This window comes from Vulpes lagopus, chromosome 16 (assembly GCF_018345385.1).
Source record: "Vulpes lagopus strain Blue_001 chromosome 16, ASM1834538v1, whole genome shotgun sequence".
In the NCBI taxonomy this organism is placed as follows: Eukaryota; Metazoa; Chordata; class Mammalia; order Carnivora; family Canidae; genus Vulpes; species Vulpes lagopus.
In genome coordinates, this window is record NC_054839.1 from 30,237,065 (window position 1) to 31,390,497 (window position 1,153,433).

At 37.5% G+C, this 1,153,433-nt stretch overlaps 8 protein-coding genes, 2 long non-coding RNA genes and 4 pseudogenes across 31 annotated transcripts; 7 read left to right on the forward strand and 7 right to left on the reverse strand.

Moving 5' to 3' along the window:
* The first annotated feature begins 26,683 nt into the window (after nucleotides 1-26,683).
* On the forward strand, nucleotides 26,684-50,170 carry EDNRB (endothelin receptor type B). 2 transcript variants are annotated; one of them, XM_041731177.1, is made up of 8 exons: nucleotides 26,684-27,034; nucleotides 27,847-28,382; nucleotides 43,123-43,235; nucleotides 43,371-43,575; nucleotides 45,176-45,325; nucleotides 45,729-45,862; nucleotides 46,407-46,515; nucleotides 47,617-50,170. In XM_041731177.1, exons 2-8 carry the CDS (start codon nucleotides 27,897-27,899, stop codon nucleotides 47,749-47,751), a joined length of 1,332 nt encoding a protein of 443 aa, XP_041587111.1. In that variant the 5' UTR covers nucleotides 26,684-27,034; nucleotides 27,847-27,896; the 3' UTR covers nucleotides 47,752-50,170. The 2 variants fall into 2 exon arrangements, with proteins under 2 accessions (XP_041587111.1, XP_041587110.1); XM_041731176.1 differs by lacking the exon at nucleotides 26,684-27,034 and having other exon boundaries at nucleotides 27,197-28,382.
* Nucleotides 50,171-205,354: 155,184 nt separating this feature from the next.
* LOC121476775 lies at nucleotides 205,355-206,202 on the reverse strand (annotated as a pseudogene).
* A 23,964-nt stretch (nucleotides 206,203-230,166) lies between these two features.
* SLAIN1 (SLAIN motif family member 1) lies at nucleotides 230,167-288,582 on the reverse strand. 2 transcript variants are annotated; one of them, XM_041731365.1, is made up of 8 exons: nucleotides 287,718-288,582; nucleotides 274,077-274,216; nucleotides 247,001-247,150; nucleotides 245,693-245,842; nucleotides 243,302-243,643; nucleotides 236,653-236,808; nucleotides 232,955-233,237; nucleotides 230,167-231,260 (listed from the first exon to the last, which is right to left on the reverse strand). In XM_041731365.1, exons 1-8 carry the CDS (start codon nucleotides 288,338-288,340, stop codon nucleotides 231,185-231,187), a joined length of 1,920 nt encoding a protein of 639 aa, XP_041587299.1. In that variant the 5' UTR covers nucleotides 288,341-288,582; the 3' UTR covers nucleotides 230,167-231,184. The 2 variants fall into 2 exon arrangements, with proteins under 2 accessions (XP_041587299.1, XP_041587300.1); XM_041731366.1 differs by lacking the exon at nucleotides 247,001-247,150.
* Nucleotides 288,583-316,355: 27,773 nt separating this feature from the next.
* Nucleotides 316,356-612,627, reverse strand: SCEL (sciellin). 19 transcript variants are annotated; one of them, XM_041730842.1, is made up of 37 exons: nucleotides 612,510-612,627; nucleotides 567,837-567,890; nucleotides 525,751-525,912; nucleotides 506,584-506,684; nucleotides 505,902-505,951; nucleotides 425,083-425,159; nucleotides 409,324-409,384; nucleotides 408,533-408,650; nucleotides 405,912-405,971; nucleotides 402,486-402,554; nucleotides 396,785-396,853; nucleotides 396,151-396,189; nucleotides 394,895-394,975; nucleotides 392,599-392,664; nucleotides 375,571-375,651; nucleotides 373,106-373,171; nucleotides 371,341-371,400; nucleotides 367,366-367,410; nucleotides 366,101-366,160; nucleotides 365,741-365,800; nucleotides 361,876-361,935; nucleotides 361,452-361,511; nucleotides 360,439-360,498; nucleotides 356,163-356,222; nucleotides 355,450-355,509; nucleotides 354,514-354,573; nucleotides 352,985-353,047; nucleotides 348,137-348,196; nucleotides 347,935-347,994; nucleotides 347,738-347,794; nucleotides 334,133-334,195; nucleotides 327,867-327,959; nucleotides 327,100-327,171; nucleotides 324,745-324,819; nucleotides 321,207-321,315; nucleotides 318,847-318,949; nucleotides 316,356-317,426 (listed from the first exon to the last, which is right to left on the reverse strand). In XM_041730842.1, the coding sequence occupies exons 7-37, from the start codon at nucleotides 409,364-409,366 to the stop codon at nucleotides 317,410-317,412; spliced, it is 2,049 nt and encodes a 682-aa protein (XP_041586776.1). In that variant the 5' UTR covers nucleotides 409,367-409,384; nucleotides 425,083-425,159; nucleotides 505,902-505,951; nucleotides 506,584-506,684; nucleotides 525,751-525,912; nucleotides 567,837-567,890; nucleotides 612,510-612,627; the 3' UTR covers nucleotides 316,356-317,409. The 19 variants fall into 19 exon arrangements, with proteins under 19 accessions (XP_041586776.1, XP_041586773.1, XP_041586772.1 ...); XM_041730839.1 differs by having other exon boundaries at nucleotides 506,584-506,795; XM_041730838.1 differs by lacking the exon at nucleotides 567,837-567,890 and having other exon boundaries at nucleotides 506,584-506,795; nucleotides 612,510-612,622.
* LOC121477169 lies at nucleotides 454,890-456,527 on the forward strand (annotated as a pseudogene).
* On the reverse strand, nucleotides 494,645-495,615 carry LOC121476782 (annotated as a pseudogene).
* LOC121476886 lies at nucleotides 562,269-563,617 on the reverse strand (annotated as a pseudogene).
* Nucleotides 612,628-612,748: 121 nt separating the features above from the next.
* Nucleotides 612,749-874,991, forward strand: MYCBP2 (MYC binding protein 2). The gene is made up of 82 exons (XM_041731051.1): nucleotides 612,749-613,337; nucleotides 641,016-641,091; nucleotides 645,472-645,687; nucleotides 659,711-659,864; nucleotides 664,409-664,605; nucleotides 671,959-672,201; nucleotides 672,420-672,491; nucleotides 674,252-674,348; nucleotides 678,273-678,346; nucleotides 678,481-678,619; nucleotides 680,379-680,455; nucleotides 681,327-681,533; nucleotides 683,097-683,385; nucleotides 686,862-687,066; nucleotides 689,022-689,167; nucleotides 689,488-689,589; nucleotides 698,753-698,860; nucleotides 704,949-705,068; nucleotides 706,361-706,442; nucleotides 714,793-714,910; nucleotides 720,066-720,270; nucleotides 720,881-721,034; nucleotides 726,843-727,015; nucleotides 728,301-728,426; nucleotides 728,525-728,652; nucleotides 733,410-733,501; nucleotides 735,504-735,638; nucleotides 736,757-736,840; nucleotides 738,086-738,182; nucleotides 740,493-740,685; nucleotides 741,280-741,554; nucleotides 744,983-745,204; nucleotides 748,428-748,619; nucleotides 751,023-751,229; nucleotides 752,263-752,394; nucleotides 754,208-754,386; nucleotides 756,398-756,540; nucleotides 758,014-758,114; nucleotides 758,807-759,025; nucleotides 764,967-765,192; nucleotides 766,475-766,593; nucleotides 767,439-767,526; nucleotides 769,750-769,799; nucleotides 772,222-772,394; nucleotides 773,742-773,886; nucleotides 776,944-777,159; nucleotides 781,013-781,068; nucleotides 784,318-784,433; nucleotides 787,875-787,972; nucleotides 788,680-788,796; nucleotides 789,755-789,895; nucleotides 801,212-801,436; nucleotides 802,290-802,422; nucleotides 806,143-806,265; nucleotides 823,080-824,723; nucleotides 825,805-825,974; nucleotides 826,929-827,173; nucleotides 829,117-829,284; nucleotides 833,693-833,850; nucleotides 834,764-834,963; nucleotides 835,801-835,950; nucleotides 839,274-839,434; nucleotides 840,422-840,578; nucleotides 840,760-840,984; nucleotides 843,389-843,454; nucleotides 844,861-845,100; nucleotides 845,443-845,541; nucleotides 850,398-850,478; nucleotides 851,499-851,765; nucleotides 852,281-852,564; nucleotides 854,309-854,405; nucleotides 855,898-856,017; nucleotides 857,495-857,596; nucleotides 858,386-858,514; nucleotides 858,895-859,027; nucleotides 860,245-860,348; nucleotides 861,246-861,434; nucleotides 862,301-862,408; nucleotides 863,607-863,816; nucleotides 867,235-867,342; nucleotides 867,972-868,137; nucleotides 874,157-874,991. The coding sequence occupies exons 1-82, from the start codon at nucleotides 613,036-613,038 to the stop codon at nucleotides 874,270-874,272; spliced, it is 14,004 nt and encodes a 4,667-aa protein (XP_041586985.1). The 5' UTR covers nucleotides 612,749-613,035; the 3' UTR covers nucleotides 874,273-874,991.
* A 12,090-nt stretch (nucleotides 874,992-887,081) lies between these two features.
* On the forward strand, nucleotides 887,082-907,068 carry FBXL3 (F-box and leucine rich repeat protein 3). Of its 2 annotated transcripts, none has more exons than XM_041731135.1 (5): nucleotides 887,082-887,400; nucleotides 892,094-892,442; nucleotides 895,675-895,797; nucleotides 899,074-899,245; nucleotides 904,555-907,068. In XM_041731135.1, exons 2-5 carry the CDS (start codon nucleotides 892,095-892,097, stop codon nucleotides 905,196-905,198), a joined length of 1,287 nt encoding a protein of 428 aa, XP_041587069.1. In that variant the 5' UTR covers nucleotides 887,082-887,400; nucleotide 892,094; the 3' UTR covers nucleotides 905,199-907,068. The 2 variants fall into 2 exon arrangements, with proteins under 2 accessions (XP_041587069.1, XP_041587068.1); XM_041731134.1 differs by lacking the exon at nucleotides 887,082-887,400 and adding an exon at nucleotides 887,440-887,938.
* Nucleotides 907,069-909,070: 2,002 nt separating this feature from the next.
* Nucleotides 909,071-918,401, reverse strand: CLN5 (CLN5 intracellular trafficking protein). Its single transcript, XM_041731334.1, has 4 exons — nucleotides 918,190-918,401; nucleotides 916,335-916,500; nucleotides 915,197-915,422; nucleotides 909,071-912,195 (listed from the first exon to the last, which is right to left on the reverse strand). The coding sequence occupies exons 1-4, from the start codon at nucleotides 918,336-918,338 to the stop codon at nucleotides 911,684-911,686; spliced, it is 1,053 nt and encodes a 350-aa protein (XP_041587268.1). The 5' UTR covers nucleotides 918,339-918,401; the 3' UTR covers nucleotides 909,071-911,683.
* On the forward strand, nucleotides 918,387-925,790 carry LOC121477113. The gene is made up of 3 exons (XR_005984098.1): nucleotides 918,387-919,125; nucleotides 922,173-922,343; nucleotides 925,597-925,790. It is a non-coding gene; the product is annotated as an uncharacterized LOC121477113 (long non-coding RNA).
* A 7,071-nt stretch (nucleotides 925,791-932,861) lies between these two features.
* On the reverse strand, nucleotides 932,862-967,549 carry ACOD1 (aconitate decarboxylase 1). The gene is made up of 5 exons (XM_041731052.1): nucleotides 967,415-967,549; nucleotides 936,970-937,131; nucleotides 936,144-936,233; nucleotides 934,700-934,905; nucleotides 932,862-933,807 (listed from the first exon to the last, which is right to left on the reverse strand). The coding sequence occupies exons 1-5, from the start codon at nucleotides 967,547-967,549 to the stop codon at nucleotides 932,862-932,864; spliced, it is 1,539 nt and encodes a 512-aa protein (XP_041586986.1).
* A 13,344-nt stretch (nucleotides 967,550-980,893) lies between these two features.
* Nucleotides 980,894-987,574, forward strand: KCTD12 (potassium channel tetramerization domain containing 12). Its single transcript, XM_041731201.1, has one exon. It carries the CDS (start codon nucleotides 981,464-981,466, stop codon nucleotides 982,445-982,447), a length of 984 nt encoding a protein of 327 aa, XP_041587135.1. The 5' UTR covers nucleotides 980,894-981,463; the 3' UTR covers nucleotides 982,448-987,574.
* A 67,091-nt stretch (nucleotides 987,575-1,054,665) lies between these two features.
* On the forward strand, nucleotides 1,054,666-1,059,012 carry LOC121476797. Its single transcript, XR_005984035.1, has 3 exons — nucleotides 1,054,666-1,054,788; nucleotides 1,056,677-1,056,699; nucleotides 1,058,895-1,059,012. It is a non-coding gene; the product is annotated as an uncharacterized LOC121476797 (long non-coding RNA).
* The last annotated feature ends 94,421 nt before the right edge of the window (nucleotides 1,059,013-1,153,433 follow it).

The following is a 1,153,433-nucleotide window of genomic DNA, read 5'->3' on the forward strand; positions in this document are numbered from 1 at the left end:
TTTCCATAAAGCCCTACTTGGGTTAACCTCAAAGGAATGCAGTTTGCCTGGGGCCAAGACCTCTGCAGCACATCCATGAAAATCAGCAATGTAGCTGGATATACAATATCAATCTACAGAGTAATACAAGGGCCCCTTGATAAGATAAAAAACATCTTAGGTCCAAGGCATCATGAGATTAAGGGTAAAATTGGATTTCTACTTTAAAACGCAATCATATTCTCTAATAGTGTGTCTCTGTCCTCATTAAAGGATTTTGCTTCTTACAGAATACTTGTACTCTAAAAACACTAAATATTATAGTATTTTAATTTATATAAAGCTAAATTGGCTTTTGCATATGGGCTTTACCATTCTTTCGCTTTTCTTGAAGACTTGGCTGCTCAAATAGACAGAGACCTAAGGAAATTTGTGAACGACCTTGGAATCTATGTGTTGGTAGGCTGCTTTGAAAACCTCTATGTAGTCTGGGAATGACTCCCAGACACAATTTAATAAGCACCTCCTTCCCATGCCCTTCCCTTTTGTTTGTAAACTCTTCCTTTAGCTTCCCTGACATTACTCTTCTGGTTCTCCTACCACTTTGACTTCAAAATGCTTTCTCCATTCACCCATTCATATGGATTTTTTTAAAGGATTTTATTTATTTATTCATGAGAGACAGAGACAAAGAGAGAGATACAGAGGCAGAGACATCGGCAAAGGGAGAAGCAGGCTCCACGTAGGGGAGCCCAATGCGGAACTCGATCCCCGGACTCCAGGATCACACCCCAGGCCAAAGGCAGGGCCCAAACCACTGGGCCACCCAGGGATCTCATATGGATTTTTAAAGACTATAGGCCTTGGGGTACCTGGGTGGCTCAGTCAGTTAATCGTCTGACTTGATCTCTGGGTCCTGAGATGGAACCCCACATCAGGGTCTCTGCTCAGCAGAGAATCTGCTTCTCCCTCTCCCTCTGTGCTCTCCTTCTCCCACTCTGGCTGTAGCTCTCTCTCAAGTAAATAAATAAAATTTAAAAATAAATAAATAAAGACTATAATCCTTGACACATACCCAATAAGCTCTCCCACTTTGTTCACTTTTAATTTCTTCTCTACCTGATCCAGCTACCAAGCACCCTATTTCCTCTCAACAAGTTTTCTCCTTTGTCTTGTTACCTGCAGCTTCATACTCAGATAACCCTGAGACACTTTCTCACTTTTACTCTCAATACCAGTTTTTGCTGGTGAGGATGTGGAGCAACAGAAATTCTCATTTACTGCTAGTGAGAATGCAAAATGATACAGCCACTTGGGAAGACAGTTTGACAACTCTTATAAAACTAAACATACTCTTACCATGTGATCCTGCAATCATCCTCTTTGGTAATTATTCAAATAAATAGAAAAGTTACATCTACACAATAACCTGCACATGCATGTTTATAGCAAATTTATTCATGATTGTCAAAACATAGAAGCAACCAAGATGTCCTTCAATAGGTGAATGGGTAAACAAACTGGTACAATGGATATATTATTCATTGATGAAAAGAAATGAACTACCAAGTTGTTTGCTAAATAAATGAGTGAACAAATGAATACAACCACTTTGTCTTACCTCTAATAGTATATTTTGCAGCTTTGTGAGAACATTTTAAATGATAAAGAAAGCACAATTCCTACTCTTCCACCTGCATTAATTTCATCTCACCAACTATTTGTGGTTTTCTTAGCAGTAAAATGTAGAGTCATGACTGCCACAAATCCTGGGCTACAATGAAAGAAACCAGAACATCAATATTTGTATAATAAAGATACCAAGCTCATGTAGACAGAGGTGCAATAGCTATTTGAAATCTTCATTTGAATCTTCATTACACTATACAGTCTTTTTAATTTTTTAATTTTTAATTTTTTTGCTTTAAAGATTTTAATTAATTAATTTTTTTAAAGATTTTATTTATCTATTCATGAGAGACACACAGAGAGAGAGAGAGAGAGAGAGGCAGAGACATAGGCAGAGAGAGAAACAGGCTCCACGCAGGAAGCCTGATGTGGGACTCGATCCCAGGACTCCAGGATCACGCCCTGGGCCGAAAGCAGGTGCTTAACCACTAGCCACCCAGGCGTCCCTTAATTTACTTATTTGAGGAGAGAGAAAGACCAGGAGATGGGGGAGAGGGAGGGGAAGGGGCAGAGAGGAAGAGGAGTTGAAAGGGGGAGGGACAGAGAGAGGAAGGGGCAGAGAGAGAAGCAGACTCCCCTGCTGAGCAGGGAGTCTAATGCAGGGCTCAATCCTAGGACCCTGAGATCATGACCTGAGTTGAAAGCAGACCCTTAACCAATTGAGCCACCCAGGCACCCCTTTGCAGTCTTGACAAGCTCCCACTTCATTGAGAAAATAGACACCATCTGAAAGATCTGAATTCCTTCAGGTTCCCTCTTCATCTATTATCCATGGGCATATGAAGACATGGAGAATTGCAGAAGCAGCAGTTACTGAGAACCTTCTCAGGTATCAAGCACTGCACCATGCAATTACTCCCAAACTCCATGGACCTCAGTAGGGCACCTGGGTGGTTCAGTGGGTTAAGTGTCTGCCTTCAGCTCAGGTCATAATCCTAGCATCCTGGGATTGGATCAAGCCCCACATCAGTCTCCTTTTTCAGCGAGGAACTTGCTTCTCTTTCTCCCTCTGCCTTCTGCTCCCCTGCCTTGTGCTCTCCTTCTCTGTCAAATAAATAAATTTAAAAATTTTTTTAAAGAATATGGACCTCAGGAAGGCTACATGAGTATCTGACCCAAGTTAAATTCTATTTTTAGAATAGAGATATGAGCCAAATTTCTTGGACTCCCAAGCCCAAGTATGTTATTCTCTTCCCATACCACTGACTCTAGTTTAAAATTTCAGAACCCAAAAGAAATGAAATTTAGTTAAAAGCAAATCTTACTTCCACTTTCCTAGGATATTTTTATCCAGCATATCAGAGACTTAGGAGAATTAGACTAGTTGATCACTAAGGGTAATATTGACTGTGATTTGCAAAATGCCATTGAGTAATCTAGTTAAGGCTTAGGTATTTTTAGGACAAAAGCAGTTAAATATTCTGTCATAATCAGTAACCATTCCTTTCTAATTGCCATTAAGAAAGTAAAAGGCTCACCAGATATAGGTGACAGACATATGTTTAGAAGGTTTTATAAAACTAAAAATAAATTTGGTTTATCTTAAAATTTTTGAGATGGTTTTCTCCAGATAGGAAATCCAATTAAAAAACCAACCTCTAAAAAATAAAACAAAAATAAAACAAAACAAACAAAAGCCCAACCTCTTTATTCCTAGAGTAATGTAAAGAAAGTATTAAACCAATGCAATTATCATTAATGTTATCACCATACATGCAGTCATGATAAAGGGCTCAAATAAATCCCAGTTTCAATACATGTTCTTTAATCTGTCACACTTGGAATTTTTAGCAATGTTGACTTTAATAGAATATCTTTTGATTTAGAAAAGCTTAACATAATTATGTTGAGGCTTTTAAGAATGGTCTTAGATTGCTTTCTCCATCGTGTATCCCCATAGGACTTGTCTGAAATTTTTTTCAAGTAAATGCTCATTTTAAAGAACCATTTCTCACTCTTGCAAGTGTGGAAGTAAATCATATGTATAAACTTGAAACAGCCTGGTGTGATTTTTATGGAAATAACATTGGCAGTTCAACAATGGAACCCAGGGTGGGAGTACCGGCTGTTATAAATACATTGCTAATAACGTCAGTGCATTTCCCTTGTCTTCCACACAAGTATCTCTGGGGAAATAGTAACTCTGTTACATGCTAACCTGAATTCCTGTCATTGTACTCTACACATCAGTCTCTTGAATCTCAGGCTTGTGGCCTATGGCTGAGGTTATCATCCTAGTGAGCCACACACAGACACTGACACAGAATGGAAATAAATAGAAAGGATTTTTTTTTCTTATATATGAGAGACAAATGATTCATGAGCTCAGCAATAAATCAGAGTGAACCAAAACAACTGAACAGTAGGACAAATCTTAGCTGGAAAAACTGGAAGTTTCCAGGGGAAACAATATTAAATATAAAGCCTTTCCTATGTGTTGATAACTACATTGGCTTCAAGTTTCTAAACCATTGAAAGTGATGACAAATCTAGCTTTACAACATGGCAAATGCATCATTTCCTTCCCTTTCCCCTCTACACCACACCCTCCCCCACCCCAGGATTTAAGAGAAAAGGCTGAGGACAGCAAACTCAACAAGATTATGCTCTAGAACTTCAGTCTGGCTTCTCTGAGATTTTTGGCTTTTTCTTCAGAGAACAATTGCTCTGTGGGGAAGCAGGTGTGCAACTTCTCTCTAGGACTTCTGGCTTTGCTTTCTGTGATGTTTCTACATGCATACAACAGCTCATCTACTTGTAGCTTTTATTTTGTAATTATCAGTGCTTTGCACATGATTCAGGGCTTGTGGCACATAAGCCTCAGAGAATGACTAGTAATGCTAAATACTGATAAAGCATGACTATCTAATTTGATAACTCCAACAATTGTGTCATATCTGAATCTGGTTCTGACACCTGCTTCATCTTTTTTCCTTTGGTTTTTCCATGCCTTGTAGTGTTTTTTTTTTTTTTTTTTTTTGGTAAGCTAGATATAATGTATCAGTTAATAGGAACTGAGAGAAATAGGATTTTAGTGTGAGATTTTCTATTAATCAATTTAGAAGTTGGGCTATATTTAATACTTGCTGTTACCTTAGGTGCCAGAGGCTTCAAATTCTTCTAGTAACTTTGATTTTTCTCTTCTCTCCTGACTTGGACTCCCTTAAGTATTCTTCCTGAAAGGGAGTCTGACTTTTGCAGCTCTCAGTTATAATCCACCGTTGTTATAGGGAACTCAGTTTATGTGACTTCTGTTCTAGGGAAGCAGATATTGGCTATGCTTCTCTGGATTTGCCTACCTCTCTAGATTTTGGTGTGACAGTTTGTCCTGTGATTTTAGTTCTCTGATGGGTTCTAGAACTGTTGTTGACTTTCACTTTCTTTGCCTTTCTCTTGCTGTAAGGAAGGGAATGATGATTTCCAAGCTCTTCAAAATATTCGAGCTGAAATCATAAGTCCACCATATAGTCCTGGAAACCAGGAAATAGTTTCATTTGTTTGTTTAATTTTGCTTTTAGCCATAGCAAGAAGGATTTACATGTTTTAAAAGTTAAAAATGAAAATCAAGTATATAAAAAAAAAGAAAATCAAGTATATAAAAACACACACACAAGGGGATCCCTGGGTGGCGCAGCGGTTTGGCGCCTGCCTTTGGCCCAGGGCGCGATCCTGGAGACCCGGGATCGAATCCCACGTCGGGCTCCCGGTGCATGGAGCCTGCTTCTCCCTCTGCCTGTGTCTCTGCCCCTCTCTCTCTCTCTGTGTGTGTGTGACTATCATAAATAAATAAAAAAATTAAAAAAAAAAAAAACACACACACACAAGTCAAAAGCTATGTCTCTGAGATCAAAGGTATCAAGACAGCACCACCATAGCCCCTAGTTGTGATTCAACATCCTTCTAAGACAAAGAGCAATGAGTTCACAGCACCCATAAAGCATTCATTCAGTCATTCAACAGCTATACCTCCTCCAAAACCTCACACTTGGAAATCTCCCTACCAAACAAAAAATCTTTAAGCCCACCAACACTTCCACTTCTTTACTCCACACAGCTATAGAAAAAGTATTTTATTGCTGGCTTTTTAAATCCACTTCATGGCCAAGTAGACTACATTTGCCTTAGCTTCTGGGGTTGGCTCCCACCCACCTTACAAACTCTAATACCTAGCTATAGTGAATGATTTGCTGTTCAATGAAATATGCCTTTGCACCTTTATTCATGCAGCTTCTACTGCCTGGAAATTTTTCCCACCCTGCCTTTTGAAATTCTATTCATCTTTCAATCAATAATAACTTTATGAATCTACTCAATTCTGTGAGTTTCTGTCTTTAAACTACATAGCCCTCTATTTATACCTCTACTATGCACTTACCTTACTCTGCCTTTTATTTAAATTTAGGTGCACCAACCTCTATCACCTCTAGAAAGTGAGTTCTAATTTCTCTTAAGAAGTAGTTTATACACTGTGCTTTATATGTGGTGAAAAAAATCATCAGTCTAATGCATAAAGGAAAGATATTAAGTTTGTGCTGAGAACAGTGAGTTGCTAAGGCTCATTGAGTTATAGAATTTCACAGTTAGGAATTGCAGCATATCCAAAGCAACATGTTAGAAAAATACACTCAAGGAATGGATTCCACTGATAACCGGTCCTTGTTTTAGATTGGTTCAATATCCAGAGCCAAGAATTCTTCAAGTGACATTTCTCTTGGAGCATTATTGCTCATGCTAAGGTTCATTGGCCATCTTTCTATTCAGTCACACAACCTGGTAAATCTTCTCAAAGTTAACTCTCATAAGATTGGCATTTCAGTATCCAAAAGTCAGGGAAGTTGAAAGTTTTAAGATTTCACTTTGTAATCTGTTTAATTAAGTGTGAAATAAGACAGGCTACTCCCTGAGCACTGTTTAGATTCTGTTACGTGATCATGTTGCCTGACCTTGACCATCTCCACTGAGTATCAAGGTTTCATTTTCTCAGGTTTTCTAAAATTTCCTGTGTCTCCACTAAATTTGTTTCAATGTAAAATAAAAGTTATAGAAATTTAGCAAAGTGCTGGTAACTGTCTTTTTAGAAACTTTCTAGAAAGAAAACAAAGGAAAATCTCTAGAAACTTTCTAGAAAAATCTACTTGCTTATTTAAAAACAACAAAAAATATGGATATGTTACTGATTGTTGGAGTCAAGACATAAATAAATAAATAATGAAGCTGGAAAAGTCCATGGAAGAAAAGTTAAGATAATGAAGGGGAAGTTGAGGCTTCTGTGAAGAAAGTCCAAAAATAATTAGTTATCATAAATATGGAATGATAAGAGCTGAGAGGAGGATTAGGTAAAAATGCATAAAGTCACTAAGTTATTGAATAGAGCAAACATGGCTGAGTAAATTTTAGAATAATAAACTAAGGAATATCTTTTGAAGTTTCACTGAAGTCAAGAGCAGTACTATTTAGGAAACATTTAAACTGGTAAAATTACCTCAACAGACTCATGAAAAATTAAATAGCCTAAGCAAGAGTTTTAGTAAGGCAATAGTTGAATTCCAAGGATTATAAAGAAATGAAATCCACAAGTATGTAAGAAGCATCCACTATGGAGTTTGTTCCAAATGGATATATATTTTTAATGCCATGGTTTTAACAACAATTGAGGCCCTACATAGGCATTTCATCTGATGAAAAATTCTAATAGGTTCAAGTCCATATACTAGAGATAATTCAGGTAAATCACTGTTCTCAATTGTCATATACACATAGCAAAATATTGCTGTACAGGACAGAGTATTATACATTTTCAGGCAAGTTAAGTCAAAGAATAGCTTTTGTAAGAGAAAGAGGAATATTTAATTAGAATGTAATAACTACAATACATAGCAACTGCTTAAATCAGGAATCAATTTCTATTTTAGACTGATGTTGCCTTAAATGGCAAGCTAACAATTTCCATCAACAAAAGAGCTTTTATATGAGCCCTGACAACTTATATCAGGTAGATTTTGCAATGGCATAATACTCCCTCAACTAATATTATCCATTAGCTGAATCTGTTAAGAAAAAGTTTGTATGATTTAGAAAACAACTAATGTTGGTTTAATCATAACATTTCTTAAAATGCCTCCATTCTCAATTTCCTTTCTGAGTTGATTTGAGTCAGCATCTGCCCAACTACCCAGACATCTTCAATTAATACAAAAAAACTTACTGATATTTCAAGTTTTGTCTGGTTGTTAGATTATACCTGGAACCTAGTGATTAATCAATAAGCATTTCATGAATGCATGAATAAATTAATGAATAAATAGCTGTAGTAATGGTCATTGTCAACATGGTGTACATTTCATAAGAACTTGGATATGTATGTGAGAATAGTAAGTCCAATGTGCTATTGGAATTTAAAAGAATGTCTAGAGAAGAGAGTCACATACCTTTGTCCAGTGATCACAGTGTGCAAATTCTGTAGCATTATTATCTCATTTAATTTGCACCTCAATTCTTTACAAATGACATCATGGAGCATCAACAATGCACAAGACACTTTTTATTCATGACCTCATTGATCCTACCAATAAATTTGTGAGGAAGGTATTATTTTGACAAATATATAAATGATAACACTAAAACTCAGAGAGATCAGAAAATTTGCTGCAGGTCACCCAAGTTAAATGTGCCAAGTAGAGGATTCCAACCTAGTTCTCTGTGCCCCAGAATAAATGTTCCACAAGTTAAATTTTGAAGTTTAACCTTTTCATGATACCACAAGTGTTTTAAAATCAGTATGTGAGTTGCTAGCATTTTGAAATTGCTACAGAAACAAATATTCCCAAAAAAGGATATTTCAGAGCCTTTAAATAGCCCTGTCATCAACATTTCTTAAATATACATAATGCAGCACAAGAGCAATTTGCATGTTTTAATACTTGGCAAAACATCAAAGTTTGCTTCTTTAATATGATGTATCCTTTAGTTGGTCATGACAGATTTATAACCACTGGATATTTTCCAAAAGTCATTATGCTTCCTGATTTATTCATTTGTTTTAATCTTATAGAGATTTGAATTGAACTCTAAATTTGTATGATTAGAACACTGAAGTTGAGATCTGTCTAAAAAAAGGATTGAAAGAAAAACTGCTTAGGCAAATATCAATCATTGGAAAGAGTCACTTAATAATTTTGGTTTTGATTGTATTCATTGTATTTTCCAATAAGTATGTCAGTGGAAGATGGACAAGGAAGCTGTGAATAGACGTTGACATGCAGTGTCAATATGAACATGATCAAAACATTTGGTTAAGAGCATGGGATTGCAGTCAGATGGATTTGGTCTCAGGTTCTCCATCTGTCACTCACTTGCCCTATGGCCACAGGCATGGACTTACCTTCTCTGAGCATCAATATTTGCATCTTTAATGCTGGGGAAATACCTACCTCCCAGTGTTTTTGAAATAAAATTTTAATAAAGCAATACAGATACAGAAATGAAATGACTAATACATCATTGAAATGCCACTCAATAAATGGAAACTATTTCTACTGTTATTATTTTAAATAATAAACCTTGTTAAATAAGCAACAGAGATTGGTGTTTCTCGTATCTTTTTCATACATCATACATAGGTATGTCCTTATAAATTGGATCCAGGGAGAGACATGGAAAAGAGGTCAGACTGTCTCTGATATTCACTTTACTGCAGAGTCATCTGCATTTTTTAGCATCTTTGGTCCCCCACTTCTTGGTTTCATCCCCTCATGTTTGTACCCTCTTCAACGGAAGGTCTATCCTTTCCTGAGATAGACAACATCTAAACTTCAGCACTTCTGTCCCTGCCTTTGGCTCTTTACCTACCCTGTTCTCAACTGGCTCTCCCTTCACATTTTTCTGATAATCTAACTCACCAAGATAGTTATGTCTGTTTTTTAAAATCGGATACTGATACTGTTTTGTCTTATATTTTATAAAAGAACAATTGATTCTTTCAGGACACAGTTGTATAAAAATTAGCTTATAAACTAATACCTCTTATTAGACAGAGCTATTTTTATATGATCCAAGCTACCCTAACCATTATATTTCACTATAGATGACCAGTTTTAGATGTTGATAGGATATTTAACTCCTACTTAATAATAATGTTGAAATTACTTCATTTTATAGAGACATAACTAATAACTCTCTACTTTAAGGATACAGAAACCCCACATGGTTTCTTCCTCTCATTTTTTTTCCTTCAAGCTCTTAAATACTGAGAAAGCAGCTCTTAGAAATAAGGACAGAGATGATACTGAGAAAGTACTAAAGATCAGATATGCAGAAGTGCAAACAAATGTCAGCCATGTAAACAACTCAGTCCAAGAAGTAGTCTGAAGGGAGCTTGGTGTTGACTTGCTATAAAGACTTGGGTGGTAAATCCTAATCATGTCATAGATTTAGCACAAAGACGTATTTCAGGGTGAGTTAATAAACAAACATGCTGACGGACAGCAATGACAAGATCATGGTTAAGTCTTATTAATAAGATAGGAATTGGTAGCTAGGTTCCAAATATTTCCTACATGCTTATTTCTTTAAATATTTGCTTTATAAAAGGATATTCTATATCATTTTGTGTTTTCTCCATTCAATGTTTATATAATTTTATTTCCAATTTTTATAAGCCAAGGACAATTCACTGTTGTATCTGGAAAAATATCTACTTGTATTGTGGATCAAGAACCTATGTGGTGTGTGAGCTGAGAATTCAAAATAGAATTCTAAAATGATAAGAGAAATCCCCATCTGAAAATGACTTACTACAAGTCTTTGTAGGAATTTTCACAAGAATTCCCTCATAGCAGAATTCTTAAAGTCTCCCTTAAAGGCCAGTATCATCCAAATATCATTTATGTCCTACAATGCTGTGGCAGATTAGGTCACTGTTCCCTCAGAACTACCTAAACATAGCCACCCACTCTTCAAGGTGAACCTTTACCAAAGACACCACATTTGTGATTGGACATGTTTTTTTACCAGAGGTAAAGTTGAAAGAGAGAATCTTTGAAATCTAAAAAAAAACCCAAAGGGATCCCTGGGTGGCGCAGCGGTTTGGCGCCTGCCTTTGGCCCAGGGCGCGATCCTGGAGACCCGGGATCGAATCCCACGTCGGGCTCCCGGTGCATGGAGCCTGCTTCTCCCTCTGCCTGTGTCTCTGCCTGTCTCTCTCTCTCTCTCTCTCTCTCTCTCTGTGTGTGTGTGTGACTATCATAAATAAAAAAAAAATAAAAAATAAAAAAAAATAAAAAAATAAAAATAAAAAAAACCCAAAATATTAAAATATAAGATATAACAAAGATGCTCCCAAATATGAACATAATTAGCATTATGTAAATTGATTATCTCTCAGATAAATTGACTTTCTTATCAGCATATTTTAGTGAGTGATCAGAGAATACACAGAATTCAGTCCTGGAAAGAAGCATCATCTAGCTCAACATGTACGAAAAATCCCACAGCCAACAATAAGAGAGAGAAAAAGCCTTCCCAAACCTATGAAATACATAAGACCTAATGGTTGTGGAGTCTGCAAGCTTCTAACCAAGAGGGAAGTTGTCCAACATAAAATGTTAGCAGAGATATGAAGAAGACACAACCAAGAACACATTAATGAGACTGTAGTGTGAACTCCTGAGAAGCCTGGACCATGCCTCTGTCTTCATCTTATTCCTACAAGATAGTTAACAATTGGCTACTGAATACATAGTTAAAACAAGGAGATGAGAAGAAAGGATCTGAGAGAACTGCATCCATTGGCTGGCTAGTCAATCGTTGCCTGAGTTCAGAAAACAGAATGATATCAAAAATAAACAAAAACAAAAACTCCTGTCTGCGTGTGGTTTTGGAAGCTATAGTAATTAGAGATCTTCATAACTAGGTACGTTGGCTTTATTGGTTTTTTGATTGTGTAAAGTACTTAGGAAAAACCGAACTGGGTTTTCCCAGGTAAGAAATGACTGCCCAAAATGGCAGGTCATGTACTATAACCTAGAGTAGATAGAGAGACAAAGATGCAAAAGGAAACAGGTAAAGAAGTAATATCCAATTACAAACAGATATATTAGTGATTACAGGCCTGACAGACAGTCAAAATCATCTCAAAAGACACCCTAAAGAATAAATAAATGAATGAGCGAAATGAATGCATGAGCTAGAGCCAATTCAACAAAAATTTTATTGGGAATTGAAGCCTCAAGGAAAAGAATTATTATATAGAGGACAAATTGCAAAGAAAAAGTGTAGTAAATCATTCCTCCCTCAGATATGAGATGTAATTTAGAAGCTGGTAACCAAGCTATATTTATATGCCATCCCTGTTCAACTGTCCGCTGATCCCCAAAATAAAAAATACATTCATTTTGTAATCCACTAATGTTTCTCAGAGAAAAATACATCCTCCCAACCCCCAAAGAAGAGACATACTAATAGCTACTACCTTTAATTTAGGCAATTTATTCACTTAACCAATATTTCCTGAAAGCCAATTAATTATATGGCTGTACTATGCAAAGCACAATAAATACAGTGATGAACAGGACAGAAAAAGTTCTTATCTGTGTAGGCTTATAGTTTAGTGAAGCGAGATAGACAAACAGAAAAGTATAACTGGACAAGTGTTAGAATAAGGTTTATTTTAGATAGGTAGGTAGTATAGTTCTTACTCATGGCCTTTGTATCAGTCATAACTATTTGGATTACTGTATTTGCTGAAAAATGCCATGCTGAAACTAATTTTGTAATTTTTTAGCTTTCTACAAAACTGATTTTGTAAAAATACTCCACTATGCCAAACCTAAGGAAAAGGAGGGCTATAGCTAAGTTTCACAAAAGCCAGATGGAGAAACCCAAAGTTAAAAAATCTCTTCTCCACCCCTTTTGGCTAGTTGGTTACATTATCCTAAGTGTGCACTGACTTCTGTCATTTGATGGAGGCCACCAAGATCTCCTGTGAAAAAATATTTCCCTGATCTACTTAAAATAACCACCACCACAATAAAACAACAACAGCAAAACTATGAGAAGGCATTGGTAGGACAGCTTAAGTCTGGTGCTCCCCCCGCCCCATCAATCAGCAATGGCCACCAAGGTGGGGTCTTACAGTATAAAATGGACATTTGGGGGATCTAACTCTGTATGTTCAAGACAGGTCCCAGAGAGGAAAAAACATGTATGGATCTGAAAGTTTCTTCAAGAATTATAATTATAATACAATTATAATCAGGTTGATTAAAAGTTCTTGTCTTTTTTAAAATATGCCTTGCTATATAAAATTTAAGAACTTCCTAAACACTGTGAGGAGAGTCAGATTTGGGGTCACGACTTTAAAGTCTAATAAAACTAGCCACTTCATCAATGTCTGTATGGTTCTTAAAGTTTCATTTTATTTTAGGCTCAATTATGCACGTAAGTATTTTAGATGTCATATTAAAAAATAGAAATCTGGTTTTACATAATGGCTTTAAGAAAACAGGCCGGAATTAGCCAACAACTATCATGACATTGGGCAGCAACTATTTAGATGCTGCTTGTCAAAAACAGCATCTGGAGACAGAATTTCTGTTTCTCCTTGGCTTGCAAAAATCCTTATTTTTGCTGCTAAATATAGGCCTATGTATAATACACATTTAGAGTTTGGGTCTTTACCTTATAAGGTAAAAGTAGGTGTGGAAGTGTCATAAAATAGATAGTGCTACAAATTCCACTGGCACCAATAACAAGACCCAGCTGTGCATATTAAACTCCTCAAAGACCAAACTTTAGGCACTGCATGTACTTAGCAAAGTCTCATTATTTCTGAGAACAGCTCAGAATTGCTAAAAGCTCTATTTTGGCACATAACAGATGAATCAATAAATGCTGGATTCTTAGAAATAGCTGTTTGTATGTATTTTTCAAAAGTTAGTAAGTTACAAACTATCAAAATTTCTGTCTTCATTTTGGTCTCATATATTCCCTAATGTGGATGGTGTAGGTCCACCATCGTGGAAGTGTCCATCTGAAACTATTTCTCCATCGCAACACTATTGTCTTCCTTAGAGCAAACATGCAAAGGATGAAGAAATCGTTTATACTAATTTGTATTGTCATGTTACAGACGTTTAATAATATTAAATATAAAATTAAAAAGAAGTGTCCTGGGCAGCCTGGTGGCTTAGCGGTTTAGCGCCACCTTCAGCCCAAGGTGTGATCCTGGAGACCCGGGATCGAATCCCATGTCAGGCTCCCTGCATGAAGCCTACTTCTCCCTCTGCCTGTGTCTCTGCCTCTCTCTCTCTCTCTCTGTGTGTCTCTTGTGAGTAAATAAATAAAATCTTTAAAAAAGAAATAAATAAAATAAAAAGAAATGTCCTGAAGTAAAAATTGGAACTGATACCATTGTGCTCCAGTTATCTGTATATTCCTCTCCAAAAGTAGCTTATTAGGAACACACTTCATGTATGATAGTACATTTTAAGAACTTGCTAAATTTAACAAAGCCTCTGAATCTATGTAGCTCCATAACTGAAGCAAAATATGCTATCTACATAACTAATCTTCACTGCTTTTCATTTTCTTGACTGTTTTTCAAGTGGTTATTGTTAAGTTGGTCATAAAGACCTTGGTCACATCTCTGAAGACCAGTGGAACAATCACTGAAGTGGTCAGTCTCACATATTTCATGATTATCATATAGTTGTTCATCAAAAGAAGGCAACCCAGCACAACAGCCAATACCAATGATTGCACAGACTTAGCTATCAATCAATTCATAAATATAATCAAGTCTATTAAAAAAATAAAAATAAAAAAATAAAAAAAAAATCAAGTCTATTAGAAGCAAGACCTTCCTAAAAGAGACCCCATCATGCAGTCTAACAAGTGTACCCACCTTAATATTTACCTTCCAGGAACCAGAAAATGTATTAATAAAAATGCTTTCTGGTATTTCTTACACAGTCATTTTATTCTAGGCACCATACTCAATGTTTCATAAACGTCATAGAATTTAAACTTTTCAACGGAGGCACTAGTTGTTGTTTTTGGTTTTGTTTTTTGTTTTTGTTTTTTTTTTTTTTGAGAGAAAGAGAGAATGAGATTGAGAGAAAAAGAGACTGCAGTGGTGGGGGAGGGGCAAAGAGAGAAAGAGAATCTTAACCAGGCTCCATGCATTGAGGTGGGGCTTGATCTCATGAGCTAAGCTGAAGTCAAGAGTCAGACACTTAACCAACTGAGCCACCCAGGAGCTCCAACGGAGGCACTAGTCTTATTCTTCTTTTTGCCCAAGAGATATATGGAGGTTAAACGATTCACGTGAGGCTTCTCAGCTATGTAAACAACCGGAATTGGATTCAGGATTCATAATTGCCAAGGTTTGTGCTCTTTTCTCTTTTCCAGGCCACTTAACTTGAAAAGGGACATACCTCTCTCCAGTTTCTGATCAGAGGTTTAAAGGAAGGTTGTTATCAGAAAGGCATCAGGAAATTGGCCTGCCGCGTATAAATCAGTTTTCAGGGCCTTGACAAATACCTAGCCCACATCAGAACTAAGACAATTGATGTCTCATTGTTCCAAGATAGATAGATCTTAGTCCAAAAGCTTAACAGCCAATACTAACCACAGAAAGGAAAGTCTATCGTAATGTGTTCTTTAAAAGATAAAGGTCAAGGGGCAGCTGGGTGGCTCAGTGGTTGAGCATCTGCCTTTGGCTCAGGTTGTGATCCTGGGGTCCTGGGATCAAGTCCTACATCAGGCTTCCTGCAGAGGACTGCCTATGTCTCTGCCTCTCTCTCTCTGTCTATCATGAATAAATAAATAAAATCTTTAAAAAAAAAAATAAAGGTCACTTAGGAGAACAGGAGCTATATTACAAGATCAAGCTAAAGCCAATATAATGCTAAACATCAAAGAATATTCACACATATTTATGGATGGGATCTTACCATGCAATGACCAAACTTTATATGTTTATTTTACCCTCTTCCCCCGACATCGTATTTGTGATGGGGAAGATAGACTTCCTATATATTTTGGTCCTCTCACTCATATGCTATGAGAATTTCTAATGATCAAAATGCTTCATGGTATTAGGCCTACATTATATTTGCTCATGCCACACAAACTAGACCTTTGCATGATTACTTCCATTGTCTATCACTTCCAGAAATCTGTCATAATAAGCAGCCTAGTGACAGAGGCAGGAAATTAATCATTAACCTTTTGACTTTCATCAGTGTCTGCACCTGAAGTTTAAAGCTGTTACATGTTGAAATACAACTGAGTTTTTCAGCTGAAAATACTTTTTGCTGAATCAACTATTATTACTTTGGATCCTACTTTATCATTTGCTAGTGGGTTAGGCTCTAAGTAAATTAATGCTTACAGAAATTAATTTAATTTCTGTATGAAAATGGGTGGAAAATGGTTGCTATTGTTCAATTAAGCATTAGAGATATTTTAAGAAATCTTTAGGAAGTTATACTTACATAATTTGATGAAAATGTTACTAAGACAATGACATTTTTGCCTTTGCTTCTTATTCCTAGAACAAATTCAGCTTTTCCCTGGAGTAAAGGTAAGGAAAGCATTGTTCTCAGACTTGATTTTCTCTTGACTTCCCAGAAGCTGTGTTATGTCTGGAATTTCAAGGGAAAAAGGGCATTTTTGTTTTTCAGGCAAATTCATTTGCATTTATATACTTCAGATTAAATAACTTAAATATGTGTTCTTAGAGCTTATTTTAAGCCAAACACACTGCTGATGCCTCCAGTGGTAAACATTTTCAGGAAAAAACATTCCCCTTGAAAACAAAGCTCCTTAAAATATCATGTGCTCTAGCTAATTTTACACACACACACACACACACACACACACACACAAAACCACTGTCATGAAAAAAATATATAAAATATTTGGTAACAATACTGAAACCACCCTGTGGTAAACAAAAGGGATGAAACATTTCCTCAGAATATTTTTGTTGATGAAAAAATCAACTTTGGTGGTGTTGAGGACCACCAAAGATCAGGTCACTTGGTTCTTGACATAAGATGGTGGTTAACATTATAGCTTTGAAAATATGGCACACTACAGCAATAATATAATATTAAATCCACACATATAGGTATATATTAATAAAAGTGATATCTTATTTACCCTCCAAACTTTTATGAAAGATTAATGTAATTGCTTGTTTACTTGCTTGCATATAAAAGAGTAAATATATCTAAGTAACAACATTGCTTTTTTTGAATAAATACGTGACTTTCTCACAATATATGGATTATTCATCATGAACATTTAGATGGATGAGTGGATAAGGTGCTAGAAGGAAAGAAATTGTGATAGTCTTAGGATATTATAGCTTTTACTTGGGATAAATTTTATCCAAGGCATCCCAGTGATGATAATCATCACCTAGTTTTCCAACTACCTTAGAATTGGAAAATATCATGAAAACAGTTCCATGAAGTTCCTGATTGTCAAATTTAATAAATGTTAGGACTGGTCTCTTGTCAAATTGTCAAAAAGGGAGAATTTGTCTTAAATTTGCCTTGAACCTCCCGCCCCCTTGGTGGCCCTTGAACTAGTTCCTAGCCACAGACTTCCTCAATCCTCACTCTCTTCTTGTGCAATTTCAGGTCTGTCCAGTTCCCACATCAATCCAGAACAAGGCAGGCTGTAGTACAAGAGTCTAATCCTCAACCTGCCTCAATTTAAAAATTTCTGAACTCACTCCAGCTCCTAGATCAGGGATCTGAGGGCTCAAAGCTCCCCCAGTGATCCTTGACTCTCAGACTTCTACCACTAGGAATGAAGAACTAATTAATGAAGAACCTTTTTCTTTAGAAGATAAAAGACAGATAGATAATAGATAGATATTTATCTTACGTGTGTGAATATATTTTAATTAGCCTGAAGCCATTAAAGTATTAATAAAGCAATGAATTCCCAAGTTCTCAGAGAGGTGGGAAATCCAGAGAAATGAGCTTGTCATTTTAAGATCTCTTTTGTTGCCCCAGGCATTCAATCCTAAATAGAGAAAGGCTTTTTTCCAACCTTAGGGAGCCAGGAAGACAAAAGTTGGAGTCCAGGACACACTATAGGGGGAGTGTTGGTAAATGGCACCATTTGAGGTTGTGACTCAGAGGTGTTCTTTCTTAAGAGTAAGAGTGGGGGGATCCCTGGGTGGCGCAGCGGTTTGGCGCCTGCCTTTGGCCCAGGGCGCGATCCTGGAGACCCGGGATCGAATCCCAGGTCGGGCACCCGGTGCATGGAGCCTGCTTCTCCCTCTGCCTATGTCTCTGCCTCTCTCTCTCTCTCTCTCTCTGTGTGACTATCATAAATAAATTTAAAAAAAAATTAAAAAAAAAAAAAAACAAAGAGTAAGAGTGGGTCAGAAGTAAATGAGCTTCCACATGGGCTCATTTCACTTCAAATCATGTGCCAGCAGCATGCACACAGAACACCAGTGTTCCCCGCCTAGGGAATGTTTTCCTGAAACCCTAGTAAATAATTCCTGCTCATCAGTCTTGGTCCAAGGCTTTTTGATCCCCAGTCCCTGCCTGTGTTTTCCCCTTTGCCAGCCTCAACCCATCCTCTCCCCAGCAGGATGCTTCCAAACTTGGCTAGTGGTTATAGACCAACAATGGCCCGGGATGACTCAGTGAACTTCTTTACCACCCAGTGGGCCACAATCACACCCTGTACCTTGGGGAGGAGCCTTCCTTTCTAAATGCTTACTTATGTTTGGTGCTATCTCTCAGTCCTAAGGTATTCTTTAGAGTTCTCTTAATAGTTGTTGAAGGCAGTCTTGAAAATGGCTCTAAATTATCATTTCCTGTGCATACCCTTGTACAATTTCCTCACCTAGAGTGTGAGCTGGACCTAGTGTCTTGCTTTAATAAACAGAACATGGAATAGGTGATGAGATGTCACTCGCAATACTAGCCTACAAAAAGACAGTGAATTTCATATTGGACACTCTCTCACTCTCTTGCTTACTTGCTCTGAGGAAAACCAGGTGCCAGGCTGTCAGCTATGCTATGGAGGAACCCACATGGCAAAAAACTGATGTCTCTGACTAGTGAGGACCTTGGCCTGACAACAGCCACATGAGTGGACTTGGAAATGGGTTAGGTGGGGCCTGTTGTTGAATGAGCTGGAAGTGCCTCCTCCAGTCAAACTTTGAGATGACTATAGTCCCAGGTAAAACCTCAGTGTGACTGGAGAAGACTTAGAGCCAGTAACAGACCATCCCCTGATCCCCTTCTACTGTATCCTCCCAGTCTGCTGGTATATGGTACCTAGCTTCTTATGTATTCTTCTCCAACTCCATTCTCATATCACCTGGCCATTGTCTAGCTGTAGAGTGGAATTAATTTTCCACCCTGCCCCCTACCCAGCAATTCTCTTTACTTTTTCACTAGGAAAAAACCTGCTCTCAAGAAAGGATCCTAAGTATCTTAGTTCCTGAATGTGGAATTCCAGACAGCAGGAAACCAGAAGGAAAGGTATGCATTTGGGTGGGAGTGAGGAGCAGTGGTAAATCTTCTCAGAAGTCTTGATATTATCATACCATATTATCAAGTCAATCACAGGCCACACTGCCCAAGGGTAAATCCCTTCCCATTGCAACAAACCAAAAGATTTTCTTCTCTCATGTAAGCTGTGGAAGATCATCAAGGATAGATATTGCAATTTACATTGGAAACTAACTTATTTATTTGTTCATTTGTTTGGCATCAATCCTCTCCATTGTATCAGAATAGGAAATGAGAGGGGAAAAAGAAAACAGCAATATCAATCATGATACTTTTAAAGATAGATTTAGTATGTTATTTTATATTTTAACCATTCACATTTTTCTATTCAATGATATTATAAACTATTTTCTGAAAGGAAGTTTACTTTAAAATATAAATATTATAATTGTAAAATGGTACACTGCTATGGAAAACAGTATAGCAGTTACTTAAAAAATTAAAGCTACTATATTATCAAACAATCCCACTTCCAGTGTGTGTATAAAAATAATTAAAAGCAGGTTCTCAAAGAGATACTTATAGACTCATGTTGGAGCTGCTATAACAAAAATACCATAGATTAGGTAGTTTATAAACAGTAGACATTTATTTCTTACAGTTGTGGAGGCTGTGAAGTCTAAGATCAAAGATTGCAAATTCAATAGCTGATAAGAATCCACTACCTGATTCATGAACACTGTCTTCTTGTTGTGTCCTCACTTGGTGAGGTCATTCAAAGGTCTGACCTACAAATACCATCGCATTGGGGATTTGATTTCACCAGGTAAATTTTAGAGATTTTAGATTTAGAGATTTGCTTTAGAAGAATAAACACAAACATCCAGTCTATAACACGTATTCATTCTATGCACAAGAGCCAAGAGATGGAAGCAACCCAATTAGTCATAGATGGATGAATGGATACACAAAACGTAGCATACACATATATGGTGGAATATACCAAATATTATTCAGCCTTAAAAAAGGAGAAAGTCCTATCACATTGTAAAGTATGAATGAATCTCAAGGACATGATGCTAAGTGAAATAAGCCAATCACAAAAAACAAATAGTATCTGTCTCCACTTAAAGGAGATGTGGATCCACTTACAGGAGCCATCTAAAGTAGTCAAATTCACAGAAATAAAGTAGAATGATGATTACTAGGGCCTGCAGGAAGGGGAAAAGAGGAGTTGTTATTTCATGAGTATAGAGTTTCATCAGCTTTGCAAGATGAAAAAGTTATGGTCTATTGTACAACAATATGGATCTACTGAACACTACCAAACTGTATACTTACAAGTGACTAAGGTGGTAAACTTTGTGTTTTGTGTTGCTTACCACAACACAAGAAACAAGCAAAAACAATGTAAATATTCAGAAGATGAGTCACTCCCTGAGTTCCCTATTGCTATTCCTGCCTGCTTGCCTGCCTGTCACTTGGTACCCAGTACTTCTGCACTGACCCCTCAAATGCCAGCCTCACATCACCAGTCAGCCCTTGGAGGAAGTGTCTCCTGTGCATTTCATATAAGCTTATATGAACAATTTCATTTGGAAAATCCAGAGTTGATAGAGCCATTACAGAATCTCTGTCTGCATAGGTAGCAACAAATGTTCTTGTAGAAGGCCTGAAGGAGAAGAGGCACTTTCCTGTATATGCATCTCTAAGGGACATCCTTAGAAACAGCCTGATAGAAACTGGGCACATCTTTGAAAGTCCCTGATGATCCCTTGCTTTGACAAAGAGAAGCCATAACTCTGAGCTATTTATTTTACATGAGGCTGGAAATCAAAGTATTTGTCTAACGTGCAGTAGAGAAAATATCAGGAATATCATTGTTTCCCTTGACATTTTGGTTCAAGTAGATCTATCTTCCTACAACTAGATCTAAAAAAAAAAAAAAAATAGGAAACTTTTAAAAAATGTAAGCAGATTTTGACTAAAAAGATTCCATTAAAACCCAAAGCTTAACTATTAGCAGAAATGAAATAAAAACTGATGGGGCACCCGAGTGGCTCAGTTGGTTAAGCGGTTAAGTGTCTGCCTTTGGCTCTGGTCACTGGGCTTCCTGCTCAGTGAGGAGTCTGCTTCTTCCTCTCCCTCTGACTTTCCTCCCTGCTTGTGCCCTCTTGCTCTCAAATAAATAAAATCTTTAAAAAAAAAAAATAACCCACTGATAAAATACAGTTAAAAAAAAAAAAGAAACCCACTGTGACAATTCTCCCTTTCTGTGCCTTCTAGCATATTCTATGTTATGCTGCAAAGAACTTTTCCTTTCTTTAAAGAAGTAGCAACTCTCCTTGATTCACCCACAGATTGTTAAATCTCCAAGTTTTTCTTTCTCCTCTATATCTAACTTCCTTTGGCTATTTCACATCCTTTTGGAGACTCCATTTAAGGCATTAAAAGAGTAATAATAAAAAAGATGAAAAGTAAAGAAAATAGTTGGAGGTAGACATAACCCATAAATTCACTATAAATTATTTCCCATATGAAATCACAGCACCTGAAAGGAGTGCCTTATGCTTGATAGAATCATTTTAATAAAAAGCAATCATAGTGTTTGATCCATGATTGAATGGATCAGATAGTGTTTGATCCATGATTGAATGGCCGGAGAGTAATTTACATAAATATCTAGTGTACGCTGACAAAGCAAGAAAACACAAGTTGGACCACCTGCTTACATTGGAATTTCTAATACATCTTAAAAGTTGTGCCAAAGAGCTTTTGTGACAGGTTTGAGGAGTTTGCAGACCACGTTACACTAATTTTTTTTTTTTGCTTTGTTGATGCTAGCATTAAAAAATACATCAAAGAAGGAAATATAAAAATTACTTAAGCTGTAAGCAGGAGAGCAAATTCTTTATTTAATCTTTAATTAAAGTAGACCATGGCATGAAGTAGCGAACTATGCTGCTTTCCTCAGACAGAAAAAAAGGAAATGTGACCTTCCTGTTTCTCATACTTTCTACAAGCAAAAAAGAACTAATTATTTCTTATTTCTAATTACTATAAGTCTATCAAATTTTCATGACTCTGGGAGCATGGACTCGAATGAGGCACCCCCAAGCAATTATTGATAAAGTTTCAAGTCTTAGATTCTTTCATTTATAAGCACATCTCTAATTTACGAATTATGTTTCAGTTCCAGAAGCTGATAATATGCATGAGACAGGTTGAGAAAGCAGAGATAATATCTTAATAAACATTTTAATAGGAATAGTCACCACATTGAAACTATTCAAATTTTGCTGCTTTAGAAGAATAAATGTATTTTCAAAAAGCCCCATTCAGTATGGGTACCAGAGGTCTTTACATTTGTCAAAACTCTTTATACTGTGCACTTACGGCCTATCCATTACACTACCTATAAAATATACCTTAATTTAAAAAGAATTTAAAAAGCACTCTTCACCCTAAGGCCCAAAAAGCTATAGTCAAATAATATAAGGGAAAAAATCCAAGAAATAGAAACACTCAGGCTGTTTGCCACTGATTTGTGCAGTCACTTTAAATCTTCTTTATGCCCTACTTCAACCACTATTTGATCGTTGGTTCTGTTCCTAGGGGAATGTGTGGAGAAGCAATTGAACCAACTCTTTCTGTGTTTTTCACACACCTTGTCCCTCAGCATTCATGATTTAAAGAATGCAAGGTAGATTTCGAAGGATACATTCATATCAAGGGGATTACATGAAAGTATTCGCTTTCTTGTGGCTAAAAGGGCTCTTCTTTGTTCTCTTACCAAGGGAAAAGGTTTGCTTTGGGCAAGCTCCCCATGGCAAACCTCTTTGAGGAATGAATTTTGAAGTGCAATCAACCATGTCTTCATGACCTTCTAGTTAAAACATTTAAAAGGGATATTGGGACATTGTCCTTCATCACCCTTTTTGTCTTTGATGGGCGATTTTCGCCAATCTAGGATTTTGATATACTTTCTAGGACAATTGGAAAAGTGTCTTCATGAAAGCAACTTTGTAAAAGATTCCACATTTACTAAGTAAACAACAGGAATCCTTCATAAATGCTAAGTTCAAAATCGATTCAAACCCAAACATTTCCAGGAAAGGATTCTTAAAATTTGATACAGTTTTGGGCTCATATTTACAAATTAAATGTACATAGTGCTTTACTGGTAAATTTACAAATAGCTTATCAAGAAGAGATTTTAAGTCATAAGGTGATAAAACCTTGTATCCGTATAGTGTAGCCCAAGGCATGAGTAGAGAAAGTGAAAAGAGGTAAAAAAACAAACAAAAAAAAAAGTGCTAGCAATCTAGCATGAGACCTCACTTTATGCTGATCCAGCTGCTCTCCCAGGTTCAGTTTGTCCATCAGACTGACATAGTAGAGGAAGAAGTAACTTTAGATATCATCTAATCCTTTCCCTTCGTTTTACAAAAGGGGAAACTGGACTCAATTCCTGTGATTTGATGAAGTTCCTTTATGAGGATCAAATAATAAATTTTTAACCTGGATACCTTTACATTTTCACTCAAGTTAAACTTCAATTGAATATTATTGATGTCTAAAACACTGCTTTCTCAAAATAAGAGAAAACTCTCTTTAGACTCAATGCAATTAAATTCATCAAAAGCACAGTCTGTGGAACCAGATAGTCTTGGGTTCAAATCCTAGCTCCACAACTAACCAGCCGTGTGACAAGTGAATTTCTGAGACTTTGTTTCATGTCTCATAAAATCAGGAAAAACAGTATCTATCTCAAAGACTGCTGAGAGCAGGTAAGTGAGATCCTATGAAATGTGGTGCCTAGTACAGGTAGTAGGCCCCATAATAGGTAGCCAAAATTGTATTTTAAAATCCAGATGAGGAACGTGTATGTTTACTTTAAAAATATTTGGCTCTGTTCCTGACACATATGACTAGAGTACTAAAATATAACTGAATAACTTACAATGTTATTATCAGACCTATAAAAATTATTTCTTGAGTTCAATGACATGTATGGTGATGGTACAGAAAGAACCTGTCATTTTGTTCCTGTCTTAAGAAAAAAAATCAATTCACATAAGACCAGTAGTGACCCATAAAACTCTCAATGTGATCTAGTGCTCAGTTGTGTTTATTGGTCTTAAAAGAAAAGAGATAGATCTGAGTGAGACTTAGAATACCAGCGTATCTCCTTTGACTACCTTTCACTTTATTGCCTTTCCCAGATGCTATGTTTTTGTTGTTGTTGTTGTTGTTGTTGTTGTTGTTTTGTTTTGTTTTTACAAATTGAAGGTTTGTGGCAACCCTGCATTAAGCAAATCTACTGGCACCATTTTTCTAATGGTGTTTGCTTACTTCTTGTCTCCCTGTCAATTTTGGCCATTCTTGCAATATTTCAAACTTTTTCATTATTATTACATTTGAATTGCTGCAATCTCACAATAAAATTTTATCAAGTGAAGAGTTGTTTCTTATAGACGACCAAAGAAAGTGGCTTCTTGAGAAGGAAACTACTCCTGGTGAAGATGCGGTGAAGATTGTTGAAATGATAATAAAGGATTTAGAATATTCCATAAATTTAGTTGACAAAGCAGCAGTATGGCTTAAGAGAATTGACTCCAATTTTGAAGAAAGTTCTACTGTGGGTGAAATGTTATCAAACAGCATCACATGCTATTGAGAAATCATTCATGAAAGGAAGAGTCGATTGATGTGGCAAACTTTATCATTATATTATTTTTAAAAATTGCCTCAGCCGCCCCAGCTGCTACCCTAATCAGTCTGCAGTTGTCAACATCTATACCAGCAAAAAGATTACTATTTGCTGAAAGGTCCAGTGACAACCAGCATTTTTTGCAATAAGATATTTTTAAATTAAGGTATATACACAGTTTCTTTATAAAACACTATTACACACTTAATAGACTACAGTATAGTGTAAATATAATTTTTATATGCACTGGAAAAATAAAAAATTCATTTGATTTACTTTATTGGGGTATTTGCTTTATTGCAAGGGTCTGGAGTTGAACCTGCAACATCTCTGAGGTGTGCCTAGGCATCCAAGACTGGGTGCACAAAATTTGGATGCAGGTGGTGGTGAAGATGGGAGAAGGAAAGGGGACCTCATCTGCTGGGGCTCCATGTATGATGCATGAGGAGAAGTCTTGTATAAGAATGGCAAATCCCAAACAGCAAAATAGTCACACTCCAAATTCATCCATATGATTCCTTATTCAGATAACACTATATATATTTTTACTTAGCTATGAAGCAATTATATGTGACCTTATTTTTACCCAGACAGGGAGGATAAGTACCACATGCAAAATGGCCAGATTTGGAATTAGCACTCACAATCCTAGACCACATTTCTCATTCCTTTAGCCTAAACGCTTTCATTATGCTCTTTAGACCATATTTCACATTTAAAGTTCACCTTTTAAAATAGAAATTGACATGCTACTTCCACTTTCCCAGGAAGCATTGCATAGAAGACAAAAATCCAAGATTCTTGTCACATCTATGCTATTAATTGGCTGTGAAGCCAAGCATGAGCCCCGTCCTCTCCAGGTGATTTGCTATATGGAATGGTTTCTCCTGGGCTGAATGAGGATTTAGTTGAGTGGAGGACAGCAGAGTAATATCCAATGGACACTGCACAGTCTGAATCTGACCTCTTTTATTCAATCTTTGGGTAAAACTGCCAGTCTCCATTGTTTCTACCCCCTAAAAACTGTCAAGAATGGATAGGAAGAATTTATTTTATTGGTCTGCCTGATAAAGAAATACCACCTTGAATGTGAGTGGCAGCTTTCTGATGTTTCCTATGTCCCCTATACGGGTCAGGTTCCTCAACAGCATAAAAGCCCCTGGGATGGCCTGAGAAAACACTTCAGGACATAGCTGGAAGAAAGGAGAAAGGCAGCTACTAGAAGAAATGAAGAACTTATTTTAGTTCTCTCCTAGGGCATTGACAGGGCTTGAGAAGAAAGAATCATGCTCTTCTGGGTTGGGGGCGATGTGGACTTGAAATATGAGGCCAAATCAGAAACAGTAAAGAGCAGAGCAACGAATCAACCAGGTCCTACACACCACCAAGGACTACTTAATGGAAAGCAAAGTGTCCGTATTTAAAATGCAGGTTAGGGCAGCTCCGCTGGCTCAGCGGTTTAGCGCCGCCTGCAGCCCCGTGTGTGATCCTGGGGACCGAGGATCGAGTCCCGCGTCGGGCTCCCTGCATGGAGCCTGCTTCTCCTTCTGCCTGTGTCTCTGCCTCTCTCTCTCTCTCTCTCTCTCTCTCTCTCTCTCTGTCTCAAATAAATAAATAAATAAATCTTAAAAAAAAATAAAGCCTAGGTTAATTGGCTAAATACAGGGTTAATTGGCTAAATACAGGGTTAATCCCAGCGCGTCTCCCGGTGCGTGAAAACTTGCCCGTGGTTTAGGCTGGTCCTTTGAAGAACTCAGAACTCCGGCACCCAGCAGGCTCGGGGGACGCGTCCCTGGCCGGGGACTGTCCTCTCCAGCGGGCAGCGACCGGTGATGCTGTCCAGGCATGAGCCCAAGGAGAAAGGTTGCAGAGCAGTCGCAAGGCGCGGGAGGAGTCTGACGCTGATTGATGGGGAAGGGACGAATGAATAAAAGTATTTGTCTAGGAACAGCAGAGACCCCGACCGAGCAGGCTGCGGAGGCCACTCGGCCTGGCATTCCCTGGGCGTTTCGTCAGAGCCAGACCCGCCAGCCGCTGAAAGGAGGCGTGCTCGCCCCGGGAGCCGGGAGCCGGGGCTGGAGGCGAGCCGAGCGCTGAGCTTCCCGGGGAAGGAGGCAGGTCCCAGCTCATCGCTTTGCGCCTGGTGCTTCCCACTCGCGAGGTAAACACTCCGGTTTGGTGTTGAGTTAAAATCAGTGATTGAACCCCGTCCTGGAGCCTCAGCTTGGGTTAGCAGTTTGGGGATATATTTTTTAAGTCTAGTTAAAACAAGAAAAAGAAAAAAAAAAGACGTAGAGAATCCAATGAACTAAAATGAGGTTGGAGTAAAGAAAGAGAGCGCAGGGGAGCTGGAAGCCACTTAGAGGGGACAGACGCTTCCGAGTCAATGCTGACGCCCCCCCCAGGTCGGACGAGTGGGGAAGTCGAGTCCGAGTCAGCCCGCGCGCTCCGGCGGCGCCCGGGCCATCCAAGGGCGCGCGGCTGGGGAGGGAGGGGCGGCTTTCACTCGCCGGGAGGAGCCGCGGCCAGACACCGGGAATCCGCCCTCCCTGCGGGAGCAGAATGAAGGGCCTGGCCCCTGCCCTCGGCCTCTAGGTGCCTTGATTCCCCAGTTCCCACGCGTCCTGAGCCAGAACGTGCGGGCTCCCCGGCGGCGCACCGACACCACGGAACTCGGAGCTCTGCCCTGGACACCCATCCTACTCTCCCTTCCAGGATGCCCCGCCCCACTGCGAGTCACTAATCCCCCGGGGGGACGCAAGGGAGAAAAAGCCCAGGGAAAGCCGGATCGGGAAGGGCCGTGGACGGGCACAGCAGGGTCACGCGCGCCAGCCCAGCCCCGGCGCGCAGACTGAGGTCCACTCGTCCGCGGGTAGCAGCGGCGCGGCTGCGCTCTGCGCGAGCGGCTTGCAGGGGCGTGGCTGGGGGAGCTGACCCGAGCCTCCTGTCTTCTCTTCCCTTGCTGGTCTCCAGACTCCAAGCCGCAGAGCGGCCACCCGACGGCCACCGGAGCAGGCAGCAGCATGAAGCCTCTGCAGAGCTGGTGCCGACGCGCGCTGGTGGCGCTGATCCTCGCCTGCAGTGGGGCGGGGGTCCAGGGAGAAGAGAGAGGATTCCCGCCGGCCAGGGCCACTGTGCCACTTTGGGGGCCCGGAGAGATCACGACGCCTCCCACTGAGGCTTCCTGGCCCAAGGGTCCCAACGCCAGCGTGCCGTGGTCTTCTGCACCTCCGCAGATGCCTAAGGGAGGGAGAACAGCCAGGGGCCCGCCACGCACCCTCACCCCTCCCCCCTGCGAAAAATCCATCGAGATCAAGGAGACTTTCAAGTATATCAACACGGTGGTGTCCTGCCTAGTGTTCGTGCTGGGCATCATCGGAAACTCCACACTGCTGAGAATCATTTACAAGAACAAGTGCATGCGAAACGGCCCTAATATCTTGATAGCCAGCCTGGCTCTGGGAGACCTGCTGCACATCATCATTGACATCCCCATCACTGTCTACAAGGTAAAGGGTTCCTATTGACGGGAGGGTGCCTAGTTAGGAGGAGGGAGATGGGAGAGCCTTTGGGGACGCTTACTCAAGAAGATCCATCGCCTCCTAAAATCAGTGAACATTGGACATAAATTCCCTACTGGTCTTCAGTAACCTTAGGCTAAGCCTGGAACAAGTGTAGTCCCCAGACCAGCAGGATCAGCATCGCTGGGGAACTTGTTAGAAATGATATTTTATGGCCCCACCTCTGACCTACTGATTCAGGAACTCTAGGATGGAGTGCAGTAGCTTATATTTTAACAAGCCCATCATGGGATGGCAAAGCTTGAGAACCACTGGTCCTGAAGTATCTAGTCCCTAAGATACTAGTCCCCAGCTCACTGGGTCCATTCTCTCTGCAAAAATGTGGTCCGTGAATTGGCAGGATTGGTATCATCAGAGAGCCTGTTAGAACTGCAAGTGCAGCCTGAGCTTACAGAAGCAGAATCTGCATCTTAAGATACCCAGGTGATTCACATGCACATTAACCTTAGGGAGCATTTTTGTGGAGAGTCCTGAAAGTAGAGGGGCTGGAATGGGTTTTTAGGAAACAAATGGGCTATAAGAAATAGATACAGACTAGTGAGTACCCCAACACAATTCATCTGCTATTTATGACTCTAATGTACCTGCTCTTTATTGCATGTTTACAGTTGGCCAACCTCTGAAATGGATGCATTACTTCCCTTTACTGCTTTTGACAATCCGCAAGTAGATATTTCTCCGTTTTACAGAAGATTGATAAGATGTTCAGGTCTCACAGTTAGTAAGAGATGGAAGTGGGAATCAGGCCCAAATCTGTCAGGTGCAGGTTGCAAGTTGTACCCCCATGGATTACCTTGTGAGCAAATCAAAGAGCTCTGGATTCGAAGTCTCTAAGGATTTTGGTAGCTAACATTATTTTGATTATCATGGCATCGGAGGAAACAGGCATGGAGAGTGAGGGCAGGACATAAACCCCCACGCTATTTGACTCCAGGTTGCTTTGGTACTCTAGACACATCCCAACATCTCTGGGCCTCAGTTTCCTCAACCTTACAATGAGGTGGCTAGTGTCCGCTTAATGGGGCTTTATGTTGCTAAGAAAAATAGCCTAAGTGAAAGAGCCAGAGATTTTTAAAGGCCTGTGGAAATTATGTAAAGCTCTGCTTACCCATCATGATCAGCAATAGAAAGTCACACAGAAGAACAGAACCAAAGTGGAAAGGAATGGGAATGGGCTTTGAAAATTTGCCTAAAACTAGTCCAGGGCCCAGTACAAAGGGAAAACATGTCATGGAGGGCTAGAAAAACATTGTAGGGGATGTTTTGATCTTTGTGGCAGAAGGAGTCACCGTAACACATACCCTTAAATCTTAATCCAAATAGCCATTCTTTAAGGGAATTTTCACAATTTCCGAAGTTTGAAATAGGATTCAGATTAAGGCTCTAGAAGGAAACACTCCCACAAATGGGGAATAAATAGAAGAAATCCTGAAATCCTGCAGGGCAACTGGTTCTTATGAAGTCTGAGTGTTTCCTGGGAGAGCCACAGTCTGCAATAGGTACTTTAAATGCAGTCACACTTCTTTTGGAGCCAGAAGAGGCACTAACTTCTTTAAGAGTCCCACAGACCAAGTCACACCATTCCAATTTGGCAAAGGGTTTCAATTCATCAAAACTAACTCCAGAAACTTAGAGTAAGGTGTTGAGAAATTTTTAAATAAATGAAATCAGAGACTTCTGAAAAGGGAGATTACAATCTAGGTTTGCTAGACTTGCAGAGAATTTTGTGAAAGGTCTCTTTGGGGAGGTCTTAAAAAACCCAGCATGTCCATCTCAACAAGGGACCTTCCTAAGTCAGCCAGCAGCTGAAGTGGATGGAAGGTGGGGTTGAGGGCATTACCCTTCAGATAGGTTGCCTCTAGGCCAGACGAAAGCTCTTCCAGGACCACCTTACTTTCTCTGGCCAGATGATTACACTTGATCAACCAGAGAAAATCTGGCTCCCCAGGGGGCACACAGCTTTTACTTTCATTTCAATTTTCTTTATGATATCCCTAGGAAATTACATCACTTTGCCTGAAGCCATTCAGTCTATTAAAGCTGTATTTTTACCTCTAAAGTAAACAGACTAATGAGTCATTACAAATCAGGCCATCTAGTCCTCTATGTGGGTTATAAACAAATCCATCTCAAAAAGTAAGGTCCCATTGCCAGGTTTGCCAACATGGAATCCTACATGGGGGCTTTTGGTTTATTTTCATAGCGTGCATAAGTATGTGTCACTTGCAGGATAATATAATAATAATGGATGCCATCCATTATACACAGGTCCTTGATTATTTCACTAAATCACTGCGAGAAACCCTATGGAGGAGATATTGTTGTCATCCTTGTGTTATGAGAAAGCTACATGTTGGAGAGGTGAAGAAGTAACTTGCCCAATGTCACACCACAGAACAGCAATGAAATTAGGGCTCGAATGCATCCACCTGGCCCTAGAACCTGCAGTACCCTCTGCCCCTCTGCACTGAGTGAGCTCACACCTAGCACGCTTTTCTGTCACATGGAGCACTGTTAGAACATTGAGTGCACTGTCAGAACTACATGATAAACTAACACACGTTAGGATATACTTGGCAAATGTTTTCAGTCCTAATTTGAGTCATCTGAAGTTTTCTATCTCCAGAAATCCCCTTCAGATATTCTACAGTATATAATATGGATAATATCACTGTTTGTTATTCTAGAGGCTTTATTTACCAAAACAGCCCACTCAGACTAGTTATTTATTCCCCTAAATAATTGTGATAACATACAAGTAAGTCTTTAAAAATGCATTTAGAATTTCAGCATAGTCAGATATTATACTTAATGCGAAGTAATTTAAGTGAGTTATGAGTGCCATTTTTTAAAGATTTTATTTATTTATTTATGAGAGAGAGAGAGAGAGAGAGAGAGGCAGAGACACAGGCAGAGAGAGAAGCAGGCTCCATGAAGGGACCCTGATGCGGGGCTCGATCGTGGGTCTCCAGGATCAGGCCCTGGGCTGAAGGTGGCACTAAACTGCTGAGCCACCCGGGCTGCCCTATGAGTACCATTTCAATTTATCCTAAAGTGGGAGACTTGAATCTCTAAACTAGGGATTTCTGATTTTGTTTTTGCGGGGTATTACAATTCTCTTTTAAAATCCAGTTAGTTATATTTATTAAATAAAATTTATATATATATATTATAGTTAATATGGCACATTAGTTTTCTATGTCTATAAATAAAACAAATTTTCATTCTTATTTATACACACACACAACATAAAACATCCACAATTTCTGGAGGGTTCATAGAACCCACCCCAGCCCATCTGTTGGCATACCCAAGGGACCAGAAACATCAACGTGAGTCTATTACATTAATCTGGAGTTCAGTAAACCCAGTGTTCAAAAAAAGTTGGAAAAGCTCAAAATGTCACAGTCCTTGATACTACCTTAGAACAGGACAGAACTTCATAGGGAGATGCTACTGTGAGATGCCGACAAACCTCAGCATATAGATCTGTTCTACCTTAATTCCCTCAAGGAACTGGGTTTCTGGAAAGTTCCAGCTAAAGTCAATCCTCTCACCAGGTCTCTTGTGTCAGAGAGGAAACCCTATGACAAAGGCCAGAGAGGTATTGTAGGACACCCAGCAATGGAAAGCTGTTGAAGTGCTTCACATATTCACCTAAATATGCTGAAAAGAAGAGTCTGGCTTACCCTTCTCAGCAGTACATGCTAGGGCTCTAACATGCTACGTCTCATAAGGCCATCCAGATGAAAATGAAAAATGCAGTCATCCAAAGAGGATATCTTAAAGTATATATGTATATTTATATATGTGTGTGAACACATATATGTGAACATATATACATATATAAATGGACAGGTGAATAGTATTTGACACAATGCCTAGCACATAGTAAGCAAAGAATAAATGTTATTAGAATGTGTGTGTGTGTGTGTGTGTGTGTAAAGAAGAATGAAAATTTGGGGTTTTTTTTTCAGTTTTTGCCATTATAAACATGGCTACAAAGAATATATTCATACCAATGGCTTTGCACATATGTGTGACTATATCTGAAGGGTAAATTTCTAAACTAGAACTACTTAATCAAAGGATATATGCATTTGTGATTTTGATAGATATCTCTATATTGTGTCCCAAAGTTATTATTGTACTCTTAGTTTAAATCACTATTTTATGTAATATCTCCATACAGATACACTTGTGTTAATGTCTGTCTAATATACATATGGCTCACCATGCCAACATTCATTCACATGATCTATATACATACCTGAACCAAAAGCCATTATTTATATGTATCTGATGTGAGAATGAATCTCTTCTTATTCATGAGCTAATCGTGCCCTACCTGTATAGACTGCAATGAATGGGGTAACTACCTACATGTCTATTGCCTATGAGAACCTATCTGACTACTAGATATGACTGACTAATAGCACTGATATCAAAATCGTCAAAGCTGTGTGAAAAGCAAAAAAGTTGAGTGTACTTTTGGATGCTGTGAAGATTTTATGTTGTTATTGGTTGGCTGGTTGGTTAGCTGGTTTGCCTTGGTTTGGTTTAGCAGTAATATGTAACAAAGCTTTGTTGCAATTTGAAATTAAAATTTACTTCTTTTAACTTCTCGAGCAATTAAAAATTCTTAGGCAAATAATAAGTTCTTAAATTATCTCTAGATTTCATTTAACAATTTCACTCTGTGCTATATTTGCATGGATAACTGAGTTAATACAGTTAATTCTCAAACATAACTTCCTTCATGTGTAAGCAAATTGCATTTGCAAATAAACCTGCTTATGAACCATAGGAACATTAGTTTGATAAGGATCCACGTATAATCAGATGTCCAGTGGTGGTGGAGTGTCACTGGATGACTTTGCTATTAAGATTCTGTAGGCTACTGTTAGAGGCAAAGAGCCTGTCTTCCTAGCGCTAAGAGGCAAAATTGCTGATCTTTAATGTTTAACTAGGTAAAGTAGGGTACACCTAACATTTAAATGCTGGCACATAAAAATGTGGAATTGCTTCACTGAATCCACAAATAAGTTTTGAGTGAAGTCACCTTGTCAGGTATCAGATACTTTTTCTGCTTGTGACACACTGTATTCCTGAACAAATTTACTTTTCTCACTTCTAGTCTTAGACCACCTCTAGTAGTTAACAAGTTTGTGTGTAATTGACTAGTTTCATAGTTAGATGTCAAAGTCAATAAAACATGGTCAAATTTAACTTTTGGAATTACAATTTTCTGGCCAGTAAATGGACATTTATGCACATAGAGCAATACAAGAAGTAAAAGTATTTTTGGATGGGGAGTCTAATTTCTTCCAAGATAAAAACACTCTTCCCATCTCCAGTAAAGTAACTGAGATATTTTACTGAAATTTTAGTAATATTTAAAGATGTTCTAGTAACACAAGTTATTTGAAACCAAAACAGAACCTAGGTACTTTAAGATTCATTTACTTAAAGCAGAAAAATTTTAAGGGGCCCCAATTAAACACATTAAACACATTTTTATTCACTTTTAAAAATATTAATAAAGAGTTAGACTATTAGCTCTGAATGACCTAGAATCAGCTAGCAGATAAAACTAATAACCCAACATCCCACCTAACATAGTGCCTGCAATAGTCCCTAACAAACAGATACTTTTTTGACAAAAGATTTTATACATAAAATGTAAGGACAGTGGACTTTTCTAATTATAGTTTTTATAACTGTTCAGATGAAAAAAGGAGGAAGTTTGCTTCTCTTCTTATATGAGGACATTCATTAGTCATACTTAAATAATAGGTCAGTAGCATAATTCACATAACCCAGAAACTCAAGATTCATATTCCCAATTCATTGTTCCACACATGGATTCCTGTGACAAAATGGCTGTCAAACTCTTGGCCTTGGGCAATGAAAGTTCCTTAAGTTAACTCTCTTCTTATATTTGCCTTTGATCTGCCACTTGGTCACTCCATAAATCCAAGCCTCTTAAAATATCAAGGCAATGTTTCTTTCAATATGGGAAGGCTTCTCTATCAAAGGCTTTATATCTTTTCTTTGCTCACTTTAAATGAGTCGGTCAAGATTGAAGACATTTGCATAGCTACACAAGAGGATGACAGAGCCAAAACCCTGTTGCAAGGCCGAGAAGACGTGTTCTTTATTTCTCAAAGAAAAACCATATAAGGTTATCTCTGTGTGGCTAATATGCTATAGTTGATTATTTTTAGAGAAACATGCCAAATGCTAATAAATGATTAAGTGCTTTAAAAGGTGTTGACAGATAAAGCCTGAGATGAAATAAGATTCAAAATGTAATTTATGATGTGAAACATTCTCTTTCAAGACTTTGCAGAGTTAAGACAAGGTTGGTTATGCTTGGGAAATAGCCGAGTGTGGTGTATTGAGTATAACTTAGCCAACAACTTCTCTCATTTTAGACTTCTGTTCTTCCCAGTCATTTATTTTAGAGATTGATTATTTCTCTTTCCCTACGGACCCTCTGGTGAAAATGTAAATGGACAAGAACACAGCCAAAGTGTGGTGGTAGAAGAGAGAGAAAAAGGCTCATGCTTGAATCAGAAATTTATTAACAAAGTGGACTGACACATTTCTCAGCAGTTCTCTGTCCCGAAGACTCACAGCCACACTCCTGCCTCCTGCCTTGCATCCATCCTTTCTCTATTTCTTTCCTCATTAGTTCCATTGTAGTTTCCAGAAGGGGTGAAAACTATTCTCTGGATGTTTACATTGTACGTATATCTTCTTCCCCCTCACTCAGTATTTTCAAATTATTTTAGATTCCATAGTAATCAAATGTCTTCTCATTGTAGCTTGATTCCATAGTAATCAAATGTCTTCTCATTGTAGCTTACCAGTGTCCCCTAAGATAGTGTCTGGATAGAATTAGATTTATATAAGGTGTGAAATGATTTACTAAGGTTTGTGGACTTCACAAAGTTTGTAAGTCTCTTTTGGAGCCATGAGACCAAGTTGTAATTCTTGTTTCTTCAGGTGTCACAGTGATCTTAGAAGATACAGTTCAGAGAAGTAAATCTACTAATATGCTATGTTTGGAAAGAGTATTTCTTAATGCTCTTTGTAGAATTCTTCAGAATATGTAATGTGTTTTTAAGCACAAACTGTGTGTAGTTTTCATGTTCAGATAATAGGTGAGTAGCATCTATATATTGACCTGTTTCAGACTTGGAAATAGATTTCATTGTAACACTAATAAGAAAATATATTTAAGGTGAACTTAACTTTCTCCCAAGACATTTATTTTTTTTTTCTTGCTTCATTTGGAGATTTTGTTTCAAGAAACTTAATCCATCTTCATGTAGTCATTATTCTATTTCAGCAAGTCATAGCAGTGTTTCCAGAACATGGAAAACCCTCTGTTTTGCGGGTGCACATGCAACAGATTGCTAGAGACAGAGCTTCTGTCTTACACGGGGCAGCGTTCACATTGTAGTCTGGTTAAGTGTGACCCCTGGGGAATTCTGACCCACATATTTCTAAACCACATGACCTATTAGTAATTAAATGCATTTTGATGGATGCAGGATGGAACTTATAATTGATATTTGTCCCTAAGGGCATGGGTACAATGTATGTCAAAAAAATATTTTCTATGTACGTTATCAGCAGCTTATTTTAAATTCTGTCCCTATATGTGATTAAAAAAAGAAATAGGAATCCTTCAATGAGGGTACTCTGTCTTTAAAATGCCAGTTCAAATGCAGAAAAACTTATCTGCTACAGGAAACAGAGATAACCCAGAAGAATATACCTTTTCCCAAAGTTATGAAATCCAACTGCTCCATTCTTACCTCTTTTGACTCTCACTGCAAAAACATCTCTATAATACCAGTTGTTTGAAAGAAATGTTCACAGTTCATCACAGCAATTTGGCAAAGTAACCTCAGTTATTTTTGTTAATATGTTTCTCACTCTGCTTCTGAAACGATCATCTCCTACACCATCTCCATTCTTAGGGCATCCTTCTCCACCAAATTTACAGCTAAAGCTCCTCATAGGATCCCACGAGATAGTGAGAAACAGTAGGTTCTGTTTTATGCCTGTCATTTCCCTGGCAGCTTTGCGTCAGAGAGGATAGAGAGGAATTATTGCTTTTCACCTTTTCTACCCTGCTTGGAAGGCAGAACTCCAAAAAGAGAAGAATGAACCATCACCATCAACCCTTCAGGGCCCTGGCTTCGTGTGTCAGGAAGACCTGATCTGGAAGGAGGAAGGAAGAGCATGGACTAGAGGATAAAAAACAAAAACAAACAAACAAACAAACAAAAACCACGAAAAGTGCATAGCCATCTCAGTTTTCTAAAGAACTTGTTTCAAATATGAGAACTGAAAGTTCATGACAAAAATTTTATCACAAGATTTCTCCCTTACGATCACACTCATTCTTCTCATCCCTCCACACATTCATTCACTGTTAATCAGCAAGCTTTAAGTGAGTGATCACTGCATGCCAGGCACTATGCTGGACATTATAAATGTTGTAGAATATTTTAAAACAAACAGTTAAAGCTCAGTATATACTCTTAATTTAAAAAATAGCAAAAGAAAATAGCACATGTGCTTAATGAGGCAATTGAATACTTGTTAATGCAAGACGGTTAATTTTTTTTTTAAGACGGTTAAATTTTTAATTTCCTAACTTTATGGGGCTTGATTCCTTTGGGCATTAACAGTGGTATGTACTAACAGGATTTTTTTCCATTTAATTTCTCAAGAATGTAATTTTTAATTAAAAAGAGAAATGAGAAATGTAAATCCCCCAGTTGGAGAGATTTTGTAGGACTCGATAATACTTACAAAGAAATAATATTTATTTCCTGTTCACATGATTTATCCTTTTAAAAACTGAGGAAAAAACTATAATATAAAAATCATTTTTTATGTAACATAAAAATAATGTATTTGGATCCTATTGCCTTTTTTCTTTCTCAAACACCTATTTCCAACGTAAAGTTATGATGTCATGGTCATCCCTGAGTAGAAACCTTATAATCCGTATGATCACATCTTTTTTCAATCTAGTTGAAAGTAAGTCTAGTTGACTTACTCGTGTTTAGTCATACAAAAGAAATGTTCTAGGGAAGAACAGTAGGGGAAAGGGATCAGCACTAGCATGGGTTCTCATTTGTCAAATGGACACCACATTGCTATAGGACAAAACAATAACAAAAGCTCTTCGTTGGATGAGCCATCGCAATGTGCAAACCAGTAACAGTTACTGAGGTTATTTTCTAACTGGCTCACATTTAATAAATGGTAGGTAATATATATTCAAACAATTTTAAGCAAGATCTAAAAATTTAATTCATATGACATCTCATCTAGAAACAGTACAGAACTCTAACAATGACTTTGCAGTTAGAGAGACTTGTTTAATTGCATGCTTGATTTGTCTTCGGTATTCAGATCTTGCCCTTAGGTTATCTAATAATGGGATACAATCCAAAGGGAAAAAAAACTAAACATAAGGAATAAATAAGAATGTGTTATTGCTGGGCTTCAAGTGAAAATTGCTTCCTCTTGCAATAAAGGGCATCAATTTCCACTATAAAGAGGAGAGCTATCTTATTGGACTTCAACTTAGGTGTTGGATGTCATGATTTTTGCCGACAAAGAGTGAAATAATTAATTGCTAGTTATCATAAAATCTCTAAGAACATTCTTTCAGCAAAATGTAAAGAAGGCATCTTGGTTGAGAGTGATTTTTGTTTTTTTGTTTTGTTTTTGTTTTTAATTTTTATTTATTTATGTATGATAGTCACAGAGAGAGAGAGAGGCAGAGACACAGGCAGAAGGAGAAGCGGGCTCCATGCACCGGGAGCCCGATGTGGGATTCGATCCTGGGTCTCCAGGATCGCGCCCTGGGCCAAAGGCAGGCGCTAAACCGCTGCGCCACCCAGGGATCCCTGATTTTTGTTTTTAAACATAAGTCGGTTTTCCCTCACCACTACGAAGGTTTTTGTTTATCTGTTAAACAAAGAGTTGATGTCTTTGCATTTTAAATAAACTCCTAGCACTAAATTGTGGGAGACTTCCTGGAAGTTGTTAAGACTAGAAGAGCAAGGGTAGTGGGCCTGTTTTCTGTGGCTGGGTGTCTGGCTGCTCAGCGTCTCCACAAAGCCTTGTAATTGAAGAGAGGCAGGGGTTACCAAAGTCACCCTTTTCATTACAAAATAATAGAAGTGGCAGCTGGTACTTTGTCCCTCATCTTTTGCGGCCTCTCAGGACCAACAAATTTAAGGTCTGAACTGAAACCCTGAAAAGTTGAAAGCTGATGAAGGTTAATACTCCCTACTTTGCAATTCCTTTTGCTTTGGAAGCATAGATTAGAAATTGTAATCCCTCACTTATGATTAGATTTTTTACTATCTCTGTGTTGAACTTGAAGAGAATGGTTACAATTTTCAGTTTGTGTTTCCCTGTCCCCTGTGATAACTTGGGTCAGAGGTTGGGCTGCAGGCCTCCCAATGGTATGAAGAGCAGTCATCCAATTTCTAGGCTGAGCCAAAAACAATAGTAACCTCAAAACAGGCCCTGGTTTAGTGCAGAGCCCATTTCCATTGGCCAGACTTCTTTTCCTTCTGTGACCTGGACACTCGTTCATCCTGATTCATCCAATGGATGTACCTGTGCGAAACTAATATTTGCATTTGGGGATATAGTTTGAGATAGTAAGATATTTGAAAATATCCTGTTTTTTGGATAGTACTCTAATAAAATAGCTAGGTGATTAGGAGAAATTTTATTCTACATCAAGATATTTTACCACTGTTTGACACATAGCTATGGGTTTATAAATACTAATGTTTAATGCCAAACCATTTTTTTTCTATGGTCAGTTTCTCCTAAACACTATATAGACTCTAGAATCAGACTGGGAGTTCAAATGTGGATCTGTTCCTTAAGTGAGCAATAAACCAAGGTACAAGGACAAGGAGCCATATGAGTAAAAAACCAAGTAAACCAAGGCCAACCAAGTATATTACTTGTCTAAGGAGGAAAAGCAAATAACCTTGAAACTTAGTGGCTTGAAACAATCAGCATTAATTATCTCATATTTTGTTGTGGTCTAGAATTCAGGAACCAGAGTGGGTAGTTCTGGCTCAGATGCTCTCTCTTTTAGGATGCAGTCAAGATATTTCCCAAGGGCTACAATTTTCTGAAGATTTGCCTAAAGCTGGAGGATTCTCTCATTCATACACCTGGGACATTGGTGCCAGTCATTTCCAAGAGGGCTCAGTTCCTCACCGTGGTGGCTTATCCATAGAGATGCTTGAGTGCCCTCCCAACATGGCAGCTGGTCTCCCTGAGAATAAGTGACCACCAGGCAGCAAGGAGAAAGGAACATGCCTTTTGTGAACTAGTCTCAGACATCACACCTCAGCCCTTTCACCATATTCTGTTCACTAAAAGCAAATTATTAAAGCCAACCCACATCCAAGAAAAGAGAAATGAGGCTTCACTTTTTGAAAGGAGGAGTAGGAAAGAATTGTGGATGTATTGAAAACCAACATCTCATATTAATAGACTTTTAAGTGCCTCAGGTGCCTAAGTGCCTCTTATCTATAAAATGAGCATCAGTAATACTATCTCATAGGATTTCTTTGGAGATTTCATGGGCATTGTATGTGTAAAGTCCTTAGAGTAATGCCTAACCCATCATAAGTGCCAGAGACATGTTAGTTTTGCTTTGTTTTTTTTTTTTTTTTTCCAATCCATCTAAGGACGATCAGAATTATTAGAAAGAATATTGTCTGGATAATTCAGAACAAGCTGGTCTGGTAGAGTCCTTGGAACTGGTTGTAATCTTTTTATTCTTATGTTTCCAAGGGCAACTGACAGTTGTTTTAAAGTATCTAGAGTTCACAGTTGGTTCAGATCTGAGGTATCCTGAGTCTTCCCCATTTCAGTAAATGCCTCCACCATTCACATGACAAACCTCTTAAGAGTTGCCTGACTCCACATATCTTATATCCAACCCAAAACAAGTCCTTCTGGCTCTACTTTCAAAATGTATTTCATCTACAACCCATTCTATTCGGCCCCAGGTCACCACAGGATCAAACTCACCACAATCTCTCATCAAAGCTTCCTTTCCTGACCCCACACTCTATTCTCCATTGAGCAGCCACAGTGATCTTTTTAAAAACAAAAATAAGACCATGCCATTTCCCTGTTTAAAAAGTTGCAATTTCCTCAGAAAATTATTCCAGCTCCTCCCTCTAAAACTTCATCTCCTAGACACTTGGCCTGGATCACTCCATTATAGCTTTGATAGTTTGTTCGTGTCCTTTCAGCTCACTAAGCTTATTTATTTATTTTTACCCCAGGATCTTTGTACTTGCTCTTTCCTCTGCGTAGAATGCTCTTTACATAGTTCACTTTCTTATTATAGTCAGGTCCCTTACTCACATATTGCCTCTTCAGAAAGACCTCATTAAGAAGCCTATCAGGAAATTATTCCAATCCCCCATACTCTGTCCGTATGATGACAATACCTGTGTGACACCATATTAAATATTTATGTTTTTTAAATCTATTTCCTTCCCTAGACTGTAAGCTTTATGAGAGCAGGAAGTTTTCCTTTTTCGTTGATATGCACCCTGTACTCAGAATGGTGTCTGGCACATATTGAATGCTCAATAAATGCTAACTGGATGAATGAATGAGAATTTTGAGTCAACTGATAAATACAGAAGTCACAAGCAGAGACTAATCTGACCCACAGATATATTTTTGTTACTATAGTATTATTGAGTGTATTTAAAAAAATATGAATTGACACCTTTTATAATTATGAGGTTTTATATAAAAATTCCAAATTTTTTAACTAAAATCAAGAGGTTTTTTTTTTTTAATTTGGGATTTCTTGTTAAAAATCATGTCAAGGTTTTTCGCAGCTTATCCTTTTAGATGGCATTTGTACTGCACCCTGCCACTCTCTATTATCTGACCAGCACCAATGACATTCCTATACCTGATTTTCTTTACCCCTCAGCGGGGCCCTGTAGATTTCCAGGACCCTAGATTAAGAATATCTATGGTAAGTTTGCCAATATCTGTCCTACATATAAATGTAACTTTTTATGTCTAACTTAGAAATGGAATGGGTCTCATGTTGGAGCACCAAATCATATTCATACTAGATACACATTTCAGCCTTTGGTGCTATTATGAAACAATCACCCAGTTTGACAAACTCCGTAAAGAACCCTCACTAGTGAAAGGACGGAAAGACTCAATTGTGTTTCAAAATAGTTTTCACTTTTGGAAGATTATTCTTTAAAACATTCTTTAAAAACATCAATTTGAGATATTTTTATTTTCAAAACCTCGTGAACACTCAATCCAGATGTTTACCTAAAGTGATTCATTAACCAGTGTAAGGCACACCCAGTTGTCCTAAGAAAGAAAATAACTGAGTTTAACAATAGATGGTTGCATAGTCTGAAGTCAGATGAAGAGAAATAAATGCATAATAGCAAGAACTCTGCCTTTTTGTTCATTGTAGAGGCAGTACCCATATATTTTAGGGGTTTGAATATTAAACATCTGCTACATAGCAGGAACTGTATAGGGCAGTTGCATGTCTCTAGGGATTCCAGAAAGCAAAAACCAAACAGAACAAACAAGTAAACATTGTAGTACATGCAATAACTGGTGATAAGTGCTATAGATTTAAGGAAAATGGAGTAGAGTAGGGTAAGAGAGATGGGAACCTGGCTGGCTACTGCACTAATAATGTGGTTAAAATAGGTCATGTTGAAAAGATTAGCTGTGAGCAAAACCTGAAAGAGGTAGGGGAGTTTGTGAAGTGGATATGTGGGGAAAGAGCCTCCCAAGATAAGGAGACATCTCGAGGAAAGCCCTGAGACAGGAGTGTGTCTGGTGCGTTCAAGGAGCAGTGAGTATTCCCACTGAGTTACTGGGCAGATGAATTGACTACAGTAAAGAATAAGTATACAAATGCACACCCTTTCCCTATAGAAGCAGTCTAGTCTCCCCAACTGAGGAATGCTTATCATCTGTTTTTAACATTTATCTCTATGTTTTGGTTTGGCCATGACCTGAGCATGTGAAACTCTACAACAATATAAGACATGTTTGCAGGGCAGCAGGTTCAGTTTTCTTTTTTTTCCTAAGATTTTGTTTATTCATTCATGAGAGACACACAGAAAGAGAGGCAGAGACACAGGCAGAGAGAGAAGCAGGCTCCCTGTAGGGAGCCCGATGCTGGACTCGATTCTGGGACCCCGGGATCGCGCCCTGAGCGCAAGGCAGACTCTCAACCACTGAGCCACCCAGGCTCACTGAATGTCCCCACATTCAGTTTTTTAAGGAGAACTTACAGAACTAGCCTCAGATGGCCCCATGGTGGAGATCCTGATCCTAAGCTGCTTGTATGCATAACAAATTCTCATGAACTGGCTGCGCTTTCATTATTCCCAACCACTCTCCCGATCCATATATTGAACACCAGTGCTTTTCAAAGGAGTAGTCCATGAGGAAAAGAATAAGAAATGATTATTGCTTATCTTACTCCATATATTAATTACCGTCCACTAAGTAATGCAGTTCAGAGGGCACTGTGTGAATATCTCCCTAACACACTCGTGTCTTCTCAATGCAGCTGCTTGCTGAGGACTGGCCCTTTGGAGTTGAGATGTGTAAGCTGGTGCCTTTCATACAGAAGGCCTCCGTGGGAATCACTGTGTTGAGTCTATGCGCTCTAAGTATCGACAGGTAAGAGCGTAAATTTAAGCCAAGTATATCCTGAACACTATACTAATGATTGCTATGTTACATAGAAAATAAACCATGTAATTCAGTAAAAGCAGGCTCTGCCAGCTTGACAGATAATTCTATTTTGTTCTTCAGATATCGAGCCGTTGCCTCTTGGAGTCGAATTAAAGGAATTGGGGTTCCAAAATGGACAGCAGTAGAAATTGTTTTAATTTGGGTGGTCTCCGTGGTTCTGGCTGTCCCTGAAGCCGTGGGTTTTGATATGATAACCATTGACTACAAAGGACGTTACCTGCGAATCTGCTTGCTTCATCCTACCCAGAAAACAGCCTTCATGCAGGTGAATTTTACCTTTTTATTTCCTTTCTGTTCTTGCCTTATAAATATTTAGCTACTTTCCCCCTGATCCTCTCTTCTTGGGAAGCTATTGATTTATGACTGTCCTTGGCATAAATCGAGAGTGTAAGCCCCAGGACTGTGGGGCTTGCAGTGACTAATGACCCACACTGCAGGAAGCTAGGTCACTACTTCTGCAAGAATTCCCTGGTGCTAGGGATACAGATAAACCAAGTTCACATGAGAGAATCGATCTGAATTTATATCTTTCCAACTCAACTCCCCCAGAAGGACTGACAACTACTACATATTCTGCATAAGACAACACAGCAGTCATCAGAGGGAGTAGGATGGTTCAGTGAATGATCAAGTAGAAGATGCCCTGATGTGGATGGATTCTGAATGGCAAGCCTGTCCTCTCTCTAAAGGGAAAGCTGTCATTACAAAGAATTTTCCATCTTGGCCATTTATTCAATAATATTGAATCAGGAAATGAGGGTGGGGGAATGGCAATGCTGGTATTTGGAGACAGATCTTAATTTAAGTATAAAAGACTCTTCCCAACAGAATGGGTCAAGAGGATTTAATGCACTTGGTCCAGGTGTTGCTGAGGATTATTTTCTATTTTACATATAAGAAGACCATATACAACTTTAGGGATTGCATATATCACGGTAATGAAAAGAATAAAGAGGGACGTGAATGTGAAATTGAGAATGAGGTTGCTGACTTCTTGTTTCTTATTAGTTAAAAGGAAAAGGTACTGCATAGATTACATAAATTGTGCCCCGATACAGATATATCTGGAGCAACAGTTTAAAAACAAAAAAGAACAGAAGTAGAGTAAGAGAAAAGACATAAGTCATAAGCAGCTTTGATTTTCCAATCGATAAATCTGATTTTTTAAAGATTTTATTTATTTATTTATTTATTTATTTATTTATTTATTTATTTATTTGAGGGGGTATGAGTGGGAGAAAGAATGAGCAGCAGGGAGGGCCAGAGGGAAAAGCAGACTCCCTGCTGAGCAGGGAGCCTAATGCAGAACTCCATCCCAGGACCCCAGGATCATGACCCGAGCCAAAGGCAGACACAACTAACTGAGCCACCCAGGGGCCCTCAATAAGTTAGATTTTTACATTTCTTAGCAAAATGATTTATATAGACATTCCCACATCAATTTTTTCTGGAAAACAGACTTGTTAAACAGTGAAAGCTTCCTTAAATACTAGGATGTCTTTACATATTCAGATGTGGTATTTCAAATGAAGACTACCTTAAAGATAATTTGTTTATGTAAAGGCAAAAATATTTGAGAAACCCAATATCTTTAATTTTGCCCAACTGCTTAAATTTTTGTGCATAATTACAACATACTGCCTTAGAGAATTGAAATGCTCTTGAGGGGAAGTTTGTTTCTTTTAGTATAAGTATTTAATTACTTCAGTAGATGTGGCCTGAAAGATTCTATATAGTGTTTGTGAAATGGATCTACTTTAGAAAATAATTATTCCTTGATGAGTATTTTTTTTTACTTTTGCATTTAGTATATAGATTTTTTTCTACAGGGGAATGTTAATCTTATAATACTCTCTTTTCCATAGTTTTACAAGACAGCTAAAGATTGGTGGCTATTTAGTTTCTATTTCTGCTTGCCATTGGCCATCACTGCCTTTTTTTATACCCTGATGACCTGTGAAATGTTGAGAAAGAAGAGTGGCATGCAGATTGCTTTAAATGACCACTTAAAGCAGGTAAGAGAACAGAACTATGTGCTGACTCATGATTATAGTGATGATTATGAATAAAAAATTTATTATGATGATAAACTGAAATTATCATACACTAGAGCATATTTCCTTTTTCTTGCTTCTGGTATTTTTGAAGAGACAAAGAATATTTTTTTATATCATCAAGCTAGAGATATTCTATTCTACATAATCTAAAAGGGTCTAGAAAAAGCCATTACTTTAAAAATGAATTTGTAGTCATTTTAGTTCTAATTCATATTAACTATTCAATTTAAAGCTCGGTGTTCTGGATTTTTACAAATACCACTGACTTTTTGTAAACAATATTAAGTGTTCTATTTGGGAAGAGAGAACGTTGTGATTATCTGAACCATCTATTTAGTTTCTGACTATGGTTTTATTTCAGAGACGGGAAGTGGCCAAAACAGTCTTTTGCCTGGTCCTTGTCTTTGCCCTGTGCTGGCTTCCCCTTCACCTCAGCAGGATTTTGAAGCTCACTCTTTATGATCAGAATGATCCTAATAGATGTGAACTTTTGAGGTAAGAAAGGTAAAACAGAGTTTTGTAGGTAACTGCCATTCAGAAGTTTTTTTCATTGATCCCTTTCATAGGCAGAGAGAGAGTAGCATTTTGCTAGTCTTTAGGGAGCAAGGAGTCAAGATTCTCATTTTTCATCTTCACCCCTATTGTAGAAAAAGGAATAAAGGCGCCTTATGAGAACACTGGGAATGGAGAGCCAGAGCTGTCAAAATGTTGAGTGGGTACCACAATTGGAAATATCAGCTCCAATTCTCCTTTGCACCTCACAAAGTCTTTTCTCAGCCAGCCTCAGCACTTCCAGATGAGATTTTATTGTAAAAGAGAGAATTGGGCATGGGCAGAAGGGCATAATGACAGAGAGAGAGAGAGAGACAGACAGACAGAGAGGGGGAGAGAGAGAGGTCATCATTAGCAAAGACCAGTGATAAAGTCAAAAATTATGGATATGGGTAATTTTTTTCTTCACAAAAACTCAAAAGTTTGCAAGAATACATACTTACAGCAATGTATTGTTCACAGACATATTTTGGGTGGTTTTTTGCAGCTTTTTGTTGGTGTTGGATTATATCGGCATCAATATGGCCTCCCTGAATTCCTGCATTAATCCTATAGCTCTGTATTTGGTGAGCAAAAGATTCAAAAACTGCTTTAAGGTAGGAGTATTTCAAAATAAAAAGCTCTTTTTGGCCTAGCATCAAATATAACCTTTCCAAACTATTCATATTTCTATTTAAAGAGATTTCGTAAATTGTTTTATAGTTTTCCCTTGCATTACACCATGGATGATTTTTTTAAATATGATTTCTGCTCATAAATTACTATACTTAATTTCTGCCTGTAAATCCTCATCAACTACTCTCTACTGCCTCAACCAATCAGTTGTATTCATAGGAATGCTCAGAAAATTAACAAAAAGTACATGCATTGATGTTTGACAAATATCAGATGATAAAATAAGAGCTAATGTCTTAAATTCCTTGTCCACTCGTAAATTCATGGATTGCAGGGCAGAAGAGAATGGTCATCAAGATCAACTCCCTCATTTTATAGAACAGAAAACAATGCACCTCTCACTTTCTTATACATATAGATTCTTAGAAAGTAAACAGTATGAACAAAGTTTTGGGTTTTAAAAAATCCAAGAAAAAGAAATTGGATGAAGGAAACAGACATTTCTATATTGTATAAGCTTACTGTGTGACAATAACAAAAAGGCACATGAGCATGACATGTGGCTGACAAAAGCCGGCAATGTAATATCATTGATGTGGGAAGATGTTTATGACACTGTCAAGTGAGAAACAGCAGACTATGGAATAGTACGTATAGTACAGTTCTATTAAAATAAATTGTACATACACTTCTATAAACATGAACATATACAGTCATGCGTATGTGTGTGTATAATATTTCTATTTGCATAGGGAAAATGTCTTGATTTATGTATTTATCAAATATTATGAGATTTTCTCAAGTAATCAAGAGTAAATATCAAGAATTGAGTGGTTTTCTTTAAATTTAATGACAAGATGAATTTTAATGATATACATTTTTTTCTCTATATTTGCTTGTTTAAAAAATTATCATATACAACTTATGTAATTATATATTGTTAAAGGGAAAAATAAGAGAGCATGGAAAGAAAGTGGCCGAGAACTCCTGATCATGCCAAGAAAGTCAGAACCCTAGAGCGTAGCACAGTCATCACAGTGTAACTGATGTGAATGTGTAACGAGTTATTTTGCTTTGTACAGTCATGCTTATGCTGCTGGTGCCAGTCATTTGAAGAAAAACAGTCCTTGGAGGAAAAGCAGTCATGCTTAAAGTTCAAAGCTAATGATCACGGATATGACAACTTCCGTTCCAGTAATAAATACAGCTCATCTTAAAAGAAAGAATATCCACTTAATTCCATTTTCTTTATTCTGGAGAGAAGTCATTAAAAGAATGAGGCATTTGCCAAAACGAAACAACGGTGTGCTCACAAAAAACAATGTAAAAATGTAAGAGTGATTATTTTCTTAATACTCAGTGACACATGACATTCTGTGAGCTGTTTACAGGACGAGAAGAAAAGCAGTGATAATTAAGAAAGCTTCATCATGAAAGCACTTAATTTTTTATAATCAGCACTTCAGTGTAGCTCTTGAAAACTTCCAGTACATTCATGCACCACTTATATTTAAGCTGAGCTCACTCTGAATTCCTATTAAAGAGATTTATTTTTTAAATTAATGTGAATCTGATATAAAGGAAAATTGTGTCACTGTAAAATGGAATTTTTAAATAAAGTTTAAATTACTCAATTTAATTTTCTTTTAAATCTTTCAAAAGAACTTTCTTATTCATGGTATCACACCATTGGTTGGAGTATAATGTGAAAGCAGTTTAGCTGGTGTATTTTTGTGACATTACAAACATATTTAAGGGACCAGGAGGTAGGATCAGAAAGAGAGAATGAGGTTTTTGAAAACCATTAACCTTTCTTCCTTCAGATAAGATCAAATGTCACAAAGGGAAAGAGAGAGCAGACGCTATCCCAAAAGACCACTTTGAAATCTCCCATTCATGTATGTACTCAGCAAAGAAAGCGTTACCTACAATTTTTTTAGGATTATTAAAACATTCTTTTTCTTTCCCTATTGTAGTTCAAACTCTATTTGTTTAGTTTTGTTCTCTGTAAATACTTAGCTACAACATACGATGTGCAGTTGATTAAACAAAGGGCTGGCCCCAGCGTTCATACCTTTAGGATGGAGAGATGCCAGCAATGCCATCAGGGACAGGATGCGCTGTGCCTGGAGCCATGACCATGTGACCCAGGAGAAAGCAGCCTCCTCTCCCACAGGCAGTGGTTCAAATGGTCTCTGGCATAGGTATAATATGATAATTACAGTACTAGTTTTTAAAATCACCCAGATTAATCAATTTAACAGCTACCTGTAAAGCTTATTACTAATTTTTGTATTATTTTGTAAATAACTGATTAAAAAAAAAAACAAAAAGTTCTCAATGTGGTGCTTTTTTGCCACGTACAGCCAAAACTGCTTTTTGGGACTGTAAGAACTCTTTGTGCATTCTTGCCTAATTCTTTCATCCCCACAGCAAAGTGCCTTAAGTTAACTTGGGATGATATGTGTGTGAAAATATGTCCCAGAGAGAACGGAAGAGAGAGGAAATGAGGTGGGGTGGGAGGAAACCCGTGGGGACACAGTCCCATTCTTAGCCTGACGTTCGTCATTGCCCCATCACATCAATGCAAAAGGTCCTGATTCTGTTCCAGCAAAACACAGTGCAATGTTCTCAGAGTGACTTCAGGAATAAATTGGGCCCAAGAGCTTTAACTCTGTCTTAAAATATAACAGAGTTTCTACTTTTTTTTTTCCTTTAAGTAACCCTGGGCCACATGTTGGAAATGAACTAGCAGTGTCAGTCTCTGCCAGCATCTAATGTGATAATACAATAAACCAAAACCCAACAGTGTGGCCACAAAGAAAGGACAATAATTGATTCACATGCCACATGGATTCTATTTACAGATCACTCATGGTCTTATTAGTTTCTTCCCAATCATTTTTACAGATACTTGTCAACGCAAAAGACATTTCAGGCTTTGGATTTTAAATAAACTTTGGGAGACTAATATCTTCACAGTTTGTTAATATATTTTTTGTCCTACTTGAGTTTTAGCTCTTTTTTATTACCATGTACTAAGTTTTGGTTCTTCCTCTTCATATATGTTCCAGGACCCTGTCCTTCTCCATATTAGACTGTGGTCTATAATCATCTTGCCAAATTTTGAAACTGCACACAAAGAGTATATATGTGTACTATTTATAATGAAATTGCATTCCATAGCTTTCCTGAAAATGTTTGATTTCAAAATTTTAACATACTGATAAAAGTTACTAAGAAACAAACATGATTTCCTGACATAATTAAAACTGATATGGCCAAAGGGATACAGTTGATAGCAAAACTTGGGTATACTGTAGTGAACTTTATAAAATTGTAATATAAGCATGTAAAATAATTATATATTTTGTTTTTCTGAAGTCACTTCAAGTGGTAACTACTGTAGTTGCTGATTCCTTATTATGTAAACAAAATCAATAAAATCTTAAATTGTTTTAAAAAAAGACCAACTTATTTTTTACTGTACAATGATTTATTAAGTACTAATTGATTAAATGTTTAAAGGTAATACAAATGTTATAGGTAGACATTATTTATGTTAAGCATTATAATAACCAAGGAAGTGTAAAAGTTGTTACATTAAAATGCCAGGTTTCTGGCCTTCAGGCTTCATTGTCCTTATTGTTCTTGTTGTGTTTTATTGTTGTGAGTAACCAGATATACAAACAGACATTCAATTTTTCAAGATTGATTATCTGGATGATAGTTTCCAATGGTCTCTCCTGTCTACCTATCTCTGCATTTCACTGGTTAATCATTATTGTACCAAAGGTCAAAGGCGAAAAGTTGAAATGAGAGTTTGGGATTACTCACTTCATCTCACAAGCTTTTTTTGAGTGTTTGCTATGTGCAAGGTAGGACAAAATTAATAAAATACAAGTTTCCTATTTGATAGGAGACAAAATAATAACAAAATCTTAATACAAAGCAAAATGAAATGAGCACCAAATAACCATATACTGACTACTCTCAAGGTTCATGTGTTATGTTTCTGAGCACTTAATCCCTTTCTTTTTCTGACAGAAATAGCAAAAAATTAGCATTTACTCTTTTCTCATATAATATATTAAACCCAGTCTAATGTTCCAGAGGTTTCTATGAGTGACCCCTCACCTTTGCTGGATTTCAGCTGCCTTATATCAGCTGCACATTTGAGATATAGGAGTTCAGAATTCCAGGGGCTCTTTGAAAAGTACAGGAAGGGTTAGCATAGGCAGTACCCTCTGCAGGCCACTGACAAGATCCTCTCTTCTCTTCAACAGTTAGTTGTCAAGTTACAATAATAATAGTGCACACACATTTCATTATCATAAAAGTAGGCAGAATAAATATAATTTAGATTCTGGGAAGAAAACCAAATTTTGTGGTGGTCCTAAGAAGGAAATGTCCAGAAACCCAAATAACATAGAGGCCAAGCTTATGAAGAGCAATAATTCTGGATGACTTGCTTTTAGCCATTGGCCTCAAAGTGACAACATGAAATAATCAACAGATTGAATGAATATACCCAAACTGGGAAATCTCACTGGACACTTCCAGGATTCAACGTTCACACGAGCACAAGGACCCCATCAGGAAGGCAGCGTGTGTAATGGAAAAGAAATCAAAAAAGAAAAAAAAAAGAAAGAAGGAAGGAAGGAAGGAAGGAAGGAAGGAAGGAAGGAAGGAAGGAGAAAGAGAGAAAGAAAGAAAGAAGAAAGAAAGAAAGAAAGAAAGAAAGAAAGAAAGAAAGAAAGAAAGAAGAAAGAAAGAAAGAGAAAGAAAAAAGAAAAAGAAGAAAGGAAGAAGGATTAGGATATCCTTGATTATTTGGGTGATATAATCAACCTCAAACAAGTCAGTGAACATCTCAGAGCCTCAATATAATTATCTCAGGTTAAAATTACTATAATTACTACATAATATTACAAAGATATTAATATCCCTAGCTTAATTCTTATATCAAATCAACAAATTTCTAGTGTACTTATCAGAGTACCCTCTAAAATATAGGCATATACAAATGAAGAAGACATAATCCCTGTCTTCTAGAAATCTGATGGGTGACATAGACAAATAAACAAAGCAGCCAATACGTTATAGGTACTGGTATAGAGACATATATGGTAAGAATTAGGGAACTAGAGAAGTTGGTACTTGAGTTGGGCCTTAAAGGAAGTTTGCCAAGCAAAGAGTCCATGGCACAGCTGGTGAAATAAATGGCTACTGTGTGGGAGAACGGAAAGGGGTGGACCAGTATGGCCAGTTCAGGCAAAGGGCTTGACCCCAGCATGCTGAGGGAAGGCTGTGAGATGTGGGGCTGAGAGGTAGGCAGGTTGGAGGCGGGGGTCGTTGAGGGCGTGGTCTTGTGTTCCACGCAGTAGAGTTCGTCCTTTCCCATGGCAAGTGGTTCTCAAATGTCTGAGAGCTACACACCACAGGCTCATCTAGAATATCTGTTTACAACACAGATTCCTGGTCTCCAGCTCTGATTCATATAATCAGAGCCTCTAGGGTGGGGCCCAGAAGTATTTAATTTAACAAAGATTTCAAGTAGCTCTTATGGATTTAAAACTGGGGAAGCCCTGCAGTGTAGATATTTGCAAAGCACTGAGCATTTTTTTTAAATTTTTATTTATTTATGATAGTCACACACACAGAGAGAGAGGCAGAGACATAGGCAGAGGGAGAAGCAGGCTCCATGTACCGGGAGCCCGATGTGAGATTCCATCCCAGGTCTCCAGGATCGCACCGTGGGCCAAAGGCAGGCACTAAACCACTGCGCCACCCAAGGATCCCAGCACTGAGCATTTTAAACAAGGAGTAAGAAGATGAGTTCTGTTTTCATAAGACCCTACTTTGCAAGCAGCATAGAGCATGGCTGAGAGGACTACAAGGCCGAAAGCAGCAAGACAGAATAAACAGTTCCTGCAACTGACAGGTCAAAGAGCTGAGGGTCTGAGAGAGAGTCTGTAGGGATGCTAGAAACTGGGCTGGTCAGCTGAAAAGATAGTCATCATGACCAGATTGTTGTGAAAGTAAAGCTCAATTTAGAGGTTTCTGGCTGGAGCCCATTCACTTAGATCAGAGATCAGCAAGCTATGGCCCAAGGGTCAAATCCAGCCACTGGCCTGTCTTTGTAAATAAAGTTTTATTGGAACACAGTCACACCAATTTGTTTGGACCCATTTGTTGGACTAGAGTTGCCTTTCACAACAGCACAACTGAGTAGTTGTAGCAGAAACCTGTAGCCCACTAAGGCTAAAATATTTACTTTCCGGCCTTAACAGAAAAATGTGCTGACCCTTGACTTAGATAAATAATAATAAGGGAAAAGAGGGGCAGCAATTGAACTGGAGAGAAGGAAAGTGTTCTGAGGATGGGATGAATTCTGTTTGGGATATAATGAGCTTAAAGGTATCATGGAGCATCCATGGAGATGCTTAGGTGGTCTATGTGGATTAAGGACAAAAAAAATGCTTAGAGTGGTTTCAAGATGCTAATTAAAGAAGGGGATGAGGGATCCCTGGGTGGCGCAGCGGTTTGGCACCTGCCTTTGGCCCAGGGCGCGATCCTGGAGGCCCGGGATCGAATCCCACGTCAGGCTCCCGGTGCATGGAGCCTGCTTCTCCCTCTGCCTGTGTCTCTGCCTCTCTCTCTCTCTCTCTGACTATCATGAATAAATAAATAAAATCTTTAAAAAAAAAAAAAAAAAGAAGGGGATGAATGAAATGCTCAAGGAAAAACAGAAAAGGTAGGGAGAAAAGGAAAGAAGAGGTAGAAAATAAAACAACAGCAGTCATGAAGGCAAGAGGAGTGGGCAGAGACAAGAAATTCAGAAGAGGCTGCAGCGAGCAAGGAGGACAAGGGCCACAGAAGTCAGGGAGAGGCCAAGAAAAACCAAGGATGGGTGTGAATCAGAGCAACAGGAGAATGAAAAGTGGCTTTTGAAATTGGCAGTTCCAGACATATGGGGGACCCCCTCCCGAGCAGCCAGTGTGCATGTGCAGGATGTACGGTGACAATGTATCTATATCTCCTCAGCTCCCATTCACTCAGTACTACCTATTTTCTACATAGATTGTAGATCATGCCACTTCAGTAGTAGAGAAGGGTAAAGCTTTTGGCTGAAGATGATGTCTGAAATATATAAACTTTTTTCCTCATCCTTCTTCCAAAACTCCATTAAAATGAAAAATAAATAAATAAAAAGGTATAAACCCACAAGGCCAGAGATTTCCAAGGGCATACACCTTCTGACCAGAAATGTTAACAAAACCCATGTATGATAAACACCTGAGGATAAAGGACAACTTACTCAGATTTCATTGCTCTTTACTAAATGTCTGCCAGGGAGGCAAGAGTGACTGGATCATAGCATTGAAGTGAATATCTGCCTCATAGATGGTGAGAGCTTAGCCCCCATTCCACACCAGGCACCCAGAAGAGCAACCAGCAGCCTTAGGCATCCCAGGAAAAAGATTGAAGATTCTCTTCTAAGCAAATAATCAGATCAAGAAGAAAATACCTATAGATACCAATATTAGGGTGAGGAACCCACATAGGTTGTATGCTTGCTCCATTCCACCCACATAAACAGAATTTCCATTGGCCTCTCAGTGCCACACTCTTAAATATGGATGAGCAGGCCAAGGCCAAGGCCAGTAGACATTTAAGGAAAACTTCTGAGGTGAAAGACAGAACCTAAAACAAGCAGACAAACAAAAAGGTAGGGGGAAGACTGAGGAAACAGAAAAAATGCGGGGAGTCCAAATAAAATTCAAAAAAACTAAAATTAATCTTCCCAGAGCAATAAGAAACAAGAAGCAAAACAAGAATGCTATATAAACAAAAAAACATTCAAAGATTGAGAAAGTGCTCTTGGAAATTGAAAATAGGTTAGCAGAAATAAAATGCAATACAAGAATTTTGAAGGTGAAGTTGAGGAAAGTAGAATGTAAAGCTGCACTACCAAAGAACGTTTATGTAAACTAAGGAAGGAAATTTAAAAATCCAGGAAACAGGTGAATCCAGAACAGGAAAAACTCAAAAAATGATTCCCAAAGTAATGGAAGGGAGGGGTGGATTATGTTCAACCCACCCATGCATAGTGCACTCAGTCTAGTTAAGAGCTAACGAGCAAAGAAAGTATATCTCCAAGAAAAAAATAGAATAGAGAGATTGACCGTTGTATTTCACCATATTTATAAGAGTTTGTAGTTCCAGGAAAGCATCTAAGGATAAATAAATGAATAAAATTCCATAGGAAAGAAGCTAAGAAAAAGTAATTAGGCAATTATTAATCCCTTCCTCCCAAATTTTTTCTTGTAGAGAAAAATATATATAAAATCATAGATACATGCCTTGGATATAAGCAAATTATCTTTGCCAAAATAAACATTCAAGTTTGTTTTAACCAAGATTGTGACATAAATAAATTAGAAGGAAAGTAATACATTATGTTTATGATACAAGAAAGCTAAATCATAGTTTTTGATGATAAAAATCTAATCTTCATTTTGGAAAACAATTCGGAGCCATCTAGGGAAGTTGATGATATGCTAGCCTAGTACCAAAATTTCTGCCTGTGGAGAAACTGCTATAGGACCAGTAAATAGATATCAGAATATTCATAGAAGTATTGTTTCCACACACACAAAAAAAATAGAAAAACACAAACTCCACCAGTGATCATTTAAAAAGCCAAATTTGGGGATATATCCATAAAAAAATGGCATGCTGTACAACAGACTTCTCAACCTCATTGCTATTGGCATTTCAGGCCAGAAAGTTCTTTACTATAATTATTTCTTAATGTTATATCTTATGCCCTTTTCTGTATATATGTTATATTTCATAATTTAAAAAACAAAGAGAAAAAGGAGCCTATAGATAACATCCAATTGAAAAATCAAGAAATGGGTGCCTGGGTGACTCAGGTGTTTAAGCCTCTGCCTTCAGCTCAAATCATGTTTCCAGGGTCCTGGGGTCAAGCCCAATAGGGCTCTCTGCTCAGTGGAGAGCCTGCTTCTCTCTCTCCCTCTGCCCTCCTCCTCATCTGTACTCTCTCTCACTTGCTCTTTCTCAATTTAAATAAATGAAATCTTAAAAATTAAAGAAAGAAAAATCAAGAAACAGCAGTAAAACTATGTTATTTAGAAATGTAAAGAGGAAACTATGAAAATATATAAAAAGTAAGAAACAACTAGGAAAAAATGAGAAAGAAGTTATTCTAGGGGTGTAGAATTCATGAGAGCAAAAGAGTGGAGGTAAGGGCAGGAAGCTACTATTATCCATTGTAAACATTTTTACAGTAAACTAGGTAGATGCATTAGTTTAATAAATATAAAAATTAGTCTTAAAAACTGGAATAGCAGTACAGTGAAGTAAGTGGACACATTTCTGAATCATAAGCTCTGTAGTCACGCTAGCTAGTCTTTTTTATGCTTATTAATCACAATGATGTTTATTGTATGCTGACTATCTGGATTCTTTGGGGCTGGCAGAAGTATAAACAGGTTATTTTACTGATCAGGCAATATAGAAGCATTTATGTGGATAAAGATCCATTAAGCAAATAAATCCCAAAGGAGATTTTAAAACTACAATGTATTCAATATGATAAGCAGGCAAATTCAAATGCCTTCCTAAGTTAATTCTTGCAAGTTTAAACTTTTAGCAAACCAAAAGAAACAGGGTAGAAGGAAATGATGGTGGGTAGTTGAAAGTGAATTTTATTTCAGTACATTATAAGTGGTACTATAAAAACTATTTTTTCAAGAGGTTGAGATATAGTATGACCAACAATCCATAGATAAGCATAATCCTGGTGCTCTTTCAGACCAGGAAGGTCTTAATTTGATTGCTTAAATTGACACTGAGTCCAGTATGGAAATGCATTATCTCAGTACTTATATAAAAGATGGTGGAGAAACCCAAGTAATAAATCTGAAATAAGAACTGCTATTAATCTATTTCTGTCACCAAACCAAAAATCAACCACACAACATGGAGTTTGGTTAAGAACTTTGATAGGAAAGTGCAGAGAAGCCCAGAATCAATGGTACTTAAGAATGGCTTCCTAGGGTGTGACATGTAAGCTGAAGTCTGAGAGTGAGTGGGAGTTGGCCAGAGAGGACAAGAACTAGGAAATTTCTTCCAGGAGAGAGGACAACATGCACATAGCCTAGAGATGAGAGAGGACATGACTTCCGAAAATGTGTGTGTGTACCTGTAGTGTGTGTGTGTGTGTGTGTGTGTGTGTGCGTGTGTGTAGCATCAGAGAGGCAGAGAGAAAATAACAGGTGAGTAAAAAACAAACAAACAAAAAAAGCCAGTTCAAAAAGAAGTTTATACAGCAAAGTAAAAGGTTCAGATTTGACCTGGGTAGTGACCGGGAGACACTTTTAATCCAGGGACGTATATTTAGAAAGATCACCATGGATGCACTGTGGACAATGGAGGAGAGCATAGGTGAAGTTCCAGCAAACAGTTAAAAAGGCCATAGGTGATTTATGTAAGAAATATTCTACCCTAGACTAGAGTAATTGTCCTGGAAAGATGGAGCTGGACTACAGAGCTAAATAGATGGCAAATAAACTGGACCTAGTGATGCACCAAAGGGCGAGGAGACAGTCAGTGTTGCATGTGATGCCATTCATAAGGACAACCCAGCCTGGGTTTTTTTTCTTTCTCCAATTTTTTTTTTTTAATTCCAGTTAGTTAACATATGGTATAATATTAGTTCAGGTGTGGCATTTACTGGTTCATCACTTAACATACAACACCCAGTGGCCATCACAATGAATGCCCTCTTTAATACCCACCACCTATTTAGCCCATCCTCTGCTTACCACCCCTCCAGACCCTTAACCATAGAGAACAAACTGAGAGTTAAAGGAGGGGAGCCTGGGATGCCTGGGTGCCTCAGTGGTTGAGTGTCTGCCTTCGGCTCAGGGTGTGATTCCAGAGTGCTGGAATCGAGTCCCACATCAGGCTCCCCATGTGGAGCCTGGTTCTCCCTCTGCCTATGTCTCTGCCTCTCTCTGTGTGTCCCTCATGAATAAATAAATAAAATCTTTTTTAAAAAGGAGGGCAGCCTGTAATTATTTTAAAGGATGTGCATGTGTGCATGCACATGTGTGCCAGAAATGAAGAGAGAAAAGGCATTTACATGAATTTGACTTGGCACTTCTTAGCCTTGAAGGGCTTGTAAAACATTATTCTTTTTTCTTTCTTTTTTTTATACATAAGAATCTTGAGAGAGTTTACATTAATGATGGAGGCAAACTGCTAGAGAGGAAGAGGCCGGAGATACAGAAGAAGGGAGATATTTGAGAGAAGAAAATTCTGAGAAAGTGTGAAGATATGGAATCATAAAAGGAGAGTTTGAGTTTAGACAGAAGAGAAGAGCCAGACAGACAGATGAGAAGAAGGAGGAGAGAGACAACTCAATTAATTTTGGTTCAAATTTCTGTTTTCTTATCTTGTGGCTTCTAAAAAGTTGTTGTTAAGATAAATATAATCATATATTTACAAAATGTACTTTGGAAAACTGAAATACATTATACTTAATTTGTTAGTTATGCAGAATCATTTCCTTATACATAATAAACCATGTTAAGGACAACAAGGAGTTTGTTGCAATTATTATAAGAAAGAATTACCTAATCCCTTTCTATAAATATTGAGTGGCAGCTTGAGTTTAAATTGTAAATTCCTTGGAAGTTTGTGATTATGCTTCTGCCTCTTTTGTAACCTCACCAGTCACTTATATGTAGATTTAAGTTTTTGTATGAGATGACTTGGATAAGCAGGCAAACTCAACAAACTCAGCAACTCATGACAAATTTTAAATTCTGGGTCACATAACATAATTAATATTAATAAGTGGATTTTCCATTAAGCATTCCAGATACATCAGGAGCTGAGTAGCTTTAAAATGCTTTGAAGAGGGATAGTCTACATTTATTTTAAAGAGGAAATTGATTTTGACTGTCATAAAATTACTCCATGTTCAAACATGTTGAGTCTTAAGAAAGTAGGACAGAGGTTATCTTCCATGACCTTCCTTCCTATTTAATTCTTCAACTTAATATAAATGGTCTTCCAGCCTTACTGTTCCACTGGAACACCTGTGTCAAGATCACCTAGAACTCAGTGTTGTCAAACTCAATAGGCATTACTCTGTCCTCAAGACCTCTAATGAGCAATCAACGAGACTGGCATCTTCCCCTCCTTTAAACACTCTTCCAGGGACTCCTGTGCCCCATGTCCCAGTTTTCATTCTGCTTCATTGACCATCCCTTCTTAGGTTCCTCTGACTCCTGACCCAGCCTCTATCGTGCTTGTGGAACCTCAGTCTCTGGCAGGTTCTTTTCTCTCCCTCCTTCTCTTGGTAGCTGATTAAATTCATTCCCACCACACTGAAGCAGCTGCTAACTTCCACATTTATTTCATTAACCTACCCCCCCTTCTGTTCCACATTTCTTTTTACCACAGCATATTTGACATTTCTGCGTGAGTATCCCATGAACATAGGAAACCTGACATATCTAAAATAAAACTCTTCATTTTCTCATCACATCTACTTTCTATCCCTTGTTATGCAAAGTATACTATCAGTTACCCAGTAATTCAAGGAACATTGACTCCTTCCTTTTCCTCACTTCTTACAGCCAATGCAACAGGAAGTTCTATCTCTGGATCTACTCCAACATTTCTCTCAAACCCATGTACTTTTCTCCCTCCCTTGCTTCTGCCTGGTGGGGTGGGGCAGCGGTGGGGAGAGACTGTCATCATCTGGATATCGGATCTGTCTACTGATTGGTCTCTCCACTTCCATATTTGTAAAATTGTAATATTTTATATGTATATTGGATCATGACACTACCTACTTTAACCCCTCAATAAACTCTCCTTACACTTGAAATGAAATCCAAAGTCTTTTATTTTTTTAAGATTTTATTTATTTATTCATGAGAGACACAAAGAGAGGCAGAGACATAGGCAGAAGGATAAGCAGGCTCCATGAAGGGAGCCTGATGTGGAACTCGATCCCGGACTCTGGGATCATGCCCTGAGCCGAAGGCAGACACTCAACCCGAGTCATCCAGGTGTCCCAGAAGTCCAAAGTCTTTAACAGGAGCTATAATATCTGCGTGATGTAGACTTCTCCTATCTTTCCAACCACATTCTTGGGTCACTCCTCCTTTTGGTCTGCATCCTCTAGGCACAGCAGTTTTCCTCTGGGTCCTCAAAGCCAACCAGTTTCCTGCCTCAGGGCCTCTGTACGTACAAAGAGGTTAGAAGACTTTTTCCTCGCCATTTCCTGCCACTTTTGGCATAGCAAGCTCCTTCTTTCGCTTTCAGGTCTCAATCTTAATGCTACTCCCTCTAAAGGTAATGCCCAGTCTAGAGGAGACATTTAAACTGAGACTGGAAAGAAAGTACTCTCGTATTAGACTCTCTATCTGAGCTCTTTGTGTGCTTCTTTCACAGCTCTTATCACAATTTGTGATTTCTTTATTCTTGATTTGCTTGCTTGATTTGGGGGTGGAAGGCTCTCCCAGGCAAAACTCTTTAAGAGCAGGATCCTCACCTATCTTATTCACCATTGCATGCTTAGCGTGTGTGGACAAGTAATATATATTGAATGAGTGAAACATCTATAAGAAATATTCTCTAAAATAATTTTAAGACAATTGTTTATTCAGCTTTAAATATCCTCTTGTTCTGAAAAAATAATCCAACTACCTGAAATCTTCCAAAAACAATTTTTTCCTCTAACAAATTGCTTGGTTTTATAATTCTTTCCTGAATCGATAGCTCTTCTTTTATCCATAGACTATAGTCAGTGAGAGCAATGACTACTATTCTGGTAGTGTACTTTTTCATTTTACCTCAAGTTTGGAGCCTATTCTGAATTTAGTGACATAGGAAAACACCACATCTTACTTGTCATAAATAGAGCAACATGACCTGAACTCAGATCACTTGCATGAATAAATGGCCTTTCCATTACGGAAAAGGAAAGTGATTGATATTATAATGAAATAAGACTTTTCTATTTTCTTCTGTAAAACATTGTTTGCCACTACCCAGACAGGTATCTTGTGTAACAGGCATGTATGTACCCTAACAAAACATTTTAAGCTTGCCTTTACCAAGAGAAACATGAGCCAAGAAATTACTTTATAGAAAAGCATTAGATAGTTTGTTTCCAAGACTATTGCTTGAGAAATTATTGTTTTATTTATTTTTTTTTTAATTTTTTATTTATTTATGATAGTCACAGAGAGAGAGAGAGAGAGGCAGAGACACAGGCGGAGGGAGAAGCAGGCTCCATGCACCGGGAGCCCGATGTGGGATTCGATCCCGGGTCTCCAGGATCGCGCCCTGGGGCAAAGGCAGGCGCCAAACCGCTGCGCCACCCAGGGATCCCAGAAATTATTGTTTTAATGTCAACTTTAAAGTTTTAATCTGATGTAAACCAGTGTCAATCGGTCAAGGCGTGGCAAATAGAATAATAAATTCAGATAAACCCCAATACATCCAAAACAAATTATAGGCTATTCAGCTCACAACAGCAATTGGGAATAAATAAATCAGGCTAGTGTCAATCCCAAGAACCCATTACTGTGTTATGATAACTTTCCTCTAATATGGGCCACTTAAGGACAACAAGCCTGCTTCTCTTATCCCTAATGTACACCCCAAACTGCAGAATCTCTTCAAAAGCACTTCCATGAAATTATTAGCCACAACCTTCAACTCTATTACTTAGAAAAGTCATGAATTAGTCAAAAGGATTTCGAGTTCATCTCTTTCCAAATACTGTGATTCCTAAGAAATCAACTGTGCCAGAAATAGGGGTAAGCAGTAAGACCACATGTAGTATCAATCTAAAAGTGGAAACCAAAATTAGATACTGCATGTTTTTCTTCCTCTTTAGAGATTGGTAATAAACATGTGGTGTGCAAAAGGAGTTGATAAAAAGTGAATGTGAAGAGGGGCGCCTGGATGGCTCAGTCAGTTGGTTGAGTGTCTGCCTTTGGCTCAGGTCATGATCCCAGGGTCCTGGGATTTAGTTCAGTGTTGGACTCCCTGCTCAGTAAGAAATCTCCTTCTTCCTCTGCTTCCCCCCTGCCCTGATTCATACTCACTCTCTCTCTCTCTGAAATAAATAAATAAAATCTTAAAAAAAAAGTTGATGTGAAGAAATATGTCCTGTTCATCCTATGTGCAAATATTAATAAGTTGGTCTCAAAAAGCTATTAACTACCACCTCCAGCCAGGGCCTGCACATAATCATGACTTTTAAACTATGGTACTTGTAACCTGAGCACTGAGAGGATTTTTTTAAAAGATTTTATTTATTTATTAATGAGAGACATACAAAGAGAGGGAGAGGCAGAGACACAGGCAGAGGAAGAAGCAGGCTCCATGCAGGGAGCCCGATGTGGGACTCGATCCCGGGTCTCCAGGATCAGGCCCTGGGCTGAAGGCAGCGCTAAACTGCTGAGCCACCCAAGGCTGCCCTGAGAGGAATATTTTTATCCACCTATCCCATCCTGCTTCTACCTTACTACACACATACGTACACATACACATGTGCATACACATACATGCACACATATTCATGTAGGAATGCACATACCACACACTCACATACAGACTCCCTGACCTCCAACTCCTTGAAGCATTTTTAAAACCCAGCCCTGGATGAGAAAACACTGCTCCCCTCAGTAGCTTCCTCTTTTGTCCTGCAGCCTGTAACACGTAAATCTGATTTTCTGGAGAAGACAAACCATTGAAAATCTTGTAAAGCCCTCAGTGTTTGATAAGCAGTGAATATTTTCTTCATTCCATTCATTCAAAGTAAGGCCTTTCCTTCTGATATAATCTCTGAATTTCAGAATTAAACTTGCATAAGAACTTCTTTAGCTCCAAATACCATCAGCATAAGATGCCTGGGTAGCTCAGCGGTTGAGCATCTGCCTTCAGCCCAGGGCGTGATCCTGGAGTCCTGGGATCGAGTCCCGTATAAGGTTCCCTACATGGAACCTGCTTCTCCCTCTGTCTGTGTCTCTGCCTTTCTCTGTGTGTGTGTCTATCATAAATAAATAAATAAAATCTTTTAAAAAATACTATCAGCAACCTCACACTAACCTGGATTGGTGTCATTTAAAATTCTGATTGCCTACTCTTCAACGGGTGTCTCATTTGACACACCATGCAGCACTGTATGCCCTGGAGTCCCTAAATCACTTCAGCCCAAAAGTGATCTGTAGAAAGGGCCATTTCAGCTTCACTTTGTAACTTGAATACCTTGTCCTCTAATGTTAGTGTCACTAGAAACCATAATTTTTTGTTAAAAGAACAAGTAAAGATTGTTTACTTTAACTTCTAAACTAAAAGTTAGACTAAAGCAAAGAACTTACATAGAAACTCTGAAATCCTGTATTGAATTGTAAATATCCTAATGAACCCACAATATAGTTCCTCTTAAAATATGTATTTTCTAGTTTTTTTCTATTACAAAGCCCTAGAAAAAAATCACCAAATACGGTTGCAAGATGTACTATCACAAGTGCCCAGATTATAATTTCTAAATAATATTAACCACAGGAAAGATTTCTCATTGGAGAAATGAATGACTATAGCTCTGAAGTAGAATATGTATAATGTGGGTCTGGTACTTCTTATAATAGCAGAGGGCAAGGAAATTATCAAAGACTTAGGAGCCAGCCTGAAGGGGTTCCCCCTAACCAAAGAAGCGTCATTTGAATAATCAAGAAAATAATGACTACAATGGGTTACATCACATCAAATATATTAAAAATCAATATATTCAAAATAATGCAATAAACAAAAACATCAATGGTTCTATTGCACTTTATACATATTTCTATTATGTCACCACATAATTGCCTATGTTTGTGGCCCCTGACTAAATGAGGAGCTCCGGATATGGAAATACCATGTTGCATCCATTACTGCATCACTGAAGGAAGGTAAAGAACCACTGCCCTGTAGAGGATGTACTCTACATCTCCATCACTAAATCCACTCTTATCAAGGTCACTTGTGGCTACCATGTGGTTAAATCTAATAGTCAGTTCTGCCCTTTCTAAATCTAGCGGCCGTATTTGACACAGATGATCAATCATTCTTTCTTTCCTGAAACACTATCTTCCCTTGGTTTTTAAGATATTACTCGCTTTTCCCCTCTCAGTTCCCTTTATTCTTCATTTTTTAAAACTAAACATTGGAGCAATCTAGGGTTTAGTGCTCAGACTGCTTATCTCTGCTCTCTACACTCACTCCTTAAGTAGTCCCACCTCGCCTCCTGGCTTTAAATTTTCTCTATATGCTGATGACTCCTAAAGTTACATTGCTTGTCTCAACTTCCTGTATGGACTTCAGATTTGTATAGCCAACTGTTGCTTGATAAATCCACTTGGATATTTACTGGGTGCCTTCATATTAACATGAACAAAACTAAAGTCCTGATATTGCCAACTCTCTCTCTCTCCCGTATAATTAACATCTAGCCCATTAGCAAATTCTATTGAAATTACCTTCAAGAAACATCTAGAATCTGACCACTTCTCTCCATATCCAACACTTAGCGTCATGGTCTAAACCATTTTCATTTCCCCCGCCCCCCACCCCCGCATCACTGCAGTAACCTGTCTGCTTCTGTCCTTATTTCCCTAAAACCATTTCCTGGGATAAATCAGATCATTCTTCTCTGCTGAGACCTTTGACCCCAACCCCAAACGTTTTCTAATTCACAATTGAGAAGAAAAACCCTCTCCTTAGAAAAGCTGTAATTTTTCTATAACCCCCAGTATTTCACTAAATAGTGAATAAAGAAGAAAAACACTTTTTATATAGAATAACTATAATTTTTGCTCTCCAGTACTACACTAAAAACACTTTTGTTTAGGTGACCCATGGCCACCATATTGTAAAATCTGAAGGTCAATTTTCTGTCCTACAGACACTACATCTTGCTACTGACACATTCTCAACTCCTTCCTCTTACCTCTCACTCATTGTACAGTAGCCACATTGACTTCCTTACTCTTCTTTGAACATGCCCTTAATGCTCTTTCCCAGGGTCTGTGTATATATTCTCTCTGACTCAGTGTTCTTTTTCACATCCTTGAGGCATCTACTTAGATGTTAACTTTTCCAGACCACCCTATGTAATATAGTAACTGTCCCTTACCTGGTATTTCCACTTTCCCTGTTTTAGTTTGGGCTGCTATAATAAAAATACTGTAGATTGTGTAGCTTATGAAAAGCAGAAATTTATTTCTCAGTGTCTGGTGAGAGTCCTCTTCCTCGTTAATAGATGGCTATCTTCTCACTGTCTCCTCACATGGCAAAAGGGGTGAGGGAGTTCTCTGGGACTTCTTTTAAAAAGGCACTGATCTCTGGCATAAGGGCTCCACCTTCATGAATTAATTGCCTTCCAAAGGCCTTACCTCCAAATACCATTATTTGGAGATTGTTTAAACGCATGAATTTTCATGGAACACAAACATTCAATCTTTGTCACCTCCTTTTTCTGCTTTATTTTTCTCCATAACAGTGCTTATCCCATCTGCCACTATAGATTTAATTGTTTTGTTGTCTATCTTCTTCAACAAGAATCTCTGCTCTATAAGAGCAGGGACTAGGAATCTTTGCTTTACTACTATAATTCTAACACCTACAACAGTGTCTAAAATATGGTGGACATGTAACAAATATTAGCTAAGCCAATCCATCCACTCACCAAGTATTTATGGTGTACCTTTTGGGTTCCAGGCCAATTATTGAGTGTTGTTGGCCAGGATCATGCAACTGGTTGCCCAAAGAGCCAGGATGAGAGCTTAGGACTCTTGAATCCTTGTCCTGTGCTGTCTCCAGTAGATATACAGTCACCTGCTTTGGGATTGCTGTTTCTGGGAATTATTTAGATGAATTAACATATTTTTTTTACAACATGTGTACCTAAAAAGACATGAGGTAACATCTACATGGTATGTCATATTCTTCTAGATTCCTTAAATTAAAAATCAAGAAGGCAACAACTATATTATAGTGAAAACAATTCTACATTTCAAAGTGCACCAAAGAACTGCAAAGTGATGAAAGCGAACTTCACTCCTTGCATTTTAGATATTGGATTATGGATAATTGACCAGGTCCCTTTGAAAGGTATGAGAGGGGATCCCTGGGTGGCGCAGCGGTTTGGCACCTGCTTTTGGCCCAGGGCGCGATCCTGGAGACCCGGGATCGAATCCCACGTCGGGCTCCCGGTGCATGGAGCCTGCTTCTCCCTCTGCCTGTGTCTCTGCCTCTCTCTCTCTCTCTCTCTCTGTGACTATCATAAATAAATAAAAAATTTTTTTTAAAAAAAAGTAAAATTTATAAAAAAAAAAAAAAAAGAAAGGTATGAGAAAGTAACAACTCAGAGACAAGAAACAAGGTATTTTTTCCTGGTAATTTTTTCAGTTGAGCAAGTAAACATGTGTAAGGATACCTCCTTAATATTCCATAATTTCAACTCTAAAACTGCCTACTGAAAAAAAACAAAGATATCTTTTTATGGTAGTCTAAGCCATGGGATAACTTAGATCCAAGAAGTTAGTTACCTCAGTAATAAGCAACATAACTTAAGGGTAATAATAATAGGCTCTACCTAAATTAGTGTTTTCTGTGAGTAATTAAAAAAACTCATGACATCTTTATGAGGTATGCAAGGTAAGAAAAGGTTATTATTCCAAGTTCATAAAGAAAGAAACAGGGACACACACATTTTATATATATATATATATTTTTTTTTTTTGGATAAAATATACCTTTTATTGAACCCTCAAAATGCTATTCGAATTCTCTTCTCCTTCTAGGTACCTGCCAAACTTAGAGGCATAAGAGATGAGAGTGGGAATACAGAAGACAATAAAGAGAATTCAGATCCCTTCTCTAGAATTTAGCTTAGTCTTCCTTTCTCTTAAAAAGAAAATAGAAATGTAAGTTTGGGTTAAAATACCATTCTAATATTTTTTGAACTTTAGCACACTATAAATAATCAAACTGCACTAATGGGAAGCACGGCTAAGTTCTCTCTTGAGACTAAAAGATTTGCCTAAGATAATTTTCCAACACATGCAAAATCTTCTGTTTAATCATGTTTTCTGTCTTTTTTTCCTGATCTCAACATCTTTCCATTTAATCATAACCATTTGCCCATAAGGGAGCACAAATCACCTCTTATTCCTACTTTAGCTGTGATATTATCAGACACTCTGGGTTCCCAAATAATGTTCCTAGGGTAGCCGAATGTCAACAGACAGAGATGATTTCATCACATAAATAAGGGAGAGTCATCACAATTCTAAAAATCTGAATTTATTAACAAAGGCTAGACCTTTCCCAATTAAATCCCACTAGAGTCTTCTTCCAAGACAATTTCCCTACATAAAAGAAATCTCATATCAATTAAACAGACTTCCCAGTACCTGGTTCAGTAGTAGATGTGCTCTAGTTTGGTGAATTAATGAAACTAGTTTGGTGAATTTATGCAAGTCCACTCATGAGAATGATGTGTTATGAGTGGTTCCTCTCAAGAGGTTTTATTACAAAAACTGTAAGCATTTCCATTTTAACCCTTTAAGTTAAGTCGGGTAAAAATCTCTCAATCTTTTATGGAACAATTTTTGCCTTACAAAATAATCTGGATTATTAGTAGAATTATATATTTGAATTTTATGCAAAATATTAGTAAGTTATTTTGAGCTTATTTTCAGTTATTTTGAGCTTTGTTTTTAGCTCCCCTAATGCCAGCTGTTTGCTTTTGTGTGGTAAAATCCACACAACACAACAGAAGAAAACTTTTCCTAAAATTGGAAATCTTGTATACTGATAGATTCCTAGTTGTTGAGTGAGGATTTTACAGATGATACAGTCGATGATTTCCTTACTGTGGATTTCTAGGGATCACTAATGGCACTAAACTAAGAGAAAGCAAAACTTTAGCAAGAGTTTGTCTTCTCACCCCATTTCTAACAGAGCAAGTGTTCTTATTTCTGATTAACATAACTAGGTAAGAAAGTTCTTCAACAACAAAAGTATGAAATCCTCTGATTATTTTACCATTTTTATTGTACAAATAAGGCAACTAAATCCCAGAACCCACTCAAGGGTCCAGTAAGTAGTGATCCACTTTCTGACCCCTAATTTCAACTTCACTATACAAACTTCTTTCCCCATTAACAAATCCATTTTGAAGCACAAATAATCTCATCTAAGTCTACCATCTATCACTCCTAAGTACTTCTGTTACATGCTGACAATTAACTAAGGACAAGAAAGCAAAAATAATTAATTCTCAGATATTTACCACCATTGCATTATTTGTCAAAGGTGAAGCTTGAAATAAGCACTTATTGGGGCCCTGGGTAGCTCAGTCAGTTAAACATCAGCCTTTAGCTCAAGTCATGATCCAGCATTTTTGGATTGACCCCCATGTCGGGTTCCTTTGCTCAGTGGGGAGCCTGTTTCTCCCTCTCCCCCTGCTCGTGCTCTCTCTCGCCATCTCTCTCAAATAAATAAATAAAATCTTTTTTTTTTTAAAGAAGCACTTATTTTCCCTCTATCATATGACCTTTTCATGACCTTCTGGTTAGACCAGGGAATCAATAGGGAAATGTCCCTCAGATGTTCTGGGACCCTGCCAGGATAGTGTACAGGTGCAAGCCCATTTCCCAGAACAAAAGGCTTTCCTTGGGATTGGTGAACAAGTTCCAAGACAGAATGTAATATTCTCATCTCAGGGAATAGAACTGACTTCTAGAGTAAATATATATTACAAACATACTATCAAATCAATACTAAGAAGTGAATGTTGACACACAGTACTAGAATGGATATAATCAAAAAGATAAACAATTACAAGTGCTGGTGAAGATATAGAAAAATTAGAACTCTCACACACACTAGTGCTGAGAATGTTAAATGGTGCAACCACTTTGGAAAATACTTTCACAATGTCTCAAAATGTTGTACATAAATGTATTATATGACTACATAATTCCACTCCTAAGTACACATCCCAAAAAATGAACACATATGTTCACATAACGATTTGTATACAAACGTTCATAGCTGCCTTGTTCATAATGTCCTTACACTGGAAATAACCCAAATGTCCTCCAACTGATGAGTAAATAAACAAAATGTGGTATATCCATACAATGGAATTCTATTCATCAATCCAAAGGGAACAAAGTACTGACATATGCTACGCTATGGATGAACCTCAAAAACATTATGCTAAGTCAAAGCTAGTTACAAAATCCAGATCTAAAGGCTACCTATTGTATAATTTCATTCATATGAACTGTCCAGAAAAGGCAAATCTATACAGACAAAAATAAATTAATGATTGTCTAGGACTGGGGTTTGAAAAGAAAACTGATGACAAGTGGCCTCAGGAATCTCTCTGGGATCGTGAGAATGTTCTAAAAGCGGATTGTGGCAACAGTTGCAAAATTCTATAAATTTACTTTAAAAATCATTAAATCGTTTATTTAAACCATATAAAATTTATGCTACATAAATTATATCTCTGTACAGTTGTTTTTAAAGAAAGAAGTAGACATTTATAGGAAATTAGTGAAGTCTGTAGAGAGATATAGCCTGTAGAAATGCATACAGACTTTTTGAACCAGAGTCTGAAGTAATTTTGATGCCTTATCTTCTCTTTATTGTGCACCTTGCAGAACTCTTGTGTATATAAATGGGAATTTGGTCCTGCCAGAAATTGGCTTTTATAGTCCAGAGTTTCTTTAATAGTGGCACATTTTCTCACATACCTGCTGTTTCCTGTATACAATACTGGACACAGATGTCACATAGTTTCTCTGTTTTTTAAATGCTATCTTGACCTAGTTTTGAGTTCTGACTCAAATCAGCTCCTCTTCTTGAACAGCTGATTAAGTTCATACTCCAACTACAATCCTTGTTGGTCTCCCAGACTCTGGGCTCCTATAAGAGCCCTAATTACCCCATGTCCAGGTAGGTACCCACCAACTAGGAACAACCCCTATAATCCTGGATCTGAAACCATTCAAATCAGCCAATCCACAGGGAGCCCAGAAACCTAAATAATCACAACCCAAGGCCAAAATAAATTCCCCTCTATAGCTCCACCTAGATGGTACCATGTTCCCAGGTGCAACCACTAGTACAGCCCTGCCTAGCAGCCTTCTCTCCTTTGGAACTGTAAGCAATAGAATTTTGCCTTTCATCTAAGTGTCAGTGTGTCATGTTCTGCCATCAAAAGGATCTTTAGGTCTTGAAACAACAGAACAAATGCTTAATGGTTTACTGGGGAAGGAGATATCCAAATGGAACCATGTATCAATAGGACTTTTGAGCATTCTCTCCCCTAAACTTCATATTTGCTAACCACTTCATGAGGTCAATCTCACTAGCCTTGAATATTTATCTGCCTTTGATTTTCCCTGAAAATTTTGAAGGTCAATGTAGCTAAAAGTTCTAACATATTTTTAATTGTTTTCTTAATCTATTTTTATTGCTTTCTTACTCTAAAATAGAAAGGTAATCACTGAATTGATTTTGACAAAAAGCCTAGCATGCATTCATTGATTTTCTTAAAAATGTAGTACCCACTTTCCCAGGGTTTTTGTTTTATCCTATGAGACGTTGATAAAATATCACTGATATCAAGGCAGTCCAGTTTAACTCCTGTCTCTTACAACTGGAAAAATAGCATTATCATTTTCATAAAATTTATTTTTTTTAAGATTTTATTTTTTTATTCATGAGAGACACAGAGAGAGAGGCAGAGACAGGCAGAGGGAGAAATAGGCTCCTCCCAGGGAGCCTAATGTGGAACTCAATCCCGAGCTCCAGGATCACACCCTGAGCTGAAGGCAGACACTCAGCCACTGAGCCACCCAGGCATCCCTATCATGCTTATAAAATTTAAAACTGAGTTATAGACAAGGATTGACAAACATCATTGACTTCCTTCATGACAGACTGGTACATCTGCTAGTTAGAGGGACTTTGGATAATTTAAAATATTCCTCAACTTTCTTCTTTCTTTCTTTCAAGGAGCTGAATGTTATGGTTACAGGGTACTGGTTGAGCAAGTAGCATTTAGTGGTTCCAGATTTTCTTTGGTAAACTCTTACATGCAAGAAATCAGCAGTGTGACGTACTTAAACAGAGAGGAATGCATTGTTTACTCTTTTCAAGTTTGTCTGGGAGATAACATCACTCTCCTTTTTCAAAGCTAGCTCTTCAGAGTGTTTGCTGTCACAGGAGATGGAACAGATGCAGCATATAGACAACAAGATGTCTCTCAAAAGTTTGTCTCTTCATCCACTGATCATGATTTCCAATCTCCCCCAATGGATTTGGAGCTGTTCTTAACCACTTTCAGACTAGCTATCCAAACATTCACAGTGACTCCAGGAGTTGTGGGTTGAGAGTGGATAGAAAGCCTTTTAAATAGCAAAGAAGCAGTAGAAGTTAAAGACATTAAAACCCATTCAGATGAGAATTGGACTTACAGAGATTTATTTCCTCCACCATGCAAAATTCATTTGTGTTGCCACAAATAGGAATCATATGCATTGTTTTGGACTTCTGAAGACCCATTTAATTAAGTCATTAAATAAAGGATTTGAGAGAAAAATGCCTATGGAGATAACTGGAGAAGTAAAATATCCCCTTTAGTAATCTACAAAGTGCTAGATATTTTTATGCTGTCATCATACTTTGGGTGCAGTATTGTCTCCACAAATTCCTTGCAATAAGGCACCACAGTCAGATGGAAAGAATATAATAATTAGCATAGATGGGTTAATTGAATTTCCTTGTGACGAGAGAGCAAGTTTTGAAACACAATGGCCCTGCCCAGCCTGGTTACCCTAAAAACTTCTTTGAGGACAGCAAACATTAAAGGGCCTTATTCATGTTTATACTCATTTATTTGTACAAACACTAGAGTTTTACTATGACTTGGCCAGTTATAGTCAAAAATTTGGTGTGACCCAGCTATGCCTTGACATAGATCCTGAAAAAATCATGGGTATTCTACTCACACCAACTGCATCTCTACATGAGATATAAGGCAGTCCACAACAAAGAAAGTAAATTTTAAAAGGTAATAATTTAGAAGTAAGAATATGTAAAAGAAAAAAAATCTGCAAAATATGAACAAAAAATCTGGATGTATATTTTTTCAATGAATGGGAATAGTTGATTAGAAACTAGTTAAAATGCTGATTTTAAAAAATGCTGATTTATCATTTTTCAATATCAGGGAGCAAAAAGATTTTATCAGGGACGAAAGTCTTCCTGGATCCTAAATTATAGGACATTTTTCATATGGAGCATATTTAGGAGACATTGATTAACATAGGGAACAAACAATCTAAAAGTGAGTGCACAATGGAGGCTCATATATAAATTTTGTATATGGGTCCTTAAGATTATGACTCTTCAATATTTGTAAAAGAACAATTCCCACAAAGACCTATCAGTATTCTTAATAAAAAGAGAGACAAACAGGGCTAGTGTCCACATATAGCCTCCTTTAAAAAAGAGACATATGTAAATTCACATGGAAATGTCTTATAATCATATTTTCAAAAAAAATTTAAGTATTTTGACTAGCAACAAATTTTACATGAACTACTTACTTTACAACATCATAACTTTAAGTCCATCCTTTCCCCGTAATTAATGGAAATTTGTCATTTGCAATGAGAAATATCAGTGTCACTGGTTTAAAGATTCATATTCTATTACTTAGTAAAATTATACTGTTATAGCAATCTCATTCAAAGAAATAACATTGTAACCTGTTTAACTGATCTTTATCAAAATAAAATATAAAAAGAAGAAGAATAGCAGAAAAATCCATCAACAGTCAGATGCTCATGGCAGTGCGTCAGTGAGCAACATTGCTGAAAATGAGGTAAAATACAAGTTACCTTTTGAGATCCCCTTCACTATAAAGTGATTTTTATCTTTTTTCCTATCAAGTTTCACTATATTCTGATTTTGGATGAAATTAATGGAGTTATATGTTTAGTATTGAGAAAGCCACACTTTAAGCTCTAGGCTATAGAAGTTCATATTTTGTCTAGCCACCATAAGCATACTTGAGCCAAAATAATTTACCTGTTTCATTTCAGACATTCAGTTCAATCCCCTCTTATAACAGGATATTATTCAGATTCTTTTGAGCCAACACAGAAAAGCTCAGTGAAAATCAGAATTCATCTCCACGGCATTTTGTGGACTTTAATTTCCTTTCTATTCAATTTCAGACAAATTATAAAACTTTAATCCAGCTTATGTAACTATTTTCATTTTTAAAACATGTTTTTAACCTCTTTATTATTAGACTCTTGATTGCAAATATGAGTAGGAAAATGTAACTTGAATACCTATATGTATGTATGTACATTCAATGTATATTCAATATGTATACTTCTACATATGTATGAATTATACATGAACGTTATGTGCTTATAACAGATGTTTGTGTAATTCGTATACTGATGGCCATAGGCAACTAAAACGCAAACTGGTTAGAATCACAGGACTCAAATATTTTGTTTTTTTTTTTTTAATTTATTTATGATAGTCACACAGAGAGGCAGAGACATAGGCAGAGGGAGAAGCAGGCTCCATGCACCGGGAGCCCGATGTGGGATTCAATCCCGGGTCTTCAGGATCGCGCCCTGGGCCAATTGCAGGCGCCAAACCGCTGCGCCACCCAGGGATCCCAGAATCACAGGACTCAAATCACTACTCCTGAGGGTAGTCTCCAGCTATGTCAGTGTTCTTAATGGACCATGTCAAGCATGAGTTCAAGTATTCAAGAAGGGCAAAACTCTGCTCCATTGTAGGTTCTACTTCTACCCAAATAAAGCAGAAATGAGAGATTCTCCTATGGGTTAGAACTATAGGATTAAATCTGGGGTCCACCCAATGCAGCACTCTTTTAAGTCTACACAGAACACCTGCTCTACCAAAATCAAAAAGAGAATTGAATTTTATCAAGTGTCTTAAAAAGGCTCCATATATCTGAGAGTTGAGAAAAAAATCTAAGAGACAGCTAATTCTGACATCACTTAACTCCTTCAAGTTCTTCCTTATTCTCCCTTGCCTTGGACACCATGCTCTGGTTGCCTACTCACTATTGACTTGCTTTCATTTCATTCAATGAATTCCCAGGCATCCAGTCCTACTCGGATGCACCACAGATACTATTATTCCCTCTACTCGATAATTAAGAAAAAATATCACTTCCCACAGATCCCAGTCTAATTTTAACTTTTCCCTAGTCCTCCTCCTTGCACATGCACGTGTGTGTGCACACGTGCACACATGCACCCTTTTCCCTTCGAGTGATTTAAACTGAGATAATGGAGAGTTTGGTGGAATCCTGGAAGAACAGTCTCTCAGGATTAATTCCATCTACTGCTTCCCGTGGTAGTTCTGGTCAACAGGTCAACAGCTACTGCCCTCGCAGTTTAGCACCAGGGCTTGGTGATTTGTCCCTCTTCCCAGCTGTTCTTAGGAGGACAGTGCTTCAGCAGCTGTCTCCCTGCAGCAGTTCTTGCCAACACACAGGTTTTGTGTGTGTGCCTTGCTTGTTAAGCTATCTTTTGAGTTGATTCGTCAAGTACCATGTCAACACTACCATTACTGGGAACTCAAAGTGCAGTATATATTCCAGTGGGAATTACAGTGGCACACATCTCTTTTAGAGAAAGGAACTATTTCAGATACAAATAATCAGAGTTCTCATAGCAATCAGTTCCCAAAATTTCCAGAAAAATTCCACTGACGGCAGAAGAGAGAGGATGTGTGACCTCTGAGGTTTTGAGGCTTAACATGAAGTTGCACAGATTTATGAAATTTTGCAAGTATAAATTTCTTTGATGTCTCATATTCTAGCCTAAAAGTCCATGGGATTTTTGAAACTTATTTCATAACACATTTATGTTTTTTTTAATGAAAAATGCTTCTCACCCTATCCCAACTCAATCTTCTAGTAAAACTGATACTTCAGAAATAAACATTCATTTTATTGCCTTGCCTACCTAGGAAAACTTTGTATTCCACTCCAGGGAGGAGGAGGAGGAGGAGATGGAGGAGGAAGATATTTACGATGACCACAGAAATAGTTTTTATTGAGAGATCACTGTGTGTTGGGAATTGTGCAGTGCTTGGGCAAGCATTATCTCATTTAATTATTACAACAACTTTACCAGTTAGAGCAGTTATCCTCATTTTGTAAATAAGTTAGATGAGGTACAAAGGAGTTAAATAGCCACTTACAAACTTTAAGCTAGAAAGATATGAGCTCCCACAGTGATAGAAATTATTGATTTTTTTTCTTATTCTTCAATAGGAAGAGGGACTAACAGCTGACTACCATGAATCCTAGTGGGGCCAGGTACCCGAATATTCAAGGATGACTGAAACCAATTAACAGAGACAACCCAATAGTAACAAGGCAACCAATGTTACCAAAAAGACTACTTAGGGACAGAACTTAAGGACCTAAATAATGCCAAAGTAAACTTGTCTGTTGGAATATTTTTCAACACATATTTTGAACCTTTATCAAGTGCCAATTAGAAGTTATTTCATGAATGAATTCTCTTGCTGGTAGCTATAGAGCTGTTGGCTACAACAAGAGCCAGATACTCAGAGGCACATGTAATGGTAAGGTTTCATGTTATACTTCTGGATGGCCACTCAGCTCACTTTTGCTTATGTCCTAAGGCAGGACCCAGGTCCTTCAGATCCCACCCCTCTTATGTACCAGAGGTAGCATTTTCCTTGAAGTGTTCCATTACTTTCACCAGCCCACCCTTCCTACCTCCCAAAGGCAATGGATTAACTTCAAATAACTAAGGAACTTGGCCAAAGCTGCAATCTCTTCATGGAACACTGAGGTATTTGTGCACATCAGGTCTAGGAATATTTGTGGGCAGTCTATGACTCCCCGAACTAGATAAGGAACATAATTCTAAGGGGATAGCTGGGTAATATCTAAATTAGGTTAATAATAAAAGACCTTCTCTCAGGTCTCCTTGTTTCTTTAGCTAGCCAAGACTTTCTTCATGGACCCATTTTAGGGATATATCCTCTGTACTATAACAGCTCTTTACAACAATTATTCACTTAAGCTGCATGCTAGTGTCTTTTGTGGGCCCTAAATGACTACTCAAGACCTTACATGAGGATCAATCCAGGAAAATTCAATTTTAAGTTCTATTCCAGAAATATGTAATCTCTAAAGAAGAGTTTTGTACACTTCATCTACAAAGTGAAAGCCTTGTAACATGTTTCCCCTTTGAATTTGCTGCCAGGAACTTTGAATTCAATTTATAGATTTAATGAGGTAATATGTTTATTTCAGGTGCTTGGTAGCATCTATTTGATATTGCAATTTGCTTAAGCACTTCTCAAGCCTAGCTACACATTAGAATCTTCGGTTTCAAAAGTACTGTATGTCCAGGACAGAGTCCAACCCAGATCTAAGGGTGAGGGTCAAGTACTAGAATGCTCCGTGAGGTGATTCAGATGGAGAGGGAGATTTTAGGACCATTTCTAGATGTTTTAAATTTGTTGGGGCTCTTTTTGTTTTAATTCCAATTGTCTTACTTATAAACTCAATTATTTACCCTACCTCAAGTTCTTTTGAAAGAAAAGAATCATCATACATAAATATATAAACCATCAATTTTACCATACTGAAAAGGTCTGCAGCTAACCAGTCTCTCAACCTTGGCTGTCCATTGGTATCACTTAGGAAGCTGCTAGAAATCCTGGTGCCCAGACTATACCCCAAACCAATAAAATCGTACTCTTTGACAATGGTACTGAGTCACTGATCATTTTTAAAACTCCTCAGGTGATTCCACTGTGCATCAAATTTGAAAATAACAGATCCATACTCTCTCTTCACCCTTATCTGTGTCTTAAGACATGTTATGTTCATGAACAAAATTACTAAACAAATCAGGGTTATGTTTTGCTTCCAACCTCAGCTTTTTTGGCCTGCCTCTTTCCCAGCCACCTGGCATCTATAATACATTTCTTGACTCACTCACAGCCCGTTCCTCCGGGGCACTTGCCTACCTCACCTTGGACCTCCTTCCTTCTCGTTGAGTGTATTTCTAACAGAAACCGTGCCTTGAGTCTGTCAAGATCCAACTAGCTCAGTGCAGAGATGCCCATATACAGAGAAACCCTGCTTATTCTAATAAATAAAAATGACAAAGCATTCCATCTTCCTTTTCTTTTCAATTTCCTTTTATTTTTTCCACACTGTAACCCCTCCTGAAACCTTCTGGGAGAGGTTCTCAGACATGTTTTGTAGCTAACTGAGCTTTAACTGGCAGCAGTTTTGCTATTTAATTCATTTGTTGGCTCCTTTACTCAAAATTTATAATTTATTCATATTCTAATTTGAATATCAAATTCATATTAAGAGTTGCCAATACTATTTGACACTCCAAAACTAGTATTGACCCAATTGTATAAGATTTATTTTAAATGTGTAACTATTGCAAGACATCTATCTTCAAACTCTACCATATCCCTTTGCAGTTATTTGTCATGGCTTTAGAGAAATGGGGCACAGATTAGTGTTTGCCTAGGAAGAAGAAGGTGGTGGAAAAAAAACACTGAATAGGTCTATAAAAGAGCAATAGTGAAGATCTCTTTGTTGATGGTAATATTCTGTACCTTGATTTTATCAAGGTAAATATCTGGTTGAAACGTACTGCAGTTTTGCAAGACATTATCACTGGGAGAAACTGGGTAAAGGGTACACAAGTTCTTTCCATATTATTTCTCACAAATGCAAGTGAATTTATAATTATCTCAAACTTAAAGTTTTAAAAAAAGTCATTCACATGACTTATAATTCTCACAGACTCACACCAGCTTACCCCTAACTTCATCTGGGCTTCTGTTTTCCTTCACTTTCAATGCACACAATGTCTTCAAAGACACCATTCTGTCTCAAAGACATTGCACACATTTCCTTCTGTCCCAAATAGGAGCACAAAGGCTCTACCCTCCCTGACTTTCATGTTATCATTCAGATCTCCTCTCCAATGTCATTTACTCAAAGAAGTGAGTCATTTCCCCATACCATGGCAACTAAGTCAAAATGTTTGCCAGCATTAAATACACAGGGCCTTGAGCTACCCTTCTCAGGACAGCAGAGAGCCTGGTGTGGGGTCCAGAATGTCAATGGAGGCATATGACTCTCTCAAAACAAATTCTAGTCCTCACATCATAGCCATTAATATGAATATATATAATTAATATATATTATATATATACACTTTATACACACACACACACATATCCTCCCACCCACCCCCACTGCTGCTCCTTTTTTCCTCTCCTCTCCTTTTGATACTACAACAACATGTATGTTGGTATTCTTAATAGAGTCTCATATTTCTCTGAGACCTCATTCATCTTTCTTTGTTTTTTAGAATCTATATTCTTCAGATTGCTTAATCTCTATTGACCTTTCTTCAAATTATCTATTCTTTCTGTCACTTCTAATCTACTGTTGAACCACTATGATGAAGTTTTCATTTCAGTTATTATACTTTTCAACTTGGTAATTTCTACTTGGTCCTTCTTTTAAGTAATAATTTCTATCTCTATGTGTTCTCTGTTTGAATAGGAGCCATAGTCATCATATCTTTCTTCATGTCTTTAAACATGGTTTCCTTTTGTTCTTGGGCCACTGATATAATGGCTACTTGAAGTTTTTGACTCTTAAGTCCAACATCTGTGCCTCTCATTGTCAATGTCTGTTGCCTGCCTTTTTCCCTGTGTATGGACATTTTAGATAATATCTGGTAGGCATTTTAGATCATCATCATCATAATTATAATAAATGTAGGCACTGATCTCCCCCACAGAGTATGATTGCTGTTGTTTGCTTATTTATTTGTTTAATGATGTGACCGTACTACGTTAGTGGAGTCTGTTTTCCTGACAGTCAGAAGCCTCTGATGTTGAGCCTCAGAGGGCAAGGCCCTGGGCATGGCATAGCCAACCTGGGATGATAGTAGTTTTAGCTGGGCTCTTTTTGACTGTCTTTTCCCCTGATCTCTTTGTTAAATTGTCTGCCTCTGTGAGTATCACAACCATCTGTTAGCTCCACTAATTGCTGACTGATTGTGCTGTTGTTCAGACTATGCCTTGGGCATAAATTGCTCCATAGCCTGATCCAATTAAATTTAGGCCCCTTTGCAAAGATAGTTTTTGAGGCTAGACTTTGAGGTTTCTTCAGGCCTCAAGAGAGTTCTTTTTATCTTTCTCTTTCTCTGATTCTCTCTGATAAGGAAGCTACATTCCCCACATTCTGTCAGAAATAAATCATTTCTTTTAGGAAGATTGTCAGTGCCTTGTTTACCATTCTGCTTCTTCATCCTAGGCAAAATCTTTGAGCCACTGCCCCAGATCTGGGAGTCAGAATAGTCCTGCTACTCTCAGAGTGACATCTCTGCTTTATGATCAGCAGAGCAGAGAAAGCCTGTAGCCTCTAGTCTTCTCAGCTTCTGATTCGTGGTGAGTCTTCAACCCTATATAGCCCCTGTGTCCTCAGTTTGTCATGCCTAGTGTAGAACCTCCACCCCTAGAGGAGGTTGAGTGGAGGAAGGTGAGCCTCCAACCTCTCAGCCACACCCACCTAAAATTTCTCCCTCTGCAGCACACAAAACTGGGGGGAATGAAAAGGCTAATGATCTCTCTCTCTTGGGGGAGATACTTAAGCCCTTGACTGGAAGTTATGGGGACAGAAGAAGCCCTGTGTTTTGGCCACACCCATCCAGAGTGGAGCTCCTGTCATGAGCTAAAGGGGAAGGAAAAGAGGGAACAAGTCATAGCTAAGGGCCACAGATTTTTACTGTTTTAACTGAGATCGTAGAGTTTCTTAAATAAACCTTTCTTCATTTTCTGTATGACTTTAGATGATTTCCAGACTTTCTTTTTTTTCTTTGAAAAATTGGTTTTTCTAACAAGTTTCACCAGTTATAGTTGTATTACAGGGAAATGGACCTATGAAGCACTTCATACTGCCATTCTGGAAGCAATTCCCTCTAGGACAATCTTGATTCATTAGGGAGGTTCTGGAGTGATTCTTAGAAGAGAAAATCTGAGGTTCTTGATCCTTTTCTTCCATGAAATTTCACAAACTGGTCCGAAAATTCCCAACACTGATACTATAACACCAAGCATATGAAGAGAAATGGCCTTTGTGAAGCTAAAAGTAAGTAAATTTTTCTAACCTTCCCACAGGAGAATAAGTATCTGTTTTCATTATAGCTATATGACCAAAAATTTATATTTTCCCTATAACAAAGAAACTTAAGAAGTAATTTGAAATTTTCAGGGGCAGCCCCGGTGGTGCAGCGGTTTAGTGCTGCCTGCATCCTAAGGTGTGATCCTGGGGACCTGGGATCGAGTCCCACATCAGGCTTCCTGTATCGGGCCCGTTTCTCCCTCTGCCTCTCTCTCTCTCTGTGTCTCTATGAATAAATAAACAAAATATAAAAAAAAATAAATTTTCACTAGTCACAAAACTGGCAGTCAATAATTCAACTGAAGTATTTCTTGCTTAATTTTTTTTCATATTCTTCATTATTAGTCATGCAACTGTATTAGACCTAGTACATCAGTTTCATATGCCTTCCCACCTAGAGTGTCAGCTCCATAGGCGTAGGAACCACTTTGTCTCTAACACCTGTCATTAAATATTATAAATATAGTATATGCCCAATAAATATTAATTGAATGAACAGACATTGATAGTATGAATTGGTATTAGGACACTGACAAACTTGAATATTTGGGAAGAAATTGACAATCCTCTTACTGAACATTCAGTTTGAAAGTAGCTTAAAGATTGGGCCATCCCTAGGAATGAATGCAATCTACAATGGAGTCTGTCTTGTTACATCCCTATTTTTTGCTATCTTTCCCCTCCATTCTCCTCTCTCTTTCTTTTTTTTTTAATTTTTATTTATTTATGATAGTCACACAGAGAGAGAGAGAGAGAGAGGCAGAGACACAGGCAGAGGGAGAAGCAGGCTCCATGCACCGGGAGCCTGACGTGGGATTCGATCCCGGGTCTCCAGGATCGCGCCCTGGGCCAAAGGCAGGCGCCAAACCGTTGCGCCACCCAGGGATCCCCTCTCCTCTCTCTTTCAAGTAAAATCAGTCTACAATTAATATTAAAATTAGTCTGAAAAAAAAAACCAATATTCCATAACAGAAGCCTAAGAAGACAACAAAAACACTTATCCATTTGCCTTGATAATATTATAGATTAATTGCACAATGTACAATTGCACAATTAATGAACAAAAATTTTTTTTCATCATACGCTTTCTTTCTTAATTTTTATTTTATTTTTTATTTTTTATTTTTTTTCGCTTTCTTTTTTTAAATAAAAAATTTTCAATTAAATAAATTTACACATAACATTGTATAAGTTTATGGTGTGCAGCATGCTGTTTTGACATATTTATATATAATAATATGATAACCCATGTAGCAATATTTATCACATTATATAATCATAGTACAATATTATTGTCCATATTCATTCAATAGTACATTAGATCTCTCTAGCTTTTTTACTACTCATTTCATGTTTGTACCTTTAAATACCATCATTCTTATTCTTTTATCTCTCATCCCCTAGTAATCACCATTTTACTCTGTTTTTTACAGGCTTAACTTTTTTAGATTCCACATGTAAATTATATAGTGCTTGTCTTTCTCTAACATCTCATTTAGCACAGTGTTCTCAAGGTCTATCTGTGTTGTTGTAGATAGGCCTGAATAACATTGTCCTGGCTGAATAATATTCCATTGTGTATATGTACCACATCGTTTTTTACCCATTTATCCATTGAAGGGCATCTAGGTTACTTTCATATCTTGGCAATTATGAATAATTGAAACATGAAAGTGCACATATCTCATTGACTTCCTGTATTCATTTCCCTTGGGTATATAACCAGAAGTGGAATGCTGGATCATATGGTAGATATATTTTCAATTTTTTGAGGCATCTTCATTTTATTTTCCATAGTGGTTGCACTAATTTACATCCCTACCAATAATGTATAAAGGTTCCCTTCTCAGGACACCTGGGTGGCTCAGCAGTTGGGCATCTGCCTTTGGCTCAGGGTGTGATCCTGGAGTTCCGGGATCAAGTCCCACATCGGGCTTCCTGCATGGAACCTGTTCTCCCTCTGACTGTGTCTCTGCCTCTCTCTGTAAGTCTCTCATGAATAAATAAATAAAATCTTTAAAATAAAATAAATAAATAAAATAAAATAAAATAAAATAAATAAATAAATAAAATAAAATAAAATAAAATAAAGGTTCCCTTCTCACTGCATCCTCTCCAGCACCTGCTATCTCTTGTCCTCTTTATGATAGCCATTTTAACAGATGTGAGGTGATATCTTATTATGGTTTTCATATGCATTTCCCTGGTGATCAGTGATGTTGAGCATCTTTTCATTTGTCTGTTATCTACTTTTTTTTTTTTTTTTGTCTGTTATCTACTTTGATGTCCTCTTTGGAAAAATATCTATTTAGTTTCTCTGCCCATTTTAATCAGATTGTTTGGTTTTGTTGTTGTTATTCAGTTGACTGAGTTCTTTATATATTTTAGGTATTAATCTCTTTTCTTATATATGGTTTGTAAAAGTTTTCTCCCATTCTATAGGTTGTCTTTTCATTTTGTTAATTGTTTTTTTTTTAATGTGCAGAAGATGTTGAGTTTGATATAGGGTCATTTGTTGATTTTTATTTTGGTTTTCTGTGCTTTTGGCTTATGCCCAAAAATATTGTCAAGAGCCATATTGATGAGTTTGTTCCCTACATTTTCTTCCAGAAGTTTTATGACATCCTATCTTAATATTTAAGTCTTTGACACATGTTTGAGTTTATTTTAATGAGTGGTCCAATTTCATCGTTTTGCATTTTCCTTAGTTCTCCAGTTTTCCCAGTACCATTTCTTGGTACTGGGAAATCCACTCCCCATTGGGTATTCATGGCTCCCTTGTCAAATACTAGTTGATTGTATATGCCAGGATTTAATTCTGGGATCTCAATTTTGTTCCAATGGTTGATGTATGTATTTTTGTACCAGTACCATACTGTTTTTATTACTATGGCCTTTGAAATTTTATTTTATACTATGGCTAGTACTAGTGCAGTTTGAAATCCAGAAGCATGGTCCTTCTGCCTATATTCTTTTTTCTCGGGATTGCCTTAGCTACTAAATTCACTTACCTCTAAAAATTTTGATAATCGTCAATTAAAGAAAGTAAAGATCTAGATTTCTATGCTAGCTACTTAATAAAATAAAAGGATTGAAAACTTTCAAGCTAAATTGTAAAAAGGAGGAAAAAGAGACAGAGATCACAAGACAGACACACCAACTCTGGAATTCCTAGTGCAATGCTCAGAATAACATCTAAAGTATCCCAATGGGGGGGATCCCTGGGTGGCTCAGCGGTTTAGCGCCTGCCTTCGGCCCAGGGCGTGATCCTGGAGTCCCGGGATAGAGTCGCACATCGGTCTCCCTGCATGGAGCCTGCTTCTGCCTCTCTCTCTTTCTCTCTCTCTCTTTCATTAATAAATAATAAAATATTTAAAAAATAAAATAAAATAAAGTATCCCAATGGAGCCTCTTTCCAAAGGACTACAAATCCTGTTTCAATTCTCTGAGATATTTTATGTTTTGATTTCTACTCTGATACCAAAGCTATCTACATGAAACTGAAATCATCAATTATGGTAGCTTCAGTCAAATGCATGGATGCTTACGATAGAACTAGATGAGGCATATCCATATACAAAAGACTTGCCCAAAAGCCAATTCTAAATTTACAGAAGCATTAATAAAAACACCAATTTATCTTAACATTTAACAAGAAAACATGAATTTTAAAAACATGTGGGGCACCTGAATGGCTGAGTTGGTTAAATATCTGACTTTTAATCTTGGCTCAAGGCTTGATCTCAGGGTTGTGAGTTCAAGCCCCATGTTGGGCTCCAAACTGGGCATGGAATCTATTTAGAAAATGATCAAATAAAAATACATAAAGAAGCTTGTTGTCTATAAAGATTTTTGGTGTGAGCAAGGTATGAGGAAAGTGACATATCTATTTTAGAAGTACCACAAATTACAGACAAACTATAAATTACTTCCAAGGAAAATAACTAGCAAAATGATTCTACCTTTAAAAAGTCCCCATTTTATCTTTTCAGGATTATTCTGGCATTTAAGAAGTCCAAATTTTTACTGCTTCCATTTCTTCCAGTTCTGAAATACTAAACAATATTTTCTAAATTGCCCCTTCCAATAAATTTTGTTTATTTATAATCTGAGATAATCAACAAATGGCAAAAAAAAAAAACTGTTACTGAAGATTACATTATAAAAACTTGCTGTAGAGAACCTAAATTATCTGTCATCACATAGCATACTGTTTACATCAAAATGACTTTATAATTAAACTGTCTGTTCTAATGAGACTTTACTATTCCAGTAAATTCTTGCCCAGAAAGATGGAGTTGCAAATAACTTAATTGTTTTTTGGAGGAACTTTCCAAAAATCCATTTGTTCCACTAACAGGCTACTCAACCAACCCTTTTCAGAGTAAATACCCCTTCTCAGGACATAGGATTGCTTCATGAAGCTCATCAATCAACTGTTTACTTCTCAAAACTCACTTTCCGATCTTCACCTAACTGTGTCCACTGATTCTGAGCAATTTTGTTACAAACTTCCCTCAATTTCAGTCAGCCCCCTAGTCCACAGTGATAGATGTACCTTAAACCAATACCCTCAAAATCTTATAAATATACCACCTATCCTTCCTCTCCAGAGAAGGTACAAAGAATCTCAAGGTAGGAGTCTCTCTTACTGAGGTAATAACTTGGCTTTGCTTTATGAACAAGTTATTTTGCTTGTCTTTTTTGGGATTAATGGAATCATCCATTGGCACACTGTAAACTTTAAATAACCCTCCTTTACATTATGTAACCAATGCTATTAATTATGTCTATTATTCTCAACTATATACTACACTTATAATTATAACTCCTTAGTAAATTATTTATTGGATTAAGTAGATAAATTTAACTTAAAATTTAAGATAAAATTTAACTTAAAAAAGTGCTGCATGAAACCTTCATCTAAGTACTTTTTACAGGACATAAAGTATGTCATCATAAAGCCATTGAAGGCTTTTCATGGTTTCAGCATTGGGTTGTTCTATCTAGTATTCTAACCTCTATTATCACCATATTAAGAAATCTGCAACACCTCTAGCTTGATTAACTTATCATAGTGAGCAATATCCTGTGCTTTCAGAAAGTATACAGGGCATTGGACTCACCCCATAAGTCACAGCTTAGAAAAAAATTTATAGATTTTCTGACATAATATAAATAGAGGAAGTCTTTTGTCTTCTGAAACTGAATGCCAAAGACTTAACTAGATATGTCTATTCTGCAAGGTTGCTTTTTCATTTAACTTTATTCTGTAATCACCTTGATTTCTACTAAGGCACTCCTGGGATATATCTTATTAACTGGTGTTAAAACATTCCAACATTAATTTATGTATTTGTATATGGAAGTCAGATACAACAGTTCCTTTTCTTGGATCTAGAGTTTGAGAAACTAATAATAACTCCTCTTTTCTCATCCATGCTCTAAACCATTTGAGTGATAGATGCAAGCAATAGAACTCAAAATATCAGCTTTATTACTGATAACGCTTTCGGAAAACGGAGCCTTAAGTCTGTTAGTCCAGTGGACTTCACTAGCAATGCAGATTAATGGCAGCCCTCTCAATTTTAGTGTTTATCCCTATGAAATCTCTAAAATGAAAAAAATAAAGTTTTTAAAAAAATAAATAAAAAATAAAATGAAAGCAACTAATCCTAAAGCATACCAGGAAAAAGGGATTGAGCTATGTTCCTTCTGAATTTTGTCCAATTTTTTCTTTCAGTCCTTCCAATTAGAAAAGTACATCATCTCCCTTAGTGAGCACTGAATAAAGGAGTGAAGAAGACAGGAGGATTTATTCCCAATGGAAAACCTTCCTATGCAAACACAAAGCTGAGGAGAAAGGTGTTTGTCCATAAGCACACAAAAGCTAGATATTATGATTGGAGAGGTAACAATAGATAAGTTCTACTTGTTATTCTACAAACTATTTCCCCGACTGTGGGGGAGATGCCTCAGATGGCCATCATCACTCATAGATTTAAAAGAAGTTGATGTATCTCTAGAAATGTCTTGTTCACTAAGAAGTATATGTTAAATGATATTTTTTAAGAGGATAAAATCAGGCAGCCCGGGTAGCTAAGCGGTTTAGCACCGCCTTTGGCCCAGGGCATGATCCTGGAGACCTGGGATGGAGTCCCACATTGGGTTCCCTGCATGGAGCCTGCTTCTCCCTCTGCCTGTGTGTCTCTCTCTCTCTCTCTCTCTCTCTGTCTGTGTCTCTCATGAATGAATAAGTAAATAAATCTTTAAAAAAATGCTGAAGAATTTATTTAATTCAATAATAAATGAGAGAACCGGTAAGATGTTACAACCAGTTAAAAAATAGAATTCAAAAAACATGTACATATATACAAGCAATTGGAAATGCTGAAACGAATGAACAGATTCAAAATTGATTAATATCCTCCACAGGAAAATAACAAATTTCATTTCCATTGATAAAATACATTTACATTTCTATAGACAAAAGTTAGTTCCATCAGTACAATTTAGATTGCAAATTACCTTAAAGACAACAAAAGGCATAGATAATACAGGAGAGTGCTCAGACAGGACACCCAGCAGGTTATTTGTACATTTCAAAGCCTTCCACAATATACTTTGACATGTCCTATTAATGGAAAAAAACTAATAAACTATTATCTTTTAATCTACAGTATCACATTAGGATATACTACTTCACAGTAAAAAAATACAAGATGTGCAAAAAATATATATGTGAACTTTCATCCTATTTTTATAAATCACCATGATCTCCATGTCTCCTCTAGACTCAAGTTGTTAGTGTTCATCCTTACAAGTATTAGCTAAGTGTATTTTCTGGGCTCATGGGAGGGGGCGGAGGCTAAACGTGGGATTCCTATCTCTTATCTTTCCCAAAACAATTCTAGGACAGATTATCTGGCTCCTCTCTGCTCTCATCCAAAGACAGTCCTGAACCCATTAACTTTGTTTTCTGATTCCTCTAGGACTTTGCTCTGGATACCCAAAACCAGACTTTCAGAACTCAAAAACTTTGGGTCTATCAAAAAGCCAGTTATTGCAAATCAAAAGCCTTGGCATTCAAAATTGTTTTCTTTGCTTTTAGTTCAAATCACTATTTTAAAACTGAAGTGATGAATCTCAACTATTACTTTTTTCTTGTCATCTCTGCTGCAATATTTGCAATACACCCTGAGGTAATGGATGCCTCTGTCAGAAGAGGAAGACATTTATGTACATCGAAGCATAAGACCTTATCCTAAGTGCAACGTAGGATCTAAATGATGTATTCTACTTGAAAGTCTGCAGAAAATTATTATTTTATGGATGACATAAAATCTAAGCCAAAAGTATTTAGGACATGACCAACAAATGTATAAGATATTAAAACAACTGCAGAGGGAATAAACACATTGCTATAATTAAAAAAAAACTGAAATAAAATTTCTGCACTAGTTAATTCTTGTGATGTGTCTGATGTAGACAAATTAGGTCTGCTAACATAAAAGGGAAGTTTTATAGATTCAGGTAGATTTCAGCTATAGTAGTCTCCTACATTGTCCTCAGACAAGAAAATCATTTTTAATCCCATTCTGAAAACATTCTTTCCAGGCTAGGCTTCGAGTTTTTGTTTTTTGTTTTTTGTTTTTTTCTTTTTAAATGGTTTACGATTGGAAACACTACTTGAGTTAACTGTGCTGTTGTTAGAAGACCTGACTGATCCATAGTATCACCTAGCAGCTGTTACTCACAATGTAACTGCTGTGATTTACAAAAACTTCTCAGATTTCAAACTGCCATCATATCTAAGGCAGTTTGGGCAGAAGAGTTAAGGTAAAACAGGAAGATGGAGTTTACAGTTTGAAGGAAGCAACAGCTGTTGACTATCGGGGAAGAGAATTGAGGACAAAACACAAACTTCTGTTGGTCTGCATGCAAGCAGAGACAAATGGCTCAGTGAAATGACTCACTTTATTTTCAAGTAAACTTTGTAGCTGTTTTTCCTCTACTACTGTGTTAAATATTTAAATTTACCTTTAATTATAGCCAAAGACTAGACATCAAAATTTAAACTCTCAAACCGCTGCAGAGAAGACATTAAATGCTTACTTCCAAAAATTACTATGTTAATTGCTTTAGTAAGACATAGATCTGGCAAAAGAATCACATAGATCAAATCATCTAATTACTCTAGACAAGCTATAAATGAGTTTTAATGGACCCCAACTATAAAATTGCTAGAGGTGCTGCATAGTTTTTGTGTGTTGGCGGGGAAGAGGGTTATGTCACTTTGTGTATTATTTTTTGTTATTACTGATAGTATTTGTATATATTCAGATAAGATTTGGGACTATACACAATATATGGTCAAGGAATGCTTGAGTTTTGGATTTTTTTTAGGACTTTATTTATTTATTCGTGAAAGACACAGAGAGAGGCAGAGACATAGGCAGAGGATAGAGCAGGCTCCCTGCGGAAAGCCCGATGTGGGACTCGATTCCAGGACCCTGAGATCATGACCTGAGCCAAAGGCAGACACTCAACCACTGAGCCACCCAGGTGCCCCAAAGATCACTTGGTTTTAAATGGAAAAGAAATGTAAAGCAGTCCTAACTAAACACTTTCAAAACATTTTCATTTGTCTACTTTGTATTAGCTTTTTTCACTCTTCATTCACATTTGAAAGTCTCCAAGTAAGAAAAAGAAAAACACGAGAATAGGAAGAAAGGAAGAAGAAGACTGAAAGGAGAGGAAATAGGAAGGGAAGCAAAACAGAAAGGAAGTCCATGAGCGGCATATCAGTTGGGGTCATCGGTTGCCAGCAGCAGTAACTGACTTCAGCTAACTAAGCAGAAAAGCAATTTACTGGAAGCATATGGGTAATTCACTGAATGGTGAGTAAAGTTTAGAATCTAAGACTTGTCTTAGGGACAGGAACAAGAGCAGAAATGAATGAAAAATGAATTCTTCTAGCTGGGAAAAATCAGTTCCAATGATGTCTTATCCTTCCATCACTGTGCTCTGGGTGTAGACACCACAGCTGGAGAGCCTGACCCACCTAGCTCAAATCAACGTCTATCCCTCTGCTAAAGGGGATGCAGGCAGACTGTCACTCACCAAGATGGCACCACTGGAAGAACAGAGAAAGGAGAATAGAGAAAAATACCACAAGAAGTGAGAAAGGATTAAGTGACCCTGAGCAAAAATAATAATGAATTATTTTACATCCATTACATTAAAGCCCCTTTTGGAGTCTTTGACTTGTTCGTGGGATGAGGATAGAAAGGGGGTAAATAAGGATGATATAAGATTAGGTAGGGGTTGTTATTTCTCAGGAAATAGTTCAATAAACCATTTTTTCAAGATAATTTCTAAATAGTAATAGGAATAAAAGATATGCCTTCTCACTGAAAATTGTCTTGAAATTGACTTATATGTGATGACTAACAGAGTAATTTGTGACATCAATCTGAATTATAACTTAAGTTTTAAAGAAATGCACTTTTTTGTTCATTTAAACACAGCAATTAAACTAAATGCCCACAAATTTAGAGTTTCTACAACTCTACCAGGAATAATTTTATTATAGGTCATTGAATAATATACAAATAAATTATATTGAATGTACCTAAAAGAATTCATGCTCTTAAAAGATTTTATCAAAGTTTTCCATTGTATTTTATTTATTTATTTATTTATTTATTTATTTATTTATTTATTTTCCTGCAAAGGGAAACTCCAGCTCAACTTGACTGAAATGTCCATGCAATTAAAATCAATAGGCTCTAAATTCAAAAGGTTTTCTGTTATCTTACTATATTAAAAATTATACTGAAATTAAATTAAAACCTTTGTTTTTACATAGACTTTAAATACTTTTTTATTTTTTTTAAGATTTTATTTATTTATGAGAGACACAGAAAGAGAAAGAGAGAGAGAGAGGCAGAGACACATGCAGAAGGAGCATCAGGCTCCATGCAGCGAGCCTGACGTGGGACTTGATCCTCACTCTCCAGGTTCACACCCTGAGCTGAAGGCAGCGCTAAGCCGCTGAGTCACCCAGGTGCCTGTAGACTTTAAATATTTTAGAAGCAACTGCACATATTTGTTTTTTTACAAAATTTAGCTTCAAATATTTGAATCTTAGAAAGTTTCATGAACACAAGACCAGACTAATAATAAACCATGAAATGAAAAGGAAAATTAATCTACAGGAGATCTCATAACTAATGTCATTTAAATGGGAGTCCCTTCAACAAAGGGTGTCTGGGCATTACTACAGGCAAGCTGAAGCAACGGGAATTGCAAATGCAGCATTAACCTACCACTAGTTTTGAGACCTTATCAAGTCACCTAATCTCCCTGAGCCTTATTTTATCAACCAGTACAATGGGAATAGTAATATTGCTTACCTTGTAGGTTTGCTGCAATGATTAAATAAATGCATGTGAAGTGCATGTTGTGATGCCTAGCCCCTGGTAAGTATTGAGTACTTATTAAAATTACTAGTGTCGCATCGTGTAGATAAAGATCTGTAGTCTGAACAAAAAGAACAGAAAAATGACATCACTCCAGATATGAGGTAAGGAGATTCCAACCATGGAATTGTATATCTTCTAACTAGTCAATTAATATTTATCATTGAGTTAATATAAAATGAAGTCTAAGCACACCAAAGCATCAGTGTAAACGTCGCATCCAGTTCTAATCTTGAGCCTAGCAGATGCCGCTAAAATAAACAATGATAGCAGTGACAGGCCTTTCTGTGTGTAACTTGACTCTTTCCATTTCACCATCCAAACTGGTTATAGGAATTCTTCCTGGTGGGAACCAAGCCCCACACCACACCCCCTACTCCTTCATTCTATCCATGCTCAGCAATGTGGCTCCTCGGACAGGAAGTCTGTCTCTATCCTCATCCCTAATTGTTTCCTCTTAGAAAACTTCCAGCTTCAAAGGCATTGAAGAGAGGAGGCCCAACACCAAATGCTCTCCCCAAAAGGAGCAACCACACCTAAGTGTTCTGCCTTGGGGGACAGCCATCTGGCTTCCTGGGTGTCAGCCTGTTGGTTGGGCCCTGCTCTGCAGTCCCGTTCTATCCCGTAAGCACCCCGGGCTCAGTGTCTAATGCCGGTGAGCTTGTCAAGGGCCTACAGAAATGTGTGAGATCTGAAAAATATTATGAGCTCCAAAATACAAAGATGAAGTAATAAATGTTTAAGTTAATGCTTCTGTCTATCAAATTTCTGTTGTGATTCAATAGCATTAATTGTTGAAGTAAATTGAAGTGTGTAAAGACATTGTAGTTGCAAAGAGCTGCAGGTTAGGAGCTTGAGCTTCACTGCTTCATGGAGCTCTCTGACAATTGACAGTGATTGCCGGGAAATACCAACCAATCATAAATTAAATGTGTAATTTTGGAGCCAAGTAATTTTAAAGTCTATAAAAATGTTTACAACAAAAATAACTCTGCTGATGTAGGAAATGAATGCATTGAAATGTGTTTGCAATGACACAGCAAGGTGACTCCAAGAGTAGAATGCTTATGAACCACGAAGTTCTGCTTGTTCAGCCTTGTAGGCTTTAGGAAGACAAGACAACACAGCTCCTGCCCACCAAACTGCTGCCAAGTCTCATAAAACAGCATAAAAGACACATGAAAGGATTCATGGCAGAGGTAAGTGCAGTTCCTGTGTCTGCGCGTGAGAACGAGGCATGTAGGTGTGCATGCGCGTGCGCACACACACACACACACACACACACACACACACTGGTGGGTAATGCGAACATTATCCTCAAGTGACATCAAGACAGAGCTATCAATCCCAATTTTGAAAAACTGCAATTTCAGCATAGTGAGGGAATATTAAGTTGATGTGAGTGTGAGTCAAGAATGATTAGGATGCAGGAAAGAGAGCAGTTCTTACCCTGAAACACAAAGATACAATTCTGTGCTCTTTCAGCAGTTAATATGTATTGAGTATCTACAACGGGCAACTTGTAGAGGGTAAGCTTACCAGACTCTGGGAATACCTACTTGACACTCTCCTCTGAGTTTGAAAACAGTCCTATGAAATTCAGAGAATAAAGCTAATAGATCTGCCGATTTCTCTTTCAAATACGGTATTTTCAAAGCCACTGATTCGTAACTTGCTCTGTAAAGATTGTAAGCATAGATAAGATCAGCTGTGAATTGTGGCCAAGCTCTAGTTCTTTCTCCCCATTCAGAAAAACAAGAGAAAGCTAGTGAGTAGCACTGCATTAATAATTCTTAATTGTTAATAATTTCCAAACATCTGTATTGAGTTCGTATTAGCAATACCAGGCACTAGAACACTTTTTTTCCCTCGGATCTCAATTCCAAGAATGATAACTGGTAGGTCAAAAAGGAATTTTGACAGATTATGAAACTAAGAGAAGGAGGATGTGGACTTGTCCAGTCCCTAGGATTGATAGCCAGCTGATTCTGAAAGTGTTCCTAAGGCCTAAGCAATACTCATCACCCATAGGCAACATGGAGGGAAAGAAAAGTTTCATTGAGAACATGAGAAAGCCAGAGAAAAGGGCAAGAAAATAAATAGGGAAAGGAAAGGAAGAGAAAAAAGAACAAAAGAGAGAGGGGGGAGGGAAAGAGACAATAAATAAAGGGATGCAGATGCTGGAGCATTTCTGAGAACAGATGGCTCTGGAGTTGACTACTCCCCATCGTTTCTGCTTCTTCCCTCCACTGCTAATAACGTATTCTATAACTTCTGGCAAGAAGTCATGGATGCTCCTTCCCCCTTTAAGTTCTTACAGATGGTATGAGGATAAACACGTTAATATGTATATAAATGAACTTCATTCCTGCTCTCAAACCAAAAGCCTGGGGCACCTGGGTGACTTAGTGGTTGCGCGTCTGCCTTTGGTTCAGGTCGTGATCCCGGGATCCTAGGATCAAGTCCCACATCGGGCTCCCTGCAGGGATCCTGCTTTTCCTTCTGCTTATACCTGTGTCTGTGTCTATGTCTCTCTCATAGTGTCTCTCATGAATAAATAAACAATATCTTTAAATAATAATAATAAACCTAAAGCCTCTTTGTCTTCCATCTTTCTCTTTGTTTATTTAAAAGATGGATAAAAATATGTATCATCTTTGGTTCTTGGGAATGAGTGACATTTGATACTGTGAGTCATATCTTTGAGCCCAGCAATCATCATCGGTAGTGTGGTTAGTGTGCTTTTATAGAGCAATCCTTGGCGGTCATAAAGCAAATGCATTGCTAGGTTACAATAATAGGTACATCAGTCCCCTGAATAAATTAGTATTAGATTCAGTATTCTAGTTGGGAGCGAACTATCAAGATATTTACTCTATTTTGACTGACAAAAGAAAGGGAGATTCCATCCGGTTTTATTTTTCAATGTCCCAATGTTGTTTTGAGATTGCAAAAAGACATGCTTATTATCATAATGACTTTACTAGCCTTCTAAAAGTAGTTTACAATTAACAAGAAAGAATGTTATTTAAGATAAAACATTAATAATATATTCTTCGAGGAAACAGATCCAAAAAAAGCCAATAAGTCTTGTCAAAACTAATTGTTTGTAGGCAAAACATCAAACCCAGTCGCAAAAATGAACTCCACAAATGAGTTTGCATTTGTTCCTGAGCCACTGGAGCCCGAAAGGATCATTGCATTACTCTGTTGGCAGATACATCCAAAGAACTGGCCATGTTGTGTCTTGTCATCACAATGCTTCTTTCTGTTAAATGGTTTAAAATGTTTGACAAACGCGCTACAAAACTAGCCAAGGAAATGCTTCCCTTACAGGGATTAGATTTTGAAGCCGACCACTAACACTGGCCTTTGTCAGTGACTCAGCCCACATTAGTGAAAGAAAGCTTCTTACAGACAGACTTGCTCTTAAGGAGCCTGTAAAGGGAACACTGGGTGCTTTGTTATTGCTTCTTCACACGTTATTAATGGGGTTTAACTGAGGCAAAGGGGTCCTTCCTTGTCTCTAGCAATTTGCCTTTTTTTAAAACAATTATTTCCTATCTTTATCATATTAAGACAGTCATCTAATCAGATTGCAACGAGACTTGATTCTTAATTAAATGGAAAGACGCTATCTAACAAAATGGTCTTTTTCTCAAACGTGTACAACCTACCAAAAAGCCTTCGGCCAACTTGCTGCCAGAAAAGGAATATGCAAAGACACAGAAAATGGAGTTTTGGCTTTAGATGAATATTTCTCTACATAATAGGGCAATGACACTAGAATGAATTCTTAGACCAACTCTCCTTTTCACTGAGTATTTATTACCATCAGGTAGCCTGACTCTTTCACTTGGTTTGCAATTTGCTTTCATGGAGTCTTGTTTTTAATTAAAAATTAACTCTATCATCCCCATTATCATTTGTTCATGCTCTCAGATCTCATCATCCTATTTCATCCTCTGACTCATTTTCCAAAAACCACTGATGACACAAAGAAACCTCAATAGCTCATCATCATCCTCAAAAACCCTTCTCCCTTGAGAGTGACACAACTACATCTAAGTTGGAAGTTAGTTACTTGTCCTAACATATTTTTCCTTACATTCAAATATAGAGACAAAGTAACATAGCATAGTTTACCTTCTCTAAATTACATGCTCTATTATTGTTCCTTAATCCAATCTGAAGGCATATTGTGTAGCCAATACTAAGTAGGTAAGTAGACATAAAATAACTAAATGATGGCCACAACATCCAAATCCTGGGGTGTTTGGAGGCTTAGTACTAGACCTCTTACCTGACAAAATGACCCAATTCTGATTTACAGATCATTGTTTATTGAAAAACTCATTTGATGTAAGAAATATATGTACACATAGAAACACATTGTACTTTAGCTTAATATTGTTATACATTCGTTTTCTGGTCTCCTGATGAAGAACCAAAATCTTGTGAATTTTTGAATTTGGGTGTGCTAATTGGACCTATTTTCTACAAAACTACCATAAAGACTTAACTATGAATTTCAGGGTTTATTTTTTAAAATCTTTTAAGCGAAACTAGAATTTACCAGTGCATACAAAGAGCAAATTTAATACAGAATTATACTTTTTAATTTTCCCCCAATACTTTACAAATATTTCATCCACCTTTAATTCAATATAATTTTTAAAATCCCTCTCCTTTGTGATATCTTCCCAATATTCTACATTTATTTTCCACAGAAAATTTTTCTTTTCACATTTCATCAAGTTAAATGTTTAATTAAATTATCTAACAACAATAACAAATAATCTGGAATAAACAGTTTAAAGAACTTGCACAACTGACTCTCGCTACCATATAATTCAAATGGTGGGAAACAAAATGGGTATATAGCAGAGAGTATCCTGTTCCCTGTGAGTGCTTAACATGCCGTGAGCAATGGTCAACCTATTTACAGAGGTAATAGAGAAAGGCAGCTGAACCACAAAGTCATGTAAATGGAAGTCAGTTAAGCAGTTATGGCACTTCTAATGTATTGCACAAGATATCAGGGCACAGTCCAAAAATGGCTATTTTCAGTTAAGACTGCAAATCGAAAGTCATTATTTTCTGAGAAGAATGCTTCAAATGCTCTTCTGCTCCCACAGCAAGCAGAATTCTCACTGAGAAATAGGTAAGAAAAGACAAAGCCACAGGACAAAGACGTTTGGGTGTGAGTGGAGAACAAGGAGTCACAGCAGTGAGCAGCCATTTCTGGTATCCAGAATCTTCCAACTAGATTGTTTTAGAGCACGCTGGAGACAAGAAATCATGATCCTTGGAAATTAGCTGTTATTTGACTTACTTTAAGAAGGTTTTGCACAATTGGGATACTTGTGATACCAAAGATGGAAAGAAGCAGCAGCATATAAAAAGAACTGTACAACACAACCAAATGAGATTTATCTCAAGTGTCTGAGGTTGGCTTAAAACCAGAAAGTCAATTAATGTAATATGCCATATTAATAAAATAAAGGATAAAATTGTATTTGACAAATTCCAACACTTATTCATGTTAGAAGCTCAAAAGAAGGGGCACCTGGGTGGCTCAGTTGGTTGAGTGGCTGACTCTTGGTTTTGGCTCAGGTATTGATCTCAGGGTCCTGTGATGGAGTCCCTCTTTGGGCTTCATGCTCAGCAGGGAGTCTGCTTATGGATTCTCTCTCTTCTCTGCCTCAGCCCCTCCCACCACTTGTGCTCTCGTTCTCTCTCTCTCAAATCAATCAATCAATCAATCAATAAGTCTTTAAAAAAAAAAGCTCTTAACACACAAGAAGGAAGCAGAAAGGATCTTCCTTAACCTGGTCAAAAGGCATCTAAAAAAAAAGCAAATTACTGGCTAAAGAGAAGATTGGAAAGAAGGCAAAATGTCCACTTTTACCATTCTCATTCAATGTTATACTAGGTTCTAGCCACTACAATCAAGTAAAAAGAATTAAAGGTATTCATATTAGAAAGAAATAAGTAAAATAAATAAATAAATAAATAAATAAATAAATAAATAAATAAATAAAAGAAAGAAAGAAATAAGTAAAACTTTTTATTGAAGATGACACCATCCTGAATGTACAAAGTTATATATTTATATACATATGTATATATATGTATATATATATATATATATATATACATACATACATACACACACACCCCAAACAACTAGAACTTATAAGCAAATATAGGAAATTCACAAGTTAAAAGTTCAACTGCCACAAGTCAATTGTATTTTTATGCACTAGAAAGAAACAATCAAAAATAAAACTGAGAATTTCATTAGCAGGAGAATCAAAGGATAAAATACTTAAAAATATATCTAATAGAAAAGTGTAAGAGATATGCCCTAAACTAAAAAAAAATTACTGAAAAAAAATTTAAAGATCTAAATTAAAATATATTTCATGTTCATGAACTGAATGATTTAATATTGTTAAATTATAATTCTTCCCAAGTTAATCTATAGATTCAATGTCATCTTGCTCAAAATCCCATTAGTATTCTTTTTGCATAAGTTGATAAACTGATCCTAATATACATATGGCGATGTAAAGGTCCAAAAATAGTAAAAACTATTTTGCAAAAGAAGAAAAACATTAGAAAAAAATTGGGAATATCCAATTTTAAAGCTCACTATAAGGTTAAAGCAGTAAAAGAATATTTTTTGGCATAAGAATAGTACAAAAATAAATCTTAATATTTATGGTTAATTTACTTTCAATAAAGATGCCAACATAATTCATTGAGGGAAAGGACACTATTTTCAACAAATGCTGCTAAGACCAAAAAAAAAAAAAAATATATATATATATATATATATATATATATATATATACATATATATATCCATCCATTGATGGATATATAAAAATTGATGATATATAAAAATTGATATATATAAAAATTGATGATATATAAAAATTGATATATAAAAATTGATTTATATATAAATCATCCATTTTATAGGACTTATATACAGAATATATAAAGAACACTTACAATTCAATAACTAAAAGATGAACAACCCAATTAAAAATGGACAATTTTTTAATGAATATTTCACCAAAAGAAAGACAAACCAAAAGATAATAAATATATGAAAAAAAACATTCAATACTATTAGTCTTTTTTTTTTTTTTTTAATTTTATTTATTTATGATAGTCATACAGAGAGAAAGAGAGAGAGGCAGAGACACAGGCAGAGGGAGAAGCAGGCTCCATGCACCGGGAGCCCGATGTGGGATTCGATCCCGGGTCTCCAGGATCGCGCCCTGGGCCAAAGGCAGGCGCCAAACCGCTGCGCCACCCAGGGATCCCTCAATACTATTAGTCTTTAGAGAAATGTAAGTTAAAACCACAATGAGACACAATTTTGCACAGAATGGCTATAATAAGAAAGGCACAATAACATTTGGTAGCAAGAACACAGAAAAATTATAACCTTCAGACATTGCTGCTGAGTACATAAAATGGTGCAGGCACTTTGGAAAACAATTTGACAGTTTTTTTAATGGATTTTATTTATTTATTTGAGAGAGAGCGAGACAGCACCAGAGCACAAGCGGTGAGGGGGGCCAGGGGCAGAGGGAGGGAGAGAAGCAGATTCCCTGATGAGCAGGGTGTCCAACATGGGGCTCAATCTGAGATCATGGCCTAAACCAAAAGCAGGTGCTTAACCTACTGAGCCATTCAGGCGACCCCAATGTGACAGTTTCTTAAAAAGTTAAACACAAACTTACCATTCAACCTAGTAATTCTCCAGAGAAATCTACATACATGTCCACATAAAACATATACATTCACAGCAACCTATTAATAATATTCCCAAATTGGAAACAGCCATCAAATGGTGAATAGATTTTTTTAAATGCAGTGTATGATATAATGGAATAGAAAGAAACAACCTGGGGATCCCTGGGTGGCTCAGCGGTTTGGGCCTGCCTTTGGTCCAGGGCGTGATCCTGGAGTCCCGGGATCGAGTCCTGCGTCAGGCTCCTTGAATGGAGCCTGCTTCTCCCCGTGCCTGTGTCTCTGCCTCTCTCTCTCTCTCTCTCTGTGTGTGTGTGTGTGTGTGTGTTTCTCTCTCTGTCTCTCACATTAATAAATAAATAAAATCTTTAAGAAAAAAGAAACAACCTACTGATACCTGCCATGACATAATTGAACTTCAAAAATATTAAGCTAAGTAAAAGAAGCAAGACACAGAAGACTACATATTAAATGATTCAATTTATACAAACTTTAGGAAAATATAACTCCAGAGAGACAGAAAGCAGATCAGCATTTATCTGGGCTGAGAATTTAAGTTAGAATCAACTGCAAACAGACCAAAGAAAACTGTCCCAAAACTACATTGAGGTGATTGTTGCACAACTCTCTAAATTTCTGAAAAATTAGAATTGTACACCTAGGAAGAATTTTATGGTGTAAATTATACCTCCATGAAGCCATTTAAAAATAACTCATCTTTATTGAGCACTTACTAAGTGCCAAGCACTGTGTTGATTACTTTGCATCAATTATCCTATTTGATCTTCCCCAAAACACTGTGAATGTATAATGTTTATACATTATGGGTGTATAAATTAAACATTCACAACATCTTGGATAAGATGAAATAAATAAGATAATTTATTAACACCCCATTTGTGGATAAAGAAACCAAATCAGATAGGACTTAAATTATTTGCCCAACAGCATAAGGTAAGTAACTAGTGGAGCCAGGACCCAGGCAGCCTGACTTCGGATTCCCATCTGTAAAGCAGTGCACATATGCTGTCTCCCAATAAAATAGCCAGCCTGATTACTTTGTTTGAATTGTTTAGATTAATGCGAACTAGAGCATTTTCTAAACTCCCCTATATTCCTGATAATATAAGGTTTCTAATACCTCATATACTTAACTGTATGAAAAGGCTAATAGTATGATCTCAAAAATAGCAATCTCATATGGTTGAATCTAATCTAATTTTTTTTAAGTTTCTGAAACAAGAGCCCACGGTTATGTATGTGCTATCTTAGATTCTAAAACTTTCCTATAAACAGATTTGTGCATTATCTTCTTATTAGTACCAATTCCTTTAAAGCAGTTAGGCTTTTTACACAATGACTGCAAATGATACGATCTATTCGAATCTGTTAGCCCACAATCCTGCCAGTGTAATCTGCTATTTTTCATGTCTTGGCTACTTCTTTTCTGATTTCTTCATTAATATTCCTGAAGACATCTACTTTGGCTTGTTTTATTCCATTCATCAAAATGGATGGGTGATTGCTAACTAGAAGTGACAAAGACCACAACATTGAGAGTCTACAGTGTTAATGACATATTATTCGCTCACCATTGCTTCTTGAAAATATTGGATATTAGCTGCCAATATTTGGATATTGGATATACCTAAGTACAAAGCTATACATGTATTCTGTTAGTTCTGGATTTGTTTTTGTGAACTTCTAGATACATGGTAAGTAAACAAACCTATTTTGTTATGCTTTTCCATGGATGCATAGAGAAGTATTGTCTTGTGTTCCATTATTGACAAACAGTTCAAAATCCTTTCCTAAATAATAAAAAAAGATAAATTTTTCTCTCAAATATTTTCACATTTTTAGAACAAGCTTTTCAAACTTCATTTCACATTCCCATATTTCCCAAAACACCTAAGTATATACAAAATTAAAAATCCACTTTAAAAATACACCATTTTTTTGTATTTGTTTATACCAACATGACACAATAGATAGGAAGACTCAATATCTGTCCAATCAGGACTGGCATCCTCTTTGCACCACCACTCACTTCTAGCTCCAAGTGGAGATTCTTTAAAGAGATGGTCTAGGTTTAGTTTTCTCTTTTTGGGAAATCTTCCTAAATTCACCCCCATTGCCCTGAAGAACAGCTTAGCTTCACCTTGATTTGTTTCCAGTCCACCTTTTCCTCCCTGTCTTCCTCCCAAGGTTGGAGGTTTACTCTAGACTTGTGTTGTGCAATACTGTAGCCACTAGCCACATGTGGCAATTGAGTATTTGTTATGCTGCTAGTCCAGATTGATACATACTGTCACTGTAAACTACATAGTGTCAAATATTAGTATGAAAAATAATGTAAAATATTTTATTCATAGCCTTTATGCTGGTAACTTGTTGAAATAGTAATGTTTGGGATAATTTGGGTTAAATTACATATTATTAAAATTAATTTTGCCTGCTTTTTTTTAACTTTTTTGAATGTGGTTCCTAGAAAGTTTTGCAAGATACCTATTCCACAAAAGAATAGAACTAGGCAGACAAAATATGCTTATGGCAAATGAAAACCTCTTTAAACAGTGAAATTTCAGAAAACAGCCTTTCTGAGAGTCCTCAGTAATATGAAAAAAATTGTTAAAAGGGAAGCATATCATTAGATTCTTTTAAAGAGCCTAACTTCTTTTAAAATGTAAATACAGGGGTGAAAAATAATAACCAAAAACAGCAAATCCTTGAAGAAAGAGATATAATCTTATTTTGTCTTCTCAACAACCTCACAGAGTGATAGTTTTATCACTTCTAGTTTACAGGGGAGCAAAGTGAGTTTTCATTTGCTAAGTTATCTAGTTACTAGTAGATATTCCAGAGGAGATGAATACTAACTTTGATTCCAGAGCCCGTAGTTCAAACACTATAATGTAAGTACACCAAAAATCGATCAAGATGAACTCAAATAGCTGAAGAAGAGAAAGGAATTTAATTTGATTGTGTCCAGGAATCTGGTTTTAGTCTAGGTGTTTTCTATTTATTGGCTCTCTGATACCTAAAAAAGAATCTTTGAGGGTGACATTATTATTCTCATTTAACAGACAAGGAAATTGAGGCTCAGAGAGTTTGAATAACTAGTAAAGAGTAAGTGGTACAGAATCTGAATCAGGTCTGTCTGGATCCAAGCACACTACAGTGAACTCTGACGTACTGTCACCAAGAAAACTTTTCCCTAACAGGTGGGAGGACTGGGGGACCAGGGCAGAGACCACAAATGGGGATGGCATAAAACAGTCACCTTCTCTTTTTATTTCTTACATAACTGAATCTTAAAAAGCAGAATATATTTTCCAATAAAAGTAGATAGAGGAAATAAGTGACCTCTGAGATGAGGGTATGTGAGTTCCATGAAAAGCAATTGCAAGGTAAATAATATTCTTTTTCTCAAAAGACTGCTGTAGAACAATCTAAGTCAAAATGCTTTTATTTATTAAATAATCACGGAGGGTTAATGAAGTACTTGTCACTGGCCAGTAAGATTTCAAAGAAAAGTAATACATGATTCCTGTCTTCTTAAAATCTCAAAATATGGCAGTCAAGCAGAGGATACAGTGGTATGGGATGAGTGTAACATTCGCAGGCATGTATAGTGCAAGGTAGCTCAGGGAAAGTTCTTGAGAGGAGGACAGGGATAAGTGGAGCTCTCCAAGGACAGAAGCATCAAAACTGGGGGGAAATTAACTGTGATCTGGTTGGAGGACTATAAGTGTATAAGGGAGGAAATGACAGAGCTAAGGTAAGAGGGCCCGAAATAAGATTGGATGGGAGGCCTTTCACATTATCACATTATGCAAAAAAAAAGAAAGAAAGAAAGAAAGAAAGAAAGAAAGAAAGAAAGAAAGAAAGAAAGAAAAGGATTTTTAAATGTCTTCTGCCAATGATTTAATTTTAAGCAGATTAATATTGAAGTTTCCTATATGTCCTGAAAAACTTGACAGAAAGAAAAAAAATCACAGTAAGTTTTCTCCTTAGACTTGGGGAAAAGATTGATCATACTTGAACCTCAACTGATAGCATGTCTTCTACCTTGGTGTCTATGTTTATGTGCCTACAGAGTGCTTCCACATTTAATCTTGTACACAGATGTCAATAACAACTGATTAGTTGATTATTAGTTACTTATTGAGAAAAATATCTTACTGGGTATCTTTCTAGTTGTCCACACTTGGGATCCTTATACGAGTGGGTGCTTAACTGAAGGAAAGATACCAGCTCTGTAGATAAGTCTGAATGGCTTCAGGTGTCGAAGCCCAATGCAGATTTTTAATCTGGTATGTACAAAATGAAGTAAAAGAATGTCTTGCAATTGTAATTGTTATTATTATTTTATTATTATTATTATCATAATGATTTGGTTTTCCCTTGGTTTAACCAAACTTGTGCATTATACTTTATTTAAGTCATCATCCCTTCATTAACTGATAGGTCATAGGAGAAAAAAAAAGGCCAGGCAGATGGTGTCTGATTTTCCTCTCCTTTGTATCTTCACATCGTAGGTGCTCACTGAATATTTATTGAATAAATAAATAAAGCTCAATCCAGGTCTTCTAAAACCACATATTGAGAAGTTTTAGGATGTTTGTATACTAGGAGTACAAACATGAATAAGACATACTCCCTGTCCCATGTTTTAAATTCTTATCAGGCATAAATGCTTACTGTCAAACTAACCTGGTAAATGCAACAAGAATACCAGGGGAACATAATTTGGCCACTTAGCTCTGGGCATAAAAAGATCTGAAAAGATTCCTGATCAGGTGAAGCATCAGCTAAGTCTTAAAGAAAGGGTCAGAGTTAGAAGAGCAACAATAGGAAGGTGAGGGCAGCTATAAGGGGGATATATGTCTTACTGGTAGTCATTTCTTGTAACATTCCGGGGACAAAGATTTAATATAAATTCACTTGGGGGATGATGCATATTTGCCCACCAAGGCCTGGAGACCATCCCGTTCATTCCTCAGTTATCCGCACCCACCTGGACACCTCCGGGGAGTTTTAAGGAATCATAAAGAAACTGCTCAAGTTGATGAGATTTCATATGAAAGTTAAACTCCTGCAAAACAAGCAAGGCCACTGGCCTGGAAAAGGCCTTTCTTCTCTGTGTACTCTTCCTCCACAACTCCTATAGAAGACAGAGCTCCTTTGGATCAAAGAATCAAAGAATCCTGGAACATCCGAGAAAAGAGTTCCTTTTGTTTTTGTTCAAAACAGTTCCGGTAAACCAGCCCTAGGCTGCAAATCTCCAAGTCATAAATAATTGCTGCGGTGTGCAGTGAAATGCTAGTGCCTGGGGCAGTCACTAATGTCAGAGCAAGGGGAAGACCGAAGTCTACAAAAGTGTGATGATAAACTTGTCTACAGATCCAAAAAGTTTGTTGTGGATACTTTACTGTGAGCAGAGGGTTCACCCAGGGAAAAGGGCTAGGGTGTGGGGGTCAGATGCAAGTGGGTTGAATCCCACCTCTCCTGCTAATAATTATGTGGCCTTGAGCAAACACTCAACCCTTGCACTTTAGAGTCCACATCAACAAGACAGGAATAATGGAAGTTGTTCTGAAAATTAGTAAAAGCATATTTTAATCTTCCAACATAGTGCCTAGCACAAAAAAAGGTGCTTAATAATTGATGACTCTTAGAATCATTGCATCTCCGTCCTACTTCTAGTTGTTCGGTGTACGTAGCTTTGGAGGAAGATGGTAGACCCAGAATCTTCCCCTATTGCCTTCACAAACACAGGCTCACCGTCCTAGGCGAGACCTCTGCTGCCGTGCTAATCATTACTTAACAAAGATGCAGCTATCTATTATAGAATATTCTCTCACACTCCTGCATAACCCATCCTCATCCCTCAAACCCTTAGACTCACAGCACTCACCTCGCTTGTTTGATTAGCTGTGAAGTCCATCTGTCCCTGAAAAAGTCTCTTCTCCCTGCCCCCAACTGGCCACATTATGGCTTAAGGTTTCACCATCAGATCTACTAACAGATTGATAGGAATTCAGTTAATTAGAATAAAATTTGTTTCTAAAAATTAATTATTAAATTAAATAGAAAAAGACCATTGCAACCAAAAGTTGGTTTTTAAATATTTTAAAATATTTAAAAGTTGGTTTTAAATATTTTGTTTAGTTTCGTGTTTGCTTTCATTGAATATAGAATTAATGGTCAAAGCACCTGCAAAGAAAAAAAATGCGTTGAGAAGAAGACTGGGCACATACTAGACTATATATTAAAAGAGATCTCAAGTCCTTTTATGGAAAAGTAACTTCAATATTTACTTCAGTCCATTTTTTGCCCATTAAATATTTCTGAGTTTCTAAAGTGACTTGCACTAAGGAATACATACATATATATACAGATATATATATATATATATATATATATATGTATTTACATATTCCTTAAATATATATATATTTGTCTTTAGGTGATATTTTCTGTAGCTTGACACATCACACAGAATTTCTTTCCACACTGTTAAATATCTCTATGAACTAATCAAAAACAAACAAACAAACAACTGTAAAATAAATATTTGAGATTTTTTTCCGCTCTATTACACATCTGGAAAAATTTAAACTTGTTTTCTTTTAATCAATTAGAAACAAATTTGGAAAGAAGAGAAAGCATATTTGTATTATATTTGTGAAATATAAAAGAAAGTTTATTTTATTTATCTATAATGTAATAAACTAAGTTAGATAATACAGATTAAAAATCATGTTAGGTTTATCTGAGTCAGTTGTCTACACTGATGAAATTCAACAGTTGGTTGTCAGATGAGGACATTACTTTGTATATTAAAAGCATCCCGGGGTCCCTGGGTGGCACAGCGGTTTGGCGCCTGCCTTTGGCCCAGGGCGCGATCCTGGAGACCCGGGATCGAATCCCACGTCGGGCTCCCGGTGCATGGAGCCTGCTTCTCCCTCTGCCTGTGTCTCTGGCTCTGTCTCTGCCTGTGTCTTTGGCTCTGTCTCTCCTCTATCTCTCAAGAATAAATAAATAAATCTTTAAAAAAAAAAAAAAAAAAAAAAGCATCCCGGGTGGCTCCGCGGTTTAGCACCGCCTTCAGCCCAGGGTGTGATCCTGGAGATCTGGGATCAGGTCCCATGACAGGCTCCCTGCATGGAGCCTGCTTCTTCCTCTGCCTGTGTCTCTGCCTCTCTGTGTCTCTCATGAATAGATGAATAAAATCTTAAAAAAAAAAAAAAAGTATGAGTAATTTTTTTAAAAATTTAAAAGCAGTCTAAACACCGTGTTTAGTAATTTAAACATTCACTGCTAGTGTAAGATACACACCTTGTTCTTAAGCTTAAAACACTGCACCAGCGGTTTACTTTGCAAAACAAAGGATTTTCTAAAGATTACATTTCCTTGTCCTTTGGACATTCCATCATGTCATGGATTATGGAAGAACAGGCTAGCTGCTCTGCAAAGCTTCATGCTCTCTTTCCTTAGTGAGGAGCAGTTGTTGGGAAGTGGCTGTCCTGCCAGAGATCACAGTCCCTACTCCCCAACTCCTACATCTACACATGTGACTGACTGACTTGCCGCAGTGATGTATGTCACTGCTCTGCTCAGGTGATTAAGAAATGTGTGTGACTTTTCCTGCTCTCTTTCCCTGGTAGATGTCAACATGCAAGACCTGGGAAGCCATGTGTTGAAGATGTCACTTGGACCCCAATTGAATGGGACAAGGCACCCCACCTTCCCACCAGGAACATCGGCAGTGGAGTGTTATGTGAACAAAAAGAAATAATGTATCCTGTGAAATGACTAAAATTTTGGGATTTGTATCTGATAGCAGCTAGCATTACCATAACCAATACATTAGAGATATGTTATAATTATTCAAAGAGAGAAATTGATCTATAAAACAAATTATACAGTACACTTCTATTAAAAAAAAAAAAAGACTTTATTTATTCATGAGAGACAGAGAGAGAGAGAGAGAGGCAGAGACACAGGCAGAGGGAGAAGCAGGCTCCATGCAGGGAGCCCGACGTGGGACTCGATCCGGTGTCTCCAGGATCAGGCCCTGGGCTGAAGGCGGCACTAAACGACTGAACCACCCAGGCTGCTCCTTAATTATATAGTATACTTATGATAGAAGTCAAAGCAGATAGAGAAAGAGGATCACTATCAATATTAGAGAACAATATCAAAGAGGTCAGCTGGAACCTCAGGAAAAGCTTCTCATTGTGTGGTGATTTTAGTAGATTCATGATACAGGTAGGTTCTGGCCCTTTGTATTGTGGGCATAAAGTTAACTTTGCTCAAGTAACCAAATACACATTATTCAAGCTCATAAGAGATGCATGTATAAGCCTGAATGCCAGTATACTCATTTACTATGACACCTATAACCTATAAATAACTAATATCATCTTGGGTACTCAGGGTAACTACTCCTAGAGACTAACTACTCCTAGAGACATATTCATTAATCCTAGCTTTTTAGTTCTTCCCCCACCCCCCAGATTCAATGCAGACCGCAATCCTCTTAGCATAATCATTTTTAAAAATATTTTACTTACTTATTTATTTATTTATTTATTTATTTATTTATTTATTTATTTATGAAAGAGAGAAAGAGAAGGAGTATAGAGGGAGAAGAAGAAGCAGCCTCCTCAATAAGCACGGAGCCTGAGACAGGGCTTGATCCCAGAACCCTGAGATCATGATCCTAGCTGAAGGCAGACACTTAACCAACTGAGCCACCCAGGCACCCCAACATAATACTTTAAATAGCCAAGGTACAGCACAAATGAGTAGATAAATGTTACATCGTTCTCTCCCTAAAAATATATCTAAGTCACTTAGTAGACTCTAGGAAAGAATTTGTGTGGAGAACATTTCTTAAGGTAGATTGTTCCAAATGACTACGTGACTCTGCTTTATGTATTTTCTACTTTTATTCTAAATGATTGACCTCATCCTTCATTTTGGGAACCACATTGTGCTAAAAAGAGATACACAAGACCTAACATCATAGAAGACAAGAGTGGGAATGAAGAAAGAGAATTGAGCAATTAGGTAGTGAGAGATGAAGATCCCTGAAGAGAGATGTACACATTAAGGCAGCCACAAAACTTGAGATGATTGGGTTGTTTACAGAATCACTGTGCTTATGCATGTGATCTGTAAATACATTGCTACATCATCCTGCATTCCTGAATTAAATGGATGTAGATTTAGAATGTAATTTATAAAACACCTCAGAGTGAAAATTTAAGTACAAAATGTCTTATCAAAAGCTAAAATTTACTGAGCCAGGGGATTCAAAGGCCAAGTTTAAGTAAACAAATTTTTCAGGATAGAAAAAGAGGAACATTTAACATGAAAAAAAGTTTCTTTTAATATTAAATGTAGGTGATTCCAAGAGAATAGAGTATATCTACTGAAAAGATCCAAGTGTGCTTGACCTCACAAAAGCATAAGAAATATCCTACTACAAATCAAAGGTTGTAATATGTTTTAAATTTTGTGTTTTCAGGAAAATTCTGTTCAGGACTCTCTTCTAGTACATCATGCCATAAAAATAACTTCTCTATGACTATATGTCATTTTATTCATCTGGTCTACCAAATAAGATGATTGATAGATAGATAGATAGATAGATAGATAGATAGATAGATAGATAGATGATAGATAGATGATATAGAGATATATATAATTGCATCTTATTCTTCTTTTACCTCTTGTAGCCTAGTCTCCAGAATAGAGACAAGAATGGTGAACAAGAAAATCTACTAGAATATTAGAATTTCTATTAACTTACTTAATCTCATTCTTCAACTTATTAAATATGTTTTATAACATAACATAATGTTTTATTTATAAAATAGCTATTTTGGGAGTGCATGCACAAAACTTCCTCATTAATAGTGATGTAGGACTAAAAATTGTATGGACCACTGTCTATGGAAACTAGCTTAAGAAGAAAAAAAGAAAAAAATTATTAAAATAATGTGCTGACTGGGCTGTTGCCATGCCAATGGTATAGCTGCAGAGAAATTGAAATGGATGCCCTTGAGATTGAATTCATTCTTTCATTCAGCAATTATGCATTGGGTATCAACCATATGCCAGAGGCTGTGTGGGGTAGCAGCCACCAGAGAAGCGAGTGGGTTGTTAAAAATAGAGTGAAGTGACAGTAAATCCATGACCATTTCCCCCACATGGGATTGTCCTTCTCTTTCCTGAAAAGTGCTTTGATCCCTTATCTTCAGGTAAGGACATCCCTAGAGGAACCCCACCATCCCTATATGGCCAAGAAACTGTGATCTACACTGTGGTCACTTAGTGAATACTTATTCACATTGACAGTGGGATTGTTAACACAAAGAAAAAAAAACATAAATTAATTCAATGATTCCAGTGTTGCTCAGGATTGTCAAGTGCATACACTTTTCAATTATATGGACCAAGATCCCAAGGGAGTAAATGTGATCCATCCATATACTAGTTGTTGTAGGTGGTAAGGAATAATTTCTCATGATATTCTTACAACTTCCATAACAGATACCTGGGGAGCTCTGGATGCTGCATTCACATGTAACCACATAATTAAATAGATTAAAATAAACAGAGCAAGATTGTGATGCAAGACCAAAATTACAGTGATCCCTGACTTCAGTACACATAAGGGGAAAGTTATAATTGACAAATTACAAACATAAGGCATTCATATGATTTGAAATAATATGCAGCAAAAAAGGAAATATCTGACACATGTTTGTTTTTCTTTTTCTATTTTTTTCTTCTTCAAGAACATTCACATGGCTTGCTTAGTCACGTGGCTTTCTGTCTTGCATACATCTGGCTGAATATGTCTTAATGTTGTAATCTATGTTGCAACTCTCAAAGCAATGATTCTCCAAAATTCTACCCTCTTTTAAACGAAAATGACTTTCTTTCTCCATATTAAAATTAAGAGCCAAAGAAATAGTTGGGAGTATTATAATGGCCACCAGCATTTCCTACGTCAGTTAAGTAAGGAACCTCAGCAAAATTTACCTCTTCTTCAAAAGATTCAGAGTACTCAGGGGAAGTCTATTTATGTATGAGATCACAACGGTAAAACATGTTGTCGATTTGATTACTTTAGTAGATGGAAAAGAGCCAGTCAGCCAGTGGAGTCTGCTCCACTCACTCCAGATATCTGATAGATGAGGACTCACAGCAGAAGATTATGGCCTGTCTTGGTTCACAAAATCTGCCATTAATAGTTTCTGCCATGAATCCCTAGAAAAAGAGATGGAGAATTTTGAGTGTCACTGTGTCTTTCCTCATTGTTCTTTATTTCGCATGTCTGACGTCAATTTTCAATAAATTCTTCTTTGCCCAATAGTGTTAGGCTATTTGATCCCTAAAAGAAATAGGATCCGATCTGATTTTGATTTCTGTGTTAATATTCAGAGATATCGAAATCATCTTATTTGTAAAATAACTAAGAATGGCCTACCGAATGTAAAAAAAATGCATTTATAAAAACATAAACCTATTTTTCAAAGTATAAGCATAAATTTCAACATACCAATGTGTGTGTGTATAAGACAGTGAATGTGTGTGATGGAAATAACAGATCCTATGCCCAACGCTATTTAGTCTTAAACTCTCAGCCACAAATAAAAGACTCTAGTAGTATAGCAACATAGTCTGGAAGAAAGAAGTGGAAGCAAGCCAACTTAGGAACTGATTGAGCATTCAGCAGAGAATTTTCTTGGCTCTGTCAAAAGGCTCTGTCAGTGCATTTAGCTATCTGGACAAAAAGTTTGTTGAAATCACACAAAGGATTTTCCCAATTCAAATGCTGCCGATGAAATGATATTCACATAGAAGCACACCAGATCCTCAAAGGCCACGTCTATTCATTTTATGACTTTAACTTGCAAGTGGAGTAAAAAACTGATATAAAACAAGCATAAAGAAATCTCTTTAAGAATGGAATTCCTATTTTTGCTTTACATATTAACTTCAAGGCCTACATTCAGAAAGAGGGCAAGTGCTAGGTCAGATAGAAAGAGGAGATGTGAGCAGGTTATTTTGCCCCAATTTTAAGAATAGCATCATTTGTATCAGACCTAAAAAGCCTCATTATGTGGAAAGTGGGCAAACACTTGTGGGTTGGAATGGTGGTAAAGGGAAGGGCAGTGTAGCAGAACAGTCTGAAAACTTACATTCACGCCAGCCACATACCAAGATGTGGATAAGGCCTGAGAAGTAAACAAAATGACTTCACTAATTTAATGGCTCCCTGATAAAAACTTCGTCACTTTCTTCGGTCACTGGGGACAACAGCTCCAACCAGTATCAACTCAACAGTAAGGCGGGTGGGGGGAGTAACTATTCAGATTGCCTCCACGAGGTAAGTGTGAATTCTGTGATCTTCCTGCCAAGACTCTGTGCTCACCCTGTCTTGGAATCACATAGGGTTCTGATGGGAAAGAATTTGGTAACATTTAAGAGTGAATTTCTCTCCAGACTCCTCAGCGGCACAGGGTTGACTGACGGGTGAAGTGACAAACAAGTTGCAGGGTCCCCAGGCTGACCACTGGATCCAGGACCAGGGCACAGCTCTTAATTTTTTTTAAACCACTTTATTGAGATATAATGAACATAGAAAAAGTTGATACTTAATGCATACAATTTGATGAGTTTAGAGGTACATAAACAGTGTGAAACCATCACCATAATCAAAGCCATAAACATTATCACCTCCTAAAGTTTTCTCCCACTCCCTTTGTTTGATTTTTTTTTTAATTTTGTGGTAAGAGCACTGAACATAAGATGTACCCTCTTAGCAAATTTTCAGGACTATAGTAGGTATTATTAATCATAGGCCCTGTGTTGTATAGTGAATCTCCAGAACTTATTCGTCTTTTGTAAGTGAAATTTTGTACACTTTGACACCTTCCCATTTTCTCCTCCCATCCATCCCTGGCAATCACCATTCTACTTCTGGTTCTATGAGATTGACAACTTTAGATCCATCATTAAAGTGGAATCATGTTATATTTGCCTTTCTGTGTCGGGCTTATTTCACTTAGCATAATGATGTCTAGTCCCTGATGATACTGCAAATGGCAAAATTTCCTTCTTTTTAAAGGCTGAATAATATTCTACTATATGAATATATCATATTTTCTTTATGCGTTCACTCGCCAATGGACATTTGGATTGTTTCCATATCTTGGCTATTGTAAATAATGCTGCAGTGAACACAGGAGAACAATTTCTCTTTGAGATCCTGTTTTTCATTCTTTTGAATATATACCCAGAAATAGGATTGCTAGATCAAATGGTAATCCTATTTTTAATTTTTGGCGGAACCTCTGTACTGTCCTCCACAGCGGATATACCAATTTGCATCCCCACCAACAGTGCACAAGATTTCCTTTTCCTGTACATCCTGACCAATACTTACATCTTTTATATATATATAATAGACGTTCTAACAAGCGTGAGGCTATATTTCATGGTGGTTTTGATTTGCATTGCCCTGATGATTAGTGATGTTGAGCACCATTTCACAAACCTGTTGGCTACTTGTATGTTTTCTTTGGAAAAAAATCCAGTCAGTTCCTCTGCCCATTTTTTAATCAAATTGTGTTTGTTTGTTTTGCTATTTTGTAAGAGTTCTTTATATATTTAGATATTAACCCCTTATCAAATATATGATTTGCAAATATTTTCTCCCATTCCATAGGTTGCCTTTTCATTTTATTTGTTTTTCTGGCAGAAGCTTCTTAATTCAATATAGTCAAAGCTTGTTTATTTTTGCTTTTTCTGCCTTTGCTTTTGGTGTCAGATACAAAAAAACCATTGCCAAGACCAACGTCAAGTGATAATTTGACCCCCACATACACTGTTTCTTCCAAGAGTTTTATGACTTCGTGTCTTCCTTTCAAGTCTAATCTATTTTGAGTTAATTTTTGTGTGCGGTGTAAGATAGTGGTCCAATTTTTTTCTTTTGCATCTGGCTCTCCAGCTTCTCCAGCACCATTTGTTGTACAGACAGTCCTTTTCTCATTGTATATTCCTGGCTCCTTTGTTGTAAATTCATTAACCATATAGGCATGGACTTATTTCTGGGCTCTATTCTGTTCTATCTATGTGTCTCTTTTTATGTCAATATCATACCAATTTGATTACTATAGCTTTGTAATACAGTTTCAGATCAAGTGGTGAGATGCTTCCATATTGTTTTTCTTTCTAAAGATTGCTTTGGCTATTTGGAGTCTTTTGTGGTTCTATAAAAACTTTCTTTTTTCAACTTCTGTGGAAAATGCCTTTGGAATTTTGATAGGAATTACACTGGATCTGTAGATGGCTCTGGGTATTTTGCACATTTTAGCAATATTAATTCTTTTAACCCCTGAATGAACATCTTTCTACTTATTCACGTCTTCTTCAATTTATTTTAATAATGTCTCAATTTCCTGTGTATAAATCTTTAACCTCCTTGGTTAAATTTGTTCCTAGGTATTTTATTCTTCTTGGTACTACACTCACTATCAGAAAAATAAATAAAAGAAATGTCACCATTTTTCTAATAGTGCAATATTAGTGTGGAGAAACTCAACTGACTGTTGTACATTGATTTGCTATATTGTAACTTTACTGATCATTTGTTAGTTCTGATAGTCCTTTGCAAAAGGTTTTTGGGTTTTCCATATATAATATCATGTCACCTGAAAATAGTGACAGTTTTTCTTCCCCCTTTACAATTTGGATGCTCTTTCGTTCTTTCACCTAAGACTTCTATGTTGAATAAAAGTGGCTAGACTGTGGGCATCATTGTCTTGTTCCTGATCTTAGAGAAAAAGTCACTGACTGCGGTAGCTGTGAGCTTACCATATAACGTGTTAAGGTATATTCCTTCTATACTCACCTTATAATGGTTAAGGTATGTTCCCTCAATGACCACTTTGTTGAGAATTATTATCACAAATAGATGTTGAATTTTGTCAAATGCTTTTCCTGAATCTATTGAGATAATTATATGATTTTTATCTTTCATTCTGTTGATATGTTGAACCATCCTTGTATCCCTGGAATAAATCTCACTTGATCATGGTGAATGATCCTATCTAAGTACTATTGAATTCAGTTTGCTAATATTTTGTTGAGGATATTTACATCCATATTCATCAATCACATTGACCTGTACTTTTACTTTCTTATAGTATCCTTGTCTGATTTTGGTGTCAGGGCAATGCTGGCCTTGAAAAATTCGTTCAGAGGGCTTTCCTCCTTTTTTTAATTTCTTAAAAGATTTTCAGAAGGATTAGTATTAACTTTTATTTAAATATTTGGTGAGGAGGCGCCTCGCTGGCTCAGTCAGTAGAATATGTGACTCCTGATCTTGAGGTTATAAATTTGAGCCCCATACTGAGCGTAGAGATTAGTTAAAAATAAAATCTTTTTAAAAGTAAAATCAAAAAAAAACCAAAAAAAACAAAAAACAAAAAAAAAACAAAAAAAAAACACAAAAAAAAATAAAATAAAAGTAAAATCAAAATATATACTTGGTATAATTCACTGATGAAGACATCTGGTCTTGGGCTTTTTGTTCTTTGGGAGTTTTTTCTTTACTGACTCCATTACCTTGTTCTTTATTTGTTTAGGCTTCCTATTTCTTCTTGATTCAGTATTGCTAAGTTGTATGTTTCCAGGAATTTATCCATTTCTTCCAGGTTGTCCAATTTGTTGGTGTATAATTATTGATAATAGTCCTTTATTATCATTTTTATATCTATGGCATCAGTTTAATGTCCTTCTTATTTGAGTCTTCTTTTGCTCTTTTTTTTTTAGTCCAGGGATATGTTAGTTCTATCTTTAAAAAAAAAAAAACTCTCAGTTTTTGTAGATGTTTTTTCTATTTTCTACTTCATTTATTACTAATCTTTATTATTTCCTTCCTTCTGCTAAAGCTGGATTGTTTGCTCTTCTTTTTCTAATTCTTTGAGGTATAAAGTTAGATTGTTTATTTGAGATCTCTTCTTTAATGTAGGTGTTGTTGCTGTAAAATCCCTCTTAGTTTTGCTTTTGTTCCCTCCTCTAAGTTTTGGTATGTTGTGTTTTTCTTTTTAGTGTGTCTCAAAATAGAAAAATTTCCTTTTTGACCCAATTGTTGTTTAAGAGTGTGCTGTTTAAATCTCACTTATTTGTAAATTTTTCCATTTTCCTTATATTATTGATTTCTAGGTTCAGTCTACTATGATCAGAAAAAATTCTTGGATTGATTTGTTGTCTTAAATTTAAAACGACTTGGGCAGCCTGGGTGGCTCATAAGTTTAGCACCACCTTCAGCCCAGGGCTTGATCCTGGAGTCCTGGGATCGAGTCCCACATCAGGCTCCCTGCATAGAGCCTGCTTCTTCCTCTGCCTGTGTCTCTGCCTCTCTCTCTCTCTCTCTGTGTGTGTGTGTGTGTGTGTGTCTCATTAATAAAATCTTTAAAAACATGTTTAAAAGACTTATTTTGTAATCCAGAATCTGATCTATTCTAGAGGATGTTCCATGTGCAATTAAGAAAAATACACATTCTGCTGTTATTGGATAGGATGTTCTGTAACTGTTTGTTGGGCCCATTTGGTTTATAGTGTTGTTCAACTCTGCTGTTGCTGTTTCCTTACTGATTTTCTGTTTGAATGATGTATCCATTATTGATAGTGACCTATCAAAGTCTCTTTCTGTTATTTTATTATTGTTATTGTCTATCTTGCCCTTTAGATCTGCCAATGTTTTCACAGAAACTCATCTTTTTGTGGGTCAGGGTATGAGAGCTCCATGTAATGAGCTATTAAAATAAAAGAAGAGAGTGTTCTGATAATTTTTAAGTGAAAATCCCCCCCCCCAAAAAAAAGAAAGAAAGAAAATCTCCTCACTCTATGGAAAAGAAAACTACAACTTTAAGAAACCACTTTCTCATAGCCTCAAAGCTGTATATCAGTAGAACCAAAGCCTAGATTTGGTTCCTTTATCCAAATTGTTCTCATTGGGGAAGCCTACCTGGTGAAGAGACCGTTTTCATTTAAAGGCATCAAGATTTAGAAAATCATAGCCATTTAGAATTAGAAAGGTCCATATTGTCCATCCCTCCAGCCAGTAGACATTCTTTCCACAAAATGCATGAACGATGGTTATCCAGCCTCCACCTGGGTATCTCCAGAGACAGAGGATCACTTTCTCATGTAGCAGCCCATTCTAGAGTAGCAACTCCTCTAGTTGAAAGTATTTTCAGATACTGGAAAAAATCTACAACCTTGGAACTTTCTCCTGTAGCCTAAACCAGATTTTATGAGCCAAGCAAAAGGATAAGCAATGCAAAACCATCATGGAGATGACTTCTTTAGTGTTTGTATTTAATACACTCAGGCAGAGCATATCTCTTCTGCACTTTCATGAAGTTCAGTGTGTTAGGAAAACTTTAAGCCACAAATCATAGAAAATTCAATTAACAGTGGCAAAAAAAAAAAAAATAACAACAGCAACAAACCAAACCTCAATTAACAGTAACATAAACCATAAACATATTTTTTTTTATTTTCTTTTTAAGTGGTTTGGAAATAAGCAGTCCCTAGAAGGATGCAGTGATTTAATGATATTACTAGGGATTTGGGCTCATTTGCTCTGCCACTTTCAGGATCTCAGCAGTGTTCCTCCTTACCTGATCAGTAATACCATGCTCTGTCTAGAGAACTACTGGTTTAACAAAAATGGGGAGACCAAAAAGGAAAAATCTCAAAGTATCTCAAATACTGTACAGGTGAAAGAGTGCTCTAAGTTATGAAACAAAACACTGAACTCCCTTGGTAGATATATCTCTTTAGACAAAATACAATTATTCAGCTAAGTTGTTCAATCAGTCGCCCTGTAATGGATCATTCAATACATCTCTAACTCTGACTTTAAATACTTCTGGCTATAACACAGCTCTCTATGAAGATTATCCTATAGGGAAAGAAGGCAGTTAATGGACCAGAAAACTGTATATTCCAATATGATAAATATAAATAAATAAACCAACAATGGTAACTTTGAAGCTACATAGACTTCACATCTTGGAATCTGCTGTATATGAGCTGTGTGAATATGGATGTTTTATTCAATATTTTTAAACTTCAATTTCTTCATCAATAAAATGGGGATATTCATATGTAAGAGAAATTATGTAAAAGTTCAAATGGCAGGAATTTACTAGGCAGTTTAGGAAGGAAAGACTAATATATTTTTTCCATTATTTAGTTGATAATCTAACATATATGAGTGTCATATGAGATTGATAAGGAAGGGTAAGTCAGTCAAAAATTGCCTTTGAGGGGATAAGGAAGACATCTGTGATGAGCACTCGGTGATGTATGGAAGTGTTGAATTACTATTTGTACACTTGAAACAAATATTACACTGTATGTTAACTAACTGGAATTTAAATAAAAACTTTAAAAAATTATCGCTAAGATCAGACAAATGTTTGTTTGGAACATAGGAGCTACCCTTAAGGTCTTGTGCCCAATGAATAAACAACTCCAAGATTCTCTGCTCAAGTAGCCATACGCATCTCAAATGAGAGCTCCAGACTGAAAATTCTAGACATCGCATCCACTAGTTTTAACAAGTGTTTCATTGTTCTTGCACAAAGAGTGACATCAACCAGGTCCCTGCCTTCCAGCAGTTCTCCTCAGAGATGATCAACAAAGACAGACCCATAGAGGCATGGGGACAGCAAAATAAAACCAAGATGCAAGCAACTCTAACAAGATTTAAATTTAAATAGACTATTCTTCCTCCCCCCATTGGAATCTCATTTTGCCTTTATGGCAGAGTACAGATTAAAAGTCCAGTCCTCTTCCTGCATTTTGTTACTGATTATGGTCACAGAAAAACAAATTCTTTTAAAAATCCCTGAATGTGATCAACATGACTCAAGCATATGGGAGCTATTTTTAAGTATGACAGAGCACAAAATATTTTTCCTTAAGCTAAAGAACTTTACCAAACATCATTTCCAGGTTAAAACAACATACATTTTGATTGAAGCTGCAAAGAGCATATTTTGTTTGCAATCTGGCTGGCAGGAGGTAGACGCAAACTACCCATCTTTGGGAAGAAAAGTAGGACGAACTCTTTATTCAGCCTGGACCATTTCTGCAAACAGCTATCAACCAGGAAATAGAAAGGTACGTTCACAGTTTACTAGGGAACTGGAATTACTGGGCCCTAACAAAGTTCCTAAAAAGAAAGTACTTTTTAGATAAAGGAAATGATAATTAATAGGAATTAAAAGTATTTACGTAGAGGAGTGATTAATTCCAAAATCAAAATGACTTTTTAGCATGAATTCAATATTTTACTAGTTAAAACAGAGTAGCATTTTTCTTCAAATACTTTCTCTCCATAAATGGAACAGTAGCAAATGGCATTACAAAGAGAGACTAGAAAGATCATTGTGGGCTCCAAGCCTTATGAAACAGCACGTACTGTTGCACACAATAGTGGTTCATTATGCCTTAAAAAAGTATCCTTTGTAAATTATGACCAGGACTAAAGCATCAAGATTTCACCACTGACTCCTCAATTTAAGCTACTGTGTCCTTGAAACTACACCTGGGCCTATGGCTGTCCATTTTCTTGAAGAGTTAACATTCAGCAAATATCGACAGATCTATCAGCCTGTGTGGGTTTCATCTTCTTCATCTACTCACAGAAAATATTAGTGCAGGTCCATTCCAAGATTCAAGGTTCTTATAATTAAAAGGAAGATGAACAAACTCTCAAATAAAATCAGGAGGTTTCAGGTGATTCACAACAAGAGTTTTTATTTGACTTGCACACAACAAACACCTGAAACAATTGTTCTCTATTTCTAAAAACAGTATTTCCTGTCTTTAGACACATCTAACTAGAATGCTGAAAAATCTGAATATAGCTAGAGCAAGAGGCTCCTCTGATTTAGAAAACTGTCACTTGATAATGCACGTTCATTTGTCTATCCTCTCCTGATTCATTTAAATATTCAGTCTATCTTCACCCACCTCCCTGAAACAATGCAAGTTGGCGAGGTGATTTTTAAATTTAAATAAAAAGTGAGTGGGCTAGCCACACATATCCTCTTGTTTCCATTTATGAGATGCACTTGCTTAATAAAGTAGAAATGTTAGAAGGGATGACAAGTTCAAACTGCATGGCAATTTGGCCAAATCTCAACTTCAAGGGGAAGGTGTGAAAAGGTGGTGAATGAATAAACTGGATGGGCAATTTGGGGTGAGTGCTTTGGGGACACCATCTGCTAAACACAGAAACCTATAGAAACATCGCTCCTGTGGAGAATGAAGAAGGGTAACTGTGGAGAAGAATTAAGAATTGTAGATGAGTCCACTGGATGGAGACAGTTAATAGAGGGAATACACTGAAGTTACCAAAGTGAGGACAACTGTCTTGTTAGCACTTAATTAGGATGATAGGTATATCCCTGGTACCCTATCAGGCCTCTTTCTTACTTTTAAATTGTAAGAGTTGGGTTATTAGGCATGGTCTCTTTAATTACCTTTATATTCACTTGTCCAATAAAACTGATAACAGTCATAGTGTCCTTCAGACTCAAAACATTAACTCTACCAGCAGTGCAAATGAGGAACAGGGAGAGGACCCTGTTCACCTCTAATGGGGCTTTTCAACCAGCTCTCTCATCAACTCTACAGCCTGCTTTTGCTGTGAGCCCTGAACATTGGTAACAATCACATGAATACTGGAAAGAAGACTACTTTTTGTCTCTCATCCCCATTTGAAAGCCCAGTCTCACCCAACACAACATGTGTAACCTATTCAAGAGACTTCTAGAAAAAGAATGGCTTCTAGACCTGGATTCAGTATCCAGCATCAATCTACTCCATATACATACCTTAAGACATAGTCATCAGTTCTTTTAGATGTCAGCATAACAGGGCTATGCTAATTGCCACATAACTCTGGAATCCTAGAAGCAGAAGAGATCTTAAATAATCTTATTTAAACTTCATCCCACAAGTACTGTCCTCCTCATTTACATAAACTGGGAGATAATTTGTGCTCAAAAGAGGAGAAATGGATTCCATTGATTTCTGTCAGCATTAATGTCTATAGCGTAACTTTGACTTAATTATGACTCATTTATGAAAAATATAAGCATCAAGCTCCTATGCGATGCTGTGGAGAGTTGAAATGAGGACATAATTCCTTGACTTCAAGAAATTTACTGTAGAACCAGAGAGGCAGAGCAAACGCAGAAAGTTGGACATACCAGTTGTAAAAAGAACTTGGCTACCCTCAGTACTGAACTCCTGATCTTGTAAGGTACCCCAGCGTTAGCCTGTCACATTTGCCTCTCAGAATGAGCTCCCACCAAATCCCCAGCCATGCCTGGCCCAGAAAATATATTGAGATAGAAAAACAAAGTGTTGAATATGAGAAATTCCAGCTAAGGGATGAGAGAGGACCTGACCTGAAAACAGAGGTTTTACCTCATGTTATTCCCACAGTGGAAATGAATAAACTGTACTTGTTGCCTCATCACGCATGTGTTACTTGACCCATCAATTTGCTATTTTCATTTTATACCATCCTAATTCTTTTAAGGACACCAGGAAGTTTCCCTACTTCCAGGAATTTTTATATAATAAAACTTTTTTTAAAGGGATTGATTCATGATTATTCTCAGATGTTTACTGAGTGTTTGCTGAACTGAGGCAGCCAGTACATGCGCAATCCATATATGTAATTAAGTACATGGCTTTTCATCGTTGTGAAAACAACAACAACAACAACAATTTTTTACAGTCTTCACTAGAACTCTAAATGTACAACAACATATTTCTGTAGTGGAAAAATAAAGGCCTAGCTCTATCTGACAAAATTCTTTTTTTTTTTAATTAATTTTTATTGGTGTTAAATTTACCAACATACAGAAAAACACCCAGTGCTCATCCCGTCAAGTGTCCACCTCAGTGCCCGTCACCCATTCCCCTCCAACACCCGCCCTCCTCCCCTTCCACCACCCTTAGTTCGTCTCCCCGAGTTAGGAGTCTTTATGTTCTGTCTCCCTTCCTGATATTTCCCAACATTTCTTTTCCCTTCCTTTATATTCCCTTTCACTATTATTTATATTCCCCAAATGAATGAGAACATACACTGTTTGTCCTTCTCCGATTGACTTATTTCACTCAGCATAATACCCTCCAGTTCCATCCACGTTGAAGCAAATGGTGGGTATTTGTCGTTTCTAATGGCTGAGTAATATTCCATTGTATACATAAACCACATCTTCTTTATCCATTCATCTTTCGATGGACACCGAGGCTCCTTCCACAGTTTGGCTATTGCGGCCATTGCTGATAGAAACATCGGGGTGCAGGTGTCCCGACGTTTCATTGCATCTGAATCTTTGGGGTAAATCCCCAACAGTGCAATTGCTGGTTCGTAGGGCAGGTCTATTTTTAACTCTTTGAGGAACCTCCACACAGTTTTCCAGAGTGGCTGCACCAGTTCACATTCCCACCAACAGTGTAAGAGGGTTCCCTTTTCTGCACATCCTCTCCAACATTTGTTGTTTCCTGCCTTGTTAATTTTCCCCATTCTCACTGGGGTGAGGTGGTATCTCATTGTGGTTTTGATTTGTATTTCCCTGATGGCAAGTGATGCAGAGCATTTTCTCATGTGCATGTTGGCCATGTCTATGTCTTCCTCTGTGAGATTTCTCTTCATGTCTTTTGCCCATTTCATGATTGGATTGTTTGCTTCTTTGGTGTTGAGTTTAATAAGTTCTTTATAGATTTTGGAAACTAGCCCTTTATCTGATATGTCATTTGCAAATATCTTCTCCCATTCTGTAGGTTGTCTTTTAGTTTTGTTGACTGTATCCTTTGCTGTGCAAAAGCTTCTTATCTTGATGAAGTCCCAATAGTTCATTTTTGCTTTTGTTTCTTTTGCCTTTGTGGATGTATCTTGCAAGAAGTTACTGTGGCCGAGCTCAAAAAGGGTGTTGCCTGTGTTCTCTTCTATGATTTTGATGGACTCTTGTCTCACATTTAGATCTCTCATCCATTTTGAGTTTATCTTTGTGTATGGTGAAAGAGAGTGGTCCAGTTTCAGTCTTCTGCATGTGGATGTCCAATTTTCCCAGCACCATTTATTGAAGAGACTGTCTTTCTTCCAATGGATAGTCTTTCCTCCTTTATCAAATATTAGTTGACCATACATTTCAGGGTCCACTTCTGGGTTCTCTATTCTGTTCCATTGATCTATGTGTCTGTTTTTGTGCCAGTACCACACTGTCTTGATGACCATAGCTTTGTAATACAACCTGAAATCTGGCATTGTGATGCCCCCAGATATGGTTTTCTTTTTTAAAATTCCCCTGGCTATTCGGGGTCTTTTCTGATTCCACACAAATCTTAAAATAATTTGTTCTAGCTCTCTGAAGAAAGTCCATGGTATTTTGATAGGGATTGCATTAAACGTGTAAATTGCCCTGGGTAACATTGACATTTTTACAATATTAATTCTGCCAATCCATGAGCATGGAATATTTTTCCATCTCTTTGTGTCTTCCTCAATTTCTTTCAGAAGTGTTCTATAGTTTTTAGGGTATAGATCTTTTACCTCTTTGGTTAGGTTTATTCCTAGGTGTCTTATGCTTTTGGGTGCAATTGTAAATGGGATTGACTCCTTAATTTCTCTCATTCTTCAGTCTCATTGTTAGTGTATAGAAATGCCATTGATTTCTGGGCATTGATTTTGTATCCTGCCACGCTACCAAATTGCTGTATGAGTTCTAGCAATCTTGGGGTGGAGGCTTTTGGGTTTTCTATGTAGAGTATCATGTCATCGGCGAAGAGGGAGAGTTTGACTTCTTCTTTGCCAATTTGAATGCCTTTAATGTCTTTTTGTTGTCTGATTGCTGAGGCGAGAACTTCCAGAACTATGTTGAACAGCAGTGGTGAGAGTGGACATCCCTGTCTTGTTCCTGATCTTAGGGGAAAGGCTCCCAGTGCTTCCCCATTGAGAATGATATTTGCTGTGGGCTTTTCGTAAATGGCTTTTAAGATGTCGAGGAAAGTTCCCTCTATCCCAACACTCTGAAGGGTTTTGATCAGGAATGGATGCTGTTATCTGACAAAATTCTTGATTGATTAATGCATTGAGTTATATCATGTGTTGGTAAAGCCCAAATGAGTCCCAATCTGGAAACTCATTCAATTAGGCTCCTGTCTTTAATTCTATGGGGGAAACTCTTCATTAGATTAAATAAGATGAATAGCTTATTTACAATAACCATTATGGAAAAATATTGAGTAAGCCAATCCCTGGTTGGGAATCTAAGACTTCAGTTCAAACAAAGTGCTAGCACATCATTAAAAGTAGATATGTTAGTAATTTTTCCATCTCCAGATCAAAAAATATGCCACCGAAAAGATCTTTTGGATTTTTCACCATCTTATCTGATGTTTGTAGAGTGATTATATTGTCAAATATGGTAATTAACTTTTATCTCAGATAATGTAATTCTCAAGGATAATCTCATTTTACTACAAGTAGGAAACATAATTGTAAATCTGGGCACTATGTTATATGCCTATACCTATATTATCAAACTTTAGAACCCCTTGTGGCTGGATGTGGTCTTCTGTTCAAATCCAGGGCTCCTTTGGGCTATGAGATTCATTTAGAGATAAGAGTGTCCCGGCCAAAAAAAATTTAAAAATTTAAAAATTAAAAAAAAAAAAGAGTGTCCTGGGCACAGTATCCATCTGTCCTTGGGACAACTGTATAAGTCAAGATCCCAGCAAGAAACAGAAGTCACTCCGCAGATCGTTCAAATGAAGAGATTGAATAAAGGAAATAATTACAGGGGAGAGGGCAGGCTTAAGGGAAGCAGCAGGGGATACTGAGGCACAGGGATGTTAGCAAGAAAAGAAAGTCATTATTATTATTACTTTGGTTAAAGAAGGAAAGAGAGCAAATAAGGTTTGGGGGTTTTTAAAGATTTTTTAAGAGTTTATTTGAGGAAAAATTTACTTAAATCAGGCAGCATGCAATCTAGCAGATAGAAGCTCCAAGGAGCTGCACAAAATGAAAGACTTTCATAGGCAGAAGGGAGAGCAGGAACAAGGAAGTTACACTAGGCAAAAAGCAGGTTGATAATTACAAGGTGACCTTCCTTTAGAGGATGGTAGCAGTCTATCAGGCAGATTAGCAAAGTAGTACTGATCAGGCAATTCCTGATTTCCTGGCTAAGGACTCCAAGTCTCAGAAAGCCAAAATTGTAATTAAGTGTCAGTTTTGTGGTATAGGACTTAGCATAGGTGACTCCATTGTGAGCAGGCCTATTACCTTGTTTTTTAAAAATCCCCTCTTTTTATCAGACTCTCAGTCTATAGTGGTATAAAGCACAATAAAGCAAAGAGCAACAGAGGAGGATGTGCAAGGCAAGAGTTGTATTTCAGCTACTGCCAAAGACAGGCTACCAAAGAATGGAGGGAGTGGAGATGAAATGCCCTGATTATATCTCCTTCAACCCTTTCATCTCTTGCCAGTGTTTTCCATTGGCTGAAGCCAACCCGAATCCAGAAAGGGAGCAGTCCTCAGGCATTAGCCTTCTGGGGCACAAAACAGGGCAGAGAAGGGAATAGGTTGTGGGAAGGACAGAGATGACTGGCATAACCACCAAGAACCAATAAAACCCAAGAAAAGGTAAAAAGCTGTGTAGTCTCCCAGTCTGTTTTCTCCAAATTCTTAGAAACTTCAGAGTAAGTTCCTAAGGAAACTATAAATTTCTCCAATTTTCAATAGAAAATTCATCAAGCCATTCCAAATGGCTCTGGCTTGGACTGGCTTCGAAAAAATGGCCCCCATGCTGTAGATAGAGTGCTTAGAGGTGTTGATCGGGACTGACAAGCAACAAATCTAGTCCACCAGTGGCTGAACATGGAGCTCAGACTCTGAAGGAACACTTACCAATAAGGATTAGATGAAGATGCAAGCCAGTGTACTTCAGGGACCAACTGAAACCCAGAAAAACAATTTATATTTTTTTCTGCTTCCAAACACCTCCATGAGGTGAACCATCAGCATTTCAAACTTAAAATAAACCAAAAACAAACATAATTTTTCCCTTACCTAGATGCTCTCATATCATGCCTCACCTAAGCCAACCACCAAATTTACACACACATACTATCAACCAAACACCTGTTCTTTCTGTCCTCCTCAATCCTAATAATGGACTTTATAATACTATAGTCTGAGGAATGCATTGTCACATCATCATCCTGGATTCCTCCTTATCTACTAAACCAGAGCTCGACACCTTTGAGAGCCAACCTGAAGGTACATGAGCACTCAGCAAGAGTTAGCCCCATGCACTGTGTTTTGCTCACTCCATTGTCCTGGAGAAGTTTGATTCTTCTCACCTAAAAATGTCCTTCCTGATCCCTTCTGGATCCCATGGCCAGTGCTGCATCCATTAATGTAAGATCCCACTTCTCTGGCACTAAATTTGGCTCAACTGAGGGCATCGTTTATATCTGCCATCTGACTATTCTTTGTTTCCAGCATCTTCATAGAAATAAATACCTTGCCTGACTCTACCTGACCCAGCAGCTGACTCACTTGATTGGTCCTTCTACCAAATTTGTGCCAGCCTCAGATAAACAGAACTGAACAATTGCGCTCCACATACATTAACTCCTAAATTCCATAGAGTATGCAAGTACTCTGTCCGTTTTTTCTGTATTCTCACTAATGACTCTTCTTCAAGTCTATGTTACTGTACTTCTAGATAAAAGCAATCATCAATTCTCTACCACTTTCCCTGCCTGCATCTAATCATCTAACATCATAATGCTGATATACAAATCTTGAATGAAGCTCAGCTGTGAACACTGAATCCATCCACTCAAATATCTCTGAAGTCTTCTCACCTTTTATAAACTGTAGACAAAATTACTTAACATGGTAGTCAAGGCCTGGCCCCTTCTGGCTCCTACTTTCCTTTCCAATTTTATTCTTTATTGCTTTTCTTTCATCCACATAATACTCCAGCCAAACTCATTTACCATTTACCTCTGAAATACACCCTGTACTTTCTGCTTTTAAGACTTTCTTTATACTACCTTTTTACTATAATGAATATCCCACTATCTTTATATATGTCCAAACAACTCTATATCCTTATCCCAAGTGATCATTTCTAGCCTCACTCCAATGCCACTTCCTTTTTTTTTTTTTTTAAGGTTTTATTTATTTATTCATGAAAGACACAGAGTGAGGCAGAGACACAGGCAGAGGGAGAAGCAGGCTCTAAATGGAGCCTGACGTGGGACTTGATCCTGGGTCTCCAGGATCATGCCTTGGGCTGAAGGCAGTGCTAAGCCGCTGAGCCACCTGGGCTGCCCGCCACTTCCTTTTCAAAACATTCTCCATTATCTTTAGATTTTATAAAGTTGTGAAGTATCTGGTATATGGTAGACCATGAATGTAAGTGTCTCCTTCCCTCTACTGCTTTCTTCTATCTGAACAAAGGACGTTAAATGTTCCTCTTGTGGAATTCATTACTTTCTAGCTTACATTATAATAACTACGTATTTCATATTTCTCACAAACCTATGTTCATAAGAGCTAAAAAGTAGATGCTATTCAATTTTATATATTGCATGACATCTAGAGGAGAAAAATGTTTAATAAGTGCACTTTATACCTTGCAAACATCATCTCATTTAGGCTCCACAACAATATCATATCCCCATTTTATATATCAGAACCCTGAATCTCAGAATGGTTAATTAGCTTGCACAGTTTGGAACCAAGACTACAATCAATATCAGGCTGTGTAAAAGCTCTTGTTCTTTTTTAAAAACTCAACAGCATTATGTAGATAGCCTCTTCACGGTACTGTGATGGGTTTCAAGGAAGTTTAAGATCCTCTGGTCTGAAGGACATTTCAATTTACCTATTATCTTCAGATATTGTTCATCATCAAAGAATTTAACCCTTTTATCAATTCTAATGGAAGCAACATTAAAAGATATACTTATAACCAAAACTTGAATGAAAAGATTTTAGACTTCAAAAGATATACTTTAAAAAAAACTTATTTATTCAAGTTTAACATACACACAGAAAAAGGCACAGATCATAAGTGTCCAGCTTGATGATTTTTTAAAATGTGAACTCATCTATTTATCACCACTCAGATCAAGAAACAACATAATGAGCATCCCTGAGTCACCCTTGTTCCCACTTCCAGTCTCTACTACCATCCTCAAGGATAAACACTATTATGACTTCTATCACCATACATAAGCTTTAACTAATTCAAAGTTTATTCAAGTCGAAAAAGAGTATTCACTCTTTTTTGTGTCTGTTTTCTTTCTTTGGACACTAGTTATCTGAAATTCATATATATAGTTACATATAGACATACTATATTTATTCTCATTGCTTCATACTATGATATTACACTAATATACTTCAACTTGTTATTGATTCTACTGATGAACAATGGGGAAATTTCTAGTTCAGAAATAATATAAATAACTCCACTAGGAACAATTTTGTTAATGTCATTTTGTGAATATGTTTTTGCATTTCTTTGGGGAAATATAAATAGGAGTGGAATTGCTGGGTCATATGATATGCCTACTGATATACCAAATATTTTTTTTCCAGAATATTCCAATGGCTATTCCTATTGATAGTCCAACCAGTAATGTAGAAATATTCTGGTTGCTTTGTTTCATCACCAGTTTTTTTGTATTTCTGGCTTTTTTTGTTCTTTGTTTCCATTTTAGCCATTCTGGCAGATGTATAGTTGCATCATATTATGATTTTAATTTGCATTTTTCTAAGGACTAATAAAATTAGGCACTATTTCACATACATATTGACCGTTTGGATTTTTTGTGAAGTTCCAGTATTTTGTCCATTTTAATATTAGTTTTTGTGCTTATTTCTTATTAATTTGTAGGTGTTCTTAATGTATGATTACAAATATTCTCCCCCACGCTGTAGGTTACCTTTGCACTTCCTTAGTGGTGTCTTCTGATGAACAGAAGTTAATTTTAACATAATCTGACCTATCAATTTTCCCTTTTTGTCTTAGAGTTTTGTTTTTGACTTTTGGTTTTTGTCCCTGTTTAAGACATTTGCACCAGCTCCAAGGTCATAAGGATGTAGCCTATGTTCTCTTCTAAAAGCTTTATTATTTTTCCTTTCATATTTAGACGTTGATGTGGATATTGATTTTTGTGTAGACGTGAGGTAGGGTCAAAGTTCATTTTTTCCCATGCAGATAACAGGTTCATCCTGAAACATTATTCAAAACAGCATTCTTTGCCCATTATTGGACAGTGTCACCTTTGTCATAAACCAGGTGACCAGATGTAAGTGGGTCTATTTCTGAACCCAATATCAAGTTCCATTGTCTTTTCATTCTTATGCCAGCAACACATTCTATTGATTTCTTTTGGGAAGCATGAATGTTTAAATTTGAAAAAACTGAAAATGTTTATTCTCTTAAACAGAACAAATAAGGCAACATCTGTGTCTTTTTTCCCATGACTTTAAAATCTACATTCACCAATGAGTTGGTGAAATCTGCATTTGGTTATTATTTACTTAAAGGTTAGCATAGAAGGACTACCATTAGAAGTAGTTGTAGCTCAAAAGCTGATCAAGTTCCTCCTTGTCAGAATGATACTAATATATCAAGTCAATCTTTTTCTTTCTCTTTTAATGACTATTGCTATAGATTAAAGCAGACAGACTGATAAATTAAAGAAGGGGTTTTTACTTAAATATTAGACTCATTTCCAAGATAAAAGAACACTATGAAGATTCAAATTTCTGTTCTCTCTCTAAAATATCACTATAGTAAAACTTTCCACATATAGAACTTCAAAATATTTTTTAAATGAAAGAGAAAAAAATAAAATCATTAGTTCTGCAGAGCAGCAAAAATAGGATAGTATGCATCTGTTGGTCAGTTGTAGCCTCAAAGGCTTCAAAATCTGGTACATAAGAGATACAATTTAGTTTCTGCTGTAATAAATTATCACAAACTTAGTGGCTCAAAAAACACAGGCATTTGTGCTCTCACACATTTGTTGGTCAGAAATCCAAAATGAAGGTGTCAGCAGTGTTGGTCTCTTCTAGAGGCTCTGAGAGAAAACCCATTGTACTTCTCTCTCCTAACTTTCTGGCGGCTGCCAGAAATCCTAGGTGTTCCTTGACTTGTGGATGCATCACTTCGGCCCCTGCCTCTGGCTTCACAGCATCTTGTCTTCTACATCTTCTCCCTCTCTCTTCCCTCATGAGAAACTTGTCGTTGCATTTAGGGTTCACTGTAATCTGCGATGAACTCATCTTGAGATCCTTTACTTAACTACATCTGAAGATACTCCCCCCCCCAACATATAATATCAAATTCACAGGTTCTGAGGGAACATATTTTATTTGCAGGAGTAGTGGGGATGAGGCACTACTCAATCCACTACAGGTGTCTCCAAATATCTGTGAATCATGAGGTAGGGATGTAGAAGCTTAGAAAAGAACGTTTTCATGTATGTTTCATTATTGTATGTTTCAAAGATACATAAAAAGATAGAGTCTAAGATTTTAAAAAGTTTGAATACAATTTGATTTGCCTGTTTTTTACTCTGAGTATAGGGGTACAAAAATTATATGGAGATGAGCCACACTAACACTAGATGGCAGGTTTTGGGGTTTTTTTTTTCCATGAGGTTTTATATATATATATATATATATATATATATATATATATATATATATAGTGTGTGTGTGTGTGTGTGTGTGTGTGTGTGTGAAGATGGACAAAAGTGGCATTTAAAAGTTGCAGAGAAAATTAATTTGATAAAGTTCAACACCCATAATGATAAAAACTTTCAGCAAACTAAGAAAAAAAATTCTTCAACATGATAAAGGTCATTTATGAAAATCTTATAGCTAATGTCATATTTAAAGACAATGTTTTCCCCTTAAGATCAGGAACAGGCCGGGATCCCTGGGTGGCGCAGCGGTTTGGCGCCTGCCTTTGGCCCAGGGCGCGATCCTGGAGATCCGGGATCGAATCCCACGTCGGGCTCCCGGTGCATGGAGCCTGCTTCTCCCTCTGCCTGTGTCTCTGCCTCTCTCTCTCACTGTGTTCCTATCATAAATAAATAAAAAAAATTAAAAAAAAAAAAGATCAGGAACAGGCCAAAGATTATACTTTCTTTATGGCTATTCCACAAGGATGTAGCCAAAGAAATGAAACAAGAAAACAAATTCATTGAAAAGGAAGAAATAAAATGGTTTATTTCCCATAAACAACATGACCATTTTTATGTAGTAAAGTCTACAGACAGAATCAACAACAACAAGAAAAGCTACAAGAACTGATAAATGGAGTTAAGAAAGCTGCAGTATGAGGCCAACATACAAAAATCAATTATATGTCTACATATGCAGAATATGACATTATGCAGCTACTTTGGAAAACAATAAATATTTGGAAAATAAAATTATTTAAAATACCACTTACAATAACTTCCCTAAACATAAACAGCTTTGGGACAAACTTTTAAAATATGCATAAAAATCTGTTCAGTGTATATTACAAAGTATTGCTAAAAGAAATTAAAGAGGACCCAAAGAGATGGAAATACTATCATGCACATGGATCAGAACATTCAATATTATTGAATGCCAGTATTTCCCAAAATGAGCTATAGGTTTGGTGTGATAAAAAATCCCACCAGTTGCTTTTTTCTTAAGAAGTGACAAAGTGTTTCTAAAATCTATTCTCACTATTAGCCCAATTATGATAAGAAGAAGAACCAACTTGGACTGCTTACGGTGCCTGACTTCAAAATGTACTCTAAAGTTATAGTAGTCATGACAAGTTTGATATTAGTATAAGGACAGAAATTTGTATCAATTGAACTGAAAAGAAAGTTCACAAATAGACCCATCCATATAAAGTTAGTGATTTTTAAAAGAGATGGATGGCAAAGTAACTCAATGGGGAAAGACAGACTCTTCTAACAAATGGTATTTAATCTTCACATGGAAAAAAAAAAAAACACATGAGCTTTGGCTCTTAAACTTAAACCAATCAATAAACTTCTATGTAAAGCTAAAATTATAAAACTCCTAGAAGAAAATTTAGGTGAAAATATTTTTAAATTTGAGGTACGTAAGATTTCTAAAAAATGACCAAAAAAATGAACCATTAAAAATGATAAATTAGGCCTCATCAAAATTGAAAATGTCTAAGAGAGATCAAGAAAAAAGTAAAAAGATAAGACACCAACTGTGAGAACATATTATGTACTACATATGTGTGAAAATGAGTTCTAACACAATTTCTCATCTGAAACACAGAGGGCAGAAATTTATTTGTGTGACTATTTTTTTTATTCTCCCAAGATAATCTTCCAAGAATTGTGCATCACTAGCACCATTATAGAAACATTGGACAGTTTTTAATGTGTTACATATGATAGATGTCTTTGGGCATAAGTGTTTTGTTCTTTCACAGAAATTCCGCTGAGAAAGAATGCCAACTCAATATTGAGAAGACAATAGCCTAATTTAAAAATAGTTAAGATACATTTCATCAAAGAAGATACGTGAGTTTTCAATATGAGAAGATGCTCAACATCATTAGTCATCAGAAAAAAAAATGAATCAAAATCACAATGATATCACTGCATAGCCATTAGAATGGATAAAACTAAAGGCCTTGATTATACTAAGTATTTGAAAGGATGTGGAAAGAGTGGAACTCTCATACATTGCTGGTGGGAATGCAACATTGTACAGCCACTTTGGAAAACTGTTTCTTATAAAGTTAAACATACTCTTGTTATATTATAATGCTATTCTATTCTTAGGTATTAACCCAAAAGAAATAAAACCAATGTCTACAGGAACAATTGTACACAAATGTTCTCAGCAGCTTTACTCATTAAGAGCCAAAAAAATTTTAAACAATCCAAATGTCCAATAACAGGTTCATCCTCAGCACATATGTATCTATTTTGACAGGAACCTAGCAATTTTTCTGCACAAAACTCTAAAACACAACATTTCTAAAATTTCTAAATTAAAGTAATTTTGTGAATTCCTTTTCTCTCATATTAAAATATGAAGGCTAGAGTTTATTAAAAAGTACCATTTAAATCAAACAGATGAGTTTCCTCTCACTGTGAGGCAGGTATAGCAGAGATATGAGATCTTCCTTTAGGTTAGTAGCTCTCAACCTGGGACACATTGGCACCACCTATGGAGTATTTAAAAATACCAATACCTGCCCCCACCCACACCAGATTGCAATTCCATTATGCCAAGTGTGTAGGCAAAGAAATTTTAAAAGCCCCCTCCATTAGAATTCCTTCCAAGTGATTTTAATATGCAACCAAGCTGAAGAACCACTGCTCTAGGCTCAGCAGGCATCTCTATCTCTTCCTCAGTGGGAAGGATGAACTAGAAGAGTTCATGGAGTTATTACAACAGTCAAGTTCATGCACATAAAACTGATTCGCACAAGGCATGGCACATGGTAGGTGCTTAACAAGTTTTTTCTTTCTAAGCTTCTACTTTCCTTCCAGTTTCTTCTCTAAAATAGTCTTTCTGGAGAAGGTCACATTCTTTTTAAGTGACATCTTCATTATCAAATAATACTCAGGCAAGTACCAACCACTAGAAACAAAAAACCTTTAGTAGTCAGAGGAAAAGCAACAACAAAAATGAGAAGGGATGGCGGATAGATGCCAAGAGGGTTTGCCTACTTCAGACTCCTAACTCACTATCCCCTTAAGGAAGCCAACACTGTGATGCATAGAGATAGAGATCCTTCCTTGGCAGTCATTTTGTTCCTCAAAGATTCTATCCTCATGGACTCAACATTAACCATTGATGGAAACATTTTTAAACTGTCATGAGAGAGCACCAGAAAATGCTACTTTCGATATCTTTCACCTGTCTGCTAAAGTCACCCAACTGGGCCAAGTTGAATCTCATGTCTTCTAAGAAAACCTTATAGACCCTTTGGAGTGGAATTAACTTTCTCTTTCGACCTTCCAATTGTAACTCTTCATTAATGAGCACAACACAACTTATCATTAGAGATGTTTATATGCATAACAGTCTCTGACAGACCACATAATCCTAGAAGGTAGGGACCAAATGGTGTCTTTGTATCCTTCACTATGTAAGCACCAGTGCCTGACATAACAAGTGCTAGCTAAGTATGGAGTTTAAGAGTGTAATGATTTGCATGCCACATAGGGTTCTTTTGTAATGTGATATATGCATTCCTAAAAATCACTGTGCTATGTAATATCTTACAATATAAACCACAAATTATATGGGAAAATATGGGGCTAGGTGTACAACATTTATCAGAGACACAAAAACAAAATAAGAAACTTGGTAAAAACAGTAGCACACATTAAACAGTTGAACAGTTTACTCATGTTAAATGGTTTTAGAATATTTAAATACTACAATAAATATGGTACTTTACTTGAAAAAAGATCTGAAGTTTGCTTGCCAAAATTATGTCTAGAAGAATTGCAGCTTGTGAGTCATCGTGGAATGGTGGAAGAGAGGTTTTCTAAAATCGGAGGGAGGGGCATCTGAGTGGCTCAGTTGGTTGAGCATCTGCCTTGGGCTCAGGTTGTGATCCCAGGATCCTGGGATTGGGTTCCCTGCTCAGCGAGGAGTCTGCTTCTCCCTGTTTCTCTCCCCTGCTCATTCTCTCTCTCTCTCTCTCTCTCTTTCTCTCATAAATTAATAACATTTTTTAAAAAGCATAAAATACAATAAAATTGGAGGGAAAGCCACAATGACAGATGTAGATGGGAATCTTATAATGCACTCAGAGACCAGATAGCTGGTAGATGTTTGAGGTATGTGGGGCGAGTTTTGTGTATTTCTATGCTGCTAGGGCCAGCTGAGTATAATTTTCTGTCTTTACCTAACGCTTCTGAGTAGCACACATTAAACAATTGTTTAATTAAACATTGTTTAATGTGTGCTACTGTTTTTACCAAATTTCTTATCTTGTTTTTGTGTCTTTGATAAATGTTGTACACCTAGCCCCATATTTTCCCATATAATCTGTAGTTTATATTGCAAGATATTACATAGCATGGTGATTTTTAGGAATGCATATATCACATTACAAAAGAACCCTATGTGGCATGCAGATCATTCACTTATACAAATGTGAAATTTTTCATGTTTGAATGGTTTTCTAATATATTAATTATGTCAGAAGCACACTCATATTTGCAAAATAAGTGTGACAGCAGAATTGACTTCTATGTTATATATGTAGTGTGAAATATTATTAATTTATATTTGCAAATAGGCAGAAAACTCTACATGAAGAGACATTCTTTAATGTTTCCAAGGAAAGCTAGATTAAAATGATACTGTGAGATTCTGAGCCAGAAAACAGGTTATGATCTCCTTGTGGTATGCAATGTAGGTAAATTACTGAAGTTTACATGGCCCTTCTTTTACATTCTCTAAAATGGGGATAATATTTTATCTCCTGACCAGACATGTACAGTGTGAAGATTACATAATATTCCACAGACCATCCAAGATGAAAGTCCTTCTGAAAAATTGAGGAATGAGCTCTTATGAACTTCAAAAAAAGTTATATTCTTTGCATACCAAAGACTGTTCTTTGTCCATACATATATTTTGTAATCTCCAGAATAAGCCCAGTAATTGAGTAAAAGTCAACATTTCCATATAAAGTGTACCAGTCTGGTGATGTGTAGTTTAAAGATAAATCATTGTTCATATAGGAGTCAGCATCATTTATGTTATCCACACTGACACTGAAGTGATCTGAAACAGTTTGCTTCTCTAGCAGTAAAGAACCTACATATTTGGACTGTCATTTATATACTAAATTTGCCTTTTAAGACAAATGTCAAAAAGGCAACCTCATTTTCTCTTACCATACTGAAGAAATGAACAGATGCTCCTCAAAAATGACTCAAGGCAAAAGACATTAATGGCTCTTCTATTCTCAGATTAGAAGAAAGTAGAGAACCACATGAATCCCACATGAAGTCAGCTGGTCATTTCCTGAGATGTTGGCTCAGATTCATAAGTGATAAAATGGGAAATAACTATATTTTTTCATTTATTGACTATGATAAGGCCATTTGTATATATTTTGTATAACTTACCCTATATCTACCAGGTTAATTCCTGCTGAAAGATGTGAAGTTTATGATTATCCTATAATTTACTTTTCAAAAACTGAGGGTTCTCTTTGCTGTATATTAATTTCATATTTCATTCACATACATTCTGTACTTCCCAAACAAAGCTGGGAATTTTATACTGGTTCTTAAAATCTTAAATTGATATACCTTTCAGAAGGTATCAGTTTTGACACTTTGAACTGCTACATAGAGTCAATATGTTTATATTCCAATTTTCAAATGACTTCTTACCAATTTTATGGAGAACTATTATAGCAATAATAAATAATGAAATAGTGCTTACTAAGTATTGTACTTTTCTCATTGTTTGTTTATTTATTTATTTATTTATTTATTTATAGCTTTTTTTTTAAGTATAGTTGACACACATTGTTATGTTAGTTTCAGGTGCGCAATGTAGTGATACAGCTTCCCCACTTAATTAAACTGAAGCACAAAGAAATAGGACTTGTTCAAAGTCCAAAGGTTAGAAGTTGTAGAGCTGGTATTTAAAACTAGTCAGTCTGTCTCCAGAGTTCATGCATGTAATTACTATGCTATGCTTCCCTCATATGCATTGTAATATAGTGTATCTGATTAACCTTATGAAAAGAGATAAATTTAAAATTTCTCTGTTGCCTATTCAGGATCTTGTTCGTGTTCCGAATCAGCTTCAACTGCTCTTGTGTCAAACTCACCTAGTTCACCCCTTCTTGCACGCACTCTAATTTTATAGTTCTTGTTTCCTCCGCACTTTAGTTGATTTTGATGATTAAAGAGAACTGCTCATCTGCAACAAAAGCAGACATTTCTGCCGATAGCAATAAATGACAGCTGAAACAGCACTTAAAGTACATCTTGAATAAATGTTCAAAAGCATGGCCTTAGGGCAATTTCCGGTTTTACTGGAAAATCTACTTTGCTGGTGTCTGATAAAATTATATGAACAGTGGAAGCTTAATTCTCCAAGGCATGTTCTATGAAGCATTTGACAGCTTATCTGATGAAATCCACTCTACCACCAGTTCAGAGAGACCATGTGCCCCTCACGGAGGAAGCCCAGTCTGAATGGCTCTTGTAGCCTTGGGGCTGATGTTATTAGTTCCTAAATGAACTGATTAGTGTTTCCTTGACTTATTTCCCAGCAACTGTACAGATGCTTGACACACCAAAGGTTTTCCATCTTGTATAATCAATCCACTGTTGAAAATGACTTGCCGGGGTGTGGAAACCTCATTAGAACTGTTTAATATTTTGAGCCATCCAGGTGATTCAATTAATTTAGCCAAAATTAAATCACTACTTACATAAGATTAGATGAAATGTCAGTTCAGGCCCACAATTAGATGTTCCACCTTCCCTAAACTATGACAGGAATGAGCAACCATTCATAAATGGGATGCCAAGCAGTTGCCCCCAATGCCTTAGATCTGCCAGGAGGTGGTAGAAAAGAGTGTAACACAGAAATTTGCTGTAAAATATTCCCAATTGCACAAGTTAATAATGCATTAACATTAATAACTCTTCAAATTCAAATACAATTCCCAAGATTTCCTACCCCAGATGCAATGATCTGTGCCAGGGCTGCTAGCCTCTTGAGTTACATTAACTCTCAAAGTTTATGATTACATGTGTGACCAATATCAGAGTCAGAGTCTTTGCACTCCAGGTAGTTTGCCAGAAGTTGTGTGTGTGTGTGTGTGTGTGTGTGTGTGTGTGTGTGTGTATTCCACCCTCCTTCAATCAAATGCTGATCAGTAATGAACAGTATGTATGACCTAACATAAACCTGATACTTCCAAAATGGCCTAAAACATAGTCTTTGTGTTAAGCCACCCAGCCCTGAGCTGGACAACCGAACAGGACTATTTTGGGGTCCCTATAGAATTGGTGTTTTTTTTTCCCTCACTTAGGCTTTGATGTGCTGTCATATTACAAGGGGGGAAATGAAAATTTTGGCTATATTTACCATTTAGATGTTATAGAGAATATTGTTCCTTACATCACACAATGTCTTCATTATGAGAAAAACCAAGGATACTTCTCTGGGGTCTCAAAATTCTTCTGCTTTTATTTTTTTAAGATTTTATTTATTTATTCATGACAGACAGAGAGAGAGAGGCAGAGACACAGGCAGAGAGAGAAGCAGGCTCCATGCAAGGAGCCTGATGTGGGACTCAATCCCGGGTCTCCAGGATCACATCCCATGCCGAAGGCAGTGCTAAACCGCTGAGCCACCGGGGCTGCCCAATTCTTCTGCTTTTAAATCACTGGTTAATTTTTGCTTTATGAACACCACGAAGAATTTAATTTTTCTTTCTCTTCTGGACAATGTAAAGCCAAAGTTAGAGCTTACCCTTACAACATGCACCAGTTTCTGATGAGCATTTTATGTACTGATCTCATTCCTGGCTTCATCCTACATTTTTTATCTCATCTACTCTAGGGATGCTTTTCTTCTTTCACTTATTTGACCATGGATAGTATTTAGCTTCAGGGCTTGTGTTTCTGAGCCACCTGAAATTTTACTAGAGCATGTCAGGGCATGAATGAATGAATGAATGAATGTCCTAGGGTGAAGCACATCAGTCATTCACTCTCCCAGGTAATTCTTGTGATAAGATGACAAAGGCAAAGATGAGAAAAAAAGATATCATTATTGATGATCATGAAAATCTGAAAAAGTCAGTGACATAGAAAATTCCATTTGTTGGCTATGTATCATCAAGGAAATTTCTTCACTTCTCTGAGTCCCAATTTCTTTATTTTTTAATGAGATAATATTTTAAACAATTGTTATGAATATTTGATGAGATCATTAATTTTGTCAACCAGTAGAGAAACTACTATACTCTATTCAGTATATAGATACAGTAACACATGTAACTGTTCCACATATTGGAGATAGAGGAGGAAACAAGAGAGGCGAGGTTCCTTCTCTTCAGAAGTGTATGGTCTCATAAGGGGAGGCAGAAAATAAACATGTAAGCCGATAAACAAGATCATTTCAGATAGCGATACATGCTATCAATGTTGTGACAGAGAAGTCTGTTGTCTGAGTCTTGTCGAGAAGGTAACATTGAGCTGAGACCTGAGTGATGGGTAGCACCAGTTGTGTGAAGCAGAGGGAAGAGCATTTCAAAGGTGTCCAGGCAAAGTCATGGACAAATTTAAAGGTTATAAGGTGGAAATCCATTTCACAAACACAAAGAAACAAAAGAAGGTCATAAGGAAGGAGGATATATATGGCATTTTTCTCTGTGCTTGGCATATAGTCAGCCTTCTTTCAAGGCAGCTGCTAATTACTATACTGCAACATTTGTAAGCAAATACTGGTAAACAGAGATTGCTTAGAGTTATTTTTGCCCCCCTTGAAAGAAAAAGAAATGCTTCTTTTATTTATACTGTGAGTCAAGACATTAAGCAAAACGCAAGAAAGGTGACAGATAAAGTAGGGCAATATTAGCTTCCTAAAGAGGCAGCCAGCATTTGCTCTCTGAGTACAAAAGTCAAGCAGGACCTATGCTAAGGGTGCCTAAAGGTGTCACCAATATACCCCCAGAGTCCACATGAAGTCCTGGATCTTGATGAGGTTACAAAAATAGGAGGGAGAGCCAAGGAAGATTTGTCCTCAGCCTCACACCTTCAGTAGTAATGAAATCTCCAGTATGGAGCTAGTCAAGCTCTGTTCCCCCTTCTGGAAAGGGTTAAAAAAAAACCAACCATAACACAGCCTCTGCTTTTCCTGATAACTACTAAGCCAAGTTCTATGCACAAGAAAAAAAAAGAAATTACTACAGCGCAATAGGTACAGTTACTACTCCACAAAAGCTGAATAATAATATGCAGCATACGCCATGTTTTACTAACACTCTAATTTGGGGGATATACAGAAAAAATGTCTGGAAAATTCTATATAAAATAATCCTTTAGGAAAGCAATAGCTTTTTATTCCAACAACTAACAATTGTAAGAGAGCTTTGGGAGAACATGAAGCCTTTTGATCATTTTAAACTATTTAAACTATAGCCAGCATCCTGAATAGCCTCAAACTCACCAGAGGCTTTTCATTGTTAAATGAGAAAAGTCCAGTAGCCCAACCTGTGTGACTGAACTATCAGAAGCATCTAGAATTATGTTGGATTCTTTCTTTCTGCCATCAACAGGGTGGGCTTTCCCAATGTTGAATATGCTCTGAGTTAGAATATTTCTGATCTCAACCCAGAAAAATGAAGCAACAATTAAAATGTTGCTCCTCACATCTGGTTCTACTTCAGGCTACAGAAGCTTGTATCTCCCTGAGAGCCCCAAGAAGTTCATTGTAGAAACACTCCCAACACTGCTTCCTCAGTCATGTCTCAGGGCTCCAAATTAGCATTTGTTGCTGCATTTAGTAGAATCTGATGCTCTGAAACAATGTTTTTCATCAGCCTTCACTTTTCATAGTCTCAGGGGGAAAACATGGTAGGATTCCCCTCAATTCCTAGAGTAGACACAAATGTGGAAGGAAGGATCCTATTTATTCCCCACTCTATAGAAAATTTATAGTTAAGATAACAAGTGATGGAGACAGGACAAAGAACGAAAACCAACAGGCCTGTCTGCTGATGTGACTTTTTAATATCTATGCGAATTTTTATGAGATAAGAACCATCTGGCAGTTGTTGGACAGTTGGGTTTGGGGTTTCAGTCTTATTTCTTTATTGCTGTTGTTGAAATTCATTTTATGTAGAAAAATAGCAGCCAGAATGGTCCTTGAAATCTTGCTTTTAACATTCTCCTTTAAAACTAGGACTTTCAGGACACCTGGCTGGCTCGGCAGTTGATCATCTGCCTTCAGCTCAGGGCATAATCCCAGGCTGGGATCCAGTCCCACTTCAGGCTCCCCGTGGGAAGCCTGCTTCTCCGTCTGCCTATGTCTCTGCCTCTCTCTCTGTGTCTCTCATGAATAAATAAAATATTGAAAAAAAAACTTTAGGACTTTCATATGAAGGACATGAAGTTGATTTATCATGGGATTCTGAAAACAGGCAAGCCTTTGTTGATCAGAATTCTATAAAGAGTTGGGTAAATTTGCTTTGGATATTTAAAACTTTTGATATTACCTTTGAAAGTCCAAACCTCGCCTTCGCATACTTCATGTGACCCAGTGGTCCACTAGAACCATAAATACATTTGTTTGTCTCTGCTACAAAATGCTGAGAAGCTGACACCATCAGGATCATGTTTTGTCAAAAGATGCAACTTTTTTAAAATTCAAAATATTTCCTAATTTATTGTGGAAATAAAAATTATTAAAGTTATTTCCTCCAAAGATATAACTATTTTGAAAAATAAAGCTTTCTAATAGAACTTGATTGAAATCATGAGGTCCAGCATTTGGCCACTTGGATTTCTCTCACCATTCAATCTGATGTGAGCTCCAGGATCTGGTAACATGGATGGACTTCCAAGCTTTAATATCACACTTACTTCTTTTTGAAGTCTGAATGGAAAATAGCATGACAGTAGGCAAGGTTTTGCAGAGTTCACAAGTTTCTCCTAGCCCAACCTGCTCTGAAGCCAAAAATCTCAACACCAACTCTGAGTGTCTCTTTCTAAAACTTTGTGTTTTCCTTCATTTGAAAACAACTCCGAGCAGTTGCACATCACCTTATATCATGTGGTTTTCAAGCAGCCTTCTCATAGTAAACTCACAATCTCTCCCACAGACTAAACCAAAAGTGTACTGCACAAACTTGGACAAGATTCAAAATATAAATCACAGGTGCTTGTCAAGTTCATGTAAGCGTTGGAAAGCTCCACGGGAACATGTGCACAGAAAACCTGCTTGGTTCCAAGAAGCAGTCCATTTCCAGTTAATGTGTGGGTCCCCTCTCCTCCTGCACCTTTGAATCAGTCCTAAGCAAAGCCAACCTCCTTCCTCTTTACAGAGCGGCAGCTGAGTGTGACAAACACAAGTTCAACAAAAAACAAGGGCTTATAAATTTGTTCAAGAGACAACTTGGAACACATCTTGTCTCTCAGATTCATTTACCTCCATGAAACAATAAACAAAAGAGGCAGTCCAACCCACAACTCTCGCAGGAGAGTTATTGCTTCCCCAAGTGCTCCAGGACTCAGCTTCCTGAAATGTCATCATTTGTCACAGGGCACGGAAGTCTTTCTGCCTCCTGAGCAATGACTGTGAAGGAGCAGTAATGGGCAGCAAAGTTGGCCAGTGGGAAGCATCTGGGAGCTGGGTATGGAGGACAAATACAGCTGAATGACACCCTGGTCAATCTGGCAAGAAGAGCAGGAGCTCAGCACTCCACAAGTAGCTGATGACTCAGATTCCCCAAATGCATATACACTATGCAGAAAGGTAAAGGTGGTAGGGAAAAGGGAGGTATTTGAAAGACATTATGAAGTTAAGATCCATAGAAGATTCCACAGCAGTCTTTTATCATCATGCCTAATCACTGTCTGCTACATGAGAACAGGAAGGAGCCCCCCTTGCCCTCAGCATCATGAAAGCAGGAGCAGCCAGAGGAGAGTCAAGAAGTCACCTGGTGAGAAATTCCTAGGGAAGGATTACCTGGCACGGCCATCACTGGTTAAAACCATCTCTTTATGAATTAAAAGTATCTCCTTTTGCCTCCCTCCCAAATAAAGAAGTATTATTTATAAAATCAGAAAATGAAGGGAAATAGAATACAGGAAGAAGAAAAAAGAAAATAGAAATGTACAGATTGAGAGAAAAAAAGAGCGGGAGAGAAGGAGAGTGAGAGGCAGAGGCTGCTTCAGAAAGAAAACATTAGAATAGCTCCTTCTAGGAAAAAGTCCTGAGTATAGTAACGATAAATTTTCCTCACCCTTGGATAAAGCTAAAGCTGACATTTTTTTATTGAACTATTTTAACTTCTCTAGGATAAAAGAAATCCAAGGAAATAGAAGCCCTTTGCTGTGAACTTCAGCATTCAATGACATAGAATGTTCATGAGACTTTTCAAGAAGTCCTTAGAGAAGGAAACTCATGTTACTAATCACTTTGCATATGTTATTCTAGTTAATTATAGCAGCAATGTCTTGATGTAGTTAATATTATTCTTACTTTTGTATAAAGAACTCAAAACTCAAGAGGTTGACTAAGGGAAGGTTATACAGCTGGGAGAGCTAGGATTTGAATTCAGATCATGAGGTTCTGAAAATTGTATACTATCTCTTTATCCCACCCTGCCCGTGCACCTGCACACCCATATATCAAGAACCCTCCTTCCATGTTCATTTACTTTATGAACTCAAGCTTCCTGTACCCTAATAAAGACCTTGAATTCTGGCAACCTCAGCTATTCTAGTCTTTACATTAGAATATTGCTAAATGTAAGAAGACTATCGGGTTTTGTGGGGGCTTTTTCATTCAATGTATTTCTTAGCTGGCTGATAAATCACTAAATAATATCAATTGGCTCAATTGAACCACACCACTACCCCTCAGTCACTCTTGTCAAGGTGACCAGTGGTGATTCCATCTTACCAACTCCAGTTGTCAGGACAGTATTCATCTCACTTGACATGGCTGACAGCATTTGACACTGTTGATTATTTCTTCCAGTTTGGAAGCCTATTCAGTTGGTTTGCAGAGCATTACACAGTTCATTTTTCATTCTGCCTCAGTTGATGATCCTCTACAGTCTGCTGTGCAGGCAGTATCTCTTCTTCCATCCTCTTCTCCAGCCACATCAACTCCTTAATGGATTTTACCCACTGCCTCAGCTCAAATACCATCTAGGTACCCCACTTGAAAACTCTCCCATAAGCTCCAGATTTATGTTTTGAATTGCCAAGACATCTCTCAATAGACATCTAGTAGGCAGCTCAAACTCCACTTACCTAAATTGAAACTGCCATCTCTTCAAATCATGACACCTCCCCCTTAGTCTTCCCAATTTTAGTAAACGGAAACTTCATTTATACAGTCACTCTGGTGTGTACCATATCAAATCCAATAGTAATATTTTTGGCTCAACCTTTAAAATATATTCCCATAATTCAAATAATTTTCCAGAATCTACAATTATTTTTCTAATCCCAAATCCCATCATCCCTCATCTATACAACAGCAACAGTCCTCCCATTGGCTTCCTGTCTTACACTTTTAGAGTGTATTCCAACTTAATAAGCCTGCAAATTCCTACATGATCTTGCCCTACCTGTCTCTTTGATCTCATCTCCCATGATCCCCTCCCTCATTCCTCTCCACTAACATTCCTCTTCCTGTTGTCCATCAAACTCACATACTCATTTCTACCTCAGGACCTTTGCATTTCTATTCCCTCTGCTCAGAATGCTCTTCCACAAAATCTAGTGACTCATTCTCTCATTTCATTGATGCCTTTTTTTAAGATGCTATCTCCTTAAAGAGGTCTCCCCTAATCACCAAGACAAAGATAACTTCTTCCATCTTTACCCTGAAGTGCATCTTGTATTTGGTTTCACCCGATGTATCTCCGACATATTACATATTGTTTTTTTTGTATTATCTGTCCTCCACTGAGGTACCAACCCATATGGACAATGACTGCTATACCATTCGTTTCTCAGTGGTATTTACAGCATATAGAACAATGCCTAATACAGATTATGTCCTTCAAATATAAGTTGCCAAGTGAATAAATAAGTCAACAAGTTAGTGAAAAAGAATGTACTAAGCAAAGGGAAATTGATGAGAGATAACATTGCAGAGGTGTGCTAGAGTCAGATGATGTTGGGTTTTAAAGGCCACAGGAAGTAGTTTAGATTCTCTTCTAAATACAATAGAAAACCTGCATAGGATCTTAAAGGGAGAAAAGAATCATTTAATTAATGTTTTAAAATGTAACTGCTTTATGAAGAATGATATGCATGATTTCACGCCATTTCTTTAAAATCTGTGTGCAAAACAGATTTTGGTAAATCAAATAATATTCTTAAGGCATTATAGTAATCCTCAATTGTATAGAATAAAGAATCTTGTGGGAAGTGGAACTGCCCCTACTTTATGGGCACAGATTTTCCCCTTGAGGTGGGATTAGAGCAGAAACAATTCCAGCTATGAGCTAAGTAGATTTAAAAGAAAAAGTCTTAACATGGAAGAGTTACCCCTCATTTTTATTCTCTGAAATTTAGGGACCTAAATATTTTTTATTATTTGAACAAGGAGAAAAACTTCACTACACCATCAACTTTTTAAAGTTACTTTCCCCTTGAGCAGGTAAAGGGGATACATCTATGGATCCTGAAGCAAAGCCCTGGTGTGAAAGGAAAAAGAGAGGCTATCATAAGGCATGGGAAGTTATCTCCACAAGTTGGACTCATTTATTTTATCTCATCAAAGCAATATAACCTCCCCACCCCAGAATGAGAATGGAGGCATGCAGCTGATTAATAAACTCAAAATAAACACTGAACTACACATAGTATGAAACATTATATCTTTCTGTTCCATAACATGGCAACAGGAAACTGTACTGCACACATTGCACAATCTCAAAAGCAGATTAAACATAGATGGCAACATCGCATGCCTAGAAGCGAAGTATTTTCTTATCTCTATCATCCATGAAATAAACAGAGCCATTACACTAAAAGCAATTCTCCAATTTGAGAAACTGAGGCAAAAGCATGCCTGAGTAGCATAGGATACACAATTAAAAATAAAAAGAGGCCTGGGGGCATCTTGGGGGGATGTGTAGTCGATTAAGCACCTGACTCTGGGTTTCTACTCAGGTCATGATCTTGGGGTGGTGGGATCCAGCTCCACCTTTAGATCTGTGTTCAGCAAGGAGTCTGCTGAAGACTTTTTCTCCCTCTTCCTCTTTCTCTGCCCCCTCCCCTCAAATAAATCAACATATCTTTTAAAAATAAATAAAAAGAGTCCTCTTACTCAAAGTCCTTGCCTTCCCTTGCACAACACATTTCCCTTCAAAGTAGTTATATGCAGGAGATGGATTCAATGAAGATAATGGAAGAAACTAACTCTAACCCAGGAATCATACACACAGAAATATGAAACAGATGAGAAGCTCATTTGCAGTCAGTTGTCTTTCAGGGGAAAGGAAAAAGAACACTCTCCACAAAAAAGAAAAGAAAAGAAAAGAAAAGAAAAGAAAAGAAAAGAAAAGAAAAGAAAAGAAAAGAAAAGAAAAGAAAAGGGTGGGTTTCAAGTAGACTTCCTAATTAAGGACGAAGAAACTCAAACCAAAGATGACACATCCCTCTGTGAAAAATCAAAGGGGGATTGAACAAATATGGGTGGCATGTGAGTTGCAAAAAATAAATTTGGAAGGTTCATGGATGATGATGATAGTGTTTTTGCACAGAGCCAGAGTGAAGCAGAGCATGGAGGGTGCAATTCTAAATGAGGATGGAAAATGAAAATCTGGCCCTTTTGGAAACATTTTCTCCTCTTCTTACCTGAATAACAACTTCTGAGTTAAATGCTATCGTGTTGACTATAAGCTCCTTGAAAACAGGAACTATGTCTTATCACTTTTTTAAAATCTCAATTTTTAAGAACTCAATGAATGTTAATAATTGAAGAGAAGAAGCAGAGAAGGAGGAAGAAACAAAGGAAAATGAAGGAAGAGAGTTAAGTGTCATTATCAGAGGCCTATCCTATCTTTCAAAAGAAGTAAACATGAGAAAACATGAATACAAAGAATTTGGGACTTTCTTCATTTAAGTATTTGCCTGAATTGCTACATCAGAACCCCTCTCTTTATAGTGAAGGCAACTGTCTAAATCAAAGCAGAGATTTTAAAGTATACATTCAAAGAGCAGCTCTGCAAATTGGCACAGGATCACGATTCCTTTCAGATCTCAACAGAATTGGGATTGGGTTTGGAGCTGGCAGACCTGAGCAAAGGTAGGAGATGGAAGAGGTGCTCTGTTCTGCTGGGCCCTGCAAGGCTTCCCAGGGCTCCTATGGCTGTACCAGCAGCATCTTTTCCTGGCTTTGCCTCTTCACCAAACACCTGCGAGGTGAGAGAAGGGAGTTATCATTATCACCTCTGGAAGCCTACCACTCACTAAAGATGCTTTACACACTACTAAGAAAATGGCCACAAGTGCAAGCACTGTCACTGCTTGTTTTGCTTAAGCAGGATTTGGCAGTGTAAACTTCCAGAAGGTAGAATTAGCCTGGCTTCTGCTTTTAAACACAGACAAGTGTAGTCTTCCGTAGTGCATCTGGATGCTTTGATGGTGATAATCACCTTGAGGATTTGGTTAGGCTAGCATAATAATTCTATCCAATGAAGCATTACTCAAATCAGGAGAGACAGGACTGATCAAAAGATTCTCAGAGTTAGGAATCTGGTTCAGCAAGTGAGCCTGGCAGATCCAGCAAGTCAAGGCGGGCATGTCTTACAATACGCAGCCAGTTCAGATGTGAGGAAGAAAGGAAGAAGGTAGATTCTTATACCTGAAATGAATTCTGTGAAAACAGAGAATATGATGACCTCAGCTAATATCCTCAAGCAGATATTTCCAGCTGAAGGGACAGATTCAATGAATAGTATTTGTCTCTAGCACCCCATTAAGCCCTAAAATTTAGAAGGTAGGATAAGAATGATACTAATTAATTACAACAAAAAGAATTATAGATGAAATAATAGAAAACAACATATGTCAATAACATTTTAGAAGGTGGAAATCCCAAGGACTCCACAGAGCCCAGATAACAGACCCCTCTCTGACTGAAGTTGATCCCCACCGGACTGGCTGGGGTATGGGAGGGGGCTGATCAAACAGGATCCATTCAAATCCTTATAAGAAATGGACAGACTTCCAAATCCACTCCCCGATTCTTACAGCTGGCCAACTATTCCTTCCAATGCAATATAAAACAGGTTTATTCTCTGGTAATGTTGGAAAGGCTCTGCCAGGGGCAAAGATGAAGTACCTCACTGAAAACAAGTGGATTGTATTAATTTTGTATATTAATGTTTTAATGTTCTTCTTTGTGAGAGAATAAAAGTTCCCAGGCCTGAGCTTGCAACCTGGGAGGTGGGAGGAGAATAATTTATAGAGACTAGTAGATATAAATTATCATATGGGCAGAAGGCTCTGTCTTCCTGGAGACCATACAATGAAGCAACTTTACCTCATTTTTTATAGTCAATAATAAAATAAAATGAGGAAAACCAAAATGTAACATCCAAAACTCTTCAGAATGCAATTTTGTAATAACCACTTTATTATGGAGAATTTCAAACATGTACAAAAGTAGAGAAAATAATATAATAAACTCAATACCCACATTTAAGAATAACAAACTTCAGCAATTATTAACTTATGGCCTATTGTTTCACGTTTACTCCCCTCCTTCCCTAGAGCTTCCTTCTTTCCCTTATTATTTTGAACCAAATCCCACACATCATGTCATTTCATCCATAAAGAGTTCAGTACATGTCTCTAAATAATAAGATGTATTTTAAAACTTCATAGATTTAGAGCCAGCACATAAACAGTCACATTTATCAAAGATCATGTTTATTGGTTGAATTTTCTATACTCTCCTCTTTTAAATTAAAAAAGTAAGAAGGTAAATCTTACAGTCAGGACATCATGGCTTTGGAAAGCTATTTAGAGATAGAAGCTCAATGCCTTAATTAGCCAATGTGGTATCTTAAGGTCAAGGTGTTTGAGTGACGCCAAAAGGTAAGGTGCTGGTTGTAGGTGAAGTCTCAGCTAGTACCTAGCTCTTACGTGGAATCAATGTGCTTCAAAGAAATACATATTTTTGTACGAATGGATCATAGAGCTTAGTAAAATCTATTGCCCATTGTGGTGACTTAGTGTTGCATAAAATAGGCTAAGCCAGAAGGGTTTCCTTGCGTGGTTTGAGTTAGGATTGGCCAAAAGAGAAATTTTTCAAGATTTAGAAAATGGAAGAGAAGCAGCATCCATGTTTACAGGAGGGTTGGTTGAGAGTAAGGCACTGTTGCAGCTCACATTATGCACGTTGTCACAGGTCTGCTGGGTGACCTCGTTGGCAGGGGGCAATATCCAGTCCTTAATTCTTTCAGCTCCTTCCAGATTTCCTTCAGCTTCTTCATGACCAAGTACACCACCTCTTTTGCAGTCAGCCATAGCATCAAAGTAGGAAGCTTGGAAGCAGTCAGAGACCACCAAGAGTTCCAGTGACAGGCAACACAAGTTCCAGTTCATCTTCCTGGGTTTCATTCAGTCTGTGGCCTTCTGCATCCCATGCTCTTCCCATTCTGATGTCCCAGATGACCTGTGTCTAGCACTCAGCCACAAGGGCAGCATGCTCACACAACAGTTTCCCTGGCTCCCATAACCACATGTCAAATCCCTACAAGAAATCCTTTTTATAGTTCAGTGGGATTCTCCACTGATCAAACCCTTCCTGACACATCTACATGACTAATTATACTGAAATCACTTAATAACATATGATTTAGATACATTTAAAAAATTATTATTGACTACCATGTGAATCTACTAATCTCTTTTAAGGTAGCACAATTTTCAAAATCAATAAAAGAAGCTATCTCTGAAACCCATGAAATAATTTGCACAACATTTTAAACTTTTCATGTCCTGCTCACTTCCATTATTTAATTTGATAAATTTTGTAAGAATATATAAACATTTAGCAGAGAAAGTTTTGGAGGTTACTCATTAATAACTGTGGGCAAGGTGCACCTGGGTGGTTCAGTGGTTGAGCATCTGCCTTTGGCTCAGGTCATGATCCCAGAGTCCTGGGATCGAGTCCTGCATCAGGCTTCCCACAGAGAGCCTGCTTCTCCCTCTGCCTATATCTCTGCCTCTCTCTCTCTGTGTCTCTCATGAATAAATAAATAAAATCTTTAAAAAATATTTTGAGCAAGATTAATGATATAGAAGTTTTTGTTAGCATTTTAGAATAGCAGGGCTATTGAATTGAGTTTTATGTTTGTCTGTAAAGATGCGGTAGGTCTTGACTTCAAAGTCAATTTAGGAGTTTTTTGGAAAGTATAATGTGAAATCCAAGGCTTGACTCCAAACATGGATCTAAGGAGCTCCCAGAGATGAATATGTGATGGAAGAAGTAGTCAAGAAAACTAGCCATTGCCTCATTTACTCATTCGTGCTTTACCCAGAAATATTTATTGAAAACATTTCTCTATTGTCTGAATATGAAGTAGTAAACAAGACAAATGAAGCTCTACTTGCATTCTTTTTCTCTTTTGGAATACAGATGGGAATAAGTAAATGAGTGAATTATAAACAAAGAATCAAATCAATAAAATGACATAAATGATATAAATAACATAAATTCAAAGAATAATGAGTGCTATGGAGACAATAGAATAGGGGAATAGGGGAAGAGAGTGAGTGGCTCTTGGGGATATATATTTTAGCTAGGGTGGTCAGGGAAGACTTCTCTGAGGAGGCATCATTTGTGCTAAGACATAGGTAATGAGATTAAGCCAGCCACACAAAGATCTTGGGGAAGAGCACCCCAAGAATCAGCAACTGCAAAGGATCAGCAATTGCAAAGGTCCTGAGGTAGAAATGAACATGAAGTCCAACGTGACTAAAACATGGGGAGTGCAGCAAAGAGTGTGGAAAAGCAAGCACAGGCCAGATAGTGCAGGGTCTCATGAGCTCTAATTATTGCTATGGGGAACTATGAGGGATTTTAATCAGGGAAGAAATATAATGATTTATGTGTTGAAGGATCTGTTTGCCTAGAGGGACAAGAGTGGAAGAAGTGAGGCCAAGGACAAAATCAAGCATCTTCTGGAAGGCATTCTTCGTGATGTGGTGAATCTTTACAAGAATTATAGAGAACTAGATTCCAGGGAATAGTTTTCCCTCAAGGTTGTTCAAGCCAAAAGCAAGATAATGCTCTGTGGTCATCCTTAACATGTTGGTAGTGGCTGCCTGGTCAGCCCCACCTCCGTGTAACATTGTAGAAGAAGGGGCATCACTGCTGTGTTTCACTGAACTGATTGGGCAGCACAAGTGGGCATTCTCCTATTTGAGGATCTTGACAAAAGCCTATCAGGTCTGGAGTTGCAACGCAAGGCCACAGTCTCCACCAGGTAGAGGAGTCACTGCTATGGGGAAGTATGCTAAGAGCATCCATACCTCCTAGCAACTCCTCAGTCTTGTTAGGAACTCACATGAAGAACTGGAATAACAGCAGTAAGATGCTTGATTATTTGAGAAATATCTTAGCTGTGACTGATTTGTCTCATAAATGTTTTGTTACTTTGTTTATTTCAAATATTTGAGGCTCATATTTTACTGTTTGGGAAGACCGGAGACGAAACCCTTATGTTCTTATTTGCAAGGCAAGTTTAGGGACTCAAAATGGGCTGTCAGAGAAAGGGAAGTGTAGGTCTGAAAAGAATGTGCTAGAGGCACATGTGGGGGACGGGGACACCATACAATCAGAACAGGATATTTGCATGTAGGAGAGCATGTAGAGTTAAAAAGTAGTTTCAACCTGAGCTTTGTAGATTATGGTTGAAGCTTTATCCCAAAGGGACCTGGACCCCAAGCAGACCAAATCCTAGAATTACGCCAGAAACTCCTGTCATTGGGGTTGAGGTCAGGACGTTGGTCAGGACTGACTAAAGGCAATTAACAAGACTGAGCTCATAGCTGAAATTCTGAATGTCCTGCTATTCAGTAGATTGGAGGGGGTATGCAAAAGAGCCACATCCCAGGCAGGTAGATAAGGCTGGCTTTCATAGAAAGTATCCTTTTTTGTTCATTATCGTACATTTCCCTTTAGTTTTTCTGTGCTATTCTTTTAGTACATGCTACGTGCCTGTTCATCATGACCTATTTTACAAAAGCAGTTTGCTAAGGTGCAAGATTCTAGGTGATGGCATATCAGGCACTAAAATGTTGAGTCATGATCACTGAGATAAGACATTGGGTTCTATTCACTTCCAGGCAGAGCAGTGATCAAGTACCAGTTTATATTTAAGGTCAAAGTTTTGTTTCAAAACTTAATCGTCTACTTCTACTTTGTGGTCGAAATCAGGGGTTGGCAAACTTTTTCTGTAAAAGCCACTTGGGAAACTTTTTAGGCGTTGTGAGCCATCTGGTCTGTGATGCAACTACTCTCAGCTCAGCTATAGACAATATGAAAACAAATGAGTATGGCTGTGTCTCATGAAAATTTACAAAATCAAGTGATAGGCCAGATTTGATCCACAGACTATAATTCTCAACCTCTGGTCTGTAGCCACACCCTCCAAATATTTTGAGCACACACCTCATATATGCACATACACATTTTATACCTATACGTTTATTATATATGATATAAATAATGTATATCATATAGTATATCTACTACAATAGATATCCAAAGTAGTAATTTTAAAAAGCTGAGACAAAAATACAAATGGAGATTCTAATATTTACTTCCCAGACTCTCAATTGATGAGCCTGTGTACCCCCTAGGGGACATGCACCCTATTTGGGAAATCCCTTCTGTAAACACAATGAAAGCACTTGTAAGTGAATATTGTTTGTGCCTGTGGATGCTCTGATTTGCGTTATAATCCACTTTATGGTCCTAATGTTGAATAGTAGAATAAACATATCTGTGAAGTCAAGTACAAACCTAGATTTAAATTCTACCTCCCCCTTTCACTAAACATGTAAACTTAGGGAAGTAAATCTCTCCAAGTTTGGCTTTCTCCTCTAAAATAACTAACATAATAATATACAATCATATGTCTGATAAGCGGATTTAAAACTTTTTTAAAAAATATATATTTATTTATTTCAGAAAGAGAAAGAAAGCCTGAGGTGGGGGGCAGAAGGAGAAGGAATCAAAGAATTTCAAGCAGACTCCCTGTTGAGCATCAAGCCTGATGTGGGGCTTAATCCCACGACTCCAAGATCATGACCCCAGCTGAAATCAAGAGTCAGATTCTCAACTGACTGAGCCACTCAGGAGCCCCTAAAACTTATTTTTAAATACTCAGTAAATTGCCTAGAAATAATGAGAGCTCAAGAACTAACCTTCTTTCTCTTTCTTTTCAATGAATATCAAAAGTAAAGTCTGACCAAATGTTACATCTATAGGCATGAAGTGGAGGCTTCACATTTTCTTCCCACACAATCACTGCTCACCAGCTACCTGGCCCTATCCCTTAGATCAGAAACCTCATGGGTGCTTCCACTATAAGGGCTCTAGGGGTCCACCCTTTATTTCTTCCTCCTTAGCTATCACTCTGTCCCCACAGAGATAATTCCCTACATTAAAATTTGTTACCTGCCATCAACAAAGAGATTGATGAATTTAATTTTTCTGCATTCTTTAGAATCATTGTTTTCTTAGTGAGGTAGCTGGGCCTACAGTGGAACCCACATTCACCTGACCACTATCACCAGCTTAAACAAACTATAAAACTCGCATTATAATATCCAGGGTGTTTTCTTTATCCTTTGGGAAAAAATCAAACCATTCGTTATGAATCAAAAGATAATTATCAGAAATTGAGATGATAATGGCAGAAATATCTGTAAACAAAACAAACAGCATGCTGGTCCTCTCTGGCTCTCTAATAGCTAACCTGTGATATAAATAATTAACTCTAAAGAGAAGTGCTAAACTTGATCTTTGCTTCTCTTACCCAGAAAGAATGAGTAATGTGGGCCTGATAAGCACGGATTCCTAGTTTTCCTGAATCAGCTTGAGGCAACTCTTATACATTTTTCACAGAGAGAACCCTTAAAATTCTGGCTTATAGACAGCAACCATGAAAACCCTTAGAAATTTTATGGCAGGCACTGAGAGAAAATATGCCAAGGCTCTGTCACAGTCAGAAGTATCCAATGCAAGTTTCTTTCAATAAAATCCAACAGAGAAACACACTGTCATTGTTCTCGACGTTTATCAATCCAGTAATGAGATGAGCCAAATGCAATACAGGCTAACCTATCTCGGCAGGACTTCCCATGTCATCTTTCTTAGAACAAAGCCCTTCTGGTTCCATATTGAACGGAACAAGGCCATGGTGATTCAACAGAGGGGCACTGGTAATAGGATCTGAATCAGATTCCCAGGACCCCAGTGAAACAACAGAAGAGAATCCGTGTGAACTCACTTTAGAGCTGTTTGGAAGAATAACCTAAAGTTTTGTTATTGATATTTTTAGCTGCCTTTGTGTTCCTGGCACTTGGCTGGAGATGCTGGATTGGTACAGGAAGATCAAAGGCTCAAAGAGTTCCCATTTGGGAGGAAATAAAAAACCTGCTGGTGGCCAAAGACTCACATTTGCTTGCATTTCCACTCCCTCTTGCAGCCTCTCCTTTCCTCCTGTGATTCTTCCCCCAAGAAGAAGAGGTGCAGCATCACATCAGGCACAACTTAACAAAATTTCTATCTGAAAGAGCTAATTGCTGATAAACTGAGTCTCTTGACAGGAATTATTATCTGAGACTGTTTTCAGATGCTTACTTTTGTATGTCTCCTTAATTTTATTTTTATATTTCAAAACCACCCAAAGGAACAAATACAATAAATCTTACGTATCTATCACAAAACTTTAATGAATTTTAACATGTCACTTTAGCTTCAAAATTTTGTTTTTTAAAATATAACATTATAGCTACAGCTACAATCCCAATCCCGCACCTCCTTCCCCTCACACCCCCAGAAAATCAATGTCCTGATTTTGGGATTTATCCTTCCTTGTACTTTCAAGTTGTGTGATAAATATATACAATTTATATTTTTTGATATTACCATTTGCATAAATGTTCTCATTTTACATGTCTTTTGCCACTTGCTTTCTTCATTCAAAATTATTCTCATCATATGTCAATTATATCTCATTAGACCTGAAAAGATATTATGTTTTTTAAGACTTTTTCCATGTTACCTCGTACAATTTAGCTTATTCAACCTAACCACCATATAGTTTTCCAATGTGTCTCATGGTTTGTTTGTTTTTTACCCATATTTCTGCTGATGCTCATCTAGATAATTTCCTATTTCTTACTATTATAAAAATACTTCTTTGAGTGTTCTTATACTTGGATCTTTTCACATATTATATATATATTTCTTCCTTTTCTAGATATTTACTTGATCATTTTCCTTTTAGGTAGAGCTATGAAAAACAAAATATAAAAGAAATTTAAAGGACGAATGTTGGGGCATCTGGGTGGCTCAGTTGGTTGGGCAGTTCACTCTTGATTTGGCTCTGGTCACGATCTTAGGGTCATGAGATAGAGCCCCGCGTGGGGCTGGGCACTCAGCAGAGTCTGCTTCTCTTCCTCTGCTTCTCCCTCTTCCATCCACCCCCCACACCTGTGCATGCACTCACTCTCTCAAATAAATAAGTAAATCTTTAAAAAATAAAGAAAGAAGAAATGTGCAACCCATCCTTCATCCTGATGTTCACATATGCATCCATAACAATCTGAACCTTCCCACTTATTCTGAACTAAGAAAAACTCAATTGGTTTACATCAACTGAAGTATCACATGTGATAGCAGCAAAGCAACTCAGAATTCATTCATTAACTTTATGATGGTTATTTTCTAAGATTTTTCTATCCCATGTCCAAAGAGAGAATGTTTGTATTCATAGACAAGAAACTATACAATTTTCAGACTATGGATCATCTCTGGGTTTTAGTAATAAGGTTTTTTCCAAGACCTCCTTAAACAGCAGCTTAAAATGATCGATTTTTGGGACGCCTGGGCGGCTCAGCAGTTGAGCATCTGCCTTTGGCTACGGGCATAATCCCGAGATCGGGGATCCAGCCCGGAATCGGGCTCCCTGCAAAGAGCCTGCTTCTCTCTCTGCCTGTGTCTCTGACTCTCTCTCTGTGTCTCTCATGAATAAATATATAAAATCTTAATAAAGATAAGATAAATAAAATGGTTGCTTCTGGGATTCAAACTGTGCTTCTAACAGTACAATGATTGATTCTAACTATAGAAATGTATGCTCTTCTATGTTCCTGTGTAGCAGGTCCTGAACCAACTCCTCCAAACATAGGCTATTTCTATTACAAGCCCTGAAATAAGTCTTAACACAGGGATTGCTCAGATCTCGGGATCAACAACCCTAGTCGACAGGTCACTTCTGAGAAAGAAGTAGAGATGGGCTGGCTCTGGCTGGGCTGGGTCTGGCTGGGATGTTCCTGGAAACCAGCCACTATGTGGCTGGTGGAATCAGAGTCTGGGACTGCCTTTTTTAGGTTCTGGGACCTGGGCGAGTGTATGTGAAGGGAGGGATGTGATTCAGAAGAGTTACAATAAGTTTTTTTTTTTTTTTGAAGGATGTGATGTTTTATAACGATATTTTTAAAAGAGGAGAAAGAAAAAAGGAACGTGCATTTTGGAGTACAATTGAAACCAGGAACACACCGCTCTAACAAACTTGTAGTTTTGGGGGGTTTTTTCCCCACCAGGCATTGTTATTCCCCATTTCTTTCAGAATATGATGCTCCTCCTCTTCAAATTCTACTCAAGGTCTAGGTCATGTGCCCACGGTTCAGAGCATGAGTCCTCTCTGCTCTTCCAGTGCTTATACTACTACACTATAAATAATTCACTGAGAATTCCTACTCAACTAGAAAACAGCACATTTTAGTGAAGCCTAAAATATACCTAGAACACATGCTGCCCTCCTGTGGACTGTACTGGTATTGTTGTCTCATAATAATAAGCAAACTTTTGAAGATTATATATTTGTTTACTCAACCGCACCTATAAATTTAATATATATTAATTTATTCAGAAATAATTGTTTGCATAAATAAATTTGAGTGTTTCTTTCTATTAAAGAAAACTTTGAAGATTACTAATTAACATAAATCGTGTCTATTAACACCATGTTTTTCAAATCATGGATCGTGAGAAACTTATTTTGTGAAATCCATTTTTTAAGTTATGATCGGCTTTTGCTAACAAACATTATAAAGTAGAACATAAAAGAATAAGTAGAAAACATTAAAAAAAGGATTGCACTCATCCTTAGCAAGACCCATCCAAACACCCTAAGTAATGGTCATTGTGAAGTGCAAGTGGTGTAAATTTCCACTAACTGAATAATGCGATCAATCCACGTCTTAGCCAGGGAAGGTCATCTGATCTTCCCTGGTTTGTCGCTTGATTTTCCGGCATGTAATAGTTAATATGAGCATCAACATAATGAAGCAAGCTGGTAGGCGGAATTCTAAGCGGCCTTCCAGAACTCTACTGCCACCTGATGTACACCTTAGTATGATTTCCTCCTGAGTGCATTCCAAACACATGAGTAACACGGAGTATCACTCCAATAATTAGATTACTAACCTGTTGACTTGTGAGCTAATCAAAAGGGAGATTACTCAGGTGGGCCAAATCTAATCCCGTTAGCTCTTAAAAGAACCTGGGCCCCTCCAGAAAGATCTGAAGCATAAGGAGGGAGTCCCACGACCCTTTAGGCTAACTCTAGGCCAGCAAAACAAGGCATTTAGTCCTACAACTGTAAGGAATTGAATTCAGCCAACAATATAAATGAGGGTACTAGAACACCCTGAGCTTCAGAAAGGAAAGCAAACCACCAAATGCTTGGTTTCTGCCTTGAGAAACTGAGTGGAAAACCCACTTCCTCCCAACCTGGACTTCTGCCCAGGACAAGCTGTAAAGTAATAAACTTGTGTTGTTCTAAGGCCCTAAATTTATGGCAATTTGTTAACAAAGCAGTAGAAAACTAATGTACTTAATGTCCCACAACTTAACTTTATATTTTATAATTAATTGTGAAGCAAAATGCAGCACAGCTGTATCCTGCCTGCAAAAATGTTGGGACTTGCCACTAAGTTAGGGTTATTTTAGTATTAGTTCAGGGTGTTTATCACTTGCCTTAAGCTCCTGATAGTTGTAACTTTGTCATGAAATAGTCTGATTGTCCTTCAAGTTGATAATTTGTTCTAATAAAAAGGTAAAAAGAGCAATGGCATGTAAAATACAGAGGTATGTTTAAGTTCAAGCATCACTGCTGGATCTGAAAGTATAGTGTATTATGAGAAAAATGTTGACTGATCAGTAAATTTTGATTTCTTTTTTTTAAGATTTTATTTATTTATTCATGAGAGACACAGGGAGAGAGAAAGGCAGAGACATAGGCACAGGAAGAAGCAGTCTTCATGCAGGAAGCCTGATGTGGACTCAATCCCAGAACTCCAGGATCATGCCCTGAGCCAAAGGCAGACACTCAACCACTGAGCCACCCAGGTGTCCCAGCGAATTTTGATTTCATGTGAGTCTCCTAAAAAGAAAAAAGTGGAATGTTTTATAATATTATCATGTTTGTTTTTTTATTGAAGTATAATTAACATGCAATGTTATATTAGTTTCAGCTGTACAACATAGTAATTCAACAATTCTATATATTACTCAGTGCTCACCGCTGCAAGCACAGTCACCATCTGTCACCATTCAACGTTATTACAATATTATTGACTATATTCCCTATGCTGTGCTTTTCACCTCTATGATTTATTTTATAATTGGAAGTTTGTATCTCTTAATCCCCTTTATGTCCCCCATCCCCCTACCACCTCCCCTCTGAACTTGTTCTCAGTATTTAAGAGTCTGTTTCTTTCTTTGTTCCTATCTCATATTGTTTCACTGTGCAATGAAAATAACAAATCAGAGTGTATAATTTTTTTAAAGATTCTACTTATTTATTCATGAGAGACACAGAGAGAGAGAGAGAGAGAGGCAGAGACACAGGCAGAGGGAGAAGCAGGCCCCATGCAGGGAGCCCGACGTGGGACTCCATCCCGGGTGTCCAGGATCATACCCAGGGCTGAAAGCGGCGCTAAACCGCTGAGCCACCCCGCTGCCGTATAATCTTTAAAAGAGTCTTAAAAATGAAAGCTTACCCCACTACAAAATTAACGAGGCACCTGGAAACACAAAATGTGAATTTATTAAGTCTCTTAAATATTACTTAAGAAAAATAATGAGGCTCCTGGAACTATTTCCTAGCCATTCTACAACTAATGGAAAGCTTTATATTTACCATGTAGCAAAGGAAGAAATAGCTGCTAGCAAAATAAAATTATTTTGACATGTATGGATGTGTTTTCTATGACTTTCTGTGCTAATATGCAAAAATCTGTATCTCCTATTAGTAGCAAAATACAATTGGTTTGTCCTATTGCATAATAATCATCAAAACTTATGCTGTTTCAGTCTGGTCCAGATTCTTTTGGGATCCAACTTGACACTTTCACTGAAAACTGCAAAACTTTGAGTTTCTGTCAGATAGGTGTGGCAGGATTGTTTTGTAAGAATTTGTTGTGTTGTTTAAATTATACGCTTAACTGAATTTCAATGTATTTACAGAGTTGGGAGAGAGTATTGCTGGTAAATTTAATTAAACAGAAAATTTAAAGGAATTACAACTGATAGAGTAGTAATCTATCTTCTGTACTAATTTACAATTTTAGTAAAATTGCTCTAAGCTATTAATAAGAGTGCCATTTGGAATCACTGTCCTATGCACAGTTACCATTCCTTCAGATCTAAAGGAATTCTGAGTTAAAAACAGAGTTGCCCTACAACCCAGCAATTACACTATTAGGCACTTACCCCAAAGATACAAATATAGTGATCCAAAGGGGCACCTGCACCCCAGTGTTCATAGCAGCAATGTCTACAATAGCCATGCTGTGGAAGGAGCCGAGATGTCCATCAACAGATGAATGGATAAAGAAGATGTGGTGTGTGTGTGTGTGTGTGTGTGTGTGTGTACATATACATATATATATACACAATAGAATATTACTGAACCATCAGAAAGGATGAATACTTACCATTTGTATCAACATGGATGGAACTGGAGGGTATTATGCTGAGTGAAATAAATCAATAAGAGAAAGACAATTATCTGGTTTCACTCATGTGTAATACAGGAAACAGCACAGAGAATCATAGGAAAGAGAAGGAAAACTGAATGGGAAGTTATCAGAGAGGAAGAAATACCATGAGAGACTCATAAGTATAGGAAACAAACTTAGGGTTGCTCAGTTTGAGGGGAAGTGGGTGTGGGGGGTAATTGAGTGATGGGCATCAAGAAGGACGCCTGATATGATGAGCACTGGGTGTTATATGCAGCTGATAAATTGTTGAGCACTACATTTGAGACTAATAACGTACTGTATGTTGACTAATTGAATTTAAACTTTAAAAAAAGGAACTCTGTCATAGTATATTGAAAGCCAGTGAAATTTGCTAGTTTTATTAAGAGAATAGCCCTCCTCCCCTTTTTCTTCAGAGACTGGAACTAAACATAACCACTTACTGGACCATATCAGTTTTTGGTTGTCATAAGGGACAGTCGAGCATATGAACTCAATTTATGGTGCATATTTTTCATGGAAAAACAAAGTATTTGGGTAACAAAATGGGCATATTTGACATTTTCAACATTCTTATTGAAAGACAAAAATGTCTAACATGTGCAGTGGTTCCAAAAGACTTTGTTGTTATGTCAACCAAGATTTAGAAAGTCATTGCCCTAGTTACTCCATTTCTCAACATTATTGCAACATACTCATGAGAACCTTATTAATGAAGAGAAATTAAACAAAATGACAAAGTGTCGGATATCACTTCTCAGTCTCAAACTTTTAATCATTACCTTTCAGAACAGAAATCTAATATTAAGCTAAAAATCCATTTCACTTTTAAAAATCTAAAATCATTTATTGACTTAAACTTAGTTTCCCCAAGGGAGAAAATAAACCATTGCAGCTTATTTATTACATGAAATAACTAGGTTATTCATTTACATTGAATAAATGTATCTTATTATTATTTCAGTAAGTTTATCATAATTTTAGGTTAAGAACAAGGAAGAGTTCTGCTAAATTCAAAAAGACTATAGTTACCTGGTTCTTTATTAATCAGATAATTATAGTCTTTTTGAATTTAACATCTTAACCTAGCATCTTAACCTAAATTCAGTATGAATGGGTTGGAATAAATTATAGGATACTCCTATTTTCCTATTACATCAAACATCTCCTAATTTTATTCTTATATTGGATATTTTACATTTATTCTTATTGAGGCATAATTGACATAAAACATATTAGTTTCAGGTATGTAACATATGTATATGTAACATGTGTGTATGTATATGTACATATACACAATATATACAATATGTATATATTGTGAAATAATCACCACAAGAACTTACCACATAGTCACATTTTTTGCTGTTTTTGTTGTGATGAGAACTTTTAATATCACTCTCTTAGCAACCTTTCTTTTTTTATTTATTTATTTATTTAAAAGAAAGAGAAAGCATGTAAGCAAGCATGAGGCAAGGAGAGAGGAAAAGAGAATGTGGAGCAGACTTTCTGCAGATTGCAGAGTTGGAGACGAGGCTCAGTCCGACCACCCTGAGATCATGACCTGAGTGCAAATCAAGAGTTGATGTTCAACTGACTGAACCACTCAGGCGTGCCTCTCTTAGCAACTTTCAAATATGCAGTATAATATTGACTGTAGTCACCATGTTGTACCCTACATTCCCATGACTTATTTATTTTATAATTGTAAGTTTATGCCTTTTGACTCCATTCATTCATTTTGCCCACCCCCATTTCTGGCAACCACCAATCTGTTCTGTGTGTCTCTAAGTTCAGTTTTTGTTTTGGGGGTTTTTTTTAGATGCCACGTATAAGTGAAATCATATGGTATTTATCTTTCTCTGATTTATTTCACTTAGCATAATGCCCTCAAAATCCATGTTGTCACAAATGGCAAGATGTCATTGTTTATGGCTGAGTAAAAAATATTCCATTGTGTATATATACCACTTTTCCTTTATCCATTTACCCATTAGTGGACATTTGGTTTGTTTCTGTGTCTTTTTTTTTCCAACTTTATTATAATTCACAATAAGAAATACACTTTATATTCAGAATGACCCTTAATGTATGTTTATGTGTGTTAAAAACAGAAATAAAAGTTGCATCAAACATTTACCCCATTACATATGATGCACACTGATATTTTGTTTTTCTACTTTATATTTCCTAAAATGCCAAATAAAGCCTACTAAATTGATCTTAGAAGCAACAAACAGGGCAGCCCAGGTGGCTCTGCGGTTTAGCGCCGCCTTCAGCCCAGGGTATGATCCTGGAGACCCGGGATGGAGTCCCACGTGGGGCTCCCTCCATGGAGCCTGCTTCTCCCTCTGCCTGTGTCTCTGCCTCCCTGTCTCTCTGTGTCTCTCATGAATAAATAAATAAAATCTTAAAAAAAAAAAAGAAGCAACAAAGAGTCCTGACCTGTAGCTTGAAAGACATTAGAATAGCGAATCCAGAGAAAAAATATATATTTGGTCATTTAATATGATTAAGATATTTTATTTCAGTAGAAAAGCATTAAACTTCTGTTTCATACCATATATAAAGTAAGTTTTATGTGGATTAAAGATACAAAGAAAACATTTTAGAGGAAGATTTAAGCAACTGCATTTATAATCTGGAAGTTGGGAAGAACTTTTTTTTTAATCAAGGTCATATTGTTATATAACAGTATACTAGTTTCAAGTGTACAGTATAATAGTTTGATACGTACCCTACAAAGTAACCACCAAATAGGTCTAGTTACCATCTGTCACCATGCAATCAACCCTCCTCACTCTTCTCACACTTACCCCAACCTTCCCCTCTGATAAACACCAATCTGCTGTCTGTATCTAGAGTTTGATTCTTTTTGTCGTTTGTTTTGTTTTCTTACATTGCACATATAAGATCATGTCTCTCTCTAGCTTATTCATCTAATTTAGCTTAACACCCTCAAGACTCATCCATGTTGTCATAAGATTTCCTTCTAATGGCTGAGTAGTATTGCATTGTGTATACCACATCTTCCTTCTCCGTTCATCCATCCATCAGTGGACACTTAGGTTGTTTCCATATCTGGACTATTGTAAATAATGCTGCAACAACTATAGGGATGCATATATCTTTCCAAATTAGTGTTCTCATTTTCTTTGAATGAATACCCAAAATGGAAGAGCTGAACAATATGGTAGTTCTATTTTTAATTTTTTGAGGAACCTCCATACTGTTTTCCATAGTGATTACACTAATTTACATTTCCACCACAGTGCATGAGAGTTCCCTTTTCTCCACATTCTCACCAACACTTATTTCTTGTCCTTTTGATAATAACCACTCTATCTTATCTTGGTTTTGATTTGCATTTCCCTGATGACTAGTAATCATGAGCATCTTTTCATGTACCAGTGGCCATCTGCATATCTTCTTTCAAAAAAGTCTGTTCAGATCCTCTGCCCACTTTCTTTTTTTTTCTTTATTTATTTATGATAGTCACACACACACACACACACACACACACAGAGGCAGAGACACAGGCAGAGGGAGAAGCAGGCTCCATGCACTGGGAGCCCGACGTGGGATTCGATCCCGGGTCTCCAGGATCGCTCCCTGGGCCAAAGGCAGGTGCCAAACCACTGCGCCACCCAGGGATCCCCCTCTGCCCACTTTCTAATTACATCGTATATTTTGCTATTATATGATTTCTTTATATATTTTGGATATTAACCCCTTATCAGATATATGATTGTAAACATATTCTCCCATTCTATAGGTTGCTTATAATTTTGTTGATGGTTTCTTTTGCTGTGCAGAACATTTTAAGTTTGCCATACTTCCATTTATTGATCTTTTTGCTTTTGTTGCCTTTGTTCTTAAAGTCCAATCCAAAAAAAAAAAAAAACCAAAAAGGCCAAGACTGATGTCAAGTAGTTTAGTGCGTAAGTTTTCTTCTAAGAGTTTTATGGTTTCTGGTCTTACATTCAAGTCTTTATTTTTGTGGATAGTGTAAGATAATGTTCCTAGTTTTATTCATTTGCATGAGGCCACTCAGTCCCATATATGTGACTTTATTTCTGAGCTGTTTATTCTTTTACATTGCTATGCTTATTTTTATACCAACACCATATAATTTTGATTACCATTGCTTTATAATGTGGTTTAAAATCAAGGAACATGATGCATCCATGCTTTGTTCTTTCTCAAAATTGCTTTGGCTATTTGAGATCTTTTGTGGTTCCATACAAATTTTGGAATTATTTGTTCTAGTTCCATGAAAAATACTCTTGGTTTTTGATAAGGATTACATTGAATCTGTAGATTGCTTTTGGTAGTATGGATATTTTAACCAATATTAATTCTCATAATCCACAAGTATGGAATATCTTTCCATTTATTTGTGTTTTTGTTGTATTTTTTCAGCATACAATCCTTCACTCCTAGGTTCAACTTATTCCTAGATATTTTATTCTTTTTTATGTCATTGTAAATAAGTTTTGTTTTGTTTTGTTTTGTTTTAGTTTCTGTTTCTGGTAGTTTGTTACTAGTGTATAAAAATGCAACAGATTTTTATGTATTGACTTTGTATCCTACAACTGTACTTAATTCATTTATTTGTTCTGACAGCTTTTTGGTGGGGTCTTTAGGGTTTTCTATATATAATGTCATCTGCAATTACTTTTACTTCTTTCTTTCCAATCAGAATGCCCCTATTTCTTTTTCTTGTCTAATTGTTCTGTCTAGAATAAGCACTATTATGTTGAAACAAAAGTGTAGGAGTGGGTATCCTGCTTTGTTCCTAATCTTAGAGGAAAAACTTTCAGCTTTGTACTATTGAGTAAAATCTTGACTATGGGCTTATCATATATAGCTTTTATTACTTTGAGGTATGTTCCCACTATACCCACTGTTGAGAGTTTATCATTATCAGATGTTTAATTTTATTACATGCTTTTTCTGCATCTACTGTAATGATCATTGGATTTCATCATTTTATGAATGTACTCACATTGAATGATAAATGAAGGTTGACCATTTTTGCATCCCTAGAATAAATCCCATTTGACAATGTTGCATGATCCTTTTAAAGTATTGTTGAGTTCAGTTTGCTGACATCTTACTAAGAATTTTTCCATCTATGTTCATCAGGGATATTGACATATAATATTCTTTCTTCTGGTGTCTTTTGTTGCTTTTGAGATCAGTGTAATGCAGATATCAAAAAAATGAGTTTAGAAGTCTTTCCTCCACTTCTTATTTTTGGAAAATTTCATAAGAATTGATAGTCTTTAAATTTTTGGTAGAATTCACCAGTGAAACCATCTGGTCCTGAACTTTTTGGTTTTTGGGAGATTTTAAATTACAGATTCAATCTCCTTACTAATATTTGATATATTCAAAGTTTCTTTTATGTTTTAGTCGTGGAAGTTTTATATATCTAGGAATTTATCAATTTTTTCCAAGTTGTCCAGTTTGTTGGTGGTAATTATTCATAATAGTCTCCTATGATCCTTTGCATTTCTTTTTTTTAAGATTATTTGTTTATTTATTCATGAAAGACACAGAGAGAGAGGCAGAAACATAGGCAGAGGGAGGAACAGGCTCCCAGCAGGGAGCCCAATATGGGACTTGATCCCAGGACCCCAAAATCACGACCTGAGCCAAAGACAGATGCTCAACCACTGAGCCACCCAGGTTCCTGATCCTCTGTGTTTCTAAGGTATCAGTTGTGATGTGTCCTCTCTTACTTCTGATTTTATTTGAATCCCCTCTTTTGTTTTCTCAGTGAATGCAGCTAAGGATTTCTCAATATTTTTTTTTATTTTTTTCAGTAACTCAGCTTTTAAATACAGTGATTTTTTTTTCTATTGTCTTTTTAGTCTCTATTCCATTTATTTCTGCTTTGATGTTTGTTATTTCCTTCCTTTGGGATTCATTTGTTCTTTTTCTTTTCTAGTGCCCTGAAATGTGAAATTAGGTTGTTTATTTGATATGTTTCTGGTTTCTTTTTTTCTTAATGAGTTTGGTAAGCTTTTATTTAGATTTTTTATTGTTGAAGTATAAATGGCACACAATGTTCTATTACTTTTATATATACAACATAGTAATTTGACAGTCCTGCACATTAATCAGTGTGGTCAGTAAGTGTAGTCAACATCTGTCACCACACAAGGATATAATATTATTCACTATATTCCCTATGCTGTACTTTCCTTTGCATGATTTATTTTATTTATTTATTTTTAAAGATTTTATTTATTTATTCATGAGAGACTCAGAGAGAGAGAGAGTGTGTGTGAGAGACACAGGCAGAGGGAGAAGCAGGATCTATGCAGGTAGCCTGACATGGGACTTGATCCCGGGTCTCCAGGATCAGGCCCTGGGCTGAAGGTGGCCCTAAACCACTGAGCCACCCAGCCTGCCCGCATGATTTATTTTAGAACTGGAAATTTGTACCCTTTAATCCCCTTCACCTGTTTTGCTAATTCCCCCACCCACTTCCACTCTAATAACCATAGTTCTTCTCTGTATTTATGAGTCTGTTTTTTGTTTGTTGTGATTTTTAGATTCCACAGCTAAGTGAAATCATATGGTATTTTTTTCTCTGACTCATTTCACTTAGTATAATTCTAAGTCTATTCATGTTGTTGTAAATAGCAAGAATTCATTGTTTTTTAAAGCTGAGTAATATTCCATTGTATGTTTATACTACATCTTGTTTATTCATCTATTAATGAACATGGGTCGCTTCCATACTTGGCTAGCATAAATAATGCTTTAATATACGCAGGGTTACATATATCTTTTTGAAACAGTGTTCTTGTTTTCTTTGCATAAATACCAGTAATAATACTCCTGGAGCATGTAAGACTTCTATTTTTAATTTTTTGGGGAAACTCCATACTGTTTTTCACAGTGATTATGAAATTTACATAACCACGAGTAGCTTCCTTTTTCTCCCAAAACTTGCCAACACTTATTATTTCTTATGTTTCAATACTGGCCATTTTCACTGGTGTGGAAGAGTTTCTATTTGAACTTTCCTGATGATTGGTGATATTGAATCTTTTCATGTGTCTATTGGCCATCTGTAGTGTGTTCTTTGGAAAAATGTCTTTTAAGGTTCTCTGCCCATTTTTAAAATCAGATTGTTGGTGTGTGTGTGTGTGTGTGTGTGTGTGTGTGTGTGTGTGTGTTGAGTTGCCTACTTTCTTAATGTATTTTGGATATTAACCCCTTATCAAATATATCATTTATCTGATTATTAAATATCTTCTCCCACTTAGTAGGTTGTTTTTTAATTTTGCCAATGGTTTCCTTTGCTATGCAAAAAAAAATTTTTTTTGGTGTATTTCCATAGTTTGGGTTTTTTTCCCCTGCCTGAGGAGACACAGCCATTAACACAGTGCTAAGATTGGTGTCCAAGTGATTATTGCCTATATTTTCTTTTAGTTTTATGGTTTCAGGTTTCACAATTAAGTCTTCAGTCCATTTTGAGTTTAATTTTGTATATGGTATAAAGGATCCAGTTTCATTCTTTTGCATGTAGCTGCCCAGGATGCCCAGCACCATTTTTTGAAAAGATTGTCTCTCCCCGTGGCATTTTCTTACGTCCTTTGTTGTAGATTCATTGATCATTTAAGTGTGGGTTGATTTCTAGGCTCTTTATTTTGTTCCACATTGATCTATATGTCTGTTTTTATGCCAGTGCATTAGTGTTTTGATCACTATAGATTTATGGTATATCTTGAAATCTGGGATTGTGAGACCTCCAGCTTTGTTCTCTCTCAAGATTGCTTTGGCTATTCAGGGTCTTTTGTGGTTCCATGAACATTTTAGGATTATTTATTCTAGTTATATGAAAACTACTAGTGGTATTTTGATAGGGGTTGCATGAAAACTATATAGATTGCTTTGAGTAGTATGATCATTTTAATAATATTTCTTCCAAGCCATCAGCATGGAATAGCTTTCCATTTATTTCTATTGTCTTCAAATTCTTTCATTAAAGATTTATAGTTTGCAGAGCTACAGATGTTTCACTTCTTTGGTTAAGTTTATTTCTAGATAGTTTATTATTTTTGGTACAATTGTAATGGAATTGTGTTCTTAATTTCTCTTTCTGCTACTTCATTTTTAATATATAGAAATGCAATCAACTTCTGTATATTAATTTTGTATCCTGCAACTTTCCCAAATTTATTCTATTTTTTTGGGTGGAGTCTTTAGGGTTTTCTATATATGGTATTGTGTCATCTGCAAAGAGTGACAGTTTTACTTCTTCCTTACCAATTTGAATACCTTTTTTTTTCTGTTTGATAGCTATTGCTGAGACTTCAGTGCTAAGCTAACTATAAGCAGTAAGAGTGGACATCCTTGCCTTGTTCCTCTGTTACAGGAAAAACTTTCAGGATTGACCTATTGAGTATGATGTTAGCTATGGATTTGTCACATATAGCCTTTATTATTTTAAGATATATTCTAAAGTTACATCATTTAGAGGGTTTTTTTAAATCATGGACTGATGTTGAATTTTCTGCACCTAGTGAGGGGATAATATGGTTTGTATCCTGCATTTTGTTAATGTAATGTATCATGTTGTTTGTCTTGCATTTATTGAATTATCCTTGCATCCCTGGAATAAATCCCACTTGATCATGGTGAACAATTCTTTTAATATATGATTGAATTATATTTGTTAATATTTTCTTGAGGATTTTTACATCTATGTTCTTCAGGAACATTGGCTTGTATTTCCTTTTTTGTGGTGTCTTTGTGTTTGCTATCCAGGTACTATTGGCCTCATAGAATGAATCTGGAAGTTTTTTCTTCCTCTCCTATTATTTGAATAGTTTGATATAAATAGGTATTCATTTTTATTTAAAAATCTGGTAGAATTCACTTGTAAGCCATCAGGTGTGAGACTTCTGTTTGTATGTTTTTTGACTATTCTTTCATTTTTATTACTACTAACCAGTTTGTTCAAATTTTCTATTTTTTCTTGACTCAGTTTTGGAAGATAGTATGTTCCTAGGAATTTATCCATTTTTTTTCTAGGCTGTCTGATTTGTTGGCATATAATTTTTCATAATATTCTCTTATAATCTTTTGAATTTCTGTGAAGTTTGTTGTTACTTCCCTTCTTTAATTTCTGATTTTTCTTATTTGAGTCTTCTCTCTTGTTTTTGTTTTTGTTTTTTTGTAATGAATCTGGGTAAAGGTTTATTAATTTCATTGATTTTCTCAGAGAACCAGCTCCTTGTTTCACTGATCTATTCCATTGGTTTTGTTTGTTTGGTTGGTTTCTATTTCACTTATTTCTACTCTAATCTTTATTTCCTTCCTTCTACTGGTTTTGTGTTTTGCTCCTTTTCTAGCTCCTTTAAGTATAAAGTCAAGTTGTCTGAAATTTTTCTTTCTTCTTGTGATGGGCCTGTATTACTATAAACTTTCCTCTTAGAATAGCTTTTGCTGCATCCCAAAGATTTTTGGAGAATTGTGTTTTATTTTTATTTGTCTCCATGTATTTTTAAATTTTCTCTCTGATTTCTTGGTTAACTTATTCATTGTTTAGTAGTATGTTGTTTGACCTTCATGTATTTGTGCTGTTTCCAGATATTTTTCTTGTGATTGATTTCTAGTTTCATATTATTGTGGTCAGAAAAAATATGTGATATGACTTTGATCTTTTTGAATTTGTTGAGGCTTGTTTTGTGGCCTAACGTGTGATCTGTTCTGAAGAATGTTCCATGTGCACTTGAGTAGAATGTGTATTTAGGATTTACGATTGAATGTTCTGAATGTATTTGTTAGATCCATCTGGCCTAATGTGTCATTCAAAGCCATTGTTTCCATGTCAATTTTTCTGTTTGGATAATCCGTCCATTGATGTAAGTGTGGTGTTGAAGTCCCCTACTCTTATCATATTGCTATCAAGTACTTTCTCTATATTTGTTATCAGTTGCTTTGTGTATCTGGATGCTCTCACATTGGGTGCATAAATATTTATAACTGTTACATCATCTTGTTGATTGTTCCCTTTATGATTATACAGTGTCCTTCTTTGTCTCTTAGTATAGTCTTTGTTTTGTATTCTGTTCAGTCCCTTACAAGTATTGCTACCCTGACTTTCTTTTCACTTCTATTTATATGATAAATTCTTTCCTATCCCTTCACTTGTAATCTGTATGCAGCTTTAGGTCTGAAATTAGTTTCTTGTAGGCAGCATGTTAGATGGGTCTTGCTTTTTTATCCATTTCATCACCCTATGTCATTTGATTGGAGCATTTAATCCATTCATATTCAAAGTAATTTTGTGATAGGTATGTACTTATTACTATTCTGTTACTTGTTTTATGGTTTTGGTTTTTTTTTTTTTTAATTCTTCCCTATTTCTTCTCTTGTTCTCTTCTCTCACAATTAGTTGGCTTTTTAGTTGTCTACTTGGATTCCTTTCCCTTTTGCTTTAGCATATCTGTTACTGTTTTTAATCTGGGATTTACATTAGGTTTGTATATAACACCTTCTGCATACAGTAGTCCATATTAAGTTGATGTCACTTAAGTTTGATTCCATTCTTTATTCCCCTCCCACCTATATTTTAGGTATATCACGTCATACTTTACATTTTATTTTGTGAGTCCTTTGACTGCTTTTACAGATGTACTTATTTTTACTGCTTTTGTGCTTCCTACTTTTCTTACTTATTATGATATTTCCAATCAATGAGTCCCATAAATGGGACATATCTTGTAGGGCTGGTTTAGTGGTCATGAATTCCTTTGATTTTTGTCTTTTCTGGGAAACTTTCTCTCTCCTTCAGTTCTGAATGATAACCTTGCTGGGTAGAATATTCTTGGTTGCAGGGTGTTTTTTTTTCCTTTCAGCTCTTTGAATATATCATAACATACCCTTCTGACTTATAAAGTTTCTGCTGAAAAATCAGCTGATACCTTATGGGATTTCCTTTGTATGTAACTGTTGTCTCTTGTTGCTTTTCAAATTCTCTCTTTATCATTACTTTTTGACATTTGAATGATTACATGTCTTGGTGTGAACCTCCTTGCATTAATCTCTTTAGGGCTACTGTGCTTCTTAGACCTAGATGTCTATTTTCTTACCCAGATTGGAGAGGTTTTCAGCTATTCTTCCTTTAAGTAAGTTTTCTGCCTCCTCTCTTCTTCTCCTTCTGCAATCCCTATAATGCAATTATATGCATAATGTTATTATGTTTCATAATGCCACTGAGTTCCCTTAACCTATTCTTATTTTTCATTGTCCTTTTTTCTTTTTTGATGCTCAGCTTGGTTGCTTTCCAATACCTTGCCTTCCACATTACTGGTCCTTTCTTCTGCATCCTTTGGCCCATTGTTGATTCACTATAGTATATTTATTTCAGTTATTGAATGTTTTTTTCTCTCACTTTTTTTTTTTAGATTTTCTATCTTTGTTGAAGTTGTCACAGAGTTCATTCACTCTTTTCTCAAGTTCAGTACAGTTATGACCATTGATTTGAATTCTTTATTAGAAATATTGCTTCTATTTCATTTAGCTCTTCTGCTATGATTTTGTCGTCTTCTTTCATCTGGAGCGTATTCCTCTGTCTCCTCAGTTTGTCTCTGTGTTAAGGATGTAGCTGTTTCCTGGTCTTGAAAATAGTGGTCTTGTGTAGAAGAAGTTCTTGGTGCCCTGTAGTTTAATCCTTCCTGGTCACCAGAACCAGGCACCCCACAGGTGTCTCCTGTGGGGCTGCATGTGCCCTGTTATAGCTGAGGTACGATTGCTGTGGGCATGCTGGTGAATGGGGCTGGTTAAAATGACCTGCCTTCCCTGCTCTGGAGCACTGGGCAGAGTTTGCTCCCTGTGCTGTCAAGAGGCCTGGCTGTGGCTAACTTTGGTTTGTTGGTGGGTGGAGCTGGCAATTAGCCTATCTCTTTGCAGTTAGCCTCTGCCACAGCTACACACACACCACAGGGCAGGGCTTACTCTCTGTGTAGCCAGCTAAGAGGCCTGTCTGCAAGAACTACACTTGTGCAGTTTTCTCCCCCAACTCCATAGGGCAGGAATCCTTTAGGGTAGCACTGGTCCAGCCAGTGCTGCTTGCCATGTGTGGCAGGGCAGGATCGGCTTTGGAGGGATGCCTGCTATAGTGGGCAGGTTTGGTGGGGCAGGCCTGCAGAGGAATGCTGGGGTAGGGCACACACAGCTAAGAAGGTGGATGGACAGTATTGGAAATGGCTCCTACAAGCATCTGACTATCTAGGCAGAGGGAGGGCTAGAAAAATGGCACCCACCAGCCCTTTTGTTCCTAGACAAATCTCCTACAGATCCCTGCCCTTCTAGTGAGATTAGTTAATAAATCTCCTTCATATATACTCTTGGTATTTTTCAAACTGCTGCTTCTGTGCTGTGTCAGACCATTATTTGGAGTGCTGGCTCTTTAAAGGTGAGTACTCAGTTTTCTATATCTCTCTAGATCTTCCAAAGTTAAGCCCTACTTATTTAAAGCTCCAGAGCCAGGGGTGCTTGGTGTGGGGTCAGATCCTCCTTGCTCTTCCATGCTTGTATCCTCCTGTTTATGGTTAATCATGCCAGGGATTTGATTCCCAACTGCATTTCTGACACTCTTACCCTTTAAGATGCGTTCTTCTCTCTATAGCTAGCTGTAGAAGATTTGTTCTGCTGGTCTTTAGGTCATTTTCAGAGTTAGTTACACAAATGTAGTTGTTGCCTTGGTATATCTATGGGTCAAGTTAAACTCAAAATCCTCCTACCCTACCATCTTCCCAAACTTCAAGTCTATTTGAGATTTTTCTTGATTCTTGATAAAAACTTTATTGCTATGAAATATCCTCTTAGATCTGCTTTTGTTTCATCCCATAAGTTTTTGTATGTTGTATTTCCATTTTCATTTGTCTCAAAGGTTTTTTTCTTTCTACTTCATTTTTTATTTCTTCTCTGACCTAGTGGTTTTTCAGTAGCATGTTGTTTGATATTCACGTATTTGGAAATTTCCCAAGTTTCTCATAATGGATTTCTATTTTTATAGTATTATGGTTAAAAAATATGCTTGGTATAATTTTAGTCTTTTTAAATTTATTAAGATTTGTCTTGTGTCCTAACATGATCCAAACTTGAGAAGAATGTGTATCCTGGTCCTTTGGGTTGAATGTCCATAATTACTGTTAAGTCCATCTGGTCTAATGTGTCATTTAAGGTTGGATGTTCCATGTTGATTTTTCAATCGGTTGATCAGCTGATTAATTCAGTTGATCAATCAATGCCTGATTGACTTTTTCAATAATATGTAATGCCAATATTTAGGTGTTTCTATGTTGAGTGTATAAATACATATAAATATTATATTTTCTTATTAGATTGACCCCCTTATTATGTAATGCTATCTTTGTCTCTTATTACAGTCCTTGTTCTGTTTTGTAAATTACTTTTATTGAGTACATTTGCCATATGCCATTATGTAAATTTAAGGCATATGACATGTTAATTTGATACATTTACATATTGCAGTAAGATTGCTACTATAACAATATAACTATCACATTACATAATTATCCATTTCAGTGGTTGAGATAGGTAAGTTTTACTCTAAGAAAGTTTTATTGTAATATAATATTGTTGTCTTTGTTATTCTATGCATTTGATCTCTATGGCTTATTTACTACTTGTAATTTTCTTACTCTTAAACATGTCTTATCCCTTCATGCCTATCTGATGATAACCACAATTATACTATTTTTTATGTTAATTTTTAAATTCTTTTTTATTTTAGTATGGTTGACACACAATGTTGTAATTAGTTTCAGGTGTACAAGTTAATGATTTGATAAGCTTAAACATTCTTATATTCACCACAAATGTAGCCATCATCTGTCCCAGTTACATCATTATTATAATATCATTGACATAATATCATTTATGCTATGCCTTTTATTCCCTTTTTTTCTTTTATGATTCTACATATAGGTGATATTATGCTATACATGCTTTAAATAACTTGTCTCAAATAAATAAATAAATAAATAAATAGCTTGTCTCACATTTCATAATGGGCTCAATGCCCATCCATGATATCACAAATGACAAGATATCCTCCTTTCTCATAGCTAATAAAATTTCTTTGCATATTTGTACCACATCTTCTTAACCTATTTATCCATTGATGGGCACTTAAGTTCTTTCAGTGTCTTGGCTCATGTGAATAGTTGTACAATAAACATGGAAGTGTACATATCTTGGTGTTTTCATTCCTTTGGGTATATACCCAGAAATAGTATTGCTGGATCACATGGTAGATCGATTTTTAGTTTTTTGAGGAATCTCCAGATTGTTTCCAATAATTGTTGGGCCAATTTACATTTCCAGTAGCAGTGTATAAGGGTTCCCTTTTTACCACATTTGTCAGCACCTGTTGCCTCTTGTTTTCTTGATGATAACTATTCTTTTTAAATATATATATATATTTTTTTTTTTTGAGAGAGAGAGAGAGAGAGAGAAAATGTGAGCAGGTGGGAGAATCAGAGGGAAAGGGTGAAAGAGAACATTATACAGGCTCCATGCCCAGCACAGAGCCGGATGCAGGGCTTGATCTCATGACCCGGAGATCATGATCTGAGCCAAAACCAAGAGTCAGATGCTTAACTAACTGAGCCACTCAGGTGCCCTATAATGATAACTATTCTAACAGGTATGAGGTGACATTTCATTCTACTTTCAATTTGTGTTTCCCAAATAATTTGTGATGTTGGGCATTTTTTTATTTGCCTATTGGCCATTTTGATGTCATATTTGGAAAAAATGTCTAGTTAGATTTTTTGGCCCATTTTTAAATTGGACTGTTCATCTTTTTGTTATAAAGTTGTAAGAGTTCTTTATATATTTTGGGTATTAACTCCTTATCTGTTATATATTTTACAAATTTCTCTTCCATCCTATAGGTCATCTTTTTATTTATTTAGTGGTTTCTTTTGCTGTGTAGAAGCCTTTGAGTTTAATGCAGTCTCATTTGATTATTTTTTTTTGCTTTTGTTCCCCATGCTTTTGGTATCATTTTCTAAAAATTGCCATCTAAATCAATGTCAAGGAGCTTTTTTTTTAATTTTTTTATTTATTTATGATAGTCACAGAGAGAGAGAGAGAGAGGCAGAGACATAGGCAAAGGGAGATGCAGGCTCCATGCACCGGGGGCCCGACGTGGGACTCGATCCCGGGTCTCCAGGATCGCGCCCTGGGCCAAAGGCAGGCACTAAACCGCTGCGCCACCCAGGGATCCCCAATGTCAAGGAGCTTTTATCCTATATTTACTTGTATGAGTTTTATGAGATTAGGTCTTGTGTTTAAATTTTTGATACATTTTCAGTAAACTCTTTGGTGTGAGATAGGGGTCCAACTTCATTGTTCTTCATGTATATCTCCAATTTTCCCAGCACCATTTTTTGATGAGACATCATTTTTTATTTCCTCATTAGGTTTTCTTGACTTTCTTGTCAAATAATAGCTGACCCTATATTCTGGGTTCTTTTCTGTTCCATGTTTTATGTGTCTATTTTTATGCCAGTACCATATTGTTTTCATTACTATGGCTTTGTCATATAGTTTGTAATCAGGAAGCATGGTTTCCTAGTTTGGGTTTTTGTTTTCCCTTCCTCAAGATTGCTTTGGTTGTTTGGGGACTTTTGTGGTGCCACACAAATTTTAAGATTGTTTCTTCTATTTCTGCCAAGAATGACCATTTGAGCAATATTAATTTGAACAATAATTCTTTGAACACTTAATATTGAGCAATGTTTATTCTTCTAATCCATAAATACAGATGCATTTTTTAGTCTTCACAAATTTTTCACAAAATCTTATAGGTTTAAATTATGCAGTTCTTCATAAAGACTCCTAACTCTGGGAAACGAACTAGGGGTGGTGGAAGGGGAGGAGGGCAGGGGGTTGGGGGGGAATGGGTGACGGGCACTGAGGGGGACACTTGACGGGATGAGCACTGGGTGTTTTTCTGTATGTTGGTAAATTGAACACCAATAAAAATTAATTTATTAAAAAAATAAATAAATTTTTTTAAAAAAGGTGAATGTAAACTAGAAAAGTGGAAAGAAATATCTAAGAGGCATTCAAAGCACAGAAAAGTGCTTTGTCTTATTTTGTTTTGAATTTGCTTCAACAGGTTCAGATGAATCCTAGTCCAGGATAATGATAATAGTCAGGAAACTTCTGGGAAAAGGCAGGACACTTCTGCATTCTCTTAGGGTACCACACCTTAGCTTTCCAGGCAGCGTGCCAGCAGGTGCGATAGGAGCTCGGGTGCTCCCCTTACTGTGGTCCTTGTGCCCTTGTGGGGGTGGGGTGGGGGGCAGACGCAGCATCCCTGGATAGAGCTCCTGTACCAGAGAGCCGGGGTGCCCTAAATGCGGGTGGCTCCCCTCCCGCGGAGGAATCTCAGCCCTAGACTGGCTGCTGGAGAAAGAGAAAGCCTGTGTTCCCGGCCAAGCCTGCTGGGCTAGAGGTTTGAGTGGAGAGAATGGGAGGGAGCAGGTTCTGGATTACACGCCATGGACTTTGCCAAGCTTGCTAAGATTTAGTGGATTTATCTTGAATAAATTCATCTTCATTTGCTGAAAAATAAATAAATAAATAAATAAATAAATAAATAAATAAATAAATAAATAAATAAAGCAGTTCTTTTACTTCATTGGTTAAATTTATTCTTAAGTAAAAAAATATTCTTAAGTATTATTTCTGGTGGTATTGTGAAGGGGATAGTTTTTATTTCTTCTTCAGATTTTCATCATTAGTGGAAAGGGTTGCAACTGAATTATGTGTGTTGATTTTGTATCCTGCAACTTTACTGAAATTGTTGATTAATTCCAACTGTGTTTTGATTGAGTTTGCGGGATTTTCTACAGATAAAATCATCTTATCAGCAAATAACAACAACTTTATTTCTTCCTTTCCAATTGGTTGCCTCTTATTTCTTTCTCTAATTGCTCTCTAGGAATTCCATTACTATATTGAATATGAATGGTGACAGAGCACTTTGTCTTTTTTCCTGATATTAGAGGAAAAGTTTTTAATTATTCTCCAGTAAGTATATAATATTGCTGTGGTTTTGTTGTGTATGATTTCTATTATGTTGAGTTTTGTTCCTTCTATACCTATTCTGTTAAGGTTTTTTAATCAGGAAGAGATATTTTGTCAAATGCTTTTTCTGCATCTATTAATATGATTGTGTGATTTATATCCTTCACTTTATTGATGCAATGTATTACATTTATTGATTTTTTAAATATTTTATTTATTTATTCATGAGAGACACAGAGAGAGAGAGAGAGAAAGAGAGAGAGGCAGAGACAAAGGCAGAGGGAGAAGCAGACTCCATGTAGGGAGCCCAACGTCGGGCTCGATCCCAAGTCCCCAGGATCACACCCTGGGCTGAAGGCAGTGCTAAACCGCTGAGCCACCCACGCTGCCCACATTTATTGATTTGAATATGTTGAAATATCCATGTATCCCAGGAATAAATCCCACTTGGTCATGATGTATAATATCTTTAATATGTTCTTGAATCGGTTTGCTAATAGTTTGCTGAGATTTTTTACATATAATTTACATGATATTTATATAGATTTTACCTATATATTAACATGATATATTTATCATTGATATTGGTTTATAATTTTCTTGTGATCTCCTTATCTGGTTTGGTATAAGAGTAATGCTATCCTTATAGAATGAGTTTGGAAGTGTTCCATTTTCCTCAATATTTTGGAAGAGTTTAAAGAAGATTGGTGTTAATTCTTCTTTAAATGTTTGGTACAACTTAACAGTAAAGACATCTGATCCTGGAATTTTCTGTGTTGGGAGATTTTTGATTGCTGATTCAATCTCTTGATTATTATTGGTCTGTTCATATTTCCTATTTCTTCTTGATTCAGTTTTGGTAGGTTGTGTATTCCTAGAATTGTATCCAGTTCTGCTAGATTCTATAATTTGTTGACATATAGTTATTCATAGTAGTCTCTCGTGATCCTATGTATTTCTGTAGGATTTGTTGTCATTTCTCTTTTTTCATTTCTAATTTTATTAATCTAAATCCTCTTTTTTAAGCCTAGATAAACGTTTGTCAATTTTATTTATCTTTTTGAGGAATAAGCTCTTAGTTTCATTGATTCCTTCTATTTTTCCCTGATCTCTTAATTTATTTTTACTCTGATCTCTATTATTCCTCTCCTTCTGTTTACTTTGGAGTTAACTTGTTCTTCTTTTTCTAGTTCCTTTAGGAATAGAGCTAGGTTGTTTATTTGAGGTTTTTTGATATCTTAATACACATGTTTAGTAGTATATACTTTCTCTTAGGACAGCTTTAGCTGTGATCTACTGTATTTCCATTTTTATTTGTTTTGAGATAATTTTTTAGGTCTTGATTTCTTCTTTGACCCACTGGTTGTTCAGGAGTTTGTTGCTTAGTTTCTTTTTTTTTTTTTTTTTTTTTTTAAACAAATGTTTTGGGATACTTCTAATTTGGCTCTTTTAATTTTTTTTTTTAATTTGTTTATGATAGGCACACAGAAAGAGAGAGAGAGAGGCACAGACACAGGCAGAGGGAGAAGCAGGCTCCATGCACCGGGAGCCCGACGTGGGACTCGACCCCGGGTCCCCAGGATCGCGCCCCGGGCCAAAGGCAGGCGCCAAACCGCTGCGCCACCCAGGGATCCCCAGCTTAGTTTCTAATTATTTTAAATCTTCTCACTTTCATCCTATCATTGATTTCTATTTTCATACTCCTGTGGTTAGAAAAAATAGTTGGTATGATTCAATCTTAAATGTACTGAAAACTGTTTATGTACTATCATATGATTTATCCTGAAAATGTATATTCTGATGCTGTTGGGTGGAATTTTCTATATGTATCCATTAAGTCCATTTGTTCTAAAGTATGGTTCAACTCAATATTTTCTTGTTGATCTCCTGTCGGGGTGACCTATCTATTGCTGATAATGGGGTATGAAAATCCTTTATAATATTGTATTTTGTCTATTTCCTCTTAAGATCTGCTAGTATTTGCTTAATATATTTAGGCTCTCTGATGTAGATAGAGTACATATATATTTTTGTTTGTTAAACTTTCTTGATGTGTTGATCCCTGTCATTATACAGTGACCTTCTTTATCTCTTGTTACTGTTTTTGGCATGAAATCTATTTTGTCTGATAGAACTATAGCTATACCTGCTTTCTACTGATTTTCACTTGCTGGAATATCATCTTCCATTCCTTCACTTTGAGCCTATGTGCATCTTTAGCACTGAAATGAGTCGCCTGCAGGCAGCATATAGTTGGGTCTTACTTTTTATATATCCAGCTACTCTGTGCCTTTTGACTGGTGAGTTCAGTCCATTTATATTTAGGATGATTACTGATGTGTAGGATGTGCTACTGCCATTTTATCTTTGGCCTTTTTGCCTACCTTTGTAAATTGGTGGTTTTCCTGGTGATTTGCTTAGTCGTTCATTTTCTTATGTTTCATGCCTCATTCCAAATTTTTCTTTTATGGCTATCATAGTTATATGAAACATTTCATATATAAAACAGTCCCTTTTGTGTTGATAGCAATGTATCATCTTTTACTTGATAAGGTTCCACACTTTTACTCCTCCCTTTTATATTTTTTGATGCCACAAATTAACTTTTTTCCTGTAAATTTGTTAAGCTGTAGTTAGTTATTGAATGCCTTTTCTTTATTATAATTGTTTAACAGACTATTCTAAAATAGAATTATAGTTTTCTGACTTTTGATATCCCCTTTATGAGTTTTGAGTACTTTAAACAGGAGGAGACAGAGAGGGAGGAGGGGCAGGGAGGAGGGGCAGAGAGAGAAGGAGAGTGATAATCTTTTTTTTTTTTTAAGATTTTATTTATTTATTCATGAGAGACAGAGAGAGAGAGAGAGAGAGAGAGAGAGAGAGAGAGAGAGGCAGAGACACAGGCAGAGGGAAAAGCAAGCCCCATGCCGTGGGACTCGATCCCAGAGCTCCAGGATCAGGACCTGGGCTGAATGCGGCGCTAAACCGCTGAGCCACCGGGTGCTGCCCAGAAGAGTGATAATCTTAAGGGGGTTCTATACCCAGCACAGAGCCCAGTGTGCAGCTAAATCTCACAACCCGGGACCATGACCTGAGCCAAAGTCAAGAGTCAGATGCTCAAACAACAGAGCCACCTAGGCATCCCTGTTTTGAATTTTGGCAGCCTCATTAGGTATCTTTGAGAGGATCTTTTTGCGTTGAACTGATAAGGTATTTATTTTATTAGGTTCATGGACTTATATGTCCAATTTTTTTTCTAGGTTTAGGAAGTTTTCAGCTATTGTTCTTTAAATCAATATTCTGTCCTCTTCTTCCTCTCTTTTCTCTCTTGTATAACCATTATTCTTACACTGGCTTTTCAAATGGGGTCTTATAACTCTGATAGGTTTTCCTTGTTCGTTTTTTATCTTAATTCTCTCTCTTCTTCACATAAATCATTTTTGCATTACTATCATTTATTCTGTCTTATATCTGTTATATTTTCAATTATTTTTAATGAATTCTTTATTTCATTTATTGAGTACTTCGGCTCTAGAATTTGTTCTTTTTATAATTTTGATCTCTTTGGTAAAGCACTTCTCTACTCATTAATTTTATCCCTGACTTCATTGAATTACCTTCTGGGTTTTCTTATAGCACCTTGAATTTTTTTATAACAGCTATTTTGAATTCTCTATTAATTAGATCATAATATTCTGTGTCTTTGAGATCTGTTACTGGAGATTTGCTATATTATTTTTGTGATATTGTAATTACCCTGATTTTTTATAGCATTTAATGAAATGTGCTTCTGTCACCTTTTTTGAAGCTGTGAACACTATTCTTGTTTGGGTAAGATTCATTTACTTTGATTCTAAGAGTTCAATAGGTTGATAATTAGAAAAATTCTGTTTTCCAGACGATGCTACTATAGAACAGGTTTTGGTTTGTTTTGCCAGAGTTGACTTACTGCTAAAATTGGGAGCATGTGTGTTGGTGTATTAAAAAAAAAGACAAAAACACAGAAATCCATTGCATTTCTATACAGTAATTATGAAGAAGCAGAAAGAGAAATTAATAAAACAGTCCCATTTACAACTGTGACAAATAGAATAAAATATCTAGGAATAAACTTAACCAGGGAGGTGAGAGACCTGTACTCTAAAATATACCTGAACTATAAAACATTGTGACATCTTGTTTTTTTTAATTTTTTTTTATTTATTTATGATAGTCATAGAGAGAGAGAGAGAGGCAGAGACACAGGCAGAGGGAGAAGCAGGCTCCATGCACCAGGAGCCCGATGTGGGATTCGATCCCGGGTCTCCAGGATCGCGCCCTGGGCCAAAGGCAGGCGCCAAACCGCTGCGCCACCCAGGGATCCCTTTTTTTTTAATTTTTATTTATTTATGATAGTCAGAGAGAGAGAGAGAGAGAGAGGCAGAGACACAGGCAGAGGGAGAAGGCAGGCTCCATGCACCGGGAACCTGATGTGGGATTGGATCCAGGGTCTCCAGGATCGCGCCCTGGGCCAAAGGCAGGCGCCAAACCGCTGCGCCACCCAGGGATCCCCTTAATTGTTTTTCAAACAAATGCAAAGATACACCATGCTCAAAGATTGGAATAATTAATATTGTTAAAATATATACACAACCCAAAACAAAATGTGGATTAAATACTGTCTTTTTTTTTTTAATTTTTATTTATTTATGATAGTCACAGAGAGAGAGAGAGGCAGAGACACAGGCAGAGGAAGAAGCAGGCTCCATGCATCGGGGGCCCGACGTGGGACTCGATCCTGGGTCTCCAGGATTGCGCCCTGGGCCAAAGGCAGGCGCTAAACCGCTGTGCCACCCAGGGATCCCGATTAAGTACTATCTTTATCAAAATACTAACAGCATTTTTCACCGAACTAGTACAAATAATACTAATGTTGTATGGAACTATAATAGACCCCAAATAACCAAAGCAATCTTGAGAAAGAATAGATTAAGATCTCACAATCTCAGATATCAAGATTTATTCCAAAGCTGTAGTAATCATAATATATGGTACTGATGCAAAAATAGACCTATAAATCAGTGTAGCAGAATAGAGCACCCAAAAATAAGCCTATGATTATATAGTCCATTATTCTACCACAAAGGAAGCAAGAATATACAGTGGGGGAAAAGGCAGTCTCTTCAATAAATAATGTTGGGAAAATTAGATATCTACATGCAAAAGAATGAAATTAGACTGCTTTCTTATACCATACACAAAAATAAACTCGAAATGGATTAAAAACTTTTTTTAATTAATTTTTATTGGTGTTCAATTTACCAACATACAGAAAAACACCCAGTGCTCATCCCGTCAAGTGTCCACCTCAGTGCCCGTCACCCATTCCCCTCCAACACCCGCCCTCCTCCCCTTCCACCACCCTTAGTTCGTTTCCCCGAGTTAGGAGTCTTTATGTTCTGTCTCCCTTCCTGATATTTCCAACATTTCTTTTCCCTTCCTTTATATTCCCTTTCACTCTTATTTATATTCCCCAAATGAATGAGAACATACACTGTTTGTCCTTCTCCGATTGACTTATTTCACTCAGCATAATACCCTCCAGTTCCATCCACGTTGAAGCAAATGGTGGGTATTTGTCGTTTCTAATTGCTGAGTAATATTCCATTGTATACATAAACCACATCTTCTTTATCCATTCATCTTTCGATGGACACCGAGGCTCCTTCCACAGTTTGGCTATTGTGGCCATTGCTGATAGAAACATTGGGGTGCAGGTGTCCCGACGTTTCATTGCATCTGAATCTTTGGGGTAAATCCCCAACAGTGCAATTGCTGGGTCGTAGGGCAGGTCTATTTTTCACTCTTTGAGGAACCTCCACACAGTTTTCCAGAGTGGCTGCACCAGTTCACATTCCCACCAACAGTGTAAGAGGGTTCCCTTTTCTCCGCATCCTCTCCAACATTTGTTGTTTCCTGCCTTGTTAATTTTCCCCATTCTCACTGGTGTGAGGTGGTATCTCATTGTGGTTTTGATTTGTATTTCCCTGATGGCAAGTGATGCAGAGCATTTTCTCATGTGCGTGTTGGCCATGTCCATGTCTTCCTCTGTGAGATTTCTCTTCATGTCTTTTGCCCATTTCATGATTGGATTGTTTGTTTCTTTGCTGTTGAGTTGAATAAGTTCTTTATAGATCTTGGAAACTAGCCCTTTATCTGATAAGTCATTTGCAAATATCTTCTCCCATTCTGTAGGTTGTCTTTTAGTTTTGTTGACTGTATCCTTTGCTGTGCAAAAGCTTCTTATCTTGATGAAGTCCCAATAGTTCATTTTTGCTTTTGTTTCTTTTGCCTTTGTGGATGTATCTTGCAAGAAGTTACTGTGGCCGAGTTCAAAAAGGGTGTTGCCTGTGTTCTCTTCTATGATTTTGATGGACTCTTGTCTCACATTTAGATCTCTCATCCATTTTGAGTTTATCTTTGTGCATGGTGAAAGAGAGTGGTCCAGTTTCATTCTTCTGCATGTGGATGTCCAATTTTCCCAGCACCATTTATTGAAGAGACTGTCTTTCTTCCAATGGATAGTCTTTCCTCCTTTATCGAATATTAGATGACCATACATTTCAGGGTCCACCCATTTCTGGGTTCTCTATTCTGTTCCATTGATCTATGTGTCTGTTTTTGTGCCAGTACCACACTGTCTTGATGACCACAGCTTTGTAGTACAACCTGAAATCTGGCATTGTGATGCCCCCAGCTATGGTTTTCTTTCTTAAAATTCCCCTGGCTATTCGGGGTCTTTTCTGATTCCACACAAATCTTAAAATAATTTGTTCTAACTCTCTGAAGAAAGTCCATGGTATTTTGATAGGGATTGCATTAAACGTGTAAATTGCCCTGGGTAACATTGACATTTTTACAATATTAATTCTGCCAATCCATGAGCATGGAATATTTTTCCATCTCTTTGTGTCTTCCTCAATTTCTTTCAGAAGTGTTCTATAGTTTTTAGGGTATAGATCTTTTACCTCTTTGGTTAGGTTTATTCCTAGGTGTCTTATGCTTTTGGGTGCAATTGTAAATGGGATTGACTCCTTAATTTCTCTTTCTTCAGTCTCGTTAGTGTATAGAAATGCCATTGATTTCTGGGCATTGATTTTGTATCCTGCCACGCTACCAAATTGCTGTATGAGTTCTAGCAATCTTGGGGTGGAGGCTTTTGGGTTTTCTATGTAGAGTATCATGTCATCGGCGAAGAGGGAGAGTTTGACTTCTTTGCCAATTTGAATGCCTTTAATGTCTTTTTGTTGTCTGATTGCTGAGGCGAGGACTTCCAGAACTATGTTGAACAGCAGTGGTGAGAGTGGACATCCCTGTCTTGTTCCTGATCTTAGGGGAAAGGCTCCCAGTGCTTCCCCATTGAGAATGATATTTGCTGTGGGCTTTTCGTAAATGGCTTTTAAGATGTCGAGGAAAGATCCCTCTATCCCAACACTCTGAAGGGTTTTGATCAGGAATGGATGCTGTATTTAGTCAAATGCTTTCTCTGCATCTAATGAGAGTATCATATGGTTCTTGGTTTTTCTCTTGCTGATATGATGAATCACATTGATGGTTTTACGAGTGTTGAACCAGCCTTGTGTCCCGGGGATAAATCCTACTTGGTCATGGTGAATAATTTTCTTAATGTGTTGTTGGATCCTATTGGCTAGTATCTTGTTGAGAATTTTTGCATCCATGTTCATCAGGGATATTGGTCTGTAATTCTCCTTTTTGGTGGGGTCTTTGTCTGGTTTTGGAATTAAGGTGATGCTGGCCTCATAGAACGAATTTAGAAGTACTCCATCTCTTTCTATCTTTCCAAACAGCTTTAGTAGAATAGGTATGGTTTCTTCTTTAAACGTTTGATAGAATTCCCCTGGGAAGCCATCTGGCCCTGGACTCTTGTGTCTTGGGAGGTTTTTGATGACTGCTTCAATTTCCTTCCTGGTTATTGGCCTGTTCAGGTTTTCTATTTCTTCCTGCTCCAGTTTTGGTAGTTTGTGGCTTTCCAGGAATGCGTCCATTTCTTCTAGATTTCCTAATTTATTGGCGTACAGCTGTTCATAATATGTTTTTAAAATCGTTTGTATTTCCTTGGTGTTGGTAGTGATCTCTCCTTTCTCATTCATGATTTTATTAATTTGAGTCTTCTCTCTCTTCTTTTTAATAAGGTTGGCTAATGGTTTATCTATATTATTAATTCTTTCAAAGAACCAACTCCTGGTTCTGTTGATCTGTTCCACAGTTCCATTGGTCTCGATATCATTGAGTTCTGCTCGAATTTTAATTAACTGTCTTCTTCTGCTGGGGGTGGGGTCTATTTGTTGCTTTTTCTCTAGTTCCTTTATGTGTAAGGTGAGCTTTTGAACTTGAGTTCTTTCCAGTTTTTGAATGGATGCTTGTATTGCGATGTATTTCCCCCTCAGGACTGCTTTAGCTGCATCCCAAAGATTTTGAACGGTTGTATCTTCATTCTCATTAGTTTCCATGAATCTTCTCAATTCTTCCTTAATTTCCTGGTTGACCTTTTCATCTTTTAGCAGGATGGTCCTTAACCTCCACGTGTTTGTGGTCCTTCCAAACTTCTTGTTGTGATTAAGTTCTAATTTCAAGGCATTATGGTCTGAGAATATACAGGGGACTATCCCGATCTTTTGGTATCAGTTCAGACCCGATTTGTGACCCAGTATGTGGTCTATTCTGGAGAAAGTTCCATGTGCACTTGAGAAGAATGTGTATTCAGTTGAGTTTGGATGTAAAGTTCTGTAGATATCTGTGAAATCCATCTGGTCCAGTGTATCATTTAAAGCTCTCGTTTCTTTGGAGATGTTGTGCTTAGAAGACCTATCTAGTATAGAGAGAGCTAGATTGAAGTCACCAAGCATAAGTGTATTATTATCAAAGTATTTCTTCAGTTTGGTTATTAATTGGTTTAAACATTTGGCAGCTCCTACATTCGGGGCATATATATTGAGCATTGTTAAGTCCTCTTGTTGGATAGATCCTTTGAGTATGAGATAGTGTCCCTCTTCATCTCTCACTATAGTCTTCGGGGTAAATTTTAATTTATCTGATATAAGGATGGCAACCCCTGCTTTCTTTTGAGGACCATTTGAATGGTAAATGGTTCTCCAACCTTTTATTTTCAGGTTGTAGGTGTCCTTCTGTCTAAAATGAGTCTCTTGTAGACAGCAAATAGATGGGTCCTGCTTTTTTATCCAGTCTGAAACCCTGCGCCTTTTGATGGGGTCATTAAGCCCGTTCACGTTCAGAGTTACTATTGAGAGATATGAGTTTAGTGTCATCATATCTATTCAGTCCTTGTTTTTGTGGATTGTTCCACTGAACTTCTTCTTAAAGGGGAATTTTAAGAGTCCCCCTTAAAATTTCTTGCAGAGCTGGTTTGGAGGTTACATATTCTTTCAGTTCCTGCCTGTCTTGGAAGCTCTTTATCTTTCCTTCCATTTTGAATGAAAGCCTTGCTGGATAAAGTATTCTTGGTTGCATGTTCTTTTCTTTTCTTTTTTTTTTATTTACTTATGATAGTCACAGAGAGAGAGAGAGAGGCAGAGACACAGGCAGAGGAGAAGCAGCTCCATGCACCAGGAGCCCGACGTGGGACTCGATCCAGGTCTCCAGCATTTTTTATTTATTTATGATAGTCATAGAGAGAGAGAGAGAGAGGCAGAGACACAGGCAGAGGGAGAAGCAGGCTCCATGCACCAGGAGCCCGATGTGGGATTCGATCCCGGGTCTCCAGGATCGCGCCCTGGGCCAAAGGCAGGCGCCAAACCGCTGCGCCACCCAGGGATCACCTTAATTGTTTTTCAAACAAATGCAAAGATACACCATGCTCAAAGATTGGAATAATTAATATTGTTAAAATATATACACAACCCAAAACAAAATGTGGATTAAATACTGTCTTTTTTTTTAATTTTTATTTATTTCTGATAGTCACAGAGAGAGAGAGAGGCAGAGACACAGGCAGAGGAAGAAGCAGGCTCCATGCATCGGGGGCCCGACGTGGGACTCGATCCTGGGTCTCCAAGATTGCGCCCTGGGCCAAAGGCAGGCGCTAAACCGCTGCGCCACCCAGGGATCCCGATTAAGTACTATCTTTATCAAAATACTAACAGCATTTTTCACCGAACTAGTACAAATAATACTAATGTTGTATGGAACTATAATAGACCCCAAATAACCAAAGCAATCTTGAGAAAGAATAGATTAAGATCTCACAATCTCAGATATCAAGATTTATTCCAAAGCTGTAGTAATCATAATATATGGTACTGATGCAAAAATAGACCTATAAATCAGTGTAGCAGAATAGAGCACCCAGAAATAAGCCTATGATTATATAGTCCATTATTCTACCACAAAGGAAGCAAGAATATACAGTGGGGGAAAAGGCAGTCTCTTCAATAAATAATGTTGGGAAAATTAGATATCTACATGCAAAAGAATGAAATTAGACTGCTTTCTTATACCATACACAAAAATAAACTCGAAATGGATTAAAAACTTTTTTTAATTAATTTTTATTGGTGTTCAATTTACCAACATACAGAAAAACACCCAGTGCTCATCCCGTCAAGTGTCCACCTCAGTGATCGTCACCCATTCCCCTCCAACACCCGCCCTCCTCCCCTTCCACCACCCCTAGTTCGTTTCCCCGAGTTAGGAGTCTTTATGTTCTGTCTCCCTTCCTGATATTTCCCAACATTTCTTCTCCCTTCCTTTATATTCCCTTTCACTATTATTTATATTCCCCAAATGAATGAGAACATACACTGTTTGTCCTTCTCCAATTGACTTATTTCACTCAGCATAATACCCTCCAGTTCCATCCACGTTGAAGCAAATGGTGGGTATTTGTCGTTTCTAATGGCTGAGTAATATTCCATTGTATACATAAACCACATCTTCTTTATCCATTCATCTTTCGATGGACACCGAGGCTCCTTCCACAGTTTGGCTATTGTGGCCATTGCTGATAGAAACATCGGGGTGCAGGTGTCCCGACGTTTCATTGCATCTGAATCTTTGGGGTAAATCCCCAACAGTGCAATTGCTGGGTCGTAGGGCAGGTCTATTTTTCACTCTTTGAGGAACCTCCACACAGTTTTCCAGAGTGGCTGCACCAGTTCACATTCCCACCAACAGTGTAAGAGGGTTCCCTTTTCTCCGCATCCTCTCCAACATTTGTTGTTTCCTGCCTTGTTAATTTTCCCCATTCTCACTGGTGTGAGGTGGTATCTCATTGTGGTTTTGATTTGTATTTCCCTGATGGCAAGTGATGCAGAGCATTTTCTCATGTGCATGTTGGCCATGTCTGTGTCTTCCTCTGTGAGATTTCTCTTCATGTCTTTTGCCCATTTCATGATTGGATTGTTTGTTTCTTTGGTGTTGAGTTTAATAAGTTCTTTATAGATATTGGAAACTAGCCCTTCATCTGATATGTCCTTTGCAAATATCTTCTCCCATTCTGTAGGTTGTCTTTTAGTTTTGTTGACTGTATCCTTTGCTGTGCAAAAGCTTCTTATCTTGATGAAGTCCCAATAGTTCATTTTTGCTTTTGTTTCTTTTGCCTTTGTGGATGTATCTTGCAAGAAGTTACTGTGGCCGAGTTCAAAAAGGGTGTTGCCTGTGTTCTCTTCTATGATTTTGATGGACTCTTGTCTCACATTTAGATCTCTCATCCATTTTGAGTTTATCTTTGTGTATGGTGAAAGAGAGTGGTCCAGTTTCATTCTCCTGCATGTGGATGTCCAATTTTCCCAGCACCACTTATTGAAGAGACTGTCTTTCTTCCAATGGATAGTCTTTCCTCCTTTATCGAATATTAGATGACCATACATTTCAGGGTCCACTTCTGGGTTCTCTATTCTGTTCCATTGATCTATGTGTCTGTTTTTGTGCCAGTACCACACTGTCTTGATGACCACAGCTTTGTAGTACAACCTGAAATCTGGCATTGTGATGCCCCCAGCTATGGTTTTCTTTCTTAAAATTCCCCTGGCTATTCGGGGTCTTTTCTGATTCCACACAAATCTTAAAATAATTTGTTCTAACTCTCTGAAGAAAGTCCATGGTATTTTGATAGGGATTGCATTAAACGTGTAAAATGCCCTGGGTAACATTGACATTTTTACAATATTAATTCTGCCAATCCATGAGCATGGAATATTTTTCCATCTCTTTGTGTCTTCCTCAATTTCTTTCAGAAGTGTTCTATAGTTTTTAGGGTATAGATCTTTTACCTCTTTGGTTAGGTTTATTCCTAGGTGTCTTATGCTTTTGGGTGCAATTGTAAATGGGATTGACTCCTTAATTTCTCTTTCTTCAGTCTCATTGTTAGTGTATAGAAATGCCATTGATTTCTGGGCATTGATTTTGTATCGTGCCACGCTACCAAATTGCTGTATGAGTTCTAGCAATCTTGGGGTGGAGGCTTTTGGGTTTTCTATGTAGAGTATCATGTCATCGGCGAAGAGGGAGAGTTTGACTTCTTTGCCAATTTGAATGCCTTTAATGTCTTTTTGTTGTCTGATTGCTGAGGCGAGGACTTCCAGAACTATGTTGAACAGCAGTGGTGAGAGTGGACATCCCTGTCTTGTTCCTGATCTTAGGGGAAAGGCTCCCAGTGCTTCCCCATTGAGAATGATATTTGCTGTGGGCTTTTCGTAAATGGCTTTTAAGATGTCGAGGAAAGATCCCTCTATCCCAACACTCTGAAGGGTTTTGATCAGGAATGGATGCTGTATTTTGTCAAATGCTTTCTCTGCATCTAATGAGAGGATCATATGGTTCTTGCTTTTTCTCTTGCTGATATGATGAATCACATTGATGGTTTTACGAGTGTTGAACCAGCCTTGTGTCCCGGGGATAAATCCTACTTGGTCATGGTGAATAATTTTCTTAATGTGTTGTTGGATCCTATTGGCTAGTATCTTGTTGAGAATTTTTGCATCCATGTTCATCAGGGATATTGGTCTGTAATTCTCCTTTTTGGTGGGGTCTTTGTCTGGTTTTGGAATTAAGGTGATGCTGGCCTCATAGAACGAATTTAGAAGTACTCCATCTCTTTCTATCTTTCCAAACAGCTTTAGTAGAATAGGTATGGTTTCTTCTTTAAACGTTTGATAGAATTCCCCTGGGAAGCCATCTGGCCCTGGACTCTTGTGTCTTGGGAGGTTTTTGATGACTGCTTCAATTTCCTTCCTGGTTATTGGCCTGTTCAGGTTTTCTATTTCTTCCTGCTCCAGTTTTGGTAGTTTGTGGCTTTCCAGGAATGCGTCCATTTCTTCTAGATTTCCTAATTTATTGGCGTACAGCTGTTCATAATATGTTTTTAAAATCGTTTGTATTTCCTTGGTGTTGGTAGTGATCTCTCCTTTCTCATTCATGATTTTATTAATTTGAGTCTTCTCTCTCTTCTTTTTAATAAGGTTGGCTAATGGTTTATCTATCTTATTAATTCTTTCAAAGAACCAACTCCTGGTTCTGTTGATCTGTTCCACAGTTCCATTGGTCTCGATATCATTGAGTTCTGCTCGAATTTTAATTAACTGTCTTCTTCTGCTGGGGGTGGGGTCTATTTGTTGCTTTTTCTCTAGTTCCTTTATGTGTAAGGTGAGCTTTTGAATTTGAGTTCTTTCCAGTTTTTGAATGGATGCTTGTATTGCGATGTGTTTCCCCCTCAGGACTGCTTTTGCTGCATCCCGAAGATTTTGAACGGTTGTATCTTCATTCTCATTAGTTTCCATGAATCTTCTCAATTCTTCCTTAATTTCCTGGTTGACCTTTTCATCTTTTAGCAGGATGGTCCTTAACCTCCACGTGTTTGTGGTCCTTCCAAACTTCTTGTTGTGATTAAGTTCTAATTTCAAGGCATTATGGTCTGAGAATATACAGGGGACTATCCCGATCTTTTGGTATCGGTTCAGACCCGATTTGTGACCCAGTACGTGGTCTATTCTGGAGAAAGTTCCATGTGCACTTGAGAAGAATGTGTATTCAGTTGAGTTTGGATGTAAAGTTCTGTAGATATCTGTGAAATCCATCTGGTCCAGTGTATCATTTAAAGCTCTCGTTTCTTTGGATATGTTGTGCTTAGAAGACCTATCTAGTATAGAGAGAGCTAGATTGAAGTCACCAAGTATAAGTGTATTATTATCAAAGTATTTCTTCAGTTTGGTTATTAATTGGTTTAAATATTTGGCAGCTCCCACATTAGGGGCATATATATTGAGGATTGTTAAGTCCTCTTGTTGGATAGATCCTTTGAGTTGAGATAGTGTCCCTCTTCATCTCTCACTATAGTCTTCGGGGTAAATTTTAATTTATCTGATATAAGGATGGCAACCCCTGCTTTCTTTTGAGGACCATTTGAATGGTAAATGGTTCTCCAACCTTTTATTTTCAGGTTGTAGGTGTCCTTCTGTCTAAAATGAGTCTCTTGTAGACAGCAAATAGATGGGTCCTGCTTTTTTATCCAGTCTGAAACCCTGCGCCTTTTGATGGGGTCATTAAGCCCGTTCACGTTCAGAGTTACTATTGAGAGATATGAGTTTAGTGTCATCATATCTATTCAGTCCTTGTTTTTGTGGATTGTTCCACTGAACTTCTTCTTAAAGGGGAATTTTAAGAGTCCCCCTTAAAATTTCTTGCAGAGCTGGTTTGGAGGTTACATATTCTTTCAGTTCCTGCCTGTCTTGGAAGCTCTTTATCTCTCCTTCCATTTTGAATGAAAGCCTTGCTGGATAAAGTATTCTTGGTTGCATGTTCTTTTCTTTTTTTTTTTTTATTTACTTATGATAGTCACAGAGAGAGAGAGAGAGGCAGAGACACAGGCAGAGGGAGAAGCAGGCTCCATGCACCAGGAGCCCGACGTGGGACTCGATCCCGGGTCTCCAGGATCGCGCCCTGGGCCAAAGGCAGGCGCCAAACCGCTGCGCCACCTAGGGATCCCTGCATGTTCTTTTCATTTAGGACCCTGAATATATCCTGCCAGCCCTTTCTGGTCTGCCAAGTCTCTGTGGAGAGGTCTGCTGTTACCCTAATATTCCTCCCCATAAAAGTCAGGGACTTTTTTTCTCTTGCTGCTTTAAGGATCTTCTCCTTATCTTTGGAATTTGCAAGCTTCACTATTAAATGTCGAGGTGTTGAACGGTTTTTGTTGATTTTAGGGGCGGATCTCTCTATTTCCTGATCTGAATGCCTGTTTCCCTTCCCAGATTAGGAACGTTTTCAGCTAGGATTTGTTCAAATACATATTCTGGCCCTCTGTCCCTTTCGGCGCCCTCGGGAACCCCAATTAAACGTAGGTTTTTCTTCCTCAGGCTGTCATTTATTTCCCTTAATTTATCCTCATGGTCTTTTAATTGCCTGTCTCTTTTTTCCTCAGTTTCCCTCTTTGCCATCAACTTGTCTTCTATGTCACTCACTCGTTCTTCCACCTCGTTAAGCCTCGTCGTTAGGACTTCTAGCTTGGATTGCATCTCATTTAATTGATTTTTAATTTCTGCCTGATTGGATCTAAATTCTGCAGTCATGAAGTCTCTTGAGTCCTTTATGGTTTTTTCTAGAGCCACCAGTAGCTGTATAATAGTGCTTCTGAATTGGCTTTCTGACATTGAATTGTAATCCAGATTTTGTAACTCTGTGGGAGAGAGGGCTGTTTCTGATTATTTTTTTTTGAGGTGAGGTTTTCCTTCTAGTCATTTTGCTCAGTGCAGAATGGCCAAAAACAAGTTGTATTGGGAAAAGAAAAAAAAGAGAGAGAAGGAAAGAAAAGAGAAAAAGAAAAAAGAGAAAGAAGAAAAAGGGGGAAGAGAAGAAAAAGAGAAAGAAAAAGAAAGAAAGGAGAAAAAAGAAAAAAAAGGGGGTGGGGTGGGGTGGGGGAAGCAATCCGAAATCAAGAAGAAAGAAAGAAAAAAAAGCACAAAACAAAACAAAACAAAAAAAAACAAAACAAAACAAAACAAAAAAAACCACGGGGGAGTATCTTCCAATTCTGTGTACTTTAAGTCCCTTGACTTCCCCTGGAACTGGTCCGTCTCGCTGGTCTTCTGGGGGAGGGGCCTGCTGTGCTGATTCTCAGGTGTTAGCACTTGGGGGAGCTGCTCTGCCCCTGCCTGGTGCAGGGCTCGGTGGGGGTTGTTCACCCCGTGAGGCCCCGGGAGGAAGCCGCAGTGGCGGGGGCAGCTCTGGGACCCTGGAGTCAGCCCCCGCAGTAGCTCCGGGGCTCTCCGTCTGCAGGGCCTGGGGGCTCCCGGGCGGGGCCGCTGATCTGCTCAGCTCCAGGCAGGAGCGTCCTTGCTGTCCTGGGCCCTCCCGGCCTCTGCCTGTCCCGGGGGAGGCCGGGTCCTGGGCTGTGTCCCGGCGCCCTGTGCTCCGGGGCCTGCGCTGTTGGATCCGCGCTCCCGGCGGTGCAGCCCCCTCCGCGGAGCCGCCGCCCGAGCCCCTCCGAGCTGTTCCCGGAGCCGCGCAGCCCCCTCCGCGGAGCTTCTTCCTCCGCCCGAGCCGCCGCTGAGCTGCTCCCGGAGCCCCGCAGCCCCCTCCGCGGAGCCGCCGCCCGAGCCCCTCCGAGCTGTTCCCGGAGCCGCGCAGCCCCCTCCGCGCGGAGCTTCTTCCTCTGCGCGAGCCGCCGCCGCTGAGCTGTTCCCGGAGCCGCGCAGCCCCCTCCGCGGAGCCGCCGCCCGAGCCCCTCCGAGCTGTTCCCGGAGCCGCGCAGCCCCCTCCGCGGAGCTTCTTCCTCCGCCCGAGCCGCCGCCGCTGAGCTGTTCCCGGAGCCCCGCAGCCCCCTCCGCGGAGCCGCCGTCGAGCCCCTCCGAGCTGCTCCGGGTCCCGCCGAGCGCTGCAGCCCTTAGGGAGCTCGGGGCACTCTCCGGGGCGCAGTTCCTCTGTTACTGTCCCAGGGAGCCCGAGGGCGTCCCCGCCTTTCTGGGGATCCTGCTCCAATTCCCGGGGAGCCCCTTTCCGCGGGGAAGGTCGGTGCAGCTCCTGCTCCTCCGGGACGGGGCTCTCCTGTCCTGGGGACACTCGCCCCGGCCTCAGCCGGCTCCTCGCGGGGCCCCTCCCCCTTGGCGGCCTTTTGTGTCTTTATTTCTTTTTCCCCGTCTTCGTACCTTGATAGAAGCGCGAACTCTTCTCACTGTAGCGTTCCAGCTGGTCTCTCTTTAAATCTCAGGCCGAATTCGTAGATTTTCAGGATGATTGGAAGATTTTCTAGGTAATTTGTTGGGGACAGGTGACCTGGGGACCCTGCTCTTCCGCCATCTTGCCCCTCCCCCTGAAATGGATTAAAAACTTAAATGTGAGACCTGAAACCATAAAACTCCTAGAAGAAAAGATAATAATCTCTTTAACTTTGGCCCTTGCAACATCTTACTAGATAGATCTCCTTATACAGGGGAAGCAAAAGAAAAAATTAACTCTTGGAATTACACCAAAATAAAAAGCTTTTACACAGCATAGAAACATTAATCAAATGAGAAGGCAGCCTACTTAATGGGAAAAGATATTTGCAAATGATAAATCCAACAAAGGGTAAACACTCAATATATATATAAAAAAAAAAAAAAACGTCTAGAACTCAACACCAAAACCAAAAAACCACCAACCTGATTTTAAAATTGGAAGAGGATCTAAATAGGCCAAAGAAGACATAGAGATGGCCAACAGACACTTGAAAAGATGATCAACATCACTAATCATAAGGTAAATGCAAATCAAAACCATAAGGAGATATCACCTTACACCTGTCGAATAGCCAGAATCAAGACAAGAAATACTAAGTGTTGGTGAGGATGCAGGAAGAAAGGAACCATTGTGCACTGTTGGTGGTAATGTAAATTGGTGCAGCCACTTTGAAAAACAGTACGGAGGGCAGCCCCGGTGGCGCAGCGGTTTAGCGCTGCCTGCAGCCTGGGGTGTGATCCTGGAGATTTGGGATCGAGTCCCACGTCAGGCTTCCTGCATGGAGCCAGCTTCTCCCTCTGCCTGTGTCTCTGCCTCCATCCGTCTCTCTCTGCGTGTGTCTCTATGAATAAATAAACAAACCAAAAAAAAGAAAAAGAAAAAAAAAGAAAAGAAAAACAGTATGGAGGTTTCTTAAAACTTAAAAATAGAGGGATGTCTGGGTGGCTCAGTGGTTGAGTATCTGCCTTTGGCTCAGGGCATGATCCCAGGGTCCTAGATCGAGTCCCACAACAGGCTCCCCAGAGGGAGCCTGCTTCTCCCTTTGCTTATGTCTCTGCCTCTTTCTCTGTGTCTCTCATAAATAAATCTTTAAAAGAAAATTAAGGGATGCCTGGTGGCTCAGCCACAGCAGTTGAGCATCTGCCTTTGACTCAGGGTGTGATCCAGAGTCCTGGGATCAAGTCCCACATCGGACTTTCTACATGGAGCCTGCTTCTCCCTCTGCCTGTGTCTCTGCCTCTCTGTGTGTGTGTGTCTCTCATGCATAAATAAATACATAATCTTAAAAGAAAATTAAAAATAGAAATGCCATATGACTCAGTACTTCCAATGCTGGGTATTTAACCGAAGAAAATTAAAACACTAATTCAAAAAGATAATATGCATCCCTATGCTTATTCCAGCACTATTTATAGTAGCCAAGATATGGAAGTGACCTAAGTGTCCATCACAGATGAATTGATAAAGTAGAATATATATTGATATACAGAGGAATGTTACTTGGCCATGAAAAAGAATGAGATCTTGCCATTTATGACAATATGAATGGACCTAGAGGGAATTATACTAATAACTTGGACAGAGAAAAATTAATATCATATGATTTCATTTATATATATATATATATAGAATCAGAAAAACAAAACAAACAAATGAACAAATAAAAAGCAGAAACAGTCCCATAAATACAGAAAATAATCTGATGGTTGCTGTGGGAAATGGGGCACAATGGGTAAAGGGGAAAGGAAGATACAAGCTTGCAGGTATGGAATGAATTTCATGGGGGTAAAAGGTACAGCATAGGAAATATAGTCAATAGTATTGTAACAACTTTGTATGGTGAGAATGGTAACTACACTTGTGATGAGTGTAGTCTAATATGTACACCTGTCAAATCACTCTGTTGTACACCTGAAACTCGTGTAGCACTGTCAACTATACTTCTATAAAAAAAATCTAGATATAAAGAAATTCTACCAGCACAGTAGCTCTCTATTATTTAGGCAGCAGAGTTATAATATGTGAACCACAAACAGAAGTGAGACATAAAAGAACTTTCCATGGAGGGGCTTGGGGGGAACCTGTAACAGTGAGATGGAGATGTGGGCTTAGCACCTGGGGCTTTGAGCATGCCCAAGGCCTTTGGATCTTTGAATTGTCAATACCAGAGTTTCATTGGAAGACTTCTTGTTGATCTTGCAACAGATGGCAGAAGACCCATTCCTTCAGTTCCCTTTGTTTTTGACTTTTCCCTCTCTCTTTCCCCTCCCCTGAATTATACAGGTTTCCCCTCAGAAAGAGAACAGGTCCTTTCCAGCTGCAGCCCTTGTGGCTTGGTAGACTTTCACTCCCCACTTTTACTGTCCAGTTCCTTTTTAAAAGCTGTTGCCACTGCTGCTACCACCATGGTTTCCATGGTTCTGTAGCCTTTTCTGAGGTCCTATTTGTATGGTTTCTGATGCACAGATGGATGGCCTCTCAGGTGTCCTGGTGTGCTGTACAGAAGTACTTTTGTTCAATTATGGAGGTCCAATTAGCTGTAAATCAAACAGTAAAGAAATTAGGAACCTCTCATGCCACCATGATGCTGACATTACCAACAGTCTGTGTTAAAGTCTATTTTGTCTACCAGAAGTATAGCAGCAACCCTAGCTTTCTCTTGGATTCCATTTGCATGGAATATCTTTTTCTACCTCTTACTTTCTGTGTGCATCCTTACATCTGAAGTGAGTCTCTAGTAGGCAGCTTATAGATTTATTTATTTATTTATTTATTTATTTTAAGAAATTTATTTATTAATAGACACAGAGAGGGGTTCAGAGACACAGACAGAGGGAGAAGCAGGCCCCATGCAGGGAGCCCAACATGGGACTCAATCCCGGGTCTCCAGGATCATGCCCTAGGCCAAAGGCGGCACTAAACTGCTGAGCCATCCGGGGCTGCCCCTAGATTTTTAAAATTCATTCAGCCACACTGTGTCTTTTGATTGGAGAATTTAGGCCCTTTCTGCTTAAATAAATTATTATTTTCTTTTTTATTGAAGCATAGCGGACATACAATATTAGTTTCAGTTGTACAGTATAGTGTTTCAACATTTATATACATTACAAAGTTATAAATCTAGCTACCATCTCTCACCATACAAAGTTGTTAATAATGTTAATAATAACTATCTTCCCTGTATTGTACATTGTATTTCTGAATCTTATTTTATAACTGGAAGTTTATACCTTTTAATCTCCTATGTTATATACCACCACCACCACCATCACCTTCCTTCTAGTAACCACCAGATTGTTCTCTGTATCTATATCTGTTTCTGCTTTGTTTAATTTTTTACATTCCAGGTATGAGTGAAATCATGTACTGTTTGTCTTTCTCTGATTTATTTCACTTAACATAATGCCTCTAGTTCCATCCATGGTGTTACAAATGGCAAGATCTCAGTTTTATGGCTAATATTCCATTGTGTATATATATGCCACATCTTTTTTATCCATTCATCTATTGGTAAGCACTTAGGTTTCTTATATATCTCGGCTTTGTAAATGCTTCAGTGAATATAGGTGTGCATATATGCTTCTGTGTTTTTGTTTTTGTTTTACATATATATTTTTGAACTAGTGTTTTTATTTTCTTTGGATAGATAGCAGAAGTAGAATTACTGGATTGTATGGTAGTTCTGTTTTTTTAATTTTTTTTTTTTAAGTAGGCTCCATGCTGGGCAAGACTCATAACCTTGAAATCAAGACTTGAGCTGAGATTAAAGTTGGGTGTTTGACTGAGCCACCCAGGTACACCTGTTTTTAATCTTTTGAGGAATTTCTATAGTATTTTCCATAGTGGTTACACCAGTTTATATTTCCACCAGCAGCGCAGCAGGGTTCCCTTTTCTTCCCATCCTCCCCACTACTTGTTACTTCCTGTATTCATAATTAGTCATTCTAACAGGTATAAGGTGGTATCTCATTTTGGTTTTGATCTGCATTTCCCTAAAGATTAGTGATGGTGATCCTCTTTTCACATATGTGTTGGCCATCCAAAAGGTTCTTTGGATAAATGTCCTTTCAGGACCTCTGCTCATTTTTTAAATCAGATTGTTGTTGACATTAAATTGTGTGAGTTCTATATATATTTTAGATATTAACCCCTTATTAGTTATATAATTTACAAATACTTTATCCCATTCGGTAGGTTAATTTTTGAATCTGTTTTTCTTCACCATGGAAAAGGTTTTTAGTTTGATGTAGCCTCATTTATTTATTTTTGCCTTTGTTACCCTTACCTGAGGAAACAGATCTAAGAAAGTATGAAAGGACTGTCTTTTGTCCCATTGTATACTTTTGGTTACAGTGTTGTAAGTTAATTGAATATATATGCAGCTTTATTTCTGGGCTATTTTATTCCATTATCTATGTGCCTGTTTTTATGCCAATACTATATGATTTTGATTACTAATGCTTCCAGGTTTGCTCTTTCTCAAAATTGCTTTAGCTATTTGGTATCTTTTGTATTGCCATACACATTTTAGAATTATTTATCCTAATTCTGTAAAAAAAAAAAAAATCCATTTGAGCTTGATAGAGACTTCAATGAATCAGTATACTGCTTTGGGTAGTATGGACATTTTAACAACATTCTTTTTTTCCATGAAAATAATATTAATTTTCCATTTCTGTTGTCTTTAATTTCTTTATCGATGTCATAGTTTTCAGAGCACAGGTCCTTACATGTATTAGGTATTCTTAGATATTTTATTATTTTTGATGCAATTGTTAAGTGTGATGGTTTTCTTAATTTCTTTCTCTGATAGTTTATTATTAGTGCATAGAAATGCAACAGATTTATGTTAATTTTGTATCATACGTATTTACTAAATGCATTATGTTATCTTCTATAAATAGTGACAGTTTAACTAATTGTTGATTTGGTTTGATTTGGTTTTGTATTGTTTTTGTTTTTAATTTAAATTTTAGTTAGTGAACATATAGCACAATATTGGTTTCTAGAGCAGAATTTAATTATTCATCACTTACAACATCCAGTGCTCATTACAAGCACCTTCTTTAATACCCATCACCCATCTAGCCCATCCCCTACCCTCCTCCTTCCATCAACCCAGATTTTGTTCTCTATGATTGAGTTTTTTGAGGCTTGTTTCCCTCTCTCCTTTTTTCTTTTCCCCCTTCCCTTATGTTCATCTGTTTTCTTTCTTAAATTCCGCATATGAGTGAGATCATATAGTATTTGTCTTTCTCTGTCTTATTTCACTTAGCATATTTCACTACTTCTTTTCAAATTTAGATGCCTTTTATTTCTTGTCTGTTGCTATGGTTAGGACTTCCAAAACTATGTTTGCAAAAAGGGATGAATGTGCATCTACTTGTTTTATTCCTGATAATAAAGGAAAATCTTTCAGCTTTTCACCATTAAGTATTATGTTACCTGTGTGTGTCACATTTTGCCTTTATTATATTAAAATATGTCCACTCCATACATATTTTGTTAAGAATTTTTATAGTAAATAGATGTTGAATTTTATCAAATGCTTTTCTACATTTGTTGAGATGATCATATGATTTTTGTCCTTCTCTTAATGTGGTGTGTCATTCATTGATTTGTAGATATTGAACTATCCTTGCATTTCTGGATTAAATCCCATTTGTTCATAGGGTATGATCCTTTAAATGTATTGTTCAATTTGGTGTGCTAAAGGATTTGTTGAGGATTTTTGCATCAGTATTTATCAGAGATATTGGCCTGTAATATTCCTTTTTGTAGTGTTACGGTCTGGTTTTTATATTGAAGTACTTCTAGTCTCATGTAACTTTGGAAGTTTTCTTCCTCTTCAATTTTTAAGAATCATATGATAAGGATAGGCTAACTTTTCTTTAAATATTTTATAGAATTCATCTATGAAGCCCTTTGGTGCTGGATTTTGGTTTTGGGGGGAGTTGATTACTGATTTAATTTCATTACTAGTAATTTGCCTGTTCAGATTTTCTGTTTCTTCTTTATTCAGTCTTGGAAATTTTGAGTTTTAGGAATGTATCCATTTCTTCTAAGTTGCCCATTTTTTGGCATATAATTATTCATATTAGTCTCTTATTTTATTTTGTATTTCTGGGGTGTCAATTGTCATTTCTTCTCCTTCATTTCTGATGTTATTATTTGAATCCTGTCTCATTTTCTTTATGAATCTGGCTAAAAGTTTATCAATTCTGTCTCTTCAAGGAACCAGCTCATAGTTTCATTGATTTTTTTTTCTATTGTGTTTTTAGTCTCTATCCATTCTGCTCTTAATTATTTCCCTTCTAACAATGCAGACTATATGCATTCTTCTTTTTCTAGCTCCTTTGGGTATAACTATCTGTTTGATTTTTTTCCCTTTGTTTCTTCAGGTGGGCCTGTATCACTATAAATTTGCCTCTTAGAACTGTTTTTGTTACATTCCTTAGATTTTGGATTGTTATGTTTCCATTTTCATTTGCTTGTAGTATTTTATTTATAGCAGTTTAAATTTCTGGACCCATTGGTTGTTTAGTAGAATGTCATTTAGTCTACATGTGCTTGTGTTCTTTCCATCTTTTTTCTTATAATTGATTTCTAGATGCATATTTGTAGTTAAAAAAAGATGCCTGGGGATCCCTGGGTGGCGCAGTGATTTGGCACCTGCCTTTGGCCCAGGGCGCGATCCTGGAGACCCAGGATCGAATCCCACATCGGGCTCCCGGTGCATGGAGCCTGCTTCTCCCTCTGCCTGTGTCTCTGCCTCTCTCTCTCTCTCTCTGACTATCATAAATAAATTAAAATTTTTTTAAAAATTAAAAAAAAGATGCCTGGCATGATTTCGAATTTCCAAATTTATTTTTACCTGGTGGCTTAGCATGTGATCTAACCTGAAGAATGTTCCATATATGCTTGAAAAATAATTGGCATTTTGCTGTTTTGATTCAATTTTCTCTATATATCTATTAAGTTTATCTGGTCTAATGTGTCATTTAAGGTTTATTTTCCTTATTGATTTTTCTGTCAGGATGATATTGATGTCAGTGGGGTGTGAAAGTCTTCTACTATTGTATTGCTGTCAATTTTTCCCTTCATATCTGTTATATTTACTTTATGTATTTAGGTGCCCCTATAGTAGGTAAATAGATATTTACAAGTATTATATCCCCTTCTTGGATTGATCTGTTTATCATTATGTCATTACAATCTTTGTTTTAAACTCTATTTTGTCTGATTAAGTATTGCTTCCCAGATTTCTTTTTGTTTCTATTTGCATTGAATACCTTTTCCTGTCATTTTATTTTCAGTTTGTGTGTGTATTTAGATATGAAGCGAATGTCTTACAGGCAGCATATATTCAGATATTCCCCTACCATGTTATTTTGATTGGAGCATTTAGTCCATTTACATTTGAAGTAATTATTGATTAGTATGTACTTGTTGCCATTTTGTTTATTATTTTCTGACTTTTTGTATTTCTCTGTTCCTTTATTCATCTCTTGCCCTCTTCCCTTACTGTTTGATGGCTTTCTTTAATATTATCCTTGGAGTCCTTTCTCTTTATTTTTAGGTACTTGGTTTGTGGCTACCATGAGATTCATACATATCATGTACATAGCAGTCTGCTGTGAGTGGATGATTGCTTAAGGTCACATGTGTTCTAAAAGCACTACATTTTTATTTCCCCATCAAGTTTTATGGTTTTGGTATATTATCCCTTATTATTTCATGAATACTTTGACTAAGTATTGCAAGTCTAGATGATTTTACTACTTCTGTCTTTTAACTTTCTCACTAGCTATTCAGGTTGTTGATCCACTGCCTTTACCATACATTTACCTTTACCACTGTGATTTTTTCATAATTTTCCAATTTCTTATAATGGCCTTTTCTTTTCCAAATAAAGAATTCCCTTTAACATTTCTCAAAAGGCTGGTTTTGTATTGGTGAGCTCTGTTAGCTTTTGCTTGCCTAGGAAACTCCTTATCTCTCCTTCAATTGGCTGATAGAATATTATTTGGAAGTTTTTTTCTTTTCACCACAGTGAATATACTGTGCCACTCTCTTCTGGACTATAAAGTTTCTGCTGAAAATCAGCTAATAGTCTTTTGGTTGTTCCTTTGTACATAGTCTTATTTTTCTCTTGCTGCTATTAGGATTCTCTCTTTAACTGCTGACACTTTGATTATAGCATGTCTTGGTCTCTTTGCATTCCTCTTCTTTGGGATTCTCTGTACTTCCTAGACTTAAACGTCTGTTTTCTTCACCAGGTTAGGAAAGTTTTCAGCCATTTTTTCTTCATATAGCTTCTCTTTCTTTTTCTTTCACTCTTCTCCTTTTGGGACACCTATAATGTGAATGTTAGTACACTTGATATTGTCCTGTAGCTGTTTAAACTATTCTGTTTCTGTTGTTGTTTTTGTTCTTTTTTTCTATTGGCTGTTCTGATTGGGTGATTTCCACTATGCTGTCTTCCTAATCATTGATCCATTATTTTGTACCATCTAATCTGCTGTTGATTCTTTCTAGTGTATTTTTCATTTCCATTATTGTATTCCTCAGCTCCTGTTGGTTCTATTTTATATTTTTTTATCTGTTTGTTGAAGTTCTTACTGTGTTCATCCATTCTTCTCCTGAGTTTTGTAAGCATAATTATGACTATTACTTTGAATTTTTTATCAGGTAGATTGCTTATCTCCATTTCATTTAGTTCTATTTCTGAGATTTTGTCTTGTTCTTTTCTTTGGAACATATTACTCTGTCTCTTTATTTTGCTTAATACCTTTTGTTTCTATGCATTAGGCAGATCATTTATATCTCCTAGTCTTTAAAGGGTGGCTTTATGCCAAAGATAATCTGTGAGACCAAATAGTGCAAACACCTTTGGTCATCTGAGCTCAATGACCCCTGTGTGGACTGCATGCACCCTCTTGCTATAGTTTCCTCATGATTAGTGCAAAGTAACTAGTGCCTGGGTCTCTCTGAATTCTAGCCATGATTTCTATGAGTGTTCTGGTGAATACGTGTGGCCCCTGACCTGTCTGACTGAAAGGCCCAGCCATGACTTGTAGGCATGCTAGTGTGTAGGATTGGTTCCCAGTTTGGCTGGCTGTGAGGCCCAGCTGTGACAACTGCAGGCATGCTGGTGGGCAGGACTGACCTGTGGTATGGCTTGCTGCAAGGTCCTGTTGTGACTATTGTAGGAATTCTAGGGTTATGTGGCTGGTCCCTCAGGATAACACAGTGTGGGAGGGGCTCCAGTTCCTGCTGAGGCCATCTGCCAGGTGTGGTGGGGTGGAGGGTCTCTTTTGGGTGGGCACCAGCAGTGGTATGGCAGGGCCCACTTGGGACAGTCTTTGGGCTAAATGGACAATTTAGCAGGGTGAGTTTGCAGGGGAATGCCAAATGGGGTGAATGGTACAAGCACATTAGATGGAGAGTATCTGAAATGGCTTACACCAACATCAGGGCAGCTAGGGAGAGATGGGGAAGAAATAAAACAAAAAAAGGTGCTCACTAATGCTTCTGTCCCCAGAGAGTAATCTAACAGATATCTCCCCCTCAGGCACATGCCCAAAAATTAGTCAATGAATCATGTGTAACTGAGTCTTTTCATACTGTTGCCTTTGACAGGACTCACAGTGAGTGAGATAGTGTGAGTACCCCATAAGAAGAGTGTTTGGGGGGACACCTGGGTGGCTCAGTGGCATGATCCCAGGTCCGGGGATTGAGTCCCACATCAGGATCCCTGCAAGGAGCCTGCTTTTCCTTCTGCCTGTATTTCTGCTTCTCTCTGTGTGTCTCTCATGAATAAAAAAAATCTTTTTAAAAAAAAGAAGAAGAAGAAGGGTGTCTTGGTTTCCCACAACCCTTCAGCTCTCCTAAACAATAATACCTATTAGTTTTCAAAACTAAATGTTATGACTGCTCCTCTTCCTGGTGTAGGTCCCCTGGGCTGTGGAGCCCAATGTGAGGTTCAGACCCTTGTCCCCAGTAGAAGGTTCTACTATCTCTTTCTCTTGGGTTTTTTATGCCAGAGTGTGGATCCTGACTAAACCACATCTCCATCCCTCATACCCATCTCAATATGTCTTTTTCTTATTGTGTATGATCTGTTAGGATAGTTTTTGATTTATTATTAGAGATAGTTGTTGTATATGTAATTGTGTCCATGGCAGAAGAGAAGCTCAGGATCTCCCTACTCTGTCATCTTGATCCTGCCTCCCAAATTATTTAAAAGTATATGCTAATTGTCATTGTGTTAATTATTTTCCAGCTATTTTATAGTTCCTAGGTTCTTTTTTTCTTGCTCTCCTACTTTGTGATTTCATTATTCTCTTTGGTGGCATGCTTAGAGTCCAGGGTTTTTATCTTCTGTGTATCTACTATAGGTTCTGGTTTTGTGGTTACCATGTGGATTACATATAACAACTTTAAACACTCTGTTTGAAATTGTTAATTTAGGTTTGAATGCATTCTAAAACTACATTTTTATACTCTTAGTTTATAATTATTATAAATTTTTAAACTATAATTTTTTAAAAATTAGTTATTTTATAATTGTTTTTAAAGATTATTTATTTACTTATTCATGAAAGACACACAGAGAGAGGCAGAGACATAGGCAGAGGGAGAAGGAGGCTCCATACAGGGAGTCTGATGTGGGACTCGATCCCGGGGCTCCAGGATCAGGCCCTGGGCCAAAGGCAGATGCTCAACCGCTGAGCCACCCAGGCATCCATAGTTGTTTTATCATTTTAGTTATTTTGTTTTGTGTTTTAACCTTCATATTAGCTTTATAAGGGATTAATTCACCACCACCACCTTTACAACATTAGGCTATTCTAAATTTTACTACTTTTTACCTTTACCAGTGAGATTTTATATTTTCATGTTTTCCTATTACTAATTGGCACCCTTTCTTTTCGGCCTAAAGAAGTCTCCTTAACATTTCTTATAAGGCTTGTTTAATGGTGATAAATTCTTTTACTTTCTGTTTGTCTGAAAAACTTTTGATCTCTCCTTTAATTTTGAATGATAGTCTTGCTGGGCAGTATATTCTTGTTTGTAAGGTTTTTTTTCCATTTGTTTGTTGGTTGGTTTGTTTGGCATCTTAAATATGTCATGCAACTCCCTTCTGGCCTGAAAATTTTCTTCTGAAAAATTTGTTCATGGTTTTATGGAGATTCTCTTATATGTAACATGTTGTTTTCCCCTTGCTTATTTTATGATTATCTCTTTGTCTTTGGTTTTAGACATTTTAATTATAACATGTCTTGCTGTAGGTCTCTTTGGGTTTATCTTATTTGAAACTCTTTGAACTTCCTGGATATGGATATCTATTTTCTTCCCCAGTATAGGGGAATTTTTAGCAATTACTGCTTCAAATAAGATTCCTGCCCCTTTTTCTCTCTTGGGATCCCCATACTGTGAAGGTTAATGTGCTTTATGTTATCTTAGAAGTCTCTTAAGCTAGGTTCACTTTTCTTTATTCTTTTTTTTTTTCTTTTTGCTGCTTTGATTGAGTCCAACTGCCCTGTTTTCAAGTTCACAGATACTTTGTTCTGCTTCATTTAGTCAGCTATTGAACCACTCTTGCATTTTTTTCAGATTAGCTTTTTGGTTTTGTTTTGTTTTGTTTTATAAAATGAGATTTACTTTATGTTATTCTGCTGTTACATAGGGCATAACATTTTCACATGGCTTTTTTGGGACTATAGTCAATGATTAGCAATGTACACTAGTGATCCAACTCTACATGACAATCACTAGACAAACTGGACACCCTCTCACATATGCACAAATCTGTATTGAAAAGTATTAACGTTTTAGACTTGAAATCTGTGTACTTTAATTCCACTTTCTTTCTGTATGGAAAAGTATTAACGTTTTAGACTTGAAATCTGTGTACTTTAATGGTAAGAAATTACACGCACTGTAATATGCCAAAAGTGATGCTTGCATTCTGGCAGCAACATGCTACTTCTATTACGTAGTAAAGTGAATACCAGAACCACAAAGGCAGGAGACATAAGTGAATTTTTGTTGGGGACATTGTCAACTTAAACAGCAGCAAATGAAGAATGAATTAGGAAACTTCCTATTGTCACAGATACACAAGACCTCCATCATATACAATATGTGAGGCATTTCGATTTGTGCCTCCCCCCGCCCCCGCCAAGCACAGAAATGCCAAATGCTTTGCCATTCAATCTAATATTTCTGGATTCCTACCAAAAAGGAATACATTAAAAGCATGGAAAAGTTGCTTACTGAAAGGAAACCCCCAAAGAAGAGTAGAGGAGGGAATGTAGAAATTAAGAAGTTATGTAGAACACTTTTTAAATTATAATGAACTACATTTTCATATCTTCACACTAATACAAAACACAGTCACTTTGCAGAACTGGTTCAGGTTACTTAAATACCAGATACATTTTTTGTTCTCTATGTAAGTGTTTGGGAGTTACTTATGTTGATATGAAATGAAGCTATTAATGCTTTCCTACAACAATAACTGCACACCAGGAAGACCAAAACAAACACAAATCAAGGAATGGAATTTTCCCAAAGCTGCAGTGTGAAAAGACTATAAACAGTTGGTTCCATACACATGAATGGGTTTCTTTGCTATAGGAAATCCAAGCGAGTAATGGAGATAAGTAAAAAGGTTTCTTGAGAGGAAGAAGGATGAGACTCTGTATGTATATAGTTTTCTGCCTCTTCTGATACATCACATTCTTCTCCTGCACTGATGTCCATGATATTAGATGCTATCTTTGCAAATAAACAACTGCATGATGAGGGTGTTGTCTTTGTACGAGTCTTTGTTCAGTGGATCAAGTTCTGTAATAGCCTCATGAAAAGCTGTCTTAGCTAGTGTGCAGGTAAGCTCTGGGTTATTAAGGATCTCATAGTAAAATACAGAGAAGTTAACAGTCAGCCCCAGGCAGATTGGGTATATGGGTTGTATCTCTTTCTTGCTTATATCAAAAGCCTCTTGCAAGCTCCTTGGGAATTATGTCTTTTGTTTTTGATCACCACCACATGCAACTTCAGCAAGGTACTGGAGGTAATCCATTTCATATATTCTCTGGGTTAGTTGCATTGGCTATTAAATATTTACCCAAAAATTCCAGCACCATGGTACAGATGGACCTCAGCGCAGACTCCACTTTCTCCCAATAGTCCTTAATCATATGCAACTTCTTATTGGAGGTGTTGGTTTTCTGCTCAATGCTCAAGATGACCCTCCAGGATAACCCGCAGCCCCTAACCATCTTCTTTTAGGCCACCAAGAGCAGGTTGTGTTCCTTGTTGGTCAGAGAAGAGCCCTGCCTGAGCTTTTGTTGCATCGTGCTTGCCTGCTCTGCCAGCTTCACCTCCTGGATCAGCTCCATCTTCTTTATGGGGGTGGGGAGAGGAGAGCAACAGCAAGCATGACCTGGATCAGGAGGAGGTGTGAGGAGGACCTTCATCTCCACGGCCACAGTCCAAGTGCCACCACTTTGATCCACTTTTCACATTAGCTATTGTATTCAACTTTGTGACCTCTCTTTGGTGCTTTCTTCTATTTTCTATCTTGTTAAAGTTCTCATTGTGTTCATTCATTCTGAGTTTGATGAGCATCTTTATGACCATTGTTTTAAAGTCGTTAACAGGGGGTAGCCCAGGTGGCTCAGAGGTTTAGCACTGCCTTCAACTCAGCGCGTAATCTTGGGGTCCTGGGATCGAGTCCCACGTCAGGCTCCCTGCACGGAGCCTGCTTCTCCCTCTGCTTGTGTCTGTGCCTCTGTGTGCGTGTGTGTCTCTTGTGAATAAATAAATAAAATGTTTAAAAAATAAAAAAAGTCTTTATCAGGTAAATGATAAGTGGCTAATATCCATTTCGTGAAGGACTTTTTCTGAGGTTTATCTTGCTGTTAATTTAAAACATATTCCATTTTTCATTTTGCTTGATTGCCTATGTTGGGTTTTATGCATTAGATAAAACACACCTCTCTCAGTCTTGAAGTAGTGGCCTTGTTGTAGGAGATGAAACTTATTGTTCCCTGCCCTAGTTCTTTGTGGTCTCTCAAACCTTTGTGATTGTCCAAGTAGACTGGGGTTGTTTTTGTTTGTCTTTTTAAGTGGTTCCCAATATTTGAGGCTATGCCAAGACCTTACCCTCAGGAAGCAGTTTTTAAGGTATGCACATATAAACAGTCTGTGGGACCACAAGCAGAAATCCCACTGACTACAGAACCAGATGGGATACAGATGTTCCCTAGATGGCAGTCAGCAAATCAGGATGACAGAAAAGTGTAAAAATTCCTTTTTTGGGAGATACTGGTAACCTGGAATAAGGCAGAGGGAGAGCACAAAGATGGCACCTACCAGCCTCTGTCCCCAGAGAACACTTCAGTATGTTCCTAGATGTGTGCCAAATCAGATGACTGCTCCTCATGCCAAATCTCGAGGACAAGCAAATAGGCTTATTTTCTAGAAAGACTGGGGTGACTTTCAGTCTGAGGTCTGTGCAGTGCCCTAGGAGTGGTAGCCTGCCAAGTACTGTCTCTTTACTTGTTACAGTCACATTGGATCCAAGAATGCATGGCCCTTGGCCAGCAGAGCCAGGCAGTCAGGGTGTCCTCTGGACAGCAGCCATAAAATCTGTGGTACAGACATAAAAACCAAAGCACCAGATATGTGCAAAAGCTCTCCTCTGAGAAATACTTGCACTCCAGAACATGACAAAGGGAGAATGCAAAGATAACAACACTTGCCAGCCTCTATCCCCTGAGAGTACCCCAGCAGCCTCCTACACATGTGTTCATTAGATGCCTTGCCCTCAGGTCAATGCTTTAAGATAAGAAAATAAGACTGAGTGCCTTTCAATCAGCTGCTTCTGTACTGATCTCTGGGGTGAATGAGGCCAGAATAAAGGTCCTACAATGGCCATTTCTCAATGTTGGTCCCATGGATACAAGCACTGTTGATTTTCAAAAACGAAATGTTTTGGTGGCTTGTCTCTGTTGAGCAAGTCTTAAAAGTTGGGTTACCCAATGTGGTGCTCAATCCTTTCACTCCTCAGTGAGAAGCTCCCTATCCACTGGCAACCACTATATATTTGACTAATCTAGTTACCTCATATAAATAGAACCATACATTTGTCTCTTTGTGACTGGTTTATTTCATTTAGCATAATGTCCTCAAGTTGTACCTATGTTGAAGCACGTGTCAGAATTTTCTTTCTTTCTATGGCTGAATAGTATTCCATTATATGTACATACCACAATTAATTTTCCCATATATAAAAAAATAAAAATAATAATTTTCCCATATATCTGCTGAAAAACACTTGAGTTCCTTCTATTTTTGGCTACTATGAATAATGATGCCATAAACATGGGTGTACAGATGTCTGGTTAAGTTTCTGCTTTCTGTTCTCTGGGGTAATACCCAGAGATGGAGTTGCTGGATCATATGGTAATTCTATTTTACTTTTTGGAGAAACCTCTAGGTTTTCCATAATAGTCACACATTACTACCAGCAATTCACAAGATTTCCATTTTTTCTACATTCTTGCCAAAACTTGTTTTGTGTAATCTTATTCTGTTTATAAAAGCTATCTAATGGGTGTGAAGTACTATTACATTGTGGCTTTGATTTGCATTTCTCTAATGATATGTGACACTGAGCAATTTTTCATGTGCTAATTGGCCATTTGCTCTTTGGGAAAATGTCTATTCAAGTCCTTTGACTACTTTTTAACCTGGTTGCTTTTTTTGTTGTTTTTGTTGTGTTTATTGCTATACTTGTTTTTACATATCAAAATTATATTTGATATAAATTGTTTTTCCTTTATAGTAATTGTTCCCATATATCAATTGTTAACTCTGTTTCTTTAAATGAATGTGTGGAGAGGTTTACTGAATAGTGATAAAAACTATGTTCCAGGTCAAAAAATTATATATATAAACATAAGTTGTTATTTAGAAGAATTACAATATTTTGAGAAGAAATTATTAAAAATTAACAAAGCAAGACTTTATTTTTCAGACAATTCAAGACATTTTTAACACTTCCCTTTTCAAGAATTGCCCAAAATCAGCAGAAAGAACATAAACCAAAAACTTCTCCATTTGTAATGAAATTAGGAGACATAATAATATAAATCATATGAAACAGAAAACTGGCTGACAAATGTTACCGGATTTAGCTGATTAGGAGACAGTTTAGATGTCCTGGAGAAACTAACTGTACTAAAATCTAAAAGATGTTGGTGCTGGCATGCCAGGTCTGAGGACCCAGGGGGGTTCCACAGTACCAGCCAAGAAGGTCTTTGGCTTTGCACAGGATAGAAATCAAATGTGAGCCAGCAGAAAGTGAGAGCAGAGTTTATTGATGATATGGAGAGAGCAGATACAGATGGAGTGTCTGGGAGACTCAGAAAAGAAAGGAGCATGAGTCTTTGCTCAGAGTTTGGGGATTTTATTGAGGATGGTGGTCTGCTGTACATGGGGAACTAGTTAGAACAAAGACAGGGGGCTAAGTGTTCCTCCTTGGAGCCCAGGGATCTTGGCCTTAAGATGTCTAAGCTCATGGTCTGGAATACGCATATGATAGCTTTGGCCATTCTCACCTGGTCTTCGTTAGATGTTACCTATTCTAAAGAAATCATTAACAACTTGTCCCTTACAAGGAGGGTGTCCACAATTTGCATGATGAGGCATGTGTAAAGTGGGAGTGCAGGTCCTAGCAAGACTAGAACAGGAAAAGGAGTGAAAAGCATATTTTTATGGAGTCCTTCAGTTTCCATCTCAGTATGCTATTGGCTTAGCAGTCACGCAGTGAGAGATTAGGAAAATGGCATCGAAGCTGGAAAAATGGAGACCCTTGTAATGCTGTGGCAAAAAATCTGGTACAGCTGTAGCCTCCAATAATTTTTCTTGCTGGGAGGCTGGGAGAGAGAGCACATCACAGCCCTAAGTTACCTCCAGTCAGTCACTGGACATGGTGTTCACTAAATGAATCTTTCAATCACAAGCTGATAAATTGGCTTAGCTCTGTTTAATCTAAAGTCTAATAAGTCACTAAATCCTGTGTGTTTTATTTTCTCTGTGTCTCTCCAAGTCTTTTCCTTCCAGTCTACCTACCATCTACTCAGTGAATGCAGTCATCTCCATGGTGAATGTGGGCCTCCTTTGGGTATTTCTCCTTACAGTGCAGAGAAATAAAGCTAAAAACCTCATCTTGTAGAGTTCCTTACAGGATGGATTCCAGAAGTAATTCAGAGTCCACCATTCAGATGCTCTTGTAGTAAAAACTGATCATTCAGGGAAGTCTGATGTTTTCATTAACAAGTACAGCCAGAGAGACATTGGCTTTATTTTGTTGCAGCATTAGCAGAGATCCCCCTATCTGGTCACTGTTTTCACAGGTGGGACACATGAGACCCACGGCCAATCTGTTCTTTGTTAGTGCAGATACAGAAGGCATGATGACAGCCTGGATGCAGCCTGACCTGTGGACCAAAGCTAAGAGTGTGTTAGTGAAGCCAGTGGCTCCAATTACCCACATCCCGGTCTCTTACAATCTCCCCGTCTCCTGGTCTGCAGTACTTCTGACAGCCATTCCCAGATGCCCAGCCTGGCCCCACCAAACTGCCCTTCCAACAATTTGGTAGGTACTATTTTCTACTAGCAAATACTTTTTGCTTCAAAATAGCTAGAATAGTTTGTGCTCCCTGGACTAAACTCTGGCTAACAGAGGCTTAGATGATATTCTTGCATTCAAGCCTGACTTTGTAGAAATATGGCTCTCCATTTATACACTGGATAGGATAAAGGACATCCCAAAACTGCATCCTGCCCATTCGTGAGCTGCTTTCTCCTAACACTCCCTGGCACTTTGCAGTTAATGAGACAATTCTGCATTCACCAAGCTTTGCCACTTCTTTACTTTGCACATACTGTTTCTATGTACATACAGCTCCTTTTATAAGATATGCCCATATCACTCTGTACTTGCTTCCAATCTTGCACTCTTTAATTCAATATAAAGTGAGTTTTTAATGGAACCATTGACATAAAATGTTATATTGGTGTCAACTGTACACATAAAGATCTGAAAATTCTAAACATTACTAACTGCTGATCATGATAAGTGTGGTCACCAGCTGTTACAAAACAGTGTTATCACAAGATTATTGCCCATATCCCCTATGCGATAATTTCCACATACTTGGTGTCTATTTTGTCACTGAAGTTTTTTTAACCGTTGGTACCATTTATGCATTTCACCCCAAACTGTGCCCACCATCCCACTAGTGACCACCACTTTGTTCTCTGCATGTAGTAGTCTGCTTTTGTTTGTTTCTTAAATTCTTCTTGGTAGGTTGGTTGGCTTCTGAAATTCCAAATATAAGGAGAATTCTATGGTACCTGTCCTGTCATATTCTGTCTCACTAATTTCACTTAGCGTAAGGGTTTCTAGGGCCACTAATGTTTCATTAAATGAAACATCTTTTTTTCCAGGCCAGGTAATATTTCATTGTATGTGTACACCACTTATTCTTGATCCATTCACTTGTCAGTAGATACGTGGGTCCCCTCCATAACTAGGTTATCGTGGGTAATGCTGCAACCAAAATCGAGGTAATTATATCTCTTCAAATTGCTGTTTTTATTTTCTTTGGTGAATACACGGCCATGGAAATAATGGATCACATGTTATTTCTCTATAATTTTGGAGGAATAATCAGACTATTTTCCCATAAAGTGCACCAAATTCTATTCCCTCAGCAGTGCATGATGGTTCCTCCTTTCTTTATACCCTTGGCAGCTCTTGGTATTTCTACCCGTTAGGTTGTACCCATTCTGACAGTTGTCAGCTGATATCACACTTTGGATTTGATTTACCTTTCCTGGGTGACTAGTGATGTTGAACACTTTTCCATGTGTCTTTTGGCCATCTGTATGTCTTCTCTGGAAAAATGTCTATTCACGACTGGTCTTTGCCCATGTTTTCAGCTGATGATTTGGTGGTTTCCTGAACTGACTTATGTAAGTTCTTCCAATACTTTGGATATTCACCACTTATCAGATATAGCAAGTGTCTCTTTCATTCTATAGGTTACCTTTTATTTAGTTGATGGTCTTGTTTGCCATACAAGAGCATCTCATTTTGGTGTGGTCTCAGTAGTTGATTTCTGCTCTTGGTTCCCTTACCTGAGAAGATCTATCTAGAAAAGTGTTGCAAAGGCTGACATCCAAGTAGTTACTGCCAATGTCTTCTTGCACTTTTATGGTCCCAGTCTCACATGTGGGTGTCTAACACATTTCAAGTTTATTTTTGTGTAAGGAGTCAGAAAGTGGTCTCATTTTACCGTTTTATTGTTTTGCATGTACTGTCCATTTTTTCCAGCACCAGGTGTTGAAAAGATTGTCTTTTCCCCATAGCCTATATTTGCCTCTTTGTTGTAGATCCATTGACCATATAAGCTTGGGTTTGTTTCCTGGCTATTTCCTCCCACTGATCTATGTGTTTATTTTTAATGCCAGTGACATTACACACACACACACACACACACACACACACACACACACACACACCACAGATACGGCAACTATAGCTTTGGAATATATTTTGAAACCTGGGACTAGGATACCTCCATCTTCTTTTTTCTCAAGATTTCTTCGGTTGTGTGAGGATTTTGTTGGTTTGGTACCAAGTTTAGGATTCTTTTTTTAATTCTCTGAAAAACACTGTCAGTATTTTGATAGGAATTGCATCAGATGTGTAGCTTGCTTTGAGTGGTATGATCATTTTCGTGGTATTCATTCTTGCAGTCCTTGAACATGTTATATCACTCCCTAGTGTGTGTCATCCTCAACTCCTTTCACCTGTTTTTTCATTTTTAGAGCACGAGTCTTCCCCTGCTGGTTAGTTTTTAATCAGAGGTATTTTATTATGTTTGTTAATTGGTAATGGGATTTTTTTCAAAAATTCTGCTTATGTTTCTCTGTTATTAGTGTATAAAAATTACGTTTATGTATCCTCTGGCTTTACTGAATTTACTAATTGGTTTCAGTAGTTTTTGGAGCAGTTTGAATTTTGTTTGTGAACTATACCCTGTCATCTGCTTAATGACAGTTTTATTTTATTTGCCTTCTTTGCCAATTTAAGTTACTTTGATTTCTTTTTCTCATCTGACTAGTGCATTTAGGACTTCCAGTACTATGTTGAAATAACGTGGTGATTGTGCCTCTTCTTGTCTTATTCTTAATCTCTGAGAAAAAGCTCTCAGTTTTTCAGCATTAAATATGATTTAGCTTTCTGTTCATTATAGATGGTCTTTATTAGGTTGAGGTATGTTTCCTCTAAGCCTACTTTATGGAAGTTTTTATCATGAAAGCATGTATTGTGTCAAGTGCTTTTCCTGCATTAATTCAGCTGGTTTTTATCCTTTGTCTTATTAATGTGATATATATACATCACATTGACTGATTTGCAAATAGTAAGCCACACTTGCATCCCTATAAGTCTTACTTGATTGTGGTAAATGAATTTTTAAGTTTTTTGAATTCTTTTTGCCAATGTGTGTTGATAATTACATCTGTATCCAATTATTAATACTGAACCATTTTTGCATTCCTGGAATAGATCCTGCTTGATCATAATAAATCATTTTTTATGTATTTTTGGATTCTGATTGCTAAGCTTTTGTTAAGAATTTTTGCATTATGGCTGTCTGGGGTGGTTCAGACAGTTTCAGTTGGTTCAGTGTCCAACTCTTGGTTTCAGCTCAGGTCATGATCTCAGGGTCATGGGATGGAGCCCTGCATCAGGCTCCACACTCAGTGCAGTCTGCTTGTCCCTCTCCTTCTGCCCTTCCTCTCTCTCTCTCTCTCTCTCCCCCCCAAATAAAATCTTTAAAAAGAATTTTTTTGCATCTATGTTCAACATAGATATTGGCCTGTGGTTCTCTCTCTCTCTCTCTCTCTCTCTCTCTCTCTTTTGTAGTGTTTCTGTCTAGTTTTGGTATCAGAGTAATGCTAGCCTCATATAATAAATAGGAAATTCTCCTTTTCTATTTTTTGGAATAGTCTTAGAAATGTAGATATTAACTCTTCTTTGATAGAATTCATCTGTGATGCCTCTGGTCCTGGACTTTTATTTGTTGGGCGATTTTATTGTTATTGTTTTATTTATTTATTTATTACTAGTAATCAGTCTGTTCAAATTTTGTATTTTTATTCAGTTTGGAAGATGTTTCTAAGAATTTCTGTCTTCTCAGTTATCCAATTTGTTGTCACATAATTTTTCATAATACTGTCTTATAACCCATTTTATTTATGTGGTGGTTATTTCTCCTTTATTTGTGATCTTATTCATTTGAGCCTTTTTTGATGAATCTAAAATTTTGTCTATTTTATCTTTTCAAAGAATTAGCTCTTTGTTTCATTGGTCTGTTTTTGAGCTTTTATAGCCTCTATTTTAATCTTTGCTCCCATCTTTGTTATTTTTTCCTTTGGCTAGCTTTGTACTTTATTCTTTTTCTAGCTCTTTTAGGTGTAAAGTTAGGTTGTTTATTTGGGGATTTTTTTTAGTTCCTTGAGCTCAGCCTTATTGCTATTAACTTACCTCTTAAATTTAGCCTTATTGCTATTAACTTACCTCTTAAATTTGCTTTTGCTGTGTTTCAAAGATTTTGATTTGCTTTTGCTGTGTTTCAAAGATTTTGCACAATGGTGTTTTTTTTCATTTGTCTTCATATTTTTTTATTTCCTCTTTGACTTCTTAGTTGATCCATTCATTGTTTAGCAGCATATTGTTTAACCTCCATGTATTTGTGTTCTTTCTAGATTTTTTTCTTATAACTGATTTCCAGTTTCATATGCTGTGGTCTGAAAAGATGCATGATGGAAATTCAGTCTTCTTAAATTTTTGAGACTTGTTTTGTGGCCTAACATGTGATCTATTCTAGAGATTGTTCCATGTGCACTTGGAAAGAATGTGTATTTTGATTTGGATGGAATGTTCTGTATATATCTGTTAGGTTTGTCTAGTCTAACGTGTCTTTCAAAGCCTCTGTTTTCTTGTTGACTTTTTCTCTGGATGATCTTTCCATTCCTGCAAGTTGGCTGTTAAAGTGCCCACTATTATTGTATTACAGACATATAATTTCTTTTTATATGTCTGTTAACTTTTGCTTTATATATTGGGTGCATCAATATTTACAATTGTTCTATCTTCTTGTTGGATTGCTCCCTTTATCATTATGTATGCCTTCCTTTGTCTGTTGTTGTAGCCTTTGTTTTAAAGTACATTTTTTTTCTGATATAAATATTGCCACCCCAGTTTGTTGTTACTTTCTTGTTGCTTTCATTTATATGGTAGATGTTTTCCCAGCCTTTTGCGTTCAGTATGAGTGTGTGTTTAGATCTAAAATGGATCTCTTGTGGGCAGTGTATAGAGGAGTCTTGTTTTTTAATCCATTCAGTCATGCTATGTCTTTTGATTAAAGCACTTAGTCCATTTATATTTAAAGTAGTTATTGAGGGGCAGCCCGTGTGGCTCAGCAGTTTAGTGCCGCCTTTGGTCCAGGGCCTGATCCTGGAGATCGGGGATGGAGTCCCACGTTGGGCTCCCTGCAATGGAGCCTGCTTCTCCCTCTGCCTGTGTCTCTGCCTCTCTCTCTCTCTCTCTCTCTCTCTCTCTCTCTGTGTCTATCATGAATAAATAAATAAAATCTTTTAAAAAATAATTATTGATAGGTATATATATATTGCAATTTTGTTCATTGTTTTCTGGTGTTTTTGTAGTTCTCTGTTCATACCTTTTCCTTTCTTTTCTTATGGTTGATTGTTTTCTTTAGTGTTATGCTTGGATCTATGATAGGTTTTTGATTTGTGGTTACCATTAAGTTCATGTATAGTGTCATATGTGTATAGCAGTCTTATGTTCAAGTTCAGTAACTATTAAGATGATGATTAAGTTTGAACACATTTTAAAAACACTAAATCTCTCCATATTTTATGTATATGATATCATATTTTATGTCTTTTGTGTATCTCGACTGATTTTTATAGCTGTAATTGGTTTTAATACTTTTGTGTTTTAACCTTCATTCTGGCTTTAAGTAATTAATCTACTTTCATTAATGTTTGCTTTTACCTGTGAAATATTTCCTTTCATAATTTTCTTGCTCTAGCTATGTTCTTCCCTTTCCACTTAAAGAATTTTCTTTAATATTTCTTGTAAGGCCAATGAGTGGTGATGAACTCCTTTAACTTTTCTTTTTCTGGGAAATTCTTTTTCTGTCTATTCTAAGTGACAGCCTTGCTGGATAGAGTATTCTTGGCTTCAGTTTTTTTCCTTTTCCAGTTTTTTCCTTATTCAATATATCTTGCCACTCCCTTCTGGCCTGCAAAGCTGCTGCTGAGCAATCAGCTGATAGCCTTAATGGGGTTTTCCCTTGTAGGTAACTTTTTTTTCTCTTACTGCTTTTAAAATTCTCTTTAATTACTACATTTTTGCCATTTTAATTATTAGGTGTCTTGGTGTGGATCTTCTTGGGTTAATCTTTTAGGGGCTCTCTGTGCTTCTGAGGCCCAGATGTATGCTTTCTTCCCTAGAGTAGGGAAATTTTTAGTTATCATTCCTTCAGATAAGTTTCTGCCCTCTCTTTGGTCTTCTCCTTCTAAGATCCCTAAATTACAAATGCTGTGATGCTTACTGATGTCACTGAGTCCCCTTATCCTATTCTCATTTTTAAATTCTTTTTGCTGTTCATCTCGGTTGCTTTCTATTACTTTTTCGATCACTGATTCTTTCTTCTGCATCCTCTGCCCCCCTGTTGATTCCCTCTATGTATTTTTAACTTAGTTTTTTAATTCTTCATGTTTTTCTGGCTCTTTGTTGAAGTTCTCACCGAGGTTATCCACTCTTTTTTCAAGTTCAGTGAGTATCTTTATGTCTATTACTTTGAGTCCTTTATCAGACACATTACTTATCTGTATCAGCTCTTTTGCTGTGATTTTGTCTGCTCTTTCATGTAGAACATTTTCCTTTGTCTCTTTATTTTATCTGAGTTTGTTTCCATGTATTAGGAAGGTCAGCTATAAATGGTCTTGACAGTAGTGGCCATGTGGAAGAGGCCATGTGGTGTGCTGTAGCACAGTTCCCCCTAGCTGCCAGAACCAGGAGCTCCAGGAGTGTCTTATTTCGGTTGCAGGTGTCCTACTCTTGTGGCTGAACTACATTTGTTTTTAGCCCACTTAGCTACAATGACGTGTTTTGCTGTTGTTAGCACACTGGTCAGGGTTTGATCCTTTTGCTGCTGAGGGGCCTGCCTATAGGAGGCTGCTGTGGGCTTGTACGAGGCAGTGTCGGCAGTCAAGCTAGCTGTCTGCAGTTAGCCTCTCTGCCACAGTTGTGAGCACATTTGCTCCCTGTGCAGCAAGCTAAAGCCTTGGTTGCTTGAACTGTGGGCATGCTGGTTTGGAGGGCTATCTCCTCTTCTCCCCAGGGCAGGAGTCATTTTAGATGGTGCCAGTTCCTGCAAGGGCTGCTTTGTAGGGATGCCAGGCAAGGAAGGTGGGTTGGATAGAGTGGGGCTGCAAGGGGACAGTGAGTTGGGCACATGACACTAGCAAGGGTGGAGACAGTTAGTGCTGGTTCCTGCAAATGTCTAGCTATCTAGGCTGGCAGAGGGGAAGAGAAATGGTACCTATCAGCACTTCCGTTCTTGGAGAAATCTCCTGAGGATCCCTGCTCCTTTGCATAGGTTCTGAGATTAGTAAATGAATGTCCTTCATGTACACCCCCAGGTGTTTTCAAACTGCTGCTTCTGTGCTATGCTTTGGGCAGTTATTATGCTGATGCTTTAAGAGTGGGGCCTGTGTTTCCTATCACCCTCCAGGCTCTCTTGGAGTTAAGCTCTGCTAATTTTTAAGAAGTATACTTGTGATGAGCACTGGGTGATGTATGGAAGGTGTTGAATCACTATGTTGTACACCTGAAACTAATATTACACTGTGTGTTAACTAACTGGAATTAAAATAAGAAGTTAAAAAATTAAAATTAAAAAATAATTTTAAACAATTACCTGGAGTTAGACTGGTTTTCAAAGCTGTGTATTATGGAGACTTGTTTTCCCAGTGTGGCCCCCCATGCCTAGAGTTCCTGGCATAGGATTTGATCCTCTGGCTTCTGTGCTCATGGTGTCCCCCACTTTGTGATTAGTCTGGTTCCCAACCATGTCTCTGCCCCTCTGACATTAACTGGGCAAGGTGGGCTGTGCCAGTGTTCGGCGAGGGGGGGGGGGGTTCTTTCAGAGTTAGTTTCACAGATGTAGCTGCTTTCTTGGTGTGTCTGGGAGGGGGAGGGCAGGGAAGACAAGGTGAGCTCAGGATCCTCCTCCACCACCATCTTCCTTGTGCCCCCACATAAAGTGAGTTTTACATTCACGTTGGTCTAAATGACTGCTTTTTGGTAACCTGCTCTGAGCCAGGCTCTAGTGCTGACTAGCTCTGTAGCCATGGGTGAGTTTTTTAATCTCTCTGACTGAGTTTCTTCATCTTTAAAATGGGAATAGCAGTTAAATACTGTATATCTCACCACTTACATGTAGAATCTAAAACAAAACAAAACAAAACAAAAAAACTCACAGATACAAGAACAGAAAGGTTGTTACCAGAAACAGAGGGTGGGGAGTGGGCAAAATTAGTAATAGGGGTGTGGAAAGGCCAAATCTCCACTTATAAAATTAGTCACAGGATGGCACACACACAAAAATAAAATGGAGATAACAGCACTTACCTCAGTAGGCATGCTAGCTGTGCTTTCTTAGACTTGTCATTCTATTTGACTTCGGTTCATCAAAGTGTTTACCTCTCTCCTGCAAATCAGCTTCTCTGTGAAGACCTGCTGATGCCAGGCTGAGCCCCCATCTGCTTTCTCAGGCAATTCTCACACACCAAACCAAATCTCCCTTGCCCTAAACCATCCCAGGGCCAAGTACCAGCTAACTAGAGACAACCTCTATAGCCCTAAACCCACTGGAAGTATTCAAACTAGCCAGTCCTAAACTGTGTACTCTGTGTTTCCCACAGAAACCCTAATAATGTCTCTGGTCTAGTCTTTCCCCTCACTCTTATGCTTTTGCCTCCTGAACAATACCTGATGCTTCTCATATGGCTCTGCACAGTGTGACGGTCCCTTCCTCTTGGGAAATGTCACTAATAAAAATCTTTCAGGGATCCCTGGGTGGCGCAGTGGTTTAGCGCCTGCCTTTGGCCCAGGGTGCGATCCTGGAGACCCGGGATCGAATCCCACATCAGGCTCCCGGTGCATGGAGCCTGCTTCTCCCTCTGCCTGTGTCTCTGCCTCTCTCTGTGTGTGTGTGTGACTATCATAAATAAATAATAAAAAATTGAAAAAAAATTTATTAAAAAAAAAAAATCTTTCAAACCCATTGACTTCCCTGTCATCACTTTGTCACTTCCATATATCCAGATTTAATTTTAGAACAGTAAGGTTGTGTGAGGATTAAATTAGTAAAGACTAAAAAATGTAGCAGAGTAGCACACAGTAATATTTTTATAATGCTCTTCCTATTAATAACTAGCTTCCCATTGAACTTCAGATACAATTCAAAGTCCTTACTAGGGCTCCAATGGCATCATGCCTATCTCTTCCCTTGACTCAACACTCACTATGCTCCCTGTAGCCAGGGCTGGTTTCTGGGTTTTTTTTCCCCCAAAAGATTTTGTTTATTTGAGAGAGACAGAGAGAGAGAACGTACAAGCATGAGCAGAGGGGCAGGGGCAGAGGGAAGGGGGAAGCCTACTCCCCACTGAGCAGGGAGCCCAATGCCTGGCTCAAACTCAGGACCCTAGGATTGTGACCTGAGCTGAAGGCAGACACTTAACCAACTGAGCCACCCAGTCATCCTGGCTTCTGATCTTGGGACCTGTGTAGTAGCATGCAGCCCCATGCTCACAAGGGCCCCTTGATGAGTTTAGTGCTCTACGGTTGCCATCCGGAAGTTCATCATGTTTTCAATATTCATTTTGCATTTTGTTTTGTACTGGATCCCAAATTCATATAGCCAGTCCCATCACCAGCACCCTAAGGTCCAGGCTCACCAGCCTTTTGGTTCTTTACACTCCAAATTCTTCCCCATCTCTGCTTGAAATAATCTTTTCCCTTCTCTTCATTTGATCCTATATATCCTCAGCTTAAATATCTTCTTCTCAGGCCTTTCTGGAGCACCCCATTGAGGTAAATCATCCTTGTCCTCCCCTTCTGACCTCTGATTCTGGATCTTAGTGCCTCCCTTGTTTGTTTGTAGGAAGGACATGATATTTTGTTTTAAGCTCTTTCTCACTTGAATCAACAATGCAACTTGCATTAAGGGCAGGGACCACATCAGATTTATTGACTCTGATCTCAGCATTGAGCACAAAGTCTGACAAATACTAGGCTGTCAATAAATATTTGCTGGGCAAGTGAACTAAGGGCCTGTTTTAAGGTAAAATAATTAACCATCTGGGGAACTTCTGACTTCACTTGCTGATCATTTCTTTTTTTTTTTTTTTCCTTCTCATTAAACTTTTGTTTTAATGGGTATCAAAATTCTGTGACAGATTTTTGGTCAAGTTGTTTCCATTAAAAAGTACTGATTTTAAGCTGGGGGCATCACAATGCCAGATTTCAGGTTGTACTACAAAGCTGTGGTCATCAAGACAGTGTGGTACTGGCACAAAAACAGACACATAGATCAATGGAACAGAATAGAGAACCCAGAAGTGGACCCTGAAATGTATGGTCATCTAATATTCGATAAAGGAGGAAAGACTATCCACTGGAAGAAAGACAGTCTCTTCAATAAATGGTGCTGGGAAAATTGGACATCCACATGCAGAAGAATGAAACTGGACCACTCTCTTTCACCATACACAAAGATAAACTCAAAATGGATGAGAGATCTAAATGTGAGACAAGAGTCCATCAAAATCATAGAAGAGAACACAGGCAACACCCTTTTTGAACTCGGCCACAGTAACTTCTTGCAAGATACATCCACAAAGGCAAAAGAAACAAAAGCAAAAATGAACTATTGGGACTTCATCAAGATAAGAAGCTTTTGCACAGCAAAGGATACAGTCAACAAAACTAAAAGACAACCTACAGAATGGGAGAAGATATTTGCAAAGGACATATCAGATAAAGGGCTAGTTTCCAAGATCTATAAAGAACTTATTAAACTCAACACCAAAGAAACAAACAATCCAATCATGAAATGGGCAAAAGACATGAAGAGAAATCTCACAGAGGAAGACATGGACATGGCCAACATGCACATGAGAAAATGCTCTGCATCACTTGCCATCAGGGAAATACAAATCAAAACCACAATGAGATACCACCTCACACCAGTGAGAATGGGGAAAATTAACAAGGCAGGAAACAACAAATGTTGGAGAGGATGCGGAGAAAAGGGAACCCTCTTACACTGTTGGTGGGAATGTGAACTGGTGCAGCCACTCTGGAAAACTGTGTGGAGATTCCTCAAAGAGTTAAAAATAGACCTGCCCTACGACCCAGCAATTGCACTGTTGGGGATTTACCCCAAAGATTCAGATGCAATGAAACGTCGGGACACCTGCACCCCGATGTTTCTATCAGCAATGGCCACAATAGCCAAACTGTGGAAGGAGCCTTGGTGTCCATCGAAAGAGGAGTGGATAAAGAAGATGTGGTTTATGTATACAATGGAATATTACTCAGCAATTAGAAACGACAAATACCCACCATTTGCTTCAACGTGGATGGAACTGGAGGGTATTATGCTGAGTGAAATAAGTCAATCGGAGAAGGACAAACAGTGTATGTTCTCATTCATTTGAGGAATATAAATAATAGTGAAAGGGAATATAAAGGAAGGGAGAAGAAATGTTGGAAATATCAGGAAGGGAGACAGAACATAAAGACTCCTAACTCGGGGAAACGAACAAGGGGTGGTGGAAGGGGGGAGGAGGGCGGGTGTTGGAGGGGAATGGGTGACGGGCACTGAGGTGGACACTTGAAGGGATGAGCACTGGGTGTTTTTCTGTATGTTGGTAAATTGAACACCAATAAAAATTAATAAAAATAAATAAATAAAAATAAAATAACTATTGAAAATCTGCAAAGCAGGGGTACCTGGGTGGCTCAGTGGTTGAGCATCTACCTTTCGCTCGAGGTATGATCCCAAGATCCTGGGATCGAGTCCCACATCAGGCGACCTGCAGGGAGCCTGCTTCTCCCTCTGCCTATGTCTCTGCCTCTCTGTGTCTCTCATGAATAAATTTTAAAAAAGAAAATATGCAAAGCAGATCTAGCATACAAATAAATGATAGAGGTAACTGAAGAAGAAAACTGAAGCAGGAGAACAAAATAAATACTTAAGGTTATATTCTAGAAAATTTCCGTAAAATACAACAACAACAACAAAAAATTTAAAACTACATTGTGGAAGAGCAAACAGCCTACTTAAGAATAGTGATGTAGAATGGCAGACAAGAAGTCATTCTAGTAACATTACCAGACGAAGAAGAAGAAGAAAGAAGAAAGAAGAAAGAAGAAGAAGAAGAAGAAGAAGAAGAAGAAGAAGAAGAAGAAGAAAGGAAGAAGAAGAAGAAGAAGAAGAAGAAGAAGAAGAAGAAGAAGAAGAAGAAGAAGAAGGAAGAAGAAGAAGAAGAAGAAGAAGAAGAAGAAGAAGAAGAAGAAGAAGAAGAAGAAAAAGAAGAAGAAGAAGAAGTCCCTTAAACATCTGAGTAAAAAGGGACTTATAAGGGGAAAAAAGTAAATCATCAGACTTTTAACAGCAGCTCTTTATGTCAAGGGAAAATAGTGTAACCACTGAGTTAATAGAGGCAATTTCAGTTTACTTGCAATCTATTTTGTGAGCGGTGCCTGTGAGTGGCATAAACAGGAATCCCTAGAAGAGTCCAGGAAAAATTTTAAAAAGCCATCACTCTCAACTAGAAAGGCTTCATGAAAGAGGTGGAAAAGAAATCTTGGAAAAATTTTAAACTAATATATTTCAGAATTATAATATATAAATGTGATTTATCCTGAGTGCTCAACTATGTATAATACTGGATTCATTGCATACCACCCTGTGTCCATATTTCTTACTTACTTTTATAAAAAATATAAAATTCCTGGCTAAAAGTTCTTTTTTTTTTTTAAATACTGGAATTTGAGTAATTCTGTGAATCCAGAATGTGTTGCTATTTTAAAAATTACATACAATTCAGTGATTTTTTTTTCAGTAGATGTGATAAACATAAATTTTTGTAAGTGGAAACCTGGATAATCCAGCTTTTGAGTTGGTTGATTATTGAGACAAAAGTAATTACATATAATTAAACAGAATTCTGAGCAAAATTTTAAAAAAAAGTACTGATTTTAAAAACTAATAACTTAAAACTGCCACACACGCACAAAAAAAACAAAAAAATGGTCCACAAAACATTCTCCTTCCCTTCTGAAGGTTTTACGATGCATTGTTATCATTAACCAGTCTTCTACTATTAAATGGCCAGTTGACACAAACAGTTCTGAGACCGTTCTTCCACCACTGATTAAGACTGGGGTGGCAGGTATTGGGGATAATATTCATTTAGCCTTCTGAGCTTTCTGGGCAGACTTGGTGACTTTGCCAGCTCCAGCTGCCTTCTTGTCCACTGCTTTGATGACACCCACAGCAACCGTCTGTCTTATGTCACGAACAGCAAAACGACCCAGAGGAGGATAGTCAGAGAAGCTCTCAACACACATAGGTTTGCCAGGAACCATATCAACAATGGCAGCATCCCCAGATTTCAAGAACTTGGGACCATCTTCCAGCTTCTTTCCAGAACGACGATCTATCTTTTCCTTCAGCTCAGCAAACTTGCAAGCAATGTGAGCTGTGTGACAATCCAGCACAGGGGCATATCCAGCACTGATTTGGCCTGGATGGTTCAGGATAATCACCTGAGCCGTGAAGCCAGCTGCTTTCATTGGTGGGTCATTTTTGCTGTCACCAGCCACGTTGCCACGACGAACATCTTTGACAGATACGTTCTTGACATTGAAGCCCACATTGTCCCCAGGAAGAGCCTCACTCAAAGCTTCATGGTGCATTTCAACAGACTTTACTTCAGTTGTAACACTGACTGGAGCAAAGGTGACCACCATACCAGGCTTAAGAACACCAGCCTCCACTCGACCCACTGGGACAGTACCAATACCACCAATTTTGTAGACGTCTTGGAAAGGCAGACGCAAGGGCTTATCAGTTGGACGAGTTGGTGGCAGAATGCAATCCAGGGCTTCAAGCAGTGTAGTTCCACTGGCATTCCCATCTTTACGGGTGACTTTCCATCCCTTGAACCAAGGCATGTTAGCACTTGGCTCCAGCATGTTGTCACCATTCCAACCAGAAATTGGCACAAATGCTACTGTGTCGGGGTTGTAGCCAATTTTCTTAATGTAGGTGCTGACTTCCTTAACGATTTCCTCGTATCTCTTCTGGCTGTAGGGTGGTTCAGTGGAATCCATTTTGTTAACACCAACAATTAGTTGTTTTACACCCAGTGTGTAAGCCAGAAGGGCATGCTCACGGGTCTGCCCATTCTTGGAGATACCTGCTTCAAATTCACCAACACCAGCAACAACAATCAGGACAGCACAGTCAGCCTGAGATGTGCCTATAATCATGTTTTTGATAGTCTCTGTGTCCTGGGGCATCAATGATGGTCACATAATACTTGCTGGTCTCGAATTTCCACAGGGAGATATCAATGGTGATACCACGTTCACGTTCAGCTTTCAGTTTATCCAAGACCCAGGCATACTTGAAGGAGCCTTTTCCCATCTCAGCAGCCTCCTTCTCAAAGTTCTCGATAGTTCTTTTGTCGATCCCACCACATTTGTAGATCAGATGGCCAGTAGTGGTAGACTTGCCCGAATCTACGTGTCCAATGACGACGATGTTGATGTGAGTCTTCTCCTTTCCCATTTTGGTTTAGGTTTAGCGGTGGTTTTCACGACACCTGTGTTCTGGCGGCAAACCCGTTGCGAAAAAGCTGATCATTTCTTTTGTCCCATCATTTCTCTGTCTCTTTCTCTAAATATTTTTTAATCATACAATGTTGCATTGTTTACATGGCTAACTTTGTTTCCTCTGAAGTTCAGAGAGACCCAAAATCTACATAATGATTTTTCTTCCCCAATCCCTGAGACTTAAATTGCATGTACAGAGATTAGGTGTCAGGAGACTAATGTCTAGTCTGACACTAGATCAGATTTAAGGATATCCCTGTATTGCCTAGGAGGATGGTAAAGTTGAGATCAGTATTCTTTGATAGGTTAAGGATGAAAATTGTAATTCCTTGGGTAACCACTAAAAGACAACAAAAAATCACTAGGGTAGAATTATCAAACTAATAGAGAAAACTAACAGATGTAAAGAACTGCTCATAAATACATATTTAAATATGTCACTTTTATTTTTTAAAGATTTGGGGGAGGGAGGGGGAGAGAGGGGGGGAGGGAACACAAGAGCAGGCACATGAGCAGGGGGGAAGGGCAGAGGGAGAGGGAGGAGCAGACTCCCGCTGAGCAGGGAGCCCTATGCAAGACTCGATCCCAAAACTCTGGGATCATGACCTCAGCTGAAGGCAGATGCTTAACCACCTGAGCCACCCAGGTGTGCTGTCAGTCATTTAATCTACTACTGGCTTAAAATGCTCACACTGAAGGGCAAAGATTTTCATACTAGGTTAAGAACTGAACTATATGCTGTTTTAACATAACAATGATAAAAGTTTGACTAAAAATAGTGAAAATTTAAAAAATATATATCCTACAAACACTAAAAGAAATCTGATATAGCTACTAAATATCAGAAAAATAGATTTCTAGACATTGAAAAAATAGAGTTTCAATAATAGGTTCATTCTGTGAGGAAGATAAAATATATCCACATGTATATACACCAAATCCCATGTCCTCAAAAGACATGAAGCAAAATTTGAGAGAACCATGAGTATGCAGAGGTCCACCACTGAGGTAGGTGTATCTCATAATGCTTGTGGAAGTACAGTAAGTAGACACAAGAGATTTTAAAACATGACCTGGGCTCCAGGCCTCAACTGGTTCACCAGCAAGATTTATCACCTGTTTTTAAAGATGAGAAAATCCATTAAACAAATTCGTCCAAAGAGAACACAAAGTACCCCCCACCTCATCTTATGAGTCCAACACTATCTTAATCTCAAAACCTGACAGATAGTTTAAGAAAAATTACAGATCAATTTCCTGAAAATTTGGGCAAAAGTCCTAAGCATTAGTAAATCAAATCCATCTATCTTTAAAATGGAATAAAATATCCAGACCAAGTTGAATTTATCTCTATTTCATGACTGATTCAATATATATTATAAAGTTGACATATTAAGACTAAAAGAGATTTTTTAATAGAGGCAGGAAACGGTTGTTAAAATTCACTTTTGCAATTAATAATGCTCTTAGCAAATTTGAAAGTTAATGGTAAAATAAAAGCTTTTCTTTTGAAATAAGCAAAAAGAAAAATGTTATCATCCTTTATATTTAATATTGCACTGAAGACCATAGTCAAGAAAAAGCAAAGATAGAAGGACAGGAAAGGAAGAAATAAAACACACACATATGTTTGTGTAAGTAAAGACTCCCAATGATAAATTAATATAACTGACATAAATTTAAGGTTGTTGAATAAAACATTCAAACCAAAATGTTGGAAATGAGATTTTTAAAAATATCCCTTGTAATAGCATAAAGATACCAAGTATCTAGAAATTAATCTAGCAGAGTATACAAGCACTCTATGGAGAACTTGGCACAATTGAGAGATTAAATACCTCAACCAGTGAAAGACATAGACCACCATGTTCATGGATTATAAGACTCAATATTATAAAGAATCAATTTCCCTGAAATTAAGCTCTATGCAATTCCAATCAAAATTCCAACAGGATGTCTTTCTGGAATGTCATTGACTGTAAGTCTATATATATTTTTGAATAATCCTTCCCAAGACACTCCTAAGGGAAAACATGATAGCAAGATTGCTTTGCTGTTTGGCAAAACTTATTATAAGGCCACAGTACTGTTCTTAAAACAGTACAGTTCTGGAATTCTGCAAGAACAGACAGTTGAAATAGACACACACAAAAGCATTTGCTTTATGACAAAGAAAAACTGGGGGAAGGATAGAGTTTTCAGTGTTTTTAGAACCACTAGATAACCATATGGACAATAAAAAATATAGGTGGAAAGGAAAATAATAAAGCTTTGAGAATACAGAATAGATTCATGATTCTAGGGTAGGAAAATACTCTTTAAAACACAAAATGGCTAATCTCAAAAAGGGAGTACGTGGTACTATATTAAAGTTAATAAGTCTATCAAAATACACCATAAAGATAATTAAAAGGTAGGCTACACAGTGTGAAGATGTGACACCTGGAACTGACAAAAGACTCAGAGAGCAGGCTTTATAAAGAACTACTACAGGGACACCTGGGTGGCTTAGTGAGTGGCTGATGACTGCCTTTGGCTCAGTTCGTAGTTCCGGGGTCCTGGAATGGAGTCCCACATCAGGCTCCCACAGGGACCCTGTCCCTCTCTCTCTGTGTGTCTCTCATGAATAAATAAAATCTTAAAAACAAAAAACTATTATAAACCAGTCAGAAAACTCCAACAGAAAAATGGGCCAAAGGCCTGAAAAGGAATCCATGGAAGATATACCAATGTTCAGTATATCTGCTGAAAAGGTATTTGATCTCCACTAGCAACAATGGAAATGCAAATTGAAACTGTGACACACTACTGCACACCCATAGGTTAAAAAGGCAAAGACACTATAAATACAGAGGGCGTATCGTAACTGGAATTTTCATACTGTGTACAGATATGGTGTTACATTCACTTTGGAAAGGAGACTGGCATTATCTAGTACAGTTGATGGCAATGTTTTGGAGGCAGTGTTTCACAGGCAGTTTGTAAGATCCTTGTCTCCAGGTTTTAATGTTCTGGTGTCATCCTCTCATCCTGAATGAGGGCTGGACAAGGTGACGAATATGGAGAAGTAATGGAATATTGCTTCCAAGATTAAGTTATAGAAGGCTAACTTCTGTACTTCCGGTTCACTTTCTTATACTTTTCACTTGTTCACTCTGATGAAGCAAGCCACTGTGCCATCAGCTGCCCAAGGGGAGGTCTGTGTGGGAGAAACAGAGGACGGCCTCTGCTCAGTGGTACACAAGGAAATGAATCCTGCTAACAGCCCTGTGAGTAAGCGTGGAGAGGATTCTGGCCCATCTCCACACCACCGCAGCCTCATATGCCAGAGGACTGCGCTAGGCTGGGGCCGCTAAATCTTGTGGGAACTGGTTACACTGTGAAATATATATTCACTATATATTTGCTAACGCAAATTTCCATGTGTGAAAATGAAGCTCTCAGGTCCTCCTCCTGCATCAGGCTCAGTTACCTGAACAGAAGCTAGAAGGCACACATGCCCAGCTCCTGGTTCTTCGTCCTCTTACCGATCTAGACTCACTGTGATGATCTTAGTCCCAATCGTGGGGAACTCCATCCTTCTGCCTGCCAACCTGAAGTACCTGTTTTCGTTTCTGAACAGAGTATATGCAAGCCATAAAGAAATCCTGACGCTCCTCTTTTAGAATATACCCCAAAGCTGAGCATTATTACTACCCCCATTGTGATCCTTCTGGTCCAATTCCTCTTTTGCCTGGATTACTGAAATAGTTTACATTTGCCATCTTCTAGTCTCACCAAATGCCAGGGTGATCTTCTAGTCTCACCAAATCTTCTAGTCTCACCAAATGCCAGGGTGAACTTAAGTCAAATCATGAACTCTGCTGCTCAAAATGGTGCCCCGCCCCCCTTGCAGAGTAAAAACAAAACTCGCCGTGGCCCATAGCACCCTACATGATCTCACTCTCACCTCTACCAGTTTTTCTTGGCTGGTCTGCTTGCAGCCACACTGACCTCTCTGCTCTTCCTCCAGCACACCAGGCCTGCTCCATCCTAAACTTTTGTGGGGGTGTGGTTCCTTCCTTTCCAGCTGTCTTTCTCAGAGGAGGTTCTGTGAATCACCTGAGGGCAAGTCCCATAGGTCTAGGGGGTAGGGCTTGACAATCTGCATTTCTAATAGATCCCATCCAGTGTATGCAATGTGTTTTCTCCTGTGCATCTAGAATAATTGTTATAGACCACCCTAGGGAGGATTGTGAAAATAATCAGGGACACCACTGTGTTCTGTAGAACTCCAGGGGAAAGAGTCTGAAGTAATTTTAGAACTTTCCATCTCCCAAGTCTACAAGGGTCAAGTCCTTAAGGAGACCTAGCCAGGTGACATTTAATTGTGTGATCTCTCCCTGTCTCGATTAGCTCGTTTTGAACCCCCCCCCCCCTTACTTTGAGCACCTTTTGTTCTGTCCCAGAATAGCATGGACCTAGTCTGTGATTCAAGTGAATCCGTTAATTGTCCGTTAATCACTTGTTCATTTACCGTCTCTCCCTCCAACTAGGATGTGAGTATCCACAGCGCAGAACTCTTTATCATCCCAAGGACTGAATAGACTTTTGGATGGAAATATTTAAATTGAAAATGAATTTAATCCTTTAATTTCCTCAGAACAGTAGCTCATTTTTTAAAGATGTACTGAATACATGTGCTCACTGGAAGAGAGCAGAGAAGTGGGGAAGACAGATTTTTGAGATTAGCTAACCCTGGATTTATAAGTCAGCTTCACTATTAGCTTTAACTTGCCACTTTGGCTCAGTGTCTTTATTTTGTAAATGGTGAGAACAGTGGGTGGTTTGGAATAGACAAATGCACAGGAAATCTCTCTCCAGGATAGTGTACCTCATGAAGTGCTCAAATATTACTTTGGAATGATGTGTAAGTTTCTATTTTAATATTTAACATTAAAACCTTTGCCTAACCTTTCCATAGTACCTTCAGGTGAAAAGTTTTCCAACATTTATCAGATGTAACAGAATAATATTTTGCTGATACGGAGACAACACTTCAAATTCAACCCCCATGAAATGTTAATCTCCATGGACAGTGTTCATCTGTAGGTATATTTCTGGGCAAGAGACTGAGTTTCGATGGCCTTTCTAAATGGGACCTAAACCTCACTGCAAAACCAAAACCTCCCATTCCTTATCAAGAGTAGTCTAGAGAAATGGTGACTATGTGAACCAATGTGAACACCTTGCCTACAACATTAGCTATAAATGTTCTACACAAGAACATAGCAACAGCAACTGCTTTCACAATGATAGTGAAACACAGAAGTGGTATTTATACTGCTCATGCTGCACATTCATGCGTGACCTGATATTGCTGAAATAGTCTTTATTTCTGAACATTCCAAAAGAGCAGTGTACACAGTAACAAATATTAAGTCATATACCATAAGAAAGCATTCATTAGTGCAAATGGGTTTTGTAAAAGGTCTATCAAAAAGATTTATTTGCTTTAAAATGCATCCATTTCCAGAAGCATAGTTAATAAAACATTACAGTTTCTCATCCTCTGTAATAAAGTATTGAAAATCAATCATGGTACAGGAGCAAACATTGCAGGTATTAAGTGCAATGAGCCTGTGATGCCTTTATAAATCTGAAACCCATGTAGGACAATAAATTAACAATGAAAAAGACATGACGATCTAACTGCTGTCTGGCTGTCTCCTTGCAATGCTTCAGCTTATATTGTGCTCGTTCAACATAAAATTAGGTCTTTCAAAGTGTATGGTGGATTTTCACTGATCTATCCCTAGAGCTAAAAAAATAGTACCTTACCACAAAAATATTTTTATGGCACAAAATTTAAGTTGCTCCATAGTGGTTCACGTAAGTGTAAAAAGAAATAGGCACAAAAAATAAAATTCCTGTAAACTATAAAAAAGTAAATTTCAAAGCATAAATTATAGAACCTAGTTGTAAATATGCCATGTATTAAAAAACAGAACACATAAGGGAAGGATGTTTAGAACACGTAAGTATATGGAACAAGTTACTGTAAAAAAAAAAATCATGGCAAAGAAAGCATTATTGATACATCTCAATTCTCTCAAAAAAGTGTTCAGGGACATAGCAGTTCTACAAAAAACCTCCTAGATCTAAGTGTCACGATACCGCAGCCACGGATGTGAGACTGGGGCGGTATTCTCTCAGGCAAATATTTAAGTGCAATCATTAGTCTCTGGCGCTCGGTCCGTTGAAAAACAATGCAGTAAATATGTTAAAATGCAGAAGGGAAAGAATATCCCAACGTTCACGGTTACCTAGCCAGCTAGGTAACTCGACCCTCATTTCCACTCCTTTCCTGGGCTCCAAGGGCGCGTGCAACCGCATCAGTAGCAACCGTCTCTCCAGCTTCCATCCCTCAGGGTGCTGAGCGAAGACAGAGGCTTTGGAGGCTGAAGGAAACTACAGAGACAGAAACAGACTGTTATGACACTCCCAGGAGTCGCAGGCCACTTGTTCTGTGCTTTCCTCCATGCCCGTGCCAGTGGGGACAACCTACTAGCACTTTCCCAGAGCGTGCCAGGGCTTCACGCGGTGACCCTCACCCCCTGCTCACTGGCTGAAAATCCCATTCTTGGCACACCACTGTGCGTGTTGTGTGTGCGTGAGTTACAATGTATCCTTACTGGACAAAGTATTTTAAAATCAAAGAAAAAGATAAACTGTCTAAAAACAAATGATTACTTCCTTGAATACAAAAAGTAAATTCACATGCAGAGAATGTCAGTCTTACAAATAAAGATGTCCCTATCACACTGGCAAAGAATTGACAAAGAATAATACCCTGCGTTTGCCTAGGTTTGGGGGAAACATCCTCTCCTAGGGCCTGGTAGTGACCACCTTTATGGGAGATTAATTTGGAGACCTACTCAAGAACAAAGGGAGCCATCATAATTACCTACGCATATCAAATAATGTGATTCTATTCCGGCATGAATATAACCCACATCTGCATTTTTAGCTGGGGGTGGGGTGGGGGAGAATAGGCCAGAATCTATTAAACATGTAACAAAATGCTTTCTCTCTGGGGAAGAGGATTATGGGTTCACTTTTGTTTACTTTTATGTGGTTTTTTTTAATAGTTTCTGAATTTGTTTTTGATCTGAGCACCTGTTACTTCTAATCAGAAACACATAAGGAAGGAAAAACTGTTCGGACATCCCTTTCATACTGTTGCTAGGTCCATCCCTCTCCTCTCCTTTAGAGCCTAGTTTCTCGGGGGTAGATATCTGTGGTTACTGCCTCCACTGTCTCCTCTTCCAAACTATCCTCAACCCACTTCTATGGAATTCTTGTTGACCTACAACACTTCAAGATATCCAGTTCTAGAAAGGTACATCACGATTCTGAGCTTGTCTAATCTGTGCCTAACAACTAAATCTGGAATTTGAAAGAGCAAAAAAAAAGAAAAAAATATTCCAGTTGGACCATACTAAACTTACCAACATATGCTAACAAAGGCCCAGCTTAGTATCACTAAGGTGCTTTTTCAGGTACACTTGGGGGCAGAGTATGCATGTGCCTAATATATTTGCTTATTTTGATCAAAGTTTATTGCTCCAACAAGTATTTACAATTGTATCCTGTACCAGGCATACTCCTTAGCACTGGGGTTTTATATTCGTGAAAACTCCCACCCCCGTCCCCATGAGCTTACATCCTAGAGAGAACAGTCAGACCATTAACTGATAAATGAGGACAGTCTATAGTCCCTCAGATGGTGATAAATGCTATGGGGGAGGAGGAGGGTAAGAAAGGAGTTACAACCACACTGGAGTTGTGCTGGTGGACAGAGGGGTCACCTGGGCAAAGTCCTGAAGGAGGGAGAACAGGCCCTGCGCCTAACATGGGGAAAGGAAAGTACACTAATGCTCTGGCGATGGAGTCTACCTGGTAGACTAAAGCACACAGTGTATTGGGAGTGAAGTGAGGAGGGAGGAAGGGACGCCCCCACCCCAGCATTTTCCAGAGGAAGGAGGTCAGAAGTCAGGCCCTAAAGGGCAGCATGCCAGAGACCGGAAAAGTGAGGATGGTTTCCCAAGCAGTTTCCAATTTCAAACTGCAAAAGAGGTTACAGAGCAAAGAAAGGTTCCTACCTCCTAACAGGCTGTGCAATTTTGCTTCGAGGAAGGTTACTCCCATTTATTGCCAGTGAAGGTCTTGGAAGAGCACTGCGGCCCATCACCCCAGATGCCGCAGCCTTGTTTGGGGTGGGGATCCCCGTGCTGGCGTACAATTGGAGGCCATTGGATACAGGCATGCTGCTGCCACCTTGAACAGTGGGACTCACGTAAGCTGTGGCTTTAAGAGGCTGTCGCACAGACACAGGGAAATGTCCCACGCTGTGGATTCTGTGTTGAAGCTGTCCTGGGGATGGAACTAGAAAGGAAAGGACATGTATTGGAGAGGCACCTATACTGCTACCCAACTTTTAGGAAATGCACCTTTCATTCAAGACCAATAAAGGCAGAACGGTAATATATGGAGAAAAGAAATGTGGGTCCCAGGCAGCATTTAGTACTAGAAAATTCTATTTCTTGGTAAGAATCTCCTGTCCTGTCAATCAGCAATGTTTCTGAGCACCTAACTAGATCTAGAAGCTACATCTAACAACAACTTCCTTTCCTTTAACAAATGGAACCATCTGAGTTCTCATAGGACAGTTTTTTCCTGCTTGTTTGGAAGACATTAGGATTTTCTTGATGGTTGCATGGGAAAAAAAAGACAATTAATACAGGGATGACAGCAAGACAGAGCTGACATCAATAGGTTACAAACAGCTCATTACAGGTTAAATATTTTCATCATGGCATTTGATGATCTAGGATTGGTGGGAAGAGTAAATGAGTTAATCCACACAAAGCCTTTGAGTGGTGCCTGACACTTAGTAACCACTCAACCAGTGCTACTATTACCTTGATAACGAAAGCAAAATCTGTAAAATGAAGAGAGCTCCTTGGGTAAGAACTCTTAAAAACTGTCAATATACTTACACACCCAACATTTTCTAAAACAGGTTAGCTGATTTTGAACTTAACCATAAAATAGGGATAAAGAAAAAAGATGTCCATAGTTTTATTTAGTTTTATTTAATGTCTCTTGAATTATTCCTTAATGATTAGTTTTAAGTGTATATTACGTGAAATCTGTACACAGGAATGCTGACGCACATGTAGTCAAAGCTCAATGCAAACAGGTCTATGCAAGATTCTGCTGTAGTTTTGATCCTACCAGGTTTTTGTGACACAGTACAACTTCTCAGTGGAGTCTCTAAGTTCCTTTCCAACCAATTCTATAATTCCTTAAAAAGGTAGCTCTTAACCATGAATGTTTCGATGCATTAGTATGGTATATTTGTTACACCTGATGAGCCAATGCAAGGAGTTAATAGGGGAAACCAGGAAACGAAAGGATAGATGGAAATATATGGATACTCTGTTACTTCTCAATTGCTTGGTAAGTCTAAAACTGCTCAGAAAAAAAGTCTAAACTTAAAAAGCCAATGTGAATTTGGCTCAACTTCTCTTAAAAAATATAAAGTACACAAATTTTAAGTCTAGCACTCAATTTTCAAAGTGCACATGCTTATGTAAACCACTAGTCACACCAAGATATGGAATATTACCTGCACCCCCTTCCCATGCAATATTCCCATAATAGTAACAGTGATTCTCGCTTTCTCACCACAGATTGGTTATTCCTACTCTGAACTTCATACAAATGGAATTATACAGTACATTCTCTGGCTTCCTTCACTCAACATCATGTTTTTGAGATTCAACCACATTGTTTCCACTGCTATGTAGTATTCAGTTATATGAATGTCACAATCTGTGTGCCTGATGATGAAAGGCTAGGTTATTTCCAGTTTGGGGTTTTGTGAACATTCTTGAATATGTTTCAGGGTTCATATGCACTCATTTTGTATGGTATGTTCCAAATTCTGTATTCAGGATAAATGAAGTTTGCAAAGTCACTGAATACAACATCAAAATACAAAAATCAACTATCTCTAAATACCAGCAAAGTAGAAACTAAAATAAGAATGCTACCTATAAAAAATTTCAAAATCAGACATTTAGGAATAAATTTAACTATGATGCATAAAACATGGAGTCAGGGTTAACACAAATTCCGAATCATTACCACATTTGTCACCATCAAAATTGTATTCTCCCATTCTACACTAATACTATCAACTTTTGCACTCAACTATAGCACTGTGTACTTACCTTAAATTTCATCAAAATCTGGGCAATTATCCCAACTGCCTCACATAAAATAGTAGCTCTCCATTTCCCACCATTAGCAAATTTCACAGGTTGTCTTCTGTGTCTTTACACAAGTCATTTATTCCAATATTAACAGATCAAGCCCTACGATACGGCCCTATGACATTGGTTTACTCGTGCATTCAAACATTTACTGCAAACTCACTAAATACCGGGCAGCATGCCAGGTTCAGGGTGCAGAAAATCATCCAAACTAGGGCCCACGCCCAGAGGGAGCTGATAACCTAGTATGCAAGATGAATATAAGGACCGTAAAATACGACACACTGAAAAACAAATGTAAGCGCCAAAAATCGAATCCATCCTAGGTATGTTTTGGGGGTTTATGGGGAGGTCCATTAGGGTCATCAAACATTCAAAGAGTGTGTGATGTCTGGCTGCAGGATAAAGGTAAATAGCAATAAACTGCATAAAGAAAGGAGAAGAAGAGCTTGTGAGAGTCAGAGTATGTTTGTACTTAGAAGCATAAACTCCAGGGTAACCAGAACATTTCTAGCTCTATTCCTTCGCCTGTGTGGCCTTGTGTAAATGGTAACATGATTTGTTTCCTCATCTGCAAAACGGGAACAAGGACAGACACCTGCCTCACAGGGTTGTTGGCAAAACCAAGACAACAGACATAAACTGGTTAAGCACAGTTCCTCGAGCAGAGTAAATGTCCTTTTGAAATGAAAAACTGTCACATGGAGGGGAAATATCACTTGGGCCCCAAAACTGGCTCCAAGGGAGAAGGGCTTCAAACCACTCTGGGTGTAGATTTACTTAGACATCTGGCTGATGATTCCCGGCCGCCAGCATACTCCGAAGACACATCAGGCTCCCACATTTTGGCCACATTGTTACTGGGACTGTGACCCTCAGTCTGCCCCCCAGGGGCCGTTCTCAGACTTGACCCCAACTACTCACATAAACTGCATGAGTGGAACGGGAGGGGGAACCTGGAACCACCATGTCCCCACACAGAATAAAAACACATGAATGTGAGATTTCACACGCATCACATTGCTCACTGCAGAGTAAAATATACAGAGAATGAATGGCAGACTATGTGGTAAGCTGAAGGAGAGCAGATAAGTACTACTTTACACACTAAAATAGAACTTAATGTTGGGAGGAACAAAGATATGGACTGGCGAAAAATAAGGCCAAAGTAACAGCAAGACTGAACAAGTATCCCTTCTTCAGAGTAAAGGCATCAAGCAGATACAGCTAGAAAAAGACAGATCTGCAAGGAAACAGGTTATTTTTGTTTATACAGCAAGCGAGCAAATCAAACGTGTAGTACTTCTACTGCTATTCTTGGGTAGAGAAGACTGAATATAATTTACTGCTACTTAATTCGTTAATATATGCACTGATGAAAATACCAAATTGTACTAGTGAAGTTAAAAAAAAAGTAAGTTTCCTTGCCATATTCTTGAAATGGAGTAAGGTATTTTTCTAATTGTGTTACAACTAAAACTTACTAAAAAAAAAAAAAAATTACAAATTATCATACTTACTGCAAGACTGTATTCTTGAAATCCCATTTCCAGCGCCATGCAAGCTCGAGTCAAAACTCTGACTATTTCTCACGGTGACTGGAGAACTTGCACTGCTGCTGACAGCAGTTGTACTTGGCATCCGAGCTAGATTAGGCATACTTCTTCGGAGCTTGTCTAGAAAAGAAAATAATTTTAAAGATCATAAGGTTTATGCCAATTAAAATACTAGCTTTCAAAAGTAAACATAAATGATAATATGCCGAATAACAGATAAAAATTATGTGTTATGAACTCTAACAAGCTACCATAGAATTCACCTTCTGTATAAAGAATATACTCGGTATTTCCAGAAAGGTTCTACCAAATAAGCATTTAAAAAAAAAAGTGTTCTATAAAAAGACCCAGGGATTAGCTCATCAATTAGCTATTTCTTTTTTTTAATATTTTATTTATTTATTCATGAGAGACACAGAGAGAGAGGCAGGCTCCATGCATGGAGCCCCGACATGGGACTCGATCCCGGGTCTCCAGGATCACGCCCTGGGGCCAAGGCAGGCGTTCAACGGCTGAGCCACCTGGGCATCCCTAGCTATTTGTTTCCATACAAGTGGGTAAAACTGTATCAAAGTGAGGTTAGAGAATAATTTTATAGTCAACCATTTAGTTTTTTTTTAAAGCACTATAAATTGTTACATATTAACAAAAAACCCTCCAAGAATCAAGACCAACACTTTATCTTTTGCTAGCATATCAAAATGGAATTATTAAAATTCTAACTTGATATGTTTTGAGATACCCACTCATCACATCAGTATGACCCCCATTAACTTCTGGAAAGTTTTAACTAGGTGCATGCCACTAAAGCTCTCAGAGACGGCTTCCGTGTCCTCCTCCTTGCTGAGTACATACTCTGCCACTAAGGGGCAGCAGAGGACCGCCCACAGATCTGCGGGGCCGCGGAGCTGGTAATTCAACACAAGACTGCAGCCCTGAGAGACACACCGCCCCCAAACTAATGCCCCCAAACTAATGTGCGTGTAACAGGTCACTCACTCAAGTTCAGAAAACAAAGGATCTATTTGAACACTAAGCCAAAACCCCCATTCAATTACAAAACCGGATTCGTTTCCTCCTCCCCTCCACACACAGCTCCTCCACTCTTAACTGGGACCTGGGGGCTCCACCCTGATCAGCAAGTCACCTCATCTGGAAATGGAGGCCAGCTCCTCCGATTCACCTTCCTTCTTCTATACCCTCGCCCCCAAGTCCTATTAGCTCTGCCTCACAGTTAATAAATGAGTCCTTCACTGCATCTGGTTCAGGCCTCATTGTTTTATCACCCACATTTTCACAAAAGCCCCTTAATGGGTCTCCAAGCACCCTCTTATCCCTCCAACCCATCCTTCACACAACCTGCTCCACTCTTCCCGGAGCACAAGCACACCCCAGTCACCCTCTTAAATCCTTCCAATTACTCTCCCACCTTCATCTGAAAGCCCCAAGCCCCTGGGCATGGCCTACATGAGACCCTTCAAGGTACAGGCTCCTGTCCTTTCTCAGCCTTATCTCCTGCTGCTCCCACCCCTCAGCTTACTTGCCTACCACAGTGGATAAACCAGGTTCCCAATGCTCCGCACACTAATGCATCTGTCACATGCTGGTCTCTCCACTTGGCCACGTTTCCCCACTTTGTGGAATGAACAAATGAACAAGGGCACCAGAATTTACTATGTACATACTCAATGCCAGGCACCGTAGAAAATTTTGGGGATACCTCAGTGTACTACAGGTACAGTTCCTGACTCTGAGTTTTCTAGTCTAGATAGACCAGGGTTTCTCAATCTTTCTTCCATTATCAATCCTAAGAAGAAAACCTAAAATATATTTAACATTAAATCTTGTTTCTCCTCAAATAAATTAAATATTGAAAAGGAATGTCTTGAAACTTTGATACATCTTGAACTTCGGAGAACCACAAACTATTATAAAATATCTCATGCTTTTCACACTTGCCCCACTGTCCAAGATAATTTTATTTTTATTGGTATGTGTCCTAAAGCAGTAATAGACACATATCAGGACACTCAAGTTTGTGGTCACTTTCTTTCAAGCTAAATCAGAAAACAAATGATGTACTTGAACAGTAATCCAAAAGGTGTCCGAGGGCAAAATCAAACTCATCTCTTCTTTTTCCCTCTCTTTCTACATTACTTATACACAGTTCCTGTGGCCTGTCCAGCAATTTTTGCCTCCTTAGAGTAGTCTAGGGAAAAGACAGAAAATTAAGCAAGTATGTTTACTTATAAAATAACCATAAGAAAGTATAATGAGAAATTGTAAAGAGAGCTAGGGTAGGAGACCAAAAAGAATTGTATCAATCTAGCGAAATTCCTCCAAGCTGAGGTATCTACCACTCCCCACCATGTCCTTACTTCTTATGCATATTTCTAGAGTAATAATGCTCAAGTACTGCCAATGACTGTTTGATTTCTTGACCATTTTCCTCATTATCTCCTTTAGGAGGCCTATCTTTAAGGCCTATTTTTAACAACCATTTGAGTCTCCTATTCCCAAATTCTAGTTAAAATTCCTAACCCCAGGCATCCGGCATTTAATACATCCGGCAAGTATTATTTATATGTATGCTTGCAGAGGGTGTGTGGTAGGATAAATGAGAGAAAAGTAAATCTTAGACATGACATCTAGATCTTCGAATATCATAGTAACTGGCATGAAGAGTGAGCCTATATCAGTGCAAGACTAAATCACTCTGACTATATATATATTTAAGCAGCAACAAGGCCCAGGGAAAGAATTCTGTGCTATGATTTAGAACATCAATTGTGTTTTCTGTATTTCTAAGTTTCCAAACTAATATTTACCATAAAAGTTATCATATATATACAAGTGTTGAAAATAGTATCATAAACATCTGTGTTTTCTACCTAGACTAGTTTTCATTCTGCCATAATTAATTCATCAATCTATACACACAAACACACACACACACACACAACTTGTTTGCTTAATCTACAAAAAAACTGCAGAAATCTTGACACTAATTACCGTCTCCCTCAATTTTAATACGATGCCATGACTTTCATTAAACACATGGAATATTTTCTTCCTGATATTTTGAAGTTTAATAAATTAGTCACTATGACATCCCTTAGCTGCCACTGTTTTCTTTTACATTTTAAATCTGAAAGTACTCAGGTACTTTGAAATCTTTGGTAGCACCTAAGAGAATTCTACAGAATTACAATACTGTCATGACATGTAAACACATTAACAACAGCTTTTAATAATCCACACAAAATTTTCTGAATATAGAGAATGTCTTTCATAAGCTTTACCCCCCTAAACTGCCATCAATCAAGGTTCACACAGTAGATGTGGTGGTTAGGTTTCTAATATGTTAATCTAGATGCATCTGCCTTTAAAAATCAATCTTTAATTCATGTGAGCATCAAGTCAGTTTCACAAAGCTTTAAATCTGAAATATGCTCTTAAAAATAAATGCTTCCAAGAGTAAATATTTAGAACATGACTCCCCTGGGAGCTAAGCTGTGATCTCCAAGCTATGTCAGGGACCATGTGGAAATGAGGTACACTCTCCTGTCAAATAATGTGGAACATACTAATGACCATATATACTTTCATATTCAAGGAATCAAAAATAACACTCTTTCTATCTTCACAAAAAATCAGCAATTTATCCTTAAGTACTGAGATGAAGCATGGGAAGCTAAAAGAACAGACCAAGAAAAGAATTCAAATGAATTTTCTCACATTAAAGCAGCAGGAAGACTTACCACTCTAGGAAACAAAGACTAAAGACTCTTCAGGAATAAAGAGATACTTGGGTTACCCACCAATTGATCTAGCCTTCCGATCAGTACAGGGTACAAGGGAGGAGCTTGGGCTAACAGGGCTTACTTCCTGCTGCTGACAATTCCTGCCATACCCTAAAAATTAGTTAAGTAAAGGTCCTACAAGATTCAGTCATTTGTCACATCTGGCAAATTATTCCAAATATGCTCCTTTTAATTCTATAATCCCTGGGGCACCTGAGTGGCTCAGTGGTTGAGCATCTGCCTTCGGCTCAGGACGTGATCCCGGAGTCCTGGGATGGAGTCTGGCATGGGGCTCCCCACAGGGAACTTGCTTCTCCCTCTGCCTATGTCTCTGCCTCTCTCTGTGTCTCTTATGAATAAATAAATAAAATCTTTAAAAAAAAATCTATAACCCCCATAAATAGTCCCACAATTTTTTTTTTTAGTCCCACAACTTTTAAGGTCCCTCTCCTCTTCTGAATGTAGGCAGTGTAGGAGCTACAGAAGTAATATGCATATATATGTTTATATAATAACATATTATTGGTTTCTTTTTAATTATTTTTAAATGGATCAATGATCTCACAGTTATTCTCTTCTATCCATATTATTTTAGTGATTTAGAAAAACATTTGATAGATTAGTTTGAAAGTTCCCATTCCTTACAATTTTGTACAAATGATATTCTGTGGTTAACAAGTGAAGGCTCAGCTATCTGAGTCATAGTCCTACACACACACACACACACACACACACACACACACACACACATTTTGTGGAGGGGCAGAAAGAGAAGGAGAAGAGAATCCCAAGCTGACTCCACACCCAGCACAGAGCTCAACCTGGGGCTCAGTCTCATGACCCAAAGATCATGACCTGAGCCAAAAATCAAGAGTCGGATACTTAACTGACTGAGCCAAGCAGGCACCCCACCCCGGGAAGTCATATTTTTTTAAAGGGGGTACAAGAGAAGAGGGACAACCTTTATTCCCTTTCTTCAGTACTTTTACTCCAGGCAAAAGAATGGTTATTATTTCATTTCTTCCTTAGGTTGGGACAATATGCACCAGATGGTATGATGTGAAATCATACCTAAGTTTTCCATGAAAGAGGTATTATTTGTCCACATTTTATAGCCAAAGAAATCAAAGTTTACAGAGGTGAGAAATCTATAAAAGGAGTACAAAGTAGGACAGGACAGAACTCGGGAACCCGTGCTCTCAAGCACTCCATTGAGTGGCACGAGTCCAGCCCAAAGGACTGCTATGGCAGACCCTTTGTATGCAGAGACCAGACCGCTTAGGAAAAATAAAACCACCATGGTCGGGACACAAGCTGTGATAGGTCTCTGCTTTCTTAATAGGAACCATCCCAGCGCAGCTCCAGGGAAACATAATCCTTTTCATCGTGGCATGTAGTGTAAGGTAAAACCACTTTTCTAAGGTCAGACAATGATCCACTGACAACACTGATCAAGATGCAGAGCTAGCATCTGCTGGACAACTAGGATATGATGTCCTAAGACACCTGACAACATGAAGAGCAACAATTCTAGGTGTCCTTTTCTGAAATTTTTTTTAAAGATTTATTTATTCATGAGAGACACACAGAGAGAGGCAGAGATACAGGCAGAGGGAGAAGCAGGTTCCCTGTGGAGAGTGTGTTGTGGGACTCGATCCCAGGATCCAGGATCACACCCCAAGTCGAAGGCAGATGATCAACCACTGAGCCACCCAGGTGTCCTGCTTTTCCTGAATTTTAAGATGAGGCTTTCACAAAGCAGATGGAATACACTGCTTCTCTGATATTATGAGCTTTAATAATTTGAGTTACTAGGACATTCCTTAGCTGCCACTTTTTTCTTTTAAATCTAAAATCTAAAGGCACTAAAAGGGAAATTACAACTAAAATGTTCAATATGTTCAAATGACCTCTCAATTAGCATGGATGATACAAGCACAGAAGAAGAAAAGGTGAAAACTAAAAACATGGTAACAGGTGATCACAAAAGTATTTGACCTTGCAGTACTTTTAAGTAAGTGGCTTACTTCACCCCAGGACCCGGAAATGGTGCTATCTAGTGATTAAAAAGCTGCAATAATAAATCTGGTTTATTTCTCCACATCATATGGGATTTGCGTATGAGAAGTCTGACTGGTCATTAGTGTAACCGCGTAGCTGGCTTAGAAGAGTACATGATTGTTCTCCCTGTAGTTTGCTGGAGGTCAAGGACTATGACTATAACTCCTAGAGTGGAAAAGACAGATCATAAAGGAGAAAAGAAAGAATATGGAAGAGAGGACACATACTCTGACCCACCATGTTGACACTGGGGCAGATCAACTTCCCATTATTACACCAAGTCCTCCTTATCCCTCCTACTATACAGATCTTACTCCTAGATGTCAGAAGGAAAGACACATTCAGACTTGCCCTACATCTGGATGTTCCCAAGCATCACACTGTCCATATTTCCCATACATCACTCTGTGTGGGAGGCTCCATGAGGCTCCCCTGGGAGCCCAGACAACACCACCTGCCTGTCCTGCCCCTGAATGCACAACCACATCAAGATGCCCCTCATGCATGACTCCTGTGCTGGCTACAGCATGATGCTTTTCCTGAGGCTACACATCTGTAAATCTGGAACACACACTCGGAAGCTGGTCAATTTTAGATTTAAACTTAGACCAAACTGATAAGGTCTCGAAGACATACTTAACAAATCTGGGAAATATTTACTAGTTATTTACATTGACCTTAAAACCATTTCTTAAGCACAGGGGAAATATCAAAGCATATTAAAATACCAAAGGGCACATATAACCTACCTCCATTGGTCCTATTTGGTTGCTGATCTGGAGTTTGGGCTTGAGGTGAGTAATACTGTTGCTGCTGGTAATTATTTGAGGGAAAGTATTGGGTACTGGGGCTCCTCCTACATTCCCGAATGCTGGAGAAAGTCTGTGAATGGGGAATTCCTCTTTGGAAAGGTGAACATCTTGGAAGACGGGGCTGAGGTGGTGGCAAATGATCAAATTCTTCCTCGTCCTCCAGACTGAATCGATCATATTCTTGATCGCTACATGTCCCCTTTTTTCCTGAACTCAATGAAACACTGGAACTATGCCTGGACACAGATGCTGAAGTGGAAGCGTAATCTTGCCTGAGACCTAGGACAACAAGAAATGGTATTACCTTAGGAGACATTTCAATCTAGCAAAAAGGAAGTTGCAATTAAGTATCAGAAGAAAATGTGTGCCACACAAACCATTCAAAGGAAGACCCATTATCTTGTTCATAGTTTTCTGAATCCCAAGGAATACTAATACATTTACCTGCCAAACAGATGTCTAACATTAGACGCTTCTGTTCTGCAAAAAGACTGCCCTGATTCCAGAGAAGACTAAACATACTGCTACAGTTCATCAGTCAATGTCTGTCAATTTCCCCAAATGATCTCTTCTGAAATCTGGGCAGATACCTAGGAGGAGCTACCTGCCATCATTCTGAATAGTATGTTATGGGTTAGACAATTAAAATAATCAAATCTCTATCCAGGGAGGAACTTCTCCTGCTCCCCACCCCAGCTTTCAAAGTCAAAGCAAAGTTTAAAACCTGGGGTACAAAACATTTTCTAACAAGGTCGCCTTTCTGTTCTATTTGTCACTAATATTATCTTTTTCAAAGCATACTGACACTTCAATAGTTTTGGGTCATCCCAAACCACAACTATCTAAAAATAGTCAAACTGGAAGTTTCTAGTTATTTATCTCATTGCCAATACCACAGTTTTTTAAAAGTAGAAATTGATATTAATCATTTAGCCATACATTTTCAAAAAGAGTCGCTCTTATTTTTACTACTACTGAATGAAAACATAAAGCCATCACTTTTCCCCAAAAATGTATTTTAAAATTCTCCATTTTAAACATCACACTGTTTCCCAGAGTAGCCTGGACTAATTCTGAAAGCAGGAAATGGTCATGCTTCAGTGAAATGATACTTGGCTGTTTCTACTTATGCTGACCTGAAAAGATAACCCCAGAACAAGTCTAACCCAGTCCTGTGCTCTCTCACTGTGCCTTCTGATGCCATTCTAATACCCTTGCAGTAGTTCCCTCCTAGATGATGTTAACCTTATTGCAGAACCAGTGATAAACTGTCCCATTTCTAATTATCTTCTCTTCCATCATTATTTATCCTGAGAGGTTTATCAATGCAGTTTTATTGAGCTTATATTAAGAAAACTATAAACTCACATGTGGTTCTAAGAAATAAAAGAGAATGCTTGTGCATTCTGCCCAGTTTCCCTCAACGGTAGCATTCTGCAAAATTATAGAGTAATATGAGAGCTGGGATATCATGATATAAACCCATCTTGTTTAGATAAGTCCCAGTTGTACTCAGGTACATGTAAGTATTAAGTTCTATACAACTTTATCACCTGTAGGATAAAATATCTACCACCAGTGTCAAAATACCAAATAGTTCCAAAAATCCACAAAACACAAAAATCCTTTGTGTTGTCCTTTTATAACCACATCTACATTCCTCCAGAGATCCCACACCCTGTCCCTAACTCCCATCAACCACTCATCTGTCCTCCATTTCTAAAATGTTCTCATTCCAAAAATGTTATATAAAGGGAATTATGCAGTATGAAATCATCTTTTTCACTCAGCATAATTCCTGGGAGAGTCATCCAAGATGCTGCCTGCATCAGTAGTCCGCTCCTTCTTCCTGCTGACTAGTACTCCTAGGTATAAGGGTGCCACAGCCTGATTAACCAGACACCTCCTGAAGGACATTGGAGTTCATTCCAGTTTGGGGCTACTGCAAATAAAGTACTACAAACATGGACAGGTTGTTGTGTGAACACAAATTTCCACTGCTCTGGGATAAGTCCCCATGACTGTAACTTGCCTAGGTCTATGGAAACTGCATGCTTGGTTTTGTAAGAAACTGACCAAGTTTCCACAGTAGCTATACTACAATGTCTTTATATTAATGTATTTTGATCAGAGTATGTCCTAATACCTTTCGATGCCCAAGAGAGCCTCAGAAACACTTACTGGCCTCCCTACAAGGTAGAGTAGTTATAAGAAAAAAATTTCATGTTTACTCATTACCTGGGGAGAACTTCCCAAGCCTCCCTACCCCCTTACATTTCAGGTAGAAGCCTCTGGGTTAAGAAGTTTTCTACTTTAAAAAGAACATACTTTCTTCTTGGAGACGAGCCATGATCTGAACATCAGTGAGATCCTGTAACTTATATCCCATGGAGATAGAATCATCTTCCAATTCTGAAGTACTCAGCTCACTGTCTATAGAGGACTGGGGGCTGAGTGGGGAGCCCCTGGAGCTGTAACCTAAAAACACAAAGGAAATATTTTATTATTTAGTCTAAAGAACTGATATCTACATAATGCTTTACAATTCTTGTATCAAGTCAGCAGTTTTTTCCGTTTTCAAACTTTCACCAAAAAGCGACCAACACATCACCATTTAACGGTGAGATGATATGCACATCTTTCAGATGTTCATAATTCACATATACAAAGCCATTTGTTTTTTCAAATTCAATTTTCACAATTAAAAAATGTCATTCTGTACTATACACCCAAAAAAATTAAGTGAGTAGATTTTGAAGTGTTTTTTTTTTACTACATTAAAAAATACATATATTACCAGTGCTGAAATCTGCATCCCAGTAGGTAAGTCTGTATCTAAAGGCATTAATATACGAATATATATCCATGTTCACTTTCAATTAACAATCAGATATGCTTATCTATGGTAGTAACTGATTATTAAATTATAATCTGGTCTGTTTTTCAAACAGGTACAAATTGTGCTATGATTGAAATAAGAACATCACACATAAAAGGCACACATATATACACAGAAGCATATACAAAACCTTAATAAAGGAAAGAGTACAGTAATTACAGGAGACTTGAAGTCACCCACGAAAGTAAAAAAAAAAAAAAAAAAAAAAAAAAGCAATGTCTTGGGTAAGAGAACGAAGGAGGAAAGGACCCAAAGGGAAAGAAACTACAGGAATGGAATCACACCAATGTTGAGACAAATAAGGAAAGGGTGGGAACTTCATCTCACAAAAAGCTACCATGGCTATTTTTTCTGTGTAGCTCTGGCTTAATAAAAAGCTACCAGAAAAATAAAATTAAAGAAAAAAAAGACCATAAAAAGCTTATTTTCCTGAATCATGATAAAAACACTTGAACTGTGCTCAACATATAATATTAAAGACACACTAAGTGTTTGGAAACGTGACCAGACACGTATATTTTTGCTAACTAGGGAAAACTGCCTATGACACACAATTGAGAGCATGTTCCTGGTGCTAAAGTACAAATTAACGCTTGCCCTCTCTCTGTACCCAAAATGTGTGGCACAAACTGTCCATTATGAGATCACTCTCAACTTTTCCAGGAAAGATGATATTTAAGCTGTTCTTACTGACTGAATGACAATGCAAGTGGCTAGTTAAGAAGTTGAAAGATTACCTGTTCTTTCAGGTGTTAGTATTGCTTTATTTGAGGTTTTAGAGAAGCTGGGAGTATTAATGCCATTGCTATAAGGGCTGAGTCTTGCAACAGGACTGTAAGGAAAAGCCAGTGAGACATTTGAAGAGAAGAGACTCCGCCATCGGCTAGCTGTCACAGAAGCAGAGAATAAACAGCAGCAGTTAGCTATTCGGAAGCAGATGCTGACTTGTCAGAGGGAGAAAGGGAAGAGGTTAAAAAAAAAAAAATGAAGAGACAAAGCAACTTTTCATCAAGATAAATGACTTCCATTTATCTAAGGCAAAACATGTAAAAACAGGCCATTTCAGATTTAGGGTCCAATGGATACCTTCATTTAAGAATTAGTAACCAGCTTGATTAAAGCCAATATGCCTGTGTAATAATGAGAACTTCTGAATTTCTACATTAGAAATGTTTTCTACCTTCTATTTCTACACAAGGATTTAAGTGTTTTGTAGTAACGTAAAAAGATCAGCATCAAAAACAACCCCGCAAACTTAGAAACTGTGGGGAATGTTAATATTAATGATACACAGTCCTATATTTTTCCTAAGATTAATTTTCAACCCATTTAATATCGGAAAATCTTATCAAGAAATTTTTATGGAAACCTGCTCTTGGCTTACAGGAGAAATTTAATGGGACTACTGCCTTTCTGAATAGAGTCCAAAACAAGGCTCATAGAAAAACAATACAAAAATCACAAGAGAAAGATTCATAATTTAATGACAGCTATTTTTGATGGCAGGTGTGGAGATTAACTAGTAATTTGCTGGATTTTTTTCAATAAAAATTATTTACCAAATTTTCTGTGTGGAACATGTGTTACTTGTGTGACATTTAAAAGTAGTATGATACATACATATTATTACTTTGATACTTTAAAATAAGGAACAAAAGGGAATATTACCTACAATTGGCAAATGATCCAATTCTTACATGATTTCACCTGGCCTAATTAATATATTTCCCTCCTCCCAAATTGCCAACCCCTGCTATTACTAAGTTCTTGAGATCACGAAAAAGACCTCAAACTGTAAAAACTTAAGTCACATCAAACATCATATACTCTCCCTTCCAGGGAAACAAATTACTCTGGTAGGAAAATCCATTTTTCTACAAAGCAATCATTTAGACACGTACTAACAAGCAGGATAGGAGGGAACAGGTAAGAACTCTAGATGAGGTTAAACATCACTTAAGGCAATAACTTTGTTTGCATTTGCTGGAAATTTGACAAAACCTGGAGACACAAGTATAAAAAGGACCTCTGTAACATGCCTTCCCCAGACCACTTTTAATGAGCACTGCTAATGAGCAGTGGGGGAGAGCTGAAGTGTTCAAAAATGGGCAGTGAGATGGAGAGAGAGAAACTAAGGGATGTGGGGAGTCAAGAAAACAAGCAGCTCCAAAACTGGGATGATTAAAATTCTTGCAAAAAATATCACCACAGTTATTTAAAAGAGCAAACAAAACGTTTCCTCTTATTTTAGAGCAAGAGTTCTGGAGAGAAGTACCATCCCATTCCAACAAATACATTTAAAAAAACAAACAACCACAACAAAAAACCCTTTTCCCCTGTAGGTGAAAGACCAAGGCAAAGAAACTGCATTCACAGTGATCCCATTTTGAGAATTCACGAGTGTCTGGAAGGGGCCACTGCAGTGCAGCCTTGCTCCTGGCTGACAGTGCTCACCTCACTTACCTGGTATGTAATTACATGGGGGTGAAGTAGCCCTTCTCTAGCTAAGTCAGAGTGGGGACCCACGGAGCTGGCATCCCCAGTTCCCTAACTTCTACACATGTAAACCTGATCCCCAAATACACTGAGAGATAGGGGTTAATAGGCAGCACTCACAAGGTAGCTGTTCACACCTTCAATCTCTAGGACTCCAAGTTTCTCATTAAAATTCTCCTATATATATTTTAAAAAAAGATCAATAGCTCTTTGTGACAGCTAACTTGCTTAACAGATGATGTCTGATCATTTGCCAGGCAAATTACAGTAACTGCGTGTTCTCACCCACAGATGCAGGCGACAACGCATCCCGAGTAAACAGCATTCATTACTTTGCACAATAACTACTGTGACCCAGCCTCCCAGTACAATGGCACAGTGATTGTGGCAATGACAGCACAATCCCGACTAAGAACACAATTAGCATCTATTGCAAGAAAGAATGCTCCACATTGTCCTTTGGCATGGAGGTTTTTAGAGGAGGGAGGAGAATTATCATGGGGGCAAGCTAACAAAACAACAATGCTAAACTAGTGTCCAAGGCTGTGACGGAGGAGGAGAGGTGAAAGGAGCGGAAGCCATTACATCCTAGTCATTCTTCACTATGTAGCCAAAGGGTTATAGTAACAGGAAGCATTTTTATGGTTTTGGGTTTGTTTTTTCTTTTTGTTTTTTTTTTTGAATAAAACTCTACACCCCAACATGGGGCTTGAACTCTCGATCCCAAGATCTAGTGTCCCATGCTCTACCGACTGAGCCAGCCAGGTGCCCCACCCAGGAAGTCTTCTTACTGAGCATAAAACAAAGGAACTTTCTAAAGGGCAATTTTATCTTTTTCAGTCAATTAATTTAATGGATTTTTCATATGAGGATGTGAAGTCATTTGAGAGGCTCAGTGATGATTGCAATGACCCTAAAAACAGAGTAAGACAATGCTGCTGAAGGAGAAAACAGGTAATAAAGTTCTGAACAGCAGGTTTCCCCATGCTCCACAGCAAAGTTCTACCCATAAGTCAGCCGCTCCTCAAATTTAGTCCAAGCCTTTGGAACAAGAGCAGAGCTGGGCCAGACCCCAGAATGCACTGAAGGTTTTCATTCCCAAATATCTTAAGTTGGCCTGCTTCCCAACACACTGCTTTCCACATGTTCTCTGTGGACTTAAAACAACTTCCTTCATCAAGATGCTCGCCACCTCGCACCACATGAGTGACATCTATTCCTCAGCCAACTTGTAGCCGCTGCCACCACTGCCCCCTGCAATCCTGCTCTGAACAGCATGACCACGGCTGCATTGGTCTGTAACTATTTAAACTGTATTACTCTCTTACATTCAAGTACTGCAATGGCTTTTCGTGGCACACAGGATCTGGAAAGCACTCAGGATCATCTCACCAGGACCGTTCCCCACTGCTGTACCCTCCTGCCCACTGCTAGCTTTTCTGGCTTCCTTGCTCACACGCTTATATGGCAAAACCTTTTATGTTGCCTCCCTCATCTAACAAGCATCTTCTACTGAAATGAATTTGTTAAAGTACTAAGGTGTGGATGGATCCCTCACCTTTCTGCAAAAAGAGCATCTAATTTATTTTCGGTACATTTTCAAAGTTGACAAACTTAAAGAATAAATTACAAAATCTGTGAAGCTATTTTTGGACATCACTAGGATTATATAATGTCCCCAAGAAAAAGTTTAAAAAATGTTCCAGTGATGATAATATCAAGAAAAATCACAAAGCACAGAGGATGCAACAGGTTTAAGAAAGAATCTAAATTTCTTTAATTCTCCACAATTAAAATTATTATTAATAAAAAAGTTCCCAGTAACAATGCCATTCCTTCCATGCCTTCCCCAGATTATAGCAAACACAGTAAATGTTCAGATTTTTGTTGAATACATTGATCTCTGCATATAATCAAAAATCAAATTTAAGAGTATAACTTAATTTGCATAACAGGAAAAATAACTGATCTAATGGGAAGCTCAGTAATAGTCCTCAAAAGATCAATGCTTTACAAAGCTAAGAGTTCAAAAATAAGGCAGTGCTATTTTTCCAGAAACAATCACATTCATACTTCCTTCTGACTCTTGAGATAGCCAGTTCAGTAGCTAATATAATGTCTGGCACACAGTATACAAAGTTCAATGTCATTAAAATCTTGGCAAGTTCACTAATATTTCCTACCTCAAACCATTCTACCATTCCTATCTTAACCTCTAAATGATTCTGCCCAACTTCTTAAACTTATTAACTATAATTTAATACACACAGTAATTCTGAAGACAAAAGACAGTTTAGACATCTCAGCCTAACTAGAGGCACAATGAAGAAATATACCTGTAGGAGCACATCCCTTTAATACTTCCTAACAGGGGCAGCCTGGGTGGCTTAGCGGTTTAGCGTGATCCTGGAGACCCAGGATCGAGTCCCACGTCAGGCTCCCTGTATGGAGCCTGCTTTTCCCTCTGCCTGTGTCTCTGCCTGCCTCTCTCTCTCTCTCTCTCTCTCTCTCTCTCTGAATAAATAAATAAAATAAAATAAAATACTTCCTAACAACTACTAGGTTATTAAACTTTGTGTGTGTGAACCTTCTGGTTTCCAGCTAAATGACTTCATATTACTGGTGACTAGGAGCTATGACTGGGGAACTGACACATCCAGGATTAAACAGGAGTCACTGTCTTAGGATAAGCTAGTTCCTGCAATGCTACATTGCACAGTTACAGGGAAGGGTTGTGCCAAGAACGCTAGTTGACAGTGAACCATGCAAGAAGGCAACAAAGCTTCCTCAAATTCTTAAAATGCTACCATTTCTTACGATCAAAGAAACTGTTCACAAAACAGCTAAGAGCGTTTCGTGGAATTTCTATAAATCCTTCTTCCAACAGTATAGCATCTGAGTTAGGTGAAGAAGTCCTGGAAGGCAGTATTCTTACGCTTTCTAGTGGCTTCTAATAGTACAGCCACATTTCTAATCTATGGTCTGAATGTTTGTGTCCCCCAAAATTCACATTGAAATGCTAGCCCCCAAAGATGAGGGTGTTACAGGTGGAGTCTCTGGGAGAAGCTTACATCAAGAAGAGGACAGAACCCTCATGAGTCGGATTAGTGCCTTATAAATATAGAAGAGGCTCCAAAGAGCTCCCAGGGCCCTTCCAAAATGTAACGACGCAAGAGGTCCACAACCTGTCAGAGAGGGTCCTCCATGTCCAACCGTGCTGGCACCTGATGTCTGACGTCCAGCCTCCAGAATGGTGAGCAATAAAACTGCTGCCATTTATAAGCCACCTATTCTGTGGCATTTTGTTATAGTAGCTTGAACAGATTAAGTAAGATACAGGAGAACATTTCTCTAGAAAACAAGCCCTGATCTTCCCTACTTCTATCATGTTTCTCTTTTCTCATCTAAGAATAAGACCATAAAAGGCAAAACTGCAGCTTGTAGAGACCATGGTTCCATCTAATTTGCCACATTGTCTTATCTCTCACGCAAAGCAGGTGATGCAGTATCACCACTTCAGAAGGCCAGAATGATCCCGGAAGTGTGAAGAAATAAGTCTAAAGCAGCCCTATAGATGTTTTACTTCTTCTGTTTTTAAGAAGTCTGATGAAAACTCATAAAAAAACAGAATGTAGATCTGTTGTATTAAAATTCACAGAACTGCTTTCTAAATAAGTCATAGTTTTCTATCTCCTTGTTCACAGCTCCTCTCAGCTCCCCAAATTTATATTCTTCTTCCTCCTTCCCTAACCTAGAATCTTCCTTGAGAAACTGGCCACTGTCATTTAAATCTTCACAGGCAACACCTTGTGTTATTCCTGAGCCAAAAAAAAAAAAAAAAAGTGAAGTGCTTCAGAATGATGCAGATACCCAACATTTACAGACCACACCCAGAGTCATCCCTTCCTTCAAAATTTACCAACAGATCTAAAAAAGAAAAAAAAAAAAATATTAAAGGTCAGTATCCAGTAGTCATGCAGATATCTTTCAAAGACACACACAGCACACAGTTACTTCCCTGCTCCACAGTCATTCTGAGAAATCTGGCCCTGATGCTCCCACCTGCTTCTTAAAATTCATTTCTCTATTCATTTGGGCAGGCACCCACAATGGGACTATAAAGTACCAGATGCTGCAGATACTCAGATGACTACAACACGATGATTGCTCTCTTCTCCTTCCCACTCCAATTTCTAAAGACCAGCTTGTGTGGAAGGCAGGCAAGTAAAATATACATATGATGCGATACAGTAAGGGTCCCATGAAATACATTCACAAAGTGAAGACAGTGATTAACTTTCCAAGAGAGTCCAAAGACTTCATGGGAAGATGTTATGTTCAACATGGCTCTGGAAGGCTGAAGAGTTCATCCTGTATGGTACAATGCCATTCCAGGTGGAAATAACTTATGTGAAGCCATGGAAGCAAGAAAAAGCAGCGCACATTCAAGGAATGGTGAATGCTATTGGGGCTGAAGTATAGGTGTGTGGGAGGGGCTGGAGGGTGGGTAGGGGCAGCTTCCACACTGTCATTAGGAGGATGTGCTTTAATATTCATGTTTTGACTGAGGAGGAGAAAGGCCTGGCAGGTATGTGTTTTATGAAGATGACATAAATCATCACGTAGATGATGGACAATTTGGAGAGAGTGACAACCGGAAGAGCAGTTAGGAGGCTTCACAGCAGAGCTGGTGAGACATCAGAAGGTACTGAACTAAAATATCAGCAGAACATTTAATGAGAACATGTTAAATAAGCTACATGTGAGCTAAAGAGGAGTTATCTGGTGATCCACAGGGAGTGGAGAAAAGGAGGCAGCCAAAGCTAACACATGATTTCTAAGACACTGATTCCATCCACTAAGACAGGCAACATGAGATGAGCATGCTTAATGAAAGGAGAAAATGAGCTGAATTTAAGATAGTTATAGGACATGCCCACGTGCTAGTGCCCACTGAGGAGGTGGGAATCAGGAAAGAAGCTAGAGAGAAAGTATTTGGGACACTTGAACAAGGAGGTGTGAGATGAAGCCATAGGCATGAATGAAATCACCCAAGGAGAATGTACATAAGGAGAACAGAAGGGACTTAAGGAACATTTACAAGTGGATAAAGGGGGACTTGGTAACAGAGACTAAGAAAGGTCACTGAGAGAGAATTCAGGAGCTTGAGGATCAGCAGAGGTCCCAAAACACTAACGATAATGATGGGATGCATCCTGGAAGCAGCAGTTAATATGGGAATCACTGATGAGAGGTCCTAAAAGGGAAATAAAGAAATGCCAACTATCTAGACAATTGGGCCACTGATGGGAGCAGTTCAACAAAGGAGCTAAAAGAGAAATCTGTGTTCATAGATCAAGTATATATAAGATGAGAGAGGAGAAATAACTCTTTCTAGAGAGATCTGGCTTTAAAGGTATGAAGAAATAGGGTTGTAGTTTACAAAGCATGAAACTCAAGGGAGAATATTTTTAGGATAAGGGGAAAGAGCAGCATATTAATAGAATGAAAAAAAAAACAGAACCAGTGGAGAAAACAGGAGTCTGCTGAAAAGGAGAATGCACTGAAGGGAGGTCTCAGATCAAGAGGAATGGGACAGAGAGATAAGGTAGAGGAAACTGGGAAGAGAGAGAGCTACTCCTTCCTCTGCAACTGGAGGCAAAGCTAGTGAGAAGACAGAGAATGCAATAATGGCCTCTTTTATCTATAAATAGAAGGTAATGAATGTGTTCATAAGGCAGAGGCTGGAATAAAGAACCAGTGTAGCAGTAGTAATGGCCTTGCTCCCACTGGGAGAAGTCCAAGTGATTGCCCAGATGAGTCGGTAACAATATGTGAGTCTAAAAAATTATTTGAAAATATTCAAGTATAGATAGTTGACTATCCTATTGACTACAAGGTTATCTGCCACTGGAAAATTTTAGAGATCTTCGGTAAGATCTTGGTAAAGGGACTTAAAAGAAGGGCTAGATAGCTGTGAAAATCAGAGATCACAGCAACAGGCTAACGCAAGAGTTGGCCAACATTTTCTGTAAAGGGCCAGCTAGTAAAATTTCAGGCTTTGCTGGCCATACAGTCTCTGTTGCAACTACTTAATTCTGCCATCATAGCAATATAGCAGCCACAGGCAACACATAAATGAAAGAATGTGACCATGCTCCAATATAATTTTATTTATATATGGAGAGTGGAGTTTCATAAAAATTATGGGTTGTGAATTTTTATTTTTCCCAACCATTTAAAACGTGTTTGGCACTCTTTTATCTCACAGGCCATACAAGAACAGGCTGAAGGCCAGATATGGCCAGAGTTTGCCAACCCCTGGGCTAACATACCTACCAGTTTTATAATATTCACTCTGGAGAAAGCACAGGGTTAGAACTGCATTTTTAAGGGCATGCCAGCTGATGCAATATTAACAATGACGGCCAACAGTATACTTCTTTATTGCAATTTTTCATAACATATTATAACAAAGATCAAAACATTATAAGGACATTGGACTAAGAATCCAGACACCAGAATTCCAGTCTCCATCCTGTCACATGCTAGATCTCATATGGAGCAAGTCATGTAATATCTTAGTGTTTTGCAGGGCTGTGGCAAGCACAAGACAAAAGTTTGCAGCATGCATTCACAAACTATAAAGTATTTTTTTTTTTAAAAGAAGCCTACTGAAAAGTTACAGCAAGTTGGAGCAAAACCATACTCCAAACCCAGATGGGGAATGTTCTAGAAGCTAACTAGGAGAAAGGAGAATACGGAAATGTTCTGCTCTTTCATTCTTCCTAATTCTCAGGCATTTTTACCTATCTTCTCAAAATGATGGGCATGCTTTCTACATCATGTCTCATCTAGACAATTTCACAGACTCGGTCTTTCTTCAACTAGGTCTGAGGCAAAGTACCAAACCTTAAACATTCAACTCTTTGACGAAGGCAGTTCAACAGTGCTCACTTCTGTATCCAAAGACTACCTCAGAGGAAACATATGCCCCAAATGCCACATTTTAAGGGCTATGGTTTCTTCAAAACCACAGGTTCCCAAAGTCATATCTTTGACACTTAAATAATGATGTTCTCTACCAGTGTCCTGGAAGGTTAAGGCCAGAGAAGGAAAGGGGAGATAAACCTTCAATCCTCAACTTTTATTCCTTCTTCTCACAGCAGGTGGGTGGGCATCAGTACTGAGCCAAGCAACTGGAGGAATTCCATACATGGCCCTTCACTAACACCAGTGACAGAGTGGTCTAAGATCAGGGAAGGGAGAGGAGACATCACCTCTTTTAATACCTGCGATTCTCCTACATTGGCAGGAAGTTTTATCCAAACCACAGCATTCTGGCCTAAACCCACACACCACCAGGGCAAGATGATTCCTATTTTCATGAACCATCTTCTCAGCTATAAACTTCCCAGGTGATCATATTATATTTGTCTACATCTAGAGGCTACAGATAGATCCACTCAAAAATCTGTACTGAACTTAAAGGAATTAAGAAACCTAGGTGAAGACAGTATTTTACTGGTCATTTTTTTTAAAGATTTTATTAGAGAGAGAACAAACGTGGGGGAAAGGGATAGAGAGGGAGAGGAAGCCACAGTCTCCCCACTGAGCAAGAAGCCTGACGAGGAACTCTATCCTAGGATGCTAGGATCATGCCGAAGAAAGAAACTTAACTGAGTGAGCCACCCAGACACTCCTACTGATTCACTCTTATAAACAGACTGCCCAGACTGAAATATAAATTTTCTTAAGGAGCTTTAAGTACACATTAAGTAAGCACTGCTGACTTGGCCCCAGCTTGAGCAAGCCCCTTGGGGTAGGAACATATGGCTTGCAGCTTATCTGATCCCCTATTTTTATTGGGCAAACTTGGGTAGCATTAATTCCTCCACCGCCCTCTATGACCTGATTGAATATGTACATGGATGCTCGGAAGTCCTGCTACTTTTTTGATATAGGTGTTCTTAGCACTCTTTGACAGACATACACAAAGTAAAAAAGATTCAACTATTATGCATTTGCTAGTGTATTCACCTAAGGAGAAGGGTATCCCTCCCTAATTGGTATTGTTAGTGACTATTTATTCAGGATAAGTTCATTAAGTATACTTATAAGTCAATATACATACCTGCATTTGTTACATGTTAACACATATTTATATTTATAAACCTGTTTGTGTTATATGCTAGTATATATACATATTTATGTGTTTAAATATATATTTATACACACTGTCCCAGAACACTATAATACTCAATATTTATACTTCCAGTTGTATTCAAAATGTAACAACTTACAAAAACATGACTTACATACCATCTTTAAGAAACACCTAATAAAAGATCATTTACCCATAAAAAATAATACCTAGAGCTAATCAAGAAAGTCACTTTCAACATTAGGATTAAATAAGTTTTAGAATATATGGTTTAAAAGTAAGGGATTATACACCTGCAATGATTAGCAGATAAGTGTTTAATTCTTGAATAAGAGTTATAAAATTTCACCATGGAGTATTATTATTTAACCACATTTATTCCATAGGGATCTGACTTTTGTAATTATTCCTGATCTGGAATTTAGTAGGTCAAACGTTTTCTAGGTCTTAATAGTAAAGGAAGACTTGCTAGTTCATGGTATAGTCGTCACCATGAAAATATTAGACTTTCTCTACTTCTCAGACCTTAACCAGTCCCAAGACCACATGCTGAATGTTCTTCTCGTTCTGTAGATCTTCTCTAACAAGGACAATGGCCTAAAAACTGAAAAATGAGTGGTTCAAAGGGGATATTTTCTGGAGTCAGTCAACTTGTTTCCACTTCATCACTGGTTAAAGTGGAAGATAAACCGCCAACTCCAAGCACACATGGACCAAATTCAGTATTGTCCAAGACCAGAGTGAACTCTGCCTGCAACTTCACAATCAGACATCCCATCTCCAATTAACAGGGAGATTAAAAAACAAATCTGATGTCAGCAAGAACAACACTTCAAAGACACGTTTAAAAATGTTCCTTTTGGGATCCCCTGGGTGGCTCAGTGGTTTAGTGCCTGCCTTTGGCCCAGGGTGCGACCCTGGAGTCCCGGGATTGAGTCCCACGTCAGACTCCTGGCATGGAGCCCGCTTCTCCCTCCTCCTGTGTCTCTGCCTCTCTCTCTCTCTCTCTCTCATGAATAAATAAATAAATCTTTTTTAAAAAATTTTTTAAATGCTCTTTTATAGATGTCATTTTTCCCCTTAGGCCTGACTACTGTGCCTTTAATCAAATATAAGAATCATGAAAATGGCCACAAAATGTGAGAAGTCACCCTCTGTGAAAGTCCTAATTTAACCTGAAAAGAACAAGGGAAAAGAGTGACCTAATAATCTGCCAATGATGTGATGTTGTTATGCAGATTTAGACAGCTGCTTCTAAGTTGGAAGACAGCCACCATACAAGCCATGACAGGCAGCTACAGTGACCTCCAATTGTTATGTGTCAATAACAAGGTAAGTTAAGGAAGATGCTACAGTCCAATTCTAGAAGAAACAGGCTCGATTATCTCATGTCTGAAAATAGCGTTTCCTCTTCTGAAAGGGTAAACTAAATCACCAATGAGAACCTTCCTGCTCTTGACCATGTCCAGTGTGTTAGGAAATGCAAGCCCAACAGGCTACTAAAAAGCCCTGTGCGCTCCTGAATAGGAAAAGCAACAGAAACAGAATTTGGATGATCCTTCCTCTTCAGTATCTCCTGGGCTAAATACTTTTCTTCTAATAAGGAACATAGTTCATGTGCTTATAGTCCCGTGGCAGAAAAGGCCTCTGACCCATTAGTCTTGAGTGGTGATAGAAAGTAAGCATATACAATTAAGAATTTTGATGAGGAAAAAACTATTTTCTTGGTCCTAAAAGTAACCACTGCATGATTTTATTAAAATGCCTGCACATGGGGATCCCTGGGCAGCTCAGTTGCTTACAACTGATTGATTTTGGCTCAAGTCATGATCTCAGGATTCTGAGATACAGTCCTCTGTCAGGCTCTGCACTGGGCATGGAACCTGCTTAAGATTCTCTCCCCCTCGGCTGTCCCCTAACAATTAATTAATTTAATGTCTGCACATGGAAAAACATTAAAACACATATAAAAAGGTCTAAAACAGGAATATCTTACCCTTCCCCACCCAGATCCACTTTCCTGGAGTTTTGTTTGGTAATCTGAGGACAATTATAGAACTACTATATAACTTTAAACAGATAAACTAACATCACCTTGTTGCCCTCTGACTCCCCGCAGTGAAAAGGTCAGATATTGAGCCCACACACTCCCTCCGTCTCTTCCCTTCCACTCCCTTCCACCTCCAGATTTTGTGGTTCTGTTTTCACACCATCAAGGTCTATTAGTTCTCCATTCTGTTCAACAGCTGTGATTGGGACAACTTTAAGGTGATCATCAGATGCTAAACCACATACAAGTGGTGTTTCAGTGCCCTGCTGGAAGCATGGTTCACTGGGGAGCTGAATACGGTCAGAGGTCCCAGGGAAAGAAAGGAATAGTCTGGCTCTAGAACCCAACCACTCGGTAAAGAAGGTTACACACCTTTAGAGTCCACCCATTTTCTCATTCCTGGCTTCTCCTGGGTTCCTGGGTCACCTCCGCAGCTACTCTTTTCCAGGCCTCATGGATCTTCTTTCCTTGTACTTTTTCCACCATTAAAACGGGATGCAGAAAGCAAATTTTCTAAATCTTTGCAAAACCCAAATCCTCTACTGTTTGTCTCCACAATCTGTGATTTGCCTGGATACATTACAGTTTGAAAATATCTTTCCTCAAAACCAAAAAGACAGTATTCCTTTTTCAGCTAAGCATCTAGTAGTCTGAGGTCTGTTACACTGCAGATAACCTGTTTCTTCTTTTGAACATCTGTAGTGGTGTAAGCCTTGAAATTCAACAACCAGGATGTCTAGGTTTAGGTCTTTTCTCATCCACTTTAGTTCATATGCTGGGGAGTTGTCTTTCTTGAGATCAAAGAAATTTTCCTCTATTATTTATTCCTCCTTCCTCTCAACTGTCTATTCCTGCTTCTAGAACTGTTAAAGATAAGAGGTTTGGATTATGTCCTCCATGTCCTCTAACTTCTCTCATATATTCTCTTTTGGGGGAGAGTTTGACAAATATGGACACGCAGTTTGGTTCTTAGCCCTGTCCATTCCTATTCTAGTTACTTTCAAGAAATTAAAGAAGACTAAAAATAATGATCTGACTGCTGCTTTTTCCAGCAATCTGTTCATGTTTAAAGGTGCATTATTCTCTTAACTCTAAGCACACTGAGTTCTCTATTCCCCTAGCTTCTGGTTTCCTACAAAGTCAGCAGATCTGTTTGTTTTGTTAATGTTAGTTTCCCCAAAAAGCAAACGAGACTTGGTTACTGGTCTGTATTTATGAATACAGACTATGTTAACCTAAGTAACTGGCATAAGTTTCTTCTGCACCAGTATAGGTATAACCCCAACAGGTCTCCAACATAAAAGAAAGACAGACAACAGGCACTACATAAATGCCTGGATTATCCCATATGCAAACTTTCCATGAGATGCCTAGATGGGCAGCAGCAGAGTAGCTGAGGATCCCAATGGTGCAAAGTCGGGCGGTCTTTATGCTAGGAGTGGACTGCTTTACAAGCTCATCTAACAGTCCTCCTAGCCCTGCTCAGTCTAACGTGGACATCACAACGAAAGTTCCCTCAAGCTCTGCTTCTCAATCAGGGGTAGGCAATCCCATGCTTAGATCTATCATTAAGAATAGGTATCTGGTTTTATGCTGAATTCTAAACGTCCAACTACTTGCAGTCATCATCTTTTAGTGCATGCCAGCAACTCCTACTGAATATCCTTTTACTGATTCAACTTGGCTTATCTAAAAATGCCATAAAAATGAAGATCAGACTGAACATGTACGTAGATATGTACACGTGTATATGAAGACACACAAGATAATATATCTGAATTTCACTCTCACACACACCCCATTTCCTTGAAATACAATTTTATAGCTACAATGTTAAAAAATTAAACTCACAAAAACTGACAAGAGCTCCAAAATTCAAACGTATGAAACCTGTTACTATATAAACTTACTAAATTCTGTGTATTTTAAATAATGGAGAATATCAAAGTTTTAGATTTTCAAAGTAAATTGAGTATCATGAAGACTTTGGCCATATTTTAAATGACCACTTTGCACATAAAGTCATACAAGAAATACAGGATATAAATGAGAAAAGCAGAAGGAAAAAAAAAAAAAACATTTCTAAGTTTATCTAAGTTAAAGAATCCCCTCAAAACTAGAAAGTGCTCAAGCCTAACTTCACTCACCTGGCTAAGAATTTCTAAGATGACCGTTTCATTCTCCACATCTTACCAGACCTCACAAAAGGCCCCTAACAATTAACAATTCTGTTAACACTCTGACACCTTCCTGTTCAGGGTCAGATCACTCCATTGCTGAAAACTACCCAAAGGCTTCCTAGCCATCTGAAGACAAAGTTGGGAATCCTTAGGCACCCTGAACACGCGTGCCCTGCCCCTCCATCTCCCCTTCACACCCCCTTCTCCTCTTCTCTCTCATTTCACACAGAATCCCTGGGCTCCTGCTTTCTCACTACTACATTCCCACCACAATGGTCTGCCCTTTCCTCTCCATTTGCTCTTTCTCTCCCTCTCCAGTCAGTCTGGTGTCTCACTGCATCACAAGATCTTTCCACAGGTTGTTCCTGCCTTTGGGCTGCTCTTCTGTACCCCACCTCTCCCCTCCCTGCCCCATCCCCAAGTTATCTCTTAGTACAGTCTAACTCTTGCTGACTTTTTTTTTTTTTCCTCTCTTACTGACCTGACACTGTCACATCCTTGGGAAAGCATTTCCCCGCCATCATTCCCCCTCAGACTCAGGTCTGCTAGCACCATCATGTTTGTTTTAAGGGAAAGGAAGAAAGGCAGCACAAGGGCAGCTACCTATACACTGGGTTATACTAGATTGCATGTTCCAAAGGCTAGGTATTGAGTTCATCTCGCCACTCTACTCCTCTCATACCTATCACTGTGCTCACAGGCAGCAAGCACTCCATGCATTTATTTCATGACTAAGCATTCTCCAACCAAGGCCCAGTGTTTCAGAAAAGGAGAGTCTATGAGTTCTTGCCCACATGGAAGATTCTGTAGAGGTCCCAAGAGACAGGCATGAACATCCACCAAAATAAAATTCCACTGCTATAAAAGCAATTTCAATCTGTCAGTAGAGGAGCACAATGAAAGCAGTAAACAACTACTATGGGAGAATCTCTTTGTAGTTTTATTTTTTTCTCCTCAGGGTAAAAAAATAGCATGTCAATTATATATTCATTATAACAAACATTATGCACTGTCATAAGCTCTTGCTTATTTTAATAACCTTCTTGTGGTGGAAATGCAAAATAAAAACAAAATTAAAAAACTACAGAGAAACACACGTAATTAGCCAAAGAAAGGGAGAGGACTGTTGAGGAGTATCTGGCAAACACACATCCATGTTGCTGGATATAATGGGTTAGAAACTGCAAATTTCATAGGAGTACAATCCCTATGGATATGCTACTTATTGTACTAAATATCATTCCCAATACTGAAGCACACACACTGGGACTATTCTGAACGTATTAGCAAAGCAGAGATGAGATGAAAGCCCACAGCCATGATGATGGGTCTACAATTTCTAGCACACAGGAATAATAAAGAGCAAATGTCAAGAGGCCCTATCTCTGCAAATTTCGGTATGATTCCTGATTATTTTTCCAGTGAGAAAGGGACTCCTTTACAAAGCTTACCTAAAATGAACTACACAGACTAAGTTTTAATGTTGTGTTCCCAATTTGACAGAGCACCTCAAGACTGGAAATATGAGCTGATGAAGATAGCATCTTGGGCCAGGCAAGGAGAGGCTGGATGGGGTCCAGGAGACAGATACTCGATAAGCTTCCTAATGTCTCAGTTCAATCTGTGCGCCTTTTAACAAATGAAAAGGCCACCTTCAGAGCACTGGATTAGTGGACAACTTTCTTTTCCATTGGCTAAATTTAGAGAGGGATACTACATCACCACCACCAAGAGAAGCACGGGAACTGGTATCATAGGAAGATAAAAGCAAGATCAATTAAGAAGCAGTACCTATTTCCATTTGCTCAGCATATAATCCCAGAGGAAATGAAAGATGCTCATAAGGAAACATGACCCAACATAGTAATTGTGTAGGGCTACACTATTTGTGAAAACTATACCCACACTCCTCAAATGTGACCTGTCCTGATTCAATAGTTATGGATATTCAAGTATCTTCAGGCAAGATAAGCTTGTATTAACTGGCCCCAAATTAACTGAGCCACATACTGGGTGTTTCAAATTACTTAGATAAGCTTTTTATCATTATTTGTTTTTTTTTTTTTTTAACTTCCCAGCCTCATGACATGGACTCATGAAAGGCTCTAGATTAGCCTTATTTCAATTTTGGATATCACAGGAGTTAATGCTACCCATGAAAGTTCTATGGGTGTTTGTTATTTAACACTCTCAAATGGGTGGAGGAAGGGGCGAGGCACCAGGGTGGCTCAGTCAGTTAAGTGTCTGCCTTCAGCTCAGATCCTGATCTGGGGTCCTGGGATCCCTGCTCAGTAGGAAGTCTGTTTCTCCCTCTCCCTACACCCCCCCCCCACACACACACACCACTCGTGTTTTCTCTCTAATAAATAAAATCTTTAAAAAAAAATTTAAAAGGGGTAAGGGAGATGAAGAATAATGAAAAGCATATCAAAAATGGAGTACATATTGATCTAAGAAGAGGCAGAAGAAAAGGAACAGCTAAGGAAGTTGTCTTAAGCTTTCTACTGTTCTTAAGTAAATTACATCCAAAAACCTTCCAATATGAGATCCCAACTCTAACAAGTTTCTTTATAAGTAGAAAAACAAACCCATCCACCCCCCAAGAAAAAAAAATGCCATTAGTTTCCTATCAAGTATAAATAGCCAAACTAAAAGGATTCCCTGTATGTTTTGGCCCAGATTCTGAATAAAGAATTGCACAGCAGGAATGTGTCCATATATTTACATAGCACTTCACATTGATCAAAGTAATTTTATAGTCAACATTTCCTGAAATCTTTCTAATAGCCCTGTGAAATCTGTTAAATGCCCTCACCAGGCAAGACACTAGAAACAAGTGACATGCTTTCTGGTTTTTCTTAGCTGAAGTATAACAACGAGTTATCACCTCACACCTGTTAGATTGGCTAGTATTACAAAAACAAGAAATAACAAGTGTTGGCGACAATGTGGAGAAAAGGGAACCCTTGTGAATTATTGGTGGGAATGAAAAGTGGTGTAGCCGCTATGGAAATTATCATGGCGTTTCCTCAAAAAAATTAAAAAGAGGAGAACCAGACAATCCAGCAATCCCACTTCTAGATTACTCAAAGAAAAAAACACCAATTCAAAAAGACATACGCACCCCTACGTTCATTACAGCACTATCTACAATAGCTAAGACCCGAAAGCAACCTCAGCGTCCACTGACAGATGAAAGGAGACAGGAGACGTGGTGTGTACATACACGAACACAGACAATGAGGTATTATATAGCAATAAAGAATGAAATCTTGTCATTTGACACTATTTCCATGGACCTGGAGGGTATGATGGTCAGTGAAATAAGCCAGAGAAGGACAAATACCGTATGATTTCACTTATATGTGGAGTCTAAAAAAAAAAAAAAAAAAAAAACAAATGAACAACAGAACAGAGAGACTCAAATACAGAGAACAAACTTCTGGTTGCCAGCAGTAAAGAGTGAGGGTGGGGGGGGAATAGGTGAAACAGATGAATGGGATTAAGAGGTACAAACTTCTAGCTATAAAACAAGTCATGGGATACTGACCTTTTTTTTTTTTTTTTTTAACTTATTCATGAGAAAGAGAAAGAGAGAGAGAGAGAAAGAGAGAGAAGCAGGCTCCACGCAGGGAGCCCAATGTGGGACTTGATCCTGGGACTCCAGAAGCATGCCCTGGGCCTAAGGCAGGCGGCTAAACCACTGACCTACCCAGGGATCCCCCCCTGACCTGCTCTTAATCAAGGTTAATTAACAGTGAGGCATTAGTGGGCACAATGTCTAACTACTAAATCTAAGACCCTTCTACCATATGCATTCACTCAACAATTAGCATTCAATACCTACAATGAAACAGGAACTAGTCTAGGTACTGGGAAGGTCACAGTAGTAAGCAAAACAGACTCAAATATCCACCCCCAACACTAACATTTTAACCATTTTAATGAGCACTACTATGTAATTTTCTTTAGCTTGGTTAGTTCGATGCCATTTACAATACCAATGTTTAGTTAGTTTCTTTGCTCATGAAAGAAATTTAAATGTACTCAAATTAATAAATATTTAAAAACTCAAACATTCAGAACTTAAAATAGGTTTGAGAACTTATTAAGCATTGGTAATTCGAAAGGAAACCAAGGCACAGGCCCCTATCATCAGATGCTTCATCTACTTGAAAGAAGGCATATACACATTAAAATTTTTTTAAAAAAGATGCTTAAAAACAAGACACTTCCAAATGGAAAATAACAAACATTGTTAGGACCATTTTCAAAGAGAAAAAAAACAATCAAATAGTGAATATGTCTAAAATTGAATATTCAGGGTCCAATGTTTTGAGGGGAAAAAAGAAAATATTATTCTAGGTTTTCTTAATTTTATACCAATAAACTGTACATTAAGAAGTACTGAAAGATTTAACTTTCAACAATTAGTATTTTACTTTTAACATTACTTTCTATACATTATCCAAAAAAAGCCATTTACATTATTCAAATGTATTAGGAAAGAGACTTAATATTTAAGCTTTTATTTTGTCTGCTTTACAAACATCTTATTATCTGACAACTCTATAAAATAAATATAAATGCAAAAGGGACTAAGAAAGCTTAATTGGCCTTTGTTGACCTTCCTATAGAAGACCTTATAAACTGAAATTTGCATACTAAAAGACCAGTTTGGAAAAGGGGAAAGTTTTTGGGATCTACAAAAGTTTCAATTTAATTAATTTCCAATTAAAATATTAATCGACCAAGTCAATTGAGAATTTCAGGGCATTGTATACATGTGGGTACGTGGGTGTGTACCTTACACTGAACGTAATTGTCCTATTGTATCTTAAATATACACATTTAACCAATTTGCAAAACTGTAGCTGTGAAGAAAGCATTTCTTTCAGCACTATCTTAAATGTTTTTTTTTTTTTTTTTTAGAAGGGTAGGGTCTTAATCAGCCTGTAATCATAACCACAAGACACAAACCTCCCATACATTCCCCTGCAATTTACCAAGTTCTGTTACCTATCCATGGTCACAAGGTTGTCAGATACAGAGTGAAGGCTATGCGAGGATCCTCCCTGAGAAGGCAGACAGCAAGGAGAGAGACAGGGCCCTTCGCAAAGTTACAATCCAAATGAGCTCATGAGCAACTGCACAATTAGGCACAACTTCAGGGGAAATGTTACCCAGTGTAGCCACAGAAACAGAGGATTACAAGCATACTCAAGCATTTCCAGGGAAGTTTACTTAAGTAGAAAAGACCGCTAACTTGCAACCAAGGAAACCATACAGGCTAAGTCCCCGGAGTGTAAGACGGGATAAGGAAGGGTATGTGGGACCAGAGGGGTGAGAAGGTCCACCACTAGATACACTGGCTCCTCACTACTATGGCCCGCTTCCACATGTTCTACAGGGAATTATCTTTAATTTTTAAGTAATTTTCTTCCCAGAAGCATTAGGGTCAAGAAATAGAAACCAACTATCTAACATGTTTGCACTCTAAAGCAGCATCTAATCTGAAGCCCCAGGCTACAGGTGAAGAATATTTACCTACCTCTTGGTTAAAAAGTGGGTGAGGCATGAAAAGAGAAAGGAAATAACACTACCCTTTCAAAAGATCTAATCTCTCATCAGTCCTTATCATAGCCAAGGATGGTTTTAGTTGAGAGTCTTTAAATTGGGGAGGTGGGGAAAGGGGGGAAGCGTATAAACACTCATCATTTTGCAACAAAATACAATAAGTAAAAACTGACTACTTTAAAGTAAACATGCTTGTGAATGGTGAAACAAGGCTGCAAGCTAATGCTTCGCAAGACAGAGAAAAGAAGCAAAGAGATGGCCAGTAACGAAAGCATGGCAAAGACTCCATCCCATCATAAAATGTTCAAGACCAAAACTGAAATTGTAACAGTAGTAACTGTGACATTAGATTCAAAAAGAATTAAACAAAAATGCATTTCTTTTAGCAACAGTGTCTATAATATGTTGGGTTCCCTTCTAGCCCTTGTGACCAACAAAACAAAGTCACTGCCCTTGGGCAATTTATACTCAAAAGAAGGGAAAGGAACTTGCTCTCAAAGAAAATGCTCAATATTTGTTACTTGGAAATGCTGATGAAGTAGAAACAAAGTGTTTCAGTAGAATTACTTGAAAGTTCTAAAATATGAAATGCTCACATTATCCCAATTAAATATTTATGCCACTAAATGAATAAAGTTAAAACCATAATTTCTGCTGTTAAATTGGCTATTATGGACCAAGAACTCCCTTAATTGGAAGCCAGTAAGAATTCTTCAACATTGAAGACTAAATGTGAATTCCTTCCTATTCTCTTACAAAACCACAATGGATTTCTTTGAAGGACCTCCAAACTGTTTCCCATGATGGCTATACTAGTTTGCATTCCCTATCAACTGCACACAAGGGTTCCTTTTTCTCCATATCCTCATCAACACTTGTTTCTTATGTTTTTGATTTTAGCCATTCTGAGGGTTGTGAGGTGATATCTCATTGTAGTTTTAATCTGCATTTCCCTGATGATCAGCGATGTTGAGCCCATTTCATGTGTCTGCCAGCCAGCCATTTGTAGGTCTTTGGCGAGGGGTCAGTCCTCTACCCATTCTTAATTAGATTATTTGGCTCTTTTGGTGTTGAGTGTATAAATTCTTTATATTTTGGATATTCACCTCTTACTGATCATGTGCAAGTCTCTTCCCTCATTCAGTGGGCTGCCTTTTTGTTTTGTTGGTAGTTTCCTTCTCTATGCAAAAGCTTTTCATTCTGGTGGAGTCCCAACACTTTATTTTGGCTTTTGTTTCTCTTGCCTGAGGAGACATATCCAGAAAAATGTTTCTATGGCTGATGTCAAAGAAATTACTATCTGTTTTCTTCTACAAATTATATGGCTTCAGGGCTCACAGTTAGGCCTTTAATCCATTTTGAGTTTATTTTTATGTATGGTGTAAGCAAGTGGCCCAGTTTCATTCTTTTTCATGTAGCTGTCCAGTTTTCCCAGCACTGTTTGTTAAAGAGACGGTCTTTTCCCCCATTGTATGTTCTTGCCTCCTTTGTTGTAGATTAATTGCCCATGAAGCATGGGTTAATTTCTGGACTCTATTCTGTTCCACTGATCTATGTGGTATGTTTTTGTGCCAGTACCATACTGTTTCAACTACTACAGCTTTGTAGTTTATTTTGAATCTGATATTGTGATACCTCCAGCTTTGTTCTTTTTTCAAGATTGCTTTGGCTATTCTGGGTCTTATGTGGTTCCATACAAATTTCAGAATTATTTGTTCTAGTTCTAGGAAAAATATTGTTAGTATTTTGATGGGGATTGCAATTTTTCTGTAGATTGCTCTGGGTGATATGGATATTTTAACAATATTCGTTCTGCCAATCCATGAGCATGGAATATCCCTCCACTTGTTGTGTCATTTTCAGTTTCTTTCATCAGTGTATTATAGTTTTCAGAGTGTACAGGTCTTTTACTTTCTTGGTTAACTGTATTCCTAGGCATTTTATTATTCTTAGTGCCAATTATAAATGGGATTGTTTTCTTTTTCTGTTACTTCATTATTAGTGTATAAAAATGCAACAGATTACTGTATACTAATTTTGTATCCTGTGACTTTACTGAATTCATTTATCAGTTCTAGTAGTTTTTTGCTGGAGTTTTCAGGGTTTCTATATATAGTATCACATCATCTGCAAATAGTGAAAGTTTTACTTCTTTCTTACCAATTTGGATGCCTTTTATTTCTTTTTCTTACCTACTGCTGTGACTAGGACTTTAAAAACAGAATTACCCTATGATCCAGTAATTTCAGTAAATACTGGGTATTTACCCAAAGAATATGAAAACACTAACTTGAAAACATATACACACTCCTATATCTAATGCAGCATTATTTATGAGAGTCAACATATGGAAGCAACCCAAGTGCCTACTGATAGATGGATAAAGAAGATATGGTGTGTGTGTGGGGGGGGGGGGTGTGGGTGTGTGTATAATGGAATATTACTCAACCATAAAAAAAGAATGAAATCTTACCATTGCAACAATGTGGATGAACTAGAGAGTATAATGCTAAGTGAAGCAAGACAAATACCATATGATTTCACTCATGTGGAATTTAAGAAACAAAATGAATAAAGAAAAGAGGCCAAGAAACAGGCTCTTAAAGACAGAGAACTGGTGATTACCAGGAAAGGGGCAGAGGGAGAAATATGTGAAACAGATAAAGGGAATTATAACTACACTTATCTTGATGAGCCCTGAAAAATGCATAAAATTATGAATTACTACATTGTGGACCTGAAACTGTCAATTATACCTAAACAATAAAATGTAAAAAAAAAAAAAAAGAAAGAAAGAAAGAAACCCACACTGGAATGACAGCCAGCCAAACTCGAGTCTTCTAAACCCACAAGGAAGAGCAGACAGGAAAAAAGTCATTATCAGTCTGAGGAGGTCACTTGATTTAGAAAGGGAAAAGGGATAAACATTAGGTAACGGACTTGGATTTCGATATTCTCTGCTTCAAGGGCCCACAGTGAGGGACAAGCCAACAAGAACCTGGAACGTTCTGGAACTGGATGTGCAGCATAGACCAGAGAGGGCAGGGAGCTTTAGAGTGAAGCAAAACCAGGATGACTGTTGAAGAAAATACTGGGACCCTCAATGGCCTCCCCCACCAAGCAGCTGTGTGTCTCCCATTTTTATTCTGTTGCTTAAATAAACAAATAAAAAGCTACTAGATGTAAGATACCTTCCACAAATAAGGGCATCATACAAAAGCAGGAGGATTAAGTGAAGGTGTAGGTACTAGAAGGTAAACTCAGCAATGGCAAGGGCTTGACGTCTGTGTAGTCACAGCTGCATTCCCATTTCCTACAGGTACCTGGCACATAAAATGGACTGAATAGATATGCAGCAAAGGAGTTTCAGCAAGGAATTTTTACAATCTTCAAGAAAACAGAACATCAATACCAGGGAGAGAAAACATGACAGAATATAAAAATCTGGGCAGCCCGGGGGGCTCAGCGGTTGAGCACCACCTACAGTCCTGGGCGTGATCCTGGAGACCTGGGATAGAGTCCCATGTCAGGCTCCCTGCATGGAGCCTGCTTCTCCCTTTGCCTGTGTTTCTACCGCCACCCCCTCTGTGTGTCTCATGAATAAACAAATAAAAAAAAAAAACTTAAAAAAAGAATATAAAAATCTGAACATTGATCTAGGAGATTCAACCTCTGGCTAAAAGCAATATCTAGAATGAAAGAATAGAGAAAGCTGGAGGGCAGGAGGGATTTACAAAGAATGCAATACATTTTGCAGTATTTAAGGTCCCTGGTTAAAATCTTCACTAGCACAAAAAATAAAATAAAATAAAATGTCACATACTAGGAATGAAAAGATTCTGAGATTCTATTTAAAAGGTGTTTTATAGAAAGCTCCCAGAAATCAGAAATTAGAATGGTACAGGACTTCCACAGCAACCCCAGAGCTGAAGTATAATGAAATAATGTATTCTCAACTCTGTCAGACATGGTTTCCAACCTAGAATTCTACACCTAGCTCAAAGAACAATCAAGACTGAAGATACAATTAAGACATTTTCAGATATAGGAGGTTCTCAAGGTTTACCTCCCCCATATCCTCTTTCCTCTCCTCCTCCCCTGAAAAGGCAACAGGAGAATGAATTTCACCGAGAGAGGGACTATCAGAGAAAGGCAGGGATGGCCCCCAGGAAACAGGCACTGCTACACGGAGGAAAGGACAGAATTCCTGGGACAAGGGCGAGGGAAAGTCCCAGAAGGACAGTGCTACGCCAGCCTGCAGAGCAGCAGTTCAGAGCATACTAGGTGGTCAGAGGGCAGTACCAGCAGGAACAATTCAAACATAAAGGGAAATAAAACCCTTGGTGGATTTGTACATCTAACTGCACTGAAGTTGGTTTATTTGGAGAGACTGGAGGTAAATTAATGGCAAAAACCAAAACAGCATGTAAGTGTCTTTTCACAATTAGCTCTAGGAAAAACAAAAGGTTAGATGAAAAAAGAAACATAACGATAAAACACGGCATGGCTGAGATGGGATTATGTCTGTTGTAATCAATATGAATGCATCCCCAAATTGGTAAAAAGCTACATGGGAAGATGTGCAAAGAAAAAGAGTAAGGGGAAAAGAGTGTTCAAAGAATTAAACCTTCACCATCCAAAGCAAGAAGTTGACAAGTCAAGCCATGGCTGCAAAGGTATGGGAATTTAATGGGATAGAGAGCAAAACCAAAACAAATACAACATCTGGGTAATCAAATGGGCATGAGAGATGGGGTAGCAATCTACTATTTTCCTTATAATACCCATAAGACTAATACTTTATAAACTGTAGACAAATTGCCTTATGAATATAAGTTACATTTCTTTTTCTTCTTTTTTTTTTTTTAAGAGCTTATTTATTTAAGATAGGAGTGAGACAGAGAGAATAGGAGCCAGGAGGCAGAGGGAGAGGGAAAAGCAGGCTCCCCACTGAGCAGGGACCCCGATCTGGGGCTCAATCCAAGGACTCTGGGATTATTTCCTAAGCCTAAAGCAGATGATTCACCGACTGAGCCACCCAGGTGCCCAAAATATAAGTTAAATTTCAAAAAAATTTCATCTGAAGAACAACCTATGGTAGACAGTGACTTCTTATCTCATGAAGAGATTAGAGAACAAAAGCATTTAATCTCACAGCAAAAGAGGATTTAGACTTAGATACAAATTTTGCAAAACACTAAGGTAGGTTTTGAAAAGCTAGTTCTCTGCTTAAACTCTTACATGAAATTTAAATACATTATGAATAAAACTACAGCACATCAATTCATGTCTTCACAACCTTACCATTCTGCTTCAGCCCCTTGTCAATGAAAGGAAATTAGATAATTGGGCACTTGGTCTCAAATCTCAAAAGCAGCCACCAGTAAGGATTAAATTAAATTTAACAAAGCCTCTATTTTTTTAAATCAACTTTATATATAAATCTACCTTGTGTGCAAATGAAGCAGGGGTCGCAAACTATGGTCTGGGTGACCCCAATACAGCTCACCCCAGTTCTGTAATACCTACCAGCTAAGAATGGCTTTTATGGGTTTGCGTTTTTTTAATGGTTAAGAAACAGAAAAATCAAAAGAATATATTTTGTGACACCTAGAAAAAAAATCATAGAATTTAAATCTCAGTGTCTAACAGATAAAGAGTTATTGGAACACAGCTTTGTTTATTAACGTTTGCATCTATGGCTACTTTTTATTGATGGTAGAGAATGTATGGCCTGCAAAGCCTAAAATACTTGCTATCAGGTCCTTTTCAGAAAAAATGTGTTGACCCTGAACTAAATGATTCTAGTTCTATCTGAATTTCATTTGAATTTTACTTCAAATGAAACTGAGCCAAATTCATAAATAAAAATTTCCATATAAAGAGTCCTTGAATCAAGAACCTTAGAGACCGTCTATACAACCTTTAAAAAGTCCAGAGGCATTTAATGGTTTGCTTAGGGGTCAGTTGGGTAAATGGGAATAGGATCAAGGCTGGAGTCCACTGACTCACATGGCTGCTCTCTTTGATAAGCATCTGTTGCCAAAGTTTTAACCCTAGTGCTACACCTTTGTTCCTATTTCCACCCTTCAACTTATTACTAAATCACTTATTTTGTTTTAGTTAAAATGTTAATATAACGTGCCTTTTAATTTGAGTTTCCCAAATATTTAAGACAAATTTCTGTTGATATTTACTTAGGACTGTGCCAAAAAAAAAGCATTGAACATTGGTGAAAGACAGTCTTTCAGGTCAGGGAGACCCAGCTTCTGGCTCTGCCTCTGGGGTTTTGCTCTGGGCCCAATAATCCTCTGAACTTCTTTCAACCTCACCTGTCTCTTCTCTAAAAGTGAGTATAGTACCTAGCTCAGAGGAGTGTGGTTAGACTGAATAAAATAAAGAACTGAATATAATGACTGTCACAGAATTCAGAGCTCAAAAAAATGTCACCTATTATATACTGTCTCATGTCCAGATTTTGATTATCCCTGAAGAGCTTCACAGGTAGTGTTCTGAAACTTCACTGTGTGTAACAATCACACTGGTGAACTTGTCAGTGCAAATCCCCATGGCCCTACTTGCAGCTACTCTGGTTGTTTAATCTGGAAAAGGAAGGAATCTGCATTTCCAAGTTCAAGTGTGACTTGGATACAAGTAGTCCATGGAATGGAAACAGTGCTCCTAGATAGAAAAAGATACTGAGAGGTTAAGAGATGAGCAAAAACCTAAGTAATCACCGCCTTAATCAAACATAAAATGGCAAGGAGCTAAGGACTGCTAATTCCTTTGGCTGCTTTTCCTTCCACAACAGTCCTAATTTTTTTTTCTTTAAACTTATGTTGGGCCCCATAAGTCAATAAATGTCATATACAATATAAAGATTATTTCCCAGTTTATAAAGGTTAGGACTTGCAGTTATACAACCAACTAAGTATTTATGGAACTCAAAAAGGTCAATACTCAGGTCCCAAAGAAACTTCAGTTTTCCTTCTTGGAATTCAGTCACACCACCTGTTACTATCCCCAGAGAATTTAAGGCTGAAGGATTTTACCTTCCGGTATATCTGCAAATAGAAAGAAAAAAAAAAACACAGAAAAATAATATGTATTCCTACCTTTTGGTACAAACTGAAACAAGCTAAGAATATGGCTAAAAACAAGCATGAAAATAAATATATTCTACATTGAGAAACCCTGGTGCGGAAGGATTGTGAAGCAAATCGCATGCAATCACTGCACCTTTGGGGAAGGCTTTTCCATTGAAGTGTCAGTTCCAAAACCAGCAACGAAAACAGAATTAATAGTGGCAAGAGTTTGAGAGCATAAATGTACAGGTTCGAAATTACCTTGCTCCAGTCTAAAGCACAGGGAACGCCTTGCTGCTTCCATCTCTGGAGTCGGGTTATCTAGGACGTGTCTACACCACTGCAAAGGGCTCAGGGATTTCTCTGATGATGTGAATGTCTTTGAAGAGCCAACGTATAACCTTAAAAAAAGAAATCTACATTATAGGTTTATATAGGTTTATAGAGATGACCTCTCTTCTAGGGAAAACAACATGTATTTAACAGTTTCTATGGAAACAACTCACATTGGATTGCTTCAAATATCGAAATTATTTCTTAACAGGCAAATAAACCCAAATAAAATGTGATGATTTCTATAGCCTGGTGGGAAGGGGGACTTCAAGAAACTATGGAACTATGTCCCAGAGTCAGACATCAGAGGCTTTTGTTACTGAACTAGCCTTGAACGAGTACGTGACAATCTGACTACCTCACTTGCACTGGTAGAAATGAACTCTTTCATCTGTCTCTTTAGTAACAGAATCTTAGACAAACTGGGCAAATGTGTGTAAACATGACCTAGCAAACAAGGCAAATTGTATGTGCTTTTTAAAAATATCAGTCTAAAAATAAGTGAAAGTCTGTTGATTCTCTCAGCCCTTAAATAATCAGATATCCCCTCCTTGCCACATCTCAAATCCAAACTAAACTTGCTATGTGCCTCTTTCTCACGAGAGCCAAACAGCTTCCAAAGATATGTTTAAGGAAAAATTTGCTTTCAGTATCTGTACCTTTACACAGCAATGGGTAGAATTCAAAATAACCACCAACTTTAAGTTAAAGATTTTCTCTCTGACACACGGCGCTAAGGTAAACTATAGAATATTTTTAGGGTTGTACAAAAAAGGTTCAGCTTTCTAGCTGACTAAAAAAGGAAGAGAAAAAATTTTAATCACTGCTTCTAGTAATTAACCTTTATTTATAAACCTGTATTATCATTGCAAATCACTTTAAAGTAATACTCCTTTAAACAAAGCTACCATGATTCTAATGAGTATGTATTCTTGAAATACCATAACTTCATTATTTATTCTTATACCATTACAGTCGGGACCCCTACCTGTCAAAATAATTCCTCAGTTACCCAAGATGGTTAGGAAATAGTATAGACCAGAGCGTGGCAAACTTTTTCTATTAAGGGTCAGCTAGTAAATATTTAGGTTTTGTGGGCCACACAGTCACTGTCACAACCCCTCAATTCTATTATGGCAGCCCCCAAAGTATCATAGATAGTATGTATTGTAAGTAGGGCTGTATTACTATAAACTATTTACAGATACTGAAACTTGAATTTCCCATAATTTTCAATGTCATGAAATAGTATTCTTTTGGAGGTTTTTTCAGTCATTTAAAAATGTACAAATCTAGCTGTCCAGCCATACAAATCATGCAGCAGGGCCAACTTGGCTCTAAGACACAGTTTGCTAACTTCTGTTACAGATGCATATTCTAAAATATCTTTTAATCGATTCAGTGGTAAACCTAATACACCATTCTTCCCTTAGTTTGCCCCCACAGTCCTCCCTTCATCAGGAGAATACTGATTAATTAAAAATTCTTATTCCTGGGCTCACTTCAGTCTACTATGACAAGATTAATACCTATATAAATATATAAATCCATCCTTTCCACCCTCACCCCTGAAGAGTACAGTACTAGGTAGCTCACTCCAGTTATCCAAAGGCTAGTCTAAGTCAGCTGTTCTCAATCTTTGGTACATCAAAATCTCTCAACGGGCTTGTTAAAACACAAATTGCTAACCCCTGATTGCAGGCAGGTCTAATCTACCCAACTCAGAAGGTTTGGAATGTGGCCAAAGAATTTGAATGTCTACCAAGTTTCCAGGTGATGCTGGTACTGCTGTCTGGAGACTTCACCTGGAGACAGATGCACTGGGCTAAACCAATTAAGTAATTCTATCATTCCTGTTTGCCCCCCCTGTTTTAGGCAAAGGCTCTGGATACAATTCTAGCCAATAAAAACTAAGGGGAAATATTCTGATGGGCAAGTTTCTCCTTATTTTTAAAGTAGTCAGAAGGGACTCAATTATATGCTGTCTCCAACAGATGCACTTGAAATATAACCACACAGGTTAAAAGTAAAAGGATATAAAAGCAAAACCCACAACAAAAAGTCTAGGCCCAAAAGGTTTCACTGCTGAATTCTACCAAATATCACACAGAAAAGAAATTGAAGACCAATATCCTTCATGAATGTAGAAGCAAAAATCTGGATATTTTAGCAAATTGAGTCCAACCATATACAAAAGGGATACTTCATCATTAGTAAGTGGGGTTTATCTCAGGAATGAAAGGTTGGCTTAACATTCAATCAGTGTAGCTTAACATAGGAAAGGCATATAAGAATCTCAACAACACAGAAAAGCCCTCCACAGCACAGCAAAGCCTGATAAAAGAATAGAAAGTAACACCTTTGATCTGAATAAAGACATTTACAAAAATAGCATTAACAGTGAAATATTGAACCCTTTTCCCCTAACATCAGGAACAAAACAAGGACTAGAGGTTCTAGCTACTGCAATCATGCAATAAAAACATTTAGACTGGAAGTGAGTAGTCAATCTATCTTTATTCACAGATTACATGATCATCTATGTAAAAAATCGGAGGAAACTACAAAAAAGATACTAAAACTGATAAGAAAGTTTAGGAAAAAGACTATAGCATACGAGATCAAAATACAAAAGTTAACTGCAATTCTATATTAGCAACAATCAGTATTTTTGAAATTTCACTTCCCATTTACAATAGCATAAAAACATAAGATGCCTAAGATAAATCTGATACAGGATGTCAAGCCCCTATATGCTAAGAACTACAACACATTCTGAGAGAAACTACAAAAGATATAAATGGAAAGACAGACTATGTTTCACGGTTCAGAAGACTAAATACTGTTAAGATGTCAGTTATCCCTAAATTTATCTATTTAGCAAAATCCCAAAAGTTCAGTAAGCTTCTTGAAGAAATATGAAAGCTGATTCTAAAATTCATATGGAAATGCACAGCCCTGACATAAATCAGCCACTAAATTAGTCAACTATGGAATAGTCTAAACTACCTTTAAAAAACAATGAAGTTGGAGAGTTATCCTTGATTGAGACATATTACAAAGCTATAATAGTGGAGACAGTTTAGTATGACAAAGATAATATAGATCAATGGGGAAACAAGATGCTCTAGAACTACATGCATGCGGAAAACTGATTCTTAAGTATAAAGGTCAATGAAGAAAAGATAGTCTTTTGAGCAAATCGTGCTGAAACAAATGGATATCCAAATACAAAAAATAAATTTTGACCCATACTTTACATAATATCCAAGTTAACTCAAAACAGATTTCCAAAAATGTAAAACCTAGAACTACAAATTTTTAAAAGAAACCATGGGCAAAGTCTTTGTGTTCTTAGGTTGGCAAGTACTTCTTAGATACAATTTCTTAGATGGAAAGTATGATCCATAAAAGAAAAATTTATCAATTTGAATTCGATAAAATAAAAATGACAACTTTGCTTTTTGAAAGAGAATAAATGATAAACCATAGATTGGGTAAAAATATTTGCAAATCACATATCTGATCAAAAAGACATGTATGTAGAATATACATAAAAACTCTGCAAACTCAATAATCTAATTTTTAAAAATGTACAGAAGATTTGAACAGACATTTCGCCAAAGAAAATCTATGAATGGCAAACATTTGGAAAATATGCTCATCATCTGTCATTAAAAAAATGCAAGCAGAACCACTATGAGGTACTACCACATATCTACTAGAGTGGCTAAAATTAAAGACTGGCTGTTGGGACGCCTGGGTGGCTCAGCGGTTGAGCATCTGCCTTGGGCTCAGGGCGTGATCCCAGAGTCTGAGGATCAAGTCCCACATCGGGCTCCCTGTGTGAAGCCTGCTTCTTCCTCTGCCTATGTCTCTGCCTCTCTCTGTGTCTCATGAATAAATAAAATCTTAAAAAAAAAAAAAAACTGGCCATGACTAGTATGAGGAGGTACAACTGAACCTCTCACACAGTATTAGTGGAAATGTGAAACAGCATAACCAGTTGGGGAAAGATTTTGGCAGCTTCCTAAAAAGTTAACATACACCTCCTCTCTGTTCCAGCCTCTCAACAGCCATTAAGTATTTATTCAAAAGAGATGAATGCATGTGTCCCCACAAAGACTTATTTGTAATAGCCAAAACTTGAAAACAGCCAAGATGTTCATAAAAGACGTATGAATAATAATAAAAAAAAACATTGCTACATCCATGCAATCTAACAGTTCTCACAATATGAAGGACTGAATTGATTCATGTAACAACACAGATGAATTTCAAAATAATTATCTTGAGTATAAGAAGCCAGACCAAAAACAAATGAAAAACAGTACATACTATGTAACTTCATAGGTATGAGAATATAGAAAACACAAACTACTCTAGACTCACAGAAAGCAGACCAGTGGTTGGCTGCCTTGACAGGAAGTAGGCAGGAGCCAGAGAAACTGGGAGCATTAAGGTGTTCGCTCCCTTGATTGTGGTGATGGTCTTATGGGTGTGTATATATGTCAAGACCTGCATATTTTAATATACACAGCTTATACTTCATTTATGCGTCAATAAGGCTAAAAAAAATTCACAACACAGGAAGTGTTTTCTATCCTTGAATGTTCTTGAGACTTGAGTAGCCATTCAAGGTGAAACAACAAGCAGGTGCCACAGCCTTGACACAAATGAGCCAGTAAATTGTCAACTGTGGAATTTTATTTTGCCAGGGTGGAGGGAGGGGCGAGGGATAATCTTAAACAGACTCCATGCTCAGTGTGGAGCCCGACACAGGGCTCAATCTCTCAACCCTGAGATCATGACCTGAGTCAAAATCAAGACTCAGAGGGACACCTGGGTGGCTCAGTGGTTGAGCGTCTACCTTCGGCTCAGGGCATGATTCTGGAGACCCTCTTCCTGTGTCTCTGCCTCTCTCTGTCTCTCATAAATGAATAAATAAAATATTTTTTTTTAAAAAAAATCAAGAGTCAGATGCTTAACTGAGTGAGCCACCCAAGTACCCCTTTTTTATTTTATTTATTTATTTTTTTTTAGAGAGGAAATGGAACTTCTCTTTCAACAGCTTTAATAAGTTATCCCACCTTTTTATACGTGCAAAAACTCATGTCACTGCCTGAGTCTCTGCTTACACTCAAATCCCTCTCAGCTGCCACTTGAAGTTACTGTGTGAAACACTGTTCTGCTCATTACCTCTAGCATCATAAGAACTGCTCATATCCTCCATTAGAAGACTTCTACCCACCATGTTAACTCAGGATTTTAGGTACTCTCACCACTTGGATTTTTTTGCTGGTAGTTTTTGTGGGGCTTTTTTTTTTTTCTTTTTTTTTTTTTTTTTTTTTTTGCTTATAGGGTAATTCTATAAAAAGATTTCCTTAATTCCTTAGGACCTATGTAATATAGTTCTTTCATTTGACCATACAGCCTTGTAGCATATTCAAAAGCAGTGCTCACTCCCACCACCTCTTCTCCATCACAACCTAATGCCAGAGGCTGACCCAGAAGCTGACTTCAGGCACATCAAATTTAGCTAAAGGTAAGATTAAGTACTTTACTGAACCAGAGAAATGAAATGAAGTCTACATGTTGACTGGTTAAAACCCTAGTCCCACTTTCTCTTTACATTCCTAGAATTGACTGCCTTACTTATAGCTCCCAGGAGTACAGAAGTTTGTGTCTAGAGACAGATTAACCCAAGAGAAGACCTAGAAAAACTGAAACTTGAACTGGGTACCCATCCAATCACTTGGTAAAAAGCATCACTATGCAGAACTTTAGATCAACTTCAATACCTACCCCCTTGGGATATAAGCAGATAATCAGTAACACGAGATACTTAGAATATTCCTTTTACATTAGAAGCCTGAGTCTAAAAGTAGAGGGGGGGGAAATGAGAAAACAATGCAGAGAACTGAAGAAAAACCCAAGACAACCATACTTGGTATCATCAGATAAAATGTTACATTCACAAAAAAATATTTAAAAAGAAAGTTTCTTCATTCTTGGGAAATGGAACTATTTCAGCAGAACAAAAAATGCAATGAGTTTGGAAGACCAAGTTTAAGAAATTTCCCAAATGCAAAACAAAGACACAGACTGACAATGACAGAAGGCATTAAAAAATTAAATTTGCACCAAGTAAGCCTACATCTGATTATCACAGGTTCTAAAACATACACATATACACATGCACACATGCAGAGAGAAGCTTATTTTTAAAAGGGGGCAGAAAATTCGAGAATTGAAGGCAGGCCATTGAGTTCTAAAGTGAGAACACCCACAAATGTCCAGTACAACAGAGTCCCATACCAAGGTACAACAAGACATTTTAGAAAACTAGGGATAAAGAAAACTAAAAAAGCCAAGAAGGATTAGGTATCCAAATAACAGTGTACTTCAAAGTCTAAAACATGGTAAAAATTAGAACAAAATGGAACAATGCCTTCAAACATAAGAGAAAGTGACTTAGGCTTTTTATACCCAGCCCAACTATGAACCTTTTATGAGGATAAAGACATTTTTAAATAAGCAGGAGTTCACAGTGTACTTCTCATACATATGTTCTTTCTCAGAAAACTACTGGAGGCTGTGCCCCACCTACTAGAATAACTGAAAGATGAAGATAAAGAATCTTAAAAATGAGAGGTCCTACATAAGCAAGAAACCTAAGGAATTCCCATTAACACAGCACTGTGCATGCAGCCTAATAAGTAAAGACTGGAGCAATGGGCTTAAGAGTTCCAGGAGGGATGAAATTACAAAATAAATTTTTTAAAACAGATTTAAGAGACTGTCAAATATGTATGACCTTATCAAGGAATTTATGGCTCCAGTAGAGTATTTGAAAAATTAGTTATAGGGATTAAAGAAATTGAAGGGGGAAAAGAAAGGCCATTACTAACTCTTGGAGGGAAAAGAGGAATTAGAGGGAAATAAATGTAACATAGGATTAACAGGGCTCAGTTAACAACTGTTATAATATAGGTGTTACATAGGATTTACTATAAAAATTATGAAAACCATTATGAAAAAGGAAGATCTGGTGGTTTGGCAGTGAGGAGAAGAAAGCTTTGTCTTCATCTTCCAAAACAAGTCTACAGATGTCTAAGATCATGTAGTACAAGTGACTGTTCAGAAATAAAGAGCAAAAGAAACAGTATCAAGTGATAGGAATGATGGAAGGGCTGCTGCTTTCTGTAAAGATCCTTGCTGCTTACGTCCTATTAATTGCATTACTTTGATACGACTTTAGAAGCACTGTGCAAATGTATGGTAAGACAAATGATCTTTTTCAGAGTCAGTCTCCAAACAATGTACCCTTGATAGCCTACTATGAGCCTACTATTTCTATGGTGAGGCCTAGGGCTGGATCTGAAGAAAGAAGAAAAAAAGCAGACAGTGATGATGTAGCTCCAAAATCAGACAAGCAAGGTAAAACTTCTATTTCTCCTCAATGGTCTCAATCTTCCAAAAAGTCACCAAAATCACCTTATTTATTGTTATTACAATATCCTATTTTGCCATCATTAATACAATATTCCTGCTGACTTACAAACTGCTCTTTCAACTTCTGTAGTTCTACTAATTAAAGTATATTTGAATCTGGCAAGATAGAAGAAAAACCTTCATCCAAAACTTGAGAATTCTTCAAATATTAGAAAAGCTATCTTTTAAAATGTCACACTATTTTTCTTTGACTTTGCTTCAATAACTTCCAAAGGCATGTGGCTAGAAGGGATTAGCTTTCTCATAGAACCTCTTCCTTTCCATACATTTCACATTCTGGATGCCCTCACTTAATACAAGTGCTAATACTGGGAGGACAGGAAACCACAAAGCCCGCTATAACAACAACAACCTGGGTGCTTCAAAAGAAGTTATTATAACTATCTAGAAAAAAAAATCAGTTATTCTCAAGTAAATGTTTGGCTCGAACATCATCCTTCGGATAATAAAAAAATGATACGGCAAATACATCTCTTTTACAGACCTATCACTGAGAAAGAATACATGCAATTTTCAGACATGTAATTCAAGAGCCTTCAATCATCATAAGTTCCATTTTAAGGAAAGTTAAGATATCAGCCCTAATAAGCTCAATCAATCGTTAGTCAAACTGAAGTGTTTGATTAACCAGCACCTGCTAGGGTCACACTGGTCAGCCACTGCAAAGTAATCTTACCACCACTAAGCTATTAAAAGGACACATGAAGTCCAAATTTGAGTTATGGAACTGTCCTCCAGCAGACTCTCTCTCCCGCCCCACAGTCAGAGCTAGATTCTATTTCGGTGTCTCACTGCAGGGTTTCTCGAGGACCTCAGCACATACTTCGCTCAACTCTGTTTGCCTCTAGAAAACACTGTGGTTTTCAATTAGCATTTGTCAGAAACTGAAGCACCCTCTGGTCTTTTCACTGAAAATCAATTATGGAAAAAAAAAAAACAGTTTAGGTGGTCTAATTTAGCTGTGCCATATGTATAGTACAAGGTGTTCAGCAGTTTTGATGAAGAATTGGCAAGGATTTAGCCAACTGCCCGGGGCCTTGGTGTGACACATGAAAGATAAATATCTCATTCATTAAATTTTCCTTAGTTTGTACATATCACCCTTTTCCCCTTATATAATTTTGAACTTTTCTCCTGTCCTTTCCAATTGGGCAAGTTCAAAATCTCTGCCACATCCCTTTTATATAAGTCTCAATATTCTTCTGACACTCCACTAAAATAAAAGCCCTATATGGGGCTGTATTTTATGTTGACTGGCGTATTTTTATCTTGACATTTTCTGAATATAGAATTGTCTTCCTGATTGAGGTGTGCAAGACTGCGCTTTCCCCAGTGCTACCCTATCTTCAAGAGTTTTTGCTTTTTCCACCTGCTTTCCCCAAGACCATTTTGCTTTTCCACCTGTTTTCCCCAAGACCATTGTGCTTTCAAAAGATGTAAAATGCCATTTTTCTATCTGTGACCATAACACACAAATACATTTGCCATGCCTACCCAGGGCACACACATGTAAAATGAAATAAGTTTAATCAAGACAAATTCGTATTGTAGGATATGATGCATTCTGATTTTATATCCTGCTGCTCTTTTTTTAAAAAACAAAGAGATGCTGGACAATCCACTAAAAAGACTATAGCATGCTAATGGTCATAACCAAGCTCAGGAAAAATATCAGTGGTGTAAACACTTCTGAATCTGTCTGAACAATCTGAACTGTGGTCTTAATCTTTGAATAAAAAACTGGAGGAGCTATGCAAGTCACTTCACCTCAGAGCTTCAATCCCTCAATCATGCAATAGAGGAGCTGAAACGGGTCATGGAAAGGTCTAGTATGCAGTTAACAACTCACTGCTCCCCTTGCAACTTTACACTAATCTGATTTCTCTTCCGGATACCCTGGTGCTTGCCAGCCTAGGAACATTGAGGCAGTGATCTTGAAAACCTCCTTCCATACAGACTGGCAAATCATCCAGCCACATATTCCAGGCATGCATCAAAATTTCAATCCTTGGGGGACACCTGGGTAGCTCAGTGGTTGAGCATCTGCCTTTGGCTCAGGGCCTGATCCCAGATTCCCGGGATCAAATCCCATATTGGGCTCCTTGCATGGAGCCTGCTTCTCCTCCCTCTCCATGTCTCTCTGCCTGTGTCTCTCATAAATAAATAAATAAATAAATAAATAAATAAATAAATAAATAAATAAATAAATAAAATCTTTAAAAATTTTTCAATCCTTGGAGCTTATTTGCTCCCGATATTGAGATTCTCCCCTTTACTTTCTAGCCTAATGGCATTCTAGAGAGTTAAGGCCATCAAATTAGTAGCATTACTGAAGAATCCATATAGCAGAATGCGAAGTTTACTACGGGATTATAACTGGACTGAAGGTTATAGGGGCACCTGGGTAGCTCAGTCGGTTAAGCGTCCGACTCTTGATTTTGAGCCCTGCATCAGGCTCCCTGCTCAATAGGGAATCTGCTGGAGATTCTCTGCCTCTCCCTTGACCCCTCTCAGCTCATATGCATGCTTTCCCTCCAAAATAAATAAATCTTAAAAAAAAAAAAAATTAGGGTTCTGGAACCACAGTCTAATTTTCTGAGGCATTTAATTCTAGCAGCCCAGTGCTAAGATTAAAGCAAAATTAAATAATTTAATTTCAATTGAGATAAATATTTAAAATGAAACAACTGTTTCAAAGCTTTTCATCAAAATGAAAAGAGGAACACCACCATCCTTCTCACATTGTTTTTTTGTAAACAGAAGATACTTAGGGGTGAAATAACTGTTTGGAAAAAAGACTTAAGAGACCTGATTGTTCATTAATGAGCTATCATCAAGCAAATATTGATTTTACAATTCACTGTTTTCCTTCTACACCTAATTCTTGAGCCAAGGGTTATCCAGATTTTTTTTTTTTTTTAGATTTTATTTATGTATTCATGAGAGACACAGAGAGAGAGAGAGGCAGAAACACAGGCAAAGGGAAAAGCAGGCTCCATGCGGGGAGCCTGAAGTGGGACTCGATCCTGGGTCTCCAGGATCACGCCCTGGGCTGAAGGCGGCGCTAAACCGCTGAACCACCCGGGCTGCCCCCTATCCAGATTGTTAATAAAAGGTGAAGAAGTATAATTTAAGTATAAAGTATATAAGTATAATACTCCAAGGTTTGTAGAAAAAAATGAGTAACATGAAAGAACTTCTAGAATGTTTTCTTTCCTGAAAATAAGACATCTTAATGGGAAGGACTATTCTAAATAATCAAGAACCAGTTTTCTTTAGCCCATTAGAATGAAGTCACAATAAAAATGCATGAAAAATTACAGGCAAGACAGTTAACAGTAAGCTGTTCCTTACTACTGTTACTTCAACAATGCAATTGTTACAGGGAGACAAAGATGTCCAAGATGTATTCAGTGAAAGATTAAAAAAAAAAAAAACTGCTGTGTATATATTTGTTTAATTATATTTTTATCTTGAAGAATCTACAGCATGTTAATTGTGAAACTCTGAAACGTGGTAGTGAATTGAAGAAAAGAAGGAAGACTCCTATGACTTCATACTCCTATCTGTGGGGATCTTTTTTCTTCCAGTGTGAAAATGTAAAACTATTTTTAAATACTTTTTTTAAATAATCAGGTACATATTATCTACTACAGTCGTTTAACAGAGGAAATAAAAAATAAGTTGCCTCCCTGCAAACATGTTAGGCAATCCAAATGAAAAGCACTTTTGAGACTATACAAGTGCATACATAGTATGCAGTGATGAAGGAACATCAGAGAGCTTTGCAAGCATTAATAAGTGGGTTAAACTTTGAGAATTAGACCTGTTATTTGTGCAAGAGGCCAAGGTATTGCAATACAAAAATATTTTGATTTATAAGATGCTAAGACAAAGTTTTCTGTAAATCAGGAGTCCTTAAAATGTTTTAATTACATCCCACCTAAGAGTAATGACGCCTCCATTTTTCCACATGGAATTCTAATCCTATGTCTGTTTTGAAAAAGATAGGCCATAAAACAATGTGCCACTTGTCTGTAGAAACATCTGTAAAGCGTCAAGGCATTGATTTATGTACTCCCCTAAATAGCTGATGAGTGAAATTAGTAGAACCTGCTATACTTTACATTCACTTCAAACCATCCAAAGTGCTAACAAAGTAATCCCACAGAGCAGGCCATTTTTTTCCCCAAAGTTATTTCAATACTATTTTGACAAAAAACAAACTACAAAAGAAAAGCCTACATATCAAAATTCTAGCTGTAGTTGGTCAATAGGCAGAAGTCCATTCAATGGAAGAAAATACTACTATATTAGCTATGTATATACTACCCCATTTGAATACACTTCCAAAATAATAAGCATATCATAATACGTTTAAAAATGCTAGCACTTTTAACGTACAGGATTGATGCCCATCAAAAACACAAACAAGTTTCCTTCTACCATTTAAGTACATATTTCCAGAAAAGGCCAAGTGGGAACTAAATCAATGTAACGTAATTAGAAAGCAACATATGGGCTTAGAGTTATTATAACCTAAGAACGACCAACATGAGAGCATTTTTCTAGTGCCATGTTCAGGCTGAAACTGAGTTTACAATACAGCCTGGGCTTCACAAAAAACAAAGGTATAATCTCTAAAGAACGGCTTATAAGGCTCCCAAAAGTGGGGAGTTGTTTTGGTTTTTACAACTTGAGCTACCAGCACAGCTGCCTGCCAACAGGGAGAGTACTGAGGAGGAGGAAGATGCTTTATGCAGCTCCATATACGTTTCGATTCTGCAATTCAAACCAATTAATGTACTTTGCAGTCAGGAGCTCTACGTATATGGAACACCACAGGTCTCAACAGAAAACCACTAAGATTCTCCGTTTCCCATTCCTCCGTGTGAGATCATGCAACAGGACCACAGAGAAAGTGAGGGAAATCCAGCCTCCTCGAGCAGGAAGAACCCGAGATAAAAGGAGGACTCCACCTCTTCTTCCTGCCACAGCTACTTAAAGGTGAAAGCTGTGCATTTTCCCTGCGGGAATCAAAGTTCCACTTTCTGAGGCTTCTACTCATCTTCCCATGTCCCACTACCCCTAGGAGATGGAGGAAAGCAAATGAAGCAACCAAGAGAAGTAGGTCACGAAAGGAACTTACTCCATGAGGACGTAGGGTAAAAATACTAAGGTAATCGGACCCTCCCCCTCAAAGTTAGTCACTGATGGAGAGAAGAGCTAACCAGATTTCCAGTGAAATGCTGCTGCCAGCCACAGGTTCTTAGATAACCAACTTAGTTTCTAAAAAAACAATAATGATTATAATTATAATAATAAAGTTTCTCTAGTCTCCCTTTTCTTCAATCAACAGTTCGATTTTAAAAAAAAAAAGAAAATTAAAAAAAATAAAATAAAAATTAAAAAAAAGAAAATTAAAGAAAGATCCTTGGTTTCGAAGTAAAGTGTCTTCAAGCTGCCCACCCCCCCCATCCTCTGGAAAAGCCCCCATCTTTGACACCATTACAGACAGGGGAGCCAGTGAGGGCAGCACCTCTCAAAAAGGCTAGTCAGGCCGTGAAATGAGAGGCGGTCCAGGAAGACGCAGCGAACGGGGACATGCGACCGCACGGCTCGGACTGCAGGAACCAGTCTCCGAGGAGGTCCGCCTGGGAGCGAAGGCCGGAGGCCAACCCTCCCCACCCCCCGTGCCTCCCCCCAAAAATGATGGGGCGGGCGGGAACTGGGCCGAGTAACAACAAGGAGGCACCGGTTCTTCGGCGGATGCCCCCACGGAGCTGGGGGCCGCGGCCGCAGCCGCAGGGGGGCGCGGACCCGCGGAGGCGGAGCCGGAGCGGCCCGGCTGGTTCACCCCCGGCGGGGCCAGCCCCAGCGGCGAGAAGCACGTTTCCGCCCTCGGGAGAGGCCGCGGCTCCTCGCGGACCTGGGCACCTGCCCGGCCACCGCGTCCGGGGGCGACCGCGAGCCCCCCGCTGCCCCGCCCACGCCCACCCCGCTCCCGGGCCTCCGAGGCCGGCCCCCGGGGGAGGCAGCGGAGCTCGGCAATACCAGGTGCAGTCGTCCTCGTCCCGCCAGGCGGCCACGCTCTCCAGGTCCAGCGGCTCCACCTCGTCCAGCAGCGTCGGCGGCGGCGAGGGCGGCGCGGGCGGCGCGGGGGCTCCCCCCGGCGGCGTCCCCGCGCCCCCCGGCTCCGGCCCGCCGCCGCCCGCGCCGAAGAAGCCCGCCGCCGGCTTGAAGTAGACGAAGGGCGCCTCGGGGGGCTGTGCCAGGCTGCAGAGCAGGGAGGGTGCCGGGCTGGGCAGGCAGAAGGCGCCCGGGAACGCGGGGCTGGAGGCGCCGCCGCCGCCGCCCCCGGCGCCCAGCGCCAGCCCGAGCCCCAGGCCCCCCGAGGCGGCGGCGGCGGCGGCGGCGGCCGGGGGGCTCCGGGGACCCAACGGGCTGCAGGCCCCGGCGGGCGGCGGCGCGGCGGGCGGCGGCGGCGGCGGCAGCAGCAGCAGGTGCGGGGCGGCGGCCGCGCTCGCCGCCCGGCTCCGCAGCTGCTCGTTCTGCTTCTCCAGCTTGCGCACCAGCTCCTGCAGCTTCTTCACCTCCAGCTCTGCGTTCACCACCGGCCCGGAGCCCGCTCCGGAGCCGCCCCCTGTGGAGGCGCATTTCACCTGCTCCGCCATCATCGTGGGCCCCGGGGGCGCCGCGGCCGCGGGGGGCGGGGGCGGGGGCTGGGGCGGGGTACGCGCCGCCGCGCCGGCTCCTCGGGCCGCGGGGAGGCTACGGCTCCTTCCCTGCCGCCCCGGCCCGAGGCGCCGACCACGCTGGGGCAGGAGCCGAGCCGGCTGCTCGCATCAGCACCGGGGCCCAGCCTCCGGCCGAGGCAGCCGCCGCCAAACGGCTCTGCACATGCTCAGAGCGGCCTCCGGTCCCCAGGGCGGCGCGGCGGCTCCGGGTTTTAGCCGCGGCCCCGGGGCGGGGCGGGGCGCGAACGCCGGGTGGGCGGGGCCGGCGGAGGACCTGCGGCGGGAGGAGGCGCCCCCCTGCGCCCGACCCCAGGTGCCTGATTGGGCCCGGCCCGCGCTTTCCCGCCGGAGGCGCTTCCGCAGCTGTGCCGAGCGCCCGCGGCGCGGGTGGGCGAGCCCGGGTTCCCGGCGCCCGCAGCAGGTGCCTGCCCAACGGCCTTAGCCCTGGCCCGGGGCCCACGAAGCCCGCGGAGAACCCGAGGGCCAGGCACGTTACCCCGGGGGCTGGGAAGTGAAAACGTGGAGCAGAACGACTCTGAGGCAATGCTATTAATCCACTAATCGGTAATACAGAAACAAAATGGTGGGAGCCAGGAGGCCGGGGAGAAAGAAGACGTCCTTCCAGGACAGAGGCCAGCTGCTGAAGCGCCCAGGGCGTTAGCTTCCTCTAGAGCCGTCCATCTCCAGGGATTCCGTGCCCACCAGTCCCGTCGTGGTAAAGCAAGAGCAGTTTCCGAGCCGTGCATCAAACAAAAGGTCTTGGAGCGCTTCACTGTTCCAGACCCGATTCTAAGAGTGGACCATCAAGCAGTGAACAGGACAAGCGAAAGTCATTATAGGCGAAACATGAGTAAAATTGCATAGTGCTCCATCTCTTTAATAATTTACAAGCTATTAGGTCAGACTTACGGGGTGGAAGGGAACCGAGGAAAACAAAACCTCTGTCCCAGTATCCCTGACCTCACCTGCAAGCGTGCTCTTCTTACATCTTTTGGAAATTACTGGCAAATCTGCTTTGGGGGGCAGGGGGAGGCTTTCGGGTAGAAGAATTGAATCCAGTTTCATCCCATTAATATTGACTTTGAACTGTGAGTGCTTGACACACTCAGAGAGAAGTCTGCACCACTGGTTCTCATCCTCAGATGATATGCTATCTAGTGAGAATCCCTGCTCGGGGACTTTACATGCCAATCTTTGTGACAATGTACCACATCCCTCTGGTGCTGCTAGCACGTTGTATCCTTGGTTTTGGATATGGCTCTGTGCCCTCCTGCTCTGAAACACTTGTGTCTTCTCAGTTATCAGTTGGTATCTGTGGCTTCTGCAGAGGGTGGGTGCTCTGCGTTTAACTCGCATGGTGAGAGCTTCCCTAAATTAAAGAAGTTATGTGTGAAAACTACCCTGACCCTTCCTATCCGGAGTTGCAAGCTTACTGGACCACCGCTTGACCACCTGTATCACCTTTCCAAGTTTTGGTCTATCTTCTCGATATTCGGGTGACTACTAAAACCTGGAGAAGTGGAATAATACTACTGAAAGTCCTAAGTAAAGAATCTATTGAAGGATTTTTCCCGCATGCTCAGTGGCAGATGCGGGTAGCAGTATCCCTGCAACACAAAGAAAGGGAGACAACAGGCATAATGAGAACAAAGAGCTGCTGGGTTCCACATTAGCAAGAGAAATTGGGAATAGGCACATGAAAGTGAAGACGGCACGAATTCGGAGGTAAAGAAAAGCAGTTATTTGACTACAAAATTTATATACTCTAGAGAAGCAGTAAAATAAATAGCCTGCTCCTCCCCCATTTGCCCAATACGGGCTGTAGAATACATCCAGGCAACCAGTAGTCAAGTCTTAGAACTGTGTTTTCTAAGTCACAATTATTAAATAACAAACTTAGTGTTTAAAAAGTAAGCATTCATTGGAATTTAGACCTAGGATAGAGATGACACATCCTGCCCCAAATTTCTCTTCTTCATTCTTCTTTTGGAAAGACAAATTTGCCCTCTTCCTGTTTTAAAAAGTATGAAATGATTTATGTCTAGAGAAATGTTAAATAATTGCTTTTCCTTCCTATTAAAGCACCTCTTTTTTCTCCCCTTCTGTGAACTACTCGTGTACACATACCAGAGACACTCAGGATGTATACACAGATTTTAATTTGGTATCCCCAGGATGCCTGTCTCTTTAACACATGATTAAAGAGGTTGATGGTGTCAAGGTTTTAATTAAGCAGTCTTGATTTTTTATTTTGATGCAAATTTGCAAAGCTTTGTGTTGTGAAAGAAATTGCACACATAGCTGCTCCGATATAAATTATTTTTATTTTAAATGAAATCTATGATTTCTGAGGTTTATGAACTATGAAAGCACAGGTCTCATTAAGGACTTTGCTTTAAGAATGCATTTGAAGTACCATAAACTGCTAAGAAACATCCATAGTGATCACACATTCAAAACCAGATGAATAAACGCAAATTTCTCTGTTGTTTCCCATTCCTTACACTTCAGAACTATGGTCACTAGGTCACTCTAGTGAACTTTAAGGGAGAAGATAACTTATTTTGATTTGTATGTTCACATATACTTCTAACAGTGTCTATGGACATCAAATCGACCTAGCCACAGAATTGCAAAGGCAGCATAGTTTCCTTGAGTTTGTAAATCTAATTCTCTGAGGAAATCTAGAAACAGCTTGTCACTATCCTAGTTTTACAGATGACCTAACAAGGTTAGGCTACTTGCCCAAATTCAGGCATGAAAACAATGGCAGTTCTCAGCAGTTTCTAGTGGTCCAACCACCCTTCTCCTTACACCTTTGTCTTAGGGTAAAAGTCCTCTAAGAGTAAACCCCATAGATTTTAAATGTAGATTTTCCATCAGTGCAATGGACATACCCAAATATGAGCACTGTATTTGTCATGTTGGTAGATCCAATTACTGCAAGAAGAGAAAAACACCTAATGTGTTAAACTAAGATCAAAGATCCCCAACTGTATTTTTGAGTTTATTCAGACTAGAGTGTTTGATTTTGTTTGCCTCTTAATGAAGATTCATGTTTGTCCATACTGAATAGACTTGAATACTGTGGGTCCCCACTGCCCTGGTGCGGCACCTAGCACAGTGTCTAGCACATAGCAAAGACACATTGAAGTTTTTTTTAGAATGAATTAATAAATAAATAAATCCCCAAGTTTTAACTGGAATTTAGACAAAAACATAAGTAGTTATTTCCATAAGCCTCATTTATCATGTGGTAACAACATGGAAGGATTAGAAGGCTGTTTGCAACCCCATAATAATTGATTATTTCACATCTAATCCAATTAAAAGCTAGAAACATACTTGCTGCTTCCAATGTGTGCATTTTAATGGAAGGGGATAATGCAGAGAGAAAACAAAAACACATGAAGCCACAATTTATATAAATAAGCCCTATGTGGATTGCTCCATTCAAACCCCACCCAGCCCTACCACTCAAATTCATGCCAATAACCCATGTAATTATACCCTGTAAAGTCACGTATAGTAGTAGTTATAACAGTAATAATGATAATACTTCTGTTTATAAGGCAAGCTATATTTGTCAGAGCCCTCTTTAATAAACATTTATTACATGTCTATTATGTTCAAGTCACAATGCCAGATGATTTTTAGACGTGAGTAAGACAGTGTCTCCACCACCAAGGCCTTATCTAGTTGGAGAAAGAAGCACATCAGTAATTAACTATGGTACAAGACTTAGTGTGTTAAGTGTCAGACAAAAATACAAGTCAGCAACATAGGGAGTGCCCAAGAAGGGGCAATTAATTTTAGCTAAAAAAATTTAGGAAGAGGTTATGTAGAAAGTGAGTATTATTTTATTTGGTTCTGTTTATCAAGCTGTGGGGCATTGGGGCAAGTACTGTGACATTCATCTATCAGACAGGATATAGGACGTATCAAAGCAACAATAGAACTAGGATTCGGCACCCATCTCTATTTTCTAGTCAATATTGTTTCCTCTTTGGTCATTTTTTTTTTTTTTTTTTGCTTTTGTAAATACCTCACCTATCTACTACTCCCATTAAAATGGAACTTTTTACAATTTACCTCAATAGTACCAATTGATGCTTACTAATTAACAGTGGCTGTTCTAAACCCTTTACTGGCATTAACTCATTTAATCATCAAACAACCCTTTGAGGTAGTTACTGTTATTATTCCTGTTTTATAAGTGAGGAACCTGAGGCACAGAGAGGTCTAACTCTCCTACCCAGGCAGTAAGCAGCAGAACCAATATTTGAAGCTAGGCAGTCTGGCTTTCAGAGTCCGGGTTTATAAAATATAGTATTTCCCTTTCAGTCTTAGGCAGCACATATCAGAATACCCTGCTCTAGTCTCAGTGGCTTATCAATAAAAACCATGGACTAATGCAAAATCAATAGCAAGGACTGTCTTGAACAAAGTCTGATCCATTAATAAGCAAATATTACTAGAATTTAAAAAGCCACCAAGCACAGATTAGAAAACAGTAGGTTTCCAAGATCAACAAAGTTGCCAGTGCTGGTACAACATTTCTAACAGTACAATGGCTATTCATTCACAGCTTATTTCTGCACAGATGACAAAACAGCATTCATTGTCACTGCTTTGTCTTGCGTTTCTAGCCATTTAGCTTCTTCAAATGTCAATAACACTCTTAAGAATACTCAAAAGAAACAATGTCACAGCCTTTGTCCAATTTGAACAGATTTAAAATCTTTAATGATTTTAAAGTTCAAAAATGAAAAAAGAAATTCAGAAACTTTTTCAAAATTTGAAACTTTTTTTACCCGCAACAAGTTTTTCTCTTCTTAAAAATGAGTGTGTGAGATAACTTAAAACTTGAAGAATAATATCATACTTAGAAGCGTCTTTCTTTTTTTTTTTCAAAATTTCTTAACTTTATAAGAGAAAAATAAATCTCATATGACTTCAATCTCGCTGGCAAAAATTGGTACTTATCCTATCATCACACTGGTATCTACCCTAGAGCTTTTGAAAGTATTTCAGTTTAGAACAATCTATTTTCTTGTTTTCCTCAAATGTTTCTGTCATCATAAAAGGCAATATGATAGAGAGTTTTCTTTCTTTAATTCAAAAGAGTTATTTTTCTTTGATAATTTCCAGGGCGTTTGCAAAATTCCCTTACAAAATAATTGCAATCACACCAGAGTGTTACAAACCAAAGTCAGAAATTATTTAAAAGTCCGTGACATGGCAGGGCAACAAGCCCTCCTATGATAGTGGATTCTTTAGTTCTCCTTCAAGGGACTAGCACAGCTTCAAGGCCATGACTATCCGAATCTGAGTAAGTGGCAGCAGAAGGCAGCCTACAGAAAAAAGTGCAGCATTCTTTTGGGCAAATCATCACATTCTAAACTTTTTTTTATTTTTATTTTTTTATTTATTATAGTCACACACAGAGAGAGAGAGAGAGAGGCAGAGACACAGGCAGAGAGAGAAGCAGGCTCCATGCACCGGGAGCCCGACATGGGACTCGATCCTGGGTCTTCAGGATCGCGCCCAGGGCCAAAGGCAGGCGCCAAACTGCTGTGCCACCCAGGGAATCCCAAATCATTACATTCTAGAAGTCATAAGCCAGTCTCAAAAAAGTTGCTGCAAGTTTATTCAAGTTAAGGGGCACCTGGGTGGCTCACTGGTTAAGTATCTGCCTTTGGCTCAGGTTATGATCCTGGGGTCCTGGGATGGAGTCCCCCACCCGGCTCCCTGCATGGAGTCTGCTTCTCCCTCTGCCTCTGTCTCTGCCTCTCTCTCTCTCTGTGTCTCTCATGAATAAATACATAAAATATTAAAAAAAATAATAATAATCAGTGAGTGTCTATTCATGGTCTGTGCACAATTAATATTCAGAAAAGCATAATAATTATACCAAAAAGGAGTGATCTGTGTTTCAACTATAAAATCTCATACTAGATGCTTCACAGAAACAATGGTTATAATCACGTCACTGAAGGATTATGCCATTATGATTATTGGTATGTTCTTATTTCTGATCTTTAGAAATATTGTTTTCAGAAAGAAAGATATGTCAGTTAGCAGAAAATACTTTATTAATGATTGCCTTCACCAAAACAGAATGCAAAAACCTAAAAGACATACTCTGACAACTAAAGAATAGTCAAGTGGGTAGGATGGGGAGGAATTAACTATAAAGCAGTTTTGCAGATTTATAACCAGTTTAGAGCCTCTTTTCAGACTCTGGGCTTTATTTGGTGATATTTTAAACACTTTTTCTTTTTCTAGAGAGAGAGAGAGGGCAGGAGGGCAGGACAGAGAGAGTCTTACTAGGCTCCACCTGGGCGCCCAGCATGGAGCCCAACACAAGGCTCCATCTCATGACCCTGAGATCATGACTTGAGCCAAAATCAGGAATCCGAAACTTAACTGGCTGAGCCACCCAGGCAGTGCAGCACTTTTTGTTAGTCTGTGGAAAACAGTATCTGAAAGCGGCCAGATGCTACTAAAAATTAGAGACAGAAAACAAAAAAATAATAAAACACAATTTTGAAAGATCAGGCTGATTGGGTGACGAGACCGAAAGATTACAGATGTTGCTCCAAAGAAGAAAATCTAAAAATAATTCAGCTTGTAGAAGATGGAAATCCAGAGAGTAACTGGAACGCTAACTTGGAAATGAGAGGGTGGCAATCTGTTTCTTTGATGCTTTACACAGGTGGACAGACAGGAGGAGAATCAGGGGGCAATCAGTAGAGCGTCATCGTCACTCATGTCCCTGGGCTGAGGGAGGCTCCATCTCCGTGCTTTCTGCCAACAGAAGAACAAAGGGTCAGGCAACTGTACACTAGTTCAGGAACATGGCAAAAAGACCTTCTACTTATATTTCATCAACCTAAGCAAATTATATAGCTTCACATAACTTCAAAGCAACACGGTTATGCAATCAAACCCTTTGACTAGAAGAACTGGAAATATTTAGCTGAACTATAATACTTATGTAAATGTTTCCTGCTACTAAATAAAGTTAAGGCTAAGATTTACCTAAAATATTTTGGCAGATTTCTATAAATAAATTTTGGACTCCTCTGTTCTCGTGGTTGTTTGGCTGTAAATTTATTGCAATTATGTCTTAGGTTCATTTGTAATTTTAGAGATGATTTTTGTTTGTGTGTATATATACATATATACACATTTTTTCATCATCTTTTACACTATTGATTCCTAATTTAATGGCATTGTGACTAGGAATTATGACCTATATAAGTCTGATTCAATGAAAATTTTTTTCTTAAAGTATAATTGACATACATTATACTAGTTTCAAGTGTAAAACATTGATTCAATATTTGTATATATTGCAAAATGATATACATATTGCAAAATAAGCTGAGTTAACCTCGATCACCATACCTAGCTACAAATTTTTTTTTCTTTTGATGAGGACTTCTGGGATCTACTCTCTTAGAAGTTTTCAAATATATGATACAGTATTATTAACCATATACCTCGTGCCTAACCCCATGACTTATTTATTTTATAATTAAAAGTTTGTACCTTTTGATCCCCTTCATCCATTTTGCCCACTCCCATGTGCCCTCTGGCAACCACCAATCTGTTCTATCTATGGGTTTGTTTTTTATTTTGTTTTGTTTTTAGATTCCATGTATAAGGGAGATGGAATTTTTCTCTGTCTGACTTCACTCTGATTCATTGAAATTTGATGAAACTTCCTTTGTGCCCTGATACACTGCCAGTATTTGGAAATAGTCTATGTATATTTGAATAGTATTATACCTTCAATTTGTTAGATACATACACATATATAATTTATACACACATATATATGTTATTTATATGTGTATATATAAATACATGTATATTATATGTGTATATTATATATACATATAAATTACAACATTTATTTAAACTTTTATTGATTAAAATATATAATTTATGCATATTTATTTGAAATCAAATTCCTTATGTTATTCAAATCCTTTATAGTCTAACTAATCTATCATTGACAGAAAAATGTTGAAATGTTCTTGTGATAATATACATAGGTATACATATATATTTGTTGTATTATATATTTTATATATTCATGGTCATGATTTATATTTTTGTGGATAATTCCATTTATTATTAGGTGATGTCTCCTTTCTAATGTTTTTTTTTTGCCCTAAAATATAATTTGCTTAACATTAATAATATTAATATTGCTATACCAGCATTCTTTTGGTTAGTATTTTTAATCTTTTCATCTTCCTATGTTGCTTTCTTTAGAAGTGATTTACAAGAGGCACTTATTGTTAAATTTTGTTTTATCGTCCAATCCAATGGCCTCTGTTATTATTTAAGTTCATTTACTGCGATTATTGGTATTTCTTTTTTTTATTATTGGTATTTCTAAACTTATTTCTATCATAATAGTTGTGTTTTTTGTTTATCATACTTTTTTCCTTTTCCTTCTCTGCTTTTTCAGAAAATGAGTTATACATTTTTTATGGTTCATTTTTTCCCTCTGTTGATTTCAAAAGTATGCATTTTACTAATTAAAAATGGGCAGTGGGGAGCACCAGGGTGGCTTAGTTGGTTATGCATCCAACTCTTCACCTCAGCTCAGGTCTCGATTTCAGGGTCATGAGTTCAAGCCCCATGTTGGGCTCCATGCTGGGTGTGCAGCCTACTTTTTAAAAAAAAGTGAGCAGAAGACATGTCTCCAAAGAAGACATCTAGATGGCCAACAGACACATGAAAAGATGCTCCACATTACCTATTGTCAGGGAAATGCAAATCAAAACCACAATGAGACATCACCTCATACCTGTCAGAATGGCTAAAATAAAAAACACAAGAAACAACAAGTGCTGGTGAGGATGTGGAGAAAAAGTAACCTTCACCCACTGGTGGTAGGAATTCACACTGGTGCAGCCACTGTGGAAAAAAAGTATGGAGGTTCCTCAAAAAAATTAAAAATAGAACTACCCTATGATCCTGTAATGACACTACTGGGTATTTTTTCCCCTTTTTAAAATAAAGTTCTATTGAAAAAAAGTAATGACCATTTATTACTTATAGTTGATCACTGTTTTCATGCTAAAAAGGCAGATTTGAGCAGTTGCAACAGATACTATATGGCCCCCAAAGCTTAAAATATTTACTCTCTAGCCCTTTGCAGAAAATGTTCCTGACCCCTGGGAAGTGTAGAAGCACAACCTGGTGTTTTATAAAAGTTCAGCACGTGTCGGAGGTGGTAATGAATTTCATCATTATCAGGTGTTTGGGGTTGGCTTTCATTTTCAGAAGTGTGGGTCTTGCTTCTTTTGCTCATTTCTTTCCTAATGGCCCCTACCCTGCTCACATTCTAAGTGCTGGCAATTACACTGGGGACAGGGGCCTTTCCTTATGCTGTTGAGCATACAGTAGGTGCTAATGATAGCACCTTTCACCCCCAAGAGGACCAGAAGAGCCTCAGCCTTTGGAGGCCTACAAATCACTTGACAGGACACTACTGGGTATTTACCCAAGAAAATAAAAACACTATTTCAAAAGGATTTATGCACCTCTACGTTTATTGCAGCATCATTTACAATTGCCAAATTATGAATGTATAAAGAAGAGGTGGCATGTATATATACAACGGAATATTACTCAGCTATAAAAAGAATGGAAGCTTGCCATTTGCAACAACATAGATGGAGTTACAGAGTATTATGTTAAGTGAAAAAAGTCAGTCCGAGAAAGACAAATACCATGTGACTTCATTCATATGTGAAATTTAAGAAACAAAACACATGAACGAGGGAAAAAGAGAGAGAGAGACAACCAAGAAATAGATCTATTTTTTAGATTTATTTATTTATTTTACAGTGAGAGTGGGAGCAGGGGGAGGGGTAGAGGGAGAGAGAGAGAGGGAGAGAGGGAGAGAGGGAGAGAAGCAGGCACCCTGATGAGTGCAGAGCCCGTAGTGGGGCTTGATCCCACAGCTCTGAGATCATGATCCTGAGAGCATGACCTGAGATGAAATCAAGAGTCAGACACTTAACCAACTGAGCAGCCCAGGTGTCCCCAGGAAACAGATTCTTAACTATAGAGAACAAACTGATGGTTACCTGAGGGGATGGTGGGGGGAGGGATGGCTGAAACAGGTGATGGGGATTAAGAGTACACTTATCATGACGAGCACTGAGTAATGTACAGAATTGCTGAACCACTGTAGTGTACACCTGAAACTAACATTACACAGTATGTTGACTACACAGAATGAAAACTCTGAATAGATATATTCCCCAAGAACTTCAAAGATACACTTTTATCTCTTCTGGCACCAATTGGTACCAAGAAATCCAGGTGTAGGTACTCTGTCTTTTCTTCCTGGTACATTTTAAGAATATCTTTTATTTGCATCTTGTTGTTTTATCTTAATATCTCTAATTGTACATTTACTTTTATTCATCTGGAGTACACCTTCAATCTGACAGCCCGTGTTTTAGGTCTGCTCTGAAAAGTCTCGGTTTTTCTCTCTCCGCTTGTTGCTTCTGCCCCTGTTCGCTTCTGGGATTCTGTGTGTGTGTGTGTGTGTGTATGTGTGCATGTGTATGCACATGTGTGTGCTTGTATGCTCCTGTCTGTTCATTCATTCATTCATTCATTCATTCATTCATTTATAACTATTGCCATATCAAACTATCTCCAGATCTCTTAACTGATCTTTCAAATGTTTTTTTCTCTTTGCCTCTCTGCTATATTCCCGGAGAATGCCTTTGAATTACCTCCCAATTCATTCATATTATTTTGATTATTCCAGTTTAGTGTTCATCCACTCAACTGAGTTTTAAATATCATCCTTTTTTGCATAATTTCTCACTTTTTGGATTGATGCTGGTGTTTTTTTTATATCTCTTTGATAATTCTAGATATCTTGGAGCTTCCTGAGATGGCACATCTATTTTTTATTTTGTGCAGAATGATTTTACTTCCCAATATTTGATTTTATTTAGTGTCATTCTTGGTGTTAATAATCTTTGTATGTTTTGAAATTTGGTTTCTAGATCCACCTTGAGTTGATGCTGCTTTTCGTTTTCTCTTACTCTTCTCTATTTAAAAGGTTTTGTGGTTGGGATGCCTGGGTGGTTCCGTGGTTGAGTGTCTGCCTTTGGTTCAGGGAGTGATCCCAGGGTCTGGGGATTGAGCGCCAAATCAGGCTCCCCACAGGGAGCCTGCTTTTCCCTCTCCCTATGTCTCTGCCTCTCTCAATCTGTTCCTCTCATGAATAAATAAATAAAATGTTTTTTTTTTTAAAAAAAAAACAACAAACAAAAGGTTCTGTGGTTGCCTCAACTCAGCCCCTAGGACCCACAGTCCAACACCAGATCTCCTCTTGATGCTCGGGGTTCTTCTTCCACCATGATATGGGGAATAGCCTAAAGTGAGATTTGTTGGCTGCATGTATCATGAAGGCTGATCCTGTCCTGATGTCTGCCTTGGCACTCAAAGTCTTATTAGCTATAGCTCTGGGCAGAAAATGACAGTATCTTTTTGCAACCTCTCTTCCCAGGCTGGGGACAAAGGAAGGAGGAAAAGAGTGATTTGCCACTCCACCCCACATCTCCACAGTCCTGGTAGCCTGTATCCTCACTGTCTTGGCCACACATGGTACTGAGAATAGAAATCCTGTGACTTCAGTTCCTGGTCCATAAAAAGGATTTTTTCTTTCTCCCAGTTTTATTCATTTGGATGTGAAATCTGTGGGTAGCTCAAAGTATGACCTTTGAATGTCACTTTGATAGGAAGTCTACACTCTTTTGTTACCTCATTTAAAAAAACAGCAACTAGTGTGTGCATGATAGCCCTACTCCACAGGAGATGTCTAGCTGTGTGCTGGCTCTCTGCAGGTCACCACCCCGCTTAGCCTCCAGCACATCATATACAGTGCACCATTTAATCGCTGTCATCCCTGATCACAGAGAGGAAGCTACAATGATTTTAAACTTCTCTCTCCATTGTAAAAGCCAGAAGGTAAATTGCATAACATATTTTCTCACAAAAAGAAAGGTAAAAAATTTTTCGCATGCATTTAGGTATAGTGATATATCTTGTGTCAATCTAGAAGAGTCAACTGGGCAGTGGCAGCAGCTTCCTCTCTGCTTCTGCCTCCAAGGAATTGTAGCCTCCTAACTCTTGATCTCCCACCCATTGGTCATGAGGGAGGGAAAGCTGATAAAAATCAAGCACTGGCTCGCCAAAGAAACCACAAACAACCCACTGTTTAATATGAGTTATAATGGATTTCGAAAGCTAGGATAAATGATACTTTTAAAATAAACATCTCAGAATCATACTTGTAATGTTTTTCTCCCCTTTCTTGGCAAAGAGTGGGATGGAGAAGATGAGGGAGGTTTACATTTGGATTTGTTTTAAATTTTCAAAAAGCTGTTCTTTTAAATTTACCATCTGCTACTTCAGTGCTTCAAAGTGGCTATGGTAACTGTTCGGGGATACCAGACAGAAGCATGGTATAATCGGGTATGGCTTGACCCCTACTGTGCCTTTCTAATGGATGAAGACCAACTCATTGTGAGTCTTGTCACATTACAGAGAAACTTCTCTGCAAATATGTTAGCACTTGGTTAATGCACAGCAGAGATAAGAATTAGTTGTAGACATTCTTGCAAATCATTTGAATTATGAGGTGATAATTCTGAGAAGAAAATTCTACCATCTTCCTGAGCTGGACTTCCACACATACTACAGTACTTCACCTGATCTTAAATAACACCAAGTAAATGTGCTTAAACCATGCAATTAATCTGTGCTTAAGAAAAAGTCATCCATACTGTCAGTTTTAAGATTCCATCCCTTTCCTAGAGATACTTTTATTTGAGTTGAAGAAACTACAAGAAATATATTGTTGATAGTGGTGTTGATATGGTTATTTAGAGACTGTGATGTGTGCACTATGGTATAAACAAAAGAGTATTACATTTGTGTCACTGAAAACTGGTGTTAATAGCATGGGAGAAAAGAGATCTCCACTAATATCATGAGTTTAACTTTATAATCTTGAATTGAACTGAAATATCAGTTCAAACTCATTTGCAGTACAAAATATTTATTTTTGGCACTATCTACTGAAATGATCTAGAGATACTGACCAACACAATAGTGATGAGTTACCCGAGTGCCTAGATTTTAGTCTTTGAATAGACCATTATTTCACAAAAAGAGATTAGGGTTCTTGAAAAAAGGAGCTGGGGTGAAGTCTAAGGTAGGAAATGTACTAGACTATCCTGAAATTTTTTATCAAGGGCTAGTAGGATTGTGTCAAAAAGACCCAAGAGCCAACTTTAATAAGTTCCAACTGTCCAAAGATTATGTAACTCAAATGACAATAAGGACAATAAGTGCCGTGAACTGAAGCACATCAAATGTTTAATCTATGAGTTCAAAATGATACTTACATTCATAGATCATCTTTGGAGCGTACAAGGGCTTTGAGTTATTATTTTGAAAGCTGGTAAATAAAGAAGAAAATCTTTATTCTATCTTTTTTAATACAATTTATGGGTAACCAAACTATTGATGAGAGAAAGTATATTTTAATAGCTGTGGTCTTCACTAACGAAAAAGAAACAATAGAAGAACATCACTTTTGGCAATCTCTGGCAAATTGCTAATACCCCAAAATGAAAGATATAATGTACTTCTGATGAAAGTACCCAATCCACTTTCTAAGTAGTCTTCACATACATATACCGCACCAAACCACCACCACCACCCCCACCAAACCTGATATCTCAAGACATGGAAATACACAGGCCAAGAAACATTGTATAAAACAAAACAAAACAAAAATTTAAACTGCAGGTGATTCTATGAGACAAGTAACCCAGCTTCTTCTCTTCCTCTCCCTTCTCCTTCTTCTACAACAAGTACAAAATTCCAAGGGAAAAAAAGAGATGGAAAGAATCTATAGATTAAAGGAGACAAGAGTGTGTTAGCCAAATGCAATGTATAGAGCTTTCTGAATCATGATTCAAACAAACTCAAATAGAGAGAAAACATTTATAGCAAAATCTGGGAAATGTGAGCACTGCTTGGATATTTGAGGAGACTACGGAATTAAAGCTTATTTGGGAGATATATTAGTGATATTGTGTCATGATTTAAAAGCATAAGCATGGTAAGTGTAAAGCAGCAAGCATGCTATTTTGACTACCAATGAACCAGTCTTCTGAGGCCTTTAGTAAGTGGGAGTAGGATCATGGAGCTAGAAAGAAAGGGTTGCTGCTTCCTGTCGCCAGAAGAATAAACTATAAAAAGTGTATTTCAAATTTAGTTTTGGTTCACCCTGAAGCATGGACATGAGTAGTTTAACAAATTAATTGATAATGCTGTTAAATCACATAGATAGTGGGAAAAGCATTCTCTCTGCCTGATTTTTCTCTCGTAATGAGAGTGTATTGAAACTTTGTAACAGATTCAAGCATCTAGATTTACAGAATAGAAGTAAACATTTCATGAAAGAGTTAAATATACAGACATATGCCTTCACCTTAGAATTTGGTGTTTGTTAGAAGTTCGTAGGATCCTAAGATTCTTCCCCTTTTCTCCCTAAATTAATCCAATACTGAGCTAGAAGACAACCATAAGAGTGCAAAATAATAAATAAAAAGAAATCTTTGAGGCTGATATTTTGAGACTTACATATTTTATCTTCCTGCTGTATATATTTCCATATCAGTGTATCATGGAATTAAGCACTTGAGCAGTATACACCTATAGTATTTCTTAAATGAGTTTGCCTCACTTTCCCCAAGCTGTGACATCTCTGAAACAGTGAGATATAGATCCAGAAATGCATGTATGGAAAGTGAAGCAGTTGGTACTTGGTGAATGGACGTTACTATTATTGTATCAGAAAAAAAAAAATACTATTGGCATTATCCTTTGATTTCCCCCATTTTCCTGTCTGTCAAAGAAAATCTGCATTGGGGAGCCAAATTTTCCACCTCTTCCAAGTTCCTAAAGGGGATGGATAATTTTGTGCTGAATTTAAGACTAAACTCTACTAAATAATGTGAGGAGAAAAAGGAGAGAGAAAAGGGGGAGGGCAATATTAAGGTACACTGGGAGTATAAAAGGATTTTGAGGGGGGCAGGAAGGATTGGGAAGGAGGGAAGGAGACTTTAATAAAAGTAGATGTGCATTACTTGCCATCAGGAAAATACAAATCAAAACCACAATGAGATACCACCTCATACCAGTGAGAATGGGGAAAATTAACAAGGCAGGAAATAACAAATGTTGGAGAGGATGCGCTGTTGGTGGGAATTCAAACTGGTACAGCCACTCTGGAAAACAGTGTGGAGTTTCCTTAAGAAGTTAAAAAATAGAGCTACCCTACAACCCAGCAATTGCACTACTGGGTATTTACCCCAAAGATACTGATGTAGTGAAATGCTGGGACACCTGCACCCCAATGTTTATAGCAGCAATGTCCACAATACCCAAACTGTAGAAGGAGCCAAGATGGATAAAGAAGATGTGGTGTGTGTGTGTGTGTGTGTGTGTGTGTGTGATGGAATATTACTCAGCCATGAAAAAGGATGAATACCCATCCTTTGCTTCAACATAGATGGAACTGGAGGATATTCTGCTGAGTGAAATAAGTCAATCAGAGAAGGACAATCATCATATGGTTTCACTTGTACATGGAATATAAGAAATAGTAAAAGGTATTATAAGGGAAAGGAGGAAACTGAGTGGGAAAAAAATTAGAGAGAAAGGCAAACCATGAGAGACTCTTAACTCCAGGAAACAAAGGGTTGCAGAAGGGGAGGAGGGTGAAGGGATGGGGTGACTAGGTGATGGGCAGTAAGGAGGGCACTTGATGGGATGAGCACTGGGTGTTATATGTTGGCAAATTGAATTTAAATTTAAAATTTTTTTAAAGATTATTTATTTATTTATTTATTCATGAGACACACGGGGGGCGGGGGCGGCAGAGACACGGGCAGAGGGAGAAGCAGGCTCCATGCAAGGGAGCCCGACATGGGACTCCATCCTGGATCTCCAGGATCATGCCCTGGGTTGAAGGCGGTGTTAACTGCTGAGCCACCGGGCTGCCCTAAATTAAAAAACTTTTAAAAAAGTAGATGTGGAGTATGTATTTGGATTCTCTCAAATGTCCTTTGAGAGTCACTAGTAAAATTTAGAATTCTTTTTAATTACATTTTAAGAATAGAACTATACTTCTTAAACATAGCGTTGTTGTGGGACTGAACCCTGAGTGTCTCTGAATTTACAAGCTTATATTATTATTTGCTTGAAGGTTGTATGCAGTAAAAGATCGACCTTGCCCAATGAGAGATTTGGCCTTTTCCTGTAGTTCCTGGGAGGTCTTTATAATGCTCTGTCTGCTAAGTGTATCTTTGTTTACCTGGAGGTCTTGGGCCACTCCAGATATTCTCAGCTAACACTGGTGGGGCTTTGGGCCACACAGTATCAGCTCTACCTCTAGTGGGGCTGGGGATTAAGGTCAACTATACAAGCAGCCAACCAAGTCCAGTGATGGAACCCCAGTAAAAACTCTGGACACCAAGGCTGGAATGGGCTTTCCCGGTTGTCACAACTCATTGTGTATTGTCACATATCATTGCTAGAAGAAACAGGAGTAATCCACACAAATCCACTGGGATAGGACAACTGAAGCTCTGTCTTTGCTGTTACTTGGACACTGCCCTAGGTGCCTCTTCCCCTGTCTGATATTAATCCATACTTTTTCGCTATAATAAACTGTGACCATGAGTATAATAGTTTTTTGAATCCTAGGAGTCTTTCTTGTAAATTACTGAAATGAACAGTGGTCTAGGAGAACTCTTGAACTTGCAGTAGGTGCCAGAAGGGAGGATGGTCTTGGAAACCTACACACTTTGCAGAAGTGCCTGATGATATATATTTCTTCACAAAATGTAAAGTGAAGTGTTCCTGGAAAAGCCTTAAAGTGAAAAAGAAAATCAGATTTAGAAGGGAATGAGTCTAGAGTTGGAGGCCAATAAACTATATTTCTAGAAGAAATATTGGAATACATATTCAAAGTAGCAAAATGTGGAAAATAATGTGGCTTTCAAAGGAGTAAATCCTACTCTTTTTTTTTTACAGTAGTGATATATATAGTCAACAGAGGTCATATAATGGATATAACACATATGAACTTTAGTAAAATTTTGATTTGATCCCAGGATTTGACTTTTTAGAGCATCTCATATTAAATGGGAACCAAAGAACTATATATTCAACTAATTCAATGACACATGGAGAGTATAAAAAGCAACTAACTCATGGAAAAAGAAATCTATACAAATGCAAGCTAGGACAGAACTTATTTTGTAAATGTATGGCACAAATTGATTTAGAATCATAAAACCACAAGATAAGTAGGAGTTAGCAGTGTGTCACTGTAATTCTAAAAGTTAATAAAATACCGAATTATCTAAATAAGAGAATAGCATGTGAGGCTTAGTCTGTCACTGTGTTCTATTCTGGTGAGATCATTTTTAGATTATTGTATTCACTTTAAACCCCACAGTTAGCAAAGAAACTTCAGCATGCTCGTTTCCAATCCCAGTTTTGCCACTGACAGACTGGCCATATCACAGACCCGTTCAGGAACTCGGACCCCCAATTCACCGCATCCACAAATTCTGTAAATTGAAGACATCAGACCAGAATCATTCTCAAATGGCCACACAAATCTAAAATCATTTGTTGATCAGCAAAAGACATTAGTAACAATGACCATGGGGAATCTGATCACAATGCCTTTGTACACAGAGATATTTATAGGAGACTCTGCACTACCATCCACTGATAAGCTATCACAGGGGATGGATGAGGAGCCCTCACTCCCGGGTTCTGTGCTGAGACTCCCATTGACTCCCACAACCCACTTGTCCATCTTCCTTTAGTACTAGAAATCTCAAATTGTCGTAGCAGACACGTGGCTAAGAACTACCCGTCTATCATGGGACATGAGCAACCAATTGGATATGACGACAGGAACAGGGCAACTTTCATCACATTCTTTCTCTCTCCTCCCAGACAGAGCCACAGTTCTGCAGCTGGTGCACCAGTTTTGATCATGAGATACTAGGGGACAGCAGTGCAATAATATGCTCTAGACAATGTCGTGGACAGAGCCTATTTCTGTTTTACTATGAGAAAGAGAAAAAAGAATCTTGTCTGAACCACTATACTTCAGAGGTTCTTTGCTACAGCCACTCAGTTGTTCCCTAACTTGTTTAGAAACTGGGGCTCAAAAGAGTATGCAATCACACAAAAGCCTAAAATGTGGGGTTAGCTGATGGCAATCGAGAAGGAGGAAGTACATATTGCAAGCTGGAAATCCGGTACCCTCATTACACCATGGCCAAATGTTCTGGCAAGTTCTCACTTACCTTAGCAGTGGAGCCTGCGATTCTAGGGGAAGGGATGGAAAAAATTCAGAAAGAAAGAAACTAAAACTAAAGCCTATATTTTATTCAGAATTCTTCAGTTTTAACCTAAGTTCCTTTTTTTTTTTTTTGTCCCAGGATCTCATTCATATACCACATTACATTTAGTCATCAGTTCTCCTGAGGCTCTTGTTGGCTGTGATGGTTTCTCAGACTTTATTGTATTTGCTGACTGACAATTTTGAGGAGTATTGGCCCTTCAATTAAGATGTGTCTCATGTTTTTCTCAGGATTTGATTTGGGTTATGTGTTTGAGGGAAGAAAATCAGAGAGCTATTGTGCCATACTCATCACCTTCTGTCAAGGATACATGTTAGCAATATGATTAATTGTCATTGATGTTCATCTTGATAACCTGTCTGAGAAAGGTTTTATCAGGTCTCTCTACTGTCAAGTTACTCTTTTCTCTCCTTCCATACCGTGGAAGGGAGTCACTATGAATAGCCCACACAGAAGTGGACAATTGTGCTCTACCTCTTGGAAGATAGAGGTCATATAAAATATTTGGAATTCTTCTGCATGGGGAGATCTGTGTCTCCTGCCTTTGTTGAATTTATTTAAACCAGCATGGACTTACAAATCTTCAATTTATGCTTTGGTTATAATTCAATACTATATTATTTATTTAGTTCCTCAAATTATTCCAGCTTTCTCCATTGGAAACTCTTTCAGTTGAATTTTGTGTCCCTTTAACATATTCACATTGTGTGTGTGTGTGTGTGTGTGTGTGTGAGCACATATGTATTTGAACACTTTCTTATTTTCTAGCACTATAAGATGCTCCAGATTCATCTTACATACATCCTGCTCCAGTCCCAGAACCAGCCATTTCTCTAAGAAGCCTTAGTCCCTTTTATTGGAGAATGGCATTAGAAATCAAGATCTAGATATCAGCTATACTCATTGCTATCAGAGTTTCATTGCTTCTAGGCCCTCTCAGCTGACAGAACTAGAAAATATATGTGCATGTAGCATCCATGTATATGTACATATCTAGAAATATTTCTATATGTGATCATCTATACCTGTGTTAAACTAAACCTGAATCCATACCAATGTACTCATTACCACACAGATCATTCTAGCCTCTTCCCCTTGCTTATCTATAATCTCTCACTCCAACTGTGAGAAATCTGATCCCTACTATCCATTATGTACTTTTTAAAAAATATTTTATTTATTTATTGATGAGAGACACAGAGAGAGAGGCAGAGACACAGACAGAGGGAGAAGCAGGCTCCCTGAAAGGAGTCTGAAGTGGGACTTGATCCCAGGACCCCAGGATGATAACCTGAGCCAAAGGCAGACACTCAACCACTGACCCACCCAGGTGTCCGTAACCACTATTTACTTAACTATTCAATTCCAGCATATATTTATTATGGTTTCAGAGGTGTTAACCTGTACCCCATAGAAAACAACTTTATCAGCTAGAGTACAGAGTTCATGTACAGTTACTTTTGTCATTAGTCTTACAGGAGCCACTCATTTCCATAGTTACTTAGGTCAGCATTTTTCCACTTGGCCCCTTTAGTGAGATGGTGTCATACATTTGTAGTACAGTTACATTATTTTGGCACATTCTGAATTCTATCCTGAGATCCCCTGCCCCTGACCATCTAAATGGGATTCTAGATCTGTATGTAACAAGGTTCATTCTTTGTACTATAAAGTTCTATGGGTTTTGACAAACACATAGTGTCATTTATTAATCATTACAGTATCATATAGAACAGTCTGCTCTAAAAATTCCCTGTGCTCCACTTACTCAACTCTCCATCTCTCCAGACCCAATTTTCCTTGAACCCAGGGCAATCACTTATCTGCCTACATTTCCTATGATTCCGTCTTTTCCAGAATGTCATATAAATGGAATCATCGGTATGGAGTCTTTTTCAGACTGACTTTATTCATGTATCAATACTGGTTTAAAAGTATCCATGTTTCTGCAGATTTGATCATTCACTGCTTAATGAGCCTGAAGGGCCCTTAAAGCTCATGAATTATTTTTCTCTTGGGAAAGGAGGTAAAATTAACAAACTGTGACTGCCAAGAAAGTTATACTAAGATCTGAATGTTTCTTTCCACCAGATACATTATTCATATCGCAACAAGGGAAGAGAACATGTAATGTTTATAAAATTCCTACGAGAAGTCTCTCCTAGATCAGAAATGATGCTGACTCTTTCATGTTTCCACTTGGAAGACAGAAAGGGAATTAATCATTAGTGCTTCAAATGAAGTGAGGAAACATCATACCCAGCCCATGATTTCCATTCTATTTGAGGGCTGATTCAGATTTCCCTCTCTCCCATCATCACCTTTGGCACAGTCACCAGAACGTACCTGTTAGCTCCATTATCCAAGTGAGCACTTCATCATGAGGTCCAGGATTTCAGGAGCCATTTGGTGTAATCCACCCCATGCAGAGATTTCTTGAAAGCTATATGAGTAATATTTGAATATTGTTTTGCACAAGGAATAGAGGAAGCTTAAAAAGTTTTGCTACTTAAGTTTCTGGCATCTTTGAATTTCCATCTTATTATGTTTAAAAGGGGATAATTCTATGACTTTGGCCAATGCTAAGGTCTAGTAACTGTGTTTTATTTCTTTCATGGGTCTTATTGCTTTCAGAAATTACTGTGTTTATTTTCTGTCTTTCAAACTGCTCCTTTAGAATAGAAGTTCCATGAAGGCAGGAACCTTGACTGTTTAGTCATCACTAAGATCTGGAACATAGGATCTAAATGAAGATTTTTAAGTTTATTGAATAATAGAACAAATGAATGAATTAATGAATGAATGGATGAATAATGATAGATTATAAACCATGTTTTTTTTTTTTTTATATAGCACCTGGAACAACCTAACAATTCAATGTTATAAGAAGAATGTATCAAGAAACGACAGAGGCAATGATGTTAAAACATCTTTCTCATAACATTCATAAGGCAATTGTGATATTTAGTTTCTTCTCTTCTAGTGTAAAACTGAAACCATTTCTCTGACTCATGTATTTGAACATTTCAGCAATATCTCTCAGAGCCATACCTCTCAAATGATAGGACAAAGATCCAGTAAATAAGGTTCAGATGGTGCCAAACATTTGTACTGTGATAAAGCCAACATGCTATTCATACAATCATACAAGAAGATATAACATGTGTAAATATTCATGCAACCAACATAGGAGCACCAAAATACATAAAGCAAGTATTAACAGACTTCAGTGAGAAATAGACAGCAATTCAGTAATAGCAGAGGACTTTAATAGCCCACTTACATCAATAGATAAATCATCCAGACAGAAAATCAATAAGGAAACATCTGCCTCAAATGACATGTTAGACCAGAAGGACTTAACAGATATATACAGAACATTTCATTCAAAAGCAATAGAATATACGTTCTTTCTAAGTGTACATGGAAAGTTTTCCAGTAGAAATTATATTTTAGTCAACAAAACAAGCTTAGTAAATTTAAGAGGATCAAAATCATATCAGCAATCTTTTCCAAGCACAATGATATGAGACTAAAAATTAATTCCACAAAGAAAACTGGAAAATCCACAAATATGTGGAGATTAAGCAACATGCCACTGAATAGGTCAAAGAGAAATCAAAAGAAACTGAAAAATACTTTGAGACAAACAAAAATGGAAATGTAGCACACCAAAATTTGTGGAGTGCAGCAAAAAAGTTATAAAAGGGAGGTGCATCGCGACTAATGCTTACCTCAAGAAACAAGAAAAGTCTTAACTAAACTACCTAACATTATAGCTCAAGGAACCAGAAAAAATAAGAACAAAGTCCAAAATTAGTAGAAGAAATAAAATAACAAAGATTAGAGCAGAAATAAATGAAATGGGACTGAAAAAACAATAGGAAAAAATCAATAAAATTAAGCGCTGATTCTTTGAAAAGATAAACAAAATCGACAAGCTTTTAGCTAGACTCACCAAGAAAGAGGACTCAAAGAAATTAAATCATAAATGAAAGAAGAGATGTTACACTGATAGCACAGGAATACAAAGAATCATAAGAGACTAGTATGATTAATAATACACCAACAAATTGCACGACCTGGAAGAAATGGATAAATTCTTGGAAACCTACAACATAACAAGACTGAATAATGATGACATAAAAAAATCTGAACAGACCAGGTACTAGTAAGAAGATTGAATCAGTAATCAAAAACCTAACAACCAAAAGTCCAGGACCAGATGATTGGTGAATTACACCAAATATTTAAAGTAGAATAATACCAATTCTCCTCAAACTCTTCTAAAAAAATAAGAGAGAACTCTTCCAAACTCATTTATGAGGCAATATTACCCTCATAGCAAACTAGATAAGGATACCACAAATTATATGCAATATCCCTGCTGGATATAGATGCAAAAAGTCCTCATCAAAATATTAGCAAACTGAATTCCACAATAGATTAAAAGGATCATACATGATTATACCATGATCAAGTGGGATTTATTCCAGGGACACAAGGATAGTCAACATCCACAAATCAGTCAATGTGATATAGCACCTTAACAAAATGAAAACTAAAAATCATATGATCATTTCAATAAATATGGGAAGGCATTCAACACATGCAACATCCTTTATGATAAAAACTCTCTCAGCAAAGTGGCCAAAGAGGGAATGTAATAAAGGCTATATATGACAGTGCACAGCTAAATCATACTCAACAGTAAAAACTGAAAGCTTGGGATCCCTGGGTGGCGCAGCGGTTTGGCGCCTGCCTTTGGCCCAGGGCGCGATCCTGGAGACCCGGGATCGAATCCCACATCAGGCTCCCGGTGCATGGAGCCTGCTTCTCCCTCTGTCTGTGTCTCTGCCTCTCTCTCTCTCTCTCTCTCTCTGTGACTATCATAAATAAATAAAAATTAAAAAAAAAAACTGAAAGCTTTTCCTCTAAGATCAGGAACAAGATAAGCATACCAATGCTCATCAGTTTTATTCAACATAGCATTGGAAGTCCCAGCCAGAGCAATTAGGCTAGAAAAAGAAATAACAGGCATCCAAATTGGAAAGAAGTGTCACCATTTGCAGATGACATATTATATATAAAAAACCCTAGATACTCCATCAAGAAACTGATAGAACTAAAAAAGAACAACAACAACAACAAAAAACCAAACCTGTTAGAACTAGTAAATGCCTTCAATAAAGTTGCAAGATAGAGAATCAATACACAAAACTCTTTTGCATTCCTATATACCAGATAACCACAATGAGATGTCACACCTGTTAGAATGACTATGATCAGTAAGAAAAGAAATAACAAGTATTGGTGAGGCTATGGAGAAAAGGAAACCCCTATTGGTGGGAGTATAAACTGGTGCAGCCACTGTGGTAAATGTCAATTTATTTGGTCAAACTTTTTCCTCAAAAAATTAAAAACAGGCACACCTGGATGGTACAGTTGGTTAGGCATCCAACTCTTAGTTCCAGATCAAGTTGTGATCTCAGGGTTGTGAGATCAAGCCCTGTGGCAGGCTCTGCCCTTGAGTTTCTTTCTCCCTCTCCCTCTGTCTCTCCCCCCACCTCACTCTGTCTCTCCCTCCCTCTCTCTCTCTGTCTCTCTTTCAAATAAATAAATAAAGTTTCTAAAGAAACTAAAAATAGAACTACCCTATAGGGGCGCCAGGGTGGCTCAGTTGATTAAGCATCCAACTCTTAGTTTCAGTTTAGGTCACGACCTCAGGGTGGTGAGATTGAGCACTGCAGTGGGCACAGTGCTCAGTGGGGAGTCTGCTTGAGATTCTCTCTCTCTTCCTCTCCCTTTACCCCTCCCTACTCACACTCTCTAAAATAATAAATAAATAAATAAATAAATAAATAAATAAATAAATAAACCCTATTATCCAGCAATTCCACTTCTTGGTATTTATAGAAGAAAGAAAAAAAAGAAAGAAAGAAAGAAAGAAAGAAAGAAAGAAAGAAAGAAAGAAAGAGAGAAAGAGAGAGAGAAAGAGAGAGAGAAAGAGAGAAAGAAAGAAAAAGAAAATGCAATTTGGAACAACATAGATGGATCTCAAGGTCCATGCTAAATGAAGTAAGTAGAGAGAATAACAAACACAGTATGATCTCTCTTATATGTAGAATCTTAGAAAAACAAAAACAACAACAAAAACAACAGAGATACAGAAAACAGATGGGTTGTTATCATAGGCAAGAGTTGGGGTGAGGTAGGAAAAATGGGTGTACAGGGTCAAAAGGTAAAAAGAAAAAAGAAAAACATATAAAACATTCAACAGCCCCTAGGCATCTAAAAAAAGAGATCAGCTCAGAATGGGGTAAGCACCAAGATACAGATGCAGTGAAACCCTGGGACACCTGCACCCCAATGCTTATAGCAGCAATGTCCACAATAGCCAAACTGTGGAAGGAGCCTCAGGGTCCATCGAAAGATGAATGGATAGAGAAGCTGTGGTCTCTGTATACAATGGAATATTACTCAGCCATTAGAAACGACAAATACCCACCATTTGCTTCGACATGGATGGAACTGGAGGGTATCATGCTGAGCGAAATAAGTCAATCGGAGAAGGACAAACATTATATGGTCTCATTCATTTGGGGAATGTAAAAAATAGTGAAAGGGAATAAAGGAGAAAGGAGAAGAAATGAGTGGGAAATATCAGAAAGGGAGACAGAACATGAGAGACTCCTAACTCTGGGAAACAAACAAGGGGTGGTGGAAAGCGAGGTGGGTGGGGGTGGGGGTGACTGGGTGACGGGCATTGAGGGGGGCACTTGATGGGATGAGCACTGGGTGTTATGCTATATGTTGGCAAATTGAACTCCAATTAAAAAAATGTCAAAAAAATAAAAATTAAATTAAATTAAATTAAAATTAAAAAAAAAAAGGAATGGGGTAAGCAGCAGGAATAGATTCATAGATCCATACAGTGTTTGAGCTGGTGGGTACATGTTTTAAGTGTGCTAAGTCTCAGATTTTACTTTTATTAAAAAAATTTTTTATTAAGTAAACTCTCACCAATATGGGGCTTGAACTCATAACCTCAAGATCAAGAATCTCACAATTCACTGCCTGAACCAGCCAGGCACCCCTAAATCTCATATTTTAAATAGTAAATAGAAACAGCATACCCAAATTAACAGATATTTATGGGTGCCCCTGGGAAAGGCTGAGTACTTAAGAATAGGTGGAACTCTAAAAGCAACTTATTTACATTGTTACAAAATAACCAGTAAATTCAGCAGTACACACACACACAAATAAAAATCAACATCATTATTGTTAGTTTGCCATAATGTAGACCAAACAGTCACTTGTTTTGGTAGAGTTCTGAATCAAGCTGAGTAGGAAAATGTTCCAAACACTCATGATTGTCTATGGTAGTAAACAAGCCAGATATCACAGTGACAGTGTGAGCTGGGTCAGATCTTTCACTCATATTAAGTGCTGGAGTGATTGCCATCAAACAAATAGGGTGTACAAATTACTTCTTGAATAAGCTTAGCCTTATTTCCTAGCCTTATTAAAAGAAAGAATACTATCTTAACAAATCCTATCACTGAGATTATTATATTTCTTCCATTTTGCTTTCTTCGAAGGATATTGTCATGTTGCAGCAATTAATTCTTTTGAGAGGTATCTCTTAATTAGCAATAGAATTCAGGACCTGGTATTCTGAGATTTAGGCAATTGTGTCCAGGAACGGTATGCCAGTAATAACATAATTAATTGGCAGCAAAAAAAAAAAAAAAAAAAAAGCCATCTTCCAAATTGTCTTAGAAATCTGTATTCTGATGGTGCAAGTAAACCCAGACATAATGAAGTGGTCTTAGTGAATTGGAAGCCCTGCTCTCTCTACTCTGTATTTATTCCATTTTTATAACAGCTTTTAGGTTTAATTTAATACATTATTATAGAAAAAAGGGGCCATTAAACAGCTACAAAAAAAAAGTGAGAAATATGTTCTTTTTAAGTTTTTTTTAAATGGAGCATTAAAAAGTAGAATACTTCTAAAATGATATTCAAATGATTTTTAATTACTACAAAGGCATTGAGATGTTAATACACTTTATATAAAAGGGAGGAATACGATTCCATCCGTCCTTTTCTGCCACAAATTCCAACCCTAAGAAAATTATTTCTTTTGATCCACTCTGATAGCATGTAATAAAAGAACAATAAAACATATGGCTCAATTACCACTGCTTCTCATCAAGCACGAATTAATGAATATCAAATTATTATTAATTGTTTTTTCTGGCTTCCTCTCCATAGGACCACAATTATACATTGCTGTATTTTGATAAGTGTTTTGTGTTTAACGCTTTGTGGACCAGTCTCTAAGAGGAACAGATGCTTGAACCATTACACAGAAGAATAATTCTTTAAATTTATCAACATTTGGAAAATACATGATTATCATTTAATCTCCCTAGTAGATGTCAGTTTTTTACAACTACCTTAAGCTTCCTTAAAATTCCACCCTTTCTTCAATGTTCTGGATGCCTTCCTTTGAGAAAGCAGTTGCTATATGCATATAAAATAGTTTATAAGTTCAATTTCTCACAAAAATACTAGTACCTGACTTAAGATTATTGAATTTTAAATTCCTCAAGAAAAAGCTCCTTAAAAATAAAAGCTATAGGGTGTTTGGGTGGCTAAGTCAGTTAAGCAACCCACTCTTTTTTTTTTAATTAATTTTTATTGGTGTTCAATTTACCAACAAACAGAAAAACACCCAGTGCTCATCCTGTCAAGTGTCCCCCTCAGTGCCCGTCACCCATTCCCCTCCACCTCCCGCCCTCCTCCCCTTCCACCACCCCTAGTTCATTTCCCAGAGTTAGGAGTCTTTATGTTCTGTCTCCCTTCCTGATATTTCCCACACATTTCTTCTCCCTTCCCTTCTATTCCCTTCCACTATTATTTATATTCCCCAAGTGAATGAGAACATAACACTGTTTGTCCTTCTCCGATTGACTTAGTTCACTCAGCATAATACCCTCCAGTTCCATCCACGTTGAAGCAAATGGTGGGTATTTGTCGTTTCTAATGGCTGAGTAATATTCCATTGTCTACATAAACCACATCTTCTTTATCCATTCATCTTTCGATGGACACCGAGGCTCCTTCCACAGTTTGGCTATTGTGAACATTGCTGCTATAAACATTGGGGTGCAGGTGTCCCGGCGTTTCATTGCATCTGAATATTTGGGGTAAATCCCAAACAGTGCAATTGCTGGGTCGTAGGGCAGGTCTATTTTTAACTCTTTGAGGAACCTCCACACAGTTTTCCAGAGTGGCTGCACCAGTTCACATTCCCACCAACAGTGTAAGAGGGTTCCCTTTTCTCCGCATCCTCTCCAACATTTGTGGTTTCCTGCCTTGTTAATTTTCCCCATTCTCACTGGTGGGAGGTGGTATCTCATTGTGGTTTTGATTTGTATTTCCCTGATGGCAAGTGATGCAGAGCATTTTCTCATGAAGCAACCCACTCTTGATTTCAGCTCAGGTCATGATCTCAGGGTCTTGAGATCAAACCCTGTGTTGGGATCTGTGCAGTCTGTGAAGCCTGCTTATGATTCCCTCTCTCCCTTCCCCCTTCCCCCTCCACTAGCACACACACATGTGTTTCTCTCTCTCTCAAAAATAATAATAATAATAACAATAATAATAAAAATAAAATAAAAGCTCAATGTCAGTGAATGATATTTATAGAAATTCCACAAAAAGATTCTATGTAACTGGTAGTTCATTTTATTTTTATTTATAAGCTGTCTGTGACCATAAAGTGCTATGTAATATGAGTAGATGCAACAAGCAAAAGCATATGTCTTTATAATCCACAACCATTATTTCTCAGAGATTATGCATATACTTGGATTTTGAAATGCATGCAAAGAAAATTTAGCAATTTTAATATGTAAACTACACAAGTCATGTGATTTTACCCATTACCCATAAATCCATGTTTTTGTTTTTAAAACATTCTATAAAAATTACAACTGTGGTAAATTGAAAGATAACTTCAACATTTCTTTTATACACAAAAGAAACATATCTTGCTTTTTTTTGGCAGTTTGTCAGGGTGTCAATAATGTCTGTAAATACAAATCCTTACAGAAACAAAGATGAGAAGAAAGGAAACTTGTCTATAATGGCAAATACGATGCACAGCCCATATAAAGAACAGAGATGGAACTAGATAAGGTTGACATAGCTCACTGCCATCAGAAGCATAATTCCTTTGACATTGGTGACTGGAACCACTTGAATTTTTCATAGCTAAATCTAGCCAGATACCAGATGGTTTCCTTTATGTATATGACCTTATTTAAGGCAATTAGATTACTTATGCAATAGTAGAATTGTTAATTCTATATAAGAGTCAATCTTCAGTGTAAAAGCTTTTCTAGATTACATATTCTTAAAATAAAATTTTAATTTCCTAATGAATGCTTTTATCTTGATTTCCATGTGCCAGAATTATTGAATCCACTTTGCTGAAAATTTTAAAGAAAATAAAAGTTAGAAATACAACTTCAATACAAACATAAGCCTGTAATTAAACATTTTTAAATAACTATTCATCAATGGGGTAGTTATGGGTTAAGCATTTTATTTTTCCTTTCTACTGCATTCATTACTATGGCTTTTGGTCATACACCATAAATACAAAGTACCAAGGCCTGATACTTTTATTTATGAGATGCCTGAGAGTCATGTCTTCACAATGATGTGTATTATAAAAAATGCAATGCCTAGGGAGTGCACATAGACAGGGAGGAAGACATAAAAACTTCTGAGTCTTTTGGTAATCATATCTCCTAGGCCATTCCATGGATTTCTAGAAGACTGAAAGTTTTAAAGTTGCCACCATGCATATCCAGGCCTTTGATATAATACTGGATCATGATAAGCCTGCTAAGTTAGAAAGAAAATGAAATATGGGAACTGGCTGAAGCAAGCAGAAAATGAAAAGTAAATACAATTGGGTTTGTTCCTTGTAATTGATACTGCAGCCCGATGGAACGTGTGTTTCTGAGTATTTCTCAGATCATTTTCCAGATGTGGCCTCCCAGTACTCCATTAATATCACATATTGGTCATTAAATTCCACATTTTGGATCCCATGTAAGAATCACACATGCTCCTCTTTTATTCACTACGCCAATAAGGTGTCAGGAAACTTGTCCTCACATAATGCTGTTGACCACCTATCAATAGTATCTCGGTTATTCTGTCTACTTACCATTGAATTAAAAATAAAATGCTGATACTGGCTATTAAAAACTAATCAAGTTTGATAAGATTTTATGTTGCTTAGTATACATTGTGCATAACTTTTAGATCAACTTTTAAAGTATTCACAGTTTAAAGGAAAGGAGTTAAAAACACAAGTCCTTAGTGTTTTCTTCTTATATCATTTATACCACTCAAGAGCCCATATTAAATTCATAAAAATACTTAGATGCTATATTTAATATAGAATTATATAGAACTAGCTCTAAGCTTTTCATTTAAAAATAACATTAAAAAGTATTTAGTGTAATAACCAAATTAGGTACAAAAGTATATTTCAATACAAATACAAAATTTCATTCACAGAAATGGGCTTCAAACAATTATTTGAGCAAAGAAGATCTTTATTTTTGTTTGGAAAAAATAAAAAATGTTCCAAAATAAATGACCTCTTTACTTAGTTGTATTATGCCTGGTCTGATATCAGGAGATAATAATACATGGTGACTGTTTTTATGCCATAAAATCCTATCATAGTATAAACTACCTTCAGCTGAAATCTTAACTAAATATAATTAATAAACTATTTTTACTTTATTGAAATCCCTCATTTCAACAATATTAAGTGCTCATTAATATTATTAGTAAAAGTGATGATTGTTTAAAGTGTGTAACACTTACCCATAACTTTAGAGTAGCAAGGTTCACAGTGTATTGTCTGTCTGTAAATCCAAATACTGTCACCTGCTTGCAGGTTTTCCAAAGGCCGTTTGCATATTTCACACTAAAGAAAAAAACAATACATGAAGTTTACACACATTATATATGAAGTCTTTATTCTCAGTATATCAGGATAGAAAAGCCCTTTCAATTTACCCAGTACCATCCTCCATAACAACACTCAGATGAAAGAGAACCCTCAGGGAAAATGAGAATGTACCTGTCCAGGATCCTAATATTGAACTTTTCAAATAAATTCTCACATCTCTCTACTCTGAAAAATGTGTATTTCAGGGCATATATAGCACTGAAGCTTCTACTTAGTTAACAATAGAGTAAATATAAATTTTCAAAAATTGGTTATGCCAAAGATAAGATCACCACTCAATATCTCAAACAAAAGCACAGAGTATATTTATTTGCTTACTAAGGGAGAGTTATGCTGTCCAATAACAGTCTCACTAGACAAAACCAGACTTCTGTTTTTACAGAAGTTTTGTACTGTGTTGGTTATGGAGGCAGAAAAGGGTTGACCTGTGTTCTTTGGAAATAAGTTCACTGCCAAACAGCTGAATTTCAAGCATAAGACTGTCGTTGAGATGGCTTTCAGAGGTGAGTTCATGGAAGCAAATTGTCACTGATCAATTCGGTATGTTTAAACCAGTCCAGGTGGTTCTCCATAAGAAAGCTATAAGAGTAATACAGCTTCTCTGAGGAGTATGGGGACATTTTTATTCTCAGTAGTATTTTATAATTAAATTGAAAGTGGAAATAAATCTTCCAAAATACAATAAATGGAAATTGTTGTTTAACAAATGAAATAATTGGGAAAATTCTCTTATTTTAAGAAGTTTTCTATATGATAACTTTATTTTTTTAAAGAATTTATTTATTTATTTGAGAGACAGAGTGAGCAAGAGAAAAGAGAGCACAAGCCAGGGGCGGGGCAGAGGGAGAGGCAGGAGCAGACTCCCCCTGAGCAGGGAGCCTGATGTGGAACTCTATCCCAGGACCCTGGGATCATGACCTGAGCTGAAGGCAGACACTTAACCAACTGAGCCACCCCAGCACCCTGGATAATAATTTTAAATAAAGAGCTGTAGACTAACTTTTGTTTTATTGAGTAAATTTTCATAACTAAAAGGAAATCTCATTTTCTCTTAATTAAGTAATTATGCAATTTTCACATTTTATTTTAAATGGAATTCTCTATATTATGGCCTAAAATTGGATTTTTTTCTCAAAATGAGACATCATACATCTGATTGCTATGTGTCACTTTCTAAAGCTACCTGAAGGAGAAGCAATCACTTGTCCAAGTATTACAGGTACTTGATCACATTAGATAATGTTTATCAACCGCAGAAGGTCAGCACAGAAAGGACCCTTGGATTTATGCAAGTGATTCTTCAATTGGCTGCCCTTAGATCTATCTAAGGAGCTTTTAAAAATGCCAATGCCAAAAAAAAAAAATTAAAAAAAAATGCCAATGCCCAGGAGTCACTTTCAAGATTTTTTATTTAGTTGGGCCAGTCCTAAGCATTCTATTTTTCTCCTAATTGCCCTCAGATGATTATAATGTACAGCCAGAGTTGAGAACTACTTGTCTAGTCAGCTACCTCATTTCACAAATAAGGAAATGGAAACAAGCTAATTAGTTGATTTTCCAAAATGACCGCCAAAGTTAGTGGAAGTTAGAATTTGTACTCAGGCCCTCAGATTTCCTATTCAGTGCTCATCCAGTTACCCCAACAACTGTCATGTTGACCTACTCAATATTAGGGCGAGAAGTAAAAGAAATGATGTAGGACCAGAAATTGAGGAGTTCCACTATGTAAGCTTATTTTTATTATACCCAGCTACAATTATTTATAACTAATCATATTCTCAAAAGTTTCAGTAGTTTCAACTATCATTAAGCCTATCAGTCCAAATTTCATGCCTCATGTAAAAAGCTGCTAGCTTTCTTAACAACTTCTCTTTTTGGATTTCATTGTTTTTATGCAATGCATGATTTATTAAAATGTTGCAAAAACTTATAAAGAGAACAAGTGTTTATATTCTTACAGATTTAAATCTCTAGGGTAAGAGTAATAAATGTGTCAGTAATCAACTCTAAGCCTAAAGCCAAGATAGTAATTATAAACCTTTGAGGTTTAGGCTGCAGAACTCTGAGAAATATTTAAGTAATACATTATTAATATGGATGAGAGTGTTTCTGAAAGCTTTAACTTCATCTCCTGTATTTCATTAAATAATTATTTTTATTCCAGTCATTATGCAATTTTATATTTAGTTAACTGCAATAAACATATCCTTACCTTGAAGCAAGTGGAATGGCAGCAAATTTGTAATTCATCTAAAATCATTTTAGTTTCTGTACCCAAAGGTTTCCGGCAATAAGTACACATATCTCTTTCAATGACAGACCTACAGAGACATAGCAATTACAAATAAATTTGTCATCATGCAAGAGACAGATGTATTCCCCATAAAGTCATGTGGAAATGATATGTTAATTTTGTTGATACTTTAGGAAATTGTGTGAAAATCATGAAAAGTTTGGGATTTACTTATTCTAGTGATAGAATTGATTCTTTTAGTTACCTCAAAATACTATCAAAGAATTAATATGAAGGAAAGTCTCAGATTATTAATTCATTAGCAATGAAGAGTGCATCTGGTCAGGGTAAAGATGCTCATAGTTCCCTAATTGAACTAGGTCATGAGTACCCCTTGAAGCTAGAAGAGGGTTTTGAATTATTAATTTGCATATATCATAGAAAAATTATACTGTCAATCAGTATAAAATTTTAACTCTCAAAACATTCAATAGGACAAAAATACAAATCCATTCAAAAGCATTTTGGTAAATTCACAAATGATGGGTCTGTGGTACCCTAGACTCTAGGGTCTAGAGTCCCCAAAATGCTCCTCTATAACAAATCTCTTGGTATCATTTTAAGACTCAGAATACAGGGCTAGCTTTCATGACAAAATTTATGTTCTCCAACAAGATACAACCTCTCCACAAATTTGATGAGGAAAAGAGAGTTTTGTTATCTATTTTGGAATAATAACATTCAATGACAAATGAACCACAGATAAGATCAGCAAGTCCAAAAGACCTCAGGTCACACAGCATCTTATGAAATGCCAACAGCTCCGTGATTCTTTTCCTTTGGGAAGGTACTAGGACTACCTTAAATAGCACCTTGCAAAGCTTACTAGTTTCAGGGCGTTAGCAGACAGGCCTGAAATTTCCACAGTAGGGTACACAAGTGTAAAATAAAAATAATCAATACTTATATAGTGCTAATATGCTTCCTACAGGCAGTGTGTTTTCCATGCATTTAGCTTGCATAAATTCATTTACTTTTCAAAATATGTCTGAGAAGCAGGTCCTGTTATTTTCACATCATTTCACAGAAGAAGAAACTGAGGCATGGAAGGGCAAGAAATTTGCTTCTGTCATGCGGCCAGTTGAGTGGCAGCAGGATATCAACAAAGGTAATGTGGCCCTAGAGTCCTGTGCTGCCTCAAGGCCTGCCCATGAAGACCACTAGGCTCATCATATGAAAGTGAACTAGTCGTGCCCAGAGCCTTGATCCTATGATCAAGCCCAGGACTAGAAGCAGAGAGGAGGCAAAATGAATGAAAGGAGGAGGTAGGAGAGGAGATTTAAGAAGATGAAACTTGTCTGATTTTATAATTTCAGTTATTCTAGTCCTTATATAGATCAATAAATAGTTTCCTCTTTCAATTATCTCTAAAGGTCCTTCCTTATATATTCCTGGCCAATAGTTTCTTTTTTTTTATTTTTTAAAAGAATAGTTTCTTATGGATAATTTGTATATATACATACGTAGGTGCCCACACACTTAAATTTTCTATGTAAGACCGTGAGCACTTCAAGAGTACAAAGCAGGCACTCTCTATTCTACTTCCATTCCAGAGGCACTGAGGGAGGAGCTGGGAATACAAAGAGTGAGACAGTCTCCTTGCCATGAGGGTAGCCAAGTGTATGATTTGATGATCACAGCTTATTACAGATACATGGAGAGAATTAGGAGAGCATGGCCAATGAAGCAACTATTCCCTGGGGTGGAGTCAAGAAGGCCTTGTTGGAAAAAGTGCCACATGAGTGAAAGCTTGCGGACAGAGGGGCTCAGTGAGGTGCAGAGGAGCATGGTAGAGGAATTCTAAGCAGAGCAAACAGAATGTACCAAAGAGGGTATCTGGAGTGATTAAACATCAGTCAATATTCAGCAGGAACAAATTGTAAAGGCCCATAAATAATTGTGCAGAGGAATTAGTCTTTATCCTGGTAAAGTGGGAACCACTTTACATGGGATTGAAATGCTTAGATAAGACCTCTGGGGACGTAGCTTATTTCACATATTAATCAACAAGAAAAGCTGCTTGGCAGACTGGTCCTACAGACGATTGACTTTTGCTCTGATGACTAAGAAAAAGTTCAAGAGCCACTTTAGTAACAGAATTGAAATTCTTCATATTAAGAGCAATACTTATGTGAAGAATGTTTTTCCTTCCTTAAGTTAACAGTAACAATATGAGCCCAGGGAAAGCTTTGATGTTGGTGTTGTCCTTATTAAGATCACACTGTTAATGAAAGACCTTTTTCAAAGGATTATGGGGGGAAAAAAAGCTGCCTTTTTTGTTAGTTTGTTTTTAGTTACCTAGACAGTATTTGTAGTTCTAATGCTTGTGTAAATGACTTTATTCCTCAAAGAAGTGTGACATAAAGGCAAGACACTCAGAGGATCACTGGTACTACAAGATCTTATAAAAGTCACAGAAAGAGGATATAATTTTGATGCCTGGCCCATCCATGTTTTTTCTTAGCAAATAGAGCATTAGCTTATTTTTTTTCCAAAAACATTTACTGAGTATCTGTTAGGTGTAAAACACAGCATTACAAGCTGAAGCTGTGCTTAAAAATAAGATAGGCCCTTACCCTCAAGAAGTCATATTTCCAGCCTCTGCTATAAAGAAACACCATCAATAGAATGTTGTGCATTTGCATTACAGTTGGCTTTCAGTGGTTGGGTTGAAATGCTAATTACTTTCATTTTGTCCACTGGAAATCTGCAGGATGTATTCTCATGAGCATCACCTATGTGCCCCACTGAACATTAAATGGTAAAGAAGGATCACCAACAGCAAAAGCCTGGTGTTAGTTTACCAGAATTAACTTGATATGCATTGTAACCCCTGTCTTGAGAACTGAGTATGGGCCCAGGGTGGGTCATAGCAGCATATCCATGCAGCTGTTTGCAAGGTGAGCTGGCTCTGGAAAACCACAAGGTGGGAGGGTTGCGGGCACAGTCAAATGATGCAGAGAAGCCTAGACACTAAAAATGTGACATTAATAGTGACTCCTGGGAATCAGCAGAGGGGCTGATCTGGTAGGCAGCTGTATGGCATGGAAAGTTCTAGTGGCATGGAAAGTACATCAAGTATATCAAAATTAAAGAGCAGCAACATCCCAGAAGCCAAAGAATGAATTCCTGGATGCAGAGATTGTTGTATGTTGCTCCATTCATACACATGTGTAACAATCACCATCAAGAGTGCCATCTCTAAGAACAATGGACAAGAATCACATCTTTCAATATTATATATACAATTAAATATATCTAATGTGAATATAAAATATATATTATATATAAATGTATATATGCATACATGTATATACTTATACAATAAAATATATAAAATATACATTATATATAAAAGTGCATATATTACACATATATGTATATATGTACATATAGTTTAAGTGTGTGTATATATATATATATATACTTTCAAGTGTGGAAATATAGACAAACTCACCTATCTGAAGTCGAATAAACAGTTTGTATGTATTTTCCAGAGATATTCTCCTGATATCCATCCTTCAATGATTTACTAGAAACAAACATAAATGGACATATAAGAATTGGACAATTTCCATCTTGTTGTACACACTCACATGCATGTGACGAAGCACACACACAACTCCTCATGCAGTCTTATTATTTTTTTCTGTGATGTTACAAACCAGGACCATGTATTAACATCCTTTTCTTTTTTTTTAAGATGGAGAAGAGCTAATACATAAGCCATCTCCAAGATGACCGAAGTTGACATATGTCCTGAAGTAAATAGAGAATAGGACAAGGAGCACAGGAACACACATGAACCATCATTTCTTGTGAAATTTATGCTCTTCCCTTCCTCAATCATTTACTAAAAGAAAGCCACATGTAATCTAAAGAGAAAAGGAAATACACTAAGCATGAGCCAGTGTAAGCGCCTATAAGTATCACCATTCAGGTAGAAAAGCAGGGATTCTTGAGCTTTTAGAGAAAACTATAGAAATGCTTATTTTTACTTGAACACATCCAAGAAAGAATAGTCTAGAATGAAAGAAAAAGAGAGTACTTTTAAGTCCTATTTGCTTCATTTTTCAGACTGCCCCAATTTGTAAATGTCAGTCTTTCCCCCCAAGTGGAGTGAAATCTGCAATGCACTAGCCAGCTGGCAACTCATAATTGCTTCCCAAGTACTTATGTTTTCTGGGAGTATATTAGGGCTGGAAGCAACACATTCCTATTATTTCATACAGTTAGTGGTAATCCTACAACCTTCACCTAAAATATTTAAATAAGAAACCTTTCTCTCCCTCCAAACTGCCAACAGGCAGACTGTTGCCAGAAATAGAATCTATTTGGAACATACAAACCAAAATGATAAGTAAGAGTTTGCACATATTTGTACATAATACGTGTATTATTACTCCCATTTTATTGATGAGGAAACTGAGATTTGTAGAGATTAAGTAGCTTTTGCCAAGACCACATGGTTAGCAAATGATACAGATTCAATCCTGAATCTGATGCTAGGACCTCTTACACTATACTGCAACATCAGTGTACAGTTTAGGGAGAATTAGATTCAGCAGAAAAATCAAACTTGAAGCTGTGTTTTATGAGGAAAATTATGTGTGGTTTTGAGAAACATCCTCTGGAAAATTGTCCACCTTCTGACATACAATGAAGCTCCTAGAGTCCTTTCAGGGACCCCTCTCTAGAAATGCTCTCCTTTCTTTGAAATGAGTTCTGGTTAACACATACATCACATTGATCACATTTGGAATACCCTTCAATATATTACCCCACAGGCTAATTCTTGTTTTTGTACTCCCTGAAATTGAATGGGGTGTGAATTAATGACCTTGATTGACATTTTCCTCAACATCCATCGAGTGATGGATATGTGTAGATATTGGGGCATATTAATTCTCTGTAATTTGGGCCAGAGTGTATCTACTAAAGGTAATACCCCTTATTTCAGATTAGAGGCAAGCAATAGTAGATAGAACCAGAGTAGTATATAGAACTATTTAATTAAAGTGGGACTTGAAATTAGCATAGGAATATTTTTTTAATAGATTTATTTTTAATTGGTGTTCAATTTACCAACAATTTTGCATTGTGTGATTTTATAAAGCTTGCTATAAACATATAGTTACATATGATAATGTGAGAACTTACAAATGGTTATCCCACTATGCATACACTTGTTATATTCAAGTATTTGGTTCATCCAACGACTATTTATGACTATTTGCCAGCTACTTAATATTGGAAACATAAAGAATTATATACCTAGAACTCAATATATTCCTAAGTGGTCTTCTTTTTTATAATTTCTTTTTTTTTTAAATTTTTATTTATTTATGATAGTCACATAGAGAGAGAGAGGCAGAGACACAGGCAGAGGGAGAAGCAGGCTCCATACACCGGGAGCCCGACGTGGGATTTGATCCTGGGTCTCCAGGATCGCGCCCTCGGCCAAAGGCAGGCGCCAAACCGCTGCGCCACCGAGGGATCCCTATAATTTCTTTTTTTAAAATATTTTATTTATTTATTCATGAGAGACAGAGAGAGAGGCAGAGACATGGGCAGAGAGAGAAGCAGGCTCCCCATGGGGAGCCAACTGGGGGACTCAATCCCAGGACGCCAGGATCATAACCTGAGCCGAAGACAGACACTCAACCACTGAGATACCCAGGCGTCCCTCCTAAGTGGTCTTCTATTTGAAAAGAGCAAGCTTACTCCAAAATAATAGGATCTCTTCTTACATACAGATTTTTTTCAAAATTAGAATAAATGTAGCAAAATATTTTAAATAAATGCCCAGTACCTGTTCTCCACATATGTCCTTGTATACACAAAGGTATCCTTTGGTCCTGCATGCCTGGTTTCAGCATTGAAGCTGCAATACAAGCATTTACTCAAGGTTTAAAGTTTATTTACAAGAATAATGAAAACAATAAGGCTATTATCTAATTTAATGTAAAAAATAGTGCTTAGATTTTTTTTAAAAATTGTAACTTTTGAAATGTAATTGTTAAAAGGGTATTAATCCACTTCTGCAAAACTTCTTAATAACTCCTATTTTGTTCTTAGCTTCCACTGTCTTGGTCTACTTCCAGAATACTGCTATGAAAATTGGTCACTCAGAAAATCTGTCATAGAGCATATCGATTATTGGGAATATTTGTATAATACATTTTACTGTTTGTTTCCCAGGCATCTCATTTGTATTTTCAAACCATAACATTCCCTGCAAACCTCAAAAAGTTTACCTTAATGAGCTAACAAGATAACATCTAATTTAATGAAACTTTAAATCTACTTAAAGAATATCAACATAAATGTCACAAACAGGCTTTTTAAAAAATGTAGAATTTTCAGAGAAAAATCACACTTACACTTTACTATCCAGATATCAAAACTTACCAATGACTAAGTTGCTAACTTAATGCCTTTGTGTGAAGCTGTTTCATATAGCCACTGATAAAATGATAAAGTATGCATTTCAAACAAGGGATCAGATCATATATAAGATGATTTTTAAAAACAGAAGGAGAAGAGTCCTGTCATTTGGTTTACAATTGGCTACAGCACCTGAGATTCTTCCTGGCTTCATAAGAATGGGCAGGAGTTCTAGTAAGCTGGTTATTTAAAGCATCAGTGGATCCAACGACTTGGCCATCTACCCTGGGAAAGCAAACACAAATATCTGGCATTTCTAAGGTCATTTAGAAGTTTATTGTTTTGTGAAAATTTTGTTCAATTAACATTTTTAACATATAGTAAACCTCTTTATATTGGTCTGGTTTCTGTGCAGATACTCAAATAGAATACATGTACTATTTTACTCCTCCACAGCAACCACTGTTTTACCTTTAAGAATAATCTACAGGCATGTGTCATATTATCTAACACTAGGATATAATACATTTTCACTGAAAGCAAAAACCATCTGAAATTGGTTCCGGTAACACTGTCAAACCAGCAGCGCCACTGCAGAAAGCTTCTCATGCACAGTTTATCTTGAGAGTTTATCAATTTGATGAACATTATCCAGGGATTGCTTTTAGAAATTCCAGTTTCCATGTTGTTTTTAATGGAAAGCAATATTTTGAAGATTACAGAACCCTGACCTAGATTTCTGCTAATTAAAAAATACCACTACACTTAACAAAGTGTAGGCATATTTTCTTTTTCCTCTGGAACAGAGGAAAACTTTAATGAAGTAATAGTAAAAATTATAGCCACTTTTCTCCCTCCACGTTAGTAAACTCTGATATAGAAGAAATGTGAAAACCAAGAGGACAGTTTAGATCTTAATCAAGCCTTATCATTTCTAAACACACTGTTCCTTCTATTTCAATAGCTCTTAAAGAGGAGGAAAATATTTGTTCACATATTATCTCTGGCATACCGAAAAATCATCTTCTAGTTTTAAGACAGATGTTTCATAAAACATACAGCTATATTAAAATGATACTAAGTAACGAGAAAGTAGAATTAACGTCAGAAGATTTTCTAACCTGATTATTAGAATATGTCATTCCAGGAATAAAAAAAATAACTAGCAATTGTTTGGAAAATACTCAAATCATATAATATATAATACAAAACCCAATTTTAAGAAATAAACAGCTTCAAAGAACAAAAGTTGTGAGTTTGAAATGTGTTTGCACCGTCCTTAGCAGTATAAAAATCAAATATCACCAGTTAGCAAAGTCTTCAAATAGGAAAAGGAAATTGCAAACACTACTGTTTTTCTAAAAAGATTTTATTTATTTATTTGAGAGAGAGAAAGAGAAAGCATGAGCAGGAGTAGAGGCAGAGGGAGAAGCAGACTCCCCACTGAGTGGGGAGCCAGACATGGGGTTTGATCCAGGGACTCCAGAATCATGACTTGAGCTGCAGGCAGATGCTTAACCCACTGAGCCACCCAGGTGCCCCACAAACAGGACTGTCAAGGACTGAATTGTCTCTCTCCAAACAAAATTCATATGTTGAAACCCTAACCCTCAATGTGATTTGGAGACAGAGCCTATAAGAAGGTAAAAAAGGTTAAGTGAGGTCATGGGTGGGGCCATAGGACTTGTGTTCTTTAAAGAAGGGGAAGTGACATGAAAGATCTCTGTGTGTTTGTGCACATAGAGAGGAGAGGCCATTCAAGGCCACAGTGAGAAAGTGGCCATCTGCAAACTAAGGAGAAAGGCCTTGGGAGAAGCCAAGACTGAGAACAACTTTGATCTGGACTTCTAGCTTCCAGAGTTGTGAGAAAAGAAATTTCTTTTGTTTAAGCCCCCTGGTCTGTGGTATTTTATTATGGCAACCCAGACAGAGTAATAATACAAGTAGCATTCCTAGTTGTGTTTATAATGAGATTAATGACTTTGCCTTCATGAAGATTTAATTTTTATAACTGTGAATAAAAACCAAATATTACTAAACAAATTTGAAATATGGAACAATAAACTATTTGATTGATTTTGCTCCATCCAGGAGGTTTGGAAGATGAGAAATTAAAAAAAAATAAAAATAACTTTTATTTTAGAGTAGTTTTAAATGTATGGAAAAATTGCAAAGAGTGTGGAAAATTTGTGTCTACCCTTCACCCAACTTCTCCTAATACTAATATCTTACATAACCATGGTATGTTTTTCGAAACTAAAGAATCAACATTGGTACAGTACTATTAACTAAACTACAGACTTCATTTGTATTTTATCAGTTTTTCCACTGATGTCCTTTCTCCATTCCAGAATCTGAACCAGTACATATCTTCCACATAATCATCATGTCTTTTTAGTCTCCTAGGGTCTGTGATAGTTTACTAAGTCTTTCTTTGCTCTTCATGAGATGGTGATAGATGTTACACAGGAAATTCTATCTTGATGCCAATAAGTGGTAAAGATTTTTTTTATTATTATTTAGAACCATAGAAATAGTTAGAAAATACTTTGACCACCAGTGAAATAACCTGCAGTGTTTTTTTTATAATGCTACTGGGTCCCATATCCAGATATTCTGGTTTAATTAGCTTGAATTATAGCTTGGGCACTGGGATTCCTTTAAGCCTCTCCAGTTAAGTCTCATATGCAAATTAAGGTTACAAACCATCACCTTAGAGGTTGGGCAGCCCAACTTTTTACCCAAGAGAGCACTGGTTCTCAGAGTGTGATCCCTGGGTCAGCAGGTGGTTGTAACATACACTAAAGTTTAGGAACTCTGCAATCAAGGAAACTCTGCCCAAGTATTCCTCTCATATACCTTAAGTAATCCTTATAAAGGATAACTCATGATTCACAATGTTTGTTGTTTAACAGTTTTATGGTTAAGAAGTTACTCTTCAGGGGCACCTGGGTAGCTCAGTGGTTGAGCGTCTGCCTTTAGCTCGGGTTGTGATCCTGGGGTCCTGGCATCAAGTCCTGCATCAGGCTCCCCACAGGAAGCCTGCTTCTCCCTCTGCCTGTGTCTCTCTCTCTGTATATCTCTCATGAATAAATAAATAAAACCTTTGAAAAAACAATAACAAAAAAACAACACAATAAAAAAGGAAGTTATTCTTCATCGAAACAAATTGTTGAATTATAACTTCCAATTAATGGTCATAGTTTTGTTTCTTACTAAATAACAACTCTACGAAATATAAATTCAAACACTGTGTAGGATCTTATAAAATTTCTAATGAAATTACTCTTGAGGAAATATTTCCTGCAGTGGAAATTCACCTTGAAAATTTACCTATCTGGAACCATCATACATCACCAGTGAGAGTATAAAATGGTACAGCTGCTCTAAAAACAGTCTGGTGGTTCCTTAGATGGTTAAACATAGAGTTACTACACAATCCAGCATTTCCAGTCCTAGGTGTATACCCAAGAGAAATGAAAATATATCCCACACAAAATCTTATATATACCGCATTTTCCTAATAGTTAAATACAATCCAAAAGTCAAAAACAGTTCAAATACCCATCAATTGATGAATAAACAAAATGCTGTTTAGCCATACAACAGAATAAATACCATTTGGGAATAAAAAGAAATAAAATACTGATATGCACTGTAATACAGATGAATCATAAAAATATTATGCAAATTGAAAGAAACCACTCATAAAGGAGCACATAGTGTACGATTCCATTTATATGAAATGTTCAGAATAGGCAATTCATAGAGACAGAAAAGTAGATTAGCAGTCGCCTAGGGCTGAGGGGTTGGGGAGAAAATGTGTGACCGCCAATGGAATGGGGTTTCTTTCTGAGGTGATAAATATATTCTAAAATGGGTTGTGGTGATGGTTGCACAATTCCATGAATATACTGATCAGAAACATATATTTATTTGGACATTCTATTACTATACAAAGGGAATGCATTCATAAAATGAATCAAGTCTCAGTTTAGTAGATTGGCCCAGGACTCTTATTTAGATTTCCATTGTCTTACTAATTTACCCTGAACAACCTGACATTTAACACCATAAAACAGTTTCAGCTGATAAACATCGATACCATTGCAAACTTTATGAATCTCTTTTGCATTAAGAATAAAATCATATTAAGAGCCCACTATTTTGTGTTATATGTGTTAGTGTTTACCTCTATAAAATGTCTTGAACTCTTGTAAGAAATTTCAAATTTTAAATATATTTTTTAAAAAGTACTCTACTGTATGGGACGCCTGGGTAGCTCAGTGGTTAAGCGTCTGCCTTCCGCTCAGAGCGTGATCCTGGAGTCCCGGAATCGAGTCCCATATCGGGCTCCCTGCACAGAGCCTGCTTCTCTCTCTGCCTATGTCTTTGCCTCTCTCTGTGTGTGTCTCTAATGAATAAATAAATAAAATCTTTAAAAAGAAGTATGCTACTGTAAAAAAATAAAAGAGGACTTGCTGCCAGAACACTTGGGTTCATTCATCTCTGATTTACTAACCTTCCACACTTAGTCAAGTCTCTTACTTTCTGTGAGTTTTCTCGATTTTCTGTTAAATATTTACCCAGTCACCCATTTTGACAGTCCTTTTTGCAGCTAGAATACATGGGCACAAAAGTTGGGTCCAGAGACTTCTTTTTTCTACTCTTTTCCAGGTGAAAATTTTTATTACAGTTGTTGTCAGTGCCAGGGTGGTGGTTACATTTTCCATTTAATGTTTCAATGGCAGAACCTATGATTTCTCATACATAGGCAGGACTGTGATAGGACTGAAGGAGAATGATCAATAAATGGTCTTGTAGTGGTGGTGATTAAGGCCTCTAGATGTAGTAACCAAATGGGATGATTCCTGTCTCCCAGGGGAGAGAGTGGGTGCATCCGTGAAAGTTTATGTCATAGTTGGATTATCTGAGGCAGGAGACACAGATGAATTTGCAGAAAGGGAAAGGAGACTGTGTGCACTTTATCGTCAACCATGGTGTTTTCCATTTACACACTATTTTCTTTTTTTTTTTACACACTATTTTCAATGCAGATGGCCACACCCACACTGCTTAGCATTAGGAAGCCAGAAAGATCATGGGGAGTTGGAGTAAACTCAAGGTATGAAGAGCCAGAAACTGGAAGGCAGCAAAGAATCTCGGTTATAGAAAATAAAGAAGCCAACAGGCAGAAGGAAGAGTGGGAGAAAAATAGGGAGGAGCCAATACTCAGGGAGTAGCTGAGTTACAATAATGACAAAGAACTAGGGTTAACGGTATCCAGGGATTCCTGATGGAATGTCGTCTGGCCAAGAGGGAGCAGCCTTCCAGCTATGCTGCCATTCCTGTTCCTGAATTTCGATAAAATTCCATTTCTTCATTATCTTTCCAATAAAAGCCACACTGAAATTGGAGCATCTGTCACATCATATTAAATGAGAAGTTCCTTAACCATATGTAATAATCATTTACTTGTAATTTTTTTACCTTGATCACATCCAGATAATACTTCAGTAAGACTGGTTAACTGTAAGCCCAGTCCTATTCCCGAAATAGTGGATGTTTTTCAAAGATAAATGGATCCTATTGAAAATTTTCCCTCCTTCATTTTATCAAAGGCTTTCATGTGATCACAAGAAGAGAAGGCAGAAGACAAGTTAGGGAATTGAGGGAACAGAAAGAAACTACCCATTAAATGTAAGAGTCTTTTGTAGACATTATGGGGAAAAAGTGATCCAGCTCTCTGCCTGCTTTTCCATTGCCCACACATAATATTGACAATATCATTTCTTTGCGTAACAAAATTTTTAATAGAAAAGACAACTGCACCTTATGAAGTTAAAAAAAAGAAACCTATTATTTTTGGGTCCCCCATATGTAGAGAGAGATTGCAAAACAGGGGAAAAAATGTTTAATTCTTTCTTAAAAGTCTATAACAACAATGAAGTATATAACTCTATCCCAACTTTCCTTGTAAAAGAAAATACAACAATTTTAATGCTGTTATACTCCATGGGGAAAAGAAATTTCAAAAGTAGGTCCTGTTTTGTAGTTGTGATGAATTTGTGCATTCTTTTAGTACTAGGTATCCAAGGAAGAGATTCCCAGAGTGCTTTCTGCACCACTGAAAAACTACTAAGCAACAATAAGTAAAAATAAATCTTCACAGCCCGAGTGCACAGCTTTAAATTTCCATGATGCCTTTCACACAAAGCTATTGAATAGAAGGTCCTCAGTCAGAATTCCAACAGAATTTGAATTTTGTTAATTTTTTCCATTTTTGTTAACTTTGCTCAACTCTTACGTACCCCATATATTGATTTTTGTATTTCAATAGTATTTATATCTAAATACCATAATACAATTCAACTTCTCAGTAAATCTTCTAAGATTATATAATTTAGGTAGGCTTAGATGGGATTGATAACAAAATAATAAATTATAATAAGTCTTACCTTTCATTTTTATTTTTAGGCACATTAGAATTTTTTTCAACTACATTTTTCAGGTCTTGGTCTCTATGGAAGAAAAAATATATATAATTAATATGTATACATATATATATGTATTATATGGGACATTGGAAATCTGACATTGATCTATTTGATCTATACAGCTCAAATATAAGAGCATGGATTATGTGTGAGAGAGAAATATAGAACTAATATTTGGAAATTTTAAGAAACTTGGTCTGAAAATAACCGATTTATAGTCCCACTTAATTAAAATTTAATGATTACTAACTTTGTGTCACAAAGTATTATGTATTTTCACATGGATTATCTCATTCAGATCTCACAAAATCCTGCAGGACAGCATCTGGGACTCAGGAAAGCTAAGTGAATTTTCCAAGGTCAATTAACTAATTTGTAAAAGAGTCAAGATTTGAGGCCAAGCCACCTGCCCATCTGAAATCAATTCTTGGATATTTAATTAGAGACTTCATTCCAGCTTTGTAGATCACAGAAACATGAAACCCAAAATTTGAATAAACAAGTCACAATGTGGAAGATAAATGGGACAAATAGATTCTTGAATTTTGAGCTGCAGTAATGATTTGATACACTTTTCATGATATACAGTGTCCTCTCATATGTTACTCATATATTATTTATTTATATATTTGGTTGTAACTCTAGTAGTTCTTGTTTTTTTCCACCATGAGTTTAGAAAAGCCTTTGTCATGAACTTGACTGACTGAATTTTGAGCTGCAATAATGATTTGATACACTTTCATGATATACAGTGTCCTCTCGTATGTTATTCATACATTATTTATTTATGTATTTGGTTGTAACTCTGGTGGTTCTTGTTTTTTTTCCCCATGAGTTGGAAAAGATTTTGTCATGAACTTGACTGACTAGGAGCCTTGGTTAGGAGTCAAAAACGATGAAGTCATCTCTTCCCCTATTTCTTTGGGCAAGTTAATCAAACTTTCTAATTTTTCTTTTGTAACCTGGGCTAATAATATCTAATTTCATAAGGTTGTGGTGAGAATGAATGAGCTAATATAAATTAAATCATGGCACAATGACCCCAGTTGTGGGTGAACTGAATAAGCATAAATAAATGAAGTTACTAGAAGTTCAATGGTGCAGCAGTAGGCACTATTGATTCCAGTATTTTGACAGGCTACCTTTTCATTCTTATTTCTGCTCTAATTTTTCTTTTTACCTTTGGCATTAGCTCTAGTTTTCATAAATCTCTCTTCTTATGATTGTGAATAGTAGGTTTAAATAAGGTTATTATACATGGAATCAAAGTACTGACTCTCACAAAATTAGTATTGATAAGTATGAAAAATTCTATAAAAAGTTCTTGTAGTGTAACAAGATTTAATACTCTTTTTATATAACCATCCAAACCAGATAAATCTGCAAATTAGCCAGCATTCCATAGCTACACTTAAACTTCACATTTAAAATACTAGTTGCATAATTTTGAAAATGTAGAAATTAGATTATTTTTTAATGTAAGTTACAGTAGGGAAAATATGCTTACTAATACATGTAAAAAGCAGAAGATTTCAGAAGTAGCTCAAAAGTGTCACAATCATTTGATTCTTCAGTCTGAATGATGTAAACTTCAGAACTGACTCCCTCAACATAACTGCTAGAACTATGTAAGGAAAGCTCCCAGATCACATCATTCAAATTAGAAATGGAGACAGAAGGCTTTTGCTGAACCCCTGATGGTCCTTTGCTAATTATTAGAGCTACCTTCTTGACCTCAGGGGCCACTGTACTATTTTAATAATCTGGCATTAAGTGATCCCCTTTTATCATTTTAAAATAATACTTCACTAAATACTTGGGTGTAATGAAATATAATTAAGAGATGTATTGTGATATTATATAGACCAGTTTTCTAGCAGTGCCAAACTAGGATGGTTGGCAGTGGTAAATAGTGAGAGATCACCAAAACATGTGTATCTTGGAGGAATTAGAATTTTGTCCCAGTAAATGAATTTTGTCCCAGTAAATGAATCTCCTTCCACTGCTAACCTAGGATGAGCTGAGTGCCATTTTTTAAGGACACAGGTGGTTTTCTTTTCTTTTTTTTTTTTTTTTTTTTTTGACACTGGTGGTTTTCGCTACAACTTGTGAGTAGAGTCCCATTACCATGGCCTTACATGGCCTTGAATACAGAAGCTGCTCCACACATATTTGTGAAATTAAATTTAAATTCTCTTTTTCTACTTCTCTAGGGGAAATTTTTAAGTACCTTACCTAGCTCTGGGAAAAGATATTAAAGGGGCCCTCACGAGGAAGACATTAGACCCTGAACCTTTAAAGTAGTCAGCTCTACCACATCTAGGTGCATATAGTGTGCACCATGACCTTCTAGAAAAAGATCACTAAAGGCGGTGATGGATATTTTATCTCCATTGGTGTCAGTCACCTGGAACCTACCTTACTTCACCTCTGAATTACATATTTTTTTTTACAGCTTTCAACTCTTGCTTTTTTTCCTTGTTTTGGGACATTGTTACAGGTCAAATTGTGTCCCCCCCAAAATCATATGTTGAAGTCCTAATGTTAATGGTCAAAATGTGACCTTATTTAGAGATAGGGTCTTCACACAAGTAGTCAAGTTCAAATGAGGTCATTGGTGTGGGCCCTAATCCAATTTGACTGGTATCTTTACAAGAAGAGGAAATTTGGACTAAGACACACATAGATGAAAGACAACATGAAGATATATGGGTGAAGGCAATCTTCTACAACCCAAGGAGAGAAACCTGGAGTAGATTCTTCTTAATCTTCAGAAGGAGCCAACCCTACAGATATCTTATTCTTGGACTTCTAGCCTCTAGAACTGTGAGAAAATAAATTCCTATTTTCAGTCAATCACTCTGTGGTACTTGTTATGGCAGTACTAGAAAACTAATAAAGATCTCCTTTTACCCTCACAACAAGATTACATTTAGTTTTTTGGTCTGATCCTGGACATCCTCACTTCTGCTGGTACTTTCTGTTCATTCCTGGCTGCTGCAGACACTGGATCTTTGCATATCCTCCTACCCCTACCCCAGGACCCAAGCCTTTTTGGATTCCAGCTATCATGAAGGAGAGCAGAAATGAGTTTGGACCTGAAGAATAAGAAGCCAGAATCTAACAAATTTACTAACTACAAATAGGTAACTCAAAATTGGAACCTATGCATGCCTTCAAAGAAGCATATTCTGAAAGTGATGTAATTATGAATCATCAAATAAGCCATATTATTAGTGGTTTCATAAAATTTTTGCTGTTTCTATTAAATAGCATCACATATCAAGTTTGATGGAGTGGATTATAAGATTTTATTCTGAATAATCTATACTAATATTTAAAGCAAAATGAAAAGTTCCAGACTATGAAAATCACAAAATTATTTGCTTTGGTTGTTTACCTTGATTGATGTCATCAGCTAGATCTGAAGATCCAATAAAAGAACTTCAGATTGCCCATAAACTTTCTAAGACAAAGTATATAAAAATAAATTTTCACTCTTTAATTAAGAACACATCTATTGCATGGTGTCTTTTACACTGTGGAGGAAAATGAAACACTGTGAGTCAAAGTGTGGCAAGTCGATTTTTATAGAAGCCCAGCTATGTGCAGAAGGGTGGGGCAAAAGCTTGATTCCATGGCAGTTGCAGTGAAAGGAAGACCTTATGACTAAATATTTATGAGAATTTGGAATTAGCTCCAAGTAAAGTCACCAGTTCTCTGTGGACACAGCAAGAAATGAACAAAAGAAATTTTATTAACCTTTGCAAATAAAAATGATTTTTTAAATGTAGATTTCAAAATTTGGGGGGAGGGGAAATGAGTCATCTGTTGTGTAGAGTCAGCACAAATTTTGAATGTTAGCATTTATCCTTGCTATAGTAGTGTAATTTATTTTCTCCTGTCCCATTAAGGCATATAACACTCCCTTACAGAGAAGATTAAGAAAAAAATAGGTATTACTATGTCTGCTATTATACAACTTTTCTCAAGATAAATTCTGCATGAGAGAAAGTTAACAGCTCACTCACCACTGCTCTTCTTCTTTCATGAGGGTGTGGGAGGTATTTATTAAAAGCTGCAATATGTTTCTCTCTCTACAGCTTACTTAAATTGCTTTTGTAGAGTATCAAACATATTTGCAAAAGTAAGAGCCTCCATATAAAAAATTTACTATGGCACTTCTTTTGTGCCAAGAACTAAATCTTAGGCATTAAGCTTTAGTTCAAAACTAATATTTGTCTCTCTGAAAGGACTCTAGAATACAGTGAGATAACATATAATTCTTCAGCTCTGTTGACATGGCAAAATGGGCCCAGATGTATACATCTTTATAGTTCTTTTCAATGAAAGAGTCTTAAATATTTTATATTAAAGAAATTAATTGATCTGTAGAGAAATTGGAGAATATAGGTATTTTAAATATAAGATGTAACCAATCATTTTAGTGGCTCTAATTCACCATGGTTGATTGAGATTATGTCATGAGCAAGAGATAGTCATTGGCTTAAACAAGCAGACCGATTGTAACATATCAGATTCCTTCAGTCTGGTTTCACTCATGGAGAGATCAAAATGTTGGAACTAGAAAGCAATAAGCTTTACATAGCTGGATGATAAAAGGTCTGTGATTAGTTGGGGATTTTAACCTTTAATTCACAAAGTATTTCTTAAGAACCTAATATGTTCCAGGCATTGTGCTTTGCACTGTAAATAAAGAATTGAATAAAAGAGACCCAATCCTTACCCTCAAAAATCTTATAGTTGGGGAGAGATGATTAAATAATAATTCCTGGGGATCCCTGGGTGGTTCAGTGGTTTAGTGCTTGCCTTTGGCCCAGGGCGTGATCCTGGAAACCTGGGATCGAGTCCTGTGTTGGGCTCCTTGCATGGAGTCTGCTTCTCCCTCTGCCTGTGTCTCTGCCTCTCTCTCTTTCTCTCTCTCTCTCTCTCTCTCTGTGTGTGTGTGTGTCTCATGAATAAATAATAATAATAATAATAATAATAATAATAATAATAATAATTCCCTCTAGAAGACAAATGCTATGGGACAGGAAGGTTAGAGAGTTTATCGAAAAGAAGCACTGACATGGATGGGGTGGGTCCAGGGGGCCTCTCAGAGCTAAGTAAGAGACACCTATTTTGAGACCTAAGGAATAAGTAGAAGTTATCAATGCAATACAGATGAAAGATGGGTGGAATTTGTTTGTGTGGGGAGCATGATGAGGGTAAGGGTTGGAAAGCCTTTGGAGGAAGGATAAAGTAGGCTTTGGAAACCAGGTTAGAGTATGGCCATTGTCCAATGGTGATGGGAAACCACTGGAAAATTTAATCAGAATGAGGTGATCAGATTTGTGTTTTAGGAAGATCACTCCACAGTGTGGCCAGTGGATTGAAGAGCAGAAGGCAGGACTGGCAGCAAAAGGACCATTTAGGAGACTGAACTGTAATCCGGTATGGTAGTATCAGGAAAGATGAAGTGTCTTAGTTCCTGAGATAGAAGGATCCAAAGTGACCTACTGATTATGTGAAGAATGAAGAACTGGAAGGTTCAAGATTATCACCCCCGCCCCACAGCTTTCTTTCTTGAGCAGAAATATGAGAAATCTGTATCAAGAAGTTAGGGAGAACTCCTTCTCTTGTTGGAATACTAAACCCTTGGGGCAGGGCAAGATGGTGGAGGAGTAGGGTTCCCAAGTCACCTGTCCCCACCAACTTACCTAGATAACTTTCAAATCATCCTGAAAACCTAAAAATTCGACCTGAGATTTAAAGAGAGAGCAGCTGGAATGCTACAGAGAGAAGAGTTTGCATTTCTAATAAGTACAACTCATTTTTAGCCACTCTGCACTGAGCAAAATGACTGGAAAGAAGAACTCACCACAAAAGAAAGAATCAGAAACAGTACTCTCTGCCACAGAATTACAGAATTTGGATTACAGTTCGATGTCAGAAAGCCAATTCAGAAGCACAATTATAAAGCTACTGGAAAAAAAAGCATAAAGGATTCAAGAGACTTCATGACTGCAGAATTTAGATCTAATCAGGCTGAAATTAAAATTCAATTAAATGAGATGCAATCCAAACTGGAGGTCCTAATATTGAGGGTCAATGAGGTAGAAGAAAGAGTGAGTGACATAGAAGACAAGTTGATGGCAAGGAAGGAAGCTGAGGAAAAAGAAGAAAAACAGTTAAAAGACCATGAGGAAAAGTTAAGGGAAATAAATGACAGCCTCAGAAGGAAAAATTTATGTTTAATGGGGGTTCCCAAGGGTGCTGAGAGGGACAGAGGACCAGAAAATATATTTGAACAAATCATAGCTGAGAACTTTCCTAATTTGGGGAGAAAAACAGGCATTCAGATGCAGGAGATAGAGAGGTCCCCCCCCTAAAATCAGTAAAAAACCGTTCAACGCCTCGACATTTAATAGTGAAACTTGCAAATTCCAAAGATGAAGAGAAGATCCTTAAAGCAGCATGAGACAAGAGATCCCTAAGTTATGTGGGGAGAAATATTAGATTAACAGCAGACCTCTCCAGAGAGACCTGGCAGGCCAGAAAGGGCTGGCAGGATATATTCAGGATCTTAAATGAGAAGAACATGCAGCCAAGAATACTCTATCCAGCAAGGCTCTCATTCAGAATAGAAGGAGAAACAAAGAGTTTCCAAGATAGGCAGAAACTGAAAGAATATGTGACCACCAAACCAGCTCTGCAAGAAATATTAAGGGGGACTCTGTAAAAGAAAGAGGACGCCCAAAGAAATAATCCACAAAAACAGGGACTGAATAGGTATTACAGTAACACTAAATTCATATCTTTCAATAGTAACTCAGTGTGAATGGGCTTAATGATCCCATCAAAAGAGGCAGGGTTTCAGACTGGATAAAAAAGCAAGACCCATCTATTTGCCATCTAAAAGAGACTCATTTTAGACCTAAGGACACCTACAGCCTGAAAATGAAAGGTTGGATAACCATTTACCATTCAAATGATTCGCAAAAGAAAGCAGGGGTAGCAATCCTCATATCAGATAAATTAAAGTTTATCCCAAAGACTGTAGTAAGAGAAGAAGAGGGACACTATATCATACTTAAAGGATCTACTCAACAAGAGGACCTAACAATCATGAATATTTATGCCCCTAATGTGGGAGCTGTCAAGTATATCAATCAATTAATAACCAAAGTTAAGACATACTTAGATAATAATACACTAATACTGGGAGACTTCAACACAGCACTTCCTGCAAATGACATATATTCTAAGTACAACATTTCCAAAGAAACAACAGCTTTTTTTTTTTTTTTTAAGGTTTCATGGGAGACACACAAAGAGAGAGAGAGGCAGAGACACAGGCAGTGGGAGAAGCAGGTTCCATGCAGGGAGCTCAACATGGGACTTGATCCTGGGTCTCCACTATCAGGCCCTGGGCTGAAGGCGGCACTAAACTGCTGAGCCACCCCGGCTGCCCAAAACAACAGCTTTAAATGATACATTGCACCAGATGCATTTCACAGATATTTACAGAACTTTATATCCAAATGCAACTGAATTTTCTTCTCAATTGCCCATGGAACTTTCTCCAGAATAGACCACATATTGGGTCACAAATCAGGTCTCAACCAATACCAAAAGATTGGGATTGTCCCCTGCATATTTTCAGACCATAATGCTTTGAAACTTGAACTCAATCACAAGAAGAAATTTGGAAGAAACCCAAACACATGGAGGTTAAAGAGCATCCTGCTAAAAGATGAAAGGGTCAACCAGGAAATTAGAGAAGAATTAAAAGGATTCATGGAAACTAATGAGGATGAAGATACAACCATTCAAAATCTTTGAGATACAGCAAAAGCAGTCTTAAGAGGGAAATACATCACAATACAAGAATCCCTCAAAAAATTGAAAAAAACTCAAATACACAAGCTAACCTTGCACCTAAAGGAACTAGAGAAACAACAGCAAATAAAACCTACACCAAGCAGAAAAAGAGAGTTAATAAAGATTCGAGCAGAACTCAATGAAATAGAGACCAGAAGAACTGTGGAACAGATCAACACAACCAGGAGTTGGTTCTCTGAAAGAATAAGATAGATAAACCATTAGCCAGCCTTATTAAAAACAAAAGAGAAAAGACTCAAATTAATAAAATCACAAATGAAAAAGGAAAGATTGGGGCATCCTTGGGTGGCTTAGTGGTTTAGCAATTGCCTTTGACCCAGGGTGTAATCCTAGAGTCCTGGGATCGAGTCCCGCATCAGGCTCCCTGCATGGAGCCGGCTTCTCCCTCTGCCTGTATCTCTGCCTCTCTCTCTCTCTCTGTGTGTGTCTCTCGTGAATAAATAAATAAAATCTTTAAAAAAAAAAAAAGGGAGAGATCACAACCAATACCAAGGAAATACAAAACAATTTTAAAAACATACTATGAGCAGCTATACGCCAATCAATTAGGCAATCTAGAAGAAATGGACGCATTTCCGGAAAACCACAAACTACCAAAACTGGAACAGGAAGAAATAGAAAACCTGAACAGGCCAATAACCAGAGAGGAAATTGAAGCAGTCATCAAAAACCTCCCAAGACACAAAAGTCCAGGGCCAGATGGCTTCCCAGGGGAATTCTATCAAACGTTTAAAGAAGAAACTATACCTATTCTACTAAAGTTGTTTGGAAAGATAGAAAGAGATGGAATACTTCCAAACTCGTTCTATGAGGCCAGCATCACCTTATTTCCAAAACCAAAGACCCCACCAAAAAGGAGAATTATAGACCAATATCCCTGATGAACACAGATGCAAAAATTCTTAACAAGACACTAGCCAATAGGATCTAACAGTACATTAAGATTATTCACCATGACCAAGTGGGATTAGTCCCTGGGATGCAAGGCTGGTTCAATACTCATAAAGCAATCAACGTGATAGATCATATCAACAAGAGAAAAAACAAGAACCCTATGATCTTCTTAATAGATGCAGAGAAAGCATTTGACAAAATACAGCATCCGTTCCTGATCAAAACCCTTCAGAGTGTTGGGATAGAGGGAACATTCCTCAGCATCTTAAAAGCCATCTATGAAAAGCCCACAGCAAATATCATTCTCAATGGGGAAACACTGAGAGCCTTTCCTCTAAGATCAGGAATACGACAGGGATGTCCACTCTCACCACTGCTATTCAACATAGTACTAGAAGTCCTAGCCTCAGCAATCAGGCAACAAAAACAAATAAAAGGCATTCAAATTGGCAAAGAAGAAGTCAAACTCTCCCTCTTCGCTGATGACATGATACTGTACATAGAAAGCCCAAAAGAGGGGATCCCTGGGTGGCGCAGTGGTTTGGCGCTTGCCTTTGGCCCAGGGCGCGATCCTGGAGACCCGGGATCGAATCCCACATCAGGCTCCCGGTGCACGGAGCCTGCTTCTCCCTCTGCCTGTGTCTCTGCCTCTCTCTCTGTCTGTGACTATCATAAATAAATAAAAATTAAAAAAAAAATAAAAAAATAAAAATAAATAAACCATATTATTAAAAAAAAAAAAAAAAAAAAAAGAAAGCCCAAAAGACTTCACCCTAAGATTGCTAGAACTCATACAGCAATCTGGCAGTGTGGCAGGATACAAAATCAATGTCGAGAAATCAGTGGCATTTCTATACATTAACAATGAAACTGAAGAAAGAGAAATTAAGAAGTCAATCCCATTTATAATTGCACCCAAAAGCATAAGATCTCTAGAAATAAACCTAACCAAAGAGGTAAAGGATCTGTACCCTAAAAACTATAGAACACTTCTGAAAGAAATTGAGGAAGACACAAAGAGATGGAAAAATATTCCATGCTCATGGATTGGAAGAATTAATATTATGAAAATGTCAATGCTACCCAGGGCAATTTACACATTTAATGCAGTCCCTATCAAAATACCATGGACTCTCTTCAGAGAGTTGGAACAAATAATCTTAAGATTTGTGTGGAATCAGAAAAGACCCCAAATAGCCAGGGGAATATTGAAAAAGAAAACCAGAGCCAGGGGCATCACAATGCCAGATTTCAAGTTGTACTACAAAGCTGTGATCATCAGGACAGTGTGGTACTGGCACAAAAACAGACACATAGATGAATGGAACAGTATAGAGAATCCAGAAGTGGGCCCTCAACTCTATGGCCAACTAATATTCGACAAAGCAGGAAAGACTATCCACTGGAAAAATGACAGTCTCTTCAATAAATGGTGCTGGGAAAATTGGACAGCCACGTGCAGAAGAATGAAACTAGACCATTCTCTTACACCATACACAAAGATAAACTCAAAATGGATGAAGGATCTAAATGTGAGACAAGAATCCATCAAAATTCTAGAGGAGAACCCAGGCAACACCCTTTTTGAACTTGGCCACAGCAACTTCTTGCAAGATATATCTATGAAGGCAAGGGAAACAAAAGCAAAAATGAACTATTGGGACTTCATCAAGATAAAAAGCTTCTGCACAGCAAAAGAAACAGTCAACAAAATTAAAAGACAACCTACAGAATGGGAGAAGATATTTGCAAATGACATATCAGATAAAGGGCCAGTATCTAAGATCTAGAAAGAACTTATTAAACTCAACAGCAAAGAACAAACCAATCATGAAATGGGCAAAACACATGAACAGAAATCTCACAGAAGACATAGACATGGCCAACAAGCACATGAGAAAATGCTCTGCATCACTTGCCCTCAGGGAAATACAAATCAAAACCACAATGAGATACTACCTCACACCAGTGAGAATGGGGAAAATTAACAAGACAGGAAACAACAAATGTTGGAAAGGATGTGGAGAAAAGGGAACCCTTTTGTACTGTTGGTGGGAATGTGAACTGGTACAGCAACTCTGGAAAACTGTGTGCCAGTTCCTCAAAGAGTTAAAAATAGCACTACCCTACAACCCAGCAATTGTGCTGCTGGGGATTTACCCCAAAGATACAGAAGCAGTGAAACACCAGGACACCTGCACCCCAAAGTATAGCAGCAATGTCCACAATAGCTAAACTGTGGAAGGAGACTCGGTGTCCATTGAAAGATGACTGGATAAAGAAGCTGTGGTCTTTGTATACAATGGAATATTACTCAGCCATTTGAAACGACAAATACCCACCATTTGCTTCAATGTGGATGGAACTGGAGGGTATTATGCTAAGTGAAATAAGTCAATCGGAGAAGGACAAACATTATATGGTCTCATTCATTTGGGGAATATAAAAAATAGTGAAAGAGAATAAAGGGGAAAGGAGAGAAAATGAGTGAAAATATCAGTGAGGGTGATAGAACATGAGAGACACCTAACTCTGGGAAACGAACAAGGGGTAGTGGAAGGGGAGGTGGGCAGGGGGTTGGGGTGACTGGGTGATGGGCACTGAGGGGGACACTTGACAGGATGAGCATTGGGTGTTATGCTATATGTTGGCAAATTGAACTCCAAAAAAAAATATACACACACACACAAAAAAGCTTGAAACGCTTATGAGGTTCAAGTAAAAAAAAAAAAAGCAACTGGAGTACATTTGAAGAACTAAAAGAAAACATTTAATAAATTGAAGTAACTTATAAAAAAAGGAATACTAAAACCTGGAGGTATAGATATTAACAAATAGGAAGCCCTTAAATTATTATGTGTATAATAATACAAATAGAATAGTTTTTCTACTTCAGATGAAGGATGCCTTTTCTAACTTAAAATGCCTAAGTAGCACTAGCTGCTTTTCAATCTTCATTTGGAAACAGCAGTTTATAGGCTACGGATAATTAAATATCTTCCTTTTATGTTTGTTCACAAAAATGTGACGCTATCACTGCTAAAAGCCATGTGGTTTCTCCCTGAATAAAGTGAAAATTCTGTGCACTCTTCATTTGTTCAGGTTGTTGTGTCGGTATAAGGAGCTCAGGGACACCTGCTTATACTCTGATCGACGACCAGAGTTTATTCTACCCCTAACTGTGAATCAAACGCACAACTACTGGAAATGTCAGCAAAGTCACATAAAAAGGACTCTGATTCACTACTATTCTACTATTAAATAATTGGTGCTCCTATCACATTGAATGGGATGTAAAAGTGCCTATGGCTGTTATTCCTTGGGGAGACACGATAAAATGCCTCCTCTTTTTCCCTGTTAAAATTAAGGGGGCAGGGTGGATATATTTTAGTTACAGGTAGCTGAGCCAATTGAATTAAGTCACTGTTTTCAAATAAGCCGCTTCCTGTTTGTGTATTCTGCTCTAATTCTTGAACAACCTGGTTGATTATCATTACATCTGGTGTCACTCCTAAAGAACAGTCAGATGTTACTTAGGTTAGATTCATGGATCAAGCTGCCGTCTGAAAGCAACATGATGGCCACTATTTTCAAATTTACTTTTTGTTAGTAATAGCACTCACATAAGGAATGTGTCTTCTTTCTACAGAAATTGTTTTAGAAGCTGCTGAAATACAAACTACCTTTATATAAAATTAGTGTTTTCAAATAAACAACCGGCAAAAAAAAAAAAAAAAAAACACTTATGAGGAAGTTACCATTGTCAACAAAGCACATTTGCCAGAGGGAGGGAGGGCAGGAAGAGAAAGTGAGAAAAAGGGAAAGTGTGTGTGTGTGTGTGCATGTGTGTGTGTGAGAGAGAGACAGAGACAGAGACAGAGACAGAAGTACATCTCATAGAATCAGCTAAGAGAGAGGAGTTGGCTACAGTAACCACCATTATTGATTCTGTGTGTGGTTAGTAAACCTGACCACTTCCAACATGGCAGAGAACCTCCTAAAACTGTTAGTAATGAAAAGAAAAATCTCTCCCAACCAAAACCACTGTGAAGAAATGGTTTTATTTAACAAAAATATTTCCATACAAGTCTCAGTGGCAGGGCCAACACCTAAAGTCTGCTGTCTCCAGGAGACAACTATTTTCTCTCCTCCCTGCCACTTCAGTGATAATTTTCTAGAATAAATGTTTCTAATTGTAGTCCTCTGGCTGCAGGGTGGGAGGGAGACTTAGAAGGGAAGAGACTGTGGAGAGTACTAAGGATGGAAAGTAGAGGGGAGTCTGAACCATTTTAGCCATAGATTTTTTTGTGTTTCTTCTAGGAGGTGACATCAGCAGGGCTTGAGTTCACATCTAGGATGTTTTCTCTCTTAATAAGGTCATTTAATGCCTTGAGCTATGGTTTCCTCTTCTATAAAATAGGGTGTGTGAATATATTTTTCATGGGGTAATTTTAAGGAGAAAAGTATAGAAATTGCCAGTCACATGAGAGGTGCTCAACAAATGCTACTCTCAATAGGGATGGCTCTTCAAGTGCCTTTGTGCCTCCCTACCCCGAAGACCCCAGCACCACAGTGATAAAAACACACAAACAGAAACAGCAAAACCAAAAGAGTGCAACGTTTCCTTGCTGACAGGAGACACATGAGTTAATTCTGTCTTCATTTGAACACTAAAGAAAAATAAAAGGCTTCTTTGAGAGAAAAGGAAAGAAAACTCCTAACTAGAACCTTGAGAACACATCAAGATAGTTAGGCCAAGTCATTTACCGCTCAGTGTCTCGGAGAGCTGAAGATTTCACTTTAATGAGATTGTCCAAGCCTTCACTGTTCAAAAGGAAAAAAAAAAGTTCAGATTAGTGATAGGTTTTTGGTTATGTTAGGTTGATAAAGCAACGTTATAAATCCACTCCACCCAGGGGCAATAGACAGATGAAAACATGAAGTGATTGCTTTTATCTGATTACCTCTGACTGCTTCTGGTCACTGCAGGTTTCACTTTGATGAGGTTATCCAGATCCTGGTTTCTTTAAATAGAAAAATAAAAAGAGATCAGGTTAATGATGAAGTTCTTTTGGCAGAGCATTAAGGTTATAAATCTGCTTGAAATAATAATAAAACAAAACATTCTTACTGACCAAAGCACAAAAACTAATATAGTTCTATTACCTCTGGTTGCTGGTGAGAGTTTCAGGATTCACTCTGATGAGCTTATCAAGATCTTGATTTCTTTTAGTAAAAACAAAACAAAACAAATTAAAGCAGCTTGTATTAGAGATAATGTGGGTTCAAGTCGCTGGAATTAGAAGAAAGGATTAGCTATCTTATCATTTAGTATGATACCTGATGGTTTGGCATAGAACAGCCTTGAAATAAGCTTTCTAGCTAATTTAGGGGGGACAAATTATGCTGGATTAGAAGTGAAGCTGCTCTGACTTTACATCCTTCATAACCAGAACATATCTACGAGGGCACGCTGGCAGGCCGTTCACAGCAAACATCTGTTGATTAACAACTTTGCACTCTGAAGTGTTTTAACATTATGAAGACATAGGCTGATTTTAATGTCCTTGTTATTCTTAAGATTATATTCACCAACTGAAGATATTTTTTTTAATAAACTCCAAAACTGGGATTATACTTAGCATAAGGCTTGGCATAGAGAATTCCAGCAATCCATCAAAGTAGTGATTTCCTTTCCTTTTCAATGACTAAAAACTGAATGAAACTCAGCTGATAATGGTCAAATGACTTACACACTCTGAAGACTGTCCGCTTCCTATTGGAAGCCCTACCAGTTTCTTTCCTCAGTCACGAACAATAGTTTTTCCTACATAGATTGCTGGCATTCACTGCCTCTGTGTAATACCTTGTTTAAAGGACTAGCAAGTGATGATTTTTCAGTATCCTTTTAGTTATTTTTTAAAAGATTTTATTTATTCATTCATGAGAGAGAGAGAGAGAGGCAGAGACATAGGCAGAGGGAGAAGCAGGCTCCATGCAGGGAGCCTGTTGCGGGACCCGATCCTGCTCTCCAGGATCACACCCTCGGTCGAAGGCAGGCACTAAACTGCTGAGCCACCCAGGGATCCCCTCAGTGTCCTTTTAAATCCCTTTATAATGTTTATTCAAAGAAATAAGATAGCCTGTCATGGCAAGAAATTGCAGGACTGAGAACACCTGCTTTCAGTACGATCTTGGATAACAACCTGCCTGGCTCCCCCACCCCCAAAGCCGACCTTTTTCCTTATATAAAAATAAGAGACATTTTACCCATCAGAAAGATTGAAAAAAGGTTAAGAACTCCATTTAGAGCTTCATCTCCAAAATGTTCTAATAAAAGGTCTGCATTTCCCTCCCTTAGCCCTAATACTTCCATAGAATGTGCTTCCTAGGTCCTAGCTTTACTCAGTTTCTCCTTTCCATCATTGTTCTCAGATCTCCATGGTAGATAGAAAGCCACTAATTGAATTTTCAGTGTTTTGAATTATCTTCAATAATAGTATCTGCAATTAAAGATAATCAATTGTTGGGGCACCTGGGTGGCTCAGTGGTTAAACATCTGCCTTTGGCTCAGGGCATGATCCCAGGGTCCTGGGATTGAATCCTGCATTGGGCTCCCCACAGGGAGCCTGCTTCTCCCTCTGCCTATGTCTCTGCCTCTCTCTCTCTGTCTCCCATGAATAAATAAATAAACTCTTTAAAAGAATAACCAATCGGTGTCTACAAATACTATTAAAGGAATGATTAACATATGAGAGCTATTCAAAATATAATTTCCTTGCATGAATTGATTGCAAAAATCTGTTATAAAGCTCAACCATGCCTAAAAGACAATAATATCTAAAGTGAGGTTATTGTACACCTTAAACTAATATAACACTGTATGTTAATTACACTAGAATTAAAATAAAATAAAGTGAGGTTAATTTCATATACTAGAAGAAAAAGTACAAAGAATAAAACTTTGTGGAGGAGATAATATATGCAAAGTTCACAGCCTTTTAACATATACATTAATCACAATATTTCTTAGTGTAACTACATGTAATATTCATGTACCAACAAAATTAGAGTAAGCTACACACACAACCGTAAGAACTTCTTTTTTCACTCTTCTGAGCACAGAAAATCTGATTTATCCAACAGCCTGGAACAGTTTATACCACAGCCCAATACTCTCTTTTCAGACAAACACACAGATTTCATCAAATAATACCTTTACTACATAAGAACACTCATATTTTCCATTCTATTTAATTAATTTTATTTAATTGGCAAAAATGCTGATTGCCACTCACTGCATTAATGACAAGACCCTTTAATGGGTTTTGACCCACCGTTTGAGAAATCCTAGCTTAGAAAATATATAAATGTATGCTATGTTCTACCATTACTCCTAAAAAGACAACACGGTATTTTAACAAAACAAGGATCTCAGTATCAGTTCTGAATTGCCTTGATTGATAGCATCATGCAGTTTATCTCAATGAATTGAATATAACAAATTTATAGAACTTTTTAAGGCCCTGGATCCCTGCAAACACAGGAATTTTATATCTAAAGCTTACCCAAGAAAAATGTATCATTCTTTCTTTTTAAATTTTATTTATTTGAGAGATAAAGAGAGCATGAGCAGGGGGAGGGGCAGAGGGAGAAGTAGGCTCTTTGCTGAGCGGAGAACCCTATGTGAGGCTGGATCCCAGGACTCTGGGATCATGACACAATTTAAAGGCAGATGCTTAACCAACTGAGCCACCCAGGGTCCCAACATTCTTCCTCCTCCAGTTACTGCTTTCATTTGTTTTGCTTTAAGGATGTAGAGAAGAGATATATTACAGTTTTTAGTTCTTATTTCATCCCTGTAGTTTAAGAGCTGTAAAGTTTTGCAGGCATTTGCACATTTGTGCCACTGTCACCTATGAAGTAATATTTCAAGTGACCCTGTAGAGCAGTAAATGACACCTCCTGGCTGTCGCATGACCAAAGCAACAATCCTAGCTTTACAAGCCTCCACTATTTCTGGAGGTACTTAATTACCTTTCATTTACTTTAAGATCGAAGTTTGTGTGCTGTGATTTCAAGACCAGGAGTTGTTCTGGGAGTTAGAAAAACTCACAAGAGACTATGAGATTTTTTCCCCCTGGCCTTAGTATTCTCATCTGTAAAATGAGGAGATTGGATCATTTCTAAGAATCTGCCCATCTAACATCTTGTACTCCTAGGAATCTATGAATATGAACTTGACTGCCTGTCATGTTTATTAAATTTGATATTCAATGTCTTTTTTTTTTAAATGCAATGTACTGACAATGCATTCTATATTCAGCAAGCAGAACATGAGTGTTCCAAAATGTAATATACTAAATTGACAACCTATTATTCTCTTGGAGTAATATCTCTGTGCCCCCAGTACATAATTAGCTTTAATCTATGATAATTGCCTGCTGTTAATAAGATTGAGTATGTCTACCGAATTCTCTTTTTGGCGTCCATGGCCTATAATTATACCTAATGTGCAACTAATGATACCTAGTTGTAAGCTTCAAACCCAGTAGGTGCTCAGTAATTATTCACTGCCTAACAGATCAGAGAGCTAGTACCAGTCTTCTATCAGTTTTCTCTCTGACCTGGTCAGATCACTTAACCTTTGTGAGTCTCTTTCCTCTTCTGAAAATGGAATAGGTTTGACTGGAACAGGTGTTTTCAAAATTGTTCAAAACTAACAGGATGGGAGTTCTCTGAGTCCTATCTTTAATTTTTTGCAATTTTATATGTACCAACTAAACTCTATAGGGAAATCATGAGAACATTCTTAAGAGATTATATATACATATAAATATATCAAAATATGTATATATATACATATTTCTCAGGTGCTCTGAGAAATTGGAAGAGTTTAACCTAACAAATATCAGTGTTAAAGCTGCAAATAGTGTACTACCTGTGATCTTCTACCCATTTTCTGGGTTCTATTCCTTGCCTCAAGTGTCCCTTAAGTCTCTTCCCCCATGTATGAGGTCCTCACTTTATACAAACAGTTCTGATACCAAACATTAGTACATTTTGACCATTAGTCACAGCCTTAAAGATGTTTACTGGGGATGCCCAGCTTTGTCTTTTTTATTGTGACCTTGTCAAAAGTCACCAATCCATGATAGTAGAACTTTCAGAATTATCCTACCAAGGCCTAGAAAAGTGAAATTTTCCTAGTATCCATCTTTTGAACTTTCTAGAAGATTTTGGGTTAAAACCATTTCAGATTTTACTCCTCTATCTTGCCTCCTGTATCCTCAAAACTAGAAAGACTTCCTGCTTCTGTGCTTGTATTGCTCTCTGAATCTAAAACTAACTTTTCTCAGATGGATTAAAAAATGTTTAGGCAATAATCTCCATTAAAATCTTTGAAGGGAAAAAAAAAAAATATATATATATATATATATACACACACACATATGGAGTAGTGTGTAACAGTATAAAAATCTTCATATAGCCAGAGAGCTATAACTTTGCTGGGAGCATCAAACCATCTGAGAAACAACAAACCTCCTAAAATTTCCACTGACTACCAGAGAACACTCTTCAAAAATGAAATACATGGTATTGCTGATGATGAATCTAATGAAGTGTTCTATGTCTTTTAAAAAAATAACTGTCATTAATAAATTTTCATCAGTTTGAGAGACAAAGGTATTAACATCAATACTTCAAAGAAAAAAATAAAATATAGCACATAGAGCAGCTATGTTCCTACCCCAATCATTCTCTTCAATTGCTTTATTTGAGGTCAAAAAAAGTGAAGTCACCATCATATTATTTTCTCCAACTATTGTTCTTTCTTGCTAGTAATAAATAGATATTTATTTCCAGGAACATATAAAAATTGTGACAGCTTTTCCAGACCTATATTCATTTTGTCCACGGAATGACTGTAAATCATTTGTATTCATATTGTATTTGTATTTCTTAAAGAGGATAAAACCAAAACAGGACAAACAAATAACATCTTTCTCTTACCCAGCCATGTTTTTGACAGCTTTGGGGCTTATATTAATAAGTTCATCTAGACCTTCTTTCCTGCTAAGACAAAATAAAAGTTCAAATTCAGCTGGAAATCTGCAAATTTTATGACTGACATTTTTTCTTTTGACACCTGTGAATCATACAATGTGATGCTAGATAAAAAGTAACAAGTTTATCAAGTTTCTACTTTACAAAGTCTTTAAAAATCCTGAAAATAACTACCTTACTGAGGTAGAGACTACCATCCTCCCCTTATAAATAAGAAATTGAGCTTCATGGAAGTTAAGACCCTCTTTGGGGGTAGGTAGGAAGAAGTGACCAAGGATGAATCAGATTTGGAATTATAGCAACTGGACCCTAATTCTCATGCTCCTTCCCACTATCATCCTTTTTCTGTGTTCATGGTAATTCCTTCTATTTGCACCATGCTTTTCACCATAAACTAAAATCAATAATAATTTGTACACTTTTTCAACTGTAATATTAAATTATGAAATTGCTAATTTAAAACTTCATCATTACTTGAATTCTTTTTAGTCAATGGAAAAGCAGGTGGCTATGAATTCATTTCTTACACAATTATGTATATATGAGAATTTAATTTTATTCTTGTTTCTTTCAAGACAACTTCACATTTAAATTGCTCTTAAGCTTTTTATTTTCCATATTATATTTTATTGTTGAATTAGCATGTAGGATATTTGGGGAGGTTGTAATGAACAAGAGAAAAATATAAAATTTTTTTTATCATTTCTATGTATGCCTCATTTCCCTACCCTCCAAAAAAATAAAACAAAAACAAGCAAACAAAACAACAAAACCTGGAACTTTTAAAAAACAGAATTATTTCCTGATTCCAAGGTATGGGGCAATATATATAATGTGAATGTGTAGCACTGAGGCTACTCTCAGATATCAATTAAACCACTTCAGAATTGCATTTTATGCAAGGCTAAATCAGAGCAAGCAAGACTTTTGGATTACATGAATTGCTTTTATTCTAAACATCCCAATAGGCAATTATAACTCTAAAGAGACATTTCTATTATCACAATGGGTTCTCATACCAACACTAACCCCAAAGGCCTAAACAAGTTGCCTAATTTGATATACTGTATTACTGGACAAAATGTTATATGTCTTGAAGAGAAAAAAGGCCAGAAAGGTTTGTATCACTTTAGGAATCTTTAGAATTAACTTGTAAACTAATCTTATCATGTGTATTTCCTTTCATGTAAATTACTGCATCCTATCATGTTGAACTATTATCCTGAAATAGAATTATGTTGAAATCCCAAGCAGGGAACACAAATCCCATACTAGTAAGAAATATTTTAAGGAATTCTTTATCTTCCATTAAAGCCCATGGCCCAGGAGCCCTGAGCAAGGCCTTGAACACTAGGTTTCTGACACAAAGCTGTTGATTTTGAGTCCATCACTGGCTGTCTCGATGGTAGAAAAATGAATTACATTTTTTAAGTTAAATAGAAAAAAAATAGATAAAAGAATTCCATGAACCTCACCTTTGGTTATTTCTGTTTCTTTCAGGAGCTACTTGGATGAGGCTGTCAAGACTTTGGCTCCTTTAGAACATGGAAAAAATGATCAGATCAGTGGTTGGTTTACAACACATGGTTGCAAATATTTATTAAAACCAAGAAACATTTTTATAAAATATTTTATTATAAAATATTTAGGAATACAGAAATCATCTCAGAGGACTGGAGTTTTTCAGTGCTATGGAATATATATTTTTGGACCTAACTACTGCTGCATAGAAATAAACAATAACCAGTGGTTTTAGAAAATTCATGATGTGCCGGCACTGTTCAAGTGATTTACATGATTTATATAATTGAATCCTCACATTAATCAGTCAATATAGGAAGTTTTATCATCCCATTTTCTCAAAGGGAAAAACTGAGACATACAAAGATTAAGTGAAACCAAAGTGCTCTAACTCAAGAGCACTTGCTCTTTCCATGATACCTACCATTGTATTGGCATTTAGTAATTGAATTCCCATTGAAATGACAAGACAGCACCTGGTCCAAGTTCCTTATTAGAGGACAAGGAAACTGAAGCCCAAATAGAAGTGGCCAATCTCATTTTGCACCGTTAGTGAGGGCAGAGCCAAGGCCTAGACCCACATCTATGGTCTATCATCTAATTCTTTTTCCCCACTCCTGTGCCATATTCTGCTTAAGAAAAATAAAGAAATCAATGAATAAAGTGTCTTGTCATTCTTGGAAATCAACTGTACATCTAATTAACCAAAGGTTACCCCCATTATACTAAGAATCAGTTGACCAAAATCTTCAACGTTTTAGATACGATGTCATGGAGGTCACCAGGCTTTTATTGGAGTTCAGTGTCAGTCTGCTAAAATGTTATTTTAATTATATTTTTAAGCATTGGTATGTGTGAAACAAAAAAACAAGAAGCATATTAAATCTTACCCTTGCACACTTTTTCCTGTTTGTGGAACCACTTTGATGAGGTTATCAAGGTCTTTGGAACTTAAAAACGAAAAACAAAACAAAACAAAATGATAAGTAAAAATACAATTAAATCAACTAAGAATTTATTTGAAAGATATATATGCTCAAGATGAATTTTGCTATTAAGTTTTGAGAAAAATAAATACCAGTCTTTGTCCATAACTTTAAAAAGTACAAATTTTGACCTCCATACAAATCATCCCTATATGGCTCAGATTCCTATTTACCCTCAAAATAAAACCATAACATTAGGGCAAAATTAAGTTTTTTTTAAAAATCAGGAACTATGTAATGATTTGCCAAAAATTTTCACCTGCCCCCCACAATATTCCATTGAACACTATAGGTGTCACTAAACTATATTTTGTTAATAATTTCCATTTATAGAGCCTTCTTGCTTTAAAGGGATTTTATATCCATTATTTTACTTGATCTTACAACAATCAAGTGACAAAGGTATAACAGTTATAAAGGATCATCATTTTATAACTTAAGAAGCCTCAGCCCACAGTGTCCAAGGAACTTGCTCAAAGGCACCCAGCTGGGAAGTAATGGATTTCAGATTTTCTGGTTCCAATCCAAAGATTTTTTTTTTCCACACAGTTTTTCTGATGAGTGCCACAAATCAATGCAGACAGAGAAGGAGAAGACAGATAAGACATAATCTTCACCTTGTGTTACTTCTGTTTCCTTCAGGAGTCACTTGAATAAGATTGTCAAGGCTCTGGCCCCTGTAAAACATTGAAGAAAAATGATTAGGTTAATGATAGATTACTACCAAATGAAAAAACAGGATAAACACTTACTGAGATCATGCCAAAGAATGGAAGATTGTTAAAGGTTACTATGCAGAAGTATGTAGGGATTTATACATCTCTGAGGCTCAATGAGACAATATTTTAATCTTGGAGCCTTTAGGCCAGTTAAAAACACTGTATTGGGACTCTATGTCTATTATGATTCATTTAATGCTATGCTCTTAACCTTTGCCAGGTGTACTGAACATTTTGTAATAGTCTATATATGCATCTCATGGAACATTCCAGAAAGTACATCCTCTTAATGTCAATCTCCAACATGCTGTGGGAATTTAAAATCAACTTTGGATAATCTATATTTTGTAAAATTGACATTCATTAGCAGGTTTTCTATTCATAGCACTGGATTAAGACTAATAAGCCAATTTATTAATGTCCATGTTATACAACCTGGTGTCTGTGTCTGGTACTTGTAACTATGTGTTAAAACTACAAATTTTGACTAATTGTGTTGGCAACAAACAATAGGAAGATTAAAATCTATAGAGTTCTGAAATGTATATTATATTTACTATAATAAAAAAACTCCATGTAGTCACTAAAAACATCAGTATTTTGTTGTTACCCTTCAATATATTCTGTTTCTGATCTTAGTGGAATTTTGCTTTTCTTATTGTTTCTATGTGTTTTCCATATTCACAGCACAAGTCAATGCCCCTCTGATCTACAGAGGATGCCACATGGGTAAAGGATATCTGCAGAAGGTACACCCTGTTTGTCCATGCCCCGTGGCCCTACTAAGATTGTATCAGAAAGTCTCTGAGGTTGCATCTCTACAACATCAAAGATACAGATATTTGGAAACATCCAGATGTTGACTCAAGTTTTTACTTGTATCCAGATGTCTGAGAATGTATATGCCCAAGCTAAAAGCAGCAATAAAAAAAATGAGGACCTTTTCCATGCAAAATGAAACAACTGACCCAACAGAAGCAACTATTCTGTCCCAGAATATCCTTGTTGATGTTTTTTACCTCTCCTTGATTTTTTGCCTAAATGAAATATGTGAGATTTGAATGCCAGAGTCTGAGAAAAACAATCCCAGGATTCTGTTTTCCAGATTTGAGTACTAAAACAAAATAAAATAAAATAACACAACAATAAGCATTGTGACGCCTCCTTTGTAATACTTGTGTTGATTCTGGAGTTCACTTTGATTATTTTGCCAAGAACTTGATCTCTTTAAACATATTAAATAGAGCACATATAAGTGGAAGTTTGTTTAAATCTCAAAGTAAATAAAATCAATAAAGAAGAGTGTGCTAATTAATGTAATAATTTAAAATAACATTTCGAGCTAAATGGTGAATCAAAGCCTCATACTATATAAGTCCCCAGTACTCATTCATTCTTTCAATTTACAATTAGTTATGGAAACCTGTAAATAATACAGACATAGGCTTACGCCTTATGAGCCTTTCATTCTAACTTGGGAAGAGGCAAGCAATATACAACCAAGCATATAAATGAATGTCACAATTCCAGATAACAATACATACTCTGAAGAAAATAAGAAGGAGTGCCTGATGCCTATGTTGCTGGGGTTGGAGGAGGGGGTGGTGACAATTATAGTCAATGGTCAGAAATGACAATGTGGGGGTAAAGCAGTCCAAAGTGGGAATAGCATATGCAGAACTCATAAGGCAGAAATGAGACAGGAATAGGAAAAAAGATTAATTTGGCTGGACTGTATTGAACAAGTAAGAGACCATTGCTGAAGGTTAGAATTGTATTCTACTTGAAATGGAAAAACCTTGTGATTTTTTAATAAGAGAGGGAGCATGATTTAGTTTTACTTTTAAAAGATCTACAGAACTTAATTATGTGTACTGAAAGAAAAAGACAATTAGGGTTCCTAAAAGCTCTCAGGAAGTATGCACACAAACACACACACACACAATGCATACTCCCAAACATATGGACACGAATGCACACACATAGACATCCATGTACATATGAATTAATATGCATACAAAAGCATACAGATATACATATATTCATGCACATACAAGCATGTGTGCACTTTTATGCAATCACACACAGGATAATTGCAAAGACATGCATACACCCATATGCATGTGTACTGACATACATACAAAGGCACATCGACATATATACATACACTCATGCAAACACACACACAAACATTTGCATGTATACACATGTACAACATAGACATTCACACAGACACACACCAACATATAAAAAATAACAGGTGGTTATTTGAAATACTCTTTTAAATAAAAATTAGAAAGGAAAACAGATTTTTCTTGGAGAGTCAAAGTAAATTAAATATTTAAACAGTATCTAAATCACTAAGAGAACATAATTCATCTGAATCTTTACTATTGCTAACAACTACTTGTATCTACTATGTGCCAGGCATGATAGTGTTATGATCTCTATTTTGTGGATGAGTAAATTGAAGCTTGAGGACACAGCTATCAAGTGACCAAGTCAGAATTTGAACAGAATTTGGACTCCCCGTTCACATTCACTACCTTGAGGTATCTTCCTGGACTACACAGATAGCCAGGGAAATCAACACTTTCTTCTCAGTTTATTGGGTGCAAATACAGGTGTCTAACTCCCTGAGTCTCTGGGCCTCCCACCATTTCATGCTGCTGAGAACAGGATAGCCTGACAGTGTGCACCGCAGCTTTTCAGCTAACTGAGCCCTTGCTCTGCTGACTGGGCCTGCAGGCATCAGTGACACATTTTAGAATCAACTAATAATATCATGTACTGAGTTGACCGAATGGAAAGAAGTTCAAAGGAAACCACATGGAGTTATTTGGTGTACTGTTTTTCAGCAACATACCAACAAGCTCAGTTTCAAATATATCCCATCTGCTTTTTAAAAAATAAATAGCAGGAGAACATAAGCTTTCCAGATTTACTTGACAGTTCATGGGTAGTAGGACTCTTTTTTTTTTTTTTTTTTTTTTTTTAGTTTTAGAAAAGTTAGTTTTATTTATTTATTTTTTTTAATTAATTTTTATTGGTGTTCAATTTACCAACATACAGAAAAACACCCAGTGCTCATCCCATCAAGTGTCCTCGGTGTCCATCGAAAGATGAATGGATAAAGTAGGACTCTTTTAATGAACTACACTTTGTTAAACTCTTCATCTTTAAACATACACTACACTATGTAGACATAGATATGCTACACACAAATACACTACACATGCACACATTCACATACAAACATATCCACATGCATCCATTTATATATATTTATACTGTGTATATATACACATACACTTATGTATATACATACATTTTTTTTATGGTTAATTTCATATGTTAAGTTGACTGGGTCACAGAGTGCCTACATTTAGTCAAACATTATACTGGATATGCCTGTGAGGGTGTTTTAGGGTGAGGTTAACATTTAATCTAGACTGAGTAAAGTAGATGGTCCTCCCTAACACACGGGCCACAACCAATCCATTGAGGATTGAAATAGAGCAAAAAGGCCATGTTAGAAGGGAGTTTGTCTGCCTGACTGCTTGACCTAAGACATCTCCTTCTGGTGTTGAGAGTTAAATCATCAGCCCTCCTGGTCCTTAGGCATTTGGATTTGGACAGGAATTGCATCACTGGCTCTCCTTGGTGTCCAGTTTGCAAACTACAAATCTTGGGACTTCTCAGCTCTTGTAAGAGCATAAGCCAATCCTTTATAATACATCTCTTTCTAAATATATACATGCCCTATTGTTTCAGTTTCTCTGGAGAACCCTGATTAATATACATATATACTTATACATACACACTATTTATAATACACAAATACATTTATATAAACACATACTACTTACACATACACACGTATACACTTATACACACACACACACACACAAGGAAAGAAATAATTTAACTCAGTAGAGGAGCTCATTCAAATTCCCATTTAATTTCTCAAAATCTACCTGATAGTAAATGTTACCCAAAAATAAAATGCAAAAGATCACTTCTGAGTATCACTTGTATAAAACTAGTTATTGTGATATGTTTGGGGGAAAAGAGAACTTATTTGAATTTTAATTTACCCTCCTGAATAAAAGCACTCAAGATTCCAATGTGCTTATAAGCACCAAAGGGAAGGGGGAAGCTTTAAATATCTTACCTCTTGATATTTTTATTTGTTTCAGGATTCACTTTAATAAATCCATCGAGGTCTTGTTTTCTTTGAATAAAGAACTGAGTTTTAATGAATGTTATTAAGTAAAACACTAATAAACTGAATAATGATTAGAGAAGTAATGTGAGTCAGATTAAGTTCTATACCAGATCCAGACAGAATATAAATTTCTACTCAACACATCAGATATAATTGCCTATTCTGTTTTTAAATAATAACAATATCAATAACAATAATATTTTTAAATGATAAGAATATATGTCTTCATATAAACTTTTTTCCTAACCCAAGTTTTTAAAAAATATAATTAGATTATGATAAACTACAAAGAGCAAGAAAAAAATAGCTTACATGGTAGGAAAATTCATTTCTCAGGGATACACATGTCACCCTCATTAAAATGCACTGAGTAATATCAAAAAGGAATAACCTGAACCCCAAAAAGTTAATACTGTAGAGGTTGGCAGAAGTATCGTGACTGCATGTCCTACTGACAGAGCCCTGAGAAGGAGAAAAAGTTGGGGAATTTCCTTACTCTTGGATGGAGTATACCTGGATACTCCATGTATATCCAATGGATATACCTGTCCAGCCCCTCCCTTCGGCTACTTTTTGAGACCCTCATCTTAAGAGAAGCTGATTTACAAGAGTTTTAGTCAAGCCTCACTTCTGGCTATCTTTGTTACTTGGACCTTGAAAATGTTGTCAAGACAATGCATTCTTTAGATACAAAGAAACTCATTTCTCCATTAATCATCCATTAAACAAATTAAAGCCTAAAATCTGGTATAAAAGGCAACTTACTATCAAATACTAGAACAGTTCTTCAAAAAATAAGTGATTTTTTTTAAGGAACAAGAAAGGAAGGTCATATGGCCCACTGTTATTGTCTAAGTCCATGCTAATAAAATATGGTTATGAAGTTAAAATGCCAAATCATTTTATTTTATTGATTGCTACTTACAGAAATCAGACTTAAAGACACTAATAATGCTTACCCAGTAGCATTTTCACTTCCTTTGGGATTTGCTCTGATAAGATTATCAAGGTCTTCACCTCTTAAAAAAAAGTTTAGATCAGTTTCAAAGTATTTTCAGAGTGTTATATATAAATAGACATTCCATATTATTGATGATTAGTTGAAAGCTTTTGGAGAAAATTATTATACAGATATTAATTTTATTATAAAAATTGCCTATCAATAATATAGTTAAATTAATCTCTGGGATTTTATATTAGCCAAATGTAAATTTAGATAAAATCCATTGTAGACCCTCCAAAGTAAAAATCAGGGTGACAAGGATCAGACAAAAGACAGAAGGTAAAATCAAAGATGTGACTCCCTCAATATTACTAAGAAGATCACGCAGTGGAATTTGGGAGAAAACAAACAAGATGCAGAAACATCAAAACAGTTCTCACCCTCTCCTAGTTTTATCTCTCCTAGCATTCACTTTGATAATCGTTTCGAGATCTTGGCTTCTTTAGAAAAACAAAAACAAAAACACGAAAATCTTGTGTCACTTAGGTTATATTCAGTTTTTTTCTGAAATCTGTACAAACAAGAATGTCCCTGAAAGGATATCAGATGCTTCCAGGCCAAATGGCCAGAAATACTTGGATTTAATTATCCTCAACATAGCCTTATTAATTTCCACAGCAGTACTTGGTTTAAATCAGTTTAGAAGAACTTCCCAGCATACCTCTCACTTTGCAATTTGTCCTTCATATTTCTTAATTTAAATATAAAACTTGGCTGTGTTTTAACTGTTTAAGAAAATACAGAATAAGGGATTATGTAACAGATTTCCTGCACTTCAATGTAACAAACATGTGGTCCTACGGAAACAGCATTCATCATATTCCTTTGCTTACTCTCTGAGAGGCCTATAAAGTGCAATGGTTCATCTGTGACCAAGGAAAGTATAATACTCCCATTTCTAATGAGGTGTGAAAAATCAACTTGAAAAAAGAGAGCCCCAGCAAGATATCCTTTCTAATTTTTGTCAGTCCTTTGATTAATTTTAGTAAGACCTCCAAGGCCTTGATTCCTTCATAACATTGGAGCAGGGAGGACAGCAAAGCAAAAGAGAGAGAGGAGAGAGAGTAACTCAATCTCTTGTGGCAACAACAGATTTCTCACCACGGGAATAAGATATTAGCAGTACCTAAAGCCTCAGAAGTCTTTAGAAATTTTTAATACAAGTGGCTCTTTTCATGCAAAATGCTGATGAGATATGCTAACTATTCTAATAGTAAGGTCCCAGTCATTACTCTGTTGTGACTAAATCATTTTAATGAAATACTTTTTAATACAATAATAAACATTCTTGCTATTTAGAACTGAGTTGTCTTGACAGTTTATACAAAGTTATAATCTTGAGGTTACTTTTATTAGTATGCATCATAGCACTAGAGCCCAGTATCAGTGTACGAAGGAGATCTGGATTCAATTTTTAATTCTGATTTTAATACAGTTTGTGACCATGTTCTTTCACTTCTCTGCACCAAGTTTTCTCACCACAAGGAATGGAATTAGACTATGCCATCTTAAGGTCCTTTTTTCTCTAATATTTTATTCTTCATGTTCTCAAAAGACATAATGGTCAAAGAGCCTGACCTGTGGATTGAGGCCAAGCTATTACAAACTCTTTATTTTTTTATTTTTAAAGTAAATGTAACAGTTTTCTTTAAAAAAAAAAAGATTATTTATTTTAGAGAGAGAACAAGCAAGAGAGAGCATATGCAGGTTGGGAGAGGGGCAGAGGAAAAGGGATAGAATCTCAAGCAGATCCCTTGCTGGGTGTGGAGCCTGGTGCAGGACTCCATCTCACAACCCTGAGATCATGATCTAAGCCAAAATTGAGAGTCCAGTGCTCAACTGACTGAGCCACCCAGGAGTCCCAGTAAATTTGTTTTTAATTGAAATAGAGTTGACACAATGTTCACATTAGTTGCAGGTGTACAACATAGTGATTCAACAACTCTATATGTGATACAATGTTCACCACAAGTATAGCTACCATCTTTCACCATATAATGCTATTTCAATACCATTAACTATATTCCCTACACTGTACCTTTTATCCTCATGACTTACTCATTCCAGAACTAGAAACTTGTATCTCCACTCCCCTTCACCCATTTTGTCCATCCCTACACTGACCTCCTGGCAACCATCATTTGGTTCTCTGAATTTATGTGCCTATTTCTGCTTTTTCTTTGTTTTAAGTTTCATATATAAGTGAGATCATATGGTATTTGTCTTTCCCTGTCTGACTTACTTCACCTGGCATAACTCCCTCTAGATGCATTCATGTTATCACAGATGGCAAGATCTCATTCTTTTTTATGGCTAATATTCCAGGGTGTGTGTGTGTGTATGTGTGTATGTGCATATGTGTGTGTGTGTGTCTATATATATATATATATATAGACACACACATCACATTTTCTTTATCATTAAATCATTTTAATAGTAAAAGTTCCCTTCAGGTCTCAGGTTGTGCTTTCTTTGTCCTTTCAGGGATGGTTGGTGGGAAGCTAACTTTAATACATTTGTTGATATATTGCCTTCTCTAAACATAAAAATCATCCATATCAGGGGTGGAAATCAGATGGTCAACATTTTAAATCTAGACCCTTTGGAGATTTAGACATGTCATTTTTAGTAAAAAGTTCAAGGTCCTGAAGTACCTTGGAAAGGCAGAAATAGCTCTAGAATGGCTCCAGTGATTTATATAAGACTACAAACAAGAAACCTTTCCATGCAAATAGTTTAAAGCTATTAGAGAATATCAAAGTTAATCCCTCTAAATCCCCCAGTTGTCCAGGTGTTGCCCTTTGCCATTTTTATCTGTCTCAGATTTCACTGTGGTAAGGCTATTGACATTTTAGCATCTTTCAGAGAAACTAAAGAGAAAGAAGGCAGAGAGAAAGGGCAAGAAGAAGGTAAAAGGGCTATGGACTCACTCTACTACATCAATGAGTTCAGTCATTACTACATCAAAAAGCCAATTGCACATTACAGATCACATCTCTTTTCTCCTCTTTATCAGCCCAGAAATGATTTACTTGAGATACTCATCCTAAATTTTCTATTTTCTATCACTTTTGAGGACCCTTCCCAATTTCATTTTTTAAATATCTGAAATCTCATCTTTTTCTATAAAGCTCATATAACCATTCACAGAGAATTGACTATTTTCCCCCTTCACCTGTCCTCCATGTGAAGAAAAAAGTTTACCTGTAACAATACTTACATGTTTATATTACAATATATTATTAATAAGGATTCAGTATCTGTGAAATTATTATTGCCAATAATTTTCACCACATAGACTTTAAGTGTTCTACATCAGATAGAGTTGAGAATGCATCTGCCAAGATTGGCTTGGAAAGCTAGAATACCATTCTGTGCACAGACTGGCACAGATAAATGGCTTTAAAAGATAATCAAGACAATAGACATAATTATCATATAAGGAAGGCAAATTAAATGACTAATCAAGTACAAGGTAAACAGCCAACCTGGTGGGAAAAACAGCAGAAATCTCCTAAATCTTTACCCTTTGTCATTCTTGACTATTCTATGATTTTCTTTAATAAAACTGCCAAGAGTTTTGTTTCTTTCCATATAAAAATATATCAAAATCTAAGTCAATTTTCTAGGACATCAGTATCAGCCCAGAACTATAAATCAGTCTCTTAAATTAAGCTCTCGATTTAGTTATTAATCATTCACTAACCCTTTTTTATGACCTAAAACAAGTAAAAGCATGACTCTTGACCCTGAGATATTTACAACTATATATGAGATATACATCTGAAGTGACTCAATCAAGATTCCAACTGAAAAGTGCCTTGGAGTATTATAAAGACTTCAGTGGTGAGAGACTATGCTCCCAACATCAAAATATCTTAGAATGAATATATTTAGTTCATAAACCAGCCTATTGTCCACCACTTGTAATAGTCAGCTAGAGTTCCTTCATTTTTAAATACAAAAGGGAATGTGAAGATCATCTAGGTCATGCCCTTCATTTTATGGGATGAGGAAACAGCAGGCTCCAGAGGTTAAGTGATTTGCCCAGGGTCATCCAGATTGATGTGAGTGGCAGATGCAGCACCAAGATATCCACTCATCTCCTGACCCTCCCCACCCCCCCATACAGGACCTGTTCCACCAGTCTGCTTTGGCCCTTGTCTTAAGCAGGAGGTCATATCCAGGAAATAGCATATAGTCTAGGACTCAAAGAGGCCTGTAAGAGTCTTAGTCAAATCTTACCCTTTGCCATCTTTGTCTGTTCGAGTATTCATAAAAATGAGATTTTCAAGGCTTTTGGCTCTGTAAACACAAAGAAATTCAAATAAAAGACTACCTACTGAAACAAAATTATGTGGTATCTTAAGAGGTCAGATACAATAAACATTCTTCATGAACTGCTCATTTACTCTTATTGAATGGAAGAGTAGAAATCCTTCTAGGCAATTATGTCTGAGCTAAATGTACAATACTGAGAGCACTACTCCATCTGTTAGTACATTTCCATGCCAGAGGATACAACTCCCTTCCAGTGAATGTCTGAAAAGATAAAGCAAGCAATCTGGAAGATCATATTTTCAGGTTAGGGACAGATGCACTTACCTTTTCTCTGTTTGCTCTGCCCTAGGATTTGCTCTGAAGAGACCATCAAGACCTTGATTTCTTTAAATGTATTGAATAAAAAACCTCATTAGTGTTAACAACACATACTTAACTCTATAGAAACAGAGACCAGTTTATATTTCTATACATAGACAGGAAATAGAAACTGGGTGGGTAAGATGAGCCCTAATTCTTGAAATTGCTATATTCCAAATAGATATTTTCATAGACTCAAAATTTAAATTTCAGTGGACCTCAGAGAAAATAAGACAAAAGATATGAACTGGGGATTCACAAGCAGCCAATAGGTCCTCGATGTGTTGCTTGGATTCAGTATTTAGTTTTTAGTGTGAGCCAATGCTTACAAAGATGGCTATGACATCTTTGGCTTGAAAACCTGGATGGCTATGACATCTATGGCTTGAAAACCTGGATTTTCAAGATATCCTGAAAATATTCTCTAATATGGGGTTCAAATTCTCACATTGCACCCGTTAGCAGCTGAGAAACAGCCAGACACTTTGGACAGGGCACTCCTCTGTGTTCCATACAGTCGGGCCCTTCCCACTATTGGAGTCTGGGATCCTTGATCTAATACCCACTCTCTTCATAGATGAAGAAACCGAAAAGCAGCAATTTAAATGAGCTGTTGATAGTCAATCATAAGATCACTACTGTCAGAACAGGGTATGAAAACCACACCTCTTGAAGCTCAGATCAATTGGTTCATTTGACATTTGTGTTATTTCTCTGTCTCTCTGGCTCCTACCCATGTAACATGTTAGTAGGCAAAGTAGCAGAGAGATAGCAAGAACTGCACACACTTCCAACCCAAACCTCAATTGTTATAATTTTTAAAGCATGCAATTATAAACGATTCAAAATTAAGGAGATAAGGTTGACTAAGATGATAAGTGGCTTTTGTAAAGTGTAGAATTGAAAGCATTCAGTGACCAAACTAAACTCTGTCCACATATGAATACGTTAATATTTCAAAAAGAGAACTGTGATTATTTATATCACTGCCTTACTAAATAGAGTATGAAAATAAAAAACACTTTAATATTAGTATCTTTAGATTGTAATAACCATTCATAGTAGTGGTGAAATGATGATGATTCCTGCAAGCTTTTTCTTCAAGATTTGTAGGCTACTTTTAACTCACCCAGGATGTGGATCCTCATGCTCAAATACCAAAAAGACATGAGAAGTCATGATATACAATTCAATAATAAAGCAAAAAAATGGATGTTTTTAAGTCTTACCTATTCAAACTTTTCTTCATTTTTATGAGGTTATCCAATTCTTCACTTTGGAAGAAAAAAACAACAAACAAAAACCTCACATCAGTAAAACCTGCCCAGTCAAAGGGCAGGTCCATCTTAAGTCTGAAATACCACAAAAATCTCATATATCCTTCAAGGTTCTCTTCAAATGCCTCTTCCTCAAAACAATTCCCAGTCTTCCAACAGAATAGAGTCCTCTATGTTTTCAGAAACTTTGCTGCATTTTGTTTTCACTTCCTTTCTAGCACTTACACTACTATATTTTGTAATGTAGCAACTTGTCTCATGTTAATGTCCCTGCTCCTACATCTCTTTCTTTCTCTCTCACACACATACATACATACCACTTAAAATTTTGCACTATGTTTTACATTGGATCCTCTTCAGTCTTTAATTCTGTATCCTTTATACAGTAAATATTTAATACAGGTTTTTAATTGAATCAACAAATATAGGTACACTGACTAATTAGAGATTCTATCTTTACATAATGTACCTGCACAAAGTAGCTATTGAAAAACACCTGTTCATCAGTAAGTCAGCACTTTCTTAAATTGTGATCTTCCCTCATTTGAAGTCCACTAAATTTGTTATCTTGTTTCTGTATTTGAGAACTACAACTTTCTGGCTGCTTCTTGAGGAGCAACCTGTTTAAGCTAAACCCTGGGTTCCAGAACATCCGTTAGGGTCACCTGAGTTCAGGTCTCTCCCTCAAGAAGGCAGCCTCAGTGGGTTTCTGGTTTCTGTTTGCTCCTCGCAGCGTATTCTCTCTCTTCCATATTTCTGTCATCACTTTGCCCCCATTTCTCTTGCCCTCCTTGTCCAGTTTTTAGATCACAAATCATGGTTTTCCCTTCTTCCTGCTCTAGAATCACACATTTCCCACACTTTCTCAATGTTCTTTTTTTTTCTGAGTCATCACTGGTACTGACCAGGAAGCCATGAGGCCAAGTAACTCAGGAGTTACATATTCAGAGTCCCAGGTCAGGGATACATGGAGCCTAACCCAGGATTTACCAATTATGAATTGATGACTCTGGGTGAATTACCTAAACTCTTCCTGCTTCAATTTTTCCACCTGTCCAACAAGAATACTAATTGTACCCACCTGAGAAAAGAATCAATAAGCTAATGAATGAGTATATAGTGTGAAGCATATCTGGCAAGTCAAAAACTCTCAATTAATTTTGGCCATTATAGTAACAGTTCCCAGTCTACTAAATTTTTCATTTAATAAATGCTTGCTATATTTATTTTTTTAACTGCTTTTAGAGACATCAAGAGTTTGGCTCAGGCTAGAGAGGTATAGTTGCTGAGCCATTTATGTGCTTTGAAGATGCCTGGCACAATTCCCCGCCAAAATAGCTGCTGGGGCAATCCTCTTAGAGACCCCAAAACACGTAAAATTAACAGCCATCATATAGGTGAATCCTTTCAAGTAATGTTACATATTCAGTGGTAGGATTGAAGATAGGTTAATACTGAAATATGAAAGTTGCTGACCCTGACAAAAAAATTAACATATCACCTAGCCCCCTGACACAATGCCCCACTATTGTTAGTTGCTTGAAATTCCACCTCCTAGCTCTGAGAGTATGAATCTGTCCATGTCTCCAAGGAAAAGAGCAAACCTAAGAGTCCTGTAAAATTGTAGTCCCAGAATTTCTGACTAGTATGAATTACAATGATATAATTATCAGGATTTGGGGTTTCTCATGTTTTTACAAACAGATTGGCATAAATCATGAGAAGACACTCTGTGATAAATTAAATAAAATGGAGACAATGTTCTGAATAAAGAATATGGACTTTTAAAATGACCTTACATTGATGAAATCTTTGGATATTAAACTTCACCATTGCAGGTGCAATAAATTAAATGTTCTTAATCAGATAGGAGTGACAGTTCACAAAGGAATATCACCAAGAACAGTTAGGTGAATAAAGCTATTTCCAGTCCCTACAGATAGTCCACAGTAATGATAGTTGGGTATGTTGATCCAATAGACATTTCCCCTGGCCGCTGACAGAGCAGTAACTTTTCCCTGTGGAGAACACATCCCACTCCCATTGTGGAATTTGTGTACTATGCCTACAGAGAGGGAACAGGACTAACTGTAGTCCTCATTGTTTTTGTTGGATTTGTGCCAAACCACAATTTCCCTTCAGCATCATTCACCCATCTCTCCTTCAAACACCACTCTCACTCACCAAAAAACTATTCAATCCCTTTTAAAAACAAAATACTACCTCAAAAAAAAGTAAAAAAGTAAAATTAGAGATCTAGACACTTAGATAAAAGAAGTGGAAATGAAACATCCAGGATACTTTCTGGAGTTCCTGTCTGGATTCAGAGCTCCGATCAGTTTCATTTTCATGGAAGGGCTATGTGTTACTTCTGTTTCTTCTCTTCACTTCTTTTGACTGAGACTGCAATCCTTTTTTTTTTTTTAATTTTTATTTATTTATGATAGTCACAGAGAGAGAGAGAGAGAGGCAGAGACATAGGCAGAGGGAGAAGCAGGCTCCATGCACCGGGAGCCTGATGTGGGATTCGATCCCGGGTCTCCAGGATCGCGCCCTGGGCCAAAGGCAAGCGCCAAACCACTGCGCCACCCAGGGATCCCGAGACTGCAATCCTTAATCTTGCTTAGCATTGCTGAAGTCCATGAGCAAGAAGAATTTTTGCAGGAATGGGATTTAAACTATGGAATGTTTATACTCCAGGTTTCCTGCTGTTCACTATTCTTTACCACAATCTATTATATAAGCACCTACTTTACACAAAGCATTATGTCAGACTCTGCAAATGACTTATGGTCAATAGGACAAAATATTTCCCCTAAGAGATTAAATAAATGATAGAGAAGATAAGATATTTACATAGATTCCATGAAATAACAACAAATACGATTAGCTGTTATAACACATAAATAGTGGGACTCTGATAGCTTAGTGAAACAGAAGTCACATCTCACTGAATCATTCTGGGAAGACTTCACAGAAGAGGTGATATCTGATCTAGATCTTGAAAAATGAGTAGGACTTGAATGAATGGATATGGTGGCCTTGAGGTTAGGAAAGGCTGCCACATGGGTGGAATGGCATAAACAAAGGCACAATGTCTAGAGACTGTAGAAAGTAGTTTAATTTGGTATTCCATGTAGGGTAAATGTAAGGGTGAAGTCAGAAATAACTCTTGAATGTTAGGTTGGAGCCAAGTTAACAAAGGTTAGATGTAACTGAACAGGCAATGGGGAGCCAGTAAAGTAATTGTTCAACAGAATTTTAGGAAGAAAGTTCTGGCACTAATGGGGTAGTAATGGTTTAGGGGAGAGGAGACTGAGGGAATATAAGTAAATCTGCATAGCTACTCTAAAAACCTATGATGGAGTTGATGAGGGTTTGCACTGGGGTGAGGCCATGTGGGCAAGTGGAGAATTTAACAAATTTAATGCATATATGCCTGATACTACATTGAAGGGGAAGACATGGAAGAATTAAGAATGATTCCAGAAAGGTGAGGTTGGCTGAAGGAAAGAACAGAAAGAAGTTTGGAAAAAGTGCATTTGGGAAGGAAGGTAAATATGGCCTAGGATATTCTAAATGAGGATTCTAGGAAGACAGGTAAGATCTGAGCTAGTAGCATAAATACAGGACAAAGACTTGGAATAAGGTAAAAACCACAGACAGCTGAGGTGATGGAGATGAGAGTATAATCATCAAAAGACATAGCTGAGGAAGAAGAGTAACCCCGTATCCATGAGTGAGATCAATGTCAGTCTCACCCACTTTTCAGGGACATTTATCTAGAGAAACTGATTCTTTCTTCTTTTAAATTATATATAGTAAACAGGGATTTTGTTTATATTTGGAACTTTTAAAGGCACTGGTTAAGCTTTTTTGAAATAGAAAGAAAGGAAAAATACAAGCTCAAAAGCTCTGAGCTCTTACCCCTTGTTAGTTTTCTGAAGTGAAGTGGCCACTTTAACGATATTCTCGAGATCCTGAGTCCTTCAAAGGATGAAAAATAAATGCAAGTCAATGATAGTAGAGCTATCCTTGAAGTAGCTAGAAAATCCCACATTTTCAGTAAAGAAAACAATAGTCTGTGTGTTCAGGAATTATTGAGTTTAACTGCATGATGAAATAGTTCTCATATCACCGTGCGCACACACATACATACACACACACACACACACACACACACACACAATCAGTCATTTAACTGGGCATTGGCTCTGCCATCTAGTGTTCACTGAAATAACTACAGTTTCTCCTAAACACATTGGCTTCTCCCAAGTTCTGTACTTAAGAAAGGATATGGAAAAGAAAGTAGAGCTAACTACACAAGTAAACACAGCTGTGTGTTCAGAGGTGTTTCTAGTATACTAGAGTCAACGAGCATTAAGCAACATGTCCAGATGATTAATTCATCCCTCACATGCAGTGAAAATATCTGCCTTCTTAGACTTCCAAAACAAAAGAACGTACATTTTAAACTATGGGGTAAGTGGAAACACCTGACACATACAGGGCTCAAATCCACACGAATTCCTCTAGATCATGCAAAGAAATAATTGGGAAAATCCTTATTGGTATTCCTGTAATTAAGACCTATGTTTCACAAACAATGTTTCATAGAAGGTTAAGAGGGTTACATGGAAAAAGAATTTTGCAGTCAAGTCAATTTGGGAAATACAACCAACTTTTGGAGATTCAGAATGTATATAAGCACACTGAAGGTTCTGAGAAGTCCTGTAGTAGAGAACTCTATTTAATTGTGTCTCCCAAATGGGTTGGCCATTAAGCCCTTCTTTCACAGAATACACATTGACATCTTATAGCACATGGGACTCAGCTTCGGCAATGCTAAGATACAGTTGCACTTCAAGTAATTAAGTACAAGGGAAACATGATTCTCCCCAAAGGTAAGGGTATCCATGTGATATATGTTTCAAACTGGGACTTTTCTGATGGTCAAGGGAGATAACAAAAAAAAAAAAAAAGTATGTAAGTTCTGCACTTTGAAAAATTGGTTGGTCATAATGGATAAGATGGTAAATTTAATGGTATGTTTTTTAACATAATAATTAGAAACTTGTTTATCATATTTATAAGCAATAGCATCATTTAAAACTGATATCAAAATAGTGGTTTCTTTAAAAAATAAAAAATAAAAATAGGATATAACCAAAATGCATAATATACCAGATGGGATGTGCAAGACAACAGGCATAAATCAGGACTATCATGGGGAAACCTGACCCAAAGATCAATACAATTTGTGAGGCTTTTCCTGATGATGTGGATAGAACTGGATATGGCCTTATTATACAGCTAATTCTAGCAAAGTTTTTGTAGAGCAAGTTCAATCAAATGACTACATTTCCACCTATACATTTAAATATCAACACAACTATATCACAGTCCTTTGGACAAGTGCTGGGAATAAAAAGTATTTTCCTTTCTTAAGGTGTTTATTTTACTCTGCTATAACGGTCAGACAATGTTGGTTGTTTTCTTAATGTAAATCTTAGAAATCAAAGGAATAAAATTCTGTAGGTACACGAAAAAAAATGTTTATTCCTCACTATATCGAAGCCAGCTGAAGAACTGATTTTGTCCCTTTTATTATTAATTGTCTGGCATTTTTAGGTATTCTAATTAGGCAAACTTTGTACTTTCTACAGTTACATAGATATAGAGATCATTGTACCTTATACTTTTTTCAGTGGATCTGTTGGTTTCTGTATGTACACCTGGTTTAGTTGGACAAATCTGCCTATATTTTCAAAGTTAAAGATAATATCTGTTAGGTAAGAAAACACTTTTGTTAAATATAAATTTTTAAGGAAACATTTATATTCAAAAAGATTACAGTGTGTTGAACCAAGAGCACCACTTAAGATAACAAACTTTACCTTAGCTCTTTCAGTTGGCTAGAACTCAACCATTTCTTATTTGAAAATCTGAAGTCCAATATAATAATTTTGCAATTTAGCCTATGTTTTAATACATTTTTAATCACTAGATATGCCTAGAAATATCTTTCCTAAATGTGTTTACGTTCATTTTTATCTTAGTCTCCAATCATCATTTTCATACATATTTCTTAAGAATCTTTTTTGTTATCAGGCATCAAAGGAATGATTTTTTCCTAAATATGTTACCCCCATTTGAATATGATCAAGGGACATATTTGCTGAAATAAGTTCAGAAATTTTTTAAATTTCAATACACCCACCACATTGAGAATGACCACATTGAGTTGATAGAACAAGTTTATGGATATTAGATTCTGTCACAGTCTATGATATGAGTTTTTTTTCTGTTATTTTCCTAAGTATCTGACTGACCTACTTATACATTCTTGCTTGTTCTCAAAAAACTATATTCAACTATTTTTGTTCCCCTGAGGACATGTGTTAATTACATAGGAAACACTTTCCTTTCATATTCTTTCATTAAAATCATCTTGCTGTGATTAAAGTAATCAGGATTTAAAACATGCAAGTTGTCCTAATTTTATTTTTAAGATCACTAGAAGAAAGAAATTAAAGTAGTAAAAATGGATTAGACCAATTACCGTGAAATTTAGTTTTTTTTTTGAGTTTACACAGCTCACTGCTCTAGGGTCACTGATTTTAGACTAGAATTTAGATAATACTAAAGCCAATTTATTTAAGGCCCTCTAAAAAATCCTATTCAAATTAATATTTAATTTCTCATTACTATATTAAGGAAAAATAATATAAGATGGAAAACTTAAAAAGTTATTTTAAGAGTTTAATTATAACCATTGCACAAATAAAAAGTTATAAATTTAGTTTATATTTTTCATTAATTCAATGAAGAAGTATTCTCCTGACTCATTAGAGGAAAAAAAATCTCCTCATCCTAAGGACAAAATTTCAAAGATCCTGTGAAGTTTCACTGAATAGAAATTCAGACTTCGGTTTTTAACTCAATAGGCTGAACACTTAATGCTACATAGCCCTGCTGCCCAGTCAGCATTTTCTAGCTGAAGTTACTCTCTTCCTGAAGAATAATTCTAGAATTTTCTTTCATGTTGTCAACAAAAATCATCATCAATATGCAAAAATACAAAAGCATCAAAGGCAGGCAACCAAGTGGATCTAATGTATTCAGTCTTCAATGATAAATCATTTTTTAAATCTCACACTAATGGAAATGTGCAATGTATGTCCCGAAAAACAGCTCAAGATTATTAAACAGTTTAGCAGAAACACATGGGAAAATTTTCAGAACTTTGAATTTGTTTCTAAGTATTAATTATAGAGTGTCAGAGATTAAAAATGGAAAAGCAAGTCTGTCTTTTTTTCTTGATTTGGAGACAAGTTAATTAGAAGATTTTTTTTAATTATAATAGTTTCAAAATAAATTGCAAATTCCTTAGCTAAAACAAGACTAAAGAGCTACCCAAAAGTATTTCTAATATAAGGGAGGATTTGAGTAGTAATACAGTTTTAAGAACATCTTTCATCAGAAAATGTAGCTTTTAGGAACGTCTGGGTGGCTCAGTCGTTGGGCATCTGCCTTTGGCTCAGAGAGTGTTCCCAGGTTCCAGGGATCAAATCCTGTTTTGGGCTCCCTGCAAGGAGTCTGCTTTTTCCTCTGCCTATGTCTCTGCCTCTCTCTCTATGTCTCTCATGAATAAATAAATAAATAATATATTAAAAAATATATAAAGAGAAAATGTATCTTTTAATGGGAAATTTAACTAGGAGTAAATATAAACCAAATGCATATATATATGTAGTTTCTATCTAGATTATATATGTCAAATACTACATATGTATGCATATATATTTATATATTTATATACACAGAGACAGAAAGAAATAGATTACTTATATAATGCTTCCTTATACATAAATTAGAAGAAATGTGAGGATAAACACTTCCTGGACATGAATATTGTTCAGCTTCTATTTTGAAGGTATATTTCCATAAGACAGGAAATGGCCATAAGTATTCAAAGGCAAATATAAACATGCATTTGTATTGGCAATTAGAATTAGAAAAGCTTCACACATGCTTCTTCTGTGAATGTGTGCACAAAACATACCCATGCTTTGCACAAAACAGGTCATAATTCATTTGCTTTCATTTCTTTAACTTCCTCATTTGGGCAAAAGTTTCTGGAATGCCAGGTCTCACCTGTTCTCCCGTCTCAGCTGGTTAGGAGATAAAACAGGAGAACTGGGCTTTGGAGGTATTGGAGGGTGAACAGTTGGTTCCCTTTAAAACAGAAAACAGCAATTCATTTCACCATGGAAACATGGCAAATTTTAGCATCTATTAACTGAATGTACTTATGGCCTATATGGAAATAACTCATGCATCTTATACCACCACCCCCTATATGAGGTAGCTGAAGGGCCAGAATCCATACAGTACTAAACTTTAGAAGAGTCAAATATTTAAGTTACGAATATTTTCAAAGTTTATTTAATCAGATTTTTGGAAACCTTATCCTCTTTCACTATAGCTTGAAATATAATGTGTCCTTTTCAAAGATTAATATTTTGCTTGACTAGCTCAAGCTGTGGCATTTTGGGTCAGCAGCGTATGAGCATAGTAAATGGTTCTTGAGCATTAACATATAATCTTCTTTAAGAAATGTGTCAACCATCTGGCTGCTATGGAAACAGTGAGGAAGGTTTTCAGTTTTACAGACCTCATGATAAAGTTGATTTGAAGCTCTTAACTAAATCTAACTTAAATATTGGCAGCACAGGCCAGTTTGCTTCTAGCAAAGCGTGTATATACTGTCAGCCTAAACTTTCCAACCGAGAGCCAAGGCAGCCTCTGAGCCAGTGTGATTTGATAACCTAGGAACTGCAGATAGGCAATTATGTACATATTTTGGATAGAGTCAGCACCTAACTTATACCAGGGGCTGTCACCCCTCTTCCCTCACCACTACTACAGTAGCTCCCTATTAAATTCAATACCTAGTAAAAGTACACATGTGATCTAGACTCCAGGTAACCTCTGGCTTTTGCAGCATGGCTAGGTGACATGTAGGCCCTGGAATCCAGTTGTCTGAACTGCCGGCTGTGTGATAATGGGTTAACCTGATTCCATCTCTTCATCTGTAATGACCTTTCTCTAGGATTGCTGGGGTATTTTCAGGTATTTTCAGAATTAGATCATGCTTTTATTTAACAAACATTTATTGGTAGCTTTCTATGTACAAAGTGTTCTACAAAGTGGATAATCTCCCTGTTCTCAAAAGGCTTTCAATGCACAAATCAATGTATGACAGATAAAATAAAACAGAGTAAGAGAATAGAGAGGGATGGTGCAGGAACACTATTATATAAAATGAGAGGGTCTCTTTGAGAGGTGAAATTTGAGCCAAGACTCGAAAGAAATGATAAAATGAGCCATGAGAGTATTGGAGGAAAAACATGTAAAGATGGGCATCATCAGTTTAGAGATGACATTTGACACTTGAAACTGGGTGAGATCGCCAGGGACTCAGTGCAGATAGAGATACAAGAGGGCTAAGGGTTAAGTCCTGCAGTATTTAGATGTCAAGAATATGAGAAGGAAACAGCAAAAGAATCCAAGGAGAAATGGTCAAGGAGAAAAGAAGAGAAATATGAGGGCTTAGCTCCCTGGAAGTCAAGTAAGGGAAGTCTTAAGAAAGGAGGAACTGAGGTGGACACTTGACGGGATGAGCACTGGGTGTTTTTCTGTATGTTGGTAAATTGAACACCAATAAAAATTAATTAAAAAAAAAAAAAAAGGAGGAACTGGCCATGCCAAATGCTATGGACAGATCAAATAAAACAAGGATTGAGAAGTTTCCATGGTCTGGGCAAGATAATGCTCATTGGTAACATCGATAAGTGCAGTTTTGATAGAGCAGTGGTGAACAAAACATTATAGAAATGGATTTTGGAGACAAAGGGAGATAGAGGTGTTCTGCAGTGAAGAGGAAGGAGAAAAATAGATTTCTGAAGGTCAGTCGGTCAAGGAAGACTACTAGAGTATGCACACATGGTGATGGGAATGACCCAGTGAAGGGCCTCACTTTGACAGTGCAGGAGAGTGAGCAGAAAAAAAGAGACTTGAGAAGTAAGGGAACTTCAGACACAGGTGGGATGATTGGTTGGTCATAGATGGAAACACAGAGAGCTCTCTCATTTAATCCTCACTGTGATCCCAGAGATAAATGTCATTCTTCTCCCCACCTTACAAACAAGAAGACTGAGGCTCAGAAAGTGAAGATAAATATCCCATAATGATACAGCTGGAAAGTGGCAGAAGGAGGAATCTAAACAAGGAAATCTGGCTCCATAAGCCTTCTCCATGTTTTGATAGGAATCCTTGGGCAGCACCAATGGCTCAGTTGAGGTTCGTGGTCATGAAATTAAAATAAAGCTAACTACCATTGTTTTCTCTTGCTACATTCAGCTGCTTAGGGAACAGAAGCAGACAACACAGAGAGTTGGTTCTAAGTTTATAATTCAGCCAAGTAAGTGTGACAAAGAGAATGATGGCAAAGGAAAGGAAGGTGGGATGTGAGGAAGTGATTATAAGAAGGGATTATGGATCTAAGATGGACGTGGAGGGAACAGGATATGAGGGGAAAAGGAATGTGAAAAATCAATGGGTTAGTGGGGGCAAGGCTAAGAAACTTCTGGAATCAGAGGACTGGAGAGAGTGGGCTGAATGGAATAGATAGAAAGTAGTAGGAGAATGGGAAAACTGAATTTTGAAATTTGTATGGTTACTTACAAGGGCAAGATCTATGAGAGGCTAAGGTAGGGAAAAGGATAAGATCAATGGTGAGAAGATAAAGAAAGTGAGAAGTCAGGGTGGGGAAGGATTCTCCATATGGGTTTGGAAATCACCACACATTATGGTAGGAGATATGTGTGAGACAGACAATGAGCCTGGTGTCAGAGTCTTCAAAGAGTGCAAGTGAGTGACTCCAAGACCTCCAGATAACTGCAATGAGGAGAAGAAGCTCATTATGCCATGATTTCAAGGAAGATGGGGGAGTTTTAGGGAGGAGAAAGGTAAAATTGATAAGTAGTAGCAATGAGGAGAAAACAGAACCTCTCCTCTTCTTCGGGACCCTGTGGAAGCAGAGTCTTCTGGAGGATCCCAGCAGAGGTGAATGCTATTTTGTCAGAGATGAGACTGCAGAATTGCCAGTTTTGAGAGTAATAGATGACACATCCAGGGAGGTACTGTAGAAGGTTTGAGTGGTTAAGCTACTGTTAGGTTGGGTCAGGCTCAGTGATGGACAGAGCTCTCTGTAAGGCTAGTCTAGGTGACAAGAAATGGTCAGACCAGGCTTCTCCTGAGGGATCCATGGCCATAGGGATGGAGAACAGGATGCAATTAGTTCTAAATCTTTCTCAGCAGAGTGTGGTACTGATTTTCTGGGTGATGGGCAGTGGAGCAGCCAAGCATGGAGCATGGTGGGTCTCCTGACTCTTGTGTGGATGGTGGCACTGAAGCCAAGAGAAGAGCCTGCCGAGCATTCAAGCTCTGTCTGGCTCCAGTAAGTGCTTGATATATGTCTAGTGTCATGGCTGTTGTTACCCAACATGAACCCAATACTGTAGCTGTGCCAAAACACTGGCACTCCTAACCACCTCCGCCACCATATTCTCTCTGCTCCCTGGCTTGCCTGCTTCTCCCTTTCCCCTGGACACTTCTTCTTTGCCCTTCAGACTTGGCGTGGGCATTACTATCTCTGGTGGTACCCAAAGCTGTGATAGATATATCTCTATGTCTCTCCTTAGCCACCCTTTTAATGGCTCTATGACACTGATCTGGATTAAACATAATTTTCTGTCCCCATACTGGGCCAAAAGCTCCTAGGATAGTTATATCTCAACTACTAGGACTGTGTATGATTTGGGTGCCCAATGAAAATGTGTTGAAAGAAGGAGTGATTGGCTGGATTTCTATTTGGTGAGAAAGGAAATAAATACTGAAAAGGGGCTTGAAACTTCTGAAATCTGTTCAAATTTGGCCGACCCGTTGAACTTCACTGTTCATTCCCCTACCGAATACCTAGTAGGCGCCAGGAGCTCATATGAGTTCTGTTGTTACATCATATGCCTGATTTACAGTTTACATAAAACAATTTAACATAAAAATAGTCTCCCCATTCTGGTTTAGTGTTAGATTTTACAATTGGATATTGTTTATTGTTTATTTGAATATCATCATCTCTCTCAAAAAAATATCCCTGTGTTGGGAATCATGGGATATCACAAGTGATAATGTATCTTTTGTGTATCAGGGAAGATTAGCTGATTATATGCTTTTCTTCCAGAGGTAGAGCAAAGGGTAAGAAGATGGTCAGTGCTGGATAATAAATCTGCACAAAACTGAATATCTGAGAACAGATGGAAGAAAAGTAACAAGATGGAAAGGAGGATTACAAAAAGGGGAAATATGATGGTGCCACACTTTACTTATGCCAGAATCACATTGATTGAAAAGCTATGTATATTCCATGTCTGATGGCTTAGCCCTCAAAGAGGTGGGTAAATACTGACTGGGTATATCTGGGAAACAGATATGGGTAGAGAAGTAGACCTGGGTACCCCGTATACAGTGTGGATATGGTTTGGAGATGAAAGAAAGAAAAAGTGAGTGTGCAGTTGTGAAGACCAAGTGAAGCAGAGGAGCATATTTATTTCTGAGGGTGCTGCATTTAGCCCCCCACTGGGCTGGGGCTAGTCAATGCCACATTGACTTCAATTCATCTCAAAGGAGCTTTCATTTGCATCTCCGCAATGACAGCCACAGATGACAGAACCCAAGCCCTTAGGGGCAATGAGAGAAGTCATTCATGCCATGCCAAGAGCTTGATGTGATGCCAAGTAGGGGGATTAAAATGCAAGAGCGAAGCAGGAAGCTGTGGCCTGGAATGTTTTGAAGAGAAGGGAACAAGAGACACGCATGTGGAATGATCCTGTTTGAATACTGCTTTGAGATGCAATGTTTAAGCTTGGATAAAGTTGACCTCTGGCTGTACACTCTGTCTTTCCCTTAAGCCCACATGACCTTTGCAGGATCGATGTCACCACATTAGTGGCTATGATTGTAAAATAAATAAATAAATAAATAAATAAATAAATAAATAAATAAAAAATAAATAAATAAATAAATAACTTTCTTCCAGGAATAAAAAGACAGCTTTCACAAGAAATAGGAAAACTTGGAGATAATAGCCCAAAGGCCAGAGCTAATAGAAATAACATTGTGAAGTGGCTTATATTACTTCATTTTCACATGTTGCTACAAAGATCACTTCTTTTGGTATGGCTTTTTTGCACAACATGCCTGGCTCTGTGACTTCTGTTTGACTGCCTTTGTGAAGAGCATTTCATTACTGCAGCACACACTTAGGTTGAAACAAGAATAATTGACTCTAATATTGAACTATGAGTTTTGTTTTCACTTTCCCATCATGTTTTGCCTGTTTCTCACACACAGAATTTTTAATAACAATGACAAAGGAGATGGAATTTGTATTTTTTTTGAGTTTCAGTACCAGGCTGACTTCACCAAGCTCTCACAAACTTATTTTGGTCCATCCAAACATCCTTCTCATGGAGTTTTTTTTTTCCCAATGAATCAAAAAGGTTATTTTCCCTGCATCATGGTGCTGGTAGCTCAGCCAGGGTTTCAACTTAGTTTTTCTGATGTTGAATCTCATATGTTTTTCTCTATAATATACTGCATCAAACCAATACCCTTCCAGGTATTCCCAGTGAAAATCTAATAATGACAGGTTGTTCTGCATTGCTTCCTTGCCCAAGGACAGCATCATTACATTAGCTCAATGAGCATTTATGCCACAAATGCCCCAGGTATAATGTTAGGACACATAACACATAATACACATAATAATATTATGTGATACACATAATAATGTAGATCAAAATTGGGCATTCGAAAACTAGAAAAGGTGTAGTCTCTACTTTCAAAGATCTCATTGAAAGCAAGGCATATGTTCAAAAGAATGATTACTATAATGAAGTCTCACTTTCTAGTGGCCAGAGGCCATTTCAATAAACCATAACAAGCAACAGAGTGTGCACTGGACTCAAATTCCAGAGCCCTAGGTTCTAGACTAGCTTTGCCACTAACTAAATTTGACCCTAGAAAGAGGGCTGATTCTCTGAACCTCTGCTTCTTTATCAATACAAGGAGAAGACTGGTCTAGATCTGTGGCTGTAAAACCATTACATGACTGAGGGAAGGCAGCATGATTACAAGGCATCTTCAATTCCACAGAGCCCCGAGCATCTGCTGTAAACCAAGCACCTTGAACATTTATATACTGCACTTTCCAAATGTATGTAGGTACAATTGTAGTTAATAAAATTTAAATTAGCGTAATTCATGTCAGCTTTATAAGAAAATATGTCAATATTTTCTGGTCAATAGACACAAAGGTGACACAAAACTTTAAGTATTGCTGAATTCATAGCATCTTTAAGTCCTTAGATATTTACTCAAAGACTAATAAAAAACAGTCCAATTATTATCAGGTGAAGTTGTAAAAATTTTTAGCATTAAAAAAGGAGTCCACTCAAAATGGATCATAGACCTATATATAAAACATACCAGCATAAAACTTATAGAAGAAAAATCTCTGTGACCATGCATTAGGGAGAAGGTTCTCAGATGTGACACCAATAGTACAATTCACTAAAAAAAATAATTTGATAAGTTGGACTTCATTAAAAACTTTTTCTCTGCAAAATACACTGTTAAGAGAATGAAAACAGAAGCCACACTGGCAGAAAAATATTTGCAAATCACATATCTGACAAAGGACATGTAAGCAGTATGTAATTTGTTAATCAGTCAACTGTAAGTAAACAAACAACCAATTCAAAAAATGGGCCAATGATTTGAACAGATACATCACCAAAGAAGATGCACAGATGACAAGGAAGCATATGAGAAGATGCTTGACATCATTAGTCTCTAGGGAAATATAAGTTAAAAAAAGAATGAGCTACACTACACATCTATTAGAATGCCTAAAATAATTGTTTTAAAAGCTGACAATACTAAATGATGTTAAGGATGTAGAATAACTTGAACTCTCATGCATTGCTGGTGGGGTGCAAAATAGTACAGCCTCTTTAAAAACTGGCAGTTTCTTATAAAGTTAAACATATGCTTGCCATATGACCTAGCAATCCCACTTGTAGGCATTTATTCAAGAGAAGTGATCACACCAAGAAACAGGCATGCCCTCAATCCTGTATGTCAAATTTAAAGCCCACAAAAACAACACAAATTCCCCTCACCAGGTAAATGGCTAAAAAATCTCTGTGGCTCCATATAATAGAATATTACTCAGCAATGAAAAGGAATAAGCTACTGATGCACACAACAGTGTGGATGAATCCCACATGCATTATGCTAAGTGAAGAAAGCCAGATTCAAAAGGCTGTATATACTGTGTGATTCCATGTAGCTAATATTCCATATATTCCTGACAGAGGAAGAAGAACGATCAGAAGACAAAGAAGTGACCCCAAGTATGCTGACACTCTTAAGTAAAATGTGGGCCTTTGCACCCCCCCCCCCACCCACTTTTCCCACTGCCATTCTTCTAGGCTCTTGGAAACCTAGTTCCTATGTCACTGTATGTTCTGGTCACCCACACTACACCATACCCGGGATGCCCTGTCTTCTTGCTCCAAAGCCATCCTTATTCATGAAATTCAAGCCACCATCCCTTAGCATGTCCTAATTCTGCCCAGTTCTTGCAGAAAAACAAACAAACAAACATGGTTTAGGTAATTGACACTAAGATTTGGATGACCAGATGACCCTTTTAACCTCTCAGAATTTTCATGCTTTTAGCTGAGGTGAGATTTATAATCTCTAGTTGATAGACCTTCAAACAATACTACAAAAGTGTAAAATAATTTAAAAAAGAAATCAAACCATTTGATTTTTATGATTGGGGCACAGGGAGTTGTCAAAGGGCAGGGCATTCACCCCTAGGTATCCTGATTCTCACAGCGTCTTCCTCACCCCTGCTTCTGAACCTGAAGATACCCCACTTCATCATACTTCTGGGGGCTCCCTCAGTAGCAGTAGAGGCAACAGGGGCTCCAAGGGAGCAAGGCTGGTGGAATCTAGAGTGGGGGTAAGCACAGATGTCTTTGTTGGTTGTTATTTGAATGTGTTTAAGTTACTTAAAACTAGTGTTATGAAATCAGAAACTGTCCATGTTGACCTCATAGGACTGAAAAAGCAACTAACTCTATGCTGAAGGTTAAACCCTTCACTGACATATTTTGAATTAGTTTTCTCCTCACTCTAAGCAAACAATGCTATATAAAAACAATGACCTTATTTCAGGGTAACATTTTAATTATTTTGAATATCTAGAATGCATACTTCTTTCTTTCTTCTTTTTTTTTTTTAGAGAGACAGAGCAAGAGAGAGAGAGAGAGAGAGAGCATTCAAATGTACATGTGAGCGGGAGGGGAAGAGGCAGAGAGAGAGAGAGAGAGAGAGAGAGAATCCTAAGCAGGATTCACACCCAGCCAGAGCCAAGGTGGGGCTTGGTCTCACGACCCTGAGATCATGACCTGGACCAAAATCAAGAGTCAGACACTCAACTGACTGAGCCATCTAAGAACCCCTATAATGGATATTTCTAGGCATTCAGATAAAATTTTAAAATCACTGTACTTGGATATTTTACTAAGAGTCTTAGAATCTTAAGTTTTACAAAACAGATTCTAGTCAATATAAAGATTTTGGTTGAGATAAAAATAAAACATATTGATTTAATTTACCATGACAACAAACTGCAGAGTGTTTGGTACCAACAGAGTTAAAAATGTAGCAGTATAATTAGAAAGGTTACATTTTACCATTTATAGTTACAGACAGAAAAATATAACCAGAGAAAAGTTGCCATGGCAACTCACATCTCAATCAGAATTTTCTTTCCTCCTTCAACTCTACCAATCAGCTAACTGAACGTGAAAACCACTGAAGAGGAAGAGGTTGAAACAAATATGGATGAGAAATTATAAAATTACATAGCAAGCATTTAACTCTATAGCAATTTCCTACAGAAATTCCTTAGGTATGTTTCCACTATTTTAATTTTATCAGAAGTATGTATTTTCTTCTCTGTCTTTGGAAATGATTCCAGAAAAAAACACATTAGTGTTTCGGTAGTGGTGGTGGTGGTAGTGGCTTCATTGCTGGTCTTGTATCACCATAATGGGTAACATCGTAAACATTCATATTGTCTGTTAAGCAACTACCTTAATTCAGCTTCAGTGAGTTTAATTGAGCGCCACATGCCATTTAACCACCGAATCTCTAAGTCACCTAAATACATAGTTAGAAACACTTGAATGTGTCATAAACAGAGTATATTTACTCCGAAATCAGAAGCAACTTCAACATCAACTTCCTAGAAATGCTGTGTCCACATTTCATTGTGATGTTACTAAATATTTCTCAGGAATGATGCCTGTTATCCATGCCTTGGCTCAGGCTTGGCAAATGTCATCACTCTTTTGGAGGACTCACAAATGAGGAAAAGTTTAAGAACTTGAAAACCAAAGACATACACTAGTGATATTTTGTGACTATTGCAACTTTGTGTTTATTATACCCTCAATGACTCACTCTCATTTGGGGCCAATTTTCATGTTTAGCACTCGTGACTCAAACTGACTCCCTGATATACCTTGACTTTCTTGAAACTGGGACTAGGTCTTATACATTTCTGTATTCCTGGCTTCTAGCAAAGTGCTTCCCTAGCACATAGTCAGAGCTCAGTAATTGTTTGGAAAGAAAGAGACAGACCCAGAGGAAGTGGGGAGGGAGGGAGCTATATAAACAGTCATCATAGCTTAAGCACATAGAATAAAGCCTAACTACAAAAATAAATATAATAATGGGTTGAAGGAATTCCCTATCTTGTAGTTATTAAGAAATGTTATAATTCATTTATCAATATGTACTTATTAACAGATTACTATGGATAAGGTCATATGGATAATTCAAAAAATTATAAGATGATGCCATCTAGTTAATGAGTATACCATGAAAATAAGTAATGTTCTAAGGTAATGGACGATTAATTGCCAAGTGAGGATTGTCGACAATAAGTTTTTTAAGTTCAGATGACAAAAACAACCTCGGGCTAAGAAAGCTGTATGGTGGAAGTAAGATTCATACCAGATCTTGAAGAATGGGCTCATTTTGGATGTAGAATGTATCCACTTACTCTGCTTCCCCAATACCTACCACATATCACACTTCACCTTTACCACGCAGTTGAACTAGTTGCAGTTTAATTTTCTGGCTCCTCCTTCATCACTTAATGTGCAGACACACATCAAGGTTCAACTTTCATGCTCTTTTTCATTTAATATTTTCTCCATAAGTAACTTCATTTTTGAAGATATACACTTAAAATCTCTGGGATCATTCCCAAACCTGCATCTGTGGCACCACCTCTTACCTGAGTACTCCCCCATTTCCCACTGTCTGGTGATTACCTCCACAAATATATATTTGCAGTATCACAGACTCCACCTGCCCAAAACATTGCACAACCTCTTAAAACCAATTGTGTATTCCCCATTCTGCTCCTGTTTCTTCCTATACTGATTGGTGGCATCACTAGGCTTAAAATGACCCTGGACTTGAAAATCTAGGATTATTTATTTCCTTTCTTCCCCGCAAATGCCACACCTCTTTCAGGACCTCTTCCTTAAATCCCTTTGTTAGAAGCTCTCCCTACCATGTCAGAGTTCCCGGAGAATGTTGATGCTTTTCTCATGATCCCATCACTGATTTTTGTGCTATGATTTTTTTTTCTGCATCCATACTGTCCAACTTTGGAACTTTGGAAGCCATAAGAGACCCCAAATCACTGCTCTCGGTCAGAGTTCTTCACCCAGAAACTGCCTGCCATGCTGCTGAGTGGCATCACCTAGATATAAAAATCCCCTCTGTGAGTCTCCCTTTTCTTCAGGAGTTCTCTTGCCCTCTTGCCCTTCTGGGTGGTGGCTTCCATGTAGTTTTTTTTGGAGAGTCTTATTGAAAGGAGTGACTCTCTCCCCAGGCAAACCTATCAAAGCACCATCCAAATATGGCTCAGAGTGTACAACTACCTCCCCCACCAGTGCACCAGCAGTCATATCTTTTTTTTCTTGAATGGCACCCAAATCCTTCACTCACTACAATGACAACTGAATAAGAAAAAGGAGATAGAGAGGTCAATGAGATTTTTTGATACTTTAAGTGTGGGTGACTGAATGTTTACATTATTGTGACGTAATAAAATAGTGTCTCCCAAAAAATGTATCATCATGTTTGGTTATGGGGATGAGATTTTCTGAGAAGAGCCTCTCACAGCAAAAAGAGAACTAAACTGCCTGTATAAATAATTAATAGAAATTTGAGGGGTGGAGGGATGAAGGGAGAGGATGAGATAGGGAGAGAAAAAAGAAAGATGGAAGAAATAAGGAGTGAGGAGCTGCTGAACAAAATAGCAACAAAATCAGGCCTATAGAGAAATGTCAGCCAAGAAGAAATAATCAATAATAGGTGTGGCCAAAGAACTAACAAACAGGAATTTCTAATATTACATTTGACTTTTTTTGGTCTGAGCTTCTACAATGTATTGTTAGCACTTTCATCACCCCACATCTTTATTAAAATCTTATGCACAAATGGACAAATCAGGGGAGGAAAGCTGCCATATCTTATACCTGAGTGAGTATGACGCAGAAAAAACAGAACAGACATGACTCAGAAGTGATATTTTGAAGACAAACCAGATGAAAACTTGACCACAAGAATGTAAGTGCCCCCAAATGGGGGAGAAGACAGGATTCTAAGCAGAGAGGACCTTATATACCTTATATGGTCTATGGAAGGTGGGATAGGAGGCATTTAAAACAGGTTATGTGACTGGAACAGACAGCAACGGGAAGTTGTGAGGGATGGGAGCCAGGAAAGGGCGGGCAGGCAGTACTAAGGATTGGGTCTTTATTCTAAGAAAAATGGAAAGTCATATTTTTATTTAGGAGGAGGATATATTCCATTATCCTTTTATAAATATCACTAGGGCAGCAGTGTAGAGAAGAGATTAGGGGAGTGGGTATCAGGGTAGATGAAGAGAGAATACCTAGGTAGCTACTACTACAGTCCAGAAAAGATATGATGGTAGAAATGGAGGGAAGCATATGGATTCAAGAGGCATTTTGTAGATAACTTGATAGGATTTACTAAATGGATTGAATATTGGTGATTAAGGAAAGAAAAGTACAAAAAATAACTTCAAGTTTTCAAGTGTCAGTGGGCTGAGCACGGTATCACTAATTGAGATAGAGCACCAAGTTAGTGTGGAAAATTATGAATTTCATTTTGAACATGTTATGTTTGCAAGGCTTCTGAGAAATTTAAGGGAAGATGTTGAATAGGCAGTTAGCTAGCCAAAATCAGTCAGAGAAGAGGTGTGGAGTAGATATAAATGGAGTCAAGAGCACAAATGTGGCCATTGAAGCCCTGGGCATTGATAATTTGTGGAGGAGCAGAATGTAGAATAAGAGGGAAGGAACTTTGAGGCTTTAGGAGCATCAACAATTAATGGCTAGTATAGGATGACGATGTGGCAAAGGAGACTGAGAAAGAATCGTTAGAGGAAAGAAACCCAAGAGTATGTTTGGGGCAGGGGAGGGTTGGGGGTTGAGGAGCTTCTCAAAAGACAAGGAGAGAGATTTCCTAAAGGCATGAATAGCCAGTGATGCCTTTTGAAAGGTCAAGTAGTCATAGGGACTGAAATGTCAATAAGAATTTATCAGCAAAGTCATGTGTGACCTTGAGGAGAGCTATTTCTATGAACTAATGGTAGTGGGAACCAGAAAATAAAGATGGCAAGTATCATCAACTTTTCTGAAAACTTGGTTGCAATGGAGAGATAAGATGCCAGTCTAGTGGATTTGTGTAATTAGGCTATTAATTTTTTTTTTTTTTTAAGTAGGCTCCATGTCCAGGAGGGAGCCCAAGGTGGGGTTTGAACTCAGGACCATGAGATAAAGACCCAAGCTGAGATCAAGAGTGAGATGCTTAATCAACTGAGCCACCCAGGTGCCCCTAGGCTATTCTTTTTTTTTTTTTTTTTTTTTTTTTTTGAGAAAAAGAGAAAGCATGCCTGTGGGGAGGAGGAGGGCAAAGGGAGAGGGAGAGAGAGAATCTTAAGCACACTGGGTGTGGAGCCTACATAGGGCTGGATTGTTCCACCCTGAGATCATGACCTGAGCTGAAATCAAGAGTCTGACACTTAACTGAGTGAGCCATCCAGGGCCCCCTAGGCTATTACTTTTCAAGAAGCTATTTTTTTAAGACGAAAGGGGTTTGAACATGGAAATGTGGGGAAATCAGTGAAGCAGGGGTTTGATCACAGAGGTAACAGGAGAGACAGCTGACTGTAACAAGGAACAGCAATTATAAAAGGTAAAATCTTGATTCGGTCTTAATTAAAATGAAAAGAAATTATAGGTTCCAGGGAATTTGATAAGGTTTCAGAACAAATAACCTTGTTGTCTAGGTTGGTCATTCAAAATACTATGCTGGTTGTTTTTCTTCTCAGAAAGAAAAGGAAGAGAAGGTCAGAGAATATTTCCATCCCAATGACCAAGGAGCTGCCTTAGAAACCAGCTAGAAAAGGTTTTATTTAAGTTTCAAGCTTTACATGCTATATCTTGTTACCATAAACCACAGCTTCTCTCTTTAATCTTGTTAAGAAAAAAAAAAGCAAGAGGCTTTCAAAGATATTTAACTCTTAACTCCAAAATTCTGTTTGATCACCCAGATCTTATCTCTCATTGTAAGACTAATGTATACCATACATAAAAGGATATCTATTTTAAGAAATTGCTTTTTTTCTTTAGCTGTTATATATGGTTATTTTAGAAAATCAAATTTTATCATTTAATCTCTAGTTCAACTCACCAACCTTATATTAACTGTGTATAGAATTACCTGTAGGTATAGCTATAGTTGTAGGTATAGAAAGAGATATAGATGTAAATATAGTCCTATATAGTCATAGGGATAGATATACGTATATATATAAGTATAGATAAAGCTCTGATAGCATGAGTCCTTCTGCTGGTTAAAAAAAAAGCTTGAGATGCTTTGTAAGGCAGCTTATATATACCTGTAATAGATTTTAATCCAAACACAATGCCAAAGCAAATTTTTAATTCAAACACACCTAAGTTTGATTTTCCCATATTCTATAAGTCAAGAAAGGAACAACTGAGGGACAGGGTGATCCATGGTGTCAAACCACGGAGACGACCACGGATACGTCAAGGGGGAGAAAAGTTGAATAAAAGGACTCACTCCAACAATGGCTGGGAAGTCTGATGGTCTTTTTGAACGTGCTGCACAGACAGGGGTGTGTGAGAGAAAATTAAAACTCTGGGAAAGATTAGGTGATGGGAGAAATGAAGGTTTACAAGATGAAGAACAGGAAGGAGAGTGAGGTGTCAGTATTAAGGGGAAATTCTCTTGCAGGAGTCAGGAGCAAGGGAAAAGAGAGGAGACCAGTGTATAAGTGAGGGATGGGGAAATATACTTAGGATTGGGCTATTTGCTAGTATTAAAAATCATAGTCCCCCATTTTTATATTTTTTTGACCTATTTTCATTTTCTTTGCATTCTTCTGGGGACAAAGATCTCTTTTTAAAGCCTTTGCTTCCTTTTATCATTTAATAATTGCTTCTATTTTTCAGCTTCCGCTAAAAAAGGCTCTTTTTTCAGCCCTAGGAATGCACTGGCATTAAAGGTGAGAAACAGAAGCTGTACTCTGAGCTCTTCCAAAGAAAAGCACTTTAGAAATCAAAGACTGGTATATTGTTATTATTCCCTTTTTCCCCTGAAAGCTTGGCATGACATTAGCTCTGATCCTCAAAGAGGAATCTTTCAGTTTAGCCATTATATTAATAATCTGTGCCTCTAAAAAAGGAAAGGATATCTAAATTGATCAACCTAGTCCAATAATTTTCTCTTTCCTTTAGTTCTGCTGTGGATCTGATCTAGGATCCAGAAATAGGAGCATTGTGACTCATTTTATCTTCAATGTAAAATTACATCCAGCAATGAATAAATCGTAAGGGCATATAGCCAAGCACTACCAATTCTGTGCAAACAGAGGTCCACAAGTTTAATGGGCATTGAAAGCATGAAATATTAACTCATGAATAACCCTTCTGTATTTTTATAGTCATATAACCAGTTGCTTATTGTAATGATAATTTTACATTAATATTGGAATAATAAATAGAAGATGAACATAAGATTTTAGAAATAAGTAATAAATATTTTTAAGTTCCAATTATCTATCAAGACAAAATTGGATGGATCTTAAAATACTCAGGAAACAATAGTTTCCTAGCAAAACCCCTAGCTAATATTTTCCTCACTTAGGTAGCTCCATAAAAGGTGTTATTCATAGAGACATATCTAAACACTGACTGAGGGGAAAGAAGGTTTTAAACTAGAAACATAATCCATACTTGGCAGTTCATATAATTGGAAGTCACCTATAAATGAGATTCAAAAAGAAAATATTTTAACAGAAGGTGGATGTAATTCCAAGTTGTGATTGTTCAACGTGTTTAATAATTATACATGTATAAATAATATATATATTTATGTGTAATATGTATATATGTGTATACATATACAGATATATATACAGATGCAACATGTATAGAAAGAGTTCTTTGTGTCTATTGATGAACTAAATTTATTTACAACCTATAGAGCCTGCCTAAATTATAATAAAGGATATTTATTTCCAAATATTTCTGTTATTTGGAAATAAAAGAGACATTAAAAGCCTACACAACATATGACAATTTTAGGAAATAAAACAGTCTAATACTAAACAAGCACATTGTTTAATAACTCTTTTTTCCAATTGTTGAATTGGGAAAATAAATCCTATTGGAACATGGAAATATTCAGTGAAGATATTCTGGGAGTTGAAGATATAAAAATAATTTTGGATACCCTAAAGCAAAACCAAATCAGAAACTTGTTTTTCTTTGTGTGTTAGAAATGGCATAGATTATAGGAGTCTGCACATATGTCTGCTGCTTTGAAGATCAGAGTGTAGGCTCCATGTTTTCTTCACTGATACATCCCAGGATCTTAGAACAATATCTGGCACACAATAATCACATATTAAATTAAATGGTTGTTGACATTCCTAGCACAGATTTTGTAGAACAAAGTGCCATCCACATGGTCTATAATCTTAGTTATAATAATTGATCTCAACAAAAAAATAAAAGTAGAAAACACCCATTCATCCCTTAAAGTTTACAAAAAACTTGCAACTCATATCCTTATCGAGTCATTTGGGTTCATCACTGCCTGGAAGGTGTGGTGTATCAGGAGCCCACTTTTGAGTCGTGCCTGGTGCTTGATTCCATTCTCTCCTCAGTCACTTGTGGGTTGAATTGTACACCTCCCAAAATTCACATGTTGAAGCCCTAACCTGCCTCAGATGTGACCTTCCTTGGAAATAGGGTCATTGCAGATGTAATTAGATATGTGAGGACAAGGTCATAGTGGAGTTGGATAGACTGCATATCCAATACGACTAGTGTCCTCTTAAGAAGGGGAAGTGTGGGACACAGACATGCACTCAGGGAGAATATCTTGTAAAGATGAAGGGAGAGATCTGGATGATGCTTATACCGACTCAGGAATGCCAAAGGGTGACTGGAAACCACCAGAAACCAGGAGAGAGCATGGAACAGATTCTCCCTCCCAGCCTGCAGAGGGAACCAACACTGCCAACACCTTGATCTTGGACTTCCAGCCTTTGGAGCTGTGAGAAACATTTTTATTAAGCCACCCAGTTTGTAGGACTTTGTTATGGCAGCTCTTAGCAAACTAATACAGCTAAGTATTCCTCGCACCTTGTAAGATTTCCTACCAGAGGCACTGATAGCCTGACCTCATTCCCACTGAGCCCTGTCTTGTTCAGCTCTCAGAATTCACAAGATCTCCTCTGATTTATTCCAAAGCCTCCACAATTATATATGGTCAATATCTGACGCATTCTTCCATTAAGTTACATAGCAATTACATCAGCCACCTTTCCCTTACCTTCTGTTTGCTCCCGTGCTTGGGGTGGCACTGTAACCAGGAGGAGGTGGTGGAAACCAGGACTGTCTGTTAAGAAACAACATCAGTTATAAACGTGGTGCTTGAAAGACCTTATGCCACCCACATGTCTACCAGGAAAAGCTGAAAATAATTTGACAGTTAAAAGGCATTGAGACGACTTTTCAGTAAGCCCTGGGAATAAAATGAAAGCTTTCTTAAACTCAGTTGGAAGTAACTATACTGCAATCCAGGCTCTCTGCTCCCCAAGTAAGCTCCTTTCCCTGTTTTCTTGACACCAACATGTGGGTGTTTCTTTCAAAAGAAATATGAAGAGAATCTAGAAATTAATATTTGTTAAATCTAGCTAGTGGGTACATGGGTGTTTATCATAAACATACCTCTTTTTCTATTTTCTACATATCTGAAATATTTTATAATCAAAATCAATCTTATGTTCTACTCTGTATCTATAGTTTCTAAAAAGCTGTATGATAAAGTGAAAAACTCTGAAAGTAAGAATATTGAAAACATAAGTAAATGCCCCAGTAATGCTAACCTCAATTATATGTACATATATGTATATATACAAACACATATATATCCAATTAGAAAGATGTCTTCACATTACCAGGACTTAATTTTAATTGATAAAGATAGCTTGGGGCTCTGTCAGAAAGACTTAGATATGGATCAAAGATGAAGATGTTTAGAGGAGAGTGACATGTTAGAAGAAAGCCCAGAGAAGGAAAGGCTGGGATAAGGAGAGCTGGCTGTAAATTCATGAAGCAAGTCTATTCTCTGAGGCACTTCAGGACTGAGCTAAGATGAGATCAAAGCCAATTTCAACTTAATGTAAGTAGTCGATACTACTCATCGACAAAAGTAAGAGTCTTATTGCTGGCTTCAATGATCCTGACTTATGCCTAACCTGTCAGAAGAAAGAGTTTTGAAGTGGGTAAGAGATATGAAATTTGGATCCAAGAGAAAGGTGATTACATTTTTTGAGACTCTGCAGACACAACCAGAATTCTGACTGCAGGAGCATTTTGGCAACCAGCCAGCCCATCAACAAACATTGAGAACCTACCCAAACGAGGCACAGTCTTAGGTGCAGGCAAAGAGAATAAAAACATTTTGAATGCACTGAGGTTCATGAATGTTTGTTTTCCATTTGATTGTGATTCACTAGCACTGTGTTCTCTTCAACAAGCAAAAATTGCTTCGACCCTCACCTTCTGTCTCCGGAAGAATATTCTATCACCACAGGTCTAGCTACTTCTCTGTGCCTACTAAATAAACAGACATCTACGCAGGCAGAAGATGGGAGGCCACCTGGGATGTCGGAGAAGGAAGCATGGTCACACAAACATTGATGTCTCAGCATAGAGCCTTTGAGTCTGTACTTGGAAGTAGGGTCAACCTAATCTACAGAATAGAGAGGAGGCAGCAACAATGCAGGCTGATTTCAGGAGTGTGGTGATATCTGGCCACTCCACAGTCATAATTATTTCAGGGTAAAGCATTCCTTGTAGTAGGACTCTACTAAGGGTGTTACCTGAAGTAGCTTACCCTTTGCTGAGCTCTGTCATTAAAAACATTACCTAGATATTCAAGACCTCAGGAAACCTGGAGAAAAGATTGCATATTTGTTTGTTTTTTAAGATTTTATTTATTTATTTATTTATTTATTTATTTATTTATTTATTTATCAATCAATCACATGAGCCGGAGGAGGGGGAGAGGGAAAAGAATCCACAAGCAGACTCCATGCTGAGGGCAGAGCTACACGGGGCTCCATTTCACAACCCTGTGATCATGACCTGAGCCAAAATCAAAAATCAAGCATTTAGCGACTGAGCCACCCAGGCACCCCAAGACTGCATGTTTGAAAAGGAAATTAGGCAGAAAAGGACAAAGTTTGAGGACACCATGATCCAGTAGGCACTGGATCCATGGAAAGAGAGAGGGGGGAGCAAGGATGAGAGACCAACTTCTGAATGCCATCTGGATGTCTTGGTGGATGAATTCATTCAGAAAATAATAAAAGAGGATGCCTGGGTGGTTCAGCGGTTGAGCATCTGCCTCAGCTCAGGATGTAATCCCAGAGTCTGGGATTGAGTCCCACATTAGGCTCCTGCATGGAGCCTGCTTCTCCTCCCTCTGCCTATGTCTCTGCCTCTCTCTCTGTCTCTCATGAATAAATAAATAAAATGTTATTTTAAAAATGAAAGAAATTAATAAAAGACAATCCTCTAAAGAATATCAGCAAGAAGCAGATGCAACAAGTCCATCATACCTCTTTTTCTTTACAGGAGTTGTAGCAGAAGTAGGAGCTGGGATGCTGGTGCTGTTTGCACTGAACGAACTTCCAGGTTGCCTGTTTAATCACAGCCACAAATTACATTCTTGAAACTTTTATGCTGTCCCACCTTTGAAAGATCTGATAATCTACTCATATTCCTGCCTGTTCTTTATTCACCACAAAAATGTTTCAGTTGACAACATAAAACAAGTTCTTCTGTAGTTTATCCATTTTTATAAATAATCAAGCTTTCATCTGAATAACCAGAACTGAAGTAAGGAAGGAAATGATTCATCATATGACATTGTGTGTCTGAAATCTGGACCAATGCATTCTGATGTGCTCTGGATTCATATTATATATTTAATCCTGTATATATTGTGACTGACAGAATTATATTGCTTTTTTTGCATTAAATGTATTATATTGTTGAAGAAAACATTTAAAAACCACACCATTTCAAATCCTTATTTAGTATTTATTAATGTATAGAGATCTTAAAAAAAAAATAGAAGTGACCCTGGTCTGTTTTAACTACTGAGAGGTGCAGTCCAAGGTAAAAATTCCTTTCTGTGTAAATAAAAATTTAAAAACTAATTCTGTTTTCAAAAATCCACCTAGTTTGGCTGTTTATAATCACCAGTAGTATGTTTCAGAGAAAATGTACTTCATTGCTAGCAAACCTATAATTTCATGACCCAGTTGAATTGTAATGTGATGGGTATTTTGAAAGACAAATGAAACATACAGGAAAAAAGAGTTAGTGGCCATAAAAAAGGGAAAAATAAAAGTCTGTAGGGGAAAAAAGTTAAAAATCAAATGGGTGATGGGTATTAAGGAGGGCACTTGTTATGATGAGCCCTGGGAGTTGTATGTAAGTGATGAATCACTAAATTCCACTCCTGAAACCAATATTATACTGTATCCTGACTAACTAGATTTAAATGAAAAATTGGAGAAAGAAATAAATAAATAAAAAGAAAAAAGAAAAATAAAGAAAAGAATGACTTAAGTTTAGGTGTTTGGTGAGAGCAGAGGTTGGTAAACTTTTTCTGTTAAAATCCAGATAGTAAATATTTAAAGCTTCATGGACCATTTTCTTATTTCTACTAAACTCTGCCTAAGCAATAGGAGTGTGGCTTTATTATAATGAAACTTTGGCCTAGGGGCATATACCCTGGTTTTTCTTGAACATGTACAAAGAAATACACTTATTCTTAAAATGTAACTTCAGTTGGAAAAATACATACGTCTTTGCTGCTTCTGATGATCTAAATGTGGACATGTTTCTGGTAAAAAAAAAAAAAAGGCAAAAGTTTGAGCAGCAACAAAGAATGAACACTTGCATCAATTTGCAATTGTCCATGAATTTAGAGTTGTTATTTAAAGTTAGACATTATTTGAGAGAAAGAGAAAGAAAGCATCAGTATTTGAATAAATTTGATAAGGTGATTTAATGATCTTTTTGTCTTGGACTAGATTCTAAAGGAAATAATTTAATTTCATAAAATTCAATATCAAGTAAGCCCAACATTTTTATTTGTTGGGTTCAGTAATTTTCTTTAGCAATGAGTGTAAAATTGGCATTTATATGTATTCCATACTCTTGCCACCAGGATCACTTAAAACAAAAACATGAATGTGGTGAAAACAATGACCTGAAGCAATGAATTCTCAATTTTTAAGCAAGGCCACAAGGATTTTCTATTTCTCTAACTATGAAGAGAAATAAAGGTATTTACTCCAAAATTTTTGTGTTTAAAAAAATAGAAGATAAGAATTTATAGAAAGATATCAAGTAGGACAGAAAAATTGTAAATAAATAAATAATGCTTAGAAAAGCATTGTACTTGGGTCTTTCCCAAAGTCAACAGATACAGATACCTATTGGTTAGTCGGTTGTCCAAGGTATTGGTCTTATATGTTTTAGTGGCATCATTTCTGTCTGAGATCCTTTATAAAGAAACAAGACACAAGTTTGGATGAACATTTAGGTCATGGAAGTCCTTTGATTCCTCTTTCATGAAAGAATAACTTCACAATATAACCTTTTCCTGATAAAGAGATTTGTTTTCAGGTGTTACATTTTAGAATATTTTGCAATTTAAAAAAGCTTCTTGAGATAAAAATCTATCAATACAGTTTGGGATTTTTAAGGTTTATGCTTTTCTACTGGCCTCTCTGATTTATTGAGCATTTAACCCACTATTTTATATTCATTATTGTTTAATAATACAGTTGACCCTTGACCACGTGGATTTGAACTGCAGATTTTTTCGGTAAATATAGTATAGTATTGTAAATGTATTTTCTCATCCTTATGATTCTCTTAATAACATTTTCTTTTTTCTATCTTGCTTTCTTGTAAGAATTCAGTTATATATAACATACAAAATACGTGTTAATCAGCTGTTTATGTTATCAGTAAGGCTTCCAGTCAATAGTGGGCTATAATAGTTAAGTTTTGGAGAGTCCAAGTTATATGTGGATTTTTTATTGCACAGGGTTCAGCACCTGTGTTGCCAACTGTACATCCATCCAATGACACTACTTCCGAAGTCCGTAAAAGGCATCAATGAAAGGCGAGTATTTTTAAAGATATTTTGTAGCATAGACAATGATATATGTTTGCCAAATTAATTTTATTTTCTTCCTGAGCACAGAGGGACACCACACTTCCCATTCTTCATTGCAATTAAGTTGGGACTGTGTGATTGAGTTCTAGAGTAAAAAATGTGGGCAGAAATGTTGTTTGCTACTTCCAGAACCATCATAAAACCTCTTGTGGGTTCCTCCACGCTCTTTCTTCCTCTTCCCACTATGGTTTTGTTGCCCATGGGTTGAAGATAGCAGCATCAAAACATGAATTTAGGGCCCTGAGTCACTTCATGGAGCTGAGACATGCCCTACTCTTCCAGCCTATCACACTGGACTCTAAAGAGAGTGGATAGTAATCTTCCATTGTGCTAAATAATAATGGATTCGGGGGTGAGAGAAGGACTTTGTTAAAAGAGTTACTCTACCCTGGCAAATTAGTTTACTTTGACTAATACATTTAATTAATAGCCTCTACTGATCATCAGAGGTTTTAATCCCTCAAATCTCAGATCTCTTCAAAGAGGTCACATCTAGAAAAGATGTATTTGTCCCTTGTGTCAGAAAAGATGAATTAGGAATCTCATGGTCTCCATGCTGATGGTGGACTCTCATAACTGCAGACATTCCTTCCTCACAGCAGATAGGAAGGTTCTTCCTAAGACATAGGGCTATCCTCTGGAGCATTCTGCAGGCTTGCACAAAACTAGGATGTAGCAAAATTAGGCTCAGCAAAACAAAAGGTCAGCAAAACTTTTCTGTTGTTCGGACACTATGGGTCTCCTATAACTGTTTCTAAATTTTTTATTTTACCATCAACTTTAGTACATAGCTTTATAGAAACTAATCTTGGAAAGATGGACACTCACTTTTCCTCACTCTAAAATAAAAATGAATGTGGGAAAATATGACTTAACTGTCATAAGTTTAAAATGATTTCAATTCCTAATGTCATCTTGATATGTGTAACTAAAGTATTGGGTAGATAACTCTAATATATTAAAATGCTATGAGTCAACTCCAAACAAGTTTTTGTTTATAGTACATAATACCATAAACTGATAACTTTTGAATACAAAAAGGAAAGAAGATTGAAATCTTCCAGAGTTCCATATTCTCAAGAGACCATTCATAATACAGGCATTAACTTATACAGGTTCCTAGAATCCATGGATAAAAAACTCACATCTAAGGTGATCATCAAGCCATGGACTGTGACTATATTCCCTGTGCTAACTGCTACCAAGCCTCTGAGATGTTTATATTTAAAGGGCTCTAAAGGAAGAACCACTTCATGAGTACCATAAGTAAGAGGTCAGGTGACTCTGAATCTTAAATCTTCAATGTTCCTTAGAAATTCTACTCAGACTTTATAAGCTGTCTATGAGGCTCTAATATGAGATAAAAAATAATCTTGGGAAATTGCTACCATGGTTCTCTGAAACAACAATCTGTCTAAAACAAACAGAACATCAAACATTCTCAAGGTTTAAATAAAGGCAAGTTCTGATGTTGAAATAAATGAAGTTAATCAAAATTGTACAGTGTAAATCTACGTGGGCAATATCTACATGCAGATGTAATAATAAAAATAGCTACCTACTCTTTGCTGCTTATTGTATACATTCTCCTCTACTCTTTAAAATATCCTTACAAGGGAGGCATAATTATTTTCACTTTATAGATGAAAAAATGGAGACTCAGAGAAGGTGAGTGACTTTCTCTTGGACACCCAGCTAAGAAGTAGGGTACCTCCAAAGTCTTTCCAGTAGGACTCAATGTCATACAACTGATTCTGTAGTGTGATTGTTTCAACACCCATGTATTTGGTCAACCTGTCTTCCTGCACTATTCTTCACCTCCACTATCTTTTCTATGCCACCAGGGAGTCAGTCCATGAGTGATAATGGAGAGAACTCTAAACCACCATTCCAATACATATGTCAATTTCTTATTACTTAAAGAGATTAACTTTGTATTTCTCTTGAAAATTTAAGTTCCTGCCAACTTGTGATATGAAATAAGTTGTTTTGATAAGTGTCGATCTTGGAGACAGGAAATACTCAAATATAGTCATTAGAATATGATCAAAAGAACCAAAGAAAAAGTTACACTTCCAGAAGTAAACACTAGAGGTCACCACAACCTAAGTTTTACAAATTAGTCATTAAACCACCTTCAGGATCTGGGCCATATTGCAGGCCACATACATTAGTATTTTACTGTTTCTTTAGAACACTTCATACTTTTACCTGTATATATATATATATTTTTTTTAAAGATAACTCCAAATATAAAGTCAGTACTTTTCTCATATCTATTTAAAAATAAATACATTATTGTGGGGCGACTAGCTGGCTCAGTTGGTGGAGCACACAGCTCTTCATCTCCAAGTTTGTGGGTTCAAGCCCCACATTTGATGTAGAGACTACTTAAAAATAAAAATAAAAAATAAAATTAATGCATTATTGAAGTACATACACATGTGCATACCAGATATATTTTGGTGTTTTCCTCCTAAAATTATTTCTTATCTCACATTTGGAGTGGCCAGAATTATGAAAGTCTGATTCCTGCTGATAGGACTTTCCTTTCTTTACTGATTCCTGAGTTCTCTCCCTCACATCTATTTCCACATTTAGAGAGATATGGCATACTGCTATGACTCAGGACTCCTGAGGAAGGAGCAGACCAAACTCGCCACTAAACCTCTCGTGTAAATAAAGCAGGTAATCTCTGGCCTCATTTTTGAGAGTATAAAATAAAGGACTTGGACTAGATTGGTGGTTCTGAATTTTGGCTGCACATTAGAATCACTTCATAAGCTTTAAAAATTTCTGAGTCCCATCTCAGTCTAACTAAATCAGAATTTTGAGAGTGAGAGGTGGGGGGACCAAGTTATCAGTAAAGTTTAAAGGCTCTCTCACTGATTCTAATTTGCAGGGAGGCTGAGAATGACTCACATAGTTAGCCTGTGAGGTCTGGTCTAGTTCATTGCTAATGTTCCAAAGCTCTGTCTTGACTGGCCTAATATAGACCTTCAGATACACAGCCTGCAAAGGCTTAGGTCCCCTACATATTTACCTATCTTGAGGCATAATTATCTCACTTTCAGATTAATTCCTAGAAATAGGGTTTCCATCTTCACTTAATGGTGCAACGGGACAGCCCGCAAGACCAATGTGAATAAACAGTTATTTTGACTCCTCTCTCTACTCAGTGCTGTGAAGATGAGATCTTGTACATATACCTCTATGATCTCATTTTTTGAGGCTATTAATTACCAGAGAGAAGTTAATTCCTTAGGAATACCAGTGCAAATTAGCCTCTATTAAAGGAGACTGGCTTGAAAACCTAGTACAGAAGTATGTACATTGCCTACATGAATTAATACTGACAAATATTGAATATAGAATCTATTAGATACGATAAATTTTAGCATATATGCTTAAAATTCAGCTGTTGGCATTTTTGTATACAATAGCAGCATATCTTTACCTAGAGCAAGTGACCTCAAATGCCAATGGCCTCAGGTGTCCATTGTCTAGACTCCAACTAAAAATGTTAATTTTGCTCTTTATCTATGCTTACTAAGCATCTCTACCAAATATAAAATAAAATGTGATGTGGAGGTTTTACACTTTAATCTAAATAAACATTTCTTGGGGCATCTGGGTGGCTTAGTCAGTTAAGCATCTGACTCTTGATTTCAGCTCAAGTCCTTTTTTTTTTTTTTTCCTTCTCTAATTGATTTATTTACTCAGCATAATACACTCCAGTTCCATCCACTTCAAAGAAAATGGTGGGTGTTTGTCATTTCTTTTTTTTTTTTCTAGCTTAAATGTTTTTTGTTTTTTTAATAATAAATTTATTTTTTATTGGTGTTCAATTTGCCAACATACAGAATAACACCCAGTGCTCATCCTGTAAAGTGCCCCCCTCAGTGCCCGCCACCCAGTCACCCCCACCCCCCGCCCTCCTCCCCTTCCACCACCCCTAGTTTGTTTCCCAGAGTTAGGAGTCTTCCATGTTCTGTCTCCTTTTCTGATATTTCCTACCCATTTCTTCTCCCTTCCCCTCTATTCCCTTTCACTATTGTTATATTCCCCAAATGAATGAAACCATATAATGTTTGTCCTTCTCCGATTGACTTACTTCACTCAGCATAATACCCTTCAGTTCCATCCACATCGAAGCAAATGGTGGGTATTTGTCATTTCTAATCGCTGAGTAATATTCCATTGTATACATAAACCACATCTTCTTTATCCATTCATCTTTCGATGGACACCGAGACTCCTTCCACAGTTTGGCTATCAGCTCAAGTCTTGATCTCAGGGTTATGAGTTCAAGCCTTGCACTGGGCTCCATGCTAAGTATGGAGCCTAATTTTTAAAAATATAGATATTTCTCAGTTTTCTCCATAAAGATGAGCCCTCTTCCTCTGTGTAGGAATGAACTGACAATAGGCCATATGGTGACTGTAGTGCCACCCACAAGAGTAGTTTCATTTTCTAAAGTAAAGAGTCTTTATACTACAGTAGATTAAAACTATTTTATTATTAAAATGTATAGTTTCTCCATAAAAACAGAAACTGCCACTTTTCCACCATTGGGATGGAAAGACCAAAAGTTAGAATAAGAACTCACTACTCATATTCACAAAAATAACTAGACTCTCCATTTTAAACTGAACAGATTCTGTGTAGTGTCCATCTTACTTATACTTAAACCAGTTTCTTCAGAATTGTCCTTATCAATCTCCTATTAGCAGGATTTTAGAAAAATAGCATGTTGAGTCCAGATTTTGTGAATTTTGAGGAAGATAATTCAATCTGAATAGCCTTCTGTCCTTGGGGATAAAATATCATGGTTCAAAACTTACTTTGGTGAACATTTAAATACCTTATGCTTGATAAAAAAAAAAAAAAGGCGGGGGGGACTTCATATACATTTTGCTTTCTGCTTACATGGTTCAAAAATACCTTACCTGTCTAAAGTGTCATCAGATCTATACCGACTAATCGTAGCCTTTGGCTCATCTCTCTCATTTGCTTTCCTGTAGCAAGAAATAATTACAGAAAGATCAAATAAATTACAAAAAAATGTTTTTAACATCTATCATGCCTTTGGTAAAATTTTTGCCTATTTAGGTAGGAGATGTACATGCTACCGTGGTAAGACAGATTTGGAGCATCTAAATATTCCAAAGTTTTAACTTGGATAGGATAAATTATGTCACACCCAATTACCCATGCTAATATAGGAATTCTTCTCTAGGTCCAATTATTTCTAACTACAATGTAGCTATTCAAATTGGGGATAAATATAGGCAAAACAAACAGCATGACATGCAAAGTGGTTAATAACTAATATATACTCTTATCAATACTGTTGACTTTTACATCATAGGAACTCAATCCCTTAAAATCAGCTTTGTTTTGTTTGCAGAATTTTAGTAGCACCATCAGGCAGCTCAACAGGCTGAATACAAATAGCTTTATTTAAAGTTCAGCACCGTGGACAGGGTTGAAAAAGAACTTTCTACTGAAGGGAGAAGGAAGGAAAGGAAGAAAGGAAAAGCTAGAAAGAGATGAAGAGAGTGAGAGAAGAGAGAAAGGATAGATTTAGGGAGGAGAGGAGAAGAAGGAGGAATAAGGAGAAGTAGGGAGAAGAGAGACAGAAAGCAAAGAAAGTTGAGGAAGACAAGTAAGCAGAACAAAGGGGAGAAGGAAGAAAAGAAAGGACAGGAAGCTTACTAGTAGAAATCAAGATCATCAAAGCAAATGGGAATATCTTGATCAGAGAGATCAATCAGTGAAAACAAGCCGTTTAATGCCTTATAGAACCTTGTGATACAGGAAAAGCAAGCTCTTTGATGAATTACACCATGATTTACTCTGTTTGCATTTCAAAGCATCATTCGAAGCTGACAGATCAAAGATACTGAATCTGAAAAAATACTAATACAGTATATGCACTTAAAATTTAATTTTTAACTTGATAGAGTATACTTTTATTAAGCAAATATTTGAAGGTAAACAATATACAATTTATTGTGCTGATGACTATGAGGAAGTCAAGAACAAAAAACTATGGACTCTACTCCCACAGAGCCAGAGAGACAAATTAGATATGTACACCCAAAGGTAGAAAGTGGCCATTGTCATAAAAGAAGTTCAAGTAAAGTGCAAGGAAGTTCTAAGGTGAGAAAGTTTATTTCTAGGTAAAAGAATCAAAGAGGGCTTTATGGATAAGGTGTGGTTTGAGCTGGGCCTTGGAGGACAAATAGATGTGAACATTTTCAAATGGAATCAGAGGAAACTGTCCATTCATGCAAGATAAAAGTAAATAAAATTGCCTAATGCAATTCCCTAAGTTTTAAACGAACCTCAGAAGGAAATCATGGTATATAGTCCATCATTGTGTTTAATACATGAATGCAAACAGGCACTATGGGCCATCTGACTCCCATCTGTAAAACAGCCCCTTCTCAGCATCACTTTATGTCCCATTAGCTGGCTTTATTCTTCCTAGTACTTAAGGCAATACAACATATTAGACTGTGTTTATTTATTTTCAGTCTCTCTCCTCTTCCATCTTCACTCAGGATGCAGGTTCTATGGAAGCAGGGACTTTGTTTTGTTCCCAGACCTCAGACCACTATCTGGTTCACAATAGGCATCTTTGCAAGTATTTGTGCTACCAGGCTTGTTTGTCATGTTTAAACAATCTGGCAGAAGCACACAGCAAAATTTCTTAGTTCGTGCATACTATGAAACTGTTATCTAATAATATATTGTTTATCTTCTCTTTCCTTTATTTTCAGTTTCTGCTCACATGGAGCTTTTTGCACACATTGCCACTTCTGCTGGAAGCACTTCTGTCCTGCCTCATGCTGACCACCCACCCTTCCCTACTCAGAACCACCTCCTTATCCTTTGAATAGCAGCATCAACACCAAAGACCACATTCTGGGTGACATCTCTGATTAATTTGGGCAGAGTTAGGCCATCTCCTCTATTCCCATGGCACTATCACACAGTTCTACAATAGCACTTCCATGGTAAATTTTAGCATTATAGTCTATGGATCCCTATTTTTCCAGAATGGAAGGTCTCCCTAAGGTCAAGAGTGGTATCTTAATGCATCTTTGTATTCCTAGCACCTACCACTATGGCAACACATAGTAGATGTTCCAAAATGGTGTTAAGCATCCACTAAAGTGGGTACAGACTCTGTGAAAGGGCAGAAAAGGAACAAGAAGGCATCCATTTAAGCAAGCACAAGAAGAAAAATCATCTGCACTACCCTTCTAGGAACATGTATTTTGAGACACTAGTTATGTGTCAAGGGGAAAACATCTCAGGCTCACATTTCTTACGAAAGATAAAAGTTCAATGTATTATGTTAGCCAGTACATGGAGGGGAGTTAGCCAGTATAATGGAGGAAGCAATTTCCACTGGTAGCTAGACTGAAATGATCAGACTCCCTTTGTTTGGCAAGATGAGAGCCAACTGAGATCAAGGCTGTAATCTCTGAAATCATGAAAACCAAGAAGAGGGCAAAGGTAGTCACAGAACAATCAGATGAACTAAGGCTGTGAACCAGAAAACCAAATAGCTACTTTGTGTATAGCATTCTAAGCTCAGTACCCTTAGGACAGGTCAAAATCATGAACAGGTTTAAAAGGGTTTAAAAAAATTCATAAGTAAAAGTTTCTAAAATATTCAAGTTGTCTACTTAATGTCCACACCGTGACAGACAATCACACTCCTTTACTAAATACATTGTGGTGACAGAGACAGGCTACTGGACCAGATAAAACTTGTGTCTGATAAATACTTAGGTTCCTCTGATGGGTGTGGTTGTTTGTATGTGTGTGAACACAAATCTGCTTTAACAAGAGTATTATCTACTAATTTTATCAATCTTAGATCATTTTCATCATTGTGATTACAAGTCTTGTCTGAATTTTTCTTCTGATTCGCCTGTCAGTCTTTTTGCCACTCCGTATTATTTAATGGTTTTCCACAAGCCTAGGAGTTTCTAGAAAGAAGTGTACTGCCCATAAAGCAAGTGAACTCTGGGGCTGTTTTTTCTGTATTTTAGGGTTCCTTTTCCTAAGGTTCTGAGATATCTTATCTGGTCACATTTCTGTGGCCTCCCTTTTTTTTTCCATCAATAGGGCTGCCTCCATGCATTGGTTATTCTATACCTCCAGACTGGTTCTGGAAGCATGGAGTGGAGAAGCACAGACTGCTCTGTGGAAACTTCTGATGATATCACAAACTCTTCCAGAATGCCAGGGAAAGCCTGAGGCTAGCCACAAATATTCAGCCTGACTTGAACAAGTCTCTCAAAACTATCGTCTTTGTGTTTCTGCTAATGATGCAACTTGTCTGAAACACCCACCTGTCCAAGGCATCATGGGAGTTGTGTCGGTTGAGCACCACCCTACCATAATTTTCATCTCTGTAAAGAAAGAACAAAACTAAGTCACATGGAAAGTTACCACAGCACTAAATAAGGGAGATAGGGGAAAGCACTAAATAAGGGAGATAGGGGAAAGAGCTCACGATTTAGAATAAGGTTAATTCATTTTATTTCACACATAAGAACATAAGTATGCATTTATTCTTCCTAGTCTCCCCTTGAAAGACCGTGTGAAAAGAAACAAGTTTGTCAGTACAAATGATGATTATTCTCATTTATCCCATGAGATTTCCATATGATTCAACAAAGGAATGAGTGGGGTTTTTTTTTTTCTATCAGAGTATGGAACATGTAGACATCTACTTTGTGCACATTACAAGAGTCCTTTTCTGCAGGAGGGCAAAAGCTTTCTACAAACATGTCTTGAAGTTAATTAATTCCTTTATACTTAGACATTTTTTCATTTGATGGACTTGATAGTTTTCCTTGATAAAAAGCAGGAAAATAAGTACCAATATTTGTGGTTAAGGAGGTGGATCATTCGCAGAAGCATTAGCTCATTTTTGAACCATGACACCTGTTTGGTCCTTAAAATAATCCTATGAATTAGGCAAGGAAGACTCTGTCATACCAAATTCACAGAAGAAGAAATTTATCAGAGATTTTGTGGTTTTCCTAAGACCAAAAGATCAGTTAGTGACAGGAATAGATCTAAGACCCAGATATTTTTATCTCAAACCTTTGCTTTTCCTTCATACATAACAATTTATACATACATAGACCTTCATATATAAAATCTCAAACCATGTCTTTCTTGCCTTGTACAGCAGACCTGAAAGCGCAGGCAATTTTAGGAAATGTTAAAACATGTAGTAGGGCTTTTGGCCTTGAACCAAGGCAGAAGAGTAAATATCTGAACCTTTTTTATGTCAACCTAACCAAACCTGAAATACCGCATTGCTTCTGGCTCTGCTCCCCTAACATTACTCAACCCTCTAGAACTATTTATAATAAATCTATACAAGAAACTGTGGTAGATAATTAAAAAGAAAGATGAACAGTGAAACTGAAACAATTCCAGCAAATTTATATCCTCAAAAATCCCAAGAGGACTTTTCCATCTCTCTTGATATCCCTTCCCTAAACTTGTGAGAGAGTAGCAGACACGAGACACATTCTGACCTAAAGAAGAATTATAACACACAGGCCAGAACTGGGCCAGTATGAATGGGGGAAGCATCAGAGCCCATTTCTCCTTCACTCAGTAGCTGTCATGCCATCCAAGCTGTCCTCCCTGGGCCTTTATAAAGCAGGTATGCCAGGCATAAAACCATCATTCTTATCCCTTATGATTTGTCCTAGACAACTCTATCTATACCCATCTGTGCACATATTTGCAACACAGAATTTATGATTCACATTTGACATCATTCTACCACTATGGAAAAATCGAAGTGCCATATTAGGCTTTGACAGAAGTAGTAAGTGTTTGTTACTAAAGAATGTGATCATTCCCCAAGAATGTTAACTCCAGAACCCAATGTAAGTCTTTAAATACTCCTATATGCCCTTAAAATAATAATATTTAATAACATAAATTAATAGACATCTTTATTTAACAGTTACAGTGTGTTCCTCAAATAACTGTATATGGGCAGTTTAGTAGAAAGTTTAGAGTATCCTATAATGCAGAGCTTCTCATTGTCAATGCTATGACACTGTGGGCTTGATGATTTTGTGTTGTGGGGAGTACCCTGTGCATTGTAAGATGTTTAGCAGCATCCATGGCCTCTACCAACTAGATGTAAGAAGTATTCCCCAGTTTTATAATTGAAAAAGTCTCCAGATCTTACCAAACATCCCCTGAGGATAAAACTGCTCCTGAATGAGAACCATTGGTGTAATAGAAAGACAATGGGTCATCTTAAAATCTTAACTCCATCTCTTAATAGCTGTGTGGACTGGACAAGCTACTCAACCTTTCTGAGCCTCAAATCCCTCTTCTATAAAATAGAGGATGTAATACCTACCTTGTGTAATTTGTGAGACTTAAAGATGTTTGATATGTAAAGTATGTACCTACACATAAGAGGGAATAAAATAACATACACATATGTACAAATGTAATTTGTAATAAATATATCTGGGCTGGACAAATGTCTATTGTAAATCTATATTGGCAATGAGGCAATATGCCTGCAGTTGTAGTTTTCAGATCTATAACACAGAGCTAGTAGAAGCAATGCTCAAAACAGACAAAACTTTCTTGTTGATAAATGTTTTTTCCCTTGCAAAATAATAACACATGTACCACCTACCAATACCTGAAGATACATGACCAATGGGACTAAAATGAGTTGAGAATGTATTGATCTCACTTGCATATACAGAGATTTTAGATAAATTATTATTAAATTTGTAAATTAGGAATCATACTATTATTTGTTTGTTTCAACTGACATGATTAACATGCATCAGGAGTCTCCCTACCTTGGATTAAATATTACCTCTTGGGAAACTTGTTTTTCAGATAGCTACTAGCTTCCCAGTTAGAAAATGGCTGTCTCGTCCATCCACCCACCCTCTCAATACCCTCTTACTTTTCTTCTTCAGGACGTTTCTTTATCCAGCTGTTGTCCTGTAAGAAAGTCCTTCTTTTGTTCACCTCATGAAAACCCTGTTGTCTCAGTGTGGTCCCCTGAGTGGTACTCTTTATACCTATCAACAGAAAAAATAAAAAACTAAGAGATGCAATTGCATGGGGTTAGGTGTGAGTTTGTTAACCTAGATGTCTTGAGAAGCACATCTCAACTGGCCAGCATCAATCCTCTAGGCTGACAAGGCCAGTACTGTTTTAAAGTTGGATGCTTTGGTAAGAAAGAACAAATCCCATATCACATCATCAAAGATAACATACAAAACTGCTCAGGTGCCAAGTGAAACTACCAGTGTGCTTCATGAAGTCCATGTGGCACCCAAGAATATAGAAACACACGCATGGGATAAAACAAGCCAGGGTTTGGTGGGTTGGCAATTTTGTTCAAAAAGAAGTATACACAAGACTGTTTTACAAGTACTTAGTAAATGATAGTCAAGAAGTCCTGGTGCTTCTGACTATATATAACTGGATTCATTAATCTCAGGGGAGTCAGAAACATGGAATGTCCCACACACAAAAGAACATTTTTATTGATTTTTTTTAATTTGAATTGCAATTACATGAGTAAAAGCTATAGCACTCTTACTTTTTCCTTAAGCCTAACTTTGGAATGTTAATTAGGTTAGACTGTTGCTTCTAAGCATTCTACTCTATATAAAAGAATTAAGAGCTAAGCGTTGTTTTTGTCAGATTTTTAAGTTTTCTGAGTAAGGAAAATATTATCTACATTACCATTTCCTGTGGGAGACATTTTTCTTGAGGTAAAATTGGACATGCTGCCTCCAGAAAGGATCTAAAAGAAAAATAAGGAGGGGGGAAAACAGCAATGACTCTAAGAATCTACAAGGAACTCTTTCACTGGTAACGAAACACATTTTTAAAGGACATTAAGAAAATCACATGATCTGTTACAATGAATACATGATATAAGGTGCCCCCTAAGAACCTAAGAGTTCATCTATTCCAACATATTTATTTTACAGATGCAGAAATTGAGGCCAAGAGCAGTTAATGTCTCCTATATTATATAACAAACAATTAGCTGAATGAGACCATCAATTAACACATTTATTCAATCAATAAATGTGCATTGAGTGCTTATAGTATGCTTGGCGCTAAGCCAGAAGTCAGTGACAAAAAGATGAGTAAGAGAAATGTCTGGTCAGGTCAATAGGGAAATTGAGATGTGGAATTCACAGCACAATATGCAGAGTGCCCTGAAGGGAAGTGGCCCCTTGGGGAAGCCAAAGTGAACTCAGGGCTGCATTACGACTTTGTGAATCCTAGACACTTTGCTTTCATAGGCCTCTTCCTTCACACAGGCAGGCACAGACATACACACACATGCCCACACAGTTAAAAATCATATTTTTTTTATTGTTAGTATAAAGATGAAAAATAATCCAGGCTGGCTTAACTAGCATACATTCGTTATTATTATAATATTCATTTTTTTCTTCTGTTGTTAAAAGGAATTAAAATTAGAAACTTTTTGTAGGCCCCTAAAGCTATCATTGGCCCTAGGCACTGTTTTCTTTGTTTAACGGTTAAATTAACCCTGGGTTTCCCTGAATGTGGGATTTTCAGTTTTAAAACTGAAAACGTCCTGGGCAAATGGGGATGACTGACCTCCTATGTGGGGTATTATATTTTTTGCAGAATCCATCCAACTATAAATGTATGAAATGATGGCGGGACATTAGACCTCAAGAAGCAAGTTGTAGGCCCAGCTTTATTCATTCAAAGTTCTGTGACTGAGGGGAGCTTAGGTGGCTCAGTAGGTTAAGTGTCTGCCTTTGGCTCAGGTCATGATCCTGGGGTCCTGGGATCAAGACCCCGAGTAGGCCTCCCTGCTCAGAGGATAGTCTGTTTCTCTCTCTTCCTCTGCCCCTCCTCCATGCTGGTGTGCATGCTCTCTCAATAAATAAATAAATACATACATACATACATATATACATACATAAAATCTTTAAGAAAAGATTCTGTAATTGAACCACATAAGTTCCTTATAAAATGGACTAATGAAACCGGCCATCACGGGTTTGTGATAATTAAATGAAAAATGTACACAAACATTACCCATTAAACTATAAATGCTATTTCAAATTAAAACCATACTACTGGGCAGCTGTTCATAGGTATGATTCAGGGATTCTAAAAGACCCTGTCTCTCACCCTGATGCAAAGCATCTCCTGCAATAACTTGCCATAGGACCTGAAGTGGTAAAGACACATTCCTTTAGATTATGTCATCATTTTCTTGGGGTCTTCTTTTAGAATGTCCATACCCTCACCCTAGAAGTAGATGATAAATGGAATGTATTGGACCTACAGCCAATGGCTGAATGACCCAGGGCAAAAGGGAAATCTCTTGTCTCAAGGTAGTGCCAATTCTGCAGGTGATTGATGCTTCAAAGCTCACTATGAGATCAAGCCCTGTAGCTAGATTGAGAGAGCATATCCTTGCTCAGCCTCTGCCCCTGCCTCCACTTCCTGCTGCCTTTCTTCTTTCTCCAGAGAGCTTACCCTCAAGAAGTCATAGGCACCCAAATTCCTCTCAGGTACTGATTCTAGGAATCCAACCTATGACTAACTACCAATGTAATCAGTCAGGGCATTATCTTCACAGAGATCAACAGCTGTTCATATCACTAATAGCTGAGAGTCTGAAGGTCTTAGTGAAATTAGAAATATTTGCATTTAAAGGATGCTGTTTACTGAATGCTACCTTATGTGAGTTCAGTTACCTCATATATCAAAAGAGGTGAAATAGTTGTTTTGAAGATCAAATTAGATGACATATGTAAAGTGTCTAATTATTGCCCAGCATACTGAAAGTACTCAGTTAAAAAAAAGATTTTATTTATTTGAAAGAGAGAAAGCAAGAGATAGAATATAAGGGGGGAGACAAGAGGGAGAAGCAGACCCCTGCTGAGCAGGGAGCCCAATGAGGGGTTCAATCCCAGGAGTCTGGGATCATGACCTAAGCCAAAGGCAGACATTTAACCAACTGAGCCTCACAGGCGATCTATGAAAGTGCTCAATTTTTAATCTTATGCCTCTATCATCTTGGAAAGCAGAGAACAAAGACATAAAGTAGGTGTGGTTGGGTGTGGGGAGGGGATGCAACAGCCTTGACTTTGGGACACTGGGTATGCAGGGAGTGTGGGCAGCCTCTGGCTGGCAGTATTTGAAGGTCACTAAAATTTGGCAGAAAGGGGTGGAAAAGAGGCCTGTGAAGACAAACTTCAATCTCAACTACTTATTTATTTCACCTCAGTCTGGCTCTTGGCTAACCTTCCCCTGTTTCTCAATGGGTTCCGATAAATACCCTTCCTGAGCTGGTAAAGACCTAGAGAGTTCGATCTGGTTGAATTGAGATTCTCCAATGGGCAAAGCTGAAATGTATACTTGATGATACATTTGCAAAGACCGTACATTACACGTAAGACACAGGGCAAGGTAAATGGAGAAAAGGCATTTTATAGTAGTCTATCTCTTCCAAAAGACTGAGTGTCCTTGGGCAAGACCTAGCCTTTCCCTTCTTTATTTCCCATGCCTGGGGCAGAGTAGTTGCTACTTAGGTGCTTACTATAGGCTGAATATGTCTCCCCCAAGGTTAATATGGAGAAGCCCCATACCCAGTACCTCAAAGGTATGACTGGATTTGGAGACAGAGCCTTTGAAGACATGATTAAGTTAAAATGAGGCCTTTAGGTGGGCCCTAATCCAACCTATCTGGTGACCTTATAAGAGGAGGAACTTTGAGCACACAAAGAGACACCAGGGATGCAGATGCACAGAGAAAAGACCACGTGAGGACACAGAAAGTGGCCATCTGCAAGCCAAGGAGAGAGGCCATAGGAGAAAGCAAACTTGATCCCATCTTGACCTTGGACCTGAGCCTCGAGAACTGTGAAACAATAAATTCAGGTTGTTTAAGTCAACTGGTCTGCAGTATTTTGTTATGGCAGTCCTAGCAAATAAATGAGTACTTATGGGAAGTACTGGGATGTATTGAACTTGGAGACACAAGCCTTCCTGGTGTGCAGCTTGCCACTTGCCACTTATGGGAAAAATGATTTAAATATCTCTATAATAGTTATGTCATTCAAAGGGCTTCATCTCTGACCTGTGTCCTTTGTGCCTTCAATTGTCCTACTGCACAGGGTCACTACTAATGGCAATAGCACCTGCTCTGAGATGGGGTGCCTCACAGCCATGGTCTCATTCTCATCCTACACTCTGTGAAGTAGCTATTATTGCCTCCATCTCCCAAACAAGACACCTGAATATCAGGGAGAGTATGTGCCATACATAGGGTAGGAAGAAATAGAATCTACCTTCCAAACCAAAGCCACCTCTTTGGACAGCAACCAGCAATAATGCTCATCCTGAGTAATGCAAGACTGCACCAGTTCCCTGACATTAGCATGAGAGGAAAGGGAGACCTTAGTGGCCTCCACCTGACTCCTGACATCTCACTCTTCGGGAGTGCCATGAGCTCTGCCCTGGGTGCCTGGCAGTAGGAGAACCTGGACAGCCTCTGCAGCAGACAAACCCTCACAGAGCAGGCTTCTCTATGTGCTCCTTGATATTTTCTTGGTTATGAACATATGTCTCCATAAAAACTTGTATGGGAAAGGTCATAGCAGCATTATTCAAAATAGCAAAAAAGTAGAAACAACACAAATGTCCATGCATGGATGAATGGGTACATAGTGTGCGGTATACAACATGAAAGTGCTACATTCATAGATTTAACTCAGCAGCTTTTTAAAAATGAAGTTTTGGTATATTCTACAACATGAATGAACCTTGAAACATGCTAAATGAATGAAATCAGACATAAAAGGCCACATGTGTATAATTCTATATGGATGCTGTTTTTTATTTTTAATTTTTTAAAAGATTTTATTTATTTATTCATGAGAGACACAGAGAGAGGCAGAGACATAGGCAGAGGGAGAAGTAGGCTCCCTGTGGGAGCCCGATGTGGGACTAGATCCCAGGACTCTGGGATCATGACCTAAGCCAAACGCAGGTGCTCAACCACTGAACCACCTAGGTGCCCCATAGATGCTGTTTTTAAATTTTCTTTGCTATTCTACCCACTTCCCACCTCAATTCACCTCCCAAGTAGAATTAAAGGGGCAGAACCTGCTGCCCCTTTAAGTTCTGCTGGGTAGGGAGGAGAGTTCAGACAATAATAATACTTTATATGATTTTATAGAATTTATATTTACCCCATTTGGTTTCCATAACAACAGTCAAGAGTGGTATAATTCTATGACAACATGGATGGAGCTACAGAGTATAAAAAGCTAAGTGAAATAAGTCAGATAAGGAAAGACAAACACCATACAATTTGACTTATTTGTGGAATGTAAACAAAACAAAACAAATGAACAGAAAAAAAAAAAAAAACAGAAACAGACTCATAAACACAGAGAACAAACTGGTGATTGCCAGAGGGGAGGAGGATGAGAGGATAGGAAAAATAGGCAAAGGGGATTGAGAAGTACAAACTCCCAGCTATAAAATTAGTAAAGCACTAAGGTGAAAGGTACAGCATAGGGAATATATTCCATAATATTGTAATAACATTGTATGGTGACTACACTTATAGTGGTGAAAACTGATTAATATAAAGAATTGTCAGAACCACTATATTCTACACCTAAAACTAATATAACATTGTATGACAAATATACTTTAGTTAAAAAAAAAATTAGAGTGATATAATCCCTACCTTGTAGAGATAGAAACAAAGACAGCTTGAGTAGCTAATGAGTGGCAAAGCTGGGACTCAACCTGAGGCTTTCTAGCTAGAGGCTCATCATTTTTTCCTCTATGCCAGGGACTCCCACATTGTCAGCACTTCCTGCAAAGTGGTACAAAGAAAAGCAGGTATCTCCTCTTTACCTTATATTTAGAGAATGGCTCTAATCAGATCCAACATTCTGCTAGAGGGCCTGATATTTTCATGCCTTCCATAGCTAGGCATTCTTTAGGAGTTCTAGTTTAAATGGAGACAAATGAGATAAAACAGCCAAGAAGCTCATTGCCCTTAACCTCCTTCTTCCTGACAATGACTAGCTCAGTTATCCTGTAAACACCTCACTGGCTCCACCCTAAGTCTCTGTAATACTTTCTAGGAAAGTTTTCAACAAACCCACTTGCTTTCTCTAGGACGCTCAGTTCTATCTTATTGCCTCTTCCATGAAGGTCCCTGGGAAGAACTTAGCCTTTTGTACTTCATCCTCCATCTTCTCTCAAACTAGGATGCCATGCAGAAGGCAGGAGCTGCCATCTTGGGACCATGGACTAACCATGAAGACTAAAGTCACATACTAAGAATGGCAGAGCAGGAAGTTGAAGGAGCCTGGTGCCTTGACAGTATCACAAAGCTGCCATAATAGCCCTGGATTATCTATCTCTTGACTTCTCCTTGAAAGGAAAAAAATAAACCACTAGTATGTTCAGGAGATTATTTTTCCATATATTTATTACACAAGCTCAATGCTCTTCTTACCTGTTATGAGGCCATTGTGGAGCAAACAGAAGCTAGGTATAGTAGGTTAAAAGTAAGGTATAAAAAGCCCTTGGTGGTCTACAAAGTATAAGATATCAATAACTCTTGGAGTGCCTGAGTGGCTCAGGCAGTTAAGTGTCTGCCTTCAGCTCAGGTCATGATCTTGGGGTCCTGGTATTGAGTCCTGCATTGGGCTCCCTGCTCAGTGAGGGGTATGCTTCTTTCTCTCCCTCTGCCCCTCTGCTCATGCTCTTGCTCAAATGAATAAATGAAATCTTTAAAAAAAAAGACATCAGTGACTCTTTTATTAGTAAAACATTATTTCTTGCAATATGTCTATGTGTTCAATGTTTTTAGCAGGAAGGATCACTTCTTGAGTCCCTATTATTACTTCAGATTGTGCCACGTGCTTTATGCATATTATTTTGTTTAATCTTTCCAAATGAGTACTATCATTTCTAATTATAGGAATCTGAAACTCAGAGAGGTTAAATATTCTGCCCAAGGTCACACAGTAAGTGGCAGAACCAGGAACTGTAATTAGTTCCATATGACTGCACACCAAGGCTCCTTTGAGTACATGATACTACATGTCATTCAAAGTATCATGTGATCGAGCCAACACCAAACACTCAAGGAAATGCCCCGGAGTTCTGAAAAATGGAAGATAATGGAAGAATTGCTGGGAGAGCAGAAATAATGAATGGCTGCTCCAACATCCCTGGACAGCCCAGCCTGGAGCCTCACCCTGTTGCATCTACACTGAAGCCATGAGTCGCCTGGCACTACTCCTGACCAGACTCCTTCCCTGGATCTATCTTCCTACTAGATAATTTGACAATGTTTTATACTCTTAGTTCCATGCTGTCCATTGGCACAAAGTAAATGATAGAGGAACATGCATTCTATTTTCAGGTGATAACAGTTTAATAATATGCAAGAGGTTTTTTTTTTATGAAAGTGACTAATATTGTGAGAAAGTAAATTTTTCGCATTAAATCTACACATGTTCCTCTTTTTTAAAAATTTTATTTATATTTATTTATTTATTTATTTATTTATTTATTTATTTATTTGAGAGAGAGAACGCATGAGAGTGGGAGTGGAGGCGGGGAGAAGAGGTGGAGGGACAAATAGACTCCATGCTTTGTATGGCTTGATACCATGACCACAAGATCATACCCAGAGCAGAAACCAAGAGTTGGCTGCTCAATTGACTGAGCCACCCAGGCACCCTGCATGTGTTCCTCTCAGACCGCCCATACAATCTCCTTCAGCATCACCTTCCTCTTTTTCTCTTAGGACTCATCAGCCATGTCACCATAACCATCTCCCCATGTCAGCCCATTTGGTGGCCCAGAACCATTCCAAGAAGCTCCAACCTAAAACCTCTAATGTGCAAGCCCATCTCATCCACCTTTCATGCCTCAGAGAGTTTACTGCAATGGAACTCTTTCCATCTTGCCCAGAATATAAAGCAATATTTTTTATATATGGATATTTCCTGTATTATTATTAAAATGGATCAATAACATATGTCTTTGTGAATAACCCTTATTAATAATTAATATTAATTAATTATCCTTTTGCTAAGTGGACCAGAGATAACAAACCTCTTAAACTGATACTGCCAAAAATATATGAAGTCAAATTTTATTTTTATGGCTTTTTTAGAAGAAATTACTTATTTCAGGGACTGAAGTTATCCTGAGTTTCAAATCTATTCAGACACCTTCATATCTGTGTCTATAAGATGTCTAGTAATGACACCACAGTAGCCTAAGTTTAGCCAATTAGACTTATTTCTAAGTGCTGCCCTTCAGTTTCATTCCAATTAAGTTTTTAACCTCTCAGGAGAAAGACTCTAATGTTGGCTTCTCAAAAAGCTGCTAGCAGTGCATATGCCTAACAATGGCAGATTACCCGCAACTGTATTGTAAATGTGGAATTTTGATGGGAAAAGATGTGTGAAAGCTGTCTCTATTATTCTGGACACTACAAAAGCCTTTCCCTTTAAAGTATCAAATGCATAAGTTTAAAATTCTGATAAGAAACCATGACATCAAATCAATAAAGACAGAGGAAAAAAAACTTCAACTGCTGGCCCATCTTTCGTTTCCCCTTTGTGGCCAAACAGCAGAAAGAGCTGGTTTTGACCCATGCCTACAGCCTACACACGGCATCTATCTGTCTTTAGGCTTTAGATGAAATCACTCTTCTTAAGCTCTGAATCACAAAGCAGTCAAATTTCTTAGTTCTCTTTGGTTGTATCTGAAACTATCAAACATCTCCTATTTCTTAAATTTGTCCTCTTTTCGGCTTCTTTTCATCTCCTTACAGTCTTTCTCAAATTCCTCCAGTGTTTGTAATAACAGCACTATTATTTGTAATAATAATAATAGCACTTTCCCAAGAGCCCTTAGGTCCCTTAGCTTAAATCCAATCTTAGTTTCAGCTCTTCCTGTCCCAACTTCAAAAATTTCCTGGACCCCTCCCTAACTAAGATACAAGTCTTTTCCTTCATCATTTGGATCTTCTTGACAAAAAAAGACTGTGGATCTCACTCTTCCCTTCCTGCACAAGCACAAAATGCCTCTTGGCTTACCTAATAAGGTCCTTACCACTCCTTGCTAACTTTCTCTTCAGAAAGATCAGGTAAGCAAAGAAACTGGGCTGGGGAGTTGCATAGAGGAAAGAGAATAGGAAAAATGAGGCAGGAAAGAGGAAAATAAGCTGACAAAATAGACAATGAGAGAAAAAAGAAGTAAAACAAAAGATAAGAAAAAATTCTGACTGCGGGTATCTGGGTCATGTGATAATGTTAGTTGTATGGAGCTCCGATTTTATATGTATTATCTCATTTAAGACCCCCCCCCAACAAGTCTTTAAGATGCTATTATTATCCTCATTCTACACCTACATGAAACTTTGTGATGAATGATTTCAATGAAGCCAGAGTTTTTTTGCAGATGATAGGGCAGAAGTTGGAAATGTGGGCAGTGGGTGAAATTAGTTGTTTCGGGAAAGAAGTTTTAGGATGAACAGTTTGCCGCTATTCACATGATACATGGTTGGGATTCAATCTGGCAACAAAGTTCTTGTTCCAGTAGCCTATGAAGCAAAAAGGGGCTGGTAGGTGAAAAGTGACAGGCTAAATGAAAGGGTGAGAAGAAGGACATTTCCTCCACTGTAGATCCCTGATGGACCTCAACCAAGCGGAAGATTAGGTAGGCTTTCTTGGATCATTTTACCAAAGTATCATGAGATCAGCATTGAGTGATAATCGGTTATTTTAACTGCTCCAAAATCTTCTGCTCTACTTATGTAAACTGATATCTTTGTGAAAAAGAACAAATGCGAATGGTCACCTAGAGGAAATAACTATAGTGATGGAAAGCATTAAAAAGCTAATCTAGAGTAAGGAAATAAATGCAGCAAAAATGGCTTAAAATGGCATATGTACATGCCCTGGTTGCATTCATCTTTGTGCATGAAAGTCTGGAGGGTTTCATGGCTCAATAATAGTGCCATATCCACTAGTACTTGTTCTCAGAAATCACTGATAACCGGAAAAAAACTCTAGAAACTGGAAAAGAACAAATACCATTAAGCTATTTTCTATAGAAGAGTAAGAGGAGCCTGGTAATCACAAAACAATAAACAGAAGCCTTAGCTTCTAGAAGATAAATAAAACAAACCACCAAACAATGAATTACCACCTAAAAGAACATGAAATATTATGTAAGAAGAAAACAAACAGGTCTTCATGAAGTACAAACATTAACAGGTCCACTTACATTAATGGATTCTTTTTAGCCTTCACATGCAGTGTAGAAGCAAATCCAATAATTACCAGGCTGGTAAGAACTCATTTAGCCTGCTGCGATGGTTAGAAATTTGCTATTTCTTTAGTCATGCAGCCTCACAGTCTGAGCTTAGCACTGAGAAACTTGCTTACTGTCAGTGAAACAGTTCTGAATGTAGTGCAAGTGAAATCTTTCAGCCAGTCAGATGTCTACATGCTACCGGTTTTCTGCTACCCACATAGCATTTTCTGTTTGTTCTATTTTTAGTGTGGGCCCTCACTAGCACCTATAATTTCCACAGAATGACAGCATCAAGTTCTAGCATGAAGAGTCCTACTCTCTGGGACAATGATCTGTTTCAGCCTATAAAAGACACTGATCTAATACTTATTAATAAAAACGCTATCACACAAAAGTTATCTATGACCTGAGCCCTTCATGTGCTATTTTCAGTTCCAGTCGAGAACGTTCGTTAAATGAGCGAAAACCCAAATTTTTAGCCATGGACTATGAGCCAAAAGCCCATTAGTTACCATAAGTAGTATTTCATATTCACAACAGCTCTGTCATGAGGTCATTCTTTATCCCAATCTTACACAGTACCATATTTTTCATTGTGTCAGTAATACATGCTCAAAAGAAAATGTGAAAAGTCAAAGAAAGCACAAAGGAAAAAAAATGAGACACCTTTCATCTATATCATTATTTTCTTCCAGAGATTTATTTGCCTACTAGAGCCTACTGATCCACATTTTTCAATGTCATTAAAAACGATTAAATGAGGGACTCTTGGGTGGCTCAGCTGTTGAGCATCTGCCTTTGGCTCAGGGCAAGATCCCAGGATCAGGGATGGAGTCCCACATTGGGCTCCCTGCAGGGAGCCTGCATCTCCCTCTGCCTGTGTCTCTGCCTCTCTCTGTGTCTCTCATAAATAAATAAATAAAATATCTAAAAAAAATTAAATTATTTCTCCTGCAACTAAAACACATTTCATCTTATGTGTCTATTAATATAACATTACTCTTCTGTTGTTTCCAACAAAACCATACAAAAATCTTTTACCACATCTCTGATTTTTTTTTTTGTATGGATCCCTAAAAGTGAAATTACTTGTCAAAGGGTATAATTTCTAAAATGTTCTTGATCCCTATCATCAAGTCTCCTTCCTTAAACCCTGTATCAGCTTATAATGCACCAGCAGCATATAAATGTCCATATATTCACCAGCTTTTAGAATTGTCATTTATTAATCCATTAATAATTTGATCAGTGAAAGTGGAATCACTTTATCTCAACTGCATATTTTCACAATCCTATCCCTTATTTTATTTATTTTGTGAATTCTCCATTGATTAATATTATATTTCTTTTTGTTTCCTTATTGTCTTCATGTATCGGTAATATTAATTTTTACTTTCCCAATTTTTACTTGTCTTCTAATTCTGATTTTTTTATCAGCAGCTTTCAATTTTCTAATTATCTTTATCCTTATGAATTCTTTCACTCTTTAAAAATTCCTGTAGACTTGGGCAGCCCGGATGGCTCAGTGGTTTAGCGCTGCCTTCAGCCCAGGGCCTGATCCTGGAGACCCGGGGTCGAGTCCCATGTCGGGCTCCCTGCATGAAGCCTGCTTCTCCCTCTGCCTGTGTCTCTGCCTCTCTCTCTCTCTCTGTGTGTCTCTCATGAATAAATAAATAAAATCTTTAAAAAAAAATTCCTGTAGACCATGCGCAAAACTTCTTTCTGACCTCAAAATCCAAGCAATCACCAAGACCTACAACTCTGCTCCTACATATCTCTTGATAGTATTTCTTTTGATATTCAGACTACCAATTCAAACTGCCATAATCTGTTTACCATTTTAACAGCTTCCTAGATATATTGCTGGTCTCTAGACTTAATCCCTTCTAACCCATTCTCTGCCAAAGAGTCACCACCTTGCTTAACACTCTTCAATGGTGCTCATCTCCGTCAGGATAAAACCAAGTTGTTAACAAGGCTTACAAGTCCACACCCTCCTGCTTCATCATCCCCACTCCCCATTCCTCACTCAAGCTCTGGTTTCAGCCACATTAAATTGTGCCAATTTCCTGAGGGCTTCACCCATTTTACACCTTTAAGCTGTTCCTTATTCTATGTACTAGGCCCAAAACAGTCTTTATTCTGAGCCTTTCCTCACTCATTACTCTCTTTTCAGGAAAGACTTCTTTTCATTCTTCGGGTCACATAACCTCCCAGAAGCATTCAGTGACATCATTGCAACCTGCCCCCTACCTCCCCAAGCTGAGTTAAGGGCCCTTCTAAGTATTCAAATAGCAAAGAGTATCTCTCTATAAACACATTCATCAAACAGACTGCCTGGTTGTGAGGCTGACTATTCTATCCCCAGGGCACACAGGCACACACTCACATGCATACACACACACACACACAGTAAATCCTGAGAACTGTAAACAAGACTATCTTCTCTACAGTTGTGTTTCCAGAACTTATTAGAGTATCTGGCACATAATCGTTTTAGAGGGGATATTTATTGAACAAATGAGATTAATTGTTTACACATACTTTCTTACAATTTTTTTAAAAAAATATATTTTATCGTTACATGGGCACTCTAATACATATGGATTTACTTTGGTAATGGTAGAATGAATCTCTTTCCTGTTGATATATGATTCTTCCTTTGTCACATATAAAATTCTTACATATTCTAGAAAAAAAAAATTCTTACATATTCTAGAATATGTCTGTTTTGTTCCAGAAACCCGTCTTTAGTTTCTTGCAATAGAAATAAACTTTTAATTGCTGTACATATTAATACCTGTGAAAGCACCCCTCATTAATTTCCTTTGTAGAAATTCTACCAGCTATTCTCACCCTCTTATTTCTTTCAGATAAACTTTAAAATTATTTCCCTTAGTTCCAAAATATTACATAGGAACTTCTGATCAGAATTGCATGAATCCTATAAAACGATTTGGGAAGAGCTGATACTTATGATATGCAATGGGTCCATCTAAGGACAGTACTCAAAGAAGCTTTTACTCAAGAAATTCTTTGTGTCTCACAGTAAATTTTTGTGATTTTTTAGAATCAGGGTTCCATATTTTTCTTGTGGAAATTTTTTCTTGATGTTTTACATTTCTTTGTGCTATTGTGAAAGAAATAGTAATACAATATATATATAGATCATTAAGAATTCTAATTTTTTTATCTACTGGTGCTATGAGATATGCACGATCATACAAGTTACCCCTGGTTCAAAGTAAAATCATGATTAAATCCAAGTCTATCTGGACTCCAGCCTCCTACCGTCTCTTTATACGAATTCCTTTCAAACATTTACCTAATGACAAAAGTGAGAACACTGAGAAAAAGGGCAGAGTTGCAGGAGGGCATTTTTCTACAAAACCTTTTAACTAAAATTAGTTCTCAGTGCAGATGTACCATGTAGTATCTGTGCATTTTCTCGAACACCACCCGTCTCCCGGGATCTATGTGTTCCAGTTTGAAAAGTATGGTCTACAGTTCACTACTTCCCCCCAGAAGATTCCAAAAGAGGGGACTTAATCACATTTTAGGCCAAAGAAACTTGAGTCTAGAAATGCAGAATAAATTATTTGGATGCTTAGAGTTCTCAAGTATATAATTATGATGAGGATTCAGCACTGTGGTTCTCATGTCTAGAAGTAAGCTACTTGTCATTTAGTGGAAAACCATAAAATGCACTCTTCTAATTAATAATCACAATAAAAGGATGACGTGTATCCTTAATAAGTTTAGCAATTCATATAAAATGCAATCTAATAAATATAGCTATCATTTGACAAAGTGTCCATTTGAAGGAGGGCTTCTCCCAGATTCTAAAATCACATAGATTTTTACAACGGCAAACTAGAAACACTTAAACATATTTGATGAAAACTTGCAATTAAAATGTGAACTCTGAGCAACTAATGATAGTACACAGAAATTAATACATAAAACCCTATTTCAAAGTTCTCAGTAAGAAAAAGGGAAATCTGATCAACCAATGGCCATGAAGCAGATAATATCAGAAGACAAACTGTGTGGGGCAATAAAGATTTCCCTTGGATTGCTGGCCAAGAATTTCATCACTTCCTTCTTAAAGAATGCTTCAAGTTAATGCCTGAATCACAGGGATACTCTCAGTTAAATCATGTTTACTTAAGTTGACTGCTTAGTGAATTATATGCAGTTCATTCCACAGTATGAGTTTAGCCTTCAAAGCATATTCTCTCCACAGAAAAATGATTTCCTTAGTTATTTCAGTCAAAATTCCAGTGGGTAGAGAAGTCAGTGCAAATATGGAATGGTAGCTGAGATGATGATGGAGCTCACCACCGAGGGAGAGCACCACAACCTCCAAACAAATACCACACTGCCTTCCTACAGAGTTGCTGACAGCTCCTTAGATTAAAAGCCTGGGAATACAGCCAATAACAGGACTGACCCCATGAACTACAAATAAAAATGTATCTTATTGTATCATAGTCATACTACACACACAAGTATTACTGGATAAGGAAATACTTATTTCCACATAATTTTAGTTCTTTTATAAAGCCGGAGGAAAGCTCATTTATTGCTCCTACATATTTTATGTTAAAGAAATGTTTAAAATCATTGAAAAATTCAGTAAGACGAAAGTCAGGCTTTTTGTTCACTATGTCTTGGCAAGTTGCTCGACTGATATGTTTTGTTGTCCTTATCTATTGACTGATATGTTTTGTTGTCCTCCTCATAGGTTAGACTAGATAAAGCTATGCTCCATTCCAATCAGAAATTTTTGTCAATCAGATCAAAGATTTACATGAAGCTAAAATTTTAATTAAAACTCTGGCCTGTTTATCTGCTTTTGTCTAACCTGACACTTAAAATCAACCAAATGTTTCACTAAAATTTTTACTGATAACATATCTCAGTTTTCTCAAACTGTTCCAATAAACACTGGAGTATGACAAATATCAAAAAGATCATATCTGCTTTATAAACTGTGAAAGTGAAAGCCAGTTTTAAATTTGACGTTTCATGAAAAGTAAACTTAAAATTCACAAATGCTGTACTTTAGCTTTGTGTTTACTATAAATGTTTGAAAGCCAACTTATAAAAATCCTCAGTAAATCCTTGGGAATTGAGTGCTAAACCTGAGACGCACATGACCTGGTCAACAATGGGAAGCAATGAAAATGCTAGAAGTTAAGGCAGAGCTAGGTATGCCATGAGAAACACCTCTCTGGGGGGCAGAGAGCTGCTACTTGCAACCTGCAAGTGGCCCCAAGTTTGAGTCCCACAGCTCTGTATCATGAATGGAAATGGTGGAGAAAAAGACATGAATGAGACAAGTCAACTTTGCTACCAATTATTAAGGAAAACTTGGTTAGGATAACTTTTCTATCCCTATCAAAGAATCAGCTTCTAAAACCAATTTTTCAGGATTAGGACATGAATAGAAGTTGAAAATTGCCCCCCCATCTGCATTAATCAATTCTTAGGTTAGAACTCAGGATATAACATAGACAAATTGACCAAATGCACACAAATCCCTAGAGGATGTCATGCATCTCCCAATTCACCCCACCTGCTTTATTCCAGGGTACACTTATGCAAGAAATATGATTTTTCTTTTTTGGGGAAGATAGGCTAGAGGGAATATGGGCTTGGCCTCTCCCCCTCACAGCTCTTGACTGCAATGTTTTTTAGCTGTCAAGAAAAACAAATCTATAAAATAATGGAGTTTACCATTTCATCATCTGTGCAAACAGGGAGGTCCTTTTAAAAAATGTTTTTATAGTCACTTGTGAAAATAGAATTGCCTTGAAGAATTTATTCTCCTTATGGGTGATAGGACTCACCAGCTGACAGCTCCCACACTGAAACTCAAAGAGGCTCTCATTTCTCTGCTGCCCATAAATATGTTAAGTCTCAGGGAAGTTAAAAGGCAATGCCATCTCAAATCACAAGAAGTAGCAGAGCTGTTGACAAGCAGAACAGCCCCTTGGAAGCTGTTGCAATTTAACTCGAAAAAAGACAAAGTTAATACAGTAAGCTTAATCACTTGCAAAGGAAATGGGAAAGTTAAACAAGTAAAGCAGATATATTTATGTTTGCAAATATCATTCAACTTACCTCTCTTGAGCCGAAAACCAGGACTTTTTGTCTCAACTGCCAGCAGTGATTGATCCCCCAGGTAAATCCTGCTGAAACTAATGCGTTCCTGGAGTTAAATGAGTGTTGTTTCCACCTCTACCTGACTGTGTTAATGAACAATTTAGAGGCTTCTCCCTCAGTGGCTGAGTCACCCAGGGAGGAGGTGGGTGGTGTGAAAGAGGGTGTCACCTTGTACAAATACCAATTCAATTAAAACAGGCTCACTCATGGACCTACCATCTTTGGTAAATTCTTGTTGTAAGTTATGGCTTTGTTATGACAAAAAGAATGCGCTCCTGTTATCGCCCTTTTCACTGATATCAACAATACACATGACTATATCACTGACAAGGAGTGAACAATCCAATTTGTTTTGGATTTTCTTAAAAAACAAAACAAAAACATAAGGTAGGAAGAATTTTCCTCTCTCATAGTGGCTGGAAGGCTGGGGCACAGAGGCACAACACGGAGCATTCTGCTTGTGAGAATCATATTCTTTAGGAGAGGAAAGTCCTTTGAAACTCTGACATCAGAAAATAAGAAAGGACACAAATCCTACATATGGCATATTTTATAAAAACCATCAGAGGAAACATACATTGTGAAATATAAGAATTCTGATCCTTTTATTATTTCAATGTAGATAAACATGTGAAAAAGATGCTTGAAATACCTTTCACAGCTGAGTAGACTCCAGTGTCAACACCTGCTCTGGCAAGGAAGCAACAACCCAGGAAAGCCAAGCTTGGTAGGGGTTCCCATTACAGGGTCTGAAATGCATCTTCCATAATGCCAAGGAGGCTTTACAAGAAGCTCAGCAAATCTGGAACATTGCTGAGCAAAGCCAAGTCATTAGAACTTCCTGGGTCATATTTATTCATCCTTCATATGAACAATTAACCAAGTCCTTCCAATTTCAAGCCAGCTCCTGAAAATTATAGTAGAGCTGAGCTGTAGTCACTAGAAATGACCAATAAAAAGTAGGAAAATGTTCAGATAGAAAGACACAAGCAATTATAGTATGCAGTTGCTATGCATGGGACATCACTCCCTTAATGTGCCCTTTTTCTGGGCTAAAGAATTTGAAAATCTAAAATGGGAAATGTTCTTTAACAATAACATACATACACATGTCTATTCAGTCCTTCTAAGAAATTTTATAAATGCAAAATATTTTAGAAATATTTTCTAAATTTCTGTGGTGCCTGTAAATTGGTTGGATTGAGGTTGGATATTAATACTACGGATGAGAAAGCTGAAAAAATATGTTTGGCTGAATTAAAATAAATTAGGAGTTATATTCAGCATTATAAAGAAGATACATTTAGTAAAATAAATCAGAAGTTATATGTAGTATGATTCAGAATTCATTTAGCCAAATGAAGGGCTAAAACAGTTCTAGAGCCAGCTTGGAGGGAAAGGTAGTTAATTTACATTATAGAATGTTTAAATGTGTGTTTTTGTCCTCATGAAATACAGAACCAGCAAAATAAGTTTTTAATTTTAATGAAGTAAAAAATACTGTCCAAGATATATCTTAGGCTTTTGAACTTCCAAGCAATTATTTCTGCATGTAATTGATGCAGGAATATTCCTTCTTATATAGCAGGAACCCATACCACTAAGCCACACAAGTGTCTTTTCATTTAGAACCAAATCTTTAACTCAAGAAAGGGATAATTCTAAATACTTGGGCAAAATTCACATCTCCTGGCTGAGCAGATATTCAATGACAAGACTGCTGAGAATTAAGACTCTCAAAATTTGAAGAGGTCAATCAAGAATCAAGAATGTGTTTGGGGGGATCCCTGGGTGGCGCAGTGGTTTGGCGCCTGCCTTTGGCCCAGGGTGCGATCCTGGAGACCCGGGATCGAGTCCCATGTCGGGCTTCCGGTGCATGGAGCCTGCTTCTCCCTCTGCCTGTGTCTCTGCCTCTCTCTCTCTCTCTCTGTGACTATCATAAAATAAAATTAAAAAAAAAAAAAAAAGAATGTGTTTGGGTGTGGAGGTGGCCAAATAGGTTTGGTCTTGGTTTCACTCAGGCCTTGAGCATGCTTGGAATACTTGGCTTCACCTCGCCTATTTCACTGTGACTGTCCTGAGTTCTTGAGGTCTCTTTAGAACTTGAGCTCCTAGGCTGGGATGGCAAATGTTTTATTGCAGGTGCCAATGCCAATTGCTTGGTAGTGGCTGCCTGGGGGGATATGATGAGGTCTGTAAAGCAACTTTGGACTTACACAGGAGAGTGCCATAGTTTTAATTAACAATGTCTGTCACCTGTCTTAGGGTTTTTTTGTTTTTGTTTGTTTGTTTGTTTGTTTGTTTTTTGCTATGTATATCTCCTAATGTATATAGAACAGTGGTATATCTTTTTTTTCCTTTTTGTTTTTTAACAGTGCTTTTTTCCAATGTGTTATATCCAATGAAACAATCAGCCAAATGAACACTTATTATTACATAATAATGAGAATAGCAAATACTTACATAGTACTGTTAATGTGTGAGGCGTTGTTCTAAGTACTTCTCATACATTAATTTAATAATTGTTATTAGATGATTGTCTCCTTCTGCTACGGTCTGTTTCCCTGAAATTCATGTTGGAATCTTAATCCCCCAAAGAGGATAATGTTGGGGCTTTTGAGAGGTGCTTAGGTTATGAGGGTAGAGTCCTCATGAACAGGATTGGCATTCTTATAAAAGAGATCTCTGAGAACTTTCTAGTTTCTTCCTTAACTTGAGGACACAGTAAGTAGGCACAGGAACCAGGAAGAAAAGCTTCATCCAACCTTGCTGGCACCTTGATCACACACACACACACACACACACACACACACACACACTCTGCTCCCAACTCCAGAACAGTGAAAATTAAATTTGTGTTGTTTATAAGCTGCCCAGTCTTTGGTATTTTGTTATAGCACCCTGAACAGACTAAAATACCTCCTGACCCAAGATAGATTCCAAGAGTGATGTGGAAAATGTAAAAAATACAAATAGGACAAATCAGCATCTTGAAATTCTCTAATCTATTACACAGATTAAAACCCCCGACTCTGGGGTTGAAAGATAGAGGGTTCCCTTTTTTCCTCCCAGATGGAAAAAAAATGTTATGTGCATGTTAAAACAAAGATATATCATTAGGATGTAATTACAGAGCCAGTTTCTCTTTGGCTGGGAGTAGACAGATGTCAGAATTAATGAATTACTGCCAGTGCTGCAAGAGCTGGTACATTGCTTAATACACTTTGATGGTGCCAGCATAATGCAGACCAGTGGAGAGCACAGCAGAGAGTGCACAGAAGCCTGAGTGCCCCTTTCTGAACAGACTCACCCTTCACTATGGGCAAATCACTTAACCCTTATGCCCATGTCTTTCTTGGTACAGTGAGATTGATGAGATCTACCTCTTTACCAACTGGGTTAAGGTCACAATGAAGATGTCAGGTTTTTTTTTAACCAGGACTCCAAACCTTTGGTTTATAGAAAACATCAGGAAGAACCAGGAGAACTCAGTTCTGAGTCCTTTCTGACTCTTCATGCTGCAAACAGGCAATTCTCCTGCCCAAAGAAAACAGCAGAGATTAGGCATGGTTGGTGGTGATTATAATGATGATGATGAAAAAAACAATAGCAACAACAATTGTTTAAATATGTGCCAATCTCTGCCAAGTGCTTTACGCACATTATTTCATTTGATCTGCACAAAACCCCAACACAACAGGAACTGCTGTTATATCCATGATAGAGATAAGAAAACAAAAGCTTAAGATAAACACATCTAGGAATTAGATGTGTCCAGAATTCCATGGAGGCAGACTGACAGCAGAGCCCACATTGTTGGGTATGAAGCTCTGTTGTCTCTCCAAAGTGTCAGAAAGGAGCATGGGCACTACTTAATTCAAGAGACTGGCTAGAGCGCAGGATAAGCTAAATGTATAGGAGGCCTGAGGCCTGAATAATAGGTGACAGAAAAATACAATGGCTTTCAGCAGGAAATGTATGTATATATGCACGTATACCATCATAGCCTACGTGTATTGGATTACAATGTTAGACCAGAGAATGGCCCTGAGTAGCTTCTGAATCGAGGAACCTTTAATGATAGTGTAAATTTAACTCATCAGTTTTCTTTTTTTTCTTCATTTAAGGAACATTTATTTGTTTAAGACTATTTTTATTTTTTTTTTCTTTTTTTTTAAAGTATTATATCCTCACAATGAGCAAAGCTTCCCAGGTATTTAAGACTATTTTTAGAGCAGTTTTAGGTTCTAAGCAAAATTGAGAGTCATGTACAGAGAAACCCTACATACCCCTTCCCCCCACACATGCACAGCCCCCTCTATTATTAACAACCCCCACCAGACCGGTACATTTGTTAAATGGATGAATCCACATTTTTATCACTCCAAGTCTATAACTTATGTTAGGACATCACTCTTGGTGCTGTATATTCTCTTGATTTGGATGAATATATAATAACATTCATGCCCTCCCCACAATTCCCGGCAACCACTCACCTTATTACTGTCTTCACAGTTTTGCCTTAATTTGAGGACATATCAAGACATCATCTTGTTGGAATCACATAGTATGTACCCTTTTCAGACTGGCTTCTCTCACTTAGTGATATACATTTAAGGTTGTTCCATGTCTTTTCATTGCTTGATAGCTCATTGCTTCTTAGCTATTCCACTATCTATTCAACAATTTATTTATCCAGTCACCTAATGAAAAACATCTTGTTTCCAACTTTTGGCAATCATGAACAAACTTGCTATAACCATCCACAGGCAATTTTCTTTTTTAAAAAAGCATTTACACAATGTATTTTGAACCACTCATATATTTACATTTTTTAGAAATTAAAAGTATAGAAAGCAATACGATAAAAAGTCTTCCTCTCCCCTCAAACTCTGATCTCCAATAAAAGGCAGTTGTTTAGTTTCTTCTGGGTCCTTCATATATATGAGCAAATGTAAGATACAGATATTTCCTCCATTTTTTACACAAATGTTTGCTTATTACACAGTTCTGAATCTTTTTTTTTTTGTTTTTTGCTTTAACATTATATCTTGAAGGTCTTTCCACACTGTGTTTTTTTGTAGCTGCTTGGCTTTCCATCCTATGCATATGCCATTATCTATTTCATCAATCCATTATTAATGGACATTTCCATCATTTCTAAGCTTCTGCTAAGAAACAATGTGGCAGTAACATTGTACATAAATATTTGGCACATGTGTGTATATATCTGTAAGATAAATTCTTATGATGTAATTGTTGGATCCAAGAATTTATACATTTTAAAGTTGGTAGATAAATATTAGCAAATTGTCCTCTGTAATGGATTTTTTAAATATTTTATTTAGTTATTCATGAGAGACACAGAGAGAGAGAGAGGCAGAGACACAGGCAGAGGGAGAAGCAGGCCCAATGCAGGGAGCCTGACGTGAGATTTGATCCCTGGACTCCAAGATCACACTCTCGGCTGAAGGCAGGCTCCAAACCACTGAGCCACCCAGGGATCCCTTCTGTAATGGATTTATCCCTCTTATTTTCATTTTTCTTCTTCAATCATTTGATCATTTAACAAATTTTAAGTACTTAATATGCTTCTAGTACTGTTTCAGTCCAAAGAGCGCTTGCTCTCCAGGAATTCACCATGTTTAGAGAGATGGACATTGAATTAAATATCTACAATACATCAGGATAAAGTATGCACAGCAATTTTATGGGCATAATTACATGGTAGAGAGACTGAAGAATTCTACCTGGACCTGGGGGTTAATGTTGATACTGAGTTTTGAAGTTTGTATGAACATTGAAGGTTGAAAGGGAGAAGAGTCATCCATCCACTGTGCCTTCCTTGATTTGCTTCTTAAGGTCTTCCAGATTCCTGCTTATGAATATAGTTCAGGATTTGGCAGTCTGAGGCAGCGTGAGGCATGACTGGTCCAATTAATGAGGGAAGTAGGAGCAGAGATCTAGTTGGGTAAGCCGACTTGCTGCCAGATTCTCCTCAATTATGCAAAAGTTAAGAAAGCCTGCTTGAAAGTGTTGCTACTTTCCTGCTCCTTCCTGCGCCAACCTAAACCACCATTTCTGCAGCAGCAATCATAGTTACATCCATCCACATCTTCCTAGTCATATCATCTCCTGTAGACAAATGTGAGCCACACTGCCAATGCAGGGCAAGCCAGTCTCCTGCCTCAAGCTGAAATAACCAATTCTGCAGTGACTAGAAGGAAGATTTGCTCTTCCTTCTACTGAGAAAACTAGAGTGGCAAATTAATGTTTTTTTTTTAATTTTTGTTTTTTTGCAAATCAACTTTTATAATTAAGTTTTCACTTTCAGATTGTTATTTCATAATTTCATGATCATCATATCTGATGTTTTTCAATTCACTGTCAGTGCTTCCACTTTATACCAGTCTCTCCATTGCCAAATATCGCATGGTATTACATCAAAAGACCCTTTAGAGAGAGCTGAAATTGGTCTGTATTCTAAACATGTAGCACAGTTCTTGTCTCATACATAATAGCACTCACTAGTTGTTGACTGAATGAAGGAATAATGATCATAAATAAGTGGGCATACACAAGAGCTATTCACCATTTGCCAAACATCTGGTTTATCTGTCTTATAAGTCTGATTTTCTTATCAGATTTTTCTATTCCCGGCTAAAGTATAGATTATTATAGGCTGAACTAAGGCTATAGTATAAGTTCTTCAACTCACTGGTAATATTCACGATTCTTTCAAAGCAGGAAAAGATTTCTCTGTGTTTTATAGATTGCTCAAACAATAATTATCATAACTGAACTTACTGCCTGAGGTTGGAGTCTCCATGACCTTGCTCTCTGCACATTCACATCCAATGAAATGGTTACTGACCCATCACTGCCAAGTCTACCTCCTGCTTCATGTTAACCTTTTCTTTCTACTTGACTCCCACCACCGGGGCTTGGGTTGAGTCAGGGACCTCTTGAGGGAACTTCATTTCATTCACTTGTTAACTGGCCTCTTTGCTGTTAAGACTTGTCTCCTACTGAGACACTCAGGCTCTTTCAGGTTGTAAAGATCAGAGAGAGATAAGCTCCAGAAATCTCAGTTAATGGGAATACACTACCAGTGGCAATTAAACAGGGAAGAGCCATGGTACCCCCAAATAATGATGCTCAGAAATTTACAGTTTAATACAGGAAAAAGATTCAATGTAGCAACCACATTGAAGTAAAGAAAGCATTATAGGTAAAGGCTGTTTCATAATAAAGGGTCAGACAGAGAAGCCACTTGCAAGCAAGACCTGGCTTTATCTCCCACATAGAGAACCACTGACTTATGAATGGATTACCCAAATGGAGTCTCAGCTGGAATTTCTCATACCCTGTTGGTCATGTATGCATATTCCTGCTACGTGACCAGGCCTCTGGGGTCTTACCAGGTACAAACCATCAATTTTACTGTGAACAATGAACAATGCTGATTAGCTGGTACAAATCATACTAAAACTTTTAGGGCACATGGTGACAAAGTAATATTATTAATTAACATGTTTTAGATAAATGCTGTGTATGCTTATTTCTTATTGTAGTAGAATATCTCATCTAATCCCAGGCTTGCTGGAATTAACCTTCACAGCACAGGAAGTTTAGTACAAAGATTCGGGAGGCTGAAAGGAAGACAGACATGTCCGCAGCCTTCTTAGAAATTATATAGTATTCCCTGCTGGTTACTTTGCAAAAACAACACTGGTTACTTTGGCACCTAATAGCAGATCTGTGAATCTCTCTACCATGACTTAGTTCCTCTCCCTCTGATTCTCCCTTCTTCCTACCATGTTACTAGTTTTTCATAGTCTCTGTATGTATCAATTTAAAACCTCTGAGAGAGAACTGCTTTGACTTGGGGAGTCATCTGCATTCTTACAGATAGAGCCCTTGCATCAGTCCATCTCCTAGGCTTTTGGTGAGCCATAGAAGACAGTTTTGCTCAGACACCTGTCCCATCTCAATCAGTTGTGATCAAAACTACAGCACTGCATGGTTCAAAGCACAGTTCCATGAGAGCTAAGTGCATAGCACACACCAACTTACTACTTTCTCCTCAATAAAGACACATCACCCCTTAATATTATTTTTCCAAAACACTGAAATCATATCCTTCCTCAGCCTCAAACATATCATAAGTTCCCATGTCCCAGAAAGTTCAAACACCTTAACATTCATATAGAACTGTGTTGTCCAACACAGCAGCCACTAGCCATGTGTGGCTACTTAAGTTTAAATTAATCAAAATTAAATATATTTAAAAATTCAGCTTTTCAGTTGCACTAGCCATATTTCAAATACCATATTGGACAGGGCAGGTAAGATAAACGGGAAATTGGCTGCCTTATTGAAGCCACTTCCAACTATTCCAGGCTCATCCTCCATCACTTAGCCCCACTCACCCTAGTTTTAACCACATCACAATCCTTGCTGTTGCCCAAACATATTATGCAGTTTAGGCTTTTAATATTTATTCTTATGGCATACCTGTGACCTGAAATATCCTTGCCTCTTGTGTACCTGGCAAAGTCTTATTCACCTTTAAAGGCCTGGCAAACATATAACCTGCTCTGTGAAGATACTCCTACCATCCCACTCCCCAAACACAGGCAGGTACCTGCTTTCTTTCTGTTTCAAGGGAGCTCTGTATGTGCCTCTATTTTTTTTTTTAAGATTTTACTTATTTATTCATGAGAGACACAGAGAAAGGCAGAGGCATAGGCAGAGGGAAATGCAGGCTTCCTGCAGGGAGCCTGATGAGGGACTTGATCCCAGGACCCCAGGATCACGCCCTGAAACAAAGGCAGAGGCTCAAGCACTGAGCCATCCAGGTGTCCCTGTATGTGTCTCTATTGTGGTACTTAACTATGCTCTTTGGTAACCTTCTTGTAGTCAGCAAAGCACATACATTCTAGAAGACTTTAATAGTGGAGGCAGTATGGCTGGTAGTACTTAAGACTGCTGCCCAATGGCCTCTGCCACTGATGAATTGTGTAACCATGTGCTACTCTTGTCTCAGTTTCTTCGTCTGTGAAATGAGGATATTAAAATAATACTTCCCATATAGGATCATAGTGATGATCAATTGCGTTTCTATTAACAAGCACTTAGAATGAGGCCTGGAACTTATTCAGGGTGCTACCTAAAAATAAGCTATTAGTAAAATATTAATGCATTTCATGTACATATAAAATGTAAATATTAATGCCTTTTATTTACATTAATATGTATCTGGGAAGAACAAGAACAAGACCCATTTATTGTTTGATGGTCAAACTCTTTAATGAGCAGGAATAATTAGTTGTCTATGACTAAACAAAGATATTAGGTTTTTTTTTTCTTTTAAAGATTTTATTTATTTACTTGACAGAGAGAGAGCACAAGTAGGTAGAGTGACAAGGGAGAAGCAGGCTCTGAGCAGAGAGCCTGATGTGGGGGCTTGATCCCAGGACCCTGGATCATGACCTGAGCTGAAGGCAGATGCTCAACCTACTGAGCCACCCAGGTACCCCGTACACATAGATTTTGAAAGGTGTATGATAAGTCTACTCAAGAGTCAGTCCCTGGGACTTTTTGATAAATTATTGATGGATGTATAAAAGGCTTATCATCCGGGAAACTTTCTTTTGAGTAAGAAAAGATGATTTATAAACAATAGAATGAGAGGTGCACTTGTGTGTTCCTGTGTTTACTGTCCCACTATTTCTTCTCTTTGACAGCAGCTTGTTACTAGGCACATTCTCTCCTTTTTGATTGACTAGCTGCTTATCTCTTCTCGTCCCAATCTCTCTTCTCTTCCTCAGTGTTCCCACATCCATCTACCATGGTACAGTTTCATTTCTCTCTTAAAATCTATTTTCTCTCTCCTCTAATAATTCACTATTGTATTAGTTTCCTATTGCTGCTGTAATCTATTACCACAAATCTAGTGGCTTAAAACAATACAATGAATTATCTTACAGTTCTGAAGGTCAGCAGTCTAGGTCAGTTTCATTGTGCTAAAGTCAGTGTGATAGCAAAGTTGGCTCCTTTAGGAGGTTGAGAGAAAAAATGCATTTCTCTTTTTTCGGATTCTGGATGCTGTCTGCTTCCCTTGGTTCATGAATCCTTCTTTGCCTCCTTCCAATCTCTTGCTCTGTCATTACATCCTCTCCTTCTGACTTTGATCTTCTGTCTCTGTCTCAGAAGGACACTTGTGATTATATTGGGCCCACACAGATAATCCAGGATAATCTCCTCGTCTCAAAATCCTTAATTTGATCATATCTGCCAACTCCTTTTGGCTGTGGAAGGTAACCTATTCTCAGATTCTAGGGATTAGGGTATGGACATCTTTGGGGAAACATTACTCTGTCTACTGTACCTATCACATTTTTACAATTTCTCAGCATTTTAATTTCATCTCTTTTTACAATTTAAAAAACTAAACATTTCATTAAGTAACGTTCAAAATGCACGTAGTTATTTGACTTAGTAAATGAATTTTAAAAATCTACACTCTTAAAAATAATTGACATCCTTAGGATTACATGTAAAGTTTTACACTTAAAAACCTTGTGAAAAAATGTTAGAGACACATGCAATTTTTTAAACATTCTCTCCATTCCACTTATAAATTATATAAACAATATTAACTTAATAGGCATGTTTTCAGAGGGTCACTGGATGCTTGAGTATGGGTTGCAGAGATCATGTGAAATCTATTCCCAGTTGAAGTTAGGGGAAATATATCTAAATTGTATATATTAGCTAAGCTATGCAGACACATGTATATACCTTTCTCTACATGTTCATATTTACACATACATAATGCATATATTAGATTTATATGCATATCTCATATATTAGATTTATACATATATGGCACATATATATTATATTTAAACATGTGCACACACACACATCAATAGCTCTTCCTGTGTTTGTCTTCCCTATCAGAATGTAAGCATCTCCAGGGCACAAGCCCAAATATGGATTCCTCAAATCCATAATGTCTACACTAGGTCTGACTTAACCAGTTCTCAGTGATTATTTCTTTTTTTTTTCTTTTAATTTTTTAAAATTTATTTGACAGAGAGAGAGGGAGAGATGCTTGTAAGCCCAAGCAGGGGGAACAGCAGAGGGAGAGGGAGAAGCAGGCTCTCCACTGAGCAGGGAGCCTGGCTCAGAACTCGAACCCAAGACCCTGGGATCATGACCTGAGCAGAAATCCAAAGCTTAACTGACTGAGCCACCTAGGCGCCCCTTAGTGATTATTTCTTATCTGAGTATGTTTGCATTACCATGTGACACATAGAAAAATGGAATCAAAGCTACCTGACCAAAAAAAAGAAGTGAAATCATTAGACCCTTCCTTCTGTGTCTTCTTTCTCAATATCTCAGCCTTCAAAAGATTAGACCACAGAACTGAATTCAAACAGTCCTCCTTCATGCTTATTTTTCTATTGCTGTTTTCCTTTGCCTCCTAAACATTCTCACTGAATCTCTCAAGCCACTTGGTTTTCCCAAATTGTGTCCTTGCTTCCTCTCCACACACAATATCTGAAAAACCCCCACTGCCTACATGCTCCCACTCACCTCACCCCAGGACTTTATTCCTTCCACCCACTTCCTCCTCCTCTCTTGTTTCTCCTCACAACTCATCTTTGGATTGTCTCTCGTGCCTTTTATTTTATACAATCAAATGATAAATTCTCAGAAGAGAAGAGAGAATTCTAGAAAATTTTTAATTTCCAAACATTATTGTAAACCACTGGATAATTCTTTCTGAGACAAAATTTGCAAAAATTTTAATGATGTTCCTAGAAAAGAAAGATCTGCAAATATTTTGAAATTGGCATGCCTTATCATTTGCTTTGATTTTACAACAGTTCCTCCCCTCATCAAGTTATTTAAAATTATTAAAAAATAATTGGCCTCAATTATTTGGGAGTAAGGTGTGTGTGTGTGTGGGAGGGGTAGAGAAAAAAAGAGAGAGAGAAAGAAAAGCTTGAGGTCATTGAGAATACTACGAGATAATTTATGTCACACATCTCATGCTCTTTTTAAATTTCTGATGTTTTTCATTTTTCTTTTTTTTTCTGCTATTGGTTTGCTTTTTATTTTCCATTTTCTTTGCTTAATATTCCATTCTTTCAGGAAGAAAAAAATTATATATGTTTATACATTCAAATGTCTTCTATGAAAACAAATCTTGACTTTTGCCAGTTTTACTATTAATATGTAAAACAGAAGAGTAAAGAAGGTTAGGAAATTTATTTTTTTTATTTTATTTTTTTTTTAATTTTTATTTATTTATGATAGGCACACAGTGAGAGAGAGAGAGGCAGAGACACAGGCAGAAGGAGAAGCAGGCTCCATGCACCGGGAGCCCGACGTGGGACTCGATCCCGGATCTCCAGGATCGCGCCCTGGGCCAAAGGCAGGTGCCAAACCGCTGCGCCACCCAGAGATCCCGAAGGTTAGGAAATTTAAAACTAACAAACCAATCAAATCCCCAAGGCAGGCTAATAAGTGACCTAAAAATTTGATTAAGTTAATATTTTTATATAAAAGGCACAGATACTGACCCATAATTCTAAAGTCTATGTTTAAAATACGATGGTTACAAAAGTACAGCTTACAGAATATTTCTTCCCAATCAGGGAAAATTTCCAAGAAACCATCGAGATCAATTTTCACCATTTTTTCACTAGCAAATAAAATATGATATCCCTTGGCTCTGAGTACAGATAGAGACAAAGGTCATTATTAAAGGGTCAAGCAGAATACAAATGTTATAACAGCTTTCACTATTAACATAATTGGTACAACTCAGAATCAGTCCTCCCTTTTGTTCTTTGTTCTCTGGCCAGAGGTCAACAATCTTCTTAAAGGGCCAGATAGTAAATACTTTATTTTAGGCTCTGTGAGCCATATCCCAACGCTTGACTCTGCCATTGCGACAGGAAAGGAACTGTAGACAGTTTGGTCAAGGAATGAGCAGGGGCAGAATGGCTTACAGAAGCCAGAGCTGGCAGTACTGGGCCAACCTCTGGCCTATGCTAACTGAATCCTGCTGGAAACAAACAAACAAACAAACAAACAAACAAAAAACATGCCTCTTCCCTTTCCTCCTTCCTGTGGAGGGGGAATGAATAGAAAAAATATCATAAACATGTACTGCAAACCTCCTTTCACGAACAAGAATACTGAGGTCCTGAATGGTCAGGTGACTTGCTAAACAACTTCATTTGTGTGCAAGTAAAACCAGAGCCCATTCAGAATTATGGAACATTCCTTGGCCTTACTCTTTCAGGTAAGCTTAAACCACTTTCAGGTAAGCTTAAAGCACTTAAACCTTCTCTGACTTCATCTTCACAACTTCTTTCTAAGTACTATTATCATCTTCATTTCACAGATGAAGAAACTGAGATTCAGAGAGGTTAAGCAATATGCCTAGGGTTTCACAGCAGGCAAATTCTCCAGAGAAGACCTAGGGCTTTTCACCCTCTGCTACTTGCTGCCACTCTTCTTGCTGCTGCTGCACTATGCCCACCACCCCACTTTCCATTGCATACTATTATTCCATGTCCTCTGGGAAGGAAGCCAACACTAGAGTTCCCACCATTACATCTGATCCAAGAAGCCATGGTTAGGATTTTTCTCCCCCTCAGAAGCATTCCTATAATCTGACTTGCTTATCCAGTCTAACTGTAATTCTGCAACACAGAAACAGGGAGTGGACCCTGACTTCACACACCCATGGCCAACCCCATGTAAAAGTCTGGGAAATGTGAAGTGTTTGATCTTTGCTTGCACAACACCAACCCAAGGAGACTTCATGAGGAAGTCAGCTTCGTGCTTCCTCCCTCTGTTAGACTCCTGGTGCAGTTCCAGTGTCCACAGCCACTGGGAGTTCAGAGAGGGCCCCCAGAAAAACTGGACTGGAGTTCACTTTCATTTCACAGTTGAAATGTGTGACTCTTTTAGGAAGTTGGGCCTTCCCAGCATCCCTAATGCTGCCCTGCATTAGCATCTGCCTACCTCCCTTGCTTTGTTTCTCCATAAGCCCTGTAAAACAAGTAGGTGTAGAAAATGTAGGAAGAGGTGAAGACATGTTCAGTGCTCATTTTTTTCTGAATAAATGTATTTCCTTATGAACGTTTGGTGTGTCATACCTAAAGCCTCCACTGTTAAAAGAAAAAAAAAAAACCTTCACAAGCTAAATAGCAAGCTATAAGCAGAATAGAAAGTTTTCTAAGTTGATATGTTCATGTTACAAAATCAAATATTATTCTTCATGTGTCCTGTGCAGGGATGTAAGCCACTGTTACTTGTTGTTTACTTAAGGAATTATGTGGTCTACACACTCATTTTTATCTCAGACTCTAGAAAACAACATATATAACCTGCACTATCTTCAGATTACTGACACCTATAAGCATATATTCCCTGGCTCTCCTTTCCCAACCAAGCCCCATTTTGCTTCTGTTAAAAGAGTTAGGTCCAGATGAAAAAATTAAAAGGGAGCAAACCGCTCTCTTGCAGCAAGAGTAATTCCTAGTGGTTTCTAATGAAGCTACTTGATAAAGTCTATGGCCCTTTATTTTTTCACCCAGATCTTTATTTCTCCAAGAGTTAGAAAAAAAAATCTGGAGTCAAATTGGATAAGGCAGCTCATAGTAAAATGAGATTGGGATAATAGAATAGTTACACCATAAAATAGCAGCATTAAACACCTTCCTCTCTCACTCACTCACCAGAGTGCACAGAGGGGAAACAGAGAGGGGTTCCTTTAGGTGCTTCCTGAGTCACCTGCAAAGATTAGAAAGAATGAAAGCCAACATAACTCATATAATTATTATTTGCTCCAACAGCAAAGGCAAATCAAGAAATGTTAAAATGTGTATCACTGAAGTCATTTACTGAAGATAAATAAAGTTATTAAAAAACAACAAATTATCATCGAGAGAACCTCACTGAAGCACTTCAAATATTTCTGGGTAAATGCCTAACCACAGAAAAAAATTCTAATGTTGCACCTGAAGTTCCCACTGCCCTGTGAGCGGCTAGGTAGCTTCCTGGGTCTCCTAGGGAAAGTATGCAGCTGGCCCTGTGGGCTCAGTTGCCCTTCAAGCCCAATCTGAGAAGGCTCAAGCAAATACACTCTCAAAAGTGAAGACATTCTTTAGGGATTGTGCAAAGGAATTTGGCAGCTGTACTTTCCTCATGAGGTGTGGCATAAAGAGTAAGTTCCTCAGCCAGGGGCATGAGATTATTTACAGCTTCTTTAGAAGAAATTAATATTACATTGTTCTTATCTAAAAATTCACAGTTACATTAAAATGCCTGTAGCCTTCTTCTGCTCTTGATATCTTTAATACATTAAAACAGAAATCATAACAAAACAAAACTTAGCCTGGCTAATGTTACTTGTAATGAACCAAGAAAAGAGTGGAACTCATATAGGACATTTTGCCTAAATACAATTTCTACTTCTCTTTTTTCTTTCCTCCTTCCCTCCATGAGCTCTGGTGAAACAGCTCCTGTTCTCGGTGCATTCTGACAACCCAGGAAGGAGGAGGACTCTAGTACCCCTTATATCCCAAGAGAAACAAGAGGTCTTGGACCCGAACAGGCCCTTCAGAGGATTCTTTTTCAATCCTAAATGGCACTATGTGTGCAGAGAGATATAATCCTTTAACCATAACCTTCTTTCCACAGGCCACGTCATTCATGGGAAAAGTCAAAGGCTTCAGAGCAATTTGGTTCCTGCCCCCACCGTTTTATCTCAAGGGTTCCTACCAGATCCAAACTGACATCACTATCTATTTTTGATGTGTGGTTCTAGCTTACTTTGGACAGAATACAATACCTGATGATAAAGGTGCTGTAACTCTGTTGGCCTGCAAGGGGAAATACTACTTGTCTACTGGAGGGGAGGAGTCTTGCACTGAGTGAGAGACTCTGGGAGACAACAGAGGTGAGCTGAGCTGTCACCCTGGGTAAGGGCTTAGTCTTTTGTTAATTCTCAGTGGGAGTCAATCGTCATGGCCCCATGAATCATTTGTGAACTATGCATAACCCTTATGAGTGCCAACAGTTGAGTGGGTGGGGCACTGAGGATATTTGTTGTTGTTGTTTTGATTTTTTGCACTAAGGAAGACTCTCTGACTTGTCCATGGGTAGGGCTACATGAAATAATAGGCCAGTTCCTGGAGGCCGGAAAGACAAAAACTGAAAGACAAGAGGATACTGGGAGAAAGAAGTCAAACAAAACACCTGTAGGTTATCAAGACCCTTTGGGACTAGACCAGAGTTACTTCAGGGACAGAAAGCTGTACTGTCTGTGATCATTTATTTTTGTGGGTGCTAAGGCAATAATTATTCCTGAATGGCAGTTTGTAGACTTCCCCTCTTCCCAGGACCTATTAGAGCACTTGAGAATTGCCCACTCAACATTACCCTCTAATGCCTGTATTGCCCAGGTCCATCTTCAGGAGGAAATTCCTCAGAACAAAAGAACAACCACATGCCATAGGTCCTGCACACAACAGAGAAGGAAATTGATGTGTTTTAAACGTTTATTGCATGGTAAAGAAGAAGGTGATCAAAAAGAAAGATGGCAGGAGAAGGATTGTGAATTGGAGAGACAGTAATTGGGGTTAAGAGGGTGAGACACTCCTTAGAGTCATTGGGCACAAGGGAAGCGCTCTATCAAAAAAAAAAATGATTGCATCGCCTTACCAGCATAAAAGCACTTTGAGCACACACTACTATCTAGCATATTGACTTCTTTTTTGCACTTTTTTGTATTTTTGTGTTGTGCAGGTTATGCATGGATAACCCAGTCCTACCTACTTTCTAAGATGTCTTATTCACAAAGGCTAGATGATTAGGAACTACAATTTTCAGAATCCCTTCCAGCAAGGTTTTGCATTACATTCTGCCTACAAAAGACTCACATAAGTTTTGGACAGTGGGAGAGAAGCAGAGACCATAATATTGTTCCTTGCCACTGGCAGGCATGTCATATGCTTTAGCAAAAGGTAGATTTAAGATGCTTCTAGGAGCTTCTGGTATGCTTTCTATGAATTATTTCATTTCAGTGGTGAACATGTAGCTGATTCAAGGTCCTGCAATTCCTCCAAATCCTAATTTCCTGAAAGCCATCAGCAGCTCTGTTTAACCTTTATCCTTCCAGGCCTTTCTGTTTCCTTAGCAGATATTTGACTAACATGTATTCCTTATAAAGCATAATATACCTAGTAGAATTGTAAAAGGAATAAAAAGGAATTAAAAGGAATTAAAAGTATTAATTTTAATTACTTTAGTTGATAAGTAAAATTTTTTCTTAATAAATATATTAGTTTATAATTAATTCTTTTCAGTTAATTGGTATATAATTCAAATGTCTGGTTCTAAAATAATTTTATTTCAATATTTAGCCTTAATAGCTATAAGAACTAAAAAAAGACATCTCACAAAAATATATAGATAAAAATAGAAGATGCAACTCATTAGCTATGCTTACTAAATTACAATATGCAAGAAAATCATGATATGCAGAAAATTATGGGACTTTCTAGAAGGACATTAAATAATATCTAAATGAAATGTAAACAGATCATGCAGGATGCCTGGGTGGCTCAGTGGTTCAGCATCTGCCTTTGGCTCAGAGCGTGATCCCGGACCAGAGATTTGAGTTCCACATTGGACTCCCTACAAGGAGCCTGCTTCTCCCTCTCCCTCTGTGTCTCTGCCTTTCTCTCTGTGTCTCTCATGAGTAAATAAATAAAATCTTTTTTTAAAAAAAGGAAACAGATCCTGTGTTCTTGGATAGGAAGGTTTAATATTATAAAGATTGTAATTTTCTCGAAAATAATCTACAGACTTAATGAAATTCCAAACAAAACATCAATAGAACTCTTCATGGAAATTGATGCATCGATTCTAAAACCTACATGGATGAGGAAGAGAACACCCAAGTACTTTCTGAATAAGAAGGCGGTAGTAGGGTGCAGGACTTCTCTCAACAGATATAAAAACTTGTTATAAAGCTATGGTAATTAATATAGTGGTATATAGGGATAGATACATTGATTAATTGGACAAATACAACAGAAGGAAATTCACACAAATATTTGCCTTTGGTATACAGGAGAGTTGTATGTATTAAGCCTCCTGATCCATTGTACTTTGTTATGGCAGCCCTAGCTAACTAATGGTCTCTAAGCCAGAATTTCTAAAACATTTTTTTTAAGATTTTATTTATTTATTCATAGAGACACAGAGAGAGAGAGAGAGGCAGAGACACAGGTAGAGGGAGAAGCAGGCTCCATGCAGGGAGCCAGATGTGGGACTCAATCCCAGGACTCCAGGATCACACCTCAGGCTGCAGGCAGCGCTAAACCACTGTGCCACCGGGGCTGCCCTAAGCCAGAATTTCTAATAGTCACTCCTCCTCTGTATTTCCAAGTTTATGAGAGTACAGCAAAGCCTGGAACACACTGACATGTTCTGAAGAATGACTTCTGTGTAGCCGCCCTGGCATCATTTGGAAGAAAAAGGAAGCTGATTAACACTATTAGATTCCAAACTCTCGGGGCACCTGGGTAGCTCAATAGTTGAGCATTTGCCTTTGGCTCAAGTCATGATCCCGGGCCGGGGTCCTAGGATGGAGTCCCACATCAGGCTCCCCAGAGGGAGACTTCCTCCCTCTCTGTGTTTCTCATGAATAAATAAATAAATAAATAATTTTTAAAAAGTTTCCAAACTCTCTCACCGAATCTTCTTCTGACCTCACGATTATAAAGTTAAATCTTTCATGATTACCACAAATGTATTCATCAACCCCGCATTTTGCTTCATTTTGGTGATTATCACATATTATCATTTATTATACTGACAACAGCCAACACACTTGTCATCATTAATAGCTAAATAATATTCCTTTATGTTCATGAAATCTATTAAGTGGCTGGCATGAAAAGGTTATGGTGCTGTTACTAGAAATGGGTACCAGGGAAATGACACAAATCACAAGACTGGGAGAGACATTGGAACCAATCTGAAAACCGCACTTCCCATCAAAGCCAGCCCACTCCAGGCTGCTGCTCTTTCTTCCATTCAAAGCCAAGAGAAACTAACAGAGCAACATGGAGGCAGCTAAGCAACACAGACACACAGTCCTAGGGTACAGCTGCACAGCTATGCTCAGAAAGAGGGAAGCCACTTCCCAAGTAATAAGTGACAGGTATAAAAATTTTGCTGAGGATCTTAGAGCAAATGGACTTCAATTTAATGTAGGTAATCAAAGGTCCTTAAGATGCAGAGAAAGAGAATCCTTTACCCTGACTACTATAGGCCCTGATATAAAGCATGACCCACCTGTCTGTGTTCCTTGAGCAGTTTCCCACAGCTGCAGAAAGATAATATGACTGCATGTCTTCTCAAAAGTCAAGCTCAGGAGCATGGCTGCTCCTCCACAGTTAGAGAACCAGGAAGCTCAAGAAAGAGTAGGCCCCACCACAAAAGCACAATTTAGGACTTTGCAAATTTGAATTCAGATTCATGATTAGCCACTGAGAACAGTCCAGAAAGTCTTCACAGCATTGTAATTGTCAGGTGGTGGTAGGTGCATAATGCAGAAGGAAATTAGATAATTCCAATAGGATTTGCCTTAGTAGATCTATGAAAGTTTATTTTAATGATGGCTTAAAGATCATTGAAAGCCAAATAAACTATTATTTTCTACCTTTAAACATTTCCAAATTTATTATAAATCCTAAAAAGCAGAAAAAAAATTGGTCAAAAATAACAATAGCAAAAAGCCTTTGGGGATGCCTGGGTGGCTCAGTGGTTGAGTGTCTGCCTTCAGGTCTGGGCATGATCTCCGGGTCCTGGGATTAAGTCCTGCATTGGGTTCCCTGTGGGAAGCCTGCTTTTCCCCTCTGCCTGTGTCTCTGCCTCTTTCTTTGTGTCTCTCATAAATTTATTTATTCATCTTATTCATTCATTATTTATTCAATCTTTTTTTTAAAAAAGCCTTTGTCAATATTTAGGTCAGCTTCTTAGATGATAAATTAATTAATGACTGTGCTGGGTGTGTTCTAAAAATTCACAGTAACATATAAGCTGTTTATCTAGTACAGTTTTTTCTAGACTTGAGATTTGCTATTTTTTAAGGTAATAGACTAGTAGAGAGGTTTTAGGTTTACAGAAAAATTAGGTGAAAGTACAGAGATCTCATATATCCCCTTAACCATTCCACCTTTCTAGTTTCTTCTATTATTAACCTCTTGTATTAATATGTTCTAATGGCATGCACCTGGGTAGCTCAGTGATTGAGCATCTGGCTTCAACTTAGGTCATGATCCCGGGGTCCTGGGATTGAGTCCTGCATCAGGCTCCCCACAGGGAGTCTGCTTCTGCCTCTGTTTTGTCTCTGCCTTTGTCTCTGCCTCTGTTTCTGTGTCTCTCATGAATAAATAAAATCTTTTAAAAAATATGGTCTAATGATCTTTCTTGGGATAGGTGCCATTAACAACACAAGTAGGCAATGATACATGGGTGTCCTTTGAAAGCTCAGACAATGTATACACATTTTGTTGGCTCTGTAATGAGCCAACACTGATATATTATTATTAACTTTATTACTGAAGTCCATAGTAAAATCCCCTGTGCTTCACCTATTCCCTCTCCCCTTCCCCACGAAATCCTTGGTAACCACTAATTTTTTTTACTGTCTCTATAGATTTGCCTCCTAAACACATAATATATAGTTTTTTTCAAAGAAGCTTCTTTCATTTAGCAGTATGAATTTAAGGTTCAACTTGCTATTTTCATGTAGGGAGTGATGAATAATAGAAGAGGATAAAGCAAACACAAACAATTAAAAAAAAGAAACTACTCTTAGTGCTTTACCAATATGTAGTGTGCATAGGGCTCGCACACACACACACATCCCAGTCATTTAGGATTTACATTCAACAATAGGAACGTGCCAAGCATGGAACCACTGAGCTGCAGAGTAAAGACTGTTTCCATATTCAATATATAGTCTTCGTTCAATCATAGATGAAAATCTCATGCTGGTGACTTTAAAATTTGTTCTCCTATTAAAATACTATTTATGGGGTGGAAAGCAAGTATAGAGAATTTGCAAACAAGTTCTGAAATCTTTTTTAGTAGATGTGCTTGCTGTAATGGAAAAAAGGAAGTGATTCTGAAACAATTGAGATATCTTAAAGGATTAAAGCAATGAGTAAATGTGTTTACGCTGTTGAGAGCTAGAGTTCTTACTAAGGAAGAAGAGACATAGAAATACACAACAGGGAATGGCAAGAAAGAACCTCATGGGAATGGATTGGGATTGGAAGTACTGATGTGGACTCTTAATTTCTAAAATATATCAGAATATGTATATACATGCATGTGTTTGTTCACATGTGTTTGCGTATGCATCTATATGTGTGAGCATATACATATATATGTATATATATATTTCCTAACTTTGCATACTGAAAGGGCAAGAAGCAAAGACCATACCAAAGTAATCATAAACATACTGAATACCACAATTTGGCCTTTAATACCATTCCAACTAAAGAAAAGGAAATAACGTTGTACTTCATGGAGATATGTTGAGCCAACTACTTGAAAATTAATATCAAATTTATCTGCACAAAGGCTTGCAATATCAATTAGGTTGAAGGTTCAAAGATATAATATGCTATTCACTAATCACCCACAAGCTAGATTCTCCATATACAAGATAAATCAGAGATATATTGTTACGTCAGAAAGTGAAGATGTGCTTTAGGAAAAAAAAAAGCAATGAGGTCTTATAATAAGAACAAGGAACCAACTTGAAAAAAGCCTTCAACTGCCAGGTCAAACTGGGGATAATATTTTTGAGCACCAAAATATTAAATACAGTAATGAATTACAAACTGTTGAAAAATACAAGCTAATGACTATGCTATTGATAAAAATAAATAAATAAATAAATGAGAGAGGAAAGAGGTCTCATGCTTTTAAGGCAGAGTTCTGAGTGATGGCTGGTTAATGTGGAGGGGAATCTGGAGTTGAATCATTTGCAGCATTATAGTAAAGACTAGATCAGACACGAATCATCAATGGATGTTAACTAAATCCAGAGAGGAATTTTGCTGAAAATCATAAACTTGGAATGGACTTAAAGTGCCTATCACAAACTGCCAATTAGTTTCAAGTGAAAAAAAAAAAGTTATTATACAGGGGAGAAGCTAGGTAACACCTTCACTAGACAATTAATAGTAAGGTCAGCAGTGAGGAGCAGATGGCCATTGTGTGCCTCCAGTTAGAATACCTTGAGAAAGACATATCTTTGGATATGAAATATCTAAATTTTTGGATATGAAAAAATGGTTGATAACGTATAACCTGACTCTCATCATAAGGAAATGTCAAACCAATAAGGAATATTCTATTAAAAAGAGGACAAGATTATAGTCTTCAAAAACATTATTGGCATAAAACATAAGGAACAGCTGTGGAAATGTTCCTTATTTCCAGATTAAGGATGCAAGACAATTTGTAGTAATATGCTCCAGGCTAAAGACACAAGACAACTAAACACAATATCTGACCCTGGATTGGATTCTAAATTGGAGGGGAAGATGCTGTAAAGAATATCCCTGGGGCAATTGAATAAGTATAATCACTTAGATAAAACTACTGCACTAATGCTAAATTTACTAAAGTTGATGAGTGAACTATGCTTATGAAAGAAAATATGCTTAAGAAATATACAGTGAAATATTTAGAAAAGTGGTACTGAGTTAAAGGGTTATGGTGTATACAATTTAATATCGGTAATAAAATAAAAATACATAAAGATAGGGAGGCAGCTAATAAAAGCAAATGAGGTAAAATGTTAACCACAGATAAATTTAAGTAAAGGGAATAAAGATGTTCTTTGTATTATTCTTGTTCTTGCAACTTTATGTAAGTTTGAAACTGTTTTCAAATCAAACAACAACATTAAGGAAAATAGCATCTAATGAAATAAATAGTAACAATGAATATTATTCTACTGGAATCCTCATCTGCTATCACCTGGGCAGCTCCTATCCATTCTTTAAAATAGCTGGCCAGGGCATTTCTTTCTCTATGTTACCTTTCCCAACACCTTTGTCTCAAAACAAAACACAACAAAACACTACACCTTCCATATCAGCTAGAATTTCACTCATATTCTAGTTACACGATGAAAATAGCAGTAGCTTAAACAAGACGGAAATGCATTTCCACCCCAACATTGAAGGGGAGGCAGTCTAGGGTTCTTTCTGCTATGTCATCAGTAATCAGACTCTTCTCTTCCTGTCTTGTCATCCTTTTATATTTTTTTAAGAGAGAGGGAGAGAGAGGGAATCCAAGCAGACTCCATGCTGAGCACCGAGCTCAATGTGAAGCTCAATCTTATGACCTCCTGAGATCATAACCTGAGCTGAAATCAAGAGTCAGACACTTAACTGACTGAGCCACCCAGGCACCTAACTTGTCATCCGTTACATATGTTTTCCATTGCTAAGGTCACGTTATCCTCCAGTATTGTCCCTGGAGATCTAGTCATCACATCCACAATCCAGCTGCAAGCCCTAGCTATTTGTCCCCAAGCTAAAGAGACTTCTCAGAAGTCTAATCCCAAACTTCCACTTGCATTATATTAGTCAAAACTTAGTCTCATGGCTACATCTCCTGAAAGGGAGGAGAGAAAATGGAGTCTTTAGCTGGGCATTTTGCCACCTGATATAAAATTCGAGTGCTTTCATAAGAAAGAGGGGAAAATTAATATTGGGTAGGCCATTATCAATCTCTGAATATCATCCTGTTGTGAAATCTGCCATTATTTTATATATATTCTATTATTACCTGTATCAGACCATATTTTTTTTGTATTTATGTCACTATCCCAAACTATAGCATATAATTTTTGGATATGAAATATCTATGCTGGCTTTTTTTTTTTAAAGATTTTATTTATTTATTTATGATAGTCACACAGAGAGAGAGAGAGGCAGAGACACAGGCAGAGGGAGAAGCAGGCTCCATGCACCGGGAGCCCGACGTGGGATTCGATCCCGGGTCTCCAGGATCGCGCCCCAGGCCAAAGGCAGGCGCCAAACCGCTGCGCCACCCAGGGATCCCCTCTATGCTGGCTTTTAAATGTCCCAATGCCTGGCTCAGAGCCAGTCTCACAGTAATTGCTCATGTAAGGTTCATGAAATTAAATGAGTTGACAGGCAGCTATCTGAGATATTAGAGATACATATATTCCACAGGATTATCCCTGCCATTGTGAAGAGAACTTAAGAACTCAGTTCTTAAAGTTTTATGTGTTTATAAGACCCGAGTGCTGACAAATTTTACTGGTGATTATAGGCCATAGAATATAGAAGATGGTAATCATCTGGAAGTTTTAACAGTAAAATGAAATCCGTTTTCCTTAGTTTTGATGACTTGTGCCTTTATAGGCTTCATATGCTGGGTGGTCCTTCATTTATTAAATATTTTAAAACATAAATGTTATAAAACATTTAATGTGAGATATATTTCTGACATCATTTAACCAATCAATAAGGAAATAGGTTAGAAACAATTTTGTTAGCACACTCAACAATGAGCAACAGAATAGGGAAATAGGAAGCAAGGAATGTCAGATGGCTGAGTGATGTTTCATCTCCTCAAGCATATAAGATGCTGCAGAACCCAAGTGATCTTAGAAAAGAGCAAAAGAGGGGTCTTTTTATATAAAAATAGTAACTCAAAAAGAATGATTATACATAGAAAAAAAGACCTTATCACTCATGTCATCACCAAATATATTTGAGTTTTTACTATGTGTCAGGCAATTTGATAGACATGAAATGCAGAATGCCATCAAAGAAAGAAAAAAATTCTTAATTTTATGGAGTCTTTAACAGCAGAAAGTTCTACCAGCTAGTAAGTGATGGAACATGTTTTCAACCCTGGGGTTGTATACTTCCAAAACCCACGCACTCGATCACTACATTTTCACATTAAGAATGAACTCTTTTGGGGGCAACTGGGTTGCTCTGTCAGTTAAATGTCTGCTTCCAGCTCAGGTGATGATCCCAGTGTCCTGGGATGGAGCTTCTTGTCAGGGTCCTTGCTCAGTGAGGTGTATGCTTGTCCCTTTCCCTCTGTCCCCGACCACCACCACTCATGTTCTCTTGCTCTTCCTGGCATGCTATCTCTCTCTCTCTACAAAAAAAAAAAAAAAAAAAAAAAAACTCTTCTCAAAAACCTCTTATCTTAAATTTTGGGTCTACAGTCAAGTGGTGGTTGAAGATCCTAAAATGTTGCCTTTATTACATGCTATTTCCATTAAAAAATGAATCTGCTGGTAATGAGTAAGAGAACTAAAACAATTTTTTAAGTGAAGTAAAATGTTCATTGATATTTTATTTGTATAGTCTCACTTTATTGAATTTTATATACATGAGTCACCAAAATTTTGCAGCGTTCAGATTGATACACGATTGTCTCAACATAAAAAACAACATTCCAAACCGCAGAGCAATTGTTTGGATATTTTTTTTCTAATTGATGTCAAACATTACCAGAGTTTTCCCCTATATTGATCAGAATTTGAAACTATGAGCAACCTCAGCATAGCTGCCAGGGATATCAGATAAAATATTACCCCAATAAAAGGTGGGGCTCCAAAATGAGTTAAACAAAAGCCATGCCAAAAAAGATAAACACACATCCTCCTTTGAAGATTACTGCCAAGTGTCTTTAAAATAATGCCAAGGAAAACTTCTCATCCAGGTTTACTTCATCTCCACCTTCCCTTTTTTATTACTTTTATTTATTTTTATTTTTTAAAAGGTTTTATTTATTTATTCATGAGAGACACGGAGAGAGAGGCAGAGACACAGGCAGAGGGAGAAGCAGGACCCCCGCGGGGAGCCCAATGTGGGAGTCGATCCTGGACCCAGGATCACAACCTGAACCCAAGGCAGGCACCCAACCACTGAGCCACCCAGGCATCCCACCACCTTCCCTTTTAATTCAAAGTACCCTGGATGTCACTTGCAACTCAACAGTTTTATCTTGAGCTTTAAAACATATCAGGGAACTGACTGAAATCCAAGTGATGCTTTTATTGTGTCACCTGACCATCACCTGATGGAATATAGGCAAGGTCTGTGAAGTTGAGGTGTCTGGCCATATATTTGAGATCACAAAAGGTCAGGGTTGGACAAGTTCACTGTGTATACATGTGCTTCCTTGTTGGTCTGTCGAGTACCTTCTTTTCTGAGAAGAGGACAAGGGCATCTCTGACTGGTTGTCACACCTAGCTAGATTCCCTGATTAATAGACCTATTGTGGGAAGCTGTCCAGCTTGAACTGTGAGATCATCAAACCCTAGAAAAGCCTAAAAAATATCACTTGGCCACACATACTCTGCTTCCTGCCAAAAGGAATTTTAAGTGGCTCTGAATCACACTTCGAGAGCACCAGCCCAGAATGACCACAAAGCATTTCCTTCCTCATTTAGAGTATCAACATGAATTATCTCCCAAAATAATGACTCTTAGTATGGGAGCAAGCTTTGATTATTGTTCTTTTTTATAAGACCAGGGGAAAGACAGACATTTATTGCCTCAGATGCTCAAGAATGACCACAAATAAAACTAGTATGATGTCTCTGGTTCAAATGGAGCACTTTACCCCTGAAATCCAAATATTAATTTAACTTCCTGTTTTAAAAAATTACTGTGTTATATCCTAATAAAGTTAAAATGTGCTTGTATTAAAGCCTATATGCTAATTTGACTGTATTAGCCTACTGGCTAAAAATGGTTTCAACTTAAGCCTAAAACCTGCACATCATCACATTTGTAGAATTATTAAATTTAGGAAAATACCAGGTCCAAGCAGAAGACATAGAAACAAACTTAAAAATGTACTCGGTTCCTTGAGACTGAGTTCAATGGTGCTGGTGGCTCAGGAGGGAGAGGGGATTCAGACCTATGGACCACAAATGGTTGGTTTTAAAAGGGGCAACAGCTCCCAGGTTCTTTTTTTTTTTTTTTTTTTTTTTTTTAAATTTTTTTTAAATTTTTTATTTATTTATGATAGTCACAGAGAGAGAGAGAGAGAGAGGCAGAGACATAGGCAGAGGGAGAAGCAGGCTCCATGCACCGGGAGCCTGATGTGGGATTCGATCCCGGGTCTCCAGGATCACGCCCTGGGCCAAAGGCAAGCGCCAAACCACTGCGCCACCCAGGGATCCCCAGCTCCCAGGTTCTAAAAGAGACCATAAGCATAAACTTCCTGAGCTTTTTTTAAATAAACATATTCCTTTGAGTTGGACATGTCTCCATATAAAATACAGAGGCACATTTCACTTTGGGGCATTAGAGGGAAACAAAGTGAGAAAGTAAGAAAAATGATGAACACTATTCTTTTCACTTCAAGGTGAAATGCGTCCTTCTATTACTTTCCAGGAGGAAAGGCTGTCACATGGTAGCCGGTTTCAAAATAAACCAGTTTGGATTTTTTTCACAATACTTCAATCCCACTTCTCAGGAACAAATCTGTAGCTGGAAACTCAGAGAATCATCATCTCCCATGGAGGCAGAAAACAATAGTGAAGCAGTGAATCAGGTTTGAGAAGGGTTTGGGTTACACTTGCCTATTATTCAAGGCCTATTTAAATTCTTTTTAGGAAATTACTTTCCCAATTACACATAGTAGCACATTTTCCACTGTTATTATGAACAGGAAGCAACAACTCTGACTTCAGCTTCCTTTTTAAAGACACTAATGGGAAGGTCATGGCTTTCAGAAAGAAAAGAAAAAGTATTCCAATTTGGTGCACACATTTCATCGCCATCTCTCCAAAAATAAAGTATGTCAGGGATTTTTGTTGTTGCCAATAACAAGTATCATTAAACCTTTCGGGGAGTTCCTAGTCTTTAACACCTTACTTGCTATCTATTTCCACCTTCAAATGGAGCAAAATTTCAGGTGAAGGAAACCTCATCTTCTAAGTGCTACCCTGTGATTATTTTTAATCGTATTTTACATAGGGATTAGCTGGATATTGAGATGATAATGAAGTTTGAACTTGAATTTATAATTGGCCTCATACAATCCTACTTCAAACTTAGGGATTGTTCTTACTGAGAGGAAAAAGAAAACCAACCAATCATTGTGTCCTAGCACATTTCTTCCAAGTATTTGGTGAGGTAATACCTGATTTTAAAATATATATGTGCAATATATGTGTGTTTGTGTGTGGTGTGATAGGTTATTAAGAGTCAGCCATTGTTAGACCAGCAAAGTGATAAATACCAATTGTACTTATTTGAATTATCTTAATGAAATCAAAATATATGTATTTTGAGTGTTGGTGTACATTTGGTCTTTATTTGCAATGGTGAATGAGTATAAATTTATTTCTTAGGTCTCTTCTTGGTCCTTACAATCTGGGGGTTTATATGTTAAATGTTGCTTGGTGCCTTTAGTTCTTCATAGAGTAAAAATGAGTCTGAAAAAGTAACATTGTAAATGTCTTTCATGTCTTCTGAAGTTCCAAAACTTAACAGCCTTCATAAATTCTATAGGTTATTAGAATTAAAATAATGGTAATAATGAAGATGATGGTGATAATGGCAGCACTTTTTTCACTTTCATCTTTAGGTTTTATGTTTGTGATACTCAAATAATGGTTCTAGAAATGCAGCAAGCTGTACTCCCCTCCCCCCGCCAAAAAATATTTGTCTGAAACAGAAAGGGAAAGTAAATGCCCTAATAAGATACTGTAAACACATTTACAGTTTGTACAGTTATCACTAGAACGTAAGCCCCACAAAAGAATCAGCTTTCACTGCCTTGCTCATTATGACTTCCCCATCACTGGGAGGGTGTTCAGTCTTATTTGTATGCATGTAAGCAAGCCTTGAGTAAGGGGACGAAAAATTTGTCCTCACCTTGAGACAGAAATCACCACTAACAACTAAAATCAACAGGAGAGTTTAAATTCCAAATATTCTAAATATTCTGACTCATTTACTGGCTAGTCTGGGCTAACCAATCAGAGCTCCCAAGAAAATGCACTGATCATACTGAGCCTCTTCTCTGACCCTATAAGCTATGAGAGCCACGAAAAAATTACTACTATGCCCATTTTATAGATGAGAAAATTGGTTTACTCTAATTTCCATAGATGTAACTGGCAGAGATGAAACAATCTCTATCTCTCTGAACTCAAAGTCTGGGGGCTTTACCACTATTTTAGCTCTAGAACATTTAAGCCAAGGTAAGGAACAAAATATGAGGTACAGGAATTTAAATACTGATCACCTATGTTACTTTCTCATGCCATGACCAACACTCATGACTAATGGATGGAAGAAAAGACAGTATTAGAGAGTATACAGTTTTTAACACCTTGATTGAAACAGAGTAAGATCCATCACTGCAGTATAACTATTTCTAAATTGTAAATGAAATACATGATGTCAAGTACTCTTCACCTCAACGCTTCTCTAGGCATCTTGTCACAGAGCAGATTCTGATTTGGCTGATTGGAGGTGAGGCCCTAGATTCTGCATTCCTAACAAGCTCCTGGAAGATGCTGATCTCCTGATCCACAGACAACTCTGTAAGTAAGGAAGATTTTTACCTGATACCTGTTTGAATATGAGAACTGCATCTCTCTGCTTTGTCAAATGAAGCAAGACCTTTTCAGGTTCCACCAGCTGAAAACAGGTATGGCAATAGCCAGTTGTACCAGAAATCATAGCAATCACAACAGGCTTAAAATGAGATTTGGGAGATTAGAATTGGGGTTTAGGTGGAGTAATAATTATGCAGATTCTAAACACCTCCCTTTTGGTTTCCCTATTAAACCTGCTATATTCCCTGAATTTCTCATCACCCATAAAACTAGAATATAAACACCACAGTAATGGAGTTTAGTACAGCATAATAGTAGATAATGCTAAGAATCATGATTTTTCCAAGATTGTGGTTCCCAGAAGCCGAGAAGCAGAGTGTAGGGAGAATAGGGATTGGAAGAAGGTGGTCAAAATGTACAAACTTCTAGTTATAAGAGATATAAATATTAGGGATATAATGTATCACATGCCGATTATAGTTAATATTGTTGTATGATATATATATATATATCATATATGTATGTATATATATAAGTCGTTAAGAAAGAAGATCCTAAAAGCCCTCATTACAAGGAATTTTTCTTTCTTTTTTCTTTTTTGTATCTATATAAGATGATAGACATTAACTATATTTACTGTGGTAATCACTTCATGTTGTATAAAAGTCAAATCATTATGCTCTATACCTTAAACTTATACAGTGCTGTATGTCAATTATATCTCAATGAAACTGGGAAAGAAAAATAATCATGAGTTTTCATGGCATTTAGAGTACTATGGAGCATCACCCTATTTATTTTTTATCTGATGTGTGATTCCTCACCTGCTCATTTGAAAGATAGCAAAGAAGTTATGATTACATTAGTATCTTTCTTGCTTTTTACCATGTCATTTATTAAGAGCATACAATGTGTAGATAGCCTACTAAGTATTTAAGTGAATTATTATCCAGTAGATAGCTTCAGGAAGAAACTAAACATCTCTTTCCCAGCTACTGGCTGTCAGAAACTCATTGAAGTGGATGATGAACACAAACTTCATACCTTTTATGAGAAGTATATGGCCACAGAAGTTGCTGCTGATGCTCTGGGTGAATAATGGAAAGGTTATGTGGTCAGAATCAGTGGTGGCAATGACAAGGCTTCTCTATGAAGCAGGGTGTCTTGACCCATGGCTGTGTCTGCCTGCTGCTGAATAAGGGGGCATTCCTGCTATCAACCAAGGAGGACTGGAGAGAGAAAGTGCAAATCTGTTTGGCGTTGCTTTGTGGATGCCAATCTCAGTGTTTCTCAACTTCGTCATTATTTTAAAAAGGATATTCCTGAACTCACCGATATTGCTGTACCTCATTGTCTGGGACCGAAAAAAGCTAGCAGAATCCACAAACTTTTCAGTCTCTCTAAAGAAGATGATGTCTGCCAATATGTTGTGAGAAAGCCCCCCAACGAAGAAGGTAAGAAACCTAGAACCAAAGCACCCGAGATTCAGCATCTTGTTACTCCACCTGTCCTCCAACACAAATGTTGGTGTATTGCTTTGAAGAAACAGCTCACTAAGAAAAAGAAGGAAGAGGCTCCAGGATATGCTACACTTTTGGCCAAGAGAATGAAGGAGGCCAAAGCAAAATGCCAGGAACAGATTCTCTTGGCCAACATTTGTGTACTATCATTACACTCATTTCAAGGATGAGACTCCTAAGGTTTATGGAGAAGATGCAATTTTCCCAAGGTTATGTGGCTGATAAGAGGGAGTTGGGGTTTCCTGAGATCTTCCAGAAACCGAAGCCAAAGCTCTTATCCACTATCCAGACAGTCCCTTTTCTGAAAGAAAGGAGTACATTTTGTTTTGCATATTTGCAGAGAGCAAGTTTGAGGATTCTTTCTACAAGTCACTTTCAAATCAAGAAGACATTTTCAGCGTATTGTGGGAAGTCCCGCTACTCGTTTTAGACTAGATCACCAATAACCTCAAGTGTGCCTGATTGTGATTCACATCATGGTGAATTTTAACAGTGCACATCTTTGTTCTTTGGGTGGTTCTTTCGTTTGCTCTTGTGAGGAATCCTTTTACACCATGTATCTATCAGCTCCAAGTTTAATTTGTAACTGCAGTTAACCATAAGCAATGTCTTCCCTCTGCCAGCCATTCCATTCTGAACCATGTCTCTACCATGGTAAGTGTTTAAGTACATAGGAGTTTGTTTTTGTTTTTGTTTGCTTGTTTTTTCATCATGTAAATCTAGACTTCTCATCTGGATCATCAGTCATATAGTTATAGGCTTTTAGAATGGGCTGGATCAGGAAGCAGAAACCTAGAGAATAAAGACACCTCAGTAGAATGAGCATTCCAGAGAGTCCCAGGCAGTGTCCAGAAGCCCAGAGTGGCATAATGATTCAGCAGTGGGTAGCAAATGGGTGTCTCAACAGCAGGAACAAAGTAATGGGGGACTCCAGTGAATGTAAAGGTAGATGTGGTTGATATCAGGGGCAGATGCTACAGGACCACACAGGAAGCATTAGGCACTTGTCCTTCAGAGGAATGCAAAGAACTTTGGTCCTAGAGGACCTATTAATGAAGTTCAAGGCAAGGGCTTGTTTTTTCAAAAAATCAAAGTTTAAAATTAAGTGTCTGAGGAGGAAATCGTGGCATGTAGGCCTTTAAATCATAGATGTAGATTTCTGAAATTTCTTCCAGCCCAGAATGGAATTACACTTCCAGTCAAGAATGCACCTGATACTCTGGGGGATCTGCTATGGGAATTTAACAAATATGGGTTTAGAAAGCCAAGCAGATTGCTAAAATTACATCTTTTTTCGAACTTCTAATTCACTACTTGAAATAAATGAGCTCCTTTGTGATAAGTACTATATCTTAAGAAACTGAACAAATGGAGATGGCTTTGAAATACCTAGATAAACATTTAAGTGTATTTTGAATTGTATCTCATTTTACAGCTTGATTAATAGTTAGCTTGGACCCAGGATGGCAAAGGCTGCTGTCTGTTGCAAAAGAGCTCATCTCCCTTCCTCCTGGGCACATGACTGTGCAGAATAAAGAATACAGCTCTCTGTCTCCTTTACAGCTAGATATAGCCCTGTGACTAAGCTCTGGCCAATGGAATGTGAGTAGAATGTTGAGTGAAGCACCATGAAGGGTACTTAAATGGCAGGAGCATGCCCTCCTCTCTTTCTTCATTCCCAATATCTGGATAGAGATATGCTGGCTCGACTTGAGAAATGGAGGCCATGGGATAGAAGAGCACCACCAGAATCCTGGATCTCTGAGCATTTTAAGAATCAGAGCTGCCTGACATTAAAGTCATTGAATGGCTACATGCAGGCATTAATGGAAGAAAAATGAATTTTGTTGATTCAAGTGTTATTATTGAGTTTTACTGAAAGTCACAAACAAAAATGAAATTCTAAATAATACACAGAACCATCATCTTTGCAAAAGTCTCATCAAGAGTTAAGTGGTCATAGTGGCTATCAATGTCCAAGGTGGTGAGATGAGGATTATCAGTTCCCAAATTATTTAACATTCCACTTCATGCAACATCCAATAGAGCAGTGAAATTAACATTCCCAGAATAAACATGATTACTTCCATCACTATTTCTTAAGAAATTTTCACAGTTACCAAATTTTCTTACATAAATATAAGATTTACCTTGAATAACCTTTATATGCCTATTGCTTAGCACAAAAAGCTTTGTTAAAAATCAAAGGAACTGAAGGGAAAAAAATAACTAGTGAACCAGAAAACTTCCCACTATTGAACAAAACGGCTAGTAGACTATAAGATGAGAGAGAAGGTTTATACTAATCTTTCTCTGGCAGCCACAGTAGTAAAGGTGTTTTTATCAGTGGCTGGATGGATGATTCTCTGCAGAGCTGTGAACAAAAAGGAAGTTAATAATTGACACCCACTGTCCTTCTGGGTGGGTTCTTCATAATATTTTCTAGCACTATCAACTGTTTTTTAAAAATTTTTATTATTTATTTTTAAAAATGTATTCATTTGAGAAAGAGAGAGAGCAAGCATGGGGGCGGGGGAGCAGGGAGAAGGAGAGGAAGAGAATCTCAAGCAAACTCCATACTCAGCACGAAGCGTGATGTGGGGCCCCGTCTCACAACCCTGAGATCATGGCCTGAGCTGAAAACAAGAGTCAGGGGCTTAACTGACTGAGCCACTCAGTTGCTCCACTCTCAAGTGTTTTTAGCCCTAACATTCTTTATAATGTTCCTCGGCTGCCCTCTACACACACACCTACACACTCCTCTCATTAAGGCATGATTCTACTTTCCAGACTTTCCCTCTCATCTCATTAACATAATAGGAGTTGATACTTACACAGTCTTTAAATATAGCTCATTCAACCCTATGAAGTATGTGACTGTGAGGTACCCTTATTATCCCATTTTAAAGATGAGAGTGTGAGTCATTAAGCTAGTAAATCATGGAGTTAGAATCCAAACATAGGCAGTCTGGCTCAAAGTGAGTCTGTTCTACAAACACATTCTACATTCTATTCCCTTGGGAATATTTGTGAAATAAATATGGTTGGCATTATTTATCAGATAATCACATCTTTCACAAAACACAGCTCCTTAGTCTAGCTAAAATGTCTTCTTGGGCTGCCTGGGTGGCTCAGTCAGTAAAGTGTCCAACTCCCCCACCTGCTGTTCCCCTGGCTCATGCACACATGCTCTCTCTCTCTCTCTCAAATAAATAAATAAATCCTTTTAATAAATATGTAAATACATAAATAAAATGTGTCTTCTTAAGGAGAATCAGCAATCTATTGGAAGAGTACTTTGGGAAGGGGGCCTGTGTATCTCCAAATCACACTCAACCAGTTGGTATAAGTTGGTTGTCCATCAGAATCCTATGTGTAACTCTGCTTGAGATACTAACAATATGAACATTAAAAAGTAAATTAATTTTGCAATTTTTTGTACAAGGTTAGTAAGAGTGACCCCTGATATACCTGAGCACGATATATTCAAATTTTCCAAAAGGTTCTCTTTTCTCTTTTATGAGGCTCAAGTCCTTGATCTAAGGTAACTGTTGGAATTTTATGATTTCCAGCTTAGTACTGAGCTGCTGTTCTTCAATATCACTTATGCTTCATTGTTATCTTTACTTTACTATTGATTTTTTTCTCTATGCTGCTAGCCTTTTGAATCTGGCAAATATAGACATTAAGAAGACTTTTTATCTATTTGTGATCATGCTGTAATCTTTATATCTGAGTTCTGATGCTGAGTTTTTCAGTAAGGCACTATCCAGGGATATAACAATAACTGATATTTTACATTCTGTACAATGTATTTTTTTGTTCTGGATTGCAGATGAAGAAAGTGATATTCAGAGAGATACTGTGCATTGCACAGGATTAACCAGGGGTAAGGGCAGAAACCAGAACTCATCCAGATCACCACTCCAAACTTTGTGCTCCTTACATAACACTGTCATGTATTTACCAAATTTAAAGGGCCCATTTTAGCAATAGTAAAAAGTCTATGAATTCTATCTTTGAGGTTATGAAATCAATGAAAATTATGAAACAATTTATAAAATTCACTAAAAACCCAATCCATATTTCCAAAAACATATTCACTTGTATCTTTGGCCAGTACACATTTAATAGTTTTTGTTGCTTACCCGTTCTTCCATTGAAAACTGGGAAACTGACTGACCATATGTAGTGAGAGACAGCAGCCTGTAACAAGGAATTCACTTCAACTCCTGCACATAAGATTAGACCAAAGCAAAGCCCTGCTTTAAAATGCAGCCAATCCATTGCCAGGAACCAATACCAATTTGGCCCAGTTTAAACAGATGAACTGAGCCAGAGATTCCTTTCTTGAGAGTGTCAAACTGAGTTAATAGGAAATTCAGAGCTCTTGTAGAAAGTATCATGACAACTATGATAGTGCACAGTCAACTGAAGTATGAGGAAATGAAAATAAAATTATAAATAACAAGAGCCACCATTGATATGGTACTTACTATGTCTTTCACCATTTTAATGTATTTACCCTACAAAGTAATTACTAGTATTAACAACTCCCACCACCACCCTTTTACTGATGAAAATATTGAGGCACAGAGGAATTAAGAAACTTGTCACAGGCTCTAAGTGGGAGAGCAAGATTGAAATCCAGACCATGTAGCTTTGCTGCCAAATTTGATTTCACACAAAGGCAGCTTAGTGTACAGACACAGAAAAGACAATAAACAACAACACAGTAGGAGAAACAGAAAATCACAAGAGAGACTCAGCAACAGACAGAGAGACAGCGCACAATATACAAGAGGCATCCAGCTCCCAGCCATACACTTTAGCTCCTCTTCTCAGATTCACATGGAATCCCTGATTATGTCTTCACACAGGACAGCTCAGTGGATCTGCTCCTTGTAATTGACAGATCCCTAAGTAAAATAATATGATTCTTTTTGGTACTTTGCAAATACAGTATTTGAAGACACTAAATGTGATATCACTGTGTACTTCTTGTCTGAGGTAAAGATGGGCTCTCTTAAAGATTTATGATCTGATGTGGAAGAGAAGGTAGAAATATACACATGCAAAAGAAATATTTATCTCATGAGGACAATGAGAGTATGATGCAAATTGGAGTTAAAGAAAGCTGAATAAACTTAAAACTGTTGGTAATAAATCATTAAGGATTTCCTGAAGAAATAAGGCATGAGCAGGGATATGTTTGTTGAAGACACAGCTTGAACCAAGATTGGTAGAGAACATTTTGCCTCAATGGAGAGGAAAAAAAGGCATTGCAGGGTTGGATAGTAAAATCTGTGTGTATGTGTGTGCATATGTGCATGGCACATGAGCACATGCTTTTGGAATGCAGAGGAAAGAAAAAGATAAAGCAGAAAATCGAAATGAAGTCAGGTGTTGAACAATTATACAAGAGCCCAAGCCAAGGTAATTAATTTCTCTGGTCTTATAACTATCTGGTATATTTTTGGCTGCTGCCTTAGTTAAAGCATTTAAGACAAACATATTTTATGATCATAAAAGCATTACTGAATTATCATTTTATGATGTTTAATCAAATAATCAAGCATCCTGAAATCAAGTGCCTCCTTGCGAGTTGTCTTCAGGCCATGTTGGGCCTTTCTTGCAGTCCTATGTGTTGGTACATACCAGCCACCAATAATACATATAGACTAAAAAAGCTAATGTTGCTGCTGTCTTTCAATTGGAAATGAGATCATATATATAAAATTAAAACTCCTATACAAGTTTTTTTTAAATTGTTTATACTCATGTCTTATGAAACCAAAAAATTATTTGCTCGTGTCTCCCTGCTTTCTGCACTCCCACCAGACTATCATCTATTCATGTTGTGTCATGAGGTTTCTGTGATTGCAAACAGATCAATTAAAATATAAATTTTCAGGGACACCTGGGTGGCTCAGCAGTTGAGCATCTGCCTTTGGCTCAGGGCATGATCCCAGGACCACATCGGGCACCTTGCAGGGAGCTTGCTTCTCCCTCTGCCTGTGTCTCTGCCTCTCTCTGTGTGTCTCTCATAAGTAAATAAATAAAATCCTTAAAAAATAAAATAAAAATAAATCACCTTGTTAAAACCTACTGAATCTTTGTTGATGTTTAAAAAATAAAATAAAAATAAAATATAAATTTTCAGTTATTTAAGCATATTGATTTTGCCCTAAAAGAGTGCTGGCAATGCTGTGTCTGCACAAATAACATTCTGGTCCTATCTAACCTGGAAAAGCCTCTCGGGCTGAATCCAAGGAACCACGATGCTAAAAGATATAAACTAAAAGTACTAGCAATAGACAAAGACAAAAAATGTGAAGCGATTAATTCATAAATATATTCTCTAGAGCAACTGCCTTACAAAGTACAGCTAAAAACCTTTTTTTGGTGAAGTTGGCCACAGCAACTTCTTGCAAGACACGTCTATGAAGGCAAGGGAAACAAAAGAAAAAAATGAAGTATTGTGACTTCTTCAAGATAAAAAGCTTCTGCACAGCAAAGGAAACAATCAACAAAACTAAAAGACAACCTACAGAATGGGAGAAGATATTCGCAAATGATATATAAGATAAAGGGCTAGTACCCAAGATCTAAAAAGAACTTATCAAACTCAACACCCAAGAAATGAACAATGGGCATGAAATGGGCGGATTGGACAGACATTCCTCAAAAGAAGACCTACACAATGCCAACAAGCACATGAAAAAAATGCTCCATATCACTTGCCATCAGGGAAATACAAATCAAAACTACAATGAGATACCACCTCACACCAGGGAGAATGGAGAACATTAACAAGACGGGAAACAACAAATGTTGGCAAGGAAAGGGGAGAAAGGGGAGAAAGGGGAACCCTCTTGCACAGTTGGTAAGAATGCAAACTGGTACAGCGACTCTGGAAAACAGTGTGGAGGTTCCTCAAGAAGTTAAAATAGAGCTACCCTACAACCCAGCAATTGCACTACTGGGTATTTACTCCAAAGATACAGATAGAATGAAACAATGGGACCCCTGCACCCCCAATGTTATAGCAGCAATGTCCACAAGAGCCAAACTGTGGAAGGAGCCATGATGTCCATTCACAGATGAATGGATAAAGAAGATGTGGTATACACATATATTGGACTATTACTCAGCCATCAGAAAAGAGGAATACCTACCACCTGCTTAGACATGGATGGAGCTGGAGGATATTATGCTGAGTGAAATAAGTTAATCAAAGAAAGACAATCATCATATGATTTCACTCATATGTGGAATAAAAGAAGTAGTGAAAGGGACTATAAAGAAAAGAGTGAAACTGAGTGGGAAAAAAATTAGAGAAGAAGACCAACCATGAAAGACACCTAACTCTGGGACACAAATAAAGGGTTGCAGAAGGGGAGGTGAGTGGGAGGATGGGGTGACTGGGTGATGAGTATTATGAAGGGCACTTGATGGGATGAGCACAGGTGTTATACTATATGTTGGCAAATTGAATCTAAATTAAAAAATTAAAATAAAAATTAAAAAAAACTTTTTTGGGCCTCTTAGTTCAGAAAAACTACAGAATAAAGGATCTATTTTGTTTCTTGTCAGAATATACATACTCTTCTGATGTTTCCTAATCTTTTCCAAGTATGAAAGAAAATGGTCTGAAGGGCTATATGGGTAAATGAAAATTTATAAAATTACAGATGAGCATAGTATGTACAGTGTTTACATACTATAACTGAATTGGCAGATAACTCAGCAAGTTAAAACATTTCCTTTCCGCTTTTCTGAACTTTCCAGATTTTCTGCAAATAATTATGTGTATTTTGTGACAGAAGAAAACATTTCTAGAATAAAAATTTTACAAATTAATGTAGATAAGCCAGATCAACCAAACCATATTTTGAAGAACAGTGAACTGACACCATTTTTCTTACTGTTGTTAACAAAGTGCTACATTCAATCAGAGATCTTCCCTTTGCACTTTAATACTTGGCAGCAAATCCAAAGTTGCTCAGCTCAAGGACAAAAGCTAATTCACTTTATATAATCAAACTGGGTGGGTTCTGAAAACAAATGTGCTGAAAGATAAACCTTTGCATAAATCATTCTTCTTTTGTTATACTAAGCTTCCATGAAACTCTGCTGAACAGATTTTAATTTGAGTTTAGACACCAACATCCAGCAGACTATTTCACTGATTGATAATGATAAAACTGAGTGGAAAGGGAGTCCATTTATGAAACAAACAATACAACGATCAATCAAGCTTAGGGCAGATAATATTCAAACTTTTGTGTAGTATTTGACTCTCTAGCACCACTCTGTGGAGACCAGCTAAGCTGCTAAACACTTTAAAATTAATGCCAAAATTATCAGTGCTAAGGTTCAGTGTCAGAATGAGGACTCAAAGATATAATGTGGTATCTACTGATGACCCTCAATGAGCTGAATTCTCTTTGTTGCATGCTTACTTAAATTCTAACATCAAAACACAATCATTTCTTCCTCCAACACCCATCTGCCTCCTGCATTTGCCACACAGGCAAATTAATGGAGATCGGATAGGGGGTCAACACCCCTGCACCTTTTAAGTCCTCAATGGTGACTTTTTGATTCCTTCTACCACCTGAAATTGGTTTTTTTGTTTATTATTTTATCCATTTGGTGTTATGTGTAATTTCATTATTCCTTCAAACTATGTTTATATTGGTCACTACAAGAAGTCTAGAACCTCCACGTCAGCCGCCATCCCCTTGTAATCCCAATTTTGCTCTGTGAGAAATGAAGCAATCCCTCCACTTCACTCTATCCCTTTTCTATGGCATTAATCACTACCTGACATACCACATACTTCACTTATTAATTTGTCTTCTTCCTCTAAGATTTTTACCCCATTAAGGCAGACATTGCTATTTGTTTTGCTTTGTTTACTAACAATTACCAGTGCATAGACTTTGACATGTAGTAGGCAATCTATAAAAATTGTTTGAATAGGGGTACCTGGGTCAATCAGTCTGGTTAAGTGAACAACTCTTGGTTTCAGCTCATGTCATTATCTTATGGGTTGTGAGATAGAGCCCCATTTCAGACTCCCATGCTTAGCAGGCAGTCTGCTTGAGTCTCTCCCTCTGCCCCTCCCCCCAGTAGGGTGTATGCTCCTTTCAAATAAGTAAATAAATCTTTAAAAAATTGTTTAAGTGAATAAATTCATGGCATTTTAAAAACCACCTAGGAAGCCTAGAGGCTCCCACTAGGCAATTCTTATCATAATAACCCTTACTCCATGTGGCAGGAAGTCAACAAAAGGATTTTGTGGTTGCTGAGAGTTTTTATTCCAATCATAAAACCAGGAGCTGAGTAAAGTAACAGACATAGGCTCTGATTCCTTTCAGATAGATTCAGTTCAAAACCTCACTTATTACTTAACCACCATAAGCTCTCACTCTGACTGGTCACAATAGGGTTCTGGATCCCGAGGAACCAGTGTTAGCTCAGAACAACTGTTGTGTTATATCTCAAAGAGCCAAGCATTTCCCTCTCTCAATACAGAGCCATCCCTAAAGCTGAAGATCCCTTGGCAGGAGGCTAGAAGAAATGCACACTTGTGATATCATCACAGCATTCTGTTTTTTTTAAAGATGTTATTTATTTATTTATTCATAAGAGACAGAGAGGGGGTGGTGGCAGAGACACAGGCAGAGGGAGAAGCAGGCTCCATGCAGGGAGCCTGATGTGGGACTCGATCCCGGGACTCCAGGATCATGCCCTGAGCCAATGTCAGGTGCTAAACTGCTGAGCTACCCAGGGATCCCCCAGAATTCTTTTTCAAGAGTACCTAAGTATCCTTTTCACATCTAAAATTTAAATTCAGATATTGGATAACAGGACAAAAGGCCAAGACTTTTTAAAGTAGGTTCAAATTGGGCCTTTCATTGACACACCTAGAATTTGGGGGTTTTGGCTGATGTCAGTGTTGTTTTACAAATCAAATGTTTTCTTGGTGGGCTGCACATATAGTTTCTTTTTAGAGTACTGATGATTGATCAGCAAATACTAAAGATCTCTGGGGTTCAGACCATTGTGATAACCTACTGACTAGTCTTTTCTTCTCCACCACCTAACCAAACCCTAACTGTCTCCAATGTTAACATCCTGATATGTGGCTTCTGCCACTCTGGGATTCTAATACCCCAATGAAATCAGAATTCACTTCCACTGTGTCTCCTCTCACTGAATTCTAGGTCTACAAAGGGGAGACTCTGTAGACATTTCCCAAATGGCTAGGATTCTCCTCACCAATGAATTTCTCAATGCATGGTTCAGGGAGACCTTATGTCACAATCAGGAGTTAAGAGAATGGACCAATCACAAAAAAGTCCTCTCATTTCCCAACATCTCTAAATCTTTTACTTTCTTCCTTTGTGTTATACAAGAAATGTCTAGGCCACTGTTGAGTCCAAATTCATCAGCAGACTATGAAAAGGAACTAAAATCCTCCCCAGCTGAGTATAGAATTACATATAGTTACATATACATATGTTGACATATTCTTCTTGATGTAAATCACATTCTTCCATCGTTGGCCAACAATCCTCAGAACTCATTCCCCTATGCATACCCAGGGTTTTGGAAATATAAATTAATAAAGTCATGAAATTCCATTGGGTTGACTTTGTAATAGGCCCTGAGGCATGCTTACACTGTGAGTGGGGATTTGGGGCACAGTGCAGTGGCATTTGATGGTTTGAACACTGAGCAACCTCATGCTTCTCACACATCTCCACCCCATGTTAAGACCTCTACTGAGCACCTTATTAGTTAAAATTGAAATTTCTGCATAAGAGACTAGGGAAAGTTAGAAACTGATGTAAACAACCTGGAGCATAAATCTTTGAGTGTTAGGCTCCAATCATCTCAGCCCTGTGGCTGAAAGGGATTACACATTTCTATTTTAGGAAGTGGCTGGTCTTTAGTTGGTGCCTTGAGCTGAGAGCTAAAGACTCTGAGTGTCATTTTCATCTATTAAACCATCCACTGCTATACCTCCTAGTCCTTCAATTCCTCACACCCCTCAACTGCTCTCTTGGAGCAATTACCTTGTCTCACAAACTTCCTTCAATGGGACTGCTACTCAAAGGGACAACAGATGATATTTTGATTAGCTGGCTTTTTCACTAATTTCAGTGGCTTCTCAGGTCCATTTTCTTAATATCAACTTTTTTTATAATAAATTTATTATTTATTGGTGTTCAATTTGCCAACATACAGAATAACACCCAGTGCTCATCCTGTCAAGTGCCCTCCTCGGTGCCCATCACCCATTCACCCCTACCCCCCACCCTCCTCTCCTTCCACTACCCCTAGTTCGTTTCCCAGAGTTAGGAGTCTTTATGTTCTGTCTCCCTTTCTGATATTTCCCACACATTTCTTCTCCCTTCCCTTATATTCCCTTAAAGATTCAACTTTCTTAACATCATTTTCTTAATATCAACTAATTTCCACTTTCTCTCACCTTCTTCAAGGACAAGTAATAGATTCTAGGTTCCCTCCAACTTTTCTAAAGGTCTATGGGCTGCAGTCTCTCTTGGTACAACTTTAAATAATAGGGCTTTTGGACTCAAATAAAAGAAACCAACCCTAGCTAATTAAAGCAGAAATGGAAATTATTTAAAAGATGCTAGATAGCTCAGATACTCTCTGGAAGGGCTAAAGAAGTAAACTTAGGAATTTTACAGCCAGAAACAATTTCCAAAACAAATCACTTTACTTGTCAAGTAAAGACATCGGGAAGCTTCTGCCAGGCACAGACACCACAGCATGTTCAAACAGCCTCAGTGACTAGACCCTGGATGCTGCCTAGGGAGCTGCTGCCACTGCTCCCCTCAGGAACCAAATATGGTTGTGCATGCTGTCACCAACCCCATATGTTGTCCAAATATATTCTAGATGGTCCTTGCTTTTTGGTGAGACTAATCAGTTACTGATTCAGTCTAGAGAGCAGAGGGATCTGATTAGCAGAGCCTAGATACATGCCCTAACTGCGAAGAGCCTAGAAAGGAAGTATTATAAGGTAAGGGAAGGACAGTAAAGTATCACACAAACTGATAAGGCACTTTAAGACCAGAAAACAAAGTAGGCAACTCCACAGAATTTACACAGAGTTTTATTCAGAGTAACTTACTGATCAGGGATCGGACAGGCAATGATCCAGCTGCTGCATAGCTTTTCTCAATAAAGTCCAGACTTTAGTCTACAGATTTTATAGTGCAAGGGGATGGGGTTGACAACGGACAGTGTGCTGCAGTAAGATCCAGGGGTTTGCATGCAGCTGATTGATAGCCAACCTTTAATTAGATCTTGTGGCACCACCTGTGCATCAGGAAAGGGAAAGACTATGTTATCTCTAACAGATTCATGGGAGGCCAAGGCAAGCCTCCCTCCACCCCAGCCTTGGCAAGCATTTCTAACATACATATATTAATCTCCAAGGGAAGAACATGCAGCCCCAAGAGAAGTCATTGAGTGAACATGAGCAAGGTGGGTGGTCAAAGGTGGAGTCACTATTGTCAGCACTCTGACAGTGAGTTCTGGCAAGGCATCATAAGGGAGAATATTTCCCAAACACAAAATTTGGGTTCTGATGCTTGGATGGACAAAAACAAAACTGATAAAGGTCCACTATCCATGCTTTGTAAAAACCGGCAATGGCTAAAGTGACAAAATTAGGAGATAACTTGAGATTAGTGACCACGTTTTATACCATTTTTATTTCCCTACAGCATTACCCCCAACACAAACACATACATATGCAGGTACCCACATACATACAATAAATGAACTCATATCTCAGATCTTACAAGTCACAGTGAAAGATAGTAATGCTGCATCCTATAGCAATGAATCAAAGAATACACGAGTACAGGGTACATCACATTGATTTTGAAGTAGGTTCCTAGAGGGCTCCCACTGATCACTGCACAGTCATGGTATCTTTTTTTATTTTATTTATTTATTCATGAGAGACACAGAGAGAAAGGCACAGATATAGGCAGAGGGAGAAGCAGGCTCCTCTCGGGAAGCCTGATGCAAGACTTAATCCCAGGACCCCGGGATCAGAACTCAAGCCAAAGGCAGATGCATAACCACTGAGCCACCAAGATGCCCAGTCATAGATGTCTTATTCTGCATTATACCTGGCTCTAAGAGTCCACTGAGCATAAAGGATATCAAATAATCACTATTATAAGCAACTAAAGTAAAGTTTTCAACTGAACCAAGTCAATTCAAAGGGAAACACATGGTGGTATCTAGAAATAATATGATAGGAACAAAAAGGTAATATAATTCTTATACAAGTCAAAAAAAAGGAATCACACCAATAAAACTCATTTGAGCTAATAAAGATGTGGTGAGAAATTTTCAAAACACATATAGCTTTTAAAATTTCTTTGCAATACTGATGAGTACTCTTGCTAGACTAACTTCTAAAGTATAAATCTGACCATTTCACTATCTTCCTCAAATTCCTCACAGATTCTCAAAATAGACCCTAGACCTTTAGAATGGAGGTTATCCATAAAGAATAGGTCAATAAAAACTGATATAAATTTTTAAAAATTCCACCTCCACTTATCCAGTGCTTAGAAAATAAAGTTTCTCTACTATCTCTATCAAATATTAATGATTCCTTAACGATTCAACTAAGGGGAGGAAATATGGGCTCCTCTTTCTGTTCCCCGAGGATGGCCTTGGAAAGTCATTTGGCCTTACTAAGTTCAGTTTCCAACTTGCAGAATGAAGAAATTGGACAAGATTCTTCCCAGCCCTAAAAGATTGTCAGCTCTACTTGGCCAAAGTCTACTCGCCCATGCCCCACTCTCACCTAAAGTAGGTTTAATTTCCATTTGACTTGATTGATTAAGGTAAACATCCAAAGGAGATAAAACACAAACTGTAAAGTTGCCAATTCTGAGTCATGAAAGCAAAAAATAATCTAGTTGCTCAGAATTTCCATAATGCTTCATGATATTTTCAAACAGTGTTTAGCCATTAATCAACACAAATCATAACAGACCCAGAAATGGAGGAAACCATTGACAAAATTTATCTAACAAGTCAAAAACAGAGAAAATGACATTTAAAAATTGTGGGTGAATGATCTCATGGATGACTGGGTGAGCCACATGCATTTTGGGTACTGGGTTATATTACATGATGCTCAAATGGGAGAGAGATGCCACAATCTGGATTAAGCTCTACTTCTTGGGTTCTCATCTTCTCCCTGTCCTACTCACCATAGCTCCTCTGGAGCTGGAATGATGACAATTACTCTCCCACCTGACACCCAGAGATCACTATTCTGACACTACTATACGTCTCTCCTTATTACAATTAGATAATTCATTCAACCTTCCCTGAGCATTTGTTATGCATGCCAATGTTTCATGTAACCACCAAGCAAATGAGCAATTGGAATCTTTCTCCCTCATCCCTATCACCTCTCTGGCTTCTGCTCTCTCTCTTGTTCTGCTCCAGTCCCACTGATCTCTCTACCCCCTCACACATGGTAGATGCCTCCAAATGTTCTCCACTCACTCCCTCCCTCCTCCTAGGACTCCAGCCACCTCTCATGTGTCACTCCAACCCCATCTCTGTCTCTACCTTCTCCCCTACCCCTATTTTCATGCCTTAGCCTTCCTTTGTCTTATCTGTGTGGGACCCCCTCAGGCTTCAACCTGGTATTCCCCGACATTTCTCTCTCCTTTCAAATTTCAATCACATCAAAGGTGATAACATTGAGCAGTGACTGAACCTTAATTTTTGGTAAAGAAGTAACTTGTAGAATTTCAAAAGAAAACTTTATTTAGATAATAATAAATATTGGGAATGACATCTCTGAAAATTAGTAAGTTTTTCAGTGAAGATATAATGGAATCATACTTTATCTAACAAAGATACTGAGTGCCTAATGTATTGGAGGGATAAAAAGATAAAAAAGAGATATTCTTGAGCTCAAAAAGTGTAATGGCATCGTTGCAGCAAGAGAGGCATGATTTCAATGGAAGAAAATGGAAAGCAAGGTGCTATTCCGTCATAGCTCTATCATGGCATTTACTGGAAGGCATTAAAATTATGTGTTAATGTCCCTGTTTTTCCCTTCAGACCATAGGCTAACTGAGGAACCAAAACATGCCTTTGGCATCTTTGCTATCTCTAGCACCTAGAAAAATACTGCACCATGCATACTGTAGTCAGTCAATAAGTGTTGATCTGAATTATTAGTTCTACCCAGAACACGGGGACTATTCATTGGTATATTTGCAGAGAAGGTAACACCTGAACTGGATCTTAAAGGGGAGTTGGAATTTTCTATGAAGAAATAGAATAGCATTGTAAAGTCATAGGAGATATGAAATAATAATAGTAATAATAACAGCTAACATATGGGACTCCTGGGTGTCTCAGTGATTGAGCATTTGCCTTGGTGGTATGATCCCAGGGTCCTAGGATCCTAGGATTGAGTCTCCCATCAGGCCCCCCCGGAGGGATCCTGCTTCTCCCTCTGCCTATGTCTCTGCCTCTCTCTCTCTCTCTCTCCCCCCCTGTTGTCTCTCATGAAAAAATAAATAAAATCTTTAAAAAAAAAAGAAAGAAAGAAAGTGAGGACATAGGGTTAAAAAATATATTCAAGGTCACCCAGTGGGTGAGTGTTAAGCTGGGGTATGAATCTCAGGGGACCCCCATCATTTTCTGACTCCAAAGGCTATGAACTGGTAATACTATCTACTCTTCCAGAATTGAGCCAGCTCAGGTATCCCAAACAACCCAGCACTTGTGGTCACCATTTGTCTCATCCATCCTTCTATTCTTGTGACTCAACCGTTTTCATGACACAACTCTGTCTGTTCCATCTGCTCCAAGTCTATCTCATCTTTGCTTCTCTCTGCTATTGCTTCTCTATTTCTATTGCTTCCTACTTTTCCTCTCTTCTCTCTATCTCATATCCATGTTCTCCACAAGAGCCTTTCACTGTGTTAGAGCACCATAATCATTGCTTGTTGGTTCAGACTGTCTAGCATCCAACTCCTAACACTCCACTATCCTTTCTGGGGGAATCTTCTACTATGTAGATATGGGCATGGAACCTGCATCTTACACAGTAACCAGTAAGCCAGTACTCTCTCTCCCTGCCTAGCCTGGCTATGGAGCAAGGATATAACTCGGCCTAGGCTAGTCAGACAAGTACAGGGACAGCTGAAGACCACCCCCATCAAAGGAGCAGCAGTGGGGCAGCAGGCTGAACATGGTGTTCCTTTTGCATAACTTTTGCTGTGCTCCCCACTGCAGACCTCTTCAGAGTATCCTGGTTTCTGCCTCTTTTCTAAGCCAGGTCTTCTAGGTCCCTATAGATATTCAAGCCACAGACATCCTTCCAGCAAATATTCTGTTGAGGTTAAATTAGCCAGAATCATTTTCTATGCTTGCAAACAGGAATCCAACCAGGATTCAGACACCATGTAGTTTTGGCTCTCACATCTGAGCTGCCTTTGGCTAGGGCCCTTACATCTGCTGCCTTTGGCTACAGCCCCTATCCATAATACAATCCCTTGAAGCCAGGGTGGCCACATAACTGTGAAAACATGGCAGCTTCTGTCAAAGGAGCCACCTGTGGCCTCTGTATTCAGGAGTGAGCTGGGAGCTGTCACTTGGACTCTGATGGACCCTTAATCAATACTCTGGGAGGCTTATATGCTGAACAAATTGAGTCATTGACTGGTGGGAGACTGAAGATGTATGCAAGAGAAGAGAGAAGGGTTGAATAAGGGCTCTGAAAGAAAGGGGAGTGAGGTGGAGGGACTGGTCTTGGAAAACCAGAAGAGTCTCCTTGCTCCCTACCCCAACACTGCTCTTGAGATTGCAAATGTAGGTGTGTTTATAGAGTGAAAGGAACTTGAAGGAGTTCTTGTAAATAGAGTCTACTTCCTCTGTGAGGTAAGAGCCAAGGTAATCTGGTGATAGTGACTGCAGGGAGTTGTGGGGTGGATTTGAAGAAAGGGATGAAAACTTGGAAAACCCACAAAGAAACTGGAGAGATGGCCTACTGGGAACTGACAAAAGGACCACTGAGCTGCTTTGAGGAACTGTTTGTATTTGCATTCATTAATAGCAATTAACTACTCTATAGACATTTTTTTGAACAAGGATTCAGACAAAGGATAGCAACAAGCTTTCCCTGAAACTTTTTCAGGGCAAAAACAGGGACTTGCAAAATCTAGCAAATTTCACAAAACAGAAAAACCTTTAACCTAGCTTCTCAATTTTGGAATTTTGCAACTCTGGTTCAGAGTGAACTCCTTTGCTATACTGGAAGGCAATAATTGTTGAACAACAACAAAAAAAGTATGAAACAAAAGATGGGGATCCCTGGGTGGCTCAGCAGTTTGGCGCCTGCCTTTGGCCCAGGGCGCGATCCTGGAGTTCCGGGATGAGTCCCACATCAGGTTCCCGGCATGGAGCCTACTTTTCCCTCTGCCTGTGTCTCTGTCTCTCTCTCTGTGTCTATAATAAATAAATAAATAAATAAATAAATAAATAAACAAACAAACAAATCTATCTTTAAAAAAAAGAAATTTTTTCTTAAGGAATCTGGATTCTGCCTAATTCAGTTCTTTTTGAGATTAAAAAGTTGGTCCACTTTGTATACAAAAGTACAAAAGAAAATTTAAATAAAAGCTGTTAAGGGCTTTTATAGAAATATTAAGCAGTGATAGTCATATTGACAAGTTTCTTCAAAGTGGCCACCAGTATTGGAGATAAATGTAACCACCAAAATGATCCTTGCTGAAATTCAGTTAGATAGTGGAAAGTTCATCTCTACAATCTGAAGAATAACATAGCTTGGGTGTGGTTATGTTTGATGATTCAGCACACTGAATTAAATCTTAAAATGCTCTGCCTGCTGGTTCTGGTAACCAACTGAACTGATACATAAATTGCAGACTGTATTTTAGATTGCTAGTTAGATTCATGAAGTAAAGATGTGCTTCTGACATGTTATAAGAAAATGAACAATCCCTCTGCATCGTTTGGCATATCCTAAAAGTCGACAGCATCTGGATAAAATTCAACATGTAATTTTAGCTTTTGTCACATTTTGAATAAAAATAGTTGGCTGAACAACTACCTATTTAAATTATTGAAAGCTGGTGATTACAAATAAGCGTCCTGGACAATAATTAGAGTGGCAGTAGAAATGATTCAGAGTATGAAGAGCTTGGATAGGATTCCAGAAGTAGTTTTCCCCCAAATTGAATGGTGCAGACAAAAGCAGTTTGTTCTTCAAAAAATAAGTATTCTTAAACTATTGCATTCGTTGATGGAGGCTGCACAGACATGGGTTAATTTACTTAACATTTCAGAGATTTGGGGTTTTCAAACTGCAGCAAAGATGAAGCAAAATAGAGATTAAAATTCATCATTATTTTCTTGTTCTTTTCAAACATGAAAGCATCACATTCTTAAAGGACAACTCCCAGCACATAGGTTCTTATTTGAGACATGGTAAAGAAACAAAAAGATAAACTCTTTTTTTGAAACATAATATGATTCCAAACAGCCACTAGAGGACAGTCAAAACACTGGGGATGTAAGTGAGGCAAGTCCTTAGATCAGTAGCTTCAAATGAAAGGATTTTTTAAAATATTTGATTATTTAGAGAGAAAGAGATTATTAAAGAGAGAAAGACAGAAACAGACAACAGAGAGACCAAGACAGAGAATAAAGTACATTCTTGATCACATTAATGTAACAATGGGAAAAAGCAGTAAAAATGTCCCACAGGCCTGCCAGGATTTTTATTGGCACACATTTCCAGGACAACGCAATGACAGCATGACGTCTGACCCATGCCTTGGGGACAAGAGTTGTAGGACAGTGATTCAGCACAGATGACGTAATGAGGTCAGTTCCCCAACACACTGTGATTTTAAACACTGCCTCCAAAACAGCCAAAGATCAAGGATAACTACCCAAAATACAAATCACTGGCATCTGCCTTATGGAATATTCGCAGGCAGCTGCAGTGGTAGGTCATTCACTGTATGTGTGTACGCGCTTTTCATCTAAGTGATGTCTTTTTAGATTCCAAAGTTGGAATTATTACTTTTAAAAAAAATTCCCATGGCTCCATTTAACCCACGCTATTTGTGGGAGGTGAGGAAGAGATGACTCACATGATTGCTAAAATGCTTGTGAAAATGCAGATAAAATGGTGACAGACATGGAAGCATTCAGCTCTTATTCTTTAAAAATCTTTCCAAAAAGAGAATTGGGATGGGAGTGAGGAAGGCATGAAGAGAAATCAATCCTATGCATTATGAAGATTCTCAGACCTCAAGGCTTAAAAAGTAATTAAAGGTCCTTAGCATCTACTATTTTCCATTATTTCTAGTCTATAATTCTTCTCTTAGCCATTTTAAATTAGAAAAATCTGTATACTGTGATGTCATATTCAAGAAGCTTTCCAAATCAGCTACTGCTAAATTAACCGTAGAAATGTGGCTATAGATCTAGTCTGCAAATGTCAAAGGGAACTAAAGAAACTTCTAGGCCTAAGTGAAATGAATAAAGACAGAAGTCAGGGCCCACACATTTTCATGTCCTGAAGCAGAGCTTGGCCGGCCTTTGTTGGGACTTCAGTGAACAGTACCCTCGCCCCTTGGAGGAAAAGGCATTAAGTAGTTTGAACTGACACAGTGGGAAATAACTACATCTTTGTTCCTTCAGAGTGAGAAACTAATCTAACTGTTGACAGTGAAAGGGAGGAAGTGTGATGCTTAGATCCCAGATACTTAGATCTCCAACCATTTGTCTGAAATATAGCTGCGATTGATTTATTGAACATATTTACTTACATTTTTGTAAATACTTATTTTTCAAATGAATGCACAGAAAATCAAATCATTTAACCTAACATAAGACATTTTACACTGAGTCTTCTGACCACATTTTATCCAAATCTCCTCTCTAATCATTTATTTGATCCTGGGTTTGCCTTTCCTTTCACTTTCATAAAGCAGATTCATACAGGGGCAGTAGAATCAGGCATGCCTTAAATATTTGGCCCTTTGGGTTCACTGGAGTCATTCTATTTACTGTAAGAGACAGGGGAATTTGAATTAGTGATTACTTAGATTCCTTAAGAGGCCTTCAAATGCTGCAGTGGTTCTGAGTACCAAAGTATTTTTGTATATCTGGTTTTACTGCAGGCTAAGAACCCAGACTATAACTATGTAACTCACAGGACAGACTGAAAAATAAATTAGTCATAAACAAAGGTAAAAGGCCAGATCCTAAAGTGTCTGTAAGTTTGAGATTTTTAAGTACATTTCAAATATGTAGATTCCTCTCTGAAACTTCCATAGTCTCACCAGGAGAGATATGCACCCCTGCAGTTCCTAATTGTATCTTTCAGATGGCCCTGTCCATCTTATATTATAGTTACTGTACATTCCTATAAAGGAAGGGTTTTATCTCACACACCACTCAATTGCCCTGATTGTCTTGCACATTTGTAACTCAATAAATATTGACCAGATGAATGAGATTGCAAGGTAGAAAGTAAGCAAGAGATGGGCCTCACCCAACACATCTTCCTGGGCATGTTCTTTGCAAGGCAAATTAATCTTCCACCCAGAGGCAAGGCCCAGAGATACCATGAATGGCTCTCCACTTTGTTCCCAGGTGTTAGTGCTGCCTCAAGCCACGCCTTCCAGACTCAGGAGCTGTTCAGCCTCCTTTGTAAAAGATAGTCAACCTTGAGGTTCTTGAACTGCTGGACAATGTTAATTGATATTCCTCAAAAGGATGTATTGACTCGGTCATGTCTTACATAGCATCTCTCATATTGGAGGTGCTCTGTACAAGAGGAAGGAAGGGAAGAATGATTATATGGAAAGGTATTACGCTCCAGTTTCCTAAATATGGAAAAAAATTTCAGAATCAAATCTGCCAGACTGCTGGTGTAGTCTTGTTGTTCTGCTCCGAGCCCTTCCCATCCCTTCCATTCTCATACTCAATAATGCCATCTGAATGAGTCATATAGCTCCCATGATGGTATTTTATAAAGTTGCATGTTTTAGGAAGAAGTTGGGTTCTTTGATCTTTATCAAATGTTTTATAAATTTTTTAAAGTTAAATTTTATAAAGTTTTATAAATTTTTTAAAGTATAAAAATTTATAAAGTTTTTATAAATTTTATAAAGTTGCATGTTTTAGGAAGAAGTTGGGTTCTTTGATCTTTAATCTGGTTTGTAGCTATGTTTCTACTTAGTCTCTCCAGGTTCGGCTCTTCTTCCCAAACCTCCTCCAGGTTTTGGTGTTTGTGAAATTGCTATTCTTTCATTATTTTTATTTTTATTTTTTTCTTTCATTATTTTTAATATGTGCTCCATCAGAAGCCTATGGTACTCTTGTACAAGGAGCTAATGCTGATAGACCAAGGGGTAAGCTAGTATAACCAAAATAATAATAATAATAATAATTAAGCCTGATGCCAAAAAAAAAAAAAAAACAGTGAAATGAAATGCTGCCTGTTTACTTTTTCATAGTTGGGCGGAAAATCTCAAAATTAAACGGACTCCATTGCTTAACAAAACAGCACTAAAATGGTCATAAAAAATAAGTGTGGGTGTGTTTATGTACTAAGTAGGATTTGCCCTCTCCCGTCCCTCCCTCCTTTCTTTCTCACTCTTTCATTTGTTCATTAATTCTTTCATGACGACACATGTAAGCAGATCAAACAAAGAGTCTTTTCTTTTTTTGAAAACATTAAAAATGAGGAAAGGGGTCAGATATCCCTCAAAAATGGCAAAAAGTGTGATTGAGTTGTCTTCAATGGATACTATAATATTCCTAATTGTTTTGTCATGAGAAACATTTACTATTTTGGCAGGGTCACAGTTTTGGTATATTACCCATGTATATTTTAACCTTCAGTGTAATTTCATATATTTGACTTCATTTCCTTAACTCTGAATGTCAAAATGTAATGGTTGTTTACCAATAGTAAGAGTCTTTGAAGACTTTGTATATACTCTTTATGGCTGCCACACTTTATCTTAACATTTTAATTAGAGTTATTAGATTAATAGAAACATGGCATCTGTGCCAACAATGAGTTAGTTTGTTCACCAAATGATTTTTCCTTTCTTTCCAAGTACACTGCTGGATGACATGTCATAGCCACTTTTCCAATTGGATGTAGCTTTGTGACTGGGTGTTGGTCAATGGAATATGAATAGAATGAACAGTTTATGAATAGTCATTTACTACTTCCAGGCTTCACATACACAGTTCTCTCTTTTTTCCCCTTGTACCCATTGACTGAGAAGTCTAAGGATTAAGAAAAGGATCTAAAGTCTACATTGCTGTTTGGAGGACAGTCACCTAGTAAAGCCAGCCAGCCAGCCAGGCTAAAATGAGTGATAAACTTTCATTTTGGATTTCCAATCCAAATTTCAAACTTTAAAATTTTCACATTCTGTGTCACAGCTGTTGGCCTGATCCAACTAATACATCAGTCTGAGAAAAATAATGTTTTCTAAAGATATTCATGGATAGGAGCTCGAATGGGAAAATCAAGCTACTGGGAATTGGTGTAAATATAGAAACCTGCTGTTTTCTCTCTCTCTCTCTCTCACTCATTCACAAAGCACCAGACTAACATATGGTAGCCATGACAAAGATATTGTGAATATTCAATTCAATAAACATTTAGTAAGCAAAACTATGTGCCAGAAACCAATACAAAGGGTCATCTTTAGTTAAGGGCAGAGAGCCAGAAAACAACACAATGTAATAAGACAATTAACTAAAGGCTTTGGTGGAGAGAAATAAACGAGACATGAAGAAAAGGGAGAGAAAGGAAGATGGACACCAGAAGAAGGAGGTACAGAATGGACATAGGTAGCAGAGCTTGGAGAGATTCCTTGAAGTACTCCAGAAAATTTTCAGGGGACCCTGGGGTCTGGCCTAGAGATAGGGAGTAAATAATAAGCATCAAATCTTAGATTTGATACCTTCAGCCTTCTATTCATCCTTCTCCATCTTCTTTAATCTTTCCTCATAAATCTTAATTTTTCAACCATGTAATCATCATTCCATTCCCTTTGCTCTCTTTTAAAATAAGTAGGCTATTTCTTGCCTTATATATATAATTTCCTGTTTAGTCCTTTAAACTGTATTCAAGATAAAAGACTAACCAGAAGAAGCACATACCTCTGCATACTTTAGCAAGCTATGCTCCATAGTTATACCTCATGGCACATCCCAGGTATCTGGTGGGAATCTTGGAAGGAGTGTCAAACCAATCAAGCACTAGCAATTTCTGGATCCTTTTCTGCAATGGTGAAGCACAAACCACCATGCAGAGTCTTAGATTTCTATGTGATACTTTTGGTAGGATAAAAAAAAAATCCTGCCTTAATTGTTGTGATTCTCTGTAGTTGGCTGCTACTGAGCAAGGTTGAGCAATCTATTTCTCTGAAGGGAACACCCGTCTTTCTGGGAAAATTTAGGCACATTCCTTCCTAGAAGAGAAGGGAAAGACTAAGTGGCCTTTGACAGAATTTTAAGACCTGTCTAAAAAAGTGACATTTCACAATGATAACATGGTGTGGCAGTGAAAATCTTGATTTGACATTGCCCACTGTCTCCAAAAGATTCACAGTGTTTTTGCACATAAATCATCTCATCCAAAGATGCTTATTTTGGTAATAGCCTCACTTGTAGCACCAGGTAAATCTGTTCGAGGCTTTCTGGGAAATACTGCAGGCTTAGAATTGGTGCTTCCATTCAGGAAATATGGAGATATTGGCTGGAATCATAATGTTATCGGTTTTGAATCAAAGGGCCTTGAGCAGACTAGGTAACTGCCCTCTGCATCTTAGTCTGTGAAATGGGAATAGGTCAGTAGATCATATTCTCTTCCCTTCACTCCTTTGATTTTTATCATTCTCCCCAGGAAGTCAAGGTGGGTTCTTTTTGTTTCCATCCTCACCCTCAGTGGTGAGGGATCTTTTAGCATAGTATTCAGAACATTCCTGACCTCCCAATCTAAATTAAACATTCAGGTCCCCATCGTATTGCTCCAGTTCATTTTGGATGCTTCCTAAGAATAGGAGATACAACGTAAAGAGAACTTACTAACATAAGTAAAAACTAGTACAGCAATGCAAAGTTAGGACTGAAGAAGAGGTTAGAGGATGACATGGAAATGAGGATGAGACAAAAGGGATCAAAGGAGGAAGGTCTCCGTGAGCCCCTGCTGAGAGCAAACTTGGCAGGGACTGGAAGGCAATCAAGGGGAGCAGGATAGAAACATCTGAATTTTCCTTTGAACTTCAAGGATATTCTGAGTAGATGTGAGTAAACCTGGAGCGATTCTCACTGGAATTCTTAGCCATTGGAATGGAATGAGGTGTTACAACTGTGATACTTATTCCCAGTGGTGTTGTAAGGATTAAAGTGGGTTCATGTATGTAATACCCCGGTACCCTAAAAAAAATTTTAATAAAAAAATACCATGATATCCTGATAAGAGTAAGCAGTGGCCTCAACTCCTTGGATTCCCTTCTTTGCTAGGCATCTTCAGCATCTTCTCTCCCCTCATTATTTCCCATCAGCATTCAGACATGCACTCATAGCTCCTATCTTTTGAATAATCTCTTTGTCCCTGATTCTATCTCTGTTTATCTCTGTTTCTCTGTTCCCCCTCACAACTAAGCTTCTGGAAAAAACAATCAACCAAACAAACAAAAAACCCACCCCACTCCATCACTGATTGACCTACCACAATCCAGCTACAGAAACTGTTCTTGCTATGGCCAAAAGTTACCCCTTCGTTGTCCAAAACAAGGAGCCATTCAGACCTCTTCTCTCCTACCTCTTTGCAGCATTCACATTTGTGAGCATCTACTTCTTAAAACCCTTTCTCATGGATTTTTAATTTTTTTATTTTTATAAATTTATTTTTTATTGGTGTTCAATTTGCCAACATATAGAATAACACCCAGTGCTCATCCCGTCAAGTGCCCACCTCAGTGCCCGTCACCCAGTCACCCCCACCCCCCACCCACCTCCCCTTCCACCACCCCTAGTTCATTTCCCAGAGTTAGGAGTCTCTCATGGATTTTTTGATAGCACACTCACTGGGTTCCTCTCCTACCAGTCTGGCCACTCCTTCTCACTCCCCATTGTTGAGTTAACTCTTCTATCTAATTTTTAAATGTTTAAATTTTCTAACAAGGCTGAAGGTCAGCATCTGACCTTCTTCTCTATCTTTATTAAGTATTCTCACGCATTCCTATGCTTTAATTCCACTATGTTACAACTACCAAATTAATAGCCTCCAAATTTATATCTCATTTCAGATCTTTGTATCCAAATGTCTACTTGACATGTCTAATTGGACATCCCACACTTAATGTGCCTAAAACAGAAGAACACTTGCTCTCTCCTCACCCCAGCCCAAACCAATACCCACTTCTTCAGTCTTCTTCATCTTGGCAAGTGACACCTCCATTCACCCAGAAAAAAACAAGCCTCTCCTTCAGCTGCTGTGGCCAATCCATTACTAAACCCTGCCAGTCTTCTCTCCAAATTAAATTCTTACTCCATCTCTTTATCTCCACTTCCTCCACTTTGGTCTTTCCTCCATCATCTCTCATCTGAAATGCTTTTTATTTTCTTGCAATTTTGCACAACTCCAATTCATTCTTAGAATTTCTATTATATCCCAGAATGATAATTTAAAAATTACATTTGATTATATCACTCCGCACCAAATAGAATAGCATTTGTGTTTTCTATGGCCCATTCAGAATGATCTAGCCTCTACTGCTTCTAAAGCTGCATCTCATCTTAGTTTCTTATCCCTTGCCATGCACCAAACATATAGTCTTTTTCTATCGTTCATGTTTGTCAAGATTTTTATTACCCCTGTATCCCTGTACCAATGTATAACCTGTTTCTTCCAGATAGGAAATTTTCTCCGTCCCCTTCATCTGTCTACTCCTAGTAATTCTTCAGGTTTCCATGCAAATATTCCCTGATTCATCAACCTAAATTAGACCCTCTTCCATTTTCCTGAATTCTGTTCTTTTTTTTCATACCATCTGACACAAATTGTAATTATATACCTGTACATATGATTATCTATAATATTCATCTACAATTATATATAGCATATATTGAATATGTATATGATATATTATATATAATATTACCTATTATTATATATCTGGTATGTTTAAATATATATAACATACAGATATACAGTTAGAGAATTACATCTGTAATTACATAGTTGTACATGTGATTGTTTCCTCAACTAGACAGCTGGATTATATATGTCTCCCTTGCTATTGTATATCTCACCTCTAGCAGAGTGCTTGACACAATATGTATACAATAAATATTTGTTTCGTGAAAGAATATCATTACTCAGTAGTAGTGACACAAATATTTATAGTAGTATAGACTCAAATCCCTTTTCTGAGTCCCTTATAGTCAGAGGTGTTCAGGAATACAGAAATATTCTGATTTTTGTGCATATATCACATTATGGAACACTCCCGACAGGCTCTAGGGTAGCATCTGTAATAAAACACTATTATTTCCACAGTTCAATGTACAGGCATTTATAATAAGTAGAACTAGTTAAAGCTCTAAATAGCCACATCAGATCAGCTCCACTAACATCATCAATGAAGTCGTGAAAACAAAGCCTGAGTTTTCAGAGGAGTTATGGATATAAGAATTGCCTATAAGAATTGAGGAGCTGTCCTATCTTTGCCATAAAAGCTGGCTTTCATAGGAAGTGCCACAGAGAGCTCACTATTACCATGTGAAAAAGCATTCGTCATTTACTCAGACTGACCCAAAATAAATTCGAACAATTCATGGGGAAATAACTGACTCCCCAATGGACTCCAAACATACAGCCTTTCCACAGTGAAATTTGTTCTCACTGATATAACCATCTCCTGGGAGCACTTGAAACTACATTTTGGAACAGATTTGGGAGGAAAAAATTATTATAAGGAATCCTGTCCAAAGGCAGGGTCAAGGATGCCCAAGATGTAATTAACAATAAAAATTCTGTCTCACCCTTCCTTGCCCCTGCTGACACTCATGACTTACATGACTTCTCTGCTAATAACTTTGCTGAACTTTCAAGTGTCTCTGTGTTTATATTATAAATGCTTTTGCCCTTAAATTCAGTACAGTGTTATAAGTTATTAGTTATTCTTTGTAATGGTTATTGTACTCTAAATTATTTTATCTATAAAAGAATTAAGCATTTATGAAAATTTCTGCCAAAATGTAATAACAAACTTATCATAATATTAAGGAGGAAAAATTCAAGGTGCCTTATATTCTGTCAAAAATATGTCCTTTTTTCCCTTATCTTTCACCACCAATTTGGGGTGGGGTTAGGTAGTATTCTAAAATAAACACTATGCAAGTTTTTGGATGAGAACCTGAATTTTAAAATACTTGATAGATCATTGTAATTTTACTTTTAAAAATGGAAAAATTATCCTCACATTAGTATTATTGGCATGAAACTTTGATACAGATATTCATGAGAATTATCATTATTATTTTAAAGATTTTATTTGTTTATTCATGAGAGACAGAGAGAGAGAGAGAGAGGCAGAGACACAGGCAGAGGGAGAAGCAGGCTCCATGCAGGGAGCCCAACGTGGGACTCAATCCCGGGACTCAAGGATCACGCCCTGGCCCAAAGACAGGCGCTAAACCGCTGAGCCACCCAGGATCCCCATGAGAATTATTATAAAAGAAAATAAATAGGAAAATAAACAACTTTTTCAGAGCATTATTGGCTTACTATAAGCACCATAAAAAGATAAAAGAACAGAAATATTTGGTCAAATATTCAGAGGGGAACAAGAAGCATATCATCAATAAGTGGAGTTTCCTTTAACAAATAAGAAAATATTTTATAAGCATCTTTAGCTTGATGTCAAAATATACATTTTAAAATACATTCAGCAAGAGGATATAGTAATATGGTATCTTTAATGTGAACTGTCACATTGTAATCTCCTGAAAGGCAAATTTCCAAGATGGTAACATTATTTTTCCTAATTAACCTTACATATTTACTATTGTAAAACAAACACAAGATGCAACTTAGATGTAACTCTATTTTATCTGAATTCAAAGCCACAAAGATGAGTCTCAAAACTGATGGCCTACCAACTAACACATCTTAAAAAGAGCAAAAAGCCAATGGTGATATTTTATTCAGCCTTAAAGCAGCAGAGATACAGAATTCTGGATAAAGAGGACTTATTTTCCTCTTAAATTAGAAAAAGGGATAAATGTGAAGATGCAATTGAAGTCATTTTAAACTTTTTTCTTTTTAGATTTATTTTTTTAACAGGGGTAAAATAGACAACATGAAATTTGCCATCTTAACCATTGTTAAGTTTACAATGCTATAGCTTTCAGTACATTCATATGCAACCTTCACCACTATCCATCTCCAGAACTTTTTCATCTTCCCAAACTGATGTTCAGTACCAATTAAAAGCTAACTCCAGTTCCCTCTCCACTAGCCCTTGACAGTCACCATTCTACTTCCTGTTTCTATCAATCAGACTAATCTAGGTACTTTGCATAAGCAAAAACATACAATATTTGTCCTTTTGTGACTGGCTTCTTTTGCTTAGCATAATATCCTCAAGTTTCACCCATGTTGTAGCATGTGTAAGAATCTCCTTTTTTAAGGCTGAGCAATATACATACATACAAAATGTATGTATCACATTTGTTCCTTCATTCATCTGTTGATGGACATTTGAGTTACTTCTACTTTTTGGTTATTGTGAATTATGTTGTTTAAAATCTTTTTTTTTTTTTTTAACCCATAACATAGGCTCATCTAGGTGGTTCAGTGGTTGAGTGTTTTGCCTTTGGCTCAGGTCATGATCCCGGGGTCCTGGGATCAAGTCCCACATTGGGCTATTGGCAAAGAGCCTGCTTCTCCATCTGCCTATGTCTCTGCCTCTCTTTCTGTGTCTCTCATGAATTAATTAAGAAAATCTTTATAAATCAATCAATTAATCAATCCCATAACATATTAGCTAGAAAAATTTTTCTACAAGATAAAACTGACACCCTTTGCTTCAAAAGGAAGTCTATTTTGTCAGCAAAGAAACTCTACTTTTTCCAGTAATACTACAATTACCTTTCACAAGTTAAATGTTACTTCATTAGATGAAAAGTAAACTGTCCTCCCAACTACCTTCCCTCCAAATCATCAAACTTATTCTTAGAATTCATGTAACACAGGGATTGTAATAAAACATTCTCCTGCTGTTACTAAATTTGCACCACTGAAAGGTGACAAGCATTTGCCAAATTCACCAAGTTAGTAACAAGAACAGAGAATAAATCCTTGTCTCCTAATTTTCCAGGGAATTCAGTTTACAAGACGCTGTGAATACATGTAAGCTTCAGAATCACAACAGTCCAAATGCCAGGTAGATTCTAGAATGGCTTTAGGTCTATAAGCAGATTTATTATTAAGACTTCACCTTATAGTCCCTTGTAATGAAGTTTTGAAGGACAGACTCCCCAGATTTTCTCATAAAAGGTGTAACATGGAAGACACCTTAGGTATCATCTTGGACAATTCCTCATTTTACATCAGGCCAAGAAGCAGTACTTTCCTATCATAGACAATTGCTTAAAATCATTTTAGGAATAAAAAAAGGGATGAATTAATTAGTAACATGCTATGTCGTATGTGTGTCTTCCTTTCATGTCTAAAAGTAAGATTCTAGTATAATTTGATGGCTTTCAAGGTAGCACAGTAGAGTTTTCATTTCATATTTTTAGACTACATAGATTGAGTGCCATGAATTTCTGATTCCTTCAAAGAATCCACACCTTTCATCTCAGGAATTGCTATTAAAGTGGATGTATTTATCAAAGGCCAGATCTAGTTGATAGCTCACCTGACTGAATGCTTCTTGGAGATGAACTTTTTGTAGGGGAGGATCATCACAATGCTCAGTAATACATATAATTACCTTCCCACAAGTCTAGCTCTATTTCCTTAACTGAAAATTATACTGCCTTCCTCATACTCACCTCTCCTCCCAATCACTGTCTTAACATTGTCATTCAATGTGATTTCATTGTGAAGAGGAATAACTTTGGGGTTTCATACTTTAAAGAAATCATAATAAAATCTCTACTGTTGCTACTAAATTTGTGCCACTCAAAGGTGACAGCCTTGTCATCTGTTTAAAAATTTTGTGCTCAATCTCTCAAACAACGTAACATAAAAAGTCAGCTAAAGGGGAAAAATTCATTCCCCTTTTTGTCTAATAAAGGGTTCAATCATTGCAGCAAAAGCTGAACAGCTACTTCTTGCTTTAAAGGGGAAAAGGGGGGATCCCTGGGTGGCACAGCGGTTTGGTACCTTCCTTTGGCCTAGGGCGCGATCCTGGAGACTCGGGATTGAATCCCACGTCGGGCTCCCGGTGCATAGAGCCTGCTTCTCTCTCTGCCTGTGTCTTTGCCTCTCTCTCTCTCTCTCTGTGACTATCATAAATAAATAAAAATTTTAAAAAATCCATACTTATAAAGGGGAAAAGGTCTCTGTTCACAATTCCAAACTTATAAAACCAATAAATTAAAAAAAAAAACCAATAAATTAGGAAAATTATTATTTGTAATTGCAAAGACATTTTTATTTTTTTCTGATATGCTTTCACTGAGCCTGTATTTTACCTTCAGGATCTTGCATAATTTCATTTCATTGACAGGACATAAATTATATCCAGAACCAAAGCAAAGTAGTCTGGAAAATAGGGTTCTTGGGCTTCCAGCCTTACAATACAGGAGAGAGCATAAAGAGTTTGAAAATAAATGTTGACAATAGATGGATGGATGGATGGATGGATGGGTGGATGGATGGATACATAGACAGAAATTCTCACTTATTTTCACATTTTTCTTTATTCTCTTTTCCTTTTTGTCTTTTTTTTATTTTTTGAGTATAGTTGACACACAATGTTATATTAGTTTCAGCTGTACAACACAGTAATTCAATTTCTCTATGTGTTATGCTATGTTCACTACAAATGTAGCTATCATCTCTGTCCAAGCAACACTATTGCAATATCATTGACTATATTCTCTATGTTGTCTTTTTATTCATATGACTTATTTATTCCATAACTGGAGGCCCATTTCTTTTCACCTATTTTTGCCCATCTCCCCAACCTCCTCCCCCAAGAAAGACAAATACCATTATGACTTCACTTATGTGGAATCTAAAAAACAAAACACATGAATAAACAAACAAAAAGCAGAAGAGTATCCTATAAATAACAACGAACAAACTGATGGTTGCCTATTTCCACAGTGTTTCATGCTCTCCCTGTATATATGGAGAAAGAGAGCTATAATATAGAACATATTCATGTGAGATACACACACACACCTGCTAAGTTAGTAATACACACATATACTTGCTGATTATCAACTGTGCTTGCCCGAGGCCACAGCACCCATACAGAGTGTTTCCTGCGTGGAATCATCTCTAGGCTCTTTCACAGAGATGGTTATAACACTGCTTCATGAAAGGTCACCGCTAACTTCCCTGGTGCACTCTCAATGTCACAGTTATTCAGCAATACATAGTGCAAACAAAAAATAAATAAATAAGCAAGGCAATTAGGCCTGGCAATTCCATTTCCCATCTATGAATTAGATGAGGAAGGCTTTCTTCCTAAGAGTTTGTCGAGAGCAGCCAGCTGGCTTGCTTTTTCAAAGGCAGTTTCAGCATGTGCTCTTGTGTTTGCATCTGAGCAGTCTTATTTGGCAACATTTTTTGAATATCCACACTAAAGGGAAACAAAACCACAGACATTTCCCTGGATGAACATACATTCTAGTCAGTTTCCTGAGCACTTACTAAGACGCAGAAACTTTACATATTTATGAACGTTATTAAAATAAATCTGCAAGGTAAATATTATCCTTATTTCTCCAATGCAATAAAATAAAAAGGAGAAATTGTGGATCTTACAAAACCCAAGCTCCAATCTAATTGCTATTTATAAAAAAATAAAAAATAGGAGATCCCTGGGTGGCTCAGCGGTTTAGCTCCATCTTCCGCCCAGGGTGTGATCCTGGAGACCCAGGATTGAGTCCCGCATCGGGCTCCCTGCATGGAGCCTGCTTTTCCCTCTGCCTATGTCTCTGCTTCTCTCTCTCTCATGAACAAATAAATAAATAAAATCTTTAAAAATAAATAAAATCTTTAAAATAAATAATAAATAAATAAACAAACAAATAAATAAATAAATAATTGCTATTTATGTGGAAACCCATAGAAAGTACTGCACCCACAAGTTCACTCTACTACAGAAGTGCTGAAAGGATGCACAGCCAAGTGGCCAGGAGAGTCAGAGTAAAGGGAGGGATATGTAAAACCAAAGGTTGCTGAAGCTCATTAATTGCCCCAAGTATTTTAAGCAGAAACAAAATTTTTACAAAATATTTGCATGAATGCCTTATGACATTTAAAGCAATATGTCTAAATTAGCATCAATTTATGCTTCTAACATGTCAATTTTCTCTTAACAATGGATAATATTATGCATTAAATTTTGACACCAAACACATAAAGGCTCCGAACGATTTTGACTATCTAATCACTTCCAAAGAAAGTTCAGTGTCTAAGGGTAGCTCCATATTATGAAGGATAATGTGACTCACAGGAGTCAGACTTGGAAAACAAAGGCAGGACAAAGGCCCCAACATTCCTAGTCTCCTGTCATGCTTTGAGTTTATGGACTGACCACAGTAAATCACTGATCAGATTGACAGTCATTCCACTTCTGCCATACTGATAGTGAACCCAGTCAAAAGGAGGAAGAAACTGAACAATACTCTATTAAATAGACAACTAATCTGGACAGTTGAAGCCCAAACCACTTTCTCACAAGTCATATGGTCTCAGCTACCTCTATGTGTCAGCCATTTGCTCTTAGCCCTAGTCTCCTTTGAGCCTTTAATTCTTTGAGGAACAAACAATATCAAATACAATACCTTGCCTTGGAAATAAGTTTCTGAAATGAAAAAGATCAACCTAATAAACAACTGAGGCTGTTACTTAAGCCTTTAAAAAAATATTTTATTTATTTGTAGTGGGAGACAGAGAGCATACACCCACAAGCAGGGGGAGGAGTAAAGGGAGAGGGAGAGAAAGAGAAAATCCCAAGCAGACCACAGAGCTTCACGTGGGGCTCCATCGCACAACCCTGAGATCATGACCTCAGCCAAAATCAAGAGTTGGATGCTTAATTGATGGAGCCACCCAGGCACTCCAAGCCTATTTTTAAAAGCAAAAATTGTTTCCTACTTGGAAATGACAGTATGTTTTTAAGGGTACAAAATCTTTTGGGATATTTTTAATTTGAAAAAAAATCTTTATATATATAAAGTCCTTAAAAAGCTTTTGGAATCTTTGACTCAGCTTATCTATTACCCAAACTGCAAAGACTTAGCCCACCTCTCTTCCTAGGGAATGGTATTTGATATTATTGGGTTCATGTCATTCAGACATTCATGTCTTAAAGTAATCGAAGACTTAGTTATGCTGGTCCATCATTCTCCTGCTTCTGTATGTGTCACTACAGGGTTCCAGTAGACCTCATAGCCACAGGACAATAGTATTCCATGGTCCCTTCAGTTCATCACAGTAGTCTTCATTTCCAAATGAAAGTTCACTTTAAAGTTCTATCCAGCATGTATTATAGTTGGCTAATTTTCAACATGACATTCACTATGAAGATTTTCTGTGTCAAAATAACAAAATAACAAATTCAAGAAATTAAAACAACAATAAGGATAGTTATTGTGGTGTCATATAGACACAAATACTGACTAGCCATCTACCAACATGATTGGAATTACTATTACTGAATTTTGTTGTTCACCCAAGAGCACCAAGCATGCTTCAAAGGGGGATAAAGCATCATTTGGCAAAGGCAAGTCAATGCAGAGCTCATGACACAAGATAGTGGTTCTCAATCATCTTCATTTGTGACAGCCAACTGGCCCCAGCAATTATAACCATATTTAATGTGTCCTCAACCCAATTCCAGCCATATTACATGCAGAGTAAATTTTTAATCCTTTGAGATAGGAAATGCAACTCTACACTGATCAAATAAGATTATTCCCAAAACTACAATCTAAGTCAACTCAGAATAAATAGAGGCAAGAGAAGATGATCATATGGTCTTGTCACAAATCTAGTCACATCTTCTGCTGAATAAATATACTACTGGAACATCAAAGGGGTTCATAAGTACAACATATGTTAAAGGAAAAGGATTTATTCTTAAAATGGGCATTTTGGGCAGTCACTCAATAACTCTTAGTCTCTTAATCTTTCATCTTTCCTAACAACTAATTCTTAATGTAATGATCTCCACACTACCATATGTAATTGTATATGTGTCTCTAAGATTTATACATTTATATTCTTTTTGGATTAAATTAATGTTATGGACTTGCCTGTCATCCCCATTCATCAGGAGCAAGTACTATCTTTTTCTTACTCTTCCTCCACAAAACCTATGTCCCCCATACTCCCTTGGGGGATAGACACTCGATGGTATTATATAAACAAAAATCCCAACAATCAAGATACATATTTTAATTGCTTTTCTTTTCTAATCTCTGAAATACCTATTATAATGTTATATACATTGTTTCCTACTGTTAACATCACCAAATTTTTTAATATGACATCAAGAAGAAATACGTAAATAAATATAAAGATATTTAAAATTAGACATTTTATTTCAAAATGTATTGTAATTGCTAACCTCCTTTGTTCCAAATACAAACTTAAGAAAGCGACATTCACCTTCAGGTTCCAAGGAAATACCTTTCCTTGCATGTTTAAAGTCTAAATGTCCTCTACTAACAGAATTTGAATCACATTATTTAATTTTCTAGTATGAGTCTTGCTCCCACAGGTTGCTAATTCTCTCTTCTGTGCATGATCTCTTTCTCCTAGTAAACTATGGATTCTTCAAGGACAAGAGTGACATTTTATTCCTATGAACACAAAGGGACAGCAGACTAAATGATGTCTATTGATGCTTTACTATATTTTATAAATCATCCTGGTCTAAAATCCACTTCAATAGAACAATGCTAATTATATCATTGCCATCATTATAGACCATATCTTTTTATTTCCAAGAAAATATTATAAGGTTTTCATCTAATTTTCTTGGAAAAAAAAGAAAATGAAGTACAAAAACATAGGAAAAAAGTTGGGAAGTATTATAGGACAAAAATAGTATTTATATGCCATTACTAAAATGATTGAGTGTTTGAAAATAGTTGTAAAAGTGCCAAAATATAAGGTGACTTTTGCAAAGTCAACTTCATTTTCAGCTCACTAAAATGTGTATTACTTGCACACATAAAGAATTCATTCTGGTATATAATGGAATACACTCTCCCATAAAAGTATTACATCAGATACTGTTCTACTGGACTTAAGGCAGAGAAGATGAGCAAGCATTTGTGCCAAGATTTGGAGATTCAGAATCTAGGTTAGATATAGCTATCATTTCAACCAGAAAGGAATAAAGAATCTTAAAGAGCCCATTAGGTCCATAGTAAGTAGAATAAAACCTTCTCCTTACCCCACTCAATATTTCACATCTTTATCCCTGGAATCTATGAATATATTGTTTACATAGCAAAAGAGATTTTGAAGATGTGATTAAATCAAGGATTTTGAGATGGGGAGATTATGCTGGATTATCTGGGTAAATCCAATGTAATGGACCCTTGTAAAAAGGGTACTTATAGGTGAAAAGAGGGAGGCAAGAGTGTAAGCATAAGAGAAGGAGCTATGATGAGGGGAATAAAGTCAGAGTGATGAGTGCAAAAGACTTCATTAGCCACTGCTCTCTTTGACAACGGAAGAAGCCATCACAGAAGGAATGTAGGCAGACTGTAGAAGTGGAAAACAGCAAAAAGCAGGTGTCTCCTAGATTTTCTAAAAGGAACACAGCCCTGATGACACATTGGTTTTACCCCAGTGAGGTCATTCCAGCTTCTGACCTCCAGAAACATCGATAATAAAATTATATTATTTCAAGTCACTAAATTTGTGATTATAGCAGCACTAAGAACCCTGGGACAAATATTGCAATTTTCACATTGAAAGTATTACTGTACAATTTATACCTAAAAGAAGATAATGCAGAAAGGCAGGAAGGAAGGAAGTAAAGAAGGAAGGAAGGAAAGAAGGAAGGGGAGGGAGGGAGGGGGGAAAAAGAAAGGAAGGAAGGAGAGAGGGAGGAAGGAAAAGGGAATCGAATTCAGCAAGTTCACAAAAACACTATGATTTCTCAAAAATTCAAAATTTGAGGGATTTTGTAGAAATGAGCTACTGAGAGGACAAAACTCAGAGGCAGATACGTTGAGAAAATTCAGGCAAAATATCGAGTGTGGGTGTCCCAAGCACAAAGAGAGAATAGAAAGAGCTTCAAAGTAATGAAAAACAATGTGATTGAATGTGATTGAACATATGAATGGGAATAAGCAAGCTAGAGACCAACTTCTCATGTGCCCTCAATGGAGCAGGAACTTTGTTGTGTGCACAGGGCAATACCAGTACAGTGGGGAGTGTCACAAAAGTGTACACACTCAGTGAGTGGATGAAGGCCTCATGATCAGGGCTGCAGCCAAATTCTTCTTCCCAGAGACAAAGCTGTTTTCTAATTTAACAAATAGTAACCCCCTGGTGAGCCCTAGAAACAAGAAGGGCTGCGATCCATTCCAGTTTGAGTGAGCGTGGAGAAGGCAAGCAGAGTTAAGATTAATAGTTTACTCATCACTTCTTTGGCGCTCCAACCTTCGCCCTAGCAACACTCACTCAGAGCCAGCTCCAGCTCAAAGCCAGGAAAGTCAGAACTTCATTGCCTGCGACGAATTTAAGCAAGAAGATAAGCAGTGTTGCATCACTGTACAGATTTAGAAGAAAGGCAAATAGGGAACTGTTGGTTGTATCTTGTGACTTTGGCTAGATCAAACTTTTTTTAAAAGACTATTTTTTAATTGGAAATGATCATGAGTGCCAGGCTTAGAAAATTTTTTAAGCAGAGAAAAGGTTTTTGTTTCTCATACCACTTCTTGGCTTCCTCCCCACCCTCTTGCCTTGCTCAGCTCAGAGAGGCTCTCCGTGCATTATGCTTCCTGTGTCAAATCTTGCTGCTAACAATCACCCCTCATCAGGAGCAGGGGCTCCATTAATTCCCAGCTGATTAGAAAATGCACTGCTCCTCAACTTCATCTACTACTGTGCCATAACCATTAGCAGCCTAAAGTGTACATCCTCAGGGTGTCCTGCCCTTTAACATGGAGTGAATGGGGTACCTTTCCGTGGTCTCAAGAAACACAATTTAGCACAAAAGATTTGCACCAAAAAGGCTTCTCATCCAACAGAAGTCTTATTGTTAGTTTCAAAAGGGCCACTCCTCTGGAAGTCCGGTCCATGTGAATGTGATACTCCAAGAGTCAGACAGATAGCATCACAGCATGCAGAGATCAAATCATGTGCTAAAGGATTCTCTTCATTGGCTTGCAAAGGATTCTCTCCATTGGCTGCCAATGGAGGAAGAGAGAAACTATATTGTCATAAACTGCTCTAGTGTTTTTTTTTTCCCTATACATAAGGTTGAATTTTGGAAGATTCAACAAATATCCCAAAGGTGTGTCATGCTTTTATAAAGTTAATATTTTCCTGTTTACAAAGATGTAGTTTTATTTTTACAAAGATGTCTTTTGTTTTTGTTTGTTTTTTTAAAAAAAGACATATTTATTTACTTAGTGTCATGATCAGACTATTACATTTAGCAATCAACAGCATGGGTGCAAAAAAAAAAAAAAATCTACATTAAAACCCTTTGTTGGAATGCTTTACTTTCCACAGAACAGAAACTAAAATAACCTGTTATACAATTAGTCACAAATACAGTTCCCAAGTTTTTTGCCCATACACATAAGTATTGTCTAAAACATGTCTTCTTTGCAGCAGCTAGGCCCTGCCACTACTGTGCCTGGCTGAGTTTACAAATCTGTTGTAACTTTTGGCTTCCCTGTCACTTCTCTGGATCTTCTTTCCTGCTAAGCTTTTTCCCGACAGTAATTAAAACCTTCTGCTACTACCACAGCTGCTGCTGCTGCTGGAACCACCATAGCCACCTTGGTTTTGTGGTTTGGCAAAGTATTGGCCTCCACCACCACAGGGGCCAGAGCTTCTGCCTCCAAAATTTCCCCCTTTCATGGGTCCGAAATTTGAGGATTGATTGTTATAATTGCCAAAATTATTATAGCTTCCACCACCTCCAAAGCTGCTTCTATCATTACCAAATCCATTATAGTCATCCCCACTGCCACCGTATCCACCACCACCTCGATTGCCACCAAAACCACCTCGGCCACTGAAGTTCCCTCCACAACCAAAGTTGTCCTTCCCACCAAGACCTCCTTCACGACCACCACCAAAGTTTCCAGAACCACTTCGACCTCTTTGGCTGGATGAAGCACTAATCATCTCTTGCTTCAATAGGGCTTTCCTTACTTCACAGTTGTGGCCATTCACAGTATGGGATTTTCGAATGACAATCTTGTCTACAGAGTCATGGTCATCAAATGTCACAAAAGCAAAACCTTTCCTTTTGCCACTGCTTTGGTCAGTCATGATCTCAAGCACTTCAATTTTCCCATACTGTTCAAAATAATCTCTTAGATGATGTGTCTTCGGTGTCTTCTTTAATGTCACCAACAAAAATCTTTTTCACAGTTAAGTGGGCACCAGGTCTATGAGAATCTTCTCTTCTTCTCTTGAGACAGCCCTCTTTGGTTCCACAACACTTCCATCCACTTTATGTGGCCTTGCATTCATGACTGCATCCAATCCTCCACAGTGGCATACATGACAAACCCAAAGCCTCTGGAGTGCTTGGTGTTTGGATCTCTCATTACCATGCAGTCTGTAAATATTCCCCATTGTTCAAAATGGCTCCTCAGACTTTCATTGGTTGTTTCAAAACTCAAACAACCGATGAAGAGCTTCTGCAGCTGTTCAGGCTCTTTGGGAGACTCTGACTTAGACATGACAGCAGTGGGAGGGGAGATTTTAACAATGCTTACTCAGCGGTGTCCAGGGACAGAAAGGAGGACTACAAACATATTTTTTGTCCTTGGAAAGGAGTCTAATAGATTTTCACTGAACTATGAACAGATCTACCAAGGGTATATTTTTAGTCTTCTTTGGAGACTTCAGTATATTTTATACCAGGATCACCAAATTCTTAAATAGATTACATGCAATTTTTTGTTTTGTTTTTTTTTAGGAAATGATACTATTTCCAAAAAGCTACAAACTATGTAAAACACTGCTGCAACACATAATGTTATGCTGATCCAAGGCATACCAGTTAATAGCAAATTCACTTTGAGAAATAATTTCTGCAATGTAAATGGTATCATCTTCCTTATAGCCATTAGTGTAACAATGGCACATGTCACCTGAGGTTGACTCTCCAAGTGCTGGAAAGAGATTCATTAGTGAAATAGGGTTGTTTAGGTAGGTGGTTTATCAATATATCTAAAGTGGCATATATAGCAAAAATTTTTATGACTGCAAACACTAGAAAGGCCAATTTAAAATCACAATTGGATAAAGATAAAAATACAGACCGTAATCATTTTGGTTGTTACCTATCATTTTGTATCTATTCTTTTGTTGGTTGCCACTAACAACAAGAAAATCAAGCTGAAGAAATTTTAATCAAATTAATATTGCTCTTTACTTCCCTGATCATATACTCTCTTGCACTGAAAAGTAGGCAAGTTCAATAGAAATCAATAATCTGAGATATGAATTCTTTGGATGGGATGCTTTTTTAATCTTAAAACAACAGTCATCAATCATAAAGATTAGTTTCTTAGAGTTATGAAAAATAATCTCCACTGAGCTCAGGAGCATCTTTTTGCTCTGCAGCATAGAACAGTGAGATTGGCTTCTCTAGCCTTCATAAACAGAGGCAGAGATAAAATTAAATATCCAGTATTTGAACTAGAAATTGATCTGAGCTCTAACCTTGCTGATTGCAACCCTGAGGGTTTTTTTTTAAGTAAACTCTACACTCAATGTGGGGCTTGAACTTATGACCCCAAGATCAAGAGTTGCATGCTCTATAGACTGAGGCAGCCAGGCACCCCCTGAGGGTTTTGATCATCAGAACACAGTGAAAACAGAGGGGCCTTGAAAGAAAACCTTAATTTAAAAAAAAATTGTAGCAGCATAAAAATGATAGAACTGAAGCTACTCTTTCTTTTTTTTTGAAGCTACCCTTAATTGAGCATTAATTATGCCAAGCACTGTGCTAAATGTTTACATAACTCATTTAATCATCATATGTCCAGATATAATCTTCTTTTTCTTTTCTTATACAAGGGGAAACAGAAACTCAAAGAGGTTAAGTAATTAGCCTAAAGTCAGGTGGCCAATGAATGGTAAAAGAGAGTAAGGCTTGTTCTGTGCTTCAAGAGCCATCTCCCTCTAATCTATTGCACTGGCTCTGAAAATGCAAACACTACTAGTCACTCACTATTTATTGTATTACAGGTCAAGGAGGGAAGAACACAGAGGACCTTTATATGCCAGCATTTTACATGCATTATTTCCTCTAAAGTACACTGTAACCTTGTGAAGTAGGACATTTAAAATATTGACATTCAAAACCCTCAAGGGACACAATCAACATTACAAAAATACTAGGTGGCACAGCTAGTATTTGAAACCACATCATTTGAAACCACATCTGTTTGACTCAAAGACATATTTTTTTGGTTTCCCCATTCACCTCTACAAAGTGGAATCCTTAGATAATGCTGGCATTTGTGAATTGAACAAAAAAATCATCTTAGATGAAGCTTTTTTTATTGACAATAGTTAGCTTCCGGGGCATATTAGCCCTATGGCATAGCCAAATCCATATACATCACAAATTTCTAGATAATAAAGTTCTATATTTTCTACTTTTCAGTAGAGGAAGCAAATCTCCTTTAAACACTTTGGGGCAGGGTTATTTGTTTCTTATTTGACTTGTAAAGAAGGGAAGAAGAAGAAAAAGAAAAGAAAAGAAAAGAAAAGAAAAGAAAAGAAAAGAAAAGAAAAGAAAAGAAAAGAAAAGAAAAAAGAAAAAAAGAAAGAAAGAAGAAAAAGAAAAGAAAAGAAAAAAAGGAAAGGAAAAGAAAAAAGGATGAAAGAAGAAAAGACAAGGAAGCAAAAGTATGTTATGGTCAAATGACATAATAAAATACAATTGCTTATGCATAAACTATTCAAAACTTTTGAATGAGAGTCCGTGAGAGCAGGAGGTGGCGGGGGAGGGTCTAGGGGGAGGGAGAGAGAGAATCTTAAGCAGGTGCCACATCCAGTGCAGAGTCCAAAGCAGGGCTCCCAGAGTTCCAGCTCATGACCCTAAGATCATAACCTGAGCAAAAATCAAGAGTCAGGTGCTTAGCCAACTGTGCCAACCAGGACCCCAACCTATTCAAACTTCCATTTAGTCTTACGACTGTCACTTAAGAAAAAAACTAAACAAAAAATCCAAATTCAAATGAAAACTAACATTAAATATTCATTGATAAAATTGTCATTGTTCATAGATTAAATTGTAATTTACATTCTTACAAGTGTACATGGCATTTGCAAATTTCAACAGTATGTTAAAGGGAAACAAGAACATGTAGCCCTCTCTTCTAGACAGTATTCTCCTGGAGACCCTATGTACTAAAACCAAATCCTGTTCTGTGGGTACTACCTTTTCTTTCTTTAAGATTTTATTTATTTGAGAGAGAAAGAGAGAGTATGAGTAGGGGGAGAGACACAGAGAGAGGGATAGGAAGAAGCAGGCTCAATGTGGGGCTTGATTCCAGGACCCTGAGATCACGACCTGAGCTGAAGTTGGATGTTTAACCAATTGAGCCACCCAGGTGACCCAGGCACTACATTTTTAATGGAATTTACACGCGTTTGTATATCACTGTGAAACAGCAAGGAAAATGGCAATGAGAAATCAGAAAAAGGTCTTTGTCAACAGTGCTGAACGGCAGAGAGGATTGGAGGCATAGAAAAGTGGCAGGTACTTCCTTTATTCTGAGCAAGATAAGATTATACTCAGATTTGAAATTTCAAAATGCTGTTAAAAAATAATACGTGTCTCAAAACAACAGTGATGACAAAACTTCTCTAGTGACTAGGTGGTTTTTTCCAAAAAGACCTAATGACATTCTGTCCCTCAGCCCAGTCATCCTTACATTGGCATCCCCAGGCCACTCAGCTTCTTCGCCTCTGGGTCTTGGCTTTGCTAAATTTCTCTGTTGTTTTTCTTTAATTTCACTGACTTCTATTATTATTTCTTTCCCTCTGTTTTCACCTTACTTTGTTTTTCATTTTCAACTTTCTTATATAATTGATTTTTACATCTTTCTTCTTTCCTAAAATAAACATTTAAAGATTAAATTTCTAAGTTCTACTTTTGCTTCATCCCACAAATTGTGATAAGTTGTCATTTTGCTATCATTCCGATTGAAATATTTTCTAATTTATTTTATTACTTCTCTGATCCACAGGTTATTTAAAACTTGTTTATTTTCCAAATTTGAGGTTTTCGATTTCCACTTTAATTGCTGTGGTTAGAAAACATACTTTGTACAGTTTTAATCCTTTCAGGTTTATTGAGACTCGTTTTTCTTAAAGATTTTATTTCTTTCTTTATTCATGAGAGACACAGAGAGAGAGGCAGATATATAGGCAGAGGGAGAAGCAGGCTCCCTGCAGGGAGCCCAATGCAGACTCAATCCAGGGACCCCAGGATCACGACCTGAGCCAAAGGCAGACTCTCAACCAATGAGCCATGCAGGTGCCCCCCTGAAGCTTGTTTTATAGCCAAGCATTATTATCATGTACATTTTTAAAGAATACATAGTTTGTAGCTGCTGGGTGTAGTGTTCTATAAATATCAGTTATGTTCTGATGGCAGCATTGCTCACATCATCTATGTCTTTACTGACTCCTTTGTCTATTTGTTTCTCAATTAGTGAGAGAGAAGTGTGAAAATGTCCATCTCTCTCTCTTTAATTCTGTTGATTTTGCTTCATATTTTCAGAGATTCTATAATAAGTCATGGTGGAAAAGCAGAATAGAAATATTTGGTCTGTGTCTTTGGTTCTTGGCACAGAACTCCTAAAACCTCTGGAATTCACCATCTTTTGCTTATGAGATGACACATGGGAGGGACCTAGATAGCTTTGGGATGGGTCACCAAAAAGCAAAACAAGTGATTATACAGAGAGAGGAGCTGGAGATTGGATCAATCACCAATGGCCAATGATGTAATCAACTGTGCTTACATAATAAAATTTTCATTTAAAAATTCTCAAAAACTGGGTTTGGGGAAGTTCTGGATCGGTGAACATATCAAGGTGCTGGGAAGCTGGTGTACCCAGAGAGGGCATGGAAGCTTTGCACACCTTCCCCTATACCTTGCCCTAGACATTGCTTCCATTTGTCTGTTCCCGAGTTGTATCTTGAATAATAAACCTGTATCTGTAAAGTCCTTTCCAGAGTATCATGATTCATTTTAGTGAATTATTGAATCTGAGGGAAGGCTGTGCAAACTTCATACCATGCAGTCAGTATGGCAGAAGTGTAGGTCTCCTGGGGACTCCATTTGTGACAGGTATCTGAAGTGGGTGCAATATTGTGAGACAGCCTTTAACTAAGTCCAGCTAGTATCAGAATTCAATTTAACTGAATTGTAGGACACCCATTTGGTGTCAGAAAACTGGAGAATTAGTTGGTGTCAGGGAAAAAACTACACAGGGGTATAAATATCCATCATTGCTATGGTTTCCTCCTAAATTGATTCTTTTCTAATTATGAAATATTCCTATTTATCTCTAATAATACTCTTTGTCTTCAAGTCTGTTTTATATGACATTTATATGCTATACCTTTCTATATCCTTATGCTTAAAGTGTATCTCTTGTAGACAATATATAATTGGGTCTGGCTTCTATTTTTTAAGTCTATTTGACTTTCCCTGTGTCCAACATTATCCAGTACAACTTTGCGATGATGGAAATGTTCCATATCTGCACCATCCAATATGAAAGCTACTCTTCACATGTGGCTATTAAGCACTTGAAATGTGACTAGTGTAACTGAGAGACTGAATTTTTAATTATATTTTATTTTAATTAAATTTAAATAGCTACATATGGTAGTGGCAGTCATATTAGACAAGACAGGTTTAGTTCATTAACTTTTAAGGTAATTGCTGATATGGTTGGATACAGGTCTACCATTTTGCTTCTTTTCTGTTTGGTATTCCTCTTGGATCATTTCTATTGATCTATCTCCAAGTCGTCTGACACTTTACTTTGTCATATGAGCTTTAGCTTCCCTGCACACTCCATTTCTCACCTTCATCACTTGGGAACTCATAGCAACATTCAATATTCAGTTCTTTGAAGCACTTCCTGAATTCCTATGTATGAACCAGATCATTCCTTCCCTTGGTTCTTCTACTATATTGTACACATTTATCTCTCCTGGTACCTTTAGCTTTATTATTAGCTTATAGCTCTGTCTCTCCCTCCTAGCTATCTATATCTTATTCATCTTTGGTCTTTCTAAACTGATTTGTTCTCCTGATACTGTATTGATTCTTTGAAAAAAAAATTTTGTAAATCTCATGAAAAGATCCACTAGAAGGAAAATCATCCCCTATTAGAACTTTTCTTTGCTATAGACTGGACAGGTGTTATTAATTCTATTCTCAGCTTCATCTGACTGAAAAATTTATGAAAGAATTGCCTCTCAGAAAAACCCCTAACAACAGCACATCCTTTGTCAAGACAGTGCCTTGTTGCTATTAGATTGAATTGAAATCCACATCAATGGAAGTAATTTAATCAGCTAAAGGGATTCTGGATTCTACCAAAGAAGAGAATGCAGGATTCTCTCAGAAGTTGTGAAATTAGCAGCAAAATATTTGATATTCACTAAGGAGACAAAACCACCTGCTGATTTTCACTGCATGTAACTGGAAGGTAAGTTTAGTAGATTCACTTGACATAGTCTCTGAACATCAGCAGGTGTATCAGAAAGAACAAAGGCTCTGAAGAAAAACAAACCAATTTTTGAATCCCAGATCTTCTATTTACTAGTTGTGCAGTCTTTGAGATGTTCCTTAATCTCTCTGAGATTCTACTTTATCTATAAAATATGAAAATGGATACTTATTTGTACCATTATTTTAAGTACCTAAAATTATGTTTTTATTTTATTGAGGTATTATTAATATTCAATGTCATATTAGTTTCAGATGTCCAATACAATGATCTGACAATTCTACACATTACTTTGTGCTCATCATGACAAGTATACTCTTAATTCCTTCATCTATTTCATTCATCTCCCCAATTACCTCCCCCCCGCAATCGCCAATATGTATTCTGCATTTAAAAGTCTGTTTTTCCATTTGTCTCTTTTTTTCCCTTCTTTGTTTTGTTTCTTAAATTCCAAATATGAGTGAAATCATATGGTATTTGCCTTTCTCTGACTTATATCACTTAGCATTATATCCTCTAGATCCATCCATATTGCTGCAAATGGCAAAATCTGATCCTTGTTATAGTGAATAATATTCCACTGTGTATATACAGCACATCTTCTTTATCCACTCATCTGTCAATGGACATTTAGATTACTTCCATATCTTGGCTACTGTAAATAATGCTGCAATGAATATAGGGATGCATACATCTTTTTTAACTAGCATTTGTCTTCTTTGAGCAAATACCCAGTGGTGGAATTACCGGATCAAATGGTAATTCCATTTTTAATTTTTGAGGAACCTCCATACTGTTTTCCACAGTGGCTGTACCAATCAATGCCCAGCAACAGTACATGAGGGTTCCTTTTTTTCCACATTCACCAACATTTGTTATTTCTTATCTTTTGATTCTAGTCATTTTGACAGGTGTAAGGTGATATCTAACTGTGGTTTTGATTTGCATTTAATTCGTGCCATTGTTATAAGTATTTAAAATTATATATAAAGTGCCTGGCAAATAAAGTTGGCAAGGAACAAATAGAAAACATTAATATCATTTTATAAGCATTCTCACTATTATTTTTATTTATAGAATACATCTAGTCCAGTTCATTGGAAACAGTTTAAGGTATCTTGAGGCTGATTTGATAAGTACTTAGTAATATATTTTGCTTTGCACAAAATAAAAAATCTCCAAAGTCTTATTTTATTATAGCTATTTCCTATATAGCATCAACCTATATGAAGGGAATTTCATACCAAGAATGATTCTCCAGGATTACATGTCAACAATAGAAAATGCTGTCACTTAAACTAAGAACTGAACATGTGCCAGGCACTATGCTAAATACTTTACATGAATTATCTAATTTAATCCTTACAATAACCATTGGAGGCAGGGGCTATTGCAAAAGAAGAAAACAAAGCCTTTGAGAGGTTAAACAACTTGCCCAAGCTCATACAGTTAGATACAAAACTGTGATTCAAAGTCATGATTCAAAGCCCTTATCCATTAATTACTACTCGATACTGTTTTCCAGATAACCCAAATCCCCTGTTATCTATTCTTGCTACACCTGGAGGCCAATCCAAGGTTGCATCTACTTAACGGCAGCAAAGGCAACTGTAGAATCAACATAAACCAGAAAAGAGAATACCTTGACGTCAGGAAACCACATCTTTCAAAGGTGCTACAAATTAACATTTCTAGTAAGGCCTGGGTCAACTAATACTGGTAGGTACCAGCAGTCCTAACGCTAGGATTAGCATTCTTCCAAAGACTTTGCTATGTATTTCACTAATGTTCACAAAGGTTCTCCTGATGGAGCTGTCCTTGCACCTGTTTACCAATGGAGAGAGCAGAACCTGCTCATATTCGCAGATACTGCTCACACAGCAGAGTGAATCACCCTCAGAGCTAGTGAAGGTACAAGTTCTCTTCATCACAAGAATTCTTTCCACTTTGTTGCTTTAGCTTAGTGAATGACAAACTTCAGTATAAAAGAAAAGATGAAGGGGCGCCTGGCTGGCTCAGTCAGTAGAGCATGATTCTTGATCTCAGGTTCCTGAGTTTAAGCCCCAAGTTGGGCACGGAGCTTATTTATTAAAAGAAAAAGATGAGGATTAAAGGGAGCTACAATACACATTGAGGTCTATCTGCACTTGTAAATATATTAGGGGTCAGTAAAATCAATGTTTTAACCTGAGGACTCTTGAGCTGAATTGAAACATTCTCTTCCTCCCATATGTCTGAAATTGAAAAGAGTTCCATGGTCCTTATTAAAATTAATACAAATATCACTTAAAAGGCTCACTCTACCCAAGCTATAATCAAGAGAAAAAGGGTTTTTAACTGGGCCTTTCCATTGGTCGAGAAAGGAATGTTGGTTTTAATTTCTTAAATTTTGGAGTGTGTGTACGTGTGTCTAAGTAATATGAATTGAAGTTTTAAGATTAAAGTTTTAATAAACTCTTCTCGGGATCCCTGGGTGGCGCAGCGGTTTGGCGCCTGCCTTTGGCCCAGGGCGCGATCCTGGCAACCCAGGATCGAGTCCCACATCAGGCTCCCGGTGCATGGAGCCTGCTTCTCCCTCTGCCTGTGTCTCTGCCTCCTCTCTCTCTCTGTGACTATCATAAATTTAAAAAAAAAAAATTCTTCTCAAGAAACTGTCACTACAATGATCATTTGCAGTTAATCAGAGCAGTTCAGAGAGCCACTAATTCCAATAGAATTCCTATGTCTCTTGCTATGAATCATCTTGCCCCTACATTCCCACTTAACGCAGAAACGCTATGCATATGTATGTGTGTGTGTTCACACATATCTGAGAGAAAAACAATTTCATGTTTCCTAGAGTCTGGCTTTCACAATCTTTTTTTCTAGTGGCTCACCTAGTGCAAAATAAGAAAAATGGCTCAAGAAAATCAGTAGAAAATTCAAAGAATGTTCCAATAATAAAATATACAGTTTCAGAGCTCAATATTTTTGGTTTTCAAAATCTGAAAAGATCCAATAAAAAGTATTTATAGATTACAGTACAGGGATAGAAGGAACTAATCTACCTAATGCACTTTTTTTGTATAATAAAGCCTGACATGGGTGCTTAATAAGGTAAAAATTAATAGAATGTAATCATTCTATTCAAATAGAATGTAATCATTCATCTTTTCAAACTAGGCAGACTAGTAGTATTTTCTTGATTAAGAAAGACAAAAGAACACTTGCCTGACCCCTCACCTCACCCCTCCTAAAAATCAAGAGAAAGGTGAGGTAAACCAGAATACCCAATACAGTTGTACATTTTTGTGTGCTGTTTAAACATGCCTAAGGGGTCAAGTGGGTTTGAAGGACCAAGCTCTATTTGCATAGCTGGACTCCACGGCTCTCTGGAAGAATCTCTTTGCATATCTACCCAATGGGTTCCTTGTCCTAATTTATCTACCCTGAGAGAGCAGTTTTTCTAATTTGTAAGGACCTGTAGAGGCTGGCTGTGGCCCAGTGAAAAGACCATATTCTTAATAATATGCCTTTTGTTTAAATCTAAAATTGTCCTCAATTTCTTACATGCTTCATTCATTCAACAAGTATTTATTGAGCCCCTTGGCTGTGCCAGCCACTGATACCACCAGGAATAAACTATAGGCACCTGACCACAAGAAGTTTTCAGGCTAGGTACACAGAGATAAGTAACCAAAGGTTACAATGCACATTTACTTTTAGCCTCCTACATGGTCATGTTCCTAAAATTACCATGACCGTACAAACCTGTAACTGACAAAATTAAGTAGAAAACAGATGTAAAACAATTTCATTTCTACGACAAACCAGATATTCCCATGTTAAAAATCTGCTCCAACAGCAAATTTTTCTCTTGACTAATTTTATTCAATTATTCAAAAAACATTGCTAATTCCTGGATCCAGGAAATTGTAGAATTTCCTATCAATTTCACTATTTCTTGCCTAAGTCTAATTCAGACTCTACCCTTTAATAGCATATAAACTGGGGCAGATTTTGTGCCAGTTTCTGACTTGTTAAATATGGATCACAATAATGTTTATTTTATAATTGTTATGAACATTAAGTGAGATAAAATTATATAAAGTGACTAGTACATAATAAATATTTTCTATTTTCTGGATTTATTTTAAAGTTTGTAAATCTAATATTGTTGGCAAGTTTGAATTTAATCAGTGGTGTTTGTTTTGTTGGACTTTTTTTTTTTCTGTTGGCCTATTTTCACAATTTCCAGTAAAATTTGTACTTACCTCATGAGACTTTCACAAGTATTGTGGTAGTTGAGGGCTGATTTCTGAATCTGAAGAGATTATGATAAAAATAATGGTTCTGAAACCAAACAGTCCTGAGTTCAAACCAACCTCTGACATTCCTCAATCTAAATGCATCTGACATGAGTATCATCTGACAGAGGATCACCTTAGAATCAATGTGTGTATGTAAGGCATATTTTCTTCTCTCTCAGAAAAGCTACTGTTAAATCAATAGTGTTTTGGCTGTAGTGTTTTGAGTGTTTGGTGTTCTTTTGTTTTTGTTTTTGTCTTTATTTTATTTTTACAACCTATGGTATTTTGACATTTAGGAAACACAGTAATCTGTCTGTGTAAAGGTAAGCAATTTATTTAAACTCCTTGGATTGCTATTTCTTCATTTGTAAACCAGTTTTATTCATAAACCTATTTCTTAAAGGTGATATAAGTAAATGAAATAATACATATTTGTGGTGCCTGTCATAATACCTGGCATGTAATGAACTAGTCATTAATAATTGTATACACATTTTGCATTGAGAGGATGAAGTATAAATAGATCTTATTCTCTGCAGTAAACCATAAACCTATCCCCAGAAGGGTCTATAGAAGGAGTCATTAGCACTGCCTTTTTAAAGGGAAACACACTAGAAAATTAGAGATCTCTAGTTTTCTCATTTACCTGTAAGTGAGGCGTTGCTGTAGTATGGTGGCTCCTTTAAAAGGATGAGTGGAGTCCAAATTGGCAGAGCAGTCTCCTGGAAATCATCCATGGAATTTGTCCTTGGGAAAGTGAAAGTGATTTCTAGAACTGAGGCTGGGAGGATGAGCAGGAGTTAGCTGGTAAGCAGGGGAACGAGATCTTCAAGAAAGAGGAACAGGATGTACCAAGAACTGAAAGTGAGAAAGAGCCGGGTGTGTTTGAGACTCATCAATGCTATTCATAAAGTTGTACCGTGTTTACAAAATCCTGCATATTTGACTGTATATAAGTAATGAATGCACTGCTTTCTAGATCAGGGGATCATTCCTAAATCACAGAACTTCAGATTCTTAAAGATTTCAGAGATCAAATTAAAGCCTTTCCTTCGGGCAGCCCCGATGGCCCAGCGGTTTGGCGTCGCCTTCAGCCTGGGGCATGATCCTGGGGACCAGGGATCCAGTCGCACTTCGGGCTCCCTGCATAGAGCCTGCTTCTCCCTCTGCCTGTGTCTCTGCCCCTCTCTCTCTCTCTCTCTTTCTCTCTCTCTCTCTCTCTGTCATGAATAAATAAAATAAAATCAGAAAGAAAGAAGAAAAGAAAGAAAGAAAGAAAGAAAGAAAGAAAGAAAGAAAGGAAGGAAGGAAGGAAGGAAGAAAGAAAGAAAGAAAGAAAGAAAGAAAGAAAGAAAGAAAGAAAGCCTTTCCTCCTTGAGATAAGGAAACCGAACTTCAGATGAATGAAAGAGAAGAGGGGGCAATAGAGAGAAAATAGCTAACATGATGGGCACTTATTATGTGTCAGACAAGCAATATTCTGCACATACAATAGAGGAGGAGGCTGATAGAGATGTTAAATAACTCACTCAAAGCCATAACTTTAAAAGAGTAGAGCCAGAATTTAAGTCCAGATTTATAATCCTCCAGAATCTAGGATTATTTTCACTATACTCCCTGGAATTTGAGTGAGCTAATCCACTGTAAATTTATCTCCACAGTGGCATAATTGTTTATTTGTGCATTTATTTTTGCACTGGTCTATCAGCTTCTTGGGAGTCTTTCTATTTGCAAGCACATTTTCTGGCAGATGAATGAATCCAAAAAGATATCAGATGACTGGATGGATGACGGATGGATGGATGGATGGATAGATAGATAGATAGATAGATAGGCATTTGAGAGATTATTTGGATGGATTTTTTCTGAGGGTCTATCCAATTACCTTTCAAGCTTATTGTGGTACTTTCAAATATACTTCTAAATCTAATTAATCACCTACATTTCAAAAAGTCAATAAGAAATCTACCATAAAAAAAAGGAAAAAAAAAGAAATCTACCATAATTTTATTTTAACAACTTTAAAACAATGATCCTGAATAAAGTAATACGGGGCATATCTGGAATAGAACTACATAGTGAGTTCCTTGCAGACACACTCTATGGTCAGTTTATCCTTTTGTCCCTAATATCTGGCCTCTGCGCATATTTGGCATCCATGTACTGAAAGTCTAATCAGTCAGCAGTTCTGATTAGATTCATGCATGGCTAGCCTTTTAAATAATAGGAGTCCAATTCTGAAAATAATACTTTCTGGTGGAGAAGTCCAGGCTGATTGTTAAAGGAAGAGAAGAACTAATGTTTTACCACACAAAAGACTTATGTTTATTGTCTTCATAATTCCAATGATGCTATCAGATATCAAGTTAAATGTTGATTATGAGCAGGAAGAACATGACACATATCTTGGGAGTCATAAAGGTACCATACATACAGGTACAAACTAGTGAGAACAGATGCCATGGCCCAGCAAAAGGATACCTCAACACATCAGGATACCAGTGTAAATAACCAGTTCAATGCACAGAATAGGGCATGAAAGTCAGCCGTGCTCATAGGTCTTTGGAGATGAGAAGCAGAGACATGGTTGGTGAGGAGCACAGACACTGATAAAAGGAAAGAGGATCTAGAGGCTAAAATGTGAGGACCTGTTTTTAGTAACAGGATAGAAGACAGTTTCCAGAATTCAACCACATAATGCTTATTATCAGTCTTGTAGCAAGGAACAAGGGTTGCTAGAATGAGTAGGCATGGATCAGATGTTTGCATATTTGGTACTGGATACCTGAGTATTGACCTAGAAGTATTGACAAAGGATGGAATTGGTTCAGTGATCTCTGGAGTTAAACTGAACTTCCAGGTGGAGACTGATTTACATGGTTCAGCTATGGGGAAAGAAGAAAACCACTCTGACTTTGAAAAGAATATCATTTTTGACAGCAGGGCCAACCTCATTTATTCTTTCCTCTTTCTGTTCCTTTTATGTCTGAATCAGCTAAAATAGTTTTTATTGTTTGTAAAGAATAACTATTACATAAGATACTCTACCTTAGTATTGACAAAATATCCTTATTAATTCTAAGTTCACTAGATCTTTGAATAACCAACTGCGTACTCAGTAGATATTTCTGCAGGTGTTCATGTAATTTTGTGGGTTTAGCTGTAAAATATTTCAATTCAAGATAATGGACAAAAACTACTTGAGTAAGATTTACCCATGTAAATAATAGATTCCCCCCACCCATGACTTTATATCAAAGAGGCCACTGTCAGTTATTGACTACTGCCAAGTTCCAATGTTCTCTCTCTCCACAGCCTCATCCTTTGGTTCATGCTGCTTTTTCTCTCAAAAATGCCCTTCCTACCACCTCCACCTGTAGAAAGCATATTTATCCCCAAAAGACTGATTTAAATATCAACTCTGCAAAGCCTTCCCTATTTCTCAGTTTAGAACTAATCACTCCACATCTGTGAGTCCTGGCAACATCACCTCTGTTGGAACAGGGCCTGGGTGTGCCTTGAACAGCAGATAACTGGACTCCTCAAAGAATTCATCTTAGATTACCCAGAGCTACAGCAAATAAAAAAGTTATATTTGTGACTCATTGGCACAAAGATGAATGTATTAATATTATACACTAAAACATTTACTTTGACCTAAAAGTTCATTTCTTTTTTTTTTCAATTTCAAAAGACAGTAAACCATTTTTATTTAGTAGAGTGGAAACTTGGCACTGTGTCCATTGTCTCCTGAGGAAGTTTTCCCTGTGTGCATGTGCTCTCACTTACACATTTTTCTCACTTATAGAATCCACAGCTTAAAGAGGCTTCTCTGAAAGGTAAGAGTAAATGATTCAGCATTGAGAGTTCTCTTAAAGGAGGCTTCTATTTTTTTTCTAATTGAATGACTCAAATACATAATGATCCTTTTTTAAGAGTCTAAACTCATTGATAATTTGCTAACTAAAAGTCTAGTTTTCTAAGGAACATTTTTCTAGGTAGAACCTGGTGTACTATAGGAATTAACAGTCATTTGGTTTGCAGTTTACCAATTTAGAACAATATTTGAGTTAATCTGAAATAAAATAACTAACATTTACGTGATGTTTTACAATTTACAAAGCACTTTCATATATATTACTCATTGAATCTACATACTTAACTTGAAAGGTTGATGTCTTTTATTTTTCATTTGACAGGCAAGAAAAACAAGGCTCAGATGGAAGAATTGACTTCTCCAAGGTCACACAGCTGGTAGTACAGAGTCTGGGACTCATGCCCTTGAGGTTCTTCCAATCCCAGAATTTCATATTCTTTCCAGTGTATCATGCTGCCCATGGGGGGGGGGTGGGGATGTAGATAGATGTATTTACATCTATGTAAATACATGCATTAAAGAGTTGAGTTCATACTTCTAAGTAGATTGATGTTCTTTCAGAAAACCTAATGGCATTTTTGTAGATGTAATTGTTATGGGTTTCGTTCTAAAACATTTTAACAAAAGATGGTTGACATTTATTTTCAGTGGAAGTCAAAATTAACAGAACAATATTCTGAGCTTATATGAAAGGCTATGAAACATGAACTTTGACAGAAATTTTGATAAATATGTCAGGAATGAATACATAGGACACATATTTTTAATGTCAAATTCCAAGTCTTTGTTCCTTAGCTTATTAGGTCTCCCTTTCCTTTCTTTCTCTTCTCCCTCTCTAAGTCTCACCTTAGATGCAGACACTTTCATACCCTCTTTTGGTAAACAACCTAAAACAAACTTTTCTGTGAGTTATCTTTTATCAAGTCCTTTGCTCCTGAAAGGGGTAATTTCCTCACAAATAAAACAAATGGAAGGAAGGACTGGGATTGAGCAAGTCTGATCTTGAAAAAGGCAAAGTTCTGCAAAGCATGAAGACTAAATCATACATTATCTAGAAAAATAAATCAGAGCTATTACGGTCAGCCTGAAAACTCATTCTTCACAAGAAAGTTGGGGGAAACAAAGAATGATATTTTAGAGATTTCAGGACTGTAACCTAATGCCATACAATACATGAATTGGCTTTTTCAAGTATAGATTTGGTAGTAGTTCCACAGTTCTGGGAACTAGTGTGACCAAAAAGAAATTATATTAAGCCATGTTTGTAAGGTCAGGAAATGAATAACTGAATAACTGAATGCAAACATGCCATCCCAGCTCAATTTTATTTCGATTACCCATAGAAGGATCAGAAAATGTTTATAAATTTTTCGGGAATGGATTTCTGCAGTTTAAAAATATTATATTTTGCTCAGAAATAAAGCTAAAATTCATTTAATTTCACAAATGTCTTGATTTTACATACCTTGATATATGGTATTCTCTTCTATTGTGATATGAATATAAATAATTATACTCTACAATTTTTTAAATACAAAACTTAAGTTCATTTTACATTCTGTGTCTCTCAACCTTCTGGTCTCTGGGCCACAAATCAAAAGATATGTTTCAGGTGCAGCCTTATGAAGCTAATGCTACACAGATTGCTTTATCCATAACAGATATCCTATCCAGAAAGTCAGCAATTCAACCAAATGCTGCATTAAAACCCAGCTTAATATACCAATGAAGTACTTGAAGCAATGTTTGCACAGTGTATGTTCCTTGTCCTGAGGCAATTTGCTGCCACAGTAGTGAATTTCATTTGAAAATCTAAGAACAATATTTATTCCTCCATATTTTACTGACTGGTACATGGAATGGTCCCAAAATTTTGAATAAATGTTACTGGAACTAAGAGGCAACAGGCAATATGAATGGGATGCTTCAAAGGCAGATGGGCTTTTGTGGATTCCTTCAAAAACAGTTTTATGAAAGGTCAGCTATGAGTCAGCTGTGTATCAACCATGAGGGATACTGGGATGAACAAGACATAACTCCTAACCTCAAAGAGCTCAAAGGGATTATCATTATTTTATCTCCAAAATCTAGCATACTAATTGGCACAGAGCAGGTGCTCAATAAATCTCTGATGAATCAGTGGAAGGCCTGCTTAGTATTATGAGAAGATTGCTATGAACACAGATATGCACTGGCACTCCAAGCCAGAGGATCAGAGTGAGTAAAAGAAGGAGGCATGAATGGAATGGAATGGAAAATAATAGGTGTGGCTGGTATTAGACAACATGACCGAGAAATGTGGTGTGGAAAAACATTCCTAAAGTGAAAGCTGTAAGTGAATTTTATCAGAAAGGAAAAAGGAAGCTAACAAAAACACTGGAAAGCCCCCCACCCTCCAAAAATGTACAACAAAAAATGTACGCTAGAAAACCAAAATTTAAGTTAAAACTGAAAACTTCATTGATAAATGTACATTTTGCATTAACTCAAAGTATAAATTTTAAAACAAATTTTGTAGATTTTAATTACAACTTGCCATTAACAAAATCATCATTGTTTTAAAACTTCCAATTTTTTTCAACCATTGGAGTATCTATGCTGAATCATGATAGATAGTTAAACATTGCTTTTCCATAGTGTTCCTTAAGTAGTTTTTTTTTTTTTTTTGAAACTTGGGGAAAGAATGTGATGCTATAGATATGGTGATGGAAGCTGTCCAAACTAAAATCCAAAAGCACGTTTTCAAAAAACTAGCACCCACATAATATATGACTACCACAGAAAATTCTTAGCTCAATTTTTTCTCAAGTTTACTTTTAATAAAATTACACAAAGTAATAACTAGTAATGATTTGAATAAGTCTATTGAAAATAATCTTTTCATCTTCACAATGAACTTTTCATCCACATAAATTAATAGCACCGGAATCAGAAATACAAGTGATTCATCAACTTGACTTAATTGTTGAAATCTGCCAAGGTTCAGAGAGTAATTGGAAGATCAGACGAAGAAGAGAGTGCAAGAATTCTATTTCAGATCTCAGTGACATTTTGGCTATGGGAGTTTTTAAATTGAAAAGCATGATAAATCTTAAAATGTCAATTTCACCTAGTCTTTATGAAAGATAGGCATTATTGACAAATAAATTAATATATGATTCTGATAAAAGATTTCTTCATTCTAGTGGCTATCACGTAGCCGACTATCAAAGAGTTACCTGCTGCTAAGACAGTTCTTAGTGCTTGGTTATTGCCAACAGACACTTTTCTAAAAACCTAACAAAGTTTCAAAGTCCTTTCAAAGAGGTCCTGACTTTCCAATAATATATATCTATGCTGTCTTTACACAGTAAAATAATACGGTCATGACATACTTTTCCTCCCAAAGACCTTTACAACAATAAATGCATTTATTTAATTTTAAACTTTCTGGCCATTAGCCAGAAAAATTCTGCATTACAAAAGACAAATTTGATGTGCTTGGTGATATTGTTTAGAGGTGAATGTTTACATTTTATTTTATATTATATAATATAGTCTTACAACTGCTTAGCCACTTAGACAATAGGCGAGACTTAAAATGTCTCCAGCATTTCACATAATAACATATTAATTTTTTAAATTATTGGAGTAAAATATAGATTTTCCTTAAGTTTGTACATACTCTATTTTTATAAAAACTGGTGACAAATTAAACACATATACTAATAGCTTAATATTGCAACCAAATTGAGAAAATCTGGCCAGATTTGATTCTATCCAAGAACAAATTTTCATTTTCAAAAGATGTAATGGCAACTATCAAAATTAGTAAAATGTTCTATACACATAGGCCCTTTATAACCTGTAGAGTTCATTGTACCCCAGGGCTGCAGGTTTTATGCTGTTTCAAAACATGATAAAAAATAGATTTGGAGGTATCAATTCATTTTGGAAATAAAGGAATTAATCCTATTAGAAACAATAAGAGCAGTACCTGGAACAAAGACCCTCCCTTTGGAAGCAGGGAGTATTTTCCACAATACTAGGAAGAGAGTGCTGAGAAGATGCCAATGTTCTGAAGATAAAAAGAGAAATCTAATCAAGAAAAAATGACCTGCAGAAGGTCAAGAAAGGCAAGATATTGCAGTCCCAGAAAGCAATGGGGTTCAGGAAATTTAAAAAGAGGTAATAGGAATAGAACATAGGTAGGCTTGGCTTGGAAAAAAATATATAGATAGAGAGAGACAGAAATAGAATTACTAAAACTGGGACAAGTAACTAGAAAAGGTCCAAGTAAAATTTTCTCTATTTTAGATTGATACTGAGCCCAGAGCTTATGCTTTGCCTGAGCTTACTGGTGGAAAGTAATTGAACTTAGCTTCTGGTAGAGAAAAAAATTCTGGGGCAGAAGCCAAACAGTGTACTATCAGCAAATTGTACTGAAAAAAAAAGGAATATGCTTTTATATAAATATGCACTATGGTAGATTGCCTTTTTTAAAAAGTATTTTATTTATTTATTCATGAAAGACACAGAGGGAGAGGCAGAGACATAGGCAGAGGGAGAAGCAGGTTCCCCGCGGGGAGGCTGATGCCAGACCCCAGGATCATGACCTGAGCCAAAGGCAGATGCTCAACCAGTGAGCCACCCAGGTGCCCTGGTAGATTGCTTTTAAAGATGGCACCAACAATTCCTCTTATCTCTGTATGTGCATTCCCCTCTTCCCTTCAAGAAGAGGAATCTATTTCCCCTGGTCTTGTTTTGCCCTGGACTTGTGACTTATTTTGACCCAGAGGATGTGGCAGAAATAATAGACACTGTGACAGTTCTGGGCTGAGCATTTGAGAAACATGGAAGCATCCACTCCTGTTTTCTGAAAAGCTAGTTGTCATGTCAGTCTAGACTGCTGGAGAAAGGAATTATGCGGAGGAGAATCAAGATACTCTAGCAATTTACTCCATACATCCTAGATGAAGCAAGAGACATGTAAGATCATTTTTGGTGTTTCAGACCCAGTCTAGCTACCAACTAATTGCAGCCATGTGACCCCAGCTGACAGACAACACATGGAACAGAAGAATTGCCAACCAACCCATAAAAGAAATAATAAATCATTGCTTTAATCCAGTATTTTTAAAGTAACTATATATAGCAATAGATACAGATACTAAAATTTGCAGCAAGTTAAAAGGAAAAATGAACAGTGGCTGGAGAGTAGCAGATGAATTTAAAATGAACTTTTTTTTTTTTAATACAACAAGAAGTAGTCAATGTTAGGATAAAAACAAGATGATGGCAATAGAAAGTGCAAAGAAAGCCAAGTAATGAAACTGGAAGGCCTGATAGTGGAAATGGCCAAAGTTGCCTTTTTTTTTTTTTTCTTAAGGCAATCAAAAAAGTATCATGAACATAAGAAGAAAAATTAATGGTTCTGATAAAAGAAAATTAGATCATTTTCAATAACAGTAAAAGAGCTTACTACTGCACTCCAATTTGAATATAATTCTAAATTCAGGCAAAATTTAAATAGAAAATCTCTTTGGAGAAATCAGGAAGCTACCAAGGCAGTCAATATTTAAAGTGACAGATCTCAGAGAGAAGGGAAACTCACTGATATGAACCCAGTATTCTGCAGCATTTTCCCCTGGAGGAATTTGATGATTCCAGCTACACAGGAAGGAGAAACTAAGAAATCAAGCAGAAAGCAGTGTCTAAACGGTTGCCCATCTAAATTGGGATTTCAGTAATCTTTACTGAAAAATTAGGGCCCTCAAAGGAATGGGATCTTATGCAAATATCATACTTCCAGTTAAGAATCCAGGACTCTAATATAAGAAAAAATATGAACCAAAAATAGACAAACCCATACCAAGGACAGAAACAGATAAATCTGTTTCTGATTTTGAATCAGATAAATCCCAGATAGGAGTCAAATGATCTTCCCTTAATCTAACTGCCAACCAGAAAAGAAAAAGAAAAATCCTCATTGAGAGAAAAGAGCACCTGGGAAATCTCAAATTATCTCTACCATTTTTCAACTAGTGTCTTGAGCTCAATAAAAAAACTCCCAGGCATGCCTGGAAAGGACCAAATATATGGCAAATAAAAGAAAGAACAGACAAAGGAAGCAGAGCTACAGGTGATCCAGATATTAGTGTTATATATGTAGCCTTTGAAGTTATCATAAATATGTCCAAGGAAATACATGACAGGATGGATAACTTCACCAAAGAATTGGAATCTTCAAGAAATAATTAAATATAAATAAATTTTCTATGAATGGATAGTACAATAATAAAAATTTTAAATTCAGTGATGGGATTAACACCAGTTAGATACAGCAGAGGAAAGGATTGGAAACTGGGAGACAGGTCAATAAAACAGATCTACTGAAGCATGGAGGAAAAAAAAATCATTAAAAAACCAGTAAAGAGTATAAACATATAGGACATGATAGAAAAAAATCTAACATATTTAGAAGTATCCCAGACAAAAAAATGACAAGATAATGAGAGAGAAAAGAGAGAAGAAAGAGGCTGAAAAACTGGCTGACAAATGTTCAAAAGACAGCATGTCACACATTTAAGAAATTCTATGAATATCAAGCAGAACATGAACAACAAAATGCCCAAGTACATCATAATAAAACTTTTAAAACTAAGATCAACAACAATAAACATCTTTAAAGTGAATACTGCAAAATAAGTATCTGGCCATGTGAATTGTGTTGCTTTCCTTAATGCTCCTCTGCATTTATATGAATACACACAGTCAGTGTTGTCTTATATACTTTTCTATTGGCTTGGAACGGAGCAGGGCAGACCCACAAACATTTGTTGGGTGCCTATAATGTGATTTACTGAGACACATGGATAAGAGAATTAAACTGTGTCCTTCAGGCTCCTCTTTACTTCTTTTCACATCTCTTCATTTCCTTTAAGATGCCTTTTAGGAAGCCTCTCCATCAACCTGGCATAAAATCTTAGAATTGACTTTATCACCTAAACATACACACATATACACACAGTTAAAAGTTCAGGTGGCATCTCCATCTATAAAATCTCTCTCTAACCAAGTTTAGGCATCAGTGAAGTCAAAAAAATTTTTTTCAAACCTTAATCATTTAAGTTGTGACTAAAATTGCTTTGAATTTAATTAAACTAGAAGAGTTACTTCCTCCCTGCAAGTGTCTTCTCAGTACCTCAAGGATAGCCTTCGATTATCCATTTCTATCTTTTCCTGTAAGTGTATGACAATGTTTCCTTGACTACAGGAAATGTGTTGCTAAGCAGCACATTGTTGTGCTGGATCTAAGACAAAAAACAACACTAGCAATGAAAATAGTCATGTGATATAATTATTTCCTACCTGTACTTAGCTATGGAGTTTTTATTAAAATCCAATAGACTCCATCTGAAAAACAATGTGATTTGAGAAAACTTCCAGTAAGCCCTACTAAAAATTGTACACTATCATTAAATATATTCACATGTTGTGAACAAGTAAATTCACAGATAATTGAATTCAATGACTTTACAATTGAAACAGTACTGTGAGGAAAAAAAACCCTAGCATTTTAACTGTCATCACTGAGCATCCTCCCATTCTCTCATTTTGCTACCTTGCATGAATGCATTCATTCTGCCCCACTAGTGCTATTATTTGGGATTTGAAAACTAAATTATTTTTAAAATTCTCTAGGAGCACATTTGTCTGAAATGGTAAAGGATAGTGAGAAACATATAAGGTATAAAATTAGCAAATATTTATGCCAACAGATGAATAACTTGAAAGTGGAATTTTTATTTTTCTATGCCTGGAAATTCAAAGGAGCTTCTATCCATTTTTCTTTCAGATTCTACATGATGTTTCATTATACTGTCTTCTAGTGAATGAGTCATCTTTTCTGCACATCTTATCTTTCTTTCCAGGGATTTTTCCCTGTCCCAGGTCCCACATTGGGCTCCCTGTGAGGAGCCTGCTTCTCCCTCTGCCTATGTCCATGCCTCACTCTGTGTGTCTCTCATGAACAAATAAATAACCCCCCCCCAAAAAAAAGGATCACATTTCACTTTTTTGCTCCTATTGATTAGACTTCTACTTTGGGGTGAGCTTTTCTTCTAGAATATACCAACTAGGACCCTAAGGAACATAACATGTTTTGTTTACTTCACATCTAAAATATGTCATCCTCCATCTATGGGAATGGATTCTTTCCAGAACAATAAGCTTTTCAAAATATTGTATTGTGGGTTTTTTTGGTTTGTTTTTGGTTTTTTCTTTGCATATTTTTGTCTCAAAGAAGATGCACTAACATATATAACTGCATGCTAGGCAGGACAATTGTTAAGAGCACAGCAACAAATTTGTACTTTCACATGCGCAAATCCATCAGAAGACTCATTAGCTGCTGGCTTTGTGTGTCTCCCAGGAATGGAATTGAAGAATCACACCAAAGGACCTCTTTACTCTTCTATGTGCGTCTCATGAACAAACACAAATGAGTCCCATCATTTTATTTACTATTTCCTTATCATTTCTTCAGGATTGACCCATTTTATCTCTGTGTGCTCTGAGAAGGATGATTCTGTCTTAAAGTAATCATATATGGCAAATAGTTCTGCCATATATCAATGTTAATTGTTAATCAATAGATTTTTATGTGAATTCCACCATCTGCAATATCTGGAGTATCTCACTCTTCTCTGAATGTTCCAAAACAATTTATTTGCATCTTTTACACATGCTTAGTATATGTTATGGGATAAATTATGTTCACTACAAATTCATATGTTGAAGTCCAAATTCCCAGTACTTCAGAATGTGGCCATATTTAGAGAGAGGTTATTTAAAGAGGTAGAGTAAAATAAGGTCATTAGGGTAGGCAGGCGCTAATCCACTATGACTAGTGCCCTTATTAGAATAGAAGAATAAAGAGATTTCAGGAGAAGATGACAGAGAAGGGGTATCCTGGGCTCACCTCATCCCACAGATACAACTAGTTAGTGTAAATAACCCAGAAAATGATCTAAAGACTGGCAAAACAGATTCTCTACAGCTAAACACAGAGAAGAAGCCAAATCAAAAAACGTAGGAAGGCAGAGATAATCAGGAAACAAACTGAGCCTCAAGATTGTCCATAGGAAAGAGGGACACTGCAAGCACAGAAAAGAGATTAGAGCAGACCCCAAACCAGGACTTCAGGCATGAGGTACCTACACTGGGAAGATGAATCACTATAACATTTGGCTTTGAGAACCAGAGAAACTTAACATCATGAGTTCTTAAAATCAGTGAAGCTTAACTCCTAGAATTTTAAAAATCAATGGCCAGAGGAAACTGAATCCTCACCTTTAAAGAGATAGCCTAACAAACAGCCCCTCTGAGATACAGCCCTGAAGTAGCAGTTTAAAAAAAAAAAAAAAAACATGGGGTATACAGGAAGGTGATTTATTTACTAACCTCAGAACATGTGCTAGAGAGGCAGGGATCATTAGGAGACTTCCAGAAGAAAAAGCTGGTGGGTCCTATTTCCCTCCCCTGACCCCTAGCCTAGGTACACAGAGAGCTACAGGAAACTGCACATCATGAACATTCTCCACCTAGCTTGGTAACAGTGTCCCAACTCCTGCATTCTTCTGAAGATGTGCTCTCTCCAATTTGGTCTCCCAGTTTTCCAAAACATCACCACAAACACGGTAATGTGCAAGCAGCCTCAACAGGAGTCAGCACCACTTCAAAATGATTCCTGTCCCAGGAGGAGGGGATAGTTGGACTGAAGGCAAATGTGGTTCAGCCACAACAGTGGGGTGCATGTAACACACAGAAGAGACATCCCTGAAGGGCAAGATTCTGGCAAACAGAGAAAATTGCACTGCAGGCCACTACAGGACCTCTTCATAAAACCACTACTTTTAAGATCAAGAGATGTAGCTGACTTTCCCTAACATATACAGACAGATACAGAGGTTTAGACAAAATGCATGAAATGAAAGAACAGGACAAATCACAGCAAGACAACTAAACATGCTACTAAATGATTAATGAATCAACCAAGAAATCAAAGAGGAAATTTAAAAAATGCTTGGAGACAAATTGAAATGAACACACAATAGTCCAAAATCTTTGGGATGCACCAAAAGCTATTCTAATATGGAAGTTTATAGTAATACAGGCCTATCTCAAGAAGCAAGAAAAGTTTCAAATAAACAACATAATCTTACACCTAAAGAAACTAGAGGGAGGGATCCCTGGGTGGCGCAGCGGTTTAGCGCCTGCCTTTGGCCCAGGGCGCAATCCTGGAGACCCAGGATCGAATCCCACGTCAGGCTCCCTGCATGGAGCCTGCTTCTCCCTCTGCCTATGTCTCTGCCTCTCTCTCTCTCTCTCTCTCTCTGTGATGACTATCATAAATAAATAAAATTAAAAAAAAAAAAAGAAAAAGAAACTAGAGGGATCCCTGGGTGGCGCAGTGGTTTAGCGCCTGCCTTTGGCCCAGGGCACGATCCTGGAGACCCGGGATCGAATCCCACGTCGGGCTCCCGGTGCTTGGAGCCTGCTTCTCCCTCTGCCTGTGTCTCTGCCTCTCTCTCTCTCTCTCTCTCTCTCTCTGTGTGTGACTATCATAAATAAATAAAAATTTAAAAAAAAAGAAAATAATATTAAAAAAAAAAAGAAACTAGAAAAAAAAAAAAAAGTAAACCCTGAAACTAGAAGAAGGAAGGAAATAATAAAGATTAGAGCAGAAATAAATGAAATAAAAACTAAAAATACAATAGAACAGATCAATGAAACCAGGAGCTGACTCTTTGAAAAGATCAATAAAATTGACAAACTTTTAGCCAGACTAACCAAAATAAACCAATCAATTAACAAAAACAGAAACAAAAACAAAACAAAACAACAATAAGGAAAGGGGACTCAAATAAACAAAACTAGAAATGAAAGAAGAGAAAAAATAACTGACACTACAGAAATACAAAGAATTTTAAGAGAATATTATGAAAAATTATACGCCAACAAACTGGAAAACCTAGAAGAAGTGGATTAATTTCTAGAAACATATAACCTACCAAAATTGAATAAGAAATAGAAAATATGAACAAACCAATTACCAGCAATGAAATTGAATCAGTAATCAAAAAACTTTCAACAAAAGTCCAGAACCAAATAGCTTCACTAGTGAATTCTACCAACTATTTATTTAAATATCTTTTAAAGGTTTTATTCATTTATTTGAGAGGAGAGAGCACAAGCGGGTGGAGGGGGAGGTTGCAGAAGGAGAGGGAGAAGCAGACTCCCTTGCGGAACAGGGAGCCATACATAGGGCTCAATCCCAGGACCCTGGGATCATGACCTGAGCCAAAGGCAGACATTTAACCAAGTGAGCCATCTAGGCGTCCCCTACTAAATATTTAAAGAAGAGTTGATACCTATTCTTCTCAAGCTATTCCAAAAAAATGGAAGAGGAAGGAAAGCTTTCAAATTCATTCTATAATGGTAGAATTACCTTGATTCCAAAACCAGATGAAAACACTACCAAAAAAAAAAAAAAGAACACAGGCTAATATCTATGATGAACATAGATGTAAAACATTAGCAACAAAACATTAGCACACTGAATCTACACTAAAAAAATTATTTACTGTGATCAACTGGGATTTATTCCTGGGATGCAAATCAATCAATGTGATATATCACAACAACCAGAGAAAGGATAAAAACCACGTGATCACTTCAATAGAAGCAGAAAAAGCATTCAACACCAAGTACAACATCCATTCATGATAAAAACTCTCAACAAAATAGATTTAAAGGGAACATATTTCCATATAATAAAAGCCATTATATGAAAAACGCACAGCAAACATCATGCTCAATGATGAAAAACTGAGAGCTTTTCCCCTAAGGTCAGGAACAAGACAAGGATGTCTACTCTCACCACTTTCATTCAACATAGTACTGGAAGTCCTAGTCAGTCACAGCAATCAGACAAGAAAAAGAAATACAAGGCATCCAAGCTGGTAAGGAGGAGGTAAAACTTTCCCTATTTGCAGATGACATGATAGTATACATAGAACCCTAAAGACTCCACCAAAAATCTATTAGAACTGATAAATGAATTCAGTAAAGTCATAGGATAAAAAAAATCAATGTGTAGAAATCTATTGCATTTCTATACCCTAATAATGAAGCAGCAAAAAGAAAAATTAATAAAACAATTCAACTTATAACTGCACCAAAAATAATCAAATATCTAGTTATAAGCTTAACCAAGGAGGTAAAAAACTTGTACTCTGAAAACTATAAAACATTATTAAAAGAAATTGAGGATGACACAAACTAAAAGAAAGATATTCTCCTTGGATTATCGGTTGGGAGAAATAATATCATTAAAATGTCCGAACTACCCAAAGCAATCTAAAGATTTAATGCATTCCCTATCAAAATACCAACAGCATTTTCCACAGAACTAGAACAAATAATCCCCAAATTATTGGATTGGGTAGAAGCATGAAAGACTCTGGATAGACAAAGTCATCTTGAAAAAGAACAAAACTGGAGGTATCAAAACCCCAGGTATCAAGCTATATTACAAAGCTTTGTAATCGAAACACTATGGTACTGACACAAAACTGACACATAAATAAATGGAACACAATACAGAGCCCAGAAATAAACGCACAATTATATGGTCAATTAATCCTCAACAAAGAAGCCAGGAATATGCAATGGGAAAAAAACAGTCTCTTCAACAAATGGGTTGGGAAAACTGGATAGTTACATTCAAAACAATGAAACTAGACCAGTTTCTTACACCATACACAAAATACACAAAAACACATTCAAAATGGATTAAAGACCTAAATGTGAGACCTGAAACCATAAAAATCCTAGAAGAAAGCACAGACAATAATTTCTCTGACACAGGCCATAACAACATTTTTCTAGATATGTCTCCTGAGGCAAGGGAAACAAAAGTAAAAATAAACAACTGGAACTATATAAACACTAAAAGCTTCTGCACAGCAAAGGAAACAATTAACAGAACTAAATGAAAACCTACTGAGTGGGAGAAGATACTTGCAAAGGACATATACAATAAAGGGTTAGTATCCAAAATATAAGAAGAACTGAAACAGCTCAACACCAAAAAAACCCCAAATAATCCAATTTAATCTGGGCAGAAGACATCCAGATGGCCAACAAACACAGCAAAAAATGTTCAACATCATTAATCATCAGGGAAATGCAAATCAAAACCACAATGGGATGTCACTTCACACCTGTCAGAATGGCTAAAATTGAAAATATAGGAAACAACAAAAATATGGAGAAAAAGGAACGCTTGTGCACTGTTGGTAAGAAGGCAAACTGGTACAGCCCCTGTAAAAACAATATAGAGGTTCCTCAAAAAATGAAAAATAGAATTACCATATGATCCAGTAATTCTATTACTGGAATACTAATATGCAAAATACAAAAATACTAATTTGAAAAATATATGTACTCCTATGTTTATCATAGTATTATTTACAATAGACAAGATATGGAAGCAGGCCAAGCGTCCATTGGTAGATGAATGAAGATGTGATATATATACACACACATTTTATATATGTGTGTGTATATATATAATAGTATATATACATATAATAGTATATATAAAAAATAGTGTATACTCTGTATACATATAGTATATATATATGTATACACATATATAGTGTGCGTGTATATATATATGTATATGGTAAGTATTCACCCTTTCTGATGGCTGAGTAATATTCCATTTGTGTGTGTGTGTGTATGTATATATATATATATATAAAACGACACACATATGTGTACATACATATATACATACATAGATGCCTATCATTGTGACAATATATATATATACATATACATATATATATACATATACATATACATATATAGATGGCAAAAAGAATGAAATCTTTGCTATTTGCAACAACATGGGTGGATCTAAAAGGTATAATGTTAAGCAAAATAAGTCAGTCAGAGAAAGATAAATACCATATGATTTCACTCATGTGGAATTTAAGAAACAAAACAAATGAACAAGGAAAAAAGAGACAAACAAAAAACCCCACTCTTAATTATAGAGAATAAACTGTTGGTTACCAGAGTGGAGGTGAGTAAAGGGATGGATAAAATTAGATGAAGGAAATTAAGAGTACACTTACATGATAAGCACTGAATAATGTACAGAATTGTTGAATCACTATATTGTACACCTGAAACTAATAAAACACTGAACATTAACTATACTAGATTCTTTTTAAAATTTAAAAAAAGAAAAAGAAGAGGAAGAATTCAGATCATAGACACGCACATAGGGAAGGCCATTGGGAAGACACAGGGAGATGGTGCCCATCTGCAAACCAAGACAGTAGGCCTCAGAAGAAACCAACTCTGTTAACACCTTGACCTCAGACTTGCAGCCTCCAGAATTCTGAGAAAAAAATTAATTTCTGTTGTTTAAGCTTTCTTCTGTTGGCAGCCCTAGCAATCTAATACAGTATGTGACCTTGACTAATAGTTATTTATGTATACATACTAGCTTCTAGAAGCTAATCTTATATATATGTATATATATATTTATTTATTTTTAAGATTTTATTTATTTATTCATGAGAGACATGGAGAGAGAAAGGCAGAGACACAGGCAGAGGGAGAAGCAGGCTCCATGCAGGGAGCCTGATATGAGACTCTATCCTGGGACTCTGGGATCACACCCTGAGTCAAAGGCAGAGGCTCAACTGCTGAGCCACCTTGGCGTCCCAATCTTATATATTTATGACTCTGGGAATGTTAAACCTATTAAAAATTATGTTGTGTTTCATACATATACATACACATACACATATTTTTGTCATGCCTTAAAAAATTCACAACTTACAAAGGCATCCAAATAATTTTGAAACCCTTAAAATACAACATTTACACCAAATACACCAGAACATGTTTTTTTTTTAAAACAGTCGCTATTATTTATATGAGTAGACAAATTCAATATTCTATATCATTGGGTAGAGTAGCAAATAGGAGTGCTTTCCCAATTTTAACTCCTTGCCACTTGTGTAACCATAGGCAAATCACATACAGTTAAAGGGGAAAGTGAGGATGTATGGAGTTTTCCTGTTTTGGTACTTTTACCTGGTTGTAAATAGCCCACTGGTCAGCTAGGGCTTATGGATTTTTTTTTTTTAAAGATTTATTTATTTATTTATTTATTTATTTATTTATTTATTTATGATAGACACAGAGAGAGAGAAAGAGAAAGAGAGAGGCAGAGACACAGGAGGAGGGAGAAGCAGGCTCCACGCAGGAAGTCCAATGCAGGACTTGATCCGGGGACTCCAGGATCATTCCCTGAGCCGAAAGCAGACAGACGCTCAACTGCTAAGCCACCCAGGTGTCCCATTTTTTTTTTGAAAGATTTTATTTATTTATTCATGAAAGACACAGAGAGAAAGTGGGGAAATTAAAATTAAATAAAAAGGAAAGACCATTTCCCTTCTTCTGTCCCTACCCAGCTTTCTACAAACTCCTGGACACTGCCTGTGTAGTAGGTGTCCCATGATTCATGTGTATTTTCCTACTGCGAGATGTTGAAATATAAGCAAGGCATGAAAGCAAAAATGGAGGAATGGTTGTTAGTTGATGTTCTTGACAAAAGAATTCAAGAATTACATAGGGATGTGATCTTACATCTATGATGCAAATAGCACACAAGCTGCTTTGACAATGTGTAACAAAGACCAAGAAAAAGCATTTATAAAGGAGCATTCAGAGTACAGAGTCAGTAGAAGACTATAGCCCATTAGCAAGGGCACAGAAATAACTTTGTTATGACAAACAAACATTGCAAAACATTTTTTGTAGTGGTTTTCTTTTATGATCACACATTAATAACAAATACTTCCTTACCTGACTGAGGCCTGCAGAGCCTGTCTGCTAGCACCACTGGTTGTGTGTAGAAAAGACCAAGCACATTTGTAGAGAACCATATGGCTACAGGCAGTTCTTTAGTCCCAGAAGAACCAGCTTGTTCTCACAGAAGGGTTTAGAAAAGTTGCTGAAGAAACCACTCTGTTCAGACAAAGCAAAAACATCACCATTTATTTCCCTTTCGCATGCATAACTGGAAACAACATGCTTTAGTCTCCTTGATTATAAAAAGCCAGGAAATGAGTAGAATATCTATGATTTTCTGCTATCAACTGTGAATGACTTTCACTAGATTTCATAGATAATTAACCAAGTTACTGGGGATTAGGGAGTGCAAAAGTATCTTTGTTTCACTAAAAAAAAGAAAAGAAAAGAAAATGACTAAAATAAAACTAATTTGTCATGGATGCTACTAAAAGATTTCAAAAATAAACAAGTCCCCTGAACGCTGAACAGAGTTTGGCCTATGAAGACAATAGTCTAATAGATAAAAGCTATAGCAAAATTTAAGCAATTACCAGGTTATTTTTATCAGACACAATCTGAGCAGCGAGATCACCAATATTTGCTTTTTTCTCCCCCCTTCTCCAAATCGGATACTGGGTAATTTTTCTGAAGGCCTATTAGGAAGTATGCAGTTTTTCAGGAAAAACCACATTCTCTACTAAGTTCAAAATGTCCTTCCGGATTCTCTTATTTATTTATTTTTTCTGACTTGTTACACAACACCTCATCCCCAACCTCAGGGACAAATCTGGCATAGTTACCAGTGGGCAGGTGTCCTTTACAAGGGACATGAGAGAACATAACAGCAAAAGAACATAATCAGTCCCAAACAGTTCCTTAGAATCTGCTTCAGACAAGCTACTGGATACAGGCAGAAGTTTAAGCTGCTTAATTACCAAGTTTTCTGATATCACAGCATTAGGTCTCAAAGAATAGGTAAAGTAGTCAAAGCTGCATCATATAGCTCTCTAATAGCCTGGCTTACCCCAGTGGCGAGGCTTACAGTATCTAAGAAAGCAGATCAATGGCATCTCCCATAGGCAATCACATGAATGAATATGAGTATAAATATTAGATACCCATATACATGAGAATATTATTCCTTTCAACTTATTTTAAATATTAGATATTCACATTTATTAATTTTGTTCCTGTAAGTGAAGTTTTTGAAAATGTTTGAGTAGCAGAGTGTTCAAGGTTAAAATTTTGGTAAGCAACTTGAATGTGGCTAGTCTATGTTTCCAACCAAGGACAGATGAACAGGCTTTTAAGTTACCTTAAACTAGTGATTATCTTCAATGAATGCTGAAGAGCTAATCTAGGCCTCATGGTCACCAGACATCTGCATAAAGGAGCCATAAGACATTGTCATTGTGGAGGTCACCCCAAAAGATACCAGTTAAGCATCATTCTCAACATAGCACATTACTTAAACAAAAAAGAGAAAGTTCTAATAATACATTATGATTGCTTTTTATTTTTCTCTAAAATGGGTTAAGAATGCCTCTATTATATTATTTCAGCATGCATGTGTAGTAACTGGAGAAAAATGAGCCCAGCAAGGTAACAGAGAGATTTAATTAGAAGTAATTTCTTCATTCCTAAACTACTCTACATGATGTCTAAGCAACTAGACACTTTTGTTAAAACCAGTGATTGAGATCAGGGAGGGCAAACAACAAACTGATTGAATTTTCCACTTTCAACCAGTCACATGCTTTTGCTTGAAAGTGCTACCAGTAAATCATATCAATTATCTCATATGCAAAATGGTACACGTCTCAAGGTGCAATTTCAAAATTCCTTCCCAAGACAAGTCATTGAGCAATAAAATCGACAAATTATCTGCTGCTAAAAGACAAGCAAAATTACATTTTCTTCTATGTGACATCAGACAGAAATCACTCAAATTCAAAATAAGACATTAGGTCTGGGAGATAACCAGATTATCTTAATTGTATAAGCCAAATGTTCTATTGCAGGACAGAAGGAAAACAGCAGGACTGTTTATAGGCCAATATGGAGATCTTATATGAACACAAAATATTTGAAAATCAGGAAGGTTTATAATCTTTTAGAAGAAAAAGAGACAACTTTCTATGTATCTTCTCTACCATACCAGTTCAGCTCTCAGACACATTTTCAATTTTATTCAAAATTGTATTCCAGAAAATTCCTATGTGTAGCGATTCTATATATCCATAAAACGAAAAAAGATTCAAGGTAATAATATGCTAGTGAGATTTAAAGCTAGAAACAACTGAAAGTATTTCCTATTAAACACATGAACGCTTTTGCTAACATTACACTTGCTCCTTGAAATGCTATACAAGCTAGTCTACCAAATTCCCTTTTCAACATACAATTCGCCTCTAGTTCAATAAACATGATCCTTCCCGGTTATGCTGCAGGAACTAAATGTCCAATCTGTGAAAAGATTTCACAATATTTAAGCAGATGTTTAAACATCTGTTTCTGAGTAAACAAGCAAAAAGTGAACAGGCTCTTCAGAGAGGTGCCCTATGTGAAATTTGTTTCCATCATGTGACACTGCTGACTGTGTTGAGCACGGCGTTATGCATGTCGGATGACGTGCTCTACAAGTCTGAAGGAGCTCAAAGGTGAGATGTTCAATGATCACAAATGACTGGGCACTGATGATGCCACCAGTATTCAGAGCACACTGCAGGCGGGTTAGGTCTCATGTTTATGAGCATGACTTGATAAACAGGAAGCAAAAGATTTTAGTAGAGGCTAAGCAGACTACATGCAATGGTCTGGATCAAGCACAGTAGAGGAAGGAAAGTGAGCTTCCGTGGAGACAGCCTGAGAGCTGCTTACCAGTCCCAGAGGAAGAGGCTGATGTAATGGTGCTATAACCTTCAGGTCACAGAGCTGCAGAGAACAGCCCAAGGGACCGTTGGCAAGGATGATATTGCTTTCATCTGGTCTCATGTGGAAATACGTTAAGTGCAGAATCAGAGCTCAAATGGTTGCCTGCAGAGGAACTGGACAACCTGGGTTTTGTTATCTGCTGGGGCCTGTGTGATGGCATAATGGTACCTTTCATGGGGCCTTCGGGAAGACTCTGGGAAAGAGCTGTGGACTGGGATTTGGGAATATAGCCTCATATTACTTGTCACCACTTCCCAGGTTCCCACTTGGCCTCTTTCTAATCCCTTTGTCCCTGCCCTAGGCCAGGTCCTCACTGTCATTCCCGCAGTCATTTAAAGCCTCCTAAATTATTTTCCTACATCCAGTCTCTCATCTTCTCAACACATCCTTCAGAAATTAATTTTTCAAGGTTACATCTATTCTTTTAATACAAAAGCAATAGCTGTCTATAATAGAAAAGATATTCAATATAAAAAAGCAAAAAATTCAAAATCAGTCATAATTTCACTTTTATTTTTTAACAGATATGAAATGACAAGTGAAACTCCTCCTTTACTTTTCTCCTGCCTCTTCAGCCCCAATTGCAATAGCCACCATCAAGAGATCATTTTATATTCTTCCAGGCTTTATTTTATGATTGTAGGAACATATATTCTTGTAGGGTTTTCTCCCCAGATGAAAATAGAATCAGGCTATGAATATGGTTTTCAATGTGCTTTCTGCTTTACTTGTAATAAATACTTTTCCAAGTCAGTACATGTGAATCTACTTCTCTTAACTGCTATACGAATTTCCTTTAATGAATATTCTGTAATTGGTTTAACCATTTTCTTATTGATGGACAGTTCCCCAATTTGGGGCTAGTAAAGAACACTGCAATGAGCATTCTTAGACATATAATTATATTTTATAAATGTAATTAAGCTAATATTTCTGTAGACTAGATCCCTAAAGTGGAATTTCTCATAAAATTGCTGGGTCAAAGGTCATGCAAATTTTAATTTTGATTGAGAATTCCAATTTGCCTCACGAAAAGCTGTACCCATATTCAACACCATCAACACAAGAGTGCCTGTTTTTCCTCGCCAAGCGTGGATGTTATTAACCTTTTTGAGATGTTGCCTATCAAGTGGGCTAATAATACATCTAGTTATTGTTTAATTTTCATCTGTTTAATAATTACTGAAATGTATCATTTTTCCACACTTTTATTGGACATTTATATTCCCTCTTTCATTAATTTCCTGTTCATATTCTTTGCCAATTTTGTATTTGGCTGGGATCCCTGGGTGGTTCCGCACTGAGCGTCTGCCTTCGGCTCAGGGCATGATCCCAAGTCCAGAGAGCGAGTCCCACATTGGGCTCCCTGTGAGGAGCCTGCTTCTCCCTCTGTCTATGTCTCTGCCTCTCTCTGTGTCTCTCATGAATAAATAAATAAAATCTTTTTAAAAATTGTATGTGGCTAATTGTCCTTTTCTCTTTATTACCATTAGGAAAATATTCTGGATATTAATATTTTGTCTTTACATATGTTATATATATATTTTCTCCCAAACTGTCACTTGTTTTAACTTTATTTTTATCTTTTCAAATATTAGTTGTCTTATTATTTTTTTAATATTTATTTATTTATTTATTTGAGAGGGAGAGAGCACAAGCAAGGGGAGGAGCAGAGGAAGAGGAAGAAGCAGTCTCCTTGCTCAGCAGGGGGGCTCCATTCCAGGACCCCAGAATCATGACCAAAGCTGAAGACAGATGCCTAACTGACTGAGCCACCCAGGCGCCCCAAGTTGTTTTACTTTCAATATTCTATTTTTTTCTGTGGTTTCTAGGTTTTATATTATGCTGAGAAAGTTCTTCCTCATCCTACATGTATAAACCCATTTCAATTCCTTTTCTTCTAGTATTTAGTCTTGAGTTTCTTTTTTCAGTGTCTAGGTCTTTAATCTATTTGGAATTTACTTGTCTAAAAGGTGTAGTATAGAGATCTAACTAGGTTCCTAAATATTTTAACATCATTTGAAATAATCCTTTTGCTTAACATTTTTGAAGTTTCATAATTATTCTATTATATTCTCAGATGTGTTAGTGGATGTTTTTAATATAGACATAGTGTGTGCTTGTGTGTAGTTGATGCCTCTATGTTTTAATGTCTGTAGGCAAGTTTCCTATATTGCAGACTTCATTCAAAAGGTAGCAAAAGGTCTGTGTCTATAGGGCATGAAACGGTAAATGAAATTATGCTCAAGAAACTCTGAGTTACTTTTAAAAGATGATGTTATCGGGGATCTCTGGGTGGCGCAGCGGTTTGGCGCCTGCCTTTGGCCCAGGGGGCGATCCTGGAGACCCGGGATCGAATCCCACATCGGGCTCCCGGTGCATGGAGCCTGCTTCTCCCTCTGCCTGTGTCTCTGCCTCTCTCTCTCTCTCTGTATGACTATCATAAATAAAATAAAAAATAAAAAAAAGATGATGTTATCCCAAAGTACACAGATGTATGTTTTTTAATTAGTTCTTTCAAAATATTGCAAAATATATAGTTTAAATTAATGTGTAAAAACAGCATTGCAGAAAGTATTCCTTTTTTTTCAATATTATCTTAGAGTCCAGTTTTAAAAAATGCTTTTTTAAAGAGTAGACAATTTTCTGTCATTTCTCTAAGCTGAGAGTAAATTATTGCAACCACATTTTACAGTCCATGTCATGACATAGCTTCAATTAGGAAACAATTTATTCTGTCCAGTGAGACAGAATAAATGGCTCACAGTGGCAGTCCATTTTGCCATTGCCAGGTCTCCAGTCCAACAGAAATAGAATTTTTTCACAGATGGGTAGTTCTCAAGAGACCAAGTCTCTGGAATCTTCCCTCAGAGTCTGCATTTTTAAAAATCCTTGTTTCAACTTAGAAGAAAGAATTTTCATACTAAGCCTTGTTCTTACGAGTAGCAAATTATAGAAATTTTTTAAAAATATAGTATTTAATAACCTAGAAAGCACTAGCATGAAGGATATCACCAATGGGGAGAAGCTGAAGGCATAAAGTACTAACAAACCCTAACACTTCTTCAGTTTTACTGAATGTTCCTTCCACTGTTGCTGAAGCCAGATATTCTAGAAGGAAAGGAAGCATGGGAATAGGGTGAAATAGGAGTTGGGAAAGAGATTTTTTCCCAACTCTTCCATTCCTGTACTATTGTTACACTGTGTAAATATCTTCACAAGGAGAATGAATGGAAATATATATACAAACCACTGAATTATTAATGTTCTTCACACTGTGAAGTTAAGTGAGAAAATTTCCTTAAATTAGCTTGACAGGAAGATGTGGATTATGTCATCGACCAGGATGCTTTTTAGCTCCTGAAGAATGTATGGTAAAGGTAGAATTCAGTTTGAGAAAAGGTCTGTCATATTGTTCTTAAAGAATGTAACATCAATTGAAATCAGTGACTATCTCTACCAAACCCCAAAAAAGATACAGATTAAGTGCTCCCAAGTGAGTTATTAGTATCTGTCTGCACATCTGAGCATCTGCTTCTTCAAATTGATAGAGATAATTAAGCCAGGCATAATTTGCATCTTGAGTATATAATTATTCTTTATCTTAGCCAAGGACTAAGATCATGCCGTTATTATTAAAATTGCTTTCTTGTCCTTTAAGGACTAAATTGGCTATCTTGCTCTGTGCCCATGTCTACATGTAATTGTCTTAATCCCTCCATAAAGGCCAGGACTATGCTTTACTCATTTGTATATCCCTTACATATCCCATACACCTTTTTTTTTTTTTAATGAACAGGGGAGGAACAGAGTTAGAGACCACAGCCAATTTCACTATCTGGTTACTTGTTATAAGGTTCTTTAAATTCATATTGGGACTGGCTCCACAATATTTATTTTTTTTTAAATTTTATTTATTTATGATAGTCACACAGAGAGAGAGAGAGAGAGGCAGAGACACAGGCAGAGGGAGAAGCAGGCTCCATGCACCGGGAGCCCGACGTGGGATTCGATCCCGGGTCTCCAGGATCGCGCCCTGGGCCAAAGGCAGGCGCCAAACCGCTGCGCCACCCAGGGATCCCTCCCATACACCTTTTGAAATTGCTTATAGCATATTGCCTTGTAAACAGTAGGTATTCAGTAAACATTGTAGGCATATTATATGAATCATCAAGTATTTTCTAGAATAGTATGATCTAGGTGTTCATTTTGTCTAATATGATTCATATAAAAAGTTAGTACTGATTTCAAAATGAATATTCACTATAAAGTTTAAAGATACAATCATCAAATACTTAAAATCCACTATACAAAAAAAATAAGAGTTTGTAGATATACATTGTGAATCAGTTAAGTCTCGGATTCTTTTGGATTGATAACAACTCCTGTACAACATATCAAAAGAAGGAAATGCACATCTAACTCCTTAAACATTTACCTTACTATTTCTGCTACACATTAAGGATTTAATAGTTACGCTACTAGATGTGTTCTTATGCATATTTCTTTAAATGCCCCTCAAAATTAAGCAGGAAGCAATACGTCAAACACTTCAAAGATAATTGAAATATTAATCAGGCCAATTTGTCTGATATAGATACTCAAATGGCCCACCTTAGGACCTGTTTTGTGATTCCATCTTTTTGCATTTAGCAGGGTTCTGGAGAGAATTTCCAGGAAAGGGACTGACAAGATTTAAAAAGAATATAGGGTTTGTGCAGCCCGGGCGGCTCAGTGGTTTGGCACTTCTTCAGCCCAGGGCGTGATCCTGGAGACCCTGGATCAAGTCCCATGTCGGGCTCCCTGCACGGAGCCTGCTTCTCCCTCTGCCTGTGTCTCTGCCTCTCTCTCTCTCTCTCTCTCTCTGTCTCTCATGAATAAATAAATAAAATCTTTTTAAAAAGTAAAAAATAAAAATATAGGGTTCAAGACAAAAGGGCTGAGTTAGAAACATAATATCCATTCTGGACTAGAGTACAGAAAAGGAAATCATGGCAAGAATTTGTCATACAACAAAAGCAAACACAATAAGAGGGCTGGGGTCAGGATGGTGGTTGAAAGGGTGCTTTCTAGGGATATGATACTCAGTTTAGACTCATTCCAGACCCTATTATCAGCTACATTTGAGCCCAGTGATATACTGTTGACTTGGACAGGATACCTTCAGAGACTGGGTGAGAGAGAAGCCTGCTACAGAAAGATCCCCTGTACTTACAGCTGAATGGGGCTGGGATTGGTAGAAATGGACCAGGACATTAAAATCATTAATGGACTAGTGTCCCCTCACTACTATCACACTCACACTCACTGACCATCTTCTTAGAATAATTTAGTATTGTGTAAGCACAATTCTATTCTTTATTTTTATTGGAGTTTAATTTGCCAACATATAGCATAACACCAGTTGTAAGCACAATTCTAATATGCTGTTTTAAAAATCTTCATTTTGGGGACACCTGGGTGGATCAGTGGTTGAGCATCTGCCTTTGGCTCAGGTGGTGATCCCAGGGTCCTGGAATTGAGTTCCGCATCAGGCTCCCTGCAGGAAGCCTGCTTCTCCCTCTGCTTATGTCTCTGCCTCTCTCTGTGTCTCTCATAAATAAATAAATAAAATCTTCAATAAATAAATAAATACATAAATAATACAAATCTTTATCTTGAATAGTGATGATCATCATTATCATCTTCATCTTTTGGAGATAGTAAGAGTTGATGGGGATAAACATAGAGTATAGGTGGAAATAGAAAAATGTTTAAAAGCACTTGTAAAACTGATTTTATTGTTCTTAATGTCTATCAAATTTATTAAACAAGTATATGAAACAGATAACAGTATAACACTGCCCTTGGGGCCTGTGCTATGAAATTACTTTTTTGTGAGCTACTTTATTTGAAGACATATACACCACTTTTTACACTTCATTCAAGAGATTATATGAGATAGGATAAAGAGGATTCCATTTAACACCAAATTTCCTTCCATCTGGTGTTGTAACTAACTACCACAAACTAGGATTTGGAACAAAGACCTTGGAATTGGGAATCAAACACTAATATTGTGGTAAAACACCCTAGGTCAAAGCCAGAAACCTGAATCAGCATATTCAGCAGAATAAAGAGTGTAAATGATGAGGAAAACAGAAAAGACAAAAGTAGATTCAGAGCCTAAAATGGAGTAAAATTCCAAGCAAGCATTCATAATAACATTATTTCTAGATCAGAATACCAGGACAACATATAAATGCCAGTGTTCTATTTAGAAGGTCTTTGGACTCTCATTTGTTACAGAGGATTCTAAGACCAAGGATTCTAGGTGAGAGATTACCTAACAACAGATTACCATCCCCTTTTTAGACACAGGCTAGCTAGTTAGCTCTGAAATAGTCTAAATAGTTAATTAACTTGAAACTAAAAAAAAAAAAAGTTTACTCCAAAGCATTTTATGAAAGCATACTTAAAAAAGCATTTAGTAAAGTCTTGCTTCTGCTTAATCCAATCTTATTTCCCACCACTCTGCAAAATGATTCTACTACACTCACTTCTCCCAAACATGCCTTGTGCCCTCCTGTCTATACAGTTTTTTGCTAGTTCTTCCCGCAATCCAATTAATGTCCTCTATCATACCTCCATTTATGCAAGCATTCCACATCCAATAAGATCAACTCAAATCCCACACTTTATGAGGTCTTTTTTATTGATCCCAACTTGAAATGATTTCTCATACCTCCGAATTCTCACACCAGTCACTGGACCCTTCACATAGATTGTCTTACAATATTAATTTTATTTCCTGTTCCTATAATTAACTGGATTGCTAGCTCTTTGAGGAAGCAGTGACTGTATGTTATCACCTCTGGATTCCTATTGTACATTAAAATACTTGATTAATATTTACTGAATGGAACTTGAAGTCAGAGGCCTTGTTTTAGTATATGTATCTCTGTATTTCTCCAGCCCCAGCACATGCCTTGCTATATAAAGCCAAACAATTCAAAATGGTACTGAATACTAGCTCTGATTGGTTAAAATACAAAACACAAAAATACAAATTTTTCTTTCTTTCTTTGTCTTTCTTTCTTTCTTTTTCTTTCTTTCTTTCTTTTGCCAGTACATTTCATCTTTTCCAAACAACATTTTATTGCTATAATTTGGAAATTCTCTAACAAATGTAATTAGAACAAAACTATAGAACTACAGAGGAAAAAATACAAATCACATTCTAATGATTTTTTTCTTATTTTCCAAGTCATACATAATCATTATTTAAAAATTAGAAATTGGAGAAACACAAAAAGAAAAATGTATATATACACATATTTTAAATCACTTAAAATACTACTACCCAGAGATAGCCATTATTAAAGTTTCTGATGCCTAATCTTTCCTCACTAGAATTATTTTACATTGCTTATATCCCTAGGTCTTTCTAAATAAAATTACCCTACCCATACCCTTCTACCATATGAAACTTACCACACCAGCCCATTACCCCATATATATCTCAACAGGTTGTCCAGAAACAAATCTAGTTCAATAAAATAAGCCAAGCAATAGGCTCTATCTTGAGAATTTAAACCAAAAGCAATTAGCAATAGGATCTGAAACCAAAAGGTCATGCATTAGAGGAATCATACTGTGCTATGGGCAAATTAATTTTACAAGGTACAGATGAATATGAATATGCCAGTTTAAAGTGCAACAGAAAGAAGCTGGGAGGCATAGTCTGAGTCATGTTCAAGGGGAACATTGGAGGGAAGGTTCTGAACTCTGATTGCCTAGAGCCTTCTTAAATCCAGAACTATCTCTCACTCCAGACTCCATCATGATGTCAGCTCTGTAACGAAGGCCTTGGACTCTTGGCTACCCAGGAGAATTTCCTTTAATATTTCTTATGTAGCCCATCAATGAGGTCTCTTTTCTTAGGCTAGCTTGAATGTTTTAAGAATGAAATGAACGGCTTTCCTAGATTTTTTCATAACTATGTATATCTTTTCAAAACAGTATTTTTACTGCTAAAAGCCTGCTTGACACAGTGATATGCTGTATTGATGTGCGTACTCATTACAAATGGCTTCATGACATTTCGTTGTGTCATAATCTGCTTAACCTATACTCTATTACTAGATATTGGATATTGTTTTCAATTTTTCCCTGATTTAAATTATTCCTCATTTAGTACTCTTGGCATAAATTATATTTTCTGGGGTACCTGGGTGGCTCAGTGGTTGAGTGTCTGCCTTTGGCTCAGGTCATGATCCTGGGGTCCTGGGATCAAGTCCTATATCAGGCTCCCTGCAGGGAGCCTGCTTCTCCCTCTGCCTATGTCTCTCCCTCTCTCTTTGTGTGTTTCTCATGAATAAATAAACAAAATCTTTAAAAAAAAAACTTTTTAAATAAAATAATTATATTTTTCAGTCACAGGAATATGCTGTTCATATGATATAACTTACTAATAGGGTCATTAAAATTCTATTCTTGTAGTTCTATGCTGTCAAATACAGATAAAAATAAGCAAATTACAGTTTGGAGACAATTATTATTGCAACTGAATTCTATAAGTAGTATTCTAAAACAGGGATTCTTAAGGTGAGAATTCAGGAATAGGCTTCAGGGGATTTATGATCCCTAAAATTCTATGCAAACATTTGTGTTCATGTATATATTTGCATCTTTCCTTAAGCATATTGATAACTTTAACAAATTATCAATATATGTATACAATGAACAATGATTATATAAATCCAAATTAAATTAACATAATGCATCTAATATGCTCAGCACTATACCTAACAAATATTAAACTTGAAATAAATATTAATTAGTATGATTAATAACAGTTGTGCACATCAAATATTCAGTTTCCTTCTATGGTTTTTTTAATTGCTATCCCCGGATAACACTTAATCATTAAATATATACCCACTAAAATGGTGGATATGAAATGGACATGAAATAAATTCACTGAAATGGTGATTTTTATACATTCACAAATTAAACAAAACTTGCTGATTTATGCCTAGACTCATATTATGCAACTGTAACATTCTTATTACTTATGAAAAGAGAGCAATTTATTTTCTGCTTGATAAGGTAAGTGATAGGACATCACACGAAGTGATGTGAATAACATTGATTTTCTCATCCATTTGAGGTTTGTCAAATAGTGTTGTCAGTGTATTATTTTCTTCAGAAGTCACCGCAGCTCTACTTAACCTCAAGTCTTTATTAGTTTGCTTATGGTCTTTTCCTTTCTCTTAAGAGAGAATATATGTCACCAAGATAAAATAATCATCTACAAAAATTTTGATTTTTTTAATATTTAAATCACCTGAAAAAAATTCATCAGTGTATGCATATAGCTTCACATGACATTTTTAATGATGATATTGATAGTGACTTTTCTCAAAACTGAGTTATAGTTTCTGTTTGATAACATAATATTTGACCACTCATTTTTAAATATTCCTGCATATCTTAGTAACATATGGCCCACAATTTTATTCTGGATTATTGTTATAACCAAAAATGCACAACCAATTCACAGGGAAAGTGAAATTTCCTTCTGGGAGCTCCTAGGGACAGTCTTATTTACCCTGTCAAGGTTTCCCTGTTAAGAAATGCTATGGAACCATTTGTTCAATGACTACATCCTGATCATGAAGAGGGGAGAGGAACATAATCACATTTCCCCCACAAAATATAAATGAAGAACTGAAAACTGATCTCAGCTCCCCATCCGTAAAATGGTATGAATACCTACCTTACAGATTTGTTTAATTATTAAATAAAACATTTACATAAATCATTTAATTAGCCTACAATCTAGCACAAAATAAGTGTTCAGTGTTTGTTGTGTCTGAAATTGAATTAGCCACCCTAAGGAAGCTGAGTGCTGCTTCCAGTTCAGCTCAAAGCTTATGAAATGTCCCCAAAATTTGTGACAAACTTCACAGAGGTAATTTCTATTTATAAAATCCTCAGAAAAAGATGGGAAAAAATATCAATTCCTCCACCCCAAAAAGTGAGTTTTCTACTCACATTCATCGACAGTATCAAACACAAGTGGCCTAAAGAGAACCCCCAAAATGATGTGCTTTGTGTTATTTCTAGCATAATCTAAGATTGAATATAATAGATTATATTTATTTATATTAACCAGATGGTGTTGAGAAATAAAAGGCAATATAAATATCATCTAAGTTTTAAAAAAATAAAAGGAGAAAAAGGATTTTTAAATGAGCTACAAGAACAAACACAAAAGAGACTTGATTTTGAAGAATGAGATTAATGAACTCTATTAACCAGACAGAGAGGAGTATTGGCAGCCAGGTGCTGGAGCTGGTTCATACTTGCTTGCAAGAGCCAACTGTTAAATTTTCAGGAATTTTGCAAGCTAATTGTTAAAGGTGGCCATTATTAAAAAGTTAAATTACATAAACTTGTATTCTTAAAAATTATATTAAATTGAAAGGTAATAAATACTCAAACACTTTCTAATTATTTTACTAGATGTTAGGATTATCTATTCTCTTGAGATTATTTATGTCTATTATATCTATATGCAGAAATACTATATACAGTTGTGTATTATTATGCATCTCTAACTCCATGTTCAATGGTGACCTAGTGGTAGCTTAAAATCATTCATCATGGGAATATTTATACAATGGAAATCAGCAAATGTCACAAATTAGGGCTTTTTCTTCTTCTTTTTTTCCTCAAAGAACCAGTTGTTAAACATTTTCCAGCACAACACTGAGAATTGATCTCTTTTTGCTTTCAGAAAGACATAAAGTCTGAACAACTCCTGGCTTTGGGAAAGAAATGGGTCTCTCTCTCTTTTTTTTTTTTTTTTTTAAGATTTTAATTCATTGGGATCCCTGGGTGGCGCAGCGGTTTGGCGCCTGCCTTTGGCCCAGGGCGCGATCCTGGAGACCCGGGATCGAATCCCACATCGGGCTCCCGGTGCATGGAGCCTGCTTCTCCCTCTGCCTGTGTCTCTGCCTCTCTCTCTCTGTGTGACTATCATAAATAAATAAAAATTTAAAAAAAAAGATTTTAATTCATTTATTTATTTGAGAGAGAGAGAGCATATGAACAGGGGGCAGGAGCAGAGGGAGAGGGATAAGCAGACTCCCTGCTGAACAAGAAGCCCAATGTGGGACTCCATCTCAGGACTCCGAGATCATGGCCTAAACCAACTAAGCCACCCAGGTGACCAAGAGATAGGTCTTCATACCTTTGTTGGAAGACAATTCTCCAAGTGTCTCTCACAATTCCATACCCTTTGTGAAACAATCCTTGTTTCAAGGATTTTTCTATAGCAAACAGCCCTGAAAGTTATAGATATGCCTGTTGTACATTATTTTAAAAAATTCAGGTTCCCTAAGCTCAGGGTTGCTTTCCTATAATTCAAACCACTGCTGTGAAAACATCTATCTGAGCCATTACACCTGTGTCATTTCAGGGGCCCTTGGAAGCAAAGGGAACTGACAAAAACATACTGATACTCAGACTGTGGCTGTGCTATTCTAACATTACTTTCAGTCCCAAATTCTCTTGTCTTATGCCAGCCTCCATCAGGCTGTGTGCAGGTGCCCTGTTCATTTGCTAAAAGGTAAACTCTTGGGTCCTCCAAAGTTCTTGATAATCCTTATCTAAAAGACTAATCTAGGGTTGCCTGGGTGGATCAGTAGGTTAAGCATCTGCCTTCAGCTCAGGTCATGATTCCAGGGTCCTGGGATGAAGTCCCACATCAGGTTCCCTGCTCAGATGGGAGCCTGCTTCTCCCTCTCCCTTGGCCCCTCCCCCTACTCATGTTCTCTCTCTCTCTCAAATAAATTAATTTAATTAAATAAATAAAAGAGTCATCTAACAGTGCTACAAAGGGATTTTTTTCCTTTTTATTTCAAAGTGTTTTCTTAAATGCAGTTTCAAGGATTTTAGTTGCTATATACTTCCCTAGCCCCTTCTCTACTTGTCAGAATCTTCATATTCTCTCAATTCCAAACAAGGTTCCTTCTATTTCTCATCCATGGTACAAGCAAAAAAGTCTATTTTCAAGAGAATGACAGAAAAGTATTAAGACAGAGAAAAAATAATAGAAGGAAAAAGCAATATCTTTCTTTTTTTTAAGATTTTATTTATTTATTCATGACAGACACAGAAAGAGAGAGGTAGAGACACAGGCAGAGGGAGAAACAGGCTCTGTGCAGGGAGCCTGACTTGGGACTCGATCCCAGGTCTCCAGGATCACACCTCGGGTTGAAGGCGGCACTAAACCGCTGGGCCACCGGGGCTGCCCTATCTTTCCTTTTCAATAGTGAAAATTCAGTTTAACATGCCAGTGAAAAGTTTAAAAATCTGAAGACTGTTATAAAAACTAAGGAATTATTTTTAAAACCTGCTTTACAAAAATGGCAGCTGATAACAGAATAATAAATAAAGTCACTTAGGGAAAATAGTGCCTGATGGTTCTAAGAAAGTATGACTATAATACATTTATTACTGTTATTATCATCTTAATATGATACTATACCCATTTTAGAAATAGCCAACTTTTTAAATAACACAAAGTTTTATTTTGAAGTTGATCATGATAATTTAGAAGGAGCGCCCTCTTAGCCAACCTGAGGATGTATGAAGTCATCCTCCTCTTTAGTTATTCTGACAGGCTCTGGGCACTAGAGGCCACTGCAAAGATCATCAGATGAAGATTTGTGAAACTTCTATATCACTGAAGCAATGCCTGATTCAGGTGGCACATGCTTGGAGTATTGCCAGCACTGCTCCTAACAAATTTTACCTATTCACAAAGAAATGGATTTACAGATTATCACCTCTAATAGTATATTCTAATATAAAACCTCTTTAGTTTATCTTTTTTGAGTGAGTGACCATGTCTTATTTCTCAAAAACAAATGACAAAGTCATAGCAATAGAAAAATAATCCATTATATTTCAACATAAAGTTAAAATAGACATTATTTTTCTAAATCACACCCTTTCCACTTTTTACCATTACAGATCTGCGAGCTTTAGAATTAATTAGCACTTAGAAATCACAGCAAATTTTTCATCATCTAAAAATAGTCAAGAATAGCAGGAAAATTACTGTTGTGTCAAACAAGAGGATTTTTAAAATAAAGTTATGTTGATTGGTAGTTGATTTTATCATTCTTTCTTTCTTATATCTCATTAAACTGGACTCAAAATATAGTATTTTAAATTAACCTAACCAGAATATGTTGCCCGTATTTCACCATATAACACCCACCTATAGGATAGAATTAAGACACATTAATAGTAACAACCCATTTTTCTACTGACTTTGTCCCTCAAGCTACAATTTTGGATCCCCAGATTCTCTCAAAATCCCTGCAATTTTACCTGGGAGTCTCCAGGAGCAGATCCATTGCCTCTACTACTTGCACAAGAGCAGTCACAGAAACTGTATGCACAGGATCCAGTCTTAATGATGCTAAATGTGAAGAGCTTTCTGGAAACCTCCATATGCCAAAGCATGCTGTGGCCCCTCCAGAAAAGGGAGAATGCATCTCTTCCTTTTTGACTTCGTGCCCAGACACCAAAGTAAAGATGCTTGGTGTCCTCACGTCTTAGAGACTATGGACACTCCCATTCTTAACTCCTATTTTCTATAAGACTTACGTGGCACTGGACCAGAGCTGAGAGGCTAACAAAGTGAAGCACATAAAATCAAGCCTCCCCTGAGGCATCTGTTAGGCCAAATCTTCCATTCTTGACTTTTCCATCTTAGACATGAGTTTTTTCTTAAGGGGTTTCATTGAGTTATGTAAATAGACCACTGGCAGGCACATGCCTCCCCCACCCATACGCCATACCTAGCCAGCCACACATGTTTGAATCCTAGCAGAAAATTCAGCTTAGACTACAGTGAGGTTCCCCCAGTATGCTTAAAAAAAAAAAAACTAATGTAAAAGTTGGCAGCTATCCAGCTATCCTTAATTATTGTTATATATCCAGTGTAAGATGAAAGACTAAAAATAAAAATGGTCTTCTGAATGGAGACCATAGAAGATAAAATTAGTTTTTCATAATCATTTAGGGAAATTCTTTTGCTTGTATTATTTAGAGCATCAGGGCTATATATCATATATTATAGATGTGCTCTTAAAGATGGACCTCAAGAGAAGATTGCCTCATATAAGGAAAATCCAAATCACCGAAATTAATATAATAGGCCAAAATAGCACATAATGGTCCAATATTCAAACACAAACGGACTGAACTGCTTTGAACAGCACAAATATTTAGTGTTCTCTTTTCCTCTTTCTTTGTATCACCAGAAATCAAGAGTTGTCTTTTCTCTAAAACTGGATGGCTTCACACTGACAATATCTTTTTTCTCTAGTACATTCTATGTCTCTTTTATTTCCAGAAATTCGTATCGAAATCTGTGTAATTTAGGATTTTTGACATGTGCTTGGCCCCATTGACATTGGGAAAACCTACAAAGATTACACTATATATTAACAAACTAAAAAAATTATAATCTTATAAATAGATGCAGCATGTGAGAAAATCCATTCTTGATACAAATTTCAGCAACATAAGGAGAGAATTTTCTCAAACTGCTAAGAGACATCTATGAGAAACCTACTGCTAACATCATACTTAATGGTCAAGGAAAGAATGCTTTCTCCTTAAGGTTATGATCAAGGGAAGGGTACCCATTCTTAGCACTTCTATTCAACATTATATTAAGGATCCTAGCTCATGCAAAAGGGCAAGAAAAAGATATTTAGCATCCTTTATCTTGGGGAAAAAACCCTATCTTTATTCAGAGATGTCAATCATTTATATAGGAAACTCTATGGAATCCACAAAAAAGGCTATTAAAACTAATAAGTGAGTTTGGAAAGGTTGTGGATATAAGATTGACATAGAAAAATCACTATTATTTCTATATTCCAGCAACAGAGATTTAAATTGAAAAAATAATACCATTTATAATAGCATAAACTTAAAAAATATTTAGAAATATATCTGACAAAAGATATGCAAGATTTGGACATTGAAAACTATAGAACACAGCCAGAGAAATTAAGAAAGACCTAAATAAATTGAGAGATATACCATATTGATAGGTTGAAAAACTCAATATTGTCAAGCTGTTTTCCCCGGATTGATCTATAAATCCAACAAATTCCAGTAAAAAAAAAAAAAAAGGACATTTTGTGTAGAAAGTGGGAAGTTCTAAGATTCATATGGAAATACCAAAGAATTTAGAAGGCTAAAATAAGTTGGAAAAAATTGGGGGACTAATGATAATTATATTTTAATAATTATGATAAAGCTACAGTTATCAAGACAGTAATACAGATGTGAAGAAAAAGTAGATCAGTAGTACAGAACGGGGATCCCTGGGTGGCGCAGCGGTTTGGTGCCTGCCTTTGGCCCAGGGAGCGATCCTGGAGACCCGGGATCGAATCCCACATCGGGCTCCTGGTGCATGGGGCCTGCGTCTCCCTCTGCCTGTGTCTCTGCCTCTCTCTCTCTCTCTGTGACTATCATAAAAAAAAAAAAAAAAAGTAGTACACAACAGAGATTCCAAAAGTAGACCTATACAGATAGGGACATGTGACTTTTTTTTTTTAAGATTTTATTTGTTTATTTGGGAGAGAGAAAGTGAGAGACAGAGCACAAATGGAAGGGGATTGGGAGGGGCAGAGAGAAGGAGAAGCAGAGTCCTCACTGAGCAGGGAGCCCAATGCAGGGTTCAATCTCAGGACCCTGGGATCATGACCTGAGCCAAAGGCAGAGGCTTAACAACTGAGCTACCCAAGCACCCTGACTTGTGAGTTTTTTTTTAACGGATGTGTTCAGGTAATTCAATAAGAAAGGATAGTCTTTTCAATAAATGGTGTTAGAATAATTGGATCAATACATTAAAAAATTGAGCTTTAATCCATATGTCATACCATATATATAGGTTACTTTAAAAAACCTCTTTCTTTTCTTTAAGATTCCTTATTTATTCATGAGAGACACAGAGAGAGAGAGGCAGAGATATAGGCAGAGGGAGAAGCAGGCTCCCCGTGGGAAGCCCAATGCAGGACCCAATCCCAGGACACCAGGATCATGACCGGAGCCAAAGGCAGACGCTCAACCACTAAGGCACCCAGGTGCCCCAAAAGACTTTTTTGCTTAAGTTTCAGCTTAGTTATCATACTGCATTATGTTAGTTTCAGGTGTACAATGATTCAACAGTTTAATATATTACTCAGTGCTAATCAAGATAAGTATGCTCTTAATCCCCTTCACCTCTTTCACTCATCCTCCCACTGATCTCTCCTCTGGTAACCATCTTTCTCTATAGTTAGAGTCTTTTTTTTAAGGTTGTCTCCTTCTTTCCCCTTTGTTTACTGCTTTCTTTCTTAAATTTCACATATGAGTGAAATCATACGGTATTTGTCTTTCTCTGACTGGCTTATTTCACTTAGCATTATACTCTCTAGATCCACCCATGCTGTGGCAAATGGCAACACTCCATTCTTTTTTTTAATGGCTGAATAATATTCTGTTGTATATATACACAACATCTTCTTTATCCATCTATCAATGGACACTTGGGCTGTTTCCATAGTTTGGTTATTATAAATAATGCTGCAATAAACATGGTGAGATATCACCTCACACTTGTCAGAAGGGCTAAAATAAAAAACTCAAGAAACAGCAAGTGTTGGTTAGGATGTGGAGAAAAAGGAACCCTCATGTACTGTCAGTAGGAATGTAAACTGGTGCAGCCACTGTGGAAGACAGTATGGAGGTTCCTCAAAAAATTAGAAATAGAATTGCCATATGATTCAGTAATTCCACAACTGGGTATTTACCCAAAGAAAACAAAAGCACTAATTTGAAGGTATATATGCACCCCTATGTTTATTGAAACAAATTACCTCTAAATGTACCAAAAACCTAAATGTAAAATCTACAGCTGTAAAACATCTAGACAAAAGCACAGGAGAGAATACTTGTGTCCTTGGGTTAGGCAAAGATTTCTTAGCTAAACCACCAAAAACACAATTATTATTATTATTTTTAAAGATTTTATTTATTTATTCATGAGAGAGAGGCAGAGACACAGGCAGAGGGAGAAGCAGGCTCCATGCAGGGAGCCCGATGTGGGACTTGATCCCAGGTCTCCTGGATCAGGCTGAAGGCGGCGCTAAACCGCCAAGCCACCCGGGCTGCCCATCCAAAAACACAATTAACAAAAGAAAAAAAAAAAAAGATACATTGGCTTTGTCAAATTTTTTAACTTGTGCTCTTAGGCACTACTAAGAGAGAAGAAAAGAAGACTCACACTTTTAGAAAACATAAAGAATATATTTTTAAACCCTCAAAATTCAATAGTAAAAAAAGAATAATATAATCATTTTAAATTGATCAGAATATTTGAACATATACTTCACTAACGAAATACATGTATGCTAAATAAGCACATGAAAAAATGCTCAACATCTCTCATCATTAGGGAATTGCAGATTAAAACCACAATGAGATGCCCTACACAGCTATTAAAATGGCATCAATATTAAGAATTACTAACATCCATATCAGCTTCCTAACTGCTAAAAAGTCTGCAAAGCCTGAAATAAATGGAGATTTGGAATGACAATACTTTGTCACTATTAGTCTTATTTTGCACCACAGTGAAACAGTAAAATGTTAAATTACTATTCTTTTTGAAGTAGTGAAATCTTAAATTACCACCCTTAACTTAAAAGCCTTCAATCAATTTGAGAAGGACTAAATATAGGGATTCTGGAGTAAGAGTCCAGCTTCCCTGAAGTTTTAACTTAAACACATAGAACACAGTGCATTTCAGTGAGCTGTGTTAGTAACCCCAAGCTCTGAAGGTGTTAACCAGCCATTAGGTACCTAGCATCCTAGCCAGTCAGTGAGGAAAGAAATCCATTGCCTTAAAAATAGAATGAAAACACTTTTATCTCATCTGTATTGTTCACTGTACTTTGTGCCATGCCTACCATGTATCCTAGGCATATAAAAGTGATTAATAAGGTCTCTCCTTAAGAGACTCAGTTTAGTATTAATCTTGGTATCAACAAGCAATGTCACAGTGTCATTAATATAATAGTAGATATATTGCTAAAGAATAAGATGCAACCATATAATTACAGAAATAATTGCTGTGACTTTATAGGGAATATGGCTTTATGCCCATGGAAGAACAAAGATTACTGGATTAAGGTTTCGATTTCTGAACACCTGGTGAATCAGATACTCTGACACAAAAGAGATCATAAAGCACAGTGTATGGCTGGTACAAAGAAAGAGGGAAAATACAACATTGTGTAGCAAATTATCTATTCACTAAACTCAATTACCCTTCATTTGAATTTGTTTTTGCCAAATATGAAGATTGCTCTTTCTATATAGACCTTCCTTTGACATCTGAAGAATGTTTTCAGGTTGATTCATTAGCTTGGTGATAGACATCAAATTTTATTTCCAGGCTTTTTTTTTTTTTTTCTCAAGTTCCAAGATCAAGATTAACTGCCTGTCTGATCATTTCTCATCATTCACATAGACATGTCCTAGTTCATGGTCAGCAAGTTTAAATAAACAAATGCATCTAATGGGTGTAGTACAAATATAATGAATATAATTAGGTAGGCACTTCCTTATAATTAGTTTGTAAACTTTCATAATAACTCTTATTCCTATCAACAAGCCATTATATTTTTTTTGCACTTACTCGTGCTCCTGAAATTTTATTTAAATTCTAAATGTTCTGGCCACATCTAAAGGCTCTGGCCACAACATAGAGTAAAAAATAGATAGGCAAGTAAAGTAAATTTGAGAAATTTACATTCCAGTATATTAGTAAATGAAAGCTAAATCACTATTCAGTCCTAATTTGGTCTCTTTGACTAGAAGTGAAAAAATTTGATTCAACTAATACATTGTATCTCTGTTTAATATGCCCATGCTTAATTCAATGGGCTTTAGTGAAATTCTTGAGATGTCTCAGGTCATTCTATAATTTCAAATTTTCTACAAAATAAGTTAAAAGAACATATAATAGAAAAATTATATTCTGAGTTTAGTAATACAATTATTATTTTGTAATAATAATTATAATAATGTAATACCCATTATTTTCAAGACATACTCATCAAAAGCTTCCAAAGAGTGTGTCTCACTGCTCTCCTTCTTGGTCAACATCTATCACAGCAAGTACAGTGATACTGTGAAAATTATTTCTACCATCAACAGCCAAAGTGAAGTCAGTACAGACTGATTTAGCTTACTGGAAGCTTCTTCATATAAGCATACATCAATTTGACTTTAACTTTCTATTTCCAACTTGCAATAAACTGAATGCATGTTGCTGCTCTATGCACTTTTGTAGTATCATTATAATATTGTAATTAAGCAAATTCGATGATATTGAGGTAAGTGAATGAGAATAACTGAAATGTGAGCCCCCTTTGTGAATTTCTAGAATGTACACTCTAAAATAAGCAAGAGGAATGAAAACAAAATCTAGTTATAAGCATTCTGTTCTCTTTCTAGATATGTTTTCACCAAGAATACAACAATGCTAGTTTTTATCTTTTTCCAAAATAAAGACAAAATGTTCAAAACAGGAATTGATCTGTGCAGGATTGTGTAGAGAATTATAAACAGCACATTTATTTCTCTTCCAATGTTCTCTGTCCTCTTAATTACATATTTCAATTGCCTTAACATTGCTTCTCTTGGGGATTTTCCATTAACCGATCAATCTGTCCATTAGGATATTTTCCCTGATATAATATTGCACTTCTGCTCTCATTTGCTATTTTCCCCCCATTAGTACTAATTAGGTCTCATTGGATCAGAGAGAATAATTCTGTGCCATCTTGGCATTCTCTCTCAAATGCTGTACACAGTGATGCAAAGCTTTATTTATTATGCATTGAATACTTTTAAACTGTCCTGGATAATTCTGGGATTGTAATTATGTTGAGTTGCTCATCTTTGAAAGTTCTTGAAGTTTCTGAGTTTTTCAAAGCTACAGTACTTAAAATTTACTATAATTTTTAGGGAAAAAAAAAAGTTGGTTTCCATACCAGTGACTCCTGACTGTAGCTAAAGAAAAGAAAAGAAAGAAGAAAGAAGAAAGAAAGAAAAGAAAGAAAGAAAAAGAAAGAAAGAAAGAAAGAAAGAAAGAAGAAAGAAAGAAAGAAAGAAAGAAAGAAAGAAAGAAAGAAAGAAAGAAAGAAAGAAAGAAAGAAGAAGGGAGGGAGAAAAGGAAGAAATGTCTTTTGCTCAAACCACCTTTGATGTTCAATAAATACTGGCTAATTGATAAGTATAGAATTGATGGATGATGGAAGGAAGAAATAGAAATGTCTTAATTCCACAGGATTTAATGTGTGACATGGGTTGCTGTATAATTTAAGTAGCTATGAGAATCCATGTTTGAATTCTTCTAATTGCTGAATTACAAGTCAGTGCATAAAAAATTAAGTTAGGGGAATATATTAGGATAAAAGAGGCAAAAAAAAAAAAAGATCTAACAATTCAATACAATGTGAGAACCTAGTTTGAACCCTGTTCTAAACAAATCAACTGTAAAAAGACATTTTGAGACAATTGGGACAATTTGAGTATGGACTGGGTGTTACATGATACCAAGGAATGATTGTCAATTTGTGAGGTATGATAATGGCACTGTGATTGTGTGATAAAATTTCTATGATTTTATTGACACTGAGTTAGTTAGGAATGAAATGGTATGCTGTCTGATATTTGCTGTAGGGCATTTTAGCAAAGAAAAAAAGGGACATGGGAAAATGAAGTAAATAAAGTAAAACTCTGATAAGTGTTGACTATTCTAGATTATACATATATAGAGTTTCATTATTGCATTTTCTACTCTTGTGTATGCTTAAAATCTTCATAATAAAAATGTTTTAGATAATACAAAAGTAACATATATTCAACATGAAAAATACAAATAATACAAAACATGTATAAGTCAAAATGCAAAAGTACTCCCTCACTATCATCCACAGGAGGAAACCACTATTAATTTGGTGTGTATATCAATATGGACATTTCTATTTACACATACACCTATATAGAGATATTTAATTTTTCACAGAAATGCCTTTTTACCTTTTCTTTATTAAAACTATATCTTGGACATCTTTCCATGGTGGTAAATTGAGATCTACCTTATTCTTAGCAACTGATGCAGAGTATTCCATTGTTTGGATATTTTGCATGGAGACTATTTTTACAATTCCATATGGAAGAATAGTCTTTCCCAGTTTTCAACTATTAGCCAATTTACAGGAAACTTCTTTGTGCATGCCTCTTTGTACTTTTGTGTGACCATGTCAACAGGATAAAGTTTTAGAATTAGAATTGAGAGGCAGTCTAATTAGTTTAGAAGGGTATGGAACACTCCAGGCAGGTTCCCTGGGTCCTAATCTCAGTGCTGTCACTGATTATTTGAGTGATCTTGGGTTATCTGTTTAGTTTTCCGTATATCAGGTTTTCCTGCTACAATTAGGATTAATGATCATTGTATTCATCTCATAAATTTGTGAAAATAAATAATACATATAAAGTGTTTAGAAGAGCTGTGACTCTTTCTGCTTCCTGCTATATTTAGTCTTTGACACTGTTTCCTGACAGAGACCCTAAAATCTTTGTAATTTTCTGAGTGATAGGAGTGTTTGACCCAGAACTCTTAAATCCTCCAGGATTTCCTAGATAATAGAAGCATCTTTTGTTCTAATGAAGTGAGCACCTGGATGGGCTCCTGGATGGAGGCTGGCCACTGCAAAGATCAAGGCATGATTAAAAGCTTATAATCTTCAGTCCCACTCCCCTCCCACCACTCATTCTTTGGAGAGGGGCAAGAAACTGGATAAGGAGTTAATAATAATCATAATAAAGAAAATTGATAAAAATATTTCATCAATTCAACAGAGGCAAGAAAAAGAAAGAAAAAAACAGGGATATATAGGAAACAAATAATAAGATAATAGATTTCAAACCAAAAATATTAGCAATTTGGATGAAATTCTCCAATTGAAAAGACCATCAAACTGGATTAAAAAATAAAACTCAACTATATATTTCTTACAAGCGACACACCTTAAACACAAGGACACAGATAAGTTAAAAACAAAACATTGGGAAAATATATACAATGCAAGAACAAAACAAAACAAAAGTTCCTAGAGATAACTAATATCAGAAAAAAAAAAAAAAGAGCCAGTACTAGAGGGAGCAAATATTTTATAAGATAAAAGGGTCAATCCACCAAATTGACCTATTATAAATGTGTGCTTCTAATAACACAGCCTTAAAGAAACAAAAATTGACAGAATCAAAGAAAAAATGGATACATCACAATTAGATTTGAAGATCTGAATGCATCTTTCTCAGTAAAGGAAAGAACAAGCAAGAAAAGAGTCATCAGATATAGAAGATTTTGAGAACATGATTAATAAGCCTCATTTCACTGCTATTTACAATAGCATACATATTTTTTTCAAGTGCACATAAGCCATTTGCCAAAATTAACCAAGCATTGGACCATAAATCAAGTCTCAACAAATTTCAAAGCATTTAAATCAGTAATCTTATTAAATAAGGCTGAAAATCAATAATTTAAAAAATAACTAGAAAGGACCCAAGTGTTTGATAAAAAGCAGTTTGCCTCTAAATAACTCATTGGTCAAAGAATTATTCACAATAAAAATTTTGAACTGAATTGCAACAGAAAATCTGACATTAAAAAAAAAAGAAAATCTGACATATCAAAATCTGTGAGATGCAATTAAAATTGTGCTCACAGTGAAATTTTGAGCCTAAAGTGCTGATTTTAGGGAAACAAGAGGTTATAACTCAGTGATCAATAAATGAACATATAGTTTTAATTTGTGCACTTTCCAGTGTGTATGATCTACTTTAATTTTTTTCTTAAGTTTACTTAACAAGTTTTTTCTTTAAGAGAAACAAAATTCATAAGGTCCAGTTTCTGGTTCTACAGGTACTCAAAGGATCTCACTGTCAATGTGCTTGATAAACCAGTTAGTTCTAGCCCTGCCTTAGCATGTATTTGAAATCCTATGTAAATCCTAAACTTCCAGGGTTGGGGGTGGGGGTGTCCATTTTACATACAATCTAAAATCAGATTAGTCTCTTTAGAATCACTTTCCAGAAGAAAAGAACATCTAAACAATCCATGGTTCAGGCTCAACATTCCAGACACAGGCAGACACAAGTCTCTGGTTCAAGAGAAAAAAACAGTTACTCTGTAGATACTCACCTCACCACACTCATTTTGCAAGAAATATCTGTTTGGCAAATGCACTATCACACTAGCCTCAAAACAAGATTTGCTAAGTATGAAATTATATAGGCACTATCTTCAAAATGTTTGACCTCTTTTCATAATATAATAAAATACAAAGTTAAAATTTGTTACTTGTATGTTCAAAACTATTAAGCAATCTTTCATTAACTGTAATCTCCCATTATTGACATGACTACTGTACTTTATTCATGAAACTAAGTATTGTTTTGAGAAAACAATTAATTTAGTATTTTGGTTCTAGAATTTAATAACTATTGCACTGAAAGAATTTTTATAATGTTCTTATAAATTTATTTTAAAAAAATCTTCTGAGTGTGGGTGTATATTACAAAGGTATTCAAATTTATTTCCCCATGAATAGAATTAGATTATCTGTGAGCACTAATTGGAAAGCTGTCATTGAAAACATCGGATTAACATATTATCAATATGATATATAATTCCCAGCCACACTAAATATTCAACAGCTTTAACTTTTTTTTTTTGCTTTCTTTTTAAATACTAGTGTGACAGTGGTCCATTTATGCAGTTTTGTTACATAAAATGAAACTCCTTCCTCATTGAAATTAGTAAGTTCATCTTGAAGAGTCTTCCCTTGTAGAAATATTTAGAAATAATGCTTTTGATAAATCTGAAGTCAATGCTGCCTATTGAGTATAAACAATGTATTTCCTTGAACAAGGAGGGACAAAGAAGTCTCACCCAGTCCTGAACCTACATTCTTATGGAAGCAGGTTGCCTGTGTAGGTATTAACATGAATCCTTCTCTAGTTAAGAAAATCAGAAAAAAAGGCCCTGCTCTAGACATTTGTTTTTGGCAGATTTGCAAGGCCCAAGTCAGTCAGTGTTCACTGCCTTAGGAGGGACTGTTAGGGGAAAATACTCTTCTGCCCACAAAATCCACAAAAGATTCTCTCTGGAAGTTTGCACAACCTGGCAAGCAGGGAAGATGCCTGAATAGGAGGAGCTTGGGGCAGACACTTAATCCCTGATATTGATGATGGCCACAGTGAAGATCTGTGCTCTTTTTGCAATATTTACGTATCAAGTATCACCCTTTGTTGAGAGCAAATCTTTCCCCACCTCCATATATATCCTGACCTCTCATTTCCCTTGCACATCTAAACATTTAGAACAGACAGGGTGCTCACTCCTACTGCTTCCTGTCTGAATTCTTTATCCATTTTTAATGCATCCTTGGAAAATACCAATACTTTTCTCTCTGTCAAAGCAAAAGCTCTCTTTTAAAGCAATTATCTTTTGAAAAACTGCTACTTATTTCAGTGCTCCTTCATCAGAATATGCTGGATTATGGAATCAAATATCTGTCAATTTGCAGAGAGAGCCCAACATACAGATAAAAAACCCTACATGTTATTCAATGCTTTAAGAAACTACTTAAAAAACAATTGCAGAGTGGGTAAAATAACAAGACCAACCTATATGCTACCTACAAGAGATCCATTTCAGACCTAAAGACGCCTACATATTGAAAGTAAGGGAACGGAGAAACATTTATCATGCAAATGGATGTCAAAAGAAAGCCCAAGTCGCAATACTTATATTGGATAAAATAGACTTTAAAACAAAGACTGGGAAAAGAGACAAAGGATCCTGTATAACAATAAAAAGGACAATCCAACAAGAAGATAAAAACAATTGTAAATATTTATGCACCTAACATGGGAGCATTCAAACACATAAAAATAGTTATAACAAAATAAAGGAACTAATTGATAGTAATGCAATAATGGTAGGGGACTTTAACACTCCACTTACCAAACAGAACACCAACAAGGAAACAATGGCTTTGAAGGACACACTGGACCATATGGATCTAACAGATATATTCAGAACATTCCATCCTAAAACAGCAGAATACACATTCTTTTCAAGTGCACATGGAAAAATTCTCTAGAATAGATCTCATATTAGGCCACAAAACAAGCTTCAAAAATTAAAAAAGATTGAAGTCATACTACACATCTTTTCTGACCATAATACTATGAAACTAGAAATCAACCACAAGAAAAAATCCAAAAAGACTACAAATACATGGAGATTAAATAACATGCTACTAAACAATGAATGGCTCAACCAAGGAATCAAAGAAAAAATAAAAAAGTACATGGAGATGAATGAAAATTAAAATGCAATGGTCCAAAATCTTTGGAATGCAGCAAAAACAGTTTTAGGGGAGAAGTTTATAGTAAATACAGTCCTACCTTAAAAGCAAGAAAAATCTCAAATAGACATTGCAACCTTACACTTAAAGGAAATAGAAAAAGAACAACAAACAAAACCCAAAACTAGTAGAAGGAAGGAATAATAAAGATTAGAGCAGAAGTAAATGATATAGAAACTAAAAAAATAATAATAACAGATCAATGAAACCAAAAGCTAATTCTTTGAAAAGATCAACAAAATTGATAAATCTTTAGCCAGACTCATCAAAAACATGAGATTACTCAGATAAATAAAATCAGAAATGAAAGAAGAGAAATAACAACCAACACCACAGAAATACAAAGAAATGTGAGAGAATATTATGAAATACTATACACCAACAAATTAGTTCAGCTAAAAGAAATGGATAAATTCCTAGAAACATATAATCTACCAAAACTGAAGCAGAAAGAAGAGAAAATTTGAAGAGACTGATTACCAGCAATGATTACCAGCAAAAACCTCCCAACAAACAAAAAAGTCCAGAACCAGTTTTTTGAGCAAATTCTACCAAACATTTAAAGAAGATTAATTCCTATTCTTCCCAAACTATTCCAAAAACTAGAAGAAAAAGGGAAATTTCTAAATTCACTTTTATGAGGCCAATATCACTCTAATACCAAAACCAGATATAGGCACCACAAAAAAGAGAACCACAGGCCAGTATCTCTGATGGACATAGATGCAAAAATCCTCAATAAAAGACTAGCAAACTGAATCCAACAATACATCAAAAAAATCATTCACCACGACCAAATGGGATTTTTTTTCAAGTGGGATTTATTCACGTGAAGCAAAAGTGTGGTTCAATATTTGTAAATCAAATAACATGACAAATCACACCACAAGAGTGGATAAAAATCATATTATCATTTCAATAGAGGCAGAAAAGCATTTATGTACTTCAGTACAACATTCATTCATGTATGAAGTACAACCCTCAACAAAATAGTTTTAGAAGGAAGATACCTCCACACAATAAAGACCATATATGAAAAGCCCACAGTGAACATTATACTCAATGGTGTCAGGAACAAGACAAGGATGTGTGTTCTCACTACTTTTATTCAATATTGTACTGGAAGTCCTAGCTGCAGCAGTCAAACAACAAAGGAAATAAAAGTCATTTAAATTAGTAAGAAAAATGTAAAACTCTCACTATCTGCAGATGACATGATACTATATATATGTATATATAAAACCCTAAAGACTCCACCAAAAAACTACTAGAACTGATAAATGAATTCAGGATATGAATTTTGTCACAGGGTACAAAATCATTGTGCAAAAATCTGTTGCATTTGTATACCTTAATAAAAAAGCAGCAAAGAGAGAAATTAAGAAAACAATCCCACTTACAATTGCACCAAAAATAGTCAAATACCTAGAAATAAACTTAATGAAACAGGTGAAAGACTTGTATCCTGAAAACTACAAAACACTGATGAAAGAAATTGAAGAGGATACAAAAAATGAAAAAAAAAAATCCCGTGCTCATGGTTTGGAACAACAAACCATTGTTAAAATGCCTGTATTACTCAAAACAATCTACAAATTTAATGCAATCCTTATCAAAATACCAGAAGCATTTTCACAGAACTAAAATAAACAATTCTAAAATTTATATGGAAGCACAAAGATCCCAAATAACCAAAGCAATTTTGAAAAAGAAAAGCACAGTTGGAGGCATCACAAGTTATACTACAAAGTTGTAGTAATCAAAACAGTATGGTACTAGCACAAAAATAGACACAGATCAATGAAACAGAATAGAAAACCCAGGAATAAACTCCCAATTATATGGTCAATTAATCTTCAACAAAGGAAGCAAGAATATGCAATGGGAAAAATCTCTTCAACAACTGGTGTTGGGAAAACTGGACAGCTACCATGCAAAAGAAAGAAAATGAACAACTTTCTTATACCATACACAAAATTAAACTCAAAATAGATTAAAGACCTAAATGTGAGACATGAAACACAAAAATTCTAGAAGAGAGCAGAGGCAGTAACTTTTCTGACATCAGTCATAGTAGCATTTTTCTAGACACGTCTCCTGAGCTTAAAGGAAGTAAAAGCAAAACTAAACTATTGGAACTACATCAAAATAAAAAGCTTCTACACAAAGAAGGAATCAATCAACAAACTATTAGGCAACCTACAGAATGGGACAAGATACTTGCAAATGATATATCCAATAAAGGGTTAGTATCAAAAATATAAAAAGAACTTATACAACCCCACACCCAAAAAACAATCCAATTCAAAAATGGGCATAAGACATGAACAGAGGGGCACCTGGATGGCTCAGTGGTTGAGCTTCTGCCTTCAGCTCAGGTTGTGATCCCAGGCTCCTGGGATTAAGTCCCGCAAGAGGCTCCCCATGGGGAGCCTGCTTCTCCTTCTCTATGTCTCTGCCTTTCTGTGTCTCTCATGGATAAATAAATAAAATCTTAAAACAAAAGAAGACATGAACAGACATTTCTCCAAAGAAGACATACAGATGATCAATAGACACAAGAAAAGATGCTTGACATCATTCATTATCAGAGAAATGCAAATCAAAACTACAATGAACAATATATTACCTCACAACTGTCAGAATGGCTAAGTTTAACAACACAGGAAACAACAGTTTGGCGAGGATGTGGAGGAAAAACACCTGCACTATTGGTGGGAATACAACCTGGTGCAGCCAGTGTGGAAATTTTACAGAGGTTCCTCAAAAAGTTAAAAATAGAACAACCCTATGACTCAGCAATTGCACTACTAGGTATTTACCCAAAGGATACAAAAATGCTGATTCAAAGGGGCACATGTACCCCAATGTTTATAGCAGCATTATCAATAATAGTCAAATTATGGAAAGATCCCCAGCATACATCAACTGATGAATAGATACAGAAAATGTGGTATATATGTATATATATATGTATATATATATGAAATATATATATAATGGAATATTACTCAGCCATAAAAAGGATGAAATCCTGCCATTTACAACGATGTGGATAGAGCTAGACAGTAAGCAAAGTAAATCAGAGAAAGACAAATGCCATATGATTTCATTCATATGTGGAATTTAAGAAATGAAACAAGTAAAAGAAGAGAGAGAGAGAGAGAAAGCAAGAAACAGAATCTTAACTATAGAGAACAAATGGATGGTTACCAGAGAGGAGGTATGTAGGTGGATGGGTGGAATAGGTGATGGGGATTAAGGAATGCACTTGCTGTGATGAGCAATGGGTGTTGTAAGGAAGTGTTGAATCACTATATTGTATGCCTGAAACTCATATTACATTATATTAGAATTTTTTTAAAACTCATAAATGATGGGACACATGGGTGGCTCAAGGGTTGAGCATCTATCTGTCTGGTTCAGGGTGTGATCCCAGAGTTCTGGGATTGAGTCCCACATCGGGCTCCCTGTAATGAGCCTGCTTCTCCCTCTGCCTGTGTCTCTGCCTCTTTCTCTGTCTCTCATGAATAAATAAATAAAATCTTTTTTAAGAACCTCACAAATGACATTTTATCATTTTTTTCATTCATTTGTCAATGTTAATGTTTCATTAAAGTATATCTAACACCATGGTAACTCATTCTTAGATAAAAGATATACTTCAAAAGAAAAAATGCTCCTTTCTGAGAAAGTTACACAAGGAGCAAGTCAAATAATAACATCTTATGTTGTATAAGTATCCTAGGGGACACCTTCTTTTCATATACCTTTTGTAACTAATCTTAAAAATAGCCACATGAGGTGGGCAACAGAAGCCTCATAACTTACCCTTTTAGCACCAGAACCATCAGAATCTTGTGGTTAATATTGCACTCTTGTACTTTCACTTTAACTCACACTGCCTTTTTGAACATTCTTAGCAGCTCAAATATTCATAGCAACAATCCATCACCATAGATAATATCTAAGCAATACTAAACAAACATGACATTTTCATTTTCTGCAACATCTTTAAACTAGAAAGGAAGACAGTAAATATGAATTTGGCCCAAGGACTGTAGGACCTAAAAGATGTAATAGACCTGTCCTCCTCAGGGGAAAAGCCCAAAGATTGTCATCAGTGCATGCCCCAGAGTCTGCAATTTATTAACATGTATGGGTCCATATCCTTCTGCTAAAGGGAGACCTCACGGAAAAAGTCACCATGGGTTTACCTGGGTATACTAGTTTGTAACCTCATTCCAAAGTCAAAGGGGAAGAGTGCTAGCATCTCAGCATGTGGGTATATGTGAAATAAAAGGCCATTTCTACTCCCTCTCCACTCTCTAGGCCTTGAGAGAGCTTGGACTCTGTTCCCTGGTGAGGAAATCCCCACAATATCAGCTTGCCTAGAGAAAGGCACAAAGATGATTAAGACAGCCACTATTGTCCATGATTGGAGCTGGTCTGAAAAAACTAAAACTGAGTGGTTGTGCCATACAAGATGCTCTTTATGGCTCTCCAGCCTCATTTACCCTGAAACATTGAAGGTTCCAGAATGCATCATGCCTTCTCTCAATTCACAGGATTTTCACAAACCTCAATTTAGAAAATCTTCATCTTTACTATCCTACCCTCTACACATCTTTTTTTGACACAACTTGATCACCTCCTCCAGGAAGCCATCTTTTACAACCTGTGCCCTTCACCACCACCTTGTGTATTCCTGGAGAGTTCTATAGTAATCTTTATCATGGTTCTTACCACACTTGATTATAATAAGCTTGTCTAGTTTAGCTATGGCACTCTCAATTATCAGAGTCAGGTATTGTCTTATCATTTTTGTATTCCCAAAACCTAGCATAGAGCCTGGCACATAATACACACTGAATAAAAAGGAATGCTTATCTCAACTCTTTCTCAGAACTTCTTCTGGTCCCTCAGTTTGATAGTGTATACAAATCTCTTCTCTGAATTACTGCATTTAGCTTTAGCTTTGTTCTTGCTTATACTCATCCCAGACTTGATTGAGAGGCTCTTAACCAACCCAGCCTGGTGGGAATCCTTCCCATCAGAAAAATTTTGTTCTTCTGCCAAAGGAGGGAGATACAAACAACCCCCGTCTTGCTCCAGATGCTGCTAACAACACAGCTATCACCAGGCACAGAACAAACTGGGTTATAGTTTGAAGGTTCTTTGTAGCTCCCTCTCCACCTAGTTTTCTCTGGTAAAGCTGGTCAGACCTTCGTCTGGTGCTTCGTCTTGCTTATAGTTGTCCTACTTACTCTGAACCACAGATAAGCCTAAATAGTCCTTCTACCTGTATTGCTTTTCCCATTCTCTGCCATCAAGCTAAACATTTCTTTTGCTTTCCTGCACTTCTAATTGAGTGGTCTTCCCTCTTAACTAGTTGTCCTAAAATCCAATGTGCCCTAGAATTCCTAATGCCATCTCATTCTACCTACTTCTCTTGGGTTGCTTTTGAACTTGGTTTATGACAGCCAGTTCTGCTTTGAGACCAAGACCTCTACTTTGGGTTTTTTTTCTCACTCATGTTGCCTTTTTTATTTCAAATTCAACTTCCAGAAGCATGTTCCCCACTGCTTATATGTAAGATTATACAAGCATATTATATATGAATAATCAAACTGAAAGGCAACATATGACTATACATTTCTAAGATAAACTTCTAAATGTTCTTCTTAAAGTAATGAAAATTTGTGGGATGCCTGGGTGGCTCAGTCAGTTAAGTGTCTTACTCTTGATTTTAGCTCAGGTCATGATCTCAGAGTCTTGAGATGGAGCCCCATGTCAGGGTTTGCACTGGGCATACAGCTTGCTTAAGATTCTCTCTCTCCCTCTGCCCCTCCCCAGCCCTGAGCTCTCTCACTCTCTGTCTCACTGTTTCTCAAAACAACAACAACAACAACAAAAACAAAAACAACTTGTATTTTTGTTGATCCTGCCAATAACATTAATAAAATAACTTATAAGTTGTTCATAGGAGCACAATAATTAGGGCCAAAATTAAGCATCTGAAATAGCTGGGGAATTTCCTCCACAAACTTTCATGTGATCATGTCGTGGTCATTTCATTTCATGGCATATCCATTTTTATAAGTCTTTTTATGAGTACAAAGAGGCTTAGCCACCACTGCTTTGGCCTGCCAGCTTGGACTGACTGCTGTTATTTTAACTGCATTCCCCTCTAGAAAGAGCAAAACCAACAGTTCCAAATTCCTGAGGGAACCTTAACTGTTTATACTGAGAAAACTGAATGACACATCATTTGGAAATGTGTTACTATTATAAAGCCACTATTAACTTGTTTTGTTTGTTTGTTTTTATTTGTCCAGAGTGATCTCTTAAGGCCCAAAGTGCCATACTTTCACCCCAACAGTTAAAGGTTACTTCTCCCAGGAGCAAAAGCCTATCTTGGAGGAGAGCCTGGACAACTGGACACCAGGAACCAACACACCCTAAAAGGAAAATCTCAGGACTCAGCCAATGTTCCCGATCAGGCAAAGAACATCATTTTCTTTTAAATGCTAATAGTGACAATGACAAGGGCTTGCCAGATCTAGGGCTAGAACAGCCCAAGGTCTTAGCAATTTAAGACCTCAAAGTCTTACCTAAAGTTCACTTTTGGAGGAAGGAAAAGAGCCTATTCTGTATGAAAAGTCATGCTCTAGAATAGAAAGGAATCAAGTGGTTATTTTTTGCCAACCTTCTTCTGACCACATTTGTCTGGAATACGTGCTTACATGAGCCATCCTAACTCTTAAGAGCTATCCACTTCCCAGTCTGTTCACTCATTCAGGTCTACTCTAAACCCAGCTTACATGGCTTTTCTTAGATAAGACCTATCAATCATGTTCACTTGATATTTGCCTCAGGCTAGTAATGCTTTTTCCCTCCAGATTCAACTCTGCCCCACCTCGATCATCTAGTAATAATCCATATCAGAGATCCTGAGTCGGGGCAAGCCTTGATGACATCCAGGGAAAAAATCTTCCAAACCCAAGTCCCTGAAAAGGATGCTCCCTACAAGTGTCAAAAATTATTACTACAACAAAAACAACAACCACCACAACCACATATTGTTACAGCTCTGAGATTTTACCAAGCTCTGCAAGCTGACAAGTTAGTCTGCCATAGTTTTTTTGGATAGTGGCAGAAGACACATGACTCTTGGGTTGGAGACAAAGGATTGTATTACTCATAGCACAGACAGTAAACACCTTGAACTTTATGCTTGTTAGTTTCTCTTATCCCTCAAGTTCCATGGGTTACACAGAGTAGCCTAGGCAAATGCTGCTCATCTGATGATTTGCATCACAGCTGAGAAACCCTGAGCTTGAGAAATCCCAACTTTTTCTTTAAATATTTTATTTTTATCTATTTATAAGAGATACACAGAGAGAGGCAGAGACTTAGGCAGAGGGAGAAGCAGGCTTCCTGTGGGGAACCCAATGCAGGACTCAATCCCAGGACCCAGGGACCACGCCCTGAGCTGAAGGCAGAAGCTCAACCACTGAGCCACTCAGTCATCTCCCAACTTTTTCTTATAAGAGATTGGTCTACAAGAAAACCTGTGCAAAGCCGGTCAAGAGGACAATGATGAAAATAATCATACTGGACAGTAAACAGACTGGCCCTCTGCTCCAGAGGGAGATATTATCTCTATCAAATACAAACAGTTCATCCATTCTCTATTTCTCTAAATAACCACACAAGCATATGTCAACAAAGGTCACTTCTTTTCACAAAAATTCTCATTTTATTAATTTAAATGTATGTCATTCGTTTTTTATTTTTGTGATTGTTTGTTTCAGGTTACTGGAGGTTTTATTAAGTTAGTGGCACAAGGGAGTTCTTCCCATGATCAGCAAATGCAGGCATTACAGTGCACAGTCCAGGGGGGAAAAGGCTGGGTAAGGGGACAGGAGGGCCTTAAGGCAAGGCCTAGTAACTTGGTGACATTCAGAGCTTTCTCTAGGGTCCTATGGCTCATCTTGGGAGCAACTGAACTCAGCCTCATATTTGGAGAGATAATATTTGCAACTTATTCTCCTGGTTCTCTTGGCAGTATTCCTGAAGAGTTTTCTCTGCCACAGTCTCCATAAACTTATGATTGTTTCTGGAGACTTCTGGAACAATCACAGTGATGGAATCAGAATCAAAGAGCTTTGAAACCACTTTAGTGAGGCCAGAGGGACCATTAGAGTCAGAAGTCTCAGAACTTACCATAGTGACCTGGAGATAGACTGGGTCTTCACTTTGAGTGAGATTAGCCAGCTGGGATACTCAGATAAATTGCCCATCAGCTGTTTCATCAGAGAGGATATGTTGAACAACTTCTCCTCGTAAGACTACAGCAGCTCAGGATACATTTTGGTGAACTTCTCAGCAATCTGGAGGGAACCGTTAAACTCCTGTCATATCTGGACCTGACAGGGGTTGTCTGCTAAACAGTCTGCTGACAAGATGTTCTGGCATTTATCACATTGGTCCTTCATCCTCAGACACTCTGTGGAGTTTTGACAGATCTCCTTGCACACATCATGGTCTTGGTTGTCTTCCGTGGATTCCATTAGAAAGTTGTAGGGAATTATATGATGGTTGACATCCATGGCCTGTTGAGCCTGGTGTGTCATGTCAAAGAAGTCCAAAACATGTCATGGAAGATCAAGAGTTAATATGCAGGGAAACGGATTATGTTTCCGGTGATGTAGCACGTGGGATTGAAAAAAAGAGGCCTCTTCTAGAATGAACTGAAAGGTGAGTAGTGGAAATATCTTGTGGCTCATGGGTGAATCTGTCCTGGAAAATCTTGTCCATAATACTGGACATCAAGTTGAAGCTGTCCTGCATGATGTCCAGGGAATGGGTCTGCTGCCAGTCTTCTCCAGCAGAGTGTCCATGTGGTTGCCATTAATCCAGAAGTTGATGGGAGAACTCCTTCAGCAACTTGAGCTGGCAGCCAACCAGGCCAGAGCCGCTTCTGCAGGTGCATGTATAGAACTTCATCCAGGTCTGTTCCAGGTAGGGCTTACACTCTTCCCAGAGGGCCATCATGGGGTCATTGCATATTCCCTGGGGTACCTTCAGCTTCGTTTCAGAATCCTTGATGTCACTTAGGGCATCTTCTTCTTGGCTTCTTCTGAGTTGTTCAGCAGTGATTTGTACTTCCTCATTTAATTGTTCTATAAGGGCTTTTACACCTGTTTTACCCCCTTGAGAGCATTTTTAATTTCCTTATTAATGTACTTACTCCCCTGGGTAGACATTTCCTGCAGCTCTGTGTCTGAGATTGCTTTGTCTCCCAGAACCCATCCATTCTCTCAGGTCACCAGCAGCCCCACTAGCAGCAGGAGAGTCTTCATCAGGCCTCCCTCTCAATCCTGGAATGGTTAGCAGCACCAGTTGACATCGGCTGCTCTTGGTAGTGCTGGATGGTAAGCACCATAAGATGTATCTATAGCATTCTGCTTCATATACAAACCCTTTGGGACTAGCTGCAAACATGTATGACTCACATCCAAAGATGTATGTCATTATTTCAATAATTGGCACTCATTTGAATAAATTCTGCAAAACTCAACAGGTAACAGTTTTGAACTTACCAAATGCTATTAACTTCATGGAAACAATTGGTTTCAAATATCACTCCATCACTCCACACATAGGATTATTATACAAACTACTTGATTCTAAAAATCTTTATCCCAAAGACTAAAATATAAATGACACCAGATTTTGAGATTTAAATTAGTCAAAATAAGGAGAGAAATAAATACAGAAGAACTGTATTTAAAGACTGTGCTCCCAACTTTATAATAGACAGTTGATTACAGACCTTGGAGAGCATTTAGACATGGGTCTAAATCACAGGATTAGTTCCAGAAGTACTCCCTGTCTTTTGTGGCTTCCTTCTTGCAAGTACTTTAGAATATCTTTTAAGGAATGGGGGCTTTTTCTAAATAAATTAGGTTATTCCAGTCAGAATGGCATGAGCAACATTCAAGTAATTCCAAATATTATGATGGTTAAGCAGCATTCTGCAAACTGTATTCTGGTGAACACAAGTATCTTTCATCATGTTAATAAATATTCTACCATCCAAAAAAGTTCCTTGGTCAAGTAAGTTTGGTAAACTATACATTAAATTGGTTTCTCACTGCAGAATTTTTCAGATCCTCTAACTGGGTTAATGTAGTTCTGATTGTGCGAATGAGGTTCATTTATCATTGAACCTATCATAGGTAGATCAGGGATATAACATGAAACATTTCCCAAACTTTTTCACTATGAAAAATTTTTAACACCACATGTTCTTATTAATGATGCAAGATGCTTTCTATTAAGGTCACTAGAATTCCAGAGAAAACAGTTAGGAAAATTCTGGACCACAACCCAAGCCAGGCATGAATCAGGAAAAGTGAAGGTTTTAAAATAGTTGGGTTAGTTTTGCAGAGGACCTTGAATTCTATGCTAAGATATTTGAACTTTATTATGTAGGCAAAGGGTAAATATTCTGTTGACATTCTTTTTATCTCTTTGGTGTGCTTAGATGTGGTCATTTACATAAGAATAAGAATACATATTTAATAATATATATATATATTCTAGTCATATATATATATATATGACTAGAAACTACTTTGTAGCAGATTCCTCTACAGAAGAAGAGATCTACAGAAGAGAATTACCTTTATAAATCCCCAACTTCAAAACTTAACAGCCTTCACTCTTAAGAAGGTACCTTTTATGTCTAAGAATTCCTCTGTAGTAGTTTTAAAATTTTACTTTTTTTTTTCCTGTTCTGTGTTCATCATTATTCCTGTTCTCCAAATTCCAGCCCTAGGACCTAATCTTGCAACAGGGACTAGCTGAGACACCAGATCCATTCATGAATTGTCCCAGTCTGAATCAACTCACTCTCTAAGTCTTTTTTTTTTTTTTTTTTTTTTTTTTTTTTTTAAATTTTTATTTATTTATTTATGATAGTCACAGAGAGACAGAGAGAGAGGCAGAGACACAGGCAGAGGGAGAAGCAGGCTCCATGCACTGGGAGCCTGACGTGGGATTCGATCCCGGGTCTCCAGGATCGCGCCCTGGGTCAAAGGCAGGCGCCAAACCACTGCGCCACCCAGGGATCCCACTCTCTAAGTCTTTGAGGCTTATTTTCCAGTTTGATCCTAGTCAGGGCTATTTTGGATACTCTACCCAAGTTTTCTTCAGAGAAAACTTAATAAGCACCTATGTGATGAAAGGCTTTGTAATAAGTGCCCAGAGAAATAAGAAGAGGATTTAGACATATTTCCCTCAAAACTTGAGTACACTTTTGGATAGTTTGCTTTAAGATCAGATGGACTTAATTTCTTTCAAATTTTGATTGACTTGTGCAGCTAGTAAGGGCCAAATGTATAAAGAACAACTCAGCCCATCAGTCAATGAATATTTATTGAGCTCCTATACATGCCAGACATTATGTTAGGTACTAGGGATGCAGCAATGTGGAGACAGACCTGGTTCCCGCCCTCATTGAGTTTATGAATCTAGTTGCTACTAAAGGCAATAAAATGAGTGTGAAATGTTTATTAGTTATCTGCTCTAATGCTTAAAAATAATTATTATTAGTTATAAACAAGGATAAAACATGTAGCACAATGTGAAAAATTAGTTAATCTGGGAGAAGGGTATATGGATATTCATTTTACTATTCTTCTGATCTTTATGTTAAGTTGACATTTTTCAAAATAAGAAGTTGAAGGTTACTTTAATAAGAATAAACTAGTCAGAAAATTAAAAATTGGAGTCAGATTTCTTCTCTAGTCTAACACTTTCTCATTTAGTTGTAACATTTTGGTGTCCTGGGACTTCTGAGTTGATTATTTTCATATCAGAACCTCAAAGGCAGAAGCCAGAGCATTACTACATGAAGAAGAGCAAAAACTTGGATTGCATTTTTCCTACCATAAAACATCCTGCTACAAGTGACACGTGGCTCTTAAATTTGGCCAGCATTTTTCTTAATTTTTATAAAATAGATCAGCATACTCAATCCATGTCTGAGGAGATGAGGAGAATTCCAGTGTCCAGGCAAGTTATTTGCTGTCCTCCATTCAGTACTTCTTAAACCATTCTCTAAGGAGGATATATGCTTCAGCGCATATAATAACCTATGACAAACAACTAATTCAATATATCTGTTGTACACATGCTAAAATATACAAACTGGAACCTCTTCATTTTACTGAGTGGCTGGGACAGAATCAACACTACGTGTAGTGTATTTAAATAAAAACAATAGATGTTAAGAGAAAGTATGGGTGGACTTAAAGGGCTTTTAACAATGTCTTCCCACTACTCTTAACCCCAGGCCCCCCAAATAGATACTATCATTACCTGCATTTTTATTTTCTCATCATTTCTAAGTTGTCAGACACATGTTTGTCTCTGATGTGTGATACATCCATATGTTCAGCAAGGAATGCATATAGAAGAAAATCAAGTGCATGAAATTTGAGGGCCAGTAATAAAGAGAGAAAGGGGACATGAAGGAATTTAATGGCTAAATATGAAATCAAAGACCTGGTGTGTATTCCCAAACAATAGAAATACAGGTTAACAGGTAAGCAATATTTCTCCTCTGCCCACTCATTCAAAAAATATGTCACAGGCAGCCCCGGTGGCTCAGCAGTTTGGCGCCGCCTTTGGCCCTGGGCGGGATCCTGGAGACCCAGGATTGAGTTCCAGGTCGAGCTCCCTGCATGGAGCCTGCTTCTTCCTCTGCCTGTGTCTCTGCCTCTCTCTATATACATATGTCTCTCATGAATAAATAAAAATCTTTTAAAAAATAACAAAAAAACCCAAAAATGTGTCACATGTCTGCCATGTGCCAGACACTATGCTAGGCAGTGGAGATAAAAGAATACAATACAATATCTACCTTTAAAAAACCTACCAGATTCCAGCTAAGTAATTAGACTAATAAAAGAAACTCCAATGTGCATGGTGGAGATAGAGAGGTCGTAGGTGTAATGGAAATAGCAAATATGGGCGTTGGAGTCAAACTCAAAACTAAATCTCTGTCAATTATAAACAATTCCCTTTACTTAACTTCTTTGAGCTTCAAGTTCCTCATCTGTAAAATGTAAATAATAATACCTACCTTGATCTATAACTCTAAGACTTAGGAGTAAGGCATACAAGATGTCGGGTACACACAAGTACTCAAAAAATAATTACAAATACTTGAACTGAGGTACGTGTATAATGATTAAGGAATGCAAAACTTGCCCCTCCTAAAATTTTACAGCCTGAGGAATCCCAAAAGCTGTGCTATCAATTAGTGTCCTAAAGGAAATTGAGATGTCAAGTAGAATTTAATGGTGGGACTGTAATAGAGAGGAGAGCAGAGCTAGGAGACCCAACAAGGCATGTTAAGTCCTCAAGGACTAGCAGTGGAAGGGAGCCACTTCCACCCTTAGATCTGAGCCCAGTGAGAGGCAGAGCCTTGGGAGAGGATAATCCTCTCTACAGACAAACCCTGGTGTGGAGATGACTCAAGAATCTGATGTCATCAAAGATAAATATTACCTTTGTTTGATAATCAGCTGGCTGATTACAAGTCCATTTTTCTATTCATGTTGCCTGCAAGAACAGAAGTTGCTGGTCAGTTACTATAATAATTTATACTGCTCATTGAAAAATAATGAATTAAAAGTCAGAATAAAAAATGTTCAAACAATCAAATAACCTAAACAAGCACAGTGCTTCAGCTGTGGGTTTAACCCAGCAGAATATAGGGCACTGTTTTCTGGCTATCGTGCCTTTATTAATTCAGGTTAACTATTTTAGCCACCCTGCAGCCTACAATTAAAATTCCTAGGCCTTTTTACTCATGAAATACTGCTGAGCTATGATTCTATAGTAAATTTTTTAACCTAAATTTCACATTTTGCCTTTATCTCTGTTAAAATAGTTTTATTTCAGCACTTATTTCAACACATTGGGATACTTTTATGTTCCATTTAAATTAGCAGCATCCACAAATTTGATAAGCATGTCAGCCTATGTCTTTGCTAAATTGCTGATAAAAAGGTTGAACGCAACTAAAAATAAGAACCTTTTATATGCATTCATTTAAAAGAATTTGGGTACTTAATGTATACCAGACTCTATATTAATTGCTGAGGATGCAGAAATTGAGAAAGAATAGAATTTTGGTTAGTGCTAAAAGCTACAAAGAAGCAAAATACAGTAACAAACTAGGGGCTGGTCAGGATATCACAACTTTAGATAAAGAGACTAGGGAGACTCACTGGGCTAAATGCCAATGAGACTGTCCTGTGCATACCTGATGGAAAAGTGTTCCAAGAAGAGGGAAACAGGAAGTGCACAGGTCATAAAACTGAAATGAGTTTGACATTGGCAAAAAGTAAAGACAGACAATTTGGCTGGAACAGAATAAGCAAGGGAAGAATAATACTTGATGCATTTAGAGAGGTGGGCAAAGATCAGATTATGTAGGGATCTGTAGTCTCCAGTAAGGAGTTTCAATTTTATTCAAAATGCAGGGCCACCTTCTTCTATCATATCACTCATCTCACTGATCTATTTATAAATATAGCATTAGAACAATAACATTACTGTACTAACAATCAGCCTAGATAAAATCAAGAATCAAGACATTATGGAAATTATTCATGGGGACAGAATGAAATAATTTCAGTCAAACAAGAATTTAATCTGCCTGAGAAACCTATTCAATATAATCTACTTTACATGTTGGGGTTCTGCATAAGCAATCAAAAGAGAATTTACAAAAGCTCCCTACCCCATCTACAGATCTACTACCTCTGAACCCATGGACTCTTTCTTGCCTCCTATCACTATGGATGGATTATCTTCCTCCTGAGACCAACCTCCCACATGTGCATTCCTGCCTACCATCTCTCTCTTAATCAACATCACTTCCTCTCATGTGCATCTCACCTTTTACCTTTCTATAAAGTAATCCCCAGCAACATGAGACATGCAGTAATTTCTCCCATCTTAAATACAAATCTCTCTTGGTCCCTACATCCCTGTCCAGCTACCATTTCATTTCTCTTCCAGCTTTTAGCAAAAATTCTCACAAGAGCTGTCTATACTTACTGTTGTAATTGCTCTCTTTTCACTCTCTCTCAAACCCTCTCCAGTGATATTTTCCCTCCCACAGTTCTTATAGGATAGCTCCTGCCCAGGTCACTTGACTTGACTGCCTCACATATTGTTGGTTGTCCAGGCAACAGCCACTTCGTTTTATCAACTGTTTTGCTCATACAATAACCATGTGCATTAGGGGATGTGGGCCTTTCTCTAGCCTGCGGGTCAGAAATCATGATTAGGTTATAAGCCATTCACCATACCACCATGGCCTTTCCTGGTACCTGGCTTAGAAAGAACAGGTGTGTCACAGTTCTGGTCAGTGAAATCTCAGGGAGCTTTTGCTCTTATAATAAATTGAATGTACTAGTTTAGCTATTGCCCTAATGGTGGACATTAAACAGATTCCAATTTAGTCTTAATTATTAATCAGACAATGATAAATTTTTTTTTGCATGTAGGAATTCTGTTTCCATCCATTTTGTTGATCAGTCAGAATTCTGGAAGTCTTCTTTTCAAGAATGACTTTTCACTTCCATCCCCATTCTACTACCCTCTCATAGAGTTTTAAATTGTTTTTCTTTTAGCCCTCAAATCAAGTTCACTCCTCACTCCCACTACCCATTCTTAATCAGGTTCTCTGGTTCTTCACCTTCTTAGAAATAGATTCCTTTCCTTTTGGATACTCATCTCTCTAATAATACAATGGTGAGTATCATTAGTTGATAGTATCTATCTCCCCCATAAAATTGCAAACTCCATGAGGGCAAGAATTTTCTCTGCGTTTCTCATCATATTCAGCACTTGTCACAGTGTAGGAACATAGTGGTCACTCAATAATTATTGTTGAAGATAGGAAAGCAAGAAGGCAGAAAGGAACTTTCTGCACAATAACATATAAAAATGTTTCACATGCTGAAATGTATTGACTTCAGATATTCTGTTCCTTATAATGTGAATGAGTTCATTTTATTCAGATGATACATTAAATAAACTTTTCTTTATTATTCTAGGTAACAAAAAATTTTGGATAACTGCAACGAAAAACAGTGGGATGAGGGATTTACTGGACATATACTGAGGCATTTCACAGGATCAGGGGAAGAAGTGGACAACAAAACTACAGGAAGACAGGGTCAAAAGCAAATAGGAAACCTCACTGACAGTTCACATGCCTTATCTCTGGGCGTTGCCATTAACACAACAGGCTTCCACTCAGACCAGTTTGTGTGCTTCTCTCCTACAAGTTTCAAATTGTCAGAAGAGAGAGTATGATTGGCTCAAGTGTGTTTCCCTCTTGGCTGGAGCTTAGCAGTGGCATGTAGCATAGGCATGGCCACTAGAGGCCTGCCCCTGTGTTTTGATCCATTACTAGAAAACGGAAAACTATTATGAGCACAGTGTCCACCTCAGACGACATTCTCTTTAGATAAGAATAAAGAAGATGTTTATGGTATCCAGCAATCATCCAGACCAAGGGGAAGGGGCAATTTCAGGGGTGAATTCTGTAAACAAATGTTTTAATATAGACTTTTATTTATACTTATCATTTTTTCTTTATATTTATAGTTATATGTAATTTATATTTATATATAATTTAGCTTTTATTATGGAAATTTTCAAACATATAAAAGCAGAGAAAAAAGTACAATGACTCCCAATCTACCCATACTTCAACTTTAATAATTTATTTTTTCAATTTATTTCCTTATTTTATCTTCTCTGTATCCCCAAATTTGTTTCTTAGAGTATTTTTAAGTAGACTCCAGATATATATTTCACCTTATAAGTATTTCAGTATATATCTCTTTTAGATAAGGAATTTTAAAACCATAACCATAATAGCGTTTTCATACTGAACAAGGTTACAATAATTCTTTAATATTAGACGCTAGTAATGTATATCCAGTTCTGTAAGACTTGCTCTTGAGGCACCTAGATGGCAAAACTCAAATGTATTCTGACAGAGCATATAATTATATCATTGTTATACTGCTTTTCAGATACTTTATTAAGCTATTTCTAAAGCTATATAGAAAAACCTCATTCATTCATTTACCTTATGTCTTTAGAGCTCCCACTATGATAGTTTGCAGCTACATTGAGAGATTTCTTCATTATTTCAGGGTCAAATTGGCTCCAAAAGAAACATGAAGAAAGAACATTCTAGAGAAATATTTTTTCTCAATATGCTTCAAAACATATATATTTCCTAGTACTAATTAGAAGACAACATTAAAAGAATATTAAGATTATAGCCAAAGTTTACATTGCTATCAACTATATATTTCTTATGTTTGCAGAACCATGAATGTAAAAATTATTCATCATAACATAAAATATCTGATGAGTGTATGCTCCTAACTGAAAGGGAATGTTCCTTTTTAACAAAAAACACAATAGCAGTAATATTTTAAAATTACCTTATTCTTCTGTAAATCAAGAAATATATAAAGATCATATATCTCTGTCATTTCTAATAGTATTTTGATCTTTCTTATTACTCCTTAAACAATAAAAAAGTGGAGCCAGTGTGATTATCATTTGTTATTCACCCAAACATTTAATTCATATTCTTATTTACACAACCACTCTACTAGTCAAAGAGGTTCCTGAGCAAGTTTTATCTTGTATGGGAGGGCTGAGTCAATTAAACTCCTAAAACAATGTGTTAGAATGAATAAGGCTGGTTAATAATGGATCACTGAATCACTGGGCAGGAAACATCTTTGTTACATAAACAAACTTATAAAAATGGAGTGCAGAATAAGAAATTTGGTTTTCTCCACAAATTGCTGAAGTTCGTAATTTAAAATTATAAGTTGTTTCCTCAAGCATCCATCTCAGGATGCCTATCTTTTTTTTTTTTAATCTGAAAAGTATATTCACATTAAATAAGAAAAAAATTTGCTTTACAATAACAACAGTAAAATGCAAATTGTGATATTCATGGTTACTCAGAAAGTTATGGCCACCACCTCTTTCAGTTAGAATCCCAGCAAGATATGAGTAGATGAGTAATGAGAAAGTTGAATGGAAAGATCTTCAGAAGGGGTGGGCAGGGTTAAGGAAATCAACAAATGATAGTAAAGCTCCCCAAGGCTAAAATAATTGGGAGTCATTATCATCACTAGATTTGAAGGGGCCAGACGAGTAAGCAATTACTGGAAACTAAAGAGGGTTATAACTATATTTGTGGGAGGAGGATACTGACTAGCAGCTGTGGACTCAGGTAGAGGAAAGCAGCCATGATGTCCTGCAGAGTGGGAATGGTAAATAAATATCCTAGTCTCCCTCCTTCTGCCTTTCAGATTTCCTTCCAATTCCTCCTACTGGCTGAACTCAAATGGAAGCCGAAGGAGAGGGAGCAAATTGATACAGATCAGTCAGAGTAGGATGGAGAGTGGATCTTCAAGAGAAATGGTAAATATCCAACGCACACTTCCTTCTACCACTATATCTGCAGCTTGATTAGCCTTATATATTTTCATCAGTTTCTCTCATTCCTATAATGGTCAGATGAAGAAGCAATCGAAGAGGTATTTAGGAAGCTCTATCTAGATTCCAGCATTATATTAAACTCATAGAAAAATATAAAGAAGTATAAGACATAGATTCTGTCCCCAAGATAAAGCCTATAAAATAAATGGGAGCAGGATAATATATATAACAAGTCATAGATTATGAAAAGACTGAATATTTGGCTTTAGGCAAAACAAGGAATCTTCTTTAAGGCAGTTTTCACAGGTAGTATGTATGGAGTTTCAGGTTTTGCAAATTTTATAGATAACACAGGCAAAGGACATTATAGAACAAAGATGTTCTTTGAAAGTAACTGTAACCTAGTGTCCTTAGAATCAAGCTGATGGCAACCTGGAACATTGCTTAGCTTATTTTGCTGGGTACTTGTTCCAGAAGAGAAAAGGAAGCTAAAGAAGGAGAAATTGCCTATTCATTTCACCCATTTAATATGTACATTTCCCTAAAGAGTAAAGACTGACATAATACCTATTTTCAACATTTGTAGGGCTATCACATAAAAGCTAAACCCAACATCAACTAGTAAAGCCTATTCCCTCCATCTGAAATGCTTTTCTCACTTCCTCATTGTGCAAATTCCTATTATTCAAGACTTCACTCAAACACGAACTCTACATAGCTTTTCCTGAGTATACCTGGCAAAGCCAAAACTGCCTCTGAACTTTAACTCCTAAAATGATTAAAAAGAGTTATTTTCAACAGTATCCTGGTTTGTATAATTATTTTGAAAAAGCTACCTGGATTTTTTTAACTGTTTTATTCCAGTATAAAAATTTACATTTGACTTGCTTTGTTTAGGATCAAAAGCACTGCCCAGAGATAACTTTCCATGATAATGAAATTTTCCAAAAGAAAAAAATAAGAACTTGCAATAACCATTGTACCATCTAAGACAATAACTCTAAATTTGAACATATGAAAGCTTTTAATATAGCATTGAAAGAAAAACCTTCTCTAATTACATATCTCATCCTTCAATGAATAAAAAGCTATTATTCAACCATCGCTCATTTATCTTTTATGGATTTGTCATAGAAATAATTATGGTTGCCAATTTTTTGTCCTCTAAGCATACCTATGGGATCTAAGGACTTCATAACTTAACAAGTCATTATTGAGCCTGGTCAATTTTGAGAAAGACAACAGAAGTACTTGTAGCTGATCTATATATAACTTATTATTTGAAAAGCAATCATGAGGTTGAGGAATGTATCCTACATAGAGCAAAATAATCCAAACAGAATGAAAAGCTAAATAAAATAGGTACAAATATAAAGAAAAATATTTTTAATCTCAAATTTCCATTTAGGATTCTAAAAAGTATGACCATTAGGAATCCAAAACAAGTTGAAGATGAGGGAAAAGGTGAAACAGCTGCTATCTTATCCAACTTTCCATTTGAATTGAGTGTATGTCTAGTGTGAACACAGAACTATTCACTTAAAGCAGGTAAAAAGCCACAACTTCCAAAGAAATTTGGAAAGAAAACTCAAAGCTCTTCATTGATTCATCAAACCCTCTGGGCCAGATACTTCTCCATCTCCTACCCTGCTGCTATAATCTAGTGGGAGATATACTATGTTCGTCAAAATTATGTATGTTATAAACTGAGAGAGGGAAGCAAGGAGTTAGCATTTATTTATGGGCCAGGCACATTGTATTACAGAATCCTACTCAACCTTCACAACGACCCTATGAGCTAGGTATTACTCATCCAATTTTACAAATGGGAAACTAAAGGTCAGAGAATCAATGAATCACCAAATTTAACCTGCTAATAAGTGCTGAGGTTAAAATGCCAACCAAGATTTGACTCCAGAGTGCATCTTCTTTTCTCTATTCATTAAGAGATGAATCTTGAGGCACATGAGGAGAACTCAAGGCATCTCTGCATAAGTACCTTAGAATGTATACAGTATAAAAAACTGCCACACCTGGAGAGGTAAAGTGTGGTGGGAATACAGAGCCAGGAGTAATTCATTCAGTGTGGTGCCATTAAAGACCACGGATTGTTTGGGGAATGTGGAAAAGACCGATGAGTAAGTGGTACTAATGGAAAGTGAGATTGGGTCAAGCTATAAGAGTCTAAGAAGCATTTTTCAGCCTTGCCAACAAGGAGCATGATGATCTATTATGTACTGAAATTCAGGTTTCAGAAAATAATGGAAAGATTACAAAATATTAAGATAAAAATATTATTGTGTCCTACAGAGACCAAACCCTTCATTTAGAGAAAACCAAATGCCAAGCTTTTCTAATGCCAAGGAAGTTATTGTTATGCAAATCACTGTTGTATTTCTGTTAATTGGGGCTTGTTCTCAATGAAAGAGGAGGAGAAAAGTTTTTATCTTTAAAAATGGAAATTAAACCAATTTTAAAGTATACAATGAAACTCAACAAAATTGCAAAGTACGTTTTTCTGTAATTAACACTTTTCAGTGACCCCATTTTCTTTGTTGTCAGTATACAGTGTTCCCAACAATTAGTATTGTATCTTTTATCATTCAGTAATATTCAGTAATTCAGTAATTTTGTCTTTCAGTAATAGTAAATTCTCATCATTGGTTAAAACTTGTACAAAAGCAAACAAAAGTCCACATGCAAGATGAATAAGCATTTTAACACCATCAGAAATTCCTCCCAAGCCAAAACGTAAGCCTAGGATTAAAAAAAAATCCTGGTTGATTTGATCTAGAGTGAGTTCTGTAACCTCGGCTTGGTACTTAGGACAACCTCTGGAATCTGTGACCACAAAAACTGAAGCATTTTCCTCACACTCGACAATATCATCTAGTTTCTGTGGCTGGTCTTTCTTTCTTTCTTTCTTTCTTTCTTTCTTTCTTTCTTTCTTTCTTCTTTCTTCTTTATTATTTATGATAGTCACACACAGAGAGAGAGGGAGAGAGAGAGGCGGAGACACAGGCAGAGGGAGAAGCAGGCTCCATGCACCGGGAGCCCAAAGTGGGATTCGATCCCGGATCTCCAGGATCGCACCCTGGGCCAAAAGCAGGCGCTAAACCGCTGCGCCACCCAGGGATCCCCGTGGCTGGTCTTTCATCCCAATTCCTGTCTTCTGCTACTGGGACAGGGGCCCTTAATCCCTTCCTGGTAGGACTAGGGTTCTGAGATTTTTGCAAGTCTGGCCACCAGGGGAATGGACCTGGCAATAGAGTTCTGCAAATGATTAAACCTTTGCAAACCGTGATGCCAATTCTAGCCAGATGGTTTGTGTATCAATCACCACTACCACTATAGTCCTGCTGCCACGCCCACAAAAACTACCATTCACCCCACCCCCACCCCAACTGCCAACCACCTCTCATCAGGCTTCCTTCTCTTAATGGTAGGTACCCTGAGATGTCAGCAAGTCTCATATCAGATGGCTTCACTGTCACTGAGGTCATTCAACATTGATAAAAGTGATAAATGTAGGGATTTTGTGTTATGGTAATGATCGTTAGCATCTAAGTGAAGCACTAAGGCTAGACAGGGCTCGACCAAAATTATAGAAAAGTTGAATACTTCTAAAATCACCAACATTTGTAACTTTGTATGATTTATACCAAATATTCAACCTTTCAAACCCTGCTACTCAAAACATTTTTGCAACGGAAATAACTTTACTGTTAGCTATCAACCACTAACATCACAGGTTTTTTTTCTGCCATATTTTTTTTTTTGCTATATCATTTTTTTTCTTTTATTGAAATACAGTTCACACACCATAAAATGGACCATTTTTAAAGTGTATAATTTAGAGCAGCTGGGTGACTCAGTAGGTTAAGTATCTGACTCATGATTTTGGCTCAGGTCATGATCTCAGGGTCATGAGATTGAGCCCCACATAGAGCTTCACACTCAGTGAGGAGTCTGCTTCTCTCTATTTCCCTCTGTCCCTCCCTCCTCTTTCTCTTTCAAATAATTAATAAATCTTTTTTTAAGTACATAATTCAGTGGTTTTTAATATATTTACAAGGTTTTACAACCATTATTGCTACATCAAAAACAATGATTACTATGTACTACTAATGGATATAAATCAGTGCCACTGCCTTGATTTGTGCTGAGGAGCAGTGGTAGCCACTACGACTTTAGTATCATCTGTGCAAATGTCACCATGGTGACAAAAGCTAATAACATCTTAGCATCACCTTGAAAATAGTTTCAACTTTGCAGACTTGGCTGCAAGGCTCTCAAGGATCCCAGCTGTCCACACTTTGAGGAGTGAGTTCTCTTTGGAATACAATACTTCTTCTTTTTTTTTTATTTTTTTAAGATTTTATTTATTTATTTGAGAGAGAGAGAGGAGAGAGGAGAGAGAGGGAGAGAGGATGAACAGGGAGAGAGGCAGATGGAGAGGGAGAAGCAGACTCTCTGCTGAGCAGGGAAACTTGACTTGGGGCTCAATACCAGGACCTCAGAATCATGACCCATGAGCTGAAAGCAGCCAGACCAACTGAGACACTTAGGCACCTCAAAATAGAATACTTCTTAATGAGTTATTGATATTTATGCTATCAAGAACATTGAATATGAGAATGCTTTGAAGAGAAGTGGATTCTCTAAGTAAGCTCTAGAATTTAACCTCTCAATTTTCTCATCTATTCTTTCACTTCCTTTGCTATAGACACTGTTCAAGTTCAGACACCTATCACTTCATATGTAGAGAACTCCCTGGGCTGCTCACTTGTTTCTCTGCCTCCAAAATTTCCTTTCTCCAAATGCTTCTCTATATCAATTGCTGCAGATTATTATTCCTAAAGCCCATTTTGATCTCTTTGCAGAAATTTCTGTTAACTTTTCCTGTCTACCAAATAAAGTCTAAGTGCCTTCATTTGATTGTTGGGGTTCCCCTTGTTTTGGGTCCAACTTCGAGAATATTTTCCCCACTTATTCTCCATGCTTTCCATCCTCAAAATATACACTGCACTTTCCAACTTGTAGTTCATTTGTCTGAGCCACACCTTCCATGTCTTGGGCACTTCCTCACCTTTTAAACCTTCACATTCTGTGAAAAGGATAGATGCTTGTTTTCCCAAGAAATGTGGTAGTTAGGACACGGATTTAGGAACAAGGCCCAGCCAATCATCAGAATCAAACTCTAGGATTTTAAATCTGGAGCTAGGACATAGAGAGTCAGAAAAGAGGGTGAGGTAGCAGATTCATTTGGCAATATAAAGACAGGACAATGAAGCATACTCGTAGCTGTAGTAGCATCCAGTATCTAGGTGCAACAGTGGTAGCAGTGCCAGTACCAGAAGCATCTGGGAATACCTGGTGTTATCAGTGGCATCTGAGCTACAAGCTATAGAGCTCAACTCGTCATATTCCCTGGGTGAACTTGGCTGGAGTGACTGGTACTGACCAAGAGGAAATAGGGTTACTTGCTGCACAGTGAAGTCAAGTGGCAAAATCTATAGGCTCAAAATAAATTTCTATCTACTTTTGCCATGTAAAAGAGAAAGCATTGGAAGTTCAAGTAAAAGATTCATCTTCATCAGTTATTTTTGTGTAGTTTATTAGAGCTTAGAACTACTGAGGCCATAGTCACTATTTCAAAGGCCAAAAAGGTAAATCAGCTATTATTTTGTCACACACCACTGGTGAGGGCACAGAGGTGGCAAGTGACCTTACCATAGTTCCAGGAAAAGACAGTATTTAGGTCAATGGGATCACACTCTAAGTGCATAGTTCAGTGAATGAGTTCCAGTGTCTTCATATACATTAACCAGAGTCCATTGACTAAGTCTGTCCCTCAACCATAATCTGGCAGAAAATTCTAGTTTTTATTTCATGAATTTTGAATTGGCATTTATTTCCTTACTTCTTATATCAGTATATTATGGGAACAGAAACACTTCCTTCTATAAGGCTCACAGGATGGCTAACAAAAAAGACACCATATTAAATAAAACCTCTGCCACTTGGTTATTAGGTCTTTACTAATTTCTTTCATGTCCTAAATTTGCACTTGCTTCCATGGTTCCATTCACCTTTGGTTCCCACAAGTATACGTATGACTTAGCACTATGCAAACAACAATGCATTCGTCAAAACTTGTGTAATGTTCTGCACAGTAATTTTGAGAAAGCCCATTGCGAAGGGACAGATATCATTTAAAGTTTGGTAGTAAGAGTGTGAGAAGAGAGTTTAAGGCAGAGGGATTGAGTCCCACATTGGGCTCTTTATGAGGAGCCTGCTTCTCCCTCTCTGTGTCTCTGCCTCTCTCTGTGTCTCTCATGAATAAATAAATAAAATCTTAAAAAAAAAAAAACTAATTACCTCCCAAAGGCTTCATATATAAATAGCATCACAGTGCAAGGGTTATGGCTTCAGCATATGAATTTTGAGGTGACATAATTCAGTCCATAGGTAGCACAATGTTAAAAAAATGTTTTTATGATGAGCACTGGGTGTTATAATAATGAATTATTGAAAACTACATCGGAAACAAATGATGTACTATATGTTGGCTAATTGAGTTTAATTAAGAAATGAAAAACATTTCTAGGCCAATCTAACTATAGAATAATAATAATAAATGATAATCATGTTAAATTTAATACATTCATACAAGCTAAAGCTCTAGAATCTGATGTAATTCTCTAAAAAACATTAAAAGATCAGGGAAAATCCCATTTATTAGGACAGAGTTAGAAAATCAAGATTTTGCAATACCTAGGAAATGGCTTCTAATATTACAGAATGGAAGGCTGTTGGGAGAACAGAATATTCCCACAATGCCCAAGTATAACCCCTCAGATTATTTATTAATTCCAAAGGGCAAAATGTACCTTTACAAAGTGAAGACCTGGCAGTTGCCATTGAACTTAACAATCACACTAAGAATCATTAGTAGTGGGACACAACCTAACTTTATATACTTCCTGATTAGATGTGAAGTCACATTACACATGTTGTGAATGAATGATTCTTGACAAATAGGTGTAATCTTAATTCAATAAAGTCTAGACCTGAATTTCAGTCTATATGAAATACAGGGAATAAAGGAACAGAAACAATCAGGATATAGAATATACTGCATAAGACAAATGTCCTGGACTCTTCAAAAAGTCAATGTCCTGAAAAAGTGGGTTACAAATTGTTCTAAATTAAAAGAGACAACCATCAAATTCAATATGTCAAATTTAATATTTTAAGATATGCATCTATAAAGGACATGGTGGGGGCACCTGGGTGGCTCAGCAGTTGAGCATCTGCCTTCAGCTCAGGGCATGGTCCCATGGTCCTGGGATTGAGTCCCACATCGTGCTCCCTGCAGGGAGCCTGCTTTTCCCTCTGCCTATGTCTCTGCCTCTCTCTCTCTGTGTCTCTCATGAATAAATTAAATCTTTAGGGGAAAAAAAGGACATTGGGAGACTTTGAATATGGAGTAGATATTAAATTAAATAACATAAAATTACTATTAATTTTCTTGGGTATAAGAATGGCATTGGAATTAAATAAAACATTCTTAATCTTAGAGATTGTATGATGAAGTATTAAGGGGTGGAGTTTCATATGTCTGCAAATGACTTAAATATTTCAGCAAGAAAATGTATGCATGTATATAGACAGAAATATTTTAAAATTTAGCAACATGTTAATTATTGTTGAATTAATGGGAATATATTAATTTTTATATTATCCATTTTATTATCCATTGTATTATATTTTCTCTATATTTGAAATATTAAAATAAAAAGTTGTCAGAAAGATAAATTAATTTTTCACTTAAAAATAAATAATGCTAAGTAAACAATGTATATAATAAAGATGTAATAAATAAATAAATCATAATATAACTAACACTCATAAATATACCACCCAACCCAAGATCTAGAACACTAATAGTACTATTAAATCTACATATATGGACTTCCTGGGAAGATGGTAAAGTAGGAGGATCCTGGGCTCACCTTATCCCACAGATATAACTAAATAACATCCACATCAGTATAAATAAACCAGAAAATGACCTGAAGACCAACAGAACAGCTAAATGTAGAGAAGAGGCCACATTAAATAGGGTAGGGAGGGCGGAGACATGGTCTGGAGCCAGTGAACCCACAAGACTGTTCACAGGAGGGAGGGCTTTCTCAGTACGGAGAGGGGAACCCACACCAGGTAGCTCAGGCACAAGAGGGCCTACAGTGGAAAGATGAATATCCATAATATTTGGCTTTGAAGGCCAGAGGGGCTGGCTTTGTGAGTTTTTACAATCAGTGGGGCTTAACATCTGGAACTTTAAAATTCAATGGGTTGAGTCCTTACCTTTTAAGACACAGCACAACAAACAGCCCTGCAGAGATATATCATAGATGCAGGAGTTTGAAAAATGCCTGGGATATAACAGGAGGTAGATTTGTTTCCTAATCTCAGAGCATGTGCTGGAGTGGAGGGATTGTTGGTAGATTCAAGAACAAACAAGCTGTGAGTGCCATTTTCCTCCCCTGCCCCCAGCCTAAATACACAGATACCTGCAGGGAACCAGTGCAGTGCCAAAACTCTCCACCTAACTTGCTAACAGTGAGCTCCATCCCTGCATGCTTCTGTGGATCTGCCCCCTCCATCCCAGTGCCAAGAATTTCCTAAAGTGGCTCCAGGTCCCCTCCCACAATTAACCTGCACAAACCTGGCTAGTACCACATCCCTAAACAAAAACTGTAACAAGAGACAAAGAAGGACACTTAAAATGAAAGAGATGATCCAACAAGAAGATATAGCAATTGTAAGTATTTTTGCACCTAACACAGGAGCAGCCCAATACATAAAAATGAAATCAATAATAATACAGTAGTAGAGGACTTTAACACCCTACATATATCAATGGATAGATTATACAAACAGAAAATCAACAAGGACCAGTGGCTTTGAATGATACGTTGGATCAGATAGATCTAGTAGATATATTCAGAACATTCTGTCCTAAAATAGTGGAATACAGATTCTTCAAGTTCACATGGAACATTATCCATTCTCCAGAACAGATCACATGTGAGGCCACAAAACAAGTCTCAACAAATTCAAAATGATCGAAGTCTTATCATACATGTTTTCTGAGCATAACGCTATGAAACTAGAAATCAACTACAAGAAAAAATCTGGAAAGACCACAAACACATGGCGGTTAAATAACATGCTACTAAACAATGAATGAGTCAACCAAGAAATCAAAAAGAAAATTTAAAAAACACATGGAGACAACTGAAAATGAAAACACAGTGGTCCAAAATCTTTGGGATACAGCAAAAGTGGGTCTAGGGTGAAAGTTTATAGCAATAGAGGTCTATCTCAAAAAGCAAGAAAAATCTCAAATAAACAACCTAACCTTATACCTAAAAGAGCCAGAAAAAGAACAACAAACAAAATGCAAAACCAGTAGAAGGAAGGAAATAATAAAAATTAGAGCTGAAATAAATGGAATAGAAGTTAAAAAAATTGATAACATCAATGAAAACAAGATCTGGCTCTTTGAAAAGGTAAACAAAATTGATAAACCTTTACCCAGATCATCAAAAACATGAGAGAGATGACTCAAGTAAAAAAAAAAATCAGAAACCAAAGAGAGGAAATAACAACTGACACCACAGAAATACAATTATAAGAGATTATGTGCAAAAAAACTGGACAACCTAGAAGAAATAGGTAAATTTCTAGATACATATAAGCTCCCAAAACTGAATCAGAAAGGAGTAGAAAATTTGAACAGATGGATTGCCAGCAATTATATCAGTATCAAATAGTCTCAACAACCAAAATTCCAGGACCAGATGACTTCACAGGTGAATTCCACCAAATTTTTTTTTTTTTTTTTTTTACAGATTTTATTTACTTATTCATGAGAGGCACAGAGAGAGCCAGAGAGAGAGCCAGAGACAGGAGAAGCAGGCTCCATGCAAGGAGCCCAATATGGGACTTGATCCCAGGACTCCAGGATCACGCCCTGAGCCGAAGGCAGATGCTCAACTGCTGAGCCACCCAGGCATCCCAAATTCCACCAAATATTTAACGAAGAGATGATATCTATTTTTCTCAAACCAAAAAATAGAAGAGGAAGGAAAGCTTCCAAATTCATTCTATGATGCCACCATTACCCTGATCCCAAAACCAGGTGAGGACACTACAAAAAAAGAGAACTACAGGTCAATATCTCTGATAAACATAAGTGCAAAAATCCTCAACAAATATTAGCACACCAAATCCAACAATACATTGAAAATATCATTCACTATAATCAAGTGGTATTAATTCCTGGGATGCAAGTGTGGTTCAATATTTGCAAATCGATCGACATGATATATCATATCAGTAAGGATAAAAAGTATATGATCATTTCAATAGATGGAGAAAAAATATATGATGAAGTACAAGATTCATTTATGATAAAAATCCTCAAAAAATTAGGTTAAAGGGAACATACCTCACCATAATAAAGGCCATTTGTGAAAAACCCACAACAAATATCAAACTCAATGGCAAAAAACTGAGAGTTTTCCCCTGAGATCAGGATAAGACAAGGATGTCTACTCTCACCACTTTTATTCAACATAGTATTGAAAGTCCTAGTCAGTCACAACAATCAAACAACAAAATGAAAAAAGCATCCAAATTGGTAAGGAGGAGGTAAAACTTTCACTATTTGCAGATGACATGATACTATATGTAGAAAGCTCTAAAGATTCCATCAAAAAACTATTAGGACTAATGAATTCAGTAAAGTCCTAGGATACAAAATCAATGCATAGAATTCTGTTGTATATCTATATGCTAATTATAAAGCAGCAGAAATAGAAATTAAGAAAACAATCCCACTTATAATTGTACCAAAAATAATCAAATACCTAGGAACAAACTTAATCAAGGAGGTGAAAGACTTGTACTATGAAGATAATAAAACATTGACGAAAGGAATTGAAAATGTCAAAAACAAATGGAAAGATATTCCATACTCATGTATTGGGAGGATAAATATTGTTAAAATGTCCTTATTATCCAAACCAATCTACAGATTTAATGCAATCCCTATCAAAATACCAACAGTATTTTCCACATAACTAGAAAAAGTAATCCTAAAATTTAGATGGAACCACAAAAGACCCTGGATAAACAAAGCCATCTTGAAAAAAAGAGAAACAAAACTGGAGGTATCAAAATCCCGGGTATCAAGCTATATTACAAAGCTGTAGTAATCAAAACAGTATGGTACTGGCACAAAACCTGACACATAGATAAATGGAACACAATATAGAGCCCAGAAATAAATGCACAATTATATGGCCAATTAATCCTCAACAAAGAAGCCAGGAATATGCAATGGGAAAAGACAGTCTCTTCAACAAATCATGTTGGGAAAACTGGATAGCTATATTCAGAACAAGGAAACTGGACCAATTTCTTATTCCATACACAAAATACACAAAAACACATTCAAACTGGATTAAAGACCTAAATGTGAGACCTGAAGCCACAAAAATCCTAGAAGAGAGCACAGACAATAATTTCTCTGACATTGGTCATAACAACATTTTTCTAGATATGTCCCTTCTCTGAGGCAAGGGAAATGAAAGTAAAAATAAGTGATTGGAACTACATAAAAATAAAAAGCTTCTGCACAGTAAAAAAAAAAAACAACCAGTAAAACTAAAAGCCAACCTCCTGAATGGGAAAAGATATTTTTCAAATGACATATCTGATAAAGGGTTAATAGCCAAATTATGTAAAGGACTTATATAACTCAACACCAAAAAACCCCCCAAAAATCCAATTAAAAACAGGCAGAAAACCTGAATAGATATTTTTCCAAAGAAGACAACCAGATGGCCAACAGACACATGAAAAAATGCTCAACATCCTTCATCATCAGGGAAATGCAAATTAAAACCACAGTGAAATATCATCGCATACCTGTCAGAATGTCTAAAATCAATAACAGACACAAGTGTTAGAGAGGATGTGGAGAAAAAGTAACATTCATGCACTATTGGTGGGGATGCAGACTGGTGTAGCCACTGTAGAAAACAATAAGGAGGTTCCTCAAAAAAGTAAAATTGGAATTACTATATTAACTAGTAATTACACTACTGGATATTTACCCCAATAATATGAAAACAGTGATCTGAAAAGATATATGCACCCCCATATTTATTGTAACATTATTATATAAGCCAAATTATGGAAGCAGCCCAACACACACACACATACACACACACACACACACACACACACAAATATTATTCAGTCACTAAAAAGAATGAAATTTTTCCATTTACAACAACATGGATGGATCTAGAGGGTATAATGCTAAATGAATTAAGTCAGTCAGAAAAAGATGAATAACATGACTACTAATATGTGGAATTAAAAAAAAAGAAGGAAACAAACCAATAAATAGACTTTTACCAATAAAAAACAAATTGATGGTTACCAGGGGTGAGAGGATGCATGAAATAAGTGAAGGGTATCAAGAGTACATTTATTTTGATGAGCACTGAGTAATGTATAGACTTGTATCACTATGTTGTACATATATAACTAATATAACACTGTATGTTAATTATACTGGAATTAATATAAAACTCATCTACATATATGCTTCTCTCCATCCTATCCCCCAAATTCCCCAAGGATCTTGATATTTTTAATTTTAGCATGGAAATTTTCAAGTATATAAAACCCTAGACCCAGCATTGCAATTTTGGTTTTGCATTTTAGGTATTATCCTTAGAGAACTGTACTATTATTTGTAAAACCAGTAATTCCTCCAAGATGTACACTCTCCAGAAGTTAAATATGTTCTAAAGGATTATACTGTCACAGTATTTGGAGGAATAATATCAGAAGCAGAAATCTTTAAGGCAATTCTCAACCTTTTTATGGATGAACATACATTCTTACTTCAGTTGGAATCAGTTCTAAAAAACAGCATTATTTTGGATACAATATTTACCATACAAAATCAAATCTATGCTTAATATGAAAAACATATCTTATAACTAGCATCACCAGAAGAACCTGCTCTGGTGTTTTATTCAGCTTAATTCATTGTTATTGTGAAATAAGCTTGCAAAACAAATATGAAACCTAGTTCTCTGTCCTGAAAACCAGTTAGGTGGAAAGCAACTATGCGAGTCAGAAGACTGATACTCTTCTCATTTGATAATTAAGTTGCTAGCCTACACAGCCAAGGATGAATAAAAAAGAATTCTAGTTATAAATGAATTGAACCTCATAGAACATTGAATAATTAAGAAGAAGAAGCATTAAAAAAATAATAAAAGGAAAGAAAAACTTTAGAGTACTATTAGAGAGGAAATAAGAAAAGGAAGTGGGTTATAGATGGAGGGTTTTTATATATTAACTTGAGGTTTTACCTTTATTGAAGGAAACATAAGAGTTACCATTAAAAAAAGATAATATATTATGGGGAGAAACTGTTAAAGCATAAAGTAATTATATTTTCCCATTAATCAGTTTTCCATTGGGTCTCCAGATGCTCCCTCATGGTTTGACTTTGAAGGATGACAGACAGACTGTTGTACATCAATTATGTCCTGGATTCTTTCATATATCTTCTAATTTTCATAGCTCCAGAAGACAAGGATCATTCTCTCCATTTTATAACTGAGTTAGTTAAAGCTCAGAGAAGTTAAGTATGGGTACAGATCAGTACTAATAGGTGGTAAAAATAAATTTTGTGCTCAGGTTTCTCTGGTTCTAACTTAATGCTTTTTATTTTTGCTGGGCTAAACTACCACAATAGCCTAGGTATATGTTCATAAGTTAATCCTACCTTCATAAGATATGGGATTTCTGAGCTATTAACAAATGCAAAATTGAGCAACTGATTATTATCTAATCAAATCTGAAAAAAGTAGAACTTAATAGAATGAGCTTTTTAAAATTGCCAGTCATGGTTAGAAAAGAAGAAGAGTTCCCAGAAGACAAAGTATAAATACACGTGCACATATAACTACTTTAAATATATGTTTATATATACTTATAGATTTTTTAAAACACCACTCTAATAAAAAATGACAAAAACATTCATATATACATTTTGCCTATGGACCTTGCAAAATTATTTTAATGCTAGCAAGAGTGTTATGTCATAGGTGTTTCCATAATTGCTATTGGGAGTCAAAATTGACATTACCTTTCTTAAAAGCAATGCACAGTATGCACAAGCTTAAAAGAAAACCTGTCATCTAGTATTTCAACTCTTAGAAATCTAGCCCACCCAAAATAAGATTGGAGATCATGGCGAAATTTTATGAAGAAGGATGTATACTCAATCTTATTTATAAGGGTGAAAGAATGGAACAATAGAATAACAAAAAGGGAATTACTGAATAAAACATAGTACTGTCATATGTTCCTTATTGTATAGTCATTTAAATGAATTTCTCAAGTATTAATTTTATAAAAAATGATTATAACATAATTTTGAGTAAAAAAAGCAAGATAGAAAGTTGGATATACAGTATAATCATAAATATCTTTTAAAATATATACACATGCAGGAGAAATATTAAATAAAAATATACCAAAATATTAATATGTTATTTCTGAGTTGTATGATTATAGGTGAATTTTTATACTGCATTTCCAAAGTTTTCTATAAATGAGCACATATCAATTTATGGTAAAAATATAAATTTGATGTTTTAAATACAAGGTTACCCATCTTTTTTTGATGTAGTGGTAATGATGTTTCATATGAAAGAATACCGTCTCAATCCTTGGATTCATTTACTTTTAAAATTTATTTGCCCCTAATAGCATGTTGTATTTCTTTTGGGTCTAAATTTTGGAAATAAACAAGTATTTTTTTAAATGCTGGTTGTTCAACTAAAATGAACAGGGTAGTTCATTATGTACCTGGTTTATTGAGGAGTCATAATTCAGGAGAGGTATAAATAGAAGATGGCTTTATCTTCTTTAATCAACAATGCTCTGTTAACATCATCTTAAGCAAATTCCTTAAGATTCAGTCACTCTTCTCCCTTGCCTCCTCCTCAACTGTCAGCACAAATGGCTCTCTCCAGCTATTAGTTTTGTCTATATAGGTTTGCTAAAGGGTCTAAAATATGAAAAGGGATATTGTCTGCTCACTCAATCCTCTTTTCCATTTTTCTTCAAGGTATAGGTTTGATGGGACTGGGGCAGGAAGGGGGCACTGATCATATACAAAAGTGGTCCTTCCTTGTTGTCAATAATTGATCATAGATAACCTCTGTCCCTGGCACCCAAAATACTGATTCTCTCACGGTGTGCTCGTGTGAGTTCTTTGGCAACCTGTGAAGGACTTCACTACTACAAAAACCCCTAAACTGTGGAAGATCTGGCTCTAGGGGTACCTGGGTGGCTCAGTGGTTGAGCTTCTGTCTTTGGCTCAGGTTGAGATCCTGGGATCCTAGGATCTAGTCCCACATCAGGCTCCCTGCAGGGAGCCTGCTTCTCCCTCTGCCTTGGTCTCTGCCTCTCTCTCTGTGTCTCTCATGAATAAATAAACAAAATATTTTTTAAAAAGAGAGAGAGAGAGACCTGGCTCTAGTTCAGTCTCTTTGACCTACCCCCAACCCACAGCTCTTGCCACCTGTGGGACACCCACAGCCTCCAGTTACTGGATGCCCTTTCCCACAAGAAGTGATCCTATATGGCAACCTGAGTAGATGGCTCAAGTCCACTTCTATTCCACCCTGCTTAGTTACCCCATAGAAACTCATATATACCATCCTATGTGAAAGACTGATTGCATTAAGAGCACCAATTATTTTGGGGGGACTTTTTTCCCAGTTTAATTGAAAAATAACTGATGTATATCACCATATAAGTTTAAGGTATACAGCATGATGGTTTAATTTACATATATTGTTAAATGATTAGCACAGTAGATTTTGTCAACAACCATCATCTCCTATAGATACAATAGAAGAAAAGGAAGTTTCTGCTTTCTTTTTTTTTTAATATTTTATTTATTTATCCATGAGAGACACACACAGAGAGAGAGAGGCAGAGACACATGCAGAGGGAGAAGCAGGCTCCATGCAGGGAGCCTGACGTGGGACTCGATCCTGGGTCTCCAGGATCAGGCCCCGGGCTGAAGGCGGCCCCAAACCACTGAGCCAGCCGGGCTGCCCAGTTTCTGCTTTCAAGGAGAACTCTTCCAATCTACTCTTTTAACAACTTTCCTATATATCATACAGCCCAGTGGTAGCTACAGTCATGTTGTACATTAAATTACTAGCAGTTATTTATCTTATAACTGGAAGTTTGTAGCTTTTAACCACCTTCTTCCAGTTCGCCCTATCCCCTAATCCCACCTCTAGTAAGCACAAATCTGATCCCTTTTCTATGAGTTTGGTGTGTGTTTTTGTGTGTTGGGCGGGGGGTTGAATTTTTTTATTCAGCTCCAGGATCACACCCTGAGCTAAAGGCAGATGCTCAACCACTGAGCCACTCAGGTGTCTTGTTTTGTTTTTGAAGATTCCATGTATAAGTGATATCACACAGTATTTGTCTTTTTTCTGTTTGACTTATTTCACTCAGCATAATGCCTTAAGGTCCATTCATGTTGTCACAAATGGTAGGATTCTCTTGTTTTTTTATGGGTCAATAATATTCCATTATATTCCATAAAATTTCATTATATCTGTATATTTCATTTTCTCTATCTATCATCTATCTATCTATCACAATTTCTTCATCCATTCATCCATTGATAGAGAATTAAATTGTTCCCACATATTGGTTGTTGTAAATAATGCAGCTATAAACATGGGAGCACAGATATCTTTTCAAGTTAGTTTTTTTTGTTTCCTTTGGCTATATTCCCTGAAGTTGAATTGCTGGAACATATGGTAGTTCTATGTCTAATTTTTTGAGGACCCCATATTGTCTTCCATAGTGCCTATACCAATTTAAAATCCCACCAACAGTGCACAAAAGTTCCTTTTTCTCCACATCCTTGCCAGCATTTGTTATCTCTTGACTTTTTATGATGGCTATCTAACAGGTGTGAGGTGACATCTAATTATGGTTTTAATTTGCATTTGGGGGATGCCTGGGTGGCTCAGCAGTTCAGTGTCTGCCTTTGGCTCAGGGCATGACACGGGAGTCGCCAGATGGAGTCCCACATCGGGCTCCCTGCATGGAGCCTGCTTCTCCCTCTGCCTATGTCTCTGCCTCTCTCTCTCTGTGTCTCTCATGAAAACAAAATCTTTAAATAATAATAATAATTTGCATTTGGTGACTAATGATGTCGAGCATCTTCTCACACCTGTTCATTTATACACTTTCTTTTGAAAATGTTTATTTAGGTCTTTTGTCAATTTTTAAATTGGATTATTTTGTTTTCTTTGCCATGAGTTCTTTATACATTTTGGATATTAGCCCTTTATCAGGCATATTGTTTGCAATTTTTTTTCTCATTCTGTAGACTGTCTTTTCACTTTGTTGATGGTTTCTTTTGCTGTGCAGACTTTTGTTTAATGTAGTCCAATTTGTTTTTTATTTTGTTGTTTGTGCTTTACATGTGATTTCCAAAAATCATTACTGAGACCTATGTCAAGTGGTTAGCTTCCTGTTTTCTTCTAGGAATTTCATAGTTTCAGGCCTTACATTTAAGCATTTAATCCACTTCAAGTTAATTTTTGTGAGTGGTATAAGATAGGGATCAAGTTTCATTCTTTTACATGTAAATATCTAATTTTCCCAGCATCATTTTTTTCCCCATTGAGTATTCTTGGCTCCCTTGTCAAATATTAATTGACCATATATGCTTGGGTTTATTTTGAGGCTCTTAATTCTGTTTCATTGTTCTATTTGTTTTTATGCCAGTATCATACTATTTTAATTATTATTACTTCATAGTATAGCTTAAAATTAGGAAGAGTGATGCCTCCTATTTTGTTCTTCATTTTTAGAGTTTCTTTAACTATTTGGGGTCTTTTGTAGTTCAATATAAATTGTGGATGTGGTTTTTCTATTTCTGTAAAAAAAGTCAGTGGAATCTTGATAGGGACTACCATGAATCTATAAATGACTTTGGTAATATTGACATTTTGTTATTGTTGATTAATCCTTTATTAATTAATTCATTATTATCAACTCTTTCAACCCATGAACATGAGATATCTTTCTACTTATGCGCGTCTTCTTCAATTTTTTTCAGAGTAGAGCTCTTTCACCTTGTTGGTCAAATTTAAATTAAATTAAATTTCTTTTTCAGAAACTTTGTTGTTGGTGTATAGAAATGCTACTGATTTTTGTATATTTATTTTGTATCCTGTAACTTTACTAAATTCATTGATCAGTTCTAACAGTTTTTTAGTTTACTCTTTAGGATTTTCGACATATAAGTTCATGTCATCTGTAAATAGAGGCAATTTTACTTCACCCTCTCCAATTATGATGCATTTTATTTCTTTTTCTTGCCAATTGCTTTAGCTAGGACTTCCAGTACTATGTTGAACAAGGGCAGAGAAATGGGGAGCCTTGTCTTTTTCCTGATCTTAGAGAAAAAACCTTCAACTTTTTGCCATAGAGTATGATGTTAGCTTGTCATATATGATGTTAGCTGTGTTGAGATAAATTCCTTCTATGACTAATTTGTGAAATGTTTTGTTATCATTAATGACTGTTGAATTTTGTCAAATGCTTTTTCTGTGTCTATTGAGATAGTTATATAATTCTTCCTTTTCATTCTATTAATATGATGTATTACCTTGATTGATCTGTATATATTGAACCCTCTTTGCATCCCATGGATACCAGCTTATCATGCATGGTGAACAATCTTAATGTGCTGTTGAATTTAGTATAGTGTTTTGTTGAGAATTTTTGCATCGATATTCCTCAAAATATTGGCCTGCAATTTTCCTTTCTATCTAGTAGTGTCCTTGTATTGTTTCCCTCACATAAAATCAGAAGCAGGAAAATATAAAGGTGACAGCTTTACATCTCAACATTAACAAGCAGTGAAACTCTTAAAAATGGATGCTACTCTTAAAAGATAATGTAACAAATGACCTCATAAAGTAATGGCAGATATATCAGTATCTTTCCCACTCCAGACGGACAACTATTTCATTACAGCACAGCCAGGCAAAGCAATGGCAATACAAAGTTTCACTGAAAACAAAACAAAAACAGAAAAGAATCCTCCCATCCCCATTAACATTTTACTAGCAGGTCACCCTTTCTTCCATAAAGTTTGAAATGTAATTACAATAAATATGTTCAGCTTGGCATCTACTTCCTAGAGAATGCAAATCAACAAATAACCCAATAAAAAAGAGCAAAAAATTTGAATAGGCAACTCATTAAAAATGAAATTCAAAGTAGGTATACAAATACACACATACAGCACACACACATAAATAAAAGTATGTAAGGCAGAATGGAAGAAATCTACCCAAAACTATGATACTGAAGACCTTCTGAAGGAAAGAAAATGGAATTAGAATTCAGAAAATTAAGGCCATCTCCTCCCGAAAAGCAGGATTATTTACGGATGAAGGAAAAGACTATAAAGATCAGTGGCCTCAGTCATTGCAATGGTTAACATTTACTGAATGCTTAAGTGCTGAGCGCTGTTGTATGAGTTTCCATGAATTAGCTCACAACAATCCCATAGACAGGTACTACTTCTATCTTCATATTAGAAACGAGGTTATTGAGGGTCAGAGAGATAAGTAATGTGTCCAAGTTGTCTAAAAGAATCCATTCAAGCTCAGTTTAAAAGGTCATACATGGTTCAGAGATTATACTAAATGCCATTTTAAAATATAATGGGAAATGATAATAGAATGAAATACACTACTCAGCCATATCTTAATTTTGTGATCTTGGACACATTTTTTAACCGTTCTGGACATAGTTGCCTCATCTAGAATAGAGCAATTAGTACTTCATTATTTGCAATTATATTTTGGAAATGATATTTAAAACTATAGCATGCCATACAAATATGAGATATTGATCTTAGCTCATTTGTTACCAAAATTGAATTTTTAAAAAAAGAATAGCTATAAAGTATGATTTAGAAAATCCTAAATATAGAAACATGTAATAATTAGAGCCAAATATCAACTGAAAATTTATGTAAGCCAATTATTTTCATTCTTCCTTAGTCATGTACCTACCTAGCATGCATGCGTAGATGTATACCAGAAGATTTATAAGTAAATATGCATTTTATCAGAGCTGGTGATAAGTAATAAACTTTAAATGTCACTACTTTACAAGTTCATCCTCTTGGGAAAGAAATAGTAACAATGGATCAGCGTATTGAGGTTCTTTTTTACAAATAATTTATCACACTCATAAAGGATAAGATGCCATAGTGATAATTTCTGTGTGTAGAATAAAAGGGTAAGGATAAGAATGGGATGTTCTAATCGATTCTGCAAAATTCTGCCACACCTCTAGTTATCTTTATCCTCTCACATTTTAGCTCTCCACTTCAATTATTTCACTTTCTGCACTAGGACTGTTTCTTGCTGAATGTTAGTCATATTAAAGTAGCCAAATAAAGAGTACAATGGCCCAGAAGTATTTTGACTTTTTAAATTTATTAATTGGGCTATACCACAAACTCACAATAACAAGTTAACATCAAATAAGACAAACTGTTACTGTGGTACTCTAAAACTGTATTGTTCTATCACCAATTACATAAAGTATAGAATCATAGCAGTGGAATTTATATAGTATATAATACTCAATAGTTATCAGATATGTGGAATTATGAAAAGTAATAATTCTAATAAGTGAGAATCCATTAAATAACTATAATATTTTGAATACTGAAATTGTAATAGTACTACTGACCAATGTGTTTACAATTTTTAAGTATCTCATGCCACATTTTGAACTGGGAGATGCATTTTTCTTGAATATGACAGTAAGTTATAGTTTCCTTTGTACTATTTCATGTTTTTATGTGAGACTAAAGAAAGAAATTTAGGAGATGCCTGGGTGGTTCAGTGGTTGAGCATCTGCCTTTGGCACAGGTCATGATCCGGGGGTCCTGGGACTGAGTCCCGCATCAGGCTCCCCACAGGGGTCCTGCTTCTCCCTCTGTCTATGTCTCTGCCTCTCTGTGTTTCTCATAAATAAATAAACAAAAAAAGAAAGAAAGAAAGAAAGAAAGAAAGAAAGAAAGAAAGAAAGAAAGAAAGAAGAAAGAAAGAAAAAGAGAAAAGAAAAGAAAAGAAAAAAGAAAGAAAAGAAAAAAAGAAAAGAAAAGAAAAGAAAAGAAAAGAAAAGAAAAGAAAAGAAAAGAAAGAAATTTAGAGATAGTGCTCAGTTCTGTGCTGGTGGCTATAAAATGGATTCACTGGGCAAGATATTGTACACACACACACTTTAAGACAATACTTATGTTTGTCAACAAAATTAATTTCCTCTAGCATTATGTAAACATCCTCAGGATAGGCCAATGCTCATTTTTAGATTGCTTTGAAATAAGGATAAACTTCTAAATGTCAGAGATTTATATTAACTCAAATAGACTAGCACCTATATTGTAAATAATACTGGTGAGTTGATTCTATAATTTATAATTATTTGGTTCTTTGTGGGGTTTTTTATGGTACAAAGATTAAGTAACTTTTTAACACTGGGGGGAAAAAGGAGAAGTGACAAAACAGTATGTCAAAAATATTTGTAATAGCTTTCAATATTATATGTTGGCAGTGTTTTAAAAATTAGCAGTTAAATTAGTCACTGTTTGTACTTATAAGGAGCCAGATTCATTTTTCTCTGGCCGCATTAGAATTGAGGCTGACCTAGTTCCCCAAACTAAAATTGATGTAGACACAGTGGTTGGCTTAGGGTGGGGATTTTCTGTCTGTGGTCAAATATTCATGGGGTTCCCACAGCAGCATTCAGTTGTATAAAGCATGAAGATAAAGCTTGATGTGAAACTGGATTTCTCTTGCCCCTCCTTAAAATAGTTTTATAAGGAAAATGACAGTGTTTACCAGAGCCTATTGTAGCAACAGTAGTTAAGTAATCATATCTCTAATATCCTGTCCATGATATACTTCTCAGGGGCCATTTGTGTCTTACACCAGTGGTAACTAACAGAATCATTTGCTCTGCTTCCTGTGCAGAAGCTGAGTGATGATTTATAGGACTATTTTAGTTGGAGAGCTTGGTTTTCTACTGCCTTGCCGGACCAGAAGGGCAACATTTGTCTACTAAACCAGCAAAGTAGCATCTATCACACAAGGAAGTAACATGTCTACCAGCCAGGAGGAGAGAGAGAATCGGCCAACCAGACCAAGAGAGTAGCACCAGATCAGAACGGTATTACCTGTTTACCAGATCAGGAGGGTTGTATATGTCTACCAGAACCAATGGTTAAAATCTATCCAAAAACTATACTTACCAGACCAGGAGGGTAGCATTTTTCAAACCCCACATCAAAGGACATTAAATGAATTTATTTGGTTTTTGTATCTACTTGTTTTAAAAATCATATCACAGGAAATTCTAGTGATTAATTATCAAAGACCCATTTATGTATTTTGGTATGAAAATATAAGCATTAGAAAACAAACCCTTGAATATAGAGTAATGTATTATATAAGCAGTAGGAGATCACAGGAATGGATTATCAGTACTTACAGCTCTACAGAATTTAGTTTCACATAGTGAAAATATTCTAATATTTATTCAACTTAATATTTTAAGGAAAGCTATGGTAAAAAAAAAACATTTATACATAGGCTGGCTTCACTAAAAAGTCTAAGGATATTTTTTTCTTAAGGAATATTAATATGGGACGCCTGGGTGTCTCAGTGGTTGAGCATCTGCCTTTGGCTCAGGGCTGATCCCAGATTCCCAGGATCGAGTCCCACATCCGGCTCCTTGCATGGAGCCTGCTTCTCCTCCCTCTGCCTGTGTCTCTGCCTCTCTTCCTGTGTCTCTCATGAATAAATAAATAAAAATCTTTAAAAAAAGAAATCTTAATATGAGGTAAAGCAGTTTGCAATATCAAAAATCTAAAATCAGTACGTATAATTTCCATCTTATTCCTAAAATAAGATTAAACAGTAGGTACATCAAGAAGCTGTTCTTATTAAGAGACACCAAAAAATATAACAGTGTTGTTATGACACATTATCTAGACATTCTTATTCATCTGGTTCAAACTAGAAAATAACAAAGAACTATTTCTATGGGAGAAAAATCAGTTTTGAACATAAATACTATATATTCTATGAGAATTATACATGTTAATAATTGGAAAAAACACAGAACTAGATACTTATGTATTCTCTTATTTATTCATATTCCCCATATTATTTTTAGAGATTTGAGTTGATTTGTGTTGGATAATACAAATACAGAAACCAAAAGGGAATGCCAGAGTATCAGCTTGCTTAACATAGATCAGTAATTTTTCAACTCTGTTATTTCACCTCCTTCTTAGAGCAAATATTTTGTAACAACTTCTTTACTACCCTGATATTAAATTAGTAAATAATATAACTTATCACTATATGTAATGAAAAAAACACAATTTAAGGGAAACTAATTTAAGGGAAAACTAAAATGCCCTAATTTAAGGGAAAACTAAAATGAAAATTTGTTTCTATCTACCCTTCTATCTATCTATCTACAAATATTTTGGAGTTGTGTGTAATTATACTTACTATACATATTAAATAAATAAATATATAAATATCTATTATTTTAAAAATATTTTACAAATGTTAACCCAGCTACTACGTTAGAAGAAGCCCAAGCCACATGAAGGAGGTCTGAGGTGCTCCAACTGACAGCTCCAGATCAACTCCCATTGGTGAAAGTGAGCCATCTTGGATGCTTCAGCCACACTGAGTCCATTTGACTGCAGCAATGCTCAACATCACGTGGAACAGAAGCATTTGCCAATTGAGCCAGTTATCACACAGAAACTTAGAAGATAATAAATTTCTGCTGTTTTAAGTCTCTAAATTCTGGGTGGTTTGATTATATACCAATAGAAAACCCAAACAGCATTTACATGTAAAACTGATTTAGGTTCCAGATGCAAGCCAACATAAACAGATTTTTCATCTATTTGAAGATCCAAGAGTACAATTGAAAATCTTAAAAAAAAAAAAAAAAAAAAAAAAAAAGAAAATCTTGCAGGACAGGAAAGAGTTCATTGTGGGGAACTGTCCTATATAATGAAGGAAGTTTATTATCTCTAGCTCGTACCCTAAATGTCAGTAGGGTTTCCTGGTTATTATGACAATGAAAAACAGGTCCACAAATTTCCAAATTTGTGGGATGGTGCTAAATCTGTTAAGAACCACTATCTAAAATGATTATCTGTATAGTGACTACCATGGTAGGTACTGGGAAAGGTAGAAATGAAATATAATCCATGCCTTCAAGAAATTCACAGCTCAATTGACGAGATGAAGAAGTGAATGAAATTATAACATAGAATGATAAATGTTATGGTGGAGATGTTTTCCTGGCACTATGGTTGTACCATGGAGGACCAATAGTTAAATCAACCCTGGGAAGGGTCAGAATAAGTATCCTGGAGAAGTTAATTATTGAGCTGAGTTCTGAAGTAATCCAGGTGGAGAAGAGAGAGGATAAAAACTCTGGCAGAGGAAACAGCTTGTGCGAAGGCACGACATGGGGCACTAGCCACCATAAAGGTAACAAGGTAGGCTGGGTCCAGATGGTGACATATCTTTTATGTCCTACTACAGAGTTCATTAAAACATGAAGGCAGTTTTGTGGTACTAGTCAGAGATAATACCATATGTTCACCACACCACTATGGTAGCAGTTAGCTTGGGATCCTGTGACTTGTTCTGGGCATTGGATGTAGGTGGGATAGATATCAGCCTGGCCTTACAGAGCATCCCCTGCAATCTTTTAATTCCCTCTTTTCCTGCCCTGTGTTGGAGGTTATAAGGTCCAGATAGCAAAAGAAATCTATCGGGTTTGTATCAAATGTGTGAGGAGTAAATGTGTATCTGAGGAGTAAACTTTTATTGTGTTAAGCCTGTGAGGTTTGGGGGTTATCAATCAGAATTCTACAAGAAAACAAATTACCCCAGATGGTTCAAGTGAAGAGATTTTTTTTTAAATATTTTATTTATTTATTTATTTATTTTAGAGAGATAGAGAGCAGATCTTCTGTGCAAGCCCAAATGGTGGGGTGGAGAAGCAGAGAGAGAGGGAGAGAGAGAGAATCTTAAGCAGAGCCTGCCTTGAGGCTCAATCCCATAACCCTGAGATATGACTTGAGCCAAAACCAAGAGTCAGGACACTCAACCAAGTCACTCAAGTGCCCCAAATTAAAAGACTTTAAGGAAGGAAATCCTTTCAGAGGTATGGACAGGGTAAGGGAAGAAGCATGGGAGTCAAGAAGCTGTTCCTATTCCTACAGCTGAAAAGGCAGCAAGGAAGTAGAGTTATCAGAGCCCTGAGAGCTGGTGCCAAGAAGGAGGAACTGCCCATCAGGAACTCCAGTCACAAAGGGACATTGCCACTGCCATAAGAAGGGGGAAGAGCCAGAAAAATACCTTGACCTGCCTTTTCTCCTGTTTTTCAGTCTCCTGAGAGGGTGCCCCCAATTGGGCAAACCCAATCAGAATTCAGCCTTAGGAGAGCCCAGGTGATGCAGTGCACTGGAGCTCTAGCCTCCTGGGGCACAAAGCTGTTCAGGGAAGGTAGTAGAACAGCTCCGAAGGGTAAAGAGAATAAGCAGCTCATGAGGATTGTCTGTGGTAGCAGCTAGCTTTAGTTGTTCTAATACAAAATCACTGAAGGATTTGAAGCAGATTTTAAAAATAAGTTCTATTGAAATATAATTCACATACCATAAAATTCATCCTCTTAAAGTGTACAATTGAGTGGGTTTTAGTATGTTTGCCCAGTTGTGTAATCATTCACACTATCTAATTCTAGAATAATTTCATCACATCCCCCCATATTCCCCAAAATACCATACCTGTTAAGCAGTCCCTCTCCATCCCCCTTCTTTCCCAAGCCACTGGCAACCACAATCTACTTGTTTCAATGGATTTGCCTATTCTAGATGTTTCCTGTAAATGGAATCATACAATATGTGGTCTCTGTGTCTGGCTTCTTTCATTTAGTATAACATCTACAAGGTCCACCCATGTCGTAGCATGTGTTCATTTTTATTGCTGGATAATATTTCATTGCATATATTACAGTTTTAAAACATGATAGCTGTGTAGAGAATAGAATGGACCAAACCAAAAATCAATGACAGAGGAATATGTGTAAGTTGGGGAGTGATCACATTCTCTAAAAGCATTCTTTTAAATTATTTTCAGACCAAGAAATATGTTAGAAAAGATAAACATTACTCTTAATCTCCTGTCCCAAAACAGCCTCTTTTCTTGGATTCCTATCTTAGTGAATGACACCATTATCTACCCAGAATCTAGGAGACTCATTAGGATCCTCCATATCTCTCAGTCTCCACATTAGATCATTTTTTACTATGCATCTTACCTCTTGAACAGTCCTCTGTCCTCTATGCTGACTGCCTTAGCTGAGGCCTCAACAGGTCATGCTGAGCTACAACAGGTGCTGTCTTTTCCACCTACAACTGATGTCTTTTGCTCATGGTGCCTAAAATGTCCTACCATCAGGAAAAACAATGATGATAGAAGATGGATGGATTGGGAAGGAACAGTACCTTACCTCATTGTTGAGTTAGGAAGCAGAAATTGGGTATGCACCAGTTCCTTCCATCCTTCAGAGAGTACAATCTCTTCCCTATCATGAAAGGAGGACTACTCTGACAGTATTAAAGTGAGTGGATTGAGCAGCCCGGGTGGCTCAGCAGTTTAGCTCTGCCTTCAGCCCAGGGCCTGATCCTGGAGATCCGGGATCGAGTCCCACGTCAGGCTCCCTGCATGGAGCCTGTTTCTCCCTCTGCCTGTGTCTCTACCTCTTTCTCTCTCTCTCTCTCTCTCTCTGTGTGTGTGTGTGTGTGTGTGTGTGTGTCTCATGAATAAATAAATAATCTTAAAAAAAACAAAAAATAAAGTAAGTGGATGGCTAAAACTGTTAATATCTGGGGTTCAAAAAAGAGGTTTTTTGGCTTTATATTAAACTCTGTCCTCTTGCTTAGCCATTTGTGTAATAAAGAAGTTTTTGTTTCCATTTGCTGCAAATTTTTAAAATGATTTTTTAAATCAGAACCTGAGAAAGGACTGTAGCAAATACCAAATTTACTGTTCTCAGAAGCCAACTGTAAAGGGAATCGTGATCAATTAGACATTTTTATTCACTAAAAAAAAAAAAGTAGGTTTTAGGGAAAGTAATTTTTTGAGTACTTAAGTATAAGAAAAAATTTAGAACATGGCATGTCATGAATAATGCCATCAATATTTCAAGCAAATGTAATGACAAATTTTGCATATTTTAATCACAGTAACTGTCTTAGTTTAAATTCCCCAAGAAATCAGATCTGAAATAAGAACTTGCATGCAGGAAGCTTCTTAGAGAGCACACTTAGGAATAAAACCTGTAAAGAAATGAAGAAAGCAAGTTTAGGTAGAGGGAGAAGTTGAACCAAGGATCAGTTGAGAAGCATCAGTCAACCCACAGAGAGCTAAGGAATTAGGATGACCTGGAGAGTTATTCCCAAATTAAGGATAAGGCTAGGGTCTTGTGCCACTGCAATGTTAAGTCACTCAAACAAAATGCATATCAAGGAGGGGAGACAACCATGGTCCAAGCAATAATCTTCTGCTGAGGACAACACTCAAAGGAAGGAAGGCTCAGCTGTGAGCTGTCAGCAGCCAACACGTCTGACCGCAGGGAGGTGAGTGACTCAATCACAAAGGGCGATCAATCAGGGCAATAGCTTATAATATCCATTTCACCTCACTCCTAACATTGCTCAATCTTACTTACTTCTCTAAAGAGTTCACCCCATATATAGGGTTCTGGGTTGTCTTTTTTTTTTTCCTACAGAAACCTAAAAGAGGAAAATAAGTAGGATAAGCCACAGTCCTTGTTGCTACAAAGAGTCTCACTGCTACCACGGAAATTCATAATGACCCTCCTCCCCACCTGTCCTAGGTCTCCCTTACCTTCAGCTAGAACCTCTGCTAGTCTAGGTGGCATATCTTGTTAGAGTCACCCACACTCATTCCTGAGAGTCCTGGGCCCCTAGTCACCATGACCTTCTCAGGCCATGTGGCTAAGTTAAAATAGACCAGATTTACTATCTTACATTACTGATGGTCAGAAGTCCTAAAATCAAGATGTTGGCAGAACTATATTTCTTGTAGAGGCTCCAGGGAAGACTTCGTTTCCATGTCTTTACCAGCTTCTAGAGGCTGCCAGTATTCTTTGGCTTATGGTCCTCCCCCCACAGTCAAAGCCAGCAGCAAGGCATCTTTAAATCTATCTCCTCTCCTTGTCATCACATCTTCTCTGACTCTGTTTTCATTGTCACATTACCTTCTCCTAGTCTGACCATCCTGTCTCTTTTTCTCCTTTAAGATTGTATTTATTTATTTCATAGAGAGACAAAGAGAGGGAGGAAGAAAGAGAGTGCACATAAGTAGGTAGAGTGGTAGGCAAGGAAGAGAGAGAAGCAGGCTCCCTGAAGAGCAGAGAGCTTGATGTAGGGCTCAATTCCAGAACCCTGGAATCATGACCTGAGCCGAAGGCAGATGCTTAGCTGACTGAGCCACCCAGGTACCCTGTGCCTCTTTTTTATAAGAATCTTGTTGGGGGCCTGGGTGGCTCAGTTGGTTAAGTGGCTGACTCGATTTCGGCACAGGTCATCTTGGGGTTGTGAAAGTCCCACATGGGGCTCTGCACTTAGCAGGGAGTTTGCTGGAGATTCCCTTCTTCCCTGCACCCCTTTTCTTAAAATAAATAAATAAATCTTACCAAAAAAGAGCTCTTATGATTACATTGGACTCACCTGGATAATCCAGGATACTATTCATCTAAGGGTCATATCTGCAAAGTCCCTTTTGCCACGTAAGGTAACATATTCACAGGCTCTAAGGATTATAATGTAGATAATTTTGGAGGAGGCTCATAATTCAGTCTACTACATATATCTACTGCCACACATCACTTACTATAAAGGGAACCCCCTGGGATGACACAAGCCTTTCAGGACCCCATATCTAGAAACAGAACTCTGTTACCCTCAGGTAATGGTTTGGCCAATGTGTGCAGGGAAGGCAAATCCATAGCAGAATATGTATCACTCCCATCCAAATTGAATCACTGGCCTTTATAGGGTGTAATATAATCAATTTTCTTGCAAGTGGCTGGTTGGTCTTCTTCAGGGATTGTGCTGTATCAGCTTAGTGTTTGTTGGTCTCTTTTATTGGCAGGTTGTACATTTGTCTGTTGCAGTAGCTAAATCAACATTGTTAAGGCATAGAACTATAAGCTCCATGCATAACTTCCATCTCTGCACCATGGCTACTCTGTGCATGTGTTCCCTGTGCCCCCAAAGAGGTAGACAAAAGCAGAAGCTAGCAAATATCAACTGTTGGAATCCATCCAGTCTATGTGGTCATTCATTGTCTCTACCATAATGGGATGTTCTCTGATAGGCATCACCATGTGATTTGATTCAGACTACCACTTTGTGCTCACTCCCATAGGTCCATTCACATGTCTCTTCCACAACCCTCCTTCTCCCCAATCTTTCAATCTTTCTACTTCCAGTTTCTATTACCAATTACCAAAGCCATCTGCCAGTGTCTATGAGTCTTATTTCAGGCCACTGTTCTTTAAGTGCAAAATGTATGACATGGACAGTACATGAAGTGTGAACCATTGGGAGGATTTTTCCTCACTACTATTAGACCATAGTGTAGCAGCAGTTCATTTCAGCTTGCACCTACTTACCAAATCAACCTATGCTTGAACCAAGCTCAGCCTTTTTACTCCATCCAGTCTTAAGGGGCTCCATAATCCCACTCAGCCATATTGTTTGAGCTTAGAGGCATGTATCAGTGCAATAATGCAATAATAGTTGTGAATGTAGGAGTCTGACCACACATCAGTCAGTTTACTTGTGCTCTGGCCCTGCTCATGCCCAATCCTGGATATTTTACATATTCCAACCATAGGTTTTGCTGGGCCTACTGGACCTTAGGAGTTAGTGGGTCTGATAAAACTTAGCTCCTAATAGGCAGTTCAACAACTTGACATCTCATGGTGAGGTACTCTGTCTCAGGGTTCAAATAGCCTGCCAGAAGCCATTTTTTCTATAGTGTATGATTTTTTTTAAAAAAGATTTTATTTATTTATCCATTAGATACACACACACACACACACACACACACACACACACACAGAGGCAGAGACACAGGCAGAGGGAGAAACAGGCTCCATGCAGGAAGCCCAATGTGGGACTCGGTCCTGGGACTCTGGGATCACACCCTAAGCCAAAAGCAGACACTCAACCACTGAGCCACCCAGGTGTCCCTAGTGTATGATTTTTTTTGCTAAAAGTTTTTTGTTTTTTGTTTTTGGGGAGGTTTTTTTTGTTTTTGTTTTTTGCTTGTTTCAGAACCTCTGTACTTCTCTTTTGATTTTCCCATGGAAATTTCCCATTCTTAAATTTTTTTTTTTTAATTTTTTATTTATTTATGATAGTCACAGAGAGAGAGAGAGAGGCAGAGATACAGGCGGAGGGAGAAGCAGGCTCCATGCACCGGGAGCCTGATGTGGGATTCGATCCCGGGTCTCCAGGATCGCGCCCTGGGCCAAAGGCAGGCGCCAAACCGCTGCGCCACCCAGGGATCCCTTTTTTTTAAATTTTTTTTTTTTTTTAATTTTTTATTTATTTAGAAATTTCCCATTCTATAGCATCTTTCCCCATCACTGATATATATAATATCATAGGCTCTGTCATGTATAGTCCAAGAAGTAACCCTGCTCTCTCCATAGTGAAGAGATGATGCAGAGCCCTTTACTGTTCTGGGCAGTACTTAAAGCTGGCAGCCATCTGTGTCATTCAGGAAATGTGTCAGAGCAATATTCTCAAGTAAATATTATGCCTGTGGACTCAGAAAAGCCTAGCAAGCATTGTCCTTCCTTTGTGGTAGGAAGTGTGAGATATGATAATTTACCCTTTACTCTGTAGGAGATGTCTGACATGCCTCAAACTACTGGAACCCTAACTTTCAGCATTTCATTGCTCTTGCTAGTACATCTATGGTGCTCAGCAAGAGCAATCTAGTTCCATTGTCTATATAATGAACATTTTCCTTAAGCCTCTCAAAAGCTCGGGCTATTTCACCTACAAGTGCATTCCATCTGCAACAATCCCATTTTAGTTCACCTCTAGTGAAAGTTTCAGCAATCACACAGTTCTACCCATCTCAGGGTTATCATGCTCACCCTACCAGTGATGGTCTGTTATATTTTTTTGTTGCTGCATAATTGTATTGTCATGAACTTAACGGTTGACTATCACGTACTTACTGATGGTTTCTGGTTTCTATACATTAGGAGACTGGGCATGGCTTAGCTCTGTCCTCTGCAACACTGCAATCAAAGTGTCAGCTGGGGCTACAATCTCATCTGAGACTCAACTGAGAAAGGAACAACTTCCAAAGCCATATCGTTTTGGACAGAATTCAGTTCCTTGTTGGCTGCCGGACTGAGGGACTCAGTCCTTATTGAGCTACCATCAGCTCCTTGCCTTCTGTACTCTCCATGTGGTAGCTTACAGATGGCAGTCTTGATCCTTCTGGGTCAGCAAGGAAGAGGAAGCCCTAGTAAGATGGGAGTGAGTATATAATACTAACTTAATCACATATGTGTAATAGTGCACATCCTGTCATTTTTGCCATATTCTATTGGTTAGAGGAAATTTTCATATCGTACCCCACATAAGGGGAAAGGCTTATATAAGGGCACGTATATTAGGAAATGGAGATCATGGGGTCACTCTAGACACTCTCCATCACAGATGGGATCCCCGTTGCCAACCAACCAGTGGATAATCAAGCTCCAACATCCATTTTCAAGTTCACTTTTTTTAGACCACCCCTCATACCAAATGACTTAAGTCAGTTTCCCTGGGAACAGACTTAGAAATGGAGACATACATGCAGGAAGATTATTGTAGAGTGCTTTCAACAACACTGCCTGTGAATGACTGAGGAAAGTAGGATGGGTCAAGAGAGAGAAAGAAATGGAACAGAAATACAGTTGCAACAAAGACTTTAGCTAATCCCATGAAGAATTCTGGAGCTGGAATGGCTCTTCAGAATTAAGGTCAGAGGTCCAGATCTTTGTACACCATACCTACCTGTTATTTGATGCAGACTCCTTCTGGGGATGGAGTGGAACCTTAAGACTGCTCCCTAAAGCCAAGAGTAACTTATGAAAGGGACTTATCTGTCAGCAGCCAGCCGTCAACCCTCCCAGCAGCAAATAAGTGCTGAATAAGTGTCTCAGATCTGGAAGGTTATCGGGGAAGCATGTCACTGCAGAAATCATTAATAAATCCAAAGGCATGATATAAAATATAGTTCAGTGAACTTTCTGATGTTTGACTGGATAAAGCAAGAAAATTTAGGACCCATGGGAATGAGTGGATTTTTATGCTTTTGACTATTTTTTTTCATAAATATTTCTTCTTTCAGGCAGACTACTCATAGAAGCTAGATGGAAATCACACTCTGACCAGATGTTGGAGCTGGTGTATTGAGTAGGAACATTTTAATCTATAAGTAATAGAATACTTCATTAACAGCAGCTAAGACCATTTAGAGTTCTTTTTCTTGCATAAAAATAAGTTTGAAACTTTGTTCAATGATTCTTTAAGTTCAAGGCCAATGTTAGTGATGCTCTTGGCCTTTATCTCCTATCTCTTGTCTCATGGCTACAGATGTCAGCCATCCTGCCCATTTTTTAAGGTGGAGAGACAGAAGCATTAAGAACAGATTTTCCTTGAACTTGCTGGCTTGAGTTGCATCCGAAAGCCAGCCCTAAATGCAGGAGAGGCTCACAGAGAGTATATTCCACCTTTTCCAGTCTTTAAAATAGAGGCAGGCAAGGAAGGGGATGGGGGTGGATTTGGACTGGGTGTGGCGAATTAATCAATTTTGTTTTCAAATCAGGTTTTTATTTTGCTGACTGAGGTCAGATGCACAAGCTTTACAGACCAAATATGAGATGATAAAATGCCATCATTTGGCTGAGAAGCTAAATCAAGTCTATTATTTGGATGGAACACTATTTGTATCACTTGGGTCCAAACAGGAAAACAGAAAAGCGCATGCCAGGTCATTAAGGGAGGGAACTGAATATAAGGAACTAATTGCAACTGTAGTGAAGGAGCTGAAGAGCCCAAGGAAGGACAAAGGCATCTAAGGATTGATATCTGCAGGAAGCCACTATAATGCCTAGAGCTGGAGAGGCCAAAGGAGGAAATGCTATTACCAGATTCCTGGAGATTACCAGGTCCCAATGAGAACTAGTTCTACAACAAAGGTTACTTGGCTAGAATTGGATCATGGAAGGAAAAGTTGCCCAGCAGGAGTTAAATCACAGAGATGTTGCCCTAAGCAGAAAGAGAGGCTGGGGTTGGAGGTTGGGAGGCATGGTTTCTCCCCTCTTCCGACTTCGAAGCATCTGTCTTACTTCATTGGCTGAATCTAACTTGAAGCTAGCTAGCAAAGGAGCCTAGGAAATACAGTTTGCAGACTCATTCCCTTGCTGTACAGAGCAGAGCAGGGAAATGGGAGAAGAATGGACTCAAGAACAGATAAGCAAATTATTGGTACTCCATCCCACCTGCATGTAGAGGTAGACTTTAGGAATACTTGTGTGGAAGCCACAGTTTTTCTCTAGAAACAATGTTGTCTTTGCTCTACCACATAATTTCATTCCCAGTATGTGACTTCATACAGATAAGATTATTTTGACTAAACTAAGAAAATACTGTCACCAAAAATTAGGAAAGCATGAACTATTTTTCATCTATTATATGTTTTAAAAACTTAAACAGCTTCTGGCCCAGTTTGAAGCCAAACTTGATGTGATAAAAAGAGGAAAAATCTTTTTAAGATAATTATGAAGAACCAGTAAGTCAACTTATTTTTACTTTCAAAGTATAAAAGTAAAAATATTGATCAAAACAGGAAGTTGAACTAGGTGGGGCTAAGACTTTGATGTTAATTACAGATAAATTAGCAGAGAAAGTGAGCCATGGATGGTATATAATTTTTGACCCTAGAAGTATACCATAGCCATCAGCCAATTGAGAAGAAACTATAATCTGTTTTGACTATTGTGTATCAAAAATGCAACCATCATTTAGAATTCTAAAAACTCCCTGAATTTAATGAAAGTAAGCAATATGTTTTGTGAATTAACAAATCATACAAGAGCAGAGTGTTTTAGGGAAACATGTAATCTTTGGATTCTATTCTTCTTATCATATCAAGATATAGTATATCTGTATTTGTGAAAAGGACTCTGTTAAGAAACATACTTCTAAATCCAAGTATATCAAACTCAAAGTGTATAACTGTTTCTTCCTCTAGCACAAGACTGGGACATACCTCAAATAAGGGAGACCAAACATACTATTAAAAATAATAGTTATTCCTCACAGGCAGTGTGCTAAGCAAGGCCTTCATATATATTATTTAATGTAATCCTCAAAGAATTTAATAAAGTAGGTACTCTTATTAACCTCATTTTATTGATGAGAATACATAGCCTGAATGAGGGTACATTACATGTCTTTAAAATAAGATCACATCTAGTGTAATAATTTTAGAGCCATTTAGATATATCTCGATATCTGAATTAGCCAAGAACTTTCTTTTTTCTTTTTTTTTTAGATTTTATTTATTTATTTGAGAGAGAGAGGGCACAGAGTGAGAGTAGAGTGAGAGGGAGAGAGAGGGATAGGCAGATTCTCTGCCCTATATAGGGCTCCATCCTAGGACCTGAGATCACGACCTGAGCCAAAGGCAGACATTTAACCAATTGAGTCACCCAGGTGCTCCAGCCAAGAAGTATTTTAAAAATAATATATTTTGAGGAGATTTTAATGTGATAAAATTACTATTGTGTAAGAATTTCAATAGTCCATTAGGGTTTAGGGAGATATGATTTAATTATTAAACTAACCTTAGTAATACTGGCCAACTTAGTAATTTATAAGCTAGAGTGAAGTTTTTAAGGTTAAAATGCAAGGTTCTTACATTTCTCTTTCAAAGAGTTACACTTTATATGACTTTATCATTTGTGAAAGCTTTTGGTCTAAAATGCATCATAACAATAAAATTCTTAAAATATGACTTGCATTCAAATATTTATTACTAAATTTCACATACTTCAAGGAATATCTTTACATTTAGAATAATTTTTTTCAGGGCTGAAAATATCCATATACACCTCAAGCCCCCTAGCATCTAAATTTTTTATTTATAGGAAAACGTAGACATTAAATTTGTATCATTAAAAACTAATATGAATAAAAAGAAAAAAGCATAAACTCTTCAAACTCTTCACTACAAATTAGTGAATCTTCCAATGCTCTAAAAATAACATTTGTTTAAAACAAAAGGGCAAGATATCTAGGGGATCCAGTATGTAATTTTTGTTTAAAAGAATTTAAATTGTGATGTTGAACTTTTTTGTTCATTTCAGAGATTTAAATATGTACATAAAATGATTTTCATTTTAAAGTGCACATAGTCATTTTGTCAAGAATGTAGAATCATGGGTCCTTAAGGGAAGGTTATCAAAGAGTGAAATATTTATTCACTCTTCAAACTTGAGCATTTTTTTCTTCCAAATTGTTCTTAGCTACTAAGTTTGTTTTAAAATGGTCTCAGCTATCAATTTCGTTTTTAAATGTTCAATACTGTTGTACAAATTTGGGAAACAAATCCAACTCCTGACTTGACCATAGCATTTTCAGCAGTCTTGATATTCTTCATAACATACATGCTTCCTGTGTTTGTAATCTTATAGCTGTAGCACAACATTAACCTTTAAATGAAACTAACAACATCAATCATTGTCCTCTTACATACACTTTAGGGTTTCTGCCTGTTATTTACTACATCAGCACCGATGGCTTCCTTTAAAAAAAAAAAAAAGAACCACCACCAAAAAACATATCCTTAAAGATATGAAGTACAAAAAATATATAAATTCTAAGAGTTCAGAAAACTGTATTCCCAGGTTTGCAATTCAAGTAGGAAGGAGAGACAAAAATCTATGATCATATATATGAAAGATGAAGCCATAGTCTTGCACGATCGTTGAGGAGAGATGCTTTTGAGAAATGAACATGATTACCAACCACAACGACTGAAAAATACTACGCATGTGTTTCCTTTATAAAAGGGGTCAGGGCCAGGATTTGCCTTAGTGCAATGTAATATTCTTTGCGGGGCGATTGTGTCCTGAAGTGTGGTCCAGCCAATTCTGACACCCAACCCGCCCGGTACTCCCTCCACGGCCCCCACCCTCCCTGCAAACCAAAGCACACACACGCCCAGCCTGGCCAGAAGATAAAGCTAAGATGGCAGCGCGGAAAGTGCAGGAGCCGCGCTCGGTGCGGCTGGAAAAACAAAAGCAAATCCCCCTGTATTCTCTCATGCTGCATTTTCTTGAATAACAAGAGCCCCCCCCCCCCCCACCCCGCAAACACACACGCACACACACAGGCAGTGTGAAGCATGCAGTAGTAGTGCGGAGGGGACTCTTGCTTTGCACGCGGCGAGAAACCCACATCTGCCGTCTGCAGCGACGGCTCAGGTGGCCCTCGCGACTTGCCTTGGGGACCACCCACCCCTCACAGCCCCTTTGGCCGCGGAATTAAGGGTGACTCCAAACGCCCTTTCGACCCCGGTAGGCGTCCCGTTCCCCGCCAACCCCAGGGAGGCTTCCCCAGCGCGCAGCTGCCGCGGCAGGGAGCTGTAGCAGCGCCCAGGGAGCGCGCGGCGCCCAGGCGGGAAGGAGAGGTGGCGGAGGAGGAAACACGCGGCCCTGGCTACCAGTCTAGAGCGCAGCGGCCGTTGCCGCTGCCGTGGAAGGAAATGCGGCCAACCGCCACAGAAACGCCACTCTCCGCCACCTAAGTGAGCATGTGTGCGACTCCGCGCACGCCTAGTTGCGCCGCTCGATGACAACGGGTTTCCTAGGCGATTATCCAGTTCCCGGGTTTTGCGTGCACCCAGAAGGCTCAGGAAGGGGCCTGCCTGGGACTGAAACAAGTGGTGAAAACTGGAGCGAAATTCAGGGGTGGGAGGAACTCTGAGAACCATGCAGCGGATGCATCAGTACCCCCCTAGAAACTCCTGAAGCACCGTGACCCATCAAGCCACTACCTACCCCCCCCCCCCCCCCCCAACTGGAAATGCTTCTCTGGGCAGGCAATGCTCATTGCTCATTCATTCCTTCAGCCAATACCTGGTTCCCTCCCGCTTAGAGCTAGAGCCTGTGCTAGGAGCTGAGAATGATATGGGGGAACAGACACCATTCCTGTCCCCACTGAAAAGTCTAGTGCTTTGTCTTGTGTGTTACCGTTTGTCAAAAGCCATGTGCCAAGGTGGACACCCTAGATGTTTGAAGTCCTCCTACAATCTCATGCAATATTACTTTGACCGTTATTCATAGGATGAATTTGATCCAGAGACATACATACAAAAGAGCAGAGTCAGGATCTAAATTCTGGTTTGTCCGAGCCCTGTTGGCTACCTGGCTGGCTGCTCAACAGTCAAGAGCCAGGCCTGCAGCTCCTACTTATTCAGGCCTGTGACTAACTGTCCTAGTACTTCACTGCCTCTATACCTTGTCTTTGGGTTGGGGGTGAGGCTTCCTGCTCAACACTGAGGTGTGTAACTGTGCTGAAGCATCAGGACAGGAATTTAGTTTAACAAATAATTACTGGTGACCTGCTATGTGCCAGTTTCTAGACCAGGGGCTGAGGAAGACACAAAGATAAACAAGAAGCTCTTGTTTGTGAGCTCATAGTTGAGGAAACTAGTATAAGACCTGTTTTAACAGGGCTACTCCTAGTGCTAAAAGATACCATGACTTCCCATTGCCAGTCATTTGTACCCCCATGTTTTCATTATTTCATTTGTAGCTATCTTTTTGTTTTTAAATCAAAATGACATCCATATATTAAAGCCCCAGGTAAAAGGCACTGCCTCAGCACTCTCTCCCCACAAAAAGCTAGAATTAATTCATGTCCCCACTCCTTGTTTATATTTTTCAAAACACTAAACAAGGGTTTTTTTTTTTTTTTGAAAGATATTTATGGAAAGCATAGACTTAAGAGCTAGTAAGTAGAGGGGTGCTTGGGTAGCTCAGTCAGTGGAGCATGGACTCATTCTTTTGGCTTCAAGGGTCCTGGGATAGAGCCCATCCCTCCCCTGTAGGGCTCAGGCTGAACAGGGAATGGGCTAGAAGATTCCCTCTGCCCTCCCTCTCTCCTCCCTTGAATACAAGCAAGTGCATGTGGGCTCTCTTGTGCTCTCTCTCAAATAAATAAATAAATAAATAAATAAATAAATAAATAAATCTTTTTATTTTATTCATGATTTTATCTTACTTATTTTTTTAGGTTTCATTTATTCATGAGAGACACAGACACAGGCCAAGGGCGAAGCAGGCTCCACACGGGGAGCCCCACGTGGGATCCAATCCCGAGTCTCCTGGATCACACCCTGGGCTGAAGGTGGCACTAAACCGCTGAGCCACTGGGGCTGCCTAATAAATCTTTTTAAAGAAAGTTAGTAAGTAGATAGAGAAAATACTACTGGGATGACAGGACGAGGAAACGATTTTTGTCAGGAGTATAAATTAGGCAAACTCTTCAAATTGAGAGTCAAGTAGAAAAACACTTAGGAATCAGGGTTTCTTGGCACATGCATTTCTAGAGCACCTACTTCTAAGCGGTTAGTAGAATGGCTTGGCACAAGGGACTCAGCAAATGTTACATTTTAATAGATAAAAGGATAAGATCTTTGGTAGATAATGACATTTTCAGATGTTGCACACAGTCACAATTAACAGCTTCAGGTCATTTTCAAGAATTACCTCTAGTAATGTTAAGTCTGGGCAGAAAAAGATAAGCCATTAAGTGGCCGCTGTCAAGAGATAAGAATGCGCTCTAAGGGGTCAGGTAATATGTAAGGAAAGTACTACTGCATTAAGGTTTAGCTCTGATGTCAATGTTGAGAATAAGAATTTAGGAATGTGAATGATCTGTGAATTCTTCTGTCTTATCTGTGAATTCTACTTTCAGAATGCACTAGCTTACTACCTGTTTTTCGAGGTAAAAACCATTTTAATCCTAATGATAAAAAATCCAAAATAAAATCACCAGAGAGATACTAATTTGGCTGGCCTTCTCTGCCTTTGATTCTAAAGTAACCAGCGCTGTTCCCAGTGCATCTTCACGCTGGCAGCACACATTTTGAGAAAAAGTAGCCGAAAAATGCATAACACTCATTTTCTGACAGGGGGGCCGGGGGGGGCGGGGGGGACACACATTCCCTCTCTCAGGTCCAAGTTCTCTCACCTGGAGGGGAACCCCATTACCTGAAGCCAAGAGCCTGTAGCTGAGTCCTCTCAGCACTTTCCTTACTCTTCCTCAGGCTGCCAGTAAAACCCGGAGAAGCGGATTTCTTTCGGACTCGGCACAACTCAAACACCCCACACCCAAAGGCCTGAGGCGGAGGGAGTGGTGGCGAGGGGGGGAGGGGAGGGAGAGGGGTTGGGGTTACTGAGCATGTGCGAGGAGTGGCGCATGCCCAGTGCGGCCGGCAGCTTCCCATTGCGGGTAGCCCCGGCGGTGGCGGCGGCGGCAGAGGCGGCAGCGGCGGCACCGCCTCCTCCTCACACTCCCGAGGTGGCGGGGTTAGATGAGCGGCCCCAGTAGCGGCGAGGACGGCGCAGGGGGGAGAAGGAGAAGACGGAGGAGAAGGAGGAGGACGCTGTCTTTGTAGTCTCCTGCCGCGGGAGCGAGAGGCCGCCGCCGGAGCCGTCGTCGTCGGAAAAGGGCTGTGTGTGCGCGCGCGTGTCTGCTTGCCCGGCCCGCAGGGACGAGGCGGCGGCGGCGGCGAGGATGATGATGTGCTCGGCGACCGCCTCCCCCGCCGCCGCCTCCTCGGGGCCCGGCGGGGACGGCTTCTTCCCAGCCGTCACCTTCTCTTCCTCCCCGGCGCCGGGGGCGCTGTTCATGCCGGTTCCCGAGGGTTCCGTGGCTACCGCGGGGCTGGGGCTGGGGCTGCCGGCCGCGGACTCCCGGGGTCACTACCAGCTGCTGCTGTCAGGCCGGGCCCTGGCCGACCGCTACCGGAGGATTTACACAGCTGCGCTCAGTGACAGGGACCAGGGGGGCAGCAGCGCCGGACACCCAGCCTCCAGGTGCGTCTCCGGTGGCCTTCTCGAGCCACGCCGCATGTGTGTGCGTGCATGCGCGTGTATGCATGTAGAAGAGCATGCATGTGTGCCTGCGTACCCGTTTACCCGAGCGCTTGGCGCTTGGGTGGTGGAAGCACTTCACTGAGAGAGGAGGGTGCGGTGGCAACAATTTCTGCCCAGTGCGTGTGACTGTCTTTGTAGGGGGTCAGCGAGAGTGGGAGGGAGGTAAGCATGTGATGTTAGAAAAGGTGATGGTGCCGGTCGGTTATGACACGTGTGTGTGTGTGTGTGTGTGTGTGTGTATTGTTGAGGAAGGAGGAGGGAATCGGTAGAGGGCGAGAAGGCATTGCACGGAGAGAATTTCCAAGAGCGGTGAGGGAAGTGGCGTTTCCAGTATCTCTGCCGCAATGGTATTTGCACGTATCTTATCCCTCGCCGCTGCCCCCCCCCCCCCCGCCAAGATATTCCATCCTCCACTTTCCACCTCCCTTAAAAAAAAATCTGCCTTTCACTAAGGGGAGCAGTGGTATAGGTTAAGGGTAGTGTTATATATATATATGTATATATATATAGTTTTAGATAATCATGCTGTTGTATAAAGCATGGAGTTTTAAAGAGATTTATGCAAAGGAGATGCAGATGGAGATTTATGTGGATGTGAAAGGTGCCTGATGGAGATTTTTAGGGCTGTACTTTGATAACTGGACCTTTTGGTATTCTGGAGATGTGATTGCAGCTGCACTTGTGTTCTGACGTCCTATCAGCCATTTCCCTTTATCTTATGTTCTGTTTCCTCTGTCACTTATAGGCTTTAGGGTATTGGGGGCCTACGGGGTTTTGTGGGGAAAGGGGGAAAGCTATAGAACTTCGAAATATGACTGCTTATACAGTGTTTAGCTGCCACCAACTAGAAAATTTGAGTAGCTCCTACATCTCTTCCTAGGCTCCCTGCATCTTCATCTTTCTTGATGTAGATTTTAAATCACTTTCATTTTCTTTTTCTTAAAATGTGGGTGTCTTTTTGCTGAGGGCTGTCCTATTGTTTTCTTTTCCATGTCCTCACATGCCACATACCCTGAAGGATGATGACTGACTTGTTTCACCAGCTTGGCTTTGACAGTGGTAATTGGGAGTTGGCTTCATCTTTTTTTTTTTTTTCCTCACAGCTTCTTGCAACACATGGGGAAAGCATAGTAGTATTTTGTCAAATAAGCTACAGAGCTTACTGTATTTATTGAATGTGCAGTGTCTTAGGCAATAACAAGATGTCCTTTCATTATGAAAGGGACTAGGCTGTTAAGTCAGGTATTTGTAGTTTACCATTGTGTACTAGGGCTCTTATCTATTGCAGAATTGTGAAGATGGAGCTTTGTTCACACTTTTTCTGGGTAAACCAGTCTTCTCATGTCTTAATTGTTTACAGGATTGAGCAGTTTATCGTATGGATATAAACATATGTAACTACCTTTTGCTATCTAAACTGAAGACCACAATGACACAAATCTATTTCTTGATCATATTTTTGAAAACAGCACAAAACCTCAATGGACAGTTTGCTCTGATAGGTATAATTTTGAGCTTTGAGTCTGAATTATGTCACTCTAGGTACATTTTTACAAACCTCCCTCAAAGAATTTATTTTGTATGTTGTTCCAGACTTCTAATTTGTGACTGAAATTCCTATTTTAACTTTCTACTAGTATACTTGTGTAATAATACAATTTTGTGTATCTAGAACCATATTAGCAGTTTTAGACAAAATTAATATAGATTAATTGCATATATGGCATTTATTAGTGATTTTTGATCATTGATCCATTTTTGTACAAACTGTCAATTACAATTAATGGAAGAATTAGTTGAAATATTTCAAAAAGTAGTCATGGAAACCAGGCTTAAGTTGTGTAATATTGCCTTCTAGTGCTTATTCAGAACATTATTGCTTATTTTAGTTCACATTATTTTATCTAAGTGAGCTGCTTAATCCTTTATTGAGGATTTGCATAAGAATTCAATCACATTTTTGTTAAATATGACTGGGCAAGTGGAACTAGGATTTAGGTTGTGAATGAATGGTATAATTATTTGAATAGGGACACTAGAAGATGAAATATTTCAGAGACATAGAATGGAGCAAGAGCAGAGTATGAAGCCCTAGTGAGCTTCAAATTTAAAGATGTGAGAGAAAAAAAATAAAAGAAGTGAGAGAAAGGAGACAGTGAAGAAAGCTGAAAAGATGAAAAAATTAAGACAGCTGTGAGACCGTGGCACCTCTGGTCTTAAGAAAGATTGAAAGTCTTCAGTGTTAAATCCTTAAAAAAAGTGAAAGCACTTTCCAGGTCACTGATAACTTTTAAGGAAGTGGTCATAGAGAGATATGAGGAGTCTTTGAGAGATGTTGGTGGTAACAGGGAATTGCAGAGTTGAGGGAAGGATATTCAAATATGGGAGAGTGGGTGGGAAATTATCAGTAAGTGGAGGAGGAGAAATTAAAGAAGTGAGCGAGGGTTTAATTAATAGAGAGAGGTCAAAGAAGTCCCTGACTCAGGGACAGGTTTAAGATGTCAAGTGGAGAAGTTAGCAGTTTAAAAAAATTAAAGGCTAATTTTCCTTTATTATAGAAAGGGAGGAGTTAAGTATTTATAAAGACAAGAGTTTATGGAGGATAAGAACTGAATCCTATTCATTCTCGTAATCTCAACGTATAGCACAAATTTTGGCATCCATTTTGTGAAATACCGAGTGTCTGTTGTGTATCAGGCTCTGTTTTATGTGCTGAAGATGTACCAGTGAGCAAAATAGATGAGGTCTCTACTCTCTTGGAACTTCTACTCTAGTGGGGACAAATAAATAACTGGTAGTTTCAGGTATTGATAAGTAACTATAAAAGAATTTGATTTCATGTGATAGATGATTTATAGTGGGGAGCTATATTAAGGTATTTAGGACAGGTCTCAAGATTTAAGTTGAATCTGAATCATAGTGGTGGTAAGGCAGATCTAGAGGAAGAGTGTTTTAGGAAATTATAAAGGCTCTGAGATGGGAACAAGGTTGTGTTCAAGTAACAAAAATAAGGCAAATGAGTTATGTCAGTGTTGAATGAATTAATTACTATGGATTATATATATATATTTTTAAAGATTTTATTTATTTATTCTTGAGAGATAGAAGGAGAGACAGAGCCAGAGACACAGGCAGAGACAGAGCCAGAGACACAGGCAGAGGGAGAAGCAGGCTCCATGCACCGGGAGCCCGACGTGGGATTCGATCCCGGGTCTCCAGGATCGCGCCCTGGGCCAAAGGCAGGCGCCAAACCGCTGCGCCACCCAGGGATCCCCTATGGATTATATTTTACATGTCCTGTGGGGTAGTTGAGGGATAGAAGCCTAATGGAGTCAGTGACTTTGATAGCATTTTAGTGAAGTGGTTAAGCGCTTGGACTCTGAAGCTAGGTTGGTTTTAAATTCTGGCTCTACCACTTTTTAGCTGTGTGACCTTGGGCATATAATATATTTGTTTCAAATTTAAAAAAATTTTATTGTAATATAATTGGCATATAACATTGTTAATTTTAGGTGTATCACATAATAATTCCATTTTGGTATATATTGTGAAGTGATCACCATAATAAGCATAAACATTTATCAGTTCCTTTTTTTTTTCTTGTGATGAGAACTCTCACAAGATTTACTTTCAGCAACTTTCAGATATATATTATTAATGATAGTCACCGTGCTGTACATTTTTTTAAAAAGATTTTATTTATTCATGAGAGACACACACACACACACACACACACACACACACAGAGGCAGAGACACAGGCGGAGGGAGAAGCAGGCTCCATGCAAGGAGCCCGATATGGGACTTGATCCCAGGTCTCCAGGATCACGCCCTGAGCCGAAGGCGGGCACCAAATGGTATGGTATTTGTTTTTGTATGACTTATTTTACTGAGGGTAATGCCCTCAAGATTCATCTACAGTGTTGTAAATGGCAAGATTTCTTTTTTCATGGCTGAATAATATTCCACTGTGTGTGTGGGATGTGTGTGTGTGTATGTGGCATGTGTATGTTTGTATGTATATGTGTATATATATATGTATGTACATACATACCACATATCCTTTATCATTCATCCATTGATGGACACTTAGTTTACTTCCATGTCTTGGCTATTGTGAATAATGCTGCAACAAACATGGAGTACAGTTTTTGGGTTAGTGTTTTCATTTCCTTTGGATAAATACCCTGAAGTGGAATTGCTGGATCATATGATCGCTCTATTTTTTAATTTTTGAGGAACCTTCATACAGTTTTCCATAATGGCTGTACCAAATTACATTTCTATCAACAGTGCATAGGGTTCCCTTTTCTCTACATCTTTGCCAATACTTATTATTTTTTATCTTTTTGATTATAGCCATTTTAATAGTTGTGAGGTAATCATCTCATTGTGGTTTTGATTCACATTTCCCTAATGATTGGTGATAATGAATATCTTTTCATGTGCCTGTTGGCCGTCTGTGTGTGTCTTTGGAAAAATGTCTTTTCAGGTCCTCTGTCCGTTAAAAACGGACAATTCAATTAATAAACTGAATGATTATTATCATTTGTTTCTGCTGTTGTATGAGTTCCTTATATATTATGAATATTAACCTCTTATCAGATAGGTGGTTTGCAAATATTTTCTCGCATTTTGTAGTTTGCCTTTTCATTTTATTGATAGTTTCCTTTGCTGTCCAGAAGCTTTTTATTGTGATGTAGTCCCATTTGTTTATTTTGCTTATACATAGACTGGGGATAATGATAATGAGAACTGCTTTGTAGATTAAATGAATCCATATATGTAAAGTGTTTGGCACATTAAGTGCTATTAAATATTACTGATTTCTTTTGAGAGTGAAGGGGCAGATGGAGTTTGAGGAATTAAAGAAGAGGCAAAGATCATGTCTTACTCTTATTTTTGGTTTCAGTGATTGTAATGAATGTGAAAAGAATGATTTCATTTATTCATCGACTCACTAAGTATATTTTTGAATGAATGAACCAGTCAAAATTAGGACATTAACTTGGGGAAAGAGGGAGGATTGGAAATTAGTAAAGGAATGTTTGATCAAGTCTAAGTGAGAATGGCAGAATAGCATCGCATTTGAGAAGAACTATATAGCACAATGGCTAAATCTGCCTTAGAAGCAGACCTCCTGAGTTCAAATCCCAGTTCTACCTTTCTCTATCTAAGTTGGGCAAATTAATTAGCATTTCTTTGTCTGTTTCTTTACCTGTAACCTTATAGGGTTATTAAAAGGACATTGTTGCCTATGCAGGGTAAGTACTAAATGTCAGCTGCTGCTGCTATTATTATTAAAATTATATATATAAAATTTCAGTCAGCATAATATTTTTAAGTTTTCCTACTCAACAACAAAATGAGAAAAACTGTTGGTTGAGTTAGTTCAAGATTAAAATGTGATCGGAGACAAAAGAAAAAAAAGAAAGTGAAAGTTTTTGATGACATTGATCTTTTGGTAAAAAGGAAAGTGGTGCCAAGGAGGGAACTGATAGACTGGGAGATAAAGAGGACTCAGGGGCTGTGGGTTGAAGTGGTAGAAGAGCAAAATGGAAGCAATAGAGGAGATTATGGTTAAAATGGGGAGTTGCTTTTCTTCTCTAAGCTAAACCCACTTAGTTCCTTCAGCTGCTTTATCTCAGATGCATGGGATTTTGGTTTTAAGAGGTTAAGTAGCCAGTTAATCCAACAAAGGTTCAGGGATTATTCCTTGGTGCTAACCATTGGCCCTATAAAGATTTATAAAACATAGTTTCTGTATTTGAGTTTATTGTTTGGGAAATGGTGAAAAATACAAAGGCAAGTACTTAGAAAAGTGTTAAAGGAATTGGTATTCTGGGTTGGCATGAAAGCATGAGTAAAAGGCAAGAAAGCACAGTTTGTGTGCAGGTAATGGTAAGACTTCTGTTAGAGGGATCTTGTAGGTGTTATGAGGGAGAGTAGTGGGAGTTCATTCTGGAGAGGGAGGCTTTAGAGAGGGTAAGGTAGCTTGAACACTAAGGTAAAAATTAGATTTTATTCAGTAGACATTGATGGTTTTGAGCTATAAAGAGACATTGTAGGAGTATTTTAGTAAGTGATGTGGGATTGAGAAATTAGGTTTTATTGGGAAATTAGAATTTATATATCTATATTTGTGATTAGGTAATACTTTGTTTCATATAGCTCTTCTATATGGGATTGGGAAATTAGAATTTATATATCTATATTTGTGATTAGGTAATAATTTGTTTCATATAGCTCTTTTATCTATGGAATCCTATATAAACACATTTTAAGGCAAAAACTGCTTTGTTGTTATATTGGTAGGTAGAAATGAAATAAATTAGTCCTAGCTCAAGATAAGAGAAAATCTTGTGTTTAGGCTTAAAAATGAAAATATTAATATAAAAATACTTCTGTATTTTTAAGATATTTGTTTTAAAATTCAACAGAATAGTCAGAATACTCTTCTTAAGAAATTTTAAAAAATTAAGGTTTTCTTGGAGTTGAGTCAGGTTTTTCAAGGTTTAATTTACATACAATAAAATTCACCCTTTTAAAATGTTCATTTGAAGGGTCTTAGAACCATCACCACAGTCAAGTATAGAATATGTCCATCCCCCATAAAAGTTTTTATAGATAATTCCCTCCTGCCCCTAGCCCCTGACCACCATAGATCAATTTTTTTGTCATTAATATTTTACCTTTTGTAGAATGTCTTATAAATCTAGTTCTTTGAGGGCAGGACCCCAGATACTGTTAGTCTTCAAGTCTTCTATCCCTGTATTTCCTGTAAATGAGAGGATTTAAAGCTTCGTTAGGTTTGGGTTAAACAGTTTTTAGCAAGAATATTTTGTATATAGTGCTAAATACTGCATATTGCATCCCATCCAGATGTTTTCAGGTTGTGTCACTGTTTAATAATGCTCAGTCTAATTACTTGGGTAGGATGGTACCCACTAGATCTCTCCTGTAAATGTTTCCTTTTTTATGTGCAATAAGCAGGTAATTATGGGTCATAACTTTGGTATGCTGTGAATATCTTTCACCTAATGATATCAATCCTTTTATAATCCTTGTCTGAATCAGTTACTTCATTAAGGGTTTCAAAATGATGATTTTTATAAATCTGTTATTTTTTCTGTATTTATTAGCTGGTGCTCTTCTGCAAAGAGTTGTTTTCTCTCATCAACTGGTGATGAACTGTGATCCTCCTAGGAAGGCAGTGTAAATGCTTAATTCTCTCTCCTCATTAACCAAATTAGTGTGATACTCCAGTATTGGTGTCATGGGTGCTTGGTTCACTACCCAGATCCCTCTGTTTAGGTACAACTTCCCCTAGCTTTTGGGAATACTGGCAGCTAAAACTGATTGCAGCTAAGTCCCTTTCCAGGCATTCCCTAGGCCAACAGGACTGCTTCCCTCAAAGTCATGCCTCTTCTTCAGAGTCAACCTACATTCAATGCCTATTCTCTTTAGGAATACATATGTCTCGCCCTTTTACCCTAGGGCAGGACAACCTTGAATAAGTTACACTCTTAACACCAGAGCTCCACATGGGATTGACTGAGTCCTTCCCGTGACTCCCATTACAGTTCAGCTCATTCCTCTCTTCTGTCTTAACTTCCTTCATCTCCCATAGTTGTTGGTTCAGGGTTTACACAGGTAAACTTCTCTGTGCAGATCTCCATTTCAGAGTCTATTTCCTGGGGAGCCTTACCTAAAACGGTTGTGGTGCCAGGAGTGGTCCTGAGGAAGTAGACTTTAAAATGGGATTTTGGAGCTGGATTATCTGCTGGCTGGCTGGCTGGCACAGTGAAAACCCCACTTTGACTTGTAGATGGAGTCATGATACTAATAACCCGTGGCATACACTGTGGCTGTGCATTTGTTAAAACTTTCAGTAGTGGTGAATTGGAATTAAATTCCTGTAGAAGGGAATACACTGATGGGTACAAATATTTTAAGCTTGTGAGAGGTTCAGGGAAGTTATTACTTATAAGGCTAGTGTAATCAGATGGTTGCGGTTGAGTGATGTTGATAGACTGGAAAAAGACAAAGGCTGAAAGTAATTGGGGGCAAAATGAGAAAGCTAGGTGATTTCTTCAACATTTTGTAAAGAAACTCATCTGCAGTAGGAGGAAAGAAGAAGCCACGGATTAGGCACAAGACTTAATTTTAAGAATAACTAAACTCCAAGGTGGTTTGAATTCTCAGCAAGTCTTCTATGCCAGTCTGCTTTGGTTAGAAACGAATGAGACTCCAGCTCTTTGGATGGGACATCTGAGTTGATACACTTGAAAATCTTGAAACCCCAAATTCCCCAAGCTCTTTGGGTCTACAAGAGTGGCCTTTTTATCCTAGCTAGAGGGTAGATGCATGAAGACTATGCTGCCCTTACTACCCCTATCTCTTCTCTCCCCTACTGACTATTATCAAACCAATAACTAGAGTTAGGTCACAACAAAACCTACTGGGAGGTGCTAGGCCCCCTAAGGGAAGAATGGGAGTGCGTGTGCATGGGTTCACCCATGCATGTGCTGAATCCCAAAGTGTGCCCTGAGATACCCTGAAACACCGCAGCAGACTCACAGAAATACGATTGGATATTTGAGAATTTCAAAGGAAACACTTCAGCATCTGTCACAAACAACTAGCTAGAGGCAGTTTGATACTAGATCATGCTAACATTCCTTTTGATGATGTCATATATTTTTGAAGTTGAATTTTTGGTAGTTGCTGTGATATAAATAAAGCACTGACAGAAATTACTGTGAAATGAGAAGGGAGGTTGACATGTTCAATCTGATTCCAATATTGAGAAGTTGTGCACTGTCTAGCATTGTACATGTCCAATTATTAAGCAATTATGGTCATAAATATTTTTCAATTTACACATTATTTTTCTTTTTTTAAGATTTTATGTATTTATTCACAAGAGACACAGAGAGAGAGAGAGAGAGAGGCAGAGACACAGGCAGAGGGAGAAGCAGACTCCATGCAGGGAGCCCGAAGTGGGACTCAATCCCAGGACTCCAGGATCACGCCCTGGGCTGAAGGCGGTGCTAAACTGCTGAGCCACCTGGGCAGCCCAACACATTTTTTCAAATGATTGAGTTGTCAGGACAGAATTCTTATTAATTATTTAGATCTGAATAGTTAGTAAACGCTACTGTTAGGTATTTCTTTTGGCTTACAAGCATTATGGAAAAATTACCGGTGATAGCTATGCAAGGACCCAATAACAGACTTCTACTTACCAGTACTTATCTAGCAACTGAATTGCTGAATGTCTTGTCTAAGTAGGGAGACTAATCATCTTTCACAGAGACCATGAATCATTTTGATGGGATTTGACACATATTTTTAAGTATGAGTTTGTTTTTACAGTTTGCAGAGTCTCAACCATTCATTGCCACTATTTGAGGGCTTACAGAGCTTTTGATCTATCACTATACAATCACGCATAACATTGTTTCAGAGTACGGGCTCCCTTTTTAGTAAAGGAGGACTCATGGGTTCCATTTGTCACATCATGCACCACATTGCACAGAAGTTTCTGACCTGATAGAGCAGCAAAACAGTCTTTTGATGGCACAACTAAGGATGATTCCCTGCAGTTTGGACATTATACCCTGAAAGGATGAGGTTCTGTCCTCCAGGGTTCCCAGTAGGAAGGACATATGGAAATAGGGCTGGTTCCACTTAGCACCACTGGCAAATATATACTTCTCACCTCTGTAGCTAAGCACTGGAGATTAAAAGGCCCTGGTTTTCAGAAGAGAAACATTTCCAACAGAAGACACTATGGAGTCCTGTTAAACTTTAGGGCACAGCTACCTCTGGGACCTGACACTCCTTTTCCAGGGAGAGGAGTCACCATTTTGACAGGGCTGACATACCAGATGATTAGGAGGAGATAGGGCTGCTGTTACATGAGGAAGCATGGGGGTTTGGCACACACATTCTCTACCAGGTATCTCTTGGTACTTCCTTTCCAGTTGTGATGTTAAATGGGCACAAGAAGACCTGATTACCTCACAAGATCTGCTACCTGGACCAGCAGAAATGCTAAGTCAAAGATGAAGGGAATCTAGAATAACTAGCAGACAACAGGTTATAACCAAGTTTTGGACTTGAAACCATCTGAAACCGGTGGTGGGGGGTTGTAGTTTGTTCTACTTTACTTCCCTGGGGAAGTTTCTCCAGGAAATAAGGACCCACCAGAATTCTGGAGGAGATTTTCCAGAATGTATATGAAGCAAATGAATCCTAGTAGTGTAATAGATGGACTGTAGTGAATGCCATGGATTAATTTTAATAGTAATTTTGTAGATTCTCTGGGAATCATTATTCTTTCTGATTTTCAGAAATCAGAAGTGCCCCTTCCCCGTTTTGCACCCCCAGCTTTTATTCCTGTGGCAAAACTTCCATAACAATACTGAATTGATGAAAGTTGCATCTTTCCTAGTTCTTTAATCTGAGGAAGAAACCATTACAAATCAGTCTTTAGTCTTTCAATATTACGATATTAGCTGTGGGTGTTTTGATTGACTTTCCAATTTGAAGTTCTTTAATATTCCTACATTGCTGATAATGTTTATCATTAGTGTGCATTGAATTTTGGCAGAGATCTTTTCTGCATTTTTTGAAATGATTATATATTAAGAAAAAAGGAAAAATTAAATTAATTTTTGAAAGTTAAGTCAACCTTGCATTCCTGGAATGAAACTTCATATGTAATATATTATTGAATTTGATTTGCTAATATTTTGTTAAGAATTTTTGGATGTACATATATGAAGGATATTTGTTAATGTATATGTCAGGTTTTAGTATTACATGTGTTCTGATCTCATAAAATTATTTGGACAATAATCTTTTTTCTGTATTTTTAAAAAGTTTCCATGAAATTGGTCTCATTTCTTCTTAAATATTTGATAGAATTCATCAGGGACAACATCTGATCCTGGAATTATCTTTTGGTAATGCTTTTGGCAAATTTAGTTTCTTTTTTTTTTTTTTAAAGATTTTATTTATTTATTCATGAGATACACAGAGTGAGGGAGAGAGAGGCAGAGGCACAGGCAGAGGGAGAAGCAGTCTCCATGCAGGGAGCCCAACGTGGGACTTGATCCCGGAACTCCAGGATCATGCCCTGGGCTGAAGCCAGGCACTAAATTTACCCTGAGCCACCCAGGGATCCTCGACAAATTTCGTTTCTTTAATACATATAGGGATTATCAGATTTTTTTATTTCTCATGTCAACTTTTGGAGAAGTTTATCCATTTCATCTAAATTGTTGAACATTTTGGCAGAAAGTTACTCAGCATTCTTTTATTCTTTAATGTCTGGAATCTGTGGTGATAATTCTTTTCATTCCTCATGTTGGAGTTTTCTCTGTCTTTAATCAGAGAGGGAGTACTCTCCTCTCTCTTTAAACAGGAGTTTGTCAATTTTGTTTATGAGTTCAAAGTAATAACTTTTGGCTTTGTTAATTTTCTCTATTAATGATCTGTTTTCTCCCTTACTGATTTTTTTTTTCCGTCATCAGTATAACTTCTACTTTGAATTTGCTCTTCTAGTTTCTTAAGATGGAATCTTAGGTCATTGATTTTAGACTTCTCTTCTAGCAGAAGTATTTAAAACTAATTTTTCATGTAAGCACTGATTTAGTTGTATACAACTGTTTTGATATTCTGAATAGTCCTTGTCATTTAGTTTAAAATATTTCCTAATTTTTTTGTAATTTTGTCTTTGATCCATACATTATTTAGAATTATTTCACTTAACCTTCAGATATTTGGTATTTTCTTAATATGTATTATTATTATTACATTTTATTGCATACTTTTGTTTGATTTCAGTCTTTTAAAATTTATTGAGATAAGCCTTATTTCCCAGGATATGACCTTGATGATTGTACCATGTATACTTGAAAAGGATGTGTGTTCTGCCACTTTTGCATGTAGGATTCTATGTCGGTTCAAGTTGTTGATGGTATTATTTGGATCTTTTTGGTACTCATTTTTGTCTAATTCTATCAGTTATTGAGAGACTGGTATTGAAAATATCCTACTTTAACTTGGATTTGGATTTGTCCTTTTAATATTCTCAGTTTTTGCTTCGTATACTTTAGAGCTCTACTATTTGGTACATATACATATATAATCATTAGAACTTCTTGATAAATTATTCTTTTATTTCATTATGACACATCTCTCCTTATCCATAGTAACATTCTTTGTCTTGTGCTTATTTTATCTGATATTAAAATGGCCTCTTCAGCCTTTTTGTGCTTACTGTTTGGATGGTCAGATTTTTCCCATCCATTTACTTTTGTAATTTTCTCTATTTTTATATTTAAAGTTTCTCTCCCTTAGGCAGCATGTGTAGGGTTTTGCTTTTTGTTTGTTTGTTTGTTTTTATCTGCTTTGTCAATCTTTGCCTGTTACTTGGAGAGTTTAGATTATTAGCATTTAACATAATTATTGATATGGTTGGTTTTAGATCCATCATTATATTGTCTATGTTTTCTTCTTTGTTTTTTGTTCCTCTCTTCCTTTTTTCTGGTTTCTTTTGGATTATTCTTTAGTATCCTGTTTTAATATAGCTATTGGCCTTTTGGCTTTATATTTAAAGCCAAATATTTTATATTTGGCCTACATTTAATATATTAAATATATATTTATGTATTTATATATATTAATATATTTTATATTAATATAAAATATATTAAGTTTTTTAATATTTAATATTTTTTATATTTGAATGCCCTAGGGATTGCAGTGTCTATACTTAACCTTTCACAACCTACTTAGAGTTACTGTTATACTGCTTGACTTAAAATAGAGAAACCTTGCAACCATACAGATCCTTTTTCCCCCTTTATTTCATTACCTGCCCTCCTTATGTTATAGTTATATATGTTTATGGCTGCATGCTTTGAAAACCTTAACATAAATATTATAATTTTTGCTGTTAGTAGGGGTGATATTTTAAAGAACTGAAAGGAAAAAAATGGTATTTTGTGTTTCTCTGTGTATATATTATTTCTATTCTTCCTTCATTCCTAAAGATGTCACATTTCCTTTCAGTACTTTAGCATTTCTTGTACAGCAGTCTGCTGGGGTAAACTTGTCTTTGTTTTTCTTCATCTGAGGATGTCTTCATTTTGCTTTCATTGCTAAAGGATATTTTAGGTGGATGTCAAATTCTGAGTAGGCCTTGCTTTCTTTCAATATTTTAATGATGTTGCTCCACTGCCTTTTCACCATTATGATTTCTGATGAGGAAGTTGGTAATTTTGAATCTTACTTCCTTCTTTGTAGTATGTAATGTTTCTCTGCTTTCAAGAATTTTTTTGGGTTTTGGTTTTGGTTTTCAGAATTTTGATTTGATGTGTCTGGTCATTATTTTCTTTGAGCTTAACCTCGTTGAAGAATACCCAGCTTCTTGAATCTGTAAATTTGTCTTTCACTAAATTTGTGATGCCATCGTTTCTTAAAATATTCTGCCCTAATTTCTTTCTTCCTTCCAAGTTCCAGTGGCAATTATAGTAAAACATTTAAGTTTGTCCCACAGGTCTCTGTTAGTTTTTCCTTTTGACAAGGTTTTCTTCTCTTGGTTCTTCAGATTTGATACTTTAAAAAAAAAAATTTGTTTATGGAATGCCTGGGTGGCTCAGTGGTTAAGCATCTATCTGCCTTCGGCTCAGGGTATGATCACTGTCATGGGATCTAGTCCTGCATTGGGCTCCTTGCGAGGAGCCTTCTTCTCTTCTGCCTATGTCTCTGCTTCTCTCTCTCTGTCTCATGAATAAATAAATAAAATCTTTAAAAAAATATTTTATTTATTAGAGAGCACGCACAAGCAAGGGGAGCGTCGAGCAGAGATGGAGGGAGAAGGAGAAGCAGACTCCCCACTAAGCAGGGAGCCAGATCCAGAGATCCATTCCAGATCTCAGGATCATGACCTGAGCCCAAGGCAGAAACTTAACTGAGCCACCCAAGAGCCCCAAATTTGATACATTTTAATGATCCATTTTCAAGTGTGGGTTTGTAAACAGAATTAGGGAATCCATTTCTCTTTATCTTTCTCCTTTTCAGGATTTTCTTCACATTCTCTAGCACTCAGAAGCCCCTTTCCTCAATTCCACTGGCCAGAAAGATAAGGTTTCCTTGGAGGTTTGACTTCTGGGTTGTTGCTTTGTATGCAGTGATTGTTTCCTGGCTTTTGGGCAAAGCTGTTAGAGGAAAAAATAATTGAACTGGAAAGCTCACTTTCCTGTGGGTCACTTTTCCAAGTTTAACTCCACTCTACAATATGCTTTTGTTTGCTCTTCAGAGTCCTCAAGTAATTTTTTCTTTCTTTTCTTTTTTTCTTCTTGTATTTTGTCCACAGTTCTTAGTTGTAAACATTGGGAAAGATCAGCTGTATTTTGGTTTATGTCACCATATTAGAATCAGAATTATTTCTCTGACTGCTCTTAAGATTTTCTTTTTTACCTTTGATTTTTATAATCTGACTATGCTGTACCTAAAGTTTTTGTGTGTCTTTGTTTAGCTTGTGCTTGGTATTCGTTGAATTTCCGAGATCTATGTGATAATTTTTGTTTAATTTGGCACATTTTGGCCTTTATTTCCTCATATTATTTCAAATTCAGTCTAATTTCCTTCTGGGAATAATACTGCTATACATGTATGAGATTGCTTGAAACTGTCTCATGGGTGAAGGGTCAGCAAACTTAATTCTGTATAGGGTCAAATACCCTACAGTATTTAGGCTTTGGGATAGTACAATCTCTATTGCAACTGTTCAACTCTTGTTACAGTTTGAAAGCAGCCATGGGCAATAAATATGTAAGCAGATGAGCATGGCTGTGTTCCAGTATAACTGTATTTACAAAGATAGGTGTCAGACTAAATTTGAACTGCAGACCGTAATTCCCAAGGGAGACTGTTAAAATTGCTGGAGCTACATTATAAATTCAGGGATAAAAATCAACCAAGTGCAAAATGGAAATATTCGCAGTAACTAAAGTGGGGGGAACTAGGTGAATGAGAATAAGGGCATAGAAGAGACTAGACACATATGTTAGGACCAGGTTATTATGTTCAAATCTTGCTTTATTTGAGAACAGTAGTGGTAGTGTTAAGCTTTGAATTTATAAAAATATCTCTGGTAGCATTATGGAGAATGAAAGGTACAGAACCCCAAAGCAAGACTACCTTTAAAGAAACAATTGTAGTTCTGATGGATGGTAATAAATCCTGAAAAAAGGGGAATAGATGAAACAGTGGATTAGAGAATGTTTTGGTGTTAGAAAGATGAAGAAAGAATGATAGAACAGGTGACTAGATTTCAAGTATAGAAATAACAATGCCTTATTTCTATATGGTAAGAGAGGAGGAGCTAGTTTCTCAAGAGTCCATTCTTTTTTTGTTTTTTAAGACTTTATTTATTTATTCATAGAGACAGAGAGAGAGGCAGAGACACAGGCAGAGGGAGAAGCAGGCTCCATGCAGGGAGCCCGACGTGGGACTCGATCCAGGGTCTCCGGGATCACGCCCTGGCCGCAGGCGGCGCTGAACCGCTGCGCCACCAGGGCTGCCCTCAAGAATCCATTCTTGAGAATGGTACCCTTCTCTATAAATTTTCCTTCTTGGTTATTTCAGTCAGTCCTGTAATTTCAGTTATTACCTAATTGTTTTTTACTTCCTGGTGTGTGGATTATAGTTAAAACCTTTCCCTTGATCTCTAGACCTGTAATTTGAAAAGTCTTTATCAAACTCTATCAATCCTATCTCAAATACATTATGTTCAGTATATTCAAAGGCTCCACGTGACCATAGCATTACTTACGCACTGCCTCTTTTCCTGGAGGTTAGCTAAATAGAAGTCTGAAGACCTCATCTTCAAGCTTGCATTAAGAGATCATAATGACCTAACACCCGCTCACCTCCATCCCATTTTTCCAGAAGGCAAGGTGAAATCACATTTCAGTGGGAAAGTAAATTGAAGTTAAATGAAGAAAGAAGAGTATTTAGAAATCAATGTTTAGGGGTACCTGAGTGGCTTAGTCAAGTGTCTGCCTTTGGCTCAGGTTATGATCTTAGGTTGCTGGGATCAAGCCCCACATTGGACTTCTGCTCAGGAGGGAATATGCTTCTCCCTCTCCTTCTGCCCCCCCCCCCCCCGCCCCCCGGCTTGTGCGCTATCTCAAATAAATAGTCTTTAAAGAAAAAAAAATCAGTGTTTAAAGGGGAAGAAGGAAGATGATAGCTTGAGGAAGGAGACAAAGAATTATCTTTTGGATAATAGATGCTGTAGTAGATGTTATTCGTGTCCTAAGCCATATCTATACTTTGGCATTTATCTCCATACTCTCTACTTATGCTTGTGACTTTCTACCTGAGAGCTTTCTTACTGGCCATAGAGACATTCTTGGCTTATGGGCAGGGCATGCCAGAAATACCAGAGTTAATGCCTTTAGAAAGGTTTTCAATCAGTGATGATGGATGAGGTATTGGTGGATAAATACCTCATTTTTCTCATCCTTCAGTTGGGGTAACTGAGCCATGTTCTGCATCATTCATCAGAGTTTTCCAGTAGAATCATGCTCTAGTTGCCCATCAGGATAACTGACTAATGCATTCCTTACTGACTGCCTTCCCTTCCCTGTTTTACTTTTGATCCCCCCCACCAGTGTTTTTCCTGACTCCCCTATCAAAACAGCTACTTTTACATAATTCTTTGAATCAAGTCTGCTTCTGGGGAAACCCAAACCAAGGTAGACACTTTAGCATGATGATAATAAAATTTGTTTAGTACTTATTAAATACCAAGCATAACTCAAAGTGCTTTATAATACAATGGGAAAGGTACTATTTTCACCCTGTTTTACAAATGAGACAACTGAGTAAGAGAAGGTTAAGTAGCTTTCACAGATCACAGCTAAAAAAATGACACAGCCTGCATTTGAACCTAGGTCATTTGTCTCTAAATTCTGTACTCTTAACCTGGTAGACTGAGGGAGAGAAGTGAGGAATAATGAACAAAAAAGAGAGAATGGAGGTAATTTATGGAGTAATGGCCTGTAGAGAACATTTCATGTTGCGTAGAAGGAAAGTAAAAGGAGTAGCTTCCTAATGGAGTCCTCATTTAATCAGCAAAGAAGTGGGTTGGATGATCTAATCTGAACTAAACAGTTTGGGGTGGGAATTTGAAGTAGCTAGAAAGATTGTCAATTTTTATGGTAGATGTACCTTTATTGTCAGAGAACATAGCTGGCTCTAGACCAGCATTCCAATGATGTTCATGAACTCTCAGTAATTATTGTTAGGGTTGTTATGGATTATTAAAGGCAAAGTTTGTAAAATATGAATGTAGAAATATAGTATATGAACAGAAAATTCTCATGAGAAGTAATATATATACTAAACATTTAAAGGACAGAAAAAGGACCTATTAAAGAAGAGTGAGAAAGAATCATCATAAAAGGTAGAAGGAGCACTAAAATAAGGGTTGAAGCCAAGGGGGTAGGGGAAGGTTTCTAGAGAAGTAGACAGACAATACTCATACATGGAAGAATATGAAAGATAAAGTCTGAAGCTAGGGAATTCAATAGGCAACAAGGAAGTTTGTGGTATTGTCTCATATACTAGTAGGAGTTTGATAGTAAGGGATTGAAAAAGTTCAAGACAGTTTTTCCTTAAGAAATTTAGTGATGAAGAGAAATAGAGAACTATTTAACTATTATTTTTTCTTCTGGGGTTAGAAATCCTAGATAAAAGAGATTAAAGAGTGAACAAAGAGAGGATGTAACTGGTTGAGTAAAATCCTGAGGATGGTGAATAAGATGGGGTCCAGTGTGTGAGAAGTATAGTTGGATGGAGTAATGGCTGTCTCTTTTGGGATGATGGAAGTTGGAGGAGGTGTCAGAACTAGAGGTCTCAGGGACATATTTCCAGCCTTTTTATCTTTCTGTGCTGAATTCTAGATACTTTTTTCCAGTCTCTTCAAATTCTGTATTCACCTGTGTCTGATATGCAGCAAACCAATCTAGTGAGTCTTTAATTTCAGTTATTATATTTTTCCACTTTCATAGAAGTTTGATTTGATTCTCTTTCATATATGCTATATTCCCCATACACTCCAGATATTTTAAAGCTAGTCTTTTGTTTCTTTGAATTTGGTAAGCATAGTTGTGTCTGAAAATTACACCTGCACTCTGTTTTGATGTTTTTCTGTTGTCTATTTTGGCTAGTCCTCAAGGTGCCTTGTATCTTTGCGGGCCTGCTTCTTTGACTGCTGTCAAACCCTTATGGTAGCTCTCTGAGGCCTGGGGTGAATAAATTGTCCTTAGAAAGTTTTATGGTTGCTTCATGGCTTGAGTCTTTCTTATCCACTTAGGCTATGTGTATCTGCAATATAAATCTGAATGAGGCATGGTTTAAAGTCCTAACTTTTCAGAGACTCATCTCCTCACTCTCTACTCTGTCTTTTTGTTATGTTGCTCTGCCCACTGCCAAGGTGGTTTTATTTATAGTTCTTATCGCCCATCCCCACCCCCATATGAAGACTTCTAAATAGATCAAGAGATTGAAGCTATATATAGGAAAGATTGAAGCTGTATTTAGGAAATCTGTTTGCATCTCTCTCCTAGATCAGTTTGAAATGCTGAAATCTTTTCTTGTTACTAATTATCAGCCTAGGAAAGTAAATAAAAGTTTTCTACTTAGTAATCAGACTACTGTTCCTCCCTAATTTATTCAGTGAGGCTGAACACAATGATGAGAGTATCATTACATTAATTACACAGGAGAAATAAGTCTGGCTTATATAGAAAAACTTCAGTTTACATATAGTGTTTTATAAATTAGTTGATTTTTTAAAAATTGGTGTTGTATCCAGTAAGCTGGATAATTCACTTATATTTTTGTGGATTACTTTGCACTTTCTATAAACACAGGTTATCTACAAGTAAAAATGCTTTACTGTTTTCAGCCATTATGATCTTTATTGTTGTTTAATTTATTGACTTCCAGATAAAGTAATTACCAGATTATTTTTTTCCTGCCTTACTGAGGCATTTCAACACAAGTAATTGTTAAGTTCTATGAAATACTTTTTCTTTTTTCTATTGAAATGTTTGTATTTTTTCCTTATTTTTTTATCCTCTTGAATTACATTGATTAGATTTTACAATTTATCTTTTTTATAAGTTGCTGAGCACTCAAATTATGTTTAGATTAGTGGCTTTTTTTCTCTCAATTTTTAATTGAGATATAATTCATATATCATGAAACACACTATGTAGAAGTACACAAATCAGTGGTTTTAGTATACTAACAAAGTTGTGCACCAGAACATTTTTCTTCACCCACAAAAGAAATCCCATACCCATTGGCAGTCACTCCTCTTCTCTTTTCCATTAGCCCCTAGCAACTGCTCATCAGCTTCCTGTTTCAATGGATTTGTCTAATCTGGACATTTAATATAAATGGAATCATACAATTTGTGACTGTTGGTGGCCTTTGTTTCTCTCACTTAGCATACTGCTCTCAAGGTTCATCCATAAGGTAGCATGTGTCTACTCCATTCTTTTTTTTTATGGCTGAATAACATCCTGTTGTGTGGATGTGCCACATTTGTTTATCCACTTGTCAATTGAGAAACATTTGGGTTCTTTCCACTTTTTGGCTTTTGTAGTATTTTTGCCTCTTTGTTCATGGGAGATATTGGCTTGAAATTTTCTTATTTTGAAATGCTCTTCAGATTTTGGTATCAGAATTATACTAGTCTCAAAATGGGAAAAGTTTCTTCCTTTTATATTCATAGAAATTGAAATTGTTTGAAATAGTGTGCCAGTGAATTAAGTATTTAAAGGAATTTTCTGGTGTAGCTACTGAATCTACAGTTTTCTTTGTGGGAAGGTTTTGGCTAGGGATTCACTTTCTTTAACAGATATAAGTCTATTCAGACTTGTATTTCTTCCTTGTTTTATATTGAGAAGTTACATTTTTCAATAGAGTTTGCCCTCGTAAATTGTGAAATTTATGGGCAGTGTCTATAATGATGTCCTCCTTTTAAAAATGTTTTATTTATTTATTCATGAGAGACACACAGAGAGAGGCAGAGACACAGGCAGAGGGAGAAGTAGGCTCCATGCAGAGAGCCCTATGCGGGACTCCATCCTGGGACTCCAGGATCCCGCCCTTGGCCAAAGGCAGGCACTCAACCACTGAGCCATCCAGGTGTCCCTGATGTCCCCTTTCTTATTTCTCATATGGATAGTTGTGGTTTTATTTTTTCCCCTGACCAGTCTTGCTGGAGCAATCTTTCTTTATTAATCTTCTCTGGGAACCAGTTTTGGTTCCTTGATTTTCTCTATTGAATATCTGCTATTTTATTTGATATGTTTATTTGATATCTATGTATTTTATTGACATATGTTCTTTTGTTTCCCTCTTTTTACATTCTTGCTGTTGTTTCTTTAGCTTCTAAAGTTGAATGTCTAGATCATATACTTTCAGAATTTGTTTCATTATATGCATTTATATCCATGCAAAAAGCTATACATTTTCCCTAAGCGTTACTTCAGCTGCATTTCACAAGTTTGGATATGTCATGTATCATTTTCATTTAATTGAAAATATTTTCTGATTTCCATTTTAACTTTCTATTATAGCTCGTTGACTCATAGGCTATTTAAAATCTGGGTTTTGTTTTGTTTTAGATTTCTGAACATTTGGAAATATCTGAGTTTTCTTTCTGTTGGTCTTTAGTTCCATGATCACAATCACAGTCTTTGGAAATTTGTTGAGACTTAGTCTGTGATCCAGCATTGTCTATTGTGGTAAATATTTGCATTAGAAAAGAATGTACATTCTGCATTTGATAGGTGTGATTTTTTTTTTCTAGGTATGTCAGTTAGGTCAAGTTGATTAATCATGTTTTAAAGTTTTTCCTTATCCATCATGTTTTGTCTTCTACTTGTTCTGTCAATTAGAGAGAGGTATGTTAAAATCTGATCTTTTAATTGTAAGTTTGTGTTTCTCCTTTTTCTTGACTCAATTTTGCTTTGTATGTTTTGAAGTTCTGTTATTATTAGATGCACTCAGATTTGAGATTGATGTGTTTTCCTATTGAATTGACCCATTAGCATTATGAAGTGCTCAGTTCATCTCTAATAATGCTTCTAGCCTTAACAAGGCCCGTGTGTTCAGAATGTATCTTCTCCATTTCTTCTGGTTTGGGTCTGTGTCCTTTTATTTAAAAATTTGACATAGCAATTATGAAAGACCTTCCTTTTGTATTTCTTGTAGTATTGGTATATTGACAGTGAATTATGTTAGCTTTTGTGGATCTAAACATTTTTATGTTCATTTTTAAAGGATATTTTTGGTAGGTACATATTTTTAGATTGCTATACCCCTCCTTCCCCAGTACTGTTCAACACAGAGAATGAAAGCTATCAATCTTACTGTTATTCTTTTGAGAGCATCTTTTTTCTCTTGTTACTTTTAAGATTTTCTTTTTATCCTTTGTTTCAGGAATTTGTGCCTAGCATTTGGTGTGCCTAAGTGTGGTTTTCTTTGCATTTTCTTGCAATCCCCTGAATTTCTTGAATTGAATTTCTTGAGTTGATTTCTTTCCTCACTTTTGTAAAATTGTCATTAATTATCTGTTCACATATTGCTTTTGTTCCATTTTTTTTCTATCTTGGATTTCAGTAACATGAATATGAGACCATTTGATTGTGTCCTACGTGTTTCATACTCTTTGTTTTATTCATCTCATTCTTTTCTCTGTGTTTGAGTTTGGATATTTCCCCTTGACCTATCTGTAAGTCCATGAATCCCATTTTCCTCTGGTCTGTTCTGATCTTAAAATCATCTGACAAGTTCTTGATTTCAGATATTTATTTTTTGGAAAATCAACTTGACTTTTTTTTTTTAAATCAATTCTATTGAAAATTACATCATCTCATCCTATTTTTCCATCTTTGCAGCTGTTTTAGATCCTTGCTTCCTAACTTAAGTATCAGTTATCTTGAGTCCGCCTGATTGGTTTTCTTTTGATGACCTGTCACATTATTTTGCTTCTTTGTTTATCTCTTAATTTGTTTATTATGTGCCTAGTATTGTGTGTAAAAAACACAATTTTTTGTTAGTTAACTCTGAAAGTTATTTTCTTTCAGAGTTTTGCTCTTGGCTGTGTTAGACAAGTAGGTTGTGGTGTTGAGAATATCTATCCAGTCATGGACTAAGTAGACTCTTCCCTTTATTGGGATTCTGTCTTCTAGACTTCGAGAGACTGGGAAATTGAAGGTCCTGTTGGTCCAGCCTCTCTATTATCCTGCATCCCATTACTAAGCCTCGTATTATTGAGAAAACTGGCTTTTCTGGATTTCCAGTCTCATTCCAGCTAAAGTACCACTAGTTTTTGGTTTTCTTTAGTAGAGTCCCTCTGCTTAAACTAAACTCAATTTGACCTCACTTTGCAAATATCCCATGGAAGAAAATGCTAATAGTTTGAGTTCACTGGGAAAGTGCTCTTTTGTCTCTGGAGTTTTAGTTTATTTGGTTCTTAATTACATCCACAGCATTCTTATGCTAGTGGCATTTTTGAAGGAAGAGCAGGGGCTTGCTTCTTTCTAGTACCTTATTTTAGGGAAGTAGAAGTCAGGAGTTTATCTTTGCAAAAAGAAAAGACAGTTTTAAAATGCTTATTTGTATAAGCATAATGGTATCTTGAACAGTTTTTATCTGTGTTGCCTATAATAGTTATGTTTTTTTTTTTTTCTAATATGAGCCTGTTTATCAAAGTACACTCTAGACCAGAGGTCAACAAACTATGGCACACAGATCAAATTGGCCCAGTGACTTGTTTTATTTGGCACTGTGAGCTAAGAATGGTTTTGACATTTTTAAAGGTTTTTTAAAAAGTTTTGTGGTACATAAAAATTATATGAAATTCAAACTTTAGTGTTCTGAAGTACTTTGTAATATAACCACACTTGTTTGTTTACATCTTGTCTATGTCTGTTCTCATACCATAATGGTTGAGTAGTAGCAACAGATCCTATAGCCTACAAAGTGAAAAGTATTTACAGTCTACCTCTTTACAGAAAAAAATTTGCCTATTCCTGTCTTAGACCATAGACTCAGGAATTGTTCATTTCTCATTACTAAGGGAAATTAAAATATTGAAATCTTAATCCTGAAGTTCTTTGAATTTGGGCTTATTAAAACTCGAGTATTTTAGAGTTAAAAGGAATCTCAGAAATAACCTCATTTATCTTATTATTTTACAAATGAAGAAGAAACTGATTCAGAGTGAGAGGTTTTTTTTAATTGAATTATTATGACTAATTTTTGTTTTTTAGAAAATAGACTCAGCAAAAAGCTGATAGAGAAACTAATGATCTGTATCATGGAACAACTTGCAAAAATCATTTGTTCTTATATTGCAGAAAAAAATGGTTTTCCTTAAACAACAAGCTATTAAGATTTCTTCTTTGGAATTTTTAAAGTAAATATTTTTAAAATAAATATTTAAAGAATGTTAATAGCCTTTGCCTTTTATTAGCACCCATAATTCTTTCAACTCTCACAGGTATGAGGTTCTTTTTGTGAAATGACTAAAAATGCTACAGGATCTTCCATACATTCGTCATTAAGTTCCTATTTGATTTAGGATTTAAAGTCTTAAATCATCATAGATTCCAAGGTGAATTGTTAATGTATAAGACTAATTTCTAGAGTTTTCTTTTATCTGTCCATCCTCAGATACCATGAAAAGTTTATTTAAACTTAGTTTTCAACTAAGCTTTTCCTTTAGTCATAACATATAATGGGATGCTAGCTTACTAACACATAGCATTTTTATTTTCTAATGTTGACTATAGATTTTCTTCATTTAACTTTTATTCCTGGTTCTTTTTGACAACTATTTACTTCTGATAAAACAAGTCAAATTAACAAAAACACAGTAAAATCAATTTGTGGGGATTTGGAAAAGCTGATTCTTTAACTTTATATTCAGGAATTGGTGGTTTTAGGTTCATTAAAATTGTAATTAATTAAATGCAAAACTAATTAAATGCATAGGAAGAAGTATTTTAGGAATATATATTAAAGCTGTTTGAACTTTAAAGATGTTCGTTAAACAAAAGAAACACAAGTATTGGTGTATATTTGTGAAAATTTTAGTCTTTGATAACTAGATTCAGAAAAGTCATTTTATTTGGTTTATATAGTCTGTTTCTCTGAAGATCGGTTTTGAATGAACCTTGACATTTTTCTAAATTGCATAGAAGGGGCTATCTGATTTCATTTAGTATAATAAAAGAGAAGTTGTTTTTCTAAACCATAGTGAGAGATACTACTTTCATTAACTTTTTGTTCATGTGATAATTCTTGAACATCCATAATATGTCAGGCACTGATGCAGGTGTTGGAAGTACAGAGTTGAAATAGAATTAATTCTTCATGCCCTCACTATGCTCATAGTTGAACAGATTGTCTAAGCATGTTTATCTATTCATTTGTAGCACACGATACTACTATTCATCAGTCTTTCTCTTTACTTTTATAGCATGCTTTTCCGGGAAATCTCCATGTACATGGTTTTCTGTTACTTCCTTTGCACCAAAATCTGCATAAAATAATTTCATGGATAGCTCCTAAATGGCTTACATATCCTTTAAATGTATTTATGTATCTACGACTCTATCCTTGATCCTCTGTGTATTTTATTCTGAGTAGTGCTTATAGCTGAAGCTCTAAACTTCTTCTTTTATCTCTTTCCTGTCTCCTTCCTCCTACTTTTTCTTTCTCTCAAAATAGTATTGAGTACTTTGTTCCAGGTATTTTTTATACAAAGAGGCTACAGCACTGCACAAGAAGCACATGGCCTCTGTACTCTTGGCACTTACAACCTGGTGAAGGAGTAGTGCATTAAACACATAACCCCATACAAAATTACAGTTGTAGACAACACAATGAAACACAAGTGTAAAATGACATGAGGGTGTGTGTTAAGGAAAGTAACCCTGTCTGGGAACATTACTGAGAAAGTGACGCTTATATTGGGACCTCAGAGATGAATGGTGGTTAGCAGAAGATGTGGGGGAGGAATACCAGGAAGAGGGAGGACCTTTGTGAAAGCCCGTAAGTAATTTAGCATATTCACACAACTGGAAGGATGTCTTGATGACTGGAATATGATGAACAAGTTGGAGGGTGATGCAAAAAGAGGCAGGAAAGCTGGCAGAGGTCAAATCTTGGTAGATCTTTTAAGCCATGCCAATGTTTTTGGACTCTTCCAAGATAATTGAGGAGATATTAGTAGGGTTTTAGGTGGGGTAATTACCTACTCAGATTTGTGTTTCTATTTTTTTTTTAAGATTTTATTTATTTATTAGAGAAGGCAGGGGTGTGCATGTGCAAATAAGCGCCTGTGAGCTGGGGGAGGAGCAGAGGGTGAGGGAGAGGGAATCCCAAATAGACCCAAGGCTTAGCCCGACATGGGGCTGTATGTCACAACTGCAAGATCATGACCTGAGCCAAAATTAAGAGTCAGATGTTCAACCAGCTGAGCCACCCTGGTGCCCCTCAGATTTGTGTTTTTAAAGGTTGACTTGGGTGTGAAGAGTAGTTTGAAGTGGGGCAAATGTGGATGTGCAGAAATGAGTTAAAAAGCTTTTATAATAGGGGCATCTGGGTCACGCCTTTTGAACATCTGCCTTTGGCTCAGGTTGTGATCCCTGGATCCTGGGATTGGGTCCCACAATCCCTCTGCCCATGTCTCTGCCTCTCTTTGTGTGTCTCTGTGATTAAATAAATAAATATAATCTAAAAACAAACAAACAAACAAACTTGGAATAGACCAGGCAAGAGGTGGTGGTAACTTAGATTATTAGAATTGCAGCAATAGACAGATTCAAGAACTATTTACAGGACATAATTGACAAGATTTTGTGATTATTTTGGTTTAGGGAGTAAAGCTGAAGGAACTGTCAAAGAGAAGTTTTCATATGCTTGTTTATGCCTATTTTGCTGACATTTTAGTATCTTGAACTCAGACATCTTTAAAATTGAAACTGAGTGGGTCAGTTAAGCAACTCTTTTTTTTTTTTTTTAGATTTTATTTATTTATTCATGAAAGACACAGGGAGAGAGAGAGAGAGAGGCAGACACACAGGCAGAGGGAGAAGTAGGCTCCATGCAGGGAGCCAGACGTGGGACTTGATCTAGGGTCTCCAGGATCACACCCTGGGCTGAAGGCAGTGCTAAACCGCTGAGCCACCCGGGCTGCCCTAGTTAAGCACCTCTTGATTTCGGCTCAGGTCAGTATCTCAGGGTTGTAAGATAGAGCCCAAAATTTGAAAATAAAATAGAATCCGTTTTTTCCTTTTAGAAACTAATTCTTCCCCATGACTTCCCCAATTTTGTGAATGACATCTCTACCTCCAGGTGGCCTAGGCATACAACTTTTGTTTTGGTCACAACTTCCACTAAATTGGTTACCACGTATTAAGGACTTGACCTTTGGCATCTAGAGTCTGTTCCTTCCCTTCCTTCTCTTCCTCTTTTCTTTTCTTCCCCTCCCCCACTCTCTGCTTCCTCCTTCTCCTCAGTAGCATCCTCTTGCTAGATCATTAAACTGTGTTTTTCATTGGTCTTTGAACTCCTTGAGGACAAGAACTGTCTTTTTCATCTTGTCTTTTTTAGTACCTAACAGTGTGTACCTCAACATTGGAGAGAGAAAAAAAGATAAAATAAAATAAAACAAAATACATTGTTTTCCTCAACTCTTGTTTCTTCCACTATAATTCTTACTCTTTGCCACATTTTTTCCCTCACTTTCTGAGTGGGTCATTTAAGGGCTTCCTTCTGTTTAAAGAAAAATTTGGTTTTAGGCCTGTGAGGTCATGAAAAACTGGCTGAGGATATGAAGAGTATGTGTTTGGGTTTTTTCTTTTCTTTTTTTTTTTTTTTCTTTTTTAAAGATTTTATTTATTTATTCATGACAGAGAGAGAGAGAGAGAGAGAGAGAGAGAGAGAGAGAGAGAGGCAGAGGGAGAAGCAGGCTCCATGCAGGGAGCCCGATGCAGGATTCTATCCTGGGTCTCCAAGATCACAACCTGGGCTGAAGGTGGCGCTAAACTGCTGGGCCACCAGGGCTGCCGGAGTTTGGGTTTTTTCTATAGTAATTCAGTAAAAATTGTGTCCTGTCCCTTTTTACACTATAGCCCTCACTACTACAAAGAGTCGATTTTTCTGGGAAGGGGATGTACTTGATATTTATTAGCATCCCCATTGTTGAATAGAAATTTTAAAAACTTTATTTAGTGCCATTTTGCATTTTTTAATTTTATAAAAATATTTGCAAAATTCAATTTTTAAAATCATTTAATGTATATTTCTTAGCTTTCCAGTATTGTTACTATCTCAGTAGCTTCATTGTGTGTTAGTATCTTATATGTACATCTAGAGTATATGATTTCAGAGAAAGAAAGTTTGTAGGAGAAATATTCAGATGTCTGCTTTGGAAGTATGTATTTTTCATAGCTTTATATATCCTAATAATGAACTTTCATAATTTTTTTTCCACTTTTAGGAATAAGAAAATTTTAAATAAAAAGAAGTTGAAAAGAAAACAGAAGAGCAAGTCAAAAGTGAAGACAAGAAGCAAGGTAAAACTGCTGACAATTTATAGGGAGTAAGAACTTTTTCATACACTAATTGGAGTAAAAATGCCAAGATTAAAAATGTATAACTAGCACTATTTTTCTATTTTTTATTTTAATTTTTTAAAAAGCCTTTTATTACTTGGTTACACTAGTTAGTTTCATCTTTGGAGCCTCTCATGGCCAGTAGCCTGGAAGTTAGTATCTGGTTGCTGAAAATTATTTACTATTTATTCATGTGATTTTTGATCAGTTCTTTGGCAGACCATACCCATTTCTCTTCTCTTTTTTTCCCCCCACTCTGACTACATGTTCTACAAACTGAGTAAAATTGGCTTGTGAGTTGGGACTTGGATTTGGCCTATGCACATGTCATGAGTTAGGGAGAATCTTGGTGTATCCATATTGTTCTGAGCTCCTTTTGATGGTGGGTGGCTGTGCAAAAGAAAAGGCAATATAGAATATTTGAGTTAAATGAGACCATAGAGAGCAAGGATCCTTTTTTTTTCCATCTAATGCAGAAATCTTCTCTATTAAATCTTTAACATTTTTACTTTCTACCAGAGTCTTTTCTTTTGAATGGTACCGAGAAGCCAAGACAGGAGAAAGAGAGGAGTCATAACCATGATTTCTAAACAGCTCTGCTTCTGGTTAAAGAAACAATAATAGCTTAGCTTGGCCTGTAGTTCATATTTTAAGTTCTAAAGACAATTGTTTCCAACCCTTGTTAATTAGTGTTCTTGCCATTTTGTAACTGAGAGAAATATACATTAAAGTAGTAAACCAAAAAATAAAATTATAGGGGATGAAATTTATCTAGTGGCTCTATCTTGAGACACAGCTGGATCCTAGGGATTCAGTAATGTCATCAAATCTGTGTCTTTATCTCTTGCTTCTGCTTTCTTTTGTGTGTGGGCTTATTACCTGTGGCTGAGGACTAAGGCTGCTGGGAGCTCCAGCTTCATTTTCTTTGAGCAAGTTCTAGCAGAAAGTCTTGGGTATGATTTTTGATTGATCTTCATCACTCTGGCCTTAGTGATGGGGTACTTTGGTTAGACTGAGTTATGTTTATAACCCTGTGATGGGTGATAGGTGAGTACCTTGATGAGCAGGTCATGTGAAATGGGAGGGGGTAGTTACCCTACAGAAAATGTTGCTGGGTGGGCAGGTAAATAATATGTGTTCACTATATCATTTCTTATTACTACTGCTTTTGGAGTAAAAGAGGGAAGTGGAGAACATTCTCAATATACTTGATGTATAGTCATTTGGATTTTCAACCTCTACCCCTTTTCCACTTTTTGGTGTTATGTGAAAACCAGACTATGGGAATCTTGAAAAATTTTAAAAAATTGAGATTATCATAGTAATGTGGTTGTAAGAAATAATACGGCGATCCTGTATACTTATTTGTTTTTTCCAATTGCTAAGTTATTGCATCAATTAATGTAGTAAACTTCACATATCGATACTGACCCAGCCTACTGAATTTATTAAAATTTCACCAGTTTTACATGTACTCATTTGTGTTTGTATGTGTATGTATATTTAGCTCTATGCGATTTTATCACATGTGTGGATGGATCTGTGGACCATTATCACAGTCAATATATAGGAGTTCCATTACAAGGGTCTTTTTTGCTACTTTTGAAATAGCCACAGACATCCCCCCCCCCCCACACACACACACCATCTCCTTAGCTTCCGGCAATCACTTATCTATTTGCCATTTCTATAATTTTTTCATTTCAAGAATATTATATAAATGTAATCATGGGGATTAGCCTTTGCTGCTCAGTGTAATTCCCTTGACATTTTCCAAGTTGTTGCAAATATCATTAGTTTATACCTTTTTATTGCTGAGTAAGCTTTCCATGGTAAAGATATACCATGATTTGTTTAACCATTCATCCATTAAAGGAGGGATCCCTGGGTGGCGCAGTGGTTTGGCGCTTGCCTTTGGCCCAGGGCGCGATCTTGGAGACCTGGGATCGAATCCCACGTCGGGCTCCCGGTGCATGGAGCCTGCTTCTCCCTCTGCCTGTGTCTCTGCCTCTCTCTCTCTCTGTGTGTGACTATCATAAATAAATAAAAATTAAAAACAAACAAACAAAAAAAACATCCATTAAAGGACATCTGAATTGTCTCTTGTTTTTGGTTATTTTGAATGAATCTGTTATGAATATTCATGTGCTGGTTTTTGAATGAACATAAGTTTTTATTTCTTTGGTATAAATCCAGTTCAGTTGCTGGATTGTACTGTAAGGTACATATTTAATTTTGTAAGAAACTGCCATGGTTTTTTCTGGATGGCTGGATGATTTTACATTACCATTAACAATGTAGTTAATGGTACAGTTTCTCCAGTTTCTCTGTATCTTTACCAGCACTTGGTGTTGTCATTATTTTTTATTCTAGCCAGTCTGATACTATACTATATACTATATCTCATTTTGTTTTAATTTGCATTTTCCTAGTGGCTCACCATAGTGAATTTATTAGTTAGCTTCTGTATATCTTCTTTGGTGATATGCTTATTCATGTCTTTTGCCCATTTTCTAAATTGAATTGCTTATATGTTTTTTACTTTTGAGTTTTGAAAATTCTTTATATATTTTGCATGCTAGTCTTTTGTCAGGTATGTGATTTGCAGGTATTATCTATCAGTCCGTAACTCTACTGCTATTATTCTTTAAATTCTAATTTCCAGTTGTTCATTTTAAGTACAAAAATACACTGACTTTTTTTTTTAATATTATCTGGTATCCTATGATTTTGCTAAATCTGCATGTTTTTTTCTAGTGGCTTTTTTCAGACATCTTAAGGTTCTCTACATGTCTTCTGCAAATAAATTTGTTTTTTAGTAGATATTTTTTCCTTTCTGACTATACCTTGTAGTCATTTTTCTTGGTTTATTACCCTGCATATCTAGTACAATGTTGAATCATATTGCTGAGAATAGGTATCTTTTCCTTGTTTGCATCTTAGGATGCAGGCATTAAGTCTGTGTTAGCTGTGGGTGTTTCATAGATGCCCTGTATCCAGTTGTGGACATTTCCTTTTATTCCTAGTTTACTTACACTTTTTTATCATGAATAGGTGTTTGATTTGTCTCAAATGCTTATTCTGTGTTTATTTAGAGAATCATATGGTCGGTGTTTTAAATTATTTTTGTTGATATGGGGAATTATACTGATTCCTTTTCTAGTGTTGTAAACAGCCGATTTTTTGGTCATAATGTATTATCTTTTTCATATGTTCTTGAATTTGGTTTGCTAATAATTGGTTGCTTTTAATATCTATGGAAGGCATACTTACACATTATTTGTCAATTAACTTTGTTATGTTTTTTTCTAACAAGGAGTATTTCACTTTTCCCCCAATTATTTATGGAAGAAGGGAAGAATTTTGAGACCAGTCGTTTTGGTATTTGAGGCGTACTTCTGATATTTTTTGGAACTTGCATTAATAGAATGTCTTAAACCAGTTCTGTATATTTATAATTTAAATGTTGATCTCAAAAGCACGATTGTGGTTTGATGAATAAAATACTGCGCCCAACCAGAAATTGACTAGTTTTAATAATTAAATTACCAATCATGAGGGAGGCCTGGGTGGCTGGCTCAAGTGATTGAGTGTCTGCTTTTGGCTCAGGTTGTAATCCTGGGGTCCTGGGATTGAGTCCTACCATCAGGCAGGAACTGATTCTCCCTCTGCCTATGTCTCTGCCTCTCTATGTGTCTCTCATGAATAAATTAATAAAATATTTTTTTTTTAATTATGAAGCATGTAATTTTTAGTATTTATTAAAACTGATAGCTAGGAGAGAGCTTCAGGAAAGCATATGTCCATAATCTGCAGAAATCTAATTTCCTAACATTACCAGTATTTGAGAATGAAAATAGAAGAATTGATTAAAATTAAGATGGTTTTTTTTTTTTCGGTTCTGATTTCTGTTGAAGTCCCTAAATCCACTTTTAAAAGAAATAAAAATTTAATTCAACATTTGTAGTAGGTCATTGAGACTCTGTAATATACATCTGGTGTCCCCTACAAAAGCACCAAATTAATATTCTGTAATACTACAACAGTTGAGCTTTGTTGGCTCTATTCCTATCATGGGATAAAAGGGTATTCCTATTAGACTCTTTGCCAGTCTCCAGCCCTTGTCAGTTTGGTTATTGCTGTGTTAAGTAGAAATTTGTGAAATGTAGAAGAAAGGGTACTTACTATAAATTGAATCAGTAGACTTAGATTATCTTTGTTGTGTCACTTATTGACTTCTGTAACTCATCTAGCATGTTTAATCTTTAATTTTTATTTAAAGTGAGAATTGGTGATGATGGAAAAGAATATGAAATTGAAATATTATATCTTCTATTTCAGTCTGAAAACTTGGAGAATACAATAATCATACCAGATATCAAATTACATAGCAATCCTTCTGCATTTAATATTTATTGCAATGTACGCCATTGCGTTCTGGAATGGCAGAAAAAGGAAACATCGTTAGCAGCTGCATCCAAGAACTCTGTGCAGAGTGGAGAATCAGATAGTGATGAAGAGGAGGAATCCAAAGAGCCCCCTATCAAGCTTCCAAAGGTAAGTCACTAAGTTCCACATGGATGGATAACCTACAGATGTTTTGGCTATAGTACATATATTTGCAGTGCTAAAATACCTTGCAGTTTATAAAATTGTGCACTAAAAATTAACAGCGCTTATTGGTAAAAACAGGCCTGGGGCCGACCAGGAAAACTCTGCAACTTTATAACTGGTTGTTAACAAAGTCAATGATTGGTAACTCAGTGGTGAGTACTTGGCAGCCCTGGAAGAAAGATTAGGGGCTTTTTGTTTGTTTGTTTTGATTAGGGGCTTTTAAAAATGTACAAAAGCAGTAAAGTGGGAATAGTGGCTTGTAGACACTGAGCCATTGCAGGTAGAAGTGGAACTCTGAGTCGGTGGGCTGCTATTAAGGTGAGCATAAGCAGAATTGCAAACTACCACAAGCCAAGAGCCATAGAAAGCCAGAGGTGCTCCCTTCTGGGAAAGGAACCCTTGGTACAGGTATGCATTTTTATTTTTCTAGAACTAAAACTAGAAGGGCCCTTGACTATGTAGATGCTTAGCTGAAAGCTTTTGCCTTTTCTGCCTAAGAATATAATTGTACTCTTGCTACTTTGGCTCCCCTTGCCTATGAGAAAAATTACATATGAAGCAACCAAACTTCTACATTGTTCTGCTATAATACTTCTCTTTACCAGAGATATATAAGCTAATTGGTATTATAAAAACATGTATGGTATTAGACAAACTATTAGGATATTCCCTTCTTTTAAGTATTAATATATTTCAAGACTGTAATGTTATTTCATATATATTTTTTCTGTATTGTAGGTGTAGTTCGTATTTCTAACAAAAGACATATAGACATTTTTAAAAGGGTACCTTTACTATAAATGGTTCATGTGTATTGCTTTTTTCTAAATATAGGCATTTAAAAATGGTTTTCTTTCTCATAAATGATTAAAGTCTATTGCTTTTTTTTACTAAACTGGTATCTTGGGCAGCCCCGGTGGCACAGCGGTTTAGCGCCGCCTGCAGCCTGGGGTGATCCTGGAGACGCTGGATCGAGTCCCACATTGGGCTCCCTGCATGGAGCCTGCTTCTCCCTCTGCCTGTTCCTCAGCCCCTCTCTCCCTCTGTGTCTCTATGAATAAATAAATAAAATTTAAAAAAAATTAAAAAAAAAAATAAACTGGTATCTTAAAACTCTGCCTTGGAAACGTTTATACATGTACAGAGGGGCTATCATGCAAATATTTTGCTATTTGAAAATAGCAGCCAAGATAGAAAGTACACCACTGTCCTTAATCATTACTATGGGATTCTTCTCACCTTATGCTCAGCGGATGACTTGCTTCCTGGTTCATAGAGTAAAAGTGATTGTATGAACTTCCTCAGCCTTTTAGTCAACTGTCTTCAAATATCTTTCTCTTGGGTTCTTCCTTTAGTTCCTTTCTCTCCACTGTCCTTTAGTGTGCCTTCTTTACTGACTCCTTTCTTCTACTTAAAGCTAGCAAGCTCATCTTTTTCATGTAAGCTTATCTAGTAGAGAGTTTTCCATCAGTACTGACACGTCAGGGAACAGGGTACAGTGATTAAGAACATGGACAGTGGAGTCAAATTGCACAGGCTCAAACACTCACCATTAAAAATACTAGTTGTGTGATGCTGGGAAAGTTAGTTGACTTATCTGTGCCTATTTTGTCATCTATGAAATGAAGAGAACATCCACCTCACAGGGTTGTAGGAGGATTTTGTGAGTTAATAAGTGTCATAAGTAGTTACAAGTATATCAGGTTAGGTGCAAACAAGGTGCAAATAAGGCGTTGTGTAGGTGCAAATGAATTTGAGTTACTTTTCAAGGAACTCTTCAATTTATTAATAAATACTTTATGTCCAAGGAAATAAAACTTCTGGAAAATCTGTGAGATGATAGGACGAGAGGGGAAGAAGTGCCCAGATGTCTTTATGCAGAAGCACTCAGAATGCTGTGGGTTAGGGTGTGGGTGGGGACTGAAACTTCCAGGTGGTGTTTTTGGCAGGCATTTGCATGACTGAAAGGACTGACACCAAAGAAGAGATGAGGCCTTCAGGGCTTGAGGTGAGGGGAATTTGAGGGCAGGTGAGAAATGGTAGTGTTTTTTTCCTTTCAACCAGTTCTGCTCCAGATGCTACTCTTTTACATCAGTTCTTTCCTTCTCTTTTCAGTTGTTCCTCTATTGTTCCTCCTACACATGTGGCTGTCACTTTGCTTCTTTTCACTGAGTTTTTTTTTTCTCTCCTACTTCTTTCCTCTCCCATAATTTTTTTTTAATGCTTGTTAAACATTTTATTTTTTTTTAAATTAATTTTTATTGGTGTTCAATTTACCAACATACAGAAAAACACCCAGTGCTCATCCCTTCAAGTGTCCACCTCAGTGCCCGTCACCCATTCCCCTCCAACACCCGCCCTCCTCCCCTTTCACCACCCCTAGTTCGTTTCCCAGGGTTAGAAGTCTTTATGTTCTGTCTCCCTTCCTGGTATTTCCCAACATTTCTTTTCCCTTCCTTTATATTCCCTTTCACTATTATTTATATTCCCCAAATGAATGAGAACATACACTGTTTGTCCTTCTCCGATTGACTTATTTCACTCAGCATAATACCCTCCAGTTCCATCCACGTTGAAGCAAATGGTGGGTATTTGTCGTTTCTAATTGCTGAGTAATATTCCATTGTATACATAAACCACATCTTCTTTATCCATTCATCTTTCGATGGACACCAAGGCTCCTTCCACAGTTTGGCTATTGTGGCCATTGCTGATAGAAACATCGGGGTGCAGGTGTCCCGACGTTTCATTGCATCTGAATCTTTGGGGTAAATCCCCAGCAGTGCAATTGCTGGGTCGTAGGGCAGGTCTATTTTTAACTCTTTGAGGAACCTCCACACAGTTTTCCAGAGTGGCTGCAATAGTTCACATTCCCACCAACAGTGTAAGAGGGTTCCCTTTTCTCTGCATCCTCTCCAACATTTGTTGTTTCCTGCCTTGTTAACTTTCCCCATTCTCACTGGTGTGAGGTGGTATCTCATTGTGGTTTTGATTTGTATTTCCCTGATGGCAAGAGATCCAGAGCATTTTCTCATGTGCATGTTGGCCATGTCCATGTCTTCCTCTGTGAGATTTCTCTTCATGTCTTTTGCCCATTTCATGATTGGATTGTTTGTTTCTTTGGTGTTGAGTTTAATAAGTTCTTTATCGATTTTGGAAACTAGCCCTTTATCTGATATGTCATTTGCAAATATCTTCTCCCATTCTGTAGGTTGTCTTTTAGTTTTGTTGACTGTATCCTTTGCTGTGCAAAAGCTTCTTATCTTGATGAAGTCCCAATAGTTCATTTTTGCTTTTGTTTCTTTTGCCTTTGTGGATGTATCTTGCAAGAAGTTACTGTGGCCGAGTTCAAAAAGGGTGTTGCCTGTGTTCTCTTCTATGATTTTGATGGACTCTTGTCTCACATTTAGATCTCTCATCCATTTTGAGTTTATCTTTGTGTATGGTGTAAGAGAGTGGTCCAGTTTCATTCTTCTGCATGTGGATGTCCAATTTTCCCAGCACCATTTATTGAAGAGGCTGTCTTTCTTCCAATGGATAGTCTTTCCTCCTTTATCGAATATTAGATGACCATACATTTCAGGGTCCACTTCTGGGTTCTCTATTGTGTTCCATTGATCTATGTGTCTGTTTTTGTGCCAGTACCACACTGTCTTGATGACCACAGCTTTGTAGTACAACCTGAAATCTGGCATTGTGATGCCCCCAGCTATGGTTTTCTTTTTTAAAATTCCTCTGGCTATTCGGGGTCTTTTCTGATTCCACACAAATCTTAAAATAATTTGTTCTAACTCTCTGAAGAAAGTCCATGGTATTTTGATAGGGATTGCATTAAACGTGTAAATTGCCCTGGGTAACATTGACATTTTCACAATATTAATTCTGCCAATCCATGAGCATAGAATATTTTTCCATCTCTTTGTGTCTTCCTCAATTTCTTTCAGAAGCGTTCTATAGTTTTTAGGGTATAGATCTTTTACCTCTTTGGTTAGGTTTATTCCTAGGTATCTTATGCTTTTGGGTGCAATTGTAAATGGGATTGACTCCTTAATTTCTCTTTCTTCAGTCTCATTGTTAGTGTATAGAAATGCCATTGATTTCTGGGCATTGATTTTGTATCCTGCCACGCTACCAAATTGCTGTATGAGTTCTTAGCAATCTTGCGGTGGAGTCTTTTGGGTTTTCTCTGTAGAGTATCATGTCATCGGCGAAGAGGGAGAGTTTGACTTCTTCTTTGCCAATTTGAATGCCTTTAATGTCTTTTTGTTGTCTGATTGCTGAGGCGAGGACTTCCAGAACTATGTTGAACAGCAGTGGTGAGAGTGGACCTCCCTGTCTTGTTCCTGATCTTAGGGGAAAGGCTCCCAGTGCTTCCCCATTGAGAATGATATTTGCTGTGGGCTTTTCGTAAATGGCTTTTAAGATGTCGAGGAAAGTTCCCTCTATCCCAACACTCTGAAGGGTTTTGATCAGGAATGGATGTTGTATTTTGTCAAATGCTTTCTCTGCATCTAATGAGAGTATCATATGGTTCTTGGTTTTTCTCTTGCTGATATGATGAATCACATTGATGGTTTTACGAGTGTTGAACCAGCCTTGTGTCCCGGGGATAAATCCTACTTGGTCATGGTGAATAATTTTCTTAATGTGTTGTTGGATCCTATTGGCTAGTATCTTGTTGAGAATTTTTGCATCCATGTTCATCAGGGATATTGGTCTGTAATTCTCCTTTTTGGTGGGGTCTTTGTCTGGTTTCGGAATTAAGGTGATGCTGGCCTCATAGAACGAATTTGGAAGTACTCCATCTCTTTCTATCTTTCCGAAAGCTTTAGTAGAATAGGTATGATTTCTTCTTTAAACGTTTGATAGAATTCCCCTGGGAAGCCATCTGGCCCTGGACTCTTGTGTCTCGGGAGGTTTTTGATGACTGCTTCAATTTCCTTCCTGGTTATTGGCCTGTTCAGGTTTTCTATTTCTTCCTGCTCCAGTTTTGGTAGTTTGTGGCTTTCTAGGAATGCGTCCATTTCTTCTAGATTTCCTAATTTATTGGCGTACAGCTATTCATAATATGTTTTTAAAATCGTTTGTATTTCCTTGGTGTTGGTAGTGATCTCTCCTTTCTCATTCATGATTTTATTAATTTGAGTCTTCTCTCTCTTCCTTTTAATAAGGTTGGCTAATGGTTTATCTATCTTATTAATTCTTTCAAAGAACCAACTCCTGGTTCTGTTGATCTGTTCCACAGTTCTTTTGGTCTCGATTTCATTTAGTTCTGCTCGAATTTTAATTAACTGTCTTCTTCTGCTGGGGGTGGGGTCTATTTGTTGCTTTTTCTCTAGTTCCTTTATGTGTAAGGTGAGCTTTTGAATTTGAGATCTTTCCAGTTTTTGAATGGATGCTTGTATTGCGATGTATTTCCCCCTCAGGACTGCTTTTGCTGCATCCCAAAGATTTTGAACAGTTGTATCTTCATTCTCATTAGTTTCCATGAATCTTTTTAAATATTCCTTAATTTCCTGGTTGACCTTTTCATCTTTTAGCAGGATGGTCCTTAACCTCCACGTGTTTGTGGTCCTTCCAAACTTCTTGTTGTGATTAAGTTCTAATTTCAAGGCATTATGGTCTGAGAATATACAGGGGACTATCCCGATCTTTTGGTATCGGTTCAGACCCGATTTGTGACCCAGTACGTGGTCTATTCTGGAGAAAGTTCCATGTGCACTTGAGAAGAATGTGTATTCAGTTGAGTTTGGATGTAAAGTTCTGTAGATATCTGTGAAATCCATCTGGTCCAGTGTATCATTTAAAGCTCTCGTTTCTTTGGAGATGTGCTTAGAAGACCTATCGAGGGTAGAAAGAGCTAGATTGAAGTCACCAAGTGTAAGTGTATTATTATCAAAGTATTTCTTGAGTTTGGTTATTAATTGGTTTAAATATTTGGCAGCTCCCACATTCGGGACATATATATTGAGGATTGTTAAGTCCTCTTGTTGGATAGATCCTTTGAGTATGAGATAGTGAGCCTCTTCATCTCTCACTATAGTCTTTGGGGTAAATTTTAATTTATCTGATATAAGGATGGCAACCCCTGCTTTCTTTTGAGGACCATTTGAATGGTAAATGGTTCTCCAACCTTTTATTTTCAGGTTGTAGGTGTCCTTCTGTCTAAAATGAGTCTCTTGTAGACAGCAAATAGATGGGTCCTGCTTTTTTATCCAGTCTGAAACCCTGCCCCTTTTGATGTGGTCATTAAGCCCGTTCACGTTCAGAGTTACTATTGAGAGATATGAGTTTAGTGTCATCATATCTATTCAGTCCTTGTTTTTGTGGATTGTTCCACCGAACTTCTTAAAGGGGAATTTTAAGAGTCCCCCTTAAAACTTCTTGCAGAGCTGGTTTGGAGGTCACACATTCTTTCAGCTGCTGCCTGTCTTGGAAGCTCTTTATCTCTCCTTCCATTTTGAATGAGAGCCTTGCTGGATAAAGTATTCTTGGTTGCATGTTCTTCTCATTTAGGACCCTGAATATATCCTGCCAGCCCTTTCTGGCCTGCCAGGTCTGTGTGGAGAGATCTGCTGTTACCCAGATATTCCTCCCCGTAAAAGTCAGGGACTTTTTTTCTCTTGCTGCCTTAAGGATCTTCTTTGGAATTTGCAAGCTTCACTATTAAATGTCGAGGTGTTGAACGGTTTTTGTTGATTTTAGGGGGGGATCTCTCTATTTCCTGGATCTGAATGCATGTTTCCCTTCCCAGATTAGGAACGTTTTCAGCTAGGATTTGTTCAAATACATATTCTGGCCCTCTGTCCCTTTCGGCGCCCTCGGGAACCCCAATTAAACGTAGGTTTTTCTTCCTCAGGCTGTCATTTATTTCCCTTAATCTATCCTCATGGTCTTTTAATTGCCTGTCTCTTTTTTCCTCAGTTTCTCTCTTTGCCATCAACTTGTCTTCTATGTCACTCACTCGTTCTTCCACCTCGTTAAGCCTGTTGTTAGGACTTCTAGCTTGGATTGCATCTCATTTAATTGATTTTTAATTTCTGCCTGATTGGATCTAAATTTTGCAGTCATGAAGTCTCTTGAGTCCTTTATGGTTTTTTCTAGAGCCACTAGTAGCTGTATAATAGTGCTTCTGAATTGGCTTTCTGACATTGAATTGTAACCCAGATTTTGTAACTCTGTGGGAGAGAGGGCTGTTTCTGATTCTTTTTTTTGAGGTGAGGTTTTCCTTCTAGTCATTTTGCTCAGTGCAGAGTGGCCAAAAACAAGTTGTACTGGGAAAAGTAGAAAAAGAGAGAGAAGGAAAGAAAAGAGAAAAAGAAAAAAGAAAGAAGGAAAAAGAAGGGGAAAAAAGAGAAAGAAAAAGAAAGGAGAAAAAGGGGGTGGGGTGGGGGAAGCAATCAGAAATCAAGAAGAAAGAAAGAAAAAAAAGCACAAAACAAAACAAAAACCAAAAAACAAAACACGGGGGAGTATCTTCCGATTCTGTATACTTTAAGTCCCTTGACTTCCTCTGGAACTGGTCCGTGTCGCTGGTCTTCTGGGGGAGGGGCCTGCTGTGCTGATTTTCAGGTGTTAGCACTTGGGGGAGCTGCTCTGCCCCTGTCTGGTGCAGGGCTCAGTGGGGGTTGTTCACCCCGTGAGGCCCCGGGAGGAAGCCACAGTGGCGGGGGCAGCTCTGGCAGCCCTGGAGTCAGCTCCCGCAGTAACTCCGGGGCTCTCCGTCTGCAGGGCCTGCGGGCTCCCGGGCGGGGCCGCTGATCTGCTCAGCTCGGGGCAGGAGCGTCCTCGCTGTCCTGGGCCCTCCCAGCCTCTGCCTGTCCCGGGGGAGGCCGGATCCTGGGCTGTGTCCCGGCGCCCTGTGCTCCGGGGCCTGAGCTGTTGGATTCGCGCTCCCGGCCCGCAGCCCCCTCCGTGGAGCCGCCGCTCAAACCCCTCCGAGCTGCTCCGGGTCCCCCCGTGCGTGCTGCAGCCCTTAGGGAGCTCGGCCCGGGGTGTGGGGCTCTCCCCGGGGCGCAGGTGCCTGTTAGTGTCCCCGGGAGCCCGAGGGCATCCCCGCCCTCCTGGGTCCTGCTCTAACTCCCTGCGGGCCCCTTTCCGCGGGGAAGGTTGGTGCAGCTCCTGCTCCTCCGGGACGGGCTCTCCTGTCCTGGGGACACTCGCCCCGGCCTCAGCCCGGCTCCTCGCGGGGCCCCTCCCCCTTGGAGGCCTTTTGTTGCCTTTATTTCTTTTTCCCCGTCTTCGTACCTTGATAGAGGCGCGAACTCTTCTCACTGCAGCATTCCAGCTGGTCTCTCTTTAAATCCCAGGCCGAATTCGTAGATTTTCAGGATGATTTGAAAGTTTTCTAGATAATTTGTTGAGGACAGGTGATTTGGAGACCCTGCTCTTCCGTCATCTTGCCCCTCCCCCTCCTCTCACATAATTAAAGCAGTTTTTATTTGTTGTTGAAATAGCAGTTTGATCCAGTTTTATTCTCTCCTTGAATTTTAAAAACTAAGTTGAATTTATTACATAGACTTTGTCAGGTTTTTTTGCTTTTGGTTTTTGTGCGTCAGCAATCTTTGATATTTTAAAAAGGACTTTCTTACCTATACCTAAGTGCTTTCTATTAAGTTTTTTTTTTCCCAAAATACAGATTTTAGGGACCCCTTGGTGGCTCAGTTGGTTAAGCATCTGCCTTCAGCTCATGATCCCAGGGTCCTGGGATGGAGCCCCATGTAGGGCTCCCTGCTCAGTGGGGGCCTGCTTCTTCTCCCTCTCCTTCTGCCTCTCCCCTCCACTCACGGACTTTCTTTTTTCTCTCAAATAAATAAGTAAAATCTTAAAAACTAAGATATAGTTTTTACCCCATTCAAACCATCTTTCACTATCTGATTTCTAGATCCTCTAAAATGTTCCATGCTTTATAACTACGTAATTCTTAATAGTTTTTTTTAGGATTCATACTTCCCTTTCAGTCTTATTTGAGGCTAGTCATACCACATATTTTGTTAAAAGGTATAGATTTTCATAGACTTATTTATTTACTTCTTAAGTTTATTTACTTCTGAATTCTTTTTTGAGTTGTAGCAAGCATTGTATTAGGCCCTGAAAATAAAATGATGAGACACAGTCCCTACCCTCAAGAAAGTTATGTCTGGTAGGGGTAAACAGACATGTCTAGTCAGTTAAGGGTTCCTAGGGGCATGGTAGGTGTAGTGGAACGTGGTAGAATAAGAATGTAGCACTGACTACAGATTCCTGTGCAGGCAAAGGGAACAGCGTCCTTGTAAAAGTACAAGTGGTCTGTTTTGGCTAAAGTGGAGTAGCTGAGTAGAGCAGGAGGCAGAGAGCGGGGGTTAGATCGTTAAGGGCATTCTGTGTCTTGTAGCCACTTTCAGATTTTGTCTTGTGATTTGGAAATATTGAAGATTTAAAGCAAAGGAGTTTGATCAGACTTGTATTTTAGTAAAGTTACTCGGGTACTAGTAAGACAGATCACTAGAGGGTAAGATTAGAGCAGAGGGGCCAGTGAGGTAGCTATTACAGTTGTTGAGGAGGGTTACTGAGGCTTGGAATGAGGGTAGTGGTAGTGTTTGGCATATAGGAAGTGTTAAGAAAGTAGAATTGACAGGAATTAGTAATTAGTTGAAGATGAAGGCTGAAAGAGAAGGTGGAATCTAAGCATATTTCTAAAGTTTCTGAGTGACAATGCCATTTACCGCAGGAGGGAGAACTGGTGGAGAAACAGTGCTTTGCTGGAATGATGATGAAGTTTAGTTCTGGCCATACTGAGTTTGAGGTCCTGTGAGGTATCCCATGTACACTATATAGGGCTGAAGTTCCAAAGAAAGGTCCCAGCTAAAAATAGAGATTTGGGAGCTATCACTGTGTGGGGGAAGAAAGTGAAACAAAATTCTGTTAGAGATAGAATGGGGCTTTGAAAAGTTGTAAGGACACTTTTGGGTGTCAAGAGAAAGGGAAGAAGTTGCTAGTAGTCATAGATAAATTTGTATGTTAGAGGATAGGAACTTAGACATTTCACACCCAGACTTTTTAAGAAGGAGAATTCTTTCTCTTCTTTTTGCCCTTCTCTTCTTCCTCCTCTGCTGCTACACTTCCTCCACCCTTCCTTTTGTTCCCCTCAATATTTTTAGTTGTAAATATCATCTCTACCAAATATTTCCTTTATATAAAAAATTCTGAAAGAATTTTCCCTCTGTGGTAATACATATAAATCTACTTTTGGTTTCCTCTTGAGTTTTTTCAGCGTATTTTGGAAGTATTAGAATGGATTCTAGGACTTTTAAAGCAGTTTTTAACGTATAGTTGACATATAATGTTATTACTGGTTTCAGGTATGCAACATACAGATAATTCTGTACATTTTGAAATGTTCACCATAAGTGTAGTCACTACATGTTGTCACGCAACATCTTTACGATATTATTGATAATATTCTCTATGCAGTAGTTTGTATCTCCAGGAATTATTTATTTTATATCTGCAAGTTATAATCCTCTTCATCTATTTTTGCTCATCCCCTACCCCCCTCCCTCTGGGACTTTTTAATAGAACAAGATACAATTTCTAATGGCAAAGAGCTTATTATTACATCGAAATGTAACTAAACTCTCATGTTCATACATGTTAGTGTAATAATATAGTCACTTTTGGAAATAATATGATTTGAGGAGAGCAAAAATAAAACCTTGAAAGGGTCATTGTGTCATTTTTCTTTGGCTGAGCATGTTTTTATCTCACTTTTTCCCAGCAATGACATTGGACTGGCCATATCAGATAGTTATTTGAGTTTGTGTCCTTCAAATAGAATAGCCTTCAGGATTTAATGGTTAAAAGCAACTGTAGGGGCGTCCCGGTGGCTCAGTGGTTTAGCGCTGCCTTCAGCCTGGTGTGTGATCCTGGAGACCCGGGATCGAGTCCCACGTCGGGCTCCCTGCATGGAGCCTGCTTTCTCCCTCTGCCTGTGTCTCTGCCTTTCTCTGTCTCTGTGTCTGTCATGAATAAATAAATAACATCTTAAAAAAAAAAGCAACTGTAAAGGAAAAAATTAGTACATTTAGAAAAGACTACTTATTGAAGAAAAGTGGAATACTGTGTGGTAGGTGGTTAGTTATGGTTTATCATTGATAGTATTGAAGCTTAGTGTGTTGTTATTATAATTGGCCACTCTATTTGAAAGTTATATTTATTTTGCTGACCATAAAGGCAGATATTTGAAAAGTGCAGAACACTTTTTACAAAGAAGAAATAGAAATTAAAAAATAGAAATCCTTTTTAAAATCCTGTTAACCAAAATATACCCACTATAAGCATTTTTATATATACACATTAAAAGTATATTATTTCTGCACAAATGAAATCAGATTGTATTTGCTCTACTATATTTTTATCTCCTTATACTCTTCCTTTCTAATATTGAGTGAGTGGAAAGTATAGTATGTTCTCAGTGACTATAAGGCCTCGATGTGTAAGTGCAATTTCAAAGTTGATATGTATGGTAAAATAACCTCAGCCAAACCTCAGGGGAAAAATCATCACAACATCTTTTATTTCTCAGTTCAATAATTCAAAGGTAGATATGGTGGAAAACTTGAAGTTGATTTTTATTTTGTTGTATATTGAAAACATACCATTATTCTGGAAACAAAGTAGTTTTCCCCCGTATTAAAAAAAATTTTGTGAAGTATAAGGTACAGATGAGAGAATCTACAGTGGTTAACCTAGACAGTTTCTCTTATCATTTGACTAACATTTTATGGGTATATCTCACCAAAACCAGCCAGTGTTCTTCCTAAGCAGTGTATCTGAGTTGCCTATTGTCATACAGTTGGTATTACACTCTAAACTTGTGAGAGAGACAATTCAGGAACTTGTTCAGAAGTAGCCTTACTCTTTGTGGTAAGGTTCAAGATTTTCTCTCTTACTGCAGGAATTTTGTATAAATAAGCCCTAGCTAAAAATGTTATCTGTGAATAATATCTCCTTTGGATTTTGAAAAGTCATGACTGGTAGCAGTAGAGTAAGCATTCTTGAAGACTGAAAGGATATAGTTGTAGACTCCCATTGACCTGAGAATACAGCCCCACATTTTGTGTTTAATAGATCCTTGAGTTCAGATTCATTTCATGTAAGTACATAAGCAGATAGAAATCTTGAATAGCACGTTTTTATTTTTTAATCTATTCCAGGAAAAGAAACTATATCACCTGGAAAATTTTCACTGCTTAATGCATTTAATCAGTTGAAACTTTATACAAGCAACTTCTGTAATCTTAGCTATAATTAAGTCTGCTAGGATTTGGGATAACTTCTCTATAGATAGTCCTGCTAGTTTTTTTTGACTTCTCAGTCATATCTGTATTCTTTAGAAACCTTGCAAATGATTATCAAAACTGCAACTGACTTGCTTGCAGCTGATTTGACTGTTGTCTGGAAAATATATATCTGGGTTGCAGTGGTTTTTAGCACACAACTGAGAGAGCAATTAAACAAATTTATTATATGCCTATTGTGTCAGGCACTGGGCTAGCTAAAGGCAATATCAAGCTAGTTCAGACATGCTCCTTGTCTATAAGGAGACCACAGTTAGAAAAAAGAAAAAAATAGCTACACTGTAATATAATAAATGGTATGATAGAAGTTTCCACTGGGTAAGAGTCATGTATAAGGATATCTGTTAAAGTATAAATTCTTAGAAGACGGGTTAGTGTAATGTGTATTTTCATTATATCCGTGTAGTGAGTTGCCCAAAATAAATGCTTACGAAATATTTATGTAATACATGAATTAACGCACAAATCTCAGCCTAGAGAATATTCTTTTGCTGTTATGTCCAGTAGAATTAATGCTTTGATGCATTTCTACTAATTAGTCTTATTTTAAGTTTTTCTGTTGCTTCTCCACATAATTTAACACCTGAGAAGATCTTGTACATCTGTTTCTCAAAATATTGGCACTGACTGAGAAATGTAATTTCATTGTCTGTTGTTCTGTCAATCCTCTCAAGGTATCTCCCACTACCAGGTCATCACATTTCTCTGTCAATCTTTAGCTGCAGATTTCTCTTTTACTAGATCCTTAGTTAGATTTTTCCCTGGTCCTGATGAGAAATGATAAGATAATTAAAGTAAAAATAACAGTGATCTTTTAACTAGGCAGTTTTTAATTCTTTTTGTGATAAACCCTAGAAGATGAGGGAATACCATCAGTAAATAATAATGTTATTGTGATTGTGCCCTTATAGGAAGGGCTAAGATGAAAAGCTGTTTAAATATATTCATTGGGGTGCCTGGGTGGCTGAGTGGTCTCAACGTCTGCCTTTGGCTCAGGATCCTGGGATCAAGTCTGTGTGTGTGTGTGTGTGTGTGTGTGTGTGTGTGTGTGTGTGTCCCACATTGGGCTCCTTGCAGGGAGCCTGCCTCTCCCTCTACCTATGTCTCTGCCTCTCTCCTTTGTCTCTCATGAATAAATAAATAAAATCTTAAAAAAAAATAAATCTCTTCATTGAATGAGTTATGTTGACTTTTTTTTCTGTGTGAGTTATCATAACTTTTAATGAAATAATGCTGATTTGTACTTGAGTATGGCCAAATGAATTTTTTTTTTTTTTTTCTGAGTGAGTGTAACCTGGTATCTAGTGCAGTCTTAGAATTTTCATCTTATTTTGTTATGGCTTCCTTATGTTATAGCTACTTTTAAAGTAGTGCCATTATTTTTTAACCTTCCATATAACTAGATAGTTTACTGAATATTGAAATTAAACATGTGGGTGGTTGTGTTATTTTTTTTATGTGTTTTTTTTTTTCTTTTTAAATATGGCAGCATTAATCATTTGCTGTGGAAATAAGCTGTACTGGTTCAGTTGCCTGGAAAGTATTATTAGCTTACCTGTTAGAAGATGTGTGTGTGTGTATATATGTATATATACATATATATATAAATTTTTTTTCATCTTAAACAGATCATTGAGGTTGGACTTTGTGAAGTTTTTGAATTGATCAAGGAGACACGATTTTCTCATCCATCCTTGTGCCTCAGGAGTCTCCAGGCCCTGCTTAATGTACTTCAGGGTCAGCAGCCAGAAGGCCTCCAGTCAGAGCCACCCGAGGTCTTAGGTAAGTGCTCAGGGGGCATTGAATGAAATCTATAAATTTAAATAGCTTCTCCTATGAAGCATATGCAGCAGCCTGTAATGCATTTGTTTTTGTTTTTTGTTTTTGTTTTTGTTTTAAGTATGATACTGAAACAGCAGGGATATAAATTTTCAGGTATTTTCCTATGTTCTACTAAAGTTACAGTTTAAGACTTCTTTAGTTCATGCACAGACATTTCTTGATTATTGTCATGATGGGGAAAAAAGCAAAACATAAGTCCTTGGAACCCAGAAGTAATCCTAAACCCTATAGTTACCATTAACTTAAATTGTTCTAATTAAACCTTAGGCCAAAATAGCAAACTTTGAATTTCTCTAACTTTATGTGTTATTCTGGGTAGTTAAAAAAGTGGAAAGAGAGGAAACAAATGCTACCAACCCAAACAGCACATCTAGTTTCCCAACAGAGGGCATTTCTTTTGTATTCATTATAAATAAAAATCCATTTTTATTGTAGATAATGCCTTTTGGATTAGTGGCAACTTCCAATAAGTAAAAATGCTTGCTTTTTTGTAAAGTGTATTTGGATTTTATGAATGCACACCTTTCGTGTTACTGATAGAGGTTCAATATATAATCCTATATAAGCAAGTTAGGAGCTCTTAAACAATAGAAATAGAGATGGGGGCAAAAATTTGAAAACAATTGGCTAATTGTTTTTCTCTGACACTAACCATGGGCCTTGAGAGTCTAGATTTTTCTAAATCTCAAGCATTAGTTCATATCAGAGTCATGTGGGCCCTATCTGTGAATTTTCTGATTCAGTAGATTCAGCATGGGGCCCACGAATTTGCATTTAGAAAGGTTTCTGGGTGATGTGCTACTGCGGTTTGCCTGGGGACCACACTGCTGGTGTGGACTAGAGTTTGATCTTTTTTTTCTAGTTGGCTGTTTGGTGTTTATTAGACCCACATGTGAGAACCTCATATTGGTCTTGTTTTGGTGGTGGTTTTTTTAGGGGGGAAGGATCACATGGTGATTAGTTTTTGTGTTTGATTTTTTTGTTGTTTGGTTTAGTGGGGGAGTGCTTGCCAGGAAAACAAGCTAAATATTTTTAAAAAACCAATACCCTCCCCCGCCCCATGTTATTAAATACTAGTACTAAATAAAAGCTGTCATATGGTAAGAAGCAGGCACCTTGTTGACTCTCCTTTTGGTAACAGCAAAAATCATATTACTATTGTGACACTTTATTTGGCATTACAGCATCTTACTAAAGCTTTTATTTATTTGATTGGTTTTATTTGAGAATATTTTGCTGTTTCTAGCTCTGGTTTGTCAATTAACAAATAATTGAAATATTTAAAATATCCACTAAAACCTGCATATCTTACTTGTTACTTTGAATAACGTGCTAAGCATTTCTTTTTCTTAGATCTTCTGGCATACGATTGTCTTTTATCAGTTGTTATACAGCTTGTTTTGTATCCAGTCTATATTAAATACTCCCTTTCCTTTACTCTTTTCAAAATAGATCTTGTTCTTAATACTGGTTTTGAAATTATGTGTGCTTTAGCTTAAACATCTTTATTTATTAAAACTTTTACCTGATTAATATGTCTGGGTTTTTTTTTTTTCCTTGTTAACAGTTTCAGATGATGCTATACCTCTTTGATCTTTTATCTTTTAGTGTCTATTTCTTATCTCTTCACTGCTTTGACTTATTTTTCTATTGAGGGAGTTACCATCATTTTATATTTCTAATTTTGTTAAATTAGCTCAAAGATGTAATTTGGTTCTTTCAAACTAAATTTCTGTTGAAATCTGCCTCTTTTTTCCTTTACTTTAGTAGCATAATCACATTAATATACTTCAGGTTTTTTTCATGAAAAAATTTGGTTTTATTCATAAAAATATAGGTATATATGTATTACTGTCGGGTAGGGAAAATACAGGTGTATATGTATTTCTGGATACACGAAGCTCCTTTTCTTAGCAAATGGATTTTGATTTAGAAATTGTTTAGTTAAAAAAAAATCACTTTTCTTACATCCATTTTTCTGTTCTTTTAAGGTTGGAATGTATGTTTTTAAGTCTTCACTTAAATGTAATAGTATCTCCTATGTTCTGGGCTAAAAGTGTAAAATTCAGGGGTGGTCACTACAGACATTGTTGCTGTTATTATGGGACTTAGCATCAGATAGTTGGACATGTGTGATTACAGATGTGCGTAAATAGTATGGGGGAAAGTAGAGGGAGTTCTGGGAGTCTGTAACAGGCTTCCTTGAAGATGTGACCCTGGAGATTTGAAGAATGAGTACGAAGGAGTTTGCTGAATTTCTAGGCAGAAAGGGCAGCATGCAATAAGTGTCTGATACAGGAAGGAGAACAACTGAACAGAGATTGGCTGGCTGGAATATGGAGAGTCAGGGAGGGAGGACTTTGCCATGAGTGAGGAGGGAGGCAGGGACGGGATCATGTGAAGCTTCATAGGCTGTGTTACAGGAGCCTCATGGCTATTGTTCTAGGAGAAATGGAAAGTCATTCGCTATTTCCTGATGCTTTAAAAAAAGTTCTTTATTTTATAGCGCTTAAAGTGTTCCATTCCCCTTAAATCTAACTTTTTTGATGACAGGCATTCTGCCTTGTTTGCCAGAGTACTATCACAACCCAGAATAGTTTCTCATGTTCAGGAAGAATTCAGTAAATATTTGCTGACTAATTAAAGATGAAGGGCCAGAAGGATAATGATGGAAGGTAGGATGGACAGACGCAGTTGGGACAGATGAAAGGATGACGGGAAAGAAGGAAAGTTGGAGGGAAAGGTGAAGGGAAGGAGAGAGAGTGGGATGCACAGGCACGTGACGTGAAGGAGGGAGGGAGAACGGAATGAAGGAAGAAGGAACAAACAAAGGGATGAGTGGATTTTAAATAAAAAAACAGATTTTGGGTTTAAAAAATTCTCTTTGGCTATAAAGGGGCAAAAGTGAACAGAGAGTCACTGTTCTCTGTTAACAGAGAAACTAGAAGCTAGTTTATGAACACTGTTGTAGTCTGAGTCCAAGGTGGTGGGTGATAGCACGGATTGGGAAGATAGTCAGGACCTGCTAGAGCATGCAGAGGTGTTAGGAAGAGAACTTGACAGGGCTTCATTGGTGTGAGAGATACAGGAAATGAGGAAGAGCACAGGAAGGCTAGGCTTCTGTGAGGTAACAAACAAACCCCACAAGGTCTTTTAATTTCCAGAGAGTTGCAGTTCACAAATTCTTTCTCTTGTTTTCTTTTTCCCTCTCCTTTTCTTTATCTTTCTCAATTTTGCAGTTTTTTTTCTGATTTTCTTTCTTTCTCTTTCTGTCTGGAGTGATCACTTGTAAGGATTTTCAAATTCCCTTTCTGTTCTGCAGAAGAAATACCCAGAAGTCTGTTGATTCAGTCTTGATCAAAGTTGTTCCGGGAATTTTGTGTGGAAATTTCTGGTGGCCATAAAACATTCAGGGGTTACTTTACCATCTTTGCCACTAAATGGCTTTATCATGTCGGGAAAATCTCTTTATCTCCATCTCAATTTCATTGTCCATTAAAGGGGGAGAGTATCTGTCCTACTGACTTGGAGGTCTTTCTACAGAATAAAATGAATTATATACTCTCTTTATAAATTATAAATGTGAACTGTTGTTAGGTTAGCAATAAAGCAGCTTTAAAACAAATGATAGCATGTGTTTTATGTATTCTCTTGTTTTGCAAATATATAATTTTCTTGATACTAACATTTTAAGAAGCTTGTATTCTTCCCACTCTGGCCTGGGTGGGTGGCTCAGTGGTTGAGCATCTGCCTTCGGCTCAGGTCATGATCCCAGGGTCCGGGGATCAAGTGCCACATTAGGCTTCTCAGAGGGAGCCTGCTTCTCCCTCTGCCTATGTCTCTGCCTCTCTCTCTGTCATGAATAAACAATAAAATCTTTAACATAAAAGGTAAAATAGGGGATCCCTGGGTGGCGCAGCAGTTTGGCGCCTGCCTTTGGCCCAGGGCACGATCCTGGAGACCCAGGATCGAGTCCCATATCGGGCTCTCGGTGCCTGGAGCCTGCTTCTCCCTCTGCCTGTGTCTCTGCCTCTCTCTCTCTCTCTCTCTCTCTCTCTCTGACTATCATAAATAAATAAATTAAAAAGAAAAGGTAAAATAAGTGCAGTGAGTAGTCTGTTACTTGAGAGGATATTTCTTGAATGTGTGAATTGATCAAGACAAATTTCTTTTTTTTTTTTTTTGTTTTTTTTTGGGTTTTTTTTGTTTTTTTTTTAAGACAAATTTCTTTTAAACAATCTGGGATAGATTCTATTTTTATATTTACAAAAATAAGGGGTTGAATTAAATGTTCCCTGAGATCCTTTTTATATAAATATTCTAGCTTTGGGAGGAAAGGGGTAACTAGAAAGGAAGTAGTGCAAAAGTAAGTGTCCTAGGTGTCTTAAATACTTTTTTTTTTTAACGAGGCAAGGTAAAAATAAATCAATAGACACATTGATGTTCTGTATGTCGAATATAATTGAGTTCTATTTTATTTACAGAGTCTCTCTTCCAGCTCCTTTTGGAAATCACTGTTCGAAGTACTGGAATGAATGACAGCACAGGACAGTCTTTGACAGCACTTTCCTGTGCTTGCCTCTTTAGTTTGGTGGCTTCTTGGGGAGAAACAGGAAGGACACTTCAGGCCATCTCTGCTATCCTAACCAACAATGGCAGCCATGCTTGCCAAACAATACAGGTATTTCTTTTTTTTTTTTTCCAATACAGGTATTTCACTTAGAGCTGCTTAGATGGTTCTAAGATGCCAAGTTTGAATCTCACCTTAATTTATGTCAGTAGGAATCCTCTGCTTTATCTCACTAATTAATAGTGATTTGATATATCCAAGGTTGATGTATAAATAATCTACAGTGTATAAAGTAGTAAAATGAAATTTGGCAGAAACTCTTGTATCTTTTTTTTTCTGTATAGATTCATCTCAGGGTATATTAAGGTACAATCTAAATGATGAGCTGAATTGCCAGTCCAGAGAGGAGGTGTTAGTGTTGGGGATGTGGAGGGAGAATGTTCTTGGTATCCATGTACTAAGGCATGGAATTAAGAGGAGTGGACTACTGAAGACTGAAAAAAGTTTAGTATAGTCTTAATATCGAGAGCTTTCAGCTAATAGACAGGACTTGCATGCATATCTGTCTGACTGTAATATTATGCTTAAACATTAGGCCTTGTACAACTCCAGATCCCCTGAATCAACAGCGGTTGAGGTTCTCTATAGACGTGCCCTGTCCCTGCATCCCTGTCTCCAGCCTCAACAACACCATATTAAAGCCTACTATCTTAACGTGGCTTAGCATTCTTCATGATTTGGTCTCATTCCATCTACTCACTTCATTTTACAGAACTATCTTCACCAGGCTATGGGTGGAGGAAGAAAAATCTTTCCTAAGAACATATAACTCTAACATTGCAAATTCTTTGAGATTCAAATGCATATTACCTGTCTTGTTGCAAAAAGCTTAAGCTGAGAGTTTAAAATAGGGCAGGGATGATAGTACAATAAGGTATCTTGTTGAAGAAGACCAAAATCCTTTTTGTAGGAATGAACTCCAGGTTTCAAAGGCTTCCCACAAACAAAACACATCTGAGTTCACAAACAAAAAGCGCATAGAAAAAAAAAAAGCACCATCATTCAGAGTTAGTAGAAACAAATATAACAGAATCAGTCCTGCCTAGTCTGTATATATTGAAATTATTTGAAATAGATATAAAACGCATATATATTTAATATGGTAAATTAATACAAGTATCACAAGTATAATTAAGGAATAAGAATATAAAAACAAATCAGATGGGTCAGGAAATGAACCAAATTGAACTGGAAATAAAATAATTACAATCTGAAACTTTAAAGGTGAGTTAACCATTGGATATAAAAGAGGAAGAAATTATTCAGAATGCAACACAGAGAGACAAAGAAGATACGAAAGGCAATATAAGAAATGTGAATGGAGAATGAGAAAGCCTGGTGTATCAACTTAATTTGAGTTTCACAAGGCAATAATGCATTTGTGTAGAGCAGTACTTGAAATAATATGTAAGGTTTTCCAAAATTGGTAAATGACATAGAATCCTCAGAATAAGGAAGTCTAGTTTATCAGAATAAATTCTCTAGGTCCTGCCACGGTGTTGGTGAGAGAAAATCAAAAGGAGAGAAAAGGAGGAAACCTGAGACTTCTTATTGTAGTACTGGGTTGTCTTAAAACTTTAGTACAAAAAAAAAAAAACACTTTAGTACATTTTTAGAAAGCATGAGAGAGATAGAGTTATGTTGAAGAAACATGTTAATTTCTGCTTCCTTCCTAGTCTCCACAAAGGTTATAATAAAGGAATTTTTTTAAGTTTAGATTTTTAAGAATGGAACATATTTTTGAAAAAATAGAAACTGGGGATCCCTGGGTGGCGCAGCGGTTTGGCGCCTGCCTTTGGCCCAGGGCGCGATCCTGGAGACCCGGGATCGAGTCCCACGTCGGGCTCCCGGTGCATGGAGCCTGCTTCTCCCTCTGCCTGTGTCTCTGCCTCTCTCTCTCTCTCTGTGACTGTCATAAATGGATAAAAATTAAAAAAAAAAAATTAAAAAAAAATGAAAAAATAGAAATTGGAGAAAGCTTAAATTGTCTTAAGAGGCTAATTCCCATAGAAAATACATTGATTTCACCTAAAATTCTAGATGGGATTTGGAATTAGTAGTAATAGGTACCTGGAAAGTGGTGGTGAGGGCAGGAGCTAAAAATTCATTAGAAATCTATATAACAGAAGGTAGAGAACCCCAGAGCTGTTCTTTTGCCCTTCGTAGCCAAGCAGCTGTTGTTTTCTCATACCCCCAGAGAGAGAGGTTTGCTGCCTGAAGAAACTGAACTAGAGAGGCCAGGGAAACTAACTACAGTTGAGAGTGGAAATAGGAGCTAGGCGAAAATGGAGATTAAATGAAAATCTTTGTATTGATGATGAAGTTTCTTAATACTGTTTCCAGAACACTGGCCATAGACTTATTATAGCTTTTAGGAAAAAGACTGGCAGATTCTACTTTGGAGAAAGAGTGAGAAAAGATCCACAAATGCAGACATTTGGTGGAGGGATGGAGGTGAGGAAGGAGTCCTCCAATGAAACTCCCAATCTTACTTAGTGTGATCGTTTTTGAGGTGAGCTCAAATCAGGTGATCTGTCAAATCCTGTCTACTCATGCCAAGTTTCCTACCAGTTTTTTAGTAGCTTACTCTTAAAAATAAGTGTACAATCAGATAATTTGTTTTTTGGGTGTTGAGTTTGGTAAATTATTTATAGATTTTTGGATACTAACCCTTTATCACATATATCATTTGCAAATATCTTCTCCCATTCTGACGGGTGCTTTTTAGTTTTGTTGATTGTTTCCTTCCCTGTACAGAAGCTTTTTATCTTGATGAAATCCCAGTAGTTCATTTTTGCTTTTGTTTCCCTTGCCTCCAGAGATGTGTCTAGTAAGAAGTTGCTACAGCCGATGTCGAAGTGGTTGTTGCCTGCGTTCTCCTCTAGAATTTTGATGGTTTTCCGTTTCACATTTAGATCTTTCATCTACTTTGAATTTATTTTTTGTGTATGATGTAAGAAAGTGGTCCAGTTTCATTTTTCTGCATATGGCTGTCCGGTTTTCCCAACACCATTTGTTGAATAGACTGTCTTTCCTCCACTGGATAATCTTACCTGTTTTGTCAAACATTAGTCGACCATATAGTTGAGGGTCCATTTCTGGTTTTCTGTTCTCTTTAATTGATGATCTGTGTGTCTGTTTTGTGCCAGTACTGTTTTGATGATTACAGCTTTGTAATATAGCTTGAAGTCTGGAATTGTGATGCCTCTAGCTTTGCTTTTCTTTTTCAAAATTGCTTTGACTATTTGGGGTCTTTTGAGGTTCCATACAAATTTTAGGATTGTTCTAGTTCTGTGAAAAATTCTAGCGGGTATTTTGATAGGGATTGGATTAAATGTGTAGATCACTTTGGTCAGTATAGACATTTTAACGATATTTGTTCTACTCCATGAGCATGGAATGTTTTTCCATTTCTTTGTGTCCTCTTCAGTTTCTTTCATCTGTTCTGTAGTTTTTGGAGTGAAGATCTTTTACCTCTTTGGTTAGATTTATTTCTAGGTATCTTAACGGTTTTTGGTACAATTATAAATTGGACAATTCCTTGATTTCTTTTTCTGTTGCTTCATTATTGCTGTATAAAAATGCAACAGGTTTCTGTACATTGATTTTGTATTCTATGGCTTGACTGAATTCATGTATCAGTTTTAGCAATTTTTTGGTGGAGTCTTTCAGGTTTTCTACATAGAGTATTATATCACCTGAGAATAGTGAAAGTTTGACTTCTGGCCGATTTGGATTCCTTTAATTTCTTTTTGTTTGATTGCTGAGGTTGGGATTTCCAGTACTATGTTAGGTAATGATGATGACAGTGGATATCCCTGTCTAATTCCTGACCACAGAGCAAGAATTTGTTTTTTCCCATCAAAGATTGTATTAGCTGTGAGTCTTTCGTATATGGCCTTTATGATGTTGAGACATGTTCCATCTATCCCTACTTTGTTAAAGGTCTTTATCAAAAATTGATGCTGTATTTTGTCAGATGCTTTTTCTGCATCTATTGAGAAGATCATATAGTTCTTATCCTTTCTTTTATTAATGTGGTGTATCATGCCTATTGATTTGTGAATATCAAACCACCCTTGCAGCCCAGGAATAAATCCTACTTGACCATGATGAATGATTCTGTTGTGCTGTTGGATTCGATCTGCTCTTGTTTAGGTTTTGTTTTGTTTTGTTTTTTTGCATCCATGTTCATCAGGGATATTGGCCTGATTCTTGTTTTTAGTGAGGTCTTTGTCTTGTTTTGGAATCAAGGTAATGCCGGCCTCATAGAATGAGTTTGTACCCCAAAAACAAATAATTCAGTTAAGGAATGGCAGAAGAGGGGCACCTGGTGGCTCAGTGGTTGAACGCCTGCCTTTGGCTCAAATCATGATCCTGGGGTCCTGGGATCGAGTCCCACATTAGGCTGCATGGAGCCTACTTCTCCTCCCTCTGCCTGTGTCTCTGCCTCTCTCTTTGTGTCTCTCGTGAATAAATAAATAAAATCTTAAAAAAAAAAAGAAATGACAGAAGAGGTAAGTAGACATTTTTTCCAAAGAAGACATACAGATTGCTAACAGACCCATGAAAAGATACTCCAAGTCACTCATCGTCAGGGAAATACAAATCAAAACGACAGTAAGATATCACCTGACATTTGTCAGAACAGATGTTGGTGAGGATGCAGAGATAGGGAAACCCTCTTACACTGTTGGTGGGAATGCAAACTAGTGCAGCCATTTTGGAAAACAGTGTGGAAGTTTCTCAAAAAGTTAAAAATAGAACTACCCTACGACTCAGCAGTTGCACCCCTAGACGATTAATCAAAGGATACAGAAATACTGATTCAAAGAGGCACATGCCCCTGATGTTTATATGCAGCATTATCAACAATAACCAAATTATGGAAAGAGCCCAAATGTCCATCAACGGATGAATGCATAAAGAAGATAATAGGGTGTGTGTGTGTGTGTGTGTGTGTGTGTGTGTGTGTGTGTAGTGGAATATTACTTAGCCATCAAAAAGAATGAAATGTTGCTATTTGCAACAACATAAATGGATCTAGAGAGTATAATGCTAAGTGAAATAAGACTGTCAAACACAAATAATCATAATTTCGCTGGTATGTGGAACAAAACAGATGAACATAGAGGAAAGAAAAAAGATAAAGGCAAACTATAAAACGGACTCTATTTTGTTCTCTACAGAGAACAGAGGTTTGCTAGAGGGGAGTTCCCTGTGGGGGATGGGCTAAATGAGTGATGGGTATTAAGGAGGGCACTTGTGATGAATCACTAAATTCTACTCCTGAAACTAAAATTACTCTATAAGTTAACTAATTAAAATTTAAATAAAAACTTGAAATACTAAAAACAAAAGTAACAAAATAATTGTTATATAACAAAATAACAAAAATAATTAAAACAAAATAACAAAAATAATTAAAATACTGCAGCAGGAAAACAAAGTGTACGACCAAGTGCCACTAGGCTAACATGAAAAACAAATCCTCCAAATCAATAATAATAGTAAAAGACACTTTGGATAAAAAGAATATAGAGAACAGAAGAAGCTCTAAGAAGCTCTGCGAGAAAATGATGTTCGTTACTCCTCACTCAACCAGCAGTCGTGTTTGAAGGTTGATGAAGATGCTTTGGAATAGGCAAGATAGAGAACAATTTTGACTTCTGCACCTGCCTCTTCCTTAGTCTAGACCAGAGCAGTGTCTCATGAGGTGTGTTGCCAAGTGGGAAAAGTAGAAATGGTGTGTTTGACTTTATTGAGGGGAGCATGGGGAACACTTAGGGGTAGATATAGAGGAAACTTAGCAAATGCAAAAATAGGGCAATTGTTGACTTAACAAAAAAAAATTACACAAGGAGAGAAATGTAATATGTTAACAGAGTTTTTGGTTCATGAATCATGATTATACAGTCATAATAAATGAACTTTGAATATTAATTTAACCAGAAATTATCAAATAGCTCAATTTTGAGTATTTGGGACAGAAGGAGGGGCCTCATCATTCATTATAGGCACCAACAGAGAAAATATCTGAAGCGAAGCAAAAAAATTAACAGTAGAAGCTTTGGCATAATATATAGGAATGTGGATATTCTAGGTAAAAAAGTTTAAGATTAATATAGCTGCTTCTAGGGAGAACATTTGTAGTATTCAGCTACATATATGTTCTGTATAATTTTATTATATATAGTATATGTTATAAATTATATGTAGGAAATTGTATAATTTGGTTAAGTCAGTGGCCTTAGAACTAGAAGGGGAAGAGAATGTATCTGTGAAAAGTGGGTCACTTACTACTGTGAAAGCCCTTCCCTCTACAAATACCCAATAGAAATATAATGTAGTCTACATATGTAATTAAAAGTTTTTTATTAGCCAAATTAAAAAGGTAAAAAGAAACAGGTGTGGTTAGCTATTTTAATGAGGTATTTCACTCAACTCAATATATCCACAAAATCATTTCAACATGTAGTTAATGTAAGAAGATTATTATTAAAATTCTGTATTCTTGTGTTTATACTAAGTCTTCAAAATCCAGTCTGTATTTTGTATTTAAAGCACTAACCACATTTCAAGAGCTCAGTAGTCACATGTGGCTAATGGCTGCCATATTGGACAGTGCAGCTGTAGAACTATGGCTAGTGGTGCCCTGGGGGCTGGGTATGTTGTTGAATGTGGTAAAAGAAAGACAAAAGATGAGGAACAACATTCCCATGCTGGTGACTGTTGAGGACTCAGTTACAGTGCCAGGTATATAGCATGTCTTTGATAAATACTGGTTAAATTAATGCTGTGAATGAACACACAAATGAGTTTTCATATCATGGAATATTGCTGAATTTGATGGACAGTACTCATAATGGAGAAACAAAGTAGAAGAGAAACATTGGAAATTTTATTTCCATCTGTAGAAGGCACACCACAACGTTCTCTCATGTTTAAATTTGTGCTTTGTTGTGATAAAGGATATTATTAATAAGTATGAAATCATTCAAAAGATATTTTGGCTTGTGTGTATTCTGATCAATATAATTTTATTTATATCCAGTGTTCATACTTTTTACTAGTGTAGTATGTTTCCATCCACAAAACTTGAAATCGTAGGCAGAACTGGTTATTGAATGTTTTGGAGAAAGATGCATATTTCAGTGTTTTGAACCAAAAGTGCAAGTTAATATTCTTTGGATTTGACATTTTTATCTTGGGCTGCTTGAGATCTGCTTCTTATAGATAAATTCCTATAGTTAGTGCTTTTTACTGATGTGTCAAACCATGATCATTCTGAACAATTTATTTTCTCATAAATGATCATGTATTACTGAAATGTCTTTATTTCACCTGTTTCATGTTTGGGACATTTAAAAATACATATTTATTTGTTTCTTGTCTTTCGAATAGGTGCCAACGATACTAAATTCACTACAGAGAAGTGTACAAGCAGTGTTGGTGGGAAAAATTCAAATTCAGGACTGGTTTAGCAATGGCATTAAGAAAGCAGCTTTAATGCACAAGTGGCCATTAAAAGAAATATCCGTTGATGAAGATGATCAGTGTTTACTTCAGAATGATGGATTTTTTCTTTATCTGTTATGCAAGGATGGATTATACAAAATAGGCTCTGGATACAGTGGAACAGTTAGGGTAATGTAATTTCTTATAGTTCTTACTTACAGCAGAAGTTATGTCCATCCTGAATTGTGTGTTCTCAGTTTCATTTTTAGAGTACTATTTAATTTTGATGTAATATTTCTTTGAAAATCATGATGGAAGCATAAATATTAAAAATCATCCATTTGTGGGGTTTTTCATCGATTATTAATTATGAAACTATTCATGGGCTGTTTTTTGTTACTTTGCAGGGCCATATATATAATTCTACATCTCGCATCCGAAACAGAAAAGAAAAAAAATCTTGGTTAGGATATGCTCAGGTAAGAGAATATCCACAATAAACCAAACTTTTCTGGCTTGTACTTGTTTGATCGATAAATAATATCACTTCTGTTTAAAGAGATATAGTGTATTTTTTAATATTATGGCTAATAACAATGATGCAGTGTAATATAAAAATCATTGGCTTCGAATTTATAAGAGGTTTACTTTTAGTTCTGGCCCTGATCTTTCCTAGCTGAGTGACTTTGGACAATTGAGTTAACTTATTTGATCCTTGTTATTTATCTATAAAATGGGAATAAAAATGTCTTCTGTTGGAGTTCTTATTTAAGTGTATTTCTAGGGACACCTGGGTGCCTCAGCAGTTGAGTGTCTGCCTTTGGCTCAGGGTGTGGTCCCGTGGTCCCCGGATCAAGTCCTACATCGGGCTTCCCATATGGAGCCTGCTTCTTCCTCTGCCTATGTCCCTGCCTCTCTCTGTGTGTGTCTCTCATGAATAAATAAATAAAATCTTTTTTTTTTTAAAGTATTTTTCTAGATAAGAATCAGAGACCAGGGATCCCTGGGTGGCGCAGCGGTTTGGCGCCTGCCTTTGGCCCAGGGCACGATCCTGGAGACCCGGGATCGAATCCCATGTCAGGCTCCTGGTGCATGAAGCCTACTTCTCCCTCTGCCTGTGTCTCTGCCTCTCTCTCTCTCTGTGTGACTATCATAAATAAATAAAATTAAAAAAAAGAAGAACCAGAAACCATCATTACCATTTGCAAATATGAATTGGGACTGTATCTGTGATCTGAGTCCAAATTAGAGCTTCTTGTACTAGACCCGTCATTATAAGTCTGGATCAGTACCTTCCAGGAAACAGTATGTGATCTGCCCAGTGAATAGATTCCTATATGGAGGATCACAAAAGAGAAAGAAGTTAGGCTATGTTGCTTTCTTAATGCGTGATCTCATCATTTGACTAATATGGCCATATGGGTGTCAGCAGTCAGATACCTTACTGCACCTCCCATGGAGAGAAGCAGATGAAGGATAGACAAAGGGCCACAAGGGTTTATTTCCATACTATCCCTTCCTGAGAGGTAAAGTCCAAGCTGCATTGTGGAAGGATATAGAATAAAGATATTCCTGCATACCTGTTTTGCTCAGCTCACAGCTGCTCATCATCATCAAATCATAAAAAATGAAAATATTTTGAAAATTAAATTGTTATATGAAAAATAAATTCTATGTCAACTATTAGGGAGATTTTGAAATTAAATTTTAAATGTCAAATTAATTAGTGATTGTCTCTTAAAACTTGGTTCAAAACATCTTATTGAATTTTTATTTGCCAGTATAGTATTTTATGTAAGAAATAAGGACATGGAAATAGTTCCATGGCATATCGTTCCATCTAAAGCCACCACCCTCTTCATTCCTAAATATTAACCAAACTCTTAAAGCTATTTTTCCTTAAAGTATTTTTTGAAGCAACAGTGGTCATTTCTCTTATTTACTTGGCAAGTGATAAAATAATTTGAACAAAATGTCCATATTGCCCTGTGTGGTATATCTAATATATCTATCTGAGGATGTAATAGGTTAAATTAATACCCAGTAGTGTACAATTCTTCCTTTTATTAAAGCATACCCATGTTCTTATATTTTTAATCTTTAATCTGTTTTAGACATTAATATTTACATACTACCATACCTCAAAAAACTGTATAGATCTGTGTGACTGCTTTTTCTGCCAAGTAGCTAGTGAAAAAATATTTTAACACTTAACAGCAAAATTTTTTGTTATTTTCAGGGTTTTTTATTATATAGAGATGTGAATAACCACAGCATGACAGCCATAAGAATAAGCCCTGAAACACTGGAACAGGATGGTACTGTAATGTTACCAGGTATGTTATTCAGTTAGTCATTTGTTTTTTTTCCACAGGTGATTTTAAGAGATATGCATGTTAGACCATTTGGATATATAAAAAGTGATTAGCAAGGAATAGTGATTGCTTACATTAGGTTGAAAAAAATCTTGACATACAAATCATTTTATAGTCTATATAAAATTAATGCATGTTAGGAAAACAGACATGAGCAATATAGTATAAAGTGTTTTAAAATTTGTTTTCAAATCACTGCACATCTGCAACCTGATCTCTCATGCTCACCCCACCAAGATGGTTTCAGCTCCTGAATTAATGGGGTTGGGGTTACTTTGTTGTTCCTAATAAAAGTATTACTCTGGCTTTCCTATAACTTGATATGAAGAACCCTCTATTGATTTTTATTACTACTTTAACAACAGTGCACTTTAGGTTTTCCTCTTAATATTAATGAGTTTTGGAAACATTTTAGAATGGATCAGGAATTTTTTTTTAATTCCATCATTTACACATTTTAATAATACTCTGGTAAGGCACTTTGGACATAATTCATTTTGCTTTAATTTTGAGGTTGTACATACATATTTATCACTTAAACCATTGTCTAAATTCTGGGTAGTGGATCTTAAATTTTGTGGAACACGGGGCAAATGTATAATATATTATCCATTGTAAGGTCCTTCAATGTTTATGTATCTTTAATGCATAATGAAGGAGTTTGCTTAATATTAAAATCTTAAATGTTTAATGTGTCTATCAATAATTTCATGGAAAGCAGCAATATATTACTTCTAAGCACTTGACCATCTGAAAATGAGAACTATTTCTGAAGAATACACTGGGAAGGATAATTGCTCCCAAGCTGCTTGTTAAATTTTAAATTATTCTTATAACTTCATCAAACATTTATTTGAACATTGCTATACACATAATATATCCAAATTAGTGTACATGACACTGTGTTAAGGTAAATGCCACATTTCATATGTGTTTCACACAAAAAAAGCTACTTTGGAAAACAGATAACTTATTAAAGCCATATTGTAAATAACTATCTGTTTTCGGATATACCTACAGGGTTTTTTTTTTTTTCTTTTTCTTTTTTTAAATCACCACAAATCTTTGACCAACATGTCTCTGGTGATGATGGTGATGATGTTAATTTTAAAATAATTACATGCACCCTCTTATGTAGATATAGATATAGATACACATACATACTTATATTTTTAAAAATCACATTTATTGTATAAGTATCTTATAAGCAAAAAAATCAAAATTAATTGCCACCCCACTTCCCATATATAAACACTATTAGCATATTGGTAAATACCTTGTCTTTTTCCTGTGTATGAATGGACAGTGTAATAAAAAAAGGGGTCATATGCAGCCTAATGCATTTTAACCTATCCCTTTCACTTAATATTCTGAATATATTTCTAGACCATTAAATAGTCTTTCACAAAATCATATTACAAAATATATTTCATTGATTAATATATTGGAATAGAAGTTCCTTCCAATTTTTTACCATATAAATTACACTGTAGTGAGCATCCCTGTCACTCTGTTCATGCTATTTTAGAATAACATCCCAGAAGAAAAATTCTTAAATACACGCCTCCTCCCCCAACAAGTGAATACTAATATAAAGAATTTACTTTTGAGAAACCCTGATCAATTAATAAAGATTGTGACTGAGAAGATCATTTGAAAATGGCTTACCTATAGCTGTTTTATTTATTCCAACATGATAAAAAATGACTTGCTAATGTTTTTATTCAGTTTAAATCACTACATCATTTAACATATGAAGTGCAACTTTTAACAGTACAAGTGTGGCTTTCATGTTTCATAAATACGCACCATATACAAGGTGAAGAATGAATCAAATTTTGGGAGGACAGTCCTGTGCTGTGTGTCTTCCTAACTGGCAGATGTTGCTTGATATTTTCCTGAAGATGCTGTCTTACTACATGCTGGATAAAGAAAGGATAAGGAGAAGATCTTTTTGAAATCATGCAGCAGGAAGATCTGCCCTCAAGCCTGAAGAAGCCTATCATCATTTTTCCATGTCTTTGATCTGCACTGCAGTTTATTCAATAGCACTTTTTTCCCCATTGCTAGGGGCAACTCTGTAGTTTTCACATACAGACAGAGCAGAAGTAAATTGTCAGGTTCATAGATGCTAATGAATATACCATATTTAAAATTGACATAAATCTGATAATTCCTTGAGCTTCATGTTCCAACCTGTCTTTGATTCTAACTTATAAATAAGTTATTTTCAACCTAGTATTGATGAAATTAGAATACTTTTTTCCCCATTGTCATTTTAGCCTTTATATGTTGGCTTATCTTTTATATTGTACCCTTATGTCATTTACTCTCCGTGTCTGGTGACAGATTACCTCAGATCATGAGAATTTTTGCCAGTCTTCTTGCGCCGCTTCACTCCTCACCCCTGCATTTATCTGAAATTATAATGAGTTTTTCTTCTTTGCTTTTTAGTTTAAAATCTTACTGCTTAGAGCTTGAGAAGCATCTTTCTTGCGCCTCTTTGTATTCTGTACAGTGGACTAGGAACTCTTTCTTTCGATTTCTCCTCTCTTTGATTACCAAGTCTCTTGGGCTACCAGTGGGCCTTGTCTCCCAGTTTCTATTTCCAGTTTGTGATCACTGAATTCTCTATTTGGTAAGGGTCTGCCTGTGTTTTGCGTATTTATAATAAGGAAGTATGCTAGTATGAAGCTCCTGGGCAAAGATATGGAGTAATCCAGCTTATTTGGGTGGGCTCCATTACTGCATTCCAAAACCAGAATTTTATGTTTTGTTGATTCAGGTGCAAATAGAAATGAAATAAAATTTTTTTTGTATTGTAATTAATGGAGAGATTCATCCTAGTTCTCTGCAGTTATTTTGGGAAGTGTGTGTGCTCTTAAACTTGCTTGCTGAACATTTGTTTTTCCAAAAAGATATAGTTTATACTTAGATGTCGATTTTGCTTGTAGTTTCATGTTATTTAATAGCAATCACTAACACATGTCCCAGTGGTCCTTCTGTAATACTGGTATCCCTTGTTATAGTGGCACTTGTGCATTATTTTGTTCAAAGTATATATGCACTGTTCCACAGAGATACATATAATATTGACAAAACACATTATTCCAGCCAAAATATGTGAACACTTTCAGGCAAAGGAAATACATAAGCTTAGATGTGTTTGTTCTATGAAGCATATGAACATTTAAAAATGTATAGCATGCTATGGGGCACCTGGCTGGCTCAGCCAGTAGAGCATGTGACTGTTGGTAATGGGGTCATGAATTCAAGCTCCATGTTGGGCACTGAGTTTACTAAAAACAAAAAAAAACACAAACCCACAAAAACGTATAGCATATCAAATGCTAAAAATGCTGGGAATAACAAACTTCAAAGTGAAAACTGTACAACCTATTCTGTTTAATAAAGCAAGGGATATCTGTAGTTGGATACCATAGACCTCAAATGCAGAAGCTTTTAGGTCTATATGTATTTTTCTGTGACACTAATGACTGTGATGTATGTCTGAGAGTAGAGTGTTGCCTACATCGCATGTGATTGTATTGAAATGATTATAACCAACATAGTTTGTTTACCATGGTGCATGTTTATTATCAAACTACATCCAATACTAATTCATTTTGAAATTAGGTGGGCTTTCAGGTCCTTGATTATGGAAGATTTATAAATGTAAGCACAGATGTAATAAGTAATAGTAGTTGAATTATTTAGTTTCTGCTAATTTGTAATTCTTTATTAAAAAGCACAGTATCCCTTTGAGTTTAAGTTTATCCTTATTGCGTGGAGAACTCTCATTCTGACTTCAACAGAGGAATAAAGTCATTTTATGAGCTGTTTAGTTATATTGTAATATAATTAGTTTTTCCTCTTTTTGTACAGATTGCCACACTGAAGGTCAAAATATTTTATTCACTGATGGAGAATATATTAATCAGATAGCTGCTTCAAGAGATGTAAGTACTTTGAATCATGAATAGCTAGTATAAACGAAATACCCTTTTTCATGAATTATTTGACCTTAGACAGTAGAGAGGCTTGAAAGACAAGTTTATACAAAATATTACTCTGAATGTTTTATTTCTTTTAGGATGGCTTTGTTGTCAGAATATTTGCCACAAGTACTGAACCTGTGCTACAACAAGAATTACAACTTAAACTGGCCAGAAAATGTCTACATGCCTGTGGTATCTCACTATTTGATCTGGAAAAGGACTTGCATATTATAAGTAAGATAGCCAAATAAGCCTTTCTCCCATATATAAATTTTCATATTTTTTATTCTTTTGAAAACTAATACTGTCTTTTGAGCAGTATATTTTTTGTTTTGAGCAGTAATATTTTGGCAGTTACTTTGCTGTTACCACAAAGCTACTTACGAATTAATATCTATAAGTGACTAGAAAGTATAGCCTTTAAACAGTGTGTTATATGAACACCATTTTAAGGAAGTAACTATTAATTTTCTATTTTCATTTTGAATAGAGCAAATGAAAAGAAACTTAATCTACTAAGAATTATAGATTTTTATGTTTTATCTTTATTCAGTTACTTAAAATTTTCAAAACTTATATTGTAAATATTACTACATTAATAAACATAGTTCTCTCATTGAAACCTTTATTAATTATTTGAACAGATTTTCAACATAGCCATAGAATGATCTCATAGATTGTGAAAATGGTAATTGGCCTAACAAACTGATTAATAATCTTTCATTTGGATACAGAAATAGAGACACAGTATTTCTCGGTCTTAGTATACGTGCTCTTACAGTGTCATAGTAGTACTTAGGATTCTTAGTTCTGGGCACCTGGGTGGCTCAGTGGTTGAGCATCTGCCTTTGGCTCAGGTTGTGATCCCAGGGTTCTGGGATCGAGTCCCACATCAGGCTCTCTATATAGAGAGCCTGTGTGTCTCTCATGAATATAAATAAAATCTTTAAAAACAGACACAAAGGGATCTTTAGTTCCCACGAGGCTCTCAATTTTGGGTTGTCATGCTCTTCCAGGTTTAATGGTGCCATTTTTAACTTGTGGGATTCTTTGCATGAATCCACCTTTTTTGACTATTATCTCATTAAATTGAATAAACTTCGCATGAGTGATTTACTTTGCATATTTTATTTAATTATTTAGTGTTTTTGTAATTCTTCATTGAAAAGTATGGAGTTGAAATTACAGTTTTTAAATTTAAAAAGCGCATAAACTAATTAGGAGTTTGTATAATTAGTCATAAAATATGTCATATATAATTATTTACTCATAGTTTCACAATTTGAAAATGTGCATCAGGGTCTTAATGTGCACAAATATGTATTCAAATTGTTGGAGTAGCTACATGAGATGTTCTTCTGTAGAAAAACATGGAATAAAGAATTTGATATACCTTAATTCTAATATCTGCATGATGTTGTTCAAGCTTAAGTGAATCTGTGTCTGGACTAACTTCACCAAGCTTCATATTTCTTCATTTGTAAACCAGGCAGTATGGTTGTGAGTATCCAATAGGATAACGTTCATGGCACTCTGTAATGCCTGATACCTAATAATGCTCAATGAATAAAAATTCATTCATTCATTCATTCAAGGAATATTGCTAACATTGTTTTAACATTTTTTTATGTTTAAAAAATTAATTTGGCGCTAGTTTGAAACAAATTAAAAAATTTCTGGTAATTCTATTTTTCTTTGAAGGTAGTGTATCTGTTGTTAATTTGTTTTAAAAAGTCCGGTGTATGACATTTTGTCATCTTGTATTTTCTTTTATTTTTATTATTATTTTTTGTTTTTTCTTTTAATTGAAGTATGGTTGACACACAATGTTATATTAGTTTCAGATGTGCAAAATAGTGATTTAACAAGTATTGTTATCCTTATTTTTGAAAGGTTATTGAATTGACTTTTTAATTACTAAAAATAGTGCAAAATTATGATTTATATTACTCATATTAACGATATAGTAGTATTTATTAGTTTTCTTTATCAGGTACAGGATTTGATGAGGAGTCAGCAGTTCTTGGTGCAGGACGAGAGTTTGCACTAATGAAAACATCAAGTGGAAAGGTAAATTACTTTTTGGGATTAAAAATAAACATACTGTGCTTTACAAGATACTCAGTTGGTATAATCAGTTGATTAGTTTACATGGTTAATATCTTGAAACATAGTATTTTAAAATTTTGATTTTAAATTATTTTTTAATATGGTGAAATTTTATATTGAAATAGTACAAAAGAAAATTGTGACATATGACTGTAAAACTTTATGAAATGTTAGCATTTTTATAAATGCTCATTTTATTTATGGAGCACCTAGCAATATTTTGAGTTAGAATGAACTCACATTTTGAGTTCATTGATGAGCACATATTTATTGCAGTAGGAGTAATTATAATTAAGTCACAGATTGTAGAGGTCAATCTATAGAAATAGAACCCTCTTTTTTATCTAATGGATGTGAGGATAAAATAAGGTAATTAAGAGAATTTTGAAAATTAAAATTATTAGACAGTTATGGTATATTTGTATGTAGTGTTTTTTACATAGGGAAAAAAGTTGAGAATTTTATCATGTTTCTACTATTGTGAAATTAAAGTATATTTGCGAAGCATATTTATTCATATCTATTCAGGAGACTTATAATGCAAGATTATAGATATCCTGCATAGATATGAAAAAGCTATTAAGAACTGGATCTTTAGGAAAAATATGTATATTTTTCTCCTGTGGATCTCACAGAAGTTGAATAGTATAAAAACAGTTTGGTTTTTTGTTATTTTTGTTTTTCAGTAAGATATGAAGTTTTTTTTTTTTCCTCTCATGTGAAACCTGGTACACTATTCTAAAAGACACTATAATTCTCTCTCTCTCTCTCTCTTTTTTATATACATATATATATATATATGTACACACATATATATATACACACACACAAGATATATTATACTGGCAAGTACCAGAGTCTTGGAATCAAGCAAGGTGGTCCTTCAGCAGGAAAATGGGTTGAGCTACCAATTACAAAATCTCCAAAGATTGTACACTTTTCAGTTGGACACGATGGCTCTCATGCCCTTTTAGTTGCAGAAGATGGAAGCATATTCTTTACAGGATCTGCTAGTAAAGGAGAAGATGTGAGAGCTCATGTTGCTGTGTTCTCTAATAAATCTTTTTAAAAAAATAGTTTAAAAAAACATTAGTCTGTGATATCATATTCATAGGAGATAATGCAAGTGGTGAGCGAATGGCCCTCTCTTGAATCTGAGAGCCTGGGCCCTGAAAGGGTTTTAAGGATATGCCAATTGGGACTGCACTTTTTTAGTTTGGCTAATAATAATTCTTTATTGAATACTTTATTGAAGCTCGTGACAGATCTGGATGTTAAAGTGAGGCTTTAATGCTTAATAGCGCCTCCAATTTACGTTAAAAAATATAAGCCTGGGTGTGATTTCTGGATTCCCGGGGATCGAGTCCCACATCGGGCTCCCTGCATGGAGCCTGCTTCTCCCTCTGCTTGTGTCTCTGCCACTCTCTCTCTCTCTGTGTGTCTCTCATTAATAAATAAATAAAATCTTAAAGAAACTTAAAAAAATATTGCTAAATATACATACCTTTTTCAAATATGCTAAATACTAAAAATGGGAGTTTTTGAGCTAAAAAGACCAAAGTAATATAGGATGGAAGAGAAGGTCACCTTAGGAAAGTAATAATCTGAGAAAATAATGTAGAATAGTTTTCCCAAAGTATGATACAAAAATTATGTTATTTGTAATTTATTTTTTTTAAGATTATTTATTTATTCATGAGAGACATAGAGAAAGAAGCAGAGACACAGGCAGAGGGAGAAGCAGGCTCCATGCAGGGAGCCCGATGTGGGACTCGATCCTGGGTCTCCAGGATCATGCCCTGGGCCGAATGCAGGTGCTAAACCGCTGGGCCACTGGGGCTACCCCTGTTATTTGTAATTTAAATAAAACAAATACTTTAGTTTTTTAAGAAAGTCTTTATTTTAGTATTTATTGGAAATATTCAACAATTTTTTTATTTTTACTGTTACTACTTGATAAGATTAATGCTTTGGTCAATATAAAATTGATGCAAAATATTAAGATTATATGAGTGGCACTTGAATATGGCAAATATAAGGAAAGTAATATGTGTCTTAAGTGGCTAAACTAGTTAGCTATTGGATTATGGAAGAAAGCACTGTAGGTTAAAAAGGATTGAAAAATGCTGCTTTAGAACATCTCAGTTTCTGCAGAAACAATGTGATTTCAGTATACTCTGACAAGTATTTTAGTGTTTTTCAATCCTTTTTATTTTTATATTTTAATTAACATATAGTGTATTAGTTTCAGAGGTAGAGTTCAGTGATTGATCAATCTTATATAATACCCAGTGCTCATTACATTAAGTGCTCTCCTTCAGTTCTTTTTAAGGCAAATCAAAGCAAGTAAAGTACATGATTTATAGGCTCCTTTGTGCTTGGACTAGGAAAGTTTGAGAGTTAGTGACCCTTCTGAGAATTGTTGAGAGTATTGACATTTAGAACAAACATTCAGGAGAAGCAAGCTTTAGCTAATGGCCGCAGTAAAAATTTGTCCCAAGTCTGGATGATAATGTTTTAAGATTTTAGAGCTTCATTACAAACTTACAAAAATAATTTACTGATACCCTGCCAGTCTTTTGGCCATTTATTTCTCATTTAGGTGGGTTATTTTATCCCAGAAATAAAAAGTTCTGCATTGAGGTGGTCCTTTTACAATCCTGATGATTTACTAGACTCAGAAAGGTTTGTTGTTGTTGTTGTTTCTTACCAAATTTGTATCTTTCCTATAGGTTTGGTAACAGACTTGAAAGGCCATTTTGTAACTCAGGTAGCTATGGGCAAAGCTCATACTTGTGTTTTAATGAAGAATGGAGAAGTTTGGACATTTGGTGTAAATAATAAAGGACAGTGTGGACGAGACACTGGTGCCATGAACCAAGGGGGGAAAGGTAGGTGTTGGACATGTGGATATTAAATTTTGTGCCATCTTTTCATTAGTTTTTTAGAACAATATGCTGATGAATCTTACTCTTTTCAAAACAAGTGGCTCTTTAATTTCATACTTAAAACCACTGAATTATTTATTTGACATTATATCACTGACACAATTGAATATACTTCAGACTTTTAATTTTGGAGCAAATGAACTTGAGTATTTTTTTCTTTTCTTCATTTTAAAGTTTATTTAAGTAATCTCTATACCCAACAAGGGGCTCACACTCATCACTCAAGATTCAGATTCACATGCTTTTCCCTACATAACCAGCTAGGCACCCCAACTTTTAAAAATTTTACATAAAATATAATAACACCTTTTTGATTTAGCCTTTTGAATGACAAAATTATTCTGGAAAAGTGCATTTTTGAAATTCTTCATTATTAATTCCTTTTACACCACACATTTTCAGTTTTAACCATTTTTGGCAGCAGCCTATCTGGGAGATATATCTTGTTCAATAGCACAAGCTACCTATAATTTAATCAGTTCCCCAACAACTAAAAATGGTTGTTGAGAATACTTGACCCTTTACCAAGAGCTAAATTATAGATGCACCTTACTTACCATATGCTTTGCCCTACACTTAGGCTGTTGACAGAAAGAGGGGTTTATCCTTTGTCATGTTTGTGATTTTTGGTTTGGGTTTTGGTAATAGTTTATGTCTACTTCATTCTTGCTCTCAGTTTTTATTTCTGCTGCTATTAGTGTTATCCTATACCCTTCATTCCAACTGTTGGTTTTCTGTGTGAGCTAAAGAATAGGAAATAGGTATTATTAAGTATTGAACTGTGTTTAAAATACAGAAAAGTTGGGATCCCTGGGTGGCTCAGCGGGTTAGTGCCTGCCTTCGGCCCAGGGTGTGATCTCGGAGTCCTGGGATCGAGTCCCATGTCGGGCTGAGCCACCCAGGGATCCCAACTCTGCATGGAGCCTGCTTCTCCCTCTGCCTGTGTCTTTGCCTCTCTCTCAGTGTCTCTCATGAATAAATAAATAAAATCTTTAAAAAAAAATACAGAAAAGTTTTGGGTTGCCTGGCTGGCTTGGTCAGTTAAGCATCGACTCTTAATTTTGGTTCAGGTCATGACCTCAGGGTCCTAAAATCAAGCCCTACATTGGACTCCATGCTCAATGTGGAGTCTGCTTGAGATTTTTCTGTCCCTCTTCCTCTCTCTCTCTGCCCCCAAATACTTTAGTTTTTAAAAGAGCAAGTCTGTTAGAGCACATTGATTTTAAAAAACAAAGAACAAAAGAAAGGAAAGAAATGAATTACTCCAAAAATGGAAAAATTTGGAGTTAAAGTAGTGAACCATAGTTTTGGGTAATACCTACTAGAAATAAAGGAGAGAAGCAGTTTAATTTTCTATATGTAATATAAATATATACTCGTTATGTTTCATAAAAGTTTTGAACTAAACAATTGTTTCCTTATTATTCTAAAAACTCTTATGAAAATTTGTCATACATTTACATCTATGTTCTAGATTATTACTGTAAATTTTGTAATAACCAAAACAATTGTTAAAAGATGTTTTACTTAATAAAAAAAACACACCTACTCTCCTAAGTAATGAATTAGAAAGGAGACTAGTAGTGTAAGACATATAATGAATATAGATTATATAAAGAACAGAAAGGCATTTTTTATTTTGAAGTTGTTTTGATAAAAAAAAGAAAAAGAAAAAAATAAAGTTGTTTTAAAAAAGCAAGGAAAGTACAGAAAATAAGATTATAATATGGAAAAAATTGTTTATCACATGCCTTATTTTTCAGTAAAAAAAATTATAGATAAGATTCCAGTGTCCTCTATTCTCCTTCCAAGACTTATTATTTATACTCCCTCTCTCTCGCCAATCACAATCACAACTTTGATTCTTAGTCATGTTTCTGTATTTTTACTGGTTCCTATATATTTTACATGTAACATATGTTACATACTCACATTTTATAATAAAAATAAGATACTTCAGAAGTGCTAATATATATCTTTCTGCAAAATAGGTGTTTTTTTTTTCATCTCACCATTGTGCTTGAAATATGTCAATATAAATCTAAAGGATTCATGTTAACTGCTATGTAATAAATCATACTAATATACCATTGTTTATTCATTCTCCTGCTGATAGATGAGTTTATTTCTAATTTTTCACTCTTAATCAATAATTTGAAAACGTCCTTTATCCATATTTCCTGGCAGACATGTGTGAGACTTTCTCTAATATAATTTCTGATGTTGTAGATTTCAGCTTTGCTAGTTTTTTCTTAGAGGAGGTTGTATCAGTTTATAGTCTTTGATTTTCCATATCACTCCAAGAGGTAGTATCAATACTCATTTTTATCAGTTTGATGGCTATGACATTGTAGTTCATTGTAATTTTTTATTGCCTTATTAAAGTAAAACATACATATGGCCAAATACAGATAGCATAAATGTAGATCTTGGTGAATATTCAGAAGCTGAACACATTCCTATCGGCACCTTGATCAATAAATAGTATATTACCAGCACCTCAGGAAGCCCTCTGTATGTTCCTCTCCAGTTACTACCTACCTCTAAAGTTAACACTATAAATTAATTTTGCATTTTTTTGTACTTTATATGAAAAGAGTCACATGAATTCTTTCATGTCTAGTTTTATGAGATTCATTTATATTGTTACTAATATTTATAGATTATTCATACTCATTGTTGTGTAGTAATCAGTTGTATGAATATCCCACAGTTTTGGAACCTTTTTAAGTATTATGGACATTTGGTTGGTTTTTAGTTTGGGTTATTATAAATAGAGTTGCTATGAACATTTCTAGTGAATGTTGGTGAAAATTTCTATGATTTCCTTGGGAGCATGTAACTAGGAGTTCAGAATAGCTAGGTCCCTCATTTTTCTTTTAATTTGCATTCCCTGATTATTAGTAATATGTTAGATCATTTCTTCAAACTTATTTTTCTCATTTTATTGATTGGTAGGAATTTTTGTTATGTTGTATGTGTTCCACATATCTTTGACTACCTATGGCTTATCTTTTACATTTATTGTTTCATTTGTATGTATGTAATTTCTGAATTTTGGTGACAAGTTTTTCATTATTTTTCTTTATAAATTTTTGCTGATTGCTAGTAGTGGGAGGATGTTCTAGAGCAGAGGGACTAATGGCTTAGAACATGGTTGCGGTGGTGTGTTGAATGACAGTGTTGGCAGTGAGGATGGAAATGAGGGACTAAAATCAGCAAAAGTTAAAAGTGATTGGCAGAAAGTAACAAGAGAGAAAACTTATTTGTGGTTCCTAAATTAAATTTTATCTTTGTTGTCTTATATTTTAACATTCCTTTGTATATTCACTTGGATTAATATATGTTATATAATTTTGTCAGTTTTTTAGACACAGGAGTAATCTTATATAAAAGTTATAAATTGATCTGTCAAATAGGTTTTGGAGTTGAAAATATGGCAACAGCAATGGATGAAGACCTGGAAGAAGAACTAGATGAAAAAGATGAGAAGTCTATGATGTGCCCTCCAGGCATGCATAAGTGGAAGCTGGAACAGTGCATGGTGTGTACTGTCTGTGGAGACTGTACAGGTTATGGAGCCAGTTGTGTCAGTAGTGGGCGTCCAGACAGAGTCCCTGGAGGGTAAGAAAATGATTAATACTGAAGAAATAAAATATTGGTAGAAAGTATGCGCAACACATTTCTTTACAAGATTGTTCCAGAGTGTATATTCTACTTTGTTGTTTCTTGAGGGCATATTGGCATATATATGTAATTCTAGTAATTGTTTCCTGTTATAATAGTTTCTAGTTTAGTGTCATTTTTATTTAAGTTGCTTTTCTTTCATTTGATTTATTTAAAGCATTATTTAAAAACAAGTCATAAATTTCTTCAAGGCTTAGGGCTATGCTTAATTTGTATTCTTTTCTTAAGACTAATGCCAAATATCAAAAAAAAAAAAAAAAGACTAATGCCAAATATCCATTTTTGTTGAACATGAATCTTTTCCCGATGGAATTATCAAATGTCATAAAATACTTGATTAAGGACATGATTTTCTTTTAAATTTATGTTCACAATTTTAGGTGTTCTAGGAACTATCACTTCTAAAGCTGCATTATACTAGTTTATATTTATCCTCTGTTATTCTTGTGGACTCCCCCCCTCCCCCATAATAGAGCTCCATTACAATTATTTTAAAGTTTATATGTGAATTTGGCAGAATCAGAATACAGATTTTCCTCTAGAATGTTGGGGAGAATTTTATACTTAGCCTAACATATGAAAATAAATTATTAACAGGCTGTTTCTTTTAGGCTATCGAAATAGTATGATTTTTTAACAATAAGTTTTCTCTAAACTTAAGCAGTTGGTAAATATCACAAATGAATTTCTGAATTCTCTGATCCTTCCTAACATTAATTATTTTTCCTTATGTTTTTTTCCCCAGAGATCTATCAGTTTCCAATAATTATTTATAACCTAAACCTATAGACTTAAATGGACAGTATCCTAACCAAATACAATGATTTCTTTAGTAATGAGGCAAAAATAAATAAATGAATAAAATTAACAGAAGACTATATGCCAGGACACAATGCAGTATTAAAAATGACTTCAATTATTACAGAATTGTGGCTGTGTATCTTAAAATAAATTTAGAGTGCCACATTATCTCTGAAGCACTGCATTTGGACAATGCAGTAGGGCATATTAGTTTATCAATTTTTACTCTTGTAGTTAGTAATCCTCTAAATTGTCAACAGTTGCTTCCATTTAAGCCCAGTAGTTTCACAGGGCACCTAGCTGTGTCTTTCAAAACCGCTGCGAGGTAGTTCCTTTTCTCTTGTATCACCACAAGACTGGATAACCAGGCACAGTGAAACTGTGTAAAGGTTTTCAGTTCTGATCCAACAAATAACATTAAAGCTGCGACTTCTAAATCTATGAAATAGGTGACTAAGAAGTTTGTTGTTCACTGACCCTGTAGGCAACTTCTGGGAGTGTTCTTGTCTTCTTTATGTTGTAATCAAATGTCATAAACTTAGTTCACAACTGATAAGAAAGAACAAAGAAGAGAAAAAGGACCAGTTAATCAGACACAGTGGAAGAAGAGAATGAGAGATGATGACATATAAAGGAGGGAGAGAAAAGGAGATATATCTTATGAAGCTGGCAAGCTGAGCTCACTTAATGATGGCTGTGCACACCTTCCTTAAAGTTAGCTGGTGGAGAACAGTATTTGGTAACTGACTAACCCATCTAGACCATTTAATAGTAATCTGCTGGTGCTTTACTAATTGTGATGACTTTTAAAATATTTGTTAATAGTGGTTTTGAGGATGACAGAATCCATTTGTATTTTCTGTGGGAATATACCAATTATACCTATGAGGAATTTAATAAACTCTTATTTTTAATATTCCATCTATTCATACCTATTCAGGTCTTTAAAATTGGCACATCCTGATCTGAAGGAGAGATTTCATTGCTGACTTATATAACTTAATTTCAGAAATGCTGAAAAGATTATCAAAAAGAGTTTTTTAAGGAAAGAGTAGAAGAATTTCAGTTAATTTTTTTTTTTTTTTTTAAAGAATCTGTGGTTGTGGTTCCGGAGAATCTGGCTGTGCCGTGTGTGGGTGTTGCAAGGCTTGTGCAAGAGAGTTGGATGGTCAGGAGGCAAGACAAAGAGGAATTCTTGATGCAGTGAAGGAAATGATACCTTTAGATCTTCTGCTAGGTAATGTGATGGGTTGGACTATACATCTTGCCTTCAGTTCAGTAATTTATATTAGTATGTGTGTTAAAAAATTAATAGTTAACTATGCCATACTGCTTATATGGTAACTGACAGTATGTCACTAATTAAGGGATAAGGCTCGTTTTCTCGTTTGCTGAGATTCTTCAACTAAAAATAATTTGTGTTTTCATCAGTGTTTTGTTATCTTTGACTTTCTTGAATTTTAAATTTCATATAGTTCTCTCATATCTATTATTGTATCTATCTTTATATGTCTTTTTTGTGTTTCTTTGTGGGTTTTTTTTTGGTCAATCATCTAGCTGTCCCAGTACCTGGGGTTAACATTGAAGAACACCTTCAGTTACGACAAGAAGAAAAACGACAGCGTGTAATCAGGAGACACAGATTAGAGGAAGGAAGAGGTAAGATGTAGCTGCAGAGAAAAAGTATATGAAAATCCATATTCTTACCCTATACTGAGACCACTAAAAGTTTACAGAATAGGCTGACTTGGTAAGACATTGCAGCTAAAATTAATAACATTATAGTAACATGTGAAAATATTCAGGGTATTTACAGTTGTGATAATAACATAGATTTAATACAGTAGGGTATTTATAGAGTAAGTCAAGCATATTAGGAATTTTGCCATCTGCCAACCATCAAAAGCTATTAGCAATGGCGACTTTTTGAAAAATATATATGAATTCCAAGAATTGGTCTTTCACCTAGATTTTGGACTTATGGTTGTTATTTAACCAATAAACAACAGAGTAGTTTAATATAGTATTTTAATTTCTGTTTTCTTAGTCATCTGTGATGATTATCATTTGAACGTGATCCCAGCATTCTTCTTCCAACCCAGTGCATAATTATGTTTTTATATGTCTTCTTCTTCTTCTTTTTTTTTTTTTTTTTTTTTTCTGAAAAAGCTTATTCTGGTTATGTACAAGAAGGGTAAGTTGGAGAGCTTTGGTCAGGTTTTAATTGCAAAGATAGGTATATTGTTTGTTTTTTCCTTGTTGTTTATGACCATTTCTCAGCCTGAAAATACATTTTACTGTGGTTATAGTAAATAGTTTAATACCATTTTACTGTGGTTATAGTAAATAGTTTAGTATATATTCAGTAGCAAAGATAAATATAAGTATTACTAAAGTTGTTCTTGCCCAATAGAATCTTTTCTTTGTAGGATTAAGACAGATGGTTACAGAAATTTGTGATTTTATTCCTTTGTTAGGCAAAATCTTGATTGAAAATATTTACTGATACTGTGTACTTTAAATGCTTATTAGAAATGACATGAAATTTGATACATGAAATAAAATCTATTATACATTTAACTACCATTATAAATTTTTTCTAGGCACTTTTTTTTTTAACAAATAGAATAAATCACAAAATATATAGCGGGCATGGTAAATTCTATTTTCATTAAACTTAAGTTGTGAAACATGCTTGGAACTTGAAGATTGTTCTTTTTAGGATCTGATAAAACAACCTGATTAATTGATACAGGAATGGTTGCTGTTAGTTTGGCTGTGTTTACATAAAATCATTACCTTTAAAAGTGATTTATTTTAATGAGCATGTAGATATTTATATTAGGTATGGGGGAAATTGCATATTAAATGTTTTGTAGAAAATAGGGTAAAATTTAAGTTCTAAGCCTTTATAATATAAAGTAATTGACAATTTCTTTTGTTAATAATATGATTTGTTTAAGGGTAATTTGTCAGTGCATCATTTTACTACCTGTTTTATTTTTTTGGGGGGAAGTATTGGGTTGAATCAAATGAATTGACCCCCTCAAAAAACAGCAATTTCTAATGTTTCAACCAAAGTATAGCAAATCCTTATGATGACATGTAATTACTTCCTCTGTGTGTTGTGTTAGTTTTTTTTATCCCTCTGTAAAAAAGCTTTTCTTCTCTAGTTGTAGTATATTTCTGTATATCAGAAGTAAAAGAACATTGATTATTCATTAGTTCAGCAAGTTTTGTGATTGCAGAATATTCTTTTGCCATTTATTTTAAAATGTGTCATAGACCTTAAAAACATAAACTCTAACCTTTCAAAGGTTTAAAAAACTCCATTATTTAAATGTTTACAGAAATTATTTTACGGTATCTGATTTTATAAACACAGATTTATGTTGTAAGCAGTTGGTATATATTTTCTGATAAGTCCATTTCATCCATTGTCCTCAGTATATAGAAAGGCTTCTTCAGGGTATTGGTGCACAAAAATTTTGTCTTATCTTTATTTTTTGGCTGAGCTCTTTCTTACACATACCATCCTTTTCCATTTGTTAAAACACAATATGTACTAATGGGTTAGGATCTTCATTATGGACCTTATTTATGGCATTTGTTACCTTACATGGTATTGAAATTTGTGCATATTAGAACCATGTCTTTGCTTTGCACAGTCGCCATGGTTACAATGGAATTATGCAGTGAGATATGTTACAATATGCATGTGTTTCATTTAATATAGTACAATGCAAAAGAAAGCCTATTTGTACATTTTATTTTGTAAAAATACTTTTAAATAAGAATTTTAAAGAATTTTAACTGTGTATCCATTTTTAAAAAGACTGCAGATTCTTATTCAGTGACTTTAGGAAATTCTTACACCATATTAAATAATCAAAAAACAGTGTGGTGATATTATACTTTTATGATATTATCTTTATATTCTTTTCCAGCACTCCATTACCAGCGATTTTATAAGAAAACAAATTTTTTAAGAAAATAAATTTTTATAAGGAAACAAAATAAAATTTATACAGAGATATCTTTATACTTGCATAGGGAAATAACTAGAAAGGTAAATACAAAAATGTTAGTAGTGATTTTTTTTCTTAAAAGTGACTTTATAGGTGATTTTTGTTCTTTACAATTGTTTTCTAAATAATCTCCAGTGTGTGTATTATTTTATAAACAAAATAAGAGTTATGTTTTAAAACAGTCATTTTTTCCTAAAAAAAATAGAGACTAGTTCTAAGGCATTTATATTTTACCTTTGCTTTTTAAAAAATATTTTTATTTTATTTATTTATTTTTAAAGATTTTATTATTCATGTGAGAGAGAGAGAAAGAGAGAGAGAGAGAGACAGGCTGAGGGAGAAGCAGGCTCCATGCAGGAGCCTGACGTGGGACTCAGTCCCGGGTCTCCAGGATCACGCCATAGGCTGAAGGTGGCACTAAACTGCTGAGCCACTCGGGCTGCCCTATTTATTTATTTTTTTAAAGATTTTTAAATTTATTCATGAGAGACACAGAAAGACAGAGGCAGAGACATAGGCAGAGGGAGAAGCAGGCTCCATTCAGGGAACCCCATGTGGGACTCGATCCCGGTACTCCAGGATCACGCCCTGAGCCGAAGGCAGATGTACCCAACTGCTGAGCCACCCAGGTGTCTCAAAAATATTTTTATTTTAATTGGATGGAGGAATGCCTTTCAAGTACAGTGCTTTTCATTATGTTAGGACAGTGGTTCTCAAAGTGGTCTCAAAGGGACCAGCATTGCTGAGCACTTGTTACAGTATCCTATTCTCAGGTCCCACTCACCTCAGACCCACTGAATGAAACATTCAGGGAGCAGAGCCCAGCAAACTATGTTTGAACAAGCCAAAGGTAATTCTGTTGGTGCTAAAGTGTGAGAACTGCTGTTCCAGGGTAGTGATGTTCAGAGTCGGTTCCATGGACCTTCTATATCAGAATACCTGGGCCTGAGTCCGAATTTCTGCATTCTGCTAAAGAGCTAGAGAGAATTGTTTGTCTTGTTTTGTCTTGTTAACATGGAAGACAAAACAAAATACAATAAATTTTTAGTATTCTAACTGCATCACATACTTGTATTTTTTTTCCTTAGTCTCTTCTTGGTACTTTTTAGATACTAACAGTTTAGTGTAAGTTAGTAATTATATTCATTAGTAATGGGCTTTTACCTGTGTTGAAATTGCAAACTTTAGGATTAGATTATATTAAATTATTTTACTTGATTAACCTGTCTCCTCCTACTATTTATCAAGTTTGTGTTGTTTCAAAGTTGATCAGAATTTTAGCACCTAGTTCTTGCATTTTAAATTTAAAGCTTTGCTCAGCCTCAGGCCTACTGGTAAAATTTAGCTGCTGCTGTTTATGACACAGTCTTATATAATGGAATGTGCTATTGAAACCTGAAAGAGCAATGTTATTACTTCATTTTTATTAATTTGGAATTTAGTCTTACATTTTTAATATGAATTTTTAGATGTTTTTCTTGAGTGTATATTCTCAGGTACCGATATATTACTCGTTTACATATTTTATTTCAGTGACAATTGTGATAAATTTTAGCTTTATACGTTATACAGCGTTGATTAATATTTAAATTCTTTGAGTCTTATATTAACTATTAACTTTATAGGTGAAGTGCTTGTTCAGTGGAATTTTTAAGTAGAACTCTCTTAACTCATCAGAAGAACTATAGAGTGATTATATCAGTGATCTTTATATTCCTTCTCATTGCCCTCTTGTAAGGAAAACCAAGTTCAAATAATGTTTGAGGCTATATTTCCTTCTTTCTTTTCCCCTAAATGTCGTCAAACTTTCATTATTGGGAGTTATATAGGAGGTGAGCTTATGTTCTGGCTTCCCTGGGAAGTCTCATTTTATGCTGACTGTCTAGGCAATCTCACTCTCAGTAGTTTCACTTGGATAACAGGTTCTGTGGTTAGCAAAGCTCTATGGCAGGGCAGTTCAGAGCATAGGTTCTGAAATTAGGCTTTGGTTCAGATCCTGGCCTCTTCACTTTTACTGGGGATGTATGACCCTGGAATTTAACCACTCTGAACATCCCTTTCCTTACTTTTAAATAATGAGGATTACAACTGTGCATACCTGAGTAGGCATGTTAATGAGGATTAAATGATATGCATGAAAATGCGTGACATAGACTAAGCCCTAACTTATGTATTTGATAATGAAGAATATGATAATGTTAATGATGATGCTGGTAGTAGTGGGCTATTTAGTACATTTCTTTTCTCTTTCAGTTTGATTCTTTTCATCCCTGGCTTTGACTTGATTGCTTTTCTCACATTGGGATGCTGATCGCAAAACTTTATTTTTAACAAAAAAACCCACAGCTTCTATAGAATAAGACATTCCATTTCAATAGGGGAAAAAATCAGTTTCTTACAGTTACAAGTTAGAATGTAAAACAAATCTATTATAGTCTCTAATTTCAAACTAATTGAGTTGAGGTTGCTATTGATTTTTAAGCTTCTAAAACTATTATGTTTTCCAGTATTAGTTTTCAATATAACATGGAAGTCCTTTTCTAATTAAAATATATAAAACATTTAGAAAACATAGGAATAAGTCAGAAAAAAGAATCAGTATAATTATTCATCCAAAGATAACCACTGGTAGAATTTTGGTGTACTTTCTTCTAATTATTTTTACGTATACTTTTTTGTTGAGCTATCTTATTTCATACAATGATATATATTGGTTCCTGGTTTTTTTCCCCTTAATATTAGAAAAATTTGGGGGCTAATTTATAGCAATGCCATTTTAAAGTAATACAGGAATTTAGGTCAGAGGTTTTTCACAAACCTATCCTTTAATTTCTTTTATTATTTTCTCTTTATTTTCTAATCATGTTTTATACATTTCTAGTTATGTCACTGACAATTTTGTTTTACATATTTGGTTAATGTGATAGTATATACATTTCTATATCTTGATTATATTTTTTGTTCCTTCCCTTCCCTTCCCTTCCCATTCTTTTCTACCAAGCAAATGAGGTTTAGTCTAATGGATATACTTGCATATCATACTCCATTATAACGTATCAACACATAGGTCTACTGTGCTAATATCTACACATGTGTGAAAGTACAGGCACATGTTTATTTACAAAAGTGGGATTGTATTATATATACAGTTCTTTGCAGCATCTTTTTCTCATTTTACATCATGAGTACACACTAAATAAATATGGATCTACTTCATTCTATTTAAGAGCTACATAACATTTTGTAACATGACTGTACTGCAGTTTATTCAACCATTATTCTCTTGATGGACATTTAGGTTCTTTTCAGGTTTTTGTGAGTTTTTCTACAATAAATATTCTTAAACTTATAGCCATGTGTATTGGAGCTTTTGTTTATATAGTAGAGCTTCCCAGAAATAGAATACGTGGGCCAGAGAGTATTTATGTTTTAAATTTTAACAGTTGCTTCAGATTGTTTTTTGAAATGTTACAGGAGTTTATCTTCTCAAGACTAATGTATAAGAGTGGTGTTTTCTTCTAGCATCATATGTATTCTTAATTTTTATAAAACATAAACAGTGCTAATTTAAGTAGCACAAAAGCATTTTCTGCATAAAAAACTTACATAAAAATTTCTTGGGGCACTAGGGTGGCTCAGTCAGTTCAGCATCTGACCCGTGATTTGGGCTCAGATCATGATTTCAGGATTGTGGGATTGAGCCCTGTGTCAGGCTAGCACTCAGTGGGGAGTCTGCTTGAGATTCTCTCTTCCTGTCCTCCCTCTGCCCCTCCCCCCTGCTCACGTGCTTGTGTGCTCTCTCTCTCAAAGAAATAAATCTAAAAAAGTGTTTTTTTAGAGATTTTATTTATTTATTCATGAGAAACACACACAGAGAGGCAGAGACATAGGCAGAGGAAGAAGCAGGCTCCATGCAGGAAGCCTGATGTGGGACTTGATCCTGGGACTTGGGTTCACGCCCTGAGCTGAAGGCAGACGCTTAACCGCTGAGCCACCCAGGCATCCCTAAAATTTTTTAAAAGGATTTCTCTACAGCCTCATCTCTCTGACTCTTTTCCTGTTCCCTGTGCCCAAACATTTTTTTCCCCATGTCTTTGAACCTTTGTAGTTCTACTACCTCTTTTATTAAGTCTTAGCTTATGTGGTATCTCTTCTTATACCCTGAAACTCCCTGCATTCCCACCTGTAAGGTTTGCTGGCTGCCCTTTCAGTGTGCTTAATTGTGTCGTAGCATACAGTCATAATTTCTTGAGTTGTGCATAAACTCCGCCCTCCTCCCCCCATGAGACTGTGAGCTTCTTAAAGCAGAGATGATGTCTTGTTTTTCCAAGAGTTTCCAGGACCTAGTGTGGTGCCTGAAATTGGTCGATACTTAATATGTCTTTGTTGAGTAATTGAAAACATTTCATGGATGTCTCATCACTTCTAAAATAAAGTTTCATGGTAGAAAAAGTTTTTTAACTTGCTTTTCATATGTATTTCTAAACTCATTTCACACTGCTTTCTGCTTCATAACCTTATACTCCATCTGTTTCAGCTGTGTGTTTTTAATGGCCATACAATATTTTTTTAATCTCTGCATGCTTTTAGAAATCCTGTTTCTTTTACCTGAAATGCTCTCTCTTCCTTCCTTCTCTCTTGGCAGACTTTTTCTCATTTTTTCACTCAAGTTGATGGATCACTTTTCATCCTTCAGGATGTATACAGATTTCGTTTATAACATTTATTATACATAACATTGCAGTTCTTAGTTTTTGTCTTCCCTAATGGACTAAATTCTAATGAGATCCTTGTTTTTGTCATAATATCCATGATACCTGGTGTCTGTTACATTAAAGATAAAAAATAGCAAGTAAGTGAATGACTGAACTATGTTTATAGGAAAAATTATTTTAGTCCATGAGTCACAAGTATTTTAGAACCTGATAGGCTGGTATTATAAGTGGTCATTTAAATTGAGCTCAAATGGTATACTTTCTAGGCATGATTGATTGCCTGTGGGCCTTCTAAATTTTTATATCAAAAGACTCTTAACAAGATTGAATTTACTGAGACATACCTATGAATATTATGGGTATACTATTTTTGTGAGAAGAAATAAAATCCCAAGCAGACCATAGAAATCAGAAAAGGGTAATGTAACTTCGTATTATTGTTATTTTTATATTTACAATTGTTTCAGGTAGTTGGAAAGTGTCTCATGCTTTTTAGAGTGATTTATATTATTTGCTTTAGTGAATTAATTGAAAAATGCATGTTGAAGAAATAAGACATTTTGTTCATATTTTTATAATCTTAGATTGAAAACTGCTACTACATTACTAGGAAATAATATTTGATTTTTCTGTTAACTTTAAATTAGTATATTTCTATCTATAGTAATCATAGAATATATTTATTATTCCTGAATTTTTATAGAATTGATGCTGCTTGTATTTTATCTATCTCAAGACATAATTAAAAAATATTTTCCTACCCATTTTTTAATATTTAATGAAAGTACTTTGGTATTGAGTTTGCATTTGTCAAATTTTATTATAGGGCAGTAGTTTTATTTTGTTCCATTGTTAGAAAAATTAATTATACCTGAAGAGGTTTAGAAAATCAAGAAAAAACTGACTTTACTTAAAAACATTCACTGCTTATATACTGTCAATTCCCCTTTCAAATACTGTAACTTCTCTTAATGTCAAATTTAGAGTGTTTTGAAATTTGCAGGCATTTTTGATGTTGCTCAAACTCAAGGAAGGTATAGTTCTATAAGAAAAGAACTGAAATTTTAAGATATAATTTAAAATTTTCCCTTCTTTTTAAGCTAAACCATAATAGGGAAAAGCAGATTATAATTTTTATTGAAAATAATTGTGCTATTGATTTTTTTCATGGATGTAAGTGGAAAGAACTGTAATCTATATGAATGTGCATTTGTATTTGTATGTATGTCTATGTAATAGAAGATCTTCAGAAAGAAATCATTTTATCAGAGAATCGTTAATGTTCCAAAAATGTTACCTGGGTTAAATTCTCCTCTTCAGCATCAATATGAAGCTCAGTTTATCCTTGTTTCTGATTTTGTATATATTGTTAAAGAAATCACATATGAAGTTAGATTTATATTTTTTAGAAAGTTAAATACAGGTTCTATAATCCTGTATTCATAAAGTAGATTTTATAAATATGCATGTACATGAATGGGTGTCCACATGTTATATTTATGTATCAGATCATAGTGATTTTTGGTTTTGTTTTTTGCTGTCTTGTTTACCTATCTGTATACCAGAATGTAGTTAAGTAAGTAACATCTGTCTTGGTTTTGTAGCAAGACAGATGTGGATTTTAAATCTTGAAGACCTTGTTAAAATTTAATCATTAATTTAAAAATTAGTTAGCTTTGTTATTTTAATAAGAAAGATATTTGTTTTCTATGAATATTTCATTTACCTAAGCTTGACTATATATGATATTAAAAATATTTGTAAGATCATTTGATTTAATTGAACTTTTCCAATTATGTACTTGAGACTCTTAGTAACTATTTGATAATTTTGTATATAATTTTACAATTTTTAAAATAAAAGTATAAAAAATTTTACTTTATCAACTATATTTTAGATTTTAAAACTTATGTGTGAAATGGGGGTGAGGGGATTAAAGTGGGGGAGTTGAGAGAAAAATATAATGTCTAAAACAGTAAAGAATAAATTTCCATGCTTTTTAGTTTGAATTATTTTTGTTCATTGTAGTGTTTTCATTTTGTGAGCTTTTCTATGCACATACAAAATGTTTCTCCTCAGGCCCCCTTGTATTTGCTGGTCCTATTTTTATGAACCATCGAGAACAGGCTCTAGCCAGACTCAGATCCCATCCAGCTCAGCTAAAGCATAAACGGGACAAGCACAAAGGTATTTGGTCTTCCTTATCAATTAGGTGGGATACTTTCCCAATTTCTTCCACTCATTTGAATTTTGTCTCTGGGAAAATGCACAAACCTAATTCTTCTACTTTGCTTCTATCATTATATAGCCTGAGGAGAAAGAACATGCTGAAAGATGTACTGTTTGTCAGTGACTGTCAATCTCATTTCTTTTTATTTGTTAGCTTTAATAAAGAAGACATTTTGCAGTTTTTCTTTTCCATTTCTTTTCAAATTTCATAAAGTTGAGGGAGGGTGGAAATCATTATTGCTTTGTTTTTTATCCTTTATTATTTGCTTTTAGATGACTACTATCTGACAATTTGTAATCCTTTTTAAAAATAAAACGTTGTGTGCTTTATTTTAGAATTAACAAAATCACTAAATTCAGTGTATAAAGTGATAATGAGTTGACTGCTACTACACTTCCCCATTGTTTTAATTTTGAAGTTTATATACACAACACATACAAATTACTTGGTATTTGAGGGTTGTGATAGGAGTAAGTAAAGAGTGAGTTTATAGACCTGTTCTAGTCCTCAAAAACTGTCAGAGGTCTAGACAAGTCTGTGAGTTGACTAGGAATCTATTTCTGTATCACTCTTTGAGATCTCACAGCTCTGGGTTACTTAGAAATATTCCTAAAGCAAGCTTATTCTCTCTTAAACTACAGCTATGGGCCAACCAAGATCAGGAAAGAATTTAATGCAGAGGATTTATAAATTTGTATATAAATTCTGCTGTGAATCCCTGCATGTGAATCAGGGGCCCTTTGACAAGTATACTTTATAGTTGCTGCTTTCTTAAATGCTCAGGATATACCCACAAAATAGAATAGGAATTTTTAGAAACATACATTCCATGTAGACAAATTAACCTGTTTTGTGTCTTATTTTTTCTTTGCTACTAAACTGTTACAGACTAATTTTATTTTTAGACTTTCATATGCAGTATATTAAGATCGAATTTATTTTTTACATTTGCCTCTATCAGTTTATCAGTTTGCCACTCAAAGCATAAACACAAAACAAAACCTGTTAATAGTCAAAGCACAGGTAGAGCACTATTTAAGATATATTCTACAGAAATAAAAATTGAGAATATTTTAAATCTAATGTGATTAATATAGAATTTGTGATTGCTTTATTTACTGAGTGCTCTAATAACACCATGAATATTTAAATCTAAGGAATGTTATTTGGGGTATACTATGTAAATTATTTTATTGCCAGAATCTCTGATACCACGCCACTATTAGAATGGATTTTCTCAGCTTCCTTTTTTACCCCCAGTTAATGAAAAGTGGAATTTTTTTCACTACTTTACCTGAGGTTAAATGTTCACATTTCATGAAAACAGTTTAAAATTTTTTCAGCTACATGTTAGTATCTTATGGCCAAACATCTTTATTTTTTTTGCAGAATTTGAAAATGAAATACTAAATGCAGACTATGGTTACAGATTTAAAACAGTTAGTTTACAGTGTCTCATTGAGTAGCTGTAGGAGGTATTCAACAATAACTAGCCTTACTTCATCTTACCTGCCACAGATATATTTTATAACAAGAGTGCATTTTTTTCGCAACCTCTTTAGAAGAACTTACTTGTGGTCTTACAGTATACAGCTAGTTGTGTGTATGCATATGTGTTTTTATCAGGTTTTATGGTTTTATAGAGTGAAACAGTATCATCTCTTTACCACCAAAATGAATTTAAAGTGTAAGTAATATTTTATCAAATGGTACTTTATTTTATGTAAAGAACATAATTTACCACTCACTAATTTCTGTATACCCACACATTCTCTCTTCCTATTCCCTTTGCATTCACTGTCCCTGTCACTTAATCATCTCGCCATGCACTGCTTATACTCTTGCTACTTACAATCATAGTCTTTTAGTAAATATTTCCTACATACATTTTTCTGTTTCTTTTTTTTTCTCATCCTGGTTGTCTTTCACCGAGAAATTTACTCTATTAATTGCTGTGTCCTGCCTTACATTTAATTGTACTGGTGGTACAAATTGTAGAATGGTGATAGTTAAAATTGTCTCAACTCTTAATTTTTTTGTGGGAGTATGTGGAGGATAGAATTGTGGGATTATTTGTTACAGAAGTGAGTACTAAGATGGAAAGTTGGAGAGCTTTTGGCTGATTGGAGAGAATTCAGAGGTCACAGAATCCAAACTGTTACAGGCAAATTTTGACTAGAGGCAAACTAGAATATATAAGGCTGAGTTATTAAGTATAACATATAATCCATAAAACATACAGTAAATTATTTTAGAAATGTAGCCATAGACTATATTTCAAACAGATAACTGGATTAACATTTGTTTCTGCTATTCAGTGCCTTACATAGAAAAAAATTTTGATACAGTACTCCTGGTTAGGAACACTTTGAAATCTGACTTGAAGTGACTAATGTGAAAACCCCCAAGGCTCACTGATAAACATCTGTGTGTATTTTACATCTCTTTTCTATTTAGAAATGGTGTGGTATAATGAAAATGTTAATGGCCTTTGGAATTAAGCCTCAGTTTTAGTCCTGAAATAGTTTATTTTTACAAAAGATTTAAGATGTCAGCCAGTTGGTGGTGGTAAAATGCATGAGTCTTGTTTTTGATTAAACTCCAAAACTGCTCTACCATATCTTACTTTGAGCTGGTTACTTAACCCTTCTAAGCCTTGGTTTTCCCAGCCGCAAAATAGAGTAACAATACTGATCTCATCTGTATTGATTTTTAAAAAGCCACAATAGTGAATATTGATTGAACAATTTTTATGTATTATTTCAGTTAATCCCCATGAGGACCTTGTCAGGTAATGTACCATTATTGCTACTTCATGGATGGGAAAGCAAAGGCTTAAAGAAAGTCCAGTGTCCATTTACCATACAACTAGCGAACCGTAGAGACAGGATTCCAGTTCAAGTCTCTTCGTCCTCAGTGCCCACTAGAACTTATCCACTGTGCTATTTAAATTTTCACAGTCTTTAGCACAAAGCAAGGGCATAGTGAATCATAGCTGATAAGTGCTTTGCTGTTTTTAATCATTTTGCTCAAAGTGCTCACTAGTCCTATGACAGTATTGTGTAATGCATGACTATAAGATTACCCAGGAAAGTGTAGATTTAAGTAAAAGTTAAAATTAAAAGCTAGAGCCTTTAAATATTGGATCTTCTTTTTTCTATGTGTGCGCACAAATATGCACAAATAGTGTAGCATATATATATATGTATATATACACAGTATTTTAGATACATACCTGTCAAAATTTTATAGCTATTATAGTTTCTATATCACATATGTATGAACATACTCAGAGGAAACTGAGGATATGCTTATATTTAAATGGCCAATTACTTAAATATTCAGACCTAATTATTTTTCCTGCAAATCTGAGATTAATTTTATTGCTGCTCATTATCACTTTACTGAATAATAAGCTTGAGCAGAATTAATCTTGCTGTATTTCACTTGCTGATTCTTGAATGGATACTGAATTTTTGTCTACAAATCAGGTACCTTTTTTCTTTAATAACCTATAAATTTCTAAATCATTAGAAGTATACTTGATTTTTTTAAATGACATCAAATACCAGGTACAGATAAGTATTTTAAAAGTTCTTCCACTTCCTGCTGATAATGATCAAGAACTTCCTCTCTGTTTTTTTTTCACTTATGTTTTCACCATCTGTAATATTTGAGAGATTATTTTATATAGCTAGATAAAGATTTGTTTAGATGAACTTGAGCAAAATGTTTATGGTATTTTTACCTTTAAATAATAACTACTATTCTTTTAATCACTATGATTTAAATCAGTAAATTACTAGGCTTTTTTTTTTTCCTCCTTCCCTGTTGCTATGCCTCTATTGTGGGATTTGTGTCTATATTTATTAATCTCTGACTCACAGGAGAGGGCAAAATGCTAAACTCAAAGGTAAAAACTTCTAATTAAGCATCAATACATTTATATAAAGTGGAGTGATACTTGTAATATTGGATTTAGTTAATTCTGACAACATCATGAACACAGTTTGTTTTCTCTATTAAAAGAGATTTGGTTTTAATAATTAGATTTACCAAGTGAGATAAAGCTGTAAAATTTCTATACATCTGTCATCTTATTTAGTTTTTACATAATTCTTATTCCTTTTTATATTGGCTCTTGTTTATATTAACCATTCTACTGCCTTTCCAAGATGAGGAGTCTCCAGACTAAGATTGTATTTCATTTTGAATGGAGTTTTAAACAAAATGTGATTTTTTTTTTTTTACCCCATTCATTCTTGCAGATTTAATTTGGCAAACCCACATTAGGTAATTTAGCAAAAGAGGAATCCTTTTCTTTATCCTATTATAGTAAAACCTCTCACTAATTCAGAATTTATTATACTTCAGATGCAGTATTTGTGATCTTTTTGAGTAAAAAATTCAAAATAATTTCTTCCTCTGAATTTTCAGGGTCATACTTATAAGGGGAAACCTGTCTAAAATCACTAGCTTTTCAAACCAAGGGCTCAAGAAATGAAGGATTCCTTCAACGTGCCTTCAGCCTCTGGGTCCAGCAATTAATTCTTGTATGTTAAAGGACTTTTATGTTTATGGTACATTTTTATGTAATATAGGCCTATTTTGAATAATGTAGGTAACCACATTTTATTTATTGTAGCATTTAGTTTATAATTGATAATCTGTACTGCTTGAAGGTATTAAAACTGAATTTTTATCTAAATGTTCTATGATTAAGACCTTTTCAGTAAGTCATATGGGCCAACCCATTCTGTTATTCCGAATTAGTGAGGTTTTACTGTCCTAGCGTTATAAAGAGTTTAAAGATTTTTTAAATAATACAAAGTTAGTTATAAAAAGGGAACTCATAATTTAGGCCAATCTTGTCTTACCTGGATTGTTACTAAAGGTTAGAAATATTAGATAAAAGAAGAAAGAGTAACATTGAATATGAAAGGATTTGATGTTATTCTGTCTAGCATTCTAAAATGGGCAATAAAAATTCGGATTTAATTAAAAATGTGTGTCTGTAGATCCACATGTGTACCTGCTTATTAGAGTTGCTATACCACATAAGAGTGGCTTAGACTAGTTGACCTTTTGAAATTCCTTCCAGATTTATATTTATTTCATGTGCAAGGAATTTGAATCTTGATGATAATAGAGATCATATTTTTGTGATGTATAGTTTTAGATTAGGAAAAATGAGTTCCCTCCCTTACTTACACATTCCAAACTAAAGTTTTATATTTTGGAATGTGGTTTTTATTTTATGGTCAGAATGCCAGAATATTCAAAGTCAAATATAAAAAGTAAGGGTGGAAGGAAATCCTTGAAGCAAGTGCAAGGGAGGAAATTATAAAAAAGTAGGGAGGAAAGAAGAAATGAAATAGAAAAAATTGGGTGAGACTAGCATTGGTCGGCCAGAAGAAGACCACAAAGTAGAATGGCTGAGGGGCAAGGTGGGACAGGGAAGATGAATGGGAGGAGCCAGCCATTGGATTACAAAATATTGGATAAAGCTCTTTGGTCTTTATAAATTTTTTAAAATTCAATTGAGTGTAGCAATATTGATGGACAGGGTAGCCTTTTTGAGATGTGTTTGGGAAATCTAAGTGATTTGCAAGTCAACTAGGATTTTTTTTTTTTTAAGTAGCTAGTACTAACACTATTACTCAGTTTAAAATAATTGTTAAATGACTTTGCATGCAGTTATTTTATGCAAACTAAATTTTCCCATGTAAACTATTTAGAATTTTGTTATTTGTATAATTTAATGACCCATTTACATTACATAACTGACTAGCTTAATAGGTTTTACCCATAACCAAATCTTATCTCTGTTTTAATTGATTTAGTGATATTTGCAAACAAGTATATAGTATATCTTTTCAGAATTGCTTCTTTGCAGGTAGATTTTTGATCTATCACTTCTAACAGCTGCAGATTCTTCTTGCTTGTTTCTCTTAACATTTTTCTCTTGTTCTTCCATAGTAAACTGATTTAAAGTTTTATTCTGAACATGAATAATGGCTTAATCACAAATTATAACACTTACAGATGGAAGTGGAGAACGAGGAGAAAAGGATGCCAGCAAAATCACAACATATCCTCCAGGCTCTGTGCGATTTGATTGTGAGCTTCGGGCAGTACAAGTCAGCTGTGGATTTCACCATTCAGGTAGCAGCTGGAACTTTAGGGTATAACTACATTTTTACAATTGTGCTACATAACTTGTTTAGTTTTGAAAAATGTAGTCTATTAAGTATGTGTTAAAAGCTGTAGAATGGCAATTTCTCTCAAATCTATAAAAACTTTGTTACAGAATCTCTTTTAAAAACTGTGTCATGATAGAATAGGTACTTGTCTAGAGATATGGTTTCTAATCTATCTTTTGATGGACTTATTTTATAATTCATTTAATGAAATTCTTGAAGATGAAATAATCCCTAAAATCTCTTTGAACTCTAGGATTCTGTGATTATCATCCGATCCCATATTTTGCTACTATTGAGTGAATAATGTGTATCAATGAATTTCTTTCTTAAAATGTAGAAAGTAATTAAATTCTTAGAAAATTATTGACATTTGACCTGTTTAGTCTAGGTTGTACTATTTGACCTTTATAAAAATAAAGTGTTAAATTCTTTCTTTGATACTAAATATATTTCCTTATTTGATAAGGATCGACAGATATTAAAGTTCTGACATTTCACTGGAGTTATGCATAATTGTACCAAACTCAGACCTATCCACTACTATATGACTATCCTAGATATGAGGGAACATTATTTTCTATGGAATTTTCTACTCATTATTAAAAGGTTTTACAGTTACCCAGATGATGTCTTAATAATATTACTGTTATTAAAGGACATTTATAAGAACTTTAATGTATTATGAAAAAATATTATGTATTTTTATAACCTACAAATATATTTTACAGAACTAAAATTATGTTATTAAATATAAATTGTGATTTGATTATCCATTTTTTTAGTTTTTATTTTAATCATCTGATGCTCATATGACAAGTACACTCCTTAATTATCACCCATTTCACTCATCCTCACACTCAGTTCTCCTCTGATAACTATCAGTTGATTCTCTATAGTCTGTTTCTCGGTTTTTCTCTCTCAACCTCTTTTTTTCCCTTTGCTCATTTGTTTGTTTCCTAAATTCCACATATGAGTGTAATCATATGGTATTTGTCTTTCTCTGCAGTCAGTATTTCACTTAGCATTATACTAAGTCCATCCATATTGTTTCAAATGGCAAGATTTCATTCTTTTTTATGGCTGAATATTACATTATATACGTACCATATATTCTTTATCCATCAGTATCAATTACCCATTTTAATGGCTCTGTAAATTTTAAATAGTGAGTGTTATACTGCTTTCAGTATTGTTATGATAGATATATGAAGTGCATATCATGAAAAAAGTAAAGCTGTGTTATTTTGGTTTCAGTGGTTTTAATGGAAAATGGAGATGTCTATACATTTGGATATGGGCAGCATGGGCAGCTAGGACATGGAGATGTCAATTCCAGGTACTCTGATTTTTTTGTTTGAAGATACTAGTTTTTTTTTTCTTTTTAAATATGTATTTCTACACTTGAAGTTGTATTTGTACCGCTGTTTTATAAAATGTGGCCCATAAATTATTGGTGGATCTTGATTTTTGTGGTTGAGTGCTTTTGTGGGGATAGATGATTTTGTGGTTTCAAAAGAAAAGTTGGGGGCAGCCCCAGTGGCTTAGTGGTTTAGTGCTGCCTTCAGCCCAGGGCATGATCCTGGAGACCCGGGATCGAGTCCCACGTCGGGCTCCCTGCATGGAGCCTGCTTCTCCCTCTGCCTTTCTCTCTCTCTCTCTCTCTCTCTCTCTCTAATAAATAAATAAAATCTTTAAAAAAATTTCAAAAAAGAAAAGTTGGTTTATATTTTATACATTTAAAATATAAGAGTGACTATGATTATCACCCAATCCTACTATATTTTTAATAATTGTTATCTTTTCAAAGGCTGTTAGTGACAATAGAAAAGATAGTGAATATCCCCAAATTGCATTTTTAAAAATTAGCAATAGATTCATTCAGATTCCTTGATGTTGTCTGCTTTGAAATTTTGATCTAATATTAACATGAAGTCATGGAAGCATTTGAGTAATTTTTAAACAAAGCCTGTGGTCTCTTAGAGAAACTATTTGACTTATTCAGAATAGTGAAGAACTAAGTATGATGGAGACTACCAGACATTGCCTTATACTCATTCTTCCCTACTTCATTTGGTAGTAGAGTTTTTGTTGGTGACATGACCGTGCAGCTTAAGACTTCATTTTCCTGCCTCCACTGCTGCAAGATATGGCCATATGAATTAAAATGACATGTGCTTTGGAATCATACTGTTAAAGGGAAGGGGAGTACTCTTCCGTTTCCTTCTCTTCCTTCCCAGCTTGCTCTCTGGAATCCATGTATGGGGGCCGGAACTAGCGATCATAACTTGGAAACCATGTATTGAGACTGGCAGAACTACAAGATAGAAATAGTCTGAGTCCCTGACACATAGAACTGCCACATTACCTTCTTACAAGCAGATGCTTGGCTGAGAGAGAAATAAACTTCTGTCTTGCTTAAGTCCTTGTTACTTTGGCTTTCCTTTTAACCACTGAATCCATAACCTGATTAATACAGTGAGAGTGCTTTTGGCCAAAAGTATAGAAAATCCATCTTTAATAGTTTAGGACTTCAAGAAGAAGCTGCCAAGACAGGATATGATGTACAAAGAATAAGGGAAAAGAGCAGGAATAAGCACTGTCAGCCACATTGTGGGTCTCACCCCTGTGAGAGGTAGGAAGGAAGACCCGAGTCTGAAGTGTTTACATTGAAGTGCAGTTCTGAGAGTTTCAGGCAGGTAGTGGGGTGTCCTCAAGTTGAAGTTGCCTTTGGAGGAGCCACAGATGGGCAGGATAGTCCAGCATTACACCTTCACCATGCTCAGACATATGCTGGCAGCATCCTAGGGAAAGAATGGCCTCATGGACCCAAAGGGACAGCTTCTAAGGCTGTCAGCTATGCTCCCTGAAGCAGGTTTTCAAAGATCTGAGTGATCCACATACATGGCTGCCCCACCATTGAAATCAGCCTTATTGATCAAGTCTGGAAATAATATATAGCAACTTCAGGCCAGACTTGACTTACCAATTTATTTTGCCATAAGAGCCTTCTTTCTTTTGTGAATCTCCATTCTGCCTCATTCTCTCTTATAGTCGTAAGATACCTGTCAGAATCAATCAACTGGACATATATGGTTTCTCTTTTATATCCAGTGAATTACCGTAGTCATTAGATAAAATCCAGGATTTTTACTGTTCTGAGACTACCCCATTACTCTGGCAGAATGTAGTTATTGCCATTTATATGGTAAAGACAAGTGATTCTTTTTTTTTTTTAAAGATTTTATTTATTTATTCATGAGAGACACACAGAGAGAGAGGCAGAGACACAGGCAGAGGGAGCAGCTGGTCCCAAACAAGGAACCTGTTGCGGGACTCGATCCTGGGACCCCAGGATCACACCCTGGGCCGAAGGCAGGTACCAAAACCCTGAGCCACCAGGGATCCCCCAAGACCAGTGATTCTTTTTTTTTTTTTTTAATTTTTTTAATTTATTTATGATAGTCACACAGAGAGAGAGAGAGAGGCAGAGACACAGGCAGAGGGAGAAGCAGGCTCCATGCACTGGGAGCCCAACGTGGGATTCGATCCCGGGTCTTCAGGATTGCGCCCTGGGCCAAAGGCAGGCGCCAAACTGCTGCGCCACCCAGGGATCCCAAGACCAGTGATTCTTAATCCTGGCTGCACATTGGAATTATCTAGGGAACTTCAGGAATCCTATGCCTGGATTCTACCTCTAGAATTTCTAAGAAGCATATATTGAGATGTGGGGTTTGGGGTGGGAGGTGAATGGAGACAAGGGCAGTGCTGTATATGATCAAGAGTTGTTTTCCTAAAAGCTGTCCAGATTCTAATGTTCATCAGGATTAAGAACCACTCACTGTCTGTCCCTGAAGGGCAGGATCAGATCTATTTGCAGTGTACACAAAATAGGTATGTAATGGAATGTCCTTACTTTGATGAATGTTGTTGCTAATGAGAAGAGATGATTAAGGCATCATTGAGTTAAATTTCTCACTAAAAACATAGGTGTAACATACATTTGATATTCTTGTCAAAAGAGTTATAAAGCTATCATAATCTTTTTTATTAAGTGTTTTATTTTAATTCTAGTTAGTGAACAAAAGCTATCATAATCTAAATGACAAATACTGTGTTTGGAAAGAGAGTAAATGGTCTTTGGCAGATGTAGTTTATCAAATGTTACTGGATATGACATTTGGATATTGGGCGTTGGACACAATAAAATATCAGTGGCTTACAAAGTTGAGCAGTTACTATCTCAGGTGTTAGAAGGCAACAGATAACTTTGCTTTATAGTTGAATGACATCAGTGATATGCAGAGACTGAGTCAGGCTTGTAATTTGGGGACGAATTTGGCAATTTTTCTATTTTTCACTGAGGCTCATGACACAGAAGAGGATTTATCATCATCATCATCATTGCTGTTATTATTGTGTAGTCATGGTATAAGCTGATAAAGGTGCATTGTAGTTAGACATGAATGGACCATCAGTCATGTACAGCAAAAGGGGGCACTTCTTCACACATCATACTTTGTACGTGGATGCCATTCCACAGAAAATAACTGGCAAATTACAGTATCTCATGGTCTCTACTGAGTGGGAGGGAAATACTGAAAATCATGATTATAGTCAAGTCACAGCGCTGAGCTTAACTGTGTAATATGAAGAATGAACAGCATAAGCACAAGATTCTGCTACACTACATTGAGGTGTAATGGCTGTTGAAAGAAAAGTGCTCTTGTCAGTTTTTAAAATAAAGAGGTTACCTAAAAACAATGTCTCATAGACCTGGTTATATCAGTGAACACCATCCGTTCATTTGCAGTGACTTGCTCAGGTGACGGTATTATAACAATATGCTGAGTATTTTCAATTTATCATTTTCACAAAAGTATAATAGGTTTAAATTATTTAAAAAAATACATCAATATTTTCTGGTGAGGTTTGCTTTAACTGCTCAAAGTTGTTCTTTTCCCACAGATACATTTTCATTCCTGGTCCCATTGATTGAGTTGGAACTGGAAGGTTGTGTTGTAGCATTTGGTATAGGGAGAGCTAAACTGGGTAACTCAGTGAAATAATGCCTACACACTATGCCTGGTGTATTAAACAGAAATTAGCTAAAACCATTTCAATTGATGTAACTACTCTAGTTACCCTGTTTGTCTTGACTCGTGTGAGACTTGGAAAGCAGGACACAAGAACTGTGGTATTAATTTAGAAATCAATTGGCCATGTAACTGGAGCAACAGCCCCGGGAGGAACAGAGCATGTGTAGCATACATGTTATCTACCACAAAAACATTTAATAGATACTTAGTTAAAAATAAAGTGTATGGTTGGGAGGATATTTTTTTAAAGTTTCTAGTAATCAAGTGCTTCTAACTGGAATTTATTGTTATAGCACACAATAATGTATGATTAATGGAAGGTCAGTATTGTAGTATGCATGGTGGCAAAGATTAAAAACATGTTATTGATGGTCTCCTTACTTAATGTATTATTATCTTGGCAGAATGACTGAGTTCATTCTCTAGTTTGGGTCCTGATTGTATCACTTGGTGCCTATGTGACCTTGGCCAAATTACTTAACTTTGCTTTGTCTCCATTTCTTCCTCTGTTTAATTGGAGTAAGTATATTTCGCTCAGAAAGTTCTTGTAAGAATTCAGGAAGACCATGCTTGTCATTTACTTATTATAAGCACAGGGCCTAGTCTACAGTAAGTCCTCAGTGATGTTTTGTGCTGCTTTTTAAAGTGAATGTCAAAAGGCTTATGAGAGCTTTTATACATTCACTCATGGCATGAGTCTATTAACCCTCCCTTTGGTTTATTTTTTTTCAATATGCTTCTAAATGTCTGAATTTCACTTTTTTTTTAAATACCATTTTCAATAAACCTTAACCTGGATATTGGCAGAGAGATTACACAGTTTAGATGCTTTTATTCTATTTTCTAGTAGAATTTTGGTCATAGTGTTTTTATTTCATATTTGAAATTATTCTGCATTAATTCTGCATTAATATATTACTTCATTCTGCATTAATATATTACCCAATCATAGAATCTGGAACCATTTAGACAAGGTTGAAATCTTTCTCTTACCAACTACATGACTGCAATTTACTAGGCCATACTTTAAATATCCCATAGGATTGTTGAAGAACTAATGCAGTGTATTTAAAATGCCTGGTGTGCCTACTATGCATGCAAACATACACATGTAATTTCTCTTTTCTATTCTTCCTGCGTTTTCAAAATAATTTAATAGGGATCCCTGGGTGGCGCAGCGGTTTGGCGCCTGCCTTTGGCCCAGGGCGCGATCCTGGAGACCCGGGATCGAATCCCACGTCGGGCTCCCGGTGCATGGAGCCTGCTTCTCCCTCTGCCTGTGTCTCTACCTCTCTCTCTATCTCTCTGTGACTATCATAAATAAATAAAGATTAAAAAAAAATTTAATAAATGAGTTCACTGATTATAGGAAGAATTCAAAGACTATATTAGAAGGTATGCCAACAGCTCTGGGAAAATGTTTTAAGCTCTTAAGATCTATCCATAGAGTTATTTTAATAATCAGTGATATATTTTATGTAAAGGTGCTCTGCAGACTATAGACAAGTTAACTGTTATAAGAACGTTCCCTTTATTCTTTGCTGCTGGACATTTAGAGAGCACTCGTTCATCATATAGCCCTTTGGGCCACTGTTTTTTGGCAAAACTCCCCATACCTCGGAGTTGAAAACCATTTACCTTTCACTACTATTCTTGACCATATTATGCCGTCCACAAGTTAGAAAATATTACTCTTTTGAGAAGGCCATTTCTGCTCAACTCCCTTTTTATTACCTACCATTCAGTTGTTGCCTTTCATTCATTGCCTTTCATTCACAAATTTAGTGTCTGTTTCACAGTGTTTTCTGATTCTGAGTCTTGTCACACTCATGATTGATTTTTGTATCCTTGCCAGTAGTCCCATACAGTAAACTTTACTTCCGCATTCATAGCGGTTACCTCTAGGACCCATCTTGGATCCAACGCCGCTCCAACTCTGAATTCTTAATAAATACCTCATAATCTGATGATAATTTCTTCTTCTCTTACTTAGGTTTACTTTACTTGGCCTTTGACCTTATCAGTACTTCATTCCCCACTGCTCTTTACATTTTTACTCTCTTCCGCCCTTTTTACTTTATTTTCTTCCCAAGTTAGAGATTGTTATTTATTCTCTTCACCTAGACTCTTACCAGTAACCTCAATTTTCTTGCCCTCTTGGTTCCAGTGCTAGTGCATGGCAAAACTTCCAGCATGAATCAATCTATCCATGTTTTCCACTGTCTAGCCTAGGCTTCTGGAAAAAAAGTAAGTCACCATACATGTGCAGATTGTTACCTGATTTCCAGGTTCAACCAGGTCTTCTACAGTGGGCAATCATTGTTCTGCTTTGTAGTTTTGAACTATCTGGTTTAATACCTCTTAAGAATTTGATGAATGATGTGGGGTCTCTTCAGAACAGTAGATATAAGAATATACACATAAAGTTTAGCTTACAAATTCAGCAGGTTCACAGATCTCCTGAAACTCACTCCATAAACTTACTAGAAGTCCTCTAGATCTGGGTTGAAAACTCCTGGTCTGCATATTGATTGTTCCATTTTACTACCAACCTTTTTCTGTAATCTTCAAATTCTCTGCTTACCCATTTCCTTCTTTCTTTCAACACATGACTTCTGTTCACATCACAGCAAAAATAAAACCATTAGGTGGGAAATTCTTCTGCCCACCAACTCTACAAACCTACCTGCAACCATACTGCTTCTTTGCTCCTTATTCATTTTACTTTGAAAGAGGGACCTGCCCTCATCCATGGTATGAAGCCTACCTACCTTTTCCTTAGGGATCTAGCTCTATTTTTTTTTCTCCCTCAACTACATTTTTAGTCTTTTAATCCCCACTCATGCTTTTAAACTTACACAAATCTCTAGCATCTTAAAAAGACCAAAGCCTCATTAAGCTTCATTTTCTCTTTAGCTGTTAGTTCTCTTTTCTTTTTCTTTTTTTTGTGCAGATTCTTGAAGGGGTTTTGCATAGTCTCTGACCCCACTGTTAGCTCTTCATCTGCTAGTGCTGTGCCTATTTTCCACCAAAGAGACCTTTTTCTTGCTAAATCAAGTTGTCATTTGTATGTGTATCTAGAGTGTTTAGCATGTACATTATTTTCCCCTTCTTGAAACCTTCTCTTCCAATGACTGTCTTTATACCACATTTTCTCAGAGTTCGTTCTTCCTCTTTGTTATGTTTGGGATTGCTGTGAACTCTTCCTCTGTCTATACCTGAAATGTTAGAAGAAACTCATAATAAAAATTAAGATCTCTTCTTTTCTCTAATTGTCTTCTTAGATCTCATTCATCTTCATGGTTTAAATGAATGTTACCACCATCTACCTAGTTGCTTAATAAACAGAATACCTTCCTGCCCCATATTAGTCACCTTCCAAGTCTAGTTGTAACTCCCCAGATTATTGCAAAATTTTCATAACTAGGTTTCCAGCCCTTTCCAACTCACTTTTCATTGCAGCCTAAATAACCATTAGAAAATATATTTTATATAGTTTTTTTTTTTTAATTTAAAGTATCATGGGGCATCTGAGTAGCTCCATCGGTTAAGCATTCTACTCTTGATTTTGGCTCAGGTCATGATCTCAGAGTTGTGAGATTGAGCCCTGTGTCAGGCTCCACACTGAGCACGGAGTCTGCTTTAGATTCTCTCTCTCCCTCTACCTCTGCCCCTCTTGCCTGCTCTCTCTCTCTCTCTCCAAATAAATTAAATTAAAAAAATTTAAATTATCATAATTTTCTCTAAAACAGAGCTCTCCTATTACACGTTGACTATTTCTACAGTGATTATACTAATTATAGATAATGATTACTAAAAGTGGTTAATAAATGCTTAATAAAGTCATATGAGAATGGACACAGTGGTTAACTGTGTGCTAGACACTGATCCAAGTACTTGACATATATGAGCTTCTTTATTGTTCATAGGAACCCTACAGGGTAGGTACTATTTAGTATTATTCTCCATGTTTATAGAAGAGAAAATACAGAAAGGATGAGTTCATAGTCTTGGTTATAGTGCTGTTGTGTGGTGGAGCCGGGTTTATACCCAGGCAGCCTGGCTCTAGAGTTTGAGTATCCAGCCGCTGCTGTAGTGCCTCTCATCATACTGTATACTGATTTCATTAACCACTATGTTAAAATCTAAAATTATAGCTCAGTAAAAAAAGGTAGACAAAGGATATAAAGTTGATTGTTTTGTATAGCTCCTGGATTGAATTCCTGTTAAAGTCATGTATGATTTTTATTTCATCCAACAAATATTTATAGAGATCTCTAACATGCCATTGCTATAAAAGGTAATTATTTTTTTCCTTTCAGAAAAAATAAAAATTATGTGTCCAAAAGTAGAGAAGTAAATTCAGAAAATCTTTTTAATAATCTTTAAAGTCATTAATAATCTTTTTCATCTTTGTATATCTGACATCTAGGATGGAGGCAGGCAGATAGTACCTCAATAAATATTTACTAAATATACTCTTAGTACCTTTTAGCTCTTCTGTTCTTTATTGCAATGTTTATTTATTGCTCTTTATTTCAGTTAAGTCTTGTAAGAAATTGACTTAATTTTTTTTTTTTTTTAACCTAGGGGATGTCCCACTCTTGTTCAAGCATTGCCAGGCCCTAGCACACAAGTTACTGCAGGCAGCAACCACACGGCAGTACTTTTAATGGATGGACAGGTCTTCACATTTGGAAGTTTTTCTGTAAGGAATTTTTAAGCATTAATAGTATTGAATTGTACTGTCTTACAGTTTGTCTGTGTTAGCTATTTTTTCTAGTTTCAGTTAAATTCTTGTGTATAATTACTGCATACGCCTATTTCCTGTCTCCACATCCAGCACACACAAGACCTGAATGATATTACTATGAAATAATTTTCTTCTCTTGCGTAGTATTAGAATATTGTAAACTTACTAGCTGCATTAGAATTTTGACATATTTATTCCAGGTCAGAATCCTTTAAGCTTTCAGTAGAGCCAATTCTGTCATTTGAAAGCTTATTTCTCAAATAGTTTGCAAAGATTCATTTTTCTTAACATATAGAACTGTTTCTAACATAGCACTTCTTAAAAGCCTTAAGAAGTTTTCTTATTAGATTTGTTTAAAATTATAGTTTCCTTTTTCCTCTCGTTCTCTCTGTTTGCCTGTTTTGCTTTCTTTCTCTTTTGCCAAAGCTTGAAAAGAGTGAAAATGCTCTGAGAATTTGGTATAGCCCAGGCATAGTAGAGGTCAAAGAAAAGCCCCATAAGACTGTGTTAATAAGCCTATACCATCTCTGACATGGGTAACTTCAGAACTCTATAACCTAAGTCTCTGGGATGTAATTTGCAACTATTGATTTTTTAAAAATGTAAATGTGAACTTTAAGAAAAAATATTTTAAGTTACAGAAAGGTTGCAAAAAGTAAGAATAATATGTAGAACACCTGTATACTCTTGAACCAGATTCACTTATTGGTAACATTTTGATTTGCTTTGTCACTTGCACATGTGTGCTCTTGTTCTCTCTTAAGCACAATGTGTGTACTTTTCCTAAATTCTTTAAGAATAACTTCGCATATATTAAGATTCTTTACTCCTGAATACTTCAGTTTGTATTTTTTTTGATTGATCCAATAATTATTTTTTGGCATTTTTTGGTCTCATCCAATCTAAGATCAGGTATTGCATCTGATTGATATGTCTCTTTAGGCTTCTTTAACCTGTACCATTTCCATACCTTTTCTTTGTCAATGATGACATTGACATTTTTTATTTTTATTTTTTTATTTTTTTAATAAAATGGTCCTTGTTTTTGTTTCTCTGATTAATTTCCTCATGTTTAGATTCAGGTTATGCATTCCAAGCCAAAATGCTATGTAAGTGATGTTATGTTCTCCTCAGGCATCACATCTAGGCACAAAATGCCCACCTGCCCCTCATTAGTGATGTGATTTTTGATCACCTAGAAAATGCTGTCGAATTGATTTTGCTACTGCATAATTAGTATTTTTTCTCTTGAAACTAATAAGCAGTTTATGGGTTGACTCTTTTAATAAGACAGTTTTAAGACACCTGCTTCTCATACAATTTCCTCCTAGATTTAGATTCCTGTTCTTGCCTAAATGAGTCTTTACTACAATTGCAAAAAGATGATTTTCCAACTCCAGCACCCTCTCACATTTACCAGGTGGCCCTTTGCATTTAATTGTAAGCAGTAGCCCTTCTTATTTGTTTGTTTGGCACAGATGCATGTATTTTATTTTCTTCATTACTGTCCTTAATTATTTAGATGCATAGATTGCCTTAAATTTCATCAATCAGAGTCCCTTTCAGCTGACTCCTGTGTTCTTATGACATGAGCCTTCATTTGGGGGGCACTTCTTTACTTCCTGGCATAACAAATTATTTCAGGCTTCTCTGTATTGGTCCTAGATTCAGCTGTTTCTCCAAGAACAGGGGATCTTTTTAGTGGGGAATATATCTCCAATACACATATATGTGCATTTATATGCATACATGTATGTATTTCAGAAATCATAAGACCACACCAGTACTTCTAATTCTAGTCCATACCCACAGTCTTTCTTACCTTGACCCATTCCATGTTTGTTTCCTTTCTTCCTCAGTAAGATTTGTGGCTTCTAACAGTATCAGTGCATTTATTTCTCATTCACTCAGTCCTAGAATTTGGGTAAATTAGTTTTATACTTGCTTTATCCACACCACTATAAAACAAACTCACTAGCAGGAATTCAGGATTTGTCTGTCACTCTTGCTCCTGCCTCCTCTCACCTGTGTTTTTTCCCCACAGCTTAAGGTATATAGTCAAATACAGTGCTTGTAAGTTACTTGGGTTCTTTCCTCATACCCCATTTCAGTAGAATTGTTATTCCTTTGGAATGAAGTTGGATTCATTTGTTTTGGTTTGCCTTTTTTTTTTAATTTAAAAAACTTTAGTTAATATTAATAACAATAGGTACAAATAACAGATTCCTGTGAAGAGCAACAACAGCTAAGGATCACCCTTCTTCCCCTTGTCCCTGCAAACAAGCCCTTTTATAGGTCTCTTTGTCTCACTGGATCCTGGGGCAGAGGTTCATCTCTGTAAAGTGAATGAGATCTGATGTCAGGGTTTAGGGAAGAGAGATGACCTTTCAACGTAGAGATAACTTTGGCCTTGAACAATGAATGAGGCTCCCTGGGAGTGCCAGAGGGAGGGCAGGGAAGGAGCAGAGTCAGAGGACCCTTAACACAGTGGTGTTCCTCTTCGCCCTACAGTAACAGTCTTCCTAGCCATTCCTGGGCAGACACTGGTTAAAATGCTGATGCCTGACATATCCCGTCCTCTTTGAACTCTCAGACTTCCAAGGAAAGGAGCTTCCAGTGCACTGTTTCAGTTTGTTTTTTTTAGGATCCCTCCTCTCATATCCTTAGATGTAATTTTATTTTTTTGAATATATAGAACATTAACGTGTTTCCAAAAGTTAAAGTTACACAAATAGTATACTCGGTGGAGTGTCATTTCTTCCCATATCCCCTTTACTCCATGTTTGTAAGTAATGAACTTCATTGTTTTCTAATTTATCTTCCTGTGTGTATTGTATACATACAGGTGTGTGTATATATATATGCACACATTTAATTATGTTTATTTTTAAATAAAATCTTTATTTTTCAAAAGGTAGCATTTTATATATGCTCTTCTGCACTTTACCCTTATCATTTTACTGTTATCTCCTAGAAATCATTCTGTACTAGTTTGTAGAGATCTTCCTTATTCTTTTTTTTTTTTATATCTGCCTGGTACCCCTATGCATATGTACTATATTTAGTCAATTTCTTATGCTTGGATATAAGTACTTTCCAATATTTTACAATGAAATCAATACTGTTAGACATGTATCGTTAAGGCAAATTTCTAGAGGTAAGATGGCTGGGCTAAAGGTTAATGCCTGTGCAGTTTTGTGGGATGTTAATAATTCCCTTTATTTTTGCATTCTCACTGGCAATGGTTGAGAATGCCTGTTTCTCCACAGCCTTGCCAACAGAATGTGCTGTCATACCCTTTTAATTTTTATCAGTCTCATGGGTGAGAAACGGTCCTGCACACTTTGAAGCCTTTTCATGTAGCTGGTGCTATGAACCTTTATTTCAGATTTTGACTTTAAGAGTTAGATTTTCTCTTTGGGAGATGATTTCATCAGTGCTTTTTCGAAATCCTCTCTATGCTCTGTTCTCCTTCATAAGCTACCCTTTTGTACTTCCACCCCCTTCTGCTTACAGTGGCACTTCCAGAGAGAAGACTTGGAATTTGGTTTCTTCCCCTGGTTACAGGTGACTTAAATAGGTCATCAGATCTGCTGTTTCCTAAACTGCTGAAGAGTTGGGTCATGTGTGGTTTTCTTTGCCCTTTGTGTGTTGATTTTCTTGTTTTGTTTTGGGGAGTATGTGAATGGTGATATTTGAAATCAGACAGCTATTACTGTCCTCTACCCCCAGAGGTCCTAGTTGTGAATTTTTATTTAGTAAATTTAGTAAATTTAAATAACCACATTCGGAATCCCATGGGACTGTCCAGGCATCTGTCATATTTTTGCACTGCTTTTCTTTACATTAGTTGGTTGATAGTAAGGAAATAGATATTTATTGCAGTACTCAGTGACAAATAGAATTATCTTTCTTCTAAATATTCAAAGTATATATGATACACTTCCTCACTGTTCACATTTTTATGCCTTTTTTTTTGTCAAAAAATAAGGATAGACATTGAAAGAAGCTGAAAATTAACATTGAAATGTTTTGGCTGCTTCTCTGTTCATGTACTTGCCACTTTTCCCTCCTCGAGTTCAGCCCAGGGCTTGACACTCTATTGCGTTTACAGTCACTCTGTGTGCTGTATTTTCTTCAAGGTATCACTCCTTTAAGGAGTGATAGAACACACTAGAAATCTGATAGTAGGGTGAGTTTAAGCAGGCTCTTTGCAGTGTTCCAGGCTCCCTTGTTCTTCAGGTTTTTTGCTGATGGTTTCTCATAACCCATTACTTGCAGATGACCCTGAATGCCATGATACAGCATTTTCTGCCTTCCAGGCAGTTTTTGGAAAGAGGGAGTGCTTTGGGAGGGGAGGGTGAGCTCATAAACTAGGATAAATGTTTACCCATCTACCATTAGTATTTTTTTTTTTATAGCTGCTAGCTTAATGAGAGACTTCCTGTTGTTTTTTAAAGAAATTAAACTCTTACCTACTACCTATAGATAGCCATAGTTTTTAAATGAGTTAACATTTACTTAAGACATCATATCTTACTATTGATTATGCTATTTATCTTAAAACTTAAATAACTTACTAACATGTGATCATGTGTAAAATATGTAATTTTCTAATTGTATTCCCAGTTGTACTATTATTTTGGCCTTTACCCAAATATTTTCAGACTGCGTAATTTTAATAGTGACTTTATAAATTAAGTACTGTCAATTTAAAATATCAAAGTGATTTTTTTCAATGATTCTTTTTTAAAGAACAATTTCTAATGCTAACTTTTTAACATTGTGTATTATACTTTTCATTTAAATGTAGGTGAAGACAGTACTTCAGGGAGACTTCTTGCATGGAAAAATATTTCAGCTTTATTGTTATTGTTAAAATAATACACTTTGTGGTTTATTAGTGGGGGAAGTCCCTAAGAATAATAGAAATTATTTTATTCCTTTATAAATTTTGATCTAAATTTCACATGAATTTCATTAATTAAAAAAGTATTAATAATTATAAAGAGTAATTTCTCATAGAGCTGTTTTTGTCTCCTTAATTTTATTAAAAATTATAGATTATTTATCTAGTAATATTATTAATATGGTTTATTTAATTTTTTAGAAAGGACAACTGGGTAGACCAATTTTGGATGTGCCATATTGGAATGCAAAACCAGCTCCCATGCCTAACATCGGATCAAAATATGGAAGAAAGGCTACCTGGATAGGTGCAAGCGGGGACCAGACCTTCTTACGCATTGATGAAGCACTTATTAATTCTCATGTGCTGGCTACATCAGAAATTTTTGCCAGTAAACACATAATAGGTAATACCCCAAGCAAATAGATGTTCTTCCCAAAATCTTTATTGTGACTGATAGTAAATGGTTCATCTTTCCCTGTCATTAGACATATAATCTTAGAGCTTTTTGTTTTCTATTTGAGAGAACATTGAGAAGCTTCTAAATTTCTGTGTTTATATGAGTATTTATTAGCTATTAGCTAGAGAGTGGTGGAAATGTGAGCTAAATTGAGTAGGATAAAACCTGTATTGAAAGGAGGAATTTTTCTCTATTGATTCTTATTAAATAAATGGTAGAAATTAATTTTTATTAAAGGTTACTTAAGTCAGACTTTGAAGTTCCATTCTATAGGCATCACTCTATACTTGTGTTTGTGGTATCATAAATGATTACATATAGTGTTATATATATTGTATAGAAATTAAGAGCATATGTTATGAATTTAGAAAGCCTGAGGTTTTGATCCTAATTCTATTACTTAAAAGTTTTTAATTAATTTATTTAGCCTTAGTTTCTTCATCTTTAAAATGGATATAATAATAATAATAATACTTATAAATAATACTTACATTCTATGCTGCGGCAATACAAAAAGGTAATGCATTTTTTAAGATGGATAATATCTTTTCCCAAGGCTTGGTACCTGCTTCTATATCAGAACCTCCTCCATTTAAATGCCTTCTGATAAATAAAGTCGATGGGAGTTGTAAAACTTTTAATGATTCTGAACAAGAGGACCTGCAAGGATTTGGTGTGTGTCTTGATCCTGTGTATGATGTCATTTGGAGGTAAGCTCTGTTTATAAAATAGAGTAGTAAACAAATTCTGATCAAATTATACTCTTATGGTGATACAAAATTCATATTTTATTCCATTATCCTGACTTCTGGCTAGACATTTTGTCCTTTGTCTTTTTTAGTAGGGTACTTATATTTTACAGCTATCAAGGATACTGCAGATTCACTATAAGCTTACTTTGACTTTCCTTCCTGCCAGAGTCTGCTTCCTTTTGTATTCTTAACTTCTCCTGAGTAATTAGAAATTTGACATCTATATAAAAGCAAATAAATGTTAAGAATAGCAATTTTATTTCACACTTCAAAATTTACACAAATAGCACATGAATATGTGTGTGTGTGTGTGTGTGTGTGTGTGTGTGTTTAAGCAAAGCAAAAATACAGCAATTGTGTGGGCCTTCTCTAGATGTTTTTCTTCCCCCATAACACATCCTACTGACCTTCTCTATGGGTCACAAGTATTAAGTTTGGTTTATATTGTTTGACACTTTTTAAAAATGCACTTTTCTACATATAAGAACATACTCATTTTAAAAGGTTTTTTTTTTTTTTGTTAAACAATTTGTAGATCTTTGCAAGTCAGTATAGTAAGAACTATTATGTATAATGCCAGAGTAAACACACAAACACGTGTATATATGCACACAGAGTTTTGTACTGATAGGAGTGTATTCCTATTAAGATAGCTTTCAATAAGTGGAATTGCTGAGTCAAAAGGTAGGCTCACCGAATAGTGATACCTACTGCCAAATTGTCCTCCGGTTCTCACCAACTGCTATGAGAATCCATATTTTCCCATGCTGTCAGCATCAGTATACAGTACTATTATTTTTAATTTTTACTGTTTTAATTTTAGCCAGTAAATATTTACATAGATACTCTATGGTAAGTAAAGATTGATTCAAGTGAGTAAGATACACCTAAGATTAGATTCCCTTGCTCTTAGGGAGGTCGTCTTTTTTTTTTTTTTTTTTTTTTTTTAACAGAGATACAGACTGTATGAGAGCCAATAAATAATACATTTTATAGATCTTGCTTAGCATCATTAAGGAAAAAGGGGGTGGTGTGATTGAGGTTAACAGCAATGACCTATATCTTCCATTCAGTGGAGACAGTAGAAGTTAAGACCTTAAAGTATAAGAAAGAACCAGGCATTTGAAGAGTTAGGGAAAGTTTTCTGAGCAGGGACAGCTTAGTAGACCCAAATGGCTTTTGATGCAAGAGCCTGGTTAGTATTTTAGGAATTTGAAGAAAGCCAGTGTGGTTAAAGTATCATGAGTGAGTGGCATGAAATAAATTCAGGGGCATAAACAGGGCTAGGACATGCAGGACTTGGCAGACTAGATTAAGGAATTTGAATTATCTTCAAAATAGGAAGTTTTGTCATATTTTGAGTTGGGAATTAACACTAAGATATCATACGTGTATGGAAAATAAATGGGAACAAGACTGTAGGAGGTTCCTACAGCAATACAAGGGAGAGATGATGGCATGAAACTTAGGGTCATGGTGGGGAAGATGGAGATGAGCAGTCAGCAGCATATATTTTGGAATAGTGCCAATAAAACTTGCTTATATTGGTAAGTGATTAAGGAAAGAAAGTAGTCAAGGATGATTCCCAGTGTTCTGATTTTGGCATTTGAATAGACATTAGTGGCATTTACTGAGCCAGGAAGGGCAGAGAAAGGAACAGATTTTGTCAGGATTTCTGTCTTTGACATGTTAAGTTTGAGTTCTAAGCAAAATGTTAAGCAGGCGGTTAGATAAGTGAGCCAAGCTCAAAGAGGACTGATCTGGACTGGGAATATAAATTTGAGAATTTTTAGTTTATATAGGTGTATCTAAAGCTATGGTATTGAACAAGATCACCTAGACAGAGAAAATAGGTTGAGGAGAGTCCTGAACTTAAAAATTTAGAAGTTAGATGAGATAGGAGGAACTAGTTAGGAGACTAGAAGGGGCAGCTAGTGAACTATGGGAAAAAGCAAGAGGGTGTGCTGATATAGAAGTGAAAAAGGGAGTAGGTCAAAAAAAAGAGTGTTCAATGGTGTTTGATATTGCTGAGGGCTTGACTAGATGACAAAAAATTCTAATAGGGTTAGCCACTTAGAAGTTATTTGCAACTTTGAGAATGATTTCATGAAAGCGTTAGACGTACAAAGTAGATTGGTGTGGTTTGAGGAGTAAATGGGGATTTCCACTTCTGGCAGTTTGGTAAACTAAATACTTCAAAGGGGGCCCTATGTTTAAAAAAAAAAAAAAGTTTATGTTTTATTCATTGGCTTGGCACTTAGCCAAGATGTTGCTAATATACTGCCCATGTCTCCCACCCCCACTTCAAAGAAAGAAAGCCAGCATAAAAACAAAAATCATACCTCATGAGGTGACCCTGGAGAAGTAAGCACTCAGCCCTATAAACACAGGATTTCCCTGAGGGCAAATACTGATAAGCAGTGCTGCAATTTGGAAAATAAGCATTGTGCCAACTGTAAGGTGAGAGAGATGGAAACTGATCCTGAAATTCTGTTAAGATTCTAGCCTTGGAATGATGCTAAAGTGGGATCAAATAGGTAATACCCCTGTGTCTCCAGCAGAAGGCAAAAGTAAATCATCTTTAGAGAAAACTCCTCCTCTATATAGGCTCATAGGTTTTTTGATGAATTAAGATTCCACAAATATGAGTGCAAAATCTAAAATTGCTTAACATACAAATAATATCACTATTAGTAAATTCAGCAAAAGACAAGCAACAGGATCAGTTTCAGATCTAGGAAATAACAGAAATAATAAATTATGTGTATATGAACTATTTAAAAAGTCAGAGATGAAATTGAGGAAGTAAAAGAAACTCATAATGAGACTCAAAATGATGAGGCATATTTGAAAAACAACCAAGCAAAACTTTTATAAATGAAGAATAGTATTTTTTTAATATTTTACTTATTCATGATAGAGAGACAGAGGCAGAGACAGGCAGAGGGAGAAGCAGGCTCCATGCTGGGAGCCCGACATGGGACTCGATCCCTGGACCCCAGGATCGTGCTCTGGGCCAAAGGCAGGCGTCAAACCGCTGAGCCACGCAGGGATCCCCTGAAGAATAGTTTTTTATACAAATGCATGAGTAGATCATATTTGAACAGTTGAGAGGAGATTATAAACATGCCAGACACAATATTAAAAATATGGAGGTGATTTGAAGAATATAATGAAAAGATCTAATAGACTTCCAAGAAGGAAATATTAGAGGTTAGAGAAAATAGAGGAGAAAACATTATTTGAAGAGATAATGCTTGAGTGTTTTCCAGAACCAATAAAAGAATTTAAATTCACAAATATTATAAATTATGCATTTCCATTATCTACAGTCAAGAGACATTGTAGTGAAATTATAAAACACTAAAAACCAAGAGAAAAAATCTTAAAAGAGAAAAATAATCACATACAAATAAACCAGTTAGATTAATAGATTAAATTAAAAAGCAATAGTACATTTATATTAATTCCACTCATTATAACAAGTACTTTCATAGAATTTATTCTGTGTCAAGTATTTAAGTTTAAAATGAAAAAAACATAAAATTTAACCATTTCTAAGTTTACAATTCAAATGTTAAGTATATTCACATTGGTTTTTTGTTTTGTTTTGTTTTGTTTTTTTAAAGATTTTATTTATGTATTCATGAGACACAGAGAGAGAAAGAGAGGCAGAGACACAGGCAGAGGGAGAAGCAGGCTCCATGCAGGGAACCTGACGTAGGACTCCATCCCGGATCTCCAGGATCACACCCTGGGCCGAAGGCGGCGATAAACCACTGAGCCACCCGGGCTGCCCTATTCACATTGTTATATAGTAGACCTCTAGAATGTTTGTATCTTGCAAAATTGAACTCCATAGCCAAAGAAAAACTCCCCATTTCTCCCTCCCTCCAGCCCGTAGCTACCACCATTCTACTGCCTATGAATTTGACTACATTTTATATATAATTGGAATTACAGTATTTGTCTCTTTTGTGACTAGCTTATTTCACTTAGCATCATGTCCTCAAGATGTATACGCATTGCAGCCTGTGACAGAATTCTTTCCTTTTTAAGAGTGAATAAACATTCCATTGTATGTTTCTTCTGCATTTTATTTATCCACTCATCCATCTATGGATGCTTAATACTTCCACCTCTTGGCTACTGTGGATAATGCTGCTATGATTGTGAGTGTGCAAATATCTCTACAATATTTTCCTTTCAGTTCGTTTGGATATGTAGCCACAAGTGGGATCACTGGATTTAAGTACTCTTATATTTAATAGGTTTGGATCATGAAGCACCTTAATTGAGAAGACCATCCTTAATAAATGAATCTGAATATTAGCTATATCTGACACAGACCAGATTTTCAAAAGAATCAGTGTTTTCTGTGTAGGCATACCAGTTGTGAAAAATATGAGGATTTTGTTCTTCCTTCCTATCTACTCTTACACTTGGGCTTTAGGAGCTATGTATAAAATTATCCACAGCAGCTTTTTTTTTTTTTGTAATGGAAAATTGAGTGGTTTTAATATTTTGCTATCAGTGATAGAATGGACAGATAATTAAAATGTAGTCACATGAGCTATTAATACTTTACAACAAGAATGAATGAACTTGTAGTCATATGCCACTGTAAAAATACATTGTAAGAATATTGTAGTGTTTGAAGAAAGCTAACCACAGAACACATACAGTGTATATCCTGTTCATACACAATTAAAAATGTGAAACTTAAATAATACACAATTTTGATATAAATATGAAAAATCATAAAAACAAAGGAATGATAAACTTTTAAAAATGAAGGTAATTGGGGATCCGTGGGTGGCTCAGTGGTTTAGCACCCTGGAGTCCCAGGATCGAGTCCCACGTCAGGCTCCCAGGAGCCTACTTCTCCCTCCTCCTGTGTCTCTGCCCCTCTCTCTCTTTCTCTGTCTCTCTATCATAAATAAATAAGTAAATCTTAAAAAAAAAATCAAGGTAATTGCTACCTTTGAAAGAAAAGGAAAGAAATTGGGTAGGGAGGAAGAGCCAGGGTACTTAAAAAATAGCAGTAATGTTATTTTTACTAATACACATTATACCATTATTCTTCATACCTTTTTTTGAAAATATTTTTTACTGTTCTTTTGTGTGTACCCTGTAGATGATAAAAACAACTTTTCCAAAAAAGAATTCATAGCAAAAAACTATGGTAAAGAAGTGGAGGCAGCCTTTAGAGAATTTTTTACGGAAAAGATAAGAGATATGAGATAATGGTTGGATAGTATTGTGGGTCCCTTATGGTTTACTGTTTATTTAGTTTTAGTATGAACAGCTACATACAATTTACTGTGTTTCTTTCTGAAAACAGCATTCCAGGTCTTTTGCCCACTTTGATATTGAATTATCTTACTGGTTTGCAGGAGCTCTTATACATTGTGGATACTGTTGTTTTGTTTTATATGTATGTTTCATATATTTTCTTGCCCTTTGTCTTTAAACTTTATTTATCGAATTTTTGTTGTACTGAACCTTCATATGTATATGCATCATGTGTACTGTTGATCTAGTTACTCATAAAGTATCATGATCTGTATTACTATTTTCAAATCATTTCACTTATAGTGACATAAATAATTTTATTTACATATTTAGCTCAGATAAAGAAAATAATGAGCTACATTTTGTCCTCTTCAATCTGACTATATTGTCTTTATATCATCAATTATACTTTAGAAATTTTTTTTTCAATGAAACTATATGTTGAAGTGCTATGATTATTCTTTGTTGAAGGTTTCGACCAAATACTAGGGAGCTGTGGTGTTACAATGCAGTGGTTGCTGATGCAAGACTTCCCTCTGCAACAGACATGCAGTCCAGATGTAGTATTCTAAGTCCTGAACTTGCCTTACCAACAGGATCAAGGGCTCTCACCACCCGATCTCATGCAGCTTTGCACATTCTAGGTAGGATTCCTTTTTGGTAATCAGCTGATTTTCATTAATGTGTGCTGAGAATTTTTTTAAGGAATATTTAGATTTGTGTTTCATTTTCTCAAGTGTGTTAAACAACGGTATGCTAAGTACAATGTAAGTTAAACTCTCTAACTTAAGAGAGTTCATTGTCAATCCTACAATGAATAATACATTAGACTTGAACCAACACAATTCATATATGCCCAAATATAAAGCATTCCTGAATGTAATTTTCTAGCAGGCAAATTTTTTAATAATGTTTTTGTTCAGCTTAAATACATAGATTTTAGAGATGCAGATAGAATATTCAAATGTATAATTATAATATTTAATTTACATACATTATTTTAAAATGACAAATTCTAAATATATATTTATATAATTATGAATTTTATTTTTTTATTTATTTTTTTTAAAGATTTTATTCATTTATTTATGATAGACATATATATATAGAGAGAGAGGCAGAGACACAGGCAGAGGGAGAATCAGGCTCCATGCCGGGAGCCCGACACGGGACTCGATCCCGGGACTCCAGGATCGCGCCCTGGGCCAAAGGCAGTCGCCAAACCGCTGAGCACCCAGGGATCCCCTAATTATGAATTTTATACATTATTACTTCTGTCTCTTTTTATATAACACAGCTTTCCATAGTACATCAACTTCACTTTTATTTAATTTGTAATATAACATTTTTTTCAAAATATATATATATTCGTGGAAATTTTATACCAATCCACGTAATTACTTGTTGCTTTTAAAAAGGATCCTTAAAAAGGCTCATTTGTGCTTATCTAAAATTTGCAATTGTGAAATCATATTCCTAAGTATAATTACTAGATCATAATACAATTCCTTACTTCTTTTCTTCAAATTTCATCTAGTAATCATAGTAAACATCCAAAACTCATATTGATTAAGGTTCTCTCAGGCTGCTGTGTCTTCCTCAGATAAAACTTTAAGAATCTACAGTAATTCAGAATTTCATAAAAGGACGAACCTCGTAAAGGCTCAAAGATTGAGCGATGCCAACTTTTCAAAGATACAGTTTTTTGGGAAACATAGAATGTGTTTAAATATGATAATTACCCAGGCAAAGGAGAATTCTTAATGGTTTTAAATATTCTTTCATGAAACAGTGTTTGAAGCTTGGAATACATTTATTGAGCACACTCAGAGTTTATTATTTTAATTTATTCTCTATAGCATCTTATACCATCAATATAATGGGAAATTTTAATTTCACAGAGTTAAATTTTTGTTTGTTTGTTTTTAGGTTGCCTTGATACCTTAGCAGCTATGCAGGATTTAAAAATGGGTGTTGCAAGTACAGAGGAGGAGACTCAAGCAGTAATGAAGGTTTATTCCAAAGAAGATTATAGTGTAGTAAACAGGTTTGAAAGTATGTATATTTATGTTTAGGAAATATTGTCTTATATGTTAAATATAGAAGTATATAGATAGATTTTTACTACATGAATTATTAATTGTATCTTTTAGGTCATGGAGGGGGCTGGGGTTACTCTGCTCATTCAGTAGAAGCTATACGTTTTAGTGCTGACACTGACATTTTACTTGGTGGCCTTGGTCTGTTTGGAGGTAGAGGAGAATATACTGCTAAAATTAAGGTAAGCAGTTTGTTGATACTATTGCCCTTTTTTTTTAAAGTTAGCTTTGACTTAGTTTGTGATTTTATATTATATAATACATAATAAAAAAGGACTTGGGAACATTGCTAAAATGTAATACAATAATACTAAATTATTGGCTCATTAGAAAATAAAAAGTCAAGATAGAAGGTAATGAATGGAAAATGATTTTCTAATATTAGGCTGAAAAAGACTAAAAACCCATCTTAATTCTTTGTGAACTTCCTAGTGATCTAGGTACAGCAGTACTTTTTTGATTTGCCTCGTTTTTGTTAGCCACTTTTGATGGTGGCACAGCTGTTTTGATGCAGGGGCATTTTGATGTAGCTTTAATAGTTTTTAGCATTTTTAATGCCAAATACTGTATAAGACATGATCAATCTAAAAGGGGAATCAGGGATGAAGTGAGAAATGGAATGTATGGATTTCATTGGGTAGACAAAAATAATAAAAAAAAATCCTCAGTTTTCTAAACCTGTTCATCTCAGAAAGGGTCTGCAATTATTCAAAGCAAAGGATGTGCTCACTCTTTGAAAATTCATCAATACTCAAATGTTCCACTTCTCAAATTAATATGATTTTGCCTTTGAAGTAAAAGAGAGCAGTGCCTTAGTGGCTCAGTGGTTTGAACACCTGTCTGACTCTTGGTTTTGGCTCAGATCATGATCTCATGGTTGTGAGATCAAGCTCCAAAGTTGAGCTCTGCACTGGGGATAGAGCCTGCTTAAGATTCTTTCTCCATCAGTCCTTCTGCCCCATTTTCTATCCCCCAACTCCACTCATGTGTGTACAAGCACACATTCTTTCTCTCAAAAAAAACCCCTATAGTTTGTGTCTTAGTTTCGGTAGCAAGTTTCATTAAAAATTCTCAATTAGATGCTATCTATTTAGGAGATCTTCTATTTTCTCAATAATATCTAAAAATATGTTAAAACTCTCTTACTGTGATGGTTTTTGAGGACACTCCCCATAGAGGCCAAACCAGAACTGACAAACTTTTAAAAATATTTGCTTATTTCTGGCCATAATTGGAAAATACATGCTAAAGAAATAGAGATAATACAGAAATTAAGAAAGAATTGGAAGTCCCTAGAGTTATATAGAGGATAGGGATGGAATAATAATTTTGAAAACTTGTGGCATAGGTAGTTAGGTACAAACATACATACGTAGGAAAGAAGAAAGAAAAAGGAAAATAAAACCATAGTTTTGGGCTTATTTCAGAGCAGCTACTTTCAAAGGGTTATTTGAAGATGTCTTGATTAGAAGTCAAGATAGAGAAGCAAACTCAGTAATATAGTGCTAGTTGTCAGTGTCTAGTAAGTTATCAAGAAGATACATTTTTTTTTCCTGTCCCTGAAAGGTTTTTTTGCTTTGTTTTGATAATATTGAATACCACTGTGGTTCTTTTCACCAGTAGTTGTGTTACAGTAGTATATAGGCCTTTCATAATGCTCTTTTTATATTGAGTGTAATTTTTTCCAAGTCTTATTAAACCACCCTTATTTCTCCCATTCCCTGGAAGTAAACTTGCCTTTGAAATTCAGTTATTAATGAATAGACTAAGGTTTTCCAACAGAAGTCTTTTTGTTTTCCTTCCGCTCACCATTGTGAGGTATACATTTTTTTCCCTAGCAGTAAATATCTTTTTTGGTTTTTTTTTGTTTTCATCTCTTGTTTTTTCTTCTTTTATAGGTTTGTCCTCTTCTACCTGGCTACTAGATGTTGAGAGTTCTTTTAGGCCCAGCTTTAGCCCCTGTTTTTTCACTTTGTATTTTCTCCTAAACATTTTCTTCTAAGCCTGAAGTTTTAAATAGCTGTCAGCATACCATGATGCCCAAATTTAGATCTCCAGCTCAGACTGCTTCTTTGACCCATTTTCATGTAAGGGCTTTAAAGGCCTGATGGTTGTTGGTCTTTATATTGCAAATGAATTCATGCTCTTTCTCAGGACCTGGCTCTCTTCCAGTGGTTCATCTCTTGAGTAGTACCATCCACCATATGCTTATTACCCTAAGGCAGAAACCTAGACATCTTTCTTGATGGGTCCTCTGTTATCTCTTTCCTCCTGCTAGAAGACTCTTCCACTACTAACTACTCTGGGCAAAAGTATTTGTGTACTTGTCTTGGACTAGCCACCTAGCTAGGCTCTGTACATATTCTTAACTTTCTATACTTTCTATTTCCATTCTCTCTCTTCCCATTCCTTCTTGAACCTACACTAATCAGGTTTGTGCCCCACCAACCTACCAAAACTGCTGTTGTCAAAGGTGTGAGTGACTTCCTATTGCTGAAGCCAGCAGTCAAGTCTCAGTCTTCATCTTCCTTAACCAGTTGACATAATTTAATCCTGTGAACCCATTCTTTTAAATACTGTCTTCATTTGACTCCCTAAACACCACACTTGGTTTCCTTCTGTGTCACTGACTGCTCTTCTAAGTCTCAGGTTGCCTATTAGTCATCTTCCTAACCTCTGCATGTTGGAGTGCCAGAACTCAGTCTTCTTGGACACTTTTAAAAGTCTGCTTATCCCCATAGTGGTCCAGCCATATGGCTTTAAGCACTTTTTCCTCTTACTACTAAACCTCCAAAGTCATATATACAGCTGCCTACTTCGCTTCTCCGTTTGGATAGCTAATAGGCATTTCGGATATAACATATTCAACACTAGGCTTCTGGTGATCTTTCTAAACCTGCTGTTCTCATATTTTCCCTGTCCCAGCTAACTGACTGAGAATAGAGTTAACTTTATTCTTCTAGCTACTTAAGCCAAAAATCTTGGAGTCATCATTGCCTTCCCTCTGTCACACCCTACATCCCCTTCAGCAGCAAACACTATTGGCTGCACTTTGGAAATAAATCCAGGATCTAATGAATTCTAAAAACTGTCCCTAGTACCAAGTCGGTCTAAACCATAGCCATTCTCACCTTATTTATAACGGTAGTCTCCCAACTTGTATTATGCTTCTGTCCTTGTTCCCCTTTTGTCTATTCACAATACAGCAGAGATTTTCTTAAAATGTACACCAGAGTATGCCACTCCTTTCTGTTCAGATTCCTGTAGTGTTGCCTTATATTAGGTTGAGGAACAAGCAAGCCAGGCATAGTCAAACCTCAAGACTTTTGCATTGGCTACTCCGTCTGACTACAGCGCTTTACTTCAATACCTGTGTGATCACTTTCTCATTATCTTGACTCTCTGGTGAACCCATTTAAAACTAAATCCTCTGCCTTACCACAACTTAACTTCCAGTAGCCCCCATTTTTTTGTTGTGGTGTTCACACCTGTATGCGTATTGTCTAGAATTGTGCCTGGCACACAGTATGTGTTGAGAAATACTTGTTGAATATAAGCAGGGGAGCCAGGTTAGGGGGAACTCATTAAGGACCTTTATGTCTTGTTACAAAGAAGGAAATGAGAAACCGTTGAAGGATTGTAAATTAAAGAAGTATTCTAATCAGATATTCATTTTAAAAAGAGTACTAGGATCATTAAAAACAAAACCCCTCAGTTTTATGGAATATGGACCAGAGCAAAGAGAGATTAAAGATAAGACTGATGAGTTCTAGCTAGTAACAGCATGCTTGAACTGACAAGCTTTGGTACCAGCAGTAGAATAGATGTACTAATGGCAGAAAGATACAGAAAAAAGGATTATTCCCCGTTTTTTATCTGAGTGAATAGGTAAGTGATAGTCCCATTAATCAGAACAGTGCAAGCAGGGGTAAGGGGAGTGAGTCCCTTTAGAACTAGTGAGATCCAACTGGTGGGGGGTGAGGGAATGCAGTGACTGTTAAGAACAAGATCTGAGCTGGGGATAGATTTTCAAATCATTAGCATATAATTGAAAAAATGAGACATCTAACATAGAAATAGTCCAGTAAATTTTAATGCTTCCTTCTCTTCCTCCTTAGTGTTTTATCTGCCTTTTTTGCAGTTCACCTACTATAATTCTCCAGAGAAATAAGGGTCTTTATATGTATTGGTCCATTTTTAAAGAAAAAAGATCTCTTCCTGATAATTCTCCCTTATTTTCACTTAATTTCATCACTTTTCCTCTTTGATGTCTTCTATCTTATCCTTTTCCCAGACTGTCTGGTCCTCTTCTTGTTTTATGACCATTTTCTTTCATATTCTTCATCTCTCCTTTTCCTGTGCTGTATTTCTTTGAGCTACTTTTTGTTACCTATGTTTTTAAGGATCCTTCTCTTCTGCTATTCCTCTCTCTCTCCATAGCTAACATTTTTGTAGCCTTTATTTCGGGGTATTTTTCTAAGTGTTTCATAAGTATTACTTCATGTAATTCTCACAATTACTATGAAGTAGGTGTTGTTAGTAGTCATCTTTCTTTTATGGATGAAGAAACTGGATCCCAGATCTCACAGCTTATAAGTGTTGAAACAAAATTCTTCCTCATTTGAAAGCTCACTTAGATAAAATGCATTGATTGAGTTCTCTCACCTCCTTCAGATATTTATATTTGGTACAGAACAAATTGGAGCATTTGCTATAAATAGACGAATATATAAATAAGGAAAACAGATTTAGATAGACCATAAGTTTCCTAATTTAAATATATAGGTTTGTGTATTTAACATTAAAAAAGCAGGCATTATGGTTTTTACATTCTTCAGTGTCCAGCGTATTATTGGAAACATCAAAATTATAAACATGTTATTCAGCAGGTTTGCATGAGTGAATGATTTGACATGATGTGTTTTTCTCCTTTCCCCAGCTGTTCGAGTTGGGTCCTGATGGAGGAGATCATGAAACCGATGGAGACCTTCTTGCAGAGACTGATGTGTTGGCTTATGACTGTGCTGCCAGGTAAAGATTTCCTCATTACTCAGAATTCTGAGTCCTCATACACTTACTATGAAAAATTCATAGTAAGTGAAGAGACATAAAAAGGATGTTTTAAATAATCTGTGATCAGATGCTTGAGAAATTAAGTTGTATATTAGTATACAACTAAAAAATAATTTTTTAATTAGTGTTGCAATTAACGGGGCTGCATTAAAACTAATAGTATCTATATTTGTCTATAAGATAAATTGTTTCTCCATCGAAGATGAAAAAATATGTATATTTTGTACGCTTTGGTTTTCATGCATCACTTAGAGAACACCTACTGTGCTAGCTTTCTAGTAATCTCATATAATTATTTACTACCTGTAGCACTATGTATACAGAACTGAATAGTCATAAAGGGCCATAATTCAGATCACTTGTGTGTCCTGACACCATGCCCATAGTATGTGCTTGGTTATAACACACTTCGGTAGATGGTCAGCTTTTACTGAAACCCCTTAGGAGGTTACCAGAATCTGGATATTTATTTATAAAGCTTCATTAAAAGTAAGAAGAGAATTAGATTTTATCAGCCTTCTCTGTGTAATCCCAAGAATAATCTCCAACAGTATGTTATGACAAGTTAGTGATTTGAATTAGGGAACATTATGATGAGAAAAAATAAATTGAACCTCATATAATAATAATAGTACACTGTACTTCCCAGTAATAACTGTATTAAAACTTTATGTGTTATGCATAAGCTTTTTGCTAGTGATAATGTGTTTACTGAAAATAGTAGCAAGGCATTGATTTTGCTTTTAACATAAATACTTTTGAGAATGAAATAGTAAACCTAAAGAAAATTTTGACTATTTTTTTCTCTATAAACATTCATTAGTATTAGGAGATACTATTTTTTTTTTAAATGTTTATTTTTTTTTTTTAATTTTTGTTTATTTATGATAGTCAGAGAGAGAGAGAGGCAGAGACACAGGCAGAGGGAGAAGCAGGCTCCATGCACCGGGAGCCTGACGTGGGATTCGATCCCGGGTCTCCAGGATCGCGCCCTGGGCCAAAGGCAGGCGCCAAACCGCTGCGCCACCCAGGGATCCCAGGAGATACTATTTTAGTTATTTTCTATGTAATATACAAATGAAGATTAGAAAGATTTTAGGAGAAATAATCGATTAATTTTTAACAAAGCCTTAAGATGCCATTATCATTTAGTGTTTCCATTTGAGCATATGATTATGAGTCAAAAATATACTGTTTTCACATATGGAGAATCATCTAGATTTTATTCATTTCTCTATTAACAAAGCCAAGGACTTTACAACAAGATGTTTTACAACATCTTTTTTAACTTTTTACCTACCACATTTTTAAATCTGTCTTCATACTTTAACCTAACTGGACATCTTGTCATTTTCAAGTCCTGTTTTGTACTTTTGTACCTCTTCAGTGTGAATTTATTCCCATCCTCAAATACCCTTAATTTTTTTCTCTATCCCAGCTAAAATCACTATTTTCTATTACCTAAAACTTTATAACTTGTGTATATCTATCAGATCTCCATATGTATACAAGATTTTTCTCCTTCTGTTTCAGTAAAAATTTTTTGTGTGGTTATTATGTGACAAGCACAGCTCCAAATACTTTATCTGAATTTGCTCAGTCCTCAGAACTATTCTGTGATCTAGGCAGCATCTTCATTTTCCAACTAAACTGGAATGGGTGTTTGTTTTTTTAACAATAATTTAAAAACATTTTTGTGTTATTTTAATATGAGAGTTTTATAACATTTAAGCAAATTTTAGAATTCAAGGTGAAGAGTGCCATCACCATGACACAAATTGTTTGTAACAAGAATTTTTAAATTTTTTTCAAACTTTTAAATAGAAGGTTTTTAATGATGTTCAATAAGAATCTCACACAATGATTTTCACATTTTGTTTATAAAGAATTTAAAACAAATAAATACATAAAACAGAGAAGTACAAAGGCATTGTCTTTGACTCACTAATTTTTCTGTCAGAGAAAAATATGCAATGATGTTTGATGAACCAGTTCTCTTGCAAGCTGGTTGGTGGTATGTAGCATGGGCTCGAGTGTCTGGACCTAGTAGTGACTGTGGATCTCATGGACAAGCTTCTATTACCACAGATGATGGGTAAGCAAAATGTTTAAGTATTACTAAAGCAACTCTTATTTTCGATAGTAGAATATTGTTTTAGAAGCTTAGAGATCTTTCAGGAAGATAAAAATGTCAGTCTAGAATGTACTATGACTGCCAAATATTAAATTTATGCTGTCTCATGCCAAATGAAGGTCTAGACAAAACAATGAGAGACTGCTGTTCTTTGCTTTTGTAGTTTGTCATTTGTATGTATTTCTGGGTGTTACGTTGTTCACATCTATATTCTCATTTGATGCCCTCAGCAATTTTGTGAGGCTTTCTTAGCTCCATTTTCCACTCAGGAATAGAGACAGGAGGGAAAGTGATTTGCTGCACATCAAATCACTGCTGTGTGGGGGAATGAAATCTCGACCTGGAACCTCTTGACTCTAAGTCCAGCCTTTATTCTCAGTACTCTGGATTCGTGTATTTGAAAGGGCCATCATTTAGAAGAGAAATTCAATTTACTCCTTACTTTTCTTGAGCATAAACTATTTGAAATGAGTATAAGTTATGTAATAATATATTTCAAATAGTTCATTTCATAACAAAGCTTACCAAAACCAGATCAAACTCATTAATGAGGGAAACTCTGTTCCTGAATGTTCAAGTAGAACACTGTAGAAAAATTAAACCTGCTGTAAAATTTTGCTTTCAAACTTACTCTAAGACTGTGTCCTAGCACTGGGGAGACTGCTTTTGATTCTGGACTGTGTGATTCCACATGCAGTTCACTGAGCTTTGGAATATCCCAGCACTTTGAAGCTAAAACTTACCAGGTGTATGGTTGAGCAGAGTTTAAACTGTAAGATGAAATATTTTGTTAAAATCTTATAGTTCTAGTTAAAGTTGAGCTGTGGGGATGAGAGAGGGGCAGAACAGCAGCTTATCCAGGAGTTCTTGATCAGGCTTAATTCCTTAATTTTATTCATTAAGCCATTGAGAGTTTGAACAAAATAAAAACAATTCCTTTTTATTTGTGTTTTTCCTTAAAGAACGAATCTCAGTTCTTTTACATAGGATTTGAAAATGTGATTGTCAAATTTCTTTTTTTTTTTCATAGATCTTGAATCATGTTTTTTTGGTATCATTGTTATTTTTTCTCTTCTTAGGGTGGTTTTCCAATTTAAGAGTTCAAAGAAATCAAATAATGGTACAGATGTTAATGCTGGTCAGATACCTCAATTATTATACAGGTATTTAGCATATTTACAGTAAATTAATATGATTTATTCCTTTGTTTAATGAGCTAGGATACTATAAAATATGACATGAGAGAAATTATTTGAAGCATTCAGCAAGTTATAATATACCAGTAGAAATATAGCTACTACTAATGAAAACATTTAATATTTTACATATTTTAAAACATTTTCTACATCAAGCTTAACTTTAAATTTTACCTCATGATTCAGATTGTATTATACCATTAACAGTATTTTAATAACTTATTTTTCAATTTGTGGATTTTCATACCCATTTCAGAATATTATAAAGTAACAAAAATATATGTTAGAGCAATGAATTTGGAGTGTTAGGTGGGGACATTAGATGCAGTCCTGATTGATTTACTGAAGTCTTATGTTTCCTGTTCGTGCTATGATGGAATGAATTAGAAAATCCCTTACTGCTGGGGGCACTTGGTTGGCACAGTCAATTGAGCATCCAGTTCTTGGTGTTGGCTCAGGTCCTGATCTCAGGGTAGTGGGATCAAGCCTTGTGTCGGGATCTACGCTCTGCACCAAGTCTACTTGTAACTCTCTCTCCCTGTCTCTTTCCCCTCCCTGCAACTTACTCTCTCTTACTCTCTCTCACTCTAAAATAAATAAATACATCTTTAAAAAAGTAGAGAAAATCCTTTACTGCTGAACATTTTTTCCTTTAATTGAACTATCAAATAATAATTTGTCCAAGTGATATTTATTATGTTAATAATGTTATTTAAGAATTTTAATTACTTCATGGTAATGAAAGACATGGTAATTTGAGACATTTATGGAAGCATATGACTATGTGTCCATCTATTTCTCATAGATTACTGCAATAATATTTAGAATGAAGAATTCAAATAGATATAAACCTTACTAAAAAATGTCATTCTATGAGTAGTAAAATTCTAAAGAAATACCTGTAGAATAGTGACTATCTCTCATGTCTCTCTTCCCTACTAATTCCTTTGAGAATCTAAGTGGTATAAGTCTATTTTTTCCCAAGAAATTTTTGGGTTTTTTTTATGCAATTTATTATAATTAATATTTGTAACATGTAACATTATAAACATAGCAAGTTGCTTGAGCTACTCCTGGGTACACTGGTTGAATAATTTTAGTAATATAGCACCTATATTGAATAGCATATTTTGCTATTGCAAAACTGTATAGTTTGAAAAGAAAAATGTTGTTGGACTTTCCAACAAATTTATGTGTCTCTACTACCTTCAGACTTCCAACCAGTGATGGCAGTGCCTCAAAAGGCAAACAGCAAACCAGTGAACCTGTACACATTTTAAAGCGATCTTTTGCAAGAACTGTCTCAGTGGTAAGCCATTTTTTAAAATTTTAGGTTTTTTGTCCAGGGCTCCATTTCATTTTGAATTTTGACATTTGGCCACTCTTCTAAGAGTTTATCTCAGTATGGTTTTATGAACTCAGATTTGTTTTTGTATCTGCACTGATATCCCTGGCCAAAGAGTATGTCCTTTAAGTGATGGGAAAATAGAAATGTTGGCTGACTTTAACGTGGACTTTAGCGTGAACTGATGTAACTGGTGGGTTTTCTAGTAAATCATGTATGAATCCATATGCTGAAGGAGTTAAAAAGTTAAGGCTGATATTACAAAAAGTGCTAGTCTAATGCTTGAGGTACTAAATAGAAGAGTTGTTTATCTGACTAAGGACTCTTTTGAACTACTTGACCATCCACATTCTACATTTAAAGATATGCTACATTATTGGTGTTACCAGTATAGAATGGAAAGCCAACATGATGTAATTGAGAGATCATGGTCTGCCCAGGAAGTCTATGTTAACTTCTTGTTCTTGTTCTTTCATTTCTTAGTTGAGCATTCTTATGCCAGTTATCTGAATAAACTGTGTGATAGCATCCTTATGAATTTCTAATGAGATAAGGGATAAAAAAATGCTTTTTAAATTGTAAGGCACTATAAGAGTGTGATTTATTAATGTAGTTGGTGGGACTCTCATATTCATAAGATACATAGGAAGAATGCTTTTTTTTAAAGTTAGTTTTTCAATTCACAAGATTAATATACATTCCTGGTTGAGCACAGAGGGTGGAGTAGGGATAGAACTATATTAGCAGTATACCAAAATTCTTTCCCCATCACTCTGTTACATTTTGATGTATATTCTTCCAGACCATTTTTTATACATATGCAAACTTTTTAGTCTATATATACAGTATGCTATGCAGCCTCCTTGATTGTTTGTAATGATAAAGCTTCGCACCTCCTTTTTTTAAAATTCTCGTAGTACTAAGGACGTAATTCATGTTAGAGGTATTTGGCCCTGTGTTAATCTTTTTGTATTTGCATAGCGTCCCATAGAATAGTTGTACTCTTAAAATTTAGTCAATGCTATACATATCAAAGGACTATTATGTTCCTACATGTGCATTTTTGATTACTTACATACTTATGTGAATATTTCTACTGGAAGTGTGCAGATTTAAATTTTGATATATCATACCAAATGACCTAACAAAAGATCTGTGATAGTATATAGAGATAGTGCTTACAACTAGAGATTCCAAGAACTTTGTCTCCTTGGTATCTTGGCATCCTTTAACTATGAAGAGCAGCTTGATATTTTTTAATCCAAATAAGTGTCTTGACTCTCTGTGTCTTTTTCAGTGATCTCTTTTTCTGTGCTTAGTAATGTTTTGATATTTATGTCTAAGTGGTTTTGTGGTCGTTAGGCAATTGTTATCTTTATATAAGAAATACATGAAACTATTTCTTTAAAAAGCTAAACTGTAAACTCTTACTCTTGGTGTTACTATATCAGAGGACTGGAATTTAGTAGTTATTAGGGAATGATTGCTTTGCTTTGCAATCATCTAGTATTTTTATCACCTATTAACTTGTTTATCAAAGGTTGGCTATAGTCTGTATGGTAAACTTAATATGTAGACATAAAATAAGTTATTTGTACTGTCACTGATACCAAATACTAAGTAAAACACTTTATTATATTAAAAATTATTAAAGTGTTTTAAATACTTTTGACTTACCTATATAATACTGTGGTAACAGGGTAGAGTTTAATTTTGCTTTCCAGTAAATGTTTCTAATTTTTTCCCTTGCTCACTTACATGATAAATTATATAGATTGGTAGCAGAAAAAATTAAAAATTTTATTTTTAGATAGGGAAATATTGGAACACCTGAGTGGCTCTTTTGTTTAAACCTCTGGTTCTTGGTTTCAGCTCAGGTCATAATCTTAAAGGTCAAGAGATCCAGCCCTGAATCGGGCTCCATGCTAAATGTAGAATCTGCTTGAGATTCTCTTCCTCTGCCCCTAGCCCCACTTGCTCGCACACTCTCTTTCTCTCTCTCAAATAAATAAATGAATCTTTATAAAAATAAATAGGCAAATACTATAGGATGTTGTTTTTATACATGACTACCTACCTTTTTTGCCAAGCTTCAGAGATACTCCTCATGGTAATTTGATAAATGAACTAATAGAATATCCATTATTTGGGCTAATCAAAACTCAGTAAAGAAGTTCAAATAAAGTCTTGAAATTGAATGTTGTTTTTCCATTTGATTGAACCTATGGTATGATTTGAACTAATTGTTATCTGTTTTTTCATATTCTGGATTAGGAATGTTTTGAGTCATTGTTGAGTATTCTTCACTGGAGCTGGACCACCTTGGTCTTAGGAGTTGAAGAACTTAGAGGATTAAAAGGATTTCAATTCACAGCTACACTTCTAGATCTAGAAAGGCTGCGCTTTGTGGGTACCTGTTGTCTGAGGTTATTGCGTGTCTATACCTGTGAAATTTATCCAGTATCAGGTATAAAAAGCATGTTTTTAAATTACTTTAGGGAGAAAATATTTGACACATTGGGAAAGTCTATATAGGGATAACCAAGAGTTAAAGATCCCCACCTGCCTTTAATTTTCTGCCAAAAGGAGGGGAGAAAGCTTGCCATGACCTTTATGTATTTACTTACAAAGAATAAAACAGATTACGTGTTATGTTGTTAACAAAAAGTTATGTTAGACTAAAGCATAACTATAATATGAAATATTTTCAGCAGATTTGATCAAATAGAAATTTTTTGAACAACTCATTTGAACTTAAGTACTGAAACCAATGTTTCGGGGGTTTTTTGTTTTGGTTTCGTTTTGGTTGTGGGGTTTTTTTGTTTTTTTTTTTTTTTTTTGGTTTTGCCCTACTTAGATTTTTAAAAGAAATAATTTTGGACCTCATTTAATCTCTAAATTGTTTCATCTCTAGGTTATGAGTATTTGTGATCTTTAGCTGTATAAGAAATTACTTGAATATTTATTTTTAATCTAGTAAAAATATTTTTATATTGCATATTTATTATTGCATATTTATTATTACTCTAGTTAATTAGCAATCTGCTTTGTTCCCACAAAGCTACAGGAAAAGCAGTTGTGGAAGAAACTAGCAAATTAGCAGAATGTATTGGAAAAACCAGAACTTTGTTAAGAAAAATTTTATCAGAAGGAGTCGATCACTGCATGGTGAAGTTGGATAATGATCCTCAAGGATATCTCAGTCAACCTTTGAGTCTCCTAGAAGCTGTTCTTCAGGAGTGTCATAATACCTTTACTGCCTGTTTTCATTCTTTCTACCCAACTCCTGCCTTACAGTGGGCTTGCCTTTGTGATCTGCTGAATTGTTTGGATCAGGTAATTTAAGTTTGTAAAATTTTCGTTGAAAATATAATATATTACTTAATATTCTTCAAGAAAGTGCTGTAGCCTCAATCTTCTTAATTTTATAAAAGGTAAATTAGGACATTGGCTTGGTATGTGTGACTTAAACAACAAAGTTGAAGGACATTTTTTTTTTCTGCTTCATTTATCATTTTTAGTTATAAAATTGGCAGGCACATTGTACGGCTGCTGATTTTGCTCTTTGAATTTGTGGGTGGGCGTGTGTATGTAAGAGAACAAGAACAACTGTGAGTGAGGATGTAAGAGCAAGATTAGCACCAGAAGCACAGCTCCTGCCGCCCCCATATCTGCAGAATGGTCAAGAGGGAGAGCTGTGAGTGAACTTGCTTGCTAATAACATCATTCATTTATGAGGAAACTGCAAGCCTCATAAATGCGTATGCTCCAAATCAGTTTCAAAATACTTGAGGCAAAAAACTGACAGAATTAGAGGGAGAAATAGACAAATTCACAATGATACTAGGAGACTTCAGTGCTCCTCTTTCAGTAATTAGTAGAACAAGTAGACCAAAAATTCAGTAGAAAAATAGAAGATCTGAACAACACTGTCAACCACGTTGACTTCACTGACAGTTATAAAACAGAATGTTCAAGTGCAGAATACATGTTATTTTCATCAAAAAGGTAGATCATATGCTAGGCCATAAAACAAGTCTTAGTAAATTTCAAAAGATTAAAATTAAAGAGTTTCAGACAACTGAACTAAATATAGCAATAGCAAAATATATTGAGAAAGGCAGTGAGTATGTGGAAAATAGATAACACTTCTAAGTAATCAATGAGTCAACATAGAAATCCATAGGAAATTGGAAACTATTTTACACTGAAAGATAAAAGCATAACATCAAAATTTGTGAGATGTAAAAGTTTGTGCTTTTAATAGCAATGAAAAAAGTTTTAAAATCAGTGATCTACGTTTCACCTAAAGAAATCAGAAAGAATTAGCAGATCCAAAGTAGGAAGAAAATAATAAAGAGCAGAAACCAGTAAAGTAAAAATAGAGAAAATCGACAAAGTCGAGAGTTGGTTCTTTGAAATTAAAACCAAGTCTGATTAGAGACAAGAGATAAAGAAAAAACATAAACTACCATGAACAGGATTGAAAACAGGGAACATCACTGTAGATCCAACAACGTTAAAATGATAAGGGAATATTATAAACAACTTTCTGTTAGAAACTTGTAACTTCAGTTAAAGTAGACCAGATGTCTTGAAAAACACATCTTAAGCAAAACTAGCACAATAAGAAATGGAAAAATCTGAATTTCCTTATATCCATTAAAAAATTGACTTCATTATCAAAAACTTTCCCACAAAGAAAACTCCTAACCCAGAAAACTGTCATTGGTGAATTCTATTAAACTTATAAGAAAGAAATAACATCAATCTTTTACAGATTCTTTCAGAAAATATAGGAGACCTTTCCCAACTAGCCTTGTCAAGTAAGCCTTATCCTGATACCAAAACCTGCCTAAGGCTTTAAAAGAAAAAATTAGTACAATCATTACTCAAACGTAGATATAAAATCTCTTAATAACATCATCAAATCAAATCCAGTAATATAAAAAAAATATGTCATACCCAGTAGGGTTTTTCTTAGAAATGCAAGGTTAGTTTAGTGTCCAAAAATCAAAGTAATTAATCATATTAACTGAATAAACGGGGAAAATGGTATAATCTTCTCAATAGATAATGAAAATTTTGTTTTGACAAAATCAGCACTTTTTTCGGTGATGAAAACTTCTCAGCAAACTAGGATTTAAGGAAACTTCTTCAATCTAGGATTATAAAGGATAAAAGAAAAATATAAATTAAAAAATTTGTAATTACTCTCATACTTAATGGTGAAATATTGAATATTTCCCTAAGTTCAGGAACGAGGCACAAGGTGACCGTTCTCACCACTTATGTTCAGCATTGTAGTGGAAGTCCTGGCCCTTCTCCCCCCTAAGAAAGTTCACTGTCATCACCAAAGCATCCTAGCCTATTTGAAAGGTATTTCAGTGATGACATCTGGGTAGGCAACTTTGTTTTTATTTTTTTTATTACTATTTGTAAAGCTGTTTACATACTGAATTTATTCTTGGTGTAAAAAAATGTATTTTATTGTGGCAAAAACACTTAACATGAGAGCTATCCCTTAACACATTTTGAGCATATAATATTAAGTACAGGTACAGTGTTGTACAGCAGATCACTAGTGCTTACTTATCTTTCATAACTGAAACTGTATACCCATTTAACATCCAACTCCCCCTTTCCCCCTCGTCCCAACCATTCTATTCTCTGCTTCTGTGAGTTTGACTATTTTAGATACCTCATATAAGTGGAATCGTGCAATATTTTGTCTGTTTGTGAGTGGCTTATTGCCCTCATTATAATGTCCTCCAGGTTCATCCATGTTCTACAACAGAGTAGTGTATTTTACCAGTTTCCTGGAGCAAGATTATTGCCTGGACAAATGCACAACTTACTCTCAACCTGTCCATTCTCATATGGCTGTTTTCTTTGCCACTGAACAGGTTATAGACAGACTTAACTTTAACAAATGTTGGTTTAACATATAGGATGTTACTTTTAGCCTGAATTTGTAACACAGATGTTTGATGAACTGTGTGTACACGGTTTTTGTGATTTAGGATATCCTAACTTGATAAATTTTGTTAAGAATCTAGGGTGCTTGAGTGGCTCTGTTAAGCATCTGCCTTTGGCTCAGGTTTGGATCTCAGAGTCCTGGGATCAAGTCCTGCATGGGGCTCCCTGCACAGCAGGGAGTCTGCTTCTCCTTCTCCCTTTGCTACTTTCCCCGCTCGCTCACTCTCTCTTTCTCTCTCTCTCTCAAATAAATTAAAAGTTTTGTAACTATGCTATTCATTTTTCTGAATAAACCATAAAATGTGATGACATAATTTTGTGACCTTCATGAGATGTTTATTATAGTAGCTATTCATTATGTGCATTAACATTAGTGAAATGTTATAGTAGTACAGAATTACAATTTAAATCAGTTATTATTTGAAGAAAGTAGTTTCAGTGCCTGTTTTTTTGGACATGACTTAGATATATACCGATTGGGGCTTTTCAGTGTTGTTCATTAAGCATAGTGCTAAAGAGAACTGTGATTCTAGGGATATATAAAGTTGTTGATTGAAGAATAGGAGACTGATTTTTCTTGACAATATTTAATTCTCCATCTTCATTGGGTAGTAACTTAAACAATTGTGTTTAAAAGAATTGATATAATTAAATTCCATAACACAACCATTAATGCTATAAAATTTTGGTATAATTTTAAAGGTTGTTTACCTTTTATATAACCTAAAATATGGATTATGCTGATGCCATATTTCTTTGGTGGTGCATATTTCTGTTTTTAAAAGGATATCCAAGAAGCAAACTTCAAGACCTCAAGTAGCCGATTGCTTGCAGCTGTTATGTCAGCTCTCTGCCACACTTCTGTGAAGCTGACTTCTATCTTCCCTATTGCATATGATGGAGAGGTACTACTACGATCAATTGTTAAACAAGTTAGCACAGAGAATGATTCAACACTAGTTCACCGGTTTCCCCTTTTGGTATCACATATGGAAAAACTCAGCCAGGTAGGTGTTTTACTGAAGTATCTTTTATACCGAAGCAATAAAAACACAAATGAGGGCCTATTTAAGTTGGTGCTTATTCTTCAATATTGGCATTTACCAAATAACTATGTGTTTCATAAGAAGAGCTAAAATTCAGGGGGAAAATTTTCTCATGTTTACCTATAAATCCTCATTTTTTTCTCTAATTCTTTTAATTTTGAATGAAACCTAACCTATAAAAAAATTTGAGAGTTATGAATTCCCATATATTTGTTATTTGCCAAACCATTGAAAGTTGCATATACTATAAGCTAACTTTTATATTCTAATATTTTAGATTGCCAAGATAGAATTCCAGGGAAACAAATCAACTTTTGAAACTTTTTCCGTAACATGTTAGTGTGTTAAAATAAATATTCTAAAACAGTAGTCACAGTACCAACTGTTTCTGGTTTATTAAAAAGCACTATAGAGAAAAATTAAATATACAAGAAAACCATATATAACACTGTCAAGTTGATGAGAAGTACTCTTTAAAATGAAAGCCAAAAAGAAGCGGTAAAATATGTACAATAGTTATTCTAATTCTTGTACAGTAGCAATTTTCTGTTGACTGAAGCAACACAAATTATGTGAAAAATGTGACATATAGAATGAAGGACAGTAGTAGAATGGGAAGAAAATTTGCAATTAATATAATACCTTTGTAGAATTACCATAGAAATCATAAGGGTAAATATAAGAGGGACTTTAGAGAGTAAGGCAGCATGGGAAGAATTTCAGCCTTACTAGAAATTAAATGTGAATGAATTGAGGTACTGATTTATTTGTAAAAAATTAGGAAAAAATTAATTTTCTTCTCTTATGAAGTCCTAAACTGGTGAGACTCTGAGGAGACCCTTCCTCCCTCTCCCCCCACCCCTGTGCTTTCTCAAATAGTAAAATCTTCAAAAAAAAAAAAAGTTGTTTTACATTTTTAAATTAGAAAATCAGAAACTAAAGTATATATACTTTGGTATGACTGTGGTATACTATGATGACTGTGTAAACTATGTCTGCAAAAGGTGTATTTATTTTGTAATATTTATGTAATACAACTTTGAAAGAGAATACTGAGAAGTGAAAATAACGCTTAGGTGATAAAGTTATGGGTTTTTCTTTTGGAATTCACTTTAGTGTTGCAGTGTTTTCCTTAAAAGTATAGTAAAATTTAAAAATATTTAAGAATTTTCAGAACTATAAACATTTGGAAATTATTAATAATTAATAGTATATTTGTATTTCTTTGTTAATATTTTATGAAGATAGTATGTATCCTTCTCTTAGTAAGTATTACAGGATTCTACCATTTGTGCATAGCATAATTTAATCTTTATATTTAGATTTTTCCCAGAATGTTAGGATTTTAACCATGCTTCTGAAAATATCATTGACTATATTTTTATGCATATTCATGATGATTTTTCCAGATTAAATCATCAAGAGTGAAAAAATTCCTAAGTAAAAGGGAAATACCTCAAGGCTTTGCTACAAATTACCAAAATGCTCTCCAGAAAGCTAGTGTCAGCTTGCATTCCCCACCACTGGTGAATGAATTCCTTTTTCTAAAATTTAAGTGGCTAATGATGTGCATACATGTATATATACATATATTTTTTCTTGATTCTTCAACTAAAACATTGACACTATTAACTCCATTTTGAGATTATATGGAAAGCTTCTTGTATTAATCCTGTTAGTTACTAATTAGAAACAAAGTGAGTATAACTAAATAAATAACACTGCACTCATCCCCTTAATAAAACCTTTCCAAGGTTATTGATTATGGAGTACAATTGGGGATTGAGTTTCATCCAAAACTGATTTTCTGAGAAGTTCCAAAAAATAAAGTTTCTGGAGAATCAAAGTGATATAAAGGGTAGAAGAATTATAATTTTAACAAAATCAAGAATTGTTTATTTTAAAGCCAGGAAAATTAATTACAGAAGAAATTGATGTGTTATGGTAATCTTATTCAAATGGTAATAGAAATAATTTAAAGTTGGAAGATTATCTCTAAGTGACTTTTTGTTCAGCCTAAGATTGTACATTAAGAAAGATGTATAATAATGTTCATGATGATTTTAACTGAAAAGTTACTTAATTTTCTGTCGTGGATTGAATGTTCACTCATTTACGTATTTGATTTGTCTTGGGAAGACTGGTTAAAGACTCTCTTCTACCTTGAGATTTTTATGACAATGAAATCTGTTGAATTTGTTACATATGTTACATCTCATACAGCAGTCTGATATGTAAGTATTGTGGGGGAACTTGCCTACTCGGGGCAACCAGGTGATTTTGATAACAGAATCATACAACTGTATGCTATTTTGCAGAAGTTGATTTTGCAGAAGTTGAGGCACTATGAAGAAATTAGAACTAAATCCCAAAATTGATTTGCTAGTCCACAAAAAAATTGTAAAGGTCATTGCTCACAATTGGTGCCCTCAGGAAATCAGATGCATTTTGCTCCCTGTCCATAGGGGGCTAACAGATATCAAGGATGGAAAAAAAAAAAAAAAAAGATAACTAGTGTTCATGCTGGATATCAATTAATCATCCTTTCTTGTTTCTGGGGGAAAAATGTATTTTCCCCTTGGTCTTTAATGAGACTTTATAATTTCTTATCTTGAAAATTTTCCATAGGTAGGGGTCGAAATTTCTTATCTTCACTTAGAAAGTCAAGTATGGTATAAAATGTAAAACTGCACAAGAATATTTGTAGTAGAGTTCCATATTTTTATTACATGCATATCCAGAAGGAATTTTACCAGAAAATAGACTTGTACAGATTATTTCTCTCAATTGCTTTCCCTCTAAATATACCAGAAATAATTATCTTAGATTGGAATCTTGTCCTCTAAAAAGAACTTTTTAGGTAGGAGTGTTTTTCTGTTATACACAATTGTTATTGAGAAGTTAAATAAGACAATGAGAATAAGTGAAAATGACTCAAAGCTAATAACCAAACATGTTGTAGAGATGTACTTTTATGATACACAGAATAATTGAAAAAAGGACTTCTAAGTAAAAAGTAAATTAAGTGGCTCCGCATACAACTGAATGGATTTATAGACATAGAGTCAAGCCTGAATTTTAAGGGTGTCATCTAGAAAGATAAGATTTGCAGTTGAGTACTCACGTGAAGTAAAATAAAGTGTAGTATCTTGGAACTTTTTTTTTTTTTTTTCATGTATCATAGAGTGAAGAGAATATCTCAGGTATGACAAGCTTCCGTGAAGTTCTGGAGAAAATGCTGGTTATTGTTGTGCTCCCAGTCAGGAACAGTTTGAGGAGAGAAAATGAGCTCTTCTCCTCCCACCTGGTTTCCAACACCTGTGGATTGCTGGCCAGTATTGTCAGTGAACTGACAGCATCAGCCCTGGGATCTGAGGTAGTGTTATATTTTGAGACTGGATAATAAGCACATGTTTAAACTTTCCAAATTGTTTATTTTTTCATATATTTTGACTTTGTAGAAACTAATTTAATCCCATTTGTATTATTTTTCTTTAAAACAAAACAAAACCTTCAAGCTAAATTGTTTGGTTTTCCCTTCCTTATGCCTCTTCTCTTGCTTGCTCCCTCTCTCATGTTTACCCAAGATGACACAGTAATACAAACTGTATGTTTTCCACTAATATGCTCCACTGCACACCCTCACTACTATGTCCCAACAGAAGCAAAAATCATTCACATTGCTAAGTAATGAGTAATAGAAATGGGGCTACTAATAGTGAACACATGCTGTGGAGAAAGTAAAGAGGTTTAAACCTTTGGTATTGGGATCCCTGCGTGGCGCAGCGGTTTGGCGCCTGCCTTTGGCCCAGGGCGCGATCCTGGAGACCCGGAATCGAATCCCATGTCGGGCTCCTGGTGCATGGAGCCTGCTTCTCCCCCTGCCTATGTCTCTGCCTCTCTCTCTCTCGCTCTCTGTGTGACTATCATAAATAAATAAAAATTAAAAAATAAATAAATAAATAAACCTTTGGTATTGCCTACTTGACTGACACTAGACAAATAACATATGCAAAATGGACATTAAGTACTCACATTGGTATACAGCCATTAACAAAAAATTTTATTTTTATTTAATATTTTTTTAAGATTATTTATGTATTTATTTATTCCTGAGAGACACACAGAGAGAGAGGCAAAGACACAGACAGAGGGAGAAGCAGGCTCCATGCAGGGAGCCCGACATGGGACTCGATCCTGGGACTCCAGGATCATGACCTGGGCTGAAGGCAATGCTAAGCGCTGAGCCAACCAGGCTGCCTAACAAAAATTTAAAAGGATCAAATATTATTGTGTTTGAGAAAACTACTTTGAATTGGTTTAAAGTGCTTTTATATTTTTTAAAGTAACATTATTTTTAACCATTTCACTGCCCTACTCTGTTGTACAATTTATCTAAATGTTTTGACTGAATTTAGTGAATTTTTCTAATTTTTTCTGCAAAAAGCAGACAGAAATTTGGTTTTGAAAAATCACGTCATAATGTGAAATATATCACTTAAATAAATGTTTACTAGCTAGCATGTATTCAGCTTGCCAAATAACATCTTTTCTCTCTTTTATTATTCCTAGCCTTTACTTTTTCTTACTTATAGATTTATTTTAGAATCTATGCCAAATTCATCCATCCAGTCTATACTCATTACTGATTCATAATGACAGTTTAGCCTTAGGATTTCTGAACGATTACATGCACCTGTGCATATTTTAATATTTCTCCCTGGGAAGCATTTCCTTCATTTCTTTGTTAGCTTTGACTTTGGTGTAGGAGATCATTGAAGGCTTTGTCAGAAAACTTTAATTTGTTTTATTTTAGTTTTTGTTTTTTCACTTAGTCATTCAACCTATACTGTACCAGATCCTGGAAGATAAAGTTTGTAATGCATTAGTCCCCCTCAGAAGGTTACTATCTAGTTTTCCCCTGTGAACTCAACTTTTTTTTTTTTTTAATGGAAAAGAATAACCCAAATTGCAGGTACTTAATATACCAACTTGGAAGGCTCTAAAAGTCCCGGCTTAGACAGCCAATATTTCTTCACAGAGCAGTTTGAAATTCTTGCTAGAATCATAAACTTCAGTTTTCTTCCTCTTATCAGTCTTCCAATTTCTTGCAGCCAACTTAGATCAAAAGCAGGCTCTATAATTAAAAAATGGTTTGAAGCCAAAATAAGTTCACCGATCCTCTCTAATGAGCTGTAATTAGTGGGATTGTACTTGTGTATACATATTCAAATATTGAATGCCAGGTTATTCAGACTTAAGACAGAACATTTTCTGCAATTGAAGTCTCAGGAAAGTTACAGGTAAGGGAAGGGGTAGTCTGACTGCAGAGGGGAAACTTGATTCCACCTCTTTCTTGACCACCCATCTCTGAAATTCCTAGAGCTCACAGTAATGGAAAACTGTTGGTCCATAGCATGTTGGTGAAATTTTGGTATCTTTTTTCAAAGTTTGTGATGTATTCATTAATATGTTATGACTGCAGTAACTTACAAGTTTATAGTTTTAACATTATAGATTAAGTGAAACGTATCGTTTGCTATGACTAAGAGGAGAAAATACTGTCAAGTGATACTGATTCTGTGATTTTAGAATGATAAAATCTGGTTTTATTGCTGGGTAATCTCTGGAGCATATACGTTTGGGAAGGTTGACAGTCACTTTTTAAATGTAGGTTACTTTTTGGACTTCTTAGAAATTTGGGAGTAGTTTTGTTAAAGGTTTATTATTAACGCTCAGGTACAGACTACTGATGTGTAATTGCTTTTGTTTTTCCCAGGTTGATGGACTTAATTCTCTCCATTCTGTTAAAGCCAGTGCTAACCGATTCACAAAAACAAGTCAGGGAAGAAGTTGGAACACTGGGAATGGGTCCCCTGATGCAATCTGTTTTTCAGTAGACAAACCTGGAATAGTTGTAGTTGGTTTTTCTGTCTATGGAGGAGGTGGAATTCACGAATATGAGTTAGAGGTCTTGGTTGATGATGTAAGTACCACTCTTATCATGTTCATCTTGCTGTGTGGGGTTGTGTGTTAGAACCTACCTTTATCATAGTAAGGCTGCCCAAATCTTTGAGAGGTAGCTGATTAGTCATGGCAGACATGAAAGAAATTCAAAGAGATTAGTTTTGCATGATTGCTTATGTGCCATTCTGGATCACTTCTACCTTGTATTTTTTGCACTTTCATCTCTTCTCCAGAGGAGATGTTAAATGAAAAGATTAGAAATTACATAGCTGGGATCCCTGGGTGGCACAGCGGTTTGGCGCCTGCCTTTGGCCCAGGGTGCTATCCTGGAGACCCGGGATCGAGTCCCATGTCGGGCTCCCGGTGCATGGAGCCTGCTCTCCCTCTGCCTATGTCTCTGCCTCTCTCTCTCTCTCTCTGTGTGACTATCATAAATAAATAAAAATTAAAAAAAAAAAAAGAAATTACATAGCTAAGCCCCTGATTATAACTTCTGTATAATTTTTTTTTGCTATTGTAGTTTTTTAAGAAACAAGAACAATATTCAGATTGATATTATTACCTATACCAGTGATTAAAACAATTTTGTCATAGAGTGCTAGTGGATGATTATTAGTAGAGGTACTATTGTTGATTAAACTGTATCTTGCTATATTATCTAAATTATTTAAAGAATCTGAGCTTTCACAAAATTTTATTAAAATGGGACAGAAAGGTACCATATAAATCATTTAATAATAAATAGAAATCTGTCTGTATCTTGATTCTTTTTAGCAATTAATTTATTTCCCTATTTCATTAGGCTCTATAATTAGATTCACACTCTTCTAATGAAGAAGTAGGAATCTTTAAGACATCAAATGAAAAAAGCCCATTTAAATAATTTAGGTTGTAGAGTCCTCAGAAAATCAGATAAAAGTAAATAGTTTAGCATACCAAAGATTTTTTCTTCAGTGTGTATGGGGAAATGCTAATGGATAATTTTATATGCAAGAAAATAAACTGCTTAAAAACAATAAAGAATATGGTGGGTTTTGTTTTGTTTTAATTAGAGTGAACATGCAGGAGATTCAACTCATTCTCACAGATGGACATCTCTAGAATTAGTCAAAGGAACCTATACAACAGATGATTCACCCAGTGATATAGCTGAAATCAGACTTGACAAAGTTGTTCCTTTAAAGGTAATTTCAATTATGGTTCTTTTGTAAATAAGAGGTATTTAAAAAAATAAAATAGGGATCCCTGGGTGGCGCAGCGGTTTGGCGCCTGCCTTTGGCCCAGGGCGCGATTCTGGAGACCCGGGATCGAATCCCACATCGGGCTCCCGGTGCATGGAGCCTGCTTCTCCCTCTGCCTGTGTCTCTGCCTCTCTCTCTCTCTCTCTCTCTCTCTGTGACTACCATAAATAAATAAAAAAATAAAATAAAATAAAATAAAATAAAATAAAATAAAATAAAATAAAATAAAATAAAATAAGAGGTATTATTATGTAGTGAACTTAAAAAGTAATGAAAAATGTGGTACTTTAAATGTTTATAGAGTCACTACTGTACTCCTGATATTGTATTATATTATATTATATTTTTGCAAAAGGTCTCTTAAAATCTGGTATTATAGAAAGTATTGTTAGGTTTTGGAGTCAGATAGAACTAGCTTCAGATGCCTGCTCTTCCACATAGTAGCTCTAAGACATTGGACATCATTATTTAACCACTCTGGGACTTATCTGTGATTGGAAAGGAAAGCCCCTACATGGTAGTGTTGTTCAGATGAAATTAAATAATGGAATAAAGGGGCACCTGAGTGGTTCAGTGATTGAGTATCTGCCTTTGGCTCAGGTTGTGATCCTGAGGTCCTTGGATCGAGTCCCATGTCAGGCTCCCCAAGAGGAGCCTGCTTCTCCCTCTGCTTATGTCTCTGCCTCTCTCACTCTCTGTCTCTCATGAATAAATAAATAAAATCTTTAAAAAATAATAATAATAATGAAATAAAGTACTTGTTTCCCTGCCTAGCACAGTATAGAATCTCAGTAAATATGAGTTCCTGTCTTTCCTTCTCTTGTTTCAAAACTCACTTTTCAATAAAGTGGACTTAATAGAGTATTAACTATTAAAGTTACTGTTACTTTATATAAAAGTTGTTTATTCATATAACTTTATTGTGTAGCAGTAAATAAGTAGTAAGCAAAATAAATCTTACTTAATATTTACATTGAATGGAGTAATTCTAAATTCAATGATAAATTATTATTTTTATTATAGAGCAGAATTTTGGATAAGGTAAGTTCATCAGAGACATTATCAAAAAGAGTTTAGGTACCAAAAAACAAAAAATCTTCACTATGAAGTTTATATCATAGATCATAAGGCACCAGTGTCTGTATCTCATGTTTTGTATGCACAGTGTATCTTATTTGAGACAATTTTTGCTTATGAATATTTTTTCCCATTTCTCTCCACCTAATTCTGTCTTTAAGTGTCTCTTAAAAAAAATCTATGGATTCACTGTTATTTTTTTCCCACATTTGAAATTATTTCAAAAGTTAAACCCATCAAAGAAAAATGTTAGATTATGTTGTTTAAGTCTTTTGTTACAGTTAGTACTCTTTACCTTGTGGGTAAGAGTTGGAACTTACTTCAGACTACCTATATTCAAATACCAGTTCCATCTTATTAGCTGTGTAACTTTGAATGAGTTACTTAACTTCTCTGTGCCTCAGATTCCTCATCTGTAAAATAGAAATAGTAATAGTACTTACCTCATGAGATCATTTTAAGGATTAATTTGATTAAAGCACATGAAGTACTAAGTACACGAAGTACTTAGTTTCTTTTAAAATAAACATCAGTAGATGTTACTTATCTTTCTGTTTGATTCATTACAAATGTGTTCAATGAGATCATCTATAAAAATGCCAAAGGAATTCAGTATATTTGTCCAGGTTTTTTATATTCTCTGTACCTTATAAACATGTTTTACATCTTTATCGTGAAGGAAAATGTTAAATATGCTGTGCGCTTGAGGAACTATGGAAGCCGTACAGCCAACGGAGATGGAGGAATGACCACAGTCCAGTGCCCTGATGGTGTGACATTCACATTCAGCACATGCAGCTTGAGTAGTAATGGCACAAACCAAACCAGAGGACAGATTCCACAAATACTCTACTACAGGTGAGTGTGTGTGATTCCACAGTTACTCTACTACAGGTGAGTGTGTGTGATTCCACAGATATTCTGCTACAGGTGAGTGTGTGTGTGATTCCATAAATACTCTACTATAGATAAGTGTATGTAGAGACAAGGGGACTATCTTAAAGTGACAGAAGATGTACAGTTTATTACCAAGGTAAAAATGCTAAAGGCACAGTTATAATTATACATGTAACACCTTGCACATACCTGTGCTAATTCATGTAAAAAGATCTCATTTTAATAAATTCAGTGTTTACTATAAAGGGGACTCCTTTAAAATGTTTTTGTCATTATTTCTTTAATATCTTTGAAATTTTTATGTCTTGGGCATATGTGCTATTTGTTGTCAATTTTATAGTGTGCAGGCTGCAGTTTCCAATTTAAATGGAATTTATTAATTTCATTAAAAAATACCAAAAATTAATGATCCAATAAACTATCCAAGTACTAGTGTTGCCTTGATCCTGTGATCTAGTCTGTAGTATATTTTGATATCTGTGAATCCAGTTCTTGGGGTCCTAGAGTACATAATATGTTTCTTATCCATTCCCTGTGTAAATAGTACAAAAAGAGAAAGATAACAATTTGGAATTAAAAAATCTAAATATACATTTGTCACCTTATCTGAGTTTTTCTTTTAGTGAGTTAGCTAGAATCCTAGGTAGTGAGTACCATTTATTGTATCTACCCTCATCCTGACTTAGCCTTAGAGCACCAAGGTTGTGTATCACTTTCAGAGACTAGCTGCTTCCTCTTTTTCCTTCATAAACAGTCTGGGAACACTGGGCAATTAATACAAAACTGTTACACTGGATGTAGATTTTTCTCCTGCCTTTCTGCATGTGAAATAAAACAGAAATGGTAGGTGTTAAATAGCTTCCTGGTGGGGTGTTGCTGCCGAGATACAAGTGTTTTCTAGTGCTTTTACCCAATCGTGAAAAACTTTTTGTTACATAGCACCATGATAATCTCAAACCATGCATTAAAACCATATCATGCACAGAAGTTATATATTTCAAAAAGTTGGAGAGCCCCTTAGAAGCATCTGCTATCTAGACTTTCTTACACAGAATACAGTGTTTTAAATATTTATGTTTGCCACCAAGCTTTAATGCCTTTAGTTTTAAATTTAAAATTAATTAAATTTAGGGGCACCTGGGTGGCTCAGTGAGTTAAGCATCTGACTCTTGATTTCAGCTCAGGTTGTGATCTCAGGGTTGTACAGTCAAGCCCCATGGAACATGGAGTCTCCTTAAGATTCTCTCTCTCCTTCTGCCCTTCCCCCTCCATGTGTGCACACTCTGTCTCTAAACTTAATTAATAATTAAAGTAAAATGTTCTAAATCTGACCTTTTCTGACTCCCATAATTAACAGTTTAATCCAGACCATCACTGCTGTTCCCTGGGTAACTTTACAGCTTCTAACCAGCCCCCTCCTTTTGCTGTGTTCCTACTACAGTCAGTTCTGCACAGTACAGCCAGAGGAATCTTACAGAAATGTGCATCAGGTCAAGTTCTGCCTTTGCTCAGAGTCCTCTCAGTTTCCCATCCCATTATGAATTATAAGGTCTTACAGAGGTGTACAAAGCTCATATGATCTGCTTCCTGTTACCCTCCATGTTCCTTTCATTTCAGTCACACTTGTCTTCACTCTGTTCCTTAAACTTGCTGATCTTGTTCTTGTCTCAGCTTTTATCTTACTCTTCCTTTCACCTGAATATTTTCTCTCAGCTTTTTTTTTCTTTAATATAATTCAGGCTTTTGTTTACATATCAGTTCCTAAAATAGACTCTCTGTGGTCTTATTTTAAAATAACTTTATTTCCTTACTTTGCTTTATTTTTCTTTGAAGTCCTATCACTTCTTGAAATTATATAGTTACAACGTTAGCTTTTTTAACTTTAAGTGAGGAGCTCTAATCTAGATATGATAAGAGAGTTAGATCATGTTTTACCTACCATGTAAAATCTCATGTGTTACTCTTCTTAAAGGAGTGAATTTGATGGAGATTTACAATCCCAGCTTCTAAGTAAAGCCAACGAAGAAGATAAAAACTGTAGCAGAGCTCTCTCTGTGGTAAGCACTGTTGTTCGAGCCGCAAAAGACCTCTTGCACAGAGCTCTTGCAGTGGATGGTAAGACTTTTATTTTCTTAATAGTCATATTTTAGATTCTTTATTCTGTAACTTCTACACAGAGTTACTGAGAGGAACCATCTTACAGAATCCCAGAGTGTTTTATTCATTGTAGATCTGTACATACATATACATTCATTTTGTATAAGCCATACTCTCCATATGCAGGATTTTTAGAATGTAAAAACCAGTTACATTATACCTGTTACCTTCTTAGTTAATCTAATAAGAGAAAAACTCTTCATTAAGCTGAGTCTTTGCCTTATCCTTCCTTTAGTAGTCAAAAAGCATTTTGTTTTCTCTTTTAGGTGTGGTTTTCTTCCTATATGTCCTATTTCCAGTAATGATATCACCATTCACCCAAAGATCTGACTAATCCAAACTCACTTATCTGATTTGAGTTCTGTGAATTCTTCCACTGGCATCCCTCCAGTTTGTATTCCCCTATCTGTTCTTCCATAGTTCAAGCTGCCATGGTACAGGCATGTGTTTTCTTCCTCATGGATGGATAACATCCCAGCAATCTCACAGCCACCTTTCTCCCACTCCCCATCTAGTTACCTAGTCATCCTCTACACTGACAGCAGAGTTCATTTACAAAAAGATTCATTGCTATCCACCCAGCCTTACTGTTATCTACAACATTTGTTCCTAAGCCTAGTGTACACTTGGGAATCACCTAGTAAATCATCTGGGAAACTTGCTGAAAATAAAGAATATTTGACCTATCTAAATTAGGGGATTGGGTTGGGCTAGGAAACTGTATTTTTAAATAAGTGCATCCTATTCTGATGCAACAACAGATATAGAAAGAAGTATTTGGGAATAATTGGCCTTTAATGTAAAGGTCATCTCAACCTAGACTCAACTTATCTTTCCAGAATCATGCTCATGGATCAATGATTAAAATGCCCATCAGCAAGATGCTTTCTTTGGTAAAATAGAAGACGATATAGCTTAATAACAGCATTTTTGTAGTGTTTAATATGTGCAGGCATTTTTCTAAGCGTTTTACATATGTTAACTCCATCTTCGTAACATACAGTGAGGGAAGTACAGTTATTACTCGTTTGTACAGAGGAGTAACCTGAGGCACATATTAATTAAGTAATTAGCCTAATGTCATGCATATAGTCATGTGTGGTATCAACTATTATGGTTTAAAATCATGGCTATTACTGTAGGTTTTAATCCTGACTTTATCATTTATAGGTATATGATTTTGGATAAGTTATTTAACGTGTACCTTGATTTCCCCTTGTAAAAAGCAGAGATAATAAAAGTATCTTATTCTGAGGATTAATTGAGATGGCTTATGTATATAAAGCCCTTAGAATAGGGCCAGGTCTCTTACAAGCATTCAGTGTCAACTATAATTTTATTTTGCTCAAGAGAATAGAATATAGATTTAGTATAGAATATATACAATACAATGAAATTACCTTCTAACTATAGTTTTAATGACTTTTTTAGCTGATGACATTCCAGAACTGCTTAGCTCTTCCAGTTTGTTTTCCATGCTGCTTCCCCTTATTATAGCCTACATAGGACCAGTAGCTGCTGCTATTCCCAAGGTGTGTAATTTAATTCTGTAATTTTTTGTATTTTTTAAAATATCATTATTTTTAGACTTTGTATTTTTCCTTTATAAACACTTTAATCTTTGAAGTATCTAAGATACTTTGATATACTCGTCTATCTTAAAGATAGACGAGTTAAATGGTAGAAGTTATCAGTTAAATCTCTCTGTTCTTCATTTTGTTTATTGTATTACTGTGCTTACTTACTGGCTTTACATTTGAAGAATTTGGGAATGAGAAATTTACTTTAGAATTATGACATATAAGGAAAGTTTAAGTTAACTTACGTTATTGTAATTCAGGAAGTTGATGCCAAGTCTTTTTGGATAAGAATATCAATGTAGAAGGATAAGGGTATTTTACAATTGTGAAATAGTCAAAACATGGAGGAAATCATAAGCTATTGATTCTTTGGCATAATTAGATATTGAGTAAAACCAGTTTACAGCAGATTACAAAAAAGGCAAAGTGTTTAAAAGTATAGATGAGGTTATTTTCATATAACATCTAAGACATCTAAGGTAAATCTTTCTTTTCCAAAGGACAGAATTTTCTTTGAATGAAAACTTAGAGGAACTCTCAGTAATGTCCTTGGTAATTAGGGATAGCCAACAATTATAGTAATTAATAATTTTAAAGCAATTTTCACTTTTATTATCTTTTTTAATCATTTCTTTTTATACTAGGTGGCTGTAGAGGTCTTTGGCCTTGTCCAACAGTTACTTCCCTCAGTTGCCATTTTGAATCAGAAGTATGCACCCCCTGCATTCAATCCTAATCAGTCAACAGATAGCACTACAGGAAACCAGCCTGAGCAAGGCCTCTCTGCTTGTACAACCTCTAATCACTATGCTGTCATAGAGAGTGAGCACCCCTATAAGCCTGCATGTGTGATGCACTACAAGGTAGGCACTGATTCCTAGGCAGAGTTTAAATTTAAAACTTGGTTTGTTGTTTTATAATGATATCTTAAGGGATACTTTGCCTCTGTTTAGAAGTATAGTTTTTTTATAGTATTTAAATATAGAAATCAGCAGGTGTTTAGGCACTGTCAGATACACAAAAGAGTTTAAGATAGAATTTTTATTGTTAAAGCATATAGCTTTGGAGTATTTATGAGAATTGCTCTCATATTTTTTGCAAGTATAGTACAGTATGTAATGTTAAACTGCATATTATGTATTGTAATAGTGGTGGATATAAGCATTAAAATTTAAAGATCATATTTTTGGAACTGATATTTAAGCCATAACCTGAACTCCAAAAATTTGCATATCCAAAGTAGGATTTAAGATTCTCTAATATAAATTATGTAAAACAAAACCATATAAAACATTTTTAAATAGAATATTATTATAGTGTATTCCAGAGTCCTTCTTGCTTGCGTTTTAAATTGTATCACATAAATTGAGGAGAGGGAGTATTCATCTGCTTCATCAATTTAATTATAAGTTTTATGTGCTTGTAAAATATTCAGCTTTTTATTACAGACTATGGTAAACAAAAAAGGACAAACTAATATAGTCACTCCACTTACGCATCATTCCAGATTCAGTAGTTACCAACTCTTTAAAGTTTTAACTTAAATTCCACTTAGTTAACATATAGTGTAATATTAGTTTCAGGTATACATTATAGTGATTCAGGACTTCCGTACAACACTCATACTCCTCACAAGTGTACTCCTTAATCCCCATCACCTAATTTCACCTATCCCTCCACCCACCTCTTGGCCAGACCTGTTTCATTTATTCCCCACCCCTTTATCCCTTTCTAGATTATTTTAAAGCACATTCATGGATATTTCATTATGCATCTCTAAATATAAGGACCCGTAAAAAAGTAACCATATTATTATTACACCAAAACAAATTCTTTCATGTGATCTTGTGCATTTTTAATTGTTTGAATTAGAGTCTGAATAAGTTTTCATTTTTTTAACTGTTTGAATTAGAATCTAGAAAAGATCCATACATTGTGATGGTTTATTATGTCTCTGAAGTCTCTTGTTATCTATAGTTCCCCTCTAACTTCTTTTGTTTCCTTAAATTTTATTTAAGATACTGGATCATATGTCTTTGTTAGATAGGAGCCTCTTTAGCTTGCCTTCTGAATCCTTTAGACATAACTTTTGTAGTCATTCATAGCATTGTCCTTCTCTGGTATACGATGTTCTAGGTTCATCTTCTACATCTCTTGCCTCATATCTGAAATCAAAGCCATTTTTACAAAATTCCCTGGTTCTTTTTAATGGTGTAGGTATATAAAAGCCAAAATTTGGCAAGAAGAATTTGGCTCATTTTTCTTGGGTTGGTGATTGTTTCTAAATATTTAAAGTGCACAGAACTAGTACATACAGTCCCACATAAACGTGCATGTATTTATACACACAGGCACACATTATTTTTATATGTGTGTATATATTTCTATATAGATATATTTATGTATATATATTTTTTGTAAAGATCAAATACCTCAAGTTTGTACTGATGATATTAATTCAAAATAAGGTCCACAGAACCTTATTTATACTTGAATACTTGAATCTTTCTCATACGTCTAGATTACTGTCCCTGATGACACTGGGAATGTTAGAATTAGAAAATCAGTTATTCATTTGGGGGATATGTGTGTCTTTTGTTTGTTGGGTGTATCCCAGCTAGGATGTATAAAGAAATTACTCCTTTAAAGTGAGTGAGTGTGGTTAAGTTGGAATAATATGTTTATGATTATGCCACTAATTGGACATACATTTGGCATCATTTCTTTTTGTTTTAAGATTTTAGGCACTGCTTTTTATGACTTATTTTATAACAAGTTAAATTATTACATTATCTTAATTCAAATCTATAAAGCAAAGGGTATTTAGGGAAGTCTGGCTCTTACCTTTATCCCCTCACTCTGTTCCCTCCTTCCCTATCATACATACATAGGTAACATTTCATCATTTCATTTTATCATGACTTTGTAGTTTATTCTTCTGTTGTTTTTTTAATGTAAGCATAGTCACATACAGATGCAGATATGTAGTGTATATTATTCATTCCCCACGTGTTTCAACTTTTTATTATTGCCACGTTTGTTATATTTATGTATCTGTATTTATTACCACTGAGCCATTTAAGAGTAAGTGAAAATGACCTATCACCTTATTCCTAAGAACAGTGATTTATTTATCTGTATAGCAAGAACACACTAATCAACTTTAGGGAAATTTAACATTGATGCTATAGTATCATAATAAATAGAAGTAGTATATCATGTTATAAGCTAAACATTTTGCCAGGTGCCCCAATAACAGCATTTATAGCATTTTTCTAAACTCAGATCTGAGATTCAGCCGGGCTCATTTGGTTGTCAGGTCTTCGCTGTGTCCCTTTGATCTGAAGCAGTGCCTCAGGCTTTCCTTGACTTTCTGTGACATTGGCATTTATGGAAAACAAATCAATGATTTTGTAAAAGCTTCCTTTTATTTAGACTTGATTGATTGTTTCCTAGTGATTAAACTTAGGTCAAGTGTTTTGGGCAGCAGCACTTCATAGGTGATTCTTCTCAGAGTGTCCTATCAAAAGTACTTACTACTTGATTAAGAGGATATCTGGCAAATTTCTCTGCCAGAAAAGCATCTTTTTCCTTTGAAAAGGTTTATATGTAGATGGCTAGAGACTATGTAAAAACTACCATTCCCTAACAAATTTCACCCAGTGGTTTTAGCATCCATACGCAAATCACTTGTTGCTATAGTGGTTTCAAAGTGGTGGCTTTCTAATCCTGTTATTCCTTCCGTGTGGTATTCTATTGTAAAAGATGGTTTTCCCATCCCTCCAGTTTTATTTTTTTTTTTCATCCCTCCAGTTTTAAACACCCATTCATTCATTTTATGCCTTTATATAGATACAGATTTAACTATTTTCTTTTTGCTTAATGTTATAATCCTTTGCTGTCATTATACATTTGGATGCTCAAATTTTAATTGATTTGGCTAGTGAAAGTTCATTCATGCTGGATTCTATGTCCTTTCACTAAGTTTTTATCAGTTTTTGAATACTCCACACTAGTTCCAATCAACATCATAGCAGTCTTTTCTTTATGCCTATCCCATTTACTTGTCATTGTAAAAAATAAAACTACTAAGTAAAATCAACAATTTCCTTGCAAAATGTTTGTCTTTAGAATATATCCCACTGACATTATATAACAAAGTACTATATTCAGGATTTACTTGTAGTACTTTTTATCTATATATACAGGTTGCTTTATGATCACTTTGCAAAAAAGTTAGGCTAGTTTGGTTTCTTGTACTTAATTTTTGTGAGTTTTCCCCCTATCTTGCTTGACTTAACTTTATTTTTTAAATGTGTAAAATATTAATGACTGCAAAAATAACATTATACAAAATAATATGCTCAGAATTATGAGGCCCTGCCCTTTCCCTTCTCTGCTTCTCGCTATTCCACTGAATATCCTGATATTTCCTTACTGTGTTCCTTTTTGAAAAATAGATAGATGGATATAGATGTAGTCTTATTTTTCTCTTTATTTAAAAATGGTAGCACACCAAGATACCTGGGTGGCTTAGTCAGTTAAGCATCTGCCTTTGGGCTCAGGTCATAATCTCAGAATCCTGGGATCCAGCCTCCTCCCCACCCCCCAACATTGGTGTCCTAATTGCTCAGCAGGGAGTCAGTTTGCTTCTCCCTCTTCCTCTTTCGTTCTCAAGAAAATAAATAAAATCTATATAAAAATGTTAGCACACTAAATATACTATTTTGTACTTCTTTAATGTAACAACATGCATAGAACTCTCCCCATATCCGCTTAAAGAGATCATCTTCATTCTTTTTTATAACTGTTTAGTACTCCACTGTGAAGATACAGTTTATTCAGTCAGTCTTATGTATGAGCATTTCAGCATTCTGTAAATTTTTTTTTTAAGATTTGATTTATTTATTCATGAGAGACAGAGAGAGAGAGGCAGAGACACAGGCAGAGGGAGAAGCAGGCTCCACGCAGGGAGCCCGATGTGGGATGCAATCCCGGGACTCCAGGACCACACCCTGGGCCGAAGGCAGGCGCCAAACTGCTTGAGCCACCCAGGGTTCCCTCTGTAAATTTTTTTGTAGTGAAAACCTTGTGCATATGTTTGGGGATTTTTATTAATATATTCAGAAATATATCTTTAACTTCCTAGAAGTGGGATTGCTGGGCCAAACAAAAATGGAATGAAAAGCCATATGCTTCATACGTTTAGGGTTACTGATTCAGAAGGTGAATGCATAAGTATCTTTGCTAGATGTTGAGTAAGTCCCTTCTGTAGAGGTTATACCATTTTATGTCCCCACCAACCATATTTGAGAGTACTTGTTTTTTCACAGCCTCCCCAACAGAGTAAATGGTTAAATATTGGACCGTCTAATAAAATGGGAAAAATGGTATTTTACTTTCATTTTAATTTGTATTTATGTAATTATGAACAAAGTTGACCTTTTCATTTAAATGGAGATTTTTTTTAAATCCTTTTCTAAAAATGTTTGCCTTAGTCCTAATGTTTTTAGACCAATATCATACTTAGGAAATTTCTTAATACTTGTATCATATCCTATAACTGTTTCATAATTTACTATTTAACATGGTCCTATTTAATTGTAATTTGATTACCAAAACAGAAATTTCTCTACCATGATGATGACAGAAGCTTAAAGTGGCCTTAAAAATACATATAATTATATGCCATCATAAACTCATATTATATAGTAAAACTTTAAGTTTTATTTACTATAAAAACTTTAGGAGAATATAAAAATCTAGGTTTTCATCGTGTGTGTGTGTTTTTTCTTTTTAAGATTTATTATTTGAGCAAGAGTGAGAGTGTACTCGTGGGTGCACTTGGGCGCGGGGAGAGGGAGAGAAGCAGACTCCCTGCTAAATGTGGAGACTGCTGTATGGCTCCATCTCACACCCTGAGATCAGGAACTGAGCCGAAACCAAGAGTCGGATGCTTAACTCACTGAGCCACCCAGGCACCCCTTGTCGTGTGCTACTGTTTATTCTTTTAATACATGAAGTTCTGAAGTATTTTGCTAATGAAAAAGTATCATTTATAGCACATCCTATGAATAGTGGATAACCTTAAAGTGACTAAAACCTTACATTTTAGAGATTTATTCACTTTCTATCAAAATATCTATATATTTTACCCATCAAACTATATTTTCATTTACCTACTTAAATTCCTTAAATGCATTCTGACTGAAATGGAAAATTTATTATATAAATAAACTGTTCCACAAGAAAATTAGATAGCTCAACTTTTATGGAAACTAAACAGCCGGGATCCCTGGGTGGCGCAGCGGTTTGGCGCCTGCCTTTGGCCCAGGGCGCGATCCTGGAGACCCGGGATCGAATCCCACGTCGGGCTCCCGGTGCATGGAGCCTGCTTCTCCCTCTGCCTGTGTCTCTGCCTCTCTCTCTCTCTCTGTGACTATCATAAATAAATAAAAATTAAAAAAAAAAAAAAAAAAAAAGAAATTAAAAAAAGAAACTAAACAGCCTTGTAATATTTTTAAATGTTATCTGTGTGCTTATAAACATTATTAATGTAATGTCAACCAAGCATTAGGTAGAAAGAAGTAAATCTTGTAAGTAGAGAGTCAGGACAATTGATGCTTAATGTGAATACCTTGATTTCTTATCATATTGAAGCTACTTAATTAATTTCTTACTTAAAATCAGTTTACAATATGTTGAAAGCATCATCTTTACAGTATGAGCTGTTTCTAAAATAGGAAAAAAACAAAAGTCAAATTTTTTTAACAAATAAAGTGTTCTCTTGCCTGTTGATCTCAGGTGACATTCCCAGAATGTGTACGGTGGATGACAATCGAGTTTGACCCCCAGTGTGGCACTGCACAGTCAGAAGATGTCCTTCGTTTGTTGATTCCTGTCAGAACTGTTCAAAATTCAGGATATGGACCAAAATTGACATCTGTTCATGAAAATCTTAATTCCTGGATAGAATTAAAGAAATTTTCAGGGTCCTCTGGGTGGCCTACTATGGTTTTAGTGTTGCCAGGTAAGTTATTTTTTTCTTCTATATGGTAAAATCTGTGCATCTGTAATAATTATGTTTAGTAAGGATACATCACTGAAAATGTTTACAACTTTTAGAAAGAGTTCTTCAAGACCTACTACGCATCCAGATTGCACCTGAATAGTGAAGACGACTCTGGACAGTGGAGATAGCATGACTGAATTTTAGAAGAGAGACTGTTGTGAGGATCTTGTTAAAAAAAAAATAATAGCTTGACCAAAGCAGAGTTAATATTGAGGAGTGGCTGGCTGTAAAGTTGGGAACAAACTATAGAAAAAGTGAATTTGATCTTTTATTTTCCTAGTGAGTGCAAGACTTTAAGAACTTAACCAGGACTCATTTCCAATCAAGAGAATTGGTCAACCACCTAACCTTCTAAATTATGTTAAAGCTGTTGTTTTCAGTTCTTCGGGCTTGGAGGTTGTGTGTGTGTGTGTGTGTGTGTGTGTGTGAGAGAGAGAGAGAGAGAGAGAGAGAGAGAGAGAGAGAAAGCAAGAGACAGAAGGAGCACTTTTGTTATTGCTGTTACTGGTGTTTTCCTTTCAGAGAAAGTTTGTAAGTTATTAAAAGTGTATGTAGTCTATTGTGTTTTTAACTGATTAACCATCAGTATTCTTGTGATTCCTCAAATTCATAGGCTATTTGAATTCAGAAGCTTCTTTTTTCTAGTCTGACCCACCTTATTTGTTTGTAAGGGACCAGGTAAGAGGATTGCTCACTCTGAAACAGAAAAGGCTAACTAACCTAGGTTACTCTAGTAATTGACAGATGAAAAACGATAAGTCGTGTAACAGAAAGGTAGAACATTTGATAAGGAGAGCTTGGTCATAGAGAAAAATAATAATTCATGTGGGATGGTTCTGTTTGTTGGCTAGCAGTGTTTTTAGCAGTCTTATTCAAGTAGATAGAGGAACACCGTCCACCTCAAAAAGACTGGGCTTTTTTGTATCCAGTTTGTATTGCTGCCTATTTTGAGATAGATAAAAGATACAGAGAGGCACTGGGGTGACTCAGACAGTTAAACATCTGCCTTTGACTCAGGACATGATCTTAGGGTGCTGGGATAAAGCTCCCTGCTCGACGGGGAATCTGCTTCTCCTTTCCCTGCTTGTGCATGTGCTCACTTGCTCTCTCGTTCTCTCTCTCTCTCTCTCTATATATATATATATATATATATATATATAATAAAATCTTTAAAAAAAAAGGGGGAAATGTTAATGAAATTGTTTCAGATTTTGAACTCAATGTTAGCTTTTTCTCTTAGGAAATGAGGCCCTTTTTTCATTGGAGACTGCATCAGATTATGTGAAAGATGACAAAGCTTCTTTCTATGGTTTTAAATGTTTTGCAATTGGATATGAGTTTAGCCCTGGACCTGATGAGGTAAGAATGAATTATCTTCTCATTCTGTTAAGATTGCATTTCTGAGGGCTGCTATTTTTTTTTTTAATGAGGGCTGCTATTAACTAAAGTTCTCTTTGCTTGCCGATGTTCAAGAAGCCTGAAATTTATTTTAAGTTAGGGTATATAATTTAAAACATGTTATAGTTTAGTTTTGTGTAGTGTTCCTATTTTTTTTTCACTTTTAATACATGAAGAGAACGGGTCTGTGCTATATAATGTAGCCTTTAAAGAGAGTATAATTGTGCCTGCTCCAAATCTGCTCAGGTGGCTCTACCTTCCTGAGTACATAATAGAACCTGATTTCACAATGGGACTAACTTCCTATCTCTTCTAAATGTTTCAAATCATACAGTAAAACAACAGGTGAAAAAAATGATCACGTTACTTGAAAGTAGTGAATGACAAACTCTTTGGACAGTTAACCTATAGGCCCGGACCTTATAACATGCAGAAGACATATTATTGACCCTCTTCCACTCTCTATTTAAGCACTCACCAACATGTTCTTCCTTCTGGTATCAAAAGTTATGCTTGGATACAAATCACATTATGTTGACAATCCACTTTATCTTCCAAAAATTTTTTTAAAGCAGCTGATTTTTTCTCCTTTTCTTTTTTCTTTTCTTTTCTTTTCTTTTCTTTTCTTTTCTTTTCTTTTCTTTTCTTTTCTTTTCTTTTCTTTCTTTTCTTTTCTTTTCTTTCTTTTCTTTTCTTTTCTTTTCTTTTCTTTTCCTCTTTCTTTCTTTCTTTCTTTCTTTCTTTCTTTCTTTCTTTCTTTTTTTTCTTCTATCTTCTTTTTTTTCTTTTCTTTCTTTTCTTTCCAGGGAGTCATTCAGTTGGAAAAAGAATTAGCCAATCTTGGTGGAGTTTGTGCTGCAGCTTTGATGAAAAAGGATCTAGCACTTCCTATTGGTAAGTCTGGTCAAGTACTAGGTGTTTATATATATATTTTTTAATTTCAAGAGTAGAATATGTTTATTTTATGACATTCTGAAATAAATTAGCAAAATGAATTCAGTAGTCCCATACATTCATGAGCAGTAACTTTAATATACTGATAGTTTGGATTTTCTTTAATGAAGACTGAATAGTATCCTCTGGTCTTTTGTTTTCACATACAAACATGCACACAAACCCTCCCTAGGGAGCAGGCCCAGTGGTTCAGCGGTTTAGCACCACCTTCAACCCAGGGCCTGATCCTGGAGACCCAGGATCAAGTCCCACATCAGGATTCCTGCATGGAGCCTGCTTTTCCCTCTGCCTGTGTCTCTGCCTCTCTCTCTCTCTCTCTTTCTCTCTCCTTCATGAATAAATAAAATCTTTAAAAAAAAAAAAAAGCCCTCCCTAGGCACAGAAATGCTATGTGCCAGGCACTGGGTTGAGCACTGGATATGTGATATTAAGCCAAAAGTTTGAGATATTTTAAAAATATCTTAGTGGACATATCAGGGGCACCTGGATGGCTCAGTCAATTAAGCGTCTGCCTTTGGTTCGGGTCATGATCCTGGGGTCTTGGTATCAAGCGCTGCATTGGGCTCCCTCCTCAGTAGAGATCCTGCCTCTCCCTCTGCCTCTGCCACTCCCTCTGCTTGTATGTTCTCTCTCTCTTGTCAAATAAAATATTTCAAAAAATATCTTAGTGGACATACCAGGTAGACCATTGAATATTCATTGTCTGGCACTCAGGGGACAAGTCAGTGGAAATGTCATTTGAACAGTTGATGTTTAAAGACAGACCATGTGAAAGATAAGCTAGGAAGAGGAATGCAAATGAGAACAAGGAGATCACCCAGGATCAAAGGTGGGATTTGCCAGAGTGTCAAAAATGGACAGGCAAGTGGAAGAGGGTTTAAAAACCACCCTGGTACAGCAACCAAGGAGGTAGGAGTAAAACCAGGAGAGAGTGGACATTCATCAGCCTTTTTTTTTTTTTTTAAGATTTTATTTATTCATTCACGATAGACATAGAGAGAGAGAGAGAGGCAGAAACACAGGCAGAGGGAGAAGCAGGCTCCATGCTGGGAGCCCAACACGGGACTCGATCCCGGGACTCCAGGATCATGCCCCCGGCCAAAGGCAGGTGCGCCAAACCCAGGGATCCCCCATTCATCAGCCTTTTGAATGTAATTGAGAAGTCAATTAAAGTCTGTCATTGGATGGAAAACCTTGTTGGTTATTTATATGCTGAACAAGAAATAGATCAATAAAATGAGAGAAACAGAAGGCCTTTAGAATGGAGTGAGAGAATGCGTAGTCAGAATGGGGAGACAGGTTGAATAGATAGATAGTTCTTTAGAACTAGAGTTTTCATGTGAGGCACAGCAGAGAAATGAGGCAGTAGCAGAGATAGTACTTCTTAATATGATACAAATTTGTATGATCTGTAAGTTGATTTATAATCCGGATGGTAAAGATGAAACTAAGGTTAAAAATCTTTACTGATCCTATGATACTTGGACATGATTTAAGATGTGTTTTTACAGTGTTTGGAAATAAAACACATTACTATTATATTTCCCCAATTCTCACCCCTAGAAGTCTATCAATAGCCCCTCAGTCTGAGACTACCTTTCCCACTTCATCCTCTTTCCTCCCTTCTCTTTCTTCCTTTTCTGTTCCCTTCCCTTTTCCTTTTCCCTTCCATACTTCTCAGTTCCCCTGTTCCTCCTGGATGTTGTTGCATGTATGAGCAATTGAGACATCTTGTGTTTTACTTACATGAAAGAATAGGTGTAACCTTTGAAGAAAATTTGTTAATACCTGTTCAAATTTATATGCTATCTATTTTTTGAAATGGCAATTTTTGTACATACTTGCACAGATGCTCAAAAAATATATATTGCAAGATAGAGTATATATTTATGTAGTTGTATGTTATATAATAGAGTGTATATATCTTGCAAATCACACAATGAATACTTTTTGAGTATTGCCTTGAGAATTATGGTTTATATTTGCACTGAAAATTACATCTTAAAATGTAAAGCACTGAGACTGAGCCAGAATGCTAGTTGTTCTTTTCAGTCTTTCAGTCTGGAATTTTGGAACTGTGAAAAAGGTGTAATGAATGCAAAAGACTAGAAAGTTAAGCTAAATACTGATATATGTTGGTGAAACTTTTCATTCACATAACAGGTAATGAATTAGAGGAAGATCTTGAAATTCTTGAAGAGGCTGCATTGCAGGTATTGTCCCAAACATCATAAAGATAAATTTTATACATTAATTTCAAAGCAGTAGTTTCATTCAGATCAACCTTATTTTTCTTGAATATAGTACTTTCAATAAGTACTTCATTCTGTTCATTGGTGAATAAAAATACATAGTTCATAATTTCTTGGTGAGAGAAACCCAAGGCTGCTCTTACTGTGCTGTATGATAGTTGTTAAATCTGGAGTGAGATATAAATCCTGCTAGAGAAAGAAAAGTTACCAAGGGTCGGGGGCATAGGGGAGGACTTTGCAGAACTGACGACAATTAAATTGGATCTTGAAAGAAGTTCTATTTACCAGTTAGAAAAATAGGAAAAAGAGTTTTAGTAGTAATAATTAAAATAATGTCTATATAGCACTTTATAGTTTATGGTATCTTTAATATTATTTATTTTAGGATTTACATTTTGAGGTTAGTTTTATCTCTTGTACCTTACAGTTACAATAACTGTAGTTCAAAGAAATTCTGTGATTTGTCTAAGAATTCAACTAATTAGGAGATAGAGGCTAGTATTCAGTTCTAATATCTATAGCTAGTAGTTTGCATCTTATTTATTTCCTGAGATGAATTGATCACAGTGGTAATAACAGAAACAACCATTTATTTGATCTTGACGTATCAACTACTATTCTAAACACTTTGCATATTTTTAACTCACTTATTCCTCACAGCAGCCCCATGAAAGATAGACTCTTATCTCCATTTACAAGTAAGGAAACTGAGGCTTAGAAAACTTGTGTAACTTGCCCAGAATCACACAGCTAGTAAGCAGCCAGGCTAGAATTTGAACTCTGGCATTGGGTTACAAAGTCCATGATCTTGATCACTATTCTCTTAATTGTAGGGAGCCCTGGTATCCTCAATAATATTAAGAAACTTCTGGGTTTTAAAGATCCACCAGCTTTTGTTTCTGTTTTTTTTTTAAAAAAAAGTTTAATTTTTTTTACTTTAAGATATACAAAAATTCAATAAACATTTAACAAATACAGTATCAAAAAAAAAAAAAACCAAATACAGTATCAAACAGAACCATTAAGGAACTCATATGTTATTCATTATTACAGGGATTATTGTGGTTTATAAAATGTCACTTAGGCCAGATACTAAGAGGTGTTTATTGTGTTTCTGTTAAAAAAAATCTGATGTCCCAGATTGCCCATATTTTTGGCTTGTGGTGATCTAACATATATTAAAATCCTGCTCCTTGCAGCACCTGGGTGGTTCAGTCAGTTAAGTTAAGCATCCGACACTTGGTTTCAGCTCAGGCCTGATCTCAAGGGCTATGAGAGCAAACCCCTCATTGGGCTCAGAGCTCAGTGTCAGGCTCTGCATTCAGCGGGAGTCTGCTTGGATATTTTCTCCCTCTGCTCCTTCCTACTCTCTCTCTCTCTCTCTGTCTATCTCTCTCTTTCTCTCTCTCTCTCTCTTTATCAAATAAAATAAATCTTAAGGGGAGAAAAAAAAGACCTGCTACTTTTTAGGCAATGTAGTATGTACTTTATATGTCTTATATAATTTAAATTTTATAATAGTCATAGTAAAGAGATGTTATTTGATCACCAGTTTATATATTTTGCAAATTCAGGAATTGTGTGTAACTTGTTAGCTCAAGAGCACATAGTACTTGTCCAAAGTCAGGATTTGAATTCAAGTCTGTTTGACTTTAAAGATCATGGTTTTTGTGTCTTGTATCTTGTAGAATGCAAAGGTACTGTTATATAAATGTGATAGTACTGGAAGTATAATCCTTTTCTATGAAAAATACTTTGTTTTGAAATACATCGTTACTAAAAAGTTTCTAGAATTTCAGCATTTAAAGCAGGTCTTTCCAAAACATAAGACTTGCTTGTCACATCAATGAGAACTAAACTTTCAGCTTTGTCTACCCTTTTTTCTTAATTTTAATTAAGGCTTTAACAGGCTAATGGAGTTTATGTGCAGCCACAGTCAGGCTTCTGTCCACTTTCAGCCCAAGGCAGGACCTTGGTACCCACCTACCTAAGAGAGCAGAGATAATCCACATGAAATGATGCCAATAATGGGAACACAAAAATTGGGAGACCTCCACAGCTGCCTGCAGAAGAGAGGCCTGGTGCAGACAGATGGGGACATAGCACATGGAGGGCTAGCATGGGTAGAGGTGTACTGTCTTGGCTAGTATGCAGATCTCTGATGTGTTACTTATTTTTGTGGAAGAAAGGAGGCCGGAAGTATTATCCCATCTTTTTCCCTTCTGAGGATATTATCTACTTTTAGACTAAAGGAGTACTGGAGCATGGAGAGAAAATACTTTCCCCAGAAAGGCTTACCTAAAATTGTGTGCAAGTTCAAGAAACTCAAGTAATTAAAATTTTACATTTTTAAAACACATAAATGTTCTCTTTTACTCATCAGGTGTGCAAAACCCATTCTGGTATTCTTGGAAAGGGCTTAGCTCTTTCTCATTCACCAACTATATTAGAGGCACTTGAAGGAAACTTACCACTTCAAATCCAAAGCAATGAACAGTCCTTTCTGGATGATTTTATTGCTTGTGTTCCAGGATCAAGTGGTGGGAGGCTTGCAAGGTAATATGCTTTATTTAAGTACTACAATTACTGACTTTCAAGACTTGCCTCAGTCTTCATTTCTGAAGAGAAACAAAGGGAAAGTTATTAGGATATTAAAATGCAGCCAAAAATAATCTGGTTTGTGTGTTTTGAACTTGCTGAAATATAAAATGGTAAATACTTTAAAATGTTTTTAAAATACATGGTAGTTGATGATTTTAAAGTTTCCTAGGTGAACTTTTATTTTAAAAAATTGGTGCACATGGAATAATTGAGAAGTGTATGTATTTGATAGTAACATTTACTATCTAGAATAAAATTTATCACTGTATTTTATTTTAATAAGATTTCTTTTGAAGTCTACCAATAATACAAATATAAATTAAGAATTTAAATATAAAGAAAAGAATTTAAGTATAATCAGTTGAGGTTGTAAAGTTCTCATTGATTTTGTTACTGTTTGCTTTTCTTTTTTTAATGAAAAGAAAACAATAGACTGGCTTGTGTGATCTTACTAATAAATAGAAAAGTCTAATTTCTTCCCAGTTTTATTTTTTTAAAAAGAGATTCCTCTGTAGTTTTTAAAAACCAAAAACCAAAATGTTGACTGGAGAACAGAAAATATTTTAAGTCAGCCTCACTGCTAACTTTGTGTAACATGTGACAGAATTAGTTATTACTCATCTCCCAGGACAACTTGAATGTAGATCATACAATGAATTCAAGAATGAATTTCCCAAATGTGACAGAATTAGTTATTACTCATCTCCCAGGACAACATTGAATGTAGATCATATAATGAATTCAAGAATGAATATCCCAAAGTATAGAAATTTGACAGAATTTTCATGGAAGGGAAGGTAGTACGGGACAATAGTTGAAAAATTGTGTAAAGAGAAAATTAACAGTGTATCTTTAACCTTGCTGTTCTCAAGCAAACAGAATGCCATTTCTATCACCGCTTTTACAGAGGAGCTGTTCTTTCCCAGGTTTTCAGGCTGGCAGATTACAGCACACCTTCCTCAGTAAGAATGAGTGTACTTAGGACTTCAAATATATATAACCTAAATTCATTTTCTCAGTTATTTTATGTCAGCCATGTTAAAATTTCAAGTTTTCTAATTTTAAAATTATTTCTATTTTATTTATTAAAATCAGAAATCTCCTATACTTTGGCATATTTTTTATTGAATTTGTCATTAACAATTTGCAAGGGAGATGCTCGTGATTGTCACTGGGTGGGAAATGAAGATACCGTTTTAGCACTTCGTTTGATACAAGTTTTATTCATTTGGTTTAATTTCATGTTAATCATTAAAGATATTTATGAATGTTTAGTTTTGCTTGTTTTTTCATCACTGCCAGGTGGCTTCAGCCAGACTCCTATGCTGATCCTCAGAAAACATCTTTAATCCTTAACAAGGATGATATTCGTTGTGGTTGGCCTACCACCATAACTGTTCAAACAAAAGACCAGTATGGGGATGTGGTACATGTTCCAAATATGAAGGTAATTATATCAGAATTAAATTTGTAGTCATCAAAGTACTAACTATTTTAACAAATAAAATTTTAGAAAACACAAGTGATTTTTAGAGTCTATTTGCAGTACTGTTTTTATATTTATAAATAGAAGAAGCCAAAAAATTGTTTAAATGATTTATTTAAATTAATTAGTACACGCTTTTCCAAATTGTTGTTTGTTTCTTGCATTTTGTTAGGAGCTATGGTGATTCAAGGAAAGGATAAGAAAGTGTCCATATATGCACATAGAGGGAAGGCCCTTAATATATAGTGGTTGAGTAATTCAGTGAAAGAACACATTTAAAAATTTTTTATGTATTCTTTAAAAGACTCGAATACACTGGATGATAGACGTTAAGGAGGGCATGTGATGTACTGAGCACTGGTGTATAAGACTGATGAATGAATCACTGAACTGTATACACTAATAATACACTAAATGTTTATTGAATTTAAATTAAAAAAAGACTCATACATTTTGGATTTGGTACTGTTGAAACAACATTTAAAATATAATATTGAGGGGATCCCTGGGTGGCGCAGCGGTTTGGCGCCTGCCTTTGACCCAGGGCGCGATCCTGGAGACCCGGGATCGAATCCCACATCGGGCTCCCGGTGCATGGAGCCTGCTTCTCCCTCCGCCTGTGTCTCTGCCTCTCTCTCTCTCTCTGTGACTATCATAAATAAATAAAAAAATTAAAAAATATATATATATAATATTGATATATATTAAATTAGAAATACATGATGGAGACTCCAAAAACTAAAGATAAAACTATCCTGTGATCCAGTAATCATACTTGACTGGTTATTTACCCTAAAATACAAAAACACTAATTCAAAAGGATGCATTCACCTCTATGTTTATTGCAGCATTATTTACAATAGCTAAATTATGGAAGCAGTGCAAGTGTCCATCGATAGATGAAGAGATGAAGAAAAGGTGGTATACACACACACACATACACACAATGGGATATTATTCAGCTATAAAAAATGAAAATGAAATCTTGTCATTTGCAAAAACATTGATGGTGCTAGAGTATAATGCTAAGCGAAAGAATTCAGAGAAAGACAAATATTAAATAATTTCACTTATATGTGAAATTTAAAAAACAAAACTAAGGGAAAAAAAAGAGAGAAACTAGGAAACAGACTCTTAACTATAGAAAACAAACTGATGGTTACCAGAGGGGAAGTGGGCTGGAAGGTGGCTGAAATAGGTGATAGGAGTATACCTTTAGTGTGATAAACACACTGAGTAAGGTATAGAATTGTTGAATCATTATATTGTATACCTGAAACACTGTAAATTAACTATACTGGAATTAGAATCAGAAATTTAATTAAAAAAATAGAAATACATGAATTTGGATGGCAAAAAAAAAGGAGAATGGAAATATCAAGTGCTGTATTAATGAATATAGTTATTTGGATACTTCTTTCCTGAAACTTTAGTTAATAATGACATTTTGGAGCATATTGTGATGCATAAAATGAATCCAGTATGATACAATTAATGTAAATATCTCATTTAAAACTTTTATTATATTTCTAAAAAAATGTGTATTGAATGAAAATTTGTTATAGGCAATTCCCCAGCCACCCCCACCCCTTCAAAGATATGTTACAAAGTGATTTGGTTGTTTGAAACTTAGAATTGATTAAGCCACAAAATCCTGCTCACTTACAGAGTAGTTGGTAAAAGGAAGCAGAATAGCTATTATTCTACAATATCTCAGTACTCATTATAAAATTGTTCAGTAATTTACTTCAAGGTTTATAGTACATGGGCAAATGTGCTTCTGATGTTAATTTATTTAGAGTAAATATAGTTGTTGAAACAAAGATTAAATCAAAATATATGTATAAAATTAGTGGCTGTAATTTTAAAAAGTCAAGTGTCTTTAAATTTGAAAGCATTTATTTTTTATTTTTTCCCTTTTTTTCTTTTTATTACATTTAAAGTGTAAAGCTTTTAATGATGGCAGTGTATATAAGCTGAAGAATTTTACTATATACCTTTAAACTTCTGTAATTTAAATATAAGATGGAGGGGATCCTTGGGTGGCTCAGCAGTTTAGTGCCTGCCTTTGGCCCAGGGTGTGATCTTGGAGTCCCGGGATCAAGTCCCACATTGGGCTCCCTTCATGGAGCCTGCTTCTCCCTCTGCTTGTGTCTCTGCCTTCTCTCTCTGTGTCTCTCATGAATAAATAAATAAAAATGTAAATAAATAGAGAGAGGAAGGAAGGAAGGAAGGAAGGAAGGAAGGAAGGAAGGAAGGAAGGATTGATTTGTAGTATTTCCAGGGCATTATGTCAGTCCAAATTTTTTTATTATGTGTTATTTTTTAAGTCTTCTTAATGGAGTACATTTTCTTCTGCAGAACATTACAGCTAAAATTGAGATTTCTAAAAAAATTTATGTAATAAATTGTATTTATATAATTTATTATGTATAAATTATATATTTATAAAGTTATTTATTTATTTGAGAGAGATAGAGATAGAGAGCATGAGCAGAAGGGAGAGGGAGAAACAGGCTCTCCACTAAGCAAAGAGCCTGATGCAGGGCTCGATCAGGACCCTGTGATGATGACCTGGGCCAAAGGCAGACACTTAACCGATTAAGCCACCCTGGTGACCCAAGATTAGTGCTTTAAAATATGTGGAGATTGTGTAAAAGCATTCATACTTGAATTACCTGATAAAGTAATTTAATGTTATTCCCTGCAAGAATTCAAGAATTCAGTGTAGGTTTGTTCTGCGATCTTGTATTTTATGAATGGTAGAATTTATCTTATGTTTTTATATCTGTGGTTATTTATTCCAAAAATCAAGGCCTCTTTTACACGATGTGTTCCAGGTTCACATTGTAGAACTATCTTGTGGTCATTCTGGCACACCTCTGAAAGGAATGCCCAAGACAGACCAGTGATCACATTAAATTTATGGAGTTGTGGGTCTGTACTTGTTAATTGCTTCTTTTAATGTGTCATGGACAATTATATAATAATAATATTTGGTTTTTGTGATATGGTTAGGTGGAAGTGAAAGCCGTTCCTGTTTCTCAGAAAAAAACATCTTTACAACAAGAGCAAGTGAAAAAACCTCAAAGGATCCCTGGCAGCCCTGCAGTAGCAGCTGCACCTTCTAATACTGATATGACCTTTGGCGGGCTGGCATCACCAAAGCTGGATGTTTCTTATGAACCAATGATAGTGAAGGAGGCTCGGTATATTGCCATAACAATGATGAAGGTAATTTATTTCACTGCTAGAAAAATTTTATTATTTACTATGTATTCATTTAACAGACATTTCAGTGATCCAAATGTAGACACAATATTTCAGGTCTAGAGAGCTATTGATAAATACAAGCTTGGAATACTTTAGGGGGGATGATTTATTTTCCTCCAAAGAGGATTTTCATTTGTTTTCTGGCAGATGCATAGGGGGATTCCAGTAATAGATCAAGTTAATCCAGTCAGAGATTGAAATGGCTGAAAACTGAATTTCATTTCCTACAAAAGTATTTGTCTATTTTCGATTTGCCATTTCTCCTAGGACAGCCCTTCAGGAATTCGTTTACCTCGCCACCTTCGATTTTTGGGTTTTCTCACATGCCAGCCTCATGTCTTTGGGTTTCCTACTTCTTTGGGGCTTTTTGATCTACAATGCCTTTAGACATTTTTAAAAATATTTTGTGTAGCATATTTAGTTCTCTTCATAGGCAACATTATACTAAATTAGCAAGGTGAGCATAAGTTAAAGCAGGAGTTAGGAATTGTGCCAGTTAACAGAGAACAATGGTGAGCCATTGAAGGCTTTCAGTTAGGGGAACAACACAATTAGATTTGTGTTTTATATAGATCATAGTGGAATATGGAGAATAATTGGACAGATGATCAAAAGGCATGGCTAGCTTAAGTCTCTTTAGTAGATTATTGACTTAGTGCGATGAGATGTGCTAATCCTTTGAACTAATGAAAAGAGATTCAAAAGATATTTAGTCAGTAAGACTTGATGGCTGAAGGGGATGGAGTAAAAAGAAGTAAGAATTAAAAGGTGAAATTCAGTTTGACCTTAAGTAGAAAGATTTACAATACTGGAGGAGGAACAGATATTGGTTGAGGAAGATAATCATTTTGGATGTGATAAGTTTTAGATATCTCTGAAATATCCATGCAAAGTTATATATAAAAGATACATTCACATTGTCTATGCAAATGAGAAGATCACAGATCCGACCTCAAGAAAAGAATTTGAGAGTAATTAGCACTTGGAATACTCATGATATCATGGAAGCAGATGAAATATATCTTCCATTTTGAGTGAAGGGAGACGTTCCAAAACAGGATCTTGAGAAACACCAATATCAGTGATTCTCAAACTTCTGTCTACATCAAAATCATCTGGAGCACTTATTTAAAAAGGAGATTTTCCAATAATATGAAGATTTAGATTCAGTACATCTTCAGAGAGGTTCAAGAATTTGTGACTATGCAGAGTGATTCAAATTCAAAACCTAAACTTTGAGAAACATTGGTTTATAAAATAGGTAAGAGAAAAAAAGAAAAAAAATAAAGAAGCCAAGAGTATTAGCCAAAGAGGTAAGACATTAAGCTAGGACCAGTGTTTACTTTTTGCCACTTTCTCCCCACTTAACATACAGTAATTTATGTAATCCTCACAATAGCCCTATAAATTGCTGTTTTTATTCCCATTTTACATATGTGAAAGCTAAAGCACAGAGAGGTTAAGTAATTTGTTCAAGGCCACACAAGTGTCAGGGAGTTTGACTCCATAGTTGATTTTCCTGAGGACTTCCTCCAACTACTTTATGGCATATCTTGAAAGTAAAGGAAAGAGCAGTTTGGGAAGGGTTAATAGTGTTAAGCTGCAGAAGCAAAGTTTTGAAAAGGATCTAGAAACAATGAATTCATCGATGATCTTGGCAGGAGCAGTCTTAAAGGCATTGTAAGTTGAATTTATAGATGCAGAGGAAGTGAAAATAAAAACAAAATGAGTAGATTAAGTCTTTCAAGATGTTTGGCTATAAGAAGACAGAGGAAATGGAATCAAGTGAAGGCTTTTGAGTTTGAGATGAATAGAGAAAGACTTGGATGTTTTAATACTGTTGAGACAATACAGAAGAAGGAAACCAGTAAGATGGGTGGAGAGATAATAACAGAGTTTAGAGCTCCAGACTCTTTACAGGGGTGAGGTGGGCCTTAAATAGGAGTATTTCCTCTTTTATCCTACAGGAGAGGAAAAAGAAAGTAATTAATTCAGTTGCTAGGGAATTTATAAATTGTGCAGCCAAAAGAATTATTTATTATGATAGTAATTATACTTTTAAATTGGATTAGGACTGATGAATGTTAGGGTCAGGATTTTAAAACAAAGGGAGGAAAATGAAATATTTGTTGTGGAGATTGAAAGAGAACAGATAAAATTTATCAGCTATCTTTGAAAAATCAGATGAAACTGGAGATCCTGTTTTAACATTGCAGTGTGTCATATGAACATGGATAAGGTAATCATTTGGATTGATTCAGCTTGAAGTTTTACCAGAGAACTCCACAAATGAATAGTGTGAGAGGGGAGAGTTCAGCAGATGGTAGTTAAAGAAAGGACAATAGAACCCAATCAGTTTGGACAGGATGAGAGACAGATAGATCCAGAGAGAGAGAGAGTAGGGGGTGGAAAGGACTAGTAATCTAAGAATAGATACCATAGGAGTCACTGAAGCAGAAAACTGAGCAGGCCCTTTTGTTGTGATTCTGAGAAAGAAAATTCCGTGGAATGTCACAGGTCTGTGACTTTCGGTGTGAGTGGCTAAAGTAGAGTTGGAGTTAAGTTTGTTGAGATTGAAGATTTGGATGAAAAAGCTGGAGTTTTGGATGAGTCATCCAGTGACTTAAAGAATTCAAAGATAAACATTCTTATTCACTCCCACTTTTATGTAAGGGATTTACTTTCTGGTCCCCTTAACTCCCTCATCATTCTTTTAGTTTCCTATGAACATGCCTCAATTTGTACAATTTCTTTTGAAAATCCAGTTACCAAAACTGGATGCAGTTTTTCAAGACTATTCAGAGTGTCTTAGGGTTAGAGCATTTACAGAATATCATTCCCACACTGACTCTGAGATATCCATGCATGTTCAAGGAAAGGGATTTTCTAGATCAGCTGTTCACACATACTGTGTACTACTCAGCAGTCAGACAAATACTGTGAAGGATGGAAAAATAAGATATGATCTATTCTTTCATTAGTAAATGTAATGATATGTATTTTGAGGGGAAATGGTGGAGTGGAAAACACACTGTGCTGGGAATCTGGAACTATGGGTTTTCCTGCTAGACCTAACCTTAAGTAGCATATTTCTCATTTGTGATTTTTTAGTAGATAAAGGCAGCTAGATCTTTTCTAAATCACATTCATGAAAATAGGAAGGGTGAGAGAAAGGAAAGAGGCTTGTGAGTGATGTGGGTGTGCCTCTTTTATTTACTATGAATATAAGTTAGAAGTGAATGAGCAGTTGGAGAACTTTACATGAACTTTGGAAGATAATGGTCAATTGGGCAATGATGCAGGACTATAAGAATATTGGGAATAATGTGACTAGTTTCAGGTACCTACAGTCCATTTTTGTCTTTACATTTCACCCTAATTTTTTATGGACTTTTTTGTTATTTTTATTTAGAAACAGATTGTTCTGCAGGTCCAGTTGCAGCAATCTTTATATTATGGATACATACCCTGTTTTGGTTACGTGGATTGCAAATCCCTTTCTCCCAGGTGAAGGCTTATCCTTTCCCTTTATTTATAGTATCTTTGGGGAGAAATCTAAAATTTTAATGTACTTAAAAGATGCTTTTTTTCTCTAAATTTGTTTGTTTGTTACATTGGAGTCTTTAACATACCTAGAATTTATTTTTGTAAAGGGTCTGAGGCAGGTAATTGAGTTTTTCTTTTCTATGTGGAGAACCAGTTGTCTCAGCACCATTTATTGTTTATCACTGCCTTAAGAATATTTCTAATGAGTTACTGGTCTTGATGGAATTTCTTACTTTACTGGATTCTTTCTCGTCTCTTTCTTTTAAAGGTTTATGAAAATTACTCATTTGAAGAACTGCGTTTTGCATCACCAACTCCTAAAAGGTAAGGATTATTTTTGCAACACATAGCCAAGACATGTATTGTCACCTGCTGCAACTGAAATCACTGCATTCCAACTTCATTTTCCTTAAGTAGATATTTTATAGCATTTTTTAATTTCCAGTAGAGATTTACTATAGATTTTATATTGTGTAGTTTTGTAGATAGAATATATTTATATTGCAATACTGCCAGTATGTTACATAATACTAAGATACTAGAGAAAGACTAAGTAGTATCTAAAAAGATATATATTGGCTTGTTTAGGATTGTTTAGTTTGTTTTTTCAGGGTTTTCTTCTCTCCTTCATCTAATGAGTTACAAAATGATTTCAGTGTGTGTTGTGCTTGTATTTTAATTCTGAGGTCTTACTTTTTCAGCCCCTGAGTAGTTTTAACTCCAGATTTGAGCAGTTTTTTTGACTTATTACTTTATTTGCTTGTTAGGAGAAGTGCTTTTTAAAATGGAAGACTTGAAAAAATTATTAGATGAAGAGACTACTACCTCCATAAAATTTAGAAGAAGCTCCAAAGTGAACCTGAAAAAATTCTTACACATTTCATAATATCACATGACTTATTAAAAATTAACAGGTTGTTGTGACTTTCTTCTAACGTGGATTCAAACCAGGATTTCCTGTAAAAATAGCCAAATTTTAAGAATGTATCTTTGTCTAGAAATAGGGAATTAACATTCTGTCTCAAGCTTAATTTTAGTTACAAAACACCCATACAATGGAAACATATGATTTTTATAAAATAAATATGAACTGTATAGATTTATAACATGTTAAATAAGAGAAAATGGTCATTTGCCAGTAAATAGTTTTTCATGTACGTTAGGCATTTTAAACCTAATTAAAATAGTCTCAAGTAAATGCATTATTTATTTAGCAATACTATTAAGCATCTGCTGTGTGAAGAACTGATACAGGCTCTGGGATACTTGTATGAACAAAATAGACAAGGTACTAGTTGTTAGGACATTCACATTCCTGTGGAGAAACAAACTATAAGTAAACAAAACAGGATTAATAAGTAAGGTTTTTTGATAGAGAGAGATGGGGATAGGATAGGCCACCAAAGTATTGGGTGATAGGAGAGGCCTGTGTGAGGTGGTCTTTTTTGATTGGAGAGCTGGATGGTAGTTGGCAATGTTAAGATTTAGAGGAAGTTCATTCTAGGCAGTGAAAATCTAGAGTGGAGAGACCTTGTTGTCTTTGAGAAACTGGAAGAGAGTGGTGCAGGAGAGTAGTAAGCAAAAAGGAAAATGGTTGAGGATGAGATCAGAGAGGTAGGTGATGGCCTTATTATATAAGGACTAAGTAAGCTAAGTCAAAGAGTTTGAATTTTCTTCTATGCAAATTAATTTAGTAGGTTTTAAGTGAAGGAGTGATATAATCTGACTTACAGTTTTAAAAAGATCATTCTGGCTACTCTCTGGAGAATGAATTACAGAGGAGCAGAGCAGGAGTGGGAACAGAGAGATGAGTTAGAGACTGTTAGGTGTTTTGGAGGAGGTGTAGGAGGGAGTTAGAAGTGGGAATGAAGAGATTGGATAGATTTGGGGTACTCAGAAGGTGAAGCTGATAACCTGCTGCCAGAATAGAAATAGGAAGTGAAAGAAAGAGAAGATTAAAGAAGGATTGTAGATTTTTTTCAGCTTCAGCAATGATATATAGTATGTAGCAGTATAGCAGTATGGGGGTCGGCCAGTTTTGGCCTGCAAACCATATCAGGCCTGTTTGTAAAGAAAGTTATTTTAGAGCATAGTCTTACTCATTAACAATGTATTGTCTATGGCTACTTTTTGTAGAGTTAACTAGTATGGCAGACTGGCATAGTAGACTAAAATATCATCACTGAAAATGTTACTGACTTCTGATGTAGAGTATCATGATTTTTATGAGGGTCAAAAAGTCTGAGAAATGAGTGGGCATTTTTTTTGTTCTGTTTTGTTGGGTGCTGGGATGAGTGAGAAATAGAGTTCTTCTTTGGATATGTTAAAATTGAGATGCTAAGATGCCTCCTGGTTATCTAAGTGGGGATATTTCAGTTTGAAATTTAGGGGAGAAACAAAATTTGGAGTCATCTATATAAAGATGCTATTTAAAACTGAGGAGTGGATGAATAATCAACTAGGGAGATGCTATTGAAAGAAAGAAGAGCTAGACCCAAACTCTAGGACATTCCATAAGCTAAAAGGCGGTAAGAGGAAAGCCAACAAAATCCTAAGAAACTAGAAGAAAACCTAGGAGAATGTTGCAGAAGCAAAAAGAAAATATTTCAAGAAAGTAGGAGTTGTCAACTATCAAATGCTACTGAGAGATTGCTAAGGATAAAGAAATGACCATTGAATTTGGGGTCATTGGTGACCAACAGAAATGATTGCAGTGAGTGGTGCTGGGAACAAAAGCCTAATTAGAATAAGTTGTGGAAGAGAACTGGGAATGAAGAAATGGAGAGGGATTTAGACAATTCTTTAGATGAGTTTTGACATAAATGGGAAAAAGGACATGAGACTTTATTAGAGATTATTCTAGTACCAAAGGGTGTTTAAGAAGGGAGATTCTGAAGTTTGTATAGAAATGAGATGGAAATAGAATGGTTTAATAAAGTGGGAGAAATTGATAATGAAAGAGAACGAGCAAGGTAATTATAGCATGGAAGTGTTAAGGAATGAGATTCACAGCACAAATGAGGGGGCTGGCTTTAAATAAGACCCGGGGCACTCCTTGCATTACAACAGGACAGAAGGTAGAAAAATGGAAAGTAGATTTATTAATCTGGGGATCCCTGGGTGGCGCAGCGGTTTGGCGCCTGCCTTTGGCCCAGGGCGCGATCCTGGAGACCCAGGATCGAATCCCACATCGGGCTCCCGGTGCATGGAGCCTGCTTCTCCCTCTGCCTCTCTCTCTCTCTCTCTCTCTCTCTCTCTCTCTCTGACTATCATAAATTAAAAAAAAAAAAAATTTTTTTTAAATTTTAGATTTATTAATCTGATTACAACTTTTGGGTTGTATCTAATTGCTTCAGTTTCACACTGAAAAAAATGGTGAGGTTATGATCCTCTGAGAATGAGGAAAGGAAGAAAAAAATGAAACTCAGTCATTTTGGAGGATAGGAACACATACTATGGCAGGACAATAGGACTACCGTTTATTGTAATAATACAGTTAGAAATTATCTCAATGATGTTTTCAGCTATTTAACCAAAAGCAAGTTTTCCAGTATCCATCTTATTTCTTTTCAGACCCAGTGAGAATATGCTGATCCGTGTCAATAACGATGGTACTTATTGTGCAAATTGGACTCCAGGGGCTATTGGACTCTATACTATTCATGTGACCATTGATGGCATTGAAATAGGTATTCTTTTTTTAAGTTATGAGTTACTTAGTGCAAACAGCCAGAATCAAAATTGTCTTTCTGTTCTAATTTTCTCCTTAACTTATATTGTAGACACATGGACAAGTTTCATTACTTATTTGGAGCTTCATTTCCTCCTTTACAATGAGTACTTAATTAGTGCATTCATAACATCTCAAAATTTTGTAATAATTTCTGATATCATTATAGCACTCATGACTCCTTTTCTATTCTCTAATGTGACTATTTAGGTATGATCTCCTCTCTGTTGCTAAATTTATAACCATGTGCATACCTTATCTCCCCATGATGGTTTGTATGTTTTCCTGGCATAGAGCAGAGACCATCTCATTCCTCCTTGTATCTCCCAGTCTAGCTCAGTGCCTGGCACATAATGGCCACTCAATAAATACTTAATGAATGAATGAATTTCTTTTATCCACCACTAACTTTGAAAAGTATATTGCTTCTCCTTTGGGCATTAATCTTTTACTTTTCTTTGTTATTAAACTATTCATAAAGTAGGACAACAGTAGAACAAGAAACTCTAATAAGTGTTTCTCAGTATGAATTCTTATAACAATAATTCCTGATGCTTTTCAAGAGAAAGGGCTTCTATGATGAGATAGATTGGGAAAACCTAAAACTCTCATCTTAGACATTCATACGGTTCACACTAACATAGAAGGGATTCTGAATGCTCTGAAATTAAGAATCTTGTCTAACTTTGTTTAACCCTTATCCGGAGATCCTTAGCCTATAGGGAAGAGGGAGTCAAGGTAGAGATAAAAGCAACACTGATTACCATTCCACCAAAATACCCTTGGGGAATTCTGGTTTAAGTAGTTTGTTTTTACAGTGAAGGTAAAGAGACACTTTACATTGATGTAACTGTATAGAAAATGCATTGATGTAACTGTATAGAATCAGATCTGTCAGATTCCCCTATACTGTTCCAGAGACCTTTATCCTCAGTCTTTGTTGCACTCTCCTTTATTTCAACATGTCCATAAAGCCTTTAGTTCAACAAACTTTAGTTGGTTTTGAGCAAAACGTTTTAGAGAAGACAGTTCCTGTTAAATGCTAACAATTACTGATGATTGCAAGCTAAAATGGGCAAACAAAATCACCTGAAGTAGAATATAATAGTGACACACAAGAGGTACAAATTATAGAATTCAAAAGTGGAGGTAGTCAAGAATGGCTTAATCTATGCTAATAGTGGGCTGAAGAAAATTGATACAAGGTAGATAAGAAAAATCCATTTATATTTGTTGTTTGAAATGAAACTGAAGAAAATCATTCATGTTTACTTAACATCACCCGTTTTCTTTCCTACATTTCGAATTCAACTTTTTCCCAAGGTGACCAAACTGTCAGTAGGCTGAGACCTTGCTTGACTAGGCAAGGATATATAATAACTCATTAGAAGAATGATGATATTAAAAGCTAATGTTTATTGAGCACTTACTATATGCCTACATTGTTTTATGCACACCTTATATATTGTCTCACTCTCACAATAGTTCAGTGAGGTAGGTGCTATTTTCATTTTCATTTTACAGATGAAAACATTTAGGCACAGAGAGTCAGACAATTAGTGACAGATGTGGGAAAAACCAAGACAGTCTTAACATGAGACCCCAGGGTTTAACCACCATGTTGCATTGCCTGCTGGTCAGAATGGTAATTGGTGTAGCTGATGTAATCTGATAGGATGATAAGGTGCAGCAACAATCTGATGTTGTGAGCTTACATTTACCCTCATAAAGATTTCTTGATTTCCTTTTTACGCTTTTTTAATATCATTTCTTTGTTCCACATAAAGAATAGGAGCCCCTTCTCTTTTCTTGAACCTCTGAGACACTCATTTGGAATACGAAGGCCATTTTTCAAATATTTCTCTTTTTTAAAAAATTTTCACTTAAATTCCATTTAGTTAACATAGTGTGATACTAGTTTTAGGTGTACAGTATAGTGATTCAGCACTTCCATACATTACCCAGTGCTCATCACAAGTGTACTCCTTAATCCCCATCACCTGTTTCACCCATCCCCTACCCACTCCCCTCTGGTAACCATCAGTTTGTTCTCTATGGTTAGGAAGTCTATTTCTTGGTTTGCCTCTCTTTTTTAGCTTCTCTTCATTTGTTTCTTAAATTCCACATATGAGTGAAATCATATGGTATTTTTCTTTCTCTGACTTATTTCACTTAGCATTATACACTGTAGTTCCATCATTGCAAATGGCAGGATTTCATTCTTTTTTATGACTAATATTCCTTTGTTTATATACACCACATCTTCTTTTTCCATTCTTCTGTCAGTGGACACTAGTGCTGTTTCCATAATTTAACTGTTGCAAATAATGCTGCCATAAACATTGGGGTGCATATATCGCTTTGAATTAGAATTTTGGTATTCTTTTGGTAAATACCTAGTAGTACAATTGCTAGATCATAAAGTAGTTTTATGTTTAACTTTTTGAGGAAGCTCCATATTGTTCTCCAGAGTGGCTGCACCAGTTTATATTCCTACCAGCAGTACAACAGGGTTCCCCTTTGTCCGCATCCTCGCCAATATCTGTTGTTTCTTGTGTTGTTGATTTTAGCCATTTCTGATAGGCATAATGTCATATCTTATTGTAGCTTTGATTTTTGTTGTTGTTGTTGTTTTAAGTTTTTATTTAAATTCCAGTTAGTTGGGGCACCAGGGTGAATTAGTGGTTGAGCACCTACCTTTGGATCAGGTTGTGATCCTGGGGTCCTGGGATTGAGTTCCACATCAGGCTTCCTACAAGGAGTCTGCTTCTCCCTCTGGCTATGTCTCTACTCTCTCTATGTGTCTTTCATGAATAAATGAATAAAATCTTTTTAAAAAGTTAGATAAATTCCAGTTAGTTAACATACAGTGTAATATTAGTTTCAGGTATACAATATTCAGCACTTCCATACAACACTCATTGCTCATGACAGCAAATGTACTCTGAATCCCCATCACCTATTTAACCCATCCCTGCAACCTACCTCCCCTTGGTAACTGTAGTGTGTTCTCCATAGTTAAAGAGTCTGTTTTTTTTGTTATTTTGTTTTGTTTTGTTTTGTTTTTTAAAAAGGTCTGTTTTTTAGCTTCTAAATATCAATCACCTTAAAAAGACAGAATTTAGAGGGCAGCCCTGGTGGCTCAGTGGTTTAGTGCCACCTTCAGCCCAGGGCCTGATCCTGGAGACCCTGGATCGAGTCCTGTGTGGGGCTCCTGTGTGGAGCCTGCTTTTCCCTCTGCCCTTGTCTCTGCCCCCGCCATTCATGAATGAATAAATAAAATCTTAAAAAAGAATTTAGATATTTGTTTAAAAGAGTCTGTGAATGTACATAAGGTTAGGTTAAGGATCCTTCCTCCCTTGTATTCTCAAACGTTACAGTTGTCTTCCTTTTCTTACAGATGCTGGCCTTGAAGTTAAAGTAAAAGACCCACCAAAAGGGATGATACCACCAGGAACTCAGCTGGTCAAACCGAAGACAGAACCTCAACCAAATAAGGTTAGGATAGAATGAAAGCAGAATCAGAATTTGACAGACATTTATTTATTTTCTTTATTGATGCTTCAAGGTGGTCATCAAACATCCCATATTTTAGTTGATTTCAGTATTTGAATTCTAAATATCCATAAATAAGTTTGAAGAGTATTTTGTCGTAATTCTAATCATTTCTAAATTGTAGGACCTATACTTTGAGGCTTCTTTGAATAATGCTCTAGTAATTTGTAGGCCTTGTATACTTCAGTTATTGAAAATTTACAGTTAACATTTTTACTGAAAGTAAGTGCATAAAGTTTGCAAGGAAGGTATCTTATGCTGTTAAAAGAATAAATAATTTCCTGACATCTAAAAAAAAAAAAAAAATTCCTGACATCTAAAAATTAAGTATAGGAATTTTGGTAAACTACTTATTAAAAAGGAAATATTGGTAATAGAATTTGTATCATACAAAAGATTAAAAAAATGAATCTTTTCTCCTTTTTATGTCTTCAGAGTTTAGAAAGGATATTATAAATATGTACATTTTAATATTTGTAAAATTCTGTTATAAATAAACCACTGTTCCTTACACAGGGAAAACAATTACAAATAATTTTGAAAACTTTCTCAGAATTATAAAACTTCCAAATCTGTTTAATTTTCTTACTACTTATAAGTTCTCTATTCTGTAATTTTCCATCTCAACTGTCTGTCTTTGCCTTTCCCAGGTTCGAAAATTTGTGGCCAAGGACAGTGCAGGACTCCGTATCCGTAGCCACCCTTCCCTCCAAAGTGAGCAGATAGGCATAGTAAAAGTCAATGGAACTATCACTTTCATTGATGAGGTAATTTATAAAGAAACACGTGGTAATAAATTTTGGACAGAAAGTTTTTGCATTGTTTGCATGATAATCAGGTTACTAAATTTTCTGCTAGTATGTTTTAATTGGTTTGGATAGTATTTGGAAAATTATTTTGTGAGATGTGTTCATTGAGTTTCATACATTTTTTTTCTTTATAGCAAAAAAGTAACTAAAATTATATCTTAAAATAAATAAAATTATATTTTTAATCTGAAAGAAAGTTAATTAACAAGTAGAACCTGGGGCACCCCAGTGGTTCACTTAGTTGAGGGTCTGCCTTTGGCTCAGGTCAGGATCTCAGGGTCCTGGGATCGAGCTCCATTTTGGGCTCCCTGCTCAGCGGGGAGCCTGCTTCTCCTTCTCCTTCTGCATCTCTCCACCGTTCATTCTCTCTCTCTCTCTCTCTCTCTCTCAAATGGATGAATAAAACCATAAAAAAAAAAAAAGAATTTGAACCTCTACAAGTACACATTGAAAATGGGTACAGTTGTCAAATATTTTAAGTGCTGTTTGCTTTTAAAATGTGTTCAAAACACACACATATTGCTTTAATTTCTGACAACATATTTTTATAGTAATACGACCAAGTAACTTCTGATTATTAAAGTCTAAATTGAGGGGAAGGAAGAACTTACATTCTTTTGAGAGACAAACTTTTGAGAGACAAACATTTTATGTTTAAAGTCTCTTAATGTGTGATTTCTTTGTGCTTTTATTCCTAAATGATGTTGTTTTTATATCTTACCATGTGAATTACCACATTGCTCATCATTCTTTGCTGCTTTTTCTTTAAAGTTTCTCTTTTACTTACCTCCTACAGAAACTAGATTCTTAATCTTCATGTCCACCATTGTTTGCCTGTTTTGTAGCCTTTCTGGTGTTGCTAGCTTCATAGGACTTACAGGTGGATATGGCTTGTTCTTGTTGCTTATTTCCATAGATCCACAATGATGATGGCGTATGGCTGAGACTGAATGATGAGACAATAAAGAAGTATGTTCCCAACATGAATGGTTACACTGAAGCCTGGTGCCTGTCCTTCAATCAGCATCTTGGCAAGAGTCTTCTGGTCCCTGTTGACGTAAGTAAAAGGTGGTTTTAAAACGCATAATAGGTACACTGTATCCTCATTACAGGGCTTTCTTTAATTAAGGCTTTTCAGTTCTGAGGTAAACCACAACTAAATAACTTTTACTTCATAAGTGCTTGATTCTTAAGAGCTGTGTAACAAAGGTGGAGTTTGGCATGACTAAGGACCTTAGTATTACTATGATCCACACAGGCAGGAGGAAATAAAATAAAATGAGGCCTATAGAATTCCTTTCAATGAGGTAGGGATTGAGAGTATAGTTTTTATTTTTTTTCCTTTCTTATTCACACTAATGTTTGGAATGAATTCCAAACTACAGATTGTGAATTCAGTGTTAATTATACACTCAAAAACCTGTATAAACATATTCCTTGTATGTTACCATTTTGTAATTAGTTCTCTGTGTTTTGTCTAAGTTTGAATCTTTTCTTTCTTGGCTTATTAATCCTATTGTGTTATATTACTATTATGTAAAAATAAGAAGGATTTTTAGTCTTTTTTAGTGGTATTATAGTGAGTTGAAGCTAAATCCTAGTGTCAGAGAACTCATTGAACCTCTTTGACAAATGCAGTAGAGTACTTAGAGTACTTATTACTGTAAATGTAATAGTAATCTATAGCCTTATTTATAATTTAAACAGAAACATAGGATATTTCTTCCTTTTCATCACCATCAAATATACATACTCTTTATGAGACTGTTCATAAATAGCACTGGTAAAACTTTATTTTAAAAAAACCTTAGTATTTTAAACAGTTGAATTTCTTAAAAATCAGTATATAAAGTTAGCTTATTATATCAAGCCATTCAGTGTATTATTTGTTTTCTTTGATAGTCCAGAGTATGTGCTCCAAATGGACAGTTATAAATGATTCTTTGGGAAAAGAAATAATCAAACTTCCTTTTATATTTATTGATCTCGTTCTTCTTTATATTCTTCTATAAATGTTTTGTAATACTACAGTAGGGAGAGATATATCTCTGTATTTTTTACTTATTGGTATGTGTTAAGGTTTGGAGAGTGTTAGCATACTATTTTACTGAGGTTAAGCTAAAATGATAAATGTATAATTAAAATACCAAGTTTTGAATAAATAAACCAGATCTTCTTTAACTTTCCTCAGATCTGTAATCTGCATTTAAAAATGAAAAATATTTTGACCCCCTGGAAGGAGAGATTAGTCTGGAAGATAAATAATAATTCTTTATTGTCTGTGGCTAAGAAGTTAGCCTTAAATGGTTTGAAACTGTTTTCCACTATCCCTGATAAGGCATTGTATTAAATTACATTATCTTTACCATCTCTCCCACTCCAAAATTTTCTTCTTATTGCTTTGTTTGCTCATTTGAGGAGATGCTTTTGGTAAGAGGCAGATATTCACACAGATAAAACAAGAATAAGCAAAGGTAGAAAGGAGGTGCACGAGATGCTGTGTGTTGAAGTTTTAAATCCCGTGGTTTCATTTTGGAACAGCGGCGTTCCATTATTTGATGGTCTTAAACCCCATTCAAGAGACAGTTTGTAATAGACAATCTTCCTGAGGTCAGAGAGAGAAGAGCAGTAACAAGTAGAAGAAAGAAAGCTAAACGGGTAAGCCATACAAATACTTCTTGATGGGTTTTCACTGGAATGTGAAAGAGTTGTCACTGACTTATTTGAAAAAATCTGGAGGCAGAATATTGAAGATATGAAGTGACTTGTGATATTTTCTAGCCTTTATGTTGAAGAATGTCATGAGTTCTACTTTAATGTAGATAACTCAGAATGGCTGGTATTATTGATAAGCCTGAGGTTTTCCCTTTCTTTTGCGAATGATAGTGACTTGAGATCCTTATAAATTAAAAAATGCAGTAAAAAGAGAGAAATACCTCTTTGCTATGTAAGTAAGAAATGATGTAAATAAGAAATTTGAAGACTGGAATTCCCTGGGTGGCTCAGTGGTTTAGTGCCTGCCTTCGGCCCAGGGCGTGATCCTGGAGATCCAGGATCAAGTCCCACATCAGGCTCCCTGCATAGAGCCTGCTTCTCCCACTGCCTCTGTCTCTCTCTCTCTCTCTCTCTCTCTCTCTGTATGTCTCTCATGAATAAATAAATAAAATCTTTAAAAATATTTTTTTTAAATCTAAAGACTGAAAAAGGAGAAGAAAATGGCATTAGAGGCACATTTGGAGAATTGTTTTGTGAGGGAGGGAAGGGGATATGTGTGGCAGTAGGTAAGTTTTTAGGGATGGAGGGAGAAAGGGAAGAGGTTGAAGGAGACCATGATTTTTTAAAATAGGAGAGAGGAAAGACATCAGTTAAGATTGAAACAAATGACTTAAGTTAGAGGACTTAGAAATGCAGTAAAGATTTGGAATAATGTTTGAGAGAAACAGGAGAGGGATCTGAAGAAAAACTACTTGTTTTTGGATTAGTGGGCCACTAAGGACCCAGTGAGACCAATGGATGGATCCATTGTGGATGCCCTTCCTCATCCATAGTTCTAAGTGTCTAGAATCAAATATGCCAAGGGAGTAGATTATAGCTGCCTGGAATTTGGTGCTGCTATGACAGAAAAATAGGGACAAAATTTCAGATGCCAATGAAAGAGGACTTGAGATCACCAACTGTGGAATTCAGCCTGCCTGAGTTAGAAATGTGAAAGGACAAGTGGAGGATCCAAGGGACTGGAGGCCTAATTAAATCCTAGAATGATATATATATAAGTACACTATAGTTAAAGAGATAGAAGGATAGGTGGTTTGTGTGATAAAGTAGATATTTACATTTGATTTCATAGTTAGAGGATTTTACTGAATGATATGGCCTGGTAATGGGCCATGAGCAGGTAGCTGAGGTATAGTAGATGTGAAGGTCATTTTAGCTGCCTCAGTCTAAGAACTAAAAGGCTCACTCGGCAGTTGGGTGATCATCTACATCAGCACAAAGGCACACAGATGATGGCAGCACTGTGACCCACAGACTAAAGATGAAATGAGTTTGTTTACCATGGAGGGAGGGGTCCCCTTCGATACAATATAAAATCATGGGACAAGTGGCAGTAGTTTGATTCTGTATCAGGGAGAAGCACAGAGGTTTAGTATAAAAATATGATAACAGGCAGATAACAGAAGGGTTTATATTTTATGTGGGGACCAAAGATGACAGAGGGGATAGAAATAACGGCCTACAGCTCCAAACAGACCTAGTGTACAGTTGTTTCAGTACAGGTGTTCAGTACAGGTGTTCAGTACAGGACTCACATAGTCAACCTGCTATAGGCAAGGAAGGCTGATTTCCCAAGGTTTTGTCTATAGAGCCCCTTACACAGTCAGTAATTTAATGAGTATGTTACTCCATAGAGCTAAACATGTTTAGGAGATAGAGGGACTAATGATTCCATCTCATCCTCTCAGGGAACTAATATGTCTAAATAAATACATCTTTCTACTTCTTCATTTGCATCTCTTACTATGTTTATTTCTAGAAAAATATATTCACTTTCCACCTACTACTCTTTCTACTTTAGTCCATTTATGAATAAATTAAGTATAACTATAGCTAATAAAATTGTAAAACACTACTTAATTTTTTAAAAAGTGGGAGAGAGCCAGGAGATTTAAAAATAATATAGAAATAACCAAGGACAGATGCCACTAACTTAAAAAGATTCAAAATATCAAAAAGTTGCCTTTAGCAATCTTTACATCTACCTCTTCAACCTTTTCTAGTTAAAACAATTTCGCATTCACATCAATGTTATGTACTTTATCTGGATCCTGACTCAGACAAACTGTTGGGGAGAATGGGAGTGGGTATTAGAAATTTGAACACTGATTAAATATTTCATGAACTATTTTTTAAAAATCACTGTAAGTAATCCTATTTAGAATAAGTTTTAGGGACTCCTGGGTGGCTTAGTGGTTGAGCATCTGCCTTTCCCTCAGGTCGTGATCCTGGGGTCCTGTGATTGAGTCCCACATCAGGTTCCCTGTAGAGAACCTGCTTCTCCCTCTGCCTATGTCTCTCCCTCTCTGTGTCTCTCATGAATAAACAAAATCTTTAAGAAAAAAAAAAGCTTTAAAGCTTTTTACACCATCTTGTGTATTTAGCCATGTTGTAGAACTCTTGTTATCATTGCAAATAGGTACTGTAGCTAACTGCTGGCCTGCCTAACAATATTTCATTAGTAAGAATTGATGCATCCTCACTTAGGGAAATGTGACTTTCCTCTATTTTAGCACTTTAGTATTGCTCTAATTCAGAGAGTAAACAGCAATAGACTTTCCTATTATATATAACTATTTTTAAAAATACATCTTAATTAGTAAGAACAGGGATAAATATAATGAATGCAGACCCTTTTTTGTGAGGTGCTTGTGTGCTGTTAGAACTTTGTGCTCTTTTAAGAACACACTGTTCAATTTTGCATCTTAGAGTCTTTGTTTATGTTTATTCATTTGTCTAGAATGCTTTCGCTTCCTTTTTTTTTTCTAGCTTTTTTTACTGCTTTCCTAGTTGATCAGGCTCAAAAATTTCTGTTGATTTCTTTTCTTCTCTCTACTTCCCAGTAATGCTATGGGTATTAATTTATTAGTTGTTCATTCAAGGGCTATTGAGTCCTTATTTACTGTACCAAATAACTAAGATAGGAAGTAGGCAGTGAATGGAGAGGAAAGGGGAGGGATACAAAATAAATAAGATGGAGTGCTGTTCTCCCTTTTACAGTACTCACTATATAATTTGACCGACGTACCATACTCAAATAGTTAAGTTGCATTGTGATAAGTTACAGAATAGCTTCACTTAGGGAGCGATACTTGAGAAGAAAAGTGTTAAAAGTTACCAAGAAAAAGTGAAGGAATTTCTAGATAGAGAATCAAGTGTCCAGAGTTATAGAGGCCTGCTATGTTGGGGACCTGAAAACTAGTTAATATGGGTGAAGTAAAGGATTGGGGGTAGAAAGCATAGAATTACTGGGGAAATTAGGTTTCCCTTTCTTTTCTCAGCACTTTGTAAAATAGAAAAGCCTTGCTTCTTACCCACAAAGTTTAGTTTGTTTTTCTTGCTTTCAGCCCCAATACAAATTCAGCCCATTTGTATTTGTATACCTCATATTTCTGTTGTTAAGTTTCTTAAGGGTAAGGACTCATTAAGAATTCCTTCTTATTCAAACACATTTCTTCCAGAGTGTTAAATACTACATTTTGCCTTCAACATTTGTTGAATACTAAATTTTAATTCTTAATATTTGATATGATATTGCTGCTCAAAATAATTCCTATCACATATATGCTTCTTCTCATTTAATATTCTCTCATTTAATTTCATTGTGACCTGTGATGTTATGTATTTTATTATTCTTATTTTTCTAGTGTCTACAGATAACTACTCTCTCAGGATCACAAGCAGAAATTAGTGGAGAGATAAGGTTATATATAGTTAAAAAAGGATAAAGTAAATATATAGCTATAAAAATCATATTACTTTGGGTAAAACTACCAAATTAAATAAATGTGAATATTCATAACCTTACTGGTTGAATGAGGATGAATACTGTGATACATGTGGAAGGTGTTATAAGTCATGGTCCCATCACAAAATGATTACCACTCTGGACTCTGAAGTTGATGTAGGTCAATCTGAGAAGGCATAAGGCATAAGGCATAAAATGTTGATCTTAATTTAAAATCCTAAAGATTTGAAAACTATAAAATGTAAACAAGCTAGTAGGATGTTTCATGCATTGAAAAAAAATATAAGTAGGGATAGATACTTGACATGGAAGATACTTGACTGCCTAGCGAAGGCTTAAATTTTTTTGGAAAACAAGTTTACTTCTAGGATAGAGATATTAGTGATTTGAAACGTATAGGCCCAATTCTTTGGATGCTTTGTCAAAAATGAGGTCTACCAACTTTGGGAAGGTTGAGTGGTAGAGTTTCTATCCAGGAGAGTAAATGATACCTCCTTCAAAGTGTTCTGAGATATCTTTATAATTCCTGTATTATCTGAATTCCTGCAGAAACAACTTGTGTCTCCAAACATCTCCAAGCATTTATACAAACCTACATAGACTGGTGTTCACATATAGAAAATAGGTCGTTTTTCCAAGTTTTAGGCCCCGAAGATGTGGGAAAGAGATGAAGGGAAAATATCTTTTGGTAATCTCTCTGACAGCATTATTCAGGGCAGTTGGTAAAATTGGCAGATGTTTTTCACATTTTATATCCAATTTCATTTTTATGGGTTTACCTGATGTGATGCTTGTTAGCTACAGCTTTAAAATACCATGAGTTGCTTGGTTTTGTTATGTTAATATATTTTGTATGTATATACATAATCTGTTTTTAATCTTAGTAAATACTAAATATTTACTTGATACACCATTAACAGAATGAGATTAAGGCAATTAAAATAACACTAATTGTTTATACATATGCTGTTTTTAATTTTCCTGAGACATTTTATTTTTTTCTCTTTAAAAATGGCATTTCTTAAAAAAATAAAAATAAATTTTAAAAATGGCAGTTCTTAACTCTGTTCCTCTAGCAGCACAGTGAAAGAATTAGCATTTTTTTGCATGAATATTTGGCATATTTGGTCATATATTTTCACAATGAAAATTGTTCACTTACTTGATCTGTGCCTTGAAAGATTATCAGCTTAAAGTTACAGTTTGGTACTCATTAATTTAGTTAGGGTTTTAGTATGTTATAATTTTTAATTTTCTTGAGAGAATTTTTTTGTCTTAACAATAGTCTTTGAGAATAAAAGGATTTAGATTATTGTAGATATGTATTTGTGTATGTGTATATACACATATTTATACACATAGTGGTACTCTTATTAATCTATGAGAGCTAATTTGTATATTTTAATAGTCATCTGCCTTGCTTTTCAAAACACTTTTTACATTGTTTTTAATACTAAAGAAATTTATGCTAAAAAAAAGAAAATGTTAAAAAAAATGTTGATATTGTTTTATGTCAAAAGATCTGCACTACTATTTTCTGTGAAGGAGAAAAACCATTGAGCAGATAGCCCAAAAGTTCTTATATACATAAGTAAACCAGTAAGGACATATTTTTCCTTCCAATATAGTATTTTAGAATGCTTTGCGTCATGTTTCCACTTCACCTAAAAAGAAAGGACCCTATTTGCTATATATTTTTAAATGTGAGAGGGGTGTGGTTTTTGTTTTGTTTTACATTTATTTGTAGGTATTTATTTGTAGTCATATTACTAGAAACTCATTTTCTGGCTTTCATATGTCTTCTATTTTTGAATTAACATATATATGTGTATGTATATGGGTGTGTATCTACATCTGTCCCTACATACATGAGGAAAATACAAAACTAGAAAATAGTAGATAAATTGTCATTATCTAAAATGGCTAATAATTGTTTGGGAATTGTGTTTCTTTTCTGTTGAAATTTTGGATGATAACAGCTTTTATTAATATTTTGAGGGCCCTCCTTTCCCCCACCACCATAACCATTTATCACAGTATTTACATAAGCAGTAAAATGTGTAAATGCTACTCACTGGAAAGATTTTAATTTCAGATCAGACAAATATATTCAATAGCATGATATTTTTATGTAAAATATATACCATTTACATTTTCATTAAGACATTTTGTGAAGGTGTTGATTTTTCTGGGACCATGCTGCTACAAGTTGGTTGTTTAAAAATATAGTTTTAGATTTTAACATAAAAAGGAAAATGCTCTGTGCATTTCATAAACTTTGAGATGGAGAAGACCAGGCCTATCTTTTGAGAAAAGATTCTGGTTGTATGTTTTTCTTTATGCTATTCTTAACATATTTGTTAACAGTTTTTGGTAACATTTCCAAATGATTTTTTTTCTCATTTAGAGAAGAAAGGGAAAATGACTTAGATTTTTTAACTTTTTTCTTTTTTTTTCTTTTTGTACTTTAGAAAGTGAAAATGTCTACAGATACTACATGCCATTATTACTCTTAATAATGGTTACACTATCTATACAATCTGTTATTTACATTTTCTTCATAAAACAGCAGGCTGTTTTCTGTCATAAAACAAATCTGGCTTGTATTGGAATAGATTTGTCATCTTTTAAAAGAGTTTTAAGGTTTCCTACTCACATTGACTGTCTTAAGCTTTAAATCAATGTCTGGCTCTTAATTTTAGTAAATGGCATGACACACTATATCCATGGAGAGCTTTTGACAAAAACTTATTTATCAGTCTTTCTTTGCTGTGTGGTTTACTCAGGTGGCTTCAGTTTCCCTTTAGTAAAATCATATCACAGTGCTGGTGCTAGAGTACAGAACAATGTTGTTACTGTGAACGCATCTTCTGCAGATAATATCCTGTTCCCTTTCTTTGTTGATATTTTTCTTTCTTAAACTTTGTCGCTCAGAGTATCTTTAATGCTAGCCAAGGAGTCAGGGATTTGGACGTATTTTCATGGACTTCCAAAGCTTTTTTTCCCCAGGTGAGTTAACTGTAAGGAACAGTCATACATTATTCAGGTATTTCAGCATGTATAACAAATTTTACCTTCTATCTTTTGAAGCCTTTGCTTACAGTTAATAAAAGGATTTTTGCCAAAAAGTAGATAAATAAATAAATAAAGATCTATACAAAGTGCTACAGTTGAGTTTCCCTGGTAATCCTTTTCCCTCTACTTTTGACAAGGAATGTATTATTAGTTTAAGTTAAACTTTTATGTGACTTCAAATTTGCTGTATATAATTTATGACTAGCTTCTCCCACAACTACATCACTACATCTGGCTTTCTCAGAGCTTGCTTATTTCAGTGAGGAAGTCCCGACTCTGTGGCACTTCTCTTCTTCCCTAGCCTTCATGCCCATTTGGATGTTCACCTGAGAATGGGGTGGGAATGCAAGGAGAAAAAATAACACTGCACTTCATCAGTTTCATACACTGGTCCCCAAGTCTTCTATTTTTGACCTGAACAAAGCGTGAATGTTAGGATTGTTTCAGAATGACAGCCACAATTCTATGACCTTTTTTTGTCTGTCAATTCTTCTCTTACTACTTATATTAAAAAAAAAGACTGTTTTACATTTATTAATTTGTATAGTTTCTTTGTTTAATAAAATATTAAGTATTTTAATAGAAGTTCTTATATATTGCCTTTCACTGAATGAATAACTTGTGATTGTTATTAGTTTTTGCCAAGGCTACCTCTTAATGTTACACTAAGTGATCAAAAGTTGGAAATATTGTTACAACTTAATTAAAAGCTCTAGATATATTATTGAATACTAGTGAAATTGATTTTTCACTAGACATTCATATTTGCTTGTTATTTTTGACATATTTGTATAATTTCTTTGTTCAATAAAATATTAAATATTTAAATAGAAGTTCTCATATATTGCCTTTCACTGAATAATTTAAAATTGTTATTAGTTTTTGCCAAGACTTACCTCTTACTGTTACACTAAATGATCAAAAGTTGGATATATTGTTATAACTTAATTAAAAGTTCTAGTTATATCATTGAATACCAGTGAAATTTATTTTTCATTAAATCTGTTCATATTTGCTTGTAATTTTTGATATCATATCATGTAATTTTTTAAAAATGAGTTGTATAGGACTAATGTGCCTCTTCCAATTATGATATAGCATGATATATTTACTAAAGTTGATTATTCACAACTAGACATTTTTAAATGTTTATTGAAAATTTTGTTAGTGTAGTGGCACAGCTTCTTAGACCCTAACTCTCCATTTTTATTTTGAGCATTCTCTTTATATTCATATGTAAATGTTTACAAATATATTTGCATGGGTATGTATAATACATAAATCTAACTAAATTTTTCAGGTATTTAAAATTCTTATTTCTATTAAATTGCCAGTGTATAACTAAAGAATGTTGGATAATACAGCATGACAATTATAGTAAATGTCAACAAATATTGTACATAGTACATATTTGTATATATAAAGATTGGTGATTATCACCACAATGAAATTTATAGAATATTATATGAAGGTTAGTAGTGGGTTTAAAATTTTCCCTAACCAATATGTTGAGTTAAAGTCACAGGTACCCAGAATTCTTGAATCCACAGTTTTTTTTAAACCTTAGAGTTTCATTTTTAATTTTTTTACTATAGAAAAGACCCTTTAGTATGATACTACTTATAGTAATAGAGGGATAGAATTATTTGGTATTATTTTATCTTGCATAAATAATGTGTTAGTGTTTTTTTTCATTTTTGTTCCATTTATATTATATTACTAAATGTTAATTTTAATCTAATGTTTGAATAAGTGCCCCAATATGGTCACCTTTTGTTATATTTAAATGTAAAGCAATTTGTAGAGTCTCTAGTACTGTATTTAAAAAGTACAGTCTAAATCAGTTTTAAAGGAATAGTAATGACAATAGAAGAACTCCCAGTATGGAACTTCACATGTAGTTGGGAAGCAGAGCAAATATGAGGAAGTTATTTCTCTTCACTGCATTCACATAGGAAACGATTTCATTCAGATTCAACAGAAAAGTTGAGGCATATCCTTTTCTTTCATTTTGGAAGTGATGCTTTTATCTCCAAAAGTATAATATTTTATGTAAAAATGAATCTTTTGATACTGATCTCTGTACTGAAAGAATAATCCTCTTTTTCTGTTAATAGTGTTAATATATCACTGTTTAGTAATGGCCTAGCAAATCTAGCAAGACATCTTTATTTGTATATATTAGGAAGTATGAGTTGTTAAAATCTTATAAGCACTCTTATTTCGTTCATAACTAGTAAATATTAAGATGCAGCTATATTTTATGTACATTTTTTTCATCATTGCTGTCTATAGATAAGTCTTCACACCTGTTTTCTCTATAAATAATTATTGCAAAGTGGAAGGAAATGAAGATTTAGGCTTTTTAACCCATACCAACATAGAACAATGCAGTAATAAATGATTCAAAATTATTCAGTTGTGGTTCACAGATTATATTGTTTTTGTTTTTCCTACTGTTTAGTATTTTATTGAATGATAAATATAAATTCAAGTACTATCATATTTCTTAAATTGTGGAGGGCAGAAATCAGAGGTTTATTTGCTCTCCTGCTAACTTATCTTTTCTTCACCTCTATTTAAATATTATTCGGCATTGAAAAACTGAAAGATTCTTTAGTAGTGGTGTTAATTAATGTATATATTTCAGTTATCTTTGGATATGTATTCTCTTGTTTGGTAGTATTATAGACTTGCTGTAAAAGCTAATAAGAGGATTGTCAAGTGATAATAGATTGCATTTTGTTTATTTTTTTTTCCTATTCAAATTTTCAGGAACCTAAAACTAATACTGATGACTTTTTCAAAGATATAAACTCCTGCTGCCCACAGGAAGCAACAATGCAAGAACAAGATATGCCGTTCTTGCGAGGAGGGCCAGGCATATACAAGGTAGTGAAGACGGGACCTTCCGGTCACAACATCAGAAGCTGCCCTAACCTTAGAGGTATCCCAATTGGAATGTTAGTTCTGGGAAACAAAGTCAAAGCAGTGGGAGAGGTATGGATTCTTGTAGCTTCATGACTTCTAAGTTACTCCTTTTTAATAAGAAAGAGTATCTCTTTTTACCAAAGGTTGCCATTTCCATCCCAGGTTTTTAAATGTTAATGTTCTTTATCTTTACTTGTATTATAAATACTACTAACATTTTTTCTGTACTTCTTTTTTAAATAATTTTATTCTCATAATTACCCTTGTGAAAATATTTATATTAACAATGATTTGTATTGTATATATGAATGTTTGGTATGTGCATATATCTTTCCATTATTACAAATGTACTATAACATGTTTTAACAGTGCTTTAAAATATTTGCTATGAATTGGTTGGTATGGAGATGTAATACATACAAAGAGTTTCATTTCTTTGTTCCCATTTATGTGTCTCACTGAAGTCCTGAGCAACTAAAATTACTTTTTGGTCAACTGTGGCATTTGCCTCAGCTGATGAGCTTGAAGATGTAGTGTGTCATGCTATTTCTCAGTGTCAGGGCCATTTTCAAGTTGTATTATAGACACTACTAATTTAAATAATAGTTTGCTGTGTTAGGACATTTTAGGTGCCAAAAAGAAAAAGAGAGCGCCATGTGTTTTAGGGCAATGTTTAAAGTTACTTAGGTATTATGTGCCTTGAAATTTATTTTTACTTAAATCATAAATAAGCAGTATTTTACAGAACATTTTATTGATTTCTGACTTACCTCAGGCTGTGGTCTTAATTTCAGAAACTAATTTCATGGTAAAAACTTTCGGAATGATTACCCTATTCAAACACTTAAACTTGTTGCTGGTTTTCAGCCTTAGTGCCCTGAAAGAATCAAGCCAACCAATCGTGCTTTTTGTTATGTACTAGGTAACCAATTCTGAAGGTGCATGGGTGCAGCTGGATAAGAACAGCATGGTAGAGTTCTGTGAGAGTGATGAAGGAGAGGCATGGTCCTTAGCTAGAGACAGAGGCGGAAACCAATACCTCCGACATGAAGATGGCAAGTTGGCTTAAATTTGTGATTTATTTGTGTGTTTATTTTTTTAGGTAAAAAGCAAAGCTAATGGTTAAAATCTTAACTATTGTTAATATTTGTACAATAATGGATACTAAATGCACATGTAAGAAGAGAATTAAAAGAAATTGTGAAACATATGAATCCACCTTTGGAAACCATGCTTTTAATTTCATTGATATGGATTCATATACTCATTATTCTGTGCCAGTCCAGAGCTGAATGCTTTACCCTTCCTGCCACTAGAGGAAGTTCACTTTTCAAACCATCAATCATAGTACTTCTCCCAGGCAATTTCATTTAAATTTTGTCTCAGATAGGAGCACTGGATGAATGCATAGCATCTTTTGAAGGGTTCCTATTTTGTTGTTAGAGCTTCAACTTTTAGCTTTATCTCTTTCAACAGCAATCTCAATTAATAAAAGTCTTTCCTTATTGTCCCCCTGTCTTCATTTTCCTCGGGTCAAAAACATGATTCTTCCAAGTTCAGATCATGTCATCACTTCTGTAAAGCTTTAACTGATCCTGACGGAGTCAAGAATTCTGTGTTCTTAAAGAACTGTATTCACCACTAGAACAAAACTGATACTATATTGAAGTTGATTTTTTGTCTTTATACCTAGATTGTGAGTCCTTGTGGACAGGCACAGAGTTTTTAATCTTTGTATTCCTCGTTATAAAACAGTTTTGGCACATACTAATTGCATACTAAGCTTTGTAAATACAAGTTGAGTCACAAAAATACTATTTAGGACATCAAAATAAATGAATAAGTCAAGCATAGATTTTTTATTCCAAATCCCAAAATTTATTGGAAAAGGTCAAATAAATAAAGGAACATGTATATTTATCCAAAAGAGACTAAATTCATAGTATGTATTATCCAAGAGGTAATATGGCCATAAGTATAAATAGATTTGTAAAGTTTGAGACTTCATGAATGACAGAGTGCATTTAGATATTAAACATTTCTTCTTTTTTTTCCCTTACAACAAGCCTTTGTGCTAAGTTATATAATCTTCATTTTATAAGTAAGGAAACTAAAAGTCATAGAATTTAAAATGATTTACCTGTGGCTATACAGCTGGATGTATGACAGATGTAAGACGTGAGCCAGAATCTTCATTCATACTTCAGATGCTCTGCTAATTATATCACACCACTGTGTCAGTGAACAGTGAATAGAATTTGAAGGCCCTTCCTGGTCTTTACAGACACATATTTCATAGTTAAAGATGATGTGGTTTATAAATTAATGTCCTGAAGTGGCATAACTATTCTTCATTATGTTGTGAAAGTGAAAAAAGGCTTCATTTGTTGTAAATCAGACATTTGACAAAATAACCTTCCCATTTATAATATGATTATGTATATACTACATATCAGAAATTCTTAAATGTTTCCACTATCTAGAAATATTTAGATATAAATGAAAATACCTAAAGTGAGATCAGCTTTATATAAGAAATAGTTAAATAATACGAGAATAGTTTAGGTAGCTACCAAAGGGTCATCCTAGCTTAATAATTACTGTAACTGGCAGTATAGCATAGTGCAGCCTAATGTGTCAGAGTGGACTCTGGAGCTAAACCACTACAGTACAAATACCAGCTCTACAGCTCTTAAGTGACATCGGCCAAGTTACCTAACATCTCTGTGCTTCAGTTTTCTCGTTTACAAAATGAAGATACTTTGTAAGTTCAATATGAAAGCTAAATGAACAAATAATAACATAAAGCTAGCCAGATGGAAGATTAGCTGTTATTATTAAAATGAAAAAGCCCTCTATACTAAAGACATAGTTTTTTAAATGGAGAATTTTATTTCTATATGCTCAAAAGGTAAAAGATTCTTCTTAGGTAAAATGCTTCTTAAATTAGGATATTGTTTCTGCCAAGAAAGATATTCAGCCCTAAAAGCAGAAGTTTAAATTTTTCTCTGTCATCACTTGGTCCTTTGGACCAAGGACCATCAATGGTCCTTTGCTCTTTTGATATATATATTTTTTATCATAATGTGATTCTTAATATTTTAACATAAGACCTGGGGTGATCAGGAAAAAAGTGATGTCAGTGCCTTAAAATCACTAAGATTAGTTGATAATTGTATCCAAATAGTCTGCTCATTGGTATTAACAAGTAATTATATTCAGTATAGAAATAAGAGGATTTGGCACTATAGTAATTTATATGAAATAGTAAAGTAAAACAAAACTTTCCTCTTGTTAAAATTCTTTATAGGTCTTTGATATCTGTAAATAAAGCTAGTAGGCAAAGTTACTGCTCTGTTAAAAACAGACTTTGAGTGGCTCAGTCGGTTAAGCATCTGCCTTCTTCTCAGGTCATGATCTCAGGATCCATGATCTCAGGGTCTTGGGATTGAGCCCTGCTTTGGGGCTTCCTGCTCAGCAGGGAATCTGCTTCTCTCTCTGCCTCTGTCCCCTCCCCCTGCTCATGTGCACACGCACTCTCTCTCTCTCCCTCTCCCTCTCACCCTTTCTCCCTCGCTCCCTCTCTGTCAAATAATAAATAAAATCTTAAAAAAAAAAAAGAAAAACAGACTTTGTACTTGGTGCTGAGACCATTCTGAGGTAAGAATAATGCTATCTTTCCCATTCAGGGTTAGTGTTTATGAGTATTTTCCAGAAGAGATATTCCCACTGCTGAAATCTCTCATACTGAAGAGTATTGCCTAAGGGAAGTGCTGGGATTGATTTCTTGAAAAGAGTCTAAAAATGTACATTAAGGGGTAGACATACAGTACCAGTGGTATAGCAGGATTCTGATTTACAGGGAGGAAGAAAACACTTCTCCACCCTCTTTCTAGTTCCATTTTTCTCTTTAAAGAGATCTTGACTTTTAAAAATATACTTAAAACTTTTCATTATTCATTATATTATTTTGATGGAACACTTTTTTCTCATTTTTGCCTTTCATTTGACAGATTTTATTTTGCCTTTTTAAATTTGACATTAACATAACTTTTTTTCATGAAATAGAATTCTGATATATTTATAGACTTAAGTATGTGCAAATAGCTCTGACTTCATAACTTGGTTTATCATCGTTTCATTTTGGGGGAAAATGGCCTTATTTAAGAAGTAAAAGGTTAAAAATTAAAGTTTCCACAATTTTTATATTCAGAACTTAAAATATTTTGTATATTAGTACTCGAAGTACTATATACTTAGACATTTTGAAGACTCTTTTCTATTTGAGTACTAATATACAAAATATTTTGATTTCTGGTTTATTAGGATACCCATTTTTATTACAAAATGCTCTTGTATAAATTTGTTACAAATTTGAGTTCCTGGTCCAGAAATATTAGTATACATTCAGTGATGTATCCTGCCACAGTAAAAGTAGATTGGCTCCATAAGAGCATATCCAATTTCTAAGTTTCACTGTATATTTAATAAATGAAAACCAAGATTTGTCATATAATCTGTCAAGTGTCAATGACCTAATTGTTAGACTTATTATCAAATCTGAATGTGATATTATTTTAAAATCATAAAGTCTTTCTTGGCAACTCTCTCTTTATTCTACAAATAGGGAATAACATAAGAAACTGATGTATTATCAAATCTAAATGTAATGTTATTTTAAAATTATAAAGTCTTTCTTGGCAACTCTCTCTTTATTCTATGAATAGAGAATAGCACATAAGAAACTGATATTATAGCTGTGCCTTTTATTATAGAACAAGTTCTTCTGGATCAAAATTCTCAGACTCCTCCTCCAAGCCCTTTCTCAGTGCAAGCTTTTAATAAAGGGGCAAGTTGTAGTGCTCAAGGATTTGATTATGGACTTGGAAATAATAAAGGTAGGTATATGAAAGTGAGTCTTTTTACCTATCCAACTTTAATATTTTTTATTGCCCTACATTTTTCCCATTTTTAGTACTGTTCACCCATAAAACTTTTAAAGTTTGTTCCTAGAAAACTAGCAGTCAGATGTTTACAAAAGCGTTCTTTTTACAGGATCATTTTCACCTGTTTTAGCTTATATTCATAGGAGTTATTTCGTATTTGCTTTTACTTTAAAGATATTCACTTTGGATACACATAAAGATTCTGTGACACTGTATCTAGTAAAGGAACTATTGTTTTTATCATCTATATTATTAGAAGTATTGTTAATGAGCAAAAAAGAACCTTATAAAAAGCTCCATTTAAAATCAAAACATTTTAAGTAATACTACACGTCAGCCTTATTACGTATGTGTGGTTTTGAATGTCTGACCAAGTTATCTTAGTTAATTTAGAATTACATGAAATGAATGATGTCTTTGAGTTTGGTATATATAATGAAGTCAGAGAGTTGTGAAAAGAAAAATAAAACCCTAAACCAAAGAATTTAAAATGTGCATAGCTTTTTTTGGCTGTAATATTAGAAGAGACCAACATTATGGACAATCCAAACAATTATTATTTCAGAATAATTTATACATGAATTTCATCTAAAATTGGATTTGTATCTAAATTCAGATATATTTCTGTTCTTTCTATGTACTTGATCCTGACTCCTAAATCAGCATATCATCAACAAATAGTATACAGTTAGATGATGGGTAGGAGAGAGAAGATAGCCTAAGTAAAAATAATTTTACTTCAGAATGTTATTTACACTAATTCATTGGATTTGATTTCAAAGAACAAAGACCATCGTTAGACCTGACTTGCAGAGCAAGTGAAATAATGAAATAGTCAACAAAACACAAAATGGCAGCAATGTAGAGGAAATTATCAACTTAAAACCACATTTTGTTTGATACTTTTATTGCTTTCCATAAAGTACTTGTATGAAGCAATTCTAGCTACAAGATTTCTTTTTGGCTTCTCCTACTCTGTTATGTTGGTCTACCCTGCAGGCGTGGGGACACCTGCTTGCTCGTTTCCCGGTAGGTGAGATTTGAACCTTGAGCTAGATCTTCACGCTTAAGTAGGGTTAATGCTTGGGGGTGTTTTTTTCATCTCCCTTTCTCTCTCACCATTGTCAATCCTTCAATTAAAATCTCAGCACTTACTTAACGCTACTATGCTTTGTTAATAATCTGTTTTAAAGCCATATTTATTTCAAATTGTATGCTGTCAGTCACTTCTCTAAAATGTCTAAATTGTACTGGTGGTTATCACCTAATTTAGTCTTTAAAATATAATATATTAAAACATCATAGGACTATTAATCAACTTTAAAGAGACCAACATTGCTGAGAACATTTGTTATTAAATAGAAATAATAAAATACTACTTTTTTTAAAGTGTGAGTTTGCTAATATTGTTCAGAAATGGCATGTAATTGTTAATAGACTTTTTAAATATTTAGATGGTACAAAGGAATATTAAGAAACTTAAAAATCTAATCAAATATATCTAACCTTTGTGTATGAACTTACCTTTAACAGTAGTTCCCATTTTCTTTAACTAATACTGTCCAAGTTCAAGAAATTGTTTTTTGGAGAAATTCTTTATTCTTAATTCTATAAAGTTCTTCATAATCTCTAAAATCCTTTCTGTAATCTACAGCGTAAGTTTTTAAAAAGTAGACATGTAGCTGTGTACACAGTTCTTTCCATTTAAGTCTTTTCCTTCTTGCTGCTTCATTTAAAGTTTTCAGTTAAGAAACTTTATTATATGTAGGGAATGTGGCTGGAAAGGTACTATTTTCCAGTTTCTGCATCAACTACTCTGGATATGTTTTTTCTTCTTCTCTTTTTCAGCATCACTTAAACTATTTAATATACATAATGTTATAAAGAAGGAGTTAAGGATCATCCATCTAATTGTTTCATATTTTTAAAAATATTTTTCTGTTACAGTCCTTTGTATTTAATTTTAAGGGAAAATGTCACAATTCATATTTGAGATACTATTCAAATTAGATAGTTCACACTCCTTTTTATCTTATAGGTCTTAAAGATTTTTATATTATCCATCCAAGCAAGGGAGTTCATGCTTTAAGAAGTATAATTTCTTTGACAGGAACAATTTAAAAAGGGGAAATATTAATTATTGACTAAATAAATATATTACTAAGTTGATAACATATGCTTTGCCTCCCTTCAATTCTACATTTACTTTAAAAACTTCATATTTGCTTATTTTCTGCTTGAAGTGTGTTGCACATGAGGCAGGGTTATTTAGTCATTTGTTTGGTATTATATAGAAGATACTGTTTACTTAGATCTTCATTTACACTTGTATAATATTGAGTCAACTTACCTGTCACGGATTCTTCATAAACTGTAAATTCTCCCATGCTGCTGCTCAATGTTGTATATGAATTTACATGAATTTGTTTTTGTAGGTGGGCTATATAATATTATTAAAGCAAAATGCAATATTTGGTCCCTAATTCGAGGATGACAAACATCAACTTCCACTCATTTCTGAATTGGCATAGTTTTATTTAGTGTTTAACTTTATCTGAATGTCATAAAGCACCATATTCTTTGCCATTTTGGATGTTAATAAATAACAAGTTGTAGTTTTGACTGTTTTGCCCACTGCAGGTGACCAACTGAGTGCCATATTGAATTCCATTCAGTCACGGCCCAATCTCCCAGCTCCTTCCATCTTTGATCAAGCTGCAAAACCTCCCTCTTCCCTAGTCCACAGCCCATTTGTGTTCGGACAGCCCCTTTCCTTCCAGCAGCCTCAGCTTCAGAGTAAGTTTGTCAGCCTTACCTGCCTCATCAAGCCATTTCTGAAGCTTTGTTCTGAGTTGTTTATTAGTTACTAATTATTTATCAACTCACTTGACTGGTTTTATTTAATGAAGATGTTATCCCTTCCCACATTTTTTAAGCATTTAAGCTTTTTTGAGCTAAGACATTCTGCAGCTAAGACACTTCTCTTTTAATCACACATTTTTGTTAAGTATAGCTATTGAAGTATGACTGTTATGCTCTCTATTCTGAGTCCAGCATAAGCAAATACAAACAATAAAGCATGTTATAAAAACTATTTTATTTAAGTTTTTGTTTTACAGTATGCATGACTATGCTAAGCATAAATTATAGAGATGATTTTCATTGTTTTATACTGGATTTTTGTTACTAGAGATGCCCCAAGAGAAAAAAAAACCTATTTCACTGTACAAGGGTATGAAGGAGAGGTGATACTGGGCAGGTTTGTTTGTTTCTTTTAAGTGAATTTGGTATCTGTGAAATGTATAGCAACTTTAGGTTTCCAGATTTTCTCAAATTGTTGTTTCTTCTCTTGCTTTTTATTTTTTTGTTGTTTTCCTTGTTCTTGATATGTGTAAGTGATCATTTGATTTTAGCTCTGCCTTCTAGGGTTGCTGTAGCCCTTCATCCAGGATAGTAATTCACATTGATCTGGAAAATAGACCCAAACAAATTACACTTAATGGAATGTTCTTTTTTTTCTTAATATCCTCCTGAGGCTTCCACATAAATTTCTAAAAGCTTCTTGCAGTATGACAGCAATAAGCTCTTCTTGGCCTTCAGTTCATGTATCAGTTATACAATATGTAAACCATTCACTGAATGAGTTTGTGAAAGTCCCAGCTCATGCAAATAATGTTACTTGTTACGATATTATTATCTATGTTAGAGTATACAAGAGTTACAAAACTTTTCTAGGATTGTAGTATACATTAAGAAAGTTTAAGGAAATTAAGTAGTTTGAAAATACTAGTAGTATCAACTTCTAGCTAATCAGTGTCTTTATATATGTACAGTATTCACTTGAATAAATAAAAGAAGTATTTCAATGAAACACAGTGTCATATGTATGAAATAGTTTTTTCCTTCTTTGGTAAGCATTCCAGAAGAAGGAAAGAGAAGTGACAACTTAGTTTACTCATTTTGTGAAGCAACAATTTTTTTATATTTATGTGTGCCCAGGTTACAGGAGGGTTAAAAGGTAAAGACAAGGGGAAAAAACAAAAAGGAAAAAAGTCATGATCAGTTAGGCAGAAAATCTATATTAATAAAATTTTAAACAACAAATTACCCTAATAATGTCATAGCAGCAGAAAAAAAAAAAGTAAGGATATTTTTGTTCTACTTGAATGGTCATTGCAATTCTTCTAAAAAAAAAAAAGTGTAATTATTGCTTTTTTCACCAAATTATTTAATAAAATATTTCAAAATATAAAGACCATATAAAATCAGATTTGTCTCCCTTGAAGGATAATAGGTTTCTGTCTTGAAGGTTTCCAGCTGACATTGTATCAAAATAATTTTTTTGTATCTTGTGTCCAGGCATTCTTAGTACCACTTCTTCCTTTACCATCTTGGAGAAAATTTGAAATCATGGCCTAGACATATCTCAGTTACCAGTTTTCTGAATCATTGCTTATCTATACTGCAGCAATGGGAATTACTTAAATCTTTCTTCTAAACCTTTCATCAGCATATCGCAGAAGTTTGACTTCCAAATTCCAGAAACCAGAATTCTTAATTTTTAGCGTGACTAAACCTAGTATGGAATCTAAAAATAGTTTTAATATTTTGGAAATTAAAATTAGAGTGGAATTAATCACATCATATTAAGAAAATTAAATATGGAAGAGTGCTTATTATTAAGACTACTTGAGTAGGGTATTCTTTCCTGAACATCACTGCTGTCTATCACACTAGCAGTTCATCTTGCTTTAGAAAATGACTACATAATGAATTTCTCATTACTAAATAGCAAAATGAGAATCATTTTTGTCTTCTACTTTTGTGATACTAAAATGAAACATTATGTATAGAAGACTGTATTTATTCATTTTTGCTTACACTGACAGTCACCACTATATAGATACTAAACACTACTTAAGCACTTTGATACATCCTCATTTATATTGTCTCCATTTTACAGATCCGGAAACAGAAGCTCAGGGTAAAGGATTTTCCCTAGAAACACATACAATAAAATGTTAGAGCCAGAACATGAGACTAGTCTTACTGACTACAAAGGCTGTTTTTTAAATATTCACCTTTGTGTGCTAATAAGTAATGCTGCCAAAACTGGCCTTTAATATGTGTGGGGTTTTGTTTTTTGGTTTTTTTTTTTAAGATTGATTGATTTGAGAGAGAGCAAATGACAGGGGTGGAAGAAGAAAGGGTCACAGGGAGAAAGAGAGAAACTCAGGCAAACTCCATGCTGAGCACAGAGCCTGACACAGGGCTCAATCTCACAACCCTGAGATCATGACCTGAGTGGAAAACTAGAGTCAGATACTTTAACTGGCTGTGCCACTCAGGTCCCCCGGTATGTGTTTTTAAATTTCCATCTACAAAAAAAAAAAAAAAAAAAAAAAAAAAATTCCATCTACATTTATCACCCACAGTATTAGTTATGTTTGGGTTGGTTACTTTCCTTTATAGTTTAATTTTAAGAATGCAGCATAGTTGGAAAGGAAAACAATTTTCCTAAATGTTATAACTCAAGTTCCCATTTAAATATATAAGCTCTACATATAGACAAACATAAACTGCTCCACACATTCACTGTATCTAGAATTTCTGTGAGTGTTATTATCAGTAATTCTTTAGGTTTTGTTTTGCTTTTTTTTTAACTGAGGAATAGGGATCCCTGGGTTGCGCAGCGGTTTGGCGCCTGCCTTTGGCTCAGGGCGCCATCCTGGAGATCCAGGATCGAGTCCCATGTCGGGCTCCCGGTGCATGGAGCCTGCTTCTCCCTCTGCCTGTCTCTGCCTCTCTCTCACTGTGTGCCTATCATAAATAAATAAAAATTAAAAAAGTAAAATAAACTGAGGAATAGTTTTTCACTAATCTTTGGAATTGGTATTTATTCTGGTACATTAAATTAATTTGGTAATTTTTGAAACTAGCAAAATTATATATACCCACAAATTATTTCAACTGTTATCCTAGTGAAATAGAATAATTATAGAAATAAAACTACAGATTTCCCTTGTCTTATGCACGGATAGGCATGAAAGAGATAGAAGTCTGTATCTTAGGCTTCTTCTTTACTGTTCTATAATTTACTTTTTTCTTTCAAATTATTTATGTAGGTTTTAGAATTAGTAAGCAATTTTGTAATAAGGTTCTAGTGAACTGAGGTGGAGAATTATATCTCTGCCTGCTTTTCTGTAAGAATATTACCCCTGTTATTTTCACTATCTTTTAAAAAAAATATTGATTTATTCATGAGAGACATAGAGAGAGGCAGAGACATAGGCAGAAGTAGAAGAAAGAGGGAGAAGCAGGCTCCATGCATGAAGCCCGATGTGGGACTGAATCCCAGGACTCCAGGATCACACCCTGAGCCAAAGGCAGACGCTCAGCCGCTGAGCCACCCAGGCATCCCTTATTTTCACTATCTTTACTCATTCCTTTTGAAAGCATCATTTTCCGTCCCATAGCCCTTGACTGAGCCTTACAAATCATAGGTATTGAAGGAATATTTATTGACTGTAAATGCCTAAGATTTATCACTTTCTTTGGTGTAAACTGTGAATTTAAGATCATGTATTTCTTGTTATTTTATGATAGACATTCCAGTATTTACTCACAGTACATCTTCAAAGAGGAGGAAGAATATTTTAGTACTAATTAAAAAGACTATAGTATGATAGTACAATGTCAAATAATTCTGAATTTATACTGAGTTATGATAATTCTGAGTTTATATTTAAGCAAGATCCTCCAACTGAGAAACTATTCCAATGACTGTGTTTAACATAGGCATTTTATATCCACTGTCCAGAAGGCTAAATAGTTTGTTTTTATTTTTCTTATAAAAAAAATAATGAAGAAAATTTACTATTCTCCCAGACATTTTAAACATGTATCATGTAATAAATGTTAGTTTGTTAGGTTATTCTGTTATTTTGACAGGACTTTCACACTCAGATAGGAAACCTTAAGGTTACCTTACAACAGGAGTTTTTCTATTATACCTGTAGGTCACATTCTTAAATGAGACCAAAATTGCTAAATGTGACTAAAAAGGGCTACTTGAGTGTCTGCATGCATATTTATTTACATTTGAGAATACTAAATATAGTAAAGCACTGTGTTTATTTAGCTTATAGAAGTGAAGTTGTAGAAATTCTTAAAATTCAAATTTCCCCTCCAGCCACTTTGTTTTTTTAAAGATTTTATTTTTTTATTCATGAGAGACACAGAGAGACATAGCAGAGGAAGAAACAGGCTCCCCACAGGAAGCCCAGTGCGGGACTAGGTCCCAGGACCCCAGGATCATGACCTGAGCTGAAGGCAGAAGCTCAACCCCTGAGCCACCTAGGTGTTCCCCCGACCCCCCACCCGCCAGCCACTTATTAGTTTTATGTATTAGGTTACTTAATCTGAGCCCAGTTTACTCCATTTGTAAAGTGGAGTGCCTGGTAAATGTTATTTGCTGGTATCAATATTGCCTTTTGATGCAAACACCTAACATCTCTTATGCTCCAAGGAAGATTGGAGGAAGTCACAGCCTGAGAGAGAGAGCAGTTTATTCTCATTGTGGAAGAAAGAGCAAGAAAGAGTTTGGAAAGAGACCATTGAGGTTTCCTAGCGACCCCTCAGTGTACATTTTTACAGCATAACTTTATGACTTGTCTTGAGATTGGTTCTTCATCTAGTAACACTATTTTTACATATTACTATAAATGTTAGTATAAAAGCCAGCTTTGTTTCCAAGACTTAGAGGTCCTTTCTATTGTAGATTGTAATCATACTACAGAATTGGTCCATTTGCTTACCTGCCCACGATGAAGGTGTGGCATGAATGGAACCTTGTATTTATGTGCCTGCTCTTTTTTTCTTTCTTCAAACATAAGTATCTTCCTAAAAGCCTTTTTGTTTTGGTTTGGGTTTTAGCTGTCTTTGTGCTACATAAGTATTGTGTCCATCTGAAGGCAGGATGTAGTTAACATGAAATGAACCTGGACAAAGTGTCTGATTTCTTTGATCTATAGTTACCATTTTTTGCTTCATGAGTAAGAAGTCTGTGGCGAGCCAGATTTTTATTTTTGAGAGTATCCCCAGCCCTATTGTGCCTCACACTATTGCTTAAGGACTAATAACCTTTTCATGGAACTTTTTGAAATTATTCTTTCTAAGGCCCAAGATACAGACCCACCAAATTTTGCTCAGAATTTTCCTATCTCTGGCATCACAAACTCTGAAATGATATGCTTCCCCCTCTTACATCCCTAAACCATAGTTACTTGGAATTTACTATGTATTTAGTAATATGCCATGAGTATGCTTTAGGCAGGTGCAGTTATATGTAGAAGTCATTCAGAAACACATTGTATTTTGGGGGTTATCCACCTTACAGATTTTCATCCATCTTCCTTTCGACTTTCTTATCATGGGGGTTAATGTTACATTCTCATGAAAAGCTTGTTTGTTTTATCCCTCAGTTGGAATTTTTCTTCTAGCTTTCATTATTTATAATTCATTTAGTATACTAGCATTAATGTGAATAAGTTTTATTTCCTATTCCATTTCTTAAACTCCTTTAGCATTCTCATAATCCAGCTTTTTTCCTGATACATTTACTAGGATTCTGTATATACTGATCATGCAAAGATATTGCATCTAAAGTCTTCCATCCAGACAGCTGCTAGCTAAGAGTATGTAATTATTAATATCACCGTATCTTAAATCCTCCAAAAAATTAGTAGACAGAAGTGGGAATTATAATTATACTTATTTTTTTATCTGCATGTTGTTTGGTCACACATCTTTTTGGTCAGGTTGAATGTTTAACTTAAATATTCTCAAGAACCAATAAACTAGGGTTTTTTACATCTTTAAAAATAGATAATTTTAAAATAATTTCCAGAATATCAGATTCGACCTCACCTTTTATTGCCTACTGTAGGCATCTATACTATACATCTATACAAAAATATCTGAAGTGTTATTGAGAGCAGGATACAAATGTACAGTACTGGGATTTAAATCAGGCAAAGAAGGTCAGGAACACTGTCCCTATCATTCTACTGTAAACTCAGTGAAATTTTATGATCATTGCTTGTGAAGGATCTATAGAATTAGATTTATTTTCTACATTTTAAAAATATATACACACACATAAATGTAGAACAGAATACAGTGAAATTTGAGTTATCATAGATTTATTTATAAAACTTCCTTAAATTGTTTCAAGTAGCTATGTTAGGATTGCATTTAGTAATTTTACTGAGACTATAAAATTCATAACTGCTGTATTGCTTCCTTAGGATTAAGAAAAAACAAGAGAAGCAAAAATAGATGCTGAAGATTATTTCTGCCAGCTATTTGTAGCCTCCTAAAGGATATTCTGTGGAAAAATTTCCATGAATATTACTTCCCCTGTCTGATATCAGGAATAGTGACATAGGTGATGCAGTTAGACACACGTGACCTCTTAAATGTATTTGAAACATAGTGTCCCTTCTAATACTCTGTTTAACATTTCTGATCATTGCTTAATTGTTGATTTAACAATGAAAAAGAGTATAAAAACCGTTTTAAATCCCAGAACTACAGTTTTCTGTGCTGCCACCAGATGGTGACATGTTCCTTGATTCTTCCAGTTTATGTTTCCAATGACAAGGTCAAGGTTCTAATATTCATAACAAAACCACAATTTATCCTTGTTAAACTGAAACAAGAATGCTTTTCTTATTGTAAACTAAAGTATACTGTCTATTTTTTATTATTATCAGTATCTAGGGAGTGATTTTTTTAAGTACAATTTATAGTGAACTCAAAGTTGCCGTGATCAGAAAATGAACTAAGTTCCCCAGGGAACTTAATGGTTGGGGTCCAAAACAAAGAATAAATGACACATAAAGAACTGTGTAGTTAATAAAGGGATATTTTATACCAAACACACAACACTGACTTCAAATGAGTACTGGAGGAAAATCCTGTTTTTATATTGTTTTTAATACTCTCTTTAGTGAACTATATGTTGCACCCAAAATAATCAAAATTCCACAGAGGTGAATTTAATAATTGGTTGTTTTGCCTATAAAATGATATTTTAATATGATTTAGTTTCCAACAAATTGCCTGAAAATTTATTGACTTTCTTTTGTGCATAGATATTGGTGTATATTTTAAGGATCGTTTTTCTTTTTAAGAGGAAAAATATAAATCTTTTAAAAAGTTAACTATATCAAACTATGTTCAAGTATGAGCAAATTTTGTAAAAATTAAATGCATAGAACAAGCGCTGTCTGTAGTCACAGCTTAATTTCTTTAGGTATTTAACAGTAACCTTTTGTAGACTTTCAAAAAATGTTTCTTCTTATTCACTGTGAATCATACCTAGGAATTCAATCTCTCTTGGCTTTGTAACATATTGAAAAGACTTTAAAGCTGTTGGGGCTTAAAAATCTTTTCCAGGAGCTTGTCCTTAAACTTCTAACATCTTATCTTACAAAGTGCCTTGTTTTTCATACTTATGTTTATGGGTGCTTCCAGTTAAGATAGTATTCCGATTCCTGCTCCTATGTCCTACTAAACCCTGGTCTTCACAGATTTTAACAAGCAAACCACAAGACCATATCCTTACATTTGCAGTTTGAATTCCTCTTGAATTAACTTTTCCATTAGAAAGCTGACACCCCCTAACTGATATTTTCAGTGAGAGTTGCAGATTTTGTATTATATGAGATTTAAATAGCAGAATTCCTTTTGCAGTGCCTGGTTACCTTTGAGGTTTTATGTATTTCAAAAACAAGGTTGCTCAAAAACATTAAAATCTTATTTTTTTTTTTAACTTAGATGATGAGTTGAGGGCACGTATATCCCATCTCTCCATGCATGCCTACCTTTCTATCTTGAACTACTGCAAGGGTCCTTGCAGTAATCCTTATTCACAAAAGTTACCCTAGTCACTTTTGTTCATCAGTACTAGGATCTCATTGTAGTTGATCTGTCAGCAGTGTGTGACAGAGTTCTGTTCCCTCTTTTTTTTTTTTCCCTAAAACACGTTCTGCTGGATATTTTGCTTCCTCATCAACTATTCATTTCTCTTTTCTGCATTCTCCTCTGTTCTGTCTTTCTAGGAATGCCCCAGGACTTTGTCTCTTCTGGACCCCACTCCATAACTGGTCCTCTCCAAGCATAGAATGTCACTCAGCATCTGCCTGCTTGTGGCTCCTGAGATCATTACCACTTGATATATATTTGCTTGTTATCTCTCCTTTTACCTGAAGATAAACTCCATCAGAGCATGGACTTTATTTTCGTTCGATTCCTAGAATTTATTTATTTATCTTCTTTATCTTATTTATCTTCTTTATCTTATCTTATTTATCTTCTTTATCTTATTTATTTATCTTATTAATTTATTATCTTCAATTCCTAGAACAGTGTCTAACACGTACTATAGAGTCAGTACCTTGCATGGAATGACTTCTTGGCTTCTGAGTAGTTTATCTTTAATCTTGACCACACTAATAAACTAGTCAGTGATTACTTTTTCTATTTTGAGAAAAAAACATATGTTGTATCTTTTTTTTTTGTTTCAGTAACATGAAAGTTATCTCCTTACCACCTGAATTTATTTCAACTCAATTGATTACACTTATTCTCATCACCATGAGTTAAAATTTTAAATAAAATGGGTTTTGTTTTCAGATTTAGATAGGTTTTTTTTTTTTTTAAGATTTTACTTATTTATTCATGAGAGACACAGAGAGAAAGAAGGCAGAGACATAGGCAGAGGGAGAAGCAGGCTCCATGCAGGGTGTCTGATGTGGGACGTGGTCCTGGGACTCCAGGATCACACCCTCTACTAAAGGCAGGTGCTCAACCACTGAGCCACCCAGGCGTCCCGATGGATTTTTGTTTTTAGATACTACTTTTAAAAGACTACAGTTTAGAGGTTCTATTAATTATTTGGAAAAAAAGATAAATAATTTTAAGTACTTCATTTTCTGCATGGTAAATCATTAATGTGTCTGGCATTTTTCAGTGACTTGTAAATTTGCTTTGCTTTGTTTGTGTCGCAAAACTTTTTATAAACAAAATTTGGTATCTCAGTAATAGTCTCTACAGAACAAACACTAAATATTGGTAGTGGCACTTATATTTCCCACCAAAGGTGGACTCAGAAAGTAGTCAACCCTAAATGTTTCCATACATACTGGAAAAATCAATCATGTGTCCATACAGAAAACCAGGTAACAGAAGCTATGCTAATTTGTAAATAATATTTCTGTATTTCACTGTTTACAAAAGAAAATTTACTTATAAACTCTTATTTATAAGTAAATGAGCACCAAAGAAAAGAAAACTGAGCTAAAAAATATTAGTCTAAAAAGGAATGTTCAGATTTGATTTATGAGAATGATGAGCCTTAACTTTCAATGCATTTGGAGCTATCTTTATTAATTTGAATCAATTTGACCTTTGTTTTCAGTTTTAATTTTAGAAAAATATAAACCTGTTGGAAAATTTAGCAGGATATAAACTTTTTAATAAGATGATTGTGCATACCATTTGAAATGCTTTGTTTCTGCTTATGTTCTCTGCTGAATTTTTTTTCCATTGAATCTGTGCTGCTTCTTTGCCAATGTTTTCCACTATAGAATCTCCATCTCACAACCTTGCTTCTCGCGAGCGCATTTACAAAACTTATGGTGTAGCTGGGCCTGCCTCTGCTCTCTCATCTCTGTCTCACAAACTCAAGGGTGGGTATGCGTGCATTCACGGATGGGCCATTTATAGTGAACATAGGAGGTTTCAGTAAAGTTTTATTAGTTCACCTCAGTCATTTCCATCCCATTCCATTTTTTGAGATTACAGTTTATCATTTTATTTAAAATTTGGTATTTCGGGGTAATTTGTATTATGTCCATTCACTATTATGGTACTAATTATCCTAATTGATATGCATGTTTATTATTATCTGTAGGTTAAATATTACTTTTACTTAATTTCAAACCTATTAAGGTCTTTAAAAACAAAATAGATATATAGAATGAAATGCCTGATTTGGGGAGTTGTAAAGTCAATATTTTATCAGAACAAGATGGTATATAAAGCATAAAAAAGCACATGGTGATCTGTAAAAACATAGTATCTCATGTGATAGGTTTAGTCTTACAAACTTATTTCCTGTTGTGGAATGTTAAGTCATTTTCCTTTTTTTTAGTTTTTTTATGAAAAACACTTTGATAATTAAGTTGAAGTTTTTTAATTTGACTTAATTATCAGGATAGATATACATATATTAGATACATAGGTATAAGCCTACATGTCCCGTTTGGCATTGAGTCTTCCTAATATCATTTTCTTAGCCACTTAGTTTTAATATTTTAAATTTAGAAATATTCAAACTACTATGATGATAAAATTTCAGACAGTTTAAAAATATGTTTTTGGTCTTTTATGAGACTGTGACACCTACTCATTTTTTTGTCTTAAGGTAATTTCAATTAAACTTAAAATCCTGTATTTTAAGAAAATTTTATCAAATTATTTTTGCACCAATGGTTAATATATTGCATAAGTTTTTCAACTAATTTTCCTTTTTCTTAAAAATCGGTGAAACCTTTTTATCGTTTTTACAGTTGACAGTAATACTATATATTCTTAGGATAATAGTATTGTAGAACCTGATCTCTACAAAAAATACTATTGTATAACCTGATACATAGTAATGGCATAGCACAATTTAGTATTATATTATGGTATGTTAACAATTGTGTGGTATCACATAACCTGATGATTTATGATTTTGGCATGAAAAAATTACACAGGTCATTAATGAATGAATACATAACATTTAACATGTTTACTACATTGTTTGAATGTATTAAATTTCCATCCTGTCCTGTATTATTTTTTCTTCAGAATTCCATTGAGACTAGACAGTTTTTGCCTATTAACACAGATAATAAATGTAATCATTAAACTAAATTAAGTGATGAATGTGAAAGTACTATGTATGCTCTAAAGATTTTTAACAGTGTTTGTTTATATGTATTGATATTTCAAGCAACTACAGCATGACAGTTTTTACCAATACTACATGCTCTAAAACTTTTAAAACCTAATTACTTAGCACATGGTTTTACCACACTTAATAAACAAAACATGACACTCTTTAAAAAAAAATAGATGAAATATATTTTGGAAAAGTAAATTTTTCAAAAGGATATGATTATAATTTGGCAACTAACAGTTCAGGAAGAAATAATTCTGTATTATTTATGTACTTGGACTCCTAAAGCTATCACCATTTACAGATCTTGAGAAAATATTCACCACGACTAGAGGCAAAGAAATGAGGTATACAAGCACATGTACTGTCTAACCCTTTGTATAGCATACATTTTTTGCTAGTGTATGACAAGTGGTGTTCCTGATATTTGTAAGATTCCATATAGTTCAGCCAACCACAGAGATTTCCCTTTATGAGAAATTGCACACCTTGATTTAGAAAGCAAACCTGTTTCAATTCATGAATTGACCTCTTAGAGAGCTGGCAAACATAAAAGATTTACTGTTTACTTGTCTACTTTTACTGTTACATATGGTTCAGCTTCTGAAATAAATGTGATGATGAAAGCACTTCTAAGTATCAAATAAGTAACAAAATAGTACTCCAAACATCACACATTGAAAATTAGTGGAAGGAGCTAGACTGGTGTTTAATTCTACCAAACACAATTTATTTGTTTATAAAATTAACTCTATGGCTCTATTACTAGATCAATAAGATGAGCAGCAGTTTATTAAAACTACTTTTGTACAGTTTGAGAGCACTTATTTTTCAAGATTTTCTTTTTATCTGTGTTCTACCAAGAGCATCAGTATCTAAATTTTTTTTCCATATTGTGTTTTTTTTCACCACTTTTCCCTCCAATTAGCCCAGTCTCTTACACGCTTTTTATACAAAGAATACATACTACATATGATAAATGAAATTCATGATAGAATAATAAAGAACTATAGAAACTGAAGAGCATTATAGTAGTGTAGTTATTTTGTTCATCCAAAGAATGAGAATAATTATTCTGAACATATTGCAGTTAAAATAACTGTTCTGTTCATTAATATGCCTTAGATAGGCTATTTGCCCTACAGCATTATTTTACTACAGAATTAAAAGACTTGCATGCATCTGACCCTTACACCATAATGGCTACAGTTAACTCTGCCCTGTGGCTTTGGGAGTCATAATTATAAAAAAATGTAATTTTCAGAGAATCTGAAATTTGGGAATAGCAGAAGGAAAAAGTATTTATTGAGCATGTACTATATCCCAATACCTATTCTTGACAGTATATCAGTGAAGAGTAACGGACAAAGATACCGGTCCTTATGGACCATATGAACCTTATTAGGAGGGGAGATTTCGTGGTAATACAGCTTTGACCTATAGACAACTAGGGTGTTGACTACAAACATATATGTGCCCTTGTACATGCACATAACCCAGCCAAAAGACATTTCCCTACATTATCCAGATTGGTTTGCATCCCTTTAAAAAAGAGAGAGAAATATCTGCAATATAGCTAGGTAAGAGATCTATCTCAATTTACCAGATACCCTTTTTTTAAAAAAATGTAAATACTTCTAGCAAGGTTTATGGATTTTGAGTTTTTAATACCACTTGAATCACTTTAATCAGATTGTTTTTCTCCTCACAACTAATTAATACTATATGCATGAAAGGTAGACGTTTTTATTTTAGGGACGAAAGGTAATGTTGTAGGTTGAACACTTACTGGTGACAAGGACACCCTGGCTTTAATGCCTCAAAGGAAAGTATGAGGAAGGAGAGATATGACATGAGGGCCAGGATGCCAAAAACAAATGGTGTCCCTGTAGAAATACCTAGTGCTCTGCCTAGGAAAAAGGGACATTTTTTTCTTTTTCTTTTTTTCTGTTATTTTCCTGACTCCTTATTTCAAGGCCTTATGATTCAGACTTAAACTACTAATTCTGAAGATTCCCGCCATTTGTTCTTTTTCCAAGAGGACATGAGCTCTAAGTTCTCACCAGCTAAACTTAATTAATTAAATAAACTTTTAGAATACAATCTGTTTATAAACAATAGACTGCCTGAATTACAGGTAATTAAATAATAACTTTCGGGCATTCATATATTAATTATAAATTCTAATCCAATCATTAGAATGTTTCCTAAGCAGTTTTTTATTGGCCTAATTGTATGTATTTGTGTACTTGAAAATAATAAATGTTATCTATCTATAAATTCAGTTTTCTAATTAGTAAGATCTGTCCCATTATCCTAGTAAGGATATGAAGTATGACTCTACCGGAAATTTAGCCAGACTACTTAAATTTTAAAATACATAGGTTTTCCTAATTTCTTATTTAAAAATATTAGTTATGCTTTTTTCTTTCTAGTCTGTCCCTGAATTTAGATTCTAATTAATTATTGTACTAGGGCTGAGATTCAGATATCATGGATAATTCATACTGATGCATAGGTATTGTTTGTTCAGTTTCTTGTACATCCATGAAAATAGTTTTTGGTGGAAATGATTGTATAATGATTCAATAGAAATTTTATGAGAAATAGTTCCCTTTGTTCCTTTATTCTTCAAGTATTTTTGTCTATGATAATATAAATTTTTTAGCTATGTTTTTATTTTAGTATCTAGTGGCTATATTGTCAGTAAGTTATAGTTTTATTAACAAGTTTCACTATGAAATGGATCATACAGGTGACCGAGGAACTATCTCAACATCTTCTAGACCAGTCTCTACATCAGGAAAATCAGAACTTTCCTCCAAACACAGCAGATCACTTAAACCTGAGGGACGTGTGAGCCGGACTACTGCTGATCAGAAGAAGCCAAGGGGTACAGAAGGTTTATCAGCTAGTGAATCCCTTATGTTGAAATCTGATGCTGCAAAGTTGAGGTCAGACTCTCATAGTAGGTCTTTGTCCCCCAATCACAACACCTTGCAGACACTAAAATCTGATGGGAGGATGTCTTCTAGCTTTAGAGCTGAATCCCCAGGGCCAGGTTCTCGATCATCATCTCCTAAGCCAAAGACTCTCCCAGCTAATAGGTCTAGCCCATCTGGTGCTAGTTCTCCACGCTCCTCCTCACCACATGATAAAAATCTACCTCAGAAAAGCACTGCTCCTGTTAAGACTAAACTTGATCCTCCTCGGGAACGTTCCAAATCAGACTCTTACACACTTGATCCAGATACTCTACGCAAGAAGAAAATGCCACTCACAGAACCATTAAGGGGACGATCAACATCACCAAAACCAAAACCAGTCCCAAAGGATTCTAAAGATTCCCCTGGATCTGAAAATAGAGCTCCTTCTCCCCACGTGGTACAAGAAAACCTTCACAGTGAGGTGGTCGAAGTCTGCACTTCAAGTACTTTAAAAACAAATAGTCTAACAGATAGCACTTGTGATGAAAGCAGTGAATTTAAGAGTGTTGATGAAAGTTCAAATAAAGTTCATTTCAGTATAGGAAAAGCACCACTGAAAGATGAACAGGAAATGAGAGCATCCCCCAAAATAAGTAGAAAATGTGCTAATAGGCACACCAGGCCCAAAAAGGAAAAATCTAGCTTTCTCTTTAAAGGAGATGGATCTAAACCTTTAGAGCCAGCCAAGCAAGCCATGTCTCCTTCTGTGGCGGAGTGTGCCAGAGCAGTCTTTGCTTCTTTCCTGTGGCATGAAGGCATAGTACACGATGCAATGGCTTGTTCCTCTTTCCTAAAATTTAATCCTGAACTTTCCAAAGAACATGCTCCTATAAGAAATAGTTTAAACAGTCAACAGCCTACAGAAGAAAAGGAAACCAAATTAAAAAATAGACATTCATTGGAGATATCATCTGCACTAAATATGTTTAATATTGCACCCCATGGACCAGATATATCTAAAATGGGTAGTATCAACAAAAATAAGGTGTTGTCTATGCTTAAAGAACCGCCCCTGCATGAAAAATGTGAGGATGGGAAAACTGAAGCCACTTTTGAAATGTCCATGCACCACCCGATGAAGTCCAAATCTCCTCTTCCCTTAACTTTACAACATTTAGTAGCTTTTTGGGAAGATATCTCTTTGGCCACTATCAAAGCAGCTTCCCAGAATATGATTTTTCCAAGTCCCGGTTCTTGTGCAGTCCTTAAAAAGAAAGAGTGTGAAAAAGAGAATAAGAAGGCCAAAAAAGACAAAAAGAAAAAGGAAAAGACAGAAGTTCGGCCCAGGGGTAATTTGTTTGGTGAGATGGCCCAGCTGGCAGTGGGAGGACCAGAGAAAGATACCATCTGTGAGCTGTGTGGAGAATCCCATCCATACCCAGTGACCTATCACATGAGACAGGCTCACCCAGGTAAACAGTATTCTTGAATCTGTATTATAAGTACTTTGTATAAAAAAAAAAATGAATAACTTTTTTTCTGAACTAAATAATTTCTAACTTGAGCTGCTGTATAAATTGTTAAAGGGAAACTTTTTTTTAAGATCTTATTTATTTATTCATGAGAGACACAGAGAGAAGCAGAGCATAGGCAGAGGGAGAAGCAGGCTCCATGTAGGGAGCCCGATGTGGGACTGGATCCAAATTCCAGGATCACACCCTGAGCCAGAGGCTGATGCTCAACCACTGAGCCACCCAGGCATCCCGGGAAACTTTATTTAAAATGCATCATCAGTATTGTTTTTGTGGAAAATAGGTAGAATTTCTTATACTGTGGTAATTTCTTATACAGTATAGCATAATGGCATCTTAATATATCACAGTCTGGAACACTTTATTTTTAAATGTTTTATGTGTTACCCAAAGGATACTTTTTAAGGTACAATAGAAATAATGACATGTCCACACACATAGGAAAAATCCCAGTATTAGGTCTCCTTCAATTTTAGTATTTGCCTATTAAAAATTGTAAATTAAATTAGACTATACTGATTTCCTTGGGCATTTTCCTATGGAACTGATCTCAGCTGTTTAATCAGAAGACTGTATTTTAGATAAATGTAGGATTTCTTTAACAGTTGATAAGTATTCCAAAATTCACCTATTATGAATTTTGTTAAATTTTTTCTTTTTACATACTACACCTGAAATGTTTTATAAAATATGTGGTTCCTTAAAATATATCATTCTTACTGAATGTTTTATACCCGTTTTGTCCAATCTTATTGGCATATGTCAATAATCTAAATGTACCTATATCTTTCTTTTTTTTTCTGCCTGTATAGAGTATCTCCAATATTTCAGGCATAATTTAATTGGTTAGTTTTGGACAAGCATGCAATTTTTCTAATGCAGTTAATAGCCTGAAAAGAAAAGTCAAATACTTGATTAAGTATTTTGCTTACTTTGGGAAAGTAAATCATCACTCATGGGTAAGTGTCAAGGATCAGATTGCTAAGGACACTTAAACTGTTATTTTTGCTTTTGTTTCTAGGTTGCGGCCGGTATGCTGGTGGACAAGGTTACAATAGCATTGGGCATTTTTGTGGAGGATGGGCTGGTAACTGTGGTGATGGGGGCATTGGAGGAAGCACTTGGTATCTGGTATGTGATCGCTGTAGAGAAAAATACCTCCGTGAAAAACAGGCTGCTGCAAGGGAGAAGGTATTTTTATTCTGTTCCGGTTATACTGTTAGTAATAAGAATAAATCTTATAAAATCGCTGTTTATCATCAAACAATATTAGATAACTCCACAGAATTGATGTTAAAGATCAGTTTTTATAATAGTAATAATATACAAGTTTAATATTTGTACTAGGTTAGTTATTTTTAATTACAAAAGTAAATTCTATCAGGATAATACAAAACTAGCGTGGCACATATACCTTACTGACAATGTTTACTATGTAATTCTTTATTATTAATGGTGTGCTATTCTACACATATACATAGCTTTCCCTCTTCACCTTTATCTGAACTCTCTTTTCTTCCCTTTTCCTTTTCTATTTTCTACTCCTTATCTCCTCTTTTTCTTAACCTTTAACTATGTTATGGGTGTCATGGGAACTAGAGGCACATCTAACTAAAAATTTTGCCAAACACATGCACACACACACACACACACACACAATTTACTCTTTATAAAATTACATTTTATAGTTAGGTGTTTGCGTTCCCCCCACCCCCAAGGAAAGAAAAATAGTTTATGTTCAAAATAAAATAATTTCAGGGATCCCTGGGTGGCTCAGCGGTTTGGCGCTTGCCTTTGGCCCAGGGCACGATCCTGGAGTCCTGGGATTGAGTCCCACATCGGCCTCCCGGCATGGAGCCTGCTTCTCCCTCCTCCTGTGTCTCTGCCTCTCCCTCTCCCTCTCTCTCTCTCTCTCTCTCTGTCTATCATTAAATAAGTAAATCTTTAAAATAAATAAATAAATAAAATAATTTCAGACAGTTCAGAAAAAGCAAAAAGTGAATGTTACTTTTGGTAATCATTATTATTTTAAAATAGTTCTATAAGTGTTTAATAATTTCTATTAGAAACTCACAGTATTTAGGTTAGGAAATTTAAAATTTGAATATAAGTAGGAAAAGATCACTAGGGAGGTTTTTTTGGCAGGTGAAACAATCCAGGAGGAAGCCAATGCAAGTCAAGACTCCTCGTGCTTTGCCCACTATGGAAGCTCACCAAGTGATTAAAGCAAATGCGCTCTTCCTACTGTCGCTGAGCAGTGCAGCAGAGCCAAGCATTCTGTGTTACCATCCTACAAAGCCATTTCAATCTCATCTTCCCAGCGTGAAAGAGGGCATTTCTGAGGATCTTCCCGTTAAAATGCCTTGTCTCTATCTGCAGACATTAGCTAGGTAATATAACTTGCTGGTTTTTTTTTTTTAATCACTTGGGATTGATAGCCATTGTTGATTAATATCATGCTCTGAATACCCACACTACATTACCTTTTGTGTACAATAAAGAGATCTCTGGGAATTTACTTTGTGAGTTGCCTTGACCGATATATAACCGGTAGGGTACATATTTTATGGTAGTAAGTATTTAAAAACTCATGTAAATATTCTATCAGTTTGTATTATTAATACAAAATATCTTAGAAACTAAGACTTCAGCTATCTTTTACTTTTGGAAAGCTGACTTCAGTCTATTGATAGTTGGTATCAATGGAAAGAAACAATTTGCTACTGAAATCTTTCATTTTTTTAAATTATTCATTCTGTTAGCATTTAAATGTTAGTTAGCTGGTTAACAACTTTGTTTTAGAACTTGAAGACACCAAGATGAATATAATAAAATCCTGACTTCCACATGCTTACACTCTGGTGGTAGGACAGACCTGTAAAGGAAACATTGAAAATGTTTATGAGGAAGTTCTATAATAGAAGTATGCATACAATGCTGTTAGAGCATAAAGGATGGAGAGTACCTGAATCTTTCCAAGGAAATCAGGAAAGGTTCCCAGAGGATCTGACACTTTAGCAGTCTTGAAAGATAAATAGAAATCAATCAACTAGGTGATGGAAGATAGCAGTTCCTCACAGAGTAAAGCACATGTGTGAAGACAAATATGAAATAGCATTACATATGAAACATGTGAAATGCCCTAGAAATAGTTACCTAAGGCCAGGTCTTGTGGGGCCCTATAGCCCATGCTAAGTTTGGATTTTATCCCATATACAGGGAAAACAGTTAAGGAATATTAAACAGGGAAATGCATAAACTGATTTGCAATTAGAAGATTACTCTGCTTCGAACATGGAAACTTCATAAAGGATATAACTGAAGGTGGAGGAAGCCTGTTAATAGTATACTATTTTCCTATATTGAACTTGAGTTGTACAGCCTATACTTCCATACATTATACACTGGCATTATAAACAGCCTTTGATATACCAAATTCAGACTTTTTTCAAGAGCTGTCAAATGAAGATTTCTGGAAATTGCCTACAGGAATAGCTTGCCAACCAACAGTTCTATTATGGTAGTGTTGTCCTCTCCATAGCAAAATTATATATATATTTTTTTTAATTTTGTGCCTTGTACTTTAATAAAATGAATAGGAAACAAAATGAGAATATGATACTAAATACATTGGAGACCAAGGTAGAAATCGTTAAGTGTGCTAAATGCAACAAATCTTTATCTTCAGTCAGGCCACTTAGTAAACTTAGGCTAATAACTCTTTGTTCCGGTTTGAAAAGGAAAGAATCAAATTGTAAAACATGTTTAAAAAAATGCCACTCTACCATAATTATGGATTTTATATTTTTAGCCCTCTGGGGAATGGACACCCACACCCACACCACTCCATGGAACATTTGATTCTTACATATGTTCCTACCAAAAAAGGTGACCGATTATATTTAAATAGTCCATGCAAGAAACATGAGCCTGAACCAGGGCAGTGATGATGGGGAATCAGAAGAGAAGAAACCTAGTATTCACAGGGCTGAGTGATCACAGCTGGTCACAGTTGAGGTCTAGGCCTACCACAACACCAAGATACTTTGGCCTAGGCACCTGGGTAGTTGGTGGGATCACTCAAAAACTCAAGGATGGAAAAGTTCTCAAAATAAAAGAAAATGAGTTCAGTTTTGGATTTGAAATGTTTGTGGTACCTGGAATATTGATGTGTGAAGTTGTCAGACTTTTATTTCCTCCTACTGACATCTATGAGTATTTTAGTACTTCACCCTATTTGAATTACATGTGCTGTTTTACTTTTATAAAAGAGATTAAAAATGAAAAGTATGGTGCCATCCTACTTGAAGCTACTGGGTTTGATTTAATGCAGGCATCATCATGAAAATTTTGTGGGCTATCAAGATGACAACCTATTCCAGGATGAAATGAGATATCTACGTTCAACATCTGTACCTGCCCCGTACATATCTGTAACCCCTGATGCAAGTCCTAATGTATTTGAAGAGCCAGAGAGCAATATGAAGTCTATGCCACCAAGGTATTTCAATTCTCTCCTCTCTGTTGAATAGCCAGTATTTGGTGGGAGAAAGACTTTAAACTAGAAAAGAAGTCTTTTGAAGTTCTTTTGTATATCCTTCCATCTCCAGAAGGACAATGAGTCAGCACTGCTAAGTATTAGAGCAGTAAGAAAAAGCATACATACATGAATAAGGCAGAGGCAGAGTAGTTGGAAAGAAAAGACCAAGTAATGAAGTAATAATGAAGGATTCCATTATATGATATTGTATCATTTAGTGCTGTAATAAATCAGACTAAAGAAAAGTCACTTTGAGGCAGTGCTTAGAGAAAGTTTCATGGGAGAAGTAGCACCAAAAAGAAATCTTGAACTTACCAGATTATTGCATACAATCTACCACCCACTTAGGTATGGTGGTAGTATCAGTGTAAAGACCTCCTTAAAAACTGAATGAAAGCATATAAATATAATGCAGAGGGAATTAGGGTACCACTAGGACTTTTTGGAGGAGGAACTGCAGGATAAAAATGCAAAGATAGTCTCACAGTGTCAATTGGGGAGCTTATAAATTTAGTCAAAGATTTTCACTGTGTGGAGTTGAATTATGTTGGCAATGATTATTTAAAAAAATAGATAAAAAATATTTTCTAGTAAAAACCAATGGGGCTTCTTGGCTAACTGGGTAATTGAAAAGATACGTTTAGGATAGCATCAAGATATCAGGCATGAGTAATTGCAGACACATTATCATTGGAAAGGAAGAAATTTGCTATAAATGAGAAAAAACGTGCTGCTTATTAAGATATGCCACTGTGTTAATACTATGCAGTTATAATTATAAGCTAATAATATAACAGCTATTTTAATACACACAATAGAACTCATATATCCAAATTAGTATTTTTACATCAAAAATACTTGCAACATTTCCACCCAACTGTGTGGATTATTCATCAGAGTTATTCTTGAGCTGCTTTTAAAATTTTCTACAAAGATTAAAAATCAATAAAATTTTCTACAAAGAGTAAAGGATAGCCTTTTATATCTTTAAAGATAATAAAGTATCTCTAAAGGAGGGAGATTTTTTTTAAGAGTTATAAACCATGTTGAGACTAGTCTGATAAATGTGATTCATTGGATTGTTGTTACCCTTTAGGATTAAAATAAAGTGGCATAAACTTCTAGGTAAAGACAGTGAAAAGAAGTTTCCATGTATCTTGGAATATCATAGAATATTCTGTGTATCATGAATATCATAGTCAAGATAAAATCATCTAATGTAGAAGCCCTCAGTTCATCACTAGTATCACAGAAGAAAGTGGACATCTAGGGAATCCTATTTCCCACAGTTCCATGCTGAAGTGAAGCAACAATCCAAAGTGCCAGGGAATACTGCCACAGAAAGAGGATAGATACTCATCTCAGTGTAATGTTCCTGGTATAGAATATTCAATAGAATTTCAAGTTCTCTCTAGAAGGGGAAAAAAAGCAGGTGTCAAATAGTATGGAAAATGATTTCTAGGGAAATCCACTGATACTTTATCAAAACAAAAGACCCAGACAGAGCTGCTTACTTTAAAATATTATCAAAAGGAAAATAAATAGTATCTCATGAAAGTCAGATGAAGAACCCAATCTGAAGGAAAACTCTCTCAAGGAAGAAAAGAACATTTCTGTTTTATTCTGCTGTACTGAAAAATTTGATAATGGCATATATTTAATGAAACAATGGGAGAATGAGATAAAAAACAGAATGGGTTAAAAGGATATATCACAGAGCTACCAAGACAGAGTGAAGACCAAATCAACACCATTATAAGACTAATAAAATGTTTAGAATAGTAAATTGAATGATTGACATAAAGGAAAAATCTGAAATAATCACAGTGAGTAAAGAGTAAAAGGGTAAAGAAATTATAGCAGTTAGAATGAAGATAACAGGTATGGAAACAGAACAATACAACATGAAAATAATTGGTATTTTTAAACCAACCAATATATTTGAAAATGTATCTAAAACTAAGAAAAAAAATTCCCAAATAATAAAGTATTGAATTTCCAGATTAAAAGGCAATTTTTATAGGAGGTGACTGTGAAGAATAGCTGAACTTAAAAAAATAGCTTAAGATACAGAAATTCCAAGGGAAAAACCTGTAAGAACTTTTCAACTATCTGAGCAGAGGAAAAGAAGTCATCTTGCAAAAGGAAAAGTTAGTCTGAACTCAGACTTCTGTTGCACAACTCTGAATGAAAGAAAAAATGTGAAACAATATCTCTAAAGCTTCAGAAGAAAGAAAATACTACTTTGGAAGGTTTACCCAGTTAATCAGACATACTGAAATCATAAAATATCTCGAGAATCTTAGAACCAAATAATGCATTAATCAAATAATGCATGTTCTAAAAAACACATTTAAAAGACTATATACTTTAAACATAAGGGTTATTTTCATAAAATCTTAAATGAAAAACAATAACGCAGGTGTTTTATATTCAGCCAGGTTGAGACTTGGCAAGCATATAGTAATTCAGGGAATACAGCATCTTTGAGCTGTTTTGTTAAAAAGTTGTGACAAACCCAAGCTATTACAAAAAAATCAAGAATAATGACTCCATTAAATCAGTGGTTTTCAGTGGGGGAGGGTAGAAGGTGGTTTTGCCTCATAGGTGACATCTGGCAGTGTTTGAAAACATCCTTGTTTGTCATAACTGGGCTAGTTCTATAGGCATCTTAGTGTGGAAAGGTCAAGAATATTGCTAAACACTCTACAGTACACAAGACAGCCCCCCACAACAGGGGATTATCTGATGCAAAGTAGCCAAAGTTGTGATGGTCATCTTTGCTTCCTTTTGGCTTTCTTGTGTTGCTTGAATTTTTTTTTTCAAACATGACGAATTTATAAGAACAAGTCATTTTAGGTTGTATAACAATGTTTTTTTTTGAAGTTGATGGATAAACTTCCTCTAAAAGCACAACTGTCTTGAGTTTTATAGTAACACCATGTATAAAGTGAATTAAAGGTGCCTGGGTGGCTCAGTTGGTTAAGCATCTGCCTTTGTCTCAGGTCATGATCTCCAGGTCCTGGGATCGAGTCCCACGTTGCACTCCCTGCTCAGCAAGGAGTTTACTTCTCCCTTTCCCTCTGCTCCTCCTCCCTGCTTGTGCTCTTTCTTTCTTTCAAATAAATACAATCTTCAAAGAATAAAATAAAGTGAATTAAATTAATGTATCCATATACTCTCTGGTCATTCTGGAACCTATTGGCTCAATCTGACATCCAGTAGGCATATTTACCCCCATGAGTTCTATACAGTTATTTATAGCCTGTGCAAACAAAAATGTATATATGCTTAGAGAGGTGGTGTGTAAGATAAACAGCCAGGGAGTTAACTACTTCCTAGAAAATGTATAAGCTTGACTGACAAATTTATGAGTTCAAACCTGGCTTGCATGATGGAAAAGAAATCCAGAACTCATGGTGTGCAAAACTGTCCCTATATAGAATTAAATAACGGAAAAAATAATACATGAAAAGAATAGTTTGTAAATTTGTTCTAGAGAGAAAGTAAGGAATTTCTCTTTTTTATAAAATGCCTCAGTAAAAGAATATAACCATATTAATAACTTTTCAAGTATTTTTTAACGTTGCTATAGTAAATAGAAAAATTTTAGTTTCTTCTAGAATATTATAATATAACTCTATGCCGGGATCCCTGGGTGGCGCAGCGGTTTGGCGCCTGCCTTTGGCCCGGGGCGCGATCCTGGAGATCCGGGATCGAATCCCACATCGGGCTCCCAGTGCATGGAGCCTGCTTCTCCCTCTGCCTGTGTCTCTGCCTCTCTATCTCTCTGTGACTATCATAAATAAATAAAAATTAAAAAAAAAAAAATAACTCTATGCCAAAAATCAGTTTCTTACTTCTCATTGCACTTAGTATGGCCATACTCTAGAAAGGGCTCTGGGCAGCACTTCCCAAGAATGAGAAACCTAATAGAAAACTCAAGTACAGAATGAACATTGTACTGTTTCACTTTCCAATTTATTATGTATGTATATATCTATATTCTTTCTCTTCCATGCTCTTATGCATATATCTGTCTGGGTTTCCTGAATATCATGACATAACTTCCACCACAATGCTTTTGATTCTGAAAGGAGTTAAGAATATTTAATTTTTTTTTAATTTAAAAATGCAAAGTAGATTTAAGAAAACCAAAAGTTTTAAAGCACAGGTTCTGAAATCAATCAAAATGTTACTGCATTTGGAAAGAGGAAATTGTGATTTAAGGAAAAATTGTCAAGTTGGCTTTGAATTTGTGTTTTTCCACATGAGATATAGGTTCATATATTTGACTACACTGGTATTAATTAAATATAGTTTCACTTTTTCTCCTAAATTTCTATCTATCATCATGTTCTGTCTGCAGTTTGGAAACTAGTCCCATAACTGATACTGATCTTGCAAAGAGAACTGTCTTCCAAAGATCATACTCAGTTGTTGCTTCTGAATATGATAAGCAACACTCCATTTTACCTGCACGAGTTAAAGCCATTCCTAGAAGAAGAGTTAACAGTGGGGACACTGGTAAGTATAAAGATGAAAAGGAAGATTGTGTCGTCCAAATGGTTTTATTTGCAGATATTTTGTAAAATTTAGTTTTTGTAAGGAAATGGATTAATTTAAAATTGTGGTTGACATTCCTTTTATGTGACACACCTAAAAGTATATCTGTTTAAATTTTGCATCTCAGTTGGAAGAGACACCTAGAGACCATCCAGTGATAATTCAAAAATAAATTGACCTTTAAATCTTACCTGCTAGGTATCTAAGCCAAATGTTACTTCCATTATCCCTTCTACTAAGTTTCAGTGGACTAGTAGTTTCAATTACTTAGACTTTCATGATTATATTCTCATTCCTAATAGAAGCTTATAACACTTGGAGCTACTTCCACTCTGAATAGATAATGTGGGGATATGAGTAGCTCTTAATAAAAAAAGTTACATAAGCTGGACTAGTTGTTATCAGTAGCCCCTAATTAGAACTGCTTGATTCTGTGTCAAGAATAAAAGAAATCAAAGAGAAAAAGATAATATGGTGATTTATGAGGTAGCCCATTTAACTAAAATGAAGATCTGGTCTAATATTTATAAACAAGTGATTATATATCTTATATAGATTCCATTTAGGGAAAATAAATCAACACTTAGTTTTTAGAGTGTTTTAGAAAGCATGAACTTTAGATTCAGGCCTAGATTCAAAAACAGTTCGACAACTTAATAGCTAAATGTTTTTAGGAAAGTAAAAAACTTAATCTTTCTCAGCCTCAGTAAAAATTGAGGTGGTTATGATTTGTGTCACATGTAAAAACAAAACAAAAAAACCGAAGACCCTATACTAAATAAGCTAGATACTATTATTTTTAATATCATCTTAAATATGTTAATTGTATGTATTGCCTATGAAACTTAATTTTTTTTTTTTTTTTTATAAACAGAAGTTGGTTCTTCCCTCTTACGACATCCATCTCCTGAGCTTTCCCGGCTAATCTCAGCCCACAGCTCTCTTTCCAAAGGAGAACGAAATTTCCAATGGCCAGTTTTAGCTTTTGTCATACAACATCATGATCTAGAAGGTCTTGAAATAGCAATGAAACAGGCCCTAAGGAAATCTGCTTGCCGAGTTTTTGCTATGGAGGTATGAATACATTCATGGGGTTATTGATTCATTGATCATACAAATCAGTTGATTGTCTTTAATGTTACTTCCTTTTCTACTCAACAGGAATTTCAAAAAATTAAGAGACATTAGCCAATCAGAAATATCAAATGTTCACATCAAAATGAAACTCTTCAGTATATGAATATAAATGAATTTAAATTAGATCCATATTTAAACACTAAAGAAATTTATTTCTACACTGCTTTATTGTTTGAATCCTGTTAGTATCTTTTTTAAAAGAAGCTTTTTGTAATACGGATGTCATTTCAGTTACAAGTATCATGAAAAAGAGATGACAAATAGGGCTTTTGAGTTATAAATTTAACAATAATAACTTTTCTGAGTGTGTTGAGAAATTATAAGGTTGCTATATGTCATTTTTATATATAGTAAATCATTGTCATGTGTATAATAAATAACCTGCACTTCATTGATTATGGGAACAATGTAAATGTGTTTAAGTATATGATAGCTTGTATAAAACTTCAGAAACATAGTCTGTGTTATCCTAAATGCAAGTTGGGAAAAAATGTGCTTCAAAAAATTAATATGAACTTTTGAAATAAAAGGTAGTTTGAAAAAATATTTCTGTATTGCGTTTCATAAGTATTATTTTCCCTAAAGTTTTTAATTGGGACCAAAATTATTGACTATTTCAAGTTTAGTGTGTTTGTAATGAAGTAAAGGTCAGATGTTTTTATTATCTTTTCTTGAAACACTTGGTCCATGGAGGTACTTTTTTTCTTACTTAGAAGCATGTCTACTCTCATGTTTTCTTTTCATCTTTGACTCATTTAACCATCATTTATTAAGGCTTTCAACTGGCTTCTATGTAATGTCATCCAAACGACTTCTCTACATGACATTCTGTGGCATTTTGTGGCATCATTGACTCCTGCTCCAGTGGAACCAGAGGAAGAAGAGGATGAGGAAAATAAAACAAACAAAGAAAATGCAGAACAAGTAAATGAGATTTTGGGTTTTTTTTTTAATTGTCCATATTTTTATAGAAGAGTAGAACCACCTTCAAATAATACAATAATATGCATGAGCTCATTCACAGACTATATAACCTAAAGGCAAGAATAAAATTTAAATTCTATGAGCAACATATTCACTCTACTTAGTGGAAGTTTTCTCTCTAGCAAAAATGAGGTCATTCAGTTTTGATTTCTCACTAAACATTATTGTCATGAAGCAATGAACTGAAAGATACACACTATTAAAATACTAAATAATACAGATAAACAGGACAACATTATCCTATGGGAAGATCTGTCTACTTCACAACACTGCTGTAAGTTGGCAGAGAGTAAAAAGTGTACTGTGTAGCGATATGAAATTTTAAAATGTTTGCTTGGCCAGAAAGGACGGGATTTATAGGAAGCAACCTGCATAATGAAAAAGCATTGACTAGGACCCTGGAAACCTGGATGTTAGCCCATTTCCACCTCTGTACCAGTGTGACTGTAGGCTTCATTTCCATATCTGTAAAGGGAAACAGTAAACTAGACAGCATTTAATTCACTTGCAGGCATTCTAAAGTTAGGTGCTTGATATTTTATGATAAACTTCCAAGGATATCAAGCAACATTATCATAGCCAAATTCTTAAAACTCAAAAGGAAACAAAGTACCATGAGGGAGAACTAGTAGAAACAACAAGCAACAGAAATAAATCTTCAGCAACTTCAGTGGTTGTAATTATCTCTGTGTGTGTGTGTGTGTTTGTATATAGTATAGCTATGTTTAATGTATTTAAAAGAAATAAACTTTAAAATATAATGTAATAAATATAAGTAACAAATATGAAAAAACTAAATAACTAACATGTAAGAATTATGTGTTACTAGAATAATTAATGTTAGAATAAAAGCAGTGAACAAAAAAAAATCAGCTCTGAGATTTACAGCAAATTAGTCAAAAAATTGGTGAACTGTAAAAGAGACTTGAAATCATCCAGAATAAAACAGAAATGGGAGATTAAAAAATGAGTTGCTTAAAAAGTAAAAAATATGACAAAATGTGACATTTATCTAATTGGAGTTCCAGGCACTATTTAAAGAGTTGCTACCTAAGAATTGTCCAGAATTGATTACAAATGACAATGCATTGAATCAGGAAGCCCAGTGAACCCTAGGCAGAATAAGGAAAAAGAAATCATGGTGGGCAAATCATAGTAAATTATCTGAACAATCAAAACAAAGAGCAGGTCTTTAAAGCAGCCACAGAGGAAAAAATTACACTTAAAGTAGGGACAGTGAGGAGGACAGCTAAATTTTCAGTAACAATATTGCAAGTTATAAGACAACTTTTTTTAAAAGGCAATCAATTGATATTTTCAGTGTGCTGAGAAAAAATAACTGTCAATCCAGTGAATCTATCTTTGAAGAAGAGCGAAATAAAGATATTTTCAAAAATAAACAGAGGGATTGCCACAAATAGACTGTTACTAAGGAAAATTGTAATGTGCTTCAGTTATAATAGGAGTTCTCACATGGAAGATCTGAGAATGAAAAGAAAAGAAAGTGTTACATCTTAACAAAGACTATATAAAAAGTGATAATGTGTAATGGGAGTGATTTTTAAAACTTAGTGCCAAAGTACACTCAGCAGTACCATATATATTAGGAAGCAGGAGATTGGTGTTAGTGTTCCATGGATTGATAATGATTTTGATTAGATTGTGATACATGTGTGTCACTACACAAAGAATAGAGAGAGTATAGGGGGCGCCTGACTGGCTCAGTCTATGGAGTGTGTGACTCTTGATCTTGGGGTTGTGAGTTCCAGCCCCACATTAGGTATGGAGATGAGGAAAGAAAGAAAGAAGAAAGAAGAAAAGGAAAGGAAAGGAAAAAGGAAAAAGAAAAGAAATAGAGTGTATAATTTGCAAACTCATAGAGAAATGAGAAAAAAATAAACTCTACCCTCCCCCCCAGGAGAGAAAATAAAATAGAAAAAGCGGTGCAAATAGAAAATAACATATTAGAAATAAGTGCAGATAAGAAAGACTAAATCTTCTATTTAAAAGACAAAAGTTAGGGTGCCTGGGTGGCTCAGTTGGTTGGGCATCTGAGCTCACTCATGTGGAATTTAAGAAACACAACAGAGGACCATGGGGCAAGAGAGGAAAAAAGGCATGAAATCAGAGAGAGAGACAAACCATCCAAGACTCTTAATCATAGGAAACAATCTGAGGGTCACTGGAGGAGAGGTGTGTGGGGGGACAGGGTAACTGGGTGATGAACACTGAGGAGGAAATGTGATGTAATGAGCACTGGGTACTATATAAGACTGATGAGTCACTGACCTCTACCTTTGAAACCAATAATACATTATATGTTAACAAATTTTTTATAGAAATGAAATAAAAAATAAATAAGGGGCACCTGGGTGGCTTAGTTGGTTGGTATCTGCCTTTGGCTCAGGTCATGATCCTGGGGTCCTGAGACCGAGCCCCACATCGGGATCCCTGTTCAGCGGGAGTCTGCTTCTTCCTCTTCTTTTGCCTTTCCCCACTGCTCATGCTCTCTCTCTCACTCTCAAATAAATAAATAAAGGATAAAAATTGTCAGAATAGATGAAAAAACAAAAGGTAGATGCTATTCATAAGCATCACATCTAAAACATAAAGATACAGGAAGATTAAAAGTAGTTTAGAAAAAGATGTACTGGACAAACACCAACTAAAAACTAAATATTCCTGCATAATAAACCACCCTAAAATTCATCAGATGAAAATGGTTGCCTCTTGGCTGACAACTCTGTGGATCAGCAGTTTGAATGAGGCTCAGTTTTTTTTTTTTTAAGATTTTACTTATTTATTCATGAGAAACAGAGGGAGAGAGGCAGAGACACAGGCAGAGGGAGAAGCAGGCTCCATGCAGGGAGCCTGACGCGGGACTCGATCCCAGTTCTCCAGGATCACGCCCTGGGCTGAAGGCAGCGCTAAACCGCTGAGCCACCCGGGCTGCCGTAGGCTCAGTTTCTGCATACACACATAGAGTCACCCTGTTAGTAGATTTGTGAGCAGACCAGAATTGATACAGATACCATATTCATTTGTTTGGTGATTTTTTTTATAAATGATCTTATCACTTTTTCCCTAAAATATAACACAAACATAATTATGCATGTTTTGGGTATGATTTGGTTTTGTTATTTACATTTCTGTTACATAACTATCTTTACAGTATATATACTTTCAAGTATGCATAATTTTTTGTGTGGGGGGATATTTCCAGCATACAGACTGAATCAGCTTGCTTTCAATTTCTGTCTTAGGAGAAAGACACAAGAGTATGCGAACATCCACTCTCAGATATAGTGATTGCTGGTGAAGCTGCTCATCCTTTACCCCACACATTTCACCGCTTACTTCAAACAATCTCTGATCTTATGATGTCTCTACCCAGTGGCAGTTCATTACAGCAAATGGCCCTAAGGTAAGAAAAGAGGTTTTATGTAGTATTCAAAGCTCAAAATGCTCGAAAGACTTTTTTTTAAAGAGTGAGATACAAAGAATCTCTCTACATGGTATGAATGGTGTTTCACTCATTACTGTCATAATCTAGAATCATCCTCCTTAGCTCACCACCTGTTTGCCCCTCTATAAAATGAGGTTAATACACTTCTTAGAGCTTTGAACTATCAGTCTATGACAGTTTTCCTCCCTTTTCTACCCGTAAGTCACTTGTCTCAGCATTACCCAAGAGTAGAATCTTAAATGTCACAAAGGGAAAGGGAGAATGAAGTCGCAGAAACAAATCAAAAAAGTATTTTGAAAAGAATTTTAAGAAAAATGGAACCTTAGTTTTATATACAAGATAGCCTAAATCTACCACCTTGAAGAACATCACCTACTTTAAGTCTAAGCCTGCTAAAATGTTAACACTACTTCAACATTGTGAACCTTGTTATCAGATCTACATATGGAGCCACACGTATAAATAAATGCTCCACTGATTTTTATAAGCCTGTAAGGTGATAGAGTGATTTTTGGCTACCCATAGCCCTGATGATAAGACCAGGAGAGGGGAGATTTTGTTTCTTCCTCACAAGATTTTTGAAGTGCAGGGTGTATTATATATACTCTGATGAATTAGTATAGTAAGCGGGGGTAACACTTATCTATCTACAAAATTGATTACCATTTTTGCTTCTGTAGCCTTGATCTTCATGATTACAAAAGCAAATTTCTTTATACATAAATGTATTTTTCTATATGTAAAATGAGTGAACTTTCTTTAGATCCTATCTTGTTCCAAAGAAATTACCTTTATTTCTCACAAAAAGGCAGTGATATTATTCCCTGATTTTTTTCATTTCTATTTCTTACCTAGAACATTAAGATTTTTTGAAATACTAACTACAGAGTGCTTTTCCAAGGAATTCAGTAGTAATTATTTAATACGTTGCTTATACATTTTTAGATGCTGGAGTCTGAAATTCAAGCAGTCTGATCACCAGTTCCTCCATCAGAGTAATGTCTTTCATCACATTAACAATATTTTGTCAAAATCAGATGATGGAGATAGTGAAGAAAGTTTTAGCATCAGTATACAGTCTGGCTTTGAAGCAATGAGTCAGGTCAGTCATTTACCACTTTCCTCTGTTACCCTGCTAACATTAAACAGTGTTTAGAAGGAGAAACTGCAAGTTACTCCTAAACAATTTGACTCATTTATTTCTTACCTCATGTTTTGTTTGTTTTATTATCATGAAAGATATCCACTTCAGTGTTGTAATAATGTACATTTGTTTCTGGTAGGAACTGTGCATAGTAATGTGCTTAAAGGACTTAACCAGCATTGTTGACATAAAAACTTCAAGCCGACCTGCCATGATTGGCAGTTTAACAGATGGTTCTACTGAAACCTTTTGGGAATCAGGAGATGAAGATAAAAACAAAACTAAAAACATCACCATCAACTGTGTAAAAGGAATCAATGCCCGCTATGTATCTGTCCATGTGGACAATTCCCGAGATCTCGGGGTAAGAAAGGAGACTTAATTTGTAGCTCATCAGTTCTTTTCAGACCCTCAGTGACCATGCTCTCTTATTTCTGAGTTTAGCAAAAAAGATTTCCATGTGGAACTTCACCAACCAAACAACATTTTTATATTTCCCAAATAAATCTTAAATGTAAAAACAGGTTAAGAGGACAAGGGGCACTATGGAAGACCAATTCTAAAAAGAGTGTGATTATACATACACCATGGCTCCAACTAAGCAGAATAAATGTCCTATAACTGCCTGCCTGCATGCCCTTGTTAAAGCTCTTCTCTTGACCTGAAAGTCCTCCCCTTAAACTCTACCTATCAGAATCTCCCAAAATCTCAGACCAAGAAAAAACTCCTCTCCCAGTACCTCTTCTATAAAATTACTCTTTCCCAGGTGCCTGGGTGGCTTCATCAGTTAAATGTCTGCCTTTGGCTCAAGTCATGATCCCAGGGTCCCGGGATTGAGCCTCAAGGCCTTGCTGAGCAGGGAGCCTGACTTCAGACTCTCCCCCCTGCTCATACTCTCTGTCACTTATCTCTCTCTCTCTCTCTCTCTCTCTCTCTCTCAAATAAATAAAAATCTTTTTAAAAATTACTCTTTCCTTTCTCTAGGTTCTTTTTTATTACTCTGATTGTACTTAATACACTTTGACCTATCATGTAATTAGCTCTGCTTCCAATCCTCACCCTTAGCTGTCATGAGAGTGGTGGTGGGGTTTCTAGACTAACCTGAATAATCATAATTTATATTTTTCCTAGCACTAGCCTGTTCACATCTTTCAACTGAATTAAGCACTCCTTCACAAAAGACTGTAAACAAAGGAAATAGAATCCTGTTTACTTGAACCAGGAAGAAGGCACCAAACTCACATGCTTCTACCCCCATTGCTAGGGAAGGGTACTCCTTAGAGTTTTCCCTCAGAATGGGTGTGGCTTGCTAGCAGATACAGTATTAACAAATCTCCTTTGACCATTGCCAGGCTTCTCCCATCCCATTCGCATATTTCCTTTTCCAGAAAAAGCCAGAGTGGTAAGGCTGGGTCTTGGGTAACCCAGATGGAATGCCAACCTCAGAAGTCCAGTATGCTATCACAACACTCCTTGCCATCCACAGCCACCCCCAACTCCTGTTATCTGGCAGTGAATGAGAAAAGGGGGCTTAGTTAATATTCCATAAGCTTTTTCCTCTTCAGAGCCAAGAGTTTCAGTTGGTACAACTACTTACCTTACTAGAAAGTCAAGTGTAAGAAATCAAAACATTTTTCTAGCTAGGATTTACTGTTCAATACAATATTACCTTTGATTCTTGGTATATTTTAAGCCAGGACATACTCTGCCTTGGAAGAATGATTGAAATCAATTTTACATTTTTCCCTTTTAGGTAGTAATTGTCACAACATTCTTTTTTCAAAGCCCCAGTAGATTATCTGACATCTGCTTTCCTTTTAAGAAACCTCTAAGTTGGGCCGCCTGGGTGGCTCAGCGGTTTGGCGCCTGCTTTCAGCCCAGGGTGTGATCCTAGAGACCCAGGATCAAGTCCGACATCTTCTCCCTCTGCCTGTGTCTCTGCCTCTCTCTCTCTCTGTGTCTCTCATGAATAAATAAATAAAATCTTTAAAAAAAAAAAAAAAAAAAAGAAACCTCTAAGTGCCATGTGTCCTTGAGGCTTATTTATGTCTATGTCCCCAGCCCACCTGCCACCAGTGCCTTATACACAGCAGTCATTTGAATTTCATTAGCTTAGAGCTGATGTATAGCTAAGTATGCAGTTCTCCAAGGAATTAATGTGCTAATCTATTTCTTGATGTGTCTTGAGTAAAAGTTACTCCAGTACCAGCATGATTGTTTTCAGTACTTAAAGATAATGAACTTCTGTTGGATTATTTCTTTCATGTGTTAATGTTCCTTCCCTAGTGTGGCAAGGATCTCAAAAGGATAGAACCCATCATTCTCATATATCCTTCTCAAAATCTGTAAGGCAGTCTGGATACATTGTGACAACTCACAAGTATTTGTTGGTTAAGCCACCTACCTACCTTGCTTTTACGTCCAGAAGCTATGAAACTATTGCAGAGAGAGTGGGACAAGAGTGACAAACAGAGGTGTCGAAAGGTCTCATGACAGAATTTAAATCTTTAGACTTTGGATTTAAAAAAAAGGGAATGCAAAGCTCCTCTTTCAAAGCCCATCGAGACTGAAGGTAGACTTTGTGAGAACAAGACAAAGGAAGACTGGAATTGTAAGAATGTGGTTGTTCAAACAGATGGAGTGAGGTCAGTTAGGAAGAATGATGACAGACATGCAGAAGAGTTAATGTGACATTGGTAGGCCATAAATCGTTGTAAATTCAGGAGCAGGAATATGGAATAATAATTGTTGTGAATTGTCTGTTTTAGAATAAAGTTACCTCAATGACCTTCTTAACTGGCAAAGCAGTAGAAGATTTATGCAGAATAAAGCAGGTAATTACAATTTTGTCATTAAATGTTTTGCTACCTAGGGAGAAATTCTTCTCAGCCTCCACTGTTAAATTCTAATTTTGACATGCTACCAAAGTATTATAGGAAATCATTTGTTTATAAAACACTAAACTGACAAATAGTCCAGATAAGGGAACATTTACAACCATCCCTGTGCTAACCATCTTATCCATTAGTACCCTAAATGTTGTCCTGTCATGAGCGATTATACTGTACCTAGAGTCTTCCACTCTACCTCCAGCTCCCTTAGAAAGATTCACAGTGCCTTAAATGCATCATAGGTAGAATTTATTGTTACCACCTACACTTCAGGTTAAAATGTAGATTGTTGTCTTCTAGCCTGAAAATCTATCACTTATAACATTGAAACTGTAACCAGGCTGCAAGTTGATTTACAAACCATGTCCAAAAACAAGTTAGGTTTTATTTGGGCATGTATCTGAGATTCTGTATAAACTGATTTGTATTAGTGAAACTTTATCAAAGCTGTTCTTCTATAGCTACTTTGTCTCATAAATGTTGACCACTTGCTTTGTTTTTCAAATCATATTGAAAGGATGAATTGAGGTTTTGGATTAGATAAATAATAAATTTTGCTTAAAAGGCTAAAAATTTGGGGGAGACCATCCTATTCAGTGAGATAGTATTTATTTATGCTTAATGCTCTTTCTAGAAAATTGGCATTATCAACTAAAATAATATCAATATATATGTCTATATAAATAATGTAGAAGTCCCAGATCATTTCTCTTAGACATCAAATAGCATAAGAACAATTTTCATTTGATCCAATGAGTAGCATCAGAAGCCATTTCAAGTGCATTGAAATTTAATCCTTGAAAAAAGTTATATTCTTATACAGTGAAATAAGGAATCACAAATGTGAAGCTATATTTAATTTTTCTTTAAAACATTTAGTAACCACACATCAAAAATGCTTATATATTTTTTAAATGCTTATCTTTAAATAGCACTTTAATGTTAAGATGCACAAGATAGGGCCCCATTCTGATCTTGTGAGTGTTTCTACTCACGGTCAGAATAGGGAAAAGGACAGTCACATAAATTGTTTTAATGATGTTAGTTAAGTAACTTGTCCCTGGAAAGTACTCATACCTGCATTTTAATTCTTAATTCCACCTTCTACTGAGAATCCTTCAACCTGTGTTAACCTCATTTCATCTGTATAATAGCTACTATAGTATTACTTATCCTTACAAGGTTTCAGTAAGATAATCAATGTGCAGTAACAGTAAACCTTGGTCTCTTCACAGGTCTTTGTGATTTGAGCTTGCTGTTATTCGCACTAAGTCTAGGACAGTGATAAGAGAGTGGGACAAGAGTGACAGAGCTATATCAGGTTTCTATCCCTTTTTTTATTGTGCTAGGTTGATTTGGATTCCAGGCATATTGGTTGGGTAACAAGTGAACTTCCAGGAGGAGATAATCACATCATCAAGATTGAATTGAAAGGCCCAGAAAATACGCTGAGAGTTCGACAAGTAAAAGTCCTTGGCTGGAAGGATGGTGAAAGCACAAAAATTGCTGGCCAGATTTCAGCCAGTGTGGCCCAGCAAAGGAACTGTGAAGCTGAGACTCTGCGAGTGTTCAGACTTATTACATCTCAAGTGAGTGTCCTTACTACCTAATCTATCACAGGATACTCTGAAATAATCTTATTCAATAAGAATACTAAGATGGTGACAAACTACTTTGCAAAACTTGTTAGAGATGACAGACAACAGATGTGACCCATTTTCTCTTCTTATAACCCCCAAACTCCTTCATTTTGAGGATTCATTTTATGAATGCAAAACTTCATTTTGCATTCATAATTCTTTCAAGTAGTGGCATACAGCGAGAATAGCCTACTCATATTATAAAACCTGCAGAATTAGCTCATGTGTCCTTTAGCTTTCACACAGATAATTACTGCCATTGATTCCTTCTCATGTTCCCAACTTCATCAGGTGTTTGGAAAGCTCATCTCTGGAGATGCTGAACCTACACCGGAACAAGAGGAAAAAGCATTACTGTCATCACCTGAAGGAGAGGAAAAAGTATACAATGTATTTATTTGTATTCTAAAAATATTTATTTACCTTTTTAATTATTTTTGTTCAGTGAAACAGTCCATCTATTGCTATGTATTTTAATGGATAGGTGATATTAGTTTATATGCAATTACTATTTAATACTTTAACTAGGGGATCCCTGGGTGGCTCAGCAGTTTAGCACCTGCCTTTGGGCGAAGGCGTGGTCCTGGAGTCCCAAGATCGAGTCCCGTGTTGGGCTTCTGGCATGGAGCCTGCTTCTCCCAAAGCCTGTGTCTCTGCCTCTCTCTCTCTCTCCCTCTCTTTCTGTCTATCATGAATATATAAATAAAAAAAGCTTTTAAAAAATACTTTAACTAGAAGATGAAACTATTAAAATTATTTGTTTATATATGAACTAGCTAGTATTGTAAATAACAACAAAATCTGCTCTGTATCATGGGCTGTTGTGTTCAAATGTTAGGATTTGTAAAATCAGCGTACTATACTGTACGCCAGTGATGATGATCTCCTGCCTCCATTTAATCTGCCCTTCACAGTCCAGTTTAAAAATACTGTCTTCTCCAGGAATCTTCTTTATGATTTCTCCCCAAACAATATGCAGTTTTCCTTCTGCTAAACTTCATAGTAGTTTCTGTGAGTCTCTTTTGATTTATTTCATATGTTTACTTGTACACATTTGTCTCTTCTACTGAATCATAGCTTCTTAAAGACCAAGTACATATCTGATTTGTCTTTGTATCCTTGGCATAAACACACATGCATTCAGCACATTTTTATTGGAATAATCTGTTCTTTATCTTATTCTTAAAATTTCTTTTAAAATGTGATTGCCTTTACTTATTTGATCTACTCTAAAGCATTGTACCCAGGAAGAAAACCTCATCTAATTCCAAAAAGAGAGGTCAACTCTGACTGGTCTCAATATTCTTATGTCTTTAGATATTATAGATAATCACCTTGAGAGTTCATTGAAAGATAATTTTAAGGACTTAGTCTAGCCCTTGGCCTTCTGATATAATAATGTCTGAGTCATCCACATCTTTCTATTTGGGATCTGTAGAAAATAAGATTTTATAAACATTGGTTCCTGGTTGTTTCTTTCAGCACCCCTTGGAGATAATCATTTGAATAACTACAAGACTGTGTGACAATTCAGTAAATCAGTTGAATTTTAGCAAATGGTGATTTTGCGCTAAATAACTGTGATAATTGGTACCAAGCTGTCAGAAAGCTTGTGTTTTGTTCTTAGTTATAAACCTTACACACACACACACACACAGACACACACACACACACACACCAAAAAATCAATAGGGTATCATGTAATCAATTATTTATGTACATGAAGAAATTGCACATGACATAGGGTTTCAGAGTACACTGAAAAGTATTATGCCCTGGAGCAGTGCCCAAAAGGCTTTTGGTAGGTAATGAACATGAATTGACAGAGGGTATGGGAGCAGGGCTCATTTGAGGCTGACCTAATAGTAGGAGAGTGTATGTTGAGATGTTAAGGTTGATTGGGAAAGTTTATGCTAGTGATAAGATGCCCGTAAAATAGCATAATTGTTAAGAGAATCATTTTTAAGTAAGATTTTTGAAGTAGAATTTAGATAGGGAAAAAATTTATCCTTTTAAATTGTGTTCTTTTATGAATTTTGAACAACATATACAATAGTAAAATCATCACTGCAAAGAAGTTTTAAAACACATCACTCCTAAAATTCCCCTCCTGGTCCTTTGCAGTCAGTCCCCTCACCTCATGCCTTGACCCTGGCAATCATTGAACTATTTTCTCCCCTTGTTAGTGTTGCCTTTTCCCAGATGTCATATAAATGGAACCATGTAGGATAGAACCTTTTCATCTGGTTTCTTTCTCTTGGTAGAATAATTTTGATATTCATCCATGTAGGAGCATGTATCAGTAATTGTTTCTTTTGGTTGCCAAGAAGTGTTCCATTTTATGGATTTACCAGAATTTGTTTATCCTTTGACCTTTCAATGGATATTTGGGTTTGTTTCCTCTATTTGGCTATTATTAATAAAACTGCTGTGAACATTTTGTGTACAGATTTTTGTATGGGTACATTTTCATTTTTCTTGGATAAATACCTATGAGTAGGATTGCTGGGTTGTGTGATAAGTCTATGTTTAACTTTCTAAAAAACTGCTGACCTCTTTCCAAAGTGATTGAACCAATTCATGTTTTTGCCAGTGGTGTAGATTTCCAGTTGCTCCACATTCTCAACAGCACTTAGGATTGTCACTTTTTTTAATTTTAGCCATTATTCACTGAGTGGCACTGTCGGTAAAGTGTCTCTTGGTTTCCACTCAGGTGGTGATCTCATGAGTCTAGATTTGGAGCCCTGCATTGGCTCCACGCTCAGTGAGAAGTCTGCTTGAGTTTCTCTTTCTTGCCCTCTACTTCTCCACACTCCCACCCCTGCACACGATCTATCTATCTCTGTCTTTCTATTGAATGAATGAATGAATGAATCTTTTAAAAAAAATTTAGCCATTGTAGTAGGTATGTAGTGGTATCTCATTGTGGTTTTAATATGGATTTCTCTAATGATAACAATGAGTAAATTTTCGTGTGCTTATTTGCCAGTCCTGTACTTTGTTTAGTGAAGCATCTGTTCAAATCTTTTACACATATTTTTTTTATGTCCGGTTGTGTTATTATTAGGTTGTAAGATTTTTTTTTTTTATGTATTGAGGATAAAGACTCCTTAGCCAATATGTATTTTCAAATATTTTCTCCTACTCTGTGATTTATCTTTCAGGGAACAAGTTTTTTATTTTGATGAAGTACAATTCTATTTTTTCCAAAATGACTTAGGATTTTAGGATTTTTGTATCTTATCTAAAACTTAATATCAAAAGATTTTCTCTAGAAATATTAGAGTTTTAATTCTTTTGTTTATAGCTATATGCATTTTTAAGTTAATTTTTCTTGAGTTGAGTTTCATTTATTTTTGCATGTAGATAGCCAGTTATTCCACCATTTGTTGAAGACTGTCCTTTATCAATAATAAATACAACATAAATATCTATGTCTATTTCTGCCTTCTCTTTCTGTTCCACTGATCTATATGTATATTCTTATACCAACATCAGTGTCTTGATTACTACAGCTTATAGAAAATCATGAAATCATATTCCAACCTGGTTCTTTTTAAGTTATTTTGGCTAGTCTAGGTCCTTTATAGTTCCATATAAAGCTTAGAAACTTAGAAGTTTTTCCCCTTCTAAAAAAAAAAATCTGGAATATTGATTGGAATTGTAACAAATTGCTAAGTCAATCTGGGGAGAATTGACATCTTGGTAATTAATACTGGTTTTTCTAATAGCCTTTATTACTAATGTTTAGTTCAATTCATTTCAGTCAAAGGATATGCTTTGTATGATTTCAAGCCTTTTAAAATTGTTAAGACTTGAATTCTGACATATATTTTATGAGTCCACATGCACTTGAAAAGAACTTGAACTATGCCTTTGTTCTGTGAGGGGGGTTCTGTGAATATCAGTTCAAGTTGTTGGTAGTTTTGTTTAAGTCTTTAAGAGCTTTACTGATTTTTGTTTGCTCATTTACTTGTTCTATCAAGTGCAAAAATTTTTTGAACTGTCCAACTATTTGGATTTGTCTATGTGGATTTTATTTTACCTGGTTGCCAATCTCAGCTGTCTGATGGGCACCAAAAATTGTATGCCTTTGTAGATGATCAGCTTTTTCTCATTATTAAGGTGGGCATTATATTCTCTTACAGCTTTCTGTATCCTAAGAAAAATGGAACTAAGAACCATTTTTTGTTCTTAAAATAGTGGCTTTGCAGGAATCCTGGGTAGCTCAGCAGTTGAGTATCTGCCTTCAGCTCAGGGTGTGATCCCAGGATCCAGGATCAAGTCCAACATCGGGCCCTTGTAGAGTGCCTGCTTCTCCCTCTGCCTGTGTCTCTGCCTCTCTCTCTCTCTCTCTCTCTCTCTCTCTCTCTCTCATGAATAAATAAAATCTTAAAAAAAAAAAAAAAAGAATAGAGGCAAAGCCACTATTACATTTTTGTATTACAAAATAATACATCAGATTTACCTCATGGGCTTATTGTGAAGACTAAATAAGTATGTGTATTGTTAACTCTAGCTGTGTATCTATACCTTAGGAGAGTGCCATTCACATAATATTAAGTACTATAAAATGTCAGCCTTTATTTCTCTTCCCATGATATGTTTCTTTGACTCCTGTTAGTGCTAAATTAGCCTAATTTAAGAACACTATTATCATAGAGTTTTGTTAGGATATTTCCCTTTTAAAAAAAAAAGATTTTATTTATTTATTCATGAGAGACACAGAGAGAGAGAGAGAGAGGCAGAGACACAGGCAGAGGGAGAAGCAGGCTCCATGCAGGGAGCCCGATGTGGGACTCGACCCAGGACTCCAGGGTCACACCCTGGGCCGAAGGCAGGTGCTAAACCGCTGAGCCACCCAGGCATCCCAGGATATTTCCCTTTTAAACAAATGCCATTTTCTGAATTGTTCTAACAACTAAATGTAGGATATTCAGAAATTAGGAATAGATGTAATCAAAGTGCCCCAAACTGACAGATTAAAGAAGTTCTTAAAAAGATAGTATGCTTCTCTGGATTTCTTAAATTCAGAAGTTTTGCTTTTTGTTATAGTCAACCTTAGCCAGTAGTGGTTTCTTCACACTTTATCCTTTGTCTTTGTGTTACACACCTCAATCTAAAATAAATTCACCTTATAAAAATAGCTGCATAGTTATTTCTCAAGATACTTTAAGATCAAATATACAAATTTTATTCAAAGAGCCTGGGTGTTTTTCTTTTCTCCCCTCTTTCTCTATGTAAAGGCAACATCAGATGCTGACCTGAAAGAACATATGGTTGGAATCATATTCAGCAGGAGTAAGCTGACTAATTTACAAAAACAGGTTGGTAGATAGCCATTTCATTCTCTTCATTAGTTTTTATTTGGTTTTAGGGTATGAAGTGTTTTCTAAAATTTATGGAGGCTTTTTTATGTGGACTTTTTTTATAGGTCCTACAGAATGTGTCTGCCTTTTTCTAGAGAGGAAGGAGTATATATTGGCATATCTGCATCACTTTAAAGAGAATGTTAACTTTCTTACCTTGCTACTCTTTGTTATTTCTCATTTTCAGGTAGATTGTTTCATTTTGGTGTCAAATATCCAGCTATCTCAGATTTTATTTGCATTTTCTATGTTCTTTTTCCTACTGTTTTTTTTTGTGTGTGTGTCAGCTGACTTTTTTTTAAGTGATTATCATGTTAACTAAATCAGTGTTAATATTTTAATTATAAGGAGATGTAGTGGTGCTAGATTGTTCATATAATGGAGTACCTAGATGACATAATAATTAGTCCTTCAGAAGTCAAATGAAATACTGATTTTGAATTAGCTGATCATTTTAACTTTCAGCATCGTTAAATCTTGTTTAAATACATAAACTTATCTGTGCTGTATCTTTTTAACAGTCTTTCATTGAATTTTAGATGCTACCAGTTATAAAATGTGCTGTTATTTCATATATCACTAAAAAAGAAAAATTGCTGCCAATTACATGGTGAATGCCATCAGTTATAAAGCAAGTTATGAATAGAAATGTTGGTAATATGTGAGAGAAAAATATGCCTTAGAAGTGATAAAATATTTTGCTTTTGTTTGATATCTTAAACCACAGGCAGGAGTAGTGGTAACTTGTATATAAGTTTCTACATGGTAATTGATTTAAATATTAAGATTTTTAATCATGGTTCTGCTAGTTTTCCTTAATTGTTTTTAAGATGAGTTAAGGAAATGGTATGATGGATAATTAATAGAGAGAAAGAACATTAAATTGTTTATATTCTTGTTTTTGTTTTTGTTTTATTAAAGGTAGTAAATCAGACGTAAAATAGATTTTTACATTTGCTTTATGTTGCCTTTAAATAGGTGTGTGCTCACATCGTCCAAGCTATTCGCATGGAAGCCACTAGAGTTCGTGAAGAATGGGAACATGCTATATCAAGCAAAGAAAATGCCAATTCTCAGCCCAATGACGAAGATGCCTCCTCTGATGCTTACTGCTTTGAGCTGCTCTCGATGGTCTTAGCCCTGAGTGGATCTAATGTGGGCCGTCAGTATCTGGCTCAGCAGCTAACTCTGCTCCAGGATCTCTTTTCACTGCTCCACACGGCCTCACCTCGAGTCCAAAGACAGGTGACTGGTCATACCACTTACCTTTGGCTTACTTTTTTCCTTGAAACATTGTTAAAAATTGCACTATCAAAAAGAATCACCTTAGGGTCTTAAGTATTGATCTTTATTTTTTGTTTTGTTATTTGGTTTTTTGGATTGTATTTTAACTCCATGCTTTTTGTTTCTGACTCATTGTTTGAGAATATGGAAGAGCAAAATATGTTCCATTTTTCTACTGTGCTATTGTGATAAAGAATAGCCTGTCTACTGATTGTCTTACTACTATGAGATATGTAACGTTTCTTTATTCCCGACCAAATAAAATACATGTTTTTCTTGCTGTCCTAGAGTGGTAATTACCACTTCAGAAATTAAAAATCATGTTTTTATTTTTATTAAATTTTTGTTTTTATTTTATTTTTGTCCTTCTGAAAGCTTTTGAAGTCATAGAACAGCAGCGAGGCTCACTTAAAAAAATGAAAACTTTAGAACACCACTCTTTTAAAGGAATTCTTTCCTTTTATTTTTCTTATCAGGTAACCTCCTTACTAAGACGAGTGTTGCCTGAAGTGACCCCTAATCGTCTGGCCAGCATCATTGGAGTGAAATCCCTCCCCCCAGCAGATATCAGTGATATCATTCACTCAACAGAAAAAGGAGATTGGAATAAACTAGGTATCTTGGACATGTTTCTAGGATGCATTGCCAAAGCACTCACAGTACAGCTAAAAGCCAAAGGAACTACCATCACAGGAACAGCTGGTACCACTGTGGGCAAAGGTGTTACAACAGTTACTCTTCCGATGATTTTCAATTCCAGGTTGGTCATTGCATCTATTTTAGTACTAAAATAGAACAGAGAGAGCTACTATTTGGAGAATTAAAGATAGGATTTCAGTCCACGGCCATACCACCCTGAACGTGCCTGATCTCGTCAGCTAAGCAGGGTCGGGCCTGGTTAGTATTTGGATGGGAAAGATAGGATTTCAAATTCCACTTTGTTTGATTATTCACCAAATAGAGGCCATAAACAACTAACCCATGTATAAAAGAGAATGCTGTATATAATAAAAGTGTCATTTCAAGTTAGTGGGGAAAGGAAGGTGTGCTGAATATGTGATATTGGAATACTTCTCATATAGAAAAATATTGTAGACACTTGTCTCACGCCGTATACAAAAATTAACTTGAAATCAATTAAAGCTTTATGTATATTTCTTTTAAAACTCCACTAGGACACATTATAGAATATTTTTATAATCTTCAACCCAGAAAGACCTCCTTAAAACACAGAACCCAAATGTCACAGAGGAAAAATTCACAGATTTGGCTACATGAAAATCAAAGTTAATTACATGAAAATATTTTAAAATATAAACTGACCTGGGAAAAATATTTAATACCTATATAGTAGATAATGAATTATTAGTCATAATATTTTAAAAATGACTAAAAATTAATGAAAAAAGACAAACAACTGGTAGAAAAATACATGACAAGAGCAGTTAGTCCCAAGAAGAAAAATTACAAATGCCACTAGACAAATGAAAAGACACTTCACTGGTAATCAGAGAAATATTAGATTAAAACAATAGGAAAATATCTTCTTGGCAGCATTATGAATAAATAGGCATTTTTATGGCATCTAATATAGATTACTACATCTTTTGGGGTGTCAGTTTAATAACATATCATTATATTTAAAATATGTTTATCCTTTGACCTACCAATTCTACTTCTCGAATTGTTTCCCTAAAAAACGTTTATACGTGTGCACAAAGATATGTGCAAGGAAGTGTGTTACAGAATTGTGTGTAACAGAAAATTAGACATCTGGAACAGTACTAGTCAAAGAGCCAGTCCATGACATTAAATAACACCAAGATATAAATCAGTGTGTTACTTTCTTCTTCTAGATAGTCTTACAAAAAAAAAAAAATGTCGGAATCCCTGGGTGGCACAGCGGTTTAGCGCCTGCCTTTGGCCCAGGGCACGATCCTGGAGACCCGGGATCGAATCCCACGTCGGGCTCCCGGTGCATGGAGCCTGCTTCTCCCTCTGCCTGTGTCTCTGCTTCTCTCTCTCTCTCTCTCTCTCTCTGTGTGTGTATGTGACTATCATAAAAAAAAAAAAAAAAATGTCAACTGACCTAAAAGCTAGTGTAGTCAGTGATGTAGTTAACATATTCTGGTAGAAGCCCTTAATATCTCAGTGTGGTTTGGTAACAAATAGCTTGTAGTCTGTGGATATGCTTTGTTTTTTTTTTTGTTTTTTTTTTTTTTTTTTTTTTTTGTGGATATGCTTTGAACAGATGTATTCTAGAAGATGCAGGGTATAAAAATAATATATAAACAAATATTTGGAAGGGAACATGTCTCAGAATAGCTCCTCTCTTAGGATTGAAGAGATAAATTATGGGTAATATTTTGAGTAATTTCTTTTTTAAATGCTTTAATTATTTGAATCACTTAAAAATTAAAATGCATGCTAAAATAACAGTTTTCATCATATTTATCTGTAACTGTCCCTGACTGGTTTGCATAAATGCTGACTTTTCTTTGTAGTTATGTTCGTCGAGGTGAAAGTCATTGGTGGATGAAGGGCTCAACTCCTACCCAGATCTCTGAGATCATCATTAAACTTATTAAGGATATGGCAGCAGTGAGTTCTCATCCTCCTGATCATTATGTTACTGAAGTGCAGTAGAAATCTGATTGAAACAAGCAGCTGATTCTACTACATTAATAGCAGAAATACATTAGTGTTACTTTGCTTTACTTAAAGCTTCTGTTCAGTAGGTTAACCACTGTGATGTTTGTCTTTTTGGTCAGTGATAAATTTGTCCTTTGTGTAAACTGTTCATTTCAAGCTTCCCAATTAGTTTACTTTGAGAATTGTTACATTAGTCTTCTAAGACTTTAAAACTTAAAAAATAAAATACACTTTTTGAGCCCTACAAATCAGCCTAAGTCCAAAACCCTAATCAAAAATTAGGGCTCCCCAAAGTGAAAGTTTCTCATTCTCTTTAGCTGTCCTGGTTTTTTATAAAGCTTTTATTCTTTATTAATATTCTCCACCATTGTCTTTAGATGTTCTTTTCAGGGAGATCTGGGAAAATGGAGGAAAGGGAATTACTTCTCAGAGCACCTGGCTCTTACTGGTGGCTCCATAATGCTAGTTTCCTCACATTCCATTATATTTTCAAGCTAAGGGGAGCAAGATGCGGTAGAATGTGGGCTCCTGAAAGGTTGAGCGGACAGCATTTTGGAGGAAGAGATGGAGGAACTGAACTGCCCTTTATAAGAGAGTTAATAGCATGTGGATGGGAAGCGAGAGAGGATATTCTGGGGAAATAGGAAGCTCTGTCTTTTTTCCCCAACAGCAAGGACATTTCCTCAGTCAGAGAAATGAACTTTCTCACTTCTCAACAAGTCTTCCTCAGGATATTCATTGGATAAAAATATTTAGGAAAAATATTTAGGAACACCTAAGCTTTGTAATAGGTGTTTATATTCAGCAAAAATCAAGTCAGCTAATAAAAGTAGTTGTACTTTGAATCTATTTATGTTCTTGGGTTCCTTGGGTTCTAGTAATAATAATCATCTAAAATCAGTTAACTTAGCTGTATAAATTTTGTGTTAAATAACAAGGCTTCATAATCAAAATTTCTCAAGCATAGTTACTTTAGTACTTCTATTAAGTTTTTATCTAAATGTAAGAGGAAATGCTCTTGAGCTCTGTAGGAAGAGTATTGAGAACCTTATTTTTTATTTACGATCATTAAAATAGTGATTAAAAGCTGAATTTTTCAGAGTTGTGAAGGATTTTTATTTCAAAAGTATGCTGCTGATGTAAAGCTGCACTAACAGGGGCGCCTGGGTGGCTCAATCAGTTGCACATCCAACTCTTGGTTTCAGCATAGGATGGTAAGATCAAATCCCACTTGTTCCTCTCCCTCTGCTCCCCCCACTACTTGGGCGCACACTCTCTCTCTCTCTCTCTCAAATAAATAAATAAAATCTAGTTTTTAAAAAGTTGCACTTATAAATAAATCTTTCCTTTTTAATGAGAGATGTTATTTAAGAGAAGAGAATTTACTTTTATGATTATATGTTTCTGGTTGCTTATTAAATTATTCTCTCCTGCTCAATAGGGTCATCTGTCTGAAGCATGGTCCCGAGTGACAAAAAATGCCATTGCAGAAACCATCATTGCCTTGACCAAGATGGAGGAAGAGTTTAGATCTCCAGTGAGATGTATTGCAACAACTAGGGTAGGAATTTATTTTCATTTGGTCTGTATGGTTGCAGTAATAGGTTTGAACAAACTTGAAATTGATAGATCAGTTTAATCCAATTTTTTATACCAAATATTGTATTTACCATAAAAGTGATAAAGGCTTTTTTTGAATTGTGAACTAAGTATAGTGGTTATAAACATTGACTATTATGTGTTCTTTATTCCTAGTTTTTGTAATTATTTAGGAAGCTAAGGATAAACTGGTTAGAGAAGGCTAAGTTACCTATGTTATCTTTCTAATGATATGTTTACTGTAGCTTACACAGTAAGTTTAGTGTCAACATTATGGTTAGATAGACTGAAGGTCCTTCAAAGACAAGGCCCTCCCTGACTCATTTTGGAATGGCCTAATTACTCTAAAGTGAAGCCTACCTACTAAATTTACAGACCTTACTTTTAAAAAAAACAAAAAGGGTATGCCCTGGGCGGGGTAGGACGGAATCTCTTAGCTAGCAAGTAGAATTACATTCTTCAGATGAGACGTCCATAGTAATTTTTGATCTACCAAATTTCATGTCTCATGTACTTCCAAAGGAGATTAGGGATTTCCTTGGAGCAGAATCAGTGTGGCAGCATTAGGAAGAAATAAACATTGGCAGAAATTGCTTGAATTCAAAGCTTGATCTCAAAGAAGAGAAACTGTATTTCTCTAGGGCAGAAAATACCACTTCATGTCATCCTGCTAGTGAGCGTGACACGTGAAGCCGTTACTCTGGCAGCAGAGCTTTAGCACCATACACGTGCTCCTTTCTTTCCTTCTACATTCCCCTTTCTCCTTGCACACTTTATTTTTGTTTCAGTTTTTCCTTTTTTCTATTTTTCCCTGTCACGCTCTTCATATGCAGTGACGCTCATGCACTTATTAAATAATTAACTTTTACAGTAATAAAAAAATATATCATTCTATGTAAAACTGAAGCTTATCCTTTGAGCCCCAGAAAGTTCTAAACTGTCTCTGAGGGCTGTTTTCCAAAGTCTGCTAGACATTTACTTATTTCTGATAGTCCTAGGTGTTTAGGAGCATACCGAGACTTTTGAGGAGCTCTTCTTACCCAGGAGAATTTAATATGTACCCACCTACTCATGGGATTGTATAAAATTAAACAGAATTAAAGTTATTGCACCACCTTGCTTGGAACATAGCACCTCAGGCAGATGATGCTAGATGGGAAAATATGCAAGAGGCGCCAGTACAGTAAATACCCAGTGTGTATATTCATTTACTAACCTATTGCTTACTTAGTAGACCAACAAAGGATAATTTTATATGTCAGGTAAAAACCAGAATGGTTTGTCACAGCAGCAGTTGGTAAATATTTGAGTGCCATTGAGTATACATGTATTTTCAAATTCAGCTCACATTTATTGAGCTGTTATCATGTGTCAGGCAGTCAGTGTTTTAGAAGTCTTTTTTAAAAATTCAATATTCTGACAGCCTTTCCTTTTAACAGCTCTGGCTTGCTCTAGCCTCACTGTGTGTGCTAGATCAGGACCATGTAGATCGTCTCTCTTCAGGGAGATGGATGGGAAAGGATGGACAGCAAAAACAAATGGTAAGATCAGAATTGTTTTCTAAAAATGTATCTTATTTTTCTTTATAAGTAAGCTCTAGCTTAGCTTTAAAAAAAAAAAAAAAAAAAAAACACTTGCAAGTCAAAATTCCACCATGAGCAGAAACTTGTGTCACATTGCCCAAGGTCATCTCACAAGTCTGTTTCACTTAGGGTCCTCTCTTTGTAGCCTCTTAGGGGCTTTAATTATATAAAAGAGCTTTTCTCTTCTTCTTTAAGTCATGTTCGCATCATATCAAAATGTGTTTTTAGCCAAATCTCATTGTATCCCTAGATTTTACTCTAAATGTTATCGGTCATTTGGTAAGAAGGAAATAAAGCAGTAAGAGAGGCATCATGAAATACCATTTATTCACAAATACACAGTACTTAAAGTAGGTTTGATAAGTGTCCCTAGGTACACTGGAAGGGAAGACTTTATAAAGGCCCTCTGAACATTTTCTCACTGATATTCAAGTTTCAAAATGAATCATTTAGGATACAGAATGTTAGAACATGGGGGGAAAATTTTCTTAAGTCATTAATCAAAGTATATGTTTATTTATTAATCATTGAACTTGCTCAGCACATTAATTATTGAATTAGAGGTTTTGAAGACTTTTTAAACTTAAGTACATTTGCCATAATTCTGTTTAATGTTCAGATTCTAAATTCCTAATAGACCTCTCAGAACAATAACATTATTGTTGTGAATAAATTACATTCAATTTGTATGAGTGTCTGGGATGTTCTTGTTAATGTAATGTGACATGTGGGAATGCCCTGTTTCAGCCCATGTGTGACAACCATGACGATGGAGAAACTGCAGCCATCATTTTATGCAACGTATGTGGAAATCTGTGCACTGACTGTGACAGATTCCTTCATCTTCATCGGCGAACCAAGACTCATCAGAGACAGGTGACAGCTTCTCTCTGTGCACACAGAGCAGTATCTGGAGCACTGGATGCATTCAGTAAATTATGAAATAAATATGGGAAGGACATTTGGTGTGATGGGAAGGGACTGATGCAAAGGGACTTTGCAGTCAGAGCCTCAGTGGAGTTGCCAGCTGCCTCACTTACTGCTGTGTAAATCAAGACAGTCAGCTATCCTCTCTGAGACTTAGTTTCCACGTTTATAAAAATGGGGCTGTTGTCAAGATTCAGGACAAGATTGGAAAGATCTGAAAATTAGAGTGCTTAGTAAATAAAAGCCATTATTATTACCAAGTAATTAAATTTGATACTTCCTCCTTCACAGTGAGAAATAAAATATGTTTCCCTTTAATGAAACAATAGGTCTTCAAAGAAGAAGAAGAAGCTATCAAGGTTGACCTTCATGAAGGTTGCGGTAGAACAAAACTGTTCTGGTTGATGGCACTAGCAGATTCTAAAACAATGAAGGCAATGGTGGAATTCCGAGAACACACAGGTAGCAGAGGATTTAAGGTTGAACCATGCCTGCTGCTTAGGATTTAACTAGATGTTATTTACTTACTATGAATTATTTAATACTGATTATTTTGAGTATATTCTGATAACTATGACATCATTGCTCACTGTCTGTATTATTATATTTAGTGGAGCATGTTCTATAATAGGGTATTAGACAACAGGTCAGGAAACCTAGTTTGTCATTCACTAGCTATGTTACCATAAGCAGGTCATTTTACCTCCAAAACATGTGATTTTCTTTTTTTTTTTTTCCTGATGTAGATCTTATTATACTCTCAGCTTAAAGTTACCCTAAATCTTATAAATTCTTAATTTTCAGCACCTCTGTAGTCTGCCATTTGTCTGACTGACACAAATTTGTGATGTTGAAGTTAAGTGAAAATCTGAACAAATTTAATTCTATAATAGGGGTATTCTTCATGCTTCAGGAGCATGGTCTTTTTTTCTCATAGCTGATTTTTTTCTTCCTATAATCTATCAGGGCCATATATTACATTAATAAATATTCGAATGTCGAAACATCTTTGTATTCATGAATTAAACTATCCTTTTAAAAAATCTATTTTTCCTGTAAATATTGCTGAATTCTGTGTATTGTATTTAGATTTTTTCCATCTGAGTTTTAAAATTAGCTTGGTCTGAATTTTTCCAATCTTCCTGTTCTTTTTTCTAATGTTCTGTTCTTGTTTTATGGATTGTGTTCTTTCTTTGTTTCAAATATTTAATTAATTTTCTTTTCATATTATTCTGTCAATTTTAGTTCCTTGGATGGGAATTCTTCTGTTTTTCAAATTTTATATTATCTAATGATAGGTTTTCTTCTATGCCTTATAATTTTGTCATTGTAGAAATTCTTAAAGATTTACCTTCAATGTATTCTTATTTAATTTTTATTATATTTTGTCTGGAACTACGCTTTTGGAGCTGGGGGTTTGCCATATCTTCTTAACCTACTATCTGTTTGGCTTCAGATAGGTCTCTAGTTTCTTGTCCCTTTTTTGTTACTAGTTACTTTATAATTAGGACAGCTTACAGCCCTTCTACTGTAAAACTGCCAGGCTGATTTCCCAGGAATAGTAACAGATACAAACCTGATTTTCCTGTTGTTGTGTTGTTGTTTTTAATTAGTTGTATTAAAATATGTAGAAAACATATTCTTAAGGAGGATTTTTTTCATTTTCTTCTTGAACCTAGGCAAACCCACCACAAGTAGCTCAGAAGCATGCCGCTTCTGTGGTTCCAGGAGTGGAACAGAGTTATCTGCTGTTGGCAGTGTTTGTTCTGATGCAGATTGCCAAGTGAGTATATGGTTAGACAGTCAAGCTATCCCAGTATGGAATAGCATGTATTCCCTGGTGACAGATTTACTTCATATAAATAAGAGGTAGAGCTCAGCATCACTTCAGTTTTCTAAATTAATATATTCCACATGTCAAGAATTAAATGCTCTATTAGAGCTAGAGAATGAGTCAGATAAGTTTCTCAAACTCAAACCAGACAGTGTGTGTTTATCAGCTACCACCATAATAAATATTTAATGTTTGCTTTTATGCTAGAAATAGGTAAAAATCTATGGACTGCATTTCCTTTGCCTCTTACATACTTTATTCACTTATTTCCCTATAATAAACTTCCAATATTTGAGAGTTCTTTAGTCCTGAACATCCATTCACGTACTCCATGCTCTCCAAGTATTTTCAGTTCCTCAATTCAGTTAACAAAAACTTGAGTAGGGCCCTGCTAGTGAAAGATACGTGTATGTTTTTTGTACCCATTTTGGGGAGGGTGTAGGTGGTGATTGGGAGGTTGTATTTCAGGAATTTCTCTTGCTTCATGACTATACACAGAAATAAATAGATTAAAATTATATTTCACTTTTTATTAGCATTCCCTTTGTGAATTTTTTAAATCACATTAAAAGAAAAATTACACACTGAAAAAATGTAAATTAAAATTTTTAAATTACACACTGAAAAAATATAAATTAAAATTTTTAATTACACACTAAAAAAATTTGCTAATGATCCTTAAGTTATATTCAAATAAAGAATAAAAATAGCTTTATTGTTACCTTAAATAACCTTAACGTGTATTTCCAGTGGGAAATATCTTGGAAAATTAATATAATGGATATAATTACCAGGCTGTGTGCCTTTTTCAATATTTTATATGCCTTTATAATTTATCTTTAATAGGAATATGCTAAGATAGCCTGTAGTAAGACGCATCCCTGTGGCCATCCATGCGGAGGTGTCAAAAATGAAGAGCACTGTCTGCCCTGTCTACACGGCTGTGATAAAAGTGCTACGACGCTGAAGCAAGATGCTGATGACATGTGCATGATCTGTTTCACTGAGGCGCTCTCAGCAGCACCAGCCATTCAGGTTGTCTCAGCTCTTAAAATATTAAATGTTTCTAGAATTTAACATGGGAAGGATAAATATATCTGTTTAGTAAACAGATCCCTGAACTTTTTACATCATTGAGAGAAAATGTGCCACTAGCATCTCCCAGTTTGTTGAAGAGCAAATTCCATCTTTTTATGTTCTGTCTCCATTTTGTGTGTTCAGCTTTCATTTGTTATTTGTGTGAGCCTATATAATCAATAGAATGTATAAAATGTTCATAAGAGAGGGAAAAACAATTAGTTTTTCTAATAACTACTCTCTTCTTAATTACCAAAACCCAGAATGGTAGCATTATGTAATTGATGTATACATAGTGATACATGCCTCTAATGTCTCTATATGTAACATGTTTGCATACTTCTATAATATTAGTAATATTAGTAATATTATTGGAGTTACTATTTGCTAAATATGTTTTTTTTAATTTGACCCCTTATTTATATTTTCAGTTCTTAGGATTATAAGATAAATGAATATTCTCAAAAAATAAATATTAAATCTTTAAATCAGTAGTTCCTTCTATGAGATACAAAAGGGAATAATTTTAAATTAAAAAAAAAATTTCCTAACCTGGCTTATTCTTTATAAAGTGGCATTAATATGCAAGTGGTAATGAATTGGAAGAAGCTAAAGACCTAGTTAATATAGGTCTTTAATAAAGATCTATAATAAAGACCTGATTAATATTTCACGAATAACATACAAGTACTGAACTTTTATTGTCCTAAACTTGATTTTTCTCTTACCCGCTTCAATTATCACCTTCACTGAATTATCTGCCAGTTATTCAAGTGTTTATTATTATCACATTTGCTTATATCCTTCTCTTTTTTTAATTTAAGCTGGACTGTAGTCACATATTCCATTTACAGTGCTGCCGACGAGTTTTGGAAAACAGATGGCTTGGTCCAAGGATAACATTTGGATTTATATCTTGTCCCATTTGCAAGGTATGGAATGAGAAATTATCTACCTTATCTGTTTTTATCTTTACCTTCACCTTTCAAAATAAATATGTCAGCATCTCTTGGTGACCTTCCCAGTTTACTTTTAAACCCCCAGCCCCCACCAATTTCTGCTCTTCTCATCCAGGTGATGCCAAAGAATATTGTAAGATCCCTCTATCTGTTATAATATATTTCAGAACAGTAAGTGTCAATTAAAAGCTGATTAAATGGAATTAAACATACTGTATCAGAAAATTCATTTAGACATTGTCATCTTTAAAGGGTGTTCATCATCACTTTCAGACCTTCAGAGTTCAGATCATGTGACATGACAACAGGTGACTACCAAAATGAATGAGCCTGTAGTGCTTGTGGGCTCTGATACCTGCCATTAAAGATGAAGTCTGGGCTTTCATCTTCATGAAAGACTCTTTTAGAATCTTAGGTAAAATAAGGAGAAAATTGTTGACATTTTGACACATCTCTTTCAAGATAATCAAAGTAGCAATTTGTTTTGGCAAGCTAGTGATGATTAACTTAAAAAAAAAACCTTTAAGAATGTGATTAACAATGGCTTATCTATTAATTATCCATTCCTTTTTGTTCTATTAAGTTCTCCCTATTTCCTTCAGATATGCAGACTGGTATAAAGGGTATAACATGGAAAGACTTAGCACAGTCATTGCTTAGTTAAACTGAGGAACAATCAAAAAGATTGTAGTAATTTGACCTCTCTTCTCATATGGTGCCACAATGAAAAGTCGCATTTAGGAAATGATATGTGGTGTGATAGAGAAAATACTACCTCCTCGTTTCTGTACCTGGCATTCAACCCTACCCAAGGAACCAGACAGAACACACACACAAGAGGGAGTATGTCTTATTTGTGGCAACAAGGCAACCTTTTATTCCCAGAAGAGCTAAGGCAGCAGGAGCTACATTGCAGACTCAGGAAATATAAAGCTAATAAAACAGAATTTCATGTTTTATGTTCTATTTGCTTCTGTTGTCCCTGATCTTGGAAAAATGAGGGCTTGAGAGGATTTCACAGGATTATTTCTAAATGGCATTTTATTTAGAAAACTTATTCACTCTCTGGTTATCTCCTAGCACAGTACTTGGTTCTTAGGTACACACTTAAGTATTTGTTGAATTCAAAGATAAATGATTCTATTAAATAATGTTTATTTTTAAATTTCAGAACAAAATAAATCATATAGTATTAAAAGATTTGCTTGATCCAATAAAAGAACTCTATGAGGATGTCAGAAGAAAAGCCTTAATGAGACTGGAATACGAAGGTCTGCATAAGAGTGAAGCTATCACAACTCCTGGTGTGAGATTTTATAATGACCCAGCTGGCTATGCCATGAATAGATATGCATATTATGTCTGCTACAAATGCAGAAAGGTATGCTATAAATTATACTAGGAATTTTTAAAAACTAGAGATCACCTTTGTGATTAAGAATTGAATTGTATAATGATATCTAATTCTTACATCTTAAGTCTGAGGTTAAAAATCAGAAAGCTTGATACTATGAAGTTGAATTTTTTTATTTAATTTATTTTGAGTTTTTTTTTAACCTATACAGACTTATTTCCAAAGCATGTGATATTTCTGTACATAAGCTAACTTCACATCAGTAATCTCCTGTTTGCCAAATCCATTTGGTTCTTAAATAAATGTCTCCTACTTGACTCTTTTCACCATTTCCTCATTAAAATTCCTTAGCTTCCAGTACAATACTCTTTTTTTTTTTTTTAATTTTTATTTGTTTATGATAGTCACAGAGAGAGAGAGAGAGAGAGAGAGAGAGAGAGAGAGAGGGGCAGAGACACAGGCAGAGGGAGAAGCAGGCTCCATGCACCGGAAGCCCGACATGGGATTCGATCCCGGGTTTCCAGGATCGCGCCCTGGGCCAAAGGCAGGCGCTAAACCGCTGTACCACCCAGGGATCCCCCCAGTACAATACTCTTGATGTCTTCTTTCTTTCTGGTTATTTATCTGTAACTCCTTTATAGGGTTCCTTTCCATTCACCTCCTCCTTACGTAGTTTCTTAGCACTGTATTCTTGCCTCATAATAACCTACTCAACTTTGCTGAGCTCTTGTATATCTTCCTTTGCCAAACATCTGTACCATTCTGAACTTCCAAAATTTTTGAGATTTATAAACAAATATTTAACTGCTTACTGGACATTTGAATTTCTCACATATGCTTCTAAGTCCATGTGAGGAGTATTACATTATCAACTTTGACTCTCATTCTCCAGTCTTTATTTACAAAGTCTTGTCAACTCTGTCTCTAAATCTCTCTGAGTTCTTTTTTCCTGTTACATCTTCAGCAACCCTAATCATTTTCTTTGGTAATTATAACAGCCTTCTTACTGAGCCCCTAGTGTGGAGCTCCTGGAGCTTCCATTCCATCCTTTACACTTACATCACTACTAGGAGATTAATATTTCTAAACCTCAGATCTAATGTGTAATTTTCCTGCTAATGATCCTGTATAGCCCTGTCCACATCTCCAGTCTCATTTCCCAAAATGCTACTATTTGCACCCCATGCTACAAAATACCAAACAGTTTACAATTCCCCAAACTCAGCCAGGTTTACTCACTCACTACTGACTCCTGCATGCCATTGCATAGGCCATTCCTCTTCATGGAATGCTTTTCCTACTCCTCCTCTACATTTTACTCTCAACTGACACTCACTCAGACTCACATGCTTGTATGTATAGCCAAATCTGTCTAACCACACTTCCATTTCACCTCCTCTGTAATTTGCCCACACCTCTGCTCCACTACCACATGATTTTGATATATTGCATGCCTTCCTTTGTAGCACTCCTTATTTTGCATTATGATTACTGATTGACTTGTCTCTGCACCACTTGATAAGTTCCGTGAGAACAGTGTTTTTTTATTTCTCTTTCTCCGGTACTTGGCACTTATTAGACACTAAGTTAATTAGAGAGTGAATAAATGAGTAAAGGAATCTATCTGTAAATGAAGAGTTCATCATCTCCCAGTGTAACAAAAAGAAAATACAGCTAATGAATGGAAGGCAGAATAGGGCTGAGTGAAGTAAGTCAATCAGAGAAGGACAAACATTATATGTTCTCATTTATTTGGGGAATATAAGGGAAGGGAGAAGAAATGTATGGGAAATATTAGAAAGGGAGACAGAACATAAAGACTCCTAACTCTGGGAAATGAACTAGTGGTGGTGGAAGGGGAGTAGGGCGGGGGGTGGGGTGAATGGGTGACGGGCACGGAGGGGGGCACTTGACGGGATGAGCACTGGGTGTTATTCTGTATGTTGGTAAATTGAACACCAATAAAAATAAATTTATTATAAAAAAATAAAAATAAAATAGTAAAATCCAATGTAAAAAAAATTCTTTACAAACAAGTATGTAATTTTTCTGTATTTGAAACAATAGAAAGTTATTTCTTTGACATTCTTGTAGGTCATCTTCTGAACTTTATCCTAATGGCCTTTGAGTTTGTTTATAAGATAAAGACCTTTATTTTTAAAAGTCATTTTGAAATAAAATACTGAAAATCTGACATAAAAAAAAAAAAAGGAAGGCAGAATAGGTAGATGATAGCCAGAAAGGCAGTTAAGTATACATACATCCAAGGCAAGACTAATAGGGCCAAATACAATTTGTGGAACTTGTATTGTTACAAAATAACAAAATATTATTTCTGTGTGTTATGTGCTAAAAACATCATGAACGAATAGTGTGTTACCACAGGGATGACAGTCCAATGTCTAGGAAGCAAGCAGGGAATCTTAGAAAATGAAACAACTGGAATAAACAGTAGACCTCAGGACAAATAAAATACTTCTGAGGCCAGATTTAGCTGGTAGACAATCATTATAACCTCTGTATCAATGAAACCTGTCTTTTGACCTGTTTTTCTGTTACAGATCGTAAATTTATATTGACTCATCTTGTTTATCCTCAAGTATGGATATAGCTTTTTGGCTATGGGACATGTTGTACATGCAGACTGCCCCAATTATAATTGGCTTCATTTATTTTGTGCCTAGAGCAAATACAGATAAACCAGTCGCCAAGATAATTTCATCTATTCAAATGTGTATATTGGATACTGCTGAGTTCCTACATATAATATAGCCTTATAAGTATGAGCAGTCTTCTGAGTGGAATTGCCAAATTTCCCTTACTTTTATTTTTTTTTAAAGTAATCTTTATGCCCAACGTGGGGCTTGAACTCACAACCTCAAGATTAAGAGTTACATGCTCTACTGATTAAGCCAGACAGACATCCCTTCCCTTTCCTTTTTAAAAATTTTTGTATGATCAAAATTGATTTTTTTTTTCTATCCCATTAGCCCAGGATTCTAATTATGTACTAATGTTTATTTTAGGCATATTTTTGTACTATAATATTAAAATTTGGAAATTTCTTAAGCATATTTATCAAAGCAGTTAGAAGGAAACATTTAATACTTTAAAATGAGAAAAATTACTCAAACTTTACTCTGAAAAAGCAGTGTCATATCATTACTTAATGTCTTATTCTTGACATTTACTTGGAATATTTATTATACATTCTTTCATTATTTTAACAATACAATGTTTGAAATTCCTACCGTAAGGATGAGTTTATTCCAGAATTGAAGCAGATTTATGTCATACTCTGATCCACATGGCATGCAAAGGAATGTCTTAAATATAATCATATTTTCTAAGACCTCTGGATCTTACTTTCACTATGCTCATACTGTATGTCCCATAGCAAGGCCTTCTTTTTTCCTGCCGTAATCTAATTGTGTTCTCTGCACAGGCATATTTTGGTGGCGAAGCTCGCTGTGATGCTGAGGCTGGACAAGGAGATGATTATGACCCCAGGGAGCTCATTTGTGGTGCCTGTTCTGATGTGTCCAGGGCTCAGGTGGGCAGAACATTTTATTAAAAAGGACAGCTTAGAAATGATAAACCTCCAAATTTTTTTCAAAAATAATAATATAATATCGTGGAAATAGTATAAAAGGTTTTTTGCCCAGTGCTTTCAGATGTTTATGTAGCAGGGTATAATTTTCCAAATTAATTCATAGATATTATTCTCTTGGATGTTATTTGCATTTTATAATTTTGTCCTCCATAAAATGGTCAACAAGTAATAAATGTTCTTATTTTATTTTCTTAAACCTGCAGTCACACTTTTAGATTTATCTCACTTTAGTGAAAGCTTCACAGTACAGCTGTGAGATTGATAGATGAAATATTAACTTATCAATTTGGTTGACCAGGAACAATTCACCAGGAAATTAAGTGTCTTCCTTATTAAATCAGATTGATTCTTGATGGATCTGAGATGAAAATTTGGGGCTTTCTCTAGATCTTTTGGGCAAAGCCACACATTTATTCATTAATTTTTTTAATATATATGTCATTTTTTCAGTCAGTTTTGAGAGCTGTGTATACTCACAAAATATGAATCACTGATATATATGACTATCTTAAGTGTAATTGAAATAGGCTCACTATAGTCTTGTGTCTTTGTATTTTCTTTTGCTATAGATGTGTCCAAAACATGGCACAGACTTTTTGGAATATAAATGTCGCTATTGCTGTTCAGTGGCCGTCTTTTTCTGTTTTGGAACAACACATTTTTGTAATGCTTGTCATGATGATTTTCAAAGAATGACTAGCATTCCCAAGGAAGAACTACCACACTGTCCTGCAGGTATGCTCTTAATATTTTTAAACATGATTGTGATGTATATACTTTCTAGTTTAATTTAATGATCACATGAGTTCTCTGTTCCAAGTAGCAGATATCTGGTTCAAACTAGTCTAAAGAGGGAACCCTGGGTGGCGCAGCGGTTTAGCACCTGCCTTTGGCCCAGGGCGCGATCCTGGAGTCCCGGGATCGAGTCCCACGTCGGGCTCCTGGCATGGAGCCTGCTTCTCCCTCTGCCTGTGTCTCTGCCTCTTTCTCTCTCTCTCTGTGTGACTGCCATAAATAAATAAACATTTAAAAAAAAAAAACTAGTCTAAAGAATCAGAGGGAATTGCTTGGCTCTTATAAGCTTCTGACATTCTGAGTGAAGTGTAAAGATCACCATAGTGATGAGGGGTTAGGAGTTGTAGTGGAGACAGTTGCCTGGGGAAGGAAAAGGAAGTCAGCTAAAGATTAGTAAAAGATGCACTGTTTGGCACTAAAGGGCCATGTGAAGTTTGAAGTTACAAATTAATAATAGAACCATTTTAAGGATTTAGTGGGGTTTTGTTTTTGAGAAGCCTGGAACCAGCACCATAAAATGGACAAGCGATTTGATCTAGAATGGCTGGAAACTGGCAGTGTAGTGAGCATCAGAAAGTCAAGGATTTGAGCCACTAGAATACAGGAGAAATGATTATGTATGGAGGTCAGGCTGAGAAAAATAAGAATATGAAACCAAAAAGAAACTGAAAGATTGGGAGAGATCAGGAGGCTGATGGTCCCAGTGAGGTGGGAAGGGAGGGAGGTGGAAGGTGAGGTAAACATGACCATAGAAGAGAATTTTACACGAGATAGATCTGAAATTGGTGAAAATACATAGAAGAATACTTACAGCACAATATATAATTTTGTAAAAGCTGGGAAACATATTCTCATCCACTGTTGTATCAGAGTGCAGATGCCTGAACCCAATAGAAAAAGCCATTTGATGGTGCCTCTCAAAATTTCAAGCACATCTACCCTTCAACAATCCCATATCTAGGGTTATATACCTACATATATGAATTAAATAGAAAAGGAAAATATGAGGCTATTGCTTGTAATAATAAAAATGTGTAAACAATACAAGCATCTAGTAGGAGGGTGGTTAAACACTAAGTACTATGCACCATCAAAAAAAGAAAATGAGGATGAGGATGGAGTTTCTGTGTACTGATCTGGAAAGATGTAGAGGAGACTATTACATGAAAAATCAAGTTATGGAACAGGGTATACAGTATGCGATCTTGTAAGGAAGGGGGAAATGAAAATATATGCTCCCATTTGTTTATGTGTGCATTTAAAAAACACTGGAACAATACAGTAGAAATTAATAAAATTAGTTAACTATTGGGAAAACCAGAAAGATGGGTAGAAATGGGGGAAAGGTGACTTATATACAGATTTTTTTTTGAAAGAAAGAGAATAAGTAGATTTTTTTTTCATATGGATACTTCTGCCATTCGTTCATGTCAAAAAGAAATTGTTAAACTCTTCCTCCTCTCAAAACTTTTTTTTTTTTAAGTAGATGTAGTAGGCTTTGAAAGAAGCAAGATCAGAATAATGTGCAGCTAGGTGTTTAGAATAATGGCCAGAAGAATAAAGATGTGAAGCCTAATAGCAGGAGGAGGGTGGTCAGCTGGAGGTGAGCAAATGAAGAGAGTGAGATGGGGGCAGCATCTGGATCAGGTAGCTTCAAGGGAGACAGACTTTCCTGATAAAAGCTGTAAGTCAGTGGTCTGGAAGTAAATGGGAACCAGGAGAGTCAGTCTTGCTTCCTGGTTCCCATTTACATTGTGTCCTCTTACGACACAGAGGAGTGCAGGAGATAAGCAGCTTCTAGTTGAGAAAGTCATCAAGGAGGCAAGCTGTGTCGTCAGGGAAAATCCATATTTTACTTAATAAAAGAAAGTTTCTTCTGTGTGCAGAAACAAAGACAACAACCCAACACTAAAAGTAATCAGGAGGTTAGCTAGTAATAAAACAAGTATTGTGGAGAACACAGCGGTGGAGTCATTGCTGAGAGGCTCCTGCAAAGGCAAGGCCTCCCTTCACTCATTTACACGATCACCCAGGTCAGCCCAACAGAGGGACCTCACCCTGGAAACAGTCAACCAGAGGAATGAGGCAGGAAAGGATTTCGACAGCAGAAGGAAGGAACTGACATTGATCCCGGGCATTTTCACATGTATTTTCTTACCTAAGTTTTTACAACTACAAGGTAGATGGTGTTACCCCACCTTCACAGATAGGAAGTTAAGGCCTCAAGAGGTTCAGTATCTGTTCTAAGATCATAACAGTCAGACCAAGTCGTGCCCTCCCAGCCTCTCACTTTCCTCTAATTCATCCATTCCTTTAGAGAACTGGAATAGAATTAAAACAGACCCCACAGTGAAATCAGCAGGGCAGACAGCCATGCATTTTACTTAGAAGGACAGAAGGAGTCATTCTCTAACCATTGTCAACTCATTAATTCCAATTATTAATATATAGATGAGGACAAGAGTCCAAATTAAGAAATTAAAGTAGATAATTCCTCTATTACTTTCTAAAATATTTGCTGACTGCCTTCTGTCCTGCCAGGATATTTAACCTTCACAGCTCCCTGTGAGTTAAATATTGCTGTGCCTATTTTAAAGATGAGGGAATCAAAGATTGTCAACTTTGCCTCAGTTTTCTTATCTGCAAAGTGGGGAGAATAGTTCCTGCCTCTGACTGGGAGAAGATTAAGTTGAAATACTAGAACAGTGGCCGCAGTAGTAAGCATACAAATGTCTGCAGGTGTGTTTCGTTTTTACTTTTACTATCATTATTTTTCATCACCATGATTAGATTATGAACTCCAAAAAAAAAAAAAAAAAAAGATTATGAACTCCAAGTTAGGGGCCATGTACTATTCATTTTTACCTCCCAACAAAGCAAATATTTGTTGAATAAGTGACCCTTTGTTTTCTCCCAGAAAAAAACAAGACTGCAATTTGCAGGAGCCATTGTCGATGGTGTCATGCGCTTGAGTTAGAGTTTTAGATCTGCCATTGAATGTCCCTCCTCCTGACAACTCTCCCCCACCCACCAGGGGGCAGACAGAAGATCAGTGTACAGTGTGATATGGAGTGGGAAGTGTTAATATACTAATATACTTTATAATTTATAACTGGAATAATTACCTCTCTGAGTTTTAACTGCTGCCGTTGTGTCTGCTAGCTGAAACAAGCAGTTGACTTCTCCTGAGATGATCTGTTCTCTAATGCTTGCCCTCATGCCTTGGTCTTATGCTTCTGTGGAGCTTAATTTTTATTCCTCTATATGAGGCTACTGTTTATTGTTGTTCAGTAGTAGTAAAACAACTTTTACTAAGTATATGTACTGTGCCATGCTAAGAGCTTCATAAACACTAGCCTTTTATCCCTCCTGTTTTCCTATTTTTACATCACAGAAGTTTTTAAACGTAGGGTCACCTGGGTGGCTCAGTGGTTGAGTGTCACTTTTGGCTCAGGTCATGATCCTGGGATCCCGGGATCAAGTCCCATGTCAGGCTCTCCACAGGGAGCCTGTTTCTCCCTGTGCCGATGTCCCTGCCTCTCTCTCTGTGTCTCTCATGAATAAATAAATACAATCTTAAAGAGTTTTTAATCCTAAAAAAGTGAAGATCTCATTCGACATTGATCTGGATAAGCTCATTCTATTCAATCTCATACATTTCTCTTAAACAGAGTAAAATTTACATTTATTGTTTTGGTTGCTAGCTGCAGGAAACTGATGCATACTTTATTCCTTCCTCTGCTGTTAGGAACTCTGCATTCAAGTATAAGCCCAGCCAGTATTCCCTACACAATAAAGCTCTTCCTTTATAAAGGAGCTAAAAATCCTCGTTAAATGATAAGAAACACATGACATGAAGCATATTAATGTAACAGGTCTTTTTTAAAAGAGAAAAAGTACAGTTTTTAATACATTTTTTAATTCTTATTTTGTCTATTTTTTATTTAAATTCAATTAATTAACATATACCACATTATTAGTTACAGAGGTAAAGTTCAGTGATTCATCATTCTTTTTTTTTTTTTTTTTAAATATTGTTTTCTTTATTTATTTATGATAGTCATAGAGAGAGAGAGAGAAGCAGAGACACAGGCAGAGGGAGAAGCAGGCTCCATGCACCGGGAGCCTGATGTGGGATTCGATCCCGGGTCTCCAGGATCGCGCCCTGGGCCAAAGGCAGGCGCCAAACCACTGCGCCACCCAGGGATCCCTCATCATTCTTATATAATACCCAGTGTTCATTACATCACATGCCCTCCTTAATGTCCATTGTTGAGCCTCATCTATTTGATTATTAAGTTTATATCTTCACCGGAGTTCTTCTTTCAGATTGTTAAATTTTATACTATTTTACCATTCATATATTTAAGCTGATTTTCATTTTTCTATTAATCTCCCTTCAGATACTTTTAAAAATAAGTCTCTAATAAATCAGTCTTTCCATTCATCAGTGTATGCTGTTTCTTCATAGAAGATAGAAGGGTAACATGGCTTATTTACACTTTAATTTGTTTTTACTTGGAGAAAAACATTCTATACATAAGTCTCCATATTCTCTCATCCAGAATAATTTTCTGTTCAACTGAACTGACAGATTTTCCTGACCATTTTCGTTCATTACTCTTTACCTTAAAATGATGTATCTAATGCTCAACATCACTCATCATCAGGGAAATGCAAATCAAAACCACAATGAGGTATCACCTCTCACCAGTCAGGATGGCTAGAATCAAAAAAAACAAGAAATAATAAAGGTTGGCAAGGATGTAGACTAAAAGGAACACTCGTACAGTATTGGTGGGAATGCAGACTGGTGTAGCCACTGTGGAAAACAATATAGAAGGTTCTCAAAAAATTAAGAATAGAAATACCAGGGGCGTCTGGGTGGCTCAGTCAGGTTAAGTCTCTGACTCCTGATCTCAGCTCAGGTCTTGATCTCAAGGTTCAAGTCACATGTTAGACTCCATGCTGGGTGTAGAGCTTACTAAAAAAATAATAAAAATAGAAATACTGTATTATCCAGTAATACCACTAATGGGTATTTACCCAAAGGAAATGAAAACATTAATTCAAAAAGATATATGCACCCCTGTGTTTATTGTAGCATTATTTACAATAGCCAAGGTATGGAAGCAACCCAAGTGTCCCATCAGTAAATGAATGAATAAGGAAGATATGGTGAATACACGCACACAATGGAATATTATGCAACCACAAAAAGTGAGATCTTGCCATTTATGATAACATGGATGGACCTAGAGGGTATTATGCTAAGTGAAGTCCTAGAAAAAAAGAATTCTGTATGATTGTTTATACATATGTAGAATCTAAAACTTATGTGTAGAATCTAAAACACTTATATGTAGAATCTAAAAACAAAACAAAAAGCAAAAACAGACACGTAAATACTGAGAACAAACTGATAGTTCAGGATAGGGGGCACAAAATGGATGAAGGGGGAGTGGGAGGTTCAAGCTTCTAGTTCTGGAAGGAATAAGTCACCACAGTGAAAGGTACAGCATAGAGAATAGAGTTATTGGAATAGCTTTGTGTGGTGACAGATGGTAGCCACACTTCTGGCGAGCATAGCATAATGTGTAGATTTTGTGGAATCTGAAACTGATGCAGCATTGTGTGTCAGCTGTACTTCAGTTAAAAAAAATTAAACTTTCAGGATGATGTATCTCATTCATTAATAGAATAAGATCTGTTGGTCATAGGACAGAATGTGGTAGGTAAGGGATTCTGTCCCTTATATATATCTGGTTATATATACCTGGTATGTTGAATTTTTTATGGTGAACATTTTTACTTTTATAATTAGAAAAAATAACTTAAATTTTATATTTGTGTCATCTTTCTTTGAATAACGTATTGGTGATTTATATTTACATTAGGTTTGTGTGTATGTATGTATTTCTTTTAATTATATTCTTTTGCATCTTTCAAAATTATACAGGTCCCAAAGGAAAACAATTAGAAGGAACTGAATGTCCCCTCCATGTTGTTCATCCACCCACTGGGGAAGAATTTGCTCTGGGTTGTGGAGTGTGCAGAAATGCTCACACTTTTTAGAACATTCAGATTCCTTTGTCTACAGAGAAAAAATTGCCTTCATCCCCCAAGTGGATGTGGTAAAGTTAAACTCTGCTCAGGATAAGGACGGGACCATTTTTACATCTCATGAAAATGAACCATTCACAGTGCAAGAAGGATGCCAAATACCATGTACATAATTCTTGCTATGGAAAATTTCCCCATTATTTTGGTTTATCTTCTTTTGAACCAAGACATCAAATTTGTGAGGTGTTTGCATGTGGCCATTACCGTCATTGGCCTGTGAAACATTGAACATTTATAGATAATTGATATAAAAGAATTGCCATGCCCATGGACTAAGAATGATGCTGGCTTTCAAGCAAAAAAGAAAAAAAAATAATCATTGTTTATTGTATACTGCCTTTTTGTAATCCTGTATAATTGCATCACGGGTGAGGAGGAAAAGAGGAATATTCTGGTTTATTTCCTAGACTGTTATTTAAAAAAAAAATTGTGTTAGGACTGGCATATAAATGTAATAAGTATCACACTGTATATAAAGATATCAATGTTTGTCCTGTATAAGAATTACTAAATTACAAATGCAGTTTCATTTAAACTTCTAGGTTAAGTTGAGCCTGAAATTTTAATGAAGTGCAATACTGAGTGTGCCTCATTATCTTGCAGCTGTAAACAATATTGGAATGTACATGTCAATAAACCACTGTACATTTTTATACAGTGATAAAGTCTAACAACTGTGTGAGGTATTGCTTCAGAAACAATTTAAATACCTTTAAGATCTAAAAATCCATCCAATTTTCCATAAAGAAATTCACTAATACAGCACAATAATAACTTTCCTAACTCTTAGGGAAAAGAAGAGTAGTGATGAAGTACATTTTGGAATCTTAGTTAAACAATGGAAAGAACATATAAATATGTGTGTAAATAAACAGATATACGCCAAAGACAAACAAAAAAACATTTAGGAAACTGAACAAACTCCCATCTTACTAACCAGCACCTTTTTGTACTTGTATAAAGTAATCAACAAAATTGCTGGGCTTTTTTTTTTCTTTGTTTTTCAGACTGCAGTGTGTTTCCTTCTTTTTCAGTTTTTCAGCCCTGACGTCTCTCCCCTCTTGTCAAAGAATTCCACCTGTATGTAGTCACACATGTTTCTGATGGTGGTTGTCTAATGGGACATGACAGCTCATTTTCCTGAGAACTGCCAGCAGTACCTGAAGAGTGCTGAAATTGAAACCGGCAGGCTTGGGTTTGAGTCCTGCCTCTGCCTCTGCCTCTGCCTCTGTTTTGGCTATGTGGACCTGAGTAAGCCACTTACCCATCTTCAGGCGCAATGTCTTAGAAACAATAATAGTTAATCTAAGTCAATTAGAAAGTATTTACACAAACACTTCATCCCACAATAAAGTGGTATTTAAAACAGTAAAGGAGAAAAGAACATCTATTCAACACCTTCTAAATGGCAGACACCAAATTATAGGCCTTTCATTTAATCCAGAAATTCTGAAGGATATAACATTATTAATCTCATGACTTCAAAGGCTTAGAGAAGTTAAATGACTCCCACTGGATTCCAGCTAATCTAATCCAGATTTGGTTGGGAAAAAAAAAAAAAACCCTGAGATATAGGGCGCTTGAGAAGCTCAGTCAGTTAAGCTTCTGACTCTCGGTTTCGGCTTAGGTCGTGATCTCAGGGTCGTGAGATCAAGCCCCATGTCAGTTTCCTTGCTCAGCTCGTGGAGTCGGCTTGAGATTCTTTCTCCCTCTGCTCCTCCTGCTTGCTCTCTCTTTCTCTAAAATAAAAAATAATTTTAAAAAATCTTTAAAAAAGAAACCTGAGATGTAAATCCAGTTCTTTTTGTCTCTAAAACCCAAGCTCTTTCTACCACATCATGCTTTGCTATTACTTCACCAACAGTTTCAATGAAAAGAAGTAACTGGACACTTGCAGTATGGGCAAGGTTACAAAGGGAACATAATAGTATTTGCCTCAAGAAGCGTTCAGGCTAGATCCGGAGGTGCGCAGCTTTGATCTCCTTGCACGGAGCCCCCACGGCAAGGAGGCAGGCAGTTAGATGGCAGCGTCCGACTGCAGACCTGTGAGATCTGCTACTGCATGTGGTCCAAAGCTGCACTCTCCTCAGGGAAGCCCCAGCCAATGCAGGGGTGTAGGGTGCTAGGACCCGGCCATTTCTGCCCAAAGAAACACTCCTTTCTGGGCAATCTGCACCAGGACTCTGGGGCCAGCCGAGGCTTAGAGCAGTGCCGCAGTCAGAGGCTTTTCCTTCTCGACCTTCCTTCTCCCTACCCTTTCATAGATGCCAAACCCGCACCTCAGTCTGATGGCCCTCCCTGCCTACTGCCCCGTCATCCCTTCATCTCTTATAGGCATTACCCCAGACAGACTTCCTGCACTCTAACTTTATCTTGGCGTCTGCTTCCCAGAGGACCTGACGACCGACACACAGGAGAACAATACATTTTAAATGACTGTCTTAAATGATGTCTTCATTTCACAAATGATGTAAGGTAGCTTAGAAGAAATTCAGAGACTATAAAAGATAAATACTGAAGGGAGTTATAGTGAAGAAAAATTACAAAAAGAAATCCAAGGTTAGAGATGAGGGTCCAGTAAGTAACCATACAGTCTTACATAATTACTAAAAAACAGGCCATCACCTTTGAGATAAATTTCGTAGCTAACAAAATGCAAGGCAGGAAACATGTTCAGTTACAACTTAAAGTGTCCATTTCCTCAAAAAAGTAAAGTGCAGGTACTGAGCCTCATCTTGAAGAATGGATAAATTTTGCTAAGCAAAAGTAGGAAAGAGCATCCCAGGGAGAAAGTATGATAATAACTGAAGCAATAATGTGTTCCTCTGAAGTGGAAGAAAGCTCTTTGCTTTATTAATAAATATTTGAGTGCCATTCTATATCTACAGTTGACAGCACTTGCTCATGAGGGTGGGAACTGTGATCCCAACTGCTTAATAACCATGATTTACACACACAAGGTACCTGATGAACATGGCTTGGTGAGTAAATACGTGCAATGGGCTGTGCCAAGTGCTAAGAATAAGACAATCACAGACACATACAAAAATGTGTGAATAATGTTAAGAACTATAATCAAGGTTTTCTAATAACATTTGTTGGGGCACCTGGGTGGCTCAGTCAGTTAAGCCTCTGGCTTCAGCTCAGGTTATGATCTCAAGGTCCTAGGGTGGAGCCCTGCATGGAGCCCCAGAGGAGCCCCAAGTCAGGCTCCATGCTCAGAAGGGAATCTGCTTCTCCCCCTCCGTCCCTCCCCCAGCTCTTGCTCACCCTCTCTCTCTCTCTCAAGTAAATAAATAAAAATCTTTAAAACAAGATTTTCTAAATATTTGTTGAGAGCTTACAGTAGCCAATAATGCACAGCAGAGGGTATGGTAAGAGAACACCAGCCCTCAAAAAAATGCCCACATCCTAATCCCCAGGAGATGTGAATATGTTGCCTTATGTGGCAAAAGAGAGTTTGCAGATGAGATTAGGGGTACAGACCTCAAGATGGGGAGATTTTCCTGGATTAATCCAGCAGACTTAATGTAATCACAAGATTCCTAATATGGGAAAAAAGAGGCAAGAAGATCAGAGCCAGAGAAGGAGAGGAGGTAACAGCAACAGAGCTCAGAGATAGACACTGGAAGACTCTACAGTGTTTGGCTTTGAAGATGGAGGAAGGGTCCAGAAAGCAGTCAATAGAAGCTGAACAGGTAAGGAAACATATTCTCTGCTAGAGCCTCTAGAAGGAATGCAGCTCTACCAACACTTTGATTTTAGCCCATCTGGACTTCTGACCTCCAGAACTATGTAAGCAAGACACCATGGAAGAGTGAATGTCCTCACCTAGAACCAGTAATAGTAATAGAGATGTGGGTAACATTTCCTGACCATTTACTGTATGCCTGTAACTGACCTCTATGCTTTATATACATTAATATTATCATTCCCACTCTACAGATGAAGACACTGAAGCACAAAAAATTTAAGTACTTTGTCCAAACTTGCATATCCAGTAAAGGCAGAACCAGGATCTTTAGAGACTTACTTGCCCCTCAAGGAAGAACTGCATGCATCTTTTTTCTTTGTCAACTTGTATGGCAGGAAAAAGAGGCAGTCATCATGCCCACTCATTTTCCTGGGACTCCATCCAAGCTAACCCTATCCCCAGCCTCCCCCATCCCTTTATAATAGCCATAATCACTCTTGGTTCATGGCAGCTGTGGAGAGGAGGCCATGTCTCACTCCCACTCCCCGGACATAGGACACAGTGAGACCAAATCCCACCATCACCTTTCAGTTAAAAGGAAACATCATTTGAGGCCCAAGGAGGAGCCCTTCCAGGTCAAGTTTGCAGTGGTAAGGAGTTTTGGTTACAAGCAAATAAAACAAATTGAAAATAACTTTAGCAAACAAAACACAAATACAGCAAATGCAAACTCTGGAATACTTCTAGGCTTTGGGAACAGAGTAGAACCAGGGCTGGGGGCTCTGGCTGTGTCTATCTAGATCCTCTCTGCATCTATTTTTTTTCTTCTTTCTCACTTCAGAACACCTTTTATTGCTTTCCAGACCATGTGGCAGAAAATGACCACCTACTACTCTTGGGTCTATATGTTACAAATTCAAGCACTCAAGGAAGCGACTACTTTCTTTCCTTCAGAATTAATTCAAAATTCCTTAGGGAGAGAATGACTGGATGGGTAGGGGCCAGGTCCATGAGCTGTAGGAAGCTACTACTAAAAACAAGTAGAGGGGAAGGGCTTTCCCCCAAAAGAGATGCTACATAGACAGTTGAATAGGTGTCCACTACAGATACCCTAACAGGCTTCAGCGCTGGATGGGAGTTGAACATGATGATTCTCTAAATATAATTCTGTGATCTTACTAATGCCTGGCATTGTGCTTTTCTTGCCATTTGGATAGATTGCTTGCCTCTTTTCTCTCAAACTCCATTACTTTCTTTAAGATTTTATTCAAAACTGACCTTGATCAATGAAAAGCTCATTCTGTCTATTCCTATTCTCTCTCATGCCCTCAGTACCTTTGTATACAGTGTTAATATTATTATTAGGAACTTATTCATACAGTTATACAAGTGTTTGCTAATATCACTGGTAGATGCTATCCCTTTAGACAGCTATAGAAGGACTTTTTTTTTTTTTTGCTTTGAGAAAACCTTTATTGCACACCATTGAATTCATGTTTTGCACACAAAACAAAGATACATGTTGTAAAAATCCCTGAAATTCTAATCAGCAGCATCCAGGGGTGGAGACTTTGTTTCTGTGTCTTTTGAAGGCATATATTTCCCATTTATTTTTACGTTTTGAGCAGTATTGTTTTTCAAAATGTTTTAATGTGAGCTGTCTATAGACAGCTATAGAAGGACAGAGACATTGTTCTTTTCCTTCTTTGCAACCATCAACCTTCTTGTAAACAATGGAGGAGAAAAAGGAGAGGAAAAGAAGGAGAAGGAAGAAAGAAGAAAGAAGAAGAGGAGGATGAAGAGGAGAAGGGGAAGGAAGAGGAAGAAGAGAAAGAGGAGATGGAGAAGAAGGAGGAGGAGGACCACAGTAGCTACACTACAGTTTCTCCTGTGTTCTATTAACAGATTTCCTGTTTTCTGTGAAAAGCTTTTCCACTCCTTGTGGGACTTGTGAAATTGATGAGCCATAAAAGCATAGAGTTCTTTGTATAATTTGGGTCCTCTGGTCCATGAGCAAACTCACTGTCCTCTCATCACAATCCTACTCATCTCTTAAGATTCTCCCCACCTCTGCAAGGATCTAACTACCCATCTATTCCCCAGGATAGATTATTTTAGTCACAATATGGCTCAAGTCCAGGCACTGCACCGTGTAATATAAACATAAGCCCTGTCCTATCCTGTTCTTTCATTCTTCAAAGAAATATTTACTCAGCCAGGAACTGTTATAGGAGCCTAGGATCTGTGAACAAAACAGACTAAGATTCACATTTTCCTAGTGCTTATATTTTAGTCAGAAAGGCAGACATTAAAAAAAAAAAAAGGCAGACATTAAACAATAGACATACAATATATAATATGCTAGCTGGTGATACATGCTGTGGAAAAGGAAGAAGGACAAAGGGCCTCTGGAGTGAGTGTTATTGCCACTTTTGTTTATTTTTTGTTTTATTTGTTTAATTTTTAAATTGTTATTTATTTTTTGGTTTTCATAGTACATTGTTGAATTTGATTAACTAACATTTCTTTTAGAATCTCTGCATGTATTTTCATAAGACAAGTGGGACTATAGTTTTCTTTTCCATATTTGGTTTGGGAATTGTGATTATACTCAGCTTCATGAAATGACCTAGGCAACCTTTCCTCTTCATCTTTGTCTCCAATAACTTGCATCAGAGAGGGTTAACTGTTTCTTGGAAAGGGATCACATGTAATTCTGTTTGGGCCTAGCGTTACTTGGAAGGAGAGGGCTTTGATGGTAATTATTACAAAGCCTACTGATTTATTCAAATTCTCTACTTCTTCTTGCCAACTTTGCCATTTTATATTTTTTCTAGGAATTTATTAGACTTTCGATTTTATTAGTCAATAATTATATCATACTTATAATTTTAAATATCTGCTGTGGCTGTGTTTGTTTCCCCTTTCAAAAATTCTGTTTTGTTAATTTACAACTTTTTTTTCCTTAATCAATCTGACCAGAGTTGTATCTACCTTATTCGCTGTTATTTGAACCAGCTTCTGTTTTTATAATCTTCTCTATTTTTCCTATTTTATTGATTCCTGCCCTTGTCTTTATTATTAAATCTCTTCCAATTGTCTACTACGGTATGTAAAACCACTCAATACTTAATGGATTAAAACAGTATATTAGGGGCACTTGGGTGGTTCAGTGGTTGAGCGTCTGCTTTTGGCTCCTGTCATGATCCTGGGGTCCTAGGATGGAGTCTCACATCAGGTTCTCCACAGGGAGCCTGCTTCTCCCTCTGCCTATGTCTCTGCCTCTCTCTCTGTGTCTCTCATGAATAAATAAATAAAATCTTTAAAGCAAACAAATGAAACAGTATATTATTACCTCTCAAGATCCCATGGATTCAGAGCATTGCTCCATGAGGCTTTGTCTTTTCATAATATGGTGATTGATCCTTCAGACATACTACCCAAAGGGTAAGAGTTCCAAGTGATCCAAATGAAAGCTGTAAGGCTTCTTATGACCTAGCCTCTGAAGTTGTAAACATCACTTCTGAAGCAAATCGCCAAGGCAAGCCCAGGTTCAAGGGCAAGGCAATTGGATCTCATATCTAATGTGAGGAGCAGCATTTGCCTGTGGGAAAGGGGGGAATATGTGGTTCCACCTTGTTAACTACCATTATATATTTTTTCTGGATATTTTGTCATTTTTCTGATTATTGATTTAAATACTTTGCTTTTGTTATTTGTACTTGTTTCTGGGTAACTATATTTAAAACTATGAATTTCACTCTAAGTGTTGGTATAGATGTTTTTCTACTGATATATATAATTGAATACTAATATATGTGGTATTTTAATTATCATGCAAGAAAAGCATTTCTTAACCTGTTATGATTTACTTTCTAACTCACGTTATTATTTTATTTCATTTTTAAACAAATGGTATTTTTAGCTCTTTCATAATTCATTTCTAACTTCATTACATTGTGGCTAACAAACATTGTATGATATTGAATATTTGGGTTTTACTCTCTTTGGTGGCTTAATAGATGGTCTGTTTCCTAGATGTTTTGTTTCTCTACAATAACTTTTTGTAGTATAAAATTCCATATATCCAAGAGCTTAAAGTTACTATTTTTGTTGTTCAGATCTATAGTGATTCTGCTTATATTTTGTCTGCTTGATGCATCAATTTCTGAGGTGGATATGTTAAAATCTTCAACTACAGTTGTTAATTAATATCCTTACTGCAGTCCTGTCAGTTGTTCCTTTATGCAGTTTGCACATTGTGAGGTGTACATATGTTCATGATGATGACATCACTTGCTCTATTGCTTTTATTAGTACTATTAATTTTATGAATGCATTTTCCCCTTACATCATTTGAACTCTTATTTCATTAGCTATTAGAATTATTACTGCAGCTTTCTAGTCATTCGTTTATTTTCAATTCTATACACACTTCCCATAGTTATTATATATTAATCATATATATGTTTGTGAAAATCAAGGAACAATTTTTTTAAATTGATTTATTTATTTGAGAGAGAGAGAAAGCCCAAGTGGGGAGAGGGAGAAGCAGACTCCCTGCTGAGCAGAGAGTCCCATGCAGGGCTTGATTCTAGGATCATGACCTAAGCTGAAGGCAGATGCCCAACTAGCTGAGCCACCCAGGTGCCCCAATAAGGAACAATTATTATTAACTGATTTATTTATTTTAGAAAGGGAGGTGAAGTGGGAGGGGCAGAGGGAGAAGAGAGAGAGAGAGAATCTTTTTATTAAATTTTATTTATTCGAGAGAGAAAAAGAGAGAGAGAGAGAGGCAGAGAGAAGGAGGCAGAGACACAGGCAGAGAGAGAAGCAGGCTCCATGCAGGGAGCCCGACATCATGGGACTCCATCCCAGGTCTCCAGGATCACACCCTGGGCTGAAGGCGGTGCTAAACCGCTGAGCAACCCGGCCTGCCTGAGAGAGAGAGAGAGAGAGAGAGAGAGAGAATCTTAAGCAGACTTCACACCCAGCATAAAGCCTGATGCAAGGCTCAGTGTCAGGAACCTGAGATTATGACCTGAGCCAAAATCAAGAATCAGACGCTTAACTGATTAAGTGACCCAGGCACCCCCAAGGAATAATTATTTTAAAATTAGATGAATCTGAAAAACAAATGATAAATTTAGTGAATGGGATTTTCAATTTCAGTTTATAATTGGTATAAACTCTAGATTAGAGGCAAAGAGAAAATCATTGAGTTAGAAGATAATAGGTAATGTAGCAAATAGAAACAGTAAGAGAAAAATATGAAAGGGCAGTTAAGAGACACAGAAAATGAATTGAGAGGAGTGAGCATGCAGTCCCTAAGACCAAAATGGAGGGATTGATGAGAAAAACTATCTGAAGAGACAGTGGCTTATGTGGGGATGGGAGAGAAGTTTGCAAGAGAAGTCATAACCCAGATCCCTGCATAAGACGGAAATTTTGAAGATCTTCCTTTTCAAAAGGGATAGCTGGCCTAGGTAGGCCACAGGAAGATGATCAACTAACCTATTTTAGCTTGAGCTCTAGGTTAGGGGAAAAAAAGTCTTTCTAAGAATTCATAACCATGGGCCTGCCCCCACACAGGTTGGTGTCTGAATTTATACTGTCTTGACCCAAGAACCCAGGAGTCAAGAAATTATTATAAAAAGTTGTTCCAGACTAATACAATGCAGCACTTAGCAGAAGCAAACACCAGAAAAACCTCTCTAGTGTGACACACCCTCAACCAGGTTGTACAGGATTCCTATACCTAGAGCTTCACAGAAGATGAACTCACAATTCAAAATCACAAAATAACAGCCCACCATGAACAAATATTTACTAAATCAAGATTAGATCCCCAATTACTTCATGTGATTAAAATGATTAAAGAAAAAAAGGAATAATTAAAAATAAAAGAACATCAAGAAAGATCAAGCAGATATGAAAACCAAGTGTAACTTTTATTTTTTTATTTTTATTTTTTTAAGTATAACTTTTAGAAATAAAAAATATAGCATGCAATTAGCTTAAGAGAAACTATACAGCTCTGAAGAAAAAAAGTGACTCAGAAGACATGTCTGAGGAAATTACAAATATTTCAGTACAGAGCAATAAAGATATGAAAATTAAGAGATAGGGAGGCAATCCTCTCATGCAGAATAACTCCCAATAATTTATGCAGACATTCCTCTCCCTGACAGAGATGGATGATAATTCCCCAACCCTTTAGTATGATCTGTGCTTAGTGATTTCCTTCCAAACAGTACAGTATGGAAATAGAGGAGAAAAAAAGTAATTTTGTAGTGGAGCAACTTAACCTCACCCTGATTAATGTCAACATCAAGAGGGATTAAATTCTTTTGACAACAGGTAACCTTGATATGATGTGATGAGAATGGTACTTTATACATCTGTGATCTTTCTCTCAAACAATCATACCTTCAGTCTAATCACAAAAATAAGTGACAAACCCCAATTGAGGAACATTATATAAAATATTGAATACTGGAGCATTATTCCTAACAACTGTGAAAGGAATAATTATAATGGTGTTTTAGGAACTACTCAACATAACCTAATCTATCTTTAAAAAAAAAAAGATTTTATTTATTTGAGAGGATGAGAGAAAGAGAGAGAGCGTGCACACACACACAAGCAGGTGGGAGGGGCAGAGGGAGAGGGAGAAGCAGACTCCTGGATGAGCAGGGAGCCGGATGCAGGACCCAAACCCAACACCCTGGGATCATGACCTGAGTTGAAGGCAGATGCTTAAACGTTTGAGCCACCTAGGCACCCTAACCTAATCTATCTTAACTAGTGGCATGCCAAGGTGGGAGTGGTGGTGGGGATAGCTTGTCCTGGGTAGAGGGGGTACACTGTGTGTTTTATTATTAAAACAATAATAAAAAAAAATAAAAAATAAAAACAATAATCATGCTGAAAAATGCTGATTTGCTTTTTATTATCACATGGATGGGCAATTCTATTTTTTTTTTTAAGATTTTGTTTATTCATGAGACACACACACAGAGGCAGAGAGAAAGAGAGAGGCAGAGACACAGGCTCATAAGTTTTAAACTACAAGTCACAAAAAGGTGAAATAAAGTCATTAAAAAACCATAATAGGGAAGGAGAGGGAATATTCAATAGGTAAAATGTGTCAAGATCCTTGTCTTCTTTAGGGGCAGAACAGACTGTGATGAGGATTTTAAAAGAGACTACATTTAGAGAGTGGGAGTTTTAATGTGATATAATACATACTAGGTAGGTTTGCTGATTTGGTTTAATGTGCTTTACCCATCATTTATATGTTTAACCTAGCTTTAAATAAGTGGGCCTGATTTGACTTATGTTTTTCTTTCTCTAATAATTATCATTGCCTGTTTTAAACTTTCTATTGTCCTTCATCATTCAGTTGTTAAGTAACCTAAAAAAATGTTGCAGTTCAGGTACATCCACATTATTATGTTGGGAGAGACTTTGTTCTGCTTGACCTGATGATCAGATAGCCAGACTGTCAACAAAGGATTCTGCTGTTTTCCCACACTGAATCCTAATGTAATTTTACACATGGCTTCCTAGCTCGATTTCTCTTTTACTTTTACACATGGCTTCCTAGCTCGATTTCTCTTTTACTTTTTTCTTTTCTTTTCTTTTCTTTCTTTCTTTCTTTCTTTCTTTCTTTCTTTCTTTCTTTCTTCTTTCTTTCTCTTTCAGATTTTATTTATTTTACAAAAGAGAGAGAGAGAGAGAGCACAAGAGAGGAGGAGGAGAAGCTGGCTCTCAGCTGAGCAGGGAGCCCCATGTGGGACTTGATCTCAGGACCCCAGATCTTGACCTGAGCGGGAGGCAGACCCTCAACCAACTGAGCCACCCAAGGGCCCCTCCTAGCTGGGTTTCTGGGGAGCAATAGAAGAGTAGAGCATCCTCTGGGCACCACTGCTTCCAGGCTCTTATACATGGGTCAGATCATTGAGAAGACCTCTTTGGGTGAAAAATAACTTTCTTTGTATTTTGGAGGGAGGTGGGAGGGATGGTGGATGATACAAGTTACGATTTGATACCCAAGGACATTTCTAACTTTAAGAAAACCCAGTATCTAAAAATCCAAACTTTTAAAACAAGCTAAGTAGGGTGGCACTTAGACACAAAGACTTCTGAATGGACAAAAGGCTTTACCTGTAGGTTATCTTTTAAATAGCCACCTACTCCTTTATACTTTTTTTTTTTTTTTAAGATTTTATTTATTTACTCATGAGAGACACACAGAGAGAGGCAGAGACACAGGCAGAGGGAGAAGCAGGCGCCCGGTGTGGTACTGGATCCCTGGACCCCGGGATCACGCCTTGAGCCCCAGGCAGATGCTCAACCACTGAGCCACCCAGGCTCCCTCCTTTATACCTTCTTACTGTGTTTCAGAAAGCTGCCGGTCAATTTCAGGAGTCTATATAATCCATAAAGATGCTGTTTAAAAAGTACTAACTCTGATGACAAAAACTGGAGAGAAATTGGAAAATACAAACATTTTAAATATAAAAATCAGTAACCCCGCGGCCACCATTCTTCCTGACTCCCGCAGGCCCTAGCAGCGCCCCTGTTCCGAGGCTGCAGTCACCGTGCGGAGCCCGTTCTCAGCCGCGCAGGCCCGGCCCCCCGAACCCGCGGCGGGAGGCGGCTCCGCCCGCAGCAGCTCAGTCCGGCTTCCCGCAGCCAGTCAGCTGCGGAGCGGCGTAGGCTGCGGGGACACGCCCTCCCTTCTCCCTTCCTGCTCCACCTCCGCGAACTTTTCAGTTGCAACAGCACAGTTCTTGAGCCCGTAGCTGGCCGCAGCTGCAAAAGCAAAGCTGTCTTCACAGCGAAACCCCTACGCACACAGCCGTCGCGTACGGGGCGGGAAGGCGGCCGAGCCCCCGAGCCCCCGCTGCCCCGCTAGTGCGCGCTCCCGGCGGGCGCGGCCCACTCCCGCCTCCCTCGCCCGCCGCGCGCGCCCCCGGCGGACACGCGCCCGCCCCCTCGGAGGGAGGCGCGCCGGGGGAAGCGCGCGGCCGCGAGCGCCGGGCGCCATCTTGGAGTCGGTGTCTGGGCCGCGGCGGCCGCGGCTCGGGAAGGAGCCGCTCGCGGCGGCCAAGGGTCCTGGAAGGAGGACGGCGGCCCGCGCGGGACTGAGGAAGGAGGCTTCTTCGGGGGGCAGCCGGAGCCGCGAAGGTGGAGCCGCGTTGGCGGCCGCCGCGGGACCAGAGCCTCGGATGCGGGCGGAGCGCGGGGGGCCGCGGCGGCGGGAGCGCGAAGCGGGGCTCCCGGGGGGCCTCATGTGAGAGCCGCGGACCCGGCCGCCGCCGCCGCCGCCTTCCCCGGAGCCCGGGGTGGTGTGTGGGGGAAGCCGCCTCCGGCAGCAGGTAACAGCCGAGGGGCAGGGCCAGAGCCCCCCGGTGGCGGCGCGGCGGGGGCGGGTGCCGGGCGCCCCTTGGGAGCGGCGGGCGGGGCGCGGCGCGGCGCCCAGACCCTGGAGCCCGCCTGGGGGCGTTTCCCCGCCGCGCCCGCTTCGAAACATGTCAACAAGGCGTGGTGCGTGTGCGGGCGGGCTCGGGGCCGCCGGCGCCGGGGTCTGTTACCTTGGCGGGGATTGGGACAGGCGCCGCGGAGCTCGCGCGCGCTGCCAGGTCTCCCCGGCGTAGGCTGCGCACGAGCGGCTTAAGCTGTCACCACAGGCTGCCCAGGGCAGAGCGCGTGACGGCTGTCGGGGAGAGCCGCCCGTGGAGGTGGCGCGGGAGGAGGGGCCGCCGCGGCCCCGTAGCCCAAGTGGAAAACTTGGTCAACTTGGAGGAGCAGCTTCGCGCCTGCCTTAGGCGTAGGGCGGCGTTTCCGGTGGAGCTGCAGGCAGGGAGCAGGAAGCAGCTTATATTAAATGATCCGCCCGCGTCTCCAAGCTGAGAGGTTAGATTACGATTATTTTGTTGCTGATGATATCCAATCCAGTGGCCCAGAGATTTTCATTATAGAGTCTTTTTCCCCCCTCTTTTGAAATGTTGATAAAGACGCCATCCACTCTTTGAGTTTTCTGCAAATGACCGCGACACACATTTTCACCACCACACTCTTCCTGCCATCTAGGTCTGAGAATTAATCTCTTCCCACTGTTGTTTTGTTTTGGTTTTTGTATTCCAGCGGAAGAATGCAAATTAAGTTTGATTTTAGGCAAAGCAGAACACAAATGGAAAGGAGGTGTGATGCCAAAACAGGCTTTTTAGTGCTCAGTACAAGTGGACTTTTAAAAATTATTATTATTATTAAAGATTTTATTTATTCATGAGAGATAGAGGCAGAGGGAGAAGCAGGCCCCACGCAGGGAGCCTGACGTGGGGCTCGATCCCGGGTCTCCAGGATCAACGCCCTGGGCCGGAGGCAGGCGCTTAACCGCTGAGCCACCCAGGGATCCCCCCACAACAAGTGGGCTTTTAAAGTGACTACATGGCGCACTTTACTTACAAGTGCGTGATACAGTGGTAGACACACAGCTGAGTGTCACCCACAGGTCTTCTGATGAACAGATTCATTGCTTCTTACAGAGTGTGTGGAAATGTTCAGAGTTAGTTCAGTAACTCCTGTGCTGCTCAAGTAGTCTGTAGTTTTTCCTCATTAGTGGGTTTTCCCCCCCTTTTTTTCCTCCTTTGGTGCATCATGGTAATATCAGTCTCTCACCAAATGCTCTTGGGGCCTAGGTTGCATCAATTTTTGGGGCCCTGGAGAAGTTGCAGTTTGAAGTGGAACTGCTGGAGCCCTGAAGAGGCCTAGTTTTGGTACTCTGCAAAGTCCCATTGACATTTATTGTTCAGCTTCCTCCTCTGCACTCCTCTTCAAATGGAAGAGAGGTTTTCACTTTGACTAAAAGTAGGAGATAAATACTCCATTGATGTAAATTTTTTGCAGACTGGTGGATGCTCTGCATTGTTTAACTTTCTATACAGCAGCGCTTCATGTGTGGATAGATTTAATACTTTTGGAAGCAATATGAATTTTTGCATGAGTAAATGAGATCATCTTGGAAAAAGTTTATATTTTAAGTTTTTATTAGGTGCCTACAGTGTTCTTTTATTTTCATGCATGAAGGAGGATAATACAGAGACCATTTTTTATCAGCATTAGGCCTTGCATTTTTTTCCTATTGATAAAAATACTTAATTCTGACACATTACAGTCGTATCACTTATAACAAATTGTAGACATTTGTTCAGCTATTCATAAACTAGTAAGTGCTTAAAATATATTTTGGTGATCATATAGTCTTATATCTAGACCAAGAGATACTATTCCTCAATGTTGCATACATCTTTTTTAACATGTCACCTTTTTTCTTCCCTCAACTTGGAAAGGTATTGAAACAAACTTTATTTAAAACAGGCTGTAATTGACAAAGGGAAAGTACTTATTGTTGCTAATTGTGCAAATAAGGTGTCATTTTATTTTTGTTTATATGCCCCTGTATTCTAAAAATGAATCATTACATCTGTAAGTTGAATAATTACAGTTATAGAGGATTTTCTCCAGAAACCGGCAATCAACATTGCATAATAAGGATTAGAAATTATAAAGATCTATGAGTAGTTTTAAATAGACAAGGAATTATAAGCCAAATTATGAGTTTGCTGGGTAGCAGACTCTTGTTCTTTGACCCAAATTTTCTATGCTAAAATTAAGTCTTCAGAATAAGATAAAGGCAAAAAATGGGTCATAATGACAGTGTTACTTCAACTTCTAGTGGGACATTATGACTAGAAGAGGGTTGTTTTTTTTTTTTTTTACAAAAGATTATATTGTAGATTATACTACCTTTTCTCTAAACATTAAATGTATTCTCAGATTCACATGTAAGAATCTTCCATAAAACTACCCTCTTGCCATCACTTGTCATTCTATTTACTCTTTCCTTTCCCCTTGCTCATCATTACTTAAACTCACATAGTTGTAGGATCAGTGACAAATGTAGTTCATTCATTGCACATGTGCTAGGATCTCCTGGGCATATTTTAATAGCATGAAGGCCAGGGGCATTTGCCATTGTTTCCTTCCAGCCCTCAATTGTCTTTCACAAGTTTTGCTAGCTGCTGGATAGCATACCCAAAAACCAGAAGAAGGGAGTTAGAGCCACAAGCCATCCTTTTCAAAAGCTGTGACTCCAAATCGAAACCACTATCCTGCCAGAACTGTTCTCTAGAGATAGAAGTGTTGCAGGCCTAAACTAAATAGGGATACTACTGATTGGTCTGCAGTTACCCCCTTTAGTTTAGAGCCTGCAGTACTTATTTTTCCAAACAGCAAATCGAAGCAAGACCTTTTATCTGATTACAGTGTAATTCATTGTCATTAAAAGAAATGCATATAGGGGATCCCTGGGTGGCGCAGCGGTTTGGCGCCTGCCTTTGGCCCAGGGCGCGATCCTGGAGACCCGGGATCGAATCCCACATCAGGCTCCCGGTGCGTGGAGCCTGCTTCTCCCTCTGCCTGTGTCTCTGCCTCTCTCTCTGTCTGTGACTATCATAAATAAATTAAAAAAAAAAAAAAAAGGCATATAATATTGGCAAAACAAGGTTCTCCTGTAATGCCACCACTTTTATCCCACAATTATATCATTAATGTAATATAATGCAGTATAATCCCACTCACTTATTATAGCTATATTAACGTGGTGAATCTACTTCCAGTGTGTTTCTCATACATAAGCATGTGTTCTTGCACTTTCTCACACATAACTTCATTTTTGCATCATACACTTTAATATCTTTAATGCTGGACTGCTTGCCTCTACCTGAGTTAAACATTCTATCTCCTTTCAAGCCCTAATACTATTTAATTCGTCACAAGAACCCTGTGTGTTATTATTCACACTTTGCAAACTGATGGTCAAGTAATTTTTCAAGGCCATGTAACCAGTGAGAGGTAGAGCCACAGTTCAAACCCAGAAAGCTTGATTCCAGAGCCCATTCTCTTAAGGATGCTACTATTTTGCAACAAAAAGACTATTTCAAAGAAACATTTGGAATGAAGATAATACATTTACACAGGATAAATATAGCTAGTTCAGAAATACTATTTAGGGTAAACATGCAATAGTAACTGATGTTTTGGAAGAAGAAACCACATTCTGGACCAAATAACGTATGGTAGGGATGAATTTGCTTTTTTTTTTTTTTTTTTTTTTTTAAAGATTTATTTATTCATGATAGACCTAGAGAGAGAGAGAGGGGCAGAGACACAGGCAGAGGGAGAAGCAGGCTCCATGCAGGGAGCCCGACAGGGGACTCGATCCCGGGTCTCCAGGATCACGCCCTGGGCCAAAGGCAGGCGCCAAACCGCTAAGCCACCCAGGGATCCCCTGAGTTTGCTTTTTTAAGCAGAGATTGGGTCTGTCAATAATACATATCACAGACTATTGAGTGTGGAAAGATCTGTTGGCTGCTTAATTCATGTACTTTCTAGAGGTTCTTGGGACTGTGGTCTCTTTGAATTCAAAAACTCAAAAACAGCAGGTATCCGTAGATGACTTTTAAGAAACCTTTGAAAAGTGTCACTGTAGGTTCTTTTTTATATTCCTTTTAGTTGACAGCAGTTTTGAAATACAATTCTTGGTTTAGTTTCAAAATCATAATACTTCCCCTTCCCCCCAGTAGTAGAGTATAAACACAAATGTTTAAAAACACCTGTATAGAATTTGTAAAATAACAGTTGGTCTCCACTGGCATTTTTCATTATATTTTGTTCTGATATTTTTGAATTACTGGTCCAGTTCTTCATGTTTGTTTGTTTGTTTTTATGATAGTCACAGAGAGACAGAGGGAGAGAGGGGCAGAGACACAGGCAGAGGGAGAAGCAGGCTCCATGCACCGAGAGCCCGATGTGAGATTCGATCCCGGGTCTCCAGGATTGCGCCCTGGGCCAAAGGCAGGCGCCAAACCGCTGCGCCACCCAGGGATCCCTGTGTTTGTGTTTCTGTTTATAAACATGTATATATGCATCTCAGTGACAGAATGAGTATTGGATTTATTTTTATTTAAAAGTGAAGTATGAAAAAAAATGATGCATTTCTCTGAATAGGATGAAACGAGGAGGAAGAGATAGTGACCATAATTCATCAGAAGAAGGTACTGCAGAGAAATCTAAGAAACTGAGGACTACAAATGAGCATTCTCAGACTTGTGATTGGGGTAATCTCCTTCAGGACATTATTCTCCAAGTATTTAAGTATTTGCCTCTTCTTGACCGGGCTCATGCTTCACAAGTTTGCCGCAACTGGAACCAGGTATTTCACATGCCTGACTTGTGGAGATGTTTTGAATTTGAACTGAATCAACCAGCTACATCTTACTTGAAAGCTACACATCCGGAGCTGATCAAACAGATTATTAAAAGACATTCAAACCATCTGCAATATGTCAGCTTCAAGGTAATACTTTAAATCCTTCTTTTAAAAAATAAAGCATATCGTGTTTTGGCTTTTTTTGTGCTAAACCAATATGTTTTCTCACGTCTTTAAAATAGTGCCTTTTTAGGGGGTGCCTGGGTGGCTCAGTTGGTTGGGCATCAGCCTTTGGCTCAGGTCATGATCCCATGATCCCATATCAGGCTCCCTGCTCCGTGGGGAGCCTGCTTCTTCCTCTCCCTATGTAGCTCTCCCAGCTCCTGCTCGCTTGCTCTCTTTCTCTCTTTCTCTCTGTCAAATAAAAATAAAATAGTGCCTTTTTAGAGAAAGTTCTTAAAGATTGAGAATTACTACATACATTAGAAGATGTCAGAAATGGGACCCCTGGGTGGCGCAGCGGTTTGGCGCCTGCCTTTGGCCCAGGGCGCGATCCTGGAGACCCGGGATCGAATCCCACATCAGGCTCCCGGTGCATGGAGCCTGCTTCTCCCTCCGCCTGTGTCTCTGCCTCTCTCTCTCTCTCTCTGTGACTATCATAAATAAATAAATAAAAAAAAAATTAAAAAAAAAAAAAAAAAGAAGATGTCAGAAATAATTATATTTGAGCTAAATTACCCCACTGAATTGCAATTATTGATAAGTTTTTAAAAGAACAGAAGCAACTAATAAGCATAAAATATTTACCTAAGCTATCAGTCACATTGAATTACTGTAAGTTTAAGGTAAAAGAAATATACAATAATATAAAATGTGGAGATTATGATTGACTAAAACTTAATTGCTATTACTGTTTAATAGGGACTGAATTCTGCTTATTGCTGGCTTTATGACATGGGGTCTTCAAAGAAAAAGGAGACACAGAAATATGTAAAATATCTAGATGAATATATTTTAAATTTTTTTAAATTTTTATTTATTTATTTATGATAGTCACAGAGAGAGAGAGAGAGGCAGAGACACAGGCAGAGAGAGAAGCAGGCTCCATGCACCGGGAGCCCAATGTGGGACTCGATCCCGGGTCTCCAGGATCGCGCCCTGGGCCAAAGGCAGGCGCCAAACCGCTGCGCCACCCAGGGATCCCCTAGATGAATATATTTTAGAAATAGGAAAAGGTATGTGGAAGAATGCCAAAGAGAACTGTTTGTTTCTTTTCATTGCCAGAAGGGACATATTAGAATTCATTCAGTGGTGAGAGAAATGAAGTGGGAGTGGCTTTTTGAGCTGTCTAGAATAGTTTAATATTCTAATAGAATAATGTCACAGTGGTTTATAGGAGTACAAAGGCTTACAGTATTTTTTTTTGAGGATGAATAATGGAATGTAGACGTGTTTACTAAACCTTTTAACATACCTGACAGTTGTTGAAAACTAACACATGGAATATCTGATTACCCATAGGTAGCAGTTATTAATAGGTCAGATTAAACCTAGATAAAGCAATGGTTCTTAACCCACAGTTCTTTGCCAAAACTAGTCTTGACTGCTCTCAAGAGTGTTATTCCTTCTTAGATGAAGATTACCTGCTTATTCTTCCATTTGTGTCTGAAGAAGAGAGCTGGTAATGGGAATGGTTGAGTGCATTATGGCCATTTTCCCAGAAAAATGCACAAAGGTACTTAGGCCACTGAGAGTAGATTACTAGGTTAGCAAATAAGAATAGAGGATGGCTATAAGTTGAATTTCAATTTTAATTTTAGAGCATCAACAAATAACTTTTAGTATAAATATGCCCATTCATTATTTGGGACATAATACTTATTTAAATGGATGTCTTGTATATCATCTGGCAACCCTAACTGAGGGTAGGAGTGAGGGAATGGTGAGAGAAACAAATCCAGGAACTCATCAAGTGTTGTCTATCTCCTCATATCCCCATGAAGAAACTTCAAGAGCCTTCCTTTGGTTTTAGACATCTTTGAGTTGTCTTAAGAGTATTCTAATGGTAAATCTGAGAAAAAGAGGAGCATAATACTTTCATCTTAAAGGTCTAAAGACCAATTCCATCCAGGGCATTGGCTGGGTCAGTGTTTTAGTCTTTTAGCCATGTGATCCAATTCAGCTGTTTCCAACTTATATAACCCTCACAAAACCATTTGTCTTATAAGTTTAAACATTTTTGTTAGGGATTTTTTATTTCCCTCAGGAAATTATTTCTGATTTACAAAAAGAACCATAGCATAAGATTCTCCTGAGTTGTCCTGAGTATATTTGTGTTCAGTTTATCACTAACTAGGCCAAACAGGCTTTTAGTCCATTATGAGTATACATCAGTGGTTCTCAAACTTTATGTGCATCATAAAGACCTGGAGTGCTTGTTGAGACAAAAATTGCTGTGGCCACCCCTAAAGTTTCTGATTGTGATGATCTGGGTTGGGCATGAGAATTTGCATTTCTAATTGGTTCCCAGGTGATGTTAATGCTGCTGGTCTAGGGAGCACACATTAGGAACCACTTGTATAGAAATACTTAGCCAAAGGAAAGTATTATAAACAGCTCTGAAACAGTCCATCAGTTTTACAACCAGCTCTTTAGAACATTTTTGGGTTAAGGTAATGTACATCAGTCTGAAAATTAAAATAATACTACTTTTAAGATGCTTTTAGCCCAAGGAACAACTTTATTTTTGATAGAAGAGCTCCATCTCATCCTACAGGAGTTTTTGGCCATATTACTCTTCCCCCAGGAAATGTTTATGCACAAGAGTGTGTGGGAGCAACTACTCATTTGGTTCATATTTTCATTCTTGACTGGTTGGATGTCCTCCTTTTTACTTCACATTCATCTTTCTGTTAATATCATTAATGATGAATCCCAGATTGTGATTAATTTGAACATTCTGAATAATAATACTCATCCACTTTCTGGTGCCTTGACACCTGTGTACGATAGACACTGTATTTGCATGTAGAATCAGATCCACTACCAAATATATAATTATTTTTCAAAGATTATAAATTCATGTGATCCTTTAGATTGCATATTATATAGTCATTTTTTAATAAATCAGCTTAAAAACCAAGTCCTTTCAACATTAAGTGTATATTGTATAATAACAAAATTAAGTCTTGACAATTGAACTTAAAACTTTCAGGGAGATTCAGAAAAGGCTGACGTTGTATGTGAGTTTGTATGATTGAAAGAATAAATTGTCTTTGTAACATAATAAACTAATAACTTTCTTTTGTAAAATTAATATTACACAGAGTAAATGTAATTACAAGTATATGTATGGCTCTGTCATGTGTTCTTTCCTTAGGTGGACAGCAGCAAAGAATCAGCTGAAGCAGCTTGTGATATATTATCACAACTGGTAAATTGCTCTTTAAAAACGCTTGGACTTATTTCAACGGCTCGGCCAAGCTTTATGGATTTACCAAAGGTATCTGCTGGTTTTGTGTTATTGGTGGTTACTGAGAAATTGAATGAAACCTTACCTATTTCTTGTAGTGACAGTGGGAATGTAAGAAAAATAGTATGCGTGATGGAAATCTATTTACTATTTAGAATGTTAGGCAATAGGATTTTTAAAAAAGCTTTTCGTTTTTCTGATCACCTTGGGCTTCTTCATGGGAAAAGTTAAAGAGTGAATGAATTTGCAGAGGATCCGGCAGGATATACTAAAAGAGCCTAAGTAAAATGGAGAAACAAGCATATTAGAAGAAAGATATATAGCAGCCCCTTCTTTGGACTTTCAGAGCAGATTGGTGAAATTATAATCAAAGAAAAGTAGACAGTGCCAGTAGTGAGAACAGGTATAGCTTACTTATAAAATCTTCTGGTAAATGTGTAAAGATTTATTCTTGGGCAAAGTTAGTGCAGCTTGGATTAATTAATAGATTTTATTTAAAGAAAATTGTTTTTGGTGAAGAGTAAACTATTTATATTCATATATATGTTCTAACATAATCCTGCATGTAATTAGATGTCTCTAATAACTTGTCTCTTAAAATGGAAAAACAAGTGCACTTTTAAAAATTTATTTATTTCAGGATGCCTGCCTGGGTGGCTCAGCAGTTAAAGCATCTGCCTTCAGTTCAGGGTGTGATCCTGGAGTCCTGGGATCAAGTGCCACATCAGGCTCCCTGCATGGAGCCTGCTTCTCCCTCTGCCTGTGTCTCTGCCTCTCTCTCTCTCTTTCTGTCTCATGAATAAATAAAAAAAGCTTAAAAAATACAGAATAAGTAAATAAAAATGTATTTCATTTAGAGAGAGAGCATGTGAGATTGGGAAGGAAGGGCTGGGAGAGGAGAGGAGAGGGAGAGAATCTTAAGCAGACTCCCCACCAAGCTCGAATCCCAATATGGAACTCAATCTCACAACCCCGAGATCATGACCTGAGCCCAAATCAAGAGTCAGAGGACCAACTGACTGAGCCAGCCAGGTGCCCCAAGTATGCTTTTTAAGAAAGCAATTGATAAAGGCTCCTTGAGTATATTAGCTAATACTGGGTAGGTTAGCATCCAACAATAATTTGAAAGTATTTTTTTCAGAGGAAGCTGCAAACTAAAACATAGATACCCCTTTAACACACCTCATAGTTTAATTTACTAGAATGATTGAGGAAAAAATACTGCTAAATTGAGTGTGTGCTATAACCCAGGTGGTAATGGAATTGAGTATCAGTAACAAATGTATCACTAGTTGATTACAAAGTCTTAATTGTTTTTGGTTTTGGTTTGGGTTTTGGTTTTTTTTGAGAGAGAGGAGAGAGTGCAAGTGTGAATGGCTGGGGCTGGGCATGGGGCGGGGGGGTGGGCAGAGGGAGATGAGAGAGAGAATCCCAATCAGGTCCATGCCTACCACTGAGCCTGATAGGGGGCTTGATCTCAAAACTTTCAGATCATGACCTGAGCCAAAACCAAGAGTTGGATGCTCAGCCAGTTGAGCCACCCAGACACCCCTTAACTGATTTTTTTAAAAAAGGTTCTTTGCATACATTTGAGATAGTGTTTTTCTCATGTAAGTTAAGGGAGATGGGTAAGATACTCTTTAAACATTATAAGGTTCTAAGTATGTAAGTCAGAGCACTGTGGCTCTCAACATGCATGAAAATCATGTAAGAAACTTTGAGATTTTGGATTACTTCCCCTATACCAAATTTCCTCCTATGAGCAGTCCAGGAGATTCTGATTAAGTCTGATTTACATAGTATGGTAGCACCTTGTTCAAGCTTCATACAGGAAATATGTTCTGAATTGATTTTCTGTGTGCATATTATAGTTAATAGTTTCCATAGTGTGCATATATATATACACATATGTATAATATAGTGTGAAACATACCATATTAAAAGGTATGCTAAATTTACTTTTTTCTTATTACTCAGCAGGGTCACTATATATGTCTGGTACTGGTACTATACTTATATGTAGTAGTTTTTTCTTTGGGAACTATGGTGCATCTAGTAGGATGCTTCCTTCCTTATTAAATGGGTCTAAGTTGCTTATATTGTCTCCCCACCCTCCTGATTTTGACTCTTGTAGAAGATTGAAATAGGGTGTTGCTCTATGTTGGAAATCCTGGGAAAATTGAAGAGAACATGTAAGAAGTGTATTTGACAGAGAGAAATCTGAGGGAAATGGAAAAACTCAGTGATACAGTCATGGATATACTAATAACATGTAACTGTACAAGATAGAATTCAGTTTGACATGAAAATATTAGGAGAAAGATACTAACATTTAAAATAGGTCAAAATTTAGTTAACCAGTTATTTAATTTTAGGGGAAAAGAAAATTAGGGAATGTGACCACAAAAGTGATGTTTCATTGTACTTTCTTGGCTGTTAGCCTGCCTTCATTCCTTTTAACTGCTGTAGTGAATTTATAAAGCTAAATGGAGCGTGAGATTGGTTATATAGAGGAAGGTGTTGGAGCATATGTTGACCTCTCTTTCTTATTCCTGGATTCTTTGTCTGTTGGTTTTAGCTGATTCCAAGTTATATATTCTGACCATGCTTTTAATCCCTGCTTTCCTGTGGGGGGTTCCTTTAGGTCAGATTCTGTGTCCAAAAGATAATTACATATATATAATAAATGGAATAATAATAATTGGTACATTTATGGAAAAATACATTAGAATAAAATGGCTTAAAAATATTGTAGATAATTTAACATATTTAAAGGAGTTTTAAACTTGAAATTTTATTTAGGTACGATTTTCCTTACTTACATTTTCTGTGAGTTTTTATATTCCAAATGAGTCTTTCCTAGCTTCTGAATTTTTATTTCAATTTTTAGTGATTATGCTAATAATTATTACTATTTTAATGGTTATTACTTGTCCAAAAAAGAATGCAGTTATAAAACACTGGAGTAGGGTTTCCAGATTAGGTGGTATGAAATATGAGAGGTATTCTCATTCTGGATTTGGTAATTCGTCTTTTTATTTACCAGTGATTGTTGTGATTTAGAGATACTCACCCTGAGGCCTGAAATCCCTTCTTTCTCCTACAGGTAAAAAGATTTTCCTCAAAGATAGCAAACAGTCACCTCTCTTTTTTACCATATCCCCAACAACAGGGTGAAAGGATGCTACCCCTAAAACAGTTATGAAATATATCATTAAGGTTCAGCTGAACTATATGTGAATTAAATGAATATACCTAATTCTCATTTGTGAAAATTGCAGCTGTTTTAATTTTTTTGCTTTTCAGTCTCACTTTATTTCTGCCCTGACGGTAGTGTTTGTAAACTCCAAATCCTTGTCCTCGCTTAAGATAGATGATACCCCAGTAGATGATCCATCCCTCAAAGTACTAGTAGCCAACAACAGCGATACACTCAAGCTGCTGAAAATGAGCAGCTGTCCTCACGTCTCTCCAGCAGGTATGTTTTGCTTTCTGCCAGATAACTTGTTAGTAAAATGTATTGATGTATTTATTAAATTAAAAACTGTAATGATTAACCTTGCAGATGGGTTAGATTAATATGATTACTTCATCTTTTTTGCATAAACATATTTTTAATGTCATAATAACATAAATTCTGTAGCATTCCTAGCCTAGACATTTACTTTCAACTTATTTTCTACGCTTACTTGGCAACTTGTGTCCAACCTGTGCGAGAAAATGGATAAATTAAAAAAAAAAAGTATTGTCTGAGGTGCCCCATCAGGTAAGATGGAATTTTCTCTAATTGTAGTTGAGCCAGCAGGGTTGGTTTTGAATCAGAGTGATTTCTTAATTGTTTTTCTTCTCATTGTGTAGTGGGTGGAGAGTTGTGCTGTAGTTGCCACTTTTCATTTTGCAAGATAACCCTTTTCCTAAGTTGAATTTTGGAGTCGAGAGCCCATTGAATGGGGAATAGCATTGTGAAAGCCCCCTCCAAATTCTCTTGTATAGAATTTTCTGAGCATTACTACATTATTCAGTTTGAGATCATTTAAATTCCAAATGGTTCATATTGTAAAATGAGTATAAACTGTACTTGGTATTACTACTCTCTGACGCTTTACTTCTGACACATCTTCTTGCTACTGAAGTTCCTCCCAGGCTGTTATTTGGGTAACCTGTTTTTAAGACACAATGTTAAATCCTTGATCCCTTTACAGAATACTTCCCACCATCTTGCCATAACTAAAGCCTAGCCTTCTGCCAAGAAAATTATTTCTTCTTGGAGATTACTTATTTGTTGTCCATGTGTTGTACATGAAGGGTCTTGGTGTTGGGAATGGTTAGGTCTATTGCAGTATTTCCCTAACTGCCTCTGCCACTTCTAGATTATTACTGAAAGTGATAATCTAAATAAAATAGAACTTAACAATGGACTTTTGGCAGTTACTTCAATACGACCTTGGTCATAGTTTCTATCTACTGTATAGGTTTGCTGTGAGAGCGAGGTCCACGTTTCATAGCTTTGTATAGTATACAAGGTCCTTTGTATCTTGACCTCCACCTATCTTTTTAATCTTGTTTGCCACTCATTCATTGTGTGGCTTTTACTGAGTCCTACATAACTATGGTTCTTTGAATCTGTGCATGTGGTTAGTACACTGTACTTCATGGAATACCATTTTTCCCTCTACTTCTTAATCTAGCTAACTCCAGGTCAGCCTTCAGAATTCATCTCAGATGGTCTGATTTTTGTCCTTATTTCCTCCTCTTTGGTTTAAATTTTAGTGTGTTGTTTCCATAGCACTCTGAACGTGACTTTTAACACGTCAACAAACTATAGGGAGAGCCTTTTGGTCTATGGTTTCTCTGTGAGAATGTGAGTTTGTTTTTCTCTTTATCTTGGTACATCTCCTGTTCATTTACTTTTATTAAATATACACATCAATTTTAATAGTAGGTATAAACTTGGGTGGTTTTATCTAATGGCTTTTGGACCAAGTTGTTCAGGAAGGGAAGGGAAATGAAAGAGAATACTTGCAATACTTTTAAATTTAAGAGTATAACCATAGAGGATTTCAATTTAAAATTTAACATATTTGCATATTTTCTATATATATTTTGCATATTGGGACTCTTCTTTCTCTAAGCTGAAATTAAGGGCTATTTTCTTTCTTTACTGCATTATTTTATCAGACTTTTTTTCCCATTTCATATAGTCCTTTATAACTGTGTACTTGGTTGATTTCTAGCACCATTCAACACTAGTGACTTGCTTATCCCTCTTCCTCTGTTCCTCCCCACCCCACCCCACCCATGCTCATGTTCTCTCCTTGCTCAGAAGAAGCCTGATGCAGGCCTTAGTCTCACGACCCTGAGATTGTGACCTGAGCCGAAACCAGAAGTTGGACGCTTAACCGACTGAGCAACCCAGGCGCCCCTGTGCAGTACCCTCTTAAATTGATTTCTTAACTTGCAGCCTGCCCTTTTCTAATGTGATTTCCATGCTACAGGCAGAGTAATCTTTCTAAAATACAAGTCTGATTTTTTTCTCTAGTTTTCTTTAAAACTTTTCACTATGCTTTTTAGATAAGATCCCAACTCCTTACTGGGGCTGACAAAGTCCCATATAATGTAGCCCTTGCCTGTCTGTGGGCTTCATCCATTAAGATGCTACCTTACTTGCATTACTGTCTGTTGAGCTCCCTTCAGTTCTTAGAAGGCTTGTGTTTTCTTCCATGCCTGGGTGTTTGTTCACATAGGAAATACTATTCACTTTTCTTCTCCCTCACCTTTTGCCCTAACGTGGTCCTTCTAATTCTTTTTGTCTCACTGTATTGGTTCTAGAAAACCTTCCTTAATTCCCTTGTTATGACTCTGAGAGCAATTTTGTTTCATTATCTGCTGCCTTCTATTAGGATAAGGATGTCTTGTTTATGTTGTATTTTACCGTCCTAGCACCAGTGCTTGACATTAAAATGTTCATTAAGCTATCAGCCAAACTAATCAACATTTAATTACTTAGTATTCTATATTGTTGATAAGCCAACATTTGCCTTATAATTCTTTTTAAAAGGCTGGATACTCTTTTTTTCTATATTTTTGCTGATTTAAAAAATGAACTATTTTGGCATAGCAGTTTGCTTCCAATAATTTCTTCCATAGGACAGATGATTAAGTGGAAGAAGTAGGTCAGAGGGTCCAGATCCTTTTTACACTTTGTCATTTTTTCTTCTAAATGAATTGTGTGAATTTATAATACCACCAGTAATGAATTTCTTTACATGTTGTAGCATATATCAGTGTTTCATTTCTTTTTATTGCCAAATAATATTCTGTTGTATGGATATATACCACGCTTATTTTTCATTTGATGGATAGTTGGGTTGTTTCCACTTTTTGACTATTATGAACAACACTGCTCTGAAAATTGATATATAAGATTTTGTGTGAACATGTGGCTTAATTTATTTTGAGTATATATACCTAGGAGTGGAATTGCTGAATCATAGTAACTGTTTAACTGAGTTCGCTATTGCTGCATAACTAACAACTACAAATTCAGCAGGTTAAACCAACACTGAGTAGTGTCACAGTTCTGTAGGTCAGGGCTATAGGCATTGCTCAGCTAGCTTTTCTGCTTAGCCAGAGCAGCTCTGAGTCGGACTTCTTTTCTGCAACTAGCCAGAGAAAACTCAGCTTTCGAAGGGCTCATGTGATTCAGTTAGAGCCACTTGGACAATCTTACTGAAACCAGCTGTGCTATATAACAACAGGATTGTGGGAGTGGTATCTTACCACATTTACAGGTTCCAGGGATTAGGTTGTGGAATCCTGGGGACCATTTTTAGAATTATGCCTGCCGCAGCTGCTTTAATAGTTATCAGATGATATTTCACTTTCTTTTATTTGCATCTTTAGTTACCATTCCCCGTGTATTTGTTTTCTTTTTATATCAGGCTTTATGAGATTGTAAAGAACAGAGATCAATCAGGTTACCTTGGGTAATGAGGTTTATTTCAAAGTATGTAAATACCTTATGGAGAACAGAAACTTTTCAGTGGCTGAATAGTGAAGCACAGATGTCTTTTTTTTTTTTTTAGATTTTATTTTTGAGTCGGGGGAGCAGTGCGGGCAGGGTAGGGGGAGGAGCAGAGGGGAGAGGACAAGCAGACTCTGCACTGAGCACGGAGCCCAGTGTGGGGCTCGATCCCCACAACCCTGAGATAATGACTTGAACTGAAGCCAAGAGTCGGACACTTAACGGAGCCACCCAAGTGCTCCAGCACAGATGTCTTTTATTCCCTTTTTGGTGACTTATACCGGTGATTCAGTTTATCTTTTCATTGATTCTATTGCCTATATTCTTCTTCCACTGCTATTAAGCTTTGGCTTATTGGTGCCTCCCTGTCTTGGCACTTCTCAAGTAGTAGTTAACCACATGAACTTAAGAGTCACTCAGTCTGTGTTTGAATTCTAGCTTTGCTATCTTTAGCTGCATCAACTTCAAAATAGAAATAATTTTTTTTTCTAGATTTTTTTGAGTATTTGTGGGATAACATACTTAGTACCTGACATATCATACTTGTACAATTAATGGTAGATATTATAGTGTATGTTTTGTTCCTGTCCTTGTTTCTAAGCACAAGAAAGAAATGGTTTCTTTACATCTTCTCTACATTTATCAAGTAGTATAGGCTATCTGTTTGAGGTAGAATTTTTATACCAGGCCATTTCAGAGATCAGATACTGACCTTTGGTAAGATTTGCTGCTGATAGGGGTTTACAGCAGTTCTGAAGCATAGTGCCCCAAGTATAGGGAACCATTTATGGAACTGCTTTCTGAATATATTAGAATATGTTAGTTATATTTAATATTCCCATTAATGTGAATTGGTTATTTTTGACTCATTTATCTAGTGCTATCTTGGTATTCTTAACTTAGAAATTTGATAAGTTTATTATACACTATTAACAGTTAAAACTCTTTGTTGCTCACTTGTTAGAAATCTTTTAAAAATTTGTCACATGTTTTATTTAGTCACATAGGTTCTTTTATATGGCTTTACCTTTTTTTTCTTTTAAATTAGGATTAAGTTTTCAATTTCAAAAAATGTGCTTTGGCCTCTAGCAATGATCATATAATTTTTCTTGGCTTAACCTGTAAGTTTGGTGTTAGTAATCATTTTTTTTAAAGAATGTGACTGTCCATGCATTACTGGGGCAAACCTTAGTTATGGAATATTAACATACAGTTAGCCCTTAAACAACATGAGTTTGAACTTTGTGGGTCCATATACACATGGATTTTTTTCAGTAAATACAGACTTATACTCTATATTTCCTCTCATGATTTTCTTGGTATTTTTTTCTCTAACTTCATTGTGAAAATGTAGCACAGAATATATATAGCATACAGAATCTGTATTAATTGTGTTATCAGTAAGGCATCAGGTCAGTGGTAGGCTATTAAATATTAAATGTTTGAAGAGTCAATTATGTATAGATTTTTAACTGTACAGGGTCAGTACCCCTAACCCCGATGTTCAAGGGTGAGTTATATTTATTAATTTATTATCTAATTGTTAAATGAGCTTTGTGTCTTTTAAGGTATCAGATTTAGAATTGGTCTCAAATGTTTCTGACTTTCTGCTAGTTTAACCATATAACCAAGTTTTAAATTGTATAGCTTTATGATAGGGAAATATGGTAAACTTTTGTGAGACATGTACCTGATTAAATTTTTTGAACAGATGATGAACTTGTACAAAAATTTGTAAATAATTAGGTTTTTTTTCTTTCAAGGTATCCTTTGTGTGGCTGACCAATGTCATGGCTTACGTGAACTGGCTCTGAATTACCACTTGTTAAGTGATGAATTGCTGCTTGCTTTATCTTCTGAAAAACATGTCCGATTAGAACATTTGCGCATTGATGTAGTCAGTGAAAATCCTGGACAGACACACTTCCATACTATTCAGAAAAGCAGCTGGGATGCTTTCATCAGACATTCACCAAAAGTGAACTTAGTGATGTATTTTTTTTTATATGAAGAGGAATTTGATCCATTCTTTCGGTATGAAATACCTGCCACCCATCTTTACTTTGGGAGATCAGTAAGCAAAGACGTGCTTGGCCGTGTGGGAATGACATGCCCGAGACTAGTTGAACTAGTAGTATGTGCTAATGGATTACGGCCACTTGATGAAGAGTTAATTCGCATTGCAGAACGTTGTAAAAATTTGTCAGCTATTGGACTAGGGGAATGTGAAGTCTCATGTAGTGCCTTTGTTGAGTTTGTGAAGATGTGTGGTGGCCGCCTGTCTCAGTTATCTATTATGGAAGAAGTATTAATTCCTGACCAAAAATATAGTTTGGAGCAGATCCACTGGGAAGTATCCAAGCATCTTGGTAGGGTGTGGTTTCCAGACATGATGCCCACTTGGTAAAGACCAAATGATGTAGGGCATGATGAATAATAGCACCTTAATGTTAAGCATAATGTATTATAATAAGAGTTTATTTCCTGTAGTTCTGATGTGATTCTATTTTGTGGCATGGAAATTTGATATCTGCATTGAATATGTAAGGATTGTTTATTGCGAGACCCATGGACCGGTTTCAGTTGGAAAACTTCATTTCTTTCTTTAGCCTAATAGCAATCAAAGCTCGGAAAAAATTTTTAAGTGTGGTTCAGATCTGAAAGTAACCAGTTATGAAGATTAAACATTTTACAGTCTGAAACAAAACCTATATATTATAGTATCTGAGAAGTGAGTACTCTAATAGGTTTTCCAAAATGTTATGTTCTCTATGCATTTTTTTAAAATGTAAACTTGACATTTTAGGGTCTTCAGTTATACATACACCTGTTATAAGGTGTTTAATATAGCTCAGGACAGAGCATTTTGTGAGAAAAATGTAGGATATATCAAATGAGAGAGATTGGTTGAACGTTCTCAAATATGTTACAGATCTATTTAAAGAGGTATGTATAAGTAATTGGATCTCTTAGAAAACTCCAAGTGTCCCAGTGGTTATTATAGAAGGATAATAAAAGAGCCAAGATCAAATTAAAAGAAAAAAACAGAAAGGGAGGAAGTGTTTAGCTTTGTATAAACTTTCAGGTTTGCTCTATAATCTGCTAAACCATATAAATTCTCTTCTGTGATGTTACTATGTATGTGACTTTGGCATCATATGTAAAGTCAGGAATGCTTTACCAGTTCTCCTTGGTTTTGTTTATCTTTAAGCTAATTTTGAAATATTATATGATAATTGAAATGAAAAGCTTATCTATTTAAAAAAAGCCAAATTGACGTAAATAAAGGTAGAATTTTAAAATGTTTATAAAATATTTCCATGAAAGAATATTATTCTCCTGTGAATTTTAGTGATGGCTCATTTTTCCACTTGGAATTAAATAGTTATGTAAGTAGAACTTTCAAAAATCATAAAAGGAGCATCAATGTACAGTTCTGCATAAACAAACTTAAAAGAGGATATATTTAAGTTCATAATCATATTTTTGAGTAAATATTGCTCAGCGGACTGGAAAATTTTAATAGAAAAATGTCTGCAGTTTTGTGATTGTTAATTTGGTTAAAACGCTATTTTATATTATTTAAGTTAGATAACATTTTTAGTACTTTCATATGAATAAAGGTAATCCATATATTTCTGTAAAAATACTAAGTTTTGGGCTACATTTAGTTTTTTTAGGTATTACATAAGCTTTGATTCTGAGCACTAGTGCTAGTAGATAATTAACTTCCTAAGGGAAATTAGGAGTAATTTTACCCCAATGGACTAATATATTAATGCTTGAAACTTTTAGAAAGCATCTTAGTAATTATGGAAACTAACAGTCTTACAGATCTAATCTATTTTTTAAATAGATTACCTTCCAAAGAATAAAGTAAAAGGTGATTTTCTGCCTAATTTATCTTTTTCAAAAGTCATGGTATTTTCTTTTCCTATAAATGAGAATAAAAAAGGCTGATCCAGACTTGGAAATAAAAAGCAATTGTTATATTTTCCCTTCTTACTAAATAGTAAATAGCTTTGCACAAGAAATACCTGTCTTAGTGGATGAAGCCTGTTTTCCTTGAACAGCTTTGGAAAATGGATTTGACAGTACATAATCAGTTCTACTAACCAAAGCTTTATTTGGAAATTTACTTTTTTGTACAAATTGAATTATATAATGCTTGAAATACTTTAAGTCACTTTATAAGCAAAATGCATAGCACTTACTTTGTTTATACTGTAAAGTATGTTAAATGCTTTTATCAATTTGAGAATAAAGATAGTTACTAACGCTGTTGTATTACTGTAGTTTTTAAAAACTACCCTAATATAGGTGCTTGATTTTCTAACAAGCATACAGATTTATGGTTTTAGTTTCCAATTTGTATTTAATAAATACAGTGTTTAATTTTAAATGTTTATGGTAGAATGACTATTTTGAAGATGTAAGATTAGGCAAATGGAATCTATTCCTGAAGCTCTGATGACTAAAGTGATAGGGAATAAAAACTGACCATGAAATGTAAATGTTCTTCAAATTTTATAAAGAAAATGGTTAAATTAAAAAGAATAGACTCTGCTTTTAAAATAAGAATCTATAAAACAGGAGCACCTGGGTGGCTCAGTGGTTGAGCCTCTGTCTTCAGCTCAGGTGGTGATCCCAGAGTCCTGGGGTCAAGTCCCATATCAGGCTCCCCAGAGGGAGCCCACTTCTCCGACTCTGCCTATGTCTCTGCTTCTCTTGGTTTCTCATGAATAAATAAATAAAATCTTAGAAAAGAATTATAAAACATTATTTTGAAATAGAATTTTTAAAAGTCCTTGAAACCAAGTGGCCTTTTCATAGAGAAATGTCTTGTATACATCCATACAATCAGAATGGTTTGTTGGTTTTTTTTGTTGTTGTTGTGTTTTTTTTTTTTTTAAAGATTTACTTATTTAGAGAGAGCTGGGGGGAGGGGCAGAGGGACAAAGAGTCCTAAGCAGACTCTGTGCTGTGCGCAGAGCCCCACATGGGCTTGACCCACAACTCAATCTCATGACCCTGAGATTACAACCTGAGTATGACACTTAGTGGACTGCACCACCCAGGCATCCCAACTGGAAAGTTCTTAAACTATTGAAATTATTTTCATTTTGTCTTAACAGCTTCCAGAAAATAACTTCAATTTCTCTTGGTAATCTGGGCTATTTTAACAATACTATCAGAAAAAACAAACAAAAAAAACCAAACCAAGTATGACTAAAGATGAAATCAATTTACTGCATTCAAAGAAATTATATTTATGGAAAAGCTTAGAATAGATAAATTCGGAGGAGTTTGTGAAGAAGGCTCAGGCCTGAACTAGGGTCCTTTAAGAAGCTGTTAAGTAACCTGTACTTCATACATAACTGTGAACAATCTTTGCAAATTCCAGCTTCAGTTTATCTGAGGTTTTGCTGTTATCAAGCTGCCAGAAAAATTTCCCTGCTTCCTGAAACCCAAAATGGACACAAAGCCGTTTATTCTTAAAAGTGAACTAAGAGCTTATTATCCTTAAAAAAATCAGTCCAGTAAAAGAATATAGTTTTAAGTAGGGGAGGGAAAATGTAGATACGCAAATTTGAGAGCACAGGAAGCTACTTGGACAATGAAGGGGAAACAAACTTTGGCCAGCCCTTTTTGCCTTTGGCTGTGAACAGGGAAAAGCAAGCATATGATTTTGGAACACTGTTGTGTAACATACCAACAATTAAAAAAAAAAAAAAAAAAGATCTTAAAGGAAGTGAAGTACCAAAAAATTCACTAAGTACCACCAGACCAGATTATAAACCTAGATGAAGTTTCCTAAGACTTTTTTTCCCCTGATTTCAAAGGAGCCAATATCAGGCGTTCCAAATATTTAACGTTTAGTATTTTAACATTTTGACTATATTTCTGTATGTACCCATTAAAATACATTTGATGGGCAGCCCGGGTGGCTCAGCTAAATTAGCGCCACCTTCAGTCCAGGGTGTGATCCTGGGGAACTGGGATTGAGTCCCGCATCGGGCTCCCTGCATGGAGCCTGCTTCTCCCTCTGCCTTTGTCTCTGCCTCTGTGTCTCTCATGAATAAATAAATAAATAAATAAATAAATAAATAAATAAATAAATAAATAAATAAATAAATAAATAAATAAAATCTTTAAAAAAATATATATATATATTTGATGATACTTTATGGGTATATGTACTTAATACTGAACCAGAATTAATGAGGATATATTTACTCTAAAGCCCTAAGTCAAATTTCAACAAAATTAACAAAATGGTTTCTCTAAAAATAGAGGAAATTTTATTCATTCATAACAAATTAACAGGAAAAATAGAAACCATGTTTAAGTTATATAGTAGATCAAAGGACAGCAAAATTTAATTGGCAAATTCCCACCTGGCCATAATTTGGTTTTTCATCTACCATTTTGAAAGCATGTTCATTCCAAGTCTACTCCAAAAGCCCTACTTCATCTTGGAAGTACAGTTGACAAGTTTGGTAAATTCTTAAGTACTAATATGAATTTTATGCTCTGTGCTATAGTCACCTGAATTTACCTATTTTCACAGAATTCCTTCATTTGTTCATATTCTTAGGAACTGAAAAATATTGAATGCTTTTTCTAACGTGACTATTTAGAATCTTGGCTTTAAAATTCAAATTCCACATCCCGATGTACTCATCTGTCTTCGCTACAGAACCAAGTTCTGTGTTTTAGAGTTAACACAAATGTGGCACAAGAGTTTTTGCTTGTTACCCTAGCACTGTTCTAGAAAATCCAAAATTGTTTTCCCAGATCAATTTTCCTAAATATCCACTAAAAGTTGGCATTGCCCAACTTCAGCCACTAGGTGGTGATAACACAAGAATCCAAGTTTGTGGCATTCTGAAGACAACTAGCAGGTTTAAGAGGCAAAATTAATTATGAATATTTAGGCACTATTATCATGAGTACATAGGCTAAATGGTAGGCAGTGAAACAGAGTTCTCATATAGCTGTGCAAGACTCTGCCTCTGTGGAATAAGCAGAATAATGCAGTGCCTCCCAGGCTATCTGTGGTAAAGGGCTGGGTTTTTATTTTCAGATTCTTGTACTATGTATAGTTTTGAAAAATACAATAAAAATGAATTCCTAGACAAATGAGATAAAAGAAGAAACATACAAAATACAAGCCATTTATTACTAGATTCAACATAAAATTACTCCAATAAGTTGCTTTAAAAGAAGTTTCTTAATGTTTCCTATCAGTATATTTACTTGACCAATAACCTTTGGTGCTGATAACCTGTGCAGGCACTGGTCTGAGGACTACACTTTGAGTAGCAATGAAACCTTGCTTGATAGTGTATGTCATGGAGTCAACAGAACCGGTTCAAAATGTGGCTCTGTTACCAGTAGTTAGGTCGCCTTGGAAAGGTCACTTAAGGGATCCCTGGGTGGCTTAGCCGTTTAGCGCCTGCCTTTGGCCCAGGGCGTGATCCTGGAGTCCCAGGATCGATTCCTGCATCAGGCTCCCTGCCTTGAGCCTGCTTCTCTTCCCTCTGCCTGTGCCTCTGCCTCTCTCTGCGTGTGTCTCTCATGAATGAATAAATAAAATCTTAAAAAAAAAAAAAAAATAAGTCACTTAACCTTTCTAAGCCCCAACTGACTCATTTGGATCAGGTAAATAATACCCAAGTTTAGGCTTTGTAGGAGAATCCAGTGAGATTGTACTAACCTCTCAAGAGGCACTCAATGTTAGTAGAAACCGAGTAACAATTTACATATTACAGATTTTCTCTGCTTCATCATCTTACTGACTGGTGTTTTTTCCATGAATAGACAGTATTTGGTTGATCATTAAACATCTGAAGGACCTTGAAACCTTGTTTGATGGGACTAAGTGGAAGCACAGCTACTTGGAGATCCTGACAAAAACCTGTCCCTTATCTGACAGGTTTAGGGAAAATGTCAGCTTCCAGAAAATAACTTCCAATTTCTCTTGAAGCCTATTCACGCAGATGTATCTGCAGTCATACTTCTGTGTCTTAGGTGTCTGAAGAACTGCAGAAGCAAACTGTCAGCTCAAAGTCTAGGTTATTACTATAAAACCCAGGAAAGGTTGGTAAACTACATTAGGCCAGATCAAGGATGGCACTTTGTCCTTTGATTCATCATTATAGCTACCATTTACTGCAACTTTCCCTTGAAAAATACACATGGCTTCAATCTTTACAACAGTCCTGACAGATGAATCATCTTAGACATATGGACACTAAGGTTCAGAAATGCCTTATGAGCCATCTAAATTACAAAATGCCAGTTACTAGCTATAATTCTCAAATGCTAGCTAGAAACTTGTACTATTGAACACTGTTTTTACCTCATTTAGAAGCACAATTGCTACAGCTATGGTGTCCAAATTAGTCTTTAAGTGAATAGAACAAAATCAAACTGCTAGATCTGGTCCCGAAAGTTACAAAAGCTGTGACATCAGTCTAAACCACCAAAAAGTGCTTAAATGAAAACCATAACTACCGTACCACGAAAAAGTAGCTCCTGTCATGAAAATGTCACTGAGGGTATTTTAAAAAAATCTTGGCATACCATATCCACAATTTAAAAATAAGGGGTCCAAAGATCCTATGTATCTGATATGAACTGTAATTCATACTAAGTTCTTGGAGTTTGAAATCAAGATTACCTAATGTACAATGTACTCACTTTGGCCAATGCAGTAAGAGTTTCAGCTTCTCTCCAAAAAAGTCCTGAGATGATATGCGGCAATTATGCCCAGGTGCATTTCTGCTCCAAGGCAGAAAGGCCTAAGAAATCCACAAATGTAAAATCACCCCCTGAAAAATATATATGCTGGTGATAGAAGGGAAAAAGAGCAATGGAATTAAAATGTTATAGACCAGAAAGTGTTTCATTTCTTTTAGGTAAAGGGATTTCTTCATATGTTATTTTAATAAAAGGAAATTTCATAGGTAAAAACCAATATTCAAAATTATAAAACAAATAAAACTCTCTGTGTATAATCACTGCATCAAAAATTTGCAAGATACTGAGCAGAAATTCTTTAGTTGATAAATGTGGTTTGAAGGGGTAATAAAATCTTTTTATGGCTAAAGCAAGAGTCTTATTTCCTGTCGGCCCAAAAATAGAGGTTTCATTTCCCAAGTACGTAGGTTCTCCACTGTAAAGAAATATTCTTGTATAGTTGGTTTCTATCTTCTTGAACTCTGCTCCAAGTTCAGCCAACTTCTTATATGTCCTTAACACGAATTTAGAACAATCATAGGATTCAAACCATGTCTCCGCCCCCTTTGTTGGGCTGGCTTGAACAGTCCACGTCTCGTAATAAATTCCTGTTTCATTGTCCCGCTTTACCCACTTTGCCATTTGGTTAAATGTGTTTCCTAGGTTAAAAAAAAAAAAATTACCTATGTGAACACCAAAGCAAATCATATTAGTTTCACATAAAATGTTCTAACCTGATTAAGACCATGAATAAATAATAGTTTTTATTATTATTTATCTAGTTATTTATAATAGTTCCAATCCTGCATCTCACAATAGGAATCCAAGCTCAGCCATTCTACTTTTCAAGGCACAGGTATTTCTGAATTGTAAACGTTAGATATCGTAGGTATATACAGTCCTACATACCAATTCTGTAATCATTTAAGCTATAATCAAAAGTGGCAGCCTGGGTGGCTTGGCGGTTTAGTGCCGCCTTCTGCCCAGGGCGTGATCCTGGAGTCCTGGAATCAAGTCCTACATCAGGCTCCCTGGTGGGAGCCTGCTTCTCCCTCTGCCTGTGTCTCTGCCTCCCAGCCCCTCTCTCTCTGTGTGTCTCTCATGAATAAAATCTTTAAAAAAAAAAAAAAGAAAGAAAAGCAAAGTTACACACATGCAGAAGCCCTCTTTCTTTACCCCACTCAACAAATCTTGGATTCAGAGGCAAAAGAAAATAAGGGAAAAATTATGTAAGAGGTAAAAGTGAATGGAACAAAGGCAGTGTTAAGAATGGTGGAAGGAGGATGCAGAGCTTTTCTGTCACAAAGTTCGGTATGCAAACAGTATGAATGGCAGCCAGGGGAAGAGCTCCTCTAGAGGGCTCGCTAACGTTACAAGAGAAGTACTTACACTACCCTCTCCACCTTGAATATTTGATACCTCCCTTTTCTCCCTATACTTTCAGCTGTCGGATTCTGCTTATAGCCTTCCCACCAACTATACAAATTCTTCCGGTGAAGCAACTAAACTGGAAATGCTTTCGGCCACATTTGTGGACTATACAGATTCTGACGGCTCTCACACTCTATCATCTTATACCAGACAGAGAAATCTCTCCAAATGTTAACAAAATACCCCACGCTGCATGGCTACAATCTCATCGGGGCATTTACAATACCTAATAGAGCTTGGTCCCAACGTTTCACCTTGTCACCGTGTGTGAACCTTTCTTAAGTGCTCCAACTTGAGTCCATGAAATTAATACTTCATGTCCTATACAAAGGCTGCTTTTATCAATCTTATGGAATTAAAATTGTTAATATAAAGCCTGTTTTCTTAGAACTGGGGGCACTGTTCTTAGTGTTCTTCAACTTTAAAAAATCACTGCTATAATTAAGAGATAAGGATACTTCAAAATACTACTCTGTAACATGAGAAAATGGACAGGATTAATCACAAAGCAGATTGGTAACTTGAAAGATTTAAGTACTAGCATATTACAAACTATTTTACATAAAATAGTGATCACTTGTTTGTATTGTACACTGATGGCAGAAAAGTATTTTCGGATAATGAGATAGGTGGACAAGGAGAAATGAGAACTGGCCTGAATGAAAAAATAAAGAGTATTAACGCTGAGAGTACTAACACTGTTAGAAGAAAAATAAACTTTGATACCGTTGGGATGATTTGGGGCACATGGATTAGAAAGTAGGAAGGGAGATCAGCTAACAGCATGGTGTACAGTTAGAAGATCCCCAGGTGACACTTAGGTCACTCTTCTATTCCTGGTTCTACAACCAGATCTGAGACTTGAAGAGACTGGTAAGTGATGCTACCTGGTTGACACTTGATTCCTTGCTTATGAAAGGAAGAAGAGTGTTTTATCCTCCTCACTGAACTGTGCGATAACATGCTCCAAAATGCTATGTAAAGAGCTACCCAAGTGGAAAGCATCAAAACGTCCTCAAGTCCTGTGATTTACAGAATTCTTATCACAAACAGGGCTTTCATTCCAGATAATTCCACTTTCTTGGAGAACAACAATCATAACGCAGAACTCTATAAATCATATGGGTAAGCTCGTATCTCTAGGATGTAATGGCAGCCTCGTCCCCGTTCTATACATGAAGTAATGAGTCAATAAAGTAAAATGTCACCCAAGGTCACGTGCCAGTTTCTGATAAAAGTTAACTCCTTTCATCACTACCCAACAATGCAATACATGCAGCAAAATTCCAAGGGTTTCAGCAACTTTTTAATACATCCAAAAGAACAGAAAATCTCAAGAGATAAAATATTTCAATTGCTCAAGGAGCCTTAAATCCTTAAGATTGTGTATGTTTTGGGAAGCAATGTAGTGAAGCAGTTAAGAAAATGGTCAAGAGGGCTTCAATGCCAGTGTTGGAGTCCTACTTATCAGCTGTGTGACTAACCACTTGGGGCTTCAGTTTCCCCATCTGTAAAACAGGGGGAGGGATACCAATAACTATTTCAGAGGGTGCTCGTGATGATAAATCATGTGATACAGATAAAGCACTCAGAACCTCTGCTGGGCCCAGAGTAAGTCTCCATGAGCGGCAGCTATTATTATTCCTTGACAAAAACATGGTATCATCACTAAAAGTCTTTTTCTAGATTCAGTTAACAGGACCTTTAATCAATTGTTTTATCAGGCATTTTGTGGATTTTCTTCCACTATTTTATTTAGCAACTCCAATTTAATTGCAGAAAACATTTTATTATTTTATTCATTTTTTGCCATCAAAGAGAGGAGATATACTACTCATCACCTACAGGTGACACTTGGCATGAGCAATAGTTTGGGTCAAAACCTATTGCTTCCATAAGTACACTTTGTAAACTGACTTCTAAAGAGAAGAACAGGGATCCCTGGGTGGCGCAGCGGTTTGGCACCTGCCTTTGGCCCAGGGCACGATCCTGGAGACCCGGGATCGAATCCCACATCGGGCTCCCGGTGCATGGAGCCTGCTTCTCCCTCTGCCTGTGTCTCTGCCTCTCTCTCTCTCTCTCTCTGTGACTATCATAAATAAATAAAAATTTAAAAAAAAAAATTTTAAAAAAAAGAGAAGAACATGACTGAAATGCCTCAATGAAAGTAATTTTTTTCATTTGGATACTGATACAATTGTCAAATACTGCCGTATTTTTGAAACTTACCTGATATAGTTGCTACCAGAACTAAAGTCCCATTTTCCTTCCAGTGGATATCATCAATCCCTTCAAAAAAACAGGCAGCGCCTTGATTGCACCAGAAAGGGGCATTCATTTCAGGTCGGAGATGGGGAAATGTACAGTTTCCAAGTTGGAAAAGTTCATACCATTCCATCGTGTAGTTCTTGCCAGTTAAAGTACTCTTGAATCCAATGGCATCATGCATAATTTTCTGTGTAAAGATCATACATGTACAAAAGCATCTGTGAAGTAACCACTGGCCCAGGAACCAAATGGGAGAAAATGTAATATACCACAACTGTATATCAGGTAGATCGAGTGCTCAGCTATTCCACTTCCATGTTGCTATTCTTGTGTCCACTCTGGGGTTCTTCAAATTCTAGGCCCTCATCCATTCTGATTTTGACCACTGCTGCTTATCTCAGATAGTAAGGATGTTTGCTATACGGATGTGCTCTTAATTTCCTTACAATTTAGAATGGGTTTGAGAAGTTCCATACCACAGTCTCAGGAAGTCTATATATTTCACAGGGTGATGAGAGGCTTAAATGGTAAGCTAACCCAAGAAGTGTGTACAGCACGGACTGGAAGTGAAGTGTTTCCCGCCTGTCTTGCCCATCCCTCCGGGCCTCCTCCTTTCTTACTTTTCAGGAGCCGGGTACGGATTCAGAATATTAAAAGGGATTAAAGCAACTGCATTTGTTATTGTCAGGATTACAAAACATGGTAGTACTTTTTTGACTACTCATTTTAAAGATTTCATTTGAGAGAGAGTGTGTGTATGCAAGCTTGCAAGTGCATGCACATGCCCTCGTGAGGAGGGTGCAGGGCAGAGGGGGAAGGAGATGGAGAGACTCTCAAGCAGACTCTGACCCCAGGATGGAGCTGATGATGACAGGCTGGATCTCACGACTCTGAGATCATGACCTGAGCCAAAACTAGGAGTCAGATGCTTAACCAACCGAGTCACCCAGGTACCCCATTGACTACTCATTTTAAATATGCCAAGAACACCAATTAAACATGTTCTCAAATCAGCCCTTAGAACAGTGATTATTTCCTCAACTCCACTTAATAAGTCATTTAATTAACCAAAGTTATAAGATCAAAACCGCAGCCTTACCAAGTGTCCCAGGAGGTTCCCATATTTAAATTCCCATACTGGGGTTTGTAACCGGAAGACTTCAATAACATCATCACCTTTCATAACTGGGATAGGTGAGCCAGTTGGACAGAATGTGTATTTAGCTTGACAATAAGGATCTGGTTCTGGACGGAAGGAAAAGCGCCTAATAAAGAAAAAGAAAGCACTAACTTAGATTCTAATAGGAGTTTGGTTCTTCTTGCACATTTTAGAATCCAGATTTTATTATCACAGTCAATAACATTTTCAGAGAAAACCTTCAAAGTTTAGCCCAATAGTATTTAAACATTTTGTAATCCTGTGAACTCCAATGATGTCTTTAACAGCAAATGATACATTAAAAGCACTTTGATAAATGCATACTTCCCTGTTCTCTGCTCCCATTGTGAAAATCTTAAAAGACAGAGACCATATCTTAAAATTCTGATAGATCAGATCTTATTTAGTAGACAAACATTTACTCAATAACAGAGTATTTTTCAAGTGATATTTAATTTCCTAAACAATCCGTATGTTAAGATTATTAAATAGAACACATTTCTATTTTCTTAAGAATTAACCAACAGGAGTGCCCCTCTATTTGCTAGATGCGATGTGGCCCAATTCATGAATCGTTTAATGAAGCCAATGAAATCTTTAAAATAAATGTTAAATAATGAAATTAACCAATGATCCTTCAGCCAATATTTATTAAAGCTCTACCATGTGTAGGACACTACTTAAAGAAGGAGGAAAATAAAAATAAAATGATGTTCCCTTCCTCAAGAACATTTGGGTGGGGGCTGGGAATACATTAAACAAGAAATGAAGTGTAGTGTGGTAAGTGCTAAAGAAATAGAGTCCTATGGGAGAAATCACTTCTACTTGACGTGGAATGGATGAGGATAAGGAGGGCAAAGAAAGAGATGAAGACCTGGCTTATTCTGAAGGTCAGGACACAAAGTAGAGAAAACATGAAGTATTATAATAGGTAAGTAAATAAGACTCTAAATACGGAATTCAGGCTTTGAGGTGGGAGAGGGAGGGAGGCACTGTCATTTTGCACCGATGCAGCATGAACCACAACCCCTGCACTCTAACTGGTGAGGAATGAGCCCCAGAGCAAGCCTAAGTAGCAGATCTGGTATGACAGAATTTGCTACAAAACAAACCTTATAAAAAAAAAAAAAAAGATTTAATTTATTTAGTCATGAGAGACACAGAGAAAGAGGAAGAGACACAGGCAGAGGATGAAGCAGGCTCCATGCAGGGAGCCGGATGCGGGACTCGATCCCAGGATCCCAGGACCCCAGGATCACGCCCTGAGCCGGAGGCAGACGCTCAACCGCTGAGCCACCAGGTGCCCCCTCTGTTCTATGACCACATCCTACACCCAGACTGAAACGGGGTGGGGGGGGGGGGAAGAAACGAGGTCACCAACCTTCCCACTGGGCCCGTGTCAAAGGGGGCGGGGGATCCCCAGGACGCGTGACTTTTAGGGCTAAAACCAGAAGAGTCCGGGAAAACCCCGGCGAGTCTGTCACGCTGTAAACTGTGCCACCGGGCATGTGCTCGCGGTAACGAACGACACGCGCGATGTCAGTAACAAACGCCACAAAGTCTCCTCCGACTTTTCTGACCGTCGGTTACTTGAATCTGAGTCACTCAATCAAATGACATTACGCCCCGTTTCTTCCAGGGTTCGGGGCTGTCCTGAGCCTCGGTCACCTGGACACCGGCGCAAGGGTCCTGAGGGGAAGAAAGGCCGCAGGGCGGGGCGCGGCCGGCAGCCGCAGCGCGGGCGCCCTCAGCGCGGTCCTCCGCCCGCCCCGCCCGCCCGCGCGCGCGCACTCACTTGTAGGGCACGGGCCACTGGCGCCGGGAGGGGCCGCCCGCGGCCGTCGCCAGCCACAGCAGCGCCAGGGCCCAGCGCCAAGGCGCGCACCCCGGCCCCGCGGCCCAATGGCCCCCGACCCCCGGGTCGGCGCTCCCCGCCTGCGCCATGCGGCGGCTCCCGGTGCTTCCGGCGCCTCCCGAGCCCGGCGACGCGGAGGACCCGCGAGCTGAGCATGCGCAGAGCCACGCCCCCGCGCTGCGCCAACCCCGGGCCCCGCGCCTCTGGTGCGGCGGGTCCCGCCCTTTCCGCGGCCGGGGGCGTGCGCCTTGCTGAGCGGGCGGGAGCCGCGGAGCCCTGCGGTGCGCAGCGGCCCGCACGGTGGCGGCCCCCAGACTGCCGACCCGGAAGCCTCCGCGGACCACTCCAACCGGGCCTCGGGGCCCCGTTTTTTATTTTTTTAAAACGGACTCTGAGTGCGGGCTTCTCCTGGCTCCGCGTCTCGGTTGAAGGGTCACCGCTGCGGTAGAGCTGTTCCCTGACCCCCGCTCAACAGCCACCACCCACACCAAAACCAAACCGCCACCACCAACAAAAAACCCAGCTTTGGGCCCCTCTTTCGGAATCTCTAGCGCAGCACGGAACTCTTCACCCCGCCACGCCGGGTCCAGACTAGGTGACAGGAAACATTTGAGGGAAAGACTATTTGAGGTGGTGCAGCGAGGGAGAAAGACGGTAATGGAGGCATGACCGGTCCTCACCCGACCAAGCCGATGGCCAACACGGTAGCGAGCCCGCGGTACTGCTCTAAGCGCTATTTAATCCAGGCCGCCCCTTGCACCCGGATGCTCTTCCTTGTTGGGACCTGCCACTGCATTGCGGGAGAAGATTCTACGTCCCCTTCTTTGACCCTTCATCCACCTCAGGAAAGCATTGGGGTCAACCGCCCTGCTGCTGGTGAGATGTTCATGGCTTGCCCGTACTTTTAGTCAGAAATACGTCCCCACACAGTTCATTAAAAGCGTTCTGAGTCATAGGCACTTGTTTTACGGGAGGGCAACTTGCCTTCACTTCAGCCGCAGCACTTGTGAACCGTCATAGTATTTTTTTTTTTTTTAAGATTTTATTTATTTATTCATAGAGATGCAGGGAGAGAGAGAGAGGCAGAGACACAGGCAGAGGGAGAAGCAGGCCCCACGCAGAGAGCCTGACGTGGGACTCGATCCAGGGTCTCCAGGATCACGCCCTGGGCTGCAGGCGGCGCTAAACCGCTGCGCCACCGGGGCTGCCCCGTCATAGTATTTGTAAGCACATAGCGATTAATTAGTGAGGTGGCTGTGGTGGCCGCAGGTGAGCGCTTGACCCATGCTAGGGGGTGGGGGAGGGGGCCGCATTGGCTGCCTCAGGCCCACCAAGGCCTTCTGAGGGCTGATGGGAATTGGCTTTCCCCCCTGCCCCCACCTTTGCCCACTTTCTGCACCCGGTTGAGGAATTCCGTGCAGGTTCAGGCAGAGCACCATTTTAACACCCTCTTGGCTAAGTGGTGAGGTGGTTGCCATCCCAGCTCTCCATACCATGGCCAGTTCAGATTCGCCAAGGCTAAACCGACCTCTCCAAGCATCCACACAAGATGGGGTAGGGAGGGACGGCACATTCTAGCCATGACAGCTAAAATGTAGTGCTCAATTTGAAGGGTACCCACAGGATTCCTAGTGGGCATATACTCATACCTGGCTTAACCCTGAAACAGCTCTCCAAAGTAGCAATTTGCAAATAATGGGACCATGTGCTCGACGGGCACAGTGGAGCTTCCCAACCTACTCAGGACATCCCAGAACTACAAAGCGCGCTCCTGTTGACCATGCACTGGGGTGGGGATCTCCTCTCTTGGTACTGCAGTCTCTTCATTCCGTGTGCAGGGAGCTCTAATAGTGAGAGAGCGGTTCCTCATTAGCCCCAACTTGGCCTCTCAGTAGCCCCCATCTGCTCTGGTCTGGTTCTGCCTTCTGTTCCTTTTGGCCATGATCCCAAGCACCCCAGGCTAAAGATGCTTATAGACTATTGTTGCCTGATCCCTCATTATACTGCCTTCTCTCTAGCTCTTGGTTTTTAAATCTTGAAGATCCATCATCAAAAAATAGATTGAATTTTAATCCAATTGGTTTCTCTTGGGTCCTTGTTCAGTTAGCTTAAGAACACTCAGAACTTTACTATAGCCTGATAAAATCATGTTTATCAACCACTGAACTGTTGCCCACCAGTGGAATTGTATGGCATCTCCTCACACAAAGGGAAAAATAAAGTTACAGGATTCTGGGGTAGGGTAGAATGTAGGTGAAATTTAAATTTTCATCTTCACTGCCATCTGAAATTAATAGGTGGATCCAGTTAATGTCACAGAGCAACTGCAAGCCAATCTGTTTCCAGAATTACTAGTTTAAAAAGGAATCCACTTTTTTTTTCTTTGCATCTTTCTTGCCCTTCAGAATGTTCTTCACTTTTTTCTTTTTACTAATAATGGAATATATATGTACTTAGAATCTCTCCCATAGAGAGATCTATTCCACGGATAGAAGTTATTAGTTTTGTAAAACCAAAAATACAAGGAAGAGAGAATGTTTAGAATATTCATGTATCTTTTAATCAAATACAAAGTTTAATAACAGGAGGCTAAATTATGATGATAGGCTTTGTAATCCTAATGATGCCTTCTCAGAAAGTCAAGGGACATTTGACTCAAACCAGCCTTTTCCAGTTCCTGGAATAGTGGGCCTGCAAGTTTTGGAGTGGGGTAGAAGTCAGTGAAGAAGATATGACACCAGGGGCCCCAGTATACAGGTGCCTACCCTGAGTTTCCTTTCTTGCCTTCAAATCCTCATAGCTCCCACATCACTGCCCCTGCAGGATCCAGTGGCTGGGGAAAGAGGAACTATTTCTGATGATAGGCTAGGAGTGGTAATCCAGAGCTTGGTTGGGTTTGATGCATGGAAGTGGGTCAAGTAAGAGTTTCCAAATGGTCTGCTTTGAGTTCTTGGCATTAAAACCCCTGAGATTTTAATTCAGAGTTTGTGAGTGTTATTTCCCATTTGCTTTAGATCAGTGCTTGCCAAACCTGACAAATGATGGGGTCACCTCAGGAGATTTTAGGACCTACCAGTGCTCAAGCTAGTGTTTCAGTCCCAGAGATTCCCATGTAACTGGGCCTCAGCCTCTCCAAGTGATTCTGATATGCAGCCAGGCATAAGGATCCCTGCTTTAGAAAGACTTTAAAGATAGATTTAATCAATTCGCTCATGGTTTTATGTTCCTATCTATAAAATCGGATCCTCTCTTCCATCTCTTTATAAAGCATGTACAGTGGACCCTTGAACAACATGGGCCAACTCTACATATAAGTGTGTGGGTCCAGGTCCACTTTTATGCAGAATTTTAAAAAATTAATACAGTACTACAAACGTATTTTCTCTTATGTTTTTCTTAACATTTTTTTCTCCTAGCTAACTTTATTACAAGAGTGCAGTATTTAATACATACAAAATATAAAATGTGTTAGTCAACCATTCATGTTATCAGTGAGGCTTTAAGTCAACAGTAGGCTATTGGTAGTTAAGTTTTGGGGTAGTCAAAGTTACACATGATTTTTTGATCGCACAGGAGTTGTGTTGTTCAGGGACTACATATATATGTAATATATACACACACATACATGTATATTACTATATGTGTGGGCAGATAGATATGTGTATGTATGTATTTGGAAACCAACCTCTTTCTGTTCTACTTTCTTTCTAGAAGCTGATTTATAGCTTTTTATTCCCCCCCCAGAAGTCTCCTGCAATTTCTTCCTTTGGGGCTGCTATTTGTAATTGGTGTCGGCCCTGAAGGCATACAGAGTTACTTAGTGGTTTTCTGACTTTCCTTCCTTATTTAGGCTCTGAGATTGATTTGCTTGATTATTTTCACAGAGCCAATGACATCATTTGTTTTTATTTCTATTTTTGAAGGTGAAGCTATTTGCTCCTAATGCTAAGCAGATGTACATGGTTAATCACTTGAAAGAGAGCCCAGCAGAAGAGAAGGGACATGTGCTGGAGGGAAGTGCCAGGAGAGCCCATGGGGACATACAAGATTTGGCAGACCTGTGCTCCAGCAAGCTTGATGCTGTCATTATACTGGTGAGTTAGCTGAAAGCTGTGAGACCAACTGTTCATTTTAATTCATGTTCACTGCCTTTAAAGCCCTTTCCAGAAAGAGTGGCACAGACTTAGCTACCACTTTGGAGCCTGTGGCAGGCTCTACATCATGGTTCTCAAACTTTGCTGCACTTGAGAGTCATTTGGAAAGCCTTTAAAAAAGTCTCAGTGCCTGGGTCACATCTGAGACTAGTGGCATCAGACTTTCTGGGGGCCGAAGCAGGTATTAATGTTTTTGATGCTCCACAGGGTCTTCCACTGAGGAGCCAAGTTTGAGAACCAGAACTCCGCCCAGAGTGACCACTGGTTCCCACACTTGGCTGCACCTGGAAACACCTGGTGGTCTTTAAAACCACCAGTGCCTGTGTCCCTATGGCCTGAATTTTAGAATTTTTAGGATTCCCACATGATTTCATATACAGACCAGTTTGGGAACCACTGTTCTACAAAAGTGTGTCTCTAGGTTTGATAGGTATGTGAATCACCTGGAGATCTTGTTACAACGCAGATCGTCATTCAGCTGTCAGGTGACAGGTGGCATGCAGCCCACATTTTGAGGCCTTAAGACTCTGGAAATCACAGTGGAGGATTGCCTGTTTCTGGACCTTTTCAGTGCAGGAATCACGTTATAGATGGGTGACTCCACCTTTACAAGTAAATGATTGATTTACAAGTATAATTGTCTTAGATGTTACTTCTATTTAATCCCCGCAAAAGGAACTGTATGTTGTATGTTTATCTTTTTCAAACTAAACAGTTTTAGTTTGTTTAAACATTTTAAAAAAATATTTTATTTATTTATTCACGAGAGACACACACAGAGAGAGGCAGAGACACAGGCAGAGAGAGAAGCAGGCTCCCCCAAGGAGCCCAATACGGGACTTGATCCCAGAACCTGGGATCAGAACCTGAGCTGAAGGCAGATGCTCAACCGCTGAGCCATCCAGGCATCCCTAGTTTGTTTAAACAGTTAAAATCAGTTTTAAGATTTTTTTTAAGATTTTCTTTTTTAAAGAAAAATTTTTTTTAAAGATTTTATTTATTTATTTGAGAGAGAGAAACAGAGACAGAGATAATGAGAGAGAGCCTGAGCAGGGAGGAGAGGGAGAAACAGGTTCCCTACTCATCAGGGACTCCATCCCAGGACCTTGGGATCATGACCTGAGCCGAAGGCAGATGCTTAACTAAGCCACCCAGATCCATGCCTGTCTGTCTTTTCCTTTCCTTTCCCTTTCTTTGCTTTGCTTTTTTCTTTTCTTTTCTTTTCTTTTCTTTTCTTTCTTTTTTTTTCTTTCCTTTTCTTTCTTCTGTCTGTCTCTGTCTCTCTTGTGTGGGTATGCACACACCCAGACACGTAAGAGCCAGGGGAAGGGCTGAGGGAGAGAGAGAATCTCAAGCAGACTCCTCCCTGACCATGAGACAGACGCAGGGCTCGATCTCAATACCTTGAGATCATGACGTGAGCCAAAATCAAGAATTGGTTGCTTAACTGTCTGAGTCACCCAGACGCCCCTATTTTAAGATTTTTAAACATTCATAATATTCTTGAAATCTTTGGAGGCAGTCTGGAGATGTCCCACTGTGAGAATCAGAAATCATTGTTTTAGTTAAGGAGTGTGTTGCTCTGGATACATACATGTCCATCTGAACAGCTTACTGAATAGCTTACTGCTATTTTATATGTAAAGTATTCCGGATATCAATTGCTGTGTAACAAGCACCACCAAAATTTAGTGTCTTCAACAGTAATTTATCATCTTTCCCGGTTCTCTTGGTTGACTAGGTTTAGCTTGAGCTTTGCTTGAGATCTCTCTGGCAGCTGCCTGGTGGCTGGAGCTGCAGACATCTGAAGACATGACTGGCCTGAAAGACACCACCATGGTGTCTTCACTCCAGTCTCTGGTGCCTGAGCTGGGGTTGGCTGGAACAGCTGAGAGGTGGCTGCGCAGCCATCCGGCCATTCCATTTGGCAATCTTGGTCTTCCTTATAACCCCAGGGTGTTTGAACTTCTCTCTCAGTCTCTCTCTCTCTTTTTTTTTTTGTTTGATCTTCTCACATGAGAGCTGACATCCCTCAGAGCAACATTCCAAGAGACCCAGGCTTATGCTCTAGCCACAGATGTCCCTCACTGTCACCCCTGCCATATTCCATTGATCAAGAGGGAGATTAGATTCAAAGAGAGGAGTCTTCAGAAGGGAACAAATACCAGGAGGCATGGATCTTGGGCACCATTTTTGGAGACTTACTACACACTATGTATACAACATAGATTTAAATACCTATTTATGAAACATGTGGTGGGGGCAATAAGGAAGATTAATTTTTTTTGAGCTGCTGGTGTCTTATAGATTTATTCTTTTTTTCTTTCTTTCACTGCTAATAAGTATGCCCTGAGACAGCTTTGTAAAGATTATTTTCCTTGAGGTCTGATGTGAAAATTAGTTTTCACATCTAAAATGGTGTTACTTGTAAATCAATAAAAAAAATTACTGTGATTTTATTTTATTTATTTATTTTTAAAGATTTTATTTATTCACGAGAGACTAAAAGAGAGAAGCAGAGACAGGAGCAGGCTCCATGCAGGGAGCCTGATGTGAGACTCGATCCCGGGACTCCAGAATCACACCCTGGGCTGAAGGCAGACGCTAAACTGCTGAGCCACCCAGGCATCCCAAAAATTACAGTGATTTTAAAAACATAATTTATTCTAATACCTAAAGATACAATTTTGTTTTCAGGAGGAATGAAGTTATCTCAAATGCTCTTTAAAAAAATGTATTTCTACTTTGTACCACACTTGAAATATTTAGCAAAAATTATCACGCCAGGTATCCCACTTGTGCGTCTTCAAAATTTTAATGTTGATGCAAAATGTTTATTGTTATTATTATTTGCTAAATAGAAATCCTCTCTGTAAAATCCACTTGCTACAAGGGCTCCATGGAAGCTGTGTTAATTCCCTAAGGATTAGGTTTGTGTTTTAGCATTCGGCACCAACTTTTTACAAAAGAATCTCTGAGCAACCTTGACAAATAGTTTGCTATTCTGACTTTTTAGAATGAAGTTAATGAATTAATAAAATCACTGTCAACCCCAGAAGACTTAAATGTTATTTTTCCATCCTAATCATGTGTTATTGCTCTCACCTGCCTCAATTCTTTGCTTAAGAGTTAATTGTTCATAGGTTCTTCTTGTCAGCTGCCTCAAATAATCCTGGGTTTCCTCTCTTTGTAGGTGGTTTTGAGTGGCCCAGAACTGCCCTGTCAACAGTTCTGTAAAGGACTCTTTCAAGTTGCATTTCCCATGTGCTGGCAGCTGACACCTTCCTGCTTGTGAGGTCACAGTGTGTCAGGGTAATAATGTAGTTGGAGGGGGAGAAAAGGATGAAAAGCTTACTGCTGGCCAAGCAGGTTCTACAGTACTTTCCCATTTTCCTTCCTCCAAATGAATATAATTGTGACTGCTCTTCTGGTAGCTCAACAAATGATCTTTCATTTTGGGGCTGCCATATTTGGTAATTGGCACTGGGTGGGGTGGGAGTGGACATGGTAAGGGATGGTTCTTTAAGGTGAGGAGACCAGATGGCTTTAAATCATAGGGAAAATGTATTCTTTCGAAATACACTGGCCTACTCTGTAAGAAAAAAATTTCAATATAGCCGTTCTTTTGTATGATATCATTCAGCTGTATGGATCAAATTATCCTTGCTTTAATTATTTCCTATTGATCCTAGTACACACAGCCTTCATTTCTTTTACTAAGTGAATATTTAAATGAAGCTTCTTGTTGGAACAGATTTCTTCATGCACAGTGTCTATGGGCTTTTGTTCCAAATACTGCAGCATTTGAGAGGCCAATGCAAGCTGACCATTTTAACTCCCTTCACAATTGTGCTATTGTCTAAGAAACATTTTCTTCTGCCCAATATCTTCTCTTCTGATAGGTTCGATGATGCTAACGGGGCCACTGCCGTACAAAAGCCTGGCTGTGTACATGGCTGCAGGGAGGGGAGGCCCTGCCAGCATGCTGCCAACAGAGTGGCCCTGATGGGGCCGCTCTGCATGAGCCACATGGAGGAATGGGAAAGATGGCAGGGAGGCTTTAGAATGGATTTAAAAAGTGATACTGTAGTTATGGTATTTAGAAGAAATGGTTCAAATAAAAATATTAGCTCCTTTTACACACTTTATCACTTACTGATAGGTACTTTCAGTGTGATCCTGACTCAAAGATTAAATAACCATCACTGAATTATTCAGAAATACAAGGTTTCTAGACAAGCTCGCCTTCATTTCTGTCTTGCATTTTTTTAAAGTCAGAAATGATACTCATGCCCTGTTTCAAACAGATCAGTGTTGGGCTGTTCTGATGGCTCTTTGCTGAATCTCCAGATTTGCTCCTGTAAGGACACCAAAGGTAACTGGGTAGGTTGACTTGTCTTTGATAGTAATGACAACAGAAAGCAGGGAGAAGTGAGATGGTGACATCTGAATGTTGATGTCTGCTGTTACATTGAACAAGATGACTAAACTAATCGTCATGACTTCTCTGAAGGTATTCTCTTCTTTATGAATCAGATAAAGCCATACACTTTTGGAAGTTACTGTGTATCATACATTCTTTTGATGTGCTCTACAGCTGTCAGCTGCCAGGCACTCAGGGTTTAGGAGGAACCAGAGTAACCTGTGGAACACTGATCTGTTTTGGAGTGTTTCACTTGCTATGAACTATCCCTATACTTTTTTTTTTTTTTAATATAGGGTAGGGGAAGAGAGGGAGAATCCAACAATCTCACCGAGTGATAAAAACCTGTCACATTGCAGGTAAATTTCATATCGGTTGAGAAGAGACTAAACCCATGCACATGTGTACAGGTGCATACCTCTACTGGAAGTAAAAGCAGCATATCTGATTGTGACTGTGCCCCCTACCTTCAGGTCTCTATAGCTTTGCTCTGTGCAGGGAAGTCCTGCCAGAATAGACAAGGAGGCTGTATTTCTGTAACGCTACAAGTCTTTTGTTGTCACAGGTTATGTTACAGCCCAAGAAGAACTGGAAACTATGAGTTCCACTTATGAAAGGTTCACATTCCCACCAGGGGAGGAACCAGGGAAGCACTGCTGGCCCAGAATAGGCACAGAGCACTTTCCTTGTCCTATTTACTTATTTTGCTTCTCTCTCTATTCATTCTGGATTATAAGCTCCTGACCGTAAGAGGTGTTTGTCTGTTTTGTTGACTGCTTTATCACCTGCACCAGGAACATCCTCTGGCATATTAAGCCCTTGATATAAATTCATTGATAATAAATGCCCACCATTTCCTCCAAAGAGGTTCCTCTACATAAGTGATTACGGGCCTTAAGACTGTAGGCCGTAGGGGAACTTATCCAACTGTGATATCTTTTATAGATAAAGGGTTCTGAATAAAATTCTTATAAAATATATAAAAATTCCCTTTAAAGTCACATATTCCTATTTTCAGTGCCTGGGTTAAAATCATTGCTGCCCGTTGGTCTGTGACAACTTTAAGCCCTCTGGGGCTGCCCATACTGTGATAGAACACATGGCTTGTAAAGCTTGAGTGCTACAGAGCAGACAGGATTCCTGGGGTGGGTGTGAAGTCCAGTTTTTCTGTGTCGTGTTTCTATACCCTACAAAACCACACAAATAGGAAAGGAAAGCATTTCAGGATGGGAAACGTGCAGAAATGAGAATAGAGCAGGCCTCAAGCTGCTGTTATTATTACGGCCTATTCATGAGGTTCGCCCTTGGCTGGCATCTGGGAGCTGGGCACTTAACCGACTGAGAAAAATAGTTCGTTCTGCTGAGGCTTTGTGGATGGAATTGTTCAGCAGACAGTTGTGCCCAATACCTGCTTTCCTTCTTTGAGTTTGGGGTTATGTTCATTGCTGGGCAGAGGAGACATACCTGACCAGACACTATTAAAAACCTTGGATGCTAAGTCTCTTCCCAGGGCAGAAACAGTGTACACACATTAGTGAATTTTTTACTCCTTACTCCTGGAGAGAGGGGCACACCTCAGTGTCTCCTGACTGGTGAGAGGGGACGTCAGAAGCATCCAGACTCTGCCAGTGGCTAGTCCTCTACTTGATCCTGTCCTAGATCCTTTCACTGTAATAAACCTTGACTCTGTGCTGAGTCCCATAAGTTCTTCCAGTGATCTTCAGTAAGTATGACTTATTGAAGTATGACTTCAATAAGTATGACTTATTGACATACTTCAATAAGTATGACTCTGTGCTGAGTCCCATAAGTTCTTCCAGTGATCCCTGAACGTGGGTGTGGCTCTGGGGATCCCCAAAACATACACGCTCGCCAGCACCAGGGCTCCTCAGGTGTGTCTGGTGACAAGTAGTTTGTCTCCAGGGCTTAAGTGTGTGCTAAGGATGCAGAAACACACGGGGCATGCTGGGATGAACCTCTCTCTGAGCTAGAGCCTTTGTCCCAGTCTCAGGTGATTTTCTCTCTGCTGGTCCAGGCTGATCCACGTGGAAGACTCATTTGCCTACACATAGTGCCTATAACACAAAAGGCCAGCTGAGCAGCATCCTCTGCTGTCACCCCAAGGGAATGGAAGAAAAGCAAGTATTTGCCACACTGCCTAGGCAGTGGAACAGAGCAGCCCAAGCCCCAACCTTGGGCTTTCTCAGGGTGAGGGGGCTCATAGGTTGTCCTTGTTCTCTACCTTCATGGACGCAAGAGATGAGTGGGCTTGATTGAATTCTCCCATTCTATCAAAAGCTCTCTGCTAGCACTCTGGTTCAAAAATGCCCAAGCTTTTGACCCTCTTAGAAAGGAATGTGGGGAGCCAATCTTTCCCTCCCTCTCTCTCCCCTGCTTTTTCTGTATGTAGTATGGTGGGGTTGGGTGGTGCACAGGGCTGCTAGTGAAGAGGACTCTTGTGTTCTGTCTTACAGACCCACATTTCCTCATATTTTCTCCTGCCTCCAGTTAACTCAGTATGCATAACAGCCACTATCAAGGTAACCCTGAGTGCTGTTTGTCCCCTCAGTAGATATTGTCATCTCCAACCTTTGCTGTTTGTCTGAAGCATCCATCAAGGGTGTGAAAGGATAAGCTGAAGTGTATTAAATTCTTTAAGAACTTATTTGAGAGGCACCTGGATGGTGCAGTTGGTTGAGCATCCAGCTCCTGGTTTCACCTCAGGTCACCATCTCAGGGTCTCGAGATTGAGCCCTGTGTTGGATTCTGCACTCAGCACAGAGTCTGCTTGAGATTCTCCCTCTCCCTCTGCCCCTCCTGCTTGTGCTCACTTGCTCTCTTAAATAAGTAAATAAATAGATAACATATTACATTACATTAAAAAAAGTTTATTTGAGCAAAAATTGATCTGAATTATATAGCATCCAACTTAGCCAGATAGAAAGGAACTCCAAGGAGCTGTATAAGATGACTTTTATAGGTAGAAGAGAATAGGAACAAGTCACATTAAACAAAATAGATTGGTTATTTCAATGTTCCTTGCCTTGAAGGGATGGCAGAGATCTATTAGGCATATTGTCTAACTAGCTGTTCCAGCAGCTCTTAAATGACTGGTTTAAGATCCCATTTCTGGGAGTGCTGAAACTGTAAGTAAATCTCATTTTAGTGATGTAGAGCTTAGCATAAGGACTCTGTTTTGGACTTGTCTTGTTTTTAACAGAGGTTGTCTGAAGATATTACTAGCCCTTAGATCTTGCCTCAACTTAATTATCCTGTGTTTGGATATCAGGAAATATTCCTGATATTTCAAGGAAACCAAGTATAAACACAGGATAATTAAGTTGTATCTGAAGGCCACAATAGAAACCACCACTTAGATTTCCTGTTTTATTTACTGTGTTCAGACAAATTAGTCACAGTTACATGATATGTCTTATGGATCAGCATAATCCAAGAGCCAGCCATAAAAAATTCTGCACATTTCTAAGTACTGTTTTAGCTATATCCTACAAATTTTGCTATATGCTATTTTTGTTATTGGTTGGTTCTAAATGTTTTATAATTTTTATGACAATTTCTTCTGTGACCCAAAAGTTACTTCAAGGAATTTTTATTTCCAAACATTTCAAGCTTTTCTAATTCTCTCTTTTTTTAAATATTGGGTTTAAACTTCATTCCATTATGATTGGAGAAAATGATCTGTATCTTCCAGCCCTTTGAAAAGTTAAGACTTGCTTTTTATGCCTCAGTATATGGTCCTTTTTGTAAATGTTCTGTGAAATTTTTAAAAGATTGTGAATTCTTTTGGTACAAAATTCTCTATATGTCCTTCAGATAAAACATGTTGATTGTGTTTAAATCTTCATATAGTTTATTTATATTTGCTTTCCTTGAAATATCAGTTACTAAGAGATAGGTGTTAAAATTCTCTCAGTATGATATTGGATTCATTTGTTTCTTCTTGTAGTTCAATATTATTTATAATTATTTTAATTACCTGCTGATTTGAATTTTTTATCATTGTGTAGTCATCTTCTTTATTTTCAGTAATGCTTTTGGCTTGAGTCTGTTTTGTCTAACATTAACATTTATCTATTCCAGCTTACTTTTGCTAGTATTCCATCCATATTTCCCTTATCTTTTTACTTCTAACTTCTCTGCATCTTTATGAGTCTTGAATAACTTATTTAACTGGATTTTTAAAAAGCCTTCTGATGACACCAAAAGCAGGAGCAGTAATATTCTTTATTTTTATTTTCCATATTTTTAAATAAATTTTTAAAAAATGGTTAAACGGAGTTGATAAAAATTTAAAACTTTTGCTCTTAAAAAGAGACCACTAAAAACATGAAAAGACAAATCACAGAGTGAGGGAAAATATTTGTAAAACATACATCTGATAAAGAACTTACACCTAGGATCTATAAAGAATTCCTACAACTGGATAAGAACACAACCTAATTAAAATAGCTGTCCAAAGTAGGCAGGAATTAGTCATTTGGAAAATGCAAACTGAAACCACAAGATACCATTACATGCTCACTAAACAGGCTAAAATAAAAAAAGACTGACAATTCCATGGGTTGGCAAGGATATAAAGAAACTGGAACCCTCAAACATTACTGGTAGAAATGTAACGTGATAGAGCTACTTTGGAGAATTTTTAAATAAAGTTAAACATTACTTACTAAATGACGTAGCATTCCAACTCCTAGACCTACCTAAGGGAAATGGAAAGAGATGTCCACCCCAAGACATGCACGTGAATGATTGTAGAAGCATAATTGGTAATAGATCCAAACTGGAAACAGTCTACTGTCTATCAACATTTTGTATTTTTTAACTGGAGTATTTAGTCCATTTATTCTTTTTGTAATTTTAGATGTATTAGGATTTTTTTCCTGTTGTGTTTTCTGTATAGTCTATCTTTTTTCGTATTTCTTTTTCTCCTCCTTTCTTGCTTTTCTTTGGATTATTTTTTTTCCTAATTCCATATTTCTCATTTCCCATTAACCTGGAAGTGATATGTTCTACTGCTGTCTTATAATAGTTACCCTGAAAATGTCAACATGCATACTTAGAAATCAAAGTCTAGAATTAATAGCTTTGCCCTTTTCTCAAATGACACAAGGAATTTCGAACACACTCACTATAATAACTCCCTGCTTATATCTATTGCTAAAGTTGTAATTTTTAACCCCATAAAACATTTTTATTATTTTACAAAATCAATAGTTATTGAATTACGTATGTTTTTTTTCTGTCATCCTGAATTCTATCTCATACTCTTCATTCATGATCATTTTTCCCAAGAAATTTTTGTAATAAAATGCAGTATATTGTAGTGGTTAACAGTATGGCTTCCAGAGCCAAACTGCTTTTACTTTTTATACTGCTTTTTATTTCTCCTTTATCAATAGAGAAACTGAGGCAGAGGGCTATCCAGTAACATGCCTAGGAAACTGAGGCAGAGGGCTATCCAGTAACATGCCTAGTCACATTTGTCAAGTTGCAGGATTTGGACCCACTAAACTCCCTATATTTAAATCCAGTAGCACCCTCTCCCCTGTAGAGGGCTTATAAAAAAACCCATGGCCTAAGAAATCTTTTGGTGGTACAACAGGCCAGAGGCCTTCTCCACTGTCAGGAAATTTACATGTAGGTTCAAATTCCTCCTACACCTTGAGGTTTATGAAATTTATAAAGGGCTAATCTGTAAAGATTAACTTTACAAGCAAATTACAGGTGGCTTGAATTTCAGCCTTCTAAATGCTTATAAAATCAATTTCTCTGTTTCTTGCATATTTATTATTTTGCTTCAGATAATTGGAACTGTCTTGCAAAAGGACAAGACTCCTTCCATAAAAATCCATTTCTGTTTCTGAAATCCCTCTTCACCTGGCTTCCCTTATTCCTGGGCAGACCAACAGTAAATCCTTGCTTTATAAAGTAAATCACTAAAATCTCCCCTAATATAAAGTCACTTAGATGTTGATAAACCTCAGGAGAAACCGTACGATGGAATTGTTAAAATGCTAGATAGATTTTGAAGCCATCACTGGTGGTGGGGGTCCTTTCAGAAGTGTGGTTAGCACAGAACAATCTCCTAGGTCTTCTAGATTCTCTACAATCTCTATAAGTCTTTCTACTCTGTCACAGGACAGCATGCTGGAGGCGTTGGCTCTGAACTTCTCCCGCAGGTCCTCCTGGCTCAGTGGCTTCCTCCAGTGGCCGTAGAAGGTATCAGAGCACTCTGTGAAAGTGGCACCATCACTGAGAGTGACACTGACCTCACAGTAGAGTGTGTTGAAGCTTGGCAGGTTGTCCCCAGGGTGCTCCAGCTTCACCTTACTTAGCAGTTCTCTCACCTGTGGCCTGCTGATCTGGCTCTTGTGGAATGATGGGACAGTGACATGACCATCAAGCAGTGTGGCACAGGCCACATATTGGAAGGAGTGACGAGCTTCATGCTCTGAGTCTGGGAAGGGTCTGTTTACATACTGCACATCTGGGATTCTGAGCACAATTTTCTCAATGTGGTCAGTGGGAAGTGGGGCTCTGTCTGTGACAAGGTGCTTTCTGACAGATGCAGCAGCGTCTGCCACCCAGTGGGTGGCCAGATGTGCAGGGAACCTCTTGAAGGCCACATCCTGCTGGCCCAGCAGCCAAGTGTGGGACTCCAGGTTTGGAAGAACTTTGGGGGAATAGTTGGCATAGAAGGCCCCAAAGCCTGTCTGCATGTCCAAGACTTGCTTGTTTCCTTGAAGACCCAGCATCGCCAGAAAAGCAGCTTCCATCCCATGCTTGGCAGCATTTCCCATATGAAGAGGCTTGGTCTGAGTGGCAGCATTTGCCATGGGTGCCCCGGCATGAGAAACAGCGATAGCCAGGGCCTCTTGGCACTCTGGCATACTGAGCCCTAAAAACTTGGATGCAGCAGCCGCACTGCCCAAAGTTCCTACCACGGAGGGGGGGTGGAATCTGAAAAGCAAAAAAAAAAAAAAAAAAAACAGAGTTGGAGAGTTACAGACCTGTCACCGGGAGGCAGTTGTAGTAGAGAGACGGGAGTGTAGATACCACAGGCCTGCTTCCTGGGTTCAGATCTCAACTCTGCCACTTACTAGCTGTGTGATCTTAGGAAAGTCATTCAACTTCTTTGTACCCATTTCATCTCCCATAAAATGGTGATAATCATAATATGCATCTTAGAAGGTTTTGTGACTTTTGCATGAATTTACATGCTTACAGTAGTGCTTGACACAGTGAGTTTTTAATAATTATTAGCAGAAAGGCAAAAGTTGCTGCTTGCTGAAATCCCATGTGAGTAGCTTTAAAAGTGGAGGGCCTTGTAGAAACTGTGAAAATTCACTCAGTATTCCAATATACTCTCCTAGCAGGCTGGATGGAATGGAAAAATAAATACAGGGTTGAACTACATGACATAGCCAACATGTGACCATTTTTGATCAAGGAGTAAACAGTCAGGTTCAAGATCTGAAAGTTCTCAGTCTGAAGGACCTTAGGAAATACCAAAGTAGATTCTGCCTTGAGATGGGATTAGGAATATTCAGAGTACCCATGAATACCAAAATGATGTGAATCACCCTAGGCTGAGAGACTGCCATTTGTTTTATGGTCATGGTTGCTTGATTCTCTTAACCTGAAGATTTTTCATTAGTACTTCTGAAGTCACACCTTTGTGTATGAGTATATGGTTTGATATGAGACTGGAAAATTGATTTAGCTGTCAGCACGAATATTAACATTTTCAACTGAGCTAACTTCTATGTCAGAAGGCTCTACAGAGTTAATAATTTCTAACAGGGGAAGGGGGAATGTGTCTGCCTCTGGATGGGGCAGATTCTCTCCATACCTCTTTGGTATGTCACTGGCTTCCTTGGAGAAATGCATTAATCGGCCTTGTATTTCAATCCCAACATTGAAAGCCAGCAGCAGATCAAGGCCAGAAAACTTTTGACTTGAAGGAAGAGCTTCGGATAGGGCCGTGAGGACAGGAAGGACAGCTCCAGAAGGGTGGGTGGCAGGATGCCATGTGTCATCAAAATCCATTGAGTGAATCTATGTAAACAGACACACAAACAACAAACCAAAACCAAAAAAAGTATTTACCTGAATGCAATGACCAAGAAGATTTTAGTTTAGTAATTACTTTTTTGATATGAGATTTTAAGATCTTATTATCTTAAAATAAAACCTATACACTGGCTGTAATTCTTAATCACATGGCTGGGCACTGGACATGCTGTCCTCTGTCCAGAGCAGACAGGACTTTGAGGAGCAGCTAGAGAACCCCAGTGAACTTGGATCTTACCCAGGTGGCCAGAACTCTCTGCCACTGCCCCTGGAAAGAGCTACATCCTCCTTAAAAATAAAGCTGTGAAATTTAGGTGCCTGTTCCTCTCTCCTTCCCCCACCCTTCAAACAAGTTGCACTAAAAGTTTAATGTCATTTATTCCATATCAGGCAATATATTTTTGTACCTTTTTATTATGAAATAATATCAAACTTACAGGGACCTTGCAGGAACTCATAAACCCAGATTAACTATTAAGCTATATTTTAAAAATCAATATTATCTACCATAATGTCTTATTCTTCTTCATCTTAGCCATTTGCTTATCCGTTATATAATGAGAAGTCCACTTAAAATTAGAATTTTGTATCTATTGGATGTGGCTAGTCTGGACACTGGACATTTACTCCTGGATTCCTTATTGGGTTTGACTTTCAATGTTCTGAGCTACTGTCCCACAAGCCATAAAAATATCTCAGAAATCCCAATACACTCATGTCTAAATTACATCTTGTGTATAGATATAGACTGCTGCTGACACACAAAGCAAAAAATTGTCAGATGAAAAGTGCTGATTTGTGCTTCAGAAAATATAGATACCATATGGCCATTGTTTCTTTTCTTTCTCAATATCTAGTGAATGAATGGTTGGATGAAAAGCTAATTATTGAATAGAAACCGGTACTGATCACAAGAAAAGGAACTGAGTCTGGATATCGGGTTTTATATTTTTTGCTATATACATTCAAAGTTTAGATGCCTTAGAGTGCTTTTATCTAAATCTTCCATCTTCTTTCCTGTACCTGACAATTTGTTTGAAAAGCATCAGTTCACCATAAAACATGAAAAGGGGAATAACTACATAGAAGAGAGGGCAGACCACTTCATCTCTGAACTGCAATGATTCATCCATGAAATATGGAAACAGAATGATTTCTGAGATATTTCCTTGCTCTGAAATTATTATTGTCTAACAGTTGAAAAGATATGTAAACCTCCTTACAGCCACGCCGTTCATAAAAGCAGCATATGGTGGCGGAAGCCTTAAGTCTGATTGACCCCAAACACTGCTGGATGCATTGGAATTGTAGATCTGGAACAAGAGAATATCAATCAGCGATACTGGGTAGAAACATGACATGCCAAGTCTCATTCCTCATTTTTGGAGGCATTACTTTAGTAGTCCTTATTTGAACACTTTGTGCTAGATCACAGCCTTAACCATTGCATTCCTCTCTTCCTTGTAGAAGAATACACACCTTTTTCCGCAGAAGGGAGAGGAGATGCTGTTTCTCTGTCTTACACTATGATCCAGAGAAGAGCCCGTGGATGGAGTCTGAATTTATTCTTATTTATTCGTTGAGGGTTAACACCAGGGAAAGTGGACTAATTGTGTGCACCAGGTACATCCTTTGGAGAGTGGGTGTTGCATCTCCCACATACACACCCATTTTGCTCAGAGTGCTGAACCAGCTTGTTCTCCAGAGATTCTTAAAGTCTTTGCATGAATAAATGTCAGATGCTATTGGAGTAGTTGCTATTGCTTCTAGGGCTCTCAGGTAGAAAGTGCTTTAAGTCATACTAATAAATGATGAGATATTACTAGTGCTAAATCTAGTGTTAATATTGGTCTTTATTAAGAATATGGATGAATATTAAAACTCAGATAAATAGAGCATAAAACCATATACAACAATGCTATATACACCAAGTACTATCTCTAAAACAAAGAGTAGAATAATAGAACATAAACACATGTCTCTGGGCACATTGGTGGGTATACCTCAGGCATTTGGCTTTATCTCTAAAGTAGACACTGAGCTTCTTACCTTACTATATTCACTGGCTTTGTGAAATACTTCTGTACTGGTTCCCAGGAAGCCAACGCCCAGAGTATCTAGAATCATTCTCTTGCTTCTTTGAATAACATGATCTGTCAGGTGCCCCACAGTCAAGCCATGAATCACTCTGGCAAAGCTTTCTGTGACAGACTTTAAAGGGAACAGTGTTAGAACAGTGCAATACTCACTTTGCATTTACTTATTCCTTACTATACAAGAGCTTGAGGTACTTTTATGTGAAGAGTTTTGCTCCATTAGGGGAAACCCTGTTGATCACATAAGCTCAATTCCTGAGAAATGATGAGTACGGAGCTCTTGCTGTGCATGAAATGAAGAGATGTGGAAATGCCCAAAAGCCAGTTTCTGTCCCAAGTTGAGGACACAGACCAACATACAGGTGATGGCCACAGAGTGGGTGTGCAATGGTGCAGGGAAGCACAGGGTTAGCAGAAGATGGGAGGTACATCTTGTCCATAAAGTGGGTGTGCCTGGGGGCGATGCATCCACCTGAGGTACCATTATTAGATAAGTGCCAGGTGCCATGCTGTTATAAATACAGTACGCATTGAATGCCACAAGTTTCTGAGTGTTATGAGCATCATCTCCCTTTGCAGGTGAGGACATCCAGACTTGATGTCACTAGGTTACACAACTCTTTTTTTTTTTTTTTTTAAGGTTGTTTATTTATTTGACAGAGAGTGAGAGAGTACAAGCAGGGGGAGTTATGGAGAGAGGGAGAAGCAGATTCCCTGCTGAGCATGGAGCCCAAAGTGGGGCTCCATCCCAGGACTCTGGGATCATGACCTAAGCCAAAGGCAGACACTTAACCGCTTAACGGCCTGAGCCACCCAGGTACCCCTATGTTACACAACTCTTAAATGGTGGGGCTTGGACACAAATTCCTATAGTTCTAACTCCAAACTGGTGCACGAAGTTATTAAGCTACATTTCCTAAAGAGAAAACAGACATTGAAATACCTGGGGTTCTTGTTGAAAATGAACATTTCTGGTCTCTACGCCAGACTTCCAGAATTAGACTACCCTCCCATCCCCTAAATGGACCAGAAATTTTGGAAGCACAGCACAGGATTCTGTGTTTTCATTAAGATCTTTAGGTGTTTCTTAAATATTCTAGTGCCATCATGTCCAACGTGGTAGCTACTCTCCATCTTGGCTATTGAGCCTTTGGAATGTCGCTAGTCCAAACTAGGATGCGTCATACGAGTAAAATAAACACTGGATTTTGAAGACTTAGTAGGAAAAAAAGAACATAGAGCATCTCATTAATAATTCTAAAATATTGATTACACACTAAGATGACAGTATTTAGGATATATTGGTAATTCGGGACACCAGGATAACTCAGTGGTTGAGCATCTGCCTTTGGCTCAGGGCGTGATCATGGAGTCCCACATCAGGCTCCCTGCATGGAGCCTGCTTCTCCTTCTGCCTACGTCTCTGCCTCTCTCTGTGTGTCTCTCATGAATAAATAAATAACATCTTTTAAAAAGAGATACATTGGTAATTCAAATATAATATCATAACTAATTTCATCAGCTTCTTCTTACTTTTTAAGATATGGCCACTAGAAAATTTAAAATTACACTTGAGAACCACTTCCTGATGGTTCTTGTCAGTGATCATGTGGAGGCATCAATACCTAGGCTGGTTGTGGAGACTTATGGGAGTCAGCAGGTGAAGGTGCCTGGGACAAGGAGGAAGGCTAAAGGCAGAGGTGGCAGCATGGCCTGGGACTTGGAGGTGTGAGAGACGCAGTGATTTAGGCAAAGTCCAGCTGCAGAGCTGCCTACCAGGTGGAGGTGAGAGGGATTCGTAGGCTAGGACTGAGTGGCAGTTCCACTAGGCTGAAGACTGTGATGTCAAAGGGGAGCCATAGTGCTGCCTTTAAAAAGGTCTATCAGAACTGTGTTTTGCAAAGAGCTCAGTTGGCCCTTGTGTAGAGAATGTGTTGAGAGGCGTAGACAAGGGCAGGTAAGAGACTGGTGTGGTAGTCCAGGTTCTGGGTGGGGATTTGGCGGTGCCATCTGCCAAGAAGGGAAGCACTGAAGGAAGGACAGCTGTCTGGACAACGATGAGGGGCTGTCTGTGAACTTGCTGAATATGAAGTACCTGTGGTCACCCTAGGGGAGAAGACAATTCTGCTGCCACCCACGAACCAGATAATAAAACCTACAGGATTATTTGCATATCAGAAGCAGCAGAGTGCTTTGCAATGCCTTTAAATATCAAGTTCATCAATGTATAGGCAATTATTTTGTTTTCTACCTGTCTTCACAAGAGAACATCTCTTATGTATAGCTAAAAACGCTCACCCTTACATTGTGTTTCACTACATGCCTAGCACTTAGCACCACTTAATAAATATCAGCTTGTTCCCCTTTTCTACTCTGATGACTGCATTATTGTACAACTTCCTTTACCTCTCTGAGCATCAGATACATCATTTTAAAATATTAGCTTTAGGGCGAGGGTTTTTTTGAATTAGAGTATCTAGGGTGTCTAGGGTTCCCTGATGCTAAGATCAGTTCCTGGGCAGAGGTACAGAGATGAAGCCGAGGCCCAGCTGGCAGTCCTCAACCTGGACACCAGCTAGTCTCCTATTTCCAGTCCTCAGATGACCAAGCCACAGAAAACATGCCATTTTCAAAAGGATGGGCTACGTTGTAGGTCTCCGACACTTTGGTAGAAAGATGAGGAGAGAGAGCAGGAGAGAAGATGGATGGGAGAGAGAGGGTGCTGGCACAGATATTTCTAATTAGGATGGAGAATAACAATCACTTTGATTATCATGCTGCTAGAAATTTGGGTAAACGTATTTAGGAACAGAGGCAGAGAAGGAGGAAAAAGCACTGGCTCCATGATCCACCAAGTAAAACTTAGAGTTTTGAGAACAGGTTGGATACCTTGTTCTAAGCAAAGTGACCTATTTTCAAGCTCCCTTTCCATCCTCACAGCTCCCTTTCCATCCCCACAGCTAAATGGTTGAGGGCATTTAATGATGGGCTGCTCATCTCTTCAGGGTTCAGTCTGACCTGGAAGAGGTTTATGGGGGACACATGTATGCCTGGGGACCATGTGTTGTCAGGGCACCAACATGGATCCTGGAAGGTGATTGTGGTATCCATTTGTATGATCCCATGGTGCTAGTGGCCTATGGAGGTAGGGCCCCCTGGGGGGATCTCCTGACAAGTCCTGGATGGCAACTGTATCCCAAATAAATGGCTCCTGAGGAAAGGAACTTGAGAACATAAACATGCAATGGCTCAGCTGTTTGTATGATTGAGTCCATCTATTTCTAAAATATTTTTTTGGTCTTCCTGATTTTTTCATGGCATTTACAACTCTTTTTAGTAAAATATTGTTATCAGTGTATAAATTAGGGCAAAACATCAGCCACTTGATAAACATTTCACGAGCTCTTGCCACTGGGCTAAGTTCTCTAGAATACCAAACCAAGGTGTTATGATCCCTGCCACAAAAAGATTATCTTTTCCAGGGACCTAAGGACAGTAAACAGATCATTAGAAAGACAATCTGGCCATGCCATAGTGAGCACAGATAAAACTGGGAGGTTAAAATTCAATGAACTAGTAATGATTCATTTTCTTACTAATTCTATACAACAGAATCATGTCTCTTACTGGTAAAACACCAATGAAAAACCAGATGCAGGTAAATTAGATAGCCCAGAAGCTATGAGAAATGCTCAAATGCCAGTTTTGAAGAAGAAGCAGAAAGCGCTAAGGACACTGAGAAAAGGAGAAGTAAGCTAGAAAACCAATGTAAATCAGCCACAGAAGATGTGACAATACCTTGAGCATCATGTTGAAAGAGGAGGCATATGTCTGGTGCGAATGGAAGGAGGACTTTGCTTGCTGGGCAACTCCCTTTATACCCTTCACCCTTTCCAGCCCATTCCCTTTCTCTTTGTTCTTACGCTAAAGTTTCCACTATTTCAACACCTCCCACAAACGTACACTTAGCTTACTTCAACTTCCTCACAATGAGTTGTAGCAAGGGATGAGGAATTAAACAAGGCAAGGAGGAACGGAGAGATGGTCAAGTGATTTCTCACAGACCTCTAGGAAGTGCCCTGGCAGTGAGGTATGATTGTATCTTGGGTTTCGATGCCATACATCAAAAGCAGAAAAAGGTGCACTCTTTTATCCAGGTATTCCCACTTCTAAAAACATATGGTAAGCAAATCAGCATGGATGTATGGAAGAATCCAGTGAAAAAAATTCCCAGATTTGCTTAGATGATTAAGAATTAGAAACAACCAAAACCCCCCAAAGAGTGGATTGGTGCAGTAAAATAGCGCATGCAGAGTGTTTAAGGCACCCTTATTTCCTCTTTCCTGTCACCCCTGTTGGTCACTGTTGTCTGGGGACAAATGTGCCAGCCTGAGTTCCTGGTGGCTTGAGATTAAGAACCTAGAAGGGCATTGGGGCTTAATCACACTTTCCCCCAGCTTGTTCTTTGTTGTTCCTGCAATGCATTTTTGAATATACAGATCTCTCCTATTCTTGGTCCTCTGCCTGGCTGCTGGGATACATTGCCCACCTCCCTACTATTGCTCAGGGCACCTTGCCCCATAGCCTGTCCAGGCCTCCTTGCTTATAATCAATCACTGTTACTTGGCTAGTCAGGACCTAGCTTTTCTTCTCTGGGTAATAACTATTTCCCTTGGGCTGTCTTGGACAATTGGTTTATATTCATGGTGGTACAAAAAAACAGGTTATTTAAAATCTAAGCAATTCCTAAGACCACTTTTATATGAAATGAAAAATGGGCTATGATGACTTCAACTATCTCACCATGGAAAAGGTTTATAAGGGAATGATGAGCTTTAGTAAGTCTGATGAGCTTTAATGGAAGTGCCATCATTTGGCTTCTCTGGGCTCAAATTTTGCCAGAATTTGTGTGTGTGTGTGTTTGTCTGTGTGTGTGTGACAACTTGGCTAGGCTGTGGTATCCATGTGTTGGGTAAAATACTAGTCTAGATGTTGCGTGGAAGGTATTTTTTATTATTATTATTAAAAGACTTTATTTATTTGAGAGGGAGAGAGATCCCGAGTAGGGAAGATGGGCTCAGGGAGAAGCAGGCTCCTCACTGAACAGAGAGCTGGATGTGGAGCTTGATCCTAGGACCCCAGGATTGTGACGTGAGCTGAAGGCAGATACCCAATAGACTGAGCCACCACATTTTTTAGATGTGATTAACATTTAAATCAGTAGGCTTTGATCCTAGGACCCCAGGATCGTGATGTGAGCTGAAGGCAGATACCCAACAGACTGAGCCACCACATTTTTTAGATGTGATTAACATTTAAATCAGTAGGCTTTGGGGATCCCTGGGTGGCTCAGTGGTTTAGCGCCTGCCTTCGGCCCAGGGCGTGATCCTGGAGTCCCGGGATCGAGCCCCATATCGAGTCTCCCTGCATGGAGCCTGCTTCTCCCTCTGCCTGTGTCTCTGCCTCTCTCTCTCTCTCTCTGTGTCTCTCATGAATAAATAAATAAAATCTTTTAAAAAAATCAGTAGGCTTTGAGTAAAGCAGGTTATTTTCCATAATGGGTCTCATCCAACCAGTAGAAGGCCTTAAGAGAAAAATCTGAGATTCCTTGAGAAGGAAGGAATTCTGTTTCCACACTGCCTTTCAGACTCCAGACTCCAGTGTCCACTCTCCCTGGGAGACTTCCAGCCTCCCCTGCAGATTTCATACTGGCCAGCCCTCACAATCACATGAACCAATTCTTTGAAATCTTTCTCTCTCTCATTTGAATTCATTCTGATCAAATAGACACACACACACATACTCTCTCTCTCTATTGGTTTTGTTTCTCTGGAGAACCCTAATACAAAATGCCCTCAGAGCCAGTAGATTCCATATTATTTGCCTTTGTATCTCCAGTACCTTTAATAGTCTCTGCCTCATCCTGGGTGCTGTGTCAATGAATGTGTGAGAGAGGGCATACATGTGGACACTAGGTGAGTATAGTGACTCTAAGTCCCTACCGTAGTCTAGTTTTTGGACAGTTGGAAAATTAAAGTTCAGCCCTAGGAGTAAAATTCTGCCTGCATATCCTAAAATGTATGGCAGGGGCTTTCCTGAAAGGCTCTGGGGTTGCTCTGCCTCCATGGACTCCAATATTGGGGGCCAGTTTCAGGTCAGAAGCTCACCCTGAGGAGGGATGAAAGTAGATTATGGGGCCAGTTGCTGTCAAGGAGTAAGTGAAGAGGAGTTTAAAGAGACCAGTTGACAAATCCAGCAGGGCTTTCCTAAGAACATACCTTCATGAAGTCACTTCATGAGTAACCATGCTGAATCTAGCCCTGAGTGCTGAGCTCCAATGGGGAGGGACTGTCTTACCCATCTTAAAAGGCTGAGGCATAGATCAGAATGCCAATGTGTCATTTTATACTTTGGGTGTTCCTTTATGTTGGAAGGCTAGATACTTTCACTGTGTAGGGTCCTTCCCTGGGGCAGTGTGGCTGGGAGGTCAGGTGAGTAATGAGCTGCTGCTTGCTGAGTGTAGAACTGGAATAAAACAGGGGCAGGGATTTCAGGGACATTCACTGGGACATTTGCTAGGACATTCATAAGTCCCTGCTCCCACACCCTGGATACTTCTCTGTTGGTCTTCACCAGATGTAGTCCTTCTCGATTACCCTAGACAGTTTCTGTTTACTTCTTTTTTTTTAATTCTTTTTAAGAATCCATACTGATCATCTTCCTCTTGCTGCAACCCTCTGATACAGGAAAGCACATTCCAGTTTGCTCATGTTTTCAGTGTAGTTCTCAGAAATTACATTTGAGTTCTTGTAACTGGTAAGATGGCAGCCTACTTGGGGATACATTATGTCTTCCTGAAGTATCTTCATGGTCCTGAGAGTTTGTCATTGCTCTTAGAAATCTTTTGTTTCATCTCATTTTTAGCATAGGTCATTTGTACATAACTCAGTCACTATATGTGGATTTTGCTAATTTAATTTGGAGAGGTAGTCTGTGTGCCCCTGTCCTCATGTTGCCCTCATGTTGCTCCAATTCATGAATAACAAGGAATAGGCCCAAGAATGAATGGGACTAATCATGCTTAAAAGTATTAAAATCTTAAGGTAAATAGTGGAAAGTTGTGATGGAAGAAGGGAAAATGATTAGGAATGACATGATTGAAAAAATAAATCCACAAGCAAGGTTGAATAGGGCCCAACAAGGATAGAGTAGGTGAGTAAGAAATATGGAACACCAAAAAAAAAAAAAAATATGAAACACCACAGGGTACACGTGCATAGGTTGTGAACAGCTTGTCTGTAAGAGGGCCCTATCTACATCATTGACATTGTAGCTTTGTATAACTACTATGATAATTGCATAGCAGAACACATGACATTTTTCATTCTAATGAAATCATTATAACAGTTTTTCAGACAATGAAAGTAAAGTGTGTTGGAAGACAGTTCTGCAGGGGCGTCACATTTTTCTTCACATTTTGCCAGCAGACACACCGACTGTCTTTATTCTAGATTATCTTTTAAAGAATGTGTAAACAGCTTTGGAAAGTATAAGTATTATCTCTGTGGAGGAATGCATAGGCTTACTGCCCACCATAAAAGATTTAGGTTCCCTGAATTCAGGGTAATAAAATTTACTACAGGTGTGGATGTCAGCTCTTTCCATTGTTGTGGGAAAGGGGGCTTTTCTTGTTGCAAGAAAAAACTGATACTCTACTATTTCTGTGAGTAATAACATCATTTGTCTCTGGCCCAGAAGTCTCATGTCCTCTGCCACCATCCATGAAACCATGGCAGACTACATTGTTATCTCTCTTATAGTGTAAAATCTCTGTCCTGGACAAGGTGTCTGGAAGAAGGGGAACATCTTTCTGAATAGCAAAAAGGTACCAGAAGCCAGAAAGGAGCTAAATCCAGAGCATAAATATAAAGAGAAGGGAGGGGGGATAATACGAAAGGATTGTGTTTTTCTAACCATTTCATTTATCACCTGTGTAAAGTTAGGCCCCTCACAACTTCTACTCATACTCATTTCTAAGATCAGTGCTGGCCCAGGGTAAGATGGTTAACCATCAAGTAGGTGAGATTTTAGAAATCTCCTCAGGTAAGGCCCCAGACCAATGAAACAGACTCTCTAGGGGTAACATGCAGGCATCAATAGTTTTTAATGTTCCCCAGGGGATTCTATGTGTAGCCAAGGTGAAAGCCTAAGATCCTGAGATTTACTGAGAACGTTCCCATCCTCCTGTGGAGTCAGAACTTAGTGGTCTGCTGCCTTCCATTCTGGGGTCTAAGGCTTGCTCCTTCTCCAGATAGGTACCTGGCTTTGTGCAGAGCCAGGGGTTCTCTACTTCTCTCTTGCTCTTTTTCAAGTCTTTCCCTGGAGCCCACAGATCTCTCCAGATACTGTATCTTGTCTCCATAGTTCTGACTTTTATCTGATTTCTCCTAAGCTGTGTCTCCTAAGCTCTACTGGGAAACAAATTAGTTCTTCAAAGACCCTATGCACTGAAAAAAAAAAAAAAAAGTAAGCCCTTTCTGCCCTTTCTGCCTCCTTGTAATAAAAATTAGGATTTTTTAAGCACTGACTAAATATCAGGCACTATTCTAAGAGATTTTCATGCACTGATGTAATGTTTAATTCTCACAAAATATCATTATCTTCCTTCTGCAGATGAGGAAACTGAGGTGGAGAGAGTTGAGTGACTTTCCCAAGGTCACCCAACTAGGACATGGTAGAGCCAGGATGTAGAGACAGGCAGTCTGGCTCCAGACACTATACTAAGCCACACTAAATGGTAAAATGCATGTAAACAAGGTGAATAATATGAGTTTCCCCATGGTATATACTTCGATGCTTTTTTCTGGGAAATGTCAAATTCTTTAAGAAACTTTGCCTTATTTTTTTGGTGTCCCTGCTTAGCAGATGTCATAAGCACATGCCTGTTTCTTCTGTTGGGCAATCAAGTGCAGCTCTGTTACCTCATGTCAGACTTTTGACGCTGAGTGTGTGCACAGTGCTGTCTGTACATTTGGATGTCAGAACACACCTACTTGATAAGGTTTCATCTGGTGCCTGGCCGGGTCTGTTCCCCCAAAGCCCATTCATCAGTGTGGATGGATCTGTTAATGTTCATTTCTGGCAGTTAACTGAGCTTTGGCCTGCCTGGCATGGTTGTCTTAGCTCTAAGACAGCCTTGTTTTCTTCCTTGTAGGAAATAACCCAACACCTATTTCATCTAGGCAAGCAGATTTACTTATTTAGAATAGTGGTTCTCATGCTGTGTGTATCAGAGTCACCAGAAGGCTTGTCCCTAGAGTTTCTTTTTTTTTTTCATCTCTCTCTCCTTCTCTCTCTCTCTCTTTAGATTTTATATATTTGATATAGAGAGAGTACAAGCAGGAGGAACAGCAGAGGGAGATGGAGAAGCAAACTCCCCACTGAGCAGAGACCCTGACAGTGGGATCAATCCAAGGACCCTGGGATCATGAACTGAGCTGAAGGCAGATGCTTAACCAAGTGAGCCACCCAGCGCCCCCTAGAGGTTCTTTTAGAAAGTCTGGGATGAGGTCCAAGAATTAGCATTTCTGACAATTTCCCAGGTGGTGTCTGTGGTACTGGTGCCATAACCACACTCTGAAAACCACTGCCTTACAGCCATGTTGCTGCAGTGTGGTGTGGTCTGGTCTATAGATCAGCATCAGCTGGGAGGCTTGATAGAAATGCAGAATTCCAAGCCACAGCCCAGAGCTATCCAATAGAATCTGTGTTCAACAAATTTCTCAAAATGGAATTCATGTGTACCTTTACGCATGAGAAGTATTAGTTTAGATCATATATTTTGATCCGATTAGGGCTTTTAATATCAAACAAAGATACATCTTAGTGAATAACAGATTCCAAAGTAGTCAGTACATTATACTATAATCTGGCCACAAAGAAGACCAAATAAGAATTTATGGGTGATTTAGGGCAAATCTATCACAACTCACTCCAAATGACTCAGCATTATGTCCTTCTAACAGAGAGAAGGTAATGTCTTCAAATTGATAGCTATTTAAAAGATTGTTGATACTCATATACTCAATGCAGCCTAATGCCAGAGGAGAAAACTGAGCTTTATAAACTTCTCTTTCAGTAAAACAATGGATGGTATAACGTACACAGTCAATTTAAAGGTTATTTAGAGTTTGAATACTTTGAAAATTAGTCAGAAATAAAAACTGTTAGTCCCGGGTCACTGATAGTAAGAGATGGAAAAGAGAAAATGCTATTTTCACAGTTACTCTTATATTTTGAAAAAAAAAAAAAAAAAGATAGGTAGACAAGATAGAGTACATCAAGTTTGCTTTCTAAAAAGTAGGAAGAGGGGCAGCCTGGGTGGCCCAGCAGTTTAGCGCCATCTTCAGTCCAGGGCATGTGGAGACTTGGGTCAAATCCCATGTTGGGCTCCCTGTATGAAGTCAGCTTCTCCCTCTGTCCGTGTCTCTGCCTCTCTCTATCTCTCTCTCTGGTCTCTCATGAATAAATAAATAAAATCTTAAAAAAAAAAGTAGGAATAAAAAGATTATCGAGATTATTATAATTTTCCCTAAGTCTTGATGAAGATTTTTTGGTATCGAAAGTCAAAGATGAATGATCAGATAAGTGTCCAAACACAGTAAGAGAAAATAATTTGGATCTGTCAATAAATTTTGACAAGCTGTGTGAGAATAATCAAGCCATAACAGCAAAGCTGCTACTTCAAACCAAAGATCTGCAAAATGGAAGCATTTAGTAAATGCTTCTGAAATTTAAAATCTAAATGCTACAAAAGCCTGAAAATTAACAGTCAAAATAGCTATCCTTTTTGAGTGTTTATTTGTTTTAAAGATTTTATTTATTTATTCATGAGGGACACACAGAGAGAGGCAGAGACAGAGGAAGAGGGAGAAGCAGGCTCCCTGCAAGAAGACTGTGTAGGACTCCATCCCAGGACCCCAGGATCACGACCTGAGCCAAAGGCAGATACTCAACCACTGAGCCATGCAGGTGCCCTTTTGAGTGTTATGATGTGCTAGGAACCAAGCTAAGAGTGTTATTTGTGATCTTCACAGTCTCACTAATCCTTGCCCAAACCTTATGGTCCCATGGTTGCTTGTGTTTTGCAAATGAGGAAACCAAAACTCAAGGAGTGCAAAGTCTGAATGCATCTTTATATACCTATGCTGTAATTATAGACATTCTCTGTGAGAACCTCTTGAAATAATTATTAACTTATTTTGCCTGAATGTTACTGGCAGAAGGATAAAGAGAAAAACATGCACATATTTAGTTAATTTGCCCTTTATTAGGATGAAGAATGCTTTCTGTGATAAACTGTCTTAATTTGTCTAGTACTGAGTGAGATGTTTCATTGCTAAACCCAGGAAAGTCCCAGGCAGGCTGGGATGTTGATTACTCTTTCAGAAATTCAGGGAAGTGCAGTCCTGGAGCTAAGGCTTTTGAAAGGCCAAAAGCTCCAGCTTTTCTCTAGTTTTAGTTAACAAGTACTTAAAAAAGGGACCAAAAGCACTGAAGTGCCATAAATTCTATTCTTTTTTAAAAAAAATTCTATTCTTTTTTTTTAAAAAAATTATTTTATTTATTCATGAGAGACAGAGAGAGGCAGAGATCTAGACAGAACGAGAAGCAGGCTCCCTGTGGGGACTGTGATCCCAGGACCCCAGGATCACGACATGAGCCAAAGGCAGATGCTCAACCACTGAGCCACGCAGGTGCCCCTTAAACTCTTTTCTTAATGGATTAACAAAGGCTGAACCTGCTGTCACTAGAATTAACTTTTTTTGTGTTGCTTTTTTTCCCTCAGCAATGGTGATGGATTTGTGGGAGATGGTGGGCCAGACGAGAATCACAGTGTGGAGTCATGGACCTGGATTCTGTGATTTCCCTCAACTACAGGAATACAGTGAGGTAATATGCTTTGAATGACCGTGGATGTGTTTCAAAGGCTTTGTCCCCTTTGCCTTTTTAACAGGTAAGTGAAAAGACCAACCTTCCTTGCTGTACACAAGCAACACCCCCCCAACATTTTGTAATTTGAGATTGTGAACTCATCTTTAGTGAGGGTTATGTGGTTTGGAGTGGTAGGGTTGGAGCCAATGGCCAAAGAAGAATTCTTGAGATGTCGCTGGTGCAAAAAGGTAGTTTTATTTAAGCACAGCGACAGGACCAGTGGGCAGAAAGAGCTGCCCTCAAAGAGCTGCCCTCGGGTTGTGAGGAGTGGCTGATAATATACTTTGGAGTTGGGGGATGTAAAGACAAAGGGAAGTTTCCAAAAGGACTTTCCTTGCTAAAGAAGACTCACAGGACCTCGGAGGTCTAGGTGTTGTCAAGCTAAGGTTGTTCTCTCCTCCAACAAAGCCTTAGCATTAAGACAGTTGGATTTCCTGGAGGGATGTTATACTCTGCCTGCCTCAGTGATCTGTCAGTGGGCCACAGGTTGGAAGGACATTTCATTTTGGCTACAATTCCTTCTGCCTTTGTTCCCCACATCGAGGTTTTGTCTGTGGATCTCCACAGTGGCCTGAGTTGAGGGCGCAAACCTTCCTTACCCAGAGCAGGTTTTACTTCCTTCTGCTGTGAGTCTCTGTGTTTCTTGGTCTTGGGGTAGGAGTGGGGAGCATTTCTTTTTTCTTTTCTTTTTTTTGTTTTTGAAGATTTATTTATTTATTCATGATAGACATAGAGAGAGAGAGAGAGGCAGAGACTCAGGCAGAGGGAGAAGTAGGCTCCATGCCTGTAGCCCAACGCAGGACTCAATCCCAGGACTCCAGGATGGCGCCCGGGCCAAAGGCAGGCGCCAAACCCCTGAGCCACCCAGGGATCCCCAGTGGGGAGCATTTCTTATGCTAATTTCTGGCTTGGTAGATGAGGATCCTGCAGGTAGTATAAAGTTGAATTGTTGGTCCACCGAAGGGCAGACCTATGATTGTTAATTTGTGAGGGGGATACTTTCCTGGCCCTACTCAGAGTTCACAGGGAGCTAGGCAGGCCTTCTTGTTGACTCCCTAAACTGGTGGATAGTTTTTCTGGTGTATCTAGGGCTGCCAGATGAAATACAGGTCTCCCAGTTATATTTGAATTGCAGATAAACAACAAATAATTTTCTAGTATAAGTATGTCCCAAATTCTATATTGGACATACCTATATTAAAAATTGATTTGCTGTTCATTGTCACTAGAATTAACTTTTTTTGTGTTGCGTTTTTCCCCTCATCAATGGTGATGGATTTGAGGGAGATGGTGGGCCAGTATTACTGATTTAACTAGATGTCCTATGTTATTATTTGCAAAATATGGCAACCCTAGGCGTATCTTTTACTTAGGCTGTGGTCCTTTGGGGAATCAAGCTTTATTTGGGGCCTCAGCTGTAAACTCAACTTGACTGAGGTTTCCTGCTTCCATGAAGACTTTAAAATCTCAACCCTGAGGGGCACCCGGGTGGCTCGGTCAGTTACGCACTAGACTCTTGACTTCTGCTTACGTCATGTTCTCAGGGTCGTGAGGGGTTCTGTTCTGGGAGTAGAGCCTACTTAAGATCATCTCTGCCTCTCCCTCTGTGCAACCCCCCCACCACCATATGTGCACATGCATGCACAAGCCCCCCCCCCAATAAAATAAAATAAAATAAAATAAAATAAAATAAAATAAAATAAGATAAGATAAGATAAAATAAAATATAAAAAAATAAAATAAAATATAAAATAAATAAAATAAAATTTCAACCCTGAGGTCATAGGCTAACATTAGACTGGAAAGCCCCATAAACCATAATTGACACATTCTTGGCTTTCTGGCTTCCTGTTTTAGTTTTTAGTTTTCAGTTTTATTTTTATTTTTGGCCAGTGGAGTTTCCTTATTTTCTTCTAAGCTCCATCATGTCTTTAAGAGAATGTTTGTTATATTTTGTCCAGGATTTTCAGGTGTTTAGAAGTAAAAGGGTTTCAGATTATCTGGGCTGTCCTATTATAGAATATGTTAACTCTGCCACCAACTCTGTAAAAGTCAACTAATAACGAAGGACAGTTGGAAGAAAGCAGGCAGGGATGAGACCTCCTCCTACCCTAACCCTGCCCGCAAGAGGAAATCACCCTTAAAAAAAGGATTTTACACCACCCTGGAAGGAGCTCTCTACCTTTTCCCACATGATAGATAGATGACAAAAACTGATTGGATGACATATACAGGAAGAGTTAATCAGATGAAAACAGCCCACCAACAAGCCCATTAAAACCCCTAGGTCTAGGGACGCCTGGGTGGCTCAGCGGTTGAGCATCTGCCATCAGTCCAGGGTGTGATCCAGGGTCGAGTCCTCCATCCGGCTCCCTGCATGGAGCCTGCTTCTCTCTCTGCCTATGTCTCTGCCTCTCTCTTTCTGTGTCTCTCATGAATAAATAAATTAAATCTTTGAAAAAAAAAATCCTAGATCTAAACATCAAATTGGCCACCCTCTCAGGTCCCGTCTCATTTTGAGAGCTTTGTACTATCACTTAGTAACTATGGCCAATAGACTTTGCTTTGCTCCCCACCATTTGTCATCTGGTCTACCTCTTAGTTCCTCCAAGCAGCGTCAGCATGAGCCATGGGCACTCAAGGAAAAGGAATCCTGTGACACTGAGGCCTCTCACACTATATTGGTGTTGAGAGAAGTTAGTATGTAGGTCTCTAGACTTTCTGACCTATTCGTAGGAGGGAGATGTTATGCATGGTGAAGTATATTTGACTTAAATGATGCTGTTACCCATCACTAAATTCCCTTAGTGTAGGAATGCTTCCTGGGAAGGCTATACATCCCCTCTTGGCCATAGGACAGGGGTTTGGCTCACTTAGGGGAAGTGCCAGAAAGTGATTTGGGGCCACTTTTATCTCTTTTCTCTTTGTCATGATAATCTTCCAGTGGATTAGAAGCAGGGAACACCTACTGCTGATTTCTATGGATATGTAGAAAAAAAATCCTTTCTTCTTTTAACCCACTGGGTCTTCAGGCTCTTTGTGAAGCACAGTTGGCCTATCGTGGCTGATCCAGTTACCACAGACCCTCAGGTATGTTGCTGGGTACTGAAGATTACAGTGAGCGGAGTAAATGGAGTCTTTCCCTTCATGGAATTTGGGTTCTGATCTAGGGCACAGAGATGAACCAAATAGAAAAATTAACATAGAAATAAAACTGAGATAAAAGTTTTGAAGGAAACAAATTTTGGGCCAAATTAAAATGCATTTCTTTAAGTGGTGATACCCCACCTATTTCTAGAAAAACCAGAGGGTATTTACAAAATCAAACACAATGCACAATTTAGACCAGAGATACATTAATATAACAGAGGAACCAATGTGACAGGGCTCACAAGATAAATCAATTAGGGCAGTAAGGCACAATACTTTCTACTTCTCCAGAGCTGGGACAAAAAAGGAAATATTTGAGTAATATGTTTCTTACTGCTTGACAGCAGGACACAGGCCAACTCTTTGAGGAACTGAAATTTTTCCTTCCCTGAATCAAGAAGCAGTTTATTAACTGGGTCTTCCATGAGGCATATTTCACAACTTAATGGGCGTAACTCTAATTTTGTAAAAGTCACAGGGACATTGTCTAAGCGGATGTTCCTTGTATATACCATCTATAAAAACTGAAGAGCAGAAAAGTCCTTTTTTTTTTAGGTTTGAGAGTACTTTAATGGGGAGCGCTCCTGGCGAGGTTTCATGACTCAGAGAGGTGGCCTGAGTCAGGGAAGTCGCATGGGGTTGGGGACTGTGGTGGGGTTTTTTAAGCCTTCTTGGTTCTGACTCTGGATCCAGGTGGGTCCCTTGCCAAATTAGACAAGGGAACACCGTCAGAGCAGAAAAGTCTTTTTTTTTTAAAGATTTATTTATTTATTCATTCAGAGAGAGCAAAGAGAGAGGCAGAGACACAGGCAGAGGGAGAAGCAGGCTCCATGCCGGAAGCCCGATGTGGGACTCGATCCTGGTTCTCCAGGATCACACCCTGGGCTGCAGGCGGCGCTAAACCGCTGCGCCACCGGGGCTGCCCCAGAGTAGAAAAGTCTTGATTAAGGGAAGCCACTTGTGCAAGGAACTTACATAATATGAGCCAGTTTGGTTATTTAGTGCTGTCCTGCCCACTGGAAGCTGGGGAGTGCTCTTGGAGGGACAGCATTACCTGACCCTTGGGCCCTAGATATCAGAGGCCTCCTGGGATCCTTTGGAAAGGGCTGTTTTTAAACTGGTTTATGGTTGGGTCTTTCAAGCTGGACCTTAAATTATGCTATGTGGTGGCAGAAGAACCCATCTCTTCATTTTAGAGGCCAGGAGGAGGCAAAATTGCCTACATGTTGTCGACAGTCAGGAGCCTGATTTCTTTCTCTTGTTACCCATCAGTCACACAGAGTCCTGTGGGAGGGGTCAGTATTTTCCTCAAAAAAGAGCATTACATTTCCTCAGGTACCTTAATAGGTTAGTTAAAAGATCAGAATTTAGCATCATAAAGTATACAGAGTATTATCTGGGTCTGAAAAATGTAAGGGCTTTTGTTTTAGCCAAACGAGAACCTGCTGGGCCTGCTGGGCCAGAGGTGGAGCATTAATTGGAGGGATAGTAAACACTTGAGTCTAAATCAGTGCTGATTGTAGGAGAAAAGGCCTGCCACAGTCAAGGTCATTTCACTTCCTCCTTGGAACACTGACTAGACTGTGGGCCAAGGTGACACCCTAGACACGAGCACAGGACATTTGTCAGAGCCTCGTATGATTTCTATAGTAGGTGCACATCTTCACCCATGAACATGGGTCTGAGAAGTGTATCTTTTGTGAAATTTCTAGAACCAAATATATTTAATGTATTTTTTTGTTGAATCTCAATCCTGCTGAGTGGCAGAAGCTAAATCTCAGCCCCAGGATCTCCTCCTCCCCCACCATCCTGCATCCTGCAGGGAGTAGGAGAATATTTCTGTTGTCTCAGTGCATCAGCTAGGGGAACATCAGGTATCAGGTATCAGGGCCAGGTTGTCATTGTGCATCTGAGCTGGCTTTGGCAGAGATATCCTTGATCCCTCTGGGCTCAGGTCTCTGGTCCACCTAAGCCTAGGGATCTGTACAACATTTGTGCCTGTCACTAACAAAAACAGTATTATGCACTTAACATTGGTTAAGAGAGTAGATCTCATGTGAAGTAAGTATTCTTAATACACACATACACACACACATACACAACAGGATGCAACGAAACTTTCGGAGGTGATGGATACTTCTATTACCTCAGTTGTGATGGTTTCATGTGTATAGTCATATGTCCAAACCCATCAAATTATATGTGTAAAATATGTGCAGGTTTTTGCATATCAGCTCTACCTCGATAAAGCTGTTTAAAAAAAGAATATAATATGTGACAGGTTTTTAATATTAACTTTTAATGCTTTTTAATATTATGCTTTTTAATATTAACTTATTTCACCATCAGAATAACCCAGTGAGATGGGTACCACCAGTCTGCCCATTTTATAGATGAGAGAACCAAGACACACAGAGTAACAGGTAATACTCCATTTCACCCAACTAGTAAGTGCTGGAGTAGTCTGACTTCAAAACCTAAACCCTTAATCCCAGCTGTGTGGCTATCCTGGTCTCCATGGCTGCTCCTCTTCCTTAGCCACTCCATTTTACCTGGTGCTCCTGGGAGGTCTACCTAAGCTTTCTTTTTCTTATGCAGAATGCTCTCACCAGGGGTCTCTTTTTAGGTCACAGGGTCCCCAGCCAGCAGCAGAGGCAGATGACTTCCAGACCTGTCTCCTGGGTTCATTATGCTTCCCACAGCCTCAGGCTCAAACTTTCAGCTCTCTTAGCTAGCTCTATCTGGATGTCCCTAAGCACCTACTGCTCTGTATGAAAAAGACTAAATGCATCATTGTCTTTCCCCAGGATGAGACTTCTGTGTCCTTTGTGTCTCACTTGAAGCCTGTTCACTCTGGGACACTAGGAGCCATCTCTTCCCTCATCCTCTGATATATCTAATCACCATGTTTGGGGAATTTCATTGTCCCCTAAACTATTGCTTGCTAGGGGCCTTTAGCATTTCTTACTTTGGCCTCAGAAAAGACCTCCTAGGTGGACTGTCTGCTTCCAACCTAGTTCTCTGGCATCTTCCTTTAAACTACAAAAGTGTTTTCTCTAAAACACAGTCTTTGTTACGTGTTTGTGTAAGTTCTTCAAGGGCTTCCCATCATTTATATAAGTGTTTCTTAAAAAATGCATTTATTGGGCACCTGGATGGCTCATTGGTTGAGTGTCTGTCTTTGGCTCAGGCCTTGATCCCAGGGTCCAGGGATCGAATCCCTCTGCCTATGTCTCTGCCTCTCTTTCTGTGTCTCTCATGAATAAATAAATAAAATATTAAAAAAATAATGTGGTTCTTGGGCAAATGCATCAGCACCACCTGAACATTTGTTAAAATGGAGGATTTCTGGCCCTTGCCCAGACCTATTAAACCTATCAAAGTTTTTTTTTTTTGTTTTGTTTTTACTTTTTATTTTTTTGAGAGAGAAGAAGAGAGAGCCCAGGGAGGAGGGGCAGAGGGAGAGGGAGAGAGAGAATCCTAAGCAGATGCCAGGCTCAGCACAGCAGCCCGCATACCACCTCCAGCTGAAATCAAGAGCCTGCTACTCTACCTACTGTGCCACCAGGCATCCCAGGGTATGTGTACTCTAATGATGCTACCAGGGTGATTCTAATATGCTGCCTGAATGAGATCTAAGTATCCTAAAAGGATGGGAATGTTCTGATTCCTATTCCTGTCTCCAGGCTTATCTCTTGTTAATCTCTCTGAGTTCCCCCAAACATCTAACTGCTTTTAGGTTCTCCCCAACCCCAGGACGCATAACTCACTTGCCTTTCCTCTGTCGCCACTGCCCAGAGTGCCTTCTCCTTTCTTAGTGATGTTCACTGCTCCTTGCGTTGCCCTCCTAGGTGTCCTGTCCTCTAGTTGTGCATCACCACCCTCTCCCCTCCCCAGGCTCATCACCTGCAGCTCCCCTGTGCTTCCCTAATGCTCCCCTAGTACATCCTCACCCATCCTTAGGGTATCATCCTGGTGTCACATCCCCACCTCCCCTTGTAGCTTGCCCGCATCATGATAGCAGACCCCACCACACACCACACATCTTTCTGTTTCCAGGACTGGACATAGTATTTGATCCACAGCAGATGATCAACAAATATTTGTTGAAGAAATACATGAGTGACTATAAGGCATTACTGCCATGCAACAGAGGGCATTGACAGTTGAGATATCACTGAATCACTACAGATTCTGCTTGGAGGTGTCAAGGAGGTGTCACAGGGGAGGGGACATTTCATTAAGGCCTTATGAGAAAAGAATGAGTAGTTTTCCAGGTGGAGTAAAGAGGAAAGGGCATTGTTGGCAGAGGAAAACTTCAGGAAGACTTGGGCAGCTAGTTGTGGCTGCACAGGGTGGGGTGGCCGAAGGGGAGGTGTAGTCGGAGGGGGGGCAGTGCGGGGAGGGGAGGGCAGTGGGCAGCAGCGGATGAACCCAATGAGCTGGATCAGCCCAAGACAGCTCCAGCTCACAGCTAGACCAGGGGGCAGTGTCAACAGTGCCTCCTTAAGGAAGGCTCTGTGTGGCCAGAGGACCCCAACTGAGAAACCCAGGGGAGACAGTGCCACCTACTGTGCCAAATTGGTTCCCCAGGCCTTTTCAGGGGAAGAAGCTAAGTCATCATCTAGTCAACACAATGGGAGTTTTAAATAGATATGTCTCATAGAATTAGAAGATCCCCACATGTGACATGGAACACATTCAACAAATAATGGGCATTATTCTAACTTGTGATATTTTCTTGCCATCAAGCATGTACCAAAAGGTCCTATATTTTATTATTTTATGGAATGTATCTTACTTGCTTATATGATTTCCCCTTTATCCTTCTTGATATTTTCATCCTAAAGTTATATAAGTATCTGAGGCTTCATTGCTGCTGCTCCTTTTAAAAACCTCCATTCACTGTTGAGATTTTTATTTCAACATAACAGCGACATAGCAAGAATTATACCACGATTATTGGTAAAGTTAATTGGAACCTAGCTCTCTCAGTATTTCTTGTTTTTGTGTGTGTGTTTTTTAAAGATTGTATTTATTTATTTGAGAGAGAGAGTGAGAGGGAACATGAGCAGGGGGAGAAGCAGATAGAGAGGCAGACTCTCCACTCATTAGGGAGCCTAATGTGGGGCTCCATCCCAGGATCTGGGATCCTGACCTGAGCTGAAGGCAGACCCTTAACCAACTGAGCCACCCAGGTGCCCCAGTATTTCTTGTAATCCCCAGTTAGAAGTGTTATAGTCTGTATAGTATCTGGCACAGTTCTGAGTGCCTAGTAGGTGCTCAATAAACTGTAGTGTGTAGAAGGAGAGCTGTGCTTTCAATTAATTGATCTTGTGATCCACAGATGTTGGACAGTGCTATTTCGATTAAAGGCTGCCTTCTTCCACAATTTCAGAGTTAAGTCCTCAAGACTATTCTGGTTGGAAGAACAGGCAACTGTGCAATTTATTTCACTGTCCAAGCCTTTCCACAGAATCAAAAGCCATGGTGGCTCAGAGAAACTCCAGGTGGAGGCACTGGCTCCTCTACACTCAGACTCCAAAATTTACAAGGAGTCTGAAACCAAGACTTTCAATCTCATACCAAGACAGGTTGAAACTGCTCTAAAGCCAACCACTTGATCACTTTATTCTTGCATTCCTCCTGCTTTTCCACACAGAGGTGGGTCACATGCTTAACTCAAATTCAGGAAAACTCCCATCAGTTAGCAGTTGAGGAGCATCCCACACTTTGGGGAAGTGTTGTCATGGGAGCCGATGAGGTCACTCAAGGGTGTGATATAGAGCAGTGCTCTTTAAACTTTAGGGAACTTAGAATCACTTGGAGAGCTTGCTAACACACAGATTAAGGGCCTCACCTCCAAAATTTCAGTAGGACTGTGACAGGGAACATAACTTTGCATTTAGGATTGTAAGATTTAACAAATTAAAAAAAATGCAAGATGCCTAATAAAACTTGATTTCAGATAAACAACAATTTTTAAAAAGGATAAGTATATCCCCAAAGTACATGAGACATACTCACCCTACATATTTTTTATCATAAAATTTACACTATCTGAAACTCCAGTTGAACTGGGTATCCTTAATTCCATCTGGCAACATAACTTGCATTTCTAACAAGGGCCCTGGGGATGAGGATATTCCTGATTTGGAGGCCACAGTTGGAGCCATAGGTATAGACTAACCTGACTGCAGAGCCCTAGGGAACACCAACATATAACCAACAAAAAAATCTGAGCAGGAATGTAAGCAAGGCAGCAGAATTAGCAGTATTTTCTCGAAACCCAAAGGAGAAAAAACTTTTAAAGACACAAAGTGACCAGCAGAGTCACCTGTCAGAGAGATTTTGGGGGACTCTGATGACTGAAAAAAAAGAGATTACATTTGGCAACAAGGAGGCCTTTGGGAATCTTCATCAAAGCATTTTCAGGGCAGTGATGGGGCAAGAGCCAGCTGGCAGTGATCAACAGCAGGGGTGTCAGGGTGGACATGACTGTTTGCATATGATTACCTGCAGGGGCTTCTTTGTCAAACAGAATAAAGGGGGATGCAGGGGCTTTTGGAGGTATTTTTTATGAAGGGAGATGGTGACTATCTTTTATGGCCTTGGAAGAAGTCAGTATAAGGAACACCTGAGATTTCAGAAGCTATCGAAGAACAAATGGGGCACAGGTCTGAGAGGTGGCCACCTGGGGAAGCAGAATGAAGATGGAAGTCGGGAGAAAAGCAAGGAGGGTAGTGGCATCCCGGCCTGGGGCAGATGTCAGTTTTGGCCCCAAAAGGAGAAAGAGCATCTGCTTTGAGAAATCTCACTGACATCGATGGTTACCATTGCAAAGCAGAAAACCTGTGTGTGTGTGTGTGTGTGTGTGTGTGTGTGTGTGTGTGTGTAGAGGTGTTGAGCACTATTCTAAAACATTCTGTGTGCTTAAAATCTTTTTTGTGGTAACTTATTCTTTGATCCCTTCTTTCATTTGTGTTCATGGGGCCATTTTCACAGTTTCCCCAAATTGTTTTTTCCTTCCTTAGGGCTTGCTTTCTCTTGTGGAAAAAGCCATTTTAATGTGCATTTTGGGGCTTCAGGTTCTGATTTAGTTTGTACCTCATGCATTTCTTTCCAGGACTGTGCTTCACTGGCTGTGCTTTATTGGTGAGTGTCCCCACCCAGCCTCACTGCATCGCCTCTGATACTGTCACCCCTACCTTCCCACTGATTTCTGCGTTAACTGTCATGAGCACATGATGAAGGTGTACACGCATGGTGTGTCTTTCCACAATATCAACTTTATTCAATCATAAAGCAAAGTAAAATCACAATTATAATGCAGGTCCAGGGTTCCAAAGTCAAGGACATTTCACCATGTGATTAAACTTGACTTCTTACACAGCACACAGAGCAGGACAGAAAACAAGCCACACAGCAGTGGAGGTAACAGAAGTTAGTGTACCAAATGCAAAGTCAGTCTGTGGGCGCACAGCTGAGCTCAGGCCTTGGCTGGTCTGGGTCAGCTCTCATCACTTAACTGCTTCTTTTGCTCAAGCAGAGAGGATCTTGGTTCTGTTCCGAGATTCATCGGGCAGAGCTTTTGGTGACAGTTGCCTTTATTAAGTGGTCAGACATAGAGGGGTCAGGTCTGAAGAGTACGACAGTTTGCTGCCAAAATCCTTCCGTTTTTAAAGGCATTTAATGGCTTACCCATCCCTACAGACCTCCTCTGCTCCTGCTCGTTACCCATTCTGGGGCATCTGCTGATGCTGGTGCTGGTAAGTATCTCCTAGCTGCAGTACTTTACCTGCTTGTGCTGTTGCTTGACACAGGCTCCTGCTTGACATGAGGGATTCCATTTTGCTCTTTACACTAAGTAATAGAACAAATTGGTGTTATACATACAATAACCCAAATCTGACTATTAAAGCACTGTTTTACTCTATCCTGTTAACATGATAGAGGTCAGAGTTTCTCAAATTGCAGTTTCAGCGGCATGTGCCACAGTGTTAGTTGTCAGGGAGCATCTGGAAGCTGAAGCCAGGAGTCTCTTCTGAGCCAGAGAGAATCATTTTGAGAAATCCTGGAAGGAATGGGAAGGCTCTGAGGTAGAGCCACTATACTTCCTCTCCTCTACTTTGACTGGCTTGGTTTTTCTCTGCTGGGCTCAACATGGACTATGTATCTCTTGGCCCAGAGGACTTGGAGGTGGGTCAATGGAAAAAAAGAACCAGAACCCAGCAAAGGAGAGGGGGTGTTCCTGTGAGGTTTCCTGGCAGCTTCTCCAGTACCCCCCACCCCCATGCTTCCTACCTCTGTGAGGAAAGGTTAGGAGGTTTGGTGTGAACATACATATCTTATCCTCACTGTTACAAATGTTAACTCCAGAATGCACCCTGCTTTATTCTTTTTCCATTTGCATTTGACTTAACTATGTGTATTTAGCACATTGGAGATTGATGCTTAATTTTAAAATTGGCTGTATTATCATTTAATAACATTTATTCAGTGTATATTATTTACATTATATTATTAAATTATTATTTAACACATGACATTCATTAAATATTATTTAGTAAATAACATTAATATTACTGATAACATTTATTAAAAGTTATTTAATAAATAGCAAATATTAATATGAATTTAAAATATAAAAATGACTTAATTTTGAAATGCATAATCCGTGTCCACACGTTGAGCCTGTCCTTGTCATGACCAGTGTCCATGGATCTTTCTTTCCTGTAAATGTCTGAGCAGAGAGTTACGCCTGCTGGGGCCAACCACAGTCTAGTGGGCATGAGCAATTTCTGTTCCAGCCCTCTCCCCAGGGGCATTTGGGGAAACCAAATGTCAGAATTACATAAAATCACAAACCAATACTATCACTCACATCCCTCTGCCTTCTTTTGTTAGTATCTCGGTGGTGCTTACTTTGAAATGGGTGAACTTCCGCAGACCAGAAATAGAAGGGAGCTATGACTTGCCTGGACAGAAAGAGCTGATGATAATTTGATGTCCTTTGTTATCTAGGGAGGTATGATAATGCATTGAATTAACATTTCAGTATTGGATTTTTGAGGCAGTGTGTTTTGCTCTACTGGCAACTCACTATCTGTTGTGAATGAGGTTCCAGGATACAGTTCCAAACTGTGTAATTCTGAGAAAAGAATTTCCAGAATGGGGTTTTTGTGTGCCCCTCTTGTCCCTGGTTAACATAGCCTGCTTATTATAAAGAAGGTGAGAACTTGTCATTCAAATGTCTCAGTGGAATAGATGGAGCACTTGCAGATTGATAAATGGTTGAGACTGAATGCTTCCAAACTAATGTTGACCACAGGGGTGGGGTGGAGGGGACATCAAGTTCTTTAAACCAGAGCAATCTTCCTGTCCATTAAAAATAATTGGAAGTTTATTTACCACTTTCAAGAAATTTTTTCAGTTTCTCTTTCTAACTCATCTAATTTATCTTTGATTCACACCTAGTAAAGCTTACCTGTGTGGGGGACCTGGTACACTCATGGCTAGATTATTCAGGCCAAAACCACAGCCTGGTGTTGATACCAGGTTGGGGCACTTGAAAACTGAGACTAGGGTAAAGTTCTTTCTCTTTTCAGCTCAGGACAGGAAGTTGAGATATCTCCATCTCAAAACTGGGTTCAGCAAAGCATGCTATTTTAGTTCTGTAGTTACTTATTATACTTATTTATTTTGTAGAAAGATAGATCAAGGTCATTGAGCTCCATAGATAGGTCAGGTGTAAAGAAATGGAAAGAAAAAACAATTATATCTGCATCATTGTGTGTCATAGTAATGCATGACATTATAATAATAATGCGGATAATAAAAATTAAACAAAATTTAATAAAACTAAAACATTTGCAAAAATTAGGTACCTATTAAATTGACCAGCGATGTGATGTTTCATTTTCTGAATTTGTTCTTTAGTTTAGAAATAACTAACAATTAAAAAAGAAGAGGCACCCAGCTGGCTCAGTGGGTGAAGTGTGTAGCTCTGTCTCAGGTCCATGAATTTGAGCCCCACGTTGGGTGTAGAGCCTACTTGAAACAAAAAAGAAAAAATATTTTAATTTTAAATCACTACCATGAAGTGAAATATTTCATGCATAAGTTAAAATTTGCAATCACCAAACAAAAACAGTACACCTGAAGTACACCTCACAGTTCACACTGTTTTGTGCTATTTCAAAATTAACCACAAATAACAACTCTAGGCAGTTACACAGAATGAAAGAATTGAAGTAATTCCATTTCTGTTTCTTTTTTGTACTATCATAGTTTACTTGGAATCTGCTGTTTCAATGCAGGTATGTGTGATTCCACTGGAGCTAGAGAGAAACTGCTTGGAGCAGGGTGGGAGGGAAGTTGGAAGATTCTAAAGCATATGAACTATTCTTGAAATGGATTTCTCATGTGGGAGGAGGTAATAGAGGAGTTCTTTGAATTAGTTTCCAAGTAAAATACTGTGTTATTAGAGGATAAATAATAAAACTGTGCTAATTTGAAATTTCCACATATATGATTATTATTTTTTAAAGATTTTTATTTATCTATTTATTGGAAAGAGAGAGAACTCTGGTGCCTGTGTGCAAGCAAAAACTTGTGAGCTGGGGGAAGGAGGGGAGCAGAGGGAGAGGGAGAAGCAGACTCCCTACTGAGCAGGGAGCCCGATGTAGGGCTCCATCCCAGGATTCTGGGATTGTGACCTGAGCTGAAGGCAGCCACTTAACTGATTAAGCCACCCAGGTACCCCACTTGTATTTTTAAAATTCAACCATAATCACACCAATTATTTAGAATTTAGACCACTAATAAAATGTTTTTCAGGAAGGAATATTCTATCACCAAATTGTTTAGAATAGCTAAACAATCAGCTGGTGGATGGTGACAATAAAAACCAGGCTGACTTTAAGTTCATTTTATTGCTTTCTGATAACTCCTTTACGGTTAGTACACTTCTTATTGTCAGCACCTGAGGCTAAAGAGATTGAAGTGAACATGTGGCACTTCTAAAAAGTCTGCTTATAGGCAACCAACTCAGGAGGAATACTCTTTCTTGCTCTCTTCCTTTCCTCATCTCTGCAGTGTGTTAGGTTTGGACTTGATAGGTAGAGCCCTAGCACCTTCTTTCATCTGAGGGTAACTTGAGGATGGAAGCTAGTGATTGGGTAGGGCAGAAAAATTGGGGACCCAGGTCCCTGATTGTCTGGACAATACTAAGGTAGCTCCTGATGAGTCATGCCTTATAGAATCCCCTCTCATTGAATTAGGATAAAACCCATGATGTACTTCTTCTGATCAATGGAATATGGCAAAGGAGATGGGATATCATTCCCATGATTACATTTCATTATATGGCAAGGGTGAAAGAATTTTGTAGATGTAATTAAGGTCCCTAATCAGTTGACCTTGAGTTCATCAGAAGGGAGATTATTCTGGGTAGATTTCCCCTAATCAGATGAATCTCTAAAAAGAGGGCCTATGCCTTCCCTGAATTCGGAGACTCCAAGCAGCAGAGACTCTTTTTCTCTGTTGCTGACCTTGAAAAAAGTAATGCTCCAGGAATTTTATAGCCACAAAGTAATGAATTCTGCAAACAATTGAATTCTGAGGGAGCTTGGGAGTGAGTTTCCCTTCCCATCTCCCAGTGAAGATGCAACCCAGCCGACACCTTGATTTCAGCCTTATGAGGCCTCCCAGCTAAGCCAAAGCCAGAATCGTCACTCACAGAAACTGTGAGATAATAAAAATTTGTTTAAAGCTGTTACATTAGTGCTAATTTGTTATGTAGTATAGAACACTAATACATTGATGTCCATGTTGTCACTATAACAGCTCAGGAATGCCTCGCTGACCTCCAGAGTTCTTTTATGTGAGCAAGAATTAAATTTCTCACTTCTTTAAACCATTATAATTTTAGATTTTCATCTGTAGGCAGCTGACCCTAACCTTAACTGATTCATGGAGTAATGAGGAAGGGTTTATAGAAGATGAGTCATTTGTGGTTGATCTTAAAAGTGGATACAATTTCAGAAGGTGGAAACTGGGGTGCCTGGAGGTAGAAAATAATTTTCATGTAGCAGAGTGAATAAGGATAAAAAGTAGGTGAAGAAATAAATTATTTGAAGAAATAAAGAATAATTTGGTTTCACTGGATTGAATGAGATGAGGTTAGAAGGGTAGATTAGAGCCAAATCACAAAGCCAGAAGAGCTTGGAGATAATTTTTCAAGCCATGGAGAGCATTGGAGATTTTCTGACCAGGGTGGTAGCATGAGCAGAACTATGCCTTATTTTAGAAATGCAGGATGAGTCAGTTCTCTTTAGGTTGCAGAAACATATCTCAAAGTAGATTTTGTCTCAAAGAGATTTATGGGAAGAGAAACTGGGGAAGAGAAACAGGAACTTAGAACAGGAGCCAGGGACCTCTGCAATCAGAACAAGATTCATGCCTTAAAGGTTATTTGTCTTGATATTTGACACCATTTTCTGCTGCAAGGAGCTTCTTGTGACTGGAGTACTACCCCTTAGAGTTGTCCACCTAGGAGACAGAGGGACTTCCCTTCCAACTCTGGTTGAAGATATCTCTGCTGGAAGCTGCACTTTGAATGGACAACCTTGGAATAATCCCAAAGGCAAAGGGGCAGGATATGATGATTGGCCTGTATGTGTGTGTGTGTGTGTGTGTGTGTGTGTGTGTGTGTGTGGTGCCTGCTACTAGAAAAATGAGCCTGGGAATCAAAACAAAATGGTTATGTAAGTGCAATTTGAATTTCACAATTCTCTTTTCCTATCAGGGTCTCAAGGACAAATGATATACTCATGATTTTACTCTACCAGGGGAGTAAAATTTGAGTTGAATTTATATTTAATTTATTTAGGTATAAAGGTATGCACAAATGATTACTTATAATTTTACCAATGATTTCTCCATACCTCACTCAATGACAACCAATGTCAACCAACGAATTAAAATTAATTTTCATTAGAAAAGTTTTTAATGCTCAATTATTAATTTATTGTATGTCCAAAGGGGATAACATACTGTGTTATGCTTATCCATCACTGAAAGGAAAGAGAATTTCAGGATAGATATTTAAATGTACTTGCAGGGCATCTGGGTGGCTCAGTCAGTTGAGTGTCTGACTATTCGGCTCAGGTCATAATCTCAGGCCCTGTGTTGGGCTGCACAATCAGTGAGGCGTCTGCTTGAGGATTCTCTCCCTCTGCCCCTCAAATAAGGAAATAAATCTTTATTTTTTAAAAAGGATTTTATTTATTTATTTGAGAGAGAGAGAGAGAGGGAGAGAGAGCAAGTGAGCACATGCATACACACAGAGGAAGAGGGAGAGGGAGAAGCAGACTCCCTGCTGAGCAGGGAGCCCAATGTGGGGCTCAATTCTAGGACCTCAGGATCATGACCTGAGCTGAAATCAAGAATTGAATGCTTAACTGACTGAGCCACTCAGGCACCCCAAGAAAGAAATCTTTTTTAAAAATGTACTTTTAGTTTCTTTGAATAATCTCAGTTAAATACTTACTCATTGCTTAAGAAAGCAATATTCTTTTGCTCAAATGTACTAGTAGATAATCATTAAATAAAAACTGAAGTCATTTAAAAAATGCACTATTTTAATTTGCATCTTTTTTCTAACTTCCTTTAAGTTACCTGTAATATGTTTGGAAAGTTTAAGATCTTTTCTTTTTCTTTTTCTTTTTTTTTTTTAAGTAAGCTTCATGCCAAGTGTGGGACTTGAACTCATGGCCCTGAGATTAAGACCTGACCTAAGATTAAGAGCCTGACATGTAACTGACTGAGCAACCCAGGCACCCTTAGGGTCTTTTTTCTAAATTCTTGGATATATTGATCATACTTAGGTTTTATCTGGAAATATTCAAGCATATAAAGTAGACTCAAATATTTAATTGACATGATGATAAACATCCATCTGAGGAATCAAAGCGGCCAGCATTTAAAATGCCTGAAATACAAAATGCATTTTTCCAAAATGTGGCTGAACGACTTTCTGGAACACTTTCTGGTCAGCTACTTGGTGGGTGCAACTGACACTTTTTACCACTAGGTGCTACTCTTCCTCCATCACATATGCATCTCCAGTCTCAAAAGCAAGGTAGAAGCAAAACCAACTTAGTTATTTCCTGACTACTGTTTCAACACAAGCTAAAACTTCACCTTGCATATTTACTCATCATTGTAACAATACAGTATTTTGAAAGTTGTTGGCTAAGCATTCAATATTTTGTAGAAAGTAGAGCTTATACCAGCTTTCTGTGTATCATCCCACACCACATTTCAGAAAACTAAAGACTATCAATACCTCTGGTTGCTATTAATTCATATTAATGAAAGGAAGCCATGGGTTATAGTTTAATTAAAAATACAGTTGACATGCCCATGATTTCTCCCTGAAAAGGTGGCATATTATAGTATCTAAACAATTTTCCATGTGAGACAAAAAATTCCCACAAAATTTTAAGTTATTAGTCATGTATTACAAATCACCCGAAGGCATTATTATTGATATACTATATATATATATGTGAAGGAGGAAAATGTATGGAATCTGTTTATAGCCTCATGCTAAATGTCTTGAGATAGATGATAAGCAGCTAATAGGGATCCATGTTTGTTTAGCTTTTCTTGAATGATTTCTCCCACTCAGTGCTTGTGGATAGACACATAGTAAACATTTTTGAAGATAAAGAGAACATAAACCACCCTCATATTTATGTCCACTGGGCCTTTTTGAGAAAAGATTTTATCAAGGCATTGGGTTTAAAATTCAGCAAGTCTAAATATTAAAATTTAAAAGTTTTCTCTCCTCAGGGGATAAAAAAAATTTGAGGTGGAAAAAAATTAAAAGCTAAATAAATTGTGATTTAAAAAAAAAACTAAGCCAACTGGGCAAATTAGATACTTGGAATATATTTATTCACTTCTTCCCTCAGACTTACCCATCCAGTTTAGTCGTTCATTCACTGACTCATTCATTCACTGAACAAACTTTTATTGAGGAAGCTTATGTGTTTCAGATACAAAAATAAAATAGAATGGCCTCTAAGTTGTGAAGGCTTACAGTTCAGGGTGAAATGCGCTGACAAGGAAGAGGAGAGTCAGATTTGTATATAGAGAATTGGTGTAGTGATAGCTCATGGGATCCTCTTTCATTTGAGCATGATGACAGATATGAATATAAGAATCCTTTGGTGACTTTAACATGCCTCGAAACTAGGTAGACAAAAATGTTCCACCAGCTGGATAGATGTATTCTTGAACCTGTTGGTGGCTTTGCTGTCCATTTCCTGATAGTCTTCCAGGTAGGCACTTTTCTGCCACTGTGGTGGATGTGGCCGCATGATTAAGTTTTGGCCAAAGAGATTGATGTGAAAGTGTTGGGTGGGACTTGTGGCACAGGTGAGTTGTCTGGTGCTGCCTGCCTTCGTCCGGGTTACCAGCACATGTCACCATTGGGAGGGGGGTGGGTGATGCTACTCCTCATTGTACATTGTAATTGGGTCATTGGAAATATAACCAACACCAGTTTTTGTTTTACTCCTATCTCTTGAGTCTAGGTTCCCTGTTAAGGAAGTATTTTGATTACAGTAATAAGAATTTTCTTTTTGTTCTAACTTTGGAGATGGGATATTAGTGTTTAGCCAGACAGAAATAGACACCAGTAACATGATGAGCAAATCAAGCAATTCAACCCTTTTCACACCAGCAATAGTATAAGTCACCCAAAAAGGTTGCTTTTGAAGGGCGAAAGAGAATTGAAGTGAAAAGAATATTGATTAATTCAGGGGAAGCTGAAAAGGCTCTCTGTTCTTCTGGTAGACCTGAGGTGGCAGGCTCCAGGCGTGTGGTGTTAATAAAGGGGGCTAGAGACACACTGAGAGACAGCAAAGGCGAGAGGTGGGAAATGATCTTTCCATTCTTCCCTCTTGGTTAGAAACCCCATTATATGCTCTCTTAGCTCCCTGAACTCCTCCTTTGAGGAGAAAAGAATATTGAAGCACAATCCCATGTCTTTAAGTGCTATTCTGAGAAGGCTCCACTCTTTGTCCTCATTTCCCTCCATGCACTGCTTGGATTTGTTTCATCATTTTAATCACCCCCTTGCTTACACCTTCCACTCCCTCCCTGGGTACATCCAACCCTTAGCCTCACCTGAGTAGCTGAAAATAGCTGGCAGAAAAAAAATCTTAAACCAACACAAGATGCCTTTTGATGTTCTTGTACAGGGTGTGTGGTTATTGCCTTATCCTACTGAAAGAACAGAAAAAGAGAGTCCCCTCACTACTTCTCTGAACTGAAGATTTTAAGGTTTGATCAGAACAATTAAATATATAACACACATAGTTAGCCTTCCTGAAGTGCTCTGACAAAACACTCAGGATAATCATCTGGTCAGCTGAAGCTGCTAACTAGGGAAAAACATTCTTCTTAAATTAAAAACAACAACAACAACAAACAGGGCTTATTTGAAACTTAGAACATCAAATAAGTGATTACACCGATATTTTATTTATTTTAAAAAATGTTTTATTTATCCATGAGAGATACAGAGAGAGAGGTAAACTCCCCAAGGAGCCTGATATGGGACTCAATCCCAGGACTCTGGGATCATGACCTGAGCCAAAGGCAAACGCTCAACCACTGAGCCACTCAGGTGTCCTTATACCAGTATTTTAAACATATTCAGTTTAAGCAGTTTGGATATGCATATATTAGTCTGTCCATGCTATTATTTTTTTCCTAGTAAATATATTCTTTTAAGATTTTATTTATTCATTCATGACACACACACACACACACACACACACACACACAGAGAGAGAGAGAGAGAGAGAGGCAGAGACACAGGCAGAGGGAGAAGCAGGCCCCATGTAGGGAGCCTGACGTGGGACTAGATCCTGGGTCTCTAGGATCAGGCCCTGGGCTGAAGGCGGTGCTAAACTGCTGAGCCACCTGGGCTGCACTTAGTAAATATTATCTAGGTGGTAGAAAGGAAAAATTAAACTGAATCCGGGTTCTTTTCCTAATCAGTTGAATTCATTCATTCATTCCATAGATATTTCTTGCGTGAACACTATGAATGTGATAAGATGGCAGAGGCATAGAGTTGTTTGTTTATTATAAAATTCATGTAATGTTTGCATTCTCTGTGGAGATAGGAACGCCACCTGCCTTACACACAGCTGTATCCCCAGAACTCGGCATCATGCCTTATACGTGAGAGGCACTCAACGACTGGAGACAGCTATTTCCACTGACCAAACCACAAGAATACTTGGAGGAAACTGGGATGGGTTGATCCAGCCCCATGGTGACAGGGCTACAAGAGTTAGAAAGGTGATGGAGATTCTATCAGGAAAAGGGAATGGATAGTCCAAATATGTATAAAATTCGTGGAACAACTCTCCCACTGTCCTTAGGATATATTAAAAACACCCGGTGTTGTGTTAAATTGGGTAGGGTAAAGCTAAGCTTCCAGATTGTGGTGATGTCACACATTGGGACAATTCCTGAGAGAAATGAAAGCTGCTTCTTTCTATCTTTAGTATCTCTATATTTCTATGGCTGAGATATTTGCAAACAGTGATAAATGCAGGGTGAGAGACCCTTTTGGGGCATGGCTTGAGCATAAATAAACAAAGGGCTGATGAAAGTTTGACTGCTTCAACTTACAAAAAAAATGACTGGACTTAATTTCTTAGAGCAGTTTTAGGTTTACAGAAAAATTGAATAGAAAGTACAAAGAGTTCCCATATACTCCCCACCTCCACAGTTTCTTCTGTGTCTTCCATTGGTATAGTATATTTATTACAACTGATGTCACAATTGATGGATACATTAGTTTAAACTAAAGTCTATATTTTACATTAATATTTACTCTGTGTTATACAAGTCTATGGATTTTGCCAAACGGATAATGACTGCCTCAATTTTTATTAAGCATAAGGGTTCAAGATAGAAGTTTTGTAGAATGAACAGGTGAGCAACCAATATAGTTAAAAAATCAATTTGTGCAATAAAATGATTTAAATTATGTGGATTGGCACTGTATTATTTAATAGGTTTTTATTTTGTAACGTACTTATAAAAGTAGATTTATGAGTAAATGTTCACTTGTTATACTTGTATGGTTAGACTTCTTTAAATAAATGAATAAAAATGATCATAAAACACTTTGGAAATAGTTTATGATAATGAGAGTATTGCCCTCACATTTAGTCAAAGATGTAATGACAAGAAGAAAATTCTCCCCGTTTTTTCAAATCTGGTAATCACTGGGTATGCGAACATTTTGGGCATCATTGGTCTACTGTTTGCTATGTATCTTGGCACATGGGCAGTGTATAAAAAATATTAGCTATTGATTATGATTTTAAGTTCTCTAATACTAGAGGTATTAAATCAAGTTTTGATCCCTGAAAATGAGAGAGGAGCTTAGAAAAAAAATCTGTTTATTTTTGCATAAGAAGTTGGTGAGACAGTTCTCTGAAATTATAGAATCTTAGAAATAGAAAGGAAGTAGAGCATCTAGTGAAGCTTATTAACCCAAATTATGAATCCCTTTTATATCACTTGTCTTCAGTGGGCCTCCAGCTTAGATCTGTAGTAGGAATGGGAACACAATTCTTGTCGAAGTAGCCTTTTCCATGGCTTCAACTGTCCAAAAGCTTTTCATAAGCTAAACCTGAACTTTTCCTTTTTTAACTTCTACCTATAGATTCTAGTTTTGCTCTTTGGTACTGGAAAGAATACAGCTGCCATGCTACCTCAAATACTACTCCCTTCTAGGCGATTCTACTATATTCTAGATAGACTAAACTAAAAAAACTCTTACCATTACATTGTTTTGGGTCTTGCTTACACACTTTGAAATAACCTTGCCAATTGAAATAACTTTCTCTTTATTGTTATTATTATTTGTGATAACACTTAACATAAGACCTAAACTCTTAGCAAAATGTTAAGTACAAAATATGGTATTGTTTACTATAGGCAGTATGCTGTACTATAGACCTGTATGAACTTATTCATCTTGTATAACTGAACTATTGTGTCCTTTGTCTAATTCTCTATTTCTCCCTACTCCCAGTCTCCAGGAACCACATGAGTCTATCTTAGATTCCTTGTGTAAGTGATATCATGTGGTATTTGTCCTTTTGTGTTAGCTCATTCATATTCCAATTGCATGATTTCCTTCTTTTTCTAAGGATGAATAATATTCTATATATATATATATATATATATATATATATATATATATATATATATACCACATTTTCTTTATTCATCCATCGATGGATATTTAGATAATACAAGCAAAAATAGACAAGTGGGACTATATTAAAGGAAGCAATCAACAAAATGGAAAGGCAACCTATGGAATGGGTGAAAATACTTGTAAATCATATATCTGATAAGGAGTTAATATCCAAAACACATATGAAACTTCTATATCCAAGAGCAAAAAACCCCAAATAACCTGACCAAAAAGTGTACAAAAGAACTGAATAGATATTTTTTCCAAAGAAGGCATCTAAATGGCCAACAGGTATATGAAAAGGTGCTCAATATCACTAGTCATCAGGGAAATGCAAATCAAGACCACAATAACAACAACTCAAGATTGCTAAGTCTACAATAAGACAGAAATACCAATTTTGTTATCAGTTATTGTGTTTCTATGATTGCATGCTCAGCTTTTCTCTGTAAAATGAAGGATTTGACTTGAATAATTTCTAGGCTCATTTCAACTTTTAAAAGCTATTGTATTTGGTGTGTGTGTGTGTGTGTGTGTGTGTGCGTGCTACAGATATTCCATCTTATTGGCTTCCTGAACTTGGAATGGATGCAGAGTCCCAGATAATTTTTCAAATGAACTTTTGCTAAGCTGCATCTTAAGCACCTGTATGACTTTACATTTATCCCTATTACTTTCTCTCTTATTTGTTTCGTTACTGAAGCTTATATAGATGGTTTTAAGTGTTAATTCTATATTTGTTGGATTAGTAAGCCCCGCAAGATATGTGTCATCTATAAATTTTGTTAACATGATTCTCATATGTTCATTTAATTTGCTGAGAAAAGTTGAGTAGAAAAGAGCTAAAACAGAACGTTGTTCTTCTTTCTCTTCAGTTTGACATTATTCCATTCATCAACAATCTTGAATAGACCTGTCTTAACAAAAATGTGCCCATGTAATTGATATTAAAATACAGCCTATCTTTCCCTAAATTGTCCAAAAAGATATCGTGATTGAGCTGTCAAATATCTTGTAAAAATATAATATACTGTGATACAGTATTACTACACTGCATGAGATTAGCAATGCAGCCTAGGAGGGAAAAGTATTTTGTTAGTGGTGACTCAGTTGAGGTGAACTCCTATTGTTTCCAGAGGTCGTTCTTCCTCTCTCTAAAAAGCCCATACAATCTATTTAATAATCCATCCTGGAATTTTTTGGAGGAGGAGTGTCAAGTGTCTAGTCTTGGCTTTCTGGGAACTATCTTTTCTCTCTCCCTAGAAAGCAGAACATTGGTTTGTCTCTCATTCATGGGTAGAAAAGGTCAATCATTTAACATTCTGTTCATAAACAGCCTAGAGACTAAAGAGAGAGGTACATAGGTGGGTGTGAAAAGTGATTTTTGGAGGAGAATGGGCATTGTCAGATTACTTATGAGATGCTTTCTTCCTCTATAATCTCATCATGTCTCCTTAATAGAGTCATGAATAAATGATACATAATAGATGAATTAATTATAATGAATATTTTCATTAATAAAGAAGCATTTAGATACAGTGCAGTGTATCCACACACCTAGTCTACTTGTGTTTATGGCCTGTAAATATAGTAGAGGGCTTTCTCCTGTCCCTAAGCTACACAGTCGAGAGTGAGACCACTGTAGCAACTCTATTCACAAATAGCTTGGGCTCTGAAGAGCACTTGGTCATAAGAATAAGTGACTGAGAGGGCTAAACTTGTCATTGCAGATGTTCTTACACTAACATGAATGCAGTATCAGTTCTTTATAGCTTATGAAGCTGTGGCTTCTTACTGATGGACAGCCATCTTTCCTTGAAAGAAGCTCAGTTTCATGTAATACGACATTGTTTGGAAAGTGTGGTGGTTAATTTTTTGGGTCAACTTGGCTAGGATATGGTGCCCAATTGTTTAGTCAAATGCTGGTCCAGATATTGCTGTGAAGGTATTTTGAAGATGAGATTAACATTTACAGTTATTTGGTTTTAAGTAAAGGAGATTATCTTCCATAACGTAAATGGGCCTCATCCAATCAATGGAAGATCAAAAGAACAAAACACTGAGGTTTCCCAAAGAAGAAGGAATTCCATCTCAAAACTGTAACACAAACCTTGCCTGGGTTTCCAACACACAAAAATTTTGGACTTACCAGCCCCCGCAATCAAGTGAGCTAATTCATTAAATCAATCTTTTCCTTTATCTATCAAATGATATATATTTAGGTAAGATCTAGATATCCATCCTATTTTTCCTTTGGAGAACCCTGAGACAGGAAGATAGCTTCCCTCCCTATTATATTCCTGTGTGACATACGGAAGTCTTGATGGCCCCATTCACTCTGATACTGTGCAGATTCTCATGGGCCATGGACCTATGGAACCATTGTCACTTCCGGCAAGATCAGGTTCATAGCACGTGCTTTATTAATATTTAAAGGGATGTTGAATGCAATGTAAAGAGGAGCTAAACTTCTTTTATACTGTTGATATCTCTTCTAGTAATACCTGCTACAATGATGTAATATTTCTGTTTCCTTTGCAGTGTACACAAGTGAGCTGTGGAGCAATATCACAGTTGCCATTTGGGTTGGTGCTCTTCCTGCCCTGCCCTCTTCAGGCTTGGTTCTTTATCATTTCCTGGTTTAGGCTCCTGAGTTGGGCACAGAGAGGAAGTCACTGTCTTTGGATTTTAAGAACACCTGGAGTTCCCTTAGACTCCCTTTATGGCACCTTACCTCTGTCCACTGCTACCTAGACTTTCCTTCCTAGATGTTGCCAATGGCTGAACTTTTAGTTCGGAATAAAACTAAGCTATTTTATTAATTGTCATCCAAGTTGCAAAGTCTAGGATGACAAATAAGCTCCAAAATGGAAACTTCCAAGCTGTCTAGATTTTGACTAAATCTTTGAACCAGTGAGCAAATTTATGTTGGAAATGACTGACTTCTGGGAAGAAGAGGCAACAGCAGATGAAATGCCATTGATCTTGCCCATTTTAGACACTACGGATACTATGAGAGATGTTATCTAAGAGAAAAAGTAATAAAACTCTCAAGGTAAGCCTAATCAGCAAGAAACTGTTTGGATTATAGAAGCGCAGTGGAGACAGGAATGGGAAGGTGGCAGTAGAAACTTAGGTTTATAATGTGCCCGTTATATGCCAGACACTGTGAAATGACATTTAATCCACAAGAGTCCAACAAGGCATGCATTTTTGCGCCATTTTAAGATAAAGAGCTGAAATTCATAATATTTAAATAATTTTGCCCCAAATCTTAGATTTCAAATAACAAAGCCAGGAGAAGAATATAGGTTCATCCAACTGCAAAGTGTATGATTTTCTCACCTATACTTGAAGAAAAGAACCTTACTTTCTAAACATAAATCATAATAGGCAATATCATTTTAAAGTTTAGCAGAGTTTGAGGCCATTTCCCTACTGTGAAATATCATGCATATTTCCGCAGTAACTGGAAAGCAAATTAGGGAAAGGTCCCTCTCCCCCACTTAATTATATCAAACAAATGATCTTACAATTATATAAGAAGTCGCCCATTACAGTCTAGCCAGTGGCTTGGCTTCTTGTCCAAACCTCACAGTGAAATATGCAGACTTTCCGGAACCACATATTAAAATCTCTGTGGTTGAATCAACCCTTCTTCTTTTCTGCATAACCTAACCTCAATACTATTCATATATAGAGAACTCTGGGGATGAGATCCTTAAAACCCAGTGTCAAAAGGTGAATACCTGGTAATCATCACCTTAGTTTCACACTCGTGAAAACTGGCTTAGTCCTAATTTATTCTCAGACACATGGGTCTGTTTTGCAGCGAGGTTCCTTGTTTTATAGCCTTGTAAAAAGAAACTGACCCCAAATTTGTTATTAGTATAAAGTAACGCAATGATGTTCTTGTGTAAACTGGCTTTGAAGAATATTCCTCAACTGATATGCCAAAAATGGTGAGTGATTCTGACATTTCTCAAATAAGCATATAGTCTCCAAGGTGATTATTTTGAATGACAACCCTCATGTGGGGTGTTAAATTGAGTAGATTTGACAGAGCTGCTGTAGAGCTGAAAGAGCACTGAATGTTGAGTCAGGAAGCATTTGTTGGCAACCCTGCCCTGCATTCAGCTACCTGAGAGACACCATTTGCATTCTGTTGCTACCTGAGGGGTGGTGGAAGTCACCTAACCTTTCTGAACTTCTTTCCTCATTTGTGACACTGTTGGATGACACCCGCCGACACTGTTGTGATAATCAAGTGAAGCTGACAGTATGAAAGCGCTCAGAACAGTGAGCAAGTAGAATAGAATGTGATAACTCACTCATAGTTAACCTTCAGGTGAAGTACCACAATCTGAAACCAAGGCCTCCAAGTTCTTGGGAAACATCAGTGATGTTAATAATTAGCCTTGGTGAGATATCCCAGAATCACTCGAGTGTGTGAGGTCCAGTTATTTCTGTGCTCAGTTTGATATGTAAAGCCATCAGTAGGATACATTTTTTCAGTTTCACAAGCCCCAGAAGACCAGTGGATACTGCTTGCTTTTGAATACTGGAGCCTGGATCTCAGCAGTTTTCACTGACTCACTTTATCCTTGTCTAGAGTTAATTAGATCATAGTAAACGTACTAAGAACCTGGTGCTCTGCAAACCTTTATGGTATTTTAGAAGGCCAGGAATCAAATCTTATTTATCATGTGTAGGACTAGGCTGGGAGTAAAGTAGGACAATAGTGAGTCCATTCTGTCTGTGGGCGCAAATAGGTCCTTGGAGATGTCTACTGGAGGCAAGACTGTGCTATTGATAGAAGGCAGAAGTGAGAGTCCAGGACTTCTCTCCTTCCTAATCCTAGGTCTTTCACCGTAGCTACTTTGAGTTTTTGAGCATCACTCCTGTAGCTCACTAGCACATGGACGTGAGTGCCATTTCTGCCCCTAGCAGGGATAAACAGCTGCATTATGTTGGTCAAGTTAACTAACCTCTCTTTGCCTTGGGTTCCTCATTGGTAAAGTGGGGAAAGTAACAGAACCATTTTTTTTCATACAGGTAAAGCATTTGTAGAAGTGAGAGAGTGGAAAATGCAGCATTGAAGAGATCAATGCTAAACACAGATTGCCTGGGTTCAAATCCCAGCTCCACCACTCCTCGTTTGCTCATATGATCTTCTAAAACTTGGGTAGTTAAGTACTAACCACATAGATTAAATGTGCTAATCCATGGATAGATCTAACAGAGTCAGCACCTAATAAGTGTTATATGGATGCCTGCTGTTATAGTACTTGTTTCTGGGAAGAGTCTCAGTTACTGCTGATAAGGATATGGAAATAAAAAATTAAAAATTTCCAACATTATTAATTTTTATGTGTTTGATTCTATCAAGTATAAAAGTCATATCATAGTAATGTTGGGATTTCCCTCATTATCTCGGCCCAATACTTTGGCCATTTCCCTCATTGAACATTTTCTCTCTCTATTTTAAGGATTAGATTATTGGTGCATATTTTACTGAGTCTTTATTAAGACTCTCTATTCCCTGATTTACTTCAACTTCAGTATCCCATTCTTTTTTTCTTCCAAAAGCAACAAGTCAATGAATTTTAAAGGCGGTGAACAGAAGGGACTCACACATTGGGAGGATGATAAATGAACTAAACATTTGTTTGGGACAATTTCTGATCCTATCTCTTCTCCCCTTCCCTCACAGCATTCACTTCAATGTTTTTGCCATCCATTTATTCCTTCGATATTTATTGGGAAGGCTTGTCAGGCACTGTGACAGGCAGTGGAAAATCGTGGTTCTGACACTTGAATGGTGTTTTATGGCTTACAGATCGTTTATGTTAAATTTGTATGTTAAATGCATTCGATCCTCTGAGGCGCTCACTTCATTTCACCCAGCTCTTCCTCCCCTTAACTTTATATTTCTCATAACCATCCTCATTCCTGCACACTAAAGATTTGAGTGTGCAGAATATTTACCAAGTGCATGGGGAACCCGCTGGAGTGGGAAGTTGGCTGGATGAGAAGGTGGTAGGTGGGGGAGGAGATACGAATCAGATGAGAATGTAGGTCAGAGATGTTTCCAATACCCTTTTAGGATAAAAGGACAAAGCACTCTTATTTAGGAAAGTCCAAAAAGTCACTTGCAAAGGAACAATGCCCATCACCAGAAACTGTATTGAGACTAGACATAGGGCTGGCGATTTCCCATGTCCTCCCTTACCATAAGCATGTTTAACATATGCAAGAAGCCAGAGTTATGACCCTCCCTTCCCCCATAAACACTCAGACCCTTAAGTCCCAGCATTAAAGTTCCCCAATTATACTTCCTCTTTCATTTCATGATACCAACCAATAGACAAGAAATACAATATAGCAAATTGACCAGAAAAGTATTCTGTTAGTCTCAGATCACCTGTTTCATACACAACTTAGACTTCAATAGGGAAATACCAATGGCATCCTGCAGATGAACAGGTTATGCCAGCTGGTAGAGAACAAAGGTAGTATGCTGCTTGTGTGTAGGCATGCAGTATCTCTCACATTTGAGCTTATAACCATCTGGTCAAGGGTACTTTGAAGATTCACAGGATATAAGCAGATGGTAACTATAGTTAAACGTCTACTGTGGAATGGACAAACTCATTCCTTACTTAGATGCCTTTAACTTGCTTTGCCCTCTGCCTAGAATGCTCTTCCTCCAGAACTTCCCATGGTTCTCTCTTAAAATAAATATTTTTATTTATTTATTCATAAGAGACGCAGAGAGAGAGGCAGAGACATAGGCAGAGGAAGAAGCAGGTTCCCTTCAGGGAGCCCAACGTGAGACTTGATCCCCGGACCCTGGGATCATGACCTGAGCCACAGGCGGATGCTCAACCACTGAGCCACCCAGGTGCCCCTCTCTCTTTCTTGTTATTCAGCTCAAGTGTCACTTTCATGGAGAGGCCCTCCCAGGCAGTCTATATAAAGTATATCTGCACTCTCAGTCCCTCTATCTCATTTCATGATTCTCTTCTTGGCATTTATCTCTACCTAACGTGGACTTACCTATCTATATACTTATTATCTGTCTTCCTCACAAGACTGTAAGCTCCAAGAGGGCAGAGATTATTTTAACACTGCCTGGAACATAGGCACTTAATGCATATTGGTCCAACGAGCCAGTGAGCAACAGATACTTACTGAATGCCTATTGTATGCCACTGCTATTCTAGAGTGGCACTGGGGATGCGGTAATGAATCAGGCAAACTCTCTGAGCTCTTGGAGTTTGCATTCTAAGGCAGGGAAACAAAAAACAGAGAAGAGAAAGCTGCTTGGGTGGGGATGTCCTATATTAAATAAAGTGATCAAGGGAAGGTCTTTCTGCAGAGTCCTGAAGAAGGTGAGGAGGGAGGCACCTGAAGAAGATAAGGTGGGAGAGGGTAAGTGTTTTAGCAAAGGAGACAGGAGGTACAAAGGTCCTGAGAAAGCAGTCCAGAGAAAGCTAGCAAATTCCTGGGTGAGTGGCAGCAGATGGGTGGAGGGGTGCTAGTGGGGCAGCTCCAAACCTGTAGCTTGTTTTTTACTTTTTTGTGAAATGGGAAGCCACTGAGAGGCTTTGAGCAGAGACATGATCTGATTTAGGTTATGATAGGATCCGTCTTTTTTGTTCTGGTGATAAAATATTGTAGGGGACAAAAGAGGATGCAGTTAGGAGACCAATGCCATAATCCAGGTAAAAGATGACGGGTGGCTTGGTCCAGGATGGTAACAGGGAGGTGTGGAAACCTGTTAATAGTCTGGGAGTATTTTAAAGGATTTTAAAGGCAGAACTGAAGGATTTGCTGGTACAATAAACAAAGTATTGATATAAAAATATGTACAGAAAGAAGACTCTTCTTGGATTTATAGAAAAGAGACTGGTTTTGTTAGGCTGGTGATACTGATATACCAGATAGTAGCACAACCACCTAGAAATTCAGCACTGGAATTTGGAACTTTTGTGTCATCTATTATTTATCCCAAAGAACAAACAGAAAAAGAGTGGTCAAATATATTCAGTATCAAAATCTGTACTTGCAATTAAGTGAGCTGGTTTGGGGCTTGATCATATTTCAGCACTCTGACATGAATGAGATAATTGTTCAGAAGACATAAACATTTCAAAGTAAAAATGACACTTACCCGTGAGAAGACTGTAAAGCTCATTGGGTAGTTACACAAAAGGGTAAACATTATTATGAAGAACAAAGATCTCCCCTGATTTATTCTGATTGACCGTCTGTACTTGCAACTCATCTGACAACCGCTCAGACTTCTGACCCTTTGCCTCCTGGGCTACAGGGAAAGAGCTATGGATCTTATTCAACCTCGCATTCTTCACTCCCTGGCCCTGGCAAACCGCGGCGCACAACAAATATTCACTGGCACGGTGATTTCTTAACATCCTGCCCCGCCCTCTCTCCCGTCCTCTTTCTGTAGTGCTCGGTACCGCCTTATTTTATTTACCAAAGTCAGGGTCAGATAATCACTCACAAAAAAAAGAAATTTCAGGATGTGTTGGGCGTTGTCATGCTGGGCCGTGGAGGGCGCCATCCGCGGGGCTCCTCGGCCTGGGAAGCCAGGGAAGGCTGGTGGGGGTGGGGGGTGCGGGAGAAGCCTGTGCCTCCAGGCTGCAGGGTGCCAGGTGAATGCAAATGTGGAGGGAGGAGTTACAGCAAGCCAGGTGGGGAGCACAGAGGGCCTTCAAAAGTACGGAGGAGGCCCCGAGACTAGAGGGCACCTAAGAGAACAGGCTGGAATGACCCAGGCGCGCGGGAGGGGAGGCGCACCTGGACCTTTGGGAGGGTAAACTCGCGGGGGCTGACAGGTGGGCTTTCCTGACTACGTCACATCCATCACATCTCGGTTGAAGGCGAGATTCACCAAAGGCTGAAAGGGGCCGGGAGGGAGGCCGAGCGGTTACTTCGGCCTCGAGGGCGCTACGGGAGGAGGCCGCGCCCTCCACCCTCCGGGGAACGCGCCACCGAGGGGCTCCCGTAGCGCGCCCAAGTTGTGCCGTCACCGCTGCAGCTCATCCCTTCCCACCTCGAGGTCTCCCGCCAATGCGTTTGCCTCTTCCCCCCGCAGAGAAACTACCGGTGACAGTTCTACGGCTGGAAACCCGGGTTAGTTTTCTGTGTCTCCGCCTTTTTGGAGACTACCGGTTAACCTCAGCAGTATCTCGCCGCCTCCACCCTGGGGCGGCCCCTGAGTCCCTCCACTTTTTTTTTTTTTTTCTTTTTGGTCTCTCTGGAGAACTTTCAGCCACTCGCCAGCCGACTAGGGCAGCGCCACAGCTCCGGGGTGCAGAGCAGCGGGCTCCGCGCACTTCTGCCGCCCGGGCCGGGGGCGGGGGGCTCAGGTCCTCCTGGCAGGCGGGGTGGGGAGGGGGAGCGGGCGCCCTGACTGCCCCTCCAAAGGAAGCTCGTCTTCCGAGGCGGCCCGTCCCAGGCTCGGCCCACCTCGGAGGGGAAGAAAGTTGGGCGGGCGCGGGAAGCGCTGCAGCGCGCGGGCCGGGCTGGGTGGAGGTGGGGCGACGGGGGAGTCGGGGCGCCCCGGCGCGCGCGAGCCGGGGTGGAGCCAGCAGTCGGGCGCGGCGTCAGCGTTTAGGATGCAAATCGATTCCCCGCTCCGCCGTCCCCCACCCCTCCCGCCCGGGGAGCAAGGCTCCGCCGCTCCGCAGCCGCCCACGCCTCCTGCGCGCCGCGGCGCCCGGGCGGGCGGCTCTACTTAAGCCGCGCGCCGGCCGAGCCCCTGCACTCGCCTGGAGCGCGCGGGGGAGGCGGGCGGAGCGCACGGGGCCTCGGGGGCGCACGGCACCGCGGGGCTCTGCGCGGCTCGCGGCGGCGGCGGCGGCGGCGGCGGCCGGGGCGCACGGCTGAGCTAGCGTCCGGGGAGGGCGGCGGCGGCTTCGGCGCGCAGCCCCGCTCCCTGCCGCTGACCCGGACCCGCCACCTCTCTGCCATGGCTCTGGCGGACAGCACACGTGGATTACCCAACGGGGGTGGCGGCGGGGGTGGCAGCGGCTCCTCGTCCTCCTCCGCGGAGCCGCCGCTCTTCCCCGATATCGTGGAGCTGAACGTGGGGGGCCAGGTGTATGTGACCCGGCGCTGCACCGTGGTGTCGGTGCCCGACTCGCTGCTCTGGCGCATGTTCACGCAGCAGCAGCCGCAGGAGCTGGCCCGGGACAGCAAAGGCCGCTTCTTTCTGGACCGAGACGGCTTCCTCTTCCGCTACATCCTGGATTACCTGCGGGACTTGCAGCTCGTGCTGCCCGACTACTTCCCCGAGCGCAGCCGGCTGCAGCGCGAGGCCGAGTACTTCGAGCTGCCGGAGCTCGTGCGCCGCCTCGGGGCGCCCCAGCAGCCCGGCCCGGGGCCGCCGCCGCCGCACTCGCGGCGCGGGGTGCAGAAGGAGGGCTCGCTGGGCGACGAGCTGCTGCCGCTCGGCTGCGCGGAGCCCGAGCAGCAGGAGGGCTCGTCGGCCGGGGCGCCGTCGCCCACGCTGGAGCTGGCTAGCCGCAGCCCGTCCGGGGGTGCGGCGGGCCCGCTGCTCACGCCGTCCCAGTCTTTGGACGGCAGCCGGCGCTCGGGCTACATCACCATCGGCTACCGCGGCTCCTACACCATCGGGCGGGACGCGCAGGCAGACGCCAAGTTCCGGCGAGTGGCGCGCATCACCGTGTGCGGCAAGACGTCGCTGGCCAAGGAGGTGTTCGGCGACACCCTGAACGAGAGCCGGGACCCCGACCGGCCTCCCGAGCGCTACACCTCGCGCTATTACCTCAAGTTCAACTTCCTGGAGCAGGCCTTCGACAAGCTGTCCGAGTCGGGCTTCCACATGGTGGCGTGCAGTTCCACGGGCACCTGCGCCTTCGCCAGCAGCACCGACCAGAGCGAGGACAAGATCTGGACCAGCTACACCGAGTACGTCTTCTGCAGGGAGTGAGCTCCCCAGCCCCCCCTCGCGACCCCAGCGCGCCCGTCCCCGTCCTGCCTGCCCAGGGGAGCGTTCCAGGGCGCCCCTCCTGCCCCACGCCCGCCCGCTCCCGCGTCTCCCACCTTCAGTAGCTGGGCCAGGCCCACTCACACCCCCCCCGCCCCCCCCCCCCCCACTTGAGAACCTGCGGCCGCAAATCCTCTCTCGGCTTCTTTGGACCCCGCTAACCGAGAGCCCAGATGTCCCCCTCCAGCGCTTCCTCTGCCCCCTGCCTCAAGCCGCCCCTCCCCTGGACGGTCCCTCGGCCTGGATCTAATGGGGCAGCGTGGCCACAAAGCCACCAAGTACCTGGGGCTGGCAGAGTCGTTCAGAACCCGATTGGACCCCTGTCCAGCGTGTAGAAGATCGCTTGACCTCCCAAGCCCTTTCGACTGATGCTCGGTGTAAGAGATCAGACTTGAGAGCACTGTCTGGGAGTAGTCAGGGTCTAAAAGGTCGTCACGTAGTAGCCCTCTGGCCTTCTTTAAAGGTAGAGTTTTTAAAGGGCTGGATGGAAGACTCTGGACCTGGACTTGGGATCCCGTGGAGGCGGTTCAGTGACTACAAATGCATAAAGTTTTGATAAGTTATAGGTAGGACGTAGGAAAAGAACCTAGTGCTGGCACAACGAAGGATCGAATCTTTTCCATGCACCACGAAAGGTCTTCGCCTGTGGCTTAAACTTGTAGAAAGTCCTACCCCTCCGCCCCCCTACCCCCCCCCTACCCCCCCCCCCCCCCCACCCCCTACCCCCCCCCCCCACCGCGTGAGGACGCCTCCTTTCCCCTTGGCTCCAGCGCCAGGAAGCCTTTAGTTCCACGGGTCGGCAAGGCCGCGGGATTGGCGAGAGGGAGGAAGATTGCGGACTCCGACCCGGCCCAGGCAGCCCGGGTCACCGAGCGCTGCGGGAAGTCACCTGGCAGTGACTGCAAACGGAGCTGGGGAGTCGTGCACGTCGTGGGGATTAGGAAAGCCCGTATTCTTGCAGTGAATTGGCAGTAGGACTTTAGCTCGTAAGACTTGGGGGGGTGGGATGGGGAGGGAGGAAAGGAGGGATGAAGGGGTGGGAAGGGAGGAGCAGACACACTCATTTATTATTTGGAAGTTGGAAGTTTGTGCCATCCGTTTGAGTACACGCACATTAAAAAAAATAGTACACAAAAACATGCAAAGCATTTTATAAAGATGAAGAACAGATTTACTCTTATCTGGCAGTTTATTGAACTAACTGTTTTGAGTCCTAAACTTAGAAGTTGCTGATACTTATATAACCTAACCAAAGAGTTACCCAGTAGTTTTTGAACTTAAGTTTAGCTTTTTTCTTTTTTTTTTTTTTGAACTTTATCTTCTTGTTGATTATAAGTCTTGATTTTAAGATCTAGTAACGAGCAAAATGTTTGATTTTTGGTTGCTTAAACTTCAGATTTCTTCTTGCCCAGCCAATGTTGACTTCTGGGCAAACCCGAAAACCTGAAAATGCCACTTCTTTCATGCAGATTGGTTGAAATTAAGGTGGAATCTTTTTGAGTGACAGAGCTGCAGAGATAGAAGCCCCAAGCTGCCCATCTGTAGATAGCTATACAATGAAATATTTTTAAAAGAAGGCAAAAAAAAAAAAAGTACTTACAAGTGGGCTGAGCAATAAAGTAGTGTTTTAGGTAAATGCAAGAGAAACAGAAGGAGACCCGGTTGCCTTATACCTTTACTCCAGTGGAATCAATTCCCACTGCATATCCTATATACACCTTAGGTGAAGGGAAGTAAATCCTTGTCTTTCATGCTGTGAGGCTCCTTTGGATATTGTGTAATGACGGAGAAGCCTTTCTTTTTTCATTAGTTTCAGCAGTTTCTCTGAAGTATGTTTTTAAAGATTTTGTAAGGGTCGTTTTCAGTGTTCAAATTAGTCCTATTTTTTCTTCTTTTTAAAAAGGAATCTTGTACTGTAATCTTACTATGTCCATAACAGATACTAAGAATGGGAAGTTTTATTCTTAGACTCATGTGATCCAATCTGTATATACCATATATAAGCATTTTACACGAATCATTTAGTTTTTTAATTAATTTACTAATGCTAAAAAATTTGCTATACTTACCCCCCCCCCCCCCCCAATTAACGTGCATCAGATGGTGTATATACTAAAGCAACATGTTTTCATGAGTTTCTTAGATCCTTGTCTCTGGGGACATTGGGTTAGGAAAAAAAAATACATCATTATAAAACAGAGTTTGCTCCATACTTTTTTCCTTGGCTACTAGTTATATACTAATAATGTGTCAGTTAACTGTCCACTTAAAATCAAGGTACCTGTATTTTTAACCCGCTAATTCTTTTTTTTTTAATTGGTAAACAGAAAGATTTGAAGTCTTTTCATTGGAGTTACATTTTTAAAAAGATAAAGTTAGCTTTATGTATAAAGACTGAAATTGTAAGGGAAATGGAAGCAAAAATCCAGGAAGTTGTGTTCGCTTATACGTTGGGTGTGTTCTCAGAGTAGGTAGTACAACAGAACTTATCTGTTTCAAGCCCAAAATGATTTAGCAAATTTGTTTTCTGAACAAAAGAGTGTGTCGGAGATTTCTCCACCCTCTATGCTGTTCTATTAGATCATGCAACAAAAAAGCACATGCTTGACAACATCTTAGGACAGATCAAAACCACTGACAGATGGCAAGACACTGGGATTCTTATTTTCCTTGTTAAAACTGCACAGCTCTGGGAGTCCTGGGAAACTGCTAAAGTTTTGTTTATGCCACTCAAGTCTTACGGATTTTATATTGTAAAACTTTGAGTTGAACTACTGCACTTCTTTGGGCGTACAGATCTTACTTCCTTACACACTCTGGCTGCCCTGCAGTGCTCCCCCTACCCCTTTCATTCCATGAAAGACTGGGAATTCAAATGGGTGGAGACCTTAAACTGACTTCTTTTCCTATGGTTGACTGTCACCTCTAAAGTTGACAGTCGAAAAATGAAAATACTCTACTGTTAGCCCAAAGTAAAGACTGGCTGGGAAACTCTACACTAGATGGATAATATAACTGTGGCAAGAGGGACTTAGCATGGATACTTTTGGGTTCCTTCTCCTCTGTGCTGTGGGCCACAGAAGGAGCCTTCGTGGTTTACAAAGTAGTAGAGTTGTCACCTCTGAGTTTGGACGGGGTATTGAGGGGTCCGTACGTGTAAGCCCTCCAAAGATACCATTCACATAACCTGGGAGAATGTCGTAAATTATTCAGATAATTAGGACTGCTTTAAGCTGACCCACCATAGCATGCATTTACTTATGTCATGGCTTTAATTACCATTTGGTTCCTAAGTACAAGTGAATGACATGAGGTTTAACAAATTTCATTAAAAAAAAAAAAAAAAAGAATTGTTGACAGTGGTTTAAAAAAAACAGGTACCATATTCAATGCTTTTGCACCAGGTGTTGAGTAAGTTGCTTATTTTTAATACATGTATATCACAAACCATATTCAGTCTAATTTTTTCAAATTGTATGTTGTGAAAAATATTCCTTGGAGATGTGAGACTTAGAAATTTTTTTCCCTTTCAGTACTGTTTTTATTCTTGTGTTTCTTGTTTTTTGTTTTTTTGGCATTGATAGCAAAGTGAAAATTTGTAATACTAGCCAAAATTGTCTTCTCTTTCAAACCAGATCCATATATGGGGCCTGTTGCTTCTCTGAGGAAATGCATAATCTAAATTCTCAGACAAAAATGGGTGACTGGCGATGCTCATAACATACTCCAATTTTTATTGGAATTTTCCATGGAATGTTATTACATTGAAGCCATGTAAGGTGAAGCTTTGATAGTTTTTTACTTTTTAAATTATGGTAAATTCTAATCTAATGTTCAAAACATTTTTGTACTCCACATGAAAAATGCTAAATTATAGTGCAAGTATTTGGAAAAGTATTGACTGGAGGGGTTGAATTCTGTAAGAATTTCTTTTATAGTCTCAATCGTAAGTACTTTACTCAATTGACTTAAATTTCTAAAATAGTAAACTGATTATTTTTTAATGTAAACTTAGCTGAGTAAATCCTTTGGATCTTTTGTTGTTTTTTCCTTACTATAACTCATTTTAAAACTGAATTAGTTGTTAAGTCTGTCTTTTGAGAATAAATAAAATACTCTTGGGTTTTCAGTGGCTGTAGTACCTGATATAGGATTTCCTAGAGCCAGAAACAAGTTATGTTGAAGTTAACTTTTCTTTGTCACAATTTTGGACAATAAAAATATAAACATATTTGAATTTGAAGATTTAAATTCTCTACTGGGGCCCTTAGATGGAAGAAATCCAAGCAGACTATTTACTTAGAGTTTAATCTTGTGTGGTAGGAAGATGAATAGTTGACCAAGAATTCTTGTCACCTTATACATTTTGTGTGTCCCCCCCCCCCACCACAGGCCAAGTTTTTTGTATTTTAAATGTATTTTGAGGTATGTAGTTTAATTACAACATTAATTGTAATGTAAACTATTATACAACTGTCTTTGTGACTTTATAGGCAGGTGAATTTTGCTATTACTATTGAATACTAATGATAGTTCTTTTATGACCACTCAAACATCAGTAGTGACATTTAATGACAAAAGTTTAAGATGTCCATTGTGGATGTTAATTTTGAAGACATAAACTATATATTCTTTAAATTCTTCCCTACATCTGGAAAAACTCTTATCTGCTAAACAATGTAAGATTCCCACAAAGCTCTCTGGGATTATGCAATTGTTGAAAACATTATATGCTAAGTGATACATATCACGAGCCATTTTCTCAAAATAGAAGGGGAAAGGAGAAAAAAATTGTAACGATTATCAGACTTTTCTAACGAAACAGAAAGCCAAGAAAAAAAAAATCCCTCTATATTTTAAAAAAGATATTTCAGACATGCTCAAACTTTAAGTGAGAATTTCTTCAACTCTCTAAATGCTCTAGAGATTTTTGTTCTCTCCATTCACAACCAGTTGTATAATAGGCCTACTCGATACTGTTTTCCCTGTGTGTGAAGTAATGAATCATTGATTATGTGACTTGTTATGTATTCTATTAAACACTAAGGAATAAAACATTCACTCCTTTAATTATTCCTTTTGGCTCCTGAATATGGATTGGCTTGAACACTGGTCTGATTTCATTTAATGGGTTAAGTACTGGGACCACTGGGAGCTCCAGTGGCGATGATGAGCATTATGCCATCAGAAGGACTCCTCACTGGGTAATTGGTCAGTTTGGCCAGAAGTGAACAGGCTCTTCCCCCAGAGGTTATTGTGGAGAATGCCTGTTGTCAGGGGGGGTTAGTATTCAATGTGGAGGAAGAGTCCTTCACATTTTCTTTGACCTCAGTCTTAACAGCATATGCAAATTGTTTTGAAATGGGGAATGAAGGTAGAGATACCTTTTAAAGTTTGGGGTGGGGTGGGAGAGCACACCTGGATGGTTAAGTGTGTTAAGTTTACAACTTCAGTTTTCAGCTCAGGTCAAGATCTGAGGACCCTGATATCAAGCCCAGTGTTGGGCTCCATGCCCAGTGTGGATTCTCTTTCTCTTTTGATCTCTCTCTGCCCCTCCCTGGCTCACACTCAGGTGGGCATTCTTTTTTTCTCTCTCTCTCAGAAAATGATTTTTTTTTTTTTTTTTTTTTTGGTAGGGAAAAAGAAACAGGAGCTTTGAGACACGCCCTAATTACAAGTACAATTGATAAAGATAAAATTCCAAAGAATGTTGGAAGAGGAGCTGCATTTTTATTATAGGGTCTCTTTCCTGCATCCCCTCCATCATTGGTGTCCCTCCTCTTGAAAGAGCACAGTGCTTTCCAGACTGAGAAATCACCCAGCTAAAGGCAGTGCCAGCAGCCTGGTCTGCTGGGCTGTGGCACCGGAAGCCAGGAGTGGCATGTGGAGAGTGAGCGGGGCTTTGCCCTTCCTCTTTGCTTTTGCTTGTACTTCCTCTAGATAGCTTTCCTTTTGAAAGTATGCATGTTTAAGTATAAATGCACACATAAACCATTTGTTTTTTGAAGAGTTTATGTGGAAAATTTAAGAAAATTTTTGTACATAATAAGTAAATCTCCCTCTTCTGGTAACCCCTGGAGGGGCTTCTTCCCAAGAGGTGTGTTTTTGCAGAGAATATATATATTCCTCCCTTTTTTTCTATTCAGTAGGAATTATACCTGCCCTGCTTTCTTCTTTGAATCACACATTCTGGAGTTCTTGCAGTGCCTGAGTGAACATGTAGCAATGATCTACCTCATTTTCCTTGGTAGCCACGTGATAATGTACATGATAATGTACATGATGGGTCTAGATGTGCTGTCACTAATTTGACCAATCCTTTCTTGATGGGCATTTAAATTTTCAGGTTTTGTGTTTTTACTCCAGAGAGTGCTATACTGAATATCTTTTCACATATATGGAAATATAGGCGTCTTTTCTATATCAAGTGATGTCAAGAGAGAAATCACCTGTAGGTGCTATTTTCTTCTGTAGTGGCTATGGAAATGGTAGGATTCATTGGGAGATGTGTGTATGAGTTGGGAAATTAAGTCATTTAACTGGCAGATAATTTACAAAAATCTGTTTCATTTTATGGAAAAAATGATAAAATTGCAAGAGTTTCAAAGACAGAACTATAAACATTAAAGATACTCTGAACTTGTAGAATCTTCAAGACCATTTGCCATCCTCTGTCATTAACGACTTGGTGGGGTTGAAAACTTCTGCTGGGCTTATTTCTTGATGAATAGTTTAGAGAAAATGTTAATCTCTTAAATTCTCAGCTTTATTCTGCTCACATAAGAAGTTTCAAGGTCAGTCAGTGGTCCTTTGGGGCCAGAATGCACCTGTCTTTCCAATCACAGATCCCCCAAAGAGTGGCCTATGGGGCGAGGTAGAAAGAAAGCATTGAGGGGCCACTTTAAGCCATGAATTCTTAGCTTGGCTGCTGCAACTTTTTCCCACGTACAGTCATCCAGCATTCATTCATTTATTCAAAATCTCTTGAGTACCCACTGTGTGCCAGACTGTGCCAATCTGATGAGTAAGGTGCCAGAATGAGTAAGCACTGAGCGTTAGAAGGGAGCCAAATAAGAACTTGGAAGTGCAGTGCTAGGATAGTCTGAGTAATTGCTGGAGAAAGAAGAGGGGTACTTAACTCAGCCTTCAGCTTCCTGGAGGAGTTGGTGCCAGAAGTGAGGGGGAAAGGTAAAGAAGAGGAAGGAGGAGGGGCCTCCTAAGCACAGGCCAGCTTCCTGAGCAAAGACCTGGACACAGAACCAAAACCTCACTGGGGGGAAAAAAAGTCCCCCACCCTTGGCAAACAAACCAAAAACCAACCAGCCAACCAGCCAACCAACAAAACAGCTGGAGTGGCAGTGACAGCCAGAACCTCAAATACCATGTTAAAAGATATGGATGTTAGTTCATTCTTAGTGTTTACTGAAGAATCTTAAGGTGTGAAATAAGAAAAAAAAAAAAAGCCACTTTTTCAAAGACCACTGGAGCTCTGTGGCAATGGTTTGGTGGGCAGAAGGGATTAGAAGCCAGTTAGGCAGCTGTGTATGGGGTCAGATTTATGTGCATTAAGCCACATGCAGAGCACCTGGCTGCAAGTGTAAGTAAGGTTTTACTCCCCTTTCTCCTCTCTTTGAACCTCTCAAGCCACACAGTTTTTCTATGAGATTTGCTTGCAATATTTTGGGAGCACCATGTCCAAATGAGGAGCTCTTCTGTTAATCCCTAGGTCTGAGAATCAAGAGGCACACTGTGGAGTCTTTGAGAGACCTAGTTATTCAATAGGCACTTTACTGAGCATCTGTTATAGTGTAAGTACTCTGAAACATCAACTCAACCTTTCAGCTTCAACTGTCACTCATTTAGTTCCCAATATATTTGAGACACAACACAACACAACATATTTCAGGTATGTTTTCTTTATCTTTAACAGTGGAGAGCAAGATGGTAAACTGGCCAGGTTAAGGGCCTTTACTTCTGATGCTACCAGAAGTCCCGGAACACTTAGCGCTGTCAGGTCATATATACTTTGCAGAGTTGGAGTTTTATGAACACCACCTTTCCCCCACAATTCTTTTAAATACACTTAATAGCTACTGAGAATGATTTTTCCTCTTGTCTTTCAAAGTGAAAAAGATGAAGCATAGGACTACTGAGCCAGAAATGGTGTGGGAGGGAGGGAGAGGATGCTGGAGGTAGGCGATGTCAAACTTGGACATCCAAGGGGGTAAGGGGCCTTCTGGATCAGAGATGGGGGATGGGGATGTTCCCCTGGACTTGCCCTGACATGGGTGGAGGAGGAGAAGGTTAAGAAGAAGAGGTCTATTGCTCTTGGTTAGAATGGAGAAGTGATGACCGTCCCAACCTGATGGAATACATGTTGTCTTGTTATTCATTTATGTGCAAAGCTGTAGTGCAAGTGAGATAAAAGCATAAGAACAACAACAACAACAAAAAAACGATGAAGCCCAGTAATGACAGATTATAAGATGAGTTATTTGGGCTTCCCTTTTGTTTTAGTAACAGACAACATTTCCCAAGTTCTTTACAAATTGTTCCTCATTAATTCATTCTCTCTCTCTCCATTCTACTACTTTCCAAGTGGGTGAGGGAAAGAATCTAAGGGTTAGAGCAAGCCCTACTTTCTGTAGATAGAAGGGAAAGGACAGAAGAATATTTTCTTCTGCAGCCTTTATCTGTCTTTGAAAAGCATTGAATGAAACCACACAGTTCAGAGGGAGTGGAATGTGAAGGCCATTGACTTGGATTTTAGCCTCCCTGGTGACTTGGGCTGCTTGCTTCTACTTCATGGTGTGGTTTTATTTTATTTTTTTATATAAATTTATTTTTTATTGGTGTTCAATTTGCCAACATACAGAATAACACCCAGTGCTCATCCCATCAAGTGCCCCCCTCAGTGCCTGTCACCCAGTCACCCCCACCCCCCGCCCACCCCCCTTTCTACCACCTCTTGTTCGTTTCCCAGAGTTAGGAGTCTCTCACATTCTATCTCCCTTTCTGATATTTCCCACTCATTTTTTCTCCTTTCCCCTTTATTCCCTTTCACTATTTTTTATATTCCCCAAATGAATGAGACCATATAATGTTTGTCCTTCTCCGACTGACTTATTTCACTCAGCATAATACCCTCCAGTTCCATCCACGTTGAAGCAAATGGTGGGTACTTGTCGTTTCTAATGGCTGAGGAATATTGCATTACATACGTAGACCACACGTTCTTTATCCATTCATCTGTTGATGGACACCGAGGCTCCTTCCACAGTTTGGCTATTGTGGACATTGCTGCTATAAACATCGGGGTGCCGGTGTCCCGGTGTTTCACTGCATCTGTATCTTTGGGGTAAATCCCCACATGGTGTGGTTTTAATCTTCACTAAACCTTGACATTGATTTGCCCATTTATGGGAAGGGGGGGATTTATTTCTTTTTATTTGCCTCAGGCACTCAACACAGACCTAGCACATAATAGATCATCAATAAAAGTTTGTTGAATAAGTGAATGAATGCTAATGTTAATTCATTCTTTTTTATTAGGGAGAAAAAGAACTAACTGAAAATTTGCCCTTTACTTGTTTTTGGTGACACTACTAAGAATCAATAATCTCTCTTTATATGTATTTTTTGAGAAATTTTAACTCTAGTTTCGTAAATAAATAAAAATGACTCTCCTTCTATCTGACTTGAAAGTCAGAGATTACGAAAAGAGCTAAACTAATATGGGTATTTTATTTTGAATAGTTATTAGGTGGCAGTTTTCCAAAATCCTGAATCTTGACAGTGTTTGCATTTTCCGATGAAAGTCAAGTTCACTGAGAGCCATATTGTAGACTTTCTTCCAGGGCTATTATTTATTACAAGTTTTCAAAATCTTAACTGGAAAGTTTCAAGAGGTGCCTCTTAAGAGTTGTAGGAAAGAAATTTGACCTCCCTGGAACACTGGAGTATACTGTTCCAAATGTTCTTGCTGATGAGGGTTGTGGGTTTTTAAAATGACAGTTGCAAGGAATTAAAAAAATGATCTGTGCAGTGATGCTCTGACCTTACAATAGTGGGCATGCTGTTTTTCTTTCTGCACAGAACCATGTGTGTTCCAAGTGTTAAGTACTTTCCATGAGCTAATGTCAGAACCACTGCTATTAGGCCAAAGTTTTGCCTGCTCAATCTGGGAGTGTTACTTTTAAATTATAAGAAACAGCAACAATGCTATAGACTGGATGTTTACGTCCTCCCCAAATTCGTATGTTGAAATCCTGACCACTCTCCCCACCCAATGTGATGGTGTTCCTAAGTGGGGCCTTTGGGAGGTGAATAGTTCATGAAGGTGGAGCCCTCAAGAATGGGATCAGTGCCCCTTTTAAAAGAGACCCCAGAGAGCAACTTTGTCTTTCTCACCATGTTAGGACACAACATGTTTGTTGTGTGCACCGCGCCCCCCCCCCCCCCCCCCCCCGGGCCCTGCACACCAGGCATTTTTGTTACAGCAGCCTGAACTATGACAAATAACAGTGAAACTGTATTATATTGTTGCTGTATTTCTCCTCTGGAATGAATAGTCTCCTTCTCCCAGTATCTTAGAAGAATTCTCAAAACTAGTTTCATGTTATAGCTTAATTCTAGGTTTGAGTCAGTTTGGGGATAAGTAGGAAAACCAATGCTTTGTTTTAGTTTCTGGATCTAGCAGATGAAGAGGGTCTTTGGGGCTTGAAACCTTTGACATTTGTCTTTGATCCACTATGCTTTATGACGTAATTGATAAATCTGCCAGCGACTCTAGTTAAAGGACAGTATTAACTCTCATTTAGTTACAGCAAACAACTGATCATTAAGAAAGAGCAGAAAGACGGAAGTCAGTCATCTCTTTAAAAATGCTGAAGTTAAAATTGCCACACGCCATGGTGAGAAACTATGGGAGACTCACTTTTTTTTTTTTTAAGAGATAGCCTCTATGGGCCTTTTTTTTTTTTTTAAAGATTTTATTTATTTATTAGAGAGAGAGAGAGAGAGAGAGAGAGAGAGAGGCAGAGACACAGGCAAAGGGAGAAGCAGGCTCCATGCAGGGAGCCGGACATGGGACTCGATCCCAGGTCTCCAGGATCAGGCCCTGGGCTGAAGGCAGCACTAAACCGCTGAGCCACCGGGGCTGCCCGGGAGACTCACTTTTTAAATTGTGATATGCAGTTTCCTTATTGAGAAGTTTTAAAATGAGAGCTAGAGTGCTAGGAGGATTATTGTCAGTGGTTCTGTGAAAGACATAGATCTTGGAGATATGCTTAGTGATTTTCAACGCCATCCATTTCAGTCTTTGTCTCTCAGAAAATGAGAGTCTGCAGGTCTAATATAAAAACAATGTAAAATGGGTTCTGGGTGGTTCAGTGGTTGAGCGCCTGCCTTTGGCTCAGGTTGTGATCCTGGGGTCCTGGAATCAAGTATTGCATCAGGGTCCCCACCCGGAGCCTTCTTCTCCCTCTGCCTGTTTCTACTCTCTCTGTGTCTCTCATGAATAATAAAAAAAATGTAGTAATGTTTTCCTTAATCCAAAATTTGGAATTTTGTTATAGTTGGGTAGTGTTTATGCTCCAAAGAAGTTGCCATAGCAGTTATAAGAGATGTATAGCTAAAATAAACTGTATTAATAAAGCTAGGCTATGGGAAACTAAAATAAAGTTTATTAATAAGGCTTTAGGGAACTTCTGTCTTCCTTAGTAATTAACACTTTGCATCTGTTAAACCAAAAATGATTTAGTCTAAAAGCCAAAGGCTTAAAACACACACACAGATACACATCCCAAAAAGAAAAACAAAACAAAATAAAAATCCCCAGATGAGCATGCTTTTATTTTAGTATTCTATAAGCAATGTCCATAATATTTTTTTAACCAAAAAGAAGTATATTTGTCAAAAATAACTTTTTAATTTTACAGATACAAAACCATCCTTTTCTAGTCAACAACCCTGTGCTCCATGTACTGTTAGAAGCAACCGGAAGCTCTTGCACATGTTAATTTCCCCTGGAGTGTTGAAAGGGAAATGGTGAGAAAACGGGGTTAGTCAAGCATTGGGTAGTGAGAATGTATGAAGTATAACTATGAAAAGACATGAATTCTCTTTTTCTATAGAAAAGTCAAATTAATAAGCCTATATAAATCCTGTTTTTTAAAATGATTATTTTAGTAGACTTACCTTTATTGCAATAAGAGCTACCAGAAATTAACTTAAAATGATATTTAGCAGATCATTAGTAGACAGAAGGGAAGGGCTGGCTATCTGTTAAAAATTTGTGATGTTGGAGAGGATAAAAAAAGTTCTGGAGACAGGTGATGGTGATGGCTGCACAACAATGTGAATGCAGTTAATGCCACAGAACTGGATATTTAGAAATGGTTAAATGGAGGGTGCCTGGATGGTTGGGTTGACTGGGTGTTGGAACTCTGGTTTCAGCTTAGGTCTTGATCTTATGAGTTGTGGGATGGGGCTGTGTGGGGCTCTGTGCTTAGTGGGGAGTAAGCTTGGGGATTCTCTTCCTCTGCCCCTCCCTCCATTGCACATGTGCACACTTTCTCTCTCTCTCTCAAATAAATGAATAAATCCTTTAAAAATATGTTTAAATGGTACATTTTCTGTATGTGTATTTTATCACAATAGAAATAATATGAGTTTCATGAAGATAACTTGAAAAATATAGAAAATTATGATGAGAATAAAAATTCTAATATAAAGCTGCGAAAACAACGTTGATATTGAAATCACCTCTAACTATAATGAAGAACTGTGGAAAGTTGCTCTTCTGGCTGTCATATGCCAGTAATATAATGCTTAAACATATTTGCAATTCTTCATTTGGAAGAGTTATGAATCATTCAATAAAATTAACCTAATAACTTTAGGTAACCTTTTAATTTCTGAAAATTTGAGAATGCATGTTTGTATCAGTATGAGCTTAAATTTGTATTATATGAGTATTCTATTTTTGGTGCTTTGTCCCTCTCCATTAGCTCAAATAATTAAGAATTGGTACTCAAATTGAAATGAAATTCCACCCCATTTGGAATTTCAAAGGGCTTTGCAAGAACATTACAATTTCCATTCCACAAGTCAGAGGCAGGAATAAATAATTGTTCAGGAGGGTAAGAGCATTTAGAGTCAGGAATCAACTTAGCATTTTTAATGTTAAGAAAAGTCCTGATCTGGGGTACCTGGCTGGTTTAGTAGGTACAGCATGCAACTCTTGATCTCAGGGTTATAAGTTTGAGACCCATGATGGATATAAAGATTACTTAAAAATAAAATCTAAAAAAAAGGAAAAGTCCTGATCTATGTTCTGTTAACATTTTTGTTATTACATAAATTCATTTAGTGTTTGCAGGGCTTATAGCATCAGGCCAATCTTTTTTTTTTTTAATATAGATTATCTATTTATTTGAAATAGAAAGCAAAAGAGCAGGGGGATGGGCAGAGGCACAAGCTGACTCCCCACTGAGTGAGAGACAGTCCAACCCCAGAACCCTGAGATCCTGACCTAGCTGAAGTCAGATGTTTAACTGACTGAGCCACTCAGGTGCCTCAACATAAGGCCAGTCTGTATGCACCAAAGCTACGTAATGGAAAATCAAAGTAGTGATCTAAAGGAGATATCAGAACTCTCTACTGGGATATTTTCTACAGAATTTTCCCAATGGTCATCTGCAACAGGAGGGTTAAGGATGACCAGAGGATGTGATTGATTATCTGTCTTAGCTGCTTTGGGGTTCGCATCATTTAGGAAGTGAATCAAAGCTGAGGGTTGTCAACTCCGGAGGAAGAAGATTCTTCAGAATGATGGATTGTAAATTTGGGTGAAAATTAATACTGGGAAGAATATATATACCAGATGGCAGAGGAACCAACTCAATTGAAGTAATTTGGGAGGTTAGACATACAGATAGAGCAGTGGTTCTCAGTTAGGAGGGGGTTGGAGTACTTCTTTCCCCTCCCCAGGATGGGCCACGTCTGGAGATGTTTTTGGTTGTCACAGTTGGGAGAAGGGTGCTACTGGCATCTGATGAGCAAAAACCAGGGACACTATTAAACATCTTATTAACATACAGGATAGCCTCCCACAACAAAGAGTTATTTGGCCCTACATGGGGATAATCCTGAATGTATAGATAGGCAAAGGTATAGCCCTGGTAAGGCATTTGGTTTAAATGTGGACCAAGGTATTGACTGTTACAGAGTTCCAAGAGGAGAGGGATATGTGACTTGTCAGATTTTGCATGGGTTAAAGTTAAGGAGGGAGATGAATGGTGGGTAGAAAGACTCTTGCTAAGGTATTTTTGTGATCTTGGTGGGTGTTGCATTGGGGCAAGCCAGGAGAAGCCAAGACCTGGAAAATAATTGAACAGAAAGTCTTGCCAGGCAATGTATCAAGTCTGGAGAAGGGCAAGACAGTACCATAGCTTCAGGCAGCAAAGTGAAGTTTAAATGGCCCTAGAAAAGAAGTGGATAAATATGGTGGGCCTGGGTAGGTGAATGTGGACAAGACTCTGGGAAGACATGACTGGTAAAAAGTAACAGAAGCCAGCAAGTAAAACAAGGGTTCTCAAACCTGCTTGTACATTACAGTTAGGGCATTAAAAAAATTACCGATACCAAGGCCCCACCTCAGACCAATTCAATTGGCGTTTGGGGGAAGAGAGTTTGAGATGTCAATTATGTTTATAGATGTTTTCTAAATGTTTCTTATGTGCAACTGTCTTCATAGGTCCATAAAGTCATGGAGGAATAAATAGGGCAATTAGAACAAAACTGAAATAAGCTGCCGTCTGATTAGGGGCTACTTGTCCTCTGCTCTGGAGTTTTGCTACCTGTCCTTTTCAGGGATGCGTGCAGGTTGCTGGTGGCTGGCGTAGATGCCAGGAGCTTGAGGCTGGGTTTTACTTACAGGGGAAGGCAGAGCTGGGCAGGCAGGGGCTCACTTCTTACTAGTGGCCAATGACTGAGCTTTGCCTTTAAACTTCCAGAAAGTCTTCAAATTACCTTCTGATGAAGAGGAATCACTTAGGAATAAAAATAATATTAAGTTTTATGGGCAATTAAAATTTAGTTCATATTTTATATGTATAGGAAAGAGAAGGATGCCATTCTGTCAAACTGTATATCTTGGGGAAAGTGCACAATTTTCTCTACAGGTAGCTGATAAAAGCAGCTTGTTATCTCAATGCCCAAGGAAGGATGATGAACTGGCCAGAAGGGCGACTCCTTTTCAGAGGGGCATCTCCTATCTGCCCTTTCCAGTGTGGAAACATTCCTGAGAAAACATTCCTTTTTAGCAGAAAGGGAATATGCGTGAAAGCATTCTTTGTCTGCAGATTCCTGGGACATTTTCAAAGGGATTGAGTAAGTGACTGGTGAGAATCTACTCCGTTTTCATTTGTCTCTGGCAGGGCCTGGTAGCAATTTAATATTCTTTATTATTATTTTCCATGCAACTTCCTTCCTAGCTTATGATTCCTGTCAGGACTGTGTATTATTACACATTAGTCATTTTTCTTGGGTTGGTCTATAATGCTTCAAAGGAGGGCTGGCGTGTTTCAGTAATTTTGCTCACAATTTGATTTGCATTTTCTAGAATCCCAATTTAGTTTCATCAGCACATTTCCACATACAACAGCTGGGCCCCTGGATGGGATCATTTACATATATTAGCAGCCGAAAGGTAGGCACCAGCGACCAAAGCTGGCCTGACACTTTCTCAGCACCTCAACTGACATTTTTGGAAGTAAAGTCTGCCTCCCTATTGTAACTATGTCAGTGATAATATTCTGTGGAAGACTTACAAAAAACTATTGATCTCCAGGCAACTTTTAAGCTATAGCTTTGATGGAAGGCATTGAAGGATGACCAGAGAATATGTTCTGTCCTACTTCAGGGTCAGGAAAGAATTTCAACCCCTCCTACTACATATATCTTTATTATTAGATAAATGGCAGAGGAATCGGCTTCTCAATTGGTTGATGATTGCCTGAAGGAAGATAATCTATTAATCCATAAACATCACTGTGACTAAGACCCCTGGATGACTCTCCAAACAGCTGCCATCACACACCTGGAATTTGAGTAAGTCGTTGTGCAAGGCTCAGAAAGCTCACGTTTTTTATCATCATTTTCTTTACTTACAATTACATTCTTGAACTATGGTCTTGGTCTGTACAGTAAACTAAAAATGCCTCCCCACCTTCCCTCAGAGATATCTGCATCCTGATTATGGAAAGCTGTACTTGTGAAAAAGATTTATTTGCAGATGGTGATTGAGTGAAGCATTTTGAGATGAGATTATCTTGGATCATGTCAGAGGTCCCTGAATGCCATTATGACTGTCATTAAAAGAGAGGCGGAGAGGATTTAAACACAGAAGAGGAGTAAACCATGCCACCACAGAGGCAGAAGTTGGAGAGATGGCCACAAGTCAGATGTGGCCACAAGTTGGAGAGATGTGGCACAAGGAATGGTGCAGCCACCAGAAGCTAGAAGAGACAAGGACAGGATTTTCTTCTATACCTTCTGGAGGGAATGTGGTTTTGCCAACACCTTAATTTCAGCCCAGTGAAACTAATTTTGGACATCTGGCTGTTGGACTGTGAGAGAATAAATTTCTGTTTTTTTTTAAGCTACCATGATTGTGGTAATTTGTTATGACTGTTTTAGGAAACTAATATAGTCTGAAGAGTCTATCCCATGGATCTTGGACAGGTTGCTTATTTATTCTAGTATATCAAAGCCAGTGATTTTCTTTTCTGGAAATAAATTATTAATTTATTTGATATTTTTCATTTGGTATCTCATTTATCACCCATTTGTTCTACTGAATCCTTTCTGTTTAGGCAGATGATCTGCTGAAGAGATCCCCAGATATGGGACAAAACATTTGTCAACAAGTAACCTAGAAGACTCAGTGTTCCAGGAAAGAGAGTTAACATTCTCTGCTATATATTGAACATTTATCATTTCACTGTTTTACTTTCCACTCCAGTTTCTATGAGATAGACAGATCCACTGTATTTTATCAGTATAGAATAGTTTTGTATAAGATACCATACAGTTGGAATTACACTCAACTATTTTCAGACTTAACCTTTACTTCCTCTGCTGTTATTTGACCATGATTCACTGCACCGGCTTAGGAGTTATAGGACACTATAGTATAGGTGTCACTGAGGGTAATGTGGGTCCTTGGGGGACCTATTTCTATACAAGTTGTGATACCCAGTGAAATGTTTCAAGAAAAGGTAATGGATTTTTGGTTTTAGTTAAAGGTCCTAGAAATGGATGAAACAAACTGCTAGAGATTTAAAAAAATGCTCTTCATAAAAGCACTTCATGAATTTTTCTATTAAAAACCTGAGAAACATAATTCTTTTTATAATCATTGACCCCCTCATATGACAATAACTGCTTCCTGAAGGGGATAGAATATAATCAAGGTGGAAAACTAAATGGCTTCTTTTAGCAAAGATTTCAATACATGCTATATGCGCTGTGTTTGTGAAAAAGTATCAAGAAGCAAGTATTTTTTTGAAAACATAATTTTACAACAAAATTATAAAGTAAATTTTTAGTTAAATGTAAATGATTCTGTTTTCCCAAGTGCCTTACCGATGGAAACAGGAGAACTCTTCAAAATAGGTTTGAGTCATTTGTACAGGAAATCTATATTTAAAGCTTAATTTTGTTTGTGGGTGTAAAAGAGCAAATTTTGCCACCCCAAGATATGCCTCTTTGGCATATTGACTGTTCTAAGCTGGTTATTTTTAAGAAACTGCAGAGGCAAGAGAAACTGAAAACTGGGTAGCAGTTAACTGGTAGTAAGAGACATTTACATACGTAAGAGAAATCTCCAATCCTAAGAGTTTCTTCCCCAGTATCAGGAAGAAGAGGACACTCTTAAGTCATTAGAAATTTATCAACAGACAAGTTGTGGGCTTAACTATGCATAACAACCTTACCTGGCTTTACTGTGCTTTTCCTCATAAGCTTCCATAACTCACTTCCCATCTCCAATACTTTGCTTTGGCTTTAGCTGGAGGTGATATTTAAGTAGATGGCTTCAGCCTTTTCAGTGAGTTACTCAGTTTTCCTTGGTCTCTGTCATGTATATAGGAGGTATATGTGTTATTAGACTTTGATTTTTTTCTGTTTTTCTGTCTTCTGTCAATTTGATTCTTAGACCATCTAGAAGAATGTTGAAAGGTAAAGTTATAAATTCTTTTCTCCTCTACATGGGCAAGTACTTACTTGTTTACAGTTTTCATAATGCTCTCTGTCCCTTCCACAATTCATTCCAGGAACTGCGGTAGATACTGATTGGGGTAAATAAGACCATGTCTTTATTACCAAATGTTTTATTATAGGCTTTATGAATTTTCAGAGATACAAAGCAATTGTGAGCAAGGTGGGCCTGAGATCAGATTGAGTGAGGACAAGCTTTACTGTTTTCTGTTTACTTCAGAATTAATCCCCAATATTTCTAACAAAGCCCAAGAATAAGATAAATTTCACAATGTTGGGAGATGGGTTATACATATATAATTCTTATTTGTAAAATAAACCTTTGATAATGAAAATGCTGAAGAACAATTATAGGCTTTGCTCTGAAGGGTCAGTCTGAGAATTAACCAGAGAGATGGCATATGAATTATGGATTTTCTTGTCTAGTGAAATGTCTTTTATCACAATTCCCTGAGAAAATTTATATTGTGCATATTGAAGAGAATGAGAACTAATTTAATTATCCAGTCTGTTGTTTGTTTATTTTCTGTCTAAAAGAAAATACCCCCCGTTTTCTTGTATAATGAATTCAGTACAATTACCATATGCCCAGTCAAAAATTGTGTCAGAATACCATACTACAGATATGTACTTTATATGATCAGTATTTATAAACAGATGAAAATACAATTTTGTTCATGGACACTAGATTAAAACAAAAAGAATATTTTGCTATTTAAAATGTTCTAATCTATATAGAGAGTGCGTTCTCTTTACCTGAGGCAATACATACTGGCTTACCTATCTTAATATACTGAAAATATAAGAAGGTGTATAGTGAAATAATTTCATGTAAAGTTGAAGTTTGCTAAGCTAAAGTAATTAAATAGTTGATTGGGTTGTGAAAGGAGATTTAAAAAAGAGAAATAGAAAAGTAGTTTCTTCGAATTTGAGGTAAACGGCTTTTATGTTCAGGGAAGTAATGTGGGTGCGAGGTCTGTGTGTGGAGGAGAGGGAAAGGGGATTTGGTTGTGGGGAAGGTGAGAATTCACAGGGTTTTAAAAATCAGACTTTAAGTGTTTCCTTGCAACTGTCCAGAGGTCCTGCCTTTGCTACAGGCTGAGTCTTGCTGTTCATTTCTGATTTCAGTTTTGAATTCTTGACATTGGCACCTCCCAGTACCCATACTTTGTCAGAAGTCAAGGCTATCTAAGAACCAGGTTGCTGAAGCTGAGATTCTCATCTGATTGTCAGCCACAGAAGGTGTGATAGAGTGAAACATCCAGGATTTCCAGACAAGAGACCTAGTTCTGAATCCTGGCAACTAACACTTATTAAATCTGTACCTTGGTAAGTCATTTATTTTCTTTGTGCTTCAGTTTTCTCACTATAAAATGGGAGGACTTCACAGTTTTGTTTTGACATTTCATAAAATAGCATATGTAAAAGCAGCTAAAAGTGATTTGTAAGGAGTAGGAGCTCAATTTCCTCCTCCACCTTCCCCATCTCCTCCTCCTCCTCCTCCTTCTCCTTCTCCTCTTCCTCCATTATAAAAAACACCCTGTTCATCCAGTCATCAGAGCACCTCCTCTTGGTGGCAGGGTAGATTCTCCAGAGATACTACACTAATATTTTATTATTATTATTATTATTTTAATATTTTATTATTTTGAAATAATAACAAATGAGCAAAAGAATTGTAAAACTTTTGTATGTGCACATGCCTGCATATATTTATCTTTTGGGGGGGGCACATCTTCTATCTTTTCCTTTCCTCTTTTTTTCCATATTTTTTCTCAGACTGGACTAACCTGGGCTGAGGTTAAAAGACTAGTTCAAGTTTGGATGTTGGCATAAGTCTGAAAACGTGGGCCCCAGAAGTATCAAATTTTGTTTTGGTAGCAACTTTTTGGTACATCTTCATGCATGAGCCCCCACTCTTGCTTCTTACCCTTTCCCTTTATATTTCTAGGGATGACCACCATATTATGCTGCTTGTGGTAGCTGACGAGGCCAAAGATCTCAAAATCCATTTGTCAAGAACTAGGACATGAATTAGATTTTTCCTTAAAAGGGATTTCTCAAGAGGATAGGCGGGGATGGGGAAAGGCCTTCTCCAGTTGTTCTCTTCATCCTAAATGCAATCTCTTCCAGGATTTGCAGGTGGAACAAAGGATTTGCAAATATAAGTGACAGATGTGATTTATTTGACTGGGGTAGAATTAAAAAAAATAAAAAATACAATCAATTGCCAATTTTTCAAACTCAGTAGATTTCCCACCCAAATCTAGATTTAGGTTGCTCTGAAAATGATCTGGCAACATTCCAACAAAGTAAGTATTGATAGATAATAAATAGCTGCCTTTAGAAAGGCAAGTGATCCCCAGTCTGAACATTCCCTCCTGCCTTGTGTTAATTGCCCAGATTGGCTGTTTGGCTCTTGTAGGCATTTGGATTTGCTGCATCCACCGTACATTTAGCATTGCATATCCATTACCACCTCTCCTGGCCACATCTTCCCTCTTCCTGCCCTGGCATCCACCCACACATATATGTTTTTCCAGCAGAGCTCATGAGCTCAGTAAAAACAAGAACTGATCTTCAGAGAAAGAATAGGGTTTACCATGGCAAACCAATGATATTCAAAACTACAAGCCATAATTCCAGAAATACCAGTTCTGTTTTTTGTTTCTTTTGAGAAGTGAATATCTTATTTTGGAAGCCAAAACTATAATTAGAATACTAAAGTGATAGTAGTTTTATGAAATCAGTTAAAAGGCAGTGGATATGTTAAAGAAAGATTGGATTAAAGGACTGAAAAAGATAAATCAGGCAAATTCTCACCAAAAGAAAGCTTATGCACTTATAATAATTTATAAAAAAAAATAGACTTCAAGGCCAAAAAACATTAGTAGAGTTAAAGGTAAGATGTTTAATTCTCCTGAATGTTGTAACAAATTTGGACGCTCCAAATAACACAGTTTCAAAATATATAAAGCAAAATCTACAGAACTGTGAAGGGAAATAAACAATTCTACAGTGATAGTGGGAGACTTTAACACATCTTTCTCAGTAAGTAATGGAGCTAGTTAACAAGAAAATCAACAAAAATGGGGCACCTGGCTGGCTTAGTCAGTTGAGCATGTGACTCATGATTTTGGAGTCCTGAGTTCAAGCCCCACATGGGATATAGAGCTTATTAAAAAAAAAAAAAAAAAAAAAAGGAAATCAAATGAGAGAAAATTTTGAGCAATATATTAACAGATTTGATCTAATGGTCACATATAGAACATCTAAGAACTACAGATGCATTTCTTTTTAAGAAAGGATGGGTTATTTATTAAAATGAATATATCCTATATCATAATGGAAGTCAAAACAAATTTAAGATAGTAAAATGATAGAGTATGTTTTACCACAAATGCAATTCAATTAGAAATCACTAACAAAAAGATATCTAGAAAGAAAAAAATCAGTATATGTGAAAACTAAATAAGAAAGTTCTAAGTAACCCATGGGTCAAAGAAGAAATCATAATATAAACTAGAAGGTTTTTAGAATTACACCTAAATAAAGATACTACCTATAAAAACTTAGTGGGAGCAACCAAAGCTGAAAAAAGGGTAATTTTTAGTTTATATTTTAGAGAATTTAAGCTTATACATTTGAAGATATAGATGAATTCCTAGAAAAATATAACTCCCCAAAACTGACTCAAGAAGAAATAAAAAGCCCTGGTACAAAGAAGATTTCAGAGTCCTGAGTTCAAATTTATCTTCAGATAAATTTATCAGAAGCTTTACAAACATGGCTATTCCTTCTGTGTAGACTTAGAGAATAGGAAGAGTAATGTCTAGAATAAAATGCTCCTTAGAAGGAATATGAAAAAGATAATCCCATAGAAAAAGAGGCAAAAGATTTGCACATTTTCATAAAAGAGAACTTTCTTTTGTATTTTTATATTTTTAAAATAGCTTTATTGAGGTATAGTTTATGTACCAAGACAAACAACAACAACAACAACAAAAAACCCTGAACATATTTAAAGTATACAATTTAATAAGTTAGGAGATTCACAGACACCTGTGAAACCATCACTACAATCAAAGTAATGAAATATCTACTACCTCCAAAAGCTTCTTCCTTCTGCTTAGCCCTCCCTTTATTTGTGTGTTTGTGTGTAAGAACACTCAGCATGAGACTTATCCTCTTCACAAATTTTTAAATGTATAACATTAATTTGTTAACTATAGTCACTGTTGTTCCATAAATGTCATAAAAAGACTCATAAAAAGATCCTTAATCTTCTCCCCTCCTGACCTTCCCCTCTGTCTTGTCTATCAGTGGTCTTATTCAACAGTGTATTCCCAGAGCATTAGAAAACAGAACAGGATCTGGCTCATAGTAGACTTTCAGTAAATATTTATGTGAACTATAAATAAATATGCATAGTTGAAATCATCCAAGTGGAAGAGAAAGCACAAAGAAAAAGTGAAAGGAATAATAAAGAGGCTAAAGGTGAAAGTCTCCAGAACACTGGCATGCAGGGTACCGTAGGATTCAGGAGAGGGCCTGAAGAGTAGGTGGAATGTAGAAGCAAGGCCAGAAAGAGGAGCATAGCAGTGTGATCAGGGCTATCTTTGGCTGCAAGGAACTGAACACCTAACTAAGAGTGGCTTGAATAATAGGCTTTTATAATCTCACATAATAGTCCGGGGGTAGGTAGTTCCAAGGTTAATTAGTACCGTATTTTCTCCATGTCAAAACTCTGTATTAGCTTCTGCTAATTCTCCTGGCTTTCCTCTATGATCACAAAAAGACCTGCCACAATATCACATATTAAAAATTATGTCTAAAGATAGGAATTGTGCACAGTAGGAGCTTATCCTTAAGTCTCATGGGCCAGAACCAACTCCTAAACCAATTACAGCAAAGGGGAAGGAGATTTCCTTGATTGGCTTAAGCCAATCATTTCCTGGGGCTGGGGAAGAGGCCTGCTGCCCATGGGCATCCTGCTGTTCTATACCTGAACACAGCTGGCACCTGGGCGTAGGGAAGACAGGCAACAGTGTATCTGCTGTGGGTTCAAAGAAAGAGGTGCTCAAGGAAGGAGTCAGTTGATTCAATGGCAGCTGAGAGGTCATTCATATAAGGTAAGGATGGAAGGTGATTGCTGGATTTGACAATAAAGAGAAGGTTGATGGCAGTGATAACAGTAATTTCTGTGGGGCAGAGGAGGAAGTTGGGGAGTGGGGGCTACCAGGTTATGGTGAGTTAAAGAGTAGATGGGAAACAGACGGTGAATGTAGGAAGGGAAGGCAGGGTGTTTGAGGGTCTGATCTGTCAGGGAGATGAGAGATCCTGAGGCTGGCCTGGCCCTCTGTCCTGTCCCTGATCCATTATGCTCCCCAGCCAGGGCCAAATCAGCTGGGACATTCTCTGCTGGTGTATTTCAGAACTTTTTGAATAATTCCCAGAACTGATAATATTAGTTTATTACTTGTTCCTCTGACCATTCTAGTTACTTTTCTTTGACTCTTTTTAGTTCCCGCATTTCTTTCATGAAATATGGTAATCAGAACTCTACATAGGCTTTTGTTGAATTTAAAAATGGCTTTTCTCATTATAAAAATGTTTTATCACAAAAAACACATAAAACAGAATGATACAGAAGGAAAGTAAAAAAAAATGTATATATACATATATATGTGTATATATACATATATAATCCTAACCCAAGAGATACTCAGAGATATTACTGTTTTTCTTTTAGCTTTCCATCTATCATCTATCTATCTATCTATCTATCTATCTATCTATCTATCTATTTTAGGATTGAAGACTTATTATTTGGGAGAGAGAGAGAGAGAGAGAGCAAGCAGAGGGAGGGCCAGAGGGAGAGAGAGAGAAGTAGACTCCCCGCTGCGTGCAGAGCTGGATGCAGGGCTCCATCTCAGGACCCTGAGATCATGACCCCAGCCAAAATCAAGAATCATCTGCCCAATCAACTGAGCCACCCTGGAGCTCCCATCTACATATATATTTATTTTACACAGTGAAATAGTATATTTTTGGTCTTATGATCTGCTTTTTAAAAAAAATATATATTATATTGTGAGTTTCTCATTAAATCTCCTTGATGAATACACATTTTTGGCTAAAACATACGTATGGGGCACCTGGATGGCTCAGTTGGTTAAGCATCTGCCTTAGGCTCAGGTCATGATCCCAGGGTCCTGGGATGGAGCCCCACATCAGGCTCCCTGCTCAGAGCCTGCTTCTCTCTCTGGCTGCCACTCTGCCTACTTGTGCTCTCTCTGTCAAATAAATGAATAAATAAAATCTCTTAAAAAATACTCTCATATAGATCATTTAACATTGTTGAACATCTACATCATTTCCAATTCTTTTGCTATATTTGTGTCTGCCTACAACATAGTATCTTGCTATAGTTTTGTAGCAGTGGAATGAGTGTGTCCGAGAGTATAAGATTATTTTAAGGTTTTTGGCAAGGCAGCCTTGGGTTAAATGTAGGTGCTCTGTGTCATGCTTATGTTCCAACCCAGATCCTGCCATTTTCTAGCTGTGTAATTTGGGGTAAGTAGTTGATCCAAGCCTCAGTTTCCTAATGTGTATAATGTAGGTCATACTCTTTATCTCTTAGGGTTCATAATAAGTTAAATAAAATAATTTGCCCAGAGCTTTTAGTGCAATGTCTAACAAGTATGAGCTATTTCTGGAAATGATGCATCAAATTATGACCATAAGTAGAGTTTATTTTATTTTTAATTTACTATCTACAAAGTTTGGCGTATAGGTTTTTAAAAACTCTACAATAATACATATGGCTAATGTGTTCAAAGACATGTATCTTAATAAGTTTGGGGTCAGTAAATTAACAGCCTTTAGGTTTTTCCCCCTCAGGCCAAATAATTCAGATTTAGAGGTAATGTTGTACTGGCACAGAATGTTTTCTAGAAAATATTAATTTTGCCTTTTACTAGGTGTCTCTGGTTAGTGCATTCTCTTGGAATCTCTTACATTTGATTAAATCATTAGAACGGGTGTGAGTAATTCTTAAACTATTTCTCAAAGGGCTTTCCCCACCTCTAAGCTATAGTTTCTATTATATATTAAGTCATAGGACTAAACAAAGCTATACATTGGCTTTAAATAAAAATAATGCTTAGATCTGTGAAAAACCACTGATCCCAGATGTAACCTTTAGGTCTTCTGGAATCTCTGAGAACAGAAAGAAGGCAGTCTTTTAAATTTGCTGAATACCAAAGGATTTTTGATAGCTGGTAAAGTGATCTATAGCTCTGATAGTGTCTGACTTTTTTACTCTCTGCCCTGAGGCTCAGTTCCAGAGCTTGGAAGTTTTCTGGCCCATGGATTTGTTTTACTGTGGCAGTCATGGAACCTGGGGTCCTAACCTTGCATAATAATGTCCTTGGGATTTGAGAATAACCTTTAGGGGAATAGAGCCAAGTTAGTACTGGAAATAGCCCCTACTGAAATTTCTAGTTGCCAGATACGATCTTTGGTATTGTTTTTTTTATATATAAGCTTATTTTCAATATATTTTTAAAATATAGTTTATTTTCCTTTTATTATAAAATATAAAATTTAAGTAATTAGGATAATTATTGTGTGATCAGTTTTTCAGAACTTTTATTTCTGTATCTCAGCAAGGGGTTTTGCTGTGCTCTGCTGAAGCTAGCTCATATTGGCTCATCAGAGCTAATTGTTAAATTTTCACAAATCGGTTGAAGTCATCCATGGTGGTAGTATTATGCCAGAGACATAAGCAAACACTACAAATCAGGGTTCCTCATCCCCAAAGCCAGTTGGTAAATATTTACCAATAGATTGAAACTTTTTAGATATTTTTAAAGGCACTAAAAAATTTAACCTATCAAAGTTCAATATAATGTATTTGAGGTAGGATAAAAAGGTGAGTTATCAGGTAGTGTACATTCTACTAGTGGTTGTTTGTGAAATGCTATCATTTACTCAAAAATAGTCATTTAGAACATGACAGACAAATTGAACATGGGAGGAAAGGGAACTATAAATAGGAGACACATATTATAGTAAATGTGGAAAAATAGGCAACAAAGGTAAGAAAATAGAAAGCCAAGGGGAAAAAAATCTTGAAGAGTGAAGGACAGGAAGAAGACTGTGCTAAGCAAAACTGACACTAAAATTGAATTTGAAATGTACAGAGAGGTTAAAAAAAAGGCATCAGAATGAAATAGTTTTGAAAATGGTCAACAATACGAACTTGGTGAAGTAATGTCTTCCATCCAAGGTGACATTTGCTGAGAAGAAAAGTGGCTCTAAAACCAGCAGACTGAAAACAACACATCTTGCCCTTGGCATTTTGGAACACATTTAGAGAATAGCATATAGTATTGTGGGTAGGTAGCCATATATTTATTGTCCAAATTAAGACTTTTGTGGGTGAGAGGGGGCTCTGTTAATAATTACGCCTGAACAGCAACATAAACCGGAGCCGTGGAGGCAAACCAGGATATGCGTACACATGGATTCTAGGCTATGTTTTGGCCACCCTGCTTCCAATCCAACAGGTTAAAAGAGCTTGACTGATACATTTTACGATGAAAAAGATTAAAATACCTATTTCTAGAGTCAATAATTATATGTAATTAGGTTTTTGCCCATTATGAGAAGGTTAAAAGAGTAAAATGAGGTGATTCGTCACACTGTTGAATAAACAACAATAACTGTGTGAAGACTGCAAGGCATCACAGAGCAGTCAGTCCTCTTGTCTTGCTTCACCTTGGCGTGGCCCTATGTGAACTGTCAATGCTGGAAATTGTAGGCTCAGAAGCTCTCCAACTTCTGGTTAATGATCAAGTCCTCTACTTTATACTGTTTCCTGTACTATTTCTGACCTTTTTTCTTTGTCCTGCCTAAGCAGTTAAATTTCTTCCAGCACCTAGAAATTCCAACACCTGGGTAGGAATCCCTAGTACCGGGTAAGAACAGGGCTGCCTTCAAGAAAAGAGCTTGTAAACTCACGACTGAATTCCAGGGTTTTCCTCCTTCAGACTTACCATTCCTCAACTTAGCTGTATTCGGAATCAGCTTTAGTCAGCTTTCGGAAGTCTTTCTCAAAGATTCATACGAGATTTCTCTAGAGAAACACTAATTTTCTGATTTTTATTGCTGCTATAAGTGCCTTGCTGAATTCGGCACCTCATTTATGCCCCAATATTTGGGCACACTTTTTCTTTCCTTTTGTGTGTGTGTTTTAAGATTTTATTTATTTATTCATGAGAGACACAGAGAGAGAGAGAGAGGCAGAGACAGGCGGAGGGAGAAGCAGGCTCCCCACAGGGAATCTGATGTGATACTTGATCCCGTGACCCAAGGATCACATCCTGAGCTAAAGGCAGACGCTCAACCGCTAAGCTACCCAGGCACCCCTGGGCACACCTTTCTTATGATATAATGGGGCTTGGGACTGCAAAGATGGTTTCATTCTCTGGTGTTTGGCTACATTTTACACTGTATTCATTTTACTTTCTAGGAAATGGGTCAGCTTCTTTAAAAATTCAGTATCTAAGGCAAGGTACCAACAAATCTTTTTCCTGGAACTCTCTTCACAAGTACCTTCCTAGAAATTCTAAGATCACCCTTCTGTAAATCTACTAGACTGTGTTCCCATTCCTTTCACTTTGAACATCACAGCAAGCATGCCATTCAGGCACTGTTCAATAGACCTTTCTGTGATGATACAGATGTCCTATTTCTGTGCTGTCCATGATCACAGCTGTTTGCCATATGTCGCTATTGAGCACTTAAAAACTGGCTAATATGACCGAGAAGTACATTTTTAATTTAATTCAACTTAAATTTATTTAAATGTAAGTAGCCGTGTATAACCAGAGGCTACTTTGTTGGATGGTATAGCTTCATACCACCTTGGTGGCTCTTCCGTGATGCCCTTGCCACTGTTCAATTCAGCAAAATTTTCCAAGCTAGGAGTGATCTGTAAGGGCCATATTAATCCTACTGAAGTCATTTAAAAGTCTCATTGCAGAGGTGCCTGAGTGGCTCAGTTGGTTAAGCATCTGCCTTCAGCTCAGGTCATGATCCCGCAGTCCCAGGATCGAGCCCCTAATTGGGCCCCCCTCTCAGTGAGGAGTCTGCTTCTCCCTCTGCCTCTCCCCTCACTTATGCTTTCTCTCTCTCACTGTCTCTTCCAAATAAATAAAGTCTTAAAAAAAAAGTCTCATGCAATTTTCTACAACATTAAGAAGCTGAATTCAAGAGGCTCCTGGGTGGTTCAGTAAGTGAGTATCTGACTCTTGATTTTGGCTCAGGTCATGATCTCAGAGTGCTGCATCTGGCTCCATGCTCAGGGGGGAGTCTGCTTAAGATTCTCTTTCCCTCTCCCTCTGCCCTCCTGCCACTTGTACTCTCTCTTTCTCTCTCTAAAATAAATAAATCAATCTTTAAAAAAAAGAAGCTGAATTAAAGAGGGGGCAGTTAGTCTATGATACCGATGAATATTATACCAGAATTTGGGCTGCTCCTGGTCAAATTCCTTCTCCTCCAAAGATATTAAAAATTTCTTTTTCTTTTTTTTTTAAAAGATTTTATTTATTTATTTATGATACAGAGAGAGAGAGAGAGAGAGGCAGAGACACAGGCAGAGGGAGAAGCACGCTCCATGCTGGGAGCCCGATGCGGGACTCGATCCCAGGGCTCCAGGATCACGCCCTGGGCCAAAGGCAGGTGCTGAACCACTGAGCCACCCAGGGATCCCGATATTAAAAATTTCTGAAGGTTCTCCAATCCAATGTAAAAATAAAAGAATAGAGCTCATGACAGTGCTGTGAACACAGTAAACGTCATGGTATATTATTCATAACAACACTGAATCCTGTCATTATCTAAATTAGTCCCCCTCATTATAATAACCAATGATACCTCCAGGGCTTCTGTGTCCCTGACAGTGACTGAGCACAGGTCAGAAGTGGTCTGTATTATAACCATTGATGGTACCAGTCTCTCCCTCCACAAGAGTGGGAGAGAGATCCTGCTCTCATCATGCTATAGCTGCTCCCTTTTCTGCCAATGCCTTATCCCCTTTTGTAGAATAGCTGCTTCCAAGGCAAACTTTATCATAGTTCTCCATGAAGAAACGGTCTCAGATGGCCATGAATGGCATCACATAACTTGTCCCCAGTTGTAGTCCAGTGTTCCAAAGGCAGCCAATTCACAGACTGTTCAGAGGCCTATACCATGATCTGGCCTCAGAAGATGAATTGTGCCAATTCCAGTCTCTCTGTCAGGAATGTGATTTGTGAATCATAATGATAGGAAAGAGGCCAGCCATGGGAGCTAAAACACAGTTTGCTTAGGAGAAAACCATGGAGTTGTGTTGGTGGTATGAGGTCATGACAGACCAAGGTCATGAGGAGGCAGAAATGATGAGGAAGATGCAAAGGCAGAAGCTATGAGTCAGCAGAAGATATGAGCCAGGGAAGAGATTAGCTGATCAGTGTATGAAGAGTCCGTCTCCAGCTACTGGAGAATGGCAGAGTCAAGGGAGTAGTAGCAGAACCACATTGATGGCAAAGTCCTAGGACGAGAAGTACTAGTGCCTGCTGCTTGAGGCCCTTGGTAACTGGGCATATGAATGGTCCTGATCTCCACGAACCTAATTCTATCTTTTCTTTTCCATGTGAAAAAGGACTGTTGGCTTCTCTTGGGTTCCCTAGTATGGATCTGTAATAGGCAGGGCTTTCCGGAGAAACAGAACCAATATTATACATATGTGCACATATCTGTACATATATGCATATATACAATGTATGGAGAGGTATGCATATATATCATTGGGGGAGATATTGATTGACTTTTTAGGAACTGGTTCACATGATTGTTGGGACTAGAAAATCAGAAATTTGTAGGGCTTGAAATTCAGGTAAGTGTTGAGGTTGCTGTCTTGAACCTAAATTCCATATACAGCAGCAGGTTGGAAACTTGGACATGGTTTCTATGTTGCAGTTTTGAGGAGTATCTCTTTCTCTTTTGGAAACTTCTGTCTTTTCTCTTAAAGCTTTCAACTGATTGGATGAGCCCCACCTACAATATGGAGATTAATCAGCTTTACTCGGAGTCTATCTAAATATTAATCACATCGAAAAAATACCTTCATAGAAACATCTAGATTGGTGTTTGACCTACTAATTGGGTACCATAACTTAGCCAAGTTGACATGTAAAGTTAACCATCACAGAATCCTTACTAAAAATCTCCTATTGCTTGAGGCAACTTTAATTTCTGTACTGTTTCCAAGTTTTTTTCAGCTAGTAAATGTTGAAGAAGGATCTGAGCCCAGCAATCTGACTCAAAACTTGCATTTTCTGCCACTAAGAGCTTACATCATTTTGTCTTGTATCTATTATTTACTAATTTACTTCATAATTTAGGGACATTAGTTGCGGGCCCTCCTAAATGGTTGGGATGGTATTAGGTTCTGGAGAGACAAAGAGTAAATAATTAAAATATATAATACTATATATTAAATAAAATAATTAAATATGATTAAAATAATTTCTTACATAATACAATATATTAAATATATTTTAAATATAATTTTAAAATATTTTAAAGGTAAAATCAGATCTAATGTGTTGATAGACAAGAATGGAAGGCATGATGAGGAGGGACAGCAATTGTGGTTGGGAGGTGAATTTAGGGAAGGTTACCACCAGGCAACAGTGGATGTCAGATTTGGAGGATGAATCAGCATTAACCAGTTAGAAGGAGAGAGTGGAGAGTGGTAAATGGAAGGATGTGGGGTGAAGGGCTACTGTGGGCAAAGGGACCAGCAGGTACAGAAACAAATGGTCTGGAGAGAACAGAGCATATCACTGAAATGAGAGCTGGAAATCTTGATTTCAATTCCTTGAAATAGTGGCTTGCATTTCTTTCTTTCTCCATCAATTCCATTTAACCCTCAGCTACTTAGGGTTGAAGTCTTATATATGCTAGAGTCCTTATCTAAATTATTGAATAAATGATCAAATTACTAATAAAGAACACACATTTTATCTTGAAAACCAAATTCTTCCATAAGCCTATTCGCTGCCTTCACAGACCAGAAAATTGAGATCAACAGGTCTCACCCAGTATAATAACTCTTGTTCTTTCAAATTACCTTTTGATGATGATGATATTTCAATTTTTGCATAGATAATCCCCCCTTTTTATTTTTTTATTTTATTTATTTATTTATTTTTGTTCATATGTATTCTTTGATCTTTTTTAACCCATGCCCCCCTTTTTTGCTTATATTTTTTATTATTATTTTTAATAAATTTATGTTTTATTCGTGTTCAATTTACCAACATACAGAATAACACCCAGTGCTCATCCTGTCAAGTGCCCCCCACCCCATGCCCATCACCCATTCACCCCCACCCCCCGCCCTCCTCCCCTTCCACCACCCCTAGTTCGTTTCCCAGAGTTAGGAGTCTTTATGTTCTGTCTCCCTTCCTGATATTTCCCACACATTTCTTCTCCCTTCCCTTATATTCCCTTTCACTATTATTTATATTCCCCAAATGAATGAGAACATATAATGTTTGCCCTTCTCCGATTGACTTACTTCACTCAGCATAATACCCTCCAGTTCCATCCACAGCGAGGCAAATGGTGGGTATTTGTCGTTTCTAATCGCTGAGTAATATTCCATTGTATACATAAACCACATCTTCTTTATCCATTCATCTTTCGATGGACACCAAGGCTCCTTCCACAGTTTGGCTGTTGTGGCCATTGCTGCTATAAAAATCGGGGTGCAGGTGTCCCGGCGTTTCATTGCATCTGTATCTTTGGGGTAAATCCCCAACAGTGCAATTGCTGGGTCGTAGGGCAGGTCTATTTTTAACTCTTTGAGGAACCTCCACACAGTTTTCCAGAGTGGCTAATCCCCCCTTTTTAAAAAAGATTTTTGTATATTCATGAGAGAGAGAGAGAGAGAGAGAGAGAGAGAGAGAGAGGCAGAGACACAGGCAGAGGGAGAAGCAGGCTCCATGCAGAGAGCCCGATGTGGGACTCCAGGATCACGCCCTAGGCCAAAGGCAGGTGCTAAACTGCTGAGCCACCCAGGGATCCCAGTCCCCTCCTTTTAAAAAAGATTTTATTTGCTTATTTATGAGAAACAGAGACAGGCAGAGCCACAAGCAGGCTCCCTGCAGGGAGCCCAATGTGGGACTCAATCCTGAAACTCCAGGATCACACCCTGAGCTGAAGGCAGAGGTTCAACCACTGAGCCACCCAGGCATCCTAGATAATCCCCTTTCTGCATAGACAATCAAGTACTGGTCATGGCTCTGAAGTAGGTGGGCAGAGGAAGGGCCTGAAGACTGTGTGGAGACTAGGTCCAAGCATTGCAATGCTGCAGTTGACCTCGGGGAACAGCTGCCATGGACAGCTCCTACTGGCAGGCAGCAAATAGGAAAAGAGGAATCTTGGAGTTCAGTTTGATGAGAACCAGTGGGCCATCTGGAGGACCAAGGGGCAAGGTGGCGAATTGTGATGAGAATTGCAAGATGTGTATGTACCACACATGTGTGAACATACATGTAATGTGTTAGGAATTTGTCAGGTCATGGATTTTTTTTTATTTAAAGGAGTGTTAATACAAAACATTGATACAGAGACTGTTACTGTGGCTTAAGTAATATTAGAAAGCTTTGATTTTTTCATTATGTGTTTTAAAATTTAGAAGGAATTGATTAATTCGGTTTAATTCGATGCACTGCTTAGAGGCAATCAACTAGTAAAAATATATGACTTTTCCCCTCATATCCCAAAAACTTTGCACAAGTATGTACACAGGTACATATACAGTATCAGCACTATACAGAATGATGACAATAATTAGCCATAACTCACTTTACCTAACTACAAGCTTATAGTAAAGTGTAGCCCACAGGTTCGTATGGGATTCCAAATCCTTTTCAAGTTGATATTTTTTAGGTTCTAAGCTTGGAGCTGCTATTGATTATTATTTATGAATTAATTCTTTAGTTTTTCTGAGCCACAATTTCTTTATCAGTAGAGTTAGGGACCAAAGTACTTGATCTTTCCAATTCATAAAATGTTGTGTTCATCAGGAGTTCATATTTTAAAAAGCACTTTGAAAAGTCTATGATTTCATACATGTAGAAGAAGTAGAGCTAGCTTTCATTCATTTATTTATTCAATATATTGAACATATTATAATGATCAGATATGTATAATTACATATGTATAATATATGCTATGCTAATTGCTGAGGTCACATTGATGAAAAAGAGATATGTTCCTGTTTGTGTGGTCTCCTTGAGGGGGTGAAGACAATCAAAAGATGCTTATGGTGTCCATTTTACCACTTAATAGTGTACCACTATTAATACACTTAATAGATGTGTAATTTCAGGTGGGTGTAAAATGGAAGGTAAGACTACCTTTGAGGACTATATCACAGGATGCTTATGAGAATCAAATGTGCTAACTGTTGCAAAATATAAAAAGTGATATACAACCGTGGTTCTACTATGAAAATATCAAATGGAAAGGGAAAAGAAATTAAGAGAAGTTTGAACCATGAAAACTTCCCCAAAGGATAGGGATAAAGGGTGAAAAAAAGAGAAAAGTGGAAAACTGACAAAGAGGAGGGTGGAAAAATGAGAGGAAGTAATGCCTGGGAAATATAAACTAGTTGTATTAAAAATATTTTCCAGGGGCTCCTGAGTGGCTCAGTTGGTTAAGTGACTGACTCTTGATTTCAGCTCTGGTGGTTATCTCTGGTTCGTGGGATGGAGCCCAAAGCTGAGTTGACCACACACCTTGCCCCAGTAGCACTCTATGCTCAGTGGGGAGTTTGCTTGAGATTCTCTTTTTCTCCCTCCCTTTTTCCTTTGGAAAAAAGAAAGAAAGAGAAAGAAAGAAAGAAAGAAAGAAAGAAAGAAAGAAAGAAAGAAAGAAAGAAAGGAAGGAAGGACTTTTTTCATGAGAGACACAGAGAGAGGGGCAGAGACAGGCAGAGGGAGAAGCAGGCTCCATGTAGGGAGCCTGATGTGGGATTCGATCCTGGGACTCCAGGATCACACCCTGGGCTGAAGGCAGGTGCTCAATCGCTGAGCCACCCAGGCATTTCAAGGCCTTCCCTGCTTCAAAATAAATAAGTCTTGGGGATCCCTGGGTGGCACAGCGGTTTGGCGCCTGCCTTTAACACAGGGCGCGATCCTGGAGACCCGGGATCGAATCCCACGTCGGGCTCCCGGTGCATGGAGCCTGCCTCTCCCTCTGCCTATGTCTCTGCTTCTCTCTCTCTCTCTCTGTGACTATAATAAATAAATAAAAATTAAAAAAAAAATTTAAAAAAAAAAATAAATAAGTCTTAAAAAAAACTATTTTTCAGATTTTGTCTCATTAAATATATTAAATTCACAGGTCTTATTCCAGCACTATTTCTTTCAAAATGTGGGTTAAAAGTACATTAAAAAGAAGAAAAAGACCTCTCTAATTTTTGTATTCAAAATCTAAGTTAGTTTATTCCTACTTTAAAGAAAGAAGAGCCAGTTCTACAAAAATAGTCCGCATTTGCACTTTATCCTGAGCTTGTCTTTTTGGCAATTGGCTCACAAAGATCTTTTTGCTCGGAACTTGGGGAAGGGGCGAGCGGTGCTGCAGTACAATGATTCTATCCTGTTGAGCATAGATTTGTAGCCGGGCACACATTCTGGCTAAGATTTGACACCAAAGCTTCACATTTAGAAAGAAAAGGTCTTGCTGTTCGAGATAACAGTTTCACTGATTTTGTTGAAAGAAGTTAGGCAAGATTAAAGGCTTTGCTGATGCAAGAACAAAAATAAGCTAGGAATCTGGCAAATGTCGAACAGGATATTTTCAAAGTGAATATGATACCTTTCTTTTCAATTTTTATGATTTTGCTAGTCACATTTCGGTTGAAAAATCTAATCTTGTTCCAAGGCTAAAAGGATAAATTGATACCCTCTTGGCAACAAGGAAAATGTGTAAAGGCAAAACTATTTATTTCTACTCCAATGCATGAAGAAATTGTCATTTTTATCAATAAATTTAATTAGCATGCCATTGTATTTGAAGCTTTCCTACAAGTAAAGAACATGTTTGTGAGTAGTTTTGCTAACATTTATCTAGTCCCCTCTCTTCTTTGGTCATCAGCATTTTGATTAATGCTTTAGAGCACTCTTGATTTAAACTCTAATCATTATCTACTTTGATTATGTCATGAATCTCAAAATATATTACTGAAATAAAACCTTTGATATTCAGGGCAATCTTTAATGATTTGTCTTCCTTTGGAATGACCAATTTTAAAGAGAAAAATGCTGACTCATATTCACCCTTCCATGCATTCGTTATTTTATGACAGTTTTTCTGAGCATGAAAAATTTCTTCTTAGAGCAAAAACTTGCAGGAACACAGGTGCCAGGGCTGAAGCATCTACAAGTGGATTGTCTAGAAGGGAACAGGTTATCTTAAATTTATGCTGCAATCAAGAATAAAGGTAGATAAACCCTTTTTATATTGTCACCACAGGGAGGAAAAGGACAAATGAATACTTATGGCTTTGTATCTTTTCTTACATATCTCACCAGAAAAAGATTTTCCCGGTCACAGCATCTTTGCTAAATTAATCTCCAGAGGGACACTGGTGTTCATTTGAATCTTTCTAAGATTTTACCCTGGTGTTCTAAAAAGAAAAATTACTCAGGGTGGTATGTTTTATTATTATTTTTTGAATAATATGAGGAATAGTTCATAAAATATTTTGGTCAGCAAGTGTTCCAGAGCCAGTCTTGGAGATTAAGTTGTCAAATTAAGACAGAGAGGTTATAGAATCCTTGTCTGAGGTGGTTTAACTGTTACTGTGTCAAGCTGAAAAGTGGCTTTATGTTAATATTATTTCAGAGAATGAAACATGGAATAACTACAGTTTTGCTTATGCTCAGCTTTCTCATTTTAAAGTGAGAGGATAATCTTTTATGGAAAAATTTAAAAACATTGAATTAATCTCTGAAACGTGAAGTAAAGAGATGATTTTTTTTTCCTATAGCACACACATGTTAACTTTTTCAATTGTTCTGCGAAAAAGATATATTTTCACTTGGTCTATTTTTCTTTTTTGCTCCATTTTTGAAGCTAATAAAAAAGGTACCCATTCTCCTGGTAAAGTTTCAGCGTGAGAAAAATTTTGTCATACTTTTATGCTACCTAGAAATACAATGATTGATAGCATCTGAGTCACTTTGGGATTTAGAAGAATGAAGCAGAAAGTTCTGTGTGTGCATGTGTGTGTTTTCTCTTTTTTTCTCATTATTTTGCACAATTTTTGCTTATAATTTTAAGACTGAACCTCATTTCAAACATCAGCATCAAAAGTTGCCTTATGACAACAATTACATTATTTTTATGTATTTATTTATTTTTAGAGATTTTTGTAGTTTCAATTAAAGGTCTCAATTTCTATGTACAAGGATGAATAAAAATTATCAAAAAGAATAATAAACCCAACTACAAGTTTAAAAGAGGGACCTGCATAGGAAGACAAATATTAAAAAATAATTTAGTTAAAGGTTAATTTCCTTCCAAGAATCCTGGTTCTTCCAGAACTGCTGACAAAGAGTCATGCTCTCTGTGGTAAATTAGTGGATGGTGACACCAATCTGACCTTAGCAGAGGGGGTGGATTACCAGTTATTCTTCTATGTTCTCAGTTGGATGTTATATATGGTATAGAACTTTAGGAAGTTAAAAAGTGTGACATATGAATGCACAAAAGGAGTAGGATTTTACTTTATGGAAGAAATTAAATGCCAACACGTCAAACATAGTTTGTTCGATCTCTTTTCCTCCATCCTAAGAGTCTATTTCTGGATTTTATAAACTTAGTGTATGAGTACTAATCAGAAAAATACTTGTGGCCTATTGGTTGAGAAGCTTTTACTTTAACCAAAACTGTGAAGGGTTGTTCTTTGGATCTAGTGATGAGGCCTCAAAGCAATGCCATTTAGCTTGCCATTTTTAGGTAATGGACATTAATCAGAGCAAGTTGGAACTTTTAAAATGAACTTTTAAAATGAAATTCCCTGCATGGAGCCTGACATGGGACTTGATCCCCAGTCTCCAGGATCACACCCTGGGCTGAAGGCGGCGCTAAACTGCTGAGCTACCCAGGCTGCCTTGAAATTGGCCTTTCAATTTTACTATTATTTACTTACCAAAGGAATTGGCACCAACAGAACTTTACCTTTTGCTTTTACATGCATAAGTTTTTTATTTTTGGTTTGATATTAGAACTTCCATGCTTCAAATGCAACTTCTTTGAAATGATGTATGGAAATGGAATGCTACTCCAAGGAAATTGTGAGTGGTACTGGGGAGGCTACAGTGACTGACATGAACTTTTTTCTATGGCGTGGCCTTAACATTTTATAATTTTGTTGTAGTACCTATCTACTATCCCAGCTAGAACCAATGTCATTTTTTTCTTCTGCCATTTTCTTTTTAGTTATAAGCATCATAGCTTTTAATAATTTGTAAATAGCTTTCTAAACTCATAAATAAATGTGTGTCAAATGTGTGGTTTTTCTCTATTTTAATTTTAATAGTTATGCCTTGAGTTCATTTTCCCGCCATGCTTAAAGGTAGCTTTAGGATGGGTTCTATTTCATATTGAAATCGAGATCTCTGGAAACTCATGCTTTGCTACCATATCACCTGAGCTGCACTGTTACTACCAGGGAATATGCTTCATAACTTTTCTTAGTGAAGTTTAATTTGAATTAACCAGAACATGTAAACTGAGAATTCCTTGTATCTTACCTTACTCAGTCTTAGACATAGAATAAAATTAAAGGCAGTTCAGGTTTCTTTTTACTGTTCTGTATCTAAGTGATTGTCCTAAAGGAACTTATCCCCCACCCACTCTAAGAGAGGTCCTTCTTTGCCCTGTGACTTTGATTCTTCTGTGGACCCATAGGTGGTAGGTACCACATCCTGGATGAATCCAGGTTTACTTGAATGACAACAGCTTCTCAGAGTTTGGACTTACTTATATCCTCCATGTCCCTCTTCATCAAGTCCTTCAAAAGCCATAATTTGCACAGTCATCCTCCATACTTCAACACTGAGATCTCATATCCAGATGTCCTCTTTCTGGGTGTAGCCTCCAACAAAGAGCTCGAAGCCTTCTAGACTCTTGATTCCTCTACATTTTCTCTCAAACTTCTCTTCAGCATTGGCAGCCCAAATTGTGATGCTCAAAGACCCATGATAAATTTGGGCCAATTTTCCAATGTGATGGGAGGTCCTTGGGCAGGAAACTGATACTGAAAGTCTAGTAGGAGACGACGGGATGGCACTTGGAGGTCTTCTGGTTTACAACAGGATCTCAGATGGTAACTCATCTGGAAGTGGGCTGGGAAAGTTGTTGGGCTTCAGTTAAGTGTCTGGGCTCAGTTAAGAGCTTCGGCCTTAGTAATAGGTCAGGGAGGCTCAGTCAGAAACTGGAGAAGGCCATGCATATTGTGTTTCATTGTGGGGTAGAGAAAATATCAGAGGAGGGCACATCCCAGTTCTGGTTCCCAGAGCCCTCCCAGGCACTAGATACTGGTGTCTTACCACAGGATTGATTTGAGATCTTACCTACTGCCTCCTTTGTCAAGAATGGATTGGAGAAATGGGTTTGAGCTGAGTGTACAGGTGAGTGGGGCTGGTGAAACTCTAGGGGTGACAGTAATGGAGTCATGAGAGATGAAGCAAAAGAGGTAAATTAGGGCCAGCCTGTAGAAGGCTTTGCCTAAGGACAAAGGATTGTATTAAATGGTAACTGAATAGGAAAGAGTCAACTATAATCTTTTTCATATTATTTTCTTTTTTCATATTATTATTTCATTTATATAAAAGGGATGGGAGGAAACTTTTAAACCAAAGAATCAACTCTTGGTTTGCTGTGTGAGGATAGTATAACTTATGGACATTTAATTAATTAATTAATTAATTAAGAATTACTTTTTTTTTTTTAACCTTATGGACATTTTAGACCTGGACCTAGCTTTCTGGTCTGTGGCTTCCTGGCTCTGTTTTCCACATGCTAATTTTCCGGTTTCAGTATATTTAGGGAAAATAAACTGATTTGAGTATTAGCCTTAATCAAAGTACAAGAGGGCAGATCTGCTGTAATAACATAATATGGTATAATCCAAAACTTAATATATTTGTATCCTGCTTCAGGCAACTATAATATGTTAGTAGATATTTACATAAAAAATCAATCAGAGGATAGTTATCTACTTTGCAAAATTTTCATTATAAGATTTCAGTAAAAAAACAAACAAACCTAATTTCCTCTAGGCATTTAAAATGTGGTTTGGTGTACTAAGATTCCATTTGCACACACATTTATCCTGATGAATAATAAAGTAGGATTTATTAATAAGGATAAATAGGCATTTTTTAGTTTAGCCTTAAAAATGTCAACATAAGGGTAGAACTCTCAGTTCTCCGTCTTTTCAGCAGATCAAGAGGCCAGTTTTATTAACTGAAAGCTAAGTACAAAGCAATAGGCTGACATGGATGTCAAAAACTGGACATGCAGTCTGAGCTTCAGTTTAGTAGAAATCAAGGTCTAGAAGAGAGTGTCAAAGATGCCATGCAGACCACATCTGGGGACATCCTGCCCCATTTTCCTAAGGGACTTGACAGGCTCAGTGCCTGTAAAGGTATTGGGGACAGTGGAGAAACTGAGGCTGCATCAAAGTCATAAAGGATAAAGACATAAAGGATGTCAGCTTGAAGAAAAGAAGGCAGAAAAGGTGGTGACGGCTCCTTAAAGAGTGTGATATGTTGCCATACGGAAGCTGGCTTGGATTTACATGCTGTTGCTTTAGATTTAGAATTCCAGGTAGGCCTTACAGAGAGGCAGTCTTCTTTTCCTTATAGTATGTCAAAGGTTTGCTTATTTTAGAGGATTTTTGTATGAAATAAGAGATTGGTTTGGAGGCTTCCATGGCTTCTTCCATTGACTGCTTAGTTTACATTTAAATTTATCTCATCAGGTAAACAACTTAGTTGTTCTTATTTGTTATTTTTACTTACATATCACTTATGATGCGTCTGGAACTGTTCTAAACACTATATAAATATCAACCATCTCACTTATTTTAACAATGCTACAAGTTAGTTATTACCCACATTTTATAGATCTGGACACTGAGGCACAGAGATGTTAAGTTACTTACACAGAGTAACACAGAAAGGACCAGATCCCCACACAGACTGTTTGCCTCTTTATTTTAGAATATGTAATTGAGGATTATATGATGCTTGAATTATATTCGTGGTGGCTCCATTCCTGGTATATTATTGAGCTATTGCCTGAAAGTGACTCTTATCTTTATTATTGTTATGATATAAAGATTTTCTTATTGGGAAGAGTTTCTGATTCACCTCGATTCACATATGCATGTTTTGGTAGAAAACAAATATTTTGTTTTGTGTCCTCTGTGGTCTAAATCATGTTCAAATAGTAGTTCGGATGATTTGAATACTTCATCAGTTCAGCTCCCCACCGCCATTTGTAAGTTCTAGTGAATTTTAAAGAAAAATGACATTTCTCCTAATTGCTCCTTTCACAATTCATGTAATTTCTTTATAATCACAGGATCTTACATTATACATCCATGACTTGGAAGAACTAGTTATTTCCAAATTTTAACTCCCTGTCAGGGGTAATCTTAGTACTGGAGAGTATATGGCTTATTAAACACAGAATGGTGTTTGCTGTTCCTTGGACTTACCACCTCAGAAGCCTCATCTGCTGGCAGACAGCTGTAAGACACCCATAACAGCTTTCCCAGTGTTTATGTTTAGTTCATGAAGCAGAAAATATGTCAGGTTCTGTATCTTTCAAAGCATCTCCCCCCAAACGCTAGTTAATCCCCTGGCTTTGAAAGGCCAACAAAATTTATCTTTCTGCAGGCAGCAAGAATATAGTTTTTTTTTCCCCAGTCTTATCTAGATGCCATTTACTGACACTGTTGTTTAGCTAAGATGACAATAATTTTTATATGATATTAAACAGATAAACCCTTGTTTCCAGAATATGAACTAGTTTTATGAAGAAAAATTAACCAATTTCTTTTTTTTTTTCCTGGAACTGGTTGAATAATTTTAGATCTGAAGAAGTGCCGTCTTAGATAAGTCCAATAGACAATTTAAAACTGCTTTAATAATGTGTTAATTTCAGCGAGCAGTTTGGTTGTCTAAACAACACTAACACAAAAACACGATTGGAAACACTCCTCTGAAACACTATTCACAAGGTGCGCCACTTTTATCAATGTTATTGTGTCTACAACTGTCATGGACTTCAGCAGAGAGCAGGAAAGGGCTGAGGATTGACTGGGCAGGAGGGCCTTTGGAAAACCACTAGAGACTGGAAAAACCAGATGCTATAATAAAACTGATATGGTGGAGAGAGACAAGTGATGGGAAGATGCGTGCCTCCCTCCTGGGTACCACTGAGGAGAAATCTTGTGATGTTTGTTTCAAGGGTAATGAGTGCACCAGTAGCAGGTGCACTGGTTTTCCAGAATGTGGCTTCCTGGAAGGCTGGAAGTGGACAGCGTATGGCGTGAGCAGCTAGATGTGGGAACAGTACTTGATAGCCAGAGGATGGGATGGAGGAGATGTGGAAAGAGGGCTTTCTAGATATTTCCACAATTCGGAATATGCTGGCTAAGGTGAAAGGCTGAGCATATGGAAGCAGCAGCGCCCAGGACCTAGTTTTACTCTAGGAAAAAAATTGTTCACCCATCAGTGGCCATGGCTGAATCTGACAGGTGCAGGCTGATAGCTCCCCATTAGTCTCAAGAGCAACGCAGAGTCTGTACATGTATCAGACGGGGGTACTTTTGACTGTGTGTATCAGAAAACCTGAATACGACGTCCGACTTGTAAAGGAGTTTGTTTTTCATACACGGAGAAAAATCTATAGGTGGGTTGTTGCTGGTACCAGTTCAGGGGCTCAGCAATGTTAGTACTGATATCTCTGATTCTTGTGGGATTTCCTTCATTGGCCAAGGAAGTTTCCTGCGACCCAGCTATCATTTCCGTAGGAAGAAGGGAGAATCCTTTTCCTCCTGAACTGTCATGTGGACATTCCAAGCTGGGAGACCACCCAGGGAAAAGGCTGGAAGTGAGGTTGATCATTCAACCCACATCAGAATACTTCCTCAGAATTTCCTGCTAACTGAAAGGGAGACAGAACATGAGAGACTCCTAACTTTGGGAAACGATTAGGGGTGGGGGAAGGGGAGGTGGGGGGGATGGGGGTGACTGGGTGACAGGCACTGAGGGGGGCACTTGATGGGATGAGCACTGGGTGTTATTCTATATGTTGGCAAATTGAACACCAATAAAAAATAAATTTACAAAAAAAAAAAAAAAAGAATTTCCTGCTAACTAAACTTTGTGATACCATCTCTTAAGATGACTTTTTTTTTCTTGGAAAAGGAGGGGGTGAATATAAAATATAAAATATCCTGTGATAGATATTTCTGGGCATCCTTTCTTTTCCTTTCCTTTCTTTCCTTTCCTTTCTTCTTTCTTTCTTTCTTTCTTTCTTTCTTTCTTTCTTTCTTTCTTTCTTTCTTTCTTTCTTTCTTCTTTTTTTCTTCTTTCAGATTTTACTTATTTATTCATGAGAGACACACAGAGAGAGGCAGAGACATAGACAGAGGGAGAAGCAAACTCCCCAGGGGGTGTCCAATACGGGATTCGATCCCAAGACCCTGGGATCATGACCTGAGCCAAAGGCAGATGCTTAACCACTGAGCCACCCAGGTGCCCCTCCTGGCACTATTTTCTGAGAATTAGTGATATTAATAGATTATGGTGCCTTATAATGATGATGATACTAATAATAGCTAATGCATACAGCTTCCTATGTGCTAAGCCCAGATTTAAATGCTGTATGTAAATTTACTTTTAAAAATTTCTCAACAGCACCATGAGATGGAAACTAGTATTATTATAACTAGTATTATTCCCATTTTACACATTGGGTAGCTGGGGCCTTTGAACAACCAAATGGCCTATTCACAGTTACCTTGCTGGCAAGTGGGGAAACCAATAGTCACACCGTAGAGTCTGGCTGCAGGGCTCATGCTCTTTACCACTTACTTTTTAAATTTTTATGTGTTTTTTTTTTAAAGATCTAATTATTTATTTGAGAGAGAGGGAGACAGAGCAAGATGAAGGGGGCGGGCAGAGAGAAGCAGATTTCCCACCTAGCAGGGAGCCTGATGCGGGGCTCGATCCCAAGACCCTGAGATCATGACCTGAGTAGAAGGCAGACATTTAATCGACTGAGCAACCCAGAAGCCCCTAAATTTTTATGTTTTTAAGGATCATACTTACCTACTTTTTAACATTATTCTAAGTTTTATCATCATTATTTTTCCTAATGAGTACCGAATTCTACGATCCCGAAAAGATGAAAAACAATGTAAATATGCACATTTGCCCCATCACCCAAAGGTAGAATCACTGCACGGAGAACAATACGGCACAGGTAAGAAGGAAGAATGAGCTGTTGCATCCAGATCCCGTGAGGTTAGCAGGAGAAGGCTGTGTTAATCCAGTTTCACCCATTTTGAAAAGTCTGGACCAGATTAGGAGCCATTAGGGAAATCAGAATGCAAGGTTCAGGTTGGAGACTTGACATATTTTAAAGGTAGGCAGTTGAATGATTCCAGCTTATGTGTAACTTTGGGTATAATTTATTTTGTCACCTGCCTGAGCTGAACAGAATTACTTCCTGCTGGTGTTTTTATTCTGTGTTAATGGTTTTGAACATCTAGACTAAACAATTTACTTTTTATACAGAGGCAAAATTTCACAAAATGCCAACATTCAAATCATCTAGCTTCTCGCCTATCTAAATTGGATGAAAATCTGTGTGTGTGTGTGTGTGTGTGTGTGTGTGTGTGTGTATAAGATTAAGACAAATAACTGAACTAGTTGGTTGCAAAAAAAACCTACTAAGTATTTTAAATTAAAACACTAGAGGTAAAGAAATAACACACACACATATGCCTGAGCTGTAATTGGAGAAAAAGTGTAGTTTGCTGAACAGAGCTGTTAGCTAGGAGTGAGAAGAAACAGGCTCTTGTCCTCAATTGTCCTTTAATTCAATGGCTGTTTTTATTTTGTTACCATACGTTGGCAACACCGTGATATTGTCCTGTGGTATGGTTTAGTGCCTTCAGGAGAAAAGGCCTACATCATAGGTCTATAGTTTTCTCAGCCATTTGGAATCAGAAAGTAGAATCTGGGCTGGAAGAGATTTACCTCAGATAATTTTCCCTAATATACACCTGTAGGGATGATCCAAGAAAGTTTTCAAATCAATATCTCAAGAGCCATATTGACAAGGACTCCGGGGCCCTTAAATGTATGGGGTTTGGGACGCCTGGGTGGCTCAGTGGTTGAGTGTCTGCCTTCGGCTCAGGGAGTGATCCTGGGGTTCCAAAATCGAGTCCCACATCTGGTTCCCTGTGGAGAGCCTGCTTCTCACTCTGCCTATGTCTCTGCCTCTCTCTCTGTGTCTCTCATGAATAAATAAATAAAATCTTTAAAAAAATGTATGGGATTCATGTAGAATCTAAGCTTTTACTTTTCATATTAGATCTTGGAAGCTGCAGGAAGTCTTTCAAGCCTAGCCATTCTCCATTTGCCTTTAGGATAAAGTTCAAGGTCTTTTGAACTCTGTCTTATCAGATAGCAAGTTGTCACCTCCTCTGTGAAGGGAACCTCTTCACTTCCTTATAATACAGAACTATCTGAGCTCTTTCCACACCATGATATCAGTTACCTCTTCCTTCTTATGTGTTTCCCCCTAATTGAAATATCCATCTTACTCTTTCATTTGATTAATGCCTTTTCTAACTCTAAGCCTCAGTTCAGGCATCACCACCTCCAAAGAGCTCTCCTAGGTTGCTTTAGGTTGAGTTAGGCAACCCTTCCTTGTGTTCCAATAATACCCTCTGTACGTATACTCTGGTACTCTATGTTCCACATTGTGTTGAAATTATCTGTTTATGTCTCCTCCCCCTAAGACTGTGAACAACTTGAATGGAAGGACATGTCTCATCATCTTTGTGTTTCTGTGGCAGGATACATTGTTAATTCTCAGTAATATTTATGGACCTTATAAAAAAATAGAAAAAAAATCATCCCTGAATTTTCCTGCTTCAAAGTATGGGGTCATTCTACGGAGGAGTTGGAATGAAATGAGTTTTGGGACTATCTGTACCCTGGTAGAAATCCTATATGCAGGAGCCTGACATGTTTTTATTTTCATGTCACAGGACCGGGATTGGTTGCCAGTGCATTTTGGCCAATGGCAGCTGAAGGATTTTATTTGATTTGATGTCCTTAATGAGACTTAACGTTGTTAGCCGATACTTTCATTTTTGATATTTATTTTCTCTAGTTATTTAAAATAGTCCAATATCTATTTATACATCATCTTATTTTGCAACTCCTATGTTCAGCATATTGGAAGTTTTAATGCCAGCAAAGCTTAGATGTTGTAAATTTTTTTACTAGTTTCCAGACTCGGATTTATAGGTCTTATGTATCACATAGTTTGCCATCAGAGATCTAAGTCAAAGCCAAACACCAAATATTTGTTGAATCTATTAGTGCAAAGCCCCATGGCAGGTACAAAGGCAAATAAGTGATGAACTAGTGGGGCTGACAAGACAGGAGTACTTGAAAATTAAAGGCAAAATAAAGGTTGAATAGTAAAACAAGAACAGCCAGGATGTTGGATGAATGTGTAGCTAGACAAGTGCTATAAAATTAGAGGAGATCTGTGAACACTTTGGAGAGGAGAGGATCAATGAGGACTTTGGGAAATGGGAATGCTGCTTTTAGGCAGAAAGGAGAGAGGAGTGCTTAGCAGATGGTGGAGAAGGGGGGTGGGAGAACAAAGTTCTAGAAGCTGGAGGTGGTCCGGTGTGGGGAACAGAGGATTTATGAAGGGCTCAGGCCACAGAGGGAAGGTTTTGAAAGAAGTATTCTAACACCAAGACTGATAAAAACAGTTTGCTGTGTAGTGCTTCTCAAACTTGAATGTGGCTGCAGGTTTTCCCAGGGATCTAGTTACAATGCAGATTCTGATTTAGTTGGTCTGGGGTGGGGCCATGGATTCTGCTTTTTTCCCTGTTACTAATCCATGGACCTCACCATGAATAGCAAGGGATTGGAGGATGAGGTGAAAAACTGCAAATATTTAATTGGAAAAGTGGTTAATGATATACTTATTATGTAGTTTCAGGGTTTCACATGCTTCAGAGATGTGAGGGAGTTATAGCTTCCAAAGATACATGATATTCAGTCGGGAAGTCGCATGACTATGTTCAACAGGTAGTGATGCAGTTCCACAAAGGCTAAAAAATTGGATTGGTCTCTACAAAATATCATTATAAAATGTGTATTTTACTGAATGTTAGGCATCTGGAGAAATTACTTGTTTAATTTATACTGGGATAACTTCTTCAGTATTTGTCCAAACAATCATTTGTTTTTTAAAGATTGTATTTGATTATTTGAGAGAGGGAGAGTGGGAGGGGGAGAGGGAAGAGAGAATCTCAAGCAGACTTCCCACCGAGTGCAGAACACAACATGGGGCTTGATCTCACAACCCTGAGATCATGACCTGAGCTGAAATCAAAAGTCTGATGCTTAACCAACTGAGCCACCCAGGAACCCCAAACAGTCATTATTAATAAATTTTTTTTGCATGTGAAAGGGAACTTGGCACCGTGCATTTCTTGGGTTAGATCATAACCATGGCTCACCTTTGAACTATTGCAGAGCTTTAAAAAGTACAGCTTTACCCAAGACCAATGAAATAAAAATCTCTGGGGCTGTGTGCTAATCCTGGGCCTTAGTAATTTTTAAGGGTTTCCAGGGGATTCAAATGAGCTTCAGGATTGAGATCCATTGAGATAACTGATCAGACCATCTAATGCTGAATTAAAATGCTGGAACTGGGGGTTTTGACTAACATACTATGGGCTCGGCAGGATTAAAGCCAGAGTTGGTGCTGAGAGTCATTCTGGGCTCCAGGAGGGAGAATCCCTGGGATCCACCTCCAGAGGGGTTCTAGTTCACCAGGGAGCTGCAAACGGAGGTGGGTGGTGTCAGAGGTGTGCAGGAGATTGGGAGCACTGGTAACTAGGGAAGCAGGCAAGGTAACCAGAGACATGGATGTGAGAGTGGGAGCAGTTGCTAGGGAGAGGCAAAAGCATCCTCCCAGATGGTGCCTGACATCTCCATGAAACTGTTTTTTAGCAGACCAAACTTGTTCTTGCAACAGAGTCTTACAACTGCCATCCCAAGTAGGTTTATTTTTTAAATTTTTTTAGATGTAGAGAGAGCGCAAGCATGGGGTTGGGGGAGGTTGGGGAGAGAAAGGGGGAGAGAATCTTATGCAATCTCTGTACTTAGCGCAGATAGGTGGGGCTCTATCTCAGGACCCTAAGATGATGACATGAACTGAAATCAAGAGTCAGATGCTTAACCGACTGGGCCACCCAGGTGCCCTCCCCCCACTGCCTGTGTAGGTAGTTTCAAGTCTAGAGCCCTTTGACATGGATGAGCAGCATGAAGATGGGGTCTGAGAACAGAGAACAAAGAGAAGCTTTTAGGAGGTTCTATGAAGTGTCAGAGAGTGCTAAAACAGAGAGGAGAACCCAATACAAACTTCTTATACTTTGATTCTCCTTAGTGACCTTGAAGTGAAGTGTACACTCAGTGCCCCAGGCTGTGTCAGTATGTGGTCATTCATAAAACACAGATCCTAGTGTCAAGATTCTTGCCATATGAGCCGATGGTGTAAGATCTCAGCTTATAATATTTCTCAGGTTTTAATGAGCTTCCTATTGGAAGATATCAAGCTAAGTGATTTGGTATGAAACAGGCCTTTCAAAATAAAGAGAAACTAGATGCCTTAGGTAAATTTGCTTTTTAGATGTAAACATCTTATTTCATGTAAGACTAAGTTGTTCTTATCTTTCAAGGATTTATGGTGGCAAACATTTAAGAATATTAACAGGGCAGCCCGGGTGGCTCAGCGGTTTAGCGCCGCCTTCAGCCCAGGGCCTGATCCTGGAGACCCGGGATCTAGTCCCTCATCGGGCTCCCTGCATGGAACCTGCTTCTCCCTCTGCCTGTTTCTCTACTTCTCTCTCTCTCTGCGTCTCTCATGAATAAATAAATAAAATCTTTTTTTTTTTTTTTAAAGAATATTCACGTTTACCAGCGCCACTACCCTTGAAGTGAGGTGGAGGACCCAGCACCAGTCTCAGACTGCATCTGTACCTGTGGTGGTGATGCCCAGGGCCCAGTTGAAATAAGAGCGACAGAGTTGCTATAGAGCAGATTTGACATGTTGCTTCCCCTCTGGGGTCTCAAGTATCACACACAGGCAGAAATATAAAGAAAAGCACTTTCTGGGCTGTAGAGGAGTCAGGCAAACATAAATTATTATCTGCGCTCAGTTTGAGACTGGAATAAGCACAGGGGAAACCATTCTTATTCTTGGCAAAAGGCTCTGCTTGTAAAATGTGTTTTTCACAGAGAGTCATCTGAGCCCTCCTAACGTGGGACCCTCAAGTTGACCTCTTTTAGGGCAGGAGTTAAATATTCGAGACTTTGGTGTAGAGGAATGGTTGTGGCCAGCAGCCTTCTCTGCCTTCGGGAGCCTGGTCAGGCTGGTTTGCAAGCAGGGGCTTGCTTGCTGGGTGTGGGGTGGGAGGCTCGGAATGGACCGGTTAGGCTTCAGTGTGGGGAGGACACTTAAAAAAAAAAAATCAGGATAGGAAGAAAAATAGGTGAGGATTTGTCAAACCATCAGCTTCTAACTTTATTACTAAATGTCAGGCCAGCTATAAACTCAGTAGGTCCTCGATTATGAGGCTTTTTTTTTTTTTTTTTTTTTTAGAAAACCTCCCACAATTGGGAAAAACACACCACTTAACACAATTATTTAGCAAAACATTTCAAAGGTTGGGATCAGTTACTGTTTTTAGAGAGCAGTGCTTCTGCCGAGTGGGCACAGACTGCCAAAAACAGGTGCTATCCGAGCCCTCCCCTCTACATTCATGGACTCACCCATTCTCCTTATGGAAATATGTTACTAGGACGAGGTATGAATGACTGCTAGGAGTTTAAAGCATCCTCTCTCCCAGGATCCATTTTCACAGGAGTCCAACCTTAGGTCCAGGTCGATTTCAAATCTGACCATGGGGGCTCTGGCGCTGTTGGCTCCTTTTGTTAAAAGGTAGCAACTACTCAAAGGGCAGGTGGGAGGCGGTAGGACCAGTTCATGCTGTTTGTTTCAATGTCAGAGTCTTTGTGGATTTTGGATTATCTGACTCTCTCCCTTCCCTTGTGTCCTCAGAGAGCTCCCTCTTTACTTCCTTTCCAGCTCTCTTCCTTTGAGAGGCTGACATCTTCCACTTAACCAGTCCAGCAAAGTCTCCATACCTAAAGTGAGACCCTTGAGGAAGGACACTCTTCTGTGGGTTTCAGAGAGTGTATAAACCCCTGAAATTGCAGGCAAATATTTTGCGTATTTTTTAAAGAAGAGGATTGATTAAATTCATCAGATTTTCGAAAGTCTGTGACATCCTCCACACCTCTCCCTACTGCACACTGCCTGCAACATCACAGATGCTCCATGATGGCATTATGGGAAGCAGGTAGCAGGTGGAAGAAATTATTTGAGGTCTCTGGGATCTTCCTGGTACACAGCTCACATGGGACAGTGGCCAGGTCCCACCAGTACCTACCAATGCACAGTCATCCATTACCATCCTTCCACAGTTGTTCTCTGCTGGGTGTAGACCCAGCAGCAACACTGCGAGCCTCTTCATTGAGCCTCACAGCAGTCCTGGGAAACGGAGGATTGATGTCTGAATTATTCAGTACTCTTTCAGTTGCAAGTTAGTTTAAACAGAAGAAATATTTATTGACTCACATAAATGGGATATTTTGGGGAAATGAAGTGGATTTCAGAGATGATTCAGCTACTATAATCAGGAGTGGCTTTCCTTCTCAAAGATAAAGATGCTTACCAACACTGCAGGCTTTCATTCTGCTAGTGGAGTAGCCACAATGTGGACACATTCTTCCCTCCCTTCCTGCCTTATCTGATAGCTCCTGCTTGCGGCTTAGAGACTTCTCTCAATACCGTGCCATCCATGATCCCTTCCTGTGGCCATGGGAATAAGGTATGCTGACTGGTCAGCAGGCTTGGGTGATGTGCCAGCTTCTGGAGTTGGGTGGGGTGGGTAGTTGGTCTACTTTGTTGAAACATAGGGATGGAGAATTGGGAAAGAGGCGATTTCACAAGGGGAAACTCGTGCTGTTCCCAAAATGAAAGGGAAGGGGTGTTGGGCAAAAGCAATGGATATCTATCATGATATCCTTCTAATTCAGGAATGTTCACCATTTTAGAGATGGAAGGAGACTTAGAACACCAGAGAGTTGAGAGATTTATGATTCCCTGAAACTGTATGGGAAAAAAAATCTGGCACGTGTGTAATATGCGCCTAGTTCCAGGCAGGAAATCCATGGCTTTTACCAGGTTCCCAGCCAAGAACTGCTGATTGAGGGCCTTCATTTCTTAGGTGAGGAAACAGAGGGCTCAGGTGCCCTAGGTGACTTGTCCTGTGAGACGCAGTGTCCAGCATTTATGAATGGCCCCAGGCTTTTCTCACAGGACACTGGTCTCTGGATATTCTGTTAAAACCAGGCTTATCTTCTCCAGCACACACAGGAAACACTCAGTCCAGAATCCACCTCTGGAGGTTCACAATGCATTTAGGCATATCTGAAGCTCTAAAAATCTTATTCTAATGAAATACATTAAACTCCGTTTAACCCAGAAACCTATTTGAATACGTTTTCTTTTCCTGAGCCACTTGGAACACACTTTGGGAAACTGTGTTGTGGCCCTTTGCTTTCCCTTCAGGTTCTGGGGGATCCCGTGGGTCCTTGCTGGGTATCCAGGACACCTCATTTCTACCGCCTCGTGCTCCCTATTTATTTGGTTCAGTTTCAGAGATTCCAGGACACAGTCCCTTTCTAATTTATGGAGGCTTCTCCCCGCTGCACTCGGCTACGTTTTATCACACCTCCGTGGCTAGAGCAAAGCAGTTAGACAGAGGCTTCTGGCTCAATCAGGGGGGAAAAGATGGTCACAGTTCAGTGCCAGGTTCTCAGTGGGCCTTGGTAAGTGCCATGTGCCTGGGCCATAGGCAGTGTCCACAGGGCTGTTGTATGCACGCTTGCGTGGTGGGAGCAGCTGGCTTGGCCCTCCTCCCCTTCTGGCCCACCACCCACCTCCTCTCAGACCCAACCCTCCGACATCACCCCCACGGGGGCCTTCTGGTGTCAGCTCTCTAGACCTTTCTCCTTTACTTGTGTGTTTTCTCAATCATTAACAATAATGATGATGATAATGATGATGATGATGATGATGACGATAGTCAATATTTACTGGGATCTTACATTCGAAGCATTTTAGAGGTATGAGTCATTAACTCTATACAGCAGCAACATGATGTGCTATGTAGTATTTGGTCTCACTTTATAGAGGCAGGTTTACATTATGTTTTCCATCCATCGGTTTGTACAGCTCTGAGGCTATGGTAGAAGACAAAACCAACAAAGGTAGGTAGTTGGATTTACCCCCCTGGGACAGCTGACTACCCTGGTGGCCACCAAGGAATGCAGTCTCCCAGTGCGAGTGAAATATTTGTGGGCACTTAATAACACAGTGTATTCCTGCCCAGAAGCGTTCTGCTTTTATAAAATGTCCTGGGAGGATAGGGTGTCTTTAACTTAAGAATGATTCTAATGATGGAAGCTTTAGGCCTTGATGGAGGGAGCTGGGGAGGTGGCCTTAGACTAGGCAATTCTCTTCCCTCCTTCAAGCAGACCATGCCTGGGACTGCCTAATGTGGGGCTGCCTGTTAGAGCCATCCGTCCCTTCTCCTTTTTCTCTTTGGGGTTGCTAGAGTGGGAGATGCAAGCATGCCTACCTTGGGGATGTAGGGAGAGTCAGTGTTTATGAATCCATTGTTGCTGACACTTTGGGACTCCTCTCAATTCCCTGTTTTTTTTTTTTAGCAGAGGCCAGTCCAGGCATACCTTTGATGTGCCTCTGCTCACATGCATGCCCACTGTCTGTGCTCCCACCCTTAGGGTCTTCTTGTTCTCTAGAGGAGCCCCGTACCTTAACAGACCCCTACCCTTGCAACTTATATGGAGGAGGAGGGGGTGGCAAAATGCATTGCCCTTCCTAAAAGGTCTTATATTTCAGATAAGCACGTGGGCTTCAACATAGGCATGTGAAGGGTTTTCCTTCAGCTCAACTAAAATGTCCTCCTTACCATCTCTGCTATTTTCTATAGATTGTGTCTGTCTGGCAAAGATTTGAATGCAGCTGATATATGGTTATGGGTCTTTGGGGTAAGGAGTCAGATTAAGAGGGAGGGAAGGGGGACAGTTCTGGTAAGTGCAGGACACAGTGAGGCAGGGACTGGAGGCTACAGGGGGTAGAGCCCAGGGGAGGCTGGAGGGAGCCATCCTGGCCAGAGCCCAGAAGGCGGGAGGCAGGGAAGAGTAGGAGGTTTGTGAGGTATGAGCTGACCCATGCTTTACCTCTATGGGTGTATTATAGATAACTCACGTTCAAGAAACTGTGATAAAGCAGAACTTGTACTCTAAATAGCTGATAGTTCATTATGGAGGAAGGGTAGAAGGCTGTCACCTCAAGGCAGAAAACTAAGCAGAGGGGAATCTTGTCCCCGTCAAAAAGATGTGTTAAAGCCCTAAGCCCCGGTACCTCTGAATATGACCTTATTTAGAAATAGAGTCTTCAGAGAGTTAATGAGGTTAAAATGAGGTCTAATGACCCTCATTTAAGGGTGGGCCCTAATCCAATATGATGGGGAATTTGGTTACAGAGATGAAGCCACACAGGGAAGATGAGATGGATAGACACAGAGAGAAGGCCATGTGAGGATGGAGACAGAGGTCTGAATTGTGTTGCCACAAGCCAGGGAATGTCTGGGGTCACGAGATGCTGGAAGAGGCAAGGAACAATCCTTCCCCTATAGATTTCAGAGAAAGCAGGGTCAAACTGCCACCTTGATTTTGGGGCTTCTTACCTGCAGAACTGAGAGATAATACATTTCTGTTGCACTAAATCACCCAGTTTGTAGTTCTTTGCTAGAGCAGCCCTGGGAAACTAATTAATATAAGGGGAGCAGGCCAACCCATTTGCTAAGACTTCGGATGCGCCAGGCACTGTGATGAGGGTGTTCATAATTAGTGCTTCTTTTTATCCTCCTGGTAACCCTGGGAGGTAGGCATCGTACTCTGGAGGTTAAGGAATTCCTCGAGGGCATATAGTTAGTACCTAGTGGAGCTTGGGGTTTCTAGAAGCCTCAGTCCCTGGGGCAGTGGTGATGGAATTGATGGTTAGTTAACCTGGGAGGTTTGCAATTTTGGGGCCACCTTGGGAATTTGGTCTGAGACTTTACTCCTTAACTGTCACAGTGCTCGCTGGTCTCTCTTATGTTCCTGTGAAATTGCCATCCTCTGCTCTGTCACACTAGTTTGAAAATCTCTATCTCATACAGTTTTCCACACCCATCTCCATCCATCTCTTCGTATTTAGTATCTCTTGAATCAGCTGCTAGCCTGGGGCGGGTCACAAGAATTTCAGGAACTGTGTAGGAAAAGAAAATTTTGATTTGAGAAGAACAGTGATGAACTATTATTATCATGGGCCTATTGGTTTGTTATTTCTGGTCTGAACATCTTAACTTCTAGGGGTCCTATTTCAGCTATAGAAAAGTCTAACATGGGATGGAAGTACCTAGGATCATTAGTGTCATTATCTTCATCAAAAATAATTGGCTTACTGCATGGAGACTGATTCTTTTTGGGAAAGGTGTACAGCAATTTAAATAGGCATGGTCCTCATTTGCATATGCATTTCAATTAATTGTGGCCTTTACATTCCACAAATAGTTTTAGAGTAGACTACACACCGAAAGTATGTCCACAATTAAGTAGTGAAATCTGAATTTGAAAAATAATAGAACCAAAGGGTTAAATACATTTGATTAGATGTCAGGAGAGAAAGAAATATAAAATGCACATATGCTAAATATATCAGTCTGGGTCTGATCAGAAGAGAAAAGCCACAGTCATTTGAACATGGAAACTTTAATGTAAAGAATTGTTGACTATAACAGGGAAGTGGAGCAAACAAGGAGTTGCCTGGGAAGAAATAAAGAGAACTCTATATAGTATCATATCTTTGGAGATGGAACAGCCACTATCCCTAGAGGTGGGAGGAGGGCGCCCCCAGGGCAGAAACCCAGACCTCAGTTGGAGAGGGTACAGCTGTGGCTGACAATAGCAGAGAAGTCAGTGTGGTGCTGTGTTGTTGGAATTATCTAGAAAGCCACCCTTAGGAACTTGCTGGAAACCTGCCCTCCAGGGTGTTGGAAAAAGCTGCTCACAGGGAGGTGTCTTACTAGAGAAACTGCTACAACTCTACCCAAAAGGGTGTTGGGGAAGCTGCGGGCTGCTCAGGAATGCTGACCACTATGCCCTGCGGGAGTCCGGCAAGGGAGAAGCTGCTTCCACTGCAGGTGCTGGGCCCTGGGGAAGCCACGTGTGCGTGAGAGGACCCTTAAGACAATGTGAGCCCTGCGGGAGCCTGGAGATTAAACATCAGAGCCAGCAAACAAAATCTTTTCCTCCTGAAATGTCTCTCCAGAGCACTTGGCCACCAAAGGTTGATATATACCAACTGGTAGAGTAAAACATATTTAAAGGCATCATATCCATTTTTACGGAGCAGACAAAAAGAGTGAATTTGGAGCCGGGAGGCAATGAGTGGCTAAGTGACCTACTGAGCCATCAAGTTCTAAATAGCTTTAATTCTAGTTGCAGCTAATGGACCCAAACATAATAGGCCTACAAATTGGCACTGAGTTTCCTGGTGGCCAAAGGAAGATGAAAAACATGACTAGTTTTCATTTTTCAGAAGAATAATACTTTCAACTCTTCAGGAGAGGCAAAATATTTTCTGGAATGAAAATTTAGAAGCAATTTGTCATGTGATACCCTGCTTCTGGAAAGTCACTGGAAGATGGAGAACACAAAATTCCCAAAGTAACATCCATCTGAGATGAATTTCCTGTTATTTTATAGTTTCCTCAGTGGAGGCTGAACATACCACATGTATACTGAAATCTTACTATTTAGCAGACACTGATGTTTAGAAGCTTACCATATGAAGGAAACGTTGAGGCAGATAAAAATAAAGTCAATTATATTTCTGATGAGAGAAGAAAGTTGAGCACCTAGCAATAGAGTACTAAAAATACCCTCCCTTGGTTGAGCACAGCATAATAATAGGAAAGCAAAAGAGATTTTCGACTTGGGCCACTGGAAAATTTTAACCTTGCCATATAACTTCTTGTCATAAATATTCAAATAAGAGAATTTGATTTCTAGGACGTAGATATCCATCTATATTAGACTCTTGGTATTTTCTTGAAAACTGTGGCTTTCAGAGTTTATTCTCAGACATGCCTCAGATAGTATGATTAGCATACCATTAAATTGAAGAGGCAAGGGAAAGTTTGGTTTCTTCACAGAAGCTTTTGCATTTCTGAGATGTTTCTGTGTGAATTTCTGTGTCACAAAGAGACAGGCGTTTCTCTAACCTGCCTTATCTGACTTGACTCTTTCAGGAGGCAAGAGGAAGTACAATGTGTGTGATCTGAAATCCCTTCAAATAAAAGTTAGAGAAATATTGGTAAGCTTTTTTCTGTTAAGCCATTCTCCATATTAAAATTAAATGGTTTGTGAAAATTTGAAGTTCTTAGAATATACTGTTTCTGTAGAGACCATGATTCAGTTTGCCATATAGAGTATCTCGGTCACTAGCTGGTGGTTAAGAGTACTGCCTCTGGAGCCAGCTTGCCTGGGGTCAGTTCTGGGTCAGTGTCCATGATCGGAGACTCCCCCAACGGGGACACTTACCAGTTTTCCAGATTCTTAACCAGCATCCCTCCAATTTGGGTGCAGGGATGTGACCAGGTCCCATCAATCAGACTTCGAATTGGAAGCCAGTGAAGCTGGGGATGGTGCGAGATCTTCTTGACTAGTGTGGTGGTAAGAGTATCCAGTTTCTGGAAATGGTTGTGGCAGAGTGTCCAGAGCAGCCTGGCATACCCATGTTGGCAGTGCTGGTTTGTGGGCCTAGCTCTCTGGAGCCACAGAGCTGGATGAATGTGATTTGGGCATTTTATTGTCTGCTTAGCCCCCAAGCCTACTGATGGGCTCTTCTAAGGGTCCTGTGAGTGAACTAGTCTGTCTTTCTTTTCTTTCTTTATTCTTTCTTTCCTTCTTTCTTTCTTTCTTTCTTTCTTTCTTTCTTTCTTTCTTTCTTTCTTCTTTCTCTCTCTCTCTCTTTCTTCTTTCTTTCTTTTTCTTTCTTTCTTCTTCTTTCTTCTTTCTTTCTTTCTTTCTTTCTTCTTTCTTTCTTTCTTTCTTTCTTTCTTTCTTTCTTTCTTTCTTTCTTTCTTTCTTCTTCACTTAAACTATTTAGAATTGGTTTTGGGTTGCCTAAAAGTAAACTGACGTGGCAAGCTCTTGGGGAAGGAGGGGGTCAGGCTCTCTGGGTATTTTGCCATCATTATAAGGGGATAGCCATTCTTTTTGCATCCTTTTATTTAAACATGCTGTGCCCTCTTGGTCCCCCTTCCCCTGACTTTCTGAATGATTTATAGATCTAGGCCCTCTGGTGGCTTGGGGCAGCTGTCTTGGCCATCTTTATAAGCACAGGGATCAGTGCTCCCACAGCTCCTACTGGTCTCATGTTATCTGGTTTGACACACTGACTGGAACACAGAGTATGTAGAGCCCAAACTTTGAATTCAGGGTTCCTGATGATTGGAACATCTTGTATGATGAAAGTAATAGAATAGACATATTCAGGAAGGATGATGGAGATAATAACAGGGCATCTGCAGTCATTTAGAGCCTGAGCCTGAGGCAGAATGGAAAGTGAGAAGGACCAGAATCATGAGAAAAGCAGAAGGGAAGGGAGCAGGCAGTGAAGACAGGCCAGGGTTTGCCTGTTGCCCTGCTCCTCCTTTGATCCTCTTTTGTGAATCTGGAGGGCAAGCCCCGGGCGTTTGTAGGGGGGTGGGGTGCAGCCCACCATGATACTCTTTTGCCAAAGATCCACTTACTGTCTCACTAGGGTTTTCTCTCTCACTCCATCATTCTGGCAGAAGTCTTTCAGGGAGGAATGTCATCTGGCTACTTTTACCAAAACAAGTCTACTTTTATTTTTAAACAGGAAAATCTCAGTTGAGGGGGCAAGAGGATAGGGCCAGCATCTGGGGTTTAGCGAGCTACCAAGACCTGGGCTCTGAGACTTTTTGTGGGAATGGCTGCTCTAAGAGGAGGCTCCTGAGTGGAATCTGAGAAATTGCCCTAAGCAGACTTCGGGAGGAAGACAATTAGAGAAAGCCCTGGAACCAGCCCACCAGCCAAATGGCTGTCTGGGAGAAGTCATAGCTACAGGGACCATCGCTGGGGATCTGGAGGCAGAGAATCTGAGCCTGAAGCATAAGAACACATGGTAGCAAAAAGCATCCCAGCTGTAGTTTTCTTCCTTATCAGATATAATCTCTAAATAATATATATTTTTATTGTGGCAAAATTTGCATAAAACACAGTTTACCATTTTTAGTTATATACAAAGTGGCATTATACTGTGTAACCATCCCCACTGCTCATCTCCAGAATGCCTTCTTCTCCCCAGACTGAAACGCTACCCTTTAAAGCCTCTCTGTTCTCCTCCCCTTCCAGTCCATGGTAAGAACCATTCTACTTTCTGTCTCTCAGAGTTTGAAACCACTGGGGTTTCCTCATATAACTGAGATCATGTAATATTTCTCATGTTATAACTGGCTTATTTTATTAGCATAATGATCCTCAAGGTGCATCTATGTTGTAGCATGTGGCAGAGTGTCCTTCCCTTGCAAGGCTGAATAATATTCTATTGTATATGTATAGCATATTTTGTTTATCCATTCTTCTGCCGATAGACATTTTGATTATTTCCACTTTTTGGCTATTATGAATAGCACAGCTATATAGATATCTGTTTGGGTTCCCGGTTTCAGTTCTTTTGGGTATATACCCAGCAGTAGAATTGCCGGGTTGTATGGGAATTCTATACTTAATTTTTTTGTATTTAATTTTTTTGAGGAACCATCAAGAGTTTCTAAATAATATATACTTTTAAAGATTTTATTTATTTCTTTGATAGAAAGAGAGAGTGAGCATGGGGAAGAAGGGGAAAGAGAGAGGGAGAAGCAGACTCCCCACTGAGTGGGGAGCCTGACTTGGGGCTTGATCCCAGGACCCTGGGATCACGACCTGAGCCAAAGGCAGATACTTAACTGACTGAGCTACCCAGATGCTCCTCTAAATAATATATATTTTTAAAGATTTTATTTATTTATTCATGAGACACACACACACACACACACACACACACACACACACACAGAGAGGCGGAGACACAGGCTCCATGCAGGGAGCCTAACGTGGGACTCGATCCCCAGTCTCCAGGATCGGGTCCTGGACTGAAGGCGGCACTAAACCGCTGAGCCACCTGGGCTGCCCTAAATAATATTTTTAATAAAGTTTCTTATTAAGGGAAATTTGAATGAAATAAAATAGAAAGAATAGTACAGTGGAGTCTCATGTGTACCACATTTGGTTTCAGTGGTTGTTCAGGATGATGATTCAGTGTGTAGTGGGGATCAACTTATTAATTTACTGAGCAGTTGAGTATCAAACGATGAATCGGACATGATTCTGTCAGCTGAGGTAACCCTGGATGGTGGCAAGGGAAGGTGCACAGCTCCCGTCCCCTCTTCTGGGAGCATGACTGGCTGACAGCCCTGGTTGCTGCTCCTCTAGATCTACCATCATGTTTGCACTGGCTTTACATTTGGTGAGTAGGCTGCAATTAGCACAGTGGGGTACTATCATGGGCTGTGAAATGCAGGATTCCTCCAACAGTGACTTTGACTCAAGGACTTTCCATCACCTGTCATCAGATCTTTCTTAGAACTCTCTGTGATCTGAAGGTCTAACCAATCTTCCTCTCTAATTCTTCCCTTTTGCGCTGGTCAGATCAGCATCTCTCTGAATTCTCTTCCCTTACTTCCTCACCGGCCTTTCCTCGGGTAAATCTCTTACACAACCAATCCATCTGTCTCTTGGAGGACCTGAGCCAGCATACTTAAGACTTTACTTAAGTTTTGGGTCTTTTTCACATCTCAGAAATGCAAACAACTTGAATATAAAAGAAGATTCAGTCTTGTCTTAAATAGCCATCAACCCCTGCCACCAGGAATCTCTCACTGGCCACCTTTTTCTGCAGGTTGGAATCATTTTGGCCTTTCTCCATTCATTGAACTTCTTTTGCACCATTTGCCCAAGAGAATGTGTACCTCTCATGGGGAGGAGTTAGTCTCACCTTACAGTCAGAGTCTTTGGGACCCATCTTTCCTGTCAAAGTTTGCTTGTTAAGGTAGATCTTAAAAGAAGATCATTTCCTATCTAAGTGGGCTTCTGATATCAGCCTTTAAAATATATGTTTTTCAGCCCCACTACAGAGAAACCTAGATAGATGAAGAAAATGAAAAGTGTAGTGAGTGCTGTGATGGACCTGTTCACTGAGTAGTGTAAGCCACATGGAGGGGATATTAGACTTGAACTGGTGCCAGTGGGGTGGGTATGCAGAAAGCAGGGGACCCAGCTGTGAGCCCACTTGTGGCAGTTGACTGGAGGGGATGAGGTGGGGTAGGGGGTGGGAAGTCGGCGTGGAGAGGAGCAGAAGTAGCAGTACTAGAGAAAGCTTCAGTATGAAAAAATAGCCATTGTCATCCTGATGCTTATTTAGCATTTATTATATGCTAGCCACTGTTCTAAACACTTTCCATATAATTCAGTGAATCCACACATCAGGTGGTGTTTCTTGCCCCACTTTCCAGAGGGGGAGAATGAGGCACAGAGTGGGAGATTGAGTGACTTGTCGAGGTCTTAGCACTAGTGTGTGGTAGGGTCAGGATTTGGACTCAGGCTGGCTCCTGACTGTGTGTTCTTCCCCCTTTTCTCCTACTCTGAACACCACGTGGCAGGCCTAGGAACTGGACATGAGTGTTAGAGAATGGTCAGAGTTCATCATCTTAGAACCTGGCACACTCATCTTTTCGTTTGACCTCAAATGCAGAGATAGTAGTATCATTACTAATGCTTACTCTAATATAAAACACAATATTCAATATTTATAGCAAGCCAAGGCCATTTATTTAAGCAGATGCAATCACTGACATGCGGGTTATCTATCTGTTGCAATACCACATTCAGGGAAATGATGGGTATTCCTGAACTGAATCGTCATGAATCTTTTGGTGCCCCCATCCCATACCGCTCATAACTCACTCAACCTTTTTCTTTCTGAATCGTAATAAAATGTCTTCACTATAATGTGTCATCTTTACATGCAATTAAAACAGAATAAGGATATATGAGTCAAACGGTACATTTTTATTCTTTTCCAGTTCTCCTTTCTCTGAGCTGTGGAATGAAATAACAAAAATGACAAGAAAAAGTTGAAGTATGTCTGTGGATTGATTTCTGTGTCCTATTTCTAAAGCAAGCAAGAAAGTGTTCATATTACAGTAGATTTCCTTTCCAAAAATGTGCAGCTTCTTAAAAGACTATAAGGCATTGACATACAATTGCTTATAAGTGTACAGTTATTTTAAAAGTAAAAAAGACTTCCAATTTATACATTTCCTCTGCTAACATTTCAAAGTCTTATTTATTCTTCCTGAAAGCACTCAGTAAACCACGAATGCAATTAAAGAACAAATGCCCTAAATGTAAGATGGCATCAGGGCAACAGCTATTAGTCTGGAATAGGTGATATATTGACTCAGTGTATAACGTAAGCTATTTGTTTTCTTTATTTACAATCACTTAAGTCTAAATGCTTTAGAAGACAAAGGGAATTTTTGACTTATGCAGAAAACCTGGGGGAAAAGTTTCTGAGCATTTTAATCTTTTTGGAGTGGGGGTGGTGCAGAGGGAAAGGGAGAGAGAAAATCTTACATAGGCTCCACACCTAGGGCAGAGCCAGTGCGGGGCTTGATCTCACAACCTTGAGATCATGACCTGGGCCTAAATCAAGACTTGGACGTTTAACAGACTGAGCCAACCAGGCCCCCCTGAGCATTTTAAAAGATACAACTAGGGTCTGAGTGCCTTCTGGAAGAAGTTGCATCCTGTGTGAAAATGTCCCCACAGTTTTTACCTTATTATCGTGGCCCTTGTTCCATACAGAACCACAACTATCACTGTTGTTTTGTGAGTGAGGCCCAGTGCTGGTGCCCTGCCCCACTCAGCAGGCAAGGGGGTGGGATGCAGAGCCTTCTGCAGGAGGACGGAGAAATGCGGCTGGCTCACCAGGGGAATGGGGCTCTCTGCTCCAGCTTCTCCACTTAGAGCCATGCTCAGCATGTTCTGAGGGAAACCAGTACTCCTCTGTGTGATGTGGAGGTATGCTAACTTCTTCCTCCAGCCTGTCAGCTTGGCTCTGAGCTTGGTAATTATGACTCAGAGGCATTTGGTTCCCTGTCGTGGAGAGCAGGTGATACTTTTGGTTGCTCACAGGTGCTCTTCCTGCAGCAGTTGCCTCCTGCCGCCTCTGAGCCTCTCAGCCCCCTGGTTCAGTGCCCTGAGAGGGGGAGGATGCCAAACCCTCATCTGGTACTACCGGGGGAAAACCCATTCACAGAGACTCTGATGCCTGTGTCTACTGAGTCCTCTGTTGCAGTTTGCTGGGAAATCTTTTGGATAATTTTGGTGATGTTTTATCAGGACAGAGCATCCCAGGCCACCTTCTTCATCATCATCATCACCACCACCATCATCATCTTTATTAAGTGCCTAATCCTGAGTGATTCTCTGTTTCATCAAAAACTTAACAGCCTAGACTTCCTCTGTCTAGGGTTATAACTTAGGGTAAACACCAGAGCCTAAGATATAGGCACAAATGTATAAATACGAGAGAAAGATGAAATGGCAGTAGCCAGTATGGGTAGTCAGTCCCATGACTGGCATATCAGAAGAATATATGTAGGTAGCAGGTGTATCTCAAGGGAAAGGAAGTAGTGTGCCTATTTCTGGGTTAGTATTTCAGGGGGACAGTGACAGCAGAGTTCAGTGACAGCTGAGTCTCAGTGGTCAAAGAGAGTGTGAGGGTGGTGGGTGTTCTGGGGGCTCAGCTTTATGGAAGAGAATCACAGGTTGACTGAGTTCTGACCGCTGGAGATGGGTAAAAGGTACAGCACCTGGGAAAGAAACCGAGTTCAGGCTCATATCTGGGTTTGAATCGCAGCCCTGTTACCCGCTGTAAGATCTGGGGCAAATCATGCAACCAGTAAACTCTCAGCCTCATTTTCTTTGTCTATAAAATGGGAATAATAACATCTGCTTTGCCTGATATATTTGAGATCCCTGGCATGTATCACAAAGAATGATTATTGCTATCTTGGTACATAGAAGGGTCAAGGCAAGTAACAACATCTGGAGGACCCGCACGAAAAATTCTGGAGGGCTGGATTTCACCATGACTATACATTTCCTAAAGGTGACACGGCCCTGGGTTAAAATCTAGGTTTTGTGCTATAAGTAGCACAATCTAAAGAAGATGAAACTTTTCTTTTTTTAACTTCTCAAAAAAGATATAGGCACATAGAGGCACATAGACCTCTCCTGTAGGGAGAGGCAGAGTAGTCCACCTTATTTCACACTAGCTTCTCTGACAGTGGCTTTGGAGGTGGTGGGACAGGGATCTAAGCGTGGGTAAGCTTCAAGCCCTCAACCCCGTGTCTCTGTATACTGCCTGCTAAAGCTGAGCCACAGCTTCCTTTTTATAAGTTTCCACATGTTTCCTCTGTAGCTTCAGCGCCTGCCCAAGCTGCAAGAGAGAGGCCCTGGGGTCCAGACATAGGCTGAGCTCTGTCCCGGCCTCACTGCATTCCAAGTTGGCACAAGGAGATGAGGACATGAGCTGGGAGCAGCCCACCAGATGCTTCATGAGGAGTGCAGAAGAGATGAAAAGTGCACGACTTCTGATTCAGAAAACCCTGGAGTTAGTTTCTCAAACATTCCTGCTCCATGATCCTCTTCCTTTCTCTTCTTACCCCATGCATGGGAAGATGGTGAGGAGTCGTAGGCAGAGAGTCACCAGGAGACTTAAATCTGAGTTCTGGGTAATCGTGGGTTTCCACTACTCACTCCAGGCTAGGTTTACTATCAGTGAATGACCAAAGTGGAGAGAGGTCCTTCCAAGTTGCAGTGTCTGGACGTTCAACTCCAAGGGCATGCAGAACCTTCTCCACATTCCTCCCACCCTCGAGGCGGCTCACATGCCCAGGGCTCTGTTTTTTGTGTCTTTGCTTTTCTGGCTGTCCCAGAGCCTGGCTGTTTGCCACCTACCCTCTGGGTGGAGCAGAGGGTGCTGAGAGCTTGTGCTTTGAAAGGAAGTGAGAGAAGTCAGAGCCTGCTGCAAGCCTGGGTCGCTTTGGCAGCGTAGGGAGGATGGGGCAGTGAAAAGTTTGCATTCGTTTCTGTTTGCCTGGTGGAAATTGAGACCAGGTTTCCAGGAGCCAGAGACCATGCTATAATGACAAGAGTAGACTCCGGTCATTTCCAGAACAGGAGTTGGGGAGCTCTACTCCCTGAAATTTCACTTCTCTGCTTTAGGATTTTTGCATGAAACCTTTCAACACGGAGCACTTAGCTAAAGCTTGGCGCTGTTCCTCAGCCGCTGGCCTTCCTGTCCAACTGGCCAGGCTGCCAAAAGTGGCTCTTTGTGTCTTGGGGCAGCGGGGTTTAGTGAAAGCTATGATCTCATTCTTAAACATTTTCCTCCCCACGGTCCACACTTAAACAACAGATCTCATGCCTGAGGTGGAACTGAAGAAGCTGAAATGAAGGTGGGGTCAACACATGGGAAACGAAGTAGTGGATTAAAAGAGATGATGTAAGAAACATCTCATCAATGTGGCACCCTCGTTATCTGGATATTCCAGATGAAACCCCCAGAATGGCTTGCCCCCTGAATACAGATACATCTAAAGACAATGAGATTTTGTGACCCATGGTATTCTCTGCCTGGTGCTCAGTGATATGCTCAATAGAGGTAAAAATGCAAAGTATGGCCTGTAAAGAAATTTTTTTTTAATGATTTCTTAGAAATTACTGCCACCCGTAGCACTTAGCACGTGAAGCAGCAGATGGAGTTGCAAACACCCCATGGGAGTAAGGATGTGTGCAGCTATTTCTTTCTTACTCCAGTGCATTTCTTACTGAGATGCAGGAAGGCTTATAGAATTTGATGCCTTTGCTCATCACTGCTCAAGATTAAATCCTGCCCAAATTGCTCCTGTTGGAGAAGTGAACTTGTATGGTTCCCTTAATGAGGCAGGAAGGGGAAATTCCATTTTCTGCCTGAGCTCAGTGTGGGCTGCCTGAATGCTGAGGGGTCTGGCTGCTGAGCCGGTGACCGACTCGGATGCGGGAGCAGCAGTGTCAGCAGATCGGGAAGCTCAGCCTCCCTTGGAAACAGATGCCGTGAAAGCAGAACAGAATCTACTCTGAACAAGCTGCCACCACAGCTCACATGGCCACCATCTGCTGTAGCCATGTCCCCACCATGATGTGCTCCCTGCTTCTGATTATCTTCCCATGCAAGTAGTGCCGCCTGGTTTGGGAGGCTATAAACTCTAAACAGGGGCTTGTGCACCCCAGCTCAAGCCAGGAGCAGCATTCTCTGCTGTGGCATTGGTGCCAGCGCAGGGAGCTGTAGGCGGTGGCCTTCACCTGCCTCCTTCCCTCCTTCCAGTTACCTTGCATCAGCTCCCTCTCCTCGCCCTCCACCCCCAGCCTTTCTCCAGGCCTCTGGGGCTCTCTCTTGCCAGCTGCATCTGGTAGACCAGCTTGGAGCAATGAGCTTCTGCCTCCCAATTCAGTGGAATTTGCAGTTTGAAAGAGGGCCTCAGGAAGAGAGCAGTCGTTATTCCAGAAGAATGGACTTGTGAATGGCAGCTCAGCAAGCGCCCAGCTTGCTGGCCAGGGATATACTATTGTGCAAGGTGGCCTTTGGACTGCCCGTTCTCTGAATCAGACCATTTAGGTCATTTGCTACGTTTTTGGGAGTAGAGCAGGCACTGACACAAATTAATTTCTAATTCTGCCCTCAGAGTAGGAACACCCAAGATCTGGGACTCTTGGCATTAGTAGGCTGCCCTGGGGGCAATATCTCTGGACCTTTTTGTAATTTCACTTGGCCTCTACTTTTAGCACAGGGTTTGAACCTGGTCGTAACTTTAGGTAGTCTTAGGGCACTAAAAAAAATATCTCATAGATTACCTGGCTTAAACAATAAATGTTTATCTCTCATGGTCCTGGAGGCTGGGAATTTGAGATCATGATGCTGGCTAATCTGGTGCCTGGTGAGGGCTTGATGCCTAGCTTGCAGATGCTGGTGACCTTCTGGAGGTCCCCAGGGGGAGCCGAAGGGATGGGGGAAGGAGAGCCAGGGCTTTCAAGGCTGAACAGGGTTGAGAACCCAGTCCTCGGAATTGTAGTCTATTGTTTTTTCAACAATGTTCTTGTGCCTCAGGTACCAGGTGTTCTTTTAGTTACAAATATCTGCTATTCCAGACTTCCTTTGGCCAGAAATTTGTGCTTCTGAAATCAATTTAATAATATGAGTATCTGTCTCTCGGATGGAAGTTGAAGCCTAAGGATTTGCAGATGATACCATCAAATGAGTAGCTTCTGCATCAACAAGCAGGCAAAATATATTCTGCCCTGGGGAAAAATAACATTGTTTCTTATGAGGAGAGTTGACAACTTGAGTTAAAGTATCACGTGGTCCTTGGGATCAAATATTGAAATATTTGATCAGAAATAAAGCATTTCACATGCTGTCAACAGGAAGCTTCAGACCCTTGTTTGACCTCATTGATATGATGAAGGAGAAAGACTGCCATCCAGATGGGGTGGGGGTGAGTAAGGCTAAGTACGTGTGGGAGGCAGGTGAGAACAAGGGACAGACAGGCCAAGGTTGGCACACCAGGAAGGCAGAAGGCCCGCATTTCCCCCAACTTGATGCACTGACTCTCAGAGACAGGTGTGTTCTGTGGTGGAGAGGAATGGACCGTAAGTCATGTGATCTGAATCCTACAACTGGCTCTGAGGCCAGAGGCAACCCAGAGAACTGCTTTCAGGCTGTGTTTCTGGGCTAGCCAGAGGAGACACGCAGGGGTGTCCTGAAAGCTGCATGGCTCAGTGTAAGTGGATACGTTGACTTTCTTGTTTCTCCCTCAACCTCCCATGAACTTAAATCCTCAAGAGCTGAATTCATTGTGTGTGCCAAAACATGGAATACCAAAGCAGGAGGACTAGCCTTGCCTGAGGGAGAAAGCCCCAAGGTAACTGACCCTTTGAGGGCCATTTGGTCTCAAGCCTGACAGTACCCACTGGTGACACTTCTAATGCAACCTGCACCTTCTTTCAAACTTCTTTACCTATGTAACCAGGGCAATTATTTATATACAGTGCAGTTGAACTACATTTCCTCTAGCTACGTCAAAGTTTAATTTCAACCTATTTTTCTCATTTAAGCTCTTGCCCTGCCTTCTCCTCCCAATTCCTGTTTTTCATTTCAAAGGCAGTTTATGAGTCTACTCATTGTTCGAACAATCTTGACAAAGTGAAATGTGGACTTATCACCAGCTAGCCTTACTTGTGTGTGATACAGCCTTGTCTCGGACAAGGTGGAGTGCTTTATTACCTTATTGTCAAAGAAATAAGTCATTTCTGGGTGTGTTTCCAAGAAACAGACAATTTAATAATACAAATATTTGTCTTTATGTAATATATAAAATAGAAAAGTATTTGTCTTAGTAATAATGTCTTAAGGTAAAACATGGCCATGCCTTACACAGGGCAAGAATGGGACACAGGATCTCCCACCAGATGAAGGGAAAGGATGAATGCAAGGGTACTGATGACAAAGAAGACTGGAGGTAACTTTTGTGAGAATAACCGTAACAGTACAGCATCCCTCCATATGTGTATATCGCTTCACATCAACGTTTTTGGTAGTTTTCACTTTTCAATAAAATTTTGAAAAAGTTTTATAGTGTAGTATTTTTTAATTACAGCATCAAAAATACAAGCACTATTTCTATTTACAATTCTGGAAATTAGGGGAAAAAATAACTATTTGACAGTTGTTATGTAAGGCACATTGATGATAGAGTGACACCAGTCAATTTCCCAGAAAAACTTGCATTCTGTAAATTGTTTTTGCATTGGATGAATTTCATGACAACTTTTTGAGGTAGGCTGGTTAAGCTATATTGTTTACCTTTAATGACATAGTGGGAACTGGAGAATGCTCCACTTTGAAAGAATGTTCTGGTAGTTGTGGAGAGCAATGCTACATATGTTGTAGAGGGGGGTTGGGAACTTCAGGCTGCTACTGATTTGGAATCCACATTCCCTCACAGACCCACCTATTGTATAGTGACCATTGCCTCCCACCAATCCCCATGACCAGAATCACATCAACTACCTAAAGAGAGAATTTATTTTAAAATGTAATTAATTTTTTTGAGAAATTAGGTTACTAACTACTATTCCTGAGGGCCAATTACATGTAGGTCACCCTTCTAGATTCCAGAGAAAGATTTATAGATACAAGTCTTGCTTTGGAGATGACACTTAGTGAATAATAATGTTAATACTAAGGATAGCTTCCCTTCATGAAGTAACCATCACTCTTCTAGATGAAGGCATCCAAAAATAAATTAGAAATAATCCATGTCTTCTGGGAACGCATGTTTAATGCTAAAGCTAAAAGGAAGAATCAGTATGCTGTTTCCATACTTAAAGGGTATAATCAAGTAAATATTAGTAAATATAAATATTAATGACAATAACAGCTTCTGTGTACCAGGCACTGTATTAAGTGCCTTGATTCTACTCCTTCAATTTTACACTTTGCAAATGTATCCTAATAATTAATTGGGATAATTAGTTGTCCCAATTACAGAGAAGGGTTTAGGATCAGAAAGAGAAAGTGAGCTGATTTTAATCACCTGGGCAGAATATTGTGGAAAAGAGATGAAACCCAGTCTGACTCTACAGCTCGCCCTGTTTCCTCCGCACAGGAACACAGGGGCCTGTTATTTAGCAAAGTTTTATCATTAATAGGGAAGGCTGTCTTATCATCTGCAGTGTTTTCAGAAGCATAATTACTCAATGAAATGCTCTAGTGAAAACCAGTGTCGGGAAGCACACAGCCTCCACCACGGGCACCTCAGAAGGAAGGTGCATATTAATTAAGGTAGATTCATTGCTGTAAGAAACAAATTGGAGTCAAGAATGTATAATGGCTCAAACATAATCATTCATTTCTTGCTTATAGAACACTCTAAAGGGTGTTCTTTGGTTGGAGCTTCCTAGTGGTGATTCAGAGACCTAACCACTGTCTACCCTGTGGCTCTGCCATGTGGCTCTGCCATCTTCTCCAGGTGGCTTTCAAAGTGGTTGTGTTTGTTGCATCAGGCCAGTGGGCAGGGAAAGAGCACAGATTACTGTGCACGGAAATTCCACGTGCCAGATCAATGTGTGGTGCACATCCCTTATAGTCCCCTTGTTAGAGTTCAATGTTGTGGCTATACCTAACTCCAAGGGAACTGGCTGTGAGGTCCAGCTGTGTGATCAGGGAAGAAGAGGAACATGGCCACCAGTCTCAGTCCCAAGGTAGTTCTGCTGCACCTCCAAACTAAAACTACAACTGACTCGGCAGTACTAGGGTGTCCTGTGAAAGGCAACGTGTTGTTTGGGTATAGCCCCAGCCCAGTGGCCTGAAAGTTCTGGCTAGAATATTTTGAGAAGCAGAGTAGGAACAGGTTTCTGAAGGACAGAGAAGTAAAGGAGTGGTCAGGAGAGAGAGCTTCGGTACTGTTCACATTTCCAGAGTCCTTCTCCCATCTGTAAACTTATGAGGCTCTCAGATTGGCTTTTAGTTGGTTCAGTCTCTGCATTTGACCCAGTGTCTCAGCAGGACACAGAGGAGTGTCATCTTCAGAGTTTTTCCCTGGACTGTGGAGAGTGGTGGGAAGGCCACTGGTTCGTGGGCTCTCATTTTTCCACCTAACGTTCACTTGGCTTTCAGGATAAACATAGAGGCCTCAGCAGTCAGTGGGGTAGAGAAGAAGAGGGTGGCTGAGGGATGAAGAAGCTGACCGTTGGAGCAAAAGCAGAACACTTTTTTTTTCTTTCCACTAGATTTCTATTCTTTCCCCCATTTCCCTTCACTGAATCTGATTTTTCTGAGAGAATATTGTGCAGATCTCCTGCCTCATGAGTCCCCTCCATTATCTATGTTATGTAAAATGTCACTGAGGGACAGGCTACCCAGAAGCTCCATGGGGAGAAGACACAACTTTGTAGTTGGCCCCCAGGACAACTACAAAGGAGGTGACATTATTAGGCATCTATGCTTTTCATTTTGTGTCTTTATAGCAGGTACTTTTCCTGGGTTTACTTCTAGCTCTCTTGGTTGGAAACATACCTGATAAAGGGTTCTCTATAAAATCTTCAGTTTTGTGTGGCATTGGGTATTTCCCTTGTGTCAGGCTGCTCCTCTGTCATCTTCAGAACAAATCGTTGTTGATGGGACTTCTGGCTTTCCAATATTTCTGGGGATTGTAGCCTGGGCAAATCCTCCTTGGTGCCTTCAGAAACTATAGATGTATTCTTGAGATTCATATGCTTGAGATCATTTTTTTTTTCTGGTGAAGTTTGGTGATTTGATTCAAGCCCTTAGTGGGTTCCACTCTCCTATATCCATGGAATGAATCACTGGATAAATTTTAAAAAGTACTCAGTTACCACAAATCATTTCCTTTATAGGTCTGAGATTTTCATCTTTAGACAATGTACTGAGTTCAGCAATTGGTAAATTATGAAGATATTATTCAGTGGGATAGATGCGGGAGTTGGAACATTTGATCTACACTTAAAATTGAAAACAGAGGTTCTTAACACGTTTGCATTCTAGGCATTAATAGATTTGATGGCACACTGGAAGAGACAGAGTCTCTGAGCAACGTAATAGGTAAGTGACGCTTATCGTGTGGTTTCTATGACAGTGTAGTTATGCCTCTCAGCATGTATAACATTCTTCCTCTCTCCCACCCACACTGGTCTCCAGTTTCAGTGGTGTCCATTTTGGTAGACCCATTGATTGCCCTGAGCTCCTTCTCTGATATACCCACAAGGCAAAATTCTTGTGGGTTATAGTGAACAAATAGCCTTTGTTTGGATCCAGATGGATTATGTTTCTTACCTCTTATTTGTAGCACAGTCCTCTACTCTATAACGGTTCAATTAAATTATGGCAATACACCCATGCAAGGGTACACCATGAGTTGTTGCTACCAACTGTGGACCACTGTGAGTTCTAGAAAGGGTTGAACATACAAAGGTGAGTGCTGAATAGCTTGGAAACAGCACACAGCTACTTTGTTTACAGAGGGTATTGTGGGTTGGATCGTGTTTCCCAAAAAGATATGTTGAAGTCATAGCTCCCAGTGCCTCAAATGTGACTTCATTTGGAAATAAGGCTTTTGCTTGTATAATCAAATTAAGTTGAGGTCGTCCTGGATTACAGTGGGTCCTAATTCACTGGTGTCCTTATAAGAAGAGGCAAATTTGTGCACAGAGACACTCAGAGAGAATGCCATGTGATGACAGAGGCACAGATTGGAGTGAATCAGCTGCAAGTCAAGGGATGCCAAGGATGGTTGGCAAGCAGCACAGGCTAGGAGAAAGGCAGGGAACGGATTCTCCCTCAGAGCCTCCAGAAGGAACCAACCCTGCCAACACCTTGATTTCAGACTTCCAGCCTCCAGAACTGTGAGAGAAGAAATTTCTGCTGTTGAAAGCTACCCAGTTTGTGGTGCTTTGTTATGGCGGCCGTACAGGAAACCAGTACAGAAGGTAATGTCGAAACCCAGCCACTTCCTCTACCGACATTGTTCTGTTACAGCTGGGCCCTGTGTTGTAGAGACCCTGGTTATGCCGACTGGTGGGAAAATGACTTTGATGCAATACTGCTTCCACTTGGAGCCAAGAGAAATGCTCCCTCTTCCTGCCCCACTCCTTCTCTCTCCTGGCATCTTCAAAGTTCACTCATTGGTAGAAGCATCACAGTAATACCCATCCTTTCTTAACAAATATGTGTTGACAGGGGCCTGTGTTTTTCTCTTTCCTTTTCAGATGCTGAGCTTTTTACTGAGCCCTTTCTTGTCAATACTGCAGGGCTTCCACCTAATAGCACTTGAAGTCTTTTTAAAAGACCTGCAAGATTGAAAAGATTCCAGCCTGTTGAACGGGGAGTAATAGGTGTCACACACCCTCCTCATTCTTACAAATACCTCCTCTTCCCTTGCTGGCAGGAACCCAGGAAGAGAAGAGGTTCAGGGGGCCTAGAAGTGCGGGGCGGCGCCGCCTAGAAGAGGAAACCGCATTTTGTGCATGACTCCCATCTGCTGGTGATCCCAGAGCTGTCTGTGGAGCCTAAGGGGTCTGTGAAAACACCCCAACAGTCCCACTGCTGCCTTCCATATTTGGAATGAAGAGGTTGAGGTAAACGCAGCCCAATTAAGCATGTGGTACTTTAATCAAATAAGGATTAAGGGCAAGCCAAGACAAAAATAGTGCCTTTACTGATTTCTAGGAGATAATTAAATCAGACTTATTGCACAGGGAGGGAAAGGATATGATAAGTTTATAAAAGAGAAGGCCTTAAGTTCTGCAACATTAAGTTAATTCTCTGTATCAACAAGGCGAAGAAATCCTCTCCTGGTGGGGTGATATGGGCATGTCAGGATAGTTAGTAGCTATTAAAAAAGATCGCAAAGAGTGAACAATAAAATATCCATAGCTATTTGAGCATAATAAACTCACATATATTGAATAGTTGGATGAGATGTTCTTTTAATGGGAGCATAAGATATAAAATTTTTCCACAGAGAAAGGCAGCTCACTTTTTTTGCTGTTGGAGTTCTCACCGAACATCCCTGCTGCCAATTTTAATTGATATTCTATTAAAGGTATTAATAAAATTTCAGAACATACCACTAGTTATATATATGTATAGTATCTGAAACACACACACACACACACACACACACACACACACATACACATACACACTGTCTGAAAAAGATGTTTTCTCAGCTCTTATTTTCCTGGAGAGAGCTCATGGCAACCTTCCTGCCTCAAAATTCAACTTCCTTTATCCTCTCTAGTCACTGATCAACAAAATGCATCTACACATGTATACTAATCACCCAGAATGTAAATAATATATTTAATGTGTATTCTTACACAGTGTTTGTTTCATAAGTAACTGTCATGATCAGGGTCCTTGGGTTGCAGGCAACAGAAAATGACTTTGGACAATTTAAGCAGGGAATCTCCTGGAAATTTATCAGGAAATCACTTGGAAAGCTGAGAATAGTCATTACTGAAGGTTGCTCTGGGGGCTGGCAGTATTTTCAGACCAGGAACAATCATGTTCAGGCACCACTGGTGGGAAGTGTGGAATTCCAACAGCTTCTTCCAGCCCAATATCTCTCACATAAATATGCAAATCCTGGAAAATGACAGCTGATTCCCCAGGCTTCTGGCTTTTACAAGGAAGTGTGGGAAAGGCTAGTTAATTTGACATTCTTAGTAGGATGCCCCACTGGATTTACTGTTCCACCAAGACAATATAATGGGAAAGAAGTAATTCACCAAAAGAAAATTTGTGTTCTATAGGAAGGAGAAGTGAATATTGAGCTGTCAAAAGTATTAACACACATGCACATAAATATCCACTGCAACAGTTTATATTTATGTCTTTCATTTAAGTTATTGTGCATACATACAAAAATGCATATCATATGCATATATATAGACTTATGCTACTTTTAAATACTATCTTGCAATGATAGTGCTTAACTAATACTTCATAATCAGTTTTACAGATCTGATTTAGATTTTGAAGGCCATGAAACACTTAAAAAACGTTTATTTAACTTTTTACAAAGATTTTATTTATTTGAAAAAGTGAGAGAGAGCACAAGGCAGGGGGAAAGGGCAGAGGCAGAGGGAGAAGCAGACTGCCCACTGAGAGGGGAGCCTGATCCTGGGGCTCAATCCTGGGACTCCGGGATCATAACCTGAGCTGAAGGCAGATACATAACTGACTGAGCCACCCAGCTACCCCTATCTATTTTAGTGAGAGAGAGTATGTGGTGGAGGAAGGCAGAAGGAGAAGGAGAGAGAAACTCAAACAGACTCCGTGTTGAGCGCAGAGTCCAACATGGGATGGGGCTGGATCTCACCATCCTGAGATCACGACCTGAGTTGAAATCAAGAGTCAGATGTTTAACTGACTGAGTCACCCAGGTGACCCTTTGAGACACTTTTTTGATGATTCTCTTCTGGCAATAATTTTCCCTAATCTGAATGATTTCTTTTTTAGGGTCTAGCAGAGAAGGAATGAAGGTAATGTATTGAATCAAAAGCACATCTCTTGATTTATGGGGTGCCTCAGTAGTGACTCAGAGATGAACAGATCATTAATTTGATACTTGTTGAAAAGGTAGATGGAAATGCATAGAGAGAGAGATTGAAATTACTGCAGGACCATTGGTATTTTGACACATTCAGAAAAAGAATCACAAGTATAGAAGAGTCTTGCTTATGATGCAAAGCAGGTAGTTGGACAGGAAGAGGGTAATGAACATGTAATCATCCAGTCTAGGTCATTTTTGAGACCTGTGAAACTAAAATAAAAAATGATCAGATTTTGTACTTGATGAATATGTCTTTTGTCTTGGCTTTGTTTCTAGAAAGAGTTAGTTGTTGTTATTTAGCTATATTTTTGGATAGACATCTTGAACAAATTCAATGTAGATACTAAAGTTTTATTTAACTAAAAAATGGGGCAATCATATTCATCTACAAATACAATTAAGAAGCCTAACTTCTTAAAGAGTGATTTCTATTAAAACATTCTAGTAATTTGAAAACACTGACATTGTGATACAAAAGGCAAATTCTAATTTATCACATTCTGAATCCCAACTTTTTGTTGGTGGCTTGACCTATAATCATATTCTCTGCAAACTGAATGCTTTCAGTAGAGTTAAATGTTATTAATTTGGGTGAACTGAAAGAAACGTTCTTTCTTCTTTGTGTAATTTCCTTTAAATCCAATCAAGCAGTGGCTTTATTTTTTCATGATTCTGCCATGGTGGTGTTCATTTGAGGTTTGTTTGTTTTGTTTTCCTTCGCTCTCCGATGGTGAGTAATACTTTATTACTTCTGCAGCTGGCTGGGTATGTAAGCATCTCAGGATGGTCAGCCTTGTAGACCAGCTTTGCCTTTACTGCTATGGGGCTCTGTGCGCTTGTCAACCATCATAAAACTAAAGTGGGAAGTGGACAGTGATGTAATTGGTCTCTTAGGCCAAAAGTCAATCGATTCTACATTACTATAATTTTCTTAATGAAGCCATTGTTAGCCATGTATTAGCATATTTCATGTAGTCTGGAAAGCAGCAAGGCATGTATAAAAATGTGAGACTCTCTATAACAAAATCTTAAGCAAGGGCCCTTATGGTGGGAATACTAGCTCCCTGGGACCCGGAAGAGGTCTCATGGAGAACCTGCTGGGTCAGAAGAAGATCTAGATCACAAAAGAGAGCTTGTACTAGGGGAAGATAAACTGGGATGCTATCCCTTGGGAGAGGTGGGCTGGGCTTCTTTCTCCGAATTTCCTCCTATCATCCCACTCCCTCTGTGCTTCCTCCAACTCCTCCCAAATCCCTTAGAAACTTTTGTCTATGGAGGTGGTTGCTAAAAATGGGTATACAGGCAAATTTTCTCTATTATCCTTACAAAATCTCCCTGGAGTAGGCTAATATTATCACCATTTTACAGATGAAGGAACACATGTCACTAGCCTGCAATTATAAAGAAGACGGCAAAGCAGAGACTGTTCTGTGCCTAGTTACCTAAAAAAGGTTCCTGCTGTTCACGTGCTTTAATACTAGAGTAAGTGGTGTGAAGGTTCAGAAATACCTGGAAAATTTCAGAAGGAACATTACATCCCCACCCCCAGGATTTTTCTTTTCCTTTTTTTTTTCTACAAAATGTTCAGAGGAAACTTCCCCATTCTTCCAGAAAATGAGAAAGAAAAATATTGTCTCCTCCTCTCACCGGAACATTTTTTAAAAAATGGGTTTTCATACCTCAAGCCAGAGACAGCAGAAAATTGGGTCCTATCTTGGGGCTTCCATATTTTGAAAGATCCTATGTTCTTGGTGGAGATAGGCCTTTGGAGTCAGGCTTCTGTAGCAAACAGCAGCAGGAGAGGTGGCCACCAGCAGATGTGAGAACAGCCTCGAGGTGTTCCTGCACGATTAGCAGCATAGGATGGCTTCTCTCTCCCCCTCAAGGTGCTGAGGCCAAGATCAGGGTTGGCTGCCAGGTTGTGTCTTGGTGACACATCCTCCATAACATATGCTGGTAACCTTCTTGGATTCCTTAGTCCCCTCTGATTGCTTTTTTTGTCTGTATTACTTACCAAAATTAGGGTATGAGCAGAGGTTAATTTTGTAGTATAATATCTCAGAGAGGAGAAATTATGAGAGATGCTTGTGCTCTACTGATTTCAGTGATTGATGTGTTTTCTAGTTAAACTCTATGTAAGCTTCACATGTGAGCTTCAACAAGTCACAAGTGTCCAAGCCTCAGTGAACTCATCTGTAAAATGGAGCCCATCCTCCAGGTGTTAAGAGGATGTTTTGAAGGGTGAGTGAGTTAAGATAGGTAAAGCTGCTCGACACAGTAGAAGCTGGGTCTGTATCGAGTACTTTGGGTTATAGTCCCAGCTCTTTCAGACGAGGTCTGAATTCTGCCTTTTGGAGTTACACGTTAGCAATATCTGTGTAAATATCAATGTAGAAATGTGTAGACAGAGGGGCAGCCCAGGTGGCTCAGCAGTTTAGCGCTGCCTTCGGCCCAGGGCATGATCCTGGAGACCCAGGATCGAGTCCCACGTCGGGCTCCCTGCATGGAGCTTGCTTTGCCCTCTGCCTGTGTCTCTGCCTCTCTCTCTCTCTCTCTCTCTCTGTATGTGTCTCTCATGAATAAATAAAATATTAAGAAAAGAAAAGAAATGTGTAGACAGAGCACCTCAGGGTTCAGGTCTCAGATCTGTGGCTCTCAAGATTGGTCATTACTCCAATCTCTCCCAGTTTGTGAGATTGCCACAAAATCACATAGAAGTGGTATTTCATGTTCTCTGTTTGATAAAACATCACTTACCCACCTAGGGCTTAATAAATTGAAGGTTTTACTGCTTAGAAAATAATCAGGTGTTAAGAGAAGCACAAAATGTGCTATCGTTTTCTGAAGGTTAATAGGCTTTTTCTATTTCTGTGTTTCCCTCCACAGCATTACCATCTAACATGGGGCTTCTTCTCCCGATGAGGCAGAGATTGAAATGTCACAGCAGCATGATCAATTAGATGATGTAGAAGGGAGGCATTTGCTACCTGACCTTAATCCACAGGGCAAGAGTGAGTGAATGGAGAAGACCAAATACAGAGAGACTCCATGCCAGAGGAAAGTAGTTTAAACAGGCACAAAGCAGCATAAATATTGACTTATGACGAAAAGGACATCCTCCGGATAAAGGCTTAGTATGATGTATACTGGTTCACTTATTCAGTTCTGAGTGAGTACAAAATAAACATAAACACCTTTTACAACAACAACAAAAATATGGTAGAAAAGGAAGCAGGTAATTTTTTTTTTTTTTTTTGGAAGCAGGTAAGTTTTTGCAAAAAGTCTAGATTTTGTATCACATAACTTGCTGAACCAAAGTGACAGGGAGAGAGACACAAATGATATGCGGGCTGTCAGATGCTCTAGGAAGACAGTGGGAGGTGTGAGTGAGGGGCCATGGTAGCTGTCTTCCTCTCTTTAAAGTCCTATCATCGGAAGGAGGCTTAGACCCCTTGTAGTGGGAAAGGCAGAGAGGAGGGGTGTGACTTACTGTAAGAAATGACTTTCCAATATTTGGAACTTGACAAAGGTCTTTGGAGCAGCCCTGCCCAGCTCCCCCAGAGCTGCATCCGCAGATAACCACGGTTGTAGAGGGATTCTTGCATTAAATGAGATGACTTCAACCACTCTTTAATATGCCTGCTCTGGAGCTTTACACCCCCTTGGAGAGGTCTAAAATGGTGTTGGAGCTTGTTCAGGAGCAGAACTGAATGAACTTTGGAGCTTAGGTTTTGATAGAATCAGTCCTTCTCAGCAGCCTGTGTGCACTATCGTAGGCCTGGGAATGGTTGTTAGTCTATTTTGATTATGGACAGCTGGTGTTAGCTAAGGGCTTTATCAGATTAGTCATTCCTAGTAACAATGATATGAAGTGTTTCTCCCTGGATTATTAGTCGAGATCTGTTATGTTTACTCTTTTAGTTTTATACTTATTTTTCTTTTCCACTTAAGCACAACTCAATGTAAAAGGGTTGTGGTTGGGAATATGTTTCCCCAAATAAGCCACTATTTTTTCTAGGATCCATTTGGTTGTTTCTATTTGTGGAGTTCAGTTGTGAGACATCAATTTATCATAGCTGTGGAAAACTAGCAGGAGGTTCAGAGGAAAGCCATGGAAACGATGAGGACCAGGAAAATGAAATGCAAACATGTATCCTGGGGAGGTGAGGTTGAAGATAATGTTTACGCTTGTTTGCATGCCACCAAGCTTTTGTAGCACAGCTACTCAAATACATGCATGTTGATTAGCTTGCATATGACTTGTGTACAACTGTGGTCTTCTAGTTTATGAAGGCTAATAGGGAGGATGTTTTCTATTGAGACCTGGGTATGAGCTTCAGGAAGATCACATAGGTACTCCATATTTAGGTACTCCATATTTAACAAATATTCATTGGATTAAATTGAATTCAATGTTAGTTTCAATACAGGCATCCTGCTGATAGTAAAGATCATTAAACTTTAAAATGTGTTCCCAAGGAAGGCTGTGGCATCTTCATTCGAGAACATCTTTTAAATTGGATAGCTAATTATCTGTTTGGAATAAAAGCAGAGAAATAGTTCTGAGTACTTCATAGGACTCATACAGTTCTTGATTTCATCTGTGTGCTTTGCTTGTGTGTAAGCAAAGCACTAAATCCATAACTCAGGGGTGAAATAACACATGCATAAAAGATGAGTAGGTAGAAAGAATATTCTTATTTGAAATCATTATTTTCCACTAATCAAAAAAGCATATGATAGTCCTAGTTCTGCACTATCAAATTTCCTCGTAAAAAATGGTCACATATGTTCCAGAGAGTGCCCAACATGTACTACAAACCTGCTGTTGTCCCCGGGAGAAATCAATACTGGGAAACAGAGGATAGAATAAAAATTTGACTTTGCTTAAAAAAGTAACTACATGGAGGACATATTGTTTCAGAACAAATAATGCCAATAAGACTTAATAGTTTCAAGCTGGAACATAATTATAATTGACCCTTAGAAAAACTCTGTTCTTCCTTTTCTGGTTGATGAATACTACGGTAGACATTTCAGAGAAGGTCACCTCTCCAGGATCCATTATCTTTTTTCTCCTACTATCTCCATTCTCAGCTGTGAAGTTTAGGTGACGTTGACCCTCCCTCCAGGTATATAATCAGGTGGCTTAGTCAAATTGTCATATCCTAGTGTCCCTGTCGACATGGGAAGAGCATGTGACCCAAACAGGACAATGGGAATGTGAATTCCAGAAAAGATCTTCTTTTCCTCTGGATGGTATGGGGAGGAGATGTGAGGGCTGACACTGTTGCAGCCATTTTGCTACTAAGGAGGGAGAACCCAGATCCTGTGAGATGAAATTTACTAGCTCTCTGTTCTTTACTTTCCTCATCTTGAAAATGAAGATGATAATAGAAATCCCTATAGGTTTGTTGTGAGATTAAATTGTTTAGCTCATGTAAGATGCTTAGAATAATAAATACTAATAAATGATGTTAATTAGTAAATATATTTCCTCTATTTTAAGAAAAAAAAAAAACATCATTTCTCCTCCCTAAGCTCAATGTTTTGGACCTGAGCTCTTTGGTTAATTGTATTTCATTTCATAAATTATTTTCTTTTCTATTGGCTCCACACTTAACCATCTTACAAAACTCAATGGAGTTTTATACTTTCTAGAAAACTGGGTTTTCCAGTAATAGATTGTCCACATGAGCATTTAAATAATGAAAGCTTCAGGACTGGTCGCGAATCTAAGAGCCATCTCTGAACTTCTCGTAACTCCAAAATACCCGATTCTCCTTGAACTGTAGCTCTGTCTGGGAATAGTTTCGCAGAGAAGGAAGAGTTGAGAGTGAGAGGAAAGAAGATGAAGAAGAGCTGTGATCCTGTTTGCTGGCAGTTGCTGCAGACTGGATGTGTTTTCACATGGTAACTAAATTGAGGGGCTTCTGCTGAGCTCTGAGAGCCTGATGTAGGAAAGGTCCGCATGTGACTGTATCTGGTAGGTGAAAAGCTGCACACACACAGAAGCTTCTGTGCTGTTCTTGCTGTCCTGGTAGCAATTCTCCCTTTAAGATCCATGTTGATCTGCTTATTATTTTTAAGATAAGATTAGCAGAGCTAGAGAAAGATAGTTGGAATCCATTCTAGAAGAGATTAAGTAATGGATTTTTCTTTGGAAAGGAACTATTCCATTTTAGCGAGAAATTTGTCAAGTTCTTGGTTAAATCTGACAGAACAAAGACATCTGATATTTGTAGATATTCTTGTAGTGCTTTGGGAGAGATAGATAGGAACTGTGAAGATAGGCACATTTAAAACAAAACCTAGGTCACCTGTGAGTAGAGCTGTAGGCAGAGAGAAGACTTGAAAGGGAACTTACATGTTTTTACTCTCTATGTAGAGTACATCTGTATGGTTTGAATTTTATTTTATGGTGAATTATGTATTACATAATTTTAAGAAATTAACATGTCAGTTATCTCATCTGAGTTAAAGGTTATATTTTCTATGACTAATTGTTCAGGTTCAGAGTATTGTAATCATTCCAGGTGTTTCTACTTGAGTCATTTAATGATTCAGGTGAATTCGGACCCTGTTAAACTTAAATGCTGGGTACACAGCAAACTCCTTATCTATGTTTGGGACAGTGTATAATTTAACGTTTCTGAAAGACCGCCTTACCGATCTCTTCTTTGAGCCCCATAACCCGCCCCCCCATTTTCAAGACAATAGAGGTCTGGGCTGTATTTACATCTGCAATGACTGTTTTGCCTGAGAGATTTGTTCTGAGATAAAACAGCACATATTTATAGATATTTATGACTCTTGGATTTCACCATTTCCTGTTGAATGAAAATTATTTGCCTTGTGAACGGAACTTTGCAGTAACCTCACACTCATGGTGATTGGAGCTTTTTGCTTCAGTTAGAGCCAGCAGCTCATGAAAAGTAGAAGTTTCAAGTGAGATGGGCCCTTGGGTCATCCAGCCCAATCTTTTAGTTCACATATGGGAAGTTGGCCAGGATGCTCAGAGGGATTTCCAAGGTCCTTGCATTACTATGAAGAGCAGGATGGGGACCAGAAGCCAGTTCCTCTGGCTTGTTCTGCTTCCTGACACATGATGGACTGAGGAGTCACTCAGAAGTCAGCTCGCTCACTTCTTTTGCATTCTGGATGCTAGAAACAGAGTTGAACCATGTGGGTGGGACTTAGGGAATCCAGATGACAGGGTGTGGAGTTAGTGTGGTAAAATGTAGTATATAAAAACAATAAAATGCAGATTTAAACAGAGGAATATTTTGCATCCATGTAGTAGTATTTGAAAAGATTATTTTCTTTCTGCTTATAAAAATAATACATGTACAATTTAGTAAATTTTTGAAAGCATATAGAAGAAAATTAAAATTACCCTTAACTGCACTGTCCAGAAATGATCAAGACTAATATTTGGAATTACATACACATACATATACATATAATCAAATCAGGTCATATTGCATACATAATTTTGTATCTTGGTTTTTTCACTTAATATTATATGATGAGCATTTTCCCATGTCACTGAATGTTCTGCAAAGAACCCAATTTTTAAATTGCCAACTAACTAATATGCTCAGGTTGTTCTTTTTGTTACTGTTTTAAATGATACACCACTATGACTGGATGAAGTAGAATAAATTCCGATACAGAAGCAAAAGAAAGGGTGCTGAGGTTTGACTCATGATCTGAGACATCAGCATGGAATGATCAGCAGTGGAGAGCTGTCAGTCTCCTGACAGCAGTGACATGAGGCCATCGGGAGGCAGGGGACAGAAAGTCAATTCAAAGACACCCACTTAAGACAGTGTAATTGTTTTTTATTTTGTCCTCTCTATCGGCATAAATTGATAATGCAAAGCACCGTTCAGACCACAGACTGGTCCCTCCAGGCCACCACGAGACAGATCTCTCATCTCCCGGGTGGACACAGAGGCATAGATGACTCTTCAGAATTCTGATGTGCATTATCCAGGCTGTCCCCCTGCGACACTTGGCTTTTAGATTGTCACTGTTTATTACTCTTCTACCAGAAGCAGGGCCATTAAAGAAGGAAGAGGTAAAATTGAGAACTGTCCACTTTGTTCCTTGTTAATCAGTTCTGCTTAAATAAAGTGATGAAAAACGAGGTCAAGTATTGGAAGTGTTTGCCCTCATCTATTTTGTGAGCTTTGTGTGGCCCTAGATAATCAAGAGACTTGCAGAGGTAAGAAGCACCAACAGAACCTCAAAGATGCAAGTCAAATTCAGCATCATGGCCTATTTATCACTTGGGGCTGTGTGTCAGCTTACCCTGGTGGATGAGAGGGGACCCCACTTCTGAAAAGGGCAGAGCGTTTGGGGCTGAGACACAGGTGACCCCTAGCCTCCCTCCAGTGCTTGGGGTGCAATAGTCCCGTTCCTCCCCTCTTTCCCCACTCCCTCAGATTCCTAGTATGTTGCTCATTAAAGACACTAATTAGACCTCTGTTCCAATGAATTAAACAGAATTCAGGTGGGGAGCATGGTACTTCAGGTGGAAAGAGAGTTTATGTAATGATTCCAGGAAATGTTTCTGAGTCTGATAAATACTCACAAGGTACTCAGAGCAATAAAGATGCAGGGGTGTTTTGCTTTCTTTGTGTTTTCATTGTGAATCGGGTTGATGATGAGTCTGTTGCCAGCAGTGTACAGGTTTCCTCCTGTGCAGGAATGCTAAATTTGCAGGGCTTAGTGGGGGAATGAGGGAGGAATGTGATTTCTCCCTTTCTCAAGCAATTTTCTGCCTGCCTGCATGAAATGCTAATGAACGTCTCACACATGACAGAGCAATGAGACATACCCTTCTTGTACTATTTTTGGCAGGTTCTGACTTTACCAAGTCTAGGTAAACTGACCAAGTAATGGTGATGAGACACTTATAGCAGAGCAGATGTGTTGTGTCTCTGATTTGAAATGAGCCCTGTATTGCTGTGGTGCCCCAGCATCCCATCTTGCCCCACCATGCCTCTGTGTCCAAGTCTCTGGGAAAAGTCGAGCTCCAGCCAAGGAAGTCTTGAACTTCAATCTCAGACCAAGTTATTATTAGTTGTAAATGAGTAGCATTAGAGCCCAATTTTAACTAGTTGGGGAAGGATAGGGCACAAATAGAGAGTTGAACATTCTTATGGGCTACTGGTCAAATGCCTAATGAGTTGATAATTATACCATGAAATGAGTGTACTTATAGGAGGAATGGCATAGAAACAACTTCTGGTAATCAACTTTGGATTTAGGGACATGGCTGATTGGTGGTGCCACGGGGAGAGTGTCATTTGGGGCATGGTGGCCTTCCCTGGTGGAGCTGATTGGTGGTACTCTTGCCACATCTGCAGCAGGTCTACATTGGATTTGGTAAGGGACAGGAGAGTGCATGAGGCACAAGGATGGAACCTTGTGAACTGCAGAGACAAATGGGGATGCTGCTTTGAGGGAGGTCTTCTGTTAGTGCTGAGGATGAAGAGGCCCAGTCTGGGAAGTTGGGATTCATTCTGCTTCTTGTTTGCAACCCAAGAAAGACTGCTTGTGGCAATTGGTCACAATTTATTTCAGCTGCAGAAGAATGAGATAAATGATGAAACAGATAAATTTTGCAAATGCAATAGTAACACTCAGATCTGGGGCAGAGAGAAAGATGGGCCTGGGGATACATTCCCCAGCATGGTTCCAGCTCCTTCAGGGCTGAGGTTCAATTCGGCTTCTGTATCTCCTTGTTTCTATTCCATCTTCGCCTTCTGGTCTCCTCATTCATCTTCTCAGTGACCTCAGAAATTCTCATTTGATATTAAAGTTACTATCCAAAAGCCCAGGCTTCAAACAAACAAACAAACAAACACACACACAAACAAAAAACCACAAAAGCCCAGGCTTGCAAAATATGACAGTTAAAAGGCCCTTTAATCACTCATATGCCTAGGAAAAGATGTGTATCTTCTTTTGTTCCTCTTAGTTTCTGTCACATGGGAAAGAAACACAAAGATGTCACAATTGCATGAATAAACTGGGGACAGACTTGGTCTCCTATATACCTGATCTCAGAATGGTCTAGGGTGGCGAGCTGCCAATAATTATTAAGTACTGAGAAAAAGGAGTTGGAAAGCTTAAGTTTTCTGAAAGAGCTTCAATATTTGGAGAAGTAAAAAATAACAAACTAGCATTTGTGGCTGGAATAGCAAGACCGTGAAAGTTTTATTAAAGATTATGAAACTGTGAAGATGTAGATTAGATTGACATGTGCTGGCCCAAGCCAGCAACACCAGGCAGGAGATAGAAGTTGAAGCCTGTGAATCTATAGAGTGTATTTCTCCCAGAAGAAGGATATGAAATAAAATGGATTCAGGAAAGATTTAGATGGATAACAATAATGGGTTATAAAGGAAGTTATAAGTGTTGAGAGGGTACATTCTTATCTCTGTTTTTAATATTCTAAATATTATTTTTTAACTAATTTAGAAAACCACATTCTTTTAGCAATTTAGAGAACATGAATAGGAAAAAGAAAATAGAAATTAACTGTAATTTCATTTTACTTCTAACATTTTGATATGTTTACTCTCACTTTTTCTATACTATTTTAAAATTATCTTAACATGGCTATGACCAATTCTGTGTGCTGCTTTTATATTTTTATTTAAGCCCAAAGTTTTTTCAAGTCTTCAAGAAGTCTTTTTTAATTTTTTATTTTATTTTTAAAAAATATTTTATTTATTTATTCATGAGAGATGCAGAGAGAGAGAGAGAGAGAGAGAGAGAGGCAGAGACACAGGCAGAGGGAGCATCAGGCTCCATGCAAGGAGCTCGACTTGGGACTCTATCCCGGGTCTCCAGGATCACACCCCGAGATGCAGGAGGCGCTAAACCGCTGCGCCGCCGGGACTGCCCAAGAAGTCTTTTTTTTTTTTTTTTTTAATGTGATTTTTAAGATGCATTGACTTTGGGACACGTTATTATTTTGCATACTGCTATGAAAGAATAAAAATATTTCTTATTAAGCTGTGACATAAAGCCTTAATGATTGGCTTCCTTAAAACATTTGTTGGTCATACCACCCTTTCAATGGTTTGACATTTCTTTCTAGTTCAGGGACTTGGCAATTCTTTTGCCTTTAGTTGCATTATGTGGCATGTAGAATATATATATATATATATATATATATATATATATATATATATATATAATTAAAGAAGCCTGTGAATCCATAGAATTCAGGCTGTAGAAGATATATATATATAATTATTAAAATTATATATATGTAATACATATTATATATATATCTTCTACATGCCACATAGGAGGTATAAAAATTATATATATATATATTCCTCAGAAAACAAAATGTAACATTGCTTTGTCCACTTAGGTTCCATAAAGCACTTACATGATTTGTTGCTTTTGGAACAAAATGCGGAATAGTGATCATTCTTCCTGTGACCAATATAAAATTTACCCATTGCTGTTCTGTTTACAAGCCTTCTGTGTACACAAAACTTTTCATTGCAATGCCGAATCACAGTGTTACTTCAAAGACATTTTAAGGAGCAGTGAAATCAACATGCAGGGTACCAACAATGTACATAATTCAACTGAGGTAATGATAAGATGAACATCTGTGACCATGTTCATGCATGCCTGGCAATGACAGCTACTTTTTGCCTACTGCGTGTCTGATGGGGATAATAAGATGCTGACTACTATAAGATGTATTCCAAGTTCAGAGATGTTAAAACGTGGAAGAAGGTGAATCTTAGCATCAATGGATGCACCTGACCTTAATTAATCATTTTGTTATTCTGGGTCTCTTATTTATAAAAGTTGTATGTTTATAAAAGTTGTATATTTATGAAAAAACGAATGAATTTTTTTCTCTCATGATACAAATGTTTCTTTGCATTTGTGACTATTTCTTTGGGATAGATTCTGAGAAGTGGAATTATTCTGTCAAAGGATGTAAACATTTTTAGGGTCTTTCACATATATTTCCAAAAAGTTTTACTGAAACTATCTAGCTTTACGGATGAAAGCTGTGTAGGCAGCTGGCAAGATAGCATCAAAGATCCAAAGACATGGCATGTGGTTTTGGGGCTGGGTCATACAAGATCACAGCTCCCAACTTGCTCTTTGGGACCACATATTCTAGGGGAAACCAGGCACTACGTTAAGGGAACACTGGAGCCTCTGGAGAGGCCTTTTTACGGAGGGACTGAGCCTTACAGTGAGAATCAACTTGTGAGTAAATCATCTTGAAAATGGATTCTTTTGTCCCAGTCTTCAGGTGACTGTAATGTCTTACAAAGAAAAACCACTGTGAGACTGTTTCTGGATCTCATGAAGAAGGAAAGTCTATATTAAATCCAGATTAGTATCATGTAATATCACAAACCTCTATCAAATTGCATTATCTTATATATTAAACAGAGCCATGTAGAATAATGCACATTCCTTTTCATGTGGAATGTTTCCATTTTCCTTGAGTTGATATGTCTGTGTGGCTTTGGGTCTTTGCCTTGCAGATGCCTAATGTGGATGGGATCCAAATGTATGTCAAATTGAACATTGCTAGATAGAAAGTTCAAGACAAAACAGGAGGGTCAAAACCTGTGTGTTATGGAAGAAGATCACAGCAGCAGTTTGATTCAATTCAATTCAAGAAGTACTTACTAAAGGGATGCCTGGGTGGCTTAGTGGTTGAGTGTCTGCCTTTGGCTCAGGGTGTGATCCCGGGGGGTCCTGGGATCGAGTCCTGTATCAGGCTCCCCACAGGGAGCCTGCTTCTCCCTCTGCCTATGTCTCTGCCTCTCTCTCTGTGTTTCTCATGAATGAATAAATAAAATCTTAAAAAAAAAAGGAGTATTTACTGAGTGTTAACTCAGCATATGCTAGCAGGTACAAGTACAGTGGTCTCAAAATCTGATGATTGTCCTACTCTGGTGGAGCTTACAATCAAGAGATATCATAACATCCCAAATTTCCTGAATTGCACCCTCATCTTCGGTCATAAAATGTAGGTATTAAGGTGTTGAAGGGCATTGAAGTTGGGAAAGGTGTATAAAATGTTTCACTGGGAATAGTTTTTCTCTTTCTTATCTAGAATTTCTTAGAATTTGTTAGTTAATTCATTATTTACCTACAATCCTTTGTGTGTGTGTATGTGTGTGTATGTGTATGTGTTCTGCGGTATGTCAGGCACTGTTGGTCAGAAACTCCTTATCTGCCACCATGATGTCCAGCTGAACAACATGTCATCAATATAATTTTCTAAAATTCTCAGCTTCAAACAGGGTCTGTCTGCTTTAGGTTATCCCAGGACTTCAAAAGTCTGGATTTACTCCCAGGAATGGAAATACTATTTGTGTTGGTGGTTTGCTCCTCTTTGATACCTTCTGTCTGCATGTCATACTGGTCACCCTCAGAGGTGGTATGATACAGTGGAAAGTTATGGGAACTCAGAAATTTGGAATTACAATAACTAGGTTTGAATCTGGTTCTTCCATCTCTTAGCTGAGTGTGATTTTAGGAAAAATGCTTAATTTTCTTGGTCATCATCTTTCATCGTTTTTATAGCAAGCTTATGATATAGATACAATCATGCCCATTTTATACTCGAGAAAACAGAAGTTTACCAAGGTTAGGTCATTTTCCAAACAGTCAGGATTCAAATACATGGAGTCTGATTTTACTGTCCATACTTCAGTACTCCTTTATGTCAATTATTAAGAGCTGAACACAGGATTTGATGCATAGAAAATCTGCAATAAAATAGAGATATTATTGTGGCTATTATGACAGAACCAAAATAAAGGAAGAATTTAGTACAAGTGGAAGCAAAACCTCAATGGCAAACCTGTGCTTGAGTTAGTTTGGAGTACAGAATCATTCTCCTTTGACCTTTGACCCCCAGCCACATGTAAGGTCAACCTTGATTAGAGTCGTAAATGTCATTTGTAATTGAAAGATCTAATTTTTATAATTCTATTTCCTCTGTGATGAAGAATTACACTTTTGACATTTTCAGTGAATGCTCTAGATAGCCGTGGATTGACATATGTGGTATGAGAAGCCTTAAACCAAGAGCTGAAATGTAGAGATGAATCTGTAATGAGTTATGGATCCTGTTAAAAGGTTAAAGTTAAAGAAAATATCTGCAATTAGTGCTCTTTTGAGGTGTTCAAAATGTTTATATTCTACATGCATAAAAAACAGGGCAAAATATATATAGATTTTCATAGATGTCAACACATATACAAATTCTTGGCAGTGATGTGCTGTTATCTCTGGCTCAGCAGGGAGAAATGCGGTAGAAATTCCTTATCATTTCTTTCCCTATCTTATTAGCATTTCAGAGGTTAATCCTCTGTTAATGCATCTTCTCAGAGTGCTTCCCTTTTTCACTCCCAAGTTTTATTTATTTATTTTTATCCACCATACAGAGATATTGTCCTCATGTTTTTGGTTGCATTTAGGTAGGGAATTGATGTTGTACAAATGTCATATTTAAGAATGGCGTTTCTATTCCATTTTTTTCAAATTTTCTTTTGCATTTGAAATAGTCTCTGGTTCCTGGAGAGGATTAAAAAAATCATTTTGTGACCATAATCAGAACAAAAACTATTGCAATTATTTTTCTTTCTTTGAAAGAGAACCAAACCTAATTTTTCTATATGATTTTGACCCAAATCACCTTTTTTGGGTAGCTGGACAGGGCAATGACTTGGCCATAAACATATCCACCCTTTTACATCTCTGGAGGGGTTGCAGAGCTTGAGATGTGACCACCAAACATATGCTCTGGTTACCAACAGAATTATGAAAATTGAATTCAAATAATATGTTAATGGATCAATTTAAAAAACTAATTCTTTAAAATTATGCTAAGTAAAGATTAACTTACCCAGGGGCTGCTGGCAACACCTAACTGTGTGGCCTTGCAGATTTGTACCAGCATCTTTTTTTTTTTTTTTTAAGATTTTATTTATTTATTCATAAGAGATACATAGGCAGAGGGAGAGGCAGGCTCCCTGCGGGAGCCCCATGTGGACTCTATCCCAGGACCTCGGGATCATGCCCTGAGCCAAAGGCAGATGCAGGTGCCACTGAGCCACCCAGGTGCCCCTGTGCCAGCATCTTGATAAGATTCCAAAGGGACAATGAAAAATAAATATATTTCTGTTTTTAAAGGAAAAGGAGAAGAAAACTCATTTCTTTATACTCATGTAACACTTATAATTATGCAAGAAAATCAGTTTTGTTTCTAGAGTATATGTTAGTTCTTTTGAGATGATGAAAGTCAGACTTTTGACCTGGTACCTAAATGAAATCATTTATTGTTCATGATTTAGTGTTTTGGCTTTTTTTGAAGAGTTTATTCTTTAAGGTCAAATACCAATAATAGAAAAATAACTTTTCGTTTAATTTTATACTACTTAAATGAGAATGTGCTGTGTATTTTATTAAAAAAAAAAAAGTAGATTTGAAAATTTAGGACATCCTGCTCATGGGGAATGTAGCTAGGTCTAGTCCATCATCACCCGTTAAATATTTTTTTCTAAATAAATTTAGACACATGAATGAATCTAAAATCTTTTGTTTGGGAATTGTCAAGAAACTCCAAAGTGTGACTCTTAGCGTATATTTGTTGAAAACCAGGAGCCAAGAAAGGGAGAGCCAATTTTAGGAGCCTAAGAATGTATAATTAAATCACTTTGCTTTGTTCCATTAAAGTGACTGAAGGCTGCAGAATTCACTTTCATCTCTCATGTGATGTTGTTGGTGATAGAGACAATTCATCTGATATAGAAGTTAACCTGCCTCATGAAAAAAATGTAATACTGTTTTCTGTTTCTGTTACTGAATCACAGTCTTTTCAAACTCTTCAGCCCAGTGCATTTATCCCTTCTAGAGAACTCTATCAGAGGCCCCCTGTAATCTGTGTGGGTAGACAGGCGTAAAAGTACCGTGGAGTTATTAATGATGGGGGAAATGGAAGATTAACTTCTTTCTTAAAAATGGAAAGGCATCACAGAACATGTTCTTTGATTTTACCCAGGAATGAGAGTCTGGAAAGTGTCTTATTGAAATCACAGGTATTTTTTATGGGGCTCTTAAATCTCTGTCTTATATTGTTGTTTCTTCCCATATGTTTATTGTCAACTAACAGCTTAGAACTGATGAACTGTGTGGAAATGTTTTGCAAAGCTGCGGCTCTTCCTTTCTGACAACTGTTTCTTTTGCTTAACTCAAACCTCTTTTTAAAAAGAATACAATTTAGTAACAACATTGATGGACATAGAGGATATTACGCTAACTGAAATAAGAGAAAGACAAACACCATATGGTATTTATGTGCGGAATTTGAGAAACAAAACAAGTGAACAAACAAACAAAACAGAAACAGACTCAAATGCAGAGAATGAACTGGTGATTTCCGGGGGAAGTGGGGTGGGGGATGAATGAAATAAATAAGTGAAGGGGATTATGAGGTACAAATTTCCAGTTATGAAATAAATAAGTCATAGAGATATAAAGTACAGTGTAAAGAATGTAGTCGATAAAATAATAATTATACATGATGACAGGTGGTAACTAGACTTACCATGGCGGTCAGTCTTATATACTTGTATATAAGTGTTAAATCATTATGTTGTACACCTGAAATGAATATAACATTGTATGTCAATCATACTTCAATTAAAAAATATACCATTTATGTATATCTTTTATCTACATACTATGCATACCACGTATGCATATCTTTTGTCTACAAAATTTGGTGGGTAAGTGTACTTTTATATGATATGAAAAGGGGTTTAGTTAAATACAGTTTCTTTTTGTTGTGATAAAAATGATGCGACTTACTTGTGTTTTGGTAAGATCACTCTGGCCATAGTGAGGGAAATGGGCGAGAAGTAACAATGACCTGAGTGAAGGTGGCAGGAGGAGGATGGATAAGACAGAATGGAATTCAAGGATGTTCTAAGATAAATCCATTTGATTTATTGGAAGGGTGTGTTGAGAGAGGAGAGAGGATTTTCTGATGGCTCAGAAAGTGCCTTCCTCGGATGATGGTAAATTCCATTCATTGAGCTAGGGGATGCAGAGGAAAGATGCCACTTTGGCATGTTGAGATGGAGACGCCTCTGATCCATGCATGTGGTTCAGTTAGAATTTGAGCTTGAAACAGAAATCTGCACTGAAGATTCAGAATGGGTAGTGTTCATCTATGAGAGAACCGCTGGTGTGTAGTTTGAGAAGAGAAGAGAGGGAAGGAAGGAAAATGAGAAAATCCAAACACAAGAGGGTGGGTAGAGGAGGAGGAGGGTGGGAAGTGGGAGCATCGGCGAGGGGAGACAAGGGTGCTTAGTCTCCACACCCATCCCATGAGGAATGCTTGAGTGAATGGGCCAACTTTGGCTCTATGGAGGGTGGAATAGTATACCTTTCAGTCTTTTTAAAGGACTAGATTCAGTTTGTGCTATTCCTGAGGAGCTTTGTGGAAGTTCATTCTTCTGTTGATGGAAGTATTTTCAGAGTAGAAATGTATAACATGGGATGTAATTTCCTCAAGGCATCCTCACCTCCTCTCTGTTAAAGGTGCACCAGTTAAGACATTAATCCTGGTAGGAGAGGGCTGGGTGGATACTCTAGACAACATCTAAAATTCTCTGAAGACTGAGAGTTGATAAAGAGACTATGAAATCATACTTTTTTATGAAAGTGTTTTTGCCAAATTTCAGCTCAGCTTCAAGGGGGCAGTACCAGGCTGTAGTGACGGAGCACACATGCACAGTGAAGGCAAGTGGTGTTTCCTCTTCACGCTCTCCCCAAACAGTGAGGCCCTAGACTCCTTTCCCTATGTTGTAATATTCAGGGTTAGAAATTACGTGAGTTAACCATTCTAAGGAAAGATCAGACAGTTTTTTTTGCATTATTATCCTCTGTATTTGAAAATAAGGAGGTATGTTTACAGTTGTTTGTAGTCTAATAGTGTATAATTGATAAATATTGTTTTTCCAGCAAAGATAGGATCTTTTATAATCCAGACCTGTTCCTATGCTAATTCCACATCAGAACCTGAATGTATCTTGGAGAGGTTCACTCTTATGATGGCACCATTATATCTTAGCTGTTGTACCAAAGAAGACTCAGACAGAAACATCTGTTGTTCATAAGGAATCTTTGAATACGTGAGATGGAAATAACCACATGTGTGTATACCGTATCTGATCCCATCACTGGTAGGCTGGTGTGGCAGCATTAGGAAGGATGACTTACTTTACAGAAAAACATCTCTGATGAGACATGTTGACTGAAGGTTGGGATGAGAACTAGGAGTAGACTTGACTAGAAGTTGAGTTGTTCATATAATTTCTCCCTCTGAGTTCCAGACTTTATTATACTAAATTACAATTTGCATCATTCAAATGCAAATGAATTCTCAAAAGCCCTGTGTGGGCTTCATGTAATTCTTTTTGGGCAAGAGATGTTCAGTGTTTCACTTATTTGAAAGAATTCCGTGATGCAATGGATTCCAAGAAAAAAATGTGAATTTGAAAGTGCTCTTCCTATTGGAAGGCCTGGTATAATCATATCAAATTCACATCTGGTTTTATTTTGCTGACTGTCTCTCCTCTTGTCTGCCCTAAAGTATATGTGACTAATGGAATATAATGCTCATTACCTGACTTTCCTTGTTCCTCAGTGTCTGAATCCTCCCAGAATTATGATCCCACTTAAATATTGACTATAAAAGTGAGGAACATAGAGGAAAGTTTTGAAAAGCATAACAAGCTAACAATGAAAATGTAGAAATTCATTCAATAGTAGCACTTCATTTTTGGCCTTTATAAACCAATCTTGCAGCCGAACAAACTGCTCATGATGCAGAACACTTCATAAGTCACCAAACCTCCCTTGGCATTTCAACATTTATTGTTCTAGAAGGTAAGAAAATATTCACTTAGCTTTTAATGCTCTCCAGCTGTTCATTGGTAAAGACCTCAACATGAGTCTCATAGGGAGAAAATTGTGCTTGGTTTAAATTCTAAGAAACTCTACAAAAAACCTGGTTCTTTTTAGCCTTTGCTTTTAGGAAATGATCTTCTCTCATCAGCCCTGTGACACTTATACTGCTTCACAAAGCTTCTCGGTAGTGATCCTGTGGTCACTGGTTCAAGTCACTTAGTGAACAACTAACTGGTGTGAGCTTCTCTTCAGATTTTTTTTTTTTCTGACCAGGCTCTTCCGGGTGGAAAACATGGTATAGATCTAAACAGGTTCTGTGGAGAACTGGTCTTGCAGAATGCTTCATGGTGAAAAAGATGGCATGGAACAAATTAGTCCCAGAAACAAATTTAGAGCTTGTGATTAGAGGTGGCATATTAAAGGGTCTGAGAAATTCTGCAGCAAAGAATTCTTCCTTAAACTCTGTTTAACCTAATAATAGGATGTAGTAATTAAGAGCACTGACTTTGAGCACAGCCTTGCTGTGAAATTCCAGCACTGAAATTCCAGGCTCTCTATTAGCCATGAAATTTGGGCAAGTTACTTCCCTATATGATAGGAATCTTATTTTTCTTTTTAAAGATTTTATCTATTTTTGAGAGAGATATGAGTGTGTGTGCAAGTGGGGGGAGGAGCAGAGGGAGAGGGAGAAAATCCTAAGATGACTTCCCACCAAACACAGAACCCAATGTGGGGCTTGATCTCACGACCTGGAGATTGTGACCTGAACCAAAATTAAGAGTCCAACATTCAACTGACTGAGCACCCAAGTGCCGCTGGTGGGAACCTTCTGTACACTATCACAGTAAAGGGAATAATGAGTTTCAACTCATAGGCTTATTGTGGATGGCAAATAATATAATGTTATGTAGAATATTTGGCAGAGTGCCAGGATCAGAGTCCAGGATCAGTTACTTGGTTTTAGTATAATATCATTATCTTATTTGAATGCATGACTTGAGGACAATACACACAGAGAGACTACTCTCCTAAGGAAACCAAATGGGGAACATTGATCTGATAGATGGAGACATGTATCAAAACTTTTAAAGAACCGAGAGAGCTAGGACTCTATGTCATGAGAATTCTCAAAGTTGGTTGATCTGTCTCATCCAGTGTGATTCATAGAGAAAATACTCAAAGGTTGTTATAAACAAGGTCTATTTTCTGTCTTGAATATCAAAAGCTGAATTTTAAGATTTAAATGTCCAGATAGAAGCCCCATGAGAGAGAAAGAAGGGATATTTGTTTCCTCATGTAAAGAAGAAGTTAATGTAGAATTTGAACACCTGTGGGAGATGAGGTAGGAAGGATGTTTATTAACAAGTTTCCAATAGGTAATTAGTTTTTCGGTTTTTTAAAAAAGATTTTATTTATTCATGAAAGACACAGAGAGGCAGAGACATGCAAAGAGAGAACCAGGCTCCCTGTGGGAAGCCCGATTGGGACTTGATCCCAGGACCCTGGGATCACACCCTAAGCCAAAGGCAGATGCTCAACCACTGAGCCACCCAAGTATCCCAGGTAATTAGTTTTTAAGTCCAAATGAGATATAGGGACTTTGTGTTCAATTCCAGTAATTGCCCTTTTGAGTTTTCTGCTCGCCTTCTGATCTATCTCCTGCCCTATTTTTTTTTTTTTTGGAAAAAAAAAAAGATTCTACGATTTGTCTAATTTATTTTTTTCCTTTTTTAAATAAATTTATTTTTTATTGGTGTTCAATTTGCCAACATATAGAATAACAGCCAGTGCTCATCCCATCAAGTGCCCCCCTCAGTGCCCATCACCCAGTCACCCCCACCCCCCGCCCACCTCCCCTTCCACTACCCCTAGTTCGTTTCCCAGAGTTAGGAGCCTCTCATGTTCTGTCTCCCTTTCTGATATTTCCCACTCATTTTTTCTCCTTTCCCCTTTATTCCCTTTCACTATTTTTTATACCCACCATTTGCTCCGGCCCTATTCTTAATTCCTTCTCACCCCAGGCACCCTGTTCAGATAAGATAAAATCTTACGGAAATCTGCTCTCAGCTCAGCTTTTGAAAGGATGTGGTCATTAATTCCTGTGGAAGTATAAAACGGCGTTTCTCCAGCTTCGCACTCTTGACATTATGGACTGGATAATTCTTCACTGTGGGGGGCTGTTCTGTGCCTGGCAAGACGTTTAACCAAATCTCTGGCCTCTTTCCACTAGATGCCAGTGGCACCCTCAGCCTAATGGTAACAACCAACAGTGTCTCTGGACATCATCGGATGATCCCTGGAGGGCAATATCCCTTTCTCCCCTCCAAATACAAAGGTTATACAACAGTTAAATCTGTACCACTTTCGGAGTTAGAGTCCCTTTTTTTAAAATCATATGTCATTTCTTAATTACCCAAGGTGGAATTGTGAATAGGAAATTCATTTATAAGACGCTGGTCAGGGAAGAATGGTTCTGTGTGATCACATCAAGAAGGAAGGTGTCTCCTTTATTTAAACCAAATAGACCAAACCTATGAGAGTGAGTCAACACTCCTCCTCTGCAGATGGCTTGATACAGGTTTGAGGCTTGGTCTGCATCGGTATTAAAATCTGGGGCCTAGAGCACCTGGGTGGCTCAGTCGAGCATCTGACTCTTGATCTTAGGGTCCTGAGTTCAAGGCCCTGAGTTGAGCTCCATGCTGGCCTTGGAACCTACTCAAAAAAAAAAAAAATTTGAAGCTTATTTCCCACCTTTCACTCCAAATATTTGTAACAGTTGAGCATTAAACAATGAATAGGGTCTCTGATAAGCTACCTGGCTTAGTCATTAACAAAGCAAAATCGAGGGACTGCTGGTTTTTCATCCTCTGGTAATCAAATTAGGCTTATTGTTCAACAAACCCTATGGCAGAGCAGCATTTTCAACAAAGGCAGAAAATAAATTCTAAATTGGTGATATTTCAGGGTGTCTTTAAATACACATTTGGCGCTGAATCCAAAAGGATAAGGGCTGAAGTCCAAAGACTGCTGTTTTTTCTCTAATTTGCATTTGGCTTTTTGCATCGGATTTTTTTGCATGCATGCCTCCCCGTGCCGCCTCAGTTGCAGCCCTGCTCTGGAAACTTTTGTTTTAACAAAGGGGAACACGTACTATGCAATGAAAACATTGGCTCTAAATCATTTCAGCTATAAAACGTAGCTGTTTGGAGCCCCATAATTGGGCTCGTGGTTCTGAAAATAAGAAGGACTGCCAACATCTGAATGTGTTGGTTAATTGGTCCACAGGGAGAGACCCCGGGAGTGTCTAAGAGACCGGTTTTTGACTTTTTTATTGTTCTAGTTTTTCTCTGGGACCTGCAGTATTCCCTTGCTAATCATTTACCACAACTAACTGTTTATTTTGTGGGGTAAAATACCATCGGTACCAGAGAATTCATAACTCTGACCCGGGGGGCGTGGGGGGGGGGGGAAGGCTCAAATGCTTGGCAGGCAAAAATATGTGTGCTTTGTAGATTCAGTGCAAAGTAAGCGGGAACATTTCTTTATGGCCACAGCGTGGCTTGGGACACCAGCTACAATGTTATCTGTGAAAACCAGGTTGGTAGCAATGCAAAATCCTTGTGTTGGTCACAGAGCAAATAATTAACTCATTTATTTTAGATATTTAAAATGTGCCTAGCATTTGCATTGCTTCATGAGATCCATAGTTTAAGAATAAGGATGTACGCTATATAAATGTGCAGACTATAAAAATAGTCAAAGTATTGAGTGATTAGATACGTGTCTCTACGATTTGTTCTGGTATATGTCTCAACGATTTGTTCTCTGAAAGTCAGATATTAAGGAGATAGTCTGTTCTGTGAAGTTTGAGAATATGAATTCCCTGTGAGGAGATAAAAAGAGGCTTTAATCCTCTTTCCATTTTGCCAAACCTGTTAAAATCTATTTAACCTTGCACTTTTCTTTTTTAATTAATAGATGTTAATTCTGAGACCAAGAAATGTGGTTCCAAGGATGTCGGAGGTTTCCATTCCAGAAACAAAGTGAGATTCTGGGGGAGGTCAGAGTTGAAGTGAGCTTAGCCAACCAACCATTGAATAGCAACTTCTTCTTGGGAATATGGAGGGTGGTCTAAGGGCACCCCTGGGGGCTTGGGTCTGATATCTTTAGTACCTGACTAGGGTACTCAGTAAATGCTGAGTGGACTAGGCAACAGCCATCGCTTCCTTAATTATAATATTCCTTCTTGGCTAATAGGCTGAGAGGGCCCTGCGAAGGTAAACAATAAGGGGCAGGTATGGTGCGTCAGACTCATGGAGAATGGATCATAAAGATGATTGATTCTTTGGATGAAATCGGTAGAAAGTCTATTTAAAGTAGCTGAATTGCAAATGGAGAATTTGTTAAATACTCAGTGGGTCTTGCTAAACTGAAGGGCAGGAATTCAGTCAAGACTCTAGAATTAACTAGAAGCAGAGGCTTAACAACCATGCAAATTTTCTCTCAAGTCCTTCATTCTGTTTGTTTCTGTTCAGGTATTCCTTCCTCTATTTGAACATTAGATTTTTTGCCTCTCTTGTACCCATAGTAAGAAACATGGCTGATACATGTCAACATCCAAACTTTTCTTTTTAGGGCCTCAGATCTCTGGGCACTGAGTCTAAAAATCCTGCTGGAGGACCTCATTGACCTAGTTTGGGTTAGAGTCAGTCTTGCTCCATTGAATAGGATCAGTGGTGAGATGTCTTGCTACCAATGGGGTGGCTCAGGCATTGGCCTGGGACAAAGTAAGAAGGACAGTTAGTAGGTGGGAGCATTGGATCAATGGTATCACAAGTGTCCATAAGTTTCAACATAATCCAAATCATAAGTGATGTAGAAGAAAATAATAACTTCCAGTCACAGGGGGGTTTACTGTCTGTAAAGAGAGAAATTAGGGAATACATCAGTCACTTCATAGGAATTCATTAGGGGCTACTATGTGCTGTTGAAGAAATGAGAAGAAATCGGGAATGGTTTATGTGAAAGGAGAGATTTGAATCTGGCCTGGAAGGATCTGGATCTGGATCTGGATCTGGATCTGGATCTGGAGAGATAGAAGACAGAGAAGAAGGTTTTCCAGACAAGGACTGACCAAAAAGGCCAGAGGCACTAATGAACTCCACATTTGGTGCCAGGGAGGACCGGCCTCATTGTATTTAGATTTACCTGCGGAGATTGTGCAAGATACACTGGGATGGTACCAGATTGTAGAGGGCCTTGAGAGGTGGGCAGAAGATTTTGATTTGGCAAGCAAGAATGAAACAGTGAAGATTTTTGAAGAAAGAGTAATATGATAAAAGAGAAGTTTAGACGGTGTGAGTGATGGCGATGTATTGGGTGCACTTGATGGCCAAGACATTGAAGGCAGGACAGCTTCCTAGGACACAGCATAAAATATGGTCTCAGACCTCATTCCCGTTACTGAATCAGAATTTCTGCAATCCTATGTTTGGAAGAATCTTCAGGTAGCAAATGCTGAGGATATACCTTAACGATTACCGTTCTGCTATTTTTCAGCTTGGGCAGTGAGAAATTAAACTTCTTTAAGTAGGAAAATGATAACATCCTTTGAGAAGTACAGTTCATTCTTCATTAATTGTAGGAATGGGAAAGGAGAGGAAAGCAATCAATAATTTGGAATCCAAGCTAATTTAAGACTAAGGTCAACTCTTTTTCTTTTCTTTTTTTTTAATTTTTTTTTTAAAATTTATGATAGGCACACAGTGAGAGAGAGAGAGAGGGGCAGAGACATAGGCAGAGGGAGAAGCAGACTCCATGCACCGGGAGCCTGGCATGGGATTCGATCCCAGGTCTCCAGGATCGCGCCCTGGGCCAAAGGCAGGTGCCAAACTGCTGCGCCACCCAGGGATCGATCCCTCTTTTTTTTTTTTTTTTTAAAGATATTTATTTTAGAAAGAGAGAGAGAGCATGAGTGGGAGGGGCAGAGGGAAAGGGAGAGAGAATCTCAAGCAGACTCCACACTGAGCACGGAACCCTACAAGGAGCTCCATCCCAGGACCCTGACATTATGATCTGAGCTGAAACTGAGTCAGATGCTTAACCAATGGTGCCATCCCATTACCCTGAGGGTAAGGTCAACTCTTAATGATCCAGTTTCCTCCTGCTTTTATTTATTTAATAAGTTATTTCTATAATTATTTTAAAATAACATAGTGATCATCCATGAGTCCACCATCCAAAGCCGAAGCTGGGACCCTGGTTGTTGCCAAATGTAACCTGTTCCTCCATCCCCATCTTTGTCTGGATGTTTACTAACCATCATCCTGGGTCTCATGTTCATTGTTTTCTTTATATAATTTATCATATGTGTTACTGTTGAGTGTATGTGTTATTGTTATGTTCCTAAAAGGTATATGCAGTCTGTAATTGTTCTGACTTTATAAAAAGGGCAGCATACTGTAAGCAGCGTTTTGGAACTTACTTTTTAAACTTAATATTACATTGCTAAGATGTTGTTGGGTGTCACTGTAGGTCAGGTCACTGGTGTGTCACTGATTGGGTGTCACTGTAGGTCAGATTGAGTTTTGGAGTAATTCTGGGAATGGGGCACTGAGATCTGGGTTGAACTTGCTGATCACCCCCATAAGCTATGAAGAAGCATTGACTATCTCCTGCAACCAACCCTTCACTGAGCAGGAGGTGAGAAGCCACACCCTGGGATGTCTTTTCAAGAAAAGGGCAGGTTGAGCCAATGGATTTCCTGTTCCTCAACCAGAGTAGCTCAGAGAGGGCAATAGCTTCTTCCTCTGCACACCTTCAATCAGCTTCATCTATGCCTGCCATAATAAATACTAAGGAGAATGGCCAGACACGCGGGTATTAGTTATGGCTAATGTGCAAATTGGTGAATTCACCCTGATGCCAAGAGCCAAGTGTACATTCAGGCTATTTTTCTTTTCTTTTTAAATTTTTTTTTAAAGATCTATTTATTTACTCATGAAAGACACAGAGAGAGAGGCAGAGACAGAGCTAGAGAGAGAAGCAGGCTCCCTGCAGTCCTGATGCGGGACTCAATCCCAGGACCCTGGAATCACGACCTGAGCCAAAGGCAGATATTCAACCACTGAGCCACCAGTGGCCCCTTAGGCTATTTTTCTTATATATAATATACATTTATAATATCTTACCTTTATGTAATATACTGCTTTAAATACTGTGGCATATTCCTGTGGGCTAAATTGAATCCCACCATTTCATGTGTTAGAATCCTAACCTCAGCAACTCAGTGTGCGGCCGTATTTGGAGATAGGGTCTTAAAGAGGTAATTAAGTTAAAATGAGGTCCTTGTTGTGGGCCTTAATCCAGTATGATTAGCTTTAAAAGAGAGAATTTGGGCACACACTCAGAGGGAAGACCATGTGAAGACACAGGGAGAAGGCAGCCATCTGTAAGCCAAAAAGAGAGGCCTCAGAAGAAACATACCTTACTGACACCTTGATCTCAGACTTCTGGGCTTCAGAATTATAAGCAAATAAATTTCTGTTTTTTAAGCCACCTTGTCTCTGGTATTTTGTTTTGACAGTCCTAGCAAATTAATACACATATAATTTTTATTATGACTAATGTTAACATGACAAATTAAAATAATAATTTCTACGATTTCCTGGTTCAAATTCTGGCCTCACCATTTATGAATTTGTAATGCCTTGGAAAGTTCTAGTTCCACCAAGAGAAGGGTAGCCTCATTTCTACAAGGTTTCTACCCTCCCCTCCATCACAACTAAACATCTCTGGACATAATACAATGAACAAGCAGAGGAAGTCTCTGACAAGTAAAAGAAGAAGGACTGCTTGGGACCACAGGTCTTGAGGAATGACACATGGTAAGTTCCCTGGGATACCCCATTGTCATCTCTTTATTTTGTACAGGAGCTTCAGAAGCCATCTATAGGCACAGACAGGAAAAGCTCCAAGAAGAGCCGGCTCCCGGAAGGCAAAGGACCAGGAAGTATTTTGAAAACGTCTACCCTACTCTAGCCAAATATCAATTATCAATGGAAAAATGACCCCTCTACCTTCTGTCTTCTTCCCCTTGCTGTGGGGAAGCAGACAGCATGCTCCCATAACCCCACGGGGAGGTCTTAGCAGGGCTAAGCAGGAAGCTAACCTATCCCATGCATGGCAGAGGCAGGCGGTGCTTCCTTCTTACGCTGGCTGGTGTTGGCAGGAGCAAGTGGGCTGCACACCCTGGGACTACTCAGCACTCCACTTTCCTCGGGGTCACTGGGGGCCAGTGGGGAGCTGAGCCTCCACTGCATCCAGTAGCAACAAGACAGGATTAGATGTTAGGAGGCAGGGCTGGTTGGACTCCACTTCCCTCCAGCCCCTCCCCTGGGGGCAGCAGAGCCCAACGTGTAGGAGGAATCATTGCCACACTTTCACCAAGAAGGTGTCAATAAGGCAGAAGGAGAGGAATAGGGATGCTTCAGTCTGCAAGGAGGCAGCGTGAGTCAGTGCTCTCCTCTTGCTCCAGTGGCCTTGGCAGGGCCCAGAGGGGATTTGAACATACACACTCATCCCATCTTGCACCACACCTCATTAGGGGGCCTGCCTGCTAGAAACAGAAGGTAATATAGGATACAGAGTCTCATCATATCCCAAATGCCCAGCAAATGACAGTAGAAAGTCACTTGTCATACCAAGAACCGGAAAAATTAAGACATGAATGGAAAAAGACAATCAGCAGATGCCAACTGCTGAGATGAATCACATTTTGAAACGATCTCACAACTTAAAGCAGCCTTGTAAAAATGCTTCATAAGGAATGCATTTTCTTGAAACAAACAAAATGTTAGAAAATCTGAGCAAAAAAAAAAAAAAAAGAAGTTCTAAAAAAGGAACCAAATGGAAATTATAGAAGTGAAAAATAGAATAACCAAGGTAAAAACTCATTGGATGGGCTCAGTAGTAGCCTAGAGAAGACAGGCTAAAAATCAGGTGAATTTGAGGACAGATCAGTAGAATCTACTAGTTATGAACCTCAGAGGAGAGAGAGAGAGAAAAGACCTCGGCCTAGTTCCTTGAACTGTTCTGGATTTCACTCTCCTGTCTTTAAAATGAGTGTCGTGACTGTTGCTAGGTCAAAAGACTGTTGTGACAATTAGTTGAGATGTAGATAAAAGGCTTAGTTAGTAGTGTGGGCTGGCACATACATAGTAGGTTCTTAATAAAGGTTAACTATTATAATGATTAAAATCACCTTGTATAGATAGCCATGTGCTTTCATCTCTTTGTACAGTTAATTCCTTTCCACATGTCCTTCAAAATGTAAATGTCATTCTTAAGAGCTGAAGGAGAGATCGATGTCAGGGGAGGCTGGGTAGGGAAGGTTGCTTGAATGAATGTGTTTTTAATCTGGGCTTGGAAGACATCGTGGGCCTGGATGAACAGATGGAGGGTAGCACTTTCCCTACAGAGGTAGCAAGGTGGCCAGAAACGAGAGACACCTGGTCAGGAGCTCATGAGGGATACTCCTGGAGTTCCTTTTGGCTTCTTGGGCTAATAGGGATAACAAGAGTGGTGAATGGACAGACAGGATAGCAAGCCTCAGCCTCTAGGGGACTAGTCAGGAAATGACTTTCGTGGTCAACGTGGTTCCGGTCTGAGGAATCTCGTAAGAGGCAAGTTGCTCTGCTAACTACTCCTTAGATATATATACTTTTTGCCTCCTTCTAGGCCATGGAAACACCTCACTCCTTGGGTTTGTTAGAAGTGCTCTTCTGTTAGTAAGTGTCCTACATAAGCTCACATGCGCCCATGTACACACATACATTCACACCCACACTCACACATACACCTATATACACTTTTGCACATCATCACATATCCACTTACAAACATACACATACACTCACACATACTTGCATAGACTCACACATAGTCACAACCACACACCCCACAGACATTCCTGCGTACAGTCACATATACTCACACATTCACACTTGCACACATGCTGCACCATACACATACACTCATGTACAACCACACATACCATGTACAACCTTAGACCTGCACACAGCTTACACAGCTGTGTTTAAACACACTGTGCACACACAAGTAGTCACACAGACTACTCACATCTTCCGCCACACATATATACATAAACACATAAGCACAAGTGCATTTGGAAACATTGCAACATATTTTGACAACATGACATAACATTAATAGACAATTTTCATGAAATAAGCTGAAAACAGATAATTTACTTAGTAAGAATGAATCTTTACCATTAATAATAAAAAGATACATAGTGAATCTCTTTGTGTGATTTCTCAAGCTTTTTTTGTAGGGAAGCCTCCAAATTTCTGTAACTTCTCTTAACAGACAATAAGAATGTGGTGTTTCTGTTTTTTGGATTTTTCATTTTTTCATTTGCTTTGGGTCACCATCGTGCCTTTTAATGATGATATACACTGTGGCTATAAACCTTTCTAAAGTAAATAAATGCAGTTCTGCTTACCATAGCATTCTATCTTCTCAACATTCTTGATTTTTTTTTCTATTTTCTGGGACAGCCATTTATTTTCCAATTGGTCTTGTTCATTGTTTTTCTCAGAATCATCTTTTTGTAGTGGTTACATTAATCTCCCAAGCCTTTGGATTTTTAAAATATTTGATCTTCAGTTTCTCTGAGACTTTTTCTCACAATTAGTTACTTTCATTTCATTCTCTTTCACTTCTACTTGTTTTTATAAAAACAATGTTTTTCTTATTTTGGTATTGCCTTTAACATCAGTGCATGCTGCTTCTTCACTCTGGCTGTGAGTAGCGGCACAGGCAGACAGACAACTAAAATTCATGATAAAAAGCCTGACATCATTTTCACAAGGTCCAAATGTACATTTGTCATGCTGTGCACCTAATGGTTGTATCCATCACCAAAGCAATAAACAGAGCATATTAAGCAGATGTATTGGTGCTGAGGATGGACGCTTAAGAGAGTCTAAGTAAATACAATATTTCTCAAATAGATAAACACCACCTGAGTATCCATCTTGCCAAAGACAATTGGGAGCCATAATGAGAACCAGGAATTGCTTCTTTACCGGTTTCTCAGTTTTTAGTTAGGTAAAGAAGGGCCTGTAATTTAGATGAGGGCCATTGACTTCATAATGGTCAGACAGGAACAATAACGACAGCTAAACAAGGAAAATACCTCATCTCTGACCCAGGATAACATTCTTCAGAATGAGAAAGTACTTAGGGTGAGTAGGTTTATTTAGCTTTTTTGGTAACTGGGTCTGTTAGCCCAATTAGGCAATTTAGAGTAGCTCACTAGATAAGCGTTCAGGACCCCAGAAGTCAAATTGTGCCTTCCACAAGGTTAGGGAAGGGCCAGGGTGTGCAATGGTTTGTTTCGGTGCTGTTTCCAGCCACCCGACTCTGTCTCCAAGTGACACGGCTGCAGGGTGCTACCAATTCCTGGGTGCCCTGCCAGCCTGGCTGGCCTGTCCCATTGGCAGAAACTAGTCTGAGCCTGTCACGCTTCGATTCAAGTTTTATTCTTCCCTTTGGAGCTGGTGTCATTGGTGGTTGTGGTAGAAATAGCAGTAATAGGGGTGCCTGGGTGGCTCAGTCGGTGAAGCGTCTGCCTTCGGCTCTGGTCATGATCCCAGGGTCCTGGGATTGAACCCCACGTCATTGGGCTCCCTGCTCAGCGGAGAGTCTGCTTCTCCTTCTGTCCCTCCCCCCTGCTTGTGATTTCTCTCTCTCGAATAAATAAATAAAATCTTACAAAGAAAAAAAGAAACAGCAGTAATAGTCTTTTCTATGGCTCTCTGCAGCAAATGAGGTCTTCTTCATGGGCCCTCTTAACCTTTTCAGATAGCTCAAGTGACCCTTTCCATCTGATCAAAGTTAGATCACTCATTCAAGAACCATGCTCTTCTCACTTGTGGCAGAAATATTTACCAAATATCCATGTTTCCCCTCATTTACTCCACCCTTGGAACATACAAGAGCCAGGGCATGACACTGCAGCCTCTCACCCAATGGACCTTTGCTACCATAATTATTTATTTATTTATTTATTTATTTATTTATTTATTTATTATTTTTTTAATGATATTTTCCTTTTTTTTAATATTTTATTTATTGATCATGATAGAGAGAGAGAGGCAGAGACACAGGCAGAGGGAGAAGCAGGCTCCATGCAGGGAGCCTGACATGGGACTCGATCCCAGGACCCCAGGACCACGTCCTGGGCTGAATGCAGGCACTTAAACCACTGAGCCACCCAGGCTGCCCTGTTACCATAATAATTTAGAGGCCACACCTTGAGATACTCTGGAATTCTAAAATGATTCACCCCTTGAAGGCAGCTACCCTGGAGAGCTGCCACACTTGTAGGGGCTTTTGCCTTAGTGAGAAATAAACCGTTGATGTATTTAGTTACTAATATTTTATATGTCACTTATTCTGCAACATAGCTTAGCCTATCCACTATAGTAAAATAATCCATATTTTTATCTAAGTATGTAGACTTTAAAAATATGTTTTTGTATATATCAAATTTAATCTCCACAAGAATTCTGAAAGATAGATATTATATTGATTTTGACTTGATCACTATAATAACAATACCGATATATTCAGATTATTTTCTGCTTTTTTAGGACTGTATACCTTTCATTCATAGCATTTATCGCAAGTGGGAATATGTATTTAGCATCTGTCTAAAGTTTAAGCTCCAAGTGGGTAGTGTATTCCTAAGCCTGAATTAGACAGTTAATACCTATTTGTTGAATTCAGTTAATAAATGAGTGCTGGTGTCAGCGGCAAGTGCATCTTACCCCTATATACAAGCTACAGAGAGTCTTAGAACTGGGGAATTTAAATTGCATGATTTGAGTAATCCATGGCATTTAGCAAAGGGAACTTGATTAATTTATCTTCAGGGCATGGATATATCCACCTCTGGAACAGGATGGGCCATGTACTTGGGCCAGGACATCCCCCCTCTGGCTGTTTTGATATAAGGAATGCCAACATCAGGCTCTATGTTAAAAATGATCTATATTGGCAAATAGTCTTTATACCTAGTTTATTAATATAATAAATTCTGATAGTATGCTAAACTTCGTCATAATGACTCTGGGGGCAGAGTCAGCTTTGTTGCATTTTATGCTTTAAGACCACAGAGAAAATCCACAAAAGCTTTGGTTATGGTGATGTCATTACTTGTGTGAACATTAGACTTTGAACTTTTGACACTGTAGATATTAATTACACATATTAGGTGTTAGTACAGGTGCTGCTCCATGGTTTAACATAAATACTGGGTGAATGGCACTCTTGAGGAACAATTCCACATGCAATACAACTGTTTACATAAGAAAAATGACCCCCCCAACCTTTTTTTTTTTTTTTTTGTAGGACGGTGCCTTTGAATTGCTTCATCTCTTGGGATGGTGGATTTATGCTGATCTAGCCACTTTTTCTTAAGTTGGTCTTTTTGGTAACCTATAGTTATTTCTGAGAAAATTGACTAGAACGGGTACAGTCTGTGCCATGGAACTGAGTGACATTAAATGACAAATGAACCTGTTAATGGCTCCGGCACTATTACCATAGCATGCTAATGATCTAAACCCAAGAGCACTGACTTCAAAGAGAACTCTTGGAACAAAGGAGAGTTCTAGGGATAAAATGCAAAACTCAGAATTAGTGTATGTTTTCTCTGTGTTCAACCAGCGACACAAATCCTGCCCAACTGTGTAGATCTGGCCACCCCGGGCTTACGGACACACCTATAATTAGGCCACTTAATCACTCAGTCTAATGAAGAAAATGCAACAGGGCTCTGCTTATTTGGACACAGGTCTTCTTATCTGCGCCTGTGAACAGGATGTGTGATAACAAGATGTCAAAGCAATTGCTGCACTGTTTGCTGAAGGAGGGCAGTCTCTTCCGAGCAGACAGAAGGAACAATCAAGGCCATGTGTGAGAGCCATTGCCAGGCAGGAGGTGGTGGCCCCAGTCACACCCTGCTGACTTGTCATCTGAGATCTAGTCATCAGCTGAGCATGTCCTACTTGTGTGGGGGGCAGAAACACAGGGTCCTAGCAGGAAGTAGTCCAGTGTCTTTTATGTTAAATACAGTCCAGACATCTGGAATGTAAAGGTATGTTAGTGCAAAAGCTGATCTTTAATCAAACTGGTAAGTTGAGGGGAGTCATTGTTACCCAGTGGATCAGGAGCTCTTGCCCATAAGCTCACGGGAAGCAGAGTATGTTAGGATATCTTGTTTAGGAAAATCTCTTCATCTCTGACCATGCAGATATTTAACCGTTTATCTGGTTTCTTTCACAATTTCCTGAACAAATCCTTTCATTCGAAGTTGCAACACATGTGGTTGGGTTGGGAGTTACTGCAGTGGATTGTCACAGAAGTGTATATTCAGGTAGGGAATAGGGAACAGGACATGCTTCCTGTCTATAAGTTTCAGAGCTTTTCTTGGAGCACAGAGTGAGGCAAGAGTTAAATGAGAATAATTTAAAATTCATGGCTTGGGAAATAGACCCTGAATGAGGACATGATGAACAATCCCATGCAAAAGTAGGAGAAAGCATAGAAGTTTCCATCAGGTGAGGTGAAGATTATCAGTGGATTGTGCAATGAGATGGAATAACATGGCTTAGTGGTCTGTTTTTGCTAAATCTCCAGGATAGGAGTTATATAAGCAGAGGAGGCCTTCCTTTTATTGCACTGTTCTCTTTTCTTTTCCTTCTCTTAAATTTCTTTCAAAAGAAGCCGAAGGAGCAGCATGCAAAGCCTTCAGAATAATTCAAATTTACTCTCAAGTGTGGTTAAATGTAAAATAGCTTTATTTTTATTTATTTATTTTTATTTTTTTGCATTTGAACAAAGTACATTTGTCCTGTGGAAATTCTTGTGTTGTGGTAGTTTGTGTCACATTTCTCACAGTAAGCAGACTTTAAACAGCTTGGCCACTCCTGAAAACGAGGCCCAAAACATTTCTTTCAAAAACTTCCTTTTAAAGAATCTTTCTTTGTTTAGTCTCATACAAAGTAATGTTGGTTGCAAAGAGGTCTTTTATGGAAGAAAAACACTATATGAATAGCAAGTAATATTAAGTCAACCCAGTTCTCCACTCCATGAGGCAGAAAACAAGTTTTTTTGAAAGCCAGTGGCAGAAAGTGTTTCTAGGTGAGAGGAGTTTGGGAATGGAGGAAGGGAGAAAGCCTCCTTCTTCTTAGACCATACCGCCATGCTGGGATGGTGTGCAGGGAATTTAATAAGAGTGGTAATAATAGCAAATATTTACATCGCCCTCACTTGGTGCCGAGAACTTTTCCAAGCACTGCTTTCTATATGTAGCTCAAAAAGCCTTTTGCACTCCCAACGGAATAGCTATGCTTTTATCTCCTTTTGTGCATGAGAAATTGAGGTACGGAGAGATGACATGACTTGTTAGAGATCACAAGGCAGTGTGGCCTACTGTGGTTTTGCCAGTTTTGCTTATAGATAAAGAAAAGTGCTCAGAGGATGTGATTTGTGGTGCACCCGGAAAGAGACTCCCCCACCTCCACCTCAGTCAAAAATATTTCTATAATGCTCTCTAGAGGTTCTTATCTTGGCATCTGAAGGCTGACAGGTAAAACTTCATCTGGGGTAGGTAGTAGACTCTTTTAAGAAAGTCTCAGTGATGAGTGAATTCCTTTCCTTTCCAATGTGACTGCAGGAAGAGTGTTTTGAAAGAAGGAAGAAGGGGAGGCTAGTTGGTGTGTGTGTGGCCTTGCAGGCTGGGAAGAAGATGATGAAGGTGGGCAGCCTCTTAGAGCACCTTCCTCTCCCCACAGGGAGACAGGGTAGGAAAAGGTAAGAGAGGCCAGAAGAGGCCTTGTGGATGAGCTTTAAGAGTCAGCCCCCCTCAGTTGGAAACCCTTTCTACCACTTAGCAGGCTACTTACTTCAGCTCTTCAATTTCTTCTTGTTTTACCCCTTAAGTGGTCTTACACATTTAACGAGATAATGAGGGTAACATATTTTAGCTCAGATGTTAACACAAAGTGAAGAGGCAAAGTGCAGAACACAACTCCAGAGCCAGGCCATTCGGGTTAAGGAGGTTCAGGGCCTCACTCATTAGCTGTATGTCTTTGGACATGTTGCTAAAGCTGTCTGGAGCCTGGGGCCCATTACAGCGTCTCCCTCCTTTTGGTTTTGAGAGAGATTGGTTGAGTTATATGAGTAAAGTATAAAGTGTTTAAAATAGTCCTTGGTACATAATGTGTACTATATAATTACTGGCTATTTCCATAGCAAGAACTCAAAAAAAAAAAAAAAAAAAAAAGCAATTGACATCAGTAAGCAAAGTATAAATTAGCCTACTTAAGATTTTTTCTAGCAAGTCCATGCCATGCCATGGTACCTGTTAAACTATTAGCAAGCTCTCTTTATTGGTTTTGAAACTTCCTACACCTGCTGTGAACTCTGCCTGTTGTTTTTGGTTAAATTCTCTCTCACCAAGCTTAAGTTTGGCTCAAAGTATCATGCAGTGGGTGATGAGGGGAGATTTTATTCTTTTAGGCTTTGAGAATCAATCATTACAGGAGTGAAGGAGTCTGTCTTTGTGTTTGGGTTGACAACCAAAGGGTGGCTGTAGATTATACGTGGCCTTCTTCAGGTTATCAGGGAATGGGCTTGCATCCTCGTGAGCTGTGTATGCTGATGTGACATTTCAGAATGAGGGCAGCTCCAGAGTTTTGTTCTAGAGATGCAGACATGCAAAGACTCAAGCACTCAAGCACCAGGGCACTACTGATGTGGCCATTTAAAATATGCATTTGTTGTTATTATCTGGAAATATTTGTAAATGCTTTTCACGTCTTGTTTTGATCTCCATTTTAACATGCTTAGAATGGCATTCTACACAGGGACATGGTGGACAAACATGGAATGCTGCACTGGTATTTTTCTAGTTAGGGATTATTTACTCATCTATCCACCCATTCACTTAAAACACATTTATTGAGCCTCTCTTATGTGCCAGGAATTATTTCAGACACTGAGAATTCAGCAGTAAGCAAATCCCTGCCTTCTAGGTGCTCACATTCTAATGAAGGGTGAGTGATAGTAACCATGTACTGTCACATATGTGTCACATATGTGGTGGTAATAGTGCACGAAGGAGAAAAACAAAGCAAGGAAGGTTGCTAGGGAAGTAGGATGGCTAGGAAAGCCTAACAGAGGGGTGCTTGAATAAAGACTTGAAGGAGTTTGGAAATGAGCTGTGTGGAAGAGCCTTTTAGGAAAAGGGAACAACAAATGTGAAGTTGGCAAGAGAGTGCCTACTACATGTAGGCAGAGCAAGAAGGCCACTGTCATAACTGCAGAGGAATGAGTGATAGGGAGAATAACTGGGAATAGAGTCAGAGAGGAGAGAAAATGAAATTATATCATGGTAAGGAATTTGGCTTTACTCAAGGTGCCATGGGAAGCTAGTGTATGGTCTCAGACAGAGGAATAATAGAACTTGATTTTCATTTTGCTGGGATCATTCTGGCTGCTGACTAAAAGTAGATTGGAGGGATAGGGAGAAAACATGGGTCAAAGCAGAGATGGTAGTTAGGACACTATTAAAATGATCCAGGGGAGGGAAGACTGTGACTTGATTCAGGGTGCTGGCCTGGTGGTGAGAAGTGGTTAGATTCTGAAACTATCTCAGAATGTAAAGTGGTACAGTCACTCTGGAAAGTAGTTTGACAGCTTCTAAGACAAAACAAAAACAACCAACATGAAACCCTAAATATACACTTACCATGTAGCCAAGGAATTGCACTCCTTGGCAGTTATCTCGGAGAAATGAATACTTATGTTTTTTTGTTTTGTTTTATTTTGTTTTGTTTTGTTTTGTTTCAGAGAAGACAGAGAGAGAGTGAGAAGCCGGGAGGGACAGAGAGAGAGGGAGAGAGAGAATCTCAAGCAGACTTCACACTCAGTGCAGAAACTGACATGGGGTTCAATCTTACAACCCTGAGACCAAAATCAAAGGTTGGATGCTAACAGACAGCCACCCAGGCACCCCTACACAAAAACCTGTACAGGCTTATTCGTAGCACTTTTATGTGTGATACTGAAAAACTGGGGACAACCAAAATGTCCTTTGATAAGTAAATGATTAAACAACCACAGCCACACCATAGAATACTACTCAGCAATGAAAAAGGGACAAATTATCGATACACACAGTAACTTCTAAGGACTTCATGGATATTATGCTGAGCAACAAACAGCCAATCTCGAAGGATCACATGTCAATGACTCCAGTTATATGACTATCAAAGAGACAAAATTAAAGAGACGGAAATTAGATTAGTGATTTGCAGGAGTTAGGGATGCGGGAGGTAGGTGTGATTATAAAGGGGTGGCAAAAGGAAGTTCTTCATGGCTATAGAAAAGCTCTGTATCTGGCTTGCAGTAGCGCTCGCAGGAATCTACATATGTGGTTAAATGACATGACTATAAACACACAGCAATGCTGATTTCCTGGTTTTGACATTGTGCTATAGTTATATGTAAGATGCAAAATTGATGGAAACTGGGTGAAGGGTACAAAAATGAAATAATATTATTAGCAGATGTGGGGAGACACATCAGGGGAAGCAGCGGATGAAGAGGGCTCTTTAAGGTCATGCAGAGCTGTGGCTCTTTCTGGGGGTTTTCTGCATTCTTTGGCATTCTTGATTGCATTCACGGTTCCTTTTCAATTTCTCTAATTGTGTGAGGCTTAGAGCCCTTTAATAATAATAGAAAATGCTGATGAAGGTGAAAAATAAGCAGAGTCAATAGAATTTTCTGAAGCTGATGTAGGGTAAATGGGAAAAGGATCTAAAAGTTACTCCAAGAGTTTGGGCCTGAGCACCTAGAAGAATTCAGTTGTAACTGGCCACAAAGGAGCTAATTCGGGGGTACGTATTGAGAGTTTAGTTCCAGATATGATAAGTTTAAGATGCTGTTGGATAACATTGGAAATCATTAGCACAAAAATGGTATTTCGAATTATAAGTCTAGATGGGATTCCCAAGGGAGTGAGTATAGAGAATTCAGGGCTGAGTTTGGGATTCTCCAACGTTTAGAGATTTGGGAGATGAAGGGGAACCAGGAAGGAAGATCAGGATGGAGTGTCCAGACAAGTAGGAGACAACCCAAAACTGTGAGGTGTCCTCACAGCCAGTGAGGAGGAATTAGAAAAAGATAGTTACTGCCTGTCAAAAAATTTGCTGAAATGCCAATGAGAAAAAGCCAGATTTGGCCATACCTTTGGCATTGTGGAGGGCATCGGGAACCCTGATGGAGTATGAGGGTTAAAGTAGTACTGGTGTTGATTCAAGTCACAACACAAAGGGTTAAGTTGAAAACACTGCTCATGGTGGCTCACAGGGAAACATGCTAGAAAGGGAAGGAGAAAATGTGGAAATCACTAGATAGGTGTTTTTTTTTTTTTTTCCTTTTCTGAGATGGGAGGAAAAAGTATGTTGTATTTTTTTAAAACATTGTATTTATTCATGAGAGACATAGAGAGAGAGGCAAAGACATAGGCAGAGGGAAAAGCAGGCTCCCTATGGGGAGCCTGATACGGGACTCGATCCCTGGACCCGGGGATCACAATCTGAGCCAAGGCAGATGCTCAACACTGAGCCACCCAGGCATCCTGAGTATGTTGTATCTGATGGAAGTATCCAGTATAAGAAGGAAAAAGGGATGCTACACGAGAAAGGAAAGAAGAGCTGACAAAATGTTTGAGAAGAGGCAAGAAGTCTTGGAATCTGGTGCACAGGTGGAAGCATTAACCTTTCTCAGGAGAGAAGGAGTCTGAGGGTGGGGCTGCAGCAGCACATGTGCTGGACACAGTGAGATCCTTCTCCCCTTATTCAGTGTCTGTCATTGCAAGGACTGTACTTCCCAGGTAGTCAGTGGTTCCGCAGCATGCAACTCTTGTGACCTCAAGTCTCTCTTAACCCTTTGAGTTGAAGGGTTGACTTTGAAATGATAGATTTTGGAGGAAAGAAAAAAGTAGAAGACACAGGGCCTCCTGAGGGGAGGTATGGAAATCATAGGAGAACAGAAAATAGAGCAGTTGCTTATTTCATCAGTTAAGGAACCCGTGAAAGGGTTTTAAGTCACTAACATGCAAACAATGGCAGTTTTAGCTAAATGAAATACTTGGGATATTTTTACTTGTGTTACATTCATTCAAACAAATATTGATTGAGAATCCAGGCACTGTGCTATGTCCCAGGGATGTGAAAGCAGATGGTCACTGCCCTGGAGGAGCTCTAGATACCATGCAAGCAGAAATGTAAAAAGTGTGGTGAGTGCAAGGAAGCAAGGATAGAAATACACATTTGGGAACCAGCAAGGGAGGCACTTGCATCCCATCTGGGCAGTGGGTGGGAGTGATTCAGAAGGATGTTGAGCTTGGGATGCTGGGATTGAGATTTACAGGAGGAGGGAAGGATAGTCAGGTGATGAGCATGAGGTGTGGGGGGCTAGGGAGGGGAAGAAAGGCATTCATGCAAAGAGTGAAAGCAAAGCTGACAGAGTAGAAGGGGAAAGAAGCAGGGAAATAAGGGTTCCGTGGGAATCAGTAGGGCTGGTGGTCAAAGGGCCCTGACGTAACGTCCAGAAGAGGGAAGAGCCGTGAGTGAGTAAGGAAAAGAAGGGTGGGAGTAGGTTTTGACCTTGGGGTGCGTGTTTTATTACCAAATCCATGGCTGAGCTGCATCTTCTTGCAAGGCTGGCTAGGACCTCAGAGGGAAAGAGGAACTGACCCAGAAGGAAACAAGGCGGGAGGGGAAGAATTGTCAGCTTTCTGGTAGATCCAGCTGTGATAGACCCCAGTGAATGAGTGAGGCTCAGTGCCGAGCCTGCCTTTCCCTGCTGCCTAAACCTGGATCAGAGTTTGTACAACCTGTCCAGGGGTTTGATGCAAGCTAGAAATGATCTACTATTAAAGAGGAATGCAGATTTCCTGTTTGCTATAAGGAAACTTCCTTTGTGTGTCAGATTTGAGACGTGGCAACAGGGCTATTGTAGGTTTTCAGTTTTACCAGTGACTCTAACTACAACTTGAATGATGAAGAACTTTTCCCTTTATGAGAAATCAAAACCTCCTGTCTTCCACAAGAAATCTTTAATAATGTTCAAGTCTCTTCTCTAGCGTGCCATGAGCCATTTTTGTAAATAATTATCCCTCCCTTTGTTACAAAAGTCCTTCAGAGGAGGTCAGTGGGTAAAGGAAAGAAATGACACATTTCTAAAAGTCAGCTTTCCTCTTTCAAGTTCTTTTCTGGCCACTTCTTTTTCCTGTTGTGTAATCAGGCAATTCTTGGTCTGATGAGGCAAGTCTGCATCCTCTTGTTATTGATTTTGGTGGTTGGTCTTTGTTGATGTTTGGGGGCCGAAATTAGGCTGAGGGCCCACTTGGCAGCATTAGTGTCTGCTAGGCACTTAGTGCACCCTTAATGCTCGGTAGATGCTAATTATCAACGATGATAACAAGTACACAAAATCAGCTGTTCCTGCTCTTTAGCTTCCTTCTTAGGGGACAGACCAGTGTGAAGCAGAAATGGTGGCCACTTCCCCGTTTAAGAGGGCTCCTTGGGTGATACAGCCAACCGTTACCATGTGAATAATCTATTGTATTAAGAATGAAAGAAGTAATTTAATTTGTATTGTGCTACCAGGATCTGCAGTAACTCATCTTAGGATGCTACAGTTGCTTGCAATTGTCTTGCTGGAGGATGAATAAGAATTTGGAAAATTTAATCCCTTGTGGTGATACTGTTGTTCATATTTTGGTTTTCACTCATATTTGGTTTTCACATTCCTCTCCCTTAGCCTCCAGAGGTCTTCACGAAGCCTCCTGTGTATAAAAGTGATTCCACCTGTAAGGTAATGAGTGCTCTATGCTTTTTCCTCTTATTTTTTATTTATTTATTTTTTGTTCTCTGTCTCCTGACGAGAATGGCTTCAGGGACCCATTTCATGTGGTAGTTTCCAAGCCTGAGATGGATCTTCTTATGTCAGTGTTTTCTCTCTGCTAAAATTTCTGTTATCAAAAGCAGTAGGGAAAGGCTTTGTTTCTAAAAGTAAGTTAAGCTTAGAGATTAAATGAACAAATTTCCTAGTATGGGTAAGTGTTGAGATGCTAGAAGTGCCCAGGTTTTACACAAAGTGATACCAATCTGGGGATCTCTGAGTGATTTATAGATATTTAAGACTGTCTTGTTTGGGGCACCTGGGTGGCTCAGTCGGTTAAGCATCTGCCTTCGGCTCAGGTCATGATCCCAGGGTCTTGGGATAGAGCCCCATGTTGGGGGTCCCTGCTCAGCGGGGAGCACATTTCTCCCTCTCCCTCTGTTGTTCCCCCTGCTTGTGTTTGCATTCTGTCAAATAAATAAATAAAATCTTAAAAAAAAAAAGACTGTCTTGTTTGGATGTCTGAGAGACACAGCCTATAAGTATGTGACAAGTAGATTTTGTGACTGTATTGATGGTTCAGTTCAACTCTTTTGTTGGGGGCAGTCACAAAGTGAGAGGCTTCTGTTATGATCGGTGTACAGGTACAGGGAATAAGAGCCCGGATTCCGTGTTGAGACAGGGTGTTGTGCTCTGGAGAGGGGAGAACTGCCCTGGGGATTTGAGGTGGCTAAGAAGTATCAGGGGCTGTGGGATCCTTACCTATGTTTGGGATGGGGCCATGGAAGGGACATTGTACTTGTGCAAGATGGATTAGCTCCCATGCTAAGTGACCTGACAAACAGGTTATAGAGCTTAGAGCATCGTGGTGGGGGGTTGTCCCAGTTTCCTGCGTGGGACCTGTGGTGGTGAATTTTAGGTGGCATTCTGGCTATGTGGTGCCCAGTTGTTTGGCCAAACACGAGTCTAAATACTGGCTGTGAAGGCATTTTTTAGATGTCATTAATGTTGAAATCAGTACACTTTGAATGAAGCAGGTTAACCTTCACAATATGGATGGTCCTCATTCAATTAATTGAAAGGTTTTTTTTTTTCTTAAGATTTTATTTATTTATTCATGAGATACACACACACACACACACACACACAGAGAGAGAGAGAGAGAGAGAGAGAGAGAGAGGAACAGACACAGGCAGAGGGAGAAGCAGGCTCCATGCAGGGACCCTGATGTGGGACTCGATCCCGGGTCTCCAAGATCACACCCTGGGCTGAAGGCAGTGCTAAGCCACTGAGCTACCCAAGCTGGCTTGAAAGGCTTTTGAGAAAAGACCAAGGTCCTGGAAGAGGAAGGAATTCTGCTTCCCGGCCACCTACAATATCAACTCCTGCTGGAATTTCCAGTCAGTCCTGGGCCTGCCCAGTTCCTACAGTCACTTGAGCCAATAACTTAAAAGAAATTACTCTCTCTATATATGTGTATACACCCTAGTGGTTCCGTTTCTCGGGAGAGCCCTGACTACTACAGAAGCCTATTGAACCCTCAGTTGAGATTTTAGTGTGTGTTCTTGAGACTGCTGGAGGAAACATCACCTGGACCTGTGGGCAGCCACAGGGATTTCAAGTGTGGCTGCTCTTCCCGGGTGGCCTCAGGTCTCCAATTTACCCAGGCTGCCTTGTGGTTTGGACTTCAGCATCAGTGGATTGTGGTAGCTCATGTCCCTTTGGCTTCCAAGTCTCATGGGTGACAGATGGCTTGTTTTATATTTGCAGAGTGGGATTTATTAGCCTACTCTGAGTACATGGCAATGTCTCTGCATCTCTGCTTCCTGTCTAAGGATTACCCAGAGAGGCATCATTTGTTTAAAGGAGGTCGGTTGGAAGAGTCCTTTTAAAATGTTCCGGGAGAACATTTATTTATGTGCGATAAATATTATGCCTATTTAAATGATCTGAAAAAAACTTCCTTTGTAGCAGGAGACAAATAGGAACTGCTCAGACAATCCCACTGACGATGTCTATCTCAGTTCCCCTCATTTGCTTAAGGCACACCCAACTGGGAAAGGCTGCCTCTTGCATGGACCTTCAGGGTCATTGGAAATACCCAAATGCGGCTGCAGGAGTTGAAGTTTCTTCGTGATAAGAAAATTACAGAACATATTCTTCTGTAAAGTACTCACCCTTTCACCCATGACTAGACATATAAGTTGTCAACTAGGATTGTCTTTCAGAGGGATGCCTGGGTGACACAGTTGGTTAAGTGTCTGTCTTCATCTCAGGTCTCAAGGTCCTAGGATCAAGCCCCAAGTTGGGCTCCCTGCTCCGGGAAGAGTCTGCTTCTCCCTCTCCCTCTGCCTCTCTCCCTTGCTCATGCTCTCTCTCAAATGAGTAAATAAAATCTTTGGAGAAAAAAAAAAAAAAGAATTATCTTTCCTAGGCAAAATCCCAGGCTGAGAGGGAAGCTCCCATTTGTTTTTAAGGAAATGTTGACGGTTGCAAAAGAATGGATTCATTCCCCCTGAAAAAGCATAATACTTTTTATGGTTCTCTGGGGAGGGAGCCTTTCCCAATGCATTTTCTTTGCTATGTTTGATTTAGAATTAGCAGCATTTATCTCAGTGTGTTTATTCCTTTTGGTTAAGTGGCGCCTGTGACATACACAGCCTGAAAGAGTAAAACATATCTGTTATGTCTTAAAAAAACTAACCAACCAAATTGTCTTTTGAGACTTCTTGCTTCCTTAAAGTGCCTCATATTTTGTATTAAATACTTTAAGTTTGAAACAAAAAAGTTGAAAATCCCAGATTTTTAACTTTATACCTCAAAATAGTATTTTATTTTATTCAGGAAAAATTTTTTAATGGATAAATCTTTCTTAATAATGTCTTTGCATTACTTGAGAACCAGCCTTGGGATATTATTACTTATTAATAATATTCATACAAAATATTTTCATCTGTATCTTTAAAACCTGAATATCTCCTAGATTTCACCAGCTTGTGAGTTACCTGGGTAAAGTGACTTTCCTAGCAGTAATCCTCTGGTCCTATGGATCAACAGTCACTTCTTTCAAGAGGTAGTCCCCTGATCTGACATGATTACTATGTTACATTCCAGAAGACAGAGGAGGAGAGGGGTCCTTTAAATATAGTCACTGCCTGCAGGGGTGGTGCTGCGGGGGTTGTTCTTGTGCTCTGGCTGCGGCTGGTCCTTCTTGGCACTCATGACTTGCCCTTGATCTATGATGATCTGGAGTGTTTATCCTCGGAATTACCACGGCTCGGATTTCTGCTTCCTGATCCCTAGTGCTCATCTCACCCTTTGTCCACAGTAAAATGCCTCTTCTTCTAAAGCCCAGCCTGTTTTTGGTCATATGGGTGTGTGGGAGCTGTCTCATAAAGAGACTCCAAGAGATACAGCTGTTTCAGTTATATTACCAAACTCTCCAAAGGCAAAGTGTGTAATTTGCTTTGGGTCTTGGAAATATAGTTTTACAGGATACGTGGGTGGCTCAGTGGTTGAGCATCTGCCTTTGGCTCAGGTCCTGATCCCGGGGTCCTGGGATCGAGTCCCGTATCAGGCTCCCTGCATGGAGCCTGCTTCTCCCTCTGCCTGTGTCTCTGCCTCTCTCCATGTCTCTCATGAATGAATAAATAAAATCTTAAACAAGAAATACAGCTTTGCACATAAAAAAAAAAGTCTTTCTATACATTTCTCCCCTTTTTGGGGAGCATAACCATTCTGCTCTTAATGTTTTTGTGGCCCAGGAGAAGAGTAAAAATGGAGGCCCCATATAGAAGTCTAAAAATTTAAGAGTATAAATCAAGTGAACATGTTATAGAAATATATCTTATCCTTTTATTTTGACAAATATCTCTTTATTACAACAAATTTTCTATTTTTAAAATTTCAGCCTTTTAATTTTTCTGAACTTGTTTTATATTTTTTATCATGATTTAGCTTATTTTCAACCTCAGTGATCTAAAATATAAAATAAAATAATAGTTTAATTTAACAGCATACAAAGTTTGAACACATTTTAAAAATAAATGAAAACAAATGTAAACACTAAAAACTAAAATCTCATATTTTCAAAGAATACTTTTTTCTAAAATATTTAAAAGATATATTGAAATTGGGAGACAAAATTCAAATTGTAATGAATGAATATAAATTGCAATCAATATTTAAATAGAGCTGGCATTTTAATTTTCTGAATATAAATTAAATCATTTAAAAATAATCTGTAAAAATAAAATTATTACTGCTTCTAGTGTTCAATGTCCATCTAGCTGCCAATGTAAAGAAAGAGGTTTTGTTTAATGCATGTTATGTCTAGATCTTTATGTGTAGTTTAAGCGTATAAACTTATATATGTATAATTTAAGCATAGCATGAACTTTTCTTTTAAACATGAACTATTTAATATGGAAGAATGTTCCTCATCTTCCACATGCAACTGTTGTGAATGGTGTGCTAATTTGTGAGTGCCTCCAGAACCTCAATTTGGAACATGAAGAAAAGGAAGACAATGGATGCTCAATAGCAATGGGAAATGATATACTTCATTATGCAAGAATCTATTATTTCATAATATCAGAGTGGATTATGACACATTATTTAATTTGTTTTTCCCTTAAATACTCTTGGCTGCTTGAATCATCCTTGCACTCTGAAGCATTGTCAGTCACTGCAATTGGCAGTGGCATAGCCCATCAACCTGCATGGCATTTGGAGAGGGTTGTCATTTGTGTCAAAGACAGGGCAAGAATGTGAAGAATTTCCCTGGGGTTTGAATGGCATTAGTAATGAGAGTAGATATTTAAGATTGTGGATTATGCTGAAGTTCTGAGTCTTGGATCCCAAGAGACAGAGATACCCAAGTGTTGTTTATTGAATTCCTTTTGCTTGGGTTTAAGGGTTTTGTGTGCCATCAAGAGACTGAGTTTTTAAATGCGGGTGTCGGTGGATTGCCTTACACTGGCACCCGCCAACACTTTTCCTTTGGGTCTTGTGCTACTTCTCACCCACCATACCAGATTCTCTGTTCGTTTGCTGTGCTTTTCTCTGACATCTGGCTTTCTCTGGACTTCTCCAGCAGACATATTTTTAATATACCTGAACATCATTGTTGTCACTGGTCAAATTCTTTCTTATGCAAATGTGGCTAGAAACTTTTTACATGTCCCTGAACATCCTACAGTGGTGAAAGACACTTTTTCTTTGGGTTTTGGAGAAGACCCAAAATACTTCCAGGAGAATCGACTAAATCCATATACTTGTCCAGCAAGATCTCTTTTCCAGCCTATAAAAAAGCATCCTGTTACATTTAAATTATCATCTTTCTAAATAGTTTCTTCTCAACACTGGTGGTCGAAAAAAAATAACAACATATTCCACATATTTAATGTGCTTTGAAGATGAGCATGATATTGTTGTGAAAGCTTATTTGTATCCTCCTTGGTACTTCTACTGATCTTACTACTTCCACATAGTAGGTTGCCACCACCCATGTATAAAAATAGAGGCCATTTCTCCTTCTTGGGCAATACCCCTGGTTTCTAGTCTTTGGCATCTCTGAGAAGGTCTCTCTCCCCAGCTTGTTTGTACCCACACAGAGCAGAGCCCACTCAGATAATTTATGATAAAAGTAGAGAATTTAGGGGCTCAGATGATTTTTGCCTGAGGCCAACGTTTAAATTTTTGTGTATTGCTCATCCCTTCTGGATTTCTCACCAATTCTAAACTCTGATCCTAGTTCTTCTTCAGCTACCCTCCTCCTCAGAATGAGAGATCAGCCACTTTGACACCAGTATCATCTTTTCAGTTCCTCCCAGAAGTGTTAATTTCAAACCTCCAGTGGCCCCTCTTCCCTTTCACTTACCCCCGAGCTCCACACTGAAATTTGCAATGATGGTTAAGAGCAGACCTAGCGCCACTGGATGCTAAAAATGTGACTTTGGAAAAGTGATCTAACCTCTCTGAGCATCAGTTTCCTTATTTATAAAATGGGAACCTCATAGGGTGGTGGGAAGGAACCAATGAGATAATGCAGGCAAGGCACTTGGCAGAGATCTGACATACAAAGTATAATATTATCTATTGTCACAAATCCCTCCCTTTTGTTTGTTTTCAGGTTGTTTCACAGCTTTACCTGAACACTGGCTCAATGGAAGGAAAAGAACTGAAAGGGAATTTCAAAGCTAAACAACAGAACCAACAGTTTTGCAATAACCTGCAGGGTATTACTTGAACACAGAAAAAACAGGGTGCCTCCTCAGAGGTACACTGCCTTAAGAAAGAAGGGGGTTCTTTTGTGGATGTTATCAAACTTTCATGAGATAAATATTATCCTTCTCTCCAGGTATGGGTTTTTGGCATTCTTTCCATTTCTAATGGAATTAATAGAACATTAACCTCTATAAAATACTAACAAGCAATTCCCCACCAAGTCCTGAGAACAGAAAAACTCAAAACCAGTCCATCTGGCTCTCCTGCTCTTTTAGTGCTCCTCACCACCCCCAGTCCCCCTCAGCCCCCTTCTGCCCCCCCCAACACCCACTCCCCCCACCCCAGCTATTATTAGGCCAGGCATTATGGGTGGGCAGGTGGCATGAGGAACATGTGCTGCTCACATGTGGCTTCCGCAGTAAAAGAGGTTGTACTTTGCTTATGAGGAAGCACTATTTCAGGTCCCACATGCCATTTACCACCCAAACCTAACCAATCAACCAAACAAACAACCCCCAGCACCCCCTCCAGGAATTTGTACATTAAAGGAAATAGAACTTGAGATAAATGAGAGAAAAATAAAACATGTGTTCCAAAGCATTTGATGCCCTAAAGAGCAGAAAAATGACCCCTTCCTAGAATTAAAATAATTGAAGCTGGCTTTTTACATGTTAATTGGCCTTCTCCATGGTGGCGTGCTTCCTCTCAGGTTTACTGGGTCTGCCTGAAAATTTTCAGAGTGGTCCCTCCCTCCTGCTTTTAATCGTGCTGTTCCCAGGCTGCAGTCCCCTCTCTCTAGCTCTCCACGAGTCCTATTGGTTCAAGGTCTTGCTGGACTTTCTGTGCCTCCTGAGACTTCCCTTCTTCCTGCTGCCTTTTCATTATTCTCTAAGTTTTTTTTTTTTTCAGTTAAATTTTAAACTATGTAGGAGCAAGGGCCATGTCTGTATTTTTAAAATCCCACATCCCTTACAGTGCCTGGTTATTGTTCTGGGCACATAGTAGATGTAAACTGAACACATTTTATTGGATGGTTCCAAGACCTTCCTTTTTCCTTGACCAGAAAATCAGAAAAATTTGTCAAGTCTCTTATCCCTTCCAAAATATGATTACTAAGACTTGGAGAAAAGCCCTGCTTCCTGTGTGTTTTAAAACTTCTCTGCTCCTAATGATTCTGGGACGAGTGCAGGGCAGCCTGGGACAGTTGAACATCAGCCACACTTTCACATCCATGAGAAGGTGGACAGGTGCACCTGAAAGCCATCTGGAAGAGTAAGGATGGTAGAAATGCCAAACTAGGAAAGCAATCCATAAACAATGTGGAGCCTTTGCTGTGACTCCCAAATGTACCAGATAACAAACTCCAATTCCCATGACACTAAACAAGCAGAGCTTCTGGAAAATAATCGCTTTTGGCCTGCCTGTTTTGCTCAATCTGACAAAGAAAACAGCATGTAAATAGATTGCAGTGTAGTAGTCAGAGGAAAAAGGAAAGCCCCAAACTCAGAAGGCCGTGAGTGTGCGATGACCTTTAGTTACTTTCTCCTTTTCATCTGCTGCTGTTTGTGATTCAGGAAAGACAGCTCTTCACATTGTATCCACTAAACCTGCAGTAGCTTCTCTTTCCGTTTTTAAAAGGCTCTCAGCAGATGCTATCTTCTGGAAAACAAAACAAAACAAAAAATCGCAAACCCACAGATCACTCTCCCTCCCTGTACCAAACCAGCACACTCTGAAGTCACAAAAGAGAGAGCAGTTCTTCTTTCTTTTTATTTCTCTGTTGTCTAACGGTAGCTTTGGGTGTGTGCTTATGTCTTGGAGAGGTGTCTTATTTTAGGGTATTTACATTATGCTCTTCTTTGCAAACTCACATTAGAGAATATAGATAGGGAAGGTTTTACTAATTACCGCATGAATCATTACAGCAGCTACACAACAGGGGGGGTTGGTAGACGGGTTATTGAAAAGGAAACGCTCTATCATCATTTTCTATTCTCTTGGCAGAAATGCCATTTGTATGAGGCAAGTAGGCTTGGTTAGTTCTGTTACTGATTTCATCCTTCCTACTTTTCCTTCCTTCTTGCCTTCTTTCTATTCCCCACTCACCACCCGCCCCCCCCCCGCCCCACCTCAGCCTGCCATGCAGAGATTTTAAAGCACGGTGAGCTTGCAGTGTCCAGTATTTGCCCACTTTTTTTTTTTTTTTTTAAAGATTTTATTTATTTATTGAAAGACACACAGAGAGAAAAGCAGACGTCTCATGGGGAGCCCCAAGCAGGACTCGATCCTTGGGCCCCAGATTACACCCCGAGCCAAAGGCAGACGTTCAACCACTGAGCCACCCAGGTGCCCCAATATTTGCCCACTTAACATATAGTAAGCAGGACACTGGCTCGACTCTCCTGCTTTCAGTAATACCAACTTACAGAGCTACACTCTAGCTTCTGGACATGTAATCAGATTTTTTTAAAAAGTTCGGTTTCCATGTTTACTCTGCTCAATGTGATTCTCCCTAGTGTCTGACTCATTGTGTCACGTAGATTTTCCACATATTCTAACATGCATCTTCCTCCAGTCCTGTGTGTTAAATTTCATTGCTCCTTAATTCTTGCTGGTGATTCTTTTCAGGAATGGTGTAATATTAAGTAACAAAAAGTTCCTGGGAAATAATCAGACATTTATAAGACATGTTTTGATTTTGCAGGAAAATGAATGTGATATTTTTCCCCCTGTGCCTGCCCAACTATTTGAGAAAACTCAGAAAGGGGAAGCTAACGAGAGGCTATTGTGTCCCAGTATGTAATAAGGAATAATAAAAAATCACTTTGAGAGCCCCTGGTATTTGCCATTTGCCTACCATGATGCGGACAATACCAATGTGTTGTAGTATTGTATTAGTAATAGTGTCAATAATATTAGCTGGAGTTGTGAACACCTTGGGTTTTGGAACCAGCTTTGAAACCCAAGTGTAACAAGAAGAGAACAACTAAGAGAGCAGAGGACCCATAAAACATGCCTAACCGGGAATGAAGGATGGACCCACAATTGTTCAGCCTGCAGAAGAAGAGATTCAAAATGAGATGTGAGAAAGGGAGCAGCCTCTGGCCCCATTGTCCCTCGAAGGCCTTCTAGAAATAGTTTAGTGGAGGTTGGATGATTTCACGTGAGGAATGTTACAAATAGAATTCTTTCACTGGGTGACAGCATGGGGCAGATGGTGTCTGTGGTTCATCCATTAGAAATGGAGAGAATTCAAATTGCTTAGTTGACAAAGGCACAGGATGTCATCAGGGCACTGTGGGAAGTCTGGGATTACACCCTATGGGGCTCTCAGCCCATTTCATGTGGTGCTTCCCCTTGCTTCCTGTTTGCTGTGAGCTGTGAGGCTGTGGTCATCGGTCATCGGTCATTGTAAGGGAAGTCTGCAAGCACGCAGCGGGAGAGTGGGCTGCTGGATCCTGCCGGGAGCACCAGGCTGCTCTCTCTCGGGGAGTCAGGGTTGAATATTTTGTTTGGTCAACTGATGTGGGAATTTGTTTATTGTTACCAGGCCTATTTGATTCTTCTTCTAGGATCCCAACAGTTTTCCTCTTGCTAATTTTAGAGAAATCAGAAGGGTAAAAGGTAGAAAAGTTTGTGGAGACTGTCAAGGAAGGCTCTTCTAAAAGCCACAGACCCTCTCAGTTGAGGACCCGAGAACAGTGTGAACAGAATACCAAACATCAGTTAAACTCTGTGTGTCATCCAGAGAGCCAGCTGTCATGCAGATTTTCACTGTATTGTCACTAAGGCATCGTAGAGACAGCCTAGTACTGGAACGGCTTTGGTGTAACACGCTAATAGGAAGAAAATAAAAGGCAAATGTGGGCTTTGGAGAGTGAGAGGAATGTATGAGGAATACATGGATGTATTGAGAGGAGGAGCAGAGAAGTCATTACAGGGTGGGAATTTGAAACATGAAACAGTTTGAACGGAAAAATAGATGTTCTTTGGATGCTAACAGATCAAAGAACTGGAAAATGAGATGGCTTCTAGAAACAGAGATCCCTATTGACTGAGAGGAGAAGCAATGTAGGTAAATCTGTCTCATCTAAAATAGGGGTCAGCCCCTCATCTTGCTGTGCCTCGTCTTCCCTGTGAAACAGGGCTCTCCTTTGATCAAAGGTTTTATCTGACCAATCCCCTAAGCCAAGCTCTGGAAGTAGGTGCTTGTGGATAGTCCTTGTTCCAATGTAGGAACCAGATAGATCAATCACACTGATACATACTTGAAATAGGCTTGATTTTTTTTTACCCCCAATCAGTTAAAGAGTAAATTTGTACCTCAAATTTCCTTTTAGTAGAAATCAGAAAGCTTAAGAAGTCCATGGCAAAAGACAGAAACTTTTTGTTTTCATTTTGACAAAATTTGATACATAAGAACTTAGAGGTAGTTTTTAAAAACTGGTAGTGACAGCAATAAGACTGCAGTGAATAATCTACTCAGGCTGAGCCAGAGGCCAGTCTAAGTCCCAGTTTCCAGTGGAGGGGGAGAAGGATACTCACATTCTGTAGAAGGGGAAGGGGAAGTCATGCTTGTCAAGTGACGGCAACTGGCTCAGGCCCTGGACCGAGCCCTTGATATCTGCAATCTCATTTATTTACCATGACCTTGAAGCCAGGTGTTATTATTAGTGTTTATACAAAAAAGGAAAATACAGTTTTATCACTTAGGAAAAAAGGATATGTATGTACCATAAGTTTTTGTACTGTGTCCTCCATTTATTGGGTATTGGGACTTGGATTCACACATAAGGTTTCTGTTCTCAGCTTTCTTTTGAGAAATTGCCACCTCCCCTCTTCTGTGAGAGTACATGGATGGATACACTCTATTTCCTACCATTGCCACTACCTGGATGCTACTTCTCTCACTGAGAGGGTAAGAAGGGCTGGAGGTACGTAAGCCATGGTGTCCTGCCATCCTGAGTCTTCTGTGGCTCCTGACAGGGGCACCTGAGGAAGCTTGGTTAAGCCTTGCAGCCAGACAGTGGGGCATCTCACCTGACCCTCTATTGACTCAGGTTAAGCAGCTGCTTTACTTGTGATGCAGAGTCCCTGTGGGAGCAGCATGGAGCTGATGTCTCCTCCCTGTGAGGTCCCACCTTAGAATGTCATTGGGGGCTGAGGTGTATCCTCTCCAGACCCCAATATGACTGTATTTGGAAGTAGGGTCTGTGAAGAGGTTGAATGAGGTCATAAGGGTGAAGCCTTAATCCAATAGGACTAGTGTCCTTTTAAGAAGAAGAGACATGAGAGATTTCTTTCTCTGCAAATGCAGAGTCCCTGTGAGGACATAGAAGGAAGGCAGCCATCTTCAAGCTAGGAAAAAAGCCTTACCGCAATGGAACACTGATCTTGGACCTCTAGCCTCCAGAACTATGAGAAAATAAATTTCTGTTGTTTAAGCCATTCAGTCTATAGTATTTGGTTGTGGCCACCTGAGCAGACTAACACAGGTGGCTTCTCCCAAGAGCTGAATCTGAGACAAGGGTTTGAGTGCAAGTCATGACTTTGACATCTGATCCCAGGAGCACTGTGAGACAGGGGGCAGGTGAGACACAGAGGCACCGAAAACCAGTGAAACACGTGGAATGGGGGGACTGGGGCTGTTAGAAATCGGGCAGCTTCCGAAGGACTTCAGAACACACCTCAGAATCTTCCTTCTGTCCAGTACTATACACCAGTTCCTGCCTCTCATTCATTGAGGGTTTCTCCTGCGGCACCTTCCAGCCTGCCAAACTTCTTCCACCATCAGAGACTGCTGGCACAGACAGAGGCTGCAGGGACTGGAGAGAAATGTTCACTGTAAGGAAAATTGGCTCTCAAGGAACCTTGCTAAGAAAATAGAATGTGGTCATTTTTTAAAACAACAGATTTAAATTTTAGACAGTACTGATGGGACCCCCTGGCTCTGTAAGTTAGCGAATTAGCATGACCTCTAGCTTTCCCCTGTCCTCTGTTTTTTTTTCCTTCGTTTAATTATTGTTCATATCATAATCTTCCTATTGTTAAGATTCTTGAAATCCATATTTGCTTAAGTAAATTTCTATTTATTTGCTCATTCTCTGAGATATAATTGACATATAGCCTTGTATGAGTTTTACGTGTACAACATAATAATTTGCTCTATGTATATATCATAAAATGACCATCGCAGTAAGTTTCATGAACACCCATCACCTCATCCAAAGCATTGATTAAGAAGATATGAAGATCTCTCTTAGGTTTTCTTCTTCTCCAATGCAAAGAAGCTGGGCTGTGGAGGGCCTTTTTTCAAGTGTAGGGCTGAAGGTCCCGACTGTATATCATGCACAGGACCGTGAATTATTTCTGCATTGTCATTTCCAGACGTAGATTAGCTGTTGTGATTCACCAGGTGAGTTAGTCCCTGCAAAATTTGCTTACTGCAGACACAGGGTCTCCTTGGAGCCAGACTGATGCTTGTCTGGGCCTTTCCCAGGCTCCTCCTTGGACTGGCTGGCCCCTTTACTTATCTAAAAGGTTTTTTTTTGCTTAGAAAAATAGGTTATAAATTCTTTGATTGCATTGTTTTTAATATAAGGAAGAAGGAAAAGATATAATTTCCAAAGACAGTATTTAGGAAGAATGTCTCTTTTTGCTTATCGTATTTTTATTGGTCTCATGTTAGAGTTAAAAATGATCTTTCAAGTTGTTGGGAATAGACTGATAGGCATTTTCAAGACTGTAGTATCTCCTTTCTGAGCCTCCTAAGAAAAGGTTAAATAGAAATAAATTTTGCCTGATCTGCAATCATTCCTGTTTAGAAGAATGTGGAGTTTTAGACAGGTTCTTTCCAGATCTATGATTCTATAGTAATTCCTTCCAACTTTCCAATGTAAAACTACTATTTATAGAAAAAGCAGGAAGGAAGAGGTATTATAAATATTTTTTTGTAATTTCTTTGGTGATTCCTAGACTGAGTCTTTTTTATTTTCTTTAACAACTCATTTGACATGCTAAGGATGAAAGTTCTTTTATTTTTCTGTTAAAGATCTTTTAAAAAAAATTTATTTACTTATTCATAAGAGACACACAAAGAGAGAGAGAGAGAGAGAGAGAGAGAGGCAGAGACATAGGCAGAGGGAGAAGCAAGCCCCCACAAGGAGCCCAATGCAGGACTCGATCCGGGGCCCCAGGATCACGACTGGGCTAAGGCAGATGCTCAACCGCTGAGCCACCCAGGTGTCCCTCTGTTAAAGATCTTTGCCTCACTTTAAAAAACATATGATAAGGGCAGCCCTGATGGCCCAGCAGTTTGGCGCCACCTTCAGCCTGGGGTATGATCCTGGAGACCCGGATTCGAGTCCCAGGTCGGGCTTCCTGCATGGAGCTGCTTCTCCCTCTGTCTGTGTCTCTGCCTCTCTCTCTCTCTGTGTGTGTCTCTCATGAATGAATAAATAAAATCTTAAAAAAAAAACCCATATATGATAAACAATGTTCATATGATCTTAAAAAATTTTGTTATGTCAATAAATAAATTTTCTTTTAGATTTGAGTATTCTGGAATAAGCTACCCTTAACTCTTCATCTCTGCTTAAAAAAATATTCTAAAGGTCAGCACATAATTGAGATTATCATGTTGCTTTATTTGATTTTTTCCATTTCTTCTTTTTGGAATGCATTGACGTTCACTGTGTATTCTAGCTATGTAAACTATAGTTTTAAATGCCTACAGGAACAACATCTTTGAGATTTACTACTCATTTATTTTTTCTTAAACTTCTTTAATTGTTCTTTCTGTTTTTAACAACTTAAATATAGGAGGGAAACATGCACCTTGTTCCATAAGCTCTTGTGCTTAGGAGTGATTCCTTTCCCCACTCCTTGCCCTTACTCTTTCAATTCTTTTCCTTCTGTCTCTCCTCCTCGGAATTGACATTTGTTCATTTTAGAGTCACCATTTGTAATGAATTGCTTTGCAATTGATTGGATTGACTGTATGATTCCCATTGACCATATTATCCCTAATTTGATTCAATAATGGGCCAATAATTTGATATAATATAGACAGTGCGAGGAAACTGAGAATATTAGGTCAGCAATTTGCAAAAATTAAGGAATCAGTACTAGGAAAAAGTGAATTTTTGCATGCTGTAACCATGTTGCTTTGATTAGGTATTTTCTTATGGCTCCTTTTTTCTATAATTCCTTCCCAGCTAGCTTAACCCAGCATAGTAGCTCCTCTCTTTTGAGTCTTCTTATTAAGCCCAACCTTCATTCTTCACAAGAGATGGATTACAAAAGGAGCAGATTTTAAATTCTCCGCCTGGTCATGAATAAATGTGGTAAAGAGGGATGTTGAGGTAAAGTTATATTACAAAATGTTCCCTTAAAAAACTCATCATTTTGCTCCCATGGGAGCTTCTTTATTAAATTTACTTTAGCAAATAATGCCATTCATAAAAAAAAATCTACCTAAGGGCTTTAATAAAATGGAAGAGCCAATACACAGTATTTTATATCCTGAAAATAATAGCTCCAGGAAGTTAACAGGAAAGCCCACTGCTTCATGCTGACTCTGACTATTTGGTTTTCCAGGGCCTTCCCTCCAGTTCTGTGTGAGTACACACATGCACACAAGCACATGTGTGCATAAAGCTCATGCACTCATTAGAATTTCGTTTATTTTATTTATTTACTTTTGGTTTTGCTCTTTTTTTTTGTAAAATTTTGTTTATTTTAATTTCCTGGTTGTTTTGGTTCATCAAAGTGTTGATTTAAAATAAGTGAAGTTAATGGCAGCCCACTTGCCTCTCATTCTATCCTCCTCCTCAATCTTTCTAGTGTGACAGAATTTTGTTCTTCCTAAATAGCAGGGAAGGTTGAAATGGGAATGTTTCTGGAGTTGGTAGGTTCTCACTGTGGCTCTGGGTAAGAGACAACTGTCTGCTATAGTGGCCCGTGCAGCCACAAGGAAATCACTGCTCATTGCCCTTGTACAAAAATAAGCTCTTTTGCTCTTTCTAGCTTCTTTTGAATCTTCCCTAGCAAATGCTTGGGAAGGACAGAAGAGCAGACTATTTAAAAGCTGAATGTCTGGAGTTAGAGCTGGGCTTAAATTATGACTCTGCCATGTGGCAGTGAGGAGGTTACTTAGCTGGACTGAGTCTCCTCACCTATCACACAGCTGTTGGTGAAGATGAAATAATGTCTGAAGTAATTGCAGAATAAAATAAAATTACAGAATAAAACTGCAGTAAAATGTATTTCTTACTGTTGTTGTCTTATGATACTAACTTGTATTTGCAGGCCATTTTATTATTTTTACAGTAAGTTCTATACCCTTTTAATTCCCACTAGATTCCTACCTGTGGAGGAGTTTTAAAGAGCATGGCCAGGATCTACATTTAGCACCTATGGTTATTTTTTGAGCATTTGTGATTAGAACAAGCTTCTTTGGTTGTTACTAAAAATACAGTGCAAGTAGCCATCCATTCTCTTAGTGTGCTAAATGTCGGGCCCAAGCTGAGTATAAAGGCTGCAGGATTCCATGAGGGCAGAAGACTTCTTGGGGAGAGATACATATATTTAGAATTCTGAGAAGCCAGCAAGGTTCCTCCTCTGACGGATTGAACCAGGAGTCCAAAAACCTGCATATTAGATTCACCTCTGTCTTAACCAGTTAACCTTTCGGAATCTTAGTCTCTTTGTTGATCAGGTTGGTTTTCCAAGAGAACTGCCTCAGTCTTGTGATTCTACTATTTACAAACCTCCATTGCTCATTGAATTAAAGTCCAAAATCCATGCTTGGCATTCATGGCCCTGGCCTGCTTTCCCAACCTTCTATGCTATGATGCTGCCATATTTACGTTGCCTCCTCTGTGGTGTCCTGGTTCCTTGAAGCCTTCCCAGGCTCCTTTGTCCTGGCCTAGTCTAAATGCCCCTCTCCATCTATTCCATGTTCTCCTATGGTGAACAGCACTGCTTTCCCACCCAGTTGCTGAAGGCTTAGGTGTGATGTTCCTTTTCACATTCCATCAGCACCCCTCATCAATCGATCATTTGCCACTAGTCCTACTAATTTTCCCTGATTAAAATCCTTTAATGCATTTCTCATTCCTTCTGTATTCTCTGCATTCCTGCCACACACTAGGTTGAGCCTTTTGCATATCTTGCCTAGATCTTTACAGTAGCCTCCTAATGCTTTAGGACTTGCTTGCTCCCTTTAAGTCTGTTCTCCATTCTACCAAAAGGGGGGGCTCTCTAAAATGCAGTTAGGATTGTGCCTTGCTCTTGCATAGAATCCTTCCATGCTTTTCATGAGTCTATAAAAAATACCCAAAGCTTTTCATAGCTCACTTTGCTTTGTCTTTTCTCTTAATTAAAAGTTACTAGAAGGGCACTCGGGTGGCTCAGTTGGTTAAGCATCTGCCCTCGGTTCAGGTCATGAACCCTGGTTCTTGGGACCAAGCCCTGCATCAGGCTCCTTGCTCAGGGGGGAGCCTGCTTCTCCCTCTCCCTCTGCCACTCCCGTTACTTGAGCTCTCTCTTTCTCTGTCAAATAAATAAATTAAAATTTTTAAAAAAGCTACTAGAGAGTGGGGACCTTGTGTTCCTCAGCTTTATAGTGCCCAAAGCACCAGGCAGGGCAGCTTGTGTTCTAGTAATTTGTTCATTCCACGCCTATTACATGATTTTATCAAATGGAACTAATATCTACTTGACTTTTCTCAAGGTAGATATGACAATTCAATGAAGTATTATGTAGAAGAGCACTGACAGAACTAAATTGGCCCATCCTCAGTGATGATATTTAAAAAAAAGAAAAAGCTTAGATGATTCGCATATTCCTAAGTCCCTCTGAAAACTTCATTCTTCCAACAAACTACTCCACAAAAGCTCATCTTCACATGATTGATGTTGGGGAGATGGTGAACTGTTGCAAATTTCAAAAGTAATGGTATAGTTTATACAGATCGAGTCCAAAGAAGGTGGAGATGGGATGTGGTCTGCAGAGCGATTGGCAGCAAGCAGGACAGCAGGCCTCAATGAGGCCTAGGGCTCTCAACAGACAGCCAACAAGCATTTCATGAGCATCCCAGAAGGGCTTCATGCTCCATACCATAACTCAAGGGCCTTTTTCTCTTGGCCAAGATTACTTGGTAAATCCACAAGGCCAAGTGGCCTGTTGCCAGAGTTCAAATATTCTTTCTCTCCCGGTGGCGGTTCTTCCCTTCCTCTCCTAGCTATGAGGCACAGAAGAGAGGATGTGATATGAGATGGCTCTTGTCCTGGTCCACTTTAAGCCCTATTTCACCACAAATATGGAACTCTCCACAGCTTCTCTTAAAGAGATGAAAACCTTTCTGCTTAGAATTCAGTGACTCATTCCACTTGGACACAACCACATTCTTTCTAGGGCGGAAACCCTGAATTCAAGTGCAGCTGGCCAAGTCGGGGAAAGAACTCTATGCTGTTTCTGGGAAAGAACTTTAAGTCTTCCTGCTGATGATGAGAAATAATTTTTACTCTTTGTAAAGGGTTAGAAGCCTAAGTGTGCTAGCAAATTATAATCTTGGACTCAGCCAAGGAATGCTTGAGTGGTGTTTTGATTACCATTAAGGTTTTTTTTTTTAAAATTAAATTTAAGCATCTCTGGGCCTGAATTCTTCTGATATATTAATTCTGGAGAAGCATCAACAGAGGAAGGAGTACAGACTGGAGTGAAATTAGGGGTGGGTTGCTGGATACTTAACAGCAAAGTGTCTTTTTGCTAAATTCTTTGTAGCCAGAGCCAGACTTTTCAATGATATAAGTAACTGGGGATAGCCACCATATGTGACTGTTTGTTATATGCCAGGATCTAAGCCAAGCACCTACCCCTCAAGATTTCATTTACTCCTCCCATTGACCCTGTATGATGGATAGACTCTAACTACCAAACCGAATCTGCATTTGCCTGAAAGATCAGTGGGTCTCTCAGGTAGAAAGAACTCTTTAGGGACTCATGAGGTTGTAGTAGAGGAGGGGAGGTAAAGCATGGAAGGCAATGCAGTGTATCATAGAATCCCAGTCAGGGAAGGGATATCGAAAGAACTGGGCGATTGCTATGCCCCTTTGGGCAGGTAATAATCTCTTCCAGCTTTTATAAATCACGAAAGTGTGTTTTAAATTTTTCTGGTCTGCGTATTTCTATAGCCAGGTGAATCCTTTAGGCTAGTTTAGCGCTGTGCTCTCATCCGGGTTAAAGGGAACCCAGAAGGAATGTAATTAACCTCATTATCTAACATAAAACCTTGTGCAGTGGACCGGGTGGCTCCTAAGTGCCTGTTTCAGGTCCCAGGGAGCTGCATTTCGGTAAGCCACCCAAGGCATTCTTTTGTGTATGTCTTGCCAAAATCCCTTAAGAGCATCTATACAGCTTGGCAATTTTCAGGACAAATCCTTTTCAAGTGTAAAACAAACAGGGATTTAAAAATCTTTCCTTCTGTTTCAGATAGAATTCCAGCTGTCTGCTTCTCCCTTCCCTCCAACAAAAACAAACCGAGTGACTTGTATCCATTTACAGATCATAAAGTTTCCTCTCGGTGCTATCTTCCAGGATGTGCCCCTTTAGCTGCATCTCCTATACTGGTGAGATTTTATCTTCTGCACAACCTCAGTGTCCCTTGGTCTTTCTCCCTACTCATTGCAACTCCATTCTTCAAGCCATTATTGGTTTTCCTGTTGCCAGGGCTCACTAATTTTTTGTTCTCATTTTTTGCAGTCTTCCCCTTCTTCTACCAATCCACTGCGCTGTCATGGTTGCCTTCACAGAACCCATCTCGAGTTTTATCTGCCTTATACCTGCGTGAAACTGGCGATAGATCCCTACTGTTCCCTAAAGCCTGTGGGATAAAGTACCAGCCCCCTGTTAGGGGGGTTTGAGGCAGAGCTTAATTACTTACCCTTTTTCTTCCTAATTCTGAATCAGTTGTGGGTTAGACACAGCCAGATGGGGATGAAAATGCAGGATCCGATTTATTGCTGATCATGCTGCCCTGGGGCTTGGGCCAGAGACAGGCTGAAATGTGACTTCCTGTAATCTTTTCCTTGAATTTACCCTAAAGTTCAGGAAGAACTGCTGGAGAACCCTAGCCCATTTTCTTTCAGTTCAGGTTTGGGGGCCTGGGGATTGCCTTAGGAACCATCAGTCACAGGCCTGTTTGCAGGGCTTGGGGAATCTGTGGAAATAACGCTGCATTGAAATCTCAGGGGGAGGCCAGCCTCTTCGTTTCTGGAAATTCAGTGGCCTGGAGACTGAGACCGGTGGTCATACTAGGGCATGGTTCTGAAGTCCAACCTTCTTTTGGGGTCCCTTAATGGTAAGTCTTTACCCATGTACCTTTTGGTCTCTGTCATTGGAACCGTAGGCTGGGCTCATGATGTGGGGTTCATCCTCATGGATATCTTTTTAAAATGGGAGAAATTATAGCTTTTTAGGGAGCAAGGTGTATAGATGCAGAGGTGTTTGATAAAGACCTGGGAAACAGGGTTTCCCCTGTGCTCTAGCTCTTCCTACAACCTGATATTACCTCCTTTTGGAATAGAAAAATCGGTTTTTGTATGTTCATAAAGAATGCAGGGAGAAGAAGTGATGTCTTTGGTCGGGCTATGTGTAACTTTCCGTTTCTGCTATCAGAGAGCTAGCTTGGTCTGAGGCTTCTAGGAACTGTCCCGAAGGCCGTGAAACACAGCCCACTTTAACTTTGTCACAGTTGATCCAGAAGTGAACAGCTTTGAGTCCCAAAACACAAACAGGAAAAATCTGCCCAGCTGCTTTGTTAACATTTACCAAGCCCGTTGTCCCCGCAGAAAAGGAAAGGCCACTTTCACTGCCTGGCATCCCACCTGTTTTTAATCAAATCCTCATTGTAATGCCTGTTAATTCCAAACCCCACTTGCAGGTACTGATCTTTGCATTTGGCAGGGTTTTTGTGGGTATAAGTGAGAGAACACCCAACTCAAAGTAGATTATGGACAGAAGTATGGAAGTCCAAAAGGTGCCTCTGGCCTCAGGCCTGGCTGTATCCAGGAGCTCAAGCTATATATTGTGATGATTTTCTCTCTCCATATCTTGGTTCTTTCCTCTGGTAGGTTTTAGTTTCGGACTGTCTTTATTTTTATAACTGCTTCTAGTATCAGTGAAAGAAAGACCCTTCTTTTCCCAGAGATCCTACCTCACATATGATAGAGAGGGTCTTATTAGCACACCTTGGAGAAAGCCTCTCCCTTGACCAGGTGCAGTGCCCAGAGGGTTGGGTTGCTCTGAGTAACCAGGTCTGGGTCCGATGTCGTGTGCCCACCTCTGGGACACAGAGGGATGGGAGGGGGAAGACACCTATGTCTTAACTATCCTGAAGGAGATTGCAGTTTCCTAAAGGAAGAGAGCACAACAGGTAAGGAACCTGCCTACTCCCATGGATCTTATCACATTGTACCTTCACCATGTGTTTATATGTCTCACTTGGTCTCCACGTGAGACTCAGAGGTAAGCACACTGAAGAAGATCACAACTTGTCACTCTCACAAAGTCAGAAGGAGATGCCTGAGTCTAGATTTCACTCACTTAAAAAGGGAGAAGAAAATCCCTAGGCACTGCAGCCTTGTGGCCACGTGGCATCTGTCCCCACTGCCACAGCCAGCTGGGTCAGCACCCCTCAGTCTCACTGCACTGAGAAAGAACACTGGCACAGCCCCTTGCCCTGCTGGGCCGGTGCCTCCCCTGCTGAAGCCTGAGGCTCAGTGTAGCTATTGCCTGGGAGGTCTGCAGAGATGTGGCCCTGGCCAAGCCACCTGCTCTGGCTTTTCGTGCCCTACATGTTGCCAAATTTTCCCAGGCTACAGGAGTTTCTGAATATAGGATGGAGCATTTTCAGTGACTCCAGTGGTAAACTCAGTTTCAGGTGCTGCACACCAACATGGCCTGCGTTCCAGTTCTTTCTTTCTTTCTTTCTTTCTTTCTTTCTTTCTTTCTTTCTTTCTTTCTTTCTTTCTTTAATGCCCCTTTAAAAATAAATTTATTTTGCATTAATTTTAGTTCTACAGAAGAGCTGCAAAGGCAGTACAGTTTCCATATGTCCTTCACTTAGATTCTCCTCTTGTTAACACCTTATAGCTGTGATGAATTTGTCAGAGCTAGGAGATTAATATTACTATTAACCATAATACAGACTTTATTCAGATTTTAGCAGTTTTCTCACTAATATATATATATATATATATATATATGTTAGGTTTTTCCCAAATGAGCAGTGAAGAAATTAAAAAAACGGCAGAACCAGGCAGTAGGTTCGAGAGTGTTTTAATGGGGAGCGCTCCCGGGAGAGGTTCTGTGACTGGGGGTGGGGATGGGGGGCTTGAGTCAGGGAAGTTGCCCAGGCAAACCGCAGGGGGGTCTATAAAGAGTTTCTGGTGGGAAGATGGGGGCAGGGTGGCATTCCGAGTAGGGCAAGGGTTACAGGTCTTTGTGTGCTAAGTAAGGGTAGGGTGGCAAGGCAGCCTTATTGGGAGGTTGCTGGCCTGGGGTCAGCTGTTTTGAGGTCCCCAGTCTCGCCAGCCCAACAATATATACATATATATAATATATAATATATAATTATATATTATATAATTATAATTATATATTATTATATAATATATATATTTTTTCCTTCTAGGATATCACATTGCCTTCAACCAAGTTCCTTTGATTTACTCACAGAACTTATTCTCTTATGTCAAGATATCAGTGTCCTTCATGTATCACCCCTCCCTGTTGCATGCTCCCTGCAATGCAAAATTTTAGCACCCCTGTAAAGAGGTTGTCTACTTCCCCACTCTTGAAACTGGGCTGGCTTGTAAATTGTTTTGGTCAATAAAAGGCAGCAGATCTAAAGATGAGCCCCTTCTGAGCCTCGGCCACAAAAGGCCTTCGGTACTACTTGCTTTCTTGGGTCCCAGCCTCCTTCATAAGAACAAGGCTGGGCTAGCTGCTAGGTTGAGGAACTGCATGAATCAGAAGGGAGATACCCCAGCTGAATATTGAGGCCACATTAGACAATCAGGCCCCAGCTGGCTGCAGATCCATGAGTGAGCCTGGCCAAGATCAGCTAAGCCCGTCCCAGAACAGCAGGACTACCCAGATGGCCTAAAGATTTGTGAGCAAAATAAATATTTATTATAGTGAGCCACTGAGGTTTTGTGGTTCTATTTATGCCACAGTGTGGTGGCAATAGGTAAGTGATACTGCTGGATTGGGATAGATCCTGATGTTGGCCATCTGGTGACTCAAGTTCCATGGTCACTAGCAAGTTCGGTTAAATTTGTTAAATCTTTCAGATTGTGGGTCTTCTCGGGACTAGTTTTAGACTTTTGTAAGTAGATTTAGGGTGAGTACTTGTTATGGGACCCAATACCTCTCTTGAGCTGGGTGGGTTTGAATAGATCACCCAGGGAAAATATTTCTCCTATGACACTGAGCAGGTCTGAGTGCTTTTCTAGCCTGTGCTGTCATTGGCTGGTACATACTCACTGGAGTTGTGGTCACTACCATACGCCTTCAGATCTCATTCTTGCTAATTCCCAGGACAAGGAATCTATGCATGCTTGCTCTAGGATTTTGCTGCTTTGGGTATTTCCCGAATAAGCTGTCGGTGTTGGCAGGGCTTTCTGCTGACTGCAGTGGGTATAAGTCTGGAATTTAAATTTGATGTGTTCAGCCATCTTAGATTAATACAATTTTTTTTTCTTCCCTCTGCCAGGGTAGACAATGGTCTTTTTTTTCCCCCTTTCTCTTTTTTTAGCTCTCTCAAACTGTGGGATGTGTTTTAGGGCAAAACTGGTTGCAAAGGGACATTATATCATCTAGCATAATGCCCACTAAACAGCTTTACTTTCTCAGTCTTGGAGCCACATTGTGGTTCCCCTGGAGAAGGTTTGGCCTCCCTCATAGAAGAACTCCAGCTTTTCCTCTGCCCTCTCCACCCTCTTGGATTCCTCCTACTTCCTACTGGGATGGTGGCAGTTTTCCCAGGATTAGGAAAAGGCAGCAGCAGTCCCAAGCTTTTTGCTCTGTTCCCTACACAGAATATCTTACCCCTAACTCCCCTACAGGAGGAGTCCAATATCTAGTGGACAAGAAAGCAATCGAGGAAGCTACCACATGTTTCTGAGCTCCCATCAGCAGCAATGACTTGGTTGTGTCAGATGAGGATGGGGGTCTAGAGGTCCCACTCCCTCTTATAGGTTTGCAAGGGCTTGTTTACGATTCCCTGCTTAGCTTTTTGAGGCAACTGTGCCCTCAGGAGACTTTCCTGTTACCCTCCTCCCCTTGCCACCACCGACAGGGGCCCTTATAGTCCAGCTTTGTCCATTCCTTTACACTCTTCCTTCTTCCAAAAATGTATTGACACCTCTTCTTCATTCACTACACAACTTTGTCCTCTTACATTCTCTTGATCCTTGTGGGTTTATAGCTTGGTTTTATTCTTCCAGTCTTATTTCAGTGGGACTTTGTAAGAAAGCAACATCCATGTCCCATCTGCCACGTTTAGCCTGAAGTTGTCAGACTTTTTAGGTTTTTAGGAATATATGTAAATTTGTCCTGCTATAGTTCAGTAATTGTCTCCTTCAGGCATTTTGTCTTGCTTTTAAAAAAATCACATAATAAATTATTTTAATAGAAAATGGGGTTAGAACTACAGAGTTTAGAATTTTAAAGCAGAATTATGTTTTACCTGTAAGAGTTTCAATAGAATAGCAATAAAACCCAAACATGGGGCGCATCTAACAATTGATTATATACAGCGGTGTTCAGGAGAATGGATTTTCTTATCGCTATCAGCACTCTCATTAACACAAACTTCATATTCATTTGTCATCTTAATTACCCATTTTACTTATAAGCAAAGGAGGAAGTCACACAAAGGAAACAGCTCTGGTGCCTCAGCTTCTCTTCTGTGAAGCCCACGTTGGCCATTGGAGGGACAATGTAATGCAAAAGCTGTTCCTTAACATAGCAGGGCTTTGACATGATAGTCAAATCACACTAAGCTTTCACATGCAGATACTATTTTGTAAGATATAAGTGGGATCATACTAGACCCACTATTTTGCATTTTGCTCATTTCTCTTTGTGTTGGGAGCCTCTCCCACATCAGTACACAAAGAACTCACTCATTCTTTTTTTTTCTTCCTAAAACAACTTCTCAGATGATTTCCAATTCAGTGTCGTAACAACTATGCTTTCATAGACTTTTTTGCTTATTTGTGTGTGTATTTTTGTAAGATTTTTCCCCCCAGAAGCAGAATTCTGAGTCAAAGGGGCTGCACCTGTAATGTTTTGGTAGCTAAGGCCAGATCACCTTTCAAAAAACTATCAATTCATGCTTCCTGAGAAATTGTCAGAATGCTCATTTTTTCATCCCCTCTCCAATACTGTATCTATTTTCTCCTTTTTAGTCTTTGCCTCTCTGATAAGTGAGACAGTATTATTGTCTTAGTTCACACTCTTGATTACCAATGCGGTGGTGTTCCTCTTTGAGCCGCTGCCAGTCTCCATACACAGATACTTTTCTTCCACTTCTGATTCGTGGTGGAAGAGTGAAGTCGGCTCTAATGTTTTCAACAAGTCCAGGTGCCTGCTCATTGAAGGGTGGTTGTTCTTGAGAACATGAATGACCTGAATAGCTTATGTTGTTTACCTCCTGATTCTGTCACTCTGGTAACATTCTAGAACTATGCCTGGTCAGGGCTCAGATGCTCTATCCCTCACGTGTTCTGAGGCAAGTTGCAGCTCTCAATAAGAATGGACTCTAGCTAGGCAGAGAATAATTTCTTTAATTGCTTTTCTTGGTGCTTTAGTCCAATCTGTATTAGTGCCTTATACTAGTCATTAGAGATAAGTTCTGATTTTTTCCTTTTTAGGCTTTTGAAAGGTTTTCTCTCTCCTGCCCCCTCACATCCCTCACAAGGTGTGGTTGTGGGAATTAATGCCCTGGGGAAAACAGTGGCTAATGGGGGATGGGTGCTGTCAGATAACTTTGTCTCCCTTTCTTCCCCTAGGGGGCCAGTTCTGAGATGAATTTGGTAAGACTGCTTAGAAGGTTTTGCAGGGGAAAAAAAAAAAAAAAAGAAGGTTTTGCAGGGGTGAATTGCCCATAGCAGTGGCCAGTGTTTCTGTCGTAGGTGGAATAATGACAACCTGTGCCCCCTTCCTCCCCCCTGCCAGCTAAATGGTCACATTCTTACCCTGTAATCTGTAACTAGGTTATCTTATATGACAAAAGGGACTTTTCGAAGTGATTAAGGGTTTTGAGAAGGGTAGAGTATATTAGGTTATCTGGATGGGCCAAATGTAATCACAAGGGTCTTATAAGAAAGAGGCAGTAGACTTAGAGATAGTATAAGGTGTGAAAGCAAGATGTTCAAGTGATGTGAGAAAAAGGCCACGGTCCCGGAATTCTGGCATTCTCTAGAATCCAAAAAATAAAAAACAAAAAACAAAAAACAAAAAAACCAACAAGGGACTGGATTTTATTTTCAGAGACTTCAAAAGAAACCAACTCTGCCAACACCTTGATTTCAATCTGTAAGACCCATTTCAAACTTCTGACCTCAGGACTATAGGATAATAAATTTGTACAGTTTTAAGACAGTGCAATGACAGCAAACTAATACAACATCCCTGTTCTGTCACCTCATACCTCACTCCTAGTCCTTGGGATTATAATCCCAAATGAAGTGCTGGTACAGAAGCCTTTGTCTCAATCTGCTTTTGAGGGAACCCTGGCTAAAACAGGCAATAATTAGATTTCCATGGACAGTTTCTATGGTGGGTTTTCCCCAGAGGACCAGATCTAGGACATATACAATTGGTTCATATTAGGTTCCAGCCAGCTGGCCACTGGCAGGGAGAGGAATCCTCCACTGACATACTCGAGCGTTCACAGTGACCAGGGATTGAGGGAAAAGCTGCAAGTGGCCAGCCAGACTACACACCCATGTCAGGGGATTGAAGGCAAGGTCCTTAGTCATGGGGTAGCAGTGTGTAGTGTGTTGGAGCACATCATCAGAGCCTCACTAGGAAAACCAAAACACCTCCAGGTGCTTGTACAGTGGTGGAAATGTACTGCGGTGAATTGTTTATATGGGTGAGAGAGGAACTGAGAACCAGACAGCGGATGGAGAGGTAATCCAGAGATGAGCAGAGCAGGAAGCCGCTACATCCTTAGGTTGAAGGATGAAGCGAGAGGTGGTATTACTGGAGCCCATGAACTGGGACCACTGGAAGGGATCTGGGACTCTGCAGTGGGAGCTGAGCCACAGCTGGAGAGGCCACTAGAGGTGAAGTGAGATGGAAAGAAGTACTCTGGCTTCTCCCTTCCTCCTCACTTTCTATTCCCCATTCAGTGCCTCCAATTAACCAAACCCCAAGAAGCCAGCTCTGCGGAAATGCGGAGCAGGTGGAGTAAAGGATGGATCTTAGAGCAAACAGGCGTGGGACAAGCATCAGCCATGCTGCCAAGGAGCCTGTGAAGAAACACCCACGGGAGAAAAAAAATCCATTTTAAACACCTGCCAATCTCTGTGGAAAGTGATTCCAGATTAGTGCCAGTGAGCAATATTTTGTCCAGCCTTTAATTCCTCTTGCCTTCCATGCTCCAAGCCCCAGGGGGTCAGAATCTGTAGCCAGTATGTAGGGCGTGTTCCAGTATGTAGGGGTGCTGACAGAGTAACAGAATTTTCCCCTCCTGGCTTCCCACTCATCACCGGGTTGAGCTAGGGAAGGTGGAAGCTTTAACACTGGATGAAATCTAGGTTTTAGGTTATTACATTCAAACACATTAATTACTAAAACAAGTCTACCTTAGGTGGTTCTGACATGACTGGGGGACGTTATCTGAGAACAGTCCGTTGACCTACAGGGCCTGGCCTAGAGCTCACCTAGAGCAGTAAGACTAAGCCTCTCTTCACGCTAAATGGTAACACCAAGAAAGTTGTGAGAGAAGAACAAAACTTAATTGAATTCTTTAATCCCATCGTGGATGGAAAACTTTGTCAATGGTCCCATTGAAGTTCTTCTCCCTTGACTAGAGGTGACAAAGGAAGACTCCATACATCCCCCTTTATAGTCAGTGGCTTAGAGGCCAATGGTCCCATAACTGGTTTTTCTCCTCTACCCCCATGGTAGGAAGTGAAATGTGGGAATCGTTGGCATCTATTATTTTGGTGCTTCAGCCACAAGTTGGACTGAAACATTCTAACATTCTTTAACATCCACGTGGAATGATTATTTTTATTATCAGCAGGAAAGAAAGGGAGTGTATGAGATGTGTCTAGTTATGAAGGTAGAAAAAAATCTGTGTACTTGTGCACACTCATCTTTTCTGATTGTTGAAATTCATATCCCTTACAAGGGGACACTTACCTGGAATTCTGGAGAGTCCTTGTTCGAAGCACATCTGTCCACAAACTAATGTAATCCTAGACGAAAATTGGAACAAGTCACTTGAAATCAGAAATCAATGTCCCTAGGAGAAACATGGTGTGCAGCAAAGAGTAGATTCTCAGAAATCCCTGCTGATTTTCGAACAGAAGCTGCCATTAGCCCATGACTGAGAATGTATCATAGGAAAGTACCCCAGCTTCAGGGATGCCTGGGTGGCTCAGTGGTTCAGTGTCTGCCTTTGGCTCAGGTCATGATCCTGGGGTCCTGGGATTGAGTCCCCCATCAGGTTCCCTGTAGGGGGTCTGCTTCTCCCTTTGCCTTTGTCTCTGCCTCTCTGTGTGTGTGTCTCTCATGAATAAATAAATAAAGTCTTTAAAAAAAAACCCAACAACACCCTGACTTCAGACACCAAGGTGCCAAAAGTATTGAATTCCTTCTTGAGGGAATGCCGTACCATCTTAGAGGAGAAGGACAGGGGCCTGGGGGATCTTAGGAGGATCTTTGCTCTGAAGGGAGAGACTAGCTCCACAATTAGGCGAGGGAAGAGATTTTTAAGGCTAGGAATTGGGACGTTAAAGCAGACTTGGGAGATCTTGTTGGTGGAAGTGGGAAGACGGGGAAGGTCCAGAAAGGAGCCAAAACCATCTTTTAAACTAGGTGACCACACCTCATAGATTACTGACTCTGGGGAGCGGAGGAAATGCCAGAGATTGGGTTGGTGTTTTACCCAAACCTCTTCTCTGTGCTTAGATAAGGACAGCTACTTGCCCCTATTGAGCAAGGACTCCTTGAAACTTACCCAGCTGTCCAGGAAAGCCATACCCACACATAAGGACAAGCGACCTGGGTTGGGTAGAATGGGTGAGATCAGGGATGCTGGGAGAAAGGAGAGAATCCTGAGAGAACAGTGATTTTCTAGTGGCAAAATGTGAGCACTTCACTGGAATTTAGGTCCCAACCTGTGTGCGCTTGGGCTGGCTCAGTACATACTCTGAAGAAGCAGATCCTGGATGTTAACTTTGTTGCCACTTTCTGGGAAAGGCAGTTTGTGTGAGGTCCACTAAGATGCCACCATAAATCATTTAGAGGAATGCAAAATTTTGCTGAGGGAAAATGAAGCAGGGTGACACACACACACAGGAACACACACAATTAGCAGGGAAGAAAACAGATAAAGAGCCTCAGCAGACTAGATTAGGGAGGTCAGCGTTGGGAGGCTGTGCCAGAGGAGTAGGAATGGATTGTAACACTTGAGGCAGTCAGTGGGCCATGCAATGAGAGGAGCAGGCTTGGAGGGACCACAGGAAGGAGAACAGAGGAGCCCTGAGACTCTGGGCGCTAATGCCACATGAACACAACTGAAGCCACAGTGGCCTGGGCGCTGCTTATCTATCCCCACCCAGGAGCCACAGCAGCTGGTTTTGTAGTGGATATCTAGTGGGTACCTCCATGAAGAGCTTTTTTTTTTTTTTTTTTTTTAATGTATGAACATCCAAATGCTAAAAAGACATCCAAATGCTAAAGACCACTTATTTTAATAAATGTCTATTTCATTTTTTTTTTTTTTTTACAGTAGAATGAATACTTGTCTCGATGACTAAAGATGCGTAAGGATGTTTGGTAGCCTTCAGAACCACCACAACAATGGTGGTCTTCCTGACTGGTGGGTAGTCTTCAGTAATTATAAGGGATTACTTCTCTGAAACTGCTGTTCAGCCAGCAGGACTGCATCCATCATTTTCAGGATTGTTGGTGACCTGGGCATATTTTCCCCAAATAGCTGCTTCCTTGTGTCACAAGACCCAGCTCACTCATGTTCACCTCAGTGACAGTACCTTTGGTAATAACACCCAAAGTTGTATATAGTGGGGATGAGGATTCTTTATTACACCGAGTATTGGCAGGCAAAAGGTGGCTTTCAATTCAGGATGTGTTACATGGGCCTTTTTGAAGTGACCCAGAATACCTACAAATTCGGATGTCACTTCCACCCTATCTACAGAATACAAAAGCCAAAGTTTAGATCTTTGACACCCAGGAAAATGAAACCTTAACACCTTTCCTTGGGGGAACCAAGGAGAAACATCATTCCCTGTTGGGGTGTATAGAAACATGGCCATGTGTACCATCCCTGTTACATGAGCCACAAAACTACATTTTCTGTGGTCTGCTCCCTCCACATGACTCATGTTGCCCTTTTAGTGAAACTCAGTTAATGTTCTACTTCAACTTTGATTTCTGAGAAGGACCCTAAATATGGGTGTTACCGAGATTCTTATCATTTGCCTTTCTCTTTGACGTGTTATCTCCATAATCATAGTATCAGCAAATGTTACCTAGGAGTTAGAGATCTTGCTAAAACTATAAACTTTCCACACCCACACCCTGGCTTGAAGTACGGTTCAGACAGACTGCTTCTTGACAGATTTTGTCCTAATTTGAATGATGCAGAATATAGGCAGAGAAAGTCAAAGATCATTCTGCAATTATTAGCAATTAGGAATATTTCACATACTGCCACACTGGACATAGATTTACTTTGCTATTTTAAAAGTGCTTTCATGTACAAGTCTAGAAATTCATTTGGTCCACTTCTGGAAAATGTACACGAAGACATTAGAGCAAAAACCTCTGCTGTTGGCTGCATTTAAGTCCTATCTTAAGGGAAAAGGCCTGCTTCTAGTAGGATCCCATATAGAAAGGTAATTGGCGATCTCTTCTGAGTCATTGCACAGAAGCCCACTTCCTCTGTGCTTATTCGACTGTCTTATGGTAGCCTCTTAGGCTGGTAGTAAACACATTAAGAAAATGCTGTGCTTGGAAAATTCACTTTATCGCCTTGTTTTGTTGTGTAAGTAAATAAAGTAATTAGGCTGCTAATAGAGGTAACTGGCTTTCTAATTTCAATATGTCAAAATTCATCTCTCTTGAGTTACCCAAACATACACACAAATACAAATCTGCCAAAAGTATTTCTGACAAATTTAAAAATTAGTTGAACATTTAAAAACTCTATTTAAAGTCCCCAAGAAGGAAGGTGAGTTTGCAAATAAGTCTTGAGAAGGGCTTAAAGAAAAGTCTCAGTGAGGCCTCACGAGAGATAATTTTTGAAACTGCAAAATTCATTTGGCTTTATAACCGTTTGGGAAAAAAACCCACATTTTCTTTTGGGAATTTCCGCGTAAGACACTACAATTCTCATATTGCATCTTGCCTGTGTTTTTAGATACAATATGGCAGATTTGGTGAAGTAGGAAAGGAACTAATGTTTTTAAGGTTTTCATGGCAGGGTTTTTTTTTTTTTTTTTTTTTCAGGTGGGGAGGAGTTCCAATATTATAGAGAGAAATGAACAGGACTGGAAAACCAGAAAATCAGCTGCTGTTAACTTAGTGATTGCTCTGTTCATGGCAGTCACCACCTGTCTCCCCATGTTAGGGCACATTGGTTGCTAGCAACAGAGACCAGCTTTTTCTGACTTAAGCACATAAGGACTTTTCTGGATAGCTTGCAGATGTTAAAGAATTGCTGAGTAACCAAGCCTGTGGGAGGACGGGAGCTGGACCGGCTCCAGGGAACTGTTTGCAGTTCTCTGCAGTGTCTTCTCTGGACAGTGCCCTTGGAAAAACTCAGCCCCAATGGCTTCCAACTGCTTTTCATGCTGTTATGGATAGATTCAGCCTCCCAGGAAAGGAAGTCCAATTGGTGTGGTCTGGGTCACATGCTGTCCCTTCAATACCCTCGAGACAGCCCCACGGGACCAGAAGAACTGGAAGGAGAAAGGTCCTTCAAAGGCAAAGCCGAGGTTTTGCCAAGAAGGAGGAAAGGAGCCTAGGCCAGCATCCCCTGATCTGTGCCAAAGCAGAATGGTCAAATGGCATTTTTACTTCCTGCTGTCCCTGGAGCCTTATCATCTAGTGCAAAGTCAACATGAATGCAGGTAGAAAGACAATATTCTGATTAAAAATCTGCATCTTTGAGATGCTTTTAATGTTCTTCTTCTGATGTTTTTGTATGGATTCTCAGTGGAAAATTCTGGTCGGAAAGGCACAGAGCTGAAAGAAAGGCATAGATTAGGAAAGCTATGTGGTCAAAACATGCTGGGAGCGATAACATGTCTTTTTTCTTTCTTAGACATGCATTCCTCATTGTCAGGAGGATTTTAAAAAACAAGCATAGTACACTTTCTGTTTATCTTATACCCATAATTATAATAATAACATCCTCTATAATTCATGCAGATTATTCACAAGTCTTAGTGAGAGTAACTGGAAACGAAAGCAATCAACATTCTATATATACTTACTTTGACACTGGAAATTAACGTGCATTTAAATGTAATGACATAAACTGCTTCTGATTATAGTAACATAATGAGATGGTTTTTATATCTGGCATGCATTTAATTAAAAGAAAGTGTCAATGATGGGCATATAGGAAATGATTTAGATAATTAATGATACATGTTGACCTTACAAACAACTTTATTTTTATATATTCCCATCCTTTCTCCACCCTCTCCAGAGTTCTGAGGTTCTTGCATTATATGAAGTAGAGTCTCAAACAGTATTTATATTTCTTTTAAGAAAAGTCCCCGAAATTTGACTAATTTATAGGCTGAGATAGGTTTACTTTGAAGCAAGTGAAGCTTTAGTTTTGGTAACCCTCATTTGTGTGGGCTCCTTCCAAGCTCCTGCAGCTAACTTTGTATATTTTGTGGAATTTTTTTCTTCAGCGGTAATCTTTCCAATATTACTTTTGGCCCCAGAAAACTGGGATCTGCCCTGCTGATAGATTCTGTGCACATAATGGTGCAATATCAGGATCCCCTCAGCCACATCCTGATTCTGTTGCAGGCTGTGTCAATCTAGATCTGGAACACTGTACATTCAATGGTTTTGTCAAGAAATCCAATACACATCAAGGATTTCTGTATGTGTTTATTTTTTTTTTCCTTTGGTCATGTTTACCGAAGACATTGAGTGGGGAGACCTGGCAGAAGGGTAGGTGGGGTGGGCAGAACTGAGTGGGAGTGGAAATCCTACATCATGTAACAAAGTATTTTAAAAAGTATCACATGAGATAATGTCTGTTTTTTGGACTTCTTTCTTGGCCTTGCCTCTACCAAGTCTCAATGGCTGTTACTTTCTTTTTCCTTATACCCCCTCCTCTGGATGCCCTTTGTTCTTTTGAATTTCCCCAGAGGTCTTCAAGCTCCTTTGCCCTCTATTGCACAGTGCCATGTGGCTCTCTCCCTCCTTCTACCCCAGGCTGGCTCCTCATTCATCATAGGACCTAGGAACTTCCAGCTGTATTTAACTGGCCTCTGCTCTTTAGTGAAACCTTTTTACTTTGGTGTCTCAAATCTCACTATAAGGGCTCTTTGCAGTATTTTGTTCTCCAAATTATACAATTCTTACACCAAGCAGAATTATGGTAACTGAAACATTCTTTACCTCTGTTTTCTTACATGCACATTTTAATATTTGAACTGTACTTAATTGAAAAATCCTGAGGACTGCACGATTTGCTGACTTGTCTCCTCGTCTCCTTGCTCGGTAGTAGTAGCACATGCTAGAAGCTCAATAAATGAATGTTGACTATTAATTGAATGAAATTAGCATTTTTAAGAGGTGGCATATTGATATCCACACTCTTGATTTGACTTCATGTAGAAGCTGCAAGGAAAAAAATAAAAAAGAAAAAAGAAGCTGTAAGGAGCATTCACTCACTGGGCCTTTTCTCTGGAGGGTTCACAGAATCCATACAGACTGGAGGAGCAAGGAAAGGGAGAAAAGCCAACCCAACCCCTCCTCCCCCCCAAAAAAAACAACCAAAAAACAAAACATACACACAAAAAAAGCCCCTAAAAACAAAACAAAACAAAACAAAAAAGCCCTAATCCGAATGAATCTACCTATTGACAACTTTGGTGAGTAATAATAGGGACATTGTGAACTAAAGAATTCCTACAATTGACATATGTATGCTTTCACATCATTTTAGAAGCATGCTTTATAGGCTTTGGGACTTTCACAAGAAGATAAATTCTATCAGAAAATAATCTAATATGTAGAGGGCTTTTTAGAAATTTTGTACACAAGATAATAGAGAAACAGAATATGTAAAATTGTAAAGAATAGGCTTTATGATAAAGAAAAGAGCTAACAAGTCTTTTTGTTCATCTCAAATGTTTTGAATCCTGCTGAATATAATCGTACAGGGAAAAGCAACATTCAAAATAGCAACAGAAGCAACAAAGTATTTTTAGGCCCCTGAAATGGCTTTCTACTTTGTAGGGCTCCGGCTTGTCATAAATTGGAACTTCTATTTCCCTTTAGTTAGTGCCAATTCTCTTCTTGAAGATGAGACGTATTTTTCTGATCGTACCAATGTATCCCTCTAGTTTCATTGGCCATTGTGAGTCCTTGGATTTGACTGGGACCAACTCTTTGGTTCAGGATAGGAAGAGAGCACTGGTGATGGATGCAGCTTGTACTCGGCATTTTCTCTGGCATGTCTTGGATCTGGTTTTGTCAGCCACTTGATTCGGAATGAAGAGAGTGAAAGCCATGAGGTATTATTGGCATGCAGCTGGAAGTCCCCACCCAGTCCACTGACAGGATGCAGTATTATGGTCACAAGTTTACTATTAACCATAGGCTCAAATAAGCTTGAAGGCTAGTTAGATCTGCTCTTGGAGCCCGCTCTCATTATTTCTGAGAGACAATATTAATACCAGAATTTTCCATGGTAAGTCATGACTTGAACAGTTTTTTGGTTCAGCAAAACTTGTAAGACATGAGATTTGATAGAATGAAATAAAGATGAAAAGAAAACACACATATTTTTCTTCTTATGACACTATTTATTGCAACTCTATCTTCCATTCCTCTTCAAGACATTTAGTCATCAGACTTTTTCTCAGCAGAGACACGAACTGAGAACATGAACCTAAAATATTTTTAGGGACAGATTGACAGGAACTTGATTTAGGATTAGGAGACATTGTTAGTTTGGGACAATATGTTGTTTTAAAGAGTACACATAGCCTGAGACTTCAGTAAAAATTCATTTAAAAAATTCAAAATAAATAAAGCAAATGTAAGGACATTTTCCCTTTACTTTGCTTTTCTTTCCTTGGTATTGTAGTATTTTCTAAAAAGTAACAGCCACCTCCATTTATGGCTTATACTATTCATGTAACCATAGTGGTATCATTGATTTCTAATTTTATGGCAAACCGTTCTTGCTGGTCCAATGTCTATTCATTTATTACTGTTTGTTCCCAAGGGAGGGAGATGAGTTCATTGATCCAGTGGTGCACTGGCTGGGAAATATTTAATGTTTATTTCTATCACTGAAGTTATTTCAGGTTTGGCTATTGACAGTCATTCAAATGCACCAATCAGTATAGCCCACAAGACATAACAGAATCTCCAGCAGCCTTCCTCTCTGCAGATGGACTCACTTGCCAGGCAGTTGTTCTCCAGCAGCATTTGCCAGATGGCTGTCAGACATTCCAGATTTGAATTTCAGTTAATTTTGATGTCTTTTGGTGGAAGAAATATGCAAAAAACACTTGATCTCTACTCTTTCTCAATGATCAAGGATTATTAGAGCTTTAGCATCCTTGAATATATTTGAGAATTTTTGACCTTTATAATGACTGTAATACCTATATCTTCCTGTGTTATTTCTCAATGGAGCTCCTTTGCTGTGTGCAGCAAGAGAAAAATTCTGCTTTCAGATTTGCACCACAGTAACAAATACTTTGCTTCATGCCAATATAGTTGTCCACATTTAAATGCTAAAAACTTGATTTTTATTTTGAGACCCTTGGCCGTCTGCCCAGCCTTAGTCTTTGAAGCCATTTTCATCTTTCCAGGCATCCTACACCTGCTGGCTCCTTCAAGGAAGCATGAATACCCAGAAGTGGTGGAGATAGTTCTCCTGGAAACCCATGTTTTGTTGGGCTTGTTCTAATTAAGTTGAATTTTGACTTTCAAGATCATTTAGTTTTGGGGCCTTGTATTGATTCTTTATTATTTTTTTTTAAGATTTTACTTATTTATTTGAGAGAGAGAGAGAAACAGTGCGAGAGAACACAAACAGAGAGGAGAGCCCGACTCAGGGCTCCATTCCAAGACCCTGGGATCATGACCTCAGCCAAAGACAGATGCTTAACTGATTGAGCCAACCAGGCACCCCTCCTTCCACTGATTTTTGCCTTTTACTCTTGGATTTAACACTTGGCTTCTGTCTCTTAGACCTTCAAACCTCTTTTTCTCCCAGTGGTCTTTGGTTTGGTTGTCCCTCCCACTCTGAGTATTCACAGCCTCTACAGTTCCCATTAAAACCCAGGGAATCCAATTCTGATCTCAACCAAATACTTGGTCATCAACACGATGGAATTAGATTGTCAGTCCCTTCAAGAGGAAAAAAGTCATGTATTGTTTGACCATTTCTATGTTCTTTAAGCAAAATAAGTATAAGACTCCTGCTTTCTGGTTAGGAGCTCCAGATGTTCTGTGCTATTATAGCAGTGTTTATACTTCCATTCTAAAATTGTGATTTAATATTAAGCATAGCTTATTCATTAAAAAGTCATACAGTGCACTGGCTTCTTCACAAAGTTAGTTGTTTTTCCTCACATCTTTTGGGGAAGTTCATGAGAGTCTGAGAGAAGTAGCATGGGGTCTTGTTCATAATAAGAACTAGACAAATGTGGCTGAATACATGACATCAGTTAGACTCTTTTCATCTCAAAGTAAAAGAAACTCTGTGACTCAAACTGGCTTACACACTAATGAAGTTTACTTTCTTATAAAACAGGAAGACCAGCAGTAGGACACTGATTACCACCCTTACATGTCGGTTGCTTCCTACCTCAATGATGTTATAGAGATCCACATTCTTCCTAGCTGTGTTCTGCAATTCGTAGTGTTGGCTTTATGTGTAGATAGTAATATGCCATAGCAGTTTCCAGACATGAAAAATCCAGAACAAGAGATGCTATGCTATCTAGTAACTTCTAGGCGGGGGTACTTTTCCCAGAAGCTCCCAAGAAGGCATCTTCATACTTTCCTTTGGTCTGAATTGAGTCATAAGCTCATTAATGAAATAGTCACTAACAAAGGAAGTGACATTCCCCATAGACAAATCAAGTATACCTCTGAATGTGAAGATGGGGTCAGCTTTTGCTGGGAAAAGAGATGAATTTTCCAAGATGGCGCACCAGCTTCAATGATGGAAGAACCTCTTCACAGTTTGATGATAAGAGTATTAAAGAGTGGTCTGTACTTTTGAGAAATGTGTTGTATTGACATTTCTGAGGGAAAAGCACCAAGAAATAGTTTTTTTTTTTTTTTTTTTTTTGGCAATCTTAGGATGATTTTCAAAATCTGATATTTTTATAAAATAAAGAAGTTCAATATGGAATTGTGACACTTGACACAGTTAAAATAGTAGTTAGTAAAATATTGATGCTTCATTATCAATTTTTAAATGAAATAATTCCAATTTAATTTGTCTGAATTATTTCACAATGTTTTGATCTGATTCTTAATATGCCCATGTAGGATGGCAGAACAAATATAAAAGTCTTCATTTCACAGATGTAACCAGGAATAGAAAGATAAAATAATTGTACTTATTGTCCTTCTGACTCTGATCCTGAGCCTTTTCATTATAATGGGTGCTCATTGTTTTCCTTGATTTTCTCTTTTAACTAGAGGATATGCTTTTTAAGGTAAGTAATTCATCTTCCATGAATTCTAGTGCCTAGTATTTTAGGATTCAGGGAATGTTGATTATAAATGATCTGCTGAACTAAGGCAAGATTAAAAATCTTGAGTTTGAATCTTTCCTTGACAGTGATGCACCTCTGGACAGAGCAATTAATCTCTGCCTGGATCAGTCTTAGCATTTTTTATATGCAAGTAAATCTGTTCTCCTACAAAATTAAAAAAAAAAACAACAATAAGACAAGTAAGTACCAGTTTGGAACTTAATTTCCTCTTGACTTTTTGTGGCTACTTCATAGAATTGCTTATAAAAAAGACTGTACTTTAAAGACATGAAGCCATTAATATGCCAGAAAATCAGAAGATTATAAAGTTAGTCAAGGACAGATTCGAGCAAAGCCAAAACCCAATGTAACTAAAACAAACAAAAAAGAAAACCAGAAACCATTCCTTGGAGGCAAACAGAATCACCAGCTTCCGAATAGGGCTTCTCTGGGAAAGGGCATGATCTACTGGACGTGGGTCAACCTAATATATGCAGTTCAAGATAAGATAATGGCATCAACATCAACAAAATCTACAATTAAATCATTTAAGATGTCTGAGACCAAATGCTTTCTGTCATAAATACATTTATTTCTATTAAGTTATATTATTGTAATTTAAGAATAATGTTCTAAATGAATTGAATTAAATGGTACTGAGTTTTCTTATGGCCTCCTTTGTGGTTGGTGCTCTGTTGACTCCCATCAGAAACACTTGTCGGTCCTTCTCCATCTATGGACTTGGTTGGGAGGATTCCTCCGTAAATGGCCCAGGATGATGAACTAACATCTAGAAACTAAACCTGGGTGGATAAAGAAGTGGCCTTGTATCAACATTTACCTGTACGGAGTCAGGTAAAAACAGGCTATATATTTTTTTTGTGTTTTCACCTTAAACCCTCTCTCATTCCAAAATTGCGTTTGTGTGTGTGTTTTTATCAATGCTTTGATCACAACCAAAGTGAACAAGTTCATCTTCATGGACAGTTGCTGCAAAAGCTTTTCAGGCAGTAAATGTCTTTATTCTGTGGTATGTGGTCTGCACAAGTCTGTAGGAAGGAAAACACCGACATAAATTAATCAGAGTAGAATACTTTCTAGTAATGTGTGAATAAAACAATAAAAATAAAAATGCTTCTTTTCAGCCACTAGTTAAAATGGATCATCATTTAAATGTAGCATTATATATGTTTTTATGAATGCCATTTGTATATAAAAACCAAACTTTGTTATCTCTTTCATTTTGGTGAATGAAAGAAAAATTGGGGGCCTCAGAAGTGTGTACTGTTTTTGTTGTAGCACTCGTGTCTAGATTCAATTTAAAAAAGAACCAAGCATTGCATCCCCCCCCCTTTATAAAGAGCCAAGCATTTTTAAAACAAAAAAGTGGGCTATTTCTATTATGGGAAATGTTGCATTATTCAACATATGTGTGCTGAGCTCATGAATTATCTTAGTTCCTTTCTCTCTCTTTTAAAACCTGCCTTCATTTTTGTCACAAGTTAAAGATGAAAAAAGAATGAATTAACTGTGATGGCTAAATGAAATCATGTTCTTGTTTAAAATCCATTTTAGTTGCCCATCTTGGCCTTGTCTCCTCATTTGTAAGGCCACCTCCAATCCTGAGTGTCACTAAATTTTAATGACGTGCTGAATGGCTTGTGTTAGCTTCTTGGCTGTTTTGGTCTGGTGGGGCACAGCAGACTCATTTCAGTTGGCGGTGATTCTACCTCAATAAACTGCAAACGACGCTGATGACTTACTTTTCTGCCAGTACATTTTCGTAAAACATTTCTTCACTCTATGAGAAGCCAAATTTGAAATCATACCCTAGGTCAAGAGAAAAGGTATTTGAAAGTCTTGATATAATTGCTGATTCTTTCTGGGAAAAGATTAGCTATAGTTTTAGCAATACCTTCTATTATTTATCTCATAGCTAAATTATTAAAATATTTCTTAGGAAAACGGATTAATTCATTAAAGCTGACAAGTTCTACTGATTTTAAATGATAGTTAGTCTGTAAGCACTAGGGAGTCATTCAGTTATGTAGATCCTTTGTAAACATAGCCCTGAACTGTGAAAACTGGGAGATGTTTTTAGGGGAGGTGGTGGACTCTTCTCTTGCAAGGAAGGAAGAGAATTCCTTCTCTTGCCAAAGGAATGCTGTTTGCTTGTGGTGGTTGGAATGGGTCCTGGTACAATGGGAAGAGGGGGATTGGGTTAAATGACTCCAGAGATGTCTTCAAGACCAAAATCTCAATGACCTTTTCCCATAATGAATTCCAACTGACTTTGTTCAGTGCCAATGATTTCAATCTCTATATTCAGACCCCTCTATGCTCCAGTGCTTATTTTGCTGTGTAACCCAGATATGAAATAAAGCTTCTTCTCATGCTCCTGATATCCAAATATTGTTTTCTAAGACTCTTGCAAAAATCATGGATTTGAGCATCTAAAGGTTGCCTCATGATTTCTGCTAATTTTTGGAGCCTTTATTCATATAGTCCTCTATTTTTCTGCCTCTCTTTATCTCACATCTACCACAGAGTTCAAAATCATTTTCCTGCTTTTGGCAAAGCAATTCTCATCCTTCCCCACCCCCCACCCCCAACCTTGCATAACCTAAACTCACAAAAGTACTCAGCAGAACAGAGGCTTTACTTCTCCTTATATAGCAGTTGGGGATCATAGCAAAGAAGAGAAATATACACAGAAATAGAGAAGCTAGGGGAGAATGGAAGGTCACCAGGCTATCAGTGTTTCTCTCCTCTATTTTTTAAAACCAAAATTTATTTAAATGATCAGCTGGTCAAATGTTTTTCTAGCCTAACTCAGAGAGGATTACCTTCTAAAGTAACTAATCACTGTGGCAAGGACGGTGACTTATTAAACATATCTCATATTTGACATTAGCTCTCCTTTCCTGAACATCACCTGCAAAAAAAATGCCTTCCTCTTTCCTTTTTATAGACTCTTTCCTTTTCAAATTATGTTAAAAACTTGACTCCATGGCATGGTAACTCATCTGGAACCATTTGGATGTTGCCTGCCTGTTTATCTGTCGAGTCTCCACTGGATGTAATCTAACTTCTCCATTTATGGAGGATATGGTCTGGGAAAATAGGGCCAAAATAAAATTTGAACACATTTCTGTCCAGTCAATGTTGATAAGCCCTGATATTTCAGCTTGATCTCTGTTAGAGATGAAGATGAAACTGAAGCTAAAAGGTAGCATATTGAGACAAATTAGAAAGGTAAGTGTCCAGAATGAAGGCATTTTTGTTGCAGTTTTACCCCACTGCCCTTATCCACGCTTATAATCAAATCCTCATTAAGCCTCTGGGACCACCTGGTACTGCTACATTGAATAAATTCAGTGCAGATAACGCATCTAGCTGGGAATATTGAAGAAAATGCAAAATAATGCTTTTTGAAGTTTTTAATAAGAGTAAGTTTCAATGCTGGAATGAAGAACTGTGAGAGATTTGGGTTTAATTGGTTGCTGGCCTAAATTAGAATAAACCATGCTTGGATATTTTTCTTATAACTTGAGAAACGCTATTGAATGTCTTTTGATTGTTTTCAAGCTGCAGCTGAGTGTAACAATTTTTTTCCTAATGTATTTGAGAGTTTGCAAAACTTTGCTTACAATAGGAACTTAAACAATTATAGGTTTGAATTCACTAAACAGGACCACAAAGCAATTATGTATTTAAATCTATAGAGTGAAGCTCTGGTGTTTATCTAGCTGTGTGTTTTAGTAATGTGGCAAATCGACTAGAAATTTATCCTTCTTTTTATTAAGCTTGCATTTACGTACATGGTATACTCCTTTTTTCTCTTAGAAGGTATCTGTTTTCACCATGTTTTGAGATTTGTTTCTTCTTCCTTTAATTTTTTTCATTTAATCCAAGGATTAACTTTATTATTTCTTTTCTTTTCTTCTTCCCTAAGGGCTGCAACATTTTATGATGTTCTAAATCTTCCAGCATTGAATAGAATATAAATGGAATTCCACATAAGCAAATATGTTATCTATCACCCTTTTCTGGGCCTGCCAAATATCAGACAAAGTTCATTCTTTGCTTTTGGGTTTTTTTTTTTAAAGATTTTTAAAAATTCATTTATTAGCGACACACAGAGAGAGAGATTAAGAGAGAGAGAGAGAGAGAGAGAGAGAGGCAGAAACACAGGCAGAGGGAGAAGCAGGCTCCATGCAGGGAGCCTGACAGGCTTTTGGGGTTTTAACATATATATATTATTTTCACTTGGGCATTTAAAATACTTTATCAAGCTTGAGTGTTTTCTGAGTCTCTTCTATTTTTATATAAATTGATATGTTTAGTAAGTAGAACACTTCTCTCTTTCTATAGTTCTGTGATTGGGCTCTTCCAAAACAATGTTTCTTCTGAGAAAAAACAGTATGAGTGTACTGGATTTAAAGTTACAGGGATAGCAGCAATTATTCAATACCCGGATTTCTGATTAAAGGACCAATCTCATCTGACAAAAAAGGAAGCCTGAGATTCAGAAGAAAAGTGACTTATATAAGTTAATGGTAGAGTTCTGTATTCTTTCTGGTACAGCCTGCTGCCTCTCATCTGGAAATCCTCCCACACTCATTGAATTCCCCCACACACCAAGACTGTATCGGGATTATTTTTAAGAAAGAGCATGAATGGGAGTGGGGGAGGGGCAGAGAGAGAGAGAGAGAGAGAGAGAGAGAGAATCCTGAGTAGACTCTACCCCCAGCTTAGAGCCCATCTTGGGGCTCGATCTCATGACCCTGAGGTCATGACCTGAGCCAAAATCAAGAGTGGGTCACTTAACTGAGCACCCACCCAAGCACCCCTCAATAGGGGATTTTTTAAATTAAAAATTTTCAACTTTATTGAAATATAATTGACATGTAATACTATGTACATTTAAGGTGCAAAATGTGATAGTTAGATCCTGATTTCATTTCCTCCAGATACATACCCAGAAGTAGTGTTGCTGGATGATATAGTAGTTCTATTTTTAATGTTTTATGGAAACTTCATACTGCTTTCCATAATGGTTGTACCAATTTATATTCTCAGCAACTGTATTCTAGGGTTGCCTTTTCTCAACATCCTTGCCAACAGTTGTTATCTCCTGTGTTATTGATAAATGTTAGTGGGGGTGATCATCAAGTAGATGTGACTGCTGGTTGACCCTGAGCTGAACCCAAGCAATCAGAGGCTCCTCATCCCCTGTCCTTGAAATGTAGGCCCCGTCCACTTCATCCAAAGTGGGAAGCATTTTCAAGGACACAGCCTTAAGAGCACAATGTGTTGTTTTGACCATCTGGATGGGATATGTAGATAAACCCAGTTAAGGCCTTTGTATACTTTTAAGATTCTGATTGACTGGTCCCAAGGTCTACCTGTCTTATGACTGCTGAAGACAACTCTTGTAAGTAAGTTCCTTTGCTTGTTAAAACTGCTACCTACCAATCTGGGATGGTTTGCCTCTTTTTTTGGTCTCTTCCTGCCTTCCATGAGTACAGTAGAGGATAGAGTAGAGCTTGAAGGAGTCTTTGTACTGGAGAACATAGCCCCATATGCATAGAGCATCTGAAACCCTGGGTAGAACTGGTTGGGATGAAAAGATCTGATTGATGGGGTTCATCCAATTTCCTTAACATGACTTACAATACCTTTCTTGCTCTAGCTCTTCACAATTTAATCTCAACTATTTCCATGGCTGTTTTCAAAACAAACATTCCAGCCATAAGAAACTATTTATTTACTTGTTTATGACCAAGCCATGGTTTCTCTTGCCTCTGGAACTGTGAAAGTATGCTTCCTTCTGTTTTGAATAATCCCGTTCCCCTCCTTCCTACATCGTGGATACATATTTCCTGACTAACTCCTCCTTATTCTTTCTTTTTAGGTCAGATGTCATTTCCTTGGGAAGTTGTTCCCAATTCCTAGGCCTAGGTAATGAGTCTCTCCTAGACTCTTCCATAGAATACTATTCACCATTGTTCTCATACAAAATATATTTGAGTTACAATTTCTGACTTACTTTCTGTATTGCCCACAAAACTGTAGCTCATTAAGGACAGAGATTCTGTAATGCTATCATTTCTCCAGATCCTAGCATGGTGACTGAGACATGACAGGTATTCTCAAATATTTGTAGAAGGTGTGAGTGGTTGACAATCTTCAATGAACCAAATGGAGGGCAGAGAAATATATTGCCCCAAATTATTCTGAGTTAAACAGGTGAAGTAATTCATTCATTCATTTATTTGTTTCTGCATTTATTTATTTATTTTTATAGCCAAACTTGGAAGGCATAAAGTTTCATTTAGGAAGAACTTGAAGGATTGTTTCAGATGCATCTGGCACTTTAGCAAATTATATTTTCTAAGCATGGGTTCACCAATATATACCCCATTTGATATGCTCTTCAGAGAATATGACATTAACAATATTCTTTCTCCATTAAAACTGATGTGTGTTTGTATCTGCCTTAACCAACAGAATGTGGCAGAAGTGATGCTGCATGACTTTCAAGTCTAGGTTATAATTAGGGAGTCTGATTCTACCTTGCTGTCTATTTCTCTCTCTCTCAGCTTGCTCACTTTTAGAACTCAGCCACCATGTTGTGCAGAAGCCCAGGCCCCATGGTGGGGCCATGTGTACATGTCCAGACCAACTGCCCTAGTTCAGGTCTCGGCTGACAGCTGGAATCAAATGCCAAACTTGTGAGTGAGCAAGCCTTCAGATGATTCCAGGTGCCAGCCTTTAAATCTTCTAAGCTGAAGCCCCAAACATATCGTGCAATAGAGGCAAGCTGCCCTGGGTGCCTTGTGTGAATTCCTGACCCTCAGAAATCATGAGAGATAAGCAATGACTATTGTGTTTAAGTCACTGCCTTTTGAGGTGATTATTATTCAGCAGCAGATAATACAGACAGCAGGGTGATTTCCCCACCTCTCTTGTTTGCTGGCTTTTCCCACTGCAGTCAGAACATGCTTCTTTGGAAACACAATCAATATATTAAGTTTGTATAAAATAAGAGGAAGTTGAAATGGAATTCCATGAGGAGAAATAAAAGGTTAAGAATGGAAGTTTTAAAAAATGAAGCGATTGAAAATTAATAGTTAAAATATTGTTAGTTAAAACTACAAAGATTAAAAGTAAAAGTTTTAAAAACAAAAGAAAAAAAATTTTTTTAAAGATTTTATTTATTAGGATGCCTGGGTGGCTCAGTAGTTGAGTGTCTACCTTCAGCTCAGGTGGTGATCCCGGGATCCTGGGATGGAGTCCCACATCGGGCTCCCCAGAGGAAGCCTACTTCTCCCTGCCTATGCCTCTGCCTCTCTCTCGGAGTCTCTCATGAATAAATAAATAAAAAATCTTTAAAAAGATTATTTATTTGAGGGAGAGAGAGAGTGCGCATGTGCACAAGCTGGGGGAGGGATCTAGGGAAAGGAAAAGGGAGAAGCAGACTCCCCATTGAGCAGGAAGCCTGACCTGGGGCTCAATCCCAGGACTCTGGGATCATGACCTGAGCCAAAGGCAGATTCTTAATCAGCTGAGCCTTCTAGTTTCCCCTAGACTAAAAATTTTAAAGCAAATTTAGGAATAATATAAATAAAATGGGGATCCCTGGGTGGCGCAGCGGTTTGGCGCCTGCCTTTGGCCCAGGGCACGATCCTGGAGATCCGGGATCGAATCCCACGTCGGGCTCCCGGTGCATGGAGCCTGCTTCTCCCTCTGCTTGTGTCTCTGCCTCTCTCTCTCACTATGTTCCTATCATAAATAAATAAAAATTAAAAAATAAATAAATAAATAAATAAAATGAATTAAACATGTTAAAATGAAAAATCCACTATTTGTTTCAGTGTTCCTTATCCCTGTCTTCCTTCTTCCCTCCCTCCTTCCTTCTTTTCTTTCCTTCTTTCCTTTTTACTTTCTTCCTTTTCCCCCTTTCCTTTCACAAAGAACTGATTTTCAAAGAAAAGCTATCCTTGTAAACCAAGAATTAAATGTATGAAAAAATAATCAGTTTCACTCACAAACACATTCAAATTAAAATTCCAATGATATATATATATATATATATATATATATATATATACACACACACACACACACATATCTACATATATAGATGTATTTTATTTTATACTAGCTGGGCAAGTCCAAACCCATAGGGCAGGCTGTCTTGAAAGGCGTGCAGTTAGGAAGAGCAGGTTGGAACTTTTGGTTTCCTAAAGCTGAAGCCATTGTCCAGTGAAGTTTCTTCTTTAGGAATACAGGCTCTGGAACTTTGAACTGATTGAATCAGTCCATTCAGATTATCTAGGATAATCTCACTTACTTAAAGTCAACTGATTACGGACTTTAATCATATTTATAAGATACTATCACAGCAACACCCAGAATTAGTGCTTGATTGACTAAGTGAAGACCATATTCCACCAAGTAGACACACAAAATTGACCTTCATGCCTTCATTTATTCCTTCTCTGACTCTCTTCCTTTCTTAATGTAGACTTGTTTCTGATCATATCCTTTTCCTTCTGCCTAGAGTTCTGCTGGTGATAAATTCCATATTTTTACTTGTCTAAAAAAAATCTTAGAATGTCTTTATTTCTCTTTCACTTTTTAACAATAATTTTGCTGTGTTTATAATTCTAAATTGAGAGTTCTTTTTCAATACTTTAATGATTTCGCTCCATTCTCTTTTTGCCTGCATGGCTTCTAGCAAGATGTGCACTATAATTCTTGTTTGTTCCTCTAGAGGTAAAGTGTTTTCTCCCCTCTGGCTTCTTTCAAGATTTTTTTTCTTGTGTTTAGTTTTCTTCAGTTTGAAGGATATGTGTAGGTTAAGATGATTTTTTAAAAAAAATCCCCCCTGGTGTTCTCTGAGCTTCCTAGATTTGTGGTTTGATATCTGTCATTAATTTTGGAAATTTCTTGGTCAATATTACTTAAAATATTTCTTCTGCTTCCTTCTTGCTCTCATTTCCTATATTTTCCATATTGTTTCACAGTTCTTGGATGTTCTGCTCTATTTTTAAAAAATACTTATTTTTCTTTGATTTCACTTTGGGAAGTTTCTACTGACCTATATGCAAGCTCACTAATTCTTTCCTTACTGTGTTCCAGCTTACTAATGAGCCCATCAAAGACATTCTTCATTTCTGCTAGTGTTTTTGATTTGTAGTATTTCCTTTTAATTATTTCATGTATTTTCTGTCTTTCTGCTTACCTTACCCATTTATTTTCATACATTGCCTACTCATTAGAACTTTTCTTATATTAGTCATAATTACCTAAAACTTCCTGTCTGTGTGATACCTATCTGCTTTGATTATTGCTCTGTCTGGCAAACAGTAGGTACTCAACCTTAAGGGGAAAGAGTGAGTAAATGAAAAGAAGAATAAATGAAGATAACAGAAAGTTCTATTATTGAGGTACAAAGGTTTAAAAACATAAAAATATATGTTTAGTAAAACAAGGTAAAATATGGAAAGAAGGATAACACACTATGATAGGTTGAAAAATGGCTCCAGAAGATTTCCAGATCCTAATCCCTGGAATCTGTGAACATTACTCATATGATGAAAAAATACTTTTTAAGTGTGATTAAATGAAGGATCTTGAGACAGAATTATTCTGGATTATCGAAGGGACCTTTAAATGCAATCGTGAGTGTCCTTACAAAAGGGAGGCAAAGGGAGATTTGATATAGACAAAGAAGGCAATGACCATTGGAGCAAGATTCTATGAGGCTGGTTTTGAAGGTAAAAGATGGCCAGAGCCATGATAGAAGGAATACAGCTCTAGAAACTGTGTGGTCCTGCCTATTCCTTGGTTTCACTAACCTGAAACCATTTTTGACTTTTGGTCTCTGGAATTGTGGGAATAAGTAGGTATTGTTTAGGATACCAAATGTGTGGTACTTTGTGACAGCAGTCATAGGAAACTAATGTACATGGTGACATTCTTAAAAGAGGTCTGAATGGCCTCTGGCTTCCTATAAAATGGAAACCCTCTCTGGGGTGGAGTGTGGGGCAAATAGAGAGCTGTGGGAAGGTAGCTCTTCTCTGCCTCTGCCTCTGCCTCATTGTCTTGAGCACCTTGCCAAAGCATCTATTTCAAGTAGAGTTTACCTGCCAACTAATTTAAGATTATTAGGTAAAAAGGAGTGATTCATGCCTCTTTGGCTGTGTAGCTTCAAAGTTTCGAAGGTTGAGCATCTTGGCACAGCCACAGAACTAAATGCCTGCAAAAATTTAAACAAAATGTAAGTTGTCTTAGATAAATTAGAAGAAAACAAATCCTTAATATGAGCAGAATAGGTAATAATATCTTTGAAAGGATGACAGAAATATTAAAGAGGCTGAGAATATGCTGGCATATATGAAGTGCTGTTAATCTACTGAACTCTTTTTTCAAAATAAGAAATTAAAACAGAATGTCTCCAGGTTGGCTAAAAATGGTTTTGAAGTTTAGTTTGTTAAAATAAAAAACTAAAGGGAAAGAAAAAAAATCTCAGGAGTTACACTGATCTAGCATAGGTAATAAATTATGATAAAAATGGATTTTAGGTAAATGTGCTACTAAAGAGATTTAATAAGGAAATGAGTCCATATATCCCCATGGGTGGTATGATGTAGTTCTAATATTTAAAAGACTTACATGTAGCACATATCATCCTAGTAAATGTAACCAACAGGTCCATGAATTTGAGGGTTTGTGGACAGTAACTGTATGTGTGCGATCTATCATCATCACTTCTAAGCAAATGGATCAAAGTGAAAGGATGATACTGCTTTCAAAGAATGCATCTGAATTAAGCTGCTGAAAATGTTTTGCCAATACAATAGATTTCTTGTCTAGCCACATATTTCTTTTTTTTGCCAGTTTTATTGAGAAATAATCAACATACAGAACTGTGTAAGTTTAAGGTGTACAGTATGATACCCACAGATTACTTAATGGCAGCATTAGGAGGCATTTTTCATTCCCAAAAGTTTCCCCTCTTGTGTTGATTGAAAAATTTAAGGATAACTTAATCATTATATGAACATAATGGGGCCATGTTCTCTGCTCCCTTTATTGGCTTTTATGTAATACACATACCCTATGTTTCATATCTATGCTTCTCTGTGGATACTCTTTCTACTTATTTTTCACTTTTATTACACTCTTTTCATTTTTGCTAAAAATCATGAAGACCTAGATGAAGAATTCATGTTCCATAAGAAATTTTGTAATGGAGATGAGGTGGCCCCATTATGTTGATCAATTGCAGTAGCATCCTGATTTTATTATTTATTTTCAGACTATGTAATTGAAGTTGCTTATCCTGAAAAGCTATAATTCACAGAGTGTCACAACTGCTGAAGTGACACTATATATATCAAATTTGTTGGCGCACTGCCCTGCAGAATTTCAGTTCCAGGAGTCAGATCATCTTTATTTCTAAGGACATGGTAAGGCCATGGCCAAGGCCCCAGGCATTTAGCAAGCTCAGGTAGAGGCTTATAGTCAGGCCAGCTTTGTCTCTGGTCCGCTTAGAACGTTGGCCTAGTGGATTGTTTTTTCAGGAACTGTATTTCAGGGGCACTTCACCCTGTTTTTACACCTGGGAGTCCTGCCTAGGATCTGAGCTCCTCCATGACCAAAGTTTTCCCTGGTTCTTGCCAATCTTGTCATGTATGAAATCTTCTCTTGCCTCTAAAGCCCAGGCATCAAAACTGGACTCCAGTTCTTTGGTGTCAGACCTCTCTGCCTGATTTCCTTGATCTTTACTTCCCACCTGATAACTACCCGAATTTCTTCCCTGGAACTGTGCTCTGTTTACTGAGAATCTGCTCTTGGCTGTTCACATCACTGACTTTGCTGCTCTTGACTTTCCCGGATAGGCAATGATAAGAACCTTTTTTCATTACCTGCTATCTCCTCCCCCATTGCCAAATCCAAAGCATGACACGGATGGTTATTTCTATGTCTGTAAGAGACAGAGGTAACCTTGAAAATGATATTTCCTTATTGGTTTCTTTAAATTTGATGAATCATTTTATGAAATGCATACTTTTTCTCAAGCACATCATATAGTAAAAAATGAATAGCCCACCTTCTCTCTCCTCTGATTTTACTCCTTGAAGAGACTAGAGTTAACAGTCTAACACTTGCATGTTAGAATCATCAGAGGAGGGTTAAAAAAATACTGGTACCTGGTCTCCATTTGGTAGTGTGTTGCTGTGTTCAATAAGCAGCTCTATGGGATGGAGATTGGGAGCAGTGGCTGGTTTGTGAGCCACTATGAGCAGCCCGAGCAGGCACTGCCTCCTCCTCTCCTCCCCTCATCCCACCATAAAGGGTTCAGAACCTCTGAGGATCAATCCAAGGAAATCTCTCACACAGAGCCCTTGTAACACAGTGCTTGGCGCATGGATTCATAACCTGTCTCTATTGCCTAATGTCTATGAAATTTTGAGAAACTTATTATGCCTCAATTTTCTCCGGCTATAATATGGTGACATTAACTATGCTTCCTCAGAGGGTAATTATGAAGATTAAATGAATTTTTGTATATATTTGGTTGTCCCCCGCAGCTCAGGAGTCTGTGTTGGGAAGAATTTAAGATGAGCCTGGATTAAGAATTTAGACCAAGGATAAATAAGAATTTTAACTGAGAACTGAAATTCATAGAACACTGTATTTCATCCCTTGTTCCCAGGCTGGAGTGAAGAGGAATGAGAATGCTTCATCAGCTCAAAATATTTCTGTGGACTTCTCCCAATATTGTACAACTAGGTGAAAAATGCATGCTGCTTTGGCGGTACATCACATAAAGGCACGCTCCCCTAAAGAAGCCTGCCTCCATGGAGTAAGTACAGGCTTGGGCTTTGATGAATTCTGAAAGCAGAAATCAGTCCCTTGAAATGAATTTCTGAAGAAGAGCTTAAGGGTTCAGATCCACTGCTCATATCATTAAAAACCTTACTCTCTTAAGGAAACCTCACTCACTTTAAATCATAGAAATTTAGAGCTGGCAGGCACCTTAGAGAGCATTCCTTATTCACCTAAAAGAGAAGAACTTATTGCTAACTAGGTCTGAGGTTTAATAAGCAAGTTCTGAGCAAGCCCCTGGCATTTTTTTTTTCTTCAAATGTTTCTAGCCTCGCAGTTTCCCCTTCCTTCAACTGAGACTTCTGAATGGATTTTTAAAAAATTTGCTGCGAGCTTCTATTAGTCACACTTTGCCAGGTCACTCTGAACAAAGGGACACTTACTAAACAAGAAGATAAAGGGTAACAATAGACGTTTATTTCCAAATAATGATACTGCATCAGCTTTGAAATATGTCCTTTTGTAGCAGTGCAGGCTTTGCAGTTGGTATGCAGGATTCCATACCAAAGCAAGCTGGGGTCAGCATTAGTGATCATAAGAGACCCACCCTGTGTAGATAACCCACATTCTCACGGCTCTTTGGGCAGGGAAAACTGTTTACAGTGGAAGAAACAAGATACCAGAAAGATCCACTGTAGGCTGTCCACCACAGTGTAGGCTGTCCACCACAGTAGCAATTATGCTCCTAGTTTGGGCAGTCTCCTCTGTGGTTCAGAAATCTGGAATTTCACTTTTTTAAAAAAGTACTTTAAAATTCTAGGTGTAATATGAAATATCAAGGAGGGAAAGGAAGAGCACAAGCATTTTTTAAAGTTCTTATTTCACACTTGCAGGACACTGCAAGTCGTGGTTCCTGTGAGTTTTCCTAGGAAACCTCATGACAATGGTGGAAGTTAGATTTCATGATGCATTAAAGTTTTAGGGTTATACTAACCAAAACTGTTTTGCAGAGCTAGTTCTGACTCTAAACCTCTTGGTCAGTATTATTACTCATGCTTCTAAAAAAGGTGCATGATGAAAGCAATATTGTGGTAAGGGCATTACCTATATAGGTGTTTGTTTTGGTCATTCTTAAATAAACTCATTGAGGATAGAAACAGCATTTTATTCCTCTTTACATCTATCACCAACCATGGTCCCCTGGTGCATAGAGGAAACCTGTAGGTCTGCAACTGGAAATATTGCAACATTAACATATTATATGAAAATAACTCCTCTCAGACTTTCAATGACTAGGTTTTCAAACGTCTTGTTGATAGGAAATTAAGTAGGATTTAATATGTTGCCCCAGTACTTAGTTGTTGCTAGACAAACATTATTTGTGAGTTTTATTCTCCCCTTTTGTGCCATTCTAGAGGTAGGACAAGGAAGGCTGGGTGTGAGGAGGAGCTATGGTGGAGTATGTGGTATGTTCTGGGATCCTCTAGTATGTGTGGAGGTTTGATACAATGGGTAGTATAATTAGTGTCAAATGAAATCACATGTACTAAGGAGGATTGGTACCAACATTTAAGTATCATTTATATCATTGTCTCTATGAGGAAATTCACTGCATTCTACACAATTTACAAGAAACTTTGGGCCAACACCAGTCTATATTTTGTCTGAAATGCGTAGGACTGACACAAACATATTCAAGTTAAATACTTTGAAATTACTCAAGACCGTAGGGTTTTCTGAGGAAAGGCTGAATAGTTTTCTCCTTCTGCCTTCATTATTTAATATTCACGAGGTAATATTTTCATGCCACAAGTTTACATAGGAAATATTATCATGATAAATAATAGTAAAGGAGAGACCAGATAACATTTCTAAATATGCCATCTTGTGTGAGAAACAGGACCAGAGAACTTGCCCTCAGATAAGACCTAAGCTTAAGTCCTTGCTTAGAAAGAAAACATGTGGAAATTCCTTGCCCAAAGATATTATAGTTTCAAAAGAGACATGAGGTACCTAGACAAAAGTCCAAACCAAATAGGAAAGAATCAGTTTTTTTCCAAGAAAGAACCCAGGTTGTGTGTTCCCCAGGTTGGGCTGAAATTGTGAGCCTGGAGACAGCAGGTTCTACCTCAGAGCTTCGGCTGGGACATGACAGAGAACCTAGAAGAATGCTCTGCGAAGGCTCCCAATGACACTCCTTTGAAGTTGCAAGAATTTTTTCAAAGTATTTTGGGGCTTAAAAGCCTCCTTCTTTCAAGTACCACTGGAAGATTGGGACTGATTGAACTCAGATGAACTGGAGCCCTTACCTTTTTCTCCTTACTCAATTCTCCAGACAGAATTCTTGGTGCTTTAAGTGTGGGTGGAAGTGTCTAAATGTGGCATTTGGATAATGAGAAAACTATAGTTTTCCTTTTAGGTGATCAAGATGTGGGAAGAAACTATTGGAGGCATGCAAAACAAAACAAAACTCCAACAAAAACTACAGATCAGGAGAAAAGGAAGCAACCAAACTGTTGACCTTAGAGAACCCCCTGAAAATCCTCCCAGTCAGACTTTGCTATTCTATTTAAAATCTTGTTTCTGCCCTGGGTTGATAGGTTTTGGTTCTTTTTACTATCCCTTTCATCTTTATTTTTTGTCTGGTTTCATATCCCTGAGTTTGCAACCTCTTAAGGCTGATGTCTTTTCTATGCTAATGTTAGTTATTATTTGGTGTAGGAACTGGAGCTGCTTTGGGTTTTCTCAAAGCAATGACTGATTCTAGTGCCCAATTCTAAAGTTAATTCCAGACACTGGATGAATAGTTAGAGATGAGAGTGAGAATTACAGTTTGTAGGAACTGGAGAAACTCTCTGGTGGAAATGGCCAGGAGGAAGAGTTCTTGGGACAGGTCAAGAAGTTGGAGACTAGATTAGGTATATGCATAAATATCTCAAAGAGCCCCCAGGTGAGGTGGACTGAGCCTGCAAAAGGGGCAGACATAGTTTTGAATTTGAGAGATTCCAAATACTTTGGGATATACAGCAAGGGAGGGTCTAATTCCAGAATAGGCTGGTCTTCAGTGGCCGAAGATAGCCGCCACAACCAGAGTCTTCCATGCCAAGTTTCTTCCATTAGTCACTTGGATTCTAATTTCCCGTACACTTGATTCATATACTTTACTTCATATATCCATTTAAGAACAACTTAAAAATTTCCAGCACATGATAATACTTCTATTATGTAGCACTAATAACCTTGTAATATGGTAACGGTACTCTGTCTTCCTTTCATGGGGGACCGTGCAGTTCCTAGGGCACCTCTATGTTTCATTTGTCTGTAATGTTCAGGGCCTGCAACATGCTAGGCACTTAAATATTTGTTGAACTAAAATGTTGCATTGGTGTCAATGTGTTGTTATATTTGAGGTATAAACACTGAAAGGAAAAGCATTCTTGGATAAAGATAGAGAGGAAGAGAATATGCTGTGGTGTGTCACATCCATTTTCCAAAATAGACATGGTTTCACTTACCATCCTTTACAAACTTTGTGCTTCTCTTAGACCATAACTGAATGTTCTTCTTTTCTTTGAGGTACGATTGCAAGTATAATCACAGAAGATTGAAATGTAGTAGGGAAAGGTTGACAAAGGACTGTAAAGAAAGGCTCCAAAGTATTTATAGAACAATTTATTAGGCACGAATGCCAAGTGCTTAGAGACAGGTGGTGCCCTGCAGCTGATGAAACACGTGTAATAGAAAAAATTTAAAATGCCAGGAGAAAAAAGGTCTACAGAAGGGAGGCAGAGAAGCAAAAGGCAAGTCAGAATGAACAAAACTTCAAGGGGTGGAGGATGTATGTGAATAAATGTGCTGATCTTATTCTAACTAGACAATCTTGAGATTTCCTTTATTTTTAAAAACACTTGGGCACATTATCTAGTGGAATAGAAACATAAGACATTTCTGAGTAACTATCTAATGGTGGAGTTGATAAGATCATTGCAATGATTTCTCTAGCTATTGTGACAAGACCATTGATTTTTCACTGATACAGTTTAAGAATATAATGCAGTACTTCTGTCTCTCAGAAAAATACAGTAGTATTTAAACACCAAAACCTAATATTTATGAAAGGATATTTATTTAACTAAAAACAATTCATTTCATCTTCTTTTAATGGCAAATTTCCTTTGTGTATTTAAAAGTAGCATTCCTACTACAAAAATGTTCCTACTGTAGAAATGTTCAATTAATTCATGCTTGTGGAAATTCAAGAAATATTTACTTGCTTCTCGTTCAAAGGAGTTGACTTAAGGAGGTAGAATTATGGAAAGGAAAGACTACTTAGTAACTATGAGATCTTGAATATCTTTTTTTTGTTTTGTTTTGTTTTGTTTTGAGATCTTGAACATCTTATTTAAATGCTCTGCTCTGACTTAATCTATAAAAAGAAAGAGCTGAGATAGATATTTCTAAGAGAGCTTCCAGTGATACTCTCTACAGGTGTACAATTCTGCAACATACAAGGCAAATTCTTGAGATAGTAAAACTCTCTTCCATGTTATTGAGTGAATGTATTTCTGTTCTGGAAGATGACCTAGCCAAAGAGAAGAAGTGTGTTTGCTTGATTCTAACACATTCTCCCCATCTATCCCTCCAATCTGGGCAGCAGTCCTGCAGAGTGGTGTGATGAGAAGAGGTGACATCAGAAGAGTTCTATCCAAATGCTTCCAGGTTCTTTTTTTCCAACAATGCCCTTGCAAGTAGCACTCATGTTTCAGTGCCTCCTTCTAGTCCTCAGTTCACACATCTTCCTTCTACCTTAAAGAAAAATTGCCTCCAACAAATCATGAGAATCAGCATATATAACAAAATATTTTATTAGATAATCATACCAAAGGATGGCAGGTGTAGGCACTATCACAGCACCCTGTGCTCCTTTCATGTTTGCACTCATCATAACCTGCATGGCTCTGTGATGTTAGGCATTACATTTGTCTTATAGAAGGGGTAAAAATATAAATGCTGGAAAGTTACAGGAGAGTAGGGTAGCATTTGCATGATTCTTATTTCTCCTCCTGAATTTGGATTCCAAATTGATACTTTGGGTTGGCCTATTTTACTAGCCTGGCAACATCTTTATTTCTCTACATTTTTCAGAACAGGAAGTTTATTTTTAGCACAATTTTAGTCCAATAGGCAGACTCCTATAATTCATATGGTCGATCTGAAAATTGAATGTTGCTGGAGAAAAAGAGAATCAATGAATGACAACATGAACCCACTGTTTGCAATATCAGGAATGCCAGCCCTCTTCTGTGTTCATCTGGCAAAGCCAAG

Coding starts and splice junctions, on each gene's coding strand:
- EDNRB (XM_041731177.1), top strand. CDS start 27,897: ATGAAGCCTCTGCAGAGCTGGTGCCGACGCGCGCTGGTGGCGCTGATC. Junction 28,383..43,122: donor TCCCCATCACTGTCTACAAG/GTAAAGGGTTCC, acceptor TTCTCAATGCAG/CTGCTTGCTGAGGACTGGCC. Junction 43,236..43,370: donor TGCGCTCTAAGTATCGACAG/GTAAGAGCGTAA, acceptor TTTGTTCTTCAG/ATATCGAGCCGTTGCCTCTT.
- SLAIN1 (XM_041731365.1), bottom strand. CDS start 288,340: ATGATGGCGGAGCAGGTGAAATGCGCCTCCACAGGGGGCGGCTCCGGA. Junction 243,644..245,692: donor GGCTCGTCTCCAAGAAGAAA/GTATGTTCTTTT, acceptor TTGTTGTCCTAG/GTCTCAGGCAAGATTACGCT. Junction 236,809..243,301: donor ACCAAATAGGACCAATGGAG/GTAGGTTATATG, acceptor TTTCTTTTCTAG/ACAAGCTCCGAAGAAGTATG.
- SCEL (XM_041730835.1), bottom strand. CDS start 479,658: ATGGAGCATAGCTTGCTAAAGTATGCAGAG. Junction 347,795..347,934: donor GTGACCAGAAGCAGTCAGAG/GTAATCAGATAA, acceptor CCTTTTGAACAG/TGAAGGCTTGGACAATCTCA. Junction 324,820..327,099: donor AGGACATATGTGGAGAACAG/GTACTGGGCATT, acceptor GTTTGTTTCTAG/TAAATCATTGAAGGATGGAT.
- MYCBP2 (XM_041731051.1), top strand. CDS start 613,036: ATGATGATGTGCTCGGCGACCGCCTCCCCCGCCGCCGCCTCCTCGGGG. Junction 752,395..754,207: donor ACAAAGTTGTTCCTTTAAAG/GTAATTTCAATT, acceptor TTTATCGTGAAG/GAAAATGTTAAATATGCTGT. Junction 862,409..863,606: donor TATCTTGTCCCATTTGCAAG/GTATGGAATGAG, acceptor TTTAAATTTCAG/AACAAAATAAATCATATAGT.
- FBXL3 (XM_041731134.1), top strand. CDS start 887,910: ATGATCCGCCCGCGTCTCCAAGCTGAGAG. Junction 892,443..895,674: donor TGCAATATGTCAGCTTCAAG/GTAATACTTTAA, acceptor TTCTTTCCTTAG/GTGGACAGCAGCAAAGAATC. Junction 895,798..899,073: donor GCTTTATGGATTTACCAAAG/GTATCTGCTGGT, acceptor TTTGCTTTTCAG/TCTCACTTTATTTCTGCCCT.
- CLN5 (XM_041731334.1), bottom strand. CDS start 918,338: ATGGCGCAGGCGGGGAGCGCCGACCCGGGGGTCGGGGGCCATTGGGCC. Junction 916,501..918,189: donor CAGTGGCCCGTGCCCTACAA/GTGAGTGCGCGC, acceptor TTTCTTTATTAG/GCGCTTTTCCTTCCGTCCAG. Junction 912,196..915,196: donor TCTGGTAGCAACTATATCAG/GTAAGTTTCAAA, acceptor TTTTTAACCTAG/GAAACACATTTAACCAAATG.
- ACOD1 (XM_041731052.1), bottom strand. CDS start 967,549: ATGCGGCCACATCCACCACAGTGGCAGAAAAGTGCCTACCTGGAAGAC. Junction 937,132..967,414: donor TTTGTCTACCTAGTTTCGAG/GCATGTTAAAGT, acceptor TTCCCTTTAAAG/TCTGTCACAGAAAGCTTTGC. Junction 936,234..936,969: donor AAGCCAGTGAATATAGTAAG/GTAAGAAGCTCA, acceptor CTCTTGTTCCAG/ATCTACAATTCCAATGCATC.
- KCTD12 (XM_041731201.1), top strand. CDS start 981,464: ATGGCTCTGGCGGACAGCACACGTGGATTACCCAACGGGGGTGGCGGC.